We start from the raw sequence: 1153433 nt of genomic DNA on the forward strand, positions 1-1153433 counted from the left end.
GCACTTGCCTCCAAGCTGCAGAAAATTATCCCGTCAATAATTCACTACGATCAAACAGGATTCATAAATGGCCGACACTCCACCAACAATATCAGAAGACTTCTTAATCTAATCTCTTTGACGCAGCGCCACAACAAAGAAGCTATCGTTATGTCACTGGACGCAGAAAAAGCCTTTGACAAAGTCAACTGGGCCTTTCTCTTCGTGGTGCTCCACAAGTTTGGCTTCAGAGAGTCGTTTATCCAGTGGATATCAGCTCTGTACAGCTCACGCAAGGCTACAGTCACCACTAATGGGATCACTTCACAAAGTTTCAGTCTACAAAGGGGAACAAGACAGGGATGCCCACTCTCTCCTTTATTGTTTGCGATCTTTATCGAACCACTAGCAACAGCTGTACGTCAGAACACTGATATCAAAGGTATCTGTGCTTTGGAGTCTGAACACAAATTAACCTATACACAGATGACATTTTACTTTATCTACAAGAACCGAAAACTTTGCTCCAGGGTTCTCTGACAAAATAAAAATGTTTTCGCTCACCTGCCTGGACTTGCATATGAACGTAAGTGACATTTCATTCCTAATCCATAGAGTTCAATATGATGTCGGTCCACCCTTTGCAGCTAGAACAGCTTCAACTCTTCGGGGGGGTGTTGATGTAAATTTTTGACCATTCTTCTAGAAGCGTATTTGTGAGGTCACACACTGATGTTGGACGAGAAGGCCTGGCTCTCAGTCTGCGCTCTAATTCATCCCAAAGGTGTTCTATTGGGCTGAGGTCAGATCTCTGTGCAGGCCAGTCAAGTTCATCCACACCAGACTCTGTTGTCCATGTCTTTATGGACCTTGCTTTGTGCACAGTCATGGTGGAAGAGGAAGGGGCCAGCTCCAAACTGTTCCCACAAAGTTGGGAGCATGGAATTGTCCAAAAAGATAAGAAGGCCCTCAACATCATCCATCGGCTGAACCTCCTCACAGAACACATTTCACTTGAGAGAATATCTGCTGCCCAGAAAAAAAAACAATTGGACTCCTTTAAAGAAAAATGGTCTCCATTTATTTAATCAATAAATATTAATTATAGCTTCTGCTTGTAAATGGGTGTATGTCACTCTCCTCATAAAATTGTGATACTTGTTCTGTCTGTGCATATGGTCTGACTTTCCTTTTGTTACAAAGTTCTGAGAAGCGCAGGAAATGAACAGACAATCTTGAATGCAACACAGTTTTATTTACAAGTGTTTCAGGAACTACAATACAGAAACTAGGACTACAACAGGAAACGGAAACAGAAGGCTAAAGGTACCTAAACCTATGGCGACTACTAGTGGCCAGGAATTTCTACAATAAACAAACAATAATTAGTCTAACTCACGTAAGGTAACACCTAGGCAAGAAAGACAACAATATCGCAAGCTAGACTATAACTACAAGACTCAATGGAAAACACTGTGAATCAGGAATACTCTGAACTCAGCTCTTAACGAGAGCGAAGCGACAATCAATACAACTAACTCACAAACGCAACTAGGAATGCTCTGGACTGGTTCACAGCGGTAGCAGCCGGGTGTTGAGGCAGCGTGCTTTGGGGCCAGATGGAGGGTGGCATGAAGCAGCGACAGGTGAGTGGGGAAGGACACCAGATGGAGGGACACGGCACAGGTGAGTATTTTCTTTTCTTTCGAGCAATAACCAGAGTCCAAGGACAACAACGGCGTGGCAGGCACAAGGTAGGATCCAGTAGAGCTGTGTCATGAGCCGGCACTGAGAAGTGAGTGGCGTCTGGTTATATTGCAGAGGGAATGTGGCTCGATTGGCAGCATTTCACCTGCTCCTGATTCGGCTGATTATGGTGAACGGAGAACACCTGCCGCTGCTTCTACACTGTTGGATTGCCCTGAAAGGGAAAGGTGGAGAGAGAGGGGGGGAGGGCACTATCTAGGCCTGGCAGCAGCCGGCCTGACACCTCTGCTTTATTTCAGTATATTAACCCTCCACCTCTCAAAGAACGATGGCACCATGGACTTTAAGGCCGTGTGCATGAACTGGTGGTGTCCTTACCCTATTGTTCCTGGGGTTCCTCTCTGGCTCTGCTCTCTCTCATGGGATCTTGGACCAGTCTTCTTTGTCATGATCTCCAGACTTCTTTAACATCACTCGGGTCTTCAGTTCTCTACAGATTCTTGATGGGATTCAGGTCTAGTCTCCAGCATGTTGAAATTGTTTTCTTTTTACCATTTCTTCACCACATTGGCTGGATGTTTCAAATCATTATCTTGTTGGGAAGTCCAGTGCTTCCAAAGGCCACATTTTCCCTCCAGAGTCTTAATGTTGTCCTTTTTATTTCATTATGAGGTTAGTTTGATGAAGTTGCCTGGACCGTTGGCTACAAAACACCCACAAAAGTTTCCATTTCCACCACCATGCTTGACCCAAGGGCATGGTGTTCTTCAGGTTGAATGCTTCTCCTTTCTTTTGTTCCTGTGTCTAGACAGCTCCATTTTTATCTCATCCAATCAGACCAGCCTCCCTCAGTGTCTGCTGTAGTTTCAGTCTCCAGAAGTTGGTACCAGTGCTGCTCAGATTCATCAGGATGGTTTTGTTGGTGGATTCTTCTTGGCCTCTACCATGCTTGTCAGTGCCGGAGTCACTCTCGATTGTTCGTATATTGTAATAGAATGCTCTAAAACATGGAAGAAATCATCAGGACCTTAAAATGATATTGAAACAGAATTTGTGACAACATCAGATGTATTAGGAATTTTGTATTTATTTATTTTTTTTTTTGTAAAAATGATAAACAAGAACTCTCGTTTAAATGTTCTTTCCAGCCTGAGGAAACCTGTCAATCAAAAAAATATTCCCTACTGACAGACATGAACATCACAAGACAGAAATTGTTTCATTTTTTCCCTTTTAGAGAGACAGTTCAGGTTCTTTGAAGTGGGTTTATATGAGGTACTTATTCATATTCATTGTATTATCCACGGTTGATCAAGGTCAGAATGCCCCCAGACTGGAGGACCTGCATAGGAGCAAAGCAACGAACAGACAAAACAGAAAAAGCCCATATAAAAGGAATCAACATCAGTCAACATGTGCGCTGTACTTAGGATGTTCTCGAAGGTAGATTTAATATTCATCTTTCACTATTTTCCGTGTTTTAAGTCACAGTGCTTTGAGCTCTCTGGGCCACCGTACAACTACCTTATAGTTAAAGCTCATCATGGGACCCTGAAGTGATACAGCACAAAATTGTTTTAGAAATTGAACAAAATTATTTGAAATTAAATTATTTTATCAAAAGTAAATAAGCAACAGTGTTTAAATTCATATTATTTCAATAGTATAGTGATTAATTTCCAGAATATTATTGATTAAAACAAAACTTGCACGTTTAAAATCTTGAACTCTGGAGTTTGTTGCTCTGTTTAATTCATCAGGACACAGCAGACACTGCAGGAACAATCAAACGACGAGTACAAAAGTGTATGAAAATGAAGGAAAGGCTGAATAATGGTGTTTGCCCTCCAACCATGTCATGTCAGGAGATAAACTGGACTCTGTGTGTGCAGGAGAGTGTCCAGGCTGTCTTTATGTTGATGCTCCAGCTACACGTTGACCTGCGAAGGGTCCTGAGTGCTCTCTGCTGGTCATTAGAGAAACTGCAGCACAGGTCAGAGTGGCGGCCATTTTAGTCTCAGAGGCCTGTTCTGCATGACTCTCTGCAGATGGATCACCACAGCTCAGGTTCAGATTGTATCAGTGAGGGCTGCAGGTTCAGGTTTTCTTCCTCACATGTGCAGAACGAAGCTTCAGTCAGATCCAGAGAGGAGACGTGGGCATCTCTCTCCTCTGACTCTGGAGGCTGCAAGTTTTACCTCAGAGAAAGTTCACTGTTCTCATGGTTACCAACACGGATGTTTCTAAATGTCTCTGTTAGCAACAACCAAGATTCAGGTCACACAGGAGATTCCTGTGATGATTCTGCACTCACTGAACTGTGAGTCTGCAGGACACAGAGCTTCCTCCACAGTTTCTGTGCCAGTTTCTTACAGGCACAAAACACTTTACTGGACAATTCTTGCAATCTAGATCTTGGATTTTACCGTTTACCCAGTGTCACTGCATCACTGAGTGATAAGAACAAATATTTTACTTAATTTTAGCAGCAATTTTCAAGAAAGTACATTTGCACAGATAGGAAGAACGACTACACGGTGAACTGCTGCAGTGATATTAAAGTGATTCTTCAAGCTGGGCAGCCTCTGAGCAAGTTTACTGCAACCAGCAGTAATTGAGTTGTGTGTAATGACAAACCACACAGAATGACATCACACAGTCAGAGGCTTCATTAGAATTTTATGCAAAAATGTCCTCTTACAGTTTCCTCCTTAAAGACGTGCAAGAAACGGACATAGAAGCCCTTCAATGTGGCTTCGATTTAAAACTCCCTGCTCAAAAATACATATCAGTATTTATAGATATATCAAAGGAAAGTTCTACTTAGTGACACTCAATCAAATGTACATGAAGGTACAAAAAAGGTCAACATTCAAGTATCAGTTACAGTATTTTCCTCAGGAGCCAGCAGCAGCAGTGTGTGGAATGACTTTGGCAGGTAGATGTGGGTTTCCTTGCCTTTCAGTGTGAGTGCATTTAGGAAATGAAATGCACTTAGGCCAAGTGGCTCCTGTTTGAGTCATTGCTGAGTTTAAATCCCACACAAGTGTTGTTTCAGGACAGTGTCAAAATGATCCACAGTGCAAAAGTCTCGCATTTTTCCAGCAAGTTCCAGACTTTGGCAGAGATGAAAGGAGAGCCATATGAGGCAGTACAATAAGCACAGTTCAGCTCAGTGAAACAAGTCCAGACTTCACCGCTTGTGTGTTTCGTGGTTTACTGGCTCCAATTTGCATTTTACCAAAGGACATGGCAGATTAAATATTAAAGGGGCATTTAACAGAATTTGTCCTGCCTCACAGCAGTAAATGACTGTAATAAATCTGAACAGCTCACACCCAGACTTCAAACTATAGTTCATTTATGTCATATTTTGTATGAGTGTCGCACTGATCCGTTAGCTTTTTAAGGTCACGTACTGACAGGCCAAACTTAAAGTTCCCTCTCACTCAAAAATATGATTTGGTCATTGTGTTTGAACTTTCCCTCTAGTTTAGTTTAAAGATCCCCTTTGGTGAAGTTCAAGGATTTCTTCTTATCAAAACACCATTGTGTAGCATAGAGTAGTTTAAATTAGAGTCGCAGGTGAGCTGGTGTGCTGAGCTGCAGATATTTTTATGGAAAATATATGTAATTTTGATATGAAGTTTTTTAAGAGATATAAATGTGAAAGGAACTTTCAAATGTGTGCCCAATCAGCCCGATCTCATGAGGATTCGTGAAACTGTCACGTAAATTTTTGTTTCGGTTTCGTGCGCACCAACACGATTTCGTCATGTTTTTCGTGCCGCTCACCACGAAATGCACACCAATGTATTTTAAACGGCGGACTTTTCGTGCCACTCAGAACGTATTTCAAAAGAATGTGTATATTATATTTTTAAAGTAAAACCGCGGCGAATCCAACGCTATATTTTGCATGACATCGTCCCTAAACATAACCCTAACCATAATCCTAACCATAACCTAACCATAACCTAACCATAAGCCGGTGGTACACTTACCAATTTGCATAGGAATTTCAAGAATGTCCGGCGGCCGGCGGCCGCAAACGCGATCACACAAGCAGTATACGCCGATGGACAGCTTAGATCGTCATGAATCCGCCGGTATAAACCACTTTCAGATGTGATTACCACAGCGAAAAACATTTCGTGGTGAGCGGCACGAAAAACATGACGAAATCGTGTTGGTGCGCACGAAACCGAAACTAAAACTTACGTGACAGTTTCACGAATCCCCGTGAGACCGGGTTGGCCCAATAGCATTGCTCCAACACATGATTTGGCTTTTAAGCAGTGTAGCAAACAGTTTGTATCCAGTAGTTAAACTTAAATCTTACAAAAACCATCTACATATTCAGAGGTTCTGGCTCACTTTAAAAACCTCTTACCAAGTAGTTGATTTTTTTCTTTATGACAAACCCATATAAGACACAAATTTACATTCAAACAAGGCATTTTATACGCATCTCGTAGGGGCCCTTTAATAATGGTGCTGCAGTTCACATTGTTTACTACTAGAGGGCAATAAAGGTCATATCCCATGACTGTTCTTATAATTATAGCCTTCCCCAAACCAAATTTTAATGCTAATAGTAGAATATTTGATACTTTATTCCTTCCTGACATCGTATAATGAGATATTCACTGGATATTTACCCCTTGAAAATGTTTTTTAACTGTTATTTCAATGCAAAATTCATATCTGGATGGAACCACTCAAGAAGAGCTAAAGGTGGCCTTCATACCATCTCCAGCACTTGCAGAGCACCACATATATGCAGTCCCTGACAGAAGACTATCTCCTGTGATTATTTGGGAAGTCAACAAGCCACAGTCAAGCACTAAGCTGTGTATTTTTGGCTCTGCCTTTCAAATTCTCCACAAAGCCTTTACAAAGCCTGTGTGAGCTGGCTGCTCAGCTCAGCTGTCAAATACTGCTCATAAGCTCTTCCCCTCCATGAAACTACCTGTTGTACTATGTATTTGTGCAAAATGGCTTCTTGCCTTCCTCCTGCGTGCTCAGCGGTCCTTTTCCTGCTGCAATCTGCTGCAGCAGCCAGCCACCAATCTTCATTTGGCCGTGTCGGAGCTCTTCACTCCATCCTCTTCAAATCCCTCTGACTGGCTCTTACCTTCCTGCCTCTTCAAGCCCACTTGCTGTCTTTAAGTTCCTCTCCAGTAAATCTGACAGTCAGATTCCACCATGCTGCACCTTTTACCCAACATGCTCTTTGCTTCTTCTTCTCCCCACCCCAGCAGGGACTCTCTGCTTTTTGTCTTCTCCTCCCTTCAGTAGTCTTTACCTTCTCTATTTCTGTCTTTTCACCTGATTTTCTTCTTCTCTCACCTATTTCTCAGTATGCTCGAATTGAGCTGCAGCAAAACTGTTTGTACCTGCACTGCTTCCTTGCATCACTGTCAGAAATATGAATCATGTTGCCCATGTGTCTCTTTGTATGAAGGTGTACAAGCAAGACCGGGAACCACTAGAAAGTCAGCTCTGCAGCACTACCAGTGGCCAGAAACTAACCAGTTTGTCATAAAAAATCTGTAGCGGTGCACTAGAACAAGCATCTAAAAGTTATGGTCATCTAGCAAACATATTTTATGCCTCTATGCTGCAATAAATCACAGTCTGCAAATACAGATTTTGCCCCTGTGTGGTAAAAGCTAAAGCATGTCTTAGTAAAACTTTAGCGTAGCATCTGCATGCCTTTGGACCCAAAATTTATACAAGCATCACAAAATATGCCAGAATTTTTGCAGGTATATTAGTTCACCTAGCTGTATCAATTTGAGCGTCTACTGCCATCAGCTCACTCCTACTTGCCCCTACAGATTGGCCCACAGCTTCAACAGATGCAAGACAGTGAGGTTTTTAGTTCATGACGGAGAATGGTTAGAAACTGTTTGTCTATGCTCAGTCTTTGTGCTGCTGTCAGTGTTTGACTTCAGCTTCACCAACCATGACTGACCATGTCATGATATCTGGACAGTAAGCAAACATAGTAAACTTCAGTGGAGGCGCCAAAGTGCAGCTACATAATACAATTCTGATTGACACGATTCTGCATGATGGACAGACTAACCACACAAAGCACTCAGCAGAAGCTCCCACTCACCACTCACAATTAAATGGCACACATTGATTCTTCAAATTTCAGCTCATGGTGCAAAATATTTACCCCCATAAAACCAGGTCTGCCACAGGGCACCTTTACAGGTTGAGGACATCAGTCTGAGAATCCTGACAGCCAAACACTTTACCTGTACTCCTGCCACATGCCAGAGAACGTATCACAGTACATAATAAATGCTGCCAGCATTGAAACACTTATTTTGTCAGCAAGTAAGTGGATATTTCTCTTCCTGTGCTCCCCAAAGTACACTTCACAGAAGAAGTGTGTGCATTCAAGTAGAAACAAGGCAACAAAATCAAACAAATCAAGGTGAAAATTAGCAGTTCCATTCAGAAAAAGAGTTTTTCTAGCACAGCAACACTGTGCATAGTGGGAGCTATGTGAGGGATTTTCAGCTAGACATACCGCAGCCTTTTGAAGCTGCAACGTGTCGTGTTGCTTTGTCTTCTTCCCTCACCTCCTCCTCGTCAGAGGCAGCAGTCTCTGCCTGTCCTCCTCCTGCCTCTTCTCTATTCTCTTCATCTTGTAATCCCACTTGGGGATCTGGAGGTTGTTACGGTTGCTGCGCCTTCTGAGTTTCTCTGGTATAAAGTTTGGAGTAGGCGCCTTGCAGAGCCTCACTTTGGGCACCACGAGTCCCGGACGAACGCTGCTTCTCCTCAGCATGTTGAGTGGAAGGAGGCTGGCTCGTCTTATAGCCACCGAGGACGCCGCCGCCACCTCGCTGAGCAGCTGAGGCTGGAGGCTGGCTCTCCGATCCCTCACCTTGGGGATGAGAAGGACCCGTGAGTTCTGGAATAATCTCTTGTAGTTGTTCAGTCTGTCTGGGCCCAGGCGCTTCAGGTCGGCCACCCGCTGCCTCCTCAGGATCTCCTGAACAGCATGACGCCGCTTCCCGATGCATGGCGGGCTGCCAGGACAGACCGTACGACAACTTGTGGCGATGAAGGGACTGGAGATACTAGTGGTAATCCGGACCATGTGGTCAAAAACGCCGTCGTCCACAGGGTTCACCTTGTTGTTGATGTAAAACCTATAAGGGCAGCAGGAGATGAAGTTGAGCAAACGCCTCCAGCAGGACTTTGGCTCTTGGGCCTGGGCCACCAGCTCCTGTAGGAGATCAAACATTGTAGTTTTACAGGAATCAATTTGTAAAAGAACATGATTTAAAACTTTGACAAAGTATTCAATAGCAGGGCTGAAGTCCAGAGAAACGTATTAACCTCTAACATGGGCCACTCCAGGGAGAAGGAGTCACAGAACTGCTCAGCACAAGGTCTGGCCATCACTCGATACATCAGGGCGGCTGTTTCGTATCGACCAGTGAAGAGAGCCCACTCTCTGGGTGTCATTCTGCGGCTGTAGTCTCGTGCCTGGATATCACCTCCTGGAACATGAAGACACATGGAGGAGGTCTGGCATGAAGGGAAGATCTGTGTCTAAAGGTCTGAAGGTCACAGCTGAAATCTGCTCTGATGCACAGAGTACTGTGGAAAAAAGCTGCCATGGCATCATTTTTGAAAACAGCTTCACTCCTGTTATTTTAAGGGTAGAATATGAACAGTTCTGTGGCTGTAATGATAAAGATGTTGTCTGCCTTACTAGAACTCAAGACAGAAGTCGAAGTGTTTCCTCTCAGCTGTCAGACTGATCAGAGGCTTCCTTGATGTAAGTGGTCCTGACTGTAATGAGTTAACTTGTACACACCTGCCAGCATTAGCGCTCTGACACACTCAGCTCGGCCCTGCATGGCAGCCTTCATCAGCGCCGTGAAACCGTGACAGTTCCTCCTCTCGATGTCCAGACCAGGGAAGTAGTTCAGCAGATAGTTGGAGATGAACAGATGACCTGCACGCCAAAAACAGAGACATGTTTCAAAGCTCATGGCTTCTGCAGTTTAACACTGTTAAAGCTTCTTCTTCTAGACAAACAGTACATCAGTACTTTAGTACATTCAAGCAGACACTAATAATATTCATCAAGATAAATATATAAACACTTAATCTCCACTTCAGTTCTATTACACTATAATGTTCTTATTAAAACATATTGCCGGTACAGTAACTGGACACACATTGAATACTTTTGTGCTGCAGTTAAACAGACTGCTTACATAAAATGGGAGCAGTCGCTGGGACATCAGTCATTGGTTGATATTGTTTGTGTAATGGGTAACTTAGATGGAAGTGATTTCTCAGACAGATACAATTTGTTATTTTCCATTAAAAAAAATGATTCATTGCCAAAAAGAAATATCTGTCATGATTATCTCAACTCAATAAAAACAACACAATCAAAACAATTTTTGAATGAACTCATTTTATTCTAGTTAAGCTAATTAGAAAGTTGTTGTTGTTAAATTTGGACGGTTATTTACTTCACATTTTAGTGATATCCAGTCATTTTTTATTAATAAATGATTGTTTCCATAATAAATAACTATGAAATTTGTAAAGACATGATCATAATGAATATGAAAACATTATTTTTTTAAATAAATATGTTTGTAAGATATATCCATGTACTTCAAAAATCCCCCAATTATACATTGACTTGTTTATAGATATGAACTCGGGTTTCATTCTTGTTTGTTAAACATTTGTTTTACATTGTGGTCTGTTCATGCCCAAATGACTAATTCAAGAGCACAAGTTAAATAAATATGTTCTCTACATGTCAGCACATGTCTACAGTTTTGTGCAGGATTTGCAACCTGATTTCAAGAACAATTAACTGTTGCTGATGGAACTCAAACTGCGGCAAAGCTTCTTTAATATTCACAGTCCACTTCCTCATTGAGTAAATACTGTCTAAATTAAGGCTAATTAAACAGTCTGACCTGCTGATATTCTTTTAAGTGAGCACAATGGAGGAATTCATTAAAAAAGACGCAGCTTGGAACAGAGGCACGCTTGAATGGAAGTTTGAAGAGGCCAGCTGAAGCTGCAGGTTGACCTCTGCATACCCAAACCATGTCTAGACACCTTCCACCTTCAGCTACAGGTTTTTAAGAAAAGCCTTTCAGTGTGCTGCGGCTCTGTGGACTCACAGTCTTTGTCACCTGTTTCCCCCGAGGTGCTGCAGAGTATTTTCTCGTGAAAGGGGATCGATACTTGTTTTAATGAGGCAGAAAATGAAGAGCAGTCTGCAGCTATGTATCACGGTCCACGGTGAGTCATTCATCATCGTTAGCAGACGAGAGGCCGGGACGCTATGTCTGATACATGTGGCTGCATCACGGTGAAATTACTTATCACGGTACTTTCTTATGCCAGCAAATAACAGTGATTCTTGCAATTGGAAGCACCAGACCTCATAATGTGCCATGAGCTTTAATTTGGGCCCATTATGAACGTCTCAGACTCAGGTCTATGCAGGGAAATCTCTTCAACTGTAAAATATATATCAAAAGCAATGTAGAAAAAAACTGATTGGAAGGAAAGAGTTGAAGCTATTAGTGGTGATATGAATGCATATACTGGGATACAGATGAAACATTCTTATGAAATTCGACAGCCTGGAATTAAATGAGGATACAGGTTCTTCTCTGCAGCCTTGTTTCTGACACATAGGGTGAAAAGATTACATTCAGAAGCAGAAAATAAGCACCAACTCTCCTAAATGTGACACCACAGTTGGTGAGCCACACAGTCAGCAGACTGATCCAGTATTCTCAGTTATCTAACGTTACTGAGCATTAGCTGCTAGTCTGCTCTGTTCCTCCACAGCTATAGCGGTAAAACTCCTCAGTTTATGGCCAAGAGTGGCTGATTTCTTCTTACAGAGTCTGACTTTTAAAGCTTGATTCTGTACTGGAGAGAAATTTACCTGAATACTATCAAGCAAAGAGGTTTTTGGTAATATTTCTAATGTCACTGTAAGTATTGTAAGATTTTAAGAAAGTATAATAAAAGTATATTGTAAAGTATTACTGGATGCCGCAAGATTGTGTGTGAACTTAGATGAAAGATGGAGGGACGTGTCCAAGAAATCACTTTTAACTAAGTTACTCATTACAAAAATACCTCTCATGGAAGTGTACTAATTCCAGATCACATGACCTGCTCCACGTGATGTCATTTCCTCCTGAAGAAAAGACTGGAAAGACTCCAAGGCTTTCTGACTTATTTAATATAAAGTAGTGTGTGAGTCAAGTGTGGATTTATCACATGTCAACAGGTTTACTACAATATCTTTATAAATAACTTCTGATTTCAATTTTACTCAGTTGTATTTACAATATTTAGAATAATCTTTCTGTAAAAATGTCATGTGGTGTTTGGTTATGGGCGGCCATGTTGATTTTAGGCCCGAAAACAGCAAAAATGTCAGCTATGATACAATAAGTCCTGTAATTATTGACCCAAAATAGTGTCAAGAGAATGACAAAGAAACACCAGCACCTACACTGTCCCTCATATTAAAGTCCCTCTCTGGTTGCTGATTAGACCCCTGAAAAGTCACGTAAATTGCATTACAGATGGTCATCTGCTCATTACAGTTTCAAGATGGGAATACTAAGCCATGCTGTTGACAGCTTATTTCGCTCATGATAAAGTCCAGCATATAAAAAACATGGAAAATCAACTATAACTTGATTTTGATTAGTGAGGGCCTTTAAGTGCTCCACATCCTTATTTCATATGAATGTGATAATTATCCCAACATGTGTTAAAAAAAATCTGCCATTCATAGAAAATGTTCAGAGGTCTGAGATGCGTTTACCTGCTTGTGCTGCAGTAATTAGAGCCGTGTTTCCCTCGTTGTCCTGCCAGTTAACATCCAGGTATGGACACTGAGACAGCGCGATGACCACGTCTATGTAGCCATGGTAACACGCCATAATGAGGCCCGACTGAAACACAAAGGCAAGTTCAGTTCTTCTTCTTCTGGCTTTTTAAAAAAACACCAAAATGGTTTCCACAAACTCCAGTGAAGCTTTTTGTTTGATCATCATTTTTTATGGATCCAGAAAATTGCTTCTACACACGACAAAATCAGTGCAGTGACACTTATAAAAGGAACTGATATGAATCGGCAACGCTGCCTACAAGCACAGTAAAAGGCTGATATCTTACAGTGCAGCAGACACATGGACAATGCAGTTTAAACTGTGGGTAAATATGGGTATCCAGCTGCACAGGGGTCGCTTGCCAAGTATTAAACTGCCCAGTTGTTACCGGCCAATTTGCTCATATTTCAGTGGGTAATTGTTGTTTTAGTGGAAAAAGCCAATCTACATATGCTCAGTTTTCATATTTCTATCATTTGTTTAATCATTTCTAATTTTCCTAATTTGCATGCATTCATTTATTAATAGTAGTGACAATAATTTATGATACTGTTAGTCCAATGTGTGTCCTCACAGACAGGTTTGGAACTCTCATTTACCGGGCTGTTTCAGAGTTCGCTCTAAATTATTACTCCACCAAGAAACGGGGTGGAGTTATGTGACGATCGGTGTACGTTTGTCTGTCTGTTAATCTGTCTTTCTGTGTGCGACATTACTAAAAAAAATGTACAAACGGATTTGGATAAAATTTTCAGGAAAGGTGAGAAATGATACAAGGACCAACTGTTTAGATTTTGGCAGCGATGCGGCTTATAGTCTGGATCCACGGATTTGTTCAAGATTTCTGTATCATTGTGAGACAGCGGCACAGTGTCACTGTAACCATGGCAACAAGTGAACGCTACGTCACTTGTCAGCTGACGATCACATGATTGTGATCCTACTACAAATCCATCGCTGCAGACTTATCAGGACTTATCCATTGGAAATGATCCAAGGAACAATTGATTATAATGTGGGAGTATTTCTGAGTCCCATCAAGTCCCGCCGCCAGCTACATGTTTAGGTCACACGATCTGGTATCTGACATAAAGTATACATGCATAACACACTATCAAGATTTCAGCCGTTTTCTATCAGATTTCCTCATGAAAATTTAACAAAGAGATCCTTGGGGGACATCACTTCAGCAAAAGTTTGCACACTGTAAGAGAAATGCTATTTAGAAAGCAGTGGAAATCTAAGTACAGACAATATTAAGCAATGAGTTAATGCAATGTTAAGGAGCACACTTTCTAGTCCATTTGATTTTAAAGTTCAAGCTGAGTTGTCAAGACTAAATTTAAGTGCTTTAGTTATGACAACGGTCCTAATCACTAATGTAACCGTTGAGATCAAGTCATACTCCAGCATTGTTGAAAGAAGAGTGCAGTGATTACAAAGAGCAAATTACAAGAGATGTCAGACAGTGGATATGTTATTAATCTGAGGAGTTCATGCATGCAGAACATCTTTTGATCAAAATGTGTCTGAAGCAGTCAGGCTATATTTGCAAATGGTCTCTGCTGGATCTCATCCAGGTGTAAATGCAATCCAATCAGAGCACATTCTTAAGACAAAACATTCACTCCTGCAGGATTAAAGGTTATCTAAGTCCGCCTGTTGCTGCTAGCTGACTGAAGCCGTAGCAGCCACCTCTCATGAAAAGCGACATCCATTCATGACGCATCTTCCCATGATCATCAGCCTCCTCTAATAAATCACACATTGAGATGAAATCACAACGCAAAAGCAACACCCCAGGAATTAAAAGTAATTAACCAGGTAAAGATTACATTTTAGCACCGAAATGGGGCGACAGTTAACAGGAAACACCTCTGATTATTTGAACCCCTCATGTATCGTCATTTAGTGGTTTTTGGTTCACTTCTAGAACTATCTACAAGCCGTCCCAGGATGAGAAAGGCCTACTATGAAGTTTTTGTCAGCACACACTATATCTTTCCCACTCTGCTGTTGGACTCCAGGGTTAATGGAGACACAAAGGTTATATTCTTTTAAACTTCCCAACATCGGGTGGAGATGCATATTTAGGCAGCTCAAACTAATATGAAGTTGATAAAATGCAATCAGTCATAATTTTTATATTACTTCTGGTGCAGTCTAGCTGTATTGTTACACCTCCACCTCCAGGAAAGTTAAACACATCTTACTGTTGACTCCCTTATGAGTTATGACAACAATAAATGATGTGTTCTGTATTTTTAAAAAAAACAACACTATTTTGCCTTTAACATTTTGCTGTTCTGCTTTTTCTGAGTTGTAGTGCTGTACTGGAACTTGTTTTAAAGGCAGGTCATGAAAAGAAAATTAAAATCCCCAAACAATCGGAGAGACATCGGTTCAGAGAACGTATTTATAGTCTGTCATCTGGCCATTATTTTTATGATTAATTCATCAATTATTTGTTGTTTTTTCATAAACTGTCAAAAAAATTTGCTATGACAATTTCTTACATCACAAGTATTTTGTGTGATCGACAGGCTAAAGTTCAAAGCATAAAATCTTCGCATTTAAGAATCTGAAACCAGCAAATTAATTACTGATTAGCAAATGCAGATTAATTTTCAGTCAAAAAAATGATTAAACAACTAATTGCTGTAGATCTAAATTACTTCCATCTATTATCCTGTCATTACTAAAAACTACACAGAATTGTGATCAAAATAAATGGATATGAAAGGAAATACGGTAGTTAGAGTCTCAGCACAACAATGCTGCTCTCTCTGTAAATATAAAAACAAAGAGGACATCAAATCAATGCACAGTGACAGTGTTCTTTATCCCTAATGGGAGAGCAGACACATTCATTATCTTTCATAAATGCCAAAGTTTCATAAATAAAGCATGAATCAGCCACACTATGTGAGGTTACTGCTGCAGTCAGGAGGTCAGTCTAGTTCTGATATAACACATCTTAAAGATGGCATGCAGATTGTGGTCATATCCAACTGAATGTTTTTTTTTTGTGCAAACAAAAAGTTGGTTAATTAAATCGATGTAAAGTTTCCTCACAGAGGCAGCACATTTTAATTGGTGCATTTTCTTTCTTTTGAAACAGAGGGCAGCTAAAATAACAAACCAGTGTTAGTAAACCTAATTAAATATAATAAGACCTGGAAATAAGTTTTGTTAACACAACAAGTACATCGAGTTTGTCCAAACATACTTGTTGAGTCAACACAATTTCTTTGAGTTGATTAAACTGATTGGGTCTGACTTAATTTAATCAGATTGGGCAAACAAATTTTACAGAAATCTAAAAAATTCCGTGAAATTTCAGCATCACTTTTCTCACTTCCACGGCAGCATATCGGACATCAGCACAATCCTACACTGTAAAAAAGAAACCTGTTTTTAACAGTTTACTGTTACTTCACAGATTTTGTCTGTTTTTTTAAATGATAGAAAATAATTAGTAAAATCACAGAAAAAGTATTAATTTGCAAGGTAACTGTAAAAAAAACAGACCAAAATTGCAATTAATGTTCACATCAAAAGTCTGTATTTTTTAGTAATTGTAAATAATTTTACACTGTTTTACAATAAAATTACATTCTTTTGAACTGTTTTTAAATCAGCAAAAATAAATAATATAAATACAAATGAACAGATATTTGAATGCATTTGTAATAAACATTTTGTATACTAGGGGTTGAAAAACTGTTAATATATAGATTTCCCCCAATTTCTTACATTAAAGATAATATCTAGTAAAATCTCAGAAAAAGAGCATACATTTATACACTGACTGATCAAAAAGGGGCAAAACTTTAATTAACGTTGACACCAAAATTCTGTTTTTCTAAAAATGTTAGTTCTTTCACAATGCGAGACGGTAAAATTACAATTTTACGGTATTTAAATCTGCAAAATAGTAAAAAAAAAAAAAAAAAAAAAAAGCTATAAATAATTATGATTTCACAGATATTTGTCAGTATCTTCTCAGATTTTTGAGGCTTTGAAATGTTAAAGTGTTCCACCATTTTGTCTTATTTTTCTGGCAATGTTGCTGCCAGATTTCCATTGTTTTGTTAGTTTGTTTTTTACAGTGTAGGTGTAGCTGACGACGTTACCCTGCCAGTCCTCCAGGACAATCCTCTGCCTGTTCCAGCTCTGTAAGCATACAGTATCTCTTACCCACCGCTGAGGTCAGTGTCTTAGTGAGCCCTTTAAAAGCTGAGCCCTGGTGGCAAGCTGCTCCTTGACACTGTCACTGTGCCGTTTATTCTGTCCATCTGTCACAGGAAGCTTAACCAACTGCTCTGAACCTTCCTCCAGCATCTGACCTTCAGTTCCTTTCTGGTTCACAAGTCCGCAAAACCTGCTACAGTGAGGGTTTGATAGCATTTTATTAGGTCAAATCTAGGATCAAAACCACTAATTAAGTATGTTGACCACTTGTAATTGCTTTCACAACTTGCAAATAAAATTCTGAAAAGTTTTTATGTGTAGTTAATAAATTAATTAACATTAGCATTAATAAGGCTGGCCTTATTGGCTCTAAACTAAAATTAAGATGATCTGAAAAGTCAAATAGTTGGTGCTTATCCCTCCAGTATTTCCAGATACATGGGGAGAACAAATGCCATGACATGTTGAAACGCTTCTGGCAGTACAAGGTGGACCAATACTGCTGTTGCATTTTTTCATAATTTGTCGCCCATCTTTGAACTACCAACCTCAGACTCTACAGAATGAATTGGTAAATGGACAAGGAAAAACATACATGGTTCATATGGCACACAACTAAACATTGGTGCTGCCCTTTCAGATTGATGCTGATGGAACATTGTGTATCATCAGCACATTGGTTATTCCTGTGGAAAAAAACATGGAGCTCCTTGGGTTCCACCAAGATAGTTGACCTTTACACAATATGTAGACTTGCCTGACTTTAACTTAGCAGTGAAAACAACCCTTGAGGTGCCTGAAAACCAAACATATCATTAAAATGTACTGAACCTCGACACCCACTCTTCTGTTCCTGTCCGTCTCCTTCACTTCCTCTTCAGTCACTCCCTGTCTGATCATTATTTTGACAATGATGGCGTTGTTGTTGCTGCAGGCCTTGAAAAAGGAGATGGGCTCGGGGCTGTCAGGGGTCGGCGAGCGGTACATGATAAAAGAGGTGACCGAGCTGTCTGGAGGGTAGAAGGAATCGTCCGAGGCGATGCTCCGGGTGTCCGAGCTATCCGGGAGGGACTCGAAATCCAACTCCTCAAACTCCTGGTAGATATCGTCCTCATCCTCCCAGTAGTTCCTCGTGTAGTCAACTTCACTCTCTTCATCGTTCTCCTCTTCTGACACCTCACACTCTTCCCCATCTTCATCAACTGCGGTGATGACAGGTGCATCCATAGCCACTGTATTGTTTCTAAACTCAATCTCACTGACTCCAACTCCTCTCGCCACTCCATTCTCTTGAACCTTTGAACCTTCTCTTTGGCCCTCCGTTATTACCACCATTTAAATACTCCCCTGCCTCAACATACACAAAATTTCTGTGGGGTTCCAGGACAACTCCAGGAGCACCTAGAGTTTATGTCCATCAACCCTCCGCAACATGGCGCCTCATTCTGCCCAGATAATTGAAACCTGCTAGGTTCTTGATTTAGATCAGTTTACGTCTCCGTTGGATTTCCAAGGGGGCAGCAGAAGCTACAGAGGTCAAAGGGTGGCATGAGATCCTCACACTTGCTGCCACTCCTTCGTCATTGCAGAATAAAGCTCAGCGGGATGCCGTAGGGATTAGGATTCCCCTGAACTCCACCAGACACAAAAGCTTCGATCACATGCATGATCTGACGCAATCACGCCACAAGTTTTCCCATTTACTGAATGTGTCAAAACTGCTTTTTCAATGAAATGGAGTTAGACAAGTCCCAAAGTATCCTTGAGTTTTGAAATACCACAGAGTCGCTGCTTTCTTATGTGACTCCCAACAGCCGTTCGTCACATTGTAAGATCATCGCACTAGAAACCCAACAGGCAGATTGATTTCCAAAAATGCTTGATGTCCCGATGAAAAGTTGAAGCTGAAGTTGTCCCCTTGAAAGCAGAAGAATAGGCAGCTTTCTTGGTTTGAAACTGACAGCAACTAATCCCGTGTTTCCCTGTGGAGGAACACTGGTCTTCCTTTGATGATGGCCAGCAATGGGATGAGAAACATTCTCTTGAACCGCCTCATGATAATCCGTTTAGACTCTCTCTCTCTTTAGCTCCAGCCCTTCTATTGCTTTCCCCTCCCCAGTGGCTGAAGAGTTTGAATGTTTTCTCTTGAAATACAACGAACTGTAAAATTGACTGATACAAGCACGGAGGGAATGTTGTAACTTTAGAGAATCATCTCTTTTTATGTCTATGGATGTTTTATACAGGGAAAGTAGAAAAAAATAAGCAAGTGAAGCATTTTCTTTCCAGGAGATATCAAAAGCTCAGACAATATAAACCAAAATGCAACAAATACAGAGACAGGCCCTAAAAACTACACTAATATTTATACCAACATTCATTTACCACCTTTATTTTTACAGTGATATCCTCATTAGTGAATTCATGTCATTAGTTCAGCTGGTCAAGCTGACTCCACCCCACTCAGGTTTCATCTCCTGCTGCACTTAATGCTGCCTGCTTAGACTGGATTTCTCAGCCATGTGACCTTATTTGTACAGAGGGTAAGGCCTGAAACCAAAAAGGTCACATATGACACCTACATCAGCATCTAAGCCATTTTTTTTATACTGGATGTAATGCAGTCCCCTCAAAATACCTGTATGTGCTGGGATGACCTGCAGTGGCAGCTGATGAAAAATATTCTAGGTGGGGCTGTGCCCTATCAAGTCAGTTTCAGTAACCATCCTGATACAACTGAACAGAAACGGCAGGGTATCACTGCTCTGTGAAATAATCATTATTTAATGCCAGTATTAATAACTTGAGGCATTTTTGCACAAAACATGCACAACATATTGCGTAACCACAATTTTGGCAATAAATTATATATACAGCTGAACAGATGAAACAGTGCATTAGTGCTGAACTGACGACTCAAGTATTATGTTAAGTGTTAAGTATATTAAGAAATTGTTGGTTTGTCAGGTTGGCAGCACACATGAACATCACGTATTAAAAACATTCATGAGAGGCAAAAGTCTAATAGAGCTCAGTCTGGTAAAGATGGACAGATCTGCGTAAACCTGCATCAGGACATACATTCCTGCTTGGGCCCACTGCTGCAATATTAACGTCCTTACAAATCTGAATAACTATTGGATGGATTGCAATAGAATTTTGAACACGCACCTACTGGTAGCTTTGGTATCCCTGCTAACTGTGCTACCATGCTAACATGCAAAAGTGAGAAGGTAAACATTACACCTGCTCAACAATGTCAACACTGTGACTGTGAGCTGCTGCCTAGGACTGAAAAGAATTAAGTGCAATATCCAAATCATAGAAGCTGCAGATTTGATAACGGCAAAATGTGTAACAAAGTTAAATCATTGGTGTAGACTGCTGCAAAAGTCACCTTTGTTTTTCTTTTTTTGTGGAAAAGAAAAGCGCAAATTACTACTTCCACTAAAAGCGTGGCTCATATCGCCATTGTACGTCTGCCAAAATAATTGCAGTCATTCGGCTGTAATGCTGAGCTGAAAGCACAGCTGCAGACTTTCCTTCTTGTTCAAAATATTGGAGAGTTCTGTTGACATTTTCTGTCTCAATTCATAAACTTTAAAAGCTTTTTTTAAGCTGCGCTAATAACCAGCTAGGAATGTAGATGCACATCCAGCCCAAAAAAAAAAAAGGCGGGTACCAAGGCAAAAACATGCAAACAATGACAAAGTAGAAAAAAAAGTCTTGGATACTGTGGGACTCTAAAATACAGTTACTAATTGTACCCCCAAAAATTGAGATATTTTGAGCACCACTGCAATTGTGAATACTGGAACCCCGCAGTGTGTGAGCTGACACCCAAACCAGTGTTTTCCAAGAAAAAAAGTACATTTTGTAGTATTATTCATTTGCATATAGCCTTTCAGAATGTTTCACCTGACTTCGCTGCCATAGAGTTTGCACTGATACAATATGTGCAGTTTGAACTCGTCTGGTCTCCGTCCGAGCAGATATCAGTCAGTCTGGGATTAACTCTGCGGTATTGTGCCGAGTACCTCTGGCAGGTGAGATGTGCCAGCATGAGGACACAGTTCGCAGTGAGCCAGCATGTTTTCAGGCACAGAAACATTAATCTGCAGCTGCTAAATCCTGCTTTCCTGAGACGCACCGCACACTTCTCTGTGAAACACTCTTATTTTCTCCAAGTGCGAAACTACCCTCATGCAAAGTAGTAATCTGTGCCAGAGACAATACTGATTTTTACACTCGTTTAATGCCTGAAGTCTGGTTCCACAACAGAGCAGGAGGAGAAACTCTTTCTGACACCGCACTAATCTCTGCAGAGCTCCTTAAGGAGGAACAAACCACAGGCGCTTACTCCGTGATTTGATCGCCATGAAAAAGTTGATCCCATTGTGCTCGAGAAAAATGAAACGCAGGTTGGAAAAATCTGATTTAGCTTGACAGTAGAAATCTCGTCTCAGCTGCATATGCTCCTAATCTGTACCAACCGCTAAGACTGTGCATTAGCAGACAGGTAATTGGATTCAGCAGAAATAACCTCACATCCTGTTTCCAAGAGCTGCACTTTCCAGCAGCACCAGACATGATCCCAAATTAGAGCTGAGCTGATTGACACCAATTTATGTGTCTGTTTTTGGCGACATATCGCTACTGAACATTTTGGATGACTAGTAAGTTTTCTGTGACACATACGGGCTTCTGTATTTGGCTGTGTTTAGTCATTGTGTTTCTTCTGAGTCATGGACGTGTGTTACCTCACACAACTTCTGTTGGACTGAACAAATGAACTGAATTACTGGATGAAATGTGTTTGAGTTGCTCAGACAAACAGTTTGACAATCATCTGTTTTGTCAAGATAGTGTGGGAATGTGATTCTGCAGTACCAGGAGAAGCCATGAGTTTCAGCATAAAAAAGATTTAGAATGTTCCAAAGCTTAAGGTGGAATATTAGAATGAAGTAGAAAGTCCCTAGTGCATGGATGTGTTATGCAACAGTACATACCTTATAAGGGCAGCTGTAGCATGTACTGAAAGAGAAAGTATGCGATTTGAAATGCAGGGACTGTTTTACGGGGTTTGGCTGGTATGTTTTTTATGCCACTGCTCTTCATTTCAACATATTTTAAAGTATTGTAGGTAACAGCAGATAATAAAAAGACACCTACAGGGTCATTTAATGTCTGTAGGAAATAGAGATACTATCACTTAAGCTAGCAGTTTACACAGGTTTTGGCTGATGGAGTGCATAATCGCTGCGAGGGTCGCAGAGTTTACAAGTCAACCAGCATAGTGGAAACATCTGTGTGTGGAAGTTGTGAATACTCTCCGGTCACAGCGTCACTGAAGCACAGTGAAGACAAACCAGGAAGTTGCTGCTGATCCTAATGAACACATCTGGTGTTTTTCACTCTGATGAGAGGATGATCCCACTTTTACTCATTTGCTTGTCATTTGACGTTGCAGTTGACTGTTCACTGTACTATACTGTGTTGTGTCTATGGGGAGTGATCCTTACCACTATGCGTGTGTGCATCAACGTACAGAACCTATACATCCATGCAGAACTTGGAGCAGGTACAGACTCATTTACCACATCAGCACCACAGACTAGTAGCCTTTAGTGCTTATTTTACTGTGCTCGTGGCTATTTGTTGGGGCAAGTGATCGTATTTGGTAAGTTCCGCACACATTAAATATGGCGTTGTTCCCGCCTCTCAGTGATGCTGGTCAAACAGCCAACCAGCGAAGATCACTCTATGCTACAGTACACTACATCGAGGCATTTGACCAATCAGCAGAGGCCTGGAACACATCAAACTTTCTCTTTTCTCCAAAAACACAAACTTGCGTCCTTCATATTCGAAGTCGAAACATCCAAACTAACCATGGCTTGTTGACAAAACTCATGCATTTTATGGCTGAATAATTGTGCTAAGTGATGATATATACATTTCTTGGAATTTTTTATTTTTATTTTTATTTTTTTTACCATTAATGGGCAAAGAACCATATATGGTAACATCACTGACCTTGAATTTCAACATGAAAATGCAACATTTTGAAAAATGTTACTTAAGTAAAAAAGTCTTATATCCCCAAGATACACTCTAGGGTTGAGATTTTGAATTTCAAAGTATTTCAATGAGTGCCCTTTAAAGGGATAAATGCAAACCATGGGTCACTAGCAACTTTGGTTTGAACTGAACCCTGTCCATGTTCAGTTTTCACTCAAACGTTGAGCTGAGGTGACCCATGTGAATGTCTCTGGGTCATGGACTGTCCTGTGATGGCACTTCGCTGCCACTCAAGATAACTCTTCCTTTAATTATGCATAACTTTAGGCATTGATATAATGTAAATGGGTTAGTTATATTAAAAGTCACCACCTGTAAAAGCTGTCATGAATGAGAGAATAAACTATAGAGACTAAATCTGTTTTTGTGCCAGGGTGTAAAGATGTTTATTTCTGCTGTGAAGTTGGACATTTTAACATGGGAGTCTATAAAGATTGGCTTGCCTTTGGAGTCTGCCTCAAGTGGACATTCGAGGAACTGCATGTCTTCGCTATGGGAGACAACACTGCTAACAACCACACTACCAGCTCACTACATTGAAAATTTCAAGTTTTAGAGAGGATTTAGAACCTGCAGTAAGGGCACCCTGCTAGTTTTTTATGGTGGATTATCTGTTCTAATCACGGTGGTCATCTCTGTGCTTGCAAATTCTACATCAGAACAATTCAACTTGCCACCATTTTGAAGGAACATTGATGCCACATCCTTCTCTTGTCCCCGTTTAGGACAACTATGATTGGTTTGAAGATATACAGTACAAGCCTGTCAGAGGGTATTTTATCCCCAGAATTCATTGCAGAATATCACAACAGAATGACAGTGCAGGTGGACTATTATGTTTAACAGAATGGGCTGGCAAAGTGAGATAACCAAGACAGTAGATTCAAAATTGCTTCTCAGAATAGGGTAATGTCCCAGGGAATTCATCTGCATCGAAAGAGAGTGAATGCTATAAATGTTGCATAAACAAGCCTACTTTCAAAAAGGCTACAAGAAATATGATTTTACATGTAGCTTAATCTGTCGTGTAAAAGTCCTGGTCGATACAGAACCATGTTTGAAAAGCGATCCGTACATTTGAGGATTAACCTTTACGTTTGGGGGAGCTACTTTGTCACCCCGATTAGAATATTTCAGAAACTATGGTCCTCATCACAGGATACATCTGCAAGAGTATTTTGAATGATTTTTAGAGACCAGATAAGAAAATCTGAAATGGAAAAAAAACACAGTGAACCGGGACTTTCCATCTTGCCAGTCCTGACATTTATCCCGCATCCCCTGGGTGCCATGACGACAGCAGGAGCCACAACTGTGAGCCGAAAAGGAGATGAGTAGCATTCATTAGAATTGCATATTGTCTGCAGCGTGAAGAAACGGCACTCCTGAGGCATCTTTACAACTATTTATTATTGTTTCATATGACTGAACCAACAATCAACAGACCCTTAGGTTCATGTTACAGTACATGCCGCTGCCTTTTTTTTGCACATATAAAAATAGAAATGATTTGCTCCTAGAAATTGAAATTCAACACAAAACTTCAACGTGTCCAGCGAGGTTCAAAGATACTAAAAAGGTCACTTTATAGCATCATAAAATGTGAGCATTCCACACAGCAGCAGCACTGCAGCTGTCGACGCTAGAGTTCATGTACTTCACAATCCACATCAACAGAAAAGCCGTTACTATTTACTAAACTCTTAATTATGCATTGTGAAAAATGCATGCAAACCTTCAATACGTCCTTTGAACAAAAGCCATTGTACAGAGTCACCACAGCCAAATACTGACAGTCTTAGTGGAAGCTAAATTTAAAAAAAAACACACACACAAATCAGGCTATGATGACTGTGTTACAGCGGATTCTGACATGATCGAAAACAGTGGTATAAAGTGCAACACATGAAAACAATAGCTTGAAAAGAAAAACTAAACTACCTGATCATTAATGGTTAAAAAGAACAAACAAAAAACAACCTAATAAAATTTCAAATGTCTCTATTAGGGCTGTAGAGCCCTTTAGAGCTTTGATTCTGTTCTCATTGGCAGCAAGATTTAAAGAATGGCTGGAGCGTGTTTCTCTCATAAAAAATTCTGGAACAATTTTTAACCTTTTCATTTAATTGTCCTGATTTGTTCTGTTCTGGACCTATAAATTTGACTTCCAACAACTTTGAAACATGAAAGAAGGAACTTTCTGGCATCTTGTTGAGAGTAGATAGAGACAATGTGGACACAGAGTACAACACCTGGACAGAAACCTTACATTCGCATGCAAAGAGGGATTTAAGGGAGAACATGTGGTTGGAGAAAGTGAAATTTGACATTTTGGTAAATACATTTTCTTGCCACTAGCTAGACAAGCACACATTCTACAGTCTTGAGATGATGAAGAAAACAGCACACCTTTTGCTACAGATGCCCTTCACTCCATTTCCCAGCTATCCACAATTCTTTTATCTTTTCTTACTAGCTGTCAGACCTCCCTCTTACCTTTTGTTGTCTGCCAGAGCCCTTGATTAAACTACCTTTAGGTCTTTGTTGTATTACCCTGTCACTGATTAGCAACCATTAGCCACTATTCACCCTCGTATTTACATTCGGCCCCCTCCCTAAACTCACTACAACACCACCCCACTACAGCAAACCTCAAAGGACCAAGAGTGACATTTCTTCAGAGTTCAGCCAAGACAAACTTCCAGTACTTGACCTCTTGAAACTGCAAATTTTTACAGTTAGTTAATTAGCGAACTGCCCTTTCTTCTATTGACATGGCAGTGGCTCCAATGTTTTCATCTAAGTATCAGCAAGAAAGCAAACTAAAGCATTCACAGAAAGTTGAACTATTCCCCTCAATTCTAGTGGAAAGACAGAATAACCATGCAAGTGTCACTGATTATGCCCATACAGCTTCTCAGGTCTAAAATTTGCAGTGTTTATGCCGTTTCATGCATGTCTATAATGAGTACGCCAGGGCACAAGATCAACCAGTGTAGAGTTTAAAAGCCTCAGCTGTGTTCTTCATGCAGCACACAGTCAGACTATTATACAAGCAGCAGAGGAGCAGCCACCTCTGAGTTGTCTGATCCTGGAAGCGTGTTGCTCAAAAGCACATATTTAGTGAACAATTGTGCTGTTACTTGTGGATACTGGACGTGGATAGTGTTCACTGAGTCAGTTCAGTTATCTCACAATATCAACTCAAACACTCGACCACTAGTGTCGTCGTGACACTTCAGATAAATCAGATAAGCAGCTGAAAGAAAAAGCATAATTCATTTTAAAGAATCTCTATGATTCAGCTGTCTACTGTATAAAGAACCTGAACTACTTCTGCTCCTCACCCCATACTGCCAGTTTGTCATTTTGATGTCATATTCCAACACACAGACCTACAAAAAAAAAGTTCAGAAATAGAGACCATGACTCCAGAGTCAAATGTTCTCAGCTGTTGCTCCTTTAGATAGAATGAAAAGTCGTCCTGGCAAAATGCTTAATGTCGTCAAAGGCTGCATTTTAGGCCATACCATAAACTTTTCCTAAACTGAACCAAAAAGCGAGTGAAAGCCAGACACGAAATAGCTCCAGTCACAAAATAAAATGAGTCTACATGAATGAAGTAATGGTCTGAGACTGCACACCAACCCCAGTGTTCTGGTACAAGCTCCTTTCCTTATGAGGTTCTCTTAAACTCTATAAAAGGTTTTTCATCTGTCTGTGTTGAATATTGATGCGGGTGGCATCAACACCAAAGTGCAGCTTGAGTGTGTCTGAGATGCTAGCAGCTTCAACAAAATGGCAGTATCTGACTCCTTGGGAATGAGTACAGTCTGAAATACAGGGGGTCCTCGTTTAACGAACTGATTATGGGATCCTCGGTTTAACGTACGGCATTTCATCATTACATCGGATCTGGTTTAGTGAAACTAGTTGGCGAGCCGAGTGGACGAACACTGTATGTACATTAGTCACACGGTGCTATAAGACGGCTTTGTTTACATTTGCTGCCGCATTGGATTATGTTACATACGCTAACTTCATTATGGCTCCCAAGCACAAGTCGGACTTAAAGTTTGCATTTTCGCTGGTATTTTCCTCCTGAGTTGTGTTTCAGTCTGAGCTAGTAACGGTTTTCATTCCCATACTTGTACAAATACGTAAGTTGTTCGATATCGTGATGCACATAACGGCTTTGTTTACATTTTAACCTCAGTTCCGACTTACAGTGAAAATCGACTTATGAACTGTGACGTAAGTCGAGGACCAGCGTACTCCTCTTTTACTCAAGTCAAGTGAACGTTGCTTTGTTAATTCTTTTAGCTACACGGCAGTTACACTTTGGAATTTAGTGGAACTATTCAGTAACAAAGACTCGAAAGAAGTGCTTTGTAAAGCAACTTCTTTTAATTTCATGACCGTCTACTCTCTCTTTGTACAACTGACTCCAGAAGCACCACAAAGTTGCTCCTTAGCCTGACAGCATTCCTACATGACACATGCTAATGGTCCAACCCAAAAGATGTAGGGCCTTGAGCACAATGATTATCGTAAGAAACAGCATCTCATGATTTCCAGAGGAAAAAAAAGCGATCAGGAAATGTTTGACTTCTCTTGCCTTATGCGACAACTGCCTGCTTTTGTGACGTGGAGCGATAGAAGCACAAAGCATAACTGAAGATGGCGAAGCGACAAGTTAGTAGATAAGCAACTCACACTGTCAATGCTTTTTTAGGCTTTTTCAAACCCAAAGCGGCTAGTATCATACACTGTTTCACACTGTTGTTAGTTTACACTCTGGAAATCAATAATGTCACACAGGTGGGCAAGAATTGGTTGCAAGATCAGATACATCATGACCTGACTGACTGAATTTAACCATTAAGTAAGACAACAGAGCAATGGAGAGAGAAAAGTCTACTTCTGCCAGCAAGTTTATCTAGTACTGTGTGTTCACTCACATTACAGGCATCAGGCTCCAGTTTGCCAGCTGTTTGTTAAACCTCTGTTAGTGTAGTTCATAAGGCTCACCTTTTCCAATGACAGCCAGTGTTTTCTATTTTATCTACTTGTTTTTAGCTGTAACCTCCGATCCACTGAGAACGCAGACAGTCTGAACAACTCATTAGCAGCACTATCAGCCCGACAACCAGCTGGCTCACAGTTATTTTGTAGCTTATGAATAAATATTTCTGTAAAATCGTCAGCGTTCCTCTCAGGGTGTCACACGAGAATATTCTGAGGCTGTCCAGTTTAAATGTTCACACTAAGAAGGGTAAATTCACAATGCTTTTTTTTTTTTTAATATCCCAACTGAAACGTTTTCTTCATCTCCAAAAATTTAACTTTTTGAAACGGGTACATTACAAGTCAGAAGTTTGGACACACCTTCTCATTCAAGGCTTTTTATTTATTTGCATTATTTTCCACATTGTAGATTAATATTGCAGATGAACATTTTTGTGTTTGCAACACAATTCCATATGTACTCTTTTAGAGTTTTGATGTCTTCAGTGTTAATCTACAATGTAGAAAATAATTAAATATAAACCACTGCATGAGAAGGTGTGTCCAAACTTTTGACTGGTAGTGTAGCTGGAGGCCACTTGTTTTGTGCTGTATTCTGCTGTGCGACTTTCTGTTGTCAACTTTTTTTGCCTCTTCTCTCCTGAAGGTCAATTCACCTTGTTTAAAAAAAAAAGTGTGCAACTGAAGTTTAGAAAGGTACAGCACAGCCCAGACTGTTGTTAAAACTCTCAGGAGGAAAAAAAAAGAAAACATGTTCTGGGCAGTGTCCACAGAAAAATGTCATTTTCTTCTTTTCTTTTTCTACATCTTCAGTTCAAAGGAATCCTCAGAGGACTAGCTACCAGCTCACTTCAGAAATATAACACTACAAAAATCAATGAAAACACACCTAATAAAAACATCCAAAAACAATACAATCACATTGCTACAGCATCTATGTCCCTCCTTATCACTGACAGCCTCAGTTTGATAAAGGGTGTCATTTGAGAAAAATCAGCAATGGAAATAGGACCATGGAGGCGTTTCCGTTACAGTCCAAATATCTCCTCCATTGCTCCAAAAACGTCTAAAGGACACTCAGTGCGACCGAGACAACATTTCACAACAAACATTGAAAGGGAAGCACAATTTGAGGTAAAAGCTATACTCGAGTGACCCGACTTCAACCCAAACCTTTGTAAAAACAAAGTAAATACAAATGAAATCGTCAGCTGCATCGGAGGCGAAAACCGGACACGTGTAAAAAGACGGACAGTTTGTGGTTCTGCTGAGATTCAGTCATGCCGACAGTTTTTTTGAAGGTTTATTAACAACCTTGTTCAGAAATTCTACTGATTCCGTGAAGACTTCTTCGTTCGTCTTCAACGTCTCCCCACCTGTGATTGCTGCAGATGTTGATGTGGGTGAATAAGAGGATCAGGCTGCAGTCAAAAGTTTACAGGTTGTGTTTTAAGTTGACAGCAAAGCAGGGAGTTTTCACCACTGGAGCAGAGCGAGTGGGCTCCACTGATCCTACAGCAGTGTCAGGTCTATGAGGAGGTGCTGTAGGAGGAGGTGGACGTGCTCCTGCCCGTCGTACGTTCATAGTTCACCAGCCGCTGTCCAACCAGGTATCTGGAGGAGGAACAGGAAACATAGTTTACTTGTATTATACAAACATAATTCAATACTATTATAATCTGTTATACTTCAATTTACCAAGACAGAAACATTTCTTCAGTGAGAAAAAAGGCACTTTTGGCATACACTCAATAGAACATACACTGCCTGGCCAAAAAAAAAAAATCGCTGCCACCTGGATTTAACTACGCAAACAGGTAAGAGCCTTCTATTGGATAATTACTGCAGTGATGAACATGTTTCAGCTGCAACGATATATTTAACCCCAGCTGATGCAATGAGGAGCTTCTCATTTCTTAAACCATGTTGGAATACATATCCTGTGGTCATGGAAAGGATGTTAATCTGTCTCAGAAGGATCAAATTATTGGCCTGCATGAAGCAAAGAAAACAACTCAGGAGATGAAACTACTAAAATCAGGTTAAGAACTAACCAACGCATCATTAAAACCTGAAGGATAGTGGTGAACCATCGTCTTCGAGGAATAAACATGGTCAGTCATGTGGTCTGATGAGTCCTGTTCCAAAGTGATGGGGGCATCAGGATAAGAAGAGAGGGGGATGAAGTGATGCCCTCATCATGTCTAGTGCCTACCATAATGTGGGGGTTAGGGTTATGATCTGGGGTTGGTCAGGTTCAGCAACATTACGTTCCCAGAGATGAGGTCAGCTGATACCTGAATATACTGAATGACCAGGTCTGTCCATCAATGGAGTTTTTCTGCCCTGATGGTATGGGCATGTTCCAAGATGACGACGTCAGGATTCATGAGGTTCGCATTGAGAATGAGCGGTACAGGGAGCATGAGACATCATTATTACACATGGATTGACCTCCACCTCACTGAGAATCTTTGGGAAGTGTTGGAGAAGATTTTGCACAGTGGTCTGACTCTACCATCATCAATATAAGATCTTAGTGAAAAATGAATGCATCTCTGGACAGAAATAAATGCTGAGACATCGCAGAAACTCATTGAAACGATGCCAAAGAGTGCCATACTCAAAGCTAAAGGCAGTCCAACAAAATATTAGTGTGCATTTTTTTTAATTGGCTGGGTAATGTATACACCAGACTAAAAGCTAATAAAATGACAAATTTAACCAGTTATGACGCATTTCACACTTTCTCCTACACAGTGCAAGTAATCTGAGACTGAACTGTAACGTTGCGCTTTACATCTGTTACTGTGGTTATATTTCTAAAAAAAACAACAAAAAACTCCACATTAATACAAAAATGGAGACTACAGCATTTTCCAAAACTCCCAGTTTTTGCAGTCCTGCTTCCCCTCCTTTGACAGGAAGGTAACTATCTCCTTTTTCCATTGCTGGACTGTAGCCAATATTAGGGGTGTAATGGTGCACAAAATTCAAAGAACATTACAAACTCTGGTTTCGGAGTCACAGTTCGGTGCTCTTTCGGATAAAACTGAGAATTTTTTGGGGTTTTTTTAGATGAAACATTAAAATGTATCTAGTTATTCTCACAAGAACAGTTAAGAAATGCAAACAGTGCATACTGTCGATTAAACCATAAAGTGTGAGCAGAGAAGTCAGAGATTCTGGCTGCAGGAAGGCCGATAAAAACGTGTAGCGTAACTTCACTCATCACATCTGTTTAATTTGTGGCACAGTATCTCCCCAGCTCGCAATGCTGATACTGCTAGAATGCTATAGCTCACAGAAATAAACAACCAGTGCCCTGCCAAAACATCTGGGGAGCAACTCTACTTCATGCAACTACGTAGACATAAACTTGTAAAGTGTTTTCATTATTTTAAATTTGTGTTTTTCAAACCCAGGAAGACACATCCAGAACAAACACAGAGTACCAGACAGTAGGATGAAGAAACGTACCATTACAACCAAAGTAAATTTGCGTGAGACTTTTAGGTTTTCAAAGTGCTTCTAATGAAATCTTAAATCAAGGAGAATCTTAATGATCAATATAAATACCAACTTACTGATATTTAGCCAAATTATAGATAAAAATAATTAGATTTTTCTCTCATATTTCACAGTCTGAAGCTTCTGTGGATCAGTAAACAGAGCGACTAAAACTTATCTTGCTTGCATGCATGTTAGGTCACATTTAAGATTATAACGGTCTACTGACTTGTCATTTTTGATGTGTTCGTAGAGGCGTTTGAACTGACGTATCTGAAAGGACAGGATGGCCAACAGCATGACCACCATCAGGAGGAAAGGGTAGATTCTCCTCTCCACCAGCGTCTGCATCTCTGGCTGCACTCCTGCAAAGAGTGAGGAAGACAGAGAGAATAACAGAAGCTCCTCTTAATGACTGTGCATGTCTATAAAGTCTGGAGGAACTGATGGACTGGAGTAGAGAGGCTAACAGCAGGTGGGTGGCAAAAAGCAAATAATTCAGTTTAATAAAACCACCTGGCGTGACTGAACCAGTTGCACTTTACTTTGAACAACAGCTACAATCTCTATTCCCACAAGGGACGGAGAATCTTAATTGACTAGTTGTTTAAATGCAACTGTTGTCCAAGTCAACATCAAAAACACTTGTCTGAACAACAATTGGTGCCTTGGGTGGGCTTTGCATGAAAAGCAGCTCTCAGATGAGCCCCGTGTTCAAATTAGTGAGGATCTGCTGGCACCGCGGTCAGAGCGGGGCTGCTGTCTTTGTGCCTGGATTTCATCTGCTCCTAATGTAATCACAAACCCAAACAAAATGAGACACAAATCAAACCTGAAGACACGTTTCAGTTGTTCAGAAATAAACATCGAGTGCAGCTCAATTTTGATGAATTATTTATGGCAGAGCGACATGCCTAAAATATGATCAAGGTAAAAACATTTCATTCAACCAGTCATCGTTACATTTCACTCTCATTTTATTACCCAGGCTTAGAATTACAATTAGATTACTTCACTTGTCCATTAACCCTGTAATACCCAAATATAGAAAAAAAGAACAAAAAACCCCCAAAAAACTTAAATAATAATAATAACATATAAGCCCAAATATAGAAGAAAATGTGCAAAAAAACAAAAAGAAGAAAAATATATACACACAAAAAAAGGAGAAAACAATATTTAAAAAAAAGAAAACTGATGATGTATTTCTGCAACACTGGGTTTTACAGGATTAATTCTTTCCCTTTGCCTTCTTTAATACTTATACTGTAGCATTAAAAAAAGCAAAAGCATTTCTATAAATCCTTGACCAGTTCACACTCTACACACCTTTTCCATTGGAGCATAAAGAATTCATGACAGCTTTTGATAAAAAGGCAATATGCATTCTGATGAAACAGCTTAAAGGTTATGTTTAAAAAGACGACTAAAATACTACAGCCAGGAAGCACCTATCAAGCATTCTCGTGTTTAAATTACCAATAAATATTTAAAAAAAAAAAAACCTAGAGCAGGGAGAACAAAAACAGAGGCATTACTCTTCATTACAACATCTTTGATCACACTCACAGAGAAAAAACTGGAGCAGAGCGAGAGAGACACAACAGAGGAAAAAGGTGGAGAGATGAGAGGAGCCAAAATTGGTCCTCTTTTCCTCGTTTACCATGAAAACCAATGTTAGGGTACACTAAGGTACCAGAAAATCCACGCTCAACCCAGGCACACAAACACTTAGACTTACCCAGCAGTGGTGTGACGCCTTTAGAGATGGTGTAGGGCACACAGAGAGACAGCAGCAGGACACAGATGACGGGGGCAGCAAGCCTTCGCACGATAAAGTGGAGGTCGATGTTTCGGATACCGTTAGCATAGACCTGCATAATACATACGGTGATTTATCTGACCTTATTCCAGTGCCTGTTCAGTTCTTTTGTTCCTTAATAGTGAAAGAATGGAAAGAATGTGCATCCTTGATATGTTTAAAAGGAAATCTTCAATTACAAACTAGAGTGTTGCCCGACATTCGGATAGCAAAGAGAAGTTTCCATCTTGCTCTTGTGAACTGAATGCCGTTTGAAGAATGTGAGACTGACCTGTTCAATGACGGTTTTGAGCCACCACTGAGGCCCCATCAATGTTATGGCAGCAATGATTTTAGCATGAAGCACACCCAAGGCCCAGTCCTGCCACGCAAACAAAGAGCAGAAGTACAATTACAACCAACACACAATAAAGTTGGCACAAAAGTTCAATATCTGCCTGGTTTAAATGCAACATGGCTGCCCCTCTCAAAAGAAAACTGAATGGTAATTAATTGGCTGTTAGATCAATGTTTCAGGACAGGTACCACAACATTTTTTAATTCAAAGAAATACACCAGTTTCAACACAATGAGTACCAAGGTTTGATATGTAGCCCTACAGACAACATGAAGGCACCAACAATTTCAGACAAAGGAACTAAAATATTCTATGTTTTCTCAAAAGGACCCAATAAAGACACAGCTAACTCATATTTACACACAGTCCCACCTGCCAGGGGTAGAATAGAGGTGTCTGGTCCAGTGGAACTCTGAGAGGAGCAACGATGACCAGCTCGAACAGCAGACCCAGCAGCAGAGGAATCACCCCAGCTAACAGCACGGCGACCACAACGGTCTTCAGGATCTACACAATGCAAAACACAGCAGGTTGCCTTCTAAATAACAGCGACAGCTACAGTTTTGTCTTTCACTGACAACAGAGACTCATCCGAATTACCATAAGTGTCCACTCGTGGACTTTGAGCATGATGACTGTCCGTCCCTGTGGCATCCAGGACAGCAGCACCGTGGCGGCTCGAATGGACAGCCAGCACACATACAGACCACTGGCTGCCGTGTACAGCTCATGAACCATGGCGCTGCCCATCCAGAAGGACATCAGCCATCGACCAACACACACTGCGCCAGAGGAAGTGGACAAAGTAAAATGAAGGAAAATGAGAGGGGAACATTTTTGTCTAACTGAGAACAAGGAAGAGCAAAGGTAATGTGCAGACAATTCCTGCTTGTGACTTACCTGGCAAAGTAAGGCAGATTAGGCTAGCTAGCAACAGTGTCACACACATGAAGACAATGAGCAGAACGATCTAAACAAAGAAAGCACACATAATAACAATTAATATGAGCACAGGGTCCAAAATCGCCATGACTCTGATATGGTAAACTGTCCAGCTGTGGGTCACCTTGAGTGGGAAGTTGACGGGCCGGTGGTACGGCTGGAAACCCACTGGACCGCCCTGCTGCAGGATGGCCTGATGGGCAGCGTGAAGCCCCTCCCCCAGACCGGGAATCCGGTTATTGTTACGGCGACCGGGGGGTTATTTGGTTGGTTGTCCTCGTCTTCATGGTCGCCCAGCAGGTATGAGTGAAGGTCACTGTGGGGGGTGCCATTAGAGCAAATATATTATTACAATGCATGAAAAATCACAGGACAACAAACGACAAGCAGGGAAGACTAACAAACACTGCTGTCATTTTCTACATGTTACATTTTATTCACCAATTATGACAGATGAAGACCTTCAAAGCTGCTTAGTTTGTACATTGAAATTTGCAGTGTGTGTTCTTGTGTATACATACAACACGTATCCAGCTGTGAATGTCCAGGCGTGGACGAGGCGTTTGAGCCACTGGCGAGTGTGACCCTGCTCCAACAATGCCGGCAGAACAACCTGAAGCAACAGCAGCTCCAATGACAGCTCGCTAACCGGGGCATCGCTGTAGAAGCATCGCAGACACCAAACTCACGTTACATTCACTGTATAATACAGACATCACTACAGATGGCAGCTCATCTTTTCTAGCGGCTCCCCATTTTAGTTTTACCTGAATAGAGAATGTCATCTTAAGCTTCCAGATAGCGAAGGTTAAAATATTATGTAGCGTACCTGTACAGCATGACGTTGTAGGGAAGGAAGGTTGGGAAAAACAGTTTAATGATTCTGATGGGAAGCCAAAGCATCAGCAGAACTATGGAGCCAAACACCACCTGGAAATTGACACAAAAACACAAAACAAAAACAATCACAGACCAACATTTTTTAGGGATCACGCTAAATATCCCTGTACTATCACATGGCAATAACGAAATATTCAATATGCATTTGGTTCCTTTAAAACGTGTGACAACAAGTTTGTGCACAAATGCTGCATTTATGATCTACCCATAAAATTTAAATCTTTTTTCTATTTTTCGAGTAAAAATATGACACAAAAACAATATAAGATCAGTTCACCCAAATTAAAAACAAACATTTTCTCATCAAGAGTGCCAAGATTACTAGACACAGAGAACTGGCACACAAAACAGTCAGACTCTCAGGTAAATACTGAAAGAAAAAACATCTCTTTGTACTTGTACATTAGCCTTTCCTGCTCGCTCATGCCTTATCACATATCTGCTTCAAGCCATCCACAGCGTTCCCTTACTTAATGAAATACTGTGACTACTGTGGACAACGCTGTCTGACATGTTTACACAGCATTAGCAGTCTTCAAAACTCGCTCCAGTATCATAAAAGACGACTGCAGCATCGCATACCTTGCTGCTAATTTAGTAGGTTGCCATGTGTGCTGACAAAAGAGTCAAAACAACGCAAGTAAAGCTGGCATTCGGAGCTAATACTCCTTCTGACTGGCCCATTACTGAAGTCATGTTCGTTTTATTTACAGGCACATATATGTATAGAATGCTCCCAGAAATACACCAATAAAGGTACTGTAATAAATAATACTCAGTCAGCATAATTTTACTCAGATACAGCTGTATCTAAAAGGAACCACTGCCCTTAGAGCATCTTGCAATGCAGACAGACTTAAACATCCCCTGTCAAAAGGGGATGTATAAGTGAAAGGGGAGACACTTTCTCATTCAAATAAATTAGAACCTGTCTCAAAACTTTTGACAGGGGGTGTATGTGTACAGGTCATGAGATATGTGCAGTCACATAAATACAGTGGTAATGAATCAAATTAAATTTCATTTAAGGGGTTCAAAACAGAAACAATGTTGCTGCAAGATAAGATTGTCTCACTATTGCCATAGGAAGAACATTAAAATGTTAGAATGCATTAAATAAAAATTATGGAAGTCTTAGTCTTATCCTGAAAAACCAGGATATTGCTAAAAAAAAAGAGGAACATTAGTGTTGAATTATTTAAATGTCAGATTTAATGCTGTGAGCAAAAAGTGGAAACAGAAATCTCAGGTACAGGCATTATAAAACCTGGGAAATTAAAGTCAAAACTCTGTGCATAAGTAGATACCACTATACTGCAGGTAAATTAAAGAAAATCTACTAAGGCTATGTTTCTTTGATTTATATACTTGAATGCGTTTGTGAAAACCTACATAATGCCCTTTGCTTGTCGTGATAAAACCAGCATTTCTGTATTTTGTCTTTAGCATCACAGCAGACAGAGATCTGCAGGCTGTCATGTCACTGGAGGATCCGTCTGGACGGAAAAAAGCAGGAGGAAATTAGACTGACCACAGAGAGTATAAACCTCCGTAGGTGTCTGTAGATGGGCAGGTGGATCATCTCTTGGACGGGGTTGAAGTCTGGATCGTTCAGATTCCTCAGGAACCACAGCACACCTGGTCGAAGCACCTGCACACACACACAAAAGCAAAAGCTTAAGGGTCAATATATGATTGCAGGACTTTTTGGAACGTAGTAGACAGGTATCATAGTTGACATTTTTGCTGTTTTCAGGCCTAAAATCAACATGGCCGCCTAGAACCAAACACCACCTGGCATTTTTACACAAAGATTCTTCTAAATAGTATATATATATAATTGAATAAAATTAAAATTGAAAGTTATTTATAAAGACATTGTTGTAAACCTATTGACATGTGACACAGATTACTTTATATTAAACAACTCGGAAAGCCTTGGAGTCTTGTCGGACTTTTCTTCAGGAGGAAATGACATCATGTGGAGCAGGTCATGTGATCTGGAATTAACACACTTCCTTGAGAGGTGTTTTTGTAATGGGTAACTTTGTTGAAAGTGATTTCTCTAACACAGATACAATTTGTTATTTTTCATGTAAAATTAGATAGATTGCCAAAAAAGAAATATCTGTCATGATTATCTCAACTTAATGAAAGAACGCAATCAAAACATTTTTGAATAAACTCATTTTATTATTGTTTAGCTAATTAGAAGGTGGTTATTATTAAACTACGATGGTTATTTAGTTGACATTTTAGTGATATCCAGTCATTTTTTATTAATAAGTGACTGTTTCCATAACAAAAAATGATGGAATTTGTAAAGATATGTTCAAAATTAACATAAAAAACATTAGTTTTTTGCTTTTAATACAAATGTATGCAAGATTTATCCCATGGACTTCAAAAGTCCCTCAATTATATACCATGATTTTTGAGTTTTGATGTGTCACAGTGCGTAACTTTGACTTGATGACATCCTCCACTTACCTCTCTGAGCAGGAGAATGAAGGAGGCAAAGTAGAAGACATAGACCATACCAACGAGCCAGTGGAGGAACATGGTGGTGCCAGGAGCCGAGTCAAAACTCTGCTCCCTGTCCTTGAGAGTGGCATCAAACATCTCCTGCAATAAACAAATGGACAGCCTCTTTAAAGCCAAGGACCACAACTAAATCAGTTTTTCAAATTGGTTCAATCAGTGTAACATTTAGAGATTTTTTGCTTCTGATCAAATGTGGACGCCGTGCATCAGCATGATTGTGTTCTGTTTGGGTATCATTAGGAGCCAGTGCGTGGTTGTACCGGCAGGATCAGCTGAGTTCACTCTGCATGTTTGTCTTACCAGCGAACAAATGTCGAGCCACCAACCACAAATCAGCGGGAACAAGCCTATCTCCATGACAACCAGCAGGGACACCTGCAACATATTTAAAAAAAAAAAAAGACTTGCAATTTAGTTGCTGTTTTCATGTAATCATCATTTTCCTAATTGCTGTTTTAACTGAGAGCTTTGCTAGTTTGATAAACACAAAATCAAAGTGATTACTGAGAATGCCTCAGAGCTGCGTCTCTCTAGTTTACCTTGACAACAATGTAGCAGACACCCAGGAGGCGTTTGGACCGCTGGAACTTCACTAATGAAGCCAATGCCTAAAGGAGGGACAGTTAAGGACTAACACACAGTTCGACACCAACAACCTGCAGCTCTTAGTATTAATAAAGTGAAAAGCATCTTGTAGAGACACATCTGTGGTCTCAGTGCCAATGTGAGTGACTAAAATGTTTCTGTTGGGTATATTGAGTCTATGAGTGGAGACTTGAATCACACTAATGAGGTAAATGTTACACAAATGTTACTGAGGTTTTAAAAATCTAATCACTAACTATTTTGAACCCACTACACCAAACCAAGCGTGTCATTGGTGATAGTTCACACTTCATGACAGACACTCTACGTCATATAGAGCACATAAGGTAATATGTAACATGTAGAGGATACATGGCAGACAATGAGAGCTCCAGCCAGAAGGATGTACCCCAGGATGGTGGTGATGAGGCCATCAAAGTGTGAGGCTTTGATCTGCAGTCAAACAAAACATCATCATCATCAAATACACACCAAAGTGTTGGACAGACTCAAATAATGCTACGGAATTCAAACTGTGCAAGCACTTACATAGTCTTCAAAGCCCAGTCCTACCACTGAGAAATGGCCGATGTGATACGGGCAAAAAGCTAATGTGAGAAACAGAAGTCATGTTAGCATAGTGTAGAAAGATTCACAAGACTGTTTCATACCATTGGACTGTCTCCTGTTTAAATGGGGTTATCTCTGCATATCATAATGAACAGAAACATTCTTAATGTAGTTTCTAAAAGGAAAGCAGTGACTGCATGTAGATGCACAACTTACTTACCAAATACCAAGATAAAGAGCGTGTTGAGAGACACCACCCAGAAAACATGCTCCTTGAAAAGACACAAACAAAAGGGGCCTGTTAATATTATTCGAATTCTGACTACACAGTTTGAGCGTAAATTATAGTGGTATCTTTTTTCTAAAAGAAAGAATTTTAACTGCAGCCTTTAAACAAAGTCTACAAACAGCTTTATCTTTGGTGTTAATTTCATCATTTTTTATTTCAAACAGGTCAGATTTAAGTTCCTCTAAGGTCCAAATGTAAGTTCATATTTCAAAAAGTACAAATGATCGGTATATCAACATATAGGTCCTCTAATTTTGGTGAGGAACATTTGAAATGGTGTCACACTAAGAGCATATACGTACCAAGAAAACTAGGGAACCATCCAACCCAAGCATCTAGAAAACAACAGACTGCAATGTCATAATCACCATTTTAATGCATCTGAATGAACATGGTGATGCAATCAATATCAGTACATCCACAACTGACACAAAGGAGAAGCTCCTTATTGATGCTATCACAGGTCAGCTTCAAACAACATCCATAAACAGAAGGAATTCAGAGTGCTGTGTATGCACACTACACAAAGAAGAACACTGAGCCCAAATTTATCTGCCATCTAGCTGCTACCCTCCTTACATTTTGCATTTTTAGCATCGCGCCCTAGCTACATCACTCCACTTTATGGAGCAGGAGACAGAGGAATAAAAAAACTAGATTCCCACCCTCTCCCAGGTCAGCTCCTCTGCTGCACGGTCCCACTCCAGGGCGTTCCAGTTCAAATCTTCTGCAAAGACGAAACAGACAACAGAGAGAGTGAGGAACAACCAAAATGTACGATAAAACAAACTTTCATTGTTGCATAAAGTGTAGGTTGCTTAAGGCATGAAAACCGTTATTTCCATTTAATTACGACGACCTCATTAAACGATCATATTAACTCAATAATGTTATTTAACAACAGCACCAACAGTGCAGCTTTTAAAACAGCTACTTTATGATGCATCAACCTTTACTAACCTTGCCCTGCATTATTGGCATCAGCAGCATCCTCCTCTCTGCCTTCCTCATCCTCCTCCTCCTCCTCGTCCTCCCCATCGTCGTCATCCTCATCATCATCGTCCAGTTCATCTTCATCTCTGTGGTTGCCGGCTTCTTGTGGGTTGGCAGGTGCCGGCTGGCCTGGAGCAAGGTCAGCAGGGTTCTGGGCACGGGCCCAGAAAACACCAGCCTGGCCGTGGAGTGCAGCGTTACCACCCTGCAGAGCCACCAAATCATAACAAGACACATCACAGTTCATTAACAGCAGCAAAAACCTGCATTCAGTTTAATGAGGTAACATTAGTGTTCGTATTTGCTCATTAACTACAATAATAGTTTTTGATTTGGCAGCTACCAAGTACAGCTCGGTGCTCCTTAAACGTACAAGATGGGAAAGAAAATATCAGCAAACGTGTTGTCATTTGTGAAGATATTTCAGTCCTAAACTGTGTTTCTCAGTCCAATAATGACAGCAGAGGACTGACATTATCTGGAATGTGCTGCTTTACTCGTGTGGTTAAATGCAGACAAATGTCATTGCTAGCTTGGCAAGCACATTCTCTATCAGGAAAGATAAATGTCCTCCAGTTTCCCCAGAGAGAAGAAATGTTGGCCAGACCACACAGGCAAAAACAAATGTGACCCAACACAGAAAAGCAGCAGAGATAAACATGCATTAATTATTCCTCACTGTTTCAAGTGCTTTAATCAACCTTCATGTGGCAGAAAGTCTGATTTTAAATACACTTTGTTTTAAAAGTCAACAAAATGAATGCCTTATGTAACCATAAAATCCTGGAGCTTATCTTTTACAGATATGAACCTGTCGCTGTGCCAACTATGCCAGAGAGCATTAGTGGTAAACTATGGAGGAAGCTACGGCTTTAGTAGGTCATTACGTCTGTGTACATTTGTCGCAATCGATTTCCAATTCTGAAACAATAATCAGAAAATAAGCAACACTTTTTGATAATTATATGTTTTTACCAATATTTTTAAAAATAGACATAAAGCTGCATTCCATTAAATTCTATCCTGAAAACTGAATTTTGTACTGTTTCTTTATCACAGATTTTCATATAATGAATCCCATCTGAAAAATCCAGTTTCCAGTAACACAAAGTGCAAAAGTGTGACAGTTTTTTAATTATCTTTGCTGTCAAAAGGTGAACCAGCGCAGAGCAGTTTTGTGCATATCGGTATGCACTCTGGAAGCATGCTTAATTTCACTGTGGACTAGCTTATTGGTTGTAAACTGCCTATTTACAATCTTCAATAGCAATGAAAAAAACTTCCACTGAAAAGCCAATGCACTCATTCTGCGGTCAGAGACTGATATCTTCAACAGTCTAATCTTTACATTTTGACAGATATGTTTAAAGAGATCCATTTAACTGCGTCTATGTCTAATCATAGGGCGAACACGCTATTCTAGGCAACTGCTGACCATCGATAGGATCTGTGGCCATGAGTGCTGCAGATTTGAGTGTGATGATACAGATTTCTCTACACAGCCTGGTCTTTGTTTACTCCTGACAGAGGCACTCACTCCCTCTTGTGGCTTAACAGGGCTTTAACTCCTGTCTTCATTTGGACTATATCATATTGCAGAAAACTGGAGCACAGTGACTATTTTTCCAACTACAGCATGAACCAGACATTAAAATTTAGAAACAATAATCAAAGATAGATTTATGTATCGTGGGATTTTTCTGTGTGGAGTTTGCATGTTCTCCCTGTGCATGCGTGGGTTTTCTCCAGGTCCTCCGACTTCCTCCCACAGTCCAAAAACATGCTGAGGTTAATTGGTGATTTTAAATTGTCTGCAGGTGTGACTGTGATTGTTTGTCCCTATGTGCTGCCCTGTGATAGGCTGTTACCTGTCCAGGGTGTCTCCTGCCTTCACCCTGAGTCAGTTAGGATAGACTCAGAATTGTGAAGGAATTCTGAATCACATTAAATGAAACTTTGGGTAACTTGGAAAACTTTCGGCAACTTCGCAATCTGCAGATTCTTCCTGCTTTTACAGTTTCTGGCTCTGATAAATTGTGTCATTTTGTCGATTTAAAAAAAAATACAACATGTCTTTCAAATCTACTGGCAGGTTTAGGGTTCAGAGGGTTAACAGAATTCATGCATGCTGGAAAATGCTTTGATATCACTATTTTCCCATTTTTGCTTTGGAATAAAAAAATAATTGTAACGAATGTGGCTTAAAGTTGTAGCAATTGCTAAAGCAAAAAAAAAAAAAAAAAAAAAGCTAGTCACTGGCAAAAAAACCCCAACAGGTTGCATGCACAAGGCTGGAGCAAGCCGATACAGGCACCAAGGGTGGGCAAATTTCTTGGCACTCATAATCAGTCTTGTGTGGCACTGCAGTCAGACATTTAAGCAGGGAGTGAAGCCCACAACTGTTCATACCAATGGCAAATGGTGATTTATAGGGTAAGTCATTATCTGTCACCCTCTAAGTGTTGGTGGAAAAAAGACAACCTAGCTGGTCTTCAGCAGAACCTGAGCTTACCTCATTAGCTGGTGCCCGGCCATTGGGCTGGTTAGGAACCAGAGGAGGCTGATTCTGCTCTAACCACTGAGGTGCGCCACCGTGGACAATCTGCTCTCTGAGCCACACCAGGCTGATGAAGGCACACAGTGTGCATGTGACCACAAAACAGCCCTGGAGGCAGTCGGCAAGCAGGTTTTGCCTGCAAGAAAGACACGGCTGTGTTTTATCTTGCACTTTAGGTCCACTCCACAAATTGCAGAGAGCTGAACCAAAGGGAAGAAAAGGTTACGTGACAGATGAAAGGACATGTTTTGAAAAAACACTCTTTGATCACTAATCGAAACTTAACCACCTTTCTGTGATTAATCAATCCATGATTAATCACAACCAGAGGTACTGTCCCCACAAGGGGCTTCAGCAGATTTCAGAGGGTACAGAGTAGAACGGTAAAGTTGTTGACAAAGATATATGCATGACTCTTGAACACTTTGTGTTGCAAAGTTAGTGTATGAGAACTAGTTAGCAGTCAGAGCAAAGAACAGCACGAAGTTAATGCATAAATGGCTGACAAATGACATAAACTGTGTGATTGTCATGGTCTGTTAAAAAGAAAAACACAAAACCAGTTATTCTGCAGTAACGTGCACTAATCTGTTTTCTGACACATGGTGTCCTGAGGCTAACATAGTAGCTGAAAGCTATGAACAGAGGCAGTCTATGAGAATCAAGAGTTCATGTGTAGATAGCTAGGTAGACACATAACACGTACTAGCTAACATCAGTGGTGTAACAGTATGTGTATTCATTCTGAACCATCAAATACATGATGTTGGGTTTAGCGTGAGCCAAAAAGTTACAAGTCTATGGTTGAGAGAGTTAAATTTCACGAATAGAAGTTTAAAATTGATTCAAATTAACACATTTTAAACATGATGGGTGGTGCCAATGTAGGTGTACAATGGTTCCTCATCTGTCAAGGGGGTTAGCCCTATAAGCTGCAGTCAATTCCAGCCATTTTCAGTACAAAAATCGCTAATATTTTATTTGTAAATAAAAATATGATGAGAAATACAAGGAATATTGGACGCGCATCGCGAGGTGCATTTCCTCGAAAACGACCTATTCGTGGATTTTATACCGACTTCAAGACATGTTTTGGACAAAATATTTTACTGGCTTGTTTCGTCTGGATGTCCAAGGTTGGATTATGGCCGTTTTTTGTGGAATATTTTCATCTGTGTGTAATAATGAACCCCCAAATGTGAGTCGCGCTGTGTGCGTTGAAGCCGGCGGATTCATGAGAATCTAAGCTTTCCATCGGTGTATAATGTTTCTATCATCGAGTTGGCAGTGTCGTTCTATTTCGAAAAATGCTTATGCAGATATCAAAACGGGCCGCTGAACCACTACGGGTTAAGTTTCTGACGCCCGCGCGATAGATGGAAAATCTGCAAAGTAGCGACCATTTATATTCGATTGTTTATATATATTTATTAAGGCTTTATAAACCCTTCCCACACACCGCAGAGCAACAATAGCAGCAATCAGTGAATTTATATGTGATATGTGAAATGGACAAGGTGAGATGTTGAACACATGCTACACATGGGAGACAGGAGAATGATGCTACGGTCACTGAGCTAATTAGCGAACAATGCTGTACGCTATGCATTTCATTTCAATTAAATATTCTTTAATATGTTTAATTGTTATTCTTTGTATTGTTTTCCATTTTTTTTCGACTAGAATTTGCTTATTGGACCTTAAAAATAATCAAAATGATGCAGTGATGGCAGAGCCAGTCGTGATGACTGAACTGTTGTGCTGCAATGCACCATGGGAGTTCGGGTTGTTGGGGGTTAAATGTCTCTCTGTGTGTGTGTTTAAATAAAAACATCTGCCAGTTGCACCTTTCTCCAGCGTCGTTTTTCAACGCAGCTTGCCACAATAATATATACAAAAAAAACAGCTACATACTGCAAAATCCCATGATGCAGCAAAAAATCTGTGATACCAAATGCAATTTAAAAATCCACGATACAGTGAGACTGCGAAAAGTGAACCATGATGTGGTGAGGGACCACTGTACTTCAACTCAATCTAACAGGGCTGTGGGATACATTCAGACAACAAAGTTGGGACCCTCTGTTTTAGAAAACTTAAGTGTACGAAGCATGAAGAAAACAGAACTACAATATAGTAGAGCATAACAATGGGTGAGAAGTGATAAAACCAAGACCAGACTTACGTTGAAAGCAAATCTAAAGGCAGGGTAAGGAGAGAGCTCACGGAGCCAGTAAATAAACACTTGTAGATACGACCTGTGAGGAAAGCAGACAAAAAAAGCAGCAAAGTCAAGAACAACAACATCATGAGGATCATTTCTGTACGTGCCAGATGGGGTGAAACTAAATTCTTGGAATTTTGTTGCACTTCATGCTGAGCTAAATAATTTATTTGGAGCATAAGCAATTTAATTCATATTGCACTCAAAATGAACCAAGTTAACATGCTGTACTTAAAAATCAAGTCTTAAGACTGAACCAAATTACTTGTGGCCCACCGAGTATTTTTGCAAATCTGCTCATAGCAAGTGAGCCCAAAAGTTCAGAGAATGTTTTGAAGCTGTACTACAGATGTCCTTGGATGTTTCCCAATGCCACAGGCTTGAATTGTTACAAAGGTTTCCAAGCAGCAGTGTTTGTCAGTGAACACAGTGAAATTCATTTATCTCTCAAAGCTGTCACTTGTGGCTTAAAAGCAGGGCTGTTTTCATTGTGAGTGTTTTAACACAGACATGATAAGCATGACTATTATTTTGTCATTAATTGCTTGGTATATAAACAAAAAACTGGGAAAATATTGCAAAATCACAAATTTGTATAATTGAAGGGATTCTCAATTAGGGATGTGCGCGACTAGTCGTTTAATCGTTTAACTGCCTACTCATTTATTAAACGTTTAGTATTTTACTAGTCGGTTAAACGCTGCATTAAGCATCATGCACCTTGTCCCGACCGGGCGCCGCCATGCAGCTCTACGCTCGGCCGTGCGCCGCACGGCTCGTCCCATCTGGGCTACCTGGTTGATCCTGCAGTAGCATATGCTTGTCTCTGTTTTCAACCCCCGCTATCCCCTCATCATTAGCGGTGTTTTGACCACTCCAGCTACACCCACCACGTCCCTTCCTGCCACCCTGAAGCAAAGCATCGGCTCCAGTATGTACTGCTCGTGGACTGTCATGGCGCACCAACCCGCTGCTGTTACGCACAGACGCAGCGGCACTTTCTGTGTCAGTGGACGACTGAACATCTTCATCAGAGGGTGAATATTCCTCTTCGGAATATGAGTAAGCCATTACTTGACAAAGTACTTTGTCAGCGTTGAGCAGACCTCTCGGTACGGTAGTTTTCTCACTCTAAAATGTGCCGTCTTGCGCTCTGACACGCTCCGACGGCGAGTCTCGTCTCCTCGGTTTTCAAACTCTGTAAACTCCAAAACTTTGAATGAAAACACGCCCACAACTGATGCTCAGATTGAAGTTCCAGATGTCCGCCATCTCCTGGTGTACAGTACATGAGGCACACGAGGCACTATATTTGAAGCTGTGGCTTGTTATGTTCAGCAATGTTGCTTGTTGCAATATTGCGACTTTGGCGCTTAAAGGGTTAAATTGCAAGTTTTCCGAACCGACGAGTCGCCAATAAAATTAGCGACTAGTCAGTTCGGAAATTAGTCGAAATTCCCATCCCTATTCTCAATATTAGATTTTGTTTGACCAAACGTCAAAAACTATTCTGTTTCAGCCTGAAACATCAACCTTCCCCCAGTCTGTGTTTCTAACAAGGCATCATCTAGTATGCAACAAACTGAACTTAAGAACACAGAGACAGAAAACCTTTATGTCAACACAGTACTAATATTAAAATATGAAATAAGTCCACTAAATTCTTAATATCTTTAAATTAAAGATAATTTGTATAAAAAGATTTAAAAAATAAATTTTTAATCATTTCATTCCTGTAAAACATTCAGCAACATCTATTCATATTTTGCAACTATTCTCAGGATTTCATAGAAGAACTTTCAAACTAATCCAGTGAAAATATACAACTGGTGACACACATGTAAAGAAACAGATAAATAATGAAATTTAGCACTGAAGGATACACATTAGAATATCAATACTAAAACAACTTTTGGGGTAGTGCTTTATAATTTTTGCAAGTCCAAAGAACTCATTCGAAGTTTACATACAGTTGAAAGACAAAAGTATGTGAACTCTTTTGGATACTTGGATTTCTGCATAAATTGCTCATAAAATGTGTTTGGTCTTCATCTAAGTCAAAACTATAGACAAGCACAGTCTGCTTCATCTAATGCCACACAAAATATTAGATGTTTTTATTGAATATATTTATTTTCAGACCGATTTATGCAGAAATCAAAGTAATCCCAAAAGGGTCCACATACTTTTTCTTGCAACTGTGCATTTCTTTTTCTTTTTTTTTTTTTTTTGAGGGGAAGAATCCCTGGGAAATATTCAGAATTTGTATCGCACTGACATGGAAAGATGGTAGATTCACTGAGAAACTAACTGGCAAATTCAAAAATAAAAGGAATCAGCAGTTGCAATCTAACTTGTGACTCACATGCTGTGAGAGGCACCACACCGAGCCATGCAAAGGCCACCAGTGTGTAGTGGAACCAGTATCTGATGGCTGTTCCATACTGGTGACCAGCCCCGCAAAGATATCCTGGACAGGCAAGCGAGACGGCATGTCTGGAAGTAGACTGGAGACAGGAGAAATGTCAAGAGTTAAATGTTAGAGAAGCTCAAAACAAATGAAAAATATTGAAAAATAATCAACTTACTTGGTGTAAATGCAAACTGGTGTTTGCATAATTCACAGTATTCTTTTCGACTATGTTTTAACCACTGCAGTAAGCTGTGAAAAGCAAAGAACACAGAGTAGGTTTACATTCTATAGAAAACTGTACTTCTTTCACACGACTGTTTCTTGCCACTTTAAGCACTCCCTAACCCAAAATATCTTCCTTTTCAGTCTGTATCTGACTGTTAATATTGTTTGTCAGGTGCATAATTATCTGTTCAGGTCTTCTCAGACAACACCCTATATTGAAGTTCAAAGGCAAAAGAAAATAACTGAACCAAACGTGTCTTTAGATTAACAGCTTGGTCACTGACATACCATTCCTGATGGATAAACTTGATGCTGCCTGTGCAAACACAAGGGTGGTAGAGCGGTTTGTCCTGGGTCCCTCTGACCGACAGACCCGACAGATGTCCGCTGTACAGCAAACACCAATAACATCAATTAGTACAGGACTGAGGACATGTCATTGAATTAACCTGGCAATTGTTTCTTCACATTTTAAATCTTTATCTCCTAGTAACAACACACCTTAAGAATAATGCCATGAAAACAATTTAAAACGGAGCTGTAACTAATGAATTTTTCTCATTGTTGATTGTTTGTCTGATATTTTCTTTTAATAATCCAGTTCTTTGGTGTATAAAATGTCAGAAAGGGGCAAAAACAACAACAAGACCCCAAGATGGCATACTCAAATGTAAATAATATTCCGTTTACTGTCCTGCAGGAGGGAAAAACTGAAAATATGCACATTTGAGGATCTACAATCAGATAATATTTATGTACTTTCTTCAAAATGCCACTCAGACTGATTTATCCATTTACAAAATAGTTGAAGATTACGTTGACAACTACTTGATTAATAGCTGTGGCAGATTTATGTTTTCAGATGTGTCAGAATTTAAAACTGTTTCGTTTTTTGTGGAGTGAACACAGCAGGATAAGTCGGACGAGGTCATCTATATAATCCGCGGATTACCTGTGTCACTGTATGACTAGAATATAACTACTATTAATAGCTCAGGGATGAAGAAAGTGGTTAGGATACCCCCTCTGATTACTTGGTGACTGACTTTACTGTTTACATATGAGAAGAACATGAAACACAAAACGTTTTTGCAGAATGTGTTATTTAATAACGCATCAATCCAGGAGTAATGACAACATCCAGATTAGACAGTATATATCGAAGACTCTTGAGGTTGTTAATGAAATTTTAATTTCAGAATTAATCAGTGTAAGGCAGTAAACAGGGCTTGTGAGCCGACAGAACCGTGTGCATGTTCACTCGCTGTATGTAACGTGTTAACGGTTGCACTCGTTAAACTTATTAAACGTTAGCTCGTAAGTAAATAATTGTCTACCTTTCCGTGGCCTCTTAAATGAAATTGTCTTCTTCTGGTATTTGTAACGTTGTCAGTACAAACTCTCTTGTGGTTATGTAGTGTTGTGTGGAGGCTAAACAGCAGAAAACCTAACGTTGCCGATTTTGTTTACAGCCGTTAGCTAACCGGGTGGAAGCTAACCCCAGTTAGGTGGCTGGCTAAACGCTATTGGCTAGCGGTTTCTTTAATTCTGGTGAAAATTTGGTCAAAGTTCAACAAAACGTAGAATCAATTTATCACCACCGACCGTATTTACAAGAGACCGAGATTTAGACGCATGCAATGCTAGTGTGAGTGATTTCTCCGTTAAAGACAACAATTAGGGTAATCAAGTTTCAACATTAGCTACCTTCCTCAGCGGTGTCCCATCTTGACTGGCTGCTCCACAGCAGTCCGTTTATTTAGCCAGTATGGAAGCGCTGACCGTTTTGCTATCTGTATGTAAACATTTCAACAGGCGTTCAGTTCAGTCTGCGGTTATCCTTTACGCACCCATGCGTTTCAGATTTACATGAAGTTTCCCCCCCCCTTCTTTTACTTCATAGTTATTCAGCTAGCGGTCAGGACATACTCAGAGAAACACGTGATTATGCGGCGTTTTTACCACTAGATGGAGACTAAGAGCAGTGATCCAGCCCGGTAAATACAGATTTTTTTTTTTATTTATATGCACGTACACAAGCCAAAATATGTGGTATAGTGCTGGATTTTCTTTTTGTGTAACATCATACAAAAGTAGTATACGAGTACAGTACATTTATCAGCCTCTTATCAGTCCACCAAACAACACGATTTCAATGATTTTATAAGAATATAACTTGAACTGCAATCTGCAACCACCATTTGTGGTTTTGTCTGGCAGTACCATTTGTTCCTATCAGACTTTAACTTTCCCACATCGTCACAGCTTACATTCTTTTTGATCCTTGATCTGTTGTTGACACGTGTGTGATATGAAATGTCTTCTGGGTCATTCATCTGACATTAACGTAAGTGTCGGCACTCACTGAGGCCTTCTTGGGCTGGGCATTCAAAAATGCCCTTTTTAGCACCTGCAGGAGTTTAAAAAACCTTCATCCCCAGATTGCATCATGTAATTACAATAACAAGACATGTCATCTGTGCGAATCCAGTGTCTCCTGCTGATCTGGCATCGTTCTTCTTGTCATCCCGTGCAGCAGGTGTGATTTAAATGTTTTTGCATCGTACACCCATACGGTGTCTATTCCCTCCCCATCGGTGCGTTCAGGTACCCAGGTAGGGAAGGGGAAGCGGCAGGCCACCACCTTGGCTGTGCTCGGCAGCTCACTCGCCAACTTCAGCTCCAGCTGGTCCATCTGCAGACACAGACAGCAACAATTAGACGAAAGTTTTGGGGATCTGAAAGCACATTTTGTAAAATTAAAAAAGCAACTAGAACTTTGGGTGCTTTATATCAGAACTGCTGTTAAAAGAGCTCTTCTCGATACATCTGTGTCTGGCAGACCACAAAAGGACTATCACTTGCCGGCTGATTAAGCCACTGTACATCCTGGACACTTTACATTCTAAAAGTCATTCATTATATCTGTAGACTTATCTGCACCTATTTATGTCATCTGCACATATACGCACACTCTCATTTGCACATTTCTGTATCACTCATATATTTTGTTGATTTTTCTTTCAATTCTTATACTTATATCTTATTTTATTTTTTTTAAATTTCATTTTACCTTCACTTTATACCCTTCAGAAAGATAAATTCAGTTTCAACAATATTATGCCTCACTTTATCATTTACATATTACAACCAACAGATCACAGAGTTTCTACAAAGACATAAAATATTTAGTCACAGGTTTCTGGAACTTAACATTATAGTATTTTACTTTATAATCAATACAACAAAAGTCAGACAAAAAAGACAAAAATACAAAAACAAGACAAAATATTAGAAAAACGAGACACAAAATGACAAAAAATGGACAAATGACAAGCAAGACAAAAAACCCCACAAACTTACAAAAATGAGACAAAAACAGTGCATAAAATGAAACACAAAATGACAAAAATGAGTCAAAAAAACACAAGTGAAGACAAAAAAGAACACAAAATGACAAAAATAGAATTTTGTGTTGTCTTATTGTTGTTGAAGGATTCAGCTGTAAAGTCAGTTCAAGTCTAAGAAGTAATGCTACTTTAATGCTTAAGTTATTATTGTATGCTAAGAAAATGCCATAAATTATAAAAACAGCAGAACTCACCCATTTGAGGGACCCCGAAAATGACAACATTGGAATACTGAGCAAAACTGACCTAGTGAAAGAATGAGAAACATTCTGATTAACAATAGTAAAAAGTCACCTCGTGTGTTTTCATTTTGTTTCTCCATGATATCCGATGCAACCACATTATACCGCACTACTCCAGTGCCACTAACCTTCCACAAGTCAGAGATGTGGAATGAGGTGGAGCGGTGGACTCCCTCTCTCCAGGCCTTGTAGCGAGAATACCACACCAGCCAGGGGTTTAGCTCAAAGCCAGACGCTTGAAATCCATGTTTAGCTGCTGCAATCACCTGACAGAAAACAAAGTCAGTACAGTAGCAGCAGTAAGCAGCCTGATGGAAAGAAAGTCTGGTAATACTTGTGAGATTTCTGCAGTAAAAGTCCACAGGCAACATGCAGTTGCACTCAAACCAGGTAGATTAGTGAGGACTGAAGGCTCTTTTGAGAATTCATAAAATAAAAAACAAAAACAAAAAAAACAAAGTCATCTTGGACTAAAGTCTGGTCATCTCACACAACCAAATATGAAGCCCGTTAGAGGGCTATGCATGTATCGAAAGAAACTCCAATAACTAAAATTTAAATGGCATAAGTCATTTTGAGGAACCACTCCCGCTAAGACAAACGTCTTTTTTGCAGCACAACCATTGCATTCAACTACACACAACCAAGCACGCCTGACCAACCAGAAAATATTCACACTGATTTTGTAGAATTTCAGGGGATTTCATTTGGCATTGAAATGCCTATAAACAATGTAAATGCATCAGTTTTCTAAATAATGTGTTTGTAAAAAGTTTGTATCGACAAGAGCCTGTATGATATAGGGTTAGCTGGGGGTTTAGTTGCAGCTCTTGTAAAACCTACTGTGGAAACGAACTGCAGAAAAATAATGCCTGAGCCAAAAAACAAGAACAAAAGGCTGGATGGACAAAATGTGAATTCAAACTGCATTCTCTTACTGTATGAGTTTTATAAGCAATTTAAAAAAGCATAATTTTAAGCAAATGTTTTAATTTAATTTTTACTAAATTAAGGGTTGCACAAAAAGATCATTATACTGTTGAAGAGTTCTCATGTCTTTCAACGTGGCAGTTATTTAAATGATAAGAGGGACCCCCCAAAAATGACTATTTGGCCAATAGTGATTTGATAATTGTGGTTATTAGTCTCAGCTTGCGTCACCACTATAAAACTGTCTGAGCCTGTCTTCACTTACAATCCTTCCATCTCCGCTCCCGATGTCCACGCAGGGTCCCTGATCTTGCCTGTAGCACCCTGAGGACATTCTCCACCTGAGCTGTGGTCGCAGGTACGAACGGGAGGCAGATCTTCCTCAAGCAGGAGCCACGAACGGAGCAGCCACGGCGTACAGGGCGACCAGAGACCCTCCCACCACCCCAGTGACCACCAGACCGAGCCGGCTTCTGCCTTTCCTCTCCTTCACATCCCCGGTAGACTGTCCGAGTCCAGGAAAAGCTCGTCTTGCGACATGATGCTAGCTGAACGAGAACGTTTTACTTTATAGGAAGCTAATAAATAGTTAGCTGAATTCCCAGAATGACAGCTGCTAAAGCTAGCAAGCTAGTAGCTCGTCAAGGTTAAACTATCGTAAATAAGATTAAATATTATTCAAAACAAACTGTAAATGTTTACTATGCTCACTTGCAAGTGTAAACAATATTATAAACCAAAGATTTAGCAACTGACAGTAGTCGTCCAGTTATTCATAACTCGTGCATTCTGTAAGATGACCTGTGCAGCGCTGTTATCAGTCCGGCTGGATGACGAAGACCGGCTGCTTAAGATTCCTTCACGCTGATAATCTAAAAATATTAGACTATCGTAACAGGTTAATTTCTTTTAATAATTTAATGATGAAGCTTGATGTTTAATATGTTCTTTACTAATTACAGGTAGTCTTTTCTGTAAATTTTGATGTTTCTGACTTATAGCTCATGAAATCAATATTTCTGTAGCTTAAATTATTAGAATATTTCCTGAGATCAATCAAAAAAACTATTTATACTACAAACATTTCCAGCTTCTGAGAAGTATGCTCATTTATATATGCAATACTTAGCTGGGGTTCCTTTTACCACCAGTTACTGGAACAATGTGGTAATCCTTAGCCGTCCCTGTTCCTTGTGCGCCTTTTCCTGCCACACTTGCCTTTGCCTAATATTATTTGATAACTTGATAATACTTTTTAGCAATGACCTTCTGTGGCCTATCCTGTGGACTATCGTCTTCTGGACAACTGTCAAGTCAGCAGTCTTCTGAACTAGATCAAGAGGTACACGGTATTTATAGATATGATGTTTTAAGCTGTTGACCATAATTATAAAAATCAAAATAGAAAATGCTTGAAATATTTGAATAAAATATATTACATTTTGACTCTTCTAAATAAATGATTGAAAATACTAACATTTTTCATATAATTTTATGCAATGCATTAGTAAATACACACACTAAATGATTCAAGTAAAGGACACTATTTATTTAAATGAAAAACAAACAGAAATAACTCATTCACAGGTCAGGTATAATGCCAAAAAGTGACTGTTTGCCAAAAACCACCCAGTTTATGGCTCTCAAACATTTACACTGACTTTTAGCTTCTTTTTTCTTTATTTTTCTTTATCAGAAGGTCTAAACAAGCAAATATTCATTCCTTTGTATTATTTTTAGTGTATGAAATGCATGTCCTTGTAAATTTTAACTTTTAAAGAAACACTTGTAGATAATACCACAGTGTCATTTCCAGTGTTGCATTTGGCATGTGTTTTTCAACTAAACTGTAATTCACTTTGTTTACCAATGGCTTATAAATAAAATACAGAAATGATCTTTTTCTTGCAAAGATCTTATGGGCCGTAATCTTCAAAACTAACCTAAATTAATGGAATCAATTCATTTTGATGCAGTAATAGCCTTTCTTTCACAGTATAGTGGCTGCAAACACTATTTGGCTGGTGAACAGCATTATATGAGCTGAATTAGTCCTGCATATGAATTACATAAAATAATATGACATCTAACATTTTACCAAACACATTTGTCTTGCTGTCCGTGGTGCATTAATGCCCATATACATAGGAAAAGATGCTTACAATCATTCATTCACAAAGTGATTTCATTTATGGTGTAATTATACATCTCAGATTTGAAATTAAACAAGGAACAAAAAAAAGGAAAGTGTGATCCAGTGGAATGGGAGGCATTAATCAAGTCAAGTGTTTCTCAAGTCGCAGGTTCATATGACATTAAACCTGGATTTCACTTGGGATATATGACACAAATAAACACTCAAACAAGAGCTGTAATGATCAGGCAGTAACACTCTACAACTTAAGTTTCAGTTGATTAAAGGGTAGATTACGAGATTCTGCTATCGTTTCCTCAAATTTACCATTATCCAACCTGCTACCGTTATTCCCCCCATTCATTTTGAAAGGCAGTTCCATCTGGGTGAACCGTTTTCTTTTGTCTTGAATTAGAAGTCATTAGACAGTGTACGATGGACAGCGTGGTCCAGCCCTGACATGCCGTGGTGCATGGGATGGCGGTGCATGTGGTGCTGACTGGTGTGGGACCATTCATCCATCATCAGATCATCCTCCTCCTCCGCCCTGTACCCCTCAGCCCCATCCTGAGAGTAGCTGTGCTTCATCACCAGGATGCTCCGTCGACCTGTTGGCGTGTTGTGGTGAGACAAACATGGCGACTGCTGGCTCGCCATCATAGTGGCACCTGGGGTACAGAGCCACCCCGTCGGGTGCAATGGTGGCGTCCCTCATGCTCAGGTTGCTGCGGCTGCCGTGCAAGCTGCCCTGCTGGGAGCCACAGTGGTGGTCACGGATGCATTTGCTCTCCGAGCGTCGGAGCTTGTGGAACTTCTCGAAGTCCTCGGCCAGGGCAGGATCGGTCAAATCACCCGATGGGGCGCGACGCAGAGTGCAGAGCTCGTTAGTGAGGAGGCTCACACCCAGGGTGGAGGAGGGCAGGGTCGAAGTCGTCTCTGTGGAAACAAAGAACCATACCTACAGGTGCAGTAAATGTTCAGGAAAAAGAAAAAAGCTGTTATTATTTCTCAAACTGATTTTAAACTCTGTTTAGCTTTGGTTTCAGGTGTCTAGATACCAACAAATATGTGCATATTTTCATATATATGAATAAACTTCAGTAGACCGGAAGCAAAATTAATTTGTAGTTGGTCCAATATTAAATCTTTGTTCACTGCTGGTTGGTTTCCACAGAATGCTACATTTCTACTGTCTATTGAGAGGTAGGGTACAGTGGATTTATCAGCACTTGTAAGGAAAACCAAAGCACTGAGTGAAAAGAGGCTAAAGAACTCTGATTAAACATTAATGTAATGCTCACACTACAAGCAACAAATGTACAAAATGTTTCACCAGCAGTCTGAAAACACCATTAACTGCACCCCAAGCAACCTCTTTTATATCGAATTTGTAATGAGATATTATTTATATATGAATTTTAAAGCTCTCACCTGCGGATGATGTATTTCTTGCGAGGCTGTTTAATCTGGATGATGACGGAGATGGTGAGCAGGATGACAACCAGACCGCAGGTTATTCCAATGATAGTGAGGTTCGTGTTATCCAGCGTGTCCAGGATACTAGCTTCCTTTTCTCTAGTTAGGGACGCAACACAGAGAAAAAAAAAAAGAATCACAGGCATATGTTGTAAATACAGCTGGTTGGTTGGAGTTTCTCAGCCTGTGAGTCAGCTTACCTTTGCAGTGATTCTCGTCCCAGGGGTAAACACAGTTCTGGATTCCGTTGCAGACCAGCGTGTGGTTGATGCACATGTTGCTGTGGCAAAAGAACGTGTCTCCCTCACATGGAGCTGAAAAGCAAAAGAGGCATGCAGCTACAGACTAAACCAAGCAAGTCACTTCATTTCAGACAGATGCTATTTAAAGTTTCTTGCTGCTTTTCTGTCTGTAATTTAGTATTCTGTAATTTTACTATTCATGTACAGCCCTGTACATTGCTTTTTTGTCACTTGCATGGTTAAAAAAATACCGCCTGACAGCACGAATGAGACATTTTCTCACCATAGTACCTTTCAAAATGCAGTACTGTGTATTATCTACCATAATTGCCACATTTAAGCAAATCCTTTCACATGACAGTTTGATCAGCTGTTATAAAAATATAAATTAATGCGGCTTTAAAGTATAATCCAATCACTTGATAAATGTATATATTATTACTATAATGTCAACATTTGTAATTTAAATAAAAACAAAATCCCTACTGTCACTAAAGCCAGCTAATCTGATCTGATAAACTTCTTTTTCTGTCAAAACAAAAACAGTCATTCAGCTTCTTTCCTCCATGTAAACACTGATCTTCTGATGTCTGACAGAGAGATTCACCTCACGTTCGTGGGAAGGTGGTGAAGAGGATCTTGAACCGGCTCTTCCTGCTCCCCTCGTCTGCCCACAGCCTCACCACCCCTACAGAGGTCGCCAGCATGACGTCGTTAGCCACCGTGGAGCAGAACTTATTCTTCAGGCTGCTCGACCGAACTGCTGCCGTCATAGATGGCGACAAAGTTGCGCTTGCCACTCGTTTGAGTTGTGCATCTCGTACTCCAGGAAACGCATGTAGATCTGGGGAGGAAAAGAGGGTGCAAAGAATGGACCAAGGCTTATTAGCATCCACCTCCAAGCATTTTTTTCTGTAATCTGAGATGAATTTTCCTTTCTACATCTTTTTGGACACTTTATTGTCCATCGCATAGTAACAGAATTTGTCTTCGCTCAAAGACAAAGGTAGACAAACATGGCATTAACAATTAAAACTGTAAACATATCACAATAGAAATACCTTCTGAATACAAGTAATTACTGAGAAGAAACTAGTTTTCTGTTGTCTTAGTTATTTAATATAATGTGTGAGTCAAGTGTGCATTTTTTCGCATGTCAGCAGGTTTACTACAATATCTTTATAAAGAACTTTCAATTTCAATTTTACTCAATTTTGTATATATAATATTTGAGAGGAATCCTTCTAAATGCCTTGTGGTGTTTGGTTATAGGCGGCCATCTTGATTTTAGGCCTGAAAACAGCAAAAAATGTCAACTATGATACCTGTCAGCTATCTTAGAAAAAGTCCCGCCAATTATATATTGACCCAAATAAAAGTAGAACTTTTTTCCAAAAAGTGATTTAGCACCATATATTTTGCTATATATCTATTGTGTGCTGTGTACCTACAGTATGTCATACCCAAAATATGACACTCTATGCAATCTTATAGTTCGGACAGGTCAGCTGTCACAGTGTTAGCTATTTGAAGGGCTGACCACCTACTTCACTGCAAAAATGGTCATTTTCTCCATCCAGAAGAAAGTTTAGGCAGTGGTAGGTAGATAGTTTCTGAAGTTTTTAAATGAATGTGATTTCATGTGTCGTGTCACAGTTATGTTCTATACAACAGAGGGCTGACATACAGCATACAGACCTTTGCTCTTGGTGGAGCCTTGATGTACCACCTGCAGTCCACAGCTTCAGTCTGCTGCGCTTCGCCCTCCCTGGCTATCTGCGCCGATCTACAAAGCCTTCAGGACCGCTCAGCTCAAACTCACAAACTGTGGAGAGTGAATAGTTTTAGTCCTTTATACTTAAGCGGCCATTACAATGTCCAGTATTTTGTGTCACAGCTGCTGCTTGATTTGACTTTTACACATGGTAGACAGACACATCACTGCTAAAGAAGGCTGCTTTGTTTGCCTGTTACTGTTTGCTGTTCTTACACTTAAAATTTAGCATGTTGGCTCGTGCCATTTCTTAAAGATCTCCTCCAGGTATGTTTGATGTTGTGTAAAAATACTAAATGATGAGGTTCACATCTTCAGGTTTTATAAGAACCGGCAAATAAAATACAACGGCCTTCTGGAGTCCAACTGAACAGACTACACTGTACTACGGACTATACTACATGAGAGGTAACACTGGACAAAACACGCATTTGTGTGGAGTGGGACTTACAATTATGTGTGTAGTTTACTACAACATCTCTTATATTTTGTAGTTTTACTAATTGGTTTCGACAGCACTGCAGTCAACAATATCATTTTCTGAATATTTCTCACTAGTTTTACCTGCAAACACATGGTAGCCAAACTGGCTAAACTCTTAGCTTGTTTACTTATATATAAGCTTGTCTGACAATATTTGCTACCTCATTACTGTTTTCTTTCTACTTTTTTCTCCAGAAAGTCACCATGTTCCACAATGCAACAAAAATAAGCACTGAGGTTGTAATTATCTGTATTCCTACACTGGAACAATGCACTTCCTGCAGTATAAAAATGTGATTCAACAACTTATTCTCAATGCTAAAATCTCTTCTTAATTAAATTCTGCATTATTTCATGACATCTGCTTAGTGTAGAATTATCAGATAGAAAACACTCACAGGGTAGAGCTGGCAGGTCTCCAAAGCTCTTTAAACTCGGGATCTAAAAGCAGAACATAACAATAGTTGAAGTCGGTTTAAAGACGGCCTTTCATGTACAAAAACTGGTGAAAATGTATACGTACATCCATGGAGAAATTATTACCAATAACTTGAATGGATGAATGGATGCATATAATATATACAATATTCTATATAGTCTGTCACAACATTCAAACCATAAACAGGTTAATAATCTCTTTATAATGTAATGCTCTACTGGAAACTGTGGCTGGTTTAATGTTGTGGCTGATTGGTAACTAGCCTTAGCATAATCACACTATCACTCAAAATATTGGGGTCACCCAGGCAATTTCATGTTTCCATGAAAACTCACACTTTTATTCATGTGCTAACATAATTGCACAATGGTTTTCTGATTATGAATTAGTTTTTCGACACCATTAGCTAACACAATGTAGCATTAGAACACAGAAGTGATGGTTGCTGGAAATGTTCCTCTGTACCCCTATGGAGATATTCCATTAAAATGCAGCATTTTGCAGCTAGAATAGTCATTTACCACATTAACAATGTCTAGACTGTATTTCCGATTAATTTAATGTTGTCTTCATTGAAAATAACTGCTTTTCTTTAAAAATAAGGATATTTCTAAGTGACCCCTAGAAAAAGTGGATGGATATCGGCATGTAATATGTGCATTTAGCCATAGTATGCATAGATTTGTTTCGATGTTACAGTACAGAAGGAAGAAGATAATGAGATTTCAGAATAAAAGTATGTCATCTCCTGTTCTGTGGAAAGGGAAATGCCTCTATACGTGCAAATTCGCAACAACAAATTTTGTAGAGAGAAAAAAAAACGAAGATAAAAACATAAGTCTCTGACCTCTAGATTTTAGGTGAAGCACTAAGGAAACTAAATGCCGTGCAATAAAAATAAACAACATTAAAGACATATGGCAAAACTGAATAAAAACACAGCTGGTGGAAGCTTATGTAATCTCTGTACCAGCACATTGCATCTGCCCTCATTTCAACCTCCCTAAACCCTGATTCCCTTCATCAAAAAGGGGGAAAAAACTCACTCAGCATCAGGAAAGGGAACAGATATTGTGTTCTAAACCTTTGTGCTGATGAATCTATTTGCTCGGTGGATTATAAATCCTGATACAGCAGCTTAGGTCAGGAGAGATTAGACTCTGGCGGCGGGGATGACCTGGTGATAGAAACGTTGCTTCTGATTTTGAATTCTCTTGGAGGAACACAGTTTATGCAGGTAAAACACCAAAGAGTATGACATATAAAAATTCACAGTTTTTAAATGTTGTAAACAGAAGTATTGTGGAGTAGACAGCAAGGATTTTTTTAATCTAAAGTTTTTTTATAGTTTGGTTTTAGTTAATGCAGCACAGTGGACAGTCATTGGACTTGTCTGAGGCTCCAGTCAACAAGATTAATCCTCTCCTGTTTCTTAACCGTTTCTGCTTCAGGCTTGGCCAGATTATTCACATTCACTCCTGTGCATGTGCACGTGTGTGTGCATGTGATGCAACAATACATTCCCACAGGCTTGTACCCAATACAAGAACAAAACATAAAGGTCAGATAAAGGCGAGATAAGAATATAGGATGGTTTATCTAAATCATCTTCTGCCGTTATTCAGCTTGAAAATGAGTCGTAAAACAGCGACAGTGATGTGTAACGCAACATATAAAGATTAACTTTAACATGAGAGTTGAAGTTTTCATTTAAACTTCAACCAGTCTACAAAGGCAAATGTTGACTTTAAAGTAATGCACACAAGCTGAAAATTATAGCACAAACCTGTACATAACACCGTACTACATGTAGTAAAAATGAATTTTTAAGTATATTTGACAAGAAATCTATCAAGAATATGCCCAAAAGAATCTGTTGCACCACTTAACATGCTTTATGGATGCCATAAATGAGAGTTACAGACTACTTTTCAACAGATTTTACTTCAGTTACTTTCAGTTTGGCGTTACAAGATGCTGCAGCAAGTAAAATTTTAGGGGAAACGTTGAAAAAAATATATCTTTGTGCCATTAAATTGATATTAATCATTTAAATCTTTTTTAAAAATGTAATCCTCGTGTTTTGATTACAATCAGAGCAGCGTTGCGTGTTTCCGGTTTTCTTTAATGATGTCTTTTGTCTGATTGCAACAGTACAAAGTCATTAAGTCACATCAGAAGCTACAAAAGTAATTCCTACGGGTTTAATTAATCGCTCCACCCGGCGCTTTCACATCCACACTGTTAAGTGGACAGAGGCAGCGTGTAAATGTTATTTTGTCTCTTCAAACCAATCTTGGACTGGTGATTTTACACATTTACATTTACACTGCACATTATGTGATAAAGGCAATCTGAAAATTGTATTGTATTGTACAGTAGTTGCATTATAAATGTTAAATGCCTTTAACTGTAACCCCTTATGGCCATAACTTGCATACTTAGAAAACATTGCAGTGTTTACAATGTTTGCCAAAGCATATGTGCATGTTTGTGAATGTATTCCCTCCTGCTGCCACCTGATGGACGGAATTAGACAGGAGATTAACATTTGGCATTAAGGACTCCATTACATGTGGTGTAAATACACAGAAAACAGCTTTTACTGATCTGATCTGCCAATAAAGTATCTTCTTAAAGCTGATTAATTGCTCAAATGTGAAATCTGAAAGTAGACAAATGTGAGTTTTCTTTATGAGTTGTTAAAACTGAAGTACAAGAGGCGACTTTGCTGAAAACTGTGTCGGAAAATACAGAAGTTATATCGTTATTTCAGCAAAACAGCATTGAGCTGTGACAGGTTTGGCAAACAACCTCAGCCAACCTAAAAGACGAATGTGTTTCAGATAGATTTTTACCTCAGGGGATAAAGAAAAGTTTCACCATCATCACTTGAGGAATAAAAACAATAATGTGCAGAGTCTCAATCATGCTAAGAAACATGGAGGATGGATGGATGGATGGATGGATGGATGGATGGATGGACGGATGGACGGATGGACAGAGGGATGCAGATTAATCTTTGGCCCTTGTCAGTGAGGTTGCCTATAAATCTGTTAATAAAGCCTCTGCCTCGGACTCCTTTAAGCTGCTACTGCGGCTCAGCGCTGACAAGCTGTATTCCCCTGAAGACAAGCTTCATTAACTCTCGTGTGTGTGAGACGGAGTGAACAAGTGCCTCTGTGAGTGTGTATGTGCATGTGAGTGGAAGTGTTTGTTGCACGCCTCTTCTGTCAGCTGCAGCTGCACTACGGATGGAAATGAAGCACATTCCCAGCAGCATGCAACCAGATTACTACCAAAGTAGCAATATGCCACTTTTTAGCATGTCATGCGCAGCTAAAGATCTTTTTAAAAGGGCCCAGGACAAGAGCACTCTAGCTAACCTGGAAAATCACAGCACTCTGAGTTGAAGGGTCTAGTTCATGCCCAGCAAAACCTATCTCTTCTACATGGATGGGTGAATTAGATATGACTAGTTTGAGCTTTCCTCCAGTTCTTAATCTTAATCCTGGTGAAACAGTTAAGTTTCTGAATACAAGGTCAGAGGATAAAACCCTGATGCAGCCACTGTTGGGCCTTAACCCTTCCTGCTCCAGGACCTCTGTACCATTTCACAGTACCGTAAAAATGTATTTGTGATAATTAAAATCTTGTAAAGTACTTAGAACTTTTGCCAAAAAAAAAGGTGACATAAAGACGATCAATTTTCCTCCACTGACGTCACATGATTTCCTGTTAAGCCACATTGTTCAGTTATTCAAATACAAAAAAAAACAAAGCTGAATTGTTAATTATTCAACCATTATTCTTAATGTATTTGAAATGAAACTAACACATGACAATGAAATGGCAGTTCAGCATGATATTGATGTCTAATCACTGGAATCTGATGAAAATGAGACTCTGGATTACAAGTTAGGTACACGTAAACTGAATATGACCTTCTTCAATAAATTGGCGGGTATAGAATAAACTGGATATTATTTTTGTTTTCATTGCTGTGAGTAAAACACTTTGATGGAGAGCTAAAGCAGCATGAACTGACTTTTCTCTGGCATCATGTCAGTGTACAGTTTCATATTTGCAGCATATTCATGTTTGCTCTTCCTTCAGCGTTATTTTGTGAAAAATTTTCATGTTTATGATTTTCTAACCAAATATAGTTTTGTACAACAGGTCCTACACCTGATGAAACTTCAGACTGTAATTTTCATTTACCCCAGTAACATTTACACTGCATGATGCAAAAGCAACTTTCAAAAAATATGTGGTGAATACACAGTACAAATAAATAACCTGTTTCCTCCCTAAATGCTCTATTGCATTCTGTGGATAGTTGCTATTTTTGTGTATTTTTTGCAATTTGGTGCTGACAAGTAACTTGCAATGAGGTTAGTCAAACTTTTAAATAATAAAAAGGATGAAAATGAACCAAACAGTTGAGTGTCGGGCCATAAAACAAAATAAGATGCTGAAATTACCCTAAAACTGAGGAGAACTGGCAAAATCGGGTGATTATTCTAAAGGGGTTGTGACAATGAGAAATTTCACTTTACACATAGTATTCATTTTTAATAAAATAGCAGTTTTAAGGAAAAGCTATAAGCCACACCTCCCTGTAGTCTCTTTATCATCTGACAGAACTTGGTCTTCCACCACTCACCTTTAGTGAAGTTGTAGCGTGCAGAGAAACCAATGGCTCCAGTTCGCCATCCGCCACAAACTTGATGTACAGACGGCCCACTGGAGCGACGTACGCAGGGCTTTCCTGCCCGCAAGTAGCGACCAATGATGGCGAGAAACCAAGGGGCCGTCGCGAACTTCGATGTGGTCAAAACTTGCACTCCCAGGACGGCTCGATGGAGTACTTCTCATCGAAAGAACAGGTCGATTGCACTGTCGGGGAGAGGCTGCAGCAGGAGGAGAGGTCAGATTAAAAAACAGGAAAAGCTGGAAAGTAGCTGTGAGGTTTAAAAAAAAAGTCTCACCTTCTATTATGTAAATGCATTCCCTCTCAGGCGGGGTATTTCTCGGGGTAGTTGGGTGAAGTGAAAGTGCCTCATCAGGCTCCTTTATCCAGTCCACACTGTCCGGCTGGTGTCACACGGAGTTGTTCTTCACTGGAACAGGCAAACAGTAGAAATAGGGTGACAGGCACAAGAAATGACACAGCCTGCACATTCTATTCTACCATTCGTCCTCTAAAAATCTTACTAATTGGTTGTGGCATGAATTTTACTTCGCATCTGGGGTAGTAGATGTAATTTTTCTCGGATGGTTAGGGTAGTTTTAATTATGAGAGACTCCAAACATAATGAGTATTTTGTTTCTTCTCAGAATGAAAAACTCCCCCACCACACAAACAGAACGATCATTATTTATATTCTATAATGAGACTCTCCAGTGAGTGCTCATTAGAAGCTTGTCATCGCTCTGATTACCCAAAGAATACACCCACGTTTCCCCAAAGACTGTTCCAAAGATCATTTAAAAATTTCACTATATTGTACTGTGAGTTAGGCATTATGTGCTCAGAGTCACAGATTAATTTATTTATGAGCTACCACAGTAACTAATTACTGTTTTTGTTGTTTTTAATTAAAATATTCATTATTAATTTGTCACTTAGTCAACTGAATGTCAAAAAATAGAAAAAAATGTGCATCACAACTAAAGAGCTCAGTGGGATTTCTGTGGTTTTGTCTGATATTAGTACATTTGAGTATCAAGCTGCTCAGTCATTTTCTTTTGGGTCAAATGAATCCCTCGTAACATATGCATTAATTCATTAATGTGTAATATTAATTTGTAAATAAGTTGAGCTGTCTTTCCGTGAAAAAAACAAAACAAATTCTCTGATTGGTTCATGGTGACCTCAGGATGTGAACGGATACCTTGAGTTTTGGTTTTGGTTGATGTGGCACCAGACAGCACGGACGAGATGAGGCTTGCTGCTAAAGCTGAGAGAATACAAGGAAAACGAGATTATGTTACCCATCAGCAAGCAGCTTAAACTTCTCAAAAATACAGAAAAACAGGAGGAAAAATGACTGCAGAAGTTGTACCAGAGGGGAGGAAACACAACAAATGGAGCGTAGGATTCTAAACCTTTGCTTTGTCAGGATTCATTTGACAGAAAGATGATATTTAAAGGTTTAACGTTTGTTTTATTTTTTGAATCAGATGCATCTATGAAACCTGTTCATAGCGGTAAACTCACCGATGGGCAGCAGAAGTTTGTGCACCATTTCTGTTCCCTGAGGATGAGCAGCTCGGTCTCAGATATTGCCATTAAATTGTCTTGACTAAAATCAGTTCCTGAGCCTCCGTTTTTTGGGGTAAAAAAGATAAATAAAAGTGTTGTTCAATCCATCAGTTCTTCTTAAAATGCGTCAAACCTGAGAGTAAACACTTCGGCATGTTCATCCATCTCTCTCTCTCTCTGTCTCCCCGACAGCTCAAAGGATTACTCTCTCGTCCGCCACAAACCTTCACAATTTTTTGCTCCACCTTTGGGCTGCATTAATCCTCTCACAAGATATTCATTCACAAAGCTGTGTGTGTGTGTGTGTGTGTGTGATGGCTTAACTTGTCCTCCACCATCATGATCAGCATTACCAAAGCAACGCCACAATAAAATAAAAATATTTCCAGTTATACATATTTCATTTACTCATCATCATCACTATTGCTGTTATTATTATTGTTGTTGTTATTAATAGTAGTAGGAGTGTTATTGTTTATTAATTACCATGGCGACCACATATATTTTTTTACATGTTAGCTGGGACAGCATCCATGTCACATTCTCAAGAAATACACTTTCTGGCAGAATTACGGGATTCTTTCAATGATTTAGTTTTTAGTTGTCAACATAATTTTACTATAATTTTGCAACATAGCATCTTTACATTTCCATATTATTTTTTTATTAAGGACATTTTTCTTCTTTTTTAAAATTATTTTATTCATTTGTCTTTATATTTCTACTTTTATTAGCCTTTTTATGGATTCATTATTTGATTAATATTTCTTTATATGGCAACATTATTTATTTTTTATTTTATTTATTTGTCTTTATATTTCCACTTGTATTTGCTTATTCTTTTCTAGATTTATTTTTGTAATTTGGCACTCTCAGTACTCCATATGGAACAGTGCTACAACAAGAAGAAGCCTTAAAGGGAGAAGCGTCATCCATGCATGCAGATGCAGGAGACCTGGCTTTAACATTGTAAAGTAATGGACAATCCTCTGCTCAGGCACTGCTGACGCATCGGTGGCTTGCTGAGGGGTTTTTCTTTTTCTTTTGGAGGGTCTGAAAAGCTCTGCTGTAGCCAAGAGGGGGCAGCAGATGCTAGCAGAAGATCATAAATGTTGCAAGGCTTGGGCAGTGCCACTGGATTTATTATACTGTAAAGTCCCTTAAACTTTGAAAACGCAGCCAGTTATCAGTAATTCCTTTATTCCACCTTAATATTTTTTATTTTACTATTTTTTTTTCAGTTTTTTACGTTTCATAGTCCCAATGTTTGATCGCTAAATAGATAAAATAATTTGCAGAATCCCAGATTGACCGAAAACACAGATCTGTCAGGGTGCAGTGCTTGGATCTGGTACAGCGTATATTTCTCATTGTATCCTACTTTTATTGATTTTATTATTATTATTGTTGCATCCCTGCTGATGCTTTCAGATCATAGTGTGAGTGTATCTTGGTACATTCTCATGTTTCTCTTTATTTCAGCATGGCAAGAAATGATTGTGAGGGTAGTTTAACTATACTATAAGTAGCAATGAAGTTGTTAGAAAGTAAGACTTGATCATTTTGATCACGTTAAAGTTGAAATCTGGGTTGAGTCCTAGCTGAAATTGTCTACCCATGTTGGACACATAAAACCTAAATGTGATTCTGTGCCATATGCAGGGTCCTTTGTTTGCATTATTTGATGCATATTTCCTTCATTTTGCTTTTGTATCTTAATAGCAGCTTAAAAGAAGATGCCTTCTTCTTCTTCTGTGCTGATGGACTGTCAGTACAGAGCATGTTGGAGAAGAGGAAGCATAAAGAAGGGGAGAAAGTATATAAAGACACACACACACATGCGCGCACACACACACACACACACACACACACACACACTGCCCACAAACTTTCACAAATGTTCTAGTGTGTGTTAAGGCAGATGAATCAGTGCTTTGTGGTCGTGTTGTAGGGGGAATACTGGCCACCCTGCTGGCTGCTGCTGCTGCTGCCATTCTCACAAACAGTAATGATGTGGAGATCTTAAGAAAAGCAACCGGCCAAGCACAGATAGATGAGATGCACTTGTGAGAATTTTCCACTGTTTTTGCACCGACACTGCACAGATATAGAGAAAATAATACTACAAGAGGCCATATCACAAGGGTCAATATATAACTGAGGGACTTTTGAAGTCCATGGGATATATCTTGCATGCATTTTCATTAAAAGTAAAGAAACTAACGCTTTTAGGTTCATTATGATCATGTCTTTACAAATTCCATATTTATTTATTATGGAAACAATCACTTATTAATAAAAATGACTGGATATCATTAAAATGTCAACTAAATAATGTCTGAATTTAAAAGCAATCACCTTCTAATTAGCTAAACAATAATGAAATGAGCTTATTCACGAAGTGTTTTCATTGTTTTATTTTTATTAAGTTGAGATAATCATGACAGATATTTTTTTGGCAATATATCAAATTTTATGTGGAAAATAAATCGTATCTGTGTCTGAGAAATCACTTTCAGCTAAGTTCCCCATTACTAAAACACCTCACAAGGAAGTGTGTTAATTCCAGATCACATGACCTGCTCCACATGATGTCATTTCCTCCTGAAGAAAAGACTGGCAAGACTCCAGGGCTTTCTGACTTATTTAATCTAAAGTAATAGATGTATCCCATGTCAGCAGTGTGACTACAATATCTTTATAAATAACTTTAAATTTCAGTTTTACCCAATTGTATGATATTTAGAAGAATCTTTCCGTAAAATGTCATGTGGTGGTTATAGGCAGCCATGTTGATTTTAGGCCTGAAAACAGTAAAAATGTCAACTATGTTACAAAAAGTCCCGCAATTATTTATTGACCCACAGGACAGACTGAGATATCTGCACATCTATCACTTCATTCTAATTGGGATTTTTGACTTGGGTGCATCTTAACTTTTTCAGCCTATTTTAGTCTACCAATAAATGATGTTGATTTTGTCTTCCTGTCAAATAAAAAAAAAAATGGAAAGAGCAAAATGTGCAATATTTGTAACTAGCGTGGGCTGCTCTTAAAACATCCGCTAGTTTACCTTCACGTCACTTCTACTGCGATCAGGTGCCTTCTGAAATAGATCAACGCTGGAGCTGCCGACATGTGTGTGTCCGTGTGTGTGTGTGTGTCCGTGTGTATGGACACACTAAGCACGCAGCGGACCACTGCAGAGGCGTGGTCCGCTGCGTTGCTAAGCGCAAATTTGGCATATAAGCGCAAAATGAGCAGCAGTCCCGCGCAGCCCGCTTCGCACTGAGCAACCTGAGGAATTCAACAGGTACCTATAGACATTTGCGAGCTCTCAGCAGCAGTGAATGTACAATCTGACAGAGATCCGACTGCCTGCGCTCTTTTTTCCTCCCTCTGTGTAATGGATGGATTTAAAGGTGCACTAAATTGGAAATCTGTCACTCTGCAATAATCTCCAGGAAGATCACCATCTGGAATATTAAACCTCGGGGATATTTTTGATCACCTTTGAAGGAATTTAGAGGTAAATTTGCACCATTTCTTTCATTATGTTACAGTTTGTGGCACTCACAATCTTATTCTCATCATTTTAATGGTAAAATGCTCTACAGTGTTTATATTTTTAGCTGGCATGCAACTATAATTGAATCTCTGTTTGCATCTTAGAAATACCATATCGAAGTCTCCCTGGAGGGCATCTTGGCACACAAAGTATACTGCAATTTAAGCATGCGCACTAAATCTTGTGCCCTGTAACATAACGTGTGAAAAGTGAGTTTACACTGGTCCTACTGTGTGTAGTGATGCAGTGACCTGCAGATGCACTCCGGCTGCTGAAAGCTGTGTTAGACTCACTGTTTGAAGTGAAGTCCCCTATAATTAAAACATTATTAAACTGGGACAGAAGATAGATTCAAGGTTGCAGGCTGGAAGGAGATATATTAATTTGCACCCTGATAGCTTGGAAGTCTGAGCACCCAAAAAGATGCATGGAAGCTCTGTACTCACATGCATTTAGGCTGATAAAGCAGATATTCAACCTCGAGCTGCTCTACCTCAACACATGCTCTTTCTCTCTGTTCTGCAGACAAAAACAAAAGTAACCCTCATAGCATCAGTACTTCCCCCATCATGAGAAAGTGTCTTCCTTACCCCGGCTGGATCAGAGCGGCGAGTTTGTTCCTGTGCCTGAGCCAGAGCGTCCTGGCGGCAGTCCTCACCAACTCCACGAGTCTCGAGTCCATCCTGGAGAAATACAGGAACAAGGACGATGAGTGGTGGAGGGCTAGGTCGAGAGGGAAGAGGGCCATCAGTGAGGGAGACATGCACCTTATCCTGGACCTGCACAACAAGCTGAGGGGTCAGGTTCATCCTCCTGCCTCCAACATGGAGTACATGGTGAGTGCTGAGGATGCACCGCTCTGTCATTTTGTGTCTGTAAATCTTGTCACACTGTAGCTGTTATCCATGCATCCACCTATGAGCTATATACCACTTAATCCTCATTAGGGAGGTGCTGAAGCCTAGCCCAGCTGACTTAGGGCAAAGGCAGCTGGGATAGGCTCCATTGGGACAAAATGTCTCAGAATTTGACTAAACATGTCAAAAACCTGTCCAAAATGACTTGAAAACTTTTTAGAATGACTGAAGCTTTCCAAAATGACTCAAAATGTGCAAAACGTGACAAAAAACTGGTCCAAAACAATGTGAAAATTGTATAAAATGACTTAAAATCTGGTGTAAATGTCTCAAAATTTGACCAAGCATGTCAAAAACCCTGTCCAAAATGACTTGAAAATAGTTCAAAATTAGGACAAGTGCATAAAATCATTCATAACCTGTCCAAAATGACTCAAAAAGTGTCTGACATGACAAAAAAATGTCCAAAATGACTCAAAATCGAGTCTAATTGTCTCAAAATTTGACCATACATGTCAAAAACCTGTCCGAAATGACTTGAAACAAGAGCGATCCAAGATTTCTGACCTCCGCCAAGGGAAGATGACACGAAGTTGGAAAATCTAAATCCGCATCCAGAATCCAGATCCTTAACCGGATCAACACAAAATTTGAATGGAGTCTTCCCTGGGCCAAGATCCACCTCTGGTGAAAATTTCATGAAGATCCAACAAGTAGTTTCCGAGAAATCCTGTCCACAGACACGCACACAGACAGACAAATAAATAAACGGACCCGATCGCATAACCACCTTGGCGGAGGTAACCAGTCTAAAATGACTAAAATTGTCAACATGCCGAAACTTCACACTAAAACTGAATAAAATAGTAAACTCGGTGACCTTTTTTATAGTTTGGTCCAATAGAAGACTGCATAGAAACAAACAATCATACTCACAGTTTAGAGTTACCAGTTAACCTCAGCATGTTTTTGGACTGTGGGAGGAAGTCAGAATACCTGGAGAAACCCCACACATGTACAGGGAGAACATGCAAACTCCACACAGAAAGATCCGGGAAGGCCAGGCCTTAATGCAAACCGGGGATCTCCTAGCTGCAAGGCAACAGCGCTAACCACCGACACACTATGCCACCCATAGCTGTTACATCAGTTAAAAAATCTGTTACTAAAATAGCAAACAAAACCAGTATTAGTTAGACTTGGAAGTTAACTGGAAGTAACTGGAGAATAATGTGTCAGGATTAAACTCCTGATTCCAAAATCAATTCACTTGGGTTGACCATTCACTAAACCCCATCCAGTCTTACTTTAGCAGCTGTAGCTAGGCACAGCAGACCTGTCAAGCTCTGGTATTTCAAACATGCAGTTCCCCGAGGATTCTAGTACGAAAGATAGTTTTTGGAAGCTGTAACCTTGTCAAACTCACTACTGTCTGCAGTAGAAATCTAGCGCTACTTACAGACCAAAGAGCTCATCATCAACTGATTCAGCTTTATTAGTTTGTGGGGTTGTTTGTAAGAAAAAGGTCAGTTTGTGGCCACAGAGGTACTAGTAGAAAGCTGGTGCTGGATGCAAGCAAGATTCACGCTAACATTATGCGCTCAGGAGAAGTGATGAAACGAGTGATGTGAGCGCTGGCAGCATAAATTCTGAGGATTCTGTTTAACCTTGGGTACATTTTGAGTTGGAGGATATTTAGATTACGACCTAATATGGAGACAAGTTGTCTACTCTGTAACGTCAGACTAAATAATATCTAATCTTAACCAAGTCATGTTTTTAATACAGCAGTTGTCTCTCTTTCATATATCTTCTTTTGCAGCATCTGACTTTCTCAGGGTCATATTAGGGCCTCAGTGTGCTCCCAGCCTCAGTTTGGGAGAAGCCAATAGGAACAGGGGTCAAAATTGATAACCTGTAGGATAATTTGAGGTGATCTATAGGTTCTACAACTTGATTTATGGTGACTGTAGTTGACAGATGTAACCTGGGATGTCTTCAGCTAACAGCTGTGAGGAAATACCTCAACAAGGGGAAAGAAAGTCATTTTTCCTTCACATTATCTACTGAATAATTTCGAGTGACCTTGGCCAAATCAGTGGAGTTTGATACTAAAGTCTTTCTCAGTGGAAAATACTTTCTGCCAGTGATGCTCTGCCAGCTAAGGACAGCAGATTAGGGGAGGAAAGAGAGAAAACGAAATCTGGAAGCCTAAGCCACTTTCTGGCCAGCTCCTACTTGCTGCCCTCGCTGACCCTGGCCCGGATCCAGCTTTCACCCCCGCAGTGTTGTCCTGCCCTCTACCTCAACCAACCTCCCTCCCCTGTCCTCCTGCCTGTCTTTACTCTATCAGTCCATTTCTCCTCTCGCAGACTCTTTTCTTCGCTCGGTCTTGAGCCTCACAAACCTTCCCCCAGGCTTTTCTTCACCCTCCTCCACTTTTCCTTTCTCCATCCATCTCTGCTCGCTCAAACTCGTGCTAATGTTATCTTTTGTTTGATCCTCCATGCATCTCATTTCGGGTGCCACGGTGGTGAATCTATTTCAAACATGGCAAGCCCCGTCGTTTGGAGTGTGGGTGTATGGTAGTGCAAATGTACGTTATGTACACTAATCCAGTGTTTCTTCTGCGAGGGATACTATTGCTGATGATAATGATGTGGTAAGACAGGGGGCTGATGGGGCCAAGTATTTGGTTTTTAGATTGCAGGATTTGGAGGCCAAAGGGGGCTACACCTCCACTGGAGCTCTGACTCCTTAATTTCATGCATAAGATATCCAGTAAGGGCCTTAAAGCACTTTTCGCAACTAAACACGCCATTTCTTGCCCAGCAGATCATTCTTTGAAAGCTCTGTAAATGTCCCATAATCACAACCGCTTTCCATACTGTAGGAATTTTGCATACTTAAACAAACTTCTTGTTTTCTTCTTGAAGATTTTTCTTTGCAAAGCGCTGCCTTGAGTACTCTCTCGCTGTAAGGACGCACGTTTAGCTCTGTAGCAGAGGTGGTCCTGGCAGATGGCTGGAAGCAGGTCTATGTTTTAGAAACTTAATGCTCTTTGGAATGCAAAAGGAGACTGGTCGTTATTACTGTGACCTTTCTCCAAAAGGCTGGTGGGCAGTCCATCTTCCTCTCCGCTGGATAATTGAGGGGGAAGAACAACAAGAACACGGAGAGAATAATGAGCTGGCAGAGATCATTAGTATCCGCTGTAGATTGTTTGCAGTGAAAGCTTTGTGCTGAACTCAGATTTCATAATAACCTGAAGAAGTTTTGGGCTGTGCAGGTGGCCAGTATTGCCTTGTAAGTAGGACTAAGGGTTCAGTATGTTTTAAACCAACTAGATCCTATGAGGTTTTGTCAGAATGGTTTTAAATGTTTTTACTTGTTGCGGATGCCACACCCAAAGACAGGATGAAAACTCTGCCATCATATAGAGCAGAAATGGGGATACTTCCTCCAAAGCATCAGTGGTGTTGAATGAAAGGCCGCTCAAAGCAGTTGTGAAGAATGACAAAGACTGTTTAAATCATACACAGTTACTCTCCTCCACAAACTCTGCCATTTTCTGGGTGAAATGCTAGTACTTGTCAAACTGGCAGTTCTGGAAAGTTGCTCTGAAAGGTTCAGACACATCATCATCAGCCCATTAAATGACATTTACAAGTTTGTATATATAAATATTAAATACTAGTATACCAGATGGTGCATTATCCATTCCCAAACCCCAACTCTCAGGATTATGTAAGGGCCCTTTTCTGCTTCTGAAAAAAAAGTGCATGTAAAATATCACCCTGAAAACCTACAAAATGGAATTTTGTGTGAATATAACAATGGGGTGTATTTTAACCAAAAACAATCATCTATTCTTGAACCTAACCAAGAGCTCAGGTGCTTAAACTTAACCAAAAAACGATTGGAAACTAAAATAAAAAATAAACCTGACTTCTCATTTTCTAATGTAGATTTCCATTTCTCTTTCTAAGTGTAAATATGCAAACTTTCCCTAGTGTTAGATCAATAAACTTGATCTTATTTTGTCTTGTCTTGTCTTATCTTATTTTAACAGTTGCTCATTTTCCTGTCATAAAGATGTGATATGAAGGAATTTGAATATGAATCGGATAATTACTCCTTTTACCATGTTAGAATTAAGATTGTTTTGATAGAATGAAATCACTTTTCTCCTGAAAATTACTGTATGACTTGTGTGAACATACCCAGCTGCCTTTCCAAAAACAAATAACGTGAGTGTTTTATCAGCTACTACCCCTATTGTTAAAGTACAAGTGAAATTAAATAGCATTACTTGTTTAGATTTGCCTTCATGTGATAGAATGGCATCACCTTCATAGATGGATTATCATTTTTTCAGTCATCAGCAAACAGTAGCTGCTAAGCAAGAGTCACAGACCTTGAGCAACAAACCCAGGTTAGCTTTCTGCTAATTTTCCTTCCAAGAACACACGACTTGACCTACACCTTAGATGCACTTTATGATTTGCTTGCTGCCCAAAAGTGACTATGATTAACCCTATGAAATTATTCAGCTTCATTACTGTGTTCAGTGAGACCACCGTGTTGCAGCAAGCAACTGACGCACAAGATTTGGGCAAAAGACAGATAAAGCGAGACCTGGATATTTTAGTCACAATGCACCTTTGGTCAAATATGTACAAAAACACATTCTTAGTAATGCTGTTTTACCACAATTCTTCTACTGTTAAATGCAAGGTTTAAACATGGCCAAAAATCTTGGCATCTGTTCTTCCTGAAACAGTTGCGATTAAGGGTTCTTTTGTCTTACAGATCTGTTTGCCTTTAGTTTGCCATAGAATAATACAAAGACGTTATTAAAACAGCTGAATTCCTGCTTATGGTATAAAGATCTTCCTAAATGACCTGGACAAAATTATTGGAAACAGTGATAAATTATTCCAGCAGGCAGTTTCCTTTAACTATTATCACACAAGGCATCAACATTATACTCAAGCATTGTGCCTATTTTCACATTTGACTGAAAAGTGTTGCTTTTCGTATTTTAGGTGGAAAGTGACCGATAATTTTGGACTTGTTGAGATGTAGGATGGACTGATTGGTTTGCATTTTTTTTCTATCTGGTAACTGGGAGTTGTCAGGCGAAACGCTGATTATCAGATCCGATATTCAGTATTTATATGATTATCAATATAGTTGTTTTTTTTTAAAACTGATTCCTGCTAAAATATATTCGTTTAAAGATGAGCTACTAAAGCTCTAATGCAAATGCAACAAGCGATGTCCCACCCACATCACTGTAATAGCCTATCAACACTAAATTATGAATTCAGTTCCAATTATACTGCAGGTCTCCTTGACTACTCAGTATTGGTATCAGTTTCATCCCTGAAAAAACATTAACAGTGGACTCCTACTGGTAAACACTTCAATTCATACATATTTATCCAAAACTGCTACTAGATCTGTTGCAGCATTCTCATATTGCAACTTCTTACATTTGTGTTTTTGGTCTGATCACTCTCTAAAGGTGACGTGACACTCATCTTTGTTGTCATAAAACTGAAATTTATGCAATCTTTTCACAAAAATTAAGCAAAAATACAATCAAAATGGTCGCAGTGAGAATTCTACCTAACAGCTACAATATAGCATTAAAAATCCTGGTAAAATACAACATCATATGGCAAACACAAAGCACTTTTGTGCAGAAAATCTCCTCTGCGCCGCTATATTGGCCACAGCTGGTTTGTGGCCAAAGAACTAAACAGTCAAAATATCACTTTACCAATCAGGCTTGAACAGTAAGCAGCACCACAGTGAATGGGCAACAGTGGCCAACATATGGAACGCATTATGGCGGTCAAGCCAAGCAGCAACAGCTCCACACTTAAGCATTATCCTATTAGTTTTGACGCGTGATAGCTGTAATGCAACTAAACAGTGGGCCAACAGCACAGCACACTGCACTTATTCTTCTCCCTCCCCAACAGAGTCAACAGTAAATTAATTTTGCTGCAGTGTTTAAATTGCTCAACCACGACCAACAGTCTGCTTTGTTCAAAACAAGAGGTGTGTGAATAGTTTTCAGGTATTTGGACCCTTAGTTCATCAGATTGTGCTAAGCTTACAGTAAAGAAGGCATCAAGCTCTCAAACAGAGACCCTCTGTGCTGCTAGTTTTTTAAGCTCTTTCTTTTCTTTTTTTAATTGATGGCTGTTTTCCCCTCTCAGATTGTTTTATGCGACCAAACCTTACTGGAAACAAACTATGAAACAACCGCGCTGAGAAGTGGCACAAAGCTGCAAGTTGATGTGGTGGTCTCTCATGTATGTGTCTGTGTGCAGGAGAGTGGATATGTGTGCTTAATAGGAGAGGCCTACTTTTGACTGTACTGTGTCAAATTTGCGAGAAGCCTGCGTACAGTCTTTCAAGTAAAAGAGCAGGTTCATCTTTCAGGTTCACTTTGCCTCAAGTGTGCGTACAGTTACTACCAGATTGATTTCAATGGAATTTGTGGTAGTGTAGAGCCTTATGAGATATTTGAACAAGTTGTAAAAAGAAGCAACTAAAGCCACAACTATGGTAAGTGGCCACTTAAATCAGGAGTGTGGAGTTTCAGGTTTGCAGACAATGTGTGAGTTTTACCTGTTGCCCACAGAAAACTAATATTACCAATAATGCATCAGCTACTTAGGATTTCACTTTAAAAGTTGACCTTTTAAGTTCGTCTTTCCACAACATAATAAGTTATTTTGTGTGTTCATGTACGTCTGTGTTGTCAGGTGTGGGACTACGAGTTGGAGAGGAGCGCAGAGCACTGGGCTCATACGTGTCGATGGGAACATGGGCCGAGCCACATGTTGACGCAAATAGGCCAAAACCTCGGAGCACACTGGGGCAGGTGTGTACATACAATGAAGTGGAAGAAAGAGTGGCATTTACATAATGTTTAATGGGATAAGAATAATGGTATTGCTTCACAACATGGGAACCAAATATTTATATCCACAAACAGATTTCCCCCGTGTTAAGCTTTTCTCCAAATTAATGCTGTTCTTTGTTTGAATGTAATAAATTTATAGTTTGTTGTGTGTTTTGAAAGTTAGAATCAATTTACATAAAAACTTATCAAATGAAAAAGGCATTCATACTTACTAACACAGTGTAATTCACCTCAGTTTTACAGTCTGTTAGCTAATCTGCCCAGTAGGCTACCTAATGGTGAACAGTTAGCGACTAGCTGGTAAGCTACAGATAGTAGCATGTTAGCTTTGGTTCATTTTACTCAAAGAATTAAGCAGATGAAAGCAACTATCTAGTCTCATTTATTAATTTATTCCAGAAACAATTTGCTGTCAGTCATTCGGTTGCTTAACAGTTTGCTCTTTTATATTTATAAGATGTTTCATAACCTTTCTTGTCTCTGCTTCTCAGCTAGCAACTGCTCAGAACCAAGAAAAATTTCACATAAACTCGCTTCAACACCAAAAATTGTGTTTTTTTCACCTTGGTTTCTGTACAGATTAAATAACTTTAATACTTAAATTGTTAATTTGTGAGTTTCAAAGTTGCTGGTGGTCGATTTCCAGTTTCTGTGCTTGACCTAAACTATGCTAAGCTAACTGTCTCCCAGTTGTAGCTTTATATTGACAGTACATATATGACAGTGGGATCAATTTTCTCACCTGTTTATTATTTTTTTTTTTATATTTTTACACCAGTAAGTAAAGAAAGGTATTTTGTTCTAGTAGACATTTTACTTCGGTGATGATGAAGATTAAAACAGAGTGAAAATAAAGCTCAAAATGAATATTCACGCCTATTGTATATGCGCATGTTAGTTAGTACTTCTGGTAGCTATAAGGTAATAATATGCCATTTGGCAAGTATGTTGTGTGTTCTAAAGGAAGTATTCATTTAACACAGAATACCTGGAAATTGCCCAGTGCTGACCTTGCAACAAGCAGTATAGCTTAGCTGCTTTGATGTATGTTTTCATTGTTTCCGGTGACATAATGAGAGAATGCAATGAAACACCTTTTCTGTCACTGTAGGGACCGACCCCCAACATACCATGTCCAGGCCTGGTATGATGAAGTGAGGTACTATAGCTATCCGTACTCCCAGGAGTGTAACCCACACTGTCCATTCAGGTGTTCAGGACCTGTTTGTACTCACTACACTCAAGTAAGAACTGATCCTTTACTTACCCTACAATTTTTATAAGATGTTTTACTTTTAAAAAAAAACAACAAACTGATATTCATTTGAGATTTCCATGGTTTTTTTTTGATGTGTCATTCTGACTGTTTGAAGCTCAAAGAAGAAATGTACTTGGCTGAATTTAGTCTAAAAAATCAACGTAACATGAGTTTTACTTTTTTTCCACTGCCTTTTAATAATTCAGCTACATGTTCCAACTCATGTGTTCACATGTTTTGTTTTTTCAGTTGGTTTGGGCGACTAGTAATCGTATTGGCTGTGCCATCAATGTGTGTTACAACATGAATGTATGGGGAATGATCTGGGCCAAAGCTGTCTATTTGGTCTGCAACTACTCTCCACCGTAAGTTTTATTCAGTGACAACAACATGTTTTAAAACTGTGCATTAGAATAAGAAGTAAAGACACTTAAATCATTAATCAAGAAATGCCTCCATTAACTTAATACACACATGTTGTGCTTGATTACACGGGATGTCTCTTGCCAATGAATGTAGTGTCACATACATGAATGATTACGCAAGAAAATGAAGAAAATTGTATCCCACATGGGAAAATCGTCTCATTCATTATTTTTTTTTCATATTTCACGATTTAAATATGTGAATATTTCTGCTCTAACTAATCACCAACAAAAGGTTGTGTAAATATTTGACAATAGCAATGCAGATTTATGTCAAATAAAAGTGTTTGCTGTTTTCCTTTTTGACAAAGTCAGTGTTATAACAGTTCTTGTTTTCAGGGGCAACTGGTGGGGTCATGCTCCATACAAATATGGAGCTCCCTGTTCTGCCTGTCCAGCCAGCTATGCAGGAGGCTGCAGGGACAACCTCTGTTATAAAGGTGGGTTAGATACAGACTTGTGGTTTCTCGAAGGTCCTCATCTCCTTACTTATCTTACCCAAATTATCTGTTTTGATAATTCACTTTATTTCACTGTGAAATCTTCCTTTTATGCCCCCAGTGTTTCCATTTCCACTCATTTCCACATAAAAAATTATTGCCACATTCCAAATAGTTGAATCATATGTACGTCAGTCAAGGAAAAGTGCACATGAAATCTAGTAAGACAGCACAGTGGTATAATTTAGTGTCTGTGTTTTCAGATGGGGGTGTTGACAGGCGTCCAGCTCCTGAGACTGAAGAAACCAACTACATTGAACCCGAGCCAGAGCCAGTAAGAGACAGAGAGCCCCAACCCAGGGCTCAGTCACCAAACCCTTCGCCCAACGACAACCTCGAGAGAAACCAAGTTGTCAGCACGGAGCAGATGTGTAAGGATGTCCCCTTAGTACTACTAACATCCTATTAATGTATGTATTTTTATTAGTATTACAATGAGTTTGTGTTGTTGCTTAAGCCCAACAGGTCGAATGTGAGACCAAACTGAGGGATCAGTGCAAGGGAACAACCTGCAACAGGTAGATGCTGATTCAAAAGATGAGCAACATCTGACCAACGTCAGATAATATACACAGAATTCACTTTACATGGGTAGAGCTGTATGAGCATTATTAGCTCACATTGAAACATAGCATCAGCTCCATTGTGTTGTTCACTTCACTGTGTTTTTACCTGTAGATATGAGTGTCCACCTGGTTGCCTTGAAAGTCCTGGAAAAGTAGTTGGGACTGCATATTTTGATATGGTAAATGACTGGCAATAACACACAACAATGTATGCATTTATTCAATAGTAACATATATAAAAAGACTGTCTGTGTTTGTCTAATCCTCCAGCAATCCAGTGTGTGTGGAGCTGCCCTGCACTCTGGTGTTATTGACAATGATGGAGGATGGTTGGATGTGACACGACTGGGCAGAAGACAACAGTTCACCAAGTCATACAAGAATGGTATTCAGTCCATTGGGTAGGAATCCCTTTTTAAACCTTTAATTTTACTCTCTATTTATATATATTAACTCATTGTGTTCGGGCTGTTTGACTGTGATTCATAGGTGTTTCACATTGGGCTTCGCTTCATACAATTTTCTTTAAATTCACAGGAAAAACCGAAGCGCAAATTCCTTCAAAGTAGACTCAGTGCCTGGTAAGGTTTCATGATCACATTTTACTTTATCCCATTGTCTTTATACATAAATACTGTATGGTCATGTTTTGCTGTGTTTTGTCCACTTTTTTGTCCCAGTCAAGGCAGTGAGATGTGATACCACAGTAGCACTTTTCTGCCCTTTCAAGAAACCTGTGCGACACTGTCCCAGGTAACATGGAGTTTTAGTGAAGACAGTCTCAGTCCTTCTAATGGTGTGTGTCCACATGGCTGTTCCCCCGCTGCTTCCCAACATTGGGCGCTTGATAGGTGTACAGCTGCAAAGTGTCAGACTAGATAAACATCAAACCAGTAAATTCTATACCTGCCAACAACCACACCGACACTGGCTGCTCCTGATTGGAGAAATGTTTCACTTGTAGGCTGTTCGCACCTGGATGTCAACATGGCGGCTTGTTTGGAAACCTCTTACATGATGAAAATAGTTCATGGAAGTGTGTTTTTGAAGAGGAGAGAAATAAACCATACAGCTGCCCAATCTGTTCAGTTAGTTCAAAAGTTTTCCAGGCATTTCCAGAGGTTTGTCAGGCATTGGATGACCCTGATCTGCACACAGTAACCTAAACTTCAAACAATAAGCAGCCAACATGACGCCCCGTCTCTCAAAATGCAACGCTACCTGAATGCATTGCACATGTGCTGACATAGACCAATGAATGGGAAGCAAGGCAATGACGGATCCTGTAGACACGCATTATAAGAATGACAGGTTGACTATTTAACCCATATAGCCTTTCAAATTAAAGTTTAGCTAAACATTCTGCATCATCATTAAAGGATTCATTATATTTGTTGTGCATTTTCTAATTTCTACCTTGACAAATTACATATTTATATTTAAAATTTACACTGGTTCTAAGTTCTTCTAATTTTAAAGTTTGGTATGTAATGAATTTGCACTGAAAATATTTCTTAATTATCTCTGGCTTTTTTTCAGGTTGTATTGTCCCAGGAACTGTTTGCGGGACAGCCAAGCCCGAGTCATTGGCACAAAATACTACTCAGATGTAAGTTCTCACATCATTGGCATCGGTTACTGACATTTACTGTGTGTTTCTTGGATAGAAGCATCATTTATTCTTTACAGGACACAGAGAGATGTCTAGTATTTTCAAATTTTATATCAATAATGCGATTTCTCATAGTACTACCATGGATCCACTCAGCCTCACTGCTGAATTGTTCCCAATAGTCGTCATCCACAGTATTCCAATAAAAAGATACACACAAAATCTGTAAAACTGTTGACAAAACACCTCCAAGTACAATGACAGTTTTCAGTCTTTGTGGGACGAATTTTCTGGAGCATTTATGCACACAAACCTGTAAGCTAGAAACTTTTGGTTTATGTTGCAGTTGAGCATTTTTTATTCAAGTGAGCAAACAGGATCTTTGAGTCCAATATCCAGTTCTCCTGATATATCTGTGGTTACCACTCATTCTTCCAGAAATCCAGTATTTGCAGAGCAGCCATTCATGCTGGAGTGATCCAGAATGAATCAGGAGGTTACCTTGATGTAATGCCAGTGGACAGAAGGAGGCAGTACAGTGGCAGCTATCAGAATGCCATCACCTCAGAAAGGTAACATTTGATGGATCCCAGATCGTTTACGTAAAATATATGAAATTTTAACATCGATATTGGTATTGCAGCACATACATTACGTGTGAGAAATCTTTACATTCTGACTCTCCATTGCTTCTGTCTCTTTCCAGCCTAGTGAACCCCACGGGAGGAAAAGCCTTCAGAGTGTTTGCAGTCATCTGAAAACCCACTCTCAAAGGACAAAGTACCATGAAACATGGCCACTTCATATCCAGCAAACCCACTCATTATGAGCTTACAACCTACAATTACATTCATTCCTGCAGTCAATAAATCAACGTTTCTGCTCCTGACGCTCAAAGTGTAACATGCCTCTATTCAAGGCTTCTCTATCTTTGGTCATGAGTGACTCACTCACTGTCCAATAATAGAGCAGCAAATGATGTTTGGTTAATGATGCATTTGGATGTCTCTTGCCTTACATCTTTTCCTAAATTTGAAAGCTTACTGTAACACACACATGGGGCTGCCATGCATCTTTGGCAGACATGGTATGGTGACATCATGTCTTTTTAACACTCAAAGTTGCATATACTCCACTAAATTTAGCACCAGTTTCAACCACCTCTTGTAATTTCAGAACTTAAAGGTAGAAGTCTAAAATCAGAGCTTTTCGCAGAGCAATTCAAGACGTGGCATACATCATTTCCACGTATGCCAGGTAAAACAGCAGAGCAGTTTAGCCCCTCCATTGGGCCTAATTCACAAAGTGACTCAATGTCTTCTTATACAATGTGCCTTTATTTAATCAGACTATTGGTAGTCAGAAGTTCCCCATCCCACTTTGCCAAACAGGTGTCTGCTGTGTTCTTTGGAGGCCCAAACTGGATGTACAGGATAGGGGGGGGAAAAATCACAATAATGAAATAAACTGGATGACTGAAGGGCAGACAAAAAGAAATAACTGCACATTTTATTAGTTAACTTTAACAGCATTGTTTTAATATCTTCAGTATGGTAATCTGTTTACTTTTCCTCAAGTATACGAATTACAGAGGCTTTAAAATGTCCTACATTTTTCCTGTTTTCATGCCTCAAGATTAGAATTTGGCCGAGACTGTCTGGCTCTTTTGATACCAGACGAAACAAGTGTGTGGTAGATGTGGCAGAAGAACATGCCCTAAAACTGCTTTGTTGATTATTTTTACTTTAAGTGGGACCATAATTGACAAATTCATCATCATGCTAAATTGAAATAGTCTTGAAATTAGCAAGGGAGACCATAAATCCATTGGGAAAATGTTCACCGAGGAAACAAATCAATCATTTTCTTGCAGACCTCTACACAAATGGAGCAGTTGTTCTGTTTCTAAAAAGTCTGGTCAGCGCCTCCATATGTTGTATGTCCGATTACAGTATACAGTATAGCAATAATGCAGGCACTTTTTAATGCAGATTGTATATTTTTGTACATATTACTGTAAATAATATTGAAAAAATGCTTGAAATGCTTGCTACTGTTGCCCTTTTCATTCACATTCCTAACACATTTCGCAATAAACAGTAGATGGTGATACAGCTTCTGCATGCAAAACATATATTTGCCACTCGAGTGTTTATTTTTATAAAGGACAAATTCCACCATAATGCCATAAAACCAACGTTTGTAAATATTGTGTGTGTAACATATATCTGTATTTTTTATGTTATACTGCATTCCCCAGCTTTTATTTGTATAATTGGAACCTGGCTGGCCAGGTATGTGCATGGTGGAAATCACAATTAAAATACTTCAAATTTTTATATTTATGTATTGTGTCATTTTTCACTCCATTGAAGATTCTGTGCTATAAGTAACATCAAGATCCATTTATTTTTTCTGCGCAGGATTTAAGTCATAAGTTGAATGATTTAGCTACAGCAGCGGTTCAACTCCTCTAACCCCAAATTTAAGGCTTGAATCCGCTCCTTGGTTTACATTGTATTGCATTACACTTGTTTTCAGTTTTTGCGGACATATGGTTGTAGACATATGGCTGAGTGGCCACACTATTTTAATATCAGCACCCGCAGCTTCCAGATAGCCTGCGGAATCTGGGCATTAACATTTCAACATCTCAAATTCAGCTGCGGATCAAACTTCCAGGAGAAATGTCTTTCTAGAAAGCCGTGGGTGTTTCCAGGAACCGGGGGGAACATAGAGGAAGGGAAAGCTGCTTGTTTCAGGTCCAGGGAAAAGATCTTATCTACCACTTGGCCTTGCATGTTTCGAGTGAAGTGCAAGAACTACATGAACTGTTTACAGTCTCACATGAGATTCAGTTTTCCAAGTAGAAAGTGGTGGACTTAAAGTAATTTGTTTAAGAGTGCAGATTTTGGGTTGGAGATTCACAAAATTTTGCGTTCTAGGAATAAAAAAGAAGTCTTAAAAATGTCACAGTTCCAAAGTTAATTTAGGAAAATAAGCAGTTTTAAGAACAGTGGTCTGACCTGCACTCTGTGTTAAAGGCTTCATTTTCCACTTATGTTCCAGTGGTGTTCTGTTTCATCCTCGTTTTCTGGAGTTTGAACTGAGTCCTGCAACTGAACTGATGTCAAAGTGCTCAGGATCCCTCACTGTGCCAGCGGGCACACAAACAAAGACCAACTTTGTGTTTTATTTAACTTTATCGCTCTACTTCGCAGGATACACTTCCGCTCCTTCCTCTGGAACGGCAAATATGTGTCGAGGCTCCAGGCGAAAGTCACCTCTAAGCACACAGGAGTGCACACGTGTAAATGAAGATGCACAAAATATATAAGAAAAACACTTAAAAACAGGCCAAACATTTAAATGATGTCTTTAGACTGGATGCAGCAGGTTATGATCATACTAAAATAAACAAATACAGCCTGAAGTGACCAGTTTAACCATCACATGAGTCTGCCTGAGGTGGACACAACCTCTTGCTGAATGTATATAACATAAAGAAACTGCGACTGAGATGAAAATGTGTCAGCTGGGTTTGGGCCAGGTATCCTAGAGAAAAGAGTCAAGCATCGCAGCGTTGTTAAAATTCACAGGACCCTGTTGCAGAGGTGGCCACTGGCACCAGACCCCTCTGAACTGCTCCGGTCAGTTAGCCGTCCTGTCAGTCAAGAAGCTGCCATCCACTCACTCAGACTTCATGCCAGTCAATTAGAGGCTTACTCCAGCATTCAAGTTTGTGAGAAATTACTCTATCATTCCGACAGGAAGCTAGTTTGGTCAGACAAATAGCCACCCACTCAGCCAAGCAGTCCATTACTGCAGAAAAGCAGCTTTTTCAGGCAATCAAACAGACTGTCAGTCAAGAAAAGATTTTACAGCAAATTCTTAGACTCTGGCTCCTCGTATAAAGCAACAGTTCACCATGTTTGGAAATAAACTTTGCTTTTTTAACAGGCTGTCTGTGTCTACACAGAAATCATTCAGGCATGGTCAGTGTAGTTCAGTTTGAAAAAAAAGAAAAAAATATGCTTTTTTTGTAATATGAGTGAACTGGACCTGTTAAATGTCTCTGAAAACACACACACACACACACACACACACACACACACACACACACACACACACACACACATGCACAAATATTTATATACACATATATATATAAAACATTGCTTTAGCTTCAGGTGTACAAGTTCAGTCTTGGTGCAGTTGGTATAAGAAGTGGATTTCCTAAATTAATACCATGACAAACACTGCTCAGTCAACTGCGACCAACAAGAGCCTCAGTTACATAGCTGGACTGTAAGAGCTAGCAGCAACATGTAAGCGGTGACTTGCACATTAAAATATTTGTCAAGTTTTTGTCGTTTTTTTTTCATAACTTGTTTATGAGATGTTTTAATTTGCTTTGAGGCACATAATCAGTGAAACAAGAAGTCAGTGTCACAGCTGAGCATTTCAACGTGGACATTACAGTGTACTGATGACAGTCTCAGGGTTTCATATGTGACAAACCAAAGGAATCAATCCTGTAAAGTTGCAGCAAGGCAGAAAGCAATTATTTTCACAGAAACAAATTCTGTGTCAATGTGCAAACAGACGTTTTTCAGAGTTAGATCAACAATCAGCTGGGAACTTTAACTACAAAAGGGAAACATCATTGTGACGACAGAATTTTTCTGTGATTTGTAAGTGATGATCATTATAAAATGTGACAAGAGTGGCGCATGTAATCACAGTTTCAACCAAATAAACCCCAGAAAAGGAAAACATGGACATTGGGCACCAGTCCAAAACAACTGACTACCAGGGGTCATAGATTGCCAGCTATTAGTCAGTGAATGACCAGAGAATGATGAAGGGTATTTATAAGACTCTTAGAACAATGACGAGGATTATAATCCCCACACCTCTTTCATTCTTCAGTCATGTGATGACAACACTTGCTACTGGTCTGCAGTGGCTGATTGTACAATCACTGTTACTTCAATAATAGCTAATACAACACATGTATTGCAGTGAAAATGGGCATAATACATCCAAGATGTTTCTCTGCGCTCTGTGAAACATGTCAGAGTTTGCAGTATTTAAATGGGGCCAGCTGCACTGCTAGGAATTCTGGGCCCCTTGACCTTGATGTGTAGAACTTAACACAGTATAACGTGGCCCCTCTGAGACCCCCCCTCAACAAAGCTTGAGGATGTACTCTCCCCTTCATACGCCACACTTCTCAGCAATGCTTCAGTAAATCTGCATCAGAGTCTTTAAAGTAGCCCCTCTAAACCCAAACTAAACGGAGTCACCCTACTTTGCTGCTATACTTTGCACTTTTAGTCATAACTGTCATCTCATGAGTCTTTAAATAATGCTAGTTATAGGCCTGGAACACTGAATCCCCACCATTTAACTGTACGGGAAAGTAAGAGTCTTTTCATAGCAAATGAATAAATAGTCGCGGCTGGTATTTGTGTAGGTCTAACAACATACTCCTGTGTTGCCAGTTTTAGAGATAAAACCTTTTTGATTGTGTGTGTTGGTCAGTAAAATACAGAAACATCAAATGGATGTAGCAATTATGAGGGTTTTTTTGAGATATGTTTAAATCTGGACACAGCTGGTCATGCCTGAAACACACCGGGATGCGTGTGTGAATGTGTGTGTGTTTATGCATGCACTCACCTCCGTGGACAAATGTGTAGTTGTGTACGTGCAGAAGTGAGGCACTTTCTAAATATGACCTGTGCAATCACTCTCATGCTTTACGGGCCGCTCCGCCGGCGGTTAAACTCCTGGGCGGACACACACCATGCATGTGGGCTAACAATCACCGTGGGACTGGATGAGAAGTAATGTGTGTGTGTGTGTGTGTGTGTGTGTGTGTGTGTGTGTGTGTGTGTGTGTGTGTGTGTGTGTGTGTGCTGCTGTGTGAGCTGTGTGGTTGGACTTCCTCCTCTCAGCCCTCCACCTCTCATAGATTTAGACGTTATTATTTTAACATAGTTAGCAGCTGTGTTTTGGTGGCGAAACATGGTAATCATCTCCCTACCGCGGGGTTTTCTGTCGTTTGAGGCGTATTTATAACCATGGACCGCTTCGCTCTACTTTCTCATGACACAACGCAGATCTGGAATCTCCTCCAAGTCATATTTGGTTAGTCTTTGTGTCAGTCTCCTGAATTGGAATAATTTGGCGTAGCTCATTCTGTGTGATCCTGTTAAAGACAGTATAGACAATTAGAAAAGATGCACTCATTACTCCTGTAATCCACCAGTCAGGTTAAATGTTGTTGTGCGATGGTTGTTTCAAAAAGGCTAAAACTTCAACGCTAGCAGCTCTGTGAGCCAACACCAAGTTGCTTTGCACTACAGCAGGTTATATGCTAAACTCTGAGTGCTAACATTATTAGCTTACTTATTTAGCATTGTTAGTTTGCACCATAGACTGCATTGAGACGTCATAAGGTGTATTAGCACTGAACAGCTGAGGTTAATGGGAACCTTCAGGAGTTGAAAGTAACTGTATATTTACTCAAACACTACCCTACAGTTTTATCTCCGTTACTTGTACTTGAGCTGTGTATTGCTGTTCATTAGTATTCGGTATAGTGTCGATAAACTAGTAGTCTGAAAGTTTTCCCCTGTTATTGCTTTTCAGCTTTGAACCAGCATCAATTCAATTTATTGTTTTGCTTTCTTTTTAACAAGAATTTCCAAAAAAAAAGACTCTTACATGTAGGGATGTCCGATAATATTGGCCCACCAATATTATCGACCCGATATTGGCATAAAAATGTAATATCAGTCAACATCGTAATTGGGTTTTTTGCCTATCATGAAAATCTATAAAAGAATGCCTGAATTTTGCAAGCATCTACCAGTGCACAAATGATGGCATCATCAAACTGCATCATCAAGTGAGTAAACAAGTCTGGCTGCAGCAACAAGCTTGCTGTGCCTGACTACAACATGTCTGTGGTTTGGAATTATTTCTAATTGTCTCCTTCAGATTTTAAACTAACTATTTGCAATGACTGCAAAGCGTTGGTTATGCAAGGCAGAATCAAGACTTCTTCTATCAATATTTCCAATTTAATCTCCCACCTCAGGATGAATCGTTCATAGAAAGTTTCATGTCAATGAGGGAACAGATTCTTCCAAAGCAATGACAATTGATAAAAAATGTGTAAAATACAGGACTGCATTCGCATCCCCCCTTTAAAGTGGCTACTTCAATTTCATTTATACAGTGCCAAGAAAAAAAGTATTCACTGCTCTTGGAAGTATTGAATCACTGCCAATGTCATTTGGCTTTTTTGACAAGAATTTTAAAAAAAAATTGTTCATGTTTAAGTAATGTCCATTTATAAAAAAAATATAAAATGTAAAAGTATTTACCCCTTTTAAAGTGTCGTGCTGAATTAAACAGAAGTCATGTTTTTGTGGTTGATTTTCATGGATTTGTTTATTTGTGTCATGTAGTGTTCATGTGTGTGTGTGCTCATTTCTTTCCTCTGAGTGTTTTTTCTTTGCAGTCAGTTTACTGCCCCCTGTAGTCATTTGGTGTCTATTTTGGAGCTTTTGTGTCTCTGCAGTCATTTTGTTTTGTTTTGTGATTATTCTGAATCTCTTTCCTATCTTATTTTAGATGGTTTATATAACTTTTTAGCTGATTTGAGCATCAGCTCCTCTTAATATTTTAATATACCACATTAACTCTGAATGTACTTTACATTAAAAGACTAAATATAATGCATGAAGTTGAGAAAGTATTATAGAAGCATGAGTAACGTGCAGAATCTGAATTACTATAGCACATACCTCAGTGTACATCAAACATACCTCACAAATAGCAACTGAAGCTCAAACACATAACCACACATTAACAAATAGTTGTTAACAAATGGTCCCATCCAAGGTTTTGGGCCAAGGACCCACTAACCTGTTTGTGTTCGGTAGCCGTTCTGAAAGATCTAACATTTTGCCCAAAGTATGTTACCACCAATTTATTAGTGGTGGAGCATATTTCACTTGTGTGGAATAAACTCCTGCACTCCATCAGTGAGACACCTTCAAGATACCAACATATATTTTTAAATCCCGATTTACGTATGATTGTTTTTGTATATTTTACATTTGCTATATATACTGCTGAGACACCTATTTACTTTCGCTAAATCAGTATCCAAGAACACCACGGGCGCTTTCATTTTTGCGCCTACAGGTTGCAGGAGAGAGGATTTCTGCCAATGCTCTGCCCACTCTGCCGGAAAGTGAGTGGGTGTTGACAGGTGACAGAAATATGGATGAGGACGATTTATCACTCAGCCAGACTCTTTCCTAATACTGGACTGTAACAGGTCACACTTCCAAGCAGGTAATTGGTCTTAAAACTTCCCTTATGTTTGTTTCGGTCTCAATGTCCTGCCTAAAACGACAACTGGTCTCCTGCACAAAAGTCCCTTCAGTCGCCCACGAGATTGTAATGCTGTAGCCCTGTTTTTTTTTTTTTCAGTCTTAATGAACACCTACTTTTTTCTTCACACCCTTTAGGCTATACTGTCTTTGTGTCTATGTTTCCCATTTTCTGCCCATTTCTCTGCCTTGGCACAAGTGATCTGTCTTGGAAAACGGAGAAGAACACTGACTTGATTCCACCTTGAAGACTGTGTTACTGGGCTTATTTTTTGCAGGTGGAAAGCATTTTAAGGATGATGAATCCTGGCTTCTCCACACCTCCCACCCGCCAAACACCCTCACGCGTACACACACACACGCTTTGATCCCAAAGTCAAAATAAAGCTGCAAGCAGTGATGGACGGGTCCTCGCATTCTTGCTGGTCGGCGAATCCACGCACGTTCACCAGGTGGCGTTGTGACCAAGAGTGTATTTTGGCCTATGGATGTGATCAGGATTGGTCTCTGATCACATATGCAAAGTTTCAAGCAGATCGGAGCGTTACAGGCTAGCTTTAGAGCATTTCCTTCCATCCAGCAGGTGGCGCTATGACTGTAGCTTTAAATCAGCATGTGATCAGGGCAGGACATTGATCATACATGTAAAGTCTGAGATAGATTGGAGCATGTTCAGGGCAGTTACACAGCATTTCCTGATTCTTGAAATTTCCAGGGGTCACCATTTCTATGCCCTCAGACTTTTGCGAAGCATTTTGATAGCTTTTGAGCAGCCATGCCTGCTGTACATCCTGGCCAAATTTCAGCTCTGTTGGAGTTACCTTGTTAGAATATATAGCTTTTAAAAATGTACAAAAATGACCAAAAATCGTCAAAAATATGCCGCATAATTCAAAATGGCTGACTTCCTGTTGATTTTTGGGCATGGGTGTCAATTACATTTTTGCTGCATATGTCCCCCAAATATTGTGGCTGCAGATGAAACATCATGGCAGTTGGCCTAATGACCACTTTTTCAATTTTACAGGGGGCGCTATGGAGACATTTTGCCACACGTGTACAACTCCCATAAAATATCAAATTTTTCGCCAGTCCTGATGTGCATGCAAAGTTTCACGCATTTTGGGGTATGTTTAGGCTGCTAAAGTGGAGTTTGAAAAGACGGGAAAAGAGTGAAGAAGAAGAAAAAGAAACCCTAGGGTTTCAATAGGGTACTTCAGCACCGTCGGTGCTCAAACCCTAATTATGGGCTTGGCATTCCTCCCTCTCCTCGTGTTTTGTTGGGAGCCCACATGTGGACCTCCAGCGCCAGCAGAGTGTGGCAGAGGGTCACTGTTTCCCACAGTCCCTCAAGATTCACAGACTTTCTTCTTACCCCACTGATCCTTTGCTGTTGGTCCCCCCCTCCCTTTCAAATACAAAATTTTCCGCTCGCACCAAAAATAGTTGTCAGACTGCGCTGGGCATGCTTGCATGGTGCCCTCCTGTCGCTTACGGTGAGCTGAGCACACACAGAGATTCTTAATAGTGAGGAAATTCAGTAATTTTTTGTTTGTTTGTGTTGTTTTTTCTCTCACTGTGACGAAAGAATATCCAGTTTTTGTGCGAGTGAGTGAAGTGGGGTGAAATAAATGAAAATACTGCTGGGTGTTCTGGCACTGTTGCATGTAGAGAGAGTGGGCATGTTCCGAAAAAAAAAAAATTAAAGTTGAGGGATGGGGACAAGGTAGGCACTATATGATCCTCAATGCTACTATACAGCATGGTGCTTGGTCAGAAATACCCAATTTATTATTTAATCAAAAGCTAACATTTAAAAATAATATGGTTTAGACTGGATTCTAAGGTCACATTGCTGCCTTTACAGTACAAGTACTACACTTAAAATCAGGAATCTCTCTGTTTACGTCTGCACATCTGTTGCCTCAAAAGATATAAATACAAAGCTTTTTTTTCTAAATTTTTCTCATGCTATTCGTTACTTTAGCATAAGAATTTAATAATGCAGTATGGAGCTCTTGTATTCCTCTACTGGCATATTACACAAACAGTGTGCTTATGATGTATACCTCGCCATCCTCCTCATCAGTCCCTTTGTTTTCCACTGTAACTCTGTCTCTCAACACTAAATTAAAGGTAAAGGTTAAAGGTCATACCAGAAAAGTCATGAAAGATGACAGAAGCGGAGACACTAGAAAAAATATGGAAACACAAGAAGACTTATCGGAAGGCTTACGCACTCAGGTAAACATCTTAACAGACAAATGATGGAACACAAGACCTAAATATTCACAGTAGTAATTAGAAAACAAGACAGGTGAAACTAATGAGGGTGGAGACAATCCAAAAAGGAGGGAAACCACTCAAAGGGAGAAGATAGTAACACAGGAAACACAAGGAAAGAACAAAGAAAAAACCAAGAGCTCAACAGATACCCTGAAAATGATGATCTATTAATGACATATGCTTGAAGAAGTGGCTATAGCTGCTTGCCAGAAGTTATTGAAACGAAATTCCTTACTTTTGCTGGTCTGTCAGCAGCTGGTAAGGCGATTTGCAACACTTAATGTACTATTATTTTTACTGTGATTATTTAATTACATGAAAACTTTTGAAACTTATGAAAATCTAAAATGCTTATAAAGAACAAATTTCATTGTGAACAACTATGAAAACCCCCAGAGCACAGGGTTTAAGTTCTGACACACACCATCCAAACAACAATCTTGCTTCATTTAGAAGAAAAAGAAGACTGCTATTCATTTGGTGTCAATCCGAATCAGTAGAAGTTGTATTCTTACATTAAATTAGTCCAGAAATCATCCAATCCACTGCCTAAATAAAAAGTACCTCATCAACACGAGCCCCAGCAGCCTTGATATTGCGTTTTACGGTCTGACAGCACAGCCAATTGAAATTTACCCTCCCGTGTGATGACACAAGGGGTCGTCCAAACCCTCCAGTTATGTTTGCATAGCTACATGGTTTTGGAGTGGGGGAGTCAGTAAACAGGTAAAATGCTACAAATAGAATCTATAGCCACTTAAGAATATAGTCTTTAGGGAGGTCAGCCTGTTCCCGGGTCTGCGTCAGCACTGACCTTTTTACTGTTTGCTAAAGGGATTTGATTTCACCTCTACCTCTCTCGCTTTTACTTTTTTTTTTCTCTCAACATTCACACTTGAGGCATCTGAGGAGGATAAAATGGAAGTTTTGTCCAGGAAGGAGAAGCTTTGGTGGTTCAGTTACAGGCCAAGTGATATCACACCGCTGATAGAAGGAAATGTTTGGCATTTTTAAGCAAAGAGGGACGAGGGTTTGTGCATCTTGACATGAAACTCTTCAAGAAAGCATGCATACTTGTACAGAACACATGCATTCAGATGTACATTTCACAGGGAGGTCAGAGGTCAGGGACAGCACAAGACATGAAGTAACTGTCTTGCAGAAGGAATATTCCATCGTGCAGAGTCTTGCTTTCTTTTCACTACCTCCTGCTGAGAACCATTGCTGAAATTTATTTGCACTCATCCTCCCACTGGTTGCTTAAAAACTAAAAATACCCTTCCCTGTGAGTTGGACATTGACCTACCATCTCTTCAGTTTCTTCTATGTGTTGTCAAAGTCAATGCGTGTAGCCCTCATGAACCTACAGCACCCTCTGCTGGCATTATATGGACAGATCCCACCACTTTCATTTGTTGCATTTGATGAAAAAGATCTGGAACAATTTGAATTTAAGTCACATGCAAAAAATGAATAGTTAAAGAGGAGGTCAAAGGGTTTTAAAAAATAGCAGAAATGTCAGCACTTTCTTTCCTTGAAGATACAGCTGTGAGAAAGAGAGCAGAAGAAACTGTATGTCTTCCTATAATGTCCATTTCCTAAGCAAAGCTGAACAAGCAGCGGTTTTCCTTTGTGACTAGAGAATTATATGAGATCTGTAGAAAGGATCTGCAGATTAAACATCAGCCATGTGGGCTTTCATCACAGTTCCAATCCGGTTCTTTTCTATTCAAGTCTATATTTCATTGCACAATAGGCTTAAAATCTAACCGGAGACGAATACTCAACCTTAAAAAAACAAATGTCTGGATAAACATCTGTTATTTATTTTTTGTCATTGGAGTGAATTTAGTTTGGTGCTGTCACAAAATCTCCTGAACTTGATTAACAGGTTAGATTATACAGCAAAAATAAGTCTTTATTGTCGAGTCACACAAAGACAAAACAACTAACAAAGAAAACTAGGGTGAAGTATAAGATTAATTCAAACCTAACACACGAAGAGAAAATTGCTCCGATGTGAAACCTATAGAAAGCATCAATCCCAGTAAATATGCAGTAATGTGACAGGATGACATGAGTTTAGAATGACATTTCTTGGAGTTCTCGCTGACATGATGTGTGGAAAATGGCAACAAATCGCCTGAAGTCATTTCTCCTTCCCAATGAAAATTCATTATCTTGTAGCTGCTTGGTAATTACCCATGAAATTAAAGTTTATTCAGGGTATTGTGACCATTTTATTGTCAAATTATAACTATGAGACACGAAAAATGCATTTTAAAGATGAAGTCAATGTGTAGAATTAAAGGGAAGGTTTAGCTGAGCTCTTCTAAATTAAGCTAAGCTACAATAATAAACAAATATAAGCTATGCAAAGCTAACATAGAAAAACATGACTCTTGTGAAAGTTACCACCAAGTAGTTTATTTATGCTCACAGCTAAGATAAGCTAAAGTGATCTAAGTTAGATAAGTAACGGAAAGTTAGGTAAACAAAGCTAAACTAGGCTAGGATAAGCTCATAGTCTGTCAGGGAAATAAAATGCTAAACTTTAAAAAAAAAAAAAAAACGTGGCCACTTTTGGTGTTTTCTCTAGCACACAAGCAGTGACAAACAAAATTCTTATTAATAATTAATAATAAAACTAGCAGTGACTTTAGGACTGAGCCTACAAGGGTAACGCTCAGATTTTCGTTTAACGATAGCTTCAGATCAAAATTTTTTGTTTTTTGTTTGTTTTATAAAATCATAAAAAAATCCCAAACAAAACGCATTTCATCGGATGCTTCAAACTCAGTTGAACTTTTCTTGTTCAGACTAATTTGGTTGAAAATCCAAGACAAAAACCAGTTTTTCAGGTTGTTCTTTAATCTGTAATTATCAGAGGTTTGATACACAAGTCCTCCAGGTGCTGAATAAATGGCATTGAAACCTGCCTACCCCAGCTTTAAAGGATTTAAGAAGGGCCTAACAGGCAGTAGAAACAGATAAGGAAAGATGACATGTTGCCGTCTTCAGGTTTCGCACGATAGAGGAGGAGGGTGCATGGTAAGCCATCTGGGCTCTAGGACTAATTGTTTTATTCTAAGTTGCTTTAGGTAGAAATTCTATGTTTTTTGTCAGCAACATATGCGACAGATTTGGGGTGTTGTGTTATTGCACTTTACCAGTGAATTCCTGCATCTCTTCTCCTGGATTATTTAAAGAGTCATTCACATGGGTTACTTCAAAACAAAATGCATAAAAACAAGTTTTCTAACCAAAGGCACAGTGTTACGTAAGATTATAGCTCTGTAAATCTTTGTAAACAAGAAAACCACTGGTCTACTCGGTTTCCCCTGGCTGTGACTTTAATGCGGAGCCTCGCATGGGCTAAACATAAAAAGAAATTGAGCACAAAGTGTCCTACCATTTAAACAATTTTTGCTATGTAATAACTTGAAAATGGCACAATTCATAGATTAAGGTCTAAATTCCTCTGAATAAAACAGATGATGAACATGAGGCTAATGATGTCTACCTACAGGGAAACATAGTGACAAAGCAATTTGTTGATTTGTTCTTGCGACCTCAGGTTTGACTGTTTAATTGCCTCGGGGCTTCTGTTAGAATTACTGTTAGAAGCGGAGAGTTTCTTTGTGTAAAAACACATCAAAAACCTCGCACAGTCTTATGACTACAGAGCAAAGTGATTCTATGAAAGAGTAACACATGATTTGCTGTGTGATTAGCAGTTAAGAGCAAAATAAAAAGGATAATTTAAGAGTCGACCAGAGCTAAAAATAACATCTGGTCTGGGAATGCTATAGAAAAACTAATGCTGACTGATGACGAGGCACAAAAACTGACATTCATTCAGTTTGTATCATTTACACTGGTGTATATAATTTATGAAGGATGTTTCCAGCTAGGCTACAGTACATCAAATGTCCTGACTGTTTGGATTGCGTAAAAGTGCAATAAAATCATCATTCCCACAAACTGAAAACAATTCATGTTTACTCATGTCCATTGTTACTCAAAGCTCACTCCTCTTCCCCTGCGACAGTTCATTGTAATCCACTCTGCTACTCAGAAAGACAGAGGAATGTTCCAGGTTTACAAGGTGTTTCCTCTGCTGGCACAATGTGTGTATTCGTGTGTGTGTGCGCACGAGAGAGTTTAGTGTCGTGTCTCTACTGAAACATCAGCAAATCCCTGTTACCCATAATGCACTGTGGGAAAGGTAACACCCACTGTGTTTACCTGCAGGAGGAAGCCAAAGACGGAAACTACCAGAAAGAAGGGAGAGGAAGAAACAAAAACAAACAGCCACAAGAACAGAAGAGAAGAGTTGCTGTTGTTGTTAAGTGTGATCCAGCTGTTGCTTTGTTTAAAGAGGACTTTATAGAAAAGTTGGAGACTTTAAGAGAAACTTTGGAGCTTGTTTAACTAACTTTTTGGCATTACAAAGGTGTGAGTAACAGGAGTGGGACGTCAGAGTGGGGGGAGGAGCTGCAGGACTCTCCATGTATGGACTCTCACTCTGTTCATATGGTAAATAGAAGGTCACATGGGGCAGTAGTCTTGGAGCAGTGGAGGAAAAAGGGAGGGAAAGGAAAAAGGAGAGAGAGATACACTGAAGGACTTTGGCCTGCCCCATGTGCAGGAGGCGGCACCTCACCCTGAGCTCAGAGGACACTGGATTACACCACAAATAGGAAACAAAATATCTCAAGTGTCATGTTGTGGTTGGACTGAAGCTCTATCTGCTTCACCAGAGGCCTGATTGGGCTCTTGTCTTTTTTATTTTGCTTCCTTTGGATATTCTTTTCCTTCTTCACTGTTGGGGTGAAAGTCCAGTGTCATCCCAGTTGTTCATCACCGGAGACGTCTTTGTGTTTTCTACGGATAACACAAGGAGCCAAGATGCCCACAAACTTCACCGTTGTGCCCGTGGAGGATGTGGAGGACAGCAGCAGCAGCAGCAATGGGGCAACAGCTGGAGCCAACAAACCTGCCAGTCTGGGCAGAATCTTTGCAAACGCAGAGGATGCAAACCGCTCACAAGAGTCTCCTTCAGGTAGGAATGAACTGTAAAACCAAATATCCCTTTGACTTGCCGACATACACTAATGGAAGTCCAATTTAGGGGGTTACAGTGTAAATATCCCAGCATGCATTTGGTGAAGGACAGTTTGATAAACTCTGTATGTCACTGTGTAATTGAACACGTACAAACGGAAGCATGCTGACACAAACAGGTACATGTTATGGCAGGCACATGCTTTATAAACACACACACTCATGTGCACACAGATTAAAAAAATGCATACTCATGAAGCTAGCTAGGACTTGCAGGGCAGCTTGTTTGGTAGGGCAGGAAGAAGGGCCTGTGTGCTGTTACTTACGTCTTCGCAGCCCTGATTGATGGTTGCTTTGCTTCATCACTGCTGCACTGCAGGGCTGTATGTTTAAAGCAGAACACAGTCAGTAGAGAAACAAGTCGGCAAACTGTGCAAAAGAGAGACTTCTAAACCACTTTAAGGTTGAAATTATTCAAATTATTGCCATAAACGTCTAAGAAATGCAAATACTGCACATTGATTTTGCATGCTTTTCACAGAAAGCACTAAGAAAATGCAGCAGCTACCAACAAAACTTGACCTTTCTTGTCTGTTTAAGCTTGTTTGCCTAAGAAATATGATAAGATAAGCCAAGTAGCCAGGTAGAAATTCAGATATTGCACAGATTCCTTTAAATGTGAAAGTAACAATATCGACTTAGTAACAAGACTAAATGAGAATCAATTACAGAACATTTTATAGGAATTAGATGTATTCTATCTTTGTTAGGTGACAATAAATGTATTTAAAATGTCACTGTTGAAATGCCAAATATGTAATTTCTGCTGCTAAGGGGTCTCTCAATCAAAGCAATGACCAAAACTGCAGTATGATGTGATAAAGTAACGTGGGATCGTAGGCAATGATGTCTTTACCACTATTTCCAATTAAATCCTGTCTCATGTAACTCAGAAATCATGTTGTTAGGTGACTATCTTCATGTTAAGTAATTTTATGATGAAACAGCAACAATAAAACGTTACCTAATGTAGTGTTAATTGCTAACTTACCATTAGATGAGTTGACAGCTACTGTGCTGACTTTATGTAGTGGGTAAATCACGTCCAAGATTAGGTTTTTTGGGGTTAAATCGGTGACTGGAGAGTGACTTTAATATGGAAATATTAAAGATTACAACTTCTAATATCTATTTAAATCGGTAACAATTTAACATCTTTTAAATACATTTGTGCACAAAATCTATCTTAAACATGAACATGGTGTTTGGGAGTGAGTTCAGAAGATCAGAAATAAAATAGTTTAAAAGATAGATAAGTATTATTATACACCTGTGGAATGGATTTTTCGTGGGTATATGCGCAACAGTCTCTGTGACATGGTTGTATTTAACTTGTTTCCCTTCATAGCAAACTTTTTTCCTCTTGCAGTACTAGCATGTTGTTGAATTCTGTTCCGTTTTCTGAAATCAAAAACCTACATGGCCTATTCTTTCTGTCCGTGCTCCGCCGCATTTGCTTCTCTTTTTCCAGCAGTGGATTGATTTTCACTGTTCTTGCTGTTGCTCATAGTTGAACTACTAGAGCTCAAACTGCTAGCTGTCGACTAAGAGTAAGCATGCCACATCTATGTGTCGGTGCGAACATGAAGATCACAAGCACACGCTAACTGACAGCGGTGGTTTGTTTGTTAGTAAGAAGTTCTGATGCGCTTGTGAAGTTAGAGGCAAGTTAGGGCAGCTTTAGAGCATTAATCACAGACTGACTGCTCATCTGAAAGAACTTTATTATTACTGAACAGATTCTCATGATTTAAATGGGGTCACGTAGAAAGTCGCAATGTCAGTTAATCAATTTATTTCATAAATTCCATTTCTCAAATATGTGATTTAGCTTAACCTCAAAAAAAGATTTCATTTCTAATGCAGTAAATTTAATGAGTTATTTAGCCACTGTCTTATTTAATTATGTGAGTAGCTAACTGAATGAAAAAGTCTGTTTTTCATTTATAGATGATAATGAAGGAAAATGCAACCGCAAAATCTGTTTTTGCTTTCATGTTGTCCCTGTTCAGGGTTGTTTGGTATCTATGTGTAGTTTTGGATGTCTTTTCAGTTTTAGCATTTCATTGTGTTTTTGGTCAAGTGATTTGATGAGGATTTCATGATGATAAACATTTACTATATGGTCAAGCCAACTACCAATCACCCTTTGACTCAGACCAATCAGACTTCCAAGTGAGCTTTGCCACCTTTTTGTTTCCGCACCTCGCTAAGGCTAGCTATACTTTTGTGCTTATAAAAAAAACATTTTTTTTTTTTTTTTACTTTTAAGAAAGATTTATGCAAGATATATCTCATGGACTTCAAAAGTCCTCAATTATATATTGACCCAGTATTGCAGGTGTTGTACCACACCAGAGGGCAAAAGGTTGAATCAATTATTTATTCTTCAATTATAAATTTGCGAACTTGGGTTAGTGTCCAAATGAATAAACAGGGTACTAGAATAAACGTCCACATGAGGAGCTTGAACTTCCAGTAAGATATCAGTTAAACTAGTCGTTCTTCATGCTGAAAGTAGCCGGCTGAGGTGGTTTGGACATCTGAGAAGGATGCCTCTAAGGCATCTTCATTTAGGCATTTCTGGACACTTTCAACTGGTGAGATGTTTGGGCCCATAACACTCTGAAGACATTATGGATATCTCATGTGTCACTGGAACACCTTAGAATCATTTAGGGCAGACATCTGGACTACCTTGCTTCACGTACTATTAAAGTCTCTACTGATTGAAGGACAAATGCAGTATTGGGTGATAAAGGTAAACATGATCATTTGAGTCCAGCTTTTAGGTTGTAAATCATGTCTACAGTCCAATTACTGGACTCTGACATGAGGAAATAAAATGTAAAAATAGAAAAGGGAAGGGAAGAGGTGCGTCAAAAATGATCTTGAATTAACAACCAGTAAATCAATATGTTCTGTGTCCAGACAATCTGAGTTTATAACCTACAGGAATGTTAGACTCTTAATCTATGAGGTGTTCCCAATAATCAGTTGAGATACTGATACACAAGAAAGAGGAGTTTGAGTTTATTCATTCCACAAGGATGGTGTGGACATCTGTTGAACTCCAGGGTACAATAACCCCAGGCTTTTAGAAATATTATTAGACCATTCATTCAGTTCAAATGTCCACAAAATACTTGTGTGACCTTTTGTTTATACACAGCCGAAATCAGAGCATGAAGGACGACTGCAAAGGAGTTTGATAATTTTTATAACATTTCGTAGAAAGTTACCATATTTGAGTTATGATTTTGTGTGATAATTCCAAAATACCAAGCTGTAATTTGAATGTTTTGACAGAGAAGCACTAAAAAAAAAAAAATTCACATAGCAACTAACCAACAGATTTTAAACACAAAATCACATAAATCCCATAGATGCTACTAAGCTAATTTTCCCAGTCAGCAAAGCACCTTGAAGATTCTGCTTGCAGAGACAGGAAACTGGAGCTCTGATGATTTTGTGTGACTTCAAAGGTTGAGCGACTCACATATTAAAAAGAATTATCAAATTTATTGGCATTTATGTTTATACTGTTAGGTCAGTTTGTGTAAAATCAGGCAGAATTTAGGAAATAAGTTGCTGCACAGTCTCAGATCTTTACTGTTTACTGATTTGTTTTTTGTGACCCAAGACTAAATTCTGTTAAATATTGTGGCTGCATTTTAACAATTTTCTTCCATTTCAGACGCTAGAATTTCAGTATTTTCACCCCTAATAACCCAAATGGAAACAATGGAGCATCACAATCTGACATGACACTGACTGACCTGTATGTCCTTCCTGATGGACACAGAAGTGACAAAATGTGCAGGACACACACAATGCTGATTAGACAAGATGCAATCTGTATGTACAATAACATCTCAGTGCCATCATTTTCCAACCCAGTATCCAGTTTCATGTTGTTCCACTTTCTGCTTGGAGTACACATAACCACAAACCTGTATGTTGCTGTCTTAGTAGCTCTAGCAAAATGGGATTTCTTCCAGCTTCTCACATGCATTCAAATAAGCTAAGTTAGTAATAACTGAATGTTATGTGAACTTAAGTAGTTAGCTTAAAACTGGGAAAGCTCCATGAAAAGAAGCACACATAGGGGAAGAATTGTCTAATAGTTGCAGAAAGCAGGAAGAATATGAAACATGCAGAAGAGGTTATGATGGGATTAAGAAGGAAGATGCCGGAGTTATATCTGAATGGTAAATATGCTGTAAGGGTATAGCATCGTTGTTCCCAGATATGAATGTGGTATTGATCGTCTCATCTGATTCTACCAGAAATTGTTGAAATGTCAAACTATTCCTTTATCTCCGTGTTTAACATCCTTGGAGATACATTGACAGTGACTGGAAAGTAAACTGGCGTGATTAATATCCAGTCTGATCGCTCTTTGTTGTGTCTGTATCCAAAGCTCAGGACGGTAGAAAGCAAATCTCGTTCCGAAATCACGCGATAGCTCGCGCCAAAACACCGGTTTTGGCGTGAGCTATCGCACGATTTCACGAGCTATCGCGCGATGTCGGAACGAGATTTGCTTTCTAGCATCCTGAGCTTTGGATACAGACACAACAAAGAGCGATCGCCAGGTAATGTGGAGGTTTTCGTTCACTTCTCATCTCTAGTATGTTGTGGGACACTCGTTGAGACTATCTGAGCCGGTCAGTGTGGGGAAAAAAAGCACGTTAGTGTGGACTTTGACACGGGGGGGCCACTTGCCCCATACTTTTTGCTAGCTGAGCTGCTAGCTGAGCTGCTAAGCTGACTGCCTGGCTACATACTGGAGCTATGTCGAAAATTCATTTCTCCATCACTCACATGTATGAAATTACATATGAAAACAGACCCCAGGTTGAAAAAAAACGAAGTTCCCCTTTAAGTTTTTATGGAATTTGGGGATTTCTTTAAACTGTGCACATTAATTTGGTTCATAAGTACAATGGGGGGGGGGGGGGGGGGGGGGGGGTATGTTTGTGCATGCTTTTCATAAATCTTTTTGCTTTATTCACTTTAGACTTTGTTGATATAGGAATTAAGATTAAATATTTAGTTTTGAAAGCAAAGGTTAGCTGTAAGGAATGAATGAACTCAATGCAGGTCTGCACTTATACCTCCAGAGTCCAAAAGACGACTTGGCAAAACTAAAACTGAGCTGTATTTGCACTTATACATACTGTTTAACGTGAGAACACAAAGTGTATGGGAGGAAAGCAGATAAAAGAAGGGAGGGAAACAGTAAAGTCATACCAGTGGACATGCCAACCTATACCTTCCTACTGCACATACCAGAATTCATGCACACAGAAATGTACAAAAAGAAACCACTTCTGAAAGCTCAATGGACTAGTGAAACTAAAATCAACCTCTTTAAAATTTAAGGAAAGAAAAAATATAGAGAAATAAAGGAACAACTGATGCCCGAAAGCTTATCACCTCGTCTATTAAAAGCAGTGGTGTTTCTGTTAGTGCTTATTGTTACATATAACTGGTACAGAAGGCAGAAACACCAGGATGAATGGAAAGGTACAACAATAGCCCATTTTCAGCCAAAATGCTTCAAAACATGTTGAACAACATTTCACTATTCAGACATTGTAAACCGAGGATCCCCCGTCATTCTTTCTATATTGATCTAAATCTACTCAACTTAAAGCTTAGAATTGACACTTTTATGTAGTATCTGTTATATGAGTGCAAGGATGCACGTGCATGTCCATTACTATGAAAGTCTGTATACGTGTGAGCAACCTCTAGCCTCAGCCTATGATGCATTGCAGTGTTTAACCACCTATTATTAGCAAGTTTGCCTGGGTATGAATACTATGTTTTCAAACCACATGCTGCCTCCTGGTGGTTTTGCATCACTGAGGTGAACATGTGGAATTAGTCAGTCAGTTCTGTGGATCCTCAAGACTTATCAGTAACCAGATGAATGACAAACATCCATGCATTCCTTATTATTTATTCCAGTTTTATCACTTGTATGTTACTTAGCGTATGACACAGGGAATATTAGTGTTCTTTTGTTAATGTCACTGAATACTAATGCATCCCCAATGCAAAGGAGGGGTTCTCTATTTCCTTTGTTTAGTCCAATGTATTGTTTCATGGCATCATCATTCCTACAACATTTTAACCAACAGCCTGCTTAGGATTGATCCAAAATTGTCACAGAATGCAGCAAAACTCTCTGATTGCAGATCTACTTTTGACTTTTGAAATACTCTTGAGTTTGTTTTAAAGTTAGAGGACCTGGTGGTGAGTCTTGACAGGGGTTTCCCCAAAGCTCTCCCTTTTATGATTACATGGTACATTTTCTTCACATCTTTGACATGTCACATGCACCCACAGTACACTGTTGTTCTCATTAGTTAATCTTCGTCATCTCTGAAGCAAAGTTAGGCCCTGAATTCTTTCAAGCAATAAAGATGAGCTGACAACAGTGTGATCCAGTGTGATAAGACACCAAATCTAACAGGCTGAAAACCACGACAAAACAACCAGGGGCAAGAGAAACCAAACTCAGAAGCAGTCTGAAGGCATGTCATGGTGTTAGTCCACTGTGCTTTGTCTTTTCAAAAACGTACAAGAGCTGTTTGGTTAAAAAGAAGCGTCTAAATTTGCTGGTCAAAGCTGACACATGATGTTCTAGGAACAGTGTTAGACCATATTATCATAATTTTCAGAAGAAACAGCTCAATGAAATGCAGCTTGGATAATGAATTTGGAGTCTGCGATGGACTGTATTCTCTCTGTCATGATATAAATAGTTTTATGAGTTGTGTTTAATTGGTTTGTGCTTAGACCTCAGGCATGAACAGGCACGAACAAAAACAAACCAATCAAATAAAGGGTAAACACAAGCAAGTTAAATATCTTTTGAATGTTCTAATTAAAAATGCTTACGTCCACCTTTTCTTATGGCAACCTTTATCATCTGTGAAATCAATAGAAATCTGTAGGAATTATAAATGTTTTGAATATGCACCCTGCACAGTCTGTGTGACATCACGTTGGAAGCGTCCAGTAAATATGATACAAAGGAACATTTTAAATAGAAACTGAATCAGAGGAAGAATCAACCACACATGATGATGTTTGCACATCCAGAGTCCAATGCAGTGACAAACGGCTTTTCAAAAAGGCCCTTCTGACTGTTCTAAAGTTTTGGCTTAGATCTAAGGATGACTGTTTGACATCAGGGCTCCTCGACTTTTGGAACAACCTGCCTGAGGAGATGAGGCTGTAAAATCAGTGTATTCTTTGAATTACTAAAATAAAACCCATTTCTATAAATTTGCTTCTATGCGATGTGATAAGTTTTGTCCTTTTTAGGGTCCGAGCACCGAACGCTGCCAGAGGACCCTGTTCAAACCCTAGGGTTTCTTCTTCTTCTTCTTCGTCTTCACTCTTTTCCTGTCTTTTGAATTGCATTGTTGGCGGCTTTATCATACCCCAAAACACGTGAAACTTTGCATGCACATCAGTACTGGTGAAAAATTTGATATTTTATGGGAGTTGCACATGTGGCAAAATGGCTCCATAGCACCCCCTGTAAAATTGAAAAAGTGGTCACTCGGCCAACGGCCACGACATTTCATCTACAGCCACAATATTTGGGGAGCATATGCAGGATATTACGACACAGGAAAAAGTCATTCACAGCCACGTTCTAAACCCAACAGGAAGTCGGCCATCTTGAATTAGCTGTAATTTTTTTCTGATTAATAACTGACGCAATTATGTGATTGCTGACGATCACATGATTGCGGTCCTCCTACAAATTGACCATGATTTATCAGTTGGAAATCATACAAGGAGCAAACGATTAAACTGTAGGGTGTTTCTCATCAATTCCGGCCGACCGCTACATATTTAGTTCGCATATGTAGCAAACCCCAGCCACACAGCCACATTTCAGCCATCAGCCTTATTTGAACACAAATTCACCTTTCTGTCCTTCCCTCATTTCTTCACCGTAACACCTTGTCTCCGTTGGTGCTTATAAGTTTAAACACATCCTTTGCTAGACAGCAACACCATGGAACCGTTTTCTGTCATCTTTATGTGAATTTGCGGACTTTTTGGCAGCGTCTTCGTCATGTCAAGTACCAGCTTCTTTGACAACACTTCCTGTGCCACTGGAATGGTTACAAAATAAAAGCCTGAAACATTAAAAATCCGCCTTCAAAATAAAAACATGGAAGGAACTGTTATTTTAAAACTAGAAAAACAAAGGCTCGCCAAAAGTGATGAACTGATCAACACAGCTTCACAAATGTAATTTACACGCAGTTTGGTATTCATATATAACATGCACATGCATAACACATGCCTGTGCTCAGCACAAGACAATTCTCACAGGTTTTTGTTCAGTTCATTAAAAGCATTGCTGGACTGAACAGATAGATTCTAACATAATAACTTGCTGATGCTCTTTTTTCTGACAGTTTCAAATAGTAATTGCACAACTGTGTTATCAACCGCTAATTAGCATTGCCTGTCTGAAAACCATGTGGCGCCTTCGACTAAAAACAGATTATTCCACTGAGAACCCATGGCTCTGCTGGTCTCTTTTGACCCTTACCCATAAGATACAGCATTTTAGTGTTTGTTTGCAGTCTCTGTTTCTAAAAACTATCTTTGACAGCATTTAGCTCAAATTTTACAAGTCACGCAACCGCTTGAGCTTCATCTGTCTCGCATCTTTCAACAGACCAAGAGCAGTCATTAAAAGAAGATTTGTCTTTAGAGTAGCACAGTTGTCACCAATAGTACATAACAAAAGTCAGTGATGATCCTGCTGTATCAGTGGTTTGCATCTTATGGTTGTTTTTATTGTGCATCCCGACAGGAGACGAAAATCACGGAGAATCGAGTCCATTCATTAACTCCGACAGTGACAGAGAGCCTTATTATGAAGGCAAGAACATGGCCCTGTTCGAGGTAAGACAGGACATATATGTTTATATTTTTACAAGCAATATTTATTTCTAAGGTCCACAAAGAATACATGTATTAAAAGCAAATTCATGTTTTCCACCAAAAGTGTATTATTTGTATGATCTACTGTAAAGGAGTCTGGGATTATTCAAGTTTTATTTGGGTCCGAACACTGAAGGTGGGTAGGACCCTCTTGAAGCCCATGGGTTTTTTATTTTTATTTTTTTCTCCCATTTTTGAATCATAATTTTGTAGGCATTAAAATACTTGAAAATGTGTAAAAATTTGCACACACATCAGGACCAGCGAAAAATGTTCTATTATGGAACCTGCATAGGTGTGAGCCAAAATGGTTCAACTACGCCTCCTAGAAAAATACAAACAGACTCTATGATCAGGATGCATTACCTACAACTATGAAATTTGGTAGACGTATGTAACTCGTCAAGACACACAAAAATGGAATTAACATCCATGCCCAAAACACAACAGGAAGACATCCATCCATTCACCGCTTTATCCTCACTAGGGTCGCGGGGGGTGTTGGAGTCTATCCCAGCTGACTGGGGCGAAGGCAGGGGACACCCTGGACAGGTCGCCAGTCTGTCACAGGGCTACATATACAGACAGACAATCACACTCACATTCACACCTATGGGCAATTTAGAGTCATCAATTAAGCTCAGCATATTTTTGGGCTGTGGGAGGAAGCCGGAGTGCCCAGAGAAAACCCACGCATGCACAGGGAGAACATGCAAACTCCATGCAGAAAGATCCCAGGCACACCCTAGGATTCGAACCGGGGATCTTCTTGCTGCAAGGCGAACATACTAACCACTATACCACTGTGCAGCCCAACAGGAAGACAGCCATTTTGAATTATATGGCATATTTTGGACAATTTTGGTACAATTTTTGCACATTTTAAAAAGCTATGACCTCAAACAGAGTAACCCTGAGAGAGCTCAAATTCGGCCAGGATGTACACCAGGCATGGGTGATCAAAAATTGTCAAAAAGCTCATCAAAAGTCTGAGCGGGTGGCAGAATTTGGATATTCACCATGGCACAGGAGATGCTGTGTAACAGGCCTGTACATGCTCCAATCTGCCTCAGACTTTACATGTGTGATCACAGTCCGGTCCTGATATCATACCTAAGCCGATGTCCATTCACAGAGATAGTGCCACATGGTGGGCAATTTTAATAGATCATCATCAAAAACGCCGTAAGCCAAAATACACTCTTAGTCACAGCGCCACCTGGTGGACACACTTGGATTCACTGACCAGCAAAGATGCGAGGACTGGTTCAATGCCGCTTGCATCTTTAATTTGAATTGTTTTTCTCTGTCTCTCCACAGGAGGAAATAGACAGCACCCCGATGGTTGCATCTCTTCTTAACAAGCTGGCCAATTACACCAACCTGACCCAGGGTGTCCGAGAGCACGAAGAGGCCGAGGATGGAGTCAGGAGGGTCGCTGTCACGGTACGAGGCTGTTTATCAGTCAGTGGAAGTGTGCATGCTCTGAGCCTCTGTGATTCTTAAGAAGCACACTTGCAATAAAAATCAATTCTGGCAAGATTATTGTCATCCAAAACAATATTTCAGCACAGACGATTACATCCTGCTATGATCTTCTGATCTTCAAGTTGCTGTAACTGACAACAATTTGAGCTTTTATGCCGCTGTGTTCACTGTAGACTTTGATGGAATTCCACTAGAATATAAAGCAGCTCGTAAATATAGCCAAAAAATGGACTGTATTGTGAAAGAGAGATATGACATTGCGTGAAAGACTGTTATCTCAAGTGATTTGCTGAGAATCCATTTGCAGATTTTGGAATTTTACTGAAAGTAGAATAGCAATGTAGTTAACTGCTGGCTATTAGGAGTAAAGTCAGGAAAGTCTTACTGGGTCTTTACTGTGTGGCAAATACACTCTACATGGCATGACATGAGGACCACTGCTAGGTAAATCACAAAACTACATCTTTAAAAATGAAAAAGATCTCAGTGACATATTTGATTTGATTTTATAAGTGTTCACCTGACTTACTGCACTTCTGCTTCTTTTTGCCACATAGCACATTGAGGTTTATGACGTAAAATGCAAGCAGGAAATGTTTCACTACTGGCAAAGACCTGCAATTTTAGAAGTCTGTGCAGAGGAGTAAAGAACAGCCGGCTGTCTCCATTGCTCCACAGGTAGAACTCCACTGAGCAACGGTAGCAATGGTCTTTTGGACTCCATTTCCTCTTCTCACTCCTCCAAGATAGTCAAAACAGTAGAATAAAAAAACAGTTAAATCATCAACAATTATAAAAAAAACATTTACAATCATTTACATTTTAAAGAAACAGCAGCATTGCACACACGTGTAAGATGCATTGCGCACAACAAAACAGTGAATTCTTTCTTAAACTTGCTTCTGCAAAGCAACTAACCCTTACATCAGTGCAGCACTGCGTCCCAGTTCAGCGGCTAGATCGTCGCAATAAAGCGTAGAAATAATATAAATTCACATCAAAGTTATTGTTTATTGGTTTGAGGTTTCGTTGAGGTTTGACCTCATCTTATTTATATATTAGTCTCATTTGTGGATCCTGCTCGTCCAATGGCTTCCTACAGCTTCTGTCATGGTGCGGCTCCTCCCTAAACTTGACTTGAGAGTTTCAGTTTCTTTGATGATGCCACTTGGCTGCAGCTGGAAGCCATGTGAAAGGCTGTGATGTAGAATATGAATTGAGCCAAGAGCAAATGGAATTGGGTCAAACAGCAAGACAGAGAAGGAGGGCAGAAATGTCTCAAGATGAAAGAAAGAGTCGACATGCCGACTTATCCGTGTGTGGTACCCAGGACTATTTGATGGTGAAAAGAGGATACCCCCCAACAACTTTTCATTTTATTAATGTTTTGACACGTGGCACTTACTCACCTGTATTAGTGAGTTGCTGGTGCTATACAAATTTACACCAGAAGATGGCAGTAGTGGCGCATGAGAAAGGCTGACTTCCCCTAAACGGCTCAGTTTAAGAAGAAGCTGTGTAGGAGTCAGTAGAGAGAAGTCATTGCCTGAAAAACTGTTGTTTCTGTGTTTACAGGTGGGTTAAGTGCGCAAGCAGTGTACAGAACACATTATAAGAGCTTTTTTGTAAGTTCATGTTAATATTTTATTCATCTAGTTTGTACTTTGTGCTTGTTCTACACATCATTAGACGTTGCCGCTAACTGTCGCTAGCATAAATGCTAATAGCGTTAGCTTCTCCCGTTGAAGGCAGTGTGAAAACGTTAGGCTATTTTACTGTTTAGAGTTGTGTTGTTACATGGCCCAATATGTTTAGATTTGTTCAGCCACTTGTCCAGGAGTTCAAGAAGAAACTGTAGAAGGAGTCAGTAGAGAAGCCATTGCCTGAAAAGCTGTTGTTTTTTGTGTTTACAGCATTAAGCCGTCCTGTTACACATACATCCATGCATTTGTCCTCATTTGTGTAACACGTGTTTAATCAGTTGAGGTTCATGTGACACAGCCGAGGATGTTGCAGAATTCAACTTGGGGAGCCTGTATTATGCATGACATGTTACTCCTGCACTCCTTCACCAGTAACCTTCTTCCTGCTAACAGCTGGATGAAGAGTCCAGCCTGGACGGTGAACTTCCCCTCAGCCCCAGAGAGGAGATCCAAGCCCAGAACTCCATGATGTGGGAGGCTGTGTTTGAGCGCCAGCCAGAGGCAGGAAGTGGAGGTGGTTCTTGGCTCACCTGTTCTCAAGCAGCTTTACTGTGACAGATAGTGTTCTACACAAAGAGAAAGTTTTTTTCACTGTTCATTTTTCCACAATTGTGTCCAGAAATTATGTTAGAACTCTGCAGAGTGAGTTGAGTATAATTTAAATATCACCTGGCCTGTGAAATCTGACATGTGGGAATATTTGCACCATGTTTGTGCGTTATCAATTCCAAACATGTTGGGAAACAGATGTGTTTGTGGGGAATTGTTGGGACTCAGTCTGCCTGCTAAGGACCAGTGATGATCAGGCAGCTTTGCCAAACATAGCCAAAAATAAGTTTTGGATCAAAAGTTGGAGTCCTCAAAAAGTTCTCCAGAAAGAGTCTTCAAGCAGTCTTCAGAGTCTGATGCAAATAATGTTTATTCAATACAAAGGCTGCAAGAACAAAAATGAGCAAAATCTTGAGATTTTAACTGACTACACAAAGCGTTACGAAAGCAAACTACTTCTAAAAACTCCTCTTCTGTTCTGGACAGCCACAACCCATTGTCTGACGACCTAAACAGGATGTATATGATGTAATCGCATCAAAAGTTAGGTCATCACCTCTTTTTTTTTAATCTCTGCTAGGTTGGCATTGTCTCTGCTTAGCTCAGTGTGATTTAAGTTTCGACTCAGAAGTGCAGATAAAAAGAGGTCATGCACTTCTGGTCTCATCGCCTTGTATTTGTGCTCTGTGGGCTTCCGTTGGGTTGCCTCTTTCCACAGGATTATTTAGCATATTCATAACTTCATTTGACACGTTAGGTCTTCCAGTCTAATCATTGTTTGCTCTTAAATTTGATTCACACGTCCTATTCGTATAGTTTTATCATTTGTTGAATCTTAAAATGCCACAACAGAATTAGATGAGAAGATTGTTATCCCTCAAGTTTGTTGAATAATTATGAAACTACAGCAAGACGCCAATCAGCTTAGCTTAACATATAGATTGGTAACCTAGGAAATAACTCCAAAGCTAACCTATTAGCAAGCAATATCTTGTAAGTTTAATCTGCTCAAAAAGAATAGTGTCAACAGGACTAGATTTTATGGGCACTGGATGGCTTTGTGACCGTTCTTTTGTGGTTTAAAGTTTTACTGTAGTATTTCTTACAGAATTAGTATTGTCAAGCCAAAATGTTGCAGCAATATCTTGGACGTTGAGATATGCATGGTTTATCTACATCAAGTCAGGAACACATACTATTAGATGGTTTTAAACAGACGTTGCAATTTTGTACTGGTGGGTCACAGTGATTGTTTTCTCCTTTCCAAAAAGATCCTTTTCCACTGTAGCAGCAATAAGCACCAGACTAGCTGTATTACAATTGGATATGAGATTCCTATAAACAGACAAAGCTGCACAGCCAAGAAAAAAGGGCTACTGATGGTAAAAATGCACTGAAATCCACCTGCAAAATATGTAGCATTCATACATTTGAAGGACAGAACGTCATTGCACAAATGTTCTTATATTCATGGTGGCAAAAATTGGATACATGCTGCAGATTAGTCGCCCCTTCTATTGTAGTGCTGACTCTGAACATGGGGTAGCCTTTGGGTGAAATAGAGTGGGACCTTGAACTGTTGCTTTGTGTAGAAGCACTGATGATATTTTCCTGAACCCGCCCCCTGAATGATCACTGTGATGAAGTGATCAAGGCAGATAAAGTGGAACAGTGAGGGGGAGAAAGCAGAGGCAAGAGTGTCACATAAGAGAGAGAATGTGGGAAGTGTGGAGATCCACAGCAAGCCCTTTGCAGCCCTTAGACAGACAACTGAGTGTGATGGAGAAAGCACAGGAGAAACCATTCGTAAGTCGAAAAATGGTACGTACCCTTTGGTTTTCTGGGGAAAGGGAACTGGTATAGGTGTTACAGCAGGTTTGTGCAGTGTGATGCTTTAGTGGAAAAGCCAGATAGTGCCAACGAGAGCGCAGAAACTCCAGCGGATTGATGGTGGTGTGCTCCCGAAGCTGTTATATGCATTAAGAACAGTATTTTACCTGTTTTCCTGCTTTTGAATAGAAGACACAATGCTCACAGCGACACTAAAGTTACACCAGGGGTGAAATTAAAGGGATTTTCTGAACAGTTTTTGATTTTTTTTTTACTTTCTCTCCTTATTTTTCTTCGATATTGTGGAAGCTCCTTTGAGGATGAGGATATTTCTAAAAAACTAATGCACACATACACAATTACCACAAAGGCAAAGAAGGCAAACCAGCTTTATTTTCTGCAGTGCAATCACTTAATTCATTCATTCTCTAGGTCTCTGCACAAAAACAGATTTTTTTAAAAAATCTAAATAATCTTGGAAACAGCTCCAGAGTTTCCCACTTCATTATTCATTTCAATACAAGAAGCTATTAATTAGAAAGAAATTCCTACACAACAGGTTAGAAAAATGCATAATCTTTCCTCTGTTTCCGTTCTGTTAGTGTTTTTTTGTTTCCAATTTAAAATTTAATACCCGCCAGCGAAAGTTATCTGCAGGAAAACAAGCCCAATATGTAGAGCATGTAAAATATTGTGACAGTATTCTGCTTTACTAAAAGTAATAGAATAGGACACGTACAGTCATGTTGAAGGCAGAACATGGATTGTAATTTAGCTCTCTAAATGAAGAGTCCAGATATATCAAGATCCTTGGTAGTGAATTTGTGCGTACTGTAAATTGGACATGTTTGGTTTGAATCTAAACATGTAGGGACATTTACTTCATGTCATCTTTCATATTTTTAACGGTTTCTACTCCTGTCCACTCTCACCTTAAGGAAAAAGGATTCTCGTGCAGGTTTAACGCACTTCTTAAGTTAACTCTCAGTAATGTGCAATAACTGCGTGTCCCTGTGCAATAACATGCCAGTTATTACACTGTATACCTATTTCTTAGAATAATGCACATTTTACATTTATATACTTATACTCTTTCTACTTATGTTTATATCTCGAGGACATATTATTCAACATATTTTTTTATATCTTTAGGACATATTTTTCTACTTATGTTTATCTCTTTAGAACATATTTTTCTACTTCTGTTCGTGGTTTTAGGATATATTTTTCTACATATTTTAAAAATATTTTTATACTTATGCTTACATTTTTAGGACATTTTTTCTACATATTTTTTTATATCTTTAGGACATTTTTCGACTTGTATTTATTTTTCAGGATATATTTTTCTATATATGTTTATATTTTTAGGACATATATTTCAACATATTTTAAAAAAGATTTTAAGACATAATTTTCTGCTTTTATTTATATTTTCCGGACATATTTTCTACTTTTATTTGTATTTTTAGGGCATATTTTCTGTATATTTTCAATATCTTTATGACATATTTTTCTACCTATGTTTACATTTTCATTACATTTTTTCCACTTATTTTTTTAAGTCTTTACGACATATTTTTCAACTTATTTCTATATCTTTTTGACATGTGTTTCGACTTCTGTTTATCTATGTGTTCCTTGTTTCCTGAGACTTTGAACGGGAGTGTCTCTAATGTAAGCAATTTCCCCTCGGGGTTAAGTAAAGCATTTCTGATTCTGATTCTAATATGCATCAATGCTTTTACTTACAGACTCTAAATGCTAACATCTTGTGATTCCTCTTTGAAAACCTTTCTCCCTCACCAGTGTACATGTGTTGCTTCTCCATCCCCAGGTCCCCCAGATGGGAACGTTTATCGGGGTTTACCTGCCCTGCATGCAGAACATTCTGGGTGTGATTCTCTTTCTGCGTCTCACCTGGATTGTCGGTACGGCAGGAATCCTGGGATCTTTCGCCATCGTCTCCATGTGCTGCATTTGTGTGAGCAATCGACAGGAACACTTAGCTTTACTGCATTTTGCCAAAATGTGACCATCAATCATAGTAGAAATGATAGACAGGCAAGGTAGTAGACTCCTTTGGCCATGCTGTAACAATCCCTAGGCAGAATGACATGTTCCTGACAGAATTTCACAGCATGGTGAACGAATAAGAGGTTTTTTAAAGCACCCTCCTGGATTTATGGTGCGGCGAGCGAAAATCTCTGTGCCCGAGCTCGGAAAAAGAGACCTCAAAACAAGCAGAAAATTAACATCTCATTTACAGCCACAGTTCATACGTCAGTAGCTCCAGATAGCCAAACAGAGAAGTGACTGTTTGAGCAGTTTGGACTTAAATGCTCAGCACCTCATGTGATGTGAATCTGCAAACAACAGCCTCCTACAATACGTATTCACCCGGCCACCCTCTGATCCTTTATGCTGAAGAGATGATGGGGAATAAAGATATGATGCCTGCATTTATGTGCATTTTACCACCTAAGCTCGACCTCATTTGTAATATCAAACTAGTTTACTGCTATGGACAAAGTATCAGCGGTATATTGCAAACTTCAAAGTTTAAATCCTTCACTTTTACTCTCACTTGCAAATGTAAATTAAAGGCCATTTGTTAGATTTCTTATCTCTCGGTCCTTCAGAAATCTCTAATGGCTGCACACAAACAGAAGACACATTGCTTCTGCCAAATATTTTGAAATGACCAAACAATTTATCACTGATCATTCTGAATAAGGCTTTAACTGATTCAGAATAGGGTAGTGTTGATGTTTAAAAGGATGTGACACAACTTTCAAACCGCACAAACAAAGCGGGAATTGATTCCATTTATCTTCATTGTAATGTTTTTCCTGTTAACGTGGTAGTAAGATATACAGACGAAGCATAGGTGCTTGTCCTGATTGTTTATTCATGGCACTTCATACTATAATCCCCATTATTTTCACTTAATTAAAAAAAACAAAAAACGAGGGATGACATGCAGTAAAGGTCACATTAGCAGGGGAATTTAGCCTAACTGGAAATTCCCTGCCTGGTGGCATTTGCACCCATGTGGTACCAGTCAGCTATTGGGTTGTACAAAGAAAACTTGTGAAGAGCAGACAAATACGATGCTTTATCAAATATTTGGCTGCAGTTTGCTAACCAATCTGCATTTTAATTTTTAAAAATGCTGAATATTTTTTGGCTTCAGTTTCTCAAATGTGAGAATTTGAAGCTTTTGTTTCTAAAATTGTAATTATTTTTATTTAGTTAAGTAATTATTGAGTGATTGTCTTGAATTTGTTGTTTTTTTTTCTTTCTTTTTGAAATCAAGCAACTGTTTTATGGAGAAAATAGTAAGTAAAAAAAACATAATAATGTTGTTGATGCTTTAATTTCCAAAAATTGTTATCATTTTTATTTGTTTTTGTGAAATATTTATTGAAAGTTTCAACTGCTTTAAATGTGTTCTATTAATTTTTTTTTTAACAAATCAAACATCTATTGAATCTATTTGTATTGGACTTGTATTCATGTCCTTTTGTTTATTAAAAGCACAAATATATATTCACATTTGAGTCAAATTTTGAAAAAGAGTGTTGTTTTTTATGTCTGTACTAAATCATTTATATCAGCATTTAAATATCAGTATAGGTCATATCAGTCTTTTTCACTAAGGAATGATTTTTGGCTAAAGTAATTTATAACCACCAGTCTGTATGAAATCATTGTGCTGAAGATGTTCCCTGTTTCTCTCCATGCAGACTCTACTCACAGCCATATCAATGAGCGCCATAGCAACCAACGGAGTCGTCCCAGGTACATTGTGAATCGGTCGATTAGCTTTTATTTTGTACAAGCTTACAACTCCAGCTGCAGTTTTAGGAGTAATGCTGAGTTGCTTGTAATTTGAAAAGCCATGATCTGAACAGCCTGAATTAATTTAAAAAGAAAGTATCATTGAACTGCAGCCAGATGTAATTCACTGTGTGTTTTTAAGCTGCATCCAGCCAAAACAAACCTTTGTTCAACAGTAATTCACAAAAAAAACAAACAAATTAGTCAGCAAATAGAGGCTATGCCCATAAGTAATGCACTTGTCTGAGTGTTTGGTTGGTTAATACATGCCAAGAATTATTAAAATGTGACAATTCTGAGTGGAAGCATTCTCAGTGAAGATAATGTGGTGTATGGAACCTGAAGCAAGTTATGAAACCAGACAAAGCTTCATTTTGTGATGTCACGAGTCGAAAAACACAAAGTTTATCAGCAGCTGTTGATATCGAGATTCAGGAATTACACGTTTCCTTAAAAAACTTCACTTAAAGACTGACAGAGATCCATTTAAAGCCACATGAATATCAATTTGTTGTTGGACAGTATGCTTTTTCTCACAGGAAAACACAATTTCCTGTCAGAAAAACACCAAGGAATCCATTCTGTTGTAATCTAAGTGGGATTTCATTTGTCTGCAGCTGGTGGTTCGTACTACATGATCTCCAGATCTTTGGGTCCAGAGTTTGGAGGAGCTGTGGGTCTGTGTCTCTACCTGGGAACCACATTTGCGGGATCCTTGTACATCCTGGGTACCATTGAGATTCTGCTGGTGGGTTAACCTTCAAACAAAAGGTCAATAGTCACTTCTGCTGCACGTTAATAACCCCTTGCCTCTGTTTTTGTTTTTTTCTGTCCGCCCGCTACCAGACGTACATTGTTCCAACCGGAATAGTGTTCAAAGAAAACAACAGCGAAGCAATGCACAACAACATGCGCGTCTACGGCACGTGCTGCCTGGTCCTGATGGCGCTGGTTGTGTTTGTTGGTGTGAAGTAAGTGTCCACAGTAAAAGACACACAAGCACAAACCGGCACATGGAATCACATGTGCTGCTCTTCTCTCTGCAGGTATGTGAACAAACTAGCCCTGGTGTTTCTGTCCTGTGTGGTTCTGTCCATCATGGCCACTTATGCAGGAGTCATCAACACACTCATCAAACCGCCAGAATTTAAGTAAGTGACCAACAGATAAATAGTAAGTGCTTTTTGATACACTTTAAGCTGTTAGCTGCACCACTGCAAAGTGACTAGCTAGTCAGTAAAATGAAGTTAGCTGGTATCCATGTCCTGTTGGGTGTTTGTTTGGCTGTTACATGAGCAAAATAACTTGTAAAGACAGCATATGCATCTTTTATTTTACATAAAAATGAAACTTTAGCTATTTTTGTATTGGGCAAAGTTTCAAACTGGACAAATATATTTTTCTCTATATTATGCATATTACAAGTTTTACAGTAGCCCTAGAAAGGATGGTTTATGCCACTTGAAAGGGGGCTTATGCAAGATTTTAAATGTAAATATAGCATTAACATAGAAGCAAAGAACTATCTGCTGTGCAAAAATATAGTGGAGTAATGGCATTCTTAACAGAGACGGAAGTCACACTACCTCTGTGTGTGTTGTAACCTGAGCTTTTTTGGCAGCCAGTCCTGCCATACATGCATATCAGTGCATGTGGGTCCTTCCCGTTGAAACTGTTCGCCCTCCGTGTGCTTATAAATAGAGTACAGGGTTTATGTGCTGCCTTTTGAATCCAAAAAAATAAATATTGAAGCATTTTATTTATGTTATTTGTAGGGCTGGGTCTTTAACACGTTAATTTTGATTGATTAATTAATTACAGAAAAAGTAACGCATTAAAAAAATAACGCATGTAATTGCACCTTTCTCAGTTTCCTAATTTTTGACATACCGGTAACACTGATGAGCACTCCATCCCAATAAGTGGCAGTAATGCACCTAAAGTCTGTTTGCCTGTCGTGAAGAAGATATACAGGATACATTGTAGTTAGCCAGTAGCTGGTCACATGACAGCGCTTTAACTTCAGTAGAAACGTCAGACGTCAACATGGCGGCACGGCTGCAAAGTTTCTCTTTTATTACACAAACACTTCAGCCAAAAGTATTTCTGAAAGGATTTGAGGCAAGAAATTAGCTGTACAGTTGGTGAAACTGTCATCGTTTTAGTTCAACGACAGCTAGTTAAGATGTTTAATGAATACTTCGCGATGCGGGTTGAGTCTACTTTATGCAAAAATGAGTTCTAATGCACCAAAATGTGCTGTAACGCAACCAGCATGCAATGCGGTGCGTTTCACATAGACAATGAATGGGATGCGAAAAATTGACAATCGTGCAGACACATTAGCTACAACAGTCCTGGCACTGACAAACGGTGTAGCCAGCCCAAAATAGAACACTTTTCAAGACACTGAAAGTGCTTGAGTTTAGAAAAAAAATTAAAATGTTGAATACAATGGCTATAATTGCTCTTTGAGTTTGCCGTAATCTGTGAATGTAGTAGACAGATAAAAATTGCAGATAAATATGAATGAAACAAACATTTTTGTTGTTTAAGTTCACATATTTGTCCATTCATTGATTCAGTCATCAACCACAATGTATCAAATATTGCTATTTGGCAAAAATGTGGTTAATTGTTATTAATTATGTACAAAGCCTCGAATTAATTAGATAAAAAAATTATTGCGTCAAAGCACGGATTATTTGCTTAATTTATGTGCAGTTGTTTCATTTTAGCTCAATGTGAGAGTCTCTACTGCTGCTTTGAGGCTCTCCTCTGCTACACTTTATTCTGCCAGCTCTGCTCTTTGTATGTCTTTTTCCACATGAGTTGGCTCCAGTGTAACGAATCGTGGAAACAGATGCACGCAGAGTGGAAAAGACTTGTTACGGCCTTTAAATGAATTAGCAAGTTTGGAATAACTGGTTGTAGTTGGATGCATTTTTGTCCACTCTCGTGTACACAACTTATGTAGCTGTGAGTGAAAGTGAAGAGGGGGAATAAGTTTTGCTGACGCCATTGCTTGTTTTGATGTAAAATGTTGGTGGAATGTTGAACACTAAAACTAAACTCAGCTCAAAACTAAACCTGTCAGTCAGAACAGATACTTTAACATCCATCTAACCTCTCTCTTCTCCACAGTGTTTGTCTGTTGGGGAACCGCACGCTGAGGAATGAAAATTTTGAAATTTGTGCAAAGACTGACACCATAAAGAACAACACAATCCCCACAGAGCTCTGGAGCCTCTTCTGTAGTGGTCAATATTCCCATAATGAAACCTGTGATGAATACTTCACCCTAAATAACTTGACAGAGATAAAGGCCATACCTGGGCTGCAGAGTGGAGTTATCAAAGGTGAGAATCCACCTAGATCTCTGTTTAGAATTGTTTACTTTTTCCCAAAATTTGGATCAAGTCCCCCAGCTGGTCATGCTTTGTTTCTGTCTGTCTTTCTCTTAGACAACTTGTGGGGGGATTATGGCCCTGCTGGTACGGTGATAGAGAAGAAAAAACAGTCTTCAGTCGCAGCTCAGGTCCCGTCTGAAGAAAAAAATATGAACTACGTCTTCAACGACATCACGACCTACTTTACTCTGCTGGTGGGGATTTACTTCCCTTCTGTCACAGGTACAGGTTTGACTCTGGTAAATGAGCCAAACATTGAAATATTGCCTCAATAATAATAACTTTGTCAAACTGAAGTGTTCTGCAGTGCAAAACACAATAGTTTGATCAGCAGACTTTAATATGTCACTTCAATGTCAATGAATAGGTGAAAAAACTTACCTAACAATGCCTGTATATTGAAACACTGTTGTTAATAATTAGCAGTCATGCTTCTATTATGTTTAAATAAGTACAATTTGTGCCTGTGTGTGTGTTTTTCAGGTATAATGGCTGGTTCTAACAGGTCTGGTGATCTGAGAGATGCCCAGAGGTCCATCCCAGTAGGAACAATACTGGCTATTCTCACCACCTCTTTCATTTGTATCCTCCAAACTCTACACAACAGATTGAGTTTATCATTTTGATTTTCACCGACATGCGCTCTAATGACACAGATCGTGCTGTATTTGGTCTTTCCGTCTTAATGTCATGGTCAGATATCTCCTTTGTGGTCCTGTTTGGTGCCTGTATTGAGGGAGTTGTGCTGAGAGACAAGTAAGAGAATTTATTCATTCGTTCATTGCAACTTGCAGAGAAACAAATATTGATATTCAGCAGCAGGTTCTTTTAAATAGAAGACTGGTGTTCTATTGTGCAAGAATGCATTTTGTTTGGTTATTAGGATACTGTATAATCTGAGAACACTCAGTGATCCATATGCATGCTTGGGGGTGTTTCAGGTTTGGTTACTCCGTAAAGAAGAACCCAGTCATCGGTATTCTGGCCTGGCCGTCGCCATGGGTGATCGTGATTGGCTCGTTTTTCTCCTGCTGTGGGGCGGGCCTGCAGAGCCTCACTGGCGCCCCCAGGCTTTTGCAGGCCATCGCTCGGGATGGCATCATCCCATTCCTACAGGTTAGCCTTAAAAGATTTGTGCTCCTCTGTATGTTGAAGTTTTACATTCACTTCAACTCTTATCCAAACACAAAATGCATGTTGGCTTCTGTTCCTTTATGCTCTTTTTGATGTATGACTGTACTGTAAAAATACTTTGATGATTGTTAAGATTAGCAGTTATTATCCCACAATGAATGAATTAACAGGCTGATTAATCTATCGAGTCTGACTGATGGACTTTGTGGCCTGTTTTACACTCCTTCTTCTTGGTTGAATTGCTATATTAAGTATTTGTTGCAATGAGGTGTGGCACATACCAAATAAAACTGTTCAACTTCACCTTTCCAACTATGCTAGCTGCATGTTGGTGTGTTAATGAGAAAAATCATCATTTACATCAGATTTACAACCTGCATTCAGCTGTGCATCCATTACATTAGTTTGAATTATTGAATTCTTTGTTTCACAGATATGTTAATATTTAGATACATTAATATCAATCCATTGCAGTCATTGCATAGATATTTACATGTATTCATTTGTTGTCTGTATCTCATTGTTTGTCAGGTCTTTGGTCATGGGAAGGCTAACGGTGAGCCCACATGGGCTCTTTTGCTGACAGTTGGGATCTGTGAGATAGGAATCCTCATCGCTTCTCTGGATGATGTGGCCCCTATCCTCTCCATGTACGCAGACTAAAGAACAAAAATCATCATGACTTTATATTTCACATGCTCCTACCGTCTTACTAGTTTTGCTACATTCTGATCTGATCATTCGTCTGCTCAGGTTTTTCCTCATGTGCTATCTGTTCGTCAATCTGGCCTGCGCCGTTCAGACTTTGCTCCGAACCCCCAACTGGAGACCTCGTTTTAAGTTTTATCACTGGTAACAGACTCCAAATAACTACAATAAAATAATGTATTTGATATGTTTATGCATCTTAATATGGCAGCAATAACTGAAGTTTGCTTCCTGCAGGACTTTGTCCTTCTTAGGGATGAGTCTTTGTCTCTCCCTAATGTTCGTCTCCTCCTGGTACTATGCCCTGGTTGCCGTGGTGATAGCTGGCTGTATCTACAAATACATCGAATACAGGGGGTAAGGGCACTGCTTAAACGCTCTATTAATGGTAATATCTGAGTAAAAATGACATTTTTTGGCACAAACATTTTTTGCTGCACCATTGCAACCGGTGCTGGAAACTGGTGGATTGCTCCCTCTGGGTTGAGGGGGGAGTTGTTTCCCCAAGCGAAGGAATTCAAGTATCTCGGGATCTTGTTCGTGAGTGATGGGACAATGGAGCCTGAGACAGGACAGAGTGGTGTGGCGGCAGCAGTAATGCAGGCGTTGTATCGAGCCGTCGTGGTATAAAGGGAACTTAGCCGCAAAGCGAAGCTCTCGATTTACCAGTCCGTCTACGTTCCAACCCATGGTTTGGACATTTAATTTGGATGCCTCCAGAGGGACTTCCTTTGGAGGTTTTCCAAACATGTCCACCTGGGAGGAGACCCTGGGGTAGACCCAGAACTCGCTGGAGGGATTATATATCTTGTCTGGCCTGGGAACGCCTCAGGATCCTCCAGTAAGAGCTAGAAAGCATTCGCCGGCTGCTTCCACGACCTGGCCCCGGATAAGCGGAGGAAAATGGATGAATGGATGGATGGATGGATGGATGGATGGATGGATGGATGGATGGATGGATGGATGGATGATTGAAATAACTGCTTTGAAAATCAGAACTTTTGTCTTTGAGATTAGATTAGATTTGGATCTCACAGTTTGTCCATGGATAGGTTGGCCTCAGATCCCCTTCCACCAATGAAAAAACATGAATTTTGTGCTCAAAGAGGTGCATGTAATATTCAGTATTTCTGTCACAACAGTAGAGGAAGCTAAACCTCTTAAATGCCTGGAGACTGGATAAAACATCTGAACATTCACTTTCCTCTTCAGCATTCTGTTAGAGAAGTGAAAGTTTGGACCATTTTGTTGCAGGGCAGTGAAGGAATGGGGAGATGGGATCCGAGGTCTGTCCTTAAATGCAGCACGCTACGCTCTCATCCGCCTGGAGGAAGCTCCACTACATACCAAAAACTGGAGGTTAGTGTCCTCTGGAAAAGAACTTTAAAATAAAATACAAAATGGTAAGTATTTGCTGGTTTCTTAAACTTAAGGATTACATTACTTCAGTTTCACATAACTGTAAAATGAACATGTTGGGCTGTTGGTTGAACAGAACAAGCAGTATGAAAACATCGTCTCGGGCTCTGCTTCAGCTGTGTTTCAGATTTGTGATATTCTGTACTCTAAGTAGCTGATAAAGCTGAATGATTGAAAATAATTGTTTTTACAGCCTTATTTTCATTGTCAGTCAATCTGTGTGCTGATAACTGTAAAAATTCAATCAACAAAATGCTAAAATAATGACCAACACCAGAATCCAACCAAGATGGTGTAAAACCTAAAAGACGCCCGAAAAGACTCTGTTTAACCTCAATTATTAATTCTCATTTTGCATACATTTGTTTGTTTTTATGCTACCAACATATTTTCTCTCTTCAGGCCTCAGGTGCTGGTGTTGTGTAAACTGGAGTCAGACCTGCAAGTGAAACATCCTCGCCTGTTGTCCTTCACCACGCAGCTCAAAGCAGGGAAAGGACTGACCATTGTCTGTTCAGTCCTGGAGGGAACCTACATGACCCGGGGCAACGATGCCAAGGCTGCAGAGCAGGTTGGTCAAGTGGTTTGGTCATGTCGTCTAAAAACTATACTTGACACATGTATCTAACTATTCTCCACATGTGTTACTGTTATGATATGATCTTTTTTTTTTGAAGTGACCCTGAAAATGAAGCATTCCTTCTTTGTTATTGTTGCTTATGTTCACCTTAGATCCACCATCAATTCATGTAAAGTCACTAATACAAACTGCAGAAGGAAAACAGGCTGCCAACATGTTAATTAGTGACTAAATTAATCAAAAATATTGTGCACGTCATGTTTTCTTTTCTGCACTTTCTACCTGCAGAGTCTGAAATCTGCCATGGCTGCAGAGCGGACCAAGGGCTTCTCTCATGTGGTGGTGTCGTCCAACCTACGAGACGGTTTCTCCATCTTAATCCAGTCAGCAGGACTGGGGGGAATGAAACACAACGCCGTCCTGATGGCCTGGCCAGCAGGATGGAAACAAGCCCAGGACTCCTCAGCCCGGAGGAACTTCATAGGTAAACGACACAGACAACACTCTGTCTGCAAGACTGCAGCATTACCATCAGCTTGTAGTTTTTTGCCTCGGCCAAATACTGAATCTCTAACAATTTGTGAAGACTCTGAGTGAATTAAATAAATGGGCATCAAAGATTAGTATTACTCAATTAGTATCTGTGAAAATCTGAAATATATCACCATCTCCTCTTCTGTTCTTGAGTTATGGCGTTAAATAAAGGCCATAAAAGTGTTTCGGCAAAACATTATGATGTTACAGTTTAACTGACCTTCGGATCAACTCCCATCCCTTCATCATTTTATCCATTTAGATAAAAATATAGTCCTTATATGCAGTTGTATGCACCCCAGACTGTCGTTTTTACTTTTAAATCTCACTGATCTCTCAAAATCTTGTTTACCTTTGATATATTTATCCAAACAACTACTAAAAATGACAAAAAAATAACCAAATCAAAGAGTCAAAGTAAAACAATGAAATAAACTAATCGTGAGAAAGAGAACGAGATGAGTTACTTCAGAACTACAGACACTAATGAACTATTGATGATGATGTTTATTAATTATTTCAACATCAACCCTGACTAAGCTGACTAAGTAAAGCTGGAGTTGTTGCTCTTTTCGATGTGCTGGTTGACTGAGGGCTGTGTGGTGGAACATGCAGCCGGTATTCCCCTGCTTTGGCTTTGGGTGGTTTATCCTGGAGAAACTGGAAAAAGCTCCACCAGGACAAAGAGTCTTAACAGCGTTGCACTTTTTACGCCAGTAGGCAGAGCTGAAGCTTACACTGGTCATCAGTGAGCCGGTTGACGTCAGAATAAAACTCCCTTTTTGTGCCCTCAAGTGGACTCACAAGGAATATTTCAGAAAGTAACATTGTGCATCATGCAAATATCATCATGCAGGATCTTCTGAGGGATAAAAATACCAGAAACACTCGTTCACTCACTTGAACAACAATAATGCACTGTAGGAGAGTTACACTGGAGCCTGTGACAAAGCAGATGAAGCAAAAAGACAGACCTTTAACAGAGACAGGGAATTGTCCCTTTTTTAAATATTTTTTGGAATTTCTCCGTGTGTATACAAAGATAAATGGCAGTTTTATTTCACTGTATTTAGAATAAGCCTCTCTCTTGTCTCTGTTCAGTACCAGAGAAGAAAAAAAATATTTAGGGAATTCATTTAACATGAGTTTTAATTTGTGCTCAAATTCACCTGCTGTTGATCACCATGATCCATAAACAACCACGAAACATCAACATTGAAACTGAATGTAACCTCAATGATTGACTTTACCAGATATAATATAATAATGAAGCAATATGCATGTATTCCCATAACTGCTCAGCATTTAAACTTGAGCTAAGAACACCTACAAGACAAACTACTGGGCCTTTCTAACATTCAGGGATTTAGCAGAAAATATACACGAGAATTGGCCAATAACATTTTACATTAAACCTTATATGATCACAGTGTAATAAACTAGAATCTTTCAGTAAAGTCAAAGGGCTTTAATTCAACAAATAAACCACAGCAAGTACTGGGAACTGCTGCACCATCTAAACAACCATTTGTAATTTTTGAATTGCGTTCAGCTTTTAAGTTCATCATTGAGTCTAAGTGGCCGTTTGTGCCAAATTTGAGGAAATTCACTTCATGCATTCAGGAGATATGGCGTGTGTGGCAAGACAGACGATCCAAAAAACAGAAAAGCCTCCAGCCACCGCTGTCACCGACACAAACGCACAATAAGGCAGTTTCACATTCTGATAAGGCACCATTGTTACAAGACGTGTGATCTATAATTAATCAACTAAATCTTTTGCTAAGATCAGTTTTTTTTTTTTCCACTTTATAACTAAGATCAGTTTTACAGGGTCAACAGGGACAACTTTTGGGTTGCCAGATCATGAAAAATCCCCCTACAACAAAAACCTTTGTATTTTCAGCTTTTTAATTCATTAGAGCGGCATCTCTGGTTGACTTTGTGATCACTGTGCTGTGTGGGAAAGTGCTGCAGGGCAAAACCCAATTTCAAATAAACTGCTTATTAACAAATTAATTTCCAAATAACATTTGGTTTACCAACATTTTTTCTGCATTACCCCTTTATGGAAACAAGTTATTACAAAAGCATATGTTTTAAACAGGACAAGAGAGGGCAGACATCTTCATTTCTAAACTAACAGTGGAAGAAAAATCATTTACTAAAGTCCTCCTTCTACATTCCAAGTATTCAAAATATAGTACATGTCAATATCAAGTAAAACTCAACGGAAAAGTTAATAGATGGTTACATAAGCTGTTTTTTTGTTGTTTTTTTACAGATAAGCGCTCAGACAGGCTATTGGAGGAATTTGAGTTATCTAATCTGAAAGAAAAGACAAGCACATGTTGTTCTTTTTGGTGATTATCAACTGAACTATTAGTATCACTAAGTGTTGTATTAACTATTATTAAGGAGGCTATAAACTGTAATGAAGCCTAGTAAGAAAGCCCAAACTGAACTGATATGCAGAACCTTTCGTACTTTAATCACATAAGTTTATTCATGTTTACTTAATTTGGAAAGCTAATTCCAAACAGGGGCTCATCTGTAACAAACTGCAAGACATGACTTTTTCTGTGCAAGAGGATAAAGTAAAATGAGAGTGAATGACATCTGACAGACCTGGTATAAAAAGTTCATCACTGAGTCAATATATAATTGAGGGACTTTTGAAGTCCATGGGATATATCCATAGACTGTATATATAGTGGACGTAGCATTTGGCTCCAGAATTGAAGCCAACCCGGAAGTGTCAAAAACTTGCAATATCACGCCGTCCGCTAGGGTTGGCTCCAAGAAGCTTTTTCTCCATAGACCCCAATTCATTTTTGGAGAAAATAAAATTTGATAGACTGATGTTCTACAGCTCAGGATTTTTTTCCCGTTAGTTTTCATGGTCAAAATGAGAGATCAGGTGGCCGATCTTAAAATAAATCAATACTGAATTTTAAATAAATCGTTAAAGTTGGCGGAGCCAGGGGGCGTGGCTATACTTGATGGACAGCAACAGAAGCCTCTGCGGTAAAACGTGGGCGGGATAAGAGAGTTCTCAGCCAATCCTGCCCCTAGTTGCTCTCCGGTCCAGTCTGTTTGATGACGCTTTTTACGTCACTGGCTCCAAAAAATCCAAAACGGCGACCAGGAAGTAGCAAAATCCGGGCTTCATTTTCTCGGCGTTGAAACCAACGGGTGACGTCACGGTTAGTTTACGCCTGGATATATCTTGCATACATTTTAATTAAAAGTAAAAAAAAAAAAAAAAAAAAATCTGTTCATTATGATCATGTCTTTACAAATTCTGCAATTATTTATTATGGAAACAATCACTTATTAATTAAAAAATGAATGGATATCACTGAAATGTCAACTTAATAACGGTCCGAATTTAATAACAAGCAACTTCTATAATAAAATGAGCTTATTCAAAAATGTTTTGATTGTGTTCTTTTTATTAAGTGGAGATAATCATGACAAATATTTCTATTATTTGGCAATAAATCAAATTTTATATGGAAAATAACAAATTGTATCTGTGTCCAAGAAATCACTTTCAGCTAAGTTACCCATTACAAAAACACCTCTCAGTGAAGTGTATTAATTCCAGATCACATGACCTGCTCCACATGATGTCATTTCCTCCTGAAGAAAAGACTGGAAAGACTCCAAGGCTTTCTGACTTATTTAAAATAAAGTAGTGTGTGAGTCAAGTGTAGATTTATCAACAGGTTTACTACAATATCTATATAAATAACTTTCAATGTCAATTTTACTCAGTTGTATATATAATATTTAGAAGACCCTTTCCCTAAAAATGCCATGTGGTGTTTGGTTATAGGCGGCCATGTTGATTTTAGGCCATAGTAGACCTGTCTACTATGTTACAAAAAGTCCAGTAATTACATATTGACCTCACTATCACTCTGTTTCTCTTCGTCTTTTCCTTCAGAAACTGTCAGAGAGACAACAGCAGCACATCAGGCTCTGCTGGTCGCCAAGAACATCGACCGTTTCCCCTCAAACCAGGAGCGTCTGAAGGAGGGAACCATTGACGTCTGGTGGATCGTACACGACGGTGGACTGCTCATGCTGCTGCCCTTCTTACTCAGTCAGCACAAGGTGCGTTTGTTCCCTAAACTGCCTTTTTCACTTTAGTCTTAGATTAGTTATTGGAATGTTATCATATCATATAAATCTCTACCTCCGTCTTATTTATGACACTGTGACCTTTTTCTAATTTTCTATTATTGATAAAGAGTTGTTCTTTTTATAACGTCTTACTGTAATTCTTCAGCCTTGAGAACAGTCGCTTTACATTTCACTGCACAAACAGTATGACGATGTGCCATAAAAACCGTGAATCTATTCATTATTATTGAGTTAAGTCAAAGGAGACACATTTAGACTGAAAAAAATCAAGAAAAGAATCAATAATATTGTAAAATGACACATAATCTAGTAGATTTTTTGAACTTATGATTAAAAGAAACTTCCTATTGATTTGAATTGTTTTATCAAGCTTTACACTCTTATTTAGAATCTCCATAAAGGAGTATGGTTAGTCTTACTTTCAAAATACATATAGTTTTTGTATTTTCAGTTGGAAAAAAAAGTATTTTTCCTTTCCTGCACAGCTTTATTTGGTCTGACATTTATCTCAGTTTTAAGAAAAACATGTTTGTGGAGAACAGTTTTAAAGCTTTGGCACTATTTGCACATAAAGACATGCCTTGTTCTGTAAAGCAACTTCTATTCGTGTCACAAAATAACAGAAGGGGGGATACTCTGCTGACTGTAGCCTGGGAATTTCAGTGGAGAAGCTGCCAGTGTTCACTCAATGAAAGCATAAAACATATTCCTGAGGAAGATCTCAGAAAATTTCTCGTTTTCCTGCACTTGCGTCTAATAACTATACGTCTCTCTCTGTAGGTGTGGAGGAAGTGCCAGATGCGAATCTTCACCGTGGCCCAGATGGATGACAACTCCATCCAGATGAAGAAAGACCTCCAGATGTTTCTCTACCATCTACGCCTGGATGCAAAGGTGGAGGTGGTGGAGATGGTGAGACTGTTTAGTTCCTGATCCATCTTTAAATCTGTGTCTTCTTGTTCACTTTAACAACACATCATATGATGATGTTTCTGCTCGTATTGGTGCTGAATCTGCAGATGTTCTGTCCGTCCTTCTAGCACGACAGCGATATTTCAGCCTTCACCTACGAGAAGACGCTGATGATGGAACAGAGATCTCAGATGCTCAAACAGATGCAGCTGTCGCGCACTGAGAGGGAAAGAGAGGTATAGCTACTCACACTGTACACCATGACCAACTTCTCAAAGCATTATACAGACCTGAACTGTTCCCTATTATACATATTTTTGTCATTTTCTGATGCATTAGCGTGGAATTCCACGATGCACAACTCAACACTGACTTGTCCAAACACTTTAAAACATAGATGTTGATGTAAACGTACAAAAACATCAGCAAAACTGCCACAAACATGTTTCTTTTGTAGAATAAGCAGATGTAACTGATGAAAAACTTATATAATGCACTCGTGCAGCTCAGAGATAAAGGTGTAGCATTAATCGCCGCCGTCTGTTCTGTCGTTGTTCACCTTTGAAACTCTTCCCACAACAATTTTGTGTCGACAAACTCAGATTCAGAGCATCAGCGATGTATCGCGCGGCTCCATAAAGAGGAAGAAGTGTTCGTGTGCCCCGCCGCTCTACGCTCAGTGCATTCCTGAGGAGGAGGTAGCCACGGCAACCGACCACGGTGCCATCGCGCCATCCATTTATCATGCCATCCTTCCTCGCCATCATCTAATCCTTTCTTGACAACTTAAATATGCTTTAAACAGTGCTCTGAACGGAAGCTAAGCTCTACGGTGTCTTCTTCATCTTAACTCCACTTGTTGATTTCATCTTCATCCATTCACATTCCTTCACACTGTCGGATGCAGGCAGATAACAAAAGTCGCCACTAGAGGAAGACAAATTCTTCAAAAACAAAAACAGAGCAGGATGTTCATCTGTCCGTGTACTCCCATCATCATAAAACTCACCCTTGCTTTTATAACACACACACATATTCTCCACTTGCATCTCTTTGTATTTTTGTGATCAGTATCAGATAAAGATTTTTTTTTATCATCTGAACACTCCTTTATTTAGGCCCAGTTGATTCACGACAGGAACACAGCGTCTCATTCTTCAGCGAATGACAAAGCTGTCAGTGCTGCACCAGATGGGGTCCACATGACCTGGACCAAAGAGAAACTGATCAATGAGAGGAACAAACAACGAGAAGGCATGGGAGTCAAAGACATGTTCAATATGAAACCGTAAGTAGCTCTGCTCTGCTGCAGGACGTCATAAAGATGCACACACCATGGCTTCTGCTACAGTCCCAACATGACGTTAATATGCAACTCAGTACTAAACAATAAGATGCGTTAAGTTGGATTTTGCTTTATCTTTTTCTTGTTTTCAGCGGTTGTCCCATACATACACTGCAATTTGTTAAACAGTCTTGCCCTCATTTGTGAAGACTTTGAGACAATACACTCCTATTTTAGCACTAATGTTGGATATGTTGGGTTTTTTTTTTTTTTTTGCTCCCTTCCTATAGCGAGTGGGAGAATCTGTAAGTTCATTTACGACTTTTTGCTTGCATATGCATGAACTCTCTGTGCATGTGTATAAATCATCTCCGTTGGCATGCTTGTGTGAAAGTAGTTCAGTTTGCATGAACATCAGAGTGCATGATGACAAACACGCTTGCGTTTCTCCTTCTTTGTACGGAAGCCGCATGCATCTGTATTTGCCTGCAAGATCATCAGAAATAATCCCTTCTGGTGTGCTTCCTGTAGATGGCTGATTTGTAGCATCGTAGTTAAAATTGTGGCCAGCTTTGTTGCACAGGATGCTATGTTGTTTGTTCGATCAATGCTCGTTAATGTCTCTGATTAAACATAGCAACCAGTCCAACGTACGGAGGATGCACACAGCTGTGAAGCTCAATGAGGTGGTGGTCAAGAATTCCCACAGTTCACAGCTGGTCCTGCTCAACATGCCGGGCCCACCAAAGAACAAGCAAGGGGACGAGAACTGTATCCTTTTACACTGGAACATGATTGCTACGCTGCAAAATGTCATTAATTTTGTCAGTAAGTCACTTAGTTGTTTAGTTGGCGACTGGAAAGAAATTTAACACATTGGAGAAATACTTTGACAAAAGTATACTACTCTTATGTCTGTATTTTACATGTGAAAGTACAGCAAACAGGGCAGTTAGCTTTGCTTAGCATAAAGAATGGAAACGGGGGGAAGACACCTAGCCTGTCTCTTTCTAAAGGCTAGAAAGTCAGGCTACTAATCAGCACCTCTACAGTCATTTTCTTTAATCTGAACCAAAATTAAGTGCAAAAAAAGTTGTGATTTGGAGACTGAATTCGTGTATTTGTTAAACTAAACTTAAAGTGTCGAATATTAAGCATTAGAGGAGCTGACTAGTTGGTTGTGCCAGTTCAAATCTTTATGCTAGTTAATGGCTAGCTGCAGGTTCTATTAAGGACAGTTTAAAAGCCAAAAACTCTTTCAGTCCCCTTATGTTAATTGCCAATAAATAACACATTTGTTTAACTGCTAACGAGTTGTGTGGTTCAAGGTTTGCAATGTGAAGACACAGCGCAAAGGTTTACACCATATGGGCTAAATTGGAAAGGGCATCTTTACTCACCACCAAAATAAAGGTTGTACAGAACTAACCCTCCAGATGTGTACACCTGAACATACTGCCGTGCAGTATTTTATTGTCTAGTATGCCCTTAACCAGAGTGTGTCTCTCAGACATGGAGTTCCTGGAGGTTTTAATGGAAGGTCTCGACCGCGTCCTGCTGGTTCGAGGAGGAGGTCGGGAGGTCATCACTATCTACTCCTAGCGGCAAGAGATTTCTGGTCATTTGGAAGGTCACTGGGAGGAAACCTGGTCGGACACTGGAAGAACAGAAGGGAAGGGTGGTGTGGATGACAGGATGTTCAGATGGGACCAACATGTGGGACTAATTCCTTCTACCCTGCTTCAGGAGAAAAGCCATACAACGTTATGGAGAATCATGGCTGCTGTTCAAGACAGGGGACACTGCCTGCAGCCCAGCCTGAGCTCAGTGCACTTTCTGGGGTACACATGGAAATCTACTCCCCCATCCTCCTGGAGCTTCTTGACTTTAAAATGACTTTAAAATGCAAGACACCACGGATGCGCCTGCCTTTTGAGAATACTGTATTATTCCCTTCTTGTTTTCTGAGATTGCATGGTGACGTTCTTTCACCAAACAAGAACACTCTTTATATGATGTTTTTCTGGTCAACAGTCCAATCACTGGTTTCACTGAGGAACGCTGACAGAGTGGATAGTTTCTTTATTTATTTTAGTGGCAATGGTGAAACTTTTCATCAACATTTAACAAAGATTTGACTTTGGAACATGTTTTAAAGCCAATATATTTCGGAGAATATCATCTAATCAAACCTAAATGCAGCGATTACTCTGGATAAATGTGGCGCTGTTGCTTGTAATTTAGATGGTCTCGGCTTTTACTTATACGTTTCTTTGGTTGTCATAGATAATATTAATGTGCCAAGATTGATCAAACAAGACAGTTATATGGATGAACTGCAGCTCCTGTGGTTGTAGCATTTTGCTAAATCTTTATCTGTGCTGTATTTGACTAATTTCATAGAAAGCCAGTGGTAATCTGGTTTATGAGGTAAACTGAGCAACATGGAGCTCATATAGTAGTTTTTTCACTTAATTTAGGTTTTTGGTCAATGTACATTTTGGTAATTGGATTTTCTGCTCTGAAATGGGTACTGATAAACAAAAAACGAGTGGTTATTTGATTTTTGTTTGAAAAAAATCTAAATTGAAATACAAGGCAAATAATCCCTGTATGGTTCGCTCATTAGTTTTTCCATTTCAAAATAAAATGACAAAAAACAAATAATTGGTTTGTTTTTGTTGTTTTTTCGTTTAAAAATTAAATTTGAAAAACGAAAATCAGAGAAAGGAAAAAACGCTTTGTTTTTTTTAAGGTTTAAACAAACAAAAAAGCCTTTTCCCATTTGGAAGCTCCTGGCAGAACCGGAAGTCAAAGTGAGAACTCCTGGCGACTTGATTTCATTTCTCTGTCTCAAACTCCGCACCACGCACAGTGAAAACAAGACTTGTTTGTCTTATTTAGAGCGAGTAGGCTCATCATCCTGAGAACTCATGATCTCAGTGTGAACAAAACCCCTTTAATGGTCCAAGTAAGTATTTTTAAGTATTACAATGTGAAGACCTCCGGCGACCGCTGTTCTAGTTTAACTGACGATCAGGTTAACTGGTGATAGTTTCCGTCTCCAGATGTTTCGTTGCAGGTTTGTCCCGACCAGACCTGGTTGTGTGTCAAATAAAGACATTAGACAAAGAAAACTTCCCTGAAAACCGTCGGCATCATTACTTAATAAAGCCTATATCCATGTAAACATCACCTATAGACGGTTAAAAGAAATGCCTCTAATTTTATTTCTGGATTCCATCGTTTCCTCTCACCGTTCATAAAAACACTTGTTTTTTTATTTCGCCAGCAGATTTCCTTTTACTGTCTGTAGGAGATATTTACATGGGTATAGACTTTATTCAGCAGTGATGCAGACGTTTTTCGGTGAGCTCTTCTTTATCGAGTATCTTAATTTCACACACAGATCCAGGTCTGGTTTGGTCAAATCTGCTACGAAACATCTGGAGACTGAAACTATCACCAGTTAAACTGGAACACCGGCACCAACAGATAACATCCTGTCATAACTTTTCGTCCGTAAATCGGACCTATCAGTAAAACACACAGAAGTGAAACATAACATTCTACAGTTAATAAAGTACGGCACTGAAAATATCATATCTGGTTAATAGAACAAATTACAGCTCTCTCCAAATCAGCATTAGACACGATTGCGTCTTCTTAAATTGTTCTCCATGCAGAACCTCCTGACTCTCATTATGCACTCTATAATATAATATAATATAATATAACATAGAGCAATGTGGAGCTCCATGATTTCTGCGTGAGTTTTGTCACTCTCAAAGAGAATGAAATTGGAAAAGCGCTCCAGTACAGCCATTCGAGATGTGTTCACGAGCCAGACCAGCTTTAAGCTGTTCTTAATCAGCGACTTCCGGTGTTGCAACAAATTAAAACAACAGCCGAATTTTGTATTTCGGGTTAAAAAGCTAGAGCAAAAAATTCCACACTGTGGTTTTTCCATTAGTTAAATAATGCATTTGTACATTTAGGTTTTGATAACTGAAAAACAAAAAAAACTACGTGGTTTATTGTTTTTTTTAGATTTTATTTTGAAACGGAAAAACGAATGAACGAACCATACACAGATTCAAAATATACATAGACCGTTTTTTAAGTGTTCTGCTGACACAGTTATGTGGAATGCATTATATGTTGTTATCAAAAAAGAAATAGTGAAAAAAAAGGTTTGTCAGTCTGTATAGTGGAGATTGTATGTGAGGCTTGTATGCTGAAGTGTAATGTGTTACTTATCTAATTATTCTGTCACTGTAGATGAACTAATCATAAAGGCATATGTCTTAGAAATATCACATGGACTGTTGGTTTCTGTGTATATAAATGAAAAAAAAGGACAAATTAGTGACTTTTGCTGCCCTTTGACACCATTTTAGAAAACTTTTTAAAAAGTAAAACTACTGTTTGAGGTTGGGGAAATGTCACATGTTGAACATCAGGCAGAAACTGGCTTCAAGATTCATAAAAAGTAGCATTAAAGGATTATTTCCATTTGTCCCAGATCTTCACAGTTAAAATGAAACAGGGTAATAATGTTCATCAGATCCCACTCACCAAGACGTTTGCTGCAGAATAAGAGCATGACACCACTTCCTGATTTGTTGCTGAGCATAAACAATCAGTTTGCCACTTGATCAAACGACTTCTGTTTCTTGTCATTTGCACGAAAAGCAGTTTGCTTGTGAGAAAAGATAAATGTAGTTTTTTGTTTCACATTGAGGCCATTAGAGCATAATTAGTTTTTTTTGTTGTTGTTTTCATGGGTGGTGACCCTGATATATTGTCACTGCATTCATCACAGAGTTAATAACAAGCTTCAGTAGATTAAAAACTCAAAAGAAAGGTTTGGAACCCACTTTGGCTTGGGATTATCTCCTCAGTGGACAATACAAAGTTGTTAAAAGTGGCTAATTTCATTCAGACATTTAAAACAGTCTGAGGAAGTTTTGTTGATTATCTTGCTGGGTTGTATGGGTCTAGGATGTGTTTCTATGACTCCCATAATGAGTTTATATACAGTCAGAAGTGTTTGTGAAGACGTGGAAGGAACCTCCCATATCATGACACGGAACATGCATCTGTAGACACACAAAGACAAAAGGCAGGAAATGTCCAAGCAGGAAGTCTGTATGCGAAGGAAATGAGGCTGAATGAGTTGTTGGTCAGATGTAGACTATTATGATTTCTGTAATTACATTCTATTTATCTCAATTTCATTTTTTTCCCGTTTTTTTGACCCAGTTTAAGATGAGAGCTGAAGTTGAGTTTGTTTTTTTTAAACATTTTAACCTAATAGGGTCAAATTTACTTCATAAAAACTGTTATTATCTATGTCATTTCATCACTTATTTAAAACCACTGATTACTTTATTGTAACATTAGCATCATGTAAGCAAACTGGCATTTGAACAGTTAATATCCACAGAAAATGAAATAATATTTAGTTGTTATAATCGAGAATGATGTTGGTTAAAATACATTAACCATTGAAAGAGGAAAATAACGTTAATATTTTACCTTTTTAAGGCATTTTGTGTTGTTTTATGTTTTACAAGCTCATTTTTGTCTTGAAGTTTTAAATCTGACGGTGCATGAAAAATAATCAGAATCAGCAGTGGAGTTAATCCCAGATTGTGATAATTAAAAGTCAACAGTGTCAATATGTAAAAAACTGGCATTTAAGGGGTTAATAATTTGCAGGTTAAACACAATTTCATTCGACATCGTCGTAACTAAAAAAGGCTCAAGTAAACTGTGGCCTTAGTTTTTTTGGTGAGCCTTGACCCTTGTTTTCAGAGTGGTATATTCTTGCGTGATTAATTTTCATCAGATAGAGTCCGTTCTTGTCCGGCCCAGAGGAAAGTGGAGCTGGGTTGCTGTCACCTCTTACATAATTGGTCTGGGCTCAGTTTCCAAAAATCAATTTAATCCGAAAATCATCATTGTCTCTTTGCTCACAAAAGAACAAAAGACAATATTGGAGCTGCAGTAAGAAAGCTGTGGGGAAACTTGGCCCAGGATAAATGGCTTCCTGTTTGTCCCAGAGAGCGGTTAGCTGGGTCAGCAGGCACAGAACAACAACAACAAAAACCTACCAGGCCGATGCTCTGATCACTGTCTGAATTACTACTCTGCTCCACGGTCTGCTGTCTGTAACTAGTGCTCCACCAGCGCTCACTTTAAAGTGCATGCTGCCCTTTAACAATCAGAACAGTTATCCAAATCTGGCACTTTATTGTTTTCCCAAAAAGAATCTCGTCTGCTGGCTGGGATCCGCATAAAAAAACACTCTGGCCATAAGTGTCACTGTGTGAAACACTTCACACAGCTCGTGAAAAACCAACGATTTTTACCATCTAGAATGTGTCTGTTTTGTAGCTTACATTGCAAAGAGGTTCCGTCTACAGCAACGATCCCGCATGACGGACTTACAAAACAAACTATGCGTTCACTTTATAGTGTAAATGTGCTATAAATGTTTGCTATAGAACAAAACAAGTTGAAGTTTTAAACTGCAGGAGGCTCTTCCTGTGACATCATCAACACCAGACGAGCCTCCTGACCAGTTCTGGACCAGAAGCTCTTTGAGGGCTTGATTAACTTTTTACTGGAGCTGAGCACAAACACTGTGAAAATGTGTGGGTCACCACTGAGGGACGTTTATAAAAGGTTCTTCACATTCTAGTATTATGGAGCTAGGGAGTGTGATTATCATGTCAATGTGATTTATAGTAATTTACAACAGAAATGAAAGTCTTTATGTATAAAATGCAGGTCCATCAGCCAACTATTCCTGCAGTTAATTGTTCTTTTTTTTTTTTGATAATTAGTCCTTTTTCTGTCTTCAGCTTGCTTGAGAAGTAGAAACCAGCTAATGTTTAGCATTTTAGCCAAAAAAAATGTGTTAAAGCTGCATATGGTTCAGTTGATGACTTGCATATTAAAATCTTTTACTATCACAGCTAAAAGGAGAGCAAATATTGGTGGACACCAAGAATCCCCAGCAAAATATTTTTTACAGTCAAATGACAGCGCCCTCTAACTGGTAATACAAAATTTTGACTCTGGTCAGTTTAAGGCTTTTTTTTGAATCGACTGTTCGGCAACATTTTTTTAAGGGTTTCAAATGAGGAAAGATCATATAGAGTACCATATGGTCGCCTGGAGAAAGAGGACTGTACCCAACATTTTATAAAGCACTACACTTTTGTTGCGTGGTAACTCCCAGAGTTTATAGTTGAAAAACATTGACTTATCATTTATTTTGAGGAAACCGATCAAATCAATCATAAACAGATTGTTAGAATAGCAATATGAAGACATTCTATGATGTTACTATAGAGTGGGACAAAAAGGAGGAGGTTGGGGTGGACTGATGAGTCAATAAAGCGCAGAAATGACACAAGAGATCGCTGTTCCATCAATTCTGGCTTCTTTTAGCCATAACAGCACTTGTTTCGTTTATAGCCAGCAAGTAATGGTTGTAATCATGGCAACAAATGTCACCTAACCTTAGCAAATTTTAATACAAACCATGATCTTTTCTAACCAAACCTTTAACTAACCTTTTAAGTGCCAGTTAAAGAAAATGTTCTGCTGTTTTCTATGGAAGACTTGTTGGTAGTTGCTGACCAGTTTGCCATATCAGTTAAAAAAAATCCTAATATGCAGCTATAAATATTTTGCATGTGAGATGAGCCTTACTGAATAGTTCCAGGTAAAAAGATACTAAGAAAACATCATCTAGTTGAAGTAGTAAAGTGATACATCTCAACTGTGCACATAAAGATCTTGTATTTGTACTCTATGTAGCAGTATTTTACTAATGTGGTTTGGAATTGCTTTCGTTTGTTACTTTTAATAATGAAAGTTTCTCTTAATCAATCTACATGTTTATCACTGAGGCTGTCGACATCAGGTTCCCACAGCTTCCACTGACCCCCCAGCGACATCTCAAGCTTTGGCTAAACGACAGTTTTTGGGGGAAGCCGCCTATCTGAGAGCTAAATCTAGCAGAAGAGCTAAAGAGGGAAAACACAAGAGGTTTAGGAAGGGAATGTACTCTGCAGAAAGGATGCAGCAGGAGGAGTGGGGGTACCTCTGTCTCCCACCCGAGTCATTATCATTCCAACATCTGCTAATAGTAGGGTGTTAACATCACAACATGGACTATTTCACAGATTCCCACCAACCTTGTTGACCCCTTGAAGGTTTGCTTCTGTTGGCATAGGAGAAAAAATCTGGAATAATATTGAATTTTAATTCTGAAAGTTATGCACTTAGTGAAATATTGCAGTGTGCTTCCTTTTATAAAAGGCCTTTATGCAGCGTTTTACGGCATGTCTTCTTTATTCAAGATCAAAGCAGAAATGATGTTAAACCCATTTAGCCTGAAGCCACACAGACTAATCTGATAATTGCTATTCATTAGATGCCTGATTTCATTTCATCATCTGCTCATGGCTGAACTCAGGGACCAGGCTGCACAACCCTTTAATCTGTAAAAAAAAAAAACAATTGTTGAACTGCACTGACATCCATCCATCCATCCATCCATCCATCCATTCTCTATACACCGCTTTAGCCTCACTAGTGTCGCGGGGGGTGCTGGAGCCTATCCCAGCTGACTCGGGTGAAGGCAGGGGACACCCTGGACAGGTCGCCAGTCTGTCACAGGGCTACATATACAGACAAACAATCACATTCACACCTACGGACAACTTAGAGTAACCAATTAACCTCAGCATATTTTTGGACTGTGGGAGGAAGCTGGAGTACCCGGAGAAAACCCACGCATGCACAGGGAGAACACTGCACTGACAGTTACACAAATTTCAAACGTCATTATTTCAAGAATGGTAAATGGTTGTATTTATATAGCGCTTTTATCCGAAATGCTTTACATGATATGTCTCATTCACCCATTCACACATTCATGGCAGAAGCTACCATGCAAGGCACTAACCACAACCCGCCAGGAGCAATTAGGGGTTCGGTGTCTTGCTCAGGAACACCTCGACATGAGCACGACGGGCTGAGGATCAAACCGGCAACCTTCCGGTTATAAGACGGCCACTCTACCCGCTGAGCCATGCCAACTGAAACTACTGAAAAGACCACAAGCTACATCCACAATAACAGGTTTCTGTTCAGGATGCGTAAGTTTTGCTAGATTAACGCCTCGTATCCCCACTACTCTGTTGCTTCAGATCTCTAAAATGGAGACTTTTGTAAACTTTGTTGACCCAGTTTTAGTTTGAAAACAACACATTTGCATTTAAGTCTGAATGGGCAGAAATAGAGACTTTTGGAAAAAATGATGCAGACACATTTGCTATTGATTTGGTCTTATCAGTCATTACATGTCCTTTCCTGATTTGTCACACCTCTATCTTGTGATCTTCTCTGAATGAAAAGACAGCTGCCCTGTCTACCAGTGGTCAGTCTGACACAGATAATGAACAACCAAGCAACCAAGTGTTAAGCATTTTCATGCATGTTTGCATGCACAGAGGTTATTTCTGAAACGGTGTTAAAACAACATTTTGAAATGAACACATACTAGTGTAAACCTCAAAATAATTGTGATTTTTGCATTATGGTGTTGAGGAATAAGAAAAGACTAATTTTTGCTTGATGTTAAATGGGATGTGCATCAGCACATTAACTGGTAGCTTCATCCTGCACCTTTTTCAGACCTTTCTGACAGAAATCTTAATGTTTGGTATACAGACACTTTTATAGTATCTTGCTTTATTGTCTCAGATAAAAATATATTTTACATTTTGAAATGTATTTTTATCTCTTTTTTTGCCATATAAAGAATTAGAACTTGAAAAATGTTCTTTAAATCTTGCTCTGTCTTTGATCAACGGACCTTTCTAGCAGAATGCTTGCTGCTGTCTGAGAAAATAACAATTTGATTTTAGTTCAAATAACTTTACATTCAACTTTCTAAACTGTAATATTAACTAAGATGCCTCCTGAAATATCCAACCACCTGATGTGTTCCTATTGTTAGAGGAGCTTTGATCCTAGCTGTAAGATGAAATTATGCAAGCTTTAATGGACGAATGAACACTATCATCTTCTTATGTCAGGTTTGGCGTGTGGGTAATGTTAGCAAACCTTTAGTTTCACACGGCCAGACCATTCTTTAGCTGACTCAGTGCTGCGTAGAATGGTCTGACTGCACCTCACCATCACTGCTACAGGAGAGAAAAACACTCTGGCTTGTTTGTATTTCTTTAAACCAATTACATTGACTTGTGTTGAGCTAAGTAACAGAGTCTTCTCAAAATAGCGATGGGGAAACTGTTTTGACGGAACATTTGCACGTAGGAGGTGACATTGACATTAAAATGGATGTTTTAACCTTCAAACTGGCAGGGCTGCGTTATCGAATAACCCAAGCCTTGCAGTGGAGTCGCTTCCTACTCAGAGATGGTTGTTATTTGCCATTGTGAACAGGATTTTTAAAATTTGCAGACAACAGAAAGGAGGAGAAAGTCGCAGGAACTGTACGGCCAATTGCAGGCCACAGTTCCTAATGGAAGCTTGATGATCACAGGGCGGTTACAGGGGGATGTTTACTGTAAAGGCGGTGGGAGATGGGAGGGTCTGTAGGGAACAACAGCAAATCTTTGCCCCAGGGGCTTCCTGACAGGTAGATACAGCCGTGCTATTTGAATTCATTAGGTCATTCATTCATTAAGAGGCATTTTGGAAAGGCTTAACTTCAGGCTGATATTAGATGCAGATACCATTAACTGAAAAAAGCCTAAATGTATTTGGAAAAAAATATAAAGGGGAGTGGAAGAATTGTAACCAAAAAATGGCACAAAAGAAACAAGTTAAGACACTCAAGGTGGGTTTGAAAAGGAAAAGGCCTTTGTTTTAGCTGATCAGATACATTAGTCAGACCTGGATGTTTTATGTCATTTTTTAGTTGTAATTCTTCCATCCTCCTTTATCATTAGCATTACTCCCTCCATGTGCACTCTTGTCATTTTTCTCTTTTGTAAAACTGGAAGGGAGTTCAGATAGTAAAGACTGATTAATCGATAGAAGGGCTTAACTTTAAATGATAGCCCAGAATGCACGTCAGGTTATCATTAATGGAAGGAAATTGTCTCTAGTAGCAGTTGAGGAGAGAGGGTCTACTGAGTGAGTAAGGGGGAGTTTTTTTTCCTTCAAGGGAGTCAAATTTCCCAACTCTGTAGGTCCTGAGAGTTACTCAGCTCCGAACTGAGAGAGTCTTTGTGCTGGGAGAGAGAGAGGGAGAGAGAGAGCAGCAGTGTGGCTTCAGGTCTGCACACTGAGGCAGAAGGACCACGGAGTTTGCCGGAGTTTCATCACACACACATGTACTTGGAGTTTCCTTCCAAAGCCGGATTTTTACTTACTGACTCACTAAAATGTTTCAAGGGTAAGACACACTTTTTTCTAGATATATTCCGTCAACTTTTGCAGTGTGAAAAGAATACAGAGTGGAATTTGACTGACTTTAATAAACATCTTCATAAATCAATTCAGCTTCACCTCAGAGCAGACCTGTGGTTTCACAGCTTCAGCAGCAGTTTAAACTATTTTAACTCCATGTTACGCTCTTTTATCGCTCTTTTTCTTGTTTCAAAGTCTACCTACAGCTTTACCAACTTCCATTCTGTGACTGATGTGTCTCCTCAGGTGGTCTCTCGCCCTGCATCTCGCCCTGCTGTGCTGGCTGTCTGCTGCCCTGCAGGTTATAGAAGGTAAGATGCATTCTGCTGCAGTTCTCGGTCTGTATCCTCTCTGTAAGGAAAAATATTCCTGCTATGGATCACTGAGTGGAAAAAAATGGAAGGCAGTGACCCAACAGACGCTTTATTATAAGAGTGAAATTTAGCCTTTACTCATGGTGATGGATGACTGTGGAGGGTAAATGTTTTTTTTCCTTCAGTAGATCACAGAATAAGTTAAATATAAAGGCTGAATTGCTGACCCATAGTTGCAGATGTGATAGCTGCTGCAGAACACACAGTGCAAAGTTCACAGTTTCAGACATTCTACATGCCGTAGTTTGATTTTTAATCACAGGACAAGTCTGAAAATGGTTGAAATATACTCTCAGATGATACATGTATGTGATGCAGACTTCATGGTTATGTCTGCAGTTTAGCAGGAAAAGCTTGCCGAATGTATTTTAACACCTAAATCTGTCACCAGCTATCACGTGTCATGTGTTTCCAAAGTTGCTCTATTTAAAGAAAAACTTTTACAATCTGGCATCTCAGCTGCTTTTTACATGTGTGTAATTGCTGGATTGCATGTGAGCAAGAAAGGGAACTGGTTTGCAGCAGAGAACATGCAATGTATCGCTGAGGGCATGTGTATGGAGCTGTGATAGGTATTGTTTTTCTGGCATTGAAAGAGCTTTAATAGTGGTTTCTTTTATCATCCTTTCTGTAACTAATAATACAAGTGTCAAAGCATAAGGAATGGATTAGTCTGTTATGCTTGCCACAAAACTAGGTTATCACCTATAATGTGTAAGCCACTGGTTCTTCCAAAGTCAGGGTCATTTCATTCATCTTTTTGAGGTTCTTCACAGTTTGAAACATCACAAGCTGAATTTACATGCAAATTGGAGCAAGATCCAACCCATTTTGAAAAAAAAAAAAAGTGTGCAACATCTCCATTCACTACTGTTATCTGAATATGTTTAGTGCTGATTCCGCAGCCAGATGATATTTAAACAGCTCTTCAGATTTGCTTCTCTTGCACTTTTAAAACAAAATCTTGTATTCCTCCGAAGATTTTGACATAATTTACTGTTGCACATCAAAACACCGTGTGCACAAAAATAAATTAAAATGCACCTTTTATAGCCTGCATGTCTTCTGTGTAGTAGTTGTTATCAAGTCTGTTTTAAGTCTTCTTTAATATATCTCAAATACTGACATTTCAACAGGTGGACATGGACACATTCATACAGATGAAATCCAACCACCTTTCCATTCCCACGATACCAAATTGTAATGCTCTGAACTTAAATCAGTGAACTTTGAAGCGTTAAAATGAATGCACTGATTACTGTATTACCAATTTCCTCAAAATTGGCCATTAGCAGTCTTTAATTACAACAGAAGAACCTCGACTCAAATCCATTCCAGTTTCCCAGGGCCATTACAAGACCCACAACACTGCTCCTCCTCCCTCCCATTTCCATTTTCACACCTCTGTCTGCTGTTGTGGTTTTCATTCAGTGCCTCCCCGCTGTGGGGCTCTTCTTATACAGCCCTGCAGGACACTGATAGTTTGTTTGTTTGGCAGTATACAGGGCTTCCTCTGCCCTCTTTATCTGCAGTGTGTGCGTACGATGAGGCGGCTGGAAGTGGCAGACAAGTCAAACGCTGCACCGGGGTGAGAAGTGAAGTGTGCAGTTTGTATGGTAATGGGTTTCCTCTGCACCGCACTGGCTGTTAGTGTGTTTAAGATACTTGGGCTGGGAGGAGGGTTAACAACTGAGCTTTGAAGTGGGATGTTGGGAACACAGTTGATCATGTGCTAGTTTAATCCAGGATGAGGAGATGATTTCTGACAATGGGTGGAGAAATGATGTTTGTGTGATCATTTTGGAAACATTTGTGTTGTCTCATCTGAGTTATTTATTATTCACACACTTAACAGAGCTCATGACATTGTGGACTGCCAAAGGCTTGATTGTAAGATCTTGTGATGATCTGAAGTGAAGCTACATCACCAAAAATTAGAAAGTATTGGGACCATGTAATGGAGAAAACTGTGGTTTTTTATTGGAGTGACATGCCTAAACCAGTCAAAAATCTTAAAAAACACAACCAAAGTGAACAATTCTGCAATCCATGATTTCAGTCACATGCCTATTTCATGTATTTGCAAAGTTTCCTTCCAGTAAAGTATGTGGCAGTAAACCAGGTGGCGTTTGCTGTGCAAGCTGCAAAGAGTCGCACAGATTACATAAGGAGCTTGCGTCGCTCTTAACGTCAAAGCAGGTGTCGGTGTTTACAACTTGGATGACACCATGAACTGGAACTGGTCACACAAAGAGAAAGCAATCAGGTAAATTTGTGTTACCTCCTGTCTAAATTTGCCATTGAAAAATAAGAGAAAGTTTCAGTTAATGTGCTGGCTGAGCTGAGCTGTCCAATTTGGGGTCTGTCTGTGTCTATTTTCATGACTGTGTTCTGAGACTTTGTGCCTGATAAAAAGCCAAACTGACATACACTGAGCAACACTATTAGAAAGTCACTCACTTTAAATTCCAGTACACCAAGGATTGGGTTAACTAGTTCTTGAGTCAGTCCTGACTTCCCCTCAGGCCCTGAGCAAAATTCTGCTAAGGGGCCCTTTTCAATGACCCATGAACCATGCAAACCATTTGCCATTGCCACAGAGTCATACCTGACACATCAGTGCTCTAACTTCAATCCTTTCCTCTTTAAAACACTTCTGCTCCATCAGTTGACTGAAATCAGCCAAGACATTTCTACTGAAGTGAATAATATTGATCATCTCAATGCAAAGGCAATATTCTGCTGAGACACTTTGGATCTCACCATTGTGAATATTAAGGATTGTGGATTTGTATTCATCACTAAGCCAACAGTCGCCTTGCCCCTCATGTTGAAAATGGAAAACCACATTCCCCATGAACGTTTCTCAAACACTGGCTAAAATTTTGAGCTTTTAACATGATATATCATTTAGTTATAAATGAGGCTGTAGCTGTGCCAAGCCCCGTGGGCGGTTACAGCATGAGATATCTGGAAAATTTGGAACTTCCCATTGCTTTTGGGTGGCATGGATAAAAACAAATGCAAAAATCAAAGTGCCTCCAATGTCCAGCAGTCCAACTCTTTTAATGGTGAATAATAAAAGTGTGGATGGTGATGGAGAATCTCCTCATACAGTCCCGCTTCAAAGTAAGCAAATGATCTTTGTGTTGTTAGTGATTGTGTATATCTGGTGTAAAATCTCATCTTGGAAAAACTGATGTTTGAGCCTTGGGGACTCTCAGACTATAATCACACTAAACCTGACACGAATCTCTTTCTCCTTAAGTGTCATCCTTCCCAATAACTCTGACAGCTTTTTGGAAACAGTCTTCACACTAAGTAAAATATGATTTTGGCAGGAATGCTATTTAGGTGTGGGCTGAGATCTTCGACAGATTACAAAATAGAAATTAGAGCAGATTAATCTGAGTTTCATGTGTGCATCATTATAAGTTGTCTAGGTTTTCTAGACATCTTGGTGTTTTCCACATTTCCAGTTTCTCAACCCCTGACCCTCCCTCCTCTAAAGAACCACTCTGAACTCAAGAAACCTTCAGTTTCCATTTACCGTTGGTTGAGTAGCTCTGAAAGGATTCCATGTTTAGCCAATATAAATGATTGTGAGGTGAGCCCAGTAGGAGTCTGTTTTTGACGAGTTTCCTCTGTACAGTAAAGCCAAGTCGCATTATTGTACTGTTGACAATTTCAGCCGTGGTGCCACTGAAATCCTCAGTTACAGCCATATGTTAGCTGCAGTCAAAAACATGTTTTTCTCCATTTATTCACATGCAGTTGCCTGTCTATATTTAACAGTTTTACCTTTTCAAACGCTTTCACTCCTGACCTTATTTGGTCTCTGATGTTATGGGAAGAAAAACTCCCACCCAGCGCCCTTTAGTGTTTTATGGCTCTGAAACCTGGCATGACATCGAGCTCTATGAAAGAGCGCGCACCTAAATGTCTTCAGTATATTAACGGACTGAACGCCCTCGCTGCAGCGGCGTCCTGTCTGGAATGTGCTCATTCAGCCAGAGTGACTTTGATTCGAACACGGTTGGGCACAATGGGCCAACTGTAAAAGGTGTCATTGCTGTATGTGTATAACGGTCAGCTCTATGGGATTTTAATGGGAAAAAAACCCTCAATGGAAACAAGAATGGGTGTTTCTTTTGGGGTCTTTTGACTTTCCGTTGGACATGGTCTTTCTTTCATATTTTCCATGATGTGATGCTCAAACAGACGATGTAGTTCCAGGGCATTAGAGGAAAACAGTGTGTGCTTCGTTTCGGAGAAAAAGAAGTTGCACTGTTACAGAAACTGACCTGAAGGAAATCAGTAGCCTCAGATAGATTGACCTGAAAACCCAGATCTGTAAAGGTTTTCAGAAAGCAAACACTGAAATGTCGCTGGTTGTCTGTTGTTGTTTGGGTACACTGTCTCCATGGTTTCTGGTTAAACTATGAGTCATTATCACTGTGAATGTGTTCTATCTTATGAAGCAATGCTTTGGGACATGAAGCATACAAAGAAAGTCTTATCAACTGAGAAAAATCTGACACTCTGTGTAAATGTGGGGAGATTTAATGTTCTGTGCACTTCATGGCTGTTAGCCCAGTCATAAATACATACCTTTATTGCTTGACCTACAAATGAGTATATGGAATATTCCTTTCAGGCAAAAATGGAATGGAATTAAAAGCAAATAGGAGGTCTCTATTTGCCATTTATACCAATGTCTTGATCTGCTTTCTCGTAAATAAGAAAACAACATATGACAAATCAAATCAGATACTGTTTAGTAGTCCAGTTTTACTGCTATGATTACTGCTATCCCCGCTTTTATCACTTAATCTGCCAGTTATTTTCTTGAACAATCACATAATTGTACAATACATTGCTAATAATCTTAAGATTGTATGTTTGTCCAACCAATATCCTAAGATGAAGCATTTCTGTCCTGATGGGAGTGGTGATGTAGTGATGATGCCCAGAAATATAGGACACAAGAGGTCATTTAATGGTTTGATGAGTAGCTTAACCTAACTGAAAACCAATGGGTGGTTTTGGAGTGAAAATAACCAAAAGTCCAACTAATCAGTGACATTTGTGACGTTTTTACAACAGAAATGAATTATTGACTCACAAAAAGTACCTAATTGATAAATAAAATAGGTGAACCTGGAAGCCTCAGTCACTAATCTTTCTGACTTCTGACAAAATCCATCATAACCCATTCATAACAGAGGCAGTCATCCATTGAGCTCTTTACAGCTGCTTTTCCCACCCAATAGGATGAGACACAACCTAACTTTGAGGCTCATATCAACTAGATTGCAATGAAAGCACACAAGAAGTGGTGAAAATCAAGAATTTGACTTAAGCTATATGCTTATGCTAATGATATATGTTAATAACGCTAAAAATTATTATATGCTAATAATGCTAATAATGCAAATAATGCTAATAATTATTATATGCTAACAATGCCAATCATTATTATATGCTAATAATGCTAATAATAATAATAATGAAAATGATGCTAATAATATATATAATAGATATGCTAATAATGCTAATAATAATATGCTAATATGCTGACTGATATTTCCAAGACTGAAGCCTTACACTGGGACTGATAAGGTTAAAAGAAAAATCATGGGAGCAGAGAACAGTGTGCAGTGTGTGATTCCACTTCTTGCCACATTCTGTCAACAAAAACTAGGACACCGCCTTTTCAAACCGTTCCCTGTAAAATGTGGATCATAGATTCATGTTTGGATCTTTTCTGGGTTTTACTGAACCAAGCTGTCCATAAAACTGCTCCATAAACAGCATCCTGGACATCACAGAAATGCCTTCAAGTGTCTGAATCCTCGGCAGCTTTCTTTCATATTCGTCAACTTTATGTGACAAACTGCTGATCTGACAAACAGCTTCACAATCACTCTTTCATTTCTACTAAAGCACCAATTTTAAAGGGAAATGCTGAAAGCACACAGTTCCTCTGCTGTGTGTGTGTTTATACTCAGGTGTGCTTTAGCATATTTGACTCAGAGTCTGTGGCTGCAGAAATTATGCCCATTTTTGCTGTTTGCAGACGAAGAGGGCTACATAAACACACACACTCTCCCTTTAAGGACAAATCTGCATGTCAACACTCTGAATTACAAGCAAAACAAAACTTTTTCATGATGCTGTGAGCCGTACCTCCAAGTGGAATTCTGGGGAAGAATATGGCATTTTCTCAGTTCATGTGTAATCCGGTCGGAGAATCAGACGGAAAAACTGAAAAGTTCCACCAAAAACTGCATTAGCATAAAGTTTGTTTAGTTTCTGAGCTGTTAAGACATACTGAACAGGCAGTTAAATGAGCTCAAATAAGACCACAGTTTCTTCTTTAACACAGTATGTGACATTCTGGGTTGATTGTATAATACAGTTTCCCTTCAAAAAAACAAAAAGCCCTTTCCGTCTGCATGTCAGCTCCTTCACAGATGCTGTGTTGTGACGTCCCACTCCACTGGTGACTGTTTATTGTTTACCTTTGGATTAGACTTGTCAGCTCAGATAATTCTCCTTCACTTAGCCTCTGTCATTCCCTGAGGCAGTTGGACATTCTGCTCAGTATCACCTCTTCAGTCTCTGTTTTGGCTGTCAGCACTCCAGATGACTGAGTGAATTTTCTCATGACATTTGTGAAAAATGGGTAATGAATAGATGTTTAGAGATGAATAGCTGTGTAAACTCAAGACTATAGCAATCTGATTACTTCATGAAACCCAAAGAATGATGAGATCATTGGTTTACTTCTTTTGTTGTGCACATGCACACAGGAGGAAAGTAATCTCCATTGATCTCCTCCAGATTTTATCCTCTTTTGTTGTTGTACCAGTCTGTACAAAGCTGTATTGTCATGAAAGATGTAACTTCCTGTATACTGGTCCAACATTATAAATGAAGTTGTTTGCGCATACCTGAAAATAAATTCCACTTGTGTTTCATTCCTCACTAAAATCTAAATTAATACAATTCATACTCTTTTCTTTTATCTGAAGCATCCAGAGCTTTTCTTGGATACTTTCTTGGTTCTTCTGCCATTGTCTGTATTCTCCTATTTACTGTAGTCCAGTCTTCCTTATGTGGCTACGATTGATTAACTATTCGGCTCTGGCAAACCAGCTCCTGCATCACCCCACCGACACAGGAATGGTGCCACAGAAAGCAGAATAAAAACTCTGTTTTGCTGCAAAATACAGGGAGATTTGCATGCATATGGTACTGATCAGCTTCGTTAGCAACTTGTTTGGTCGGTGTTTTAATATAATGGACATTTATTTATATGCAAAAGTCCCAAACTCTAGCTTTAGGAAAGATAAAATGAATGGAAAACAGAAGCAAGCAGTAAGGAACTCATTTACAGAAGCTCTGGGATACTTAAAGTTAATTTATTTAATTCCTCATCTAGATTTAAAATTAATTTAAGAGATTGTCTGGAATGGCTTTATAAATAAAGATCTACCAATGACTTAAGTGGAGAGAGATGGGAAGCAGACTCTGGCACAAACTGTTGGTGACACAGATGCAAATCCATGTAGCTGCATTTTCTTGCAGCTAAGGACAAACATCAGCTGCAAAGGCCTCCAAGAGTCTCCTCTTACAGGTTTTGGACAGCTCTGCAGCTCTTTTAAAAGCCCTGATGCAGACTGGATGACTTTTCTTGATAAAATAAAGTTGTAAAAATGCTTCTGACTACCATGAATAGAGAAGTTGTTTGATAAATGCCCTGGATCCTTTTTAAAGGGGAAGTCTGTATTTTGTTCCAGTTATATAAACAAAGCTTTCAGAGAAATCAGCCTGTGACATGCATGGCTTTTTTTTTTTCTTCTCTGCATGTAAACATGTTTCAGGAAGGTGATCCTCAGTGTGTTGTTAACTGCACCTGCACACATCTCTGCCAACAGATACACAAACAGAAGAAGAACAGAGAGCGGAAAACATCGCACTGCACTGCGTTAAACACTCCCACAGCTCTGAACAATAGCGATTTTTGTGGTGGACAGTCAGTGGGTGCATGTCAATAGATGGTACTCTGCCAGGCGGACTGCGGAGCAAACATGAGATAATATTTTCCTGTCGCATTTCTCTGAAGGTTGTCTTTCATTCCACACAGTTCACGGCAAAAATGGCACTTTCTGCGGGATCGTATGTGCAAAAGAATTCCCTTTTACTGTCCCTCACTTGCGTTTCATCAACGTTCGTATTGGAGGAGGAGATGAGGCCATGCGAGAAGCTCTGAGATGCAGCTGAGCAAACACCCGACACACACACATGCTGAGAATCTCACATTCAGCGCCCTTTGACTTATCTATGCATAAGCAGGACATGTAAATAGGTCAGTAAAAATCAGTTGTAAATAACGTTTGTAGCTCGGTCAAAGATATTATATAAAATGACGGCATTCAAAAGAGCTTTCAATCATTTCTAGAAACATCAGTATCTGAAACTGATACTAATAATGTTTGCAGATGCATGATGAGCCATTTGAAATTACTGTATAAATAATGATTTAACAGTTGGTGTCAATTTTTATCTACATCTTTGTCCAGCTGTCCCATTTATCTCAGTATTATCTGTGAGCTTCACCCTAATGAACTCTCCGTCTCTCTTTATTCCCTGTGTGTTTGTTTGTATGATTGTGCTTTGTGGAGGTGAGTTAAGGGTGAGAGGATGGCAGGGGGTGTTTAGTCGGCAGGATGATGGGGCAGCGGCCACGGACACTTGCTGTAATGGAAACTGTCCCTTTGCAGATGTCCACATCTGACCTCCTAATAACTCCAAACAATGCATTCCTCTATCTGAGTAATGCTGTAGGCCTTAACACTGTGCCATTGAGTGCACTGTGTGTGTGGAATGGCTCTGCATGTGTGTGTGCTCAAAGTCAGAAGTTCATCTGTCGCAATAGCCGAGTCAGCCCGTCGTCTTGATAACCTGTGACTCAACAGACAGTGTAAAGCATTTAACCAATCAGCATCCTTGTTGCAGTGTCCATGCTGCAAATTCACTGCATGACTACAGTAAGACTGCTGTAACTTCATTTTATGGCTAAAATGACAAATGGTTCCACTGTTTTGCATTGACCAAAAGTCAAAAAAAAAAATTGCCCTATTTATTGCCTTTTAATATTAAATAATTTCAATTTAATTTTGATGATCTGACCAAAATTTACACACACAAAAAAAGATTATGTCATGCCAAGGTGAAAACAGACTGTTAAAAAAAAGTGATTGCATCAGTATTCATCCACTTTAAGATGACTATTCACACAGTTGGTGAAATGGAGATCATCTGACAGCAGTGAATGTGTCCCAAGTGACTGTAGAATAAAGACATTTTTATCTGGAAGGTCCAGTCACTGGTGAATCAGTACTGCTGGCTGTAACTACACTACAAAGACAAAAGAACACTCCAAGCAACTCTGTGAACAGGTTACTGAAAAGCATGAGTCAGGGGATTGAAACAAGGTATCAACCCCCTGTATTTATAGTAATTATCATTTTTGCACTACTGTAAATTTCTGTATATATTGAGTTAAATGTAATTTTATTATGACAATCTTTTTCTCCCTGTTCCTCTTTCTATAGTTTATTTTTTATTATTCTCTTCCATATTTATAGGGTGACACCGACAGCCGAAACCAAATTCCTTGTAATGTTGTGTCCGTACTTGGCCATTAAAAGCTGATTCTGATTCTGAAATTTCCTATTCCCTAATTATCCCTTGGATGACAGTCTAATCCAACATTAAGAAATGGAAAGAAACGTGGAGCATAAATCTGCCTAGAACAGGCCGTTAATGTGTTTCTGGGCTTCTCCACTGAACCAACTACCAGCCTAACACTGAATGAAAGACAGTTAGCAACTAGCTAGTGGAGCATTTAGTGGCTAAAGACACAGATATTTTTATCAGGAGCTGGAGAAGAAGACTGAGCTAGTAGAACTTTGATGACTCCATACTTTCCATGTCGGTGAGAATGTAAGAGTTCGCTGGGGTCTGCTTGATATAAATTTTGTATCTTCTCTCTGCACGCAGTCCTAAATTTGTGTCCATGTATTGGCGATACTGCAAGGGCAATAATGTGCATGTATGGAATATGTTGATAAATTCATGCATGAAAAGCAATCTTCCAAACGTAATCCAGCACACTATAAAAGTAGTATAATGACAACTTCACATCCACAAGGGAGTAGAAAAATGTCTTGATGCATGGGGACACATTGCTGTTGTTATTGTAGTACTTTCTATTCTGCTTGGAGTCTACAAGAAGGACTCCGTTCCATATATGCACGAGAAGATTGACGACTTCCATGCATGCGAACTAGTACCCTTGTAGCACAGTTGCCATGCAGGATCTAACTTTGGACTATAAATGCACATAAATGTCCTGAGAGAAGTCTGCTGTCTCCTGTGCACTTGGAGAGTGGATGGAACTGATCTCATGGGGACCTCTGCGTAACGTAGTGTCTACAGATACGGACCCGTACCCGTAGCCTGTGGCCTACGGATACGGCACTTTCCCTTATCATAAATATTAATGAGACGTACATGAATATTAATGAACCGGCTGATGAACGCGCTTTGTGATTGGCTGGTAATCCGACATACATAAATATTAATGAGCCGTCTTGGTAATTACTTGGTAATCCGAGTGATGACGCTTCAGTGATTCGAGGTGAATCTGCGTGCCGAGCCTGTCATGTCAGTCATCTGCTGTTCTCTTTTCTATCATGCATAATGTCTTATAAATATCATTATCTGACTTTTTCACGGACAGAGATTTGGGGGTTGAAATCAGCACTACTATTAAAAATAGCAAAACTTTTTATTCACGTGACCCTGTTCTAATAAAGCACAAACAGCAAACAAAACAAATGGCGGAACTAACAGCCAGCAAACTACAAGTATTTTTTTACCTTCAAAAGTAGCGACAGACTATTACATATTAACAACCTAAACAAAACCCTGACGTATTTTCTACGTCTGTCAACACAGACACTGTCACAGTCACTTTAATGTTAGCGGACTCTGTTGAATGGCTAAGTTACATAACCACAAACAAATCTCACAATATCACAGTAAATCGAGTTTGTGTTTTTTTTTTAATTCATGCCGAATTAAAGAGCTGCTCCTCACCATTCACGAGTGTTTGTTTCATATTCGACATCCTTAACTTTATCTTGTAAATTAGCATCCGAAATTAAATGGGAACATTTGCAATGGAGTTCGTCAGCCGCTTCCACCACTGAACGCGGTAAACTAATTAATAGGAACTGGACTTCAAACAATTTATATACGGCGTCGAAAAGCGTAAAAACTGTAATGTCTAAAGTGTGAGAGGAGACGGTGTATTTTTGGTTAAATTATACAATGTTCGCCGTCAAAGTCATTCATATAACCTGCCTGTAATGTGCAGCAAATAGTAGTTAACCGGCGCCAGCTCTTCAGTGACCTTAACGGGTCCGTACCTCTAGTACAGATGCTACGGGTACGGGTCCGTACCCGTAGCATCAACCTTTGCGTAACATTGGTCTTGAGAGCCTCTTCATCTTGTAGCGGTAAATCTGAGCTGATGGTAGCAAACTTTGTCCATATTTTCATCTTTTGACGTTAAAAGTTTGGCCAATTTGCAAATTTCCAACATTCACCTACTTTGAAATGCCCCACTTTTAAGTTTTACAAGTTTGCTGTTTATGAGATCTTATTTGCTGAACACAAATGCCTGCTCTCTCTAGAATACAAAGAGTGCAGTTATTCATAAATAAGCTTATTCATAGATTTGATTAGCTGATATGCTCGTTGTAGCAGCATGTCTGTATAAATATGTCAGTAAAAGAAATAACTGGCATTCATTTTGAGTTCAGAGGTCACTCACAGAAACAAACCTTGACTTTAAAGGGCTTCTTGCTAAAGGGCACTCAGGCAGAGTGGTTAGTTTCCAACACAAGGCCTTTCAAGCTTTGAGTCGTCTGGTAGACACAGTGTGTCTACTCTGTAAGATCCAGATCGCCTAAACATGGTGGAACCCTTTTAAGATTATGAAAGTTAAATAAACTACATCCAACCAGGACCTCGTTCCAGATCTGTCTAGTCAGCTGTGTCTGGAACTGAGACCGTGTTCTTTTGGCCTCATGACTTCTGTAATGTAATTGGCTGGATGTGTGCCTCAGTCATTATCCAAAATGATCTTAACTTCAGCGATGGAGGCTTTCATCACGAGCACACAGATTTGAAATTATATTAAAGTTGGACAAACATTTCCTTCACATAGATTCCTGATATGTTTCTGAATGGCACAGCCAACTATAACTCTTCACTGCCAATATTACATGAACAACAAGCAGATAAAATACTATAACACGCTGTTTATACAGGGTTTCTGTTGTAGTTATCTGTTGTCATTAAGCCCAGACCTTGTTTTTAATTTGTTTTTCTGATAGGATCAAGTCACCAGAGTACAACATGATTTGTCAATCAGCACAATGCAATCAAGACTACTAAAATGTGGCTCTGTACAAATACAAGAAAAGTTGCTGCTTAAATCAAACCTTTCCTCTGTAGCTTCTATGCCTCTGGTCGATTTTAAGCCTGAGCTTGCAGGTCAGTTCTTGAGGTTAATTCCACCCTCAGGTCAGACTTTCCTCTAGATAACCTCTCCGACTCCCAATTTTCTCCAGTTTTCTCTTCTCCTGCTTTTATCTTTAGTGCTCTTTTCTTATCCTCTGTTCTAAAGAAGCCCTCAGTCCGTGTCTTTTCTCTGCCTCCTCCTTTCCCACACTTAAGATTAAATAGTCCTAAAGAATATAATAGCCGTATTTAAACTCTTTCCATCTTGGAGGTCCATGTGCTTGAGGCAGGAGAAATCTGTTTTCATGCAAACTGCTGTCAATCTTAGAAGGTTGCTGAGCTTGACATGAAGAGGCCACCCGGTATTACTGTGACAAAAATGAATGCAGCATTGCTGTGCTTCTTTCCTGTTGCATCAAATTTCGTAGAGTTGCAGCTGAGAAGTTTTGAAACAAGTTCTGGCCCGACGATGGGGGCAAAGAGACAAAATTCTCCCAAGTGTCATGGAGGTTCAAAGTGTGTGAGAATGTGTGCGCATTTTACCATTTGTGTCTGCACGCGTGCACATCCACCATCATCTCTCACATTCCAGACATTTTTAGTCTCCCACCTGCTGGGGATTCGATCAGTGAGACAGACGCTCGTACAATCCAGGCTGAACCTTAGCTGTGAGCAGGAGTGCGGCTAAAAAGTGCTGCTGCCCCTCAGTGATGTAGTTGTAAATTACAGGTTGGATCAAGTAAGACCTCCATATTGCAGATTCCTTATTCTAAAATTAATACACATATTGGTGCAAATTAACATCACATAACCTATCCATGATTACTATTTTTTTTTCCATTTTATCATTTTGGAAGGTCACAAATATTAGGCTGCTGCTCTGGAGAGGCATTTTAGATTTAAAAAATATGCTATAAATTGCAAACCCAAAATGCTCTGTCACTGAAAAGCTTTGGAAATAATCATTTAGCCTTGTTTTTCGTCTTTGCTCTTGATTTAGCACCAGGAACAGAACTCATCCAGTACCTTCCTGAAGCAACCCGAGGTTCATTTTTGGACTTTATTAGTCGTATTATTGATGCTTATCTGCGGCTCTATTGCCCACCAATGAACTGACAAGAGCTTAATGTGGGTAAGAAGCCACCACTCATGATGACAATGGGAGTTTTTAGTGTCTGAGCAGCCTTTTTTTATGGAAATGTATTGAAAACAACCTAGAAATATGAAAAGAAAACTCATCGTAGGAGGAGCGGAAGAGGAGGGAGGGAAGGACGGGAGGTGTATGAAAAAAAAAACAGCTTGGCAACACAGGCTTCATTGACTGCTTGACTGGCGGCTACACTGTGCATGTGTTTGAGCGTCTGAAAATGCGTAAGTGTGTCGTGCCGTTACCTGAGAACAGGTCCTCTCTGTTGACCTCTACAGCCCGCCCACCTGGATATCTGCCTCAGGGTTGGTCGAAAGACTGTGTCAGTCAAAACTGCAGGGATATAGTCAAATATACAGACACACATGCATAAAAACAATAAAAAATAATAACACATTGACTGGAAAAGAGAATTTTGTGCTTGTCTGACAGTCAGGCAAAGTTAAAAATGTTTGAAGATAAGTGTTATTGGGTCAATTTAATAATAAGAACACAATCCAAACAATGTTTAAATAAGTTCATTTTATTATTGTTCAGCAAATTAGAAGGTGGTTGTTGTTGAATTTGGACGGTTATTTAGTTGACATTTTGCTGATATCCAGTCATTTTTTATTAATAAGTGATTGTTTCTATAATAAATGATTATGAAATTTGTAAAGACATGATCATAATGAACATAAAAACATTAATTTTTCTACTTTTAATAAAAATGTATGCAAGATATATCCCATGAACTTCAAAAGTCCCTCAAATATATATTGCCCCAGTTGTAGTTTGTCAGAAAAATGAAGTTATTTCATTAAAAACAAACACATTGTCAGAATCCGTAGTCCACAGCAAATGAGTTCATGTGTTATTCTGGCACAAAAACACTGGTCGGTGAGCCAAAACCTCTTTCGCTCTAATTGGCAAAGTCCTTGTATATTCAAACACATGAAACCGCACAAACACACGGAGGATTTATAAACACACAAAGCAGCAGAGCGATCCTTGTGTTTTCAACTTCTACTTTTGCATTGATATATGAAGTGGAAAAAGATGAATTTTTACCATTTTAACCAACTTTTAACTCGTACAGGGCTTTTAACTGTAACTTCTCTGCTTTGTTTCTATATAACACTTCAGTCCCCAGTATGTTGTATTAAAGCACTACAGCTAATTTGGGGTGTTTGGAGGCAAGTCAAATGCAATCATCCTGTTGTATCTGGTAGTTGTGGGTTACTGTGATCATTTTAATTTTACTTTCCTTCATACCAGAGTGTAATCCCATATATTTTTCACCAATGAAATACCAAATCCTAACTTAATTTTAAAGGTCACATGTTTCATCATCTCATCCAGAAATATAGTCTATCTACCAAAGATTGCATGGTTTCATCTGTTCTTCTTTCTGGTTTTTGTGTTTTCCTGCTTTTGCCCACGAGGTGGCAGTAGAGTGCTGGGAACAAAATTGAACTATAGTTGATTTTTATGGCCACGTGTCTTTATTATGTTTCCTCTGTTGTGATTTTGACATTACAAATTGGCTGATATGCTCATAGCTATATAATATTTGTACTTAAATGGCATATTTATGACCAAAAGCACACAAATGTATGATTTTTAATGATCTGACCAAACAAGGGCACGTCTTAGTTTTAAAGCGGCTTCATTTGTTAGCAAAAACATCAAAAGAATATTGAAAAGTGCATTAGAGCTAATCTGCCTTGACTCGTAGGGACACATGCCTCCTGATCTTGTGATTCCTGTTGTGTCTCCTGCAGCCACTTAAAACAGTTATTTGGGGGAATAAATTCACAGCATCCCCCATGGGATTGGCTGTGACAGTAAACCAATTAGAGTTTATTGTCAGGGCGGTTGCTAGGTAGAGCGGGAAGTGAGACAGAGGTGAAGGGTGAAGGGGTGACTCTTCCTGGAATCCAGAGGCCCTAAACGGGGTCACCATGTATAGAAAAAAAGGTCTGAAAATACTCATAAGAATGTGGGAGCGTTTTGCCAGCCTGTGCACATGAAAGAGGCCACTTTTTTTTGTTACATGTTAACACCATAACGCCTGTACTGAAGTCAGATTGATAATCTTTCACATCCTTCACCCCACATCATTCATCCATTAGAAGGTAGCAGCCTAAAGTCATCTACATTCTAGAAAGCAGTTCAAGGGACTTTTCCCATCACTGAATCATCGCATTGATGCAAGATTTAAAAAAAAAAAGACTGTAATTTACAGTTTTTTGTAAACCTTTTATATTGCAGACATGTTTTGATGAGTTGTGTTGACATACTGATGTTAGTAATTGCATCAACTTGATATTGGGTTTAGTTTAAACTGACATTTCTGTTCATTGTTTTGAAACTGCAGATAGGATTTCTGTCTCTTTGAAGGGAGCTGGTTCTTGAAGAACCGTTCCTTTCAAAGAGTCGTTCAAGAAAACTGGCTCGTTGTTATATTAATTTATTTTAGAAATCAACCAGGGATCTCTTTTGTTAAGAAATAAGTCAGTGGTAGCAGTTATATGGATCAGAATAATTCCAATTTACACATTCCACCAGTATATCCTCCATTGACTTTTGATTCCTATTCTTAATTTACATGCATACATATATGATATATATGGCGATATATGGTGGCTTGGTAGTCGTTTGTTGACCTGGACTCGAAAGAGATGTTTTTCTGATAAATATTGCACTGTGCTCCACCTTGTGTGTTGTCCCCAGTGAAGTGCATTCAAATGCTGCTACGTTTCCATTGACTCAAACTCATTTTGTGTGTTTTTTTCCATCACTGATACCTCCTCCTCCACTCCAGTCTTCAGTTGGTATTAGGTGGCACTCACACTCTTCCTCCTCTAATCCAGCTGCATATATAGCTGTTTACATGAATGGAGCGTGCTGTGGACAGCTCAAACTCGGAGGTGTCATTAGTCATCCATGTGAAGAAAGCACGGGATATTTGCATATATGAATGGCTCGCAACTGTGAACCGGTTCTTATCGAGAGCCATTCAAATGACTGACTCGTTTGCCAATGTCACATCTCTATTTGAAACTAAATGCAAATTTAGGCGACTGAATGAAATTGGTGTGATAATGCAATTTAACTTCCCTTGAGTGCAAGTCTCCTCTCCAGTCTTTCACTGAAGAGGAACAACTAAATGCACTGCAGTACTGCTATTGCAACCCTCCCCAGAACATCAGATTAAATTTGCTTCAACACTGGTACTCCAACTTTATGACGTGTGCATGTTACTGCAAAACTTGACAGGGAACCAGTAAAGCAGGCAATCATTTTTTTTTCTTGCTGTCAAATTATAGATAATTAGTAAAATCACAAAAAATAGTAAATTACATGTTAACTCAAAAAAAGAACAGTCGAAAACCATAAATAACATTCATACCAAGAATCTGCAAGAATTTGACTGTAACGTCGCACAATTTTTAGTGCATTAAAATCAGCAAATATATCATTATTTTACAGATATTATTGATTTTTTGAAAAACAAAACTGCATATTCAGGACTGAGAAATGGTAACTCATTATATACTCAAGGCTGTTATTTCACAGATGTTCCCTCTTTTGATCAATTACAGACAATATCTAGTAAAATCAGAACAAAAGATTAAGTTTCATGTTGACTGAAAAAAATTCGGGCCAAAACTGTACATGATGTCCACATCAGAAAGATGTATTTGTACCAATAGTAATTCAGTCTCTACAATGGGAAACCACACAATTACACAGATATCTGCAGTTACTGTCACTGTGTGTGAACATCAAAATATCCCACTGTTATTTAACTTTTTTCACGGTGTATCATTAAAGTGACAACAAAACCAATTAATGCTGCTTTAAAGACACAACCTGTTGTTGGTTGTGTGTAATTGCTAACCAGCATTGAGAAGCTTAACAGGGTCAGAGAGGGACGGGTGGTTGTTTGGGGGTCAGGGGGCGATGATTATACAGTAGTTACCTCTGATGTGGTGTATTTGTGCTCCTGTTGGCAGAACACTGCAGGTTTCATTGTGGTGAAGCATCAGTGTTGCCCCCGTGCTTCTCTTCCTCAGCCCTGTTAACTCATCCTCACCCCATCCCACTCTGCATCCCCTCATCCCTGACTAATCAAGCCTCGTCCTTTACCCTCTCTTTAAATCCTGAACCCATTATCTGCTCCATTAGAGACCACCCCACCCATTTTATCCCACAACAGTTCATGCATCAGTATGTTCTCAGCAGATGTTCTCTAGGGGTCAATTTTATCAGCACAGTACCTGCAACTAACAAAAACAGGTAAGGAAGTTATCAGAAGGAATCACTGGAAATAAAAGTTAAACTAAAAACAAGAAAAGCACTCAGATGACAGATGACATGCTGACTCGAATAGTGTTTAAATAATACAATGAAAGATGGGTGAATTCTGTTAAACTGCTTTGTTCCTAGGGTCCAGGTATCATGCATGCTGGTGTGGCTCACTGTGATTTTTGAAACATTATTACTGCACTACCACTTTTCTGCATAAAAAGTCACAATGTCTGCCCTGGCTGTAAAAGATGAGATTTGTGTAACCCCCAAAAATGCCTCTTTAGAAGTGGCTGAGATTGAGTGATTATGGGCTTAACTAAAATTCAGGATTTTCATTCAAATGCAGCCAAATATTAAGTGACATTCCAGACAAATGTCAAAAGAAAAATGTAAATCCATGCATTTCCATGCCCTGCTGTTGTGCAGAACACCAGAGGTTAGAGCTTCAAGACAAACAGATGGTGGTACTTGTGTTCCAGTTGGATGTAATGGGTTATAATTAAGCTGAACTGCATTATATGAATTATCTAAGAGTGGTATTTAAGTGAAATTGTCCAAAAAAATTGGAAAAATGTGATGGGAATGTAGTTCGAGGATCTCGTGTTTTTGTTCTTGCATTTCAATGTAAAAAATAAACAAACAGGTAGATCAAGTGCAAATCCAAATGATAAAAAAAAAAAAAATCATGAGTAATTCTTCGCCTACCTTTCTTTCTCTGATGTTGAACATTACCTGAGCAGGTAGTGCTGGTGCTACCATCATCATCATCTATCTCCTTACACCTATAAACCCATGTATTTTTGGGGTTCTTGCATTTGGTCCAGGTTACGTTCCAACCCCAAATATATTATTGTTAAAGTGGAACAGGATGGAAGACTTATATTTTAGCTACCTTTCCACCAGAGAATTCCTCATGTAGTGTAGTTTTTAAATGAAACTTGCTATAACAGCCTAAACAAACACCCGATGCCCCATCTTCAGCAGGACTCCAGCCCTCATCCTGAACCTCATCAAACATTTAGAGACGCACAATACAACAGAACAGGCTTCTCTTTGTCATCAGCAGCACGGGGCCCCTGTCTGTGCTCCATGATCACTGAACTGCAGCAGAGAAGAAGGCCCACACTTGATAAATGCCTCCATTCAACTTTTAGCAAATGAAAAAATATCTTAATTTGAGTCAGGTTTTGAATTGATGCACTATTTGCAATAAAGAAGACCATTTAAGCATTTCAACCTTAAAGACACCAAGCCTTGTGAACATTGATCTGCACGCAAGCCTTCACTAAAAAGCTTCAGAACGTTGTAGTGAAGGCTTATTAGAACCTGTGTAGACTTTCTTAAAGGTGTTTAAAACATGTCGTTACTAACCATAGCCTGTATTTAAAGGTGGAGGGGAGGTGGAGCATTAGTGAAGCTGAGGCGGGCCATCTCTGGGTCATGAACTCTCCTAGAGCACTCATCTGTCTCTAAAACTAGTAATATCCTTAATGAAGCTCAAGTTTAGGCCTTTATAAAATTTAAATAGGTCAAGTACAAAACAAATCCCCCATGTATGCGTTTCATGAGCACTGAAAATAGCCACAGGAACCAAAACTGTTTTTTGTACCACACTGATCATATTTGTATTTCTGCTGTGAAGTTACGCATTTCAACATGGAGGTCTATGGAGGCTGACTCTATTCTGTGCCCTAGCTCAAGTGGCCATTTGAGGAACCGCAGTTTTTGCTACTGACTTTTTCAGCACTGAAATTGCTGCTTGTTAGTGAGACATAAGTTTACACTTGTTAATAACAATTACAGTATGTTCACTGAGATTGAGTATGCAATCCAGAATTAAGTGCTTTACTACATATACGAATTTATAATCAAAGATATTAGTTCCTCGGTGTGTTTCTTATAGTTCCTCTCCTGTCATTGATTAGCAATCAAAAATCTTATCTATGAGTAATAAAATCACATTTTACAGGTCTTTTCTGTGGAAATAACCCATAGCCTGCCTTAAAATGGGTTAGATATATAACTCTTCACAGTTGCCTCCTTTACAATGTGTGGATCCCTGCTTCTAATTCCACCCTATTTGCTGTAGCTCAAACACACCAGCTCGCCTACAACTCTACACAAACACTGTTAAAACTACTCTCGGCTACACAATTGAAAGCTGCGATATTGGAGTAGTTTAGTCCTGCATGTTAGAACTGGAAACTGAATCTGAAGAAGGAAAAAAGATAGATAAAGCCCCAACACGGATTAGTTGCTTAGATTTGTTTCATCTGAAACCCTGGAAGCCCAAATCTGTGTTTTTGAAACTGTCATTGTCATACTGCAGTTTCAACGCAGAAATGATCAGACATGATGCTGGTTGTTTATTTCACTCATGATGTGACTTCCATCGTATAAAAAAAAAAAACACCATAAAGATATATTAACATTTTTTTTTTCACCAAAGGGGGTCTTTCAGCTACTTTCTTCTTGACCTTTCTGCTATAGAGCGAGAGAGGAAAGAGGATGGAGGAGTGGTCAGCTCACAAACTCTCTAATCTTCCTGTCTGAGAAAAAACTGGGAGAGAAAATCAAGTCAGCTGTGTTGTAGAGTGCCCCCTCCAGAGCAGGGGGAGTCAATAATTACACAGGGAGCGAGGGTGGGTGGGGGGTGGAGACGTCAGGGAGTTACAAACAGAGCAGGAGACAGGCACTGCTGGAGAAAGGGAGAGGTCATAACAAAGAAGACAAGAAGAGGAAAAAGGGAAGAAATTAAAAGATGCACTGAGAGGCCAACAATATTTTTTTGTGCCACTGGATCTTCTGGACTACTTTTCCACCCTGCTGGACTCTGTATGTGCAAGTAAACCTCTCATAGCTGGACACCAAGCACCTGCCTCGCCTATATGTTTGTACCTGTGCAAACCTCTGCAGTTCAACCGAACGGAGTGCATGAGTGTGCACAGACAGATGATGGGAGCCCTTCACCTGTCTCTTGTGCTCTTCTTTATCCTCTCACCTCCCGTACGATGCCAGTGGTGGAGTTTGCTCTGGGCGAACCCTAGAACCACCTCTTCTCCTCCCTCCACCGCTACTTCTGTCACCTCCATCACATCCTCAGGCCCTACTGACTTCCTGCCGACAGGGACAGAGTGGACGGGAGAGAAGGACAGGGTGACGGAGAAAGCTGTGGAGGGCACAGAAGGGTCTGTGCTGGCTCCTACTTCACCCGGCTCAGGAGTGTCAGTCCCTGTCTATAGCACTGTAGAACCTGGGACCATACCTCCAGAGGGCAATTCAGGTGGAGGCAGCAAAAGCAGGTCCCAAAACAAACCACTGAAATACTGGAAGAGTGGTGAGTGTGTTGAAATTAAGTTGCATTCTTTCCCAAAATCTCTCTTTGGCAGATTTGTGCTCAGTGTTGGCTACAGTTGCTTCATATATTTAGTATTTGACATTAGGGTATTTATATTTCTGTAATATTTGGACCAGAATGTCCAAATATTATAGGAATATATGACCCTTTGGAGAGAAGCTGTCTTATTTAAAACCAAATAAGTAAAAAAAAAAGTGATGCTATTTGTTGCACACTATGCAATATTTTGCAATAAAGAAAACAAGAACGGTAAGAGAAATATGTATGATGCGCATATGCAAAATTTGTGTATCAGAAATCATTATCAACTCCAAAGTTGAGATGTTGTGCTATAAGCAATAAGACTGCACAATCTCTGTAATGTGCTTAAAGTTGCATTGATTTATTTGTTTTATCCACTTGATATAGCTAATGTGAAAGTTGTTAGCTGTAATTTAGAAGTGGGAAGGTGGTGTAGGCTGTAGTGCATTTTTTAAACTGTTTTGTTGATGGAAAAGTTGCGAAAGGACCTGAGTTAATCATGGTGGTGGAATCAAAACAAAAGGCGAAAGGGCTAAAATCATCCTCTGCGGATTTGTCTATAAGGGACCGCTTTCACATTATTCATTTTATTGAATATTGATGTTAAAAATATGACTAGTGCAGCTTTAATTAGGATACTTAACCTCAGTGTGCTGTCAAATGACTGCAGTAAAGGGATTGCACCTGCTAATACTTAGTTTTATACATGTACAACATTTACTAACTTAAGATTTGTTTAATATGCCATGGTGATGGTGCACAAGGTTCAGCAGATCTTTAAATCACTTGCTGTATTTAGAATTGTCTGTTCCCTTGTCCCAAGGCATCGAGTCATGAGGCAGCACAGAATCCCTTAATATTATTGCTGCGTGTTGGTACATGACACAGTCCTGCCTACCCTGGTGTGCCCTGTAGAGTCTAAGAAAGTTAGAGAGAGTGTGAGCCAAGCAACAGGAAGCTTTTGTGTAGCATGCGAGGTCAAGGTGGGTTTAAAAGGTTATACGTGGCAACACTGAGGGAGGCGGTAATATTGGTTTTATAAGTCTACACAAGCTGATCAAGCATTCATGTGGCCACTGTGGTGGGGATTAGGTTCAGGAGGGGAAAAAATATGGGGCTGAAATAATCGGTGCTGCAAAATAGAGAGAAAATTTTTTTACTTCAGATACTGATAAAGTGTTGTTTGGTTGACCTGAATCCTGACTGGGAAATGTGTAAGTCTCTGCCATTGGCTTAGAGAGTGAATTAATGATGACTCAGTGATTGGAATAAGGAATAATCAATCATTGGAATAATTAATAAATTGAGGTCGGGAATCCATGCAACTTCTTTTTTAAAAAATCTCATTTTGCTCTGTGTACTGTTTAATCTAAATCACGTGATGCCGTTAGAATAGGATTTGTCCACAGTCGCAGTTAAACGAATTATGACACATTTGTGTATATGCAAGTGTATGTGTGGTCAAAAGGATCCGAGAAACTGAGTGAAAGTATATCTTACATTACAGAATAATATTTTATAGATATTTAACTGAAGATTTTATGGACAAATTATGCTTAGTACATTACCTTTAAACTTGAATTTGACAAAAAAAAAAACCATGTATTTTTAGCTAAGTATATTTTAATGTTGTACTTTCACTTTTGCATTTAGCATTTTTAACATTTGATCATTACTTTCTTTAGCTAAAGTTGCATTCATTGATTGGACACTCGCATGTATTGGTACAGGACGAAAATGCAACAATATTATTGGCAAATTATATGACTTTTAGTAAATAACTAACTATTTACATCCATCAAACATTAACATTCAATTGGAGTTGTAGTTTTGGAAGCCTATAAGTCCAGTATTCATTTATTTCTATTCTTTTTTGATGTCCATTGACTGTCAAGAAGATGTTTAGCATCTAAATGCTAACCTGTCAAAAATGTTCTGTTTTCACTAGCTGGCATTTTTCTTTTCTGTTGGTGCTGTTTTTATCATTGTGTTAAATGTTGCTGCTGATGAAGTTTTTTATTCCAACAAAAGAAAATTGAATTTTTTACTAAAATGTAAAAAAGAACTATGAACAGAGCTAAACCAAGAAAGCTAACTACAGCCACTTAAACTAGCTGGTGAACTAGCTTAGCTAGCAACAGTTTGCCTTAGCTAAACCAGCTATCTGTTTCCTGTATTTAAAATGTATCAATTTTATTTTTTGGCAAATAATTTAGTCTGGGATGCAAGTAAGTAATTAGCTAGATGTAGTCATGGAAAAACAACAAAACAAATTACTAAATTAACTTTACCCTGAAGAAAGATAACTAGCCTAGCTTAAACAATAGCTAGCTGTAATTTTAGCTTCAGGTTGTCATGAAATTCACAATTTGGTAGACTGATATACTTTGAAATCACAAATTTATATTAAAATCCAATTAAATTTTTTCTCATTTTTTTAAGGTAACTTATCAAACAGCTGCTTGAAGAATGAGCACATTTCGTCTATGGTCCTATTAAGGCTTGTGCCTCTAAAAAAAAGACATTTAATTCAGGCATTATAACCATTTATTTATTACACTGTTTATCCATTCATCCTGAAAGCTTTCTCAGTTTCTACTGCCTTGTAGGGAAGCAGAGCTTGGAAAAGCATTGATGAGAGTTTCTGGGATGAAAATGTTAAGAAAATAAGCCAAAATTAGCTTCAAGTTGCTTTGTAGATCTGATACCTTCAGTTTTCCAATATTTATCCATGAGTGCATCATCATGAGTTAACCTGTTGACATTGCACATAACCATACTTTTTTGATCAAACACACTTCTAAAAAAAATAGTTTAATAATGACGTCAAACATGATTTGCATGCTGTAAATGAGTCTATTTTTGTCAGTGAACTGACTCCCCAAAACTGTGAGAGACTGCTTGCTGCCCTTTTCTCACAAACCTGCACAATTGACTACCCTCTTTTTTTTCTATCCCCTTGCTTTTTGGCTAGCCTGGACCTTGAGAACCCTTCACAGCTATGTGAGCATTGGTCTTTCTGTATCTTGAAATGGCTGCCATCCAAGTTATGACTGGTAATCACCAGCAGATCTCTGCTGCCAAGTCAGTCTCTGACCAGATTCTAACAGTAACATTAACCTTTATTTTAAAAATCTTTGTCTCACAGTGCAGGAATGAAGTTAAAGTTATGTAGTGGCCACAGGTCAACATGCTGGTTCTTACTTTAATTCTCTCAGGGGAGAGTTTGTCTGTTTCTTGCAGTCATTACAGAGTGCTAATGAGTGCACATCTGGACTGGAGGTGTGGGGGCTTTGGTGTGTTTGTGTGTGTGTCTGTATTTTGTTTGCCCACCTGACCACCTGTGTTTGCAACAATAACTGTGCAGAGGTCCACTTGTAGTGATGTGAGTGGTGCACTAACACAGACACACACACACACACATACACACACTAAACCCTCTAATCAGGTATGCTTCCAGTTGGTCGGCCTGATGAATTAGAGACCCCCAAATGTTGGCCTGTCTGGTCCGGTCTGGGGTTTGTGTGTTCACGTGGGTGACATGTCTGTTTGATGTGTGCCTGGATGTATGCATATCTTCTTTGTGTCTGTGCATGGCAGAGATATAGGTAGCAGAGGTGAGTGTGGCTGGAATGCTGAAGTGAGCGTTTGTCGCTGCAGGAGACGGGCTCCGTGGTGGTGGGGAATCAAGGGAATGTGAAGCCATGTCTTCACATGACACTAAATACTCTAATTGCCAGCCATTGTGTGTGCTTTTCTGTTTCGGAGGATTATGTCTGTACGAGGTTGAGCAGTGAGGCGTGTGGGCAGAGTCTACATCAAATCAAGTTAAATTAAAGCCGTGTCAGGGTGATTTGTAAGCACATCTCCTCCTTACTCTAATGTGGTGAATGAACCAGCAACACACAGGTAGCAGACAGATGGGGGAGGATGGGGGTTCAGACATCTGTTAGAATGGGTGTTACTAACACACAGTATTTGTAATCTCGAGCTAATTCAGCTGCGCAATTACAGTAGCTAAATATTTACGTTATCCCATCATTGAGGAAAACAATTCAGATATTAGATAAACAGCTAAATTATAAGATTGTAGTGTCTTCTACCCATGGAATTTCTGGAGTTGCGCAGATCATTTGCCATAAATATCAGATGCTGCAATGAAGTCCAAATGCATCTCTGAATGGAAATGCAAAAATGCATCATTGCTACAGAAGGGATTATATATTTCTGTTTTTACATCATCCCCATCTCTCTGTTTCAGAGCGAGGCTCAGGAAGTCATCTCGACCTGACGGAGTTAATTGGCGTCCCCCTGCCTCCTTCAGTCTCCTTCACTCCTGGCTACGAGGGTTTTCCAGCCTACAACTTTGGGCCCGAAGCCAACATTGGCCGACTCACCAAAACCTTTGTGCCAGGGTCATTCTACCGCGACTTTGCCATCATTGCCACGGTAATACTACAGCGTTGAACCCTACAACCTTTTAAACCTCTTTCATGCTGCCATTAAGGTTATTTAAAGGTGTAGTGGTGATTATGTCAAAATCAGAAATGTATTACGAGTTATATGAACTTCAATGTAAAGCATAATGATAAGTTGATGCCTCACCGTGTTGCCCACCTCAAAGAAGTCTGATGATCAATTAAGACAACAAAAGTCAGTTCATGTTTTTCTGGTTATTTTATATATGACTTAATGTACAAACTTTAATCATTGCTGGTTAAAGCAAACATAGAAAGAATATGTCGTCTTCGTTTATGCTGAGACTTCTGTGGGATTTGCTTTTGTATATATGCTTCTTATGCTGGGACTAATAATCACATCATAGGAGGAAGATGCAGAAGCCACAAGCTTTAGCTACATCTGATGTCCCTTATCATTCCATTATTCCAGGTGCGTCCAGCTAACCAGAAAGGTGGTGTGCTCTTCGCCATCACAGATGCCCGTCAGAAAGTGGTGGAGCTGGGTTTGGCCCTCACTCCAGTTCGTGGAGGACTCCAGAGCATCTTATTGTACTACACTGACAAAGAGCAGGCCTCCCACAGCCACAAAGCTGCTGCCTTTAGTGTTCCAGATATGACTGACCAGTGGGCACGATTTACAGTAAGCCCCACATATACTACCGAACAAATTCAAGGACGAGTATCTGTTGACGCTAGCCTTTCTGCTGATTTATTTATGCTAAATACTCAACAACATGCCGCATTGCTTACTGATAAACTGAAATTGGTGAAGTTATGCTCAAAGATTATCAACAGCGGTCTTTTGTCAATCACTCTACACAAAGACACCAGATTAAATCATTGTTCTTTAAAGGCAACTTCAGAACAATACAGGCAATAAGGCGTGTTTGTAACGTGTGTGTCTGCTCTGCCTGTCAGGTGGTGGTGGAGCATGACGAGGTGCGTCTCTACATGGACTGTGGAGAGGCTGAACGGACGACTTTCCATCGGAGGCCAGAAAAGCTCAGCTTCTCACACAACTCGGGCATCTTTGTAGCCAATGCAGGAAGCACGGGGCTTGACAAGTTTGTGGTAAGTGGGGGGAAAGAAATCGCTTAGTATGTCTGTGGTAGTCTTTTTTTCAGTGAAATTGGACTACAAAAAACAAAAAGGAGGAAGAACGAGAGGCTGCCTGTGTCAATACTAGTGTGCAGTTGGTCTTTTCACTTTGTTTGTGTGCATTTTGGCCTCTCATTAGCATGTGAAAGAGTTGAAATATCATCTCCTCTCACTCTGTCTCCTCTGGAAACCTCCCAGCATTCAGACTAAGGAAGCAATTTGTTTTGAGCAAATGCTATTGACCATTGCACTGCACAGAGCACCAGCAAAAAAACAAAACAAAAAAGCATTGGTGTCCATGTTTTCAAGAACGAGTACTTAGAAATTGTGAATGAATGCAGGTAGAAAAGCAGCATGTGAACGTTTTTAATATGTTCCATTCTTAATTTATGGGGTTATAGGTACTGGTATGTCAGACAGTGACAGTTTAAGCACAGATTAAGACATCTTCGTCATCTTCTTTGCGTACTGGTTGAAGTTTAAAGCTTAAAACTTTAAACAGTACAAAAGACCATTGCTGAACACTGGAACTATGAGTGGACCAGCTACAAATTTTATTGCAAATTTCCTGTGCTTTTAGTTTGCTAAATAACTTAGGAAAGAAAAGCTAATCTTCTGAACAGCTTCTCCTCTAATTAATTTTATGGAGACCTGCACATTCTTACACAGCCTTTCCAGTATATTTCACTTTGCATGACCAAAAAGAAATATGATGACCAGCTTCACAGGGCAAATCAACCCTCATCTGGATCTGGGGTATAAATGTCAATGACCAGTTCCGGTACTACAACCTTTGCTGACTCTGTAGATATTTGTGAAGATCAGAGACAGAGTAAAAAGGGAGGAACGCATAGAAAGGATGAAGGGAGGGTGAAGGGTGAGGTGTTGAAGGGAGGAAAGGATGGGGGAGTAAACATGATGAGGAAGTTGGACATGTCAACATCGCTTGTTTGTGGTTAGATCAAGGCCTCAGAGTGTGCTGCCATGCCAAGGGTGATGGAGTGGTAAGGTTAAAAACAGTTAAAACAGTTTTCCAAAAAAAAAAACACAACATGTTTGCATGATTACCATTAAAAGAAACGTGTGTAAAATGTCAACCCAGAGTCTCCCAGGCTGAAGAAATGAAAGCCGTTACAGTAGAGGCAGCTGAGGGAGCTCTTGACGCTGCCATTACTACAGGAATCACTGTCAGTCCTTTTCCACCTCAACAATGCCCACAAAAGAAAAATGCGAGTTGGTAGTCAACTGTGGTTACCATGGTGAGACAACGCAGTCATCCTCACTTCATTCTGCTTTGTTCAGCGTTGCCTGACTTTCTGAACGGGTTATCTGAAGCATGACGACCGAATATATGCACGCTCAGCGGCAGTCACGTCCAGTTGTGTCTATCTGGGTCACTGTGTGTGTGTGTGTGTGTGTGTTTGTGTGTGTCTGTTGTGTGCGTGTGCTCTTGATTTGTTGTCTTGGGCTTCACAAGAGTGCAGTCATGCCATGGGGCCCTTTTCAGTCAGCATGTGTTGTGTGTTTGAATGCTGGAGATGTTATGATTATTGACCAAAATAGTGGACATTTCCCTCTTGTTTCCCATAAAAACAGTGCCATTACTATTATACGGGGAATGTGAGTGTCGTGCATGTTTCTGTGCATACATATGTGTGTGTCTCTTTGAAAATCTGGTCTCTATGGCGATATCAGCAAGTGGACTGTACTTCATTGTGTGTGTCGGGTTCCTGTGTATCCTGTGATTGTAGAGAGAGGAAGAAAGAGGCAATAACAGAGTTAGTCACGCTTTAGATATATGTTCTTGAAGACACAGACCAAATAGAAATAAAGGTTATAGCTGCTCAATGTAACGGTGTCCCAACCTCATTCAATTTATAACAACAACAGTAATAGTAATATGAGGAAGAACCATAGTTGATACAGCACCTGTAACTCAAGGTGCTTTACCTTAACCCTTATATCCACAAGTGGGTTGAAAATGGCCCGGAGAGGTTGTTTTCTTGTAATATGTTTGTAGTGACATGTTTTTATCATTTCATATTCCAGCTATTCATCAAAACATGTTTTTGACATCATTCCATTTAAATTTTGAAGTTACATTTTATACTTTTAAAAGACTGTAATGGGGGACGGAGAGCAGCAACAGCTGGAGGAAAACAGTGGAAAAATGTCAACAAAATGGATGTTGACATTCTTCTATTGCTGCTTGGTGTAGCATTCTTATTTTTCAGTTAGCAAAATGTTCAGAATCTGTTGTAAAGTGAAAAATAAACATATTTCAAACATGAAATCCTTCTACAAATGATTATTCTTATTCAAAATGACAAAAAAAGGTACTAAAACACATTGATTCTTATACTGATCGTTTTTGACCAACTTATGGAAGAGTGTAGGGTCCAATCATTTCTGCATCTAAGAGTTAATGAAAGAGAATAAAATAAAATAAAAAATAGTGATAGAAAAATAAGGCAGTAAAATACAAAAAGTCCATGATGGTGCAAATGATAAATGCATCTGATGCCAGTAAATTACATGAAACTGCCAAAAAGCTACATTAGCACGAGCCTTAAAGATACATTTTAAAGTTTAATTTCAAGCTGTCCACTGAACCAGATACTCTGACCTCCTCTGAAAGGTTATTTCAGAGATGAGGACCAATGACACAGAATACAGCAACTTCATATCTCTTAGTTGTGCTTTGAGGGACTTTCGGGGAGATTGCGTTTAGGTGACAGGTAGATCTGTCAAATCTTAATTCTGTCTTTCTCCCATTCTAGGGTTCTATTCAGCAGCTGGTCATAAAAAATGACCCCAGAGCAGCCGAGGAGCAGTGTGAAGACGACGATCCTTATGTGAGACACAAACATTAACACTACAGTTTGTTTCCCAGCACATTTACTGAGCAGAGGAGGATTGTTTGATACTAAACAGAAGTGTCTCGTTCGAAATACTGATAATACATGGATCAACAGCACCCCCTTGTGGTCAAAGGACAAATCAACACACCTCGACTTGCACTTGGGTGTTCAAAAGACTTTGCAGTTGATATCAGTACTGAGCCAAAATGGGACATTGCATCAGTATTGCTTGACATAATGCCTTTTATTTTTGTTTTCTCTATCTAATGCGTTGTTGTGATGAAGGCCTCTGGTTATGCCAGTGGAGATGATGCTCTGGATGACAGAGAGACTGAGGAAGACACCATGAAGATCACACAGGGGAGAAAACAGGTCAGTGGAAAGGTGACTGGATAAAACCTTTTTTTTTTTTCAGATTTACATTAATATATTCTACATGTCATGAGTTTGACAAACATGTTCCTGAAACGATGTCTAGCAAGTATGGTCATTTTTAAGCTTGTGGATTTACACTTTAAATGACTGTTAACCATGGTTTTCTGGATATCCAGAGCTCAGAAGTAGCTGTACCGCATGTGTACTGCGTATTTGAGTATAGACTTGTATTTTGGGGAAGTGATAGTTTTGTCCTTTGGGATTTCACAGATTTTCATGGAGGCTAACCTCTTCAAATTTATTTGAAATGTATTTTATCCAAATGAGCAAAAAGATCATTAAAAATATGATAAAAATCTAAATCTTTGTATCTGACCATTTAAATAGTGAGATTTAATTTGAGACAACTGGCAACTGGCAGAGCAATTGTTGCTCTGGGCATTCCCCATCTGTTGGACATAATGTGTCGCTCTCACTTTGCACTGAAGAACAACAAAACTGTTTCTACTGTTTGCGAAATCTGTGACCTTGATCTCACTGACCAAGTCATCCCCCTGCTCATTTAACACCTGTGAACAAGTATATGTGTGTTTCTTCTCTTTCATCCTCCCACAAACTGGAAGTCACTTTGACCTCAAACATCCCAGAATCAAAACTGACACTGAGGCTTCAAAGGAAATTGTTCTTCAGAAGCTGAACAACTGATATTACATGTTAAAGTCTCAGCATTTCTTGTAGGGTCTGGGGAACTTCATTATCAACAGAGAAGAGAAACAGTACTGATAACATCATATTTGTTATTTACTCTGCAATACAGCATTTACTTTGTACTTGGAGCTCATTTGAACTTTAAATGTACTCTTCAGCAGATGCTATCTCACTTCTAGTTAAGCCAAATCCATCACATATTCCAGGTCTCTAGAGAATGAATCTTTGTGAGTTAAGTTTTCAAGAGCCACAGAAAGTCAATTTGTTTCCAGCTTTGACTTAAGCTTTTCAATGTGTTCATGAAGAGAGCGTACAGATAAATACAGGAAGCTTGCCTCATACCAAATCTGAAAAGCTAAATAACCCAGACAAGAATTCACACTCGCTCAGTCGGTCCGTCTCCTATTATACTGTACAGATCTTTGATGAGCGAACTGCAGAAGAAGCCATCTAATTTTACCGACCTTCGTGTTTATCTTTTTTTTAGGGGGAGGACAGTGTTCCCGTTAGAGCTCCACCCACTCAGGCTCCAGAGGTGGAGCTTGAGGAGTATTCTGGTCGCATGACTCCAACGGTGGCCAATGAGCTGCTAGTCAGAGGTCAGAATGAACTTTAATGTTATGTTTTATTTAATGTATATCAGACATGACCTAGTAATTAACTGGACTTTTAGGATTTTTATCTTTGTGTTATCTCTTTAGTAGTAGCTTCAAGTTATGTTTATTTATACAGAAGAAAAACAAAAGTTTAAGGACATAAATTTAAAACACAGAGTGCAAATAAATATATTGGTATAATGCATCAAAAGAGAATATTATCAAAACCTTATCAATCAATAAATAGTGTGACAGTCTGGATTATATTACAGCAGTTAGACACCAAAATCATCTCTGATAACTTCTTATTGTATGCTTTGTCTGTGTGAATCTGAACCACCAGGATGCTCGCCAAGTGGCAGATTATAGTTCAGTCAGAGTTACTTCATGGGAATCTGACTAATTTGATTATGTCTTATGTTGTCTATAGTGCCACAGAGGACTGAGGAGCCAGGAGAGCGATCCAGAGATGTGAGTTCAGAAATGGACCTCTTGTTTTCTCTCTTATCCGCAAGTTTCAGAAGTTTGTTTTCTCTATAGATCTAAATAATTCAAACTTTTATTTTTTTAAATTTACAGGCTCATGCCAAGCCTGGGCTTAAAGGAGAACGTGGCGATCCTGGACCACCTGGCCCACCTGGTCCCCCAGGCCCTACACTTGCACCTGGGGGGACTCAGCTCGGACCATTTGGGCCACAGGGACCACCAGGAGCCCCTGGATCTCCTGGACAACGAGGGAGAGATGGACAGAAGGTTTGTGTGGAAAAGAGAGAGAGCTACCTTTCTTTTACAAGCAGGACAACCCGAGCACTGATCCTAAATCCTTTGTTTTTACCGTTTCTTTTCACAGGGAAGCAAGGGTGAAAAGGGTGATCCAGTAAGTTAATTGTCACTTTATTAGGGGTTTCTTGCAGGGATTTTTCTGTGTTATTTCTGTACTTTATATTTGTATTTTCATCTTCAGGGTCTGAGAGGATCTCAAGGATTCCCAGGTTTGAATGGAGAAGTTGGAGTTAAAGGAGAAAAGGTACAGCTTAAGCACCCATGTTGCATTTCATGAACCATGGAAAGTGCTAGACTATTATGCCAAACATGAGCTGTGATATAAAAAAAAAAATCCAATTGCATGTCTAAATACAAAAAAAAGATATATGAATCAAATATGGCACTTCATTTCAAAGTGCTGTCTTTGTGAGGTGACTCACTGCTCCCAGTGCTCCTGTCATGTTTGGAACACTGGAAATTTCATTATGTGAGCATGTCAAGCACCATCTGTGATGCCTACTGCATCTACACCGCTGTGTCAAAATGCTGACACTTTAAAACAGATTTCACATTAGGGAAGTCACAGGAAGCTAAATATTACAAATGGAGTGATGATTGTGTTGCTGTGGCCAAAAACCTTGTACATTTACAGCACGCTATGACAAGATGCATTGTTACGATGGAGAATGTCATTTTTAAAAAAGAATCGCGCCAGAGTTCAGGTCATTTGTGCCAAATCACATGGCCTAAATATGTAGCGGGCGGCAGTAATTGATGGGACTCAGAAACACTCCCACAAATTAATCAATTATTCCTTGACTCATTTCCAATAGGTCCGGATTTGTAGTAGGATCGCAATCACCGATTGTCAGCTGACATAGTGTTCACTTGTTGTTATAATTGCAGTGACGCCGTGCCGCTATCTCGCAATGGTACGGAAATCCTTAACCCATGCATGGATCGACATTATAAGGTGCATCACTGCCAAAATCTCAAAATTTCAGTCAAATCCGTCATTCCGTCTTTGAGTAATGTTGCTAACAGACAGACAAACATGCACCAATCACCACATAACTCCACCACGTTCCTTGGAGTAAAAATGTAAATGAAATGAAAACACTACTGTCTTCCTGATTCTCTCATCAGTCTGTCGAATGGATGAGAAAAAAAAATCGCAATAACAAATGATAGTTATACAGTTTAATGTACAAAAACCGACTTTCTCACTTTTTTATAAAAACTTGCCCTGTTGCAGTTTGACAGTAAAAGTAAGTCTTTTCACCTTGAAGAATCCTGACTCCCAACAGACATCGCTGGCACCTGTTGCAGGTCTTGGCGAGCTCTGTTTGTGCACAAGAAGAACAGACTTGGAACTTTACTGCGCCTCTCACAGTTTTACAGTAAATGTACATTAAAAGGAGAAACTTAAAGTCTTCTCCTCTTTCTCTTACCTTCCCCTCTAAAGGGAGACCCAGGAGTTGGTTCACCAGGCCCCCCCGGCCTTCCTGGACCTCCTGGACCCCCAAGATCACGCAGTGTGCCTGTGAGCAACACCAGATTATGCTTTAACCACAATATTTGGATGTGCTGCTTTTAAAAAAATAATAAAACAGCATGTGGTAAATGAAAGACAAACATCTCAACATTTGTGTTTCAGTATGGACCAGATGCCCTGTTGGAGGACCTGGACAGTGATACTGTACTCATTAGGGTAAGAGAAAGACAGATAATAGATTATATTTTGATATAATTTAGCTTACAAAGTAGAAAAAATTACCTCTCGCTTTCCTTCAGGGTCCTCCTGGTCCACCAGGGCCTCCAGGACCTCCTGGTCTCCCTGGACCCCACATGTCATCATCTGACACCACAGAAGGCCTCTCTCCAGGGTATGAAGGACCGTCTGGTGTGCCGGGTAGAAACGGACCCCCAGGAATACTTGGGCTACCAGTAAGTTAGATTTCAGTTAATCCAAGTTAAATTATGGTGGAAATATGCAAGACGAAGCAATGATCTGCAGTCTATTTGTAACAGTGGTGGTATTTGATCATGTTTTCACGTTGTTAGTTTTTTCTAGATAAGGTGACTTTTCAGTTTAACTGAATGTCTTCTTATAAGTTTATTTCTCGCATTTTAGTGTCACTGTGTTTCTGTCATTTCATGATCACTGAGTGTTGTCACTTCTTCTCTTTATCAATTTTATGTGGCTTCATTCTCACTCGAGTTAAACCTTTTTAGTTTAAAAAAAATTATATCCTACTGTAGAGTAACCTATTTGTATTTGTGCATGTCTAAGTCAATGACCTTTTTGTCCTCTATCCTCCCTTTTCTTTTCTGTCATCCTCCATCGTGTCTTCCTTCATATCCAATACTATTCTTTATTCTACTACCTGCCTTATTTTCTACTTTTTCTCTGTCATTCCTGCTATCTCTTCCGCCTCTCTATTCTGTTCCAGATGTTTGAGGATTTGTTTAGTGGTTCTGGGCCTGATGGTTCAGGTTTGAGCTCAGAGTTGTCCTCTGTCCTCAGCTCAGACCTCGGATCTGGTTTCAGTTCTGACTCCAGCTCTGGTTCTGGGCTTGACTTCGGGTCCGGTTGGGGTTCAGGCGAGGTATACATACCTGGTTTGCTTGAAAACCAGCAAACAAATTCAGAATTACAGTCAAAAGCCAGAGTATTGAGGTGGCAACGCTCATCCACCGGAGATTTATGATAATAAATAGAATGCTGAGAAAGTCATAGGTCTAAATTTACGATAAATCAGTTTTTGCTTTCTCTATATTAAACCAGTGAGACTAGTAATGAAGACGAGTCTGAGCTTACTGCCTCAATGCTCAGGCAGTAATGACTGTACATTACCTCCAACCATGTTGTCCTAACTGCTGGCTGACAACTGCCTAAACTGAAACTGTTTTTACTTCACTGGCTGAAGAGTTTGTGTGAGTGAGTGAGTATACATGTGTGACAGGTATCACTGCTTTCTTTGCTTCTTGATAAACCCTGTGGTTCATTTGCTTTCTGTTCAGTTACAGCTTGAAGTTGCACTTTACTAGCCTAGCCGCGCTAGACCCATGCTTCTGAAGGCACAAGGGTCTAGGACCGCTCGACAGGGAGGGAGGCGGGCTAAAAGATTGTCTTTCAAATCACTCTGCAGCAGTTGGGTAGGTATACAACCAATCAGTGTAACGAATAGGCTGACGTAGTTCCGAGAGCGCCGGCGGATTGTGGCTAAGTCCCATTAGCTTTCCAACCAGCGGAGCCAACTGGTATATTAAGGATTTGCCATATCCCGTCGGCATAAGTTCAAATACGTCTTTCTTCTCAATGAAAACCTTTAGTGCCGTCCTTTGTTTATCTTTCAAGTTGAATTTTAGCTTCAAATCTTTAAGGGCTGTGGCCAAAGCCGAGTCGAAAGATAACTGTTTATTGTGCGCCGGTTGTTTCTGTCAGAATCGTCGCGCCTCTGTCGTCACTTAGTTACGCCCGCCTTCTGACTCTACACTTCATGGTGATTCGTCCGGCCAGTTTTAGGAGCATCCAGCCTCGAGCCTTATGGAGGGTAACTAGACCCACCCTGGCAGAGAATTAAATTCGTTGCCGTGGGTTGTCTAGCGCAGCTAGGCTAGCACTTTACTGAACTGAAAGGAACTGACCACAAACCAAATATACACACAAATAACCACAGAGCCTTACGCTTCTTTCATCCAGCATGGTAAAGGAAGAACTCTACTTTTGTTTTCTTTTATTTTGTTGTATATTGGGTTGTTCTCAATGCACCAGGGCATACTGATTTTGCTCAGAATGGGAGAACATAAATCAGTGTGCTTTGGAATTTGATGTTTTTCTGAAAACGTCTGAGGTCTGCAGTACCTTATTCTGTCAGTTTGTGCTCAACAAACGGTACAGAAATGGCACAATGCTGTGCTTTGGTTAAAGGAATACATTGAATTTTTCAAAACTTCAGCTTTCCTGTGATGTGGTAAGGCAAAACGATAAAATCATCCTCACCTCTGTGGTTGTTGACACCACCACTTCATGCTATGTTCAGCTGAATGGCAGTCAAAGTCTTAATCTTTGGCTCTAACTGGGAGATATGTTAGTTCATTTATATTCAGCCAGACTTGTCAAGGATGAAATAAGTTATAATACAATACAATGACATTAATCCCACTTTAAAACGGCACCCGTACACAATTGCTTAAGACTGTCTACACATTTTTTTTTATTATGTTTGAATGTAATGCTCATGGTAAGAACTCAGAATGACACCGGTGTGGATGATATTATCATGTAAGGAACGCTGACTAAAGAGCCAGAAATTTGATTGTTCCTTTAAACTTGGTGTTGCTACCTGGCTACAAGGTCAACACAGAGCTAAGTTCTCACACTAGCATACCTTCTGCGACCTCCCACGGCTTTATTTGTGTACATTCTGCTTGTGTCTGTCCAGGGTCCAGCAGGAAAAGATGGGACTCCTGGTCCACCTGGAGCTGTGGGAGAGAAGGTATGAACATCAAGACGAATTGGGAAGCTCATTAGATTATATACACAAAGCGAAGCTATACCTAATTGTCAACCTACTGAATGGTTTACCAAATGTGGACGTCATTGGCCGAAATGGTCTTTTTTGTAACGAAGAGGATAAATTAGTGACTTTAATGTACGATAGTGATTACAAGTGGTTTACTGATACTGTTCTATACACGATACATTGTTTTGGATTTCCTCTATCAGCACTGATCAAATGTCTTGATTTTACTGGGTCAAGAATTAACTTTCTTTCTTTGTTCCAAATTTACATCTCCAGGGTGACATAGGGCTACCTGGGCCACCTGGACCAAAGGTAATTTACAGTACTCAAACTAGAGTAGGGGAAATAAACTCTGCTTCTTGTGCTTTCCCGAGAATAAGCAGCATCTCTGCTCTTAAATGAAAAACTACTAAATGTTATTGAGACACCTGTTGCTAATAATAGTATCATGTGTGTTTATTCAGGGTGAATCTGGGTCCATGGGTGGAGAAGGAACTCCAGGACCTCAGGGTCCTGTTGGTCCACCAGGAAAGAGAGGCCCAGCAGGTCGTCCAGGACCCCCTGGCCCACCTGGACCGCCAGGAACGAAATTCTTTGCAGAGGTGACCTCACCTACATTACATATCACGGCTACTCTCCAGCCTTACTTTAACTGATGAGTTGAGGGGAGATCATGAGTTACTGTGCAATAGTAAAGAGCAAAAGGCAACACTGTCCTCACCCAGCCCGATCTCACGAGGATTCGTGAAACTGTTACGTAAATTTTTGTTTCGGTTTCGTGCGCACCAACACGATTTCATCATGTTTTTCGTGCCGCTCACCACGAAATGCACACCAATGTATTTTAAACGGCGGACTTTTCGTGCCACCCAGAACGTATTTCAAACGAATGTGTGTATTATATTTTTAATGTAAAACCATGGCGAATCCAACGTTATATTTTGCATGACATCGTCCCTAACCATAACCCTAACCATAACCTAACCATAACCCGGTGGTACACTTACCAATTTGCATAGGAATTTAAAGAATGTCCGGCGGCCGCAAACGCGATCACACAAGCAGTATACGCCGATGGACAGCTTAGATCGTCATGAATCCGCCGGTATAATCCACTTTCAGATGTGATTACCACAGCAGGTTTCATTGTGAGCAACACGAAAAACATTTCGTGGTGAGCGGCACGAAAAACATGACGAAATCGTGTTGGTGCGCACGAAAAAGAAACAAAAAATTTACGTAACAGTTTCACGAATCCCCGTGAGACCGTGTTGCCTCACCACATGAGTTGATAACATTTCACTCCAGTGTGTATCATCAAAACTTTTTGTTTTCAGGATATGGAGGGATCTGGAAAGAGCGACATGCTGATCGGAGCTGGTGTCAGAGGCCCACAGGTCAGTATGAGAGTGTGTTTGTGTTTATGTGCACCGTGTATATTGTTTTATATTTATCAAGTGTTTTCTGTTCTGTGCTTTCCAGGGTCCACCTGGGCCTCAGGGACTACAGGTAATGTATTTGTGAATTTGTGGTAATTTTACACATTCTGTTTGCAGAACATAGCATGTTTTTAACAGCTGATAACACTATACGCATGGTTCCTCTGTGCATAGTGTGCATTTGCATGAGCTGTTTATTGTCCCTCAATACTTGGTTGATGAAGATGCTCTTGTGTGTCTTCTTTAGGGTGAGGATGGAGCTCCAGGAGCACCAGGCCTCACGGTCAAGGTAAATCTATTTTGAAATAGCACTTCTCATGTTTCTTTGTGGCCAACAGATGGCCTTTTTATGCTCACTGTACCATCTCACTGGCCTCACACGATGAGGAAAATCCTTGAAAAGTATTTCCTACCATTTGTTAAAGAATCTTGTTTATATATGTTTAAGCATTTCCAGTTGATGGAATTCATGTAACTACTGTCCAAGTTAATGGTACAGTTTAATCACCTCTGCCCTTTGCAAAATTTGTGGTGTCTCTCTGTGATTGCAGGGGGAACCAGGTGACCCAGGACCAGAGGGTCTTCAGGGTCCTGCTGGACTACCAGGTGCTCGGGTAAGTAACAGGTGTTAGATGGAGATAATGTGGCTCCAAACAGGGTTGTCTTGAAATCAAGTGATGTTGTGAACAGATATTCAATTTCCATGGACCATTTACCATCATGAATAATGTAAAATTCTGCTCTTAAATTAATGTAAAAACCCATTGTACAGAACTTTCCCAGCATCATACACCAGATAGTGCTCCGTTTGCAGCTAACTGGTGACCATAGCGGAGCATTTCCCTCCAGATTTGGTGTGAAATACAACTTCAATTAAAACTCATGTCTCTCTGTAGCAGCTGAGTGTAAACATAGGCAACTGTTTCCAAACAAGTATGCCAGATCAACCTAAAAAGTGATTTGTCAATATTGTTTGCCATTTGTTAAAATGTTTATTTCTCTCTGTATGAGGTTGATATCCCTTTTTTGTGAATGTGTTGGTGAGCATTTTTAAACTGAATGCCTTTGTTTCATGCGGAGGATGATAACATATCAAAGTCAGCATTTATGTCTTCCTAAAGTATCGTGCAGTTTTTTGAAAGTGGCTATCAGCACACATTATAATGGTTTTGTTTCTCTTTACAAACAGGGGGCCAAAGGAGAAAAAGGCAGTCCAGGACCTCAGGTAGGATCACTAAAGCAAACTTTTTTGTGCCTCATGCAGTGTACAGTTTGTTTCACCTTCTCAACACTACTTGATGCTAGATACTGAAATCTTAGATGTATGACACACTTCTTACTGTGTCTTTCAAATAACTCTTTACCATCCTTTTTTGATAAATGACTAACTATTCAGCATCATGTGTACTGCAGGGTGATCGAGGTGCTGATGGACTCAGTATCCCAGGACCACCTGGTCCACCTGGGCCTCCTGGACCCAGTGCTAATCTACAGGATGTATGTGAACGCACAAAAACACGCATAAATTACAATCAGCTGAAAGAAAAATCTAAATACACACTATTATAAATAACTGTAAAAATGCAGCCAAACTCTAGCAGTAGTGTTTTCTTTTACTAAGATATGATTAAAAACAGTAAAATCGGATGCTTTTTCGGAACAAGAAACAAGAATGACAGTTAACAGCAGGCTGTGGTTAAAAACTGATTGTGTGAATTGAACAAAGTGTGGCAAAAAACAACACAAACGAGACGCAGAACAGCAATAACCAGACACAAAATGTCAACAAAAAAAAGAAATAAAAGGAAAGAAAGTGGCACAATTGAGACACAAAATAAAAATGTGACACATGACAAAACAAATGAGACATGAAACATAAAACACGAAAGAAAAACAAGACTCAAAATGACAGATTTAGCTAAAAACTACAAAAACAGAAGCAAAACGACAACAAACTGGCGCAACATAAAAACTAGATGCAACATGACAAAAACAAGAAATAAAACTACAGTTAATGTTAATTATAGTGACAACACAATGTAAATACAGTATATTATAGAAAAGCCTTCTTACAGTATTAAACAGTAAACCTTATATTTTACTGTAGACTACTGCCATCAAGTTCACAGTAATTAACTGCTGAAATAAATTACAATTGTAACACTCTAAAAATGGGAATAATTTTACAGGAAATTTGTTACAGTGCAGCGTTGTGCTTGATGTCAAACAAACAAAGGTGTTTGAAATGATTTTTTTCTACCACGTACCAAAATAGTATGTAGTAGTTTCGGAGGCCAACAAGAAAAATGTGAAATGTGACAGTTTTACAGTATAGAAAAATGATCAACACTCGGATTGCAACAATTAAAAAAATGAAAAACAGCTCAGCTGACTGAATGAGCTATAGTCCACGACACAGCGGTCATGGGTTCAAATCTGACTGCGTGTCATTCTCACTCTCTACTGTCCTATATAATAAAGGCAGAAAGGCCAGAAAATAACTTTCAAAAATAATTAAAAGTTTGTAGCTCATTGGGTGAACTGCAAAAAATGTTAAAGGATCAGTTGGCTAAAGATGCTGCTTTTTACCAATGTCTGTATGTGCTAAAAGTTCCAAAATTGACTCCTCATATGTTCCATCTGCAGCTGCTCAACATCACAGAAGGCATCTTCAACTTCACAGAGATCAGAGGACCACCAGGGCAGATGGTGCGTAGCTGTTAGCTAATAATGCAAAGTGACTGTTTCTGATGCTTCTCTGTCTTTGAGAATACAGACATAACGCCTGTGACATCCCTTTTAGTGAAACATACTGTACACTACAGCTACATAAAGACAGACCAGCATGATAGGATGTGTAATTCTCTCTCCTTGCCTTGACATCATCTCTGGCTATCATTGCATTTTTGAACTGTTGTGGCTACAATTGTTTTTGGTGATGCTGTGCATGAGCATGGCGTGTATCAATAGTTTATGAGATAAATAATGCGTTTGCTTTTATGTGTGCTTATGCATGCATTTGCATACATGCATGTGGGCATTTGTGTGTCTGTCTGCAGGGCCCTGAAGGTTTGCCTGGCAGAGCTGGATTTCCAGTAAGATCACTTTGCTACACCACTCTGTGCTGAGCTTGTGTTCCACCAGTTTACTGAATCCACAGAATTTTGAATGTAGTAAATGCATAAATGAACAGAGATGCATTTATCTGAAAGCAATGTCATGCTTTTTTCCCTTTTTGCTTTTGCTGTCTTTGGGCTAAACATGGTAGGTTCCTGAAGCACTGCAAAAGCTAGTGCCACCTTTAAGATCACCTAAATTAAATTTCTGGACACTGGAAACATGTGAATTTAAAGTTTCATGGCCATCTTTGCTAAACCTCTCAGCTTTGCCTGACCATAGTTTCATCCCTCCTTAGGGCCCCAGGGGACCTAAAGGAGATCTAGGACCTCCAGGCGTCCAGGGGCCATCAGGGATTAAGGTGACGCAAAATATGCACTGGAATAAAAACCATTCAATAAACATTTGCTTATCTAGACAAAAACGCTTAAACCCTCTGCCATGTACAATAATATCACATATTTTATTTATGTTATTTGCTTTTTCAGGGAGAAAAAGGAGAACCAGGAGTGACTATTGCTGCTGACGGCTCTATCCTTTCTGCACCAAGAGGCCCTCAGGGATCTAAAGGAATGAAGGTACCAGACAGATGATCTTTCAGCCTTAACTCATTCTATAGTCATTTACCCACTGAACAACTGAGTCACTAAGTCAACACTTAAAGCCACTGAAATGCTACACAAAATTATTTGCAAGTAAACGTTGTCATTCATCTGGATACTTGAGTTCAAACATATTTCATAACACACCACAAACAAGTACTCACAGAACATGCAGCTCTTACAGCAACCTGTTCCTACAGCTGTCAAAAAACTGTTTATTGTTCCAGGCCGAACATCTGACAAGACAAATACTGCTTCCTTCCTTTACACTCCTCCTAAACTTACTGCAGTGATCAAAGACAAAGGTGATGAATCCATAACTGGACAGGGTTCTCACCAGGATTTTTTTTCAGCGCAACGGCGGATCCTCCCGCACGCGCAATACACGGGAACGGGTCAATCGACAGGAAAGTACGGCTGAGGTGGGGAGACATAAATTAACCTAGATAGGCACCCAGTCGATAAAAACAAACGCAAATGGAGTTATCTGTCAAAATAACAGCGTAGCGCAACAAGTCACAGTGTTAACCCTTCCTGTTCGGCTCCCGACCGTGGTCAGGAAGCCCGGGGTTAACCCCCTTCACTTCCTCAGCAGCCGTAGAGGCAAAGACACAGGAGCCCAGCCGCATCGAAGAACACAGCAGCCTTTATTGTCTATCAACAGTGGCTGAACCGTACAGTACCGCCAACCCAGCAACTACACACCTTCTCTCCTCCTCTACCGAACTGACTGCCGTCTCTCTCGCTCACGCTGCATTCAGGGTCGCTGGGACATCTCGCTCTCCCCCTCTCTCTCACACACACACACACACACACACGCTGCTGTCTCTCCCTCTCTCATGACGGAGCCACACACTCTCATAACAACAGCGTAATCTTTGAAATGTGCTGGCAAGAACCCTGATCTGTCAAAACAACAGCATAGCGGCCCTAATCACAGCGTAATTTTTTAAACTGACAGCGTAACGGGCCGTTATGACAGCGTAACGGGCCGTTATGACAGCGTAACACGCTGGCGAGAACCCTGCTGGAACCATGTACTGTTTACACTGTACATGTCCTGGTTACTCCAAAAGATTCCCATTTCACAACACAAGTTATCTCAGCAAGACTTTACAGTAGCATACTATAGATAGAAACCTAACAAATCCAAAGAATCCCTTTGGCAATAGTGGAAAGAAAACACTCTTCTTTAGCAGGAGGAAACCTCCAACAGAGCCAGGCTCAGGGAGGGCAGACATCTACCTTAACCAGCTGGGGTGAGGGTAAAGGGGAGAGAGAATAAGATAGCTGAGACGACTCAAGAGAACAATAAACAGGTTGATGTGGTCAGTAAATACAGATCAGAAATGTGTAGCTGTGCAGTGAAAAATACCTGCAGAGGGGACAAAACACAAACCGTATAAATGATGACAAATCAAATACTTAAAAAGATTTTTTTCTGTAAAAACATGCTCAATACTGCCACAGTTTGCTCTACTTGCTTTGACTTTTACAGGGAGATCGTGGCTTCCCAGGACCTGCTGGACTCATGGTGAGTTTATATCTACACACTTTACATCACCTGGTAAATCTCTTACTAGCACTGTAAGGAAACATTTTGAACAAATCTATTTATTCTTTTTTTGATACCATTTTTGACAAATTATTTACAATTTTTAATGTGTGTTTATGTTTATTTCAGGGCCCAATTGGACCTACCGGACAAAAAGGAGAATATGGTTTCCCTGGACGCCCAGTGAGTGCTTTAATTGATCGTACTGTTTATTGTGAGGAAATTACCACCAGTAGAGTCTACTGAACTGGTACACAAAAGACGATAAGAAAAATATGAATGAATATATGAAGCCACTACAGGAGACACATCCAATAAAAGGATATTTGTCAGTGCAAAGAGAAAAATCCTTTTATTCTTTCTCTTTCTGCAGGGTCGGCCTGGTATGCCTGGGAGGAAAGGTGACAGAGGAGATTCTGTTGGCTTACCGGTAAGAAGAAAGGAGTGAAAGCAAAGAGCACAATCATCCAGTTCAAGTTATAAATTAGAGGGATATTCATACATAAATCAGATTTTACCACCAGACAGACCATTCTGTGATAGTCTTAGTGAAATACTTGTACATAAAGTGGCTTACTTGACATTTATTTGTAACTAGCACTGACCCTTCAGTTTTCAGCTCAAACGACCATTTTACTGATCTGTCATCTCACTTATCAGTTTTCCAGCACACACACCCTCTCCTCAGCCTTGTTTCTTGCTGAATCAGACAGCTAAGAAAGACAGATAGACAGGCGAGAAAGCTAGAAAGCTAGGCGGTGAACACACTGGAAAATTTAACAGCTAGACAGCCAGAATTACCTCATGGGTAGAAGCCAGGAAACTAAACAAAAAAGTGTGAAAATTTAACATAATTTACTCATTGCACATAAACACAACTTTAAATTTAAAATCAACTTTATAAGTCAGTAATAAATCAGTTTTGTGCTGCCTGTTTCTGCTGTTTTTAGGGGGCCAGAAATATGTCTTTGTAGGTTTAAAAAGAACAGCTCAATAAAACATGAATGCATGCCCTTTTCTTTGATTGGATGTTCCACATGTGTTTTCTTCGCTCACGAACATAATTACGCAGTCTACACCATGCACGGATTTCACCTTTAATGTGCATAATAAATATTCTTACTTGTTCTTCCTCTCAGGGACCTCCTGGACCTCCTGGTCCACCTGGACCCCCAGGGAGAATTCTGGGTCTGAATGGAGTAAGTATGACAGTATATCAGAGGCTGCTTTATTATTGGATAATAATAAGCGTATCTGAAACATTGCATAGCATGTTCTTAAAAAAATCTAAATAATACAGTATTAAAAATACTAAGTAAGTCCTAAGTAGTAGCTGCTGTCAAATTATTAAACAGTTGAACAAACAGAAAGCAGTCAGGCCATCAGTGCAGATCTGGGTATGGAGACTAGAGACATGTTCCTATAACGTGAAAGTGTTGTTGAATTAATCTTATCAAAATTTTACTGATCTTAAATGATCTTCTTTTAATATAGAAACAGTTTCCAGATTTAAATTATTTATGTGGGACCAAACGAAAATTCACAGGTAAATTACAAGCTTTCAAATCCCAACACAATGTTTAAAAAAATCAATCTTATTTCCTTGAAGGTGCATGAAAAAGCTTTTCAAGGACAGATTGTTTGGTTGGTGTTATTACACACTGAAAGGTGTATGTCGTTGAAATAACATCGTTTGTTGAATCAAGAATAGCAAATTTGAAGAAAATCAGCGATCAAAAGCACATCAGATGAAGCTGTCTTGGCTGACAAACAGTATTTAGGAGCAACATTGTTTCTACGCGCCACTTAAAATCTACAGTTTGACTTTTTTCAAATGATGGGTGATTATCTTGAAGCATTTAGTCTGATCACGCTGCTCTTTTTGAATCTTAAAGACAGTGTTCCCGGTGCGCCCCAGACCGCACTGCAAAAAGGGACGAGTAAGTCTGAGTTGGACCATCTGATTGGTCTGTTTCAGTTGGAAATCGGGCCATCTGGTGGTTCTGTTGGTGTGTGGGTTTCACAGCATGGCAGCTCTCTGGCCTGGGCTACAAACAGTATCCCATTCCCTCCCCCTGTTTCACCTCCCCTTCATTTCCTCCCTCTTTGTTCCTCTAATGGTCTTTGAAAAGGCTTCATGTCTGTGGATCTGGCCTCATTTCATCAGGCTATAACATTTGTCTTTGGTTACATCTAGATTACCAGCAACTGGATAAAACACTTTTCTTATTTCCAATCATCAAGCAATTTAAACAATCATTTGTGTCACAGTTCATGAACATTTACCTGCACTTCCTAAGTATCTGTTATCTCCAATCTTACAAATGTTAATGCCACATGTCAAAGGGGGTCTGAGTCTGAATCCTGCTTACCTTGTCTGACCTTTCCGTCCTCCTCGTCTCAGGAAAGAGGAAGTGGGAGAATCTCTGACAGGGAGAACAACAGACACTGTTGATACTCCTCTCTATACCGTGTGTAGATCAGAGTTGGTTTCATGTCACTTCTTAGCTAAAATAATTTAAAAAGCAAACAGTAAGGATTCCCTTCTTTACTATCTTTGAAAATGTGGCTTAGGGTAAGCTTTCACTTCTAATTTTAACCAGATTTCTTTTAACTATAAGTGAGATAAATCCTTCCCTGATCGACACACTGCTGTGTAGATAAATGAGGTTCCTGAATTCTAAAGTCTCTTCTTTCATGGTGCTGGGCGTTTGGGTTCTGTATTACTATTCAGCGTCTTATTAGACATTTCTTCTGTGGACACCATGATGACTGTTTTCTAAAGTCTAACAAACGGGTGAAATGCACTAAAAGGGGATTATTGGTAGCTAACGATGTGCAGCAACAGGACATAGCGTTAGTTCTTTACATGGATTTAGTTGTGGGTACTGGCAATGAGATTAAATTACTCAAATCTTGTTTGTAAAGTGTTCCTGCTTTAACCTAAATCCCTGTTCCCTTAACAGTCGTGTGAAGGCTGTTCTTGCTGCTGCATATAGCATGCATCCTTGTATTTAACAGGCGTTTTGCAGTGTTTACAGCAATGTTTTTATCCTTGACAGCTTTGTGTTTAGTCCAACTTTTACTGTGTTTAACATGGTCTTCTATATGTTGTTTTTCGCTTTAACTCTGTAGATGTGTATTCCTGTTGCCACATATTTGAAAATTAAGTGTTTACATGTGTGTGTAGGAGTCAATGACGAGAGGGGATTCATTCGGGCCCAAAGGAGAGAAAGGAGATGAGGGATTACCTGGTGAGCCAGGTACACCAGGTAAGAAATGAACAACAAACATGTGACTTACTGCTACTGATTTGCTTCACTCATATTTATAATGGTAGCAATAATATAATAGCATTTATGCCGTTTTATTTTTCTTCTCAGCGCCCAGGTTTCCAGATGGAATTGTGGTGAGTACTGATTTACATACCTAAAGCAGAAACTTTTGACTGAAAAACCATCAACATGTTAAAGTAAAGATGTCTTGATGAGACAAGTGGCTGGAAGTTGTTAAGAGTCAAGTGTAGCCTTGTAAAAAAAAGTACATTAGAGCTATACAGTGTGGATTTTTATCAAGTTACAGCTGCACAAATTAAAATTCTAATATGAACACATGAATTAAATGACTTTGTATTATAAAAGGGATTGTTTTTTACTGACAAATCCACAGAACTATTACCAAACTCTGTAATTCATTTCAGCTCTACAGTGTGTCACCACTGTCATCAGCCTTGTATGTAGTAACAGGTAGCTATTTTCTGTTAAAAAAGCTCTGAAAAACCCACTGTGATCTCCCTGCTGAGCCCCAAAAGACAAAATAAATTAACTAAACTCTAAACACAGTCGCCGCTAAAGAGACAGATATTTCCTTCAGGGGCTGTTCGAGACCAAAACAGAACTAAAATGACAGTGAAAGCTAGAAACGTGACAGCAAATACAGACTTAAGTTGCTCTGTGTCTGCTGGATGTATAACTTGGTAAGTAGTTTAGTAACTCTCATGACAGTGATAACAACGTGACGTGGTCGTAACATGTCAGATGTAGTGAACGAGATGTAAACTGGATGGCATTTTGATTTTCTTGCTGGGACATGCTTTATATTTTGGGAGAAACAGAAGATTAATTCTTGAAAATGACTTACCTTGATGGCACTAAACTCCTTAAATCACAGTGTGGTTGAGTTTTGCTGTTTTCTCTCTGGACCTCTCAGGGTGCTCGGGGTGATCAGGGATACAAAGGTCAGAAGGGAGAACAGGGAGACTCAGGCCTGCCTGGTCCTCCAGGACTTCCAGGGAGGTCAGGACTTGTGGTGAGTTAAGCTACATCATGTACATAATTCTGATCCTAGTGGAGAACTGGAGTTTTTTGGAAGTATCTATTTCATTCTATAAGTTATTGGAGGTTCATTTTGTTTTTGGGTATATTTGCAAAAGAAATATTGAGACACACTGAGTTTGTCTGTTTACATGTTCCACTAGGGTCCTAAAGGCGAGTCCGTCGTCGGACCTCCAGGTCCTGTTGGTTCTCCTGGTGAGCCTGGAGCCGCTGGTTTTGGACGACCTGGACCTCGAGGCCCCCCCGGCCCTGCTGGTCCACCGGGACCTCCACCTCCATATGGATCAAGTATGTCTGTAAAAGAGTAAAAAAGTGACATTCCTCAGCTTCATTTAAGTAAAAGTATAGATCTAACTCTATAATTACGTGCAGGTGAGATCAGCTGGTTTGTTAAATGTAATCCTTGTCTGCTGTCATCAGCCATCAGTATCCCTGGTCCCCCTGGTCCTCCTGGTCCACCAGGTTCACCAGGATATTCCAACCCGGTAAGAAACTCCACCGAATGCCTGCTCATGATATGAGATAAATACCTGAATGAATGAATATATTACTGTCCAAAGTGGCAAAGGTTCAGCACTGATGCTCTGATGGTGATGATGTGTTCAGGTGACCACCTACAAGACGATCAGCGCTCTCAACAGAGAGACTCACAGAGCTGCTGAGGGAACATTAGCGTATGTTTCTGAGAAAGGAGGAGAGCTGTACGTCAGAGCACGCAACGGCTGGCGGAAGATCCAGGTGTGTGTTGTGTGTGATTTATAGTACATAGTGTATGACCAATTCCCAAATCTCACCATTTGTTGCATATTTGTGTCTTTCAGCTCGGTGAGTTGATCCATCAGGGACCTTCTTCTTCAGAGGCATCTCAGGCTCTCAGCAGACCTGGAGATTGGGGTCGACCACACAGGATCCACAGCCAGGTTTCACATACACACACTATAAACACACAGAGAGATGATGGTGCGAGTGCATCTCTGGAGATGCCTTTAAACAACATCTCATGAATTTATGGAAAAAATCATACTAATTAGTGTTTTTGTTGATCAGGAGCTGCAGGAAGGCAGCAGAGGGTATCAGCCCAGCTACAATGTGCTGCCACAGACATTCAACGCTGTACCTGGGGTGAGTGTAACATGTATACTAATACACACACACACACACACACACACACATGTCCTACACTCTGTAGCAGACCCCAGGTGAAATTTAAAATAACTTAACTCAGCCTCAGCCTAACTGACTTCATGAAGGGCCTGTGATGGATAACATGTCATTTCTAGATATCACATCTGGTCTTCCTTTTCCAGCTCCACCTGGTAGCACTGAACGCTCCACTGAAAGGCGACATGCGTGGCATCCGCGGGGCAGACTTCCAGTGCTACCAGCAGGCCCGATCCATGGGACTCACGGCCACCTACAGGGCCTTCCTGTCCTCACACCTCCAGGATCTGGCAACCATTGTGAGGAAGGCGGACCGCAATGACATGCCTGTGGTTAATCTGAGGGTAAAGAGAGATTTACACTGATCTTCAAACAGAACACAGATTGCTTTTGTTATGCTTTAGAGTTAGAGAATATCACTCACTGGCACTTGTTGGAATCTTCTTTTAAGCGCATTCTGTCCCTCTCTCCTGTACTCAGGGTGAAGTGTTGTTCAGCAGCTGGATGTCCATCTTCTCTGGGAACGGAGGCGTCTTTGACCCGTCTACACCCATCTACTCCTTCGACGGACGCAACGTGATGACTGACTCAGCGTGGTGAGTGGGAGTGAGCGAGCAGGGGACACAACTATGAAAGTCAGTCCTCCAAAAGTATTATTCTATGAGCTCTAATCTGACTACAAATACTGATTTAGTCACACCAGTAGAAAGCTTTTACTACATACAGTCCCTAAATATTATAATCATATTGACAGGAACTCTCATCGAAAGAGATAGGAGTGTGACTAGCAGTAGCTCTAGTATGTGTTAGTGTGTCGATTTGTTAAATATAAACCTGCAGAATGGAAAGAGCTTCAGATACACTGGAGTTCGACCAGTTGACCAATAAAGCCGTAATGATGCTTCGGCTGTCAGTACAAAGAATCCCATACACACAAAGTGACAAACAACAGCAAAGCCCTGAACATTTTCTAGGTTTGTATTTGGTGGACAGGATACACCCTCAGTAAGTATATATCAGAGGCCTTCAAAGACAAACAAGAATTCTGCTGCCCAACAACAAGACATGTCACTGAAGTTCACTTTGTAGAGAAGAAAAAGAAATATCCGCCAACAGTTATAGCGCTGTAAGATGGAGAGGAAACTCCAGGAGATGATGCACTTGACCAGTGTTAGATTATGACATATCAGCAGAAGAGACAGGAAGAGAAGGGTGATGGAGGAAGTATTCCAGTTCAGAAAAAAGCAACACTGTGATAGACAAATACTCCAGTATAAGTAGAGGTGCCAGAAAAATGTTCTTAAATAACAGTTTTACTCAAACATTTACCCCTGTGCCTACCAGCTGTATTATAGGTTATTAGTAGCTATGATTTGATGTGGAAGGACCGTTAAGTGGAGCCGCTTCCAATTACTGAGCAATACACTTCACTTATAAAAGTGTTTGATATTTAACCAGAATAACATAAATTATTTTTTTTAAAAACAACAGCAGCAAATTGTGAAGCACAGGTGTTGGTCAGGTCAGAGAACACAGACATAGAAGAATATACCAACTCCACACAGAAACACTCTTCTTTCTATGAAGCAACAGTCTGAAGAAGTAGCAAGAGATCTAAAGAAGAAGAAGGAACTTCATCCCTTGCTCTGGACTTTAACGCGTCTCTTTTAATCTGTCTGTTACGTTTCGATGAGGAGACTCAGACGCAGACAATGAAAACATGGCAATGGAGAATTTGAACAGAAAAGATTTACAGAGAGAATATATTTACAGAAAGTGCGGATGCAGAGCAGAGCACTAAAGAACTCAAGAGGGACCCCTTAAGGACTGGAGGGGAATAAACCAGAATACCAAACTTCACTAAAGAACATGAGAAAGCGAAACTAACAAAGCTGAGCATGTAACACAAGGTTAGGGAAGTCTAAACAATGAATCCCAAGAACTAAACTCCCAAAATGGCGTGCGCTGACAGGTACAAAACATACTCAGAACTAGGAATATTAAATGGCCAAACCTGGCCGAGAACACGCAATATGCGAAGACGCGAAACCGCCATTTGGAATTAAGCGTGAGATTTTGGGTAATTTTCATAATTTTCAAGAGGTATAAATTCATACAGGGTAACTCCAAGACACCTAAAGTTTGGCCAGTATATACAGCAGGTATTAGTGATCAAAAGTTTGCAAAATGTTTAACAAAAGTCTGTGGGCACGGCCATGGCGACCTCCAGAATTTTGATGCTTCACCATGAAACTTCAACTGCTGTGTAACTATCCTCTGCATTCACCAATCTGTCTCAAACTTTAAATGTTTGATCAGTCCTGCCCTCATTGCATCCATATTCCAAAATACATTCACAGCACGTGTCATAGTGCACCCTGCAACATTTTAATAGCCATAACAGCTGTACACAAAACAATACAACATGTCATAGATGGACAATATAACCTTCTGAATTTAAATACAATCTTCCTTCAGCCGATAATGCAACACATTCTTACAGTCTAACACATTACTAGCACTCAGTAACTCACATCTAGCCGCATAAAACGTACTCTAGCATTTGAACACATGCAACATCTAACTAGCCAGTGCCGAGTTGCGATCCTTCGTTTTCCACGGTAACTACTCAAGTAGCAACAACATACAGCTCAGTGAACACATAAAACAGTTAACAAATACTAATGGAAAACCATTCAACTCCTATCAAAGTTATCCCGAATTTATCCCGTTAAGTTATCCCGTTTTTTAGACAGACGACGGGGCTCATGTTTCCCGTTTGTAGCTTCACTTTGCTAGCATTAGCATGCTACGGCAAACCTCGAAGAGCACCCGTTACTCACCGGAATATCAATTTCTATGTGGTTCAAAGACGTCTGGTGATTCTTATCTACTTCTGTAACTTCTGCGGTTAACTTCAGTGTCAAAATACCACTTTTATGGTTAGTTTTCTAAGTAAATCCAGCTCTAGGTCGTAGCATCCACACAGGACCAGGTGCGGGACAGACAGAAAAGATGGCGTGTTCGGGTAAGATGGCCACCCCTAACACTTTTCCGCGCACTAACAAACCTAGCAAATTCCATCTTAAGGACAATAACGGCCTTCTACTACCACCTTGTGGCCAATTTGAGGTACTAATTCTCCTGAGAGAAAACGCAATTAAGGGACCAACTCAAAATACTTGCTAAAACACACTATTAATAGCCTGAGGTTATCTACCGGGATTTCATCAGCACAGAGCATCACAGGAGCAGATGTCTTTGCAGGGCCAGAAGCATCACCTCTGACAGCGCACACCCACCACACAGCTAATCCATTCAACAGAACCTCTTTCACCAACAGGATAACTGAAACACACGATTTCAATGTGATTACAAACTTTATTAACCCTCCTGTTGTCATCATTTACAGGCACCAAAAAATACTGTTTCCTTGTCTGAAAAACATCCAAAACGTCAGCATAAAAATTCGCCAAATTTCTGAAAATTTGCAAATCCTTCAAGAAGAAAATTCCAATAATTCCTTAAAAGTTTCCCTTAAAGGTTTTATTTAAAAAAAATTCCCAAATTTGGCAAGAATATTCTTGTGAATATTTTCAAAAAAATGAGTAAAAATCTTCCAAAAAAAAATCCTAAAATATCTAAAGTGATTCCACATATATCAGTAAAACTTCGAATATCTTCTTTAAGAATATTCACCAAAAAATCAACCAAAATCCAGCAAATTTTGCTGGATTTTGGTTGATTTTTTGGTGAATATTCTTAAGAAACATATTTAACATTTCTTTTTTTCCACCAAAAAAAGTTCAAAGATTTCCCAAAAATGTTGAAAATGTGGACATCAGAAGTTTCACTGTGAAAATATTTTTTTTTCCACATTTTCAAACTTTAAACCGGGTCAATTTTGACCCGCAGGACGACACAAGGGTTAAACACTGATTACAATAAAAAAAAAAATCTGGTTAAGATATCTTATCAGCTGCCTTTCTAATAAATTCTTAAAATTGCAAAAAGACTTTATGGACACTGTACATTGTGTGCGTATAATGACAATTAAAGCTATTCTATTCTATTCTATTCTGCCCTCACTAACGCTGCCTCCTCGTTCCCACAGGCCAGAGAAGCTGGTGTGGCATGGCTCCAGTGCCGTGGGCATCCGTCTGACCACTAACTACTGTGAGGCGTGGAGGACGGCCGACATGGCGGTGACGGGCCAGGCCGCCCTCCTGCAGACGGGGCGGCTGCTGGGTCAACACGTGCGCTCCTGCTCCAACCACTACATCGTGCTGTGCATAGAGAACACATACGTGGGGAACTCGCATCAAAGGAGGAACTGAGGAGGCGGAGAGGACACACACGAACACACATGCAGGCATGATGAACGTAGAAAATGTGACACACGAATGGGGAAACACACGCAGGCACATACACACACACACTGACCACGTGTGAGGGCGCTTCTGGTCATACATGCAGATAAAATACTCACACATTAACACGCAGAAGCAGGAAAGATGACCGCACACTCATTTAAGCTCCTTTAGTTGTGGTTTAATCTGCTGCCACATGTCCGTCCATGTCTAGCCTTCACTTATTTCTAGTCATTAAACATAACGAGCGTGTAGTTACAGAGAAATATGGGATTCGTTGACGGTAGAAGTGAGTAACTTAGAGCACCATACCAGTGGTTTTGCATTGTGCGCTTTATGCATTTGTCACAGTTGATGTTTTTACAGTCTAGAATTAAAATAGCAGAAAATAACAGCCTGGTTGCAGCGAAAGATACAACATATTTTTGTAAATGGGCCAAAACGTGCAAAATCAGTGGCATGGTCCAATAAGTCACTGTCCTTTTTCTTTCTGTCATCAGTACTAGTGTGGATTTTAAAATCTTTTTTTAAACATGTATCACAACAGCGTTATACAGTGGAGAGTTGTGCATCAAGACTAGCTAGAAATCAGAGTCAGATGTAAATGCCATTTAAGATGATGATTTTACTTCCAAGAATAATGCTGGCAAGGCATGTTTTTTTCAGGAAATTATTGACAATAACAAAAAAGAGAATTTGGAAACACTATACACATGTAGTGACGTATTTCTTAGACTCTTTATGAATGTCAGAGAAGCTTGTCTCACTCTCTGCTCATCATGTACTGCCTGATATTAACCATTAGCTGACCTAATAACCTCAGTTTCATGGTGTCATCAGCAGGTGGCGTTATAGAATACATTACACTTGGCTGTGATGAACAGAGTAGAGGGAGCTGGAAACAAAACCGTTTGTTAGTCAACCACTAAAATAACCTAATGGTGCTTTTCCACTAGCACCTACTCGGCTCGACTCAGTTTAGGTGGTTTTCCATTACAATTGAGTATCACCTCATCGTGGGTGGAGCCGTCATAGTACAGCGGCCCTGGCCGCGGAGTTAACACTGATGGCTAACTAGCTAGCTTATTGTCTGCATATGGGAGACAATGACGCTTTCAACATATACTTGTTTGTTTCAAGTGAGCTTGCCACCAATGGGATAAGTAATGTTAAAGTTTCAAAACACTCACTGGTTTTCGTGAAGGAGTCAGTGGCCTGCACTCCGCAGACGTCACATTATCGGCTCGACTCAGCTCGCTTGGAACCCCGGCCAAGTACTAAAATAGTGCCTGGCACCAGGTACTACGTCCTAATGGAAAACCTCACAAACCAAATAAAGTAGAGCCAAGTAGGTGCAAGTGGAAAAGCGCCATAAGAGACTCAGAAGAAACAAACAAAATGCTGTGACAGACAGACGTATTCTTTCAGATTAGCTGATGATGAGGTTTTATGCTGTGCAGAGACAAAGACAACAAAAGGCAAATGTTCACAATGTCAAAACTTATTCGGGAAATCTGTTTCTGTCTCACATGAAATGAATTAACCCTTTCAAAAAAAGTTAAAAACCACTTTCACTTTTTTTTTGTAAAATTGGACCTTTTTTTTTTTAAATTATTTTTTAATGTAATACTTTGAAATCCACATAAAAAATGTGTCAGATAAACACATTTTCAAAAGTACAACAGCAATATGTAATATCCTGCTAATGAGAACAGGTCGAGTCAGACACAATGACGCAGGTTTTATATTTCTTATCACCATATCTTAGCTGTAAATACACAGAATGTGACTCACATCCAATCACAGCTTCACCTCCATTTCTTTATGATCGCTAAAAAGACGATAAACTGACAGTATTATGCCCCCAAAACACTATTTACCACTAAAATCTACTCTCTAACTACATATCAAACCAATATGGAAAAGATAAATTGACAAAAAAATAATGCTTCATGCAGCTCTGCTTGCTTGACCTAAAACTGAAGACTAAACGGCTGTATGGCGCCCCCTGCTGACAGCTTTGTTTACAACATTTATCAATTAACAGGGTCCTTATAAACTCAAATAATTATCAGGAGAAAATGTCAAACTTATCCTGTTATCTGCTGAACGTTAGTCCTGCTGCTTGCAATAAAGCGATCTGAACTAGTTTCACCGTTAACACGTCTGCATTATAGCGTAGACTTAGAGTTGAAATCAATCGTTAATTTATACTGTAGCATCCATAGTGTGAAGACATAGCGAGTTCACGTTCAGATTTTGATGAAGTCGGAAGATGTATATAAATATATATAAATATGTGTGTGTTGTTGTTGTCCAGATGTTGTTTTTTTACTCCATAGATGTAGGTTTTGTACGAAGCACACTAAATGACTGAGGGTTTCCTCTCACCACGCTTTTGATTGAGTCGTAGCCACCGAGCTCTGCCTGTAAAGACGAGTGTTAGTGTCTCTGCTGTCGGATTTTGATGTTTTCTGTTTAAACAAAACTTGAGCTTCTGAAGAAACAGAAGGTTTGTACTGACTGACTGGTGCTCACTGAATAAAATGTCTTATTTTGCGTGTGTTTTTTTTAAAAAGGCATCTCTCTTTCAGTGTCATGAAAACCTTCTAGAGCTATTAGCAGTTTGAAATTATACACGGAATTTAACAAAAAGATGGGAACATTATTCATTACAATCATGTCGGAGATATGAAAAATAAAACATCACTAGTTCTAGTAACCTGGCCCTTTAACCCTCGTGTTGTCCTGCGGGTCAAAATTGACCCATTTTGAAAGCTTGAAAATGTGGAAAAAAAAGATTCAGAGTGAAACTTCTGATGTCCACATTTTCGACCCAACTCCCATATGAACTACACCACTAATGTACGTTTCTTTCCAGAAGTCATAAGCTCAAACTGTCCTCATTTTTTTAGCAAAACATCCCAGAAATAATACAATAAAGATCAGACAAAAGTACCAGGAGTAAAAGAATCAGCCACGTCTTAACAAAAGATTCCCTTTATTATTAAATGGATCTGTACAGCACATTCCTGAATCAAACCTGCAAATTTATTTTTATCTTTTCATAGACACTTTTTTGTTTCATCCCCCCCCCCCCCCAAAAAAAAACAACACATTTACAACAGGTGTGCTTCAATTTCCAAAAAACCCCAAAAGTTTTAAAACCTCCCCTTATTGCACCAGAGCCTCGTAGACTTCAGTCCCAGGGTGTCAGCCTTAAAAACCAAACAAAAACAAAAAAAAATAAACAAGCAAAACATGCTGTCGGCCTGCGTCTCTCAAAACGAGGACAAAGGAAATACTACGGCTGCTTTAGTCGCCACACAACATTATTGAAAGGATTAGTAAGTCAGGTTGCTTACAAAAGACCCCAAGAGCATCTATAAAAAGGGCATCAATAAAATCCATAATTTGAAAAAAGAAATCTTTAAAATGGAAAGATATTGTGTGTGTGTGTGTGTGTGTGTGTGTGTGTTGTGTCGAGGTGGATAATAAAGGCCAGAATTTAAAACGTCTTCAGAAAAGCACCAATTCAAAATTTGGAAAATGCTCCCAAAAGCATCTCAGAGGCATGTTTTGGATTAACGGTACACAGACTTCTTTTTTTTTTTTTTGGCTACATTTACAGATTCAAAAATAAGCATCTCCACATATCAGAGTCTACACCTGATCAGAATAACTGATCAATATGTTATGGAAGCTCATCAGTTTGTGCCCTGCACCACTGATAGACAACTAAGGTACGACTACAACACAAGTATCAGTGGAATCAAAACTTTTGGCAAATACAAACTATACTTGAATTTTATCCATAAAAATCAATAAAATTCTCATCGTTGGTTCGCATTTATTCTCTTCTACTGACAATGTCAAGAACAAACAGTCATATTAATTCTTTGAGCTTCCACATTCACAAAAAAAACATTGTCATCCACTGGTTCCACATTCAAAAACCTAATAAATTACAAATTACTGATCAATAAAATGTCTTTTTGGGTGGAAAAACATTCGGCGTGATCACCTTGGACAAGCTACTATTAAAAAATGAATCAATTAATCAATAAAGATAACTTTTGTTGTTTGCAGCCCGAGTAAAAACAGAAAGTAAATGTTCATTGGGCCGTTTCACACGACCACAGAACACCGCGGGAATCTTTCAAAGTTTGACTGATTCTGTACGAAGATGCTTTTGGAAACTCTGGCAGTGAAAATCTTTCTGTCGGTCCAACAGAGATACAGAGGAAATGTGACAGATCAGGTGGTTTTAATGATAGAAGATGTGCTGGTGGAACAACTGTGCAGTGGAAATGTGCTGTGTGTGTGTGTGTGTGTGTGTGTGTGTGTGTGTGTGTGTGTGTGTGTGTGTGTGTGTGCTGTATGTGTGTGTGTGTGTGTGTGTGTGTGTGAGTGTGCTGTATGTGTGCGTGTGTGTGTGTGCTGTATGTGTGCTGTGTGTGTGTGTGTGTGTGTGTGTGTGTGTGCGCTGTATGTGTGCGTGTGTGTGTGTGTGTGTGTGTGAGTGTGCTGTATGTGTGTGTGTGTGTGTGTGTGTGTGTGAGTGTGCTGTATGTGTGCGTGTGCGTGTGCTGTATGTGTGCTGTGTGTGTGTGTGTGTGCTGTGTGTCTGTGTGTGTGTGTGTGTGCTGTATGTGTGTGTGTGTGTGTGTGCTGTATGTGTGCTGTGTGTGTGTGTGTGTGTGTGTGTGTGTGTGTGTGCTGTATGTGTGTGTGTGTGTGTGTGCTGTGTGTGTGTGTGTGCTGTGTGTGTGCTGTGTGTGTGTGTGTTGTGTGTGTGTGTGTGTGTGTGTGTGTGTGTGTGTGTGTGTGTGCTGTGTGTGTGCTGTGTGTGTGCGTGTGTGCTGTATGTGTGTGGTCAAACTTGAAAAATTTCCACATAATTCTGCCGTGTGTGAAGGCAGTGTGCATTCAGCTTTTGTACTTTGGAGCCATAAAAAGTTTAAAACTCTGAGAGAAAAAGAAAAAGAAAAAGAAAGGCTGTGGAGAAGACTGATCAAAAAGCTAAAGAATCATTAAAAGAGCTCCTCGGTGTTGGTCGGAATAATCCAAACCTGACAGAACTCGTAGGTTTTAATCCAAACAGTCACATTAGAAGGCCTGTATCTCTGCGTAAATAATACCACAACAACCCTCCTTTCTTTGAATTTACTCCATCTGGTTTAAACATGCTGGGGATTTTCTCTAAAACAGATATTTTATGAAGACAAAGCACCTTTAAGGCAGTGTTTCGCTTCTTCACTACAAGGCGTTTTTAAGTCTTTGTAAAGCAAATTTAGTCAGAAGACTGTTTCAAAGTCTCTCTCTACTCAAGCAGCTAAAGCAAATAGTTTATTACGACTTTTACTTTGGTAGCTTTAGGCTTTTTTCAGCTAAGATAACACTGTAAACGTCAGGGCTAATAATCTGTCCCAAAAACACGAGCATCAAGACAATCAGGTTTAGAACAAACTCAGTTTTAGCAACAACTATGGCTGCGGTACTTAATGAAAAATAATCTGCAGCTAAATAAATTCTTTAGTCTTTTTTTTGAGGAAAATTAATATATGAACTTGTTCTTCTTTTTTATGCTTTTCCTTTTCATAACTAAATGTCTGCATTCTGGACTGTTGTGTCAACAAAACAAGACATTTTAAGGCATTAGTTTAGACTGTGGGTGAATTTTACAGGCGTCTTTGCCATTTGGATGACCAGTTCATAGAGAAACTAAAGATTAATAGGTAATCCAATGCTTTGGTTTCTCTTTTGTTCACCACCAGTACAACCGTCCTGACTGGCTGAGTACAATGTTAGCAAAGCTGATCACTTAATGTCTACAACAACCAACAGAAAATGCTGCAATAAACACTTTTTCCTTTAGCTGTTCTGAGCAGAGCACTAGTAATGTGATCGAGAGGAAGAAAAAAAAAAAAAACAGACCTTTGGCTGCATCCCAGAATGCACTCTGCCCTTCCACATCAGTGAGCAAACTGTACGGCAGCCTGTGGGCTCACACTGGCCGTACATCAGCTTTAAAAAGCCATTTTGGGGGAATATCGCTCTACGACAGGCTCTGATCGTCACTGAGGAGGCGGATAGACGACGGACGTCTCTTATGCTTGATGTTTTTGAGTTGTGTTTTGGCCAGACGACAGAGGAAAAGTGGGAGAATCCAAAGTTTGCTCTGAGTTCCTGACTGAAGCTGCTCTTTGCCGAGTCGGGCTACAAAACAGCAGCTTAAAAACACAAGACACACCTCCCTCTCCTCACACAAACACACACAGACGCACAAGAGCTCATCACTCCGACACTTTAGCTGCCTCGAAGTTCACCGCCAACTTCCTGTGCCTCCTCTTGGAGGCGGAGCCGGGGGTGTGGCCTGTTGCCGGCGCGTTCTGTCGAGGGGGCGTGTGTGGGGCTGCTGTCGTCATGGAAACGGCGTCAAGCAGTCCAGGATGGGAGGAGGAGGGGTCGCTGTTGGCGGCGTGTTGGTGAGGCTGGCCCATTTTACCGCTCTGGGGTTCGCTCTGAGCTAGCGAGTGGCCAGACGGCTGGTTCTGGGCTTTCTGCGATTGGTTCTTGGCAACGATTTGGGCGGCGCTGTAGAACTCACGAGTTTCTTGGTTCTTTTTGTTGGCTGATACTCGTTTCTTAGTCACCTGTCAGAGCCAAGACGTGGAAGAAACGCTCAAATGCTGCACTTAGAGAAAAGAAGCAACATCACAGTGTAGAAAGTGACATTTAACCTTGAGATCGAGTGCACAAGAATTATCAGCAAAATGATTATTGATTACAGATGCTGGTACACACTGGAGACAGAGGAGACTGATGCTACTGTCACTTGAGCCAATCAGAGCCCAGCACTGTACGCTTGTTTAATTGAAGTCTTTAATGTATCTTATCTAGGCACCGCATTCACCCTCATGCGATGTAGTTTAATAGCTATCACCAGAATTTCCGTCAGCATTAATCAAGTTTTGTCTTGTCTTATATTATCAAAAAGTACCAAAAGTAAAAGTATTCATTACGTAGAATGGCATATGTTATATTAAGTTATTGGATTATAACTATAGATGGTAAAGTTGGTTTAACCACGTTATACAACTAATCTACTGAGCAGCCTGTGAATCCCCCCCACAGGGATTAATAAAGTTTAAGTTTAATCTAAAACATTACATCATAATATATACGCTGACTGCATTTTGTATTCTTAAACTAAACCTATAAAGTACGTAAAGCTATGAAATAAATGTAGTGCAGGAAAATGTACAATATTAGTGCCTGTACCTCAATATTGTCCTTGTGTTCAGGTCAAGTAAATATAAATTCTCACTCTGTTCATGCGTTTGTGTAATCTCACTTGTAACGGGATGAACTGGTTGTGGGAGCCGATGGGCAGTGTTGTTGCAGGCTGAGGGCGTTGGGCGCCGGGGAAGGTCCCTGCTGCTCCGTAGAACGGCTGGTTCTGGTGGTGGTGAGGAGGCAGCGCCATTCCCCACAGAGGGGCGGGACCATAACCCTGAGGGGGCAACAGCAAACCACCTGGGACAAAGAAAGAAAGAGCATTTCTATGAGATGACTGCATAAAAAAGGTTCTTTATCCCAAGAATGCCTCAAATGATCTATGACAGAGAAAAGACAGCAAAAGTGACACATAGAGTTGGTCTGAAACATCACTAAAATAGCAGAAGGTTAGAAATGCTTTCAAATAAAGAGAAAAGACTTCTGAGGAGTCATGCTGACCAATGTTGAAGAGCAGCTTCTTCTCAGAAAAAAAGACTTTTAATTATGAAGTTGCATACAGTCACATTGTGAAAGAAGACACTGACCTTGTTGGTTGAAGACGGGGGTCATGGCTCCTATGGGTGGAGGTCGTATCTGACCAACTCCTGGATATAGAGGAGGAGGGAGCGGGAAGCCCGAACCCACTGAGTTCTACAGATCAACATGAGGGCGGAGACAGAGGATGAGTCAAAAACACTTTTTTATGTTTCTATGGACAATTTGTCAGCTGCTTTATGTAAACCTGACATACCTGCTATACCAATAGTTAAATTACAAAGATATCAACACAGAATTATTTATTATTCTTTGATTTTAGCTTCTTCAATGTGAAAGTTTTCTGGGTTCTTTTCTCTCTGACAGTAAACTAGATATCTTTGTTTAATGGACAAAGCAAGGCATTTTAAGACGTCATCTAAGGCTTTGGAAAACTTTTTTTTTTTTTTTAACATTTTCTGACATTTTAAAGACTGTTTGCTATTACTAGGAAGTGGCAACAGACCACAAAATACCTACAACAGATGACTGGTTTGACATCATTTATGATATCAGAAGACTGAAAAAATTACTTTGATGATCAAACTGCAACTTGATTGTGTCCATTAAAACAATCCAACCATCATTTGCTTAACATGAGCGTGAAGCAGGAAGAGACATCCCAATCTTTAGTCTATAAGCAGAGTTTCCTATTGTGTAGTCCTTTTTTGTTCTTCCTTTAATTTCCTCTTTTCATTTTATTAATGTTTTTTTTATTCTAATAGTCCTTCTAATCTTCTGTGCATCATTTAAAGTATTAAATTCAGCCTTTGTGTAAACTGTATTGTGCACAAGATGAACTGTGCTCATGCCTTATACAGAAATCTACAAAAAAGTGTATGTAAAAATGCTCACATATGTGTGTGTATATACCAGTCTTTGGAGGGCAAAGAAGGCCGCTTTCTCCTTGGCATCATTTTCTGATTGGCACTGTGGACCATGAACCATCAGCCCGTTGGAAAGCTTCACCTGACACACGACTAGACCCTGTGGGAACAAATAGTAAAGCAAATGAGCATTTATTATGCCAGTTGAGAAAGATGGGAAACATTAGGCGTTTGCTGTAGAGAACCAGCTTAATACACACTGTTACCTGTCTGTTTCGTATGAAGCTGAACTCCGGCGGTGCCATACCCAACCCCACACAGATACAGGCCAGCTCCGACACCTTACTACTCAGCACGGCTTTAGCAGGCCCAGCTGGCGTTGGAGTTGGCAGCATCGGTGCGTCGTTGTGGGGGGTGTTCATCATTGCAGCTGGAGAGAGAACATACGTGATGAAACACTGAAAGTCAACAGTGCTGGTTTGTGGATCTGATCACACTGGATGCTCCTGTGGTGTCAGTTTGGTACCTAGTTTTTTGGACGATCGTCTCCTGTTCTGCTGCTGACCGGCTGATTGCGTAGCGTTTCCTGTCTCTTGGGGGGACGGGCTTCCTGATCCAGTGCTGTCAATCTTCAGCATCTCCTTCAGCACCAGGGTTCCCTTCTACAGCAACAACCAGCACACAACAGCATCCTTCAGCTACAGGTCATTTTTTATGTTAAGTAGTTCTACTACAACTTCCACAACCTGCTAAAATTTCTCAGCTCAACCAATCAGTGCCTCGGATACTCACCATGGCGAAAGACTGCGGAGACAACGGGCCATCTGATTGGTTCGTGGGTGCTTGTGGAGGTACAGGAGGCGGTGGGGTTTGCTGACTACCTTTGGAGATCTTTAAACTGGCAATGAGGTCCTCAAATTCAGTCGTAGTCTTAGTAGGGGAAATATGTAAGGGGATAGAAGAACTGTCAATCAGACCAAATCAAATTTATTTAAATAGCACATTAAAAAAAACCCTGAGGTGACCACAGTGCTACATGTTATCAGGCAGGCTGCAAAAAACATTTGTGGAAATATAAAAGTATAAAAGTAATTAAAATAGAATAAAACACTAAAACTACCATAAGAGGACAGCAACTTGTAAGATCCGTCCATTCATTATCTATACACCTCTTAATCCTCATTAGGGTCACGAACTGTAAAGATCATTACGAGTAGCCAAAAGTTATTGTAAATATCAATGCAGGCAGTACATTTTATTAGAAAGGGAAGTCTGTTCCAAAGCTTTGGAGCTGCTACCTACTGTCAATGCTAACGCTCTTAAAGCAAAGAAAACTTACAGAGAGGTTAAACAAACAGGAAAAGAGGAGGTCAGAAGTCAGTGGCTGCTTGTGTACCTTGTTGGCCGTGTTCTGTGAGGGGAACAGGGAGTTGGCATCTTCGTTTTTCTTTAACAGTCTGATGCTACCAGGAGGAGCCTGCAAGTTACACACACAGGTCAACAAGAGTCATGCACATGATGATTCAGCACACATCTACATGCACCCAAAATCATACCAACACAACTGACTGTATCCATAGTGAAGCAAGATGGAGAAAGATAGAAAAATCTATTTGTATTGTGTTGCATTTTGACTGAAGTGGCACTACTGAAAATGTCAGTAAGGAGCATCGGTGCTACTGCTAGCGAACGTTCGAGGCTCTGAATGTTGTAAACTGGCACAAAAGTAAGCACTATATCAGGCTGCAGCTAACATCAATGAAATGCTACAACATGACACCATGAAGTTCTTTAGCTCAAGCTAACAAGCTGTTAATCTCCTGGTTCTTGTGTGAAAGCCTCATCCTGATCTCAACCAGTTGAGCTGAATCAGGTGTAGTTTTATGCTCTGTGTGTGTGTGTCTGTGTACTCACAGATTTGACGGCATGTTGGTTCTTCCCTTGTTGGGCATTTCCTTCCTGCAATTGGAAAATCACAATGTACACAGTCCTCGATCAGCAGGTGGCAGTAAGGTATGTTCATGTCACACTTGTACTCATTTTCTTTCACTAAAGATACCAAAACACACACTGAGACTTACACTATTCTGCCAGTGAGCTGGAGGTTTGTTAGGCGGGCCAGAGTTCTGCAGAGACTGCCACACATTGCTGTACTCATCTTTACTCTGGATAGAGACAGAGACAGAATATAAGTACTAAACACATAACAATGGAGTGAAGAGGGGCTGAATACTGATGATGCTGCATCTACCTTCCCCTGTTGTTTCTGGATGGGACCTTTAGAAGGAGAACTTCTGTTGCCCTGAGATGCAGCCTTTGTCACACCATGTTTGTTGTTATGCTGCAGATGAGCAGAGAGAAGTTGGTAAGGTGAGGCAGGTTACCTTGCATAGTAACCTTTGGTCACTTAAAACTGGTAAACCCTGTGCGGCTGTATTGTGTGCGTTCTCCTCCCTCTTACCTGCGTGGGAACAAAGGGTGAACGAGGAGAGTGGTTGAGTCCCGCCAGCTGACGGTGTGAGTTGTAGTTGGCGCCGGCGACAGGCTGAGGTTTGACGATAGCGGTGAGTTTGTGGGAGGTGTGGTCCACTCGGCATCCATGGGAAAGGTTGATCAGAGCACAGGGAGGGAGGCGGTAACCACGAGGAGACGTACACCTGAGAGAGCAGAAATACAGCAGTCAGATGTCTGCTCAGAAACCAGTGTGACGTAGAGCAGGTGGGTTTTACTCAAGCAGTGACACGCCATTCCGGAAAGCTATTTAGAGTTTCATCAGTAGCAGGAAACAGTTGATTTAAATCACTTTATATAGGTTTTGTGCTGAACACACATATTTTATGCAAAGGTTTTATTTTTATACATTTTATGCAATATGTTTTTTTTCTGGAAGAAAACTGTATTCAGTAAAGCAAATAACAACTGGAGACTTTATGTTTTAATGACAATTATGAGAAAATATAATTTCTCTGATAAAGGTGTAGAAACCTCGTCACAGTAAAGGGTCGGAGCATGTGGTATTTCAGCTTTAAAATTTAAACACATTGCCAAAAAATTTTAATATTCTGTTTTTGATTGAGTGTAGCTTGACTTGGGCGAAAAGTAAAGACAAGGATTTTAGCACAAGACTGTGAAATAAAATGTGATAAACTGAATACTATGTCATTATTACAAGATAGAATTTCAAAATTCTTCTTATTTTTATGAAGGTACAGCACTTAAATAGATTTTAGCTTTCTATTGTAAATATTCCTGAAGAAGCACAAGAGGAGTTTATAACTGGGATTCAACAAGATAATTACTGCTATCGGTTAAAAAAAAAGGTCCACATAAGAAGCAGTTTTTATCTTCTAAAACTTGCAGAAATGATAAAAATGGGTTTTGCACAAATTGCTCTGAGCTGAAAATGGAAATTGTCATCACTAATTACTACAGCTATAATAATCACACAGCAGATTCACTCAGAGCACAGTTAATTACCTGATGGTGAGACCTCCGGCAAACTCTTCATCAAACAGCACTTCATAGAGAACCTCGGCCTCACGCTCCGCTGAAGACATACAAAGACTCAACGTTAAGCACACACCTTACGCTACTTTTACAATGAGAATAATGTTAATAGAATACACGAGGAAATCGATGGATGAAAGAAACTGGTGTCCTCACCTCCTTTGATGCCAATGATGGTCCCTCTGAGTCCCAGTGGGACGGTGAAGCTCTCCCTGATGTTGACGACTCTGTCGAACAGTCGATATTCTGCATCTGGATCTGGAACCACACCCTGCTGCTGCTCCAGTGGCTACACACAAACATGGAAGTGTGCGAGAAGTCAGTAAAAGAAGCAAAACGAGCCCATTTCACTGCATACTACTATAAAGTTATGACACATGAAGGCAAAATGTTCTCACCCTGAAGAGGAGATGAGGTTTGACTGTCACACGGACTTTCTTAGTGCTCTTCTTAACCTAGGAGATGGACAGTGAGAGTGAGATGGAAGTAGAGAGGATAACGACAGATGTGGGAATGAGTCGCCCCACAGAGACTATTTCTGATGTTTGGAACTGGTGGACGTATGCGGTGGATTGAAACTGTTTGCCAAAGTCACCTTGGCCTTGTCCACTGCATCCTCGATCCTCTCCACGATGGCAGAGTCCAGAACTTGGAGGTCACATGACGTCCTGCTGATGGAGCTGACTGGGTGACTTTTCAACCATGACGTGATTTCAGACACCTTCTCTGCCCTGTGGGGTGACCAAATCATATCAAGCTCATTCATTAATTCACCATTAAAAAAACTCTCAAACATTATTCTGTGAATGAAAAAAGCAGTCATTCGAGAAAAGTCAAGCTAGAGAAAACACTTTACTTATTCATGGTAGGCTAAAGCTCTTAGTGCAAGAACAAGATGGTAGTAATCCAGGTTCAAAACTCTCAGTGTCTTAAGCTTGTTTGAACCAGCTATGTACTCTATAATGATCCAAAAATAAGTTAATTACAGCAGAATCCCTGAATTGTAACAAAAACATAAACATTGAAACAATTCACTCGGTAAAACAATCTGAAATCCCTTTTAAAACTCTTTATAGTATTGGCGTTGGATGAGAATGTATCTGTGTGTTTTACCCGTTCTGGTCCTCTCCAGGCCAGATGTCATCTTCATAGAAAACATCATCGTGACTATTTCTGGACACTGTTTCAAAAACTTCACAAAACCTGTGAAAACACAAAGACATCGTCAGTTGTGGAGGTTTTTGTCTTGATTTACTCATGTTCTCTTTTACACATATACATACTGTACAACAATTCATGGTATAATTGCGCATGCTACTTTAAACATAACTGGGTTAAACAAACCAAATAACTCATCAACAAGGATCTCAATCAGCAGCAGCCTGATGGTACATGAGCTTTTTTTTTTTTTTTTACCTGTCCAGGTATTCAGCTAGCAGCTCTTCAACAGCAGCAGAGTAGAGCCATTCCTTTTCAGTTCTCTTCGTGTATCCAGGAACCTCCTCGTTCTTCTTGTTGAACTTCAGGTTTAGGCCAACGTTGGCTTTTTGTTCCCCACAGGGACTGGAAGAAGAAGGAAAGATCAGACCAGAGACGAAGCAGTGCCAAACAACTACCAGTCAAGCAAAATATAAAAACACTTACTTCTTCTTAGAGCCTCTGCCAATGAAGATGCTTCCAGAGAAGCGGGAGACGAGATAACTGGTGATGCCGAGACGAGAGGCCAGAACGTATCCAGGATTATACTTCACACAGTATTTCTACACCATATACACAAAGGGGGGAGGATTGAAAATATTCTCAGAACTTAACGGACATCTAAACTGAGGTACTTCACAAGTGTGTGTGTCTTACATGCTGATTCTGGATTAAGTGCTCCAGCTGGGGCTCATACGGCACGTTGAAGACGACTCGTACCCGCCCGTCTTTGATGACATCTTGAGAATCTTGCACCTGTAAAGGAAATTTGAAAGTAGGGATGGTATTATTTTAAAAGAATACTGGATAAATAAATGCACATTCATATTTCAATGTGTGGCAGCTTTAATTTCAAAATCTTTTTTTTTTATTCTCCAGATTTGGTTGCAGGAGCATGTAATCTTGATATCCGTGTCGCCCCTTTAACAGATATTCTAGAATTTTAACCAGCCGAGGGTCCACATTTTCAGATATTCACAGACCCAACAGTTTGTGCAAGTTCACATTTTGCGTTTCTTCAGCACCGAAAGCCATTTTTATCAGTTTGCCTTTAATCAGTTCTGAAATTTGCAGTTTAAACTAAATTAAGACAGCCTGGGAGCAAGACATAGGACGGTTCCTTCTGACAGCATTCGGCATAGCAGAAGCAGAGAACTGACAACATACCTCTCCCATGGCACCGTAGTACGGGTTTCCCACCATGAAGACAGTGGTCGCTGGAGGGAAGAGCTCATCTAAGCTCTTAAAGCAGGTCAGAGAGGAGTAAAAGGCCTTGATGTCCTGAGAGGATGAGGGAAGAATCAGAATAAAGTGATGAAAGTCTCAGTGCAATTGACTAAATAGGGGCTATATCACTGTCCATCTATATCAGTGGGGTCTCAATACTACAATCTTAACTTTTGATACCAATATTAAGCATAAACGATACTTAGTTTCACAATCACTAAATCACATGTGGTACACCTGTTTTGTTTTACATAACACTAATCATGTGATAAACAGAAACATACTGATGGCATTTGTAAGGTGTAACTGAATGTTTAAACCTATCTAGCATGGCTGCATTGTCTGCAGCTTGGTGGCACTGCAAGAAAACACAACAGCTCAGTACAAAATCTAGGTTTCAATGTATACAAGTGAGATACTTATATGCTCTTTACAATTAAGTACAATAATTCCTGACTCAAAGTTATCAGGTTTGAACCATGAACTGATTTTGTGAGGTTTGTGTGTACAGGTACCTTAACCACGGTCTGGTAGGCGAAAGGGAGGACCTGTTTGGACCACTGCTTCTCCAGTTCCACCACCCCATTGGCTTTGGGAACATACTTCCTTCCTGTCAGCAGCTGGCCATATAAAACTACTGCAGTCTCATTCACCACGATGCCTTTCCTCTTCAAGAAACTGGAAGAATGAAAAAAACAAACTAGTAAACAAACATACACATTAAAACGTAGCCACACAAAATGACAACTTTAGAAAAAAAACAAGACAGTAAAACCTTCAACAATCCAATCATGAAAATACATACAAATGCGTACAGTGTTTACTCTATTAACTAATACGCGTCTTTTGTTTTATTGTTTTGAGTGCCTTACTGTTCAGTGATTCCCTGGACATCTTTCACCCATTCTTTCTGCTCCTTGTCGGACAGGCAGGTGACTTTGGTGGGAGGAGGACTGGACGGTCTGTCGTATACTCGTTGGACACCAGGAGGTTCCTCCAAATAAAACCTGAAAAACAGCGGACAAGATTTCATTTGTTACAAAAAGACACATTCTTTGGGTAAGATTCTATCTTCTGAGTGGCATCTATTTATTTCCAAAATATAATCCTTTAATTTATTCTCTTATTAGCTAAAAAAAAAGTGCTATCTTCATACATTGACAATTAACACACAGGCGAAAACTAATCAGTTCCTGTCTGATGACAAAACAAAAGCCCACTAGCAATTCTTACTTGGTTTCTCCATCTGAAACTGCAATGATGCGAGCTTCCTCTAGATGGGGCCAGTTGACAAACACAGAATTCCCCAGTACTTGTGCGGCAACATCATCACATATCTAAAGATGCAGAGGAAAGAGGAGACAAATGAGACAACTGTTGACACTACAAGTTTTTTTTTCTTTTAAAATATCAGCCATTTCATGCAAGTTGATTTTAGAAGTTGTCACAGATCGATTTGAAAGTATAAAACCTTATTTAGAAGTCTTAATGATTTCTGCCAAGAATAAGTTACAGCCGTACATCACAGGCATAAACAAGCCGACATTAGAACTGGTAAAAGCAATCCATTTTAGAGATCCAGTCATGCTATTACCAGTAATTACTTTTTCAGTTATTTCTTTGATGGGTTTTTGTATGATTAAGACTACAATTGGAGGCATGAGTAGTTCACTGAAACATACCTCAAACATTTTGAGGCACTACAATAATTTATAATCCAATCCATCCCTACACAGTCTCCAAAACCCTCCTCTTGGTTAACAACAATATTAACCGTAAAAAGACATATATATCCCCAGTCTCTCAAGATCCTTTTGTAAATAGATTTAAGTGTAAAAATGCACCAAAGCATGTAAAGTAAGCCATGCACGCCATAGACTGCACACCTACACACACAAAGATAATGCATACCTATACATATACTTGTATGCACAAGAAGATCTTTTTTATGTTTCTATGAATGAAACTGATGATAACTGAAGGCTTCTAATTGACAGTCCCACACCTTTTAGGTATGATAGAGCACGATTTCTTTATAAACAGTCTAAGCAATAAATTGTTTAGGCTTTTATTAAACCAGGTCTACAAACACAAACAAAAGCTCACCGTTTCCCCGTCCTGGGAATGGAGGATATCCAGCATCATGTTCTCCCCTCTGCTGCTCTGCTGGAAAACGACCACCCCGCTCTTCTTTTTATAAAACTAAATGACAGTAAATGAGTCCGAGGAAGAGAGACACAAAGAGGAAGCATTGTAAAAATCTGCTGCATACATTTACATTTCTATGCTTATTGCTTCTTTATTACTGCATTTCAGAGAAATAAACCAAACAAGCTGCTACTGTGAAATTCAGCAGATTTACAAGTTGGTTTCGACAGGCGTTCAACTTAAACTATTAAATGGTTTGCTTTCAACACAGCTGCACTGTGCTTTCATGCACACCCACCCACCTTGTGTCTGATGTGTTGCAAGGTGGGGAAGCCGCAGAAGTACAGAGCCGAGCGGTCGACGCGCCTGCTGACGTGGTCTAGCTGCACTTGCCAAGCGTCCATAGGGATGTTTGCTTTCCTGTAACATCCAAACACCACAATACAATAAACCCGCAGTGAACACGGAGCTTACTGCGCACCGAGCAGGTATAACAGCTGCTTTTTATTGCCTGTGTTTGGGTGACTCATAGACAAGCGCACAAAAAAGCTAGCAGAAAAAATAAGACATCTCAATGTGTCATCAATCTAAACACAGAATTAACAAGGATCATTTAAGACAGACAGAGCAGCATTAGTGTGTGTTTGCACAGTACCTGACATGACAGTGGATGATGTTAGGAAACAGCTGAGGCAGGGTGGAGGTGTATGTGAAGTCTAGTTCGTGGTCATACGAGTAGACTGCACACTCTGTGTGACGATTCCTGGCCTTCTCTCCTTTCGACAGCTTGTCATTGCAGGGCTCCATGGCGGCCAGTAAGCACCTCTGTTTAATGCACACAAAACATATACGTAGTTACAAGGTTACCCAGTTCAACTTTTGTGACGTAACTGTGCCACTATTTGGCACCGGGTGTGTGTGTACGTACCTCATCTATGAAAGGAATGAGCACAACAGCTTCCCATTCTTGCTGCTTGCCATTGAGGTCAGTTTTGAAGTCAAGAGGGTAGTACTCAATGATGGGTGACCTTTCACTGGTCATCAGGTGCTGAAACATCAATACAGAATATATTAACATCCATTTGTGTTTAAACGCTGCACAACTTTCATAATTTGGTAATTTAGCCGTCTTTACATATGTTTCTAGCTTTGGTTTCTAGCTGAGGTCTAGTTTAATTTAAACACGTCTGCAATAAATTGTATCTGCACGTCGTAGATCTTCTGTATGTGCGTCAGAGTGTACACTTGGACAGGAGTTTGTTACCCTGTAGCACTCAGGCAGCAGCTCCATGCTGGCAGCAGGCAGGACTGCCAACAGCTGCTGGAAGGGCATGAAGGGTTTTCCAAGGTCAAAGGTCAACTTCAACTCTGATATATTCCTGATATCAGACAGGAACGGAGCGTAGTGGAAGGGGTAGTACCTAGTATACAGAAAAATTCAAGATGGATTAAAAAAAATGCAACATTTGATGACATTTGATAACATTCCACTCTTCAGATTTGGTTTCTATGTTTCTGAAACACTGCACCATTCACTAAAGCTACCCATCTCAAACATTACACCACATGCCGCGGATTCTCAAAAGATTGCATTATATTATCTGGCTTCTCCTTGAATGAAAAGTAACAAAGAACAGTGCATAAATAATGTGAAAGAAAGCAGTACTCACCAGCTCCAGGACTGGACTCCATGGTAATAGTAGTGGAGAATCCACTGGATACCTTCCACATAACACTTGGCTTGCTTGGCCAGAAACTCGCTGTAAATGGAGGATGAAAACATAGTTTAAGGTGCCTTATGAAGTGCAAATTGATGCGATGATGTGGGCAATAATTCTGTGGTGTGGCAGCACTTGGATTTTCCTGACTTTGAAATTCACTTTGCCCACCTGTGTGCTGTTCTGCTGCCAGGTACAGGGCACATGGTGTACAGGTAGGAGGAGAGGAAGCGAGTTGTTGCTATTTTTAGCTCTTATTACCGGGTCTAAGAACATACTAAATATAGATGTCTCTGAACCATGTCTGTTTCTGGCATAATGTCCCCACCGATCTGTCAATGTGATGATTTGGAGAACAAGATTAAAGTAAATGAATATCCATAAGGCAATAATGGTTAAAATGTGAATAAAATTGTTTAATTAAACAGTAGGGGGCAGTGTGCTACAGCTGCGACAGAATAACTGTGTGTTTGGCCTTTAGTTGTGCAAGAAATTACACTATAAGAGTTTAACAGTTCATATTTAATTCTTGAAATGCATTAAGATGTAGATGCTGCTGTTCTAATGTACTTGCTTACAATGTGAGCAAAATAAAAAAGCATCACAAAATTATTTTTCTATCAACAAACAGATCACATGCCTCTGGGTGCAGATTTGTGTTCCCGTGTCACATTTGTGACATCAATACAATTTCCTGAAGAAGTGTCTTTATCGGTGACACTGCTGTCATCATGCATCACTGTGACTGGCTCCGTTGGTTCAGAGCTGTAAGATCAGTGACGTAAATGTGCTGACAGTGTGTTTATTAACACAGTCAGTTAATTATTCTCTACATTCCACTTCATCCAGCTCTTTGTCATTTTGTACCGCTGCGTCTCCAAGAAATACAATAGCAGGTGCGCTTGGAAACACCCACTCAATACTTGTGCCAACACCCACTGCTTTGCATGATTAAAACAGGGCCAGTAATCTTTCTCTGACCTGCTGAGAGTGAATACACTGAAAATCACAACCAGCCAAAGATATGTCTATGAACATTAAAAGTAAAATCTTTACTAAAACTGCCACTCTACCAATTCCAAATGATTCTTGATGTATAAAATGTTGTGGATTAAAGCACTGAGGGGTTCCATTACAAAAACTAAAATGGGGATTTTAGTTTAAATTTTGTTCGGTCGCACAATGAACCATTTTTGGTTTTGTTCAGGCATTCAACATGATTTTAGTGAGCAACAAATTGATTGGTTCACCTCAAGAGCTGACAGATGAGACAACCAAATTCAAAGTTGTCTCAAAAATTAAAGTTAATGACTACAGTGGTCACTTTTTTACACTGAAGGCTTTGCAGGTTACCCTCAAGTAAAGTGAGGATACATAGAAGCAGCTGGCTTCAATATTTGTGATCTGTGCTTTATCCTTTAACTAATTTGTGTGTGTGTGGGTGTTTGTGTGTTTATACTCACTCAGACACTACATCCACGCCCATCTTGGTCATATAGTATGTGCGTTTGTACTGTCTGAACTCAGTTTCAAACATGTCATCTTCTTCCTCCTCCTCATCTGCTCCTTTTCCTTCTCCAATCACTTGTTCTGATGAGGTCAGAGCTGCCAGAGAGAGGGCTGAATCCTACACACATGGCAAAACATAGGAGTCATCAGTTAAAGGAAATACATATTTGATACAAGACAGCTTTGAAAGAATGGAGTTTCTTTTAGTCGTTGCATCCTCACTTCGTTCTTGTTGGTGTCTTTGCTGGCAGCTTCCTTCTCAGCTGCCAGTCCAGCTGCCTCGTTCAGATATTTGTTACCAACTTTACTCTCAAACCACTTCAGGTCCACAAACACTTCGCTAAAATGTTCCCGATCGAACTGGAGGGAAGAAGGAAATGGGGATTTTATTACTGGTGTATTCTGGAATAGATGTTGTCATAACACCTTTTATTAAAAGTTTATAAAAATAATGGTACACACATAACAAACAATAAATAACTATTGGACTTAGAAAACAGAACATCAACAGCAATAATAATAACAGTTATTGTAATAAGAAGAACGATTATAATAGCAGATAATGCAAAATGTATATATAAAATTATTGTACTTTCATACTATACGTATAAATGTCTTACCTCCGCAAGCTTCTCCATGTATCTCTCAAAGTTTCTGAGGTTTAGGTTGCCGTTCTCATTCAGATAACCTAAGTTAGAAAAAAATGATTCTGTTTAGATTTTAAATGTATTTCACAGTACAGATGACAGACATGTTTCTATATTATAATGTTTAACACGTAAAAAACATTTAACCAGCTGGATGAGTACAAATGTAATACTTGAATCCAACAACACATTTGAAACACTAAATAGAAACCAAACCAAAATACTGTTGATCGTTGTGTGTCTGAGTGTGTGTGTGTGCGTGTGTGTGTGCAGCTCACCCCCCAGGCTGGGTAGCACACTGATATACGTCTTGTACAGCAATGGCAAAGCATCATGATTGATGTGAAGATGAGGGAGGTGAGGGATGAAATCGTTTCCGACGAGGAAGCCCATTAGAATCCAGTCGTCTATTATTCGCTCCAAGTCATAACTAGAACCCATCTGATTCTGAAAAACACCCACAGACATGATAGGAATTGTGAATACATGTCATATATTCAAGTAAAAACTTTCCAAAAACTACTAAAACCTCCATTCGCACTGAAATCTTTCATTTTTTGTTCTAATTACTTTTCTGAGTGTGTGTCTCACCTTGAGCGCAGAGAACTCATAATCTATGTACTCTCTCATCAGTGACAGGTGAAGCAAGTGAAAAGTTGTCTCCTCTGGAGCCGTTATCCTGAAAAACGAGAAGAGTTGGTTTCACAAAAGAAAATGGCAGGACAGAGTATGACAGAACTGATAGAATGCAAATAACAAGAAAGAGAAGAAAAAAGACAAGTATTGAAATGATCAGAAGGAGAAGAACCTTTTCTGGGATTTCTTCCCTCCAAAGCGGACTTCCTCTCTGAGCAAGGAGAAATTCGGCTCATGGCTGGTTAAGCCCAGCATGATCTACAACACAGAGCGAAAGACAGAGTGAGCATCCACAGAGGGTTTGACTAACAATGTACCTCCATATCCAAGTCCCAAACATACCAGATCCGCATCCAGGCCATACAGACAATGTCGGGTGTTGGGATCATGACCTGGCTGGCTGTTCTCAGACCGAATAAACTCCATGATTTTATGTTCTCCCTCCCCTGGTGTCTATAAGGAAGATAAATACAAACTTAATACAAGCATTATTGACTTAAGCTGTTACGGAATCTCACGGTTACTGATTGCTGGCAAAACTTCATGCGACCAATTATTAAATGTTCAGTTACTTTACATTAGTAGCTGTACAGACACACACACACCTCGTGACCAGACAGGTAGACTCTGACATTCTGCCACAGCTTATCATTGGAGAGCTTGTTGTGGACAAAGTACTTGAGCTGTTCCTGAAGTCTCGCCATGAAATCAGTGCCTGGAAAAGGGATATGTTATTAAAGGAGTTGTGGTCAACTTTCACAGAAAAGGAATGTTTGCATGTGATATGTCTGCATGATATAAAACATATCAGTGGTCAAAACTATGTAATTTTACTGACAACGGTTAATGATTACAATAAACAAGAAAACCTAAACTAATCTAAACATCTGAGTCTGTTTGGTTCAGTTTATTTTGGTTAGTGTGAAAGTTGTCAATCAAACCAAAAACAGGGGGTGTGTTCCAATACCCCTAAAGCCCTACTGTACAGCATGCCAGATAAACATATACAATCTTCCAGTACATAGTATGTCAACTCTAGTGTGCCGAAAATATCAGGATGTCCTTCTATATCCAGTCTCCTTTTTCAGTATGCAAGCCAGCGCCATATGCTAAATGGCTAGAAACAATCAGTTAACACATCTGTAGTAATGTGGTAATGACAGACTGTGTAAAACAGTCAATACAGGAAAGAAAAATAAAGGAAAAAGAGTTCCTTTTATCTGTTTTAATGTGTGATGTTCATTTTGGCGACGCTTTAAAGCGTTCCTACCAGGAGTGATACAGTTGGAGTCGAAGCGAGCCTCTGTGGGAAGCACCTCTCCTTTATCCAGAGCTTTTTTTATCTTTTCCTCTGCTTCTTTGGCGGACCTAGACACACAGACAACCACCCACACACACAGGTAGAAAGAAAAGACAGCAGGTCAAACTCAGTCTCAGTCTGCCTGTAGGCCGATTCCTTCACTCTTTTAAACCAAAGCAGAAAATGTAGGATTTTGGCTGGAGTCCATTTGAGCCTTATTCTACCATTTTAGGAAATCATACATTACTTGGGCTTCCAATTATACCACCAGACATTGCAGAAATATATTTGCAAACAGAGCTGACGCGCTAATCAGATAACAAAAAGAGAACGTGGAATTATTTACAGTTCGGAATCAACATAATAGTGCAGGCATGCTAATAAAATTCCATTTCTTTATTTGGTCAAGTTGATAAAAGCTGCTGCCAACATCCTATATTTACTAATTATGTAGAAGTATTGACAGAAATGTTTTTTAACATCTCTCATGGGGTTAAAATGCTTCTACAACAATTAATTATCCATCCATCCAATATTTATGCATCGCTTAATCATCATTAAGAGTCTATCCCAGCTGACTTAGGGCGAAGACAGGGGACACACTGGACAGGTCTCCAATCTATCCTGCATAGAGACAAACAAGAACACTCATATTCACACTTATGGACAATTTTAAATTATCAATTGACCTTTGGATTGTGGGAGGAAGCCAGAGTTCCCGAGGAAAACCCACACATGCACAAGGAGAACGTGCAAATTTCACGCAGAAAGATCCCAGGCCCTTCCAGCTGCAAGATGATAGTGCTAACCACCGAGCCACTTTGCTGCCCAATAATTTATTATTAATAATAAAAATAAGTAAAACGATCTGACAACAAAGACAGACAGACAGACAGACAGACAGACTTTTCAGAATAAATGTATCCTTCTCAACCTGAATCTGCGTCCTCTCTGCTGGTTCATTTTTGCTCTCGGTGCCACACCATCCACAGCCATGAAGAAGACCTTGCGAGGCTTGATGATCCTGAAGAGCACCTCCAGGTAATGGAAGATGTCGGCGAAAATCTTTTCCTCAGAGATGCGAAAGTGGACATCCTCGTCGTTCGGGTGAGAGCACTGGTGGATGATGCCATTCATGTCCAGGTAGAGATTGTCAAATTCAGGAATCTGAAGTGAGAAACAGACAAATAACAAATGCATTATCTGTGTATACCAAAATCACTCTGTGCCTTATCATGTGAAATGCAATGATATTCAAACTTTACTTCTGTGAAACGTGTAGATTTAAATTTTTGTTGACATAAGCAAAGGTAATGAGTACTTAATATTTAGTACTGAATTCACAGAATTGTTATTTATGTTAATAGAATAAACACAATATTAGGGTTAGCTAACATAAGAAAATTAGGCTAACATAAAACAGAATTGTCACCTTTTTGACAACTTAAACAAAAACAGAAAGGTAATAGTCGCAGAAAAACGGAGTTCACGGCAGAGATGTTGAACTGGTTTGCATTAGATTCCACATGTGTATTTAAATAAGAGGGCTGAGGGTGTGGATTGCAAAGTACGTTTTGTAATATTTCTGTAAAGTGACTGGTTTGTAATTGGTTATTTCTTAGTTCTTTGAAATTCATCTGTTAACAATAAAAAAAAACTTTCTGTGTAGAGTTTTCTGGATTTTTGTGGTCTGCGATGAGTATAAACATGAACTTGTACGTGTTAGTCATCAAAAGCAATCTTGTGTTCCTCCAGCCTTTTCATAACGCCAGACATGTAGAAAAAAGGGAACCTACATCGTTTCTGTGTTTCTGAAAGTGTTCCTGCGGGGTGATTTCAAATGTTTCAAGTCTAGCATGCAACATACTTTCCCATATCCATTGTTATCTAATTCAGATCTAGTAGAATAAAAGGTCTTGTTATTGCTTTCATAAATATACCAAAGCTGTCTTACGCAATGAGAGCGACACTGAACAACGTCCAGCTGATGAAACTACCGCTCAAACACTGAAATACGAGCCTCCTTACTACAAAAGGAACTAGGTCACTCGGGTCCCCTTCAGTGCCGGTAAATTACAAGAAAATACACTGATAAGTTATCTCAACTACACGTTCATCACATAACTATAGCATTCTAAACTACTTTTCAAACGTTGCAAAGTACAGAGAATTATCAGCAGCGTTTAGACATCTCTTATTAGCATAAAGTTACTTAGCTAGCTGGCTGTGAGGGGTTTATTATTGTTCAGTAAGTTCTTGCCTTACGAGAACGTGAACTACTTGGTGGTAACATATTTTCTATATTCACTTTGACCTGTTCAATGAGAAGATATGCTTGCAGATGACCAAAATAGTTCGCTACATAGTGCAGGAATTTTGTTAATAACGTTATGTCTATTTAGTGTTTGATAAAGTGATGAAGTAAAAGGTGTCTAACAACAAGAGAACTGTCCACTCGTCGGGGAAACATTGGGAAGCTACGTGGAATAAAACTTCACCGGCCCGCTAGATTTAGCTCGCTGTTAGCAAACAGCTAGCTGCGCTAACGCCGCGGCTCTCGGGAACAGTGGACGGTGAAGCTAACGGCAGTCAGCGCTGTTTCCTACCTGGTGCTCCTTCACAACTTCACTCAGACACGGATAGCGCTCCGATATCCAGCGGTAAAATTTCGGTACTCCCATTTTCACCGCGAAACTTTCAGCCTCCGGAAGAAAATAGCGGACAGTCTAAAACTGAAAGGAGATGTTTAGCTACGCGGTGAACCAGATACAACCAAGGCTTCTCTGTGTAACATGAGAATTTTCTTTGAAGCCAGGTTTTGTTTCCAGCGGCCGCTAAGTAGCTAGTTGTCCGTTGTCCGTCAGCTAAAAGAGTCCGCCACCGCTATGACAACAGTCGTTCCGTTTTATTTGAGAAGCGTCCAGACGCTGCGCTGTGTTTGTGTACTATTGAGGAGCAATGACTTGATAAGTCAGAGTTAGCATTACTTATGTTCCTGTCAAAATTCCATTTGAAAGTAATTCCTCCAAATCAGTCTGGCCCTAGTCCACTTATTTTTCTAGCTTCACCACAGGCTTAACTAGTGTTACAACTTATCAAACTGAAACATTTCTCTATTTACTGTTGTACTGTGAACTGACTACATGGAAAGCTATTTTTACATGGAATAAACTTATTGCATATTTCAAATCTGAGCTATGCCTGTTCTATGAGGAAAACAGTTGTAAAAATGCAAAAAGCTTAACTGTTCAATTTTTTTAAACAAAAAAAAAACAGGACACAAAGCCACTTTTTTGCATTACTCAGAACTCAATTACAGCATTGTGTTCATTTACTATTGCATTGTTTAAATAAGTACAGCATGTTGGAATTGTGATTTTGAGTAGAGGCACACTTATTTTCATCAAAATTTTATTCATATGAATCCCTCCAGTTCAGTTTGGCATTTTTTTTTTTTTTTTTTTTTTTTAAACTTAATGTTTACTGAACCAGGAGGTACTCTGAGATAATGTCTGTCAGAGGAGGTCTGAGTATAAAGTTACAAAATAACATAAAAATAATTACAAGTTGACACAGGACAAAAGTAACAGTTAAGCAACCAGGGCATTGACACATGAAACAAAATCCAAAATTACTGAATGCTACACCCTACACTGCTCCCATGAATATGATCTTTGAAATAATTGATTTGCTGCATGGAAAGACCCCTTTATTTTAGTCTGCGTTTACATCCATCTCCCAAAATGTGAAATTAGTCAGTGCAATGAGAAAATTTCCGTCCATTTCAGGAACTTTCTAAAAGTCCCCCAAATTTACTGAACTGTATTCCAAACCTTCCCCTTGTTATTTCAAGGTGGCAGCATTTAAAAGATTAGCTCATTTTTATTAAAGATATGTTAAAACATCCTTACTGCTAAGAGCACATGGTCTTTAGGACCAGGTTAGAACCAGAATTGTTCTTGTGAAATTGCAGTTGTGATATAAGGGAAAGAAGAAAAAAAAAAAAAAAAAAAAAGTAGTTTATATACCATTCACTATGATGAAATGGGCCCTTCTGCTATACTTTTAGTGCGATTGCTTTAACATTTAGTAAATAAATGTCTTTTTCCTTAAGCCAATGAATGCTGGACTTTTACTGACAATTAAGAACTTCAGAGCCATTGTGTTTTTACCTTTTTTTATTGTCATCTCAAATTTTTGACAAACTGGTGGTATTTAAGCAGCTCATATTTCAGTACATCATGTAATTATTACTACACAATCTTACCGTCGATAAAATGTTCATTAAAATATATGCAGTTTTACGAACATGGAGGATACAAGAGAATACATTAAAAAAAATGAGGTCTGTGTACATTTCATAATGCTATATCCAATGTCTAAAAATGAAATCCACACAAGTTAAAAACATTAGTATGAAATAAAAATCCATGCATGCATATACATGATGGGATTAAAATAAGCTTGCATCTGGATCTGCAGTCAGTGCAAGTTATTGCTTATTGTCCCATGGACGGGTGTTGGGTGCTCTAGGACTAAGCGTTTTGGAGGCCTTTGACTTTTGTCTGCAGAGGAAAAAACAAAATTCATAGTTGAAGAGCAAACAAAACATACAAATTAATGCTAAGAGCTAGAGAAGACGCACAAAAGACAACTTACTCCTTGGTAAAGGTCATGTCGGCACCCCACACGAACGGAACAGCATCATTGTCGACCTCTGCAAGACAAAATCCTTTGTAACCTTTACAGACACTGCATTTAAAACATGTGGTAAAGGTCTGACTTAGGGTATGTTTGGGAAGAAAAGAAATGCATGACAATATTTCTCATGGATTCAACAACTCAATCAAGACATGACTGATACTTTGAGGGAAGAGTTATGCAACATGAGAGAATTCACTTCCCTCTAAGATAAAAGGCTAGAAACAGATGGAACATATCTGCACTTTAACATTTTTCCTTGTTTGTTTAATCTGTACAAAAACAAAAAGCTGTAAATATCAATCACACCTTCTTCCCAATCCTCAGTCATGTTCGGGTTTACCCTGGTGCTCACTGGGACATGCCACTGAGGTTCATTCGAGCTTCCAGCTGTAAAAAGAGAAAAATTCTACTTAATCACGGTTGGACACACTGAAAGAAAAATGACTCTTTCCCTTTTCTAAGGCATTTCCTTGCAGCTGTTCGCTGACATCATCCCAAATGATCCTACAGATGAGGACAGGTTACCACCTTTGGTCCCTGTTCCCCTTTAACCTCTGCAGGCCTGAGCCCATCTTCAGGTTCAGACTTTCTTGCCCCAATATGGTCTTCAGACAAGCAGACGCTGTAGGAGGAAGATATGCCTGAACTCTGTTCTAGTTTAGGTTGGATAGCGTCTATTCTGATGTGACTCAGCAGATGAGTTGCATCCATATAGTCTAAATCTGACCCCTCTCCCAACTAGAATATGTACCCGGAGATCAGCGAATCCTCAGAAGTGTTGCCGTCTGTGTCACTTCTCCTTATAACAGTAAACCTTCACTCACAACCTAAGCTATCCGAGTCTCCAGTGAGTGTGTCTGCCTCCTCATCCTCTCTTGACCTTGCCGAGCTTCCACAACACGCACAACTCTGAATCTTCAGATGCAGAAAGACAATCTCACCGGCCTGACTGTCCTCAGATGGTCTGTTCTCACAGGTCTCGGTGTGGTGTGCCAGCTCATGCTTTGGGACCAGGTGACGAGCATTAAAAGGACAGGTCTTCAGCTCACTGGCGAGTTTTGGATGATTCTGCATCAATGACAAATGAGATCAACAAGTAAACTTTTACTCAGTCTTGGCAGGATTTCTAGAAACCAACACTAATTGATCACTTTCAGTACTGGGCAGTGGGTAAAGACCCTGCAGTTTAAGTTTGTCAAAATATAAATCAAATAGTGATAACCTTCAGTAGTTCCCAGCAATCTAATCTTAGAGTGCTGCAGTGTGTAGTTTGTATACAGTCTTTATCTTGAGAGTTTCTAAAAGTTTGCGTGTGTTAAATTTCAAGTCATCTCCTAAAATATTTGGTACCAAAACAATATTTGCATGTTTAGGATGTGGAGCAGTCTAAAAAAAATTCTAGCAATTGGAGGAAATTAAACCACCATAACACCTTAATTCTCTCAACCATAACTCATGCCAGGAGGTTTGAAAGACATACAATTGGCAAAAAGATACCAGCTAGAAACTAAAAATTGGTTTAAAAAAAAAAAAAATGCATTTTCAACTTTCCAAAGGGGGGAGAAAAAAAAAAAAAAAAAAATGTGTGATGCAGTTCCATCAGGAAAAAATAAATCTAGCTGAGAATTGCAATATTTTACTAAAATCACTTGTTCTGCATGTCTTGTTTATTCACCAAAAATACAGTTTGCACCAGATCCTGTAAAAAAGCAAAACAAAAAACTACGAAGTCGGTGGTCTGCACTGCAACTGGGAAACCACAAATGACTCAGCTGTGACAACAAAAAACCTGAACTTTCAACTGAACTGTAGGCTGTGTTTGCACAGAGAGACAAGTAAATCAGACAGAGTGAGAGCAAAATAAAACAGTTAAGCAACAAACAGGTTTACTACAATATCTTTATAAATAATTTTCAATTTTATATATAATATTTAGAAGAATATTTCTCTAGAAATGCCATGGGATGTTTGGTTATAGGCGGCCATGTTGATTTTAGTCCTGAAACCAGCAAAAATGTCACCTATAATACCTGTCAACTATGTTATAAAAAGTCCCGTGTTTGTACATTGACCCACCCACTAAACTGACAACACAGCATTCCAATAACCACAAATGCCATCACACACATGTTACAGCTACAATATTTCTCCCATTCTTGCTAGCATCAGTGTGTTGACTCACCTTCCTGCACTTGATAATGTGGAAAGGAAAGCGACTGGCCCGGATTTTGTGGTGTTCGTCAAAAGGACATTGCAGAAGTCTATTTGGATCGCCGTCATCAGTTACATCTTTAAGAATAAGAAAAGAAAAAATGCATACTTGTCACCAATCAATACTTCCAAAACAAAAAAAAAAAGCACCTTCAGCTGTTAAACAGTATCTTTAGTTTTACCGCTTTCCTCTGCAGGATGTGCTCTCCCTGCTGAAGCCATCCTGCTTGGACTGCTGGGAGTTCCAAATCTGTAAGTCGCCATGTGTAGCTGAGGTTTACTGTGGACCGGTCCTGCTGGTCAGCTGGGATGAAATGCAACTCAAGTTAGCACTGGATGAAAAAGACTCCGAAAAAAAAATACTGGCAGTTTGTCATGTGCATCATTCCGTTTCATTCTCAAGTTTGAAAGCTGCACTGTGTGACCATTCATACTACTAATGCTGCATTTTGCGTACCAGTACATGCAATTTTACCTTTCTATATTGCCATCTACAACTCCTATATTCACATATGCTCACTGGCTACTTATTAGGTACACCTCGCTAGTAAAAGGTTGGACTCCCTTCCGCCTTCAGAACTGCTTTAATTCTTGGTGGCTAACTTTCAACAAGGTGTTGGAAATGTTCCTCAGAGATTTTGGTCCATATTGATATGATAGCATCATGCAGTTGCTGCAGATTTTTGAGCTACACATCCATGATGCCAATTTCCCATTCCACCACATCCCAAAGGTTCTATTGGATTGAAATCTGGTGACTGTGGAGGCCATTGGAATAAAGTGAATTCATCATGTTCAAGACACCAGTTTGAGATGGTTTGAGCTTTGTGACATGGAGCATTATTCTGCTGGTAGTAGTCACCAGAAGATGGTCCACTGTGGTCACAAAGGGATGGCATGGTCAGCAACAATGCTCAGGTAGGCTGTGGAGTTTAAACCATGCTCAGTTGCTACTATGGGGCCCAAAGTGTGTCAAGAAAATATTCTCCACACCATTTATTCCACTAGCCTGAACTGTCAATACGAGGCAGGATGGATCCATGCTTTCATGTTGTTTACGCTAAATTGTGACCATCTGAATGTCATCACTGAAATGGAGACTCAGACCAGGCAAAGTTTCTCCAATTTTCTATTGTCCAGTTTTGGTGAGCCTGTGCCAACTGAAACCTGCATTCCTTGGTTGTATCCAGTGGTTATTTGAGTTACTGTTGCCTTTCTATCATCTCCAACCAGTCCGTCCATTCTCCTCTGACCTCTCTCTCCTCAAGAAGGCATTTTGGTCCATACAACTGCCGTTCACTGGACATTTTCTCTTTTTCCTGACCATTCCCTGTAAACCCTAGAGATGGTTGTGTGTAAAAGTCCCAGTAGATCAACGGTTTCTGAAATACTCAGACCAGCCACGTTCAAAGTCACTCAAATCCCTTTCATCCCCATTCTGATGCTCGGTTTGAACTTCAGCAAGTGGTCTTGATTAAGTCTACATGTTGAAATGCTTTAAATTGCAGCCATGCAATTGGCTGATGAACCATTTGTGTTAACAAGCAATTAAACAGGTGTACCTAATTAAGTCCTCCTGAGTGTATTCAGTGTGTTCATACCAAACGGTTCATCCTGCAGCAGACTGAATATACTCAGTGCATTTTACTAATTCATTTGCACTTAGACAATTAACTGCATTTAATTTCACTTCAGTTTACTGTTATTTAAACACGTTAAAAACACAAAGAAATAATTTTGTTGCCCAGCAACATATAGAATAAGCCACATTTTGCAGTAAATATCTAAGATAAAACTCTGATAAGTAAATTAAACATAACCAAACAAATCTATAAGAAATAGAACACATAGTAGCGTGTTTACACTAACGGTTTATCAAAAACCAAATGCAGTCGGAGCAGTTCAGACAATCGATACAAAACAATTTTGTTTTCTTAGGACTTGACAATAAAGCTGAATTTAAACAGCAGGATTCTGTCCAATTAACAGGGAACACAACAGGTGTGCCACATTTTCTATCACTAGTATGTTTGGTTTTCCTGTTGCACAAAAATGAAAATTCGGCTTGCATATTTTTTCAAAAAAAATCTGCAACATTTAATTTTCTGAGTAGCAGATAAGGTTTAATTTAATTATTAATATTTGTGTTTTTTATTCTAACTTACCAAAAAAATCCAAACCATTGCTTTTTTGTGCACCCCAGCTTGAAAGTGAAGGGAGAGTTATTTAAAGTTAATTTTTGGTCGCATTACATTTTGCTTTTACGGTTGTCCTATGGTTGCATGGCAACTACACCGAGTCTAACGCGCATGCTCAAAGCGAAGCGTGACGGCAGCGTTCTTCTCAGAGAAAACTCCAGCTCTTCGGAGGCCGTATTCAAAACTTTCCACTTTATGTCGTTTCTGTGCAAACTGGATTCACCCTAACACCGTTGTCGTGTAAACTGGCGAACGACTAAGTGTGTTATTCTTTGTTTCATGAGAGGCAATGGGGGCAGGAAAACCAGGTTTAAAGTTGCCTAGTTAGTTAAAGAACTTTTATCTAAGTTTCCTGGACGTATAAAGCAGTAAGACGTATATTAAAGACTTCATTTAACTTAAATATAGTCTCTAAAACGTGTAAAATAACAAAGAAACAACACTTTACACACCTCTGGTCCTGCTGCAACGTCCACTCGAGACCTGCTGAACTTTAAATCGCTGCTCCGCCCTCACGTTTTTAAACTTGACGTTAAGTCACGTGACTCAATTTATTTGAAAACGTCTAATGCGGATTATCCCATCTCAAATCATCAGTGGTCTGTTCCACCACTTCTGATTTGTTTTTTAATGTCAAAATGTAAGGCCATGTTTGAACAACAATATCTCAGGAGTTTTTTTCCCCTCTTATTGCTGCCATTCTGACAAAATCTGCACTATTAGACAAGTAGATCAAATAATCTCTTATTATTGGTGGGTTGAAGCATGAAAAAACAGGGAGGTCTTCATGAAAAGTCCCATCTTTGAGCTCACATGATAAAAAAAAAGATACTGCAGAAGCGTTATTCCATTTGAAATAATCAGGGATCTTCTCTTAGTAAAAATTGGTCAACTTGACCAAAACCACACAAAAATCATCCCAAATGTCCCAATGTTTGTCAAAAATGTCTCAAAAAAATGTAAAGAATTACACTAAGACATCCCCAAATTATCAAAACCTGAAAAAAAACGGGAAAAAAAATGACAAAAACCCTTAAAAATAACTCAGCACTTCTCCAAATCACTCAAAAATTGTCGAAAAGGACCTGAAATCCTGTCCAATATGACTCAAAAACCATCCAAAAATAGTATCTTTGAAAATTTTGTTCGATATATCAAGTACTTTCTGAAATCCACTTTTGTTTAAAGTAGTTGCCCTTTCATTCACTTTGGGCCTGTTGTTTTATTTTTTCGCTCATTGCAATTTCATGTTGTTTGAACAACAATATGTCAGGAACTATCACAGATAAAAGTCTCAAAGGTGTGAGGGTGCTTTGCTGGTGACACTGCTGGGGATTTATTCAAAACTGAAGGGACACTGAACCAGCATGACTACCACAGCATCCTGCAGCAACATGCCATCCCATCCGGTGTACGTTTAGTTGAACCATCCTTTATTTTGAGTCATTTTTGAGGACTTTATTGGAAAATCATTGTTTTTGATCACAATAACCTATGGAAAATCATCACCCACAAAATGGAGAACCACAAGCCCCAAAACAAAGCAAATTTGTTTGAATTTGTTCAACAGGAATGGGCTGCTGTGACAGCAGAACAATGTCAGAAGCTAGTGGAGAGCATGCAAGATGCATGGCTGCAGTCATCAAAACAATGGTTATACAATCAAGCAGTAACTCCTGTGTGGATCATGGGACTAAAACAGACAAAAGAAAACATGGAATGCCTAAAAGCACTGTTTTTGACACTAAAATGCCATAGCTATTGATGTAAGAACTTAAATGATTTTTTTTCCCCAAGAAAACCATGGAAAATGTCTAGACATCAGCTCTTGAATTAAATTCTTATGAGCTATTTTTACCATTTTTCCAAACAAATGTACCTTTAGTTCTACCAGGCATTAAAGAAAACAAGGATGGTCTAATAATTTTTTCCATGACTGTACATTATATTTATAGTTCTTGACATGAAATAAACACCTGAGAAAACCAGAACCAAACATGACAAGAGTTGTTTCGAAATAATTTATTCAGTTATACAAATACAAAACACCTCTCTCACTCAGTTATCATAAAATAGGCAGGTCTTGGTGGCGTTTCCCAAACCCTCTCGATGAGTCATCACGGATCACCACTCCACAGAAACTGACAGCAGTTTGCCTGAAGTTTACAATGTAGCTCAGTTCAGAAGGTACAGCTTAAACCTACAGTATGTGAAGAGGAATTCCACTGCTACTTTAAAAGAACTAAAACTGATTCTGCGAGGTTTCGATTTTTCAACAAGCAACAAACAGCCCACATATGTTCAAAAAATAATAATAATCCAGTTCCATGCGGCACTGCAGATCAATGCCTGAAGTTACACGAGAAGAGCTGTGATTACAGACAAATGTGTCAAGTCTCAATTTGTTCTAACAGAAAAATTAGCACAGAGGAGTTTCTCATCTCCACAACTCATTGGTCTTCCTTAACGTCCACACACTACTTCACATTCTGCACTCTTAAGCCAGAAGAGGAACTGTTGATGCATTTGACAGAATGAAATTCAAGTCATATTTATTAAAACTGGCTTCTCCCAATCTGAAAAACATAAAAACTGCACATAAAGGGGGTTAAAAAAAAAAATCAAAACAGGAGGTTGACAAACAACGAGGGGGTATTAAAAGCTTCATGAAAAGACATAATTTTTGCATGTCATTTTGTCTTGTGCTTTGGCCTTTCAAAGAGAAAATGCATCACACTAGTAGCGTTTGGCTGGATGTACCCTTAAGAGCAACAGCTTAATTAAAAAAAACAAAAAGGTACAAGTTTTGATTTGACCTAAAATCATAAAGAGGTGTTCTACTGTACTGTAGCCGGTAAAACTTTACTGAAAAGGAAACAAAACTGCTTTATAAAGTCTCTTGTTCTGTTTTGTGCCCAAGCTAGGTCCTCATTTTGTTGCTGGAAAATGGCAGCACATCTTCTCCTGCTATGCGGATGTACTGGTCCGAAGTCTTTGCCGCAGTTCAACAACTTGTAGCTCGTTACAAATAAGACAGATTGAGTTTATTTCAGCTTTCCTGGTGCTCAGCAGGCAGCCTGAAATTTCCCCTCATCAGACTGATCGAACCACCGAACAAAGAGGCCGATCGTAGTCTAACGGCCACTGAAGATATGGCGAGTCCTCAGACGAGCTCGAGTACCTGTGGAGAGACAAAAGGTGCACCGGTGATGTTTTCTGTGGCTCGCCGTTACTGGAAACGCACAGTTGTAAACAATCAGAAGAGCACAGTCAATGGTTTGATGCCGAGGACGTACACAAACCCCTTATAGTTCGCAAATCATATTATTTTCAATGTGACAAACAAGAATGTGACTGCTAAAACAAAACAACAAACTGGGAAAAGCATGTCACTAACACAATACAAAGAGAGACAGGTAAAAGAATGTTGGCATGACGACCGCATTGCTTTATTTTCTTATATGCAAACTGTGGGGTACTAATAACCGTTTTGGTTTCAATCTATTTAAGGAGGTAATTGTTTTGCAAGATGGTGAATTGATGAGGGAACAGACAAAAGATTAACAGTTTGATTATGATCATTTTATTATCATTTAAATGTACATTTTTCCAGCAAAAAAGTTAAATATTCTCAAATAAAAATTATTAGATTTCTGTCAACTAATTCAGCTCAAACCAGGCAGAATACTAGTCTATGATGAGAAGCATGCACCTCTAGTAGGACTGCAGTGACGAGCATGTTAAGTTGAAAATCACAAACCTTGATTGTTCCTTGACTGTTTGCAGCAATCAGCACATTTGACTCCTAAAAACAAAACAAAGCATCAAACAAAACACAAGTTACTATAAACTATTATAAGTTGGCAAGAAAATTCAAAGAAAATAATAGTCAGTGTGAAACTCAAGACATACTTAAAAGAACAGAAGTACATTTTTCATGGCTCAAAGACCTCAATTCTCCAAAAGCATCACACATGTCATCGGCCGAAGCAGCCGATGCAGTAAATCATAATGATGAACTCACTCCATCAGGCAGGGCCCTCCAGCAGACAGCACTAACAAACTCGTTGGTGTCGTCTTCCTTCTTGTCCTTGTCCAGGACACTTTTCACTGTGTCAAACTTGAACGTTAACAGAGTCTTGGAAAGTCCTTTGTAGTACAGATACAAGGAGTTGTTCTCACTGCCTGTAAACACGCACAGACAAAAGGGCATATTTCATTGGAATCACTTTCTTACTGGCATGTACAGAGTTAAAGTTAGTTACTACTTCTTTCTGTGGAGAAATGCCGTAAAAGCGATTATTTTTGGACAGCATTTAAAGTAACTGCTGACCACAGGCGACGTAGTCTCCATTGGATGCCAGGCCGACAAAGTTCTTCTCATTGATGTGACCCTTGAAGGAGCGAAGGCAGTGAGGCTTGTTGACGTTCCACAGCTTCAGCTGACTGTCTGTCGAACTGCAAAATGCAGAGTAAATACATTGTTAGTCAAGAGCTTTTAGGCATTTGTGACGTGAAATCAAATGGCAACACTCTAGCGACTTAGAAATAGGTTTAAAAATATCTGTATAGTGGTTCTTTTGCCATATCGCGGTTCACTTTTTACAGTGTCACTGTATCGCAGGATTTTTCGCTTTATAGGCATTTTCTTTATATGTTTTATTGTGGCGAGCTGTGTTGAAGAACAATGGTGATGAAAGGATATCTGCCTTTTATGCACTCTGCAACTGGCAGATGCTTTTATTTTGACACACACACAGAGCAGCCTGATGGGAAATGTGGCAGGAAGTCATCAAACACACTCACGGTCCTGACAGCATAACGCCTAACCAAACTAAATCACAAAACACAGACACTAGTAACATTGTAACACAAACAAAAACCACAATAGTGACATTTAAATCCACAACACCGAGAACTCCCATGGTGCATTGCAGCACAACAGTTCAGTTATGGCAACTGGCTCTGCGATCGCTACATTATTTTAATTATTTCTGTAGTAAAATAAGCATTTTCTAGCCTAAAAATAATCAAACAAATACAAAAGATAATAATTAAAACATATTAAAAGAATATTTCATCAAAATAAAACATGTAGCGTAGAGCACTGATTGGCTCAGCGACCGTAGCATCAGTCTCCTGTGTGTAGCAGCATTCAGCATCTCACTTTGTCACCTTGTGTACTCTAATACTTTTATTTTCAGTGCAACCTGAGGTACATGCTATTAAACGTACATGCTAATGAGTGAAAGAAAATACACACGCAAGAAACTTTGGAGGTGTGCTTAGTTTTATCAAACTTGCAGCTGAACACCTCGAGTAACAACAAAAGAGATTTTTAGAATATTGTCAGCTTTTACCAAAGTACATTTTTCACAAATTCAAGTCATTTTGACTTGAGGAAGGAAAAAACAAAAACAGAGCCACACACGTACAGTATAGAACATCTTAGTCATGTCTAAATGAGCAGTTTGTTAAAGGAAATTATTATGATCATAAACAGACAGTACCATGCATAGTACATAGTGTCTGTGTGGCATGACTTTTAAGTGAAAATAAAGGTCCCTGGAACATTTAAGTCTTCAAAAATGCAGAGGAAGTATCTCTGATGTTTTGCATTATTGTCTGAGAAACAAACTTTTAGGCATTACAGCTAAATATAATTCTAACTGGACTTACGCGGAAACAATCTCCTCTCCGTTGACAAACTTGGCGTATGACACGGCTTTCCTGTGGCCTTTGAACACCATGATTGGCTGCTTAGTGTTGCGTAGATCATAGTAGTGAACACAGTGGTCTGTGGGCAGAAGGGAGAAAAAAAATGCATGCATTTGGATGAGAAGGACTCAAGAAAAGGGGCTGTTGTATGCCCTTCATAGATAAAAACAACTCAGTGTCAGGTCTATCCAGTAACCACCAAGTTGTGGTAAAAAGATGGTGCAATGTTTTGTTGACTTTTGGTGAAATGTGCGACTCGAACAAGAAATGTTTTCTCCATCAGCTCTGTGTTTTAGTAAATGGTACACTGTGCCTGCTTACTTCAATGTGCTCGCTTTGCTCCAGACAATAAACCAACAACTCCAAGGTCAAGGAGGGGTTTCTTTTTCCAGGCTTAGTGGACTTGGTCTTTAGAGACACAGGGGAATGGGGTAAATTCTCGTAAGCCAGGGCAATTCACCGCTGGATAACAGCGTTTCTGCTCTGCTAGTTTTGACCTCTGTTAATCCAACGTTACTTACGGGAAAGGACCGTTTCTGTGCACTATTGAATATTTATAATTCCTATTTCTCCATTGGGAGAGCAATAAACGAAGTTTTCAGAAGTTTGTCTGGACCACCAGAGTCTGGGTGACCGCAGGGGAAATTTAGTAGTCTACAAGGAGAATCTGCAGTGGTGTGAGTTGAGTACATTAATAATAATACATCACAATAAGAGAAAAACAAGTTTCTTTGCCTGTGATTCTGCAGGGGGACAGTGGGGTGGGCTGACAAATTCCTCAACTCTTTTTGAATTCAGTAGGAACTTTTAAAGTTGCAAAATAAATGAAATAAACGGATTTATTTATTAAATGTCAGACCATGTACATTTAAACCAGCTCACACTTGGTTATATATTTAAAAGCATCTTTTGAAGCCAGTGAAATATATTTATACACAAACGATCAGGCATAATATTATGATCATCTGTCTAATACTGTGTTGGTCCCTCTTATGTCATCAAAAATGCTCTGAACCGCTGGGCCAGAGGACCTCTCAGGGTGTACTGCGGGGTCTGGACCAGGATGTTGGCAGTGGATCCTTTGGGTACTCCGGGTTGTGCAGTGGGGGCTCTCTGAATCAAACTTGTTTCACTGCATCCTGCTGATGTTTGATCAGAATGGAGTCTTGGAAGTTTGGAGGTCAAATCAACATTTTGGGTGACTGTGAGGTTCCCCAAGATTTTCCTGATTGTTTTTTTTTTTTTTTATGTTTTTGCATTTTCCCGCAAGGGTAGGCCAGTATTAAGGATTGCCATCTGCATGAAGGAGTGTGCTTGTCCTGGGACAATGTCAATCTTGGGTATGTCTCATCAACATGGATGCCAAAATCCAAGGTTTTATCAAAAGTTTGGACACACTTTCTCATTCAATTGTTTTTCTTTTATTTATTTTGTACACTGTAGATTAATACTGAAGACATTAAAACTATAAAAGAACACACATGGAATTTTGTTGTAAACAAAAAGTGTTAATCTTCAGTATTAATCTACAATGTAGAAAATAGTACAAATAAAGCAAAAAGCATCGAATGAGAAGGTGTGTCCAAACTTTTGACTTGTAGTGTATATACATACAACTACTTCTAAAATGAGTACAAAGACGAGATAAATAAGATAACAAAACAAAACTTTAGAGCCATCGTCATCGTACCTGCACAGCCAAAGGCCAGATGATATCTGGAGGTTGGGCTGAATTTAACGCAGCAGACATTGGCTTTAGCTTCGATGCTGGCCACTGAGTTGTCAAGGTTGGTTGACCACAGCTTCACTAAAGAGGAAAAAAAATAGCACAAAACCATTTGAACACAGACAAAAATAAGATGTGATAGAAGCTAGAAAGCTAATTGTGTCTGCAGTCTTTGCAGACATGGTGTTCCTCAGTTACCTTTAGCGTCATCAGAACCAGAGGCTAACAGCTTGGGGTCCATCAGGTTGAAGTCAACACTCCAACACCGTTTTTCGTGTTCCTGAAAAGAAGACAGAGGACACCTTCGAAGTTGATACTTGAACTTAGGCAATGCATGTACACACATGTGGAATATAATTAATTCAAATACTGGGCCTAAATGAACCGTCTCACCACACCTGGTAGACTTTGGACCTCTGGCCAGTGAATCCATCCCACAGAATGACGGTACCCTCGTAGTCGCTGCTGGCCAGAAGGTTCTTGTGATAACTGCTCCAGCTGATACAGCTACAACAAACAAGGCCGGAATCACTTACACATGAAGATTTAAGCTCATCATTGCTTGAAAAAAACTGCACAATCCACTATTATTTTTGTTCTGCCCACTACAGCTGGAGGATATGCATTAAAAACAATCCTACTCTGACCATTTTGACAGAAACATCATTGCAACATAAGTCTGAGGTAGAAACATGTTTCCTTATGTTTAGAAAATATGATTTATAGGACAGGGCATCTCTGCAGCACCACAGTGATTCATTTACAGTGGTATGTGGAGACACATTTTACACATTTGAAGCTGATAATATTTCAATTAACGGTTCAGCCCTAGTGGCCATCTCATCAATTGTAGCTGTAGCTGTAAAATTAGTGGCTATCGTGTGATTTTTGCCATACCAAGTAGATGTTGCCTTAATTTTAAGATTAAGATTTGGTAATATCGGTCGAGGGGCCTGAAAGATGCATTTATGTCCCGTTCCTGTGGGTACAGGTGATTTTCCTCACCTGATTTTCGAATTGCAGGTCATTTCGTTGACAGGGTAGTGGATGTCCACTGCATCCTGGATCACAGTGCCGTATTCAAACACCTTGATTTTCTTGGTAACACCAGCGATGGCAAAGTAGTCACAGTCACGGTCAAACTCAATACTGAAACACAGGTGAGAATGCAGTCAGAGATCGTGAGTGGGCTGATCAGGATTAGGAAGGAAAATGTCAATAATGTGATATCAACAAAACTTGCACGGCACTGACAAAACAGATGTTTGTGTTATGCTTAAAATGCATCGTCATTTCTTACAGAAATATAACAAAATATAAATAGATTCAGTTAACTTCAAAGCGCTTTATTAGCACAGAAGCTTCAAGAAGCGATATTTCCAAAGCATCAGAATTAAAGTGTCTCTGTTTCAGTCTCATCTGTTGTCCTACAGCACTTAATATTCACATTGTGCTTTAACATAAAATGCTCATCACACCCTGATGGATTACAGATCTGTGAGTTCGAGGTTTTCCTTCGTCTTACCTAGAGACAATACTGGAGCCGCTATAGAGGTCGCTGGCGTAGGAGAGGGTGGCCAGCGGCCGCACAGAGTTGTAGCGGGTGAACTTAGACAAACACTCCATAAAATCATCCAGCTGGTTCAAGTTCCTGCCCTCATCTGACAACAACAGACACGCGGCTTCAATACACTCATACGTGTGAACAGTATGTAAGGGAATATACAACCTAACTGAATGTTAAAGAAGCCTCATGTCACATTTCAACAGTGGTTTGCTTTGCAGCACAAAACAAAAAGGATGGTGTCACTCTTCCAGTGCTGTGAATTAAGATAAGAAAATCCTTTATTGATCCCCAGACAGGAAATTCAGGTATTGCAGCAGCACAGGGCAAGTACAAGGATACAAGGGTAGTAGCATGCATTGGGTTCAAGAATTACAGAGTTTTAGGACAAACCAAGGGTGACGTATAATAAACAAAACAAAAAGGGGAAACAATAAACTGACCAGTAGCAGCAAACAGTATGAGGTATTCACAATGTCGAAAAAGTGTCATCCAGGACAACTGAGCTATGCAGTGCAGTGAACGACTTAAGGCCTTAAATCGGAAATATGCACCCTGTGACAGCAAGCAGTTGTTGCCCAAACAATAAGAAAATGGAGAAACAATATCCAGTTAAGAGAAATGTAGTCTTTCCTTACTCTAGTCCAGCTTTTCTGACAATGTATAATATGGAGGCAGCTATATATCAAACTAAAGACATTTAAGCAGTCACCAACAACCTGTGAAGAATACCTGTGATGCGTGACATTTTATTGGAGAAGTAGCACTGCTCCAGATCCTCGAAATGAGCCGTCAGCCTCTTTCTTCTTGATGCCAGAGTGCTGTTGTACCAGGTCTGTCGTTTTCCCTGGACAAACAATCCCCAGAGTACGGTTAAATGGACATCTATACTGTCAAATCTAGAATGTGCCTGATTATTTCTGTGTTAACAATAAAATCTACATCTAAACTTGACAGGCCCTTTGTTTAACATCTATAACGTGGGAGAATTTGTGTATTGTGCAAAGAGATTTAAGAAAAGGCAGAGGATCCTATAGTCCCATGGAGAAGAAAACGACTATCTGCATCTGTGCTTTTTAACATAATTCTAACAAGACTATGATACAGAATGGCAAACAGAATTTGAAGCTAGAAAAAAAAAAAAAAACAGAACTGCTGCTCTGACATACCTGTGTTGTTCCACCAAATCCTGGAGGTTGGCTGTAGTCTGTTGGCTCAATAATACTACTACAACTATTCAACAAAGAAACAGACACACACACACAAGCACACAGATAGTAAGGTGTACTATCCAGTAATGCAGGCTTGACTATAAGTCAGGGTTTTTCTGTTTGCTCACAGTTGCTTCATAAAAGTAATGTGGTTTTTATAAAGCAAGAGACTTTCATCAGTCAGCACACTTCCTTGCTAGGAATGAGTTTCTATTTTGGTAAACAAACAAACTGAAAATGTTATTCGGTGCTGATGAATTCATTTCCTGTACAGATCTAATTTATTTGAACTCTGAGCTCAGCGGTACCTGGGTGCTGGAGATGGAGCCTCAACATTAGGCACCGTACACTCAGCCTCCATCATTGGAGAGTACAGCCCGCTCATTTCCTAGAAAATGACACCAAAATAACTTGTTTGTCGATCTCAAGCTGTGATGATCAGTGGATTCAGTAGCTTACAATATGATATGGTTTCATAAACATGCACACTGATCCTCTACCTTTCCCATGAGAGCATGATGTGCATGGGGGTTGGTAATGCATCTTTACATTATGGAAGGTGCTGATAACTTCTGTTTATTTACCTCAACGCGCTTAATGTCTTCTTCAAGAAAGTTGAGCTCCTTCTGTAGTTGCTCTAGTTGCTGTTGACAAAACAAAAAACATAGATAAAAATACTTCTATACGGGCGATTTTTACATAATTTTCCAATACATTTTTTTCTCATTTCTAGTCTTTTTTTACAAATACCATTTATTGTACAGCAGTACAATAAATTTTATGTCAATAAAAACATCAGTACCTCTCTCTTGTTTCTCCTGGCCTCTTTAAGGAACTCCATGAGGATCTGTCGCTGAGCTGCTTGGGATTCCTGGTAGAGATACAGACATCAAACACGGTCAAATATGAGCACAACTCATAGAATGCCACAGAATGCTTTTGCTGATCCGCTGAGAAGATATTAGGATAGATTTTTTTCCCCCTCAGTGGCAAAACATTTTAAACATTGACATCTTTTCTCCAAAGATAAGAAAAAAAGTCATTCTAAAGATCATTATTTCGGATTTTTAAGTACAACCTTACATTCTCCAAATGTATTTCCATTAAAGCTGAAGAACTGCAAAACCAAAGCAATGCTTCACAGAACAGGGCGGTTGCTTTTAAATAAAGTTTCATTCCAAAAAGAAACAAAACAACACAACCGCGACACCTGAAAATGCTCAACATTCCCAAACACAAGGGTTTCTGGGTGTCAGACGACAACCGTTGACAGCTGTGGTCAGAAGTATCTCGTGCTTTGAATGCCGATCATAACAAAATGAACCAAAAAAGGAAATCAAAGTTTGGACTGAAGCTCACATTTGGTCATTTTTGCAAGCAGAAATTTACTTAAAGCCACAAACGTCGATGAAAACCAAAGAGCGGCCTCACCCCCAGATACTGAAAACTGTTATCTTTCCCACATTTACTGACAAATAATTTAACAGAGAGACGAACCTTACCCTAAGCTGTTAATATATTTTGGACGAAGCTAAAGGTTTAGTTTCATGAGTAGTGACTGTACATACAGGCCAATATTTCAAAAACAAAAAATATTTAAAATATATATCTGTGACTGCGGGCTGCACAGCGACTCAGTGGTTAGAACCGTCGCCTCATGGCTAGAAGATCCTCAGTTAGCGTCCTGGCCTGGGACGAGGATCTTTCTGCATGGAGTTTGCATGTTCTCCATGTGCATACGTGGGTTTTTTTACTGTCATTTACAAACTGCAAGATATGTTCGTAACAGCCTAATCTCAGCTGGTTTAATGGCTTAAGGATTTACTTGTGTGCCTGTTTATGAGAGCCAAACACAGAGCAAGACACTGCATGTTTTTGTATGCGTGTGACGTACAGAGCGAGAAAGACAGCATGTGATTAACAGGGAGAAAGCTGAAAGTGAAAACACACATTACTGAGACAATTAATTGGTAATATATACTGCATTTGGATAAAAGCAGCTGCTAAATTCAGCCACTGTCAAGCAGAACAACTGTAGCAGAGAAATGAACAAGAATGACGTGAAACTGAAGGAGAGGAGGGTCGTATCGCCAAGATGTGGTGCTAGCAACATTTGAGCAGACGGCATTGTCAATTAGAAATCTGACCTGACTTTGCTGCTTTAACAGAAAAATAAAAGTTCTGCAGAATACAAAATGATGCTGGTATTGGAGACAGGAGACAAAAGATCTATCGGCAGTCTCGAAAACTCTGATTGTCAGATTCTAGACCCCAAATTTATAAGAAAAAAAAACACTTTCTCTCACAGGATTTCTACAACAGCCAGACTATCTGACTGAAATGACGTCTCAAGTGCCTCACGTCAGAAGCATCAGTGGTGGAACCACACACAGAGAGACAGCAAGATTATTACGTACACAGACACACTTTTAGCCACTGTTGTGTCAAGTCAGGACACATGTCTAAGTCTGTCCTCACGCTACTTTTTACAAAAACATTTAATTCGCCTGCAGCACACTTTAATACTATGGGTGTTGTTGGATATTACTTGGCTATACCTGGCAGTGGCAGACTGACGGAGATGCTGCCAAGAAGCTTAAGTAACACAAGAGTCTCTATTGACCATAACCGTGCCACATGATGTCCTCATAAACTCACCAGTTAGGGCTGTCGCCTAAAAGATGATGAGGCAAATTATCTCTGAGAAACTGAGATTCTTTAAGTATGGCAGTCTTTTCTATGTCAGTGTTTATGACAGTAACAGGGTAAAACAAGTTTATAGAAATGCACAAGAATACCATTACTAAGGAAATTCTAAATGAAGGTAATAAAATCCAAGAAAAATCCACAAGACAACATGTAGCACTGGTTAACTGATGACAGAAGCTAAAATCTGAGCTGTGGTGGATTGCAGCTACGTCTCATACAAAGTCTAAAGCATGGAAGCATTTCAAACTATTCAAGGACAGCCCAAACAGAGCTTAATGTAGACTCTGTGCAAAAATTTGCTTCTCATTCGACACAATTTAACACGGCAAACAACGTCATGGTTAAGTTAGTGTCTTTTTATTGTTATTATGGGCAAAAGCTTCCACTCCATTAATTTCTAAGTTGTTTAAAAGAAAAAGGCAATAGTAGTTTTCTTTAAAATAGAAAAAACGTGTGCTGCCTGTTTCAATAATTTGACAAATCCATGTCGTAGCTCTCAGCACTATGTCGGTAATTCATACAGGGAAAAAGTTCTCTGTTAGTCATGTTCAAATGCTCAAACATATGTTTCCATGACTCCCATGTTGTGTTTGACTTCATGTGGTCATAATCATTACTGAAACTCCTACCAGTGCATTTTCTCATTGCTGGATACTAAATCTTATCTTTATGGTTTTATTTTCTATTTCCTTCAATTCCACTTGGTATTTTCTCCTTAACTGGATATGGCATTGTCGGTGCTTTTATTATTTTATTTGGCATTGCTGTGTTGATCTATTTAGTAAATCTTTTACCATGTTTAGCTCCATTTCTCCACTTTTGCCTTTCTGGTCTTTTTCCTTGTCTTCTCTTGTTTAACTTTCTGAGTAGCCTTCGTTTGGTGCCCTGACTGTACAGCATTTTACACTAAATCTGAGTAAACTGACAAAATCCTGAGTTCGTACACCCCCTGAAAGCAACCACACTTGCTGCCTCATCTAAAAAGAATACAGTGACAGCATGACTATGTGGAAATCGCTCCATGGTTGACAGAACTATGACTACATGGTACTTAAATCCCAACTGGCGTTTTGCAGCAAAGGCTAAACACACATTACAGTATGGCCAACGTTGGCTGGTCATAGTTGTGAAACTGTCTGCTAAAAGTGTCTCCCTTTCACCCACATGCTCCACCGACTACAACTGAGATACAACCACTGAGGCTTAGAATATGACGGTTTCCAATTTACTTAATGTAATTAGAAATAACAGATTTTACCCTCCAAGGAGACGCCAACCAGTCTTGCTACAATTTCACAGTTTCATTTAGTAGACAGTTTTATGCAAAGCAATGTATATCTGAGAGTAGATAAAACACAAGCAATGATGTAGTTATGAGAAAACAACCAGGATAAGTGCAGATCGGCCCTGTTGTGGTGGTTGTATCAGGCGCCTTTTGTTGGCTGAGTGTAGTGAGCGGGAGTGTAGACCTGAATGAGAGAGTTCAGGTAGGAGGGAGCTGTTTTGGTGCATTAGTAAACACCCTACTGTGAAGCCTGTATGCTTTGCAAAGGTATAGTTAAGGTGCACTAACCTAAAAACTCCTGATGATTGTGGTTCTGTGAGCAATATCACAGATGAAGATGCAGATCTTCAAATAATTTCAGACCACACAAGGTTCATATTAATGTGAGCACAACAATCTGAACTCTACTGAGCTGCGTTATGATCATTCTGTGCAGCTCTGCCGCTATTATTAAGCCATTACTGTCCGAACTGACCTCATAAACAAATTGGCGCAACAGAGAGGATTTTTGAAGAGACACATGAATAAAACAACGGGCCAATGTAACTTCAAGAATGTAACTCTAGCAAAAGAAGTGAGTCAGTGAAATGTGCTAATATTACATCAGCTTTTTTTAAACCTAAAGACATCCATGAAGCAAGTATTTTTAATAAGGTTCCAGTAAATATTTCCTGTCACTGTTGATATGGCACTCCTCATCAGGAAAGGCTTGAGGTGTTGACCCAGCCTCTAAACTCTCAAGATCTCAATTTGAATGTCAACCAGAACCAGTCCAATCCACTGAGGCCCAACTCCACAACCCAGAGGAACCACTGACATTTACAAATTGGCGGATACGTTCGTAACAGCCTAATCTCAGCTGATTTACTGGCTTAAGGATTTGCTTGTGAGCCTGTTTATATGACAGCGAAACACAGAGCAAGACACGGCATGTTTTTGTATGTGTGTGAAGTAAAGAACTAGAAATACAGCATGTGTTTGACATGGAGAAAGCTCAAAGTGTTGTGGTGTGCCTCCAGAAAATGTGAACAAAACTGACACACTGTTCCTTACTAAACTTAAAGTGACCAAATTTGCAATGAAAACCAAAGGCTCACGTGATTCAAGTCCCAAACTGACAGTGATTTTATAACTCGTGCTCACTGTAACTCTAAAACAGTGCTGATGTGTCAGAGCACAACAGGGTAGCTTGTGGTTCTTACTTCTCTTTTCAGACCACACAGTCTGACAAAAACAACAAAAAAAGGGGATGTGTCATACTGATCGAGGACATTACTGTGCACCAACTTTCAGACTGTCAAAGGCACAAAGAATAAATATTCAAGTCCTCAATGAGTGCTCAGTGAGTTCAATTTCCAGACACAATGGACTCACCGAGTTTCCCCATTTTTCAGTGTAACACATTACCACTCATTTGCCATAATCTGCAGTTCACATAATTCTTTAGGGCATTTTTTATGATAAACATTAATGAGGGAATTTTGGTGCCTCCCACAAAGAGCTTTGACCAGTTTGCTCACTAAAAACGGACAGTTTTGTTTATCAGCTGGTCAGAAAAAAATGCATAGATTTCTTTCAAAAAAAAGTAGGACAGACACACTTACTGACTCCGTCTATCTTGAATATGGTAGGCGACTGTATGTTCTCTTTGAACATGGAATAAATTCTGAGTCATCCGTGACTCAGCTGATCAGAACTACACCAATTTATCAAAGAATATTCCCCAATCGCAAGTGAAGCTAAACATCCAAAAAGCAGAAATGCAAGCAAAACATGCAGAAAAACTGCATTACGATCCCTCTAATACAATTACTTACTGCCTCCAGCTGCTTCTTCTTCTGAACCAGGAGCTCCAGCATGAGGTTGACATTTGCCAGGTCCAAGTTCTCCTGATCAGGACTCAAAACGTCCTGGAAGACCTGCCACCGAGACCCATTCTGGGGGATAAGAGACACTGTTCAGGTGCAAGTCACAATATGAGAATCAAAAAAAGTGAGTCAGTTTCTCATGAAGAGAATAAAGTAATAGATTAAAGCAGGGTTGTGTACTCACAGGATGATCTAACTTAAGTCTCTTCTCCTCCGACCTTTGTTTCTGTTTAAGGATCAGTTCGTTTACTGGACATGGGGAGGTGGGATGGAATAGGTGGTGGGGAAGAGGTAAATGACAGAGGTGGAAAAGCTATGTAAGTATATGACAGAAACATGACCAGAGTGTGACTTCAGTAGTTAAGCAATGAACCATTGGTTGAGGCATTTTAGTAGTAAATACATGAGAGACAGCAATGGGATCTATGCATCATGTCCTAATTTTTTACAGTATGTTCCTTTAATAACGCAGTACAACCTTACAATAACACGACTTTAATTTAGCATGACAGTTAAAGGGACCGGTAGTGTGAACACAACTGCTAATATTTTTGGGAAAACAGAAATGAACGAACTGCAAGCTTCTGATTTCAATTACTTACCAAGAAAATTTGGGTAGAGCTGATCCACATTATCGACGATATAGTTACACTTGGGACATCTGTTGCTGTCCTCCAAGCTCTGGCGGATGCACTTGAAACTGCAGGAGGGAGAAAATACATGGAAACATAGTGGAAATAACTGTAGCAGTATGAAGAAACGAGGACAAAAACAACAGTGTGACAGCCTGAGCTACCAATAATTACGTTAAGCCGTAGCATAAGTGTGTTGACGGTGCCATGTCAAGCACAGACAAGTCAGACTGTTCAATTTTCATACTGCTTTTGTATGTCTAAAGCCTTTGAAGCCGATTCATCTTTTACTGCACTTTTGTTGTATCAGCTCGTGGACAAGAGGGCACCATCTAATGATCATTTTCAAATCTTTTCCCATTCAATAGATTATTTGTTTGGTCTATAAAAATGTGAGAAAATGCTGAAAATGCCAGAGTTTTCCAAGGCCCAAAAAGACTTGTTTTGCTCAGCCCCTAAAGACATTTAGTATACAGAAACCAGAAAAAAAGTCACATTTAGGAAGTTGGAATCAGTGAAGATCGACTTTTTCCCCCCTTTAAAAAAAACACTCAAACCGATTAACTGATTTGTAAAATAGTTACAGATTAATTTAGTGGTTGACAACAGCCTGGTGCACAAATAACTTTTTGCATTCAACATGCCACCTGTATGCAAAGTCTGATCATTTAAGACAAACGGTCAGTCACCACTGCACAAATACTGCAGAATAATTGCTTTTAACAATGGAAGGCACAAATGGCACTGGCTTTCTAAGAGAGAAACTACGAGATCTCGCTTTGGCTAATAAGGATATGTTCAGTACTTTTTGCATTATGAACAACACTCTGCTTTTTGCACTGTATCATCATGCAACAATTATTTGGCACTACTGTGTTTATAAATTCGTTTGTAGATTGCAAATATATGTATATATTGTTATATTTATTTGTATTTCAACTACTTTATCCCTGTTCTTCTTTCTATAGTTTATTTTTATTATTCTCTTTCCATATTACTAGGGCGACACAAACAGCCGAAGCCAAATTTTTTGTATGTTGTGTGGTCAATAAAGCTGATTCTGATATAATTTGCATGTTTATTTTCGCACATTAAACAAGTTGCTTTATGCCCCATATTGCTCTGTTAGGGGTGTAACGGCTCCTCAACAGGTGTGTCATTGTTTTCCAACAAACTAAACAATCTCATGTGCGACAACTACGAAACTTTACCACACTTACCAAAAACTGTGCCCACACTTGGTCATGTGTGCCTCCTCTATCATTTCGAAGCAAATGGGACTGAAAAACAAAACGGAAAGTTGCGTCAAAATTCAGCTCTCAAAACTTTTGCAAGCTTCCAATGCTCTGCGATGTGCATGACAGGAGAAGCTAACCAGACGAAGTCGTTGCTTTTATCCTCGTATGAATTCAAGAGGCCGTTGTACAGGGGTGCTTGATGGAGGGATTTCTTTCTGCTGCCCGAGGACGCAGACGGTCTGCCCAGGGAGGCAAAGACGCCCCGGGACGACGGCACGGCGGCCAAAGTTGGCACCGACAAGCCGCTATCGCCGGCAAGGGTCCGGGAGGGCACAACATTTCCAGAATTGTTACCATTACTCGTGACGGCGTTGCTGCCTCCGCCACCGTTTGTGTTCCCGGTGCCTCCAGTGCTGTTGCTGCTGCTGCTGCTACTTGTGCTCGGCACCGAACTCGCCCCACCAGCGTTTTGCTGCGGCCGGTTGCTTGACATCATGCGAGGCCGACGAGAAACTCCCCAAAATCCGCTGCGTTGCTGTTCAGAGCATCCGGACAGCGCTGCTATTCGGCTATTTTAGCAGCTTTGCTAACTAGCTGGCTCGCTCCAGCGCTAGCATCCTGACAGAAAGCAACAGCGGCCAAACCTCCAGTGGGTTCAAACTTGTCCGTCGGTGTCCGCCTCGCCTTTGGTCACTGACGGCGTGTGAAAAAATCACCGTATTGAAACGAGCAAAAAAGACACGAACACTGAAGCGGACAATAACATAACCACGACTGCGTTGTCCAAGAGATTAGCCGGCTAGCTACTGTTAGCTACGGAGAAAAAAAAAATCTCTTGAGTTTCCTCGATTACCCGGGTAGCCGCCGTCCCTCCAGCTTTCAATTAGCTCCCCCTGGCGAGGAGGAGTTTAACAACAGCAGCTAAAAATCCATCCATCCATTCTCTATACACCGCTTTATCCTCACAAGGGTTGCGGGGGTGCTGGAGTCTATCCCAGCTGACTCGGGCGAAGGCAGGGGACACGCTGGACCGGTTGCCAGTCTGTCGCAGGGGCAGCTAAAAATACCACAAGTTTGTCTTTCAGTGTGTGTTTTTAAGTGTCCAGATCAGGTAGATTATTTATTTTTCTACCTAATATTCCTTTATTCATTTTTCTTTATTTTTCTATCTCTATTTCTTTTTTATGTAGAATAGTAAAAGCGCAGTCCTGCAAAAAGTGATCATAAAAATACAGAAATCATTACGGTATTTATTGTTATGATTTTTGTGACTTTTGTTGTTGTATGTAAGCTGCTGAATACTTTGAATATCCCTCAGGATTAATAAAGTATCTATCTATCTATCTATCTATCTATCTATCTATCTATCTATCTATCTATCTATCTATCTATCTATCTATCTATCTATCTATCTATCTATTTGCAGTGCAATCAGATACAACAGTCCTGTAATAAACCCTATCTTTGGTAAATAACTGCACAGCACTTTGCGCTGCTTTGTTACTTTTTCCCTGCTTCTTTGAACAGAAAAGTATTTCCTTTTGCATTTATTAATAAGTAAACTGGACAGTGAACAATCTTCTTCTTCTTCTTCCTCTTGATTTTTTTTCTTTCCAAGGAAATCCATCCATCAGGGTGTGTCGCAAACTAATCTCAACCTGAAGGAGCAATAACTAAATGTATTTAAAACTACAGTGGCCAGTGATGCCGTGAAAAGCTTAAAAACAGCTGGTAATTTTTAAAAATTATTCAGGCCCCATCAAAGTGAATAAAAGCATGAACAAAAAAGACATATCAATTAGTTACGCAAATATAAAAGCACTTTACATTGCTGGTAATTCCGTGTAAAGACTAGCATTGTAGAACTGAAATGAAACCACATCTGTATCCATTCGGCTTTTAATTTGGCTATAAGGTGTTGAACATTGACATCTTCCATTTTGCAACATATTTTTGATAGGGACAGTGCACATTAATGCACATCTATTTAGACAGAAATGGATGTCAAATAAAATGAGTTTTAATGCACTTTTAGAGAACTAATTAAGATTAATTCTGTCTTTATATCCAAATTTACCTCACTGAGCACCACAGACACACTGTTCCGTTTTAAATATTCTCAGAATATTCTAAGGATTTCGACCTACTTTACAAAACATAGACTGTCTCCTCATTTTTTTCCAGATGATATTGCCTTTACATCAGAAAAACAAGCAGGTAGGTCACATCCACAAAGTGCAGTCAGCGGCCGAGGCCAAGAAAAACAGTGTCATGTCATTCAGGCATCCACCTGCAGCTTCGCAAATAAAACTTAAGGAGCAATAACATATTCGCGCTCACAGTTTATCCAACCAGCTACTTGCTTTTCCATTTTTACCCCCACGTGGGCAAATTAAGGGGGTCCTCCCTGTCGGCACGCACAACGTGGATTTTCCCATGTTTTTGTTTGCGGAAGGAGTTTATATGTATCATTATGAAGCTCAGTAAGGGCGTGAAATAAGGTTTTCAGCAAGAGGAAAGTTACTGGATACATCGGTGAGTCAATTAATTTCACTGGAAGGGACCACTGTGTAAAGAGGTCTTCCTCTGTGCTGGATGGGTCAATCACAGTGGGCCCAAAAGTTAGAAGGTATGGGAAGTCAGTGTGTTTACTGCAATATGAACATAAATTGATATATATATATATATATATATATATATATATATATATATATATACTTTGTCTAGATTTTGACGGTTGTTTTTAAATCTTCAAATATGAGTTTTCCAGTGCAGAGATCAAGGAGGGATGAGAATTTATTAAAAAGATAATCAATAAATGTTGGAAATTACACTGAATGCTGGCCACAAACATCAGTTTGAACTCATCATTGTTGCAGAGCATCTTAAATACTCCTGTGAATACACCTGCAGTACTGTATATGCACCATGTTGCATTTGTCCCCCTCCCCTCCACCATCTCCCTCCTTTCTATTTTATACCAGTGCTGAAAAGCTTGCCTTCTTTCTTTCTCCCCTTTTCTTCTTTTCTCATTTGTCTTGCACATCAGCCTGGATTTTCTTCTATTGGGTCCCCCTCTTTTGCATGAGGATCCAGGTTGTGTGTGTGTGTGTGTGTGTGTGTGTGTGTGTGTGTGTGTGTGTGTGTGTGTGTGTGTGTGTGTGTGCGCGCGTGCATGCATGTGTGTGTGTTTGGGGAATGTGTGTGGTGTCAGTGGGGTGGAGCTGGAGGGTCAGCAGATGATGGTGTGTTGGATGCTGGTGAGAGGTAGAGAGAAAGAAAGAAAGAAGGCCAGTTGGTAGGTATAAAAGAAAGAAAGGAAGGAAGGAAAGTAAATACTAAAGTAAGGAAAGAAAGCAAGAAAGAAAGAAAGCAAGCAAGAAAGAGAAAAGTCAGTACACAAGTAAGTAAGCTAGTAAGTAAGAAAGAAAAAGGCAGGTAGGTAGGTATGAAAGTAAGTAAATAAGTAATTAAGTAAGAAAGAAAGAAGGTATGTAGGTAGGTAGGTAAGAAGGAAGGTAGAAAGGAAGGAAGGAAAGCAAGCAAGCAAGAAAGAAAGAAAGAAAGAGTAAGTGACAGAGAAAACAATGAGAGCGTGTGTGGAAAAATAACAGCCAAAAATATGAGCCAGTGAGGTAAAGAGCAAGGGAGAGAGAGGGGAAGACATGGAGCGGGCCTCAGGGTCGGTGGGGTCAAGACGGACAAGCTCAGATGAAGGATAATCTGTGGAGGTCCCTTCCAGTGGGGGGTGAGGCCCCGGTGGTGCACGCCCATTCAGACACTCTCACACTCTGTAGCAGACACCGCACACCCTTCTATTGCCCTCTTCCTCTCTTTCTCTTCTGTTTCTTCTCCGTCATCCTCTCTTTCTATCCCGTTTTTGTTGCATTCTCTGAAAGTATCCCCCTTCCCTTCCCCTCCTCCTATTTCTCTTGTTTCTTTCTTCTTCTTTTTTCCCCCCCAAACACAGTTGCAGCTGGATTTCAAAAGGCACTTCGCCAGCAGAAAAAACTGAATGTTTAGCAGGCAGATCCCTCAGTCAGGCAGGCTGGGATTGTGGAATTCCTGCCTCCCACTCTTTAGGAACCGTTTTTTGCCCCTTCGGGGGCCCCTGCCATAACTGCCAGTGGCCTCCTCCTCCATCTCCATCTTCAGCCTCGAGCAAGGGCCCTGTTTGCAAATTGAGTCTGACAAAAAATAGTGGGGTCTGGCGGGTGGAAGGAGAAGAAGGGGCAACATTTCAGAAGGTGTGGGACAACAGCCGCCTGCAGTAGCCAGTTTTTAAAAATTTAATTACCACTTAGGGAGTGAATAATGAGTGAACGCATGAACTCGGCCACGTCTCTAAATCATAAAAACTACCGTGCAAATCACAAGCGTGGAAGCTTCGAAATGATCAAGTGGTAAAAGTCTACAAGCAGCTGACAGTATAATGTAGTTACAAAGGCGTTGTCAGAATCGGCATAGATTTTGCTTGCAGGCTCTGGAAACAGCGCAGTAAGTACACCTGTCTTTTCAGTTAGAAGGGCTGCACAAGTTGCCAAAAGCAATATTTTTTTTCCATTTTCAAGGTATTTCTCATTAGTCAAAATAGCCATGCATATATGATCAGCTGCTGTTGGAATGCAGAGATAAAAAGAAGATCAGATATTAATATACTAGAGTGTTTAACTTAATGCATGTCTTTTACCTCATGAAAAAAAGGATCAGATTGGAATCTGTGCAAAATTGAGTGTGAGGTATTACTTGCACTGAGCTCGGCAGTCATCTCTTCTGCTGCTTAAGCAGGAATAATATTAAAAAATGTCAATATTTATTTGCTGTTTAATGGTAAAAAGCACTATCTGAAAAAATTAGTAACCTCACTGCTTGATGTAAATGTACATTTCCCTGCATGTACAAAAACACACATGCACTTTTGCACATAGAAAACATTTCATTTAACTGAAATAAAAGATCCTCTTGTGCATTTTTTGAGAGACGTTAGCCACATTGCTCAGTTTTCCTTAGAGGATGGATTTTCCTCTCGTATGCAAGTAAGTTGACCTTGGGCAATTGTTTTTGCAGCACAACAAAAAGACAACGCTATAATTATCCGACCTATTCGCAGGTATAAATTGTGCTTATATATGCATGCATGTATGCAGATGCATATACAAAACACTTTTTCTATGATTTCCCCATTATAGCAATTTATATTTCTTTACATGGCCAAATCAGTTAAATAGAACTAAATTCTGTTGTATTTTCATTTCTCCCAAACTCTCTCTTGCTTTTATTCCTCCCTCTCACTCGATGTTTCCTCTCCCTGTTCAACCCTTTTTTTTGTCAGCGTTGGCTTGGCCCACGCAAGCACAAGAGAGTTCGGCACAAAGCAGGTAGCATATTTGGATGATAAAAAAACTTGCAAAAAAAAAACCCTTTTCATGTGCAAGACAGATGTTGTGCCTGTCTGTGTTGTACAACTGAAGAGAGCCAGAGCATGAGTGAGTGAGATGGATAGATCAAGAGAATAGGGCAGGGAGGGAAGGAGGGAGAGGAGGGAGGGTAAAAGGAAGAGAAAGGGTAGAGAGGGTTACTCAAACCTCACCTCATTCACTTGGGGTAAAGTGTGTGTGAGTGTGGGTGTGTGTGGGGGAGGAAGAAAGAGAGTGAGGGGTAGCAAGGGAGAGATCAAACACACTTCTGTTACTGTAGCAGGAGCAAACACCCCTCCACCCCTATTGCAGCCACATCCACCATCATTCATCCACTGCCAGGTTGACAGAAGAGCCTCCCATTAAGAAGATGTGGACAGTAGGGGAAAGTAAATATATTTACTCATGCACTCTACTTACGTTGAGTTACAGTCAGTGTATTCCAACTTATACTTCACTTTATTTGAGAAGTTGTGTTTTTTTTCTCCATTTGAAGACAGTTTACCTTGTAAATCAAGACTTTTCACATGAAATCAGTGATGAACATGCAAAAAAAAATGATGCATAACTATGGATCCACCAGCAGTCAAATGCTGCTCACACAGACTGCAGGTACTAAGGGGCATTTTCTGCATAATAATGTTCACTCATGGTGCTTGTATTTATATTATACTTGGTGTAAGAAGTGTTCAGATGCATTACTCAAGAAAAAATACTACTACAATATATGTAAACACTCTTTAGGAAGCAAAAGGTAGCACAGTAACTCATTTTGCAGGTGATATTTCACTGTTAGTTGGATAATGTGGTTCTAGTTTGGCTATTCTGTTGTTAGTTTATTCCATAATAGATTGGATATTTTGCAATCTGCATCACATGCAAGTCGAAATCTGCAAAGCAACAGTTAAGAAAAGATGTGAAATGTGAAATGCAGTGTGTTACAATGAATTGAAAAGACACTTCTTGCACACAAATGTTGTTCTGTAGCTTCCTGGGATGCACTCGGTCACATTCCATCACTGCATTTTTTTTTTAATTTTTTTGTGCTGTCAATACAGTTTTGAACGCACAGCAGAGCATTTTTACACTCTTGTATTGCCATGTTTACTTAAGTGAAGAATCTGGGTACTTCTTCCACTGCCAGTGATGGATGGATGAGGTCAGGAAAGGAATAATAAATACATAAATATACTTTACAACCCTTTTCCTGTCTCCACGCTGGATCAGAGGGATGCACAACGCGGGACTGGGCGGGGGAGAGAAAGAGAGAGGGGAGAGGAGAGAGGAGAGCGAAGAGGATTTCCCTTGTAAAACTCAAGTGTGAGGCAAGGGGTAGGACGCCTCGTCCTCCTCTTCCTCCTCCTCCTCCTCCTTCTCCTCCTCCTCCTCCACCACCACACTGCCCCTACCGGTGATGTCAGGGCGGGCAGGGGCTCCCTGATAAAAACCTTTGGACTTGGGAGAATGAGAGAGAGAGAGAGCGAGAGAGAGAGAAGTGAATGGAGGAGGATAGCATATTACTACTACTGCATGGACCGATGCACAGGAGCAGCAACAGCAGCAGCTGCAAGTCTGAGGCACACAGAGACGCACAACCAAAACCAAAAAGAGGAGCGGACGCGCAACTCTGCATTTAGTGGACTAATATTCTTTCGTCCTCTCTCAGAAGTCATAGGACAGCTTCTGCTCAACAAGTAGAGTAGCTTTTTTATTTTAGCTCTGACACTTAGCACTGCGCTTCATTTCCATTTTTATTTTTTAAATTTCTTTGCCTTTGGAGTTGGTACTCTGATTCACCTTGCAGTCATATTTGTTTGGATCAGGACGCACTAAATGTTGCCGCAATTGTGAGGTAAAAACATACAGGAGATCTTGTGCAAAGTCAGAATGGAGTGAAATCAGACTTTAAATGATTTATTAATTGAAATTTAAAAAAAATCTGTCATTGCATCCAGGAATAAAATACTTGTGTTTATGCTCATAGTAACAGTCTAAATCCGTGCGTAAACGCTCGAAAAGTGTTTCTTTACCTCGTGGGTTCACTGAAAGGCTGGTAGAAGTAGTTTTTTTTCTACCTGTGGAGAGAAATAAAGTGTCAGAGATATTTTTGCAGACTGTAAACATGAATGGAAAGGAGGCAAAGAGTCGCCTCTGAATTTCCGCGCAAAGTGCAGGAGTATAGAGCCACTGCACATCCAAGAAAGGAGTTAGGTGAATTTAGCTGGAGATTTATGTTTGCTGTGACTCTTCAAAATTTTACTTCTTTTTCCAAGAACCTCAATTTGCAATAAGTGAGAACTTTGGATGCGTTTTTTGTTTTTTAATTTGACCTCTTTGGAATGCACTGATGGTTTATTGCCTGTTTGATTAGACTGTTTTCCGAAGCTGTTTACTGAAATAAATTAATTTTAAATATCAAAAAGACAAACTAAGCAGCAGTTTCTTTTTTTGCTGGGGAACTATGCGCATATAAACCTAAAATAAACAGTCTGGTGTGGGAGATCTTGCTGCTGACCTGGAAAAAAGACTAAAATCGTTTTTTTTCCTCCTTTATTCTCAACAAATCCCCGCCAAATACCTTCCCTGACGTGAGAAAATGTTGTTGATCAGACTACTGGCTATCTTCCTCGTTCTCATCACTAACACGTGGCTGCTGAACCCGGTTCGCTCCGATGCACTCAGCCGGTACAAACGTGCCTTGGCTCGGCGGGCAGACAGTGAGCTCTCCAGGCTAGCAGGTGAACCCTGCACCGTCTCCGGCGCCTGGAGGTCCCGGCGGCAGCCCCGCTCCCTCTCCCCGTTCCAACACCGCCCTCCAGCGGCCCGTCCGAGGACACACACGAACCGGAGAGAGCTGTACACTGTCAAGAGCGCTGCTGCGGTTTGTGCAGGAGGCTGCAGATTCGACACCGGGGCGCAGCGGGTCACTCCGCCGCGGGAGGAGAAGTTCGGCTGGGAAAACACCGAGGATGTGACACCGGGAGCCGGGGATGGATACGTTACGTCGCCCGGACGGTTCAACGCGAAACGCTCCAGAAACGACGACAGAGACCCAGATTATATGCGTAAAGACGCCTCGCAGCAGACCGGGAAGTCGTTCTCTAAAGACGCCGGACAGAGTGCCTCCTCCGTGGCGCGCACGGAGACAAACTCCCGCTCCAGGTTCTCCCGCAGCCTCGATACGACGTCTCCTTACGACGACGACGACTCGGGCAACTCCACCCGGGAGAAAGTTTCATCATCTGACAGCTCCACAGATTCTAGGGGCCTCCAGGTCCTCCAGAGGCTGAAGCAGGGATATGGAGACCCCCAGTCCTCCACGGTTGCCCCGCAGGAGGTGACGGAGAACTACTCCGGGGAGCTGGAGGATCCTCCGGTGAGCTCACCCGGAGGCAGCTGGGGGAGCCCCGTGCCGAGGGTGCCCCCTTCCTGGATGACCGCCCTGTACTTCAACGGGGGTCGGGAGCAGCTGAAGGTGAAGCTGGGAGCAGGAGTGGAGCTGCCGAGGGCCACGTTCAGCCTGGAGCTGTGGGTGAAGCCGGAGGGCGGGCAGAGCAACCCCGCGGTGATTGCAGGTGGGTGTAAACGGGTGACTCCTGCACCAGAAGCACTGATAAGTGTCAGATTCATTTCTTGCATGTCACATAAGCTTTCATCTTGAGATCTGGACCTGCAGTCTAATGGCTCATTCTTAGACAGATTGTTTCCACTCATACCAGTCCAGTCTGGAGATCTGAAGTGGTTTTTAGGGCATCAAACTTCAGACTTGTGTTTGTAATTTGTACATTTACACCAAAATTCTATATCTTCCTGTAATTTCCTCAGATTTCAGCCTCATTCCCTCTAAACCTGCCTGTTCACAGCTAAACTGCTCTGAAATTCTGACAAATAATGGCTTGTGGTCTCCTGAAGATTGTGTCCAGTAATCCCCACAACATTTGGGGTTTACCCTTTTCAACAACAGTCTCATGTGCTGTGTGAAATTCTCTTGTTAAATGGTTTCTAAGAAAAGGAAACTGGTCCCAGGAGACTGGTTTTCAGACAAAGGCCAGCTGGGGTTTAGTCTGTTTAGTGCAGACGTGGTGACAGTGATGACTGAAATCCCAGTGATTAATAGGAATATTTGCACGATGAAACATTAGATGATTAATCCACTGACAGAAATCTGATATTGAATTACCTGTTTGAGTCCAGCAGCACTAGAAACCACTCTCTGAAGTCTTTCAGTTTATATTTGTAGTCAATAGTATTTGATTTGCATAAGATTGGTGGCTGCAACTGATGGCACAGAGGTCACGTTGGAATATCAAATGCAAGATGGGTGCACTTCCAAGTACTGCTAGAGCCAGAAAGGGGCTCGGCTGATGATATAGGCATATATTATATAAGCTCATTGCAGATGTATTCTGATTTTTATAAGGTGAAAAATAAGAAATTGCATTACAGAAATAGGCTAGAGATCATTTGGAAAAGCTGTCATCATGTTAAAGTTTGTCCATAAGTCTTTTTTATGTGTGAAATGTGAACAAAAAAATCTAAGGTATGAGTATCAAGACTTATTGAGTACTAAGATTTATTAGGTGTTTTGGTTAAAAACAAACAAACAAACATCAATATCAACAAACTCCAGTACCACTGTTTTACCACTGAGTAAATGTACTGCTAAAGTGACAGCATCTGCATCTAAATATGCACTTTTGAGCTCAACAAAGAAACATTTCAGTGTGGCTACGTAAGTTAATTCGAGGGATGTATGTCCGATATTGGTATAAATATGTAATGTCGGTCAATATCGTTGTGGTTTTTTTGCCTATCAAGATTTCACCCGCATTTACCAGATTCATAGAGGGAGGGAGGGCTAGTCTGAACTGTTGTCTGAGATACTTAAAAAAACATTTTAAAAATGGCATAAATATGGCGTTTTTTCCATACCTTAAGTTGAAATAGATTTCTTATTTTGCGCAGACTATGTTTACATTTGGAAAGCCTTGTTGCATTTGAGAATGCATCCAATGGGGCATCACAATAAAATTAGGCATGATGTGTTCATTCCATGACAGGAGATATGTGATGTTACCTAAAATTAGTTAAATACACATTTATTGGTATTGGTTCATATCGGAAAATTGAGAGTTGGGCAATATTGCCATATCGGTAATTGGCAAAAAAAGAGTCAATATTGGACATCCCTAGTTAATACCTCTGCTGCATGCACAGTAATGATTGTTTATTCGCTATAAAAGGAGAAGAATGACGTTCTTCTGGCACTGTGAGGCTTTTTTGTCAAGGCGTGTCAGCATGGTAATGTGGTATTTTTGTGTCGTCCCCCTCCGAGTTTGTATAATTCATCCTATTTTTCCACTCATGAATTGCAATGAATGGTGTTTTCCTGTAATTTAGTCCTAATCCTACACTAATATGCACATCTATCAATGCCAAAAAAATGGAAGTGCATTCAAAATACCAAATTAAAGACACTAAATAACCCAATGTCATCATAAAATAGGGCACCTTGGCCTAAATGCACACCCCCATTGTAAACCGGTGTCACCTCTTGGCCTTGGCATTTTTTAGGGTCTAGTTACACCCCTGCTGACAACAATGATAATGACTATAATTGGATAATGAAAGCGACAATGATGACATAATTATGATAAGTGTGGTCGGATAATTTTACTGACAGTCATAATGTGATTATAATGACAATGATCATTTCTGGTGCTGAGGGCAGGTATTGATAATGATGAGAATAATGGTTGATCACAATGGCAGGATTCCTTAACGCTTAATGCTTCATTTTACTGATCAGAAAAGACCTACTCCCTTTAAAAACCAGAGCTGTGTTCATCATATGACCGTTAAACCCAGAGGCAGGTGGTAAATAAGATGAGTTCAGTCGTAAAAGTATCGTCACTAAACTTTCCCAATAATTTATCATGAGTTATCTCATGTCAAAAAACATTGTTTTTGTGGCATTTTTCATCAAAACAAACCAATGGTATTTTCATTCAAAACACAGCCTCTGCATCTATGAGCACGTGGTTACATAACCGTGAAAATTCCCAGGGCGTGTTTCACTGAGCCTCGCGCCTCTCAGTTCGCTCGTCCGTGGCTTCCCATTGATTCGGAGCGGTGGCTGCAGACACATTGATCCAATGAAACCTTCAGTTTTGCCGGCTCCTCACTTGAAGACAAACATCACTGTTTTTCCAACATCAAGAATGTTGCATTTGAAACGCTGCACACTTGACAGAACAACACATACATCAAACAAATTGAAGAGGATAAAAGCGCTATGGTGCAGCACCACAGCTGTCCAGATACTGAGGGAGACCGCAAACTGTTACGTCCGCTCACATTTACTCTGATCAAAGATCCGACTCCATTACTCAACTTTTTTCCCCTCATTGCTTCCTTATGTGCAGGGCAACATTTTGTGGCATAGGCCTTTCTCTTTGTAGTGTCCTGAAGGAATTTGACAAATACAGTGAAAAACAAACTCCTATTGTTTCTGCTAGACATGACATTTACATTGGTTTGACTTCTAATGGTTGCTGATGATCTTATAAATCTATTTGTTTGTACATTTCACCCTTTATTGCTGCGTTGCTGTATGTGTCACAGTCACAGAATGCAGTAAACAGTCCAGTCCAGACTGGACCGCTGGACAAAACAATGTAATCATGATACTGTTCATACATTTTCATAACTGCTACATTGTTATGCAGTTTTTTATTGTTATTTGCTGGATTTTGGATTATAACATCATAATGTTTTCTGATCATAACGACCAGTACTGCCCCATAGAATGGCACGGCACTGTCAAATTCAAGAAAAGTGCATTGACAAGGAACCACTTCATGGTTCTCTTCATTAAAAATTCTAATGCATTTCATGTGTTTTGTAAAAATAAGAGATTTGTTCAGATTTGAGAAAAATCTCAATGTCTTTATTTGATTGTTGTATTGTACTGTGATGCAATGCAGTCTATAAGAATAAGAATAACACTCACAAAATTGATTATATTTAGATTCTATTACTTATTTACCCAGAAATTTTGATAGTTACATCATTCAAAGAAGGGTTAAGCAGTTTCTTAGCATCATCAAAATATTGTAATTTACTTCTGCACCTCCTTTTAGATCCATTGTCAGGCTACAGAAAAAGTAAGATAAATGTAGCCTCAGGATCTGAAACTGAAGCCAGTCTTAAACTATCCTAAACCTGCTATCCTAAACTTGCTGTCTAGCTGTGAAACATGCAAATAGCCAATTATTTGCTAATATTTTGTTATTTACAACACTAAGGAGCCCTTTCTCCCCAAAAATATACATTCCTGTATGACTGAGCTGCTCTGAACTGCAAAAATGTTTTGAGAGAGATGCATTTTGTCCTGGATTGTGTTTCCAATCAACATATCTTTATTACCTCCGCCAGGAGGTTATGTAATCACCGGAGTTTGTTTGTCTGTCTATGTGTGTGTGTGTGTCTGTTTGTCTGTTAACAGCATAACTCAAAAAGTCATGGACGGATTTTCACCAGATTTTTACAGGATGTCCGGAAGAGCACAAGTAAGAATCGATTAGATTTTGGAGGTGATCTGGATCACCGTCTGGATCCAGGATTTTTTTGAAGGTCGAAGGACTATTGAGAGATGGCCTGGCGGCCATCTCTCAATAGTCCTTCGACCTTCAAAAAATTCGGTGAAAATCCGTCCATGACTTTTTGAGTTATGCTGTTAACAGACAAACAGACAGACAGACAGACAGACAGACAGACAGACACACACACACACACACACACACACACACACACACACACACACACACACACACACACACACACACACACACACACATGTTTGTTTTTCTATACCGGTGGGGACTTACCATTGACTCCCATTCATATCTAACTCCTAACCCTTACCCTAACCCTAACCTTAACCATCACCAAATCAATGCCTAACCCTAAACAAACGTTTTTGCACTTTTACATTTTTTATTAACAACAACATGGCCAAGAAAACGGTGTTGCCACCCGTGGGGACCTCATTTTAGGTCCCCACCGTAAGACAAGTCCCCACCTTTATAGCAAATAGTCATGTCAAAGTCCCCACCGGTATAGCAGAAACAAGTACACACACACACACACACACACACACACACACACACACACACACACACACACACACACACACACACACACACACACACACACACACACACACACACACACACAGACAAACGGCATGGCGGAGGTATGCGCTCTCCGAGTGCTTTTCTAGTTGTATTGCTGTCCAGTCTGCTCTTCTTCAGCCAGCTAATCACATATTAGGAAATGGGGAAGAATGGGGTTGTATTTCAATCCCGAACTGTGATATTTTTCAAAGAGTTTTGGTGCTCTAACGTAACCAAATAGTGACTGAAAACAAAACTTAAGAATAAAAATAATGCTCCCACAAGGGACATGAAACCCAGGAGAAGGTTCTGCTTCAGACTTAAGACACCCACAACCTTCCAACCATCTAATTTCATGGATATTTCAAAGTGAAAATGTTTCCCACCATGCCATTCTGTTACCTTATCGGGAGAAAATAAGTTCCTTTCAAAATTTAGAATGCAATTTAGCTGTAAAAGAACATCATTTTTTTTGTGACAGGGCTGCATTCAAGGTCATGTTATGTTAATGTTGAGATTTCGGCTGGTTCTGCCGCCACCGAGTGGCCAAACAAATACAGCTTTACAACATCAGCATCTCATTTAATTCAACAATAATCATGTTAAACAGACAAGACCACAGTGAAGATGAATGGTAGCCTTGAACTAATATGTGGTGGTGCAAAATGCATCACAAAATAAAGACCACATTTGTCATGAACCTCATTGTTTTTCAAGCAAAATGTTGTCATCTGCCATTGCATGAAACGCTGAAAAACAACACCCTCTTCCTGTTGTAACCATTAAATAATGTACCCACAGCGTAATGTAAACAGCAGATTTTCCAAGAAGTGACTTTGGTACATGTTTGGTAGTGCAGCGTGAAGACAGATTGTCTCAAAAGTGCTTGGCAGTTTAAATTGTAACACAAGCATTGACTGATACTGATGTGTTTGTCTAGTTGCATTTGCTGGTACAGCAGGGCTACATACAGCTTAACTGAAATCGCTTGGCAAATCTATCACTTTCTTTAACTGAATTAAATGCTTAACCATGAAACTGGCTCACCTCCATGGGGATATTTTGCTACAGCTGCCCACTTTACACACACATACACATGTAAGCGTATACACATTCACACACACGTACAGCACTGAGGAGGGTGAAGGGGTTCCCTGACCCTTCGCTGTCCCAGTGTTTGACATCTGGGGAGCAGATGTGTGTCTGTGTGTGTCTGTTGCAACAGCAGATGGAAACATCAGGGCCTTGCCTTGGCTTAGTGAAATACCTCCTTCCCCTTCGTCTCTGTTCATTCCCGGTGTCTCTGGTTCTGTGTATTCTCTCCATCTCCGTCTTACGCTCCGTCTGGGTCTCAGCCTCTATCTCCCTCCTGTAACCATAAGTGGATAATCACTTGCTTGTTTGTCTTTATTTCTTTATTTTCTTGACCTTTTGTAAACATGCTTTCCTCGAGAGAGAATATTCCTTTGTTTCTTCTCGCTTTTACCACTAGTCTTGCTTCCAAATATTAAATGTTTGCTTTCTGTTCTTTGCTCTGTGCCCCAGGTGTATTCGACAACTGTTCCCATTCACTAAGTGAGAAGGGCTGGTCCGTGGGCATCCGCACTGTGGAAGCTGCAGGCACCAAAGACGCACGTTTCTACTTCACGCTTCGCACAGACCGAGCTGTGAAATCCACCACCATCTACAGCCATCAGCGGTACAGAGCCAATGTCTGGACTCACCTGATGGCCACTTACAATGGCCACAACATGACCCTGTATGTTGATGGAGCCAAGGTGTGTGGTTTTGGTGCATGGATAAATTATGATTCAGTTTGGTTATTTACTTCTCTCTTGCAGTCGACTTCAGAATCCCCCAAAGACAATGATCATAAGATGACAAAACAAACCCAACTTAAGGTCTACTCACTAACATTTTCAGTTTATTCTCACCCAAATCAGTTTAATATCAATTTATTTCGCAGGTTAAGAATGGGCTTTCATGCATGAGCTTAAGGTTAACATGAATGAATGATATAACAGCGACTGATGTCTTTATGACAACTGAGCAAAATCAACTTAAATGCTGAGAATGACATCATGAATGAATGCTTATGAAAATGTCCTTTTGCCAAGGATACACTGGTTCTCGCTTTTCCAAAAGAAAGGAGATAATGCCGTCCTTGCTGCTCCTTGCAGCAACTACATTTAAAGCAATGCACAATCCATGGCAGTCAATAAAATCCTCTGTTGCATGATTTTTTTAGTCTAGTGCAAGTCAGAATCTCACTGCAGTTGTATTTCCTACATCCTCAAGAATTCCCCTTCAGATTTTTCTTGGGCTTAATGGGGTTTTCCAGTACAAAACACACAGAATGCAACTTTTTTTACGAACTGACTGCAATCAAAATCTGAAAAAAACTGCAATGCAGCTAAAGGCTCATGAAAAACAAGTCTGTTGACCTTGTTTTTGGATTCATCTGACATTTTCCAAGGTCAGTGCTGCTCCTTCTTCTCTTCACAATCAAGTTTTGTTCATCTCATCTGCAGAATAGTTTGTAGGACAGGGTGAGAAGCTTGCCCCTGGAATCTCCTTAGATTATCCATCCATCCATTATCTTTTCACCGCTTAATCCTCATTAGGGTTGCAGGGGACTGGAGCCTATCCCAGCTGATTTAGGGCAAAGGCAGGGGACACCCTGGACAGAAGTACATATGCAGACAAACAATCTCACTCGCATTCACACCTGGAGACAAAGCTTCTCAAAAATCAAATTATCACAACACTACGATGCCATAAAACCTGGGAGGCTTCATGTTTATAAGTTCTTTTTAACAATCATCATTAGACCATTAATCTTTTTTTCTGCTCACAATATAATGAAATGAAGAGAATTGAGTTCATGCCCCTCTTGTTGGTTCTTGTGTCCCTTCTTTATTCCTCTCAGGTGGGAGAAAGCAGTCTCCAGTCGGGGAATCTCTACAGTCCCTTCATGAAGACCTGCAGAACCCTTTTCCTCGGCAGTAATCAATCTGATCAAGGACACAGCTTCAGGGGCCACATGGGAGGAGTGGTCTTGTGGGGAAATGCCCGCTCCCAGGAGGACTTGTTGAAACGGCCACTTCAAATTGACAAGAGCGTGCCGGTCCTGGCGATGTGGGCAGACTTCACGAATGTAACTGACTAGATTTAACTTCTCCATTGTCAGTTGTTGAGTCATTTTAGAGATAAGTTGTTTCACCTGTCATCAAATTCAGCAAAAAAATGTATATTTGGTAGATTTTATTCAGGTTTTCTTCTGCACGTTTGCTTTGTTATACACAATTAAAATTGGATTGGAAGTAGTAATAAAGATATTTCAAACAATACCTCTGCTTGCTTTAAGGTGGAACAGCTATGGATGCCATATAAAGCTGGCCTTCATCCGACCATCATCACTACTCCTGTTCCTGAACAAGAACTTGTCTCTGCTTTCTTGCCACCACCCTGCGGCCTGACGTCCTGCGACAACACAGACATCATCTTCGGCTACAACAATCACTGGCAGCTCCGTACCACCAAGCGAGTTCGCTACCGGATTGTCAACCTCTCCAGTGATGACGGCGGAAACCCTACTGTGACGAATGCACAGATCCAGCTCCAGCACCGGGCTCTGACTGAAGCCTTCCGCCCTTACAACATTTCCCTGGATCTGAGTGTCTACACCGTCAGAAACTCCAGCCTCCGACAGAGGTTTATCCTCAGTAACTGTCGTATTGGTAAGATTGGGAACCGCCACTGTGACCCTGAGTGTGACCATCCAAGGACGGGCCACGATGGAGGGGACTGCCTCAGGCTGGGGCCCTGCTACAACTGGAAGAGGCAGGATGGGGTTTGTAACATGGAGTGCAACAGCATACACTATGACTATGATGATGGAGACTGCTGCGATCCGGAAATCACAGATGTCCTCAAGACCTGCTTCGACCCTGAGTCTCCTGACAGGTGAGGTTAATGAATAAATGTCTTATCATTTTCTCCATTACTGCTCTGAATTTCTCTTTCCTTTTCGACGACGATGCAAAATTTTGCACTAATTGATATCAACTGCTTCCAATGTTGGATCGCTGCTAAGCTACCGTGAATGAAACCTCACACTTTATGTGCATTTCTCACTTTTAAAAGTTACCACTAAAGAGGTTAAATTGAACTACTGGAGGATTTTTAATGTGAAACATTTAGGAGGTGTTGAGTTCAGTTTTACGGTGACCCAAGAAACTGTGAAGTAGAAGCAAATGGAAATGTTTAGTGAATAAAAACAGTTTCAGAAGAGTTGCTCTGAGCAACAGAGCAGTGAGTGTGACATTACTGTGGTGTTGTGTTGATAGAAGCAATAATGTGGAATGTATTTTAATATGAATTGATCAATATAACAGCTGAGTCTGTATTCATCAGTTGGGGAAAAAAGTGTATAGGAAGGTAGTAGCAGGGGCATCTCAAAGTCCATAAAGGGTGCATTGTTGCAGAGAGACAGTAGAGAGAGGCCCACCAGGATTAGGCTTTAAGTCGGTAAGGACAAAATATTTTTCCAGAGAAGAATTCTTTTGGGTATAAATGGGCTCTACAAAGAATCTACATCAGCATACTGCAGTGCTTCAGCAGACTGTGCAATGAACAGCTCAACATGCTACATGTACAAATTGGTACTCTCACTTTCCCCAGTGGTTTTAGAGAGAGCTCTGTGAAGTGGGGATGATGGGTTAAGAGGCCAAAGCACACACTTATTTTTACTAAACAACTTGAGCGGCAGCCCGCTGCCTTCCATTTGGTCTGACAGACAGGCTCATGCAGAGTTCCAAATAGCTTGCATGAAGTCTCGCCATGAGGTCGTCGGCCCAGGTTCTTAAAGACCTGATGCTTTGTCCAAATTGTGACCACAAGCATTACACTGCACCACTGGGAAACAGAACATGGGAGCTGAAGTTGTTTTTTGAACTGACAGAGTTTGCATTTGATGGCTGGAGTTGACAGAGTGTGACAGCTTAACAGAGGAATGAATTAATGTTGTTTTACTGCGGTAAAAAATAGATTTTTTTTTAGCTATTTTCACTTTGGTGGACTTCTCTTTAGCAACGTTTCCACCTTCATATCATTTAGAGATTTAATTGTTATATTAGTAATGCTGTTCTTCAGAAAAAAACTACATATTTATGGAAAACATATGGAAAAATTACAGAGGCAATGCTGCACCCAGAAAAAATCAAATACCACATATCTGCAGAATATTTAAATTTTTCTTATTTGTCAAATTTTACTGATTCAAAAACTGATGAATCAATTTTCTCTCTGTTTTCCCCAACACAACAATCTAAACGTTGTTTCAAAGCATTCAAACTCACACTGCTAGAAATATATTTCACTGTAAAAATGATTACTGATACAAGTAAAAGTTCAGTCATTCCATAAAATAACCACTGTATGTTAGGTCTTTTAAGTTGTAGAATTCAACCCAAATTTCCACAAAAAACCTCATTGTCCTCAGTGGTAACAGATTCCCTGTTAGTACTTCTTTAAGGTCAACCTTTGTGCTAAGTATTTGCTGTTCAGATCATCACATTTGACTTTCTCCTGAGATTTTGTGTCCCATCACACTGTCAAAGACACTTCCAATGGTCTTTAGACTCTGCTGAGGTTTCCTGGTGTCTCCGATCCTGTTTGTGATATTCATGGACAGGATTTCAAGACACAGCGGGAGTGAGGAGGTTGTCTGGTTTTGGAACCTTCGAGTTGCGGCTGTGCTTTTTGCAGATGACGTAGTTCTGTTAGGTTCATCAGACCATGAACTTCAGTGCATGCTGGGAAGGTTTGCAGCCACATGTGAAGTAACCGGGACAAGAGTCTGCACTTTTAAGTCTGAGGCCATGATGGAAAATAGTGGATTGCTCTCACTGGGCCGGGGTGAGTTACTGCCCCAAGCAAAGAAGTGTAAGAATCTTGGGTGTAAGATGGACAGATGACTTGGTTCTGCATCAGCAGTAATGCAGGTCTTGTACTGGACCATTGTGGTAAAGAAGAGGGCACTGAGGCAGAAGGTAACGCACTCAATTTACCACTATATCTTCGTTCCAATCCTCACCTATGGTCATGAACTTTTGGTAGTGACCAACAGAGCAAGATCAGAGATATGAGTTGCTGAAATGAGTTAAGGTAAAGATAGATATGGATATAGGTGTAAAGATAAGATTAGGAACTTGGACAACCAGAGGGAACTAGAGTAGAGTAGCTGCTCCTGCTGAGGGGGTTCAGGCATCTGATTAGGATGCTTCCATTGCACCTTCCTTTGGAGATTTTCCAGGCATGCCCTACTGGCAGGACACCCCTGGGTAGACCCAGAATTTGTTGGAGGGATTTTACATCTTCTCTTGGAGGACAGGCAAAACCGGTGGATGACGAGATGCATAGAGAAAAGTTTATTTTACAGGAGGAAAATGCCTCATGTTGACTGAATAAAATATCAAATACTTTGTGATTCCAAATACCTTGTACCCACAAGCTTTATAAATTATGTATTTTTTCTCATTCTTTAAGTTTTGGAGATCTTTCATCTCCGTAAGTAATGAAGCGAGTGTGTTTTCCTGTCTCTTTGCATGTAGTTTGACTTGTTCGCTGTTCACTAAAATGGAATCTTATAGGTGTTTTCGTTCTGACCAATCAGATCTGGCCCCAAACTAGGATTAGTTCTTGATTATCATCCCTAAGTCTGAATTTTTGACTGTAATGTGAATTTGAACAAGCAGAAAAGTTATTTTGCTATGTTGTTGCAGTACAGTGGGCCATACTGATTTAACAACATTTTCTGGTAATGTCTGGGTAGCTTAGCTGTAGTCAAAATTGTATAAAATTTCCACTAGCAAGTTCTTTTACACCAAGTAGCACGCTCACAGCTCTCAATCCTACATTGCTGCATGAAGCTGTAACAGGCACTTGAATCATCTTTAATTCCCAGCATTTGTAATCTCTAAAAGGTGTTTTTTCTTTGTGGTATCAGTAGCTTTGCTTTTGAAAGAACGCCAGCTGGAAGGCTTTAGCAACCTGGAGAATCTTGACTTTCTCTACCTGAAGCACGAGGTGCTCTTGAGCAAGCAGCAGTGTTTCAGTGGCCAGCAGAGGAAGACAAGTTTAACTGGACAGCGCCCAGTGGCCAACAGATGGAGACTGTGGCTGTACTGTGCAGCTCCCAGGTGTGAATTTGTGCAGCTGTACGAATGTGAAACAGGCTGTTGCTGGAAAAGAACACAGTACTTTGTTTACTTTCCCTGGAAGATGCAGGTTAATGCTAGAAGTGAAAAAAAGTATGTGTGTGGTCTCATTGCTTGACCATATGCAGGAAGTCCTTCAGGTGTGTCATAAGTAAATGTTAATTTATGTTGTCCTGTCATAAGCTTGGTGGGATAGACACAGGGAGGCAGACAGGAAAAAATGTGGCTGGTAGTTGTTATGGTCAGATGTTCCCTATCTCAGCCTGAGCTCTCCACCCTGCAGAGAGAGTTCTCTACCCTGCAGAGAGGAGATGGACACTAATGAAAAAAGTTGGACGGCAGACAGCACTCTGCTCTGTTGTTTTGCACAAATACACTGTTATTCAGGGGTCTGTTCCTTGGACTCAGTTACGTAAATCGCTCTTTGATTTATTCGAGATTTAATCTGATGGTTATTGCAAAGAATATTCCACAGACAAAATGAAAAAGTGTCCGCTCCACTTAACTTTGGGTAACAACTGGAATCTGTTATCGTTTGATATATGTCTAAGTATTGGAGAGATCAGCGTAACTTGTTGACTTTGATTTGAACACGCTTTTATAAAGCATGGCTCTGGATTTGATCTGCTTTTGTGACAATTTTTTATTTATTTCTTTTGCATGAGACTTACATAAATAAAGACTTCTGCTGTCCAGATATTGAAAACAAAAGTCACAGCATGTGTCTACTTCAATGCAGTGATGTGTGCATCTGCATACCTGGATCCCAACTTGCAGCGTGCTCAGGAAGAGAGAGAATTAATGTGAGGATGACATTTCGCTGGCATTTGTGGAGCACTGAAGCATTTTTATGTTTGGGATCTGGGTTTTTGATATTCCCCCTTCCCCCGTCTCTCCCAGCTCTTGGCCAGGTATTCAGATTGTGGGACCCTATATGTGTGCAGCTGCTGCTGCTGCTGGCCAGTATGGGGCCAGAGGTTTCTGAAGCCAGCTGCTGTCACGACACAAATTTGTTGTTGAGAGCCAGTTCTCGAGTAATGGCCAGGTACACTGCAGATTCTGGCATCACAATAAAGAAAAAGGAGCGGGAAGGGGGAAGATGGAGAGGGAGAGAGAAAGGCGAGGGTGGAGAGGGAGTGATGGGGTGCAGGGGGACATCATGTCCATTTATCCTCAGACACATGTCCAGGATTTGCTAACATTTTTTGGTTAGTAAATCCTGGACAGTACACTTGTGTGCAAAGAGCTCCAGGCAACTCCCTGAAAGAAATATTCCGTTCCAGCCTTGTTTGATGCTAAATGCACCATGTGCACGCAAATCTCATGCATGATGTTATTTTAGATCAAGTCTTATTGTGTTCATGTTTTACTCACCAATAAAAGCTCAGCAGCAATGTTTCCCAGAACAGTCAACGCAGATCTACATCTGAATGAAGCTGATTTAAATCCGCCTCACAATGATCTCCTGACGTTGCCAACCTTATTCCTGTCTCATGCATTCTGTACATTTGCACAGGTGCCACAGCATACTTGCCCATTTGCTAAGCCCTTAGTTTCTATCATTTCACCAGTCATGCCTTCCATTCCTGCACAGCACATGGCCTATGCAGTTTACGAGGATCCTCGTTGCAAATTTATCCAAATTCTCAGTGATTTTTGAATCAGTGGAGGCTTGATTTTCAGCAGTGATAGACAAAAGCAATTTCTTTATGACTGGTGCTTTTGCCATCTAAAAAGCCAGCGGTCACAAGCAGATTTCTAACTAACTTTAACATTTAAAAGTTTAAAAAAGTCTCTAAATTACTGAGTGTTGCTCTAACTAATAACTGCACGTAAAGGTTGATGAATCTGCCTGTCACTTAAAGCTTCAGTTATACCTAATTGTAAGCCTTAATACAATTTAACTGGGTAAATTCTATAAAAATCCACTGCCTGCACAGTTATCATGAAAGGGGAAATTAGCTATAGGGACCAAAACTGATTATATACCAGGATGTAAACATTTTTATTTCTGCACATTTTAACATGCAATCATGTTGATTGACTTGCTTTTGCAGACAGCCTGAAGTGGCCATTTGAGGAACTGTTCAAATAGGCAGCTCAGCCTAGGTACTGAACCAGCAGATGCATGCCTCTCCAAATTTGAAACATTCTTGTTGCATGCAAATACATCTACTTGTGGTTTGTTGTGGGTGACTGGTTCTCAGTTGGTCCTAGTACGCTCCAGCACCAAAGTGCTCCCAAGCAATTAAAATTACTTCTGTGAGTGCTGGTATCTGCTCTTAGCACTGCAGCCATCGAAACCCTAACAACTGTTTAGGTTGTAAATGATTTGTATTTACTTTGTTTCAACATATAACATTGTTCAAAAAACATTAGTGGGTTCGAAGTCACTGACTTGTCAACAATAATATTGAAAATGGATGCGTGTCCACGGTTTTACATCGTGACACTGCTAGTGCTGATGCTGCTGTTGATTCACACAGTGTTCTTCTTGCCCGCAAACTTGGTTAATTCATAACCAGTGTTTTCACTTCAATCATGTAGAGCCATTTATTTTTTGCCAGGTTGGCTGTAGTCTTATATTGAGGCATCCTCTGAGTCTCAGAAGTCGAAGAGCCAACTCTTTAGTGGTCAACTTTCTGTCACTTGTAATTGCACAGCGTCGGGTGATGGATACTGCACACAGCCTCGGCTGAACTCAGCTTCAGTAATGTAGTGGGAGCAGGGTTTCCCTGAAGCATTTTAAATCTTAAACCTTATTTAGTCAGGCAATGTGCCTGAGAAAACATCTTCTTATTTACAGTACAACACGTGCACTGGGGGAGGGATTGCATTAAGGGGAGGATTACCCACATGCGGGCTCTTGGCTGCTGAGCAACACCTCTGGACCAATTTAGAGGTGAAGTGCCTCATTTAATGATACATTGAGAGTGGTGTATGGGACGATGGGGATTAGTGCATTCTTATTTCATCCATCTAGATTTTTCCCAGCTAAGACCCGATGTCTTACGGTCACTAGCTCACCTGTCTATCCTCCAGGCTTTTGGAACAGTGTAGGCAGCACTGAGCCAAAGACGAATTGCATTTTTAATGAGCAATTGCATTAACAATATTTCTGTGCTTTCAAACCTTTTAACATTTAAGCATGACTAAGTAATATTCATAAACATAGCTCAACAGCTGAGCTTGATCAAACGCATAAACCTTAACTTCTTGACTGAGGTAAATATTATGTCTTCGTAATTTTAACAAAGTTAATGCCACAGCTGAAATTGATCAATCACATAAAACCTTAACTCCCTGTTCAAGAAATACAACATGAAACAATAATCCATTACGTTATGATAATCAAAAAATGCTTAAATCCAAAGCGTTGCCTGTATGAGATGAAAGAAAACAAGACTTCACCAACAATGATTCATACATTTACCAGAATGCATTTTTAGAAATATGAAGTAATCTGACCTAATGCTGTACTTACACACGGGTGGGAGAAAGCATACACAGAGACGCACAGTCCCACACAGCCAGATTTTTGTTTTATTTTTTTTCTCAAGCACTTGTGACGCCACAGAAAACCGTAGGAGACTCAGCTAAAAGCCTAAACTGTCTGGCTCGCAGGCGTTGAACAGTTGGTGAGACCCCACTGTACAGCTCTCAGACCCAGTAGGGCCTAATGGTGATAGGTGCAAAAGGTTTCCAGCTATGAAAGCAAAGGAGAAAAATGACATGTGACATCACCGCAGCTGAGGAAAAACAAACTCGGCTTCACACATCAAAGTGCCCCTGGGGTAATTTATCACAGGCAGAGAGAGAACGATGTGGGAATGGTGAGCTGTGGGGGCGCAGTGGTTTGAAGTACCCTGACCAATTCAAACAATTATGATTTGAAGTTATGTTTAGGGCAAAAATGGATATTGATGGATTGAAGCAAACTGTTGTGTGCTGAAGAGATGCCCTGCACTGAGCAACAAAAGTTCCTAAACCTACTCTAACAAGGCTAATTTTCTAAGTATATACCTCAAGCAGAAAGGATTAGGGGTCGACAGGCTAACATTACTTACACCAAAGATCTGGGCCAAACTTTAAATAAATACTATATCCCTGATACTAAAAGTTATAACAAGGAACGAGGAACACCCACTCCAAAGAACACTAATTAAGCAATATAAGTGAAAACACCTGTGTAGGTGTAGCTATGTGAGGTATTTAGTTTGATATTGTAGTTACTTATTTTTGTCTGAGGATAAGCTAACTGCTTGGACTTGAGTCTACTGACTGACTAATAGGAGGTTTGTGAAAACACACAGCATGTCCTGTCTTGTTTGGAGATATCAAGCTAGCATTCCCAGCTACTAGGTACTAGTGCTAAGCTAGGCTAACTATATCCTGAAGCAAACTCACAATATACAGCGATAACTCTTCCAAGGCATATTTATCATTTTAATAATGTTTCAGTGTTTCTTTAATGCACTATGTTTTGTTATTTATCTGTTTCAGTCAGAATGTGGTGTTAAAGCCCTTTTGCAGAATGTTGCTCTATGTATGTTAGCTTGCAAAGTTATAGGCTAGCTTAGCAAAAAATGTTCAGGAATGCAGGGCTGCCAACTCTCACGCTTTGGCCGTGAGACACACGCAACTCAGTCCTTTCACACACTCCAAATATCACACGGGCAAAAAAAAAAAAAAAAAATCCACTTTGCTGTTATGGGAATATGTAACCTTTGGAGAAATCCAGTTAGAGCTTTTACTCCAGAGAAAGCCAGGTTTGTGAAAATTTGGTCCGCATTTTCCGTCATTATGAAGCTGTCAGGCTGGCTGTCTCTGAGTGACGCACCAAAGGCTGTGTGTAGCGCTCATAGATATCCGTCCCTCCAAGGTTTTCGCGGGCATTTTTCGTGATTGTTGCGGCCGCAAATGCCTGAATTCGCGGCAGCTTTTCTAAAAACTTGCGATAAAAGTTGCAATGTTTAAAGCTTATTTGTTGTGATGAAATTGCGGGAGACAGTGACAATTGCTAAAAAGCTGCATTTTTTTCCAGCTTGTAGAACATCTTTCAACACTGTAATTGACAATATTTATTCCGAAATTAATTATTTAACGTTCCAACCCATTTCCACAAAAGCTGGCACACCATAGTGGGACATTAGCAGCAGCCGGATACTAGTTTATATATGACGTGACCTAAATATGTAGCGGGCAACAGGAATTGATGGGACTCAGAAACACCCCCACAATTTATTCAGTTGTTCCTGGTGTCATTTTCGATACATCCAGTGGTAGATTTGTTGTATAACAATAATGTGATCATCAGCAGGCTGCTGCGGTAGCGGTCACTTGTTGCCATGGTTACCGTGCTGCTATCAGACGCCGTCCCACTGTGAATCCTTAACAAATCCATGGATCCAAACTTTAAGCCGCATCACTGCCGAAGTCTAATCATTTGGTCCTTGTGTTATTTCTGACCGACCCTGAAAATTTCATTCAAATCCCTGAGTCCGTTTTGAGTGATGTTGGTAAGTGGTAACAGAGGAATGATTCACACACGCTGATCGTCACATAAATCCGCCGTGTTCTTTGGCGAATAATTATTCTAATTCACCTTCATTCTTTCAGTGTTCTAACGGATCTGGATGCAACAGTTTCCATCATGGTGATTTGTCTGGTCTGTTCGCTCATTTCAGCCGTTCCAATGTTTCATGTTTAAAAAAAAGTGTGTCAATCGATGATTTTTTTTCTTTTTTTGTATTCCGCCACAATATTGCACGGTATACCTAAGTTATAACTTAGGTATATGTTCTTTTGCTTGTAACATGACATTGTACAATTAAATTTAACATGTTTAATTCCACTGCACTTATACTGTAAAATTCAACATTATTGTTGTTATTTTTAAGTTAATCAACCATGAACTACTACAGAGCTCCCTGAATTCAAGTTAGTACATGTAATTTGTATGTGTATGTTATATATTACATGTATGCATTGCAAATGGGTGTCAACATGTCATTACATTTTTTGAAGGTAGTCAACTTTACCAACTAACATTTCAAAAAGAACAAAACATACATAATACTACAATTGGAATGACTCCTAATACTTGTATTCCAATTTAAAGTACTGAAAAGCAAAAAAGTGTAATGCCCTTTTTGTGTCACAAGGTCTAGTTTAGAGCCGTACCTGTAGATATCATGACATGTTGACACCCATTTGCAATGCATACAAAACCGACTAAACCAATCACCTGTCTGGAGACTGAGATTGGTTGATTAAATGAGTCAGGTCTGGTGTGATGCTGCTTAGTTGGAACAAAAACCTGCAGCCACACCGGCCCTTTGTGGAATGAGTTTGACATCCCTGCTCTAAAGACTCACTACAGCCAAGATAAAGACACAACTCAGCTGCACCAAATCTACTAATCACTGCACACATTAGCACCATGTGCTAACTGTGGCTAAAGAACCACATTTACCAAAACAACTATCCAGTACAAAGCCCTAAAAAACACCAAGAAACACATTAAAGATTATTTTACTGCTGGAAGCTGCAAGCCAACGCCTACAGAACAAACGAAAGCAACGAAGCCAAACCCGGTTCAGTGAAGAGAAGCAGAGGAAATGTTTGACTGCAGACATAAAGCAGGACGACACTGAGCTGCTCAGGTGTTCCTGATAACACCAAGCAGCCACCTGGACAGCCAATAGGAACACAGCTTACTGGAAGTCCAGAGGGCTGCCTTAGTGAAGTAAGTTTAGTTTAAAGTTGAAGCAGAAAGTTAACAAAGAAAGTTGAAAACCACCATCTGATACCTGAAATCTCTGAGTTTTCACACAAAGAACACCTGAACATGTCAAACTGGTTCCATAGTAGAACCATCATTGTAAAAATGTCATAGTATGGTGTGTTGCTCAAAAAACATTATGATTACTAGGATTGCCGAGGAGCGACACAAAAACCGGTCAAACACTGGTTTTCAGAGGGTTAGGAGGCTATTTATTTGTAAGAGTAAATTTACAACAACAGAACATGTGAGCAGAAAAATCACAAAGTCTGCCTTTAGTTCAGCTGAAAATATTAGTTTTTATCTTTTTTTATTGACCAAACTTTTCAGGAAGTAGATGAATAATTAAAGCTCTCATGCAGAAGTCCAACTTATTTTGGATCCTTGTGGAGAGTTTAATCTTAGAGTTTATAAAGCTGTTGAGTTTTTAGAGTCACATGGATTGTTTTGACATTTAATAGAGAGTTTAGTGTCTGATTGTAATTCTGTTCAGTGAATGGATAATTTAAGTTATGAAGATATGTTTTGTTTTTGCTTAAGCACTTCTTATTGTTTAGCTGGCTGATGTTGTCAACTTAAAGCTGTTGAGTGAGTGCATTAAAATCCTCCAAGACAAAGGTTACAGAGTGGTTGTTGGAGTTATTTCAATTATGTAGATATTTATGTGAAATACTGAAATGTGTTGTGCTCATCTAGCCACAGAACTTTCATCCATATTTTACATGAAGAACCATTTTCAATACTGCCTGCCCTTGCTCTGTTTTTTTCTTCTTTTTTTAAGCTCAATGTTTTTTTTTTTTAATTATCCCTTAATGTTATCTCTATAATAAGATTTTAAAAGGGCAAAATGCTCTTAATTTTCACCAGAATGCAGGAAATAGGAACAATAATTTTCAAAATTTTTTGGGGGAGGCCCCCAGACCCCCCATCAGCATCCCGCACAAACTAAATCTCACTCTAAAGTCTGGTCACAAGTTGGCAGACCTGGGAATGTGTTTTCAAGAAGGCTTGAAAGAGCAAAATTTAGATTAGTTTTGCAAAGAATTCTATGTATTTGAATGTATTTTGAGAAACTTTTAAACATAAAATGATCACATGGTCAATTTTAATAGATTTATATTTTGTTGTAGCTTATGTTTTTTCTTTTCTCATCCTGTTCAGGCTTTAAAATAGTAGGTTAAACTTGCACACCAAAAGTCTAAAGCAACTGAAAGGTTTTACCAGAGCAACCTTATGGTATAACTTAGCTGTTAACAAGCAGTCAACAGGTAGTTTACTCAACTGTTTACCTGAAGAATCAGAACCATGGTTTAAGCAAAATTAAGCTCAGATACAACTCAGTTAATCTTGAAGGAAATTCTTGTGCCGATATTGTAATTTAAGAATAAATGCATTGCTGAAAAGAATAGCAAAATGATATAACTATGATGCATTACTAAAAATAAAAACAAACAAGCTAGAGTATGGCTAGAAGAAATAATCCTGACAGATACGCGAACAAAAATAGCATTGCCAACAATACTGAAACTAATATTGCACATACTATTTAGACAGTGATATTGACCATGATATTGATGTTATTTTTTTTCGTGTTGAATGTCGAGTGTTTCAGCAATATTTCCTGCAGAAGGGAGGGGAGTGTTACTGGTAGTAATTACTTCCTTCACTTTTTAATATTTCTTCTTTCAGATCCACTTACTTTCATGGATGCTCATGGCATACACGCTTTGCAATTTGCATTACCATTCAGCTGTTAAGTCGATGAAATCTGGGTTAATAAACTACATCATTTTCCATGTTTCTCTTTTTTCTATTTCTGCAGGGCTTATATGAGTGTGAAAGAGCTAAAAGAGGAACTTCAGCTGAGTGGCACAGACACACTCAATGTTTTCTTTGCCAGCAACTCGGTGCGTGAAGAACTGGCAGGAGCTGCAACCTGGCCATGGGCAAAGGAGGCTCTCACACACCAAGGTGAGCTGATTCACACCCAAGATATATTCCATATATTATTTGTTTATGCGTCTCTTTCCGATCTTTTACTGTCCGGATACAATTTCTCCAGTTCTCTTTCTTTCTCTTATTCTCCTCAATTTTCAGTTTTGCAGTTTTTACTTTCACTTAGCTCGGTATCTGTTTTTCTTTTTAGCTATCATCTCATCTTTTTCTTTACTCCTGTCCTTTGTTGTCTGCTTTAACCATATCCAAATGATGAAGAGAGCAACTGAAGCAAAGATTTTCCCAGCACATTGCCTCTTTGCTCCTTCAATCATTAGGCCCCTTTCCACTGGAAAATGATAATTAACCCAACAACAACCAAACAAACAAAGCATTGTGGGCATTGTACCAATGTTGCCACCCACTCATGCCCACTTGCAAGCAGTTCCGTACTTATTCGTGTTCTTTTTTACTTTATGTACAAATTAGTAAGTGGACATAAAAGAAGGAGACATATGGAGTAGATATATCTCTAGAGGAAGCACCTATCTTTTAAAGAAAAGGTCTTCCTGGAATAGTTTGCATGTTTAGAATGTGTGAAATGCTGTTACTTAAGAGGCACTGTGTTTTCAGAATGAGATGGATAGCTTAATTAAATCGTGGAAAAACTAATTCACAACGGTTCTTTGCTATGCATAACTGCTTGTACCTAATGAGGCCGTGTGTTAGTGTGTAATCATGCCAACATTTGGTCCTAAAGATACCCACTGTAGTAGGAACTACCACAAAGGCTGTTTGGAATACTTTGACACGTCTGGATGTCTTCGGACAGATTTTCTCAACACAATAGCATCAGACTGTGCAAAATATAGTCAGAGGCCTTTACAGGTGTGTAGCTGAGATCAAGTTTAAGGTTGAATTAAAAGGCGGATGTGGTCTAATCAATGACTCATGGGGTCAGAATGTCGGTTGCAATTCTTAAAATGAAGGTGATATCGACTGATTGGTTAAATTTTGTTGCAACAGCATCAAGTCGGCTTTAGTCCAAGCAAGACATCTGGAAGACCATAGCAGTGATTGCTCTTTACTCTCTACATCTCAACTCATTAGAACATCTTTAAAGATCTGGTTGGACAGAAAGTCTATAGCATTAATTCTGATCTTGATTTGGCAATTATCAGCATTATTCTGTGCCAGCATCAGAGACTGTACAAAATAGGTGGATGTAGTAACCGGGACATTGCCCAGTTTGTTGAAGCCTTGAGTTTGCAGTTTGGCCGTTGACATGCTGGTCTCTTTAAACTGGACATAACAAAGGAGGAGTGGATCATGTTAAGAATTTTAAGAAGTGATCTGTCAATGACAAGGCAACTTCACCCTAAAACATAACCTGCTTTTTTTGTGCCTATTTTCCTCTAAATGGGACCATACATTTAGAAAATGAAGATCATGGCTTATTCCGAAAGTCTTGAACCAAGGCATTGCCACCATAAAATTCATTAGGAAACTGTTTACTGAGGTAACAGATCAAAGAAGTAAGGTTATTTTCTCATAGGCTTCCATCCAATCTGATTTCTTATTGCAACCAGATGAGTCACCCCCTGCTGGCTGAAGAAAGCAGGTATAAAATTACTTCTGGCCTCACTTTTCACTCCATCTTTTATATACATTGTACTGCCAGCATAAATATGAAGCCTTTGAACATTCTTTTTACATTGCAGTATAGATATCTATACCTCAAAACATCTCCTTTCTTACTTCCTACCCGGTCAGTATATCTAAAGTGAATACTGAGCATTTCAAAGAAAGAGTGCATCCAGTAATGGAAGTCTGATTACACAACACAAGCTAGTGATGAAAAAATGAATGAAGTGACTGTTAATAAATTTGGACTAATAACTAATAATATATTACATTTTTTTTGCTGTTGATCAGAATAAGTACACAATTACATGTTTTCATTTTAATGTCACTTTCAGCTCTGGTAACTTCTGCGGGACATTTGTTATTTAGAAATGGAGAACTCTGAAACAGAACTTGTTGATTCAATAAAAATAACTGTTGCCCTTTAGGCAAAACACTGCTCAAGTTTTATGTCCACCACACACAATCAAATTGGCTGACGCAAATAATTTCATGTGCCTCCCAAAGAACTGCTAACACAGCACAATAATAGCAAAACAACAACTGTGCTGTTGAGCAAAAAGTTGATATTCTCACCAGCATTTAGCAGATGAATAATTGTTGTCAGAACGGATTGTGAAGAGTGGACACAGAGGAGACTGTTTGTACTGACCTTTCCGTGTTTGTGTTTTGAATTTCTATGCAGATGTGATCATTTAAAGGATTTTTTAAGGGGTGGAACAGCTCTTTGCTAAACCATATTTATTTAAAGTTATGTATTTAAATGTACTTGAACCCTTAACAGCTCCTTATGGGGACAGGATGCATAAAATCTATACATTAAAATCGGTTTTATTTGTTTGAACTGGTTGTATTGTATCTAGCAGAGGGACATGTTCTAGCTTCAGTTCTATAACATCTGTCATTGTTGTTTCAGAAACAAAAATAGCTGATTGTATCATTTTCTGTGTTATTTTTGTGTAGATTTGTAGGATTGAGGTAGCTATTAAGTGTCAGAGTTGATGTTATAGTTTTGTATTAAACAGTTGAACTCAGTTCTCTACTGAATGTCCTGCACATGACATTTCTTTCAGTTGCACAGCATCTGTCCCTGTTTAAAAACACGTTAGCGGATGACAACTTGTCTCCGGAGGCCCTGTTGTTTAGTGTCTACGGATTTAATGTCTTCATTGCTCAGTTTGCTTCACCACTGAACATACTGTTTCTAATTAGAAAACCAATAACTCTTGTCTGTCACGATTATCTGCATGCTGCAAAAAAAAAACCTGCGTCCCCACTTAGAGGCCATACCAAAGCTGATTTGAAAAGGACTAGTGGATTGGATTAGTGGATTTAGATTTTTATTTTGCCCCATTTTCCAACCAACTGTTATTGTTTTAATAGTATAAACTGTTTTGTTTTATCTCTTTAAATACACATCTGAATCTGCATTAAAATTCACATAGTGGCATACAGTGCTTCTTTTGCCATTCTAGGAGGTACATTATCAAAAATTCCCAAAAATGTATTATCTTGACCTGTTGTGAAAACATCCCATCCCTGTTTCCACTTAAACAGCTTTTCTTCCCCTGATGAATGACCTCCTGTTTTTCCAAAAGCAGAAAGATATTAGAAACAGTCTACCACAGTGAAAAAGAGAGCACAGCGACATATAAAATCATTTATCTGTCCATAGCCACCTTTCTGAATCCTCTCTTGAGTTTTACATAATTCCCTAATAATTTCTTTTTCTCTGTGATGGACCGTTACTCATCTCTTTTTGGTTCTCAAAATGCCAGCCGAGATGGAGCGCGAAGACATAGCTGGTAGATAGAATCTGGACTTTGACCACAAAACCACATTTTTTTATTTTATTTTTTATGATAAGTTGATTTGTTTGGTGCTCCTGGAATCGAATCTAAAACAGTCTTCCACTGATGATGGATCATGAGCTCATGTTTTTAGATACAGAACTCCAACTCAGAATCAAGCCTTGATTCTAGGGGCCAGTTAATAATATTTATTGTCTTGCCAAAGGGCACTGGTTCCCATGTCAAAATCATAAATCATTAAATCTCATCTCATTTGTAAAATGAGGTGTGGCAGCCTTAAAAGGGAGCGCAATCTTCATCTTCATCATCATCATCATCACAAATACTTTTCACTTTGTCTCTAGAGGTACATTCGTACTGAATTCCTAATCAAAATACACAAATATCTAGATTGTAAGAATACTATAACCAATACTGTGACTTTTACCTGCTGTTCTCAGGTGGGATGGTCCTGAACCCGGCCTACTTTGGGACGATTGGCCACCACAACACAATGATCCATGAGATGGGACACATATTTGGACTGTACCATGTCTTTAAAGGGGTGAGCGAGCGGGACTCCTGTGATGATCCATGTCAGGTAAAGCTGTTGTTTGAGATGATTTTTAATGTAGAGTTATTCCAGAATGGGAAATCCTCCATAAAACTCTATTTACTGCCAGTTGATATTTCCAGTTCCTTCAATACTGCACATGTTCAATAGTAAATAAGTCATAGTTTTCTGGGCAACGTTTGTACCTATATGGGTATTTTTGCTCCACTGTGTTCATGTGGTGTTTAATACACTTATACGTCTTTGTCATGTGCATTCACAGGAAACTACCCCCTCCATGGAGACTGGAGATCTATGTGCTGACACTGCACCAACACCCAAATCCAAAGCCTGTCACGACCCCGGAGCTGTCAATGATACCTGTGGAGTCACCACCTACCAGGACACCCCATATAGCAATTACATGAGCTACACAGGTACATGGATGACATTCTCCTCTTGTCTTGGAGTTGGAAAGAATTAATGCCCCACAAAACAAACAAAACACACTGCACAGCAAAACAGAAATGGTACATGTGATAGATACACTCTATAATGAGCTACTCCGTAATTAGAAGCATCGCATTTGGTATAAGACAATTCTTAAACACAGCTACACATGCAGGACCTTGGATAACAACCACAATACTTACATGTCTTTTTAAAGTCACTGAGAAGTTCAGTATTTGCTATTTTTTGTCATAGCATTTCAGTGTTATAATGTGCTTGCCATAAAAAACAATATTGTTCATAGTAAGTGTAATATTTTGGTCGTTAATCAAAAGCTTTTGGTCCGCCATTAGCCATAAAAGATTGTTTAAGACAGTCTAAACGTTGTTTTAATCATTCCCATCCAAAGTAACTCTCGCTATTAGATCTGAATCTTGCCTGATGCACTCAGACTTTGGTTCTCTTAAAGTTCATTAAGGACATTGAGTTTACGCATGTTTATTTTAACACCTCCTCAGCAGATGCCTGCGTTACACTTAATTATTTCCAACTGTGGGTATTAGCACTGCAGTTACATGAAGCCAAGCGTTTGAACACAATCCACAAGGATTAACTGGACTTTTCTCTAATTGCACCACTTCAGATGACAACTGCACCAACCATTTCACTCCAAACCAAGTGGCCAGAATGCACTGTTACCTGGACTTGGTCTACCAAAAGTGGATGATGGACCTTCAACCGGCTCCGATCCCTCTGGCCCCCATAGTGACTGACCAGAGCACAGATTCTGTCTCAATTTACTGGCTCCCACCTGTAAGGGGGGCACTTTATCAGAGGTACACTGGCATGAGTTCTTAATGTTATCTATTTATCTCTGTAAGGGTGATACCAGGCTGAGTTTTGTTTGTCGGCTGCATTTGTCTTTTGGAGTTGTGTTGCTCTCAATTGACAAAGAATTTACACTATGGGTTAGATGAGGATAAATGGCATAGAAACTATTAGAATCCTGCAGTGCACTACTGACACATGATTGTAGTTGTCAAGAGTGATAATGTGTTGCTTTTGTTGCCTTCAGAACGGCATTATGGAACATAATTCAGTTCCAAGATTTTTGTAAGTTAGCTTTTCAGAGACCTGAACCTGGCAAACATGGACATGCCACCAGAACATTGCTTCCAGCTGGACTAAAAAGTAGTGCAGCAGTTATAAACTTCCTATTTATAAATTCAATTCAGAAAAGACATAATGGACAACTGACAAATAGTGTAATGACCAATTTACATGTCCTGACTGACGATTGAAACATATCCAGGCTGCTACCAAGAACAGTCAGCTGAGTTAAAATCTTGTTTTGTCTTCCAGAAACCATTTATTTTTTTATATTTACCAATGAATCATGGCCATCTGATCACAAACTCTGGTTAAAAATATGCAATCATGTCATACTTCCTGACAAAGATTACTTGTGTAAATAAATGATATAAACAACCAGCCAATGGATTATGAAATTCTCAACATATAAAACTGATTTTATTTCCCAATTTGGACAAAACACTGCGTTTCGTGTCCTTATTTAGAGTGTTTAAAAATGACATAGGCCTTGTTGGCTTACTGTAGTGCATTTAGTTATTGTTGTGACTATAGCCTGAAATAACCTCCTTACACAAGCCAGCAAACCGAGGGTCAGTTTTTCACCATCAACTGCAACTCAGTTTTTTTTCTTTGTCCATCAAGAGTGAAAGAAAAAAAAAGTGGGTTCGTCCAACATTGTTTAGCTCTGCTCTGGAAAATACATATTGCCTTAATGAGCAGCTCTGTTTCCTTTTGTCGTAGCACCTCATTCCACCGGTCTGGTATCAATTGTGGAGACTGTGAGAAAGATGGCGTCTTCCACCAGTACGCCTATGAGGCCACCTCTCCTCGGATCTGCGATACGTCGGGCTACTGGACACCTGAGGAGGCAATTGGTAAATCAAAAAAAAAATTAAGCATATGCATGTTTAACAGAGAAAAAATATTGGTAAAGTATTTTCATAACCATACCCTTTTACTTCTTGGAAGAATTACATATTCAATGAGATGCTCTGCTGGTAATACGTCTGCTTTAGATCACTGTAAATATGAACGGCACTAGATGTGAAAGTTTGTTGAAGTTTTGCACAAAGCAACAACTAAATGATCAAGATTTTAAGTTTTTTATAACGATAGAGAGTTCTTAGTGATTGTTTTTAGTGATCAGTAGATTATTTTCCCACTAATGGAATTTATTCATATGAATAACGTCAACTTTGAGCTGAAATTTGGTCATGGTAATGCCACTTTTATGCATCTTGTATGCATCTATGATTGACTAGCTTTAGTGTTTCCCTTGATATCTTTTCCTTTGTCCGTAAGTATTCACAGTGAGGAATATGGTGGTTTCAGGTTTAAGTTGTAGTTCTGTCTTGTTTCCACTGAGCAGATCAACCCTCCAAACACACACACAGAAAAACACGCATGTCTCTTCCCTGTAAATTTTAGGTGCGTGCAAGGCTAATGGCTCCTGGAAGAGGAAAAAGCAGAAAATCATTAAATGATAATTGCCCTCAGCTACAGACCTCTCTCTGTGTCTGTCTTGTTTTAGCCAAAGCAAGAACAAGGATTATTAGGGTAAGCGTCTACTTTGGGTAATGTTTGGGTGCTGTTCAAACATTGAACCTCCATCATAAACCAAAAAACAGTGTGTCCTGTAGCACTGTACTTTGAAACATTGCGCGTCATGTAAGCACATGGTCCTGGTTATTCCAATCATAATTTTCTGGAGGAGCACAGTTTTCTTTGACATGACATATAGAGTGAGGAGAAAGAAACAAGAAAGAAAAAAAGGAACACAAGGAAGCAAACAAGTTGGGAAAGAGAGAAGAAAATATATAAGACTGAATGTATGAATACAATAACACTTTCCCTCTCTGCCGTGGAAACTCTACCCAAATATGTGGAAATCCTCTGCTGGAATTTATGCTTTGAAAACAAGCGGCGAGGAGGAACAGGGGGATTACGGCTCCCTCTTTCGCTGTGGGATCATAATGATGATAAAGAGTCAATTACAGTCTTACTCTAAACAGTGGTATGCACATAGCTGAGGAGACAGCCAGTCTGCTGGCTTCCCTGGCTCCCTTTTCACTCTGTCCCACTTCTAAAGACGATGATGCGTGGGTCACTTCGTCAGCCAGCAGAGACGGGCAATATCGCCTTCAGCAGGGAAAGGGAGAGGGGGAAATTGGACAAATTGAATGTGGATATCATAGCTGGCAACCTAAAAACATAAGTTTGAAGGCAAAACACTGTTGGCTGGAATAGTTGGAAAAATTGTCCATCTCCTCAAATTGTTCCCTGTGCCAGTATTGACTGGTTTTCAGGCTGAGGAAAAACACCGAGCTGTTTTGTAGCCTGCGCTCCTGTTGTGAGGGATTACATATTTTTTATGTGCTGCATCAGGTTTTAAAGAGGGTTCTGTTTCAGAATGAGGAACGTTTGCACTAAGCTTTAGCATAATGTTGTTGAAAGGATGAAAGGCTCGCAGTCCATACCTGTAGGTAAAGTTGTATTGAAACCAAATAATAAGAAGCATCTATAGTGAATACAGCTGAAAAGCATGTCAGGACATAAGGAAATGTTGATCATGATAAAACAATAATGCAAAGTGAGTGCATTTTCTTCAAGTGGCTATGTGGGCAAGGATGTTAAGATTTCCTATTTTTTGTATTTCACTTTGTACAAACTGTTATTTTAGGTCATCAAACTGCACACAGACAACTTGCATACAGATGTGAAAAAGTTTAGCATTGTTGATATGCACTGTATATATCTGGTGGTGTATGCAAGGTACAGAATTAATGTTCTCTAGTACGAAAAAGTAACCTCAAAATGTGAAAACAGAAACAATCAACGCTTTACTTCATCGTCCACTAAAATCTTGAAAGCTACATCAGTAATTTCCATAATCATAACAAATCACTCCTTAACAAACATAGCATATCCACAAACAGTTGCATACTTACATAAGCAGCTGACACAGAGCGCCATCATCTCCCACCAAAGTTGTGCTTCTGCAACTGTGGAACTGAGTTGGGCTGTGGGAAGGAAAATAAAAATAGCCGGCCAAAGTAGTCCATAGTGCCATGTGGAGCTGCAAGAGTTGAGTTTTTATTCTCTGTGGGTTTACCAATAAGAGTGACACCTTTCACATTTTACACTTATTTGATTCCATCCATCCATCCATCCATCCATTCTCTATACACCGCTTTATCCTTACTAGGGTCATGGGGGGTGCTGGAGCCTATCCCAGCTGACTCGGGCGAAGGCAGGGGACACCCTGGACAGGTCACCAGTCTGTCTCAGGGCTACATATACAGACAAACAATCACACACACATTCACACCTACGGGCAATTTACAGTTATCAATTAACCTCAGCATGTTTTTGGACTGTGGGAGGAAGCCGGAGTACCCGGAGAAAACCCACACATACACAGGGAGAACATGCAAACTCCATGCAGAAAGATCCCAGGCCCACCCCGGGATTCAAACTGGGGATCTTCTTGCTGCAAGGCGAAAGTGCTAACCACTATACCACTGAGCAGCCCTATTTGATTCCATATTTCTTTTAAAATATCAATTATTGCAGGTTTATATATAATGCATTTGCCTGGGGGTGTGATTTTCATTTGGTACGTTAACTGCATTATAAAACGATCTTTTTGTGAATTTACAAGGATGAAATTAACAAGCTATGAGCTTATTACCAGATTCAACAGCCCATATTGCGAGGAAATGTAAGACAAGACAGGTTTGTTACACAGTTCATGAACATTGGTAATTCAGAGTGCTTTACAAAGGAGTAGATTTAATTTGATCAGTTTTTATAAAACATCACCTTGTAAGAGCAAGACCTCACAGAATTATGGAGAGGAATAATGATCATTTACCTGTTAGAAAACTCTTTGGGACAGTGAGGAGGGAAAAAAACCAAAAACCTTTTAGCAGGAAGAAATCCCAATGAAACTTAAAAAAATGAAACTACAAACAACAAACACTGGGAAAGCGGGTGAGGACAGTAACCACAGAGCAGGAAAAACATGCAGCTTTGGAGAGAGTGATACCTGCTGAAAGATGTGTAAAAAGACAGGACAGAGAAGGACAAAGAAGACACAAAGTTAGCGACATACAATAGTGACTGTAAATGCAGGGAGAGTGAAAAGAGAAGACAGAAAAGTAGGAGATTCAAAAAAGGTAAAGTGCATTGAAACATGAACACAAAAAAAATCAAAGATTACAAAGGAAAAAATGCAATCAAAGATCAAAGAATGCTGGAAAAGAAAGTAGATCAGTTAACAAAAGCACCTGAGAACTGTTGGATTTTCGGTCTAGATTAGAAGCTGGCTTCATTTGCAGCACCTTTGATGTCATCAGGTTGGTTCCAGAGCTGCTTCACTATGTTTAGTTCTGGCATCAGGTATCACCAGCAGATTTCTCTGCTGTGATCTGAGAGGTTTAGCGGGTGTGCACGACTGAAACATATTTCAGAGGTATTTTGTTCCTGCCCTGTTTACCGATTTCTTTTTATTCAGTGATTTATTGCGGTGCACCCTCAACAGTTGTGGCAGAATGAGCTTATCCTGTGCCAGAAAGGTGTTTTCAGATCTTGACTGCTTGCTGTGTTTGCGGTGCCAAATCCTGCCATAAGCTGGCAGACCCACTCCACAGTAAATCCACCTGTTGCACTTTAGTTCTCTTGCAGCATTGGTACTTTGAATATAGTAGTCATCCAGCTAGTAATTGAAGTCAAAATGAAGATTTAGCCTTAAATCAAAACTTTAAGATTTTGCTGCAACACAACTGTTGGACCAACTTCAATAGTTACTTCAACTGGTAACACACAGTTGAATTATGTCCATCCATATTAAGTTAACAAGTAATTTTAATGCCACTGGTTTAAATTAGATCTACTTAAGTCATTTGAGTCCTGTCAAATAAATAATTTTCAGGAAGGTCATCTTTCCAACTTTGCTTCACTCAAGCATAAAATGTACAACATTATTTTGTCATTACACTTCAATCTGTCTGTCCTTTTCTGAACTCTGTAATCACCCTCAAAGAAAATGATGGTTTAGTTGCAGCAAAAAAAAAAAAAAAAAGCTAAATGAGTAAACTTAATTTTCACACTTTCATTAAAATTAGAATACTGATTTAAAGGGACAGAGCGTAATTTCAAATCGATACAATCCAGAAACCTATTGCCATCAGCGAGAAACATCACCAGAAAGCCAAATGAGAATCTTTACTTCAACTACAACTCAAATACACCTTTTACAGTGTATCTACTACTTAAGTAAAATGTGAAAATGTGGTGACCTTTAAATGGCAATTTACAGCGTATAGTTCATTTATACGCTTATTTAGAGGCCAATCTTCACATCGTTTGTCAGCCGTTCTTCGTCTGTCTGACAGTTTGGCGATACGTTGTGCTTCCACACATTAGTGATCACAGTGGGTGTGAATATGTAACACCTCGTTAACATGCTGATTTTATTTGGCTTTCACCTGGGACACAGCTGATAATAACTCTACCGCAATGTTATTCCATTGCGCTAATCACCTACACTGTAACAATTAGCAACTCATTTTGCCCGCTGTAATGATGTTGCTACTGAGTTTTTGAACCAGAGCCATGTTTAGGTAAGGAGAGGAATGACTCATAACTTTCAAGACTGGAAAATTCGGCTCTTTGTTACAAATGAGTTTGCTGGTAGTTGGTAAAAGTGATACTGGGAAATATATTTACAGTCAACACTAAATAGGAGCGGACAAGACGTGGTAGGGAAAGACTGGAATCCAAGAAAACAAAATTCAGAAATATATTCACACAGTAGCTATTATACATCTGGAATAAATGAACCTGGTCCATCGCGACATATTGACTTGATTGACAGTTGCATCACCCTGGCAACAAAGGGAAACATCCCCACAACTGTCATCTTATTTAAGTAATGCTGGATTTTGAAGATGTCCAGAAATATTCCCATCTGTATGACACTACTCCCCAAGTCATTCTGAATTGTAAAATTTCCTAATCTCAACCAAAAATGACCAAAACTGTTCCAAGTTCGGCTGAAGATTGAGTATTCATGTAGAAATCCACTGTTCATCGTACGATGCTCATTGAAAAATGCATTTTCAGGTTCTTTAATAGATAGATAATAGATAAGCATACTAGCACCATATAATGCTGACAGATGTTTTTGACAGACATTTATCCAAAACATTTTAATCAACATGACAGATTCATCATAATTCTGAATTATCCATGAGTTATTCTCCACATCTGATCCACAAATTAAAGACAGACAGTTCAACACCTACACACAGAACTTTTCTTTGTTGCAGCTGATTTGTTCAGTTTCAGTTGCTTCAATTTCCCCTGAGTGTCAATTCTTGCAATTCTTGTGGGAAAACATGCACACAAAGTACAAATGACAGACAGTGCCTCAGACCAAGCAAGAAGCCTATATATATGTAAAACTATGTCTGTGAGACAACTACTCATGTCTTAACCTGCACAGGCCAACCCTAGCCCTTCGCTGCCGGGCAAAAAGTGTTCCACTCACCATTCTCACACCACTTAATAATAATGACTAAATGAATGGAGAAATATCAGGCTAATGTGAGGTTCAATCAGTAATGGACTTTTCTATTTTTCAGAGTCTGCCGTAGGGTCTTTAAGCCGTTTTTAATCATTGCAACTGGGGTATATGTGGTCTCCTACAGCTTCTGTGTTAGGGAATGGATGTCAGAACATATGTGTCTGTCTGCTGTTGTTGTTTACCCCAGGACCACCGGATGTGGAGCAGCCCTGCGATCCCAGTCTCCAGGCTTGGAGTCCTGAGCTCAGCCTTTATGATACTAACGTGACGTCACCATGTCCCGACACCGAGGGCTGCACCCTCACGCTGAAATTCCTGCATCCCATCGTTCCACACGCACTCACCCTCTGGGTCACATATGTGTCTTCAAGTAAGCCTCACTTCAAAACAAATGCGTTTGTATGGTAAAATGTCTTCATAGTACAGGCACGAGAAAGAGCAATAGTGGTGTGCACAGTGTAGGCAGAAATGAACCTGAGCAGGTGAAGCATTAGGGTTGAGACATCCAGCAAAATACAAGGTGAAACACTTGGTCCATCATCTTAGAAATTACTTAAAGGAAACCTCATTACATTTAGAGGCTTATCTGACCAACTCTAACTCTGTACGAATAGAAATATGTGCAAAGAGAAAAGGGAAATGTATGTGGAAATTGTATGCAATTGGCATAGCAAAAAAAAAATTGTTTGCGTGAATTACTGAGAGATCTGAACTGTTAAACAATGTGTGGAGAGGGCTACTAAGAGATGCATTGATCAATGATATTCAGCCAAGACACACAGAGACAAGCAGACATGAATAGTCAGCCACTTTTTGTTGTCTCTTAATAATTGTATGCTTTTAAATTTTCTTGCCAGCAAGTATACATTAGCTCTGCATTTTCAAATAAAACAAGGCTGAAGTCGATCTTGTTCTGTTACACAAAAGTGATTTCAAATTCAAATAATTTTTAAAGAGCTACAGAATTAATCAATAACACATTTATCCAATCTTTCCTTACCCTGTCTCAGACAACCCAGCCATAGCCAACATCGAACTGATTACAGACACGGGGAAAAGCATTAACCTCGGGCCGCAGCATGTCTTCTGTGACACGCCCCTCACTATGCGCCTTGACACCCAAAACGTTGCCATCGCCGCCATAAAGCTCTGCACCTTTGATGAGAAAATGGAGATCGATGCAGCCATGCTGTCATCAGGACCCGGCAGCCCTCTGTGCTCCGGCTGCCAACCTCTGCTGTACCGGATTCAGCGTAAGCCGCCTTTCACCAGTAAACCTCCGGCACCTCAGACCCTTCAGACGTTCACAGACAGGTAAAGCAAAACTTTGTCAAGTATTTGTAAAGGCACTGATACATAAATTTGCGTTTACTTAAGTTGAATTTACAAAAGCTACAATTTTACAGTGTTGTCAGTGTTATTTTTCTATATAAGTGAATTGCATAGACCCTTAAAGGTGAAAGTATAAGTAGGTCAATAATGGCTTTAACAGGAAAATTGACTCAGCCATTCATCACTAATACATCATGCAAGGATTTGCTACAAAGGTGATACAGTTATGACAATGTTTAATGAGAATTTCAACGTGTATTGTTTTTCTGCTCAAAAAACAACCAAAAATACCCACTTGAGGTGAGTTCCTGAGTTTGTTTTTCTCTCACTTATAGACTAGTATCTATATTATTAGATGCAAAGCCACCTTCTAATACACACACTGCACTGTCAGATACCAGCAACTCAGAAGAAAATCAGACAGAGGTAACAAAAAAGTTATTTCAGGACAGCATGGAATACAGATTCCACAGAATACCTCTGTGTGTGTGTGTCCTCAGATCTACTAATCCGCAGATATCTGTCTCTTGAAAGTGTTTGTGTCTGGTTCTGTTTGAAAAGCTCAGAACACAAATGTTTCCAACATGGGGATGCTGAATACGGCTACTGATCCAAATCTGTTTCAACAACCATATACTTAATCAAAAGCTTGCTGAGGATTCAGGGCTAAGTTGAATCAGTTTGCGTCCTGTCTCATATTGTGGGGTGTCCAAATGATTACTGGAATCCAAATGTATAGCCGCAAGCCAGTTTTTTTTGTTTGTTTTATCTTACAAACTAACAGCAGCCCCTCCCCCTGAAATATCCCAAATGTCTCGACTCTGATGCTTTTCTTAAACACAAAAACGCTGATAAGAACCTCCCAGGATGTGACAGTTGAGTCACATGATTGCAGATAATTTTGGGCTAGTTTCAAATGAAGGGGCACTCTGACTTTCTGAAAAGCTGTTGCTATTTTACAGAGCGAGGTGGATGTTAGGTGGACACAGCTTCAAAAACAGTTTATTTTTCAAGGAACACGTCTCCTATGTTACACAAGCTGTGACTAAGTGCAAAAAGATGTAAGAACCAGTGGGAATTGAGTTATGTGGGACTGAGGAGGGCAGAGAGGGGTTGATGTGAGAAGACGAAAGTGTTTGAGAGCAATGAGTTTGGAAAAGAAGGGAGAGGGATTGAGGGAGGGTGGGATAATGGAGAGGAGAGGAGATGAAAAGAAGAGGAGAGAGCAGAAGAGACAACGGCTATTGGAAAAGACAGAGGAATACAGAGACACAAAAGAGAGGTGTAGATAGAATCAATTTCAGCAAACTGAAAGCTAAAGTGGAGGACACTGTTGGAAAGGGGACAGCGGGAGACAGCAGCACAGCAGAGGTGAAGCAAAGTATTTTCCATTTTTTGAATGTATACCAAATGTGAGCAACAGAGGCCATAAACACCAGTGACTGCTTGGATCAGGTCCTTAACCATTTCCTCCCGCTGAACTTGCATCATGGTCAACACAAGCTGCCTGAGAAAAAACACAGAGTGAACGAGTCCAGAGGACAAGAGCTCAGTTAATCAAAAAAAACCCCAACAACTTCAAACCACAATGTTAATATCCAATGTGATGCTTGAGACTACAGATTGATGGACTTGTTCATTAAAGAAAACAGCACAAACCTGAGAAAAAGGATAATTTTGGCTTCAGTGAGGATGTTTTAGTGTCAGTTTAAGTTCTATCAGATCTGCTGTCATACACAAGGTGTGTTGTTTCACCAAACTGGAAATCAAAAGTCTTTTTATCTGTTCCAAACAACCTGTGTTTAGGTATGTCCCCTCATTTATACGTGTCTCTCTTTCCCTGAACGTGAACCGAAGCATAACTGTTACTCCAGCTAGTTGTCTTTTGTAGTACTTAAAGGTTCTGTGTATTCAGAACGATTGGATGTTGTTAGATCACCAACATAACAACAACAGATAAATAAATAAAATCAAGCCACAACTGATGATTTTGGGCATCCTTGAGCAGATCTGTTGTGTGGAAACAGACACAAAAAGCCAAGAGCGAAATGAAGGAGAGAGGAAAGTGTCTTAACAGCAGTAGACGCTCATGGTGAGCCAAAGAAAGTTAATGCACTTAAATTAGGGAAATAAGATACAGAAATGCTGTGTTTTTAAAATATTTAGATTTTTAGGGCGCTTGCTGAACACTGGACTGCACTTTTACTTGTCCTACATGGTGTGGGAGGTCACTTTTGGTCTGTTTAGGTAAGTTGTTAAGTGTGGTAATTGCCAATAGTTTCAAAGGGAGGGATTTATATGCACTGACATGCATGCTTGGTCATATTGACCACAAACAGAAAAGAGGAGCTGGAATTACAACACACACAAAGCAAGACTCTGCTAGGGATGCCATTACATCACGATATCTTCACATAGCAGATTTGCTGCCATATTAATGCTACATTTATGTTCAAAACCTTTCATATTGCATCTTGCATACCTTTAACCTGACTCGAGCCTTACCCTAATCCCCACCAATAATTTCAACAACAATATAAAAAAAAAAAAAAAACTAGAGAGAGAGGTTCAAACTCCGTCTCCTTTTCACCTCTGCCCCAGCTGTTCAATCAAAATGGGTGTGAATAAAAGGGAAGCTATTCAAAATCCAACAAGTGCTTGTCAAATGGTCAAACAGCATCTGTGTCCACAATGTTCTAACATTTGAAAGAGTGAACTGCGTATGACCATTTTTTTTCAGGAATTGACAATCCTGCCAATTTCATGCGATATTCACCAGGTTTATAGAGAGAAAGTGTGCAGAACGGAATGTCTCTTCAAGCTTTCCTGACAGCGGAGAGGAAGAGAGAGAATGATTTGTGACAGAATGGAGGAGGATATCGCCAAATATAGATACACAAACAAGGAATCAGGGAGTTTGTCATATTCTTCATTTCCTCTCTGATCCATAATTAATAAAGGAAATTTCTAGGGTCTTGAGAAATCGGACACACCTTCGATACCATGGTGGTGTGCTTCCCCTGGTTAACTTTCACATGAGGTGGATACAGGAGCAGTAGGACTAACGCCAGGAAAACAGGGAGGAGGCTCTTTTTATAGACACAGCCCACCAAAACAGATCAATAGTCCTGACACTGGAGCCACGGTATTGTTGCACAAACTTCCTGCTATGGGGCTTTAAGGTCACTGGACACTGAAAGGTTACAGATAGAAGCCACTGTGAGTAATTTCCACTTTTGTTTCTGAAATACCATGATGCCCCTGTTTGGAGACTCCCTCCGTTTAAATGCAGAATGAATAGTTAGGAGTCACACTGAATACAGCGCTTATTTCCTATATAGTCTCACATAGCCAGATTTATTCCACAGCAGTGTGTCAGTGGTGAAGATGGACCTGGCTGCCCCTCAGTCGCAAATGTCTTAGGCGGAAAAAACAACAACAACAATAGTACAAAGGCAAAATAGTATCTGAGAATTTTCTTTGAGGAAACTGTGGCAAAAATTTTACCAAGCATTTGCGACAACTACCTACCAACTCCCCTTGACTACTGGGTTTTCACTTGGACCTCCATTGTTGCCACCAAAACCATGGCATTTTCATACTCTGTCTTTGTCTACTGTTACTAGCATCCCACAGACAATTGGCCCTCCTTGACTTTGTCGTAACTGACAGGCAAGAATATCCCTGTTAGAAAGTAAATGTCATAAACATATCCTTTGTAGATCTTCTGATATTTTCTTCAGGATCAATAAAATCTTGTCTTGTCTTGTCCTGTCTTTACAAAGTACCACACAATTGCACAAGACTATTGCACACAATCCAAGTCTTCCTCAAAACTTTCCATTTTCAGCTAATATACTTCTACTCAATTGTTCTTTCCGAGTGTGAAAGACATTTTGAAATGGTACTATATACAGGTAATATATACAAGGGGACTAGACAGCCGCATGGAAATGACAGGCTTTCACCAGCAGTCCATATTTGGTGAGTCAGACTACCTCCTATACAGTGCAAATCAAGCAATAAAAGATTCAAGAAAATTAGGTCAGTGTGCACCAAACTGGAACAAATGCTCACAATATTTTTGTTTTTTCAAGCACTGAATGAGTCACTGGTATTAGTCAAGAAGCCTATAAAGATTATATAATCAGTTCGTACCACAGAGCATAAAAGATCTTGTTTACTGCTCCTCTGAAGAGCATAACAAACGCACACAGTTTTATTATGCCGAAATAATTGAATTTTACTCACAATACTATATCTCCCCTCTGTTCTGATCCCCTTCAGCTCTGTTACGCATGGAATCAAGTACCAGTATACAGTCCAGGTGGAAGCAGAAGGTGTCCTCAGCGATCCGTCCCCACCTCTCCTCTATACACATGGGCAGACCTACTGTGGGGATGGTCTCATACAGGGGTCTGTGCAGTTTACTGTATATACACATGGTGTGACTACTTACAGACTGATAACGGAACATCTATGGGAAATATAGGTGCTGACGATGGTCCTCTCTCTGCAGGACAGAGGAGTGTGATGATAGTAATCTGCTGGATGGCGATGGCTGCTCGAAGAAATGCCACAAGGAGGTGGGCTTCAATTGTAATGGTGAGTCTCATTCATTCCACTGCAGAAAGAAACAAGTCTCTGGTCCATGTTGAGTTTACACTCAGTTTTAATGCTGAAAGCATGTCAAACAGTGGGGGTTCTTTCAAAACAATGGCAACACTTTTTTATTGCCACACATCAAACCCGCCAACTCTGGCCTCTGTCTTACTTGAAAAACATGAATACCATATAAACTTTTGGTGTAAAAGAGCAGTCACTAAATGGCTAGAAATCTCTCATTTGTGCACGCAGCACCATTAAGGAAAAGAACTCAAGCCAATCAAATTTAATTTATAAGACATAAAAGCTTCTGGCTTGAATGGATTCCACAAACCATTAATGTAACATCACAGCAACATAAGAGAAAACAGATGAGCTGAAGGGTAACAAGTAAGGTTTTGGTTTGCTAAGTCACAAGTCTTTCTAAAGAAAAGTGTTTTGACATTAGGCTGGCAATGAAACACCAGAAAAACACTTCCGCGGTAAAGTACACTGTTCAGTCTCGAAACATATGTCAGACATGCTACTTTATTAATTTGGTTCTGGCCTTTGTAAGATTTTAGGCTTGGGGATTTTGATAAATTTTGTTTACTGATTGTTATCAAAGATCATGCTGTGGTTTTGGATTGGAGACCTGCAAAATCAGCTCACAATAGCAGCTGTGTTTTGGACTTTGTTGCCATTTTTCATTTGATTTGATATCTTTTGTCAAAAGTAAGTAATAAATTTATTATCAAGTCACATCTGCTACAGTTGGCAAGCACTCTAAAATCCAATAACCGCTTTAAAAGTTGTTGCTGCTTGTTGTACAGTGACCCCATAGTTAAGTGATTTAAGGCCACCTTGTAGTTCTGACCACCACAAGGAAATCCCGTAAAGGGCTGAGGAGTGGGGGCTTATGATTTCTCATCCTTTCTTGGCAATGTTTTTTTTTTTTTTTTTTTAACAGGAAGCTTAGTTTGAAGAACAAGCCACTGTGGTTGGGGTTTAGGGCAGGTTAACCTTTGGTGAGGTTTAGAGAAAAATGTGAAATTTGTTCTTAGAATAAACAACCAAAGATTTATGGTAAGATGAAACCTTCAGAAACAGTTAAACTGTGGCTCGGTGAGTCATGTGGCTGCCAGAAAACAACTTGGTGAATGTTCAAGAGCTACTTACTCATACAGATTCACCTGTTTAGCCTTTCAAACTTTCACATTGTGAAATTCAGCTTCCATTTCATTTATTTATTTTTCTCAAGTTTGCAATTACTGTCCAATTTTCCATTTTTTACACAGACTAACAGTCTGAATCGAAAGACCAGCCTTGTCTTAATTTTTTTTAAAGGTCAAAAAGAAAAAATACTTATTTTCAAATGTATCCCATCTACACTGAACTGCCACAACATTAAAATCACTGACAACCTTGAGTATCTTGTTAGAGTGGCACCTGGCACTATTAGACAGCAAACCAACACTTGGTTTTTGAAGTTGATGTTTTTGAAGCATGGAAAGCTGGAAAATTTGCCAAAAAGACGTACCAAATGCACATCCAACCAAACTTTTTTGTAGGTGCGGGATGAAAAACAACAGGTCAAAAAAAGTTCCTTACACCGTTGGGTTCCAAATAAATTATTAAATTCAGTTTTAAAGCTTCAAGGCTTTAAAAGAGAATTAAATTTGTTATTTGGAGCCTAAAATTTCCAGAACTTTGTGTGACCTGCAGCTGTCATTTCAAGATGTCTGGGTCGGAGCAACTCCAAATTGTTGCAGAGTGTTCCCAGTATGCAGTGGTTAGTACCTACCAAAAGTGATCCAAGGACGCACAGTTTGGTATATCAATAACAGGAGCGGATCCCACGGAAAAGCTACTGTTTGACAAACTGCTGAAAACTCCAATGGAGTCTATGATAGAAAGGTTTCAGAACACATAGAGCATCCCAGCTTTCTGTAAGGCTGCAATCCACAGGTAGTGCCCATGCTGACTCCTGTCCACTGCTGAAAGTGACAACAACGGGCATGTGAACATCAGAACTGGAAAACACAGCCTGGTCTGATGAATCATGGTTTCTTTTATAGAATAGAGAATAGAAGAGAATCGAAAGGTGGGCGTTATTTTGACATGTACCACCTACAAACTGTTCCAAACCACGTATACCCCTTCATGGCAATGGTATTCCCTGATGGCAGTCATCTTGTTTAGCAGGATAGCTCTTCCTGCCACACTCCAAAAATTGTTAAAAATTGATTCCAGGAATGTGATAAAGAGATCAAGGCGTTGACTTGACCACCAAATTCCCCCGGTTTCAACCTGTGGGATGTGCTGGAAAAACAAAATCTGGGACCTTCCAAAACTTAAAAGATCTGCTGCTCTTGGCCTTGGTTCCTGATACCAAAGGACACCTTCAGAGTTCTTGGAAAGTCCACAACATGGCTCAAAGCTATTTTGGTGACCCGAAGGGGACAGACACAGTATTCAAGAGGTGGTTTTAATGTTGTAGCTGTTCGGTGTAAAGTTTTCACATGCTGGGGCCAATGGTTGCTCGTTTAACCCAAGGCCAGGTGGTTAAAAAGCAGTAAAAAGTACCATAAACATGCAGCATAACATAACAAAAGACAAACAAAGAAGCCGCAGAGAGTGCCCCTATCGTTTGTGATTCCACCGCAGGACAACAACACTTTGTGTCTGCAGCCTGCCCAGTCTGAAGCACGCAGACAGGCCACAACAGAAGCCTCTCAACACAACATGGAAGGGAGTTTACCCAAGACACTCCATTGTAAGCAGAAGGCTGAAGACTCGTCTCTGTCAACATATGGTTTTTGGTCTTGATTTTAGGTAAACACATTCAAAAAATGAGGAAGTAAAACCAGTCACGACAACATAAACCCCATGCATGATTTCATTATTTCAAATAGTCGTCACACATTCGCTGGCACACAACGATTATGTTATATTGTGATGCCTTCCCCAAGAGGCCCTCTTACACATTACAGGCCTGTCACGTTTAACACGTTCATGTGTCTCTGTTTCTCATTAAACGACTCGGTTTGTATGAGAGCAGGCATTAGCCTCAGTGACTCAAGAAATCAGCTCTACTGTTGTGGTATGTGGTGTTCCTCCACAGCTTTAAAATTCATCTTCCATATTATGGAATGTTCGCCCAAAACGCTATTCAGTCGCCTGAAGCACAATCGAAAAAGTATGGCTTCTATAATCTCCAACTTTGTGTTGGTTTCATTAAAAAAAAAAAAAAAAATCCCACAATAGTGCCACGAAGGTGTGAAAGATCAGCTGAGATGACACAGTGTGATAGTTGCTTTCTTTTCGTTCTGTGTGTTGTTTCCACTGGCTGCTGGATGGTAGTTATTCATGTGTGGTGTAAGAGTTTGTGTTCCGAGAGCTTGTTACAAGGCTAAAATTTCCATCATCCAGTCAATTTATTTGTCAAGGGGAAACAAGCGGAGACCGACCCTCCCTCCTCCCCCATCTTCCCTCCTCGTCTCCCACCAGGGCTCGACATGCCGTGACTGAAGCTATTACATCTCTTGTTTTACAATAAAAGACATCATGACTAGGAAGGAAAACAATTTGGCAAAAACAGGTTTTCACAAATTGCAACACTTAAAACCAATTATTCAGTTGTACTTCTTAGTCATAGACAGAATATTTGTTGGGGTTTTCTTGCCACATTTGCCCAACCCTCTTAGCTCCCACTATGCTCTGCTCTGTTTTCTTTATGCAACTTACCGTAACCTTTTATAGTCATCTCATCACAGATCAGCTATGAATGAGATGTGTTTGTTATGTTTGTTAGCACGTACTGCTCCCAGGCTTTTAATAGTTCTTTTTTTTTTTTTTTTTAGAATTTTAATGTAATTATTCAGCTGCCTCATTAGATAAACGTTAAATTGCACAATATGGTTACGGCATGCAGACCTTAAATCAAAAACTGATGGTCTCAATAGCTAATTCAAAGCCTGTCAATCAGTCCTTTATGGTGATGCTAGATAAATACAAGACTTGGAATGAAAATGAGTTAATCATTTTCCCAGGTGTTGTCGAAGCAGGGACGGGTGTTTGTTGAGTTCACGATGTGCAGCGTTGCCAAATGAACTCGGGAAGACAATATGGCGTTGAATTGTCTAGGCTTAACTTGCTTTTTATCAGAAACATGTTTCCGCTGGCTAATTCAAGCCAATTGTGCAGCGCTGACTGACTGTCTGTCTAACCTCTGCAGCTGTCCAGATGTTAATGAGGCCAAACGTCTGAAACGTCTGATGTTTACCGCCCTTTTTTTATGAATAACTGTTGCGTTAGAACCTGTTGTTCAGCTCATGCTTCCCACTCTTTTTGTGGTACATTGCCATAGTGCATTATGTCACTACCTTTACTTTGCTGCACATGTTCATTACTCATCATCAACTGAGCTGCAGGAAGTAAAATAGCCGATTAACAACTATGTCTGCAGTAAAATTTAAGACTCTTATACACTTTTCCTCGGAAACACTGAAGGACCTGATCGCCAGAGAGCATATTTATTTAACCTTTGGGGAAATTAAGAGTAATCACAATATGATTTCAGTTTAATTGTTAAATAGCATATATTATCTTTACTTTTTCATCAAAATGCTAACGCATCTTTGAGCTTGTTCCATGGCTCATCACTAAAGACTGAGATTGAGAATCTTGCTGCTTGATAACTTCAACTAAAAGGGACCTTGACTTAACTTGTTTTTGTGAAACTACTTTAAAGGTGTTTTAAAGTGAACTGAATATGTCTTAATAGATCACAAACAGCCTTAAAGTGAATGAATAGTGTCGACACGGCCTGTTAGAAATCACGTAATTCACTTGAACGTTTGAAAAACGTTTTCTCTGATATTCTTTAACACGGAAATATCTGCCAGAACATATTTGTCCATCAAGAGCTTAAGAATCAGTCAGTTACCTAATTGAGTAAGAAGCAGCCTGAGTTTCCAGTCACTCTATTATTAACTGCTCAGGAATGATGGTATGAAAATAATGACGAAAAGTTGCTATTTTCAGCCTTCAGTTATGCTTTAATTTCTCTGTACTTGTTGTCATGAGGTTGCTGAGAACTGACTGAAGTTGAGTTCATAAAAAAAACAAAATTCGAAATTTATTAGGAGATGCGACAAAAGAAAAAGCTTCATCTACCTGTCTGTATTTTTTATTTTCCTGGAAAAAGGTTTTAACATTGCTTTGACAGTTCTTTATAACTCATAATGCTGGCCCGCTTAAGCGATTTTGGGATCAAACTGACTAGCCAAGTCACATATCAGGTTTCTCCTTATTAATATCAAAACATTTTTATAATCTTGAATAATTAACTAGAGTCAAAGTTCACCCCTTAGCATAATTTACAGTCTGTTGAAAGCACAGAGTCTGATATGGTCGAGCTGACGTGGCTGACATTAAAAGTGGCCAACAAAAATACAGAATGCATTTGCTCAAATTTGGTTCACTGACAAACAGATTTGGATGGGAGTCTTAACAGTGGGGGATAAGTTTGTACCCTGCCAGATTAAGAAACCAGGCTTTATATTCTTTCATAAATCGTTCTCTCATTCTCTTCCCTATCTCCCAAGGTGAGCCCAGCCAGTGTTATGTGTTTGACGGCGATGGTGTGTGCGAGGAGTTTGAGAGGGGCTCCAGCGTTCAGGACTGCGGTTACTTTACACCTTTGGGCTACACAGATCAGTGGGCATCCTCTGCCACGGCTTCTCACCAGGACACCAACCGCTGCCCCGCCCATGCTGCCACCAGGGAGCCGACCCTTACCAAGGTATGAAGTATGAACCACAGAGCACATATAAGACTTCCAGATGACAATAAACACAGCATGAAGGCTGTTGTGGAAATCCGAAAATAAGCTGGCAGTGTTTCTAAACAAATTAGATTTCTCGGCACTTTTATTTTCTGTGCTATTTTTGTCGAAGAGGACAGTTAAATTGGCTCTTATTTATATCCCACTTAATTTTCTACAAAATGTCGTAAAGCAAACTCATCAAACATCATCTGTTCTTGTGGTGCGTCGGTATCGAAGACTTCACATTGGTTTTATGTATGTATAAAGCATCAAAATTATCACGTAATTGCCTGATTCTACTGACCACAATCATTTTGAATAATTTACCTGAAAAGACATCTGGATAAAACCAACAGAAATGTCATATTTCAGTAACTATTTTGACATCATCTCTGTCTTCTGTTGTGGTTTAAAGGCACAAACTGTGTATCTTAAGGTGCTTAACTTCTAATATTCAACCTTAATGCCATGATTTAGCTGCAATGTCAAACACCACAGCAGCACTGCACTTTGGGTTTAAGCTAAATGAAAAAGGAAAATCCAATAATTTGGAGGACACCGTTTGTTGGATTTGCAGCAAAATGTTTCTTTCAAAGGTGCTAATGGCAAATCTAAAACTAGTAGAGGCAGAAATTAACTGACAAAAAGACAATGCCATCATTAATCACAGTGTATTGAATGAACACCAGCTAAAATGTCGTGACAGCCCCAGTGCAGATATAGTAAAACCCATTCAAATCAAGAGAACCCATGTAAAATCAAAATAAAACTGAATTTCCTTATTATTTACTTACTGAAGGCAAAATATTTTCATCAACTATACAGTGCATACAGTACAGTAGTCACTATTTCTGGCAGCCTAAGGTTATACAAGCACTTTATTGTAAAAAATAATGTAATAAGTATCAAAAAACCTCTTCATGTCACGCTTCAAAACACCAAAGAGGTGAATTGAAGGCCTGTAACGAACCACCGTGTCATTGGTTAGTGTGGATGACTAAAAATCACAGCTGAGCAGCAACTGCTGAGGTAAAACCTGACGAAGAAGAGCTTTGCGCAAAACTTTGGAGGACATTTTGGCAGAACTTTCAGTGGCAACACAACAACTTTGAATGCAGCATAGCTCCCTTTATTCTTTTTACAACTTCAGTGCAAAATGCATCAATCATTTCCAACTCTGACATCTCCCATAAAACGTCTCCAATCTCATGAGGCCTCTTAGGTCCATCATTGCTGATGAGCCAAATTATGTTACAGTTTTACAAGTGTTCTCACATCCACATAGTTCCTCTAGACAAAAGGTCACACAAAATAAAGAGCGAGCAGGAAAAAAGATGCCAAGTTCAGTAAGTTCTGTCGAACAGGGCAAGAAACATGATTTAAGCCACTTATTTTTAAGGGAGGACTGCCTGCGTCAGACACGCCGGTTCCTGCATCTCAGAACTGGCAAACCTTCTGGGACATTTCTATCCTACAGTGTCTGAATGAGGCAAGGTGCAATAAACAAAACAAATCAAAGTGTCCTGAATAAAGTCAGCCTGACCTGTTTAATGCTTCACTTAACAGAGGATTTTCTGCTCCTTTCAATTCACTAAAGGGACAGTCTTTGTAAGCGAGCCTCAGTGAACCCTTTCTTCCAACATACTGCAAATCAGAATGTGTGACATGTCAGGAGATTTGATTGTGTACCGGGTTTCTGACAGTAGACCCTGTAAGATCAGGTTAATGAGGATAAAGGGGAGGATTTGGTCATGGATCGATAAAAACGTAAATCCACACTCGTGAAGATGAAACACAAGAAGAAAGGTTGAAAAAAATGTCTCCAATCCATTCCCACTGCCTGTTTTTGTTATTTATTTCTAATTTCTCTGACTTTACAAGCACGAAACACATACTTTCCAGGGAAGGCAACTGAGTAATTTTATTTCATATCAATTGCTGCACCACTTCTATTCTTCCGTGTGAAGCTCTGCAGGTACCAGCACCTGGAGGTGAATGAGAAATCGCCCATTGATGCCTGGTTCCCATGCACAGCCCAGTCTGACACAAACAATGACCTGGAACATTCATTCTGGCTAAAGGTATGTGTGTGTGTGTGTGTGTGTGTGTGTGTGTGTGTGTGTGTGTGTGTGTCTGTTTTCTCCTCCACTGAATGACTGTGGGTGGCTACTCTGTCTCTAACAGCTTCCAGCACTTTCCAGTACTCTTTTAAATGGGGTTGAAGGGCTTCTAAAGCAGACTGCTGGCTTGAACCTCTTCACACGCACATATTTCTAACTTTCAAACAATTACATGATTCATACGTTGCACTGGTACCTATAATTACCTATTTTCCAGGTCAACTGTGAATTATGAGTTCTAATGATGTGCAGATGATTAGCAAATCATGACTAGCCTCCCACTTATTGTTTATTTGTATTTGATGATTTCATTTTTTACCCATTCAATAGCGTCCATTACCAGTGTATTATTAGTGGAAGACCAAGTGTTATATAATTAACTCATCATTCATAATTAGATACTTAAAAGGTTCATAAGTTATTAAAATACTGGCATCTGAAGGAATAATAATAATTTTCCAGTTTCAAAAATAGATGTTAGTCATCATGGATGCATAATTTCTAATTATAGCTTATTATGCTTCCATAACACGCAGAGCAAGAAGAAAAAACAATAAGTACCTTCTATAAATGATTCACAATCATTATGTATCATTAACTAATTGTTTGTTTGTAGTTAGCATGACAAATACAGACATCGCTGTGTTCAAAGAAACTGTCGGAGAAATTGATTCATGTGAGGCTAAAATGATTCGTCCTGCTTATCTTTGTAGCTGCATCGCTCTCGAGCCAACAGCGCTTCACGTAAATGTCCTGGTTTGTGTACAGAACTCTGTTTGGACCTGGCTGTTCCACTCCCGACCTGTGTCTGGTTCTCATATTTTGCCTTTTTTTTCTGTTATTTAATCTTTCCACAGCCACGGTTCCCTCAATCAACTCTGCGGGTCCAGACTAAGCGTAGGCTCGCTGTTGATTTGACTGATAGCTTCACAACCTTGTCTCTCATTCTCTGGATTATAGGGTCCTTCGCAGTCACGAGTTCGCCTCTTTCCTTCCCTGCTCACATGTAGTCGTTTTCTTTCTCTCCGTCTCATCATTACCACTTCTTTGTTGAATGACTCATCTTTCCATCCCCTGTTTCTTTTATGGATGCCCTCTTTATCAGCCACATCTCTGCAGCCTCTCTGGAAGGCTGCTTTCTCCCGAGACTCTTTCACTGTCTGAAAGCCTTCATGATAACACCCGTATATGTCAGCTCTCCCTGAAACATCTCTTTTTCCTTCAAGTGTTCTTTCTGTCTCTGAAAGGCCCCCCTCTTCTTAATGATCTCGTCTCGCTCGATGTGAAGAGCGTTCCTCAGCCATCCTCATCATCACATCCACCTCTACAAGCTCTGTGAAAAGCCTCTCTCATTAACATCTTCATTTGGAAGCCTTTTCTCATTTCTACAAGACTTTTAACACTTTCTTTAAAGCGATACTTTATCTAAAATCTATCTTTTAAATATGAGACACCCTCAGTCTGTAAGCTTGACAGGTGGCTGTAAAACTTTGCAGTTCTAAAGAAGAGAACCAAAGACCAACGTCAGCTTAGATTCACAGCAACTGTGTTTTATTTCACTGGTAAAATGGAACATTTCATATTATTTCTGCAGCACAATTCTCTACTCTTCTGTGTTTAAGGTCAGAGCAATCTAAACAGCTCTTTCACTGAAATATTAGCAGATCCACGCCTTATCAGTCCTCATGTGTAAACCTGTAAAGCCCAAATATAAAACATTTTTTCTCCTCTCAGACGTTGTTGGAGGCCTCTGATGCAGAAATGACTGGGTTTCTCATCTTTCCATATTTTCCGGAACAAATACAAACAACAATGAAGGGTTCATTTGCAGGGTTGATTGCTTATGTTGTCCCATAGCAGTACATATCATCAATAGTCATTGCAAAGCAGCAATATTTTTTATGAAGAGTAATTTAAAATTGTACTTAAACTAATACTCAGTTCTGTCTTAGTCCCAGTGTTCGGCCATGCTGATTTGCAATTACAGTCCCAAAGAGAGATGTAGGTTAGAAAACTTGGACAGAAAGACTTTTAAATGCGAGAGCCAGAAAAAAAAAAAATGTTTTCATCAATTCTTGTCTGAACTGAAAGCTGAGAAAACATTAGATTTTTATTACTGTTTATTTCATATATGAGTATGTCAGACATTTAATGTCCCAAGTTATGCTATTTTAACTACTGAGCTAACCCAGACATGTGAAACTGCAACACAGATAGAACAAGATCAAAATCTAATAATTTGAATGCATTACACAATACCTTAACATTTACATATTGTAGAAATTTAAATACTTACAACATATATTTAAGAAACTTGAATAAAGTTGCAGATTTCTTTCATTAGTTTTTTAGGGTAGCTAAAAGTTTGCAGCTGTGGGCTTCACAGGGGACATTTACTCACTAAGATGACTGTAATTAATAATATTTGCTGTCATCGGCTGTGTCACCACGTAATTTAGGGTATATTTAATACTTGTATTTCTACACCAAATCACAGTGTACTCATAACTTCAGAGTTGTGTTTTTCCTTTTTCTACAATTGATACCACTATTCCTTTTGAAACAGGTGGGATTTGCTCATTCTGGAGTGGCTGCCTCTGTGATGGTGTACTTGGCCTCTGATGGGTCGTGGTCTGGGGAGCAGTGTCGGAGGACGGTCACCATCTTTCTATCTGATACCACTGGCAAGAACCACTCACTCGGTACTTTTCGTTTGTCCTGCTTTGTATTTGTAAAGTCAGAAAATAACAGATTGTTGAGGTTTGCAGATATCTGAAACCTTTCCATCTTCCCAGGCACACATGACCTCTCCTGTCATCGGAACCCGTTGGTGGTGAACGTGACCCATGACCTCTCTCAGCCCTTCTTCCTCACATCCTCAATCATCCTCCTCTTCTCCTCCCCCTCCGTGGCAGTGGCAGGTGTGGCTCTGAGGACCTCCTGCCACTTCAGCACCTTCGCCCTGACCGGGTGCGCATCAGAGGGTGGGCTCTCCCACAACTACCTACTTAACACACACTCAACAGTTTCATGTGATGCTCGGAAAAGGGAACACAAATAGGTCAATATATAACTGAGGGACTTTTGAAGTCAATGGGATAAATCTTGCATACATTTTTATTAAAAGTAAAAAAACAACAACAAATGTTTTTTTATGGTCATTATGATCATGCCTTTACAAATTCCAACTAAATAACCGTTCAAATTTAATAATAACCACATTCTAATCAGCTAAACAATAATAAAATGAGCTTATTCAAAAATGGTTTTGATTGTGTTCTTTTTTTAAGTTGAGATAATCATGACAGATATTTCTTTTTTGGCAATATATCAAATTTTACATGGAAAAAAATCAAATTGTATGTGTCCAAGAATCACTGTCAATTAAGTTCCCCGTTACAAAAACATTTAAGGAAGTGTATTAATTCCAGATCACATGACCTACTCCACATGATGTCATTTCCTCCTGAAGAAAAGACTGGAAAGACTCCAAGGCTTTCTGAGTGATTTAATATAAAGTAGTGTGTGAGTCAAGTGTGGATTTATGACGTCAGCAGGTTTACTACAATTCCTTTATAAATAATTTTCTATTTCAGTTTTACTCAATTGTATATCATACTTAGAAGAATCTCTCTGTAAAAATGCCATGTGGTGTTTGGTTATAGGCGGCCATGTTGATTTTAGGCCTGAAAACAGCAAAAATGTCAACTATGAAGCCTTTCTACTACGTTACAAAAAGTCCCGCAGTTATATATTGACCCCAATAATTACTGCTCTCATTTAATTGAAGAAAACACATGAATGTAAGATAAAAGATCCTGAAATTTATAAAAAGGAATATGTCAAGTGGGAGTTTGGTTCGAAAAATGTTACAGTCAACTGTGCACCTTTGAGAATTTTGACTTGGGTGCTATTTCTTTCAAGAAGCACTCCACCAGTTTAGTATTATGCAGCTATAGCGATTTGGGAACAGTTAAAAATGATCAAAATCAGTGCTATTCATGCCATTTTCTTATATGTCAAAATATGGCATACCTTACCTACAGTAAAACGAGACTACCAAAAGTCATAATAACTGCACAGTGGCACATTCTTTATTTCATCTCAAATTTCCAAAATGGCTGCCTCCAGTTCAATTAATTGGATTATTATAATAGTATCTTTTAGGCCTCCCAGTTATTTCCTGGTCCCTCCCTGGCTCTCATCCTTCTGTTTGTCTCTCTTTTCCTTTCCCTCCACCTCTGCAATAGCTGTTTGCGGCAGCCGTGTCAGATGGACAGCTGCAGTCCTCTTCAGTTAGAGCACGCGTTGGTCAGGTGAGCCCTTTGCAATGAAACACTGGCCGATTAGAGAGCTGAAACAACAAACGAAAGAACAATCTATATATCAGTGTGTCTCTGTAGGTGTACAGGAGGAGGGGAGGCTTCTCGCTGCTCTGTTCAGTGTCACCGTGGTTTCAGCATCACTGTGCTCACCGGCAAAGAGATCCCGGCCCACCAGGTACACTGCACCAAACGTCCTTTAAATGTGAACTTTTTCATTTATCTGTGTACCACTGATACAGTAGTGGTTGACAATATCTGCTCAACAATCTCTGATTTAACTGAAACTCTTACAGCTTAAAATAAGGTTATTTTGTAAAGATATTTGTGAGATTTCAGCCTAATATGTTGAATACTTTCTGAAATACATTTTAAAAGGTTTGCCCATCGACTGACTTTCAACAAATATTTTTGGACATTGAAATGTTTCAATGACGGTATCTTAACAATTATTAAAGTTAAAGTCTGACATTTTGACAGCCAATTCTCATCATGTGATCGATTCAGAATCTGCAATAATAGATAAGTAGATCAAATTGATTCTGATTGTAGGTGAGTAAAAATCTGAAAAAAAGTAAACTGTCATAAAAATCCCATCTTTCTGACGTTAACAAAAAAAAGGAACAATGCAGTATTTAACTAGTGATGTTTTCTGGACTACATGTAGATGCATGTCACAGCAATAATAAACAGAACATCAATAATTTTTAATATTTAGTCACTAAAATAAATAAAGTTATTGCCAAACAACTTTCTGATTTCAAAATAACTCATTGTGCCGATATGACATGTACCACAAAAATATTGCTAGATAGCTTAATCCAAGTAGAACAGAGTCCTGGAGTTTTAAAATGATTCTGATTTTTCTGACATAATGAAAAAAAACATTGAAAATTTCAGGCTTATCTTTAATAGTTCCTGAGAAACTGTAATCCAAACATAGCCTCCAATTTCAATGTGGAAAAAACTGTGTTGAAAGTGGGTTGGTTTGTAATGTGAAATTTAATTAATTTAAATTAATCATGTATTACACAATGTTTACAAAACAAAGTTAATTTTAAATAAAATCCGTTGTTAAATAAATTTAAAAAAAAGAAAATGACTTGATATATCAATCTAATATTTCACATAGTTTATGATAAAGAAGTTTCAGGGAAGTCAGAACTGGTCTAGCAAAGCGATCTGATGATTCGAGTCTTATTTTGTAGACATTCATTTACAGTTGTTGAGGGTTAACAGAGATGTAAGAAGGGCATAAATTTGGTTTCATGAGAAAGACACTGAGCGCTGTGAGGCTTGCAGTACAATAGTTTGTTCCATAGGCTGACCTGATTGTCGAGCAGTTTGGCTACATACCACCCTGAACAGGAAGACCCTGGCCTCTCTGTGACAATTTCTTCTTTTTTTGTCTCCTAACATTTGTGGTCACATCCTGTTTTGCCTCCAAGAAACCCGGACAACCAAATTACATCGACTGCGAATGATTAGAGAAGCCATACAGATTTCGTATCTACTGCGCTCATTTTCAAATATGACTTTGCATGTCACAGTCAAAGAAAGTGTCTTCAAAAATCAAACACAGAATTTTAGTAATGATATTTGTGATGGCATAAACCCAGATGTGTAATAGAAGACTGAGCTGACAGAGGCAGAGAAGCAGCATGGACTCCCCAAGGCTTTGTTGGGACATAACAAATATTGCAATATATCAATTCAGTTTGAATTTGTTGTAATTTATGGTTACTTTTATAGTAGTTAAGGATGGAGAAACTGTTACTATTTGTGATTATTAGTAACACTGAAGGGCCGGCAGAGTGTCTGTTTATCAGACCATAACGACATTTTACTGAAAAGGGTTTTTGCATTCCTGTTTTTCAGTAAGATTTTTTTCCATGAAGAGATTCAGAAAAACAAGTTTCCAACTTCGTATTTTATCACGGTTTCTTGATTTTTTGACAAAAACATTCTTTTTTTCCCAAATCTGAGGATTGTATAAAGTTACCCAGCATCTGCTGCATTTTATATTTCATCCTTTTCTTTTCATCCAGCAAAAACAAAGCAAAAACACAGCTTTTACTCTTGTCTTGTTCCTTCTCCTTCCAGAGAAAGACCGAGCTGGAGTGTTTTCACGGTTCATGGGATCGTGCAGTTAGTTGTCAGCCTGTAGACTGTGGCCTTCCAGATCAGTCTCATGTCTACCACGCCATATTCAGTTGCCCCTGGGGAACCACCTTTGGCAAACAATGTTCCTTTACCTGTGGATCGCCGGCAATATTACAAGGTAACTCATGGATGTGTTGATTCTGGTGAATTCCAGTCTTGACTATAGTCTTTGTTAAACCACAGTGGATGATGATGTTCTCATTCCACCACTAGGCTAACCATGCCAGGAAAGCAATCCATAATTTAACCCCTACAACCAAATTTCTATGTATCAAACTTGCATATGTGGCTGCAACACGGTCTCACGGGGATTCGTGAAACTGTCACGTCAGTTTTTGTTTCGGTTTCGTGCGCACCAACACGATGTCGTCATGTTTTTCGTGCCGCTCACCACGAGCGAAACCCGCTGTGGTAATCACATCTGAAAGTGGTTTATACCGGCGGATTCATGACGATCTAAGCTGTCCATCGGCGTTTGCGGCCGCCGCTGCGGCCGCCGGACATTCTTTAAATTCCTGTGCAAATTCGGCGGATTCATGACGATTTAAGCTGTCCATCGGCGTTTGCGGCCGCTGCCGCCCGAACATCCGGCCGCTATTGCGGCCGGATGTTCGGGATGCGGCCGGATCACATCTGAAAGTGGTTTATTTAAGCTGTCCATAGGCGTTTGCGGCTGCCGCCGCGGCCGCTACTGCAGCCGGATGTCTGGTGGCCGCCTTGGCGGCCGCGGCGGCGGCCGCAAACGCCGATGGACAGCTTAAATCGTCATGAATCCGCCGAATTTGCATAGGAATTTAAAGAATGTCCGGCGGCCGCAGTGGCGGCCGCAAACGCCGATGGACGACTTAGATCGTCATGAATCCGCCGGTATAAACCACTTTCAGATGTGATTACCACAGCGGGTTTCGCTCGTGGTGAGCGGCACGAAAAACATGACGACATCGTGTTGGTGCGCACGAAACCGAAACAAAAACTGACGTGACAGTTTCACGAATCCCCGTGAGACCGGTAGAAGTTGGGTTTTCTCTGTGTGAAAATAGTCCCTTCATGACATAAAATGTCTTCAATGTGAATCTACACTGTAGCCAGAGCTTACCAGTGCAACTATGGTTTTGTGCAAACATGATAACACTACTGCACGCTACACAATGTGGTAATATTTTATTAATTCAGAACATGTTTGAGCTGCAAACCAGTTCAGAGGATAAATAATGAGCCTCATGTTTTGGAGCTCGTCGTTGCTACGCTGCAGTTTCAAGGTAGAAATGCTCAGTCATGGCATCGACTGTGTTTTTCATTCATGTCTTCTAGCATATAAAAAAACACCTTATGGACAAGTTAACAAGGTTGAAAAATGTGATTTTCACCAAATGGGGTCTTTAAAATTTCTCCCCAAACTTGCCTCCCTGCTTCCAAATTATGGCACTAACGATTTGGCTGTGAAACACAAAGAACCTAAATGCAAACCAGCAGGATTTGCAGCTTAATTCCTTCACATTTAGAATTGACTTTAAACTGTTGTGGGAAATCAAATAAGGGGAAACATTCTCAGATATGCTATTGATTACGGTTTCCAACGAGAAGTAAAATATTAGTTACAATTAAACTGACTGCGCCAATATTAATTTGAAGATTATTTTTTAATAAAAAAAAACTCAGAGTTGCTCACTGTTGCTGACTGAGTTTGGTATTGAAGAAGTCTTACTAAAAAATATCAAAATTTTAAATTAATTTTGGCGTTCCTTTTGGGCTCATCCATTTCTTTCAGATGCCAAATGAAACAATAAACGTCTGTGGAGGCTTCAAATTTGGTGTGCAAAGTTAATCCGTTCCCGATTGCAATGGGAAGATGAAATATTATTGATTTCTTAGAAAAACACACTTTTGAACTGATGCCCAGTATTATTTGCAGCTGCTTTATGGCCCACCTTCTCAAGTTAAAACCGAGTCTACAAACTAAAGCAAGATGCTTCAAGAAGCTACAGCCAATTAAATGAAAATGAACATCACACCATGAGTTTAAACAACCAGAGGGTGCATCCTGTTATAGTTAGTGACAGTTTTTATTTCTAAGGGTAACTATTCCACAATGTTAAATTTAAATCACATTGGAAAATTCATTCCCAAAATAATAACTATGTCTTAACCTCACAACTATTACCTCTCATATTGCTTCTCTAAGCAGTTTTATTGCCTTTAAAATTTCACTGTTATTAAAAGTTAGGATGAACTCTAATCGAATCATCTACATGACATTTTCTTGTCCCTTTTACATACTCAGACAGCTACTCAGATGTCCAAAGTGTTTTTAAACAGGCCTCTTGTATCGTAACCATGAAGAACAAATACAGCCTGTGGCACCCATAATTAAGAGTACCACCACCACCACACATCCACGACAATACATAGTTACACAGAAACTAAAAAAAACACGAGCCCACTTTAGTAATTCAAGTTCCGCAGTACAATAGAAGCTTCTCGCATGATTGAACGGACCGAGTGTGATATCCACACACTCGTGTTCTCGGTTGGAAAGCCACAGCGAAATGTCATAGTTGAGTCAGCATGTATTCCTGATCCAAATACAGATTGTGCAGAAATAATTCTATTTGTGGCTTTTGGTTCAGTGAAATATATTTGAAGGCCATCATGCGTCACTCAGCAGTAAAAAGCACAGTCTGCAGTTCACAGAAAATATGTCCTTCACACATCAGTACAGCTGTAATGGATTTTGATAATTCCAACAGCAGCACAATGTTTAAATAGCTTATAAAAAATATGTGATGCCATGTTAAGGAATCGTTACATTTTACAGACCCAATAAAAAATGTGAAAGTTTTAGGTTGTTATGATTCTCCACATCGAAAAAACAGTCATGCTTCGTGTGGGGCCATACAAGCATGAAAATATTAGCTTTGGGCAACGTTGAAGCCAGATCCTCCCCATAACTGTACAGGACAGAGCAATGAAACCAACCAGAGTGTTCAGGGGGATAGAAATATATCCACAAGTTTGACCTACTTGTGCTTCTTCCATGAACTTTTTCTGTGTTGAATGTATAGTACAGAATGTTTTATATACCTGTACAGTTTTGTGCTTTGAGACTAATGTTTTGAGGTTTTTTTAAGTTAACTTAGATACTTCTTTCTAACTTTACTGAGACACCTTGCTGAGGTTCTGACTCTTCTCCATTTTGTACTGTTGGTACACTGTTTATAGCTTTTCATAGATAAACATTTTAGAAATGTAAATGCCTGAAGTTGCTTTTTTTCTGACTTCTAGTGATTTACACTAGACACTTGCGGGGCGGCATGGCTCAGTGGGTAAAGTGGCCGTCTTGCAACCGAAGGGTTGCCGGTTCGATCCTCGGCCCGTTGTGCTCATGTCGAGGTGTCCCTGAGCAAGATACCGAACCCCTAATTGCTCCTGATGGGTCGTGGTTAGCGCCTTGCATGGCAGCTTCCGCCATCAGTGTGTGAATGTGACGTATAATATCAAGCGCTTTGGGTACCTTGCAGGTATAGTAAAGCGCTATATAAATACAGGCCATTTACACCCTCATTTTACGGAGGCTGTGGAACCACAGCACTATAAGCATTAAAAACACAACATAGTGAGCTGCATGTAGATTCAGAGTGAGAGACAGGAAGAAAAACTCTGACACTGAAAGCAGGGTTTTTCCTGCATACAGGAAACAGGAAATGTTGACATCCCCAAAATAGGTTTGGTAAAGCAAAATCACTACAACTGAGAATGTGAAAGCAATATAGATTTTTTATATATAGATGCAATGATTTCTGTCAAATAAGACAATAAAGACTCATTGCCTTTACTGTAAGCAGCCGACCGTGCTTGCCGTTGTGCATACTTGTGTCTCAAGCCCTTTTCTGAGCCCAGTCAAACCCTGGAAAGTACATTTATCTGCACTGCTCATCTAGCTGTTTTGTTCTCCCTTGGGTTAACTGTACTTCAAAATTCTCTTGAAACCCTGTTGAAATTAAGCTGTCCTTCCCTTCTCTCTCTACTCTGTCCTCCTCAGGTGACAGTGACAGGTTGGTGTGTTTGGAGGACGGGCTGTGGTCTCTCCCAGAGGCCTACTGCAAGATCGAGTGTCCAGAGGTTCCAAACATATCCGATGCCAAGCTGCTAACAGCGGACTGTCTCGCTTCAGGGCACGACGTCGGCTCTGTGTGTCGGTACAAATGCAACCCAGGCTTCTATGTATTGGGGAGCCTTAAAAAGAAGACACCGAGGTATGTGTGGTGGGACTGTTGGAGTATGCAGACAAACACTACTGCTGCTGGTTAAGGAACACCTTGAATCCTTCATAATGGAGCAAATACTGCATTTCTGCTGTTGTTTCTTTTCATTATGTTATGTGTTCTGACTGACGCCTTAAGTTATCAATGAGAAAATTAGTTTTTTAGGCCTTTAATACTTTTTATCCACAAGTGGGTTGCGCAATGCCTTGAAATCCTAGTCTGAATAGACAGACCAAAGTAAATGCAGTGTTTAATTGCGCATGCCTCTCTCTGCGTAATGGAGGAAATTCCTTCTTTTCCTTTATTTTACAAGATTCCCATTACGCACTGCTCAATAAAATTAGGATCTTTGATTTAGGTATTTTATGCAGCAGTATAACAACGGATCACATGAATCCCCAAAGGGCAGCATTTTAAATATCGATGGGTACAGTTTTAAGAGGTATTTTTCGGCCCATCATCTGCATAACTATATTCAGTTTCGGAACAAACTCACAGTAGGGTCCAATAAAATGTGTACCGCTGCTAACTGGGCCTCGTCATTACTTGCCAGTTGTATTCACTGAGTAAATGCTCATTACTGAACACAGTTCCCATGTTTGTAATGAGATGGAGGTTCCTAATAGGAGACACAGCCTCTAGGGTGAGTTTATATAGTCAGCTCTCTCGCTTCACACATTTCAGTCTGTATTGTTGAGTTCATGTACAATAGACTGCGTATTGTAATGCTTTATTTTCCTGTCTTGAACTGAATTATGGTACAGTTGAACAAATACCTAACAAGCCGACATTTACCATCACATAAAGCCAGTAAAAATCTACATTGTATGGATGTACATTACATTAAACAAATAGTATTTTACCTTATTGGATGGAAATTTAAAGATCCATTTGCAGCTGGGTGTCATTATGAGTTACGTTTTCTCAAACATATGTGTAAACATTTTAATAACCCATGATGCTTTATTAGTCCAACATGTGAAAGTGAACAGCAAAGGCTATTAAAGAGTTTTAAACTGGCTTTTTACTCTTACCTTTGACACATGTACCCACATAAATATATATTATAACACATACTGTTGCATTTACACACTACGTGCACCACACAGGAGATCTTTTTTACTGTTGAATGGGCAGTCCTCTCTGCTCTGTGTGCTTTTTGTTACCGAAACTGTAAAAGTAAAGTGAAGCTAACAATAGTGAAGGTGAGCAGGGCTATGGAGTGTGTGTCTAAAGTTTGTTATTATACATCCCAAAATTTTTTGATGAATAAATGCCAATTATAGTATTCTATATTGAACAAAAGACGCAACACAATACTTGTGTAGCCATCAAATACTGCATATTTACTTCATATCTGTAAAACTTTCTAGCTGAGTCCTCAAAGTAATTTAAACCCTTGTATGAATTGGAAAATTAAGCACTTACTCTTGTTGTCTCTAGGAAGTATTTCAGGTTAGAGTGCCTGGAGGGAGGACAGTGGGAGGAAATGGGCTGTGAGCCAATATCCTGCCCAGCACTACCGAACGTATTCCAGGGGATGTACACCTGCACCAACGGCTTGTACTATGATTCCCTCTGCACCATGCGGTGTCCGGACACAACAGAACATGTAAGATTTCACCAGACACTCCATTACTCTCCCAGGTCAAAATTGTTCAAGTCATAGTGTAGCGCAATGAACACAGTTTGTGGCTATCAAGTCAAGTTTAGATCAGTTGGTTAGGGAGATTCACTCAAGTTCAATATTGGATTGGATTCTAATATTCATGGTCATGGTTGGTGTTGTTAAAAAAGAAACTAATCAAATATTGCTTGACATCAGGCATTAAAGTTTGCAAAATAGCAGCGGTCAAAAACAATAGCATTTCAAGGGGCCACTTTTGGTGTAATCCAGCAGCATTCATGTAAGGTAAATGAAGCGAGAAGAAGCTTCAAAAATGCCTGTCACTGTAGATGTATAAAAATGAGGACAGCATCGTGGACAAACTAGTTCTACAATATAATCATTTTTACAAAGACCCCAGAGAATGATGCTTTGAATGTCTGGACGCCATTGTTTTTATTGAAGCCACATTTAGTTTGCAATGTTAAAAACATATGGGACGGACGCATTTCAAGTGTTTTTGATGTGTCATTTGTATCCATTAAGTTAGTAATTCCCTCATTTCACAAGTGACTTGAGTTGGTGTAGAGCTTCAAGTTTATCCACGCACATGCAATTTTCCAACCATGTCGAACATTAATTTTTCTTCCTTTTAAGTTGTGGGAAGATAGATGTCGCATACTGAATTTTAGAATCTGTGTTTGTGTCCAGAGTGAAATTCGCTGCACTAAGGACGGTCAATGGACAGCAGGGTTCACCATGTGCTCCAAGCTGCAGGGTTCCTGCTCAACTCCTCCAAATCTCAACTCTGTGGAGTACAGCTGTGACCAGGGGATGGATATAGGTGAGTACATCCTCCCTCTGGGGATACAAGTGTAAACCATCAAATAAATAGTCCTTGCTAAAATCTCCTTCAAATAAGCAAAATAAAAGCCATAAAGAGTTGCCTCCTGGTGTTTGGCTTATTGTTATTACACACTGACTGACTGAACAGACAAAACAATCATGGCAGTAGAGCAGTTTTTGTCAAGACAATAGTGATCTTTGATTATCTCCACTAAGGGGGCAGGGCTTCTGTATGCAAGATTATGCTTAGTGGAGACATGGAGCATAGGCAATGGAAGAACTTGTGAAATTTAGGTGCAGTTGCAGACCACTTTCTATAATATTGCAAAAAAGTAGACATTGATCTCGGTGGAGGATGTGCGCTCAAAGTCCCCTAAGATCCAGATTCAGATACAGACAGTGGATAAAACATGAAAGAAATTTCGTAAAAGAGGATCATTATAAATGACAAAGAGAAGCAAATATTACATGATCATTTGTATGACCATCTAAACCACATATGACACCATATATGTCTGATCTTTCAAATTAGACTTTATTTATTGCTCTGGTAGTAGCTCTAATAGTCTTATTTACTTAGCCAACAACAGCACTAACAAGTTGAAGAGTATACATTAAATAGAGTAAATATGTGGTATGGAGGCATACAATGATGCTGATAAACAAATAGATGTATCCAATTACACCAGTGTTATTCCACTATGTATGTCCACTGACTTTCTATTGTGTGTATTTTGATGCAGATTCAAATCCAAATAGAAATACAAGACTCTTTTGTTCAAATGTCAAGTTCGAAAAACGATGCCGTTTTTGCTGAGATTAGAAGCTGTAGTAGGCTGGCAAGTCAAACATGACATGCTAGTTAGCAGACAAAAGCCATTTAACTGTTCACTTATTAACTGATAGACAGTTTGTCGAGTTACTGTTGAAATACGTCAACACATTATTGTCCAAATGTTTGTTATTAAAAACCAGACGGATATTTGCAGGAACTTGAGCCTACCGAAAGACAGCAAATGCACTTACAAACACACACACACATACACACCAACAGTAGACCCCCTCACATTGTGATGGTTGCCAAGTATCTGAACCACAGATGACAGATGACGGCGAGGCCTGAAGTTATGTGGTCTGCTTTTCTCTCATTCGGTGTTTGCACATGAATAAATTCAACAGATGCAAATTAGGCTCAGAGGTAAGTGTTATTTGATTTGTGTTTTTTTTCACAGGTGCCCAGTGCTACCCAACATGCATTGTGACTCTGGACATGGATCTGCATGACCCAGTGGTTCTGCCCAACGGCACCACAGCCGGCTCTTTGAAGCACTGGATGCTGCCCACCAAAGTCGAGGTGAGACGCCTCAAGAGGCGAGTCAGGTTACTTAAGTTTGATATTTTCTCCCGGGATTCTTTCTGTATTCACTCAAGGACGTTTCAGTTCATTTTCTCAAATAACTCAAAACCAATAGTGTGTGTTTTCTCTGTAAGATGCATAATTAAGATAGTCTATGTATATATACTTAGATTTAACCAAAATGTGTTCTATACACTCTTCAGTTGACTTTAATGCAATAAACAGAACTAAACACAAACAGCACAGTGAAAAATGGCAACACTAAGGGGAATGTTTTCGATTACAGTTACACAAGTAGTGTTGCCGCACAGACACAAACATGGTCAGACATGTACTTTAGCAACAAATCCTCTGGTCTCCTCTTTTGCACTCTGAAATTTCTCTGCTGACTGGTGGTTGGCGGATACAACAAAAAAAGTTTTGTCCTTTTATAGCAGCTGCTTAAAACTGTCAGTTCTTAAAAAAAAAAATGTATGAAAACTGCTTCACTCTGTAGACGAGTTTATAGTGATGTACTTTACGTCACTATTTTCCAAACTACACCAAGCTGGTTTTATATCCTCCTGCCATATTAGACAACCACTGTTTTCTCTTAGCTTAGCACTGTCGCCTTACAGCTCAAAGATCCTCGGTTCACATCCCGGCTTGGGCCTGGGATCTTTTTGTATGGAGTTAATATGTTCTCCCTGTGCATGCGTGGGTTTTCTCGGGGTTCTCTGGCTTCCTCCCACAGTCCAAAAGCATGCAAAGGTTAACTGGTGATTCTAAATTGTCCGGAGATGTGAATGTGAGTGTACTTGTTTATCTCTATGTGTAGCCCTACGATTGCCTGGCAACCTGTCCAGGGTGTCCCATGCCTTTACGCTTTATCAGCTGGGATAGACTCCATCCCCCCGCGACCCTAATGAGGATTAAGCAATGGATAGATCATGGATGGATGTTTTCTGTTAGTACTAATGGGTTATTGTGGCTGTTTCATTGAATTGTGAGCCTTGAATTTTTTATAAGGTGATTGAAAAATAAATGGTCAATTTTGAAGTTGCAGGAGCACGCTGTCAGCCAAATGGTTAAATTGGATGCCAAATGACTGACAGTCGATTACAAGAGCTAATTTGCATGCATTGATTGCACATAAAGATGGATGTATCCTTTGTGACATGACCCACTTGTTTGTTGATGAGTGGTTTTGAAGCTCAGTTTGGTGGCTCCAGCCAGTGCCATTTTGGCAATGCCTGACTCCTCCTAACTCCCAGCTAATTCTAAAATGAGCAAAGAGGTGGAGTGTAAGCAGAGCTAAGAAGATCCACGCAAATTTGGGCCACGAATGGAAATGGGAAATTATGAACAGGAAAAATTTTTTGTACTGGCTGTAAACATGTTTGTTTCTGCTGGAAAATTGGACATTTTAACATGTGGGTCTCTGTGGTGTGACTCACTTTTGGAGCCAGCCTCAAGTGGCCATTTTAGGTACTACAGATTTGTGCACTTCTTTGTTGGCTTCACTTTTCTACCCCGGAGGTTTTTTCTTAGTTGCATGTCATACCCCTCACTTTCACTCCATATTTCCTGTCTGCCTCTTCACTTCAACTATCCAATAAAGGCAAAATGTACAAAAAATAATCTTTGAAAACAAGCTGAAGCTGCAGATGCCAAGGTTTTATGACATGAAATACCTCAAAACTGCAAAGCACTGGGGCCTTCCCATCATGCAACCTCAAAAATGTCTTTCACCTCCTTGTTTCCTGGCAAATGCAGACATCTTTCCATTTCCATAATGCATGTTTTGGTTTTCTGTTTGTTGTGACCATGCCTGGTGTGAGATTAGCTGTGATCCCTCTTGAATAATTTTGTCAGACCCAAGAGACTTGTTACCGCAACTGTTTTTGTTTTTTTCACAGGTTTAGCAGACGTATATGGAAGTAATAAGTTGACTTTCACCAATAAAGCCAGTGTAGTAGCCCCTTCAATTCTAACTTGCATTAGCGCCATTGTCGTTGTCTTAAATGACATGTAATATCTGAAGAAACATCAGATTCTTCTAAGGGCCTGATTCAGTTGCATTTCGCTGGAAGATGCACCCCATGTTTCAGCTATAACTTTGGCTTTCTGGCAGAACCATTGTGTTACACCTTTTTTTCTATGCAGTTTCATGTTGCACGATGTGGTAAAAATTAGTTTGATTGGTTCAAATAACCACAACTGAGTGATGGCTGGGGTTATTTTCCTACCATTTGGAAACACTTGGCAGGTATTACAAAACAGTTGTTGTTTTGCTCACTTACTGCGACGAGTCCAGGGCGCTGCGAAAGCCAATCCATTGACAAACAGCGCTGAGATTTTTTACACAAAAACACCCTTCAGAATGAATAATGCATCCAAACATCTGGTGCCTGGAACAACAGCATGGGGTAGACGGAGCTACTGGTCCAGACAGACACACCTTTACTGATAAACAGAAATCTATGTCCATTCACATTTTGAGACCTAACATGTGGGACAGTCGAGACACAAAACAACATAGGCTTTTTGCTGCCATACATGCAGCAAAGGTCACATCTCCTCACTTTGTGACTTACTAGTTATTGTTTATATCCGATCTCTTTTTTAACCTGAGTGTCAACATCTAGCATTCTGCATTCAAATGTAACTTTTTACAGCACACTGAAGTGAACTGCTACATTGTATCAACAGTTTATAGAAGTCACTATGGGCATTTGAAAAAATAAAAAAATGTAGATTTAGATAATAGTTTTATATTTCAACATAAGCTAAATTAATAGATTTTTCTGTGAGATTATTAAGTGAAGAAAACACACAAGCAACATCTTAGTTTTCAGCAGAAATTATTTCAAGCACTCCCAAGTCTCTCTGAGTAACTGAGAATCCCTAAAAATTAATCCCTTGGTCAAACTGCAACTGAGATTTTTTTTGTGAATTTATCATATTATGCGCAAATGTGTTTCGTATCAAATGTTTGATTGAATCATTGGCAAGACAGTATCTTGTAGAATTTTTCCAGAAAAACATTTTTATTCCCAGCTGCACCAGCCACTCACACAACAAAATCCACATCATGTGTATGCGAGTGCGTGTTCGTTATCATTCAAGTGTTTTTGTGTTACTGGAAACCACAGTCAGATAGCGAGAGTAAAGGTTCCAGTTGACGTCAAGCCTTTTAGGAATTACACACATCTCTACACACACAGTGTATACAAGTCACCGTGAAAAAAAAACCTGTAGGAATGTCAGATCTTGGGTCTGAGTAACAGTGCTGTTGTTTTGCTTTAAAGGTGGGTCATGTTACTCAATATCATATCTGAGGAATCGCTTCTACGTTAATGCTGTTGCAAACACTGCTCCACTTTCGCCTGACTTTTGGGTGGTCATTCAGTCAGCCAGCCAGTTAATCCGCCTTTTACAAGGTCAAATAGTTGGACCGAGGTCTGGTTACTTACGCCATATCTCTGACACTGCCTTGTGATTTGAAGGTATTGTGTTATCTCAAATACTTTAGAGTCAAGCCTCTGTCTCTGGGTCAGGCTGCACAGGAAATCACAGGGGAGGATCCACTTTCTCTGTCCATATTTGTTAGTCAATCAGCTGTCTGCTAGCCACCTTGTAAATTCCCGGGGTCAAATAAATGACAGGAGACCACAGCCTCACCCAGATTTCACTACAAAATCATGAGTTTTGCATCTGCTTAAGTTATAAAACTTTTCTTTCATCGCAAAGTTTTCTTGCATAACCAAAAACACATCAAAAAGGCAAAGAATTGTAATGTGCTGCACATGTCCACAAAAACAAGAGGAAGTCTACAGCTTTAAAAAGAATGAATGATGTAGTTTTATTCATTTCTAACAGTTCATGATAAGGGAGAGAGGCCAAATGCAGTGGATCCAACAATGCTTTTGTAATTCGTATCGCTCAATTTTTATAATTTAAATACTAATTTGTAAACATACACTGTAAAAATATTAACAAGGTTGTTTGACTCTATAATTTTTAACCTGGCTGCATCAAAATCTTAAGTAGTGAAGCTAACAAACTAACCACACCAACTTTATGCTTCAGATTTAATCAAAAGTTTTTTGTAATGATAAGAACAAGGCCTTTCATGTTGTATGCATTGAAATAGTAGACAACACAAAAATGACTCGTAAAACCAACAAACTGCTATTGACATCTTGGTTTGTAAAACCCCCCCCAAAATTATTGTTGTTTGAACTAAACATCTTGTTGTATTAATTAGAAATAGCTAGGTTTTCAAATATAATAAAAAGGGGGCTTAAAGAAATTGAAGGAACTCAAATGAACTCTCCTGTCTTGAAATATTAAGGCCATTCAAAATATTGAACTGTTTAACTTGGCAACATAACTTGCAGGTGAGGTTGGCCTCACTCTCCACATTTAAGCATTGGCTGGACACCATTAACCGCAATGCAATTCTCTGTCATGGTGGCCTGTTGCTAGCTAACCCCCCAATGCTCTTGACAACACAGACACTAAAAACCAACAAACAAAACTAAAAACACAGCACAACCAAAAGAGTAACCACAACAAAAAGTCCTATGGTTGTTTGTGTTACCAACATGCAGTGTGACTCCTATGGTCCCTAAACACAGCAGAAGAGATGCAGTCTTCCATCTCAATTAACTGTAAGAGGCTCCACCTGCTGGCACAACCAGGTAGTACCGCTAATGGACAGTATTTTCCTGACAATCATGAGCAGCCTTAAAACAAACTCCAACAGTCTTACAAGAAAACAACTCAAGTTCATATGCATTTTTACAAGGAAAACCCACAGTTTTAGGGGTTTCCCAATGCTGAGGTGGATTTGGTAAAAAACAAAACAAAAAGTTGTTTTTCTGTTCATATATTAACTGCCGCACGGATGTGTGAATTGCGCCTCATACCGCACAAAGAAAAACATCCTGTGGATGTTTCTGAAAGGCTGTGACTTTACACCTCATACAGGATATAGCTGCTGGTTACAGATTGAGCTGCAGCACCATATGAATGTGATTATTTCTGAGGTATGCTAAGCACAGTGGGCGGACATAGCCCAGGAGCTCTGGAGAACAAAAACTTCCTACTGTGTTTGGGCACCATCAATGGAAAGCACATACAAATCAAACACCTCTAAACTGCAGCACAACTACTACAGTTACAACTCTTTTAAACAGTAAAGGTGTGGATAATGAGGAATATCCTCTTACAGCCTCATCTCATAACAATCATTTGTTAAAAACACCATTTGCTTTCCTGCCATGCACCTTGCGTAACTTTGCCAACGTGCTAACCTGGAAAGCGTGAATTTGATGTTTAGCAGCTGTTGAAAGCCTTGATTATACTTCCATGCGGACACACATGGACAGCTGTGGACATGTAGTTGTTGCTATTCAGCTACCTTTGTAGTCTGCAGACGTTCACTTGAAAGTCTCCTTTCCATACATGATCTGTAGGTCTTATCTGCTTGTTCTGTGCATGCACACCACTGTCAACATGTGTACTACTGTCACATAGTTGGATAAACATAAATTTAGAGTTGAAGATGACTAAATTTATCTCAAATGGACGCTGAGTATCCTTTACATATTCAAGGCAGCAAGACAGTATAAAATTGGCCTTAAAAGTTGAGATCAAAAGTTATTTTTCACATAGGAATCCAGAATTTGTAAAACAAACAAACAAACAAAAAACAAAACGATTTTACCATATTGTCCATTTCAGATTACTATGGGATCTTTTAAAAAAAATTGGGGACTCAAATTTTGTAACTTAAATACATATTTTAAAAAAAAAAAGTAATTTAAATGTGCACATTATTAATTATGCCTCCAAATTATGCATGACTTAAAATTCTTACAATTCCATTTTCAAGAGGTACAGTAAAGCCATCTAAAAAACATGAATAATCTGTTGATTCATATTTCACAATAAGAGAACAAATATATGTTCTCCCTTCTGCTAGTCAACACTCATAGTAGAGCAGTACTTTTTGAACAGACAGAAAAATTATTTGATTGATGGTTTGATATTCCTATGTTAATTCAGATTCTCCATCTGCATCTATGGCTACATCTATGGATGTTTAAATCAATGGTTCTATCTCTGCTGCTCCGATTTTGGAGTCTCAAACTTCCAGAAGTCTCCTATGAAAATGTTTTTACGACTGAGTGTAATATTGTTTTCTATGGCAGACACAGCGCTTATCCATTTCCTGTGGCTGCATTGCCTAACTGCTATCCTTATGTGCTTTGTTTCCCAGAGCATAATTTGCACAGGGATGATGAAGTGGTACCCTGACCCGCAACACATCCATTGCATCCAGTCATGTGAGGTAAGAGTCAAAACAGGAATTTCAAGGTACTATTTTATTTTTCCTTAAGCCTCATCTGTCCATGAAGGCCAGGACAGGAGGAAAATACTGATCCGTCCAGATATCAGTCTCACACAGGTCTATGAAACTGTCGACTGACTATCTATTTTAGGTATGACGGATGCATTATTTGGCGAAGGGTTCCAAAGTTATTTTTAGCAGATGGTGTTTTTAGTGCAGTAAGAGGACAAAAGTTCAAAGAAGTAAAAGACTGTTGTGAACATAACTGCATTTCCCTTTCGTAGCACGCGCGACTTTTATGACGCACAGTGTCCGTTTAAGAGTAATTCAGTTCTTACATAACATGTCTGATATGTGCTTTAGGGTGTTGTGAAAGGGTCAGAAGGGTCTCAGTTTGACTTTTATATTGTATCAACATTGAGATAGGGAATACTTACCCCTTAAAACAATTACACCATCTCTCCTCATAACCACATTAAATTTTTTGTTTCAGCCAGACATTTCCAGTAATATTAAACATGAAGCAAAACATGTTATATCCCTGTTGTCATCACTGCTCAAGATATCAGCGCCAGTGTGCAATGTGCTTCACATTTCATGATGACAAATCTCAGGCAGAAACTGATATTCTAACACTTCACAAGAATCCCTTTTAAATCTGTCCAAAGAATTTTTTTCCCCCCCAGGAATCCTGGCATTGCCAAATGGTGTTATTCCTGCCAAGTCTAATGGATTATCTGATAAAGGAAAATAAATTAATCACTGGATTACCGTAGATGTAGATTAATTATTTAGGCTGACACAATGCTTTTAAATCTTTCTTTCAAGTTCAACAACAGTCTACCTAGTGTGTGCTTTTAATGCTTTACAAAGGGAGCAGGATAGTTTCCTTTATAGTTACAAGGCAATAATGTCAATTTTATGTGTATTTGCACTTTAGTTTCTTTTTATAGGCAACAATAGCTGCATACCTTAAGTAGGTGATAATATACAAAACAAGGAAGTACAGGAGAAAACCCAAAGTCTGCATAGAGACAGGGTATGATCGACCGTGTTGCTATGGATAACACCGTGTTAAATGAATGAACTCACTATGATTGGTTGACAGGTGATCAATGTGTTTCAATAAATTGTCATTAATACACAGAAATTGCAATTGCAATGCACCAAAACTGACTGTCAGTTATGGCTTTTAGCATACTGAATAAGGCCCCAGATTGCTATAAATTGGCGTTCATTCTGTGCTAGATAGATGAATTTTGTATTCAGGCTACAGTTAAGACACAGATTGTCAATATCAATGCCAAATTAAGATTTGCAGTTAATTATTATTTGACCAATGGGTTCTTCTGACTGGCAATGACATAAACAAGCGACAATATATGATCAGAAGAAAAATATGAAGACATTGTGTTAGAGACGTTATGGATCAATTTATACCATTTCTACGTTTTTTTTGTATTTTTATGCTAAAAATGCCACATCCAACATTATTCATACCCTTCCCATTGGCTACTGAATCATGTCAGAAACTTTATTTGCTACCATATCAATCAAACAGTTCCTACATTTACGAACAAGCTTTCTACATGTCTCCACTGGGATTTTTGACTGCTCCTCTTTGTGACGATCTCCAGGTCTTTGAGGTTGGAAGGCTTCCTTGCCATCACTCTGGTCTTCAGTTCCTTCTCGATGTGATTCAGATCTGGACTCTGGCTGACCCACTTTGAAATGTTGATATTGTTTTCTGTTAACCATTTCTTCACCACTTTGGCTACATGTTCGAGATCATTGTCTTGTTGGAAGGTCCAATGCTGTGCAAGGCCAAGTCTTTCTGCAGAACTGCCTGACGTTTTTTGCCAGAATCTTAATGCAATCGTCTTTTCTCATGATGCAATTCACTTTGATGAGGTTGCCTGGCCCACTGGTTGAAAAACTCCCCTAAAGCATTACGTTCCCATCACCATGCCTGACTGTGGGGATGGTGTTCTTGGCATTGAATGCTTTTTCATCGTTCACCAAACAACTCCATTTCTGACTCATCTGATGACAGAACTGATGATCAGAAGCTTTCTTCTTTGTCCAGGTGAGCTTTTGCAAAGTCTAGGCGAGCCTTTGTTTGCCTGTCTTGGAAAAGAGTCCTTTGTGATTCGCGTCCATGGAGACAAGTCTTGTGCAGAGTCTGTGTTGAGATTTTGGTACTAGAATTGCCCAGATTCAAAAGGGTGGTCTATGTGGTGATCCTTCAACTTCTTTGATCACTCTTGTCAGTGCAGGGATCACTTCTGGCTCCTATTATGAACTTTAAGATTTTTCACAATGTGGAACCCCACTGACACTTGAAAACACTTGGATGCAGTTTGTAGCCTTTTGCCACCTTGTGAGTAGCTAGAATGTGCAACTCTTTGTCACTGACTGACCCTATTAACAATTTAGTTTTAGTCATGACTTGTAATGGACAAGTTAGTGACTAAATAATTACTGCATGAATTGTTCTGAATTTATAGCGTGTTCGAATGACTTCAGAAATGGTCAAAATTTGGAACACTGGAATGAAAAAGAAGTTGCATTTTCTCAGAAACCTGCAACAATTTCAAAAGGGTATAAATAGTTTTGGACTTGGCATTTGTAGCAAAAAAATGCAATTCAACATCTCAAAATAGAAAAAATGATTTTAGTCTGGCACAGATTACCACTAAAGAGAAGACTACGTTGCTTTTTCTCAAAGATCTTCTTGTTGACTTCACACTAAACACATACTACCCGCATTGAAAACTTGTAGGAGGAAACTACAATCAGCCTAAGTTGACCTCTCACAGTTTTTGTAGTCCTCACATGGTTTCTCCTTAAGAAAGAAGGACATTAAACCACGTTTCCTTGAAATTCTGTTCTTTAACAACTACAATTTAAATCATGCTCTCATGATATTCCTTGTACTGTCACCTTTAAAGCCAACTCTCAGTTACTCTGATCAGCACTTTTAAACAGAATCTGGTTCTTGTTGTGGGATTATAAACTTTATACTGTAACATTATACCACAACATGCTCCAGGGCCTCTAGGGGCCACTGGAGCACGACTCAACACTTGTGGGCTCGTATAATATATTGTGTGCCCTGCAGTGTGAATCATAAATGGAAATGAGTTTAATCTGCAATTTAACATCCATCTCAGCTCAGTAATATTTTAGCAGTGACAGTAAATCATCTAAAAAATCATAAACCCAGATAGTTCTTATTTGGCGTTTGTCCGCTGGGTTCAGAAAAGGCTGGAACTACCGATGGAACACATAAACTGTTGATGTCTCACGGTATTAAAATATTCTTCCTACCTGCCAGCAGTACATTTTCCCCTTCCACCTTCCCGTGAATGTTGCTAGGCAAAACAGTTGCTTATAACCTACTCCTCCATGACAACACTAAATTATACCAGACCACATGTGCTGCATATGCTCTATGCCAGATCTCGTCCAGATGCCATTGCACTTTGCCTTTCTCTCTGCTTTTATTCGTTCTTAAAACCACTTCGTAAGACAGTTTAAAAGTCAGCATGGACATCTTATCATCGTCTACACGACTCCACTGTTATCTAATTTTTACAAAATAGTTGCATCACAAACACAATACCTGCTGTGTCTTTTTAGAAGTTTCTTCACTGCATGAATAAAGTATTTGGTGGGTTAGTAAAACCAAATAATGCAATAGGCGTGTAACAGCAACAACAAGGAGAAACAAAGAATAGAACTTTAAATAGACTGCTGTTTTGTCTGTCAACACCTGCTGTGAATGCAGTTAGAATACTTCAAGGTTATAGCTCGAGAACGATTTTTATTCTTTTTTTTTTTTTTTTTGCTAAAGAAACACTTCTGTTTGTAATTTATTCTGAAACAAACTGTAGATTATTGGAAGGAAAACACTGCAAAAGCAAATTAAACAAAAGCATCTCTTGGAAAACATCAACCAGTAGAAACAAAGTTATGAGTTTAGAGGATGGAGAATTGGACAGCAGGATATTTAAAGATTTTTCTGGGGTAAATTTACAGTAAGCAGAATTGAAGTAGTTCAAATTTATTTGTCTATTCTTAATAACTGATCTAGGTGTAATTTTCAGTGGCAATAGAGTAAAAAGAGTATTCCAATGTGCTTTGCCCCAGCTGTATCCTCTAGTTCTTCTGGGAAATTAGCTGTTTTTCAGGTTATTCAGTGAATACTATCCCTCCAGCATGTTCTGGTGTTTCCTGCGGTTTCTCCTCATCCTTCATCTTCCATTTGTAACTGCCTGGAACACCTCTACTCAGTACTTCTACCAGCTCTACTCTTAACTTCTCCTGTTTGCTTCATTTATGATCTTTTCAGAAATTTGCTTCATGTCTGTGGGCACTGCAGATGAATTCATGCCACAACAACAGCAACCAAAAAAAAAAAAAAGTTTCCTGCCTACTTCCAAGATGTAAGGGGCTCTCTGGTTGCTGTTTATGGAAAAAAAAAAAGTACAGAGAGAGCATGCCTGAGATCCCTTCGGACATGCTCTCCTTCTCACAGCAGCTTTTTGGGGTCTTTGCAGCAGTAAATGTTAATGAGGACTCTGAATGTTTTGCAGCTCATGTAAGCTGCATGCATTGCACTTTACCAGGGGTCAAAGTCCAGACCTCTGGATCTAAGTGGCATTCATGGCAGACATGGAGCCCAATATGAAACACAGATTCCCCATCATTAACACCTGTACAATTAGCACTTAGTGTCTTCTACTTTCCTGCAGGCAAATGCAACTTATTGCAGAGAAGTTCCATTTACATTCATTCAGTTACAGTTAGTCAAGGCAATTACACATTTTTTTGTCCAAGTAGTTTCCATCTTTGTCAGTAACAACTGGGAAATATGTCCAAATGTTGGGCTTGACTTTCTTTGTTTTTCTATATTAGAAAACAGCTTTGGTCCTCTTCTGAACTTCATTTTGTTGACTATCTTTCTGTTTAGCAGTAGATCCTGAATTGTCTTTTTGACTGCCTGCTCCTATGAGATTTGTGTTTGGCTGATTTCTTGCTTAACCAGTGGGATCCTAATCCCAATGCAGTCCTCTAATCTGGACTGAACATACACAGCCTGAAAACAATACATTATGAAGAACGTTTTCCATTCTGAATACATTTTCTACCATCTCCATCAATAAATTGTTAGTAATGTTAAACAAACAGCCTCACTGAAGATTAATCACAGCGATCCTGCCCTCAGATGAATGTGGTTTTAATGTGGCTCATTTTCCTGTCGCTGACAGTGTTGTCATGGTGACGTTAACTGCTGAGAGACAGTAGTTTGTTTTTCCTGCCGAGTTCATGCGTCTACGTTGCGCCACAGAATCTGCTATCAGCTCTTTAATCAAATGTGTCACATTTCATGTCACTATAAGATGAATTTGTCTCAGTCTGAGATCAGTAAGGACCAACTATTTCAGTCGTGTCTGTCTTCAGTTTTGAACTAAGATGTTTGGTGCTGTAATTTGGTATAAGGGGTCACACAGTGTCATTTTCCCCACTAGACTCAAATGTATTATAACTATCTTAACTGTCTTGAACTTGTATGTGTGTTGATAAAATCATATTTTTTGTTATTGCCAAATGTTAAGACTTTGAATGAAAATCAGATGCCTGGGTTTGAGAAATAAGTTTGAGAACCCTGTCCTGACACTATACAAGAATATACAGTTCTTATGACAAAGTCTTTTTCCATGAAAAGATTGGGTTTACAGGTGGTCAGGTGACACATCATGTTTAAACATGGACAGCACTTCAACCATGTGTTTATGTACATCTGAGTCATCTGTTTATTCACAGATTTTATCATAATTTTTAAAACATGTAAACAGAAACCTGGGTTCACTTTGAAGGTTAAGGGATTAAGAGTAACACATGTAACTGAGCTAGATTGGTGAAACCTGAATGCTTGGCCATGTGCATAGTTAACCAGGCGTCTGTGGATGATATAGACCCAGTACAGGTTTATCCCTTTACATTCCTCTACTTCACATTAACTTATATTAAACTTTAAATATGCCAGTATTAGTTCTCGGTACAGACTGACTGCATGTATGAGCTTTTAGAGTCATCTGTACTTCTATACTTTTTGCAACCAGTGTAGACACAGTACAGTTTTGCTTTTAATTAATTCCAAAATATATTTTTTTAAATGTGGATGTCAGTGATTTGGCAGCTACTATGACTCACTTCCCATAATGCCTGGCACACAATGTTTTACAATCCCCACACCAAAGCTACACACACCATCAATACAGACACACATATGCTTCCCCAGAACGCTGCGAACTGTCTTACCAAAAAAAAAAAAAGGGGCAAACCTCACATTCTCCGAAAAACTGTTTTCAAAGTGAGAGACAGACAAGAGGGGTTATCAAGGTCAAGACAGGAAGAGGGGGGGTGACTTGATAAAATGTCTGCTATTAAAAGAATGATACAGATACTTGGTAGGAAGTAGAAACTGAATATATTGCTGCATAACAGGAGTGTGCTCACTAGAATTTATATCTGTGTTTCATAATGTTCTGATGAAGAGCTTGGCATGTGCCGATAACAGCGCATGCTCCTCTTGAAATGGCCAGTGCTGAGAGGTGAAATATTTATGTTCGCAAGGTGTGGGGTTGGCTGCTGCCACTTTGAGCGTCTGTCTCTTTTACACTGATCTGAAAGGAGTTGCTGCATAAAGATAATACGCAAACCAGCTGACCTTTTAATTACCCATGGGGGACCAAGGTGTGCAGCCAACTCTTGCTGCTTTAGTACTCTTCGTGGCTCTGTGCATTTTCTTCTGTGGGTAAGCTATATGCTGCCTGGAGCGGAACGTAAATACTAATTAACCTCAACATGAGCCCTGGCCCTAAAATTAACCTCATGCGGGCAAAGTGTGGGGTCTGCTAAATTTAACAGTATTCAGCGAGGAAAGGCAAGTGTGTAAGATGAAGATAAAACCCAGCAAAAAACGTAAATCTTTACATTTCAAATGAAACTTGCCTGCAGTCTTAGCAAGTCTGTGTTATGCATGACTGCCTTACAAAGGTAATTCAAAGATTTACATACAAGTAGCGATTTGGGTGAAGCATCTGGTGCAATTGCTGTTAGAGTATTTACTCAGAAACAGAACGATTAAATAGATTTATTTATGCCACAGCCATTTAGCTGGGAAAGGCAAGGGGATTCGTCAAGTAGGGAGTCCTTTGAAGTGAAGAGAGAACTGCAGAAATCTTCTCTGCAGCTGCTCTCTCTCCCCCTACACAGGATAGGTAAAAGCCTGGGTCTTTGAAATGTCTCCATCAGCTCATTGGAGAAAGCCAAAAGTATCTTTGGCACTCTGCACTTATTTTCATATTGTTGGCACTTCAGGGAAGCCCTCAAGGTTTAGTGGAAAACATTAAAAAGGCTTTCATCATGATGCATTTCAGAATCTATGTAACTTAAATTCCACGCATTTGCGTGCCACTCCAGAGTTTCTCCAGGAGGACTCCCATGCTGGCCAAGGCATTGCGAAATCTTTGAGGAATTGTCATTAACAAGTATTGTAAGCGACATGAGGAATACCTGAACAGTTATCGCATGACATCTGCCTGTCTACTCTTGTTTAAGTAGAAAGTCAGACAAATGAGAATGTAAATACAAAGCTCTATTACTGAATTTCATTTATTTAACACTTTATGAATGAATGTGCGTATTTGTCACGCTGACCTCCTGGAATACCGAAAGACTCCAAAAGTGGAATCCATTCTTACTTGCGTAGCAAGTCTCAGGCTATTATTCAGTTTGCTGGATATAATGTTTCAATCACTTGTGCCATAACGTTATTCAGATTTAAAACAAATTACATTACACCTTCCAAAGTGATTGCCATTGCAAACATCAGGCCTCACAGCCATTACTGGCCCTACCAGACTCTAATATGGGTTATGTGATGTTAGGCCACTCTTCAGAAAAGATTCAGACTATTATAAAGACCAGCACACCCAACTGTTAAAGCTAACACTCCATTAGCTGATCAGTTCTTGACAATTTCTGCATCTTCACTCAATAGGAGACCAACATGTCCATTGATGTTTACACAACCTGTATCTACTGATAATGACTCGATATCACGACCCATTAAGGCAGAGATAGGGTGTTGACAAGATTAACCCCTTAGCCTTGTCCTTTTTACACTCTTCAGAGCAAATCTGGGTCAGTCAATAATGGATAATCTACAGAATAATGGATTTTAATTGAAGACAAGACAAGACTATTTGTGGGTGACATTTTGCTCTTTCTACGAAACCCAATAAACTTGATGTAATTTCACACCAACTGCTGATTCACAGAGTTTACTTTAAATGGTTTGGTAATGAATGTGTAGAAGTTTAGATTGCATAAATTCTCTCCAAAATATATGAAAGTAACAGTGGTTGTGATACTAAGACGGATAAAGCAGACCCTTACCGATCGACCGTATTACCACTAGATGCCAAACCAAACTGAAACTGTAAAAAATGAATTTACCCCCCAGTTCCTGTATAGATTTCAGTCACTTTGTGTGGCAGGTCAACATAAAAAAAAAAAACCCTCAGTGAATGAAATATGAAGACCTCAAGAGTTATGTGGAACAGCATGAGTCCCCAGATAAAAGTACAAGACTTTATGACTATCTAAAGATAAGCAAAGTATTTAATCCCACAAAACTAGAACTACTGATGTGCTGGTACAGTTAATACTCCTGAGCCAGAACTGAATTCAGTTCAAAATACCTCTACAGTCTATTAATTATTCATCCACACCAAGATCCTGATCTGGGTAAGTCAAGATAATGCATCAAGGTAGCCCCTATGGTATACAAAAGGTCTCACCTGAGAAATATGCAAAGCACTGAAATAGGTAGCATGATTCCAAGTTTAAACCAAGTGATCGAGATATTGAGCTAAAAGGAGCAACAGTAAAGGTTTGGAGTCTTTTGTTTACTATCAGTGTCAGGCAGAAATGGATCTGAGGATGATTGTGATGATATTTGGAAAGGCTAAGACTACCAAATCGAGATCCTTGTAAGAGGAAGAACTGGAAGAACATAATATGAAGCCATTTTCATATACAACATTTGGTCTCTCCCTTTAATTCTCCTATTCTAGAAAGAGATTGTTAAAGAAATAAGAAGCATCTTTAAAATCAAAGCTGTTTTTTCTTTTGTCTCATTATACCTGAACTACAAATGGGCAACATACTACATGAAGTCCTGGTATCCTATGTGCCTATGGGATGCAACCTATTGTATTAAACAGCAAAGCTCTGTTCTGTACCATTATGTGGTAACCACAGGTTAAAAGAGAAGCTATGTTCATCTTCTGATTGTTTTTCTTTACGTTCTCCATCAATGATCGGTGTTGCAGCCACCAGCTTGTTCAGTGGGCAGAAGTTGATCCCTCTCATTGGCCACTCTGTTTCGTAAGCTTTGTTAGAGACCCAACAACAAATTTTCTGGTACCACTGAATATACAATTTGACTTGAATTATTCCGCATGAGTGTTTGTTTTGATTTGTTTTACTGACATGTTGTTCCAAACAACCTAATTGCGTGACAATGCGGGTCCCTTACTGAAAATCTGTTTTCTGGGAAGATGCTGAGTCACTTTTTTGTGCCCTTCCCGGCCTTTCATGCTGTGTGAGGTAACATTATCATTTGGGGGAAGAATTACTTTCCTGAACCATAAACCTGTGTCTTGTTTTGTAAACTAGCCTTTTGGAGCGGACGGCTGGTGCGACACCATCAACAACAGGGCCTACTGCCAGTATGATGGAGGAGACTGCTGCCCGTCCACACTCTCCACCAGAAAGGTACACAAACAGACATTTCCAGCGCTACACCTCCCATCTGCCCTATTTACACTCAAAAAGAAACACCGATTTCTAGTGCTTCAATACCATCCGGTTTGTTTTGTTCTTGTTTTTTTTTTCTTTTTACAATAAAACTAAATTCTCAGTTCAAATTAAACCAACTTACAATTTCAGTCCACTTCATTGAAAAAGTGGCAAAGTGTTATTTGGCTCACATCTCGCAATCAAGCTTTGAGCTCAGACGCTGAACCTGGATTCAAAGCCAGATTCTTCCTGTTTACAGTAGTAGAAATCTGTCTCTCTTGGCATGAGCGCTGTGCCGCTAAGCAGGAGACTTCTGCTAAGCAAACAAACACTGATCCCTGCTACTTTCCCCTCTCTCCTGTTAACGGCTGCACCTATTTAGTCTCCCTCATCTGTACTTAAAACAACAGAGGAGACTTGTGCCCTCTAACTTTTCCATTCAGATTGTAAACAAGCAGGTTTTCATCACCCGATGCTGCTGTACACTTTCTCACCTTCACATTGGGCCGTTGCTCCACTGCAGTGTTTGGGACATCAGAGCACGACATAGTACAGCAGATGCGCATTAAAATCCCACTGTGTTACTTTGGTGGTGTCCCTGTATAGGATCTTAATTGAAAGCATTGAAAAACATTTTTGTTTTTCACTCAGGCTGAATCAACTGGAGGAATACGTTGGATGTCTTTGTGTTCATCCATCTTAACATGCTCTCCCCAGTGACAGCTTGTTCGTGCTCACTACAAGATGCAAACGTATCGCATTACGCTAATTGCTCTAAATGATTGCTGTATATATTGGGTGGCTAAGAGGAATGGTATGAATAATAATGAGCAAACCCAGGTCAGCCAGTGGTGGAAACCCGGCCACTCATTCCTTCAACTGCTTCTATGTAAACACATCTTTTTTTCCTATTTTTCTGTGCTTTCATGCGAACTTCTCTCCCATGTAGACATTTGGGAAGTCGCCTCCTACCCCCAACTTCATCCCTCCCTTCTTTGCAATATACCCTATTTGGCTACTGTACAGCCACATATTCATGACACTCATTCAGGGGGCCCTGCCTATTAATTCCAATGGCCTACAGTTGGCTGAGCCTCCGCTGTCTCCTTCATGTCCGCAGCACGCCATGACTCACTGGCAGCTCCTTCTTAAATAGAGAAGGAGTTCAGCGAGTCTGTAGCTGCCGTCATAATAAATGAGCTGCCAGACTGCCACTAACTGCTCTTTTACTGGGGAAGGGGGAGGTGAAGGGTATAAGTGTGGGAGCAGCGAGGTGTCTGACGGTCTGCGGTTTGCTCGGCCACTGTAAAACAGCAGCCACGGCGAGCGGGGGCCGTTCGGAGGAAGTGAACTAAACCACCCTGAGAGTCAGCATCCTGACTGCCACCGCGGCTCCAGCAGGGCCATGGAGGGGGTATAATGAATGATTAGTGGGTTTGTTTACAGAACTCTCTGTTTCTGCACGGCTCGACTTATGCAGGTGTAGGAAATTACAGGTTTTTAACACACCGTGACCCACATCACATATTTTCTGTGCTGCCACACAAGAAAAAAAAGGCCGTAATTTCTCATGCCAATTTGCCTCAGTTCCAGTGTTTATTAATCATAAACACACACAGATGATGATGAGGTGAGCCGAAGTTTTACCTTCTTCTGCGCCTAACATGGCCGTGACTTTACAGATCCAGCAGGATAACTCACCCGCATCTGAACTACATCAAATATTTGAATCCATATTCATATCTATTAGTGTCTGGATCGGTCCGATGGGGCCAGCTGCCTCCTTTTTATGGAGCTCAGGCAGTATTGGTTTTATTTACAGGGGTAGTTGCAGCGATGACAAGGTGGGAGGGATACACGAAAGATGATTCAGGTGGGATTCAGTCATTGGCCAACAGGGAAAAGCTCCAGAAGAAAAGTTCTGTGCTGATGCACCATCTATGGAAACACACAATTTCCTTTTGATTTGTTAACTGGAGTCTGTGTTGTAGTCCGACAATGGGGCCAAAGTGTAAGAGCAGCAAAGACACAACAGAAGGAAAGACAAAGAGGCCAGACTTGTTGTGATTGAATTCATCACTTTGAAACTTGTTCGTCACTTGAATTCTGAACTGTTGCAGTAAACATTGGGAGCCAACTCTCGAACAGTCAGAAACAGCCAGAGGACTTGGCTTTTGTTCCTGTGGATGAAGCAAAAAAACAAGCCTGTTCTCTCCTTCCAACGGTTGTTAGAAGACATCAGACGTGGAGTATTCCTCAGGCTGCTCTGCCTGCATCAATGAATCAAGATGAAGCTGTTAGGGAAGCATTTAATGGCCGCGCCAATTCATCTTAAATGGGACTGCTGGCATTTTCAGAGGGAGCTGGGCCTTCAGCAGCTCGTTGGGAGCATTCAGTGAAACCATTACCCTGCCATCAGCACCGTCTCCCTCCAAAAGAGGGTGCAATCAGCAGTGAAGGCCGACGAGCTGCTACCTCCCACTCTCCTTCTCGCCTTGCTTGCCGTCATCCTTATTTTCTTTCTCTGCCTCCCACTCTGCTTTCTCCCTCTCCCCTTTTTCTTTCTCTCAATCTTCCTCTCACTCCTTCTCTCCAGGAGCGAATGTTTACATTTCTTGCAACAGACTGCTTCGCGGGGCACCAGAGTTTATTTTGCAACCTGTGGTGATGGCTCGCTTCCTAGACAAGAGCTGGCAGCCTCTTGTTGTTGATTCTTAACATGTGTTCATCCGTTCACCTCCACGGCGGTGCGTTCCTCCCTCCCGTTTCCCCCCCTGAAGACCCTGAAGGTTTTTCTCGCCATTCAAAGGCCACGTTGAACCATTTGACATGCGCTTTATCGGCCTCCTGGGGGGGCCGTTTGAGAAACTGTGAGGAAATGCGGGGAGTACTTAGCTTTCAGCACAAACACAATGCCGCTAGGTCAGTTAAAGCAAATTTATTTTTTATTGTCTGTTTTTGCCATTCAAAGTCGTGCTCTCTGCTACAGTTGAAATGTAACAGCCCTGTTGGGAAGCCTTCTTACCGACTCGGCTTTTCGCTGAAAGTCTCCATGTAATGTCTCCTTTTTATCCCACTGCTTTTCATAATTCTGTTCGATGCTTTGGTTCCACTGACTTGCAATGGAAAAGGCTTAAGATTTAATCTAATTTCATGAACAACCGGTCTTAAACAAGAAAACCATACTAATGGAATGTGTGTTCTCTTGGTTTAGTCATCCATCAAAAATGACATCCGCACCACACAGGCCTGAAAAGTCACATCTTGTGCTTTTCTTTGAATCCAGCCACAGATTGAAAGATCTATAGTGGGTCTGGGGAGCCAAGCACTGAATGTTGTGTTTATTTACTGACAGGTCATTCAGTTTGGGGCAGACTGCAATCAGGATGAGTGCACTTGCCGTGATCCGGACGCCGAGGAGAACAAGAGCAAAGCCAAACACTCAGGAGGAGGAGGAGCTGGAGGAGGAATGCAGTAAGATGGAGGGATGAAAGAAACTGAACTTGTGTTAAACAGAGTCAAACCACAGAACATACACCACAACAAACAAACAAAAAAAAAATCTGATTTTCAACATTTTGCAATGCAAAGAATGCGATTGAAGTCGGACTTCATACAATAAAAGGCGGGTTTTATTTCATCATAAGAGATTTTACTGTTAAATCGCATCAAATATGAGTCATGTCAGTTTAAAACTTTAATTCCCCTGTCAAATCCAGCCAAATAGGATCCGCACATGGATATAATGTTTTGTTTCCCTGTTAAGAAGTTAAAGGTTATCTTCATTGTTGGACCAAAAATTATATTTAGGAAATTGGAGTCCAACTGTAAAACAACTGAGGTATAGTTCAAGTGGGGTTAAACCGTTTATCCTCTTGTCTACAAATCAAGGCATCATAATTGGATCAAATCACGATTGTAAATGGACTCTTGTACTTTTCTGGACTTGATTAGTCTCGGGACAGAGAAACCAAAAGAACTGGCTCTGCCTGAAAACTGTCCAGTGCATGAAAAATCCTCACGCGAAGGGCTACTGAGGAAAAATATTAGCACTACCATATTTAGATAATAGTGAGGCACACAATGGCTAATGTTTCTCTCTGTCATAACGGATGTTAAATAAGATTTTTAAAGTCACTTGACGACTACTCAAACCCAGATAAGGACTAGTCAACCTCAGTCAAGGTCAGGTGACCAAAGGTAAAGACACACGACCTCAAAAGAAACAAAACTAACTAATCTCCTCTATGACAGACCAAACAAATGCTCCCAAAGACTGACATAAATTAAAATCTTCATCCTTCGACAAGCAGTTGTGTCTGACATGTAGCTGTTAGGAATGTAAGAGGATACATATCTGTAAAGACTAACACGTATAGATAATATATTTGGATCACCTAACATATCTACTAGATCACTTATTAGTCACACAGGTCAATACTCTATTTATATCACAAACCAAATAGTACCAACATGTATCTGTACCATACAGCATATGCACAGGGCTTCCCAAAAAAGCAGCACAAAAAACACAAAAATATTATAAATAATTACACCTAAATCTAAATGGAAGGTCAAATATTGAATGTACAGTGAGAGTATTGGGTCAGAATGGGTGTCATAAATTATAGCTAAAACAATTCCACTGAAACAAATCTGCACATAAAGCTTGGAGGGGAAGAATGATCACACATTTGGGAAACCTGGACATATATTCACTCTGCACAGACTTCTGCTTGCATGTGTGTACGTGAGGAAGGTTCTGGAGTTCATTAACCAGAAATCATGAAGTACCCCATCACAATATTGTATCTATAAAAGTATAATCATGTCCTTTGTGATATTTTACAGTACTTTATAATCTATGAAATAAATAGCAACTTTATATCGACCCTAACATTGTGCCTGTTGATTTGATTTATGTTCATTCACAGCAGACGTGCCTTTTGTGGGTTTCTTTGCATGGAAATTGTATCTTAAATAAATCAGTACAGGCACACTGACACAAACGCACACGTGCAAATGCAGATGATGTTTTCATCAGCTCAGAGCACATTACATAGACTCATATTTATTTTCTGGACACTTCTACGAATGTTTGCCTAAACCTACTGTTGTTTACTGTTGCAGAAACACACACTACAGACTTACATTGCGCATACTGGAAGTGCAGCAGGTGTTTACTACCTTGAAAACAGACAAAGCTGTAGCTCTAAAGGACTTAATGTGCCGTCTTGGACAAACAGTCGTAACAAACGAATGGTGGAGCTGAATTTGTATTTAAACGTACTCTGCTTTATCACCTGTTTTCCTCTCAGTGGGACTATAAATTATAACATTAAAATCATGCTCTGTTGGGGTAGATGTAAAACAAGTAATTGGAACCATACATTCGTTTAAAGAATGTTGACTGAGGGAGCAGTAGGGTCTTATATGAAATATTTAACATGTTAAAATGACAACTTTGTACAGACCGCATTTTGCGTAACAGTGCAACATGACTAGCACTAACCAATTCTAGCACCTACAATTGAACAAAGTCTCACAATGATCAAAGAAATTTGTGTTCTGTGACACAAATTTGATTGAAAAGAGGACGACTATTGCCCAGTTTTCAACTAGAAATCGACACTGAAATCCTATTAGGCGTTCACCGGGTCGCCAAATGAGTTGATAACTACTGTCATGCCACCACTTAGTGTGATTGTTGCTGTTGGGCTAGGTGAAGTCAGGCAATGAAAAGATATCCAGTGTATGTTGAACTTGCTTTGCACTTATTGATGCTCTGGTATCTGATGTTTAGACTCGTTCAGGCTCTTTCCATTTCATTATAGCTCTGAGAGCTACAGACACCAGAATCTGCTGCAGTATTTTGCTTGACATGGTTTGACTTCATGTGTGAAATGCCAGGCCAGGATTTATCCCAGACAACATTTTCCTTCTCTGCTCAATTGTCTATATCCTTGTCACAGACATAGACATTAGCTCGGTCCGTACTGTTGGCTGACGTCTACGCGAACCCTCGTTTTCAAAATTCCAAAACAATCCACATTTTCAACAAGCATTAGACTTAAAAGCCTCTTTAGTACACCCCGAGAAATGTCTGTACGGCCACACTTTATAATATATTCTTTATTGTTCCTGGAAGTAGCAAAGATCAAAGTGAAAAAAGTTGAGTTTATGATGGCACATACAGCAGAGACAGTATATCATGCAGATAGTATTTCATATTTCTCAAAGGTCAAATGGGTCTCTATCTGGTTGCCTTGTTCTTTTTTTGTCTTCGAGTTAATTTAACGACAAAAGTTCAGTCAAATTCCAGCTAGTAGTGTGTAGCATCTTTAGATCAAAATCAGATCAAAGCCTGGAATCAGTGCATTCATCTGCAAAGACTAAGATACACAGCAGATATTACAGTACAATATTGTATCTACTAAAGCACACGTAAATGTTGTAAAATATCACCTGTTGTACATTTATATACAGAAGTGAAACACTATACTGTGCTCTAATGTGATGCATTTATGAAATACTTTGCTGCCTATACAAAAATCTACAAGCGTCCATTTTAGTATTCACATATGAGATTTGTTAAAAATTAACAGCTAATGTACATTTGCATTTCTGTGACATCAATCTCCAACATGGCCACTGCACACGGCTAAAAGAACATATAATATTAACACAAATTAAGTTGAGTAAAAGTAAAAATACGCTCACAGTAAACACACTGGATTAGTGGACATTTTCAAAAAGGTCTTTTTAAACACATGTAATTCTATGAACATACAGAGATGCAGCTGAAAACATTGAATTAAATTACAATTTCAATACAGAATTATCACTTGTAAAGCATTCATTAGTTAGATTTGATGTTTTGAATTAGTTGAGAACTTTAAAATGATTTAAAAAATACTGCTTTTGGCAGGTTATTTAGTATAACTCCTTTAGAACAGCTTCATATCTATATGCAATCAACACTACATTCAGCAGGTTACTCACTAAAACCTTATGATAATGCTATGTACAAGTTTCCATTTGAACATCTAAACTACTAAAATAATTCTCATCAGACCACCCTGTCATCTACATAGTTCTACCTTTCTTTATTTTACTTTCCTAGTAAAGCTCCATCTGCTTACAGTACATGCTACCTCTTCTTTTGTATAGAAACACATAGAACTTTGTTAAATACTGGCTTTTTTCCCCTCCTCCAATGTCGCTACACGGCAATTCCTTCAGTATGTTGCTCTGCATAAGCTTCTCAACATGTTCAAATGACAAAAGAATAACCAGGTCTCTTTGATCAAGAGTCACCCTTCATTGAAAATATGTACAAGGAGAAGTCAGTTAAAAGCCAAGCGTCTCGATGAATAAGCAACGACGCAACCAACGCCAGGACTGTTCACAGATACTTGATGTCGAGCCCGAGTGCTCACCTGCTGGGTGTGCTGAAGTTATTCATAATAAATGCAGCAAGCATCGAAGCAATGAACCAGTAAAATATTTATATATAGCAGTGGCTGGAATGTGCCAGTGAAACCGAAGCTACAATGAGTTTTAACTGGAAAATCTTTATAGGATGCAGAATCTCCTGAGTCCATATCTCATGTACACTTTACAAGAAACTGACTTTAGGTTGTAAATCAGGCTTAAAAAACAACTAACTGCATCCAGGCTGCCTACAGCCACCACCACTGGCTACTCTTTAGCCTGTTGTTCCACATCAGGAGGTGCCTTACGTCACATCTCACCAAAACATCTGAAGATATGACCAAGTTTGGATTTAAACAGACACAAAGGAGCTGATGTTTGACATCTGTGTCCTAGATCTGACCTTTTAGTATCTGACTGAATATGTCAAACCCATACGAAATCAACTTTTCCTGTCTGGATGACAATGCAGATTCAAAATTTTGTGAGCAAACGAAAAATGAATGTAAAATGGAGATTGTCAAGTCCAACAAAAAAGTTAAGTAAAATTAATTACATGTTTAGTTCCATGTTCATGTCATTAGCAATGACAGAACAAAACTGTGTTAAACCATTTATTAATGTTTTTCTCCCAATCATGTTATTTTTCATTGTTAAATTGATGAATAAAGTTATAAAATTAGCATAAAATTGGAGACATATTCTGTTGAGGGTCAGAGGTGTGTTCCAAATGGTGCTTAGAGTTTTCAAAAACATATTCATATACCATCGAAAAATGCTGATTTTGTATCTATGTTGGGATTCCAAACTTTAGAGGCCCATCCATTCCTGCTTTGCAATGTTTCACACAAAACACAGATTCATAATATTAACATTTAGACACATCAGTCTTTAATTGAATGAAAACTTAGTCTTGAATCCAAAGTAAACCGATTTGTTTTCATGCCTGCAGCTGCTTCACGTACTACTGCTTTGGTCCGGACTTTACATCAAAGAAAATATTTATCATTATATAGCAGCCTTATACAAGAATGACCAGTGAGACCTGATCAGTCATGAGGGAAAGACATTTTTAATGTGAAGCTTGTATCAAGATTGGATTCATTTTAACTCATCATTGCCAGAGAGGAATGGACTTCAACTGCTCAGACAGCTCCAGTCTAATGGAGGTCAAGGCTTCAGAAACCACCAGCAACCACAGAACATAAAATAGATTTACTTCTGGTGCCAGAAAAGCTAAACAAAGTAAATGTCATTTCGAATAATGTGTGGCATTTGTGTATGAGACCATAAATGCATGTAAGTTGGAGAAAAACATGTAAAACCTGCATTTTGTTTTGTTATTTGTTTGATCTGACAAATCTCTCACACTCCTGTGCACATCCCAACTAAAATCTAAACCCTTAGAGCTCCTTGGGCTCGCCGTAGTCGTTATACATGACAGCGAGCGTCTGCTCGTCACAGGCCTTGTGTACGTCTTGACCCATGTCTGACCAGTTCAGCCCAAAGGCCTTGGTGTCGGTGTAACGGCAGGACAGGAACTTGAGGGACATCCTGCGAAGGCCGATCTTTGGCTCCTGAAGGAGACCCTTACACCATGGAGACAGTTCCTCGAGCTGGGAGAGGATGAGGCCGGCCTTCCTGTTGGGACAAATGAGATAGAGGATTGAAGCGTGTTTTTGCATGACCTTGACACCTTGATGACATCTACAACTTATTGGAGAGAGCAAAAACCAAACACAAAACCAAATCACATATCTGAGTATAAGAGGTAGACATTTATTCAGTTGTAATTTGCCAGTTAGCAGCTGGACAATGCAGTGAACTGTGGGAAACACTTCCTTCTGAACAGCTACAGTTATTGATAGTCTCAGTGTTAAAAGTCTGACTTATCGGATGTAGAATTCAGGTATAAGTCTGCCACTGGCCATACATTTCACATGAGTTTCTCTTCTGCATTTTCAAAATAAATACTAGAAATGACAATAACCTCCTCTGACAGCAGCGTACCTCACTGAACATTTCAAGTTTTACTTTAGTGTAATACTGCAGTCCAGTGAATTATTGATTTCACTGGAAGTGGTTGGTTTTCTGCATGTAAATGTTCCACTAAAACTATTCTCCTGTTGAGTGAACACCACCAGTGCCCAAGGTGATTATGATTGACTTAATGAAATACAAAAACATCAGAGCTTTTCACTCGCTTATACCTGAATGATGACGAGGTGCAGCCAAACCATTCTACACCACTATGCCAGCGTTAGAGAATGGTCTGACTATGTGAGACTAAAGTGTTGACGCACAACAGCCACAAGACACATTTGACTGTCTGCAGTCCATTAATCACACTGTGCCTCTGCTGTTGCTTTAGAGTGACACTGCAGAATGACAGAACCTAAAACCATCATATCCATTGCTTCCTCTTGTCTGAAGCAACTCGCAGGGTAAGGTGCACAGTTACTGACACATTCCAACTTCGACCCAAAGCACACAAGTGGCTGCTGAAGGTCTGGGTAAGGAATGATGACAGCGAAACAGTGGAAAAATGAATGAATTAAGAAATGACTGGCCATGGCAAGTGAAGACATGGTCCTGTGGCAGAAAAAATGGGCTAATGGACAGTTCTGATGGCTTGGAGAGACAGAGGAGAGACTGTGAAATGCTCAAAGGTTTCGTTTGGCCAAACCAGGCCATCTGAAAAATCATCTCCACTAGTAACACGATGCACATAAACACATCTCATAGGGACACTGAGTGCAATAAATTACCATTAAGCCTGATGCAGCGTGTTTGGCCGTTGTAGTGAAACCTTGTCAAGTGTTTGCCTAAAGTCAGAAAATGGCAGTGGGAGAAGATTTCATTCATTCCAGACACAGTTTCTCCTCATTCTTCAGCCAAACCAGCACTTCTACAGCACGGTGTCCCCATTCTGCCAAGCCACAAGTCTGCTGGACGGATCACAGTCACCAGAGCCACAACACCGAGCTGATGAACTGATGACACATCTGAGCACCCAGACTACACAGTCACTATGTATCAGTTCAATGAAATTAATGATCATACTGACGGAATGAGCAAAGAGCATTAGTTCACTTCTGAATGTTTTTACATGTCCGTACCTCCAACTGTCTTTTCAAACTGTGCAGACGAACACAAAAACACATTTCCTGCTAATCATCACTCACCTCGTTGTTGTGGAGAAGATGTGTTGCTGCTGTGATGATGATGATGATGACGATGATGATGATGTCATGCATGCAGGGATGGATGGGGATGGAAAAATAAAAATGATGACAAAGGCGACACTGAAATAAAAGGGAGACGATGGTGGAGGAAATAATGAAGCTGATGGTCGTCAGTGGTGACAAGAACAATGAAGATAAAGGAAAAGCTGGTGATGCTACATGTATGGTACTATAATGACATTCAAAACCAGTTATGTCTTAAAGAATGAGTTTGACAAAACATGCAAAAAGGCTGGTATTTAAATTAATTCTTGGACTCAAAGAAGCAAATAAGATCAAAAGCTCCAGAACAGCCACTATTTGAACCTTATTGAAGACCGTTTTCCTCAGAGGTTGCATTCAAGATCAAGAATGAGCTTAGAACTCAAGCTCTCGGTTCTAAGAGCGCATCTCTTTCTGCAATGACAACCGAGCCAGCTTCATATGCTGATAAAGCTGATGCATACCAACTAGAAGATGAATTATTCATTCCATAAAGATGCTAAAATGCACTAAAATAGACCAAATTGCAGACAGTGGCACACATGCAAACACTTCACTCTGCACTGGCTGAGTACAAGCAGCTATGTTCACATGTGAAGGTGGCATTTATACTTTATTCTGGACTGCAACCTCAGAAATATGACCTGATAACGCAGTTAGACACAATGCACACACAAACAACCTCTGACGGGTGAAGTGGAAATCAGAATTGGGTGACATTATAAATATGTCCTATTGGCCAGCTCTGTGTGGGAAAGCAGGAGCCTTTAAGCCATTAAGGGGCACCATGACAATGCATTCTGTGATGCTTAGTGACCTCAATCTTGAATCATAAGAATAATGTTCTCAGTGATGTACATAACAGAAGTCTTTGTTGCCTGTATTATGTGTCTGTAGCTTCAAACAGTAGTACCAGCACAGGACAAATGTGCAGTGTGCTCAATTTAAGTAATAAATCAAGAAATGATTAATTGCTACTGCTGCATTAAACAAAAAATGTATTCAAACTATTGGGTGACAGCAGATGCAAACAAAGAATCTGGTTAAGATTTGCAACGATACCAATCAGTTCAAAATTGGACATCCCTACTCACCACAGGAGCTGGCAGACCAGCGGTGTGTTAGGAGCAGGTGGTTTTAATGTTGTGGCTGATCAGTGTATATTTGAACTTCACCTCTTTTAGATGCCGTTTATGCAGATCTGAGCTTTCTGTCTGCGTCAATCTTAACACGATGGAGGCAAATTGAATTTAGTTTTATGTGCTCAAAAAATGAAAAAAAAATCCATTTTATTGCCACTGTTAGTTTAGATAACCCACAGACCTCACTGTCAACAGTTTTTATATGAACTGCTATTTAGCAAACAAACAGCGGTACATGCCAGGGGTTCTTCTGCTCAACCACAGCCTCTGTAGCAATATGTGATCATTACAGAGTAATAGTAAAATGTTGTGCAACCGTAACAGAAGCAGACAAGAGTTATAGAGCAAACATACTTTTTAATGTCAGTTGTACCGCTGGGCAGATCGAATTTCCGCCATCAGGAGCTACTGATCATACTGATCATTCTTTGGTTTCACTCTGGAGGTAAAAATATGATTTTTAGATTCTGTCAAACGTCCAAAACAAAGTCTGCACCAAGATAAACAAAACTCAACGGTTGTCCATAGCAGAGCAAAAATTAGAATCCTTCAACAGCCAGTCGTGTAAGAGAACTCAATTAACTAAGTCTTACAGTTTAGCTCCAGTTGGACGGTAGAAGAATGTATCACTTTCTGTCACTGTTTATGTTCCCTTCACCAACTTAACTGTTCTTCGCTGCATTTGTGAACAATATTTTTCTAAAGCATGAGCGATAACATCTGCATGTCGCTGAGTGAACTTCTTGTGGCTGAACCAGAGTAAACAGACAAAGAGAATACTGATGCTAGACCTGCAGACACACACACACACACACACACACACACACACACACACACACACACACGTACGTGCATGAACAAACAAGTATGCACACGCACTGAGTTACACAGGCAAGAAAACTTATCAATATTTAGTATATACTATATATCTGGTGACAATTATTGTTTTCTCGTTCTCTCAATCTCGCCACAGTTCTTCATAAACCTATACAGGCATCCGGCTGTGTTACATCCCCTTGCTGAGCTTAAACAGTGTGTATGTTAAAAGGAGATAGTGAAGGCCATGGAGAAGTAATCACTGAAAAAGCAGCAGCTCATAATTCAATAAGTGGCACACGGTCCAGTTTGGATCGATGTATAGTTTGATCTGGATCCGAACTTTGGCCTGGGATAAAACCAGCCATTAGACGTAAGCAAGAAAAGATGTTTTATATTTGTACCTTGTGTGTTCCAGTCTCTGTGGCAAACTAATATCCGCTTGTCAGACTCCTGTTCAAATGATAAGCCACAAGTGTTTTTTTCCTCACTTTTGATTTTGCTGATAAGCTGCAATTTTTGAACTAACACGCTCTAATAACAGAGACACTGTGGCCTGTGGATTCTACTACATTTCATCTCCTGTCTGACACCACATTAAGTGCCGCTCTGTAAACATATAGCACATCACCATATTTCCTAGTATGCGCTCGTGTTATTTCTGGAAAATGAGCACACTCTTCAAATGGGCAAAACAACTTCAGTCAAACATATTTCTGTGTTATTGTTGGCATTCCTGCCTAATTTGCAAATCAGAGATACATGAGAAGCGACATCCTCTATGCAGTTGTCTGGCTAATATAAGTACTTTGCATATATTATTGAATTGTTTTTGGAATCACGCTGTATTTTTAATGTCACATGAACATAGGGACACCCAGCAGGACAACATCCCTTTTGCAAATACATGTTGACAGAGCCATAACAACAACTTTAACAGCGTTGGTTATGTTTTCATCCCTGGAAACTGCACAGAGTCAATTTAATGATGTCAGGCTCATTGGACAGCCTGTCGGCAGACAAGAACCCTTGTGTTGTCCTGGTAGTCTGCTGCCATACTGTCATTCATATCATTTTTCTGAAACCTCTTTATGTTCCCAATATTTTGCCACAGATATCAGCGGTCAGAGGAAATCGTGATATTTATTTACTTAAAATAAAGAAAAAAATGTGGTTTGTTATGCTTTCATTTTTCAGGAAAGCTGAGGAACGCTTCGCAGGTTCCAAATAGCAACGGTTGTCACCATGAATCCCTGTGTATGTATAGGGGTGGAAAATGGTCTCCAATATACAACGTGAGTTCGTCAGAAAAGGACACAAACCTCAAATGTTTGTGTGGTTTTGACTCCGCACACAGAAGCAGACATGTAGACACATGTGCATAGTCATATGCGTGCACATAGACTACCAGTCAAAAGTTTGGCCACACTTTCACATTCAAATGAATGAGAAAGTGTGTCCAGTCTTTTGACTGGTAGTCTACATAAATATATACAGACATACATAGACACAGGGTTGTAGTACTGTCACATTACCAAATAGAAAATTTAAGAATGAAAAAAAAACGTTATTTAATGGTGAATTACATCATTTTCCTTCAACAGACTGAGTTAATTTATTCATATTAAATGACCCAGAAACACACAGGCTGTGTAGCCACAAGGTGCTAGAACAACAAATTAAACAGGAGCAGTAAAAAATCTATCAAACAAACAAATAAAAACATCTTTAACCAATGAACAAACACTGGAGATCTTCACGGGCCACCTGAGGACAGACTGAACCAAAGCAGACCTGATTATAATTAAACTTGTTCCAAACACACCCAGCTAGAACAAGAACACCAACGATGACATGATGCACTACCATTTAATGAGCAGCTGGCCGGTCCAAACACACAAAGCTCTCCATGTAGGATCAAAACACAAGGCGATGATTATATGATGATTATGATGCACCATGTCTTTGCACTCACATCCGCTCAGAGATTAGACAAATTAACGCACAAACACAAGACGAGCAACGGGTCTCAGTTACCGGCAACTGAGTCAATTTGTGAGGTCATTCACGACAAAATATCTAATGTAAGAACAGAACAGCAGACATAAAAGTCATTTTCTGTTCAACGTGTTTCCATACAGAGAGGTTCAACAGGGTTTTTTCATTTATTTTATGGTATGACAACTTGTAAAATCCACTTTAAAGGACAATGTTCTTGCTCTCATCTTACTGACAGTCACATGACATATTTCCATTTTAGTGCTAGGTTTTTATGGTCTAATTAGACATTTTTCAGGACTTTATGTTACATTGCATTCGACCTCTGACCTCAACCCCATAACAGCTCTAACTATGCTAAATTTTCCAACAGCAAAACAGATTTATCAGTTTGAAACAGGACAAGAAGCAAAACAGATTCATCAGTTTGAAACAGGACAAGATTGTGCATCTTAAAGAGCTCATGTTACAATTTTTGTGCTTTTTCATTTTATTCAGTGAGTTATAAAGCTGCTTTTTGCGAATGTAAAACGTCTGCAAACTTAAAAAGCACAAAGTCCACATCTAAGCCACTCCTTTCTTCTGTTACTGAGTGATGTCACTATGTAACACGTTAGCATAACAACTGCCATGGAGTCAGTATGGCACAACTTCCAAAAAAAAAGAAAAAAAAAAAGAGGAGCATTATTTCTAGGGCTACATTTTCTCTATCATTGATCTGGAGTTGTGATACATAACTAATGTTAACTTGTTTTCTTGCTACCAGTGGACCAATCAGACTAAACTAGGCTTTTCAGGGGGTGGGCCTTAAAGAGACAGGAGCTAAAGTTGAGAGTTTAGACAGAGAGGCAATTCACAGTATGTGAAAAATAATGTGTTTTTGATCAGTGAAGCCTGTAAACATATTCTAGTAAAAGCCCCATAATACAGTTATTGTAAATGTGAATAACATGGGTTCTTTAAGTGGTTTGGTGTTCTTGAATTAGAGCATTCATATGAAGAAAGCTCATGGAAAGAAGTAAGACAGATCAAGATTTCTTGGAATTTTCCATTGATCTATCAGGAATGTTGTGGCTTCTCTTTATTTATGCTCAAGAAAATCAGTATTGTTTCTCCTTCTTTCACATTTTGTTGAAGAGCATTAATTATTTGGAATTTTAATGATCTGTAACTGAAATTCCTACTTTTTTAAACAATGTCGATACTTCTAATTTTCAGTGCAAGTACATTTTATAAGCAGCTTCTGAGGGAAAAATAAAACACAAACTGCATAGCTGCAAACCGCTTAAAAATAGCCCATCCATTCTGAAACAACTGTTTATTACATCTAAAGGGAAGCAGTCAAAATGGCACCCTGCATCTCTCCTGGTGGCGCAGATGAGGTAGTTTTAATTGCTAAGTAAACTCATAACAATGTGTATTGATATTGGAAATAGGATATTTGTGTTAGAAGTTTATATTAGAGTATGTCAATATTTATATGTTTCTGTTCACTCTTTGGTATCACAGAACCCAATAAATCACAGCTGGACCAACAGCAAAAAGGCACTCCTGCCTGAACTGTGTGTATTTTTGTCCTTCCCTCAACTATAAAAAGCCAGAGAGCAAAGTAAACAGTTTGCTGTGATTATGATTTCCTGAGATCCCAACCATAACAATGCTTATTATCGCAAGCACTCCTCTGATTAGAGAGACTGTCAAGTGAAAACAGAAAGAAAATCAAAAAAAGGTATCAAATATTTTTCAGTTCATCAAAGGGTACAGAGTCCAACCAAGGACACGGTTTGGCCCGAGACGGCCAGGATCGAGGATTTTCTTTCAGCCCAGTCAAAACATCTAGCGTTTCTAAGTCAACAGGCGAGCAGCGTGCCTTAAATGATGGGTACTCCCCTGGTGATGACAAGGTCTGGCCCTCGGGAGGAGAAGTGTCAGGCCTTGGATAGACGGCCTTTCGGTGAGTTTATGGTTTGAGTTAAAACGTCACGCGATGTTGCATGAAAAAGGCAATAAAAATGTCCTCCGAAGGATTCCAAACGGTCTCGTCAGTGAGATCCGATACATTTCTAAAAGCAGCAGATCCGAGTATCTGCTGCCACAAGAAAGATAAAGCCACAGTTGTTCATTCATTTGTTTCCAGATATTGCTTACTTGGCTGAGAGGAGTTTGTATTGAGTCAGAGCCGGAGCAGGACTCTTGTTATCTCTGTTTTGACTGGCTAATGAAAACCGAGTTTATTCTGCTCTCATTGTTTGTGACAGCGAGACTCTCTTCATAACAAGTTTGGCTGATCTGATGAAAGTGTGCGTGTGTGCATTCGTGGTCTGCACATGCACATTATGAAAGTGAGTTTGTGTGTGTTCTGTTTACTGTCGGCAGGACCACAGATCTGTGTTGTTTGGATGGAAGAGGTACATTTGCGTGCAAATGGCCAAAAAATGTGATTTAAGAACAAACAAAACAAAAGACACTTAAAGAAGGTTGTGCTATGAAGAGCAAAAACTAAATTACTGTAGTATGTCCCAGAAAGGCTGACCAACTTTACAGTATTTTTAATATTTAATCATTTCCCGTATAATATAATTGCCAGGGAAATGAAGAAAGTGTCAGTTGTTCTGGTTACAAAACTAAATTATATTTACGGCACGGATAAATCATCACATTTACAAGAAATTATGTGGTATGTTTTCAGAAAATTAGCTATACAAAGCAGAAAATAAATAATAAAGCATCTGACCTAATGGTGCCACTAACAGCAAGGTCACCAGTGCCAACGGGGTTCTTGCTCTGGCAAGCAGGAGTGTTGAAAAAAAGAAAAAAAAGGGGAAATTTAATTTAGTTTAGACTTTTTTTTTTTTAAACTGCAGGGGTTATATTCAGGTAAACTTCGTTTTATATTAAAGAACTAGTGTGTAGGAATTAGAGGGTTCTATAGGCAGAAATGCAATGTAAAATTTAGAATTATGTCTTTATTAGTATATAATCTGCCATAGTAGCATAATTTCTTACTGGTTCTTTCTCTCTCTTTTGCCACTTGTTTCTCTGTGTTTTTCCTCTCTGTGTGTCCTCTTCATGGCATCACCTGAGAATCATTCACCTCTCACCTGATGCAGTATCTAAATCTTGGTTCTTCATGCCACCCCTCACCAGATTGTTCTGCCTGCGGTTGCATCGTTGGCCAAGCTCTCCCTGTAGTATTTGGTTCCCAGGGTTTTGTCCTCTGTAACCTCCATGTGCCTCGAGTTCCAGTCTCCTCTGCTTGTATTTTTGCCTTTGCCTCTTTGTTTCCACTACCAAACTCCAGCCTTCAAGTCACTGAGTTCATGTCTTCATCTCAGAACAGCCAGTCAGTCACCTACTGAGCCACATGCCACACTGAAAGACAATCTCAGGATTCTAATCCCCTGGTTTCCCTCTCCATCACAAAGATTTCTTCACAATAAAGTGTTTTAAACTGTGACAACCGACTATGTTTTGTATTTGGATCCAGAAAATCTATCAGTCAAACCTTTTACCTGAAAATATACAGGAAAAGATACATCAATAGTGGGTACTCTAAGACTGAGTCATTTTGGAAAGACAATGTTTGACCAGTAGCTCAGATTGGACAAATCCAATCGTTCCTTTAGAGAGGACCTTACTAGTTTTTAGGGGTTCTTGGCGGGCGATCTTGGGGGGATCTTGGATGGAAATGGTTAGGTGAGTTGTTGCAATCACTTCACTGCTAGACAAAAAAGTTCACTTTGACTCAATGCTACTAAATCCTTAACACTGGCCTTTTAAATCTGAATCAACACTACTGGCACCTGTCAAGAGGCCTAAATTTAAAACATGCTTCATTAATAGATCATTTAAAGTCTTGAAAAGTCCAATGGTACACATTGACAGCTGTGGGCATCCACAGATGCTTGACTGTTGTGACTATGCTAATTTTATAGACTCCAGCAGTCCACTTTCAATTCAGCTCAATTCAATTTTATTTACATAGCACCAATTACAGGTTAAATGATCTAAAGACTCTTTACAGAACCCATATGCCTGAACTTCCTGTTACACATATGTACAGCAGGTTGTGATAACATATTTTTTGTCTGCTCATTACTACTGAGCTTTCCCACTATTGTCCTTGGAGCATTGTTGCTCTGTGGATTGTTTGACACAAATTCTGGTCTGCAACCAGCCATGGCAGAGGGGTGCATATGGACTAGGAGAGATGACAAAATTTATGTCAAACTGGCCCCAGTGGTTAGGCAATTATGGGAAGAATAGCAATAATACACACAAAATACCATACTTGAGTAGTATTGACTACAATAAGTGCACAAGGAGTGAAGATTCCAATCCATGTTGACTATTCCGAATTTTATGTTTTCTGCGATTGAAATACTTCTTGGAAAGAAAAGAAGAACTGGAAAAAGAAGAAGAAGAACAACAAACTGTGTGTAGGGTCAAACAAATAGTAGAAACTCCACTCATCCCTGGTGTTTACCAGCGTGACTACACTGTGATACTTTATCCCAACAAACCATTGGCTTAGGAAATGTGTATAAGGCGCCTGATTGATATTTCTGATTGGATTAAAACAGAAATTTAATCTTTATCCTAATATGTCCATAATGAGCGAGTCTGGATTCGATTTGCACTTCCCCCATGCTCAGAGTCAGCCCTCACTCAACTGAATGACAATGATCAAGATGATCTGAGATGCTTTTTGCAGGACCAGGCCAACATCAATACTGGATGCTTGAGAAGCCAGAAACCATGCATGACTATTATTTTGGTTTGCTAAAAATGATATCAGTCGTATTTTTGTCCTGGCATAGGTGCAAGCATTTATCTGCTGCATTTGTTTTTCCCAACGGGTCAAATAACGTCAGAGAAACAAACTGCCTGACGCCGCAGGGAAGTTGTCAGCGCACTCAGACAGTCGGCGGCGGAGCTGGAAGCCCATTAACCTCTCTGCCTGCATGCTCGCTCGGCAACCATAGACAGCATACAACTCAGCCTCAGCACAGAGTCTTCACTCACACCAAGCTACTGGAGATACATAGGAAAGTCTAATGTTCATTTGATGGCTTGGCTAAACCAAACATGTTTATACTTCCTTCCCTCTGTTGCCAGGCCTCACCTTGAATGCACTTCTCTGCTGCTTTTCCAGCTCTGAGGTGCCTGTATTAACATTAATCACCCCTCCCTTTAACTAAATTGGGGGGCTGTTAATCTAAGTGTATTTTAATGGAACACTTCAGAAGCAACTCCCTCAATTACATCAACTCTTTCCAGCATGGTCCCCATTAAAAACAACCTTTCATTTAGGGCGGGGAGCCCACAGACTCAGAGAGAAACACGCAGAATTAAGGGAGCCTTGGCTAATCAGTTTCACCTGCCAAAGTGAAAGCATGTACCACAGACTGCTGTTTATAAGAACATTTTATATCAGACACATGGCTCTGTTTATTAAACATTAAGCTACAATTTTACATTATGGGTACTTATCCCTAGTTCTGGATGAGGGAATGTGGGGCCCTACATGGTTGCGAGTTGCTAAATGACCCCAGTGATGTCACAGGGGTTAAGCTCATTTAGTTCCCAAGTCAGTTTGAATGGATTCGGCCCGTAACTCCAATTCACACAAACAACTGCCCTACAATCAAAGACAGCACTTTGGAAGCTTGGAGCGGAACATCTGCCCACCTTTGAGAATCAAAACAAAAGCTGGACACTGCTAAGCTCTGAATGAGCTGATATCATGGAGATCTGGCCACTGCAGGATGTGTTTGTAATAATGCTGGAACAAATTACAGCTCTCTTTGAAAAATTGTGCAAAGGAAATGCATTGCCTTAGATAGGATTTCCTTTGTTTTGGTTTTGTTCAGGACTTTTTTAAACTTCAAAAAGCATGGTTTTCTTTGAGTTGCACACAAGACGAGACACAACAGACGTGCGTATTCACACTGAGTGGCACTGTGCTAAAATAAAAGCAAGAGGTTACACTGGTTTAGTTATTCAGGCCAGCAAACCTAAGTGTGATGAAAAAGGCAACAACACACAAAAGTAGAAAAGTTTTGTGTGGATGACCTTTTGTTTTTGCTGGAGCCTGTGGTGTCAGAAGATGCCAAATCATTACGGATAAGGCTACTGACATTCAGAATTGTTGTCACCTGTTTTGGATGTTATATCATTCAGTAAGTGTTATCGTTGTGCATCACTCACACACATATGGGCCAGTAGTAACCTCCTCTACCTTGTAGTAGGCTCAGTAGGCTGTTATCCCCACTTCATGGCAGCAGAGGTGAAATCTTTTGCTTAGAATTAGGAACTGAAGTCCAGATTTGGAGGTTGGAGTGTTGGAAATGGAGGGACTTTGAGCCAGGAAGCTTGAATTTGATCATTACAGTATTATTCCTCAACTTGCTTCACTTGACTTGATGTTTTCACTCTGAGTTTACTTGTGTTTTCAGCCTGTATTTGGTTAAGTCTAGGTTTAACCTAAACCGCTTTAGGTTAAAATGGATACTTGGAAGGTGACGAATCTACTGGCAATCTTACATGCACTCATTCACTTTACCACAAGAGATTTCCTTTCTTTTCGGGGTAAATTTCCGTTTATCAATGATCAGAATGAATGATGACACAACTTCTGGCTTACTAGATGGTGGAAAATGTCCCTACAGCCTGATGTGTAATGAGAACGATGTGCCCTAACTATGGGCCGTTTATTGGGCTGAGAATGTCTAAATTGGGTGATTTTTGCCATGTAGTCCTTTTACTGAAGCGTTAGATTTTTTAAAAATACTTTGCAAATTCATAATTTAAAAAATAGTTACACTGTTATTAATATAGTTGGACACTATGGGTTTTTTTTTTTGGTGTGGGGGGGCATTATTTTCAGCAGCAGATTTGTTGTTTTCAGGAGGGTTCCTGGCGACAGGTTGGTGTTTAGTTTTGAAATTCGGAGCCACATATGTTTAAGATTTATCAGTGTTTGGATACACACACAGAACCTGTTAGCAGAAGCAATTTACTGCTAGTGTTTGTGTTTTCATGGAATTTGTTTAAAATTATAATAATAAAAACTCTGAGTCTGTGACAGGAGATATGATTTGATCAGTACACTTAATAGTCTCCCGCAAGTAGTTGGATTGTGCGTGAGGTCAATGAATCACTGTTGTGATGGGAAGAGTTTCCCATTCGCAGTAGGGGATAAAGTAATCACTAATGGTGCATATCTGTAACTTTGATCCAGTCCAGATCTGTCATCTGTTTAATTTTTAGGAAGTGCAAACAGCTAAATCAGTTTGTAGGTTTCACAGTATTGCAGAGATTGTTGGTGACGCTTTCATTTCAGAAAGGACCATCTGCTAAAATTGCTCTTTAAAGTGGCGCTCACACCATACTGTGATCCAAGCCAGATTTTTGTCAAGTTGCCACTTTTCTTCAATCTTGTAGACAGGCTGTACTGTTATTTTTTTTTAAGATGTCAGTGTCAATTGCACAAGTTCAGTATGACAGATTGCACTTTGTTGGTGGGAGGGCAACTCATGAATGGAGTATGCACATGCACACACACACATATCTGCAATTTCAGAGACTGATTACAGTGAGCACAGTCTACACATTATTAAGATGGCTCAGTGTTTTGGTATTCTGTACAAGTCTGACTCAGGACAGACCTACAGGGCTTTGTATATTGTTGGGTTCTCCTGATAAATTGGCGATCAAGCTAAAGTTGATGATCAATTTGCTGGAAGGAATGCATATTTCTGATCTGAGGTTACACATCAGAGATGTGGGCATTGCTGAAACACAAACTGAGTTTAGTTTTTTTTAACAGTCTCTGTTTTTGTCATTTTCCTTTTTTATCTACAGCCGTATTAAAACAAATGTGTAAGCCATAAGCGTTTTTTCTAAAATTAAGGTATCTTTTCTATGTTCCTCTAGGAGACTGGCATTTTATTTTGAAGTCAAGAAAAGTAATTAAAAAACAGGGTAATTGATAATTGTACCTGGGTCCTAGCTCATCCTCGCACCTCCAGGTGAATTCTCCAAAGCTCTCGTAGCGCTGGTTGTAGTGGTAAAGCACTCGGTGCAGCGTGGGAGCGCCCAGGTCCATCAGAGTGTTGTATGCCGTCTGCTGCTCTTTCCCACTGGTGTACCCATTAAACAGGTTGTAGATCTTATCCGCAATTTCTGAAAGGACACACACAATCAGAGGTCAGTAGATACTCCCACAGCTTTGTGGTCGCAAAGTGTATAAAGTATGTTCAGCTTCATTTTGCAATAGTGTGAGCTTAAGTGATCAACACAATGCTAACTCGTGTTTACCAAACACACTGACTGATGCTATTTGATATCAAATGGTCTTCGATGCAGGATAACAGAAGAAGATCTAATGCTAGTGACTCAGCTTTCTTTGGACAGACAACTAATTGCTGGTGTTTTGGATACATCATTACCAATAAGCACCCTTAATTAGAATTTTTGTGGACAAACAGAATAAATACACCCCACAGTGAGAGAAAAGGAGCCTCTCCCAGCGGACCGAAGGTGAAGGCAGGTTTCACTCTGGACAGGTCATCAGTCTTATTGCAGGGCTACACATAGAGGGACAAACAACCAAGCACACTCATGTTCACACCTATGGACAATTTAGAATCAACAATTGACCTCAGTATGCCTTAGGACTGTTGGAGGAGGCCAGAGAACTCAATGAGAACCCATGTAGTCACACAGAGAACATGCAAACTCAATACAGAAAGGCTGAGATTCGAACACGGGACCTTCTAGCTGTGAGATGAAAGCATTAACCACTGTTCCAGCATGCTGCCCAGATTAATAAATCAGTCTATTTTTATTTTTTTAATTATCATTGCTATGGGTAAACAATCGAAAAGCTTGCAATGCTTGCAGTAAGAAAAACAGAACATCTCAAATGACAAAGACTGGCAGAGGAAAAGAATAAAACCATGAAACTTGGATTAAAAGAACAATTTCATTCTTGCTGGAGGACCAGCCTTTACCTTAGCAGAGTTGCTGTGGGGTCATGTAGGACTTTTACCATTCAGTCGACATGTGTTTTGTGGATTTGGATGTCCTGTGGGGAACCTTGTGGAGGGTACCGTGGAAGCATTGGGGTACCAGGGTCGTTGTTACGAGGCATCTGGTTCTTGTACAACCAGTGTGAAAGCTGGCACAAAGTCAAACATGTTTCCGATGGATGTTGGACTCTGCCAGGACTGCCCATTGCCTCCGACCCTGTTTGTGATGTTCATGGAAAATAACTGAAGGTGTGTTCAGGTTGAGGGGGGTGTTCTGTTTGACAGCACTGGTGTCACATCTCTGGTTTTGCAGATGATGTGGTGCTATCGGCTTCTTCAAACCCTGATCTATAGTGTGCACTGGGGTGTTTTGCAGCCGTGTGTGATGCAGCCGGGATGAGAGTCAGCACTTCTAAGTCTGAGGCCATGATTCCCTGTCATGAAATGATGGATTGCTCTGTTAGATGAGGGTGCTGCCCCAAGCAAAGGAGTTTAAATATCTTGTAGAGATGGATTTTATATGTCATCTGGCCTGGAAACATCTTGAGATCCTCTAGAAAGAGCTAGAAGATGTTGCTGGGGAGAGGGATGCCCTGGTTAGACTGCTGCCACCATGACCCGACCCCAGGTAAGCAGAGAAAATGGTACTAGATATAAACAGGCCTACACTTCACCCACCCGAATGTGAGGGTTATTGCAGCACACTCAATAACCCTATTTCACAGAGTTTCAGAGGTGATGTGTCTGAGTGGAATCCCCTCAGGACTGGTGACATTTTAAATGTGTAGAATTTTAAATGAAAACCTTCCTCAATAGTCACAATGGCTTTTCACATATTGCAGTCCTTTCGTCCCCAGGCATCAGGTCAGGGAACATCATACAGGCTTTCATTAGCAGAGATGTGATGCTCTTTCCTTTTTCTGCTGCCGTCTCACTTTTAGATTATTAAGACAGATGTAATTTTACATGCATTTCTTGGTCTCAGTACCATTTTAAAATGAATAAATCATCGCCAACAAAGTGGCTGGGGATTTTACTTCAACCGGGAAATGTTAATCAGCTTTTTATGGGATCGTCAGGCTAGGAACTTATCCCCCCTCTCCTTGATGCTAACGCCAACAAAGTCAGTTTAAAACAGAGCCAGTGCACTGGAAGTATTGCATTTCACACCATTTATGCATTTCCAGGTATTAAAATCAACAGTATAAGCCCAGTAGTATCACACTTCACTGGATAGTGCATGTTTTTTTTTTTTTTTACAAAAGCTGATTCAAATCAGCAGCAGAATTCGCAATAAAGTTTTTCCTGTGAAGCTCTTACTAGTGCAGAGGGCGACAAATGATTTCAAGTCTTTAATTTTTGACATGGAATAACACATCTTTATAGCCAATATCCTCGCAGGATCGTAGCATACAGTGTCCATAAACAGTCCTACTCCAGAGAGGAACACTATCTCCCTCTGACTTTATGACTCGCTCTATGAACTCATCTAACATCTGTTTTGTGAAGTCTTGAAACATAGCTGCTAACAGAAAGAGCAAACGTCTCTCCTGGAAATTAGCTCTCCTGACAACATTAAGAAAATTAAATCCAACAAATTTCATGGGTTTCCTCTTTAAAAAAAAAAAGATCTCTGAGCGGCGAGATTATCATTTTCTAACAAAATATATTCCTTCTATGAAATACATCTGAACACATGAGTTTTTCCAGATTGCAGTTTACCTCAGCAATGAAAAACGACACTGTGTGAGCCACCTGTGATTAGAACTGACTTTCGTCTGTGTCTTTTTTCTCACCTTGTGCTTTGACGTCATCCACAGTTGGACACGGAGTTTTGATGGTGACCTCACTTGGGCTGGAGCGGCGCCCTGTGTTGTCTACTGCCCACAGCCGGAACCTGTACCCATAGACACACATAAATAATAATAGCAATAATTTACAAAAAAAAGGAAAATTGCTGTTGTCTATAAACTGTTTTCTTTAATTCCCTGCAATGTAATCTGATGAATCTGCTTCACCAGCATCATATCAGCAGCAGCAAACATATGACAACACTTTTTGCAGATGTTAATACGACTAAAAGTCTCCCTGTGTTGGGCCTGCATTATCAATACAGACTTTTCTCTTGTGCCAAACTGACAATTTGCACTTCTCTGGAGAGCTAATCAGCTGTGGTTTCACTGGATGAATATCTCCACCTAGTGGCCAAAATGCAACTTGCAGCCACCTGCAGGGACAAAATATGAGGTAGCCACACAAACATTAACAGAGAGCAGCAGGCTGGGGGAAAAAACAACAACACTTTAATCACCAGCTCAGATCTTGTTTTACTCGGCTGAGCAGTTGCAGATTAAAGAACCTACAGGTCTGCATACCTCAGTGAGACTTGAAACATTTGAATCCAAAGTATCCCCAATGACTGAACTTTTGCTATTGATGCAGCTGCAGGGTGTGCTTTCTCTATCATACTTTCATAACAGCATGTACATACTTTTCGCCACACAATATATTTTCCCCCTACAAGGCGTCAATTTCAGGCTTTAGTACAGGTTCTGTCTGTATAGAAAATATAAGGAGCATGCAGCGCCCTGAAGGGAGGGACAAGGTCTGGGCTTGGAGGAGATGAATGAGCTGTCAGACAGGATAGCGAGAGCAGGAGTCTCGCTGATGCTGGAATTAAAAGGACATGTGTAGCTGCTTGCTCAGCCCACATATATCAAAACTGTTTGAAGGGGCTCCGTCCGTGGGCCTCTTGCCCCCTTTTTTAAAATTCCCTTTCGTTTTGCTCATTCCCTGCTTTCCTCCTCGCTCTTGATCTTTTTCTCTTTTTTTGTTCTTTTCTTCCTCAATCCCAAACATTCCCTCTGTTTTTTGGCCCTGTTTCCTGTCCCTTCTTTCCTACTCTGTCTATCCACCTCTCTGCAGTGTGTGTGTGTGTGTGCGTGTGTGTGTGTGTGACTTCCCTTCTGGCAAGCTGTCTGTGAGATAAGCGTGAGCATGCACATGAGAGCATCCGAGCATCCGGTGTGTGTGAGAACACAGAGAAGGATCTACATCTTGGTCACGGCATCACATTGCTAAGCCTCTTTACTCCGCAGGCAAATACAGAAAGACTATTTAACTATTCCAATCTCTCAAGGAACGAAGCATAATTATTCTATCGTCCTTTTGTGGCGACAAAAGCGTTATTAAAGACGATTTTTCAGGTCCAAACCTAACATAACTGAACCTGAATTGTACAGTCACTCATGAAGAATATTTAATGACGTAGCAAAAGTACGGGAACACAGCTGATTGGATAAACCCAGCCTCAAGTTTAAGTGGACACAACTGAACTTAGGCAAGTACATAAAAGGTGCTACTGTATGATTAGAGCTATTTTCAGCTTTGGTGCTCACTATGTAGGAAATAATGGATGCTGCTCATGCGATCAGACCTTGAAACTTACTATAAATACCTAAATATTTTGTGCATATCTATCTATCTATCTGTCTATCTAAAGTTGAACTGTATTTTGTTTTAGAAAATCTTCTTTTAGTCTATCTTACCCAGAGTTACAAAGATGATTAGCATCGATTTTGCCTATAGCTATGTGATGTGTATAAACCTTCTTTGTATAGACTTTCAGTTGTATTACAACAAAAACTGCAAACAGTAAAAAAAAAAAAAAAACATTGCCAACTACAAAACAATCATATCTTCTTTTTTTTTTGCATGTGAAGTTATGGGGCTGTGCTCATCAGGCACAGATTTGCTCTTTTGAATAGAGGTAAAGGTAAAAGGGAGCTTATTTACTTGTGTTAAGAAAAAAGAGAGTATATACTCACATGTATGTGGTGTCGGGTTCCAGGCAGCGGATTATCATGCTGATGGAGGAGGACAGCAGGTTGGGGATGTCACCGAGCATCACACATGGAGACCTGGCCCCGGACAAGATGTCATCCACAAAGCTCAAGAGGGTTTCTACAACAAAAAGACAATGGAGCACTCCTGTTAAGAGAGTGTAATTCCTCCCCAAGTGTTTCATATTGTTTCAGAAAGTTCTTCTTGTCCAGTCCCAACTCCCAAATGGGTTGTTGGACTATACCTTCTGAACATGACTGATATAAATGTTTCTTCAAACATTTATATCCTCAACCAGTCAATGGAAATAGAACACAAAAACAACTTGGCTGGATTTAGAGAAACATCAGGGTTTGGCTTAAAGTGGAAGACGCTCACTATCATGGTGAAACTAAATACTAACCTTCAGCTTGAAACAAACACCATTCTTCTGGATTAAGATCCAATGTTATGGCAACCCATTACTCAGCCCCAATCTCCTCCCTATGCACAATTTGTGTCTCTAAAAGAATGTCACCTCGTGTCCTCCTTTGCTTCCACCTCAAGGGAACGCTGTAACCAAGAAGCATAACTATGAGTTGCACTGGAACGAGCTGCTTCCACATCATGAGCTTCTCAAGTATTTCTTTTTTGTGACAGGATAGTCTTGCTTTGCAATCGGGCCATAAATTGTGCACAAATTAGTGAATTCAAATGTGATCCTTTACACTGCTTTGCGGTAAGAAGAGGGACCTTGTGGTGAATACACGTGTTATTCTGTGTTTAAAAGATCAGATAAAGCTACTTGACATTAGCTCGGTATTCTTCACAAAGCGCAAAACAGATGAACATTGCCTTGCTGTACCACAACACACACTTTAAGTACAATACATATCTCTAGTGCCTATTTGTGAAAGGTTGAGTATTGTTTAAGAGAATCATAGTACAGAAAAAGAAAATTGAACTGACTTTTATTTCTGTTTTAAGGGCTAAAAGAAGTCAGTTCAAGAGCAGTAAAAAATACCTCCTCCTTCAAGAGATAGCAAACACGTGTGACAATGAGATTTTATTGACTGAATGATAAGATGCAGACATGGTCAGACACATCTGACAGCAGTGGTCAGGTTTTGGATCACACCTGCTGAGAGAAAAGAACAACGTGTTCCGTATCACACTGATACACTTCTGCACATGCAGCCCATTCACAGCTTTCAACTACGCTGTTGCAGATGGATGTCTGAGGGCACCTTGACAATGAATGCTGAGCGAGAAGAGCGGTATTCATTCACTGTACACTCACTTCTCCTCTGTAGATTTGAAGCACCGAGTTTTTCAAATGAAAAGTTTCTCCCACATCCAGGTTTAGGTCTCTGACTTTCTGTATTATCCTTGAATATCCTGTTTTGATGCCTTACAAGAAAAGTCTTGACTTGTTCGCTCGTGTAGTCACACACACACACACACAGACACGATCATTCACATGAAATAAGAGACAAAACATTACAAAACAATTAAAAAAGTGAATTTCCATATGCTATTTTTGCGTATAATATGTGTAACATGACTGAAGTAGGAATTTGTTTTACTGTCTTCCAGATTAACAAAATAAATGTAATTGAATAAGAATGCTTTATTTGGACATTAACCAAAAAAAGAGGGGAAAAAAATGCCGGGGTAGTTTGAACAGATGCTGTCAGGGTGGAGGAGTATTAATGCTTACAGACATGAAGAAGTCAGTACTCGGCTTTGATACTCATATTTTGACTGAAATTGGTGGACAATTGTACAAAACACCTACAAGAAGGTATTTCTGTCAAAGGCTATAACACCAGTATCTCAAGCCAAAGCTCTACTTACCACTACTCTACTTAAAATGATTGAAAATGTGCATTTGCCTTGTAGTGATGTTCAAGTATCCTCTTTATCTGTAGGCACTGTATCAAACAGGATCAAAGGTTTACCTGTTCAAATAAGTCAAAAAAGGAACAAATACTGTGGAATGATCTCTTACTACATGACTATAACTGGGTATACTTAGGTGACATTAGCCACAGATGTGCATCACTGTCCATCTTGTACAACAAGAATGACTCATGTTTTAATCCTTCGTGTGGCATTAAGACTTTTACCTTTAAGTCAGTCCTCCCTTCTGAACATACCAAAGTATAATCTTAACCTTAATTTGGAGGGATACGTAATGTTTTTTTCTCTTGATTTACCAGTCAATCTACATCCCTACCCTCACCTATAGGCACGAGCACTGGGTTTTGACTGAAGGAATGAGATCATGAATTGAAAAGACTGAAATGTGTTTCCTCTCTGGCTGGAGCTTGGGCATCTGGAGGGAGCTCAGACTTGAGTTCTTCTCCAGTCATTGATCAAACCCTTAACAACTCATCCCCAGTAACAAAATTGTATATTTCCATTGTTTTTCCATTTGAAATAATCCCTTTGTACTTTAAAATGGCTTAGATGTACGTCTATACTGTTGCTTCCTCCAGAATGTGCAAAGTCCCTGCCTCTTTCTCTATCTACCCCTCCTTTACTGACTGGAGCATGAGTACACTGGCTCACCCACCCATGACCCTGCAGCAACAACGTACAATGATGCTACTCAACGGCAAGATGTACTGTACGACTGTTTAAGTCAAACATGTTTGAATCTGAAATCGACTATGATGAAAAATAATGATACAGAATGCTCCACCCTGTGATTGTACAGGATTGGTTCCTTATAATTGTGAAACACTGGCTATTTGCACACATCTTTTTGTGACTGTCATACTCTGCCATGGCATTGGCTGATCATTTCATTTATACATATCCTCCTCCAATTATATATTGACCCAATTATAATCCAAATAAATTATGCATGATAATATCATGTGTGATAAGACTTTTACTTTAGTTTGTCTGGATCAGATAAAACACCTGTATTCACCTGAGCCTTTCAGATGAAAGAGAAGCAACCCTGTGACCCCCCATCTCCTCCTCTTCCATCACCTCCTCTTCAAGGCTCCTTTCCTGCTGCCCAGGCCGGTGATGACAAATGCAGCTAGCTATGTTTTCCCAGCTGGCAGGGCGTACGCCGAAAGGGCAGTTGGCCATCAGAGTATGTGTGTGTGTTTCACTAAGAGGAAAAAAAAACCCTCTGCTTGGAAAAGCCAAAGTATGTCTGTGTGTGTTTGAAGGTGTGTGAAGTGATGGCTGCTCTGAGGTGGTCATCTGTGACCCTCCTCTGCACAAGCACTGCCTGTCTGTGTGTATTTATACAATGTGTGTGCATGTGCGAAGTGATGGCCACCCTGAGGTGGTCACCTGTGGCTTCCCTACACAGGAGCTCTCCTTCTGTGTGTCTGTAAATACGAGTATGTGTGAGTGATGGCTGCTCTGAGGTGGTCACCTCTGTCTTCCCTGTCAACCTCCCTACATGTCACCGGCTGGTAACAGCTGAGAGAGCACGGAGAGGGTAAAAAAGAAAAAAAGGAAGGTGTGTAGCAGCTGTCAGAGAGAGGTGTTTACCCGGCGCAGAGACTGACACACGAGTGAAAGACATAAACATCGCTGGAGATGTAAATGAAAAGTGACATTGTGAGGCTTTGCACCACTTAGCATATTAATTGCAAAACCGGTTGGAATATTTGTCTCGTGTGTAAGGAGGCATATAAAAAGGAAACTGTTTAAACCCTCACTGGAGAAGGCAGGTTGGAAATATGTTGAGCAATTCGCTCAACATGCCTCAAGTTTATTCCGAGTATTTCCCTTTCCCCCTTTGCCTCCTCTGCTGCCCTGTTTTTCCCTCTTTGGGTCTGTTTTAAAGGGAGTGCTGCTCCTCTCAGTCTGCTGGCGCTCTGGTTGCTGATCAGCCTCACACACCTGCTATCCATGTACTTATCCACTCGGCAGTATGTCAGCCGCGGCTCTTCACCCACTCATCGCCTCATTGTTGTTGTTTCAGTGTGGTGGTTCTCAGGTCACTTAGAACAGTGCATTCTCGGCTTTGACTCCATGCATACCTGCCTGTTTTCCCGTTTGTTTCCCTCTTCAGAGCCACAACCCTGCCTTCATTCCTGCTCTGTGTGCTCACCAGCCAACAGCTTCCCTCAGCCCTCTTGCCTTCACCTGCTATATAATCCTGACCTCGATCCACCTTCGCTCCCTGAGAGCAGACAATAAAGTTTTTCTTTCCAACTCTGAGTTTGCGTCCGTATATGGGTTCTCCCCTTAAGCATAGCACAACAGAGCTCCAAATGGTAAATGGTGCCCAACATCAATCAACGCATCGTTACAGTCTGTCCAAACATTACAACATTTGTGACTTCAGTTGAGATTCTGTGTTTTGCACTGGCTGTGTTTACCTCAGCTGCTTCTTGCTGTAGACCTTTACAAGGCTAACTGAAATATGTTTTAAACTCTAATAAAACCGTCAAGATGTGACTCTCATCTTTCACCATTCATGGCACAAATTCAGTCTTTTTTATTGATGAAAAACAGGAGAAAACAGCAGGGAATCTACTATTTACTTTCTCTTTTAGTGAGCAAAAAGGATTGTTGAGGCTAAACAATTTCCTGTTCTTGGTTTATCTGTCAAATCTACATGTAAGTCAGTTCCAGGTCACTGCAGCAGTACAATTTCTTTTTTGAATGGAGCTTTCTGAACTAGATACACACTACATGGACTGTATGTGTTGAATCCCTTGAGAATTACATTCTAGCAATCCAAAGTTACTCATATGAATTAGTCCTCCCAAGAAGAACAACAACAGCTTTCGAAAACTTCACCCAAGGACACTACTGAATTTCCCTTCGGGGATGAATAAAGTGATTCTGATTCTATCAGGGGACATTTTTTTACATGCATTAAAGTTTACATACAGAGGAGGCTTGGGTTGATGGATGGCTCAACAAAACTGACTTTGAACGGGCTGTTCCTTTTCCAACCTAGAACTAAGGTTTATTTTCCAACAATAACCAAAATTCTAGATACTAAACACAGAGTTTACATCGAAAGCCCTGATAGGGCGATCATCTTCACCTGTTGTTACTGTTTTTTTGTGAATCAATTTTTCAACTAAAGTTGTTAAAGTCATGTTGAATGGAGACACTGTTGACCAGAGGACATTTGCACATAGTTATTTCAGATTGTAATTTTTAGTCTGGAGACACTAAAATGTTGTTTTGGAGGCTCACGGTTAATGACAGCCTGTTGACTTTGAAAGATACAGAATAAAAAATATATACCTGTTGACTAGCTCCATTCCGAAACAGTACACCTCAACGTATTTATTACATGTGAAGTTTACCTTAAGATACAAAAAGTAAAAAAAAAAAGACAGATAAAATCATCTGAACTCACTCTCTAATGTCAGATAACTATCGCTAAGGAGAGGTTGTGATGAGATGCTTGTAAACCTGCTGTAGTTGTGTGTACACAAGTTTTCCTCTACAATGTGGGACTATTACCAATGTTTGAGACACATTTGTTGCATGTTTCCTCTCCAAATATTAAATTTACATGTATTATATAAAGAGGCGACTTGTTTTCGTCCTGTCTGATCATCTCACTGCTCAGATTTTATGCTCTTCTGAGCTTTGTTGAGTGCAAAGTTAATAAAAGGTATGACTAAATCTACAAACATAAGACCCCAGGTTGTGATAAGAAGGAATTATGCTCGTCTGTGTAGAAAATCCATTTTATTGCTCTCCTGAACCTTTTTGCATATTTGGCCTCACCTCAATCCCACATCTCAAGGTATGTATTTTGCTTCTGGCAGTGTCAAATGAACTGTGATTGGAAAATTGTTAGCCAAGTACAGATGGATGATCCATTCTCAAATACTCACATCCCTGTCTGCTCTCAATTCCAAACTGCCTCTCTCACATGTTGTAAAGCTGTGCAGAAGGAGGAGGCAGATGTTCATGAATACTTTAACAAGCCTTTGCTCAAACAAAAGACATGAGCTCGTTAAAAAACAGTGTTGGTTTTGATACGAATGTCTGAAAATATGAAAAACAAAAACGTTGAAACACATTTGGCTGTGGTGAGCTAGTACATACAACATTATTATACCGTGGGTTCAAGTACTGCCATCTACACTTTATCTGTCCAATCTCTCCTGTCAATGCTATCTTCCTTGCCAGTCTCCTCTGTAAACCACCTGAAGCAGCAAAAGTGTATTAGACAGCCCATTAAAAACAGTTTGAGGAACCCCACTGTATGCTGTCATGACGAGAGGAATGCTTGAATTGTGGGTGGCCTGCTGGCCAAAAGAACAGAAAGTGCACCTAATTTGACTGTAACAAATAGCTCAGTCAAAGGAGACACTGGACACTGTGTGCTGCCATGGCATTTATGGACATGACTCAACACAAGGAGAATAAAAATGTACAAAGAAACAAAATGTTTCTCTAGTGTGTTGATTGCTGACAGACAGATTAAAAAAAAGAGATTGATCCTGGAAGTAAATCAGAGCAATACTTTACTCCTGACAGCTGCTGACTTGGCCAGCTTGAGATGCTTACCACGAACTTGAAAAATCTGAACAGCACAGCAAGAGTTTGGACCCTTTTGCAATTCTACATATAAATATCACCTGAAAATTGCATGTATGAGCTCTTGAGGCATTTTATAATCATCACTTTCTGTGTAACGCTTTCCAATGCACAATCAAAAATCGATACCCTGCATTGTCTGGTGAGATGAAAATGAAATGAAAGAGAAATATGACTTCAATATAGTGAACAAAAAAAAAAAAGCTTTTTCTGCTGAGTGACACTTCAATTCAGAAAAGGAAAATGAAGGTCGAATGATTTATGCCATGACAGAAGCAGAAAAATGAACTGCTGGCAAGAAAAAGGGGCACATTTTGATGAAATCACATTTTTCACAACATATTGAAATGTATTTTCTCTCAGTTGCTGTGCACTTCCCACCATCCCAGGAACATGATCCTGCATTTCATTTGTGAAGCGCAGGCCAGCCGGCTTATCCTAAGATGACATTGGTAGACTGTTAAAGGTTCAGTTGGGAAGTGTTGTAAATCTGTCCATTTAGCAAAATCAGTAAATCTGCCTGAGGCAGGAAATTCTAGCCTGATAGTTCCTGAGCGGACAGCAAAGATTTCAAGCAGCTACTATGGGAGATGCTGTGAATGCTGAAGCACATATTATAAATGAATACTGTAACGGAATGTTTCAATATGCTGTATTTAAAATTTACAGCCATAGGCACAGCTGGGCTTGTTTTCCACAGACTTTGTACCCACAAACACACTGAACCTTTTAAAGAAAAAGATCTAGGAATAGTTTTGAACTTAAAATCAGATTCCAGTTTAAGGATATTTGTGGTTTTATGGGTCGGCAGCTATGGATTTGATTTAGCTCTAATTGGCTGTGGATGATAATGAGTGATCAGTTGCTATTATTAATATAGTTTAAGTTCAGCAAATCGAAAAACAGCTGATAATCACAGCTTAGCAACTGGACGTAGACATCGTATATTTGTCAAGCTTTGGATTTCTCCATTTGCCAAGAAAATGTATCTTGGAAACTACTTATACTTCTGATATAAAGACCTCTGAGGCTGGAGGCTCCAGAGCTGTTCAAATCAGTTTAAAAAGATAAACACAATATTTTAGCCATGTCCAAAACCCCTCCTTATAGTATTACCACATTACATACACTGTATTTACTGCCTGCTGTTTCATTTGAATGGCTGGTATTCATGTGTTATTGAACATATAATGTCCTCAAAACCCCCACAACGGAATAAAAATTAGTAGTGTCTCTGTACATTTCTTGCAAACACAGTGGATTTTATGGATGCAAAAATAACTGTGATTCTCAGTGATGCTGTAAAATGATGACAAATAAGAGCTGTAGTTTCAATTTACCACTCACCGGCTAAGCCATTATTTGATCATTCTGTTACTTTGTATGTTTGGATCTTTAAATAAAAACTGTTTCTCAGATTTTGAGGCTTTTATGAATTTACAGTATTGGAATTTCTACTCAGGTGCAAACTGAAACTGCACAGAAAGACATTTATATGGAAATGCACTCATTCATTCTGAAAACAGAATGCCAAACATGATTGCAGACAACTCCAAATTGATCCACTCGACAACAAATGATTTGTATGAGGTTAAATCAAGCCAGATCTTATCTCCAACGGAGAGTCATGTTTAATGCAGAGCACATAGCGCACACATATTGTAGAGGTCGGGTTTTCGAGGGGATGGAGCGCCACAGCTCTGAGGAACTTGTCATTCAGCTGGAGTTGTTTACCCTCAGCATTCTTAAAGTATGATTGGTTGGAAAAATCAAGGATTGCCAGGAGACTGATGTGAGTTATGGGATGTCTCACCTTTTGAAGTACTGCCTGCTGTCATCAGTTCAGTTGTGCAGGCCTGAACCCTCAGTGTGTGTGTGTGTGTGTGTGTGTGTGTGTGTGTGTGTGTGTGTGTGTGTGTGTGTGTGTGAGTGTGTGTGTGTGTGTGTGTGAGTGTGTGACTGTGTGTGTGTGTAGACCCTTCCAGCTAATTCACTGCTGTTTTTCTCTGCTTCTTAATGGAAAGGACAGGTGCTTTGAAGATGATAATGTTTTTACTGCGGAATCTCAGTGCCTATCAGACTATCAGGTTTTTGTGTATGGAAATAAATAAAAGGTCACAAATAGCGGTGTCACTTTTCATCGGTGTTCTGATTCATGAGGGTTGGTTGTACCATGCCAGGCGTTTTTATAACCTGCAAAAGAGGCCACATCACCTCCAAAATAAAAACACTGCTTATGACTTTGGTGTACCACCAATACCTAATTCAAAACACAAATGCATGCTGGCAGTGGTAACATAGTGTTCCCCAAAACATTAGGCCATGTTCCACTGAATTTGTGGACTTTTTTTTTTAGGGTGGCACGAATGTCTAAACATATTCCAGTGATGGGAACCTTTTTCTGGACCATTCACGAGGGAGGGAAAAGTAGAGGTACTGAAAAAAAAAGCTGACTGGTTAAACTGTGAGAGGACAACAACAACATGCAGCATTGTACCATGCCCCTCAATGTCCTCCCTGATTTTGGCCTATGAGTTAACATTACTACCATTTGTTGCTGTTCCTGTGCGCTCTGAGTTAACGCCGTGGTTAAAGCTTTTGGATCTGACACAAAAAGGCATCAAAGGAACAATTATGGGAAGATTACTGCAAAGGTTTGTGCCACCTGCCCCAAGTTCCTAGCCTAGCCACGCTAGACCCATGTTTCTGAAGGCACAAGGGTCTAGGCACGCTCGACAGGGAGGGAGGCGGGCTAAAAGGTTGTCTATCAAATCACTCTGCAGCAATTGGGTAGGTATACAACCAATCAGCGCAACGAATAGGCTCCTAGAGCGCCGGAAATCAGAGGATGCGGTCGTTCAGTGAAGCCTTATTTATACAGTCAATGGGTGAAGCTCAAGTATATTACAGACATGTTAACAGAAAGATTATTCAGAGTCGGTGCTAATGGAGCTCAACGACTGTTGTCGTTTTTGTTGTCGACCCTGGCAGAGAATTAAATTCGTTGCCGTGGGTTGTCTAGCGCGGCTAGGCTAGTTGTTTCCAGTTGTTTCTGTCAGAATCGTCGCGCCTCTGTCGTCACTTAGTTACGCCCGCCTTCTGACTCTACACTTCATGGTGATTCGTCGGCCAGTTTTAGGAGAATCCAGCCTCGAGCCTTATGGAGGGTAACTAGACCCACCCTGGCAGAGAATTAAATTCGTTGCTGTGGGTTGTCTAGCGCTGCTAGGCTACCAAGTTCCTTCAATGGAAAGCCACCTATTTAGAAGATTTCTGAAAATATTCACACTAATTTCATTCCTTACTCATAAGATGAGAGCGCTGACTTCAGTTTAATGTAGCGTGATTAGCTTAACTTTGCAATAAGACTGTGGACATGTAGAAGCAGTTAATCTGGTTCCATACAAAGTGAAAACAGCAATCTAAAGTCAACTAATTAATGTGCTGTATCTGTCCATAAAGAAATGTGTTTTCTGTTTTGAACAGCCACACTGGTGCCAAACCCACCAACCTGAGGAGTTAGTAGACATTTTTGAACAAACCGAGGCTCGTTGTTTTAACACTCTCTCGTCTTTAGGAAAAGCTGAGCAAACCACATCCTGATATTAGTTCCAGGGATTGTATTAATTCCTTTAAGGCACATCCATGAGAGTCAATCTGCTCAATTCACTATTAGAAAATAGCAAAAAAGTGCATTTCCCATAAAGCTGGTTCTTTAGACAAACTACATAATTTCCCCCTTTCAGCCTGTGAGGCAGGAGGCTTCGTTCACAAGTCAAAACAGGTTGTGTGATTTGTACGGCATGTTAGTATGGAAGCGTGGAAGCAATTTCCATCAACGTCAACTACATTCAAAATGCTCGAAGAAATACGAGCAGTGAGCAGTTTATTGGTGCACCAAGCTAATAACTAATGGAGCCTAATACAGTCATGGCACTGATAGATGTCGGTGCCACACTGACATACTGAGTATTTCTCGAACATGAAGGCAAAATGCAGCTTAATGATTTTACTTTTTTCCATTTTTTTTTCTCCTTCCCTGACAGTGAAAGCAGTCATGCACTGAAACAGAAGTCAGGCTTCAGAGAGGCACATATCCTGAACCTGATGAACTGAGAGGAGAGGGGCGGGAGGAAAATGAGAGGAGGGCAAAGAGAGGGAGAGTGCAAATGGGAAGTTTACAGTCCTGCTACACACACACACCTACTCCCACACACGCACACGTACAAACTCCCAGATCATACCTATATAAAGGTAAACACTTCAGCTTAAATGATCTCCTTACTCTGTCCTATAACAGGTTTCACGACGGGCTGCCTGGGAATTCATCCACTTCTGTTAAAGCAGACAGCTTCCTTGTAACAGGCTGTAATTGGCAGCTACACACACACACAGACACAGACACATACACTTGCACAAAATTGGCAACAGAAGCCCTAACAAATAACATCTGGACGTGATCGTCTACCTTTCCAATGGATAAAAGGAAAAGAGACCAGCACCACAACAACATCAGATCACCGACAAACCCTTCACTGTTGTTTCTTGGCACTTTTTTCTCAGCCACTACCAGGACTGCTCGTAACTTCTGGACAAAAAATGTCCCACTGAATGTGAAGGGGTAATTGCTGAATAGTAGGAGGAAGATGATGATGAAGAGACTTTGATACCCTGAAGGCTTCCTTCAGAGAAACAGCCCTTCAATCTCTGAGCGCTTTCTCTCAATTCGAGTTTGATATGTACGCTGCGTAGTTGCATTTGCGTCACGGCGGTGCAATTCGTATCTTCAAAGGGGCGATAAATTGTTTTATAATTTGATAGAAATGCGTCTGACCACATTGAGAGCAGTTATCGTGAGAGAGCTTTGCACGTCAAGTGTAAATTTAGCCAAATACGTCAATAAAAGAATGAAACACCTTGGGCATAGGCGGATGCAACGAGCAATAATACATCAGCAGTGCCTGAGTCACGGCTGCATGCCTGTCATACCTTGTAAACAACTACATGGTTACAAAACAAAAACTTTCATGTCCACATATCAGTGCTTTAAATGTGGTTTATGTGAGGATTTTTGGCTTGTCTCAGTCTCTCTGCTTACTTTCATCTGTCTTATTTTCTTTCCCCATATCGTTTTTTTTTAAATGCGTCTTTCCTTTTCCCATTTGTCTCAAATGAACTCCCAGCTCTAATGGACAATTCACACTGACTACATTTTAAGTGCTTCTGGAGTGTTTAGGCTGTCCATCAGGTGTTTGTCTCACGCAACAAATATAATTGTACGTCTACAAATGTGTCAGTTCACAACGACTTGCCTCAAATGTTTTACTTCCTTGCGTGCTCAGTGATCCCGATAGCGTGCCGTTCAAATCACGCAAACTTCTCACTTTTCTATGAACTTGGGGAATAAATTTGCAATGATCCATCAAGGCCCAGAGTTTCCCAGTGAACCTCTTCATATTAGTATGACCTCAAAAGAACAATGAATTTCTGCCTGTAAAAACATTTTTTGTATTTTGATTTGACTGATACTTCAGGCATTACATCTCTGATTAGTGAAGTTCATGGTGAAGACCAGCTGCTGTTCTTTCAGCACCCAAGAAGCTGTGCCGATAGAAGGTGAGGTCCATGGAGACAGTCAGTATGATGATCAGTTTGCTTCTTTTGTAAATATGAATTCTTGTTTCTTTTCACAACCAGTAACATTGTTTCCTCACTGTTAGGTAGTTAAGGAGAAATTCATTTCTACATCTCTGCATTACTTTCTTATGTGAAACATCACAGACACATTGCATCATTTTTCTATTTAATCTTCATTAATGATCAATTTCTGTTAAAAAAGAATAGATTATGGTTGACAAAATGATGCTTCTTTGCTTGAAATGGCATCTATTCTGTAGTGCATGTGCAAAAAAAAAAGTTTTTCAAGCTTTCATTTACATACTACTGCATTTTTCTGACCCACAGAACATGTACATTAATGTCCTTCTCACTAGAGACCAAATGTTTTTGGGTCAAATTAATCTTTTAAAGTTTGGCCACTACACAAAAATCATTCACATAGTTGACATAGCAAAGATCTATCCATCCAACCATTAGCTATGGCCGCTTTATCCTGTAGAAGATAAAGAGGAGGCATGAACGAGAGGAGAAGGACATTCTGGACAGGAACTTTGAGCCAGTCAATCACAGAAAGCAAACAAAGAAAAACACAATTATGTCTGGTCTCACTCACACTTATGGTCAATTTAGAACCAATATTCTGCATGTCTTTTCGACTGTGGGATGAAGTCAGAGCAGACACAGGAACTGCTCAGCTGACCAGCAGGTTAGAACCCTGAATCTTCTTGATGTGAGGTGACAGTCCTTTTTGCCACTTCCCCACTTTGCCACCCTCCATCCAAAATACACCAGATGTAAATATTTGCCAAGGTCATCACTGTCACTTAGCATGTTAGTGTGCACTATTTGCTAAGACTTGCCAAACACGATGATACACAGAGTGCAGAAAATACTGATAGGAACATCCATTGATCTGCACTTGATAAACATAGAAGCACTGTGCAAATAGAAGTGCTGACCTGACGCTAGGCATCGATAAAAAGTCAAAGGATCACTAAATTGCAATCCATCATCGGAAACAAAAATCTTCTTTAAGATTTTGCACTTGCTTGACTGACCTTTGCCATCCCACGAGCCACGGCACAACCATTGTTAAAAACACAAAAGTTTTCAAGTCACTGGTAATCATTTTAACATAGTATGCCTTTATCACTCATATGCGATACGAAAAATCCAAATTGGCCTCAAAACATTTGCAACTTACTTTCTTCTGGTGCTGTGAACTTGGACTTTTTCTTTTTTTATGTAAAATCGACAAATCCAGCAAACTTTCAAATTTTGCTTAAATTCTCAGTAAAAAAAACAAACAAAAACAAAACAAAAACCACTAAGTTAAATCCAGCAACAAAAAGGGTGCAAAGCAGCAGTTCACCATTCTCATGCACTGTGAGAACAACTGCGGCACTGCCCACAGTGAAAAGTGCCTCCGTTTAATCACTCAAGCAACTTCAGTCTGCTTTAATACAGAGAGAATAAACTGTAAGGCCATACTGCTGTGGAGATCAGGACTGGATGATGCTTGATGCTTAAATATGCAACAGTTCAGGCTCAGAATCCATTCAGACTGTGGCAAATAACATTCAAGACAAATGCAGTGGAAGGACTCACTTCTCCTAGACTACAAGCACAGTGCTCTCTGCTGTTCATCTGCATGTACTGTAAGCGATGTTTGCATAAAATGACATAAGGTTGTGCATGGCACTTACAAGAAGAATAACAAATCCACATGGAGAATGATATAAGCACAAATGGAGATGAACCAGACAGTACCTGGATACTATTACCAAAGTGTTTTTCATTTATTCCATGACCACATGCCAGAGAGACTGATTTACCAGCACAGTGTTTAGCCTCTGACATCTAAAATTATTATCTCTTTTATGATGATGCCTAAAAAGGCCCGTCTCCTTTCGAAAGGAAGTTTTAGCGAAAGTATGCCTTTGTAACCAGGATATGTAATGAACTCTTTTAGGATTGCCTTCTCTTGATTACAGTGGATGATGTTAAAAACAGGAGGGCAGTGTGAACCTGAACAGCCTGGCATAGTTAATGATCAGAGGAAGAAAGACATTAGCACAAAAAAGGAGGGTGTGCACATGTCTTAGATTGTTTCTCCTTCCAGATACCAAGCAGACAAATGAGACACCGGTGGGAAAACATTTCTCAGAGATGAGATATTGTCTCTTTCGCCACAGGGAGACACTGAGCACAGGGACAGAAATAATCACAAGGATATAGTTTACAGGGTTTGCTTCTTGAATCTTAAATTTGCAGCCATGATAAGGTTGCATGATTTCATACACCATCAAGTTTAGAAGTTTAGCTTGGACTGTTGCTAATTATCAAATTAGCTTTTGGGGTCTACAGATGGCATCAGGGAAGCAAGACAGAAATATAAAACTGCACAAATTAGGTTGTTTAATTAAGATCTCAGCTGGATGGTGAAGAATGGAGAATACAGAATGCAGCCATATTGGTTTTCTAAGCTCCGAGCAAGTGAATCGGCTGAGCTATTGTTATTATTATTGATAAAGACACTTGAAGGTGGGCATTGATGAAAGTTTGGTGCATCTGCAGTTCAGACTTCCTATTCTTCCTGATAGGAATTGGAATCTTTCCATTCATCATTTCATCCAGGGTGAGAAGATTTAGAATTAATAGATTTTTAATAGGTTTCCTCTAGTGATGCCTCCAACACCCATCTGTTTATGTGCTAAACATCAGTTCACTGGAACCAGCCTTTTTGAAACCCTTGGGTAGGGTTCAAGTTGGAACCTTATAAGAGTTGGTAAAAAGATATTGATGTTTATGTTGGCAAAGATGAAAAAAAACCTGGAGTGACCTTGATCTGAAAACCAACTAAAAATCATCTGAAAATCAAAGACTGATGATGAACTTTGCAGTTTATATCAAACCTGAAGCTTTTATCTTGGAGCCTGGAGTACAGAGAAATGATGACCACCTGAAGTGAGCTGGATCAAATGATTTGGGAAATTGCTGGATCTGATAAAACTCACTGCGTAGTGAGGGCAAACTGGGCCTCTTTTCGGAAGATCACCGAGTTTTTCCTTGATGGAAACTTTTCCTGCATATGTTGTGTGAAGTTGTACCTGAGAGCACTGTGTTCTTTCATTATGGTCACAAGCAGAGTGTGGACATCACTTGGCTGAGCTAGTCTTAAAAGTCACTGAAAGCTTCGTTGGTTAAGGTTTCTGAATCCGAGTTCTATTTACTTTCAGGTGGAATTATTCTGGATGCAACAAGAGGAAACCTGAAGGCAAACCCACTAGATCATGCATGAGGGGTTTTATATCTTCTCTGACCAGAAAATGTCCCTGGATTTGGCAGGTGGACGTAGAATTTGTGTAGTAAAAGGTAAAAATGGGTTGCTGCTATCTTTGCAACCAGGTGGCTGGTGTGGAGAATATTTTACCCATGAATGGAGTATTACACTTCACGTATCCGCACTAACACCATGTACTTTCCAAATTGCTCAGGATGACACAGGGGTTGCACTCAATGGAGTAAAGAGAAAGCAGGTGGGAAAGGTGAAGCGGTGGCAGCTCAGAGGAAGCGACTGGTGCTAAGAGGAAACTCAGCCTGGTTTAGATTTGGGGCAAAGCACACGCGTTCCGGTCTCCCCCGTTGTTGGTGTGTATGCATGTGTATGTGTGTGATGTAAATAGGTGAGTAATGTGTTTATTGATTGGATTCCGAGTTCCACTGACCCTTGAGCAAACCTTGCCCTAGCCGGGTGATCAAAGCTGTTACATCATTGGATCGCTCCCAGCTCAGGGGATGTTTGTTTTCACAGAGAGAACCGGTGCAGCCTAGTGGTGCCCTGACTTAAAGCAGACTTCCTATTTCGTGAAGCGTGCACACATCTGCTGGGGACCGTGCATATGCGTGAGCGTATGTGTGCGCTTACACTATGATCTCACCTTGTGTGCCTGAAGCTTGTTAAGGGAAAGATTACTGCACAAACAAGCTGTTGTCAGCTCCAGATCTCGCCGAGCCCTGGGTACGTTGATCATCAGCTGTATGTACCGTATGTAGACTTATCTAACATTACATAACCACGGGTGAGGAAGAAAAACACACAAATGCAACCGTGCAGCTGTCAATGAGTGTACGCTCGGTGTATAAACAACAGACTTTTAAGGATGTTTTGTAGTAAGCATCTGTTTCTGATGAGCCTCAAGAGAAAGTAAAGGGCAGATATTTGGTCTTTTATTTATTTCATTTATTTATTTTTTTCTGTTTCTTACACAGATGATCAGTCGTGTCTGTTCAGATATTTTTCCCGTAAATGGATGCTCTGTTTTTATCGTCCTTCTGGAATTTATCATGGAAACCATTTGGGGATTAACTTCAGGGAAGAAACAATATTTCAGATACTGAAGTAGCATCAAACGGTCTCCAAGAGCAGTGGTGCCAGTGCAAAACAAATGATTAACATCGATGATAACATGTAAATCCCCGTGTCAACTACTGATTAATGCTTTATAAAAGATTCAGCCTCTGTTTTGTACTATACAGAAATTTACTTTTACTTTTCCTACTCCTCTATAAAAGATGATGTGGGTGGTGGAGGGGTTGGGGAAAGACAGACAGAGGTAAGAGGAAAAAAAAACATTAGAAAAACAGAAACTATCCTTGGATGTAATATAATTACTATCTCCCCATCGATCGCATTTTCATAATCCCACATTTGGCCCTGAGTTTACAACATCATGCTCTTTTGACTGTCTCACTTCTAAGAGAGAAAGTTAGACATCAAAACTTGAAAACAGGGGGAGTAAGTAAAAGAAGACACTAATAAAAACGGCAGAATTAACGAACCACCGAAACATAGCAGATTTATCTGTCTGAGGAAGGCTGATAAAGGCAGACGGCATTAAAATCTCCCTGTCGATGACATTCAGCAAAACCATCCAAACCAGCGAGACACTTACTTATTAAAACATCTTCCGCTGATATACGTCCACAACTGCAGAAAACAAGTCCGTATATTCTCGTTGATGGATTTCTCTTGCGACTTATCTAGAACGGGTATTTCATTTGATCTATATTAGCACATTATACACTTACATCTCTGCCTGTTAAAGCATCATTAAAGATGGTGAAAAGCCACTGCAATGCATCCATCATAACTCCTAATTTATTGTTCTGTAAAACCTAATGCAGTAAATTTCGCCTGCACCCAGGGAGCTGGGGTTTCTACCATTCCTTTGTCATACAACGCTGTGATAAAAACCACTTTAATGACCTTAGTGCTCTTACCACACACTACATAGTATGACTTAAACAAGATATGGTTTGCCTAAAATGTTTTGATGCTACGCTGACTGTATATTCTGTAGATTTTTCATGCAACAAATTCAGTTTGACCTGTGTTTTACCCTGATGCCTTTTTGAAAATAAAGTAATGATAAAGAGAAAACAAAAACAAGAAAAATGAGGGAAGGACGGAACATGTGGTTTAAAAAAAAGACAAGACGGAGGAGGCCAAAGAAGGGGGCTGTCTATGAAAAGAGCCTAGCAAAAGAGGGAAGGAGAAGAAAAAAAAGAAGGTGGTTAAAGAAAAGATTAAAAGAGAAGCGATAAGAATTTCAGAGCGAGAAATGCAATGGAAGAGGAGGAACAGGAGATGAGAGGAAAGATGAGGGAGTGGTGAAGGAAAAGTGAAAAAGATGAGAGGAGAGGCAGCCAAGGAGAGATCTGTGGAGAACTGAACATCAGCTCATGTGAGACTGATTCTCTGAGATGACAGAAGACTGACAGCTGAAATCAAAACCACACTGTACAAGTGGGCTCTCCAGATCTTTCCATCTTTTTTCAGCCCCTTTCCTGTCTTTCAGTTTCCTCCTCTCTTCCCCTGCACCTCTCCTCTGCTCTCCTTGGTGGTCTTTTTCTTCCTCTCCTCTCTCCTGTGACTCAACACAACATCTATACCCAGCCACCTTCACCAATGTGTTCCCATCAGGGTCTGTTCTCCCAAGTAATCAATCATCCGCTAAAGACGAGATGCGTAAGCGCCGAAGCTTTGATAAAACTCTGCTGCATTGTGTTTTTCTATTCTTTCTTAACACAACTGAGCCACACCAACCGGAGCTGGATCGCTTTCACTCGGCGTAATTAGAGCTGTGCTGGGCAATTTCACACGTCGGGGAGTCCAAATGGCAGCGAGGGGGAGCTGTTAAAAGTTTTGACAACTTCAACACCCAAGAGTTATGGAATGTGATCTCGGTAAACTGTGTAATCCTCAGACCTATACGTTATCTTCTTGGAGCGTGACAGGTGTGAAGAAGGTGATGGGGTTCGTGTATATTAGAGAGTCGAGCTTTTTTCTGGACAGATTCTTCTGTTTCTTGCTTTGAGTTTGGCTCTTGAGATTCAGTAATGGATGGAAATGTTTGGATCGCTCACAGCAAACTCTCATTTGCATTAAAGAGAGTGCATATAAATCTTTTCTGTTTGCGACCCAGGCACTCTGATCCATAACTAAACTGCTAGTAACAGCTGATACTGATGTGATTTACGTATTGGTTAACTGGTTCTAAAGTTTCATATGTTAAAACCTCCTGGGGTTTCTACCAGCTGATCTTTCACTGATATACATCCACAATTGTTGAAAACTAGTCTGTTTTTATTTTTTGATGGATTTCTCCTGTCACTTATTAATTTAAAGGGGCTGCTTTAAACTCTGTACAAGATTAGTTCAGTCCTGTGACAAGTATAGTCTTCTTTAGGCAGCATAGGTGGTGACTGACACGTTCTCCCTTCACTCTGTTTGTCATACGTACAACTGTGTTTGTTCTATGCAAACCTGGAGGCCGTGCCTGATGGGCAAGTTTGTGACACCAGCTGTCATACAAACTACATTCTGACATCTATAATTCCAACTGGTAGACAAACTGCTACCTCTATACCAAAGAAACTGCTGGGGGGGGGCTGCTGATAATATGTACTGAAATTATTTGCTTCCCAGAGTGCCCAAAACATGAGTCCACAAACTGTACAAAGACCATGATATCCCATCTATATTTGGGAAGGATAACAAACTATACAGTTCCCATTAAATGAAGAAGCAGCTTTAATTTTGGTAAACCAAGATTCTCCCTACACTGCAACCAGTAGCACAACAACAAACATCTCTGTATGGTCACAAGGTCAAAACAGCAGTCTGGCACTTTAAGCAATGCAGAGTAGATGTGATTCAGGTGCAGTTGTTTTGTCTCGATGCTAATCTCTTACATACTTGTTCGAACTTCATTATAGAAATGTACTCCAAGAATGGTCCAGCATTGTATGATAGTGGAGGATGATTACATCCAACTTTCCTTTATAACATACAAGTCTCAACTAAATCAGTTTTTTGCTGGGTGAAAAACTGCACTGAAGTATTTACTCCAACAGAGATTAACTTTTGAGTCACACAAAACTAAACCTTATAGATTTCTTACATATACCCATGAATAAAAAGACATGATGCATGCGTTTCATACAGATAAAGTTCCATCATTTATTATCACAATGAAGGTCCAGCATACCTAAAATGACACATTTTCATGTTCATGTAACTGCTGACCATAGAATAACAATCACAGCCAGCATTCTAAGGCACACATTAAAGTTCACATTACACATAAAGGGTATCCTCAAAGACTGCTCAAGTAGTGTAAGAAAAGTAGTTGTGAACTCAGCTATTTTATTTGAGCACTGTCTTGCATTTCTTGAAGCAGGGAGAAAACAAAATTGGACTCCAGGCAACAAGCAAGTAAAGTCTGATAAATTCATTTTCTGCTTTAAATTTAAAGTGATAGATTATACCTCTTGGGCAACTGGAGTTTGTTTTGAAGCACTTAATGAAGATACTGGATTCTGTTTTTGCAATGAGAACATTATATCTTTGCAACCATTTAATAGTCTAGCAAGGCAAGTTATTAGCAATGGAACTGGCAGGAAAAAAAACTTTAAGAAATTATCCCTGTGTGGAGCTGAACGCACAGCAAATTTTCTTGTGTAAGAAAGCAATCTCTATTAGTGTAATGAAGATGTCTGACATTACAGCATGGAAATGCGTTGTCTTGTTTAGACAGTGCACCAGAAACAGTAAACTGGCAAATCTCAGCATGACCGTAGCAATCCAATCATGAGTGGAATATTCCTGTGCCACAGTTTCTATGTTTCTTTCCCAGCACCAGTGCTACTTTCCATAAAAAACATTGCCACAAGTTCCATGGTAGATCCAGTATGAGGTTAGATATAAGACCATGTGGTGTAAGACTGCTTATCTGATTGGAATATCGACGTCTCTGCTATATATCAACCACTGACTGATAACAATTAAGAGGTTTCAGCAGGAATGACTGAATCTATACTTAAAATTGCAGCACTTCTTGTCGTGTCACACAGAAAAGATGTTGCTTTCAATAGGACTGATCACGATTAACTCTTTCCAACTCTAAACTCTGATGTGGTACCAAAATCCTATTCTGATGCTTGACTGGTCGACTTTGTGGCTCCAATATGAAGTCAGTGTGAACCTTAAGTCTAAGTAAACATTATGTCAAGCCACTACAGCTCGAGAATGTTCCCTCAACCACAGAAAGTCATGCCGGATACTCAAGCATCCACTGCTTTCATCTTGTATGTTTATCGCTCTGACAGCACAGATTAAGGGATGGGACAAACAGTTGCTTTGTAAGGCTATGGAACACAGCGGTAATGGTGAGCTGACACACACGATTTAGTCAAACGGCACAGGAAGAAATTATGCTCCAAAATTCCAAAGCAGAAAGGTCACATTTGCCATAAAGTAATATTTCATTGTGGCTTGTCAAAATGCTCTCCTGCATTCTGGCTTCAATGGTGGTCCTGCAGTCAGAATTAATTAGTAAAAATGCTCTAGTGTCACTGCATTATTTACTTGTCAACAAAATAAAAGAACAGACGCAAGACATACAGATGGGAAATTAAAGGAAAAACCAACATATCGAGTTTTCATAAGGTGTTGTTCCACCACAACAGCTTCGAAGCACCTTGGCGTGGATTCTGTAAGTGGTTGAGACTTTACTGGAAGGATGGAACCATTTTCGTCCAAAATATATTCCGTTTGAGAACGAGTTGGGTTGAGATCTGGTGACTGTGAAGGCCATATCATATGATTCACATCGTTTTTAGACAGGATTATTCAAAAAGAACGAACCGATTTCAGAATGCAACATTTCAATAAGGAAAAGCGATAGAAAACTCCAGCCAAGTCACAAGTATTCTACTCACAATCAACTCTTATTTGATGTTTAAGGTCATCAAATGACATCAAATAACAACAGCGATCAACTCAGTGGATCGTGACATGTTGATACACATCTGAGAGGAATTCTCTTTTCACATTGATGTTGCCCGTGTTACAGGTGGTGGCCACATTGAACATTTGCAAGACAGGAAATAAAAGTTAATTACAAATACTAAAAACTATAACTGAGGGAAAGCAGACCAAACCCTGAGGAGAGTCCTGCTGTCAATAACAACAAAGGTAAACGTTCCATAATACAGGCTTTGGGACATTTTCTAAGTTAACTTTTTTCATTATTACCTGTCCATTGGATTATGTGTGCTAGTATGAAGATGAATTTTGGCTGAAAGTATGTTGAATCAGAAACAAAGATCATACCTTATCTCACTGATCTCATCCTGTTGCCATGGATACTAATATGCTGCCACAACACCACAACAACATCCAGTCTTCTGGGAAGGCTTTTCACAACATGTTTTTGTAACTTGGCTACAATGCAGGAACCTTTTTTTTTTTCACAGCAGTTTAACAAAGAGGTTCCAATAACCGGGAATAAGCAAGTCATCCATTTTGATTCAGAAAGGTGTTACCAATACTGGAAATAATAAAAATGTCTCTACATACTGGAGTTATTTCACAGCTTAGATTTGTACAACCTCTGCACACCCCGGACTTTTTTTTTACACTACTCTGCACATCAGCTCTACAAAGATAGCTCACAGGTCTGAATGTGCCTTTCAGTAACTTGCTTTTCTGTACAACATTTTTAAAATCTCACTGCATTTGTTTTATTGATCAAGTCTGCTTTATTTTCCTCTCAATCTCCCAACATTTTTCTTTCTGCAGTTGTCTCCTCTCTGCTCAGTGTAAACACAATCTGAAATTGAGCTGAAAAGTCCCCGTATTTTTGGCACTTTTTTGGCACGCAGCTGAAACACTCATGGCTTCTCAGCAAAGAATATTTTGTCACTTACAGACTCTGGATAGAACAAATGTTTGTTGAGGGGGGATTTTTAAAAATTGGACTTGATTGTGTGTCCTCAAAATCAAAACCAAACAAAATAAAGCAGCGTTCAGTTATTATTCACCTCATCCATGGAACAAACTTCCTGAATACGTGAGGTCTGTTGAAGCGGTGAACTCACTTAAACCGGTCCTGAAAAAAATATTATTTACTACAGCTTTCTCTGATTAATATTCCTAGTTCCTAATTATTCATTTTTGTATATTAAAATGCAATGGCTTTATTTCAATGATTTTTAACATCTGTGTTAATGTAATGCTTCAACTTTAATGTCTTAATAGCTTGCATTTAGTCTGTGATTTTAATGTAATTTCAGTGTTCCTTTCTAAATGCATCTCTATGCCTCTGTAAAGCCCTGAATAGTGCTACACAAATAAACTTGCCTTGCCTTGTTGAATAAAGTGATTTTGATGAAATGTGATTTTAAGTTTCGATTCTAATAGTATCAGTGTGCCATTTTGGTCATTTTTAAAAGATAACATGCTTTCAACCTGTAAACTGTTATACAGCGGAAAACGTTCCCAGTAAGATGCATTCTTCAGCTTGAAATAAGTTTCTTGAGTTGATGTGCAGAGTAGTGTGAAAAAGCTAGCTTGAAGAGGTTGTAAAAATTGAAGTAGTAAAGTATCTAGAATATGTAGAGCCACCATTTCTTTTCCATTGACATTCATGTTCTGTGAAACACTACAACAGCTGGCTACCCCAGGGATACAGAAGTGCTGCCATTGTCCTAATCTAATCTCATTTTTAGTGTTGTGTGGGTCATAGCTTAACATACAATAGAGAAATATCTATACCATGTAATTAATGCAGCAAATTCTGGTAGCTATAATCATAAACATTGCTTCCTGATCCAGGCAGGATCTTAAAGCTTAATGGACAAAACGCATCTGCACCATGAAGAAGCACAGAAAAAACTCCTGATCAAGCTTCGTAATGATTAAAGAATCATGGAAAATATCCTGCAACGTGTACTTGTAATACAAAGAGCAGGAGAGTGAGAGATAAGCATTTCTTCCTCCTGTAATTGGAATGTATAGAGAGTGCACAAATTTGGCTGATGTTGTTGTATATTTAGTCCTTCCTAATGAAGATAAATGGGTGGAAAATGTTTTTCAGCCTGCAGCGGAACACCTGAAACATCGACTAACATAAATAAATGGAATAAGTTATGGTACAACTTTTTTGGAAGTAAATATATTCCCTTAGATGAACCATTAGTGCTGAACCTATAGCTCCTGCGCACCGTAATACGACTAATAAAGAAAATGCTCTGCTGCTCTGCTCTCCTTCCTGAACCCACTGTATTGATTAATGATCCTCACCGTTCTGACAAATACAGTTTATTCTCTCATTAAGCTACAACAAACTTTGCTACTCACAGGGAACTGTAGCAGTCGCTGTTATGGATTGGGTCATTACTGCTAAAATAAACTGCCCCTCTTTCGCCAGCTTGTGCTCATAGAGGAGCAGCCAAATAAGCTGGGCTCTCTGTCACTGACAACAGAGATACACTCTCTCCTGCTGCTCCTGTGGCTGCTGATATGACTTCCTCCTTTTAGTGAAAACATGAGGGAAAACGGGTAAATCACTGAATCTGTATAGATGGAATTGAGGGAAAATCAGAAACCTGTTGAAGAACTGAAAGAGCTGCTGCACTAAAAGGCAAGTAACTCAAACTGTAAGGTTTTAAACACGCTTGCTCTGAATCGTATCTAGTATTTGTATGTCATGCTGTCTGGCTAATTTGTTGTAATGAATCTCCAGACCTTTTTGTGCCACAATGAAAGCCATTACAGTAGTTTTTAACAGATCACTATGTATGAACTGGAGAATGTCAGGGAATCAGATGAATCAACAAACAACTTCAGAAATGCTGAAGATGTCCATTATTATTACTGTTGTATGACATCTAGTGGTGGCCTTGAAAATTACAACAACAAAAAAAAAAAGAAAGAAAATTACAACGTGATGTGGTCTATATGAAGCGAGTCGTTTAAACCTCGGTGCAGACAGAGGGCTTGGTAGGACAATGTATCTGTTGATTATTAATGTTTACAGAACTCAGAACGTTTGATTCGGGTATTTTTTAGTAATTTAGTATTTATTATTCAGCTTTCTGTTGTAGCTGTAGACGACATTCTTATTTTAAACGATGAAAATTCACAAAATTTGCATACTTTTGAGCTCTTTCAAGGACAACAGTGACATTCTGAGTGGACACTACATTGCATTTTGGTGTAAAGTGTATACTTAAGCCCCTTTCTGATGCACGCTCCTTTTGTTAATCGAACGACATCTTAACATGCCAGTTTCATGTCTAAATGAGCATCCTGGTTACTTTTCCGTAAAAGTCATGACAGCCCTAAGTGGGATGTAGAAACATTTCTTACACCACATACAACTGAAATGCACACCGTGGCTTTAACAGATAAGCCAGTGAAGTGATACGGAAGGCTTTTTCCACATTTTTGCACCAATATTAAAAACATCACAGAAAGAAAAAGACGCAGCTGCTTGGTAAAATCACAAAACACCTTAGGCGTTCACTTTTTGCAGGACGATTTGACAGTGAAATGTACATGAAGAAGAAATTGTGTTGAAATGAAAACAGGCTGTAAAAGGTCAGAATAATGGCAATCGACAAAAACAAATGTATAAATGCTGAAAAAACATTAACAAGGTAACAAATTTGGTTTGTTGCTGCCAGCTGTTTGCACGAGTCTTTTCTTTATTAAGCACCTGCTGCATCAAACAGCAGCACGACCTGTATGACTGCATGCATTTATGCGCATGGAAAAACAGTGATGACTTAATTAGTTATATTTAGAAATGATCCCAGACATGGTGACAGAAACTTGCTATGAGCTTATACATAGTTTTCTGTTTTTTATGAATTATACACCACTTTATATACTGAGCAATTCATATGAATGAAAAATGTCATCCCCTTTGTGGGTTTGTTGTAGATGAACGTTAATGTAAAAACGATTAATGTTCTTAACAGACTCATGATGCCAGCAGTGTTTTTAAATCCCTGTCTGAAAAAGCCTTTACAGTTTGATGAAATCCCTTGTCTTACACCTCTGGACTGAGATTTCCTCTAACACCGTAAAACCAATTAGATTGTTTTAGCCACATGGTGCTGATAAATTGGTTCACTTATGCTTTGAGCCAACAAAAATAACGAACACTGGCCAGCAGCTGCCCATGCAAACCAAAGCCAACTGACCCACTCATTACCCATCGCAAAGTGGTTCATGGCCAACATATTACCAGACCCTCTTGGTGCTTCAGTAACTATTGAACAAACAAGGTTTAAGTTGTATTTGGAAGGAGCGAAGTACACTAATCCACCTGTGAGTGCCAGCAGGTGGATGGTAAAGCTTTGTAACCATAAGAGCATATCGGGGGAGGCAAGAATAAGCATCTTCATGATACCTGAAGGTTTTTCCTATCACTGGTTGCCTGGCAACATTAATATTGCATTCCACTATTTCCCAACTGTTTGGCTGTGTTAGTTGTCTGAGACCAAACTCTTGATGCAAACAGCTCTGGACTGACGTACCTGTCTCAACTTTAGAGTGGTCGGTCCTCTCTGTCACCTTCTCCTGGCTGATGAGATAATCAACAATCCTGACACCGATTGGCGGCTCGGTGTGGTTCCACTCCATGATGACCAATGAGCTGCTGGGCTCGTAGGTGTAAGACAGTTTCAGCCTGACAACAGAGTGAAAGAGATGTAAAACCACAGCGCTGTGTGAAAGACGCTGTCAGCAACCTGGGCTCATTACTGTAATTGACAGCTGACATTATCACTCCGTGTTCCGCAAAACTGCAATCCAATGAAAACATATTCTGCAAAGCCACAAACACTTCTGTTGACAGGAAGCATGGTCATTTATCCCGCAATGTCTGACCAAATCTACAGCTATGTAGCACAGAGGAGCCTGTGTACAGAGGGTTTTATGCCTACCGATCAATATACAGCAGCTCATTTAATTGATTAGCGCACCCAAACTGGACAGCAGAAATAAACCATTGACTGCTGTGGTGTTGCAATAAAATGCAGCGTGCACGTGGATCCTGATAGTGTATTACTGGGCCGCTGTAGCAGGAGATAGATTTGTGCCAGTAAAATGATGGATGGTATTTGCAGTAATCCATCTGAGGGGGCTGAACTGAGAGAAGGTAATATTATTTTACTAACACAGGCTGAGGGAGTGGAGCACAGGTGGGCAGTCCGTCTGTGCCAAAAGCGCTGGAATCACAGCGACACCAGTCATCGATAACGTCGCCTTTGCCTGAGCACCACAGCATGCTCATCATCGCCTCCTGAAGAGCCTACGAGAAGAGATGAGAGGACGGGAAAAAAGCAAATATTAAAGCCTGCAATTTTTAATTGAAGACCTCATGTGGACAATTCTCAGTACAGTTTTCAATTAGGGTGAGCCTACCAGTTTTATGCTTATTAGACTGATGAAAGTGCAGAAATGACACGCAATCCGAGGAGAGAGATGGTGAATGAACGACGACAAATCTAACTCATCAGATGGGAATATGTGACTTTAGTTTTTGCACCTTATCCCATCAGAGCAGCATTTTACAGTTTTTTTATTTGCCATTACATTTGAAAGTTTTCAGTTTACAAAAAACAAAACTATACAGATCAGCGAGGGGCAAGACTAGAAGGCTCAAATCAGGTTGTGACATTGAGATCCAAAGATCCAAAATGTGATCATGTGTAGTCAAACTCTGTAAACAGATGCAAGTGCAACATGATGGCTACTGACTGTAACTACGGTAAAAAACGACCATCATATCAAATGTGAACTTATTTCCTCACAAAGCAATATCAGTTATGGGTAAACATGATTCAAAAAATATTACAATTCAGAGTTAAGTTGAATATTGTGTAAACTGAAAAACAGATATTTCCAAGTGCAATCTAATTTTGTACTAATTCATTATTTGTTGATTCTGGTATTATTTTGTTTTCAGGAATTTCAAGTAAACATTCTTTTCCTATAACTGTCAATTTCTATAGGTCGTTCAGGAATGTGAAATCGAGCCAAACTTCATCTGTTTTCCCTTGCTGATGCTGATATCATTTAGAAATACACTATACAGTATATACTGTAACTTGTAACTGCCAAAGACACCTTGGAGTTCTGATAAACAGGTAAAACCTCCTCAGATCTTTCTGTTTTCTCACCCTCTTGCTCTGTAAACTCAAAAACTGTTACATTCATGCTTTTTCTCCCACACACTGCACGTCCTGATCATGCTCTGACTGCATGTCAGTGTTATGTATGACACACTACTTTAGCATTATCTTGTGTAATATAACAGAATCTGTGTTTGTGTAATCATCATAACCATGGCTGTGATAGTGTGTGATACTTTAAATTAGGACCAATGGCAAACATGAACTCAATAAATAGTGCCATCTATTAAAAATGCATAGAAAATACATGGTGCTTATGACTCTGGTTCCCTCTCACCCCTGTAAACCCAACAACATGTGACAAAAAGAATATATCTGGGGTATCTGGGTATCCCAGTCAGTGGAATTAAGGTTCAGTTAAGGGCAGTGGTGGTGCAACAGTTAAGTCTCTGGAGTACTATTCAGAAGGACAGTAGTTTTAGCCCCGATGCAGCCACTGTTAGGCCCTTGATTACCATATATTTACAGTAGATACATATCAAATTATCACTTCATTGTACAGTAGATAGTAGAAGTGATACTGGTGAATGCAAGGCCTACATGAGTGACTGCACAGGTAACCTCCAAGCAACCTCTGTCAATAACAGCAGCTGCATCTGACTGAGCTCGAGGATGAAAGACTGACACCCCAGGAGGGTGGACACAGCACTGTATCGACCCCTTTCTTCCTGCTGGAAGAGTAGAAGTGGAATTGACATCCTGTATTGATGGAGTCAGATAAGTCGCAGCTCAGTACGGCAGTTTGTGTGCTTCCAGCAGAGGAAGGCGTGATAGCCTACAAGAGAAAGATTTCCCTTATAAAGTTCTCTGCTTCCGCGACCCTGTTTCATAATGAGGCCACGAGGCTGTCAGGCCTGATGGATCATCCACGCACTGTCACAAACACACTGAAGGCTTCATTGTAGGATGCCAGCTAACATACTGACCGTGTTTTCATGATCACACAGCCTTGCCTGGATTCAGCTGAATACTATTTGCTGCTGTCCTCGTGTAGCGTGGATGAAAAAGGTGGAAGAGTTTTTCCACATCAAAGTGAAATTACTTTTATTTTACTGAACAAAGGATGACAAGGGCATCGGACAGTAAACGCGCTCTTTAATCATATGCAGGAAGACTAAGTGTGATGATCCATTTCAGGAAGATGAGAGAGGATGCGGCAACCAATTTAGAGGGTATAATGGAAAAATGATGTAATGGGTGCTGCAAGAAATTGGTGTTTTCAGACATAAGGACAAACACAAACAGCCCACTGTACACACCTGGTAGGTCTCGTTGTTGGATACCAATTCGTAGATGGGTGCAGCCTTGGTGATCTGAAGCAGAACGGGCTCGGACTGCTGCCGGCCTTGTGCCGCCCTCGGACTCATGTGGCAGAGGTGGCAGGAGCGAGGACACTGTCCCTGGCTCGTGCAGTCCATGCGAACGCCGGCCGCCATGCGTTTAGCGCCAGTGTCCAGAAGGCTGGCGATGTATGCAGGGAAAGTCAGCGTCCTGGGCTCCTTGTCGCGCTCCTCGGACTCCTCTGAAGGTGAATTACCTGGATATACAGAAAGGAAATGGGAAAATGCTTAACCACTACTTGGCTGGTGAAACTCTAAATGCGCTATGCAGTCAGAAAGGATCTTATTTCATTCATATTTTTATTGAACATAGTCATATATGTATTTCTATTACTAGATGGATGTTGAGGTCACATGTTTCCCGCAGTGAGATAAGAGACTGAAAAAAGCTGAAATGAGAGAATATTTTTTCTCCTTTAGCAGCAAAACTACAAAGCATTAAGTGTTCCCACATTCCCATATCTCCCTTCTGGAGACTTTATAGCTTTTCTGCATCACAGACAGAATACATGAAGGAGAGTAAATATTTGGGCCATAGCTACAACAAGAGCTCTATGTTTCCTCCAGCAAGACTGATTATACCTGTGCTGAACATTGAAATGTTTACATCATATTAATGTGACTGTTGCTGTTATAGGTTTTATTGACTTTTTTTTGTTGTTGCTCAGCTCAGGTTATTGAGTTTGACAAAACTCCTCAAACAACATCAACAGAGAAAGATACAGTGCAAACAAGTAGGGCAAGATAAACCTGGGTCTGCTTTTACTTTTTCTCACAATATCAATACAGTAGAACACACATCTAGAATGGAACACTGTTCCTCTACAACACTTACACTTGTAGAAAAACAATGAATCATATCAAAGGGAATGTCAAACTCCAACACACAGTCTGTACAGAGGCTGCTTGAGATGCAATAGCTTTGTGAAGGATCAGGTATTTGATGCCTGACCACAACTTAACACGTTTGCTTCTAAATATAGTGTAAAGGTTAGCAAATTTCCAGAAAATTGGCAAAAAAGGGAAATAATGATAATTAATTTTCAAAAGAGAAGACGAGGGTGCAACGACATGACACAAAAGAGCTCCAGTCAAACCACAAATGATAGAATGATATGGAATGGATGAAATATAATATTTATGCTTGTTTCATGTATTTATCAGAACAAGGTTACAGTCTTCTCATCACTCTCCACTAATCTACTGTTTTGTTCTAATGCGGTTTATTTTCTTAATATATACACAAAATGTTGTCTTAAAGTTTTCCAACAGTTTCCCCAGTTAGCACACTGACAAAAAAAACAGACCGTCAACTACAGCGTCAAACTCAACATGCATCTGCATATTTTGGTCTCCTAAAGCAAATTACACAATCTTATAATCTAGTAAAATTCAGAGATAAGCTCTTTTTTATGATATTTTTTGAAAGCCTTTCAACAGCATCTACTGAAAATGTGTGATTCTGTAACTGTAGAGACTAACATGTCAGATGTAAGAGCAATTTTTTTGTTTTTGTTATTAAACAGGTCAAAAATGTACCATTAGCAACTTCAGCCCGCTAAGACATTCCTTAATGCTGCTATCTATCTTTTAGGGAAACAAATTTGTGTTTTTTACATCAGAAAAAAACCCCAAAAACATTAGGACCTAGGATAGAACCTTGTGGGACACCGCAAAAGGGATCTGACAGTAAAAAATAGACTAGTACCCTCATTGTTCACTAACAGAACATTAGGACCCATAGAATATTGTCGAAAGCTTGCAGTACTATGATAAAATTATGTAATAGCAAAAAAACAAGAAGTTGGTGCCATCTAGATACTTGTTAAATCAGCCTCCAGCTGCATATCATGAGATATTAAACAGCTTATCAATCAGAGAAATAGTTGTGGGGGCATGGACATGACTGTGGTGTACAAGTGAGACCAACTAAGTTATTGCCTCAAGGTGAAATGTTGCCGATTTTAGATTTAAGGGAGGATGCTTCCATTGCTTTTACACTTTATGATGAGTAGTACATACTCATTACTTACTAATGATCAGCACAAACACCACACTGTCCAAGGAATGACTGCGGTAATATATTAAAACAGTTTTTTTTTTATTTTGAAAAAAAAAATGTTTTCACACATTACTGCAGAGTTTGCTCAATTTAAATTTCATGCTATGCAAATATGTGAATCAATTACTCCCCATTAAATTCTATTTTGTCTCAGACGGTGTGGGATTTCACTTTCAATGGAAGCAAGAGAGCAGTGAGCGAGGAGACTATTTGGATGTGAGCGAACACAGGCAATTTAAAAGCTCAAGCACCAATTAGGGAATAGGCTTGTTGTGCAAGTCTGCTCTGATGGAACACAACTCATTTTACGAGCCATGGCACGATGGGAAAAAGTCTGCATGTAAGCTCAGGGACCAACACACATGCACAAGGTTGAAGGCAAAGAAACTTTGTGAGTGTATAATATGAATAATTCTTCTGCATCAGTGTTTACTTCGTATTTCACCATTCCTTTAAAATAATATACCAACAACATGCCTCTGACTTAGATGATAACAATACAACTGGAGAAGTCGCTGTTACAAAATCACAATGTCTATGTTTAAATGTGTGTGCATATACACACTTATGTGTGTGTGGACCTAAACATGGGTCATTTGTCATGTTAAACAAATTGAGAATGTGCACGCTATAATAACAGTGTTCAGTGTATTGCTGTTGTGTGGGTGTGTTGGCAAATATCACATAGTTAATTACGCTTTTTCTCCTACGCTTCTCATAAATATGTCTGCACTTAGTTTTTTTTTTTTACATCATGTGAATCATTAAATTTCACAAATTCCCAAGTGATGCAATGATGGGCACGTCTCATTAACGCTAATTTAGCTGAATAAAGGTTAATAAAGTATCTGCAGACTCAAGACGGAGAAACCCATGAAAATACAAACTAACTTTTTGAGATTCTAAAGCATTTGTTTCTTGGTAAATGTTAACCCTCTGAACACCAAAACCAGCCGGTGGTTTTGAAATGCATTTAAGCTTTTAAAAAAATCACTAAAAATACAATTTATCATAACCAGAAATGGTAAAAATGGAAAAAAAATCTATGGATTCTCAGCCTTCTGGCAGTTCTTGAAACACGACTGTGCGTGTAAAGTAAAAAATTGCACTATTTCATCAGAATCACTTTTTTCTACATGTCTCATTTAAACATTCATTTAAAATAATCCTTTTGTACTAAACAATTTCTGTAAAAAGTAAAAAATTCTGCACTTCATGGGGAAAATGGAAAGCCATGACTGACTTATGTGCCACCAACAATCACATGACAAAAATTCTGGGACTTTTCAGTTGAACCTGGCAGAACGACAGGCTGTGCTTAAACAGAGCAGAGGGAACATGAGTACAGAAACAAAGTCAAACAAGTAGTAAAATATGTGTAGCATGAAGAAGCACCATTTTTCTTTCAGTATTAGTGAGACCTGAGGACATGTATAAAACTAACTAATTAAAGTTTTCTACAACTTTGATATACAGTAGAAAGGATGTTTTTATCTTCTCCCTTAGCTGTGGTTTTGTTGAAAAAAGGCAATGAAAATCCTCAAGGTTAATTTAATACAATTTTAAAAAATCATAAAAAAGTTTTTATATTTGATGCTACCCCTGGAGGTTACATATGTCTGTTTTCCACATTCCACTCAAAAAAGCTTTAAAGTGGCTATAACCAATATTTGAACAATGTGTCAAAGGAAATTACAAAAACAGTGTGACAATGTGGGTACTGGCCTGCAAAATTACTGCTTTGGCTTCTGCTGTAATAGCATTGCCTTCAGCCACAACAGGCTCAGTGGAAAAGCACAGAAACCTCACCTGCTTGCAGATAGACGAAATTAGCTTCTAGCGCTCGAACCTAGTGGAGCATTTGGAAGCAACAAAGAGTCAGATAAGTCCCTCAGCAGTTACTAGAGGGCAAAAGCATGGTTAAAACTGAGTAAATATTGGACTTATATTGCCAGGGGAGCAGATACACAAGTCTAAATGAATATTATTACTCTATACATGCTGAATGTATAAATAACAGACTGGACAGATGCAGCCTCTGGTTCTGAAACATGTAAAAGTACCTTAAACCTGTATTCTTTTTCACGACAGCAGACGGTGACTACAGTTGCAAAAAGAAGTCAGATTGTACACAGATCTATGAGAAAATGATCCTACTCCTCAGCTGTAAACATTTTCCTAATGAGTTAATGCTCTTAAATAATAGTTTCAACAGCATGATTGTCCACTTTGTAAGTTACGGCTCCATTTAGAGGAAAATAGACAACAAAACAGGGTATGCTTTAGTGTATGGCTGCCTTGTGATTGACAGGTTACCACCATATCATGCATAGTGCCAAATTCAACCATTGGTTGCTGCGTCTGCTTTTAAAAGACCAAGAAGGCAACTACTAAATTCCAGACCTGCTGCTTCAGAACACTAGTTTACAAAGCCATGGGTAATGTCACAGTGGTTATATGCATCTTTAATATAAAATATAGATGGAAAATAAGCAAGTATTAGCTCACAAGTTTGCCAAATTAAAACATGAAAAGTTACTGTCAAGTTTAATGTTGAAAAAATAAGCTCACCACAACCAACTAAAATAACAGAACAGCCCAAGTAAAGCAGACATTGGCACAACTAAACAGTCTGTATAAAGCCACCAAAAAACATAGAAAATGAAACTGAAAATGAAACTGAAGCCCAGACGACCACTGGGTCACATTAGACCATGGTGCACCCAGGCACCTTAAAAAAACGAATGCCAAACCACATACGAGTGGAGAAAAGGACAAGCAAAATAAAGCCAGTGACATTGCTGCAGTAGGAGCACATTAACAACCAACAAATGTCTAATACGCCAGCTGAAGACAAATGACTTCCAACTTTGGAACAGACATTTATACTGAATTAAAATCTTCTTTCACTGCATCCAGATTCTAATGATATCTGTGGCTCTCTTCCAAGCATAAATCTGTCTGGGTCTGTTTGCATGTGTGTGTGTGTGTGTGTGTGTGTGTGTGTGTGTGTGTGTATCTTGGAAGTTGTTGTCCTTTACGAATTTAGCATTCAGCTTTGAGGCCTTGCGACAAGGTCACTGAGGCAGGTTGACAGATCAGCCCTCACCAGTCAGAAGAATGTGTGAGTAAATGAGGTCTGATCGAGGACCAAGTGGCATCAGGGGAGAGCAAAATCGAACTTGGGACATTCACACCTGACCTGACAGGCATGTGTGCTTGGTATGTGTGTGAAAGCAAAAAGTGGAGGCCCTCTGCAAGCCTCGAGTTCATCTGACTAATCAAAGGCAGCATAGAAGAAGATCAGGCATTTGTTTGTAGTGTTTGGAAGTGGGTAGGTGGTAGAAAATCAATTATATATATATATATGTATATGTATATAAATAAACAGCTAGCAGTTTGAGAAAAGTGAAATCAGAACACTGTTGTGTGAGCCTGTTCACTAAATATTTGCATTCAGAGACTTGCGTATCCGAATGTTGCCAAGGATGTCGGTGTCCTTGCACTCTTGATCAGCCAAACTTTAATCTATCCCTGTCAAACTGGCTCACTTCCCACTAATCGTCTCTCATCATTCTATCTTCACTTGCCACCTCTTGGCAGATGGAAATTAAATGTGGCAGTTATATTAGGCCAGCCGGGTGCCTTTTAAGGCAAAGAAGATTGGCAATGATTAGGTCAATTTCGTTTTGGTTTAGTTCACGGCATTCACTGTCAGCTGAGACCACAGAGGGATATTAAAATGGACAAGCAGTCTGGCCTTAAGACACCTGATGGCAAAACATACGTGGTAGATTATCATAATACGTCCTCTGCACCTTATCTCACATGTACGAATTATGGAAATAGGTCTATAGCATGGATCTAGTATGTGTAAAATGTACAGTATGTATGTAAAGAAAAACTAACTTGTTTACAGAAAGAATTGTCTCTGTTACAAACAAAAAGTTGTACAGGCGGTCTTTGACTTATGTTGGAATTCTGTTCCTATGGCATGACGCAACTCGACTTTTGCCGTAAGTCGGAACTCATGTACTGTGACGTATGTGGCAAACAACCTGTGAATGTAAATAAAATCACCTTCATCGTATAGTGCCGCGTGATACGTCTGCTCTGCTCACCATATAGGGCTAGCTTGTTTTAACGTCGCAAACGGCGTATGTCAGAATAATGGAACAAGACTTTCTTTATAAATTCATGGGAGATGGTGACGTAACCATGAAACGCAGTAGGTCGAGGACGTTGTAAACTGAGGACCTGCTGTACTCATCTTAAGTCTTGTGCTGCTATAGTCTTTACTTTGTCGGCTCTGACCAGTACTCCTCATTTATTGCTGCAAAAGAGACATCAGTTTCCAAAATTTTCTTCACTCTTATATGTTATTTTAACACGATGTTTTAGGATTTACTATTACCCTGTAATTAATGCTTTGTGCTCAGAGTAGACACTGTTGAAAAACAACGTAGCACAGACATGTTTTAAAGTTATGATTTGTTGCTCTGACATCCCAACATAGACTGATTTTCTTTGAGCCTTGCTTGCAGTTTAACTCTATGGACAGGTTGGCTAGTTGGATGGTTCCACCTCTCTGGTCTGAACTGAAACATCTCAAGAACTTTTACATCAATCTTTGTGGCAGTTCATATATATATTCATGATACCCAGATGTTAAAGGTCACAGATTTCAGTGGCCCCAGACTTTTTTGTTGGCACCATTGTCAAGTTGAGGTACTTCATTTTTGCTCAGATATTTCAAGAACACTCAGTATATTGCCATGAATGTTGGTATAGATATTTTTTCTTCCCAGGGATGAGCCTGATTGACTTGGGCAATCCCAAGATCTAGTACCATAAATCTGGCATCTGTGATTCTCACTGTACTTGTTAACAAACATCACATGGATTGGCATGGATTTTGGATAGACATGTTTGCCACAGCCTGAATATTTTTAAGTGATCTGGGGATGTTTTCAACCAAAACAAAGATTGTATCTACTCTTCAACCAATTGACTAGTTAGAAAAACAAAAGTGCTTTTTCTCCAGATGAACTCAATTGGTACAGTACACTGAGTGAACTCTACCTGTTAGCCTGATGGTTTACAGATTAACAGAAAAAGCTAGTGCCTAGTAGGATATGAAATCATTTTAACCTGGATTATTTATACTGAAATGATATCAACAGACTTGGAGCCGACCTGCATGGATCTGAGCATATTCATATTATGTTTAGAAAAATGGAACCAAATCAACTGCTGAAAGAGGAAAATAACAGCGACAGGTCAGCCTGATGTTGGTAAATAATTCCATGTGGGTTATTGAGCCATGACGTATAAACTCCTATTTGCAAAGAATATGCTTGACTTTTTTGCCTTCCGTTTGAACAAAATGCATCCACAGTGACAGCTTGTTTGATATAGTGTCCATTAGTTTGTAGCAGACCTTGCAGCCTCCATTATGTTGGACTTTTTCAAAGCGGTGAAAATGTAGGTGTGTTTTGAAAACATTCTGTTTTTGAAATGCCAAAATTATTGAATTAACCCTGGAAGGCTTTTGATGTAACACCCTCCTACTTATGAAAGTTGCATCACTGATTGTCTGATGAGAATTTGGTCAGATGAGATGATCTCTACCAACCAACTGACCAGCTGACCTGGAGAACAACAACCCTGAAGAGATCTCTTAACTTTTTGTCAGAACACCATCAGGTTGGTGCCTTGAATGTGGCTGAAAATGTCTGTCATTTGCATTTTTTTTCCAGAAAAATAATGTGACTTTATGAACTAACATTTCAGAAAAGCGAAGTAGGATATCACTGTTCCATTGTGACTCATTAGCAGTATCCACTATCGCCACAGAAGTTACTACTTATGTTGCTATATCTCCCGTAATTGGACACAACTGCTGTTGTCTAGCACATAAAACCTGTTTTCCCATTCAACACAGACACACAACGGCACCCGAGGACATATTGTGGAAAGCCTCGCTCGGCTATATACTGACACACATCAACCCACTCACCCACCCGGCTCCTCTGGTAGAGCGCTGGTGGAGAATCAGCATTGAGTTATTCCCTGACAGGCTGCTTTACTGTCTAATGACTTTTAATTTGTGTGATGAAGCTTGTCTGTTGTGATGCATGGCACAGATGTATTACCTGATAAATGGCCTCTGTGCACTAAATTAACTTGCTCTCAAGAATCAGCTAGTATCACAAATGCTACTATATGAAGCTAATTAATAGAAGAAATGGAATGCCTGACCTTTAAATGCGCATGTTTAGGGGAGGAATTTGCATAAATCTTATTGCATATGAAAGTGCAAGGCTTGGCTTGATATGATGAGACGCCCTGGTGCATGATGGTGAGGGGAAATATTGTTTTCTTTGTATGGATGCCTCCATTTGAGTTACTCGTCTTCTCAAGGTGAGCTAAGGGTTGTAGCTGGGAGGAATGAATGATATTCCATTTGATATTCATGATGTATTTTTCTGTCACACAAAAGCAAACAAGACGGTGCCGTGCTCGTCTTTGAACTTTGCTTAATGTCTTTTTCCTTTTGTCATTCTGAACATTTCTTTGTCTCGTTTTGCCTCATCTTCATAGTTTCCTCTTTCACTTATTCTCTTATTCAACAAAATGTCACAATCACATCTCTTTTTCTTTCCACAATGCAAATACAAGTGTGAGAGGGGAAGCTGTAAGTGTTGTATTCCTGTAATATATATATTTTTTGCTCCAAATCTTCCAACTCAAACCAGAAAACTAATTATATTTCCCTGATACGTTGCTGCTCTCTCTCTGCTTTTGCACTCCTACAGTACTACCGCTCTCTTGCAACTCTTTTGCTCACATTTTCATTTCCGCCTCTTTTTTTTCCAGCTCTCATAAAGTCTAAAAGGTGCATTCACACACTTATCTGTGCATCTAAACTGCTGTCAACTTCCACCCACACACATAAGCACACATATGCTGTTGGCTTTAGATGAGTGGTATACTGCTTTGAAGGGTAAAAATCTTGAGGAAAACGCACGCACACACACAAAAATGCAAAAGTATAGACAGACACACACACACACACACACACACACACACAAAGCTCATTAAAAGTAATCTGTGCTTGACAGAGTCAAATGTCTCACAAAGGAAAGTGATGACTAGAAAAAGCACGGTCATATCCTCCTTCTAGGCTTCGTCCTTCCAGAAATACAATTCTGGATCCAAGCTTTGCAGGACACTACCTAATTTGATCTATTTCTGACCACAGGGGTTGAGCTTTGTGAGTCTGTGTGTGTATGCGTGACTGTGCGATACATTTATGCTTGTGTAAACACATTTCAGTTTCAGAAGTGCTGAATTGATTTAAGCCTGTCCTTACTTCTTCAATGGCTTTAATTTCCGTTGGGATGTTTGGTTTAGCGTTGCAGTCAGCTTAATGACTAACACTCCATTAATCATTATTTGCATGTTAGTAATTGCTTATATGATGTAAAGTGATGAATCAGTTTTGCGGCTCCTCAGATTTTGGAGCTTTTTATTGTACTGCGGCTCATTCTGCTTTTAGAAATGGATTTTGTAAACACTTAAAAGCTCTTTTACAATAATCTTAATGCCCAGCTTCAAACAGCAGGCAGAAGAAGAAGCTAGCAAATAGCCGCTAATGACAGGCCAGCACTGAGTAGGAAAAAGCCTGATACTTCCCTCAGAAGCTGGTTGAAACAAAAGCAAAGCTACAAGCAGAGTTAATGTTGGCCTTCCCTTTGTCAGGCTACCAAAGACACAGTCCCACGTGGTTGCTGAAGTTGTTCTGTGTCTGCTGGATGTGTACATTAAGTAAGCGACTGATCTTAGTCTTAGCAACTTTTTAAGGCAATATATCAGAGGCATGTGTTTTGAACATCATCCTCTGAGTGTTTTTTCAACACTAATGCTCATAAACTAATCCTAATTGTGTTCAATGGAGATTCAGGACTTGGTTTAAAGTTAAAATTAGAGGTAAGAAATGATGACTAGTTTTGTAACTATATAAAAAAGGATCTTTACAAATTCCACTCGTAAAAACACATTACAGTATTTTGCCTATCATAAATCAGATGCTGTTTTTCCACTATATGAACTTGTAGGCCATTTTAAGGTGGTGCAAACCTTTATGTGTGTTCCAACTAAGAGAATATGCCCTGCACCTCTTTCAAAACCACTTCCAGATACTGCTAAGCAACCCTCAACAAGCAGCTGTATGCTTCTCAGTGCTGATTGGTTAAGCTTAGGAAGACAAATGCCATTTCAGGGAACATTTTTCTTGCCTTTACGACGTCTAGCTCCAGTCGTGGCATTCGTCTTTCTAACATCACAATCAACAACATACAATTCAATATAATAAACCTCCATTGTTCTAGTTCTGACAAGTTCATGGAATTGGAGTTAAGTTCAGTAATTACTATCTGTAGCTGTTGTGACATATTCAGAGTTAACGGCACAGCCAAAGCTGTTTCCACAATGGAAACTAAAAGGCTGTAAGGTCCAATTATGGGATCATTCATGGAAACATTCATGCTACTTGGCGCCTTCCCCCGAGTTCTTGCAGTGAAGAGAGTTCAGAGCTGTATCGGTGGTGCACTTTTAGCACTACAGTGACTGTAAAACTGTACTTGTCACTCTGACATTTTGAGCCATTTGTCCCAGCAGAATGTTTAGACATGGCTTGAAAACCAATCTTTGATACCAGCTGAGACTTACTGAGCTTCACTAAACTGTAGAGACGGATGCATGATGGCGAACTCGCAGCACAAGCACGTATTAGTATATGTGTTCAGTCGTCGATTTGTGTGTGTATTGATATGAAGCTGGGGATTTGGGGCTGCTCTGACCCATGCTGTACCAGGCAGAATGACTCATCATCTCTGTAGCACACAACAGATGGAGCTCAAAGCTATTCAGATTCATATAATACCTCTCCATCCACCCCATCCTCCCACGCTCGCTGGTGAGATATAAGTCCTGTTCATCCACCAGTGACAGACTCAAATCAGTCCTCCTGTTTACAGAAGTATACTTCCAAGTCTATACATGTTTACAGTTATGAGACAGATGAGAAGAAAGAGACACACAAAGCGCAGCAGAGATAGAGAGATATTTGAGAATGTAATCTTCAGACGTTGTTTGTGCTAATATACTGTAGCATTTTGGAGTGAAAGCCTTCATTTCCTGCCTCAGGGCCGCAGATCCTCTCCCATTATATCGCCTTTCATCAGACCTCTTTGTGAAACGATGACTCATTAAATCATCATTCATCTTCGTGATCAAAGAGCCGCGATTTTAGCCCCTGACACCATCAGCCGCATTTTTAACAGAGGCTTTTAAACTAAATGCCTGACTTGACACCTCTGTGGCTCCGGCGTTTCCCAGCCTGAACCCATCTCTGTGCGGAATAATACCGTCCACTGTTCCTCCGCTGACTTGAATGGGAAAGTACCTGCTGCAAGCCACTAGATGATGCTGGTGGATCGCTCACAAGGCGGCAAGCTCATGGAAACCGGAGACACCACTGTGCATGCTCCATTGTTCAGCAGACAAAAAGAGGGCAAATCATACCTAACCTTTTAAATGTGCTTGGCCGAGATGAACATTACATGGTTATGGAACGTAATCATGAGCTCCCGCTGATCTGAGAATGTCGGAAATTAAAGCAGGCAGTAGCTTAGTAAATGGGAAAGCAGTGAGATGGAAAACTGCATTAAAAAAAGGGGGAGTTTGGGAGGGATCACGGCTATTGTATGTAGAGAAGAGAAATGATAAACAGAATTAGAGGCAGCAAAGAGGAAACTGAATGAGACACAGATAAACAATGCTGTGGCTATGCTGTGTGTCGGCCTGTGTGATACATTCTAAACTCCAACCCTGCGAAATGGAATACATCAGAGCGCTTAAACAAATCTGTGTGACAGGCAAATCTTCTCAGATGTGCTGTGCAGTGTTTCTCTGCATACGTGCATATGAGCGTGCACAACACACACACCTGCATGGGCACCCACACCCAGCTTATACCTGATAACTCACGGCAGCAGGGCGACGCCGTGCCGGGATCCAGCGAAAGCAAATTGTAAACAAAAAGTGTGCAACTTTCTTTCGGCTGCAGGGCCACGCTGAGATGCTGCGGGATTGTTTCTGCATTGAGGATACGAGTGAAAAATAATGGGGGGAGGCAAAGGGAGGACATTTGTTTGTCAATGTGTTTGCACTGAAGGGAGGGAGGGGTGGCGGCAGTGTGAATGTGGATGTTTTTGTGCAAGTGATAAGTCGAAATGACTGACACAGAGAGGAATCTGTGTACATGTGTGTGCGCAGTGTGGGTGGATATGCATTATTGTGCGTGCGCTCTGCGGCGGAACAACACTTGAGCCCCCATGTGTCAGCAGCACAATCAGCCACTTCACCATGACAATCAACATCCAGGAAGCTAAAGACATTATGCACATATCTATGAACAAATGTATGCAACCACCAAGATTTCCCCCTTCATATTCACCTCTTGGAGCGATGATATCTGTAGAGGGAAAGCGGCTTGCATGGTTTGACGATTAGGCAGGTCATCATTAACCTGAGGGCCTGAGTCTGATCCCTGTGTGGCCACGAATGTCCCTGAGCAAGACACAGAAACCCGCTGCTAACTGGCCGACCAGCACCTCGACCAGAGGGCAAAACACATTCCCTTGTCTTATCAATTTTCAAATCGCTAATTCACCATGGTAACAGCTCATTAACCTGGAATTTATCACTAACCTCACATTAAGGACTCAGTAATGGGGAAAGAATGAAGCTGAGGAAACGGATTATAGTAATTTGCTTGATCATTTACTGGTAATTACTAATCTGTTTACTGCTGAAGAATGGATACTGTGCATAGCAGTTTCATAATTCAGCAGTCTGCACATCTTAGATTGTTTATTATTCCAAAACCAGGCTGTCAGGAGTCATATAGGGCTGATTATTAAAACCGATGGCTTGTAAATGAAATAGTTCCCAGATTCATTCCTTTTAATGAATAAAATACATCAGAAAAAAATAAATTAAACCCGGGGATGTTTTAATGTTCCGACAAGTAGAAAGATTATTCAGCTCCAGGCGTGCTGCAGTGTTACACTCCTTGTTTAGCTGTTGAGTGTTTTCAATGGTTTCCATCAGGGCTGCTTGCAAAGATGCGCTGAACTTGGCAGAGGCTTTATGTGTGAACGGTGCTGACTGATGCGTTGAACACCATCGGGAGGTCCAGCGTGTTTGCTGCAGGTCAGATATGCTGAATGATCTTCTGAGCTCAGTGCTGTGCCACCTGAACCGGTAGTGCACATACACCAAGTGAGGAATGAAGGCGTTTGGCAGCTCGGGTTTATGCCGCACACACAAATAAAATCGGCCATAAAATCTGACTGAAACATTTAAAGTCCCTGAAAACATCATCCTCATCATCATCAAAACCCTAAATTTTCCAAATTTTCTGCCAAAATTATAACAGTTTTACACATAAAAGATGCTTTCACTGGGATCTTTGACATAGCGTAGCTCAGTTGGGAAACTTGAACTGTATACAGTGAGATAACAGTGGTGGGGTTGTTTGTCTTAGTTTACAAGATACTGTCAATCAAATCTGATCAAACTACAAAGTGTCCTTGTAACCAATGGTGTGAAGCAAACCATTAGAGTAGATAATAGCCATAACTTTATTCCAGTATTTGTAACACTCACTGACGCAGTGTTATATATGTTGATTCCATTTTTACTCCGCCAGTGAACAAGGCAGAGTTATGTGACAATCGGCGTATCTTTATCCTTCCAACAGTAAATCTGTCTTTCTGTGTACAACATTACTCAAAAACATTTGGATGAAATTTCCAGGGAAGATCAAAAGATTTTGGTAGTGATGCAGCTTATAGTCTGGATCCATGGATTTGTGTATCATTGCGAGATATAGTGGCATGGCGTCACCGTAACGAAGACAACAAGTGAATGTTACATCCGCTGCCTGCTTACGATCACGGCTGCAATCCTACAAATCCACTAGGACTTATCCATCAGAAATGAACAATTGATTAAACTGTGTGGGTGTTTCCGAGCTCCATCAGTTCTCTCCGCCCGCTACATATTTCGGTCACACAATTCAGTGTTCTCACATAACATACACATGCATAACACACGCCTGTGCTCAGCGCAAGGTCATTTTTAATTAAACATTTCATCAGACGAGAATGATACAAAGACTGAGCAGCCTTGGTTCTCTGGTTGCTTTTCTTGTTTTGTTTTTTTTTGTATTTTTTGCAATTTTCAGAAATGTGAAACAAAGACATTTTTTGTGTGTTTTATGTCATTCCAATTTTATAATACTGCACAAAAGACATTTTTGAGTTCTATCTCCTACCATGGTTGTCCTGTTTCCATACAGGTGCAGGACTTTATGTTAGATAAATGGAGTCACAATGAATAAAATTGTCGCAGGAGCAAAAACATCCAGAAACTGCTTGGGGTTTAGAGGCTACGTTAAATTTTAAATTAATAGACAGCAAACACTTGTAGCTGTACTTTTAATATTACATTCCCTGCAACATTTTTAGGGGAACCACTTTTCATGCAATACTGTTGAGGGACCAGATGATTCAGGTAAGGTTGGCAGGCAACTGCAAAAACGGGCCCTTCATTCACCTACACATCAAATATTTCACCTTGGTCACTCTGATTGTAGTTTTGAACACAGAGATTCTCTATCGGTTACGCCATCAAAGGACAGAACAAACCATAAATGTTCTAGTTAACGGGGTTCTCAGAGAGACAATCGAAGTCCCTCTCAGATCTTAGCTTTTCATTCACACACCGTAAGACAAGGTAGGAAGAATGTTCAGTGATTCTGTCATCACAAGGCAAGTGTTGTCCTGTTTTCTAAGTGATGCATGCTGTTGGCAGAAATAACTTCCACATGGTGGAAGAGTAGAATAAATTAGATTGTGCTGCTCTCTGGCCATGAGACATTTCCACCCACCTGTTATTGTGCCTATTTCAATAGTATGTTAAAAAATACACAAAAATGATGAATGCTGTAGAGAATATATCACAAATATACTTTTTCGCTTGACGTAGGTGGAGAGGTTGGCATATCTATAAAAGAAGATGCGATAAAAACCGATGGAACGGATTTTTCAAATAAATGTTAAGCGTGAGATTGTGAGAGCCACTTTGCCATGCATGAGTGAAAAAAAAAAGTCTATTCCCTGTGCTCAGACATGGATCAGTGGATAAAGAAGATGGAAAATATCTGGTCTTACATCATAGCCAGGAATCCACGTAAAGTAAAGTCCCCTAAAAGTTCAATATCGCTTTAATGTGTCAATGCATATGCAGTGTTTCGTTGCTCCCTGTACCCTTTTTACCTTTACATTCCTTCACAGTCGAGCCTAGCTGGTCGAAGCCCTTCAGTCTGCTCTGTCTTGCTCATTCAGCCTACCTATTGTACATAACTAGACATGCCAACACGCACGCAGAAGTTATTTACAGCAGTATCTGACAAGGCTCACTAAGCCTTGATGGAAGCTTTATGTTTAAAGCGGGATATGGTGGCGCATAGAGTGCTGTTAGCAGATGCTGTTTGTCTAAGTGCTGATTAGGCCTGCTGACCGCGGTCTGACAGGCCCATTAGTGACATCCGCCTCACGGTCGCTGAAGGGCCCAGTAATGCTGTCTGTCTGTCAGAGCGTTTCTCTACATGTTCCCTGTACATGTTCATCAGCTTCACTTTCGTAACCTCTCACTTACTCTGCCTGCTCTCTCCTTCTTCACACATTATTGTCTCCAGAGTATTTTTCCCGTCAAGGTCTGCTGTGCATGAATATAACCTTAAATATCTCAGTCTCCTGCGTTCTGTTTATGCCCAGAGACGGTTCTTCAGTTCAGAAATCTGGCTTCACCAAGAGTTGCGACACAAGAATATGGCAGGGTTCTCGCCAGTGCATTACGCTGTCAGTTTAAAAGATTACGCTGTGATTAGGGCCGCTACGCTGCCTTTCAGGTTGTAGTATTGTGTTTTGAGCACATTTGCTTGCGTAATATTTCCATATTTATGTGAGAAAACTTCTTTATTGGGGCAGTTGGCGCTGTGAAAGAGAGTTATTTTGACGGATAACGCCATGTGCGTTTGTTTTTATCGACTGGGTGCCTATCTAGGTTAATTTATGTCTCCTCACCTCAGCCGTACTTTCCTGTCGATTGACCCGTTCCCGTCTAAAAGTAAGAGTCGCTTCCAATCTCGGGGTTACAATTAGCATGTCGCGGTTGTTTCTGTGATGCCATGTACGGTGAATAGTGACCTAAATCACGAGCATTTGGAGCATCTGAGTGATGCTCATTGGCTGACATCTGGGCCAGCCGCTCGCGAGATTTAATGAAGGCTTTTGTGCATGCGCATAGTGTCGGGCCGTCCCTGCCGTTACGCTAAAAAAAAAATCCTGGTGAGAACCCTGTATGGTGTTTCAGTTCCAACTTAACATGTTAACTTTGATATTCATATGCATCTCTGATGAATCATCAGAGATACATGTCTGTTCGATTCGTCCAATTTCTGATGCCAACATTGTCGGTGTGCGGTGCATGCTGGGTAAATCATGAATATCAATCTTTGGCTTAAAAGTCGATGGACTACACATCCAGGGCTCTGCTGCTTCACTTCTCTGAGATTCTTCGTTGCAAATGGATATCTGAAACTGAAGTTACAGACAGTATAAATGCATAGATGAATATAAGCTACCAGACTGGGTACAGTATGTAAATGTCACCACTTTGGCTGGTTTTTAATTTCTAGCTCCTGTTTCCTCATTCCTCTTGTTTCTTTGTCTTTGTCTCCAGTACCTCTCCTTATCCACCCCATCTGCTGTTCAGCCTACAGCACTGTGGGTTTGTTGAGAGATGTCGAAAGCCAAGAGCGATTTGTTCCTTCCTCCTCCTGCATGCTACACTGTCAAACAACGCACTGCCGGCTCTTTTTTCTCATAGACCTGTGAATTGTTGGGGGTTATAATTCTGAGCGGTGTGAGCTCGCCTGCAACTAAAGACTAGAGTAATGTAGTGTAGCAAAATGTTTCTTAGCTCATGGTGGTCTCTTGTCTGGTTCTGTTGCATCTCTGTGTGGGAGAAGCTCTGGGAGGCTTTAATGAACCCCAGATCTGGGCGAGAGACAACTGAATAAGGTGTAATGATGTTAAAAACTGCTGGTGGTGGAGAAATAACACAAAGCATGACTAGAAAAGGCCAGGTTTGCATTAGTGAAGCAGCGCTGCCGGAGACCCTGCACGCCTGAATATCTGTCGCTGGCTTTAAAAGAAACTCTTCTTTGACTGATGACCTTTTCTTTGCACTTTCTTTTACATACAGGAATAGAAACTTCAGATTCTGCATATGTGGTTGCTTAATTCAAGAATCTGAATTTTACATTTTGTCTTACAGCACTTTATGTAATCCACACATATTTCTCCAAAGAGAGACTTTTATCTTTAATTTGAGATGAATTCGGCGAATAAACCAGCATTTCCGCCCAAAAAAGTCAAAATTGTGAAATGTGAATTAAATGTGCTACTGACACATGCACTGGTCTTCATACAGTCACATCAGAAAGTAGTCCGATCCTGGCACTATTCTGCACATATTATTGTGTTGTAGAGTTTTTTTTTAATGAATAAATTCAGTCTGCACCCAATATCCCATAATGACTACATGAAAATGTGTTTCTACAAAATTTAGTAAATATCAAAAGCAAAAGTCTCTCCATGAGAAAAGCATTCAGACCCTGCTGTGGCACTCAAGGCTGTGATTGGGATCCTGATTGCTTTAATTACCCTTAAGATGTAGCCAGAACTTCAGTGGAGTCCAACTGTGGCAAACTGAATTGATCACGCAGTTCAGAAATTCACACACCTGCACCCCACTATGCATGTCAGGACAAAAAAACAAGCCGTTAAGCTGAAGGAGCTCTCTATGGACCCCGACTATAAAACTGTGATCAGGATAAGACTGTTCCCAGGAGCACAGTGGCCTCAACAGCTGTGGAATAGAAGATGCTGGGAATCACCAGGACTCCTGTTGGAGTAACAATGCTTCTCTGCAGCGATGGAGAACCTATCAGAAGAACCACATCACCAGCATTCTGTCAAGCTTTTGGAGATAGATAGAAGACATTACAGCAACCTAGGGTCAAACAGCCTTTAAATGACTCTGAGAGCAAAAGGAAAACAATTTTCTGATGAGGCGACAACTAAACTATTTAGGTAGAACTCCACATACTAGTTCTATCAAACACCAGGCACCGCTCATCACCTGGCTAATACCTGTAGTGAAACATGGAGACCAGTCAGAACTAAAAAGAGACTCAATGCAGCCAAACGCAGAGAGGCCCTTGAAGAAAACCAATACGAGAGCAATGGAAACATACTCTGACTGTCCTTAAGTGCTGCAGACAAAGCACAAATTTAAACACCACCGAAGATCCGTGGAAGGATTTAAAAATGGCAGTTAAGACGGCTGAGATAAAGTGCTCAAATCCAGATGTGTAAAGCTTGTAGAGACTTATCAAAAAAGCTTCTACAAAGTACTGACTTAAGGTTGTGAATGCTTTTGTAAATGAGAGATTTCAGTTTTTATTGTAAATTAAAAACAACAACAACAAACAAAACATTTTTTTTTTAATTAGAATTCATTCCGCAACACAAAAGTGTGCCAAACATGTTTGGACTTAAAGCAACAAACTAGTATTAAAGTAGTTAAATATAAATTTCTAGTCACAATGAATGCACTTGACTCAATTTCAGTCCTACTTACAAACAGGTATTGATTCATTTCATGGCCATTATAAGCTGAGCAAACAGTTACCTATATGTGCTTTACACAAATGTGGGATAGTAGACACATGCGAATGGAAGACTTCAAGGGAATGAAATCAAAGGCACTAAACAACAAATTTTCTCTTTAAATGCACTAAACTGGGATTGTGTTAATGTGTTATTATCGCGTTCCACAGCCCTGATTAAAACCCCTTTTGATGAGCGTAGATTTTCATTTGCTCCCACTTATCATTAACAATCTGCCAACACATGAAAGGTCACGGAGCTATTGTTGTGAAAAGTGACTGCTAAAATAGCAGCTGAGGTGATGTAAAAATGCCAGAATACATCAGAAATTTCACACAGTCAGGTCTGATTTAATGCAGTGGTTCAAGTAGAAAGGGCTTTCATACGAGACAAGAATCAGATTTGTTTTTGTTTGGCACACGGCGGATAATAAAAGCTCTGACATTTACAGCTTTAGATGAAATTAAACCTTTTCTCTGAGCTAGTTTGGAAATCAGCATCTATTTCTTTGATATTTTATCATCATGCTGTTTGACAACACAACATGTTAAAAAGAGAGAAAAAGAAAGCCCAACAAAAAAAATGCCAAGACATCTGCATTGATGGAAAGCCATTTTCAAACCCTGCTGTCAGTGGCTCTGCATTTACATTTAAATTACCTCAGGAAGTCTCCAGTCTACCTTCATTAGTACCATGAACACCTTTCTATCAAACAGAACTTCAGTGTTGCATTCTTCACAACAAGCACACGGCTCTAACAAGGCACTGTTTGCCAGACTGTTACACGGCGCGTTTGGCAGCAAGAATGTGAAGAAAGACAGAACAAACTGGAGAAAATGCCACTTGTACCAAATGCTTGGAGTGGTGAAGCAGAACCTATAGAGCAAAGCGGAGCAAAGTCAGACGTTTAGAAAGTAATGACTATATTTATAATGGTCGTTTAGTACAGGTGGCTGATTTTCGCAGACACTCTTAAAGGGCTAATTTTCCTTTAACATTTGTATGGTAGTGCAGACTTAAGAGTCATCAAGAGAAAGGGGGGAGAGAGAGGCAATAAACCTGAGAGCCAGAGTGCTTGTTATGGAAGAGAAGTAATGACTACTGAGGGTTTAACCTTAAAGTAGAAGACAAGTCAAATACAAAAAATATGGACATTTTACTTTATAAAGGTGCCAATAGAGAAATATTTTGTCATTGTGTCTAGTAAATGAAAGAGCTGATAGACTGCTGGGTTTTAAAGCTGCATTAGAAAAGAGGTTTCACAATTCATGCAACAAGGCATAGCTGTATTTTCTATGTTTACAGTGGATTAAATTGATGAAGTGGAAACAAAGTCTCAAATCAAGAGCCTGGGTCTAAGACTTGACTGTGTTCAAATGGTAAAGATCTTGAAAAAAATGGAGAGATTAGCCTGCAAGGGCAGCAGGCTGTATTGTCAACTAAACACCTCCAAGAAAACACTGAAGATACTGAGCCATGAATCATCTTTTATGCTGTGAGAGTTGGTCATTTTTCAACAGTTCTGAGACCATTGTACTTTTCTAAATCTATAGGTCGGATCATGACGTCAGGTTATCATGTTTCACCCCTAGATCTCATAGAGGACATTAGTTTATCATTAGGTCATGTTTTACAGAGAACATGCCCAGACATGTTCAAACTTTTGCTTCAGTCTCCTGTGCACTTATTATATTATCATTTTGTGGCACATTTCATGCATATTACACCATTATGCATTGGTTTCTGATACACCTCTTTTAAGGGTTATATTGCTTTAGGTTTACACCATTATGCTTCGAGTTATCCATATATTATTTTCTGAAAATGTATCTTCACACCAAAGTTACAGGTATTACTTTGTGATCTTCCAGCTGCATGTGTGTGTGTGTGTGTGTGTGTGTGTGTGTGTGTGTGTGTGTGTGTGTGTGTGTGTGTCCTCCACAGACACACACCATAACAAACATCAGTCATTACTAGAATATTCATCATTATGTATTTTATACGTGTTTTAATGCCAATCTTCAGTCTGGCATTTGCAATAATTATATCGTCTTTTACTTTTAGCCAATCACAACAAATCATTACACTACAAAATAATGATGCATAATGCAAAATGGCTGTACTTTAATGTAATGATTGTATGATAAGGTGAGTCAGCAGTAAGTTTTTCAAACTTTAAATAAGAATAAAAAAACAACGGCAAAAACACAATTCCTGCAAAAACACAGCAAACAAAGCCACAGTATTTTATGCTCAGTGATGTTTACGGCTTCAGCACCTTCCTGCGTTTCATGAAAATGACAAAGTTGGGATCGCTTGTTGAGGTGATCTGTCAGCGCTGAATAACTGTGTCAGCTGGAGAAAGAAATGTCTCTCCCACTCATCACCGTTACCCCAAAATAATTTCACTGTCAACAGAAGCACAATTTCTTCTCTTTAAGCCACAAAAAAGCCCGTGGCAGTGACACCTTATTTATGTTAATGGCAGTTTGTAGGAGACACATTAGCTCAGCAGTAGCCCAACTTATTGGCTGGATTTTCGATTAAACTAAAAAAAAAAGTCGCATTCCTCTTCCTATCCAAGTACAACTTTCAGGTTATCACCTTGGACATGCTTAAGACTGAGTAGCCCTCTCCATCTGGCTTGTTGGTGCGTCTTCTACACTTTCCACTTGCATGGGACACACACACAAAACACCCATGGGAGAAAAAAAAACCAATCACCAATGAAAGGTGAATGCCATAAAGGTCGACAATGCCGTGGGGAATTTCTTCTTCTTTTTTCACACCGATAAAGATCAATTTGAACGTCTGAGGCTGTTGGTAATAAGATATAAGATGGTTGTTGGGGGACTTGTCTGCCAAAAATCTATAGCAGAGGCCATCCATTTTACCGTGCCAACTGGGAGTTACACTGAAGACTCGACAGCTAGCACACGTGCACACACACACAGATGCACACGCAATATAATAAAAGAGTTTACAGCAGCCTCGACTTTTTCTGCCAGTGTGGAGCTGTGTGTGCTGCTATTTTAAACTTTTCCTCATTTTTTTTATCATCTACATATTTATTCTCTCGCTGTTCTTCTGCTGTGGGTGGTCAGGCAGGTGCATTTGGGCGGGCTGGGCCCTTATCTCTTCAAATGAGACTGGCAGCTGGCATTTTCTTCACACGGAGATTACAGAGGGGGCCGGGGAGGGAAAGTTTTCTTCCCGGTGCTTTTATCGGACACGGCGCTGACCTTCACAACAAGGTCTCACACTGCTCCAACCACTAAACTCTCACCCCGTCCAAACAAGCCGAGGCACAAATTGAAAACGGAGAATAAAAGTTGTGTGAAAGGCATCTGAAACTTCTGCAACCTCGATGCCATCGTGGGTATATCAAGACCCCGTTATTCTGAGACGGAGCTCGCTCAAATGTCAAACTTCTGGTGCACTGCAAAAAACAGATTTCTAAATAAGCGAGATAAGCCTACATTTTGATTTAAAACGCAGCCTGGCTTGCTTTGATTATGGATCAGACAGCGTGTGCTTGTGCGGGTGGGTGTTTGACATAATTGAAGTAAAAAATCATTTGCCTTTTCTTAATTAGCTTTATCTCATTTGGGGTTGTGTTTGCCGAGATACAAGGGCCAGTGTGCTTTAACAGTTCTTTAAAGCTCTGAAGCTTAGAGGCAAAAAAACATCTCATTTCAAGGTCAAGTCTTTTGACCTGCATGATGGAAAATTCTCAACTTGTTATTCAGATCTAATTTCAGCTGTAGTCTATTGTTTGCACATAAGTTCATCCTGTCAACCTGTCACTGTACACTGACATCTGTGATGCTGCAGATGGTTGACACCTCTCTCTTTATACAACTCATAGGTGAGAGCACAGACATCTTGAAAAAGCAGTCATTTGAAAAGATCTCTATCATTATTGATCAGAATTGTCACCATGGTGGATATTCTCACACTGCCCACTGTTGATCAACCAGACCAGGAGTCTACAGGAGCACTAGCATCTCTGTGAACCTGTACTTAGGCACAGTGATACATTGAGATAAATTAAGATTGATGACGCTGTTGGTGAAATGTCAGGAGAACAATAAAGCTACTGAGTCCTCTGAGGACTATAAATTTAGTGTCTAACTCTTGCAGATATTCAGATTTTTCACGGAACAAGGGAAAACTCTCAGTAATGGTACTGGAGGAAAAGTCCAACTTGTCCTCAATCCCAGGGCGTCAATTACTGCCGTTTTGTCAAAGCCACTGTGTTCTCAAAATATGCACAAGCTGTCCTTCACTATCTGTGCCATCTATGTGCTGCCGACAGACGTTTAGGAGTTTTTACAGTTTAAAAGTGCCTCGTAAGGAGGGTGGAGGTGATGGAGGTGGTGAAAGGCACAGGATTTTCATGAGGAGACTCAAGTTTGTGTCCCGTATCTGATCGTTTTGAATTTTTCACACAATTTTGTTGTAATTTGTGACCGAATTCTCATTTTTGCTTGTCGTTTGGTTAAGTTTAGGCACCAAAACTACATCCTGTTATAATATTAACCACATGCTACAAAGAAAGTTCTAGTTCAAAGTTCAAGCAGCAACAGTAACAACACTACTTGAGACTTGTGGGTCTATTTCTGATGCTCATGGATTATTATAGGTCATTATCCTGGACATTTTAAAATGATGCTAAAGGCTACACAGTATGCTTAAATGTGACACTAAGAGTCCAGACAAAGTATGTGACTTGTTGGGGCTGAAACAGGGCTCAAAAGTCATTGGAAAGTCCTCTCGTGATCATAAATATCTGTGCAAAATTTCATTAAAATTCATCCAATAACTGATGCGATATTTGAGTCCAGATGCTCATGAATTTAGTCCTCTGCAACTGGTGTTAACTGGTTTGTAATTATATCAATATGTTAAACACGAATTGTGTGAAATTGGCCATTTTGATCTATTTTTTATTATCTGTCCTCTTGACTTAATAAAATCTGCTCATGTAAAGATCACAGCACTGTGTCCAATTCGACTTTTTGCAAGAATAAATAATTCTAATATCTAAAATGCAATCACTTAAATTTGATCGGTCACTTTTGCAGTGCAGCTTGAACAGGGGCTATGGCTATACATATTGAGCTATCGAGTGTTTCATCTCCTGGCTTACACAGCGAAAACTTGTGCAAAGTTCACAGCAGTGAGAGAGGAGAATCGCTTTTTATCCAGGGTGTGTTTCAATCACTTTTCATTACGGAGGCTCAGAAGCAGAGGCTGTTGACAAGCTATAGGCTTTAACATAAAATCTCTTGCTGTGCAGGTAGAATCAAAGCAACGAGAAAACACACCTCCCCGGAGAGCCCGCTTCTCCTGCAATTATCCTCCAACAGCTCCTGTCACCTCACATATTGTACAAATTTAGAATAATGGATTCACTGTCTGTCACTGTTAATTTGCGCAAAAGCTGTTGTGCAGTGAGTCAAATCAATTAGTAAAGTTTGATGTCGGATGTAATTTATGGGTTTGACTATAGGACTAATAATGTATGCAACAGACTGTCTTTTTCTACAGTTTTAGTGCATGTAGTAATGATCAGGTAAGAATTTTCAGAAGTCTAGTTTAGTTTTTTTTTTCTGCTTATCTTGTGTGAGACCTCTCATGAGGAAGTTGTGGTCAAGTGTGTGAGTGCACTTGAAAACCAGTTCATTGCAGTTTAATTTAAGCTATTGATCCCACACACTGGCAATTTGGCTGAAAAATAAATAGATTAGTGCAAGTGCAAATCCATGTAAAGGAAATTCTGAGATTTGCTACAAAAAACATCATAAATGTCAGAAAAAAATTGCATAAAACAGCCTACTAATTGTTGGACAGGTAAACAGTTTTTCATCAGGTTGTCTGGAGCTTTTTTAAATCGCTTTTGGACTGGCCAAAAACCTTAACTTGATGACACAGTGGAATCATACTTCTGCTATAAACTTATAAAAACTACTTTGCATTATTATCAGTGGTTCTCCTGCTTGACTAATAGCTTTAACATGCATGACAGCCTACAGTTTGCCAGCAATGCATGCAAATGCATCGTCCCTGGATGTCAGATTTTGCACAACAGATCAATCTGCTCATCTAGATTTCCTTCAAATATCTCGATTTATGGATAACACCAGGGGCAAGATGTGAAACAGACATCAGATTAGAGTAGCAATGGCAAGAACAGCATTTACAAAAATTCAAAATAAATTGACAAATAAGAAGATAGCAATTAGCATCTGTATGAGGGCTCTCAGCTGTTACCAGTTCTGATGTACAGATGTAAATCTTGGAACATAAATAATAAAATGTCAAATAAAATCACTGCAGCAGAGATGTGGTTTTACAGATGCACAATGTGTATATCTTACACGGACAAAATAACCAATGAAGATGTTTTAAAAACACTAAATACAAACTATACACTACTGAACAAAATTAGGAAACGGCAGGCATCTTAAGGAAGGAGACCCTGGAATATACCGTCACAACTGGAAACATTAACAGGAAGAGAGGACGAGGCAGACAGAGAATGAAAATGATGGACGGACGGACGGACATCATGGCTGCATATGGAACAGGCAACAGTCACAATTCAGAAGGCAAAAGGAAGGAGAAACAGGAGAGAAATGGGTGACCTATGCTGAATGGTGTGGCACTTCATTGACTGATTGAGGTTTCTTACAAAATAGATGACATGAAGAAGAAGTGAGCTGATTTCTTGAACATTGCTGGAGAGCTGAGGATCATCACCAACACCCGCCACTGGAGTGACCATTTACAACAGAGTGGTGTTGGAAACTTTCATCTAAGACAACATGGATTCACAGATAATCCTGGTGAATGGAGCCGGATCAACTATCTCCCTCCCCAGCCTTCATCCCTCCATCCTGCTGTCATCTGGTGCCATAAGCAGCAGCAATACAAGTTCAACTAGAAAAGCACTCGGAGAGCGCATACCTCCGCCATGCCATTTGTCTGTCCGTCTGTGTGTGTGTGTGTCTCTGTTTGTCTGTTAACAGCATAACTCAAAAAGTCATGGACGGATTTTCACCAAATTTTTACAGGATATCCTCTTCCGGACATCCTGTAAAAAAAGGGATGTCCAATTGAGAGATGGCCGCCAGGCCATCTCTCAATTGTCCTTCGACCTTCAAAAAATTCCTGGATCCAGACGGTGATTCGGATCACCTCCAAAATCTAATCGATTCTTACTCTTGCTCTTCCGGACATCCTGTAAAAATTTGGTGAAAATCCGTCCATGACTTTTTGAGTTATGCTGTTAACAGACAAACAGACACACACACACACACACAGACGGACAGACAAACAAACTCCGGTGTTTACATAACCTCCTGGCGGAGGTAACAATGAGCAGAAGGAGCCTTGTAGTTTATTACAGGAGGTAGCCTAGTCCACAGCTGTAAAGTGGCAAAAGGTTTTCTGTATTTATGCCATCAGGTGAGTTATCATGACCGTAAATGTAGCCTATAGTGCATAGACACAAGCCTAAAACTTATTTAGAAACCCTACAGTTGAGGGAACAAATGGTGTGAGGTATCTGTTTGATTTGGCCCTCTTATGGAAGGTATACCTCTTTCCAGAAGAGCAAAACTCAGAACTCAGCAGACAGAGGGTGTGTGGGTCGGCTAAGATGACCTTTGCCGTTTGAATGGCTCTTGCTTGATGAACATTATCAAGCTGCTGCAGGCTAGTGCCAGTGCAGCCCGATCTCACGAGGATTCGTGAAACTGTCACGTAAGTTTTAGTTTCGGTTTCGTGCGCACCAACACGATTTCGTCATGTTTTTCGTGCCGCTCACCACGAAATGCGCACCAATGTATTTTAAACGGCGGACTTTTCGTGCCACCCAGAACGTATTTCAAACGAATGTGTGTATTATATTTTTAATGTAAAACCATGGCGAATCCAACGCTATATTTTGCATGACATCGTCCCTAACCATAACCCTAACCATAACCATAACCCGGTGGTACACTTACCTTTTTTTTTTTTTTTTTTTTTTTTTTTTTCCCAATTTGCATAGGAATTTCAAGAATGTCCGGCGGCCGGCGGCCGCAAACGCGATCACACAAGCAGTATACGCCGATGGACAGCTTAGATCGTCATGAATCCGCTGGTATAAACCACTTTCAGCTGTGATTACCACAGCGGGTTTCGTTGTGAGCAACACGAAAAACATTTCGTGGTGAGCGGCACGAAAAACATGACGAAATCGTGTTGGTGCGCACGAAAAAGAAACAAAAAATTTACGTAACAGTTTCACGAATCCCCGTGAGACCGTGTTGGCCAGTGATATTTTGGCAAAGTTTGACAATGCTCCCCAGATGATTTTTACTAGAGATGCTAAGGTTTCTGTATCAGCAAATCACTGCAAAAGTAAGGACTGACTCAATAAAGGATGAATAAAACATTTTTAAAAGCAAACTGTCAACATTAAAGTCCCTCAGCTTCCTTAAAAAGAGCAATCTCTGGGTGGCTTTTTTGCAGATATAGTCCGTGTTGGCCTCAAAAACTCAGTTTGTCATCCAAGATGGTGCCCAAATATTTTATTATTTGTAGGTATTTTGAATAGAGGGGGATTAAAAATATCTTGAACTACAACTATGGCATGTCAGAAATACACTGTAAATGTCTAAACCTGAAAGTGATGCCAGTCATAATACAGGTGAACAGCAGATAACTGTAATGAGGAAAGCACATAGTTATGAATAATTAAAGCAATGCCATTTATTACGGGGAGAATGACATTGTGGGGAACTGAACTCTTCTTTTTGACTAGGAAGCACTGAATATCTGGAATTTGTGTCTGATCTGGGTGTTAAATGTTTAAATTGCTTGCAATACTACAACTGTAGCTTTCATGTTGACTGAAAAAGTTGTCAGTGGGACAACTAAACATATAATTCAGCGCACAAAGTAAAACTGACAAAACTGAAACTGGTGAACATGTACACAGTAATAGAATGAACTATAAATCTGATTATTAGAGAAGGAAGGAAGGAGACAAAAAGGAAGAGATGGAAAAATAAAACAGTAAATAAGTACTGGGAAGACACTGACTTGATGTAAAGGAAGCTAAAGTTCATTTTCACACTTTTACTCACACACTGAAAGCTCCAGCACTGCTCTCAAACACTGACACTGTTCTGTACAGTAGCTCTGTTCTCTATTTCTGGTTCTCTCCTCCCTCTGTTCAAAAAATTCTCTTTCTCTCTCTCTCTCCCACTCCACCTCAGCCTCTCTCTACCTCATCCCAGTGATTATAAATAACCTATGGAAGACATTTCAGAGTGCAGCTTTTTGCCGCAGGAGCTATCCCAGCAAATGGAATATAATAACCCCCTCCCCATCACCGCCACAGCCCCCCTTCCTTCTCCTCCACCTTCCCCGCGAGCTGCAGGTCCAATCGCTGCGGCAAGAAATATCAGTAATTAGGCGGCGAGCACAGTCTCCCCGCAATTACTGCCTGATATCTGAGACATTCGTTAAGCTTGTTAGTGGGGATTGCTGGCTTCATTAGGAGAGGGGTGAGAGCTGGCAACAGCAAAAGAGTCGATTTATATCCACAACGCTGGTGACCTCCGTCGCGCATCATCCTCATCCTCTAATTCTGCTGCTTCTCTGTCATCCAATGAAAATAGAACTTTACATAACTGAATAAAAACAACCCTCAGAGACAACAGATCTGTTTTTGATGGCGAATACAGTGGGTGGTGGGACGTAACAAGCTTTCTTCACAGTGATGATGGATGCGGAGGAATCTGTGCCCTGGTCAGTGCATAGTGAGACGTCAGTGTCCAGTGGTTAGCACATTCCTCAACATGGAAACTATTTCATGAGATTGAAAGAAGAAGAAGAAAAAAAAAGCAGCCCTACTGTGACTTTGTGGTAATGTTTTTTTCAATAATATAATGGGCTTTCGGAGATTGTGTTTTTAGTTGCTCTAAGATTGGTAGATGAACTGTGAAAACCTAAAATAGCTGAGCATGGAGCGAATTGGTATTTGTTTGACAGCAAATATATGGGAAAGCATTCTAGTCAACTGGGGAATCTACAAGTTATTTTAAAAAAAACAAACCACAAAATAAAAGCTTTTCAAGGATGGCAAAAACCAGCCATGTCTGTACCTTCATTACTGTGAGCTACTACGTATAGAGTGGATTTAAGAGCCAGACCCAGCATTTAGAAATATTTGGTTTGAAAGGAATGTTCTTCAAAGCAAATCATCAAAATCTGATGATAATGATAAAAAAAATCGAAAAGGGTCACTGGATTCTCAGCGGTCCAACGGGTCTTAAAGCAGTCGTGTCTAACATACGGTTCCACCAGGGAAATGAACTTATGTAAAACTTGTGATTGCTTTTTTCACAAAAATCCCCTTCTCTACGTATCTCTCTTAAAAAACTGACAAAAACAAAACATTTGCTCCAATCCAGTACAAAAAATTCTGACAACACGGGATATTGAGAAGCAAATAAAACACACTGACATGAATGCAGCATGGCTCAAAAACAGCGTAGAGAAGAGCAAGTTGCCAGAAAGCTGTTGGAAGATACATTCATCGTGGCGAAACATCTGTCAAGAGTTGATATGCGGAGTAGTGTGAAAAGATGCATGCGTATTTTGGAGGGCTGTTACAAACACTTTATCTTGTTTAGCTTGAAGGACCTGTCGGTTGTGTTCATGGCTGGATTAGCCTGTTAAGAGGTCACAGGGACAAACAATGCAAAAAATGGATTCTGCTTTTTACCCTTTTACTTCCAAGTTCTCAATATACACAGTGTGCAGCTGTTGACTACAGATGACAGCTTTATTATCAACCCAGAAGCCCAGGTAAAGCAGTACCTCAGTCAGTTTGACTAATTAAGACTTTCATTTCAGAATAAAAGCAGGGCTGTAATGTACAGCTCTTTACTGCTGACTTTGATGTGAGAGCTGAGCCAAAGTAAAAATAATAGCATGTTGAAATTACTTGACTGACTGAATTTGAGGATCTCTGTGTGGGAAAATGTTCTCAGGAAATCCACTGTTCAAAACTATTTTTACTCCAGTGTTGACAAACCATATAGATTCTGACAAACCCTGCACAGCTTGAGTTTAACTGCCACTAAATGACAGCCACTGTCAGTTCCACTGTGGAGCTCAGACACTCGATTGAAAAAGGAGGATAATATTTATTCCAGGTCTGAAAAAACACTATTAAAACAAAGCCAGTTGGGAATAATTAAGGTGCAGAACTTGTTCAGTGGCCACTGATTAGGTCTTGTAAAGTTTTTCAAGAAAGCACAAATAGGGAGTGCAAAAAAAGATAAACAGGTGTTGAAATTAAAGTCCAGCAAAACTTGGCAGAAACTGAGGTTGGTGACATTTTAGTTTTTGTTTGGTGTTCTTTCAAGAAGCAGCTTTGATTATGCCCCTTTTATTTTGAAAGTTTTCTTCCTTTTATAAAAGAGTCTTAGTTTTCAAAAACCAATGGATCAAAGATGGAAAAAAACAGTCCATGTACAGAAGACAAGAAAGGACATTTATGTTTCCTCTGTTGTGCTAATTGTCTGCAAACCAAGTCTTTTAACGAGGATGAGGGGTTTCTTCTTTGACAGAGAGCAAGCTAAAAATATGTTAAAATACTCCACATGTACAAATCGTCATGCAGAGGACAAACTGATTTGATACGTAATTTTCAAGGAATATAGCTTCAGTTTCGATTTTTTTTGACATGGTTCTTTTTTAAGCAAATAAAATGAACAGAAAATAAATTTAAACAACTTTTTCGAAAAAGTAAAAGTGCCATCTCATGTTGCACAGCGCATATTAGAAGTTTGAGAACCACATCTTCCTGTTTTTAAGAGTCTTCTGCCTTCTTTCTTGGAGACACTGCAGTGGAAAGCAAACAATGTTGCCAACAGTGCTGAGACATCCACAGCATTAATGTTGGAGGGTGATCATTTCTAAAAGTGTGAAATACAGTCTTCCAAGAAATCCAAAGGCCTGCAATGGCCGACACAACCACCTGAAGATGTATTCAGTGCTTTACTTAAGCCGACTGCCTTATCCACAGTGACTTACAATAAGGGCAACAGAATGAATCAAGTTTGTATGATCATTTGTACTTAGAGTTCCTAGCTTAACATTGATTCCTGTTTAGAATTAAAGGGTTTCTTGGAGTGAAACGTGGGACAGATCGGTCGATTTCTCATTTGTGTTTGCAGAACCAGACGACGTCATGATGTTTATTTATAGGAGAGAAGATCTTGCTGTGGTTTTGACTCTTGGTCACTGTGAACAGCTGCTGATTCTTCCGTGTTGCAGCATTTTGTCAAGCGGTACGTACAGCGACTGCAACAAGAAGCAAACACAGCTTCCAAAGCTCAGATGACACATCTCAAATATTTTGCAAGTAAACATTGCTGCAGTGCCCTGCATACAAAGGTACTGACAAAATACATGCACACCCATACTCACTTTCCACACTGAGCCTGTCTCTTTGCTTGTTTACACAACTCATTTGTCTGTGATAATGCACATATTGATAATTTGCAGAGGGTCCCTGCCCAGCAACCAGTGGATTGTATTGATCTACTGGTTCCTGTCAAACACATGAACATCTGTGTGCCACTGGGTAACCCTTAGTGACACTGTCTGACTGTAATTGTACAGTTGTGCTATAGTGCAAAAATCTGAGCCAACTATTTGAATGGCTGAAGATATTTAAGAAGGCTTTGGAGTGACATTTAAATCCATCCTTACAAGACAAGATTCAGAGCGGTTAGATGGTGTCCTTCAAGGGGGACATGAAGACATTTCCAAGTTTATATTTTCATTCAAGGTCTATGTTTGCATTATTTACAGTTAAAAATGCTCCACTAATTTAACTTACTGGCCCTTTATGCGGTTCACCTCTCTCAAGGTCCCCCTAAAATGAAACCACTCTGTTCTGATTGACCACACAAAAACACTAATTTGAGTTCTTTGCTCAGAATGTCAATGTTAAATATATCTGTACACATTTAAGCCCAAAGCCAATCTGTAAAATGTGAGTGGACAATGCCAGCAGCTCTCTGAACATCCTCACCAAACAAAGGCTACAGAACAGACGGACGTTAGTGGGCATGTGCCAACCATCTGATGTCACTCTGAAGGGGAGGTAGAGGTAACATTTCAAAGGAGGCTTTCAAAGCAGGCTGGTGCTTCAGCTTTAAAAGTTTGGGAATTTTTTCTATGCAAAACATCGACTGATAGCCACAGTATGCAAATGATGGAAAATCACATTAAGTGCAGTAAAAACACAAGAAAACTCTTGGTTTCAGTTATTTCACAGGATCTGTATTTGTGTTTTAATTCAAACCAGTAGGGAATATTAGTAGTTCCTTAGAATAAAGTAGCTACTTCTGTGCTTTGCCAGTGTTGCATTGCTGAGCCACAGTGGAAGGGTATCAACCAAAAGAGGATCTTTCATACCAAAAACACAAAATTTTGGATAATGTCCATGTGATTTGGCTAACTCAAGATGCTGGCAAGGCCCTTGAGAAATGCTGGACTCCACAACAAATTCCACAAATCTCAGAAAGTTATGACCAAGAAACAAAAGGAAGAATGTGTTTCAATTATTTGAATTTTTCTCAAAAAATATTTCCTTTGCCTCTTCACCAGAAATGTATTTATTCATTTGTTTGTTGAACTTAAATTGCTCAAATCCAGCAGTAGAATGCAAATTTACTCTATACTGCTAAATTCATAGTCCTACAGTCTGTAGGTTCAATGGTATTTTTTTTCTTCTAACACATTACCTCTATAAATTCAGTTGGAATGGATTAAGAGTTGCTTTCACTTCAAAGTTCAAAAACATCCTATTAATGGAAAATTTATAGAGTCTTAAGTGAGTCCATAAAATGATGCCTTTAGATTAAATCAAAATTAAAATTCAAGTTAAAAGTGGCAGGCCACATCTGGAAAATATCAGAGATGCAGTTCAAAATGTTAGTCAGATTTCATTTTTTAAAAGCAGAACTTGTTGGCAAACATATTCATCATGATGTCAGTGGTGTCATTATTAAAGTAAATGCTTGGGATGCATCACTTTGCGAAAGAGAATGAAAATAGATGCTGGAATGTATTATGAAAATATCACAAAAACTTCTAATTGTGGATTTAATTTTCATCTTTCTGCAGCTTTCTTTTCCCCAGTGTTTATTTTATATGTGAATGTATTCAGCCTGCATCTTTTCAGGCACATCATTAGCAGCTATCACACAGAGAAGGTGTGTTAACTATTAATGCGTCAATGCACTGCTTTTAGTTTTTTTTTTTAGAGATCCCTAATCACACCTTTTTAACCAAGACTTCAGTTTTGATTGAAAGCGATGAGTGTTTTTTGTCATGTAATGCATGAGGAGATTCACGTCCACCCTTTGGTTTCTCCCTTTAATGTGCAGAAGTCATTAGGGCAGCAACAAGGATGTGATCCCTCACCAGCTTCCCACTCACAGACACTGTAAGTTGTTTGAACAGCTTCCAGACCGATACACCGGGAATTGATGATCACTTCAAAAACAAATTACGATATAAAGTGTTGTAAGGAATCTTGCCATTGCTTCAAACGGGGAATCTAATGATATGTTTTTTTTTAAAATTATTATTAGTTTTGGTTATTGGTAATGAAGTAAGACTTCTAGCTGATATTTGGAACCAATACACAATAAATGTAATGTTTAAACAGCATGTGACAGCAGAAAACCAGTCATTCATAACTTCATAAGTTAGTATAGCCTCAACCACTGTGAGAGAAGCTTGTTTCCTGGTTTGTGGCAACGGTTTCTGCTTGAGAAACATTTCTGAGGCCACAGAATGACGGCAGACAGAGAGAGATGGGAGCATCAGACATGACGTAGCACATTTAATTCGGTCAATAAAAATACTGATACGGTAATTGGAAAATGCCACATATGGTCCATGCTGATCAGCCAGGCCAATAGTTAATCTACCCCTATTTTAAACTAAGGCCTCGTTTGCACCTGAGCTCTGTTGTACCAGAGTGCCACAGCACATTCAAGTAAAAGGACCATGACTGATCCCTAATATCCACAATTTCATGTTCAGCTTATACTTCTACTCTATTACATGGTCTATTTGACCTGCTTAATGATGACATTACACTCATGCAGAGGACAAGACAATAATCAGTCTAAATGGTCATTTGGTCAACATCTCTATTCTCACATTACCAGAACAGCGCTTCAGTGTGTGCAATGCCAAGCAATTAACTGAGCTCAGTGACTCAATTACTGCTTCTTCTCAGTTAAAACGGACTCACCAAAGTCTAATCATCTGAAAATTTTAAAGCTCAGTTTTCAACTGTTTTTTTATATGTAGTTTGCAGAATAAAGTTTTTAAAGAGCCTCGCAAGCCAAATGAGTCTCGAAATCTTCCCCGCCAGTAAGATGCAAGCGACAACAGAGTCAGTCTGACAGAGAGAGTCAGCCACAAATTGGACAGCCCAGTCACAGCTTTACAAGCGCATCCACATGGGTGACACAAACAGAGGCAGGAGTAGCAAAAACAGAAGTAATGATGGAAAAGGAAAATGCACAAAACATGTTGAATAAATAAAAAATAGTCTCAAAATAACTACCCAGAGAGCAAAGATCATGAGAAATGAGCGAACATGCAGATATCTACGAGAGACTCTTACCGGAGCTCCGTACATACAAACGGTGAATGTAATGACTTACAACAAGCTAAAAGGCAGTGAACTGTGAAAACGTTGATTGTCACCCAAGTGAAGTAAATAAGGAATACATTATCTGCGTGAGAAAACATGGAGTGTGAAGTGTGATATAAGCCTCCTCCGAATGCCCATGCTGCTGTGAAATCTTGCACATAACTCACATCGAAATTGTACTACCCGTGGGTATGGGTTGTCCTGTGTTGTCTGAAAGATGGACAAATTAATAAAATGCTGCATCAAAAAAGAGCCCAGCAGAGGCCACAAGATATCAATAAACCAAAACAAGCTCAAGAAAGAAAGTTGTTTTTGATTAATTTGTAAAAAAGACGAACCCATCCCCCTGTACACATGGCAAAATAGAAATTAGGCTTAGGTAATATTTTTGGAAAGTTTTCAAAGGTAAAGCCCATAATAGCGTTCCTTATCCACCACATACAGACAGAAGTGATGGCTTAGTTCCTCCAGGCTTATGTGAGACTTATAGATTTAAGTTGTCCTCCTGCCAACCAAATACTGCGGACCCGTCTGGTATGCAGTGGGAGAAGGAGCCATAAATAAGGAACTGTTAATCTCCTCGTGGTAAATTACTCATTGATTCTAATGGCATCATTTGCGTACCAATGCACTATTTCATGACAAGAGATTTGGACGGTGATATGAGAGGCCAGAACTGGACTTAAACCGTGCAGTATTGTTTGAATGCTTGAGCCACTGTATTATGTACAAGTTCACCCATACTCAGTTAAATGCAACCTCATGTAAGAAAGCTTCAATGGGTTTTGTTTGCATTTCAAGTTTTTGGTTTTTTCTACATGTGGATTTTTCTGAATATGGAAAATCTGGCTTCCGTGTAAAGCTTTATTTAAAGTTTCATATCCGAAGTTTTGACCTGTCACAGTAATCCTGGCATAAGTCATCTGCTGCACTGTCATCATATTTAATACGTGGTGCTAAATGCTTCACAAAAATAATTATGAGCAAACAGATCTGAAGACAAAGCAAGCACCAGATTAACATACTGAGGGTCTCCTGGGCAAAACACTCCTGCTGAACTCCTATTAAAGTCTGTTTCTGCAGTATTTCTTCCTCACTTTGTGTTCCCACACAAAATTTGTGCCCCACAAGCTCTGGACTTCTAAAGTTCTCTGTCCAGAAGAGAGATTTATGTGATGCTAGACTGTAATCTGGCCTAGAGCCCAGGAAACGGCCATAAGAAGTAATAATAAAGGTCTGCATAGCCATGAAATTTACACATCAACAACAACAAAGCATGCCAGACAGTGTCCTCATAAAAGATGTTTGGGGGTTATTTGTGAAGGAATGAAACTCTGCCCTTCACCATGGTCTTTAACCCAGACTGTTCCCCAGTGGAGCTGCTCGGAGGCCATCATAGCGATGTTGAGGGTTGTAATGACAGCTGCTGATGAGAGGATGTTGGGACCTGGCAGAAGTTTATTGAGCATGCACGCTCTGCAACGCTTGGTTTGATAATCACCCGTGTACTTCAGCGGTACCTGCATCCATCATGCCACTTTGTAAACACAGCTGGATGGTGGAAGCGCACGCTGGGTTCTACTGGCACAAACTCGAGCCTCTTGAAGAAAACCAGAGGAAACGTTGCAGTGACTCAGTTCAATTGACTCTTGAAAGTTTCCAGTGCCCTTTTCCACCTGACTGGGGGATGCCCATGAATGCCTCTATGATCATGACAGTCAAATCAGCTATTTCCGCTGCCTCTTCATTCACATGACATGAATCCAACTAAGCATTTGAGAGATGAGAGAGAGAAAAGAGGAACGTCGAGTGCAGATGCACTAAAAGCCAAGCTGGTTGGAAAAGTGGAAAGTACCTGAATAAACATGAACCGACATCCCTGTGGAAGGCTGCTGAATTCTGCCCTGCCAGCAAAACAAGATGGAACTCAGCATTGAGCAAGTGTGTGTGTGTGTGTGTGTGTGTGTGTGTGGAGTCTCCAGGCTTTCATTTTTCATCACATACTGTAATCTGTATTTATTTTCTATATTTCCCTTGACTAGTTGTCAAACTTTTATCAAATTCCATATGTTTTCCCCTCTGCAGTATATCTATTTTTCAAGGTGTCCATTTTTGTGATGCGTGAAATTTCCTAGCTGTCGCTATCAGCTGTAAACCACTGTTGGCTGGGACAGGAGCAAGAGCCTCTGGGGTTATCTTGAGCACACACACGCACATTTACACACACATGGTTGACAGCCAAACCAGGAGTGAGTGACTATAGCTGTTATCTCAGACATATCTCCAGACAGCGGTTATCCAAATCTGTGCACTCGGCTTGGCACAGCACACCACCCCAAGCCTTTTAGATACACTAGTCTGGACAGATGGATAGCAGAGAGAGGGAGGCAAGAGAGAGAGAGAGAGAGCAAGAGGGGGGAGAGTCAGTTTCGATGCATTACCAAAGAGAGACGGATGGACTGAAGGCGGAGGGCGAGAAATTGTAAAGGAGAGGGGTGAGAGGCAGACTCCAGCCATTTAGATGTGCCGTGATGGAGGGAAAAGGAGAGAGCCAGGACAAATGAAAGGAAATAGACTGATGTGGGTGATAGAGGAGCAGATAGAGAGTAAGCAGACAGAACTGGAGAGATGATGACCTGACTGTATTAAGCTGCTCTATGTCAGGAAATTGGCCGCTGACCCGATGCTCGCTGACAAGCCATGAAACTGTCTGTCACAACATCCAGATTAACAAGTCATTTAGGCTAGCGCTCAGTCTCAATCTGCTTTTTTATAGAACAAAAAGAAGGCACAGATTCCATTTGAATTTGCCAACACCATTTGTGTACACTTTCTTTGACGGTTTTGTGCTTGTATGTTCAAGGAAAGCAGGTGAGTCCATTTTTAAAAGGAGTATGAGCAGCACATAGGCCTTATACCATTTAAAACAAACCCGTTAAAGTATATTTTAAAAGTAATATTTGCTTTCATGTCAACAATCATATATTTACCTACTTACCCGATGTTAATATGAGGATGATATGAAACCCCCTATATTACAAATAAGTAATTTCTATAAGAGGATGACACTAATTTTACTTTGTTTTAAATAGAAATTTTGATATACAGACAAAACTGACCTAAAGAAGAGAGGTCTTTGCTGAGTAAATTACAACATAAATCTACTAAATGCAGCTAAATTTCGACTTATAAGATAAAAACCACACAAATCACATAAAAATTACAATTTATTCACAATTTTCAATCACGGCATCATCCAGAAGTTACTTAAATCTAACTTTTCATGACAAATCCATAGTATGTCAAATACAGCATGCCCCCCCCCCCCCCCCCCCCCAAAAAAAAAAAAACAAAAACAAACAAACAAAAAAAAACGGCATGCTTTATCTGGCTGTCCTGACCCACAATCCTTTGAACAGTGGAAAATCCATCACGGTATCTTGCGTCAGTATAACCAAGTTTGAGATGCCAACGGATGACAACTCACTTCTCGCAAAAGAATGCAACAGATATATGAGCAAGACGGACAAAGCCTAAGGAGCAATATTATGACAAAGTAGTATATGACAATTGTATGCAAAGTGTATGCAACAGCATGCGTTTTGTCAGGGCATCTGCAGTTTACATTGAAAATAAATGATGAAATACCGTGACGAGTTTTGTGTAACGCAACTGTAATAAAAGGAAGTGGAAGGAAAGCTTATAGTCAGTCTGACGTGTATGGCAGAAGGAGGTGAAATATGAATGTATTAAGAAAAGCTTGCTGCAGTGCATATTTTACATGTTAGTCATACGTACAAAATTGCTTAATCTAATAGCCGACACAACAAATATTAAGAAGGGGGCACATCTGTCCAAGTGCATGCACAGAATGTGGTCAAAGCTTCGTATACCTTTAATGTCTATTTTCTAAATGCGCTGCAGCTGGCACAGCGGACGAGGACACATGGGATTCATTATAAATGAATGAACTTCCATCTTAGGCCAACAGACATAACTGATGTGGACAAGGTGTGAGACGGGAGAGGACGGACACAGGAAGGGTACCGACTCGGATCCGCAGCAACCCCACAGAAAGTTTTACGATTCTTGGACCACAGTCAGCTCCTACCTCACATGTCCTCTACTGTTACTGTAACTTTGCAGTGTCCACTCGCGTGATTGACTGCCCGAAGTGTCGCTCCACACTGTGACATTTCAGGCTTTGTATCGAGGTTTGAGGCTCCAATCAATGTCAAACTGGCCGGTTGAAAATTTCAGTTTATATAGTTGAGTTCGGCAACTGTACTGTCCTGTTTATCAGTTTTCACAGCAGCCTTGGCTTGACTGCTGTGCTAGCTTGACAAATACTTTCTGATTTCACACTCACTGGTCAGTAGTAGTTCTGTATACCTGTGCAGTCCATTGCACAAACACAACAGCTCAGCCATATACCCTACCTTAATAATGTTCACTATTTGTTAAAACTGTTGGAAATGTACCGATGATATATTTATTATGGAAGCCATAGTGAAAGGTGGTGTTGTATTTTAGAATATTAGAAGCACTATTGCAGCCCAAAACTACATAACCACAGACTATGACCTTGATGCTTAACCACAGAATTTAATTAGCAATTCAATGTCAAAAAAAAGTGTAAAAGTAAAACAGAAGATTTAATGGCAGGACATGTGTATCAGACTGAAATAAGTGTAAAAATTGGCAAATCGGCAAACTGGAATTTATTCATTAGAATTAATACACTTTTTTTTGCTATCTATTGCATATTTTGTGGCAGCTGTTCTGTGTCATATTCAAGGGCCTAAGAATTAAAAGTGTAAGATTTTGTTCATATTGTAAAACCCTCCATGATAACGCTGTGATTTTAGGCTAAATACATGAAATCGACTTGATTATATAGCAATGAGCCTACAAAGTGTTTTAAATTATGCAACAAACCCCTTCAGCACTCCTCAGACTAAACTGTCATCCGTGGTGAAGGTTGAAACTGCAAACGCTCATCTCTGCACAGAGTCATCTGAAGCCTCTAGTGCTGATGAAATTGTATGTCCATTTTTTGGGAACCACTTCCATGAGAGCCAAAAAACCCCTATCTGTCCTTTGAAAAGTCCATCAAGTGATCTATTAGTCTACCCTCTCGGCAACGCACTGCTTTTAGTCTCAACCGTTTCTATCCAGTCACAGGCATACAACTTAAGACATCCTGTGTCTTTTCTCACACTGTGCCAAACCACAGTCTTTTGCTGGTTTTAACTCGACTCTCTTTCATTCTGTTCACTTCGCTTCCTCGCCTCTGTCGCCCCCTTTTTTCTTGATTGTTTTATAATCTTCCTTTTCCATCTCTCCCCACTGTCCATCTCCTCTTCCACTTCTCCTCCTCCTCCGCAATCAACAAACAGCCTCTCTCTCTCTCTCAGTCTCTCACGCACACATATGTGCCGCCCTGAAAGCCTCGAAGACGGAGATCTATAATATATCTGGAGGAGTTGGTCAGAAACTTTCCACTTTGTCAAGGCGAAGCAGATGGACACTGGCATGGTAATGACTACACACATTGAAACGCACACGCTGAGAATTGGGCACACAAAAGAACATCTTCAAGCCCAGACAGACACACATACACCTCCCATAGTAGTAATGATGCAGCTGTCATTCTGGTTATCTGTGGAAGGAGAAGAGCTCTGCCGGTTTGACAGACACTCTTCAGAGTCCTCAGAGTGGCTGAGCTCTCCGACAGCTGCAGCTGCTATGTGTGCGAGTGAGGAGGGAGAAAAGCGAAAAAGAGTTGCAGAAACGGACTCCATCCACACATGTGAATTCGACATATATCTTTCTGTATCGTCTCACACATGTATCAGACAGTATATGCATATGTGTGCATGCCGCCTGACACACTCGCCAATGCTTTCTTGAACAACACTGTTCCATCATGCCAGCAGCTCTGCTTTGCACTCGCATACCTGGAACATGTGCACGCAAAGAGAGAAGTTAGAGACCAGAAGGTTGTGTACATGCGTGGACTTCAGAAATCCATTTCCAGTTCTCATCTTCTTCTCCTTCCCATAATCTATCTATCCTGTCTATGCTGTCACCATCACTCACCGAAAATCCACTCACTGATTCACTCTCCACAGTCCCAGAGGTACTGAGCATATGTGTGTGCGTCTATGAGTATATCTGAAGATGAGAAATGGATTTCTGAGAGTGTGTGGTGTGTGTGTGTGTGTGTGGGCGAAGGAGAAAGAAAAGAAAGAAAAGAAAGGAAGAAAGTAAAATCCCAGACATGCAAAACAAGTCAGCATGGCGCCAACATGTTCGGTATGCGTGTTTTTGCTCACATAGGATGATGCTTTTCTTTTTGCTTTTTTGATTACATGTCTTTGCATCAGCATGTGTCAAGGACGAAGGATGAAAGGTGAACATCCCGTGCATCTGACAAGGTGTTGACACGTCATCATTTCTCTCGCTGTCAGACAGGTGGAGTGATGAAATAAACTGCGGCTGCTTTAACGGTTGATTTCTTTCTTTTCACTGGTGTGCCAGAGACCGAAGAACAGGAAGAAGACATGGCCACAGATCTGCACCCAGGCATTCACAAACGCACTTGCATTTTTGATTATGTGTTTGAAGAGGAAGCTTTCACACTTCCTCAATTCCTAACCTGAAGGTCTGCTTTTGTTTCAAACGGCAACTTAATCAAAACTTACTTTTTCAAATGGTAAGTTCAAAATAGCTCCAATTAAGGAAGAGTTGGAACACTTGGAACAAATATCTTTGGAAGAAACGTAAATTGTATAAAGTCAAAAGTGTAGGGTCAAATCTGCAGGTGAACATAAAGAGAAAACTCAAACACAGGAGCAGCTTTGATTCTTCGGCCTTGTTCCAAGAAACATGATTGTTCTTATCAAATCAAAACCTACAAACACACGCCTCTCAGCAGCCATTTAGTCATTGGTTGCATTGGTGTATTTGATTGCCTCAATTTTTGGCAAATAGCTGCCACATTTCACTGTCAAAAAGAAAATATTAAGAAAACTGAAAATATTGAGGCAATTTGATGAGTTTTGTCTACTGTTGTTGACCTTGCTGTGGTTTACTGTTGCTAAAATAACAACATATAAATACTAGATTGAGAAAGGCAAATTTAACTGAACTCAAAGAATGCTCAATAAACAAATGAGTAAATAAAGCAAAACATCAGCATTAAGTCTATTTAAGTCCACAGGCGTGCGATGAATAGCTACTGATCTTCTTTACTTTACACTAATCACAATGAACTGGACTAGTAAAAATCTGTAAACATATCCCACATACATCAAAATTGCATCTTCCTCCTCTTCCTTTAAGCCCTGCTAGTCCAACTAAAGTGTTTGGTCTGAGTTGCCAAGTTCTAAACATGTGTCTGGAAGTCAAAGTTCTCTACAAAATAGGCCAAGCTAATTCTGACCTTATCCTAGGACACACAGCATTGCTTTCAACCATGGACTGGAGAGAAAATATCAGTTTAAATGACAACCACACACTCTGTCATATCAATTCTAGGGTGAGTCCAATCTTTTCCATTTTGAAACACTGTAATGGAAACATGTAGAATAGGCAGAGAAGTTCGCTCAATTAAAAAAAAAAAAGAAAAATAAAACTACCAGCACTGTTTTGATGCTTGCTGGGGTGTCATATTTAAAAATGGCAATGGTTATTAAATGAACCTGCAGCAAGGTGTTGATTCATGTTTGCTACAAACTTGCGCCTCAGAGTGATTAGGCGACGTATATGTTTTATAGTTTGCGCCCACGGTAATGACATCTCGGTGGCAGTCGGTAGCAGACTGCACCTCTGGGACTCAGAGATAAGCTTCTGGGTGTATGAGAGATCATCAGCCTCAAAGGTTAACCAGGAGGGTGATAAAAGCCTTGGTATTTGGGTCATGCAGGGAGGGCGCTGTGAAAGCAAACTCAGTTTTAAAGTTAAAGGGTTTAGGCAGTTTTTCCCATGACGGCACCAACCACCAAAGTGCCGCCATCCGGAGAGCTCAAGGATGGCTCAAGTTTTTGCAGGGTGTGTCACGAGAGAGTGTCAGTGGGGGGCAACTTTTTACACAAATCCATCATAGTGAGTGATGATTTTATTGCTCAGCATGTCTTTGTGATTACAGTTTTACATGTTTTTTCCATCAAAAGTGGCATCACTGCGCTGCATATTTACACCAAGGTGGAAAAAGTTGTGACTCTCACCCATGATGTTTTCACACTGCACCATATTTTGTGCTTCCATCAAAAAAGCCCACGTGGCTCACAGCATGTTGACAGTTTGTGGGATTGTACACAGGAATTAAATATGTCAAGAGCAGGCCTATATTTGATATAATTAGACAGATTCTACATAAAACTGTTGTACTCTGAATAGGGCAGTGCATCAGTATCAAGTGGCCTTCCACTAAAGGAGAAGAGAATATAAATACAAAAGAATTAATATGCAGTATTTTGAATAATTACATTAAAATGAATTTGACATTCTACAGTATTAAACCAAAAGTTTCGAACTTCCTTCTGCCACCCTTTCATTTAAATATTTCTTGTTGCATCTGTATTTATGTTGTATTTGTTTTTGGTAAATGAAATAAACGATTAATTGTCAAATTGTCAATTTTTAATATGCAGACATTTCCATCAATATATAATCGCAGGACATTTTGTAACATAGATGACAGGTATCGTAGTTCATATTTTTGCTGTTTGGCCACCTATAACCAAACACCACATGGCATATTTCAAGAAAGATTTTTCTAAATATTATATACACAATTGAGTAAAATTTAAAGTTATTTGTAAAGATATCGTAGTAAACTTGTTAACACGTGATAAACCCACACTTCACGAACACACTACTTTACATGAAATAACATAGAAAGCCTTGGAGTCTTGCCAGTCTATTCTATTCTTGCCAAAGTGTGTTTGAGTTGTTCTGGTATTGTACTCTATCTACACTTGAACTCGAGCTTGCCTTTTATCTTAATGAAATGGTTAAATAGGTCATCTCAAGAAGACCTACATCTTGTTAAGTAGCACTTAATTAAAATGGACACATATGCTGTTTAAGCAGAATGTCAGACCAATTTGTATTCAGTCATGAAACAAAAGAGGTGACGTTTGTGATCTATTTCACACCCTACCTTGTCATGCATCTATCCATTCCACCTGCAGCATCTGACTGACACAAGGGGAAAACTCACTGATAGAACAAAAGGAAACCCTGTGAAACAGTCAACTTAACATTACGGTGGTGTGAACGAAGACACATTTTAGTCACAGTCTGAATTATTACCAAGCATTGTAATGTTATATACACTGCTGAAGATGGATTTACTTAGGTTGAGATTTCTTCAATGACAGTGAAGAGCAATTGTGACATGGATTAACCCAGGGATGTCAAACTCATTCCACAAAGGGCCGGTGTGGCTGCAGGTTTTTGTTCCAACTAAGCAGCATCACACCAGACGTGACTCATTGAATCAACCAATCTCAGTCTCCAGACAGGTGATTGGTCAGACTGTGTGCTCTAGATATGTTGGAAATAAATGCTGTAGCCTAGAGCACACAGTCTGACCAATCACCTGTCTGGAGACTGAGATTGGAATGAGTTTGACATCCCTGGATTAACCCCTTCCCAATTTAACCCCTGGTTGTACTATTTATTTTGGCACTGGACAGACGTGAATAAGCTGAAGATTTCATGCTTATCTTTGGTCAGGTTAATCATGAGAAACAAAGACAACAAGTCAGCCCTTTAACGTTAAAGTAAAAATTTCATGTGCTCTGTACTTTTGAAGAAAAATCTACTTTCAGTATGTTTCCACTTCATGCCAACCTTGGTCTTATTTAAATATTTGTCAGAATATCCAATCAACTAACAGTCTGACTCACCGGATGTAGACTGCGGGTATAAACCTGCCACTGGCTTCTCATTTTAGTTGGCATTCTCCTCTCCTTCCACTATGTGCATGCTTTTAAAATCCACCTCGCTACAGCAAACAACCTCCAAGCAGCAACCTACCACACTGACAATTTCCAATTTTTTCAGAATTTGGATCACGCAGTAAGGCAATCCTGCTAGTTTATTTCAGTAAATTATCCATTTCAAAAACAGTTCTGACCTCCCTCCATGCAAACAAAACAATTCTACACATCATTGTTTTAAGGGGAACACAGACACCACATCCTTCACTTAGCTCCAACAAAGATGACTGTGATTGGTTTAAAGAAACACAAATAAGCCAGGGCACTTTTCCATTATAGCCGACAGTGAGCGAGATGCTAATTGAAAATTGGTAAATCTGTTCCTGTGTATGGAAACTGGGATGAAACAGCAAATACTCATATAGAGCACATAAAGCAAATATTTAATGGATTGGTAATCCAAAATGGTGGTAGTTTAATCATTAATGAAAATACTAATAATGAGAGTTGGGGAAATTCTATTTATTATGCTAGAAACTGAGTTATTGTGTGGATGTAATGTGTGTTACTGCGCATGTTAAAGCTGCTGTCCGGAGTTTCCATTTGTTTTCAATTTATGTATCGTTTTTTAACAAAGCTTAAATGTGTTAGTCTAGTTCGATACTATAATATAAAGTTAGTATAACGCGATATGAAAATTTATTCCTGAGCTCCGCCTTCCTCTCATAGACCCCCATGTTATTCCAAAAAGCGCCGGTCGCTGCCGACCAATCGAGTTCGAGCTTCAGCTTTGTCATGCTGTCAATCAACGGTTACGCGCACAGCAAGCAAGCCCATGCAGAGGTGGGCGAGCTACGCACTACGCAACCGCGCGCACATTTGTTTTGCTTGTGGAGGAGAGAGCATCAGGGATCAGCAACTTCCAGAAAAGTTATCAATCCCACGGCTTGTCAGGCCAAGAGACTGCAGGACGTTTTTTTGGCTCGGAGTGCTCGCGTCGCTCCCCGACCACGGCCTCCATAGCCCGCCTGACGGCTTCGTTTAGATGCCCGACCTCTGGAGGAAGATGTTGGGGCGTCTGGGACATACTCTTCGTCAGAGGAGTCATGCAATTCTGAACTCTAGATAGAAATAAATAAACAATGTAACACATATACACGCGTAAATGCACTAAGTTTGATAAACAACGTCATCGAGAGGGATACACGAGTGTAATCACATATTGAAACTTTACTGGTTCGTCCTAGCAGATTTATGTTATTTTGGTATTAGGACAAGTTAGACTCAATACAGCATTCTAATGTAATTCCTTTATTATTTACTAAATGTACTAAATGCAGAAGAGGGGAAAACAGCAAAACAGGCCATATGCTGCAGCACTCCGGGCACTTCTCTCATGTACTGCGCGCGTGCACAAATAAAGGGGCGAAATCAGAGGGAGGGAGGGTGGGACCACCAGTGTTTTGGGAGACGCTGCGATTCAAACTCCGGACAGCAGCTTTAAGTATATACAATTTGAGTTAATGTATGAAGATGGTTTCGCTTAGGGTGTCTTTGTGAGTAAATAAGTCACTGTAAACATGAGTATTTTCCACTCAGCCCTTTGTGAAAAGGTTTATTAAATAAAATGTCAGTAATAAGCACTAAACACATGTGAATACTCTCTCTTCTCCCACAGCATTCATACATACAATCCCTCTGCCTCTGTAACCACTAAAGGTCACTGCCTTCTAACTAAACAGTTACGCTGACCAAAGGTCACCTATTTGCCGTGTACATGACTGCATAATTAAAAGGTCCCTGATTTGAATCTATTAGAATTTACTTTGGGATAGAAGAAGCCATGGAAGGTTATCGCCACAGCAACCACGTCATTTAGCATATATGCATTCTTTGTAAATGCCAGGGCTAATGCTTCTGACAACTTATTCTGGGGCATTTCCATCCAGTGTGAGTGAGCTGGTCTCCTTTAACCCCGCTGTTCGCGCTCTTTGTTCCAGACCTTTTGAAGTGTGAAAATTGACAAACGCCCAGCGGTGTCAAAAAGAATAGACCCACGCCACCCACTCATGTACTAAACTCTGCACAGATTTGTAACGGACAGGACACTCTGGGAAAACTCTTGCGATTTAACCTTTCATCTGCCCGGGGAAGTTGGACTAAACGCCCTTGCTGTTCTCCAGCAGCCCCTCTATTCACACTTATTCACAGGTGGGAGCTCACAATTACAGCCACCCATCCTCTGTCATTGGACAAAGGCACTGGAAGGTAATAGCCTCACTCAAAGGAGCACCAGCAGTGTTTCCAAAGAGAAGGTCATTTTAGCAGTTCTACAATTTCCAATTCAATCCCCCATTCTCTAACATCTGTAACCATTTTAAAGCTTCTCAAGCTCTCAAGGATGCAATTTTCCCCACTGACATCAGTCCACGTCAACCAACGAAATGACATCCAGAACATACAGCATCTGCACAGTAGATTACGGAACCTGAGAGTTGTCGTAATCACATGACTTTAGCATGAGAATAAGTCGAGAATATACATTATATGGTAACAGGTTGTTTTTTTTTTTAACAGCTTTCATTCACAGTCCAAGTTTCTCGTTTACCTCGGTACATTTAAATCCTTTTGAAAAATGAACCAATGTAGATTCTCCAATGGATAGAGGAGAGGTCCCACCTACTGATCTGTCCAAACGGTATTAGCAAACAGATAAAGTCCTGTATGTCTTCCAGGGTTTAGCTCGCTCAGTTAGTTCAGTCGCCACACAGCAGGAGAGTTCCCAAACTGAATGATTTGTCTTTCATTTCCACTTGATCGCACATTTACAATATGTATATTACACAAACCTTGTATCCACCACTTAAAAGTTCCCTAAACTGAGTACAAAAAAGAGGAAATTATCATTGTCTTCAAAAATGCACAAGTTTCCATGGCAACTGGGGTATTTCATTTGTAAAGGTTCGGAAAGGCACGCGAGCCGAACCTTAATTTTTGATATTTTTATCACAGATTATTGGTAAGTTAATAGAAAATAACTCTGTCAGTGGAAAATGTGATTCAAATGGTGATCTGATCTGCTGAAGTCAAACAGAAGTATTCAGACCCCAGGCAGGTAGTTTGAGATACATTCTTGTCAAATATTTCATCTAAGAAATGTGTGGGTGCCTGGCTGTGACTCTTATTCATATAATGCTCCGAGTCAAGATTACTGATGATGCTTGTGCAGTAAGATTCCAGTATGAAAATATCTGCAATCAAAATTAGAGTGCAATGGTCAGGAAAAAAAACTCCATTATAATAATTTCATGATGGTCACAGACTTTTGTAAAATAGAGCAATAAACAGCATAAAAGCTCAACGAAGAGGCAATGGATTTCTGCATTTGTCTTTAAATCTTTTTTTTTTCAAATGTGTTGTTGCTGAAATACCACTTCAAGAAAGAACTATTTAGTTCCACATCCCAGAGCTGTTGGGTAAAGAGTAAGAAACACAGCGACTGATGAGGTTTGGTGCAAAAACATGTTTGTAACAGGAGATAGACAAATTATTGTTATACAATTTAGAGCTTAGTGCAAGTGATTTACATGCCGGAGTGCTGCGCTTTAGGCTAAAAGGCTGCAAAGCCTTTTAGTAGACACTTCGAAGTAAGGTCAGATAAAGCAAATGCTCTTCATGTTTCAAACTTCCGTTTTCCCTCAGTCTGGGCAACAAGGTGCATAATTCACTGCAGGGCAAAGACAGAAATGAAGGCTGCCACCCCACGGCATTTCATTCCCTTTCTGATGGCTGTCTTGCGTGCCTAAAGATACTTTATCAAGTGCTATGAATCACAGATGCGAGGATCTGGCAGCACTTTAATGTACATTTTGCTGTCAAGGTGGGATGAGAAGTACGAAGGGGAAGACGGCTAGAATAACAAAGTAGGGGGGAAGGTGAAAGAGAGCATGAAGAGAGAGAGTGGGACAGGGTAGGAGGTGAAAAATCATCACTGTGTAAAATAAAAAATGAGAGAGGATTTGAGGGGAGGTTAGGAGGAAACAGAGGTACAGCATGCACATGAGGAAAGGTGAAAATGGAAGGGGTAAAATGGGAATCACAGGCAGGTTTCCAAAATGAAACAGAGATGAGGAGGAAGCCAGAAGTTAATAGGCAGAGGGAGGAGGAAGAACAGGAGGAAAGCACTAGGAGGGAGAAGAAAGGGAGGGGAAGCGAGCGTCTCCCAAAAGCAGGCCAGTGTGTAAGTGTGGCAGACTTAGTTACCCCCGGGCTTCCTTTACTCTCATGCATCCCCAGAGAAGCAATTAACAAAGAAATTATGGCGGAACAATTCACCCAAAGGCCCCGGGTGTCTCTCATGCCATTTAAGTGTGCTAATCACTTTTTCCATTACAGTACAGACAGAGAGAGAGAGAGAGAGGGAGGAGAGGGAACATGAGGGAGTGTGCAACAGAAATTGACAGAAACAAAGACAAAGATCATGATTGTGAACGATAGATAACATGTACAGATTGTGTACAGCCCCGTGGAGCGTTTTGCAGTGATGAAACACAGACCAAGGCATTAGCACATTATTGAATGTGATCTCAGCTGTCAGGCTGCATAGACGATCAGCCGCTCTTCTAGGCAGGATACAGAAGCGTGAAGATACGTAGCTTACGCAACTGTTCATAACTGAACTACTGGCCTACATTCCTGAGGAATACAACATCGTACCATAGAAGATGCCGACTGATAGGCTTTGTTTGTGATTATTAGCAATCGAGTAGACTGATAAATTACATTTGAACTGACACATATTTGCAGTAAAATTTTATTTCTTGTCGCTAAAATTTACTTCCCCTGTCACTTCATGTTTTACGTATTACTGATTAAAACAGAGCTTCTTACTTTAATCCTTCAGTGTTGACAGGCTTTTACTGAAGACGTGTAACCAATCAGACACTGCTGTGTGTGAGACAATGCTCAAGACCACAGAGTGGTGAATACAGATAAACAGAGGCAGCTGCATCAAAGCCAAGACAGCACATTTAAAAAAAAGAATTTATTTGTTCACAATAATTTAGAACACAGCTAACTGATTGGAACAATACTGAATATCTGATTCTATAATCGTCCCATCCCTAGCACCCACATACTTTCCTAAAATGCTCCTTATAGATAATTTCATGCTGTCAATCTGTGACTACAAACTTTAGACTTTTTTGTATTATTTACGCAACATTTAGTAAAATTTGGGTAATCTGGAAGCAAGTGTATTTTAATAATTACATAGTATTTAAGCTATAAGTATGATATGGATTTAGATCTGAGGGATCCTGCAGATGGTATGTGCAACACAGGTGGTAACAGGCACGGAAATGTGAAGCTAGTAAAAAATAATAAGCTTCGTAGGATGTTCCTTTTTCAGAATGTACAGAATGCACAGATACTGATATCAGAAATCCATAAGTTCACTGAGGTTCCTCAGCCTCATCATAAACATTTTTTTTTCTGTGATTCAATTAAAAGAAAAACAAAGTTTTTTTCAGTCAAGACAAATTTCTGCTCATTGGGGACTAACTACTTCCTACGGATGTAAAATAAAAAGGCGTATAAAGCATTCCTGGCTGAAAGTTTGCATGTATTTTAATTTAACAGGTAAATGTGTAAGTAATAATAATCTGTGAGTTAAAATAAACAGAAAACAAAAATGTCTATGGTTCCTTTAAAGATTAAAGTCTCAGATTGAGGTTAAAATAATGCCCAAACTAATTTACATATCAACATGGAGAAGTACAATTGCTGTCTAAATGGTAATTCAGGTAGCTTTTGGACTTGTTTTTTAAAGCAAACTGTACTTCTTTATATCAGCTACCTACAGCTCAGCTGAATGCAGAGTTGACTTGGATAAACTGACCTGGTTGGCTCAGGCTTGTTTAATAAGGATGCCTCCACTCAGCTGAGAGTGCAAACGCTTTCTTCTCTGTTCGGATTTATCTCTGGCCTCTAGCAATGTCTGCTGTCAGAGCGGATGATTTTTTCGACAGCCTGGAAATGAACTTTTACCTTGATAAAGTCTCGCACAGAAAAGTAAAAGACCCACTTCTTGTTCCTAAAACTAAAAGCACCTTGCAACCACAATGCTGCGGAGTGGAAGCATAGCAAAGCACAAAACGGTGACACAAATACCTCACGGCTGCCGCCTCACATTATAATTTCACTGTACAACCTGAGGAAGCAGCTCCCATCCCTTCATCCACTCCAGACGTACTCCTCTAGAACAAACGTCTGCATTTTAATTAAACCCAATCAAACTGAGCACATCTAACATTTACACTAAACGAGGCTCTATAAATAAAATGGATCTCTTCTAAATTAGGCACTCAGGCATGAAAGGCTTTGAGGCGCCGCCTGAACTCTTTTCCACCTTGCTTGAAGAAACAAACAAATTAGCCAACTTATATTAAAGCCTACCTGCTGTGCACGACAGGTAGCTATTTTCAGGTTGAATTTGTGTCTCAGATCTGAAGCTGGAGATGGCAACTCTCAAAGAATCCATGCAGTTTTTGTTTGACTTTTGGAGGCTGTTTGGTTTTTGCTATCACCAACGTAACACTTTCAGGAAGTTTTGAGATTTTAAGTTATGAAATTTCTTGGATTCCTTAGACGATCCTAACTTGAAAATGATGATAACATAGCCAGAATGTGTAAGACGGTATCAACACGCAGTGGTTTATCTCAACCCAGACTATTAGTTACAATAAAGTGGCCAACGAGGAACAGACAAAACAATAGCACTAACATTTATTTATGTGTGCTGACGGCTGGGTTGGGTTTTTTCTTTTTTTAAGAAATGAAAAAAACCTGACAAAGGCCCAACATGATAATTATAGTGTGTTTGACACCCTGCTTGGACTGCAAAATCCCAGTTTGTTGAGACATTTAGGATAGGAACTCAGGTTCTCCTTTGTGTGTATGCAGTGTGTGTGTGTGTGTGTGTGTGTGTGGGAAGTGTGTTACCTCCTTCACCACCCAACCAGCCAACAGGAGACTTGTGAAGTGTGAAATGGCTGAATGCAGCTCGGCACCCACTGCTACCGACACTCGTGAACATGGAGAAGTTTTCAGGTGCATCGACAAAATCAGATTTAACAACTTGAAGAGTTAGAAAGTTTCTTTTTTTTGAACCAAAAAAAACCCCAACTGTGAAATACACAATGAAGGCTAAGTATCAGAGAGCACCTGTTCACAAATACAGTCCCCAGCATGCAGGGCATGTTCCCACAACATTGGCTTGTATTACCTACAAGTTCTAACAATGTTTGAAAGAAAAGACTTGAAACTAATGTTCAAAGAATGATTCAAGGATATTTGTCATTTCAAATATTTTCCCATGAGTTTATAAGTTAACTAAAACAGAACATTTTATCATGTAAAGGGTGTTTGGAGAACGTTGTGGGACTATGAAACATGACAACAAAAGAACGTTCTCAAAACAACATTCAAAAAATGTTTGGGGCCTTAGAGACAGACTATGTTCTTATAAAACATTTGTGTCGCTTGATTTATTAGCAAAGGTGGAATATTTTGCCTGTAATATTCTGAGAATGTTGCTGCTGAAAACGTTATTTTATAAAACATTCACCAAATGTCGAATGAGAACAAAGGAAGTGCAACATTTGGATAATGTTTTCAGAACATTTTCACTGTGTTTTAAGAGGACATTATTGTGGCTTTAAGATTAACATTCGGGAAACTAATATAAAACTTCCAATGGAAAACATTATAACAGCTTTGTAGAACCTTTTTAGAATGTTTATACAACATAAAAAAAAAAATCTTGCTGGGTCAGTTGCCACCTTATTGGTACAGTTGCCACCTTATTGGTACAAGTAGCACATTACCAATCTGAAATAAATCCTGTTTACATGAAATGTGCTGCATTATAGTAAAAGCCATGTTCATTTTAAGTTTTCTTGTTTGGCTTTGTCTTTTAGTCTTCTTGTGAGTAATCTAGCTGTTTTTTGCTTTTTGGCATTCTACTCCAGAGACCATCAGACGGTGGTGAGCATGGGCGGACTGACAGATTCTGACAGATCTGTCAGTCCAGTCGCCTGATTAAAGACACATCATCAACACGTCGGACGCTTGTGAGGAAGACGCAGTCGAAACATGTAAAGCTAAAAACATCCTTAACCCTCAAGCGACCAAGCTATTTTGGCGACTGAAATGACCGACTTGGGTCATTTATGACCCCACTATATTTTACACAGAAATATGTCTACTTTAGTGCCCCAGGGCAGCTGTGGATAAAAATGTAGGTCTGCCAGCCATAGTGCACTGCAAATCACTGAAATATAGCGATTCGAGGTAGAAATAAATAAATAAAACTGAGGCCTACAATAGTGAAAAACTTATACATCTTTCTGGGGTCATAAGTGACCCCAGACAAGTTTCCATTATCCTTGTCACAGCAGTTGGCCGATCTCTACAAAAAACTATGAGCAACTGTAGGACAAGTAGATTGACAAATTCATGGTAGGAAACATTTTTCGGATAAAAGATACAAAAATGGCAAATATAATTATATGGCTGGGGTCATAAATGACCCCATTCGGTCGTTTGAGGGTTAATAATCCTTACAAAGTTGTCAGACAAAAAACCCTAGCTTAAAAACTGAATCTAATATTCCTCATAAAGATAAGATCTACTGGGGGACTATTGTGTTGTAAATGTCAGTATTAATTTGTGTGTCTGCGGAAGCTTTTCATGCTTTCGGCAAAGCTGCTTCCTTGTAAATAAGCATGAATTTTACAGCCTACAATACTATTTTACACAATAATGTGTACAAAGGAACATAAAGAAAAGATGTTTCCAGACAGGTATGGAGGAACCTGAATGCCCCATCCAGAGTCCTAACCTAAAAACCCTCTTCAACACATTTGGTATGAGCTGGAACTCCACCTGTGAGCCAGGCGTGTTAGCACAGCATCAGCATGGACTTCACTACCGCTTTTGTGACTGAACGGGTCCACATTCCTGCAGCCAGGTTAGAAAATTCGGTGTTTAATTGAAACCAGAACAGTGAGATTTATTTCATGCAGCTGGATTTTTGTGCCATGTTCAGATGTCCACATATTTTAGGCCATATCATGCTTGTCACATGCTCTCTCCTGATGATTCAACACCACTACGGATGAGAGATTACCGTCCACATTTGGTGCTAATTCCATTCTGGCTGCCACTGCCACTTCATAAATACTGGGTAATCCAATAAACCTCAATTCAGGGACTACAGATTGAAGCATGCTTTTAAAACGATTAAAGAGAAACTGCTTTCTATTGTGCTCTTTCTTAAACTCATGCACAGCAGCCACTTGGGAAAGCGGACTGTTTGACATTCAGTTCTTTCTTTGTCTGTGTCTTTATCTTCATGCACATTTAGAAATTAGGCTCCACAGCGTCTCACACTTCATCTTACTTTGTCTCTGAAATGAGGCACCGCATTAGATTTGTTTTGTATTTTATAACTCCAGAATTGGAAAACTACTTGGCTCCCTCAAGGGCACAACACTCTGAAAACCTTTGAGCGCAGTTCCATTGTAAATGTACACCACTTTTCAAACCTTAATTCAAGCCTCGGCTAGGGATTGAACAGTTAAATCACAAGTCTCTAAACCATGGCGTCTTTTGATTGAAGTGGGTTGTTTCCAAATGAGAGCGGAGACCAGTTTTCCCTCCGTCCGTCTTGTCCATCCATCCTCGTTACAAAAATCCCTCTTGCCTCCCCGGCGTCCCACGCCTCCATACTACTCCACTCCTGCAACCAGGCTGTATTAAGACTGACTCTTCAATCCCAGACGATCGATGCCGTCACTTACCAACCCAGTCACACCGCTGATTACAGCGTCCCTCAATTTACAGTGCAGTTGGTGGAAGTGGAGGAGGAGGAGAGTCGGAGGGCGAACTGCAAGATGAGGTGGACTCCCTGCTGGTCTGGAGTGGGCATAATAACACTCAGCTGCCTCCAGGTGCAGATGGTTGCGAGGAAATAACTTTATTGCCTACAGTAGATGCTATAAATGTTGTTTTGCAATCATTTTATCCTTAGATGACTTGGAAAATAACACCTCCCGGAGGACTTCACAGTCATCTACCTTTCTTTCCTTTCTTTTTTTTTCAAACCAGCTGACACTGTATGGGCAGTGGTTGTGTTGCAGAGTCAGAAACCTAAAAAGTGATTTTAGATTTACTTTATGACATTAGTCCACAGAGAATATTTGAAAATTCGACTTCCTGCAGAGTCTCCAGGTCACACACACTTGGAACAATACTTTCCGCAGTTGAAAGGAAATCAAACAAACTGTTGCTCAGGGTGTTACTGAACGAATTCCTTCCGATTGCACATGAAAAGGAGGAAAACTGGGGAAGTTTAGCGACAAAAAGGCAGCCATTTCCTGACAGTTCTCATGTTGGATTACAGAGCAGAGAGCACAATTTCAAGAGAGTTGAACACAATGCGATTCATTCTGTGCACCACCCGACACGCCTCTGTGAAAACATGAAAAACCACGAGTGGGAAGAAAAGACATTAAAATGAGTCTTTCACATCTCTTGGCCTGTGTGATGTTTTACACAAATAACACACCAGGATGGAGGAGGAAAAGCTGAATAAGCAAGAGCTGTTTGCTTTCTATCTATCCATCCATCCATCTATCTATCTATCTTCGTGCTCTGTTATTGTCTGGGTCCATCTTCATCAGCCTTCTTAATGAGCTCCATTGGAGCTCATTTGGGGCAGTGATTAGATTCCTGCTAATAAATTATGTGTGCTCTCAGCAGGTGGCTATCCTGGTGTCGGCCACTACACAGTGTGTGTGTGTGTGTCTTTTAGTGTTTGCTGCAACAAGATGGAACAGAGCAGAATCGAAGCTTAAATGCCACTTTCGCTGCCTATCTTATCTCTTCATGTAAATTGAAGAACGGCGTGTATGATGTGAACATGCCTGATAGCAAGCTCATGGCAGATAAAGGACATGTAGTGTCTAAATGGTAAATGAGATGACAATAATTATCGTTAAAATCTGAAAAGATATAGCTACGCCAATTGTGTGTTTTCTCCTCCTGGCAGATAATACTGGGTTTAACGTCAGTGTGCCATTTTATCAACTCGAGAACATGTAGAGCTAAGGCTAATACGACCCAGCTTCCCAGGTAATTTTGTCGATATTAGATGATTCTTCACGTCATGCAGCTGCACTTCACGTTCATGTGGAAAGTAAAAGTATGGAAGTTAGAGTGGTGGATGGCCATTCTGAGAATTTTATGAGAAAATTGTTGAGGATTTTAGGCATAAAAGAAGTTTCCTAACTACAACCAAACCTGAATCCAACTTTATTTGCCATAGCCATGGTGTTAACTTTCACCAAAGTCCTGTTGCCATGTTTAGAAAGAGTAAAAAGTGAGGATTTAAAAAATGGTGGCCTTGGACATAAATAAAACAAACTTATAGGATTTTGCAACATCCTTTTCTTCAATTGCTTCTTAGAGAAGAGCAGGTATGTACTAGTAGACCTGCACACCATACTCCCTGTGATCTAACCATACTGCCTCCTAATATAATTGAAATAATTTCAGGTGAAATATATGAATGGTGCAAACACAACACAACAAATGACAAATCCAGAAATACTAGTAATTCTGACTAAAAAGAGACACAATCAGTGAAGGGTGGGACATTTTTCACTGCCCAGACTCTTGCACTACTGGACTATGACCTCAGTGGTTCACGTTTGGTTAAAAACAGGTAAGGTTGGAAATGATTTTGATTTCCTATACAATTAAAGTGTATTTTCTGATGGATGACATTTGTTTGTGAGGTATCGCATTATTTTGTTGCTGTGTTGTCACTATCATTTTCAGCCAAAGAATAATATATTAGATATAGTGGGACTCAGCAACATGCTAACCAAGAAAATCAACAAAAAGCTTCAAACGTACTGTGCAGGGGTTGGATTTTGACACAAACCATGCTATTTTCCCCAATTCCAACCATGCAATCTTGATGCCTAAACTTAACCAAACTTCTGACATCTAGTTATTCTTGGGAAAATGTTCACAAGCGTGTGATTTTTTCTAAACTTAACCACGTAGATTTGATGCCTAAATCTAAAAAACCAACAGCAAGGGAAAACAGAAAGTAAAGTATAAGTGAAAACAAAACCCAAGTCTAAGAAATAATGGTCCCACATGGGAGCGGTATTCAGCATGAGTCAGCAACACGGGTTGTGCTGCTGACTCATGCTTCCATCACTCCCTCTCACCTCCTTACTCTGACATTATGGGTCTTTCTCACTTTTCAGGTAGAAGGTACATTTGTTTCAAATTGAAATGTTATTTTTTTTTCAAAAAGTTGATGCAGTTTAGTTGCATAGGAAGTTCATTTTTGAGACACAGAGTTTTAGCGTCACCTTCATCTGAATATACTCCTAAAATGAGGTTGAATATGCATGACCACAAAAATGTAGCCTTCCCAAAAAAAAAAAAAAAAGATAAACCAAGATAGTCTGGAGAGGACAGTAACGTGACATAAAAAGCTTCACTGGATTTGCATCAGCTGCTGCTTCTTCCCTTTAGGGGAGCAATACCATAAAGGGAAAAATTGTTTTAATTCAGCCTATATCTGTATTAGACATAAAGACAGGAGATAATGTCTATTTTGAAGCTGTAGGAAGAAAATGGATGGGAGTGGAAGCCAGTCATAGACAAAATCTCAATTAAATTAATCACAATTAAACTGCAGGCATCTGCCAAATGGCCCATATGTTGCTTGTCTTCCTGCTTTCAAACAAACATAAAAGCATGTGCAAGCAAGCAAACCTACTTATTTCAAAAAGGTTTCAAGAATAAATGTCATCATACTGAGGAAGTGCACAGGAATGCAGCAGTGGGACTGGGGTGCTCAAGGCTGGGCCCTGTTTTTATTCAAACATCAAAGAAACATTAAAGAAAGAGAGAATGACAAGCACACACACACACACACACACACACACACACACGCGCACACGCACACGCACACGCACACGCACTCTCAGTATCCTACTGAGTTGCTGAATTCCATCATACCTGACTCAACTTGAGAATACTTACTTAGCATACAATACCCCCAAAATCAAAAGACATGACAGGGCTGCATGCTCCACACTTCTGCCTGTTTGAAGTACTTACAAAGAAGAGATTTAAAATGTCCACTACAAAACGGTCGCTGATCAAAGGGAGTGAAAGGACAGGTGTGGAGCAAATACAGAGCTTCAGTGTAAGCCTGGACACAGAGATGTACAATGGCACCACCAAAAAAAGCATGTTTCTAGTGGAGTCAGTGAAAAGCAGCCTTGTATGAAGACCTATTAGACACCGAGATATTGCACAGTTTGTCCTTTGAGTCAAAATGCTTGTAAGGTAGAACTACTACAATGCTGCAAGATATTTAACCTGGCGTCAGTGCCTGAACATACAATATTTGGGATGAACACCGAGCTGACAGCACACGTTGCTGCACAAAAACACTGTTTTCATGAAATGCATCAGGATATGAATCTGGGCGAATAAACAGTATGAGTTCTTGGATGAACAGGATGCTTTTACCAAGCATCTGTAATAAATAAGTCTGCTGTATGTCATCTGTCAGTAAGGCAGCACACCTACGACAAATATCAACCAAGGCAAGAAAACTAACTCAAGGACAGACCACAGTCTTTCTTTTCACTTCATAGCACTCTGTTTTAAAGCAGAAAGCAAAATGTGTTAGCAGAACTAAAGGCAGCTGTGACTGTGGTCACAGATCCGGTTGGTGGTTCAGTCCCTGGTTGCTGACTTGTCCTTCTGCAAGACAATGAACCCGACGTTGCTCTCAGTGGCAAGCAAGCACTTTGAATGGAAACTGTGCTGAATGTGAACTGGTGAATGAGAATCAGCAATTCTAAAGCACGTTTTAAACCTCAAAGGCCAAAGAGACAATACAAATCCAGTTTATTTACTATTTAGTGGCCCTGGATGCTGTTGCACTGGTCCTGCACTTCATTTCTCAATAGTTCTGATCAGCTCAAGGTTACAGACATTATTTTTCCTTCCTGTCAAAATATTTTTTATTTGCTTCTCAGCTGCTGATAATTTGAGGTTTTATTATTGAATTAAAGCTCACTACACTCCATTATTAAGTGTTTCTGTTACTTATTCTACCCTCATTGATTTATGACGCGTGTTGATGGGGTGGAAAAAAAATAGTCCCCTTCAAGCTGCAGCCACTGAAACGACCAAAGAGTTGAACCAACATGTCTTGAAAATTATATCCTGAATATTATAGCCTTCACAAAGTTACAATTCGTTGAACTTTGACTAGTTGGGTGTACATGATGATGATCTGGAGGTGAGTATTAACTGACTGTAAGCAAATTTTAAACTTTTAATGTTTAAAAATCAATACAAAAAGAACATATTGGGATACATTTCCTAATATCAAGTTCCTGTCCATTTTGCACAGTCCACCTCTTCTTTGTGTCATGGATGCCCATATTCACTTCTTAATTCACCTTTTCTTACTGATCATCTACATGTCTCCTTCAAGACCTAAGTAGGAAGGTGGAGGAATAACCTTTCACCTTGAGATTCAACTGTTGAGTCATTTTCAATGATTCAGGCAGCAGCAGTTGATCCTATTATGTAGTACTGACAGAATAAAGTGACCACTATGATTTATTATTGAATGAAAGTCTTAGACTGGAGCTGCTGGGTTATTGTTATGTTGGGCTTAGTACGAGGGCTTGTTTTCAGAGTAAATGAATTAATAATAAAAAACAACTCATACTGTTTATTCGGCCAGATTCATATCTCCCGCCTCTAAAAATCTCCAAGCACCCCGGTGGTGATAAGCATACTGTATTCATGTGCACAACACCATTATCAATATTTAATACTTGCAGAGACCACTGCACAGCTGGCGAGAAAGACCGTAATGTGGCTCCGCAGGGTTTGAGACAGCGTGAGTATCTCTTCGGTGGAGTTTTTTATTTATTTATTTATTTCAATAAGACTAGAATTTTTATTTTGTTTTGATCAGCTTGCATTAGTTTGTTCCCAGCAAGTGACACAAAAATGAAAGATAGTGCTGCATGCAATATGAACCGTAAGCCGTGTTCATATCAGTGGTGTTACCACAGCACAATGAGGCCTATTCTCTGGAGCCACAAAGAAGCTTCAGATATAATTTCGAGCTACAATACCAATTCTGATACGTTCTCCAGTACAGTGGTAGACGCTATATTATTCCACAGTATAACATCGTCTGCAATATGATTATCTGTGCCACATTGTGTTTGTCTGTCTGCTCCATTGTAATGAGCAAATGTTTCTTTTGTGTTTATCTGCTAATCTGCTTCAACACAATATAGAGACTTTACAATAGAATCCAAAAAAAAATAAAAAATCCAGTTTCCTTTAAGTCCAAGCCAGGGTCCAAGGTCATATCTAAACTGGACAATGCAACTTCCAAAACTGATGTGATCTGCCAGAGAGACGAAGTATCACTTTGTCGGAACTGTCAGAGCAGCAGAAACCAGGTCCATTTGTGGTGCACAGTTGTTCCAGAGTGGGTGTTCTTCCTTCACTAAAGGCTTAGTAGAGACAACAGATGGCAGAGATGCAAAACTGACAACAGCAAGATTTAACTTTGGCCTGTTGTCAATTTATTCATGGAATTAACATTAAATAGTGACAGCACATCACCTGGTTTCCCATTTTGATGTTGCTTTATTCTAATGAGAAAGAGCCTGTTTAGCCAATCTGGGTCAGAACTCAAGGGTGTGCCACAGTGGTGTGCACAAGTAAATGTCACACTAAGACACTATTTTATCCACATACTCGTACTTTAACTCCCAAATGCCCAAATGGGACCAAATGCAGGTACTTAGAACTGGCTCAGGACAGCAACAACTGTAAATGTATTACAAGAAAAATGCACTATACCCCACTGATGGTTCTTATTGCAGAACTCCTGTCTTTGGAGGGGGTATGTCTTCTTTGATCATTCCAGTTGTGGATGAAATACTTAGATTAGATGTAAGTAAAAGTAACATGATAAACAACACTGTGAACATGCAAAAGATTATTGTTCTAAAGCACAAAACATATAGGTGCTCACAATGCAGACTCGCAGCAACTGTGCTTGAGCAGCTTCAACTACAAATCTACTCAAACAGTGCAAAATTACTTCATTCTGCCCAATGGCAAGGCATAATGGAGTAATTTCCGAAAGCTGATTCTAAAGAAAAACAATGATACAGCAAGTCCAACCTTGCAAATTGGCAGGATAGATTCTTTAGGTTTGTTTCATATAAAGCTCTTGCTGTCCGTAAGAGTTACTTAATGTCCATGTTTGTTAGGCTGTTGCTGTGCACTCCAGTTTTAAACTGGAAATGCTCAGCCATGGACAGTAACTTCTTATTTCTCTTATAAATTTGCTGAGTCGTATTGTCTCATTTTGGGGTTTCTTGCTGGCTTGCAGTGTTTTGGAGACCTGTTTCGTCTTCCTTTGCAGCTTGGTCTGGGCTTATAATGCCACCTATAAACTAATACACTATACTTAACCTGTCTAACCTAACTGTCGCCAGCTTGGAATAAATATATTACTTAACAGTTCCTGACCATAGTGGAACACAGTCGCTCTACATGTAGTATTTAACCCTCGTAATGTCCTTCTAGTTGCCATGCACCTTTTGTTCTCTGGGATCAAAATGACTCCACCTGGATTGACTGTTTGTTAAAGCATATAGCATAAATTGTTAATAAATCTGTGTTACACTTTAAGTCTGGCTTCAGTCCAGCCCACTACCACAAATTTCTTGGTTCATTTTGGAATTTAAGGCCAAAAAGACCTTGTTTACATAAAAGTATATGACAGCAAAAGATTTTACTTGGGGTCAGAAAGTTCTAAGGATAATATGAGGGTTAATTACTATATGGTTATAGTACTCTGTCAGAAACTGGTGGATCAGTCCCTCTGGGTTGGGGCTAAGTTGCTGCCCTTTGTGAAGGACCATCTTGGTCATAAGTGATGGGATAATGGGACATGAGATGGACAGATAAATTGGTGGACCATCAACAGCAAAGCAGGCAACTGGACCACCATGGTGAAGAAGGAGCTGAGTCAGAAGGCAAAGTCCTCAATATAACAGTCAATCTCCATCCTAACCCACACCTATGGTCATGAGCTCTGTGCAATGAACGAAAGAACGAGGATGTACATACAAGCAGCCAAAATGAGCTTCCTCCATAAAGTGGTTGAGCTTACCTTTAGGCACAGGGTGAGGAGCTTGGACATTTGGAGGGAGTTCAGAATCAGGTCAGTGTCCCGTCATGTCAAAAGGAGCCAGATTAGGCAATTCAGACATTTAAAATGCAAGTTTATTGATGAAGTCCAACTGGGAGGAGACCCTCAGGTAGGACTCGAACTCACTAGAGGGTTTACATATCACACCTGGCCATTGATAGGCAGAGGTATATCTAGAATGACCTGCTTGGCCTGTTCCTACCACAACTCCAGGTAAGCAAAAGAATGAACAGAAGTTATTCCTGTATAAGAACTATGAATCTTTTCACTGCCTATTTCTCTCTCTTTGCTGTTACTGTTATAGATGGTCATGCTATTAGGAGGTGTGAAACAGAGACTCTCTTTTATCATGATCTGACAACCGAGAAGAGAAGTTTTTCATGTCACTCTGAACTTCTCTGAGAATTTAAACCAGTCTCCCAACTTTTTCAGTTCCACAAAACCATTGTGAGCAGCTCTTTCTGAAAGTGATCACCTCTTGTGCTCCCTGCAGCAATTGTCTCTTAACTTTACGGTAAAAAATGTCCAAAGAAAAAGTTTGCACAAGGTAGAAATTTAGCTACTGGGTCATTCCTACTATTCGGTGCCATTTGAGTCCCCATGACAGAGTATTGCATATTTTTGGTAAAAATGTCCTAATACTAATTTTCAAAAGCCTGGCTTATATGGTTAACAGTTCTCTACCATAATATACAATGATATGTATGCAGGAATATTTCAATTTTAAACAACTACCCTTATTTTTGGATAAGTAGGCCAAATTCCCATGTCCCAAATCATGTTTGCTCAATTAAAAATACATATAAAAGTAATAGTAATGAAATAAACCCAACACTTTTCACTATTGTTGCACAGCTTCGTTTATAATCTACCTCCCCAAATGTTATTTTTTTGTTATTTATACATTTTTGCTGCTTAAAATATTCAAAATATGTTGTGTCCCTGAGTCAACTGTCCACCCTGTTACTTTGATACAAAGATCTCTGCATACGCCCCCCAATACATCATCTAGTCACTTGATACAGGAAGTAGCTTACACTTTTGGAGGGAAAATCAAACTAATGGAAGCAAAGTAAGTACCTCTCTTTAAACAACCTTTTTTAAGTGTTTTAGAATGCTTGACTGATGTGGTAAAGCATAAGATGTCCACCCTGTTACCCTGTTTTATAGCAGAAAATTATATTTTTTGGTAATTTCAAAAATATGGTTAATAAATATGTTAAAAATCTTCCTTGGTTGTCACTAAGTGCTAGTTTGTTTTTCATCACATTAGCAGTAAGGGACAGCTTTAGCATTAAATGTCCCCCCTGTTACCGTTTTGTAGAGTAACAGGGTGGACACACAGTAACAGGGGGGACACACAGTAACACGGTGGACACACAGTAACAGGGGGGACACACAGTAACAGGGGGGACACACAGTAACAGGGTGGACACACAGTAACACGGTGGACACACAGTAACAGGGTGGACATAACAGAGGTGGATAAACATCTTTCTTCAGCATATGTTGTCTTCTATTATTATTTTTGGTTATAAATTGATTATTTTATTTTTATTTTTAGTTATTGAATTAATTTCCTATTTTAAATTATTGAATGAATTTCTAATTGTTAATGAATTATATTGTTCAGTGAATTCGTATGTAAAGCTGATGCTAATGAAGTTTGTGATGTTTTTCATATGACTAGTTAATGATAGTTTCTTGCCGTCTGTCACATGCAAAGACTTTGGTAAAAATGTTAGATTATTGATATCCTGAGCTGGACCAATATAGTTTTCTTATAGTTTGATAAGTAATCCTTCAGATAAAAGATGAAAAAATTGGAAATTTTAACATTTTTTAAATAGATTTAACAAGGTCGAAATGGCACCGAATAGTAGGAATGACCCTACTAGCTGTTTGCAGTTGGTGATATGACTAGTTTACTGGTATCGCATTTGTATTATTTTGCAGTTCATGCCAATTACACTCCTAAATAGCTAAATCAATATGGCTAGTATGTGTGCTGTAATTAACTGTAATACATTTCTCGATGCACCCCACTGCATTTAGAATGACATGTATGCATACTATACACGTCTGCACCTGCACATACATAAATCAAACCTCCCAGTCTTCTTCCAGTCCCTTAGCAGATTTTAAATCAAGGTGATCACTCATGAAAATGTAAACTTGAGTGTAGTGTTACAGATGTGAGCAGCAACAAACAGCTGATCAAGGAATGCGCAAGCCTGTGTGTCGACACACGCAGACTGACGGTTTTCACACAACTTTCAAAACGAGCTGTCACAATCATTAATCATGGTGTGCTAATCAGGTTTGTTTGTGTTTGTTTGTGTCTCCCTCTGAGAATCACGCTGTTTCTAACAAATTAAACCCCCCAATGGAGTGTGCACAAGTGTATGTGTGTAAATAAAACAAATGGTCTTCGTTCTGCAAGGTGTTGCTCTGCGTGGTTTCTCTGGTCTCTTTTGAAATTTGAAAATATGCCAGTATTTTGCTAATGATTACTAATAGAAAGCCAGCAAAACAAACAGAGCACTCTCCGCTACTGTCTATTGTTTGTTTCAGATTTCATCTCACATGGTATTCTCCGGGTCTCTGTGGTGCCGCGAAAAGAAGAGCAGAGGAACCGCCACTCATTGAAGTTTCTCTCTTTCTTGAGCGGCATCTGTTATTCTTCTAGCAACAGAAACTAATCCTAGATCACTGTGATCTGTTTTGTTGTTTGATTAGGCATTTCATGTATTTGAGATGTCAGATACATGTCACTATAGTCAGCTAACCATAGGTGCCAACATACTGCATCAGGAAACACGATATTAAACCAATCGCAGCTGCCAGGGTTTGAAGCCAGAGACGCCCGCTAGATGCTTTTCAACTTCCCCCAAGAAATATTGAGTAAATAATTATTTCCAATACCTCATTATGGTCTCGATCACTAAATCCGAGCTCTCTACTAAGTGTACTGGTGGTCATTTTGGAAATCATAGCTGTATGAAGAAGATTTGGAGGCTTACTGAAGGCTTTCATGTCTGTCTCACTGCCATTGATCGACAGCTGGGACTGTCAGCTGGTTCACCTGCTGCTGTCTCGGCTCTTAAACTCACTTTCTTGGACTCTGTTGAAATAATAAACACATGCAGACATACAGTTCTGCTGTGTTTGTGATCAAGGAGCTACACTAACAAGACTCAAACAGAATTTCAGTAAGCTTAATGTTTGCACTTAGCCACAATACCCTCCCTGCTAGCTTGGTGTAGCTAAAGTATCACTGGTGGTACTTTCCTTCCTGCATGTGTTTTTCTTATTAGTGTGTGTATTCATATACTGAACATGAATCCCCACGATGGATAGCATGCTTTCACTTTCATATGATGTGCTTTGTCCGTGAGGGCCATAGCATAGCAGGATCTTGAAACTGGAGCTCCTGAATAGAATTCATCTATCAAAAATTGCATTATTTATACCGGTCCAATTCCCACTGTGACCAGCCTATGAAGGTCTATTTGCATTCACCACATTGAAACTCATGAAAGAACGATGACTAACACTGGACACACACACTCTGTTTTCTACAATAGGCCACACCAACTGTGTGGGAGCTACGGATGACTTAGCAGGTGCTGAAATAGCATGAACATGAGTAACACCTAGTCAGAATCACTGACAGCATCAGTAAGCAAGGATAAATACTTCACACTTTGTCAGTGAAATACTAATTCACATATGCTAAAGTTTGTGAAAGAACTTAAATTGAAAATGTAAATGTAAATTGCTGAGAGCCTGCATTTGCATTTATATATTTTATACAGTACATTTTCCACCACATCAGTGAGTCTTCTGACAAGCTTTCCTATAATAATCCTTTGGACAAAAATCCTCATTTGAATGATTCTAGCTGTGTTTTTGCTTCCTTGGTTCTAAACAGGTCCTCCCTCCCTTTCTGAGCCTCCATCTCTGCCTTCAAAACAACCAAGATGTGATGCTCTGATATCATGAAATTGATTTATCCTGTAATGACTGATAGGAAGATAAATTATCTAATAGAGTTGCTAATAAATATCAGGGCGCTCAGAACCAACTAATCTAATTTATTTTTTAGAACTCTGGGGTGCAGACGTCTTTGCTGGCAACTAAAGTTAATAGACTGAAATTTGTATGATCAACCCAGCTCTGCGTTCCTGCAGATATAAGCTTGATAACTATAAAGACTTTAACACATTGCAAACAGTGAGGCTGACTTCCCACAGATAAATACGGTGTTCTTCTTGCCCAAAAGTCTTGGTCAAATATCTCCTAAGGTTGGAACTATATGTTCTCACCAATGATGTTAAGAGGCACTCGATCAGGAACAAGATGCTCAGAAAACACTTTCATGAAAAGGCTATTAAGACAAAAATTATCCAAGTTTGGTGGCCAAGAGACATATCTCAGTATTAGTAATAACATAAGCTCCCATCAAAGTACCTTGTGGATTAGTAGTATCAAACAGAACAGAATATTTTCATGATGAGATTAAAACTGGTGACAATAACAGTAATTTGTAAACAGTATGTTATATATGGTAGCAAAAAAAAATGGTTTTCTACTTACTGTAATGAACAACATTATTATACATTATACAGTCTTTCAAAAAACAAACAAACAAAAAGAAAACCTGTACAATTCTGGAACATTACTTACACAAAATCAGCCTTGAATTTCTCATGAGATCAGGCTGAAACCTTGGTCAGTAGATATTTCATGAACCAGCACTGAACAAAATAGCAGAGGTCACACTTTTTTGATGTTATGCTTGAGAATGGCAAGTACGTTATGTATATGCAAATCTAGCCGAACAACTGTAGGGTGTTCACAGTACTTTTGTGTCTGTGCAGCCTACGGTACAGGCTGAACAGCTGCTTCTCTACTTGCTACCAATCTCTACTTTTTTCAATTTCAAACTGCTTGTAAAGAAATTAACTGTTGAATTCTGATCAGTAATTGACTTTTGCCTTCTAACTAAATAAAAGCATCGAAGCTAGTGAAATTCTATATTTTGCATATCGTCAACACATCTAAAAAAACAAAAACAAAACCAATTTACTATTTATTTTTGTGTGTCACTGCTCTGAGCGCTAATGTTGTCTACATATCATTCAGCAAGAACGATGTACTGCTAGTACATTAATTACTCACATTTGATTAACTGTATACACTGCAACACTATTTCACTGAGACATTATAAACAATGAAACTATATATTAGTATGCATGCAATTATATACATATACAAAATGTATTCTAAACTTTTAACTTATCAAAGTAGCCACCTTTGGCAGATATAACAGCTGAACACACTCATGGCATTCTTTCCACAATGGAAATTAAATATTCTTTAGAAAGTTCTTCCCAACTCTGCTGCTATCAGTGTGTGGTACTTGTAGGTTAGTTTGCTTTTACTCTTCTGTCCAGTTCATCCCAAACCAGCTCAAGACTGTGCTGGTCACTCCATGACTTACCTTCTTGTTCTTCTTACCTAAGGTACACTACTTTCTGCAGTACAATGCTGTTCAAATAATGCTCTTGAGAGTACAGCGCCATGGTGTGTTCTAACAATACTTTGATACAGACAGAGGGGGTTGGAAGTAGTCAAGAAAAGCTGGGACACCTGTAGGATTTGGACGCACCAACTTTCAAGGCTTGATCAACCTCCATTTCTGCAGAACAGCTTTCTTGTTCCTTTTTTGTATAATTCTGAAATGAACATTATTTTTCAGTTTTCGGCAACCTTACCTTTTATTTAAAATCTGGAAGTTTACCACTTACCTTTGTACCATTTCAAGCTATTTATTGGACTGGAACTACTTGAATTTCAAGAAAAAACAGGAAAAATCGCTGCGTTCTGAAATTTCTCACTGGTAGTGTATAAGAATATCAGCATTCAGGGTCAGAACAAAATCTAATTTTTGACATCTGCTCTGATTATGTAGGAGTAGTTCCAGGGGTCATGGAAATAAGCTGGATTCAACTCAGAGCCCACCCTTCTGAGACAGAATGTTGAGAATTGAGTTATAATTAGGTGAGACTGACAGTGTCTTTGAGGTAATTAAGCAGAAAAGGCTGATGAAATTGCCCCAGGTGGGTAGTGGCAGAGAAGTGGCAGGAAGGAAGCGCTTTCGATCCTGGAATTAAAAATGATTATTGGGAACTGATGTGTGAGAGAGAGGTGACAGGCAGAGATGGGGCTCGACGTAAGGCCTGTAGGTTCCTTCCTGTCTTATTTGTCATGCCTATTTGCCCCCATGTTAGTGCTGCTTATGCAACCTCAGAGCAGTGCCACCCTCTTCAGCTCAGATACTTTATGATGCTATAACAGTTAGCCATGACAATATGCATCCAATTAACAGGCTTTATGCGATTAGTCAGCCTATCCATTCATCTAATGTGATTCGCATCATTACCGGATGACTTCATAACGAAGATGATCTGACTGCAGACACACACACACACTCACTCACACACACTGACGAAGACGAGAGGAGGAGAAGATGAAAGCTCATTTAATCAGAGAGCCAATTCCATATGATGAGGGACCCAATGTTTCCTCCTCTCAATGATAATGATTTGAAAGGACAAAACCATCTAGACTGCTATTGCTGAATGTAAAAAGCCCATTTTACGGCATGGAATATACGATATTGTCAGTTCGTGTGAGGACGGACTGTAAAGACTGCCACAGAAGAGAATCTCCAGACAGTAAAAGCCTTGACATGATCATTTATTTCAGCTTATGAGTAGCTTTTAGGATTGACAAGCTAAGTAAGCCAGCAGCAGCCTGAGGATTAGAGCACTGGGTTTTTTGATTAGAGGAAAGAACCCCGAAACCTGTCGAGGAAAAAGAAAAGCCACAAGGTCTGTGATACCTTGTCTGCAATTCCTTTATGCTCTGTCAGCATTTGCTGGATAAATGAAACAAAGGGCTATTATGTCAAAAAATACTAATATAAAAACAGCTTTGAAGTGGCTTTAAAAAGCCTGTTTGGTGAATTGCTACTATGTAGAACCAACCTTGAGACACAGAATGCCAGATGATTGTCTAAAACCTCAACACATTTAAGTTTTTTCTCTCCACAGGTGGCTATTAACAGTGCTAGATTAAGGTGAGCTCACCATTTTTTTATTAGTGTCCATCACAGGACTTCTTCATCTTGGGTCACACGTGGAAACATTCTTTTTACATGCAAGTTTTGTTTTAACTTGCTTTCTTTTCTTTGTTGTGGAATTTAAGATTGAACAAATGATAAAGTTAGACAAATGGGACATGTGAATCAACTTTAAAACTAACAAAGACAGGATTTGGAGACCTAACATGTCAGCTGGCGTTATGAGTACATGAAATAATCCTGTGAAAAGTGGCAACCCAACGGAAGCCTATGGAGCCCGTAAAAGGCACAAGACAGGAAGTTCATGCCCTCTCTTTGTCTGCACTTGTGAATTGAAATCTAGGTTACGCTGAGCCAAGCAGAAATAATGCCAGCCTATCAGAAATAAAAAAGAGGCGGTGGTCTACTTTTTGAAACGATCTAATTTACTTTACATTTCTAAGTTTCAAACAACCACAAAACCCAATAAAAATGTGTTTTCACTGTATGGGATTTTAAATGAAATCACACATCATAGCAGCAGAGACGATAACTGAACGCTGAGCACACACATGCTTGCACACGTGCATCCTGATTGGATCTTAAGACGACGGGTTGTGGCTTTCCAGAACGGAAGAGGAGAGCTTAGAAGGAATTTGCATCGGTAAAAAAGATGATGTAACGCTTTGTGTAGTCAGTTAAAATCTCGAGATTTTGCTCATGTTTGGTCTGTATTGGCTCTGTATTGAAAAAAAGTTATTCGCATCACACTCTGACGACTGCTTGTAGACTCTTTCTTGTAAACTTTTTGAAGACTTTTTGAATACATGTTTGACAAAGCTGCCAGACGATCACTGGCACTGAGCAGACAGACTGAGTCACAACAGCAAAGGTTTCGGCACAAAGACTAATTATTTGGGGTTTAAATCATCTAATATGTGATTGATTAACTGCAAAGGACAGTAGTACAATAATCAGTGGTAAATATATGTTGACTGGAAACTTCTTTCGGAAAAGTCACGAACAAATGAAATCTGAGAAAAAAGACATTTCCCTTGAGGTGTCACTGAGAGTGCAGTTTAGTTGGACAGGGAGGTGATTTTTGGGAGATGAGGCTCTTTTTGTATTAACTTTTGCTGATGAAATCAACACTTCCATGAAGTCTCTGAAGTGATAATTATGACAAACAGTACCATATGTTGTGTAGATGTGAACATCTTGATGTCAGCATTCACAGATACTAATGGCTGCAGGCTCTAACACCGAATCCCAACTATTTAAAACTTTACTTTCCACAAGTTTCTACGATATCCGCAACACAGTTTCCCAGATTTACTTGGAAGTTTATTGGACAGTGTTGAACACGCATGTTCCACCAATGCAGTAGAGTATATGGACTTTTGGAAAATGAAAGCACACAAGACAGTGACACAGTGAAACGCTGGACTTTTGGCACATTCCATCATCCACATGCATACACATCCGCTGCCAAACGCAAACTAAATATTCTGAAATGAGCCACCAGCAGATGGTAACTTTGGCTCCTAAAACCACAGTATCACTCTGGACAATACAATATACTGAAGTCAGAGGGGTTAGTGAAAGGACAAGTGCAGATGCAAAGAATGTATGAATTAAACTTGTATAATGAACACTGTTACAAGCATTTTTTTTTTTTTTTTTTTAATTTTGTGATGCGCTCCAGCAGACTCTTAGTGTCAGGTCTTTACTAAGTCTCACAGGCCCCAGTATAGCATTCACTTTACAGTACATAACTCAGCATTAGTGATATATCAGTGGTACCCATCATGAATCACTTGCTTTATTCAGGCTTCTTTAACACCTGCCACATCTCCTTTTCTCTCATGGTGGGATTAATTGGCAAATTGTTCCATAAAAGGCGACCTCTTCAACCAACAAGTTGCTTCTTCTGATATATGAAAGGAAGTGCAATTTAAAAAACTATTACCCTCTGTGAGAAAAGACTGCATAGCTGCAAATCATTGTGGTCAAACTGGTGAATGTTGGATTTATAAAATAGCTCTTAGCTTTCCTAGTCCACATGAAAATGTGAATTTAATTTAAGTTCTAAAAGAAACATTAATGGAAAAGAAAAGGCATGTCTGATAAAAGAGCATCAAAGAAAGAAAAAATGTCTGAAGAGAGGTTCTTAAAGTAGACAAGAGTAAACTGAGCTTTAAAGGTCCCAGATTGTGCCCCTTTCAGCAAATTAATCAAAGTCTCAAATGTCCCTGCGGTGCGTCGTTCAGTTTTTCAACTTAAAGTACTGCAAAGATGGTTCATTTCACAGTGAATGTAGAACCTGTAGTTTAGGGCTGTTGTAAATGGACTGTTTTTGCCCTGAAAACCAATGGAATGCTGTTGTTCTCGCCCCCTTCAGGAAGAGTACACAACCTGCTAGTGTGATTAACAGCACAAGTAAATGTCTATAACATATCAAATATCTCACAAAACACATCAATTTGTCACTCTGAGACTTCATCAGTTATGTCCTCCATGTGTTTGGTGTGACCACCTTTTGGTTTTTTTTTAACAGCACCAATTCTCCTCGGCATATTGTTGTTGTTGTTTTTTTGGGCAAGAAGGTTGTTCAAAGCAACTTGGAGAACTCGACACAGCAGTGTTGCACATGTCTTGTGCTTCTTGTCAATTTTTATGACTCTGGCTGCAGTTGTGCTGTAGAATGAACATGGGACCAGCCAGACACCTCCCTGATGGTGCTGCATAATGGATGAGAATCTAAATATCTAAAGTCCCTAAAATTTTTATAAGCCTTATGGAATGAATCAGTGGACAACTACAAATGTGTCGTGTACCAGGGTTGCCCAAGATCTTGTCTTCTGCTAAATCGCTGTAGTGCATCATGTAATTCTAGTTTTCCCAACACATTTTCCTTGCCATGAATCGCAACTACTTCCTCAAGTATTGACAAAAATATCTGTATTTCAAATGGCCTCCTGCTGAGTCAGTTTAGCTCCTAAACAGTGAATTGTTTCTATCCTTAGATTTGCAGTGATATTACGTCGCTCAAATCAACCAAATCTACATGACAAGGAAAACAAATTAAATTGGAATTGGAATAGTTTTAATTTGGTTGAAGTATTCTTTTTGCCATTTTAAAAGGAAACTCTAATTGCTCTTTGTTTGCATGACACACACTGGTGCATAACATAAATGCTGCTGTAAAAAAATGGATGGACCGATTTTCGATTTGTGTCAGTAAAAGTAGCATGATATGATCACATATATGTCATTGGAACAGAAATACTAATTTCAGACTAGAGGTTTTTAAATGGGCTGTTCATATCACATGTATCCTCAGTGGACAAATTTATTTGTTAGATAAACTTAATAAACATGTGACGTTTTATTTTTTTCGAAAATGTTAGATTTGAGTTCTGCTTCTCTGTGATAAATGAAAAGAAATTTCTTCCACAGAGTTTGCAGGTTACAAATGAGAACTTTTTCTCAAGCGACAGAGCCGTTCTGGGTGCTGGGAACTGTGCGGGTGTTGGGGAGTGGGATTGCATAACAAGACTTTAGGGGATCAAAAGCCAAGATAAACCAATTTTACTGCAAAAATAATAACCAACAAGAAAAAGATGCTGCATTTTCTGGTGACCGAAAAAAAAGGAAATACCCCTGGCTACCGAGTGTCGGATTTAACACAAATATCGGCCTAAGTTGAGATAAATTTGCTCATTTTGAACTGGAGCTTGATAATTTGTTTTGTGTAATCTAACCAAGACACCCATATCATGTCAGTACAAGAGAAAAGGTTATTATTTTTCAAATGTACAGTATTGTATATATCTATATCTCTATATATCCATATCTCTGTATCTATATATGTATATATATCTATATACATATCTACACACACACACACACACACACACACATATAAGTTAGAACAGAGAACTGGTTTGTGTGCTCTGGTTGTTGCCATCTAGCCATGTGCAGCTGAATCCGACTAATTAATGCAAGGACACACCAGAGGGATGCCGCTGAGGAAAATACAACAAAACATCCCTGGGCAAGGTGAAAGTAATAAACACAGACACACACACACACATCAGCTATGGGTGGTAACAGTGCTATGAGACATTGTGTGCGGTGAAGCCGGTTACAGCAGATATCTGTTCAACTAGTGGTGTGAGAGTTGCAGGGTCCAGCCTGTGGATGTGTTACCAGAACCCAACCCTCGGCTCTACCCTTCACTCTGGGTCTGTCACTCCGTTTTGCCCCCTTCTCCTCTGTCTGTCCCCAACACTTGCCTTTTTCCTCTCTGTCTCTTTGTGTTTCTGGAGCTCTGTCCTGCTGTTTCAGTCTCTGTCTATCACTCTCTTCCCACAGCCTTTGGGCGTGTCTGTGCGCCAGCCATCGGAAGGCATTTTCTGATAAATATTCATCCACCCCCTCCACCCCCCACAGCCCGCGATGTCTGTTTGAATGCTAATCAATTTCTCTGAAATTTCCACTGGCCTACTTATAGTTTCAGAGCCACTGCTTCCTTACTCTGAACCCCTCAGTTTGTCTCCTCTGGGCCTTTCCTTTCCTCATATTTCTGTCCTCTCCAGTCCTGCACTTTCCATTCCTTTCTTCATTGTCCTTTTTTCATCTTTCCTTTCCTCGCTTTTCATCACCTCCTCAAATTGCTTATCTTTTCTTATCCTTCATCGTCTCTGCTTCCATTTTGCTTATCTCCTATCTTCCCTTTCCTATTTTCCATCCACATGTTTCCTCCCTCATCCTTATCCTCTGCTTTTTCTGGTCTACAGCTCCTTGTTTTCTCCTTTACTTCCTTTTTTATTCTCACCACTCTCACCCTGTCCTTTCATTTCTTGTTTACCACCTTCTGTGCTCCTCCTCTCACTGTAATATTCTCTTCTTTCTTCACAGCTCTACGTTCGTTCCCCCTCTTACTGCACAATCCATTCTTTCCTCTTGTGAACTTGCATCGTACACCCCCCCAAAAACAAAAAAACAAAAAACAAAAAAACAATGCTCTACCTTTCTCACACACTCTCTCCCTCTCATGCCTGTGGCATACAGATGTAATCACTCAGTGGACAGGAGCAGGTGGGAGTATAGGGCGAATGTGTGGAGGTTAGAGCAACTCTGAAAGCTTCAATGGGAGTTTCGGTGGAATGAAGAAAGGAAGGAAGGTGAGAGGATATGGGAGTAATGCCCGCGGTGTAAATCAGTGATGTGGGATAGTTTTTTTTTCGTAGGAACCGCGAGTAGCATCTCATCAACTCTTCCGGGCTCGAAAGGCCCCGAGACATGGTCACTTGGGAAATAGCAGCATTTGGATGATGAATAAGAAAGGAGAGAAAGTGAGGAACAGAGGCAGTGAAGGAATTCAGAAAGGAAGCAACAAAGACAGAGAGGACAAGACAAAGGTTAAAAAACCTCCAGGGGATGGAAGGAAGGAATGTCAGTTGCGGGTCGCCCTCCTGAAACATTAACAGTTGACAGGAGTCAAGAAGACAGCAACAGTGGACATATAGCATTAGGGAGGAAGTGCGGCTATCAATGAGCCAACAACACCTGGGATATGCAAATGCAGACACAAGAGGGAAGGAGGTTGGATGGGGCTGATCGAGAGGAGGAAGGATGTGCGTTGGAGAAAAGAGGAGGGAATAAGGGATTAAAGCCTTGGAGAGAATCAAATATACTGAGTTATATGCTGCAAGAAAAACTCTGTGGGAGATCCACAGCTGAAACAGCTTCTTTATGGCTCTTCATAGGGTCAGCAGGAGGAGGATATGCAAATGGGGATGGTAAAGGAAGGTTGGAGGGAAAGTGGATGGACAGAAGGAGGAAAAATGCAAAGGAGGGAAACATGGGATTAACGAAACGATTTAATAGTCTAGCATGTGGAGCGTTCTAATAACTTGCAGAGAAGCAGCACCAACCGGTTTGTGATGTGACAGCAATGATAGCTACCAGCACTTTTTTCAAAATGATAGTGCAGGACTACCTCTCCCAGAATGTGATGAGGCAGAAAGTTAAAAGCAAATCCAGAATGTCAACTTATGTATTTGAGGTTTGGAGTGTACTGAGATAGCATCTGTTTGGCAGGGTGGCTCCTTGGAGCAATGCACATAATTCTCAAGTTTGTACCATTTACACTGTGCTGTGAGGAAATGAGAATAAAATGGCCCTTAAAAATACTAAAACTATGTGAACCTAAGTGATACGGAATAATTAAATAAATAGGACTTGGCTTAAAATTCAATCATGGACGGCAAAAACTAATTTAAACCGTGGCAGCTTTGCATTAAACGTTTTTAGCATTCATGAATCATTAGCCATAACAGTCTAACCAATAGCCAATAATTGTTTTCAGAAAAAGTGGTCTAAATGTTGACCACTTTTTTGTAGGTTTATGCTAAGTAGGAATGATGACATAATTTTGAACTTTCTCTGGACTAATGCTAATGTTATGTGGCAAATACAGTACATACCAGAATATATGACTTTTAACACTTTCTATATGCTTTAATTCCAGAATATTTTTTTTTAAATTATCTAGCTCATAGGGGTAATAGAGGTCTCGTCTATCCCAGTTCACTTTGGGAAGAAGTAGTATCACTGGCAGTTTATCACAGGGCTAATACTAAATTACAATCACTTAACCATTGGTTCCTTTGAGCAATATTGAGTCACTACTTAACTTAAAGTGATCCTACATTGGCTTTGCTGGCGCCATTAAAAGGTGGACAGTAGAAAATATAAAGATATATTTAGCAAGCTCAATGTAGTCTGACTTACTCGATGTAGACTATGGGTATACACCTGCTATAACACATTTATGCAACTTTTCCCGTACTTTCTGCTATCAATGTGCTACATTTTCAAAATCGCTTTTTACGAATGGAAACAACAACCTCAGAGCAGCAACATCCATGCCGAAAATGTCAAGTCTTGCAAAAGATTTGGGTCATGCAATAACGCACGCCCTCTTGACTCTTTTGTTGAACAAGACATTTTAATGACACTGCTCACCTCTTTTTTCAAACGGCTCCACTCAAACAGTTCACTAGTTTGCAGGGGTACCATCACTGTATCCTGCGGCTGAGCACAAGCCAAGACAACTGTAACCGGTTTCAAGTAATATGTGAGACTAGTTTTGTGTCTCCTAGAGGAAATGGTCAGCGAGTCTCTCATCATGTTTACCACAGAAACAGTCAAGAACAAAATGATCTGCAATGTGGCAACAAATGAGACATTAAACAGTGTGAAAAATCAAACATTCCAAGCCACATTGCCAAAAAAAAAAAGTGTGAGTATGTGACTGATAAACACATTAAATGATTGCTAATTGCCAGACTGTCAATCAAATCGCAGGAATCAACACCGACACAGCCCCGATGAAGCCCATAAGCGAATAAATAAATAATGCAAATTATGGATTTTTTCTCCCCTAAAGTTAAACTTTGATTGTTTTCTATCGAGTCATTAATATTTAATATCGGAGAGATATGCTTTGGATTTTAAGTTTTCAGATTCTTTAGGGTGAAATCACTAAACAGCTGAACTGGTTCATGAATGCTGATTCAGTCTGAGATGGTATTCAGGAAAAAAAAAAAAAAAAGGTATTTTTATTAACTAACCATAACCGTATAATAGTCTAACACTGACAATTTCATAAGTGGCTTGTCCTACGCATGAGCTTAAAAATCTACTGTCGTGCACAGACATAAATGATAGATAGGAATCTGTGGCACCTTTGAAATCAAATATTCAAGGAGACAAGTGGATCAAAAGGCCATTTGCCGACTTCGTAAAGACCCATAGTTCTATTCATTAGTCTCTGTTCATACATCATATGGAGATGCATTAAATATTTATCTCCTCTCATACATACCTACTAATTTAAATTAATTATTCAACATCCAGTGTCCTCTGACTTCCTGCATCCCTCACTGCAGACTATGTTGGGTGCAGCTAGCTCTACGACTGTTTATTCATGCAAATCGTATCACAATGCACATAGTTTAATATCACACTGCGCCGGGCAAGAAGAAAGGCAGAAATGAAGGTTAATATAGCAGCTTCTGCTAGAACTTGAAGATATGATGCCAGTCTTGTGAGTTTTAATAAAAAACTCAAACAGAAACCAAGATAAATATTGAGGCAGAGCAGGATAGAATGCCATAGATACAATGTGTGTGTATATACAGGGAAAGTGAGAGGAAAGTAGGATTCTTTCTAATTTAGGTGGAAAATATAACTCTGTTCACGTACTGAATAAAGCATGATCTTTTCTCTATGCACCAAGCTACCAGGCAATCCCCCCACTCAAGCACATATTGACAAAACCACAGCAGAATATGTATATCGCTACTCTGTTGATGTTGTCTTGATTTTTACTACCCTGCGTCTCATTTTCATTCCCCTCATCAGTCGGTAGGTAGCAAGGCTGGCGGGCGCTGCGCTCATTAACATTCCCATCTATCCAGCGTTTGTCCAATCTGTGGCCCTGTAGCTGTGATCTGCTTTGGAAGCTGGCACGTTAGTGTGAGAAGGCAATTAATCACACTAGTTAATAGGCGAGATGTGGTAGACGAGCACAAGGTGTAGGTCTCCATGTTGTACCGACAGACGATTAGATAATTCAAGGGTTTGATTTAGTGCCTGGTGCAGGGGATCAGACATCTATGAAGTCATGTTGCTGATTTTATTCTCCAAAGAACATGCACTTCCACTGGAGACATGTTTCATTCACTTACACCGACATTTCTTGATGATGTTGAGCTTGTTCTCCTTGTTTCAGTCAAAAAAAAACAGGGTAACATATTCAAAAATGTTTTATTAAAACGAAGATGGAAAAATCAGCAAAGCCGCATTTGCCTGGGAGCAGGTGTTCTCTGAAAAGTTTACTTTTGGAGTAATAAACAGTGACAACTTATCCAGAGCAACAAGCACGCTGCTAAGTTTTTCAGACAGTTTCCCTATAAAAAGGAGCGTGGTGCCTCTCAGAGGTCGATTCGGGGTGAAGGGGTTGACAGCAACCACAGCTTCAAAGTCCACTGTACGCCCACTCGAGGTTCATGAGAGTTTTGTCAAACACAACCTGCTTTAATGAAAATGAGTCCTATATGCTGTTGCCAAAGGGACGTCTGAATGTTTTTTGTTTTTTTTTTACATCAAAGCATGCTAATTCAGGTATTTTTCGTCTAGTTTTATGGACTTTTCTTCAAGCCTTAAGTCAGAATACATGAACAAAATGGCCTTTCAACCTCTTCCTTCTAGTTGGTTTAGATTTCTTCCTTCTATGCTATTATGACAATGATTAAACAATGACTGCATATCCTTTTGTTTCTATATATCCACTCTATGCACAAGAAATCAGAAAGGATGACTTGATGCACAAAGGCTCAATAGATGTTTAAAAGGCTAATATCAGTGAAAAAACATCTTACATTAGGCCTAACATATTGTAATACAAAAAGGTCTACTGTCATTACAATTATATCATATTCTCCTCAAACAGTTATGCAGTCAGTAGCCCACCCATCAGTATAGACCACAAGCAGCACCTTTTACACAACTTTCACTCTGAGATATTGGTAAAAGTGCAGAGAGCACAAAGTGTGAAGATGCACAGTGAAACTTGACAGTGTAAATAAATAAATAAATAAATAAATAAACAAATAACTATGAATAAAAATAAAGTGCAGGGGCGTTTTGTGTCGAACCACCTGACATGGTACAGCATGCAGCATACGCAACCGAAAAGAGCCCCTACTGAGCTGCCATTGATCATGGACACTACAAAGAGTCACAAGGGCAAAGCTGACAAAGAACTACACAACCAGATTAACAGAAAAGTGCGAAAAGAGCTCAGAACATTCATTCAAAGAGATCGAGAGATTGGTCACACACTCCAGCAGAGGCAAAGATAAAAAGGATGCACCGTACAATGGAGTTATGGAGGTACTGAAGTCCAAGATTTTGAAAACTTCATCGAAGTAACCTGTTCCCCTACACTACATTGCCTTTTTGTTTTCACTATTCAGTCTGACATTTTGTCCATGTTGGCTAACTAAAGCATTTGTCCTTTTGCCCTAACCAGTTTAGCAATGACTGACATTTGTAGGCAATTTGTTGAAAGCTTATCAAATATCAAATGTCAACTCATTTAAAGGAATAGCTCAACAGAAGCAATTTTCTATTGGTTGTTCATATTTGTCATTTTTGTGGCAGGTTTTCTGTTCTTAAATCCACCTGATTGGCATGTTTGTGTGTTTTGACTTAGGAAATAATTAAAAATGTGCAAATAATCAGATCATTTCTAGTGTTACCAAAAAAAAAAACAGATGTGGACAGTGATTTAGAAATCTGAATAATAGACCTTCACAAACTTTCACTGAGCGTTTGGATGCCAATGTCATTTGTGAGAGCTTGGCATGTTTAAATACTTCTGCATTCATACATAGTACTTGCCACATGCTTGGCAATTCAGATCAAGGCAATGGGAACTGCTAGTGCAGTTGTCATGTTTTCTGTTGCGTGACCGACTGGCGACAACAACAAAGTCTTGAGTAGACTCAGTTGTGCTGAGTGGCATCCACCGCTTTGCAAGACTGCGACTGTCACAGCTCTCTTTCTTCCTCTGTTTCTAATGATTTATACTCTTACATATACACCATCTGGATGCTCTGGTGAAATAGAATTTTCTTTTTACAAAAAAAACCTTTTCATTGATGTACGCCAAATGATCATAAAATGCACATACCTGGACACATAAGACAGCAATGAACTTGTGGCCAAAAACCCTAACAAGTACTACCACTTTTAAAATCTGTAGCAGACACCTATGATGCACATGCAGGCAATTAAAAGAACTCCATTATATTTTGATTTCTGCAAGTCGTATAAAAAAAAATATCACACTCCTCAAAATTTTAACTAAATCCAATCTGAACACAATTGTTTAGCTGATCGTGCCCTATTAATGAACACGTTTAAATTATTAGGCTCCAGTTTGTGTGGGCCCTCCAAGCAAATCTTGGGCTTTTTGTTTATGTAGGCACAGCAGTGCAACGTGCCAAAGCACTGGCTGAAGTTGAATATGAATTGCAAGGTGCAGTGATTGAGACATTCACTCTAGCCAGTCATGATCCCACTTAGCTGAAACAGCTGCACAATGATAGCCTAGCCACGCTACACCCATGTTTTCTGACGGACAAGGTCTAGGGAAGTTCGACAGGGAGGGAGAGAATCTATCAAATCCCTCTGCAGCAATTGGTTGGTATACAACCAATCACGCAACGAATAGGCTGACGTAGTTCCTAGAGCACCGGCGGATTGTGGCTACGTCCCGTTAGCTTCCCAACCAGCGGAGCCGCGGAGCCAACTGGTATATTAAGGATTTACCATATCCCGTCGGCATAAGTCCCATACGTCTTTCTTCTCAAATGAAACACTTCAGTGCCGTCCTTTGTTTATCTTTCATGCTGAATTTTAGCTCAAATCTTTAGGGCTGTGGCCAAAGCCGAGTCTAAAGATAACTGTTTATTGTGCGCTGGTTGTTTCTGTCAGAATCGTCGCGCCTCTGTCGTCTCTTAGTTACGCCCGCCTTCTGACTACACTTCATGGTGATTGGTCCGGCCAGTTTTAGGAGCATCCAGCCTCGAGCCTTATGGAGGTAACTAGACCCACCCTGGCAGAGAATTAAATTCGTTGCTGTGGGTTGTCTAGCGCAGCTAGGCTAGCACAATGATGTATGGAGAAACAAATAAAAAGAGGCTTCTTGAGGTGAGAATTTGATAAATATAAAACATGAGCTATTTCGGCTAAAAGGGAGTTGGAGAGGAAGCAGTAAGACATTGGACTGATCTGCCGTGAGCCGTACTACAGCCATGACAGGTCACCAGTCCATCACAGGGGAAACACAAAAAACTAGAAGACCGTCTATGATCACACTCATGCCAATTTAGAATCACCAATTTACCTACTATTGATGTCTTTGGACTGTAGGAGGAAACACTCAGATAAACCTATGCAGACACACGGAGGACATGCAACTCAACACAGAACTAGCACCAACTGGAAGGTTCAAACCCAGAACGTTGCTTCTGTAAGCAACACTGCAGCACTCTGCTGCCCACTTGAACTCAACAATAAAAATAAATACCTGTAATAGTCCTTAAACATCTCATGGCATAACACATGGCTGGAAAATGACTAATTAAAATGGTTTATATCAGTGCAGCCTCAGTCCGAACGTGTTATAGGTCTGTTCGTCCACAGTGCAAAATTTGTTAGTTTCACAACAAAGGCTGTAAAATTGTGTGATGCCAACATTTTTGTGGCCTGTTCTTTTGCAGTGGCCTGAATCCATGTCGAATGACTTGCAAGCTTCTTTCACTTTCCACATAAAAAGAGCAACAAAGCCTGCATGAGGAGGTTAAAGTGGTGCCAGTGGCATTAATAAAACACACAGAAGAATGGACTTCAAGTCCTCATGTGAAGCATCATTTTTCTGATCACTTTTACACTTTGTCAGATTTGTCAGTCACTGCTTTCGTTTGTTTTAGGGTGCCGATTTCTTTACATAAGGCTACAAAACTACTTGGTTAGGCTGAAGCACAAAAATGCTGGTGACGTTTAGTAAAGAATTACAGTTTGGGTTAAATACATCTCTGCAAGATCGGCTACACACTTTTACCTTATCTTTATTGTAAAACATGCATATACATCCACTGCACTACAACCACTGGGGAAATCAGATCATAATCCAGTTCATCTCATTCCACCTACACCTCAGTTGTTAAATGGAAGTGTTGGTCGCAGCAGGCAAGCAATCTCTGTAGTGCTGCCTGGAACAACAGACTGGGAGTCCTTTCTGTGAATCATATGGGAGGATACTGAATGAGAGACTATATCAATTTCTGTGTTGATAAAACAGACACAGCAGAGAAAAATATAACAGAACTCGTGTGCCAACCACAGCAATCAGCAGCAGTGCAATACAAAATCTCCTTAAAAATAAAATTAATTTAAAAAGTCTGTTACCAGCCAGCCTGAACGCCCTGTTAAAACAAGAATAACAGGCTTTTAGGAATTGGTGGACAGGGAAACAGCAGAGAACCTGAGTGAAGATTATGGGGGGGGGGGGGGGGGGGGGGGGGGGGGGGGGGGGGGGGGGGGGGGGGGGGGGGGGGGGGGGGGGGGGGGGGGGGGGGGGGGGGGGGGGGGGGGGGGGGGGGGGGGGGGGGGGGGGGGGGGGGGGGGGGGGGGGGGGGGGGGGGGGGGGGGGGGGGGGGGGGGGGGGGGGGGGGGGGGGGGGGGGGGGGGGGGGGGGGGGGGGGGGGGGGGGGGGGGGGGGGGGGGGGGGGGGGGGGGGGGGGGGGGGGGGGGGGGGGGGGGGGGGGGGGGGGGGGGGGGGGAATCACTGGACCGCCATGAAGATCACAGGCGTACCTACAGCAGAAAGGCGGAACGCGGCTGCCGTAAATGGAGATCCAAGACCTGGCTGATGAACTGAATCTGTTTTTTTTTTTTTTTTTTTTTTTGCATATTTCAAAGCGCTCCACCACTCTGCCTGTTGCTCATCTCTCAACCATTTCATGAAAGTATCAACAATGGCCTTCCATCCATCCAGCTCAAGAAGGAACTGGATCGGGAAAGCAGACTAATCTATCTACCTACTTACACTTCCTGATTATTATCTCCAGTATACAAATTTCCATAAATCGTAGGAAAAAAGACACCACATATATAGAGGGAACACAAAATTCAGTCATCACTTCTAACCATACATGATACCATTGCAAATGGAAATTGAGGACAGATGATCATTATCCACAACTTCACAATATCTAAGAATTTGATGGTTGCCCATAGCATAACTCTCTGCATCCATGGCAACATCATATTTACTGTTAATGAGTATCAATGCTCTGAATCAACAGACAGAATTGGTGAGGCCAGGTCATGTTGCTTTGCAAGATGCCACCATTCCAGTGAGGTCCGCATGTCTAAGAGTTTCTCCACTGCACAGACATGGAGAGATTTGATCTTTAAAGTGTAGCTGAACCCTGTGGACCTCCAGCCCTCATCACCATTCCAATGGTGTGGAGGAAAGCATGAAATATGTATGCCTCAGTTGTTGATGTTTCACAGAAATCCTCAGAAATCAGTCGGAGCCCTACTGTCAACAAATCAGCGTAGTGATATGGAACTCTATATTTTTGGAGGTAGGTACGCCACTGCTGCATGTGTGCACTGTAAGGGTTCACCTGAACCTGCTCACATCCCCCTGCACAGACCATTACATATTTTAAACTGCGCTGCTTTTACTGCTAGAAAACCTAAATGGGTCACTCGTTGCTACGTACATGAAGCATATGTATTTTAACCGTTTTCTGAATTGTCTTATGCTATTTCTCTGATTCGTTTAACCTTAAAAGCCTAAATTTGCCGGCTTGAATAACCTGAACTAGACTACTTCTAGTTATGTTGGAAAACGCAATGAAATCTAAGCTTAAACTTGTCCGATAATCTAAATTACAGAACACTTAGAAACTGCTTACAGTTCAGAAGATTAATGCAAACTACAAATTTTAATTAAATACAACAGGCCTGGATTGCACTTTGTCATGCAGTAAGTTGCTGGTATGAGTGTTGATGTAGGCTCTTCTGTATTTAGTTTGTTTTTCTTTTAAAAATTTGATCAATCATTTAAAAAATAAAATAAATAAAGGGAAAACTGAAAAGTTGCCAGAGCTTAGTGAAAAGTAAAAAGTACTGAGGGAATAATTGATATGCTGACTGCTGAAGTTTTGAAAATGCAGTTAACATTACATGAGAACCTTGTATATCTATCCGGATTTCTCACCAAAAAGCATCCAAGTTCTTATTAGACGTTCTTCCAGATCATTGCCCAAAACAAGAAACAAACAACAAACAAAAGGTCACGAAAACAAGGTTTGGACCCCTCAGGAGGGACTTGAGTCCTGCACGAAAGCATATCTTTTCCATTCAGATCTAGAGTTTGTAAGGTCATCTAAAGGCCGCTTCAGACATGCACTCCTTGAAACCTAGTAATATTTCTGTTTCACATTCATCACGCAAATGAAAGGCAATTTGTGGAAGAAGTTCACATCTGAGTATCAATACTGGTCCCAAAACATCTGGTCCCAGTACATTCTCTCCATATATGTATTAGTATTGTAGTTGCTTTTGTTCTGTATTGTCTTTTCTTTGTTTGTGGACCCTCTCGAAAATGAGATGCTACATCCATAGACTGTATATATAGTGGACGTAGCATTTGGCTCCAGAATTGAAGCCAACCCGGAAGTGTCAAAAACTTGCAATATCACGCCGTCCGCTAGGGTTGGCTCCAAGAAGCTTTTTCTCCATAGACCCCAATTCATTTTTGGAAAAATAAAACTTTGATAGACTGATATTCTACAGCTCAGGATTTTTTCCTGTTAGTTTTCATGGTCAAAATGAGAGATCAGGTGGCCGATCTTAAATTAAATCAATACTGAATTTTAAATAAATCGTTAAAGTTGGCGGAGTCAGGGGGCGTGGCCTATACTTGATAGACAGCAACAGAAGCCTCTGCGGTAAAATGTGGGCGGGATAAGAGAGTCCTCAGCCAATCCTGCCCCTAGTTGCTCTCCGGTCCAGCCTGTTTGATGACGCTTTATATGTCACTGGCTCCAAAAAAATCCAAAATGGCGACCAGGAGTAGCAAAATCCGGGCCTTCATTTCTCGGCGTTGAAACCAACGGGTGACGTCACGGTTAATTGACGCCTGGCTACATCTCAAGGGGTTTTCCACTAATAATAAACTATAATAACATCCCAGAGAGCATCAAAGACTCAGTTTAAATGCCAAATCACAAAACACTTTTCTCATTCACTTTGCCCTCCGATATCACACCTACTACAAACAGAAACTGTCATAAAAAAAAAGAGTTATTGTGATGAAGACAGAACAGGCAGATTATTAAGACACATCAACAATAAAGGTGGTCAAGGTTTTGACAAAGGATCAGATGTAAAGTCACATTGTGTACTTTCTTCACATCAGGCAGGTGAGCTGGTACACACAGCATCACGGTTTATAAGCTATGATTATTCAACAGGCAGAGGTATGTTGACGATCGGCGTTGGTTTGTCTGTTCGCAGCATTATTCAGAAATGGGATTAACGGATTGGATGCACTTTTCAGAGAATGTCAGAATGAGACAAGGACCAATTGATTTGATGCAGTGATGTAGCTTATAGTCTGGATCCATGATTTTTTTGAAAAGACTTCAGCTGTTGGAAATGATATGACTGAGCAGCCTTGGCGGAGTACTGTGCTCTCTAGTCTATGCACTGTTCTAGTTTATTATGCCACATGATGTACTGTCCATTCTCACATCTACCAAAATATCTTTCTTGCACCTTAACTCAGAACAGATTGATAAATCAGCAATGATATGCATCTTATGTCTGGGAAAGAGCCTAACAGAAGCAGCTACATATTGGCTTTCATTAAACAATATAATAAAACATTTGCAGCTTAAAGAAGTTTCAGAAAAATACAAAAATCAATGTGTAAAAATGCCTTTGATGAATGTGCATTTTCTTACAAGAGCACACACAATAAAGCTGACCAGGAGGAATCAGATTTTGTGGGTGTTTCTTTAATCACAGTAAAACCACAGACCTATTTGTCATCGTTGTTCCTCATACTGAAGGTTGGTGGTAAGAAAAAAGTGATACTCCACAGCTTGATTTAGAGAAAAATCTACTTTCCTATCACTGTCTTTGGCTTGTTACACCAAAATTATCTCCTCCATCTCCTGTGGGAAAACAGCATTTTTTTGTATCAGTTTGGTTCTGGCAAAATCCAGCTCTCTGTTCAGACAGCTGCGAGCAGAGGCTTTGCCTCTCTCTTTCTTTTGATTATTCCGATCGCTGCCACAGGATGGAAGTGGAAGTACCAACCCACAAGTTTGAGTCAATGACAAACTTCAATCTTAATCAAAAACACAACTCACACTTCCTCTCCTCTCAACCCCCAAACATACATATAACCGCAGACGCATAACACACATCTCTGCCGCCATCGTGGCACTAAGAGTTAGATATTCTGTCCAAGGCCAGACGGCTTGTTGGGATTCAGTACAGGAACTCTTATCTAAAAGAGATTGAAAGCATGCTGATAGACACCTTGGCGAGGGCAGAAGACATTTTAGATTGTCATAAGTCACATGGTCTGACATACACAAGGTGCCGCATAAACTAGGTCATGTTATTTATTACTAGGAAAACCATACAAAAACACAATTATATTTTATTTCTAGACCTCAACTGCAGTGCATTTCTACACATAATCTATCAGGATTTACAAGTTTGTGCAATTTTTGAGCATTTTGGATTATGAAGCCCAACAACCTCAAGATGTTGCTGCACTTCTGTCAGATTGACAATGTCAATATCCAATGCAGCAAAGATTTCAGTTACCAACAGCTTCCCTATATCTTTATTTACTAAGAGCACATTCTAAATAAATTACCATCTTGTATAAAATACCCTTCAGTTGTTGGAGAGAATTCTGAATGTGAAAATAAACACTATCTGTCATGGGTGAACTTTAAGCTGAACATTCAGTTTCTGTGATGTTCAAAGCGAATTTTCAGTGAAATAACAACTATGTTTGAATGTGTGTTTCGTACCTATGTGTTTGTATTCCTCACTGAGGCAAACCTTGCATCAGGTCCTGTTTTCAAGAAGCCGCTTTTACGACACAGCATGTGGTGAAGATCTATTCTCAGCGTGTCAGCTGCACATTCATAAAGTGGTGAATTGCGACAATTTCCTGAGATCATTGCCGCATTATGCTCAATATAATGGGGACATTGCTTTCTTCAGACAGACATCAAGCATACCAGACAGGGCAAAGTGCAGTGTCAGTGATTTGTGTCTCACAGATGGTTGTCTTTCCTCTTGAAATGGATTCACACTGGCTTTTAAAACATAAGCTCGCTGTCAGAGGATGGCCATGGAACCACAACGCCACTGTTCCTCACAAAAGTTGTTATTCTGCTTGCAAATGTTCTCTACAGTACTCGGCACATCGGATAATGTGGCGCATTTGAAGAAATCCATGGATAGATTTCACCGTCTGGGAGAATAAATAAGGAGAAAGGAAGAAATCCCTTTCATTTCTATATGAACTCCTCATGACATCATGTAGACTTGCAATAAAATGCATTCTTCCTCTTTGCTCTCCCAACAATGTCCTCTGGATTTGATTTCATGAGAATTCTGTATTTCATCTCAAGAAAGCAAGATATTCAAACCCTGCAATATGCATGAAGTAAGAGTATAAGTGTGGCTTAAGGTAGAACACAGTCACAAACTAAAAATAGTGGATGTCGGTAAGAAGCAAAGCATCTTATACTGGCTGTTTGAGGCACCAGGCCAGCAGGAAGCCCTACTGCTTCAGCTGACTAGACAAATATTTAAAAAAACTGTTAATATGCAACTTTTTTTTTTTTTTTTTTTGCATGAGCACTTTGTGGTTAGTGGCAAAATTTAGAGTCAATGCAGGGAGCAGGAGTTATGCTCATAAAGTGGGTGGAAAGGGGTGGCACAGTGTTAATGGACACATGATGGGAAGGCATTGATTCTTATTGGATTATGTTTATTGACTGTATTGTGCCTGTCTGTTTATACTGACGAGATAACGACACATTTCAGTACAATGTGCAAAAAACAGGAATAAAAACTACAAGAATGGGTGGTCGGACATCCTGTGACAATCGTTGAAAGATCAGTGGCAGCAGGTATAGTGCAAGAGAAGAGGAGAAGGATGGGAAATGTAATCAGAAGCATTGCATTGTGTATTCAATATGTTATTGTGCAGATCTCATTCATTTTCATGTAAAAGGTGGTTGGGGTACTACTGTCTCATGCACTTACTGAAACTGTTGGGTACTCTTGAATACCATTAAATGTTTGCAGGCCTAAGGGAATGGTATACTGGTGAACTGCATACATCAGTTCCTTGGGTCTTCCCTCACTTGTGTCTATTTGGTGACTCAATATGCTCTGCGGTGACGGGAAGAGTCACCACCAATCAGCAGCACTAAAATTTGTGTCAGCTTAACACCCTCTGAAAACTCATTGTAAGTCACATTGGTGGGGAGGGCAGTGCTTTAAAAAGGGAGTTTGATTGGTCACAAGAATGTACTGCTCTCTATATCACCCAATGATAATGTATGATAATGAATTCCTACTAATTCCACTGGGAAGCAGCACCTCCAGCCACAAAAATTTCCCTCAGTGCACATGACTGTACTTTGTACTCTGTGCTTTGATTAGCAATCGGAGATAACAGCCTTTTATATACATACAGTGAAGCCCTAAGTTGCTCATACGCATGCCACATTTTCATTCATAGTGAATTTGTACTTCACCAAAAGGTTTATTCTGGCTGGAAATTACACAAACAAATGACGGAGGATGGTTGGACGTTGTTTTAGAGATGGTACAATTGAATTTTAACTATTACTGTTTTCCTATATTTTTACTTTAACTGTCAAGTCTAAAATTATTCATACCATTTCCCATTAGTTAATTTCAAAGTCTTTATGTGCCACTATAGAAATAACATGTCTTGTAGTTGCTAATAAGCTCTTTGCATGTCTCCACTGGGACTTTTGTGATGAGCTCAAGGCTTCTTTGACATCACTGGTCTTCAGTTCCCTCCACAGACTCTAAATGAAACTTAAGTCTGTTGATATTGTTTTCTTTTGACCATTTATTGACCACTGCATCTGTATATTTCAGATTATTGTCTTTTTGGAAAGTCAAATGCTGCCCAAGAGCAGATTTCTCTGCAACCTGCCTGATATTTTCCTCCTGAATCTTAATGCAATCCTCTTTTCTCATGATGCTGTTTATTTTGGCAGAGTTGCCTGTACCATTGGATGGAAAACATCCCCGAAGCTTTACATTCCCACCACCACCATGCTTGGCTTTAGGGATGGTGTTCCTCAGGTTGAATGTTTCTCCTTTCCAAACAACTCCTTTTTCATCTTATCTGATCTCAGAGCTGATGACCAGAAGCTTTCCTCGCTGTCTGGGTATGATTGTACAAAAGCCAGGTGAGGTTTTGTGAACCTGTCTTAGAGAAGTAAAGTCTTTTTTTGGTTGGCATCTATGGAGACCAGCTTTGTTCAGTGTCTACTGCAGTTTCTGTCTTGAGATACTGGTACTGCTTAAATTGATTGAGCCTAACTACTACAAGCTCACTAAACTCTTTTGTTTTAGTCATGACTTGCACTTGATAAGTAACTGCTTATAGTGTGTTGTAACACTCTAGAACACAGTAGAAATTACAACGACCACTTCGAATCATCTACAACAGGGGTCGGCAACCCGCATGCGGCTCTTTCAGCCCTCTGTTGTGGCTCCCTGTAACTTTGGAAAATAAATTGTTCTGCCTTTCAGGCGCGTTTCAATGCATTTTAATATAGAGAGTTTTATTATGAAATTACCGCTCTTATTTTGACGTGTCACTCCACCGGATGTGCTGCTGGGGTTTTTTCCCCCAGGACATGAGAGCGCTAAATTGATGCAGAGATGATGGAGAAGCAACACCTGTAGTTTCACATTGTTTTGTAGTCAAGAATGGCAAGCCTGTTTATTAAAGCTCCACTCCAAGAAAGACACGTCTTGTCTTTGAGTTAAAAGTACTCGTGATAGGGTAATACACGTTACTCGCAAGAACACGGCTCGATGTCCAGGCAGCAGGTCAGAGAGTCAGAGGAGTGTCGTCTTGGAAAACAGGGCAGCGACTTACCGGAGAAAAGTTATTAGCTTAAGATAAATAGATAAATAGATTTTACAAGTTAAATAGACATTCGCAAAATATTGAGTTCCAGCTAACATTACGTAACATATGAGGTCCAGGAGCAAAAAATGACATTAAGATAAATATTAGTGGAAGGACACAATTTAAAAAATGAATCTATCTAATTAGAGGCTTTATAATTAATTAATCACGACTGATTAACAAGGGCATAGAGGTAAAAAAGTGATATATGCAGTGTTGTCTTCATTTTAAATGCCGGTGTTTTCTTTTCTGGGGGAAACTGGTCGAAATGGCTCTTTGAGTGTTAAAGGTTGCTGACCCCTGATCTAGAAGCTGCATTTTCCCGAAAATTTGCAACAGTTTTTATATTGTATTAATAATTTTGAACACAGCATTATTGTCATAATGTAACAAAACATATAAATCATTAAATTAAGCAACAACATCTCTAATGCACCATCTCACTGTGCTTTGTCAAGTGTTTATTTCATTTCCAGTCAGAAGAAATTTATTGATCAAATAAAAATTCTCCATATATCAAAATATGGCATGGCTATGATTAACTTTGGATTAAACTGTATGTGAAGTTGAAAGTCATTGTTCACAGTGTATTCCAAAATCCAACACATCAAATTTTCAAAAGAGTTGACTTTTCCCCACTAAAGTACCTAATTATCAGGATATCCTGGTGGATTTGGGGTTTAATGGAACCTTTAATCTGTCATCCCTTGTCTCTCTCCCATTGCTTCTTTCACTTCTCTGATGTCTATGTCAAAAAAAGGCCAAACTTCTGCAATAAAATAAAAAAAAAAAAAGTATTTTTCCCTCCAGCCTCATCTAACTACCATATGCTGTAGTGTGAATTACTGTCAGAAACATTTATGCCAGTCCAAAATGATGAAATCGCTCTATTTCACAAGTAAAAAGGTGTGTAAATTTACTTTGAGTGCTTTTCCACTTCCACTACACTCCTGTGAAGGCAGACTAGAACCAGTTAGTTCTGGATTTTCTCATGTCCTTAAAGCCCACCGGCATCATTTCCGATACTTCAGGTTCCTGCAGGATGCTGACATTATTTATTACACAACAATGGATTCAGAAAAGAAAAACAAAGAACAAAAGAATCACCCTATTTTTTTTGCAGACTGTGTGTTGCATATAAACTGGAAAGCCTTGGGAAGTGAAAAGGCCTCTTCATTAGACGAGTGCCCCCCCTCCTCGTCTTAACGTAATTAAACAAAAGAATAGAACGGAGAGTCTTCCACTCTTATTGCATTCTTCAGAGATAATTAGACATGAGAATAAACTAGCAGGAATGATACAGCTCAGTTAACAAATAAAAGGGAGGGAGGGAGAGTACAGGGAGGTTTCAGGCTGCTACAGTATTTAATATTCATAATTCCATTGAAACAGCTTTGTTACAGTACATTCACTCCGACTGCAGGGAGCCACACTCCTCTTTCCCACAAGATGTTATGGTCCTTTTGGCCTGTAGGGGGCAATTTAGTAGCGTGACACCGCTTACACTAAAGGGATTGTTGTGTGTGTGTGTGTGTGTGTGTGTGTGTGTGTGTGTGTGTGTGTGTGTGTGTGTGTGTGTGTGTGTGTGTGTGTGTGTGTGTGTGTGTGTGTGTGTGTGTGTGGTGTTTGTAGCGTCTGTGTTCAATTCAAAATCAATCTAGTTTAAGCTGATTTCCTGCAAAATCCAGATGCTGAACTGCAATTTAGCGAGAGGAGGCTGATACATCCTACCTAACAAGAAATAATTAAAGATGAATGGTTTTTCATCAACAAATTAATTGCTGCCTCAATTTACGTTTGGAAGTGAAAGTTAATTTACCATTGTGTGTTTGTGTGTGTGTTGTGTGTGCGTGTGCATGACTAAGTCTTTCTCTTTTCAATGTTGCAACGTGGTGAGGATTAGTGGTGGTGGTTTTATTTAGTGTTTTAATTGAATGGCCCGTGAAAAACTAAGTGGCCTACATCCTAATCACACACACGTAACCCCGTGAAATGGAATTCAGGACTCAGTTAGGGATGCGTTTGCTTTGATGAAAAAGAAATATGGGTGAGAGTTACTGTAAGGGAGTGCAGCATCTCAATGGCAACGCTGGCACAGCTGCAGGAACAAAGAAGCAATGATAAAATGTAACGAGTCAAACAGATTTTATCATCACGCTCATGCGGAGCTTTGGGAGCTTTTTTTTTCCTTGCATGCCTATGTGTGCTAAAGATGAACTAACAGAATTATGTATACACTTTACCTAGAAAACGAAGCCTCGGCGCAGGACCTTGAATTTGCAAAGATATGATAATCAAGATGCTTTTGCTTCCACATGCTGGCTGAATTAGCTACCCTCCGCAGTGTGCTGATAAGTGAGAGTGGAGAGAAATGATTTTTTTGTGCCCGTTTCAGCACAGTTATCTCGTTTCCTTGCCATTATCTTTCGCTCGCATCGCTTTATACCTTGCAGATAATTTCCCTCTCCAGCTTGTCCCCAAAACCTCACAGTTTTTCGCCACTCGACAACTTATGAAGAGTGGCAAGCTGTGCCACTCATATGGCGCTGAATGATTTGTCATGACTTAACAGCAAACACAGATGGAACTGTCACAGCGGCCACATTTTTGAATTTCCAGGCAATTCAAGCATGTTTCTGCAGCAATAAATACCATGATCGTTCATCAGCATATTCCAACACTGACAGGATTTAGTAACTGTGATGCGAGAGGTATAAAAAAAAATCTACTCTAGCGACAGTGGCTGCTTGCTCAAACAGAAGAAGAACTCTGTGTTTTCATTCTCTGCTACTTCGAAAATTCAACTTAACTGTGCCACACGTCACAGAATAATCATAAACTGATTGTAATTACTTGCTAATTTGCTTTGAACTACACAATGCCAGACCCGGGACGGTTGACGCAGCATTTAATCATTTCAGTAAAAGTAAAACTACATCAGAGTATATGTACATTATTAACCTTGCGAGCTCTTTGCTATATGTAGGGTAACTTCACTCCCTTTACTTATCAGCACCAATCTTAGTCATTAAAAGGCGAGACATGCATGCTTTATCTTGTTATTTTCAGAACCGTGAAAGCTGTCCAGATCTTAGATCATTTGATAAACGCTTTGTTTCTGCCAAGGAAAAAAAAATCATGCTATAAAATGGTATAGTTTTGCTGAAATCTCACTGACAGGAGAGATAGAATTTCATGAGCATGGAGGGCATGCTGTTTGCAATATAGTAATATCAGAACTATGAGGGTGGGACACTGTATTAAAGATATGTGAAATAACTGTCATTGTTGGATCCATTTAAACATTCATACAGAGCAGCCTACTTGTACAACTGGCAAAACAGGCTATTGTTTGATTGAATTGCATATATATTGCTGTATTTAGATTTTAGCGTATCAATGCACTGATGAGTTCATGAGTAATTCAAACCAGAGTAATGCATGTGTAGATGGGATGCAGGTCATATCGTGCGACACCTCACTGCAATAAATACAAGAAACTCAACTGAGAAAAAGGATGTGAATTTGGAAAGTGTGTCTGCAGGGCTCTGAGGGTTAAACATCATCAGTATTTTATGATCTCTGACCTTTGGTGCACAGTGAATTTGCCGTTAGCTCTTTTGAGGAGCAAAAATAAGCTCTTAAATCTGTTTTTCTGCTTTGTGAAAGTCTGGATCGTCCCCTGGAAACTAACAGTTTAAACTGAGATTGCCAAATGCAAAGAAGCACCCAGGAGACTTTGAATCTCATTGTAGTCATTAGATAACAAGAACAGTTTTTTTTACCCTTTTGTGTGACTATTACCAATCAGTATCCATAGTGGGTAAAACACATTGAATACACTGCACATACAGTGCCTTGTGAAAGTATTCGGCCCCCTTGAACTTTTCAACCTTTCGCCACATTTCAGGCTTCAAACATAAAGATATAAAATTTTAATTTTTGTCAAGAATCAACAACAATTTGTTACACAATCGTGAAGTGGAATGAAATTTATTGGATATTTTAAACTTTATTAACAAATAAAAAACTGAAAAGTGGGGTGTGCAATATTATTCGGCCCCTTTACTTTCAGTGCAGCAAACTCACTCCAGAAGTTCAGTGAGAATCTCTGAATGATCCAGTGTTGTGCTAAATGACTGATGATGATAAATAGAATCCACCTGTGTGTAATCAAGTCTCCGTATAAATGCACCTGCTCTGTGATAGTCTCAGGGTTCTGTTTAAAGTGCAGAGAGCATCATGAAGACCAAGGAACACACCAGGCAGGTCCCAGATACTGTTATGGAGAAGTTTAAAGCCGGATTTGGATACAAAAAGATTTCCCAAGCTTTAAACATCTCAAAGAGCACTGTGCAAGCAATCATATTGAAATGGAAGGAGTATCAGACCACTGCAAATCTACCAAGACCCGGCCGTCCCTCTAAACTTTCACCTCGAACAAGGAGAAGACTGATCAGAGATGCAGCCAAGAGGCCCATGATCACTCTGGATGAACTGCAGAGATCTACAGCTGAGGTGGGAGAGTCTGTCCATAGGACAACAATCAGTCGTACACTGCACAAATCTGGCCTTTATGGAAGAGTGGCAAGAAGAAAGCCATTTCTCAAAGATATCCATAAAAAGTCTCGTTTGAAGTTTGCCACAAGCCACCTGGGAGACACACCAAACATGTGGAAGAAGGTGCTCTGGTCAGATGAAACCAAAATCCAACTTTTTGGCCACAATGCAAAACAATATGTTTGGCATAAAAGCAACACCCTGAACACACCATCCCCACTGTCAAACATGGTGGTGGCAGCCTCATGGTTTGGGCCTGCTTTTCTTCAGCAGGGACAGGGAAGATGGTTCAAATTGATGGGAAGATGAATGGAGCCAAATACAGGACCATTCTGGAAGAAAACCTGTTGGAGTCTGCAAAAGACCTGAGACTGGGACGGAGATTTATCTTCCAACAGGACAATGATCCAAAACATAAAGCCAAATCTACAATGGAATGGTTCACAAATAAACGTATCCAGGTGTTAGAATGGCCAAGTCAAAGTCCAGACCTGAATCCAATCGAGAATCTGTGGGCAGAGCTGAAGACTGCTGTTCACAATCGCTCTCCATCCAACCTCACTGAGCTCGAGCTGTTTTGCAAGGAAGAATGGGCAAGAATTTCAGTCTCTGGATGTGCAAAACTGATAGAGACATACCCCAAGCGACTTGCAGCTGTAATTGCAGCAAAAGGTGGCGCTACAAAGTATTAATGCAAGGGGGCCGAATAATATTGCACGCCCCACTTTTCAGGTTTTTATTTGTTAAAAAAGTTTAAAATATCCAATAAATTTCATTCCCCTTCACGATTGTGTCCCACTTGTTGTTGATTGACAAAAAATTAAAATTTTATATCTTTATGTTTGAAGCCTGAAATGTGGTGAAAGGTTGAAAAGTTCAAGGGGGCCGAATACTTTCACAAGGCACTGTAATGTTACCTTTTCATTGGGATAAAGGAGGACATGACTCATCTGTTTTGCATTTCACTTCAGTGAGAAATGGAAGTTAGTGGAAGCAATAATGTTAATCTTAGGTGGCTTTTGTAAGTAGTAAAAGATAACCACTGGGTCCGAGAGGAATGGATTTAGAAGCGGTAGATTAGGTGTCAACACTCCATTTTTCAGTGACGTAAAACTTTACAACAAGGGATACAGTTTATTTCAAGGAACAAATGAGGAATGAATAAGGGACTGACTGCTAATTAACCAGTACCAGTTGACAATTCGTTAATGAGGAAATAAGTGAAGAAAAAACTGATCATGGATGAATTGTTAATGAATCGTTCTCCTACTGGAAGATTATATAGTAATGAAACACTAGAGAGCAGAGAGGGAGATGTAACATATCAATAAATCATAAGATCACTGATATCTGTGAACTGATCACACTGACCCTCCTTTTTCACCTTTAAGTAAATGGGAGCTTAATATTGAATTGGGGGCATCATATAACTCTTGAGGGGACACAAAAAGGGTAATTCATGGTAAGGTTATAAGGAAACAATGAGGGATTCATTAGTATTTTTATCACTCCTAGCGGTGTGCAAAAACAGTAACTAATGTAACTAAAGTAATAATGGATGAGTTTCGGCTAGTTTGTGCTGTTCACTGGCTGGTTGGGAGTTAATCAGCAAGCATTTGTGATGAAAAGGGTCAGTATAATGGATTCACAGATATCCATGAACTAATCATCACCTGATGACTTAATATCTCCCAGTCTGTTCTCTAGTGACTCACCTTAATCTACTATTTAGTCCCCCACTAGATAAGATTTTTTGATTGAAATAGTTAATAAAATATGAAGTCATTCCAGATTCCTTATTAGCTAATTATCATTTGCTGCTCTTTTAAATTTAATTGGAAGTTACGTATTAACTAATGGTTAAATTTCCAGTGAGTTCCTCATTCGTTCGCCATTTGGTTCTTGGTAACTAGTGAACATTTATGTCCCTTATTGTGAAATGTGAAAATATCTGCCACACATTCAACTTGCGTCAAAAACTCAGAGAACTTTGAAAATTAAATAAAAAAGTAAAAGGAATTGTCAGTCATAAAAGGAGCATGAGAAGAAAATGTGTCCACCAGTGAACCTGACATCTGCTTCTGAAAAATCACAAAAAAATGTAAATTTCCTCCAATCATCCGTCTTCTTTGTGAATAACTCTCAGATTGAGACTTTATGAGGAGCAAGAATGTGCTGATTGTAAAGCCTGAAAAACTGTTTTCCTTGTAAAACCCCTTGGTTGTCACACACTTGGCCATATTACCCTCTTCCCGTTTTCACTCAGTAGTTTCTGGGCAGCCACAGTGGCATTAAAACCCACAGATTTGACCTGATTTAACTGTCACAGGATGACGATGTTCAGCTCGATTGCTTATGGTGTATGATCACACTCTTTCTTTGATGGATGATAGTGAAAATGCCAACACGTATTACCTGTTGATTATACGAAGCGAGGACGAGTTCTGCGTGTTTAGATTCCTCACTGTTGGACAGATGTTATTTCCCCACATACAAAATCACAGCGAGATTTGGGTTTACATTATGAATACATTTACATACATTAGCCATTAGTGCATGTGTTTAATATGAGAGGTTACCTTCTCAGCTCCATCTGGTATATAAGCACACACCTGACACCCTCATCTGAAGCTTACCCTTCAAGTGGGAGGGGGATAAAACCGGCGCTATGTGCGAGAGCATATGTGTGCTGGGAAACATGTGAAATCTCCCAACTGTCACAGACACATGAGCTGCCTGAGATTTTACTTCCTGCCAGACACACAAACACAATCACACAGTCCCCAGGGCAGAAAACTAATTCTTCCACTTTATTTAATAATGCAGGAGGCAGAGAGGGATTTTGTCCCTCATTTTGTGGAAACAGGAAACTATCGACTTGCAGCAGTGGCAAAAAGGAACCGAACAATTAGACTCAGGGCAAGTTTAAATAAAGACTTTTTTTTGACTGCAGCTTTGAACAATGTAAGAAGAGAGACCTGCGAGTGAAGAGCAAGACTCGTAAAAGTGTTCGGAGTTCTTGAAGCAGCCACACATACCCACACCCGAACCTCCTGAGCAGCTTTGTCATCACTCTTCATTTACTCTGAGGACCGCCAGAACTGGCTTAATGTGCCACTGATACATACATACAGAGAGAGGAGCACACACACACACAGCCGCAAACACACACACATCATCATAATCTACTATCTCATCATATTTCCGTGTGACTCATCCATTATACTGTGTTCTATAACTTCAGCAATTTTTCATCCGTGACCATCTCAATCTTGAGCAACAAAAAGGCTGCTGGGGTGTGAAGCCTTTGCCATATGAGCGGTAATTAAAATACTTAAAGAGCCACTCTGCAGTTCCACGCTTACTTAAAACCTGGGACAGGGGAAAAAAAAAAAAAACGCTTTCTTTCTGAGTTTAATTAGCGGGGCTCCAGGATGAAGTTTTGACAGTTCAACATAACTTTTCAATCTATTCAGGTGCTGTCAGGAGTCTGCTAATGTCAGTAAAATTTAAAGAACTGAGCAGCAGCAGAGTCGTGGAGGACAGGAGGAAAGCAGGTACGCCATGCCAAAAGACTAATGCAAGGAAATGCCTGCACATTTTTAGTTATTAATAAAAAACATGAATGTGTGGGAGGAATCTGAGTTCACTATTGCACAAAGAGTTGGCAATAGAAGCAGGATATGACAGATAAATGGTGAGAACTGTAAGGCAGTGGGTGTCCAAACAGTAGTGCACATACCACATAGGTGTAAATGTCATGAGCACAGTTTGATTTTCCACCAGAGAGACCCTTTTCATTCTGTCATTTCGCTGCTCCGTTTCCCCATATTTGCTGTATGTCTCCACTGTCTGTCCAAAAAGTCTATCTGAGCTGCAGCTGAAGTTGATGTTAAAGTATTTCTCTCAATTAAACTTATTTGGCTTTCTAATTCCTTGCTTTTCAGGACTATCAACTTGAACTGACAATTTGATTCTCAAAACTTCTAAATAATTAATCTAATAATAAAAAAAATACTCCTTCAGTATTAGTGCCACATTTTCTTCGTTTTCTGCTGCGGCTCAACTGACATTTGTAGAATTACAGCATAAATAAGATGAAAGAATGGTAGAAGTGCAATGACAAAATCATGTTTGAGATTTTACATATTTAGGCAAAGCAAATAGCTTAGTTAAAACATTGGAATTTTCAAGTTTGCTTTAATTAAAATAAAGCGACAACAAAGCTGTTTATTGGAGAAGAACTAAATGATTTAGGCGCTTCTGATTTAAAGCTGTTAAGTTCATTTGGATAAACTTAATTCAACTGCTTGTTACAAAGTGAAGTAAATCATATTATAGGTCCAAGAATTGTCTTTACTGAGTGCATTAATGGCACAAAACTCGATATAAAAAGACATTTAAACTTAAAAAAATAAAACTATAGTGTCAATATTTTAAAGCCAAAAGTTGTTTTTAATTTCGTTCATCAAAACGGATGTCATTTATGCTCTCAAGATCAGTGTTAATGCTTTGCAGTTGACATCATTATCACCATTTTAACTTGCCCCAGTACTAAAATTTGTACAAAAATAGTGCAACATTGTGTTTAAATGAGAAACTGTGCTGTGGATAAAAGTGATCTAGATATTCAGTCTGGTAACTTTTAGTTAACATCTAATTTTAGCGTTGAATAAACTGAAAATTTGAGCTGGTCATGACTGTAATGATATTAAAACTATAAACATTCAGGAGACAATACAAATTCAGATCCATAGCTGCAGCACGACTAATAAAATACTCATTAAGTCAAATATTAGTCTGAAATACTTTAAAAGGAAAACAGTCATTAAACTGTGTTTCAGCTTACACGTCAAAATGAAATGTAAAAAAGGTGACAAAAATAGAAATACACAGAATGCTCATTAGGAATTCCGTAAACATCAAGTTTATGTTCCGGTTTAATGACCACAAATCCAGATAGATCCACCTTTTTGCTGTAAACTCATGCAGCACAGCACCTCTGCCAATTATGTTTCTACCAAAAACATGAGAAGTATACATTTTCTCCTGGCCACCACAGCTTTACTTTTCTATACTCGTGTATCTGTTTTTCAAGTGTGAGAAACACAAGAGCAACCTTCAAAAACTCATCATCCTTGAAGTTAACCGCTCTCTTCGTGTCATCTTCTTTTTACTCTCACTATTTGTGGAATCCTTTCCTAAATGGAGGACACATAAAAATAAAGAATGTGGGCACAGAAATTGGCTGAGATACCGGGCTGTGCATCAGAAAACGTAAGAATCAATATCTTTGATCAATATCCTTACATCATTTTTAGATTCAGTGAAACTGGCCAACACTTGGTCAAAGCTTTCACCTGACCTGAATGAGGTCCAATACTGGCAATACCTCTGATGCCGACTACAAAAACAGTATCCGAAATGATAAACTGCAAGGTGTTAGTCTGACACTTAAAGGGTGCCACTAAGTAACTTTATTTTTGAGCTGTGTTGAAATAGGATGACAGATTGGAGTTTAAGCACACTGCCAGACTAGATGTACTGGATGGCAAGACTGCGCGCACAGAGGCCTGACTTGGCAATGTATTCAACGATGAAACACAGCAAGTATGCCGATTATGAAAAGGACTGAAAAATCTAATTATATTATGCAAAATAGATTGAAAAGGCTGTGAAGTGATGTAATACATTTAGAGTGTGACAGCTGATGAATCAGCCTCAGCAATGTACGTTTATGCAACAGTTCAAAAGGAAACGTTTCTCCAACTGTACAAGGTATAGTTTCTTCTAGTTGCTTCCCAGAAGTCGTCTCTCCAGCAGCTCCATTGGTTAATCACCATGTTCAAACACATTTTGACAGCCCTGTTTACACACACACACACAGTCCACAGATTTCAAACCAGATAGAGGAGAGCTTCTCCAGGCAACTTATCCGCCAAGCGATTCCTCCAATCCACGTGCAGGATGTGCAACACAGTCTAATTACTTCCCCCTGCCAATTCTGTCTGCGTTTCGCCACGTATGTGAAGTGTTCTGCCTGATCACTGCGGGATTTTAAGCATAAAGTGAGGAATATGTCGAACAGCAGGTCAAGTTCCTCATACATGCTGCGTGCCGGCAGGAGGGAAGAGAACCCTGAATACTAATACTGGTTAACTGCAGCCTCGTTCCACACGCAAATTCCTTAGCATGTCTCAATGAACCACTGGAAGCTGCAGCAAAAGCCTCTGTCTGCAGTTCAATAGGCTCATTCTAAGCACAAATACAGCTGTCAACAACACTGTTTAGGAATGTGCATTGGCATTATGTGGCGATTTTAAATCAATAAATGTCTGTGTGGCTTGTTGTGTCACTAAGACATTTCAATCTGCAATGTAAAGTCCATTGCCAAATATTGCTCAATAATAAATAACGAGCTACATGTTTATCCGTCTCTTCTGTTTATCTTTTCAATGAATCTTAATATCAAAGTGTTTGAGAAGTACTCTTATTCTCTGGAGTGCTTCCATCTGTGGATGTTTGAGTATAATATAATGTAAAGAGATTCCATATGCCCTGTGTGCTGTATTAATATCCGTAACAGCGGGTTGTTTGTTAAGCTTGTTACATTGCTCAAGGTAAGGTTATATTTTTCCGTATATTCTACAGAAAAGCTTCACCTACCAGATGTCAACAGGGACTTCAAGCTTACCTCTTGAAATCGTGTCATCCCACTTTTGTTTGTCTGTATTACGCTCATGAAATTTTTATCGTACCTTTGACAGTGGTGAAACGGGATGTTCCGAGTTTTTGAGAATGTACTGCATAAGTAAACATCACCGCTTCACCACTGTTTGCCGTGCATACATTTAGTCCACTTCCTTTTGAATTGCACACATCGCACTTTATCTCCTGTTTGAAGTGAAAGTGAAACTAAACTGCCATCTCAGTCTTCAGCAGCTATCTGCCCGCTTGCTTTGTGGAATCACTTGCGAGTTATTTGTCACAACAACGGTATCATACAGTTTTGAACTGTAAGAGTCGATTTGTAGACACAAATATTTGTCTGTTTTAGCTGAATCACTGGACAATGCGGGAAAACAGTCTGACAGCTGACTTTAAAATTCATTAAAGTCACTCTTTGGTCATTGAGTTAACCCCTAAAAACTCATCTCTTTGTCTGAAAATACCATAATTGGAAGTTTTCCAATGAAACTAATCTCTTCCTACCTTGAAATGACTTAGATATAATCTATACTGTTGATCCTCTGGCACACCTAAATCTATTCAGTCTCTAACTCTCTTCACAACTGCATCTTGAGCACTTTAGCTCGCCTATGACTGCTCAAACACGAAAAACATTCGGCAAGTTGGACCTTTCAGTCAAACACTTACAAACCAGAAACTGATTCTGAGAAAAGTAGAGGAAGAAAAGTGATGACGCAGAAAGTCCCACTCTGCAAGTTGAGAGGATTGTTTTCTTAGACCTGAAGAAGCCTTTTGAAAGAGAGATCAAACATCTTCAGCAACGTTAAAGAGAAGTCCAATTGCTTTTTACTAAAACCCCTTGGACTTTCACGAGCTGGAGGACTAAGGATCTACACAGGCATATTGTTTTCTCAGGTTTGGTATGTATGAAACCTCATGTTTTTGAGACTGTCAGCGGTACAGTAAAATCTCAAGGTGGAAATGCCCAGCCATGGCGTGAACTACCTTTTCACTCATCAAGTCTCTTCCAGCATATAAAAAGAACATATGGACATGCCAACAAGGAAAAAAAAATGAAAAAGTCCATAAAGTGAATCCCAGGTAGCTAATTTCAGCCCGATCTCACGAGGATTCGTGAAACTGTCACGTAAGTTTTAGTTTCGGTTTCGTGCGCACCAACACGATTTCGTCATGTTTTTCGTGCCACTCACCACGAAATGCGCACCAATGTATTTTAAACGGCGGACTTTTCGTGCCACTCAGAACGTATTTCAAAAGAATGTGTATGTTATATTTTTAATGTAAAACCGTGGCGAATCCAACGCTATATTTTGCATGACATCGTCCCTAAACATAACCCTAACCATAACCCTAACCATAACCTAACCATAACCTAACCATAAGCCGGTGGTACACTTACCAATTTGCATAGGAATTTCAAGAATGTCCGGCGGCCGGCGGCCGCAAACGCAATCACACAAGCAGTATACGCCGATGGACAGCTTAGATCGTCATGAATCCGCCGGTATAAACCACTTTCAGATGTGATTACCACAGCGAAAAACATTTCGTGGTGAGCGGCACGAAAAACATGACGAAATCGTGTTGGTGCGCACGAAACCGAAACTAAAACTTATGTGACAGTTTCACGAATCCCCGTGAGACCGGGTTGCTAATTTGCAGGACAATAGATCTATATATATTCTTGGATAAAGACACAGATTTATTAGGTAGAAAGCTAAAGTCTTGCTAGTTAATGCATTAGCAAATCAGCTCAAAAGCTAACGTTGTTGCTGTTTAATGTTCAGGTACCGCACAAGTAAAACAACTAAAGTGCTAGAATGCTTTAAATCTATTCGGGTTGCTGTTACGATGAAGTGTTTTTTGGTGTTGAAAACGTCTCACTCAATGCGTAATTTTGTAAAGTCATGCAAACAAACTGATTAATAAAGGAGGACATTATTTTTCCACAGTGACAGGGAATCAAATGAATGTAGAGTACTTTATTTACAAAGGCCATCATCATCAAAAGAAAGAAAAAAAAATGGGTTGAGTCTTTTTCAAAGGAAAGCACCACATGTACTATACAGTTGACATCTGAAGGTTGCAGAGAACAGCTACGCAGGTTTTGCTGAGCAGAGTTCAATTGACAATTACAGGACAATTGCAAATCCTCAAACTCAATGTATTTTAGCAGTAGTAATTAGAGAAAAGTCATGAAGTCAGCAAACAGTAACACAAAAGTGCTTTGTGAGCCTGGAGACCATACTTACTGCTTATGGATTGACCTTTCCATTTGCAACATGAAGAAGGTCTTGATACTCTTTTATGACTTACAGTTACTGGACCAGCCCTTATGTCTCCAGAAGAGAAGAGCATGTGCCCGTGTATATTTGTGGTGTGAGTTGACATTTGATAGGGGGATTATCATTACAATGACAAATAAAAGAGGCGACGATACCACCGAGGTGACACTACTTATGCACAAACCCCATGCAGAAAGATGGATTTTACAGCATCAAAACACACACACGGCTCAGTAATGTGTCTTGAATGGAAATTAAAATGGACTCGAGTTAGGCAGCAGATTACAAAGCTGGCAAAGCTGCTGCTTTTAGACATTTGTGAAGACTCTTGGGGATGGTCGTGGATTTACCACTAAGGCGTCCCAGCTGACTTTACAGATATTTCTCCAACTATCCTTGATATCTTTCTCTCTTCCCCTTTTACTCTTTCCTTCCTGCTTTCTGTCTCTCTGTGGAAAAGATATTTCTGTCACACGTCCTCATTAAATCATAGACCAGCTAGACTTTGTAAGTTGAGAAAATGCCTTCAAAGCACACATACGCACACACCATTGTCAATGAACAAGCGGACCACCCAGCACAGTACACAGACAGGGTTTGCCTAATCCGTAGTTAATGAAAAGAAGAAGACTGGGTCCAACAAACTCTCGCAGTTTGCCAGTCTGTACAAATCCACTGTGAAATGAACGCTATTTATAGAAAATACCAATTCCACAATAAAACTGGTACTTCTCATCAATATCCTTTGAACACACACTTTTCAATAATACGAGAAAAAAACACAGTAAAGCCAGATTTATAATAATGAAGGACTTTTGATTTTGCATGAAAGACTCAATAAAACTGCTACTGAGGTTGGAATGACCTGTTTCTGGCTGTGATCGCACCAATAAACCAGGGAAAACACCATGGATTTGTTTTCCTCTGCTCATTATAGAAACACAGGATTTTCTGCTGTAAATATACTCAACTACGCACTGAAAGGCAGAGAGGGGGAGGTTTATAAATGGGGAAAGGAGTCATAAATACTGCGGTTTGGAGCTCAGAGCAGCAGAGGGGCCATGTAGTACAGGACAAATGGCCCACTCGCTCTTCAGTGTCGACAAGCTGGATTGTCCTGGAGGAAGCTTCTGATAGAGGAAATTGGGTTAAGTTATAGGATAGGGTTTGGAAGAACAACAGACAAAGAGTTTAATTCAGCATTGAAGTTCACACACCAGGGACTAAATGCTTAATATTTAGTTACAACACTTATGAATAAGATTTGTGATCATCTTTAGTCATGTGGGTATGTGTGCAGACTAGACTGCATACAAGCTGCTCTGCTATTAGATTTATTTTATTATCCCAATGAGTGAAACGCTGCATTTTGAAAATCTCTTCTTTATTTAGTCACAGAAGCAGCACAGAAATAAAGATTTCAGTGACTTTAAAACCCCCACTATTATTTATGATAATTAGGATGCTGTACTTGAATTGACAAACCCAATGGTAATTATAACCGTCTACTGAGCCTCTTTTACTTAACTGTTGTGGCATTTGCTATTTGACTGTTTTTCATTGCTCTGACCAACCTCATTTCCAGTCACAGATGACAGTTATGTTCAGGAAACAAGTTCTGATAAAGGCACTGTACATGGTAAAAATGTTACTTTGGCATGTAGCTGGTGAAAACATTCAACATTTTGCAGATTAAACTGGATGATATTTTTTTTGGAGATGATGGACACCAAACCGGAGCTGAAAGTATGGCTGAATGGTGAATCTTCTATTTAAAAGCAGCCAGAATCATAACACCAGATGACAGCTACAGTCATGTTTCTCAAAGTGCAAAAATCTAAACTTTACCGACACAGTGTCAGCATTGTGGAGGACAATCCTAGTTACTGCTTACGCTGGGATGTCATCTAATATTAGAGTATTTATAGAGTTGTAAAAATAGCAACCAGAATGCTGTGTATGACTATAGTTTCTCCAAATTATGACTCTGGTAACACATTTGGTTCTTTAACTTAAAACCACATGGAACCTGTGGTATAAAGCTCTGCCAGTGGTGTTTTTTTTATGGCACATTATGCTACTGTATAGCATGGATTGCACTCGTGCCTTCTTCTGTATGGTGGTCCTCACTTGATCCTAAACAGTTATTCATCCATAAAGTGGTTAATTGTAGCACTCAAACTTCTTCAAAACTGAATAAAACGATGCAGAACTTCTAAACATTTTGGCTACATGTTTCTGTCAGCGAATCACACACCAACAAAGGCTGCATCTTTAACCTCAAGGCAAAGATGTCTACTGAACAGATTTCCCAATGCATCATTCCAAAAAAAAGCCCTGTGAAACCAAAATGTTGTTTGATTCATACATTTGTGACTACTCATACTTCTTGGCAGCTTTATGTTTCTCTAATATAAAGACACTCTTTTCTGAGATCCAAGTATTTAGTTGCTTTAATGTTCACTTTTTTGTATCTCAAGTGAATCTGCAGGTTACTGACTGGCTGCTGAGATGTGTTGCTCAGTCAAAGCAGTTGAGCACATAGTGGCAGGAGAAATGCTGCTCATTTAATCCCATAACAACAAAATGCTTTTAGCTGTAAAACACAAACTGCATTCGTCATGCTGATGTTATGCTGGTTTGGCTCGTGCTGTAGTACTTGAAATTAGTCTGGGTCTCAAGAATAACCCTTGAAGGTCTCATGATTGGTCTTGTCTTGGTCTTACACAAAGTAAGACTGTTTGATTTTTTTTTTTCTTTTTTATACACAGATATTGTAAATTGTATGTAAAACATCGTCCTTCAAATGCCACCTATAATTTGAGTCATGTCAAATTTAAGTTTTGTACTGTTAATAGCTGTTAATCACCCATCCCCACCCATATTCATGGTACTTGGAGTTCAGTGACCTAATACAATTTTCCCTTTAGCCCAACTCAAGCTCTACAAACCAGAATAACTCTAGACAGTAGTTGTGTAGGGCATTTCACTTGTAGTGCTGTTTTCTCATCATCATCTCATCAGAAAAGCTGATGGAGTCTTATTTAAATCTGCATTTGATGTAGGCCAACCCTGTCATCATGTTCTGATAAACAACAACATCACAAACGCTCACACAGTACAAATATTAAAATGTGGTTTCTAAACAATCCCATTTAAAATGTTTCACAGGAAGTTCAGAACACCACCCTAAAAAATGTACAAACACAATTCAGGTCTGAATGCAGGGAGCTTTTGCTGCGTATCCGACGTCTAATCTGTCATGGCCAATGAAAAGACAGAAAATAAAGGCTGGGACAGGCACAAAAACATGAGAGAAAAATGCAGGAGTGTGAAGAATGCACAACGGACAGCATTTAACAGAGAATTCCCTAAAGAGGGAGGGAGGAAAAATGAGAAAAATAAGACAAAGAAGCAAAACAAAAAGGAAATAAACTGCTCCCTTCTAAGAGAAGAAAACAAAGTAATGCTCCTTTTTTTTCTGGCAAGAGCAAAACCAGGAATAATAAGAGAGAGGGAGAGAAAGTGAAGAAAAGAAGAAGAGAGAGTGATGACCATGCCCCTCCACCTCTTCCATGTGTTCTCACCGAGGAGAATAAAAATGTTTAAATTTCATCTTTGGATGACCTTGACCGGCCGAGAGCGGAATTACATTTCTGTGGAGAAGAGTGGATGTTGGAGTGGCTAGACTGAAACAGACCATGTCAGACATGATTAGAAAATACTGAATAACACTGGGAGGGCTACAATACATAATGGATCACAACTGGCTTGCAGGGTGTACTTCAGTGAGCGGTGTATTTCAGATGAGAGGTGAAGGTGAAGGCATGTCAGGGTCTCAATGGGTAATTTGCTTGTGTTTAAGAAAAATGTGTGAGTCTGTGCGAGCTTTCATAATAGAAAAATGATGAAAGCCACCGCTTTGGTGAGGACATCATGACTGCTGGACCGATTCTGATTCTGATTTCGACTCCTACGACCACATCCGTTGCACTCTGGGTCAGCTGGTTTTGACAGATAAAATCACATAGTTTAAGACTCTTATGAAGTCTTCAGATCGATTTGCTGTTCTTAAATACTTTAACGCTTTTGATGTTTTCCACTCGCATCAGTAGAGAGTCCAAGAGAGACATCCTAATAAAAACATACAGCTCTGCCTAAAGTTAGCTTCAAGCCAACTTGTCTCAGTTTTGATTCCCTCAGTCAAACCTTGCACTTTCTCCTTCTGTTTTGGCCTTTTCAGCACAAATGTCACTGCATTTAAACAGTGCAAACGTCCATCTATGTTTGATCTGCAACAAGAACATGCAAAAAGTTGAATTCTCATGGGACTTTTTGGATTCTCTACTGCCACAACTTTACTTAGTCATTACTGACCAATGATTCTGTATGTTGTCTGGTGTATGGGCTCAGTTATTGGGTTTATATTCAATTTTAACTGTCAAAGACCAAAAAATCTGTGCAAGTTGGTTGAAATATGTGTGTATTTGTCCAAAATGTCCTCAACAAAATGTAGTTGCAAATGACTCCTAAAATGACAGATATCCAGTCGTGACAAATGTATAAAGTGACAAAGTGGTGGTGGTTACAGAACTCACGCCCTGGAGAATGGGGTCATCTAAAACCACTGTTTTTAGAGGTAGTTTGATTATGATTTCGCTCTAATATTACTTTTGCTTCCAGTGGTGTGGTTAGGTTTAGGCACCAACATTACTTGGTTAGATTTGGGAATCAATTATTTATTTTAAAATAGAATCCATCCACATTTGCAACGACCTTCTGCCCCATCTTTTTGGGAACCAGGTTGATCGGTCCAGCCCCATCTAAAAGAAGTGACAGTGGCAGCACCCCCGCCATGTAAAAAGCTTCGGGAATCTGAATGCATGTATTCAGATCACTGCAAGGAGGTTTTTGATGGAAATACTGGTTATTCTAACCCCCTTGAACAATCAACTAGTACTGTTGTCTTTCAAATGAGGCTGGGGTGGATTTGTCCATTCTATAAATTTTAGGTATTCTTGGCTTAAATAGTTTATTGTGCCATAAAAACACAAGTAGTATGTAGTAATTTGCTACACAGTGGGGTACTTTTACCACTATATTCTCATATTGATTTTAGTTGACAGGAGTGAGGGATTGTAAATGAAGTTATTCAATAATAAAGTAAACATGTTGTGCTTCATGCTCACTTTCGAGTTTGTCGATATTCAACTGAGACCGCATGTTTTCTACACTGAAGTGCTGTCGGTGCCAAAACACAACCCTTAGAGTGTTTGATCATGCTTCAGTCGCTACGAGTGATTGCCAGAATAAAAATCACACATAAACATTTTATTGACAGGTGTCATTAGCAGCATCGTTTCGGTGTTTCTTCATCATGTTCATGCATTGCCTTGCTTATAAAACTGGAATCCGACTGAATAATTTAAAATGGAAAGAACAGAAAACAACTCATGTCTTCAAGCCCTCTGCTCTACAAATATACATTTGAGTACCTAAATTTTCAAGACCCATGAATGAAAAGCAATATAATATATGAATTTCTGGCCTGTTGCGCTGAACATAGCTGGAAACCTGTGCATAGTACAACCCATTTATGGTGTTGATCCACAAATATGCATCTGTATGGAATCTACTATGGTATGTAGTAAATGCAGAGTATATTAACAGATTTGAATGTAAAAATATACCAATATTTACAAAGACTTTAAGTTTATAGAGAGCTGTGAAAAGTACATTTCTGACCTTAAAATGCCGCATTTATAGCTGCAAGCAGCTCCCTACCCACCGTACCCGCTCTCACAAAACTTGAAAGACCCCAAGTTATCAAACACTAAGCTGACTCAGACAGACTATTCATTCCCTATGATATCTTTTAGACTCTCACTTTTGATGCAATAAACCTGTCTAAAACGGCTATTTTGCTGAGCAAGGAAAATGTCTCACTGCTGTCATGTGGATAGCAGATTTAAGGCTGCCTGCTCTGCTTTCTCCCTCCTTCCCTGTTATATATATTTGATATGTATATATGTGTGAATATCATATCTGCCCTATGCTGATTTCACAAACTGAATGTAACATTTCCTTTTAATTTTAAGAGTTTGACTCAAGACACTAATCTGAAGCTTGTTGTACTCTTTAAAAAATAATGTCCTACCTCCAGGCTATGGTTAAAATTTCAAATATAAAAATAATACATAGTATATTCATGTATATATGAATCAACATAACTAAAGACAAAATTCCGCTTGAAGGATTCTGTTTTTCCTCTATGAAGGCACATTTCTGGCACTGTAGAGCACTCACAGTTTAAAGGCCGTCACACACTGGGAGTTGTTCAGCAACATAACATATTTAACATGCATTCACACTTGAGGCAGGAGAGTCAATTACCAGAGAAAACACAATTAATTATTTTCTTCCTCTCATTTGTTTTGCACTGTATTCACCCTGCAGTGATACGATGTATATTTATGCTCCTAATACTCTGCTTTTCCCTGCTTTAGAGTTTGAGGCATATTCATGTATATTTCAGGAAACCTCTACTTATAAGAGTTTGTCTCAGCAGAAATCGAGAGGAATATGTGTAAATTAAACGACTGACAAAGACTGTGCATGTATTACATGTTGACACATAATCATTTGAATACAATACTCGGGTAAGACACACACACTGAGAAAGCTCATTAATGACTGAACTGCTTTCAGGAAGTTATGCAAATGCGAGGGACACTGTTTTATGCATTTCATTTTCAGGGCATTTTTTTAATTCATGGATTTCACACTCAGAATTTGAATACCAAATACATTAGAAATGAAAATAGTGTGCAGTAAATACAGTACAGTATTGAGTATTTTTTGCATTTCAGATAATGGAACCAATACAAAAATCAACAAAAGCAGTTCTTTTGTTTATGCTACAGAGACACCAGGTGAAGGTAAGCCACCAAAATGACATTAAATTTCGGTAAAGCTCTTGGTTTGGGTTACAATCCACCCATGCTAATGCTAACCACCAATATTCTGCCCCTTAGCAGCCCTTTAAGTACCTTTTCACATAACTTCTTTATACTGTGGAAACGATACATTTTGCACTATGGACCGATGCAGTTTTTTCACATCTGGGCTGCTCTGTTCTACTATTTACCTAAAATAGCCACCACACTTCAAAAATAGCCAACATTATATGTAAATGTGGATTACAACCAAAAGTTAACACGCGAAGACCTGTTCGAAGGATCCAAGACCCAACCTGGTACCCTCTCAGTCTAATGGGTCAGTTAGAGACCAGCAAGACCAGGGTTTGCCATCAGATACCATCAGTCTCAGAATTAGGTTTTATTTTCAGTCATTGTTTAGTTTGGGTAAAACACTGTTGTTGAAAATACAATTCAGCTGTATAGGAATTACATTTTGTGGATCCTGGGTTAGTTAAATGTGTTCAGGCTTGGGTAAGGTTTTCCATGGGTTCACAACAGCAGACCCATGGAGACGTTTACTTTGCACAGCCATGCTCCACCCCACTGTGTTTGATGGATATGTATAAGAGTGACACATGCACAAGCAAAACAAGTGTGAACTTGTCAATATAATCAGCTCATTATTTAATGTAGGAAGCATGTCATATTGATCAGATATTTTTTTCCAATGCAAGACCGAGAAAGAAGACATACTTCTTAACAGCTGCATGCTCCATTACTTGATATCATCTCTAAAAGTATCTGCAATTGGATCATTACTTTCTCACTACCAGCAGCATGTTTCTGAGTCTGTCTTAACTTTCAGATAATTCTGTGCTAATGTGATTTGTGGAATCGTGTTGTATGCAAACTAATATACCCTTGGCACTGCCCTTCTCTGGTGAGGCGAGTTGTCTGCAATTGTGCTGACAACGCTCAATATCAACCAGTTTTGTGGCAGAGCAGCCGGACAATCTGTTTCTCATCTTCGACTTCAACTTCAGCTGCTGGAGTGGTTCCACTTCGTTAGACTTGACAAGTTGGAATAAACTCTATTTCTATCCTTCTGCTGCTGAGTTGCTCTTCTCTCTCTCTCCTTTTCAAACAAACACACACATTTGGACACGCATTTACAAGTGCTCGCATAAGCAAAAACACATGCCTGTGCTTTCAATAGATGCATGCATAAACAAATACTCAAGGAAACAGATTTAAACACATCGAAGCAGAGGCATTTAAAAATGCATGCGAACGCGACACTTGCAGAAAAGACGTTTTTGAGTTAGCAGACATCTGCTACGAGTCTGTCAGTAATTGTCTGATAACTGAACAAGCAGGAGACATTTATCACCCTGCCTCCTCCTCGGAGACGGAGACGATATCTCCTCCAACACCTCCACCCACACCTCCACCAATCTCCTCTGCTGCCTCTGGATCACAGCTGCTCACCTCCTCTCCCCATCATCCTCTACATTTGTCCTCCTCCATGTCATACCCATTCTTTGCTCTTCATCATCTTTTACTCTTTGTCCTGTAGCCTTTTCTTTATTTTCTTCTCACCATCCTCCTACTTCTCCCTTTTTGGGAAGCCTGTATTTTCTTCATCTGGCTCTGTCCGGTGACTCCAACATTTTGCTCACCTCTTCTCTGTCCTTCCTACTCTCTTCTTTTTTTATTCCTCTGGAGGCTGCACTGGCCTCATGCTTTTGTGTCATGCCTTGACCTCACATGTTTCTCATAACTTTGGTAGGTTTGCCAGGAGAGAGAGAGAGAAAAAAAAAGGTGAAACAAATATTATTTTGCCCTGTGATGCATTTTATTAGATCTGTTGCGAACTGTGTATAAATCAGAACACATAAGAGAGAATACTGATGAAAATGTGTGCTACTGCTATCTGTCCTCTGAATGTGTAGTAATTTGAACAAATATTGGCTGTTTTGTACAGTTTAATGGATGGGTTACTGCTTACGTAAACACATCTGATGACATCTGTTTCATCTCTAATGAAGCCAGACCTCGTTCTTGAAAGAAAGCCTCATCATTTGTATAAATATATATGCTGCAACTTCAATCCCAGCTGCACGCTAACTCACTTAATCTCTGTCCTTTTCTGACAAGCCATTTATCCCACCAGTGACTGATTATCTTCCAGCCCAGTTACCTAAAATAACTGGCACTAAATTCCTTTATCATCATCAAATTGAACGTATTTTTCAAACAATAGTTTGCTAAACCAAATAATTGCTACTTCACGACTGGGAATTGTCCACATTATACAGTAAATGAGCCCAGCAGCCTGGCTTCCTCAAGCTTCCTTCATTTATCAGTTCAGGAACGAAGGAAGAGCTCTACAACCCTGACGCTGATTGACTGAATGCAAAAGCTCCTTATTAAAAAATGTGCAACTGAGCATGACCAAACAAGACCATAAAACTGGCATTGAGACAGCATGATAGCACAATATACTGCCACAATATAACACTGTGCAGCTAATGTGGCTAGTCACTATCAATCCTTGTGTGAAGTTGTAACACAGTACATATGGTATGAAACTATATTATGAGAGAGAAACTAACCTAATTACTGGGTGAACAATCCAACTCTTGGAGGAAAAGACAATGAGGGATCATTTACTGTATTTAAATGGATGTGAATTTCACAATAAAAGTACATCTTGTTGGCGCAGTGGCTAGCGCTTCTGGGTTTGAACTTGTTGGTTAGTTTGGACTTCTCTGTTTGGAACCTGTACCTGCGCCTTTCTCCAGGTACTCCGGTTTTTCCTCCAGCAGTCTGAAGACATGCATGGCAGGGTAACTGGTGATTCTAAATTTACTGTTGGTGTCTTATCTAGAGTGTATCCCACCTCTCACCCAGCTGGGCGAGGCTCCAACCCCCTCCGACTCACTACAGTTGTGGTTGTCAACCATCCAGCTGCACTGTGCCATCAAAACCCAGAGGCACATGAGGGGATGTAAGCAATTGCTACATACCCACAGAACTTTCATGGAAAGGTCTTACATTCATTACATATCTTCAGGCAAATTATGTTTTATATAAATTTAAACTCATAAAAAACTGAGTTTAGTTAAATTAAAGTTTAAATGTGACAATGAACATATTTTACTCTGAAGGTCAATTATGGGCAAAAAGTGGAAAAAAGACTCAGACAGTAAAGATAATGAAGACATGAAGATGAATAAAGCAAAATTCAACTGAGAAATATGATAAAAGTTACATAAAATTGGATTTCATCGCTGCTGCTACTGCTAATTCTCTGTGTCCCTGTGAGAAGCTAGCAAACAAAGTCATAAAGTCATCAAAAGTACACTTGAAGGACTTGATAGAAACACACTGTGCTTATTACTCACACACATAACGTTCTGCTACGACCACTTTGTTGGAAAGCAGGCTCAGGGCTCACACTGATTGCAAGTTTTGATTCACATAGTCTTTGAACATGGAGTACTGTGCTATAGGTTGCATTCTGTCTGATAGCTACTGTCTGGCTGTGCACTTAAAAAGGTCGGGATCTTGTGCTCCACAGAGAAAAACAGATATGGATCAATGGATGTAAAGCGCAACATAAATATTTTCTTGAATCTACTACTGAACTTTTATCTTTCATCTTTCCCTAAGTAGCATCTGATATGTGTCACTTGGTTCAAATTTTGTCAGCTATAAGATACATGTGAGGAATGACCCAGGTGTTGCCCAAAGACTTCGTAAAGTTTCTACAGTTGAGTCTCGTAGAACTCAAGCCTACTGTATCGAACAGATTTCACTAGTTTCAGGAGGGTGTTTTATGTATTGTAATTTAGCAGGTCTGCAGTCATGTTACCTAGGAAATACTCCAGAAAATATAGCATCTCCTGATGACTCATCTTATGTCTGTACTGTGGTTGCTGCACTCAATATGGAAATGTCAGTGTGTGTTATGAGACAAGTTTTTGATCTATTTTGCTCTATCTTATAGGGATTGGTACAGAGAACTCATTATGAGTTTGTATTAGTATTGGGCTGGTCAGAAATATATAATAGAAACCAGTGCATCTATCAGTATTTGAACATGCACTGATTTGTTTAACCTTGTTGCAATATTATTACTTAAAAGATTTTTTCTTTACATTTAACCATCCACTAATCAGCTCATTAGTGTTGTCTCTGGACTGTAACTACACTGGACAAATAAAATACTAAGTGAGCTATCTCGAACAAAGCTGAAAGAAACCCCCACAGCTAATACCGTGGAAAATCTGGCAAATTGATGGGACAACACAGCGTATTTCCAGACAAAATGACTCGCTTCTGAACAAACTGCAGACAGTCGACTCCCACCTGACTGAAACTGGCGAGCGATCCCGCTGCCCACATTAATGCGACCAGCCGACTCATGTCAAAGAAACACTCATTATCAGATGAAACAACTCCACAGTTATTAACTTTAGAAAGTTACAACAGCAGCTAAAGTTTAAACACAAACATTAAATTAGTGCAGATTTCTGTGGTGGTTTCATCCTCTTTGTGCTGCCAAAATTTTCAGCAGCTGCCTGCTCTGAAATCTGTGAAACGTACTGTATAAGTAATTTTCTTGGATCCAACATGAGCTGTAATCACAATTACTTTGGAGCTACAATTCTTTGCTCTATATTAAATATGAGTTACCCTTTAAGAACATGGAGTGCTTGGAATGTATTAGAGAAATATCCTTTATTTCAGCTTCGAAGCCAACACAAATGACTCATTTCTTGTTGAAGCTGCATGTACCGGGTATGTCTGTTAAATATCTATTAATAAATCCATGCTGGAGGAGCTGCTACGTGTCTTATCACTGCAAGCCAGATCACAGTAGACCAGTAATATCAGCTGTTTTTTTGTTGTAGTTTATTTGATGTACAACTGTAGAGAAAATGGCTTTTTTTTCCTGTTTCGTACTAATGTCTTCAGAGAGCCATGTTGCAAATGCACAAATATTCTATCAAAAAACCGATGAACAATGATTTTTGAGACTTTGCACAAAAATACCCGGACTGAAATATTAGAGCTGTACAGGCTTAGCTGAAAAGTGCAGGACCTTCGGAGACCTAAACCTAGAGCACATAGAATATTTATAGGAGACTTTATAGCCCGAGGCTAAAGGCCCGCTAGATGACATTTCACTAGCAACACATTTCGCATTTTCTGACTGTTATTTCTGACTCGACATGGCAACAGAGTGAGCACTTGAAGAGCAGTCTGCAAACAGAGGAACACACTCGACTGCTGATGAATGAACTGTATCTGATGAAATGGCTGTTTGATAGTCAAAGGACTGCTCCGCATGAGGTTACACACTGCTGGGACACTACTGTTGTTATCACAGTCGGGCGGCAAAGACGCCCTGCTAATGTGTGTCCTCTTGAAATTATTCAGGAACTTAACTGCCATTGTTGCCTTAAATAATCCCTCGTGCTGTCTGTATTCAACAGTACTTATCTGTAAAAAGCTGCACAGATAGGAATTATGTCCAATTTATGAAATAACAGTACACTGAATCTCTTACAAACTTAACTTTTATTTCATAGCAGATTTTAGTAAACGCCATTATTAATAATCCAGTCTGTCCAGATGCTTCAGTACGGTTCTAAATGCCTGAATTGCTGCCGACATCTTAATTAAACACTCACTAAAGGCTGTTCCTCCAGTTGGATAAACAACCCAATCAGAGCTGTGTAGGCTGGATAAAGGATGCAGATGTCAACTTCCTGTGTCAACACCAGAAAAGCAGAAAAAGAAAAAAGAAGGGCAAAAATAGTGGAATTACAGACTTTTTGTAAAACTTTTATATCGACTTGTTCAGTCAACACTGAATTTATTGCTCCAAGCAATTATTTCTGTTGCTGTCATGAAAAATATCCATCCTGAGCTGACTAATGAAGTAACTGTTCTAATTCTATTTTTATTCCCTTCCCACAAACATCGACTTGAACATTTTTTTTCCATGTATTATTTCTACTGTAGGCCAGAGGCACCTCCAACAGGGGGCACATGACCTCAACAGAAATCTCATTGGCATCTAGCTAATTAGAAGGTGGTTGTTATTAAATTCAGATGGTTATTTAGTTGAAATGTTAATGATATCCAGTCATTTTTCATTAATAACTGATTGTTTCCATAATAAATAATTATGAAATTTGTAAAGACATGATCATAATGAACATAAAAACATTAGTTTTTTTATTTAAATAACAAAATTATGCAAGATATACATCTCATGGACTTCAAAAGTCCCTCAATTATATATTGACCCACCATTCGATGAGTCATGTAGGACAGCAGTATGTGCGTTGTTTCCAGATGTTTGTAGAAGTCTTTCCTCTGACTTTATAAAATATTTGCAGTTTCAGACAGCAGTGGAACCCATATGAGATTGCATAAAGTGCCCCCAGGGGACACATAACGTGCTTTGAATTGAACTGAAATTGAATATGAGCATGTCCTAAGTGGTAGAGGTGTGTGAATTTAGGCAGAATATAGTTTGACTGTGGGTATAAGCCTGTAACTGACTGCTCATTTCAGTTGGCTTTGTGCTGCTCAAATGATATCTGCATGGGACCGTTTTCAAAATTGACTTTGCTACGTGAAACAATGACTAACACTAAAGAATTAAAGTTTGCTGAGGATTTAGATCTTGCTTTAGGGCCGACGTAGGAGGGTTTTTTTTTATTTATTGTGTGTGTGTTAGTGGATTACCCGTTTTAATCTCAGTGCTCATCTTGCAACCAAACTGTATCCTTCACGTCTCCCAAAGATGATTGTAACTGGTGTAAAGAAATACAAACAAACCAGAGCTTTTTCCCCCTACAGCAGAATGATCATCAGGTGCAGCTGGTCCAGTATGAACTACAAAAGGGGCCGGCAAAGTCAGACTGGGCACAATGACTTCATTAATAAAACTAACAATTACAAAATATCCCTGACATGGAGACAGGATCGATTCAGATCGAACACTAAATGACACACAGTACTTTTCTTTACCTTCTTGAGCTGCCACACATAATACGACCAAGCAAAAACATTACAGTTAAATGATTTGTTCCACAGCTGAATCCTGAGCTCCTTTACAGCTGGGTTTTATTCCTCTAACAAAGTCTGATTTGTTTACTGCAGTTAAAATAATTATCCCCCGCATTGTGTTTTTCCGTCAGCGAGAATTTTCTGTTTCACATCAGGATATTTACAGCGATGACAACATTGTGCATTAAGACCACGGCCTCTCCAATCAGTGAGTTAATTACCACAACATGGCAACAGTAGCGATGCAAACACATTTATAATTTGCTGTGGTTTGATAAATTAACATCACACATGGACAGAAATTAAATGAACTATGAACTATATACTTATGGGTGAACTTCTTAACCTCAAATGCAGCAGTCTCTCTTCTCCTCTTCTCTACTTTGAACAGTGATCACCCTGTTAACCAAGATGTTTAAAGTACCTGTATCAGCCTCTGCATATCACATATTTATTCAATTTCACTAAAAAAAAATCTAAACAAACGTATACCAGTTTGTGATCTAATTTTGCCACAGTTTTTAAACATCTTAACAGCTTGACGGAAGATTTAAGAGTTTGTTTTGGTTTTTTGGTTGTTTTTTTTTCCCACAATCATACAATATGTGTACTGAACTGCAAAGCAACCGTTTCTTACAGCTGTGCAATGACACTAAGACTCTCTGAAAACAAAAGAAACAGAAAAAAAAAAGTGTCATCAGTAATGAAATAGATTGTGATGCTAATTTAGGTATGACTATCAGTTTTTGTGTGCCGCTCCAAGATTTCCCAAAAATGTATAAAAGTGCCAGAACTATAGATTGCAACATCTTAACACTGGCATAGTACAGTTCTGTTTATATGCATACAATGCATATTTATTTTTTGGTCTGTACTTTTAGGTCGTACACCTTTCTTTACAGCGTAATCACTGCTTTTTACTATTATATAGATTGTTGATAGTTTTAAAATAATCACTGCTAAAAAGAAGACAAAGAAAACGAAATCTAAAGGATATATTTAGAGAAATTGGTGTCAGGAATCAACGGTGAGCGTTGTGTAATTCAGAGCTGGTAACCATAGACTGCAGGTGCTGCTAATCTGAGGTGTGTGTGTTGTCTTGGGGTCATTGAGGTCGAGGCCAGCCCAGAATAATTTTTTCCATGTCTTTTCTGCTCTTCCTCACCGCTCTCCTCCCCTCTGCTCCGGTGCTCCTGTATCTCACCCCGGAGGGAGACTTTCTCAGCTGCTTCTTTGTTAAAATGACAGGCCCTAATAGAATAAATAAGGGCCCTATTTTTACCTGGCTCCTGGCAGGGTGATCACATTTACACACATACCAGCACGCAACGCTGCACTGGAGGTTGGTAAGGAGGTGACACCTGACTTGGTGTGTGTGTGTGTGTGTGTGTGTGTGTGTGTGTGTGTGTGTGTGTGTGTGTGGGTGGGGTGGGGGTGGGGGGGGGTGGGGGCTTAGGTTGAGGAAGGAGGTCATGGTGATTTAATTGAGAGAGAAAGTAAGGAGGAGATGTTGAGCACACAAAGCTAGAAAGAAAAGGGAGAAGTAAGATAAGATGGCGAAAAGGCAGATATTATATATATACATATGTATGTATATGTATGTATATGTATGTGTGTGCATGTATGAGGAGCTTTAGTTCTGGGAGCCAGTGTTTACTACAGACACACCTTTGCATGTCTGAAATTTCCATTAGTAGTTGCTATTTTTATTTCGTCTGACATTTAACAATTTAACAAGCTCTATAATGTCACCTTTAGGTGTTTTTGAAGCATATTCAATTTTTAATTGCTGCTGGAGTGTTTTGACAGGACTCCAAAGCATCTAATTATTTTGAAGGTGTTTTCAAGCAAACTGGTCTCCACAAATTCTCCTTGTGACAGGTCACTCAGCGAACAAGAGACGAGGCAAACTAAATCAGGCTGATCATATTCACATCCACTCTGTGTTTTGTGAAGGCGCTCCGATGCAGCCTTGGTGCTGTCCTCATTTTCAGGAGTGTTTTAAAGAAGTTTGGAGACACTTCTTGAAATATTTTGGAGCAGCCCACGCAATCGTTGATGACATGAATGAGATTTTTTTTTTTTTTTTCAGTATGGAAGCATAAAGCCTTGAGAGGATAGTATGGAGCTATCTCCATTAGTTATAAAGTAAAGCTTTCAAATAAGTTCAGAGCCGGTCCCTGACAGTGTGAACACATTTTGCAAAATAAATAACTGTGATTAAAAAGCTGTTCTCAGATGCACGAAAGAACTAGTTTTATACATCTGCATGTGTTATATTTAGCCTTGAATTTGGAACCTTATCTATACGCTGATAATGTTCAAACAGGACTGCAAGCAATTGAAATCATCCTGAATAGATATCTTAATCAGACACCTAGGGCAGATCTCTTAAACGGACAAAAACAACGGTAAAGACAAAATGACTAACATGTTAGCAAACATGTTACAATCTATGCAATTATGAGAGATATGTCTCTGTCCACCTAATTCTGCATCTTTTTTAAGCTATGTTTTGGTCTCCACCACCTACTCTGCTTCTTGTTAGCTTTGGTCAGCTACGATGTGATGCTGAGCAGGTTTATCAAGGCTTTTCTGGTGATATTGCTGCCTGTCACTGTAAACAACACTGATAAGAGCAGCGAGAGTGAACCAAAACAGCTTGACAACCAAAAGAAATCACCTAAAAGAGGCCAAAATGCTCCATAAAGGTAAGAGAAATTCCCAAATTACACAGGGTCATTTACCTATGTGAACTTCAAGCTATTGCTCTTTTTTGTTTTTCCTTCTGTTAGTGACTGTGGGCTCATTTTTCCAAGGACACAACACAACCGTAGCAAGAAGACTGGAGAACTAAAACGTGGTGTTTAGTACAACAAAGTTATAATGTTAGAAATCACAAAAAAGGAAAAGTTAAATTTCCTTGAGTATTTACACAAAAACTGGAAAAACCTGGATTCAACACATGTCCACAGATAAAAGCAATACTGGAAAAAAAACAATGAATAAATCTCTGCTCTGTGTAAACACAGCCGAATAGTCTACAGATTTTTGTCAAGAGATTGTTGGGTGTATCTGAGTCACTTTGTGGTCAAAATCTCAGAATTGCAACTTTTTTAAGGAATCCACTTAATTTTTGGTGGATTTGAAAATGAGACATTAATAAAAATAAAGTAATTTAGATCAAATGTTACAATTTACAGCTTGAATTTGGCCAATTTTCCCATCAGAACTGCACACCACACACCTTTAAAGTTCTCCTGTAAGCTGATAATCCAATGATTGTTTCAGTTTTTTTTTTTTTTTTTTACAGTTTTTGGCACTAATATATGTAATTTAGGCATTTTGTTTTAAAGACAACCCACCAGGAGGTTTTGGGATTTAAAGGGTTAATTCAGTGCTAAAATAGAAATGTTTATTCCTCCAACTATAAATGCTTCACAAAGCTGCATCTTCATTTAAGCAGTCAGCAGGTATGAAGGTTAAACTCTATCAAAAGAATTGCTTTCTTAATCAACCACATCCACATTTACTGAATTTGCACAAATAACTGCTTCTTGCTGGCTCTAAAGTTCCTTAACTTTCCAATCAAATGCATTTTCTCCACGGAATAAACAGTTGCAACGTGAAACCGAGTGGCGGAGGCATTCGTGCTGTTCATGTGTGATCTCTGCTGTGGTAATTGAGGTCATGTGTCTGACAAAAAGAAACTCACATCGCAACCGAGTGCAAGGAAGAAAGTGCTATTAATCATGATGACAAGGCATCATGGCCACACACACACACACACACACACACACACACACACACACACACACACACACACACACACACACACACACACACACACACACACACACACACACACACACACACACACACACACACACACACACACACACACCACGGTTAATGAGCTATGGCAGTGTCTCCACAAACATGACTGACACAGCAATGGTACTTTAGCAGTGTGTGCCTCTATATGTGTGTGTGTGTGTTGTTTTCAGGTTCCTGGGTCATTAGGAAACAACTGGTGGAAGTCTTCAATTAACTTTACAGACCGTGGTGCGGCGTGCGGTTCTTTCACCCGCTGAGCTCCGGTCTGTTGAGTTATAATTCACAGTTGATGCACAATTGCCACAAAATATCAGAGTTCTGGGGACGCTTTATTGATTTTGTATTAGAGTGAAAATTCACACCGGAGGAATGGCTGTTTGGGTAACAGCGCGACTTCTGAAAAAAAGCTTTTCCCATTATTTTTCAAACAGCCAACGCAGTATTTGATTATGTGAGAAAAATGAGATTTTTTTTCCCCCATAAATAAGAAATTATACAAAGCAGGTAACTGCAGTTCATACAGATGAAGTGCTCAAAGCTACGCTGCTACAGATGAAGGGGATGCAAAACACTTCGCTGCAACAGGGAACACTGTTTCTTCAGTAATGCAAGTATTTGACAAAAAAATAAAACATTTCATTACTGTGTTTGGATGTCATGCAGTATTTAGCTACATGCATAGCTAACACATTAACAGATGAAACTCAGACGGCTGAAATGCAGAAAATGATGAGCCCGGCTTCTTGCTGAATATGGAGGGAGGCTGCAGTCGGGCACATCTTGTATTTGGAGCAAAGGGTGAGGACATGGATCATCAAACTCTCCTGTGAGCTCATTACTCCCTCCAAAAGGCCAGGACGTTTCCAAGAAGCCAGGAAGAGATTAAGAAAGATGACTCTGATTTCAAGTTTTTGCCAATGGAATCAATTTCTTTTGCTCAAAACGGATGGTCTTGGGCCAGGCTGAAACAGTTACCCACTTAAATTGAATCATTTCAGATCCTCACAGCCCGACGTAATCACTGTGCTCCCGTTTGACAGGAAAAATAGATTCTGGATGGATTTTGCACAAGTAGAGACAATCAGATTTCCTTTGCCACACGGACTGAATCAGTTGTTTTTGTTGTTGCTTTAACATGGGAACTACAGGAAAGTAGTGGTAGTAGTTGGAAGAAAGCAATTTATAATTAGAAATTTTGACATTTTTTTTAAACAATTATTTTGTAGCTATTATTGTGTGGCTAATAGTGGGAATATCTGTAAGACGTGGAAAGATTCATTGCATTACATGTTATTTAATTTCCGTGACAATTTCTTGCAAAGTTCTATGCAATAACATTTATTAAAGTTTATTTCGATGGTTTCTTGAACACTTGTTCTTCGGGATTCTTCTTTAAAAAAAAAATAATTTGCTTAACTCCCACTAAATGTCACCTAATTATTTATTCATAAATAAATTCATTTTGTATTATTGAAATATTGTTTTTCAGTAAATGTAATTTACATGCTTGCCTACACACTAATTGCATAACACACATCAGCAATTCATTAAAGTTAATTATTTGTAAGTGTACTAATTACTCTCTTTTCTTGAATATTCCCAAATTCCATGTACATATCAGAATATGATTGGAAACTACAAGTGCAGGTGAAATGAAATGTTTATATTCATGACTATACTCATATATAAACTTGCTACACAATGCAGTCAAAGCCATAAAGAAACTGATCAAATCTAAAGTCATGGAATTGTGATATCAGTCGTACAGATGCGTTGTTCAGTAACTACACACACTAAATAAGCTTATATGTGACCTTGAGGTCCACAAAAAATAAGTGATGCAAAGCATAGCTTCACTAACATCAATCCAGGGAAAATCTCCGTTATCTCGTGTGATTTAGGGGGAAATCTTTAATGTCACAGTTTACAAAGAAGAGGCTAAAAAAAGAAGCAGTATAGTATTTTTGAGATCGTGTTTAATCGTTTAGCAGCGTCTGCAACCGGCCTGTCTGAGGCGGCTGGAAATGAAGAGTAATGCACTTTTAGTAAGGATAGAAAACTCAGTCATCTGATGCCATCTATCTGCACAGAGGCATCTGGGAGTGAACGGCGGCGCACAGCAGGGGTGTCCTTGGACAAAGTAAAGGAAAGGATGAAAAGCGGCCAGGACAAACAAAGGAAACGACGGCAGACAGTTTGACGCCACTGAGGTGAAACCGAGGGGTGACGACTTAAACTCTCTTATGTGACTTACAGAGAAAACAAGCACAGGTAACAAAGAGATGGATGACTGACATATGCTGGCATTTTGAGTCATAAAGCGAAAAGCAAAGACATCGGTTTTATGATTGTCTGATGGTGAAGCAGCAGCGCTTCAAGCACTTCTCAAGAGACACAGCTCATTGTAACTGTCTGAGACAGAACAATGCTGATCATGATGCAATGCGGGAATGTGATCGACAAGACACTTTTCTACCATGCAGGACTCAAACAAATACAAGCGCATCGTGACATTACATTCTTGGTAATGTTGGACACACATATAGTGGAGACAACAAAGAGCATAAAGGAGCTGCAGAAAACATGTACAATAGCTGTCATCTGCTCGGCTAGTAAGACTGTGATCAGCAGCCTGGAGAGTATTTGAAATCTTTGAGATGCACAACAAATAGGAGCTACTATGTGCTGCAGTATTTACAAGTACTAAAGTTTTGACAGTCTTTACAAAAAAAATGGATACACTACAGTGTAAGTTAAAGTTCTGCATTTGAAATCTTAGTTGAACAACATACAGAAGCTTCAACTACAAACTGTACCACAAGTATCAAAGACAGAGTGCAGAGAAAAGTTGCAGAAAAAAATCTATATTGCTAGATTTTTAACAGCCTACTATTATCTGAATGTGTAAACATCTTTTTAATTATGCAGCCGGGGGTGGTGCAATTACTTTTAACTGCTTTCATTACTGTCATGCAAATTGTATCTATAGTTTAAACTGTTCTAACATACTTTCTGCATGTAAAAACTTAGCGTGCAAAATAAATTCCAGTCCTTTTCCAATACAAAGTGTGAGACAAAGTCAAATGTCTTGTGTACAAATGAATTAGTTTTAACATCACAAACTTCTAGTGCTTATACAATAACTTAGTTCTTCAACATATTTTTTACTCTGATAAATTTAACAATGAGCTGCAAATACAGTTTAATTAAACCAGCAGTTTCCATGGAGATTTGAAAATGGTCAACAAAGTTATTTGTTAATTTAAAAACATTTGAATTGAACTAAATTAAATTGAAATCATACTTTTAAAATCCTAATTGTAAGTGTATGTTTTATCTGAAAAACTTTATAGTAACATACGAGGTGTGATCAAAAGTTCCAAAACCAAATTTGATTTTAATTTAGCTGCCATCCTTGTCAAAGTAATCTTCTTGGGCAGCAAGGCAGCGCCTCTGCAATACTTGTAAGACTCCCTGGAAGCCTTGAACTATGTCAAAAAAGTGATCCTTCAAGTTGACGAAGTAAGGGAGCTAAATGCAGTGAGCAGAGTGAGTGGGAAGTGACAGCAGTGCTGTTGTGGCCAAAAAAACCTGTGCATAATCTTCATGCTGTGAGTGGTGCAGAGCCAATTTTGAGCACCAACATGTTATCGAGCCACAGTTTAGGTTGTTTGAATTCCTGTTGTATAACCACATGGTTGACGAAAACAACAAGCATGCTCTTGCTGTGGTGTGGATCTGATGCACCTTTTCCAGTCTTGGAAACTGTGAGCTCTTCCACTATAAAAACTATTGCTTCTTCTCTTAATGCTGACTGTGGACCCACCTCGAGTCACAAGTGATGACCATTGAAGGTTGGCTTACTCTGGGCTGTTGACTGACACAGTTTGAGGTCCACGAAGAAATCACAAATGGACACCCAACTGTTGTCACAAAAGTGTGTGGACCACAGGTCACACTGCTGACGGTGCAGTACACAATAGTCTCCTGGATTTTACTGCTTTCACATTTGCATGCACCACATCAGAATGGGCTCTGTGCACGTAGACAATGACAGTCCCAGAAGCTTTTGGTTGCACTGCATACCTTGTTTGAAATAAATCTCTAAGTACCGCTGAGCTTTCTTAAAGAACGATGACTACATAGTTTGCTAATATGTTTCGTTACACATGTTGAATGTGTTTTCATTCAAATAACTTTATGTGTATAGGCCATGTCATATTTGTGGAGTATGAAAAGGAAAATCACTATGAGCGTGTCTGAAAAAGAACCACTGAAATGTGTTGATAAAGCTACAATTGTTGAAAATGAAAATCCACAGTTGCTAAAAATCTGATCAATAAAATAAAATACCAACTGAAAAAAAACTTCATTAATTTAAAGGAGAGCTTCAGATATGTGGTGCTAGAGACACATTTCAGTGTGCATGAGGTTCAATACCAAGCTTGAATAAAGGTGTTTGTTTATGTGTGTTTGTACGGCTTATGGACCCGTACAACAAACCAAAATCCATAAGGTACACTAAAAAGGTCAACAGGTAGTGTTCCTTATTCTGGAAGTCTTAGAGTTCTTTATAACTGGTACAGCCAAAAACAGGGTGCAGTGTTTTGTTAAAAAAGGTCCCATGTGAGGTTTAAGTGCTACTCCTGGCAAGAACTTAATGTACAGCTGAGGCATGATCAAGAGTCCTGTCACTTCTACATTTGTAACATAATAAACCAGTCCACTCTAATGCACACATACAGCATTACAAGCTTCAGTGCATTTTGTGAGGGGTGACAATTTATGAAGTTGTACGATCGATGGATAACTGCAGGAATAAAACTGTGCTCCTCAAACATCCCACGCAGCCACAAACACACATGTTCTTTTGACGCTCACAACAATAATTACCGTTTATTATCCATGTTGATGCAGCATTTCATGGAACAACAAGTGCATCACAGCGGGTGAGTCTTTGCCCCCTACCTTTGCTGATGTCCTGGTACTCCATCCACAGCTGTCTCTGGACCTGTTTGTTGGGGTACCAGATGGTGCAGGACTCCTGGAAGCCGTAGACCGCCTCCTGCACGTAATGGTTCCCAAACTCCTTGAGGATGGAGACAAAGTCGCTCCGCTGCGTCGCCCCGTCCAGAGAATGGATGGCCGAGCTGAAGGCTGAGAAGATAGAAACAAGAACACACACACACACAAAAAAAAAAAAACTATGTGAAGCGAATGGTGTCTGTTAAAAGAAAAACCTAAGTGGGGTCTGGGATTATAGAGGGAATAGAGGAATGTTATTCAATATCTTCTCTACACCCAGAATCTTCGTCTTGATAGGTCTTACTACAAATTGTGCATATTCTTCACAAATACATGCTGTATATTTAACTGTGGTTCAACTTATATTAAGGCAGGTCTCAGTATTTAATAGCCACACCTCACTTGATGTATAGATTGAATGTCACAGCTGTTCTCATGGCTTTTGGCTTTTACATACCCACTCCATATTCACAGGAATTCATAAAAAAAATCATATATTCCTACCTTATTGTAATTTAACTGACCTTCTTCATTATCAGGCTAGCAGAAGGTGATAGTTGAGGGGGAATAGTAGTGGGATTTTTTAATGCTTATGTGATGGTAGCAGTTGAGCAACCCATGGATTTACATTGTTATTTTTAGCAGTCTTCCAGTGTAAAAATGAGACTTTCTCTAGGAGTCTAATACCATGGTAACAGCTCTAATCACACATCCACATACAGCCCAAAATCTGTATGTACAGTCCATAAAGCAACAGCACTACCAGGGCAACGGGCATTCAAGGGATATGGAGTCGCTGATCCACTGTGCATGTATGGAACTCAGTCCTCCAAGTGAATTAGGAAGGTATATTAGGCCAATTCAAGCTTTCCACATCCATGTGACTGCAAGGGTCTGCATGATGTGAATTTTATCATCTATCCAAGAAGGTCAGCATGGAGCCCAGCACAGACTGTCTGTACTACAAGCATGCCAACTGCACATGTGCCAGAAAACACATGGTGCTCACAACAAATGCTTGTTATAGGGACATGCTGTGTGAGGAGATTCTATGTTATCCACAGCTTCATAATTCATCAACAGTGTCCTGAATCCTCCAGAAGTCTAGAGCTATTACACACATTGTGCTTGAGACACTTCAGTCATAATCACATTGACACGGTCCTACAGCCCAATCTATAATCAAGTATAAGATCTTGCAAAAAGTGCAAAATCACAACCAGAAACCATCCATCTGTGTTGCAGACTGACATGTGCTTATTTTTGTAGGATGAACAGAGCCACATTCTAGTCCACTGCCCACTTTAAAATCTGCATCTGTCTGCACAAACAGATTTGGAAACCATACATTGGCCCCAATCACAGATACGGATCCATGCTGTTCACAGCAGTTGTCCATGTGCGAGTCCACAAGTGAGTATGATCCCATCTCAAGGTTGTGCTTAGGCACAGCAGTGCTAACTGTTCCCAGTGGTACTACTAACACTGCTAACAGGCTAATGTTTCACAAGTGTAAGGACAATATTCACCATCTCAGTTTGGTGTGTTGGAACACTAACTTTTGATAATAAGCTTTAGAAACAAGTATAACTGATGCTGATGTTATGAGTGCTTATCTGATGTTCAGCAAGAATTATCGAATAACCCGGTAAAACGTAATAAAGTTTACTGTGTCCACTATTTTAGTTAGCTACTAGCAAGTTAGTAATAGTCAGCCAGCTAGCACTGTTACTTTGCAAAAACAATATTTGGTCATGAAAGGAAGTATAAAACCAATTCACATTTTGAGCTCATGGTGTTGGATGAAAAATTCAAAGATCAGCAGTATTCCAACGGCTGCTAAGGACAACATGAATGAGCCTACCAAAGTTGATGGTGGTGCGAAAGGAAAAGTTAAAGGGGTCACCTGGGTACCACGCATGTCAGTATTAAATTAAATGGCAGAAAATCCAATAATTCTTCAGGTATCTCTGTCTGGACAAAAGAAGTGGACTGACCACCAGACTACCACTTCTCACTTCACATCCCTGCAGCAGACTGTGCTATTAGGAGAGACAAGAATGGCTAAAATGTGGTGTAAAATTGTCTTTGTAAATAATCTGGAGCTGGAACAGAATAAGATGTCAGTATAAAATGATTTAATCTTGTTTACTTTTTGCCTCGATAGAGTGTTTTACTTCTGTGACCAAGTAGTTCACAGACATTCCAAAAGTGTGCCCTCAGTGACATGTCGGCAAAGTGACTTCTAGCAGCAGCAAACTCTATTAGGTCTCTAATTCTGAATTAAAGGCCCCTGTTGCCCTTTCTAATCCAGGTTTGTCTCACTTTATTAACTACACAAAGGCATTTCAAATTACAGTGGGTGAAGTGGGAGTTTCTGTCAGGTGTCTGGCACCAAGTGTCTTAAACGGGTTTAGTGGACATCTGAGCCAGCTGCTTACTATTCATGAACCCTTTCAACCAAAGAGCACAGATTATCAGCAGTGTCCACACATGGACATGAACAGGCATGGGCTATCATGAAGAACAATGTTGTTGATGTTAAAGCTTTTAGGGGAGCATTGCACGTGCAGTAGCTGGTGCATATCATTCCAAGGCTCTTTCATGAAATCTGATGAAGAATCAGAATCAGAGGAGCTAATTTAGTGAGAAACAATGAATAATGCAGCATGGAAGACGTGCAATACAGTACACTTTTCTTTAAGCTTTGAACATCTACACTTTCAAACAGAATACAGGGACTTTCATGTTTACAGTTTGCCTCTTTGTACAGGAATTCTGTCTTCTTTTACTTGTCAGCATTTTTTTTTTTCTGGCAGTGAGCCCTGAATGTGGTAACTGAAATGTTAAATGTTAAAATACAACCATAAAGTCAGTCATCTGACTAAAGAAAACCTGTCTGAAGGGTATTACCCACTGAGCAATGAAATAAGCAACGGATTGGTTTATTTGTTATACTTTTAACTAAATAATGTTAATTTAAATATTTAATTTAAATATGCATCATGGAGAAATTCAGAAATCTAAAGACCTTAATGCATGTTTAATGTGTGTGTCCATTTAAACTGATAACCCAATGTCAAAGTCAGCGAAAGTTCTTTTTCTGGAGATTTTGATCAAATCACACAGTCCTTGTGAGTAGGCTGAAGGACCGAAGGCCATAGCTAAAAGCAGAGGGACAAGCACTTAAGTGGAACTTGATTTTAACAGCAGCAGTTTCCAAGGACAAGAATGAACAGTCAAGCTCAACTTTTAGATTTAAAAGAAACATCCTAAAATTTAAATGTCAACACTTTCTGCTTCAGAGTGGTTAAAACTGTCAGAAGAAGCAAATAAGTAGACTGAGTTGAAAATGATGTCTGTTGTCTTCAAGGTCAAGAATGAATTGTTAGACTCAAAACTGGAAAAAAAATAAATAAATACTGCTATCCAGCTTACTCATAAATATCTTGGCCTGCTTACTCTGAAGAAATCTGACTGGATTGCAGCTATAGGAATTAATCACAAAGTAAAAGACCAGATATCATCGAGTATGAATTAGTTTCTTTATATTTGCTACTTGATTTTCTTAATATTTACAATGATAAATTAAAGTAGACATTAGGCGACCTATTAGGCCTTTCATATAGTAAAGTTTAGCTGTTAAGAGATACAAAAAAATCCCCATTAATTTAACGTTGATTGTAGTTTTTAATGAATGTTAACTATGTTAACACAATCCACACAATTTAAAGCACATGTTCAAAATGTTCAGAATGTATTTCTGAAAAATGGATATTTGTTTGTTTGTATATATTTGTTGTGGCCCAGATGAGGTTATTAAAAGAAATTTAAAGTTGAAGAGGATGCCTGTGTTTTTTTATTGAAATATTTTCTGCTTCTTTAAATACATTTCTGTTGTTCTTCACATAGCTAGCAGCCCACAGTGTGATCTGTCGTCTCATTCAGATCAGTGGTAATCTCAGTTTAGTAACACTGAGAAGTTTGCATGTTGAGCACCATGACAGGACTCAGTGTTGCTATGATAAACTGACATTATTTTAGTGCCAGTTTTCCATGATTACCTGATTGTGGATAACAAAATGTGAGATTTCCAAATCCAGATTATGCAAATTTGGAAAAACTGAAAAAAAAATCAATTTTATTTGAACTGTTTTCAACGACTAATGATTAAATGTAGCGTTTTTCAGTGTTTATGTATTATGAGAAGAAATTAGAAGGTGTTCAAATTTCCACTTTCACATTTTTAGATAACAAACATTGGTGATACAGACTCCCAGTGTCGCATGTAGCCCAGTTTCTGAATAGATATATGAATACATCTCGCTGTGTTTCAGGAAAACATTCAGCCAACACAAAGGTAGTGTTTCTCTTTTTATTTAGAGTGGCGATGAGTGGCGGTAAAAGCCTCCGGGTTAAGAGTTCTTTTTATCACTAATTTAGACAGCGAATCTCCCTGAAGGACGATGTGTCCTCGGAGGTACCTAAACCGAAATGACAGGTTTCACCCACAGTAATGGTGCTAAAGGATTTTCTCCTAAATAGCTGTGTCAAGATGACTGTGGATTTTCCAGTGGGGGTAGGGCGATGGCACATTTTATGCTAAAATACAAAGAAAAAAAGACTCTCATGTCCTCTAATGTTATTTTAATTTCAGTGAATTCAACGAGTGGGGCAGAACAAGGAACTAAAGTGCACGAGAAAACATGTTTGATATGATACATTGAGCACGCTATAACGAAATGACCGCGTGCTCGCCGGGATTCTCTCTCAGCAAATATTGGAAAGCAAAAGCGCAATAGCCGTTTATCATTATGATTTCCAGGAGAAGCAGTATTAATATCTCAGCACTCATGCTCTGCTCGCTCTTACTTCTCCTCTAAAATTAAATTAGGAGGCTGCTGAAGTGAGAGACAGAGAGCGCAGTGAGGATGAGCGATGGGGGCTTTGCTATCAGATGTAAAAATCAGTAGCCTCGCCCCTCCAGTGGCTGTTGAAATATGATGAGCTAAAGTGGGAAATGGGAGTAAAAAAGACGGAGGCTGTTGAGTCGCTTCTGAGTGAAGAGAAAATAGAAACTGTATCCTCAGCAGAAGTGGCAGCCACTTTCAAACCACAGCAGCAGCAGCAGCAGCAGCGCCATTGGAAATGCATTAGAGGTGTCATGGCTGTATTTACAGTGGGGTGGCTGCACTTCTCAGAATGGAAACTATTTATGATGGATTTATGAATAATGCATGCACTTAAAACATGACAAAAATCCAAATTATTAAATGACACTTCCCATAGCCAAGCAAAAATGACTGAATGAATGCATGCAGTATTTCAGCAGATTTGACTTTAGCCTTAATACTGCCAACAACCCAAGTGATGTCAAATAAAAAGTAAAAAAGCATAGAAATACTTCATAGAATTGTACATTTACTGGTGAGAAATCCATCAGAAGATATTCAGGGTAATCCCTGATGTGTCAAAAGCCAAGAGCAGCCTTCAGTAGCAGCATTGCTTGACTAAATACTTCTTCACAGCTATCTTATTCTGAGAAGTTTCCATGGTAGGTGCTGTCAGGATGCCTGGGTCTTAGTATTGATGCAAAGCTATGTGATACGACAGGTTTTCAGAGAAAAATAGATGGAAAATAAAATGAAATGAGTGTTTCTGTATACTGAAAGCCTTTCTAGCTTTCCATCAATCTATTTGTCAACATCATATTAGCATGTGATATCTAAGTTTTACTTAGTCTCATAACATCAAACTAAAATTCTCCTCTAAATTCAGGAACATATGGATATTACCATGACAGCCATGTGAGAAAATGACGCCTCATCTAGGATGCTCTCTAATTATTCGCTGTATACCTGTTACTTAAGTCATGAGTGTCACAGTCAGCTAATTCCACCATTTATAAGTAATGACTTGTAGTCCTTGAATCCCACCGACTATGTATTTGTGTTTGTAGCTGAAAGTATACAAAGGCAGGTTAGCTGGATATAGAACCTAGACAACTTGTTTGTGATAAATATAGAGCTGTGTGTTGGGGAACTGGGTTTAATCTAATATAACGTGATGACAACATGCATCTCCTTTTAGACTTTAATCATCACTCTGACATTTCTGCATCTCTTCTGTATTATTCAAGTTTAACTGTAAACTGTCTAAATAATTTATTCCTTCAGACATTACCTGCTTGTGCCTTCATTTGCTCTGTTTCTGAGCCAACAGCCTTATTTCAAACTTTGAAAACACGTGCATGCTGTTCTGTTGCCATTTTGTTTGAACATGTGCCTCTGGATACTATTGGATATGTTATTATGGTTTAACTAAAGAGTTGAGGTCGTGATCACAGTATTCAGTTGTTGTTTTGTTTCCCTCTTGCTTTCTCGTTTGTGCTCTTTCAAAGTGACACTTACCTAATTTGTAATTTAAAGGACCCTGACCCTCACCAATTCACTGGCTTTCAGAGTTTTCTCTGAGCGCTGCAGCTGAACGGCACAACCACAATCAGTCCATAATTAACTGTTTCAACAAAGGTTTAATTTCATATAATAGACCCAACTGGAACTCTTTACACCACATTACAAAATTGCCTGCAAGGTGCCCCGTGGTGATGGTAAATGCAATACTGTACATATGTTCAAGATGTTTATTACCATAAAACTGAACAAGAAATCTGCATTTTTCTGCAGGCAATTTACGCATTGTACAGTACTCTATACATTGTATGTGAACGGCATATCAACACTTTTTAAAACAGGATTGGCATTGAAAGATTCATACTAAGATATCATAGAGTCTCTTTAATCTGGGGTCTTTAGTGGCCAAGGGGTTATATTATGCCCTGTATGCTTCATTTCAACCACTTCAGCACACAGCTTGGTGGCTTTGGTGTCAAAATGTCAAAATGATAAACTCTACATAGTCTACTAATTACCTGATATATATTTACACTGTAAGGCAACTAGATTCTTGAAGTTATTTGCTTGTGGCACAGCTGCACTTTGTTGAACCAATCACTGTGTAACTACTGGCAGCTTTGGTCATGTTTTAGGTGTGAACACAGTCTATAGTGAGTCTATGATTCATTGAGCTGATCCTGTAGCAGATGATAATAGTCAAATTGCTAATCCAATTACCAGCAAATCTTTTTAAAGAGTAATTTAAAATCCTTTGAAAGGATTTGCCCTTTTCTAAACAGGTTCCAATTTCAACTTTTAAGATGGGTTTCTGCATTGAACCATCTGTAGTGTCTGATTAAAGGCATGTAGGCGTCTTTTAGTTACATTATGCTAGGTGCAAGTGATAGCAGGTAATGTCTTGTTGCAGTTTTACATCATGGCAGAAATACTGTCTCCCTGTCAGGCTTGTTTCTATTAGCCTGCTGTCACAGTTGTGCTGCAGCACCTGAGGGCCAAGGTCAGTGCAGAGCAGTGTTGTAACTGATTCCATTAATGGTGAGATTGTTTATGTAGCGTATTTTAAATCACATCATGAAAAAAATGAGAGCTGATGGATACACTCCAAGGCTTTAGCTTCTCCTGAAATAAACCGCAGAGGCATGACAGGTGGTGTGCGAGCAACTGAGAGGGGAAAGGTCCATCTACACGGAGCTAATTGGTTGAACTATTGTCGGCCTGTTTTTCGCGGCGCATAATATTCAAACTGCGCTAGCTGCTTCTCAATACCAAGTACGCGAGTCTGTACTTGTGAGCAAGTCCATACTTGTGTAATTGGCAAGTACAGACAAACGTACGAACTCAGAATTACGGACTCCCAAAATGAGAGAACACGTTGTTAATGTGCAATTGGAACACCAGCGTCGTTGATGACATCACCACCTCGGCTCATCTACTCTGATTTTTTTTTAACCAGGGGTGTCAAACATACGGCCCGTGGGCCAAAACTGGCCGGCCAGATGGTTCATTTTGGATGACTTTGCAAAGTGTAAAAATTACAGATAATGCATTAACAGTAAATTGTAAATTTGTAAAACTGTAATTTAAAAAAAAAATAAAAATTAGACTTTGACCAGTTGTTTTGATCTTAAAGTAAAATAATATATTGTTCAGTTCCAGATACCTGACTGAATGTTTTGTGCCTTTATAGATAAACTGTGATCTGTCAGTTGCAATGTGCATGTGAATGATACACTGAGGCATAATATTGTTGAAATTAAACTTATTTTTCTTCCAAAAATCACAGGATGTTCATAACATTTTGTAAAAAGATAGTTCAATGAATGCGAACATTTTCAGAATATATATATATATATATATATATATATATATATATATTAACTAAAATAAAGAAAAAAAGTTGGAGTTGCGGTTACTTACAGGTTACTATGCTCTGATTTTACTGGTGTGGCAAACTTAAGATCAAATTGAATGTGACCCTTGAACTGAAATGACTGACATTCGGGATTTTTTCGTGAAAAATGATGAAATGGAATCAGATAAAATAATTTAGCCCTGCATATTCACATATTAAGAAAAAAACTGTTTATACATATAAAAACATATATATATCTATACAAAGTTGCTGAGGGTGGGAATGATTAAGCAATCTGCAGCTTGCATAGTTGCTAGGTTGCTAAAGATAAAGGTATGCAGGCTGTAATGTTTAAAACACACACACATCTCAAGTTTAGGCATCAAAGATCATCCTATTTGCCAAGTCTGATCAAAAGATGGCAGTCTGCCAGTTAATCACATAGCTGATCAAAAATTTAAATTAAAGTAACCAAGCTGTTATGATGAGCGGCTAACCTTGATGTGTCATATTAATTACAATGTGATAAATAATTGATAGCTGATGGTGCTGTTTTTCCTCTGCGGAGACCCGAGCAAGGCTTCTTTCAGCATAAATAAACAATCAGTAATAGCAAATTATATGTATATAATTAATGAACACAATGTGATTTACCTTGAGAGAGGACCCACTGATTGAGTTTGACGTGGTAGAGAACCGAGCGCAGACTCCAGTGCTGAACGAGGGGGTAGCCAGACACCTCGCTGTAGTTCACCATACCTGCAGTATCACAGGAAAAAACACATTTAGTCATATAGCAGCAGCCCCTGGTTTTATGTTAAAGCCTATTTCAAGGAAGTTCACTACGACACCTGCACAAATATATGGAGAAACTATAGTATTAATGTTTATTTCCTCCTTCATAGTGAAGGAGATTGCAGTCTTTGGATCAAAGGGTGGCCCTACGTTTCATTCTTGTTTACCTGAAGAATCAAGGAGAAAATTTAATAAATATTAATACTATATTAAATGACAGGAGAGAGAAGCAAGCAAAGTCTCCAGTGTTAGATCAAAGAGGAGCCCGATCTGCAGCTCAAACTCTGCAAAAAAAACCAGGAAATCGCAGCATTAACGTAAAATCTATTCAGACATGGTGAAACAGGAGAAGGCAGCAGGTGTTCAGTGTTAGATGAAAGTGAAAGCCAACATCTCACTTGAATATACAGCACATTTATATTAAACATGAGCATTTTCATATCAATCGCACGCTAAAGATGCATCCGACTTTTCCATCTTGGTGACCTTAAAACGAATTTCTCTCATTTTCTGAAGCTCAGTATTTGTAGCAAACTCAGATGATGGATAAAACTGACAAAACACTGTAGGAAGTGTGTTTTTTTGACACCTCTTTGAGGCTTATCAAAAAACAATCCCAACAAAAGAAACGTATTTGTAATGCTGAATAACCTAATTTTGTTATTTTCCTACTTTTATATCAACTCTGAATTATTTAGCAATCAACAAGGGAAACGGATAGAACTTCATAATGACTCTTAATTAACCTTGCACAACATTTTAATTCAGGGTGCTTAATTTTTATGACCTGTAAAATTTCCCACTTTGACAGTATGACATGATTCATGCATAATTAGGAACGATTAAACTGTGTCTGACACTTAAATACAACAAAAATCTCTCTTCTTCTTGGCTAAAAAGTTAATAGGGTTGCATGTAGTTGTTATTTCAGTTGAGCGGTGTCTACGATACCAACAGCCCATGTCTCACAGTCAAAAGAGAGTAACGCAAAGCCGAAATTTCAACTGACTTTCCATTAGATTATATTCCAGTTTTAAATCTTAATATTATCTAATATCCAAGATTTTATGAACAAGACCAACAGAGCAATAAGAGTAAACACTTGAGGTACATAACGGTGTTCAAGAGGCCAAGAGTTGAAGTTTTCCAGTTTACGTTCCTGCATATCGTATCACAATTTAAGCATATTAACCAAAAAAAGGACCTTCGTGTTTTTGGGCAGGCAGCATGAGAAAAATATGTTGTGAAGAAATGAGTCATTATGACTCGGATATACAGGCAATATGGCGCAAATGCTTTTGTTGTGTTAAGATGATCTTGCTTGGAACACTGTTTTGAAATAGAGGGGTTCTCTGAAATAGTTCTTTGTGTTTATTGCACTTTATATGACATTAACTGATGAACAGAAACTAATCATGATATGACAAATATGTCTTCATCTCTTGTGATTGAAACTTTAGTCAAGAATTGCTTTGAAACCAGCTTTAATTCATATTTTTCCAATAACTGCAGTGAATGGCAACATAACTAATGTTTTTTATGTTCATTATGATCACGTCTTTACAAATTCCATAATTATTTTTTATGGAAACAGTCATTTATTAATAAAAAATGACTGGATATCACTAAAAATGTGAATTAAATAACCGTCTGAGTTTAATAACAATCACCTTCTAATCAGCTAAACAATGAAAAAATGAGTTTCTTCAAAAAAAGTTTTGATTGTGTTCATTTTATTAAGTTGAGATAATCATGACATATTTCTTTTGTGGCAATCTATCAAATTTTATATGGAAAATAACTAATTACATCTGTGTCTGCGAAATCACTGTCAACTAAGTTCCCCATTACAAAAACACCTCTCAAGGAAGTGTGTTAATTCCAGATCACATGACCTGCTCCACATGATGTCATTTCCTCCTGAAGAAAAGACTGGCCAGACTCCAAGGCTTTCTGAGTTACTCAATATGAAGCAGTGTGTGAGTCAAGTGTGGATTTATCACGTCAACAGAATCACTACAATACATTTACAAATAACTTTCAATTCCAATTTCACTCAGTATATTTAATATTTTATAAGAATCCTTCTGTAAAAATGCCATGTGGTGTTTAGTTACAGGTGGCCATGTTGATTTTTGGCCTGAAAACAGCAAAAATGTCAACTATAATGCCTGCCACAATGTTACAAACAGTCCTGCAATTATATATTGGCCCAATTAATAAAGAAAAAACTGCTTTATTACCATCCATCCATGTATACCATCCATCACTCAGCACAGAGGGAGCGACCTCACTGGTCTTAGACAAGTAAATGCTAAAGAACCAATAAGTTCTCTTTTTTTTTTTTTTTTTTACAGATTAATTGTAGATACAGCATGAAGTGATGCAGCACAGATTGTCAGTGAACATGACGTGAAGTGAATAAATAATCAAACTGGTATAAATATGGAATGATTTTATTACGGCCAACATTTTTTTTTCACCCCTGTGGATACAGTGCCGGTCCAATCAGTGGCAGGACCTCTTCATTTTTACATACGAGTGCAGGATTGGGCCTTTAACATCACTTATATCAGACCATAAACAGGAGCTGCGGAATATAAATCATGTAGTCTCCCATGGCAACTGACAGGCGTGTCACGCTGCAGCGGTGGGATTACAGCCATACATCACTGTGACTGCTCCCACCATGTTCACAAGCACAAGGTATCTGGATAATGCCGGCGACTGAGACACGTATCCTGCAACCACAGACATGGAAGAGAGGAAGGAGGCGAAATGAGATGGAGGGAAGAAGGAAAAGGAAGAACTGTGTGTGTGTGTGTGTGTGTGTGTGTGTGTGTGTGTGTGTGTGTGTGTGTGTGTGTGTGTGTGTGTGTGTGTGTGTGTGTGTGTACACATGGGAGATCTGACTGGGTGTGTATGAGAGAGACAAATTGAGACATGAGAAACAATGAAAAGAAGAGAGCAGCAAAGGTGCATGTACTGTATGAAAAGGTGGAGAGGGAAGCGACGGATGATGGATATAGAAAAAGATGTCTGTCATCTCCGGTGAAGGGTGGCAATTTGCACGCATGCCACGAAAATGAAGATGCATCAGGAACCGATGTGAATAATTTGTGATGCATATATGGGATGCAGATTGGTTGGGACGCTGTCAGTCTATCATCTGAGAGTAAGGTTTCGATGATGGCTTGCTCTTAAGCCAGGATGGCAGCTGCAACTGAGATATATGACCTGGAAAGTGAAGCACAGCATATAGAATTTGGCAGAGCTTCTGTCTTTTGCTGAATTTTCACATTTGAAACAGGTGGACTTACAGCACTGAGTGACGACGACTCTCCTGACCCACAACCAGGACAAAATACACACTAACATCTACCTGGTATATAAACACACCATCCTCTACCATTATCTATACAGAAACGGGTGGTGTCTACAAGCAGGGTAAAGGGTAAAATACAGATTTTGTAGTCCCCCATGGCAAAGTTGCCTTTACACAATTCTCCCAAAGAACGTATAATACCTGCTCCCCACTTGGATGACTGAATCCTACTTAAAATAAGCAACAAATCACACAGAACAACTCATTCCCAACCCTTCCTCTTTCCTCAGTCTATTTGGTTTGCTCCAATGAGTCTGACTGAAGCCACCAGGCCTTTGTTAACACTCTCATGGACGTTCCTTCATGACAATGCTGGTTGCAGGAAATTACCTCATAAAGAAAGTGATCCAAAATGGAACGAAACATAGCCAACAAAACAACTAATGAAAATAAATGTAGCTAACATGCCAATTAAATAGGACCTATCTTTAGCAGAACAGCTGCTGAACCTAAACTGAGTTAATGCAGGTATGTATTTGGAAGTGTGTGAGTGTGTGTGTGTGTGTGTGTGTGTGTGTGTGTGAGCTGTGCGTGTGTGTGTGTGTGTATACGTGTGTGTGTATGCGTGTGTGAGCTGTGCAACTGTTTAATGAGGGGATGCCTGCAGCTGCCTCTCGCTGAGGATAAACCTGCTATTTAATGTCATGAAAGGCTGTCAGAAATCAGGAGGTAATCTCCTCATTTGAACTCTGACTGCAAAGAGACGAATGAATAGAAATTGGTGAGGTATTGAAAATGTAGTTCAGTGAACTGTACAGAACTTGCAAACTAAAAACTAAGGGAAAAAGAAAGCGCTCCAGAATAAACGTTGTTCCTCTGAGCTGTCTTGTACAATGAATATGCAACGCGCTGGCCTGCCGTCGGGGGGGAAGTTAAGATTCAGTGTCTTGCCTAAGGACTCTTAAACACACGGAGTGGTCGGGAGTCACATCTCCAGCCTCGTGATGAGGGGACAGTACACTAGAGGCACAGTAGCATCTTTTGGCCACTAGTTTGTTGAAATGCCAGACTCAGACTACACAATATTTGTGTCTGATAAAATGGTCACTGTGTCAGATTAGGGGATGATCTTTGCAGTGGCTTGGCTAAGACACATGAAAGACAGCAACCTAGGCCCCAGATCAAGTGTCAATACATGATAGCGGCGGTTTCCCTATAACAAAGCCGAGTAAAGACAAATGTTATTATTCTGGATTCTGTTCCATTCTGACACTCTGGTCACCATGACATCAGTTATCTACTGAGATTCTCTCAGTGGGATAAAATGATGAAACTGTTATGCCTGATGTCCGTTTTCAGTAAGGTTGGGCTATTTTCATGCTGATGTCATACAGCCAGAGCCCTGCATAAAATTACTACTTTGGAGTTAGGGAACATTTTGTCATGATTACAGTAATTAAAGAAGCTGGAGACTAACAATTCTACAGCGTTTTTTTTCGGCATGACATTGCTCGCCATTGTTACAATTGTGACTTTCTGGCATTTAAAGGTGTTTATTATTACTGCGATTGTTTTGCTCCATCATGACTGGACTATTGTGTACAGACATTCAGTACTTGTGGTTATTACACACTAGGAGTGGGTTTCACAGAAGCGATTTACAAATGCTACAAGCATACAGACCACAAATAGTGCCAACGTCCTGTTACACAAACAAATGTCAATAGTGAATAGCAGATAAATTCTCCAGTTCTGCCCCAAGGTCATACATGGGTGTCAAGTATGATTCTTTAAATGAGTTAAAACTGACAAAACTACAGTAAGAGAAGACAATCTGCACTTTGCATGCGGTAAACGTTATGAAACAGTAGGAGGAGTTTAAAAAGTTATTTTTTGTGTTACAACAGCACTGCTATAGGATAACAGTATTATTTCTAAATTTAAAAATTTTGGTGTGTCACTGTTTGCTGACTCAGTTAACTAAAAGGATTCTGAATTTCACATGTCAAATCAAGCCGTATATCCTAATAACTTCCGTACACAGGGAAGCCCTGGCAATGCTGGTGGTTCATTTGAAAATCTCTTCAAATGATCATTTCTTAAACACATTCTTCATTATGCAGAATTTCAAGCTTTCATACAACTTACATGAGATATTTTATATAAAAATTGGCCACTGTGCAGTTATCATGAAATGGGAATTTAGCTGTAGAGTCCAGTATTCTTTTTGTACCAAGCTGTAAACAAATGTAATTTAGCTTTAAGCTTTGGCATTTTAATATAACCGTCTATAAGGATTGACTCATTTTTGGAACCAGCCTCAAGTGGCCATTGCGGGTAACTTCAGTTTTTGGCATTTTTGCTCTATTTATTCGAACCAGAGTCATTTTTAAACATTCAGTTGTCTTTGCTTTTCTTACCTTTGTTTGATAGAACAGTATAAAAAAGACATGAGCATGGAGCAAATGGTTTCGGTGGCAATCAAATCAGAAAACTTGATATGAATAACTTGAATATTTAGCATTTCTAACATTTTCAGTTTTGCTTTTTTTGGGGAAAAAAATGAATGAAATTCCCCAAATTAAAGAATTTGCCCTGTTTTGTGTTTAAATCAGATGAATTCTTTTAATTAATCTAATAATTCATATCTTTTTATGCATATGAAATGATAAATACATGACGCTACTCTTAAAATTCAGGACAGGCTTTTCTGCTTAAAATCAGTCTTGAGTCTTTTCTGTATAAGTAACTGGGGTGCTTATTCAAGCATGTGGCAGTCATCTTAAATTTGTATAACATTTATGTAACAATGTGCATGTCTGAGAGGGCTGAAGACAAGACGTACAACATTGTGACTAAGACCTTAAAACAGCATTCAGCAAACAAGTGAGTCAGCTGGGTGAGCTCATAAGTAGAAGGAGGTTATTTACGACCCTCCAGTCTCAAATCTGGACTTTGGAAAGAGTTAAAAACTAAAATCAGGTTGGGTATTTGAGATAAGGCTTAAATGGAGTTGGAAGAGGTCGGAACAAAAATAACACTGACGCTGAGGAGCAAATGCGACCGCGGTTTTCTGTTTGGAGCATAAACATGGAAACACAAATTAGATATGAAATATGATGAGTGCTGGGGATGCGTGCAAGGCCAGTAACAGTTCCTTTACAAGGGTGCTGTGAAAATGCAACATTTGGCAGGGGCCTGACACCACCTATGAACTTGATGAATAAGCCTCTAAATGTGATGTTCCTGCATTGTCCTCACCTTCAGCTGCATCCATTTATCCCCTCTTATGGGAAATGGCTCCCCGGAACGATAGATATATTCCCCGGCACGGAGAGAGCGAAGCGCACACCGCTGCATAACCTCCCCATCCCCATCCCCCCGCCTTCTCTTAGTGAAAATGAATAACAAGCCCAAAACATATACAGTAGCGCAGCGTATTCTTCTTCTTGCTGAAAGGCCTTGTCTCCCTTTTAGCCCTGGGGTGCTCTGCTCTCATTGTCTGACAGAATGATTAATTTGACTGAACTTCACTTTGCAAACATCCCAAGTTCACAGACTCTCTTCAGGCAGCCGGTGCCAGAGCCTTTTCACAGAAGCTGCTCGGTCAGGGCTTCGCTGTGTACGACAACTGATTCCCTTTGTAGAAATACAAGGCATAAAAATGTCTCTCGTCAATACCATGCTGCCAAAAAAAAAAAAAAAAAAAAAGATGGCTCCACAGAAATAAGCATTACTCGCTTTAAAGCAGTTGAGCAGATGCTGAAGCAAACATGGCTGTCATAACGTTATTCCGGCTCCAAATGTGTTTCTGCACAGCTCTGGTTAAGGAGAGCTATACCTTCAGCTGAGGGCAGCGTGGGGATCAGAGGAGGAAGCTAACTGAATGCATCTACTACTGGAACTAATGTGCTCTGCGGCACTCGAACTGAGTATTTTCGATACTGTGAGACATATCGTGTTTTCACGGCGCCACATTCCAGATGGAAAGACTGCTGCAGCTGCAACTTATGCAGATTACATTTCAACACTGGCGACATGCACTAAATCATAATGAATTGCCAGACTTTACAGAGTGCCTTTACAAACAGTTTCAGCTGAAACACGTCCCCTTAGATTCAAAACTGCATTCAGACACGAATCAGCACTGTAAACTACATTTATTAGCTTACAGTCAAATGTACTGGGGAATATCAGATTCTTCTGTGGCTTCTGAAAAACAACTACAGAAAGGATGAATAGAAAATGCTACAAAGCTGTGCAAATGTACTCATTCGTATTCAGTGTTTAGTTACCCTCCAGGACAGCCAACACTGTGTTAAATACTTTGAAAAACTACATAATTAATATGCACTGACTGACCACAAGCATAGAAACACATGTATGACAAAGCCCTACAGTACACACAACCCTGTTTAGTTGAATCATTTAGTTGTTTGCATATTGAGTCATTTCATGCTGTATTTGTCCGCATAATATTTAATTACATTTCTAATGTGCTGAATGTTTTGTTCACTATATTTACGTAGCAGGATGTGTGAAGCATTTTATAATATAACACAATACATGGCAAAAAAAAAACAGATTTGATTTAAAGCTTCTCTGACAAACTGCCGTCTCGCAAAAATTACATCCCTACGCAACAAAGGCAATCTCAATGACATTTTGAAAGAAATAGATTTTGTGGCAGATTATGTTTGTTTGTCATGTATCATAAATATGTCGCAAATCAACACAACTTGGGCATTTATTTTACTGCTTGAGCGCTGCTTCTTTTACCTCATTAAACAGACTTCTTTCAGCTGGAAGCCTTTCCTACCACGCCACTGTCTTACCTGTCAGTAAGAATGAATGCTTGTTTCAAAGTAAAATTAAGTTTCTTTTACAATACAATCAAGAATGCAGTGTAAACGTATAGAAAAACACTTTTTGGGAAAAATGGGACATGAGACATTTTGTGTATGTAAGACGATAACTGAAAATGTAGGTCCGTCTCACTGCTGCAGCTGCAAGCATTCCTGATTTCTTTAAAACATCATTAGAGAACAGTAGATGCAGATTTATTCTGTCTATAGCTCCTCTGTCGACACACAAAGAAGCTGTCAATTTGTAAGTGTGAAAGCAGCAGCTTTAATGCGATCCTCTGTTTTGACTGTTAGTGTTAGAGCAACCTTTTGTGCCTTCAACCATCTGTCAGAGTGAGTCATTTCTGAAGTTGAAAACATTTTTACTGAGGCTTAGGAATGCTTAATCAAACCTCTTTGCATTGCAGTCTAGCCACTTTTGCTCAATAAATAATTTGAACACATTTTCCACTATTGATCAACCCCCTCATTACTGACTGACCTGACCGAGTCTTTCAGGCTTGTCCTTGTTTTCCAATGCTTTCATCCTCAGCTTGTGTGATTCGTCAAACCTCAAAGTCATGTCAGGTTTATTTCTCTTTAACCTGACAGCAGCAACCAGCTTTTTATGGCGCGTACATTTCCGTAACATGAGTGTACCGCTGCTCGTCTACAATGGGAATAAGTGGTTCCCTTTCACATTTTTTTTTAAAGTTATTTTTTTGGGACTTTTTATGACTTTATTTGACAGGCAGAGAGGAAAGTAGGGATCAGAATGTGGGAAGACCTGCAGCAAAGCGCCATAAGCTGGAATCAAGCCCAGTCCGCTGTGTTGCTTTGCTGTGATTCCATTCACAAACCTAATAGTGAAAATCCTAAAATGGATTATCAATCTCTTACAATGTCTGCACATTTTGAAATGAGGGAATGCTGCTTTCCTTTGGGGCAGTCTAAGCAATCTCATTAGGCATTTGATTTATTTAGATTTTTGTATTCATTTTGGCCCATGTCTATCACCTCCTTTCTGCCACTGCACAAACTTTGTTCTGTTATGCAAGGCTTATAAATGTGAAGAATAGCCAGAGGTGTTGCAGATTTATGATCTAGCGTTATCAATAACCTTTTATTTTTCACTTTATTTGACTGTAGACTTTAGCCGGGCACATGTGCATTTCTGAATGTATATTAATACTTCTCTTATGGATCTGGGCTGATGTTTCTGCCATCAGGGTTTATATGGTGGTCATATAGTAAAAGAAGAGTTGAACAGGTCAAAGATGAGCACAGTTTAGGTACATAGAGCCTATCATGAATACCCTTTAATTGCCTCTTAGTGAGAAAATGTGTTGAAATGGGAAATTGAGTGATAAACTGTTCTGAAAATGAACAGTTCTATGGGTCCCCAACTCAAACAGTTGAGCTATTGGGTACCACCTCTTATGCATTTTTTTTTAAATGTATTTTTTATTTGTTCAAATCAGCTACAAAGTAAATGGCACTGTTCAGTTCCTGTGAAAGAAAAAATATATAGTTTTGCTCCTTTCAGGTTTAGAATTTGATAAAGAATGGGCTATAATGGTCACATTTATACTAATGCTGATTAAATGCATGGTGGTAAAAGTGCCATTAGGGCTAACTGTATGACAAATGGTGACATTAAACCTAAAACTCATGAAGGACACAGAACTGTATGTTAAACATGAGGAGGAAATGGAATTTAAATGCATTTTTACTCACTCCATTGAATGTACTAATACAGAATTAAGAATCAACGATGGAGAAGTCGTTGGGACATAAAGTAACACGGAAACAGGTGACCTGAGCAATAAAAGGAAAATAAAGGAGAAAAAGAAAAGCCTAGCAACTTTCAGGAGAGTTGTGAGGCAGAGCTGTAGTTTCACACCAACGATGGCAGAACAGAAATAGAATCAATTAGAAAAGCAAAAAATATCTGGCGCAGAAACCAGAAACAAACAAAAAAATAGTTGTAAAGTCTTGATAAGGACTTTAAGGTGGGTCAGAGGACACTAAAATTAGAAATTATGGCTCAAATTATTGCTGAGCTGCACTTCTTAATACAAAAAAAAGAAGCTCTTCCATTGGCTGAGCAGCTCTTATTAGTTAACAGGAGGTAGGCAGGTGTGCGTGGGAAGCACTTGCCATGTCTCTTGTTGCTACTGTGCAGGTGGGAAGAACCTTTAAAAGCTGGAAAAAGTAACATGAAGTGCAAGGTTGAATAAAAAATACAGCTTATATTACAGTTTTAATGGAGTCACAGGTTATATTCTATATATACGATAGAACCAATAACATCTTTTATCATATGATGACCCAGCTGTCAGGGAAATCACACCACAGCAGTGAAGTTGGCGAGAATTATTGGAACATGAATGAAAATGTGGATCACACATGGCTCTGTTTTTTAGGTTAGCAGACACCAGGCGGAGTGAATCAATAATTATTAGTGTCCTGAGGTGACAAAAAAATAAATGATTGCAACAAGAAATCCGGAAGCTTCAATAATAAAGGTTTCTGCCGTGGAGCTTTATATTTTAAACTCATAAAGGGGGGCAGCGTTGGGCTCTGGGAGGATCGCGGTTACATAAATCAAAATCAAATCAAATCAATATTGCAGCTCTAAGAGGGACTGTGTGTCGTAGTCTACTGGGAGATGAATCCTCCAATGAGGAACTGGGATTCAATTCCTAACTATGGGAGTTTTTGCTGCGTTATCCATCTTTGTTTTTTCTGTCAGCTTTTCCATCGTTAAACAGAAAGATCAGATACTGAAGATTCCTTCATTCTCTAGCTGATATTTCAAATCCCCCACCATCTTTTCACCCCAAATGACTTTGTTGCGCAACTACAGACGAGGTCCTTCCACAAAATTGCATATAATCCTAACAAATTTGATTTTACTGCTCATTCAGAATAAATGTACAGTCAATTCCGACAGCTTTGGTTCAATTTGAAGGACTCTGCAATACAGAAGTGCAAGAACTCTTACTGCAGAATAGTCCATCACTATTACAGAGGCAAATTGGCATTTGATAGATGGGTGGGGTGAATCACTCAGAAATGCACTTGAAGGCTGTTACTCTATTAAATCTGAACAACAACAACAACATTGGTCTCTGGCTTCAGTGTATGAGTAATGTTCACGTCCTCCAATCCTCCTAAAATTGGATAACTAATGAATTATTGTATGGCCACATGCATTGTATAATATAAAATACAAACGTGCGACTGGATCTCATCCAACCACCAGTGCAAAAGACAGAAATGAAAAATTAGAATATTCTTTTTTTTTTAAATCAATAAATAAATAAATAAGAAATAAATCAATAAATCAATCAATAAAAATCAATTCTGAAACAACAACCCAAACATGACCCAATTAAGCTGAGAGACAATTGTTCATTGGTGAAGTAAACAAAACTAATGGACACTGAAAGTTTCAAACACATTTTTCATTTGAGTCATTTTAATGGTGTGAAATGAACAAAAGACTACATGAACCCAAGCTGCTGTTGTTTTTGTGAAACTGGGATTTGATCTTTAATACTGTGGAGGCAGATGGGGTCTGGGTTTTCTTTTTAACACTCTACTTGTTTGATAGTCCAAAATATAGTGTTGTCGACATAGAAGTTCTTTTGCCTGATTTTGTATTTACTCTGTAAAAGACAAACAGCATTCTGGTGGCACAGACCGTAGTTTTTCTCTGGCATCTGCTAAATCCTTTATAAAAATGTTGAAAACTTGTGTGTCTGCGTGTGAATTATTAGAAATTGTCACCACACAACCAAACTCAACCTTCCACGGTGAGCCAAGTCCAGTTATAATGTGGGAAAATTTACTTTTTTTGCAATTAGCATAATCACCAGTTGCTACCACTGGACTTTAAACTTGACAACATTAATTTCTTGATTGCAGAGATATTATTTTTAAGGAACATTTTTAAACTAAGGTCTCACTTTTTCTCAGAACTGTCAGTGAAATCTCATGATGTTCATCAGAAGAAGTTCCTTCATCCTTCCTTCAAAAAAAGTCTTAGATTTTATGTTAACAGAAATGTAAACAAATTAATATAGACCTACTACATCTTTAGACATTTTACAAAATGAAGAATCCTTCCACTTACAAAGACATTAACAATACTTGCCATATTAAATATGGGAAATTTCCCTGAATTTTAAGAAAAAAAAAAACAATCTTTTTGGTATTAAAAGTATCTTTTAACATATTTGTGAACAGGACTCCATTTGATGGAGTCATTTGATCTTGTTAACACAAGTTTCAAAGTAAAAAGTTAATGAATAACTGAAAAGTTCTTGATGAGTCACTAAACCCAAGGGTTAAACTAAACCGGACAAACCCATTACCTAGCACTGAACTTGTCATGGATGATGAGTAGTCATTGGTCTCTTTGGGCCCAAGTGGCTTTATCCGGCAATAACATGGTCATAAAGAAAGAGCTGCAGCACCAACTTGGAAAAAGCAGACAAGTCACTTTTCAGGGAGCTGCTAAATAGGTCACTTTATCTGACAAAACTCAACTGTCCATGGTGAGTGAAGTTCAGCTTCACTGTGACAAAATGTTGTACGTTTAGCATCATCAGCTACAACCAAACATAGCATTTTAACTTTAACAAAACCCAAACCAAACATTTTATTCTTAATCGTGGACTTCCAGTAGGGAAAACTTTTTAACTTAAACTTCCTCAAAGATTTCAGTGAATTCTTCACAATAGTATAGACATTGCTTTGTTGCCATGGCAAACAAGTATTTTAAGAAAAAAAAAAAAGATCTCAATGAAGGTTTTTCTTTTGTTAACAGAATCTTAGAGCAGACAGCTTTAATACACAGTTACTACATCTGTTTTAAAATGTAAGAATTTTCCCACTTTTAACACATGAGCAAAATAAGTCTGTCCATATACGGAGATGTGAATTGAATTTTAAGAAACAATAACTATTCTGGTTGAAAGATTTGATTCATTCATCCATTTTTTGTAGGACTGATTAGATTTTTTTAACACTAGGTTTCAAAGAAATAGCTCAAAAATAAGGTACTAAACACGAATAGTGGAAAATATCCTAAACAGTCACTACACACACTGGTTAAAATGAAACGGGAAAAACCTATTACCTAACACTGCATCCATGTGAACATGCTACTCATTATGACAGTAAACCTGCCATGGATGATGAGTTGTCATTGGTCTGTTTGGCCCCAGTGGTGAAAAATAAAAGGGTCATAAAGGAATAGTCACAGCACAATTGCATTATGACTTCAAAAAAGCAGACAAGTCAATTTTCAGGGAGCAGCTAAATAAGTCAAATCATATGAGAAGCACACGTAATGAGACTCACAAATCCCAAACTGCACTCTGCACAGCTTCAATAGTGGAGTTGTGGGTTATAAGCCAATTGAGGGGGGAGAAAACATGTCAGAATAAAAAAGGAAAGTCAATAACACTTGTGATTTCCACCGAGGAAAAGGAAAAGGAGGAAAAAAATGCCCGACGTCTTTGTTCCCGCTCCAATTAGAGTGCTTGGGGAATGTAAATTGAGTTCTCTTGTTAACATTTGTGATTCTGTCCCATCGGAAAGCGGGGCAGAGAATATCAGACAAGCGCGGGACTTGCTGATGCTTGACACTTCGAGCACAGAGCTGATGGAAATCACAGCCTGTCTAAACAGTCCCTTCTCTAACTTTGGCTCACGGTGGGAAGTGGTTTGTTATTTTAGTCGCTTCTCTAAGGAAGATTCATAGGAATGAGCTCAGGTAGGAAAGTAATCTTATGGCTCATAGAACCCCATTAACTAGCCTGGCCTGTGCTCCATTTCACTCTCGGATAAGTCTGGGAATGAATGATTTAGTGGGGAAGGGAAGGATAGAAAGAGGGGGAAGAAGGTAAAAAAAAAGAAAGAAGTGAGGGTTGAACAGCAGGACTTATCCAGCAGGCCATAGGAAACTAAATGTAATACACCACAACCCTGATTTCTTCCCCTGACAATCCTGATAAGAAATAAAAGATGGGGGGTGGGGGGGTATGGGCCCTCAGAAAGGATGAGCAGACACCACGGGGGATGGTTAGGTTAGAGCCTAGGCCAAACGCTTTCCATAATTCAAGGGGGAAAAAAAAGATTACTGTGAAGAATTATCATAATTCAGGCCAACACCACTTGTGCTTCTTTCAGGCATGCAGTCTCTAAAAAATGATTACAGTAATCCTAACATAAATGCTCATGTGGACCATGCTCAACCAGAAAATGTCCTTGGTGGCCTCTGAAGTAACATTCAGACCATGTCCAAAGGTAACATGAGTGTTGCTCTGACCTGCTGTGCTCTTAAAAAAAGAACGTTCCGGCCATGTTGTGTGGATCCACTTATGCCTCCAGGCGGTGTGCTCCCTGTGACTCTTCCTCGATTCTGTTCTGCAACCATTTTTTTCTGCAGTTCTGCCATAAAGCATTTATGTAATAATGGAACTAAACACAGCACTGCCAAAATGTATCTCCAGTACTTTAACATGTATAATACGGTCTTCTGGTCATGCTAGAAATGAGGCTGGAGAGATGGTGAGGCTTTCTTAATGCCTCACAGACTTTGGTTGAGACTGAGATTTAAAATAAAGACACAAGTTACAAGCTTCAACATCTCCTTGACATAATGGTAAAAAGATATAAAAAATTGGCTATCTATCTAAATGTAGTACCTCCAGCAAGTTGGCACTTCTGGTTCAAAATAAAAGGCCCTGACAGCTACTACACTGTGTGCACAATTACTAGATAAATTGCATTCCTCTGGATTCATTGTATTGTTGAAGAAATGCCAAGTTCCCGGTCAATTCAAAGACCTATTAGACCTCAAACCAGAATGTTTAGCAAAGGAAAAAGTGATTTTTGCAGCAAAACTAGGAGGAAGGAATACATGTGAAGAACTATTCTCTGCCACGCTCTGCCATAAAACGAGCCTGCAACATTTCTATACCTAAACTACAGTATGCATAGTGGTCCCTTTTAGCTAGAGTTGAACCCTCATTAATTCATAATTCAAAACTTTAAATATCTGCTTGCTGCACATGTTCTGTCCTACATTAAATGTTTCATCCGGAGATTCATTGTGACATCAAAACTCTGGCAAGACGTTAAAATCTGATGCTCAAATTTATAAGCCAATTCAAAAAGTGCAGTTTTTTTTTGTTTGTTTTTTTTCCTGACAAAATTCAGCTAACCTCTAACAAAGCACAGTGCCAAACAAATGATCAATAAGCCTAAAAGATGTGGTAATTAGGCTGGCAGATGTGGCTTGTGACATCTCAAGGTGACACGCTTTTCATTTCCGCTGCGCTGAAGGAAAGGCTGATGGGACCGCCGTTGCCAGTGATTCAAAATAAGATGCCAGAAAAGTTCAGCAGATACCTCTGTGCTCGCATGGTCACAAGGCCATATGCTGCGACTTTAATTATGAGGGACTTGGGGAGAGAGGGACTCTGGGTGAACTATGAATCACTGCCACTCTGCCTGCCTCAAAAGCCCTGTTCTACTGGATTTAAACACTGCCCACACAGGTCTCCCCCCTTTCTATAAATAAACCGTGGCCTGATGCACACGTTAAAAAGACAGCTGACAACACAGTTTGCTTTCATTTACATTTTTTTTCTTTTTTTTCTGGGTCTAATTAAAATCTAAATATATAAAATGTTTACTGTCATGACTAAATGAAAGAAAGTGCATGCTGATTGCACACACAAAGCCAAACCAAAGTGAGCCAACCCCATGGGACCGTTTCTGTGAGCCCAAATACATTTAAAAAATAATGAGGGTTTAAAAATAATGCCTGCACTTGAGCAGAAACATAACTGTCAAAATATGACAACTTAGTGACTGGGTCAGTTCTGAATCACCTGATAATGACAGAAAATTTCCATTTTATTTTAAATTCAGTTTTCCATCAGTGATTGCGTTGGTATAAGTACACATAAGTTGATTCTGAGACGTAGAATCAGATATAGACTTGTTCCCGAAGAGTGGTAACGTAGGAACATTGCAGCTTTAAACATATGATCCAAAGGCAACTGAGTTTGTAGTTGAAGGAAATTCATTCAAGAAATATAAAACACAAAGGCTGTGCTCATAACATACAATGAATGCCAGTTTACATGCTTACAGAAAAAAATAAATATAAAGTAAAATTGGCCTGATGGCCTGAAAAAATGAAGACGTATACACTGTAGATATATCATTCCAGAGGAATCAGACCTCTCTCCATCAGCTTCATGCTGAGAATCAAGGTTCTAGTGTTGTACAGTATGTGTGTGGATGTGGGTGTAGTTTGGCATGATGGGAAATAAAGGCCAAACTAGAATAAGTGATGGGCTCCAGATGCCCTTCACCTACCTATAAAGACAAACAACTCAAACTCCAAAGCCCTTGATAGAGAGGCTCGCCCCACAATAGATCAGAGGGGTCATTATTTATCCACCCGGCACTGTCCCACTGTCGTGTGGTTGGTCGCTGCCGTCTAATTCTATTCCACATATTAAAACCTGGGCCTGAAGAGGAACATTTGAACTCAGCTCTCAAAGTCTCATTAGGTCTAAAACAAGCCTCCTGCTCGCAGCGACTGCAGGTGGCTACAAGGCAGGCAGGTCTGTGTCACTGGGACCCCCAGCCTGAGCTCCCCTCTCCGGCAACATGCTGCGACCCCCCCAGCTGTATTAATTATCCCATCACAATGTTGTCAGCTAATTAACTGACGTTTAACACAGGGAATGGTTGGAGCAATTCCATGCAGTTAATCAGTATCGTGGAATAAATTAAAACCCTGTCCTAACCCTGATTACCACTGAGGGTCTGCGTCCAAAATGAAATGTTAATGGCGCTTCAAATGTTATATCTGACTTATAAGTTGAAAACAGAAGTGACTGTACGGACAGCTCATGTACTGACACTGCAAGCAATGTCTAATTGAATGAAAAGGCCTCCTGATGCAGATAAGAGACTAAATTCAGACCTGCTGAAGTAATAAATAGAAAATGCAATTAAGTTATAAAGGGCAAATATAAAGGGCATCATGCGTATGAACAAAGAGCATGACGAAGAGTGAAATCAACGTTTGGAATTCATAACTGTTGAAGCATTAATGGAACAATGAGGCTGACGGGCATTTTAATGCAACACAACTTAATTAACACTTTATGAATTTACTTTGCTTGAGGTCAGAGGACAATTCCTGGAACATGCAGGAATCGTTTTTGAAAACAGGGTCAAAATAGTTCCTGATTTCCTGTTTCTTGCCACAGAAATATTCCATGTTTGGTTTCAGGGCCTGGAGGCATCAGCAGTGTGCGGTGCTAAAGGCTGTATATTTGGTGGGAACATCAAACAGACTGATCCAGCTTCACCTGTGCACGTCTGCTCTGCATTTTTACATTTCCTTACATTTTATTTTTGTAATCACTCTTTCAAGACAAACACTAAAAAGCAATTGGTAGTTTGGTTAAAGCCTGGAGTGTGTGGCCTTTGCATATAAATTAATGTCTGCTAAATTCACACAGTATTGATTAGGCCTATTGGTGCCAGGCAAACCTCGCTGAGCTCCACATTGAGCCACAGTTTTAAATCTGATTTCTGTGTTTCCAGGTGTTTGTGACGACTGAAACGACTGTAGCGATGGAGATGGAGTAGACGACAGCATCTAAGAGTACGGAAGAAAATCCTGAGAGGCAAGAAAAATTCCTGATGCTTCACATAAAAAAGAAACTTAGGAGAATTACAGTTTAAAAAGCAAGCAATATATGCGTACTGGTATACATAGTCAGTTCCTACTTTGTGGCTTTACATATTTAAAAAGTTCTGATAGTGCAGCTTTACTTTTTTAAGTGTTTGTGAAGTTATTTTTTTCTGGACTGAGGAAATAAAACATTTATTTGCCTAAATGTGAGTTTTATTCCCTAGCTTAGTTACTTGATGGCTCCGTAGCTCTGAGAAAGATGTGGTTAGAAAAGAGGCTGAAATTCCCTTGGAATGTACGTGAATGTTTAATTGAACGTGTGTTAAACAAATACTTTTTTGAAAATCAAAATCTTGAATAAAATGACAAACATTGATTTAGTAGTTTTACAAGTCAGTTAAAATGATTTAGCTACATCTGTTTCTATACAGAACACTCAATAAATCAAGAAAAACAACGCAACTTTAGCACACAGGGACATATTAACTATCAAAGACCAGACAAGTGCCTTTTCCCTGAAACAATCTCTGAAATCCTTCTTCTTCATACACTGAATTAAAGTTTCATGTGCTCTGTGCATTCATGAGCATCTTGCTATGATGAACTTGGTTGAATGTCAACACGCTGAGAAACTTTAACAGAGGCTGACTGAGAAAGAGGGGGAGGAAGACAGAGAAGCACTTAGGGAAAGAGATCCACGGAGACTGACAAAGCAGAAAACTGGACCAGTGCAGGGAGTGAAGTGACAGGAAGTGTCACACGGTTGCAAACCCCCTTGGCGGGGAAAGTGCGGCTAAAGTGCAGGAACATCGCCGGGTCAACGCACAGCAAAGTCAAGGTGCGATCGCTACAGTTTGTCGTGATTTTTACACGGGCGCATGTGTGTGAAAACAAAGGTGGTGCATTTGTGTCGCACCATAGGGTACGCCGGAGAAGCTGATGGAAGAAGACGACGGCTGAGAGTATGGAAGCTCCCATGTCAGGATTAACCGGCAGAGGGAGTGGAGTGGAGCGGAGGGGGAGGGAGGTGATGACAATGCTGGCGAAATGATGGGCCGCAGATGCCCTTCACCAACCTCTGAAGATGAACAACTCCAACCAGGAGCGGCTGATAAAGAGACTTGTTCTGCGCAGGATCATAAAAGTATTTCATCGTTTATCCTCCATCTGCCCTGAATTAGTAGAGTTGGTGCCACTGAAGCACTCGGATCACTGATATTAACTGCCAGGAGGAAAGTTTGCTGTTACAACAGTATGCAACAGGAACATAAAACTTTGGCTACTTTAATATGCGTGTCAACCGGAAAGAAATTCCTTGAAGAAATGCCCAAATGTTACTTTATACCTCTCAAATATTGTACTTTTTACTGCACTATATTCACCTGGCAGCTCATACCAAATATAATCAATATTAAGATGCATTAGTATGAATTAAGCTACCTAACAATACACAGATGTTAAAATTAACCTCACCTACCCTCACCTGCAATAATGTATTTTAATGTCTCTATAATTACAATTAATGTGTATGAATCTGAAATGGATGCTTCAGGAGTTTCTTCTCTTTGCCTAGATGGTATTTAAATGCACAGTAAATAGTCTCAAAAGGAAGCAAAAGGTCTCAGAAATGCTTCTGTTTGCCTCTGCAGTTGGAGGGTTGTGGTGCTGTTGGTTTGACTGACAGTAGCTGGCAGGCTGAGCTCCAGCAGGAGAACAAGAGACACAGTAAACAAACTTGCTGTAGCCTACATGTCACGGGCTGACAGCGTTAACAACACGGTGCTGAAGAGTGAGGACCACACCGGCATCTAAACAGAAAAAGAAAGACTTTTTTAAACCTTTTAAAAGGTACGGTTACGGGCTGTTCAATGCGAGCAGAGAGGCTAATTAACTTTTTAACCTGCCAGCTGACATTAGTAGAGTTTGATGGCTTGTTCAAGAATCTGAGGTGCAGGATGTGAGGATAAGAAATGTGTTCTTTTTTCTAAGTAAAATATGAAGGAGAGACTTTAGTGAAGGAAGTAATGTGGGTTGATATTCAGAGTGAGTGGGTCTTTTGTTGTCTGGGTCGGTGTCAGTCGGCTCTGCTGTGATCCAACACGGTGCTAATATTTTTTTTTTATAGGCGAGACTGCATCAAAATAAGGTCTCCATTTAGACAGAAACAATGACAATCTATTGAAGTACTGCAAAGCTATGGCATCCAACCATCAACCAAATCCTACTATGCCAACAAGTGCAATATTCATGTTTAAGTGTGATTCATAGTATGTGCAATAATCATGTACAGAGCACGTCTCAACCACAAACTGTTTCCACACTCTATATTTTTGCTCTTATAATCCGGTTGTATATCTTTGTAGTGTGTGTTAATATTGCCTTATATAGTTTATTTCTAATGCAGCTATACGGAGAGTGCTAAACTGATTTTGATTTTCATTGTTTTTCTTTGTAAGTAATGACAATAATGACCTATTCTATTGTGTATATATATATATATATATATATATATATACACACGTGGACAAAATTGTTGGTACCCCTCAGTTAAAGAAGGAAAAACCCACAATTCTCACTGAAATCACTTGAAACTCACAAAAGTAACAATAAATAAAAATTTATTGAAAATTAAATAATCAAAATCAGCCATCACTTTTGAATTGTTGATTAACATAATTATTTTAAAAACAAACTAATGAAATAGGGCTGGACAAAAATGATGGTACCCATAACTTAATATTTTGTTGCACAACCTTTTGAGGCAATCACTGCAATTAAACGATTTCTGTATTTGTCAATGAGCGTTCTGCAGCTGTCAACAGGTATTTTGGCCCACTCCTCATGAGCAAACAGCTCCAGTTGTCTCAGGTTTGATGGGTGTCTTCTCCAAATGGCATGTTTCAGCTCCTTCCACATATGTTCAATGGGATTCAGATCTGGGCTCATAGAAGGCCACTTTAGAATAGTCCAACGCTTTTCTCTCAGCCATTCTTGGGTGTTTTTGGCTGTGTGTTTTGGATCGTTGTCCTGTTGGAAGACCCATGACCTGCGACTGAGACCAAGCTTTCTGACACTAGGCAGCACATTTCTCTCCAGAATGCCTTGATAGTCTTCAGATTTCATCGTACCTTGCACACTTTCAAGACACCCTGTGCCAGATGCAGCAAAGCAGCCCCAAAACATTACTGAGCCTCCTCCATGTTTCACCGTAGGGACAGTGTTCTTTTCTTGGTATGCTTGGTTTTTGAGTCTATGAACATAGAGTTGATGTGCCTTACCAAAAAGCTCCAGTTTGGTCTCATCTGTCCAAAGGACATTCTCCCAGAAGCTTTGTGGCTTGTCAACATGCATTTTGCAAATTCCAGTCTGGCTTTTTTATGAGTTTTTTCAGCAGTGGTGTCCTCCTTGGTCGTCTCCCATGAAGTCCACTTTGGCTCAAACAACGACGAATGGTGCGATCTGACACTGATGTACCTTGGCCTTGGAGTTCACCTTTAATTTCTTTGGAGGTTGCTCTGGGCTCTTTGGATACAATTCCAACGATCCGTCTCTTCAATTTGTCATCAATTTTCCTCTTGCGGCCACGTCCAGGGAGGTTGGCTACTGTCCCGTGGGTCTTGAACTTCTGAATAATATGAGCCACTGTTGTCACAGGAACTTCAAGCTGTTTAGAGATGGTCTTATAGCCTTTACCTTTAAGATGTTTGTCTATAATTTTTTTTCGGATGTCCTGGGACAATTCTCTCCTTCGCTTTCTGTTGTCCATGTTCAGTGTGGTACACACCTTTTCACCAAACAGCAGGGTGACTACTTGTCTCCCTTTAAATAGGCAGACTGACTGATTATGAGTTTGGAAACACCTGTGATGTCAATTAAATGACACACCTGAGTTAATCATGTCACTCTGGTCAAATAGTTTTCAATCTTTTATAGAGGTACCATCATTTTTGTCCAGGCCTGTTTCATTAGTTTGTTTTTTTAAATAATTATGTTAATCAACAATTCAAAAGTAATGGCTGTTTTTGATTATTTAATTTTAAATAAATTTTTATTTATTGTTACTTTTGTGAGTTTCAAGTGATTTCAGTGAGAATTGTGGGTTTTTCCTTCTTTAACTGAGGGGTACCAACAATTTTGTCCACGTGTGTGTATATATATATATATATATATATAAATGTATGTATGTATAGAATAGCTGGAAAACTCTTTCATGCCTCCGATGACTGGATTTTCCACCAAGAAAATGCCCCTTGCCACACAGCAAGGTCAGTTAAAGCCTGGATGGAGAACCAGAACATTGGAACTGTACCTTGGTCTGCTCAGTCACCAGATCTAAAACTTAAGAGTGGTCTAATAATTTTTGCCATGACTGTACATAAAAATACACGTCATCCTTTTAATTTTTAAACCTTTAATAAAAAAGAAAAAGAAAAGAAGCAATTCCATACCAGATAAATTAAAAAGATAACCAAGCCTATAACAACATTGTCCTACTGCAACATTTTAATTCACACATGTTAAGAGGTGATGCAAAATATAAATGAACAATTACCCAACAGTGTATAATCAGACTGGCCCCTGGACACTAGATGGGATTGTGTCATTAAACATATCATCTCATACACTTTTGAAAATAGCTAAGCCTCTATGTGTCTACAACCAACCTCAACAATCAATCTGAATAAATTGTCAGTGTTCTTTTTTTCCCTCAAACAAGTACAACATTGCAAATCTTTCACATTATTTGCTTCTTAGTCTTGTACTCTCTGTGCTAGCTGTGCCAACAGTTGCACAGCTGCAGTACCCATAAAAAATAAAAATAAATAAGAAGTTGACTTATTCTTCACTGAAAATTGAACTGCCTGCATGTTCTGGATCTGTTCATTTTATCTGTTCATTTTCCGATCTTCGTTTTATTTTTGCAACATCAGGATACATCATTGTTACACTTTAATTAATATGCAACAATAAGCTGCTAATTGAGTACCAGCTTAATTTTTAAATACTGCTGCATATAAATGGTTGATTATAGTCTATTGATTTGATGCGATAATACGAAGAAATTTCAAATTTGCAATGATAATGGGATGAAAGAAGAATTAACTGCAAACTGGCATCAAGACTGAAGAAAAGAAGGACAGAAAGCAAAAGCGGTCACTCAATATAGCTTCCCTGTTGTAAACTAAAATGATCCACTTCTTTTGTTTTAAATTAAACAATTTTATTATATCCCAAGGCTTCAGCAACATAGTTTCATAAGATCCATGTCAATAAATTTCATTAAAGCTGCTTTACAATAAAGGGAGGCGAGGGACAGATGCTAAACCTGGAGTTTCCAATTTAACAAGAAAGCTGTGAAAGCTGAACTGTTGCAGTCAGTACGTCCTCTATACATCATCCAAAACACAAACAACAAACAAGATCTACGTCTGCTGCTTAGCAATTATTGCCAGGCAGATAAAATAGTAAGCTCAGGGGTTTGCAAAGTGTCATCATTCGAAGGTCTTCTGTGTATAAAATAGTCATATTTCATTATTTTAGTAAGTAAAACTTTTAAGAACTTTTATTTTACAAAAAAAGTTATTTTCTAAGTCCTGACACAAACCATCAGTCGCATTTGCCACGACTGTCGTAGCACTTAAGAATTCACTCTAGAATCTGTCTGTGTTGAATAAATTATAACCCACGCATGTTTTTCAAAGTAAATACATGCTGAATAATTGCTGCACTCCAGCGCACTCCGCATCCCTGCTCCCCTTAAAACAGTGTCACCGTACTCACTGCCTCATTGTGTCCATTCCACATTCTAGACTAGAGGGCTGTTGTTTGAGAATTTCGTCTCGTAAACCATTGGGGGAAAGACGACAGCCCCCGAAGGCACGACCTTCCCTCACTGCCACCAATTATATCAAGGCCTTATAAAATATAGATTATGTGCCATCTCAATGCTGACATATCTAAACCCTGGTAGCATGGGGAGTGTGCGCAGAGGCCTCGGGCAGAACCCGGGGGGAGGCCAGGTTGAACATGACAAGATGAAGGGAATACAGTAACACAAAAGGATGACCTTGGTAAAGCAAAAGCAAAGCCTGCTCCTGCTAAGAAGAGCAAAAAATAAAGAAATAAAAAGCCTCACTTCTGAGGACTGTGTGATCAATTCAAATCTAATCAAGGCTCTAAATATTAAAATGCACTGATTACAATGATATTCATTAGCCTAAACTGCAATCCGGACCAATAACCATGTATTATTAATGGATAGGAGCGGAGTTTGGAACAATTGGCATTTAACTTTGTGTCCTAACCTTTCAGCATAAATGTCAAGTCAAATTCTAATAGAAAAAGTTTGAAGTTCACCCAACAGTGATTTCATCCATTTTAGCTCAAGTGTCTTTTTTTAAGCACATATATATTCAGACCCTGAAATGCAGCGTGAAAGACGATCACAGATGAGATTTACAAACACTGTTGGCGAGATTTCACATTTCATGGGGGTGTATGAGAGAAAGGCATGAAAGCTTTGCCTACACTTGCTCATATGCACACACACACACACACACACACACACACACACAAACATACACAAATGCATTTCAAACACTGTGAACCGCATGGGAAAAAAAAATGTGCGAGTGACAGGTTGCTCAAGTGATGTAATCAACATGAGGGCGAGAAGATAAATCTTGTCAATAAAAAGAACCTTCCTTACAAGGAACAGGATGTTGTCTGGTGGTTTTAATCATGTATGAGGTGCTATCAAAATTTAATCTTGTATGGGGTTCCACGCGGAATCGGGGTAATGTTTGGGGTACAAAAGGCCCCTTATCATTTCACATCCTATATGTGTCAACAATACACTGCAAAACAGAAAGCTGTCAAGATTGCGATACGACTGAAAACAAGTCGATGGTGCTGAACAGATACAGAATACATAGCAAACATCTCCAAGTGTAATTACTTTACCAGTGAAAAGTTACCCCACTGACTGTCTGCCTGTTCTTTCATTTATAGAAACCATACAAGAATGAGTAGTTTGGACGATTCTGAAAAAAACCAAAAAAACAACACAGAATATGTTTAACTGAATTAAGAAAAACTCTTACTTTGTGCAAAGGAACTACAGTGTTGCGAGAAAGGAATTAATATGAAAGTAATTTCTAGAATACTGGGCTGTTTATACTGGTAGATGCATAGCTAAATGAATCCACGAAGGATGCCGCGGCATAAATTAAAAGAAGAATATGCAGCATTAAATTACTGTTATGCAGTTAAAGCACATACATAGACACTACACTGTGTGGGAAGCTGCTGTCATCTCAAAGCGAGAAGTTTCTAGGTTGAGCCTGCCTTGTTGATTTAACTTTGGTCCTGAATGTGAGGGTGGATGGTCGTCTGTCTTTGTGTCAGCCCTCTGACTGACTGATACCTGTTGAGGTTGTACCCTGCCTTTACCAAACGTCAGCTGGGATAGAGTCACAGACTGTCTAGCAAAGGTGGACATAGCATCTGGGTCTGAAAAGTGAAGTCAATGTGAAGTGACTTAAACCTGCATTCTTCTAACAGCCACCAGAGCACGATTCTTGTAGTTGTGAAAAGAAGTCCAATTCTATCGAAGTCTATGAAGAAATAACTATTTTTTCTTTGATTTGAAACATTTTCTTAACAAGTTTATGGACTCACTTGTTTCATGACCTTTTTAATATGGCATGGTGTTAATTCTGTCAGATCCAATGCTTGCTTGTTATGTCAAGTTTTCAAAGACCAACATGACAATGGTTGAACACAGAGCATGAGACTTCATAGCCCACAACCACTATGGTTCATCTGTTATATACAGTGTTATGGCTCTGTGCCGCTGCACTCCTTCTCCTCTTCAGTGGTAATGGTCTGTTGTTTCCAGCTTCCGAGACCAGGTCCTGCACCACAGGTGGCCACTATGTTGTTCTACTCCGTCCTACCTACCCCTCCAGAGCTATCAGCTGATTGGGGCCAGTCTGGACTCCTGGCGTCCAATCAAACTCCACACCTGACTTAAGATGAGCCATGTCACTGCTGTGTGGCAGCTTTTGCGTGGTGTTAAACTCGGCCATGTGTCTCTTGAGTTGGTATCCTGTTAAGGATCTAGTTGCGACACTTGTTTTGTTTGAGGTTCAAGGACTTAGTTTTGGAGAATTTGAGTGTTGAAACCTTTTGCTTAGTGAATCATTGTTAGCTTGTAGATAGGGGTGCTGCTTCCACTGTATTGTCAGTTTGATTAGTGTTGTTATGTTTTAGTATTGGGGTATTTTGTTGTTAGGTAGATACCTAAGCTTTAAGAAGTCCTCTTCTGGTTGTACTTATTTACTTTATTTAACCTTTCTAATCTAGCCTAAATTCAATCACCAACTCTGTTCTCTTCAAGGTGTCTAAGACTTGGGGTTGGACAATTCCCCTCCTTTGCTGGAATTAATTTAACTTTAACCTTCACCTTACTCTATAATTTCTTTCATAAAAAAATGTCCTCCCTAAATGCATGAACTTCCAAAATCATCCTCAGCTGCACTCTCCAATCTTGTCTCTCTCTTTTGAAACTTCCCCTCTAAGCATCTAACCTCTTTTGTCAGCCATTCTGCAAACCTATCAGCATAATCCGCAACTTTGATGACAAGTGACAGGGATCGGCTGCAGAGCTGTGGCGACTGGCAGCGGTGAAGATTTCACCTTTGGCGATCTCTGTTGCATTATATCTTCCTGAGCATAGACAGACACCCATGCAAAGACAGATGTGATGTGTGTGTTGCAGATAGCGGGCCAGTGCCATTATATGTGGCTGATAGCAGAGTAGGAGAACGGATCAAGCCCCCTTTGCTGCCCTTCTAACCCTCACCAATGGATCCCTTTTGTCCTGGCTCTGCTCTCCCCCTGCCTGGTGACTGCAAAGAAAAATGGCTGTCATTCATTCATTTGTTGGGTCCTCTTTCAGGTTATTGTTCTTTGCCTTCTGTCTTTCATCTTCTAAATTTTCACAGCCTCACCTCCCATCTTTCTTACTTCTGTCTCTTTTTCTCTCCAGTTTTCTTAGACTATCGTCTTCTTCTCATCTGTTATCTCACAAGCTCCATCTTGGGGGAAATCTGCTTAGCAGCCTTGAGCATACTTGCTTTCCAATTAAATCAAGATGTATTTGCCTTTCAAAAGCCTCTCTTTCTTCACTCTTCTCCCATTGGAATAATTGATGGAGGTCTCTGGCTTCATGATGAATGTCTTCCAAGCCGGGAGATGAATAGGAAGATGAATGATTTCACCCCTGTGAGGGCCGGAGAGGGCTGGAACAAGGAGTGCTGACATTGTGACAAATACACTGACCATAGCAACCAAACCTGGCCGAATCAGCAAGGGACAGAGGGGTGGCATGCGCTCATCGCAGCTCAACAGACGTTCCTCTCGCCGATGCCGCCTCTGCACGTCTGTCTACCCCATGGACAATTACCTGAGCCTCGCAATTAACTGCAGGCACAGCGATAATGCTGACAGTCTGCCAGGAGATGAGTGGAAGTGGCGGCCAGCCAGCTAGCTGGGGCTGGACAGCACTGAGTTGGACGCTTGTGTTTGTGTACTCGGTGGAAATGTGGAGGCCAAAAGAAACAGGTGCAGTAAGGTGAGAAGATGCCCCAGGTGACTTCATGTGGATGGTGTCACCACTTTCCAGGCCAAGATTTCTAAGCTGAAACAAGTTCTTCCTCTGCCTTTCACCCAACTTGCTGTCATACAGCTGAGAGGTAGCAAATGTTTATAAGGAACAATTCAATGAGCGTATGACGGGCCATCTGTTTTAAAGGGCCAGTAAGTAAGATTGTAACTGCCCCATACAACATAATGACCGTAATATGTCCATGTGGGGGGTGACAAGATTGTGGATCAGATGATTCAGTGATTATGTTGCCAGCTGGTGAATCATCGGCTTTGAGAAACTTCGAGTCCTGAACTGCGTTGGAATGGAAACTTGCTTCTTTCTAATTCAGGTATCAAAAGTGCTACTGCTGTGATAATCCTCTACATGCAGATGGGCAAGAGCACAGATGGGAATTCTGGCACACAACATTTCCTGTGGTTCAAACTTAGTCAGTTCAGCTGCCTTGAATTTTTGTTGCTCATCTTACTGTATGCTTAGCTGGAGTGATGATCATTGCTTTATCCACTGTGGATGACATCTACTTCATTCACTTCCAGGCCAAAGAAAAAAAAAAGTCACACACTCTAATATTTTGTTGGACTTCCTTTAGCTTTAAGTATGGCACTCATTTGCTTCGGCATTGTTTCGAGAAGCTTCTGCAATGTCACAGCATTTATTTCTTATCCTGATGCCCCCATCACTTTGGAACAGGGTAAATCTGGACTCATCAGACCACATGACTGACCATGTTTATTCCTCGAAGACGATGGCTCATCACTATTCTTCAGGTTTAAATGATGCATTGGACGGCTTGGTTGACTCAGAAATCTCCTTAATTGTTTTCTTTACTTGATGCAGGCCAATAATTTGACCCTTCTGAGACAGATTAACATCCTTTCCATGACCACAGGATATGTCTTCTAATATGGTGTTTAAGAAACTCCTCACTGCATCAGCTAGAGTTAAATAGATTGTTGCAGCTGAAACTAATTCATCACTGCAGTAATTATCCAATGGAAGACTCTTACCTATTTGCTAAGTTTAATCCAGGTGGTGACTTTCTTTTGGCCCATCAGTGTCTATTGCCTAGTTGGAAATGTGTGGTTACTAACATTTGGCATTTTATATCTCCCCTTGCCCTGCTCATATCTGGTTAACTAACAGTGACAAGTTGAAGGGTTAAACACACCTGATCCTGCTCCTAAAGCTGTGAATGTCATCCAATTTATCCGAAACATATCCTACGTCGCTATATGTAAACTTCCCATTCCCCACAAACCAGCAGCTTCAACCCCAGAACGTTCTTACCGTCAGCCAACAGTTGCTGACATACACATGTGGACAAAATTGTTGGTACCCCTCAGTTAAAGAAGGAAAAAGCCACAATTCTCACTGAAATCACTTGAAACTCACAAAAGTAACAATAAATAAAAATTTATTGAAAATTAAATAATCAAAAACAGCCATTACTTTTGAATTGTTGATTAACATAATTATTCAAAAAAACAAACTAATGAAACAGGCCTGGACAAAAATGATGGTACCTCTATAAAAGATTGAAAACTATTTGACCAGAGTGACATGATTAACTCAGGTGTGTCATTTAATTGACATCACAGGTGTTTCCAAACTCATAATCAGTCAGTCTGCCTATTTAAAGGGAGACAAGTAGTCACCCTGCTGTTTGGTGAAAAGGTGTGTACCACACTGAACATGGACAACAGAAAGCGAAGGAGAGAATTGTCCCAGGACATCCGAAAAAAAATGATAGACAAACATCTTAAAGGTAAAGGCTATAAGACCATCTCTAAACAGCTTGAAGTTCCTGTGACAACAGTGGCTCATATTATTCAGAAGTTCAAGACCCACGGGACAGTAGCCAACCTCCCTGGACGTGGCCGCAAGAGGAAATTGATGACAAATTGAAGAGACGGATCGTTGGAATTGTATCCAAAGAGCCCAGAGCAACCTCCAAAGAAATTAAAGGTGAACTCCAAGGCCAAGGTACATCAGTGTCAGATCGCACCATTCGTCGTTGTTTGAGCCAAAGTGGACTTCATGGGAGACGACCAAGAAGGACACCACTGCTGAAAAAACTCATAAAAAAGCGAGACTGGAATTTGCAAAAATGCATGTTGACAAGCCACAAAGCTTCTGGGAGAATGTCCTTTGGACAGATGAGACCAAACTGAAGCTTTTTGGTAAGGCACATCAACTCTATGTTCATAGACTCAAAAGCAAGCATACGAAGAAAAGAACACTGTCCCTACGGTGAAACATGGAGGAGGCTCAGTAATGTTTTGGGGCTGCTTTGCTGCATCTGGCACAGGGTGTCTTGAAAGTGTGCAAGGTACGATGAAATCTGAAGACTATCAAGGCATTCTGGAGAGAAATGTGCTGCCTAGTGTCAGAAAGCTCGGTCTCAGTCGCAGGTCATGGGTCTTCCAACAGGACAACGATCCAAAACACACAGCCAAAAACACCCAAGAATGGCTGAGAGAAAAGCGTTGGACTATTCTAAAGTGGCCTTCTATGAGCCCAGATCTGAATCCCATTGAACATATGTGGAAGGAGCTGAAACATGCCATTTGGAGAAGACACCCATCAAACCTGAGACAACTGGAGCTGTTTGCTCATGAGGAGTGGGCCAAAATACCTGTTGACAGCTGCAGAACGCTCATTGACAAATACAGAAATCGTTTAATTGCAGTGATTGCCTCAAAAGGTTGTGCAACAAAATATTAAGTTATGGGTACCATCATTTTTGTCCAGCCCTATTTCATTAGTTTGTTTTTTAAAATAATTATGTTAATCAACAATTCAAAAGTGATGGCTGATTTTGATTATTTAATTTTCAATAAATTTTTATTTATTGTTACTTTTGTGAGTTTCAAGTGATTTCAGTGAGAATTGTGGGTTTTTCCTTCTTTAACTGAGGGGTACCAACAATTTTGTCCACGTGTGTACACATCAAGCAGACCCAGAATAAGACTAGCAGCCATTATATATTAAATAATCAATTCTTTTTCAGCACTGCAATAACATCTACTAGTGCTTGAGAGAAAAAAAATCTGATGTTTTAGCTGTTAAATGCTGTTTACCAGTTGGCCACACTGTCTGTCTGCTGGTCTGTTGTTTGGTGCAGCAGTAGTAAAGTGGCTTTTTGGCCCGATTTGCCACCCATCGACTCAAATCAATGAGTTAAGAGGCAATAAAATGCTCCCTCATGCTGATGGAATTTGTACAGTTGGGTGATAATTCTGTGGCCCATGAATGAGCACAGTCACTCGCACATAACCAGCCGATCCACTGTGAATATTACTGAGTTACTTAGACTTTGTCGACCTCAGGGGAGCTTTTTTGTACAGCACCATAGGTCCTTATATACACACTGTCACACAACAACAGCAACAATATGCCATGTGTGACAAAAGCACACAACAATGACAGAAAGAGCAACATAAAACAAGATGTATGGTTCCCTCAATGGTCTTGTTTAAAGCAGCTATGTCAGTGGGTTTTGCCAAAGGGAGTCCTTCTACATCTCAGGGTCCTGTATGTCAGCCCGATCGGGTTGTGTATGTGCACCCAGAGGGCAGTTATAGTGAAATGGAAATTGAGTGTGTACGGTCATTTACTGTAGTATTTGGACTGCAAAGGGCAGTACAGGTGCAGAATGATAGGTACTTGTACATGTAGAAATGGCACATTAAAAGATGGAGACTAAATTAATTTAAAAAAAAAATACTGACTTATTTGGAAGCATGTTATATGCATATTAAACAAAATCATCAGTATGTAATTTATCTTTTGCTGAGGCTTTTTGGTGATTCAGCTGCAGGTTGTGTTGTGTTGAACAACAATTTGTGATCATTTTTCACTCTGCTGTTGTGGTCCTGTATGGGGGTCTGGTGGTGTGTGGGGGGTTGGAATTTATAAGCGCTGCTTCATCCATCCCCTTTTCAAATCACTTATGTAAATTGGCTGATTTTGGTGGTGTCAGAAGCTGGTTTGAAATAAATGATCAATCAATCAATCAATCAATCAATCAATCAATGTTTTGGTGATTTTACGATGTAATGTTACTCACTTGTTTGCTTTTGTATATGCACTGTAAGTTGACTTTATTAGTAACATGCCATCCATTTGTAAATAACATTAGGCACGTACATGTGAGTCATACCAAAATGAATTTTTCACCATGAGCCAGCAATAATCATGATCATTAAATTTGTTTTATAGCCCTTAAAATTACAACAACTGTGTTACACAGACACAATACCAAAAAATAAATATTGCAAACGAGACACATGAGCACAGAAAAATAACTGATATAAAAATTTGAAGAATAAATGAATTAAAGGATAGTAAAAGATGATGAACTGTAATCAAAAATTGTTTTAAAAACAGCTTTAAAAGATGACACAGGAAGTTTGATTTATTCTCAGTGGAGTAGTTGGTCCACAATAGTTGAGGCATGGCTGCTCTTTGATTTAAAAAAAAAAAACAACTGTAAAACTTGAAAATCAATTTTGAACGCCACTGGTAACCAGTGAAATGAGGCGAGAAGACGATAAACATGCTCATACTTCAGAGTTATTGTAACAACACTAGCTGTGGTATTCTCGGTACATGGAGGTGGTTAATGGATTTCAAAGGTCAGCCTGACATATAATGAGGAACAATGACATAGATGACTTTGGACCAACGTTCACATGAGAGTTTGTGCATTAGGGAAGAAAATAAACTGACAATGAGTGTGGAGTCTACTGTGATCACAGCCAAGAAGTGGGATGATGTGGAAGCTGAGCTGGAGCCCACTCCTAAGTCACGGAAAAGCATGAATGAGGATGGAGAGGTGCTAAAACGAGAATCTAAAAAGTGTACGATAAAATTACACCTGCAGACTAGATCAATTTAATACAGAGTGCATGTGAAGAAGTCAATATTAGTCAAGTTTTAGGAACACACAGGGCAGATTTATGAAATATGACAAAGGAAAAAAAAGAAAATAAAGACGCAGCACTAAAAGAAAAAAAAAAGAGTACACTGGATGCAAAGATTATAGTTATGACATCACTCAACAGTGTCTGAAACATGACAGGTATAGTAAGAGGTATTCCAGAGCTATTGCATATTATTATGAGCCATTTCTGTTTTTTTTATTTACCCCATTTCTAAAAAAAAAAAAAAGTTCACAACCAAAATATGAACTCTGCTCTGAAACACATTTGTTCTGCCTCAAGCTCCACAGAGTGCATTTATGGACCATGAGTGATTGCTTGTCAGCTTTCATGAGGCATTTATATGATACTTGCATCAATTCTGACAAGGCGATGGAACAGTGTGTCACTTTATTGAGAAACATCTTAAATATAAAAGAGCTCGAGGGTTGTTCCCTGTTTCCTCGTGCCATCCAAGACAGCAGCAAGAACACGGTGTGATGTCGCTGCTGTCAGACACGGAATCCTTTATTTACATTGGAAGACACATTAGATCTATTCATTATGGAGTAGTGTTACCAAAGCAGTTTTTAAGGTAGAACTGTTTAAGGAAAGCAGCCTTAATCATCAGCACGAAATGTAATTGTTAACAGTTAAATGCAGGATCCAGATCTTTTACTGTGTCACAGCTTCCCTCAGTGAATAGTGCTAATGTTGTAAAACTGTTCTCTCTGGAAAGTCAGCAAAACATGTATTTTCTGGAAGATGTTGAGAAATGATTAAAAGGTTATTTTTCTTCTCAAGTGACAATCAATCTTGTTTTAATTTTATGTCACTATAAAAATTGTACAGCTTCAATAAACTGAAGATAAGATAAAGAAAATTATTAAATAGTCCTCTAACAAGTGGTAGAGTTATATTATTATTATGTGGGGGTTTAAAATGTTCACTTCCAAATAATAAATCAAAACAAAAGGGACATGTAAAAAGAACCAAGATAAAAAAAGAAAAACAAAAGCAGAAATCATCAGTATTTTGTGCTACCGACTCTATTGGACAAGAGGAAAATGACTGCTTTGTACAACAGTCTGACATTTATGAGGGATTTTGAAAACTCTGAACAGAGTCAAGTTGGCTCTCTGGCTTTTAGCCTTGTGTAGCTTTTTATTGAGACGACAAACAAGTGAAGGCTATCACTAACCCTCAGGAAAAACACAAGAACGATCTGAAATGTTTCTGAGCTTCTCTGGATAGCTGATAAATAAGACCTTTAAATGAAAGTCATAAAGCTGTTGCAAATACTATATAGAGCCATGAAAAAATGTTTTCATACAGCTGTATAGACCATGTAAATCATGGCCGTTTTGGGTTTCCAATGACTCATAGGACTCCTATAACTTTGAATTTTCAATGATAGAAGCATTGAGTCTTTTCATAGATTTACTATAGGTGTCTTAGAAACAAATCTATCTATCTATGAAAAGAACTCGTGGAACAAGTTGAACGCAAGTTAATCCACGTGTGATGTCAGAGCTTCAATTCTCTGAACGATGAATTTTCACTTCTTTCCATGTCTCGTTCTTTGGACCACCACATTGTACTTTCCATGCACCCTCCAGCATCAAGCATTAATTCGCTTCCTCTCGTTGGTGAGGACAAGAGTGGAAGCCACTGTGTCCCAGAGTACAGTGTGTGCCGCTGTGGCGCTCTGCAGGATGCTTTGAAATGATCTCTCAATTCATGATATTACTCTGCAATAAATCCCATGGCTGCTGCAGCCGGGGCCCAACACAGAGGCACGAGAGAAGAAGTGCTGCTGTGCTGGGCTCTGTTCTGTGCCGTGTGCACTGCCAACCCAGGGGCAATGTAGGGATAAAAAGGTTTGAGCTGTGCCGGCAGAGGAGGGGTCGTAGGGGAGGGGAGCTGGGGCTTTTGCGACATGACGGCAGAAGATCCATTTAGATTAGACGGTTTTAATATCCTCTGAAGTTTCCAATAAACAGCAGTTGGAACCACGGCTGCATCGTCGTCATTTGATTGTCCATCACCGCGCACATAGCCTTTGGATGATGCGATTTTGAATTGCTGCCCTGACCGGCCTTGTATCTCCGCTGTTATATCAACAACAAACGATAAACCCATCCTGCAATCTGCTGCTTTCCACACTGGGAGGCAATTCAGAGGCAGTTACACAGGTGCCTGGAATGAGCTTAGCCAGCAGGCTGCCTGAATGAAGCATTCACAGGGAATATGCTGAGATATAATTATTAATTTTATGCTCTCTATTGTAGTAAAACATCAAAAAGAAATTATTAGTTATGCAAGCAGCGCAGGAGGGGGGATATTCCCGCCATTACAGATGTCTGCTTTTGTTGTAAAATTCCTGTGCGTTCTGCAACTTAAATGCCAACACTGGGAAATGAGAACAAATGTTACTCTCAGCTTCTGGTAAAACAGTTGCATATTCAGACAACTCTTCTGTCAAAGTGGCATTATTTTCTGTCAGTTAGCCAATCAAACACTCCTGTCGATGACTGCTCAGCATCATTTCAAACATTCAGAGCATAAAACTGTAAAACTAAAGAAGAAAAAAAAAGAGTGAGGTCAAACTTTGTAGATAATGAGGTGTCCAGATGGATGTCACACATTTTTGGGCTTCTGGAATTGCTTGATTTACAGCAAGCCAGGGTTGTTTTCTTTTTTTTTTCCCTCTCTTCTTTTTCTCTCCATGTTAACGGGAGCAGTTTCACATTGGACGGCTACTCAAACATCACTGCCATGTGTTGAGCTTGTAATGAAGAGAACAGCGAGATGGCTTCTGATACCACTGACTAATGAATCCTGACAGCGGTGGCACAACCCACCCACCGCCTCCTCCCGCCAACACACACTCACTTCCCTGAAGAAAAATTATTTTGCTAATGCGCTACCTATTTTCCCCTCGGGAAGATTCTGTACACGAATGACAATTCTGTGTGTCTTTTTTTTTTTTTTTTTTTTTTACTGTATGTTGGCCATCACTGCAACATGAGAGAAACAAATATTCATAGTACAGCAGAGGAGATAGGCCTGGAAATGATTCCTGATGTCCATATTGATGCTTAAAGGGCAATGAGCTGTCTTGATATTTTTGATTGTATTTTTCTTGATAAATGATACACAGCATAAAGATAGCAACATGCAATAAAGCGCTCACTATGTTTGGCATCTATTAAATCTCCAATATGGGTCGAAAGTCCAACTCTGAATGTTTAATATCTGAAGTCAGTCCAAATCTCAAGCATGGATTTTACTCTGCTTTCCTCAGTTTTATTACTTTTGACCTCAGATGAAGCTGACAAGACAATATGGCAAACAACCAATACTTAAAGGCCAAGAAGACCAAAACAAAAAGTCAAATTGTACATTTGCATTAGTCTAATTTTATAAAACATCCTGCCAAGTTTCAGAGTATCCCAACATAACTTGATTGTACAAACTGGAATTTCTATAAAATCAATAAGGATTTCATCACCCTACATTTGGATTGAATTTTTTTGTTGTTAGTTTCAATTTTTTTGATGAAACAGGATCCTCAAGTTCAAGTTCTTCCCTGAAGCTGTGACTGTGCTGAACTTTACACCGCAGTGCTAAGCATTATTTCACTCATAACTGCCCTGTCTCAAAAGTTTTTTGAGCCTGCGCTCATTGTTGCACAGCCTGAACTTCCCGTATTGTTTAGATTGCTGTTGCATTATTTATACTATACCTACAACACCAACTGTACTGATTTTTTTTTTTTTATCCTGAAGAACCCTCATACTGTCTATGCACATCTCTCTCCAGCTCTGTCTCTGTCCATGGAAAACATATTTGTACATTCTATCTATCTCTCTATCGATCAGTCTATCCACATACCTGATTATGTACCTGTATACCTGTAAGCTATAGCATAATGTATGCAGTCATAGTTGCACCTGTAAATAACACTACTTTTTGTAATACTGATTATACTGTATGACTGCATTTCAGTGGCTTTGTACCAACACTGGACACAATCACAGTAGAAAGAAAGTTGAATTGAATCGTTTCTAAAAAAAAAAAAAAATCTACAAAATGTATGATGATCCAAGAGAGGTATCCGCTGGGAACCTCTAGAAATTAAATCAGTGGAACATATGACTTACAACATTCTTAAAAAGAGACCCAGTCCAAAGGGAACTGGAACTAAACAAGGAACCTTGCCTCTGGTTTCTGTTGTGATGAGTGTAACGCCACATGATCACAGCTTCTCTTGAGTCCGTTTGGATCCACTTGGGTATTGGACACTTTAACACACAGCTGCCAGACCTACAGCGACAGAACTCCATGCAGAGGCTTTTATCCTGAGTATAATTCAGTCTAGTGTCCCACAGGAATAATTCACTGGGCGAATCCACACAACACAACTGACAACCAAGGCTGACGCTCAATGCATGAAATAGTGTTTCCTCTAAGGACATGTAGATCAAAATGGGAGATGGGCTCAGGGGATCAAACTGTAAATATTATATCCTAACCTTTAACATCATCTATAGATGGCTGTAAAGTTGGTATACATCATTAGAAACGGAAAAAAAAAAAATAGTTTTACTGATTCAGTATCTACGACCTTATCTGGCAACAACATTGTCTGATGCATTCCTGACCCAAAACAGATCTGGGGTTACATCTCAGTGACTGGAAACTGAGTGGTCTGCGATAGACTGCTACACAGGGACCTATACATTTCTTACATTGGGTATCTTTGTACTCTTATCCCTCACTATGCAGCAACATTGTATTGTTAATGACACTGAACATGTCAGGATGCATATGCAAACACCGTATGAATCTCAAATAGCATCCCATGTTGATCATCAAGCCCTGAGAAGTCAATTTTTTCTAGTAATGAGGATTTCTGACAAGCCAGTAATGAAGTACTAGCGCACAGCTGTGAGCTAGCAGACTGAACTATGAAATATGATTTCATACCTGTGAGGTATTCTGGGTCGGGCACAGGGTCTGACAGCTCCTCATGGCACTGAACCTCTGTTGGCACCGATGCCACCACCATGCCATCTGGGAGCTGCTGTTCGATGCCTCGGGCAAAGTTCTTCTGCCTGGTGTTAACAGAGAAATGAAAGAAGGGGCTCTGTTTAGAGATATGAGTGCTCTCAGTGGTCCAACATGGGGGTAAAAGGGGAGTATGACAGAAAAATAATGTTAGAAAAAAGGAGAGATTGAAGAAAACAAGGACATACGGTGGTGCACAGGGAGTAAATGGTGGGAGGAACTTGAGGTGGGGAAAAGAAATTTTTAAAGTTTGGAAAATTCTAGAACATGTGCTGACATATGCAAGACAAAGTGCCGTGCCAAACCACAGAAGCTGTACAGAAACAACTTAAGTAACACGACCAATGGCCTAAAGTGTTGACTCAACCTCAGAACTTCCCAGATCCCATTCCAACCCACAAACACAGCAGAACATATCCCATTCAGTGAGGCCCACCTAGACAACACAGGATGCTAAAAATTAGGGAGGTGGTTTTAATGTTGTGGCTGACTGGTAAACGCACTGAAAAACTGTTCCATAACCACTTCAAGGCAAATCCATTACTTGTGACATGATGATTACTTCTGTCTGTTGCAACATCAAGGCAGATGGCCCAAAAATAGAGGTATATCATTTGAATAAATGGGCATCGAGAAAGTGTGCACCCCAGGCAAACTTCAAAAACAGGTTGACAGATAGAATCTAAATTAGTCACTAAACACCTGAATGAATAAATTACTTGTTTAGGTCATCAGCCACTTTCACAGCCTACTGCTGACGACTGTGTAGCTTACATGGATCTGAGATCTAAACAGTAATCTATAAGTGAAAAAAAAATCACTCTTTTCTAGTGAATTTCCTATTGTAGTCAGACATCTAATTTTATTTGATCATGCTTAAATTTTTAGTGTGAAACATGTTTCAATAGAGCGCACTGAGAACGCTCGAACTGAATCACTAATTACCTTTCTGAAGTTTGATGATGATGATTAAGATATCATTGCCAGAGGGTTTGCAGTTGCCTGTGATGAATAATTGACACGAGAGATCCTATAAATAGCCACAGTCGTGCTCAATGGTTGTGTGTAAGGAAGGCGGCTGTGACTCTTCTGGAGAGCCTTGGATATGTGTGATGACGGTACTTGGTGTATTTTTTCATTGACCGTTTGAAAATGCTGAAGAAGGCTGAGAAATACAAATAGTTGAGAAGGGATGTGAGTTTATCCACGGCCAAATGGCTAGAACAAACTCACCAAGCTCCATGAAAATTGACATTTACTGTCTTACCCAAACAGTGACCAGGCTCTTTGTTTACCTCGGCTGTAAAGGCCTTATTTCTCATTCGCTCAGTTTGAGAGGTATAATTTATCTTTTTTTTTTACTGTGAATTTTTGTTTTGATCCACTCCCATTGGCCCCATTAAAGGTACTATTAGATTAAAGCCTTGCAGCATTACCAGCAACAAAGATAAGGGAGTCAAAAGAGGATGAAGCCACGAGACAAGGAGACAGACAGGAAGAATAGATCACAGATAAATAAAAGGAAATGGCAGATTGAAATACCAGAATTACCTTCTGGCAGATCACTGAGGGCAAAATCAATACATACTAACAATTATGCAGGAATGTGCCGTGTATTGAGGGGACAAAGTGTCACATTAAGCACGTCATATTTCATTATGTTGATTCTGCTGCAAAGTCACTCATATTCCGTCTGAGAGCTGATGTCCTCATTTGTTTTATGCGGCGAGTGACTCTTGGTTGAACTTGCTCATTTTGTCCACTCCATCATCCCTTGTCTCAATGCCAGTTAGGATCACAACAAGGTTCCACAACAGAATGGCTTCAATAAATCAGTAACTTCAGTCATTCAGGTGTCTCGAGACCAAAGCTGATGAGAAAATATCTTTCTTTTTTTTCCCACTCCTGTACAAATCCATATTCATGATGATTTTGACTGCAGACCCATAATTCAAAAATGTGCTCAGCAACCTTGTACGTTAGCAATTGCCTTAGGCGGCCAGAAGTAATTATTTTACTGAATACAGTCACTTAAAACCACATTAATTAGCTTCTTCTTTTGACACTTTTGGAAAGTAGCTTAAAATCCCAAGTGTTTGATATTTTAAGGCCTTATAAGTGATATGGTAAAAATGTAAGCAAAAAAAAAAGGCTTTTTATGAATCCAGCAAACACGGACCCCTGACTTTTAGCAGGTAAATGGACCACCTTTGGCTGCATCTCTGCTCTTGCAGAAGCTCTTTTTTGGGCCATTTTCAAGGGAGAATAAAGCACCTACTACAGGTAAAGCACCTGAAAGGCCCTTAGAAATTAAAACATGGGTCTTGACACTGATTTATTAAACTTGGAGAAGACAATTTTTTTTTTTTTGAACTCCGGGAAGACAACAGGAGAACATGTTCTGCCCTGACAATGCCCTCATCAAGTAGAAGTCTTTTCCTCTCACTTTGCAAATCTTGAAGAGTTTGATGATGTATATTTTTGTGGTTTTGGCATTTGTGATCTCTTTCACATATCAACTTGAGCCACATCATGCAACCAAACCAAAACTTTACCCAGACTCTGCAAAACATTTTAAAGGTAGGGACAGGAGTGATTTCTGAACAGCGTTTGTGTCTTTTTTTTTTCCTAATAACCTTGGAAAAGCAGGGTTGTTCTATCTTCCTTGGTTTATTTATTTATTTGTGTGATTGGTGATCATTTTTTCACTGTGTTGACTTAACATAGACAAGTCAACACAGTTTGTGTGTGAACATTAATCCTTTATGGGCTTAGACTATGACCTTACAGCATTGTTGTATAATTTTTTTTTAAACCACTACAAACTTTTAATATCAGTGATAACCCCACCTCTAAATAAACTAAGTGTTGGTGTGTGACAGCTTAAGTAATAATTTTAGCTTCAATTTCTATTCCAGTACAGTTTGAATAACCTGAAGGTTTGTTTTAACAGTAACAGACTTGCAACGTGATGACCCAGGAGGTGACGAATTGGACATACTCTCCGGATTAATGACTGATTTGCAGCTGTTAATCTTGCTCTCAGATTTCAATTTACCACATCCTGTAAGCTGAGAATATTTCCCGCAAATTAACCATATTTGACACCAGTTGCTAAATGAAGCAAATGATGATCTAATAATTAAGAATGAGCATTCTGCCTTTAAAACATGCATAGCAGCGGCCATTAAAAATGCATGAAAGGTTCCCATGGTTCACAGCGGTGACAGCTTTTCTGTTAATATACGCTTTGCATAATGTACGCTTTGATTCATGCAGTATTCTGGGCCTGGGCTGTGAAAATATAAAGAAGGAAGTGCAAATATTTACAAATCACAGACTGTTGCCTTTGGGAAAGTCACAGCTTAAGAGCAACAGAAGCCACTGGCTGAAGCAGAAACAGCATCAGAGTGGTTGCGTCAAATAGCAGCATTTAAATGACATTTTAGTTGTGCGGTCATGGTGTGGCCAGGGGTGCAACAGTAATTAGAAGGAAATCATGCTCATAAATACAATGTAAAATTAGCTGCTGGTGATGGGAAGCAGAGTGGTAAGACACAAAACTAGGAAACTACAACTTCTGGATTGGAATTATGATGTATTGCAAAGCACAAAAAAGAAAAGGAGCATGTACCTGCACTAATTGCATACACAGTATCATTAAGGAAGTGTCTGATTAGTCCAAATGTAGAAATCATGAAGCACTATTAATCCAGGTGATTTATGCTGAGCATTTTGTTTTTATCTAAATAGCTTGGTGCTAAAGATATTTAGGAATGGAACCATCACAGGAATGCTGCATTTTAGTATCTGCCTTAGTCAAATTATATATTTTTAACCTGAACCAATGAAAAAATGATGTCTGCCCATACGTTTTGATGGTCAATGAGCCCCACATTTAAAAAAAAAATGTAGCCAAAATGGCATTTTATTATTTGAAAATAATAAAATGTTGCGGTGGTGTTGCGGCGGCGGCGGCGCAGTAACTTCCAATCGCTGGGCCGTTTACAATCGTCGTTAACAAGCTATCGTTAACGTCGTTACCATCGCGTGGGAGTATCAGCGACAATAAAGTGTTCAAACTTGTGAAATCAGCGTTCAAATAAATGAAATCCGCGGATCCGCGGTAAATTCCCATCCCTGATAAAAGCGGAATTCCGCGAATTCGCGGAAAAATCACATCCCTGATTATAAGGAATTTACAGTATCTGAAAACCTTGGACAGATTTCTGGTCTATTAAATGACCATGCAGTGATTGTTTACTTCAAAAATACCCATGCCATTCTTGAACCCATTCTTCACAGTTCCCGCTGAATTGACAGAAGGCTGTTTTTGCATTTGGATTTGCAGCCTTTCATGTCATCACAACTTCAGTTCAAGGATGGGCCAGGCTGCCTGGGGAAGAATTGACCACAATAGTCTTTAAACACTTGTTTTTATGTTTTTTTCCTGTCTCAAGCCAATCCTTTTACTTCAGGAAATATGAGGCCACATTTATTAATTAGTTCGCATTGGTTCCATTTCTGAAAATGTTAAATGCCCTAAACTGCACTAAGTTCTATGCTTTTATAAAAAAGTGAACAGTTTGACAAATCATGCATGGCTCTCAATAGAACCTCGAATGCAACATCTTACAGAGAAGCAACTAAAAAAGCCTGAAATTCAGAGAAGAATTAAATCCAACAAGATATTTATAAAGTTTATCATTTTACTTCACTTTAGCTGAGAAAGATGAATGATTCAGAGTACTGTATGGATCATCAGTTTGTACTGAAGCAATGCTTTTTATATGTCGCCATATTTGTGACTCAAAACAATAACAAACAAGGTTGGTTGGGATTTTACTGACACTGGAGTCAAACATCTGTCATTTCCTGCTGAACGTAATTATGCATGATTTCAGCTGTCAGTTTAACAAAGCACACAAATTGGGAATGTAATGACTGCATCTCAGTTGTTTTGCTGAGGAATGATTATTTTTTTTCCTCTGTCAGTTGCATGCTAAGTGGGATATGTGCCTGGTTCCTATCACTGCATTTATGTCTGACAATTTCCACTGTTAATTTTGTTAGAGAAAGACATGTAACATTTAACAGCCATCTGGCACTGTAAGGATGTCATAATTCATTTTCTCTCTTGAAGTTCAAGGAACTTTTGTTAAACTGCCAAAACTTAGGAAAGGCTTCCCCCTCCCCCCTTCTCTCTAGCAGGAGATGCAGCGAGCCACCTGTTTGATGAATTATTGAAATGTGCAATGTGACAAAATACTAGGACATCTTTGATTTACAACAACAATCCTTTCATTTCTTTTTTCCCCCCGCTTCCCTCGCAATGATCCCCCTGACGATGTGGCTCAATAAACTCACAGCTTTCAAGAAGAGACAATCAGGGGCCACCAGCAAACCATTCCCACCTCACTGTCTCCATTAGTCTGCAGCAAACACATTATATATTTTAATTAACTGAGTCAATGAAGGTATTCCTCTGGAGGGTGTCATGTTGAGGGGTGTGGTACAGCAAGCTGAAATCAGCCAAAAAAGTAAAAGAGACGAGGGGGGGAAAAAACAATTAAAAAAAAAGATGCCTGTGCAAAGTAGTTGGGTTAGGGAAGCGTGGGGTTGTCAGGTGGGAGTGTGGTCTTAATCATTGATCCCTAGCAGGCAGCAGAATGAGAACAAAGGGCACTAAAATATTCATTAAAACCTGCTCTGAGCTTGTCGTGTGAGAGAGGAATAGAGCGAGGAAGAGGAGGGTGGCGGGGTGGTGGGCAGCGTTAGGAGTAATGAGAGGAGGTTAGCTTTTTAACATCTCATTACTGGAGTCCACCAGCTCCCACAGAGATGGCAAGATAGAGACCCTGTCACTGAGCTCTGTAATTTGAACCCAGATCATATCAGGGCCCGGTGCTCCCAAAAAGCCACCGCGATACGACCTCCTTCCTGGACTCAGGCGCGTATCTCGTGTTGCTTCACCCTGTTTCTACCCGGTGCGCTGCCAATGACGGTGATTCAAAGGGATTTTGCCTAGCAGGAAATCAAATAAACCAACCTTGTGTTTTTGAAATGATAATAACAGCCTTCCTGCGTGGGGAGGGTGGGGGGTGGATTTCTGTTTCCAAAAAAACAAAAACATGAGAAGCATTTCAGGGCTGGTGAGCTTGAAAGATGGTCCACGAGGGAGTCATGCTGGGTGGGGAGAATCAAACCAGCTCGGTCTGTCTCTGTGTGTGTGTGTGTGTGTGTGTGTGTTGATGCTCTCAGGAGACGACGCTGAAAGGACTGCTGGGGCTGTGTGTGTGTGTGTGTGTGTGTGTGTGTGTGTGTGTGTGTGTGTGTGTGTGTGTGTGTGTGTTCTTGTACTTGCTACATGGTGAGTACCATTTTCTGCATTTAACTATCAAAGTGAGGACATTTTTACAAAGTGAGGACATTTTGGCCGGTCCTCACTTTGAAACAGCCATGTTTGAGGGTGAAGACTTGTTTTTAGAGAACAGGTATGAATTGAGGTTTGGTTAGGGTAAGGATTAAGTTTAGGCAATCAGTTGTGATGGTTAAGGTTAGGGTAAGGCTCTAGGAAATGCATTACGCCTATGGATGTCCTCACTAAGATAGAAGTACAAACATGTGTGTGTGTGTGTGTGTGTGTTCTTGTACTTGCTACATTGTGAGAACCATTTTCTGCATTTAACTATCAAAGTGAGGACATTTTTACAAAGTGAGGACATTTTGGCCGGTCCTCACTTTGAAACAGCCATGTTTGAGGGTGAAGACTTGTTTTTAGAGAACAGGTAAGAATTGAGGTTTGGTTAGGGTTAGGGTAAGGATTAGGGTTAGGCAATCAGTTGTGATGGTTAAGGTTAGGGTAAGGCTCTAGGAAATGCATTACGCCTATGGATGTCCTCACTAAGATAGAAGTACAAACATGTGTGTGTGTGTGTGTGTGTGTGTGTGTGTGTGTGTGTGTGTGTGTGTGTGTGTAAATGTGTAAATGTGTGCGAGCATGCATTTACATACATACCTGAGCACCTCGGCTATTCCGTGTATCGGTGAGTGCATATGTGTGTTATTTTAGTGGCCACCTGCTCACACCGCTCGCTTCGTCCCTTTCATTCCCGCTACTTTCTACTGCTGCTCCAGACAGTCTAAACAGAAAAACCTTGCAGGGCTCCATTTTCCCCCCAAATAAATAAAACATTTGCAGCCAAAATGTTGACTTGGAGGGAATGTTTACAATTTTTTCGTCTTTCTGCGGATGAAAGGGGGGGATTTTGTGTGAGGTAGTAGGTAGTGGGAATAAAAAAAGAAAGCAGAGTACATCTGACTGGGGGAGAGGAAGGAAAAATAGATAATGATGCTACTGTATAGTAAAACATAAAAGGTGAGGATAACGATGTTTGGAGTTAGAGAAAAACTGAAATAAAGAAATCCCTGCTAATTGTGAAGCAACATTAAACTTTGACTACTCCTTTTGACTGAATGATGGAGACAGATGCTTTGTGCCACTCCAGAGCAGTGGGGTAGAGGCTTTTGAAGAAGTGCCAGTGAACATCACATAAAGATCTCCTCGCTCTCCCTCCCTCGGTCTCTTCTGCTTGCTTTTTCTCAAGGGCAAACAGTGCAACTAATAAGGATATGTGAGGACACGGGTCACAGTGCTGGTTTGCTTGCATTAAATGATGATTAGAGGTGTTGATAGGGTCTGGAAACATTGGGGGGGGGGGGGGGGGGGGCTTTACGCAGCTGGAGAAATCTTTAAGTTTATACCTGATAATTACACAAATACAGTCATGGAAAAAAAATATTAGAGCCCCCCTGTTTTCTTCAATTTCTTGTTCATTTCAATACCTGGTACCACTAAAAGTATATTACCTGAAGAATACAATGAACATGACAAAAATGCAGCTGATGACGTAAAACCTTATGTCCTATATGACATGCTGAAGCTTCATTGTATTCCAAAAGTATATGAGGCCATTTCATGTCATCAGCAGCACTGCACATGCAAAGGCCTAGAGTGGTTTCCTGCTTACATTCAAGTCGTAGCATAACTCAGAAGTTGTCAGCTCTCACACAATGCCTAAAATAAAAATAATTATGTGAAGTCACAAAGGCAGCTGTCTTGGCACTGTTGGAAATTGGCATGAGTGAGAGACAGGTAGCCAAAAAACTACAGATCTCCAAGACAGCTTTTCATTACACCAAGAAAAAACAAGCCCAACATGATACTACCAAATCGCTAGCTGGTTACAGGAGGAAACATCTTTCAAGCCCACGAGAAGATCGTTCACTCATCCGTTCCTGTGTTAGGAATCACTGTCAGGGCGAATGAACCGGATCATGTTCAGGGCTACTCTTGAAAACAGCTGGAAAACTTGGTCCAGCCTCCGATGACTGGATTTTCCAACAAGACAATGCCCCTTGCCACACTGCAAGGTCAGTTAAAGTCTGGATGGAGAAGCAGAACATTGGAATCATGCCTTGGCCTGTTCAATCACCAGATCTAAATCCAATTGAAAACTTCAGGAAAAGCATCAAATGGAAAATGGAGAATCACAAGCCCAAAAACAAAGAAACGTAGCTTGAATTTGTGCAACAGGAATGGGCTGCTGTGACAGCAGAATGCCAGAAGGTGGTGGAGAACATGCCAAGACGCATGACTGCAGTCATCAGAAACAATAGTTATGAAATCAAATACTAACTCCTGTGTGTATCATGACAACAACTGACAGAAAAGAAATCATGGAATATCTAAAAACATTGTTATTAATTGATTAATTATGGCTTGAGGACCTAACTGGATTCTACAAAGCAAAGTGAGGTCATGTCACTTTCTTTCTACACTTGTTCCATATTAAAATTATTGCATGCTAGTTAGACCACTTGTTCTCAATAAGTCATATTTATGATGATTCATATACCGTCGCTCTAATCATGTTTTAAGGCGTAGTTCTAGAGTGACATTAGCTCACTCTCTCTACAAGGTAGTCCTGACTACAGCAACAGGAGACTCTTTGTCCACCTCCTCAAGCCTCGCCTACGCCTCGTTGCCTTCATGATTTTTTTTTGTTTTTGAAACTGCTCCTCATATCCATACCTTTCAAGTCTTGTTATTGTTCACTGGCTACAAAACAGATGCTAATAATGAGAAGTCCTGTGGCCGGTGCACACTTTCTCCCTCTCGCTGTCTGCTGCTTGAATGACACAAAGCATACTGGAGCTGTACCGGCGATTTTGATTAAAGGTACTACTTTTGAAGGCTTTCCTGAATAATTGAAATGACAGACAAATAATTTGATTCGTTTTTCTTATTTTTAAATATTGTGGCTCATCAGTATAAGTAAGCAGTTTAAAAGGGTTTCTTGGACAGAGTCCAGTTTTTACAGCATCAGAGATTCTGCAAAAAAAACATAACATTTGAGCCAAGAAGTCAACTGTATCGGCTTGTACTAAAAAGGGAAAAGACACTCGTTCCCCCTTCAAATTTGTAATATGGTTCATGAGTCTTACAAACAACAGAGCAAAAAAAAAAAAAGAAAGAAAAAAACACAAAGTAGATTCTTCCTGTTTTGAGTCCCTCATATCTAAAAAGGCTTCTCCATTTCTCATAATTAGGTAAAGTTCTGATGGCTGGTTCCATTTGGGATCTGATTTATATTTTATAAGACACAACATTTGCTTTGGTGTCAATAAATCTCTTATCAAACCTTTCAAATCTTGTTCCCATGTTTACAGTAAACAGCAACGTACAAAACATTTATACTAGTGGCTTGCTGATACTTTTACCATTTAAAATGGCAAAAATACCTGGCTGAAGATTGTATCGACTCTAATTAACATGAATCCCATTTTGTTGTCTGGTTAATTTGCTCTCTGCATGTCGGCACCTGTATTGGCCAAAAATTTACTTTTTTTTGTAAGAGGAAAGATGAGAGGAAAAAGAAAACCTTAATGACTGTGAAAGTTGTTGCAGTCCATAATGAGTCCCAACTGAAGCTGTAGCTGGCAGCATCTTATCATTTACCTCAGTCACAATTTCAAAGCTACTTTTATGCTTATCCATCAGTATGCTTTCGGTAGACACTTGTTAATGTGTCAGATAAATTTAATTAATATTTCATATGTTACACTGCTCATTTCACTTTCAGGTTGTGATTGATAAGGTTATCACTGGAACAGGCAATGTCCCTGACTTCACAGCCAATGAGAGGTGATTAAAGATGTGGTAAAGAATTTTAAATGTTAATTTATCCAAACTTCTAGTAGCTTACAAACAGTGATACAACCAGCTATCATAATCCGAGAATTATTCCAAACTCTTTTAGTATTAAAGCATCAGAAAACTGTTAGGATGTCTCCATCTAGACCTAGATCTTCATGTTATACTGTATATTTTTTCTCTCTCTCTGAATAGCAAAACCCCTGAATGTTTACACCTGTGAACTTTGAGCAGGAGAATGAATGGATTTGGAGTTATTGATTCATTTTTTGTCAATAAATTATAAATAATCGACAAATCTTGCAAATTAAGTTTAGAACCCTCATTCCATGTCCATTCCTTTCAGAGAATATGAGCTATTCCTGCCTCTGTATTCTCTTCATCATTTTCGTTTTCCCACTTTGTCCAAATTTAAATGTTACTATTCTTGTACAATGATCCATCTGCCCACATGCTCTGAGCCAATCAGCCCCTCTGGATCCTAGTCTTTAAATCTATTGTAAATGTGTTGCTCTTCCTTCCAGACTGCTGATTGTGCATCCCTCCCTCATTGCGGGTGTACAGGGTATCTCAGAAAAGCACAACTTTGATCTGACATCCAACACCATGTTTCTGCGATCAACGTTTGTTCTCTGCTTCTATATGATCTCCCCTTTTTGAACTGTTCAATCAAAGCTTTCAGGACATAGATTTTTGATGGAATATGAAAGAATTTCAATTTTAAAAAAATGGATTCACATCTATTGAAGTGCTGCCACATCCCACCCAAAATGTATTTCAGCAGAATCTTTTGACCCCCATTACCTGGTAAATGTCCATGTCTGTCAAGACTACTTTTTGTAATGTTTCAAACAGTCATGTTTAGTTTTCGTGCTCACTTAAGACTACTTAACTGATGTCACTTAATTGACTGAAATCCCGCCCAGAGCCTTGGGAGGTGTCTAACTGTTCTCCCGGGGAAGGCAGTCCTGCTTTTGACACGTAAGTTGAGCATTACAATTGGTGGAGTGCTTCTTTAACAGCAACTCCATTTAACATGAAGGATTTTCTGCATCATTGCACTTCATTGGAGAGTCTAATGTGATACATCTTTAAACTACAGCGGCGCAATTTTAACAACATTTCTCACACAGCCCTATTTGATACTGACCAGCAGCAAGTCGTTCTTGCAGTACCACATTAAATTTGACATTTAGTTTCCTTGGGGACAGATTTGCTGGCTCATGATGGGCATGTATTGCCATAGGCTGACTTTCACAAGCAGACTGTTCTCATAGTTTTTCATTTTGAATTTGTCACTGATATCAAACCAAACCCAAACAGATCTTCAGTGTATAGTTGTGATGTTTTTTTTCCCGTAACTTTTGCTCATTTTACATTCAAGTGTTCATCTGGCGCAATTCAATTCAATTTCGGCACACTGCCTTCTGGTCAGTTTTAATTAATTTGCTGCTATCTCTTATAATTAGGCTTTGCATTAACCATGCCTCCCAATAGAGTCATCCTTCCTCTTCCACCACCTCATCTGCACAGGAAGCCTTTGGTGCTCTTCAAAGTCTGCCTTAGACCCCGCTCTCCATTCACAAGCACTTCCAAATGAGATCAGAGCATTTGAGATTTAGATTCTTGATTATATTAACTTCGCTGCCTCGCCCATCCCTCCCTTTCTGCGACTCCAGCGGTGGATTCCTAAGTGGGTGAGTTGCCTCCGGGCAGCGGAATTCATGCACGGCCCAAATTAAATTCCTGGGCTGCAGATGACTTTGCTGACCTTCTGGCTTCCTGAGTTCAGTGGAAATGATTACAGCATGCGGACAGTGATAATTAACCACCTTCAAAGTACTTGACAATCCATACCAAACCCTGGACAAATTATGAAGGGGACAAAGCATCTCTTTGGACCTGTGCAGCTTAATATATAAGCCCTCAGAAGAGGTGATGGGAAGCTTTTTTTAGGACTTCTTTTCCTCTGAGCATTTCCCTGAGTATAGGAGAAATGTCTTGTGTTTTATAGAGGACAATCCCTGACAGTGGCAAGCTGTAATATCCCTATTCTCTATTTTATAGGATGAACATTGTTATAAAATCCCCCAGAAAATCTTTGCCCTACCATAGAATAATCTTTAGAGGTACTGATACAATCGTATATGCTTTTAAAACCTACACAGACACATTTACCTCCTGATTATGCATGCAACGCTTCCATTTTGCCAATATGTGACTTCCCCTCAGAGCGATTCTGAAATGTTGATCCACAGCACTTAGGAAGCTAACACCACTATCAGTACAGTAGAGTTCTATAAATGGTTTGAGTACAATGCACGCTACTATTATCTGTCTGAATGAAGGTGAAATTAAACATGACAAAGCAGCTGTCCTTGTGGAAGACATCTGACTAAACGCCTAAATGCCCATGAACTGCCTTTTCAGTAAATGTAAGATGCCTTATGTCTCCCACTTTGTCATATTTGTACTGACTCATTTGGTTATTATAGAATGTAGGATGTGCTATTACAATAATTTGTATTGTTCGGAAGAGACTTCTGAAAGTGTTCATAAGTGCTATATATAAAAAAGGTTATTAGACAGTTCTATGCAGCTCAATATATAGAGGAGTGTGGGGTTGAATGATATTTTGTGGCTTTTCACTGATTGCTTGAGGGAATATTATATTTTCTTGACAAAGGGAAAGCTAAAAATTGCTTTTTGGGTTTATTTATTGGATATTTATTCACATTTGGTAGATTATGTGGGGATTTTTAATGGAATATTTCCCCTTTTTAAGAAAAAAGAACAAAAAACTGTTCACTTTGCTGTCTGTTTCCCTAATTTCATTATGTAGGTGTGACTTTATTAGACCTCATAAGGAGCTTCACTGTTCTGATCAGAGGTAATTCCTGTAGGACGCCTCAGCAAGGCCGAATCTGTTATTTTTGTGGTTTGACTCAGAGATATTAGATCTCTTGTAGTAATGTTACAACAACTCACCTGTTTGATGCACTGTCTCAACGGGTATCTGAGTCTGACTGAGTGACTTTCATTTACAGATAGAAAACTCTGCAGGCATGTTTCCCACGAATATGGAATCTATCTCAGTCAGAGCTCCCCTACATACTGTACTGGGATAAATTCTTGGCATTCAATCCTAAAATAAAATAAAGCCTTTTGGCTGTGAGGGAGTGTTGCAACAGGCACATCCCGAAAATACACTTAAAAAGGATAAAATCAGTAATTTTCTTTAATTTGACTGAAATCAACAAATCCCCCAAAGAGCAATACAACAATGAATTCATCCCTCTAACAAATATTTTATGTGTATCCAAAATGTGATTTAGCCTGGCCATCTGTTGTTCAAAAACTATGTCAAACACACAAGTGAGCCACATTGTTGCAGTGGGTGACACGTTTCGTCACCATTAATAATCTGTGTACAGTAGATGAGAAACAGCTGGACAGACTAGTTACAGCAACCACAAACCCAGGTTGGCCATGGCATCAGTGGGCTGGGTCAAAACATTCTGAAAGCCTTTTCCAAACCTGTTTGTTTCTTTACTGGCCCTGTCCTTGAACCTGCTAACATGAGGACCTCCTACATTCAGGTTCATTTGTAATCAACTTTAATGGACTTGACTGCGTAAATTCCGTGCAGGGCTCAATTTCTTGACCAGTTTACCCCGGATCTGAAGAGTTTATCCTGTTGGACAGAGCTCACTACACATGTTCAGAGACATTGAGTCTTGCTGGTGAATGTAATGCATGGAAGTTCCTCCTCCCTCTCTGAACCTCCTACAGTAGAGGATCTCCCATTCACTGAAGCATCAACACTCTGCCCTGGTTGGCATCCTCTTTTGTTTGGGGTGTTCAGTGCCTCATTATCGTTCGATGGGGTAATGTGAGTGTCTACTCCTGCTCCCAGTCTTTTTCTCTCTCAGCGTTTTTTCTGTTGTTCCTGTGAAGGAAAAATGACTCTTTTTCCGCTTATCGAGGTATTCCCTCGCAGCTGTTAGCTGAAGACATCCCAGAATATCATGCAGGTTACATCTGTCAACTACAGTCACCTTAAATCAAGTTGTAGAATCTATAGTTCACCTCAGATTATCCTACAGGTTACACCTTTGACCCCTGCTCCTATTTGCTTCTCCCTAACTGAGACTGCAAACACATTCAGGTCCTCTCTGTCCCTAATATGAGCCTGAAAAAGATAGATGTTGCAAAAGAAGATACAAGAGAGAGAGACAACTGCTGTAGGAAATTGGCCTTGCAGATTGACATAGTGTTTATTGTTCTCTCATGTTTTGTTAAGAGTTTTTTTCTTCCCACTGTTGCCAAGTTTGAATGAAATCCAAAGGAAACTTTGGATTTGTTGAGTTTCACTGTATATAATACTGTAAGTGTCTTGAAATGTTATGGTAAGAACTGACACTGTATGAATAAACAAATTGAACGTAACTACAATAGATTTAATTAAAATTTACTTATTTTTGCACTTACAGTAATAGAAAAAGAGAGAAAAGAATAACATTGGAGAAATTACAAAGAAGACATGTTAGCTAGACTTTCAAAGTGCAAATCAACTATTAAAATAGTGAGACTAGAGCTGTCAAAATTAACGCATTAATGTGGATTAATCCATCATTATGATTAATATGAATAAAAATTTTAACACAAACCATCTGCAGCGCAGAATTACTCAATATCCCTGAAACGTCTCTGGCAACGCATTTAGGGCAGTTTGTCCAAGTAGACTTACCATCATGCATGCTGCCATACGTGCCACAAATGGGCTGTTGATCCAGCAGTGGGGGAAACAACCAACTTGAAATAATGTAAGACAGTAAACAGCACATTGGCCATCACATTGGGAAATATGAATTATACATATGTACATATTCCCAACATTCTTGAGTCTGTTTGCTCATGAAAGGTGATTTATATACATTAGAAAAGACCGTTTAATCACGATGAATCAAAATTAATCCACAGCAGCCCTGTGATGAATCTGATGAAACATTTTAGTTGTTTGACAACACTAAGTTAAAGCAATATTTTTTCAATTAACCAACTGATTAAACAGAGCAGTATACTGTGGTATTTATACGTGACATTAATTAGCTTCCACCACATAGTTTTGTCAACACTCAGGTCAGACCTCTGTTCTGTTGGATTACAGAGCCGAGCCACCGGGCATTTATTCAACCCTTAAAACTTATTACTTTTCATCAAAATCACATAGATAGAAATGTTTTTTTCATAAAATTATTTCTTAAAATGGCACCAAAAAAAAAAAAAATCCCCTCTTTTTTCCCCTTAACTATATCAGACATTCACACATAGGTTTATCATCTCAAACTCCAAATCCTTTTTCCACTTTATGACTCATGTAGTACACAGCACCTTAAACACCAGCGACTTCAGGATATCTTATTCAAAGCACTTTGAATACTGTGTTGACTGAAATAGCTCTATCATGATCGGCGCTGTGGGAGCCGAGAGCCCAAACCCTCCCCAGCTGTTTCCCTGCTGAGATACAAATGGCAGAACAATGTCGGTCACGCACCACTTCACCAACACCTTGTGTGCTCACCTGAACGTGGCCTTGAGGATCTGTCCGGGGGTGCTCTCTTTGGTGTGGTTGTTGTATCCGTAGAAAAGGTCTCCAAAAACAGTCTGGTTGGCGGGGATATCTGCTGCTTCCCCGCAGTCGATGCCCTCAGTGCAGGCCTCAGACAGCGGCAGGCACGATCTCCCATCTGGACCTCGCTTGTAGTCCTCAATGCAGCTGGAATGACGAGAGGTTTTGGTAATTTACTCAACTGATCGATTTATTATTTTGTCCATGTCTTCCAGGATTCTTTTCCTGTCTGAATTCTCATTTTAATTTAGGAATGAAAAATTGGTATACATAGAACCCGAGTATGTTGAGGTTAAAGTCAATTTAGTTTATATGTCTGCCTCTATTTAAAACCTCCTGGCATTGATTAAACCCCTAAAACTCCTAAAATCGCCATACATCAATATCACAATAACACAGAAGAGTTAAAATACTCCCTAAAATGGTAAAAAATATATGCTTTTCATTACTTCTCTCTTACTTAAGAACTTTAAAGTAATTATGGAGGATCACATAGCAGATACACAATCCATAAAATACCATTTCTGATCTGAATGGACAGATTTTATTTGGGCCTGGCCTCTGATCTGACTACTGGACTACACTGATGTGAATTGTAACACAGCAGCTTACTTTTTTAGAGTTTGTTTTGCTCTTTGCATGTGGAGAATAGATGCATCTTTGGTCAAGCTATGTGTCAAGAAATATATTATATATCTTTGACGAAAGTTCTTTTCAAGAGATGAAGTCATTGTTGTGTTTGGATGTTGTGCTATTGACTCATGTTGTCAAGATCATAATCATAGAACTTTAAATGCTAGATCAATAAAGAGCATGAACATGATCAGAAGCAAACTGCCAGAAATATGTAACTGGATGGTTATTAAGAGATATCACCCAGTGCATTCTTGCTAGGTTCAAAACATCTACAAGTCAAGCCTCACAACTCACAGTAGAATCAGTTAAATCAATTCTACTCAACTGACACAAAATCCTCCATTTAAAAAAAAAAAAGAGTTTGAATCCAAACAGTGAGAGTCCTCTTAAGGCTCTTTCATATTGATGATGTTTTGACATCTCTGCGTATAATATACTGTGTGAGATGAATCAAAGGCTGACAAAGTAAAAGGAGAAAAATGGGGGATGGGATGAAGCATAGAGAGAGAAAGATCATCTGTCAGGGATTTACACTCGGAGAAGCTTCTCTCCTGGATGCCAAATGTCGCAAAGCGAATGCCAGTCTCCGCTGGGAACAGTGGAGGATTAGCCACATCTGCACTATGTGAAGAGACAACAAAATGCTGTTGCTGAGAATTAAATGAAGCAGCAGTTTGTATCACCCGCTTATGTAAATTTGACATGAAAAACTGCGCCTGCAACATGATGTTTGCTGTAAAGATGACAACAGCCTGTTGTGTTCAATTAGAAGGCTGTTGTTTATGGGAAATGGTGATGCTTCACAGTGGAGATCTTCAACAATCTTGTTCTTTTTAAATTGTACGTGCTATGAAACACTTTCCACATTCACACAGTCCACAGGCGCGCTGGTGACTGTTGTACAGCTAATGAGCTGCAAAACACAAGAATACCTTCTTCCCTACAGATTGCCTTTAGATTAAAGCTTTTGCATACTCACACTGGTGTTCAGTCTTTATGATTGAATTTAGCTGCGGAGGAATTTACATTAAAACTAATTAATGTAGCATTTGTTCCCTAAAAGTCACACTGCCCCAGAACAGCTAAGAAAACAAAAGCAACAACAACAAAAAAAAAAACAGTAAAAATTTAATAGAAAACCTTCAGCTTTCACCCTATGAGCCTGAGGTTATTTTCAGGAAATTTTCACAACCTTTACTTTTAAGGGCTAGCCATAAATCTTGTATTTTGTTTGTTTCAAAATGGTCAAGATCAAGATTTTACACTTTAAAAAAAAAAAAAAAATATATATATATATATATATATATATATATATATATATATATATATATTAACATTTTGTCTTGCATAACGTTTTTGCTTATGAAATTAGTTATCTTTATATATTATCTTTATATAACTGTAAGGGGACTTGGTAACATCACAATCATTATGGAACAGTATGACTTAGATACTGGGAAAAATATGTTCCTGAGTGTTCACATACAGCAACTCGCTCGCACAGGTGGCCAATCAGGCAAATGTTTACCCCCCTGTGCTCAAACATGAAGCACCCAATAGCAACTTAGTCTTGGGCTGCCCAAAGTCTATAATGGCTCAAGTTCCCTGCACTTGTCTTTTTACCAAAGCTTTCTAATTAATGCAGTGAAAGTAAATCTATTATTTTGTGCTCATTTGCTGAAATTTCAAAACCGGATTATTCTTTGCTGTACAGAAAAACACCTCGTATCACTGCAGCTAAGTTCTGCAGTTTTTCTTGATATCCGGTGGACCTACATTATGAAATGATGGAGACTTTGTCAGTGAGTGTGAGAATATCAACATATCATTGCAGATATGCTATGGTTGTGTTGCACAGAAAACAACACACCTATGCAATAACAAGATCAGATTAATTCAAACCACAGCAATGGCACACAGCTGCATGCACATTGTAACTACAACTAAATTTGATGTACATCTAAAATATTTGTCGGACAGAAAAGTGACAAGCAATGTTGAAAACATCAAGTCTTGCAGTCGAGAGAAAAATTCACCCCAAAGAAGGGATATGACTTTGGACACAAATGTGTCAAGTCAAGCTCCAAGGGTTAAGAACTGACAGTATTCACAGACACTACACATGTCAGAGAGGGAGTTTGCTCATTTTGCTCAGTCTGACTGAGAGACTGCTGCCATGTTGGCAGAAAACAGACAACAAAACAAAATAATAACTTTCAGAAATTGTGCGCTGCAGTGGTGTCAACACTGGAAAAGTGTAATACACTTAACCAACATGAATAACCTTCAGGCATGCAGGGGCAAACAAATGTTTACCGATATTTCTGTGGTTGGAAGATGTGGAAAATCCCAGCAAGTAAAGGTGTTTAAGCTTCTGCAGAAAACATTTCAAACATTCAGTGGTCACTATTATCAATTTCAAGGCTGCAGAAGCAAAGACTATGGAGACGTGCCAAGGTCAAGTTTGAAAAATACAAACCTTAATTCAGGTTCAGCAAAAGCTTTATTCAATTGAAAAGAAACTTCAGCAGCAGCTCGCCAACATGTCCAAACCTGTTTACAACTAAACCCGCTCTGACAGCATCCTCCATCACCATCATATTCTCTTCCACATCCTAGTAATCTGAGGGACAAAGCATAGTTTGTTGCCCACACTGCAGAGTGACTGTCAGCTATCCCCCACGATGGAACTTTGTCAGTCAAAGGAATACAGCTGGCCCTTCACACCCACTCATCTTTCCCAAAAACTTTCCTCCAAGCCCTGTCAGTATACAACCGAGAACATTAACAGCTAACGAATTTCTCCAAAAACACTACCAATGCTTGCTTTCTCCAAAGCAGCATGATGTAGATGTATTCTGTTTTTGGTGGTTTAGTTTCAGGTCAGCTTCAGTTTGCTCGGCTCCAATCAAGCAAAATTTTACTGATTTATAAAGAATTTAGTGAGTAAAGAAAAAATCTAGCTCCACAGTATATATATAGTCACACATCAACGACACCGAAGTATCAGATGGTGGTAAAACCGAATAATGTGATTCATTATGGGTAGAAGTACCAACTGAAATGATTGCTTTTAATGCACAGTGTTGAGAATCATCAGGGGCTCAAGATTATATCTTAATCTGCAGAAAATTCGAAAGAAAACAGTGAAAAATCTGAGCAATTTGTAAGATATTATCAAAAAAACTTTAGATGGAAGCAGAAAAATAATAACAATGGAAGTAAACAATACTTGAACATTTTAAATTTAACCTAAATGAAGGATGAAAACTTAACAACAACAGAACCAATATTAGTTAAAAACAAATGTTATAAGTTCCACATAAAAGTACAAAAGGTAAAGGTGTGGTAAGATGTGGATAAGCAAATGAGTTCCATGAAATTTTAATGAAATGTTTTGCTTATGAAAACAAAACAAAAGAAGGACTTTAAACATGAAATTCTTCTATTCTGACTGTAACAGCAAAGAAAGGCAAAAACCATACAGAGTGCATCTCATATCGACTGACTTCTTCATCAGATCCAGATCATAAAGTACACTCACAGCTAATAAATGATCAAAAGTCCTCTGTTATTTATCAGATTTAGATCAAACTAGTCTGAGACATGCCATGTAATTGTCAAGTAATTTTTAATGTACTTTGGGTTTGTTGGATTTTTCAGTAAAATCTAAAGAGCAAATGTTCATGTTAAATTTTGACACTGAAAACGTTTATTATGGTAATTTACATTTGATTAATGTAAGGATTTTGACTTCCACAACATGTTTATAAAAGAGGTGCAACCACCAGAATAAAAACTAACAGGATATAATCTGAAGGATTCATTCTAATGGGAGGTACAAGACTAGGTGATTCTCTCCCACCACTAACATTGTATTATGCAATACAAGTTTGACAGTAATCGAAAAAAATATAACTTGAAAAATAAATGGAGAGAAAGAACATAAAATGACATTTTATGCAGATGATGTAATGGTATCCCTCTTACTTTTGTAAGACGATCATTGTTAATGAAGGAAACGCAACGGATTTTCAGGTTATAAATGAAATACTCAAAAAACAGAGGCAATGACAACAGAAGGACATGATGAATAAGAACGTTCAAGAAGGGTAAAATTAAAATACTTGGGGAACATGATTCCTTGAAGCCGCAAAGAACCATCTGAAATCCCCATATTATATTAAATGAATAGATAAGGTTACAGAAGAGTTGAATGGATGGGGAATGTTTAACGCATCTGCCTCTGAGAACATGAAATGAGTCAATATGGCCCCATTTCCCAGATTTTAATTTAACAACACCTTATTAACTCATTCGCTGCCAATGACGTCTATAGACGTCAATCATGTTTTTTGACTGGGGGGGGCTGCAGGATAGTCTGCCGGATAGTCTGCCAGAGCTTGTCGGTGAAAATCCTGGAGTTTTGGAACGTGAGAGTGTTTCGGTGGGCCAAAAGAATGACAAAGACAGTGACCATGGTGGGGCGACAGCAAAAAGTGCCGTTGCCAACAGCTGCTGGCGAGCAAAGCCGCGCTAGTTTTCAGTTTCGCCACCACCGCTCTCTTGAGCTCATTTGACGAAGCCGAGTCAGATGAGTTTAGAGCGAGCACACACACACACACCTAAAAATATTTTGTTTATATTTTGTAAGATATATTGTTCTGAACCAAAATGTTGACTTGTGTTGTTTGTTCGTAAATAAATGATTTAGCTAACAAAAGGTTAAAAAGTTGACCTCAAAATGCTTTTTCCGAGTTGTTTTTTTTTGTTTCATTTGAGTAAACAACTGTTCAGTTGTGTGGGATGTCACTAAACCAAAAAATATTGGCATCAAAGTGATTGATGTGCCTCTCTGTACAAAAAGCTCGTTATCTGTTTTTTGGTCAAAAACAGGTGTTTTTGCTGAAACTACCCTATGTTCTGCTGCCGATAACTTTAGAACCGAAAATGCTAGAAACTAACTTTTTTCCCTGATGAAAGAAGACAATCTACATTTTCTTTCGATAGTTTCAATGTTTATGTAGTCTTAAAACTTGATATTCTGTAGATCTTGAAAAATCTGTCAAAATTCTTAAAAACTCTGGCAGTAGGGGGCTCTTTGCTCTGAAAACAGCTGGCAGCCAATGAGTTAAGTATTTAATTTTGGTATTTTACAATCAACATCCACCCCTGATTGTCAAAATTGAATGAAATCAAAATGTTTCATTGTAATATGTTTTTCATCTCCCAGCACTAATTACTACCCTTGCCAATAATTGTTCCAGCTAAATTCAGATTTGTTTTGGAAATCAGGCATTAGCAGATTAGCAGTCCAACTCTCATGTTAATGGTTGTAGTGGGAATATTTTGCCACAAGGACAAAACACCAAATGGTTGTAAAAGTGTTCTGTGGTCACTTCACTGGCTTAATCCACTGGTTCGTCCATAATGACTGAGATAATAACAACATACGGTAGAGGTTGATGAAGCTTAATTTTACCTTCTCTGACCATACTGCATGTAAATGGTGAAAATTCTCTATATGGTAGGGTTATGTAACAAAATAATTATAATAATTAAAGAAAAAAAAAACACTGATTGTGCTCGTCCTTACCCACAAAACATCTGGATGTTGTAGAGCGTCGGGTCATCCTCTAGAGGAGCCAGCTGCTGGAGACACAGCTGCTCGCAGCCTCCATTGAAGCCATCGGAGCAGTCGATGCCAATGTGGTGGTCGTAGCACCCGGTCCCATCCTTCATAGGACTCAGCCCTGGAGGGCACTGTGGGAGAAAACCGGTGTTCTTAAATGATGGATGCTGGGTAATTACACATTTTCACTTCATTTAGGGACACTTTCTTAGAACTGGCTAAGCCGCGAGGAGCTGCCACATTAACAGTAATCCCAGATGGGACAGGTAAACAGACCCCGTAACATCTGTGCCACAGAATGCAAACAGTCAGATTTCTGTTCCCATTAGTGCAGCCTGTGTGAGCACTGAGCTTCATGTGTAAAGCTGCACAAATGAAAACGATCATATTAACAGCCTACATACACACGTGGACAAAATTGTTGGTACCCTTCAGTTAAAGAAGGAAAAACCCACAATTCTCACTGAAATCACTTGAAACTCACAAAAGTAACAATAAATAAAAATTTATTGAAAATTAAATAATCAAAATCAGCCATCACTTTTGAATTGTTGATTAACATAATTATTTAGAAAAAACAAACTAATGAAATAGGGCTGGACAAAAATGATGGTACCCATAACTTAATATTTTGTTGCACAACCTTTTGAGGCAATCACTGCAATTAAACGATTTCTGTATTTGTCAATGAGCGTTCTGCAGCTGTCAACAGGTATTTTGGCCCACTCCTCATGAGCAAACAGCTCCAGTTGTCTCAGGTTTGATGGGTGTCTTCTCCAAATGGCATGTTTCAGCTCCTTCCACATATGTTCAATGGGATTCAGATCTGGGCTCATAGAAGGCCACTTTAGAATAGTCCAACGCTTTTCTCTCAGCCATTCTTGGGTGTTTTTGGCTGTGTGTTTTGGATCGTTGTCCTGTTGGAAGACCCATGACCTGCGACTGAGACCAAGCTTTCTGACACTAGGCAGCACATTTCTCTCCAGAATGCCTTGATAGTCTTCAGATTTCATCGTACCTTGCACACTTTCAAGACACCCTGTGCCAGATGCAGCAAAGCAGCCCCAAAACATTACTGAGCCTCCTCCATGTTTCACCGTAGGGACAGCGTTCTTTTCTTCGTATGCTTGGTTTTTGAGTCTATGAACATAGAGTTGATGTGCCTTACCAAAAAGCTCCAGTTTGGTCTCATCTGTCCAAAGGACATTCTCCCAGAAGCTTTGTGGCTTGTCAACATGCATTTTTGCAAATTCCAGTCTGGCTTTTTTATGAGTTTTTTTCAGCAGTGGTGTCCTCCTTGGTCGTCTCCCATGAAGTCCACTTTGGCTCAAACAACGACGAATGGTGCGATCTGACACTGATGTACCTTGGCCTTGGAGTTCACCTTTAATTTCTTTGGAGGTTGCTCTGGGCTCTTTGGATACAATTCCAACGATCCGTCTCTTCAATTTGTCATCAATTTTCCTCTTGCGGCCACGTCCAGGGAGGTTGGCTACTGTCCCGTGGGTCTTGAACTTCTGAATAATATGAGCCACTGTTGTCACAGGAACTTCAAGCTGTTTAGAGATGGTCTTATAGCCTTTATCTTTAAGATGTTTGTCTATAATTTTTTTTCGGATGTCCTGGGACAATTCTCTCCTTCGCTTTCTGTTGTCCATGTTCAGTGTGGTACACACCTTTTCACCAAACAGCAGGGTGACTACTTGTCTCCCTTTAAATAGGCAGACTGACTGATTATGAGTTTGGAAACACCTGTGATGTCAATTAAATGACACACCTGAGTTAATCATGTCACTCTGGTCAAATAGTTTTCAATCTTTTATAGAGGTACCATCATTTTTGTCCAGGCCTGTTTCATTAGTTTGTTTTTTTAAATAATTATGTTAATCAACAATTCAAAAGTAATGGCTGTTTTTGATTATTTAATTTTCAATAAATTTTTATTTATTGTTACTTTTGTGAGTTTCAAGTGATTTCAGTGAGAATTGTGGGTTTTTCCTTCTTTAACTGAGGGGTACCAACAATTTTGTCCACGTGTGTAACAGTATGAGACTGCAAACAGAAGGAGCAACGCATTCTGGTGAAATAAAGTGCACAGGAAGTGAAAACTGAACTAGTGAAATAGTAAATCATAAACAGTATGAAAAACTGAACATTAAATTCTCAATTAGTGTGATCTATTTACTACTTTTTATATGTGAAAAAAAAAGACAAAAAGACTGGTTTTCTGTGTAAATAATTGGGTTGTGAAGCTGTAATTGTGATGATATGCATTTTTCTGAGTGTCTGTGTGTGTATTTTGTAATTCTGTAGAATCAACAATCAATTCATTTTTCCAATAAAACAAAGGAGATTTAATCAATAATGAAAATACAATTTGTGTCCCACTCTTCGGCAGTGTGCTTATCATAGAAAGATGGACTTGTATTAGAAGTACATTAGCAGTGTGTTACAGAGTGCTGTCATCTTCTGAGTCTGTTATATTAAGACATGTGTAGGAACAGATTGGAGGCTAACACCCAAGTGGGAGATGTGACTCGTTATTAGCTGCTGATGAAGTACGGGGAGGTAATTAAGCACAGTCGCACTAACAGAGTCCCTCAAGGCTTACTATGTTTATTAGTTTTGGAACTGTGAAAAACACTAGAAAACACTAGAGCAGTGCCAAACACCTCCTCACCTATAAAACCCAATAAACCTGAAGTATATAGACACATATATAAGAAACGGGGCTGCCACCAGAGAAGATGCCTGGAAGGAAGAACGATCACCGGCTTAATCGTGGACGATGCATTGCGTAGGTGACACTGTGGTTAAGAGTGAATCAAACCTGTTTTCTCAGACCAATCAAGATGGAAAAACAAGCTCGTAAAGAGCAAACAGGATCATCCAGGAGTCACACTTACAAATTCAGGGACAAGGTGTAAGGTTGCATCACATAAGTTGGAAGAGAGGCCGTAATTTCAAACACCACCCATCAAACTTCCCAGCAGATTTTATAGGTACTTAGTAGGGATGTAAAAGAATATGAATACATCACTGTAATGTGCACCCATAATGTGATCTGAATAGAACATCTGAGCTTTTTCCCCCCATTATATTAACCGAGAGAACTAGTCAGAATTTTGTTTACCTTTCTCAGTTTTAGATGGACTTTCTCTGTCAAGTGTGTGCACAATTTATTGTGAAACAGAATAAATTAGTTTTAAAAAAGATAAAGCTTCATGCCACAACATATTCGTCTGGTGTTCCATGCACTTTACACCAAACCAATTTACTTGAGAGATAATCATGAGCAGTTTTGATTTTCATTTGTATGCTAACTTTGCATTCTGTTTTAACTGTTGATTCCCACCCAGACAAGTGCTGGCAGCTTAACTTACATACAGCAAGCTAGTTGGTTAGTTACTTAATAGTAAGAGAGAGAGAAAAAAGGTGTCCTATTGATCCTCCAGCGAACGTAAATGTTGTATCAAGGTTTGGACTAAAGTGGTACATCAACTTTGTCATCATTCAAGCTATGCTGCTGCCGTGGACAAAAATAAGTTCAAATACAAATACAAGTAGTCTACTACTCACAAAGGGAGAAATTAGTATCAGAAAATCTTTAAAAATATCAGTTTTAGTCAAAGTAATGTGGAAGTTTTTGTGTCTAAATGAAAGAATAGCACATTGGTCCCTGGTGGAAGTTGTTTGATATTCAAAGACCCAGTTTTTCAAAAAGGGAGTGTAAAAGTTGTATCTTGTATACATTGCAAGGACAAGTCTTTGTATAGTATTCCCATTTAATCATTTACTGTTGCAGAGGGAATAGCAAGAACAGTGATGAAATTTCAGACAACCAGCATCAACTCAAATGAAACCCTTTTCAAAGTTTCTTGTTTTGGTGAGATTAATGAGGCAATACTGCAGGTTTAAATTTGCAAACATTCGAGATAGGACTGTCTTCATATTTGAGGAGTGAAATGAAATCCTTTAGTGTAGCAGATAAACTTCAAGACAACTCCTTAATTGAAATGCACTCTGCACCGGAGTGAATTTACCGAAGAGCTGCGAGACCTTACTTCACCCTGTTCCCATCTCTTCCACAGGCTCGTTCAGCATTTCCAAAGTATTATTTTTTTTTCCCAGAGATCTGTCAAGTTGAACTCACATTATGTTTTCTGTCAGCTATTACTTCAAAGGAAACTTTGATGGAGTGCATTTTAACAAGGCACCTCTGCAATTTGGTATCCTCTAAGCACGGAGGAATGAGGACCGACTTATTTTATTATGTAGACCTACTATATTCATTACAGAGTCCAGGTGGCTCATTTGGCTAATGAAGCACACATACCCAGGGGTTAAATCAGGCCGGGGCTTTCCAGGACTCAGCCTTGGCGCATTCACTCTTCAATGTCATCGGGGGACACTCAACCCTACATCCACTGCATATTCCTCAGTCTTAATCATTCAAACAATGACTAAAATATGTTTTCACCCTTATCGTTAAGCTTGGTAAGTCTAGATTTACTAGTACTTGTGCTAATATTGGATGTTACACCGGGTTCCCTTTCACACTGCGAGTTTCCCTAAAAGTCATCTTACTGATCAATGTAGTCTTTTGCCTGTCAGACACCACAGATGAATAGATGGATGGCAAGGTAGGGGGGGAAACTGGTCAGAATCTCATAGAGACCTCATTTGTTTCATAACTGAATGTAAATTGGTCTGACGTTCTGCTGGAAGAAGTAATACATGTCTTTTTTTTAAAAAATTAAACAGCAATTTACTGCTGGTCTCCTTCCCTGAACCTTGTTCTGTTAGAGGTTCATTCTTTTCTCCCTGTTAGAGTTTGTGTGTGTGTGTGTGTGTGTGTGTGTGTGTGTGTGTGTGTGTGTGTGTGTGTGTGTGTGTGTGTGTGTGTGTGTGTGTGTGTGTGTGTGTGTGTGTGTGTGTGTGTGTATTGTTTTGGTTCCTCCCCACTGTCGCCGACTGCTTGCTCATTGGGGAATCCAAAGGAAACTTTGGATAATTGGGTTCTTTTTTCGTTTTCTGTTTAAAATCCATATGTTTAAGTTCAAGGTTAATTTCTAGGACAGTTAAGATGGTCTGAGACGCATATCAGAGCAACTTAAATGACACCTTTGCTAGTGCAAGTTAGCTTGGGCCTTGCCCATCTATAAAATTATTGTCTGTACATTTTAATATCGTAGAAATGAATAAAGAATAATATTAAAAATATATAATTTAATGTATATATTTATATATATTAATCATATATGCTGCAAATGACATTCAGAACCACTGGATGCCATGTTAGAGCAGCCCCAAAACAAAATAGTGCATCAATCACACGTCCCTCTCCCCTTTGTATTTCATTTATATGCTGTGTGAAACAAATCATAATTATGTCACAACCATTAGCTCACTCTAGCTTTGTAAAATACTTTCAATAATTATAAAATAATGCTATCTTCACTTGTCCTGCCTCTTCTGTGCAGTCACTCTGATCTGCGATGAGGGTTAAACAGCAGTAGAGACTCTCACATTGAACTGAAATAAAAGAAGTGCACACAAATCAGGTGTGTTGCACAAATGAAACACTTAAAGATTCTCCTTTTTTTGTTGATTTTTTGGGGACATGAGCTTAATGCTCAGGACTGAACTCTTAACTCTTAAAAAACAAGGCAGGCCACTCAGTCTGTTTATGGTGCAGGATGGGCCAATAGTTTCAATAGGAGGGATTCATATTGTTAGCCTAATAGCATAATTGCCTAAGTCATGTTTTGGCCTTCATGACTTAGGCAATTATGCTATTAGGCTAACGATATGCACTAACGTGTTAAAATGAACTAAGGTGGACATGTAGCTGAACTGGCTAGGAAGACATAGAAGAGAGAAGCTCAGATTACAGCACACACAGATGGAGTGTTTTCTTTTTCTGATTAGCACACCACTGCTTCACTCTATCTTTACAGAACAGATAGTTGATGGCCGTTGCTGCTCTTGTACACTAATCAGTGTGTGATCACACTGATCAATGTTCATTCATTGGCCATATCAGGTTCAAGGTGCAGGGAGATTTTATGGAACATGAATGTAATCTGACTGCACCTTTACTTTGCTGACAGTCCTGCTGAAGTCATTGTGTCTCGTGTAGCACTGGTATTAGGAAGTCATGGCCTCTATTCTGGAGTTTCACCACATTGGAAAAAGGTTTATAATATTGTTACTGTGAGTGCATGATTAAGTAATAACACAATTTTAATTGTTTGTTTAAAATGTACAGTAAATGGATGTTTGTGAGCACTGGCAGAAGTTATTATTAGAACTAAATACTCCCCTTAACCTCTAGAGAAGCTGAATGCTTCCAAGAAAGCAACCAAATCCCAAACTGCATAGGCAGAAGTAACTGGAACACAAGGAAGCCACACTAATGACTTTGTTAGGTTCTGGAGCTTGAAAGTCGGTACAAATACATATCTTTTGGGATGAAATGGCAAAATGAGGAGCAGGTGGATGTTGTGGCATCTGCTGGAGAAGTGGAGTACGGAACCGAATGACAACACGTTCTGTGGATTTTTAAACCTTTAAGTCATTAAATAATTGATTGTTTTATTTATTTTTTTTTTTTACATCTTAACAACATGACTGACATACACCTGTTGTTATGAATTTGTAGTACTACCTGTAGAGAAGGGGGCCCCATGCTGAAAAAGTGGTCCCTGGTCTTGCTCCCTCAATAAACTAATATTGATTTTGTCACCTTGCAAGGGACCATTGTGACAAATGATTTATTACTCGTAATGCAAAAAGCACATGAAACACTGAATGTCCGAACGCATCTGTGGCACAGAGTCCCTAAATCACTGGAACTCACTGCAGTCAATGGATTTGTGGATATGTGGTGCAGGCTGAGAGGAATTTGTATTGATAAGTTGCTGCACTGCAGCTTGCCAACCACAGATAGCCCTGGTTATTGACTGCCATAATAGGCTTCCGACATGCCGGGATAGCGATAACTCTGGGCTATTGTCCAGCTATCCGTAGGATAATAATCATTAAGAATATGTGCCTGCCGGAGTCTTTGTCTGTGGATTGTTATCACTTGAGATTTCCACAAATCTGCTCTATAATCCTGGGTAAATCATTGATAATCCTCTATATAAAACCACTCCCCGTGTGAACAGTCCCCAAATCCTTCGAAATTTTATCAGATTAATAACGTCTCTTGGTTGTTTTGATTGGATCGGGCCCATAGCCTTGAAAGGTGGAATACTTTTAATGACTCAGCATGAGTGACATTTAACTAAATAATCCAGATTAATAGTTCTTAAAAGTCTTAGGTGCAGGAAATGTGGTGTGTTTTTTTTTTAAGATTTTACTTGTAGTTAATTTATGCACACAGAAGAAGCAGTTTTTGTGTTGTAATAATCCTACATCATGCCATCTAAAATTATATGACATTTCTGAGCAAAGGGTAATTACATTTCACTTGGAATTTGATGTCCAACAACATTTTACAGCATTTGAAAAGGTTGAAGACCCTGCTATGGACTTCACTGTGATTAAATCTTTACAGGTTAATAAAAAGATGAGCTTTTGAATTCTGTCTTCCCATTTCTCATCTTTTTTTAACTTTTTATTTTTTTTTATTTTTTTTTTTAGAGTTCAAACCCTGAGTGAGCTCGAAAAAGCAGAATCATCTTGAGATAAAGCCTATGAATAAAGGTGCATAATGTGCCGGTCACTGAGGGTTCAATCGTGGCTCCATCAGCATCTTTTCAAACTGGCAAGCGTCTGTATTGTTGCTCGCTGTAGGTCAAGTGTTATGTAGCACTATTCAAAAGGCTTTCAAGTATTGCAGAGAAGTGCTTTCAGACGGCTGAACAGTTTCCAAAACCAGCAAGGACCTTCATCGAGCTCAAGTGTGGAATTCCAGCTTCAGAATCTCAGATCAGATATTCACTCTATAAGGCCTTCGAGTGACTAAGAAAGTTCTCAAATGTAAGATGGCAAAAGAGGGGCTTCTTTTTTAGGGTGTTCCACTCTGTCTTGTTGAACAAATGTTTGGTAGGTCGAGGTTAGCGATGTGGACTCTGGATAGAAGCAGGATAGTGACCTAACAAATATCCGTTACAAGGTAAACAAAGGGTGTCTCATGGAAGGTCCAGGGTATCAATCCCAACTGTACGAGCACAAAAAACGTAAGCCAGAGTTATTGCTGATTCTAATTTTGGCTGTGTTGTCTGTTGCTCCTAATAGATAAGCCCAAGATGAAGTAGGTAAGGCTAAACAACAGATAGACATAATAAATGACAAAAGTTTCAATGAAAATAAGTGGACAAAATAACATACTCGGTTATTGTGTGTGGCATTTATATTACATATCTGCAACCAACTTGAAAGGCATATTTCTTCTCCAAATGATGCACAGGTCACTGGATAATGACCATCTACTGACACTAACAAAAGGGTCTTGGAAGGCAAAGTAATCACCATTTATCTGAGATCATTTAATAACCAGACAGTGAGTGAGCGTGCCGTCTGCCCTGCTGTAGAAGAAGCAAGCAGTACAAAGCCTGCTCTGGAAAACCCCTTGAACCACCATGCCTTTTAATCCTGTTTCTTAATGGAGATAAATTCCTGCAGTGCTTTTGAGGCTTAAGGGAATCTGCACTGTGCTATTGGCAAACAGCAACGCATCCCTGCAAGAGGAGTTGGATAAGCTAAGCACTTTTCAAATTTGTCTGATAGGCAAATCAGTGCAGAAGCACAATGACTGAGGACTTTAACAGCAAGCTAATGTATTCACTGGACAAGCATTTATAATTCTATAGGGGTCCTTAATCAAAAAGTTATAAAAGGTCTTGATTTGTTTAACTGCCTTTGTGGAAAATTTAATAAATATGGTTTAGTTCACTTTTGTATATGTTGATGCATCCCAATGTGAATAATCTGCATCATGCAAAGACTTCGATGACTAAACCGCTGTGGTCTTGCAGTGAGAAGTAAATCAGTAGCTGATATTTTCCAACAATTTCTCCCTTTTTTGGAAAATGCATATATATGTGGTGCTGTTAGTAATTCTAGACATTGTTTATGGCGACATATCTCCTGTATGAAACAGTCTCTTCCTGTCTTTAAATTGGATATTCAAGGGAATAAAGAACAGCATGGGTTGTTTGTTTGAATGCCCAAAGAGACCAATGTTTACACAGATCTCTGGCGAAAATACAATTAATGACTGTATGGGAAGCAACTTGGCATTCTTAATGCATGTTTCAAGTGATCATAGTTACAGTTAGCAACATCTAAAGGCAACAGAAAAAGTATGTTCAGACTGACCGCACTTGAAGGCTTTTATGAAAATCTGCCATCTTAACATCTTTTTGCTTTACCGCTTGTCCTTCACATTCTTATAGTTTCAACATGCCGAACAGTACAATGTCGAATAGTCTGAAAATGTGCTACGGTGCACAATTTAAAACAGTCTCTCTATTAAGGCAATAACGGTGTTGCAATCGGTTTAAACAGATAGAAGAAGGTGTGAAGGAAAAAAAGGCAGAATAGTCCTGCCTACTTTTAGACGTTAACACTCCAGGACAAATTTGAAGCACTTGACTTGAAGCATACCGAGGATTTTAACCCTAGGAACTCAGTGGACATGCTTTAAATTCACATTTCTTTTTCTTGGATGAAATGCCATTTGTTGGAGCGATGTGTAGTACATATCAGATGAAACTGCGCAGTTTGAACTTTTTATTCCAGTGCTGATGGAATTTAATTGTAGTTACAACATGCAAACAGCTACCATATATTCATATATAAGCAATGCAATCACAGCAACATGTACCTATTGTTCGTTTTATGTACATGTAGAGTAGCTGTTGGAGAATAAATTTCATGTTTGCAGAATAACTCTCACGTAGCGCAGATGGAAGAGTTATCTAAGGGTCAAAAAGTTTAAAGTTTGAAACCAACCAGAGAAGATTTTTAAAGATGTCTATCCTCCTAACATGTTTTCGTCTTTGGAAAGATGAAATCAACATCTATGACAAGGCACAGAAAACTGTACCATAAGGTTTAAATGTATAACCTATTCATGACAAGTCAATAGCAAAAGAGTTTGTGTTCATTTGTACTTCTTCTTTGTGGAAACGAAGAGTGAGGTTCTGTTTTGCACCAAGCACATATTTTATCCAATTTCTAGCTCATAGTATCCCACCATATGGTTCTGATATTGTCAAATTACAGACAATCTGCCCAAATGCTAATAGAAACCATCTGTAAGTATTATCATATCAAATGCTGAAAGATCTGAATAGTGTAGTTTGTTCTGAAAAGAAAACCACGTCCAGCATGTAGGTTGTCCCGCTAGAGAAGGTACAGATGTTTCCAAATGGGCACGCTGAGGGCAAAAGTGATAGTCCACACTTCAATCACTGAAATGACACACGTTTAGATATTTTTTTTTGATGGTGACTTTGGCATTCACACAGAAAATGACATGAAGTTGAGAAAAGCTGAAGCTGCACTTCCTGTCTCCTCTGTCAAAGTGAATATGTATCATGATCATGATCGTCCTTGCCAGATGCTTTGTTTTTGTTAGTTGAAAAAGTTCTAGGAAGTGTCAGATGCAGGCTGGTGGCTGCTTTCAACCGCAACTGCAATATTTCCACGTAATTTAACTAAATGAAAGTCCTCCTTTTTCCATACATTCAGAATTTTTTTGTGACTCATTTGTAATGATTTTGAATGCTCATTGAAGTGAATGCAGAAGACATTGACAAATCGCATTGTGCTTTGTTTTGGAGGACTTGTTTATGCAGCAAGAAGTACATGAAGCCTGATGAACACAGTGCATAAATCTACTCACTTTAAGTTCAAAATGTTGTGAGAGATAAATGTTGCTTATCATACATGATGGTCTTCTGGTATCAAAACTAGACTACCAAAGACAGCTTCATGTCCAGAGGCTTTACTTTTTCCCCTTCTGACAGGACGATTGATGCATTTTCAAAAAGCTGTATTTACTTTTGGCTGAGTACAGTATTTCTTCAGAGACCCACTTGTGTAACCACTTATCCTGAGGTCATGCATAACTTCAATGCCACAATGAAACAGCCTGTTATATGTATAGAATTAAAAATTCATATTGACTGATATATCAAATAGAAAACTAAGATGATGTATTTGGGAGAAACTTAAAAGGCTTTTCCAGCACTGCAGAGAAAGTAGCCCACAGGAATGTTCACACAGAAACTTATCTATTCTGAAGAGGTCTGTTAAAGACATCACATTTTGTAGCCTGAAATATTATTCCAACATTTCGGCTTTCCTTTCATGTTTCTTAATGGAGAAAGTTGTCTTGAGAGAGTTATTCATAGTGCCTGATTAGATAAGCAGAGGGTGTCAAAGGTTAGCTTTTCCCAGAGCGCTCGCCTCTTCATTCCAACCTCTTGTGGATGTTACAGAGCGGACGCTGAGTAAAGAAAAACTTGGACGCTTAGTAACCTCTCTCACCTCCTTCACAGCAAAGTGCAAAAAGCACAATATGGAGGGAGTCTCAGGTCAACTTGACACACTGCAGCTGAAGACCTTTCTTAAAGAGAAAGATCAGCTTTTCTCACCCTTCCTGTTTTCATTCGCTGGTTGCTAGAGCAGAGCATCACTAAAAATTGACATTTTTCCTCATTTCATTTTTTAATTGTAAAGATTAAAGAGTTGTGTTGAGCTGTAATCAACTGCTGCTGGGGAAAAAACATTACAAGAAATCTAAGTTAAACTATAGGGACTTAAGGAAAGTGTTAGTTTTTCATGAAAAAAAAGTTTCCCACTTGGTAAATTAGTGGTAGAAACTTTCTTTGCAAATTTAAAAAGGACATTGTTACTGCGAGCACAATTTCTAACAAAAGGAAGCCACATACGAATTACTCCTAAATAGACAAGCATTATTTATACTGTGCAGAAAGTGTTGGCTGAAGTCTGACTCTAAGTTTGGAGTTTCTTGAACTAATGAGACGCTGGTGCTTTTTTCTGCTGTTTTCAGACACTCTTTGGTCTTTGAGGAGGCAGATTTTTCAACAGAATTATTTGATATTACGTTAAGTCAAATACAGGTCACAAACTGTTACAATAGACGGATAATGGCACTTGTGTGCTCAGAACAAGCAAAGAAACCTCAGAGCAGTGAATATGCAGTTTTTTGGATTTGTTTATTGATTGAACTGCCACACCGCTTTGTGCTCTGTCAATTTCACAATTTTACAGTTCACCAAATGATTGATCAGAGAATATTTTCAGTTCAGTTTAGAAGACCTTGTTAAATTTAGTATTAAGGACAGCGTGTTTAACTGAGCAGAATTCCTCAACTGCAGAATTTTTCCTGCCATCTATATCACTTTTTTCCTCCTTTACTACTGCACATTTACAGCATTTTAGTACGCAGGAGTGCAAAAGTTGAGGTAAAACAAAGATGCGGGGTTCTTAAAAGCGGGGATGCTATTCCAACATCCATACACATTTATACACACTAGACAGAGACTTTATACTGCATGACAAACTATATTCCATTTTATTTTCTTTACGACTGGAGTTTCCCTGCTTAGTGGGGCTGTGAATATTAAATCAAACTGCAGGAGAGGCACAAAAAATAAAAAAGATTTTGAAAAGTTAACAGGATGGGTTTCAAAAATATTTCACAGAAAAAAACACTCTTGGAGGCACATATAAATAACTCTCATGTTCGGTGTCTTTCACAGAGCATGCTAGGGCTGCATCGCGCATTATTTTCGCGTTGGTATAGTTAGGGGGTCCTCGGTTTGTGACGTCCTCGCCTTACACTTTTTCGCTCTTACGCCGGAATCGATTACGGGCCGGCCCTTGATTTAACGTACGCCGTTTTGTCATTACATCAGAACTGGTTCAGTGGAACTAGTTGGCAAGCAGACGAATATGTCGTCACATGGCGAGTGGAGCGGATGAACACTGCAGGTACAGTAGTCACGTGGCACTATGAGACAGCTTTGTTTACATTTGCCGCAACATTGGGTTAAGCTACATTTGTTAACTTCACTATGGTTCCCAAGCACAAGTCTGACTCTTGTGATGCTTCGAAGAAAAGGAAAGAACTTATACATGCATGAAAATCATTGAAAGTCAGTTGATAAAAGTTTTATGCTATAATTTTCCTACCGAGTTCTGTTTTGGTGTGAGTTGATGACTGTTTTCGTTACTGTAGTTGTACAGTACAAATATGTACACTGATTAATATCATGATGCAGTAACAGCTTGGTTTATATTTTTACCAGTATTTTCCTACTGAGTTGTGTTTCAGTGTGAGTCAATAACCATTTGTCATTACTGTTGTTGTACAAGTAAACCGATTGATTGTGATGCATGTGATGGTTTTGCTTATTTTGTTCATTTTCTTGTTTTTTTGCTGAGAAGCACTTTGGTTACTCTTTGGGCTGTTGTAAAGGGCCACAAATAAACTATGATTGATTGCTTTTTTTCACACCATGTCTGTTATGTGCAGCAGTAACTGAGTGGAGACTAGAGGCATCTCTGTGCACAGATATCTACTCATTCAGGGTGCACCTGTAAATTGCAGTGTCTGTTGCTAAGCAGATGTTCAGCAAATGAGGCATTTCATACAAAATGTATTTAGTAATTCAGATCAAGCGTTTTTTTTGTTTAGTTCTTCTTTGGTATAAATCTGAGTGATTTCCAAAGCACTAACAATAAATAATAAATAGATCCTGTAGCTAACTTTATTCACTGGAGAAACAGTTTAGCTGTTCGCTTCACAATTCACAAATTTACTTCACGAATTTAAAAGAGAGCATTCCTTCTTCCTCATTCACTCAAACAGATAATAAACTGTTATGTAAGGTGGAAAACTCCTCTAGAAAAAGTCAAATGTAAGAAAACACACCATCTTCACTGATCTCCCAATAACTCTGGACCTCTACAGTAGCAGCTCTTTAGCAGATAGCTTTACCAACCTTCCAAGAATAAACACAGGACCTCACATACATCCAATGACCCGAGGAGAAAAAACATCAGTAGTGACAATCTAATGTGCTCCTATTCCTCTTTAGGGCTGAGGTCTGAGCTATATCTCTGCCAGGTATTGACTCCACTCAACACTGCTTAGTGTCCCAGAGCGTGATCCCAGTCAAGATTGGTTTTTGCTGCCTAAGGGGAACTACGCCAATACAAAGTGCAGAGAAGAAGTGCTTTAGCCAGCAGCATGGTGCTGTTAAGAATTATTATTAAAAAGCACCTGGCAGGTCAGAAAGATCTTCGGTGGAACTGTAGGTGGTATATTCTGTTGTTTTTATGCAGTGTTGAGCTTTATATAGTGTGCACTTAAAGGGGAACTTCGGTTTTTTTCAACCTGGGGTCTGTTTCCATATGGAATTTCATACATGTGAGTGATGGAGAAATGAATTTTCGACATAGCTCCAGTATTTAGCCAGGCAGGCAGCTAGCAGCTCAGCTAGCTAAAAGTATGGGGCAGCTGGCCCCCCCGCGTCAAAGTCCGCCCTAACGTGCTTTTTGCCCCACACTGACCGGCTCAGATAGTCTCAATGAATGTCCCACAACATACTAGAGATGAGAAGTGAATGAAAACCTCCACATTACCTGGCGATCGCTCTTTGTTGTGGTCTGTATCCAAATCTCAGGACGCTAGAAAGCAAATCTCGTTCCGAAATCGCGCAATAGCTCGCGCCAAAACTGAACTGCGAAGCTGCCTGTCTGGCTAAATACTGGAACTATGTCGAAAATTCATTTCTCCATCACTAACATGTATGAAATTACATATGGAAACAGACCCCAGGTTGAAAAAAAACGAAGTTCCCCTTTAATTTGGTTCATGAGCAAGGATCATTGTTTTTAGCTTAGTGAAAAGCACCAACAAGGGCATCTTCTCTGTTCTTGGCATGAAGACCACGATGTGTCGTTATGGTGTTTGTCTATAGAATGTGTGCCTCTTTAGGATGCAATCTCAGTGGATAACTGTCCCAGCAGTTACTGAGTTAGAGGGACTCTGTGGACAGATTACATTATATCACAGTTTTATGCTTTGGATGCCACATGTTCAGGGTCTTTCTCGCTTCAGTTGTTTCACCTTTTGACTTCCAAACTTGTCATATCACATTTAAACTGAATAGTACGAACAGTGGCGAGTGATGTTTCAGTACAACATCCCATCATTGAGCACATACAGTATGTTATTGTTTATTTCACTGAAGTGACATCAGATTTAATAAATAAAGCAGGTGACATACAGTAGTGGAAAGATGTTCTGTTTTGTCATGGACATTATATAAATGTAATGTAATTAGGGATGCACAATGTATCGGTGTCGATATATGCATGGCCAACAAACAAGAAGATCCAAGTATTTTTATTGTTTCAACTATGAAATTTCAGCAATAATCTTATTTAATGTTACAGTACATGGCTGTGGATTAGAGCTGACCCCCTTCAGTAAAAATCCTTGTTAATGGCTGAGCAACTCCACCTTGAAACTACAAACATGTACCAAAGGTGGCTCTTTTTTACTTATTTTTTAATCACATTTTACAAGTTGGTGTCCTGTTCTGTTTTCTTTTTAAGTATTTTATGCTGATTTCATATAGTTTTAAATTGTGCTTTTATATAATTTTTTTCTGTTTTCTACTTTTTGTCTCCTTTTTTGCATATATTTTCATTGTTGCTTGTTTTGTAATGTGTATTACACTTTGGTAAACTCAGGTTGTATATGCTATACAAATAATTTTGATTTGTTCCTGAATTTAATATGCATTGGTCCTTTTTCCAGGGATTTCTTGAGCCTGATTGGACAAAGCATTGACTAAAAGAAATCACCTCCCCTCTGACCTCTTGCTTCAAGAGGTTGTTGTGTTTATCACTTAGAAAAAATTGCAATAATTTAATTTGCCAGCTGTTTATACCCTTTTTGTTACTCGTGTGCCACTCAGCCTGTTTCCATTCTCTTCCAATAATTAGACATAATGACACTCTTTTTCATCTTGTTCTATTCTTTATTTGAATATTTTCTGTATTTATTTTCTGCTTCTTCTGAAGTGCACTTTAAAACCTCTTATACAAAGTGTTTTTCTTTTCAATTGTATTTTGTTTTAAGTTTGTGGCTTATTTTCAAACCTTTTGTGAACTTTTATTTGATTTCCTTTTGTTTTCCACAACTTTTTGTTGAATGAATGAATAATATGCTTTGTTCATATCCTCAACATAAGATTTGTTCTACTGTCACTACCACTTTTACATTTCCTCTCCAAAGCATACTGTTAGAACATGAACAACACATACTTGTAAAACATACTAAAACAGCATCAATGAGCAATATTCATACAATTGCATTTATCAAGCTATTCACAAACACAACTGGGTGTTTGGACGGCATGCAGCTATTCACATCATTCCATCTTTGTGGCAATCTGTTCCGTCAACAACGTCCTTGTTTTCCACCATTTTGCAGGGTAGACAAGTGACAAGACGAAGCTAATTAATCCCACAATCATCCTGTGATTATTACACTCTCACTTCCACAGGCGCCGCTCGCTGCCTTTCCCCAGGAGTGCAATATATCAGCAAAGATGGAGCGGGTCGGTCAGCGCAGACCGCCGGCATCAGGACTCTCTCACACTAGGAAAGATATTAAACGCAGACAGGACAGCTAGTGGCAGTGCGGATTCAGACAAGGTGTTAATTGATTAGGGTGGAATCAGAGCGCTGGGACCGAGCCAGTTTACCACCCTGATTAGACGGATGAGAGGCTCATTTATAAGCTCGACAGTCATGAGATAATTACTAAAACACACAGTAATATATGCAATGGGAGCTGAGTGCGGCGCTGCATGGTGATGGACAGGAGTGGGACGTGTGTGTGTGTGTGTGTGTGTGTGTGTGTGTGTGTGTGTGTGTGTGAAGATCAATGGCTTTACCAACTTGCAATGATGGTAATAAGTGCTTGTTAGAAAAAAAAAAGACATAATAATGACATGTCTTTTTCAAAGACAATACAAATCAATTCAGGATGACTGTGATAAACTCGTCTTGTAGCACGGAAAATGAAAATCAGCCAAATCAACAAATCTATAACATCTGTCGAAAAAGATTTTCAATTAAGCTACATCCACATCACAAAAAACAAAAAAACTAAAAACCTTCACCTGCATCTTCTTATCTTCCTCGTGATTGATAATTGTGTGCATTTAGGGGCAGATTTGCATAAACAAAAGAGCAGGGCAGATTTGTGATGCTGCTTTCATTCAATTTATGCTCACAATCTGTGTGTAATTAGCATCTGATTTAGTAAGGCGGCAGCGGCAGCAGCAGCAGCGGCGGCAGCAGCAGCGGCAGAAGCAGCAGCGCTTGGGACTGACTTTCAGGCAGATTCAGCAAAAGAAAAAAACTAAAAGCAAAGAGTTGCTATGTAGAAATGCTAAATGAGGTAATGCTAAAATTCCAGCGTATTTTCGAGTCAGCCACAGTTCAACTCCAACTGTGAAATACTCTTTTACTCACTAAATTACGATAAATCTTGTAGAACCATTCATTTCGTCACAAACGGAACATAACAATAATTAAACTAGATGAGCCCTCAGTAGAGGGCAGAACCACGCCCTCTACTGGTGAAAACCCTGTCCTCCCTATACAAATGATGCAATATGTATCAATTTTGATCATCTTACGTATCTCCCTTCCTACTTGATCTGCTGACCTGTAACTCCACAACTGAGCAGGGGACCTCAGACTGATCTTCAGTACCAAGTTTGATTATCCTGACTTCAGCACTTGCAGAGATATCGGAACGGACATAGCCACATAGATACATACATACATACTTACCCAGCCAGCCAGATACCGCACTGAATGCAGTAACCCTGCTGACGTTCGTCAGGCGTGGTTAATAAACAAAACAATTAAAAAGAGGAAGAAAAGCAGATATATTGGATAAAAACAAATCAGGACAGAGCAGCAGACCCACTAGCTTACCATGGATGAGATGGTTAGCTTGATACCTCATTGGAACAAAAAGGTAAACATAACTATTGCTAATGGATTCCTTTCAAAATAAAAGCAACCTGTCTGTTTGCAGTTTGTAAAACAAAGAATAATGAGCCACTGAGAACAAAACTTCAACTCCCTTCCTCCCTGCAGTGGTAGAAAATACAGTCACATATTGTGTCAGTCAGTTGGTTTTACTTATTTTATTCCTTTAATTCTGGCTAATTAATTTATCAGAGGTCCCTTGTTACAGTATTCTGAGATGCTGAAATTTAGCAGGATGTACAAACTAGACTCATGTCTTCTCCCAGCCTTTGCAAACTTCTCTCATAGAAACTTTTTTTTTCTTGTAAACACAGACTTCGTGCACAGTCTTCCAACTCTCTTTAGGTCTGAACTCACAACAGACTATTTTAAAAATGTTTTCAACCCAGATCTCAATCTTTCCCTTCACCAAACACAACCATAAAAAGCTAAAGCCTGCTGCATTCACAAGCAGATCATGAATTGCAACATTTATGACTACTAGATATGTTAATTAACAACCTTTCCTCATCATGTGAATAGGAAAACATAACCAAACTGGCATTACATTTTAAAGTGCACTCCAAACAACAGGGGCCTGGCAGACTGGTGTGCCTGTGTGATAATAACAATGCACAAATCCAAGTGAAGACAATGTCACAAACATGACACAAAGTGACCGCCAAACACTTTAGAGCTGTCTTTTTTTCATTAAACAAAAACATGTGAACAGATGAGAAATGATTTGTTCCACATTCTGTTGACAGGTGTTGTACTTAATGCTAGACCAATGCTGCACTGCGAGATGGAGATGTCTCCATTTGTTGGATTGCTTTCTTTTTGCTGTAAATACATAGAATATTCATTTTACTTTTCAGTTCCCATATTTTAGGACACAGCAGTGAAAGGTTCTAAGCAATTTCGCTGCAAAGTGCTACTCAATAGTGTTAACTGATACACACATTTACATATTCACTCTACCTGGTTAAGGTGGGACTTTCAAGTTAGCTGAAACTGTATGACATGGAAGAACACTTGAATTAAATGTGCATTTTACCCCTTGACAGAGTCCGTATTGTAATTGTTTATTTGTAGTTTGTTTAATTGTTTTCTAATCAATAGGAAGTCTGGTGGCAAAGAAATGTCTCCAAGCATGAAAATGTCTCAGTGGACTTGTTGCATTTGTAATTAACACCTTTGATTGTTTGGAGTTTGGTCCATATTGGGCTCTGCTACCTTGACATTTTGTTTGAGTGGAGTGTTGGTGTAGTTCTGATATGGCAACAAGAGCAGGAAAAGGAGTCAGTCACAACATTGAAATCGCATGTAATACTGTATAGGGTCCCTCTTGTACCAGCAAAACAGGTCTGACATGTCGGGGCAGAGACGGTGATCTCTTGTAGTGTCAGACATTAGGATGTCAGCGGCAGATCATTTGGGTTGTAGGGTGAGACCTTTGTGTTTTGGAGCATTATCTAGGGAATTTAGAGGGCAAGGCAATTCCTCACACCCTCGATCATGTTCTTCAAGCAATTCCTGAGCAGTTTTTGTGTTGTGGTGGGGTGCACTGCACTCATAAAGGAGTGCCGAGGCCATGAAGGAGTGTACTTGGTTCGGAGCAATGTTAGGGTGGTTGTTTTGTATCAAAATAGTATCTACAAGAATGCCAAGACTCAAGGTTTCCCAGGAGAACATTGCAGTGTAATGAGATGATCAATGTCATTCAGTTCACCTGTTAGTGGCTGATCAGTGTACAGATCAGAGTGACAGTGCACATTACAAATGCCCAGTTCTAAAGTCCAAGTCATGGCCTGTTGTGCTTCTTCATACTGAGCAGAATTCAAATTGGACAGATTGCTGGAGACACCACTGGACACTGAATTTCTCATAAACTGGATGTTTGCCAGCAAGAAACGATGAAAAAAACAACATAACAGAGAATTTACAGCCTTGTGCACAATTTTAACCTTTTAAGCTTCAGTCAATTCCAGCCGTTTTCAGTACAAAAAATCGCTAATATTCTATTTTTAAATTTAAAAAATGACGAAAAATACAGGGAATATTGGACGCACATCGCGAGGTGCATTTCCTTGAAAACGACCAATTCGTGGATTTTATACCGACTTCAGGACATGTTTTGGACAAAATAGTTTACTGGCTTGTGTCATCTGGATGTAAAAGGTTGGATTATGGCCGTTTTTTGTGGAATATTTTTTTCTGTGTGTAATAATGAACCCGGAAATGTGAGTCGCGCTGTGTGCGTTGAAGCCGTGTATAGAGAACGGATGGATGAATATTTGTTTTTGTCGGACAAATGTGTTTTTCTCACCCGCTGTGGTAATCGCATCTGAAAGTGGTTTATACCGGCGGATTCATGAGAATCTAAGCTTTCCATCGGCGTATAGTGTTTGTATAATCGGGTTTGCAGCCGTCGGACATTCTTGAAATTCCTATGCAAATTAGTAGGTGTACCGCCGGCGGTACACCTACGACGCACTGAAGCGTAAAGGGTTAAGCTTTCTTGTTCCAAATAAAATGTGTTTAATAGCAGCGACAGAATCTCTCTTCTGGTAAGTGTTTTCAGATCCTTCACGGACCTCCCCTATAATCACTTTTTCCTTCTTATCTTACATGCTGCCCAGTTCCTTCTCAACACTCAACTCAACTCAACTTTATTTATAATGCGCTTTTAAAACAGCAGCCGCTGAAACAAAGTGCTGTACAATAAGCAATAAATAATAAATTAAAACATAAAAAAAAACAATAAATAAACACGATTCTGCCGGAGTGTGAAATCATAGATTAATTCCTTGGATGAACTTCTGTTCCATTTGCGGTTGTGCTGGTGCTTAGTGAACATTAAGAAACGGGAAAACAGAAGCATTAAGCACAGCAGTAAGTAGGCATTGACTTTTGTTGTTTTTTTCACAGCGGTTTGAAAAAAAATATTACAGTACAACACGCTCACAGGGAAGAAAAATAAAATAGGACAATAAATAATTAATTGAATACAAAAGAAGAGTCTCATGACAGCTCACAGCGTTGGAAAGACATCTTTTCACTGTTTCTTTTTGGATCCATGTGAGACTAATTTCAGGGAGAAGGAATTGGATTTTTTTTTTCTTCCCTGATGCTTTTGGCAAGGATTTGCAACACACTGCAACATAAAGAAGCAGTCTTCTGGATACTGGTGAATACAAGCTGTTGTTAAAAATCATCTAGTAATTATGTATAAAAGGAAGGATATCCCAACAAAATATCTAGCGCTTTTCCACACCAGGGAAGAGCATGAAAACAATGAATGTCTCAACTAAGCGAAAATAAAACCAAATGCCCACAAGACTTCAAAGCACTGGCTCAAAATATCCTCTTTGTCATCTCTGGGTACGAGATGGAAATTGGATGGACGGCTCTGTGACATTCCACTGCAATTTTGTTGCAACTTACACAACTCCTTTCACAATTTCAAAGCAATTTCAGATAGTGAATGTTCCACACAGGGTCCAACTCCTATCTTCTAACAACTTATGCTAACAAGTTAGATATGTGTGATAGACTCAAGTGAATCACACAGGCCCTAACCACACCTTGATGTGATGAGAATGCACAGTGCTGGGGCAGTAATACATTCACGATGGTATCTAAAAGTTCAGGCAGGAGATTTACTCGGAGTAGTTGGATTTGTGACATTTACAAGCCGACGGGAAATAAAGAAGGTGGCTTTTAGAGCTCTGCCCAAATAATCAAATACTCGGATATTGGGTCATTGCATAGATATTTTTTTGGAAATTTATTATAAATTTGATATTTTAGGGGGATGGCACATGTGTGTGCCAAAATGGCTCAATAGCAGCCCCTGTAAAATTTCAAACATTTACTTTGACCAGTACGTTTGACCTAGACTAATGAAATTTAGTACACATATGTAACTCATCAAGACGCACAAAGCTGTAATTGACATCCATGCCCAAAACACAACAGGAAATTGGATATTTTGAGTTTTGTGTCATATTTTGGAGGATTTTGGACCAATTTTTGTAAATTTTCAAAAGCTATAAACTCAAACAGAGTAACCCTGAGAGAGTTCAAATTTGGCCAGGATGTACACCAGACATTGGTGATAAAAAGATAACAAAATCCTCTGCAAAAGTCTGGAGGCATGGAAGTTACGACCCGCAGAATGCAGCCATTTTGAAATATGATTCATATTTTGGATTATTTTCTGTCAATTTTGGACATTTTCAAAAGCTATAAACTCAAACAGGGTAAACCTGAGAGAGCTTAAATTTGGACAGGATGTACACCAGACACAGGTGATCAAAATTTATCAAAATGCTCCAGAAAAATCTGAGGGCTTGGAAATGTCGACCAGCGGAATCCGGCCATTTTGGATGCAGCGCCATCAAACAGGAAGTGTTGTCTAAACTCTACATGCTCCAATCTGCCTCTAACATTACATGTGTGATCAGAGTCCGACCATAATCACATCCATAGGCTGATGCATACTCTCAGTTGCAATGCCAGCTGGTGGAAACGCATGGGATAGCCAAGCTGCAGGGATGTGAGGACTCCACCAACGCTGCTTGCAGCTTTAATTGTTTTTTCTCCAAAATTTCAGTTATCAATTAAGGAAAATACATTTTGTGATGACATACTTGTACTATATGAGTAGTTTTTATTTGCACTGTTATTATGTGGAGTTATATACTGTGCATCTCTGCTAGAGTTTCCAATATCTCACACAGCAGTAGACGTCATGCTTCACTTCATCTTGGCAGGTAAAAGGAAGACAAAATGCTAAAGACCTAACCTCTGTGGGAACAGTATACACTGAGCAGTGAAAAGAGGAAGGCAGTGCATCAGACATCCAGGTTGAAACTGACCTACCAACAAGCATACAAACTCACATGAACGCTGTAAGGAGCAGACTATTGTTTGATGCCATAAAAAGTGAAGGTCTGCAAATGTCACCTAGGGAATGTCTGTTGTCAACTCATTCTGATAAATCTGCTGCTTTCTGCTATTATAACTGAGTTAGATTAAACTATAGGGAGTCCTGTGGGAATCTGGGCTAACAAGAGCAGCCCAGTCTAATAAGAACTTGGTCAAATACCTCAAGGCATCGTAACCACCAACATTTTCAACCACATTTACACCTAACAATTTCAAAAACTGATAACAGAGAAAAAAAGAAGACAGATATGGCAGATGGTGTAGTTAACTGCTGTGGGTATACGATTTTTTTTAACTTTCTGAAGCTTTGAGTATTTGCTACTGATTGCAACTGAAGGGCTGCAGCTCAGAAAATGTCATTCAAAGAATCTCAGGTATTATATAGAAACATGTATTTTTTTTGAAAGAATGACACAACCAAGCCTTGACGAAGCTTTACTGCATTAGTACAAAAGATATTAAGTACTGAAGGTGGACGTTAGCGATTCTACTTTGTACCACAGCTGTTCAAGGTTCACTGAAGTAGCAACTGAATGGCTCAATACTGTAAAATATGTACCTGCATATTTAACCACTCTTGAGGTATGTAAAGGCCATGATGACTGAGCTCACGGTTGCCACTTGAAAGAAATACAGTATCTTTGAAACTGCTGGGACAATAGATTACCCTGAAGTGTGGTGATGAACCTTCCAGTAGATCAGTGGCTCTCAAACTTTTTCTGTCAGGCTTCCATTTAGAGGACAAAAAATGTTCACGTCCACACCCGAAACTTTCTATTTCAGTATTCCTACATTTTTTCAACGTTATATTTTCAAATTAAAGTTTGCATGACTCTACATCAGCCTTAAGGAAGCATAATGGGTGTAGACATATTAAAGAAGGGCACCATCCTTGGAGATGAATGCCCTCAATTTATATTTTATGTTATTGCAGCAAATTATAGTATACTTAACTGAAAAAATATGAGACACAAATCCATTTTCTGTCTTTCCTTTGGATTCTTCAAACTTACTCATTTCAGGCTTCAAGTTTTAGACTCAGTGATTACATTTAAACGATGACCAAACAAGACAGTCATCAATAAATGAACTGGAGCATGATTTTTTCTCCGTGCTGCCCAAGGTAATATTTACTCCTCTGTGCAAATGCTTATGATACCGCCCACACACTGTATATAATTGCTTGAAAATGCTTGTCGAGACTTTAAAGCTTCTTTCCATTAGAACAAATTTAAAATCTCTGAAACTGTTCCCTTCTCCTTGAGATGCATTACAAGAAAGAAGTATACTGGATCGCATAAATAGCATCTTCTCAACCCACCTGAAAGGCTCTGCTCAAGTGCATCAAAGTACTTGAAAAGAAATTAAACTGTTGGGAGGGTGGGGGGGATGATGCCTGACAGCTTATCAAAAGAAAAGGGGATTTAGGAGAAGCAAAACACTAGCAGACGGCGCTAAGATACTGCAAATAACAAGAAGGATATTGCTGGAGTCCCCAACAGATGGAGAAGAAAACAAACCTGGCTGCTACATTTCCTGGTTGCTAAGCACCACCTGGAGGTAATGAATGTGTTGTCGGCCTAAGCGGCATGTGAGACAAGAGTCAAAGTTAAACTGTCTACTCAGAAAAATTAGAGAGATCAGGGCTGCTGCGTGTCCTTGATGCGGGTCATTGTGGCCTGCAGATACATCCATGAATATTTATACAACAAAACAAACTTAAACACAGATTACCACAACGGGATATTCATAAAACATTTGAATATTAACCAGTAGCAAAGTGGCCGTGGACTGTATGTGGGCATAAGATCAAAAATCCCCCAGAGTTGGATCTGCTGGAGGTAAAAGCACTCATACTGCATCAGTCATAAAAGGATGGGTGCAGGCAGTAATACTCTGAATTTGATTTATACAGAAATCTAAGGGAAAGGTCATTTTTCTGCCATTGTAGCAGACGTACGGCAGCTTCCAGGTGGAGTTTTATAAAAGAAAGGTGACTCACCACACAGCCGGTGGAATCGAGCTTTCGGTCAGATATGCAGCGGAAATTGCGGCTGCAGCCTCCGTTGTCTTTGGTGCAGTCTCTGACGGGTCCAAAAGAATCCAGGAGAACCTCCAAAGAGTCGAAGGATGAACTGATCATCAATTCCTCCCTGCAAATGCAGAAATCAGCGACAAACAGAGAACATTCATATTTAGCCATGTGCATCTGTGTCTGTGTTTTATCCCGGCAAAGGACAGATTTCAGTTTGGTAAAATACAGCACATCATTTATTGATTCTGGCTGGGTAAATGAGAAACTGTCTTCCCACTAAGACTTCAAACGGTGACTTAACATCAGGCTAAAAGCGATGCTTCACTGTCATCTCAAGGGAAAGATTTTGAAACATAGCTTAGCAGACTGTGGTGGATGGGTGGTGTTAGAAGTGTGCTCTGTTACACTGAAAACTACACTGATAAAATTGCAATTTACATTCAAACAAGTGCTGATTTTAATTTCAGAGCAGAAAGTGAAAAATAAATCCCAGCAAGTTTTTTTCCATGAAGATTAAGGATTCATCTTGACTATCTGAATCAAATCAAATACTGTAGAAAACTTCTACTGAAAACTAAAGCTGACAAACTGAAACTCGATGCAGCAAAAGTAATTCCTTGTGCTCACTGACAAACAGGCTAGGAAACCACAAAAAAAGCACACCTGTGACTTCTAATTAACCTAATTGCCTGAACATGGTTAAAAATAATCTTTGAATGTCGAAACTTTCTCAGTCTGGTGTGTTTGCCTATTTACATGTCTGCATGAGATGCCAAACCTGATTGTAACACTTCACAAGAACATTTATGGAACAGAGAGTGTTAAACAGACTTATCAGTTAGGTGTATAATAAAATGCAGAGTAAGTGTCCTTTAATGGACAAAGTTAATCTTTTTGATAGAAGGCACTGAGAGTAACAGTTGATTTTTTAAAAAGAAAGACCAGTAATAAATAGAATTGACATGGCTTTGATGGATAACCAGGCCATATTACTGCTTGTTGATCAAACACCTCGACTATGTTTGACCCTTCATCAGGCAAGTGATCATATTTGTTAACCCCTCAGTGAGGTCGAGAAGCACGTGGTTTTCATCAAGCCAGTCAGCGAAGATCACTCTACGTTACATCACACTACATCGTGGCATTTGACCAATCAGCAGAGGAACGTATCAAAGTTTATCTTCTCTCCGAAGTTGGAAAAAGATGGACTTGTGGCTCGATTCTCTTCCATATTCGCTGTCGAAACATCAAAAATAACCATGATTAGTTGGCAAAACTCACACATTTTATGGTTGAGTAGTTGTGCTAAGTGATGATATATACATTTCCTGGATTTTTTTTAACCAATAATGAGCAAGGAGCCATATATGATAACTTCACTGACCTTAAATTGTCACAAAAATAAAAAAGTCTCCTATCCTCCAATAACACTCTAGGGATGAAATTTTGAATTTCTAAGTATTTTAATTAGTGCCCTTTAAAGGATTGGTTCCCTCCAATGAAAATCCAGGTTTTAACTCATTAGCATATAGTATAAACACTATATTGTCCATATCATGTTAATTTTATTATTATTATTTGCTAGATGACAGATCATCACCTTCAAACTTCACTGTACCAATAAAAGTCGCATGTGTGGCTGAATTATACCAAAATTGCAACTTGACTGTAGTTTTGCAGTGTGAATGCATAATGGATGGTGAGCTGGTGTGCCCGAGGTGCAGTGAGGAGGGGAAATGTGAGTGGAGGGAAATGCACACCAGATCTAAACATTGTACAGGAAGCAGTGGTGCAGATTTCAATCTATTTTATCTCATTTTCAAAGAAAAAAAAGTCTAAATATGTAGCTTTGATACACACTAACAAGCGAAGAGGGACTTTAAATAAAATTCTGATCGCACAAAAGATAGAAACGTCTGGCACTACTAAGTCACTGTTTGATTCCTGTCACTTTAAACTACACATAATTTCCATTTGTGTGCAGTTAACAATCCCTTCAACTGTTCACTTATTTTCCCTCCATGTCGGTAAAGTTTTTAATCATTTTTGTTTCAAAGATTGATTTCAGCAATATCACCTTCAGACAAGCTAAGGATTGTAAATTAAATTCAGCATTGCACTGGTAATGCCTTGCTTTCAGGAGTAAGCAGTTTGCTCTCATTAAATCTGATTAGGACATCACATTTCTTTGGATCATGTTTCAATGTGTCTAAGAAGAGAAAAAACTAGATGTCAAATTGGCACTTTGACATTCTGCTTTTCAAGACATCCTGTTAGAACCTGGTTTATATTTAACTTGATGAAGCGTTATCTATTTGCATGAATTACAAATACCTGCATGTTTAATTCATTCTGTGTAATCATCATGAGGAAAGCTATGACTTTTCACAGCACAATTGCTATGCAAAGTAGTAGACTTATGAGATGAAATACACCTTGGGTTCATTGTTCTGACCTTGCTCTGAGCAGTCGTTTTGCGTTATTGTGATTTGTTTTTTTTCAGTTCCTCATAAACTCCGTGCAAGGTCAATAGGCAGATCATCTCACAGAAGGACAATGGTGTAAATACTTGAGATTGGCGAGGAACAAAGCAGAGCCGACCTCAGTGTTCCCTCACAGAATCTAAATCACACAGCTATTTTTGCAGCGGAATATTGCTGCTGCTGATAAACAAGAACTTGTGTGATAGCGTTGCTATGAACTTTACCTCGGTAAAGCAAATGAACACCTCTGTAGCAAACGCAAAAAGATATTTTATTCCCAACTCTGTGCAATCCAACCTGCCCCATTCCTCTTTCACTTTTCCCGTGAAAAAAAGGCAGTGAGTTTCCCTCCCTTTCACAGTCAACTTGATGTTATCATACAAACCAATTTTTCTGTTATAATTGCCCATTGCTTTGTTGTCATTTATTCAGAGGGGACCTATTGAACAGAGACCGAGCAGATGATGAAACTCACAGCAAGTGTGAATACTAAATTATTTCAGAACTCTAATTATAGACAGAACACATCCACAGACTGTGTGCTACACAACTCACCATCAAATATCACACGAGGGGAAAAAAAAAAAAGATTCAAAGCCCTGTTTGGTGGTGTTGAGGCTGCTACGACATCCATCACATCCAAAAATATCAAAGTGCAGGAAAGACTGATCATCACAGAGGCCATTTTGCTGTTCTTAGAGCTTCACCAAAATATTTGATGTTTGTCCTGAGGGTGGTACTAAGGAAAACACCAAGGACTGAGGAACACCTGAAATGCTTTACTCCCTTGGACCAGGCATATTTCATGGCAGTTTTCCAAAACTGACATGTGAGCTGAGGTTGGCACAACAGAAAAGCATGCAAGTGTCTGAAATATGACGGGTGATTTCTCTCAGGATCAGGTATTTCTTGCGTACAAATGGAAATTCTATCGAAATAGTCAAAGAGTTACAGACTAATGATTTTTTACTGATTTTTCCCTTTGTTGAGCATGGGGTTGTTTTGCCGGGTTTTCTAAGATTTTCTAGATAACCGTTTGATGAAGAAGTTGCTGAAGAAAATAGCACATTGTGTTGCTACATAATGAACAGGAAATGTCTACAAACAACCCCCTTTTTTGTTGATCATTTTCATATCCTTGGCTGTCTAACACACCTCTAGATTCCATCACCCTTTGTCACCGATTATCAACTACATACAAACCAACCACTGTTTACTTCAGTATTTACATGCCGTCCCCTCCACGGTCATTGTCCATCTGTATAAATTGGTGTACTCTGCAAACCTTGCAAACTCGTGCTCTGTGTTGGTAGGTCCACCATATGCTGGGATATCAATAAAGCACCCCGCTGCAGCAACTGAGAGTGAATTTCTTGAACACCTTCAACTTCAGGTTGTGCCTTAGCAGTGTAGCCAGACTGTAAAGACTGCTTTGACTTTGGCTGAAACTTAGTGTTAAAGGGAGCCAGAGCAGATTCAGATGGGATGTGGCAATTCTAATAGAATTCTAGCTGCTCTGCCTCAGAGAAGCAGCGTTTAAATTCTATAATTTTTTAGCAAAACTGTAATGCCACCTGGATTGTTAGATTATTTTAAACAACTTGGTAACCAGTACTGCTAAATGATAAACCTATCAAGTCACTAAATAAACATTTCAGTAAATTAAAAACTGACATATTTACTTTCTTACCAACCTCTATTATCTGGTGTTGAAATATTTGCTTGAAAACACTTAAAAGTGCAATGTCAAACAAAAGTCTTTTAGAATCTGTGCAGCAGCACACGTGTTTGACGTTACTATTGATTTAAAACTCTTAAAATCAACAGTGTGTTGAAGCAGCAACCTCTCAAAGCCTTAATTAAAGCTTCTTAAAGCCTAAATCTAACCTCAGAGGGGACACAGGATGCAAATCCCATTCATATCTCAGCTTCACAGACCCACCACGCACCTTGACAAAAGGAACACTACTTTTGCACATTGCTTGAAATCAATTGTAATCCAGGCAGCAATAATGTTTCCTAATACAAAGCATTTGGGTTGTATTAGGAGCACACTACAAGCTCAGAGGGTGACCAGCACTTAATGGTGAATGGGCTGCACTAAATTGCACTTTTCTAGCAGTGACCAAAGCTCTTTAGAATGTCTCTCAATCACCAGTGGTGCTGGAGCTGCTGCGCAACGTGCTAACCTGCCAGCCTGCTTCAGTTTAAGTGTCTCGTCCACTCTGACATAACAACAGGACCATTCTCTGAAGAACATGTGGATCAGTACACTACACCCTGCAACAAAGTGTTGTTAGAAAGGCAAAAGTTTCAAAGTTTATGCCGTTCTGTATTGGTTTCCGCTTTGACAAATCAGGAAGTTCTCATTAAAAACCTTTAATTGGCAATGACAATGCACATATTTAATGAACATGCCAGATGGTAAAAAATAAAATCTTTATCTGACTTAACTGATATTACAATCAGTATCAAGAGTACACAGCAACTTTATTAATAGAATAAAATGAGTCACTTCATTTAACCTTTTTAGAAAGTAAAATTCTAATCAGACAATCAAAGCAAACATGTATCTAAAATAGTGAAAGGCAGTTAATTATCCTGCCTTTGTGAAGTCTGTGATATCCATCTGCAAAAAAGCAGCTCTGCAAAACTTTGGATCTGAAACGGAAAGAAGTGGCACTAACCTTCTGATCTGTATGCATAGGGCAATCATAAAATGAATGGCCAGTGAGCACGATCTGTATTTAACATTTTGACCAGAAACTGCAGCTGAAAAGGGAAATTATTATTATAAGCCTCAATTATAAGCACCACTAACAGGGCTAAACAATGGAAGGGTTAGAGTTAAATGTACAGCAAAACAAGCAATACAGAGAACCTTTCATTCAGTACCACCAAAGCTTTAAATGTCAACTTACACCCTGCGGTTGTCTTGCTTTTGTTAGTAATTCAGTCTGGACAGACAGAGAGAGGGCAAAGTAACCATTAACTACAAATACTGCATATATTTTAAAAAAAATAACTGCTGGAAGTGTTTGATATTCAAATCATAGCTCAAAAAGGTTTGTTTTGTAATAACATTCACACACAACAAAAAAACAATTTCAGCAACTAAAATTATCTTTTGAATATCATCTCAAGGGTTAGATACAATACAGCTCTGATAATATATTGACCTTCCTCTCCTGACATTGATCAAAACCTTAAAAGCTCATCTCTGCTCATGAAGCTTACACATTTACAGCTTTCCCCCCCAATGAAGGTAATGTCTTTATGCCATGAAATGGCTTAGATGGAACTGCATACTTTTGCAAATCTGTCATTTACCTGCAACTTGAGCTCCTCACTCACCTTTGACTCTTCTCAAACACTGTAAAATCACATCTCATTTACACAATGGCAAGTTGTAAAATTGCAGAAAGAACAATAATAACAGGAAGAAGACAAATAAGGAGAGAAGAAGAAGGAGAGAGTAGAAGGAGGAAGATATGATGATGAAGAAGGTTAAGAAGAAGAAAGACAAGAAGGACAAGACGAAAAAGAAGAAATAAGAAGAAGAAAGAGGAGGATGAGGAAGAGGTAGAGAAAATGATGGCGAAAAAGAACAAGAAGACCAGGTCAGAAAGAAGAAAAAGAAGCAGGACCAGAAGAAGACAGAAGAAGAGAAAAACAAAGAAGAATCAGGATTAGAAGCAGAAAAAGAAGAATGGGAAAAATGGGAAGAAAGGAGGATAACTAAGAAGAAAAAAGAGAATGATGAAGGAAGAGGAGGATGAGACGAGAGGAAGAAGGAGGAAGAGGAGAAAATAAGAAAAATCAAGGAAGAAGAACAAATAATTGTATGTGGTTGCTCTCTACAACTTTGGTCCCATAACCACAATAATAATGCAGTTAACAACGATACAACCTTTTAGCTTGATCATGTTTACAGTTAATAGTTTGTTGAAAACGGGACGCACATCTCCTTCTCCAGAATCTGTGTTAAATTGTCTCCCAGCATATTAAAAAAAAAAAAAAAAACATCATTAGGACATGCTAACATTGGTTAAAAACTTGGTTTCCTTCAGAATAAGTCTTCAGGAAAATAAAAACCTCAGCTGATTTGTCATCCACTCATTTAAACTGCCATGAAGCTAGCTAATCAAAGAAAGAAGACCGGGACGCAACGCGGTTTATCTGTCTGCCACAGAGACAGAGTGACAAATGATTATCAAACACGAGGGAACGCAGCTCAAAAGACGAGTAAATCAACAGCCTCGTGAAGGTGTTAACAGTGGTTCCTTGTGGCCCCTGGGGAAAGCTGAAGAGAGCGTTCATCAGATCATAGATCAGAGGGAAGTGAGTTATTTACACAGCGTTTTGTAGAAAGCTGCCAAATGAAAATGAAATGTTGAAAAAGGGAGGTGGAATTAAAGTGTGCAAACACAGAGTAAGAGGGTAGAAAAATGCAAAAACCATGTTTAAAAACAAAATACATTCACGAAAAATGGGAAGCATGAACGTAGAACAGTGTGTAACAAAGAAAGACAGAAGTGATTCAGCAATATCTGATAAAAATGTAAAGTTTGTCTGTCCCCTCTCTAGTTTCTCCATAACTGTGGAACTGGAGTCAAGCTGCACTTTAAATACTTTCTTTCTTTTCCTATTTTCTAACTTTAATTTATGTGCAATTAAAACTGCACCAACAGCAGAGACATTGCCTGTACACCAGTGTTTTTGACATCCTGACTCTCCAACTGTTTCTTAGGCAAATCTGAGGAGCCACAGGATGATTAAAGAAATTAGAAAGTTAGCCAAAATTAAGTTGACTTTTTTTCTGACTTTTCTCCAGTTTTGCTATTTTCTTGTAAAATACTAATTACTCACCTCTCCAGGCTTCTTTATTCAGGCGATTGAAAGTGGAAAAATATTTTTGATTTTAGTTAACCAAAATTCACTACTAGTGGTTGGAAAATGAATGCATTTTTTAAATGTTTGCTCTTTTAGGTGTCATTCACAGCACACATTTTGGCTTATCGCAGAAAAGGATTAGGTACGAGGGTCTTCGACTTCCGTCGGAGTTCTGCTCCTATGGTGTGATGTAGGTCAATTTTTGTCCTAAGTTGTTATGTGCATCATAATACTGATCAGTTTACATATTTGTACAATTACAGCAATGAAAACAGTAATTAGCTCACACTGAACACAACAAAATAGTGGCAAAAATGTAAACTGTAAATCTGATTTGTGCTTGGGAGTCATAATGAAGCTAGAGAATGCAACATAATCCAAAAGAAAACAAAGCCATGTTCATGAGCAGCTCAAAGAACATCGTGCCATATACACTCATCCCCATGTACAACAATTCATCTGCAAACTGAGCATCAATTATTTGCAAAAAAAACAACCTCGTCATGCCTCTTTAGTTTATTAAAATGCACATTGTTAAAATGTATTTAATTATACACAATATACTGCACCAGTATGTATTTTGCTTCTAAGAAATTGTAAGTCAGTAAACTGTCAGCTGCACTGATCATCTTAATGCTTCTACTCAGCAGGATTAGAATAATCAGCATCAGGAGGATGTAATTAATAATAAGATAATTGTCACAAAGATCTGTAGGTTGTATTGATCAGTTTAATCAATGATTGCGTGTGCACTCACAGATGAAAAACTCAAAGATAATTGGGGGTTTGGACGGAGGGTGGAAAACAAATTACAGCAGACTACTGCAGACTGATTATACGCTATATGACATATGGCAAAAATTATTGGTGTGGATGACACCAAATCTGTTCATCCTGATGGTGTGAAAGACTGATCTATATTACTGACATGATATCACCCGCTCTGCCATCACCAACAACTCAACTTCAGTGAGAAATGGTAGTCCCTGCAGCGCTGCTTTAAATTACACTTCTTGGTTAAAGGAATGACAGCAAAGTGGCAAATTTTTTATTAGATTTCATGATGAATCACGACAGGCTAAACTTGCTGTTGAAGAAATTATTTGATCTTAGGTCAACAACAGTTGGTCCCCAGTTGCTATTTGTTAGATATGAAGTTCTAAATCTACCGAAACATACATGCATCTACTATAAAAACAACAAACCTTGACGCTAGTACTTAGTAATGTAACATACTTTACTGTTTCCTTTTAGTCCTGTTACATTTGTGGAACAGTACCTGTTTATCAACTAAGCAGTCTGTTGCTTCACCACTTTGTTCTGGACTAAAATATCTCAAATTCTGTTGGATTGAAATGGAATTTTTAATGGTCCCCAGATCATGAAACCTCCTGACATCTTCTGGTCACCCACTTTGAATGTCACTGGCCCGTCATCCACCTTATTGATGGCCAGAAGGTCTATTCTTTTCTTTTAATTAAGAGCGAGGGCTTGTAAAAACTGAAGTCATCACCCTAGAAATGTACAAAATGCAACTTTATAATGTGGTAAATGTAGTAACAGTTTGTCTTTTAACCCAAACCAACAAAGTAGTTTTGGTGTCTAAATTTAGCCAAACACCAAGTGAAAAACCATGAGTGAAAGCAAAAGCCAAAATGAGACTTAGGTCAAGAAATACTACAATAGTGGTCTGAGCGAGGATTCAAACTCCAGCCTCCACGGTAAAAGTCTGATCACCTATAGTACCAACTCCTCCAACCATGTGGGAAGCGATCCTCTTTGTTAGTCCAAAATTGCGGCTCAATAACTATTAAATGAAGTGGTAACGGAGGACTGCTAAGTAGGATAATAGCATCCGAAATGGGATTTTTCTCGAGTGCCACTATGACATTGATATCATTATGACTTTTCGTGAAATTTCTTCATGACTATTGGAGATGGCAGATGCTTCATACAGTATGGGTCATCAGGTGGGCAACTGCCTTCATGGATGCTTCACTGATTTAAGTCTATTATTTCAGACAACGACATCGCCGGAGGGCTGACCTGTGAATCTTGTCATTCCAGGTGCACCTTCCCTTTCATTATATTTATAGGCACACATGAACTCACTGCTCCTCATCCATAAACGGTAGCTGTGTGATGGAGACAAAAGCAACTTCCCCCCAAAGCTATGATATATAGAAATGTAATGAGACACGTTTAGATTAGTTCTGAGGTATAAACAAGACATAAAGTTAGCCATCACTTCTTTCCTATGTCACACCTTTGCAAAAAAATCCCTGTAAGAAATGTTATGTTTCAGTGTCATCTACTGGTTTTTAAGACCAAATATTAACTTACTGTTGCCTTTTAATGGAATTCAGGCCTCTTTTAGTGGATACAAACCTTCACTGGTCCTGCATAATTTGAACACAGAATTTAAACTCAGTTGAAGAAAAGACCAAGAAATAGAGAATGACAGTGGTGGAAACGCTTCCCATTCATTGTGACATTAAAAAGGCATGAGACACTGTAATGGAAAGTGTGTCATGCTCGATTCAGGACTTGAGAAAACTCGGCTGTAGTGTTTAGTGATCAGACAAAATTATCTCACACATGGTATATTTCTGCAAAACATGACGACTACATTAGACATATGAGCTTAAAACCCTCATCAAAACAAGAAGCTAACAGAGATGCAGGGTAGGAAAGAGAGATACAGAGATACAATGTAGGAAACCTGACACCCCTTTGGATAATTAGTCTGAAACCATAAAGTACAAAGTTTAGTGTGGGTACTGAGATGCTGACAAGCACATTAAATCCTTTCTTTTAATCAGTTTAATTTTACAGTACGCTTTGTGTAGGACGACTGGATATTTCAGCCATCTAAGGTCTGAAAGGAACCACTGGCTGGTAAAAAAAAAAAAATAGAAGAGAACCGTCCTTGACTCCCTAGTTGCTAATGAGGAGAAATGATGAGAATATTCATTTGAGCACGACTAATTGTACCCGACATAATTTTCACAGGGCAAAAAAAAAAAAGAAAACACTGGTAAATGAGAGCAGTAACCAGCCCTGTTGTGCACGCTAAATTGTTGACAGACTATGCTCCAGCATCCACTGAAAGGCAGTTCTTCAAACTAATTACACGGACCTACCTCTTCGCTGCAGACTGATCCTATTGTCACAGACTGTATTCAGCAACCATGGCGCTGCCAGACCTGCTGGGGTCATGTTAACTCCCCCGGTGATTCACAACGCTGCCGACCAAATGAGCAAAGTTCAGGTTCCAGCAACAAAGAAATTGTCTGTCCTTCAGTGGTTGTGAGTTGATACTAGCTGCCATGTTTATGCCTCAGGTCTACGGAGATGACATTTACAGAGAGTCTGATATGATAATGCCGGGCTCTTCACTGCAGGGTTTGGCCTTTGATAAACGCAGTACTGGTAAATATTTACTTTGATTTTGTAACTTTTTTGAAAAGAATGTAACATTTACCTGTTATTTAACTATTTCCTAAATGGTCTGACTGATTATATTATTTTACCAAAACTAAAATACCTATAAAAGTGTGAAATATCTCTTAAATGTCAAATTATTCTAAATTGCATCACATTACAGTAATTGCATTACCTTCCACTGCGACGTTTAGTGTTACTATGAGTTGTTTTAAACCTTCTAATTGCTGCTGCGACTGTGTTTTGACTGATATTTATTTTGTAATTGCCTTTTTTTCTTTATTGTTGTAAAGTCTCACAACCTCAGTTCCTCTGGCAATTCTTTTCCATATGGAGCTATGATGCAGATAAACGCAGGCCATATGTCTAACACAGAACTCTTTGGTGTTTGCAGGTAATTTTAAATCAGGTCTAAGCAATAGGGCTCAATGGAAATCACATGTGTATTCACTGACAGACGTTAGAAAACCTGTGTAATCGCAAGTGAATTCATTTTTTTTAATATTAAGTTTCAACGTTTTGGTAGAGGATCTGTATAAAAACGTTTCTTATCCACTCCATATTGAGACTGCAAAAAGCAGTAGGACCCAAAGTGTTTTATTCTCACTCTACCCACCAATGCAGGCTTATGTAATCAGACACTGTGAACAAAAAATGGACTCAGTAGTTTTTTTTCTGTTTTTGTTTCTATTACACTCTCATATAGAATAACCACATATTTCCCCACTGCAGAATCAATAAAGGTTTTATCTACTGACTTACCTGCCTACCCATCCATCCATCCATCCATCCATCCCGCCCTCCTTCCATCTATCTCTAGAATAAGATTAAAGTCAGTCTGAATGGAATTTCACTGAAGTGAGATCATCATGATGCAAGTTGAGCGTTTTTCATGCAGTGAACCCAGCACCAAGACAGACTCTTTTCTAGAGCAGATAGACATGCTCGTTTGATGAGTTTGACTTGTTTTGATTTTACGCATCCATCGCACTTTCCATCACCTAAGACGACAAAAGACGACATTTTTTCTCGTAGTCATACATCCCCTCTGTGTGTTCCACAGCTTAGAAACTGTTCCATAAAACTAAGACTAATTCTGTGAACCACTAGTGTTGCCACACTACATATTGATTTTAAACCTTGTGTTCTGCATAAGAATTGAATAATGCGGCTATAAATAAACACATTTATCCATGTCTAAACATGAAATGATGCAACACTTGCGCTGTAAACCAAACTGCATGTTCACAATGCTGCTGCAAAATGTACTTTTTCAAAACCATAAAACAGTAGAATGCATTTGTAGGAACAGTTTTGCGTCTTAATGTTTCTTTTGTTTGTTTTTCATTTTTGTTCCTGGAATGCTTTCATGACCGTCCATTAATTTTAATTTCTTCCAGCTGTGCGAAACTGTCAATGCCTTTATGGGCTGCAATGTGGAAGAATAGCATCCATTAAGCACACTTTAAAAAAAAGAGATTTCTTTTAGACTCTTTTTTTGTCATGCCTTACTTACTTTGAGTACAAGCTGTGAGGATTTTGTTCTGTATTGTCCTTGAATTGGTTGTTGCCCTGACTTGTTTTTATTAGAATTGAGACAAACGTCTGTCACGTTGTTGTGATTTGCAGTTTGAGGAGGGGTGGTGAGAAGGGTCAAGAGGAAGAAGCCATCTTTTTTAATTACAGTTAATTAAGTGGGACATAACTGACACGGGGTTAAGCACACAGCTTAATCTCTTTAAGATTAAGCTGTGTGCTAAGTCCATAAACATGTGCTGGTTGCCTCTGATTTCATATTGTTTATATTGTTATATTTTGAGCACTAGATTATGGAGCCGACCTGTCAAGTTATCTTTGAAGTAGTGCGGCTGGTGTCGGCCTCCAGCTATATGACTGGCTGGTGGAGTGGGAATTTGAGGTGATATTCCTAAAGATTTGCTGTGGTTGTGGTGTTCTAATGCTGGAGGAATGGGTCTGTTTTGTATGTAGTTTTGGTCATCCATTAGCAGCATACTCTCAGTGGATCAGCCACCCTGTTCTCACTTGTTGTTGCAGCACAATGCTTTAATGTTGTAGCCTAATAAAACGACGTTAGTGATTTTAAAAGGCCGTAGACTGACTGTTGAATTCAAATTGAAGTGAACCTGTAAGTCAAGAGCTTAGTCAGATGGACATTCTGAAATGGAAGGAGTGGGGCCCCAGCACTCATCCATCCATCATCAATACACCGCTTAATCCCCATTAGGGTCGCGAGGGATCCTGACTTCAGGCAAAGTCAAGGGACACCCAGGACAGGTCACCAGTCTATCACAGAGAGAGTCTAAAATGATCTGTGGACCATTCTTACTGTTTATAGCATCTTTAAGGTTCTCTAAAGCATTTAATAATGTGTTACTCATTCAGCTTTTCATAAAAACGCACCAATGGAGGCATGAAAGGATCTGCTCTGCTATTGGGAGCAACATGGAGTCACGGCCACTCACCAAGGTAGAGCAAGAAACACTGTGAGCAAAAATGGACTCTGTAGATCCCACTGTCCAAATTATTTTGTCTTATTTTTTTAATATATATTCAAGCTAATATTTTAGCAATTAATAACATGACTTTCTTGTTTTGTACCTCATGTCCTGGTCCAAACAAAATCACCACCCTTAAACCCCGTCCCCACTGCTAGCAAAGCAAAATGGTCAAATGACTGTGTTGCACCACTGCTGTCTGGCGGGTCCAGTTTAATACTGCATTAGAGTTTTGGCTCAGTTACGTTTTTCTCCAGCCCAAACACAATCACAGTGGTTGCACACAGAGCTGCCTGTCTCTGTGAACCATTAAACAATCAAAATACTTCTCATGGCTGTGGATTTTCAAGTAACTCCTTATTTTTACTCTGGTTTCTCTGCTCCTTTATAATTGATTTTCTGTTAGCTCTCAGAATTTTATCATCCTCTAAATGATGACCGCCACGCTTCCTCATCAACTTCACACGACTGATTAAAACTCACTGCAACATTGGTAAATAAAAAAAAACAATTACTGATTAAGTGAGACTAATAACCAGCAAAACTAAGTCAGCAGGGCACGGCAAATGAAGAAGATCGTCATGGGAGAGCCTTTTTTTGTCTCAGGCTTTAACAAAAACGTCCAAGTAATATTGGAGTGCAGCACTGAAAAGAAACGCGCTCAGTTTGGTGCATCGGTCAGCAAAATCCTACTCTGCTTCACCGCCTCACAAAACCTTTTATTTCTTGAGTTGGAGCTTCTATTGTCATGCCTCAGAAAGGAACATTGAGGGGAAAATGGCACCAATAAACGTCTCTCACCTTACATCCACCGCGTCCTCCATGACTGTCATGTCTGTCTTGCACTTGGCTGAGGGATTGATGGCGAGCTCAGCAGGAGGGATGACGAAGCTTTTACTCAACGGCAGCCACATTCCCTCTCCTAAGGTGTATGTAAATCTGCAGAAGGACAAGAAAGGTACATGAGACATGAAAAGTTATCGGTGCATGTTTGAAATATAGAAGAATGACAGAAAAACAAGGAGAAATCAGTAGAATGCAGGTGGACACATGAGCTGTCCACCTGCACCTTCAATGTCTGCAGCAAGTACCTACAGACATTTAAGAAAAAAACTGTTAATGAGACAAATGGATGGATGGACAGAAAACAAGCCAACACAACTCCTTGAATCTCAGTTGTCTATAGCATAGAGGCATTAACACAAATATTAACACAAATAGGAATATTTCAGTGAAATATTTGGTGTTACATAATGAGCAGTGAGAACATTTATAGGGAATGTATGGTTTGACTTGTTTTTAATAAATTGAATGGTGTTTTTTGTGATTAATTTGCTTGCATGTAGCTTTATATTTATGACTGGGTTTTTGCAGCAGTCCTACTGATTTGAGACAATTTTCACTTTTTGAAGACAAAAAAAGAATTGACTTCAGCATGTATGCTTGATGGCATTTTTGCATGATTTTTTTTTTTTAAATATTTGGTAAATTACACATCAAAAGGATGGAAATAGGCAGTACATTTTTTAGTTAAGGAGTCAGTACTGTGGTTCATTTGATTTTCTATCAAGCTAATAATGAATTGCTCCATTACATGTATTTGTTAGCCTAGCCGCGCTAGACCCAGCTCTGAAGACACAAGGGTCTAGGAATGCTCGACAGGGAGGGAGGCGGGCTAAAAGGTTGTCTTTCAAATCACTCTGCAGCAATTGGGTAGGTATACAACCAATCAGTGTAACGAATAGGCTGACATAGTTCCCAGAGCGCCCGAAATCAGAGGATGCGGGAGTTCGATGAAGCCTTATTTATACAGTCAACGGGTGAAGCTCAAGTATATTACAGACATCTTAACAGAAAGATTATTCAGAGTCGGTGCTAATGGAGCTCAACGACTGTTGTCGTTTTTGTTGTTGACCCTGGCAGAGAATTAAATTCGTTGCCGTGGGTTGTCTAGCGCGGCTAGGCTAGTTGTTTCCGGTTGTTTCTGTCAGAATCGTCGCGCCTCTGTCGTCACTTAGTTACGCCCGCCTTCTGACTCTACACTTCATGGTGATTCGTCCGGCCAGTTTTAGGAGCATCCAACCTCGAGCCTTATGGAGGGTAACTAGACCCACCCTGGCAGAGAATTAAATTCATTGCCGTGGGTTGTCTAGCGCGGCTAGGCTATGTATTTGTGGTTGACACATTTTACTGTTCCAGCTGTTGGAGGTCACATGGAATACTTAAAAATTTCACACTGCTTGCTTTCTCATTGTTCAATTTGTTGAGTGGTTTTGTGTTTTCATATTCAGATGACTGACACGTTCCATTTGATGGTTTTTGTGGGGCTGAACTTAGTGAAGCTTTAGAGTTTTCTGTTCTACAGTGAAACTTTAAAAGTGTAGAGTGTTAAACCAGAAGAGAAGAAGCTGGAAAGAAGAGTATTATTTCCATTATATATTGTAAAAACTGCAGACCTGTGGGGAGCTTTTGTTGCTGAAAGTTTGACAAAATAGTTAAATATTAAGTTGACTCAACAGAGCTTTAATTTTAACACTAAAAAATGTCAGAATTGCTGAAAAAATGAACATTGTTCAAGAACTTGGATTGAAGGGGTATTTTGGTGATTCAGTACTGGTCTGCTGCCAAGCTGAAGGACTTATAGGTGACACAAGGGAGAAATAATGGTCAAAATTGAAGTAGCTGAGTCTCAGACAGCCAGACATTTAGAACCTTAGTGTATGATTCAAGCTCATAATGCAACTCGAAAGCATCTGTCAGTCGACCCTGCCTGTCTCATAAATGCCCAAGTATTTCAAACTCCACATCCAAAGTTTACTGCACACTCTTTCTCAAAGTCTCTGAGCCAGATCAAGATGAGCTTCAGGGCATCATCAGGGATATTTCAACCCGGTCTCACGGGGATTCGTGAAACTGTCACGTAAGTTTTAGTTTCGGTTTCGTGCGCACCAACACGATTTCGTCATGTTTTTCGTGCCGCTCACCACGAAATGTTTTTCGCTGTGGTAATCACATCTGAAAGTGGTTTATACCGGCGGATTCATGACGATCTAAGCTGTCCATCGGCGTATACTGCTTGTGTGATCGCGTTTGCGGCCGCCGGCCGCCGGACATTCTTGAAATCCCTATGCAAATTGGTAAGTGTACCACCGGCTTATGGTTAGGTTATGGTTAGGTTATGGTTAGGATTATGGTTAGGGTTATGTTTAGGGACGATGTCATGCAAAATATAGCGTTGGATTCGCCGCGGTTTTACATTAAAAATATAATATACACATTCTTTTGAAATACGTTCTGAGTGGCACGAAAAGTCCGCCGTTTAAAATACATTGGAGCGCATTTCGTGGTGAGCGGCACGAAAAACATGACGAAATCGTGTTGGTGCGCACGAAGCCGAAACAAAAAATTTACGTGACAGTTTCACGAATCCTCGTGAGATCGGGCTGGATATTTATACCTTCAGATAAAGCCACAAGTGTTTACCCAGCGGAAGACTTTGCTGCTCACAATCGTGTTTTCCTCTTCATATCAGAAGTAAATCCTTTTCTTATTTGGGGACCATCTTGTCTCTCAAAGTTACATAGAAATCTCACCAAACAAGTGCAATGTAGCCTGTCACTGATGGCGGATGTTTCAATAAATGACCACAGTAGTTTGGCTGTACAGTTGTCAAAAACTCAGACACACACATTCCTTTATTTTTTTTAGTGAGATTTAACACAAACCAATGAGAAACTGAATTTAATATGTAGATTTTAGAAGAGAGACGATGCTGAGAGCAGATAAAACATGCAGAGTAGAGACCTGAACTTAATCACAGACGAATTTCAGATACTCTGCCGGCTCATTCATAAGGCAATCACACTTTCTTTTGGATCTTCCTGTTAGTTTAGGAGTTGATTATTTCAGACAATTAAAGATCAGTGCAGTGAGAGGGAAGAAAAAGAGCATTTTAAGATTTTAAATTGGATCATGCTGAGACAAAAAGAGGGCCATTTCTCAGGAGCTGAATTCACCCAGAGTGAGAAAATGATCAAAATCTCAGATTGATTTCAAAATGAGTTCAGTTTTGTCTAGGAGAAATATGGGCGGAACAAAGACGAGAGTCTATTTAGAATTTTACTTCCCTCTGGGTCGACTTCTTAGCATCTACAAACAGCTACCATCTTGCATCAAAATGGCTACTCTTTAAAGACAAATGCTTTTTGCTGCATCAGTGATTTAGAGTAATGGCATCAAGTTGGTTAGAGGTTATTTATTTTACCTTTCAGCAAAGTTATCCTTTTTCCATAACTCTTTCTTGAGCAGAAGGACACTGTGTGTTAATGGACGCAATGCATACCAAATGAGAAACCGTGGCAAAAAAGGGCCAATAAGAGATTCCCCTGAGACAAAACATGGCTATAAATCTGTAAACAACAGATGTCAGGAACAAGGGCTTAAAAACAATTCTTTATTTGTGAGTCAACGAACATCATCAATCTCGAAACACTCTGCAGATGAAATGTAATACTTCCAACTTTAAGTTAAACAGAGCATGCTGTGTAACATCAAATGCATTATTAGCGCTGATGAATAATGCATGCATACTAGTAATGCAAAAGAGGGGAACTTGTTAAATAAATAGTTAACAACCATTTTTACGCAGACTAAACATATTTCCTCATTTACAATTGTTCAATTTGCATTCAATAAAATGCTAACTTAGCATAAGGAAAGGGCAGCAAATGGTGGGGACTGCATGCATTACCAGCCCCTTTAAGAAGAGAATGATTAAAAAGCCCCACAGAAATGGAACGCTTAATTATATCCACCCAATTACTCCCTTTGTTTCAAAGTCACACCTTTGAGTGGATCAAAGTGCAGCTCCTCTTCCATTCACTGTAAAACACTTGGTTCTGGGGAAGTTATTACAAGGTGGGAGTCCATTAAAATGGTAACATTATCATTGTATTTTTCAAAGAAGCTGCTGCCAGCTCTCACTTCACCTGCTCTTGTGGGACTGTGTACAGCAGGAGTGCTGAAAATCCCTGCGATGCAGTATGACGTATATGGGTGACCACAGGACAAATTAGCAGCTACTTAATGAGCACTGTTTTTATAATGGACAACTAGGGACTTGTGTGCTGCTGTGTGACTTATTTGGTTCACCCGAAGAGAAACTGGGTTTGGAAAACACTAAGACCCCCCCATGAGGAAACAGCGGTTGAGTGGAAAACGTGTTTGCAGTCCTGTGAGGAACTCCTGTGCTTAATACTACGTGGCTGTATGCTTGAATGCGGACTCTTAGCATTTATCTCCTCTTATAAAGAAGAATTTTGAACATATCTTTGTTTTGTCTCATTTTATTCACAATAATCCTACGTTGGTGTTTCATGGGAATATTTGCTTAAGGAAATAAGATGATGTCTGCATGGCTTTTGTCTGTGCTTGCTGAAATTTCTCATCTTATTTAAGTATCCTGAGCAGATAGGGTCTCGGACAGAGACTAAAACCCTTATATTAGCATGGCCAAACCATATAGTGACAAAGATTCTTCTAAATATTATATATACAACTGAGTAAAATTGAAATTGAAAGTTATTTATAAAAGTATTGTAGTAAACCTGTTGACATGCCATAAATCCACACTTGACTCACAAACTTCTTGATTTGAAATAACTAAGAAAGCCTTGGAGTGTTAGGAGGAAATGACATCATGAGGAGCAGGTCATGTGATCTGGAGAGGTGTTTTTGTAATGGGGGACTTAGTTGAAAGTGATTTCTTGTTATTTTCCATATAAAATTTAATATATTGGAAAAAAAAAAAAAATCTGTCATGATTATCTCAACTTAATGGAAAGAATATAAAACTTTTTTGAAGAAGCTCATTTTATTATTGTTTAGCTAATTTTAAAATTGTTATTAAATTCAGACGGTTATTTTAGTTGACATTTTAGTGATATCCAGTCATTTTTGATTAATAAGTGATTGCTTCCATAACAAATAATTCTGGCATTTGTAAAGATATGATCCTAATGAACATAAAAAACATCCTTTTTTTAATTTTTAATAAAAATGTATGCAAGATATATGGACTTCAAAAGGCCTTCAATTACATGTTGGCCCAGCTATAAGAGCTTGGGTTTTTTTGACACCTAAAATGTATGAAAGAGGTGCAACATGGAGCTGAAATATACAAACTATGTGAGAAGCAAGGCTAAAAAAAGTGTGCATATATCACTCAGCCTTAGTATATGCCACTTTAATTTGCATTGTACTACATACTATAAGCTGGCAAGGCAACTGCAGGACTGTGAAGAAATCGGTGGTGGGCTGTGGACAGATGACGCAGCTGTGCCACGTCTTATTTAATGAACGGTTTCGAAGCAATGATGTTTCATTTTGTTAAATGTCTGCTGTATCGACTCATCTCTTGTTTCACCTCCTCCCTTCACATCTCTGGTGGAAGATGTGAGGAGAAAAGGAAACGAAGGCCGGAAGTACAAACTGAGAAATGAGAAGAGGGGAATGGATTAAAGTATTCCTGGAGATGTTAGTGTGATGTCAGCCTCCTCGGTCTGTTCCTGACATTTAGACGATGTTAACAGCCACAAGAGGGGTCCGCACGAACTGTACGGGTTGCGTTTGTATTTCAAGCAGCAGCACAAACAATCCTTTGTTGTTTCTGCTGCTGTACTGTCATGCACGGAGTTAGAGTCTGGTAATGAAGGCAGTAGCACATCCTCTGTTAGATCTGCACTCTCTCTTGTCAGGGAACTTGAGGAGAAAAGCAGCTATGAAAAGTGTTGTGTACCTCTGTCACAGACAACTGGCCGCTATATGAGTTGTTGTGAAAGTGAACACGGCACAGTGAGATTCTCCAAAGATATATGTTCTATATAAGGCATACTTAGAGGAATCAAAGTCAGATTTACTGTGATAAAACACGGGTAAAGGCTACTGAGGATGTAAAACATTAAAACATATCTTGAAGTTGCATTTTATTTATATCCTTAAAAAAGGATAAAACCCAGGCTGATTTCACTTTCTTCATTTTCAGGCTATCCAGTCATTTGAAAAGGAAAATAAATATTTAGTAATACATGTACCTCAGCATAAAAGGTTGGAAGAAATGTCTTTTTTATAATTGCGTAGTGGGGTTATATCAGAAGCATAATGTTGGGATGATGTATGACTTAGAAACGAAGCAAAATATGCGCTGAACAGAAACGTGTTTTATTATTTTATTTGTAAATAAAAATATGACGAGAAATACAGGGAATATTGGACGCGCATCGCGAGGTGCATTTCCTCTAAAACGACCGATTCGGGGATTTTATACCGACTTCAGGACATGTTTTGGACAAAATATTTTACTGGCTTGTTTCGTCTGGATGTCCAAGGTTGGATTATGGCCGTTTTTTGTGGAATATTTTCATCTGTGTGTCATAATGAACCCGCAAATGTGAGTCGCGCTGTGTACGTTGAAGCCGTGTATAGAGAACGGATGGATGGATATTCGTTGTTTGTCGGACAAATGTGTTTATATTACCCGCTGTGGTAATCGCATCTGAAAGTGGTTTATACCGGCGGATTCATGAGAATCAAAGCTTTCCATCGGTGTATAGTGTTTCCATCATCAAGTTGGCAGCGTCGGTCAATTAAGCGAAATACTTTAGCACATCCCGTATTCGGGCCGCTGAACCTTAATGGGTTAAAACTCTGCTCTGCTCAAACAGTGTAAAACTAAGGGCAGGTTGTGATATTAGAGTGAATCAGACGTGTATGCTTGAACTGGCAACCGATTCTGAAAAAGAATAGCAGTACAAGTTGCAAGTTGGCAGAACTTGTTCTTTTGGTTTGTCACCTTCGGAACACCAGACATCTGAATCCACCTTTTAGAGATTGTCATCAGTGGGCTTCAGTTCCAAGGTATAAATGCTTTTTCATGATGTTAAATGCTTTTTGTTGCTTATGCTGTGTCTTCTAGCACATAATAACAATTCATATGGACATGTAAATCAGGTAAATAGTTGATTTTCACCAAATGGAGACAAAAATGTCTGCTTGATTTGTTCCGAGTGTGATTAACACAGATTCCATCAGGGAAGCTTTACTAAGTGACCATAAATCAATGTGGTGATTATATCTTGTTTTAATGCCCCATGGTGGCAAAAAGATTAAATCTAGCTTTAAATATTTACTAAATGCTTTTTGAGTAGGCGGAACCAAGGTAGGGTTTAACACGATACTGTGTGGCAAACTTGTTGGCAACACACGCAGCCGTAACAGAGCAGCTGTTATTATGAAAATATCAGTTGTAGCTACCAGGAAAAATCCCCATTTTAATAGGAATCAATGTGCTTTGACTGATGGAAAAGTAAGCCAAAGATGAACGTATTGCATGCTTTGGACTTCTTTTAATAGAATTTTTAACATGTATTTTTTTAAATCTTCATGATACTGCAAAGGACAATGACATCACTGATGTGATCGCATTTTCACAAAAGTAATTATTGCTCATTATTAATTGCTGCCGACCGTAGCCAACTGAATTATTTCTCCCAATCAATTTCACAGACATGTCGAGTGAAAATTGCTTTCAGAATTGATTCCCACTGTCAGAACAGACTGATTATATGACCTGATGGAAAATGAAGCAGCTCTGCTTCTTCCAATTGAAAATCGCACCTCTCACTCCATTACAGAGCACCTTTAAAAACTGACAGCTACACAAGGCGTTTTGCAGCCAGAGCTCACAATCCTCCCGTTATCACGAGGGAGAAAGACAATCAAAGCTGGCAGATCACAATTCTAACAAGTTATTTGACTGCGGCACCACGGAAAATGTAGTCGGATAAAACAAAGTTTTGTGAAGTTCTCCTTACCTGAAAATGCGATCAGAGGGTTGTTCTCCCATCACAAGATCAAAACCGCGCTGGAAGATGGTGTAAGGCCAGGGACTGGCATGAAAAAAAGAATAGATCAGAGGAACAGGCGAAAAAAGACAGGAGAGAATAAAACTGTGTGTTAAAATCAAAGAGAGAGAAGTGTCAAATTTTTCAGTGTTCCCATCCTCTTAATCTAAACCCCCTAAAATCACAAGCTATGTTTCTGTGTCGAACTTCCAGCAGTTTTCTGCCTTCCAGAGCCCCACAAATCACAGGCAGCATTACAATGTGTGCTGTGTGTAAACATGTTGATTGAAAAATGTGTTCCCTGGCAGGTGACATGCAATGTGACTTTGGCTCATGTATTTACCAGCAGAAGGAGGGATAAGGAGGGGATGACAGGATGGGAAAAAGACACAGAGAGAAGCAGGGAAGGTGATGCAGAGAGCCGACGATGAAAAAAAAAAAGAGGGACAAAGAGCGAGAGGAACACTGAGGAGGACGAAACAGATGCCAAGAGGCAGAAGTGAGAGAGGGAGAATGACGGAGATAAATGGGGAGTGGCAGCTCGGGGACTAAACAGTCTGCAAAGCGAGTGTAAAGAGGGGAAGTGACAGCGGCCCGATGCCATTCTGAGCAAACTCCTGCACTACTGTAAAAAGAACACCGCAGATGAGGAGAGCGGCTTCCATGCCACGAGCCGTGGTCATTAAACATTTAAGTCACCCCAGGATGCCCACTCTGTTACACACTGACAGGAGAAGAGTGTCAGGGAACGAGAGCCAGAGGTGCACAGCCGGGTGGGTTGGGGAGAGAAATTCAAATGTCTCACAATGTTAAAAAAAAATAATAATAATAATTAAAAATTCTTCACCGAGGTTAGCAGAGGACAGTCAAAATGAAGAGAAAATGGCACACACTGTCTGCTGCTAGCTGGGGACGATTCAGGTTAAGAATTTAGCACAACTTCTCGCCTTTTATCACATTCAGTCTCACTGTGTGGTAAAAAGGTTTTAAGTGCTAGTAGAACTCAGTGCCAGTCCGCAACACATGACCAAAAAAAAACAAAAAAAAACAAAAAAAAAACGTCAGAGCGAGCTATTTATTCATTCTTAACATTTCATAAAAAGGCACCCTGCAGAGTTTGCAGCTTTACAAGACGGTCTTCTCTTTATGTTGCATCCCTGTGGTTATTGCAAATGGTGTTTTAAAAGAATAGAAATGCCTTTAACACTTTTTTTTTCAGATCTGGTGGATAAACACAGTAAAGAAAAATCAACAGTGAAACTGGAATTGTTTTGAAGAAGACTCCACAGGATTTCACTAACTCCAGCACCCGAGTACAAGCAATAGTCGTGTGCTCCAAAAAATAATGTTCTTACACAAATAAACTGCATTTTGAAATACATTTAGAATTATTTTCTCTGCATCTTTACTCATTACATTGCTTTCTAATTGGTGCTCCTTTTCTGCCAACCAAATATATATTAGATGTGGTGGGACTTGCCACACTGGAAACCCAGAAAATGGGTTAGAAGTTTCAAACATGTCCGCTCCTAAACCTAACCAAACAATGAGAGAAACTGAATCTATGGTGTTTACTGTACTGCCATTCAACTCTTGCTCCTTTTCAAACAGCCACATTAGAAGGAGGGGAAATAGGAAGAGCTTCAAACATGTCATGGAAAGAAAGGTCTATGTTAACCCAAAACATGATATTTTCCTGAACCCACCCAAGTAGCTTTGGTGCCTAAACCTCACCGAACAGTGAGTGAAAACAAACAAAAAAAAAAAACAGCAAATAAAAACAGAACTTAAGTTGAAAAACAATGGTTTTAAATGGGATTGCGATGTCTCCTGGGTGACAGGCCTGTTTTGAACTTCCTAATGCTAATCTTTTTGACTTGTTTAAAGTAGAAACACTTCTTACAACATACTGGGGAAAAAAAAAAACATTTCTTCCTTAACAAAATTGACAGTATAATTTTGTTGTTTAGAAAAGTTATTTTTCAAAGATCGGATTGCAACCAAACAGTCCATTAAGCTGTATGAGTTTTGCTGATAATGTATTACCACATAAAGCAGTTGTGTTTCCACAGACGTCCTTACTCAATCCATTTCAGCTACTTTATGTTTTTTTAAAAAGCACAATTAATTATTTAAATTACGTTAAAAAAAAAACCTGTAAAGGTACGTGTGCAGCTGGACAATACATCTAAATATGAATCATCAATTCAACTTGAGAAAGCTTAAAATAATGAATTAAATCTGGATTTGAATGAAACAGTCAATCATTTTCAGTTTCTGTCAATTACACACAACCCACATTTCATTAGTTCATTGCCTTGATGTTTTCCCATTTTGTGATTTCTTTAATGTAAAGCAATTTAATTTATAGAGCAGCGTGACTTCTAAAAACTGAGTGAAGTCAGGACAGGAGCTCTGATTAGTCAGCTGTGGCTGCTGTAATTGTGTGTTTGTTCAGACCAACCAGAGCCTATATTTCTTGTATAGTATTCCTGTGTGCACACTGTAGGATCCTACAAATTGCTTGCTTTTGAAAATAGAAAACAATGGCTTTTTAAAAAGCAGTACAACATAATAAAACCAATTGGAAAAACATTTTCTGAACTAATTACTTCAGAATGGTAATTCTGGAAAAGCCAGTGGATGATATATTGAATCCAATGAATGATACACTTAACCAATCAATACTTCATTACATTAATCACAAATCACATAAAAAGTCAATGCTGCTGTAAAGGAGGCCTGCTCATTGATTTGCAACACTGATCATGATGGTCCAATACATTTAAAACACCATGGTATTAGCAGTATTGCATTAACATCTCACACTGGTGCACATTGGAGTACTACATTGATACCACTGTTACAGAGGGATCTGTCCTGTAGGTCAACACTGTCTTCTCTGATGTATTTTCTGGGACAGAGGCACCCTGATACCTGCAGTCTGAGTGGTCACCCAGGGGTTGGCACCGTGGCAGCGGTGTCAGCCAAATGTCAAGGACTTTTAAAGCAAGCAGGTGTGACCCCAATTAAGTGTTTATATGACTTCCTGGGAAAAGGGCCTGTAACAGCGTTTTTTAAAGCCAAAAGATATCAAGACATCACTTTGAATCATTATTGAAAAGTGCCCTTGTGTCCAAAGACGTGAAGAGACAAAAAAAGTCTGATAAAACACGCAGAAAGATTTCAATTCACCATGGACCCAAAGGGAATTCAGTCAGTAGTTGCTAAACATGTGTTTTTACACCTGGAAGCGTTTTTAGTTCACGGGCATCCAATGAACTGAAACATAAATGTCGAAATACTCTTCATGGAAATTACTTATCATTAGAGAAAAAGAGTGATCAAGTACCATTCTGATGTGATCTGACTGCACAACACCTATACTCTTATGTGCCTGTTTTTAAATATGTCCACAATATTCTACTTAAGTACCAGTATGTAGGATTTAGAAACATCTGCAGCTGAGTTTGCAGATTACGATCAACTTACAGGGGTTTCCACTTTGGGGTAAAAATGTGAAAGACCCCCATTTCTAGAGTGTTGCTTTGTCCATTCTAGGCTACCGTAGAAACACGACAGCACAATTCAATGGGCTGCATGGAGGTTTACTCTAAGCTAAAGGAAACCCATTCATTTGTAGTTACAGGTAATTACACACTAATGGAAGCATAATTATGAACAGTGTATTTTTTTCTGCTAATAACTATGCACCGGCCATTTAAAAGCAATCACTGTTTAATTGAAATACTAAAAAGCACTGTGTAGACATTCTGGACACTTTCCTGATGCAGAGTAACTCCCAAAGGTTGGGATTTAGGATATAAGTTCCAAAACATATCTGACTAAGGGTTTAAACTCTTGTGTTAGTGCTTTTTACAAACCCATGTCCTCCTCCTTGTGTGGCAATCACGTGTTTGACAGTATCTCATCTGTTAATGCTCAATTATTTGTTTTAAATCTCGTATAACTCACATTTTATGTGTAAACACAATTAGCAGTGAAGACTATGTACTTTATGTGCTCATACAATTTTATCTGATTAAAACATTATTTGATGCTGGCACAAACACAATTCTTTCCAATTCATCCATGCATCTTCAAAACTTTTGGGTTCTTGTGGAGGGCGACTCTTCGCTGTTCCTCCATTTCGTTTCATCATGATAATGAGCAATCACTAACTAGCATGAGGTGATTATCATAACTTACCCCTGATTGGGCCCCCACTCACTGCGGATGCAGAGGTGCTTGTGCACCGGGTCCTTCATGTAACCGTCGAGGCACAGGCATTCTCCTACAAGGGATAAAAGGCAGTGATTTAAACATGTGTTCATTATAGCCAACTCTTTTTTTTTGTTTATTAGAAAAATCTCCCCTTGGTGGCTCTCCTTCTGTTTTACGCCATAAGAGTTTGTTTTTTTTCTTTTGCTATTGGAGCCATATTGTCGTTCAAATTCCTCCAAAAAAGCTCACCATTTTTTCCAGCAGGAGCATGTTTAATCAGTTCTTTCAGCACAATGCAGCTGCTCTAAAAACGGCCAATGGCAACTAATGAAAGCAATGGCGCTGCTCAGTGCATATCATGCCAATGGAAGACTCTCGGAGATGTTGATTAGGACACAATGTGTGAAAGACTGGCTCAGTGCGACATTGTTATCACACTGAAACCTTGCTGGAAGACTATTTATTTTTGTATTTTTTCTTGACATGTGTGATTATGCTGAAAATAACTTTTTTGCTTGGCAGCGTCTGGAGCTTTTGCTTTGCAACGAGACAAATGGATGAGTTCCTTTAGTAAATGCTTATGCAAAACTCAAGTCAGTACAAGCTCATTACATAAGAAGTTCTTTGAATGACAAGACAAGACAGTTTGAAACACAGTGTTCACATGTGTCAATGCAGTCTTAACAGACACAAAATTAACTAAACAAAAAGTGGACACACTGTTTTATTGGATCGTTTTCAACCACAGGGACCTTTTGTGTATGTTCTGACTCCAAGAACTGCCACAACAGAACCTCTTTCACAGGGCTGTACCTGTGTACCTCTTCCAGGCTAAGTCATTTTGAGTGGTCCTGAAAAAATGCTGGTGGGGCTTAATGCTGATTGATGAAACTGCGAGAGGACAACAAGCACTAATGTCTGCTCCCTCCATACCCAGAGTGCTACTGTTCTCTCAAACATTGAAATAAATACTGTAATCTTAACATACAATTAGCTAAAATAACCAACCCTCTATTGTTCTATTCTCTGCGTACTCATACAACAACAGACTTACATTTAATGAGAACTATTTGTTCTTGGGAATTCTGAGTTAACACCGCGGTCGAAGCTGTCAGATCCTTCACCATAACAGAAAATAGAACAAGGCTTAAAGGGTCAGTTATGGAGCTGTTCCTGTAAATGTTCATGCTGCCTCACACCTGCTGCTGGTTGCTGCAGTGGAAGGCTATTGTCATTTATCTGACAGCTTCAAAAATAATAATAATAAAAAAAATCCACAATTAATTGCCTCATACTCCCCCGCCCCTCCCCCTCAAAATGAGCTAATTTGTTTAGAACAATAACTTTAGTAGACTGAATGAGGTAATGCAAAATTGCATTGTCATTTCATGATTGTTTTTTTTTTTTTTGGAGTTACAGGCCCTCAAAGTACATACGAAGCCCTGTTTATTTCACATGAACTTTCCAAGAATATTTGAGCCCTCATAACTTCTTAAGCACAGAAGATAGCAACATGAAATTCCAGGCCAACAAACAGATTTGACCTCTATTAATAACTGCAACCAAAATTAATTTTACATCCAGTCCAAGTATCACAAAATCTTGGTTTTATTCAGCATAAAGTAAAGTAAATTTTAAAGGGTGACATTGCCATGTGGGACAGGGGGTTGTTCAAAAGAACTTCTTGCTTTTGAAAGGTCCCATTTTTACCTACATTTTTTTTTATACCAGGCAGCATCCAAGAACATCTGGTTGGTTGACCCTAGGGTCAAAGCTGAGGTGTGAGGATGCAAGAGTTCTGCTAAATACGGTGGATAAAACCCATTTAATGTCTTAAAAACTAACTATAGAATCTTAAAATCAATCTTGAGATGAACAGGAAGAAAGTAGTGGGAGGCCAGTACTGGTGTTATGTGAGCTTTTTTCCCCCTTGCTCCTAAAGATTAGCAACCACATTTTGGTCCAGCTGCAAATTCTCAACAGACGACTGCTCTACACCCACATACAAAACAAACAAACAAAAAAACAAAAAACTGCCACAGTCAAACTGAATGGTAATAAAAGTATGAATAACTTTTTTTCAAAGTATTTGAGAAAGAGACAGGCCTTCACCTTGGCAAAAAGTTTTAACTGAAAAAAATCTGGTTTGACCAGAGCTGTCTATCGAAATTAAAGAAGGTGTCAAATATCACTGCAAGATTTTTCACAAAAGATCGATTGCTTGAAGCCAAAGGGCAAAAAACGTGGTCAGGGTCATCCAAAAGGTCGGCTCTACCAAACATAATGATGTCAGTCTTCTTTTCATTACAATGAGAAAGAAGAAACTGAGAAGTAAGCAGTCGAGGAAGGGCAGCACCAAGTTTGTATTCATTAATTTTAGACACACACACACACACATATATATGTGTGTGTGTGTGTGTGTGTGTGTGTGTGTGTGTGTGTGTGTGTGTGTGTGTGTGTGTGTGTGTGTGTGTGTGTGTGTGTGTGTGTGTTTTCTGCAAAGCAATGGAAATGCAGCAATACAACTGTTGAGTGAAAATTTGTAGGCATTTTGTGTAGTCTGACTCCATGAATACACAGAAAAAACATGCAAAGCAGAAATGTGAGTTTTGAACACATTTACAGCCTGTTCTCTGATTGCTTGCAGTCAAATGCTGCTATGGTGAAAATCACTTTTTGTATCTAAAAACAGCTTCTTCTTTTTTCTTTTCGCAAAGTAAAAACCCTAATTGGTATTTGTAGTTGAGAGTGAGACTGAAGTATCGTTTTTTGTCTTGCAAATTCGTCCAATCTGACTATCAAATTCCTTTGCTAATTACCAGTTTAGCAAGTCAGTTACCTTGTTCTGGCTGATTAGCACTGGTATGTTCACGGCTGGCTACAGTGATACTGGTTAGTTTGCCAGGGGAGAAAAACAACCATTAAATCAAGAAAAAGATATTGATGAAGACAGACGCTCTGCTTTTAAAAAGGGTGGCAGTTCTTCATCTCTAACGGGTAAACGAACTGGTTGAAGCTGAGATTAATGAGTCAGCTCTGTCATGTCATCAGTACTTTTTGAACTGCATGATGTTATCCCACATGCAGCAGTGAATCATAAAAATGTAGTTCTGTAGTTATTTTTTCTAATTGTTACATTTCCCAAAAGTGGATATTTTTTTGTTCTTGGAGCTGAGGTGCACAGCAGAATAGACAGTCAGACTGCCTCAAAGTACGACATTAAAGTTAACTTTGAATCATTACTCTAAATGTCGAACCTAATAGACTGGGTTTATTTTGGTGTTTTTCACACTTATCTGACTGGTCCCAATGACTGAGTCACATCCACTGCCTAAATGAGAAGTGATTAGATCAGCAATTAGTCTAATGAACAGACACTTGGCACTATCATTATTTACTGAAGCAAAGCTTGTCAGGGGTCGTGATTTTCCAAAAATCCACTTCGTCTTCAGGCCTGAGGCAACATTTCAGGGCAACTAGCATTGCAAGCACCACTGCTCATCTGTACTACAGACTGAGGCACTGTGATCATCTAAAACTGTCTCTAAACCTCAGGATCGGGACCCCGGTGGGACTGTTTGATATGCAGACAGGGTCATTCAGCATTCTGAGGAGAGATCAAGAGACATTTGCTTTAAACAAATAAAATAGAGAATCTCTAAAATGCTCAATGTCTCACCAGTGGGACTAGAACAATGTGCATGCTCTGTGTTGCCATCGTCCTGATAAGTGAAGCCTGTTAACAAAGAACAGTGAAGCATCAGCTTTTTGTTCTGCTGTCAGCTCCCGGGAGAGATGTCGGCCTTGACTTTGCTCAGTATGATTGATGGGGCCTCACCTTTGGTTTAGAGGGTTACTCAGGGGGTAGCATGTACAGCATGATTCCCTCATGCTCAATAGGAGGCAAGCGAGGAGCGCAGGCCCTGGGCTGTTATACGCCTCTGTTAATGGAAAAGGTCAACTGTCAGTACCTGGCAGGCTAAAGGAAATCGTATTCACCGATTTTCCTGCTCATGGTAGCTGCATAAAAAAGAAATGACTCAGGCACTTTGTCCTTTTAAGTATGCTTATATTTGATATCATAATTGTATTCAGGAGAGTCTCTTGAGTTGAGTCAATTCTAAGACCAGGTCCAGTAAGGATCTTAATGTCCTTTATTGAATTCTACACAAGACAAAAATAGAGATAGCAAAAACTTTTTGCCTTTGCCAGTTAATAATGCTTCTCACAGCTCCACTTCTAACCTGATACAAGAGCATACAGTGTCAGTGTTGTAAAAATTTCGAATTCCGTTCCTACTGATCTACAGAAGTCGATTTTTGCCGTAAGTCAGAACTTCGATGAAAATGTAAACGAAGCTTCATGATATCGATCATTTCTTCGGAAAAATCATGAATACCAATGATTTTCATGCATGTATGAGTAATTTTACAAGAAGATACAAGAATATTGTATTAGACTGATACTGTTGTTGATGTTGAGGTTTCACTGTCTATTGTTATACCTAATGTCAGTGAACAAGCCATGTTTGGTTAGCTCACCTCAGATTGGCTGAGAGTCAGCAGTAGTGTGTGTGTCGCTCTGTGCCGAACAGAACGGCGGCTAATCTGGAGCTAAGTTAAAGGTTTATTGTAGTTATTTTGGCGTTGGCTACGGCTTACAGTAGCCTGTGTGAAGGTTCAGTAAACGACTAGAGAACAAGATAAAGTCTCACTTATTTATTACAGAGGGTCACTACAATATGCTGCACTGTTTGCACAACTTGACCGCTGTTTGTTGGTGTTGCGTTATATCTAATTTCACTTCCATGGAGATGGTCTTTTCTTCGAAGCACTGCCATCAGAAGAGTCCGACTTACGCTTGGGAGCCATAATGAAGGGCCTGTAGCACAATCAAAGGTGGCATATAACCGGTAAATGCAAACAAAGTTCTACACTACAGTAGTTCCATGTGACCACTTCCGACAAAACGATGAAACGCTATAGGTCGATGACGTTGTAAACCGAGGACCCCCTGTAAATGTTCTTATTCATTGTAATACTATATAGCCGTGTGGTGTTTAGCTCATATGAAGCTGTACTCAGTAATTTTTCATGAAGCGCTGCAAAGAGGAACCAAGGCCTAACCAGCAGCGACTAGAGATAACACATACCAAGATGTGTAACTCACACTTTTGTTGCTGTACAAAGCTATGCCGTTTCCCACCTCACACATCATTCAGCCTGTGTTCTGTTCATGTTGACTCCTTGCCGCAAATAAAACTTTGTTTTTTCCCCTGACAGTTAGCTATGGGGATACTATACTTTTTAGTTGAATTAAAGGAACTTTACCCTACATTATCAGTCTTTTCTGGTCATCATTTACCAGCCAAAAAGACTGAGAACCCCAGACCTATACCGATTTATTTGAAGGTGAAACTGATAAAAAACACCCCAACATTTTGTTAGATATTATGGCAGGCTAGTGCTGAATCAGGGGGTTGGTCTGTAAACAGTTTCCTGGCTGCATAATACAGAGCTTGATCACAATTATTTAATAATCAAAGTTTAGGGATCTTCTCAGTAATGAGGTCAGGGTGAAAGAGCTCATTAATTTATACAGTTGCTTAGCTGCATTATGCGAGTACATGCTCTGCTCTCCCAACCTTCTGTAATTATTCTTGTAAAATGCATAACGTTTCACCGAACCGTCACCTGAATGAGAAAAAGCCTTTTCATATACTCTTTTCTATCACATGGCTGCTTTTCCAATACTTCACTTTGGCAGCTCTCCCAACATGTAAATACTTGGAACATAATTGCTACTTTGCTGCTTTGTTAAATGAGTAATGAAAGGGCTGAAATATCCGACAGTAGAAAGCTCATTTAACATGTTGAATGACGGTTTAAACAATGTCCAAAAAGTAAATAAATAATGCCGGAGCAGGCGCTGAGATTTGTTGTGCAGCTGCAGAATAACGCTCGATGCCTCGTCTCGCTTTTAATTGCCGTTTCATTGCACGGGTCATGGTACTTGGCTCAAACTTGTTTTACCCTTCCAAGGTGTTTTATTCCCTAATCGCACACCGAGACAGATTCTAAGTTTCACACTTTATTTTTGCTGCGTTTTATTCTGTTGTTTCTCACCTTTAAAAATACATTCTGTAGAACTGAACTGTATTTAGGTCGACTGGGGTGGAGGAAAAAAAACAATAAATAAAATAAAAAGTATATATCACCCTTAAATAGCCTGGCATTCTTGATCTGTTGTGTGGGCAGCAACAACTGTACCGCAAGTACGTTTTTCTTTTGTTGTGTCAAAAAATGATTTGCCTCGTCAGGCAGATATCCACACACCGATCTATTATGCAGTCACATGAATCAAGCCAGTGTGTTATGATGTGGGAATGTGCGTCTCCAGAGGCGCTAAATGTCCCTTTGTGTTTCATAAAAGTCCCACACGCCCTCCAGAGATGAGGGAAAGAAGGTGCTGAAAACAGCCCGTAAACATCAGCACCCTCGACACTCAGGTTTAGAGCTCTGCAGGAAGGGAAGCGCCTCTTGTTAAAGCGTCCGCTGCTTCTTTTAATGTCTTTTTGCAGCAGCAGCAGCACAGATATTGTCGCACCCCATCTCAGTTTTCATCAGTATCTCCTCCAGTAGAAAAGAGGATTGGATTTAGGTTATCTATAGCACCTCGGCAATCTCCTCGCAGCCCACACACGCTTTCACCCACACCCATGTGCACGGTGTATTGCTCAGAGACCCACACATACTCACACATATGCACAACGGTTTCATTACGAATGAATCAGGAGAAAAATGCAATACAATAGCTGAAGCCGCCTCGCTGCTGGTCCATATATCATTCTAAGGATTGGGCAGAGCAGAGGTTCGAGTGTGTGGGAGAGTCTCAGAAATTATTCCAAAAAGTGCAGGCATGAGACACACTAGCCCAGCTTTTTGATTCATTTAAAGGTCTCAGAACTTACTCTGCATTGCCCAGGGGAGAGATAGACTGCTGAATAATGGATGCAAAACAAGGAAGACACTTCCTCCGCTTTGAATGTGAGACTTCTTGCTGCAACCATAATATGAGCAAGACACAATGCGGAGGCTTTCCAAGACAGCAGGTGCAAATAAAATGTTTCATTCTGTCCTCATTGGGAATGTAAACAAATATAAATACTTTTTTTAAAAAGATATGAACAGATGTACTTGGAGTAAACAGGATCTGATTTTTGGCAGTGCTGTTGCCCCCCACCCACATGTCACCACTTCTACAGTCAACTTCAATTAAAATGCACAGACATCGCACACAATCATCTGCAATCAGCATCACCCACACTACAGCAGCGGCAAGATTTGGGATGTTGCTTCAAGTCAAGTCTCCCTTATTTAAATAGCACATTTAAAACAACTGCATTTGACCCAACGTGCTTTCAATTTGAAGTTAAAAGACTCGCATTACAAACTATTTTAAATTGTAAGGTCAAGATCTTGCAATATCATCGTGAGAAACAGAAAAATTACCTTTGAGCAACACATGGTGACTACAAACACTGGGGGGAAGAAAATCCTTTAGAAGTCAAAGAAATAAAATGTGATTTAATAGAAGAACCTCAGATGGTATACTAGCATCTACCATAGTATCACACAGCTGATTGTTGTCAATAAGCAGCATGACCGCCCATGAACTGTTCATAAAAAGAAGAGACTTCAAGCTAGTTCCACATTCTGACATTCAGTGAAGCTCATCCTCAGTTACTTTTCTTTAGCCAGTCCCTCCACAAAATTGTGATATTGCGATTGCAACAATTAACGCAAATTCAACCAATCTCCCTGAATTGCGACCTTGCAATTTTGTCCAATCACTGCAACTTTGCTGCAATTCTGGCATTTTGTCTTGAAAAAAGCCTGCAAAATTCTGGAGGGACTGTTTAGCTTTTCTACAGCTTGAAATTTGCTCAGGTGTTGATGTCTGGCATGTTACACAACTTGACAGAGGAAACTGAAGAGCTTTTGAAATTATACAGTAATAGTTTATATTTAGACACAGTTTAGACATTTTGGAGGAGAGGTGTAAACACAAATTTGAGTTATAGTATTTCATTTATTTAGATAAGTAGTTAAAATGTCATAACAATACAAGTGCAGCAGAAAAAAAAAATAAAGATTTTTAGTGTCTTGCAGACCTATATCCACAGTCCTTTGTGAGCTCTGGAAAATGGTCTGGCTGTATCTCATAATTAATTCTGCTATAGGAGGGGGAAAAAAGCACTTTGGTTTGCTTCTGTTTCTTCAACGAAACCATCACGATCATCTTAGTCCATGCAAAGCCCTGAGAAATAGCAGCGATCTGTTCGCAAAACAGTGTCACAGGATTTGTTTTGGCGGTACTTTTGCACAGAGGAACATCCATATTTTTGGCGAAACCTGTCATTTTCAGCATGTAGTTGCTGCTAAGAGGTGGTGGTTGTCGTCGTTTCCTGCTGTGGACGGGATTTTGAAAATAATAATATATAGTAAAAGGGGAAGAGAAAGCTGCAAGAACTGCGCGGTGCGAACAACACCCTTATAGCTGAAGTCTATAGCCGGTGAGTCAGACTATTCTTGCTGTAATAAACACACAGAGATATAACCTTTGCACAACATTATCAGTATAGGTTGTGACAAAAAACACAAAGTGGCATCTATGTACTGTTTATAAAACTGAAACTGATTTTCTACTTTAAGCAAACAGCCTATTCTCACTTCAATCTTATCTAGAAGTTGAAACATTTTTTCCATAAAGAAACTAATTTAAGATTTCCTTCTTTTTTAGTGTTTTCTATGTACTATATGGCTTTATTTTTTTACCCCAAGCCAGGGCTATTTTTGTATGTGATATGATTGGAAATGTTTGTTGCCAAGCCAGAAGTCCACCATCAGCACCTCTACAGGGACAGAGAACACGTCTTATTCATTATCTTGCTTTGAACTTGTTTTCCGATAAAACAGCAAAAAATAAATACATTTTTTACTCAAACTCATGTATGATACACGATCATTTCAATGAGCTTATTCATATTTTCCAAATACCTTAGAAAAGTGGACTACTAAAAGAAAACTTAAGCAGAATCACAGCAGGATGGTTCCCATTAATAATATGCTTACAAGTATCCAGGTCATCTATGGAGTGGATAAACTGATTTAAATTGTTTCTAACTTGCTATAATAACAACATGGATTCTGTTTTACATGCTCCTGCTTTCTTCTGAGTGAGTTTGGAGGCTGGAAAGATCAAAAATGTATTCAGAGGCAGCGATAGCGATAAAGAGCTTGTTAAACAACAAAATGTTCTCCTATTCCGTTTTATCAGCACAATGTTCTCATCATTTGGAATCTGAATGTGATCTGTGGCTTGAATAAAACATTATGTACAGTAGCTGCACAAGGCCCTCATTTCAAGTCGGAGGGAGGAAATGACAGACTGCAGTCATAAGCTGTGCTTTAATTAAAAATGATGGCCCTCTCCATGCAGCTTTATCACTGGCTAAAACTGGAAACTAGTTTGTTACACATGTATGCAGCTCAATACGAGCACAGCACAGTAAAGCTTACCTGAAAGAGGACAGTGATATTGTGCTCGGCTGGTGTTTACTTTTCCAATTTTGCTGTTGTTTTGTCACAAAGATTCATATATTGTCCTATCAATCATAACTTATTGACTTTCTGCTTTTCCTCTGCATGACTCAAGTGTAATTTATCATGTTTCACTTTCATCTTCTTCTATCACTCAAACCCATTATTCAGTTATCCAGCTATAGTGTATAGGTTAGGGGCTGTGTGTACTGCAACTGCAGAGAGAAAAGTAAATTAGGGAAAATCATTTGAACATTTGACCTCACAGTTGTCACATTTAGACGGAAAATATACCGCACATGCAGAGTCAAAACGCACAATTTTATTTAAAAAAAAAAAAACAACAAACAAATACAGGCATGGTGCAAGTAGCATAGATTACAATGGAAATGTTTCCAGAGGGCACTAAGGATTTGTAAATCCTGCTCCAAGGCTTGTTGCAATAAATTATGACCCATTAAGCTACTTATGTTGACTGTTTCAGTCCTTTATTCCTGTCCTTTATTTATATTTACTTCATGAGTCATGAACTAATTAAATTAAATCCATGACATGAAAGCTAAAAAAAGGACAAAAATAACTTACATGTTTGTTTTTTTTCCCAGCACTGCTTACAAAAAACTACTTGAGTCACAGTGTTTTTGCAGCTGAGTTCATCACCTTTTAGTGCCCACTGGAAACATTTCCATTCCAGCCCGTGCATTTCGCAGTTCATTTCAATATAATAATTTATCTTTTTTATTTATTTAGCTTCTCATAAATGCTGCTCATTTGTTTATTCTCAGTGCATTTCTGTTACTTGATCGCATTTTGTGAATAAGCTGTGTGCATGATTTTTTTTTTTATGTGTGTGTGTTGTAAACTCTGTGAAGATGTTTTCTTAATTAGCTTGTGCTTTGTGTATTTGATTCTTCTGTCTCAAGCTGCAGTGCACTGAGCTTTCAAGACCATTATAATTGGTATCTGGCATATAAAGCCCCATGCACTTCTATCTTGATATTATTCTGACACCAGCTACAAATGTCAGGTTCATATTAGAATAAGCAGCCTGATCAAGTTTCTATAAAATCAAACCTATTAAGTCAGACATAATAACATTCTCATATCACTTTCAAAATGGCAAACGTATTGGTCAAGCTGAGATGTCTCTAAAAATAAAACTTTACGAGATGGGAAGAGAGACTAATAGCTCAAACTAATGACATTCACTAATAATGAATGTAATCCATGTTTCGACTAAAGTTTACTTCCAGCTGTTTGGAGGAGTCTTTGTTCTAAGTTTACTAAATACCTGCAATGTCAGACAGCAGTAAAATACACACAAGTGCTTTCAAAGAGAAAGTTGCACATATTTACACGCATGGAACAACGGCAGTAATCTCATTATTTAATTGCAATTTTTCCTATCCCCAACTTGGAGACAGGATCTGTAATGGAAATTTTATTATTTGAAGCCTTATTATTCAAAGCTGCTTTGATATTTTAAAATACACGTTTTCTTACTGCTTGACATCTATAAATGAGGAAATAAGGCCTTTTGCTACGTGACAAGTACAGTTAAACCTTTGATACTGTTGAACTCTCTGTGACCTAGCCAAGATGCTCTGTCTGTGTTTGTTCCTCAAGACACCCCAAATGGTAAATGTCACCGTCCACTGAACCCAGCTCTTGGTATCACTTAACGCTCATCCTTCCCCATTGTATGCTTACACTTCTGGTTTTGTGACGGGGGGCGAGTGGGGTGACTGTCTGTACATTCTGAGATTTGCAATGTTTTAGGAAAAAACAACGTCTGCAACCAGGCAGATAATGAACTCTCTATGGGTGTGTATGTGCGACTGAACCTATAAGAATAGAGTGTTTCCCCTTTTTTAGGCGCACTTGCAGTTCCGCTTGGCTGCAAGCTGACCGTCTCTTTTTGATGCATCAATAAACGGACAAATGCACTTCGGGACTCCTCAGAATTTTTATTCATACATCGATTGATCATGGCCGAACTATATAATTTTTTCCACAACAGATCGATCAAGCTCAAACTAAAAATCTCGCTGTTTCCTTTGGACAGTCACACAAAGTCACAGTTCATCAGCTGCAGTTAAATCTGTTGGTGAAGTAGTAGTTAGATGATAATCACTGCTGAACAGCACAGCATTTACAGCACTTAGCAAATCAGAAATAAACTAGGCTATTAGTTAACTGGACAAGCTGCTATTACTTTAAGTCTTTTTGTTTCATTTATCACTGTATTAATATCCACCACATGATGTGGCTCCCAGCGACTGTGGTGAGGATGTCTAAATGAAACTATGACAAATATTAATGTAAAAGTAATCCATGCCTGAATGACAGAATTTCATCACAGTTAGAGGAAGCAGCAGTGTAACATATCCTCTATCTGCAAAGGAAGTAATATACACTGCCAGGCCAAAAAATAGTCACACACTCTAATATTTTGTTGGACGGCCTTTAGCTTTGAGTACGGCACTCATTCTCTTTGGCATTGTTTCGATAAGCTTCTGCAATGTCTCAGCATTTATTTCTGTCTGCATTCATTTTTCACCAAATTCTTATGTTGATAATGGGAGAGTCGGACCGCCGTGCAAAATCTTCTTCAGCACATCCCAAAGATTCTCAATGAGGCCGAGGTCTGGACTCTGTGGAGGACAATCCATGCTTGACAATGACGTCTCATGCTCCCTGATCCACTCATTCTCAGTGTGAGCCCCATGAATCCTGGCATCTTGGAACATGCCAATGCCATCAGGGCAGAAAAACTCCAGTAATGGAAAGACCTGATCATTCAGTATATTCAGGTATCAGCTGACCTCATTCTTTGGGAACATAACGTTGCTGAACCTGACTAACCTCAGATCATAACTCTAACCCCCACAGGCTGGTAGACACTAGCCATGATGAGTTCATCACTTCATCCGCCTCTCTTCTTATCCTGATGCCCCCATCACTTTGGAACAGTGTAAATTTGGATTCATCAGCCCACATGATCGACCACATTTGTTCCTCGAAGACGATGGTTCACCACTATCCTTCCAGCTTTAATTAATGCGATGGATGGTTCTTCACCTGATTTTAGTTGTTTCAGAAATCTCCTTAGTTGTTTTCTTTGTTTCATGCAGACCAATAATTGAACACTTCTGAGACAGATTAACATCCTTTCCATGACCACAGGATATCTCTTCTAATATGGTTGTTTAAGAAATGAGAAGCTCCTCACTACATCAGCTAAAGTTAAATAGATTGTTGCAGCTGAAACATATTCATCACTGCAGTAATTATCCAATGGAAGACTCTTACCTATTTGCTTAGTTAAATCCAGGTGGTGACTTCTTTTTGGCCAGGCAGTGTACTTGTGCTAAACAAAACAAATTAACTATTAACTAGTAAAAAATATCCTTATTCTTACTAAAAGCATTAGTTTATCCAACCTGGAAAGCAGATGAAAGACTGAATTTAAGCACATCTTTAACACAACTTCTCCCACTACAAAGTAGATTTATATCAAATCCACTACAGTACCACAGTGTCACAATGAATTAATTAGATAAAAGATCAACAAGAAGTGGCTGGAACTGATTTAACATCACATTCATCATGTCTAGTTGGCTGTCGTCCGTTCCAAAACGTGCTTTGTCAGCTGATTAACAGCTTGGGTGTGCAGAGGTGGAGGAATGTAGAAAATGCACTCGATGATGCAGAGCTGAGGCTGCTTAAAGACTCATCAAACTTTAGTTCTCAAAGTAAAACACGTCTGGAAATGGTCTACTGAATTGTTCCAAATTAAATATAAATTGAATTAAACAGTAACAAGGCACCAGGGAATAAAAATGGAATAATTAACAGCATAATATTGAAACTTTCAATGTAATTCTGCTGCCTTAAGTGATGTGAATACCTTAACTGTGGTTGTGCTCTTTAGACATTACAGTAATACATATTCATCTTTTTGCATACCTTTGTATTTGCACAAGCAGCATCGGTGATATTTGCGGTTTCAACTGCTGACAGGTAATACAAGCTCCCGATTATCTGTGCTTGCTTAGCAGTTACAGAGACATAATTGAATTTTTAGTTGTTTATTGTTGCTATACATTTAGTTTTAATACTTTTCTTGTTTTTGCTGTCGAGCTTGAACTTCATAGTCGTTTTGTCTTTCTCCTGAGGAATATAATGCATAAACAGAGTAAACAATGTGACGGCTATGCTTCAAATCTGAATCTGTTCAAGCAGAACAATCACACCAGGTGGCTAAATGACAAGGCTCTGACAAGCAGCATCACATTCTGGCACATCACTCCTTAACTTTAGCAAAGTCTGAAATGTTTTCCTCCAAACAAACAAATGCACCACAAATATGGCTTTTAATTTCAAACACAGTTTATGTATATGCATTTTGCTCACAAAGCCCACTTTAAACTCGATGGGACACCCAACATGTGGAGACATTCTTGATGCTGACAGTGGAGTCATGCAAACTAACTGATCATCTCTGCAGCTTCCCTAAAGGAAATCAGGTTGAACGCTCTGGGCTAATCTATTTTCCATTTCAGGCCCTGCAGCTGCGTGGAATACAGTCATTGTCACACAGCTAAACAATTTTAAGAGGTTGCTGGTGGGAAACTGTGACTGGTGGCCAGCCAAACAAAAGTCCCCGGTGAGGAGCCTACAGTGGGTTAAACACTGCAAGTTCCCAGATGCACTTTACATTGCTGGAGTTCTACAGTGCTTCATACTGCACCTGGCATGTCCCTCTTCCTCCAACAACATATTGTTACCATCACCACAGTTTTGCACAAAGAGATGCTTTCTAAAACTGCCCACTCGCTGTTTTCTAAAATGCAGTGTGCAGCGCTTCCAGTTTGTCACAGAATTTCAAAACAATTTGGCTTCATTGGATAAAAGATGCTGAAATGGAGTTAAGCAGTGTGATTAGTGTTAGAATTTTTTTGAAATTTAAATCGCAAACCGAGTTAAACGCAGTACAATTTGTTTTTCATCCAATTTCTATGCAGTAATTTGACTACAACACACGATACATAGCGATGCTCATATCCAGCTTTTACTCGTCAGTAGTACATTTTCAAACATGTATTGAACTTAACAACATTAAGACAGTTCAAGAGGCCTCTCTGTGTTTCATGGCTACGACAAGAACTTTCAGTGTTGTTTTGCACAGATAAATCTGACAGGGGTATAATTCCTGAATGACTGATGTTGGATTAACACACGGGGCAACGAAAAGGTCCCTCAAACCGTCTTGCCCTTTATTCTGATGGTTTGAATTCGTAGTGATTCTGAGTTTTACTCTAACAAGGGAAGAATTATTTATTCAAACCCGGATGATCTGTTTCAAAAATCAATTCAAATTTAATTCCAACTTTTGATACAAACCACTTGAAACAGCTGCTCTGCGCTCCAGCTGCTTGACCTACTAAATGCCTTGCTGACTGACTAGTAAACTAATGTGCTAAAGCATCTGAGACGGTGTGTGGAAGTATTTCAAATTCGACTAAAAACATACTTTTGCTTTCCATCAAGGTTTCAGGATCCAATGCTTGAATTGCAGGACATGAAGTGTCTGCTATGGTGTCGTTTGCTAGCTAAGTTTCCACAATGCTCTCTGCTTGCCAACAAGAAACTGTCCGTACGTAAGCTAGGGCAGTCGTCTAACATGGCACCAATTTCAAGGACTACTTGTCTGGAAGGCTAAGAACGTTTGACTTCAATGCTGAACAGAGGGAGCTGGATGAAGAACTTTATTCTGTCGGATGCAATTGACTGACTGACAAGCATGCATATTCGATTTTAGTAACATTATTGTATTTTAAATATGTGTTATCTCGGAAAACGGTAAAAAAACTGGCAGACACTAAATATTAAACAGATCAGATCAGACTGAAAAAAGAAAAAAAGAAACTTGATTGGGACATCCCTGGTCCTCTAGGATAGAAAGAATACATGAATATGTTTAAAAGGCCAAGCACTTTCAAAGTTTTACCAGAGGGGATCTTTAAATAAGAAGTTTTTTTTTCCAAGTCTTTAGGACCTTTTTAATAATGTAACTTCACTGTGTTCTCCATTGAAATCCTGATGGAGACTAGTCAAATCAGTGAACTGAGACCTTTTTCATTTCACCTAATAATTCATTGCTCACAACCGTTCTCAGCTCACCTGTTTCAGGGTCACACTGGTGCTCGCAGGGATCCAGGAGACGTCGTCCACACAGCTCGCTGACCCAGGGCCCGCTGGCATTCTGCTGGTAGTACAACAAGATCTGAGCCGGGTTGAGCCAGTCTGAGGCATCTAACTGGCTCCCCTGCAGCAAAATGAACCTTGATCCTGAGGAGGACAGAGGGAGGGAAAAGCACAGAATTCAAGGGAAGGAGTGAGAGTTGGACGTAGGGTTGAAAAGAAGGACAAGGGACATGGAGGGGCAACGAAAAGATGGCAGATGGAGGGAGGGTGAAAAAGCAGAAGAGAAGGAATAGGAAAAAAAGTCAGACAAAATAAAGCAAAAAAAAAAAAAAAAATCTGCTCCAAAAACAAAGCTAAAAAAAATAGGAAACCCAAAGAGTGCAGCATACATACACATTTGATTTCAAAGTTGTTGTTTTTTTCACATCTATTAAAGAGTCATTTGTCATTAAAATGAAGAAGGATGAGGGCAAAGAGCATACTGACCTTGCAATTAAAATACCTTCAGTCAAATCAATAAAGCATGGAGTGAATTGAATTGCTCTAAACTGAAATGAACAATGAGCCACTTTGGAGGAAAGAAAACCTTGTTAGGGGACCTTCAAAATAAAATAGTCAAGAAAAGAAAAAACTTTGATTAAACAAACCTGACCATGACAAAAAGGAAAAAAAAAACAAAACATGGAAAACCTGAAGCTGACTTTTTTTTCGAGATCCTACTGTGATATTTAAGCTGCACTTGGCAGAAATATTTTTAAAAATGCACATAGAGTGTCACTGCATACCATATAATCACAAAATAATGATGCCCAGACTTTAACCCTACCCTTCACCATTTTGTGTTATTCTAGCACCGTAAAATAACGTGAGAAGCTCATCACGTGTCGACATTGGTTTGCTACTGATAGTCAATCCAGTCATTCAATATGAAAATGGAGTCAAGAAGAGGTTAGTCCTCAGATTCCTGGAATAGCAATATGGTGAAGCTCTAAGGACATATTTTGGACCAATGACACCTAAAAAATACTGCTTCCCTCAGTTTTATTAGAAGAACGGGAGCCTATCTTGCAGTGGGATCACACCAGCCACTGTGAGTGCTCAGTAGTCAGCGCTACAATATTACCACTGCGTCTTTCCATCACCTGCATTATTACAAGATTACCCAGAACTCATTGGTTGGAATCCACCCATCTTCAAATCTGACCTTCATTCTGATCCCAACTGCACAGCTGTAAAGATTCATGACTGTATTACATAGACAACATCTGTCCACATGCAGACATAAAACACACAAAGTACTCCAATCCACCTCTGAAATATCTCCACATTTTGCCATGATGACACGAGCACACACATTGACAGATGGACTGATAAGGTGAAAACACCAGCCGTACTATTTGCGGCAGGTAATTATTATTATTTTGCAGCGTTAAAGCAAGAGCTGGAGTGCAGTCAAGATGACAGCAGCTACAAAACTGAAAGATAAAAAAACGAGTAAACCGTGAGAAATGAATTTAAATGAACTGATACCGATAATAGCGAGACAAACATTCGTGTAGGCTGTTATTTTTAGCGGTAACCAGAGGCATTTAGTCGAGGCAACTGCTTTGTTGCCCTGAAGCCAAACCGATGTAGCAGGAGTGAGGAAAACAGAGGTTTGAATTTAGAGCACATCATCCGTGGTGTCTGGATAAATATGTGATGATGGATAAAAATGGCGATCTGCACAGAATTTGGTAGATTAACACCACATGATAGTGTAGTTTGGACTGATGAATTTCGGTGTATATTTCTTTTGGCGACAGGTTCACTGAGGAAACCTTCATTTCCTTCTGACTGGAGCTGTGGGAAACAGTATTTTCATGCGTTTCATGCTGAGCTAATGAATTTACAATCAGCACGTATGTAATTTAGCTACGAATCAGATGGAATCTTTCCTCCTGAAACTGAGCTCAATACAATCACACTGCACTGTGTTACATTTGGAGGTTTCTGCCATTTGTTTGTATCACTAAGGTGTTTCAAATCAACACATGATCACCACTAGCCATCCAACCACATATTAGATGATGCAAAAGCTAGGGTTTGAGGATAAACTTTAAACATGTTGCAAAAAAGTTGGATATTTACCCAAACTGAGGTATTTTCCTAAACCTAACCATGTAGTCTTGGTGCCTAAACGGAACCAAACAGGAGGTGAAATTGAAATGTATGCATGAGAATAATGTTCTGATGTGAATCCTGGTTTCCTGGTCAAAATTCCTGTTGCTGACTTAAGTTACAGTCTATATTTCTTTCTAAATAATAAAACGTTTCTTTCAAAATATGGCTGAGAATGCATTTTAGTTGTACAGAATGTAATTTTTGGAGACACGATCACCAGAATGATAGTTTTACATGGTCTTCCAACATTAACTGGAAAGTAACTTAGTTAAAGTCCTGCAAGGAAATTTATTCTTCTAGTTATGACACTGTTTAGACGACTACAACGTCACAACACACTCTAGCACATTTACTAACTGTGGAAACACCCTCCAACAATGAGTATTTTCATATGTAAAGCTGTTTTCTCCTAAACTCACCAACAATCTGCACCCCAACTGCAATTCTTTGCCTTGATCTTCCCATGTGTCTTATTAGCGGTGCTTGTTACATAAATATAGCAGCATGAGAGAATCTGTATTAAATTTCAGCATCAGATAAACACTTTGTCTGTGCTAATAAATGTATGGCAATTTACTGCAGCTACACATTTGTTGGCATTATCATTAGTCTGCTTTTGGTACAGGAAAAGGGTAAAAATGAAAGAATACAACCATAAATGAGTACTAATTTGAGAGCACTAATGCACTGTGGAGCTGTTTGTTTTCTATGTAAATTTCAAAGTTTGAGCATCTGATCAGTCGAGGAAAAGTGTTGAGCACCAGAAACATTCCGTTTCTGTAATGGAGGATAATGAGGAAGGTAATGTGTTAGCGTTTCTGTTTCATTTCAAACCCATCTACTTATGCTTTAATTGCCCTGTTGTTGAAAGGTGCAGCACAGAACTTTCCTTTAAAAGGTGTAATCAATTAGCTACACTGAATACACTCACAGGCTGAGGACTCACAGGGTTTACAGCTCAAACGCTGTTAACTAAGGGGAGTCAGTTGAAACCGGGGTGATTTGTGAAATGTTTCCTTCTCAGTTTTACTGCCTGGAAAAAAAAAAAAACAGAAAAAAAAAGAAGTACAATTCTAAAATCCTACCGATTGCAGAGATCACTGCAGCTATCTGCTGTGATCTCTGCAAATTAGCAGCTACACACATTGACCACAGCCCGCATCCATTAACAAACATGGGATGCACTAGGCATTTGCTAACTCAAGCATATTTAATGACTTTTTGGCAGCCTCTGTGTGCCCCAGTGAGTGCCATCCCTTTTGATGATTTCTTTAGAACTAGAACGCACACTGCAAATGGCTGGACATGTTTGCTTAATTAGGGAGAGTCATAAAACTGCCTGTAAAAACTTCCACACATGACCCCAACGGCATTTCAGATTTAACTGATGCACTGTCCATGTTGTATCTGATGTCTGGCAACCACAAGTATATAATATGGTTGTTTTTGCATTATGAAATTGATTCTAATATTCAACATAAATGCTTCAAATATAGTATACAATTAGAAATGCATCAACAGATGTCTGAGGAAAATATCTATTTATCAAAATAGGAAACTGGTGGATGTTCAGCATCACCTCAAGTGTGAGTCTCACAGGATGCCATATATGCCTGAATGGAGAATCAGTGGAGTAGACACCAGCCTTAATAGCTGATGTAAGCACCACTGTGCAGCACTTCAGTCAGGGGTGCTGTGCAGAAATCTAGTAACATATAAGTTTAATTATGGAAAATAATGAACCAAAACAAGAGGGAGAAAACAACAAGTCTGTGACTAAAATGACACTGTCATACTAACAGTCATTACCATGAATGGACATCTTCCAACACTTAGTGGCTCAAAAATTTAAAAAAAAAAAAAGACTTTTGAATATCAAACTCATCAAATTGTAGTTTTCCAGTGCTATTTTTCTGCACCAAAAACTGTGAAAGAAATAACTGTTGATGATTTATTTTTTAAAACAATAACTAAGCTAAAAGTCAAGGAAAAGTAATATTCAAGACAGGAACTGTGATGTGACCTTTTAACAATACCTCATTAACAAAGTTCAATAATATTTCAATTCAAGCCGGACAAATGCAAAAATAGATCACATTGCAGCTCCAAAGTTTCCTCTACTGTCCAACATTTATTTTGTTCAGTTGATTTATCAGTTCTATTTTGTAATGGTACATGGTGGTTCTAAAAGAAAAACAGACGTCGGAACCAAACTCATCTACAAATTACAATTAGAAGAGGCAACAAAGCAGCTGAGAGAAATTACGAGCATACAGGCAGCAGTTCAACTTTACAAAAAGGAAATGTAACATGAACTGCTTTTAATCTTTTATGTTGGTATCAGAATGAGTCAGTTTCATAATTGTGAGGTTAGAAGCAGAGTGGTCTAACCACAAAAATACAAACTGAGTTTGATGTAATTTTGTAATATTTTATGGTCTAGACTTTAGTGGTCTCACCTACAACCCAAATACAGCGTTACAGTGGCGCTTCGAATGTTAGACCAACCTTGAAAACACAACACTTAGAACCTATTTTTCTCAAAGGTGCAGAGAGTGGGTTAGACCACTCTGTTTCCAAACCCTTCAATTAATGACATCTGAAGTTTCCTCCAGATGTTCAAAAAAAGAAATAGTCCACATGTTGGAGAACTTTGTTGTTCATCAGCTTGAACCCAGACAACAGTGTTGACAACTTGAATGTCTGAGCAGCATTTGTCTTTTGTCATTGTTGAGTGGAAGGACAAGGACACTGACACTTTTCTACTAGCTTTGACAAAAATGAAAAAAAAAACACCTTTAACCATGGAAACCGTACATAGAGACTGTGATAGCTGTGGCCTCAAAGTGTCTACAGGTTATAAACTTTAAAAATGAAAAACAAAAAACAGACTAAATGTTACTGAAGAAAACTAGCTTGAAGTTTTTGTTGACTAAAACAAAACTGCAACTAGTAAAAATGAATGACTAAATTTAATACACATGTTCATCGTGGTAAAAACTAAATCATGATCACAAGCGAAATAAACATGCCGGTCTTCTTCGCAACTCACCTAGTTTAGTAGGTAAATGCTAAGTAATAAAGCAGAAAATAGCTGAAGTCCAAATTAGGGATATTTTCTTCAACATCTCATTCATTTACAGTGCTAATTAATAAATGCTAGCAGGATAATGGGGTAAACTAAACTAAAAAAACATCAGCACTGTTAGCACTTTAAGTATTTTTTGCATGCTTGTGTTAGCATTTCAGCATAGCGGCGGCATAGCTCAGTGGGTAGAGTGGCTGTCTTGTTGCCGGTTCGATCCTCGGCCCGTTGAGCTCATGTCGAGGTGTCCCTGAGCAAGACACTGAACCCCCAGTTGCTCCTGGTGGGTCGTGGTTAGCGCCTTGCATGGCAGCTTCCGCCATCAGTGTGTGAATGGGTGAATGTGATGTATCATGTAAAGCGCTTTGGATAAAAGCGCTATATAAATACAATCATTTAGCATTTATCTCTAAACTCTTGGCTTGTCAAGCTTCATGGATTTCTCCTTCCTAATCACTAATTAAGAAAAAACGACCTCCTTTGCACTGAGCGTGTATTTTAATTCTACGTGTCTGTCTGAATTGTTCAGGTTCTGGCAGATTAAGGATGACATGCAACGGAGGCCCATAGATCTCTAGACGCTAACAGTATTAGCATGGTATAGGCTCCTGGAAGTATTATCAGAGGTTATATTTACATCTCTCAAACAAGATACAGATTTATCAAACCTACTCCCACTGAACACAATCGAAGACAGTAAACCTCGGTCACATTTCTATTTCAGACTCTGCAAGTTAATCACAAAGAAATGTTTGTCCTGTCCTTTGTTGTGTATCTTGAACAGCAGTAGTTGTTGTCGCCTTGCATAAGCACACAAACATCTCCAGATGATTACTTTCCCTGATGTGAAAGGCAAGGAGAAAGGTGTGACTCTACATTTCTGTGCTTTTCTTCACAGTATTTGAAAGCAGACACATGCCCAGCTGTTGGCATTAATAGCTTCTTTCCCTGGTGGTAGAATCCAGATTTTCATCTGATTCACCATGACATCAAATCAAGTCTGATGAGATTGTGGAGACATTTATGGAAACATTCTAAATCGATCCCAGTTTTGTAATTCAACAGGCGAATTCGCCATCTTTCATCTCTCCTTTCAAAGTTCCCTCCCTGGATGCCTCCCTGGAATTTTAATATCTCCCTGGCAGGCCAGCGTCTACCACCGGAAAGCAGCAGCGCTCCGAATCAAATCAGACCTCCAGATGATAGATGAGTGAGCCTAGTCACAGTCTATAATATATCTGGACTGCCAGCTCACTCCAGTGACAGCTGAAAAATGCCAATGAGCCAACAGGAGCCAGCGCTTGGCCCCCATGGTGCTTCTTTTTTTTTTTCTGCAGGTGCTACATTGAAATTCATTAGCGATGTAGTTCAACATATCAGAAAGTACAAGGGGAAGAGTGATGGAGGGTTTGCTGCGGGTGGTCACTGCGACCTAGCCTCAATGTGCTCTGATGCTTTGAGGGCACATCTGTTGTACGGCACGACACGGGAAGCGCAGGGAGGGGGTGGTCGACCTGGCATTTACGGTACCTTTGTCTTTGAGAGAGCAAAGCAGGGCACTTGGTTTGAGAGATATAGTGAGCTCAACTCTCTGGAGAGCAGAAGAAAAATGCCAGATCAGACCCCTGGGGCTTCGAGGCATCCACTGGGGTGTGTTTGGAAAAGCTGCATCAACAATTTGAGGGCGGTGTGAAGCCTTACCGTCGGCGATGAGGTGCTCTGGCACATGGAGGATCACCCGGACCGAGAGGCTGCAGGCGAGGTGAGAGGAGTAAACCAGGCCGATCACACAGCTGATGACACTGATCAGAGTCAGGGTGGTCTTACTGATGGGGCTCCGCGGGGAACCTGCTGCTGGAAACAAATGCACAGGGAGGGAGTGGGGGAAGGAAGGAACAACAAACGGTAGAGATATGTGAAGCCGGGGTCGCCCTTTATTCCCCCTGTAACCCCCCTGCACCATAAACATGCGTGCACACAGCCACACAAACACACACTGCCTACACAGGGAGTCATTTTACAAACAAGCCAGAAATTGGGCTTAGCGCCCATGAAAAGGACCTTTGGATCAAAAACCTCAAGCCTTGGGGAGGTTTAGACTAGGCATGGCTCGGTGGCACAGAAATAAGGTTTTACCTTTGAAGGGTATTAACATCCACGCTGGGATGTGTGGGGAAAAGAGAGACATGGCGCTAAATAAAAATGGTTCAGAGGTTGTTTTTCAACCTTCCTTCTTTCCTTGGCTCTCCTTCTCTGCTCCAACGCTTCCCCTTATCTCTTTTACGCCAGAGTGCAACACAGAAAGTGTTAAATGTGACCTCGTACCCACAGGGCCATGCATACATGCACACACACACACGAATCACTGTGACCTTGAATATAACCACTCACGCTTTGTTTAAAGTGGCTATTTTTTCACGAGCAGAAGAATTCCAGATTACATTGTCGCTTTTAAATTACTCTGGCAGAACTTTCTCATTCAAAAGCGGCCCAAGGCGATCCTTTAAACAAAAGTCAAAGTAGAAAGCTGACCTATCGTATTATGTGTAAAGCTAGCTTATTTAATCATGTAACTTACCCAGAGACTGGATGTGGGGCATAATTTCACCTTTTTGACTTCTTTTCAAAAGTACATATTTCAGAATTTTCAGAATATTACAAAACTTATCTCCAGCAGACATTTGGTTATCACGTTAAAAAAAAGAAAATCAATATTGTCTTCCTTCTCTCGCCATTCCTCAGACATGAAGAAATACTTTTATCATGCCTCATGAATCATCCTTTCGTCTGGATCTAAACAGTCTAGTTAGGGCAGTGTTGCAAGCACTATTCTATTCTTAACCCTCGCTCTAATTAAAGGTGTTGGCTGCGTTTCTGGAGGCCTTGCCGTGTTTGTGACACCTGTGCACATGACGGGGGAATAATTGGCTTGAAGGCGTCATGAAGGCTTGTAACGCCTTCTGACAGCGACTATTATTTTGAGGGCATTGTCTCTTTTTATTTGTATGTTTTGGTTTTTTTTCTCCTCCACCGTCTCTTTGCAACACCCCATTGCTGTACATCAAAGCTGCAAGGACATGGCATGCTGACAGTTAAAGCGTGCTGCACCACTTCACTTTGACAATATTTGCACAGGATCCTCTTCAGAAATAATATTTGCGTGTAATATTATTTCAAAATATGGTGTCATGTCGTAAGATGCAACTAATATCTAAATATTCTACGCTGAAAACCTCTGATCTCGTCATCTTGTTGGATTTCACTCAACAAGATTTTTTTATGCAGATGCACTGAGATCAGTTTCACATGCTCACAACCACTGTACACACACCTATCCAGCATATGCATCAGTTCTTCTTTATTCAGAGTCTAAATCACGAGCATACACAACACCAGAACCATCCATCTGCTATATGCATCGTAAAGGTTACTTGTCATGCGTCGTGGCGATGGTAATACCATCAGACGGCGATAAAACTGTCTGTAGGTGTATGAGTCCTCCTTACCCCCTGAGCCCCACGCGCTGTTGGCGTTACCATTTCTCATACCTCGACTCCGGCGGCGACTGCGGTTTGGGTCGGTGTAAAAGGCCAGCTGAGGCTCGCTGTCTGCCTCCGTCCCAGAGTCCCCGTCTGGGTTCAAGAAAGTTGAACCCGCTGTTGGATTCACACAAAAATACACCTCCAGTGAAAAAAGAAAAGGAAAGTTCTGGATCAACGGTGAGGAATTTTGTCCTCGAGTTAGCCTCGCAGAGATGGCAGGGAAAGGGCACCCGGAACTTGAAATGAACCCGCTGCTAGACTCAGCATGGAACCAGATCAGAGCACAAAACTTGCCTTCGTCAATAATTGAAATGTAGGCTAATGGGGACTGAAGCCAAGCTGAAACTGAACGCACCATGTATTAAAGGCTGCAAAAATCAATGTGTTTTCATTTTTTTCCTTCTACTTCTTGAGCATTTTGGTTTTTATTGCTGACAAGTTTAGATTTAGTCATTTCATTAAGCGATCAAACGGCGCATCACTTTTAAGAGACGAAACTTGCAGATTTGGGTGCAGAAGTGCGTGCAAAAAGCTGACAAGTTTTTAAAATGCACGGCCTTCTGCTGAAATAGTCCTCATCTTATACCACTGTGCCTTGAAAAATGCACATATTGTATACTGATTTTTAATGCATTTAGTATATCTATAGATTCTAAAATTATTACAGTATTGAACAGCAAGTTTTTCAGAGTCTCTCTGTCTCTGTCTCTGTGTGTGTCTTTATCTGTCTCTCGCTCTGGTTGTGGGGAAAAATAAACATGCAAAGTTTACCTTATAGACTAAACCCTTTACTTTAGATATTTTAAAAAGTTTTTGTTAACATATTGGCTTGCCACAGCAGGAAACTAAATATGACTATTTTCAATTCAGTTGTGCTAGTTCAAGTTTTTTTTTTTGCATGCTTTGACTGCTTGATGAAAATGAGCTATACAGTAGTTAATGTTACCTGTATTATGAACCGATGCTTTTACTGACAAAAGTTAAAATGTTTACTGTGAAAATTCCTACTGAAAAGAGCTGAGATGACAATGTGGAGAATCAAGTTGGACCTATGAGTTTGTGCAAATTTTAAACTTTTTTTATTTCCATTTCAACAGAGGCACAATAAAAGAATGAGAATTCATTCCATGTACTGTACGCTACATGTTTGACTGCAGAATGCTTTTGCTGCTGAATGAATGGATGGTGGAATTTTAAATAACAGCACAACACTCAAGGATTTATCTTACTTCCTCTTTATAAATTTAGGATGGTGCTACACTGCAGTTTCAGCAGCTTTAGAGATATTTAACAGCAAACTACGGCTGTAGGCACGGTCACAGCGGCAATAATGACACATTTCAAGAATTAGAATTGCTACATTTAAAAGAATTTTACTGTCAAGGTAAAGTAAATTTGCGCTGCGTTTCATATAAAGTTTAACTTTAATTCACTTGATAAATCCAAATTCAGGCTGCCGACAGCCTTGGAATATAAACAACTACTAGCAGACCAATATTTTATCCATGAGTTATGTTTTTAGTATTATGTTTTTCCATGCTTGAACCCATTATTTATTTTTTTTAAATAATTATTACAAATTATGTTCCATTTTAATGTAACATTTTACTGTTTTAATATGATCCATTTAATATAGGTAATATTTTATAATTTTACTTTATCGTGTTTTTTTTGGGGGGGGGGTTGTTTTTGAAAATCCTACTGTCTTATTTTTTTATTTTTCATTTTAACTACCCATCAAATACTTTGTATTATTCCACTGTTTTGGTGTGCGGTATTCTGTCACCATCCTATGTTTTTGCAGGCACTTGGAAAGCACTGCAATCTGCATTTAATTGGTATAAATTTAAATGCAATTCTTTAATTTAGAACTGAGTTATTGCCACCTGTTTCAAACACTACAGAAATACAAGAAAGCACAGTGTTTTCCTTACTGAAAAGGAATCTCACCCAAGTATGAGCAAACTTTTAGTGTGAACGCAGTGTTCAGGAGTTAATTACTCTCATTCTTAATTTAATTATTATTAAACCGCTCTCAGAAAATATTTAATCTATTTAAATTTTCTGAAGAGGTGAGATTTTATAAAGCTCAAATCGGAGTGCTGTAAATGATAAGCATTGATACAGCGTCTTTCTACCATAGTGGTACTCAAAGCTTTTTACAGTGTTTCCTGTTCACCTTTTCAAACATTCATACCAGCTGTGAATGAACATCCATGAAAAATGCTCACCCAAATACCAAATACCCAAGGACACTTTGGCATGGGATTGAACCACCAATGTTGCGGTTGGTGGACAACATTCTTTTGCTGCGATTCATCCTCTAATTCTTTCTGGATAGAATATATGAACAATGTCACATTTAAAAGGGTGGAACCAACTAACTGTTAGTGTTGTTGTTTTTTTTTTTGTTTGTTTTTTTTTTCATAAATCCCATTCCTGATGGATTTGTGTCGGATGATAATGAGAATACTTCGAGCCATCTGTGAAATCTTTATAAAGTTCTGTGTTTAAAATAGGTGGCACTAATTGTGATTTGATATTTAGTTGCTTGGTTACATTTGAATTGAAAACAGATGGAATGTGAGACGACACATGAGATGGAAAACATGCAAACTAAATGAATGGACAAATAGATAATTGGATGTGGACTTTTGCTGGACAATACCAACATGACTCCTGTTTTTGTGGGCAATTTTTGCTTTTCTTTTATTCCTATGATTGCCAATACACAAGTCTTGCCATCCCACAGAAAAAGAAGGGTATAAGATAAATGTTAAGAAAAAGAAAAAAGAGGAGAATGCAAATCTTTATTTGGAGGATAATCCTGCTACTATTCAGTAATAAACATTAGCAATGAATGAAGCCTGACTGGTTAGTCATTCAAAGCTACTGTATGATCTAAAAGATGCGTACAGTAGGTACAAACACTTTGATAAACAAACTGCTCTTACAATACAATGTGCCCATAATGCATTTCATCCGAGTGTGTTTTAGCTGAGGCATTAGCTGTATTTAGAGGGCATGTATTGAAGCTTGTCTTACAAGTGTTAGCGGATTGCGACTCACAAAGTGAGGGGGAAAATCCATCAAAGCAGCCAAGATTTGCTGCCTCAGCGGGATATATGTGAATTGAAATAAAATTCATGCTAACGTTTCTCCGTGACAAGAGCTTTAAAAATCCCCAACCAAGAGGCAGCGTTTGATTAAACTGGAGACGATCCCTCAGAAACAATGGGGGAATGAAAACACATTTGGCAGCAATGTCAATGTGACAAACTGAGAAGGACTTTTTTATGACAGCAGCTTCATCAGCTTTTCGTATTGTTGGTTTTAGAACAATATGCGCCGAAGATATGAATGCGCGGCGTAAATATTATTGGCAGCCATGACTATCTGACAGCACAGATGTTGGCGCTGCTTTACTTCACAAGTGGGAAGCCCGTTTTGATGACACCATTGTTTCAGCAGCATTTTTGCACGACTGATTTAATAACGAAGCAATTTCCACTGCACACTTCCCCCCCAGATATGTTTGCTGGCAGGGAACAAAGTCCTCTGGAACATTATTGCTAAAACTATGCAGTGAAGACGAAGTAAAAGGTACCTTCACAAACACAAAATATGCCCTGATGACTACAAAATATTAACGAATGAGTAGACGGTATTCAAAAATCTATCTTGCATGCACTCACTCTGATTATATGTGACACAAAACATTAAACTAAATGAAATAGGGATGTTTTGTTACTCTAGTCTCAATTTGTCAAATTCCGAATGACTTGTATTTCCTTTGAAACGACGTCTATTTTTTAATTGTTTGACTTTTTATTGCTACATTGTTGCCAAAATTTATCAGGCCAGTATGTGGTGCGCTCTGAATGTTATTTGACCACGACCACTAATAGAAATAATGATTGCAATATACCCAAATGGGCTTGACCTCACGAGCTTAACCAACCAACGATCACATTCTGACACTAGAAAATTACTACACAACACAATGACGAATTGTAATATTTGAGCAATTCACCCACGCAGGTTAGAACCAGAAAATAATCCCTTAGAACAATGATAAGAATAGTCTCTCCTTGCAAGCTGACTGCATGAGTTCCTTCGGGGTTTTTTTTTAAGGATAAAACTCCAGAAGTCTTCTGTTGGGTTGCCGCTTTCCACAGGATTATTAACGTACTCATGACTTTCGTTGACATGTTAGGTCTTCCGATCTTCTCTTTGTTAGCTCTTAAATTTGATTCACACATCTTATTCGTCTAATTTTAATCCATTGTTCAATCTTAAAATGTCACAACAATTTCAATGCATCCGATAATTAAACTGAAAGTTCACTGGGAACTAAAACTATCGACTTCACAGCAGTGACAGTGGACAAGTCAGGTGATCACTGATGACTGTAGCCTTCACTCTCCGGGGACCATGAAAACCTGTACAAAAAACTTTGTCAAACAGTTGTTTAAAAAAAAAAAAAAATTCAGTCTGGACCTAAGTCATGTCCATACAGGCTGGGTCAATAGAAATGTTCAAAAATGAACATTGTACATTCACTGTCAAAACATGTCCCAGTTGTAGCAGACAATAAGATCTGGAGAAAGCTGCTGAAATAAATTACTGATATCTGGTGAGAAACTCAATAATGAAGTGGACATATCTACTGAACAATGGGGTTTGAATCATTTTAGTGCAAACTGCAAACCCAAGCCACTTCAGCTTCAAATCCAAATGAAGCAGAATTTCGATATCTGAACTACGTGACATTATGTAGAGCATATTTCAGGAGCGCAACTGACACGATACAGACAATTAATTTCTCAAGAATCCATTCTGATACTACTCACACAAAAATAAGGCCTTTCAGAGAGTCTGCACTTTGCTTTATGCACTTATACAATACATGGTCCGCACATTAGTCTTTCTGAGCCAGAGAGGGAACTGTGTGCCGAGTATTGTTGCTATGCCATATGACAACGTTATGTGCAAGAGTAATTTAATACAAAGAGTCTAAAAAGCCTGGAAAGATGTGGCCAAGGACATCTAGCTTGTGTATTAAACGAACTGCTCTTCTGCGAATGTGACACTCTGACTGTCAAAAGAGCAAATAACGCTGTGACTTCATCAGCTAGGAAGGTTGAAAAGTTCGTAGCGCACCATGAGCAAAAAAAGACCTAATGTGACCAGCAAAGTGGTAAAAATCAGACCAAAGCTCCAGCAAGCATAGCGATACAGGAGTTCACAAAACCCGAAAACCAATGGCGAACTGGATTTGTTGACTGGAATACACATTCACCTTTGAATTAGACTTCAAGACAGGGCAAACTTCAGGAAGGCAGGTCTGAACTGGGACACAGATGATATAAGAGCGTGTCCTTTACACTGACTGTGATCAATGAAAGTACAAACAACAGACTAAGTTCAAGGAATTAACCGAGCTAAAGAACAATAAGACAAAAATGTCAGCGGAACAAACATGGATATTAAAAATCACCAAGTATTGAGAAACCGTCACATCCGGGCAGGATCTATGACAAGAGCTCAGAAACAGCATTTAGTAAAACGGGACAGTTTTGTATACACCATGTGAGAGCGTTTATAATTACCTTTCATCAAAGACATTCGGTTGCTGTCTGTTATTATCCCCACACTTCTGTTTTTATCCCTTTCATGAATAGCAGTAGTTGTACTTGTACAATAATTCTACTTTTGCTTTAACATAGTCCACCAATTTAGACAACATTACCTTAATTACACGGTATGGTCCGCAAGTAATTAGAAATAATTTATGCACCTACTCAGCAATAATAATCATGAAATACTGATGGGGGGTCTGCAGGATTGGGTCAAGCTCCCTTTGCCCACTCTGACATTACTTTCTCCCATTTGGCAATTTTGGTACTTTTAGTTGCTTTGGAAGTAGCCCTGGAGTCCATTAAATGTGCCGACATACGCGGTGAAGAGAGGCACTGGGGCATCTTCAGCAAAAAAGGGGAAGAGTCATTACCTTACCCGAGTCCGCCTCACATATGCACAGAAGTTGTCTGCAAGGGCAACAATAGCTCTGTCTGTGCATATTTATGACAAAGATGAAAATAGTTGACTGGAAACACCAACAACAGCAACTCAAAACTGCATGAAGCAGATCTAATTGCCTGCTTAGACAGCCTCATTCCTATGCAGCTGGCTTTGGAGAATACTAATCTGTACCTGGAAGCACTGAGATTTCAAAAGTGGTGTGTGCATGTGTGAGTGTGTGTGTGTGTGTGTGTGTGTGTGTGTGTGTGTGTGTGTGTGTGTGTGTGTGTGTGTGTGTGTGTGTGTGTGTTCAGAGAATTAGGAGGCAAATCCTTCTATTTTCATACACCAAGCTGATACAACAGCTATAATGAATGCACAGGGATCCCCCCCCCCCCCGTCGTTACTTTCTGCCTGCATATTATGTGTTCTCACAGTCGCAGTAAATAAAAATGTAACGAAATTAATTAGGAGAGTTTCCCTTTGTTCGTCTGAGCTGCGATGTCACTAGGTTGGCTGGTTCAGAGCGAACAAAGCAGGCCGAGAGCTTGTCCGAAGTCTCACTGAAGCTGTTACAAAAAAGTGAAAGGGATAAAGAGGCCGAGACAAGAGAAGGGCTATTTGAAGAAAACAACAAAGACCCAGAGCCCCTAGATCGCCCTGCAGGCACAGAGATGTTTTAAAGTTGCAGCTAGATGTCAAAAGAGTGGCTCTTTAGTGTCATTTGGAGAAAGTGCAGAGTATGAGTAGCACAAACATCAAGAGGGAGCACTACATCTTAGTTCTCCATGATATAGCATTTGAATTCTATGGAATTCTAATAGTTTAGCCTGTTATTTTAACATTTTCTTCTGTTAATTATGTTTGTATTCAGGTAAAAGATTTGTTTTAACAAATTAATGGGTGTCCATTTATGAACAACAGTGAGTTTGGTGCATACAAGGCACTCTATTCTAACACTACAGACCACGATTTACATCCAAAATCCCATTTGTGGTGCCAGTTTCACCTGGTTCATAATTGGTCTTTGGCACCTTCTTCCAGATGACATGATGCAGATTGTGAAGGATGACCAGCTATGACTGGTCATGTGTTACAGGTAGTCACAGCAAGAATATACGACTCTGTAAACAAATAAACAAGAATAAAATGACATCTGAACCTTGCATTAGGCAACAAAGCAGTGTGGTGAGGGTTGGGAAATTTGAGGTTTGGTAAATCTAGTTAAAATGATTGGATTATCAGTCACTGTTGACTAACCTAACCTAATAAAGTGCTAAAAGCACAACAATGAAAAAGTCGAATAATAAGTAAATATTGTCCTGCTAGACTGTTTGTCATGGCACGGAAAAATATGCGATATGTTAGTGGACACTAATGAATATCATCATAATCCATATTATTGATGTTACATTCATTTCTTTGCAACTTGTCATTTACATCTATGAACATTTTCTCATTAAATCTGAACTGTTGCAGTTCAGTTGCATGAAAGTCTTTGTGGAGCAAAGTGATACATTCACTTCCACCATATAGCTTTTGTATCTGTCTTTGTTCAAGAACAAATAAACCTACTTAACTAACTTAGGTTCAGTTGTCCCAATCTGACTTCGAACAAAATCTACATTTTTGGATGCAAAAGTGTCACATGTACTAAAAAGTCTTTGTTACTAAGGATTTGATAGGAAACTAAATGTACGGTTTGGTGAGTACCTTAGTGTTGGTGTGATGATTTAATACATTTTTGGCATCAGTAGAATATTCATACTAGTAAAATAATCTTTATTAGAATTGCCACCTGAACTAAGCTGACCAACACCTTCATGCTCAGCTCCATTTAGTATGCTCCAGCAAACTGATTCATACATACATAGCTCTAATGCTAAACCAAATGTTTCAAACTGAGTTATCGTACCATTAAAACATAAATATTAAGCAGGGCAGAGATACCTTCCTAACTTAGTTTCTCAACGTGTCAAAGTCAACATGCAACCAAATCCACTGTTTACTAAACCACCAGTAGCTGCTTTGTTATATGCAAGGACCCTTCTGGTTTGCTTAAATCACATTTCAGTGGTTGTTTAGCAAATTTAGCTACTTTGTATTAATATTCACAAGTTTCAAGGCTTAGCAGTTGTCAAAAATTGTTGTCTTAAAATATTGATATAATATTAAAGCTGAAAGCAGTGTTGAATGGGTCCTCACATCCTTGCTGCTCAGTGAATCCAAGCATGTCTACCAGATGGTACTCTGACAGAGTGTATTGATGAAGGCTGGACTCTGATCACGCATGTAAAGTGTCAGGCAGAATGGAGCAGGCTATGGAGACAGCACTTCCTGTCCATCCATCAGGTGGCGCTACGACTGTGACTGTATTTCATTCTGTGAATGTCATCGGAGCCGGGGTCTGATCACACATGTAAAGTTTTAGGCAGACTGAAGTGTGTACAGGTCAGTTACACAATATTTCCTGTTTCATGGTGAAATACTGAATTTCTGCTGGCTGCCATTTTACACACCTTTAGACTTTTGTGTAGCATTTTGAGAAATTTTGACCACATATGCCTTGTGTACATCCTGGCCAATTTACCATCACAAGTTACCCTCTTTGAGTTTGTAGCTTTTGAAAATGTCCACAAATTACTCAAATCGTCCAAAATGTGACACACAATTCCAACTATCCAAATTCAAAGAACGTCCTGTTGGGTTTTGGGCATGGTTGCCATAGACTTATTTGTGTGTTTTAGCGTGTTACAAATGTGTACCAAATTTCATAGCCGTAGCTCCTGTTTGAAATTTTCCAGGTGGCGCTATTGAGCCATTTTGGCACACACACACAATTCCCCTAAAATATTCAATTTTTCGCTAAGTCCTGGTGTGAGTGCAAATTTTCACACGTTTTAGTACTTTTAGGCCTTCAAATTTGCGATTGAAAAGTTGGTAAAAAAAAAAAAAAAGAAGAAGAAAAAATTTGTGCTTTTCAGCAGGGTCCAACTTGGTGCTCAGACCCTAATAATATTAAAAGTGAATTCGAAAGTATTTTTGACCAGCACGTATGCCAGTCTGAGCATGGCTTTGGACCTTTTGACTCTTTCATCATTTTGTTATGCAGCCTCATTGACAAGCTGGGAAACTAAACATCACTCTGTTGTTTACAGTGCACTGCAACCATGTTGAGGGTTTCCAGGGGCCGAGTTTTTAATATTCCAACACCACCATTTGGATCTGCTAGTGGTGCCTAGTGTGCTGCTTTCTGTTGGGTGTTTGGGGGTTTTCACTCTTTGTTCTCACCCTCTATTATTGATAAGAAAATTTGCGTGAATGTTGTTTTCCTCAACCGTGTTTCTCTGATTCCTGCTCTAGTTGCTGTTCAGAAAAAGCTATAGTGCTTGCAGGAAAGAGCTGAAACAGTCAAGGCCAAACAAAGACAAAGACAATGAAAGAATTTTGCTATGTCTTAAAAAAAACAAAAAAAACAAGAATTATCCCAAGAGTCATGTTGGGTTTCCAAACATCAGGAATGAATGAAAATGACTGGTGGAACAAATACATGGGAGCTGGCTGTAATAACATGCACATACCTGTGTTTCTGTTCTCATAGTGCAGCTCTACAATTACATTTTTCCTAGTAGTTTGGACAAGACCTCTGAATCACTGTGCACCATGTATTCTTTCTGTTGCTGTAAATTAAGTTTTTTTCTAGAGTGTCTGAAGCGACTAACGCGGCAGAATTGTTTTTAATTGGGCTGAGAATGAAGCATCCGCACCGCCAAGTGTGGAGGAAAGTGAATTATGGTCTGAGGTCAACTGAAAATTTCCAAAATGACATTTTGAAAATGTCGCTGCCTTCTTTTTCTCTTGTTTATCATAATGGGATAATGTCTCTCCATTTCATCAACTGTAACCTCTCTCTCTTTCTCTCCCCCTCCATTTCCTGTATTCGTCAATTTCCTGCCATACAGCACAACTCCTATACTATCACAGCTCGTACAGGCAGAGGTGAGCATGAAAAGAGATGAGGTGTTTGTGATGATGACAGCATGAGTGCAAATGAATGAAGCGCAAAACACGTGTAGAGTGACATGAATGGGGATATGAGGAGAAAAACGTCTAAACTTATGCTCGTTAAAAGAGCACGATGAACAAAAAGATGTCGGGGTTTCACATTCATATCACATTCACACGAAGCATTGTTATTTCTTGTTCAAAGGGCATTCATCTCTCAAGATAATATGGATATATATCACCGAGTTTATCCTCAGCCTCCCGCAAAGGCCTCATGTATCTTGATTTAACTTTTTATAACACTGCCTTATATTCTTTACTGTGTTATTGATAACTTTTGTACAACAGGTTGAAAATGTCCCGGGGTCCTTGGGAGTTTTTCAAAGGGCATTCATGATGTTGTCAGCGATTAAACCTGCGGTGGCATTCAGCGACCCACTGTGACTTGTTGTCAGGTGTAGACAGATAAACATTTAGAGATAAAGGACATGTGCAGCTGGCCATTGATCACAATGCTGCAGCCAGTTGAACACATAACATCGCCGCATCAGGCCACATTTCTACAGAAATATATCAATTTTCACTCTTTCAACAATTCACATTCAGGTGCATCGTGAACTCTGTGTGGATAAAAGCTGCAGCTGGCAATTAGAGATGAGCAGCAGCCATTAGCACCGAAAAGTCAACCTGCAATGCTTGTTTAAAAAAACTAAATCATGTTTTATGTAAAATGTTACTTGTTAGGTTGGGTTACTAACCCTAACCCTTCTCATTCAATGCTTATTTATTTATTTTTATTTTTTACATTGTAGATTAACCTCCAAAGACCTGAGCTATGGTTTGGTTTGCATTTTAGTATTTGTCTACTTACTTGGGATACGGAGTAACCAACAAACATAATAACTGGATAATATCTAATATCTGATTATTATGTTTATTACATTTACATTACATATATTCTTTTTACTAGATTTACATTATTACTATTATTATTTGTAGTAGTAGTAGTAGAAGTAGATAATACTAAGAATATTGGTATTATTAGTAGTATTAAAAGTATGCCTTTTTGAAAAAAAATAATGAAAAAACAAAAACATGTCCACATATGTGGATGTCAGGTCTTAATTGGTTAATACTGAAGATTCACACTTCATTGTCGACAACATAATTCCACATGTATTCTTTTGTAGTTTAGATGTCTCCAGTATTAATCTACAATGTACAAAATAATTAAATAAAAACCACTGAATGAGAAGGTGTGTATAGAATAGTGAGAGTGCCAGGGAACACAAACCCTGATGTTTCAGATACAAATCTCTCTCTGCAGAAGTTCAGCAAAAGTCATATATACAAAACGTATATATAAAACGTATAAAAAGACAATCAATTATGAATCCACTCAACTTGTAACTACCATCCTCAAAACATATTCTCCATCATATTCATCTTGTTCTGTAACTTCAGCAAGTCTGCCAGTTCTCTCGTCAAATTTGCTGCCGCTATGTTTCTCCTCGATCGGGATTCCTTCTGCAGCTGCGCACAATGACATTCCTACTGCACACATTTTTTTTATTTAATTGTCTGTATTTCTCCTTTCATTAACCTTTTCTTTGATGGATTCATTTTTTGATTAATATTTCTTTATATAGCAATATTATTTTAAATTTTATTGATTCATATTTACATTTCCACTCCTTTTTGCTTATTATTTTATAGATTTATTTTTGTAGTTTTTCACTCTCACTACTCCATAGGTGTGTCCAAACCCTTGACTGGCAGTGTACTCTGAAAATAAAGACTCTTGGTCTTGGTCTTAATCGTACTGCAGCTTGAATCCCACAACAACTCATTTTTTGACCACTTGCATCGGGTGAAACGGCATTGTCATGTCAGGACCTTTTAAGTTAAAAACAGCTATGTTCTAGCTTGTTGATGGATGGCTGTGAGGACAAAACACAACCTACATCAGAGATGATAGTCAATGTAATGTGAAATCACAGGAAAAAGGAAAAGAAACATCTTGTAATAGCATCTGCAGGCTGTACAGTCTGACGCTACGAGCACCATGGAAGTTGATAACACACTTCCTAGCAACACCGGCTTTCAGTCAACAGATGCCATTTGGAATGCCCACTCAGAAACTCAAAACATTTTTTTTCCAACAAATGTCAAGATATTTAATTTTTTTTCCACAGAAATTTGAAAATGCACAGTAGCTCCCTTCCATAAATAGAGAGAACTATTTCAGTGTAGGCTCCATTATGTCACCAGTGTCAGAAGAAAACAGTTTAAAATGATTTGAATGAGCCCTTTAAAATCACAGATGATCAGGATGTATACATGTAAAGATACAACCATGTATCTACTGTACGAAATGATCTGCTTGTTGCTGGAAGGACTATGGGAGCTGTGGTTTTAAATCTGATCTACTTTCTTCTTTTTCATGTCAAATCTATGGGAGAGCGGGACTCACCACGGGTGTTGCTGGAGAGACGTTTGCGTTGGCTGGTGGAGGTGTTGTGTGGAAGCAGTGTGTTCTGCTGGTGGTTGCTGTCAATGGGACTCGTAGCGATGATGTTGTCCTTGTACTTGTTCATCAGGGCCAACTTGGTGTTGTCACTCACTGTGGACAAGAAGGAGAGGATTATAATTGAAGAAAACCGAGAACGAGAAAAGTTTGGTGTAAGCACCCACTTGGGAAAAATGTGCTGCTTTTGGCTGGATGTAGGGGCGCTTTAAAACCACAACGCAGCAAGCGCAAAGTATAGTAATGCTAAGAAAACACATCCAGCATGTTGTTTACTGGGAGAGAAGTCAAACAGCCAAAATTAAAGAGTCAGAAAAGCTGGCATGAAATTAAAACTTGGAAAAGGGAATAAACGGAGCACACTTAAGTCTTGGAGGATGAAATGATCTATTTCTGTAAATATTAGAAGATCTTCCTGGGAAACAATTAAACCAATACTCTCACAGCGCACAATTTCTGGGATAACATCCCTGCAGGAGTACTTCACCTCAAAAAAATATGTCTTTTTTTATCAGTTACACCTCAAGCATTTTGCTCCGTGGTAGCAGGATTATTTCAGTGATGGCAAAGTCAGCCTGTCCTCCACTTTGGTCCACGCTGATAATTCTGTATAACTATTTAATAGATTTTGATAAAATTCCATTCATGATCCTTAGAGAGCAAATCCTACTGTCTATGGTGCAGAGTACTGGTAAATCTGAGAAAACGAAGATGATGAACATGGTGAACTTAGCTCTCTTAGCAACAACATTTTTGCCCTGCAGTGTGAACATATTAGCATGCTAATGTTAGCATTTAGCTAAAGCATCAAGTATCCTGAAATACATTTTCACAGAGCCCCTAGTAGCCATGTTTCCATATATTTTCAAGTGAATTTAAAGCATTTTTTTTCTGAAATGCTACAAAAAAAGATTTCCATGAATTGCAATGGAGTCCATAAACTCGGATGTGCAGGCTCATCAGCAGGTGATGGGATACGCTATAGTACACGTGGCTCCAATAAAAAGAGTAGAAGAAGCCAGAAACAAAAGCAGATTTGTATCAACCACTAAAAAACACAAAGAAACAAACAAAACTTTAAGAAAAAGAAAACAGCCAATCAGTGGTGTGAGTTAAATGTTCACTCCACCTATTCGTATCGTTTCCATCTTCCATGAAGAGCATTCACTAATTTTAAAAAAAAAGTCTCAACGAAGTGTAAAAACTTTATTGATAAATTGAGAAAGATTTCGATCATTATTTTTTGATGCAATTCTTCAAAATGCACATAAAAGTACATGACGGAAACTATTATAAGTGTTGTCACTTTGCCTTTTTATCTTTAATTACTGAGTAAGTGTGATTGCACAGTCATAGGAGAGAATGGGGCAAATAATAACTAGGAATTATGACAATTTTGATAAATTAACATAAAGATGTCATAGTGGCAGTCATATATTCCCAAATTCAGGTCAGTATATTTATCAGTCAGTGACTCAAATACTACTTGAGGAGCACATTTGTGCAAGTTAGTGCAATCCAAACTACTAAAAATGCAGAAAATGTAATAATAAAACCAATAAAATACGATAAATACATATTGAATACATATTCTGAATTTAAGACTATGTAAACTTTTTGTCAGCTTTACACATTGCGAGTAAGTTCATGAGCAATTTTGGATGTCATTGGGCAGAAGTTAAATCTATACTGTGACAGATCCCTCTTTTGCTGCCAAAACAGCTCTGGTACACTGAGATATGGATTCCACAGACCTCTGAAGGTGTCCTGTGGAATCAGGCACTAAGATGTTAGCAGCAGATTCTTTAAGTCTTGGAAGTTGCGAAGCTGGGCCTCCATAGATCAAACTTCTTTTTCCATCATGCTCTACAGATAGGCAATCAGATTGACATTTTGAGGAATTTGGACACCAAGCCAAAACCTTGAAGTTTAAGCCATGTTTCTCAAACCATTCCTGAACAGCAAAACAGAGCGTATTCTTTTGCTGAAATAGGCCACTGCCAACAGGAAATATCATTGCCATGAGGGGGTGTAGGTGGTCTGAAAGGATGCTTATGTGGGTGGTACATGTCAAAGTAGCTTCCACATAAATGCCAGGACTAAAGGTTTCCTAGAGGAACATTGCACAATGCACCACACCAATGATTCAAACGAGGCCACCGTAGTTCATTGCTCTATCGTAAGTGTTTTCAGTGGTAGACAGGGGTCAATGTGGCCACTATTACTGGTCTGTAGCTACACAGCTCAATATCCAGCAAGCTGTAATGCACTATATGTTCTGACATCTTACTATCATAGCTACTGGTAAGGTCTTTCAGCAGTTGGTGGGATCGAACCACACGAGCCACTCATTCTCCATCAATGAGCCTTTGGCACCCTTGACCTTGTCATCAGCTTACCAGTTGTGCTTCCTTGGCCCCTTTTTTAGGTTCTAACCCCACAAGACTTCCTTTTTTCCCTACTTGGATTCTTACCGTTGTCTATTATTCCAGTTTCTAGCATACTAATTCCAAAAACTCGCTGTTCTCACCCCTTGATAGGTGCCAACATGATTAATGTTATTCATTCTATCTGTCAGTGGTGTGAGCATTATGGTTGGTCAATGTTTATATTGTTAAATTTAAATGAAATTTGTTCCAGCAGCAAAGTACTCATAGTAGTAAGTATACTCCATAATATTACAGTGAAACTAATTTATCATTGACAACCACGAGATAATACTGGCAATATTTTGTCACTTGTTTATATATGCATATTAGTAAAATATTCTAAAAAGAAAAGTCATAGCAGCTAAAAAATATCTGTGTTATTTTAGTCCAAAATCAAATGCCATTTTCTGAGTGACCTCTCCAGTGTTTATATTGTTCAGTATTCTGTGCATGGCCTGCTCTCTGCATCTTCTATTTCTCTAGTTCATCACATTACCCATCTCAAATGCATAATGCACAGGATTACTCCACTTCCATCAGCTCAGGGGTTGGGCTGTTTAGATTTTATAGGAACACTGTGTGAGAGCGCTGTCACCATAAACGATCTCTTGATGAATCCAAGCGGTGAATCTTCCGTTAATTGAAATTCAGAAGGTATACCTGCATCAAAAAGCGCGCCGCTTCATGCAAAAAATTCCCAAAGGAGTGTTGCTCAACTGCAACGTCCACTGATTATGAAAAATAATTCTTGGCAGGTACACAAGCCTTGGGATAATTTCAAGTATGAGGAATAAACTCTTTGAAAGGATGCAGCTCTGATATTTAAATCCAATATATTGTCAGTTAGAGAATTGAAGTTTTTACAGTAACTATAAAAACAAGTACACAGGGTGCCCATTTGGACGCCTTATATGTAGCTATATTATATCCTGCTTTTAAACTGGCAAGGCATTTGCAGACTATGTTTGTGAAAATCCCATTTGTCGTCTACATTCATTTTTGATTAGTGCTACTCACCTGTAAGAGATAATTAAATGTGTTATTTCATGAAAAATCTAATTTACTTCACTTTGTTTCACACTGGAATTACACCAGCTGTTTTACTGTAATTCTACTGTCCTGCACCCTGAGCAACTGTGACCGTTTTATGACTTGTTTTAAATTAAAAATGTAGGGCTGATGAGGAGGAGCAATTATTTTATTGTTAAATAAGTAAAAGCTTTTGCCCTAGTTATTGTTTTAAATGATCAGAAAAGGTTCAGACTCACAAGGAGAGCTTTGCTCCCCCGCTATCCCAACACAGCAAACACAGAACACTACAAGCGCATTAACTAATGTTATGTTGATGCATTATTCAACCATTCTGTCAGCATATCTCAGATTTAATTATTCATACTTGGGTAAAACAATTGTTTGTGGAAGATGCTATGTAGTTTAAAGAGTTAAGCCAGAGATAACTGATTTTCAGCAGCAGAATAATGTCAGTCAGGTGAAGTTGTTGCAAACATGTTAGCTAACAGTTTCCTAGCTACACAACCCAAAGGGACGCACGTTAGCAGTGATTGAGTGTCATGTTTTTGGTCATCCAGTGCTATAGCATATTAAGGAATTACTAGATTTTCTTCACTTACAACAGCATCCTGTTTTGGCTAAAAGTGAAGTCAAGGGAAGTCCCCATACAACCAATAATAAAGCCTGTCAGTGGGCCACACATATTCTCACAGAATGTAAGCTCAGTGCAGTAACTACTGTTTTTCTGGGAGAACACTTTTGCAAAACAATTACCACATAAGATCAAGTACTTCTGACCAACCAGAAAAAAACTGATTGTATAGCAGTTCAAAGATGTTGTATTATTGCCATTGGGAAGTATGAGAATGCATCTGTTTAATATGTTGAAGAAAAAAAAGAGACGTGTTCTTTTTCTTTTAAATCAGACAATGTGTGTATGTCTTGGGTTCAGCTGTGGATTTACTTGAATCTCTTGTTCAGACTCCTAAAGACTGTAGGGATGAAATCTATTTCGGAGAACTCTGGAAACAAGTGGTACAAAATGCTGAACGAAGCAAGACTGACCCAAAACCTGCACCCAAAGGAGCGGAACTAAAGGATGGACATAATGTGATGTCTCAGCTATGTGGGTGTTCTGAGCAGAACAAGAACACTTTACAACACAACTGCACCACACATGCCTATGTTTTGGAATTATCTTATCATCTTTACCGACTCCTAAGAAAAACATAACTTACCAATTCCAGGTTTTACTCAAATGATAGTTATACAGGGTTGTTCAGAAAGAGTGAACCAATTTCATTACGCAATATTTTAATAAGGAAAAGCAACAGAAAACTCCAGCCAAGTATTCTACTCAGAGTCAACTTCTATTTGACGCTTAAGGTCATCAAATGATATCGAATAACAACAGCGATTAACTTAGTGGATCATATGGCTGATGTTTTTTATTACTTTTCCTTATTAAAATATTGCATAATGAAATCGGTTCATTCTTTTTGAATAGGCCTATAAAGCTTTGGTCCCAGACTGGCCATCCCACGAAACTACTTTGGCTCCACTACTGGCTTTGGCTAGAAATAAGATCGACAACAGCAGTGGGACTCCACCAAAACAGTGAAGCTGCAGGGACTAAATAATGAAGTAACAAAAGCACTGCTCAGAGCTGAATGGAACTGCAGGTGATGATTTTCGGTGTCTGTCCTTTCTAGCATTGCACAAACTAATCTAAACTGTTGGAAACGTCATGCCATCTGCTCTATAAGTAAGAAATCCATGTGTTAAAACTACAAATGTGTTAACACACAAAGGAAAAAAAACACTCATTGTTAGCTTTAGAGTTAAAGCTGCATTAGTTGTTTACTTTTGGTCACTTGGGGGCAAGAAAACTGCACAATAGGCTGACAGGCATCCAAACATACTGCCTTAGAGAGCAGCATGCTAATACCTAAGAACGCATCATGAAAAAGAAGAGCAGCTTTAGCATCCGTCTGCCCGTATGTAGCATGAAGTGAATTTCTCAAAGCGTTCTGTGCTGAAAATAGCTGCTGGAGCGCAAATGTTCTCCCTGAGGACATACTGAAAGTAAAGGGGAAAAATGATTTAAAAATCCTACATAAAGCGAAAACAGTTTACAAAAAATATTCTATGAGTTTATGACCACAAGTGACTTTTTCCATATTATGTCAAGTCCATGTGGTTCAATGCTGCTATGAGAGACAGAGTTTAGTGCAGCTTTAAGTTTGTAGACATTTATTATCCACTCTGTCTTTACTGACCTGGCTGTTTGTGCATCAGTCAACTTACCAGGTGCGAGGTCCATATTATTCTTGTCATTACAGCCCTGGAGGGAGTCCAGGGTACGGGTGACTTGGCTGGCAAATTCCTCCCCACCATTCATACACTCCCGCTGCAGATGGTGACGCAGGTCGGTAATGTCGTACTCATACCTGGGGATGAGGATGAAATCAATTAGCATCGCATTACCTTGACTTCTCTGAATTAAAATAAATGTCACAAGCAGCTAACGTGTTCGACGGAGGAGTCCAGATTCCTAAGTGTGACAGAAGGTACTGATAAGGTAGAAAGTTTCAGAAACTTAAGCTTAAAAACTTATTAAACGCTGGATGCTTCAACTACATCAGCCACTTTTTAAATTGCACAAAATTTTAAAAAACAATCACCACACTTATTTTCCTACTCAATAACACACAAACTGGTTGCTGGCATGCGACTGTTTTCAGGGCTAAAGCGTTTCAGAATACAATACGCCACAACCACCACCCCCATCCACCCAAAACCTGCTTGTACCCATCCAGTATCGGTGTCTCCCGGATGCTGAGGGTACCGCTGGAGTTCGGCCCCTGACCCCGGGAGTTCCTTAAGCTCTCCCGGGCCTGGCCTCCCATCAGCACCGACGGGATGTAGTGGATCTCATTAGCCGCCTCGGCGCTGGCGCTCTTCTGGGGCTGAGGGATGCGGCGGCGTTTACACCAGCGCCTGCGAGTGTAGAGGATCAGGACCAAGCACAGGATGGACAGCAGAAGGGCGATCATCCCGCCCTGAGGGGAGGAGGGTGGCATTTAGAGGAGAGAAAAGACAACAAAAAAAAAAAAGAGAGAGAAGAGGGGAGAGAGAAAGAGAGCAGAGAGTCAAAGGCGAGAACAGAGTCACAGGATCTTGCCAAGTAGAATATGGATCAAAGTCAAAGTCGTGATGCTGACAGCACATTTTGAAAGGCTGTAGCTACGATTTAGCCAATAGCGCCTACAGTGTTTTTAAATAAGTGCAGCTCTCATGCTACTGTGCAACCATTTTCACCTTCAAACTAATATACAGCAAAGTTCAGAAGATGGCTCCTGACTGATTTCTACTAATGTAAGGCCAGGTGGAAAGTGTCAGCAGTTATAAATAGTATCCTCACTTAAAGCACTCAGGCAAGAGCCCAGAGCAATAAGCGGCAGTTTACCTAACTGGTTTCGAGGAGGGGCTTGACAACTTGGGAAATACACTTATATACTTTGCTGCTGACAGCTGGATGAGATGATTAATACTGTGCTTGTGTCTCCACATTTGAATGTCTCAAATATGCTGCAAGAGAGGAAATATGGGGAGACGGCTACACTGGCTCTGTGGAAGAATTTATCTCACGTTTAAAAACGTTACATCTCATTTGTTAAATGTATACGAAAGTCTAAAAATCACAAGCTGTGGTTTTCTGGGAGACATGTGCCAAACTATTCTTGGCCAGGTGCAGCATCTTCCTAGAAACCTCACACTGGTGGCTTCGGATCAGAGTACATCTTTCACTACTGGTTGCTTTTTGTTTTCCATCTGGCTTCTGTTTGTTTTGGTTCTGTTTTTTTTTTTTTAGCAAAACTGCCTCTTTTCGGTATATTAACTTAGTCAGAAGAATGTTGTTGTGTATACTAATGATTACTCATAACTGTCTGGATTTTTTTTGCCAGTGTTCTTGCTGTGTGATTTTTGTATGGACGTGCATTGCAGAAACAAAAAACAAACAGCAAATGGACAAATTTGGTACCTCATAATTACCCAGAAAGCAAAATTTTACAGTTCTACAGCATGGGGAGGTCAGTTGAGATGAAGTCGAGGGGAGCTGGATGTGCATTTCAAGTATTCACATGCTTAGTGTGTACGTGTCACTCCGTTCATATACTCTAACACGTTGCAGCATGGGTCAGGATTTGGGTTGAAAATACAGGAATGTTAACTGGATGTGAATCGCTAACTGAAAATGTAGAGGGCAGTGCATCTAAGCATCTTTTACAAAGAAAAAGCAGAGAAAAGGTAGCAAAACACTGGAAAAGTCCTTCTGGTGCAGATTTAAGTGGTTAAACAACATAATGAACACAAAAAAATATATATATATATATATTTTTTTTACTTTAATAAAAATGTATGCAAGATAAAAAAAGTCCCTCGGTCACACATTGACTCATTTATGGGTAATTTAGAGTGTTGTCCTCTTCTGAGTTTGAAGTTTTAAGCAGTAGTGTGATTAATATGAGGCCATTTTGTATGACAATCCTACAATGTAGCAAAAGTCAGAAGAGCATAAGCTCTGCTCAGAGAAAAATAGAAGCCGACCATGACTTTGAGTTAAAGCCCATAGATGTTCTCCATGAAGTGCTGATACCGTATGACTGGGTCAGGTCATGTGACTGCTTTCATTCTGCTCTTTCTCTTTGATTTTAGACAGTCAACAGGGGAAAAAGGGATGCTGTGGCATGTACACCCGCAGAGGTCCACGAGAAGGCGCAAGATGGACAGATGAAGGGCGATGAGGCTGCCCTGAGGACAGGTTAGCAGGGTGGACAGAGACAGAATTGGGAGCGAGTGGAGGGGGGAGTCAAAGAGTGAGAGCAGAAAAGGCGAGAGGCGAGTTGGAGAATCCTGCCAAGAAGCAGGATATGGATCAAAGTCAAAGGCAAGTCAAAAGCACACAGCCGGTGGAAACACAGGAGAGTGAGAGATTGATTGTCAGTTTGAATCTCAGTCCATATATCCTCCATGAAGAAAGGCAATGAGAGCTTCTTGGCAGTTTTGTTCTTAATCTAATGCCATTACTTTCATTTTTAAAGGTTGGTGAAATGATTATGTAGAAATAAAAGATAAGAAAGATGACATGACAGTAATGTGTGACTCAAAGGCAAAATGTCACATGTGCAGTATGAAGCACTTCCTTTTGTCTAATCTGATGCTAGTCAGCACAGCTCAATCAAATACATCAAAATCAGATACATGTGCAATTTGAAACATGTCAAACAGACTTAGGAAAATGTCAAGGTGACAGCACAGAGAGAGGCAGACAGCAGCAATCTGAACACGGAGATGGATTTTAAAAAATGAGCAAATTCTTCCAGGTCAGGAAATTTTACAGCTGGGTCAGTATATAACTGCGGGACTTTTTGTAACATAGTGAACAGGTATCACAGTTGACACTTATGCTGTGTTCAGGCCTAGAATCAACATGGTCGCCTATAACCAATCACAACACGGCATTTTTACAGAAAGATTCTTCTAAAACATTATAAATAGAATTGAGTCAAATTGAAATTGAAAGTTATTTATAAAGATATTGTGGTAAACCTGTTGATATGCGATAAATTCGTCCTTGACTCACACACTACTTTATATTAAATAACTCAGAAAGCCTTGCCAGTCTTTTCTTCAGGAGGAAATGACATCATGTGGAGCAGGTCATGTGATCTGGAATTAACACACTTCCTTGAAAAGTGTTTTTGTAATGAGTAACAATCTGATACAATTTGTTATTTTCCGTATAAAATTTGACATGTTGCCAAAAAAGAAGTATCTGTCATGATTATCTCAACTTAATAAAAAGAACACAATCAAAACTATATTTCAGTCAGCACATTTTATTATTGTTTAGCTAATTAGAAGGTGGTTGTTATTAAATTTGGACAGTTATTTAGTTGATATTTGAGTGATATCCAGTCATTTTTTATTAATAAGTGATTGTTTCCATAATAAATAATTACGGAATCTGTAAAGTGATGATCATAATGAACACTGTTTTTTTTTTTACTTAAAAAAATGAATGCAGGGTATATGCCATGGATGTCAAAAGTCCTTCAATTATATACTGACCCAGGCACAACAGCAAACTGGATAAGTTCTCCTCCCAGCAGGATGTGCACTGATCTTTTTGTTTCTACCATCCAACTTATTATATGCAGTCACATTTGAAGTTATAACAAGCAATACTTTGAATAAAACACTATAATAACAAGGGCTGAGTGAGTGAAACCGATTTTAAAAAAAGAACAAAAGCGAAAAGAAAAAAAATCAATTAGAACTAAACTGTGCGTCAGTTCAGTCAAACAAGTAGAGTTATGGAGAGATAAGCAAAAATGATGAAATGAAAAATGGATTTTAATCAGTGATTTACATAAAACATCCCTTTTCAAACATATTAGGGATTCTGAGGCTGAATATAAATGGGGTTTCAGCTGCTCATGTTAATTTAAATTGGCAACAGTAGAGGCCTATTTGCATAAATTGTTTGCTTAATCTGCACAGTCAAGGACATTAACAAATGACACCATGATATGGGCCACTTGTGCAGTACATCTGCATGCACAGTGGTCAGAGAGAGGGCCTCACTCATTTGGTTTGTCGTGATTACTTTCTAAGTCACTGATGAAGCTTTGATGAGACAGTGGTTGCACTTGAAATGCAATAGTTCCTTTTCATCCGGAAAGGAAACAGAGAAACTGTCTTTTCTCTCCAATGAGTGGAGTGTGCCTTGATATGCAATTAGGTAATATGAAACTTTGTATTTTCGATTTAATCAAAAGTGGGGCACTTAAAGCTGCACAAATCAATACTTCTACATTGAAAAATTGTCAGATTACTTAGTGTATTGTAAAAGGGGTCATTTATAGACAAAGTTGCAGAAAAGAATCATCCAACTCTCCAGTTTTCCTCCCTCTATAGGCCATTTTAGACTATTTCTCCGTTGTGTGTTCCTTATCTATGCCTTCACTTTAGTATCACTTTTCTAATCAATAAAATCTCCAGACATAAGCTGTTTTCAGCAAAAAAAAAAAAAAACTAAAATAAAAGCTCTGATAGGCTTTGCTGTATAGTACCTGCTTGGCACGACAGACAGTGTTAGCAACAACCTTCTGATCATATCGGAGCCTTTAACAGTCAAACAGCCACCAAACATGGTTGTCAGATTAAGAAGGAAATGAAGTGGACATGAGTGGAAAACACTAGTTACATGCTAGAATATTTCTTCCTCTTCATGCTTGCCATTTAAGGGTGATTCCCCAAAGCGTTTTCAATTTAAGTGATGATTTTCTGTGGAGCTGATATGAGGTTTCAGTAGACTGACTTGGACGTATCAATTGGAAGCCTTTCACCGTGTTTTTAGTATAATATTTCCTCTCTGTGTGTCCTTGGACAGCGATTCCTTGTTGAACCGCATTGGAAGAACAGTAACAAAAAACAAAAAAAAGGAGTCAATTTTGAACTAATGTGTCTGTGACTTTGGAAAGCACCCAGTGGATTTGTCCAGCTCAGACTGCTGAAGCCTTGTTAATTTCCCAATTTTGTCTCCCTCTGCTTGCATCAGGAAGGGATCTTTGAATGTCAAGTATGAGGAAGAGGAAAGAACAGCAAGAAAAACCTGGTTGAATGTTCATGTTTTAAGGCAGACTGGAAAAATCCCATACCTTAACAGTAAATAACTCAAAACTTCCCTGTGCACCAGGTTGATTCAGCTTTAAATCTAACGGTGGCTTCAGTTCTTTTGCCTTTTGTGTAATTAGGTCCCATAAGTTTAAAATCCCTTTGACTGCATTTTGGAGTGGTTTTACATCAGCTATACATCAATAAATAGGTTGTTTCTAGCAATATTTAGACATAATCTCAAAAGAAATGTGCAAATGTGACATATCTCAGGTCTGAACACTGAATCTGAATGATATGAGGCAAAAAAGATGTTTTAAAGTTGATTATACATAAAAAAAAAGAATTCTAATATGTCTATGCAGTTTAAAAAGCACTGTGCAAATGTGAATAATCTCAGCCCTGAAAATACTAAAAAATGAAGTCCTGGAAGGAAAATAAAAACAAAAAACAAGCTTTTAATCCTGTAAACACCACTGTTACAAAAATACCACACCGGCTTTATTTTTTTTATTTTTATTTTTTTTGGGGGGGGTGTATTTGGTTGTAGAGGGTTAGACGTAGGTGTGTAAACAAAAGGTTGGTAAGACCTTTACTTCTGGCATAGACAGGAGCAGCTTTGTGTTTTTCAGAGCTTCACATACTGAAACAGCTCATTTTGAAGAGGGTTAAAACCATGGGTTTTACACTACATAGTGAAATTAATCAGTTTTGGGGTTTTTTTTAGGTGGAAAAACTTCACCCACCCCATGTGCTGCCAGAGTCATAAAGAATGGTCTTCAGTGACAGGAACACTGAGGGGTCCTGCAACAGACGGTACACCCCCCATCGAGCCCTGATCTCAACATCATGGAGTCAGTCTGGGATTACATGAAGAGACGGAGCAATAGAAAGTTCTCCAAGAGGCTTAGGCTTTATTCTGCTTAACACACAGTGTATGAAGTCATTAAATAAATAAATTTAAAAAAAACTCTCATTAAATTATTTTGAATACAGCTTTTTACTTTTCGTGCCAAAAACACCTGCATAGTGTTGTAGAACTTAACTAGCCAACAGGCCTCCAATTGAGACATGCAGCATATGTCTGATCTACACATAGATTTGTCCTTCCAAATCCTGTCAAGTAGCTCTTTAATGTATCTCTAAAACATGTATGACTTCCCGTTAACATTCACATTTTCTTTAGATGATGCCATATTTCCAATTAGTCGTTTAATCATATAAAACCATTTTAATAGCGGGATAAGAGTTCAGTTTTCTTTTTGCTGCTATGAACATGGAGAGCAGAGTTGAGCAATGTTTTAATTCAAGTGAGTGTATAAATATCTAAGTATTAAAGCAAGAATTCCATGTTAAGCACCTTGTTGTGTCATTCATCCCTGAGTAAACTAGAACAAGATGTCAACTGCTTCAAATGGCTCTCAATCAAATGCACCTCGCTGACAAATGTAATTCAAACCCATCAACCTGCATTAGCGCCCATGCGTAGACGGGGCTAATACAGGCTATATGGACAAACACTGTTTAACGCCGGGCCTTACTTGGAATCAAAGTGGGGACTAAGTGGACTGTGTTCTCTTATAGAGCCAATAAAACCAAACCACACATCAAAGCATGCAAGCCCTCCAGCCCCATAATCCACTTACTAACGGATGAGGATGATGTTCTACTGGCACCAGCACTCCTTATGACTTACACTCCTGTCATGTAAGTCCTGAATGGGGGGAGAAGACATGGCCTTTCTCAGGCTGACAGAGCAGACATGGTATTCGAGCTGAGCTATCAATCTGTCACTTAGTCTCGGGATGTGAGGCATTAAGATGCAGGAAGGAGGAAAGATCCGGGCTGTCCGACAGCTACAAGATAGCAAAAAGAAGTTTCTTGCTTTCAATATAATAAACTTTATCTTTGCCAAAGGGCCAATGATTGAATTTGGTATCCTGTTACAATACTAACAGCAGAGACTTTTTAAACACTGAATTCTTTCATGTATTCGTTATATGCCAACTCCTGAATCCAGGGGTAACTTTGTCAAAGTATAATATTTAATGCTGACAATGAAAGGAAATGGAAAGAAATTAAAATCGAATCGTGAGGATTTCTTGGCAATAGGCTTTATGATCCGGTGCTGATTCTGACATTGAGAAATGTGAAAGTCACAACCCCATTTCACACGCCACGCCAGGGCTTCTCCGCTGGAAATGAGAATTAATGACAGAACTGGATTTTATCATTTGATTCAATTTGGTGTATTTCATAAAAGCTAATATAGCATGAAGCCATGATAGTTTGACTCCGTGTGTTGATGGGGTATTAATGTGAATTCTATTATGGTTGTAAACGCAGTTGTAATTGTAAAAGTTGGAAATGAAAGAAATATGTTTGATTGAGTGAAGACTTTAAAAAATAACTCATGTTGCACTGTCTCGAAATCCACAGTGTGGACAGTTTTGTATTAGATTATAAGGTAGAATTTTTCATGTTATTTTTATTGAAATCTGGGGAAAATGGGTTCAGCCAATTCATCTGAAAGCTGGAAAGAACTTCCAGCATGCATAGCTATCATTCACAGACAATAAGACGTCTGTTTGCGTGACACAGAGGTATGTGAATGTCAGTAAGTTTACCACTTTGAAAGATCTCAATACGTTGAAAATTGGCTAGTTATTGTCTATGGTTTTCTATTTTTTCTACTAACTTTTGAGTGTGTATTCTCCTGTTTGACATTTGGGGGTTTAAATAAAAGTTAGCAGCACGGATTGGATGATATTTGATGGTGACATTTATGATTTCCTTTTGGAGGAATTCTAATAAATTTATTGACTTTTCAATCAGCTGAACCAAAATTGCAGTACGCAAAATCAACAAAGACACAATAAGCCCTCTGTACTTCATGGGAAGCGCTAATTGACTATGTTACAAGAACTAGAAACAGTTCCTGAGCAGTATGATCATGTTAGCATGCTAATGACAATATTTAGCATTTAGTCCTACAGGATGTAAGTCCAAGATTCATAGCCTTCACTGCATGATGCATGAATATGCAGTAATATGCCACAATATTAATATTTATGTTGCTGGAAGAAAATGATAAAGCAGCTGTACTGATCAACACAGCTACAGCAGAGCAGATATAGTACAAAATCCAATGGCAGTATGATACACTAAAACCCAGTTACAGCTGTGAAAGCATTTCCTAGACACAGTGGAGGTGGTGTAAAACTGGCAATAAAGCTGTTTTACCATAACACAACAATGTAACAGCAAAGCAACTGTAAACTGCATTGTTGTCACTATATTATTATAAAAAATAACTACAATGTCACGTAATGACTATACTTACAACGTGAGATCTGTCTAATTCAGTACAGCAGTTGATTGTTTGACAATGACTGATGTAAAACTTACTTTGCAGTAACAAATCAGAACAGCACATCACAATGTTGGGTGAGAAAAAAAGAAAAATGATGTGTCAAAGTGTTGTTTCTACGACTGTTTCCTTGTTGTGGGAGGAAAGTGAGGAACCAGTGTGCGTTTTTCTCCACCATCATGTTTTGTTTGTTTTTTTATTTTGCAAGCTGGAAATTCTGCACATACTAGGGTCAATATATAATTGAGGGACTTTTGAAGTCCATGGGATATATCTTGTGTGGATTTATGACGTGTCAACAGGTTTACTAAAAATATATCAATAACTTTCAATTTTACTCAATTGTATATATAATATTAAGGAAAATCTTTCTCTATAAATGCCATGTGGTGTTTGGTTATAAGCAGCGATGTTGATTTTAGGCCTGAAAACAGCAAAAATGTCAACCATGATACCTGTAAACTATGTTCCATAAAATCCCACACTTATTTATTGACCCAATAGGCTATAGTGCAGCTGCCACTCAGGATCATGCTAGTTCAAAAGCAAGTAAAAGAAAGCAACATTGACATGATTTACAAGCACATAATGACCCAACTAGGCCATTAAGGTTTTACTGGGGTTAAATTCCAGATGTAAGCCTCTGACACAATGAGCTATAGTATCCCAGCTGTAATGAATAAACCAGCTACACAATACTCCTGTTAACCCATGTTATTGTATCCACAGACAGACCTGCTCTCTGGCTTAAACCAGGCTAGAAAAGGCTGTCTCTATAGGAAAAGAAACCCTGTTGTAATAGTGGGCCTTGTGCTTAGGTGAAAGTTGGATGTTAATATATGTCTAGCAGACCTATGAGTTTACTTTGTTCTGATGTTTACATGTGTAAAACATAAAAAAGAAACTTGCATTCAGAAGTAACGACAGTTTTTATTTTTCTTCAGGGCATTGGAACCAAAGTAAACTGTGATGCTAACATAATTTTGCATAGATGTGCCCAACAAATGTATTGCGTTCACTATTAATAGCCTTATGCTTGCATTGACCATTAAAACAAACAAACAAAAAATCATATTTGTTCTGCATTAGAAGCAATAAAACTCGACTTAAATCACTGGACCTCAGCTCTAGGAGATAAGAGTATGCTGCAGCACACACACCCTCATTCAGATGACTAGGGCATATATGTGTTGTTGAAAAGCCTTTTTGTCTGTTGCATTACTCCTCCTTTTGTGTCACAGTCACCTGTGGAGCAGCATAAAGTTTCCAGATGGCTTCCCATAATATTTCGTATAGTGTTCTGTTTGTATTGATTTGTTGTGGCAGGAGGTTTTGGATGAGATGAAGACCGCCTCTCCTGCATGAGTAAAATACTAATGTTAACATGCCCTTACAAAATGTGGATTTTTTTTATCGCTATGGTTTTCTTGGTGAGTAATATCTAATTCAGACCAACACAATAACACAGATTAAAGTCACGTTCGGAGTCAACACGTAAATCTACCAACAACATCCAACCCTCTTTGACAATGCTCCTCTTGACCAGTATTGAAACCGAAAGCGGGTTGAACATGCATCCCTGGACTCACATCATATATGCATCTGCTGTCTGAAAAACTACTCTGCTATTCATACTGTTAGTGTTTTGCTCAGATAACATCACACTGTGCAATCAATATGTGATTCAATATGTTGTAAGGACCCCATACTGCTTCTTTTTGCTGACATGAGGGAGACGTACAACATCACTTCACTGTCAAATGATTCACAATGATATCATCCCTCAATGACTGCATTACTTCTAAGTTTGATCATTTTGATTAGTTCTTCCAGAAAAAAAATCTCTTTAGAAAGAGCATTTTGCAAATACAGATCCAAGGGTATTAAGAAAAGCTAAAACATTTGTAATCACTGACAATGATACTAATATGATTTCAATGTATCCTGACTGCATAAATATGGTTATAAATGACCCGTGAACACCAACACTTTAACTTTTGACCCATGTCAATTTGCATGTCTGCATTGTGAAAAAAATCCAACTTTCTGACACTGAGAAGAATGGTGCATAACCTCAGCCTCTGTGGACAGCATCAAATAAACAATATTTATTGTCTTTGGTGAAATACTGCTAGATGAATTTTTTCTTTAAAAAGAATACAAGAATATTAGTAACACATTCAAGATAACATTGTTGTGCTCAGCTGGGGTCCCGCATGTTTGGTGTGAATGTGAAAAAATGTGCACAGTCTTGAAGCACAGAGATGGAAGTGTGACGATATGGGGTCATGCTCGTGAAAAAAGGTACTCTGGAGATGACATTTACAGACGGCACCATGAATATTTGTGGATATACCAAAATGCTGGACTCCCAGTATTTATACTCCTAACCTGCAGAGGCTAGACAGAAGAAAAACATTCCACCATGACGACAATTTGAATCATACCGTCATTATCAGCCTAAAGTTTCTTAAGACTGAAAAAGTTCCCACTATGATCTGACCAAGTATGTTGTTGCACTTGAATCCAATAGAGTGCCTTAAAATCATTTTAAAGGGAAAGGCAGAGCACCAAAGAGCACCTAGAAAAGCAATGCGCAATAGCATCATTACCTCCCAATCCATATTATATACCATCAGAATTCACATTACTTACAAAATATTTTCCTCTTTTTTTTCAGCTTCTCGTACAACATTGGCTTTATATTTTCGCTGACATTAAACTTTCCTTTAATCTGGCTGAATGCACAGTAACTTGACACGCTAAACTCCACATTTAGCAGGTTTCTGATGTATATGTATTCATATTCTGAATATCTCTTGGCAAAAAATGTTCAAGGGGCTATCATCCCCAAAGTTCCATCTGCAAAAATCCCAAAACTCATTTTTGCACTTGCTCATGTGTGACTAATTCATTTGGTGGCAGTGAATGAGTGCTAGCAGTTTGCTGTTTTTACAAATATTCTACAAATACTCCGAAAATTAGAAGTGTACGGTAGAATGCAAGGAAAATAATAGCTTATGTGTTCTGCATAAAACCTTATGATATTCAATTACTATTAGTGTGGGGAAGTGAGATGATTACCGAGCTGAGATAAGAAAGAATGTCTTGTCCCCGGGAACAGAACGTCATCCAAATGCAGCAGATAGTCACAGTTTAAACACACAGTACTTTCTCTCAGTTGGAGGAAACTTTTTCCCCCACATACATTTAGACACTTTTATCAGCCCCAGATTTATTATTTTTTTAATATGTAAATCTCAACACTGAAGAAACTGCGGGTCATATTTTGTTTTTAGATCAACTATACAGGACTTTGACGTGCCAATTATACTATCTAGAATGCAACTGCAAAATAAAATGAGCAAGGTCAATGCTTTTAATCTGTTAATTAAATTTGTATAATGTTTACAACTATACCGCTAATAAATATGCATTGAAGTCTGATACAAACATGCATTTGCATTATTTTAAAAGGCCACAGCGTGTCTCTTTCATAACCTTGTTCAAGGATTAAATCAAATGTGGCAATAAAGATATTCCTCTTGTTCCTCTGTGGTGTGACTTGCCATGAAGCAAAATATTTGGAGAGAAGAATGGCAGCAGCTTGAAGAAGAAAAAAACGATAGACGACATTGGTTCTGACACAGCTACTTCAATATTTAGTGTTTTTTTCCATGTTCTCTCTCTCAGTCAGGCTTGTTGGTATAGGAAATTAAATTGGGGCTAAAAGTCCATGGCTCATCTTCTTTTAGTAGAAAGCCGATGTGGTGTCCTACATTTGCAAGGGGACAATAAACCAGCCAAGCAGCATGTAACGTTTCAGCTAACATGCAAGTCCGATTTATTAAAAGCATGCTGTCTGCTTTATAAGACACTGGCCCTGGCTGAAATCCCAACAGAGAGAGGAAATGATTTGATGCTGACGCCATGTGAAGTCTGACGGACCTTTCCCGTTCGCTCACTGAGATGTAGCTTAAGGATACAGGAGCAGAAAGATTATACTGTACCATCACAGGCTTAATGGCTTGATAGTTGGGTTCTGTGTAATTTGTGCTCTATTACTGCAAATAGAATGGAAATGAAAGATGGGAGCGCTGTAAGGACGGCTCAGCTTACATGAAAGCTTCGATGCTTGATCAGAGGAAGAAAAGTAAAGAGGAGCATCCAAGCTCAGAATGCTCACATTTACAGTTAAATCATCAAGTTTAAAGTTATATTAATTGGCCAGGAGAGGTATTAGCATACATTTGGATTTGTGTTTGACTGTGATTTTCATTTTGGCTCTGTTTGGGTGTCCGTTCACTGTTGGGAATAATATTTCTTCAGTGGCTAGATGTTCCACTATGGTCACCAGCTGCTTGGAAGCTTTGTCTGTCTGCTGAATAACGCTAAGTAGGTAGCATACAGTGTGTCTTTGTCAGAGTTATTTTGTGATGGAAACAACTTCTTAGATGGATAGTTTGGAGTGTTTGAAGTGGGACTGTATGAAGTATTAATAATTCACGCATTACCAACAGAAGATGGTAGCCCCAGTTGGGATAATTATGGTACCTCCAAAGAAGTAACGCAAAGAACAGCTGTGGATGGGCAAACGACATATGAGTCACTGAAATGAACTTATCTAAGTTTTAGCTTACAATGTATTTAGAATGTTTCCGTCTCTTTACCTTGCTGTTTACAAAGCCCTTTCCAGTGGGGAACTAAAACAGTTATATTACTTTCTTCAAAGCTACCAGCTTCCACTGACAAAAACAGTCATTTTGCTGTGGATAAAACAGTCTACTTCTGCCACAGTCAGATTGTTTGTGTTATTGCATGGCTTTGGTGTTTTGGATATTAGTGCCGATCCAAACTAAACTGTAAAAATACCAAAGACGAACAGTGGTACACCAGCAAATCCCATATTCCAAAAGATAAGTTACTGGAGTCTGTTGGCTTTAAAGATAACACAAAGCAATATAAAAGCCTCAGTTTCCCATTAGAAAGGTAAAGTAGTGAAAATATTCTGAACATATGATGTGTTTCCACTGATAGTGATCTTTTAAACAGGGTCTTTTTAGATGTTAAATATAGATGTTACTGCTGAATAAGTTCACAATAGTACATCACTTGGCTTGAGTGCAAGTTCTACTTTCTGCTCCTACAAACCCCTCTATTATAGGTGATGCGCTGATGATTGATAAGTACCTCATACAGCCCCACTTAAAAGACAATGAACTATCCCTTTACAAGCAAGGGGGATAAAAGGGTAAAACTGATATTGTAGACAGAAACTGTAGGTTTTCATGAAAAGTGTGTGGATTCGTAATTATAACTTTCAGACCTGCACAGATCACACTTGTGCAGTGATTTAGATTGGTCTTGTGTTGCACCCCATCACAAACTATAATGAGAACAGTGAAAAAAGCACGCTTTTGCAGGTAAAGTTATCCTCTCTTTGTCTATTTAATTGGCATAGCCACTGACATTAAAAGAAGTGACAGAAAAATGGCCACAAAAGTCTGACCCAATTCTAAGTCCACTTGCAAAAAATAACAACTCTTGAAGCTGGTGACATCTTTCATCAACCTCTAATGAATCCTCGGTCAGAGTGAAACTTCTAGTACAAGCAGCTTTCCCATAGCACACAAGCTTTTGATCCATTGTTAATACAGATTTATCAACTAGTGTGGCTTTAACGTAAGAAAGCCTGAGTTTTTTTAACTGAAATGGTGAATTTCACTTGGTGGCTTTTTTTTGTTGTAAAACCAACCCGTGGTGCTCTGTTGTCTGCATCAGAGATTCAGCAGCGCTACAAACAGGCCAGGCTTTTGGGCTGTGTGCCTTCCTCACTGCCCATAGGGAAGCTATGGATTGGTTTGTCTCGCTCAGAAAGGCTTTTCAAAACCACGCCATGCTGTGATGCTCAGAGAGCAGCTCTGGAGGATGGGATTCAAGCGAGGCTACTGCTTTACAAGTGGTCAGAGCCACATTGATTTAAGGTTTATACGATCAATGTTATCAACGCAGGTTTTAGGAGGGTCACCACATGAATGTCAATATCCCAAAAGCTGAACTGTGCCACAAAGATCATTCCTTCCCATAAACTGCTAGGTAATGTTGGTTTGTGTGTGTGAGATTTTTGTGTTCTCCTGTAATGTCAACTACTAAAAGTTGTTTTTTTAAGACTGATATATTACAAGACTATGAAATGAATTATGGTGCAACATAAAGTGCCACAACAGTGATGGTTGGACACTAATGAGAGAAATGAAGGATCTCAGACTTAAACTGAAACTCCATAAAACTTTCACAATATTTCAGGAAAAACAATAGTGCTTTGCAGTGACACATGAAATTAAGTAGATATAAAAAAGGGGAAGATTGTTTTCTCACATCACTGATGTGTATAGATCCTGTTGAAATCCTCTCAGTTCATTCTGCAATCAACAATTACACACAGGGTAGGCTTAGACAGGCTGGTTCTGATAGTTTTGGACACAATATCATTAAATGTGGCTCTTTTAGAGGGAAAGACATGATTTGACAAAGGGAAAGTTTGACAAAATGGAACGATATTTGTTTCACCATCAGAATTTTTTTCCCTTGTGGAGAGGACTTCCAAATGACACACTATAAGGGGTTGGATAATATGTCAAGGTAAGTATAATCTACATAGTCTATGGTTTCCATTTAAGGAAGGGGTGAGTAGTGCATTACTCCACCTTTTAGGGCTTTCAATTTAAAGTCAGGATTCACATTTAGAGATGATTAGATGTTGTTGTTGTCTGTCTGAAACAGGTCATGATGTGCATCACACCTACCATCCATCTGGCCTTTCCATCGTAAGATAGACTACCAAAATATCTCTACTATCTTATCTCATTTCCATGTATCAATCCATCCTTTTCCTTCTGCTTATCGAGAGTTGGATGGTGGTGGCAGCAGGCTCAGCAGGGCATTCTATAAATCCCTATTCCCAGAAACATATTCCAGCTTCTTCTGGGGGATCCAACGCATTCCCAGGCCAGATGAGATATGTAAACCCTCCAGCAATTTGTAGGTCTACCCCAGAGATATACTCTCTCTCTCTCATATATATATATATATATATATATATATATATACACACCGGGCTTTGCAAAAGTTCTGTTACACGGTTTCATGATCTTTAGAGACGTTTACATGTCGGAGTGAAAAATTCCATTAAACAGACTGAAAGTTCTACCTTATAGGCAGGTGTCATTAACACAAATTTGTTCTCCGGTGAAGTTGTATCAAGATGGAAGTCAAAAGAGTTGAGATATCTGCTCTCCTTCAAGCTGGCCACAAGTCTGACAGAGCCAAGCAGCTGAACATCAGCCGGATGACCGTCCACAGAGTCGCGGAGAGGCTCAAGAATGGTGAAGGTCTTTCAAGAATGGTGAAAACCTGAAAGATCTTCACCATTCTTTAGCCTCTCCGCGACTCTGTGGACGGTCATCTGGCTGATGTTCAGCACGAAGGAGAGCAGATATCTCAACTCTTTTGACTTCCATCTTGATACAACGTCAACCGGAGAAAAAAAATTTGTATTAAGGACACCTGCCTATAAGGTAGAACTTTCAGTTTGTTTAATGGAATTTTTCACTCCGACATGTAAACGTCTCTAAAGATCATGAAACCGAGTGTAACAGAACTTTTGCAAAGCCCGGTAGACACAGACACACAGACACACAGACACACACACACACACGCACACACAGAGAGAGAGAGAGAGAGAGAGAGAGAGAGACAGAGAGACAGACACACACGTTATTCAGATCAATACACACATTTGCAACACCCAGAGGAACCGTGATAACACAAAACCCTCTTGGTTCCTGTCATGTTCAAGGTCAAAGTATTTCTCCTGCCCTATAGCCTATCTGCCTTCTGATTTTCATTTATCCCCCATCTGCCATTAAAGCTTTAGTTGGATTTGTGCATGGAGTAACAACGAGTCCCTTCTTCATTGTGCTGTTAGGCAAATGAGAGGGGTTTTAATTTAATGCAATAGTTCCACAATAGACAATTTACAGTGCACTGGTAATCTTTCAAAACACTGTGTCTTTCTGGGAAGATAAAACTAATCTCATGAATTTCATATTTAAGGTATTTTATCTGAGCCTAAATTCTGGACATGATGCAACTTTCCCAAGGCTGCTTAGCATTAGATGAGATTATTTTCAAGTTTATTTTCATTGCCTAAGTGTGGTGTGTTGGGGGTTGTCAGGGCTAACTCACAGCTGCCAAGAACAACCCTGAAAACATGACCTCTGTATCCTCACTACTATGCATCATTATGTTGTCATTACATTTGTTATTTGTAAAAATTTAAAAAACGAATTTTGTTTTTGGAGACATAACTAACCACAAAAGTGCTTGTGCTAAAGCATGAACCTTTAAATTTGTGGTATGTCTGCAGCACTTTCTATTTGAGCCAGCCCATAGCAGACAAGAACAAAAGGTGCAGCCTGGCACTATGTGCTGACGTTAACTTCAGACACCATACGGCTCTGACAGACTCGACTGCTCTTCACCTTTTGGGTTGAGTAGGCACAGTGAGAGGTTTTTTGTTTTGTTTTTTCCCCCCACAGTACTGAGCCACAGCAAACTTGTGCCTCAAGGGCTTCGGCACAGTGGGATAAACCAAATCTGGCCATATCATCCTAACTGCGTACACCTTGAAGCCAAATGTTCAGTTTCAGTGAGCTTCATCTTTCTGTATTTTAATAGAGCTGTGACATCATGTTTAACCAACCCAACAAATGAGCAGGAGCACATAAACATGCTTTATATGTGAACACAATCCAGATTTAGTGGCATTGCTAGATGCAGTAACCAGTAATGACTTTCTGTCACTGAATCTGGCTTTCCAACATTTGAGGTAACACTCCGTCTCGAAAAAGACCTGTCATTATCCAAAGTGATTAGCTCGATATTCTAAAGCCTGCTAAGAGAGCTAAGAGGAGGCACAAGAAGTCTAGTCTCCACTCAGACCGTCTGAATTACAATATGCTGAAACATTGTTATTGACCAACTCTTCCCACCAAAAAAATTGCAGCTTTCACTTTTTCTCATTGGATTTGTAATTTTTTTTGTTTGGGTTTTTACTATGATGCTTGCCCAAATTACAAAGTGGTTTTATGGCCTCTGAGGAAAGATCATACAGTTCGAAGAGATTCACACGGAGGGAAAAACATCAAATCTAACCGGTAAGCTTGAATATATTAGGCTTTCATTTAATGTAATTGGCTCGGTTTGTTTTGGATGCCTCCGTACTGTATGCAATGATTGGATTGATCCACAGAGGCCCTGTGGCAAAACAGCAGCCGATTAAAATTTGGAAATTAAAAAGGCAGAAATGTGTATGGCAATGACACACTAGAGCTTAAGAGTCTCAATAGATAAACCAGTCATGCTACATTGAAAATATGATGCCATTTTAAATATATAGTGCTTTCATTTGTCTGCATTCGGCAAGAGTGTTGGGATTTACTTTGTAACTGCCTGTGCCTGTGGGGTTCAAGCTGAAGTTGAGGACGTGTCTTTGAACTGCCAGTGTCTCACCTGGTGTTGGTACAGACATACACAAGGTTAGTCATCTATTATGAATGACCAGCCACAGCCAGTGGAGGACACCATGGTCACCTTGCTGCATGTGAATGCACGGGGAGAAGCTTTGAACCCTGCATGAGGAAATCTCCAACTTTAGAACACAGCACTTCAGAAATAACCCGACTAAACCAATGAAAATTAGGCTTCTTCAAATCTGTTCATTTAATTCTGTATTTTCAAAACTAACACAAAAGCTCAGGTAAGATTGCAGCCTGGCTGGAGTGCTTTTCTGGCGACAGATCTCAAGTTTGGTGCAGTCCATTGAACCTGATTCCCCTTTAGGATCAGGCCCATATCAAGTCTGGCTTGTCTTCAAGTCGAAACATGCTGGAGTCCCAACTCATCCATTAGGTGTAAACAGTCTCATGGTGGGCACGGCGGCCAGGCAGTGAACTGTGGCAGATTAGATGTTCCTGACTAAGCTGACCTGGCTTGGTTGTGGAGACTTGGGACCAGTTAAAGCCCATATTGTGCGCTTGTTAAAAAAATATGACTGCAGCAGTGTAAAACACAGCCCTTGAGACAGACATTAAGCAAAGAAATGATTTCCTTTAAACGCTAGGCTGGTGACATTCAGCATACTTGTATTAGTCCATCGACATGCATGTCTGGAGCTGACACAACAGGTCACTTCATTGATTAGTTATTGGACAGCAAAATAACAGTTACTTCAATAACTAATTGTTTAAGTAATTCTTCAAGCAAAAATGTCAGTCTTTTTCTAGCTTCCAGCTTTGATGTTTGTATCAGTTCTTCATCATTGCCAACTTTATACATTTGGGTACTCGACATATGGTCAGACAAAACCAGACGTACACATATGTTGCCACTGGCTCTGGCAATCTCTAATGGGAATTCCTGTACTATTTGTCGATTTTCATGGAACAAACAATTGAGAATATTTAGTTGTTGTTCCATGAATACGTGTAGTACATCTTGAAGATAGATTTGTGTGAAATAATTATGTTTAACCATCATTTCTATGGAGGACTACACTCAAGTTAATTGTTGATATCTGGCAGTGACAGTTCTGCTATCCAATCTGAACATAAAAACTCCTAACAAAGTATTCCTTGTTATTACTGGTAGTCACTTCGTTGCACAAAACTTTGGAGTGTAGATAATAAGTCCCTCTAGCATTTCAATGTCAAACTAACAGTCAGGAATGGAGTAAATTAGGCAAAAATATAGCTTTGAGCTTTGTGTCTGGTCTGGGTGTCAAATTTGAGTTTATAGGGCTTTGAAGACCACATTTCTGTCTTGATTCAATACAGAAGGAGCTAGATCATAGAGGTTAGATGCAGCACAAAAACAACAGACTAACTCCTTTCTTCCATTTGGACGTACCATAATTGCCATAGGTGCACATTTACATTCTGTTTCTGTGCAATGATGGGTTATTCTTGACATTCTGAAATTAAATGTTTAGATTAACTGGCCAGACTGTGGTTTGTTTACAATTGCGTTTCATTGCCTAAAGGGAGATCCAATTATGGCCTGCCTGAGAAAAAAAGAAGTCAGCAGTAAATAAGAGAAATGTGGTGTCCAAACTCATGCTGAGAGATACGTCCAAGGAACAATGAACAAACCACTTCAACATCAGTGTGACTGCAACCACTACTCTTGTCTAGAAATCAACAAATCATAGCATGACATGAAATGACTCAGAGTACATAGGCAAGCATATACAGTACAATTTTGCATAAATGTGAGAAATAGAAATAGTAAGGACTCTAGGCATTTTATAGTTTCTCATTCAATCGATGGCTTAGCTTCCATTCAAAGCGCTTCCACATCTTTTGCATCAACTGTGGGTTCAGTGTCTTGTACAAGGACACCCGAGGGCCTGAACCACCAACCATTCAATAAGGGTCAACCTGCTTTATCACCTGAGCCACAGCCATGCACACACACAAATAATTCTATAAGTGCAGCACAGATGGATGGCGATTTCTGGTGAAGTGCCTCGGCTCTTAGATGGATTTTTCTATTTACTTCATTGAGTGACAACCTATGTACATTAGTCCCACACTCTGACAAGATACAAGGACAACTTGCATCAATGTTGCCCAATTTCAGCAATTACTGTGGTAAGTAAAAAGCTAATATTGCTGATAGAAACAATGAGCAAGCCACACAAATAACATTTAAGTTGAACTAATCCAAAAATGATCTATGTGTGATTATGTTTTGTTGCTGCTGCTTAATGTCTAACCATATACCAAAAGGTATCTTAAGATTTTGCTGACAACTAATGTAACTGAGACATTCGAACTCGGATCTCGCTGCTGGGTCTTCCTGTGCTGACTGCCGCTGTTCTGCAGCCCCCTGTGACATACAATCGAGAGGTCCAGTTACAGGTGTGTGCTCGAGCTAAAAAGCCCACAAAGCAGCCTTCACAGGACCTTTTCTGTATCCGCAAGGAGCTGAACAAGTGACACGGCTTTGGATTTATAGGTCGGGGCCTCCAGCCGGGTGGCAAGCTGCAGCGGGGCCTGGGCAGCGTAGTGGCAACGCCGCCTCCATCTGTTGTCACGGTCTGCTCATATCTGCATGCTAATCCTTCTCTACCCACACCTTCGTGAAAACACCCCGGTGGCAGCGCTTTCGGGATGAGGAATTAGTAGAGCAGGGAGCACAAAGACACGGACCTGAGGTTGATGAGATGTGAAATGCAGATCGAGCAGGGAGTAAAAATGGGAGATTAGTGGAAAATGCAAGCGGGAAGAAGCAGAACTTGCACCCTTGGCTGTCTCATTTCCACATAAAAATGTTGTCACCGCTCAAGCCTGTGCGCTCGCTCGATCGGTTTGATGTTTGCTAACACATGCAAAACATGCCGAGGACAGTCAAGGTCAGTTATTTGTCATTACATCAAGGGCTGAAGGTTGTGGACATTCATCGTGGGTTGAAGTGCGGCTCGCTGCCTACGTTCGACAGATGTAGCTGCTGGCAAAAGTCTTCCCAAGCTGACTAATCATTTGTGTATGCAGCCATAATGTGCTTTCAATGTCTGAAAATACATATCATCCATCAAAGCACGATTGTAATGTCTTTGGGCTGGAAAAGGGCACTGGGAGTAGGTGTGGCATATCTAAGATCTAATAAATATACATTTCCTCGGGCAAGAGGAGGAAGCTGCAAGATCTAAGGATTCATTTCCTACTCTGCCGACATAGCAGATAAGGTTTGATACAGTGCAGGCATGCAAAAATCTACAGTCTGCAACTGAAACAACAACTTTATAAATGCATGTCTTGTTGCCATAGTTTGTAGAATGCATCTATTCATGTAAAAGAGTGGAAGTGTCTATTTTTACTTTTTTATCACTCGAAAACCCACTGTTTGAGTCCACCCCGACTCCCTCCACGTCCTTACAGTTGCAACGCAGCCGTAGTCTGTCTCTAATGTCTGTGCCCTGTGGCAGCAGAACAGCAGCTGAGAGTGGATGCCATGCACTCAATATGTGTTCAATATAATTATATCTGGCAGCCGAGCGACAGCGGCAGAGATATTTTTATAAGTTCAGTCTGAGATAGCTTGTATATTGGGACAGTGAGGAGTCGTTCTAACACAGAGATGCTTTGTAAATGAAACACTTTTTGCCTCTAACTCAGCCATTGTGGCATGGCATACGTCTGCAGGATGTATCTGCTCCCTAAACCCTTTAGAAAAAGAAAATAATAGAAAGCTCTTTGCAGTCAGCTGCTTTGTTTGGAATCCAAACATATTATTTCAGGTCAAAGATGATATCTCTAAGAATGTTTTAGCTTCAGAGTAAATAACTTAACCCCACTAAAAGAATTTTACATATCTGATGAATCCTAATGAAATAAGAAAAATAAAGCCATTTCCTCCGTTTACCATTTTCATTCTGCAGAAGAAAGATTTTGGCCAATTAAAAAGTTGTGTTGACTGTGTGTCAAAGAAAGGAAACTGCACTATTAAACATCATAACAGTTTCCATTTTTAGCTCCTTTGTGAACACACAGGCCCAGAACAGAAAGTTTTACCATCACAGAGATGTGCAGGATGCGGAGCTCCTCTTTCGTGGAATCGTTGGCCGGGTCTTCGGTCGGCTCGGGCAGGTTCAGGCTGCCGTCCTGGTGGTGGATGTGGAAGAGCAGAGTGCCATTCTCCAGCCACTGCTGCCGCCAGCGTACCAGAGGGATGTCCTCCGAGTTCCCAGAGATCTCTGCCAAACACAAAAGACAAAGACGACTGAATGACAAGCTTTCTGCAGTTGCAGGACAGAATTCTCAGCAAACACTGCCAATTTCTTAGAAGAGATCCATTAAAATCTTAGCAGTTCACCAGAAAAGGCAGACATCTTATGTTTTGAGTGGAGATTCAGTAAATAGATGGTCAAACATTATACATTCTTAAGAGCTCAGCAGCAAAAGGACGCACAAACACAGGTTAAAGTACAAAAAAATGCTTTTCATTCATACCAAACTAGCTAAAACTAACTGAATGAATGACAACTGATTATGCAAAATAAATTTGGTCCTTCAAGGAGAACAACAAATATCTTCTCAAAAATAAAGCACTATGTTCACCAAACCAATGAAATGAGACACCAAGGACAAATATATTGGTTGATCAGACCATTGCAAAACACAAAAACTAAATATAGCAGACCAGAATTCACTTTGATGTTGCAGTCAGCATTTATTCCAAAACACCACACTATCACTTAGTATAGCCTGACAAAGACGCTTCCATAGCTGTGGACTATTGCTTCCAGTTTGTAGGCTCAACAGATTTCACTGCTATTATCTACCAAGACAGGTAGAACCTAATGATCATATTTTCTTCCAGGGCATTCAGAACCTGGGAGACCCATACACAGTTTTGACACCATTACTGTAAATAATTCATTCAAACTGTGTTTTTTTTTTTTATCTACAGTGGTCAACCAAAACATTAAAACCACCTGCCAAAAATCTTGTTTGTCCTCTTCTTGATGGTAAAACAGTTCCCTTAGGCTCTGTGGGCTGTTAGGTGGGGTCTCTTTGAGTTAGGGTCTCACAAATTCTCAGTCAAGTCAACACTCTGGGCTCTTGGTTGCGATTCTCGAGCTAACCAGGAGCAGATTTTGCAGTGTGGCTTGGGGTATTGTTTCCTGGTGGGGGAGGCTGCTGCTGCCACTATCTGGGAGTGCTGCTGCCACATGTCGTACATGTCAAAGTCATGAATGCTGGAGGTCAAGGTTTCCTGGCAGAACATTGCAATGAAATGAGATGATCAATGTTAAATCCTTCACTACACTTCACTTGTCAGTAGTTTTATTGTTGTGGCTCATCACTGAATGTAAAAAGATGAAAAAAAAACAAAACAAAAAAACACAAGCACTCGTTTTATTACTTTTAGGGTGTTTGGCATCCCTACCTATGCCTGAAACCACTCCCTCAAGTTCTAACATTTCTAGCCACCAAAAAAAACACACACAAAAAAAACTAATATAGATAAAACTCAAGCACTAAAGATGAGCAAACAGTGATTTTATGGAAGCAGCAGAGCGTGAGAAACACTGTGCTTCGTGTCATACTCGAGTTCCCCAGATAATACATTCCACTCCTAGCTGTTTGAAATATTAGTGTTGTGCGCCAAAACATACAGAGAGTGCAGAAATGGAAAACATCACGAATGCATGACAGAGCTTTGTAGGTGATTTTCTGTTACGCAAGTGTGAAGAGTAGCAAAGATGCACCGGGCTTGTACGATATGAGAAGTACTGGAAGACGTAAATCGACTCAGAGATCATGGAGAGTGCAACTGGGACTCCAAACTTAATCCCATATCGAACTCTGCTACTATGCCACTGGTGAAGATTACTGCCGGAGTTGAACAAAGTGTACTGTATGTTCTCGGCGAGATGTTCTGAAGTACAATAACACCAGGTAAAGCAATGATTTGATGAAGGTCTGCATATGTACCATATACAGTGGTCCCTCGTCTATCGCGGGGTTACGTTCCAGACCCCGCTGCGATATAGAAAAATCAGCGAAGTAGCGACCATATTGAGTTTATTATTTATATATATTTTTTCAGGCTTTATAAACCCTCTTCACACACATCGCACAACGCCACAGAGCAACACTATCGATCAGACGTCTATGTGAAGTGGACAAGGCGAGATGCTGATTGCTGCTATGCACAGGAGACAGAGGAGACTGATGCTATGGTTGCTGAGCCAATCAGTGCCCAGCTATTCGTTTAATATGTTTTCATGATTATTTTTTATATTGTTTTAAATGTTTTTTTAGGCTAGAAAACGCTTATTTTACCACAAAAATAATTAAAATAATGAAGCAATCGAAGAACCGGTCACAATGACTGAACTGCTGTGCTGCAATGCACCATGGGAATTGCAGGTTTAAATGTCATTATTGTGGTTTGCCAGTGCTACAGTGTTATTCATGTTTCATTGTGTTTTTGTGGTTTAGTCTGTCTAGTTAGTTTGGATAAGTGTTACGTCGTCGGGAGCGTAAGTGCGAAGCGTGTTTGATGACTTCCTGCCACATTTTGTCTCGTACCACTTTTTGTCTGTGTCCAAATAAAAGCATCTTCCAGTAGCAGAGTGCATAAAAGACAAATATCCTCCTCCAGCGTCATTCTTCTACACAGCACGCCACAGAAATAAATATATAAAAAAACACCTATATCCCGTGAAATCCCGCCATATCGCAAAAAATCTGCCACACAGTGAGACTGCGAAAAGTGAACCGTAATATGGCGAGGAAACCACTATAATGGTTCTTAAACATTCCCATTGTCTAACAGTACACTGCAAATAAGCAAATTTAGAGCAACTATATGTAATATTTCAACCTAAATGTGTCCAAGATTTTTGAAATCATGGCTTATCGGGTTGTGAACTTACTTATGTGTAGATGGTGAACTCTTTGCTCTGAGGCCATGCTGTCTGTGGATTAGCAGTATTAACTTGCACCATATTTCCTTAGTCCCTAAATCTAATTGACAAAACAGTTTTTCAATGTGGGCAACATCAAGTATTTCTCCTATTTTCTTTCATTCATTCAGCGACTAAGTTAAGCCTATTTCACACAGAACAAGGATCATTTGCTTTATACTGATTGACTGCGACAGCTTATTTAAACAGCTACATGTTCTGACTCTCAGAAATGATCCTGTTTAGCGTCCAGCTAACGTCATGTTTTTAAGTCTTCATTTTCAAGGAAAAGCAAAGACGTCGATCTTAAACACTATTTTTTTTTCTAAAACATAAAACTTATACGTTCATATGATTTATCGTATACAGTTAGTGATGTGAAAAGATAAATCATACATGTACCACACACACACCGCATTCAGACATTCACCCATCAGGACGCTGGGGATATGTGCTCGGGCATTTCACCTCTTCTTCCCCTACTGCAAAATGTACTGGATCATAGAGCACCGCATTTATCAGAATAATTATTTCTTCCTCGCACATTGTGAAGAGCGAGCGGACAGCTTTGTATTTTTCTCTCTGATTTAATGCACTAAAATTAGACCGTCTAGCCCGCTGCTTCAGACTCATTCCGAAGCATCACGTTCAAAGAGATAGTCAGAGAACATAAAATTTAGGGTCTTTTTTCTTATCTAACCAACTTAGGAAAAAAAGGAAAATGCCACTTTACAGTTCTGCCACATTGCAGGCAAAAGAACTAAGAAGATATCATGAACAGTTTGGTTTCAGATTATTTTCAGCATATCTTGTAATTCCAATGCCACTAAACTGTTTGAAACCCATTGGCTTACTTGCAAAATGCATCGTCTGAGAGCTAAAAACATGGCAGTTGTAAATCATGAACAGCTCATGGCATTTATTTTAGTATTTAATGTTTCTTTCCAGTGTATTTGTATTCTATAAACACTGGTTTATAGCTTTCATTATGGCTGGTTGGGGCTTCTCTCCTGTTTAAAATTTCAATGAGGAATGCTCTCTTTAAGGCATCTTTAATGTCACCCTTTAAAATATGACACACAGTGTGCATCCTTATACTGCTTATGGATTACTTTGGAAACCGCAGCCAAAGAAAGAGACTATTACGCTAATTGCTAGCATAACCCAGCGTGGTACATAAATATATTATCCAAATATATTATGCTAGCTCTACTGGCATACAAGCTATGAAATAATTTAAAGCTCGTTTTACATAGATGCTACAATGAACTTAACAGAGCAGCACAATGCAGAGCAGGGAGGAGTGGTGGGAAGGAGGGTGCACTGAAGGGACACAGTCCATTAGAGAATAGTCTATAATTGATCAAAGTCCATACGATGTGCTGGTTTCTTCGCGTGGCAGAGCAGCAATGGTTGGGGGAAAAAAAAATCACGGTGCGTAAATAATAATGAGGATTAGGCCTGATCAAAAGAAAAAGCCCAGAACTGAGTGACTGAAGTTAAGTTAAGGCACTTGCATTAATAAGGAAGATGAGAAGTAGGACGGGAACAACGAGGAGTGGGAGAAACTACAGAGCAGGTAAAGGCTGAAAACAGTCAAGAAACCCATCTCTCACACAAAAAGCCCTCTGTGAGTGTGTATGTGTGCGTGATCTCCATATAAACACGGCCTAACTCGGTGCCACACAACACCATTACACTGATTACTGCCTAAGACGTAGCTGCAAGCATTTCCCTGCTGAACACAGGAGTTTACACAGTGTGCATAACTTCAAGAATCCCACAACCTCTGCACCCGCACGTTGTGGGTCGTGTTTGATTCAAAGCTTTCTTAAGCTATCTTATCTCTATTGTTACTCTTTTGTATGCAGTTTGAGGTGTGGCTTTATATTAGACCTCTATGAGTACTCCTTGGTGAGGGTCTCAGCGCTCTTACCAGAGGAAGGAGGTAAGGTTATGTAGTGTGAGGACTCGAAATAAGACAGAGGCATTGTGTCTTTTCACCTCTTCACTTGGATTGGATCAATACAGTGTTTTGTAGAAGAATAAAAGTGGAATGCAAAATTAGGCAGAATCTGTCTAAGCCATGGTTCTTCACTTCATCAATCTGTGAAGCCAAGAATGGTCACACTAAAAAAAAATTCTCTCTTCTGAGTTCAGATAGTCTGTATATATAGAGGAAAACATGCCCTTCACCCACACAGGAGTGTGCACAAGAGGGAGTCTCTATACGTCAGCAGGTTAACCACAATATAAAACAGGAAACGCAATACAGCAGTGAATTTAAATGTCTCCCTGTGAGTTAGGGCTACAAATGCAAAGTATAATGCGTCAACAACAGTAAACTTGCGTCAAAATGACGATAATTAAAGCAATCAATACATCCGTAAGTGGTTATATTGACGTTAGCATTATTGTGACGGCAGTATGAGCCAAATAAGGCTTGCCAGCCACTTCTATCCGCACAACAACACGTAACATAAAGGTGCAAATCACTGAGGACTAAAGGTCGTTTGTTTGTGGATGCATACTTCGTTCAACGAGAGGAATCAGTTTTGCACGTTAATATCAATTAGACATTGGGGGTGCTAAATGCATAGAAAAAAAAAAATCTATAACTAGAATGTTTTCCATGGCTCTGGAGCAGTTTTTTTGAACCTGGGGGGGAAAAAAAATATCTTGATGAGGTCATTGAGGTTATCTCTGCTTAGCCTTTGAGACAGCATAATTAACAGGAACATTACAAACTGGGAGCATGGCAGCAGTGTTAACTAGGCAGGGGAAGTCTAACACAAGGAAAACTTCATTGCATTGTAAGAAATAAAGAACCAATGTTCTTGCAGCTTGTCAGGACATCGATTTTGAGAACATTTTCTTACTCTGCATCCACAAAGCGCCTCTACTGTAATGAACAGTGTGCCTTGAGGATTTAAATATTTAGTTCCACAGGCACCATCTACAAGGACAGAACAAAAAAACTTGTCTGATATACATTCAAGGCCAAAAAAACAAATAAAATCTATCATAGAATTAATCTTAAATGCACTGTATGATAAACAATAAGCAGTACTAGTTGCTGACTGTAAGGCAAACAGAAGAGAAGCCGAGTGTTTTGCCTAATAATCCCAAACTTTAGTCTGGCTTTAGGGATGCCTGTGACGAGACTAAACTCCAAATCCTTACAGCTATTGGATGGACTGAAGTAAAAATGTGTTAATGGCATGATGATGCTCTTAACTTCCGGTGCTCTTGTGATTTTGAGCTCCAATAGGTTCTTTGAAAGGACGAGCTGTTGCAATCTCTGTAATTTTGATTTGGTTAATTTTGTTTGTTTTGCATTTCAGGGTCTAATAAATGTTGCAACTTTGCCAAATTTTCAAGATAGCTTACTTTTCCAAGCTGCTGCTGTCGTTTGTTGACTGACATGCTGATTTCTAAGCAAATACCCGGAAAACTAATGACATTTCAATAAGCCTTGAATTGTACTATAGCGTTTGGCAGAAACAACTGTTCAACCTAATGCACCAAACACTGTATGTTAACATTGATAATATAGGTACTCCAGCACGCTACTATTAGCATTCAGTTCAAAGCAACTGTGAGTAAATGTCGCTTCCAAGAGCTGCACATGGAGCCTTAAACTTGTTATCGTTTAATCTCTCATGCCGTCTTTACGTAGCGCACTAAAAGCTTCCATATGTAAATGGAAACTCCTACCCTGTGCACCATCTATGGAAGCACTTACCTGGCTTAAACTATTCATGGCAAGCCCAGACACCATTAATATTTTGTGCACAACCTGTAAACGCATAAGATTACAATACAGCGCTTCACCTTCTTTTGTCAGACGGCCCATTACGCTTATTACTGGCCGAGGAAGCGCTTGCATGCTGGATAATAGCCATAGCCCTAATATAGATTATAATGTGTTTACAAACCAAAACACTTAGTGTTTTTACTGTGACACAGCAGTGTGTGTGTGTGTGTGGTTGTAACTGTGAGAGCATAACAAGGTTTGGCCTGACAATAACTGATGCCCTCATGCCGCAGTGAAGAGGGACTTCCCTCTGCCCATAAATAAGATTTAAGAGTCCCGACTGGTTTTAACCTAAATGCAAATCACGTGCCAGAGTGTGACAGGGCACTTTTTAAAAAGTGTGCGCTTTGTCCCCGGGGACTAGTTTGCCATGAGAGCTGGATTAATGAGACCGCCGCCGTTCTGCACCGTACCGTACACAGTGCTACCCAGCAGGGAAGCAACGGGAGAACAAAAGAAAAAAGAAAAAGAAAGGAAAAGGATAAGAAAGGGGAGGAAGGTTGAGAGAAAACTGCAGAGGAGATGAGGGGAGTGGAGGAAAAGGAGAGAAAGAAAAGGGAAAGTGGCCACCTACCAGCATTAAAGTGAATCAAAATAATCTGATTACGCCGCGTTATTAGTTTACCTCTTCTGAATGCAGATTCGCTGAACCATTTAGCTTAAAGGAGTTTCTTTAGAATTCAGTAGAAGTAGCGCCTATGCTCAGCACTTTTAAAGTCCAACCTTTAATCCAAGAATAAATAAATGGATAGCACCACTGCAGTGTATTGCAACGCAGCTTTTGGACATTCCCTGAGTGATTGACAGAGTGTGTGTCATGGCTCTTGCTGCTTTTCTTACGTTTATCTTATTAGCGGGTCGACTATGCTGCATTAAATTCGGCAAAATCGCCATCTTCCAAGTCACGAATCTTAGAGTCCACAGCTTCTTCAAGCATAACTGATATAATTAGAAAATTCTCATGGTATTCAAGAATTACAATTTAATGCTTTACCGTGGCGAGGTTTATGCAACATGACGGAAGTGTAGAAATTACAGTAAAGCGGTCCGTCTGATGCAGTTTAAGGGACGTGTGCGGAAACAATTTTTGGGAGAACTCGGCAATATAACGCTGTCAGTTTTTTAGCACCCAGCAGGGAGGTTTTGTTCTGTTCCAGGCAATAACATCCCAGTGAAGTGTCAGTGGTGGAATAAAATCATTCATCTTATTGGAGAATGCTCCTGGATAAGGCGAGGGACTGAGTGTTAAACTGCAGCTGCAACAGATTCATACAGGCCCTCTGGGAGCTTTCAGGCTGGAGCTGCTGCTAACAATATCTCCAGCCTGTCTTTGTGACTGCTGCTGTGACAATAACGCATTAACTGGTCAGTTCATCCACACTGCAAAAGCGTTTGATTTACTTCTCCTAGTATCTAACTATGCACATAGTTTATTTGTCGAGATTATGGAGTTTCTGTCTCTGAGCTTTCTGCCCAATACAATAAAGGTAAAGTTCCAATTTTGTCTCCAGGCTCTGTTCCACAAGCTCCAGCACCTCTGTGCAATCTCTCGTTGGATGTTTTCAAAATCAAAAAAATCCTCTAAAGCCCAGATCTCCCCAGATCTCTTTGCAGAATGCAGCTTGTGTCTGTGTTGGCTCTCCCAGAGGTTATAATGCCACAAGTGTATTCTCTCTCTCTCTAAACGGTGTTCCACGGAGACGATGATAACAATCGTCACATTGCGCAGTCACCGGAGGGCACGGCGATAAGCAGAAATTACTTTGGAGCTGTTGATTCTGAATTCCCCAAACTTCGCCGTAATAAACGACTATTAAAGAGAACACGACATCCTCGAGCCGAGAGCCCGGCGGCTGAGAGGGGAAGAGCATGACGGGAAGAAGGGTGCTAATTTCCAGATTACTATTCCAATGTGACCACATGCAGGTCGTCCTTCAGGCCTGTCCTCTATCTGCACAAAAGTGGGGCTGATTTCTGAGGGGGCTGTGAAGTACCCACTTCTCAGAGTTTTTAGCCACTGAGGGTTAGGAAGCAACTTTGACATAAAACTTTAAATTTGACATATTTCATGCATGTGATGCTATCTGAATATGTTTGCTGGTGACCTTTGAACAATGTGTTTTTCAGTCTTACATAATCTGCAAGTCATACTAAAACTCCCTGAGGCTGTTGAAGTAAACCCTGCAGGCGGGGGGGTTCACAGAAGCTCAAACATGACCCAGGTCTTACTTTTGTGATGCGCTGTCTATTTGAAGCCTCTGTCCTTTTCTCGCATGCGTCTCTTTGCTTGTCTGGTACTGACAGAATGATGATGGATACCATAGAAATGACTCAGAAATAAAGGCCGTAATATGAGCATCAGCACATATCGGCTTTAATATTTGAGATTCTGCTGAACAGGATATGAGATTATTCAGATTATGATAATGTAGCGACTCATAAAAGGAAAAGTGATTTTTTTTCAGTATTACAGGAGGGTTGATGGGCAGGTAAACTGAGGCCGTGTGCCACAAATCACAAAGAGTATACAGTGTGTGCTATACTGATTTTTACGTATTTATTAGTTAGAACTAAATTTGTAAACATATTTTGTGTTTTTGTATAATAAGAAGTAACATATGTACAGTAAGTACATGGCTATTTTGGAAATCGGCTGCCAATGGAAATAAATAAATGAATATTTACAGTAAATACAACATTTTTTGGAGATCTTCCTGGAGTATTATAACATAATATGAACTGCTTGTTTCTTTATCTGATGCATTTTCACTAACTGTCAAATGTAGATACTTCTAGAAAAAGTTGGGCATACATGTCTGCATCACATATAAGTTAATGTCAACTATGATACTTGTCAATTATGTTACAACAGTTATATACTGACCCATAAGTAACTGGCTGCCATTATTACTATTCATTAATATTGACCCTTTGCAAGCCATACTGCTCAATTTCTACCTGTAAGTACTATTATGAGTAGATATTATCAGTCCATTTAAAAGTAACATCAGTCTCCTCTGTGCATCCTGTATTTTAGATGCATATGCATTGTATTAGGATCTGTTTTGAAGGGAACCCTCCCACAACTTCTGTTGTATATTTTCATTACATGAAAGTACCAACACAGCAGTCACCGTGGCCAAGATTCATTTTCCTCCTGCTGCAATGATATGCTATGACACCATTGGTTGAATATTTGCACAAATGCAGATAGCAAAGCAACATTTTCCCAACTCCAGTGAAGACAGGAAGTTAAAAGACGATATATTGCATGCAGCACGCCACGAGTTACATAAGATCAATATCACTCTCATCTCATAAGTGTGACATTGATATAGTTAAGTGCAAAGCTGGAGTCAAGGCGTGGCTATTACTAGCTTAGCATCAGAACAGGAAGCAGGGAGAAACGGCCAAAAGTTCAAGAGGATGAATGTGAAAAAAGCCACTGCTTATCAGTTATGGTCTGTTCATTCTTTATCAAGATGTGTTATGTATTTACAGGTTATGACGAGATCACACTGAGTTACTGTAAAATAATTTAACATGAAAATCACACATGTTCTACTGTTGCTTGTGTTAACTTGCTCGTAAAGAAGCAAAAAAAGAAACTGACTTCAAAATTTTTCTCTGGTCATCGGTTATCAAAATTACATATTTAGATTTCTATAGTTTTTATTAATCCTTTTATGCCTTAAATTAGCTAAGACGTAAAACTGTTGCTTCTGTCTAAAATGTGCAAATCTATGAAGTCAATGTAGATGAAGAGATAGCTCTCTATGAAGAGAAAGTTGCCTCTTTCTTTATGCACTCCTCCCCACTTTAAGCAGCTCCAGCACACCAGCTCACCTTCAACTCTGCTCTTGCAATAATTCGTAATTCAGCCATAGATCTTAATGGAACCAGTTTCTTATGTTTGTTATGAAAGAAACAACAAGTTTGAATGCATGTTTTCTACCTCCTATATATATATATATCAATGCCTTGCATGCTACATGCTGAGAAGCCAGACTGTATTTCTTCTTTTTGCACATAATGTTGTGGCCATGAGTGTCATGTTTTTGCTATCTCTGCCATTAGCACAAAAAACAAACAAAAAAACTATGTTCTAAATGTTTAATCTCTAAATGGCTTATTGCGTCTGTAAAATACTGAATACAACTCAGCCTGTAATGAGGTCTGGGACCATATTTTGCACATCACATGTCTTAGGGCACATAAAAATGCACTACAGATATCTGAGCAATGTCAAAAATATGACTCTCACCAGAGGGGTGTTCAATTTGCAACAATATTGCAGTGAATATTTCTAAAACCTACATAAAACTACAGTGCAGCATGAGATCAGAGCACAATGCATGAAAAACATTCAGTAATTTGAGAGGTTTTTATGATCAATTCATTAATACCTTACAATACATTTCAGCGTGTGCTGATTCCCGGCCCACAGAGGGCAGATGCATGCAGTGATTTATATGGCTCGAGGTGTTTTATCTTATGCTGAGTCATTACTCAGCCCAGCACAAAAAACTGTTTTCCCCAGTGTGACAACATGCTGGTCGGGGCCATAACGTACTGTGATGTGAATTTTAATTTGGCTTGATAATCTGCATGCAGTCTGCTCTGCTGCTCTCAAAAAGACAAAGAAATTAAACAAATAAACAACTTTATTAAAAAAAAGGTTTCCAAGAGAGAACATGTCGACTAACTAGTAAAGCTGAGATATTGACTTTTACAAACAGCTTCAAAATAAAGAAATACACATAGAAATGAACTCCAGAGTAGCTGAGGAGGAGAGAATGAAGAACAAGGCCAAATGTTGTCCCCTGCTCCTTCTTCTTGCACTTCTTGTATTTCCTGTATTGCAGAAAATGTCCATATGTGTACGTACTGCACAGTACTGGGAACATTTGGAACAAAGCTTTCTACTGCAGAACAACAAACTCTAATCACGATTTTAGTCCGTATTTACGCTGGGACACCTGTTTTATTTTTCCATTTGTTCAAAGCACAGCTGCCTCCTGTTCGGCTTTGTAAACAGTCATTTCAGAAAGCAAACAGAATGGTTGTAATTTTTAGAGGACATATGACACAACACAAGCTCTTTATTTTAAATCTGAAAATAACTGCACAACTGTATGTAAACGTCAGTTCTAATTTGCTTTTTTTCCTCATTAGCCAGAACATTTTACTGTTTGTAGAGCATCTAATCAAAACATGGTTGATCTGTGTGGTATTTTCTGTATATTCTCTTTGCATAGGCTTCTTGTAGAAGGTCTAAGCATGTCATGATTTGAATCTAAATCTTATTAGCACAGCCAGCTGCGGGAAGCGGCTCTATCAATCATAGCTGGGACCTAAATATAGACATTTTGTGGATTCTGGCAACTATGAAATTCAGAATAGCAGCTGAAACCTTTGGTTATAAACTTCAGTGTCACATTAACAGAAGGAATAGCAAGCTGAAACTACATAATCCTATACTTGTGCTACTGTCACACCATGTTTGTGCATTTATCCATATGCTTTCATTTCATTCAGCAAATTTAACTTAACCTCACTTTAAAGCAGCTTGAAAAGTAATTGCAGACTTAAAAGACACTATTCCTTCTTTTATTGTCAGCTACTATTATGAAAAGACAAAAAAAGCAGCAAATGTGTCCATCTGTCAGTGTCTGCGGCACTCAGCCCCAAGCAAAATAAGTATGCAAATATGCAAAAATGGGTCACACATATATAATTTATTATTCAGAAGTGGCTGGCTTAAACAGCTGGGCTTTGTTGTTTTTAATCATTCTCATAAGAACTCTGAATTTACACTCATTCTGCAACTAATTAGAGGTGAAGAATAGTGTGTATGCAAGTTTAAAGTGAGAGAAAGGAGAACGTCAGTCATGTATTTTTACATATTTTGGGCACCAGTAAACATCTATGCGCTTGCTGATAGAATGCACTGATTTTTGTTTTCAGGTTTGGTCTCAGAAAGAAAAATATGTGATAAAAACTTGAAAAAAGTTCAGAAATTCTGAATAAGAGGCTGATTATGTCAAGTCCATTTCATATATATATTCTGGGATGCTCAGTCACTGCTGTTCTGTTTCAATTTCTCATTGTCTATTTGTGGATAAGTGCCAGTATCCTACCAGAATGCAATTCAAGCATCTGAGCTAAAGGGGATGCCTCGTATTTCGACATAAAATCTTGTTTTCTGTGCTCGGCATGCAGGCCCGTGTCTTATTAAGGCAATATACCACACGTGGCGACAGCAAACACAAGAGGTAAAGACTATAAGGTCTGTTTTAAATTTTAGCATGTCCAAGCAGTTGAGAGTTTAATGTGAAGGTATCGACAGAGGCATTCAGAACTAACGAGACAGGCAAAAAGATCTGATTAAGGGAGATCAGGAGGTAAACAACGGTCTGAGTGGAATGCTGTTTTCTGAGGCCTGTTTACCCAGTGGGAGAGGGAAGAGGGAGGGACGAGGACATATGGCGGCGAAACCTGTGTGTTTGTACTGGGATTTAACGGCACCAGAGTGCGGTGTGTGTGCGGTGGCGAGAGGTGGTGATAGCTGAAGCTATTCCGCTCACATCCTCATGCGGTGTCAGGGGGAAAGCTGCCCTCTCTTACTTCTTCTCTCACAGTCATCGCAGGGAGGGAAGGGAAGATAGTAAAAAGGGGCGGGGGAGCATTAAAATCGAAGCCGGTGTAATGGGAAGAGTAGAGCGAGAGTGGTGGAGTAGAGGTGGAATGGAATGAAGAGGCAAAGAGATAGAAAACATGAGGAAGATAAAGAGTCGGGCTTTTGATAGAAGGTCTAATCTAAATTCAGACTTCAGGGTATGAACCCAGTACTGCTGCTCCAACCCCTCCAGCCTCTCCGCGCACAAGTTCCCAAACTGTGAACTACACAGGCATGTATAAGCAACAGCCCAAATAGGTTTCGAATCCTTATCAAAGACATCCCCACCACCACCATCAGCACCACCACCCACAACACAGTCAGCAAAGCGGGGGCTGCCGATATGCAACGCTCCGAGCGCATGTGGAAAAAACTTCTGTAGCAGTTTCATCAGCACGATGGCTCCGGAGAGTAAACAGCATGATTGGAGCGAAAACCTTGATGTTGGTGGAGAAATGATCCTGAGGTTTATAAATAAAACACTGCACTGAATGAAACACAAAAGAAAAAAAAAAGCCCGAAGAAAGGTCTTAAAAGAGTAAACAGGTGCTTCTTCTCATATTTGTCTTGTCTTGGCATTGGTCGGATCATTCATCTTTTGTTTCAACATCTCAGAACCCCCGGGCACTGAGTGAAAAGAAAGTTGAAAACAAAAGGTATGAAGAGAACAAAAGCTTCAGAAGTCATTCACAGACATAAACTCTCCTCTGTCCCTGGGGAACACTTCTGGCCTCATTTTAAGGTGTGCGTTGTTCGGCCTTGCCAATTTTCTACATGAATGAGAACAGGAAACACAGCAATCAATCAAAGTCGGTCCATTTCCTAACAAGCTACCCAACACAGGACTCCACATATTAACCAAGACAGCCGGCAAATGGTAATTTGTGGCAGCTTGAGAAGTTCTTCCTTTAAAATTTCATGTCGGATGATTATGTATGGGACACGAAGCGTAGAGGACAGGGAGAATGGTCCACTTCAAGGTGAGCTGAGATCACAGGAGGTTCTGCCAGCAGCTGCTGTAAAATACATGGAGCGCTCGGTTTGATGAGATTCAACAAGACTGACCCCGCTTGGCTGTGATTACAAATTCCACTCGTGGAAAGTCACACACCCTGCAGAGTTTCTGCGAATGTGATCACACAGATGAATCCCATTAAAAGCGAGGCGGAGCAGATGGATCGCATTGTTGCCAAGATCGGAAGCTTCAAAAACGGTTTCGACAGGTTGCTAAGCTGTTTAAATGAAAGACGTCGAGGCGTAATGCATCACTGTATGCCGAGGCAAACTAAATAAAGCTGGGACCGCTAACGCTGCAGCTACAAAAAGATCCTTTGTTTGGTTCTTTTAAGCTGAACCTACAGAGTGGAATGAGTAACTACTTACCACTGCGAAGATCCAGAATGCACTGATGTGTACAGGTGGAGTTACAGATGCTTGCTTTGAGGAGACTAGCAGATATAACCCATCTGTTCTCAGTCACTTCTAACAACTGATGCTTTTAGAAAGAACATTTTCTCTGAATATAAGACACCAGTGAGTACGGCATGTGTCGATTTTGTTTTGTTGCAAGATCTAACGGACCTTCTTCACAGCAAATATAACGACCTGTCAAGGTAGAAAACGCAAGTGTTACTAATACCATTAACACTAAAGCTGCAATATGTAGATTTATGGAGAAGGCAAAAGAATGCCAGAATTTTAAATTACGTTCCTCCATCTGAAACTCTCTACTCCTAACCCTACCCAGACAAATACTGTTATATGCATGAGCTTAAATGTGCAAAAAACAGTCGAGCCAGAAGCCATGGTTCATTTTTAGCTTCACATGGGATGGAGAAAGCCCACTCTCTGCCACTGCGTCTTAAAGTTGACATGGATTTTGTTGCTCTCTATACTACTTCACCTGTTCTGGTGTGAAAAGACTTGTGATTGAGTACATTTCTAAAGCCTGAAATCAGAATCTAGAGGTAGGGGAAGAAGTCTGGTTTCCTCTCAAACCGCTTGAATTACAATACGCTGGAAAGTTTTTATGGTACTTTTGCCCAATGGTGCCGAAAATTACTGGCTACCTCTGCTTTAACAGTGCCTCTGTTCTATAAATGTCCCAATAAGCAATGACGGTCTAAGGCCGGTATAATACTTTCCACATCCAAGAGTCTACTAGAGGCTGTGCAACATGCATTTTGTAACCTCTCTGCACAACTGGAGCAAACATGACAAGTACACAAGGGCAGTTGTGCACATGCTTGGCAGTAGTATACATGCATGTAAGACATATATATCCCCTACTGCTTATGTATGGAAGTCTTTCAAATAGACTCCGGCCGATTAGATAAGTAGGATAATAACAAACCCAGATGTCCATGTGGCAACTTCCATCAACACACGTTTTTGTGTCTTTAAAAGGCTTGCTAAAGGCTAAATACGTTCATAATTATAAGAATTTACCTCGTTCTTCTTGTAAATAAAGACATTTTTGATTATACTCGAACTGAAAAACTTGGAATAGTCAACCCCCCCAACCATAGAACATTACATTTGACCATTAGCTGATGGTTTGAGCAGAAAGAGAAAGTGTGCATGTGGATTCGAAGAATATTTGTAAATTTGGTCCAATTAATTTATTTCACACTGTGAAGTCTTGTTCTGTCTAACAGTACATTTGATTTCTCTACCACCTTGTATAGAGTCACTGTGTATGTAGATAAGAGTGTTGGCTAAACCTGGTCATTACGTTTCATACAGAAATCTGTCACATTACTGAAGAGAAAAAGATGCATTAACTTCTGTTTCGTTGTGATGTCACCCCAATCATAAAACACGTACTTTTTAACATTTTAACTTAACATACGCAAATGTAAAACTATGTCAGCTGTTTGTGGAATATCTGGAGTGACAGGAGTTTCAAAAATGTAATTATTTACAATCCTGTGAACACCACAAACACAATTCCACTTGCCTCCATTGTGTTAAATTGAAGGCACGGATCTCTGAGACATAAATAAAATGGGTGAACCAACCTGTTCAGTCACCAGGACAAAAGGGAAACACATTCTCTCATGCACACACATTCCCTCCATAGGACAACTCTGCTGCATTATGTACCCAAGAATGAAGATTTTCTACACCATGAATGGAAAATATGCCTTCCTATTTTACAAAGAAGCCTCTGCGTCAACCTGTAGCACAAAATTCAATCGTAGCCTCCATGTAGAATGAGATTAACGGAGCAGACATTCACACAGGACCGCCGCTCTCCTGTAATGCAGCCGTCTCATCTCGATGTTGACTTAATTCAACATGCACGTCAGCCCTCGCTGAGAAGGCACGCACTGTGCAATGAACCAAACAAACACCAAAGCCATTTGCCATTCTGAGACGAATAGCAATTACAATTTCCGTTATGTCTCATTGGTTAACCCATTTGTTCTTCTGCAGAGCCACAGATATGGAAAACAGCTTAATCTCCATGTGTGAGAGATGAAGAAACATATGTTGATGGTGGAAAAGATCTTAATTCCCCGTTTCACTCACATCCTGGGAAGATCAGCTTTCGTACTTTTGTGCATTGTGTCATCATGTTTAGCAGGTGTGCCAATCTTTTTAAATTTGTTAATCAGATGTAAGATACATGTTGAAAAATTTCACTCTTAGTCTTTCGAAGTTTGCTGTAGTGGGGTGTTTATTGGTATTGGGGCATACTGTGGGTTTACCAACACAGAGCATGAGTCTGTGAAGGTAAGCCGACCAAGAACATTTGAAGAGTCCACATTTTATAGGGATGGTAAGAGAGCAGGGAGGGCGGGTGTACGTGAATACAAGGGTGAGCAGTGGTTAATTTGCTTATGGTTGCTAATCAGGAACAGAAGGTAGGACAACAAAGAACAAAAGGTGGCTGAATCAAAAGGTCTGGCAGACAACAAAATGTAAGAGGGAGGTCTGACAGACAGAAGCAAATAAAAGATAAAAGAACTGTCAATAACCGTGGTAAATGGAATGAAGGAGCGACACAAGAAGGTATCTGTAGCAAAAGGTGTGCTATTTTCTTAACATATTATAGTGTAAAATCAAGTCCATCCTTTCTATTCTAAATGAGTAACTGCAGGATTTTTAGGCTGCCACAATTCTGAACCACTCCACTTTTTAAAGGACGCATGATATTTTCCAGGGGCTTATTCTGCCAATTTACCTGCCCAGTTCCCATCAGGTCAAACTACAAGTGCCCTATAGTCCCACTTGAGAAGAAAAAAGTTTAATGGCCGAGAGAAAACAGTTAAAGTGACCCTGCTACTCAAGTCACCTTGAATACTTAAACATAGTGTTCCGTGGGGATTGCTTTGCTCTCCCAAAAGGCAATTTAGCATGCCTGCCAAGTAGCCCAGGTACCTCGGCATTGCCTGAATAACTAGTTGTTCCTCTTCGTGTTGCTAAAGAAAGAAGCTCACGATTCAATGACGTGGGCAGTTTTTGCCAGTAAACAACTGAATAAAAGCTGGGTATAATACACACAGTCCAGGCATTGTTTTCCAACTTTTTTATGCACTGTGGATATGTGGTTTGTCAGCTTTCCAATCCTGTCTCCACAGTGAAGTTATCAAAACAAAGAGCAGAGATTTGACCTGAAAGTATTTGACTTCTTCCAAGTGAGCTGAATTGTACTTTTGGACTGAAAACAGCTCTGAGGTAAAACAGAGCAGGGTACTGCATTGGTGGAAGAATAATGCTGTTTAAGGTGTAACTTGCAGGTTGAATTTCTACTTTATGTTTCTTGTAAATCATTTTGTGGAAACTTAATGCATGGTTTTATATCAAATCAAATCAACTTTATTTATATGGCACTTTTCATACAGTCGAGTAACACAAAGTGCCTCACAGAGGATAAAAACAAAAACAACACAATACAAAACACTGTGAAAAACCCGAAACCTTACACCCCCCAACAAATATACACACAGATACGTAATCACATATACATTCACACACATACGTAGACATACGAACAGACATACAGACCCACACACACAAACATACGAACATACACACACCAACATACACCATCTATCAGTAAGGAGATATAGCGGAGACATGGCTGGGCACCGAAATCCGAAGTGAGGTCATATGGTTTATGACACATAAACAGTTAGAAATTTAGATGAAAAAGAAAGCATTTTTGAGCAGGACTCTTGAAAATGCTTATTTTCCTTCCACATCGCGTCACATAAGGGAGTCATCTCTGCCTCCAGTTTAGTAGTGGGAGGTAGTGAGACTGAGCAGCTGTGATTTAGGAAGTAGAATTTTTTATTTTTTTTGCTAATCACTTCACATTTCACAGGTTTTTCATCATGTTGAATTATTGTGTTTGTGTATGCTGCACAGACTGCAGCTTATTAGGACATGGAGTCCACACTTGGCCTAACAGAGCTGGTTTTGTGCCAGGATTCATTTTGTGCAGGTGAGGAGAGGTGGATTCACTCATGCATCTGGAAAAAAAAAAGGGGGTTGCGTGATGTGCTTATTTTAGAAAGTAGGATTATATCATTGGGGACAGGATTGAATTCTGGACGGGTGTTGGAGGCTGGACATGTGCGACGAATGGCAGATTTGGTTCCTTCAGTACACACAGCAGCTTCAACTCCACCATCACCAAACCAGCTTCAGGTTGCCCATCTTCAGATCTCTAAAAGCACAACTTGTGTGTTGTAAGTCTTTTAGTAAGTTTGCAAACTTCTAAACTAGTCTGCATCAGTTTCTGTTATGGTCAGTACCAAAAATCTCTATTAAATAGCAAACACTAGTTGTCTTATATTCTAATAGGTGATGGCAAACATCACAGTATCATGGTGTGACATTAGCTCATGTTATTAAATGTCAGTCACTCATCAAGACACCTCCGATATTCTCCACTTGTTTTCCTCACACCACTAATTAGTTTCTCATTGATAATTGTGATTTAAACTAATAATCGTCTGTTCCTGGTCTTTGTGACACCTAGCAGACATGCAATTATAAATCTGCATTCTGTCACATTTACAAATGTAGAATTTACACCTCTTCAATGTTAAAACTATCCATGTTTGTTATTAACTTGGCGGCTTTCCCTTTTGTGACATCACAACCAAGTTGTTGTGAAAAAAAACATATTCTAAATGTTATTATAGTGCGTATATTGCTATATTTTCAAAAACTAATTTCCAATTACATTTTTCTTCACATTAATTCACAGTGCTGACCAGCCTACACGGTGTTCTTTAAAGGACTTTAGAAATAAGAAGGAACTCAAGATGCTCAAACACTGAGGAACTGTTTGCAATCCATAGAGACAGAATTGTACATTTATGGAAAGTTACCACAGCTACAAGTATTTTATCTTTTGCCACAATTTCAAGGCAAACAGTAGAGATATGACATTCGCTTTAGAAAATATTCTGACAGGAATGTGGCCTTGAAGGCATTCGATTGGAAAACACAATGTGTTGCGCCAGGTTCACCTTTATCCCGGGATGACCCTGCACTGCTTTGCAGAGTCTCCTGCCTCGGCAGAGCTACCGCGTCGGTGAACAGACTCCAGTCAAATTAAGCGACTGTGTTTTTTCAAGCTACCCTAAAGTCGGTCTGAAGAACAGAATGAAATGGCCTCGGTAGGGGGAATGTAATCTAAACCAACCACGACGGCAAAATGAAAGGGTGTCTGGGTGACATCTGCAGCCAGAAGAATCTCAGACTGAAAGAGAAAAGAACAGCCATGGGATGTTGTTCCTATCTTTTCTTCATCTGAGACACAAACAGTTTCAGTTTCTTTTAATTTTTCTTTTAATTAGGGAGCCTCACTGAGATCCAGAGACTTGAGTACAAAAACAAACATACAAGATTTCTTTTCTGACTTAACGCTAATGTCCGTTTGTTAGAATCTGACAATCCAACACCAACTTATCCTCTGCAGTTTGGGCCACAAACTGTCTTTTATGCCATATATTGATTAGTACAGTAAACATAGTGGTTGATTGCTCAGGGAGAATGGAGCTAGTGTGTAGCTGACACACCGTGACCCCGAGCAAACATGCGAGGTGCAGAGGTGTGCAGGTATGAAATAAGTGCAACCCGCTCCTTTCTCTTTTCATCTCCTGCATGATGCTTTGATCGGGATGTTTTTCTCCTGGCATGAAAAATAAGCATTTTGTTCGAGTGTTCTGATGAAGGTGTGTGACAGAAAAAGCAAAACAGCGTGGGGAAAACAGAGAAAAAGCAAAGGAATGAAAGAGATGAAAGACGGCTCTGGTTTAAAGGTATTCTAGCTACTTCCAGTGTGGGTGTTAATTCACACTTAGTGGTGATGCAGGTAGGTGGTTAATGGAGGTGATAGCAAGGAGCAAATAAGGTGGCAGAACTATGGCTCTGTACTGACTTAAAATTAATTGCAGGTATTAATAATTTACATAATTCCTTGATCTGACTCAATACTATAAACATCCAGTCCACTTCAGCTCTTGCCAGCGCTGCTTTATGTAGTTATACCAAATTTTACCAAACAATAAAGTTGGCTTTGCTTTTCCTGACATTACATAATGCTGTTTTGCTGACACATCTCAGCTGGTGATTAGTTAAGTTTAATTTTTAAGCGAGTGCTCCAGCAAGTTGGTACGGCATTTCTGTACATTTACAAGAGATGGATTTAGAAAATGATGAAAACTGAAGCAGTGTTTATGGGCCAAATTTGAAAAACTTCTGATAATATTACCAATAGCAGTGATTTGTTAGAGCGGTAGTATTCTGCTGAAAACGTAGATCTAACAAGGGTTGCAGAGCTCAATGCACATCATACGACAGTTTTGACAGGGTAGGTAGTACGTCCATTGATGGAGAAATTATTCTCATTTCCTTCCATTTAAATCTATAACCTCCATGGAGCCGAGCAGGTCTTTAGGTTTCCAGTTAGCCTAGTAAATTAAATATATATACACTAGCGGTCAAAAGTTTGGACACACCTTATCATTTAATCCTTTTTATCTATTCGTATTATTTTCTACATTGTAGATTAATACTGAAGATAAACACAACATAATTCCATATGTATTCTTTATAGTTTTGATGTCTTCAGTATTAATCTACAATTTTTAAAATAACTAAAGGTGTGTCCAAACATTTGACTGGTAGTGTATACACCGGTAAATAAATAACGAATAAACATTTAGTGATACTATTTTGTCTCTGACATCTCCTAAACTGACTAAATGCCCTTATTTTTTATGTGAATGTTTCATAAATCCAATATAAGAGCTGCTATATGATCCACTGCAGAAAGAGCAGAATAAAACATTTGCTCTTAACTAAACCCATTCTTCATTCAGAATATAATCCAGTCAGAACACGACACCAAATGTCAAACACTGCACTCCTTTGTAATATTTAGTTTAGCCTTTGACCCGCTGAACATATTGCAGCTATTATTAGCCACGGATTCACATTGATTCATGTACATGTTGTTGTAATATTCCACAATCTGTACAATAAAACCTGCTCAAAATGACAGACATGATAAAATGAGGACCCAAGTTTGACAGATGAGGCTGAGCAACCCAGTCTCACATCAAATTGTGACATAGTCACGTTTGTCCACAATGCAAAACGTTACAATCTCACAATTTGGCCCTGAAAATTGTGAGATGCTCACGTTTTTTCCCGCAATTCTTTTCTATGGGTCTGACGAAGGGTCACGTGACTGCTTGCTGCAGGCTTCTCAAAATGAAAACATGGCGGCTGTTCCTTTTATTTTCCGTGGAAAATGCATTATTTTAAGATAGTTTGGACAGATAAAAACATTTTGATGACATTTTTAGCGAGAAATATATATAACACTTTCACATTAACCATTCAGTTATTGGAAATTATCTTTGGTTTGGTTTGTTTTTACGCTGAATTTCACTTCACGGCATTAAATTGTGACAGTGTCACATTTTGTACGTTATGTTGGTTGATTAGGACGCTGCCAAAAACGAAAACAAGCGGTGTGTTTATTTTGTATTGTTGCATTGTGTAATTTTTGAGTTGTTAAATCATTTATGTAACTCTTGGTGATTACTGCTAGTTACTGAGATGTCTTCCCCGGCCTTTCATTAGTTGACGCGCTTCGCTCCCTTGTTAACAAGTTGCATTTCAATGATCCACAAGTCGCTCGTTGTCAATGCAAACAACCGTATTTATTTCCATGAACGTGCTTTTACCGCAATCATTTGTTGAGCTCATCCATACACCAGTCAGCGCACAGCGATCTAAAAACTTCATTCCTGCCCACAACAAGATCCCCCTGTCTTTCTTTAGCCCGTGGAAGCGTCCATAGCAACCACCATAGCAACGGTGGGAAACGTAACAATTCCACTCCGAGACGTGAAAGATTCATCGTAATAACAAACCAAAGATCACACACAAGAACTGAACGAATACTGTGAAATTAAAATGTATATTTTTTTGGTGTCGCTGTAATGCCTGAGGCTTTGCTGCTGTCCGCTTTCTGACCGTGGTCGGCAAAACACAGGGGAGAACTACGTGCAGAACCTGCTGCACCTTTCTTCTTCGGTGGTGTCTGTGTAAAACAATGTCCAACATGCAAACAGCACACCTAGCGCCATGAAGCACAAAATGCAGGTGTAAATCAATGACATCTTACAATTACAATGTCCTGTCTTTTAACTAATAAAGACACATATATAAAGAACTTTACATCAGTTTGTTTGTTTGTTTGTTTGTTTGTTTGTTTTATTAAAATCCCCTATCAGCTTTTGCAAAGCAGCAGCTATTCTTCCTGGAGTCTTCATAATTTCATTTGTGACAACACCAAAAAGCAACATGTACACAAAATGCATACAAATCAAATTACAAAATACATAAACAATGCATACAAAAATACACGTATACAATACAAATAACATACATATACAAAACCTGTCCTAACCAAAAGCATACAACACATAATACTCCCACCTTGAATTATAAAAATAAACTTTTCTTCTTCAAAGATACCATGACCTAACAGTAATAATTAAAGAATAATCTACCTCAGAAACCAACCATAACATAAATCACATAAACAGTGACATTACAGTCACTACATTTAAGTTTAAGATTTAATTTAATGAATTATTGTATTTTACAAATTTCTATTCCCAAGCAACCCAGTAAATTAATAACTAAAATTTTGTGCTACATAATGCTCTTTTAGTTTTATTTTAAAGTTTTCAATATTCCCCGTTTTTGAGAAAATCCGGATGTTATCACTCGCTCCCGACAAAAGCATCATGTTTTTAATATTTTGGATTTCGATTAATTAGACAATGAACAAATTGACGTAATTTCCTGGTGGGTGTGTTTATGCAGCCTATTAAATACTTTTTTCCCCATGAAATAAAGTACAATCCATACATCATGGTCCAGTGTACATTGTTTGTTTTGTTCACTGACATAGTGCAATAAAGTTTTGTTTTTTAAACCATCCAGTACCGTAATGAATATTGAATGAATATGGCATCTCGTTTACATCTCTAATTAAGGAGCAAGAAATTTACTGACGTTGATTTATGATTCAAGACAAGCAGAGGACACACTGTGTGCCCCTTTAATGTCCAAAAGGCCAATTAAGGTCAAAATCTCACAGATTCTTTGACCAATTTGGACCAATCTGCACATGTTTCATATTGGGTCCTAAAGCAATGCTGGTGTACGTTTTCAGACCACCAGGACCTACAACGGCAAAATAGGAGCAAAAAAGACACTGGAACAGGGGCCTTTGTTAAAATGAATGAGAAACAGTGTGAGAACATCAATCAAAGTGCACCAAAGAGCATAAAGTCATAGAACAGGGTGTGCTGAATGCTCTGGGAGCAAGTCTGCAGTGAAAACACCTTTGAAGGGGTCAAGGGTCACTAAATCTGAAGACTTCAAATGAAGGAGACATTTTGTGCAACATATCAAGTATCATAAAAGTCATTCCCAGTGGAATTCAAGTCTGATATTGTGTGGGACTATTCAGAGCAGTCACATGAAGCACTGTATCTGTTTTCAAGGGTCTAGGCCCACGGGAACCTGCTTTTTTCAGCAGTGAGGCCTACTAGTAGTGATGAAGCCTGAGGCCTTCAAACATGTAAAAATCATTCCTGCTCGGTCATTTTGGGTCTAGTGACACCAAATCGGACACACTCCTACTAGACCACCCCCTGACCTTGCATATTTTTTTTCAGAGAGTTAGCTCAAAAGGGGCCCGAGCACGGCCCTGTTTCTGACTCTACGGTTAACCCTTTCATGTCCAAATGCTTCAAAACGAGCTAAAAAGGTCAAAATCTCACACATTCCTTAATCAATTTGGACCAAACTGCACAGGTTCTAGATATAGAGGCTAATGTGAACGCTCATGCACGTTTCAGACCTCCAGGGGCCCTGAAGAAGGAATGAGGGCCAAAAAAAAAAAAACAAAGTGCATTTTTTCAGTTCTCTATACTTTTATCCATGGTTGTGCTGTTTTCATGGAGGCACACAACTTTATATTGCAGTAAAAACAATGAGCCCAGGGGGATTTAAAATACGACTGGAGCAACTGGAAACTACTTCAGGGAGTTAATGACACACCAGCATAGCAACACAACTACAGCAACAACAAATAACACAACATCTACAGAGAAAAATATCATTACTGCTCTCCTCATTATTACGAAATATACATACTCTTTATATATGAGGAACCATAAACACGCTAAAGACACAATAAAGTAGCCAAAAAAAGGTAATGAATAAAGTTTCACACAAACAGACATAAGTTTTGTGTGTGTGGGCAAAGTGTTCTTTTCAGAGTCAGTCAGTGCAGCACAGTGAGGTGCACCAAAGAAAATTAATGATAAAATGATGACTAAATGCTGAGATCTTATGATGAATAAAACAAAGATTTTTCAGTGATGGAATATTCTTTTCCACTTGTACAATGACTGCAAGGAAATTGTGCTGCAACCAAACAGCAAACTCTTTGAATGAACAATAAAGGCAACATGGAAATGCAGAAAATTACAGTTTGTCAAACGTCTGCTTGAAGCTGCTTCAAAAACGAGTTAATCTCTATGGATCCCTGTGTTAAAATGTCCAAGTTTACAGCAGTCTTTTTTGCTCCTATTTTGCCGTTGTAGGTCCTGGTGGTCTGAAACCATACACCAGTATTTGTTTAGGACCCAATATCAAGTATGTGCAGGTTGGTCCAAATCGGTCAAAGAATCTGTGAGATTTTGACCTTAATTGGCCTTTTGGACATTAAAGGGACACACTTCCAAACTTCAACATGGTACCATCTGGCCCCCTGTTGACCTAGGAAGCTGATATTGTGTATACAGACTCACAGGAGGCCCTAGTACTTGTGGTTAAAATTTCGTCCCGTTCGGGTAAAAAATGAGGGTGAGGGTCTAATTCCACTGGCAGAAGGCTCTCAGGGTCAATGAGTCTAACAAGACCTGATTTTCCAACATGAACACTTGGTCAGATTTTTCTACTGGGACCCTGGGGCTGATCTTTTACTATGTTATACTAGGCTATATTTGGAGCTGAACTGTGGTGGTTTGGTGTCTCTGTGACCTTCCTGTGACCCCTGGCGCAGGGTCAAAATGTCACATTTTTGGACATTGAAGCCCCATAAATTAGTAATTTTTGCATCAAATGAGCTGAAACTTTTGGGGGTGATTTAGGTGACCTTGGTGAACAATTGATTTGAAGCACAAGTCTCTAGGTTGTTCCTGGAGCTACTTCCGGTTTGGGAGGGGCTAGCAAAACAGTTCCAGTGGATTTAGTTTTTAGATGTTTCAGAGGTACCAGATCCCAGGTTTCAGGTCTCTGAGTGTAACAGAAGAGAAATGAGAGCAAAAGAGGGACAACTATTGAAAAACATGTTTTTTGCCCCTCATTCCTTCTTCAGGGCCCCTGGAGGTCTGAAACGTGCATGAGCATTCACATTAGCCTCTATATCTAGAACCTGTGCAGTTTGGTCCAAATTGGTTAAGGAATGTGTGAGATTTTGACCTTTTTAGCTCGTTTTGAAGCATTTGGACATGAAAGGGTTAACCGTAGAGTCAGAAACAGGGCCGTGCTCGGGCCCCTTTTGAGCTAACTCTCTGAAAAAAATATGCAAGGTCAGGGGGTGGTCTAGTAGAAGCGTGTCCGATTTGGTGTCACTAGACCCAAAAATGACCGAGCAGGAATGATTTTTACATGTTTGAAGGCCTCAGGCTTCACACTACTAGCAGGCCTCACTGCTGAAAAAAGCAGGTTCCCGTGGGCCTAGACCCTTGAAAACAGATACAGTGCTTCATGTGACTGCTCTGAATAGTCCCACACAATATCAGACTTGAATTCCACTGGGAATGACTTTTATGATACTTGATATGTTGCACAAAATGTCTCCTTTATTTGAAGTCTTCAGATTTAGTGACCCTTGACCCCTTCAAAGGTGTTTTCACTGCAGACTTGCTCCCAGAGCATTCAGCACACCCTGTCCTATGACTTTATGCACTTTGGTGCACTTTGATTGATGTTCTCACACTGTTTCTCATTCATTTTAACAAAGGCCCCTGTTCCAGTGTCTTCTTTGCTCCTATTTTGCCGTTGTAGGTCCTGGTGGTCTGAAAACGTACACCAGCATTGCTTTAGGACCCAATATGAAACATGTGCAGATTGGTCCAAATTGGTCAAAGAATCTGTGAGATTTTGACCTTAATTGGCCTTTTGGACATTAAAGGGGCACACAGTGTGTCCTCTGCTTGTCTTGAATCATAAATCAACGTCAGTAAATTTCTTGCTCCTTAATAAGAGATGTAAACGAGATGCCATATTCATTCAATATTCATTACGGTACTGGATGGTTTAAAAAACAAAACTTTATTGCACTATGTCAGTGAACAAAACAAACAATGTACACTGGACCATGATGTATGGATTGTACTTTATTTCATGGGGAAAAAAGTGTTTAATAGGCTGCATAAACACACCCACCAGGAAATTACGTCAATTTGTTCATTGTCTAATTAATCGAAATCCAAAATATTAAAAAAAAATGATGCTTTAGTCGGGAGCGAGTGATAACATCCGGATTTTCTCAAAAATGGGGAATATTGAAAACTTTAGGTTTTGTATATGTATGTTATTTGTATTGTATACGTGTATTTTTGTATGTATTGTTTATGTATTTTGTAATTTGATTTGTATGTATTTTGTGTACATGTTGCTTTTTGGTGTTGTCACAAATGAAATTATGAAGACCCCAGGAAGAATAGCTGCTGCTTTGCAAAAGCTGATAGGGGATCTTAATAAAACAAACAAACAAACTGATGTAAAGTTCTTTATATATGTGTCTTTATTAGTTAAAAGACAGGACATTGTAATTGTAAGATGTCATTGATTTACACCTGCATTTTGTGCTTCATGGCGCTAGGTGTGCTGTTTGCATGTTGGACATTGTTTTACACAGACACCACCGAAGAAGAAAGGTGCGGCAGGTTCTGCACGTAGTTCTCCCGTGTTTTGCCGACCACGGTCGGAAAGCGGACAGCAGCAAAGCCTCAGGCATTACAGCGACACCAAAAAAATATACATTTAATTTCACAGTATTCGTTCAGTTCTTGTGTGTGATCTCTGGTTTGTTATGACGATGAATCTTTCACGTCTCGGAGTGGAATTGTTACGTTTCCCACCGTTGCTATGGTGGTTGCTATGGACGCTTCCACGGGCTAAAGAAAGACACCGGGATCTTGTTGTGGGCAGGAATAAAGTTTTTAGATCGCTGTGCGCTGACTGGTGTATGGATGAGCTCAACAAATGATTGCGTTAAAAGCACGTTCATGGAAATAAATACGGTTGTTTGCATTGACAACGAGCGACTTGTGGATCATTGAAATGCAACTTGTTAACAAGGGAGCGAAGCGCGTCAACTAATGAAAGGCCGGGGAAGACATCTCAGTAACTAGCAGTAATCACCAAGAGTTACATAAATGATTTAACAACTCAAAAAATTACACAATGCAACAATACAAAAATAAACACACCGCTTGTTTTCGTTTTTGGCAGCGTCCTAATCAACCAACATAACGTACAAAATGTGACACTGTCACAATTTAATGCCGTGAAGTGAAATTCAGCGTAAAAACAAACCAAACCAAAGATAATTTCCAATAACTGAATGGTTAATGTGAAAGTGTTATATATATTTCTCGCTAAAAATGTCATCAAAATGTTTTTATCTGTCCAAACTATCTTAAAATAATGCATTTTCCACGGAAAATAAAAGGAACAGCCGCCATGTTTTCATTTTGAGAAGCCTGCAGCAAGCAGTCACGTGACCCTTCGTCAGACCCATAGAAAAGAATTGCGGGAAAAAACGTGAGCATCTCACAATTTTCAGGGCCAAATTGTGAGATTGTAACGTTTTGCATTGTGGACAAACGTGACTATGTCACAATTTGATGTGAGACTGGGTTGGGCTGAGAGATCCACACAAACAACCAGCAGCTCGAGCTAATGGCGACCCTTGGAGCAATAGAGCAAAAGGGGACTGTTTGTCTGACTTCCAACAGAGCAGAAAGACACTCTCCAGTAATATCTGCTGCACCCTCAGAGGACAGAAGATACAGTACAGTGCTTGAAGAGTTGGATAAACCTGGAAAGAAATGTTGCTTTTACTCTCGGGCTGTGCAATATGGTTGGAATCAGAATCACACAATGACTAAGACTACATCTAAAACACATTGAAGCTGTAAGACTGATATTCAGTGTAATGAAGTGCCTTAAAATACTTAGCCTGACCTTCTTTGGAGGTTCTATGGGACTTAAAAGACTGGTTTAGATGGATCTATCAGCAGACAAGGAGCACAATATTCACAGTTACACTAGTGTATAACCAACTGTAACTATAACACGATGCATTTCTGGTGACTTAGTTTTACCTGGGGATCTCTGGTAATATGTGAATCACCCCCTACGGCTGTGTTTCTTGCAGTGCATTCACATGGGATAAGTGAAACGTATTTTACTCTAATTTACTGACACTACAGCCCGGATATGATGTCAAAACTGTGCGCGTCACAACATATGGTGGTGGTGTTGTTATGTAGTTGTCATGGCAAGAGTAAATATGTCAAAGCAGAAAGGTGACTTGAGAACAGTGGACAGCATTGTCAGGATAACGGGCTGTAAGAGCGTTTGTACTAAGCCTGTTGAAAGACGCGCCTAGAAAAATGTTTCGTACCGCATGCTGCTATCCATGTCATCCATCTCAATATACTCCAAAATCTCCATTTCTGTGAGTGGCCCATAGGCCTGTTGTGTATAGGCCTACTCCTGCATTTGCACCTGAAATGCTGTCCATAATTTCCACCGCAGCCTCCATAATTCAACTGGGAAAGCGATAGAAAAAGGCGCACAATAAAAATAAATAAATTAAAAAAACTAAAATACCCCACAATCACTGAGATGCAGATTCACATGGACTAGTATTATCACAGGATGTCTGTGTTTGGCAAGGAATGGTAGGTAATTTGCGGTGGAATTTTTACTTTAAAAATTACAGACATGGCGCATTCACACGGGATTAAGATCACAGACATCCTCCGCAATTACTACAAATCACCACTGGTCCTGAGGTAATACTAATCCTGCGTGAAAAGGGCTTTAGAGTGAGCCCTTCATGTTCATGTTAATGTGAGTTATGGAAGGGGAACTCAACTGGTTGCAGTCTGCAGCCTTATTGCTTGCTGCCATCATACACACTGGATCTTAATTGATTTGTTGGATGCTTCCTCAGAAGTACTGAGCTTTCACATAAGACAGACAATATATATGATGCACTCCACGCGTGCTACCTATTCATGTGCAGAAGGAGCTGGCCGTCTGGCAAAGGAAAAGATAATCCCATGCTCTAGCTATGGACAGAACCCAATCTCTAACCCTTGTACTATCCATCCACGCTACGGTTTCTCCACTTTGTGTTATCCCACTGCAGTGAAAAGCAAAGATATACGGAAAGCATTGCGATTTGTATAATCCATGACTCTGGAGTCAGTTGAGCCCCCTCACTGCAGTTAGGCATGGCCATCCACTGGAAGGCTGGCTTTAGACAAAACATCAATGCTGCATGGATTGAATAACAATGTAAGCTGTTGCTGAGTGTGGCAGGCTACACTCAAAAACAAAAAGCCCAATATTCCTAACTCCAATATAAAGAAAAAAAAAGAAATGCAGGCTTTAGGACATATTGATTGGATTATATAAAACAAAGTGGAAGTGTATTGCTTTTAGAGTCAAAGCTTGGTCCTTTCTCACAGAAATTCTAACCTTTTTTCCCCATTCAGGTAAAAATGACTTTGCCCTGTGCTCATTCCCAGTGATAAACTGTTCCACATATACGGCATATCTCTTCTTAGAAAAGCTGGTTGGAGAGCTTTCCCGGTGATAAAGTGTAGCACTTGAGAAAATTTGGAGAGATGCTTTTTAAAAGAACAGTCAGAATCGATGCAGGCTGAAGCTGAGGTATCTTACAGACCCCGAGCACACGTCATTATATGCAAAGCTTATGCAAACGCATGTTCAAGGTGCAATTGCATGTGGAATGTGCTGTGATCCCAGTCTCATTAGATCTGACAGTGAGCTGCTGGAGGAGGTCTTGGCTTGCATTGTGAGATCTTGAGTTGGGAAAAGCATTAAAAGGAGGTCATGCGCTAATCACAAGGTTGGTGATTGATCTCGTTCATCTTGCTAAAGTTCTTCTTCACACGTGCACATTATCAACACCTCTGCATCAGTAGAATAGAGTGGAATCATTGACAGCTGCATCAATAAATAGATTAATTGTTTAGCCGATCGGGCTGCAACTAACAATTACCGTCACTGTCGATTAATGTGTTGATTATTTTCTCAATTAATCCATTAGTTGTTTTCGCAATTAAATGTCAGAAAATAGTGACAAAATGTCAACTGATGTTTCCCAAAGTCCATAATGGCATTTTCAAATATCTTTTTTTGTCTACAGAGTAAAGAAACCGGAACATTTTTCACATTTAAGAAGCTGGGAAAAAAGTTTGTTTATTTTCATTTCTTACTCAAAGTGATTCATCGATGATCAAAATTGTCAGTCATTAATTTAATAGTTGAAAACTAATCAATCATTATAGCTTTAGCAGTGGATCAACAAACATAAATCAGTAGCTCTTTTTTCATATAAAAATACCAAACAAATTGTTTTAGCAAATTAAATGTTAGGATTTTTTTAAATTTCTTTGTCTGCAGTGACAGCTGATCAAGTAACTTCATACAAGCAAACAGTCTGAACACACCAGCTTGAGCTTTAAGGCAAAGTGTCCAACACATTACATTTTTTAGATATTTTAGTATACCCAAAGAAAAGTCACTTAGACAGATTAAATAATACAATTGTTAGTTGTAGTCGATTTATATGAAAATATTGTTCAATAGTGCTACTACTGGTCAAACATCTTAAATTACACTTTTCATACTAGATGTAAACACAACCTCAGTCTCTCTGTGATATGATTATGCCCCAAAGTGGATCCTACATTTCCCAGAATGCAACTGCATAATCCTCGACATTATGTTAGATAACAGATGTTGTTATTTTCACTTTAGAAGGCTTCTCCACAGCCACACAGGATATTGTGCAGCAGTTGTCACAGGCTGAGCAATACTAACCATGACAATTGCAATCTGTGGAGTGGCCTTTTAAGTGCCTTGCTTAAGAGGGGGCAGGATTTCTCTTCCCTACACTGATTTTCCCCATCGGCTCCAGAGTTCTAACTGCCAGTTTACTGGTTGCATAGAGTTGCTTTTTAGGGTGAGTAAACACAACTTGTGTGACTTGTATATTGGTGAATAAATACAGTGTGCTCTCAGCGCCTTTTGAGAATCCAAGCGCCGTGTGTTAAATGCGGCAAACTTGTTTGCATGTGCAATCAGGCTGGTAAATTAGCCCTAAACACCCTGAGAGGTGGGAATGACAATCTGTCAGAACGCTGCAGTCTGACCAGCCGTAACCGGCTTACACTGGGGCTGCTGCTGCCGCTGTTGTGGCTGCTGCGGCGAACTCCCGACGTGCGGGGGCTTATCTGGGGCACGCAGGAGGCACAACAATGAACTTATCACCATCCAGCCACTTGGCGGGATGTAGCTGCAACCCCACCGCGCGTCTCTGACCGCAAGCCGGCTCCGGTTCACTGATCATACACACCAGCAGAACCCAATCTAGGGACAGTGAGCCTTTCAAACTGCAGGCTTCAGCTTTGGACAGAGAAAAGATGCGGGGAAAAAAGACAGAGGAGTTTTTCCAGGTAATATAAAAAAGCTGCCGGTGAAAAAAAAAGACCCGGAGAAAGAAGTTCAATAACTTTGCAGGGACCTCCACACCCTGCATGTCAACTAGCTTCCAGGATTTTGATTGAAGCTCTGCACAAGCCTGCAGCAGGGCTTTTCTATTCCTTCTCTTTTCTTTGTTGCCGAATCAGTTACAGTGCCACAAGAATACATAAAAGTTTTAGTAGGAGGGCTGTAGTGTGGGTCAAGGGAAAAAAAAAAAATCTCTTTTTGGGGCAAAACTCTAATACAAACAAAGATGATTCTCAGTCTATTTGCCGGCTGTGAAGCTTTGAAAGCAGCAACAAAGATGAGGTGTCAGAGCGAAAATGAAGAAGCACCATCCCCATACAGGCAATTTCTAAAGCATGCAATGTGATTTTGCGCACAGAATAACAAAGCGGGAGGGTTACCTTAATACCCAGACAGACACATTATGCTCTGACACAGTTACTGTCACTGATATTAGATATTTCACGGCCATGGCAGAGAGTACAGAGGAATCGTTCAGGCTGTATATGAGACACATCAGAGCCTTTTAAGCTTGATGGGATGTGAGCTTTTGGCACAAAATAGTCTCTACCCTCTCAGTCTGCGCTTCTACAATCAATTAAGCTAAGGGAGCAACTCCAGTTGGATGCATGGCATGCGTGCTTGCATACATATATCCCCAGTCCTGTTCCATTTTGAAAGATTATTATGAGAATCTTTTGTACTTTTCCGCTGACTGATTGTGATTCCATCAGGCCCGCCTCCCTCTGTCCTGTCTAGAGGAAAGATCGGAGTGATCGTCACATCAAACGGAACACAGTGACTTGCCCCTCGCAATCTCGATATCTGGAGCAAATTGAAGGTGATTTTCAATAACTGCGCTGACGAGCAGAAATAGGCAGATCAGAGTCTTTCTCTCCAGCTGACAGGCTGTAATAAAAGAGACGATCTGATGTTCATTGTGTTTCAAGTGGATCACAGCTTGGTTTACGCTGCGTGCTTGAAGAGCATTTTTACCTGCCAGGACATGACGGATACGGTGATGCATGTGTGAAATGTTTTCTGATACAAGTTTTATAACACCAGTCCTCTTGGCTTTCAAAAGCAGATTAAATGTGAACCTTGTGAAATAGAGTGAAGGAAACAGATTTCTACCTCTCACCAACTCCTACAGCGTGTCTGACATATACATTTTGAAAAATGAGCAACTGCTGCTACAGAATTTGTAGCAATGTCATGAAGTTGCAGCTACATGACTCTGCAGACACCTTTTAATTAGAAAGAGCGGATAAAGGAAGTAGAGGTGGGAAGCAACACCTCACAAGACAAAAAGAGAACAGAGAGAGATAGGTGGTTTTATCCAGCTACATTAACATCAGCAAACTGTGGAAACCATAAAACATACAGCCATGGCCATAAGTTTGGACACAAGTACCATGACGCTTGTGAATCTTAGAAAATACCACAAAATTGTCACTTACCAGTCATAGCCATCAACCAAAATGAAATACAGATATTTCCAGTGCATAAATTTGATGTTTGACAGCAAATATTGACATTGGAATATTAACTGCAAATTGTTGCACAAATTTTGTCATTGACGAAAGTTTTTCATATACTATTTGCTGTCAAACATCAAATTTATGCACTGGAAATATCTGTATTTCATTTTGGTTGATGGCTATGACTGGTATTTTTATTGTAAGTGACAATTTTGTGGTATTTTCTAAGATTCACAAGCGTCATGGTACTTGTATCCAAACTTATGGCCATGGCTGTACAACATTACTTCAATGTTTGGAAAATACAGTTGACACAAGTTGACGAACTTGGGTGCAAATTCCATTAAGGCCAAAAATGTCTGCAAGGACAGGCATGATGTAAATTTCATCCTCCAATATCATCCACCCAAAACCATGATTGTCAACACAGACTGTCCACACTACAAATGCACCGACTGCACTATACAAATAATACCTGAGAACATTTTAAGATGAGTCTGTTGAAACATTTCTCCAAGAAGAGAAAGCTGCCAAATGCTGACGTGTAAGATCTAAGAGCTAAAAACTGCCGTGCAGAACTTTTGTTTCCACCTTCTGGCAGTGACAATTAAAAAAAAAAAAAAAAAAAGCACTGCCAATACTTCCAGGGCTCTGCTCCATGTGCTGTTGTAACTACCCATTCTGTAGCCAAACCGCTAGCCTACTTCATGATTACTTGTTTCTTCCTTGTTCAGTTCTGGTGAAGAAATCACCACTGATTGACATAAAGGCTTGGTCCTAGTGTACCTGTGCACAAATGTCACCACAGCAAGCAAATTTAAAACTCTGATATTCATCATTGCAGACTATCGTATGTAGTGGCTTGAGTGGCAGATATGTTCATTTATATGTAAAATACCTTTACAGGTTTTGAAGGGACAGAGTACCTTCTGGTTTCAAATATGCAAGGTTAATGGTGTTTACTATATGCTAATGTTGACACTAGCGGGGTGATAGAGTAGAATTGAAAAGATGTTTATATTTTTAACATGTAACACTGCATACGGATACGTTCATAATTATTACATTTCCAGAAGTAGGAAGAAGTCTTCACTCATAGCCTCAGAGCATTTCTATAATCAAATAGAATCACAATAATTAACTTATTGTTTATCTCATTTACGCATACATCATCATTGTGCATCTTTGCAATGCAAGACAATCATCTGGCATTACTCATTCTTAAATGTAACCTTATTAGACAAGGATACAGGCAGGAGTAGTGGAGGTGAGTGGAGCAGGCAAGATGGCAGAGAGAGAGAATGGAGACTAAGTACATGCTATCAGGCTGACAGCCTACATGCATAAACAAGACACTCATGGTTCTGCCATGCTTATCATGGTGGCTATTCAGCGTTACTTCTTATCAGGCAAATCAGTCCAAGTGTAATATTGTATGACAAATGCCCCTTTTTGTCCTTTTATTTATTTATGTTTTTAATGACCAATTGATATTTGCTCTGACTGGCAGTTCACTATGCATGCACCGCTCATGTACAACACACGGGTAGTTCATCTAAAGTTGTGCTTGTGATTGGGCTACTCAGTGATGCAGACGACAAGAATAAATTGATATTGATTGCAATCTTTTTCCATACATCAGTTTTGGCAACACACATGGTAGTAAATTCCAGTTCCCTCCCTTTGCCAGGTTGATTTTGAGCAGTTTCTTATAATTTATTTCCAAATAAAATAGCAGGAGTTCTAATTTCAGTAAGAGAAGCTCCCATCAAGGAATTTATTGCAAATGATATACAGTTGGATTTGGCATAAGAGGCTCTGCTCTTTATGGGAAAACAAGTAATAAGGATTCTGTTGGAAGAACTCATCGTCCTGAACAACCACATAATAAACAGTCAATCTTCACTTCAGTTATAAGAACAAAAAACACAAAAAGCAAAGGCTGGGGTGTGGGGAGTTACAGGGACACACAGCGATGAGCTCATAAATATGACTGAAAGTTATTAGTCCGCTCGCAGTCACACTCCGAAAAACTTGAGGGATTTGTTTTGAAGCAGTGGATGCTAATGTAAGCATGATCCAAAGACAATTGTTTGTAGATTTCACACAAACAAAATGCTCCTATAAAAATGCTATTTTACCTATTTTGTAGAATAACACCTACAAGGAACATGTGAGGATAATGGTGCACACGTAGAATAAAAAAATAAAAATGGCTAAAGACGACAAATCCCATGAAAAGAGCAAAATCCAAAGATCAACAATCCATGCCTGAACACTTTTTGACTTCCCATGGTCCCAGCAGGGTTCACCGACTCCTCAGAACAGCTGGACACTGTAGCTTTTAGCAATTGTTACTCAACCAGGATGAAAAAAAGAACATTTTCAGCTGTAGTCTAAAACACATTTGGTGCTCTAATAAGCACAGAAGGTGGAAGGTTAAAATAAACTACAGTCTGATCATTGTTATTACATAACATGCCATTCAGTGCAAAGGTGTGGCTCATTATGTGTTTTTTTAGATAGTTTTTGGACAGTAATGCAGCTCTGTGACAGAGGGATAAGCTATATAGGGCTTTGAACACATACAGTACTTGTAAATAAAAGGATAACATGTAAAATATAAACATTTTTGAGACAAATCTTGAAATGTTTTGTAATATCTGCGCTTTGACAAGCATCATTACCTCCTAAGAGCATCTATCTAAAGATGACTGGAAATTGCTTCTTGGCAAACTTATGACTTTGGTCTGTGTTGGTCAAATGTCTTCAGCAAGGCATCTCAGTTTTGCTGAGCATACCAGTCCATAACTCAACATTCAAAGATGAGATATGTGTGATGTTTTGTCAATGAATTAGAAAGTCAATGCAAAGATAAATACTCACATGAGCAGCTAGAGTGAATGAAGCCTTTGGGATACTACAAACTGTATTTTTTCTCCAGAAGATAGTGTTCCATGTTCCCCTGCAGATCGACTGACATGGTGCAAACTGCTGTACGCCAAGCAGTACAGAGACTTTCCCATAAATCTCCCGAAATGACACCACAGCTAAACAATCTTGGCTCCGAGACAATCCTGGCTTGATCAGAAATTGAGGGCGGACAAACATTTTGGCTCCAACATCATCATCCAACTCTCCGACTCCGTCTCCTACCTCTAAAGCTGTGCCGGTGCCTAATCTAAATCAAACATATGAGTAATTCAATCAGAACTAATCAGCGGTCTCATAATAATCTGTACTATGGCTCACATTCAGTATGGACCCACCATGTCTAAACATATTAAGCAAACAAACTAAATCACATGCAAAGCTCTGTCCCGCGACAAATTGCCAACAAGCTTGTATTTGTTGTTTTCCTTCTGTGTTGCTCAAACGATGTTGGCCAGAAGCAGAGCGGTAACAAAGGCGCCGTAGTGGGATATTGCGACTGTAATACTTTGTGCACCGATACCACCCACTGTGTCAAAGTCACACACTCAACATGCTTAGCCATGATTAGGATGCAAAGGAAAAGCTCGTTGTTTGCTCCGGAGACCTGCAAAACATCGCATTTACTCAACAAAATGAATTGGATTATACAAATATATTAATTTTATTTGGTTTTGTTGCAGTTTATGGAAATCTCCATGTGTAAACAAGTCCCTCTAATAATTTAACAAGCCACCAGTGAACTTTCAGTCACAAGGTAGCTCCTCCTTAAAGTCTATTCTGTTTGTTTCACTCTAAATGGAACCAGAATATACAAAGTAAACATCAGGCTGAACTAAAAGAAAGTCTTTAAGCTAGAAACTGAGACCATAAACTCATGGGGAATAGGGTCATTGTCTTATTTCTTTTGCAGCGAGAGGAGTCACCCCTGTTGGTCATTTGAAAGACGACAGGTTGAAGTCATTTCAACTATGGCTTCACTTTTCAGACTTGCAGGATTCGTCTAGGTTTTATACACTGTCTGTGGCTACAAAACAAGAGGCATGGAGTTTGAAAGATGAGATAATTTACTTGGATGCAAAGACAAACTGAAAGCTGCTCAAAAGTCACATTACAGACAGTGTAGGAATCAATGTGTTAGAGCTAGACCCACAGTGAGGACAAAACTTCGTATTTACATGTGATCTGCACATGGAAACATCATCCTGATAATGGAATTTGATCACAGAGGGTTGCATTCACCACTGGCAATGATGACAGGCAGTCCTGGTATATGTGCTGCATGAATTGTGAGCCTTTGGAAAAGGAAAAAAAATTAAGATCAGAGTTAATCATAATTTCTGGTACAATCATAAGTTACTTTACAATGTTTGATAAAGTGTTGTGCAATCACAATTTTTTTGCACAATATCCTGCTAGCTGTGCGTCATCCTGGAGGTTGTATTGGTCAGTCTCTATGTAACAGAAAAAGCAGAAGACGTTTGCAGGCTGTGTTTTGGGAATTTCATTAAGTCCCTCTATGGTCACTGAAAAAAAAAACTCAAAAAAACTTATCTCTGTCAAAGTTACACATTTAGACTATTTTTAAATGAAAACGATCCCTTCCTTCCTAGCTTAGACCCATCTGTTGCTTCTTTAAAATGTGCAGATCTATGTAGTCCCTGCGTCTCTTTTCCCATTCACTGCAGCCGTAACACACCAGCTCATCTTCGACTCAAATATTGCGAAACTACTCTCTGGTATAGAATGGCAAGTTGTTATAGTGGAAAAATTCAGTCATAAATGTTTAAACCTTAAACTCATTCTGAATAAGAACGCTATAGAAAATGCCACTGTGCACGTTGACTGGGTCAGTTCCTTAGGTTTGTTACATCCTACACTCTTGAACTTACTGTGAATATTATTGTGCTTATAATTATATTGTTGTTTATTGTTGCTCATACTGTATGCTGCTGTAACATGGGAAATTTCCTCGGACACGGGGAGTAATAAAGGATTATCTTATCTTATATCAAATCCTAGTTCTGCTTTGCAGATTATGCAGTTTCAAAGCGAAAATGCTTAGTCGTGGTGTCGACTGCTTATTCTGTACATGACTTGTCTTTCAGCATATGAAAAGAAAACACTATATATACACATGATGACAAAGTAAGCAACTTGATTTCCTCCAGACGCGGTCTTTAATTACAGTGTCAGGATGCATGTCATAGGTCAACTCCATGGGTCATGTTTCCACTCCCTGCTGCTCTGATTTATCTCTGAAGAGTCTCCTATTTTATGAGAGTCCATTAACCCTGTAAGCTGCAGTCAATTCCTGCTATTTTCAGTACAAAAAAAAAAATCGCTAATATTCTATTTGTAAATAAAAAATATGACGAGAAATACAGGGAATATTGGACGCGCATCGCGAGGTGCATTTCCTTGAAAACGACCGATTCGTGGATTTTATACCGACTTCAGGACATGTTTTGGACAAAATATTCTACTGGCTTGTTTCGTCTGGATGTCCAAGGTTGGATTATGGCCGTTTTTTGTGGAATATTTTCATCTGTGCGTAATAATGAACCCGGAAATGTGAGTCGCGCTGTGTACGTTGAAGCCGTGTATAGAGAACGGATGGATGGATATTCGTTGTTTGTCGGACAAATGTGTTTTTCTCACCCGCTGTGGTAATCACATCTGAAAGTGGTTTATACCGGCAGATTCATGAGAATCTAAGCTTTCCATCGGTGTATAGTGTTTGTATAATCGCGTTTGCACCCGTCGGACATTCTTGAAATTCCTATGCAAATTAGTAGGTGTACTGCCGGCGGTACACTGAAGCTTAAAGGGTTAATTACAGTGTCAGGATGCATGTCATAGGTCAACTCCTTGGGTCATGTTTCCACTCCCTGCTGCTCTGATTTATCTCTGAAGAGTCTCCTATTTTATGAGAGTCCATTAACCCTGTAAGCTGCAGTCAATTCCAGCTATTTTCAGTACAAAAAAATCGCTAATATTCTATTTGTAAATAAAAAATATGACGAGAAATACAGGGAATACTGGACGCGCATCGCGAGGTGCATTTCCTCGAAAACGACCGATTCGTGGATTTTGTGGAATATTTTCATCTGTGTGTAATAATGAACCCGGAAATGTGAGTCACGCTGTGTGCATTGAAGCCGTGTATAGAGAACGGATGGATGAATATTCGTTTTTGTCGGACAAATGTGTTTTTCTCACCCGCTGTGGTAATCACATCTGAAAGTGGTTTATACCGGCGGATTCATGAGAATCTAAGCTTTCCATCAGCATATAGTGTTTGTATAATCGCGTTTGCAGCCTTCGGACATTCTTTAAATTCCTATGCAAATTAGTAAGTGTACCGCCAGCGGTACACTGAAGTTTAACGGGTTAATAAATTGCAACAGTATTATGTCTTTTTTACCTCCCATTATGTGTATGTGGTTGGATGTACATGCATAGTTGATATGCAGGAGAAAGACTCCCGCTTTCTGTATTCAGATTTCATTCTTGGATTTGGTTTGACGAAATTGGTTTTCTTATGCAAATTATCTCACTGTTTACTGTTTACAGGTAGACAGATTTACTTGTAACCAATGATTACCTTAATCCATCCACAAAACAAGCCACTGATGAATTATGCAAATACTACATCTGTTTCCACACAAATGAAACTCTGAGGAAAATGGCACTGTCACCACAACATAAGATCCATCTTCAGATGACAACGATGGTCACGTGCAGATGAGAAAAAAACAACAGTGATGCATTCAATGGGCTCTTGTAGGAGGCAAGATCTTGTATAGTCACCAGTGACTCGGGCCCTGCAATGTGCCGCTTCTGTATAAACAGGAAATGTGATTCAAGATGATATGACAAATGTATTTAGACTCAATTAAATGATGCAGGGAACATTTACAGAAGCAGTGAGTGGAGATATGGAATTTAAAAGGGTATTGTGGATATAAAAAGCAATTTACTGTCAGCATGATTAATAGTGGCAAAAAACAGACATTGAGCCACGAGATCTACATCCTGAGATCAGAAGTTCAAAATTTCTACCCCATTAAGAAAATGTTTGAGTAGCCAATAGAGAGCTTTGGTTTTTTTGCTAGATTATGCTTGTCCACTAGATTTATATCGCAAATAATACTGGAAACACAGGACTACTTTATTTATTTGAAATATGATTGACTTTGTATTGCTCTTTCCATCTTCAAAGTCGCAAAACGTTTACACAGAAAATGTCTGCTGGAGTCATGAGCGGCAACGTATTTCCCCTGCTCCCTGATAGGATCTGTTTGTGGCAACAAACACATAATTTGTCTTTTCTGGTTATGTCTAAGCCAAGTAATTAAAGCTAGGAGAAGGTTGTGGTATGATTAAGTGCTTTAAAAGTCAGAGCTGACTTGATGCTCACTTTTTCTCGCACAAATTCTTTCCAAACTAATGTTTATTCAGTCAAAACGCTTTTACTGCCTAAACTTTTCCTACAGTATGCTTCAGGCTTGCAATGTCAATGTCGTGCTTCTTGAATACTCACCATCTGCCATAATCACCTCCCCATGAGTTGTGTGGCATTAAAAGTTCACTATGAATATAATGTATTATTCTAAACTCCTCTGAAAATCTTTAACACCCTAAATTCACAGAAACAATTCCAGGAAATGGCCCTAATTTCTGCTACAGTCTCCTGGGTTCAGATTTCTCCTCTCAGAAACATGGCTGTTTCTGTTTTTAGAAATTCTAACATTCATATTTGGCCATGGCATTTATTAGTTTTTATCACTTTAAAATAAATGTCAAACCGAGAAGTGCATTTCTAGGCATGGCATAGCTGCCATACTTAAAGTTGTTTCTTTGGCACCCTACATCACTCTTCCCCACCAAAAAATATGAAGCACTGGAGTAAAGCTATTTATTTCTAAGCCGTCTCTGCTTCCCAAAATATCTGTGCATGATCACAGAGGAGAAGACCTTTCAAAACGCAGCCAACAGAAGGAGGTTTCATCTAGGATCCCTCAGGAGAATCTAATTTGTCACCTTTTCATCCTGAGTCAGTTTTCCGATCAGCGACATGCACGCTGACATCTATTTGTTGTACTGACCCTGTGCTTTATTCCGCCCCAACATTAATATCCCTTTGAACTAAATGTCAGGTTCATCTGCACGGGGCCAAAACCCTCACCATGGGGCCAAGGTGAATGTTAATTATTATAGGAGCAAATTGACTTTCAAGTTCAGAGTTTGTATTAATTAAGGACAAGCCAGCTTACTTTGCATAAGCATAAACTGCTTTAGGAATCACCACGTGACTCCTGGCACTTATTCACACTGAAGAGCACAACCTTTGATGATGAAAGTTAAATGATTGGTGCATTTTTTCTCTGAGAGAAATTAGATTTTTCTTTTTAATCCACCTCTTTATATATTTTTTTATTTTTCTTATCTAGGGTGACTAAACATCTACACCTTAGAGATATTCAATACGCTTTATTAAGAGAGCTCCTGCTTTCTGAAAATAGATCATTAATGGCACTAGAAAGAACCTCAGCAACTCATTAGATTTTTATCCTTGGAGCAGCATGGGTGTTGATCATTTGGCCCAGCTCTTTGGTTCAGAGTGAAGCATCTCAAAACCTATTAGATGGTCAAGATTTTTACATGGCCAGAACTTTGGTTTAAGATCAAATGCCCTCAAAACTATTGGCATTCCCCTCAGCCTCAGCTGTACTTTTGTTTAATAGAGGAGCAACGGATTATCAATGCTGCCAGCAAAAACCAATGAGCAAATCGGTTGCCAACACTTTTTTTAAAATTGTCGATTAGTTGGCGACTTCATCACATTTCATTTTCGGGCTGAACCTGAATTCTCTGACATACAGCTTACTAGAGTAAAATGTGCGTCTACTTGATGCGAGTTTTTGTCTGATGTGATTTTTTTTAATAAAAGGATAGACTGCAGACATACTAAGCAAGTTCACTGCTGATCTAAGCAGAGGAGAAACAATGGATGAGCCAAAAATATAACCGTAGAGTCTGCCAATGTATTGCAACTACCATCACAGAAGCATAGACGAAGTATTTCAAAATAAAGCTACATTGGGGCAGTATGTGTGGAAAGAGATGGATGAAGAAGAAAAAAAAAATCACACCTTTTGCTATAGATAACTTCTAGTGTCACGCATCACTCCCTCATTTCATTCCCCACAGTTATCTGCAATTCTTTTATCTTTTATGATTTGCTACCGTTTGTCAGACCTCCTCCTACGTCTTGGTGTCTGCCAGACTTCTTGATTCAATTAAATTCTGTTCTATGTTGTATTACCCTCTGTTACTGATTAGCAACCATATGGAATTTAACCACTTTTCATCCTTGTATTTACATACGGCCCTCTCTCTACCCTCTGACCATCCCTATGAATTGTGTCCTCTGCAAATGTTCTGGGTCGGATTACCTTCACAGGCTCATGCTCTGTGTTGGTAAATAAGAGTGAAATTTCTTCATCAAGATATAATGTTTAGAAAACTTATTAGAAACATCCAATATTCACAGCTTCACCGAGTCAACAGCGTTAGCCTAGCCTTGGATTGATAGCGCACAACTCGGGAGCACAATGCTCCTGGTGAGTAATCACAGAAACTATTGAAGCCTACTTTAATGCTGCCATCACTCTGCTGTTGGCCTTCGCTGACCCTCAGTCTAAAAAGGACACTGGGCCGCAGTGTTGTAGCCTGCTGCATTGGTGGACCATCAAAAAATCCATTACATGTTGACCAGCTCCAGCCATCTTTTCACCTCTATGTGCCTGTTATTTGGGGTGACTAAAGAGGGTGGTGTGTGCAGACCCAGCCAATGGGTTTAACTATTTTTCACCGTTATATAAACAAGCTGGATATGGGAAATTATTGTTGCAGCAATTTATATAAGCACACGAATGAGTGCCATTTAGGAACTGTGCAAAATCCAAATAGCTATTAGTTTTATTAATGAATGGACATTATTCAAAATTGGTGGTACCTGCAGCCCTCGTCTTTGGTACCAAGTCCAAAATGCTAGCACGCTAATACTAAGAACATGGTGAATGTAATATCTGCCGAACACAAGCATTATACTACCATCGTTCTGAGAATACTGCTGTTCTGGCATGAACATTTACTTTAAGTTCCTGTGACTGTGTCAAAGTGAAGCCTTCAATTTCAGATTACTTGAGTTTGGATTTTAAGAGTTCCAATGTCACAGATTAGGCCCTTCTAAAAAGCAATATATTCCAACTCTTGGGAAATGCACTTATTCCATTCGTGGCATGAAGTTAAACAAGAAGACTGAAACTACTTTTCACTAAACATGAAGCAACTGCCAGCAGCAAGTAAGCGTACCTTAACATGAAGAATGGAAACGGGGAAATCAAGTCCGATTGTTTAAGTATAACCAACCACACACTAACCTTCTCATCCAATTCTTGGCTATAACTGTTCCATGCATATTAGACTGTTTCTTAAACAGACCCCTGATAAGAACTTTTTGTTTGTTTGTTTTGGTGTGATGGCATATTTCTCCATGTGTCTTGTATACATTCTATATTGTAGCTCTGTGTTTTAATTGATAGTTGGACACAAGCAGAACTTCTGCCTTGTCTCACTTGAACTTTTCTTAAAATGCACTTTGTTGAAGTTTTTGCCTGTGTGCAAAGAAAAAAAAAGCAGACACAGCTAAAGTAAAATAAGTCACAACATCCCTGCTTCTAGCTTTTTTTTTTTTTTTTTTCCTCTTGCACCCACATTTGGAAGCTGATGTGGTAAGCCTGGTTTGAAGATGTTACAAGCAGCTGAGGGAGAGGATCTGTGCAATCTGCATCATGACAGTAAATCCTCATCTGTTCCCCGAGAGGATGCTGACACTCTGCTGGAGGAGAGTCATCAAAGAGGAGCGAGTAATAAAAGTGAAACACTGAAGCACCTTGCTGCAACAGCACTGCTATTGTTAGAGGCTGACTTCTCACAGGGGCCACCCAAACTAAAATGTATGCACTCAGGAAACTATAACTGTCCAACTTAGTTTGAGAAAAATCACAACAGATTACAAGTATCCAAGTCAGTGCATACTGGCTATAGGTGAAAATTCACTCCCCTCCTAACTTGATTTAAAATTACAATTATGAGTGAAAACATTACGGCCAGCCCTGCTGAATATACTGTGGTGATTGGCTGCCACAGAAACAACTCTGATCTGCCAATACATGGACTCCAAAAGACCTCTGAGGTGCCCTGTTGTATCTGGCTGCAGATCTTTGAAAACCTGTAGGTTGCATATTGGAGTTGCCACAAATCACACTCGCCAAAACCCATGTTGCTGGTTCACAGTGTGCAGAGCTGCCAGGCAAAGCACTCGGCTGCCATTGGGAGCGACTTGGGAATTAACGTCTTGCCCGGGCACGCCTTGGCACGTGGAGGGGCTGGAGATCAAACAACTTGCTCTACCACCTGAACCATGGCCGTAACTTTAAAGCTCAACACCGTCTCACTGCATCTGAGGAAACCCAATGATCATTAGAAATTAAAAAAAAAAAAAAGAAATTCAAAGACGTGAACTTGAAACCACTACAGCTGAGATGATTTATTTCATCTCTCTTCCTTGCAATTCAAACTACAATTACAACTATGAAAGTGAAGAACTGCATAATCACTTTATGAGTCACCTGTAATTTGACAAATGCACACAAGTGTAGGTGTAAGTGTGTTTGTGTGTCCTTAATAAAGACCACAGTGTGAGTAAAGACATGAGCGAAGAGGAGGCAGGAGATACCAGATGCCAAATGATGCTTGAATTCTGATCTCCAAACAAACTATGCATTGTGTTCTGAGTGTTTGAAACTAAAAGGTATTGCAAAGGTAATTTCATGCATGCACACGTTCGATTATGGTACATCTGCAGATGCTAATTGAAGACTGGTTAACACTGCTAATCAGAAAAGCCATTATGGTAAACAAAACAGAAGATGACTGTGATTCTAATAAGGGCGAGCATTCTGACTGAAATAATGCATTCAAATCTAGTTTATTTAATCAGGCATGGGTATTTCTCATCCCCACAGCAGCAGAAAGAGTTTTCGGATTCGTCAGTTTGAATTGAAATTGTTCAGTAGAGCAACATAATTCAGTTTTTGAGATTGTGTTGCCTTGATACTAAGAAAGTATGTCAAAACAGTGCTGAATATGAATTTTTTACATTGAATCTGGGAGCTATTATTATTATTGCAAGGTAAAATGGGGTCGAAGAAGCAGTGTTTTCATGCTGCAAGTTTTACCATTGAGGGATGAGGCTTCCCACAAGCGAAAAGCGCTCTTCATAAAAGTCCTGGTTGTTGTGCAGTGCACTTCCCAATAATGTCTTTGACAAAAATTACCTGAAACAGTAGCTTCCACCCTTTTTTTGTCAAGATTCATCTCAAACAATGTGTGTCTACTTGTAGGTTGCATTTCTGGCAGTGGTGACATCAAGCCATTCTTCCTTTTTAGACTGTTCTTTTGAATATTTTTGAAGGCCTTGTGAGGAAACGTAATCCAGTTTCTACAATTCTACAATTCTACAATTTCATTTAGCAGACGCTTTTGTCCAAAGCGACGTACAACACAAGCAAGAATTCAGACATAAGGAAAAACCTTTAGTAAGTGCAAAAAGTGCTTCAAGTGCAATTGGTCAAAGGTGTTGCCATCAAGTTGCAGAAGAATTGCCAACCACCACCACCCCACCCCCACCACCCCCCCACCCCTGATGGTGGATGAGGTATCGCACAAGTTCCAATCCTCCACAAGTAGATTTCATTTTGGTCACTAAAATGAACAAACAGCAATGACGTGACTGAAAAGATCCATTTTAAAACGTTAAAAACAAACTGTTTTAGCCAATCAGTATGAAACATTGTCAGCATGGAATGTGCTCAAGTCTTTAACCCTTTCACACGTAAAGGTCTCTGTATTGGGATCAGGCTTTATCCTTTACCAAAACACATTTTAAAAGGTTGCAGAAAGTAACACATTGAGCAAATAAAAAGACAAGTGATGCTATGCTATGTGGTAGAGTTGCAGTCCACAGTTGTTAGGAGGCAGTTATTTACTCTGTAATTTACAGCTCTGAGTGAGCAAAAGATAAAATACCAGTTTTTTCCTGTACTTTTTCAAATTTTACTTCGATCCTGGTGACCGAGACATTGCAGTCATTTCTGCATTTAAATCTCCCAATTTCTCATTCAAAGTTACTCATTTTGGCCGTAGAGTTGTGGAGCTGTTGCTAACTGAATTTAAGGACATCTTATTAGATGTAAATTTGAAAAATAAAAAAATATAAACTCAGGCTGAAGGGATTAAGACTTCAACCCTGCATCTAAAATGCAAAGGTTAAAGGTTGTGCAAGAAAACTTAAAAAAATAAAATAAGGTCAACAGGCATTTATCTATTCCTGACATGGCAGAACTCAGAGTTATTCCGGATCAGAACGCTGTTTGTCATCTTAAATTGCTTAAATTCTCTTATTGAGAAAGAGCCACACATGTACATTACTGATTCCCCCGATGTCAAAGCCCTGAACCCTAATTTAGTTTTCTGTTTTCAACTGCAGGCAGAAGACAAAATAATAACCCTCAGGGTGATGAAATGTCAGGACCAATTATGCTTATGACAAAGGCGCCATGAGTCATCATCGACTTTAATGAAATTTAATATCTTTCACTTCTTCAAACAGTGTGCGTGGGACTACTTCTTTATTCAAAATGTTTTTCCTCACTGATAAAATGCAATTATCTGATTCCTTCTAATAGCCCTCATTTGTAAAAACACTATAAAATATCCCATGAGTGAGTGGAATTCCTTTGAACCCAGGGAGATGTATTGGCTTTATGTATAACCATGTGTTCGTCGCAGTGCCAACAGTCCTCTGTCCTTCCCCTCTTTTAACACAATATTAGTTTGCTGGATGACACCTTTAAGTAAGATGCAGATGGTGAAAGGTAGACACTTGATTGGGGAAAAAAAGTGTGGTGTCAGAGGATGATAATTAAGAGCCTGTCAGACATGAACTTCATAAATTAACTGGCAATTTAACAAGTCATTCTGAAAGTGGCACGTTATTATTTTCCCTGTACGAGTCATCCTGCCTGCTACATCTCACTTTTCAAAATAAAGAAGTGTTGTGGTCTATGAACCATTGTCAGTCATCAGCAAAGCTATTTTCTGTAAATAAATAAAGTCCATACGAAGACAAGGCGGTAGTCAGGACTTAAGAACAGACAAGGCCAAATTCTCCCAGGACAAAGCCAATCATATCCCAAGAAATGTTCTGCTGCAAAACACATAATTGTCTCAAATTATTCTTCTGCTGAAATGTCATGTCAAAGTCTCTGCAAGGCCAAGAGCACAATTCAGGTAGAAAAATACATCATCTATTTTATTCATTTGATAGTAGCGGCTCAAAGACAATGAAATTTAAGACTACTGCCACTCAAAAATCCAAGAAATAGCCTTAGAAAGTCATGATAATGTGCCATTGTATCAGGAAATTAAAAATTCTACATCCTGGAGGCGTTACTGGGGTTATGCTTTGTGTCTTCACGAGTAGCTAAAGCTTTGTATGAAAGCTAAATGAAAGGCTGCAAGTCAGTAATATAGGCTGTGTAAAAGAAACACTATGAGAAGTAGAATCATCTGTAGTCTACCTGACAGCGTATCATTTAGCAAAATGTATTTTTCCACAGCTCCAGTTTCTCTTGTTAGCTGAACTATTTCTGACATTTTCTTATCTATGTAAAACTAATGTCTGTAAAAACTAGCTTCCTGTTCTGTTACATCTCAACACAGGGAGCATTGGAAGAAATTTAAATGCAAAATAATTGCAAAAATTGAAGATTGCAACAAATAAATAAGAAACACGCTTCGCTTAAACATCCCCCGCCTTATATATAGTACCTCTAAGTGCAAGAAATAATAATATATACTGGACGATACACCTACAAAATGATACATCTTCACTACAATAAAAATAAACAGTCAGGTCAAGGTCATACACCCCAAAAGGCACATCTACATTACCAACAGGCTTAGTGTGCGCAATATGAATGAAATCCCTCAAGTAGTTTCTAAGATATGCTCCGGAAACAAAAAAGTATTTGGAGTGCCTCACTATGACCTTGAAAATCAGGTGAAGGTCATACACCCCAAAAGGCACATCTATACTATATAGAGATGGCCTGGGTGCAATATGAATGAAATCCTTCAAGTAGTTTCAAAGATATGCTCCAGAAAGCAAAAAATATTTGGAGTGTCTCACTACGACCTTGAAAATCAGGTCAAGGTCATACACTCCAAAAGGCACATCTATACTATATAGAGATGGCCTGGGTGCAATATGAATGAAATCCCTCAAGTAGTTTCAGAGATATGCTCCGGAAACGAAATGCGGGCGGACGGACGGACGGACGGACGGACGTGCCCACGCCAATACCCCCCTCCGTGTCTACGGCCGGCGGGGGATAATAAAAATGGCAGAATTGTATGCAAGCACATAATCATCATTAGGCTGTTTTGATGCTCCTCTGGCCAGCATGGGCAGCCTCTGCACAAGCCATTTGGGTAAAAGTTGGACTGTTTCAGTCTCTGTCTGCCTACTAAATGTCCATTTAGCCAATACCACGTTCCAAAAATAAAGCAGTCTATGGGTAATCAAAACAAACTGAGGAGAAAGAGGAGGGGGTTGATGAAGAAGGACACACCTGATGGTTAAAGTACAGGTCAGGGCAGTGAGCTCCTAACTTTGCCACTGAAGAAGAAAAAGTACAACAGCATGTATCAATAAGCGGACGCACGAAAGCAGAGCTTGTCTTGAAGCTACAGAGACACAAGTACAAAACAAACACAGGTCAAAGGTGACAATGCAGAGGAAACCTGACAAATCAATTCATTCTTTTATATCAAAGGAAGACCATCTTGTAAGAAACAGAACAGAAGCACAGTTTGCAAGTATCAGTCCAGTTGAATAACTTAGAAAAAGCATGATGAATTCAGTTCTTCATTAATGTCAAAGGTGTCCACTGTGATTTAAAAAAGCATGAAGCCGATACACGTCTCTGCAGAGAATTGATTTTCAGATGTCACCACCTTATCATACTTTTCAAAATCTGCAGACTTGGGTTGTCCTCAGACAACTAAAAATCAGGGTTCTATTTTTACCCAAACAACACCCTGCAATGCACTGCCTCGTACATCCACATGGAGTTTTCATGTCGCCACCTTCCTCCTACCACACGGAAACCAAGAATAACTTAGAAAAACAGCAAAATACTTAAACGTCAAAACATGCCAACATGTTCAGCGGACTTCTGCAAAGCACCTCACGGTTCCATACCTCTCCATTCACTAACAATTAGCCAGTCATTAGAAGTGATAGCGATGTACAAGAGTGGAATTTGGCATGTCATATATAATGAAGTCATATTACTAAACAGCATTGAGAGCTTCATGATTCAACATTGTGTGTCCTTGAAATTTTTTATTTTTTTCCCCAGCTGCCTCCCCAGTTCACGTCCCTTTGCCGCCGTTGAGTGACAGGAAGCCAAGCTTGATTCCTCTCAGCAACATAGCCCAGTCTCCCCTCGTCTTGTTGAATTAAAGGAAAGCTAATCTTAATTGATGCTAATGGGAGTCAATGACGACCATGAGGAACAAGTGCTAATGTGCTTGAGCAATTAACCTAATATTTACTGGCTGTGACTCTCGGGAGGTGCTAGCTTATGCCTGTCTACTCGCTCTCTCTGCATCGACATGATGTGCAACTGCTTTCTGTCACAGACAACGGGGGAAAAAAGTAGACTATTAGAGAACAATTAGAATCAGGGTGCTAAAAGTGAGTCAAGGAGAAAGGTAATGTTAGAAAGAGTAATTACACTTATTAGGTCTATTCAACCAAAATGAGGCTTGCTAAAATATTCAGGAGAACATCTGACATGTTTAAAAACCCAATAAAAATCAGAGTCATTAAACTATTGTACTGGAATCCTTAAAAATTTCACACCTCCATCAGCTCTTTATTAGGAACAGAATACTAAGACTGGCTATGGTGCCACTTTTCTCCCAGTAGAGAGTCAGTTATTGATGGCAGGGATATCACAAGCTGTTGCTCTGAGATTCAGAATTATGTTGTATCTTTTCCTGCAAATCTGTGAGCTGCACATTCCTGCTGCCACTGTAGTGTTCCATCACATCCCAAGGGAGCTATACTGGATTCAGATCTGGTGACTGAGGAGGTCAATGAAGTCCAAAGAAGTCACTGTCAGTTTGAAAATACTTGTGTTTTGTAACATGGTGCATTATCCTGCTGGAAGAGATGCACATGGTCAGCCACAGAAGACTGACAGACTTTAGCATTCAGAGTATGACTGAAAGTACTTATGGGCCAAAGTGTCCAAAATAATTCCCCATATCATTACATAACCACAATCCTCCAGCGTTGGCACAAGACAGGTTACCTCTATTTGCTGTTGATGCCAAACTAAGGTACCATCTACAGCCTCAGCAGAAATGAAGATTCACCAAACCGCACCATGTTTTTCCATCTTCAACTGTCCTGTTTTAGTGAATCTTTGCCCGATACAATCTCACATTTACGTTCTTGGCTGACAGGACTGGAACCTGCTGCTGTAATCTATCCAGCTCAAGGTTAGAAGTGTTGTTCATTCTACGCAAGCGTGGTTATCTGCTTTACCGGAGCATTTTTGTCAACATCGACCAGCCTGACCGTTCTCCTCAGACTTCTGTCATTGCAGGTGTTTACATCTGCAGAACGGTTGCTTTTTAATTAAAAGTAAACTCTAGAGTAGTACGCAAACTTTGGCGATTTACTTGCGAAGTCAGTAAACCACAGTGGATGTTTTCCACAAAATCAGCTGGATTTCAAAGGAATCTTGAGAATGGATAACGTAAACACAAGGTTGCTGAATTATAAATTAAATATCAGATGACAGTGACTTCATATTAAATTGCTGTTCCACAGTTGGCGCAACAAAATCCAAAATATTAAGCACAGCAAACCAGCTGCAGTCTTCCACAGTAAATGACCTGTAACATTATTTATGTCTTCACAGGTGTTTGATATAATAATAAAAATAATACCTGATCTACACGATGGAGTGGTTTGTTCTCAGTAGTTAGCTTTAGTCAAGCTGCTGCAAACAGCTGCACACCTGGAACAGATGTTCATAAAGACTATGACGTTATTTTTTCAGTTCTCAAAATCTGTCAGTATTTACTGCCACCTCTGAAATGCATCTATGCTCACTGCCAACACACTTCATCACTTCAGTCTGAAATTCTGCTTCTCCTGAATGTTAGCATCATTAGCAGATGCAGCTGCTCTCTGTTGAGACACTCAGCTCCTGGTCTGTGTTAAAGTTTGAAAGCCATAGTTTAGTGCATCAGATAGCTAGCTAAACCAGACACAGTAGAGAGCTGTGCTCATTTTAAGTGACAGTCAGCAAACACACTGATTACTCCATCTCATTAAACACTAGTCTCTATCTGTCAGCACAACCAAGTACTACAGTAATTCTTCAATACATTTCTTGTCCCTTGGCTTCTATCTTATTGGTTATTATATTATTTAAATGTATGCATTTAATAACTTAAATGAATGAATTCAAAATGAATCACTGATATTCCAAGTCCAGAGATCCGCAGTTTCAAAAATACTTACTAACAATAATGTCATGGTCAAAGTCATTTACAACAATTTTTATCTATTTTTTCCACTCTGATGTTTTATGTGACCACTAACTGAAGCTCCTGACCTGTATTTGTGTGATTTTATTGTCTGTGCTGCCTCCACATGACTGACTGATTGGACATGTGTTTCTAATAAAGTGCTTAATGAGTTTTTGCTGTTTTCAGTCTTAACAGCGCTGTCTTTATATCCCCAAAAGTTTGACTGCTCCTGACTTGAGGGGGATATTGTTAAGATTACTATCTGATTTGTGAGGCTACCTTGTTCCTAATCAGTTATCGTCCCATTTTTATAGCAGAAATGTGCAACCTTTGTTTCCATGTCTCTACGACTCATACGTAGTGAAAAACAATGACAGACTTGAAGAACAAAGTCAACAGCAGCAGTGCTGTAGTTAAAAATTAATATTGCAGCAAGAGCAAAAAGTTGTAACCTCCTTTAATCTCAGTTATGAACAGCTGTGATACGGCAGATGTGGGAGCAAACAATAATGACATGGGTTCAATAAACCTCAGCTCACTCCCAACTCTGTAATGAAAAATAACAATATGAAACAACACAGTAAGAGATAAAAACCCAGATAAGAAGCACAAAAAAATGATACAAAGCCAAGCAAAAAAAATGCATTAAGAATGAATTTTTACATCTTTACTTTGCGGTGTATTTATGTAAAATGGTAAATTGGTATGCATCTTTGAACACAAGAATACATAAATTAAGTGCAACAGGAACAATTCTTTAATTTATCTGTTGCAAAAAGCCGCAGTAGAATGATATATTTCTATAAGTATATGTTCTCAAATCAAGAAAAAAAATTTAAAAACACTGCAAAAATGGGGGCTTTTATCTACAACACCATCACAGGCAGACCTTTTTTATTTATGAATTCCTCATTTTTATCAGACATTTTGCCATATTTTAGCAAGATATCTTCACTGTAACACCAATATTTTCCCTGTTTCCCTTTTGTCTTGTCATACTTGTCACTGCAGTACAGACATACTGAAATGTCATTAATTACACTTTGTTTTTTTTATCTGTATCAAGCTACTGCTAATTAAACTTGTACAGATGGAGAAATATAGTTGGATAGTGGTTTAAAGAGCCCATATGATGTCCAATCACAGTTGTGACACTGTTCGTTAAGGGTGCGTCACGGTTCAGTGCATGCAAATTGTGCGAACAGTAACCATCACCAGTCATAGAACTGCATGTAATCACCTTATCGACGGTGCACATGTTTGTTGACCCTGGTAGGTGCATATTTTGCGATTTCTCTATGGACCTGAAGCTGGAGCAGAGCGTAAACAACATAATTTAGGCAGTTTCACAGCCGAGACGAGACAACCTTATGTTGAAGATCATCAGTGCCGTTTGGAGATTAATCTGTGGCTACTACCAAGAGAAGAACAGCTTTTGCAGCTTTTGCAGTAGAAGAGCTGCAAGTTCCAAAAATGAATAAGGCACGTAAAATTAGGGGTTCGCAAGGACCATGCTTGTTGTTTTCTTCAACATTCACATGGTTGTGCACCGGAAATTAGACCCCCAGGGTTGAACTGTCAAAGCAGAATTCTGCTGTAACATCCTGAGATGTCTGCAAGAAACATTCAGCACAAACAACCTGATCTGTGGCAGGGTAACGTGGATTTTCCAATACACGCAGGTTTTTCGATCACAACATCACAATCATTGCTCTCCACCAGACCTACTTGCACAGTTTAGGAGAGTGAACGCCCAACAGAGGAGGCTAACAGCTAACATACCAGGTTTTCCAGGGAGTGTCATAGAAGTGCATGGCTGGAGGTGCTGTATCGCTGCATGGTGCTGAACTGAAATCAGATTGTTGTTTTTTTTATTTTTATAGACAGTCTGAACTTTTTGATCACAACTTAATATAAACTAGAACATCCTGAGCTTTTTTAATGTTCTAAAGTCATTATTTTCTCGTGTACATTGCTGTAGCACCTCTTCTCTGGTTCTGTCTGAAACGCTCCATTACAGCTCATGCCTCCCAAAAAGCCACGTCTGCTCTGATTGGTCAGCTCATGTCACAAAGGCAAGACAACATTGGCTACATAATGTAAACTTAGACCTATATGCATTGGTACAAAGCTCTCAGCAGGAAGCCACTCCATATTGTCTGAGGACGTATCAAAACAGCTGCTAGGTGGGCATTATGCATTTGTGTTACATGTTGTAAATAAATAACAGAAGAAAGGCCTGGAATGCCTCCAAATGAGGCATTGCAGGCAAGTTAGGAGCAATTTTTAAAATGATTACAACAATCTATTACATGCTAAAGAAAGGGATGCGCATATGGGCTCATTATTTTTAAAAGAATTAAACAATTTCTTTACAACTAGAACAGCTTTGACAGCTGCTGTTCTGTTTTGTTTGAGATTTTATGGTTGATCTTAATATATAGAATGTCACAAGTTAAACTATTTTCCTTTTTTATGCATGCTTTGAGCTACTGATTATGCAAACAGCTTTGCCACTGATAGAGACAGAGACTTTAAAGTCAGCTTTAAATTATGTTTTGCTGCCAAAAGCTGAACAATGGTTACAAAACAGTAAAGCAGAATCAGCTGCAATTAATTAAGAAAATCTGACTAAACAGAAGGACTGCACAATATTTTCAGAACCTTCTGCACAGCTTTAGAAAAACGTGAAGACAAAGCTTTCCTCTCACTTGAGTTACCATCTATGGCCCTTGTTAATTACATTAGGCCTGAATTATACATGACAAAGTTTCTCAACAGAGAACTTTACTGATGTAGATAATGGGACTAAATCCAAACAACACCAGCAGTAATTAATTGTCATCTGCGACTAAACCTATCAAGTGACTTCTATTACAGGCATGAGTGAATCGTTCACAATCATCTAATAGGTTGCTTGTGACAGGTGGAATACCAAAACCACCACTTTTCCTCATTAAAGTATCCATACTTACAGTTTAGAAACAGTAAAATAGGGCGATCTCACAGTAGACAGCAGCTACAAGTCAAAAATAGTCTCAAGTCCTACTGCACACCTTTCCTTTCTTCTATATTGATAAGGTTCAGAATCTAATTTCTATTCAACTTGAGCACCAAAGAGTGAGATTAGGATTCAAGCCCATGACCGCACTGCCACGTTTTTCCACCTCCTCCTTTAGAGCCAAGCAGGTTTGTGTTCCTCATCAAGCCTGTGGGCTTTAGCTGCTTTCTAACAGCGAGGCTTTTTAACAGAGACATGTTTATCGGCATTAGACAGAACCAACACAGTAAGCAGTTACTGTGTTGATTCTGTACGTCAAACGTTCATTTGTAAGACTTTTTCAGTAGAGCTTTGGCCCAGCGCTGGGGCGCAGGCATTTCTTTACTGAGAGTTTTTATTTCAAGACTGCCATGGGAATAGCTTCAGCATCAGCAACATTGAGTTCCTCAGCATTAGTCAAACATAATCTGTGCATTTCAGTCTGCCTAATTAGTAAACACACTAATGACTTGAGCTAATTTACACACATACTCTCATGGACCTCCCCATTCAGTTTGATTCACGGAGCGTTTTTGTTTATTATTTATTGTTAATTGAATTCTAGCACCTCATTATCATATCAGTATTATCGCCCACTTTAAAAGAGTCAATTATGACAACAATATGCATTGTGAAAAGCTTATTTAGATATTTAATGCTTCCTTGTTTACTATGGTGGAACATATGCACCCTAGTGCAGCAGTAATGAAAATAAAGTTTATCAATTTGGGGTTAACAGTAGCAGCCACATCCTGAAGAACAAGTCAGTGCTGTTAGTGTTCCATATTAGCCTTCTTTTGTCTGACAGAAATCTACCACATTCTGGACAAAGTGTGAGTTTTCAGCTCATGTTAATGACCTGGCCATTTTTGGAATTTTAATTACATTCCTGTAACTGTCCTGTACTGCAAAGAGGTGTCAGAGCAGCTATCGCACGGCCTTGTTACTGGAGGACATAGAGCAAAAATAGATAAAAATAGATATGTAAAAACGTGTCTATTCTGTAAAGCAGTGAAAATGGAACTGTAACAAATAGCTTACATTTTTTAGATGTTGATGCTACTAACACAAACTGTATATAAAAAAATGGATGTAGCCTTCGAGTCTGAAAAGTGAAGCAATTGTATAGAAGTCAATGAGAAGAAGCACAGGGTAAAGAGTTTGCTTTAGAGCAGGGTTAGCTTGTTAAATCAGTAATTGAACTTTTTAACAGAACTTTCGCACCTTTCCTTCTTGCATTTTACTCTTGAAAGTGCTATCACAATGTGAGTTTGCTTTTTCATCTTCAGAAAAACACCTGAACACTTTTTCAAGCACTGTAAACAATCATTTATCAGTTTTATTTTTTTTTGTCAAACTCATACTCTGGTTGGATTTCTTTATCCCTCAAAAATTCCCAGTCACTCTTCTAAATACTGTACGGCCTGAACGTTTGAGTATCCGCATCAAGCAAGCGGCTCTAGCCATACTGAGATCCTTAAAATGTCATTATTTTAGGAAATTACAATTGTTCCAAACAGGATTAGTATGACTAATAGGCTGGTAAATAATCTGAATTCAGACAGCCTGCTGGCATCTTTGCTCATTCGGGGGAAACAACACAAGCAGTCAAAATCAGCTGCTTCATTCTAAAGAAAATATTTGACTTGGAGCAACATTTTTCTCATTTATTAATTTTTGGTGTCAGCAAAAAGGAGAGCCGAACTAAAGCTGGTTACCTGCTTCCATATATGTAGCTATGAGGCGATACATATATATAGTAGGTATACATGTGTCTGTTATGTAAAGCAGTGAAAATGGAAATATACATGCCACCTCAGACCTGAGCCTCATTTACTGTGACCATTATAGCCAGCTAACATACAGAAAATTATACACTTTTCCCATCCTGCAGGATAATTAGATGTACTTGTTGAATGATATAGCAATAACTATTTTTTTCCCAAAAAATATGGAAAGATTATTTTAAGCATGCAGATGGCATTCATTATTACAACAAGTTGGAAACCATGATGATCACATTAATGGCAAAAGCGACATGCAGTAATGTGTAACCCTGTTAAATGGCACGCAGTCCTTTAATCGAGACGTTTTATTGCTGACATCTCTGTTAAGCACTGCAGAAAATGTGACAAGTCAGAATAAGTTACTTTGTCTGTGTAACAATGATTAAGGGTGCTTTCACACCTGTTAGTCCGTTAGAGTGGTTCGTTTTGACCCAAGAGTTGTTACAATGTTGCTAGTTTCAACTGGTTCAGTTCGCATTCACACCAGTGTTTTCGCAGTTGAACCAACTACGATGAATGTTATATCTCCCCCCAGTCGTTTGGCGGCGCTGTTCACAAAAATAAGGTGTTTTAGATGACGTAGGTGAACGATGATTGGCGCAGCATGTGAAGAGGGAAAAATCCCGGAAGAAAACAACAGGCTGTGTTTATTCCACGGATCGAGGTTTATTCGTAAACAATGAACTATGCTCTCCTGTTCGTTCTTGTTGCCATAAATTCGTATCATTGCTTTATGCAGCAAGCACAAATACTGCTGTTGTTCCAGCATGAAGCTCACATTCGGTACGAGAACATTACACAGTCGTTTTTGGCAAGGAGAAGATGCATTGCAAGACGTTATCGTTATCCCAAAATTCCCTGTGCAGGTTGCTATGGAAGCTCCCGTAGACCAAAAAGTCTGCTGCGCCATCAAGCCGGTCCGAATGGAGACAGGTTTGTGTTCTCACCAGGAGCGAACCGAACTGGAGTTCACATAGAACCGGACCGAGACCACGTCCCGAAGGTGGTCTCGGTCCGGTTCTTTAGTCTGAACCAAAAAAATCTGGTCTGCTTTCACACCAGCCCAAACGAACTGTACTTGCAGGTGTTGCGGACTCCAGTCCGCTTTAAGCGGACCAAAAGGCATAGGTGTGAAAGCACCCTAAGCCTCAACAGTCATTAAATCACACATTCACATGTAATGACTCAGTGCGGTTCTGGCAGAGCTAAGAGACAACAGTAGCACAGTGCCTTCAGCAATCAGTCTCATTTTCATTTAGGTTTCTAGCAAGCTACATGCACTTCATGATGAGAAAAGTATGCATTTATCCTGTATTTTGGATCATGGTGAACCAGGTTAGGGCCCCTCAAGGCTCAAGTTTTATAGAAATGCTATCTTGAGGACTAAAGCAGCAGACTTGTATCCAAGATTCTGATTACCGTGCTTCACATCTGCTTTCTCCTATGTGAGAAAACAGGTTTTATGGTGACAGCTCATTCCTCATCCATCTCAATTACGTCTGCTGGTTGTCATATTGTACATATACATTCTCATTTGTCTAAGGCCTGGCAAGTGTTCAGTCCTAATCGCCACATACATGCCGGCAGCAGCATGCAGCACTGCCATAGCCATTTCTAACAAAACATCGTATCATAGCAGATGATGCTTTGTTCCTTGGATGTGATCTGCTACATTTACAGCAAAGCAGATAAAAACTATGAAAAGATACCATTTACTGTGATCACATTACTGTCATGCTTTGTTAAAGAAAAAAAGCTCAAGATATAGCTTTAAGATCTAAATATGAAGATGATTTTATGTTCCTCTTGTTTGAAATTCTCCTTGAAATATCGATGTCATTGATGAAACAGAAATCTGTAAGTGTTGAGTTCAGTGCTTCTTGGAGAGCTTTAATCACATGTCAGTTTCAGAGTGCTTGGTCTTCTTGTTCCCTCACTTCTCCACAGCTGATTTCTAAATTTACTTCAGTCCTGCAGGATTACCTTCATCTACTTAATGGCTTCCTGATTGCGTGTCGAGTTCTTCTGTTAGCTTTATTAAAATTTCATTTCTGCAGTAATTAAGCAAAGCGGCACTTCTTTTCTTGAGGGGTGCTTGGGCTGTTGAATTGTAGGCACATTAATTAAACGTGATGGTCTTGTAAATAAAGCAAGCTGTGGTTTAATTGCAATCTTGGCATAGTGTCCAGAAAGAATGCTGGGAGATTGTGGCATATTAATGCAGCTCCGTAGGGACTCCGAGAAGTGCTTTCTTATGTTTGTTGATAATTTGATCCATAAAAATAATTCTGTCAAAGCTGCCTGGAGCGATATTCGAGTTGACAATGTGTAGCGAGCTCCGCTTTCTGTAGACTTCAGAAATGAAGGCGTATCTCTTCAGTAAAGACCTTCAGCCAACAGTCAGCTTACCTCAAAAAACTTGAAATGTTTTTCCCTCCCTAAAAACAAGCCTCCTGACAGTCGGAGGAGAGTAAGCCATTGTTACGGTGCAGGCAGCTGGAGTGAAAAGTGTGGCGCAGAATGCAAATGTGAGAGCCGCTCCACTACCAAAATGGGAAAAAATAAATAAATTTAAAAAACTATCTCTCAGCTTCAGTTGTGAAGACAGGTCGTCTGTCTTCCTCCTCTGGGCCAAGACGATAACATCTGTTAGCACATATGGCACATCAGAAAAGAGTAGGTTTGTAAATCTAACAGAAACAATGACAATGAGGATGACGAATGGAGGACAAAAATCATATGTTGATTAGACGCAGGTCTATATATCATCTGTGCTGTCACTGTGGATATATGTATGCATGTATGTATGATGGATAGATAGATGCACCTCTGTAAATGCACTCACATCTGTCTGACTACTGCTTGGCTCTCCTGTGAACACACATGTCCTCTCTAAAAGCTGCCCGTTAGACATCAGGTAATAAGTCCTATTGAATTAAAGATGCCATTCCTTCCTGTTTGACGAGACATTCGCGTGAGGAAGTAATGTACCTGAATCTATAAATTAAGGCTAGATTAGAATCAGAAGGTAGATACACAGGGACCCTAAAACCAATCTATATGGAAACAGCAAAGACTTGTCTGTCTGAGACTTGATTCAATCAGGACCGCTCCTTCCAGCCCTTTTTTTTTTTTTTAATAAATTCTGCGGACAGGATATGTTACGAGGTCCCGTTTGATAAATAGTAATGGCCTCCACCTGCCACCCTGCTCTGGCATTCACACAGCCTAATGGCCATATGTTTTGAGACCAGCAGATGCTCACTTAACCTTCTACCGATGAGCCACAGATTCACAGGAAAGTCCATCACAGCCAAACACCTCATGTTCAGGGATGCACCTTAAAACCACCACAGCGTTTAGGCATATCTTACAAAAGGGCAAAGGCACAGCAAAGGAAATATTTAGAAAATTCATTATAACTCTTCAATATCAGCTCTCCCACTGCACTACCTCTGCTATATGAACCACATCCATAAAAGCAGAACAGCTGTCTTTGAAAAAAAACACAAGGACTGCATGAGAGTGCATTTTTCTCTCTAAAGGCAGTTTTAGTTTGTTCGTACTGTACCGTACTTATCCAACATTTTGAAGCTCTTACTCTTTTTTTTATTGCAAATTTGCTTCACTTTGTTGCAAACAGATAGTTGTCAGAGGCGTACTGCTACACCGATGGCTGCAATCCATCACCTTACCTGTTCCACATGATAAGAAAATGTAAAGTGGATTGATTAGCAGTTAATATGAATGGCAAAATCTTACATCACGAAGCATCCTGCACCCACAGAATATTGCGTCTCCAGAGATCAATCTGCATCCACTTTCTACTTTTTGAGAAGCATTACTGTCATTTTGTAAAGTGATTTTCCACTAATAATTTATTGCAATAAATGCAAGTTTTTAAAAATGTAGAGAATTCCAACCACTGGGAATTCACAATGATCATTGTGCAGTCCTAGAAACCATTAATAAAACCTGCCACAGACTAGCCAAGGCCCCAGATTGTTGTGCATCTCTAGAAGACACAACATTTCCCCAGCTTCTAGATACTCTGCATCCTCAAAACCCCAGTCATCATGTGTTCCCAGAGACCACTGTGCTTCCCTATACCCCACACTACTGTTCAGCCAAAGAGACAACTAGGAATCCCCAAATCCCTGATCCTTGTGCATCCTTAGACAGTACTATGTATTCCCAATACCATCTCTAACTGCACTCCTGTGTTTTTTCCAGTGCTATATTAGGAAAATAGCACTCGAAAGGTCATTGAAAACAATCCAATGAACTCGGAAGCCACTATTGTCTATTGTATTGCAGATTTACTGGGCATTTAGCCTTCCATTGTTTCAAATGGGTTGTTGTCAATCATTAAAAAAATGTTAAATGGTTTAGAATACTGTGTGCACCCCTTGAACCAACCATGCATCTCCAAACCGTGGATTAGTGTTCATCCCCAGAGGCTATGGTCAATTTCCAGACACCACTGTGCACTCCAAGATCTCACATCACTGTTTCTGTAGCAGCTACTGTGCATCCATAATTCTACTCCTAACAGCATCCTTGTGGTTTTTCTAATGCAATTTTGGGAACCAGCACAATAAAGGTCACGTAAAATGATGAAGCAGTTAACGGCACTGGGTTAATTTCAGTACTCGGAAAACAAAAAGAGCAGTCCAGCAGTGGGGATTGTTGCAAAGGCTGGTCAGTTTCAAGTTCCATGAGCAGTAAAGTAGACAGAAATAAGAACAGCAGTATTATCTGTTAGGCTGAGTTTGGATTACAGGAAGTTCAGCCTGATTTACCCTTAATTCACCCCAGAACTGGGAATCAAGGGAGACAATGTGTAAAGAGGTAGTGAGAGAAGGAAATCTTGAGTGAAAAGAGAGAGGAAGCTAAAAGAAAAGTGGAGCTCCTTTGGTAATATAATCTTGTTATTTTTAAACCTGTAGTGTGAATATGAGTTTTATTTCCGAGCAGACAATTTATGGGATGTCTGCTTGTGCATGATGCAGTAGAGGATTTTCAAACTGGGCCTGAGCCTATGTTGTTATAATAAAAATAATGTTAAATAACAATCTTGGGTTGTGTTTTTTGTTTGTTTTTTTTGTTTTTTTTTTTAAAGACATAAATAATCTTTTCCCACATGAGAATACTGAAAATATTGGCTTATAGTACCTGTTTCTGAAAGACACAGGCTTTCTTTTATTGGGCATCTAAACTAGTTCTTGTGCAACTAAATCTAATAACAATGCTTGTTTTTGATTTCTATTTAAGACTGTTATTGGTAAAGCACAACAGATATTCAGGCTTCGACCTACTGTCGAGCCTTAGACCCAAAAGGAACAGCTCAAATTCCATACTAGTCATGAGACAACGGTCTAGTTCTTTACCCTGGACAGGTCATTGGAGTACTTCCAATTTTGGCTACAAGTGTTTTGTCGATCTGCAGGAGGCTTATGGCTGTGTCCCTTTAGGAATCTCGTGTTGGGGAATTTTAGGCATTGGTGCCATTTGGGCATCCAGACCTTATATAATTGGAGTGAGAATTGTGTTTGAATTATTGGCATGGAATCAAGTAGATTCACATTTGGTGTTGGCCTGCATCAGGTTGCCCCTGACAGTTCTGTTTGTGATTTCCAAGGACAGGATTGAGACCATGGCCGTGACCTTCAGAAGGCAGAGCGGTGGTTTGCCACTGACTGTGAAGCATGTTGGATTAGAATCACCACCATTAAGTCTGAGGCTGTAATATTCTCACAGGAAACGGCAGACTGCTCCCTTCAGGTTGGTACTGAGTTGTTGCCCCAGCTAAAGGACTTGGGGCCTTGTTCACGAGTGAGAGTAAAATAGTGTGAGAGACTGACAGGAACTGGTCTAGTGTCTGTGATAACGTGGGAATTGTACAAACCACTGTGGTGACGTGGAATTTATCCATGTTCCAAGCCTCATCTATCATCATTAGCTTTAGGTAATAACCATTAGAAAATTGGTTTTAAATACAAGCAGAGAATAAAGTTTCTTCAGTAGAATGCCTGGGCTAATCCTTAGAGACAGGGTAATGATCTCAGACATCCAGAAGAAGCTCAGGGTACAGCTGACTCCTTTGCACTTCAATCAAGGTGGTTTGGACGTCTGATTAGAATGCCTCCTGTGCGTCTTTCCCTTACACTGAAGGTTTTCTGGGCATGTCGATCTGGTAGGAGACCCTGTGGTAGACCCAAAATAAGCTGGAGAGTTTGTATACCTTTCCTGGCCTGACAAGAACTTGGAATCCCCTCGGAGGAGCTGGAAAATGTTGCTCTGGAGAGGGACATTTGAACGTAAAGTCCACCTTAACTCATTGCCAACATGACTCAACGCTGGAAATACATCAGAAAATGAATGGATATTCAAAAAATCTTTTGTTTGTGGTTATATATTGTGTGTATATTGTGCTGTGCATTATGTTACCAACAGTGGACAACTTTTTTAATGTAAATTTACTACTGAGTTCAGAGAAGAGATTGAAATAGGAAAATCTACAATGTGTAGACTTGAAGGTTGTCACACAGCAAACGGAGCATGCACAGCCTTTTTGCAAGCATAATTCAAAGTCACTCATCTTGACCCTTAACTTAACTATGATTTAAAGCATTTTCAACAGCTCTAAATCAACCCAGGATAATGTGCATATCTGAAATGTTACAGAATTTGACTATAAGGATATGCCGGTGCACAGATACAGTACATCACCAAACCTCTGTATGCATGGGAAATCTAATTACCGAATAATCCTCCTACATCTGTAATCCTCCTACATCTTGTTAAAACTGAATTATATCCAACAAAGTGTTTATACTTCACAAAATTACAATCTTATTTCCTCTAAATTGTCCTTTAAGTCGGTTTAAGGTCGGCAATATCTAATTTCACACTGCCTTAGCTCTTCAATGAAGTTATGTGATACATAGAACATTATATCCCAACTCAACATACTATGAATTTATGACATTACCGTTCAGACAAATTCAGTTATTACTCTCGGTTTCTGGAAATTAAGCCTGAAGCATGTGGTATCATTTATTCATGCTGGAAACTGTATAACACAAAAGCAGGACTAAAAGCACCCTTTGAAGATGATTTAAATATACTTTTGTACAAAAATGGGGGTAAATTGGGATGATTTTCCAGGTTTTTCCCCCAAACATGTCTGTCCATTATTTCATATATTCCATTAAGTTCCTTTTGCTGGATTTGAATGAATGACTCTAGTACTCCAATCAACATCAAGTGTGGTCTCTCTGTGCAAATATGTGAAAAATAATATTTAATAAATATGGATGCATAGTGAAACACGACACTGTCTGCTCAACTGGACAGCATAATCTGCTATTTCACATGGTGAGGCTGCAGGTAAGACACATTACAGAGCTCAATCAGTTGTAAGGCAAATGTGTGAAGGTGACATGCACACTGCATTAGGATCGCTGCAGACTGAGCTCACCGCTGCCGAAGTGTAGATGGTGGATTCAAAACACCATTTACACATCTGAGCAGCCCGATAGCTCGAGAAAACCCACAACCAATTATTTGTATTTGGTTAAGAGATTGTTTCAGTCAAATTACACCAACAGACATTAACTAGTGGGACAGATTTTGAGATATTTGTCTCCAAGCTCTCTGTCTTGCGCACCAAAGTCTTATAGAATTAAACAGTCGCATCTCTTTTTAAGACACAACGCTGATGTTGAACAAGTTTGTTCACTCATCCCAACTTTCTCTGGATAACACCACAAGGGAAGTGATGTTATTCAGCTAGTGTGGGTGAAAAAAATAAAAAGAATTCTAGCCACGAGTGTATCAACACATTGCTGGTGGCCAGTACACGCTTGCCATCTCAAAGGGAAAGCTGCGTACTCTTGGCCAGCCAGCGAATGCCCAGTGAGAACAAATAAAAAAGACAAAGAAACCCAGGAGGTGTGCACAGAAACCATTAGAGCACGAGCTGCTTCCCTAAGAAGAAAATAGAAGTGTATCCAGTTCCACCACAAAGCTCTGAAGTCTCCCAAGCCTCTGACAGCTAGAGAAATACATCATGCCTTTGACTTTCTACAAACCAAGCTCCTGGTACATGTGGTGAATAACGTATTTTCAGCTTTCTGAGCACTATAATGCAAAAATGTCTAATATAGGATGTTTAAATGTAGAACTTCTATGGTGTATTTTTAGGTCAGCATAGTCTTGAGGAACAAAATAGTGCATGTGTGGTGCAATCAATTGAACTAGTAAGTGCAAGAGTGCAGAGGCTTCAATGCACACATTTCACCACAGCTGTTTAATGCTTTGGTTTGGTGTTTGTGCTCATGCACACGGCGGCTGTAAATAAGAAATGCTTCAGTATTTGGATATTGAGAATGACTGCATCTTAAAGCTAATTACATTACCACAGTCCAAACAAAGCCAAGCTTCATCAGCAGCGGCTCCTGGGCCCAGACTCCCTGACAATTACTGCCACTTATCTAACAGATCGACTGGCTCATCTCTCGCTCTCTGTTTGTCTTTCGATCTCCTCCTCCCGATGCAAATCTTTCCTCCTTCTCTAACTTGCCATCCTTGCTCGTGCTGACCTCACGTCACGTTTTTTCTTCCTTTTCCTTGTCCTCTTTCTCCTTTCTCTGGCGTCTTTTCTCCTTCTCCTCACGTCAGCTGTCTTTCACTACTTCGCAACGTTGTCTCCTGCTTCCTTCACCTGTCACCCTCAAGGGGTTTAATCATCAGCTTAATGTCACACCCTATTTAAAGAATGTCTGAAAACACACACACACACACGCAGCCACATCACATCCCCTCTGGTTAGCGATCTCACATTTGCCAGCCTCTTCGTCTATCGTACTTTTTTTGCAAGTAGTAAGCAACTTGACAAGACGGAGTCCTCCCACATTCAGTCTGCTGAGAGGTGTTTTCATATGCTATCTCACAATGGTTATACGCTTGATATGGTATGTGATAAATATATCCGAGTACACAGCCACTGGAGCTGCCACGATGACTTGGGTGAGGATGAGTGACAGACAAATGCGAAGCTGATGCTTTGAGACAGCAGAGGTAGGCAGCTATGGGACTAGTTAGCAGAGAGACTGACAGATAGAAGGAATGGTGATAACAGTGGAGCTCAGAGGAGGATGCAGGCGTGGTGGGGACACTGGGGTGTAGGAAGTAGTGGTCTTTGCAAATTTATCGGAATATAATAATTTATCGCAAGTCATGCTACGTGTCCAGTAGATCTGTTTTTCCCGAATGTAAACACTCCGCATCTGAAAATCACTTGCTTAGTGGGCAGTCACTAGTGGGTTAATGTGTGGTCACATGACATTTTGTGTTTTGTTTTTTTTTTTAAGTTATTGCCTTGGGCGTTTTTTTGCCGTTTCGTAGTGCACAGTGGAGAGAAACACAAGAAACGTGGGAAAAGATTTGAAGTAAATGGCCATATATCATGACTGCTGCCTCAGGAGTATAGTCCCTGTTTATGGACCACACACTCAACCTGTTGACCCATAGGGGTGCCCATTTTCATGTATTTTTGATCATGATGCACTTCGACAATATGCCACTTTGGCAAATGAAAAAAAAAAAATCACAAAAATTTAATTTGAGCTGAGGACAGGAGTTGCCAATCCCCTGAGTCAAACTACTCTGTGAACTACTCTAGTTTGTGTTTTTCATTTTAGGAAACTGAACTTCAAAATTGTCAACAAAGAATTTGAACTATATTTTAATCTGTGTGAACTAAACTTTGAAGTGTCATCAGTGCCACATCTCAGCACCATCACACCACAGGACAATCTCAGAGGTCCTATGAATATGCCCTGACGGATCAGTGCTGTTTTGATAACACAATTTTAATGTTGTGACAAATTGGTGTACATGGTTACTGCAAAAACCGCATAAAACATTGTGATATACTTTCGCCCACAACTAGTCTTGGCAATATTAGCGGTTTATATTTATATTTTTCTGACTTGTTGAAAGACTATGGCACAATCTGACAGTATTTATAAAGTTAAACTGATTCAGCAATGTCAGCTGCACAGAAAAATACCTGTCTAAACTTTTTAGTAACTGTTTAGCACTGTTGTTGCCAAATACTATTGGGACCGTCTATGGAGTGCTGTTTTGAAAAGCCTTTCCCCCTTCTTTTTTTTTTTCCACACTACTTCACTGACTGGCAGATGTAGGCAATGACAGGCAAAGAAGTGAAATGGTGTACCCACAAAAGGCAAGTAAAGGATTACTAGCAAGAAAATATGGCTGTATTAGTAGATATTAAAAAACACCTTTGTACAGATTTCATGAGAAAACACAGTCATTCAGCACATTCAAGCTATAAAAAAGGTGCACACAAAGCGCTCAATATGAATCTTACTTTAATCTCCACAAGGCACCTTTAATTATACATCATTTCTGCTTTCTGTTCTCAGCAAAGATAGGATATCTGTTCAGAAGAAACATTTTAAGTATTTGATCTAAAGTGAGAGATAATGGAAAAATCTATGTTCTAAACAGCAACGCTGTCCTACTCAGCAGTTTTATTTTGGAAGATAATCCATTCCCCTTGATTTAGTATTGAATCTCACAAAAGTTTCACACTTGGCCATAGTGAGATGTGATCAGTTCCTGCTCACCTATACAGTAACGCAATAATAAATATTCATATAAACTACTACAGAAATTCACTAGAATAGTAGCTAAAATTTTAGCCTGTACCTTGCTCTTTAACAAGGTCTTGTTAAACTTTTGGCCCTTTTAATCCTTCACACCCTGTGCCATTGTCAGTTTTATAATAAATAGTCATTTTAGACTATTTTTACCACCTGCATGGTTTATAGGTGATAAGCTCCCCAAGGGAGCAATCCCTGATAAATTGAAAATTCATGACCATGTAAATATTTCATCAACTTAGGGCAGCTAGCATGCACACCACATTCACAGCCGTCTGGCACAGCCCGACTACCAGCCTCTGGCCAGTCTTGACATTGTGTAAAAAAGTAAATTTCCCATTAATCCACTTGGTTTAAACTTCCAGATGCTATATCCGCCTTTGACACGGTCGGCCAGGTGACTTTATGAGACATCTCACTGGAAATGTAGCAGTGCTGTGCTCAGTGAAATAAAAAAAGAAAATAAAAAAGTTAGAAAGAACATTTCTTTTGTTTGCTCCTTGCAGTAACTAAAATGGATAGAAACTACAAACTTTCCTGTGGAAAGTAATACAGCTCTGTCTGGGAGGAAGGATGGGAGCAGAAATGAAGTCACCTCTTTGGTTTTGCACATTAAGGCTGAGTCCTCCAGGAACATCTCACAACTTTTTTTCCCTTTCTGTGCTGCCAACTTTTCCATCAAATTTTAAGAGGTGATACATTTACTCCTCAACTTTAGGGGCCTAATTAGGACATTAATTTCTTTACTGCAAGGCAGTTTAAAATGACAGATTCAAATGACAACACTGTTGCAGTACAGTCTCTTAAAATTAGGTTTTTATGAACAACTTGTCAGGAAGCTAAACAAGTTTTACTATTCAGCCAATCAGCTGTGGTCTCTGATCAGCAGCAAGTGTTCAATCTTGCTATCTGGGTACAGAAGGGAGACAGCTCTTTATCAGGACGTTTCTCATGCATGGTTGATAATGTGGTAATTTATTAACAATGAACGCGTGTGATGCCCGTCATAATCTGTGTCATTTAGTTGACAATTAGGCTGCAGTCCCAATCAATGCCGCATTACAGGAGTGATAATGTTCAACGTATCAGTCCTCAAGCCATTTAGTAAAATGAGCTGTTGGCAGTGGCAGACTGTGACACAACATTGCCACACAACTTAATCAGACACTGAAATAGGTCAAATATAAAATATTTTTGAAATATATATACGTATACATAAACCGTAAATATTAAATTAGTCTACTAAAGAGGTCAATGAACAGACAAACCACCGCAGTGTCCACTTTAGTTGGAAAGAACATGCTTCACTTGACATATCAAGGCCACGGTGGAGTGGAACACATGAAGATTTTTGTCTTTCACCTCTGACCCGGGCTCCAATGAACATATTTTTACTTTTAGGTAACTGTGCTAAAAGCGGAGAGGGGAAATAAAGTCTGTGTCCTATTTTGGGTTCTGACTGATTGATCTTAAGCAACCATATTTCCCTCAGTTCAGACTGAGAGACTGACATAACAAGGTCAGGAAATGCCAAAGGGAGACTGAGATATGCCAGTAGGTAGCTGCAAATATCAAGCAAGTAAACTACACACGCGAAAAATGAACTCAAAAACGTCAGACTACTTGTGAAGCCCGTAATATAAGATAACTGAGTTGAGCTTTACATTGTGGAGTCTGACTTTGTCATAGAGGGTGACTGTGAGGGTAAAGTGTATGTATAATACAAATAATGTTCTTCCACTCTAGCTCTTGAGAACAGTTTGTGCTTGTCTTCAATCTCCTCTCAATAAAAATCCTTCTTCCTTCTTGGCACCCTTGCCCACACTGACCTTGTTTGTACCTGAAGATGAAGACAACTTCTGGCACAGTGCTTTAAGTAGCAATAGTTATCTAACCTTTATAGTGTTAGCTTGACAGGTAAATTGTTTGAGGTACTGTTACAGCAGTATGCATGATATGGAAGTTTAATATTACATGGTTTTATGAGTAAGTTTGCTTCAACAGTGCAGCAAGCTGAAAATACGAGTGCTCAGTGTCTTCAGCAGCCAGTGTTCTCAACTGAGCGAGTGATTGCCTATGCTATATTCACACAGGCTGGACCAGTCACTGCTCTGGACTAGCATGGACAGGAAAGGAAATTGGGGGAAAAGCAATTATTTACAAATGTGCAAATCTTGGTCTCAGAAATCATGGTACTACAGTTTCCATTTTTGAAGCAATGCAAGGTTGTCCAAAATGTTTAGATTTTTTTTCATACATAGTTGTTGGGAAAGAACTGTCTGTAAAATGGTCAATACGTTGTTTTGACTATTTATTTAGGAAGAGTTTTTACATGTCTAATGTACAAGAAAAGTCTGCCTGACAGAATATCATTTACAGGTTCTTGAATACAGTTTTATTTATATTTTGTTTCTAAAACATGTTCTGAATTCAGGTGAAGAAGAGTCTTTTTTAAATCTCATTTGGATGCAGAATTGTAGATTAGCAAGAATGTAGCACAACAAGAAAGCAAAAACAGTGCTCTGTAAATTTAAATGTAAAAATGACAAAAAAAAACATTGTCTACAAAAACAGTGAATAATTATGATAAATATTTAGGATCTATATACTGATCAAAACAATTATTCTCTTTTTGGCAATAAATGAGTAGCCTTGGTGAGTTACATGGAACTACTATGACTAAAGAAAGGATGTTGAGTTGAAGCAGGTACTCTGTCAGGAGCCAGTATAAAACTCAACCAATTTATCTGTTCATTTAAATATAATGTAATTAACGCTACTTTAAGTGCAAATAATTATATTTCGTGGTATTATACTGACATCTAAGCTAATAACAATATTCAGTTTTAGGTAGATATCAGATGCAAATATATTATATACACTCTATGGCCAAAAAAAACAAAGATTTAACTTTAACTAGCGGGATTTAACTAAGCAAATAGGTAAGAGCCTTCCATTGGATAATTACTGCAGTGATGAATACGTTTCACCTGCAACAACTTATTTAACCCCAGCGGATGCAGTGAGGAGTTTCTCATTTCTTAAACAACCATGTTGGAATACATATCCTGTGTTCATGGAAAGGATGTTAATCTGTCTCAGAAGGATCAAATTATTGGTATGCATGAAGCAAAGAAAAAAAACTAAGGAGATTTCTGAAACAACTAAAATCAGGTCAAGGACCGTCCAGCGCATTATTAAAACTTGAAGGACAGTGGTGAACCATCATCTTTGAGGAACAAATGTGGTCGGTCATGTGGTCTGAGTCCAGATTTACCCTGGACTGATGATGGGTGCATCAGAGTAAGAAGAGAGGCAGATGAAGCGATGAACTCATCATGTCTCGTGCCTACCAGTCTGTGGGGGTTAGGGTTATGATCTGGGGTTGGTCAGGTTCAGGAACATTATGTTCCCAAAGAATGAGGTCAGCTGATACCTGAATATACTGAATGACCAGGTCTGTCCATCAATGGAGTTTTTCTGCCCTGATGGTATGGGCATGTTCCAAGATGACAATGCCAGGATTCATGGGTTCACACTGAGAATGAGTGGATCAGGGAGCATGACAACATTTTCACACATTGGCCTTCACAGAGTCCAGACTTCTGAATCTTTGGGATGTTCTGGAGACTTTGGCAGCGGTCCGACTCTTCCATCATCAATAGAAGATCTTGGTGAAAAATTCATGCATCTCTGGACAGAAATAACTGCTGCAGTGAATGAGTGCCATACACTACTTTTTTTTGGCCGGCAGTGCATATATATCCGAAGAGAAGTAAGAGATTGCATGTTGCCTTTTCGAATGATTTTGCTGACTGAACTGATGATCAAAGTCAGCTAAGAAGTGGTTATTGATGCATTTCTAACATCAAAGTTCAGTCCAAGAAGACAACTAGTATTGTTACCACAAAAACATTCCTTCACATCAAGAGATTTGAAAGCAAGTCTGCAGAACTCAATCAAACCTGAAAGTAACCATCCTTCTTTAAAAAAATGGGGGGGAGACTGCTAGAATGTCGTATTGCCTTTGAACCGGTGGCCTTTTTGGATGCAACACCTCTCCCCGAGGTTGAGAAACTGACAGATCGAGGCCAGCCTGTGATGACAGTAGCAAATTAAGATGTATTGCTTTTACTGGGGTGATGAAATCAGGACATCAGAGGGGGAAACCAAGAAACTAGTCTGCTGCCCTTAACGTGAGAACATCTCCGAATGCTTCCTTTAACAGAAGCTAATCTGAAAACCTCAGAGGAGCCGTTTCTTTTTATATATATATATATATATATATATATATATATATATATATCTGCCTGCCTTTCTGTGCACATAATGACAAGATTCTTCAATCTTTCCATTTATTTGCTTTAAGAACTCTTGAAGCCGCCGTGTTCATGGGGTGCCATAAATTACTACCCTCTAATCTTAAAACAAGGGTGAAAAATATTTCAAGCCAGCATCTGACTGTTTGCCCAGCACCTAACCCTCTCCCACTGGCCTCTGTGAGCCTCCATACAGATTAGTTTCTTTCTTCCCTGATCCCTGCTGGTCTGACAGTGTAATAAAAACACATATGGGCAGCAGTTGCATTTTTGAAAACTACATCAACCAGCTGCGAGGGATCTGGCGAATGCGACTACGTATTTGAGTGCACCTTTCTGTTGTTGCCGTTTGCTGATTTATTTGTTTACCTCTTCCTTTTCCCAAAAACGGACTTACTTGGGAATGAGTTGAATAGAATTTTTCTGTATGCCATCTCTGTTGCAGTGCTAAGATCTGCAAGAACAACTGAATTGTCTTCGTTCATGTACCCAAATCTGCTAACAAATCGCTAATATGACCTTTAATCACTCCTTCCTATTCATTAATTGTAGCTTTGGAAGGTTTTTGTGAGGCCAGCTTCTCTTTTAAATGGTATTGACTTTCCCTTTTGCCGGTTAAAAGGTCACAAGCTTGCAGATATTAACACCATAATGGCTATAATCGGGCTTTTGATTGCTGCTTATTGACATGCTCTTTTGAAAACAGCATCTGGACTCTAGAGTGAAAGCTCACTTGTGAGGTTTTTCAATAAAAAACAGCAGGGTGGTGATGTTTTCTTTTCTTTTCAGGTGAATCTGTCAATTCCACTTTCATGCATATTATATCAATAATTTGGGTGTAATAACTTAATAGATCTACACGCGTACACTCATTGTTTGGAACGAGATGCTTGCAAACAATAAGGTGTAAAATTAACCAAGCAACACTGTTATTCCACTGTGTCTGACACATTTAAATCACCTGTAGAGGTTTTGTCCTCCTGCGGTGCTATGGAGATGTTTTTCTAGGACTGTGTTCTTGCTTTGTTGATGTTGTGCATGGAAAAGAAGATGCACACTTGACACAATACACAATTGTAGCAATGCTGTCACATCGTTCCGCTTATCTGCATTTGGCATGCTGAGATATGTGGGGAAGAAGAAGCAGGGAAGAAGACTGGTAGTACACAGATACATGGATGTGTCTAATGCTGGATTTAAAACACTCAAACAGCGTGCATATGCCATGTTTGTTTACATTTTGATGAGCAACACTGAATGTAAACATAACTCTTGTTTGTTTAAAAGAAAACTCCACAGGCAATATATATATATATATATATATATATATATATCTCCATTGCTTCAAACTACCAGTGTCTTCACCAGACACTTGAATTGCAATTTTTCTTGGTTTCTCCTTCATGAAAGTCAACGTCATATCTGAATAGGCATTTGAGGACATCATCATGGTGTTTTGGAAACACTGATGAACGTTTTTTGCCAAACATTTGAACAACGAATGAAGAAAAGAATCAAAACATCAACTGACAAGGAAAATAATCGATAACTGCAGCCCTGCTTAAAGCCCTTGCAAGCAATCACAGTGAAACCTACGCGAAAAAATAATATTCTAAACCAACGAAAGTTGATTTTCATCTCAAACACTTCAGTTCATCACAGCAAATATTTTCTTCAGTATCACCGTATAACTGCTGCTTTTTGACATTAGACTTAGACTTTCTTTTATTGTCATTGCACAAAAAAAACAGCAGTGAAATTTTGGCAACGAAATGTCGTTGCTTGACTTCCGTATTACAACATGTGGGGGTGTTAAAAAATTGAAAATACAAATAAATAGTTAAACAGGATGTAAACAACAGAATAAATAGTGCAAAGTAGAATAATCAGAATATAAACAGTGTAAACGTTGTAGTGCATGTCTATCAGAAAGACATTCAGATATTGTCCATGAGGTGTGTGGTTGGGGGTTATTTGGCATTTAGCAGTTTGATGGCCAGGGGGAAGTAACTGTTTCTGAGACTGGCTGTTCTGCAGCGGATGCTGCGGAACCTTCTACCAGATGCCAGGCGGGAGAACAGTCCATGCTGAGGGTGGGTGGGGTCAGAGAGGATCCGGTGGGCTCTGGATAGACAGCAGCTTTCTGCTGTGTCCTGGATGGTGGGGAGTGAGGTCCCGATGATCTTCTCCGCTGTCCTCACCACTCTCTGCAGAGACTTCCAGTATGAGGCCCTGCAGCTCCCAGACCAGACGGAGATGCAGCTTGTCAGCAGGCTCTCAATGGTCCCTCTGTAGAAGGTGGTTAGGATGGGGGGGGGGGCTCTTTTCATCCGCCGCAGGAAGTGCAGGCGCTGCTGTGCCTTCTTTGCCATGGAGGTGGTATGGAGTGACCAGCCGAGGTTGTTAGTGATATGCACCCCGAGGTACTTGGTCGTGCTCACGACTTCCACAGCTGTGTCATTGATGCGGAGGGGTGTGTGGCTGGGTATAGATTTCCTGAAGTCCACGATGATCTCCTAAGTTTTGTCGACATTCAGGACCAGGTTGTTCACCTTACACCAGTCAACAAGATGTTGCACTTCTTCCCTGTAGGCCTGTTCGTTGTTGTCCTGAATGAGGCCCACAACTGTTGTGTCGTCCGCATACTTCAGGATGTGATTGCTGCTGTACCTGGGGCGACAGTCGTGGGTCATCAGGGTGAACAGCAGAGGGGTCAGGACACATCCCTGGGGGGAGCCGGTGTTCAGGGAGATGACACTGGATGTATTGTTACCCGCTCTGACAGACTGGGTTCTGTCGGTGAGGAAGTCCAGCAGACAGTTGCACAGGGAGGTTTTGAGACCCAGGGGCTCCAATTTGCATACCAGGTCCTGGGGGACGATCGTATTGAATGCTGAGCTGAAGTCCAGGAACAGCATCCATACATGGGTGTTCTTCTCCTCTAGGTGCACCAGGCTCAGGTGGAGAGCAGTGGAGATGGCATCCTCAATGGAGCGTCATGTGTTAGTCTAGACCAAAGGCTTTGAAAGTGTTGGCGTACGTCACAACGATCACACACAAAAATGTGCAGCATTTCTGTGACATACCAGAGTGTTATGAAGAAACACTTAGGAGAAAACACAGTAGCACTATTTGGAGTAAAAGGGCTTTGCATTTGTTTGCTTCTCTCCTGCTCTCTGTGCGCTCAAATGCTTTATTTTATTTCTCTGCCAAGGAGGCAGAGCAATAGGCTAATCAAACACATGATTTACAGACGACGGCTTGATGTGAATTTGTCTATGTTTTCATATGTTCATGTTGCCCTTTGCTTAAAATACACTGCAAAAAAACAGCAAGAAAATAAAATCCGTGAAACACTGACAGCAAGGGTGATAGAAAGAACACGCTGAAAACTGGTGGACTTTTATTTTTTAATATAACAGTTACTGTTACTGGATTTAAGATAAACTTGGATTTCTTTTTTCAGCTGCACTCCTAACTTAAATAATAAGCCTTCTTTTGTTTAATGTATTTTTATTTTCATGCTGGAGTTTCCAGTTACAGCCTCATCTTTGTCCATCAATATGTAAACCTTATACATTATGCACTGTGCTGCATTATACAGTATAAAAATTTAATTCATTTAAATGAAATGTTCACTTTGCTTTTTTTGGATAATTGGTACTAATTACTACTATTAATTAGCTACGATTTGATAAAATAGTCTTTAGATTAATTAACAGAAAAATAGTAATTGGTGGCAAATCTCTTTACAGTGCCAGTGTTTCATTGCCAAATCCTTTAACAGTATTTAAATGTTAAGTATCCGTCCTGATTCTATATAACTGTGCCAAAACAATCAGTACAAGTAAGCAAGACTCCAAACTAACTCTATAATTCATTGCCAATATTTTGTTCTCAATAGCACTTTTGAGACAAATGTTCTCAAGCCCTAACCATGTAAAAACAAGAAATAAAAGAGAGGAAAAAAAACCTTTGTTTGAGAATAAAAGAAGACTTTTTTTTTTTATATCAGGCTTCCAACTATCATTCATGTTTAATAAATGTATAATAGTACACCAGAGCATTCCAACGGTAATTCTTGCCTGAACGGAAATATAACCGACAATCAAAAGGCTTTAAAGCAGAGGTACCATTCTCTTCTGTCTCTTCACTTCTGATGTAAAGTCGACTTGTTTCTTTAGGTGAGAGAACTGAACGGAACAAAGAAAGAGGAAGAAAGGTGAAAAGCTGTAACTGCGAGTAAGTTGTCCCTGAGCTGAACGGTATGTGATGATGTGATGTTTGATACCTTGATGTTTTTTTCATGATCTCCATTATTCAGATAGTTGCATTGCAGAGCTAAAGGTGCCACCTCAAATGTCTTTATTTCCTTCCTTCCTTCCTTCCTTGTCCTGCTGTGGTGATTTAAAAAAACGCCACCTTTCTTCGGAACTACTGTCTAAGCACCCGATCACGTTGCCACGGCAACCATTCACCAGCAGCTATATGCCTTACAATCTCTCCCTTTTTCTGCCCCTTTCTCGTTCTTTATCTCCTCGCTCTCCTCCCGTCTTAATTCCTCCTCTTGTGCTCTCCTCCACAGTTCCCGATCCTTGCATTGCGAAAAACGCCAAATCAATCCTTGATCTCCGCTTGGTGTTAATCCCAGATTTATCCGCAACAAAAGCACCAAGGGGGCTTTAAAGAGAGCGAGGATTCGGCTGTGGGGATTCACAGCACATACGCAGATTCGCCACAAGCATGTTGGGCACGACCGGTACATTTTTGGTAAGTTCTGAACCACAAGGGAGGCGCAGTTCTGAAAGGACAGAAAGATGGAAGAGATAACTGGAGCTGGTATCAGTTGTGACTAGGGCTGGACCCGAATATCCGAATATTCGTTCGCTACAGCGGTATCCGGATATTCATTTTGGTATCCGAATATTCGCCCCCCTCTTCGGCCCACATCGGCTCATCTCGTCCTGTCATCACATAAACATATACACATATATGTCTATAACATATACACATTTGTCTATGTGATCACCCCCTCCTCTCCCCCAGACGAAAATATTCGGAGCTCATCTCTTCCCTTCGCCTTTGGCCCATTTCGGCTCATCCCATCGTGTTCGGCTCATCTCGGCTCCTCTATTCGTGTTTCTTACCACCACCCAAATGGCCGGGTGGCTGCCGACTCTGACGTCACGCTTCACTTCGTTGTATAAACACAAGACAAGATGCTGAAGACCTCCGCTGTTTGGGAATTCTTCAGTTTAACTGAAGACGAAACGAAGGCAAAATCTGGACCCGGGAGACTAGACGAACGGATCCGAATATTCGGGTCGCCGCCACCGCCGCTGCCCCCCCTCCCGTCGGACGTTAGGGAGCGGAGCAAATATTCGGATATTCGTCTTTAATAGGGCCCGAATATTCGGAGGCCAGAAACCACTATTCGGGAAAGCCCTAGTTGTGACCAATCAAATTAGGGGGTTTCATCCCGTATTCAGAAATGTAATCTTGAAAGAGTTGTACATACCACTTCTATGCAGCCACAAACATATTACTGTAGCTGTACCATAAACGGACGACTCTCACAGCAAGCTGTGGTGTAAGTTTATAAACTGACCTTCCCTGTATCATGTGCAGACATATTTAAACATACTTCAGATTTATCTGAATACATGCAGTCCTTGGGTTTAGACAGGACTATATGTTCATTTACTGGTCATAGCATAAACCTGTAAACTGTGTGGAATAGCTCACTTAGGCCAAGGTGTTCCAGTCTATTTCTGCTGACTATACTGTCCCACATATTGGACTGCATGTAGAACTATAGAAAGGTTATCTTGGACTGCAATATTGATTAGATGTTGCAGTTCTACAATGTGCCCAAAGGCAACAGAAATGTAATATCTATCCATAGCTAGAAAACACAACAAATGTGTACAGAAGTTTGTAGGGTACAGCTGACAAACTCAAAACTAAAGCAACAAATTCTTGGAAAATCACTTCTGGTCTTAATATTGGCAACTCCCAATCAATTCAGAAAAAAAGCATTTTTCTGAGGAGAAATAATGGTGAAACCTTAAGTCCCATGTTTCCTGCTGCGTACTGAGCTCCAGGCCTTATAATAAAAGTTTAGCTTGGATTATATTTTTGCAATAATTCTGAAAAGTTGATGCTTTTTAAGATGTTCTCTAAAAACTAATTAAAATCACTGACTTAATCCTTTGTCTTCCACGGTGAACGTAGTCTGGATGAGGGCTGCAGTCAGCAGAATAATAAAAAAAAAATTAAAACGTCAGGAAGTAACACAAACCTTTACAATTAACATTTTGTCACAATAAGCACAAGACTTCACAGGAAGCCTAAAAGGTCAAGCATCCTGATCGAAACATAGATGCAACAGTAATTGTTACTTAAAATACTTCCAACTAATCATTTCTGTTATGGAAGAATTATCCTATTATAACTTGCGTATTCATCCATTTTCATGCTATTTTTCACACCTCTTGACCTCAACAAGCAACTTCTATGGTAAAAGTTAATTACACCTGCTAAGAATGAGTGCCAAAAGAAACACAATGGCTCAAAATGTAAAACTTTCCTCCAAGCAGCGCCTGGCCTCAGCTCTATAGTCGGGCATAGGTAGATTATGTAACTCACCTACGCATTGAAAAAAAGCACTGTGCTCAGCATGAAAATCCAGTTAATAAATGAGTTGTGTGCTCACTAAGCTCAGCAAAGTCTCTCTGACACTCTACATGTACAGTAATTAGATGTTTCTGTAACATATTCATTATGACGGGACTATATGAAAGCAGTTTTAATTGCTCTGGGGGACGCAGTTCCAATGCATTGTTTCACACCAGGGCCTCATACTGTGCTGAAATTTCTTCTCAATAATAGAAGCTACTGTTATATAGCAGAGTTGCGGAGCTCCTCACAGCAGTTATTGATGATTAAGATGACTTCCCAACCAGTTTCTTCTGTAAAGGCAGTACAGCAGCATAAAGTCTGTCTTCAATACTTAAATCCACACAGCTGCTGTGTTCATACAATAGTACAGGAGGAACAGAAGGTAAGTTTACCCGATCCACGCTGAATGTCTGTGCCAGGACCAGACTGTATATGTTATGATTTGTAGAGCATGGCTTTAAAAAGAAGAAGCTGTCTGGTAATGATAAAATTAAAACAGATAACAGTATTGTTGTACTGAAATCCATCAAACTTAGAGCAAGTTCATTAAGATCAGTGTTTGCTATCTTCTATTTACCCTTGATTTGATTAGGTGGAAGTCACTAGATCTCAATCTGGAACGTTAAAGTGAACACAAAATCCTATTGTAGCCCAATATACACAAGTTTTTGGTCTTACAGCTGTGTGTAGATGTTACTGGCTGAATTTGGGGAGGCTTTCAAAAAACTGGCCTAGGGCTTAAGAGTGTTAAGGTAAGTGTGACAAATAACCCTGGTTTGGATTACAGCTAGTGAGCTCATGTTATTTGTAAGAAAAGGCCTTGAATTCATCTTTTGGTAATTCAAGGCGATACACACAACTGGACAAGGATTAAAAAGCAGAATGAAAGTGGCTTTCATTTCAGCCAGAGGCCAGAAGGCATCTGCGACTCATTTCAACTTCTCTGAGGTTGAGCTGCTGTTCATAGTTTGCAATTAATAAAAGACTCTTATGTTCAGAGAAGAAATCTTCTTGTAACAAATTTTTCACATTATAATGTGAAACTGGTTTAGTAAATTATAAAATCATCAATAAAGATAAATATAAGTTGTGGTTGTGTTTATCCTGTTGCAACTAAATGACAATAGCAATGCTGTCCAGTTTTATTACTTGAGGAAAAGCATATATTTGTATTGACATTACAGTAAAGGGGAATTGGCTTTCACTGCACACTGGCAATAACAAGGTGAAACAACTTGCAGGTCTCGATGCCCGGTCAGCTTTGCTGTGGCTTTAAATTGTGAAAGAAAATGTGTGTTTTAAAGAAGAGCGCACTGCACTCAAGAACTCAAAGGTGACATGACAAAAACAAGTGCTGCTGGAGTTTAATGCCCACCACTATAAAACTATGGCCTGGATCTGCATCGTACCAGCCAAATTATTGTTCCAGTAAGCTTATATGAATGGGACGCAGTTAGGAGCCGACTTCGCTCGAAGCCTTCCGGCGCAGACGTGCAAATCACTGCCAGAGCAAATACAGCTCAAGTCTCTCCCATGGGGCAACTTTATTACCTCACCTCCCAAACAATTTATGACACAACACCAAAAGGGTAAATTTCTAATAACATAGTCTGGCTTCTCTGACACTAACGAGTGGCTGCAGTCCTGCAGCTAGAATTTACTGTCAGTCACAGAATCCCCTGTTTTCAAATTGCTTCTTAGATGCTTCACAGAGAAGCAATTTGGTGAGAAAAATGTGAGCCACTGTAAAAGGTGGGAAAAAGTGTTGGATTCAAATTGCACCCACCGCCGTCACCATCTCACACACACTCACACAAGTATGTATTTAAAACAAGAAATGTTTTTTAATTGATGTTACTTCAAAGAGGCTGTTTGGCTAATGAAAATAAAATCATCTCAGCATGCTTCAGAGCAGCGTTCTTTGTTTTTCTTCCCAAAGTGAGGCTTACCACTTTACGTTTTCACCTTTAACTAGAACATTGAGACCATCCTTTAAAAAAAAACGCTCTAATCTATGTGTCTCTGGGGTCTTCAAAAGCTCAAATAATTACTGGGGATTAGCTGAGTGTAAGGTGTCCTGATGAGACATGGAAGAGGATGGAGGCTGCAGTTGCCAGCAGGACTCTCTGTGTGATAAGCTGCAGAACTGTATATTAAACTGATTGAAGTGGTCAGGGTCTTAAGTCAAACCTGCAAGTGTCTTGCATTTAAAGTGATGCTCAGCCCCTTTTACCATCAAACACTTGCCACAAGAAAAGGCAGAATTTATGTCAGTTAAAGTGTGATGCTATTGTGGCATATTTCCACAGCAGAGGAAAGTTCTGACATCACACCGAAAATATGATCTACTTCACCACTTTCGATACATACACTCCAGACTATATGCTTCAAACTGACATTTTTTTCCCAGTGTGTGGCCATACACTACTCAAAAGTAAAGCAAGAAACAGTGTGATTATTACGTATATTTAGAAAAATGTGGAGTAAGCCTATGGCTGGACAAAGAAGTGAATTGACACCTTGTTTTCCTTTTAACTTCTAAAACTGAAATGTAATCAAGAAAGATGGCAGCATTTTAAGCCCTTTGCAGACATGGGATATGCAACATTGCTTGCTTCTTTAATTTGTTAAAGTGTCAGGATTCTGTCTTTCAGACCACGTCACTTTTACATTCATGTTCTTCACGGTTTTATTCAGACAAGTGCACGACTGTGACAGAGAGAGCTACAATACATGTGTGATACTGTCAGACACAAGACTGCCATGCATCAAGTCATGTATAACAAATAATAATGCACTAAAAAAAGACTTCATCTAAAAGAACAGCTATCCAACTGCTTCATTAACATATAGCCTAGTTATTTATGAATTTGTAAACAGTGAAAAATCTGTCCATGCAATCCAATAATAATCTCATGATAACAACTATACCAACTGAAAATAATAATAATAATAATAATAAAATCCAGACAGCTGTGATGGAGCTCAGGACTTAACCTGAGGACGGTGGCTGCATACAAATGATTAATGATTGATTGTAGCTTATAAACTGTGATTCTGAGTGTGACAGCTCATCTGTCAAAGGTGAAGCAAAATATTAAGTGTGACCTGCCGTTACATCCTGTCTCCATGTTAGGGAAAATTAATCACCATATGTAGTTACTGAATTGAGCACTGTTGTGCTATGTGCATAGATGGATACAATTCTTTCACTTTAGGGGAGCTCATGGGTCAATAAATACTTGAGGGACTTTTGAAGTCCATGGGATATATCTTGCATATATTTTTAATGAAACTTTAAAAAAAAATGTGTTTTGTGTTCATTGTGATCATGTCTTTAAAAATTCCATAATTATTTATTATGGAAACAGTCATTTATTAGTAAAAATGACTGGACATCACTAAAAATTCAACTAAATAACCATCCAAATTTAATAACAACCACCTTCTAATTAGCTAAACAGTAATAAAATGAGCTTTTTCAAAAACTGTTTTGATTGTGTTCCTTAAGCTGAGATAATCATGACAGATATTTCTTTTTTGGCAATGAATCAAATTTGATATGGAGAATAACAAATGATGTCTGTGTCCTTGAAATCCCTTTCAACTAAGTTCCCCATTACAAAAACACCTCTCATGGAAGTGTGTTAATTCCAGATCACATGACCTGCTACACATGATGTCATTTCCTCCTGAAGAAAAGACTGGCCAGACTCCAAGGCTTTCTGAGTTACTTAATATAAAGTATCACATCTCAACAGGTTTACTACAATATCTTTATAAATAACTTTCAATTTCAATTTTACTCAGTTGTATATATAATATTTAGAAGAATCCTTCTCTAAAAATGTCACGGAGTGTTTGGTTATAGGTGGCCATGTTGATTTTAGGCCTGAAAACAGCAAAAATGTCAACTATGTTACAAAAAGTCCTGCAATTATATATTGACCCTCACATGGATCATGGAAACAACAAACTGAATTTGCAGATCCTGCTCACATTTTATCAAAACTTGCATTTATTAATCTGACTTGTTGATCTGTCTTTGTCATGGCAAAGTTTTGCTTTAACTGACATTTCACTGCTCCTAGCAACCACTAAATAGTATAGTGTGTATTTACAGTACCAATCTGGTATAGAGCTATCAGATGCTACCGTCGTCGGTACTATCTGATAGCTACCACATCTACGATCTACGAAACTATTGTCTCGCATACAACTCTGCACTTTAACTTTATACTTTTGCACTCTGTTTTTGTCATTTAAATGCACTTCAAATATATTGTAATTGGTTTGAATAGTCTTCCTCGTTATACTTTCGCATTTTGATAATTGTACTGTAAACCAACAACGTTGCACACATATTTTTTAATATTTTAATATTGATTTTGTTTTGCTTTGTTAATGTAATGTGTTTTATATGCATTGTTTTAAATAAGGAATGTTTGTTTTTTTATGGACCAAGGACTACAGATGGAAATTAGCATGATGCTAAATCTGGTGCAGCCATCTTTTTAATGTAACTGCACGCTGTCCTTTTTCATATAAACTTGAAAGATAGAAAAATAAAACTATTTGATAAATTCACTAGTGATTGGATAGAGATTTTAATTGTATTTGTCTTTACAGATCCTGGTAAGTATTTCAGTACAGTTCAACGAGCAGTTCACTTCGACACACTGCAAAGGAATTTCAGAATATCACATATTTGCATTAAGAATTACACTCTACAAAGGTCTCACTACTGTACAGTAACATGCAAACTCCATGCAGAAAGATCCCAGGCCCACCCCGGGATTTGAACCGGGATCTTCTCACTGCAAGGCGAACGTGCTAACCACTCTACCACTGTGCAGCCCAACAAAGACTCCTTCTAAAACCTAAATAATGGCTTGCTGGTAAGATGCTCCAAAATCCCATCCAATCCTCAAAGTAACCCAAGCTTCTTTATAGACTTTTGCAAATATTTTCTCATTTTTGCTGTCCAAGTTGGCCTACTGTACATATTTACCCTCAGACAGCCTCACAGACGCCAGCACCTGGCATAGCATCCCACACACCATGTATGCTAGTGAAGGGACATAAAAATATGCTGAGAGGAGCCATGTAGCACATTAATCATGACGAGGTTGTGGCGGATTCAACAATAAAAGAAAACAAGGCTAATGTGCGACAACTGGATCCCAAACTGCAGCTGCAGAGAGTTTAGTGCTTCCAGTCCAACAGCATTCAGCGGGTGTCTTATCACACTGCTTTAAATGTAATTACTGCGTTTTATTGATATACTCACACAATGTTCGCCTAAATTGCTTTTGTTTCCTGAGAAGACATATATACCACGAGTGAACATTCTAGTTTGCAATTCAAATTGGGCAGCCATTATTTCACAAAGGAGTTTCTGTTAAACAGCAAAGGAAATCAAGCAACAAACAGACAAAAAAGAAAAATGAATAAACAAATAAATAAATAAATAAGGGACTGCAGCTGCTCTAGTGTTTATATTTGGGTAGCAGGGATGCTACTTGCACCACGAATGTGGAATTGTGTTGGGCTCCCTGGTGTGAATTTTCATTAAAAGTTTTGTGTCCTGAAGCACAACACTACATACGGAAATGTCAGACACACATTCAGCCTCATTAATATGCAGCGCCAGTCCAGAGGAATCTGTTGTGCTGTGCATTTGTCTCAACTTATTTCCCTCCACCCTATAATGAATTAACTGTGGTCTAAATTAGGCCTTGAAATGAACTATTCAAACTATTCATCGCAGCCTCACGGTGTAAACATTCAGTAATACTGCAAACATCATTAGGGATCTTCAGAAGACTTTTCCTAACATCCGTATGTCTGTTAATTAAAACAGACTCAGGAACCACATTCTAGATGCTACAGTGCTTTCTGAAATACTGATAAAAAACAGCTGAGTCCAAAGCACGACACCACAATTGCTGTGTGCAACTGAGAAAAAAAGAATTTCACATATATATCATACCCAAAAAAGTAGGAACACCTATGTCTAATTCTAACCAAAGTATGTCCTCAAATAGCCACTCTTTGCCCTAACAGCTGTGCACATTGTTCCACTGAAACAACTAACTTAAATTAATTGCTTTAATTTACTAACACACAACTGAATTAAGTTTATCCAGATTAAGCCAACAAGTAAAATGAATGCACTGGTTTAAATATACTTAAATTATTTGAGCAAAGTGTCTTCGCCATCGTGAAACGCTAAGATTAATTTAGTTTTTCTTCAACTACAGCTCAAATACACTTTAACAGGTAAGCGTCAAAAATCTTTCCTTGCCTTCCAAAAATGTGTTTGAGAAGTTGTGTAGTACGCAGCAAACAGGCCCTTTTCAACTAATCCAAAATAAATTGCAAAATCTGCTTAAAGTAAAGAGGAACAGCAGTTCATCACTGTTTTAAGAGGCTGGGGTCAGTCAGTCCAAGAAAGTTTCTTCAAGTTCAGTCGCAGAAACAAATCAAACGTTGCGATGAAACCCGCTCTCATGAGGCGGCCATCAAAGTTTCCCAGAGTTCAAGTAGCAGACACACTGTGTGAATCAGGCCTTTATGGTGGAAATGATGCAAAAAACTATTCTGAGGTAGACCAAGAAGAAGCAACGGAGAACTGTTTGGACCTAAAATGACCAGGAATAAACATTATACCAGTTCAAATGTGAGATTTTGTTTGCAAACAACATATCTTTGGGAGACGCAGAGATGGTGAACGAATGGTGGTTCTATGAAGCACCTTCATTGTTGACTCTGAGCTATTCAGAATTCAAGATCAAACGTAACCAGCGTGGCAATCACGATGTTCTACAGCTAGACACTATCCCCTTTGGTTCACCCTTAGTGAGACCATCCTTTGTTTCTCCAACATGACAAAGAGTCAAAACGCACTTTCAAGCTCTGTAAGGTGTGTTCATACAATGATGCATGAGATGATCTGGCCTTCACAATCATATGACCTAAAACTAACTGATACGAGTTGAGATGAGTTGGACTGAAGAGTGAAAGAAAATTAGCCAACAAGTGCTCAGCAAATGTCCTTCACAACTGCTGGAAAACCTGCAGTAGATAACTTCTGAAACCTGGTTGTGAAAATAAAGAGTAGGCAAAGGTGTTCTCAAATGAAATCCAAAACTTCTGACAGGTACTGTTCTAAGAGACAATTATGAGTTAGCAGTTGTTCACTCAGTGATTTTCTGATGGAGGAGGACTAATCTAACGAGCAATTGTCTGCTCAAGTGAAGAGATGTAAAATATTCTCAGGTTCTAGGCTCTGATTCATGAGGATTTGCTACTTTTTTCTGTTTAATATGATAGTAAACTGAATAGGTTATGCATGATGCACATTTTTCACAAATTTCTAACATGTCATAGACTAAATGAATAATAAATATATCAACAAAGTGACATTTTAATAGTTAGATTAATAGAAATAGTAAATATTACTTTTAGTCCATCTATCACACCACGAGCCAAACATCTTGGTTTGTAACAAAAGAAGCATGTTGAAGACCACATCCTGCGATCTGAGAAATTTCACCATTCCACGTTTCAGTATTTTCTGACATGTTAGAGACTAAGAGATCAGTGGGTTTGTGGAAAAATAAAGAGAATAACTGATGACAAAAACAAACATTGGTTAGTTAGTGTCTGTTCAGAGAATGCTTGGGTCCTCTTAGGTGTATTCATGTATTCTTTAATCAGATACTTTTAAAGCTAAATTGAGAAAGAAAATATGTTCTACTTCCCAAAATTTTGCTTTTAGTATGAACTCAGATATCGTGCTGTCATTGTAGTTAAACCCTTTCAGATGGTTCCCAGTTTTACAGAGGTCCCATGGGGGTAGCAAAACTCTTTTGCCACCCTGATTGCTTTTTGCGACCCCCCATAGAATAAGTCAGTATGGATTTGGGTTTACATGGCTTGCCCTGGATTAGCTGAGAAATGCTACTTCAGAATAATTTTCAGATGTCTACAAATGTTGCCTTTCAAGATCTGCTGACCCATCAACCACAAACGGCTCCACTGACTGCTCATAACTAATTCTCCTTGAAGAGCATTTCTTTGGAAACCCAGTATGACACCATTGAGCGTATACATTGAAGTAATACTGCAGTTTGATCATTGCATCATGTGTCGTTAGAACTCAGAGGATAAAACCCTGAAAGCTGCTGTTTCAAGGCAGAGCAAATTAGATATGAGCTCTTCAAAATGCTTACGGTAATACTGCATGTTGCAAAAAACTTGAATTTCCATGGTGGAGATTCCTGGCGGTCTGTGGATTTAAAATGCTGGACATGTAAAAAGTTGCAGTCCGTTATAAGCAAGTTATCTTTTCATCTTTCCACGTCAGTTTGCACATTTACATATGAACTCTCATACAGCTTATTTAGAAGAAAGTCGCAGAGCATCTGTGCCATCTTCACAACTCTTTCTAATCAACAGAATACCCTAAAATGACAGACAATTACATTTATCTTTCTTTTTTAAAGCCCTGTATGAACAATAATGTAGCATTATTGCATTTCTGTTGAATTTTGCACATGAAAAATGCGTGACATTCAAACAACTATCAAATTCAGCTACTGCTGAATGAACCCAAAAACAAAATATCATACTGGATTTATTTTTGACTGATATTGTCATACGAGCCACAATTTTAACATAATTAGCCACTGTTTCCCATTTAGCTTCCACTGAGAAAAAATTCTCTATATGTCTATGTGACTTTTTTTGCTGCAGTCTGTACCAAACTAGCATGTTCAATTGTGTCTGGAGAATCCGATGTGTAGGCTGGGCCATCACAATATTTGCAATTTGGATATTGCACACAGCCATTTTGCAATTTTGCTAATACTATAAGTAATTTCACATGCATACTGCGTATGGAAAAATAACACCGTATAAAAAGAAGCTACTATGGGCAATTCAAGTCGGAAACAGTTCCAAAAACTAACAACAAACACACACAAAACAGCCAAAACACTCACTTCCATATCAGGCCTGCTTTTTCCTCTGCAACTGAGGAACAACACCATTAAAAACACATTAAAAAAACCTTAATGGCTGCACAAATGTGGCACCGGAATCCCCATACAGCCCCCCTGAGTGACTCTCAGTGCTCTGGGTAGCAGAATGGAGTCTCCTGGCTCCTCAGAGCAGCTGGAGGTTGACAAAGTGGATTCAGCACCATGGACAGTGGCCAGCAAAACTTCCACACTGCAAACTTCCCCGCTCTCTGCCAGACTCACTGTCATTTACACGCAGCTTTAAAGTCCACTTCATGTGCACTTGTTTTGCCCTTTACTCGAATAAATCTTATTCGGCCATGCCGTAAAACTTTCAAGAAGGTGCGAGGTTGTTGTTTTTTTAATCAGCTGTGCGACATATAGCAGGTTGGACTACATTATGTGAAGCCACAAAAATGGAAACGCATGAACGTAAAAGTTGTGCTAAAGCGAGAGGAGTTTGGCTGCGTGTTTTGCTAGTGTGTAAACTAGCAAGTCGCCCAGTTTCCTCCACATGAACCGAACCACGTGTGTAAAGCCTGGGAGAAAATACTCATTAAATGCAAGAAAAACACGCTGTTCTTAGAAATGTATCTGATGCGGGCAATAATTTAATAAATATAAACAATTTTGGTGTAGCATTAAGATGCTACACGGCCTCTTACAGCGATAACAAGTGCTAATTGTTGATTTAGCACACCTGGTCGTAATCAATAGCAGCCGCTAAGCTAATTATCAACCCATGCTTGACTCGTGGTGAAATATGAAAACAGCTACATGTGTTAGCTTTTTGTTTTTGCTGCTAAATAGCTCATACTATGTTCAAAAACAGTGAAAGCATGCCCATATAGCCCGGCCTAAGCTAACATACAGATGCTCCGGTGTGATAATAAACAAATAAAACGCGGCTTTAATGCGCTCATTTAGCGGCTAACGAAGCGCCGTCGTCCCCCCGCAAAAACTCACCCAAGACGAAGAAGGGCAGCTCGGTGTTTTCCAGGTCGTCCACCACCACGACGTCTCCGGGAAAATCGTTCCTGACGGAGAACAGCAGCTTGGGCTCGGAGGCCGACGGACTGTGCATGATGCTCAGGTCGTTTTCCCTCAGAAAAGGCAGCGCCGACACGGTGACGCTCTTCATCTTGCAGTCGGTGTCCTGGCCCTGGTCCTCGTCGCCGTTCAGACCGCGGACGTCGGCCGCGTAGAAGCCCAGAAGGAGCCAGGCGAGCCCCGGCAGCAGCAGCGCTCTCGGCCCCATGTTGATGCTCGCCATCTCCGGTTTCCTCTCCCTCCTCCTTCGGTCTCTCTCAGCCCGACGGATGAGAGAAGAGGAGTAAGCAGCAGTGAGTGAGGCTGGCTGCTGGTGGTGATGGCGGAGGGGGGCGGGATGCACCGACGGGCTCTCACCGTGTCGGAAACAAGCGCCTCTTGTTTCACACATATGATCAATGGCAGGATTTTTTTTCGTGCATTGTGACTGTGTGGTTGTGTTTTAAGGCTGTTGGCCCCCTTTACTGTAATTGATCGACAAAGTGGTTCAGTAATGGCTAAATATGGATTTTTTTTACCAACACATTGCCCTGAGGGTCCCCCATCACCAAAAGCACCATCATTTCCTAATTTAATTGTATATTTACCCTCTCATGCAAATTTCCATATCTTCTCCAAGCAACAGCCCTGGGAGGCTTCAGTAGGCTGCCTGACCCCTTTGATTGGATGGACACTTGACTGGGTGCATGCATAATTGCCTAATTGATGGTGCAGATGCACAAGCTGACTGTTAAAACTCACTGTCAGTGTGTGTGTGATGCCCCAGATATGGAGGGCAGGAGATATTGTGTTATTGGCAGTGGAAAACTTTAAAGGACATATTGATGGGGGGGGGTGTAGGCAAGGAATTAGATTCAGACCATCCACTAGCAAGCGTGCAATTACTTGAAGCAATCATATTTCAAACACTTGGGTTTCATCCTTAATTCCACAATTTCACTCCAAAAACACTAACTCACACCACAGTCCAGCAACCTTAATGAACACAAATGAACCCCATAACACAAGTAATGTTGCAAGTTTTGGAAGTAAATTAACCATATGACATATATAGTAAACTGAACAAACAAGTGCAAAAACAACAAGAGAAGAAAAACAGAAACGGTGTCAATCTGGTAACATTACTATCACTTGTATGCACTGATTATTAATATATTTAAAAGTCCATGTTATGGGCAGAAATGACAAAGTGCAACTATTTCAGTTAAAATTTATTTTTTCACATGTTAATTGCTTTTCTTTAATTCTCTCAAGTACAAGCACTACAACCACATTTCTACTCCTTGTGGCCTCATTTTTAATTGCAGTACAAAGTCTTTCACCTTGATTGAAACAGCACAACTATGGCAAAAGGTACGATATAAAATTAAAGCTGCAAGCAGAGTTGCTCAGGTCCTGGCATCCTTGCTGGTCAGTGACTCCAAGCACATCCACCAGGTGGCGCTGTGACCGAGAGTGTATTTAGGCCCATGGATGTGATGAGGGCCGGACTGTGGTCACATATGTAAAGTTTCAGGCAGAGTGGAGCATGCACAGGCTCGCTATGCAGCACTTCCTGTCCATCCACCAGGTGGCGCTATCTCTGTTACTGTATTTTAATGTATGAAATTGGTCAAGGTTGGACTCTGATCACACTTGTCAAGTTTGAGGCAGACTGAAACATGTGGAGGCTAGTTAGACCACTTCTTGTTTCGTGGTATAACGTTCCAAAATGGCCGCATTCCGATGGTCGCCATTTCTACGCCATCAGACTTTTGCAGAGCATTTTGATCATTTTTGATCACCCATACTTGGTGTTTATGTTTGAAATTTTCCAGGTGGCGGTATTGAGCCATTCATACCTACGCAAATCCCCCAAATATCACATTTTTGGTCGGTCCTGATGTCTGTGCAAATTTTCATGCATTTTTGAGTATTTTTAGGCCTTGAAACTTGAGATCGTTTTGCCAGGCAAAACATAAACCCATGGGTTTAAATAGGGTCGTCGCACCATTTCGTGCTCGAACCCTAAATATATTATAACTGAGCAGTCAAGCACATTTAAAATGTCATATCATAAAAAAGAACAAACATAAAAGTTTAATTAATTTAATAATACATTTTACAAAAGATCAATAAGACCTGGAGTCAATACATACATTTTTTCCATGAACACATTTGTTACCAATATTGCGGAGAAAGCATAAATTGCTTATTTTTGCCAAATTTTAAATAAGATAGACAGAAAGAAGGGATTTGAATAAACAGAACAATTTTAAGCTTAGATTTAGGTCATTTTTTTAGATGGAACCTTATACATAAGATGAAAATCAGATGATGGCCATTGGTTTTACAGTTTTACAGTTAAATGGCATAATTTTTTATCATTTTTTTTAAAAGACAACAGTCATTTTATACCTCCTGGCAGGTTTTCTGACTGTTTTGATCCAGTATTTTCTTATTTGACAGTGGTTAAATTCTATTAATCTGCCTTTTCTGTCTTTTTTTTTAACTCTCTCCACTGTAAAATGTTGGTTCTAGTGAAAACCACTTTAATGCATGAGAAGATCATCTCAGTAGCAGCAGGGATGTAAGTGCATCATTGCAATAGCTGTTATTGTCATGATGATTTGTTAATATTTTCTGAATTCATTTATGTAAATGATAAGTGACAGGATACAGAGATAGAGTTCATTGCTCTGAATTGCACCGTACACTGCCACAGTGGATGAAGTACCCAGTATGCACCGGTTTAAGCACTCGTGCATCACAGCTGTGCAGATTGGTGTTAAAAATGGATATCTATCAAAGCTAGTAGGTTTCTTCATCCGCAATCATCCACACTGTAATAAAGAAGAGCTGCATGGAGCAGCATTGGATGACGGTCGTCACATCGCTGGATATATGAGGTTGAGTTCTGCAGTATTGTTTACTAGCCACCCTATGGCTCCCTGCATCCTCAGCATTACTCATGTTGCGATGACTTTGAGCATTTAAATGCCTGTCAGTAACACCCACAGCTGAGCATATGTACGATGTCATATATATGGAAGGATGATAACTTCCGACTTAGCATTCCTGTCAGCTTTTAAATTGTAATAGCTAATCATGACCTTGGAGCTTTTGCATTATACAACCATTTCTCAAATGTGATGTCACCATCGGGAGAGTAGTTTGCATACATGGCAAAAAATCTCACAGTCCAATGTCTTGTTTATGGCTTTGAAGAATGGCTGGTGGAGTAAAATGTGATTTTGTTCTTTAACTGTGGCAGGAAGTGAGAAATTTGTGATTAGCATAGAACAGATTTTACATATTTGGATTAAAATAAACAGAAATCTCATTCAGTGGCAACCAAATTGTTCAGTTTTCTCTTGTGACACTGGAAAATAACTTAAAGATCCCCGTGGTGTTTTCTAATTATTCCTTTTTCGCCATTTGTTTTTATGTCATTAGAGCAAATTTCTGTTTATATTTACTGCATACTGTTTGTATTCTTAAGGCCTAAAACAATGTGCCAGATATTTTTCTTGTGAAGAATTGGCAGGACCAAATTTGGCTGCCATTGATGGGCCAGAAATCCAAATGAATCAGCTTAAAAATGCAAAACAAATCCTCCTTAGAATAATGTGTAACTGCAAAATTTGTGAGTTTTCCATTCCACATAAATCAATACAGCTTTAAGGCCGTTAATTAAATGTTTGTTTTTCCAGGTAGAAATATCACCAAATTCATTGATTTCACAATTTAATAAATCTTACGACCTCAAGTAACGATGAGCAAACACAGAGAAGCGCTGCACTGAAATTGCACTGGGACTAGAACTCACACAGGGCTTTCCGACTCCAAATCCCCCGAGTGTTTTGTTGACCACACAATTGCCATTTGGATTTAGATGCAAAGCCGTAAGAAAAGAAGATTGTGTTTTTTTGTGTCACCGCTGTCCTTCCATTTATTGTTTAAGCAGCTCTGTGGTCCTCCCATTAACCGCCATTTCTTTCTGTCTCTTTCTGTTCTCATCAAAAAGCTGTTTTAAAGTCCAAAATGGGGCAACGCTTGGGATCAAAGCTAAAAATGGAAGAAAAAAAAGAAAAGAAAGAAAGCAGCAGCTTGGCCTCAACCACCCGCAGAGAAATTAAAAAAAAAAAAAATACAGTGGACTGAATCATGCAGTGGTAGATTGATTAATGATGGTGAGTGGGTTTTTTTTTTTACACCGTTGAAAGAAAATGTAGCAGTGTTCAAACAAAATCAAGGATTTATTGTATCTGTATTTGCCTTTAAAAATTGTTGTAGGCCTCTCTGCTGTTAGACAGAACAGGAGAATTGTGTGACATCAAAAAAAGAGGTACATTTTGGCACATTTCCTTGAGGCCAAGTATAACTTTACAATATTTGAAGACTTTACTGTATCAGCATCAAATAAATTGCTAGTTTTCTGTGAAGGAAAACTCAGGCAATTTTCTGCATTTTTAATGTGAAAAAGGATCAAAACCACCATCTTAGGCCAAACAGATTTTAAAAAAACACACATCAGTGAGCCAATTTGTTTCTCTGGGTGATGTGTTCCTGTAATATAAATACACACACACTGTTGTTAATTTTGAGCCAGTCTAACATTCACTCTGTCACTGCTGCAAAAGTTACAATAGCAAATCTCTCCAAACTGCAAATGAGAAAAGTCCTCTACAAATACAGTTCACCCCGACTGTAGAAACATTTGCTTAAAAGTACAGTGACCAGCTTTGAGACATTAGGTACATTTTTAGTCATTCAGGACAATTTCTTGCGTCATTTAGGATGACTTTTGAACCATTTTGAACAAGTTTCTGTTAAACTGAACAATCAAAATGTGTGTAAAATGATCCTTTCATCGTCTATAATTGTTCTGACCAACCACAAATGCCGATATGAACCTTGAAAGTTTGCCCAGAATGCACTTGTCTCCCCCGAATTTGTCCAGAATAACTCAAAAATTGTGCAAAAGGAGTTCAAATATGTCCAAAATAACCCCAAAAGCCACCCGCAATTATAAATGTCTCCTAAATTACTCAATTTTTGCCCAAATTGACAAAGACTTCTCTAAAATTACCCAAAATTATCAAAAATGTTAATTTTGAAAGAATAAAAATATTTTGGACATCTTTCAATTTGCTTTTGACCATTTTTGAGTAATTCTAGACTATTTCTGTGTCACTTTGGACAAATGTTGGTTAATTTTGGAAAAGTTCCTGTTAAACTGAACACTCAAAATGTGTGTAAAAGGCTTCTTTCATCTTCAGATGTTATGTACTGACAAACATAACTGTTTTGCAGACTTTTTTTTTTAAATTTACACATAAGGACGAAAAGAGGACCTCGATGTCATACAAAAGTGCAAGTGCATCCAATAAAAATCAACAAATGACACTGTGGTCAGTGGTGCTTTTCCTGGGAGATGATTTCTAGGGAATGAAGAGTAAGCAAATGTAAGTTTTAAAGGATGGGTTGAATCCTTTACGTGCTAAGATTCCTGCACTGGGATCAGACTGTATCTGTTATTAAAATGCAATCTGACTGCCACCATTTAATGTTACTAAGCACTATGCATGCTGTTGTGTTAAATTTACGATTGTTGCATTTTAGAATTTGTAGAACAGGTTCAGTGTTACAGCTCGTTTCCACATACAGTGCACAAAACGAACAAATCAGGAGAAAGAAAAACTTATTTTGAATACAAAATTGTTAAATTTTACAGTCATACATGGTAAAATAACAAACGGCAGTGACACAGAAACAGTGATCATCTGCACAATTACAGTTAAAAAGGTTATTTACCTTTTGACAATCCTTAATTGATACATTTTCTTCCAAATAACAGCAAATACCTGTAAAAGAAGAAAAAAATAATGCAGATTTTAGCTAAAATATAGAGAAAATTGTTTAATTTGACAGTCCAAAGTTGAACTGTCAACAAAAATAGTGATTATTTATAAAAATATATATATATAGATTTTTGATGTGGACATTATATACATGGAAATTAAGATTTTTTTTGCAGCAGTGATTTTACTATAAAACAAGGGAAATCTGTAACATAACAGCAAATTTATTTAAATTTTTTTTAAAAAGATTGTTTTTAAACATTTACAGTGTAGCTCCATGCGGGTCCATTGATTATATTATATTATATTATATTATATTATATTATATTATATTATATTATATTATATTATATTATATTATATTATATTATATTATATTACATATATTTTCTGTGCTCTGGAGCCAAATTCTGGTACAGACAAAAAAATAAATCCATAAATTGAAGGTGGTGTTTTGCAAACACGTGAGGTATCATGGTGGTTCCCATAGGAAAGAATAAATAATGAATGATGGCATGGAAACAAGGTTGTACAGCAGTTACTGACTACATTTGGGAAGGTATTTTCATGTGGAAAAGTTTCTGCCGCCCTCATCCAGAGGCAGAATAGAGATGGAGTGTGAAACTTGATCATGACTTGGAGGTATGTACCAGCAGGTGCAGATCTCATGTGGAGACTGAACACCAGAGGATGGTAATATAAAGCCTAAGAGGTAACTGTGTGAGTAGCTAATCCACACCTATGTCTGAAATAACAGCTTAAAGCTACACCGACTGACCAAATAATACTCTGGGAAAATGGCGTCACTATTCCTCTAAGAGCTTCGGTGCACACAGACTGCACAGAGTGTCTCTTAGGAAGTTTTTAGAGACTGTTCTTTTCCCCTGACGAGCCTATAAGACAAATATAGACTCATGGTGGAGCCTTTTTCCTGTTTACTGCAAGCAATTTCAAAGCAATTCTATTGTTCTATGTGCCTTTGTATGGTGATATACTAAAACAGACCCTGATTAAAGCACTAAAGCCTTGTACTTGTTGACCTTGTATGATTTGCAGTCAGCTTATGTACCGGTTTGAATCATGCTTCCATGTTTGTTCTTCTGAGCCCCTTTGACATCATTAGGCTTGCAGCTGAAAGAATAAGGCTAAAATTGTCTTATAAACTATAAGAATAGACTCAGCAATGCATGTATGGTCTTTGTAGTTCTGGCCCCAGGTGGGCATCAGCAGAAGCTAATTGTGGAACTGATCTCTGATAAGAAGCAGACGCAGCAGTCAAAACTAAAGATGTTAGGAGCATGTGAAATGACAAGCATGTGCAAAAGCCTGTGACAAAATGGGTGAGAACTCTCATTTTTCCTCACCACTTGTCCCTTGACACAATTTGCTGCATCTCATCATTATGATATAAGAAAACACTCTGACTTGTTTCTTCACAGTTGACTTGGGCAGAGCTAAGCAACGGATGGAGCTTTGGTGTTCTCTGAAAATAAAATAGCCTGGTTGCCTTACTGTGCTATCCAAGCCCTCTGTAAAAGTCCTCTGAAATTTTCAGTGTGGTGCTCTGAGGTTGTTGTTTTCCTGTCGCAAACTCGACCAGATGGCAGAAGGAAAGGACAAACTGCCTAAAAGGAGCAGCCAATTTCAGGTTTATATCTGCAGTATACAGCCAATAAATTCAACTATTTCCTATTTTATTTTGGTATTTCCTGTCATGTGTTTGTACTCAACTGCTGTCTTACGTGTCTTTACTCTTCCTGGTCTTACCTGCCTTCCATATATACATACACTCATCCATTTCCTCATGTTCTTTTCCAGTTGGTCTTCCGGTATCATTATTTTCTTCAAAATCGGTTTCCGGTTTGAATATATATGGCTGACTTCCTCCACTATTACAACCTGCCATTGTATAGCTCGGAGCAGGTTTACACTGTTTGAGTAGAGTCGTAGGTGAGCTGGTGTGCTCGAGCTGCAAGTCTGGTGCTGTGACTTCAATGTGGATGGGTGACGAATGTGGCTGCATCTTATACATGGAAAGAAATCTTCTAAATATGTAAGTTTCACATGCAGAAAGGAGTTTTTAAAGGTTAAATCAACAACCAGAGATGAACTTTAACATTTGCTTAGCATGGTGTTTCCTTATTCTTTCCCAAGTGTTTCTCAGCTCTGGCATAATTTTTGATATAAACTACGATCTTACACAATTCAAACCATGGTATAGCTGCCATGCACAGACAGAAAGAGAGAATTTTAAATGACCTTGTCATTTGGCACTTAAAGAATCATCCTTTTCTGTCTTCAGTTGGGGGGGGGGGGGGGGGGGAGGACAAGGAAAGCATTGAGAAGGGGAGTACTGCAGTTTTTGGGGTTTGGTCTTTCAATGGGATTTGTTGACGAGAATTATGTAAATCTTGTCCTTTTATCTTTTATTCATAACTAGTAATAGGACTTATTTTTTGGACAAATTGGCCTTTAACCTGAGGATTATGGTTCACGCTGCAGTGCCACAGACCATCTACCCTCTGCAGTGTCCTTGATGGTTAACCTGTACTGTTCTACACCTCTGATCTCTCTGTTTGCTGCAGACAGTTTAGCCGTAGTAATCCATAAAATAGCATTCTCTTTCTCTCCAATTACTTCAGAGGCATTTAGCACTCATTTGGTCTGCAGGCTGCTTTCAGCAACTCACCTGAAACTTCCTTAATTCGCTGAGAAAGATTGCAACGCCGACTTCTGCTGCGGAATTGGAAAAGCGTCTCTCTCGTTTGTCATACAGTGATAAACAGAGAAAATGAGTGAGCAGCTTGAGACTAGTCTGGATTATGCACAGTTCCGGTGTCTGCGATTAAAGTGTAACGGGAAAGAATAACAATATGTGCTTCTGTGAGCGTGTGTGTGCGTGTCTGCAGAAAGTTCGAGAAGGACACCGGCAGAATGAATGTATGGGCGACGAGATTGTGAGAGTGCGCACACGTGAAAGTGATTGCAAGGGAGGCAGAGATGAAATTCCGATAGATTTGCTCGACTTCTAGGTCGCTGCCGAGAATCAAAAGCAGTAAAAAGGGTTGTGGGGGGAGAAGCAGAAAGAAGGGGGAGTCAGACTAGGAAGGGAAGAAGAGAACACATACATCAGGGGCTGTGACTAGCAGGTGCAGGGTTGGCGGGGAGGGCAGGCCCAGGGTCTGATCAAGAGAAAGATCTCATTGTTTCATCTTGAGACTCTTCCCAAACTGGCAAGGCTTTGGCCCGCTGCATGGCTTGCCTCTGTGATCGGGAGCAAACAGATTCATCTTTTCAGCTCACTCGCCTCTCTGCCTCTGCGTGGGATGCAAAGTTGATTACAGTCTAGAAGAGGCCTTTGTCATCGTGCCGTTGAAGCTTCAACAACTGGTTCGAATCATCCTGCAGCAGTTACAGTTACAGCGTCTTCAAATGCTCGCCGTTTGATATAAATGTGGCACAACAAACCAAGGCTGGATTATGCAGAGCCTTTTGCCCCACCCGCTTGAGGATTTTAAAGACCCTGAAAGTCGTTGGTTGCATGATTTTGTGCATGCATGTGTATGCGCGCATCCATGTGTGTGTGTGTTGTTCAGCCTCCTTACAATCCTCTGCAATCATCTGTGCTTACAGTATGTACCTCTGCAATCAGATGCAATATCTCAAAGTTGTCTTTATCATCAAACGCTCTGGATTCTATTTTCTCTGTACTCTCAGTGATCTGACTGACTTACTTAAATGTGCTGAATATTTTTATCTGAATTCTATCACATAAAGTACCCTTTAACTTTGTTCTTGAAAAGTCCTTTTCAAATAAAACTCAGCATTCTTACGATATACACACGTGGACAAAATTGTTGGTACCCCTCAGTTAAAGAAGGAAAAACCCACAATTCTCACTGAAATCACTTGAAACTCACAAAAGTAACAATAAATAAAAATTTATTGAAAATTAAATAATCAAAATCAGCCATCACTTTTGAATTGTTGATTAACATAATTATTTAAAAAAACAAACTAATGAAATAGGGCTGGACAAAAATGATGGTACCCATAACTTAATATTTTGTTGCACAACCTTTTGAGGCAATCACTGCAATTAAACGATTTCTGTATTTGTCAATGAGCGTTCTGCAGCTGTCAACAGGTATTTTGGCCCACTCCTCATGAGCAAACAGCTCCAGTTGTCTCAGGTTTGATGGGTGTCTTCTCCAAATGGCATGTTTCAGCTCCTTCCACATATGTTCAATGGGATTCAGATCTGGGCTCATAGAAGGCCACTTTAGAATAGTCCAACGCTTTTCTCTCAGCCATTCTTGGGTGTTTTTGGCTGTGTGTTTTGGATCGTTGTCCTGTTGGAAGACCCATGACCTGCGACTGAGACCAAGCTTTCTGACACTAGGCAGCACATTTCTCTCCAGAATGCCTTGATAGTCTTCAGATTTCATCGTACCTTGCACACTTTCAAGACACCCTGTGCCAGATGCAGCAAAGCAGCCCCAAAACATTACTGAGCCTCCTCCATGTTTCACCGTAGGGACAGTGTTCTTTTCTTCGTATGCTTGGTTTTTGAGTCTATGAACATAGAGTTGATGTGCCTTACCAAAAAGCTCCAGTTTGGTCTCATCTGTCCAAAGGACATTCTCCCAGAAGCTTTGTGGCTTGTCAACATGCATTTTTGCAAATTCCAGTCTGGCTTTTTTATGAGTTTTTTTCAGCAGTGGTGTCCTCCTTGGTCGTCTCCCATGAAGTCCACTTTGGCTCAAACAACGACGAATGGTGCGATCTGACACTGATGTACCTTGGCCTTGGAGTTCACCTTTAATTTCTTTGGAGGTTGCTCTGGGCTCTTTGGATACAATTCCAACGATCCGTCTCTTCAATTTGTCATCAATTTTCCTCTTGCGGCCACGTCCAGGGAGGTTGGCTACTGTCCCGTGGGTCTTGAACTTCTGAATAATATGAGCCACTGTTGTCACAGGAACTTCAAGCTGTTTAGAGATGGTCTTATAGCCTTTACCTTTAAGATGTTTGTCTATAATTTTTTTTTCGGATGTCCTGGGACAATTCTCTCCTTCGCTTTCTGTTGTCCATGTTCAGTGTGGTACACACCTTTTCACCAAACAGCAGGGTGACTACTTGTCTCCCTTTAAATAGGCAGACTGACTGATTATGAGTTTGGAAACACCTGTGATGTCAATTAAATGACACACCTGAGTTAATCATGTCACTCTGGTCAAATAGTTTTCAATCTTTTATAGAGGTACCATCATTTTTGTCCAGGCCTGTTTCATTAGTTTGTTTTTTTAAATAATTATGTTAATCAACAATTCAAAAGTAATGGCTGTTTTTGATGATTTAATTTTCAATAAATTTTTATTTACTGTTACTTTTGTGAGTTTCAAGTGATTTCAGTGAGAATTGTGGGTTTTTCCTTCTTTAACTGAGGGGTACCAACAATTTTGTCCACGTGTGTATTACAAAATGCAGTCGAACACATCCACATGACCGGATCTATCTGAGCTATTTTAGTTGGATTCTGCTGCATCTCCTGTCATAAATGATCACAACATGCCATAAAATGTAACAAAACAGCATAGATGAAACAAATAATGTGACTTTTTTTGGTATTTTTTACTTAAAGATGCCATTTGAAAATTTTCAAGACGCAAACGACAGGAGACATCTGTTGTCAGTGCAAAGTCAAAAACACATTTTGTGGTAAAATAGCAACAACTTGCTTGGAGCTGCCTCATTTGTAGGAACCTCCCACCTGTTCGTGCCTCTCCTCCCACGTGTGCACTGCATGAGCTGCACTTGGCCCAAGCCAGATTTCAAGGTCAGGAAGTTACAGAAGGTAAAGCCCAATATCTTATGTAGAAGATGCTCCACTATGCAGGAAGAGTTCCCAGAAAGTTGGCTGTGTGAACTTTGACACATTTAACTTTTAGTTGAGACAGACATCTACAGTCTTGCGGAGCAGAAAGTACATTTCTTTGTCCAGTATTTTCATTTTTTGCAGCATGGATGCAGTGTAATTTTGCACTACAGTTCCGGGAAACCGGAATGTGCCACCTCTTTTTCCCCACTGGATTAAATGGATAATGATGTATGGTTGTATGGAACAGGATGTTAAGTTCTTCTCTTTTTTTGTGAGCACTCAATACAGTATGGCAGTAAAACACTGTTGATTACTGGCAGCTCAGCCCACAACAGACTGATGTGGAAAACTTTAAAACTCCTATCTTGAACCTTACTAAATGCCTGAAATCTTCAACTAAACCTGAGACTTAAATTCATCCCTGAATTATGAGTTAGAATACATTTCTAAATTGTTTTAGAAGTACATACCTACGTATGTGTTAAAATTTTTATTTGCTGTTAAGGTTCTACGTCAGGAGTGTCAAACATGTGGCCCGTGGGCCAAAACCGACCCCTCCGAGGGTAAAATAGAGCCCCTGTGTCGACTTTGTAAAAATTACAGAGAATACATTAACTACAAATTGTAAATTTGTAAAACTACAAACGTAAAATAATCTCTAGACCATGACAAGAGGATTTGATCATAACGTAAAATACTAGATTACTCATTGTTCTTTTTCCATTTTGTGTCCCATTTTTGTAATATTTTGTCTTGTTTTTGTCTTTTTTGTGTGATTTTTGCCATTTGTCTCATGTTTTTGTCGTTTTGTTTCTCATTTTTGTCGTTTTGTGTTTCCTTTCTGTCTCGCTTATGTTGTTTGTCGATTTTTTTTGTCATTTTGTTTCTTGCTTTTGTCATTGTCTACCCTCCCCATGCTGATTGTATCTTCCTACAACTTGCTGACAATGTGCTTGTCTTTTTACCCTTTTTGACGCATGCTGCATTTATCTTACTGATCAATTATGCTTTATGTACCTCTAAATCTATCTTAGTATCTTCTCTTAGTTCACCTGAAAAGTCTCTGAATTTTTGTCACTTGACATTTGTTGCAGATGAATCAGTCATGGCTTCTTAGTTGCGCAGAGGAGTACAGAATTTCTTTTTCTTCATAGATTCTGTTGCAAGCAGTTTCATTTTGGCAGATTCTTAAATGACACATGTAGAATAAAAGCTTTACATGAAAAAGTATGAAGCTGAAGGTCCAATAATTATTTTTGTTTTTACAGTTTCCAAAGCTGAAATGGTGCAATATTAGTAATTTAATTTTTTGAATGATTTTTTTCTTTGACAAACCATGCTTTTCAAAACAACTGGCAAGTTTTGTATTTCAGAGAGTTAGTAACGTCTCAGTTACATTTGCTGTAGGTGAGCCAGTTCGAGTGGCATGGCAAACTGGAGCACTTAACAGAATTGAGCCACTTTCTGGCCAGTTGCTACACTAATGGATCTACAGAGAGGTTGTGTCTTTTAGCAAGAGAGAACATGTCAAAATAAGAACATACATTGTGGCAAGATGTCAAAAGACAGACATATAACATGCAACGTCTTTTCACAACACCATGAGCTTCCTCCTCCTCTTCAGATTAGAGCTTTCACCGCTGAGCCACACCCCCATCATTATCCACTGCTACATTACTGCTCTCATTCCTTTCAGTTAAAAGCAGAGTTAGCTTTTCTGCAAAAAAAAAAAAAAAAAAATCCTGCACACTAAGAAAATGAGCCCAAAATAAAACTGCCAGCTTTTTTTTTCTTGACAAGGAACCAGAGCTTTTGAAATTAGGCTTTAGTCAGCAGATCTTTCAAAATTGGGTTTAAACGTGATGCTGCAGATGAGTAAGTTATTGCTGTGCAGTGCAGTTTTGTAAAAACACTGAATCAGTGGTGCTGGTTTGACACAAGACACAGGCTTGTGCTGTTTTTGTGCTTGGCTAAACAGATGTCACTCATTAACAGCGCTAACAAGGTCAGGTGAGAATTTCTGTACACCATGAAAACCAGTCACACATTAAAGGCATTATGGAGGATGTTTTTTTGTTTGTTTAATTTGTCTGATTCACAGTCAATCAAAAATCTTCCAGCTCAGGCCTAGTTACGTAGATTACGTACGCCTTGGACTTACGTGTTTTCTGTATGTGTTGCTTTGGTATATCTTCGTAGTTAGCTGGCGACTTGTTTTGCTCATCTTTTTTTACATAATGGCAGATAAAGATCCAGGGGGACCCAGCCGTAAAAGACAACTTCACGAGTGCTACGCAAGTTTCTGGAGGGGGGGCGTTTCTTCGTAAATGTTAAGATGGGGGAGGTTAGAGGGGGGTGAGGGAGAGGTTGTATGTGCGTATGCGCATGCTACGTTCAAAGTCGTAGGAAATTAAATCTCCTCTAATACCTTTAACTTCAAGAGCCAACTGATGACTGAAAAATCAAAGCTTTCGATTAATAACTTTAATTCTTGAAAACTAACACAACATTTTTTGCATTTTTGCTTCATCACATCATCTTATTTTACTCCTTTTTTTTGTCCACATGGGCTGTAAATCAGACACAGCTGATCAGTCTTAGTTCAACTTCTGTAACCAACCAAATGCGTGCAGAGTGAGCGATTGCCATGGTAACCGGGGACTGGTTGACTAGAAAAATTACCATAAGAAACAGATACTGTGTAAACCCCTGGCTAGGGAAATATTTGGAGAGCTTTTCTCTCACAATGAGACACTTGAAGTATTCATGCAGAAAAGCACTTGCAACCTCAGCACCGCCGCTGCTGTCGAAGCCTCCTCCATCATGATTTCTTTATTATAACAGCATCACTGCATTGAGCGAGTCTGGAGGAAAGTGAGCCTGAAAGGTGAACCGCTGATATGCAGCAGCAGATGCTTTATCATGCACAAGTACATTTTGATTAGCCACGCATGCTCGGACCTCTGCATTATAGGATTAAACAAAGATTACAGTAAACTGACTGCGCTCTCACTCGCAGTGTGACAGCCTGACTTACTGCAAAAACAACAATTTATTCATCTTTGCGTGTAAATCTCTCTAATCTTTGTGGAAAGATGTTGTTTTTCTCTGAGCTTGCATTATCTCAATGTAGCTGGTCTTATTATTTAGATCTATTTTCAAGCTCGAACTGATAAGAAACAAGTATTTGCAATAGAGGTGGACCGGATGGTTGTTGCAGTTGGATGCCAAATTAAAAAAAATAATAACATTTTGGTTACTTTTCTTTCTTTCTTTTTAATTATCATTTTTTAAAGAATGAGAACAACCTTCTGACATATCAGATATCATATCACAGCACAGTGTAGCACAGTTGTACTCTGCACAATGAAGGTGTATCAAATAGAAACGTTTTACAGGCAGAGCACTCCTCTTTGTGTTGTTTTATTCATTCAATCTTTGTTTTGCAGCAGCTTCATGTTTTTCAAGGGAGCACAGTTAATTGATATGATAAGAGGTATTCTTGCATGATGTTTGTCTTTTGTTTGTCTTTGTAAACCGCTGTGAAGTAAAAGGTCGTGGATATTAGTCATTACACATGAATGTGATGCAGTGGTGAAGACCTTTACTTTCTTGCATGTCAGTCTTTCCCTCTAACCTTTAAAGTTTGCTGTCACTTAAATAAAGTTTAAAAAAAAAGCCACTGAAAAGCTATTTTAACAAGTAGCCACACTTGCATGTAATAATTGGACTAAATACAGATCAGCAAATTTCGATCGAGGCCAGAGCCTATCCCAGGACAAACTCTGGACAGGTCACCAATCCACTCAAACTCACACTTATGCCCAATTTAGATTTACCAATTAACCCACCCTGTACAGTATGTCTTGTGGGAGGGAGCTGGAGCATGCAAATTCCACACAGAAAGGTCCCATCAGGTTCAATCTACCAAAACTTAGTTGCTGTGAGGAAGCAGTCAGATGACCAAATTTGACATTGAAAACTTTGAAGCAATCAAAGCGACCCTTTGAAACTGTCTCAAGTCAGACTAAATCTACCTGATTCAGATGTTAACCCATCAAATTGTAACTACATCACACTTCATGTCCATACATATGGGCACGTGGCGACCTTCTCCAATATCTTATAAAACACATTATCACCCACTGGAAAATGACCCAGATAACGTCAGTGACCTGTGGAACTTTGTAACGTGGTAAATGTAGTGACTCTTTTTTAAACCAAATCATGATTTTTTCGTAAAAGGAACTAAGTAGTGTTGGTGCCTAAACTTAACCAAATGCCAACAAAAAACACAAACTAAAATGGAAGTCAAGCATGGGGTTCAATGAAAAAATAAAACTGTATATACGATCTGAAGAAGGATTTAAACTCAAGTGCCCTGAGTGGAAACCCAAACCATTCCATCCACCTAAACTTCAAAAGTGGCCTTCTGTTCCTCTTTGTCAGTGTAAAGTCGTAACTCCATTATCATGAAATGAGGTGATCACAAAGCACCATTAATGCTGTTGGCATCTACTGAACCTACTAAAAGGTGGAGGAGATTTCTACCAGCTCGTATGTGTGAAAATACTCCACGATATCATTCATTTAATAAGGTTATAACATCCAAAAGAGGTGCTGAATCTAAAGCAAGAAGTTTTATCCTCCATTTCCTGCCTTTTAAAGCCACCTTATTATACTGATTTTGCTAGGGTTTAAGGTTATGCACTGTATTGTAGTGGCTTGAAATTCACATTTAGTTTGGTTTCATTTTTATTTGCACACACATAACAGCATGAAAGCAGAGCAGATGTGGCAAGAGAGAGAAAGAGGTCAGAGCCTTGTACAACAGATCTTCTATTGGCAAAAAAGAATGGAAAACATTTAAACTCATAAAAAATAAGCTAGTTCAAACAAATCTTATTATTGTATTCCATTGTTGTTGCTTTTTTTTTTTTAATGCATGCGTTGATGTTTTCTCATTTTCTGCGTATTGTTTGAAGGGATTTCTTTTTATTTTGGCCAGCAGTTCTGCTGCTCCCTTAATCAAAGCACTGATCATCATTTTGTACACAAAGGCCACCCTCGGTACAGCGACCAGATGTCAGCATGATGGTGTATGTGCTACGGTTCAGTATCACTGATAATGATCTGACTAACAACACAAAGGGAAAATGTATCCCCTCGAGTTTTGGAACCCGAAAATGCCATTTGCTCTTTGCAGGAAACATCTGGTTGAAATGCGAAAAGGTCATTCAGAAAAAAAAAACAAAAAATGGAATCCCATACTTGAAAGATACTTGAAGATGCCTTACATGCAAAGAATTTGTCATGAAGCTGTGAGAAATGCCTAAAGCATGGCAAAACGGGGCTGTTAGAGAGGTTATTGGAGATGACATGAGTGCGTGGCCAGAACGGAAGAAGAACCAGAGCGCTGTGGAAAGGAAGGACGGAGAGCAGCAGAGAACAAAGAAGTTGTTTCATGCTGGATCCAGAACTGGGGAAACAATGCGAAGGACGGCAAGGCTACAAACCGTCCAAGGCATCTGCCAGGGCCTGTAAACTTCTCAAGTGTTCAGGTTCCTTCCTCTGTCACGCAGCATGGATCAGCTCCAGGGGCCCGCTGTCATCCTAAGTTATGCATCCATGTGGGGGCAGCTACAGTGATGCCACCAGCTCCTCTGCTTGTGTTTATCCTCGTGGAACCAGACTTTGATGAAGACATGACGAGGGAGGAGGTCCAACAGCAGTTTTAATAGCACTTTGTACCTGCAGTAAAAATATATTGTCATTCTGTTTTTTTGTGATCGCCAATGCAAAATTCCCTCTTAGGATGTAATGTTACCAGGGGAACCAAATAGCAGATAAAAGTATGTAATTTTTTCTGCAGCCAAATTTAACAAATTTAAGAGTGGAGAGATTTATCGACAATATGTTCGTTTCTGACAGCGACTGATTCTGAAGTCAGGAACAAGTTGAAGACTTAATACAAAGCTGACTGACTAATAATTTCTATACGACAGATCATTTATTAAGATGTTTACGTGATGTAACTTCCATTCCCATTTCATCATTCCAGACTGTATCTACACGTGCGCTGACTGTTATTTGCAGGAAAATGCTCTCACACTTCTTCTTGTTCAGTCAAATGCAAAACTTCCTCTAGCTGTCAGAAGGTTGTTTGTTCTCTACTTTGCACGTGTTGAATGTATGTATTGAAGCATGTGAAGATGCAGAGTTGTGTGTGTGAGAGTTGTGAACTACTGTATCCAGCTAAAATGCTTGTAAGCATGCTAGTGGTGGTTGGTCACAACAGCTTCCAATCTGTCCATTCAGTCTCTCTAGTTTTACTCTGTAATTTTGTTGTCAGAATTGTGCGTCACTGCATTAAATAAAGACTTCCCATTTATTTAAAACAAAACAGATACTGCATCAAGGCCTGTCACACAACTGTCTGTGAACTCTTCTTCTTTAATAGTGGACAATGACAGCTTTCTCTATTTTGAACTTTTGATTCAATCGAAGTCTACACTATTAAGACAGCCTGCTATTGGTCTATATTTCTGTGTTAGAATTCAATGAAGGTACACTTAATGTTACAGAAATAAAAGAAAAAAGTGACAGTTCCATTAAAATGAAAAGATTTTTGCTCTAAAATGTAGTTCAATGTAGCATTACCTTTATACAAGGTAGTTGTGTAAATAGGGAGCTGGGCATTGTTGGTTTCCACATAGATATGCTGTACATATCCACTACAGACTGCATGTAAAGATGGATAAGCCATGCATGCACCATGACCCACCTATAGGTTTCCTAAATAGCTGCTTTGAAGATCAGTGTAGTATCGCTGCTCATCACTCTCCTTGCAGAATCAGAATTGGATTCATTGCCAAGTACAATTTTAGACACGAGGAATTTCACTTGGTGTTTTAGAGTAAAAATGAGCAACGAGATGAAACGTGAGTGGAGCTGAGGTCAGCAATGGAAATGTTTCTGAGCTATGCATTGCCTTGTGATGGTAACAACGTGTCACTCAAAACAGCCACACTCTTAAGACTTACATAAAAAAATCACTCCCCATACAGGTACGTATCATGAGCAGAAATGTCAGCTATAGAAACCAAAAGTATGGTTCTGTACCAAGCTGTAAACATGTTTCCTTCTGCTGCAAAGCCGGCCATTTTAACATTGTGTTCTATGGGGATTGGCTCGCTTTTGGAGTCAGCCTCAAGTGGTCATTAGTGGAACTGCAGTTTACGGCACTTGCGCATTAAGGGGTCAGAGTCAGAGTTCATTTCTCATATATGGAGGTTGCTGTTTGATTCCAGCCCTGAGGTTTGGTTGGGAGCTTGTGGTAAAGAGAAAAATAAATAGGTTCAAGATGTAGACACAAGCAACCAAAGCTTTGTTTCTAGTGTCAAATGACTCCCTCTTACTTTGAGTTTAGACCATAAACAGCATTTTGATTAAAGATGTGTTGGTTCAGGTACCACTGATTTGATGAAATATGCTCACCAGATGATGTTTGTTTTTTACCCTTTTCCCTTGTGTCAGGTTGGTGCTCATACTAACATAAAGTAGGGCTTCTTCACACAGTGCTCATGTCACTCTGCTCATGGCCTCTTACATTAACAGAAACCGCTGAGAGTGGGTCAGACATCTGATTAGGATGCCCCCAAGACACCTCACTGTTCAAGTATCCCAGTTACATTTATTTAAGAAAAGGTCCTGAATCAGACACGGAACTACAGGGTACTATGGAAACACCTTTGAGAGGATCAGCAGGACGTGTTTAGGGAGAATGACATTTTGGGGTAATTCTCTTGTCCTGTTTCCACCAAGATTCAAACCCAGCATAAACCGTCGAAAACAAAAGAACACATTGTCAGAGCTGAAATTACAAGGGGCATTGTCAAGTTAAACTGGGGTATTGTCTTATGTATTAAATGAACACAGTGTTTCCTGGCGGATTTTTGATGAGTAATAATGTCTTTCTATATTTGTCTAAATAGGGTATGTCTCTGAATAAGCCTTTCAGGCTTGCTTCCTCTCTTACACTGTAATTGTTGTTTCTGTTTCTCAAATGAAACTTTCTTTTTTTCAGTAATGTGAAAACATAAAACTGAAACTTCCATTTCTGTCCAAATATTAGGGATGTTACACCGTCTTGATCTGAAAGTTCTCTTCTGTTTGGGTAGACATAAAAACAAAAAAGTTAAATGCTGTTTATACAGATTGTTTGACCTTCTAAATACTCCTATGTTGTCTGAATGATGTTTGAGTTGAAAATCTGTGCTGACTTTTGCTGCCATGCTAAGAGGAAGTGGTGCCATTTACACATAGTCACAATAGCATGCTTACTTTCACAAAAACGCATGTTATTTCTCCTTTGGCAACCCTGTTTTTCAGATAATTTTATTTTTGATATATTGATGTTTCAGTACCGAACCATGCTATGCACCCTGAATCCATCTAGAATCAGACTGCCGCCTTTTCATGAAGCTTCTTTGCAGTGTCGACAAGGCCTACGATTTTTGCAAACTTTGTGTGTTTCTGTAAAACGTATGACTCCCGCAGTTTCACTTGTTAAAGAGGATTTAAATATTAAAGGAAAAAAGACTTTAATCAGGATAAATGACGAAACACATGAAAAGGAATTCTCTTTGGACACAGTGCGCTCCCTATACAGTGCTAATTTGATTTACACTCCGAAAACCAGCGACTGTTGCGTAAACATACAGCCGGTAATCCTTCTCTCTGGTAAGTGGTATTAGTTAGAAAGCTTTGATCTGACAGACCAATTAAATGTGCTTTGTTTCCGTTACAGATAACTGCGGTGCACATTACAGTAGGTGCAGCTATTTCCCCACTGTCCAGCTATCGACAAGCATATCTGTTCAAAGAGTCACCTACTGAAATCAGAGCTTTGTTGCTCTTTAATGAGCAGATATGATCCACCACGTTGTGTTATATGGCAGCTGATGAATTTTTAAACAAATTCTGGTGATGGATGATTTGTTAAGCGCGTTAATAATTTATGGACACGTGTATAATGAGACCTCCTCGTCCAGAATAATAATATATCTTCGGTGTGTGTGAAAGTTTTGTGTGAAAGGGAAGGTAGATGGGTAATGTGAGCACTTGAGGGCTATACCCTCATCCCCCCGACAGTGAACACACTACAAGGCTTGTGATGCACTTGAACTCCTGTCAAGTCTTTTTCAACTTGATGGTGCAAAATGAAGTGCGAGGACAGGAAATGAGGCACCTGGAGACTCCCGTGAGATGGATGGTGATTGCTGGAGAGATGTGGCTCTAATTAGCCTCTTGACAAATCTGCATCTGTGGATTAAATTTAGTTTCAGAGTTCAAATAAATCTTGAGAACACCAGATCTACATTGTTCTTTTGTTTGTTTTTTTTTTTTGATATAACACATTATCAAATGCTATAGTAATAGCATACCAACTATTTGTATTTATTATGTCGCCAAAGAACGCGGCAGAGTTATATGATGATCAGTGTTTGTTTCTCCGTCTGTTTGTCTGTCTGTTGGCAACATTACTCAAAAAGAGACGAACAGATTTGGTTGAAATTTTCAGGGAAGGTCAGAAATGACAAAAGGACCAAGTGATTAGATTTGGGCAGTCTGGATCCACGGATTTGTTAAAGATTTCTGTATCATTGCAAGATAGCAGCACGGAAGTCACTGTAACTACGACCACACATGAGTAGCTGCCTGCTGACGATCACATGATTGTGATCCTTCTACAAATCGACCGTTGCAGACTTATCAGGACTTATCCGTCGAAAATGATAGAAGGAACAATTGATCAAATTGTGGGAGTGTTTCCGAGTCCCATCAATTCCCACCACCCGCTACATATTTAGGTCACACGATTCAGTATCCGTACATACCCCTCCCCCCCGAAAGTAACTATAGAGACATGTTTATTTCTCCTGTAAATACGTCTGTGTAGGTTCTCATTCATTCTCCTGTAAAGTTGTCATTTTAACACGGGGGTGTATGAGAATGAACTCGCATTTGGAATCAGACTCAAGTGGCCATTTAAGAAACTGAAGTTTGTGACTCTTCCATGTTGGCTTCATTTTTCAGCTCTGATGACTGCTGCTTGATGCCACTCTTTAAGTGTTGCCCTAGACACAAGGTGCATTACCAGAGTTTTCTACTACTACTACTATCTAAACAGGCTATAGTGTGTTTTTGACCAACTAGCTAACATCGCGAAAGCAGAAAATTCACTTGTGCTTGCATAGAAATCTACATTTATTTAAAATCTCTGATAGGAAGACCTTGATGAGAACAATAAAAGGCAAAGCCGCTACCTCGCCCGGGATAGGGAAACCGGGGCCTTCCCCTGGAGCCAGACCTGGGGGGGGAGCTCGTACAGGAGCGTTTGGTGGCCGAGCCTTGGGGTCCCGTGGGGCTCGGTCGGGCAAAGCCCGAAAAAGTAACGCGGGGCCACCGCCCAGTGGACCCACCACCTACAGGGCAGGAAGTCGGGGTCGGGTGCTATGCCCACCGGGCAGTAGGCAGGAGCGGGCGCCTGGGCGTGCCGCCCCCTGGTGGCGTAGACTAGCTCTGGGGACGTGGAACGTCACCTCACTGGCGGGGAAGGAACCTGAGCTGGTGCGGGAGGTGGAGCGATACCGGCTAGATATAGTTGGGCTCGCCTCCACGCACAGCAAGGGTTCTGGAACCAGAATCCTGGAGAGGGGTTGGACTCTCTCCTACTCCGGAGTTGCCCAGGGAGAGAGGCGCCGGGCGGGTGTGGGGATACTCACAAGCCCCCGGCTGAGCGCCGCTTTGTTGGAGTTCTCCCCGGAGAACGAGAGGGTCGCCTCTCTGCGACTTCGTGTTGCAGGGGGGAAAATTCTGACTGTCGTCTGTGCTTATGCGCCGAACAGCAGTTCAGAGTATTCGGCCTTCTTGGAGTCTCTGGGTGGGGTCCTGGAAGGGGTACCGCCCGGGGATTCCATAGTTCTCCTGGGAGACTTCAACGCTCACGTGGGCAACGATGGAGAAACCTGGAGGGGGGTGATTGGGAGGAACGGCCTGCCCGATCTGAACCCGAGTGGTGTTTTTTTACTGGACTTCTGTGCTAGTCATGGTTTGGCCGTAACAAACACCATGTTCGAGCATAAGGTTGCTCATAAGTGTACTTGGTACCAGAGCACCTTAGGCCAAAGGTCGATGATCGACTTTATAGTCGTATCGTCAGACCTGCGGCCGTATGTCTTGGACACTCGGGTGAAGAGAGGTGCAGAGCTGTCAACTGATCACCACCTGGTGGTGAGTTGGATCCGATGGCGGGGAAGACTGCCGGACAGACCTGGTAAACCCAAACGTGTAGTGCGGGTGAACTGGGAACGTCTGGCGGAGGACCCTGTCCGTAGGGTTTTCAACTCCCACCTCCGGAAGAGTTTCTCCTGCATCCCGGGGGAGGTTGGGGACATGGATTCTGAGTGGTCCATGTTCAAAGCCTCCATTGCAGAAGCAGCTGTTAGGAGCTGTGGTCTGAAGGTCACTGGTGCCTGTCGTGGCGGCAATCCAAGGACCCGCTGGTGGACACCAGCGGTGAGGGAGGCCGTCAGGCTGAAAAAGGAGACTTATCAAGCCTGGTTGGCTCGGGGGTCTCCTGAAGCAGCTGACAGGTACCGGCTGGCCAAAAGGGCGGCAGCTGCGGCAGTGGTGGAAGCTAAAACTCGGGTGTGGGAGGAGTTCGGGGAGGCCATGGAGAAGGACTTTCGATCGACCTCGGGGAAGTTCTGGCAAACCATTCGACGCCTCAGGAAGGGGAAGCAAGGCTTCGCCCAGGCTGTGTATGGTCGGGGTGGAGAACTGTTGACCCGTACTGGGGATATCGTCGGGCGATGGAAAGAGCACTTCGAGGAACTCCTTAACCCGGTAAACACGTCCTCTATGGAGGAGGCAGAGCCTGAAGACTCGGGAGTATCTGCGTCCATATCCGTGGCAGAGGTCGCCGAGGTAGTTAAAAAGCTCCTCGGTGGCAACGCGCCAGGTGTGGACGAGATTCGCCCTGAGATGCTGAAGGCTCTGGACATTGTTGGACTGTCTTGGTTGACACGTCTATGCAATGTCGCGTGGGCATCGGGTACAGTGCCTAGGGAGTGGCAGACCGGGGTGGTGGTCCCTATTTTTAAAAAGGGGGATCGGAGAGTGTGTGCCAACTACCGCGGTATCACACTTCTCAGCCTCCCCGGGAAAGTTTACTCTAGGGTGCTGGAAGGGAGGATCCGACCGATAGTCGAACCTCGGATTCAGGAGGAGCAATGCGGATTCCGTCCCGGTCGTGGAACAGCAGACCAGCTCTTTACCCTTGCGGAGCTGCTGAGGGGGTCATGGGAGTATGACCTGCCAGTCTACATGTGCTTTGTAGATCTGGAGAAGGCCTACGACCGTGTCCCCCGAGGGGCTTTGTGGGGGGCACTGCGGGAGTATGGGGTCCGAGGCTCGTTGTTACGGGCCGTTCGGTCCCTGTACAACCAAAGTGAGAGCTGTGTCCGCATACTCGGCATTAAGTCAGACACGTTTCCGGTGGGTGTTGGACTCCGCCAGGGCTGCCCCTTGTCTCCAATCCTGTTTGTGGTTTTCATGGACAGGATTTCAAGGCGCAGTCGTGGTGGGGAGGGTTTTCGGTTTGGGAGCCTCAGGATCGCTTCGCTGCTTTTTGCAGATGATGTGGTTTTGTTGGCATCCTCAGACCGTGACCTCCGGCACGCACTGGAGCGGTTTGCAGCCGAGTGTGAAGCGGCAGGGATGCGGATCAGCACCTCCAAGTCCGAGGCCATGGTTCTCTGCCGGAAACCGGTGGAGTGTTTCCTCCGGGTTGGGGGGGAGTTGCTTCCCCAAGCGAAGGAGTTTAAGTATCTCGGGATCTTGTTCACGAGTGATGGGAAAATGGAGCGGGAGATGGACAGGCGGATTGGTGCGGCGTCAGCAGTAATGCGGGCGTTGTACCGAACCGTCGTGGTGAAGAGGGAGCTGAGCCGTAAGGCGAAACTCTCGATTTACCAGTCCATCTACGTTCCAACCCTCACCTATGGTCATGAGCTTTGGGTAGTGACCGAAAGAACAAGATCGCGGATACAAGCGGCCGAAATGAGCTTCCTCCGTAGGGTGGCTGGGCTCAGCCTTAGAGATAGGGTGAGGAGCTCAGACATCCGGAGGGAGCTCAGAGTAGAGCCGCTGCTCCTTCGCATCGAAAGGAGCCAGTTGAGGTGGTTTGGCCACCTGATTCGGATGCCTCCGGGGAGACTTCCTCTGGAGGTTTTCCGAGCACGTCCGTCTGGGAGGAGACCCCGATGCAGACCCAGAACTCGCTGGAGAGATTATATATCTCGTCTGGCCTGGGAACGCCTCGGGATCCCCCAGGAAGAGCTGGAAAGTGTCGCTGGGGGGAGGGACGTTTGGAACGACCTGCTTCGCCTGCTGCCCCCGCGACCCGGCCCCGGATAAGCGGAGGAAAATGGATGGATGGATGGATGGATAGGAAATCGAAATTTAACAAAAAATAAATTGTCTGTTGTATTTTGACATACATGCAGCAGATACAGTGTTTTATAGTTTGTTTATTTCACCTCTCTGCCAGCTGAAGCATGTGAAAAAATGCTATGGCTTTCCCTATTCCTATGGGCTAAAGTTTAAGGAAATAGAAAATAAATAAGACATGATGTTGCGTAGCACAGGAACAAAGTACTTCTTCCTACACACATTATAAACGAGCTGCAAGGATATTTTCAATATGCCGACAAACCCACAGCTGAATAAAATAGCTGCAGAGGAAGGACAGGTGACTCAAAGATGCTCTGCTTCTGGAAGGTTTCCTGAAGACCTCAATTGAACAACTAGAAGCGATGCAGAGTATGTAGAAATCAGACACTGACTGAATAGAAAACATTTAATGATAAACGAGGAAAATGTGCCTTTTGAGCTAGACAGTTATTACTTTTATCTCATCCATTGTTAGAGTGACATATTTAACCTATTTTGGACAGACAAACTGCACTCCCAAGCAATTAATTTGTCATATGTCAAGCTGGTGTAACAAATTAGATAGATTATACTCTCAGAGCAGTTATTCCCTGATATATCTTTTATCAGCTGAGTGACATATTGTGCACTTTTACTTTAGTGCCAACTCTCAGAAATCTTTCCTTTTGCCCTCTGCAAAAACTTGCTTACTCCCCAAAGAAACATTTTCCCATCTAATAGAGGTAGGAAGAACAAATAGCCAGGTTGAACTAATTACTGTAGGAAACCAGCCAAAACACCTCGCTCTCTGTCTGTGCTCCTGCTCTCTCACTCTCTTTTGTATCTCTCACACACACATTTATCCCACACACACACTTTCCTTGCATTGACTCATTCTCTCTCTGGAGATGCAACTGCGGGGAGTGTTTCTATATGTCAGCTTTGCAAGACGGATGGTCGACATCTGCCACCGAGCCTCGCCGGACATATTACCTGAGACACCAAACGATAACCTCCACACACTCACACACACATTCGCACACACACACGCATGGAAAGCACACGGAAGCAGAGCCTTGCCTGGCCTTAAACGGCCTGCCAAGACCTGACCTTCTAGTTACGACCATGATCACCCCCATGGGCACGGGTGGCATCTGGCGAGGTGATGTGCGTGCGTGTGTGTGCTTGTGTGTGTTCGGCATCCTGTGCCTGCTTCCCTGCATGCTAGCGCTTGGCTAGCCTGTTTGCATGTGTTTATCTCTGCGTCCCTGTTCCCTGTGTGTGTATGTGTGCACATTGTTGGCATGAAGAGCAATGCCGCAAGGAGCCCGGGCAGCATCAGAAGGGCCGGTGTGCCCCCAGAGTTTGACCATCTGTGCGTTATTGGTTGTCATTAAGGTTTCTAATTCGGAGGTGTCTTGGGGATTAGCCAAACGAGGGCAGAAAATGTCATTACGGCGTTCCTCCCGCTGAGCTGCCGTGACCATATTTACATATTTATACACCTTAATTGTCTTTGCCTTGCTGCTGTGACATTGAGGCAGCCGGAGTTTAGTGTGAGAGGCGGATAGGAAGAAAAAAAAGAGAGAAAGTAAAGGAGGACAGAGTGGAAGACAGCGTTACACACAGTCAGATTGAATTTAGCTCTGAAGTGGATTTAAAATTAACAAAATTTTCATCAACCAGACTTGACAGGAAATCAGCAAATTGCACAAAAATAAAACTGAAAGGTTTGAACAGCTCAGAAATCAGAGAGGAGCATGAAGATATTTTCACAAATTTTCCAGAGTGCACATGTTTCGCTTTGAAACCTGCATTATAAGCGGCACTGTTTTCAATCTGTGGCATTAAATTTCACAGTTTCTGCGCTACAGTATACATATCTCAGTAAATTACACATCCTGTGCGTTTGTTAGCGTCCAGGGAGCATTTTCAAATTCATGCCAGGAGCGGTTTGATAGTGTGCAGCAGAAATAGCAACATCCAACCTGATCGAAAGAAAGCACTTGGACTAATAAATGGCACCAAAAACTAAAGAGTGAATTTTGCAGGATGGAACAGTTTGCTTGCTAATGAGAAATAGCTCCGGTGTGGTAAGCTACTTTACTAATTAGCTCAGTGTTGCTGACTGTTGTCAACGGGCTGCAGATAAAGCCAGGCTAAATGGTGTTAGATGTTGCTAGATTATGTTTTGCATATCTGTGAGATGAGTAGAGAAACACAAGTAATGCAGCTGGTTCCACACAGGTGCACTGCACGCTACAATAAAGCAATTATTATTCAATCTTGAACCGTGGCAGGGATTAAATGCTGAGCAGGGACATCTGATTTGGATTTTGCATAAAAATGGAAAGAAGAAAAGATCAAAGTGACTGTAAAGAGGGATTGTTGATGGAGGATGGATGGCAGGAGTTTCAGTCACAAAGAGTGCTCAGCTGGATTTAATAGAAACAGTGACTAAGATGACATTTAGTTCAATGGGAAAACATAGTGAATATTACATTCCTATATAACTAAACAGCATTCTCAGCTACACTTTGAGGGAAACTTATTTTCTCAGAGATTACATTTGTTCGTGACATATCACAAAAACTTCCATCCATCCATCCATCCATCCATCCATCCATTTTCTTCCACTTATCCATACATAATCCCTCCAGCAGGTTCTGGGTTTGGCTTGGGGTCTCTTCCCAGGTAGATGTGTTCAGAAAATCTCCAAAGAAAGTCTTCCTTGAGGCATCCAAATTAGACATCCAAACCACCTCATCTGGCTCCTTTTGACGGAGTAAGTTGCGTAGGAGCAGCAGCTCTACTCCAAGCTTCCTCCAGATATTCGTAGGGCATCTCCGTAGCACACATTTAAAGACTATGAATCTCATGCATTGGTGCAATTTGAAAGAAAACATCAAAAAGCAGCTCCTCTTCAGGTGAATGTCAGTGCAGAAAGGGATCATACTGTCAACAAAGACAGCCCATTGTGAATTACACAGAGAGGGACATTACAGTGGGATTGCAGTGCGTAAACCCCTCATTAGAAAGATGAATGCAGATGCTAAAAGCTCAGCGGTGCAGAAACCATAGACACTGGTCCACAGAGATGTGGAAACAACTGATATGGGCAAATGAATCCACAAGTGCATGTGTGGAAAACACCAAGAGAGTGCTACAGATCTCAATGGTCGACGGGAACCAGTAGCTCTGTTGTGCTGTATGGGGAAGAGCATTTTCCAGGAGGCTATTGTTTTGGAAGAATGAGGTGTAGAGACTCCAAGGATTTATCTGAAAGATATTTCTTCATTTAGGGTTTTGATGACGGGGTTGGCATCCAAAACCTCCCATAGGTGTTCAGTTAGGTTGGGATCTGGTGACTGTAGAGACCGTGGCTTATGAGTCACATCATTTTCATCAAGTCTTTCATTTTCCCCCATGTACTCTATGAAGCTGCATTGTAATCCTGGAAGAGACTTCTGTCAACAGGGTGGAAATGCTTTATCATAAGACAAAAGTGCTCATTTAGAAGAACTCCATATTAATTGCTAGTGACCCTTCCCTCTAATGTGACCCACACCAGGGCAGCAAAATGCCCTCTGCAACAAAACCACTGGATCCCCTCACAGTAGGGGTCAAGAATTCATGCTTTTTTGTCATTCATCCGCACCTCTAAAGATGTTTACAGCTTCCTTTCAGCAATTAGAACACTAAGACTTCTACAAAGTAAAAGATATGAGTGTTCATCCTGGTTTTATTGTTGCTGTTGGTTACGTATATTTGGAAGCACTTACTCAAATGCCTCCATGATAAAATTGCACAATTTAAAAGCATCTATGCATCTAAAGTACCTGAAACTTTAGACAGACCATTACATTTTGAAAAATCTGATTTTATTTTATTTATTTTTTTCTGTGGGGTGCAAATATTTTCCATCATTTTTTCTCCTGGCCTTTTAGTTCTTTACTAACTGCCACTTTCACAATGGGGAAGGAACACAAAGACAAACAAAAAAACAAAAAACAAAAACAGGTACTCCATCATGTTCTATTTCTGGTGTAATTACAGAGGAAATGACTTCAGTCCCTTTACAGAGTATTCACTGTGGTGGAATCACACTTGTAATGTGTTGACACTCAGAAAGGAGCCCACAGAGGACGGAGTTAAAACAAGGCACTACAGCCACTCAGCAGTTTAGCACGTTCATTATAGAAGCCAGGAGAATTTGTGTGCACTCCTGTTTCACGAGGCGGAAGCATCTTGTCTCTCATAACAATTTCTATTTTTTCGATAGTCAGCGATATCACAAAGGAAATGGACATCATCTCTGCTGCTTATCCGGCCTGGAGCCAGTTTCTCTTTGCTATTTCGGTCTTTTTTTTTCTTTTCTCCCTGTCAGATGAGTATATGATGCAAGCGGCTGTAGTCAGCTCTGCTACATTAATGGAACACTACCTCTCAGTTGCGCCTACAAATCCGAATTAATACAATATTAGCCCATACACAGTCCAAACAAGGGCAGGAAATTAACTGATGGAGCTGAAGTCAGTAGCACAGATTAGATTAATGGAATAGTTGCCTCACTCATTTTGAGATAACAAAACTGCACTTGAGGAGATCCCGAGGAAGCTACTGGGAACAGATTGCTTCTGTAAGTCAATAAATATGAGAGTTTCCTTCTGTAAAACTGTCAATTTTAAGTCCAGTGTCATGCATGGCATAATTACAACAACTATGTGGTGTCCACAGTGGCCACAATAAACACTTTCTTCTTCCTCTTTAGCAGAATAATCATTTATTGTGTAATTTGTAACTCGCTATAATTGACTTGTAATCAGATAGAAGTGTTAATGTATTACTAATGCATGTGAACTCCTCTTGTGGGCACTCATACATGTGTAGGTGCACAAGTGCATCTTAAAAGGACGTTAATGGATGTGGTGATGCCTTTAACGGCACCTGATGGAGCCAGACTGAACAAAAAAAGTAAGAAATTGGTAATATATGTTGTTATTTTTTCTGATGAGAAAAAGGGAAAAGACTTATTTAAGATTAAAAGGATTTGTTGTAAATCAGTAAATGTGTAAAGAAAAAATTCAACACATCCAGTATGCTTTGAATTTATTTCTACACTTCCGTATAATGACTTTCATGTTGGTTCCTTCAGTATTTCTACATCTATTAATTTCCTTATTTATATATTTCTAATATTTTACCATATGTATTCTATTTATTACTTTCAAAAACACTGTGGCATATTTAGCAAATGTTGTCCTTTCCAGAAGTAAATTTTACAACCTTTTGGTGATTCCATTTTCAACAGGTTCTACAGGACATTCAGTCAGATTTGATGGATAAAGCTGAGGTAAAGTGCATCGTAGTCTTATAAAGATACCACTGCAGTAATGGCAGCTTGTTAACTTTTGCCCTCAACCTGACAGTGTCTTTATTCACCTTAATTGTCGGTTTCTTTCATACACATGATGATCACCCATGCTGCCTTGTCATTCTTTCCACCAGTAAAGCTATAAATTCTTATCTACACCATTTGGTTAGGACTACCCATTCTCAAATTGTTTATCTAAGTTCATAAACTGTAAAAGTCCAAATATAACTTGACATACTGTATATATGCTGATTTACTGGAAATTTTGAAAAAGCTGGAAGCAGAGAGATTCAATTATTACCATGTAACATTAGCTGGTAAAACAGAGCAACAAAAGGGTAAGTTTAGTATAAAACTGTCATGAATAATTACCTCTGGGTGATTGACAATGGCTTTTACGCTAAAGCAGGAATTTACATTTGCTGCTTTGTGTGAAAAACTGAGTATCTGATTTACGACCTTTGATGCGATTGCTATAAAGTTTGACTGAACTTGATCTTTGACTTGATGCTCAGAGCATCCTCATTGTTTTATGCATGCTGTGGAACACACGGATTCTGTAAACTTACTCAGTTACAAGGACAATTGGAGCAAGACTACAAGTTTGATTCAGTGAATAACAGAATATTTAGAATAGGAATGTATAGAAAGTTATATTATTATATATTATGTCATCTGAGTCTGCGTTTCAGAGGCAAAGTTTTCACAGTTGAAAGCGACTGAAAATACTTACCAGCCCGCAGACTGCAAAGGTGACTTCAGGGGTCTTTGTGATGAGAGCCTCCTGGTGGAACTATGATTTGCCCGAGGCTGAAAGATACAAACTCACTGAACTCTGGAGTTTTTGGGAAAAGCCAGCTGTGAGGGTAAATGCTATTATATATATATATATTTCGACCTTTTTGTTTTGTTCATTTCCTTTGATGTTTCTTGCATTAAGTAGCACTGTGAGTGTTCTCTGTGTGCAGGACAGATTAAAACCAAACTACACCGATACCAACATTACCGACAAGATGCCTAAAGAGAACATTTGTGTTTTTATTTTATGTTCTCGGGCGAAAATTGCCATCTTCATTTCCATCATCTCTTTATCTGTGGATTATTTTCTTGATGAATCCATCACACAATAAATCTTCCTGAAACCATAAAGATACTAAATTTCTAATGAAACAAATCAGAGAAATACAACAAATCGTGACACTGCAGACGACTGAACCAGAGCATGTTTGACACATGAGTTAAGTTATAATTGTAGCTTTATCTATTTACATATCTGAGACAAATATCACATGGATTTACACGTGTGGTACATCTGAATGTATAGGTACTGAATTTATTCTGTTTAAACACGGTCTCTCAAACAAACTATCTACAGATCACTGTACTTTGAAGGTGATCTGTCGTGGGTGGTCTTGGCTCACTTGGTGGAGCTATTTGATCCCCAACCCTTCCTCTTGCTGAAGTGCCTTTGGTCAAAGTGCTGAGCCCCAAGGTGGCAGGTGAGCACCTCGTTCTACTGCCATTGGTGTGGAAATGAGTGAATGAGAAAAACAGCCTTGTAAAACCTGGGCAATGTTAAAAGGTGTTATTTACTAGAAGTGTGCACCCTTTACAAAGCAAACACCAAATGGATTACAGTCATAACTATCACCACTCACCTAAAATCAAAACCTACAAAATATTTCTGACAAGACAGTCGCTGCATCTAAGCAGGCAATTATACAATCGGAACTTCTTGCCATAAAATACTATCCACAGTTTGATCTTTTTCACATCCTATGTGATTTCATCAGCAAGAGACCAACGAACGGAAACAAGAATGTACAGAAACAATAGCATGACTGATAGCGTCTCTCTAGTGTTCTGAAAAGCCTGACAAAGACACAAAAGGTGACCCATTCTTGGGTCATACAAAGAGGACATTATGGGCTCCCATTGGTCAATGTCATGGCTCCATTCTGTAAAACATCTTTTGCTCAGGGAGCTTTTTTCTGTGGATCTTGCTGTCTGAACATTTCAAGAGAGAAACCCTAGAAATCCCAGTTAATGCAGCAACGGACCTGGAGTGAAGTGTAGTTTCTAAATTTAAAGTGTTTAAATGGGTTCGTATCCTGCTACATTCATGTCTTGTCGTGCTCAGTTTAGTTTCCTTTCATCCCATTATTTCAAACTCTTATGCTCATAAAAGCCCTTCCAGGAATGAGTGTTACAAATTTGCATTCACGATAAATGTTTTTACATTTACACTGGACAGTTGTTTTTTTTTTTTTTCAGGTTATCTGTGTATACCCTTACTGTCATTATCAAGTTCACTAATTCTATGTCTTTTTATTGGGACGTTGCAAGATGCCCTAGATGCCATGTCAGTTATCATCAAGTATGATACACCAACAAAGGACAAAACAATCCATTTTTGGTACCACCACACTACGTTTTTCTGGTTGGGCTATTTTCATTCTCCTATCATGCAGTCCGAACCCCTACCACCAAAAAAAAAAAAAAAAAAAAAAAGGGATTTTCCCATTATTAACTTGCACCTTTCTAACCATGTATCCCTCTTTTATCTGCATTTTAATTTGAGTTTTCACTTTGGCACAAGAAGGGCATTTGTGATAATAGCAGTCAAAAATATGTATCCCTGCGTACATCAATGTATGAAGAAAAAGTGCATTAACATCCGTCTGCTGTGATTATTATTTAATGCAAGAAAAATGTCCCTGCTGTCCAGTATTTTAACATTACAGCACACAGCAGAAAAGAAAATGGCAAATAATAAAAAAAGAGAGAGATCAAGCTGAGCTACTGAGTGGGTGTTGTACTTTCTTAGCCCCGAGACAGAAGAAATACATATCCTGTGGATTTCAGCGGCCTGCTGTCATCTTCTTACTCCTCTCCCATCGCAGTCTTCTGTTCCAGACGACTCTGTTTTAATCCCTCATTTGTTTCGAGAGGAGGGGAAGGAACGGAGGTATGACAAGAGAAGGAATGAGCAATCCCACACTGAATATCCTGATGAGGAGGAATAGAAAAAAAAGCACACTTGGCTTTCACTGTGACACCAAATGCTATGCTTTCTGCACTAACGATACTCATTCTGCCAATAAAATGTTCTCTTATAGCTGTCAGTGATGAGGGCTCAGTTCCCATGTGCACAAACCAAGGTGAAAGATGCATTTGAATCATTCTGCTTGTTTGGCAGAACACTACAATATATGCCTGACAGCACTGAATTACTGATTTTTATATTTATTTACCTTCACAAGGAAGGCAGACAAGTAAGTAGTCACTCGGAACTTTATCTGTGACTTTATCTGTGCTGCTGGTGTTTAAAAGCAACTTCACAGCTGGTAACTGTGCTCCCATGATATCCACAGCTACTGTAATTAACACTATGCAAGTATTGCTTTGTGTGCTGCCAGAGTTTTAAAGTGGAAGTTTGGAAGTATCGAGACTTCCAGAGAGCAAATAAAGGGATGAGGAGAGAGGAGGCGGAAGGAAGGGAGAAATTTAAGGCGTCACAGTGGAGATAGACAGTCGGAAGACAGTAAAGAAAAGAAAGAATTTGCTGAGAAGGATTCCATATTCTGTCCTGAGCCAATTAGTGAAATTCTCACAGTGTTCCAAGAGTGTACCTTTCAGTTTTTCACCTGAAAATACTGCAAAGATGGTTCATTTTTCCTTTGGCTGCAATATTGTCTGGTCTTAGCCCTGTTTCAGTGTCTGTCGCTTTAAATCCCACTGAGCTGCCACTGTCCCCGCCCCCTTCAGAAAGAAGACTCTCTGCATGTATGATTGACAGCTCAGAACACTTGACTGCACCACAACGGACACAGACATGATGATTTTGCATAGAATATTGCATAATTCTCAGCACAATTTTTATTTTCAACAGATACGTACGGAAAGTTTGTTAAACGGCGCCCAGGTTATGAATTCAGAATTTTAGAGGTGCTGAGCCACAGTTTCAGAGCGGCTATTGGTCAACACATAGTCCTAATGGGTTGCGTTTCAGTTGCTTTTTCATACTTATTCTGTTTTCTTACAACAGAAACAGAAGCATATGGAAATGAGAACAGCTTTATTGGGAAGTCAGTGGTATTAAAGTGCAGTATATGTGAGCACAGAAAGGAATAAAGTACAGGACTGTAAACACTGGCTGAGTTTAGGTTTCACTGAAGCACAAAAGGTGACATGAAAACACAGCAACACACCTCGACCTCGTTTATCGGCGTCAGCTTGGTCTTAAAGGTTTTTGCTTTTCCTGTAGCCTAAATAAAAGCATTCCCTGGAACTTCAGGTGCTCAGATGTTGGGAGTGCATGAAGACTCTCGTGCTCACTCCTGCAGCCAACAACAGAACGTTTGGTGCGCTCTCTTTGTGGCTGAGTTAGCAGAAGCGCTTAAGGAAAGTAAATTAACTTGCAGGACTGCCAGGTGGCGACTGTTTCTGAATGGTTTACCAGAAGAAGGGTTCAGCGAGGTGACAGGATTAAACTAACTTTATACTAATAACTACTTGTTACCCAGTTTCTGCATAGAGACTGTAAAAAATACTTACTGACTTGTAAAACCTTCTGGTGGCAGTAGTAAGCATCTTCACAGTTTTACAGTGCTTAATGTACACCCACAAATTTTTAAGACAAACAAAACAGAACAAACAATTTCCACCATGTCGGATCTTAAAAGAAAAAGACAGGAAAGAGAAAGAAATACATTCAGAAGCAGCTGTTAAAGACACACGTGGCTCTGAAAAAGGAGAAAAAACTGTTAGGGCCTAAAATTGAAAGACACAGATGAGACTGGTACCTGACACAAAGTCACAGACAGTAATTCTAATACAGGAACAAACATCTGTTGAAGAAATTTCACTCTTAGTCCTTCGAAGTTTGCTGTAGTGGGGAGTTTATTGGTATTCTGGCACAAGGTGGGCTGATCAACACAGAACATGAGTCTGTGAAAGTAAGCCAGCCCACAACATTAGCAGAGGACACAATTTATAGGGATGGTCAGAGGGTAGGGAGGGGATCGCATGTAAATACAAGGATGAATAGTGGTTAGCTTCCGTATGATTGCTAATCAGTAACAGAGGGTAATACAAGAACAAACAAAAGGTGGTTGAATCAAGAAGTCTGGCAGACAGATGCAAAAAGCAAAAGATAAAAGAATTGTGGACAACCGTGGGAAATGGAATGAAGGGGTGACACTAGTAGCAAAAGATGCGTTATTTTGTTCATCAAAGCCCATTGCATTTATGTCTCTTATGTTGATTTAGGTTTGTGGAATCAGCAGTAAAATGATCAGAAAGACATAATGCAGATTTTCAATAAGTCTCATCTATAAATCATTCAATCATTATGACTGTATTTACATTATTGTATATCTAAAGTTCATTCAAATTCAAATTGCAAATGTCTCGCATGGAAACGAGTTCAACATGCCACACCCTCCATCCTAAAGACTCTTGAATCTTGATGAGCAACCTGAAGTCGTGTCGCTGGTGCTTTGATTTGAGCGAGTCTTGGAGATTTGTTGATGTGAAGCCTTAAAAATAGCAGCAAATAGGTAGTCGCTACCTCTGCGAAGATGTTCCCTAGGTGCCTTTCTAGATAAAATGCTGCCTAGCTTGCGGTGAGCACCTCACTCCTGCATGGCAGCTCGTGATGAATGCTTCATGTGGCTCCGAGTTAACCAAGTTCATATTGAAACACTCCCTGGAGCGTTGCCATCAATCAAAGCCTCTCCCAGGAGCTGTCAAGCGATTTTTGTCGGCTTTCTGCTGCTACCACGGTGCGACTGCGCCACAACAATATCCGGCCCACCTCATTTGCTCCCATTACGGAGGTGGCTCAGGTTGTTACTTCTTTCCCTTCCCGACGCCCCTGGGCAGTATATTCAACATGCACTTCATTCCGCAGCCTCCCTTCAAACCACTTACTTATTCATCACAGACTCACCGAGGAAGCTGCTTAGCTGACAGACACCACATTTTACAAAGAGAAGTAGGCCGAGAGACCCATTGCAGTCTGGGACTGTGTCTGGGCGACATTGTCAGAATGAATTCAGTTTTGCCAGAAGTCAGAGCAGATTTGCGGCAGACAGATTTGGCAGAAGCACTGCAAGTGAATTAAAAAAAAACAAAAGGAAAGATGCATTTTCACTTTCATTAGCCAGGCTGTCCCTTTGGGCTCAAATACCCAGAGTTCAGTGCATGAACATCCCTGCTTATACTCTCATCTATCCATCCACACACACACACACACACACACACACACACACACACACACACACACACACACACACACACACACACACACACACACACACACACCATCATCATCATCATCATCCTTCTTTCCTGCCACATTCTCTCTATTCCTTCCTTTCTCTTCTCCATCTTCTCTCTTCATCTAAGCTGATCTTCCCTTGTTCACTAGTCTCTCTCTCCTCAGTGCGCATCATCCCAGCCCTCACCTCCTTCTCTCTCTTCCGCCTTCTCCTGCTTTCCGACCAATCCGCAGTTGAGGGAGGCGTGGCTTCCCAACAGGAGGATGGACTGAGCTTGTTGAGGAGAGAGAGAGGGAGAGAAGAGGAGAGGAGAGCGGTGAAATGAGACGCTTTTTCTGAGCTTCTTGGAGAAGCAACGCCAGCCTTTGACACTGAGTGATGTCCATGGCGCGGAGAGACTCTGCAGACCGGGAATAAAAAAAAAGGGGAATAAAACACGCACAGAGTGAAAAGAGGAAGGAGGAGGAGGGTGCTCGGTGTTTGGAGATACCTGCGCGTCTCCGCTCCGACCGCAGGTGCGCTACAGCCCTTTATTAAGGGAGTTTTTGAGGAGGTGCTGAGAGAGAGAGAAGTCAGAGAAGAAGAAGAGATCTTCCTGGGATTATTTCCTTGCCCTGTTTTATCTGTTTTTCAGCCACTCTGAATCAAACTTTCTCCGCTTTTGCACCAATTTCAACTCCGGATTCGACTCTGAATTCGGAGCTTTAAAAAAAAAAAAAAAAAATTCTGCTCACTCAGACTGTTTCTGGAAGAGAATTACACTGGACAGCGTGTGTAGCCAGAATTCCTCTGAACTCTCAACTTATGTTCAGTGGCGAGAAGCGGCGTCTTTCTTCCGTATCTTTGCTTTAAATGTGTCGATGAAGAGGACAATGTCTGGATTATTACAGCCGATGTTCAACCTGCCCCGGGAAAGAGGGGAAGAGTGAAGGGAAGCAGAAAAAAGAGAGAGAAAGGGAGGTACAGAGGAGGAAGACGGAGGGAAGTCTGTGGCGTTTGGCTGCCGTCCACTTGTTCGTTTTGCTGCTCGTGGCTCTCCAAGCTCTTTTTACTGGATACACGGACACGCATCAAGACACGCACGGGGAGGACCTGCGTTCGCACCCTGGGTGAGTTTGACTGTGTCTCCACACAGGGGGAAGAAAAAAATGAGGGGGGATATGAGAGTATCGCAGCTGTGCGTTTTCGTGCCAGGCGCGTTTTTACGCGCAGCGCACTCCCGGGTTTGTTACGCGCAAGACAATGCGGGTTCAGGATGGTCAGTGACGCATGATAGATCGGAGAGGGTGAGGAAAGCGGGACAGCGAGAACGTGGGTTTCAGATGAATCAGATGCGAGGCTCGTTTGGTTAATAAAGGACGAGGAGAGGGAATTTGTTGCTGCGCGTCAGAATTTGAAATAAGCATGCAAAAGAGTGCACGTGTAAATAAATATCAGTCACGCGTGAGTTTTCCCAACATTACCCTCTCATGTTTCCATAAACTCCTATACTGTGAGTTATCTTCATCCAAATGTGCGTAGATGTGCACTTTTCCCCAGGAAATTCTGATCATGCTCTGCAGAAATGCATGTTTTTTGGCTGTGAATGATCGCCAAATTGTGTCTAACTTCACTATCCTATGTGTGAGAGGTTACATGGACACAACAATCTCCCTCCTGCCACATCCTTTTGCCCATAAACTGGAGCTGACTTGTCCTTCAACCTCTGCCTCCACCAGCATGTGTGTGTTCTCTGCTGCCTCCCCTCACCAATGAACACTTTCCTGCCTGCCTCTCTCCTCCCTGTGAGTCTCTCTGTGCTCGTGTGTGCATGATATTGCTGCTCCATCAGTCACCCTGAATGCCTGCTATGCATCCGCACAATTTCTCACAAATTCTCTGAACCATGTAAGCACAACATTTACCTGTCAGCTACTTTGTCGAGAATACTCTATGTGGCCGTAAGAAATCCTCGGAGATAGGGAGCTGCTGCCTTCAGATTTAGACTGAACATCCAAAGCCACAGACCGCGTCTCTCCCTCCAGAAAAAAAAATAGGTGTTGTCAAACAAATCATAGGGGAGGAAGGACTGAAAACCCATCTCAGCAAGTTGGAAACTGGAAGCAGAAAGATCAAGCTTTGATCTGTAAATACTGTTCCAAACACTGAACATGCAGCAGCAGAGTACAGCATCGTTTCTCACATTTTAGTGACAATGTGGGCATTTCTGTGATATACTGTATCTCTGAGAGCATGTAACTGAAAGGTCAGGTCTATGACGGAGCTCTAATAACACGCAGTCTAATGGCAGCATAAGTGCACATTCGTACCGACATCATGACTGGATTGAAAGGGAAAAGGATTATTGAATGCTCCAGCCAGTGATGAATGCAGAAGAAGTGTCCATTAGAGAATGTACTCAGGTGGGAGTGGAGGAGTTTAACAAAACAAGCTAAAAATAATAATCAAAAACACCCACAAATCTGCATTGTGTCTTGCTTTTAGGCTAAAATGGGACCTTGTAGAGGTTTCCATATCAAGTGTCTCCAGTGCGGTACAGTAAAGGGGATATGCATGCGAGCAGTGCTAGGTGGCTGAAATCGATACCATGATTTTGAAATGATTACTGCAAAGCTGTGGGGATTTGCAAGGGAGAGATTTTCAAAAAAAATGGCTGAGAGTGATGCAGCAGACACTGAGGACCCCTGACATTTTTCCCCTTTATGAGTGTCCAGCTTCAAAAATGCTGGATCCTACATTTCCCATAATGCATTCAATGGCCTCTCTTTGTTTGACCCCGGTGGACGCCCGTGTCTTTCACGCTTTGAGCACACAGTAGACTGTCACCCATAAACCTACAACCAAGCGATGATGTTGCATAATTTGTTTTCTCGAACGTCACAAAGGCTCTTAATTTGAAAAATTTCCTTGAGCTCTTCACCCTATCAACAACACACTTAATCTCATCATACCACCATGTCAAACTGAAAGTTGAAAATTATTTAAAATATCTTAAGGAGTATCCTGCTTGACTACACACATCCTTCACTGGAGCACCAAATCTATATTAATCCACCAATGAAAGTTGTCCCCACCAAATGCATTATTTCTCACAGTGCCCTGCTCCTTTAGAAAATGACAAAGCCTCTTTTAATTACAGAGCTGTGTATTGCACCATGAGTGCCATTGTGTGTTCTGCTTGAAAAGTATTCAGAGATCCATTAACAAATTGCAGGTGCATGATGTTCAGCTTCACACGTAAAGGAAAACAACATTTTTTGGCAACTGAATGAATGAAGAACGTTGGATAAAGGGCCAGCTTATTTAAAAATGATTTGATTTTGTGTGGGCAAAAGTTACTGAGGAAATAAATGTTGAAAGTTTCACACTTAAAAATCATAATTCTCCCCTTTGGCCTCTCAGTGCAAATGCATCTCAGGCCACTTAGATTTAACCCTGCGTGTTTATAGGATCACAGCCTAAAGCCATTCAGTAAACCAGACTTAACTCTGCATTGAAAGTGTAGAACTGAACTTGGAGTTTTTTTTTGAATGCGGTTGTGTTTGAGAATCTGGTGAAATAAAACCCGCTTCCTTTTTGCATTCCCTCGGCAAAGTAAAACTCCAGCAGTACGATCAAATATAGCAAAATTAAACTGCTTCTCATTTTGCTCTGTGGAACTCATTTAAAGCCCCACGATAGTCTCCAGTCTGTACTTTCCAAAATGATGTAAAAGTACATCCGTCTGTACGGAAATGATACGCTTGTGACAATGCACGGCTGAACTGATGGGCCTCGGCAGACACATTTTACAGGTAACTGCTCCACAGAAGACATTTTGAAGATGTCTGTTTGTTATTGCATAATTCTGTGGATACATCTTTCTGTTGGTGCTGTACTACAAAATTTCCACATGAGCATATTCAGAGCAAAGACAGACTGCAGCGTTGTCCTCCTCTATAAGAAAAATCCGTTTGACCTCTCCAATTAGCTTCTTTTTCTTCTCAAATTTCGCTCTTGCACTATCATCCAACGTGGCACAATTAACCGGCTACTCCATCTCTGACCTTTGCTCTGCTTTATAAGCGATCTAAAAAACCCAGAGCCGAGGATCCTGTTGCTCTCATTGTGAGTCACTCTGAAGACCAGTGCGTCAGCTAAATGCGTGCACGTATGTATGTAAATGTGTGGCATCAGCACTGAGGCTCTTCAGAGATTGACTAGCACGGGCGATACAATCATGCCCTTCAAACTGCAAGGTCAGGGGAAGATATTGAAAATGCAGCTTATTCAATGATTGATGGATAATAGCACGCTTTCAGATTGGCTTCCAGCTTCATCCCGAAGCATTGTGAGCTGAATTTTATAACTCAAGTTTTATATGGAAATATAGATCCAAGTCAGACACATCTGAATGAATGAAGTTTTTCACAAATACACACAGATTCTTCTTTCTATGGGCTGTGAAGATGCCTGTACCATGACAATATGTTATTCAATCTGGGTTGAAAGAATATTCAGTTTTTCCACAACTACTGAACCACTATACAGATAATAGTGGGCCATTTGGATAGTGTTGACATTATCCTGTGTAGGCAGTTGACTGAAAGCTAATTGACAGCTCTGATCATTAGTTAAAACAATCAAAAGATCGAAGCTGGAACCAGCTAATGTTGGTCGATAAATACTACTAGAACCTAGTTTTGTTGTAAAGTCGTGGTGCAGATTCGGAAAGACACCCAACAGGAGTGGGGGTCTTGAAGTTCTTTCCCAGGAAAAATCGAATTTTGAAACAAATCTCTTGCATTTTTACATCGGCTTTCCTCTTGGATAAAGTCAAGAATCAGTCATCTGGGATTTTTGAGCAACAAAATCCAAAAGTAACTCGCTCTTACTCATGCTTGAATGACGCAAGAGGAAGAAAAGGGATGTTGTTTCACTTCATATGAAAATGAACATGAATGTCTGTGTGAGAACATGTGAGAAAGGCTCGATGAATGTTTTGTTTCCTTTGTTACACCTCATAGCTTAAGCATACCTAACGACAAATTCAGATTTTTCAGCATATTGGTAAGAGATAGTTTAAAGTTTGGCTCAGTGGGCCAAGCATGTTCATTCAACCCACCCTAGACTTTATTTTCCCATGTTCTTCATGTTTTTTTAAGTCGGTGGTGGCAGTTAAACTAAGTAGCATGTTGCTCACCTTTAGAAACAGAAGGACTGTTGTGTGGATTGAAAGGCTGTGATTGACGGCCAAATCGCACTGTGGCAATCATCCAGTGGCGGGTTCAACTGGACTAACTCCAAAGGTGGTCCAGAGATTTATGATATCTTCTTGCCAATTACTGAAAATGGTCAAAGAAAGACTGTTTTAACACTGTGGAAATGTAATCACAAGTTTACAGGGACTGCATGATAAATGTTTTTTTAACGAAGTGTAAAAGTAAAGTATTAAAGTCATGACTTTGCTCACTATATTTAATAATGGGGATTTAGTACACTTCCTTCATTGTTGAGATGACTATGGTTCCACACATGAACCTCTGTTACACTGAAGTTCTTTTGTCAAGGTGAGACGGAGCATCTAAAAAGACATCGGCTGGTGGGTTGTGTTACTTTTGGACAGAGCTAGGCCAGTTGTTTCCAGTCGCCTCTGTGCAATTAAGCTACAAATATGAGCAGTTTGGTAAAATTTGGAGTGCTTTACTGGAATAAATATGATGTTGACAATACCTGTCCTGACAGAATCTGTTTCTTTTTGCTGTCGTCTGATTCTAGGAAGTTTGGGATTAACAAGCCAAACTTGTTGAAGTACTCCTGACATACACTGCCAGTCAAAAATTTGGACACACCTTCTCATTTAATGCTTTTTCTTTATTTTCAAAACTATAAATGAACACATATGGAAATATGTAGTAAACAAAAAAGTATGGAATAAATCTAAACATGCTTTATATTTTAGATTCTTCAAAATAGCCACCCATTGTTTTAATTACTGGATGTGGACGTTTAGTTGGATCATCATTTATTTTTCAACAGGGCATTGACCCCAAACACGCCTCCAGGCTGTGTAAGGACTATCTGACCAAGGAGAGTGATGGAGTGCTGCTTTGGTCAGATGACCTGGCCTCCACAGTCACCTGACCTAAACCCAATCCAGGTGGTTTGGGATGAGATGGACTGCAGAGTGAAGGCAAAAGGGCCAACAAGTGTTCAGAATCTTTGAGAACTCCTTCAATACTGTTGGAAAACCATTTTAGGTGACGAGCTTATGAACCTCATCGAGACAATGCCAAGAGTGTTCAAAGCAGTAATCAAAGCAAAGGGTGACTATTTTGAAGAATCTAAAATATAAAACATGTTTTGACTTATTTCACACATTTTTGTTTACTACATAATTCCATATGTGTTCATTCATAGTTTTGATTCCTTCAGTGAGAATCTACAATGTAGATAGTTATGAAAAACCTTTAAATGAGAAGGTGTGTTCAAACTTTTGTCTGGTGGTGTATATCGTAGTGGTTGGCACATTTTAAGATATCACCTGTCATGCAGTGACCACAGACGTTCCTCTGTTGGTACCCACTGCTTCTTGCGTTCGGTTTTTGTTGCAGCTCTTTTACGAAGGTGTATGCTGTACATCTGCTCCATTGTATGCACTACATTTACTTCAAAGCAAAACCTTTTGTAAAACATACGAGAAGCCAATCTGCAGATACTGGTTTGCCTACACATTGCTTTTATACATAGATTGGAGGTGAAAAAATCTGAAAGCAAAGTTCTGAAGCTGTATGTAAAAATGTTCTTTGATGGAAAATTAAAAATCGGTCCAATCATATAGTATGCAGCTATACGAAAAGCTTTACATGTTTTTTTGTTTTTTTTTTAAACAGTAGTGACCTATTAATTAGTGCTGCCAGCAACCAGAATACTGAGCTCTCTGAACTTCTTATCCAAGCCTGAGACTTTTCTCTATCTTCCCTGTTTTTGTGCCAGTCATTAGAAACGGCACCTCTGGGGTGGGGGGGGGGGGGAATGGGGAATGTAGATGAAACATTAGCCCTCAACACCAACAGCATCTCGGCTGCTCCAATCTGCAGTGCTGACACGGCTCTCGTGGCGAACCTCGGAGAGTTCCCCCGACCTCAGTGGCTCGTTGAAGGCAAAGCAGAGGCGCGCCGAAGTGCACGGAGGCAGGGACATAAAAGGCAGTTAAACTCTCTTTCTCTTCTCCCCTCTCTGCCCCTTCTCATCTTCTCTTTGTACATCAAAGTGCTTGTGTCTTCGTAAGGAGAAGCCACATGCGTCCCGCTGCAGCTGTAGTAGGAGGGGATGTGGAAAATGGACCTGGGCGAGTGGTGTGACTGCTTCATTGTTTCCCCCCCACACCCCCGTATGTACATTTAATCCTGAAGCCGGGCTCCGATGTGAACTGCAGCAGTCCAAAGCCTTGCTGACATTTCAATCTACACGGGGGGTGGATGAGAGTCAGGGGGGCATTTGTGTGTGGATGTGGGTGGGGTGTGTTTAATACCCATTTTACCACTGCGTTGGGGGGGGGGATGCAGCTTTCTTTTTTTATTTAATCCACTGAGGATTTTTTTTTTTATAAGCCGCTTCCAAATATTCTTATAGACTAAGCTGTTGAGTTGTGTAGAAAAATGTCTGTCTCATTAATGAGTTTTTCTTTGGAAAATCAGTCGAGGGATTGGTCCGCCATTCCCGTAAGACTCGGGGAAATTGTTTTGTGCATGCTTCGGGAAGGTTAAGCACAAAATGTGTGCAAAATAGCTACTTACTTATTATAGTTCTGTCATTGAGTGGAATGACTAAACTTTGAGAAGCTAAACAGACGTTGGAAATGCCTAGAGGACGCTAAGATTTGTAGATTGTCTTGAAGAATGTCACCCTTATCCATGGCGTGATCAGGATTTTAAATGATCTCTACTAGAATACAAGATTTTATCCTTATGTTTCACATCTAATTAGTTGTATATATGTCTCTTAAGGCTTGTGAAATCATCTAAGAATGTTTGAATCCACTTTTTTTGACAGCAACACCTTTTCAGTCAGAGAATACCCTTATATAGAGGCATACAAATACATCCATCTTTCCCTTAAATTGTGGTCAAAGGTTGTTTGAAACACACTGAAACCTTTTGACAGAAACTACCATGAATTCGATTGCATCTGCCTCGCTTCCCCTGAACTAGACGCAGAGCTTTGCAAGACCTTTGGTCCAGAGGGTGGCATTATTGCACCTGAAGCTGTTGCTTAACTGCTACAAAGTGTAGAGGAACAACTCGAGGTGAAAACTGCTCTCTGAGCAGGCTTTGCTCTTGGGAGGTGAGCTAAACGCTAGCACAGTGTGTTACACCTTCTGCAGCTTTTGTGTCCTGCAGTCCATCTCAGTTGTTCTTGTTTTTTTTCTTCTTTTTGTTCGGGATGTGCTTGAAAACTGAGTGGTTCTTTGTCTGAGCTTGTTGACCAACTGTGTGAGGCCAAAAATGTTTAGCTGTTCTTGAGGACAGGGGCACAAAGCCACATTTTCACACATTTGCAGTCTGTGTTTGTTCATATACAATGTGATGCACGTTGCTGCGAGAATAAAGAAGTCTTTGGGGATTCATAATTTTTCTGGAGTTACAAAATTATTGAATGTAGCACTCTGAATTCCGACGTCAGAGGACTGTATTTCAGACGTCTGCTCACTTTACGACAATCATTTGATTTCCTGCATACTGGAACCTCTAAGCATTGCTTTAGAGTGTTCTACTACCTGATATACTGCTGGGTGTTTGTGTGCTGACAAAGCAACTCTGATCCAAAAAATCATGGACTTTACACGACTCCTGAAAGGTGCCCGGGTATATGGCATCATATCCTTGAAGTCCTGTGATGGTTTATTCTTCCTTAGTTGGTAAACCCATACCACTGCTGATCAGGAGCACCTCACAAACTGAAATTGTGTTGAAATGCTCCAACTGAGTTGTCAAGTCATTTTGATTAGACCTTGTCAAGTTGACTCAGGTCCTTAGAGGTGCCCATTTCCTCTGCATGTAATCAGTAAACTGACTGCTCACTTAACATCTAATGTATTCTAGACCTTTACATATGCCATTGTGTTGAGGTAATCAATGTTGGCTTTGTCTGGAAGTAATTATATTGTTTCAGCTTCAGGTCACTGAACCCAATCTTCCTTTTTATCCCCTCAAAAGAGCAAAAAAAAAAAAAAAAAAATCCCCACAAAACCAGAAAGCATCATTTTCTTTGTGTCTGGGGTTTTTCTGCACACCAGCCATTCAGCCATGTTTACCAAAGCAAAACCCCCCAAAAATGATCCCGTTAGTATTTTCCTGTCATTGATAGATACTGTCAAAATGCATGCATGTTTGTATAAAAATGTGGGGGGTGCATTGTTGCTTTAGATTCATGTTTAAGTGATGCTGAGTGTAAAACTTGTCGCCCAGGTCCCTGCCAGCCGCTGGAAGAAGGAACATTACGGAACTCCAAACTCTCTCAGTGCTAAACCGGTACATTATTTATGAGTACTCCTGCACTACAATGTCTGATGGCTGCATGAGAGTCTATTTCTCTCACCTTCTCCTCATCCTTTGGCCTCTCTTCTTTTTCCCGACAATGATTAGGAAAGACATTTAGTGGCGAGAAATACAATGATTATAAGTTGCAGCATTGATCCGCGTATTGAGCTATATCATCCAGATTCATTGGCTCTGACATCCGAACTCCCCCCATTGATTTTTACTGTTGCTGTTAAAGGAGATTTAACCCCCCCACCACCGACACCCACTCTCTCGAACACACAATCTGCCGTGAGCCAAACAGGTTAGGCTGCAGAAATGTACCAATTGTACTTTCCTGACCCACTTTATCAGCATTCATGTGCTCAGTGCTTGCGCAAGCATTCACTCAGGCCTCTTTGCTACAGGATGGAGTTTTGATAGTGCAAAGGAAAAAGCTGGAGGAAGCCGGAGAATATGGTCGCATCCACACATTGCTTCATATTCATGCTGTTTTACATCATGTGGAGGGCAGAGGGAAAAATAAGTCAAACAGCACAGCTTCACCTTGTCTCTCACATCACTGAGATACTCCTCTTGCCCCAGGAATGCGTTTTACAGCCACATATCGGGACTATTTCCTTCAGATTGAGCGGGTTACTTCAAAGTGGAATGAAGTAGAACGGGTCGGGTGTGCTTATTAAAAACCTATCACCCGGTTGCATCGGTCCAACAGACTCTGCCAAGAACATCTGGGAAGATGTGATAATAGCTTCCCTGCCCGTTTAGACTTGTCCTCGCAGCTCCCTCTGGAAGAATGTGTCACCGTGATTACATATGTGAGGAGGTGGAGAGCAGAGATGTGGAACCTGTGGAGGAAAAAAATATAGTGACATGACTTCATCAGAAAAGAGATCTTGAGCTTTCTTTGGCTTTAGGATGTGGGCAGTTGCCTACATAAGGCAGTAGGCAGCCTGAATAAACAGTTCTGAATAGCAGGGACCTGAAAAATCGAATAGAATGACAATCAACCAAATGGAGAATGTAGTCTGGACTTTGAAATTACGACTTTTCAGAGAATCATAACCAAAAACTGAAAGCTCACGTGAGTTTTTAGCCTCTTTTGTCTTATGGGTTTAGTTTAATGGCACATTTAGCGTTATTTTCCACCAACGGCATGCATCTGATAGACCCACTGTACACTACCTACCAAGCACAGACGACATACACTGGTATGCACCGACTATTTTATGAACATGCTTGAATATTCAGTTGCTAAAAAGTCAGCTATTTCCCTGTCAGTTATTCTGGAGATTCTAGTGGAAGACAAAAATGTAGGTAAAACAAGAAGGAATAGCGAACATACTTTTTCCCATTTGACAAAAGATGTGACTCCAAACATGTGCTGTCATGTGCTTTTTGGAAAGAGAAGCATGTTGCTGAAGTTCGCTGTCCATATTCTGAGCTGTCTTCTGTTAAAAATCTGTTAATGCAGCTTTCAGTAAGACATGCCGTGATTTTGTTAGCTTTTCCGTGTGATGCCGGAGGCAAATGATAGGTTTGACGTAGCTTTTCATCTGTGCTATGTACACTGAAGCAACAAATAGATGACTACATGTACTGCCGATAGACACTTCATCAGTAGCAACAAGAAAAGTGTTCAAGAGAATGTTCAATTGTTTCACTCACAGATACATAAAGTTGGGTTGCATGAATAAATCCCAAGTGGGCCTACAGTTTATCATACTGTATTAAGGAAGCCTCTTTGTGCTTTCGCCCTCCGCTGATCTTCCTGTGGCTTTTGTACAGGTCTCCTGAGGCATGCTAGTCTGCAGGTGCCTGAGCAAAAATTCATCTTAAAAGAGCACTCCCTATTTCAGTGACAGAAATATTGCACAAATATTGACCAAACTGTCAAAATGAATACTATTTAAGGAGGTTAACCCTCCCATTGTGATTTTATTGTCACTTCAGATTCTTCTTCATCCGACCCACAGAGAATCTATGCAGTAATTCGTCAGATTCACTGATCGGAACATGATAAAAATTACGCACACTATCTGTGTGCGTAATTTTTATTGTGTTTTTGTTTTTTGGGTTACCATTAAAATTCTTACAGATGTACCTTGATAAACAGGCTAAATGGTTACATTTAAAATAAACCCCATTCTTCTAGCCTTTGTTAAAAATAGGGCATTAAACATTATCAATATTTACGAGTTTCAGCTGAAATTACACATTTATCTTCATTTTTTTAAAAAACATTTTTCTTTCTTAATATCTCCCAGTCTTAGTGCAATGTTTGTGTTGGCCTATAGTGGAGTTCCTCTGCTCCTAGTGGCCAAAAATATCTGTTTATATCAGGTACTCTGTCATTTTAAGTGTTTTGTTGGATGTGGAGGGCATGAAGAGAAGTTGCAATTATCTTTTATTAGTGAGGGCAGCTTTGATCAATTAAAGGCAGAATTATTTCTCTGGCAAACACCTTCCATCAGCTGTATCTTATGCATCCACATATCATGATGCAGTCAGTTTTTAACAGTTAAGCTTTAAAATATCACTGCATTAGAGTGCTTAATTCCATTTTAAAAGCATCCATTTGACCCCGTACAAATCAGACTCATATAAATATGAACAGCCAAGCCATTTAGAATACAAACTGAGTTTGTGCATAACCCAGCCCAGGTATTTTGTGTTTATTATAATCCCCGTTGAAAATTGAAACTCAGCGATAGTTCATCAGCCTTTTTCTTTTGTTGTTCTAGGGAAATGCGATACTTAACTAGCTGAAAGTCTTCCAAGTGAAGGGAAAAGGGAATGAGTTCCAAATAGCGGTGCCTCTAATAATGCTAATTTATTCGTTGAAGAGGCATTTTTCTTCTTTTATTGGCTGAGTTTCAGAGAAGTTAAAACTCCAAATTTGTCTGGCTCCGTTTGCATGCCTGATTACATATTTAATTCATGAGAAGACTTTGCAGAATGCCAGTTAATAAAGCCCACCTCCCCACCCCAAGCGTCTCCATGTGCGTTTTGGCTGCCTAACTCAATACGGGCTTTGAACTTACTCATGTGTGAAGTTTTGGGAAAAGCGCTCACGTGAATCTTGACGTCGCCCAAAAACAAACGGATTTTTCATTTCACATGGACATGCATATTATGAAATCAAGTGTTTTTTTTGTTTGTTTTTTTTTAAGATTGTGTGTGCGTGTATCGCACGTATCTTTAAAGAGTGCAATAAGTAAGAGGGCTTTTGATCTCAATCAGTATTTATAAATAATAAAGTAGTCGAGGGGTAGAAAATGTAGGCTGATACTGGAGATGAGTGGAGCTGGAAAGCAGCTCGGTGCCGCTTCCGAACAAGAGGGCAGAGCAGGATGGTGAATATTAAGAAAACATGCCTCTTATCTCGAGTGTAATGTTCTATAACACAGAACACAGCATGAGCCCATCTGCATTCGACGAAGAGATTCCCATGCAGTGTACATTAGCTTTATATTTTCCTTAAAAAGTCACGCTTAATCAGGAGAGCAGTTTCCATGGAGATGAGGGGATCGCTTCGATTTGCTGTGTCCTCTGACTGTACTGCTGCCAAATATCCACATGACAGAAAATGCAAGTTGATAAAAATGCTGCATGCCACAGCAGAGAGCGACACTTTTGTCTTTACCCCGTTTAATTCCTCTCAGGCCACAGTGAGGTTGTTGTGGCGGGATAATCTCTTGTGTTTCCACTTAGCATATATTTTAGGTTGTTTTTCTCAACACCGATCTCTTCACCTGTAGTTATTACAGTGTGCCCAAAGCAATTAGTTGAATGAGCAGCGGCAATGGTTGAACAAAACACCTGCAGACAAAACTCAGGGCTAACACAAGGAACTGCAGAACTTACCTTGTAGGACATGTATTTGTTGCAGGTGATATTCTCGAGATGCTACAGGGTGTCAATCATATAATACCATAACTACGATTGTGTCACGCTTCCATGATAATCAATGAAAATGGCTTCACCAGCAATATAAGCACAAATCTGGGCAAGAAATTACAAATTCAAACAAGGCTTCTTTTTTGCTAGCAACTGACAGTTGCTTGATAACTTTATCCCTGACAAAGTCTACTTCCGATTTTACAAAACTACAAAAAATAGTTTCAAAAAATGGCTGCTGGGTCCAGAAACTGAAGACAAAATGACCCCAAACTGAAAGCTTGAAAGCCTTGTTTTGCCACCACCTTATCCTGTATATGTTCTGCATGTATGTATGTAAAAACGACACCGACATCCGCACTCTGTGTGTAGGAATGGAATTGGGCTGTAGAGGGTTTTGTAATAGGGGTTCAAATAAAGCGTTGATATAAAATGTATTTAATTAGGGTTAGTCAATACACTGCACACAGGTTTAGAGGTTTGCATTGATATTTACAGAGAAACAGGAAAAAAAACTACTCATTTCATCACACCTCTGTCTAGCAGAATTTTATCTATGTAATAAAAAGAAACTGCAGCTGAACATCAATCTATGCCATGAGTGCAAATAAAAGGAAAAAACAGTCTTTCAATTCCTTTATTTAATTTTATGGTTTTTGCTTAGAGTTGTAAATGCAGCATTATCCCTGTGTCAACTCCACATCAAAGAATATGAGGCAAGTTCTTCTGGTTGCTGCATCTATTATAAAGAAATTTAACCTATGCTCTTTAATCATAAAACATGAAGGTCGAGCATTTTCAGCTTTCCCCATCGTGACAACATGCAGCTGTTCTCTTATTTTGAAATAATGTGACATTTGTACATAACACCGAGCAGACAGGCTAAACCATTAATTGGCGTTAAAAATATAATCAGTAATAAACATGCTCTATATCTTTCACTCTCCGCTCTTCACAGGCAATGCCGTGTTTTCTATCACAGCAAATTCTTTTATCTGTGCCTGGCAGGTGTTTGGTGGTTGAAACCTTGGCGAACAAAGTACGTGGTGAAATGTCCTTGAGAAAGTCACAGAACCCCCAGACTGCTCCCGATATTTGTGCACAGAAGAAAAAAAAAAACTGCTGTGGATTAAAGCATTTGCCAAATAAATACATAGAGTGAAAACTGCTGCTAAAACTTTCTCCATTTTTACTCGGAGTTTACACTGAATCGATTAAATCTAATTTAATTATGGCATAACAAGGTCAGAAACGCCTCCAGGCAAATGCAGATTAATCACATTATGTTCAATATGCTACTACTGTACTTAAGACATCATGATGGACACGCTACACTCGGAAGCCTTTGTTCTCCCGCTTTCCTTCCTCCCGGTATCAGAAGTCGTTCCAAGTTTGAAGCATCGCTTTCAACTTGGCGTCTCAGCTGATCCTGCAGTCAGCCGTGGTGTGCCAGCTCCTCTGAATAGCTTTAACAGGATTGGACCTTCGCCTCGACGGTGACGCACTAAGCCAGTCAAGGTCACTAACGGCATCACATAAAAGAAGACATCAGTTCTTAATGAAGTCATACATCACATTTAGCATATGGTTCAATTAGAGGCTTCATAGAGATTATTGAGATTATATTATCCCAGTGCATTCATTAGCTAAGCTCCAATAGTCCCCCATCTGATTATAAGCTGTGAGGGGATTTGCTGTTATTGACCGGGAGCGATCCAAGCATGGAGGGAGATGGAGTCACTGGTAATGTCGGGGATGGAGCGTATATGTTTGGGTGGGCGTGTGCTTAGTTGTGTAGATGTGTGTTTTCATGTAAGTACGCCTGTAGACATGCATGTGACTGCATCTGTAAGCAATGGGTGGTGGCAAATTTGTGTATGTGAGTGCATATGTCTTCCTCATTTGTAACCAAATAATATACTTTAACGAGTGTATGAGTGCGTGATACTGGTTTTTGAGTGTGTGTGTGTGTGTGTGTGTATGAGTAAATTCATTGTGATGGATAGAAAAGTTGTTGCTCCCATGTTCGATGAAGTGATGAAAGCAGAGCGTTGTGTTGTATTTAGTGGTGATGCAGGTTTGCAGTGATGTGAAGTGATGGAGATTGTGGCTGGGTTTTCTTTACAGAGACACAATGTGCTTTTCTCTCACAGTGTCTTCATACTGGAGCGTATTATTCATCGTTGGACTAAAGGGGGATCTATTTCCAGTTAATGCACCATAATTCCCTCTGTTTAAACAGTATTATTTTTCATTTGGATGGTAAGTTCTTACATCTAATATGTGAATAAATATAGCCATGATATTTTCTCTCCATTTATGATGTGTTGGCATTGCAATCACTGGCTTGATTGTGTTAAGAGGCACTGGTTTAACAAATCAAGTCCCACATTTAAGAACTGGATTGGATCTGGGAGGAGGTGGTCAGGGCAGATGGTGGGTGTACGAAACAAATGACTGTGATTGGGTTAAGGTAACAAAAGCTAAGTAAAGATGTTTGCAAGTCTCGCTTCAGCTCCTCTTAGGAGGACTCATGCACTACTGTGATGGCGATGGCTGAAGCGATCGCACTAAGTTCCAGAATCTCTATTCAGGAAACTTATGTGAGACGTCACAAATGGTCTGTTCATCTCTTTGTACAGTCAATAATCGAGTCACAGTAAACTTTTTGTGTATTGAGCCAAAAAAGGATCCTTCCCTAACCTTAACCCAGTGCTGCTAGTGCTTAAATGTACAAAAAATGGTCCAGAATGTTGCAGGATGCATTAGTATGTGGAATCAAGTGGTACTAATACTGCAAAACAAGATTTAAAGAGGCTTTATGTCATACTACTCGACTACAATTTAATCCCTCTTTAGAGACTGTGTCCACTTGAGTCAATCCCATCTACAGTTCTGCCAGCTGGAAAGTTCCACAGCTAATGAAGAAAGATGTTTGTCCAAAGGACGAATTTGGAAACGGCACCTAATACCTCCTAAGAAATGCACCCTAGAAACTCTGAAAAGTTCCACCTTGTCGCTAAGCAGAGCTGGTGCCTTCACTGTTGGCTATAGGTTTAACTTTTGTTGATATTCTTTTTTCTGTTTGTCATTCAAAACTGAGAACAGATGAATGTAGTCACAGAATGTTTCCATCTTCTGCAGGAATACACTGAAGGATGAAGCTGTCATAAAAGCCTTTATATATCTGAGAAGAAATGGCAGCCTTTAATGGATATCAATCTGTGTGAAGTACATTTATAGTAAGAGCAGCTGGTTCGAGATACCTGCCACATATGTAAATTTCTACATATACGTGTAATCTCTTGAAGGAAGGTCCTTTACAGTGCTTGTGTCTCCGTGGCATTCTTTTTTTGAAGTTGCATAGCAGTATCAAATAATATAATTTATTGATCCTAATTATAGTACTGCCCCTGAATCTTGTATTATCTGCTTCTCCCATCAAGCATGCAGTGACATGCCTTCACTCTCTATGCTGTCATTAGCTTAAAGTGATCCTCCACTGCCCTGTCTGGAGCCAATATCCTGTTTCCACAGCAGAAAAAGCGCCGGATATTCTCAAGATGCTGCACTACATGAATTTTTAAAGGGAGCAGGTCACTCACATGATTGGAAAAGCCATATTTTCTCACTTAGCTTTGTCCGTGTTTCACGATTTCCTTTTCCACTCCAGTGCCATGTAGGTGAATGAGATTTCAGTCGTCCTGCTGTAAACATTTTCATGAAAAATGCCTTGCCTCTTTTTTTTTTCTTTTTAAATCTTGTTTTACCCTTAACTTTTATTCACATGTAAGTCATTTCTATAAATAAACATGATGCTTATTTGTGTAAATGAGCTGAAAACTGATGAAAAGTTGGTTTAAATGGCATTCAAAAGAATCAAAAGTAACATTTTTTCCTTGGGTACTCCACATAATTCATAGAATTCCTTGTCAGCTGCATTCATTGGGACTTTTTCTTGTCGAGAAAACAGAAAATAACACAGGTGGAAACTCAAACTCTCTGTGGCCAAATGTTCTCAAAGAAATTAATGAATTTGTTTATATTTTGGATAAATATTTAAACACTAGGGTAATTTTTTCAAGCACAAAATAACTTTTTAAAGTTGAGCTTCTTTTCTTTTTTTGATGCTCCTCTAAGTATTTTTGTCTTTTACGAGTTTGAAGACAATTTTTTACCACTTTATGACACTCACTTTTCTTCTGCAAAACTGTGTAATTGCAGCTGTGAAGGGGACTTATGTTACAAAAGATGACCCAATAAAGGGGGAAAAACATACAGAATTCTTTTTTGCAATAATCTTTTTCTTTCTGGAAAGATAGCGTGCGTTTGGTAAATAGTTCGATTGAGTTTTACTCTCGAAAAAGCAGGGTTGTTTCTCTCGTCCTCTCGGAGGAAAGCGAAAAGGCCGAGGCCTCTGGGAGGACATGACAGGATGAGGAGGTTGTGCCCGGGCCAGCTGCTCCCTCTGTTGGATCACAAGACACTGTACTTTCCTGAATGCTCTCAGTGTCGCTGCACGGCTATTGGGGGTTGTGAGAAATAGAAATCTAAAAAATCCCTGAAAACGCTGTAAGATGACAGCTAATCTTGGTGGCACAGGTGTGTCTGGATGTGTAAATCTGTTTTCCTCTGTGTGATTGCCGTGCTGTGGGTCCCTCGCTCTCTCCACTCATTCGTGCGCACACATATACAATAAATCACATCCGACTCGGCTCACCGAGTGGCCCGGCCTATCCTGGGGTCATCTCAAAATCACCATTTAATGTTTAACGGCGAAGCTTGCTTTGATATCAGCGGCAGATAAAGTGGAATTTCTTGATTGCCTCGGTCAAAGAGGCTCTGCTAGCTGGGAAAATGATTTATTGGACACGGGGAAGTCGGCGCAGATCAAAGGAGACGGACGATGCTCTGACTCACACCGCGGGCTGGGAGCAGGCTGGGGCTCATCCAATCACTCGCACCAGCGGGGCCCCTGTCACCACTGTCGCTGCGTTTTAATTGGCCGTCGAGAGAGAGGGAACGCAGTGTGAGGAGGCGGAGAGGGAAGGCAGGACTCTACGGCCCTGCAGGTCACTGGAGAGCTCAGGCAGGAGCCCATTACTCAGGGAGGAGATGGGAAGGGTCAGCTCGAGTGGAGGGTCAGTGGAGCGCTGATTGCACTGCCGAGAGAGTTTCCATCGGAGTGCATGGAGAAGAGAAGGCGACGGGACAGAGGAGAGGAGCTGCAGAGGAAGAACAGGCAAGAGAATTACAAAAGAAGAAGAAGAAAGAAGCAAAGTATTGATTTTTAACGAGAGAGAAGATTTGCTCCCAAGATTGAGAGCAATATCATATTAAACCCAGTTGCTGGCCAAGAATGGAAAAAATAAAGCCTGTGAATCACCCCTCCCCTCCGTTTTTTTTAATAACTTCCAGCTTGAACTGCAGTGCCAAAGAATTACAGCTTGTGAGATAATTGGAAAAACATCAGAATGCTCGGTGAGCGGAGGAATGCGCATTATTCATGAGGTGTTGTCCAGGTATTATTACAAAGAGGAATGAGGCTGTAAAAATAAAAGCTGACCTCTCAGTAAATGATCATAATAATATGAAATGCTAAATCGATGAAGGTTTGGAAGACATTTATCTGAAATAACTCAAAGAAATCTTCAGATATGCATTAACAATTTGAAAGCACTCTTAAAGAAGAATTTAAAGATTTTTTTCAGGCTAAGAAGTGTTGCTCAGATATGGCAAAGGGAGCTATAAGATGGGGTCATCGTCCTTCCCATTCCTGGGAAATGTGGTGATATTTAAAGACTGTGTTTCAGCGTTGGGGCATTTAGAAGTACTCAAATTCTTCAAATTTGATGAATGTATTAAACTTGGGAGTCCATTTTATTTTCCCAAGAATAGTGATACAGGATGGATGACTATCCTGGATTATGGATTCATAACAGGAAAAAATATTTCAGAACTATTATCATAAAAAGAACAATAATTATCATTACTGTATTCAACACAAAAATACAACAATCAATACTAATAATACATTTTATTTGTCTCGTGCCTTTGTAAACTGGAATTACAGGGTGCTTTGCATAAATAAACCTCTAAAAGCCATCATTATTCAAGTAGTTTGGTAATGCATGCCACATGCTCATAATTGCGATACTAGCATGCTGATGTTTTGCAAGGTGTGTTTACCATGTTGACCATTTTAGTAGTGTTACCATGCAGACATTCAATAATTTCCATGAAACACAAAACACAGCTGTGAGCTCTGGTGGTGTCGTCAGTTCTGCTGGTGTTTAGTCATGAATCGAAGTATTAGATAAATTGGAATTTTGACCTTGTCATGATCACCATCTGTAAAATTTCATAGAAGTTAACAAGACAGTGATTTGACAGGGGAAGTTATTAGTCTTAAGGATTGATCTGTGTGTAGAGAATTTCACAATAAATCGTCAGATTTTAGCGGAAATGCTAAATTGACTGTGCCATTCTTGGAAAACCCAAAACCAACTGTTCATTTACCGAAGGTTATAGGTGAGAAACACATCTGGCAACAAAATAAACTTATAAGCCCCTTCTGAGAGTGAATGTGCTGACTTTATATTTAAATGAATACCTTCGTCACTTTTCCATAAAAGTCACAATGGCCATCGTACTAGGTTGGTTCCCACAAAATGTATGTATTACTTTCAACATGACACAGCTTAATGTACTTGGAGCTGTTCAGTCTTGCCTCTGACGAGGGATGATAATTGATAAGAAATTATCAATGTCAATGCCATTATTGATGCCACTTATCGATTCAATTCCCTATCGATTCTCTTATCAATGCAGCGTCACAGTGATTACATTCAGCCTTTTCCTCGTTTCTCTTGAAAAAGTGAAGCCATGCCCGCGATCGCTTCTTCCGCTCCATGGATTGTTCCCGCTGTGGGCTCTAATCTTGCGACAACTGCACCCACGCAACTGAATACGGCAGGTCTCGCGAGGCTTCTTCTTCATTGGTTTTATGACGGTTGGCATCCATCACTTTGGTGCATTACCGCCCCATTATCGCAACGAGGCTAGTGACAGAGTTCAGTTTGGAGAGACAGAACATTTTTTATTTATTATTTTTTAAAAGAATGACATACGGGCAGCAGTGACTGTCCATAGTCTGTATTTGCCCACCAGCTCTCTGGGCCCAACATTTGAATGTATTAGTAACGTGTATTAATGGTCATGCGTGGAAGCTAGCCATATCATGCTAGCTCTGAGATGGAAATGAGGGTGGCGTTCAGCTGACTGTGGTCTCCAGCAGAGAAAAATGGGAATCGCAGATGTAGCACAGGTATGTATGTGAAGTGTGGCAGAGTGTAAGTCGTTTTTAGAGTTGTGGTTTGGAGGTTGTTAGTTGGGAAATGCGACGGCAGGATGAAGTGAAAGCAGTAAGGGCAGTGAAAGTGACGTCAAGGCATCGATAACGGGAACCGGTTCTCAAAACGGCATTCGATTCCGGGAAATCGATACATTTCTTATCAATGGCATCGAGGAACCGGTTCTCGATTATCATCCCTACCTCTGACTTTATTAAATTTCCTTCTGCATCAAACAGCAGCAGGATTGACATCAGTGTCTTTAACATGCTGATGAACCCAGCAATGTTGTGTTGTCTTAAAAGGGTTGTATATAGTTATTTCCTAAACTGAACTTGTCTCTCAAAATGTTAAATGAGATAACTGATGCATATATGTATCAGCCCGTAATTGTGCAAAAGGAAAAGTCACCAAAGTCTTTCGGATTCCTCCCATTGAGAGCATGAAGGTTTGCATGAAGCCACATAGTAATCTGTCCAATGAGATGTTTTGTCTGATACTGCCATTCTAGAAAAAACAAGTTGTTAAAAATATGAAACGCATAAAAGTTATTCATATATGTTTAATGTGTGAACTGAATTTGTCTAGTATTGCGTTAACTGAGATAGCTGATGCATTTATGTTGGGTTTTCATATTTTGATTTTGATTTTTGTTTGTGTTTCAGCCAGGCTGTGTGGATGTATTTATTTAAATCTCGCTGCCGTTGGAAATCTTTTCAGGGTATTATACAGTGTGTAGGCTGTCAGCACGTCCTTAAAGTTGCATGAAGCCAGTATATTGCGCTGTAAGCTGTCTCTAACTATTCATATAAGAATTTAGATATAGTATGTCTCAATAATTTCTTGACTTCTGCAACTTCAAGGGTCATTCAAATGCCCGGACACACAAATAAGATCATTCCCAAATGAATTCATTCTCTCCATCAGTGATGCAGCTTTGCGGCGTTATTAATCTGTCTTGTTACGGAGTGAAAAATAACCAAAACCCCTGTTGGGCAGACATTTGCAGCTCAGAATGGTGTAGAGTATTTACTGCAGAGAAACCGGCACTACTCGCATTATTAACAGTACATCACGTGTGTGGACTGAAACTAATGCAGTGAAAGAATCTGTTTGCATAGCTTCTGCATGCTGATTTTTATGCGACGCACTGACTGAGCTCACCGAGTATAAAGAGGGACAGCAGAGAAATGGGGAAAAAATGGAGATTTATAGCTTAAGCTTAATTAAAATCTCCAGAAACTAATGGTGGGAAAATTGAAATGTTCCTTATAGATTAAAATTCCCCCTGCTGCCTGGTTTTTCACAGAACAGTGAAGCAGACTGTGACCATCTCGTGATCTCTCCCATGTATAATAGAGTTTCTTACATGTAATTGGAAAGTGAGAGCTGTCCAGAAGTTGACAGCTGTCATTGATGCTGAGAGACTGTGAGTCACCCAGTTCTTTCCTCAAATAAGTAAATTTATTTATACATTTATACAATTCAAATAGATGAATTACATTAAAAAAAATAATGCTTCTGTTGTGTTTAGGTACTTGGTTAGGTCAAAATCAAGGTCTGGGCTACAGGAGGTGACTTCCATTGTCATGGTTACAACAATATACACTTGTTTGACGTTTGGTGTAGAACAGGAAATTATTACCAGGCCTTTGTTGTCACATTTACAATAATAAACATGCAGTAAAGGTTAGGGTTTAAAGGAAATGCTGGCTACCAGTTTGAAACAGGAAAGTCGTCACCCATGCTCAAGTGTAGTTTTTTGTTGTCCCGTCCATCTGCCTTGACCTCCTGCCCCGAGTTAACTGTGGTTCCTTCTAAGCCCCTTCTCAGGGTGAATGTGCTGACTTCTTATTTAAATTAATACCTTTGTCACTTTTCCACCATGTCACTTTGTTTTTGCTTCCATTATAATGCAGTATAGGTCAGGGTTTAAAGAAATGCTGGCTACCATTTTGAAACAGGAAATGACCTGCTCATGTCGAGTGTCTTGTTCCATTCATCCACCCTGACCTCCTCCCTACATGCTGGATGTCACATAATAAATGAAATAAGCAATCAACAGCGTGATGGAGCATATACTGTATGGCTTGAAACTGTAGGGGTTCATATGTAGCAATCGCAGTAGCTCATAACCAATCCCGTGTGGGTGAGACTTTCTGTATTCTTCTTCTTCTTCAGAGCTGGTTTCCCATTTGAACATTCATGGCTGCATTATCCCAGTATTACAACTTGCTGTTGTGTAGTTTTAAAGTGTGTGAGCCAAGCTGAAGGTGAGCAGAGGCTGCAGGCAGTGTAGGAGTTAGTGTAAAATAAGACGAGGACTAATCTACATATTCATGGATCTGTGCATAGTAAAGTCGGCACAAATGTAGAGTTATGTTGGAGCTATTTTAAGACATGGAGGGATTATTTTCATGGATACAATCTATAATTTTGATGAGCAGAGGTGGGTTTTAAAGGTTTAATCAATGCCATCAGCAAAAACTACAAAAAAAGAGAAGGACTTTCAAACTTCACCCATAGACACCAGAGGATAATTGGACCTCTTCTTTAGTACCATTGACCCAAACTGACCCAAGCAGAGAAATCACACCAGCACTGGCAGCAGCACGATGGGTCATTAACAAAAAGCAATGGTCGTTTTTTTCCTGCACTTCACTGCTGACACTCTTCTTCTCACTTCAGCAAACACATTTTTCTCCTGTGATTACCATATGGCAAGATGTAGTCAGAGGCTGAAAGGGATTTGAAGACCCTCGCCAAGAAAATGCAACCCCATACACGCTAAAAAGACTCGGCATCATCTCTGCCTGACCTGGGTCTCTGCTTCGGTCATGGTTATGAGGCAATCATAGAAGGTAGAGCAAAGTTTTTCAGTATAACTTTCTTTATAAATGTCAGCACTGTGGGACAGAAGCAGGCATTCATCTCAATCATACTTCACTTATTTGTCATTCAGCTTTTCCTGATAATGACACTGAGGTACTATTACAGTCCATCTGACAATGATGTACTGACCCATTAAAATACAATACATGACACCATTATGCTCGCAATCCTACACTGAGAATTTCTAGGAAACTCTGCGAGCGGGAAGAAAATAGTCTGAAAGCCGAGCGCAGCTGGTCAGGTGGACTGAAGAGGTTATAAGAATCGGAGCAGCAGCTTTTAGCACACACACACACACACACACACACACACACACACACACACACACACACACACACACACACACACACACATCACAACATATCATAGACCCTGGTGGTTCCACGTCCCCTCAATCGCCCCCTTGCACGTCAAGATGGATGTTTGTCATTATCTGTATCTGGCTGGGGTCCAGTGACCATCTGGGTCCGTCGCCGTCAGGAATTACCTATTGATCAAATGTAGGGAGCTTGTTGAAAATGTTTAGCAGTGTTCACTTGCAAGTGTGCGCCTAAGAGAGACGTGAACGCTACTGCCGGCAGAGCGAGGGCGTGCAAGCGATCAGGCGCTCGGTGAAGGTGCGTGCATCTCCTTGACCGAAGTAACGAGCACATCGGACGTGGATGTGTGGATGCGCGTCTCCTTGACCAGGTTGATGGGTGTATCAACTCGCAGGAGGCATTAAAGTTGATGAGGTGGTTGGAAGTGAGCAATATGACCAATGGACTGAACAATGGGCCTCCGAGGACGCAAAAACACACACCCACACACTCTCTTTTCTCGCTGCCCGCTCACAAACAGGTTTTAATGAGGACACCCAACTTTGATTGATGGGAAATGCATGTCTCAACTCTGACTCACGTACTGCGTCAGGCCGTTACTCTTTTCCCTATATTGAGTTGTAATTTTATCTCCTCTGGGGTCAATCTTAGGTTGCTCTCCAGCAGGAGGACTCAATATGCCGAATGATGAATGATGAGCGTGTTGTGCTGTTTGTCAAGGAGTTAAGCAGCAGTGGCGAATGTGTGGAGGTGACGGGTCTTCGACAGTCGCCCACATCGATACACAAATCTTTCCTCTGCAACCCATTGATGAAATATGGACACATGTATTTGACGTATTGATTCACAATACAGCGTCGACAATGTCACACACCGGTCTTGTCAGGCCTCAATGTGCGTTCGGCAGTCGACAGCACCTTCCTGCACCTAAGCGTCTCTCTGTTGCTTATTGATGAAACACAATAGCGATTCAACCTCAGGGTTGTGAAAGATTTTAAACACTCCGCCGCGCAGGAGGTGTTGCGTTTAATGTCTGAGGCAGCAGGCAGCAGCAGAGTGTTTGGACGTGCACAGATTGGTTGCACAGAAAAAGAAAGATGCCTCTGAAAGGCAGTCGAGGTTTATTAACAGAAAATCTCAAATGAAAAGGAATCGCGGTGGATTTAAAGATTTATTTGACAAGTGATCTGCGAGAGTGTACATGCTCTGCGACAGTAGCTACAGTGTCTGCTGCACAAAAATACCACCAGTAAAGAAACTAGAAGCTAAATAATACATGAGAGACAACGCACACACTGTGCTGTATATGTATGAGTCTTATTCACTGCGATTCCTTCTACTTGTATTCAATTTGAGCTCAGCTTTGATTCAATTTTTATAATGTCTTGAGTCTTTGATTTATAGTTCAGTGTCAAATAACACCAGGATGCTATAAGTAGATACCTCACAATAGCTGTGTGTACATAAAGCTCTGTCACACACCTCATAGACTTCTTTTACGAGGCACTTTGCTCCACTGTATACAAGTACAAAGACTGATTATGTATGTTCTTTTATAAGTGGAGTTATTGCCCAGGTAGTGTGTCAACTTTTCGCATTTACTGAATAGGAAATTACAGCCTTGCAGTCAAGATCTTTGCATTGTTTCAATCACAGTAAGCAGTGGGTTTGCAGTGGAGGTACATATTTGGTGCTGTTAAGTGCAAACAGTGCTGTCACTGAGCCTTTCTCCACCAGAATTGTATATTTGGTAACATAGACAAACATACATAAGTAATGGAGTTTTCCAAGAGAGTGTGCAGACATATTCCGTAACACCAGTGTGTATTTTTCAGACTGTAACTGTACAGAATTCACACAGTATATGACAGAGTGCAGTTTGACATTTCCAGCTTTGAGAGGTATTATTTCAGGAAGCTTCAAGTGGGCGTACAGATGGAGACAGATGCTAGCAAGCAGGGCTGGGCTGATTAATTCATGTGCATATACAATGAAGGGATTTATGACTCATATTTAGTGTCAAATTTCTCAAAAACTGTTTAGAATGTCTGTTTGTGCTTGAATGTTGCCGTGTCTGACTGTAGTATTGGTTTAATGTTATGTATTACTCAACATTTCTTGAACCACTTTGCAAAAAATTATAAATTGACCTATTTGCACAGTTTTGCATGAACTTCTAAAGTATATAGAAAATACCGAATCAGTACAGATGTTGAAGCAATTTGTGAGTATTTCAACAGTATATCTGCACCACAAGGTGTGCAGGTGTGTAAAATAGAGATCTTAAGAGGCACTTTTTGGTGATTGTAAGCCTCAGAATGAGCACATTTTCCAAAGCCGAACAGGAAACTGTGGAGCATTAATAATGCAAAATTAGAATTGCTCAGCTGCTGGGTTCTGTCTCGCTCTCTTCATCCATGTGGTCGCAGTCTAATTGATTTTTGCATTTCTCCAATCTGGCAGCATCTGAGGGGCAATTTTCATGTTGTTCCCGCTGAAGACTCACCCAGCTAAAATGACTTCAAATGTGGTCAATTTAAGAGAGCAATTTGCTTGGAAATTGTAATATTTAAGAGCAGCTGAGCAGCTTGTGGAAACTTTATCGTGAGGAGAAGGAAAGCCCCGAACTGCCTCTCACACTGAACACAAAGTCGGACCGCGTTGCATCAGCGCAGCCTGTAGTCACGTAATCTCCTGTTCACTGTTCTCATCTCTGGCTCAGGGAGAACAAAATTCACTTGCTGAAACATTTAATCATTAATACTTTTCGACAACGTGTGTGTCTTTTGCGAGGTTTTCCGGGATTGTCCTGTATTTGTTACCGCTGACAGCAATGAGCTGTTGCTTCACTTGCCAGGCTTCAAAGAGCCACCGCTTTCACCCCACAGACGCTTTTCCCTTCTGAAAGCTTTGATCTGATGAATAAAAAATACACAAGAACGGTTCATCATCCTTGTTTTTAGCCACTTACTCTTGTGGAAACCACTGGCTTACCCCGTGCAATAAAACTGGTCAAGTACCACATATTTAAATTTCAAAATGAAAGAACAGAAAAGTGTACAAGATGCAAAACAAAATGATCAAGTTGGCACACTCCTAAACAGTGCAGAAATGTAATCATTTTGCAAAAAAAGCTCTTTAATTTAGCTGCAAAGTCCCAAATGTCGGTCTTATGATGTGAAATGGGTACCGTGCGTCTTTTAAATTTTCATTAACTTACCTTTTTATAGAAAGGTAACAAAAAAGGGTTTTAAAGGTTGGATTGCATCATGTCTGTGTGCTTCCTCCCCGAGGCGGAGTGAAATGTAGCATACTGCAGAATGAGGCTGTGAAACACCTGCTGCATGATGGAAACGTTACATTAGGAGCCTTTGCAGCAGCGCCGTTCAAGTAAAATATGACATGATGCTGCAATGTGGCAACATCAGCGCTCTCTGCAGCCGTACATTTCAGAATAAATACAGCCACAAGCCTGTCAAGTGTAAGATACGGCGAGCATTGTCGGCGAGCAAACACTGCATATGTTTTATCGGGCAAATGTGTCATCGCGAGACGAGAATTATATACATTATAGTTCCCCCCGCATGATGTCTGCAGGATGAATAACCCACTGAGTGCATCCTCCAGTGTAAAGGCCTCGGCAACTGGACGGGATTCGTGTTACTGATAGAGCAGCTAAATATTCATCCACTATTAATAATTATCTTATGAGGCAAAACAAACATGAGTCTGGTGGTTTGATGAAAAGAAAGAATGTGAAATCATTGAGTTTGTGTGTTTAATTCTGTTCAAATAGATCTTTGCAAGAAGGAAAATTAACCCTTTCCAACTTGGAGGTCCCTGCAGTGGGAGCAGGCTCTCTGTTATTAAAATGCAACCAGCTGTCAGTGTGTAAGGGGTTGCAGAGTGTAGTGCATCCAGTGCAGAGTTGGATTAGTGCTATTATGACTAACACTAGTGTAGAATTGTTGTGATTTATTTCTTTGGCGTCATATTTGATAGAATGGCTGTTGAAAATGTGTAGAACAGGCTCAGTCATGTTTTGCCCACTGATACCTTGTAATAGGTATGCTTTGCTGCAAATTTTTTGTTGCACAGTGTTGTATCTTGTCGCTTTGTGTTAGCTTGGGTGTGGATCCGATGGAAGACTCCAAGGCTTTCTGTGTTATTTAATGTAAAGTAGTGAGTGAGTCAAGTGTGGGCAGTGTTAGGACAATATCTTTATTAATAAAAACCTTTCAATTTTACTCAATTGTAAATATAATATTTCGAAGAAGCTTTGTCTAAAAATGCCATGTGGTGTTTGGTTATAGGCGGCCATGTTGATTTTAGGCCTGAAAACAACAAAAATATCAACTATGATACCTGTCTACTATGTTACAAAAAGTCCTGCCATTTTATATTGACCCGAATGTGTGTTTCACGGTAAAATACGAATTCTGTTTGTACAGAAACTGATCTTGTCTGCTGTCACTACACATTATTATTGATTGATAATATTACTAAACTGAGTTGTTATTTTTGCAATTTTGATTGATGTTTAGTGTTGCAACTTTGATTCCTGGCAATTAAAATAAGTAAGCACGCTGCCAAGACAAATTGTCGCTTGCAAGTTGTGACAACTTTGCAAATGCCACAATTTTTCAGCATGCATTCCTACCTTTTTTAATGTCTCAAAACTAAAACTTTAGTTTTTTTTATTACTTTGACAAAGGAAACATTTAGAGTTAAATTACTTTTAGCTATTGTGTTTATTGCTGTCCGAGTTTACTGACAATGTCTATTTAAGAGCACCAAATTGATCCTTTTTTCACTTCTATTTAATTTCTGTGAGGTTGAGTTTAGCATTTCAACCTTATGGAGACTTTGTTGCATCTCAAGCGACACTTCTTTACAGTCTGTGAGCTTCATTAGAACAATAAAGATCAGTGAGCCATAAAATCATATCATATGGTTTAGCAGATGTGCAGTGTTTTGTGGTGACACATTCAAATATCACAGAAGTGAAATAAAGTCTGTCACTCAGGCAAACAACAATAGGTGGTCGTATTCAAAAGATAATTGCACATCACACTAAATGTTGTCAAAATAAGACCTTCGCTGTCTTTTGTCTCCAATTTCATTTCATTGAATCCATTAAATGAATAACTTCACCAATTATATCCAGTAATTACCACCTCGTTGTATACCAACCAGTCAAATTGTAGTTCAGACCGGCGTGTCTCTACGCTTGACCTTTTGAAAATGAAATGTTCACCATGTCCAATGTTTTTGTCATCATGGCTCTTTCTATTCCAGAGTAAGGGCCAGAAATAGGTTTTGTGAGGGCATGCTGACCTTTGTCAACCAAATTCTATAATATACATGGGCAAATGGACAGACGGAAGGACAACTAATGTCTCGAGCCTCAGCTGTTGTCAGCCCTGAGGCACAGAAATTAAAAATTTGTGCTGCAGGCCGCTGCCAAACTGTGTTTTTGATGCTGACCTTTGAGGATGTAGAGATCTGAGAAACACAAAGCTCACAGCGCTATTTTAACTTACTGGTGCTCTAACCAAAAACTACTTCTGTAACAGTATTCATTTGAAATACAAACTACACCCACGCAAAAGAGGCATTGTTGAATAAACATTTTCTGTAACTTAGTAGATAACCCAGAGACCTTCATATCTAACAAGGTTCCGGTCAGTTGAAGTAGTAGAAAATATCAGGCATTTGGAAGTTTTTTGTATGTGCTAAAGGGGGGAAAAAAAACAAACGTGATGGACAAAGGACCACTACATAATTTACTTAACAAAAGCAAAAAAAAGAAAAGCTGAATGCTATTGTGGAATTCATCCTGTTTTGTCGCAGATGAGTCCTAATTTAAGTACGTTTTTAAAAACATATTGTAAAAAAAAAAAGAGAGAGAGAAAAACTCACAATAACTCTAGTTTTTAATGTTAAAATGACAAGTGGTGTAATTTATGCACGAGTAAAACATATGCAAGACGCCACTGTAAATTGTCATTGCCCCTGCATCACCCATGCCTCTCTGTAGGAATAAAGTTCAGGCACCGCAACCTGATTCTCTGTCGCATCACAGCAAATGCCCAGATAGAAATAGATTCCATGATTCCTCCCCTGTCTCCCTGTCTTTCCCTCTTTCAGTCACCTTCAAACTTCTCACTGCGCTTTCTCAGCCCTTTCTCACCTCTCTCCCTCCGTCTCCCCCCCTTCTCTCCTCATGGGATGCGCCTCACAGTCAGTGGGTCTGCTTTGACGGCTTTGCATTCTGCCTGTGGGACGTCGACTTCAACGTTCCCCCCTGTCCATCACTGCCTGCCGCGGCACCTATGCATTAAATATCAAGCTTTGCGGGGAAGGAAGGAGTCGCGGAATACGTTTGCTTGGCAGGTCTGAAGGGAAACGTCTTCCCGTCTGATGAGTTTTCAGTTTTCAGTCTGTGTTAGCCAGAAGAGTCGGTGAAGCAGGGTGAAGCGGTTATGGAGAAGCTTTTGATATTTCTCTGCTGTATAAGCACCACGGGAGTGTTTGAACATTGTATTTAAGCATGCTGACTCTAACACACATGGATGCAGGCGTCCTTGTGTGTTTGCATGCGTGCACAGCACATACAGATGCTCTCAAATGCATGAACACCCACAAGCCAGAGCAGATTTCCACATACACACAAACACCCACACGGTAATGAGATTAGCTTTCTGATGCTCTTGGAAATTTGGAGGATTGAGAGAGCGGAGGAAAATATAAGGGGGGAAGAAAGGTTCTCCCGTTGGAATTGAGCTGATGCAGCGATGATGACACACTTTTCCGGCAGGAGGATGAAGCTCTGAACATGTTCGTACACAAACTTTTAATTAGCTAAAGAAAGGAGGTGAAGAGATGGGGTCTTCGTTTTCTCGGAATGTAGCCCCTCGTGCATTCCCCCCCATGCTTCGATGGCACTCGGAGAGCAAGCTGCAAGGCTTGGTAATTGAGCTATCAGGTTGTAGCTTTGATGTGTGTGTGTGGTGTGTGTGTGTGTGTAGGCTTATGCAACAAGCTGCTAAATTGTTGACACCTCAACAAATCTGTACCTCTGTTGTGCTTTCACCCATAAATATTGCATGAATATCTCACCGGCTTCTTGTATCACCAAAATAAATAAATAAATAAAAAATCAACCATTCAACGAAAAAAACTGACATTTTTCAGTACATTTTTAGTCGTTTGGCTCGGTCCAAGGGTCATGAAATAATCCCCAGGGGACAATGTCAACTGTCAAGTAGAGTGAAGGAGAAAACGTTTGATAAGGTGTGAGCAGCTGTAGAGAAACTGCATTTTTGCATCATATGATGTTTTTTTCTGTTCTTCCCACTTTAGTTTAGCTAAATTCTTGCTAAAGCTTCAAAAACAACGAAAGTGCTCCCCCCCCCCCCCCCCCTCACTTTTGATACAGTTTCTGTGACATGCCTTTACTCTGACAGCTTAACAGGAAGTGTAAAAACTGCTGCTCTAATCTGGATGGATGCTGAACTGATGCGTGATGGGTGACATCTCTACTGCTAAAAGCGCTCATTAATATTCCCATTCCAGCCCATTCTCCATCACTGTGACATGAGCCATTCAGTCCTAATTAAAAATGAGTTGTGATGTATGTGGTTGTGCCATATTGTTAAGGTATCATAAATAACGGGTGCAAATTGATGGATTCATTATATTATGGTAATTAATGCTTCTAAAAGTATGGAGACAGAGTGCTCTTATTATTTATTTCTTAATGCAGTTCTCCCTTTGTTTTTCTATTATTCACTTTCATGCAGATAAATTCAGATTCTGGCACCTGCTTCTGTGATGTGATGATGGATTTGAGCTCCATTTAGATGTTTAGTCCTTGCCAGAGACACCATGTTTCAGGCACCAACCATGACAAAAAGTGGTTATTAGCTCATTATAATTAGTTTGACATCAGCTGTGGATACCGTCACACCAAAAACCCCAGGTTCAGTTGGACAAAAGTCTATATAGGTAGATTTCACCTCTTAGTTGCCATCTTGATGAGGAAGACTAGTCCAGATCCTTAAGTAAAAGAATGAGAAAAGAGCCATAATTGCAGTTGCTATAGTAACTGAGACTCGGTAAACATAAAAACTCCATTTATTTATACTTTATCCATCAAATCTGCACAATTTTACAACCCACTAACGTAGTTTAATGTTTGTCACTAGGATTGGCCGTCTATAACGTTACAGAATTCTGCCGTAGATTTCTATTTACGGTTCTTTAAGTGTTGAGCCGCTTCCGTATAATATCATAATTACTGAAACCGATCACCAATCAATGGCATAATTTGATCCATTGCATATTTATTTAGCTATTTATGCCACTAAAATACAGTCAAGGTCATCCTTCATTACCCAATCTTCTCGTGGTCTTTTAGGGAGGCCTGGTGTCACTATGAGTGTGGTATAAGTAGCTATCACTGGGTGCAGTTAGGGATTATTTTCATCCTCAGTCTGTCGTTGGTTGTCTGTAGTAATCAGTTACTAGAAAACGGAAAGTTCTGGTTTTGTCAGAGCCAATGCCAGTGTTACTTTTGACACTTGATGTTGGGTTTAATCAGAAACTGCGAGATTATAGTTTAGCTGTTGCCAGTGATATTTTAGTTAATTTTTTTGCATTCCTTTTTGTTATTCCAGGCATGTTAAGGCTGCAGCTGTTTGTCATTGTTATGTATAGGTGATGTTTGATACTACTGCTGGCCTCTCCTCTGTAAATCCAGTAATCATTTACGTACTCAGCATCAGCTTCCTGTTCTCTCCATTGAAAAGCAGCGAGTCACATGTTCACTAAAATACACTTTTCTGTATCTTTGCACTAAAAGCGATTTAGAAGTTAATTACAATTTAATTTAGCAAGTGCTTTTGTTCAAAGCGACGTATGTCTGAGAGTAGATACAACACCAGGTAAGTAGTAATTATCAAGTGACATAATGCAGGAAGTTGAAGAAAATGATATAGAAGTGGCCCGTATTATTTTCACAGCACCAATACAAAAGGAAAGCAATTGATATTTCTTTTGCTTTAAAGATCCGAGGATACACAATGGAGAGACTAGTCTTTTCAAACAGCGGATCTGGAGGTGGATGGGTGACTGGTTTGTGGTAAACAACAGGAAAACTCTTGGTGGATCCATTCAGGGACCTGATTGAGAGCATCAGTTTCTTTGGAATAGATTCATCTTGGTGTCGCAATCTGTCCATCTACCTAAGGAAATAAAAAAGAAACTGTATAACAACAGGCAAATCAGAAACACTGATTGTAGGCCATAGTTTCAGAAAAATCAAAGAGATGTGTGCTTTGGTCTTATAAACCAGCCCTGCCGCCATTCTAAACCACAGACAACTGAATAGGTGACATTCCTTTAATTGCTGTAAAATCCAAATATATCATGGCTGTTTTAATACCCCAGCAGTTAGGAAAAAAACACCATCACAGCTTGATTTCTATTATCTCTCTTCGAGCATGTCGTGTTCACTTTTGAGTCTGTCTGGTGAGAAAGATCAAGAGCACATCTGGCGGTTCAAGGAGTTCAAATATTTGACACTTTAGTCAAACATTTTATTCAAGTCTGTCGCAGAGACACTTCTCTGGAGAGATTTGTCGTTCCTTGTCCTTGTCAGACTGTGAGGCTCACAATATGCTGGGTGGGGAACAATGGAATGCTCTGGCTACAGTATACTCAACTACTGAGCTGTTTTCTGTGTCATTTAGCGGCTCCCCTTTGGAAAACAACCTTGTTATAATTCCTGGTTATCTATGATGTTCTTGTAATTGGAAACTATAATGTTCCCACCTAGTATGAAATTGTATTAAGACCTAAGTGGATTCTATTATCATGACATGCTCAGTAGTGATGTAAAATGAATTAGAAAAATCGGCTTACTGCTATGGCCTTACGTTATGCAATCAATGTGATGTTATTTTCTTTTCAATTTTTCTGCATTTTCATCCTAAGGATAGTGTAAATCATGCTGTGTGGGTTTGTTTTCTTTGCGTCTTTCGATATTACAACTGAAGTGAGATCACTCTGGTTTGGCTGTGAAGATAATACATAAGAAATTCCATACTTTTACTCATTTACTTATGTGTATAAAGACAATATAATTAGATTAATAGTAATAATAATGGGGACAATGAGGCATTAAAGGGATGATGATGTTGACAGTATAAAACTTTAAAGCAGCACTAGTCTCTGTTTTTATTTATTTAGATATTTATTGGTTTATTAATCTATTTTTACCAGTGTCACTTATGAGTACATAAAAAGTAAAATTTTGACGCGTACAGTGACAAACCTGCCGATAAGTATTTATTTTGCTTTTTTGAAATCAGCAGTTTTAAGCTTATTGTTTAAAACCTTATTATTTACTGTGTATGAAGCAGAGTAAGGCAGCAAAAAGCTCTGAAACCCACTGCACACTTCCTGCCTCACAACTAATGGTGCAAAGACAGTCTTTGTAAATAGCTAGCGAATGTAGTATTTGTTTTGTCAAGAGACATACTTATTGGGGGGGTAGATGGAGAAGAATACTGGATTTACATGTGTCAGCTATACAGAAACATATCAACACATGGGACAATATATAATTGAAGGACTTTTGAAGTTCATGGGATATAACTTGCATACATTTTTATTAAAAGTAATATTTTCCCCTAAAAATACCATGTGGTGTTTGGTTATAGGCGGCCATGTTGATTTTTGGCTTGAAAACAGCAAAAAAGTCAACTATGATGCCTGACACAACTATGTTACAAAAAGTCCTGCAATTATATATTGACCCACATGCTAATTCTCCTAATGTAGAAGTACAAACACTCCACCAAGAATTAAACAATACAAAAAACACTGAGATTGACTTTAAAGGCACCACTGGCCACATCATGTCCCATTTGACTGCAAAAAGGTGGACCATGTAAGCGTCTATAGACCCTTTAATGACCCACGTCACGAATGACGTCACAGCTTTAGCTGGAGGCAAAAGAGGAAGCCCGCGGCCGTGACCCAAAGGCGAAAGACTGAGGGACTAGGCTCTATCAGCTTTTCTAAAATGTCGTCCTGCTGTGTTTTTGGATGCCAGCATAGGAGGAATGACATTGGCGAACGCAAATTAAAGTTTTATAGGATTCCACCGAACACTCGTGCTCAGAGGGAATGAAGACAGTTGTGGTTAAATGCACTGAGGCGAAAAGACTGGACAGAGACGATCAGCTTCAGTCAATTCCAGCCATTTTCAGTACAAAAAATCGCTAATATTCTATTTGTAAATAAAAAATATTCAATTCAATTCAGCTTTATTCCAGACACTGGGTCCAAATACACACACCATAAGAACAAGGACACAACAAGACACAGACAAAAATACAATCAAAAACAATAACCCGTTAAATATGACGAGAAATACAGGGAATATTGGATGCGCATCGCGAGGTGCATTTCCTTGAAAATGACCGATTCGTGGATTATATACCGACTTCAAGACATGTTTTGGACAAAATAGTTTACTGGCTTGTGTCGTCTGGATGTCCAAGGTTGGATTATGGCCGTTTTTTGTGGAATATTTTTTATCTGTGTGTAATAATGAACCCGGAAATGTGAGTCAACTGTGTACGTTGAAGCCGTGTACAGAGAAAGGATGGATGGATATTCGTTGTTTGTCGGACAAATGTGTTTATATTACCCGCTGTGGTAGTCACATCTTAAAGTGGTTTATACCGGCGGATTCATGAGAATCTAAGCTTTCCATCGGCGTATAGTGTTTATATAATTACGTTTGCAGCCTTCGGACATTCTTTAAATTCCTATGCAAATTAGTAAGTGTACCACCGGCGGTGCACTTAAGTTTAACGGGTTAAAAATGCTCGAGTTTGCAGTGCAAACTCCCAGCGCAAACTAAATACTCCCAGTCCTGCTTGACTTCTCGCTCCGCTTTTGCCTCCAGCATAAGCCCCGCCCACAAAAAACGTCACAATGTTTGTAAACAAATAAAGGGTCTATAGGCTATAGACTGTCCTCTGATGACCCAAACTTGTCACCCAAAGCTGGCATGGCCTTAATTATAACTTTAATTCTTAATGCATTTTAAGTCTGTAAGTTATATAAGAATTCACTCCCAGTACAGTTGTCACAAACAAGAAAAATAGTTGTAGAGACAAAATGGTATACCTGTTCTGGTTTGGACATTTCAACATGGGGATCTTTGGGGAGTGGCTCACCTGTGGAGCCAGCCTCATGTGGCCATTTGAGGAACTGCAGTTTTTGCACATTCCATACATTCCCTCTATTATTTAACATGCTAGGACAGTAGCACAATGAATGCTAATGTTGCTTCAGGTCATCCTAAAGAGTGAATACATTTGTTTTCTGGCGATACACTTCTGTTTTGGCCTCTTGCCAGTTTGCCTAACTTGAGGGCAATTTCGAATTGCCTACTTAATCATTTAGTTTGTCGGCCTTGCTGCATCATACAAGACACTAAGAGACAGCGATGTCTGTGGTATGCAGTCTTACCTGGCTGTGCTGTATATTTTATGGCTGTAATAAAGCAGCTCAAACCCCTCCAGCGAACATGCCTACAGTGTTACATCTCTGTCCGACATATTCATTATTTCCTCCTGTCTCTTTCCTCCCTCTTTCACCTTTCTTGCTCTTTCTCTTTATATCTCCTTCTCTTCCTTGTTCTCTCATTCTGTCTCCTCATCTATCATCTTTCTGCTTTCTCTCTACCAACCTCTTCTCTTCTTATCTCCCCACCTGTCCCTCCTTTATTTTTTTTTCATACCATCCTCCCTCTCTCTATTTTAGTCCAGATTTGCCGTGGCCCCCGGGCCCTCCATTACCTTGTCGTTGTGCAGTGGCCAGTCCTTTTGACCCGACGCCACTCTGGGATTAACATTATCTCCATCTCTGTCACTTGCTTATCTATTTTCTAGACTCTTGAAATAAAGCTCGGCCAGACGTGTGATGTACTTCAGATTACCGGAGGCGGGAGGCAGGTATGGAAATCTTCCACCGATTAGATGCCCTTCCTCAGTCTGAGAGGGAGATGTGCACAGACTGCTGCCAAGCATCTTGGAGATGCACTGATACACTCTAAATCCTAAGTCTTGAGAAGGTGAGGGGAAGTTTTTTGCTTGGTTTTTGATGCAGTTGTTTCTGAACAGGGCTATTACTTGTAGCCGTATCAGAATTTATCAGAAATAGTGTGGTTGCTTTGGTCTGGTTTCGGTTGCTCTGACTCTGCTCAGCGTTTTCTTAGTCAATTGTTGATGCCGGAAAGGCAATTCTTGGTTTACCACTTGTTCAAGCAGCAAATGTGCAGTCTCTAGAGTCAGACAAGAGCACATTGTCTATAAGGCACTCTCAGTTCAGAACATTTAGAACCTAACACCTTACCATACTTGTATTTTTTCCTACGAAGACAAAAAGCTTGGATACATTTTGTTCTTTGGACTGAAAAGGTTTGCATCATATTGGTACGCAAGTGTTCCCATAGATGACAAAAAACTAAGAAACTACTGCTTTGCATTCCACAAACTCTTAATGCAAAGTAGAAAACTATTGTTACTGCAAGTGTTTGTACCTTCAAATAATCTACACCAAAACTATTCAACTAAAATTCAAAGAGGTCCAGTCAGAAGAAATTCATTAAAGCAAAGGTCTGGAACATCTTAATGTCTACCTTAAATTAGTGTGATATATGTTGATGTTATCTAGTAGTTTCATTAGCGTCTGCATGTAGTCAATAACTGACCATCAAATCAAATAAATTCAGTTCAAAAACATTTTGACAACATTTATTAACTCTTGATAGAAGTGTACATCTTAAAATAAAGTGCAGAACTTGAAACAATAATGAATGAACAACCTGAACCAACTTATATACATCTTTAATAACACCTAAATCTCCAAAAATTTAAACAGTTGAACACGTTTACATTTCCCCCCCTGTCTTGTATCACTCCCTTTATATCCATGCTGCTTTATGGGAGAACTGAGCTGCAGCTTGCCCTGACAGTATTTTGATTTTTGGCAGAAACAATGAGGTAGCTTTTAAGATGCTAATTGGCATTTAAGCAGTTATTAAAGTTAAACGTATTATCTGTTAAAAACAATCAGTCTATGACTATGCTTCCTTTGCAACTATCATTTAAGTTTCTTTTTTCCTCTTTAAGAGCTCAAAGACATTTGGTGTTACTCACTTAAATGGAACAGATGTCTAAATTTCAGTGACATTTGTTCAAACTTGGGTGACACTGGCACCGAATGGATTTGAACTTCGCTTGGGGATTGCTTCGGTCCGACTGATGCACAGGAGCAGTTTTGATCATAGTCTGACAAAGCTCTGGAGAGAAATGGTTATCATTTGGTCTGTTTTAACCCCAGCCAGAAATGTGTTAATCCCATGTTACAGTCCTACAGTCTGACACTAAGCTCAGGCTTAAAAATCAATGTTAGTGCTTGAAAATGTGCTTTATTTTGTTTAAGGTGAGTTTTCTCCGAGTGTCTTTAAGTTGGCCACGCTTATTGTGTTTGTAAGAATTCCTAAGTCGAAATTTTCTTCTTCAGTAGTGGCAAGAATAAAATAAAATCATGATTTTGCATTCCCATAGCGTCAACTGCTTGAACACCAAATTAATACTTTGACAAACTTTCTGCGTTAAAAGCACATTAAAAGCAAATGCACGCTTGTTTTGACGTATCTGAGTCCAGAAGTCACAGGTCAAGATGTGAGTTAAATTTAGGAATAGAGAAACAGCTTCTCCACTTGGTTACGTTGCTTTGATCGGAATTTCAAACCAGTTTTCAGTGCAGCAAGACCAATCGGCTGCTGTGGTCTTTCACCCAGACAGCGTGAAGGTCATCACCCTTTGACATCAGGCTGGAATTTAAATAGAAAAAGCTACTTCAGCTTACAGAATCTGTCCGGATATCATGAGGAAATGCCATTTCTATACATGCTATTAATTTTCTATACCACTAGAAACGCTCATAAAGAGAGAGTTTGATATAAAATAGGACCTGCATTTATCCTTGAAGGTGGATTTTGTGATGAAACAAAGACAGACACTTTGACGGAAGAATTTGCACACTAGCAGCTGTCAAAGCTAATCGCACACTGTAACTCTGATTCAGAAAATAGTCACACTAACAATAGCTTGTCAAGTAAACACCTTATTTAAAAGGCAGATTGCTCTCGTTCTCTCGCATACAGTGCAGTTTGATGCAGGGCACCAAAATATGAGAGAAATCCCGCGGTCAGATAAAGCACAAAACATCAAAACAAACTAAATTGGAGGGGAGAAATCTGGACCAACATGTTGAAAGAATTTATTTTCTCTCTTTGATTCCCTCCGAATCGCTGTGTTTTCTTCTCTCTGTGAAAGGAGCACACAATTATTTTTTTTAAGTTTCTGGCAGGTCACACAGTTCCCTACATTCAGCACCTTGTTGCATAAATGCTCCTGATAGATAAATTGGAGTTGGTTTTTCATGTAAATGTCACAAATGACTTGCATTCAGCCTACGAAGTGTCTTTTTTTAGACCCAAATGAGGGATATTTCTGTCAGCCATCCGACTGCACTGGAATATGTTGTAGTTGCATACATATACTCATTAAAGGAAAAACTGTATCTTCAGATAACCTTAAAGACCCCTTCAGAGAGAGGCGAGGACTTTATAGAGCTGCACATTATAAAGGAAACAATGGTGCGGAGTTACATCAAAGACATTTTAAAGCAAGGAGGCTTTATTTTAGTGGAAAAAAAATATTCTTCTAGGTAACTTGGATGCACAGTGATGTGTTTTGAGGGCTTTAGTATGATGACCAGGTAGTTACTTAAAAGCTGCGTGTTTTTCTTTAGTTGTTTTTGAACACTTGAGATCAGATGCATGTCAATCTGCTTGCAGCTAACTTCATTTTAGGTAAAAAAAACAACAACAATCTGTAGTTGGACAACAGGTTGATGAGTCAAAATGGCATCATCGTGGGCAGTTAAACCAAAATAATGAGCTAAAACACACACACACACACACACACACACACACAAAAAAAACTCTGGAGAGCTGCGAGGAACTGGAAAATTTAGGCTATTTTGGGTTTTTTTCACGACAACTGATACCCCTCACGTCACAGTCATTTGTTCCATTGTCAGTGTAAAAGCATCCTAATCTGGCTAATTACTCAGTTAACTTATTACAGTCATTTTTCCTGCTCATTTTATTTGACTGCTGTCCCTTGTCTCCATATGTCTTGCTTGATTATCTCTGTGTTTGCATATTGTGACCGTCAGAGCACCTTGTGAACGCTGTTCTTAAGGGTGCTATAAAAATAAAATTATTACTATTACTACATGTTAGAGCACAGGTGTCAAACATACGGCCAAAACCAGCCCACAGAGGGTCCAATCCAACCCACGGGATGACTTTACAAAGTGTAAAAATGCAAGCTTTTTGCAAAACTGCAAATGTTGAATAATTTCTAGCCCATGACAAGTTCTTTCCTTGTGATCTGTAAGTTGTGATGCACATGTGTAAATGATAAACTGAATAATATTGTTGAAATTTAACTTATATTTCTTGAGAAAATTTAGGTTGTTCATAATGTTTTGTAAAAAGATAATTCCTCAAATGTGAACATTTTCAGAATGTACTTAATTGCAATAAAACAAAGGGGAAAATGTGTTATTTATATGCTGTTATGGTCTGATTTTACTGATCTGGCCCACTTCGGATCAGATTGGCCTGTATGTGGCTTCTGAACTAAAATGACTTTATTTAACAAAAGAAGGAATGTGATTAAATTCCTGTTTTTTATATGAAATTCATATGTGTACTGACAGTATGACAGTTGCGTATCTTGATGTGTTGTGCATCAGCCCGTAATGAAGAATATCCCCAGTTTGAGGGATTACACATGGAACAAAAGCAGTGGGTTTTTTTGATGTGTGCCACTCTGCCTACGCTCTTCAGTCTGCTTCACAGTATTTAACAGTAGACTGACTGAGCACAACGGAGCTGCACTTCTACTCCCATCACTTTTAGTCCGTGTAGCAAACAGTCAGTGAGCATGTTTACTGTAGTGCTGTTGTCAGGATTTATCATGTTCAAAGAAGAAAGGACGATTTATATCTAGAACACAGCTGCTGTTCTACGCACTTTCGTACGCGTTTACTCTGTGACGAGTAGCACGTGTCAGGGAGGCTGTATTTTTGTCATCACTCTGAAAAGTATCAATTTGTGTCATTGTATTGTTTTAGTGGAAAAGTAAAGTCAACACTGTCTTCTCTAGTCTTCATGTAATTTGTGGATTAATCACCGTGTTGCTCAACACAAATGAATCAACAACAAATCCAATAACTGGAACAATGTTTTAAGCCGTTCAAGACACAAAAATGCCAGATATTTCATTTGAGAAACTAGTCAAAATATGATACTTTTCCCTGTTGTAGAACATTTGTCATTGGCATCTTTAGGTGTTGGGCTCGTGGTCAGTCAAAACAAGCAATTTAAAGATGTCACCTTGGCCTCTGGGAAACTGTAATGGGCATTTTAATTCTTAACCGATCAAGGCCAAAGCAATCATCAGAGCTGGAGCTGGAGGGGGTTTGGGACCTCACTAATGCCTCAGTATTTGATGAAATCAGGAATTCTAAAGACTCCTGGTACCCTCTGATTGGTATTTTTTTCCTGGGCTATATCAGCATATGCTTCCACTTGTGTCTTCATGAACTGAACCCTACATAGATGTCATTACATAGATGTCATGCCCAAAGTGGCATTAATGACCCAAGTACAAATGACAGGTGATGCATCTTTTGCATTCTTTCAAATCAAAGTTTGTGTTCCTATGCAAGTGCTTTAATATTCTTGTATTTTGCCCTGCTGTGGTATTTTTTGTACTCAAATCAGCATCAGAGGGAGCTTTTAGGTCTTCAACATGGCAGTATGGGAATGAATCAACAAAGCCTTTGTGCAAGTAAAACTTGAAAAATTAAAATAAAACTACTGAAGAATGCTTAAAAAAAAATCTGTCAGACACATTTAAATATATATCAAACCAAGGGTGATTATAGCAGGATCAGCTATGCATTTAGTAAACGCATAATTCTTACAGCGCAGTTTAGCATGTATCTGCTTTAAATGAATTGAGGTATATCCCTGCAGCTGCATTAGGGCTCAAGGACATGTATTGGTGACACATCTGCAGCACCCAACTTGCTAAGTGTTGTTGTTATAGTTATTTGAACAGATCTGAGGCCAGAATTACGAAGGGACCCTCTCGACTAAAGAGACCCCGTTTCATTGGTACTCTTTATTGTTGCACTCTCTCGTCACGATTCTCAAGTGAGGACCTCAACAAGCACATCAGCACCTAAAACATCTCATCTGTGTGCATTCAGGAACACAAACACATACATGAAGGAAGTGATGTAATTGCTCTTCATTGAAAAAAGATCAATTTGATCAAGTACAAGACCATTGCACTTGTTTTTCACCCGTTTACCTCTTGTTAAATATCTGTTTTTTTTGCCATCACTGTGTTGTATCTACCTTTTATACTGCCTCTTGGCCAGGTCGTCATTGACCTACCTGGTTAAATAAAGGTTTTGAAGCATTTCCCACTTCCGCTGTTTTAAAAATGTCAAGCACATGTCAGGAACTTTCTCCACAGGTGTCTGGGCCTTCCTGCCCTCCTCTCCACCGCTGTAGATCATGCAAATTTATGGTTACATGCGTTGCCCCTCCTAAAAGTCCTCAGAGCGATTTATGCGCCGGTGTTTTATGTTACCAATGATAGCGAGTGAAGGCAGCGGAGACAAATAACCCCGTGACAAAAATGAGACAATGAGAAAGACGTAGAGGATGTGAAAGAGAGGTGACAGAGGGATTTAGCGTCTAAATTTAGGGGAGACCATATCCAACAGTCACCCTCACAAAGGTTACATATGGTGGAATATTTCATGCTGACAACCAGCACTAAGAGCATTTACCGTGGATTCTGACTCATTCGTTTGTCACCTGAGCTCTATTTTTTTTCCAAGCACAGGAAAGGGGATATGTGACTCTGTGTTGTTTTTCCCAGTTTTCTCTTCTGGCTGGCTACATGACTCATCATCTTCCCTGTCCTGCTTCACCTACAGGCACACATCTGCCCGGCTAGGATTAGGCAGAACGAGAAGCACGATTAAATGGCTTTGGCAACTGTCTTCTCATACATCTTAATAGAATTCACAAGTCTCTCTGTTTAGGGGCGAAATCCAGCTTCGGTCTTGGATGTTTTTTTTTTTTCTTTCCTTTCTCCCTTTCATTTATCTGAAGTGAGGGCCCTCTTTGAGCCGACAACTGGCTTACTGCGCTCATGGGCAGGGCAGAGCAGATTAGTCAATTAAATGAAGACATGGAGGAAAAGGGGCTCAGTTTATGCTCGTCCTTAAGCCTCTATTCTGTTGCTCTAAAGAAGCCGCTGAGGGAAATCAAATGACCAGATTGTCGAGAAAAGTGAAGACGACAAACGCGGCACACAGACATGCTTGAACAAACTCTGTGTAATGCCACAAATTGGAAGGAAATAACTTTTTCCAATTTGGCTGACAACAGTTCACAAACAGCTCCTATACTGGAGGACGAAAAACAACAGCAGCGGAAAGTAATTTAGTGTGTTTACTGTATTTATCTGACAGCTACATACAGATTAGGGATTTTACTTATAAATAGAAACTGATAAAATGTATCATTCAGGATTGAACCAGGTGACCCCTGACAACAAAACAGTTTCTCAGTGTGTGAGTTGTTAGCAGCGCAGCTCAACGTTTTTCCCTTTGTCGTGTTGTTCCTCAGTGAAAAAGTGTACATTTTCTCACAGTATGCAGAAAAAAAATCATATTTAGATTTGGATTTGAGTGGAACAGGACTTTTTGCATTCGATTTCCAAGAGAAAAAAGTAATGATAATGGGATTTTTGTGTATGTTTGGCCCTTGGAGAGGAGTCCAACGTCTGGGGCTTAATCTTAGGAACCAGTAAAACTAAACCACTAGTAAATGCACATATTAAAGGAGAATCACTACAACTGTCATGTCTGATTTAAAGCTACAGCCAGCAGCTGCTTACCTTCCTGTTTCATTTTATTTGCTTCATTTATTTATATGACTCGAGGTAATTTTTGACATAGTATAGAGCACAACCAGGACATGTAATATCAGCAAAACTGGTGGTCTAAAGACGAGAAAAGAGTGTTTTTCATTTTAAAGAGATTGTAATCCAGTGCATGAACAGTGGAAAACATTTTCTCATGTTCACACAGTTCATGCCCTCTAGAGTGAGGACTGATAAAATATTTACATCTGCTTTATGATGTGATAATGTCATGCTTAGATTAAATTACACATAAAATAACAGTCAGGTTAAGATCATGGTTCAGTGTTTGAAAGGAAGGAGTTGACTGACAAGTAGCAGTAATTCAGGAGAACAACCAGTATTTAGAATGAGAACATTTGCAGTAAAAATGCAGTCAGAAATTTTGAAAAACACAAACTTCAACATAAAACTTAACAGAAATGCTTTTGTTGATGTTTTAACATTTCAACCCTAGACTGTTTTGAGGACATAAGACTTGTTTGTTTTTTGTTTGTATTTACTTTTGTGACATTTTTTTCAAAATTTTATATTTTCATATTGAAATTCAAGGTGAATTAAGGTATATTAAGGTATGTATGGTTCCTTCCCCGTTGGTAGTAAAAAATTTCAAAAATTCCAAAAAATGTATATATCATCGTATCATCTCTTAGCACAACTACTCAACTGTAAAATATGTGAGTTTCATCAACTATAACCATGGTTAATTTGACATTTCGACCACAAATATGGAAGAGGACTGAAGTGCAAGTCTGTCTTTTTTCCAACTTTGGAGAAAAGAGATAGTTTGATGCATTTCAGGCCTCTGCTGATTGGTCAAATGCTACGAAATAGAGTGCTGTAACACAGAGTAATCTTTGCTGACTGGTCGGATGAAAACCGCATTTCTCAACCTCACTGACCGGCAGCAGCAGCACCATATTTAATCTATGCGGAAGTTACCAAATACACCCGACATGTATCGATCAAAGTTAATTGGCTGTTGCTTGTGATGTAAAACCAATCAGAGACAGCCAAAAGACAGATGAAGAAAGGTGAACGCATCAGAGCCACATGTTGGACGTCAGATCCAGTATTCCGCTAGGCAGATAATTGTTCCACCTCTTAGAGAAAAAAAAAAAAGAAATACTCAGTTCATGGAGCTTTGTCACGATGGCCATGCTTAAATACTCGTGGTTACGATTATGGGATGAATGTTCACTGTTTTTGTCTGTTTTTTTTTTTTAAATTAACTGTTGGAAAGAAAAGACTGTTTGTTCTCCTGTCTTAAACTTCACTATTCTGTGTTTTTGTTGCCTTTGTTCTCACACAGAATGACTTTTCTCTTAATTTCCAGTCTTTATGCAAAGCTAACTGACCATTTTACAGTCGTGATCGTGGTATCATTTATCTCATGTAGCAGTCAGCTAAATGGCATTTCCTAAAATGTTTCCCTACCTTTGACATGTAGCACATTTTGCTTGTATTTTAATATTTTCTGATTGATTTTATTGATACTTTAACTTGTGGAGGAATGGATTTTAGTGATGTTTTTTTTCAACCACTATTATACAAACACTTGAACAAGTGCTGAAAAATATCCATATCCCATTGCTTTTGAGGATACTGAGAAAACAACAGTGCGACTGAAATTAAGTTTAAAGCCGAATTATTCATCAGTCAAGTGCTCAGTACAGATTATTTACACACATGCTTGAATTCTGAATCACAATGAATGAGAAATGAATAAATGTAATGCCAACTTTCCACAAGCGGAGAATTTATAAATAATAAAAAAACCAAGAGCCTCAGTAATAATAGAGGAGATAATTAGAGCCCTCTTTGTCGTCGGTGGGAAGGATAAAGCAGCATTGTTGCAGCAAAGATCCTTAACTAGCTGCATGTCTGCGTCTCGCTCACTTAAAGGTCAGGCCATTGTGTGAAATTAGCAAAGACAGAAAGGTCATTGAGATTGCACCCGGCTAATAGATAAGACCTTAGGCCTTAATGGGTTCATGTTTTCCCTTTTTATCAAAGGCGGGTAATGCATAAGAGCTAGTCCTTTTGTTTCCTATGGACTTCCATACACACATAGAGAGAAATGCTTCTTCACAGATCTACACAGGAAAAAGTCACACACAAAGCTTGCAAAACCGAGGTGATGGGGTTCTGTGTCTGAGGTTGAGTAAGTTAATGAATAGGAGATGAAATATGAATTATTATACAATGCTTTTCGCCTCAGCTTTTACCGCTGTGGGTGTGTCTGAATCTGCGTATCTCCGAATGTAATTTCAGGGCTTTAAGCAGGGAAAGATAAAGGAGGTGTGTTCAGGACGTCGTGCCGACTCCTAAAGCAGCCAGGGTGCATGTCAGAACAATAAATCATGCCTTTTGTACCCTCACAAAGAAATGCAAAGCAACGGCAGATTAATTTTCAAATCAACACTGAAACTAAAAGAGGAACGGCTGGATCTAGAAATGCTTTTTTATTGAGTTCCCAGAGAAAACAGATTAAGAGGGATGGTTATTTTTTTCCCCCAACTTCTTTTCTTCAGGTATTAAAAGCACTTTCTTTAAAAGTACAAAACTTCCTTTGTCTTCTGCTCACAGAACATTCTGTTCTCCTGCTGGCAGCACTTGCAGTTGTTTTGTCAATTGCATGAAAGCTCTTTTTTTTTTCTTTTTTACAAATTATTGAAAAAGTAAAAGACATATGATTATTTTTGTCCTTGAATTTCTCTTTTTTTGCTTGATGCCCAGCAGTAGCTAAAAGATGTTTTATTTAATTTTTTGAGGTGGAGTTAATAATAAATTACATCTGAGGTACAGAACTAGAAATATGAAAATAAAATAAAACAAAGCCGATCAAATGGACTCCGTAGAATGTGCATTATATGGAAGAATGTACTTTATTTGTCAGGAAATGATCAAAATCTGATTTAAAAGGTGTATCAGGTGTTTTGCAGTGGAGACCCAAATACTGGGGAGATCTTTTATGATGAGTTTCATAAGTAAATTATTACTGGTTTGAGAGATGGTTCTTATTTGTATGTCAGAAAAATGCGCTTTAGACCACTTCTGCATCAAAATATGACTTCTAAACTGATTATCCCCAAGATAAGTGAATAGCACTGCTTATCTTGTTACAATGGCACCTGTAAAAAGTTGGAATGTAAATGGGGAAGTGAATGAACAGTCGATTCTCGCAGTTGATGTGTTGGAAGAAGGGAAAATGGGCAGCATGAGGATCTAACTGACACAGACAAGGACCAAATTATGAAGTCTGGGTCAGTCTACCTCCCAAAATGGGTTTAAGGAAGGACAACCAGTGACAGACTTATTGAGAATCAAGTTGAGCCCATATGGTCCAATCCCATATGAGCTAATTCAGCACAAACTGCTGAAAACATCAATGCTGTTATGATAGAAAGCTGTTTCCTGCAGAGCACTCCCTCATTTGTCATTTATTCTGAAATACAGGAGTCCTTTGTTAGTATAGCAGCCATAAAAAGTGGCTTTTCCACTACCTTTGCACCCCAGTAGTTGCCACTGCTGTACACATTTGTTTAGCTACAATTCGTTTCTTTGCACATACACACCAAAGGGAGCCAACTGAGGCTTCGTGATGCCCACATTTCCCGGCTACACCTCTGACATGTATACACACAATTCCTGAGTGATTCCTAGATGTGTTTTATTTTATTAAATAATAAACAAAAAAAAAACACGACCGGTAATGGGCTCCCACTTTATCACTTGCTTAGCTTCTGTAATAGAGAGGAAAAGAGCGCGCTGCTGTTTCAGAAAATGGAGCCATGACAGATGCCACAGCAGTATACAAATCTCTGCCTTCCACCAGCTCTCGGAAAGAAGAATATTAACACAGAGGAAATAACTTTTACCTGCTGTCATGGCATCAGTAAAGTGGCCTCTTTTACTATGGTGCAGCAAACCAAAGCCACATGTAGGGCCATTTGGAGAAGTTCCATTAGCGCTCTGCAGTGTATCTTTAAAGGTCAGATAACCTGGTCAACAGCAATGAAGCTGCAGAAATGCTGCTACTCACGTCAAAAGATGACGACTTAAAGGCCCATTTGGTAATTTTTGGACTAATTAAATTCAAACTTACTTACAGTCCCTAATGAGTCTATTCTCCTGCTGAAATTACTCATGTAAACACAAACCCATCTAGTTTGAGTGCAACGCATCAGGAAACTACAGTACAGGCGGTCCTCGACTTACATCGGAGTTCTGTTCCTGCAGTGTGACGTAAGTCGATTTTCGCCACAAGTCAAGAACTCGGGTAAAAATGTAAACCAAGCCGTTATGTGCGTCACAATATCGATCAATTTACATATTTGTACAACTGCAGTAACAAAAACAGTCATGTGCTCACACTGAAACACAACTCTGTAGGAAAATACGAGCAAAAATGCAAACTGTAAGTCTGACTTATGCTTATGAGCCATAATGAAGTTAGCAAATGTAGCATAATCCAATGTGACGGCAAATGTAAACAAAGCTGTTTAATTGCGCCGCGTGACTACTGTACATACAGTATTCATCCGCACCACTCGCCACGTGACTACATATTTGTCCACTCTGCTCGATTACTGGTTCCGCTGAACCAGTTCCGACGTAATGACAGTTCTGATGTAACGATGAAACGACGTAAGTGGAGGACGTCGTAAACTGAGGATCTCCTGTATACAATGTAGTATTTTCCAGCTGAGATGTAATTGAAGAATTTGCACCAGTTTGTGTTTAATCCGCTCATCAGAGACGCAGCCTGTAGTGGCAACGGTGGCTAGAAGCAAATCCTGGAGCTGCTCCACACACAGTGAATAACACTACAAGTCCTGGGAGACAATGACAGGCTGCCACGGTGATTTGACGGGGATATGGAGCACAGCTGGGAGCCCTGCTTCCACATACAGCTCCTTTGCATGCACCATCTCATACGGCAAGGTTTATTTTTAAGCACCGCCTAATTTTTTTTCCTCTCTTCCAAATATAATCCAGACGTAGAGAGACGCTGTTCTCTTCCTGAGACTAATAAAGAATAATCACAAATTTAATAGTGAACAGAAAGAAATATTTTATGTAAAAATAATGTAAAAAGAAAAAATATAATGAGCCAGTGTGTGATCATTAATAATACTGAAATCTACAATTCATGTGCTTGATTTGGGTCTTGGCTCTTTGCCGCCAGGGTTCAGCCTCATCGTGTTTAACAGGAAGCAGTTAGCAGCTGAGGAGCTCCTCGGGGTGCCTTCGCCCTCTGCTTTTCATAGAAGATTCACAGCAGGAGGCCTCCAGAAACTTCTTGGAAAATAAAACAGTGGGTCCATAGGGAATTATGTAATGCCTGGGTTAAACTGGAAACACACACATAAGGAAACACATGTACGTGTCAGCTGTGATTTGATTTCGAGCTCCACAGGTAGATGAATAGTGGACACCAGCGAGCAAAGACGGAGACGCAAACAAACAATGATGGATTAGTTGACTTTGGCTATTGAATGATGTGTCAGGAGCAAACAAGGTTGTGTTCATTTTGTTTGTCAGTGTTTTGCGGTAGATTTGTACCTTTTAGACTTAGTACTTTTAGGCTTTAAAGCTGCACGTAGGTGTGTCTGGCCTCTAGGGGGCAGAAAAATGCCAAAACAACCACAGTCCCGACAGACAGATACTTTAGTTCAGGTATCCATCAGGTATCCTGCGGAAATAAGAAATGGATTGCTCAAAGATTACCATGTGAATATGTTTTTACCGCAGATCCCCCAAAAGTAGTTAGATTCACCTTCAAAGTACAACTCATCAGTCCCTTTGACCAACTGATGGTGGCCAAAGCTATTGAAAAAAACAGAATCGCCTTGAAGCCTGATTTCTTTGTCAGACATTCTGTAGAGAATTCTTTGCTGTCCTGTTAGCTCCCAGGTGACAATCTGCAGCACTATATCGCTGTGATAAAGGCCTGCAGTAGTAGAGGTGCGGTGTTCCTTGAATAAATAATGGTAAACATGTGTAAACACACATCTATCTCCCCTACATCAGGCTCCGCCAGCCTGCACTTTCTGCATCCACACATCAGTGGACTGGAAGCGGCTCCTCAGCTCTTTTAGTTCCCTTAATTAAACCGGCCATCGCTCCTCCAATTCTGCCCCATTAAGGAGCTGTAAATCTAGCAAGCGGCTCCAGCTAACAGCAATTTACCCACACAATGATGCAACTGTCTTATATTGGCCTTGCAGCCTAATCAGCCGCCCATGAATAAATCAGCCGGTGTGGAGGGAGATGCAGGGAGGGGCGGTAGTGATGTGTAAGCATGTTTGCAGCTGTGCGTGACACTTTCTCGTGCGGTTTGTTTTCGGGGGCTTTCCATGCGTTCGAAGTACCGTAGAATGTCGTCCCGGTCAGACCAGACGGAGAGGGAGGGAGTGCGAACGGAGAGCGTCAAACATAGAAGAACTTATTGTTTCCAGCAGTCTTTTTTTTTGTCTGCTATCTGTCAGTTTTGGCCGGCAGCAAACTCTGCCATGTGTATTTTACAAGATCTGTTTAGCAAAGACAGGCCAGAATGGATGAGAATCTGTTTCAAAAAGGGAAACAAGCACCCACGAGTGAACCTAATGTTCTCATGATGCACCGTGCCATTGTGGTCTTATGTTGTGCTGAAAACCCAGATCTGAAACTGCCTTTGTTGCTTTGAATTTGTGCTTCTAAATGTCTGGAAGTGGTTCAGACCCAGCTGATGTAAAATATAATACATTATAAAGTGTTTTCGATTTTTCAATGAATTTTTTTATTCATTAAGAAATTGTTGAATTCACTTGCCTGGAAAATCCAGACTGACTTTATTTATGTATTAATATAAATACAAATAAAGGCAGTCTGGCATTGTGATGATAGGAGACGATTTCAAAAAGGAGGGGCTAATGAATGCAGAACGAGAAAAGAACCAATCAGCGTAACACGGATGTGACGCACAAACAAATCGACCTTGAAGTCCATGTAGTCCAAACAACAATGGCATGCAGCCGAGAAAGCGTCGCGGTGAATGATTACTGCCGTTTTTGTCACAAAAATCTGCGAATACATGGGGTACTCTCAAGTACAACACTTATTTTTGAAAAGGCTACGCAACAAAAGACTCCTTCCGAACGATTAGCGGTGTTAGGAATAACTTTGTTCATGTCTGTGTTTGGTTACGGGAGGTGCACAGGTGTTTTATGGGTAATCCAGGCGCTGAAGATGACGCAGCATTAACTCCCGCCTCCCGTGCTGATTGGTCGTACCAAACTTTCCCGGGAGGGAAACGCGATTCAATTCGCCCAATGCCAAACTGATTCTCCTGTATCTCCTAACATGGAGATAGGAGATTACATGGAGATTCAGTTTGGATTTTCCAACCTATGAATTCACAGTATAATTGAGGATTATTTAAAGTAACTCTGTTCTCAGAAGAATGTTGCTTTCATGTGGCTTCCGTCCCCATCATTCACATTGTTGTCATGGTGACATTAACTACTGGAAAGTGTTGTGAATTAACATTACAGCTGAGAATTTTCTATCATATTTTAAATCCTGGACGCAGCATGTGTCTCCTTTTAATCAAACACACGATATCTACAACCTGTGCAAATGTGAGAATGTGTCTGAGTCTGAAATAGATCTGGACTAACTGAGTTGTGTCGGTTTCATGCTGCCGTGATCACAGGAGATGTGACATTTGTGGTGTAATCATGCTGCAGAGTTCAGAAGTCACACCGAAGCAACTGATTGCAGGCAAACGGAGCCGTCTCTCCCACTGAGGGAGGGCTGTCTTGACTTTGCTGAACTTGAATGTTGTAATGCTTGTCAATGAGTCGATTAATTTTATCACTAATTGCTCTGGACCTCTGACCTTGAATCTTTTTTTTTTTATTTTTTACTTTTAATAAAAATGCATGCCAGATATATCCCATGGACTTCAAAAGTCCCTCAATTATATATTGACCCTTATATACTTTGTTTTTGTGCAAATGAATCTGCCTCATGATCCTGAAAATACGACGGGTACCTGAAAAGTTACTGCATACGATGACAAATGCAGGGCGTCAAACAAAGAAACTCAACATTCTCTCTCTTTTCTTGAAAAGTCACCTTTTTGCCGAAACCAGAAGACAGCTGCTAATAATAACAAAACGAGAACTCGTATTCTGTCCCGTCAGCTGTAGTGGCAGCACGGAGAGAACGCAGCGTGGTGTTTTGTAAATCTGCCTCACATCAATTGTTGTTCCACACACCAAGGCATGACTGTAAACTATTTTTTGCTTTGTGACGCTGCCACTGTGGGGCCTCATCAAGCTTCATAAAGTAAAATCATTCATCCCGGTGCTTTTTGTGCTGCTCTCGGGCAAAAAGCAGAAAGGCGTGACCGGTGTCATTGTGCTCATCTATCACTCGTCCCATCATGCACTGTGACCGCTGCCATCTATCATATTTCCCATGGTGCACTCTGAGAGTCCTGACGCTCAGAGATGTCGTGCTTTATGCATGTTCTGCCTGTCAGTTGTACGAAGCGTATATGTGTGCTGTTTTAACTTGAGATGTATTCATAAAGACATCTGGGTTTGTGGATGTGTGTCGGAATAAATCTGGGTGCATATTTGCCTTTAAGAAGAGACAAAGATGTGAGATAACACCTGGAGGCTAAATGTAAAAAGCACCTTTCAGAAGTGCATTTAAGATAAGGAAAGGGATGAGACAGCTTTATAATGCACCTACACGCTCCCATCCTTCTTTTAAAATCTTGCAGCTGTGTGGATTCTGCATATCTCTGCAATACTCATGGCAAAGGATCACTGCCTGAAACCTTGTGAGCTGAGATGAGAGAGGAGATAGTTTGATATCTTTCCCACAAAAAAAACTTCTTTAGCTGCTTTGTGCTACAGCGAAGCCCATAAGGCGCTTCTTCTATACTATCTTTTATTAAAACAATACAGAAGCTGGCAGTGTTCAAGCTAATTTATTGCTGTTGGCAAAAAGGAAAGCGGAAAAGCACTGAGAGAGTGCATAAAAAAAAATAGAGAGAGACTGGACTAGTGGCACACTGGTCTCCTCATACTTATGACAAAACTGGTGATAAATTTTGTTCTTAAAATAAACCAGCAAATATTAACTTCAATAAAAAAATAAAGGAAAGTCACAACAAATTCTCACATGTGATCCTTAACTTAAGGTAATGAACCTCACAAGACATTCAGATACATGTTGTTTCTCCAACATAATGCCTGTGAAATACCACATTGAATATGTAATAACATGAATTTCACACACAACTCTTTCTTATGTACTATTCATACAGGATTATTATTACCTAGGGATCTCTGGTAATTTGTGATTTGCTCCAAAACAAAGTCTGTATTTTACTCCAATTTCCTGAGATTGCAGCCTGGATATGATGTCAAATGATGTCATGATGTCACACTATCCTCTTAAATTTCTCTCTTCTTGTTGATCTGATTTTGGCATTTCTACGAGTGGTCCATGGGCCTGTTGTGTGTAGGTCTACTCCTGCATTTGCTCCTAAAATGCTGGCAATAATTTCCACCACAGACTTCATAATTCAACTGGGAAAGAGGTAGAAAATATAAAACACACAATATAAAAAACACCAACACAACTAAAATGCCCTTCAATCACTGAGATGCAGATTCGCACAGGACTACTATTATCATAGGATGTTGATGTTTGGCAAAATGTGGTAGGTAATTTGCAGTGTAATTTTTACTTTACAAATTACAGACATGGGACATTCGCAAGGGATTAAGATCACAGACGTCCTCCGCAATTTATACAAATCACCATTGGTGCCAAAGTAATACTAATCCCGTGCAAATAAGGCTATAAGCAACATTTTTTTCAGTGTTGACTGAACACACCCACATATATAAACTATGTATAGAATGACCATAGAGAATGCTTCTTCATCCTTTCTGTCTGTAGACTAAACCACCTACTGTGTAGTACACTGGCATCTATGGTTACAGAAATCCAAAGGTGCAAAGCATTTTTTCTCCCTCATTGCAATCCATATATCTTATGTTACAAATGCAGCCTCTGCGGTTCCCCTAAAGAGTCCTGCACCATTGTCCTTGTCGATGCCTGATTCTAAAACAGCCCAAAGATAATCAATACATTAAATTGCCATCCAGAGGATATGTTCTGCTCATGTTTCTTCTTCCCTCTCGGCATATTTTTTTATTGTGTTTTGCTTGTTTGCAGGCGAGAAGAAGCAATATAAGGAAACTCTACCTTTCCTTACAGTTTGAAGTGATTTATTATATTCAATTTGAACCCATGAAAAGGTTATACAACACAGGCGAAAAGGGTAACCGAATTGATGCGGATTGACTTTTTTGTAACTTACGAGGCTTCGGGGTTGGATAGGTGGTCTGCTTTAAGAATGCACATGCAATTTAGCAAACAGCTTTTTTCCGCTCTTGGCTTCAAAATGTGTTTCCCGAGAAAAAAAATAAAACACTCCCTCTGCAATGAGGTTGTCCAGCCTGACACCTCATAACCGCAAACAAGTGAGCTCAGTGTCAGAGTCGCGTTGCCTGAAGCAAAAGAAATCCGAATGGATGAGAGTTAGCTGTCGCAGAGGACGTTTGAGAGGGATAGGCGACGGTGGGAGCAGCTGCTGTAATGTAGGACGGATGAATAACAGGGGACCTATCAACCCACACAGTTTTGAGCACCACCCTGAGCACATGTGACGGCTTGAACAAACACTCTCCGCGTCTCTGTCGTGTGTTTATTTCACCCTGACATCCAGCTCTTTTATACCTTCCTGCTGGAGTTTGTGCACTGCAAAGCAAGCACATAAAGCACCGACAGTAGATGCTATTAGGAAAATAAAATCCGTCCCTGTTGGTTTCTATTTTGTCTGATAATTTTTCCAACAACAAACAAACTCAGTGGCGTCCATATCATAAAGAAGGCAAATGGCTATTTTTTACAAAGTGAATTAATGTTGTCGAGAATTGGATTACAGCTAATAGAAATCTACCAAACATCTTACCTCCTATCTCCTTATACTATACCACACTGTTAACAAGACATGACAGCGGTGACACGGTCTGCTTAACACTAAACACCATGACAAATTATCAGAGATCCCGACACAAACTGCTACAGCAGATTTAATGCCACGCTCTGAGCCAAGACACTGCTGGCGTGAACTGTATGCCGTCTTTACTGTATCAATCCGTCCTGGCTCCAGTCTTTAATGTTCAAAGCAACAGATGTTTCTCCTTAATACAAAGAAAATCAAGCAAGTATGGACTTTCAGATCAACCCCTGATTGATCTGCAGAAGTCCCTGACACTGCTTGGTGTAGCACATCCTAATCCCCTCCATAAGAATACAGAATCAGGAGTGGAAATGATGAAGATGCAATTTAAGGGAATGCAGAAAAATTGTACAGCTAAACTTAGACGTAGTAGAAAAAGTCTTGATGTGTTTATCAGTGTTGCAGCATTTGGGATAAATTTGCATCTTCACATGAAAATGCCCTCTCCTGTCGATATCTATTCTCTCTGCAGCATCTGCTAAAATTGAATTGTCCATCACTTCTGCTAAAAGTCAGTTGCTACAAATCGATTTTTATGGTCAAGAATATAAAAAGCATGTGTGATAAGTTGTTTTTTTGTTGGGGGGCAGCAGAGTCTCTGGGCAGAAATAGAAGTGTGCGTTTAGGTTAATGGTGCATTTTTTTTAAATACATGAAGGGAAGAAGAATATTGATCTGTAAAGATGTTGATTTTGCCTTTGTCAAAGCTATGCCGCTCTATGGAACTGTTCTAGAGTAGCCCTTCATTGACTGGTCCGTTTGGGAGCCACTTTGAGAACTGGAAGCATCCAAATCAGTTTGAGCGCATTTGTGCAGGCCAATTTCCCATGACGTCTCATCAGGCCGTACGGAAATCGGAAGGATAGTCACATTGTGTTATTCCAAAACGATCTCCGCTCAGTCTAAATTGCAAGTCATGAGCTATTTCTGGCGAACGCTTTGTCAGCAGTCCTGCACTGAGCACGCTCCCTGATGAGCCCGGTTATACTGCTGATGCCCATCTCCGCTGGAAATGACTATTTGATGTAATAATTCTCCAGCTTTGCAAAAAAAGGGGGCCACCTGAAATATTCAGCATCCTCTTTTTTTTTTTTGAAACACAATTTCCTCTCTGCTTGTTTAGAATGGAAATATAATGGGATGGCTCGGTAACTACAGGTACAGTGCAGAAATGGATAGCTGGTCCGTGACAGGCCTCAGGTTGTAAAACTGGCTGTGTTCTGACTTGTACACGTGCATTAGTGTAATTTGGGGATGTGTGTAATGCACTGGAATCATTACACGGAGAGCTGATGGTCTAATTACTGATGTGAATGAAAGCATCGATATTTGAGGAAAAATTACTGTAAAAAAATAAAGTGAGGATGCCTTCAAAAGCGATTCCCTTTCATCTCAATGCACTAAAAAAATACCCACATTAAATTGATATTTGATCTCGCTTTGTCTTTAAAACCACACCGCACATGTGCAGGGAGATTTTTAACAACTTGCTATGTTTTGTTTTGTTTTTTTTGTGGATTTTGGCTGTTTTATTGTCTTCTGACCTTAGTTGGAGCCTTTAACCATCTGTTGCAACACGTCTTGTTCTTTGGGCTGCAGATAGTTGTTTATGACTGGATGTTTGGGACTACGAGTAGGACAAACAAATCAATACATCGATATATCGTCGTCCTTCCTTATCAATACTTAAAATTAATTTAAGAAGGTGCTCTGAACCCTGCCAGTTGCCATTTCCCCAGCGTCGCTAATGACTCCACACGATGGCGTTAATCACATGAATGAGGGAGATTTGAACAAAAATGAATTAATTGAAGAAGAGTATGTACGGGTATAACTGCAGACAGCAACGCTACTGTAAGAGATGCCTTATCCACATTTAAGTTCAAAGTGCCGACCCATTTCGGCTTTTGTAACATTGAGGGAACAGGCAAGCTGATGATGCGATATGCAAGAACTGCCTCGTAAAAGTAAAGTACACAGGCAACACCACGAACATGCAAACCCGCCTGCAACGCCACCATCCTGAACTCCTCACCGAGAAAGCAGCTAGTGCGGCTAACGTTTCAAATCAGCCTGCAGCCTCTAGCATTACAGCGTCCATCACTGGGTCATTGGCAAGGGCCTCCGCCTGTGCAGTGTGTTCAAAAATGAAGGGTTTCGAAAAATGCTACTCCAAGGTATGAAATGCCAAGCAGAAAATATTCACTGCTGTTCTTAGGTTTACATAAAAGAAATTGGTAAATTGTGAAATGTTCCAGGTTCATAATACAGGCTGACAGGCCATAAAATCTGTCTAGATATACACAAAAACAAGCATAAAATTCAAATAGGTTTACATACACTAGTTGTTTTTGCACTAAAGCACCTTTTTTTTTTTTAAAAAAGTTTTTTTTTATAAAGAAATGTGACGGCACATGTGGACATTAGTCATAAGTTGCAGTCTTTAAGTGGTTCATTCAAATTTGTGTCAAATCCAGTGAAAATGAAACCAAATTCCAATAAATGGATAAACCTTTTTATAGGCATTTGTATTTTTCAGTTGCAGAAATCGTGATGTATCGTTATGTGATTGTCTGGCAATGTATCGATTATTGCAGTATCGCAGTGACATGATAGTATCGCTATCGTGTATCGTATCGTGAGGCACCGTGTGATTCCCACCCCAATTGTGATCGATCGCCTGCCTCCTTGATCGTATTAGCAACTAATATTCATAAATCTGTGAATCTAAGCTTTCTGCAGTAGCTGAAACTTTTGCAGATTGCTGTTTATATACAACACGTTATGCAGCAGAAGATTGAGGACTGTGAGAGTTCTGTTCCTACCTTCTGGTGTTGAGGACAAATCAGAAGAGTCACAGCAAGTGATCCCAAAAATCAGATGGTCCTCATGTGCCGCTCTGTGCCGTTCCCCCATCTATTTTGTTCGTGAGCGCACCTGTTCCAAAATAAGAAGGAAGCATATACTGGGGCTGTAAATTGGTTTTCTTGGTTTGATTTTCTCCCCAGAGCTGGTCAATCAAAGCTGAACCCCTGCAGCCTGATGGCCCAGATTTCACTGCCTGTTTACCTGTTGTTTTCTTTACCTCTCATGCCTGTTTTATTGACGTATATCACTCTAGTAACTATATTATTCTGTTTTAAAGCAGAGAAAGTATTTCAGTGTAATCAGTCTATTCTCTCTTTTTTTGTCTTCACTCCTGTTGAAGTAGGGCTCTTAAAATGATTCGGATTCCTTTAATGTCGCTCCGTTTTACAATCATTATTTACCATAAAAATGCACATGATTGTAGGGAGAACATGAACTGCATGTTAAAAAAACAAACAAAACTAATGTCACCTCCTTGGGTAATGATATATCCACTGTGTTAACTTTGATGTCCTTAACATAAAAACATTTTTTTATAACTGCCAGCTGGTAGATTTGTGTTGCTGGGGTCTGTTCCTCGTTCCTCCATCTGTAAAAGACAGTTTATAGTCGCCTTTGTCACAATACATAAATGTGTACGGGATTTGTGTGGATCCTTTCAAAATGACTGCCTCACATAGTTACAATGGAGTTTTTTGATCCAGAGGACCAGGATAGGAAATACAAAAAAAAAAAACCATCCTGAATTGATTCTGTTGTACTTAGTTTATCACCAGCTTTAACTATTAAGCCAAATGTCACAACTATGAAAATTCCAATGGGTATTAATAAACTGCCAAATGCCACAGTTTTGTTCCTTTATTTTGTGTGGAAATCCATTAACATTTGCTTGTAAGAGAAGATGTGGTCAAGAAATAACGGATTATCACAATTTCTTGACCTTGAGAATTCAGACAATCTTAATTTGGCCTCATATTTGAACCACAACAGTAAAACAAAGAACAATGTGTTTAGTTTTTTTTTCCATAAACACATTAAAATGTCTTGCTGGTCCCGGTCACAGCTCAAAGAGACCAAACTTGACTGTTGACAACCTGAGGTCTCATGCCTTTAGGGACAAATCTAAGGTTTCAAAGATGCATAAACAACCTTTAAGCCTTTCAGAATTACTGCTGCACCGCTGACTGTGATTTATGCTCAGCATAGTTCATCTTTGCTCAAAAACATTACTGTCAGAAGTTGTCTTGTATGATGGAGGAGACTGCCTTTGCCTTTTAGCCATATGAAAATGGATAACCCTTTTAACCCTTTGCAGGTTCACACGGAGCCTTCAGGCTGTACTTCAACATATAACACCCAAGTTGTCTCAGTGCAGTTGATCCGAAGCTGCCCGTTTAAACTCTACTTGCTACTGGCAAAGCTAAACACACATATTCCTACCACAGCGGTGGGAAGGTTAAGAACAATTTTTAGCGAAGTAGTCATTACATTAAGCTGCATAAAGACCGTACACTCATGTTCAACCCATTTAAACATGTAGGCGGCATAGGAAATGTCCTCAACGGAGCTTTTCCACATATTCTTACTATTTTTTTCTTTCTGTGGCGATAGAGAGGCAGGCAGATGAAGCCAGGAGGCTGAATAGGAGCCTGAAAATGATGTTGCTCCTCCATTGCCGTGAAGCTGAAAGAAGATTCCGAAAATGCCCGTGGATATAGATTCAGAGGAAAGCGAGAAAGAAGGGAATGAGAGAGATGGCTGGAGCAAGACAGAATAGAGAGATGAAGAGGGGGGTAAAAAAGGAATACAAGGGGAGTAAGCGAGAGCGAGGCGGCTGACAGATACAGCAAAGACGCGACACAGCCGCTGCCTCCATTATCTTCTGATGCATTTTTTATAAACTTTTGGAATTTGGAAAATTAATTTCAAACTTTTACGCCATTGGGGCCACATTAAATGGCGCCTTAGCCACAGAAGAAAGACTGAAGCTATCCCTCTTTCCTAACATCCATGTCTAACTGTGGAGAAAAGCAATCACAGCCTCTGTACTGAGGAGCAGAGCTGGAGACAAACCGCTTTCATTAAAGGACAGTTCAATAATAACTGTGGCCTTTAAGGCTCAGTTAGACAATCTGCCAGTCTTTCTATACTGCCCTTCATTCTATTATACCTTTATACATTCTTAGGATTTAGCAGCAAACTGATAAAAAAAAAATACTGGTGTCTAGGAGTGCTGCATGCTGTTTTTGGGATTCTTTTGAAAATCGTAGTGATTCAAGAATACATATTTTATGGCTTTTTTGCCACAGTTTGGTCCAGAGTTTCTTGACTGTGCTCGTGGATTTGAGAAATAGGCTCCAAGATTGATGAAAGTTTTTCTTATCGAATGTCAAAGAACTTTTCTGTTATGTTTCCTCCACACATTCTGATCAGTCCCATCAAAAAAAAAGTAACAGCTACGTTGGTCCACAGAGCCAAATGCATTACTTTCACAAAAACCCTGTAAAACTGCTAACCTGCTGTCCCCCATTCGCTCATCCCCACTCGTACCCCGACCAGTCAAGGCAGATGGCTGTCTTCTCTGAGCCTGGTTCTATCGAAGGTTTTTCTGCTTCCTTATCAAAGGTGGGATTTTATGTTTGTTCCTTCTCACTGTCCCTGACTGCTTGCTCCTAGGAAATCCAAAGGAAAATTTGGATTATTGGGTTCTCTGTTCTTTGCTTAAAATACACAAGGTCTATGTCACGTGCTATAAGATGACATATGTTATGAATAGGTGTATATAAGTAACGCTGAATTGAATTTAATAGATATTAAGGCAGAAAAGAAAACATGGAATGCTTAAAAGCTGTTTTTGGCAGTACAAAATCCGAGCTGTTGATGTGAGAACTTAAATGATTTTGGTTATTATCAAGAAAACCATGAAAAATGGCTAAATATCAGCTCCAGATCAAACGCTTTTCCTTTGTCATTTGAGTATGCACTACAGCTGCCCTTTCAAAGCAAAATTTGCCTTTCAAACTCCGTACTGCTGCATGCAGTTTACATACAATTACTACATGCTACTCTGTCATATTGCACCTTAAAGCAAAACAGTATTGTGAATATTTCTGAACAACAGACCTTTAGGTTCGCTGCAAACTCGGAGTACATGGTTTTCCACAATTTATAGAGCAGATAAATTAAACACTTTAAATCCCAAGTTAAATAACACAAAATAAAGATTTCATTAAAAATTATGAGGCTTTCACTCCCATGTGTCATTAGTCAAGGACCGGCCCGACAAAATCCTGAGTGTTAAACATGGAAAACTGCAGCTTCCGGACTTCACTGGAGAATATAAATTAGATGAGACGAGATTTGTTGGACACGTCTAATAATTAAAAGTCTGACCCATTTTTCCTTAAACAATGGGCTGTAATTGTCTACCAGATATGTTGCTCTAAAGCTGCTAAAATCACTGATTTTACCAGCTTGTCTCTAACTTTGTCTGTCTGGTGTTGAACAGATATGTCAGTGTCTAAAGCCAGCTGTATGCTACTGCTGCAAACAAGGCTGAAGAGAGGACAGTCTAGAAAGCCAGAATATTGTCATAAAAGATGATAAAAAATGTCCCTAAAGCTCAAGAAAACTCACAGATTATTTAGCCTTTAATTTCAATTGAGTATAAGTCACTAAGTCAAGGATTTTCTTTGATCTGACGGCAATTCCCATATTTTTCTGGACTACTTTTCTTTCACATTTAAACACGTTCTGTGGTAAAGCAGCTTCTTTACAGTCTATTTCACACGGGCAGCTATGTTTTTGCTCAAATAAAATACAAAGCAGCTAACTATAGCTCGAGCATGCCGGCTCTGTCTTTTGCCTACTGCTTTTGAGAGGCATCAGCCAGCAAATTAAGTTCCCCATTTCTATTTGCTTTCTCTTTTTCCCGCTGCCTTCATCTCCGCCATCTCTCTCTCCCTGTGACCCTCGCTCTCTCCGTGGGCATCGCTCATTGAGCATCGAGAACAGAGAGGTGTTTGTTTCTGGTTAGCTGTTGGCTGCATCCTCCCGGGGGACTCGGGCTGTTTTGTAGTGATGCAGGACACATGATTGGAGTTGGCATGGCAGTGTTGCCAAGGGCGCTGTGCCTCCAGCATCACAGCCCCGTTCCTACACTCAGAGAAGTGACGGTAGCCAAAAGAGCTCAGTGTTTTCACCTCAGATTCCCCCGAGCAGTAATTTAAATAATCACATCGTCTCCGAGTCTGTCTGACAGGCTATTTTGCCTCTTTATATTTTGTGTAAACACACATCGAGGCGTGTTGGTTTTTCCCAAGTTCATAAAGGTGATTCGATATTTTTGAAGCGACTGACCTTTCTTCTTAGCCTGCGTCCTCTCTTTATTGCCTCTTCTCTCCTCTCTTGCCCCGAGGGCCAGGAGTTGGCATGACAGTGCTGCTCTGCACCCGCTGAGCTCCATGGTTCAGCACCCGACCCACCTGCTCATAATTATTTAACACCACAGTTTGACAAATGCTTGAAATAGTGCATGCCGAAGCCCTGGAAACATCTAAAATGCATTTGTGCTTGTATGAATCCAGAAGAAGTTATGGGTGTACCGTGCTTTATGTAACACTGATAAACAGTGGGAACTACTTTCTTCTTTCTTTTCTTTATCCTGCCAGGTAAAAGTCTCATGGAGAATGAATTATTTCTCAAGAGAGGCCTTGTCAAGAAAGTCGCATGAAAACACAACACTGTCACGACAATAACTGCAGCACAGATACAATGATGGCTACTGAGTGCTACTGTGTAAAGAATATTGGTGTGGAAGAAAATGAAACCCAATAATAAAGACAATTTTCAATATCATTCTAGACACTGGGCATGTGCATTTACATGACTGTAATCCAGTGATGACACAAAACGCTCTTTACTCCCCAAAGACGAAATTCAGGGAAAACACAATGTTTTTGGGCATCATAGAGCAGAACAATAACAAAAGCTGTATTTAAAGGTTTTGTTTTGCCAAGCATGAAAACTTACGAGTACGTTGAGCTACATGGTAAGTCTCTAGCACTATAAAACTGTGGAAATTTAAATGTGAATAGCCTGCATTTGGCATCAGCTTGTGTTGGTATACGTGAAATCCAGATCTACCAAACACTGTATTCCTATGAAACTGAACTGCATTCTGAACGATGTTTTGAGGAAAACATATTTTCAGCCAGATTATATTTATTTGTGGTGTATATCAACTTATCTTCACTGTTCATATTGACGCTTTAATGTCCATGCTTTTCATCTAAACAATCATATATGTGGCAAAAATTAGTTGTGAAAGGGTTGTATTTTTGCCCCGACCACAAGATTTTCCTGAACCTAACCACATAGTTTTGGTGTCCAAACCTATCCAAACAGCAAATGAAAATAATACTTGTCTTGCTGCTGAGTTATGCAGCAATCCCATCCTTCAACCCTACCTCTTTATGCAGACTTTGTAGCTCCTTCAAATCAAACCAGTCTTATCTTTTCGGGGTAGAAAATACGTTCCTCCAAAACATAAATGAGAATACAGTTTGAAAGTGTAGCAACGTGAATTTTGCTGGAAAAAGCAGATTCCAAAGGTTTGTACAATTGATGAGTTAGAGTAATAGATAAGGGTATCATCTGTATAATGCTTTAGTCTATTAATGAAACAAAGAATCCATTCTTAAATTTAAACGAAAGGGCAATTTACAATACACTTTAAACGATGATGTTTTTTTCCATTCGGCCTGTCAATGCTATACTTTGTGATTAAAAAAAAATGTGACATTCACTTTAATCATGCATAATGAATGTTGACTGCTACCACTTCAGTGATCTCTGAGGCCACTTCCTGCACAATCTCTTACTCTGATGTCAATAGGAGATACTTGTAGGGATGTGTCTGTGATTGATGGTGGTTGTAAAACCCTTATCCTCAATGGGCTGACGTATAAGCTGACATAACATAGACTATGACAAAACTCAAATGCTCGGACCCATCTTAAAGTCTTCATGATGTCTGAGGACATGAGTGCAGGAAGACTGGCTGAAACTTTGCCTGACTTTGAGTTGAGATTATTCATGTTACTGTTCTGAAGGAGAGGAATTAATTGCCATATTCAAACACAAGCTGCACCAACCACTTTTAGTGGTTAATTTATATTTTACAAGCCAAAAAATATGTCAACAGACCAGTTTATGAGATGCTTCAGGTGTAATTTGCTGCTCCCAGGGGTTTTAATTTTCAGTTACCATTTCCTTTATTACAGAAAACTTCCCTTTTGTAGCAGAAATTATTCCAAAATGTATTCTTTAAAGTGTAAAAACAAGGCAGGGAGGCACAGAAGGAACATTACAGAGCAATAATGGGTACAATTAAGAGAATAGCAAAGGGAATTCGCCGACTCACAACAATACTGCATATATAAATAGGAATCGCAGTGTTTTGCAGATTAAACGTCTCTGCAGCTTAACTGAAAAATGCTTTCAATTTTGCAGTTTGCTTGGACTCTGTATGCAGAAAACAAGACCGGGAGAAGTGGTCAGCTGAAGCTGAGTCCCATTCAAATCAAGTGTAGCTTTTCATGTCATTAAGTGCTTCCTTAGTGCAATGACATTGATGAATAACCTTGCAAGAAAACATCTGAGCTCCAAAATACAGAAAGAGAAATGAATGTTGCTCTTGAGGCCCCTGCTTCTGCACTGTTCTTTGTTCCACTCCCTGTTTTCACTATTTACTTTGAACTCAACTCTTATGAGGTCAAGTAGTGTGTGTGTGCTGAAAGAGTTTCATTTCCCTGGAGCACATGATGAAACCAATCTAAAAACTAATTTTAAAAATGCATGTCTATGTAGTTCTAAAAGTGATGTTTTTTTGTGTTTCTGTTTTTTTTTTAATCCAGCGGCAACTTTTTCCATCCCTCTCTGTGCACTTTGTTGTAAAACTCTTTATCCAGAAGCACTGCTTGTCTAAAATCCTGTAAAAACCATCCAACCTTCCCTACTTTTTTAAACACACCCATGCCTTCTCTCCCTTTAGGGGCCAGCAAAGCTCTTTCTTTCTATTGATGTATCCATAAGACGTTTTAAAGGTCTTCCGAACCTCTTCCCCTGGAGTTGGGACTGAAGTGAAAGGGAAAGCAGAAGGTGGTGTACTGTCTGGATCCCAAGTGTGTTGTTAGCAGAGATATCAAAAAGAAAGGGATAAAAAGAAGAAGAAATACGAATTGCATCTTTCAGTAGGAGGGAAATGAAAGTAGGAATGGACCAGGGTAGACACAGGGTGCAACTTCCACTTTGGTAAACAAGGAACATCTGAAGTATTCATTACAAACAATTAAACATAAAAGTTTTCAGAGCAAGTCAGGCCATTTTGAGAAAAGACTTTTTCTCCAGTCCTTTTTGCTTCTGAGAACGTCATTGTACTTGCTCCTTGAAGTAGAACACAATTTACCGGGGGAAAGTGATACACAAATACGTCTTCTACATTCACAAACGGCTCTGACAGGAGAAAAAAGGTTGTGAAAGTCAAACAAAGATGGACGAGTCACTGTGGCTTCTTTTCTTTCTTCCCCGCTTCTTGGAGTCTGTTTGTTCCATAAATTGAAAGAGTGTAGTTTGTTTTTATGGCGGTATCGTGGGAGAAACTTCCCTTTCAGAGGAACAGGAGATAAAAAGCAGTTTTGAAGTCTATTTTGAGGCAGCGCTCAACTTGAACACATTGAGACTTGTGCAGGTCCCATTCGTACACAGTCATTCTCAGATGGTGTTATGTTATTGAAAGGAACTTGGTTTATCAACCATTTTTTTTATAATTTAATTTTCACTTATGCTTCGTTATTAATGAAAGACCACGACTGTGCAAATAGTCTACCATTCTCCATCGAAAACACAGTTGATTTCCAAAGCAAACAACTTGGAAATTCATTGTGTTCTGCATTAGAAACTAAAGCCTGATGAAAAAGTACTGCTTTTTTCAGTGTTACTACTTTCTTCTGTTTCTGATCTCTTGTCCTTTACCTGACCTAATGTGCAGATACCATGTCTTTGCTTGAGGTGCTGCATATGGCATTGATTTATGGATATATGAAAATGAACCTTAAACATTGTAAAGTAATGGCACTGGAAAACCTTTTTTCCAACTTTGCTTCAATTGGCTGCTTTCTATCTTTTTGCATGGGCAGTCAAAAGCATTACTTCAGGCTTTGTATTGTGAATTCTTCTTCTTATTCTTGTGAATAAAACTTTTCAGAAAATGGTGCCGACCAGATATCCTATATAACAATTTGGTGTCTTTAATTGTGCGACTGATTGTAATAATTAGATGTAGGCGGTTGGGTAAATATATTGACTGACTACTGGCTAATTTCATTGGCAGTTTTTGGTGACATTTTTCATTTTCTCTGCTAATTTAATGGCTTGGCTTCTTACAAATTCAGCTAGTGAATAGATTTTCTGTAAAGTGCAATTCAAAGCATGCATTAATCGGAGCTGGCAGTTGGAGTTGCATGTGTGTGAGGAGTAAGTTAGGAGCTCGTACAGTAGCTGCAGCCACTGAAGTGCATGCTGACAGAGGTGATTAAGTTACTGTCATCAACCATTAAGTGTGTAACCGTTACAAAAAAAAAAAAAAGTTACGCTTGCTGCCCCAGTAAAGAAATAAAAGCCCAGTCACGGTTAGAAGCTGCAGTTCTGGTGAAGTATCATGACACCTGACATTATTTTGGCATTATAAGTTAATGAAAAGCTGTGTAACAGTATTTTGAATAAATCTTTGCAGAGCTGTTCATGTTACCAACCATTCATGGATTCCAGATTGATTCTCTTCTGTGGGGGAAAAGCCAACGACAATCATTTCCTGACACATATTTAGATTCGGAGAGTGCGATGAGAGGACGGGCTGTTCAGACATGGTTCTGTTGTCGATGTGTTGAGAGATGAGTGACAAAGTGGTACGCAGCTCAATTAAATGTATTTTAACCAATTTTCAACAGGAGAAAATTTGAAAATCACGACAGGGCAGTCAATGTTGATATTGTGGCGGCTGTCACAAATAAATCAATGGGAAACGCTGATCTGACGCCACTTTAAATAGTGTCAGACACCTCTGTGAATGTGTTGGCAGTCGCTGTTTGCTGAACAGAGGGACAAAAAAAAGGTGTATAGAAACTGGACGGATGGATGTTTGTTGGAGTGGCAGTGGTCTGTTGGAACATTTAATCATACTGCCAGTGAATCCAAATTAATCCAAGTATTGCAACTCTTTTGTATGAGCCACCCTTCAAAAGAGGTCCTTGATAAGTTTTTCAGTGAGACTCATTGCTTTTCTCGGTTTTGTAAAGCTCCAAAAAATGTGCTTTTGGCAAATCAAAATAGGAGCATTTCATTTTGTGTCCATTAAAGTCAGACCGACCACATTTTACTGGTCGTGCCCCCTTCAACACGACATCTATTCCATCAGTGAGGCCATCACCAGGCTCATTGTGACCCAATCTATTTTCTCATCTCTGCTCGGCTCAGTTCAGTTCAGCTCGGTGTTATTAGAGTGGAATGAAAGCTCATGCACACAGCCACTTTGTAACAATATCACTTGGAGAAAATGATTCGTCAAATGGCCTCAGCAATTCTAAAAAAGCCCCGGGAGAAGTTCCAGTGTTAGCATAGTCACGAATAAGTAGTTATAACCATCCCCCCTCCATCCTCCACAAAGCTGCCTAAATCTGAGGATAGTTTACATGATCAATTTATCAAATCCTTTTGTCTGCAATGCAGGAAAATCAGCTTCTTGCTGATTTCTCATAAGACCCCATGAGCAGCGAGGCAATGGTTTTTCCTCCTCGCTTGTGCTGATAAGAGAAGGTATTTTTCAAAACTTTCAGCTGCACTAAGACAGCAGAGAGCAAAGACTGTGCACTCTCCAGACATACAAGCACCACAAAGGCTCCGGAAAATCTGACAGGAGGTATTGAGCCACTTTTACAGACCACAGAAATAAATGACTCCCCTAAAGAAACATTTCCAGCCTCTAATATCCACTGCAGGAGTCAGGTGAGTCACGCATACTAGTGAGTGAGTAATTAATTCAGAGCGCCGTGCAGAATTATTGCTGCATCGATCCACAAAGTGCAACTCCAGTCGAAAAGCCAATGCATGTGTTATTGATCCAAAAAAAGTAGTTGTGGGACTGTGTAAGCCTGGTACATACCGCTAAAGCTAAAGAGACAGGCAGAGTGGTAGATTACTCCATTGCTGACTCTCTGTGCTCCATAATGCCATGCTACTAATTTTAGATACAGCATAGAGCGGCAGTGATGTGTCCAAACTCGTTTACCAGAGAGCTCAGATACCCACATTTGGTCACCTGTGTGGTGATAATGATGGTGAAATAATAGGAGACATGTATACTAAAAAAACAGGATATATTCCAAACTGATCATTTCTAAGCAGATCTTTTGATAAAAATCTGTGTTTATTTAATATTTCTGTAGTTTCATTGGTTTGATTCAATGCAATCACTTCATAATCTTTTTTTTTTGGATATCTTTTCTTCCATATAATGACATTTTCGTCTTTTGCTGGTCATTCCCCACATTAACCATGTTAGAATTGTAGAATTAATTCAAGAATTTACTGTCAGAAACGCTCTTTGAGAAGTAAAGACTGAAAGACAATGACCTTATTAATAGTGACTTAATTTCACCTAACTGATGACGACCTCGAACTAACTGTTGCATTTAAATTAGATTCTTAAAATTGCAGTAGTAAAAAAAAACAAAGTTCCTTTCAGAACAAAATGACATTTCTTTCCAAATGTAAATGAGAATGCAGTTCAGTTGAATGCCATTTTTGGAAGACAGGCTTGTAAAGACATAATATGTTAGTGCTAACTGAATGATGAGTTGCCTTGTCACAGCAAACACGGTGTTGTGCCACCTGGGCATTTGAGTTTGTCCAAACAATCAGACTGTAGGCCAAGTTAGCCCTTTTCTGTTACTGTGACACCAGCAAATATTTTATCCGTGCAGGCAGAAGGGCACAAATCATGACTCTACCTCTAGGACATTTAGATCCTCAGAGCAGATGCTTTTGAATGAGTCAGATCAAGGCTGCTGGGTGAAAGACATCGTTCCTCCATTGACATTTTAAAGAAAATTCTTGTGACACTTATCTTAAGATTTTCTTCAGAAACTGATCACATTTCTATCCCATTTTTTTCTTGTTCTTGTTTTTTTTTTAATCATTTTATTTTCTCTTACAAGATGCTTATTGCACATGCTGTATTTCCGTTGCTGCCTGACTGGTAACATGCACAGCCCTTTGGTCAATGCTGGCTGTTTTAAACATGCAGTATAAAAAACTAAATCTAACAATAGAGCATGTTCAATTCACTGTACCACCTCTTGGGTCCAGAGTGAAATATCATTGCAAATATTGGCTTTATTGCCATGAAATTTCTGCTACACTGACCTCTGGCATCCCTATACATACACCCCAGTGTGTTCTTTAAACCACCTAACAATTTAATTTCACCTACAGCACATATGCTGCACATCGACATTAAAATTGAACGAGGACAAAGTAATCCATATAAACACTGCACATACACTCCTACACAGTGATAGATTTAGTGTCGCCTCTAATATAAAAACCTCCGTTTCCTTCCTTCCCGCAGACAAACTCCACCATCTTCCTCCAAGATATAAATGGACTGAGGCAAAATTAGAGCAATTTGCTTCTAATGTGAACCATTAAGGAAATTTTAACATTTCCTTGTCGCACTTTTTCTCTTTGCCCAGGCTGAAATAAAGTCTGCGACAGAGCAGTAATGTGGAAGTAATGCGTTTGACAAATGGGCTTCATTATTAAAGGGGAACATATAATAAAGAGACACAAAAGTCCTGGTAGTGGGGCTCCAAATGTGCTCCAAACAGACTTCATGTGACTAGTCATGGTAATTTGCTCACAAAAAAGGTGTTGACTTCTAAAAAAGCACTAATAATTAAGAAGTAATACGAACAAAGATTACAACAGCAGAGAGGATAAAAAACAAACAGGACAAAGTATAAGAAATTTCTTCCCAGAATTTGGAAATAAATGAAATGCGTAATTGAATTTTAATAATATGGTTATATTTATCAGCCGAGATCAGATGCTGGGACAGTAACAGAACAAAGCAGCACTCCCGGACTAAATGAGACAGTGTAGATGGCAAAAAAATCACCTTCTTTACAGCAAAAACTGTTGTTTACAAGGCGTACGACTGGAAGATGGCTGCTAATGTTACATGTTTATGCTAATTATAAAGCTGAGGCCGACAAGTATTAGCTTTGACTCTAGACTGAAATCAAATGCATATGTTTAAACAAAAAAAAAAAAAATTCCTCAACTGCCTCTCACTTTTACTCAGTACCATGTTATATCTTGTTAGTACATGCAGTTAGCTTGTTGAGTCTGTCCACATGTCTTAGTTACAGCCATGAAACTGTTCCAGCAACTGTTCAACCCATAAAACCAAAAACTGTTGTTTCCATGTTTGTGTGAATCAGATTAATGAGATATAACATTATTTTGTCAAATTCAGAGGACTACATTGTAAACAGACCCAGGTTATTCCGCCTGTTGTCTGGTTTCTATGCTAAGCTAATCTAATCAGCTTTAAATTTTAGCATACTTGATGAACATGAGATTAATCTTTCCATGTAATTCCAGGTGCAGCACTAAAAAGTGTGAAACTATTCTTTGACATTCTGTTCCCCCTGTTTATCTAATTTGTAATGCTAGGCTAAGCTAATCAACTTTACATTTTGCATTGGTCTTTCCCTGTTATTCTGGATGCAGTTCCCAAAAGTGTCAAACTATTCTTTGACAGGCTATTTCCCCATTTGTCTATTTTTTATGCTAAGCTTATCAGCTTTAAATTTAGCATACCTTATGAGCATGGCACCAACCTTTCTATTAAACTGTGGGTGCATTTTCCCATAATAGTCAAACAGTGTCTTTAAATGCTTCATCAACACGATGCTTGACCCAAGAGTGAAGGTTTTACCAGCTTAAATAAAATGTTTTTTTTTTATTTATCATTGTTGCAAAGGCCTGTTTTGATCAGCTGTTCATACCTGATTTTTAAAAAAAAATCCTTTAAACTAAGAAGTAGAACATGCAAAGTGCCTGTGAAATTGAAGTCTAACAGCAGTGTGCTTCTTTGAAATGAAATGCTGCTTGACTTCCGCTCGAAAATAAGGGGATGAAGGAGGCAAGGAGTGGCGCATAAAGAGAGAGGCAGAGACAGTTATAACCACAGTTAAGCCGATGATAACTTGGCCCTAACATTTCTGAGACATTTACAGTCCAGATTCAATCTTAACCACAACAATCAATCCGTGAACCGCCCCGAGAATATCAAACATGGTTGATATTTACAGCCATCCACAGGGTCCTGAACTGTCATGTGCTGCGTGAGGCATTACGGAGGCTGCAGATAGCCGAGAAAAGAGTGGCTGGCTCACATCCTCTGTTCTGATTGGAATTGCACATCACAGGGGGGTCCTACAAGATTAGAAACCCTGATGTCGGCAGGATAGATCAAATCAGTTTGTGAATGTTTCAGATCAGTAAATAAAAAACACAGTAAGCAATCAAACTCATGTTGTTAGGCTCACAGTGGTGCCCAATTTCTCAATAATGGAATTTGTCGTTGGCTTTACATCTATAAATGCGTTTTGCTTGCAACCTGAGCTGCCCTTGAGTTAGGCAAGAGACAGATGTATAAAGACTCGGAAACCTCATCATGTGCAGGATGAAGATTGAGTGGATGCACATTTTAACCGGAGGGCCGAGAGGAATATAACAAAAGCTCGTACATGCACCTCGTCTGAACTCTCACTTAAGACATGTTGGTTACCATGCTGAATGGATGAAGGAGAACTTGCCTGCATGTCAGTTTCTTAAGTGCTCATAGGAACGATAGCGCAAATCTGAGGGGCAAGATTAAAGGAAATCTAAACATCCTGTCTTTCTTTCCTTCCTCTCTTTTTCAGCTTTGAGATTGTCGAGGGGGACGGAAAGGGCAAAACTTGCAAACTCGGCCTGTCGTTGACGTGACATGAATGCTGCAGTGCAGACTTGCACTAAGCTCTCATTTCAAGTATCAGTGGTAAAAAGGTTAGATAAGGTGCATTTCACAGATGTCTTCTGTTGACAGTATCTCAGGTTGCTTGGGGCTAATCTCTCGCTGCTCGGAAAGTGCTGAGCATTCAGCTGGAGAAACATTTGCCATGCGTACTGTGGAACAAAACCGCTTTGATGTTTCAGATCAGCTGCTGTAGTAATTAGAAAGAGAGAAAAAAAGAAAAGTACATGTCTATGAGTCATTTAAACATGAGATAAATGTATTGCATTCATTGTTGACCCTGGAAGACATAGCATGATGCAACATCAGAAGGTTCTCACATTTTCATACATTTTCCTCATCAGATTTGTCTTTTTTTTATCTCTGTGATGGTTTCACATGGACCTTGCAATCTTCTTTATGTGGCTTTTTTTTTGCTGTTTTTAATTATCTAAACCTCTGCGGCCAAGCGAGTTTGTAACACTTACAGTGAATACCTTCATTCAGCCAAATTGGATTCGTTTTAATGGGAGTCAGTTAGTATTGAGATCTTTACCCCAGTGAAAATTGTGTCTTCGTTCTGTTTAACTAATTAAATGTAATTGAACTGATTTAAATATATATATGTGAAAAAACTTTTGTGAAGACTTTGTCAATAAAAAAAATAGGAGATAATTTAAAGTTGGAGAACTACAATGTTTTATATCAAAACCGACAAGAAAGCAGGAGGCCATGTTAGTTTTTCTTCTTTCTACCCCCACAGAAAACACATGCATTGACTCATGGGCAACAGGTAAAGGACAGGAAAATAAGCATTTCTACTGTGTACAGCAGGAAATATGTGTCAGGGAGTTAAAAAGTGAACTAGAATGCTACTGTAGATCGTGCAGATTCAGATAATGCCAGAATAAATACAATTATTACCAGTAAATGCAAGGTTTTTGCATGGATTTAGTAGCTGTGCAATAGTGCAATAGAGAAGGAAGTTCTGTTGCTGGAATGGAAATTCTAACATGTATTTAATATACAGTCATTGAGGGTCACAGAATCAGGATTTCTACAGGATTTTTCACAAACAGGGCTCCTTTCATTAGCAGTTTCGTTGGCTATATGGTTCATAAATAGTTCTTTTCCCAATTGCCCTAAGCTCCTAGGAATAACATTACCTCGATGGGCTAAACCAAAGTGCACTTTGTTTCAGTGTTTCGCAGTCTAAAGTGTGCAGCCGAGTTCCCATAGACGTATGAGTGGCTGCGCTGACACTTTACGTCTGCTGTATGTCAATGTATTGACTTTGCTAACCCAGATAGTGGAGTAATGCTCCATTAAACTAATTGTTTGAGAAGTGGTCGGGAACTCTCAAAGGACACCCCGCACCAATTAAAAATATACACACACACACACACACACACACACACACACACACACACACACACACACACACACACACACGCATGGTACATAGAAAGTCAATGAACACTGGCTTTTGACTGTGTTGAGTGATTTTTAAAAATACTGGTTAGAGCAGTTTGGAGATATGTCAGTATGTGCTTTGCTATTGATCCCTTCCGTTAACCTTTACCTCTCACCCACCCGTCCTCCCACTTCGTTCTGAATCTCATACATGAGTTTTAAAAGCATTCTTAGAGAGTGCACTTACACATTTTTGGAAAAAATTAACAAGTGTGTGACATTGTTCAGCCTGGTTGCAAAGTCCATTATAAAACGTATAGCTGCGACCTCTCTATCCTACTCTGAAAATATAGACTGTTTCCATGTGTGAGTTAAAAGAAGATTTGTGTACTTCCTGTTTTTTTTTTTTTTTTGTTTTTTTTTGATGATGCTATTTGGTGCAATTTTCTTGCGACTCACCTTGCCGCCGTCACACCTGTAATCACAGGAAAGAACACCCTGGATATCATTATGTCTCTTGGGTGCCATCGCATTAAAAGTTCCACGAGACAATCTCAGGTAATGACCGCATGGCGCACATGAATGGTGAAATTATAGGGAAGAAACCACACAGACTGGCAAGGTTGTTTAGAGATATCTGGTCGGGAATATATGATTTAACCTTCATGCAGGGCTTGTTTTAAGACTGGACAGAATTTTATGCTTGCTTGATTGTTAAGCCTCATGGTTCAGTAGATCTTAATGTGTCATAAGTGAAGGGCACAAAGTAAATTGCTTAACTGGAAATGGTATTTAGAACCAGTTTTTTATAGTTTCTGTATATTAGGGTGATTTCACACTTAAATGGTCCATTGAACCTGGTGTGAAAGCTGTCATTTTAACTCTGACGTTCTATTAACCAGACCGAGAGAAGATGAGTCTTGGTACACTTTTGATTGGATGGACTCTTGAAATAGCCCACATGTGATTTTTAGCTGAATTCGAAAGATTATCATGTTATCAAAACATCAACTCTGGTGTATTCTGGTGAACTGTGAAGGGACAAATCTCCTAAAAACAATGGTGCACATTAAAAATAGCTAGCTTGCTACTTTAAATAGTGGTTAGTGTGGCTAAACCCTACACATTGCAGGGCGAAACAGTAATATCACCTCTTAAGTTAGCATTTCTTTTGAATTAGTGTGAAAACAATATCTCTGCGTTAAGTTAATTTAGCTTATATTGACTGAAAAGGGCCCCGTAAACCCCCAAAATAACAATAAAAACAAAAAAACTTATTTGACATGAACATATCAAGTTCAATAAAGTCAAACCAAATAGCAATTGAGTCTATGTGACTTTCTGTTTGCACATCTTGGTTCATTTGTAATATATGAGTGGTGAAATGAAATGCAACAGAACCGTATCTTCAAGTGAAACAGACCTATCACAGAGTAAAGTCTCATCACTCTATGCGACCAATAGTTAAACTTGTTGGAGGACTGCACACTCACTCATGGAGCTGTTAATATATACTAACCCTGTAAATCAAATATCAACTGTTAAAACAGTGTAACTTCAGAATATCATGAAAGAACAATCTTTGAAGAGCTTGTGAGTCCTCATGGTAAAATCAGGCTTCAGAAGCAGATGACAAAAGTAAGATAAAACAATCAACCATTTGGCATACAGCAATTTGCCGCACAGAAAAGAGAAGAATGAACAAGAAATAACATCAGTTATTTGCCATGCCATCGTAAGTTATGGTCTTAGCCTAGACATCGATATTAAAACTGCCCATTCATGCTTCATCGATGTTCTGATCTGATACGGGAATGAACTGTACTCAACTTTCTCTTCTGCTCGACACAGTTGAGAGATTGGCAGGGTCAGTAGTTAAACAGCTGCTTAAAAGGAAGTCTTTATCATAAGTAGAGCACATAAAGTGCATTATAATCCAATCAGGGTGCAGTCATTGGTTTTATACAACGTGTAGTCTGTCTCACTGCCTATTAGCATGTTCTTACATCCTGATAATACACCAGAGTCACAACTTTGCTTTACTTTGTCCTTTTCTATTGTGTCCTTAGAGAAAGCAGCGGCCTGTCGGGTCGTCGTTTGCTGCTCTGACATATGCTCACTCTTTTATAGCAGACATTTTACTTAGTGGCCTGCATGCACACCATAAGAGACGTATGAATGCCATTATAGCCTTGAGGATGTTCTGTGTGCATCATTATGAGCATTTTTGTGCGGCATCTGTCTTACAGAACTAATCACAGTAAACATTAAATAACAGGCTATCCTCCTGGGTATTACACCCTTTTAGTAATGCACACATTGTACAACAAAACACCCCATATGTAAAGAACCTCATTAGAAATTCCAATAAGTTTCGTATATCTCGTAGCACATCGATATACATGATTATTTTATGAGCTAGGAATAGTGGGTAGCTGCTTAAAATACATGCCTAGCATTATGTGCTTACAGTCTGAAGGGAGGCTGTGTCCTAGTGGACACCATCACTGTAATGGGCCAGGCCTTCAAACAGCATTCATTGGTTTGCTACCGAAAAGAAGCATTTATTTGCAGCACTGACTGTTCACTTGAGACACACTTGAGACTCAGAAGTATCTGCCGCAATGTTTTATGAAAAAAGCTGAATCAATTTAACTGGAAAAAATTCAATTTTTAGTGGGCATCACCGCAAGTACCGTCTAATCATTCACCGATAGCTAGCAAAGGAACCTCAGGATTAATATCTTCTTCTCAGCAGTGGCTTTAGGAGGTATTTAGTGATTATCACACATCTTGACTGAACAGGCTGCTGTCTGAGGGATAACAGGACTCCTGTGGGCTGTAGATGTCAGACTAAATAAGCCAAAACTTTGTCATGGCATGGTTAATGGAGGCTAATTCTCCAGCAGTTTGCTTTAAGTTTTCCTCATTAGCTGATAATTGGGGTTTCATTGAGGTTCTACTTGTGCTGAGACTCCATAACAAGAACCAAAATTTTCCAGTGTGAACCTACAGTAACAGTGCCTCTAAAAGATTTACAGCAGATCTCCCTCGTGGTAAAGTTCACAGAAAGATAATGTTCCACATTCAGAAGCCCATTGATTGTCTGCAGTTTGTGGTAATAAACTGCAAATCCGAAAGAATTACTTGGTCAAATACTAACATTGAGCTATGGAATTATATATATGTCTGTCATTGTTCAAAACGACCTTAAGCTGTTAGTTATCATCTGCTGTGGCTGCTAATGACTGGGGAAACACTTAACTGACATTTTTTCTGATTCGATGGACACAAATTTGATTCATGAGATTTGAGACGGGAAAGGTTGAAATGGCCACAGGGGTTCCAGTGGAGGTTAAACACAGCACAGATTCCATGATGGGCCGTTTTTCTTTGCTATTACTGCTGCAGTTTCCGCTTAGCAAGATGAAGCGGTAGCGCTGTGGCCTGGCGAAGCAATTATAAGAGCTCTTCAGGCTTTATTGAGGAGCGACGCTGCTAACTAAATGGTTTTCTATAGGAATCCCAGGGGAAAAGATCATTAAGAAATGGCACTCAATCTATCTGTGATGCACTGGGAGATATCCTCCCTATTTGAGTGTGTGTTTGGTGTGCATACCCATTGAGACCCAGGAGACTGTAGTACATCTGTTACAGTTGAGCGGACTTCTTAAACACATTTCAATGAACTGATATAAGCCGCTAATATGCTCCTGTAATGGAGGCAGGTTGCTGCTGATGATGTTGGAAGGGGAAATAAGCCTTCCATCACGCCTTTTCCTTCGCTGTAGGCCAAGAATGTCTCTGTCTTTTGGAAAACAACGATGCGACAGGGAGAGGGTTACTTCTGTCCCAGAAGGCAGCTCTGATGAATCTTACACAGATTAATTCACCCCGTAAAAGTTGCTTCTTTTATTGATTCACCAAAATGCTAATCTCAAAAATCCAAATTCATTTGCTTGTAGCTGACTAGATTCAATTTGCATGGTTATAATACGGTTCAAATAGAAACATATGCTCCCCTGAGAAATTCCTCTACACATTTTCTTTCCTCCTGAAAATGGTCCAAGGTTGTATTTTTTAAAATCTCTACCCAACATGCAAATACCGGCTGATTGCATTACGACTGAGGTGCTTGGGATAAAGCATGAGTGACACATGTGCCAACATGTGCTGCCTGCTGGAGACATGAGAGGATTGCTGTGCAATTGGCCTTGATTAAACAACACCACCAGAGGCAATACGGTTCCAATGATGAACATATTACTGTGATGGCAGGGTCATAACACTGCTGCCCTTTCCTTTTTGTCCCCCATGGTAATGGAGCAATAGCACGATGCTTGCCAGTGATGACAGGCGTTGGCCACACAGAACTACAACAAGTAGAACATGCTGCCCACACATATACTAGATTGTGCCCTATTCTTTTTTTTATTTTAAACTATGCACTGGGACCTACAGTATTTCCTGATCCGAACTCTGGTAGGGTTCCCACATGACACTAGAGGCAGTGAATAATGAGGCTGCATGGGACCCAGGGGATGGGATTAGATTTTTCATTTTGGTCGGGAACAGAAAAAGTTTTAGGGCCTCTGAATTATGCCGGGGATGCTTCGCTGTTTATCAAAACCCCTCAGATATAGAGCTTATTTGAGAGGATGGAGTGTTAGGAACAAAGAGATGTATTGAGATTCCACATCAAACCTTTTAATGATAAAAGAACTAGGTGGAGTAGAACAAATGCTGTCTGGCCCATAAGAGCGCAATGGAAAGAGCAGCTATTTGTCTGGCCACATGAAACTAGAACAAAGCAAATAAGAAATGTCTTCACAAAATACCAATGTAATGAAAGCAGAATGTTGTGTTTACCGATGGTGGCTGGTCTGGGCCTACAAGCTTAGTAAGAGTATATCAGACACTGTCTGGGCCAAAAAATTATTTGATATAGAAAAACTGATTAAAGTGAAAGCTAGGATTTATCCCTGTGTTATGACTTCAAGGCATGGATGGATAAAGATGGTAAGCAATATGCAATCTGTGGTTTCATGCCTTCCCAGCGATATGACTGGTGAAATGGGAATTTGTCAAAACAACTGAGCATTTGCAAACCTCTCACCTAAACAGAGGTTGCCAAATCACAGCTTAGTAACTGTGTCTACACACAGTAGGCCTGGCATGCTGAAAATTTCTCCAGATGTTGAAGTGGTGTGCGGGGACTGAAGCGAGAGAGTTACTCAGCATCTGAACAGTATGCAGTGTGGTGACTGCAATAGTTTAAGAAAGAGATCAAACAGGATTTTAGCTGCTTCAACGTTGGCTGAAAATGGCAGCATTCCAGCTCCACCTGGGAGATGTGTACCAGTGATAAACACATATCAACTGCAGTAAGAAAGTTGCTGAAACAGAATCTTCGATAATGTCCCTTGAATGCACCTGATGCAAACCTCCATGAAAGGCTTGAAAGTCGGTTGCACGAACAAACCCCCAGCATGCTGTCTCCCAGCCTCATCGTCAGCCATTCATATCCCTGATAATGTAGCTCTGTTGCCCTCTATTAAACTCCCTGCTACTTCTGTGCAGGTCTCCCAAGGTGTGCTAGTCTGTGGCCCTCTTATTACGCCCATATGCACCCTTGTGAGATGAGGGTTTCAGTCTCAAAACACTCCTGTGTCCACCACCACCTCCACCTAAGTGACTCCTTTCGATAAGCTGACAGATTTGACGTCGGGGTGCCCCATCCAGTGTCACTCACTCCTGGACAGACACTTTGCACTTCAACTTGCCTTAATTAAAGTACATCACCATCCTTATCGAGGCGGCATGGCTCAGTGGGTAGAGTGGCCGTCTTGTAACTGGAAGGTTGCCAGTTCGATCCTCGGCCCGTCGAGCTCATGTCGAGGTGTCCCTGAGCAAGACACCTAACCCCTAATTGCTCCTGATGGATTGTGGTTAGCACCTTGCATGGCAGCTCCCACCATCAGTGTGTGAATGTGTGTGTGAATGGGTAAATGTGATATATCATCATGTAAAGCGCTTTGGATAAAAGCGCTATATAAATACTACCATTTATCTATTTTAATTTTTGGGAGCGACTTTATATTATGTGTTGTATCAACATTAAAATATTACCTGGGTGCCTTGATAAATTGGTTAAAGTGATAACTTCAGTGAAAGGTAGTTGCATTGAAATGAAACCTATTTCCAACTTACTTATTCACTTGCTTACTAGAGGAACCAAATATAGTAAGAATACCAAGAGTCTAAGGAGTTACATAACTTGTTTTAGATAAAGATTTTTTTTAAATGCTCCAGTTAGTCACTCTCAAAACAAGACCTGATACTGAGTTTTTGCTAACAATAACAATACTAAAAATAATAATCAGCCCTTGGCAGTGTCAGACAACTTTGACAATCAGCACTTCCAAATGAGATGCTGTTTTTATCTGCCTCTGTCTGAAATCTAGGTTACATTGTTTCAAAAATTACCAAGACCTTGAAATGATGAATCTACCATTGTTGGGAATTGCAAATTATTAATTGACAGTTGCTGGAATAGCACAGTGCAAGGTTTTTAGCTGAAGGTGGAGTTTTGCATCATTTACTACCTCCCAAAACACCGTGGGTAAATTTCCTGTTCCTCTCCCTGCACTTAGTGGTATGTAGGAGGCTGGTACAGTGTGTTGCTGCAGCTGAACGAAATGGTACATAAAAGTGAAAATAAACTAAAATTGAGGTTTTCACAAAGTGCATAGTAGTTAGTTCAGTGATTGAGTCACAGTGTCATTAATTTGGGCTTTCCAGCGCTTTGATGTTAACATCAGCCTTGGGACACTTCTTTTTGTCTATTCAGACCATAATCCACTTGTGTTTCTGCACTTCACTGAAAATTGTAAGCAGCTTTTAATGAGGTGGGTATTGTTCATGCAGCCTTATCAGTTAGTGAGCAGAAAGATACTGTCAATGCTGACATTCTACCTTGCGTCTTAGTCTAAATACAACCACTGCCCATCTCATGTGCTACTTATACCTTGTATTTTTTTTTCTTTTTTCTCTCAGTTTCAGCTGTCTGTCGCCTCGTCTCACAAAATATTCCAAAATTTTTCTTTGCTGCCTTACAAGGAGAGTGAGATGAGAGAATCAGGATGGGTTGACTGTGCGTTCATTTAGCAAATGCCAGAATCTTCCTTTGAAAGCTCTGCAAGCACTGGAGGCACAAGATGGGTGGGCCAATTAGGGTTTGTGGTGTTTGAAGCCATGCGACTGGAGTGAATTGTGGAATGACGTCTATGTTGGATGAATCTGCACATTTTAAAGCAGTGCTTCCTTTAGAGCGCGTAAAGTAAATGTGGGGTTAGACCCGCTTGTTCGACTGAAGCTACAATATTTCCCTGTCAAATATGTCAGTTACCTAAAGAAATTACAATTTTTTTGCATGGTTATATGAAAATTGAAACTAACTCTCATATCTTTTTGGTAATTATGATCATTTCTTTCACATTGGAAGCTGAAAAGTGGGGAAACTGCACCTCTAAAGCTCACTAACTAGGGCATTAAATCTAATTTTTAATCTGTGTGATGACCAAAGTACAGAAATGACTGCCTGCCAACTGCATATATTTTGCAAAGTTGTACAAGCTTTGACATTGGATGTTAAAAATCATGGTTATTGAACAGAAACCAGGGTTTTGCAGAAGAGATGCTGATGTAACAAGGCTGTAAGGAGGCTAAGGGGCAGGCTTTATCAAGACAAAGTGTTCACTCACTGCTCTTAATGAGATACTTTCAATTTCCAACATCCTTTCCTGCCAGTGGTCACTAACACCGATATTTAATTTGGGCAGCCAGGATGAATCTTTGGCCCCACAACTCTTTTCTCTTTTAGGCTCATGTTGTTGTTTTTGGCTGAACTGATATGTAATTTTACAAAATAAATGCAACCTTAAATTCACAAGCAATGAAATAACTGAAGAGAAAGCCTTCAATTACCTGACGAGGTTATAAAAATAAAATTCTGATCTGATTCGCCCACTCCTCCACGCTGGCTCCGCAGTGCTCTTTAACTCTTTGCCGTAACAGACAGCTTATATAATTTAATGACACAGCATAGCTTTACATAGTTATTACATGTTATTAACCTCCTTCTGATTGGGCGTCATTTCAAAGGTCAAGCAAAGAAACTTCTGTATGATTAAACTCTGGCTGAGCAGCTGTGTGGGAGAGCGCTGAATGAGCATAAACATGACAGTTTTAGAACGAGCACTCTTGGCTCTATGGCTGCCAGACGGCCCATGGTTCTCCACCTGCCTGCTCACCACTTATTGAAGATGAATGAGCTCTGGGCGGCCATTACTTACCTTGTGAAATGGGCTTAAAAGGGATGGCATAGCCCTTGTCAGTGCAAATGTGACCAAACACCATAAAGTCAGGATCATTTAAAAAGAGATCCATTATGTGTGTGAAAATGTGAACCCATAATGCACTTTTGATCCAGCAGTAAATTTGTAAAAACAAGTTCTCACCATGTAGTATCACACTGAGAAGGTTAGAAAGTAAATGAAGTATCAAGAAAAGCAACGTGAAGACTAAACTTGATTAAAGAAAAAAAAATAGCCGTTTTCATTTTGGTCACACTATATTTCAGTAGATAACATTTTAGTAAATGATACCACCAAAGTATAAGTCCTAGTAAGTAAATACAAATGGTAATACCACAATCTAAAAATACTTTAAGTCCAGCATTCAAAACTTTGTTGTACTCAAAGTACAACTGTATCATCACAGATTTACAAAACTATCAAAAAATAGAAAATAAGTCAGCATTATGATGTAATATGTTAATAGCTGCTTGCAAAAATGCGAATTCTAGATGTTTTATGTAGTGTTAGATAGCTTAATGTACTGTCAGGTTTTCATTGAACTAAAGTAAAATGCACTAAATTCAAAGCAGAATTACTGGTTTTGCTTATTTTGTCTTATTTTATTATAATTACTTATTTTTTATCATGCAAGCTGTATTTCAGTTTCAGTGTTGAAATATGCGAAAAATGCAACTGTAACTACTTTATTTACCATTTCATGTGTAATCTGATGTCATAAACTGACTATGCATTTATGTGGGTAAATCTTAGCCTTCAAGGGTACTGGTAACTATATCTGTCAGAAGATTATTTTCTTCTGTAAATTGTAATGTGGAAGCAGCAAAGTAAGAAGAAAAAGCATCTTCCTGCCAGTTCATTAGTTGAAGTCATCCCAGAGTATTAATGTTCCATAGTTAGAAGCTTTGTTTTTGTATGATAATCATCCCTTACGGCCTTAAATTGCTTAAATGTAACTCTGCATCATTTATTCCTCCTCACTCGCTGCAGCCAGAGCACACCAGCTCACTTAAACAGTGTAGAACTCTGCTGCACTATACAATGTCCAGTTGTAATAGTGGAATTACTGAATTACATGTTTTCAACCTAGAAATCAGCTCTGAAACAGAATAAAGAAACAGATATGTCCTCTCTGCAAGCTGACAGGATTGATCCTTTAGATTGTCACATATGAAATCTGAATCTGTTCTTTTGAGACTCATTGAAAAGATTGAAAGGCTGAGTCTTGGTGTTAACTGCATATGAAACACTCCATGTGGACGTATTACCAAGCTAAAACAACCTACTTTTTATTGGAAAGAATCTTTTAAGAACATTACATTTACTGTGCTGTAAATCCTTTAGTGTGAATCTCATCCTTTTTCACTAAAACATTTCAGCCTAACAGGGAATGCTGCATTCCTTACACCAGCCGATCTCTCACGTTTAATGAGCTTCTCGTTTCTATTTATATCAGGCATTTGGTGCATGTGTCTAGCATCTGGTCATAGCAGCCCAAAATGACTGATTCTTATAAAAAATTATCCAAGGTTACGGAGCGCTGGCACAGAATGAGTTTGGAATTCTAATTCTCAGACCTGTGTTTCTGTGTTCCGTCTTTGTCTATGTGGATCAGAGCAATTTGGCACGTGGGAACGTTCAGCACCTCAGTCACCGGACTCATTCTAACTCCATGGTTTAACCATTAGTCCACATATGGCCGGCCTGGCATCGCTTTGACTGGCCATAAGTGCTCAAGCCAGCTCAATTACCAGCCAACTGTTCCTTTACAACGTTCCTTTAACATGAACCAAGATAGCAGGTCAGCATTGTTAGCCATTCTAATCATCCCATCAGATGTAACATTTGTCCTGACTGCTAGTCGCTTAATAAATTTGATGCTGAACAGTGCTTTGGCAGACATTTGTTGTGGCTGGCCTGGAAAAATATTCCAACAAAAAGCACAGCGATTGGCTATTAGTATCATCTGTTATTGAGTAAACGACTGCCAGAGGAGCTTTATTCCATTTTCATGGAGCGGAATAAGTGCATGTGTGTAGCAGAGCGTGAAAAGGCGAGTTTGTTAAAGTCTCCAGCACATTCTTTTTTTGTCGGGGTTTTGGTCTTTTTCCGTTTATGTCTGTCAGATTATCAGGGAACCTTGTGATGGCTGTAAGTCACCTCTCCAGCAGTAAATGACCAGCTGTTTGTTTATCCATGGATTTCCTTTTAAATGCACTGGCCCTCGGCTATGGCTAATTCTACTCATTAATTGTTGTTATTGTCAACTTAGCAGTATTGGCAGATGACAGGACTGACTACCCAGCTGATTAATGGGCGCTGCTGGTCAATACTGGGGCTGCTGCCGCTCGTCACAAATGACAGTATCAGAGACAGTATAAATGTTATAACAGAGCCACCATTACTGAGGGCTTTTCAACAATGCAAGGCGAATTGAATGCACCCACAAAATCAATCGACCTCTTATCAACCTTCAAACTGACATAAAAATGAGAATCTGTACACACAGCAATAACAAACTGCATAAAATCAATCGGTAAATTCATCTATCAATGAAAAACTAACCTCTTGGCTCCAGTTTGATTCCCATTTCATACCGCGGTTCATTATTTTATGTCTTTGGAGCTCCTATGCACAACTACAGTCTGTACATTCACTCACTCAGCTGCACAAAAGTTACCACAACCTCATTAATGAATGCGTTTGGTTGACAATGTGGCTTCTATTTGTGGCATTGACTGTGTTTCGGAGGCAGCCCGTCTACCATAATGTGCATCAGTCCTGCGCTGACATGGTGGCTAGTTAGTGTTTTTGGTCGAAGCCTTTTTGTCAGTGTATTAGTGGGAATAATCATTACACCCACATTTAGACCAGTGCTAATTGCATGGCCGCCCTACGTGGCCAGACTGGTAAACATCTGCTCGCCCACAAGGGGCCCAGTGCTCGCTCAATTATCTGCCAACTGTTTGTATATGTAAAGATTTTATTCAGCTGTGGACAATTCTGCTAAGAGCTTGTTAACATTGTTTGTGCTGAATGTCTCAGGCAGTGAGGATTATATTTAGCATCAGCTGGGGGTGATTCGGTAATTAGCAGCTATGATACTGCTATGTATGTCATGACATTTGAATTCTGCTGTAATTTTTCTCCTTCATAATAAAAAGAAATTCAGCATTCAGCTACCCAAGCAATTGGCTTTTTGAGGGGTGTCTTAGTGAGCCAAAATCAATGCAGATGCACTATTGAAGCTTACATCTGTTACTGTACAGAGCTTCAATGGGGATTATGTTCCTGCTTTATATGAAACGTATACAGACACTTTTTAATGTAGCATTGATTGTTGCATTGAACTATTTTTCTTATTCCCCTCTGACATATATCATAGAATATATATAAAGGTGAAGTAGTCCTCATCGATTCCTCTCACTGTACAAAACTAGAGCCAAAATGTCTGTGACCAGGTGGTAGAGATGTGATATCCATGTGCCTCTCACTGTCACTGCTGTGCAGACACTGGCTGCAAATGATTTAACAAACACCCATTTCTAAGACATTTTAGCTTCACATTTGGAGCTGCTAGCTGTCATGATGGCCGTCTTTATATATATATATATATATATATATATATATATATATATTCTGTGATGTCAATGCAAGCATTTAGCAATGCAGTGTTTGTGTGGAGAACAAGCTGATTGTTTCCCCCAGAGCTCAGTTTTGGCCCCCACCAATTCTTAAGGAATGTGCTTTTGCCGCCAAGTGTTTCCTGATGTTCATTTGCAAGCAAATAACTTTGTTTGACAACTATTTGGTGCCAACCAGGTAGTGCACAGAAGTCTGGTGTGGTTATTCTTCAATTCTGCAATTTCATTTAGCCAACGCTTTTATCCAAAGCGACGTACATCTGAGAGTAGATTCAACACAAGCAAGGACCTGGTGAAGAGAAAACAACCTGGATAAGAGCCATAAAACAAGTCCAAGTGTGATAATCGGACCGTGGTGCCTACAGGGAATGTGGATATATTCGGAAATTATTGTGGTTTTGTGCCAAAACATTCAGTGAAGAATTGGTTTTTAGTCTTTTTTTTTTTTAAGACTGCGTAGGATTTTGCATATCGAACAGAGTTTGGTAACCACCAGGGAACCACAGAGGACAGCAGTCTAGCTATTGACCATGGGCCCTGTTGTGTAATCTTGTGTTAAGTTATCACAATAAAATTTTTTACGTTCATACTATATTGGTACTGTTTAATTAGATTTTTTATATTGTCATTGAAATAGCCTCCACCAGGGCTGATCTACAGAGCAATCAAAGGCAAAGAGACTCCATTATCAGAGGATATAAAATAGGCTCTTTATTAGCCAGGAATGGAGCTTGGTTGAAGGTTGTTGATACAACCAAACTTTGTGTTTTTGCTCTTTAATGGCAGTTTCCATCAAGTAATGCGTTTAGGTGAAACTTTCTTTCCAACATTTTGCTCATTGGCATTGATAATGCTCATTGCCAGTTGCCTGAGGACCAGACAGCCTTTATATTGTGTATTACAAATACACATAAAGTCAGTCTGGAACTGCTCCATTAAACCAAATCTAGCCCAGAGGCGGGACTACTGATCACAGCTTGAATTGGAGAGAGCCAATCAGCGTAACGCATGTGTGACGCAATCACTAAGCGACCTAACAATTGCCTTTCCGCCATGATGTTTTGTAGTTTTAACAGCTTCCTTCGCCGTACAGGGGTCCTGAGGAAAATCTAAGCTCTCCCTTTCAACAGTGGAGGGCAGCATTACGCATTCTATCGTACAGCCTGCCGGAATTAAAAGAAGAAGAAGAAGTAGTCCAAACAGTTATGGCGACCAGTTTTAAGGACAAATTCAGCCCGTGCAAAACAGAGGAAAGCGCACAAGAGAAACCTCGCTCTGTTGCGGTCGCCATTTCGTTTGTATGCGGGAGGTGCACAGGTGTTAGATGGGTAATCTCGGCCCTGAAGATGACGCATCGTTAACTCCCGCCTCTGGTGCTCTGATTGGTTCGGTCTGATCTGCTCGGAGCTTGACAACCTGTCAAAATGTGTCAATGGAGGAGGGCTAGACCGTATTCCCGTATATCCCTTATAATGGGAATACGAAGTCTAGCTAAGCTCGGCTACATTGCCATTACATATTATTGGAACAAGAATTAAATGTTGTAGATTCATGCTAAAACATGCTATAAGATTCTCTATAGTAAGAGTGTCTGCAAAGTTGGCTCTTAATTCTTATCATAATAAAATACAGGTTTGTGTAGCTTTCAAACAGAAATAGGTCAAATTAAGTTTTGATGTATTCTTTGGTTATGTTCCAGTAAATTGCCGTTTTACCGTCTCATTTAGTGCTTGTTACTTTTGCTCTCCAGGTAATTTCCCCTCGGACTCTGCTTTAACAGGTCTCTGAGATGTGTCATGAGTGACCACTCCACATCATTACCAAGACTTTAGCAAGTAGATTATTCATGCACAGGGATATACTGGTATAAGTGACTCTCATGTATATTTCAAACATAACCTCAGGAACGCCAATATTGCTGTACGGTGGGGTGTAATTTGAGTTCCCCGTCCCCCATGGTCCTTTCAATTACCAGAATTTGCTTTCTGCTCCCGCTGGCAGAATATCAACGGAGGCCCGGCTGACTCTGTGCGGGCCTATTTGGAAAGGATTAAGCTAGCTAGCAACTAATAAAGAAGATGTTGCAGTATGCATATAGGGATTTTATGGGGCAGCTTGACTCAGGAGTGAGCAGCTTGTGTAATTATCAGACCCGTAGATGAAGAAAAATCAAGGAGGGAGGAGGGGGGAAGTGGTGTGTATTGGGAAAATAAAAGGAGAGCTAATGAGAGGGGGAGAAAAGTGAGACAGTTGAAGGAGGAGGGATGGAAAGACAGTGTGGTAGCTTAATATACATATACATATGGGGCTTTCTGGAGGAGAATTATACAGTTAACAGCGCTAACTGCTTCTTATGAAGAACTGCTAATTTTGTTTACATGCAGAACATTTTAAAGCTGAGAAAACTTAAATTGGCTCCTTAAAAAAGACACATCTGCAGAACTGTGACTATGTAAACATCTGTAGCTGCCATCTGCTCGTGCAATATAGAACGGAAATCCTGGCAACTTAGATGCACAGTGGTGTAATTCAAATGAAACCAGTGAAAGCTTTCTTTTTCGTGCTCTATGGGATGCATTTAATCATGCATTCAGAAGTAGATAGTCAGGAAAATTAGCCTTGTAATTAGTGATACTGATGCTGTAAAGCACTGTCACAATTTAAATGTGTATAAAAATGCTGTTCAAGCAGAGCTGATCATGAAGCTAATTTTCAGTGCATTATTCATATTACCCAACCCCTTCTCATGCCATCATTAATATGTTTTAGAGCCACTTATTGTGGACGTAACTGATGGAAGTCCGATTGTTTTTCTCGATTCATAAAACCAGGTTTAGGCAGGTAATCAGCAATTTGGAACTGATTGCATTTTTAGGCTCCCAGATGACTAGTTTTTCATTCTTCAGTGAACCTTTACTTCAGCATTTGTCAACAAAGTTGCACAGGATTAATGAAGGAGGCTTTAACACACCAGCTACTGAGCTGCTGATGGTTGATAAGTCTGTTTCTATAGCTTCTGTAGTTCCGACTCACCGCAGAAGGAAAACTTTGTGAATTAAATAGCTAAAAGCATTCATTGCCTGCATCAGATGCTCCTCATTTGTGTTTGTTTTTACATTTTTACATATATAATGCACAGTCTGTGATTTTCCTTTTATTACTGAATCACTTTATAATATTGTTTTTTCCTCTGAAGGAGCGCTGATGCCCTCTTGGTGAAGTGTGTTAATCTGTGTTTCTGAGTTGCGGTGGTGCAGTGCATCACAGAAAATAAACATGATGTCCTTGCAAGCATCAGTAATAGGCTACTTCCAAACGCATTTTCATTACCACAAAGAGATTTGCCGAACACTAAGCATTATGTTTTATTGTTCTCTGTTAATTACTTAAATACAGGCCTGCACAATGTTAATTCTCTGAACTAATGAGGAGATTGCTGTTCGATTGCACACAGCACAGGAGAAGCAAATGGAAAGGATGCACTAAGAAGCGGGCCGTAGAATGTTTTTTAGTATTAATCCTTTTTACAGTACCTAAAAAAAGACTTTGAAGGATGGTAAATAATATGATGTTTGATCCATTTTCCTTATTATTTATTACATAAAAATACTGAAAAATCAAACCCTGAATTTAACATTTTAAATTGCTCACAGGATTCTCCAACACTGGAAAATGATGGCTCTACATGCTACAGCATTCAGTTCAGCTGAATTTTGCTTTTTGCTTAGTGAATGTTGGTTGCAGCTGAGTCACTCATGACTTTTTATTGGTACCGAGGAGCGAAGGATTGCTATAATTTTACAGGATCTGTTTTAAATGCTTTCATTTTTGGCGAATTTTAAAATGAGACATGTACAACACAGTGAAATCGAATAATTTTGAACCCAAATTTGGTTGATTTTACTGTCAAAACTGCAAATCACACATTATTTTACAGCGTCTGGCAAAAATAGATGGTGTATTTTTGTCGATTTTCTTTTCTTTTTAACAGAAAATATGCTGTTTGATCCCACTGGTACGTTTTGGATGTCAGAAGGGGAAAGCACTGCATCCAAATCTTTCTTCCTTTTTGATACTTTAAGTTCATCATACTCATCCAGTTTTTCTGAAGGAAGATTTTGAATACAGGCCTTGAATTTCACATCTGATCCATACATCCAACATCTGATATTTTTTACTCACTACAATTTTACTGGCTTAAATGATCTGAATACATTTTGTACCCCTGGTTGTTTGTTGTGGCCTATTTGACACATTTTTCTAACTTTTTTTCTTGTATTCAGTAAATTTCAAGTGTCCTTCTACACATAAAATACTATTTGCTTAAAATTTTCCTGTCATTTTATTACTATCACTTGCATGAGAAGCATCCTCTGTTTGATATCTAATAGATAGAACTTAATTGTACAAAATGCAAATGATCATGGGTCATCTTTTGGAGAAACCCTGCATGAAACTTTTTATTTTGTAAATTCTGAACTGCATATTATATCATTTTACTGCTCCTTCACATTTAGACTGTGTTTTATGAATTTTTTTATTTTCTGTGTTTTCTCGGTAATTGGCACACAGTAAACCTCAGGCAAGGTTGTATTACAGTAGCACTGTTTGGGTATTTTCAGCAACCAGCACCTTTTATTTTTAATTACTTTCATTGCCAATACATCTGATAGTTATTTCCTGTAACAACAAATTGATTGTAAATATTTTTCGGACATTTTTTCCTTTTAAAATGTGTTGAATTGATAATCAAATTCACCTATAACCAGGGAAAATAATGAACCTGCCATGAGGTTGAGGCTCAGTATGGGTCTTACAATAAGGTCAGAGTCCCTTTAGCCGAGCATGGCTGTGTTCAAATGAGCGTTTCAAGCAAGGTGTTAGTGGAGGAAGGTTTTCCGACTTTGCAAACACCGCTGAGTGTGTCGGGCACGTGAGGACCTGCAAAATGACTTTCAGCAGAGCGTGCTGCTGACAGGCTACTGTTTTCTTAATTATCAGCTGGTAAAGATGTTAACAGAGGTATTAATGGGCCTTAATTGACCATATGGCTGTTTGTTTATTTAGCTGGAAATTGGCCAGAGAACGCATTGATAAGACTTTCATACACACACACACACACACACACATACAAAGATGTAATATGCACTCCACAGAAACATGAACAGACTCTCAGGAAGCCAACACAGCACATAATTTGTAGGGGTTCCGGTTTCCAACCACAGGCCATCAGAGTGTGTCTCCTGACATTATCGGCGTTGTGCTGCACGCTGACATTACTGCTGGCTCGGCTGCTTCGTAATACAGTTGTGCTCGTGCGTGCATGTGTGTGCTTTGTGCATGGGGGTGTTCCTACCACCTGCTTGTTCCAAAACACACTCAGCCTGTAGGCGCCGTGAGAAAAACCCAATTACATTTTCCTCTTTTTAATCAGATGCCTTTTATTGCCTCTGTTTATTCTTATTTGATTAATCCGGTCACACTTTTTTAACTCCAGGTCACATTTGCCTTTTCCAAAAAAAAATCCTTTATCATTCCTTTTTCCACCAAATTACGAACACGTATTTAGTAAAAGGGGCTCAGAGGGTGGAGCCGGGGCTTCCTAATCGTCTCTGCTGGTTCTTGAGAAGGCCTCATAAATTATTGACGGCTGCATGTAGGAGTTGGCTCGAGCATGATGATCAACCTTTTTCTGCTTTAATCAGGGAGTTTTTTTCTTGTTTTTGGGTGGGGTTCGTCAACAAGCTGCTTTGAAAACTCCATGCCAGCCCCCGACAAAAAGGAAAAAAAAGAAAATGCATGCTGGAATTGAAGATGGAGATCAATTGAAGTGGTTTAATTTGATGCAGACAGATTGCCGAGTTCTGTAAAATAGATGCTGAGTGGCGTTCTATGGAGTCTGTTTGCCTTCAGTGAGTGGGAAGATTTGGATAGATTTTGTGTTCCATCCAAACTTGTCAAGTTGATTTCAGAATATTTATAGACAAATTATCTCCTCTTGCCGACACACAGTGTTACTGGTTTCAGCATTTTTAATCAAGGGGTTTGTTTGAACAAATATAGCCGAGGATGGGTCTCGTGCTATTGTTCCATTCCTCCGGTGGATGACTTCTTGAAAGTCATATTGGCATTTTAAAATTGGAATTTCTGAAACAATCTTCTTTAAAAAATCATTTTCTACCAGACTGTGAAAGTGACACAATACACTGCAAGTACTGAAATTGCAACAGTTTGTCAGACAAAGAGGTCCATGTTGAGATCTATCTGAGGATTGATTAGTGAGGATTTCTGCTGTCAAAGGCCCCCTCAAACGATATTTTTTCTTATTCTGATGCCGTCAGTGTTGAAGCACCTTGTTCAAGCAGTATGCAACTATTTTAAAATGCCTAAAAATCATCTGTGCAAATGAAGGAAGCAAGAAAACGCATTTCAAGTTATCAAGTTATTGATTTTTTTCCTTCATTCAAGGAATGTGGCGAAGTTATGTGATGATCGGCATACGTTTGTCCGTCTGTCTGTTGGCAGGATTACTCAAAAAGGATGACCAGATTTGAATGAAATTGGTCAGAAGTGACACAAGGACCAACTGATTAGATTTTGGCAGTGATGTGGATTTTAGTCTGGATCCACAAATTTGTTAAAGATTTCTGTAGCGTTGCGAGATAGCGGCACGGCGTCACTGTAACGATGATAACAAGTAAACACTATGTTCTGCCTGCTGACGATCACATGATTGCAATCCCACTACAAATCCACTCCTGAGGACTTATCAGGACTTATCCATTGGAAATGATACAACTAAAAATTAATTAAATTGTGGGGGTGTTTCTGAGTCCCAACAATTCCCGCCGCCCGCTACATATTTAGGTCGTGGGAGTCGGTATCTGTACATAATGTACACATGCAGAACACACGCCTCTGCTCAGCGCAACATCATTTTATTTCTGGGTACATCGATATTAAATGGACACATTCTATGATGCTGTGATTTCTGATCATCAATAACTAATACGCAATGCAACATTTCCCAAAAAGATTAAAAATTGCTGCATTTCTGATGATGTCATATGGGGGAATGAAAAGCCTTGGCAGAGTACTGCTCTCTGAGTGCTTTTCTAGTACTCTTTGCAATGTGCAGTATAAATTAAAAAGAAAAGAGCGCCTGATTAAGTTCTATAAGGTTCAATATATAATTAAGGGAGTTTTGAAGTCCATGGAATGTATTATATTATTTTAAAAGTTTTAAAAAAAAGTTTTTTTTGTGTTTATTATGATCACGTCTTTTCAAATTCCATAATTATTTATTATAGAAACAATCGCTTTTCAATAAAAGAATGACTGGATATCACTAAAATGTCAACTAAATAACTATCTGTATTTATTAACAACCATCCTCTAATTGGCTAAACAATAGTAAAATTAGCTTATTCAAAAATTGTTTTGTGTTCTTTTTATTAAATTGATAATCATGATAGATATTTTTTTTTGACAATACATCAAATTTTAGATGAAAAATAACAAATTGTATCTGTGTCAGAGAAATCCCTTTCCACTAACTTCCCCATTACAAAAACATCTCTCAAGGAAGTGTGTTAATTCCAGATCACATGACCTGCTCCACATGATGTCATTTCCTCCTGAAGAAAAGACTGGCCAGACTCCAAGACTTTCTGAGTTAGCAATTATATATTGACCCATAAACACAGAAACTGGAGAAAAGAAGTTGCGCTGAGAGAAAAAACAACCAGAATGTGTTCAATGAGCTCCTTCTCAGGCCACTCCCTGGTTCACTCTGTATCCTGTGGAGGCATAACGCCGAAAGTAAAGCACACTCCGTATTTGAAGTGAGTCCTGGATTCTGCAAAAAAAAAAAAATCTCCTCCACATAACCTGGAGGAGTTTCATAATAATCGACAGCCTGGTGAAGGTCCAAGCAAAGAAATCTGGCATCCACTTCCTGCCCTCCAGCCAGCTTTTGCTATTCACACCCAAATCAAAATGTAGATCTGAGCTCCTCTCTCTCTCTGCCATCCTCTTCCTCATCCATCCGTCTCTCCTTGTGTCTGTTTCTCTTAACCTCCTTGTTTGTCTCTCCGTGACTGTCATCTCGTTTTGTTAGCATCAATCCTCCTCTGCTCCCGCCTCCATCCTCGCCCTCCTCCCGGCCTCGGTGTGCGGTGCGTTTACAGGGGGGTGGGAGCAGGTGTGCAGCTGGTCGGCCGTTGCTGCTGAACTCGCATAAACGCTGAGAGGTGAGTAGTGAGCTGCTGGGGTTGAGGAATACAGCTGGCCTCTAATGCTGATGGACCTCCACCTGCTCTAATGCTTGCCAAGGGCCTAGCCAGGTGCTTTTGGCAGCATATGCACACGGACACGCGCGCACGGAAGAAACAAAAGCTGCGCACCTCCACATATCCCGGGCTGCACGAAACACATATGTGTGTCAGATCCAATAAGGCTTCCCAGCTGCGGTAATTGCAGCACACAGATAGCGAGCTGATGAATTCTGCTGCAGTTTCATGTTCTCCGCCGCAGAGAAAAATGAAGGTTGTAATTTTGTCTGACTCGGAAAAAAAAAAGAAAAAAAAAAGCTGGGACACAAGCTTCCCAATGTAATTTCCTGACCTCCCAACTGCAGCACGAATTACTTACCGTAAGTGAATAAACTGTTCTCACCTCAGCCTTTGACTTGGTCACTCTGCAGCTGTGTGGGAGGTTTAAAGAGGAACTTTTGCTTTTCGAGAGACCGAGTACACATCCCCTCGTCTGTCATCGTGCCGATCCCTGTTTTCTCGCCCCCTCTTGTCCTTCACGGCTTGCCCCGTGTTTCTCATTTCCCTCCCTTTCCCTCTTGCCTTCTCCTGTTTTGTGCAAACACACTACAACAACTCACTCTTCGCCTGCTAAGCCTGGCGAATGCGAAGGGAGGGAAAAAAAAATCCAATAAACATAAGCCCCGTCTCCCCCTTGACTCCGCCGTCGTCTCTGAGATGTTATTTAAGCGCGACACGTGGTCGATTTTTCCATTCCACCTGGGTGCCCTCGCTCCCCTCCTCGTCCTCCCCCCTTCACTCCCTCCCTCCCCTCTAATATGGATTCGAGATGTCCGTGCCTTCCTCCCCCGTAACGCCTGCTCCCCCCAGGTTGGGTTAGAGGGAAGGGTAAATACGCAAAGGCTGTGTGAATAATGCAAGGCGAACATTAAATGTCAGGGCTAAAAATTCACAATTTCCCTCTATTGTCTCGCTGGCATTCGCAGCATGTTTTATGCATTTTATAATTAGCGGAGGAGTCTCAGAGGAGAAGGAGGCCTGGCAGTTATGGCGAATGCTTATTTCTGCGAGAGGTAGCGTTTTAAGAAGTTACAGAACTTCATTTGAAAGGCAAATCTCACAGCTCCGTGGAGTGGAAAACCAATGCAGTTTTTTTCTTCTTCTGTGAATCAACATCAATTCCAACATGTATGTATGAGCTGCCAGGCATGTACACATGTGTATATATTTGTTTATGTATTCACGAGAAGCAGAAAATGAGAATCCAGCAATCAAGCAGCATGATGTTTGCGTTCATGATTTAGTTGATTACAGTTGGTTTAATTTGTTTGGACTGGAGAGAGAAAGTCGCCTTATCCTCGTGAATCCTGCCTCGGTTGTAACATAGTTTTTGTTGTGGAAGTCAGTTTTTGGTGTATTTTCTCTAGTTCCATAAATGCTGAATGCTACTGCCTGAAAAACCTCATTCATTACTGCAAAAGCAAAATGTTCTGACAACAACATATCAACCCTACAGTAAAAACAAAACAAAACAAAAAAACAATGCATGTATATAATTTTCAAAATGTATTTATATTATTAGCCAGGATCCATTTAATTTTAATTTTGCCACCTTTGGTCTTCCGTACAGGTCCATTTTCCAATAATAACCTCAAATAAATCTAAACAAACAACAGATATTCTGGGTAGAAAAGCAGCTACATTGTTCCTTTTAGGAAATAGATTAAAACTGTTTAGACTTTTTTTCAGACATTTCAAGTCTTTTTTTTTTTTTTTTTAATCCAAATGCTTAGAAGAGAATTTGAGGTTTCTAAAGATACTACTAACTATGGCTCAGTGGGTAATTAGGGATTCCTGTATGAATGTCATTGGTATGGCATGTGCTGGTGCAGCGAGCTCTTCTAGTTATTTGTCTTTACAATACACCTGGCTTTATTCTTATTCTTGTTATTTAAAGACACTTTGTTCCGTGCTGAGTTTTGGACATAAACCTCTCTTGTTAAATCTTTTAAAGTGATACAAAATGTCTAAAACTGATGTTTATATCCCTACAAAATTGCAAAACACAATTAAAGTTTGTTCTTAACATAATTAAGCACTGATTTTACATCAGTAAAATGAGGAAAATGTTAAATATAACACATCTGCCAAATCACAAACTACTGACTTTTGCAATGGGATATCTTGTTATCGTGAATTAAGCACAATTTAATTCTAGCGGACATCTTTCAACAATCACAGCTCCTAATTAAGGTGAGGGAATGATGTGTTTTTAAATAAGGCTGAGTGACTTGGGCAAACGATGTAATTCTAATTTTTGTGGAAAGATATTATAATTGTGATTTGATTTGGACTATAGTTGTTTAAATAATTATCCAGTTCAATTTTCAGTGTGTCATAGATCTCAGACATCGTAATGAACTATTACCACATGAGACATCATCAACAGTGCGACTGTCACACAGGGAGGATGCCATGAATTTGTAAAACCACTGACACTCAGATTAAACCCTGAGTTAGACGTGCTGCAAAATGCATGAGGCGTGGCTCGTAAATAATGCGGCTGGGTTTATGTTAGTCAAACCGCAACATGCACGCCTTCCCACGTAGCTTCCATTGCTCAGCAAAACAGCATCAACAACCCCTGAAAGTTTCAATGTGCTTCAATTAAGTCCAGCAGAATTACTGCGTTAGTGTCATTACTTACTAGCGGCACATTAATTTGCAGCCTTTGCGATTTGCTATAATTGCATTGTTTCAAATTTAAATTAATTGTTCAGTCCTGGTGTTAAGTGGTGAGAAGTCCATATTGCCTTGTTGCTGAATAGATTTAAGTCAGGACACAAACCAACAGTCCACCTTTATTGTGACTTGTGTTGGTTTTCCATTCCATGGAACGAAGAGAAATCTAGTTTTGAGATAAATACTGGTATCCTGTTCCTTGATCACTTTATGGACATGATGTTCTGTACGAGTTTCTGTTCGAGTAAATAGATGTCACTAATACTGTAGACATTGGGTAAACATCAGGAGTTCTGTTACTGATTATTACACACTTGAATAGATCAACATTTGCATGCAAGTATATTTAACTCATTACTGAACATTTCACACTGATATATCAGCCATTTAGTCGCATACTGACACCTGGATCAGCTGTTCTTCTAGCATGTAGGGTTTTCTCAAATGCCAGTGTCATAAATCTGGATATTTATTTGCACAAAGACGGCAAAACCCCGATCATGCCAGGGACACTCGCTATTCTACAGCAGTCACAGCAAGTCGGAAAAGGCAGGGAGGGGTGTATACGATGCAGTTTTTGTGACAAAATCTTTATGCAAAGACAACTTTGTTTACAAGGAGTGCATTCTGTTGTGACATGATGGTATTGGCAGCTTTCTACAACAGTAGAATTAGATTTGCTACCAGAGCAGGAAGGTGGCTTCCATCTGCTTTTGAAATGCACCTGTCAAAAACTTTAATATTGGAAACACTGTACAAACACTGAAATAAGTTGTGTTTGTAAAGCAACTCCAAGATACAGAAGATAGCAATTTTAAACCAGGGCTGGACTGTATACATTGCGTTCTTCACAGTATGTGATTTAGGCGCCTCTCAGGACGGAGCAGAAAAGAATTCAATAACCAAATGTTGGCACATTTTTAATTTACATCAGCTCTACCTCTGGGCCATCCAACGGTAGCAGCATACGGTCTTATTTCATCAAGTTTCATCCTGCTTTTAGTTGCATAAATACATTCGTTTGACAGATGACTTTACTAATTGCCTTTTCAAAAAGCGGTAATCTCCTGGTGCAGCAGGCGAAAATTAAAAATGCAGAACCTCGAGTATTGTTTTTTTCATGTCTGAGCCTGCATTTATCCACCTGAAATTAATTCTCTAATTTGTTTGTAAGATAAACAGGGAATTCTCGGGATCCCAATCCACTTAAAGCATCTCCTCCACTACTTTGCATATCCACTCTGAAAATGCTCATTTGTCCCCGAAGACTCCACCCAGCAATCCTGCTAGTCATTAACAATGAAATGAAGAGCAAGCCTTGACTTTTCTGAAGGGCACCGTAAAGTCTTTTGGACCTTAGTGATAGTGTTGATGCGGTGTGTGTTTGACAACGGGTTTAGAGTCTTCACACTTGATCTGTAGCGCGTCTTGTGCTACCGCTACACAACACCTGCTGATCTATATGGAGGCAGGTGATGACATGCTTGTCCAAACTCAAAAATATCAAGAAACTGAAAGCAGACAGACATGTCGCTGTGGTACAACCTTGTGCATTCTTCAAACGGTGTGTTTTAAGTGCTCTGAAAAATATTCTCAGTCCTTCAGAACCTTTTCATAAAGTCCCTCCACATTTGTTCCCTGCAAGGTTGCACCCCTGCGATTACCTTCACTCTGACGGCTATGAAATTTTCTTTGTTTGCCGTTCTTACTTTTTGAAGCCAATCCAGACATTCTTACAAATGTCAAGTTATTTGTGGACACCAAGAATGCTTTTTCAAACTATTCAGAGCTTTTAGTTTGGTGTTAAAGGTCTGTTTTAGCTCCATTTTGCAGAGCTCTTAAAAGAACGCGTGGTATGTTGAAAAGTAAACTCTGAAATTGTGTCGACACCATTATAAATGCACGGGGTCATGCTTCTTATTGGGCTCTGCGTGAACCATACATTATAAAAATGAATGGTTTCATGGGAGAGGCTTCATCTTTCATCAACTTCTAGTAGGAAATGCAATTTCTCTGCTACATCTGCCGAACAGAACAGCTTCATGGTAGCATTTACTGCAATCACCAGAATGATCTGTTGACGTTGGTTTTGGTACTTCAGTGTCCACTTGCTGGCTTCTCCGAGAGCTTTTAAAAACATCTTAAAGTTTGCTTTAAAGTATAAATTCATGTTTGGTTATAAAGCTGCAAATTTCAAAGTACATGCAATGTTGTATCATGTGTCATCATAGCATGATAGCAGGTAGCAGGTTTTGGTGGAACATTTGCATGCAGGAAAGCTGTCAATAACATGGCTAGTTCACCAAAGGAAGCGAGCAGACCTGGATTGTTGTATGATCCAAAACCTTGGTATAGCTTGCCATTTTCAGTATGTATGGTTGTAGCTTGGAGGTTGTTGTTTCCTGAAAGGAAGGGGTTTTTAAAAACTGTTCTATCCAGTGACTTGGACAGTGCTAAAGCTGAATGATCTGTGTGTGTGTGGTGACAAACCTTTGCTCTGTTTGAGTGAGGAGACGAGAAGATCGTAGAATTCATGCTGAATGTACTTGCATTATGAATCTACACTACTGGTTTTATAAATAAACTGCTAAAGGACACACTTAATTCTTCAACCTGGGCTTTTTGGCTGTAGCTGAACAGCTTCAGATATTTTATCACCACCCTCCGGACTGAAGTAGTGCTGATACTGATTTGCTCTGGGCGTCAGAAGATGCAATCAAATTTAGGTCTGGCTGATGCTGATACATGTGCAGCTCAGTATAGATGGAAGCAAATGAAATTCAACCTGAATTTTCTTCATATATAAGACACTTGAAATGAGAGCTTAAAATGAGGCCAGATAGCATTTTAACAAAAGCAGTGCCCTCACCAGTAAATGTAATTTTATGGAAAAAGAAATTCTTTGGAGGAACAAAAGCAGTACCCCTCTGATTTCTCCATTTAATTAATGTTCATGGCTTAATAATAATAATTATGAGTGTCTCAGACATGCAGAGAATACCTTTCATGTGAACGTACAGAGCAGACATGAAGACAGTCACACTGCTTTGATTGATGCTAACTTGGTAAATAGCACTTTGGGGGACATTATGCTGCCTTCATAATCACAATATGTGGACAGTGATGTCTGTCAGTGGCAGCAAGTTATGAATTATACAAAAAAAACATGTTGACATGAAATTAAAGCAAAGTGTTTCTGTTTCCCATTCAGGCCAGCGAGAGGTGACTGTCAGAAGAAATGCCGGTCCCAGGTGCCCTAGTACATCACCACCGGGACCATGGCGACTCCTTGGCCAATGAGAAGAGAGAGGTGCTCCTATGGCTCCGCCTGCCTTGCTAGATGGTCGGCATCCTCCTTGATGCTCCTATGGTTGCCGTGGGTGTTGCTATGGCTGCCGTGGCCCACCCGAGCTGAACAAGTGGGTGGCGGGGGACACGGCGGGAAAGTGCTCCACGGTTCCCTGTCGTCCCCCTCGTCCTCGTCAGCTTCCTCTTCCTCGTCCTCTTCTTCATCGTCCCCGTCCAGCACCTCGGTGTTTGGTTTCAACACGAGGCAGAGCGGAGGGCAGCTGGACTGGCTGCTGTCGGAGAAGGGGCCTTTCCACAGATGTCCGGAGTACACCGAGTTCAGGGAGAGGTTCCAGCAGGGATTTTCTACCAGATACAAGATTTACAGGTAAGAGGGGTCTGTAACTCTGTGTGTGTGAGTGTGTTTTAGAAGGAGAATGCCAGACGAAGAGACTAAACATAAGATTTATAAAATCAGCAAGTAGAGGGGGAGAAGACGTGTTCTCACTTAAATCTAGAGCGTTGGAGTATCCCTTTGTTTGCAAAATCCTGTCTTCTCTCTTGTCTAGCCATATGTTTGACCAAAAACACATTTGTTCTCTTGAATGCTGCTACAAGTGTCACAGTATAGCATTGTAAGGAACTGCCATGTTAGGTGAAGACTCCAGCTTTCATCTTGGAATTACAACCCCGTGTAGAAGTCCTGGTGTGAGTATTGATCAGGGAATTTTGAGCATTAGATGACATCTGTTTTTCAGTGTTGTTGTCTGTATCCTTGCAATATTATAAAATTAAGACTTGTACAATTTAAAAAAAAAACAGCAAAAGGCTTGTAAGACTTGTAATAACCCTCTGTTTTTATATTATTTTGGAATAACATAGAGGTTAATACCAAGCAGCCAGCATTAAAGCACATATCAACGAATAACTGATATTCTCTAAAGTTTCCATAATGAATCTGAAAATCGGTCTTTTATGCTGTTAAATGTTACAGTCAGGAATTCAGTCAAGAAGCAGTGCAAGAAAACCTGTAATAAAAAGATGACCTGTCAATGTCAAACTCAGCTGTTTATATAAAAATCTGCTGGATGCTTAGAAATCCAGCTCCATCACTGGCAGTATGATTTGTCTGTGGTTGTCAAACAGCAACATCTCCTTCATCTTTCAACAAGAATTGTGTTTGTCAGCTCAAGGAGATAAATAAGGAAAAACTCAAACTTTCCTCAGCATATAGTTACTTCTACAAGGATTTAGTCGTTGCTTGTAGTTTGAATATTCATTTACAGATTTAATATGAAATTAGTTATTATTTACATACAGTATGAAGTTATTTCAGAGTAAGCTGTGCTGCTGTGATTCCTCCAGGCTTTCCAACTTGAACTTACTAAAATGTCTTCTGAGCTAGACTCTAAAAAGTGACTAAATATGGATCTGACGGAATACTAAATGTATTTTTTCTGGCAGATTAAAGTCAAAGCCTTAAATACTCTTAATGTAATGTGTGAGTAGATATAAGCGTAAGTGTTAATTTTGAGCGACGGGCACAGAATAGAGTGATGCAGCTTGTGTGGGTTGTGTCACATTTTTCTTTAATCCCTCAGACTTTTTGCTCATTCTCTCTGTTCTGATTCATGAACTCTGCCGGATCATGGAATATGCAGTGCAGTCCTGAACTGGTAGACTTGAAAGAGAATTCTCTGAGCGGTGGTTACAGCTTGCAACATAAAAAAGTTATGGCAGTTATTTATTACAGTCCTAGAAACATGAATGTCTGTGCATTCTCTCGCTCTCGCTCATCCCAGGCGATGCAATGCAAAGACAGTTTAGGATTATGTCCTTCCTGACAGCTCGTAATTCCAAACTCATAAAACATGAACAGATGAAAATCTTTTGAATTTTTAAATTTCACTTTCAAAGAAGTCAGCTTTTGAAGAACTGCTGCAGGAGTTTATACTTAAATACTTAAATAACAGTCAAACCAGGCAGGGTCATTTTTGACCCCAAAGGACAAAACTCACCAGCACCACCATTAAATTAAGTGACAGCATGGCGGTGGCAATAACCTATTTACCCTACGAGAAGGTGGAGAAGACTTCATACAGACGACATTTATGGGCATGAAAACAGCTGATAATGGGCTGACCTGCACTGATACAGAACACTGATAAAGTTAACTGTATCATAACCTTTAACCAATGATATAATGATGTTCCCTTTTCCAATAAACAGTGTCAGTGCCCCTCATAAGCCACAGTGTTACTGCTCCCTTTTGCAGTGACACTGGTTGTGAACAGTGACTTTAGTGGACCATTTGTTGTATTTATTATTAATTGGGCAATTTTTAGTTCCACTAGTGTAATTTGGGCTGCAAAAAAAAAAAAAGGATTCCACCATTAACATATTAAGCTTAAAATAAGCTAAAAAAATATTACAGGGGAGGATGTTGCAACCCCCTGGGGAGAGGAGAGACCTGATAGCTGAGTGGTTAGGGCTCATAACGGAGGGGTGCTAATGCTCTCAGCAGCGAGCGTCCAGTTTGAATTGTCTGTTTTTCTGTTTGTTCTGTCCCTATCAATAAGAACCCAAAACAGACATTTCAACCAACAACACAATTATAATAATAATGTGGAAAATTTGATCTCATGACTTACTTTTATGCATTAAATCTAAAATTCTAAATACATGTCAGCTAATTTTTAAAAGGACCAAATTTGGATCGAGCGTTGGGATGTGAAAATGACACGTACCCATTATTCCATAAAGATCTCTGTACACATTGTATGAATAGAGGAAACCAGCTAAACGTATTTTCTTTGTACTAATTGGCCAACAAACAACCCAGCTTGGCATCATATTCAACACCTGGCCAGCAATAAGAGACATGTTCTCGTGTCTGTGTTTAGTCTCAGCTGGGTGAATATCCATCCACTTGTACTCACTGTGAGCTCTTCTAATATATTATAATAGAGTCCAACAGATTGCTTAGTTGCTCTTTTGAACATGTTTTTTTCTCATTGTTCTCACAGATAATTGTGTTAAGCTTTAAATAGCGATTTAAACATGGCTGATTGCAAAGTGTGTTAAAAAAAATTAAAAATAATTAAATCCAGCGAAGGATTCCCTCCAGACATGTTCCAAGACATCTGTTTGAAATAATAATTTGTTTCTGATGTGTTTTATTTACTCCTCCTCGCCTATTGTGGGATTTGGAATCTATTAAAATGCAAATATTTAGTTTTTTTCATTTCAAATGTTAAACTAATTAACATGAGCTGTCTGCTACAGTTCTGCACGTTCACATCAGCCGCATGGATGCTTGTTGCATATTAGATGGAAATTTGTAATAGTTAAAGACTGTTAAGTACAGATTTGGCTGGAGGACTTGGTGGTGGTGTGGAGGTCAATTTGAACAATTTTAGCATCTGTTTTAAAGGTCCAATATTGTGCCCTTTTTCAGCAAGTTAATCTCACAAATTCCCACAGTGTCTCTCTGTTTCTCAGCTCAGAATATTGCAAAAATGTTTTTTTTTTCCCCAGATGATGCTAATTGTTTTGCTGTGAAAGCCAATAAGCTGCTCCTCTTCCCGCCTCCTTTAAAAAGAACATGCTAACAATTCCAGTTTAAGCTGGATCGTTATTGGTTAGTTAGGCTAGTTGGTTGTCAGAGGGTTTGAGGAATGAAAGAAGTAACATATTTTCATCTTCAAATCTGATAGCTTTTATGACAACCACAAAACATAATTAAAGTGGACTTCCAGGGCAAACATAGCTCACCTGGGTTGAACGTATGTCCCATGTATGAGGGCATTGTTGAAGAAATTTCACTCTTCGTCCTTCGAAATTGCTGTAGTGGGATGTTTATTGGTGTTTTGACGTACGGTGGCCTTACCAACACAGAGCAGGAGTCTGTGAAGGTAAGCCGACCTAGAGCAGTTACAGAATCCACATTTTATAAGGATGTCAGAGGGTCGATCAAAGGGTAGGGAGATGGCTGTTTGTAGCCTATAAACTTCAAATGCTCTTACTGCAAAATACCAGGGGACAGCAACTCAGACGATGCTATCAGAATTTGTACAAATCCATCATTCTGCAGTATGAAGGGCAAACATCCAAGTTGAGGAGCACTGTTAAACACAACCAGCTCTGTGTGGACATAATCTGAGAGATTCTTAGTTTAAAAAGTCATTTTTTATCAATATCTTTACAGAATGAGAGCTGCGTCAGTCTGGATAGACTTCCTATCAAGCCTCTCCAGGTGCAGCATGGACACATACTGTATAAGACAGGAAACAAAAGTAACTAATACATACGGACCAGATTTTGTGTTCTGTAGAATCTTCTTTTTGGGTCAAGCTGTTATCCTCCTGGACAGGACATTGTGTGCCAAGCGAAGAGTCTTGTCTGTGTGTCCAGAGGCTGCTGGCTGTGTGGTCTCTAAATGATAAAGTGGAGTCCTGCGCCAGGTCCGGAGTTCATGTCGACTCCTGTCACCATTATCATTATTCCAAATTTAATAGCAAATGTGATAGATACACACCTTATCCGCTGAAGCTGCAATTTGGATTTCTGTTTCCTTGACTTAGAGTCCATATATATATTAATATTCTTTTTTTTTTTTTTTTAAATTTGGCTTCCTTCTCCTCCCTCCCAGCTCTTTAAAAATAGATTCTCCTCGCTCGTAGCCATGAATGTTGTCACGGCCGTTTGTTCTGTCAGAAATGCAGACTTGCCTGAAAATGATAAGTCCTAATTATCTGCGGCAGTGTTTTTTTTTTTCTTTTTTCTTCTTTGACTGCTAAAGAAGTTGACTGTGACTAAAGACAAATGTATATGGAACATTTTGAAGTGAATCACATGGGCTTAGTCTCTCTCTCTCTCTCTCTCTGTGGATGGTTGTCTTTTCTTAACTCATATTTAGAAAATATGAGCTGAGTGTGTGAAGATATGTGACCAGTTGACGTACAGTTCAGTCAGTTAAGCTCTCAGCTGGTCTCTGTTTCAGCTCTTTACAGCTCCTCTGGTCAATTGGACACCAGCGGGTTTGGAAAGTCTCCTTTAATGGCCCTTTTAGGTGACCAGTTCCATCAATGTGAACTTCTTACTCTCTTAAAAATGAGATTTGTCTCTTCCAAAATCCAAAATGACAGCCGTTTCCTGCCCCCATCCATCTCCCTTCTTTTCCTCTCCACCGTCTTCCCCTTCGTTCCGTCTCCCATCGCCTCAACTTGAATCAAACGGAAATGACAGCATCACTTAGAGATGAAGGGGGAGTGTAGTGTGGAAATGACAGGTGAAGGTTTGCTGACATAAGTGGGACAGATTGTCATATGGCTCCGCTTTTAGCTGTGGGACACTTTTCTGTTTCAAAAAACTTTGTCAGAGTTTTGCTATTTTTCGGCTGCTCCTTCGTTTCCTTCGCTATTTTCGTTTGCGTGGATGGTGTGCAAGCAAGTCAACACTACCATTTGCATTTGTGTCACAGAGCTGTTGCTGAACTTCCACTGCTTTGGTGTTCTAATCCATTCTCTGTCTAGAGGCTACCCGTGAGTCATCGGGTTCAGATGGCTGCCTTATGTTGCCTTTGCTGGTCTTCTGTTTGATGTTGCTTGTAGTTATTTTTTGTTGTTCTCATGCTCACTAAATGCATGCGAGCTACCAGCAACCTCTATATGATCAATACGAATGTTTGCAGCAGACAGCAGAATTACAAAAGTTCAGCACAGCAGCAGAAGGGGATTTATGAGTGTAATTTATTGATATACACACATTTTTTTCTTTCTTTACAGTGAAAAGAAATCCTAGCCGTTGTAGCATGTTGTATTGCACAGCAGTGGAACAATCCCCACAGTATATAAAGTACATTATCTGCCTCATAAAATATGAAAAGGGGTCTGCACAGTGCACCCCATACATACTTTAAGTAGCATAAGAAACACAATCTTCTCACTGTATGTGTGACTGTGTTGAGACGCTCAGATCTTAAGGAGAGAATAAAACCTTTTCCAGATATGGAATACATGACACTGCTGCTTCATCAGTCTGCTAAAGTGACAGCATTCTATCATTTAGACATAGATCACTTTTAATATGTGGACTGGAGAACTTATAGCACACTGAAACTCTACAAATAACTACAAACTACATTTATTTATGATTTACTGAAAGTACATGTAGTATTGCTGAATCACATAAATCTGATCTGGTAAAGTATCTTCAGCATGGTGAAATTGTATTTATATATATTAAAAGGTGTATAAACTGCATAAATATGAGACGTCAGATCTGAAACGACAGACTGACTAAATTTCATTATATAAAATACAAAAAGCAGGTAGCAGCTGAGTTAAAAACTGTGTGATGCTGCAGAGCTTTGGTAATATATTTTAAGTAGGAAATGAGGAACGTTAAGATGACTGAGGAGATGATACATCCCAGAGTTTATTACTGGGAGTCGACAATGTTGGAATATTTAAATAAAGGCACTGAGTGACACAAACAAGCAGAATGAAGCAATAAAACAGCAGGATAATGAAACAAGAGTATAGAAATGTGCAATAAATATAGTTAAAGTGCTGTTCAAGGGTCGAATCATTGTAGAATTATCTTTAAACATTAACACCGGCTCTTTTTCCTGTAGTTTTTCAATGTCAGTTGGATTTCACAAGTCAGACGAGCCAAATGATTGCAGGAATTTCAAAATAAAAGACAGGTTTTAGGTGGTTTAGTGAAATGGGACACATGCATTCAAAAATAAAAACACACAGTTTATATAGATTATATATATATAGATTATATGAGCTATATAAACTGTGTGTTTTTAGATAGATTAGATGAGATAGATTATATATACGATGTAGAATGTGATATAAAGATGCCATTTATCAACCTAGTAAGATTACCATCACAACTTTAACAGAAAAGTTACCAAGATGCTCAGTCAGATGAGGACAATATGTTCAGATGCCGCCAGAATAGCAGAAAGGAGTGCATGTCTCAGCGGGATTTAGGTTAATTTTGAACTAAAGTTAGCTTGCAAGGAGCTGAAGAGATCACTTTTTAAACTTACGTAAAGGCTTTCAAGTCTTCAAAACTGTATTACAATTACTGAGGTATAGAGGGGGATTTTTTATCCTCCCTTTAACTTAAAAAAAAACACCTTCATTATTGTACCCTTCAATTCCAAAAACAGGAGTAGTATTGAATCAAAAAAAAAGTGTTTCAGTATCATGAAGTAGAATAATAAAAAAACAACAAATGATCCAACCTGTTGACAAAATATCACAGTCACTCACTGTTATTAAACCAAACTCAATGAACAGATAATACCACTGACTGAATGAAGCTGCTGATGAGTTTTGGGCCTGCAATTTTCTTCTTCGCACTCCAGGGATAACAAAGACAATAATAAAATCAAATCTGAATTTGGAAAGGGAAAAACACTGCTTTCTCAAAACCAAGTACGCCACCCTCTGCAAAATAATAATAACAAAAAAAAACTATTCTGGCCTTCCCCGAGTACCTAAATATGAAACCCAAAGTTAAAGCATGAAAAGGAAAGCAAGAGGTAGAAACTTTCATCAGCCCGTATGATACCTGCACACCTGAGACTCACCAGAGCAACTACAGCTATGTTTGTTCAAAAACCTAAATGGATTTTTCTTGACAAGCACAACTCTTGTGACCATGCCTTTAGCTGCGCTTGTGGACGCTGATGTTATGGACTCCAACTTACCAACCACTTGGGATTTTTTTTTGTGGAAATCCGTCATAATAATATACCTCTAGGGCATCTGCTCCATGTCAGGTCTTGTGGTGTTCAACAGAAGCAAATACAGGAACATAAACATAAGTTTATTCATCAGTTGTGATTCATGACATGTGGAATCCACACATATTTCATAAAATTGTGGTTGGAGCCCTGCTGTGGCCTGTGGTGTTTTAGCTGGGGAACTTTGTGGAGCTGCTCTTTAGATCTTGTGTCATGAGCAACATTTGTTTGATTTATTCTGAAAGAATTGCGGACTGCATATATTTTCCTATTGTAGTTTAGTTGCACAAAACTAAATGCGAGCCACCCTGGCAAGTTATGTGCGCTTTGTCCTCCTCTTTTAATAAAATGTTCATGTGCATTTCCTGTAGTGGCTGTTTTCTTTTCTATATGAGGTAGATCACTAAGCAAACAGAAAAATCAAACTGTTCTCTCAGCTCATCATAGCAAGAAAAGCCTTCACTGTACATCTGCCCCCGTGACAAATAGTCCTACAGTATGTAACAGTATGTAACAGTTCCCTGTTATGTCAGAGATGACAGCCACCTCTCGTCTGTCCTCAGAGATTTATTTCCACCCCCTCTGTGTATGTTCTTTGTAAAAACATTCCTAAATTTCTGGGACTGTTTTGCTTTTTTGCCATGATTGCTGCCTCCCCCACTGCCCACGACAACAAAGCACTTGTGAATTTCAGCCAACGCATCCTGCTCAGAAGTATTCGTCAAGAACTCTGGCACACTTCCCCCCAGTGTGTATGAAAACAATGACAGTGGCAGTGAAACAAGGTCGGCGGAGGTCTCTAACAACAGCACAGCTTCAGGGAAATGGTGCCAAGAAAGAATGGAATGAGTAACTAAAAACGTTCCTGTTTCAAGCTTTGGATCCAGATGTTCACAGCTGACATAAAGTCACATTTTTCCTGTCAGTCCGGTTCTTTGTACGACATCATTTAATTCATTTAATCATAGTCTCATTATGTCATAATGATATTTTACAAAAACAACCTTGCTTTTGACTTATAATATGAAACACGAAGCATTTTTAGTGCAGTCATGGAAATGCTAATTAGAGTACTTCCGAGGGGAATGAGGAACATCATTTCATGAACATTTCCTCGGCCTGATCATTGATGGTGGAGATAGTGAACATAATGGAACAATGGGAAGTTGAATGAAGCGACCGACAGTCCAGATCAAACACATAATGGTGCAATTAGACTTTAATTACCGTCTAACTATATGTGCTGTTACTTATTCTGCACGTCATTGGGAGAGGAAGCCATGCAGTAAAGTGACACAGTAAATACTGCGACTCCATCACATGCAAAATGCACTTGTCTCTTGTTTCTAATTGTACTCCGGTGACCTTACTAATGCTAATATCTGATTATCATTAAGGAAAATAAGCGCCGGCAGGCTTTTCTCTGCATTAACTTTCCACAGAGCAAGAGCAAAATTGGCTGCTCTCATTAGCTTTTAATCAGGGGTAATGGAGATGGGAATACATGTTAGCCACATTTTCCTGGGCTAACCCTAATCCGTTAAATCCTTTAATCTCATCATCGCCCAAGTTACATCAGCTGCTACAGCCTTAAACAAGCTAGAAAACTATCAATGGATGAGGTCACGATGTTTGCACTTTCCTGTGAGTTTGCTGCCTTTATAGTAGCTGCGATCTCTGGAGAAGTTCCACTCCAACTCCACATAAGAGGATTGTTTGGAGGTCTGTACCTTTGTGCAAGTGACACATAAGTCTCGTTCTGACAAGGGGCCAAAGGACCAGATCACTGGGTCAGAGCATGGCTGAATGAGGGTTGGGTGCCGCCAGTCAGCAGTGGTGGGTATCTACCAAGAGTAGGGCAGAGGAGGGACAATCCATGACCCGGCGATGGGGTCTTATCTGCAGGGCTTAAAGGATCTGCTACAGCTTGGCATCAGATACCGCAGTGTAGTCAAAAAGTGAAAAAGCAGCTAACACTTAGAGAAACATGGCGTCCAATAAGATGACCTGTGTCCAGATTCCACCTTGTTTTCCCCTTGTGTGTTACTCTCCTTGTCTAGCGCATCAAAAGGTACCGGTTGGTGTCCTGGAGTTGGTTGACTAACTGGGTGTTCTAACAGGTTGGGTGGGTGTTGGTTTTAAAATACTCTGACTGTGCATCACCACAACAATGCCCCATCAAATGTCTTAGAGCAGGGATGTCAAACTCATTCCACAAAGGGCCGGTGTGGCTGCAGGTTTTTGTTCCAACTAAGCAGCATCACACCAGACGTGACTCATTTAATCAACCAATCTCAGTCTCCAGACAGGTGATTGGTCAGACTGTGTTCTCTAGGCTACAGCATTTAGTTCCAACATATCTACAGCACACAGTCTGACCAATCACCTTAATACATATGTTCATATTATGTGAATTATTTCATTCATAACTATATATTTATGACATTAAAAATATATATCACAGTGAAAATATGACAAGTCATGCATGTGGTAACAAGTAAATACAAATTTCACCTTTCAACCTAAATAGAAAGTAAATTCAGAGGTTAATAATAGAATTCATTCCAAATCATAGTATCCTGGGGAATAAATGATTAACATCATATTTTAATATCTAGACTTCTGTAATAGATATAACTGTCAAATTTGGATATGCGACAAACAAAGGACTTTCAGTAACTTTGGTGAACCTGAAAGAACAAAATACATATCTGAAATATTAATTTGGCAAGTGTTCTTTTGTTTCAGTTCAGTTGAAGAGAATGAGGCTGTTCCTCTGTACCAGTCTCCTCTGTGCTCCTCCAAGTTGTAAAGTTTTATGGCTGTTATCTGATCCTGTGGAATGTAGAGAGGTCTCCAGAGAGAATCTCCTAAAGCTGAAAAGGGATTTTAGCATGAAAGTTCATTAACAAGACATCCATAGCATATAACTGAGAATCCTTGTCCATCAGAAAGGTTCTTCCAGGTGTAGAAATGATTACAGGAGCTCCATCCTCAAGTGAAAGATCTGAATGTCCTTTTCCTGTGAATAAAACACATAGAAATACACTGTCCCAATCCTCCTGTAGAGAAAAGAGTTCTGGCTCATCTGAGTTTCATCTCTGGAATTCCAGAAGCCTTTGGAAAATTCTTACAATCATGAGTTTCTAACATTTTGTGTATAAAATCTTCAACTATTAAGCTATTAATTAAATGACTAAAATAGTTAAATACATGTATAAATGATTAATTTGCTGCAGCACTAATCTACCTGAAAACAATTTAAAGCTCTGCTCTGTATATGTGTGGGTGTCACCGACAAAAAAAGGTTTTAGGTAAAGTTTTCTTTAACTGATTCAGAACCCCAAACTGCAGCAAATCTCAGAATATATTTTGTGTTGTTTGGCACTTTATGCCAAACCAGAAAATGAGTGAACAAATCACTTTAACCTTAACCAGAGAACAGTGAAGAGTCTCATCTGGCTGAATGGGTTTGTGGAAGAACACTGCGCTGTGGGGAATAATCACACTTTTTTCGGTCAATTTTCATCTGTTCAAAATGACAAAAACGATCTGTGAAGCATTTCGTATTCAGGCAGACGTCTGTCCTGCCTAATTTACACTTCCGCTTCTCTGGACTTAAGATAGATTGGCTACTGATGAGGTACTGTGTTGGGTGGAGTGTGTGTGTGCGCATGTGGGGGTGGCTGGTTGCGGGTTTCAGGGGCTTAGACTGTGGGCTTGTGGTCCACAGCGTCCAGAGCCTCAGAGAGCTTAGCGTGGACAGAGCAGCAGGGCAGAAACGGGCCTGTGGCTCTGTGATGGAAACAGTCAGGAGGCAACAGCCGGCGCAGCAGGAAACACTTGTTGGGCACAGTGTGTATGTGTAAGTGTGTGTGTATTTGTGTGTACTGACTGACCAAGGCGACTCTCACAAATCAACACAACACAAATGTGGGTCACACACTGCCCTGCCATACACGAAGACAGAGGGATTTTTCAGTCTGTTTGGTATGCTAACCTCTCTGTTTTATAAAGGGATGAAACAAAAGAAGCACCAACTGCTGCGTACATTACCACCGGTCTTAAACACCAACTGGGTTCACAGAGGACAGACGGAGAGAGGAGGGAGTAGAGAGGGAAAAGAAACAGTAGAGGACACACACACACACACACACACACACACACACACACACACACACACACACACACACACACACACACACATATATATGTACTTGTACGGCAAAAACAGAATGTATTTGCAAGTATGTTCATGAACCGATCAACCACAACATTAAAACTACTTACAGGTGAAGGGAATAACACATGAAGCATTTTTTGGGAAACTTGGCTTTCATATGATGTTAACATATGACCACCCACTTAGACATTGCTGACTTGGCAACAGTATTCCGTAACAAAAGCAGCCTTCTCCACCAGGATAATGTGTCCCACCTCAACACTAAAACTGCTCTGAAATGGCTTAAAGAAGACAAAAAAAGACACCAAGACCTCCAAATTCCCCAGATCCCAATCAGAGTAATCACCTGCAGGATGCACCTGAAGAAACCCTGCAACCCACCGGACCCACTGAAAACATTCCACTGCAATATGCCATAGGACAGCCCTAAGGGTCCCATTTCCATGCCCCAATAGTCAGAATTGTTTTGGTAGCACAAGGGGGACCTACACAGTACACAGGCTGGTGTTATTGTTGTGGCTCAGCAGTGTGTATTTAAGTACAAGTCTAAGGTGAAATTTAAACCCTATCTCTGAGAAATCAACTTCATATAGTTCTACATTGTTTCCCAGAGGTGACAGTATAATTACTGCTTAAATAACTATGATAGAAGAATATGTAGTATATTCTGCATATATGAGGACTGCAGCTGACAACTGTTTTCTTAATCAATTCCTTTTTGGTCCAAAGAATATCAGAAAATGGTGAAAAATGTTCATTCAAGTGATGTCCTCAAATATCTTATTTTAATATTCAATTTACTGTCACTGAGTAGTAAAGGAATCAGAAATCATGTCTGAATTTTGAAAGCTGGAATCTGAGAATTTATATTTTTGTGTCTCAGAGTAATTACTTAAAGTTTGTGATTACTCAATAGCTAATTGGTTAATCGATTTAGCACAGCATCTCTCATATATATATATATATATATATATATATATATATATATATATATATATATAGTTTATTTTAGAAAACTGAATTCTTAAACTTATGATATATTCTCCAAAAATGCTTCAGTTATTTAGCTGAGTAAAAATGTAAATGCAGGACTTCAACATAATGGAGTGTTTGTTGCCATATTCTGATTTTAGCTCTTTATGATGGGCATACATCTTTTACCTCTGTTCATGCTGCAGTTGAAGAAAGTGTGAAGTGCACATTTATCACAGCCACTCAGAGAAAATGTGCGAAGCACTCCAAGGTGTGTTGATATGTTCTGATAATCTGCTGTCTTTCACCTGTTTATTCCCCAAACAGCAGGGAGCCTCATCATGCATTATGGCTTATAAAGTACAAACAAATAGGTTCTGCTTTAGCACTGCAGCTTGTGAGCGTACAATTATTTAAGTTCTTACACTCTTGGTTGCCTTTGATTGCAACACACACTTCTTTTGTAGAGAGACAAAAAGAGAGGTTTGATAGTTTCTTTTCATTTCAAATTCTGAGAACTAAATTAAGATTGTGAGTAGTAGCCTGATTAGTTCCCCATTGGATTCCTTTGTGGGTGACAGCAGGAATCCAATGCAGCACGACTGAAATTGTACCTCAGAGTATGTAAGTAAGTACACACAGATGAGCCACAACATTAAAACCACCTTCCTTATATTGTGTTGATCCCATTTGTGCCACCAAAACAGACCTCTGACGGCGTCCTGTGGTTTCTGACACCAAGACATTGGCCACAGATCCTTTGGTTCCTGTTGCTTGTGGAATAGGGCCTATGTGGACTGGACTTGTTGAGACACATCCCATTAATGCTTGCTAAGATTGTGATCTGGACAGTTTTGTGGCCTTTTGTCATGTTCCATGAGCTGTTCCTTAGCAGTTTTCACGGTGCAAGGTCCATTGTCTCGCAGAGGGAAATCATTGATGTTGGGTGAACACTGTTGCCATGAGCGTCTGTGCTTGGTCTGCAGCAATGTTTAGCTGGGAGTTATATGCACAAGTAACATCCAGATGACTGTCAACACCCAAGGTTTTCCAGCAGAGCATGCCATTGTCATGAAGTGATCAGTATATTTTACCTGTCAACGGTTTTTATGTTTTGGCTGATTGGTGTATGTTGGCAAAAAGAAACACCAAGGTACTACGACTACTATCATTATTTCCTGTGTGTCTGTGTAAAAAAAGTCTTTTTCTTTTTTATTATCTGCTTTATATGTCAAATAATGTCTTTTTTCCAATTTTTGTCTGGGTTTTAGCCACTGAATGACTCAAAAAAAACATCCACTCAGACATTCCCTTTGTGCTGCTTTCATTTCGTACAGCAAAAGATGACAAAAACATCTGCAATCAACATCCCTCAATGTCTGCAGGAGGCATTTGAATGCACTGCAGTACTGAACCCAAAATTAGGACGGCATCAGGGACTATGTAATGAATTAACCTATTGTCCTCAGGGTCGAAAGTCATGATGAGTGATGTATTACCTTTTTTAAAAACGACGCTGACAGCGACTGTGAAATAAAGTGTCTGTAAAGCAGCAGGTGAATAAGAAAGAAGCCTTGTCCTTAAAAAAAAATTGAATAAATCCAAATAGATGCGAAGCTCTCGGCAAACGAGATTTCACATTAACCTTTAATATGAGCTATTTGCCATCAAAAAGAGCTTTGGCTGTTAAAAATGCAATGCAAAACTAAATCTGTCAAAACAAAATGTTTTTGAAAGACAGACTGAGAGCGGGAGAGGAGAAGGAGAGATGAGTGTGTGGGTGTTTGCATGTTTGAATCTTTGAGCCTTTTCCATTTGGCCTCCATCCAGTTTAAAATCATGAAATAACTGGCAGGAGAAGAAGTCTTCACTGAAACGCCTTGAGTTCATCACTTCTGAAAGTTCACAAAGAACTGCAAATTTAAAGGGATCTTCCACTGAAAATCTGTTAAATATGAAAAAAAAAAACACCCTCTGTAGGCTGGAGAGGTGGCTCCGAAAAGTTTGCAGTTTGCATAATCTTTGCACAAGTCTGGATTTGAAACAGAGGTGGCAATAACAGAGACCTAAAGTCATGGCTGAAACCTGCATCAAAACTGCTCATATCACTTAGTAGCAATGTCCACTTCTTTCCCTTTGGCTTTTTCTTTAAATCTCTTCTAAACATCTTCAGCATTTTATCATAAGCTTTACTTATTACTAGTGCTTTTTACTTCCAGCTCCATGAATGGGGTCAGCAATGAACCACTAATCTATTGATGGTGATTTAGGTTTGTGGTTGGTTTCTGTTTTGGCTTTTCTTATTTCTTTTATATAATTTCAGAATAAAATGTATTCATAAAATAGTTTGTTCTTGGACATGTGAGGCAAATGCCATTTTTATTCCTGTTCACCGCAGTGTAGTGTTATTTCATTACAGGGGGTTCTCAGCTTACATTGTAGTTCCGTTCCTACAGCGTGACATAAGTCGATTTTCGCCGTAAGTAGAAACTCTGGTGAAAATGTAAACCAAGCTAATGCGTGCATCACAATGTCAATCAGTTTAAATATTTGTGTTTGTACAACTACATTAACGACAAACGGTCATTAGCTCACACTAAAACACAACTAGGTGGGAAAATATCAGCAAAAATGTAAACTGTAAGTCTGACTTATGCTTGGGAGCCAGAATGAAGTTAGCATAGCGTAGTTAGCATACCCCAATGTGGCCTCAAATGTTAACAAAGCTGTCTTATAGCACCGCATGACTACTGTACATACATTGTTCATCCACTCCGCTAGTTGCGTGACTACATATAGATACGCTCCGCTCTCCAACTAGCTCCACTGAACCAGTTCCAGCATAACGACGAAACGCTGTACGTTAAACCGAGGACCGGCCTGTAATCAGTTCCGACGTAACGGTGAAATGACTTAAGTCGAGGCCGTTGTAAACTGAGGACCTCCTGTAGTTTTGTTATACTCAAAAAGTAGCAATTACATTGTATTAGAAGTCACAGTTAGGCTTACTGTACATATGCTTGATATTTACGTGTATATCTACAATGCATTTAAACATTTAATGTTTCTACACTGATGGTAAGTTGTGGTATTGGTTTTTGAGATTTTTTTTGGCCTTTTTAGACAGGTTAGTGAAGAGAGGCAAACAGGAAAGTAGGGAGAAGAATGGGGGAAGACCTGCAGCAAAGGGCCGTAAGCTGGAATCGAACCCAGGCCACTGCGTCGAGGACTATTGCCCCTGTTTATGGGTCTGTCACTCATCCAGTTGAGCTACCTGGGGTCCTCGAGGTATGGTACTGTTAAATATCCTGCACACCATGGATGTTGCATGTACCAATTAGAATGCTACAGACATATTTTATCCCTGCACTAACAAAAGCAATAAAGCAAATAGAACAGTGAGGTCTGAACATGCCCACACAGTCCTAAGGGTTTTTAACAACCACTACTTAATAAAAATCACTTGGGTTTAACCATGTTTCTGCAGGGCATTATAGCTAAGCATAACTTTTGTTTCAAATGTAAGTTTTTCGATAATTTACGTACTTTCCTAACAGGTAAACCAAATGTTTATATTGACGATAATAAGTTGTCGGGTCTCTCCGCAGATGTTCTGTGGACTTTAAATCTGGGTTTTCACTGAGTTACAGTCAGAGATTTGTCCTGAAGTCATTCCAGAACTGTCTTGGCTTTATTGTTTTGGTCATTTTGGTGTTGAAAGGTGAACCGCTGCTCCACTCTCCAGCGGCTGCAGTCTGCAGTAAGTTTCCTTCAACGACCTCTCTGTATTTGGCTGCTTTCATGCTTCCCTCAGTTCTGACCGGCCTCGCTGTGATAAAGTGATGAGCAGAGCCTGGTGTTTGCCAGACATAGCACTTGGAGTTCTGCCCAAACAGTTTAGGTTTTTTTTTTTCTTGGCGGATCAGAGAATCTTTTTTCTTGTGCTCTCAGAGTCCCTTAAATCCCATCTGGCAAAAAGTGTTGTCTGTGTCTTGTACTCGAGTGACAGCCTACTAGTCACTGTCACAAAGGTTTGATTGATTGAGCGCTGCTGAGATGGTCGTCCTTCCTGCAGGTTCTCCATCTCTGCAGAGAACTTCTTCTCCTTGACACAGTTTGGCTGGATGGCTTTGTGATTCCAAACTTTTTTGAAAGTTGGTTGGTCTCTAACTTTGTCTGTTGGCTGCTTGATGCTGGCTTGGAAGCATATAATGTGTTCATTACTGTAAACAGATGTCTGCTGGTAAAAATGGTTTCAATTTTCAGGGTGTAAAACGTAAGTAATTAGCAACAAGGCTAAAATTTGATAGCGTGTCAAGTTTGTAAATGAAAAGGAGAATAACTTCGCTGTGTCGTTTTTCCTGCTTGATTTTAACAATAGCGTGCGATTTGCATTTATATTATGAATGTATGATTCCCCAAACAGCAAACAGCAGCTGAATTTAAATACACAGTAATTGTCCTTAAATGCATTCTTTGTTTCACCTCAACTGATTTTTTTTCTTTTTTCCCCCCCACAGTTCTGTGGTTTGTGAGCCAAAACAGGAAAAAAAGGAAACAGACTGACATTCCTATTATGCAAACACAGAATGTGCACACATTAAAATGGATACTAACTAAACAGAAGGTTCACAAATTATATGAGTGACTCAGAGCGAGAGAGTTGTGGAAAGTACATTCGCTAGTTCTGATGTATAGATTCACAGTTGGACCCAGAGCCAGGCTTGCTTTACTGAGTCCCTTTGAGAGCAATCAGACACTCTCTCTCTCACACACACAGCAGCAGTGTGTGTGTGAGTGTGTGTGTGACAGAGATGGCAAGATGTGTGGAGAAACAGAACTTGGAGCTACACCGAGACAATAAAACATCAAAAAGAAGTTTCTGTCAAAGAAGATTACGTTAGATACAACACTGATGGAATGGAAATCTGGGCAATATTTTCCTCGTTTTTCATCATCAAAAGATTAGGTTTTCTGCAAGGAACAGCCCTGTGCACTCAAACACATGCGAAGATAAGCACAGCCGCACATGATCCAGTTCTCTCCATGTGCCTCCTGCTACAGAGTCTGCAAGCTTATTAAATAATATATGCACACATAAAACATTAACGTAAAGAATGTCCGAGCTTGTATCTCCTCTCCTGCATCTTAATATTTGTGTTATCGTTATGAGGACGACACTTTGCAATACTTTGACCTCTAAGTTTATCCCACCTCTTTACACTAAGATTTGTTACTGTGTGGGACAGACATACTGTATCTATTATCACAATATTAGCCATTTCCGGCATCACTGGTCCTGTTTGGTGGATGTTGTTGTTGCAAATTTGCATTGCTGTAACACAGAGGTTAAAGATTAAACAGAAAAGCTACATTTAACAACCAAGATTCCATTTGATTTAAGTTCACTTTAATTTTTAGTTTCCTTGAGGAATTCCTCTGCTTCCTGAAAAGCCAGATATTTGGATGACGTAGCTAAGATGAGATGCTGAATTTTATTTTATTTGCTTCTCTGACTCAGTTGCTGAATAAATGTAGAAGGAGCATGGAAACCCAGGTAAATGCTCACCATGCACCTTTACTTTGTGCGTGACTCCACTCAAGGGAGACAAATTATGGTGTAATTAAAAAATTGCTTGAGTTCTTATGAAAATATTTGACAGTTGACACATTACCAAAACCAGAAATACTACGTATAGCAGGTTAGAAATGCTGCTGACAATAAAAAAAAAATCTATCTTATATTCAGTATCAAACTGCCCTTTGAAACAAATGTAATGGATCCTGATTAAATGTGTTTAAGTATTGTGTTTCTGGTGAAAACTGCATATTGGCTGATATGTTACCATTGCATTTTTTAAACTATTTGTATTGGAATGGATATTTTTTCTTTCCTCAATCAGAAACATAAGAGAAACCTTTTATTTCATGCATGAGAATCCTTGCAAAAACCGTGGATCAGTGCCTCTCAACAACTGAATCCATCAGGAGGCATTTTTGTAAAGAGATTTACATACTAAAACAATGGAAAGCAGTCTTGCCTTAGTGGATGTAGCATTTAAGAATGCAGCATCAGCAGCTTCAAACAGAGAGAGCTGCTCTTTTAAGACACTATTTTCTGCTGTGATGGATTGAGATTAAAAGGCTCTGATCAGTCAAGTGATCAGCGTGAGGAACACTTGGCTTTCACATCTGGTTTGGACTTGAGCTTGATCGAGAACACCAAAGTTCATCACCGACTTTCACACTTATTAGGGTCCTTTTAAATTTGGTATAATTGATCTGCACCATGTCCAAGACCAACTGCTACACTTTTCCAAACTTACCCATTGGCCAGTAATCATATCAATTTTCCATATGCAAGTGTGCTTACGTTATTTTCTCCACAACACTAGTATGCACAGTAGAAATGTACACCAAATCCAACTGGTACTGCTCCTACAGCTGTATTTACAGTGGAGTATTTCTTGACGTTAATGCTGCTTTTGCTATTTTTCTGTATAGATAAAGAGAGAAATGGCACACTTGTGAATTTTAACAAAGTTTGTCAAATTGACAGGATTTGGATGCCCCCTAAATATCCATTTACGCTCTTACAAAGGCCATGTTTGGAAAAAAAAAGACTGTTGGGTAATGTTGATGTGAGATCCTCATCGGTGGCACTCAGCCTTATTTTGGTACAAACTCCACACCTGATCTGAGTCCACCTCTTTTAACATTGACAAACTGTGCACAGAAAGGATACAAAAGTACTGAATCTTGGGCTCCAACTTACCTGAGCAACCCTTGATCAAATATACCAAACTCTTTAGTCACTCAGCTTCAGCACGGGATAAAAGACCGTGAAACTGCTCCAGCTTAGAGAAGCAGGTGACGGTAAAAATGTAGGCAGCAGTGAAGCAGCAGGCAGCACAGTATAGCTACAGCTAACTGGCTTCATAAAGAGCCCGCTGATTAGTGAATGGCACCATGCAGTGGGCGTAATGGTTTGGGAAGGTAGGTTGAACCAGAGGGGAGTTCCCTTATGAATTTTAAATTGAGAGAAGTGAAAAAATATATAGATGGATGGAAGCCAGGAGGCAGTGCTGAGGTGGAGTAATGAGTCTTCCTCTTGCTGTGATCCGTCTATCTGATTTATAAATTTCAAACTCTGGCCGGTAGACATAAAATAATTCAAAATTTGAACCTGAAAAATCACTGGCATACAGTGTAGCTTCAGTAGATGTCACTACTAGCATTGTCTTGTAATAGAAATGTCTGTTCTGAAGGGTAAAAGATGAATACGATTCAAGATTTCTGAGCATTAAAAGTGTTGGAATGCTTCACATAAGATCCTTTTTAATCAAGTGACACCTTCTTATACAGCTTTGGAATTGGGGAGGTCTTACATAATACAATAACCGTCTGACATTCGCAATCACTGTAGACGGAGACTGTTCAGATGCTGATGCAAACAGGCAGTCCAAAATTCTGTGCTGTGATTTCCACCATTCGTTATGCTGAAACTACAAAGACATGCAAAAGACACAGCTCTTGGAAAGAGATCAGGGAGGCAGTGTGATGCAGCCAGGTGCAACACACTAGGTTTGTTTTTTTGTGCCTCAGGTTGGCCATTTTTAACATGTACAGACATTTTACACATGGTTGGATAATGTCATATGATAGAAATAGATACCAATGTAAAATGGGAGCTGGTTTCTGATCGGTCAGAACCCTCATATGAGTAAAATCCTGCAACAGTCGATAGTATCACTCATTTATTATTTACTTCTTTTTGCAGTAGCAGTTCTGCTCCTATTTCTGCCTGATTGCTGCCTGACGTTTGAACCAGTGAATCTATTTATCTCTGCCAAAATATAGGACATAAATACTCTTGGGTGCCAAACATATTCAGTTGTTCGGTATTTTCGGTCTGCTGAATATTTTTGAATGTTCCTTACTGTCACCTGATTACATTGTGGGTGTTTTTACTTTCTGTCAACCGCTGTTACAGTCATTGAAATGCTCAGTGCCATAAGCAGAAGAAAAAAAATACAGCTACATAGATTGTGTGTAACTGGCAGCACTATTAGCTAATGGGACCAAATGTCAAATATCCGATTGTTTCTTTTTGAAGTTACATTCAGATATGACGAATTTGAAACATAATATACATTTCGAAAGAAGCTTAATGCCAGATGGAATCAAATTTTATCAAATTGGAGATGAAATAATAATTACATTTCTGGTATTTTGTAAAAATGTTCAAACTAAATGTGTCAACAATACATTTCATATGCTTTCCACCTTTCTTCAATACAGTGTCAGCTTCTAGTGACAACCACATTATCAAACTTTATTGATTATTTTTTTTGTTTATGTTTAGTCATTTACAGCACTTGGCTCAGCTTAGCAAAAGACCATAGCCGGGTTCGATAGAGAAAACCTAACTAACCCATACTTGAATCCTGTGCTATTGGTGTAACTAACCACAGATAAGACTCAAGATGCACACTCCCAATTCTAGAGACCTGTGCCACCACTGTGCTACTCAGATGTCATGATATATTCACTCCATATATATATTCACTGTAATTACTTTGGCCACAACATAACTAGGAAAACAATTTAGTGCAACACACTTCCTGGAAGAAAAGGCAGATGCTTTGATTAGCCACAAAGTAAAACCACTTACCCAATATTGTGTAGGTCTTTGTCATGTTACCAAAACAGCTCAAACCCATTGGGGTATCTGGCAATCAGATGTTGGAAATGGATCCTTTAGGTCCTGTAGGTTGCTTGTTGGGCCTTCACTGGACTGGGCTTCTTGTACATATATATCATATATATAGATTAGAGTACCATCTACATTTAAACCGGGACCCAAGGTTTCACAGAACAATACATTGTAAAAGTGCTATTCACTTCAAAGTTGTGATCAAATGAAATGCCCTAGACGTGTTATTGGTAAAATCTTAATGATGCCCACTCTCAGACGACCTAGTTTGTCTGAAGACTGCTGAACTACATTATCTGTCATTTTATGGTCGAAGACAAGCTATAACTACCTCTTTATCACTGCAGTAAGTTTTCAGAGGTGTGACAAAGCCCACAGTGAACCAGTTCCAAGAATATTTCGGAACAACACTCTGTTCTGTGTGCTGTTTTCCAATTGGAGGTGGAGGATCAGTACATGTCGAGCCTGAACACATCATGACCACTAAAGTTGTCTTTTTAAATGGTCAGTTAGCGGTTTTAGTTTGGCTGCCTTTCAGCCGGCTCCTATTTTTTTTTCTCTCTCTCTAATCCAGCAACATTTTCTTCACACATTTTGGAAAATCAACCAACCAACAAGTCTGCCGTGACTGCAATGCTACACTGTTTAACGGAGCAGAGTTGGGCAATTCTTTCTGCTTTTTCACCAGCAAATGTGTCCACTGAGTTCAGTAACATGGCCTTGTGATCAATGTAACCACTGGCAACCAGCTTCAGACAAACCACAGTTGGGTATTTTCACATTGTTGCCATGTTCACTGGCATCTGATGTTATTTCAGTGCCGTTACACAACAGGCTGACAACTTCTTGCTGCGTGCTGTATCTTGAAGCTTGATGACTTATGGCTTGTCAAACAGTAAAATGATCAAGACATGATTTCTGTGGCATCAGTTTTTTACAGCTTACCTTAAATTTGTTGGCTAGTGTGCCAAGGAAAGCCATTTATGTTAATCATTTCTGTACTTTTAGGCAGAAACGCATCATTGTAACACTATGCTATAATTGTGCTTCTTCTGAAGCAACCCTGAACACTACAACAGGACTTGCTTTTACTATTCAAAAGCCCTGAATTTTCTTTCGTTCTCCCTTTAATTTTCGACCTTAAGTTATCGCTGAATTATGTTTGCTTTGTTCAGATTTGCCCTTCACTCCAGTGGCCCACGGACAAATCTCTGGATAGGATAAACTCTCAGAAGAGAAAGCAGTCCAATGGCTTACTTAGCAGCCATTGTGAAACAGGCAGACTAAAGCGTTTCCAAACAGCAAACGTCAATGCAGCTGAAGGGTCGATTGTGTGTTCAAACGTTATCTGGGCAAACTGGAGAGAGAGATGGGCAGAGATGGAAGATAAAGAGGAACAGGGAGGAGGGGGATTAAGAAGAAAAATCATGACCGGTGAGAAGAAGAAAAAGAAATGGCACAAGGTAGGAGGGCAATGTCGTTATTGGGAAGGGGTAAGAAAAGTGTGTGTCTATGTGTGTGCTCATTTGTTTCCAGTTCGGTGTGAGGGCGGAAGACAAATTGACCATATGGATAAGAGCAGACGGTGGCCAGGTTGTGCTAAGAACCAGTTAGTTCTACCACATTGTGTTGTTTGGCAGTAAGCCTAATATTTAGCACACTGGGAACTGGCAAAGTGGAAACATGCGAACTGCCACAGCGCAGAATTTTTAAGGCTTCTAGGACACTGCAAGGTGCATTTTCTGGCACAGTGTGGCCCACTCGAACAGCAGTGCAATGGCTGCATACTAATGGAATATGATAATGTGTGTTCATGAAAATGCCACATAGAGATGCCAAAACTGCTTTTGGAGTTTTGAAGTCTTGCTACTGCTGGTTTGTGGTAAACCACTGGGTTCCATTTTGTATTTTTTTTTATATTCAAAGGAAGTCATCAACATCTTTATTACTGTAAGGCTCCAAAAAAGTAGCATTTCATTAACTGAACACATGAAAATGATTGTGATAGTGAGTTCACATGTTCTCTAGGTGCAAAAAAAAAAAAAAAAGGTTTAGACAGAATGGAAGAATGCCATCAATCAATTGCAAATGATACAGTTGGAAATTAAATATTATTCCCCATGACTTCTCCTTCAGCAAGCTTATATCCTACACCCTACTGCATCTACATGATACAATTCAGTAAAGTCATATTGTTTTATACACTTTTTTAAGATTTTTGAGACAGCATTCACCTTAGCTAAAGATACAAATAAAAGTTGGACGTAGGGGAGGTACCTTTTCCACACCCAGCAGTGTTTCTTTCATGCTGCATATAGTCGGCCATCAGCTTTCACCAAAACACTAGTGTGGACTATGTGTAGCCTACGAGGCAACACCCAGAGCAAAAAAAAAGTCCTCAAAGCGCTCACTGCATGTTCAGCTCAACGCCTTGAGCAACAGTAATAATTCAAGGCGACTCAGATCAGTGTGCAGTACCAATACTTTGTTCAACTTATGTCTCTCTGGACTGTGATGGGTGGACAGAGCTAAAAAATGAGGAGGATATAACCCCCTCCGCCCTGTACGTCCAGCCCCATCCCCAGTGGAAATTACTCCTGCGGCCATGAACAAATTAGGTTTCGCTGCTAATTGCTGATGACAAAGACCAATGCCAACATTGTGAAGTTACCATAAGGCACATCCTTTAGTAATGCTAACCTTGTATAATGCAGGTCTGTTAAATTTAAAGGCAGATGTTGAAACCAGCACCAGGCTGCACTATAAATTAAAATATCATAAACATTGCAATATGTCTCATATCCAAATCACAAGAACTGCAAGTTTTTGATGAAATGTGGCAAAAAAAGAATAGTGTCATTGACAGAGACACTTCCACCTGCAAGTCATATTCTCCAAAAGACAAAAGATGAAAATACGTGCCAGATCTGGCATTCCTACTAAAATCAGTACTTTTATCACAATTGGACTATCTGCCAGAATAATTGAACTATGATTATTTTGGATTGTGTTCAGCCTTAACCTACACTAACTAATATTCTATGTTAAGAAAGGACCAAATGACAACATTTTGCCCAGCTCTGTAGTTCCTCTGAGGTTCTCTCTCAGGTCATTGTTTCACTTAATCCATTGTCATCGACTTTGTTTCCCGCAACAGGGAGCTACTGTTCCTGTCCAGCACCAAAAAGAAACGCTCACAAAATCATTTAGCTGCTGTTTGGTCGAGATCAAAACAGATCAGAGGACTGAATATAAGACCTACATCCTGAGGAAAACATTTAGTTTCTTAGCATCTAACTGTAAAGCTTTCCTCCTCAGTATTCTTCCCCAGGATTGGATGATTAAAACTTTAATTCTGTCCACTTAGACTGTACACTCATATAATGTCATATTTTGCCTCAAAGTTTACTCAAGATCCACTCTTCACCCTCCAGAATTGGTTGGTTTAAACACGATATTGCCGCAAAAAGTGTGTCCGATTGGGAGTAATTTAAGAGCCTCCTATTAGAGGTAGGTTGTCTTTGTCAGTGCTGCCAACACAAAGTTCTAATAACTGTCATATTGCTGAGTCTTTGGCAGCTCTGGTGGCAGCAGAAAATTTTCACCCCAAACCACTGGATTAAATTGGATTGTAATTGGTCCTCGTGCCCAGACGTGTGCACACATCCACATGCAGCAGGTGAATGTGCCAGCAAAGTGACATCACACCAGGACACGGTCGACAGCAAACAGCGATAAAAAGAGCCACCAGATCTGTGCACAAACACGTACTGATTCAATTATTTCATCTCAGCTGGAAATTAGAAGAAAGCAAACAAAAAAAAAACAAGCCCCAAGCAAATTCCTTTTTTATATTCTGCTGATTTTCTGTTGGAAAATGCCTCCAGGGCAAGACAGTAAAAAGCGGAATTACCTGCATTTGTATGCTTGCCACTTGTGCGCTCTCTCTTTCAATTTAGCAAGAGTCAATTTGAATTAGAATTCTGAGGTTGGGTCTCTATTCAGCAAGTGCAGGGTGGGAGTTGGTGGAGGCCGGAATTGGGGGGCGAGCAGAAAGATCCACTGGTGTTTCTAACAATGCCAGATCTCATTTGGTTGAAATTGTCCCTGTTACAAAATAAGAAAAACTGACATCTCTCTGTTTTGCTTTATCCCGCAGGCTGAATTAGTTCATTTTCCGATAAAGCAATTTGGGTTTTCTGACAGGCTACATTTAAGTGGTGCAAGAGAGAAGAAGAAATGGGTACATATAAAGTCGACTACTGAGGATGGTCTGGAGAATGAGTGACACAGCAATAGACAAGATGTAGAGGTGTAAATAAATATGCTCATATTCAAATATGAACAGATAATGCACTTTAAGAGAGACAAACGATATATTCTTCAATCTACCACCCTTTGCTACTACTTTACTTCATATCAGCCAAATGGAAACAGTCATACAACAAAAAAAACCCTCAAAAAACCCAGCAGAAAACAGGTAACAGCTGTAAACATCCATGTTTATGTTCACACTGTTCTTGCCTCATGATCATCAGATTTCTTCTTTAGCTTCAAATATGACCGTTTTCTCAGCAGCATGGCTGGTAATGATGCAGATGTGTTAAAATGCCAACAAACAGGCTACAAACAGAGTGGAAGATTGTTTAGTGTCGGATGAACCTTGGCTGATGTTCTATAGGTGTTTACTTGAAGTCATGGTGCAACAGTGGGAGTACAGGAAAGTGACAAGATAAAGTTAGGGACGGTCCCAAGCATCCCAGTGAGTGTATTTCATTTTAATTTATGTTTTTAATAAAAATGCTATTGCAGTACAAGGGACACACATGGAAAAAGGAAACATTATTGCCTATGTCCTTTCTGGAAATCTTCTCATTGACGATGTGCATGTGCGAGTTCATGTGCCGGCAGTCTGTGGAACCGTATTAATGCTGTCATCAGACCCTTAAAAACTTTGCAAACTTTCTCACCGCGTGATTCTGGGGGTTACCTATGCACATCAATAAGTAATCTCCCCCGTGCAGTGAGAGCTATGAATAATGCAAGTGCCCATATAGCTGTGCCTTTTCAGAAATATATTACTGGAAAGTGGCAGGAGTACCACACAGAGACAGGCAGAGCGTATCTCAACAAATTAACACTGGCAGGTCGCTTTTTTTTATGTCAAAGACACCCAAGATATTTAATCTCCGTGTCTTTCAGAACAATTATTCAGCCCTAGAAACAATCAAATTGAAGCCTTCTCATTTGAAATGAATTCCATTTAAAGCCGATAAAGGCTATCTTATGCTGAAGTGATAGACCTCATCTGTGTTTTGGGGGGACCAGAGGACTGGATGCAAATATTAATAAACCCAAAACCTAGTTTTTAGTTTTCAAGGGAAATAGGACACATCACACACATACACACACAGACTGGCAGCAGCAGCCCTTAAACAGAGAGCTTTAACATGGAAAGTGAGGTCTTCATCTCCTTGATTTCTCTGATTTGGTGCTAACATAAGGAGGGCAGGTGAGTTCAGATTCAGAGCACATCACAAATTCTCTAAGTTTATAGTTTCCATTTTGTTAAAGTCTTTTCCTTCAAAATGTGCCCAGAAAGTCTCCTTTGAACTAACATCACAATCAGCTTGATGCTATTAAATCAATGCCATTGTGAGCCTACATTGTTTCAGTAGGAACCTAAAAATAAAGCCAGAGTAGTAAATGTAAAGAGCTTGTCATGCTTCTTTGCTCTATTTTGAGCCAATATAAGAAAGGCGTCTGTGTCTTCAGCTGCTTGGGGGAAATTTATTGTTGTTTTTAGAGAAAACCTTTATTCCTGTGCACATATGGATTTTTACCAGGGGTGGAATGTGCCTGTTTTGTGTACATTTCGTCTACAGCACTGAATATATGAATACATATTTTATGCTTCTGGAAGATGACCCCGTCTTGCGCATACAAATCTTCTTCCGTGTATGTGAAGACTTTCTGTATTTTACCTGAAGTACCATCTGTTCATATTGTTCATGATGTTGCCTCCACAATTATCTCCAATCATGTAAAGTGTTGAGAAGAGCAACTTAACATCCTGTTTTAGCTTGAACCTCTTCACAAATTGAAAAAAAAAAAGCCTTTGACCATTGACTTTCAAGCGACACCATAGGGTCAACTGGCCAAAATTACTGAACTTTTCCAATAAAAAATGGAAACTTGTAGCAATTATTTTGTAACAGGACCAACGAAAAGTGTTGTTAAGTGACTGTATGCCATTAACTAATTCAAAAAGAGTAATTCTAGTGGTAAGTTACAAAACAGGGATAGCAGGAAACACTTTAGTTTATATTACAGATGATGATCTTTTTACAACTTCTTAAAATTTTACAGTAATTTATTGCAAAATATCAACACAGAGACAAGAGATGGCTGCTTTAATTACATCAGCAAAAGTAAGTTGAACACAACATTGGCATATCATTCTCTTTTTGACAGTTATGCAGATATCTAGCAGTGTCTGGTCACCTCGCTCTTTTTTTATTTCTGTTTTTGTGCTGGTTTACATTCCACAGTAAATGGGTCCTCAGCTGCTGGATTCTCCACTATGCTCACTACTCAGCCTGAGCAGGTTTTCTACAGTGGGGTTCTTTTTGTTTGAGGTCTCTTGCTTAAAATAGCGGCCTGCTGCAGTGCATGGTGAGACTGAACCCAAACAGTAAAGCTACTGACAGAACACAGAGCAGAAAATTCACTATAAATTAGGTGGAGCTGCAAATCCAATCAATTTTTGTCTAATTAATAGTTTGTTGACATAAAATTATTGATTAGAGTTCATTCCTGCATAATTCTCCCAAGAAAAAATGCTCCATTTGAATTCAAATGATATGCGTACTTCATGGTTTTATTATTGGAAACTTCCGTCTTTGTTTGTGATGAGTTGAATGCTTTTCTGGAGATGAATTGCGCCATTACTACTTTAACTGAGCACTGAAGAGTGCAGAATATGCAAGTTTGGATATTAATTCAACTTAATTAATTCAAAGTTTACCATCTGAGTACTGTCTGTTCTTTTAGTTGGTAATTAGTGGAAAATAATTAGGAATTAATGGACCTGCTAAAAATCATTAACCACAAAGAATGTCTGTAAGATAAGCAGAATGACTTTATGATTGTATGGTATATCATAATCCATTCTTTGTGATTACATTGATTGCATGTTTTATTTTTTGTTGTTTTTTAAACCTATTAATGGTATAAATAATCGGGTCTATAGATAACTGATGGACTTTTTGTAACATAGTTGACAGGTAGCATTGTTGTTGACATTTTTGCTGTTTTCAGGCCTAAAATCAACATGGCCGCCTATAACCAAACACCACATGGTATTTTTACAGAAAGATTCTCCTAAATATTATATATACGATTGAGTAAAACTTAAATTGAAAGTTATTTATAAAGATATTATAGTAAGCCTGTTGACATGTGATAAATCCACACTTGACTCACACACTATTTTATATCAAATAACTCAGAAAGCTTTGGAGTCTGGCCAGTCTTTTCTTCAGGAGGAAATGACATCATGTGGAGCAGGTCATGTGATCTGGAATCAACACACTTCCTTGAGAGGTGTTTTTGTAATGGGGAACTTAGTTGACAGTGATTTCTTGGACACAGATACAATTTGTTATTTTCCATATAAAATTTGATATATTGCCAAATAATAGAAATATTTGTCATGATTATCTCAACTTGATAAGAACACATTAAAAACAAATTTGAATCAGCTCATTTTATTATTGTTAGCTAATTAGAAAGTGGTGGTTGATAAATTCAGACTGTTATTTAGTTGACATTTCTGTGATTTCTGTCACTTTTTATTAATTGATTATTAATTAATTGATTTATTAAGTGATTGTTTCTATAATAAAAAATTCTGGAATTTGTAAAGACATGACCGTAATGAACAACATGAACTTTTAATAAAAATGTATGCAAGATATATCCCATGGACTTCAAAAGTCCCTCAATTATATATTGATCCGATCACTAGTTTTGTTTTGTTTTTGTTTTGTCTATAAAGTGTAGTGACTAACAAAGTAAAAATACTGGCACTTAACTAAATTTTACTGGTTACTTTCACTCCTAACATTTTATCTCAGCCTTAGATTTAAAGTCATAACTTGAAGTCTCACATACTTAGAACATTAATCGCAGTCTGGCTCCGATCTAAAAATGGCTCCTCCAATTTGCTGCAATCATGTCAAATCTCAGCAATGTCATTGACATATGTTGTGTATATTCCAGTGTCTTAAGCCAAAAGGATTCAGCTGAAGCATGACAAATCTTAAAAATAGCTGACAGAGACACTCAACCCAGATCCGCCAGCTGTGCAAGTAGGCAGGTGATGCCTTTTACAGATTTAGGACACACTGTGCAAATTTTACATTACCACATGTTAAATTGGTTTGACTTACCCCCTCCATCATGTAAAAATCAAACCTGTGCCGCTAAACTTACTCCACAAACTTTCCTCGGCTTAAAAACACTGTGAAAGACATCATGAGTTTGTTGGAGTGAAATAAAATTTTGTCCACAAATAATCTTTATCTGTCCCTTCATGTCACAGCTCCCATTAGCTGTCATAATGGGATCGCCGTTTGGGGTCCTTTGCAGCGAGCTTCCAGTTTAATTCCTTTCAAGAGATGTGTAATGACTCTGGTGGGAACAACTCAGACATCATTAAAAAATCATGCCCCGGCTTCCACCCTCCAGGCTGGGTCGAGGGTCTATTTCTAGTGGGTTCCCACAAGACTGGAGGGAGTTTTAATGAACTCAGATCCCAGGACAAGAGAATAGACTTCGTGATTCAGCTCCCAGGCTGGAAAAGTAAAACAGCCCTTATTCCAGAGCAGTAGAAGAGCTTCATTTATTTTTACCATTGGGGAGTAAGACCCTTTGGTCCAGTGTTTGACAAGACAGTTTGACAAATGTTATGGCAACGTAAAGGTTCAGGGGCCATATGAGCAAGTTAGCTCCTAACTGATGGATGTATGAGAAAGTAATGGCTATGTCAGTCAGAATTTTAAGATTCCACACATTTTCTTTAGCTCTTATAGCTTCTTCTACATTGGTAAAACTCTGGGATATAGGAGTCTTTTAGGGTACATGACAAACAGGCCTAATTGTGGCGCTTTTTTGTAGCTTCTTTAGTTGTTGTGACAAGCATCTAAGTAAATAATGAGCCACTAAATAAGTGTTAATAATGTGTTTATTGCCAGGAGAAATTCTGGATTCTGATAAAAAGCTGACCACGAAGTGTCCAAGCTTCAGCTTTCAGAATGTCAAAATCCATAAACTCACTATATTTATTCAATAATCAAAGCATTTAAAAGCAGAACCAGAGCATGGCAATTACACCATCAGTTCTAATTATCACAATGGTCAAAATGTGTTTTATTAACATTCCAAGCAAAGTGAGCAAATGAGGGAATCTCATCCAGTTTCCACGACTGGATTAATTTCTCAGGACAAATTTCCAACTGCAGAGGATCTTCCAAAAATGCACCTCTTGGAAAATGTTCGTGTGGCTGCAGGAAAGGAAAGAACCACAACCTCCAAAATCCGATGGAGGCTCTAAAAGTCTTTACTGTATCTAAAATCAGAGCCTTCTCAGTTGAAAGTCTCCCACTAAGGCCAATACCTGCAGTCTACTTCCGGTGAGTCAGACTAATGCAGATTTGCCTTAAACCTGCATTCTGTCCAACAGCCAGCAGGGGGGAAATCCTCCATTGGAAAAAACAAGTCCAATTGTATAGAAGTCTACGAGAAAATTACCCTATTTCTCTCTTGATATATGAACTCATTGAACATTCTTAATTTTAAGGAGTTTGTGGTCTCCATGGCTACTTTATTGCCTCATTCAATGCAGTATGACAATTCCATTTAAAGTAAAATAAACAAGAAGGCAGGGCTACCCTGTGATTGACAGCTCAGGTTTAGTTAACAGTGCTGTTAGACTTGATGTTTTATTCTATATGCTGCAAACCAATTTGAAGTTTGAAGCCCCAAATACACCACACTGCCTGCAAGTAATCACTAAAGCCCCATATTGCATGTATTTACAGGTTCCCATTTGTTTCCATTTATTTTACACAATGGTAAAATTGACTTGCAGACTTTTATAACTTGCTAATGTTGTAATCAAGACCAAAAAATAGCACAGCTGAGAAAATATCTTGCTGATGAACTCAGTTGCTAGTCAGACAGGAAGTCAAATCATCCCTATTTTACAGGTTATGCATACAGTTCATGGGGTCTGACCCTCTTAGCCTTGATTGCATCTTTAGCAACTGTCAACAGTGTGAATCTGTATGAAAAAGTTGAATTTTTAGCAAATAAGCGGGTCCAATAACTATCTGCCAATTCTGTAGAAATTCAGCAAAATGTCCTTCCAAACTTCTAACACAACTTGCAGTAATACGACTTGCAAAATGAAAAACTGTGATGTAAAGTTTGATTTCAAGAGAATTCACTGAAATTTTAACAAAGCTGTGTTGTCAATAGGAGGAAACTCTTAGCTACAAGTACCGCAAGTTGCTGTGGACTTTAAGTAGCGACATAAAATGCTGAAAATAGAGTGAAATATGGGGTAAATGTGCTGTGTGAAGGGCAAATTTCTACCGAAAGCATACCCATATTTTAAGCATTTTCAGCTGTAATTACTTGCTCAAGTGTCCTTGTCACTCCCCGCTCATTGTATTTTTATGTCCTCTCCTCTGCTGAAGTAACCAAGTTCCCCAGAGCATAATAAAAACACTTCCAATGAGACAGTTAGAAAATATCACTCCACTTCTTATGGATCAAGGATCATTTCCATGGAGGATTGGTTGTGAGCAGTGGAGCACAATTTTCATGGAGAAACTTGAAGGTTGTGCACTCTGCCAACCACCAACTCCAGAAATAGCCAGAAATCATATGTGGGTCACTTCTTATTAATAGGTGAGACTGTACCTGATTCAGGTGAAACTGCTCATTATAAAGTTTCAGCCCTGCTAACTTGCAGCCCCACAAACCTCTCATCGTGACTCAAAGCTTGGAACAAATAGGCTTGTGGTGAGCACTGGGGGAGAGTGCAGAAGTGCCTACAGTGAACTGAACTTTTTTGTGTTTCTCTCAGCTTTTTTTGGAACTTCTTTTTTGGAACTTTGACATTATTTTATCACCACATTCCGAAAAATCTCTGTGGATGTACACTGGAGATTAAAGTTAGAGAGCAACCTACAACTTCCAAAATGTCAAGGCACTGAGTAATTCTATTCAGTGTTCCAGTATTTTAAGCATATTTCCCCCAAGAAGGCTGGTCGTCCATGAAAGACAAAAGCAAGACAGGCCAGGACAATGTGGAGGATCTCAATGGGCAATCGGTTCAACACTGCAGCTGGAATTGCTGCCAGTTCAGCACTGAGCTGTGTAAGGATCTGCCTTGTCTTACAATGTCTCAACGTTTAAGAGCATTTGGACTGAAAGCCCACTCTGCAGTGACCACATCTCTCATTAGCAAATAGAATCAAAAGGCCAGACTAACCTTTGCTGAGGATCATGTTGCATGCACACAGGAGAACTGGTCCAAAGTTGACTTTAGTGATGAAAGCAGGTTTAATTTCTTTGGATCTGATGAGAAACATTATGGACATGGAAAACGAAGTTGTAGTCTTTCTCCATCGTAGTCATTATTGTTCTTCTCTAATTTTGATCATTGTCTTTCCTCAAAATAATTCTATTTTATACATTTTTTGTTGTTGAAGTGTCCTGATTATTTTGTAAAACACTGTTCTAGTAGCGTGGTATAGCCACAGTCAAAAATTCTTCAACTTCTCTGAAAAAAATCAAGTGTTCATAAATTGTTCTCTAATTTTGATCTCCAGTGTTTGGAAGGATAATTAAGGAATTTCCGCCCACAGCCTGTTGGCATTATTGCAACACATATGTCTGTTCTGCTGAATCCACACCTACATAGTCTGAATCAGAAAAAAACAACAACTTTATTTATTCCCATGGGGAACCTGCTTTGCGACAGCTGCTCAAGTTGTTCAATTCTCAAACTTCAGCAGAAAGAGGAGGAATTATATAACCGGACGTTCGGTTTCTCCTGTGACGTTCGGTGGAGCATTTACTCATCCTCAGTGTCTGGCTGGATGAGCTGCTTTGGTTAACTTGTGCTGAGGGCGGAAGACGTTGTCTGTGATGGAGAAGAGTTTTGACAACATCCATCTACACAATGCAACAGCTGTTAGAACATCCGTAATGGGACAGATCTGTGAGTGAAATATGTAGGCGGGCGATGACTGGATTGGATTCCTCAAAAGTAGACCTGGCGTAGTAAAAACAACACGAGAAGGAGCTACTCAGCAATGATTCCAGCACCTTTTTAAACCTCAACAACCCTTCATAGTTCTGTTTTTTCTACCATGACAACCCTCCATGAGTCTCCACATGCCATATGAACCATTTGACGGATACAAATCAGTTTTAAATCAAAACAAATAACACGGACAGCAATCAGAGAAGACATTGCCTGTTTTAAAGCTCATTTGCATCTTATTAACTGTTCTCAGTCCTAAAGATCATGGCTGTATGTGATATAGATTTTGGTGCAGGACATCAATATTCCCCAATCCAATGAAAAGCTTTTGGTGTGATTTCTGTGGTAACATCATTAGTCTTAGCTGCCACATACTGTGACTGTAGATTTTAGGGTGTTAATGAGGTGACTTCAGCATTTGTTGCTTATTTATTCAGTTTGAAGCCTTCATTTCATCATTATATGAACACACAGTTGGTGCAGATATCACTCAGTTTGGGAACTGCTGCTGTTCGAGGTTGCTGTTGGCTTCCACCCACACCTTTCTTATTGTTTAATCAAGATTGTAAAAAGTTAGAGAACATCAACAAAGGCTTTTCCACCTGGCAAACTCACGCCATTTATATATAACACTGTTTTGCTAGCAGCTCTCAGATAATTTTATAGAACAGCTTAACTAGTTACCCAACATCGTATCTGATTGGATACATTTATATGTATTCACTGTGTTAAATGGCACACTAGGGATGGACCTATGGAACCCATTTCAGCTGAATCTAATGCTCTCATTAGATTTATAGCGAGTGTCGGGTCATTTTTAAGCTGTTCAACCCACATCTGTACTCTTTTTGTTGACTTTCACTGCTCTTGTAACATCATTGTCAGAGAAAAAGCTCTGCTAACTCAGTCTATGCTCCTACTCTGCCCATCAACAAATTATGTTAATGATTGTTGAGGTGTTTGTCAAATTTCCACTGTCAACAGTTCTGAAGGCAATATAATCAACTTTATACATTTTTCAAAGAAAAATGGTATGTCAGTTTCAATTAATCCAAAAAAATTCAACATTGAAAACCTGTAAAATATTGCATGGTAGCTACAGACTTTACTGTCAGCACGTTTGCTAAAAAACATTTGTGATGTCATTTCAGTTAGTGTCATGTAAACAACCCTGTCTCTCAAAAGTAATGTTCCAGTACAACTAAATTCCTTTATCAGTTATGGTTTGAAAGAAGCAAATTTTCCAAGCTATGCTTCTGAGAGACAATTTTCTAAATTGTCACAATTCTACAAAAGCGGAGAGTATGCTTCCCTCAAAACATTATTGAGAATCAAGTTTACCTTTATAGAAAACACAGCTGTAAGTTACCAAGATGTTTTCATGAAGCGATTACAACTTGTTCTATGAAAAGTGACATTATAACAGGACTGAAACAAATAACAAAAAACAAAAAAAAACAGCAAACTAAAACAAAAGAACAACTTGTCTACCAGGCACATGGACACATAAAAAAATCAAGGATATTTTGCATCATAATTTGTGTTTAATTGGTCCTCTTCACTGGATCACTGGTAGGGGGTGGCACCCTGAGGACCCCACATCAATCACTGCTGCAGTGTTTTCTGAACTTAAAGCAACATTATGCAGCAATAATAGCTTGAAATAACAGCCTTGAAATCATTCCGATGATATGCGGCCTTGTGAAAGTGAGAATGGCACCTTTTTCACATCATTTGAGATTCAAATAACATGTTATCACAACACACATTATGCAAAATGTACAGCGCAGCATTTCCACCCACCCCTGTGTGATCAGTCCTTTTCACAGGATCCTCACAGCTGTCCTGATGTGAAGACGTTTCAGTAAATACAGCGTTCATTCACCCCGACAGTCGTTCTGCTGCTTGTTCTCCATTCAGTATCTTATAACATCCAGGTGTGACTTTCCAACGTAGATGTCAGGAGGAACGTCCAAGACAAAATTTCTGCATAAGCACAGAATTCAATCTCCATTTTTTTCCCCCCCTAATAAAAACAACAAAAATTCCCTCCGCTTCAGCGAAACCGAGTGCCAGAGCTGCAGGTGCAATCAGCACTGTGCTAAAACCTTTTAATTAACACCATCTATCATCATTAGCCAAACGGTCAGCCAAGCAGTCTCGCCGTTAACTCTTAGCGAGCGAAGTGAGGAGAAAAGTAAATGATGCACTGTGTTTCTTTGCTTCCTCGGCCCCGTTGCCATCAGCTCCCTGCCGCTGTGCTCAGTCACTGTAGAGCGGCTCAGAAAACACATCAGTCTACATCAGGCCCAGTTAATCAGTGTGCTACTACTGGCTGCTATCCTGCGACTCGCCGGACTAAATACTAAGCTAAAACTAATGCCTGCTGATGCGTGTGATAGCTGTAGACTAATTGTAGCTCGCCGCATTCAAATGAGTTTGACCTTTGCTTTGGGATATTTGTCATGTAACTGCTGCTGGAAGTAGAATGGCTATATTTGTTCGAAGCGAAATGACTTTGGCCGTTTGGTTTCGCTTCAACTTGAAAAACCGAACGAATGTCACTTCAGAATGCATCCACTGGACGCTGTTTTTGGCCTGAGTTTTCGCCTGTTTTTTTACACGACATTCAGGCTTGGCCATAGAATTTTAGAACTTTCTGGGATGTAAGTGGGGCAGTTTGTGTAGGACGAAATGGTTAGAATTCTGAATACTGGGTGTTTGGATCACTCGAGCCTCTGAACAATAGATGGAGTAGGTGGTTGGAGGAATGAAATGGACACAACAGTTGGTTATTTTAAAGGACTGAGTGTTGCTGTGCGTTTTTTTTTTTTTTTCCAAACAGAATTTGCTTTTTTTCTGCTTTGTTGAAGTACTCAGAGAGGATCAGGTCACTTCCACTCTGCCAGTGCCGTACTGTACAAACTAAAAGTTTGGACGCATCTACTCATTCAAGGGGTACTTTATTCTTTACTTTTTTTTTGCATTCCAGAACAAAACTGAATACATCAAAGCCATACAAAAACTGTCCATGAGCTCTGAGAAAGACTTCACACAGTATTCCTTCTCTCACTCGCTCGTCGGCTGCTTTCACCTTACTCATCCAACTTTTTCCAAAGCCCTTCAGTTGTGTCTAGGTGGGTGATTGTGGAGGCAGCGCTCTGTACAGCCCTTATTGAGCATGGAGGTGTGTTGTGGCTTTTTGTCCTGTTGAAAAACTTATCATAGTCCCTGTTATGATCCAACCTCTAGGGCAGGGGTGTCAAACTCCTTTTAGTTCAGGCTCCACATTCAGCCCAATTTGATCTCAAGTGGGCTGGAACAGGAAAGTCATAGCATCATAGAGAAACAAACTGACAAAACAACACAAAACAAAAAGCAAAAAAAAAAAAAATTGAGACACAAAAGAACAATGAGCAATCTAGTATTTTACTTTATGATCAAAACAACTTGTCAAGGTCTAGAAATTATTTTGAATTTATGGTTTTACAAATTTACAATCTGCAGTAAATATCTTCTCTGTAATCTTTACACTTTACAAAGGGCCGGATTGGACCCTCTGGTGGGCCGCTTTTGGCTCACGGGCGTCATGTTTGACATCCCTGCTCTAAGGTCAGCTGGATGTAGAAAAAACCACCAGATGTTACTGGAGGTAAAGCAATTTATGTCTCAGTAGCAAATTTAACAGAACACTGATCAAACAAAGAAAACAAGACTGATGGGTGTTGCCAAATCAAAGAACAAAATAAAACCAAACGAAGCCTATCAGAGTATGTTATCTAGCTAAACTCACACAAAACAACTATACTCCCTAGCCAAACTTAAACAGAGTAGCAACACCCACCACAAGTAACAGAAACGAGTGAATGGTGCATAGAACTCACGATACAAAACTGGTGCCTCAGAACACACACATTTCACACACAAAATACAAAGAATGAAGCTACGAATAGCTTCTTCTTGAAGCTGGCGGACTGCTAACAGGAGCCATAGTCTCCACTAAGACCGGAGGCTCCACACCGAATTCGCAGCCGACAGCAGAAGCTCTAATGAACCAACGGACCATACCTGAATACACACAAATCCCAACGAGGCACGAGGGCAAACTGGTTACATAAACTCATCAGACTGAGAGCTTGGTTGCAGATATATACTCTTCAGGTGTGGCGAGGGCTGCCCCCGCTTGGCTGAAGGTGGAAGGGAACTCGGTGGTGGCCCAATCATAGACTGTATATATAGTGGACGTAGCATCTGGCTCCAGAATTGAAGCCAACCCGGAAGTGTCAAAAACTTGTAATATCACGCCGTCCGCGAGGGTTGGCTCCAAAAAGCTTTTTCTCCATAGACCCCAATTCATTTTTTGAAAAAAAAAATTTGATAGACTGATTTTTTACAGCTCAGGATTTTTTTCCCGTTAGTTTTCATGGTCAAAATGAGAGATCAGGTGGCCGATCTTAAAATAAATCAATACTGAATTTTAAATTGGCGGAGCCAGGGGGCGTGGCTATACTTGATAGACAGCAACAGAAGCCTCTGCAGTAAAATGTGGGCGGGATAAGAGAGTCCTCAGCCAATCCTGCCCCTAGTTGCTCTCCGGTCCAGTCTGTTTGATGACGCTTTTTACGTCACTGGCTCCAAAAAATCCAAAACAGCGACCAGAAAGTAGCAAAATCCGGGCTTCATTTTCTCGGCGTTGAAACCAACGGGTGACGTCACGGTTAGTTTACGCCTGGTCCCAATCAGACAGGTCGGGAGATGCGGAGAACAGGGCGTGAGTGCAGGTCTTCTACTCCAGAGTCAGTTCCAGAAAGGCTCTGAAACCAGCCACAGCTGGACCCACACATGCCATCTCCCCACACAAAGGCCCAAAAGGAATCCACTCCAGATGCAAGACAGCACGCAATTACCTTTGACCGTAACAGTCCCACTAAGCTAAACTCGGCTGGGACGGTGTGGTGCCTTAAATGCCTCCAAGTACAAAGACACAGAGGCTGAAACCCACAATCTCACATTTGAACTCACAGATCAGCCACATCTTCACTGATCTAATGTCTGTTCCTTCAGCTTCTTGGTCCGCTTTCTTCATCTGGGTCTCTCTTTGTAGTAGTTTCTTTGCAGCACTTCCTTCTAATAGTTAATGTTGTGCCTGCTACTTGAACTCTGTGAAGCAGCGATCTGGGGTCTAACCAGAGGTGCTGTTAATTGGCAATTTCTGAGGGCTGCTAACTCTAATAAACTTCTCTGAGGGAGAAAGAACTCTTGGCCTTGGTTTCCTGAGGTCGTCCTCATGACAGCAAGCTCTAACACAGTGTTTGAGTTGGTTTTTGTGACTATACTTGAAGAAAGTTTTTTGAAATTTCCCCCATTGACTCACCTTTACATTTTGAATAATGATGAATATCTCCTTAATAAGATAAAATACCTCACCCTCTGCAACAATGATTTTGTCCTTTTCTTAATTTGTCACATTTAAAATAATAAACTGCTAGGCTGAGCCTTTAACTGCTTAAGGTTTTGGGTTTATTTGTGTTTCCATTTGAAAAAAACCCATTGTAATTTAGCCATAATGCCAACTCAACAGCTGTGGGGTCGGTGGAAAAGCTTCTTTATCACATCACCAGGACAGAGGGAGATTGAAGGAAACAAACAAAAAGTCTGCCCAATAAAAACATTGTGAGTTTGACTCTAAATAAAGGCCTTCTAACTATGAGTCAGTGACTGTGATGTTCCTGAAGCTGTCCTACAAATTCCCAGCTGCGACTCTGCCAAATTTTATGGAACAACGATGAAGCAGCATCCATTTATTCATAGAAGTACTGAGCAGATGAAAGAATATGAATCTTATTAAAACTGAATATGCCCTTTAAAAATGGCAGTAGGTTGTGCTTTGACAGCTTGGTGCCAGCATGGTGACTTTCAGAGGAGAAAGGGTTAATTCATGGCAATTTATTGCTGGAGATAGGTTGCTGTTATGTCCTTTCAATATAAAGTAGCACAAACTCGCAGTCTCAGAAAAGCAACAGCAAAGGCTCAACAAGGATGGTATGTACTGCAAAGCATCTGCATCGAATTGAAATATACTGATGAAGATGCAGAATAATTCTTCTGGTATTGTGTCCAAACTATGTAGCATGGACTGCGGCAGTTTGTAAAACTGTGTGGTTGCAGCTCTCCTCGCAAAGCCGGTTCGATGTGAAGGATAAAGCAGATATTGTTTCTGCAGAGCTGCACTGTGTTCATCCAGGAAAAGTTATCTGCCTGGATCAAGTCAGGCGTCTTGGTCTGACTGGAAGAAGAGAGCTTACACCGCACTGAACATGCAGGTAGAAGAAAAGATCATCAAAGTGCAGCAAGTTTAGGTGCCCCTGTAAGAGAAAATCTTGGTAATTACTCATATGGCAGGAGTGGGTGTGGAGAAGGTTTTCAGGAGAGAGTAATGTCAGTCCTAGACATGGGTGAGTCACATTAAAGCCCTGAGAAATCAGCTGAAGCGAGAAAGAAAGAAGGCGAATGTAACAGAAAGACATATACTGTAGCATCAGTGTTCCAATATGCAAATACCTATTCATTTTAATGTCATTTTCTCAGTAATCAGTGTTAAATAAAAGGATTTTGACTCATATTTATTGCTTTAGCTCACCGCTAGTTATTGTTGGAGTATGAGTAGACAGAATGCATTTTCAAACACAGTAGAGAAAAGCCTGGATGCGTCATAATATTCATTACAGCAAAGAATACAATGCATTTATATTTTAGTTGGTAGTTAAATATCGCCGAAAGCTCTACTCTTGGTCTATTCAGCGAGACTCCCTTTATTTCCCGTTTTATTTTCTCCAGTGTGTTGAAATACTTGCGGGTAAAATGAGCAGTAAAAGACACTGTGTTGCTTCAGGTGTCAGTAAGAAAATGAAATATGACCCAGGGATATCAGTTAGTTACAGATCTGTGCGTTTGAAAGTTTATCAGACACTTTTAAAAACTGCACAGGGGCTTATAGTCTCATTCTACAGGGTTTTATAACACCTGGAAAGTTATCACAGAGTCAATCATTTTATCGTCTGTGACAAAGACTTCCAGGTAAACAGTGGAATTAAGCTGTTCATGTTACAACCTTATCAACCGGGACTGTGGCTCTTACACTCTGGATTTTTTTTTTTTTGATATTTTAAACGGCTTTATGTTTTTAAACAAAATGGAACATGAGCCAGCAGGGTTTACATTTGTCTGCTAAAGTAAATACAATGGGGTTATAAGTATGACACCACTAGTAAAGATCCATCTAATTTCTATTTGTTTGGAATTTAGTGCATGCTTCCTTGCACATTAGAATCATACCTTAAAAATAAGAGGGGGAATCTGAATCTCTGAAATAAACATATGAATGTTGTGGTATCTTAGTATTTGTCTGGATATAAGACAAGAAAATCTGGTGTTTATTTAACCCTGTAGAAAACAAAAATTGCAGAAACAGTTTCACCTATCAAACCTCTGATTCAGAAATTCCAAGTTATTATTTGCTTTACATTTCAGCGAGTTTTTAAGGAAAGGTACATTTGCAACATTGGCACTTATTGGGAGAAAAAAAAATCTGTATTTGTACTTTGTCTTAAGAACAAATAAAGATTCGTTTGCATGCTTGATTGCTTATATAGCCCATAACGGTATATATTATGAATTGTAATTACAAGGCACTCTTTTCTTTTTAGCGCTAGCCATGTGTTAATGAAACAAATCTGGATAAAATTGTGTTTAATTAAAATGCTGAATAGTCCCAGTGTTTAATTCAGTTCATGTTCATTTGCAATGATAGTCCAAAAGGCAGTTCTTTTCCTCTAAAAAGTCTCACAGTCATCTAATTGTGATTTTTCTGACAGATATCGCGCTTTGATTTGCAATATTATATTAAGTCCTGCTCCATTTCAGTATTCACACAGATTTAAAACGTGATGAAGCCTTTGGCACATGAAACACTGTCAGAAGTTTGACTCTCACACAAAGAGAACAGCATAAATTTGCAAAAGCACTGAGCCGACAGTTTAAACCCTGAGTCAGACACACTGCATGATGTATATTCTAAATTGCGACATTCATGATCTGGTAATTGCATTGTTTCAAATGCAAATATAAAATAGATCGTGGCTAATGCCATTATTCTGTTCTCAGTTTGGCTACTGGTCCAGAAATACGGCAGAATGTGAAATATTTCTTTTTCATTTTCAATGTCTTTAAATGTTTCTCATATTTTGTCATTATTTGGTACATTATAGGAAAATATGACAATTTCAATTAGTTCCCAGACTTCAGTGATGCTTCCTGCTCAGAAATATCCAAGGACCTGAGGTACATCTGCTAGACTTTTGCTGGTGGTGGAAAGAAACTGATTACATTTACTCAAGTAATTATGAAGTCACTCTTTTTCTGAAATATTTCTATTTTACCTTAATGATTACCTAGGTACATATGAAACTATTATGGTATTTTTACTGTACTGCGTTTTTTAAACCACCCCAGGTACTTTTTTTTTTTTAACTCCTGTATATCAACAAATAAAAATGATCCAGCAGTACATAAACTAGTTAATGCATCAATAATATTGAACCATATAAAACAACAAACTACTTTTATTTTTCACACTTTAAAGATGTTTTTTTCTGTTATCATTTTAACAATTAATGGTTGAACATCTAGTGCAGAGTAGAGCCGCTGCTCCTTCGCATCGAAAGGAGCCAGTTGAGGTGGTTTGGCCACCTGATTCGGATGCCTCCGGGGAGACTTCCTCTGGAGGTTTTCCGAGCACGTCCGTCTGGGAGGAGACCCCGGGGCAGACCCAGAACTCGCTGGAGAGATTATATATCTCGTCTGGCCTGGGAACGCCTCGGGATCCCCCAGGAAGAGCTGGAAAGTGTCGCTGGGGGGAGGGACGTTTGGAACAACCTGCTTCGCCTGCTGCCCCCGCGACCCGGCCCCGGATAAGCGGAGGAAAATGGATGGATGGATGGACATCTAGTGCAGCCCTGGATGTGTCTGAGCACTTCTATTACAAATGTTTAGATCCATATTACATATAGGTAGTCACTGTGTGTGATCTATTAATAAACTAATAGCTGCAAACTTGTGGAGGACTGCTGTGCAGACGTTTCTCCTGCTCTCCTTGATCATCCATTTTGTCCACATTTCTCTCGTGGCTCTAGAACTGTGCCCTCAGACTCGGTTTCTCTGAGGTGCGCTGCTTTCATGACGGAACAATGTGGCTCGAGTTAATGATAGCTTGAACAAATTGCGCTGCGACTGTGTCCAGGCTACAGACATTAATTGGTGCATTATGTGCGAATGAACCTCCTAATGAAGCACTACTTCGACCATATGCCCCCAAAGGCCATTCCTTGCGAGAAAAGCTTTGTTATGCTCCGTGCTAAATGGTTACAAATCTGAGCTCTCCTTTGAAGACTAATATGCAACGCAGCACCAAAAAACTAATTACAGCCCTCTGCTGTGTTGCACTATCATGATGACCCTGTGCAAATTTACTGTGTATTATTATGGGAATTGGCCTATTATATGCATCCTAGTGTACTCACAATGCTGTCAACAGCATAATTATAGTATTGTGTTGTCGGTAATAGTAAACTTTTGACCGGAAAAAGGCACCATAAGAGGCAGCTGAGACGATGATACAGTATATGTAGCTCCCTCTGTGTATGTTCCACTGTGTGAATGTGTGTGTGTGTGTTGAAAGAGAGAAAATGCACTCGGGGGGGAAAACAGTGTGCCACTGCTGGTGTTTTGTTAAGTGCGAATGCATACATAATGTGCTAATATTCAACTCCTGTTGTTTTGCCTGCAAATTTATGCAGATGAGGTGGATCTGTACCTTGCTGCCGGTCTTTGCATAATCTCGCTGTACCTTAGGGTTCCTCCGCGGCAGCAGTGAAGTGATGAAATCATTATCAGCCACTCGAAATGGATGAATGTTCCAGACTCGTTTCTCTGTCTGTCGCTGTGTCCCGTTGACCAGCTGTAAGGTCATTGCTTTGAGAGCTAAAGAACCGGATTCTATAAAAGTCTAGTGGTTGTTGCTCGGCCCTGCAAATCTTATAATGCTGTGAGCAGTAATGCACAGGTAATAGTAATTCCCTGAAGCATAGGCCTGATATTCTATGATAATTAGGTTAATTTAATCATACTGAGTACAGAGTGCCTTTATGAAGTGATTTTTCTTTTTGCTTTTGCATTTAATTATGGGTCACTATGTAACTGAGGGACTTTTGAATTCCATGAGATATATCTGGGATACATTTTTATTAAAAGTAAAAAGAAAAAAAAAACAATTATGTTCATTGTGACCATGTCTTCACAAATTATATAGTTTTTTTTTTATTGTGGAAACAATTACTTATTATAAAAAAAATACTGGATATCCCTAAAATGTCAACTAAATAACTGTCCAAATTTAATAACAACTACATTTTAATAAGCTGAATAATAATAAAACGAGTTTATTCAAGAATTGTTTTGATCGTGTTCTTTTAATTAAGTTGAGATAATCATGACAGATATTTCTTTTTTGGCAACATGTCACATTTTATATGGAAAATAACAAATTGTGTCTGTGCCTGAGAAATTATTAACTAAGTCCCCCATTACAAAAACATCTCTCAAGGAAGTGTGTTAATTCCAGATCACATGACCTGCTCCACATGATGTCATTTCCTCCTGAAGGAAAGACTGGAAGACTCCAAGGCTTTCTGACTCATTTAATATAAAGTAGTGTGTGAGTCAAGTGTGGATTTATCACATGTCAACAGGTTTACTGCAATATCTTTGAGTAAATTTCAATTTCAAATTTCCTTGAATGTATATTTAGAAGAATCTCCATCTAAAAATGTCATGTGGTGTTTGGTTATAGGCGGCCATGTTGATTTTAGACCTGAAAACAGTTAAGATGATACCTGTCAACTATGTTACAAAAAGTCCTACAATTATATATTGACCCTTATATTGATTAGTTGATTACCATTCCACTGGCTAAGCAGACTCCACATTGTGCTGCCTTTACTTGTTTTCATAAAATCAAACAAAGCTGGCATGATGTTTGACTTTACAATCACTATTACCTTTAGCTGACCAGTGTTGCTTTGGTTAATTTGGCCCTCTGCTCTGTGGTTAAGGAGCTCTTGGACTTTTCTGAATCCCCAATTAGTAGTTTAGCATCTTGTTTACCAGTATGTTAACTGATTACTTTTTCTTCACAGTTTTTTTTTTTTATAGAATCTGCCCGGTGGTGGGTCACACACACAGCACATCATCAAAACTTCTCAACTTCTCCTTTCAGGGGCTACATTTGGATTTGTGAGGAGGGGAAGCCATCGCCCAGTGAGGTCAAGGCTCATAGAACAGGCTGAAGGCAGTAGAAATAGACATTATTGCTTGTCATTCCAGTGAAACTACACATTGTGTTGTGTAGATGTGGATTGTTAACAGTAATAAAGAAATTATGTCTAGAATGAGATGCTGCTGGATTAAATCAATCTAGTAAATATGTTTGAAAACATCCAAAAAGCAACTAAGTTAAAAGCTAAGTTCTGTTCTGCTTCATTGCATTGGACCAATGTCTCAAATTAAATCTGTCTAAATAGCCAGATGCTGCTAAGATTCTCATTTTTGTTTTATTCCATTTGTGTTATTACAGCAATTTTTTAAAGATGAAAATGCACTTCATTGTTTTCATTAATATTTGCATGAATTGATAGTTAAGGAAACACTTGAATTACCACGATACATGAAAACAGACCCATTTTTGCAGCGATCCAACTGAAGTGTCTGCAGTAGCTCATAGATGGAGTATAATAAAATGTATTTCCATTATTTATCTGACTGCCTCATTATTTATTTACTTCAGTGATTAGATCAGTCCATGGCGCGCCGGCTTGTGCCTGGTTGTCTGTCTCCCTGTGTTGCCCTTCGCCCTGAGTCAGCTGGGATAGACTCCAACACCCTCTCCTCATAGGATAAAACGATGTATAGAGGATGGATGGATTTGATCAGTTCCATACTTGCAGTAAAGTCACGACTGTAAACAATGTTGCATTAAAGTAGCAAAACTGAAAACTCTCTGTAATAACCTTTTTTGTACACAAGAAAATGATATTGCCATTCTGTAGAGGAAACAATGTGTGGGTTTTGGTTAAAAATGAAATGTAGCAACAGTCTTGATTGTGTTAGTAGAAAGTAGCATTAGAACACAGGAGTGATGGTTGCTGGAAATGTTCCTCTGTTTCCCTGTGTCAATATTCCATTAAAAATCAGCCCTTTCCAGCTAGAATAGACACTAACAATGTGTAGACTGGATTTCTGATTAATTGAATGTTATCTTCATTGAAAAAAAAACTGCTTTTCCTTCAAAAATAAGGGCATCTCTAAATGATCCCAAACTTTTGAACAGTAGTGTAGATAATTTGAACAAGTGTAAAGGCCGTTTAGATGGTACTGCTGTGTGATGCTACATCTGTTTAATAAACTCAAAGGTGGAAAAAAAAAAGCAAAATTCAGGTTGTAGATATCAGGGGATGAGTTGGTGATGTGATCAACCTGACAGAATATGATTTTTTTACTCAGTTATCCATGCAACAAGAGCAGAACAATGTTAACATTAATTTGGGGGTGTAATTCTTGCTACTCAACGAATGTCAGTCCAGCACCTAGTAGCTCTGTTTTGGTCTCTACCAACTGCAACAAATCATCAGAACTGTGAGGCTGAATGAAAGCAGTACGCCAGTGAGCCATAAAACTAAAACAATGAACTGAAAGAAAGTAAATTGCTTTGCTGAACTAAATTTGAACGATAACTTCTTGTGGGTTCATTACACTTCTACAGACACATCATGTGGATCACGTATTTGTCTGTTGCAAATTTGAAAAATTCATTAGAGCAGCTTCAAGAAGTCTTATGCAGAAGACTAAATAAAAGCAGTCTGGCATTTATATGGCAAGGCAATGACCAATGTGAACATCCTAAATATTTATACCAATTAGATCACTGGCATTCAACTCTAATCCCAAAATAGTGTGGCTGGCTTCAGAAAGCACAGAGTGGTCAAAGTTAATTGGCTTAATTAAGGACACATCCCTTGTGTAACGTTCCATCATCATTTAACACATACCACATTAATCTCTGAGATTCCATTGAGTTAAATGTGAACAATGAAGATCTCGACTGAGAATCCTGGCAGTCTTTATCGCTCTCTGTATTTCTAGGAATGGCAGATTGTGTGCGGGTGAGAGAGAAATGACAAACAGCAACCGTATGTGCTGGACAGCTGTCGCGTATTAAAAGTGTAAATGCAACCTCAGTAGGTGGTTTGAGCAAACTTCTGTTTTGCAAGTGTGAGCTAGTTTATAGCTGCTGATGTAACTAAAAAAAGCTAAATTTACATCATGTATTCTTCTTTCTGTGTGTTTAGCAGTTACTACATGGGCTACAGGTGCATTACCACACACCTCTGAAGTAAAGTTGGGTTGACTCAGTGTTTCCAGACAAAATGATAATCATATTTGTACCATAATTTAGTAGTAGTATAAGCAGTACTGCTAAAAACTCCTAAATGCATGCTAATTTGAACATGTCATAGCCTGTTTTTTTCTGTAAGAATGAAATGTTGTACGGCCCATTTAGAAACATGCTGATCATTTATCATTTACTGTGTTCTCAGACCTTGTAACTCCCATTAATGATTCAATCACAGCTCTTCTGACATCCCATGAGACAGACTGCCTCTGCTCACAGCTCTTTATGAAACCATCTTTTAGTGTTGATATGCTCAAATTTCGTTAAATTGATTGTACACATAAGAAGCTTTCACATATTTAGTCTAGTCTGACGTATATGTTAAAACTTTCGCCTTCCGTAGTCTGGATTTAAATCTACAACAGCTTCAACAGGAGATTTTCTTTGATTATTGAGTTTGCCACATGGGAACACTGGGCTTATCTTGATTTGCTCCTAAAACCAAGGCAGATGTTGCTACAGAGACGGCTCCAGTGATCAACCTATTGTTTAGGTCCCTTATATGGCGTGGGCATGTGATTTCTGGGGGCATCCTGTGGTGTCTGGCACTGGGACATCGACAGTGGGTCCTTTGGGTCCTGTGGTTTGCTGGGTGGGGCCTCTGTGGATCGGTCTTGTTCTTGTGCATCCTATGGATGTTGATCCGATTGGAATATGGAGAGTTTGGAGGTGCAGTCAGCACTTAATGAGATGCTTGTTGGGTTCCTCGATTCATTCCTGAACGATTTTTGTGCTGTGGTGGGACTCAGTATTCTGCTGTTAGGGAGTGTTGTTGCTAATGAGGGGCATGTTTGGTCTATTTTATATTTAGGCTGGTCATACATGTCAAAATAACACCCACATGAGTATCAGGACTCAAGATGTCCAAGAGCATTGCATTGTTATTAACTTCATCCATCAATGGTTTCAACTTTAGGTCTACTGTGATTTGTATACATGAAAAACTCAGTGTTTTTCCCTCCATGATCTGGATTTGAATCCACAACAGCTTCAATAAGATACTTCCTGTGATTATTTGGTTTGACAATACTGAACTCAACTTGTGGCATTCTGTTTACTCTGTGGCTACAAGTAAACAGAAAAATCTAAAAGTGTGTCCTCACTGGACATGGCGAGTATTTCAATTGATTTGCTCGCATAAATGTATAAATAAAATGTTCTTTTTTTAGGTACCACTTCTATAATGCCAGGGTTATAACACAAGTGTTTAGTGTTAGATATAAACTACTCATTGCTCATTCATTATTCATTTTGACAGTATATGACATTAGTCTGTGGATGTTGGACATTTAACCTCAGTCTTCTAAAGCACCTGTAGTGTTTATTCACCTGTTAATGAATTCTTATTTGCAGGGAATTCAGCCACTGGAAGGTGAACAGCCTGGCCACAGAGAAGAGAGATTTCCTCAAAGCTCCATTGCCCTTAGCGCCAGAGTTCCTACGCAACCTGCGGTTACTGGGGCGACGGCCGACCCTGCAGCAAATCAACGAAAACCTCATCAAGAAGTACGGGACCCACTTCCTAGTTTCTGCTACCTTGGGAGGTAAGGAAGGACTGCAGGTGACACACTCGCCTTTCTTCTCGGGTTAGGAAGTGTCGGGACACACCAAAAATAGAGGAGCTACTCATTTTAGACCTCTGAGGAGCTGCAGAGTGTGTTAGTGTAGCGCCTTTTTTTTTTCTTTTCCAAGGGAGAAAGTCAAGTGAAAAGCAGCAATAGCAACGACGTCCATGTCTCGCACCTGCGGCATTCATCTGGGGCTGTTTTCCAAAGGGGTAATTTTCCATTCATCGTTTCTGCTGATGAACATTACGTGCAGCTGCAAGAGCAGAGAGGGATTAAACTGACCTGTTTCTTAGCATACTGTACGTCTCTCTTTATTGGATTTCTTTTTAGCCTCAATCCCAGAGGAGAGAAGTAATTCACAAAACCGAATCACCAGCAGTATTGATCGTGTGCGGCTCACAAAAACAAGACCAAGACCTGTGTAATGTTCAGAGCGACATCCTCGTGATATTGATATACTGCTGATCCAGGTCATCGCATAGCAAAGCCCAGATATATGGTACATTTTTACAGTTGTTTTTTTTTTTCTTTTACGAGGACTTGTAGAGAATTGATAGCGAGTATAAACATCTCTAAGCATCCGTTTCATCAGAGTCAGGGCAGGATTTACAAGCCCAGGGTTCTCGGATCAGTCAACCCTATAATACACAGTGAATGTAGAAAACAGCAAGGGATGCACACTCGTTTAAAAGTGATATAATGGACTTTAAATTATGACAAAATGTTATCATTTGATACCAAAATTACCCATACATCTTCAGCTGGCAGCGTTGACAGAATATGGCCACCAACTCTCTGTTCACACAGCAGACGGATCTGTTTTTTTTGTCTCCCGTTCCACAGAAACTAAACTTTGCTGCCACTTATCTTTGGATGTATGCACTGAAGCATCAGCGTGGGGGACATAGCAGAGATGAATGCAGCGTCAGAGTGATAGTTAGATTTTATATGTAATTAACGGCCTCGACTAAATGGGCAGAGCCAGTGTGAATACTGATTAGACGGTGGCAGAGCGGATTCCTATATCCCAGATAACTATTTTTTTGCTGTCTTTTGTTCTCCATTCCAGTCTCGCCTGTGTTTTTGTCTGCCTCGCCGGGTATGGTTACACTGATCTGTGAAGTGTATTTTGCTAAACAGTCGAAGTGAATAAATTGATTTAATGATAGTCAAAAATAAGCAGCGGAGCCTCAAAATGGTAATTTTTGCACCTACAAAATGAATAGCATCACATTTTTCATCACAACTGCAGGAAATTATAGCAGGTAAATGTGTAAACTCAAATAAAATGGCAGAGGGTAAACATACTGCACTGTTTAGGGAATTGGTAATGATTTCAGACACAGTGCCAGGGTCACGACTAACTAAATACCCACAAATCTAAAGTCAGTGTTCATCTCTGTGTGATTCCTTGAAAGCCTTTAAATTCTCTGTGTGTTAATAGCATGCATAGACAATGGCGTGCTTTGTTAAAAATGAGGAAAGTGTGCTCTTTGTCTGATTTAAGCAACACGTTCTCAGCACGACACTTAAGAAGCAGCAGCTTGACTCATTTTCAACGTTTAGCCCTTTTTCAACTGAATGACAGAAAGTGGATGACAAAAAAACACTGGTGGTTACTGGTATCTTAACTCATTTTTCAAGATGGGATGCTTAACTTCATTCTAGCCATTTTTAACAACGTGTATTTTTGTAGTCTTAACGTCTTAATAGTTTAAACATTGACTGAATTACATTGCCATTAAGTCTAATAACTAAATATTTGCAGCTGTGGAATATGTCAAATGTATCACACTGACACCCTCTTAAAATTACGGCCTGAGTCATTTTTTCAGGCCTTTCAGAAAACACAAAAAACGTGGGTTTTGGGGGAACCACACCACGCTGGACCTTGACCTAGGCCATTATACTACAAGGGGAGAATCACGTGGTCTATTCAACTGAGAATGTAGGTGATTTTACTAGAGGTAGCCAGCATCATGAGGAGTTTATTTAGGCAAAAGAAACTTTTTTTTTTCTTTTTTTGTCAAAAAATGACTTGGGCCATTATTTTAGGAAGGTAACGACACGTTTCTTGGGGTTTCCCAGTGTTGCCAACTCTTATGCTTTTGGGGTGAGACACCTGTTTGCTGTCTATATTATACTCTCATGCAGCTCTGACAAATCTCAGGCCAAACAAGAGGAAACCTCAAAACCCCTTCTCTATGAAAAAAAACAAGAAGTTAAACAGGCTTTCTCTGCGCAGAGGACAAAGCCTGAACATCAGGCTTGTTGCGCATTTTGAAAGCAATGCTGCTCAATAAACATCACAGAGTGTACAAACTCACTTTGCCTTGTTAAGTTTTCTTTGTAATTCCACATCTATTAAAAAGGGAAATGTCCTTAAAACACAACATTACTGAGATGGAGGTACAGTTTGTTGCTTCCAGCTGTCTTTAGCTGTCATTTTCCCTCTGAGTTTTTCAGCATCAGACAGCAGCAGGTTCCTTAAAACAGTGTCCAAACTGAGAGAGTTGCTACATTTAGGCACATGGAAGAACCTCTTTAATTACTTATAAATTATCCCAGACAGGTAGACAGGATCGATCTGAGATCAAACAACAAATGACACTGTGTACTTTTCTTCACATCAATCAGGTGAGCTGTCACACACAGAGTCACAGTTTATAAGCTGCAGTCTAAGCACTTGTTCCACAGCTGCCGTCCTCGGGTTGAGTCCTGAGCTCCATCACGGCTGTCAGGGTGCTGTTTTACTGTAAACGTCTGATTTGTTTCCCACGATTAGGAAGTTACAGTCCCGCAGCAGAACTTTTGCAGCGGTGACATTGTATGTATGGATGCCTCTTGTCACTACTTATCCTCCTCAGAACCGAGGGGGGAAAAAAAAGAATCTTTCAATTTTTGTGGATTTCCACAATTTAGAATTTTCTTAAAAAATATTTTATTTTAGATTTTGCAGATTTGTCGCAAAGTCTACATTTGAAAATAAATCACAGAACTTTCCCTCTCTAATGTTGTTCTTTGGTTCTATATTAAAGAGTAGTCTGGTTTCGAAATCACAGATCTGCAAGTAGGCTACTGTATGTGAACACTTCAGTAAAGTGAATAATGGTTGTGTTATTGGCAGATTCCGAACAACCTCCTCCACACAATTATGAAAGTATATCTCTAAGGCCAGCATTTTATGGTGAAATACATGCACACACAGGACAATTTCATAATGCATTTTTTCCTTTTCTTTGACGTAAAGGCTAACATAAAAAATCTGCTAGTATGTTGTAATAAATGATAAAAGATCTGGATAGCCTCGGGTGTTCACACACAGCATATATGGCCGGCCCACATAACGACCAAGATAAGAAACAAAATAAAAAGGTATTGAAATGACGCTGAAAAAGGCCTCGGGTGAGCTGACATAACCTCCTAGCTGCTAGGTTTTATGGTTGACACAACAGCTTAATCCGCTAACTCCTTTCAGATTTTACAATGTCTAATTCTCCACTTTCTGCTTTGGAACAAACCCAAGTGAGGAGTGTGCGTGCTGGATAATTCACAAGGTAGGACTTTTGGAGCTTTTCCAGTATATACACAGAGCCGTGCCAGCTCTGACTTTACAAAGTTTGAAAGGTCAGCAGCCACTGAGATACCAGAGGAGTGACGGGCATTAATCAGCAACACTTGTTCACTCAATTTACAAATTTGTTTCGATTTCATAAACAATATGATGACCTTCATATTTGTAGACCATTAGCATTCAAAAATGTAAAAAAAAACCAACCACTCACACAGTGATCAGACTCTTCCAGTTAATAACCTTGATCAATTAAGCATGTTGTGAAAACCCATCGGAGAAAATGGGAAAACACCAGCTATTATCTTGTTTTTGTGCACTTTCAATGCCTTGAATGCCAAATTCAAATGATACATTATCTGCATCACAGCAGACAAACCACAAAACCACAGCCAGACTGAAGGCCTGCCAAAGAAATGTCAAATCCAAAAACGCAATATCACTTCAGTTCCTGCAAATATAGCATCAGTCTGGCAGCATGGAGCAGCCCTGCGTCTTCAAAATTACATTCCTATACAACTTAAATGCATTCTCAATTAGGTTTTGACGAACTGTGTTTTCTCCCAGATTACGGTTCTTCACATATACGTTTCTAATCAGCATGTCTTTGTTTTAAGCTTTAACGTAAAGTGTACACCCGGATGCAGAACTCAGAACACATGGAAAAGCTTTAAAGGATCATTCACTGACACTCTTTGGAGGTGGTGAGGGAGACTTAGGGAGAATCCTCGAAGAAGAGTGTAGCATCTGGCTGCGACAACAGAGGACTTACGGAGGGTGAGAGCTCTTCAGGAATAAATCCAGGTTGATGAAAAGGTTGGATGGCAACGGAAGGCTGGCGGAGAAACTGGTCATGACTTTGGGAAGGAGAGAGTGTCTGAACTGACCATGCAGAAGCTGGGAAAAGCTGAGAACAGAGGTCTGGAGTTGCAGGTGGAGTTGTGAGTCCGTAGAAGCACACAGTTGTGTCAAGGTTGGCTGATACTACGATGTGCATGGGCAGAATGATCTGGCGGAGAACGGAGGATCAAGCTGGAGTTTTCATGCAGCAGCAGGTTGAGTGGAGCTCATGTGTGTCCAGTGATTGCTGCCAGGAAGAGGCAGGTCGACCAGGTGCACGTACACACAAACCAAGACAGGAAGGGAGAAAGAACAGATTAAACACAGCAAGGAAAGGAAAGCAAGATAAACACAAGAAAAAGGGGCACAGGTGGGATCAAGACACTGACCATTTATTTTAGAGCTTCATTGTCTCTTCTTGTTACATTTCTGTACCGACCGAAGTAGTAACATTACTAAGAATGATCAAAATTTTGTAACATAGAACCACCACATTTTAAAATTAACAACAGAACTTATCCTTTACGATGACACATAGTTGTTTTTCGCTGTCGAAAAAAGTGATCAGATTTCAAAATTACAACTCTGCAAGTAGGCTACTGTTTTTACTGTATGTATGATTTCATTCAAGAAAATAATTCCAAGTATTTCTATTAGCATTTTCCCCATTTCTAAGCCATACAGTCACCCACCATGATGCTTGTGCAAAATCCAGACAATCTGCCAGGCACAATTCTGGAAAGGTATCTCTCCTTCCAGCATTTCATACTGACATACATGTAAAAACATGACAATTATGCAGATATAATATAAATATTATAAAATACTATGAAAAAACTAAAAGTATTATCAGGTACACATATACATACAAACTTAGGCAGAAAGGGAGAAAGAGAACAAAAAATAAGGACAAAGGAAAAGGAAATAATGGAAACACAGGGAAAAGAAGCACAGCTGGGATTAGGACAATCTTTGCCATTTATTTCAGAGCTTTATTGTCTCCTCTTTCAGCCAACCAGTCATATGTTAGATAAAGGGGGACTCGTCACCTTGGTAACCCAGCAAATGGAGAAGTTTAAAACCTGTGATGCAAAACATGATATCTTTGTAAACCTAATCAAGTACTTCTGGGGCACATCTCCAGGTTACGTTTTTGTTATCAGTCTTCCTTGAAGCTAAAACTGTAGGCAGCTCAGTGTCACAGACTGCTGGTTATCAACATAAAAAGTCAGTCCAGGGTTTCTGCACCTTGCTCTTAGCATGTTCACAATAAAGACATGGTGTTGACAACAGAATCGCAAATGTGAACGAGTCCAAAGTTGCAAGTTTCTCACAAGAAAATCAAACTCTAATCCTAAACCAATATGAGGAGGTTTATAATATAATACAGGTTACAAGGAACATATCTGATGCAGTTCGAAATTTGGGGTTATATCACTCTCCAAATGTCCATAGAAAAATGTTATGCTTTGAAATCACCTGTGGCTCAATAGAGCTTTCCCTATCACTGTCTGTTCACCAAGCTTCATGGGATCTTCAAGACATAGTGATGACATTTTCCAAAAGAACTGATCAGTCAGTGAACAGAGCTTTAATACATGTGTATCTGTTATATCGAGCAGATTCGGGATGCAGCATTATACCTCACTAAGAAGTGAACTGCAGTTGTTGCCATCACAGCCCAAAGTCAGACCTGAAGTTTCCTCACTAACCCCAAACTGTCTTTCATGCTACATTCGCTTTTCCAGCTATTTCCAACTAAACTGCAAATGAAACTTTGTGGCGCTTTTATGCTGGAAACCTTTTGCTGCCACGCCAGAGTTTTACCTTTTACAGAGAAAATATGTTTCTTTCAAAATGCAAATTAAAATCCAGTTTTGTTGGGATGCATAAAGGAAATAAGGCCTTCAGCATTTTCTTTCTCTATAAAGCCACATTTAATAGAGGATTCAGTCTTTTTAAAAAAAAAAAAAAAAGGACCCACACAGAAATAAGTATGCTTTTTGAATGAAAACCGTTGATTACAGTGCACTGTGAAGTGATCATAGACGACAAATTTATTGATTGATTACTGATCCACAGGAGAGGAGTCCTTGACCATTTTTCTGGACAAGCAGAAGCTGAATAAGAAGTCGGAAGGCAACAGCAACAGCTCGGTGGTCTCTCTGGAGTTGCTGCATCAGTTGGCGGCGTCTTACTTCACGGATCGAGAGAGCACCTTACGAAGACTCCACCACCTTCAGATCGCCACCTCTGCTATAAAGGTACTACCGAGTCACACATACATGCAAATGCACTGTTTGTTTGCTCTGCATGGACATGTGTTTGCAGTTCTTTAGATTCACAGCAGAGCACCCATCAAGGCAGACACACAAACATTAACACTGTCCCTATGGGATGTATTACTCCAAGCAGAATCTATGATGAATGGTTCTAACACGCAATCCTTTTTCAAAGATTATTTTCAAGGTGCGTCATTGCTCAAAAACTTGATAGCAACGAAAGAAAGCATTTGAAGGCAGGCTGGATTAAAAACACTGCAGTCCACAGAGGGGCTCAAGTGAAGCAAATGTCAAGTTCTTCTCAAGAAAAAGTGTACTGATGCATACTGTACAACACTGTATTCCATGTGGACTTCCTTGCAGGCTCGTGTGTGTTCTCCTGTGGGTGTGTTTGTGTGTAGTTTGCATCACGAGGGTTAAAAACATCAAGCAATTATCATCAGTTTTGTAAAAAAAAAAAAAAAAAGCAATTTGATGCAACACAAAGTGGCTTCGGCTGTTGGATTTCAAGTGGTTTAACACCTCTTTAAAACACATAAACCACTTCTTTGGTTCATTTTGTTTACCTACACACTCAACACTTAACTCACCTCATCACGACTAACCATCATTTAGCCAAAAATCCACCGTGAAGCTTTTACTAACTCTTTTCATCATTGGTTGCAAAAAAACACTCAGTTTTGTTGAGAATCCACTCAAAGAAAAATAAATCCTATTATCTCCTCTGCTTGTTTTTACCTTGTTTAAATCCTTCTCCCCACACACCTGATTGGAAGCTAAGCACAACCGAGCGATACATTTTTCACATCAGAACAGATCTGTTGGCTCTCATGCGTTGACAGCAGGTGTGTGGGTGGGTGGATCGTGCTTTCATGCTTCCACCTAAACGGCAAATCTGATTGAAATGAGTCATTGCCAAATTTGAACTTCGTGCATACCTTTAATAATGTAGCTCATTTCACAGTGCAGTGAAAGCACAGCATGCAGCGTGTACGTAGAGGTGCGCTACCTGCTCTCAGACCGCTTTTGTTTCCAAGAGTTCTTTTAATAACCAACCCTGAATTACTTGATCATTTCCCCACAAAGCCTTGAACAGTTGTGCACGAAAGCCAAGAAACACAAAGGTGACCTGGACTGACAGCAAATAGCTGTTAACCTTGAGAGAAAAGTTATTATGAGACATGAAATTGCATTTTAATGACTTTTCAACATTTTCATAGCACATTAGCTGAAGGAAGGCACAGCGAAAACGTTGTCTCGACTCACTTTGCTGCAGTTCAGGCAGTGCTCTTGGTGAAAATAGGAAAAACAGATTATCTCTGCATACTTGATAGCAGCAAGCTACCGCTTTAACAAGTGAGCAAAATAACAAACAATGAATTTTTCTTGCTTACTGAAGTATGCTAAGTAAGAATGCTGCCTCTTGCTACGACAGAAAGGCATTATCTGCTAAGCCTGAATTAATTATGAACTGAAATCTTCCCCGATTTGATATGTTTGTGTCTGTGGGGAGAGGGAGGCTAATGAGCGAGTGACGCGCTGAAACAATCATCTTTTCCAAAGAAGTCAGCAAGTGCAGATAAATAAGTAAGTGGCGACCATTTAGATCTGTTTTCCACATCAGTTGGTCTGCTTTTCAGTCCATCCACTGATCTTCTGTGAGAGGCACTTGCATATAAATTCAGCTGCAAAATGCTGTCGTGAATATTACACAGACATGTCTTTTGTGAAAATATTAAAAAGGAAATTCATGATAATTTGTTGGATCCAGCGTATTGGAATGGAAATGCAGAGTTATGAATAATAATAATGGAACTCCACGAGAATTCAAAAGTTTTAACATTTAATGTGCAAAATTGTATGCAAAGTAATGAAAAATAGGGGTATCGTTACAAACTTGGTTAAGTTAGAGATGGGCCTTCACAAAACTGTCCCAGGTTTATGTCATATCACTTCAGTCAGACCCAGAATTATTGCCTCGCCTTGTGGTCCGGCCTTGTAAAGAAGCACTGTGTCAAATCCAATTCAAGGATGGAGTAAAAGAGTGATGTAGCAGCAGCTGGAAATCCGTGTTTCTGAGGCTGCTGTTGGTAAACTGTATTTTCAAGGAGGAAATACTCAACAATAGGGCCAAATGCTTTTTTCACTCTTGATGTAAAATACATCACATGGGCATGTTAACAAGGTTAAAAAAAAAAAAGAAAGAAAGAAAACCACTTATTTTTCATCTAAGGGCATCTTTAAGGAATTTGCATTGTGAGAATATATCAAGTTATACTAAAAGCCAGGAGATGTGTTCAACTGAATGGTTTGAGCCTGGCTGACACACACAGAAAACCTGCTTGGACCAAAAGACCAAAACTGACCCCAAAGTAAACTCCGTATCTTTCCTTGTTGGTATGGGGTAGAAAGACCATTTCATGTTGAAATTCAAGGTCAGTAAAGTTATCATATATGGTTACTTACCATTAGTGGTAACAAAAACATTCCAAGAAATGTATATATCATCACTTAGTACAACTCCTTAACCGTAAAATGTGTGAGTTTTGTCAAATAGCCATGATTATTTTAATGCTTCGACTGCAAATATGGAAGAGGACCGAGTCTTTCTTTTTCCAACTTTGGAGAAAAGAGAAAGTTTGATACGTTCCAGGCCTCTGCTGATTGGTCAAATGCAACCTTGTCGTGTGCAGTAATAACGTAGAGTGGCCTTCGCTGATTGGCTGAGTGAGAACCACATGTTTCTTGACCTCACTGAGATGTGGAATCAACGCCATATTTAATGTGTGCGGAAGTTACCAAATATAATCACTTATCCTATGAAGGGTTAATGGAATGAAGCACATTTACTAAGGCTATAAGGAGTTTTCTGAATTTTTACTCAATATTGTTAATACCCTAAACATCTCAGTTAATTTTCCCCCTTCATGACACAAACCCATTAATAAATTCTTATTATATAAACCAATCATAATCTAAATAACCTCGACCAATCTGACAAATGGTAGTGTTCCAGGGTGTAAATTCTTTAGGCAAAATAGGTTCTAGGAGCATGAATATGTGTGTGGAGAGGCTTCAGCAACACATTCAAAGACATAGTCTCAGCAAGAAAACCTTTGTGAAAGGTAAAAATGTTATTTAAGAATGAAAAAAAAATAAAATGTTTGAGCGTAACTCACCAAAAATCGCAATTTCTGTGAATTTCTGTCAGTCTTTGGTGGAAATGGGCATAGGAAATCAAGAAATGCTCTAAAATGTGTGAGTAACACCAGCTGTCAGCTGCAAGGACACTCCAATAACTCTTTCAAACTTCCTTTAAAGAGTAAAAAGTCCTCCCATCCACTCAGCCTCAGACGTTTCAACAGTTTTGCGATTGGAGAAAGTTTTTAACAAAGGTAACATTAAAATGGCGAGAGATAGATGCAACAGCATAACATTAGGCAGAGTACCAGTGCTGCCCCAGAGGTATGCTGGCAAAGAAAGAAACCAAGTTCAAGAGACTTCGACTGAAAGGAAGAATCAAAGAAAATTACAACAAAAATGCTGCTGATGTCTGGTAGAAACACCGTGTTCAAGCACTGGAATAAATAAAAACTCTACATTTGAACAAATCAGACAGGAAACCTAAATTTCTTCTGGTCATAGACAGCTTGTGTGACCTGATCGTCCTTCTCTGAGGGTCCAAGGGTCCAACATTCAAGCATTCAATAAAATGTTCATTGAACCTGAATATCAAAATATCCTCTTTTAGCTCTGCAGACAAGCATGAATCAGAAAATGTTTCCATATTTCTGTGAGTCGTTTTGAGGACTCAAACTCTGTCTGCAAAGGAAGGTTTTCTTTGCCAGTAGCAGAACTTATAATATCATCCTGGTGGCGTGGGGCAAAGATTTCCAACCTGGCATCTGTTTCAATTTGAATCAGTCCCCAAATCTCTCATCCCATCCATTTATTCACCCATTTTCTGCTGCTTATTCGGGGTCTGTCCACAGCGGCAGCAGGCTAAGCGAGTCAGCCTCAACCTCCAGCTTCCCAAGGCGTTTCCAATCCACATGAGATATGCAGCGTAATCCCTTCAGCGTGTTCTGGGTCCTCCCCAGAGTCTCCTGCCAGTTGAACATGCCCAGAAAAACTCCAAAGGGGATTGCCCGGTAGACATGCGTGTCAGATGCTCAAACACCGTAGTGGCCTTTCTATCCATCAGTCTTATCTGCTACCATGTAGCTAAAAATCAGCTGTCAGGCTGCCAGCCAAACCCACAAATATTTGGTGAAAATTTTCAGGATACTTTCAACTTTTAACACTTATGTGAATCTGGAAATCTATGTGCTGCACAGAAGCACATTATGAGCTAAGTTGGAGATGGAGATGCTGTAACCAACAACAGAAGAGGCATCAGCTGTCAAAATGCACAGGCAATCTGGTTACAAGAAGCAAAAACAAAAATCAGACAGTAGTTTCATTGATGAAAACTGGACTATAAGGTGACAAATAACAAAAATTTCACTCAACTAAACCAGATGCCAAATTGAACACTCTTGAAACATGGAATACGTGAGCATCCAGTTGTTGTGTTCATCTTCATCAGGATCTAATATCACTTTCAAATGACAAAAATCCAACCACACTGCACCAACTGCTCGACCTGTCCATGACGAGAAGAATAAATCTGCTTTTTTTTCCCACTTGAAGTCTGACAGTCAAGTAAATAGTCCCATTCCTTAGCAAGTTCAAACACCCGATGATTTTGCATACCCGCCTACATGAATCACACACAAGTACAAATGCACACGCAACAAAGGCACAGCAACTCCCACTTGGCGACTACAAGCCTTTTACATGTTTCTGCTAAATGAGAAACTCTGGTATGCAGGCCACCTGCCGCGCCGTGTTCTGCCACATCAACTCATCACCCAAAAGGAAGCGACACTGAGTGGGATGTACTTGACCTGTGTCCATGTACGCCTTTGGGCTCTGTGTTGCTGCAGCACCGAGTAGGAGGTGGGAGTGAAATACATTATCTTTATCTGCAGCGATGAAGTGGAAGGAACCTCCGTCGCACATCCGGCTTCGGCTAAAGTTCAGTGTCAGTGAGACAAAAAAATTTAAAAAAAGAAAGATATTCTGTAACGTCTGTGGGAAATAAGAGAGGAGCTGGCTCTGTGTGACGTAAAGAAAGGCAGCGTTGCAGTGGAGGGAAATGGCATCAAGATGCTTTGCTCCTCTAAAAAGGCTCATCATGTGGCAATAAAAACTATTTTGTACAAATGAACACTTTTTTTACTGACCAATATACTATGTACGGTGATAAAAAAAAAAGTTAAAGCATTATATTCCCGAAAAATGTGTTAAACTCTACATCTTCACACCTGTGCATAACTTTAACCTCCAATAAGTGTTTACAGTGTCAGAATTAGATTTTATGATCTCATATAACAGGAGAAATGACTTCTGGGTAGTGAATCCAGCAGTTTATATGGCCCATATGTGGTCAGTGTTTGGGATGTGATGGAACACAGTCACAAACTGCACATCACTAAAGACATTTCTAAAGAATAATTAATCCCAACTAACCCCACGATCCCTCAATATTTCAGTCTTTCAAAAAATTTGTCACAACTTTCCTACACTGTCAGCGGAACTCAATCCCCAATCCATTTGTTCTGAATAAAGATGTGAATTTTTAAAAATGTGTTTAGTATCAGTAGTTTCTTTAAAAAGAAATGAGCGTGCTCCTTAGCTGGATATTAACAAATGTTACTCAATCAGAAGTAGGTCATTTGTTGGGGACTAATTTCAGATGCAGATTAATACACATTTAGTTTACTTTTGAGTGTTTTCAGCGGCGGCGGCGGCATCAAAATGAAATGCAGTAAGTAGTTTGGGGACAACAATGAAGCTCTGACTGAGACACATCACAGTCAGATACATGCAGAATGCTTCCTTGTGGGACACATTTGCTATTTATTCAGATTAAAAATAATCAGTTAATTTGCATTGAACCTGGTGGGTTTGTCGATCAATAAAGAGGTGATTGTAATATGAATGCCTTGAATACAAACAGTGAGGCATTACTTGGTTGCTGTCAAGAAATACTGAATGTTTGCTGTGTCTGATCTTTGGAATATCAAAATCAAAGCTTTTAGGACAGCAGGAAATCACACACTTCTATGTTTGAGAAATGCACACTGTTGAGTGAGCATTGAAAAACAAAATGGTCCGGGTTGAACCATCCACTCATTGAAGGGCTCTTGGGAGTTTTAAACAAAAGCAGAGGCGGGGGTGGCAGCTCTCAGGTGGATGATTATTGAAGTTCCTCACAGGAGTTACAAAAAAGCCCGGTGTGTATTCAGTGTAACACATCTACCAGCTCTGACGCATTTATGGTTCTTAGATAAAGAGAGTAAAACAAGTGTAGGTGTTGTGGATTTAAATCGTGATAATGCAAACCATAATTAGCATTGGATTTAAAAAATATCTACACAAAATTGGTACATTCAAGTGTGAAACCTGCAGTATCCACAAGTTTACTTCTTTAGTGAGACTATTGCATGGCTGTGGCAAAACCCAGCACTGTGAGAAGACGCCCAGCAGGAAACAATAACCCAGCTGCACGGTGTCTGTACTGCTTCAAAGCTGGTGAGCCGGTGCCTAATTTTGGACATGCCTACTGTGAGCCAAATTGAATTGGCCACAGACTTCCTTGTGCATTCTTCTGCAACATTAAGTTCAAAGATTAAATAAAATTTACAGCAGGAAATGCACTTAAAAGCTTTGGGGAGATTAAAATGTAATGTCTACTTTCTAGATGCCCCAACCTGGAGCTGTTGTATGAGGCCACCAGTATGAAATGCAGAACTGATTCAAGGTGTAGTTCCTCTAGTAACCACCAGGAGAAACTAAAAAGGAATGTGAAGAGACATGTTGCCTCTGAGCAAACGCAAATAGAGAACGAATAATAATCTGTAAGGTTTGGATTGTATTGACAACAATTTGGCCACTTGACTGTTTTGGAGAATGAAATCCCAAATGATCTCAGTAATGTGAATTGTTTAAATTCAAAATAAGGAGTCAGCGTACATTGGTGCCATGTTTGACTGAAAGTAAACACAGAGACACAGATTTGCTTCTTGGAATATCCATTTTGGTGCAATGGGGACATCCACCTGAGGGCTAATTTGCAGCTGACCCATTACCTGGTTTATTCATCATCTGTGCTGTTTCAAGCAGCAGATTCCTGTGTTTACATTTCTTCACAGTTTCAGCCCCAGTATACACTTTTTTGTGCAACACCAACTATCTTTAAATCTCGATAACAGAGGTGGAATGCAAAGTTAGCGTGCAAGTTACACAATCACCACATTAACAGAAGTGTGCATAGATAGTTAAAGTCCTTTTCCAGTTCTAGATTAATCCCTTAAAACTCAATCTGTGTGTCAAGATTACATATTTGAAAGTTCCATGAAAGTAATCCCTTCACACCCAAAAATGACTCTGATGTAACTCGACAGTGTTGCTGCTTGTAGAATGTGTGCATCTACATCATTTCTGCCTCATTTGACACATCTCTCCCCACTTGTTGCAGCTCAAGCACACAAGCTCACCTATATTTTGCTTGAACACTATAAAACTAAACAATGGCAAATTTTAATACAGGAACAGTTCAGCCTTAGAAGTTCAAACTATTAACCAATTCTGAAAAAGAATAACGTTAGACCAGTTTATCCAATGAAGTCACTGCGTTAAAACAGACCCAATTACATTATTACAACACCAGTCCAGTAATGAGTTAATTTGACCCTGTATCCACTGGTAGAAAGCTTCTAAATATAATGGGAACTCTGGTTTATACAACTATCAATACATTTTGAGATAAAACTTTAGCTTTTGCATCCACTGTAGGTAGAAAGTAGCATATTTTACTAGTGCTGAATAAACTCAAATCACTATTGGGTTCGTATGGCTTTGACCCATCGTGGATCAATTTGAACCCTTTTTAGTGTGAAATTACAACTCCAAAGCCAAATGTTTAAAAGACTGTTTTATCACCTTGACTGTTTCTGTAGCTTTTCTCAGCTAGCACACACATTGCAGCCAGTCTGCAAGATATTGAATTTAATATGTTTCTCCAAACAGCTCTGCTTTCCTGGAATCATAGGAAATGCTACATACTAAACATGATTTTATGTCCAGTCTGAATCCACTCCGAGATGCTGAATTCAGTGAGAACATAGAACTGATTTTGCTACAGAACCATGAATGAAATGCAACAGTTGAATTTTGTTCATTTTAAAAGCAGAGATTATGGCTTGAACAGCAACCCAGAATCACCTCCCCCCCCCCCCCCCCCCCATTAATCTCCCTTTGCTGCTCGTCTTTATCTCCCACTAATCTTTAACTCCATCTCAGCAATGTCTGTGTTTTTTTTCTCTTTCAGATATTTGGGAGATGTTTGAGATGTGTATCTTTTATAGTGCCTTGAAGCAAAAACTTCCATTTATTTTGATAATATTCTAGATGCAATCTTAATGCAATGCAGAGTGTGAAGATAGTAGCAACCAGGATGTTTTAAGGCCAGCAAATTTGCACAGGCTCCATCATTTGCCAAATAGCTCAATTTAGCTGGAGAATGGCTTTGCCAGAGGCCATATCCATCTTCTTAAGCCTCACAATTTTAACCTCACTCTGAAACTTAACATTTTTTGGTGTCTTTGCTTATTTTTTTGGATTTTCTTTCCCTTTCATTCTTTATCCTCTTGTTCCCTCTGTCTTGTGTTTGCCTCTCTTTTGTCTCTATTTTGTGCTTGACTTTTCTGCCTCTTCCTTCACATTTCTCTTATTATTCTCTCTGCTGTTCTTCTCCCAGTCCTCAAATAGCAGCACATTTTACACGTGACGAGTATGTTATCGTTTATGTATCATATTTTCCATGACGTCTGCTTCAGAAGCTCTGATATCCAGGTCAGATGTCTGCGCAACGCTGAATATTTTATTGACCCTGATTGGAGAAATTTCAGGGACATATGACTGCTTTTATCCCTTCTTTGAATAGAAAATACTTAATTTAGTTTCCGGGAAGGCACAAATAAACTATAAATGAATGTTCTCTTCTTTGTTGCCTTCATAGAGGGAGTGTATGAGGATGTTATAAAAATAAAAGTGTTGACAACAGAATAAAGTATGCAAAATTTTCCTTTCTATTCAGCATCCTGAACTGAGCAGAAGTGTCATAGACCTGTTCTGACAAAGGAAAGCGTGTAGTGATGCTTTATGGGGCATCGAAGAATTTAACTTGTGATCATTCCGAATTTCTCAAAGTGGTAGTTTAGCTAAATATTGTGTAAGTGAGAACATCATGGAGGAACAATGATGGCAAATGATATAAATAGCTTACACAAACCCACAAATATTTTACAAGACAAGGGGAAAAAATACAGCCTGCCAGTTTTATGAGTTGAAGTTGAAGAAATGCAACAAACAAGTAACTGAACAAGCACTTTGTCCACTTTGTTATTTAAAAATTTAAATATAAAGATGAATATTAGACCCATTATTGAATTCTTAAGAGTGATTAAAAAATATTCCAGTGTCAGTGTTGCACAGATATTTGAGCCAATGTAATATGAAGAAAGCCTTATATTGAATAAAGTGGTCTGATACAAAGAATAATGCATGAGGTGATTTAATGCCTCCCTCAGGATGATTTATAATAACTTAGTGATTATTTAACCTTCCATGTAGCAACATCATCAGGGCAAAATTTCAAGATTAAGTCTTTGAATTATGATGAAGTGCTTATAAACTAATAGCGTCAGTATCTGTTTTGCATTTGGTGCTATTTAATATTAAGTAGCTAATATTAGCAAACATATATTATAATGTCAATTTGAGACTGTTAGCATGTCAACATTTTAGCCACTTTGTATTTGCATGTTGTCATTAGCTGTGTTCATCTAATATATTTGTATGGACATTTTGAACTATTGCATTAGAAAAAGTTATTGGAAACAGTAAAAACATAAAAACAACCAATGTTCAAGGGGAAGTAGCTGATGTGTAGCTAGCTTGCTACAGTTGCTACTTATATTTATCTAAACAAAATTACAGTGAACAACACAACACAAGACGCAACATGAAGCTCAAAGGATGTGAACTCACATCTGAACCAGATGGGAGGTGGAGCATCGAACCACATCTCCACCACCTGCTCACTGCTTTTGTTTTATGAGAAGGACTGGTGACCCATCTTCCATCGTTGTACACAGTCTGTGGTTTGTAATGAAAATAAACAATCAATGCAACCAGTGGTCTGACACCTGCTACTGTGCTGTAAATCCCGTATACCTGCAAATGTGGCTGAGTTCAGGGCACAAACGTATACTGCTATCACCATGCCTCTATTGAAGCACATAACTATGAGAAAGCATTTAACTCAATGTAACTTTCCCTCCTAATCTTTGAAATTTTTTGGGTCTTTAAAACTTCGCAAACACCTGCACTCCCTCTCTCCCTCCGCTGCGCTGCTCTGCATGAGGCAGCCTCCACATTGCAGCCAGCTGTGGTTGCAGATGTAGGAGTGAAACAAAAAGATGGCGATAGTTTTCTCTGCTGTCACAGGTTCCTGCCACATCCAGTCCATTGCCTGCCTTCACACACTCCACCTGCCACGAGCTGACTGCCAGGAACATGAGCAAACATCTGCCTCATTCGCTGCTAATGTGACATTACAACATATATACGTGTACATGCAGCATGAGTAAATAGATCTGTCCTCCTCCTGTTTCCCAGGTAACCGAAACGAGGACGGGCCCTCTTGGCTGCAGTAACTACGACAGCTTGGACTCAGTCAGCTCGGTGTTGGTGCACAGCCCGGAAAATAAGATCCACCTAAAGGGTAAGGCCGGGTAACACACACACACAGACAGACATATATTCTCTCACATATTCACCTTCAGTTCATGCACACACACACACACACACACACACAGCCTCAACCCTGAGAAAAAGATCCACTGACGGGATAGGATTTTCCATACACTTGAGCACACACACTGCCGCCGCCTCCATCCACCACCCTGCCAAGCCTCTCACCTCCTGCGTGTAGTAGTTGGCTGGGATGACCCTTTACTTTACGCTGCAGTAGTTTATATGTCTGGTTCTGCCTGAATGGCTCTCCGTCTCATGGGGAATCTGTTATCTTACCAGGCTGTAGATGGACCGTGTCTGGTCGCGCTGACCTCGGCCTCACCTCTCCATCCACACCTGGGGCACAAATACAGGAGAAGGGCTAATGCATGGACTGGTCTTCCTGCTTGATTATACTTTTCATCAAATCATCGACCATAGATTTTGGATGCGGGAAAATCTCTCTTTCACATTCAGTTGGATTGGGTAATTTTGTTTCTTTTATAAGCTTTTTGCCTCGAAACTTGTTGTGTGATTCAGTTTAATGTGCAATTTAGTGCTTTGCAGGGATACAAAGTTTACTATCTTCTGTAATTATTTGGTAGCAAGCAAGCAAGCTACCAATACCGAATATGTGATCACCAAGGATGAAAGTTAAAAGAAATTATATATTAGGAGGGCATTCAGAAAGGACTGGAGAATGAGTGGGAACACTGTGAAATTGAGGCAGAGGAAGCTTTACAAAGATAAAAAGCATTGAAGCTTTCATTGAAATTCCAGAGGTGGTTAGTAATGATTTGCATTTACTCTGATTGCTGTATATTTTTCAGTAAATTGTACTTCGAGTTACTACTACTATATTACTACTATACTCAGTTTTGATTTTGCTCTTCTACACACTTCTTTTACTTAGTATTTGTTGTATGCAGTTACACAGACCACTTCTTATGAATATACCAGAGGTGTAATGATCCGTACGTCTTTTAAGTTTGTTTTTTTACCTGATTTGATCACTGCTGGTTACTTTTGTACTGGGCCATCAACATGCTGGTTGTGAGACCTCTGTGCTGTTTTTTTCAATGCCGTCAATGTTGTGTGGCGACCAGAACGACAATGAACGTCCCTGCAGAAATCAGAGGGACGATGTGCAGAGGATGCAGAGACAGAACAAAGTCATGATGGAGAAGAGGTGAATGCGGTCAACAGAAGCTTGATGGAGAAGAGGAATTATGAGCTGTATTTTCTTGGGGGCTGAGAAATGACGCAAGAGCAGAAATGTCAAAAACTGCAGTTACCTGAATGGCCTCTTGAAGCGGACTCCAAAAGTGAGTCAGTCGCCATAGAACCGCACGTTAAAATGGCAAACTTTACAGCAGAAATAAGCATGTTTATACCATGGCACAAAAGGCAGTTTTGGACCCTCTAGCTAATTTCCCCAATCATGATAACTGTTTGAAGGATGAATTTTTTTTTTGTACCTCATCTGTTTGAATTGTGTCAGTTGAAAGTTATTTATAATCATAGGTGTGGCTGCTTTGAGTGACACTCACACTCCATGACTCAGAGACATTTGCATGCCCCCCCTCAGCTCCATGTAATCCCCCACCACACAACCCAAAGGATTTGCTGCTAATTTTGCAATGCCATATACCATAGGACATCCCCAGAGTCCATGGCCTGAAATAATGCTGCTATTCTTGTGACACAAGGGTGACATACACAATTTTGGACAGGTGGTTTTTATGTTGGGGTTGACTGATGTACATCCAGTTTATGGTTGTGTCGGTTTAACACTGAATATTGATGGCAGCAAATTTGCCTTTGATGAGCATTTGGAGGGCTCAGACTACATGTCTGGTCAATTACTGAGAGGAAATAGACTTATTTAACATATCGGGGGGGTTGTAAACCCCATTGTTGTGACAATAAGGCCTCTGCTCCTTATATATCAACGTAGAATTTAAAAAGAGCAAAAGGGTTTTTTTTTGCTATGGTGGTATATGGGCAGGAAAGACCAATAACGTCACAGTGTTTTGCTTAATACAATTTTCCACTGGCTTCTGCTTTCATTGTTAATGCAGTCCTGTTTAATAATATAGCACATCCCCTGCTGCTTTCATGACAGGGAAAGATAATAATCAACAAAAAAGTGCCTGTTTAGGCTAATTGCTATTTGCATGCACACGGAAATGAAATTGCTTGAATCAGCCACCTAGGGAGAGTAAATCTAATGGTGAAGAGACACATTTCCTTATCTTTAGGATGACAAAACAAGTGTATCCCCTTAGATGACCTGAGATAAATGTGGTGTGACTTGTCTATTTCAAAGAATTTTTTAATGGAGTCTGCTTTTTTTAGTGTCCACAGTGGATATCACGTCTCATACTAATTACCTCATTCCAAATTTTTCATTTAAAAAAATGCAGCTTATTCTGAGGCAATGTTCTGTTATTAATAATGCAGTAACAGACATTTAGCATCATTATGAAATGTTTGGTTTTCAGTCTTCAAGTGCCTCATAAATGCTCAGTGTTGTTGAGGTCAGGTAACTGTGTAGTAAAGTCCGTGACATCCTGCACTCTTCGGTCCTCTTTGGTCTTCTGTTCTAAAGTTTAAGGAGTGCTTGGACTTCCATCCTTCTCCACAAAGATGCATTCTCTTAAGAATGAAAAGCTTCTTCTTGCTCAGAAAGGAATCCATGCACTGAGATGTCCAACTCCAGAGTAGAATACCCCCTCAAGGCTTGAATTTTCACAGCAGCATGTTTCACAGCGGGTTAGACACACTGTGGTGTCTCTCTCCTGTGGATCCACTAACATACACCCCTCTGTCACTGCCACTAATCTAAATAGGTTTCATCAGTAAATAGGGCTTTTGCCCATCGACCACTGTGAAATTCCGCTACGTCTTAGCCCACCCAAAGTGTTTGACCTTGTCTCCCATCCTGAGACCTGGTTTAGAGATGCTACCGTCCTCTAAATTTACAACTGGGCTGCCTTATTTTTACAGGACTTTTGCTAATTTGGAAACTTGCACTCTTTATTTGGTCAATTGTGTGATCATGATCATGTTGCTTTTCTATCTCTGAGTAAACAAAGCTTAATTTATTGATGTGTTCTCACTTGTTGCTGCCTGACCCTGCTTTGGAACAACTGTCCCAGTTTCCAGTGTTTCCGAGTCCTATGCACTACCCCTTTTAGAACCTCTCAGTCTGGCCTTGATTTGACACTGAGAAAGTCCCTCTTTGCTTGAAACAATTACCTGATTTCTGCCACTTAGTTCTGATGCCATGTTTCCTATCAATCATACCATCACAGTACTAATAAGTAGGCAATGTTCTGCTGGTAACTCAAGGGACTACCATATTTATAACATTGGCTGCAAGTTCAACATTGAAACAAAATCTACTAATGAGACAATCAAATCTGAGTATCATGTGAATGCTGCTTCAACTTAGAATACACTTTTACATATTAGAACTTTTTGTGTTTCTATATGTTTGTATAACTTCAAACTTTCTGAGTATTTACAGGCTTGTGTTCAAATATGACAGCCTTCCAATGTTGTCTAACACTTTAGGACCGCTCAGCACATGACAAAATAGGCTTTTAGGCAGAGTGTATAATGGACAAAATTATTTAAAAAGCATGAAGAAAAGAAAAATATATCAAAACATCATTGGCCTCCCCATCCACCTGACCTTGTCCTTTCCTTCAAGAGCCATCATATAGCAATAGCCACCAGTGCTGATCTGTAACCTCTCGCAAAAAGGAGACAAACAGGGACCAAACTTTCTACTCATCTGAGTTCGTCCTTGAGACTGTATCTAATCCCAAGGGTGAGATATCACACGTTTCATTGAACCACTGCTTCACAGACGGTACTTGAGATTTCTCCAAAGCTGAAGAATAATTTGCTTTTCTATTGTAAGGCCAAAGGCAATTGTGTTGTTGGAATGCAGTCAGCGTACGCTCTGCCTCTGAAATGATGAGTATTATCAGCATGGGATCTGGCAACAATGCAGCATCTAACAAAGTAAGGAGAAAATACCTTGGTGTCAGAGAAGCAATTCTGTCTACTAACATTTTATACTGGAATATGCATTGAGAGTCATTTATATAGCATGTATAAAAGCATTATAGATTGTCCTGCATTTATCTACATAGTTATTCATATATACTTAACATATTTAGAGTGTAATCCCTCTTAAAAGATGAATTAAAGCACCTGAAAACATTTTGTACAAGTGTGGCTGAATGAACAACAATCAAAGTTAAAGCTGTGCTACTTAATAGATGTAGTTTAACAAAGGATAGATGGACTCAGGATAATGACTATATGTAATGTTTGAGCTGTCACTTGTACCTACAAAGAAATATGACACAATTGTTTGCATTTCTAGCTCTGTGGTGCTTTTAGAATGGCTTTGGCTTCATGCACCACAAATTTACTGATTAGTTCAGTTTCATAGCTCCAAAGAGCAGCCTCATTTGCTGTGTGTCATTTATGCCAGCAAAGATGCTGGACTAACCTATTGTTTTTAGCCCCAAACAGCAGAAAGACAAATCAACAGTAGCTGGACAACAAGCCAGAAGGTTCTGAGTTTGAACTCAATGGTTGTTTTTGTCCTTTTTGTGTGAAGTCTGCATGTTGTACCAGTGCCTATGTGGGTTTTCTGCCTTCCTCCCACAATCCAAAAACATACATAGGCTAATTGGTGGTTCTAAATGCCTGTAGGTGTGAGTGCAATAATAAATGTTTGTCTGTCTCTTTGTGTTAACTCTATGGTGAATTTGTCACCTATCTAGGCTGGACAATGCCTCTTGCACCCAGTATCTGCTAAAGAATGAAGTGGGTGCATTAGATGGATGAATAGATGGTTAACGTATCTCTGCATGCAGCAGCTAAAGAACTCGAAACTTCCCTCCGAAGCTGGTGGAGACCAAAACAGAGTCTAAAGAAGAATGGCGATTATGGCCAGAAACAGGACTCTAAATGTATGATAATGTTCATCTTGTCTGCTGTGCCTGGAAGTAGGCACCAATTTGCTAACATATTAGCTTTATAAGCCAATATTGGATGGATGTTTGGGCACAGCTTTCTCTCCTTCCCTCACATGGCCAAATAAATCAAATTATACAGCTTCAAAGGTCAAAAAATATCTGTACTTATGACTTAACTCAGCCAATGAGTTTCACTAGGACTGTTTAAGTGTAGTTTCATCAGATTCACTGCACCAAAACACACAAAAAGGCAAGAGTTGTGATCAGATTGCATTCTTATGCTCTGGTGCGTGAAAATACCATTTCTCTCCCCCAGCACCCTCTTTAAAACCAGTGAGTAGAGCACTAAATAAGCAAATACATTAATCTAGTATAGGACTCCATCATTAATATTAAGAAACTGGTTAAGAAAATGGGTTTTAAGGGTCCTCTTTAGTTCTACAGTGACTTATAAATAATCAATATGAGCATTTTAGCACTAAAAAATGAGTTTAGCATTGCATTTGTCCAGTTCAGTCCTAGAGAAGTGTTATTCATTGGTACATTAAGACATTGGTTTGTGGTGAACTGTATCTTAGCAGTAAAACTTCTTAAATGCAACATATTAATCTTTCCTTTGAGATAAAGTGATGTCACTGGTGTAAATTCCCCCTCTATTTACTAATGGTGTAATGTATGATGTCTTTCTTTTCATGTTGATTTTCGAATGGAAGTGGAGTCTCACTGCAATTTCCAAGGGTAAACTTTTAGTCTAATTGCAGCCAATTAGCTTGATGGCTTCCATTTCTGGTATTTCAGAACTTTCATCCCGGGAGCTTTGTCGACGAAAAATTAGGTCGCGTAAGTTGTTTCTGGCTTTTGTAGCACTAAGTAAAGTCTATATTGAGGTATGTAGTCTCTTAAGGAATAATTATGGGAGAAACGCCGGGGTGTTTTGTATTAGTTCTGTGTGTGGGAGGTTATTTTTAAAGATCTCATAACTCTTCTTAATAGTACCACAGAAGGAGTTCTCCAGAATTGTTGTCTCCAGTGTTGGCATCCACATAGGAATGAGTACGAACCCAATAGTTCCTAAATTTGTCCAATTCTTACAAATGCACCATTTCATTTAAAGAGGATGAATTACTCTAACTACACGGTCTCTTTGTGTTTGACGCTTTGTTTTCTAATAAATCTCTAAAGAAAAAAACAGTATCAGACTTATTGGACAGAATAGTTTTGCATTATGTAGTGGTGACTGGGCAGAATCTCTGAAGCTCCGTAGCTGTATCTTCTCGAGGCAAATAGAATACTTGTCTTTGTGTTTTCTATTCCCAGAATGCTTTAGTGTTTCATTGTTCTTACTCTTTCTGATCTCTGACTGATTGCATGCCTGTGTATGTTGTGTGTCTTTAGGCTTTGTATCTGTGTATGTTTCAGTGCAGCAAAGACCACTGCTTTGGTGCCTCTTTCTCTTTCTTTTAAGTGGTTTATGAAAACAGCTTTGAATCAGAGTGACGCATTAAAAATTAGTTGGGAAGTCCTCGTTATTCTTGTTTTATTCAGTGTTTCTGCAAACCTTTTTGTCTTCAATATTAAACCTATTAGGTTATTAGTTATGTTGTTGTGAAGATAGGAAGTGAGTGTGCTTGTGTGTGGGTGGTGTATGACTGTATCCTCAATGCATACAAAAGTAAATCCGGTAACAGTCAAGACTGTGTGGGGAGAGACAAGGACTCAAACTACAGAATCCAGTGGATGAGTTGGCTTAGATAACCTTTAGTTTAAGCAGTCTTCTCTCACAAACTGAAAAATGCAACATTGCTCTCAACACAGTGCCCCATGTGACTACGTACAAGAACTCACTGGAAAACATTCTATAGACTCAAACTCTGTCCTGAGGCAAGTGGAGGACTGATGCTCATTGACAAGCAGCCTTGGAGAGTACGCTTCCATGCGTCACATATGAGTCAGCCATGTAGCACATGAGCAGTTTGGCCACAGATTTACTAAAACCCGCAGTAATGCTGTTCTCTGGTAATGTGTATGAATGATTCGTCACTGTCCTTTCAAATTTACCACAATCTGAATACTGTTGCCATTTCTGAACTTGGGTTTACAAGACATCGTTCATTTTTTTGTTTAGTTTTTTTGTTTTGTCCTATTCCTTTAAGTGATTTATTGACAGTTGCAAGGAAGCTCTGGACTACAAGAAGCAGAAGTAGTATGCACTGTAAATTCATTTATAATAATGACAGGTTAGCTGGTGGGAGTCAATGTTAAAGTCAAGAGGTGAGTTGGATCAAGTAGTTTTGAGACTGAAAAATGAACTGGGATTGACGATGGGCATTTTCTTGGAAATGTAGTGTTGAAAAGAAATCAAAGAATAGGAGTCAGGATTTTGTCAAAGACAGGAGGGTAGGAATTATAAAACAAGGCTGGGGAGTATGGTTGGGGCAATTTAGACAAATAATCTCTACTGCTTATGATGTTTTCACAACTTATGGTGCAAAAATTAATTCGGGTAAAGCATAATCTTTGTTCTTGAACCAAAGTTCTAACAACTTTCTTTATCATACTCAAGAGAAAACTGGTTTTAAATTGATATTATCCTCGAAAATTTTGCATACTTTTCATTGCACCTAAGCTCCACATTACCTTGACACAAAGCATGCGTCTGAGTTGGTTTTTCATAAAAATCCTTGTCACACATCAACTCCCACTCACTGCTGCTATTACTCTTGTTCAAACTCTGACCCACAGAGCACAGCTGCTTGTGTTTGTTTGTCTTGTTGACCATTGCTCTTCATGAGTAAACAGGCCTGCAACGTCCATATACTCCTGTTCTCTGGAGGGCATCAGGACTAGTCTCTGTCATTGGTCCTTTACTGCCCATAGAAAGGCCTTCAACCTTGATAGTCAGAAAACAAATGTTGCACAACATTTGTCACTGTCCTCACAACATACTGTGTAACCTCCCTATGTGGCTGCACCAATCTGTTTGGTCCAGAGATTGTGTCAATAAGCCTTCAGTGTGGTTGAACAGCCTCATTTGCTGTGTGTCATTTATGCCAGCATATTTCCAAGCATCATTAGAAAGCTGATGACTGATTTTCAAAAAACTTAAAAAAAAAAAAATCACAGATTTCTCAAACAGTGAGCCACTCTTGGAACCATTTTTGGGCCAGTAAGTAAATGAAGTCATCTTCTTTCTACAGATTCTCAAAAGTCACGAAAACAGATCTCATTCCATCTGACTGACTGAACTACTGTGGCATCTCAATCAGCACATATTAAGGCCTTGTGTACATCTCTGACTGGATGTCAGTCTGCTTGACTCCCAGCTATTCTAAAAATAAGAAAACAGATAGGGCATAAGTGAGGCTATGGTGGGCCATGTAAATGTCTTTGGTCATGGATAACAAAGGATAACTTTGGAGAACACTTTGGTATTCTGCCATTTAAAGAAATCCAGTTGCTAGTCAAGAATGTCGTTATTGGATGAACTCCTGGACAATGTTCAATGACAAGGTCTTTCTATGGCCTAACATTTTTAATAGGTAGTTGCTAGAGGTACGGACCCGTACCCGTAGCCTGTGGCCTACAGATACGGTACTTTCCATTTGCCAATCAGATACGCGAGATCTGGTCACGTGACTCCTGGTAGACGCTGGAGGTACGGACCCGTAGCATCGATACTACAGGTACGGACCCTAAACCTAACCCTAACACTAACCCTAACCTTAACCTTTGCTTACCTTTCAACAGTTTGCAGTGGTTAGCAGCTTCTTGACTCGCGAGACTCGCGTACGGGTCCGTATCTGTCTGGCAAATGGAAAGTGCCGTATCCGTAGGCACAGGCTACGGGTACGGGTCCGTATCTGTAGACACTACCTTTTTAATAGCTATGCTCAACATGCCAGACTGTGGCTGTAGTTTGGCAACCAAAAGAGAGATTAGAATTTCATTAACTGAGGAAACAGAGGAGTCATGATTAGTGGACAAGGTTGTGTTTAGAGTGACGACAGGTTATTGACTGGACACAAACACTAGTCTTCTGCATGACAGTCAAATTTGCTGCCTGCCCAGACACAGCGCCTAATTCACTATCCACATGGCTTCATATAGTCCCCACATCCTCCTTTACCGGCACAAATTAGATTTAAATCGTGAGGTTCAGAATTGTTTATATGGACCTTATGCCTAGAAATGCTGCACTTTATAAAAGACCACCTTAAAACATTTAGCTAAACCAATAGACTTTGCAGAACTTTTGACTAGAAAGAAGTTCGTCCCCCAGACTTTGCCACGCTTCTGTACTGGCAGGTGCAACATGATCACTTTAGTCCTCCAATGAGGTGACTCTACCAGAGAACTGATGCCAGAGAGTAAATGTAGTCAGCTGATTTGCAGACAGGTTGCTACCTTCAAAGTGCTTTTGAAACAACCACTACCATTTTTTAGCTTGAATGTAACCCTGTCCTCTGTTCTCTTTCCACATTCTCCTGGAGATCCCCAATTTTTTCATGGCACCTGTCTTTGTTTTTTGACCAGCAGCTGTATAGATAACAGCTGTCAAATCTGTCCATGACCTCAAATGCACCGTCTCACATTTCACCTAGTTCAAAGGTATTATGAAGGATTTTCCATGGAGACATTTTGAAGCCTTCACACAGTCCTTCCATATCGTTATGACCAATTATGAGCAAAATCTCCTCAGTGAATAACTCAGACAACAACCCTCGCTTGTTGCTAGAATACTAAACCTCTGCATGTCGAGCAAAGGTTCCATTGAAAACCTTTGCAGTTGCATTGAGAAAGCATGACAAAGAAAGCTCTTTGCCATGAATACAAACCAAACCCCTGAATACAAAAGCCTTTCCCAGAATATTAAACCCTCCCCAACCTAAAATACAAACTATGAGTGGCAGAAGCTGCCATAGTCCTATTCATTCTCAACAACAAGCAAACCTTTCATTTCTATTTTATTCTTCTGTTCATGATCCCAATGATAGAAATACTAGTTGATCACAGATGTCCCTGGAATATAATATCAGTTGTCCTCAGTGTACCACACAGTCAAAGTAGTTTCTCATTTTATTAGCGAGAAAAGCTCATATAATACAAGCACAAAGATGAATCTGCAGGCCCCGTTTTAGCCATAAATGACACTGTTGGTTGCTGACAGCTGCTGGGTGGCCTTCTCAGTGTGACTCCGGGAAAACCTTGAACAGATCCTCCTCCACAGCAACCCAAACGGGTTTTTAGAACTCTGCTGGAATTCCATCAATAGAGGGAGCTGGGCCTGGGGACAGCTGCTGTATGACACTTGTGAGTTCCTCTGCAGGGTGAGAGGTCTGTCAAGTGCCTCCCTCAGCTCAGGCCTAAGTCTGGGCAGTCACTGAAACAAATTCTCAGCGTGCCAGCTGTCACTGTATACCGCAGTGTGTAAATCATTTACCGAATTTCTCATCAGTGCCTGCTCTGACATCACAGCTCTAAATGGCAGCCTCGGATGTAAAGGTTGTTTATAGACAGCCAGAAATATGGAGGAGAGAGCCACGTGAAACTCCCATCTTTTGAAAAAGTACTTGTGACTCTGGAGGCATTTTGCCCTTTTAACAGAAAGACCTTTAGGATTTTACTTGCTCATCACCCAGCAGGTCTCATCTATTCCCGATCTTCCCGCCTTGCGTTTTGCATACGTCTATAATGAAGATGAATATCTGTGAAAGAGCAAAAACTATGTGAAAACTCAAGAGAACAGGAGAAGGATTTTTCTTGGGTTGATGCATCTGTTGCACATTGTTCATGGAACATTTTTTATGAGATCAAAATCTACGAAGATGACTCATCATAGTTTGAATTGATACAGGAATATTTACAATACAATAAATGGTAAGAGGAGAGAATGTGAAAACATAGGTTCCATTTGTTAAATCATTCAAAATGAGCCATAAGAAAAACACTTTTACATTGACTGTTACACTAGAAATGAGCTGCCACTTATGTAGTTCTCTTTGAGAGAGATGTTCCGCCTTTCTTTCTATTGCAGTAGACCAAAGTGTTTCTTGTGTATTTTGAGATGATAAGAGCGGTTTTCCCATGACAACTAACTCGGAGGAGCGTAAAACAACCCAGGAAACCAGCTGAAGAAAATGTGCATTTCATTCTTCGGAACAAGTCTGCAGAAAATTCAAGTGACAGTCAGAAGGAAACGTCACGTACAAGAAAGAAAAGGACAGGCAAAAAGAAAAAAAAAAAATCAGCATAAAGAGAAGCGTTGACAGTCTGTGCCAGCCCATCTACTTTACTGTATATTGAAGCCGATGCCAAAGCCTGAGGCCCTGAAAGCCGGAGCACGGTCCAAGGGTACCAACAGCATCTCCTCTCCAGCCAAGAGGGCATTCCAGTATAGTGGACAAGCACTCGCCAAAGCAAAGGCTTAGAGAGAACACACATACACACACACTCAGACACACACTGATAACAGAGGGGTGCTGATCATGGGGGAGGCTTAAGAGCTTCAAATTGCCCAAAATGAAAAGTGTGTTCTCTGCAGGAGGTTGAGAGGTAGAAAGAAAGGGAACCGTGGGTCTGCTATTTCTGGTTTACTAGGGTGATCTAAATCTGTGGCTGGATGGAGGCAAAGCCTCATGGGTAATGACCCTAAAAGCCCCCCATCAAATGGAGACACCCACAGGTATTTTCCCCCTGAAATTTGTGGAGGTAATGGGAAATGGGTGTGATGAAAGAGATAAAAACTGAAAACAAAAGGCGAGTGATGAAATAATTTTTTCCACTGTTCCCAGCCAAAAACAGAACCTTTATTAAAGGTCAAGTCGAGACAAGACAGATGAAGCTTTTCATCCATAATCTCTAAAAATAAATTTTATCTTCAAAAGGCAAATTGCTCTCAGTTACACGGGCCAAAGTTTGACACTTGGCTCACTATCTGTATGTGATTAAACTTTGTAACACTCACAGTATGGAGGATTGATGGTTGTTTGATTCACTGAGTGATTAAATGATTGTCTTAATCCTCCCTTTAGAGAGCTGAATGTAATTAATAAAGTGACACCAATGTTAGATGAATTAGAATCCAACTTAAAATAGGCTATAAATCAAGCAGGAATACCAAAGAAGGGAGCAACCTGGAGGGGTAATTATGCAAGACGATTTTCTGTTTTCTCTCTCTTCATTCCATGGCTTTATATCCACAGCATTCCGTTCCTTTGTCATTCAGAATGATGTTTTATGAGCCTTGTCTTCACTTTGTTGACCACTGTGATTGTCATGTCTCATTAAATGCTCGGTCCCAGTTGCACATTGGGAATTAGAAGCTCTGGGAGACACTAAGGCAGCAAGTTTTCTAGTTAGCAGTCTCCATCTTCCTCTTCCGTTGACAGTGCATCGCCCCATCTCTTGTCACATTACCACCAGCAACTGTCAATCAGTGAAAGCTGTGAAATAAAGCTGCATTTTGGGCATGAATGTGTGGAGAGTCACATCTGGGTTCGCCTCTGTTTTATCAGCCTCTGCAACTCAACATTTTGTTGTTTTCATCGATTGATATTCCTGAGGTTTGACAAACTGGAATCTAGTTATCACTTGCCTTATGAAAATTGTCCCTTCATTATGCGAAGATAGATAAACAAGAAGTGATGGATTTTTGTATAATTACAGAAATTTTAACCAAAAAGCAAAACGGAAGACAAGAAGGCTCTAGCAAAACTCTAACTCACCTGATTCTCTTCAACACTCAAATAATGTACATATTTTAGTAAACAATAGATAATCTTGTTTACACTTGATGGGAAAACATACAGGTAAGTGTACACTAAAGAAATGTATTCATTTATCTAATTGCTTTTACACATGTAAATATCCTTTATTTAACATCAAAGAGACTGAAAAATACACGCCATCTCTTGTAAATTTAAGGTTGGAAAATATAAATTGGCACTAGTTTGTTTAAAATGGTTATTTTCCGTCATTTCATTTCATTTTAGCACCCCAGATGTGAGAATATTGCCTTTTTTCCTTGTGCTGTTCTTGGAGTTTGACAGAAGACTGTATATAAAAGACATACGTAGCCTTCGCGATGTGTTTAGCTACTGAGCCACCATTAGCAGGTATCTAAACAGCAAATAATCTTGTTTCTCTGCATTATTTTACTCCTTCTGTGTTCTACATGAACTTGTTCAGATGTATTTAACCAGTTTAAATAGCTTTAAAGGGCCAGTTCAGTTCATATAATGACATTTTCTACTTGACTGCATTGCTTACACGTGACTGAAATGTTATCAATGCATCGGAATGACTTGATTTTATTCATGAGTGATATTTGAAAGGCTGTAATGTTTGAGAATTGCAAAGAGATAATTTCTTCCTTTTACATGCAAAACAAATCCACTATTCATGTTAGTTGCAGTATAAACAAGGACATTAGACAAATCAATCACATCAGAAGCATCGCAGTGATACGGTCTATAATCTGAGGCTGCGGGTACCCAATGCTGTTACTGTTGATTAATTTCTGGGTCAATACTGCTATAGTTGTAGTCTTTCTAACAGCCAGCAGGGGGCGACTTGTCTGCTTGAAAAAAAGAAGCCTGAGTGTACAGAGGTCTATGAGAAAATGACTTCAGCTCTCCTTTGATTTATTACCTCAGTAAATATTCTGAAAATACATTTATGATCTCATTCAACAGTTGGAAGATTTTTTAAATACAGCATTATGTTCATTTTATAAATTGTGGCCATATTTAGAGGAATATAGTCAATAGAGTATGCTTTAGTGTGACTGACAGGTCACTATCATATCATTTCCTCCTCATCTTTTTATATGCAACAAAGCATTTTACTATGAATGTTCCTAAGAGAATGCCAAATGTTGTCAAAACTTGTTCCATTTTTGATTTTTCAACATCATTGAAAAAAATAAGATGATGATAAAAGAATCTGAAGGCTGTAGATTTTCCTTTTAAGTATCATTGCCTCTATATCGTCAATAGACCAAGCTGCTCATGCCAGAAAACATTTTAGTGCAAATCGCAACGCAAAACGAAGCCATGGAAGGAGAACATATTAGCTCATCCACTCAACTAACAACTTTGAACAATGTATGATTCAAAAGGCACTGATGAGGCCACATCACGAACAGCCACTGGTAGTGGTAAGAAATGAAAGTTCATTGGGAACCGTGTCATCAAACAGTCACTGTCAACGTTCCAAACACTACCCGAGAAATAATATATGCAGGAAATTTGATACATTTCTCAAAACAAAAAAACAACTGCCCAGTTTGGGGAATGTTATCTTTGAAGTTAACCTTAAACATTAATTTTAAATTAAATGACTGTTTATGGGATGACTCCATTCTGCAACATATTATCTGGGCTGAGGGAACTAACTGTCCCAGATATGTCACCGATGTTCATTAAAATCACGCAGTGGGCACAAGTTTGTTTTCCAAGTTCTTTTAAGGACTTTCACCCAGAGATGTTCTCACTTGATTGACTGACTGCTGAAAAGGCTTTCATTTTAGCTTCCATTCAGATGTTCGAGGATGTGACTCCTTTTCAGCTAATCCCGCTCTCTGAGTTTATGCGTATCTCACAATTCAGAAAGAGTCACGCTGAAGGCCCCTTTTAAGCAAAGTAAGTCTGTCGTATCATTCCCACCTTTCACATTCATGCGGGCTTAATTGCATCGTTGGAGCTTTATATGAAATGCCAGATAGGGGCTAATATTCACCCTAGTCACATTATGTGACATATTCAAGTGTGCGTTTTTATTCATTTAGATTTAGCAGATGTTTTGCTGAATGCTGATGTGCGGCTGCAATAACAACATGTGGGTCCAAGGTGAAAAGCAGTAAGGTGAGAGAAGGAAGAGACACAAGTGCTCGCCTGACAGTCGTGCTGAATAAAGCGTCCTCGATTTCACTTTGCACTTTTATTATGCTCTGCATAAAAAACGACCAAGTTGTGTTGGATACAAAGAGCCGATTTTTGTACACCATTACTGTGCAGCCTACCACGGCTAGAGTGATTCAAACTTTTCAAAAAGGAGGTTGAAAGGTAGTTTGGATGTGGGTAGCTGAACTTTTGTGAAAGCTGTTTATTGTAATACCACACATTACATATACTACATTGTACATACTCCTACACATCTTCCAACTCATGAGCAATGCAGGTCATTAAGCTGTCAACATTGTTTGCATCCCTCACAAATATACAAGTACGCCATATTATATTTAAGACTGGACTATGCAGTGCTGGAATTGAACTTGAAAGATGAGTCTCCATAGTAATGTTGAATATTTTGGATGTCAAACTATGCAGTCAGTGCTGCTACAAAGAAGCAGTCGGTGTTTGTCAGACTGTCATAGATAACAGAGTTTTGTGGACCCAAAGAAATTACAATAAAGACAAGGTTGTAAAAGAAAAGTTAGCCTCACTTCCAAAAGCATGGTGACAAGTTAACAAATAGCTGACATACCAACCACAGGAAGCAGACTGAGGCAGAAACCAGATCCCAAGCAAAAAACAATCAAGTTATAATTGAACAAACACAACTTTGGAAAGCAATTCCGACTGCCACCTCACTGTTAAAGTGGTGAGTTGGGGGTAAATGTCAAAACTGAAGGGCTGATCAGTGGAGTGGAATTAGCTAAGCAGAGGGGTGGGAAGATCAGGGGAAGTCTGCAAAGACATGAAGGTAAATTATGGCAATAAAACCAGACAGAGTGAAAGAAAGAAAATAAAACCCAAAACCACGAGAACATATATGTTTTATTTTGAAACTGGTTGGATAAGTAGGCAGCTGCAGCAAGATCACAAACAGCACTTGTCAGTCTGCCATGGTGTTTGACTCATAAACTATACTTAATTTATGAATCCTCTGTGACGTGACACCAAGGTTTCTTGAACAGCAGTTTTGATTCTCATTCTCCAGCCTTCACTGTCTTTGCAGTTCCTGGCTCTTCATAAGTCCCGTCTAATTAAAAATAAGAAAATAGGTGGAGCATAAGAGGTGATGAGGTGGAGAATGTGATGGTTTTCTTGGCCGTGGACTTCTCTGTAATCATATGCCACAATCGCACTAGTCCAAACTAAAATAGAGATTAAAAGCTTTTATTTTTTCTGTTTTGTTTTGTTTATTTGTTTTTGTGTGAATTCCATTGGAGCAATCCTTCATATTCTGTGGACCACCACTGACAGGATTTAGTAAACTGGGCAGTACTGGACAGTTTAATTTAATTATTGTAGCTGCAATTCTGGTGCAAACACATCCAGTGGAATGCTAATTATGCTAATTTGGCTAATTTCAATTCAATTTTATTTATATAGCGCCAATTGCAATTCAGATTGTCTCAGGATGCTTTACAGAACCCATATGCCTGAACCCCCAGAGCAAGCCTTAAGGTGATAGTGCCAAAAAAGAACTCCCTTTTAACAGGAAGAAACCTTGAGCAGAACCCGGCTCATATGGGGGGACCCATCTGCCAGTGGCCAGCAGGTTGAATTTCCAGGCTAATGCTCAAAGGGAATCGTACTGTCCCTTTCATACTGTCCCTTTCATACTGTCACACTGTGTTTGCTCTCAGTCCATTCAAAAGCACGATTATGTTTTGTTGTTCCTTTTTATGTGGAATCGATAAAGCGACACACTTATGAGTTCTATCAGAGTCAACGTGAGGTGGCTGGGGTGGATGGCAGGTATACAAAGCACACAAGTTTCTCATCAGAGACATCTGGAGTCCTCTTTGTGGTTCAGTTTAGTCAACAAAAATAGAAATCATTATAAAAGCACTTTGATTAAGGGTGGTGAAAGACTGTGGTTTGGGGTAAATGCCCTCTACCAGTCATCTGGTGGTTGGGTCACTTCAAAGTGGCTAAAAAGTTCTGGAATTGGCTAAAATGTCCTGATATGGGTAGCATTTCTAAGGCCTAAAAACAGCCAATTCTCTCGGACTACTATAATAACATTATGTATAGTACTGAATTTTTGTGATGCCAAAATAATACCGCCTACACCAGCCTATAGAAACGATCTTTTCTGAGTTTTAACATTAACATGAAAAGCAGTGAATATTGCACTGACTACCTTTAGTATCAGTGTTTTTGCAACTTGGAAGATATGTCAATTAACATTTCCATTTCGATATTTTGATTGACAATTTGGTGAAAATGTAGACGGACTCGTAATGTCTTATATCGAAAGTACTTCTGCTATTACTGGTGCTACAGCTCTCCCAGCGTGACAGAGTGACTGCAACTGAAAGGCCGAAAGACGGATAACAAGGAGAAAACACTGTAGATCAACAAACAGCGAGGTGGAAGAGACACAGAGAATGGGGGGCTAGTGACTTGTGATGGGAAGAGTGTTATTTAGCAGTCTCCTAAACTGAAGAAACCCCTGCCAAATTTGGAAATAGCACGCACACACACACACACACACACACACACACACACACACACACACACACACACACACACACACACACACACACACACACACACACACACACACACACATACACACAGTGACACACTCTTGCAAAAACCTCAAAGCACCTGCCAAAGCATGGAAGAGCAAAAATGTGACTAATTACATCTCTTTCCAAGCCGTTGAAAGAGTAAATACCAAAGAAGAGACATGCATATTCATAGCAGGGCACAGCGGGATTGACTTGGCTGTTGAAAATCATCCAGAATGAGATTGTGAAGTGAGGAGAGAGGAAGCTTTTGACACAACAAATTGATGATTATTAGACAGACAGACAGGGAGACAGACACGGAGCAACAGACCGATTCAGAGAAGCAGCGTGAGCGCCACACAGCAAGTCTTATGAAAGCTGCCTGCTGGTTTCTCAGAGATGACGATGCACTTTTAAGATCACACGTCAGCTTTTGATTTGGTTTAAGAGGCTGTGCAGGCATGGGACTTTGGCATTGTAATTAACATATCACTGTATTTTTCTATATCATTTAAATGCTGAAGGCAGTGAAGTGTTGTACGTTCTTGTTAAAAGACATGAAGATGGAGAAATATTTCCCACAGACTGAACATTTAGTTGAGTCATCGTGTTGAGTCACTAATCAGATGTAAACTGTGTGAAAACCTGTAAATCGCTGCTTCTTCAATCATACAGTGCTGTTGAAATTGTGTGGGTTTTTACATTTTTGTCTGGGAGGTTTGATTTCATAAATCCATGTTGGTTTATCGGCCCTTAGGTAGCACATTTCAGCAAGGCGGGGCCACTGTCGGTTCTGTAACTTTACCCGCAGGCTTTCCCCAGGCATTTTGACTTGTCTGCGGAGGAAAAGCGGTGTTTTTAATAATGTTAACAATAGCTCTTTTCTACTCAGGTGTCCAACGTAAGGGCAAAAAACAGCCAAGTTTCAGCAAAGATTGTTTAAATGTTGATGAATTTCAAGAAACTCTGCAAAACATGCTGTTATTGTTTTTCATCACAGCACTGTCTTTTCCTACTTCGCCAATCATAAAAGTCACAATATTCCCTTTACCAATCGTGAGCAGGATTTTGAATTTCTCTCGGGATTAAAAAAGTATCCGTCCATCTATCCGTCCGTCTGTCTATGTAAGCTCACCTTGAAAAACTGGGGGATGGAAACACATTTAAAAATAGTATTTGAAGTCATCCAATTGTCTGTTTGTCTATTCCTCCTTATATGATAGACACTAAACTCTTAGCAGAAAAAAGAGGTTTTATACATTCAGTAATTACTTGAATTTTGTCGCGTTTTCAGCAGAAAAGAGTGTACATGCTGTGGGTAGTACTTTTTCCCCCCCACTGTGTAATTGTTTCTGTGTCAAATATTTTGACATGTCAAAGCAAAAAAACTAATAAAAATAAAAGGCACAGATGGAATCCTTCACATCACAGTGGCTGCATCACTTTGAGTATGATGTCCAAAACAGAGCAAAGCAGCCTCACTCTTTATTATTTAAGCCTTAAAGCAGTTTAAACAAATGGGTTGTATAGAATACCATTCCCCATATAGTTGTCATGAATGGAGATATTGGCTTTATAGACTAAAAGCTTTGTACCCAGCTGCAAACATGTTTATTTCCGCTGGACATTTTAACATGCATACCAATGGGTACTGACTCGTTTTTGGAGACAGCCTCCAGTGGCCATTGGAGGAAGTGCATCCTGTGGAAGTGTCAAAAACATGCAAGCAAGTCAAGCAGGCTGCTGTTTGACTGAAACAAATAGTTGTTTGTATTTTGGTGTTGCCGGTCTCAGCCAACCCTCAGCTATAAAATTGTTATTTTCTCTAAAATGCAAAAACGAGGGTTATCATACTTTCACTGAAAAAGTCCTGAAAACAGTACAGTATATCTGATCTTATCCAGACAACAAATGGGGCAAAAAAACCAACCTCACAATGGTACATTTCAAAAAAATATATACAAAGATTTCATGGGAACAACTGGTACATTTTCTATTTTTAATACAATTCTCACCAACTATTTGTCTCACTTTTTTTTTACCACTATTTGTGTGTTTGCAACTAACAGATCCTAGCTCCTGCTGTTAGACAGCTAGAATTGTTCATAAAAAACAGTGTCATGTGTGTCTGTGTTTTTCCTGAGATGACTGTAAAAAGAACACCAGATATTTTTATATTTCTCTTCCAGTTTTTCATCTTTTTCCGATCTAGGTTTCCTTTTTGTAAATTTGTGGTTTTGAGTCATAGTCGGATGATGAGGTCCCATTTTTATCTGAAGCTGAAAAAACTTACTGCATATAGATACATCTTTTTTTGAAGTCACCCGCAACACAGACTGTTTTTGTCCAAAGTATCAGACAAATAGTTTGCAACTGCATAATAGACAACTTTACATGCAACTGTGATGCCTCCAAAGTTTTTTTTAGCATCAGTAGGAGCATATCAAGCAAAAGACTTTACCCAGTGGCGTGTCACTTTGACATCTTAAATTACTTTGGAGATTGGGAAATTAATTAAATAAATTTTCTGATTATGATTTGAAAGTTTCCATTACACAGCAGGGGGAAGAAATAATGAAAGCTGCAGATAGGAAACAGCGTCCACATGACAGGCTGGAACAGCAGGTTGTTTATGGCGTCTGCAGACTAGCTGACAGTTGCTACTGATAGCTCCCAAAGCTGCTGAAACATATCCCTGGGCAGTCTTCCCAACTTTGTTACTCGTACATGCACCTATAGCTCCTGCAGGAACTGCCACTGAAAGTGATATGAGTAGAAAGAGAAACCCATTGTCCTGTCTCTGCGATAGTAAACTCTAGACATTGTATACCTATGTGTGTGTGTGTGTATATATATATATATATATATATATATATTCATAATACGTGATTGATGGATAGACTTTCAGTTTTACGGGTTGAATAACAATGCTGCATTAACCGTTAACCGTTGAGGATTTATCGCCATCTTTTAGAGTTCCTCAATTTTCACAGGTTCAAAAACAATTGAGGTATTGACTAATAAGCAGTTTTATGGCAGATTTCCTCATTATTTTGTGACAGATTAACAGACATAAGATCAGAAGTTGATTCCAAGTGCTGAATTAGCATTTGGTGCTTGTGCCGGTGTTGATTCAAGTGAAAAAGTTCCATCTTAAATACTGACAAAACAGAACAGCCCAATCAGAGACATGCAGGACCTTTAGAAGTGGCCAAATCAACCGTTTGATGCAATTATAAAAAAGAAGGAATACACTGGCAAGTTCAGCAGCATCAGAAAGCCTCAAATGCCATGAAAGACATCTGAAGTTTATATTTGTATAATTGTTTTTTTGGTGAAGAAAAACCTCATCACAGCATCCAGCCCAGTGAAGAACACTCTCAAAAATCATTGTCAGAGTCTTGAATCAAATGATACTTTCATGAATGTAACTGCAGAGGGTTTTCCCCAAGATGAAAACTCATGGTAACAGTCAAGAATATAAAAGCAAATCAGCACTTTTATGCATTATTAAAGCAAAGGCACACTCAGGAACAACAACATGCCTCAAAACACCATGGAAGACAAGTGAAGTGAATATCGCACAGCTCTTTCCTTGGTGATGAAAACCCCTTCACAGCATCTGGCCAAATGAAGAACACTCTAGAGAAGATGGGCATAACAAGAAACGCCTTCATGATGCAGATACAGAACATTTCCCTCAAGATGTAAAACCACTGGTAACATCTGGAATAGAAAAACCACGGCAGACTTTACTGGAAGATGTTCAGAAAATGTCTGCCCAGTTCTGGAACAAGATTCTTTGGATAGATGACACTGAGATTACATCATCTGTCTGTCATGGGGAGGCAGTGTGATGGCATAGGCATGTATGGTTGCCAATGGAACTGGGTCACTGGCGTGCATTGATGGTGTGACTGCTGACAGAAGAAGCAGGATGAATTCTGAAGTGACAGATTCAGTGAGTTGCTGCGATACATGGTACCTCATTGCCAAATCCAGCCAAGACCTTCTAAAAGCAATAAAATGGAATGCTTCTGCACAACTGGGTTAGTCACCTAACCTCAACCCAATTGAGCTGCTTTTCATTCACTGAGGACTAAATTGAGAGCGGAAGGCCTCACCTTCTCTCCTACACACATATTTCTGCTCATTGTGGTCAAACACTTGAATTTGTGCTTCATCCAAGTATAGAACTTTTCCCAAAAAGATCTTTCTTTGTCCATGTGATCAGATTTCAGTCGAGCCTTAAGGTGCTGCTTCTAGAGGATGGGCTTGACGATAGGAAACACAATTGACAGCTTCTAATTCATCGCACAGCCGCTTTTTGATGGATTTCTTTAAAGGAAATGGAGCTTTCAATGCTTATATTTGTCTAAGAAATGATGTCATGAATGCTAATGCTGTACTTAGAATTTTAATTCACAATGTCCTCCAATGTATCAAAAATCCTTTCATGTTATGAACAAAGGCCAAAAACGCAGCATCACATTCCTACCATATCTACATTTAGCCTCACACAAACAACATGTGAAAGCACATGGAACCAGCTTGTGAGAAAAACGCCATATTCTGAAAATGCAGAAATACCCTGTGTGTTTACCATGCCATGTGTTTCTCTTTTTCTTTTTCTTTTTTATTCCAGGCTTGCAAGATGTCCTGCCAGAGTTCCTCCGTGGGCGTTTTGTGGAGGCAGCCCTCAGCTATGTGGCGTGCAACTCGGAGGGCGAGCTGCTCTGCCGCAACAACGACTGCTGGTGCCGGTGTTCTCCCCGCTTCCCAGAATGCAACTGTCCCTTCGCTGATATCAAGGTCATGGAAGAGAACCTGGAGAAGAGTAAAGAGGCCTGGAGCAACTTCAACCAGGAGTTCATGGAATCTGGTATGGGCGAGTGTTTTATCTGTTGAATGATGCTTTGGTTTTGTGTCTATCAAAAAACGTTTCAGTCAACAAGTGGATCCAAAGACTGGACTGGTATGGCTATTGGAAATACTGCTAATAGCTCATGCATAGCCTATTGTATGCAAATGATTTGAGATCTGGTGTTTTAGCTCAACTTTCCATCCGTCAAGTGTAATATTGAGTCACGTCACTCTGACAGATTTGATCTAATCTGGAAATATTTGTCCCCTTCCATTTTGTTTGCTCAATTTGTATATAGGAGATACTAGAAGCTTGTTTTCAAATGTGACTCCATCGCCATGCTAACTTCGCACTCTCAAGGAGCTGCACAAAACAGGGCAACTAGTGCAACCTTCCCAAAACGCTGAATCATTTTTAACTTTATTTTCAAGTCAGACTGAGAACAAACACAGAAAAAAGCCACCTCATTTTGCAAAATGAATTCTATTTCTCCATCCAGGGTCATTTGCAGGCTGATATAGTCAACTTGCATTTTTATCTGTGCATGTTTTTCCTTTGAACAGTATTTGCGTATTCATATATTCCAAAAAATGTTGTTTTGGTTTTTTTCTTTTGAAAGAAAAAGACATCAGACAGTGGCTACAATTACCAGCAGAATATATTTATGTGAACTAAACCTTGTCAAAAGGGGATGATTTAGGTGTCATACACCAATTAGGCTCTATTAACGTCATTATACATACTTCATTTTTCAAGGACGTTTTTTGAAATTTAGTTCATAGAAAAATGTGAAAATCCTGATCAGAGTTAGTGCCATCTGTCCGCCACACTGCCATTAGTCATTCATAGTACAGCAGCAGCTGGACAGCACCAAATATATTTTGAAATCCAGAACTAAATGGCTTTTGCAAAGAGGCTCTAAGTGCTTAATTTAAATTGATGTAACGCTAATTTATTCTTTGCTCGTATTTGAGCAAAATCAACGTTACTTAGGAACAGAAAGAGTCTACTTGTGTGGCTGCAAACATAAAATACTAACATAACCAGCAAGATCATACAGTTCAGTCACAAAAGTAGCAATTTAAACAAGGAAAGACGCTTGAAGAAATGTTGTTAAACACATGAGTCGATACTGAGTTGTTCTGATACAATTTAAACTTCTGAGAAAACAGCAGGGATACTAGATATATTGTAGCTTTGAAATCCCTGCTGTTCACATTCTTTACGTTTTGTATGATTTTGATTTAGTTGCTTTGTTGTTGAACCGTCAGACATTTTCTGCAAAGATATAACCTTCAAAACAGTCGTCTTCCAACTTTAATAACTAATTTCACACACACAAAAAAAAACATGGTGCCGTGGCTGCCTGACAAAAATGTCCTTATTCCTTTGAATCATCTCTGAAAGAAGTTGCAGTTTGTGAATTTAACCTCATATCAAATGCAGCTCTGTCGATAAAACACTCCTGTTGGCTCAGTGCTCAGGATGTACCGACTGTGTTACAGTGTGTAAAAAAAGCAGAGCTGAGCCGTGGACAGCTGGACAGGGACCACGTTACATAAGTTTGTTCGGTTCCAGTTCCAGATGTAACAAGTGGGATGGTGATGATTTATTGCTCCAGGCTGGATGCAGCTTTCTCTCAGTGACACTCTGTTTAAACAGTGTGTACCTGTGAAGTGTTCCTGCAACTGTGTTCAGAATTTCACATAAAATTTACTTACAAACAGAGACGACAAGTGATAACCTACCTGGATTACAGCTCCACTGCAGTAGATCTTATTCATAAAAACACGCATTATATGAAACCTGATAACTTCAGTATATTCAATTTTAGATGCTTTGTATTGTGTCTGAAGGGGGCATTTGATGATGTATTGTTTAATAGAGAAAGTTATCATTTAAGACTTTCTGAGGAAAAAGCGTGAAAACCTTTCTTCCCTCTTATGGACAGCCCTCGACTGTGTGACTCATTTATGTTGAACTAAGCCGCCTTTGAAAGTGGGTAATTAAAAAGAAAAGTTAAATAGGAATTCAATATTGTCTTAACTTATTCAGTCTCTAAACACACAAGACGTACATTATTACTCACTGGAATTCAGCCTGCTGTCTATTTTCAGCTTATTTGCTGAAGCTCCTGTGGAATCAAACATACGAGTGTGTTCAGTTCAGATTGCTTTGAAATGAAGTCACTTACTGGATAGAAATGGTATTTTTGGTAATAAGTAGTGGAATCGATTGGGATTTTTAAAAGTGCAGTCTAATCTGAATGGTTTTGGATTATTTCTTTTTGATTATTGTTTGCAATAATATACTATCTATACATGTTTAGATATGATAAGAAAGCCTTGGAGTCTGGCCCGTCTTTTCTTCAGGAGGAAATGACATCATGTGGAGCAGGTCATGTGATCTGGAATTAACACACTTCCTTGAGAGATGTTTTTGTAATGAGTAACTTAGTGGAAAGTGATTTTTCAGACACAGATACAAATAATTATTTTCAATATAAAATTAGATTTTTCGCCCAAAAAAGAAATATCTGTCATGAATATCTCAACTTAATAAAAACAAATTTTAAATAAGCTCATTTTATTATTACTTAGCTAATTAGAAGGTGGATGTTATTAAATTCAGGCGGTTATTTAGTTGATATTTTAGTGATAGCCATTCATTTATTATGAATAAATTATTGTTTCCATAATAAATAATTATGGAATTTGTAAAGACATGATCCTAATGAACATAAAAAACATAATTGTTGTTACTTTTAATAAAAATATATGCAAGCTATATCCCATGGACTTCAAAAGGCCCTCAGTTATATATTGACCCAGTAATACTTGACAAAGTTGCAAAGTCAGTAAAGTGAAGGTTGTGTTTTAACATGCTGAGCCACAGTGACAGAAGCTCCATCAGGTGTACAATCTTACTCTTGTTAAATCGATTTTCAGCAAGCCGGGCTGCTTTATCAAAACTATTCATCACACACAGCGAGACACAGGTGTGTGATGTAATGGCGGCAATGATGCAGAACAAGGCGGGCGTCACTTCCAAAATTGGCCAAAGTTTTTTCTCTCTCTCTCTCCTTTTTGCCCCCCTACATCTCAACACATCACCAGCTCACTCCTTAATGACTTGGAAGGTGTAGGCAGGATTTAATTGGAGGCAGGTTTCTGGCAGCTTCTCGTACACTTTTGCGAGTGTGTTGTGTTGAGTTTGGGCGGTTGTGTGTGTTGCATTGCCGTTTGAGCAGAAATTGCTCGGTAAGTGACAATACGGGGGTAAACAGTGTTTCTGTGCATTCACTTAGCCTCATGTTGACAGCGCCTGACTTTGCAGAGTTGATCTTTTTTGCTGCATATTAAATCTTTATAAACATGCTCTGGCAAAGATAGGAGGAAGACGTGTAATTGCGAGGCTTTTCTTGTTCCGCTGACGTTATGTTTTTTGTCAGGAGCTTAACTTTGCACTGTTTGTCATAAAAAATGAGGCCTTTGGTGCTTATGGAGGCTCGTGTGTTTGAGTAACGAGCTAAAAATATCAGGGAAGGAACCACGGTGAGTCGCACAGAGACGCGTGTACTGTACCGCCACGGGCGTTCTTTCATTGAGTGCATCATCAAAGTTTTATCTAATTTTAGGGGAACGCACAAAATCCACTTACCCGCACTTGCAACCACCTTGCGTGAGGCAAGTTGGGATGAAAAATGAGCGCAGAACGATGAGAAGAGGGTAATCTATAAGGCAAATATTGTTTGACTTTCAGAGCTGTGTGTTAGTATTCATTGTCTCTCCGTCCCCGTCTCTCTCTCTGCATTTCTATCTCTGCCCTTCTCCTGCATCAACACACACTCTCACACGGAGACACACATAGTGGGTTTTTAGCTTCTGGGGACGCCTAGGAAGCTGGGCTGAATCTCGTCTGCTGGGATGGGCTGATAAATTTATTGTGGCGAGAGGAAAACAACTGGGAGGATGGTGTGTGTAATAGATTGTTCATGTGTGTGTCGGAGCGACAGAAGGAGGACAAGGAGGAGACTAAATCATTGTGGGTGTGAAAGAGAAAAGAGGAGAGTAATGCCCTCAAACCTCAGCCATTTCAAAACCGAAGGCCCAAAGCTGCCTTGATAGTTTGCTACACACACACACATACACGCATTTATACTAATCACAAGAGCTCTCTGCTGTATGGTTCTTTTCTTTTCTTTGCTGGATAGATCTCAGGTACGATTTTTGGGAGGAAAGATGTCCTGGGAAGGTGTGACTAAGATGCGTGGGGAACATCACGCCTTCGGTTTTTGTGAAATTAGAAAACACAGCCAGCTCCGAGGCTTGGCACCAAACCGCCTAATACCTGCTTTTGTACAGTTTGTTTATAACATCGCAGTGCCTCGTTCATTATAATAATTTCTTTTTCTCTATCGCAGACTTAAAAGTACTTTTGGATCGTCTTTCCTTGACAGATGACGGCTCAGTTCTGTTCTCTCTCAGTTATTAATAAAAGTCTCTATAGACTGTGTGCAGTTTAACGGGGAACATATAAATCATGTTTCGACTTCTTCAAGAAGTCTCTCAAGTCTCACCCGCATGAAGTAGCTTTCTAAGACTTGCTGTTTTCAATACATACAACTAAAGTTTCTCCCAAATCTCAAGAAAAGACCAAAACCAACCTGCAGTAATGTGCCTCTTAGTGTTTTTTTGTGTTCATTTACTTTCCTGAGGGAGATTTTTTGGGGGAAATGAATCACAAATGGATAATTAAAGAATACAAATAATAAGAATTTGAAAAATCAAGCAAATGCTGCTCACTCAAGAGGAAATACAAAATTTGTTGGGCTACAGATTAGTAGACATGTGGCTCCATTGTGAGTCTGCATGCTAATCACAATGAGCAACCATAACCACAAGATACGCAACTTTACTTTCTAGTATGTAAAATGATTGCTAAAATGAATATGTATGCAGTATGTGTACAATCAATTAGCAGTTCAGCATGGCCCATTACCAGTTGGTTAAACAGCTGCTTGGGACTTTGGATAATGTTTATCCATCACAGAAAGTTTCATATGCATCCCAGAAGCAGCCCTTCCTCTGTTCTGCTCTATGAATACACATCTATTCTATCTTTATGTCAAGCAGAAGGAGCAGATCAAGCCGAGCAGGGAGTCAGAAAAAAGATCAGCACAGAGCATCCAGTGGATTTTCCAAGCAAACACCCTAATCGTGTATCGTCAACAGGTGTGCTAAAGTAGTTACTCCTCCAAGGAACGCGTCAGAGTTATGTGACGATCAGCGTACGTTTGTCCTTCTGTGAATCTGTGAATCCATCTGTTAGCAACATTACTCAAAAACGATGAGTGGGTGCTTGTATAGCTCAACGGGTTAAGCGGGCGACCCATGTACAGGGGCTGGTCTCCGACGCAGTAGCCCGAGTTCGATTCCTGCTCACGGCCCTTTGCTGCATCTCTTCTCCCCCTTTTCCTGTCTACCTTCACTTCCACTATCCAATAAAGCCGAAAAGGCAAAAATCAAATATTAAAAAACAAAAAACAATGAGTAACAGATTTGGATGAAACAATGATGTATTATCACTTTTAGCACCAGTGAGCCTAGGCACTGTTTATGTAAAACATAGATACAAAACAATTATGAATCGCGTTCACAGCTACAGCACGGCCACAAGTATTTGATCCAAGTCATTCATATCCATATGTAACTGCAATAACTTCGTCTGTAGGCTACAGTAGGACAAAGTAGGAAATGACACCAAGAAAAACAATTGACCAGTGAAAACAAGGAACCATACTCTATTTATCAATGACAGAAGCACAAAAGCCAAAGAAGCTACCAAATCGGCCAGATAAGCACTCTGCTTCTGCTTGTGGCGAGGTTTGAACCAGTGCGTGGAATAAGCGGGTCGCTCTGCTTGGCATCACTTTGAGTCAAACCTGTCCTGTGCTAAGTCCTCATCCCTGAGTCTTGGAACGCTGACTTCAGAAGATAATTAACTAACCTGAGCCAACACAGGTGACACAACACTACACTGACTCACAGGTTGAAGTGCCAACTTTAAGAGCCAATCTTCTAATGAATTCAGATTAGTGTTAGAATTTGCATATCAACTGCATGTTGTACCCAACAAGCTGCCATTAGGCTGGATCTTTTAGTACCGCTGCTGATGTGAGGAGCTCGAGTTCTCGGGCCACCATACAAGTAAAAGAGAGTGAAGAAAGGGTCTGACTAACAAATGAGGTCACTCATACATGAAACATAAGACAGAGCTTCTTGGTAATTAAGATTCAATTCCCTACTCCCAGGGTGGGTAGGAGGCAGTGTTAACTCCCCACTGAGAGAAAGGCAGCATGAGGGAAAAAGGAGGAAGATGGGAGCAAAAATGAGCCTTTCATCTCCTCCTGTATTCAGTTTGGACAGAAGAGGGACATGAGAAGTAATGTAATAATGTTCAGGTGCATCAGGTCATACTTTAAATAGTTTCCTGTCATTCCCATTGAGGAGCAACCAATTTAGTTTGCAGTTCTTCAGATTAGGTGCATGGATCCTGCTGCACGTGTGCTCGAAAAGTGACTATTTCCTGCATTTCATGCTTTTCCTCTACTCCTTGTCCTGTTGTCAAATTTTTGCTAGCATGGTTTCATTTATTTATTTTACTTTTTCATGTTCAGCCAGATAGAAAAAACAGAACTTGTCTGCAGGCTGGCCACATCTGCTATGAAATATGATCAAGGCTTATCACAGGAAGATATGATAGCAGACATTACTTGGTGAAGATCTGGACACCAGCCGCTATCATAACAGTTCTTACATTTACTTCCCAGTAACTGACTCCTAAACAAATTACTTTCAAGCTCAGCTTTAATGCATCTTGCAATCTGGTCTTCTATCACGGCTGTAGACTCTCATCCTGTCTTTGTTTTTCTTAATAGGCAGAGCTTTAGACCAGCTGCACGATGAAACACTCCATATCAGTAATGGGAAGACAATTGCAGGCGACTATTTAAATAATATACGTACCTGCTGCATCACAGCACCAGACACAGTGTGAACGCAATGTGCTGAAGCAATATTAAATGTTAAAGGAGACCTGTTGTGCTCGTTTCCACTTTCATATGTCATTGGGATTGTATGAGCGTAGGTTTGCATGATTCACATTTCAGAAGACAATCTTATTTATCCTGAAGTGGTCTTTAAAGGCCACTACACACCGTGCCATTTTTGGCTGTCCCAGACGAAAGATAACAATTGTGAGAGAATCGTGGCGATATCTTTGGTCTTGGCTCTAAACCGGTGGTCCTACGTCGCACTGTGAGATGGGTTCAAGGATGGCCGTTGCCATGGTCTTGCGACCAAAAACAAGCTGTGATAAAATTCTGACAGTGTCAGGAATTTGGGATGATCATCTCACAGTGTGACTGCTGCTGCTACCTACATCAACTAACTAACCAATCGAAATGCAGGATGAAATAACGTACTGATCAGCGCTAAACCCAAATAGATGATTTGTGGTGACATTGGCAAAACGTATCAAATCAAGTATGCGTTTTGTTGAAAAATGACAGACCATAACTTACTTCAAGCTCCCTTTGCAAAATTGGCATCCCAAATTGGCTTCTCTTTCCGAGCCACAACAGCGGGCATATTCTTCTTCTTCTCCTTTTTTTGGGGATTTTTCTCCAAACAAATAAATATCGCGGCATGGCTCAGTGGGTAGAGTGGCCGTCTTGTAACTGGAAGGTTGCCGGTTTGATCCTCGGCCTGTCAAGCGCATGTTGAGGTGTCCCTGAGCAAGACACTGAACCCCTAATTGCTCCTGGTGGGTCGTGGTTGCGCCTTGCATGGCAGCTTCCGCCATCAGTGTGTGAATGGGTGAATGTGATGTATCATGTAAAGTGCTTTGGATAAAAGCGCTATATAAATACAACCATTTACCATCACAAGGGCGAGGGCTCCGTTCATGTTTGGCTATTTTCCCTGTGATTGCGGGTGCTGCATTTTTGCTTTGGTTGGGTTTTTTTTCATGGATGGACGGTACGCGCTTAGGACATTTTATTATCACGCATTCATGTCGACTCACGTACATCGTAGGCTGTGGTTCAGCTGTGTTTTCATCATACAATCTGCACAGAGCAAACTTCACGTCGTGCCCAAAGAATATTAGATTCATGTCGTACAGTGTAGCAAGCCGTAAGATTGTTAATATCACATTGTGTAGAGGCTTTAAAGCAGCTGCTCAGCTCAGTCATTTCAGCTCTTGTTTCTTTAAGGACATCCTGCCTCTTGTTTGCTAAATATTACCGTCATTAGCCGCTCATTGTGTGACATAATGGCGGATGTAGTCTTCCATCACAAGCCAGGCATAAACATTTTTCTATACACTAATCAACCACGGCATTAGAACCAGATGCCTGAAATTGTTTACAAGCATAATAGGTCCCTTTTAATGCAATATAAACTACAAAATTATATACATTCAAGGAACAACAATGACAAAGTCAAGCTTTTTGTGACTCACATGCATACACAAATCAAACCCAATCTGGTTGTTATTGTAGAAAAATGCAAGCACAGTGCAGAGCACGACTTCAACCTCTTGTGCAACACATTCTGCAAGTCACAGCTCATCGTCAGCAAACACCTTTGACGTCTGGCACAAGCACAGCAGCATCTACTTGAAGTCATTTACTCTAATAATTGCTCTGTATGGTGACACACAGTGGCAGCGAAGTATGAAGAGGCATTTCAAAAAGGACAAATGCATCCCACGGTGCAATCTCTATGCCTCCTCATGGCTCGATTATACTTCAAATTCAAACTTGGCTTGTTGTCAGATGTTGTCAAACAACAGCACACTCAAAAATGCCAGTTTATTGCAGGTTATTCAGTTGCTGTCAGAAGGTTAAGTTGAGTGGAGTAGACAAAACAAGCTGGAGGAGGTCAGGGTGGATGGTGGGGTCAACAAAGCATGTGATTGTGACACTTGTTGCTGCTGTTCAGTTAATGTCGGTTTTCTTTTTAACGATGATCGAAATCTCCCCATAACCTTAGGCGAATAAAGCAATCTTTGTGCCTAAACTCAGTCAAATGTTTATCCTGGTAGTGGCCAGAGGAACATTTTGTGTAACAGTTCTTTATTTTTGAAGGCATAGATGAAACAATATCACATCCGAAAATGCTCAGAAAGGCTGTTTTTGAGGCGGTTTTGTTGTTTAGTTTGAAGAATCTGCTGCTTTGTGGTGCAAAACACAAAAACAATTTCATTATGATGATGACAAAAAACATTCTTTATCAGAAAAAAAAGCTGAAAAGCATCAGTTCACCAAAACGCAACAAAGCAAATTTGCTGTTTTCGTGTGTGGTATCTGGCAATGCAGGTAGTTTTGCTTTTATTTGGTCAAGTTTTTTTGATGTATCTGCTGTTAGATTTCTGTTGTGTGCATAGAATTTCATTAGCGACAAGCATGGTATTGAGAAAAATAATTATTCAGAATAACAACAACATCCACAAAATACATGAGAATAGGGCAACTTTCTAATGAGGTAATTGCCACATTTAACCCGATGTTTTTTACCATAAAAATAATCATAATTAAACTAACAGGCTGGGGCGTGTTGCTCATTGGATTCTTACAGTGAGAACAATTTGCATGGCATGATGTGACTCAACAAGTACGCGTCTCTCAATGACAGAAAGGTAAGAAAAAAATAAACAATGCTCTCTTATCACAAAGTAATGAACGACTGCCGTTTCTGCTGCCTCTGGAATTGTATTTTTAAGCTATCAGGATCGTGAGGCTTTGTGCTTTCAGATGCATGAGCGAGTGAATGCCATTAAAAGTACAGCAGCAGAACTTTTTGTCAGCTCCATATCAGGCCTTTGAGTTTTGAATTATATTTGGGCAAAGTGAAATCTCAGCAAAGGATATCTCACAGGCAAAACTATCGGCATTGCTAAAGCTTCATTTTTATCCAGTGCTAAGACACTGTGAGAAGATTGTGTTTTTTAAGTACATGGTAACAGTGTGGAAAGTGACCTGTGCTCTATTGTGCCTGCTCTGGACCAGATTGCGTTTGAGATAACACGTCAATGCATGTAAAGCACCTCCTATTATTTAATTAGTTCTCTTCCTCCTGTGGATCCTGTGGAGCTTTGTTCGTGGAATAGAGTGAAGTGGGAAAGTAAGAGCTTTTTGGAGACCACGTAAATCCTTTGGTTTCCCCTCAGGAGCATACAGTGGGTTCAACACTTCAAGCTGTCTTTGACCTTTAAGGATTTTCAACCAAATATTAAAAGTGACAATTTGATTTCTGATTATGTTAGTTTGTCCAGTTACCTTTGGTCCTTTAAAAAGGTGGAAGGCACATACAAAAGGTGTTGTTATTCCTACACCGTTCACCTGATTTGGATGTAAATACCCTCAAATTAAAGCTCGAAGTCTGCACTTAAAGCACATCTTGATTGTTTCATTTTCAGATCCATTGTGGTTTCGCACAGAGCTGAAATTCTGGAAATTCTGTCAAATCTTTATGGACCTGACTGCAGATATGAGATAGAGGATTGTAGATTCCCCGTGGAAAGAACTCCAACCTTCCTTTTTCTGTTTTTCCATTTAAAAAAAAAGATCTTCTGTAGGTCTTGTAATGATATGATAATAAAACAGAGATGGACTGAATCACTAAAGCCTTGTACTTTTTGACCTTATAAAATTTCACTAAGTCTGCTTATTGGTTTGAAGCCCCCCCCGCAACAACACCACCATGGTTGCAGGAGTATATAATACAAATTTTTTACACATCCTAAGAAGGGGTCACATCTAAACAGCACATAAATATAATGTAATGCAGAATGGTCATTATAGCCAGATCTACTTGCCCTTTAATGGTGGGAAAACAGTGTTGATTCACCCATTAGATAATACGATCAGCTTTTTTTTTTCCTGGTAAGTTTAGCTTGAATTATTATCCCCCGCCTCCACGAAGTGGAAAAGGGGGATATAGGTTTGGCCTCCGTCCGTCCGTCCGTCCGTCCGTCCGTCCGTCCGTCCGTGCTTCCGTCCGTCCGTCCGTCCGTCCATCCGACATGAAGGGGACAGCTTTTCTCGGAAACTATTACAGCTAGGATTACGAAATTTAGTGTGTAGCTTCACACCATGGACACCTTGATCAAGTTCGAAAATGAGACCTGTGTGATAATATTTAACAGAGTTATGGTCCTTGATCACTATTTTGGATATAGACTCATAGACATCACATGTGGCGGGGGATATTGATGACCATGTCATCTTGTTTGGTTTATTTCCCCATATTGTTGTAGGATTAAAATTAGTTTTTCTTGCAAGAAAAGTGTGGCTCTAGACCTGTCTCGCTCATAACTAGATTCAAAAAAACTTTCAGATCTAAAAAGTCAGCTTTGTGTGACTGTTTAAACCTGACTACAGTTGTTGGGTTTAGTACAACCAGATGATGAAAAGATATCATGTTAAGCTTGCTTCACAGTGCAGGCCTTTATAATGTTCATTTTAAAATATATGTAAACACTTTGATCATCGGTTTGTGTTCAGCCTCCTCTGCTTGTGCTCCCCTTGTTTGGTGGCTCATTAATATCAGTGACAGGCAGCACTATTTAACCATCATCTCCTTGTTACAGCTGGCAGCCATATATCACAGAGGAATCTATAAATCTCAGTAGTAAATGTTTATCTCTCGCCCTCTGAATATGCATCTTGCGAAGGTTTCTCCATCTTCTCCCGTCTGTACGGCACAGATCGTCTAATTGTCTCTCGTCTTCCATTATGTTAATGAAAAAGCATCCCTGCAAGCTAACAGGAATCTGTTTGATACTCGGTACCACCTACAAATAGTTCTGGCATGGATTCCACTCATCGCTAACAGGACCCCACTGCTTTGAATCGGTGCCCATTTCCGCCTTTATTGCTGTCATAAAGCACGCTGTCTCGGGGTGTAGATGTAGCACATGCACTTCCAGGATTTGTCAAAACAAGGAGGGATTTTTTAAAATTTATATATTTATTTTAGACCCGAAGATAGATTTCAACTTGGCTGAAGATTTGGCAACACTTCCTTCCTCTACGTTCTCATTTCATTCCCCTCATTTATTCCACAGAAGGAATACATTTGGCACAGGCAGTCTTCGCCGCCTTCCTTTTTTTTTTCTTCCTTTGTCTCTTTCTTTTTCTTCCTGGCTTCCTTCTTTGCAAGAATCCCAAACCAAATCTGTCTTCTAGCGTGCTTTTGTTCCAGCTGTTGTCAACATTGTGTATTATAGTACACGTTTAGTCAAAGCCAACACAAGCCTGTGCTTACACTGTGGATTAAGAGTTTCATTAAGAGTCCAGTGTTTTCATGCTGCCACACTCTGAAGCATGAAAGCCTCTACATCATAGCATTATTGTTTAGAGACTCACTGATGTAGAAATATATTTGATTTCATAGTTCACATCAGTCCCACAGAGATTTATTCATCTGGAAAAACCATTTAGGTATTGCACTGTGCATCACTTCCTTTAAATAATTCCAGAAAGAGTCACTGTCTTTAACTTTCTTTAGCTTTTTTTTATGGTAATAATGTATTTCGCATAAAAAATAAACAAGATATATTTAGAACAATCTTAACAAGCAGGGACAATTTAGGGAAAATAGCTAATAACTAATAGTAAATCTAACTTTAAACATAAAGGGAATACTGTACGAACCAATTAGCAGGACAGGATTGCACCACTTCAAAGGAGTTAACGCCATTTAGTCCCCATAGATTTAGATTGTGAAAAGAAAATGTCTAATTTTAGGGCATTTTATGGTGTACAAATTGAAGTGACAACACAATCTGTTGACATAAAAAACACAGATCAGGTACAGAGTAAGACAAATGATACACTGTTGTTTTGTTTTGCTGTTCAGCAATCAGTGACACTCTGGTCTTTCAAAGTGGAAAACTATAAAAAAGCAACACTGACATCATGATTTCTGTGACTCAGGTGGTGGGGCAGGTTGTCCACTAATCCCAGGGCTGGGGTTTCCATCCCGTGCAGCAGTTCTTATAGGAGACAGCACGGTTCAAGCAAAGCATGTTCTTGGACGAACAGTACAATTTAGCCACGATTTCTTTTACAGTTGTACAGCTAGCTTGCAAGTTAGTACAGCACACTAACAATGGGTTACTAAAGGCTATGGCTTCATACAACACTAGCTGACCAGGAGATGAACCAACAGTCAAGCAGGTTGGAAGGGTAACAATTGCTCATAAAACTGGAGTGACATCACGTCACGACTCTATTTGTGCCTTCAATTAGACATTGTTTCATTGTGTTAAAGGCTAAGAAATCTGAAGGAAAAACCATCATGTAGATTTCAAAATTCCAAAGAAGATTAGGATGATTTACTGGGTGATTTAAATCACAACTTTGAATGCTGCCGTTCTGATATTTTAACTAGAAAGGAAACTACTTGTGTTCTGCAGTCCAATTAGTCTCTTGGTTCTGCCTGATGTGTGTTGCTGGCTTTACACCAGATGTGAGGCTATTTTAAGTATGAGAGAGTCTAAAAATTAAAACTGCTGTCTGTGAAAATGCACATGAATGCAGTTTAATTTGCATGATGTTTTCATATGAAGCTATACGAGCATTTGGAAGTGCATGAAGGGTGAAAATTCTTTGTAGTTAAATGATCAGAATCACCAACAGTGTCTCAGAAAGTATTGTCTGCATGAAGATGTGTTTGACAGTAATGCACAACAGACAACATGGACCAAAATGGATCCCGGCTGCAGCCTCTTAATGACCGGCATGAATTCAGATCAGGCTGTTCCTGATGATAAATAGCTCTGGAAACAGTTATGGATGACCTCCAAAGCCTACAGATGATGTGTGTTTGTTTTTTTCCAAAAGCACAGAATGACTAACTGTAGCAATGGCTTTTGTTGAATCCGTGATTATAAAGACGCGATATTTCTCCTTAGCATATATTTTAAGGATTTAAACACCAAAGTAACGGCTGACATGGTTCTAAGATTGACCTCAATAAGCCCACTGACACAGATTTAGAAGGGAGCGCCTCATGAGGAATGCCTTCAGCTGAAAATTCTGACAGACAGCACTGCTTAGAAATTTTGCTGATAGTTATTAAGGTCACAGCTGTGTCCTTTTTTATACAGAGAGACCAACTGAGTGAATTCTCAAATGGTGACTAAATGACTGTAAAGAAAGTAGTGGATTGATTAAATATATATGACATGCATTGCAGTGGAGAGACACAACAGGAGAAGATCCCAGTTACCCTCAGGCCTTCTAAACTTGACATCTTTCGCCCGTGGGGCCTCAGGTTTGACATCAGCAGTAAAAGGCTGAAGAGGGAAGGGACACCTGGGGTTAGCTGTATGCGCATAATTGCTATTTTTTAGGAAATGTCAATGTGCAATCATTCTCAAACAAATGGTTAGTGGCAGCAGAATGTCTGCTGAAAGCTGAAGAGCTTTCACTCTGACCTAAGGCCAAACAGCCATCAAATTTAAGACATGGAGGTAAAGATGTGGTGACTTTTTCTTATTGGAGTTGACTGCCTGCTGGAATTGTGCCTGGTTTGAGAAGAAACTTTCAAAGTGAAGTAATATTTTTTTTTGACTTGGCAGATATTGATTTGGGCCTTAAAGGTCCCATTTTGTAGAAAGTGAGATTTCCATGTCTATTTTGAATATCAAGCCGGGTTGTATGTCATGTAAACACCGTGAAATTACCAAATATTTGGAGAAATCCAAACGATTTCTATTTAGAAACCCTACCACAGTTGTCTGAGTGACAGAAAATTCCATGTAATACTTTTATCATTGATGGCAGTGTATCCACAGCAATAGGAGAATCTTTAATGTTAGCACGTTGCGTAGCTAGTGTGGCTAATGTTACTATTGACATTAATCATATGCCCACAAGCCAGAGTTATGCCCAAACTGTAATTGTAAGGGACAATTATAGAAACTGTAGCAACTTCAAGAGCAATTTCAAACCAGTGAACAAGGACTGTGTGCTTTACTGTGTTTCCATGTCGCACTTGGGGCATCCTTAACTTCCTTAATAGTTGCAATAACAGCAACAGAATCCTCATAACACTAGCGTACACCATTTCAGAACTAAAAGAGCGCAGCATTATAAAAGCTGCAGGTTTTAGTATTGACCCAAGAGGGGTTTGTCTTGTATAACTTATGTACAATCACCTTTCCAACAAATGGACCGCCATTTTTACCGTAGGTTCTCACTTAAAGGTGCCATGGAAGTTCACAGATAAAAAAAAAAATACAATGTAAATAGATGGACGAGAAATGGCAAACAGATCATTGACTAGGATTTTGGATGAGACCTTTGGTTTCTCTGACTGCGGTCAAGGTCCAGAGGCTTGATAGTTTAATGAGTTTGACTGTAGCTATCTGTGCTTTGTAGTTTTTCTGTATCTGGTGTCGCAAGATGTTCCCATTTCTAATTTAGCCTCCAGAGCTCTGAATGTGCAGAACAACAGATCTATGGGAATTACCAGAGAAATCTAAAAAGGCGGCAACAGTTACACATGTCCACAACCAGACTAGAGGCTGAAAGTGACAAGGTAATGGAGTGAATTCCACACTTCATAATTAATGTTGAATTTCGCTTGGCGTTAATACGGGAAGTATAGCACAGTGTCAAGAAACTTCAAGATATTGAAGTTTGTGTTCCATCAGTGACCTTCAGTTAGTATTAGATTTTTTTAGTAAGCATAGCTACAATCTTTTCCGAGCTTTAGTCAAATAAGTCTCAAGCAAGTTAGTAACTGTTCAGGCTCTAAAGATGCAGTCTTTCTCATCTCACAGGCAAGTCGGGTTGTGTGGGATTGGTGGCTAGAACTTGACTTCCAAGAGGATGACAGCTTTTTTTTTTTCTGGTTCACCATCATCACAAAATGTGGTGCAAGATATAAAATGAAGTTTGGCTGTCTGTCTAAGTACAGTGTTTAACCAGAGCTCACTTCTAAAAACTTCAGTTTTGACAAAATACTTCCAGTGGCAAACCTCACTCCAAAAAGTACATCAGCACTAATACACAGTCACACACACACACACACACACACACATATTTCAGACATTAATTCACCTCTAATGGATTTCATGAAGCCGTCGCTGAATTGGTCGCCCTCTCCCCATCACGATGTTATTCAGCCACTGAGTGGTAAAAGATGAGGTGGCTTTATTTGCCTGGCTTGAGCAGCAGCAGAATGGCATCAGACATCACAAAGGCTGTTACTGACTGAGAAAATCCAGATGAGTTAAAAGCTTTTTTATATGCAAGTCAGAGGGTGTATTGAATGGTAGCATAATTTAATTTCCGTGGTTTTTGCCATTATTGTAAAAGGTCTCATTATTAAAATGCAGTCATTTGTTTTCTTTAGGGAAAATGTAACTGCATAGACAAACATTATGCGAGACACTTTTCTGTTAGCTTTCTTTTTGTGCATGGTATGTTTGGGGAATGCTAAAGCTGTCTCCTTTTTCAGCCCTCGTTGTCATCAGCTGGTGTCTTGTGGGATTAGCCATATGGTACCCAAGGCTTATATATTCCATCAGTTTTACAGTATGTTCTCTAATATTTATTAATGTCAGACAATATCTAGTGTTATTAATACATATTATAAAGAGTCAGACGAAAACAGCAGTTTACCTTCATGCTTTAGCACTGCACAAAAAGCCAAAAGACATTTTCTTTTGTTTTCAAAGTGGTTGTCAATGGTAACAGGCAGATATGTTTTTCATTGGACAAAATGCTGACTTTTCACCTAACCTGCTGCTCTCTGTATCAAACACTCAGCCTACACACTCTGCCATGCAAAGACATAACACCAAAAAACATTAGGATGGTGACGTACAGGAAGGCAGCAGCTTATCCTTCGACCATCACATTACCAAAGTGGGAGCTTTAGCTGACCTTGGCAAATGTGTCTTTGTCATGTTTATGTGGACAGGCTTTCGGCATTTGCTGGTCTTTTGTCATAACTGAGCATAATCTGGGGGTAGGTCACCCTCACCACACTTTAGGGCCGTATCCCTGACTTCTGAGAATTGCATCCAGCTGGATTTTCGTGTGACAGTTACATTAAAAAATAGTTTCTGCAGTCAGTGAGCAGCCTGCCCATAGGCAGTTGATGCAATGTCAGGACCCAGACCTGTGAAACGGAGAGGCACAGCTGAGCTCTGAACTCGTATCTCACTAAATTGCAAGTGCAGAGTCTGTCTGCAGTCCCACAGCGTCCACAGTTAGGCTGTCCTCATGTGAACTTGAAGATTCTTTCTGATGAAAATCAAGATTTTTACCATCGACATGTCAATGTGATCGTAAAACCTGAAATAACTGGAATTTCTGACTGCTTGGAGGAACCAGAAACAAGCACAAGCACATCATTCTAAGTTAACAGGGCAACCTTGTAAGCAACCAGTTGCACATTTATGAATAGAGGCAGTTGTAAAGATGAATTATAATTCACTGAAGTTGTATTTTTGACCACTTTATGAAGTATTTACACTATTTTAGGTCATATTTTGGTCTATGCCATCTACTAAATGGAATATCTGCTCTTTAGCTGCTAAATGCTCCACTGTGGTCATCTCGAGTTGTGTGTATGGTGTTGAATAGATTGTGTATAGTGGGGTTTTTTTTAAGGTTGGCAGATGCTTACTGTGGCTAAAGCAATTCAGTGAACATGGTGAAAGTGAGCTGTAAAGTTGCTAAACAATGAGCTGAAACTTACCATAGGGAATCCCAATGCAGTGATGTGAGTCCAATGAGATTCTACAATTCTACAATTTCATTTAGCAGACGCTTTTGTCCAAAGCGACGTACAACACAAGCAAGAATTCAGACATAAGGAAAAACCTTTAGTAAGTGCAAAAGTGCTTCAAGTGCGATTGGTCAAAGGTGTTGCCATCAAGTTGCAGAAGAATTGCTACCCCCCCCACCCCATCCCCCTTTTTTTGTTTGTTTTTCAACTTTGTCAGCGCTACGTAAGTGCTGGGTTTTGGACCACCTGACTTATTCTACCCCAAAGGTGGAGTCGGATTAAGTGCCTAGGTGTTCTCTGAACAATTGAGTCTTCAATTGTCTCTTTAAAGTAGAAAGGGACTCAACAGAACGCACAGAGTTTGGTAGTTTGTTCCACCATTTGGGAACAATAGAGGAGAAGAGTCTGGCTAGAGATATCGAGCCGCGCTGGGCTGGAAGCACCAGGTGTCTCTCACATGCAGAGCGAAGTGGGTGTGAAGGGGAGTAGACCTGATAAGGGAATCCAGGTAGGCTGGGGCCGTTCTTGTAAATGTTTTGTAAGCCAGGAGGAGAGTTTTGAATTTGATTCTGGCTGCAACTGGAAGCCAGTGAAGGGAGATGAACAGAGGAGTGACATGAGCTCTTTTGGGCTGGTTGAAGACCAGACATGCTGCTGCATTCTGGATCATCTGTAGAGGTTTGACTGAACATGCGGGGAGACCTGCCAGAAGAGAGTTGCAGTAGTCAATGCGTGACATCACTAGAGCCTGAACCAGAAGTTGTGTGGCCTGATCTTCCTGATTTTGTAGAGGGCATAACGACAAGGTGATGAATATGAGATGGATGTTCACTGTCTGTTCATTGGTGTGGAACAAGGTACAGCATCTCAACATCTCATCATTTCAGTGATCTCTTCCAATATTTTGTCAGGGCAAAGTTTCTATTTAACCAACACTCTTGTCATTTAAAGGGTTCCGTGACATTTGCTGTGGATCTCCAGTCTGAGGAGGACTCCTGATGTTTTCGGTTACTCCCTGACCTTTCTTCTAGCACCAGCACCAGGCCAACATTTACAGTGTGATGCCAGAAATAACAAAATCCCAGGACCTTGGAGAATTGGCGTGGCATTTTCTGTGCACGTGTATTGTCCTTCAGGCTTTCCATCTTCTTGTTTAAATGACAGTCATGTAGTCTACATGTGCAGATGCTTCACCGTGTCTTGAAGCGTCTAGAAGCCAGATGCTCTGCTGTTAATGCGCCACAGCTATTTAGGCCTGCACATATAAAACTGGCATATTTGAGAGGAAAATAATTACAGTATGTTTGTTCTTTTATTTTGTTCTGTGTTTTTGTGAAACACTTGGAATCTGCTAACTTAAATGACCATGTGTTCATGTTTATTGCTCTACTGCCATTGACATCCACTTTGGTTATTGTGGAGCTGAAGGTTATCCAGATGAGTGTGATCTCAGTCCAAAACTCCATCAGCTACTTGAAAGAGTAGCTTCTTGTTTCTTCTGCTTTTCTGGCTCGCTTGCTTCGAGCCTTCTGGTTTGGTTCAATACAAACAGAGGGCAGCTTCTGGTCACTGTTGGACTGTTACGACGGGCACCAGCAGGGGAGTTAAAGCACTTAAATGGCCTGGTCAGTGAAGGAGAAGAAGTGTTTGGATTGTGTGTGTTTCTTTTTGAGGACATGAACGCACCGAGGCTGCCAGAACAGCATGAAAATATTCATGAAGTTTGCTCGAAAGGCTGTTCAATTAATGTGAAGGACGTTTGGTTTTTAAATGACAAATAATCTGTTAAGGAAACAAATTATGTGAATATTTATCCCTTGGAAAACTTAGCCTGAGGTGGACTTTGGGTATGTTTAGACAAAGGACCTGCAGCGTGTTTAGAAAATAGTTCATACTAAAAATATCACTCAAGCCTACAACTGATTAATTACCGATTAGACTAGTTTTGTACTCCTAGTATGCAACCTGTATAAAACATAGGGCTACTAAACCCCTATATGTCATTTAAAGGTTTTATGTTGTTTCCTCATTGGAGCGTAATACACTACATCAAACAGTGTAGAGGGTCCAACTTCCAACCTCTTTCTGGAAATATCCTACAATTGTGCTACAAACTCAGTGACCCATTCATGGTAAAGACACCAAAGTCTAATTGGTTGTCATTTGTACAGGTAACTCATTCAAACAGGTGCAATTAATACATGAAATGAATGGAGAATAGGAGGACAGGAGGGTGAGAACCAGAATACCTGCTAGTTGGTAGGGGATCTAATACTTATTTCATGCAATAAAATGCAAATTAATTATTTAAAAATCATACAATGTGATTTTACGATTCTATGATAAAGATTACAGACCTCTCCATTCTTTGTAAGTGGGAAAACTTGCAAAATCAATTGTGTATCAAATACGTATATTCCTCACTGTATGTCTGGAGGCTTTAAATGCTACAAACTGACAATGAAACGAAGCGAACAGCCTCAATTTATCTTTGTAGCATTTTTGGGTGTGTTGGACCACAAAAAGTTGGCAAACATCAAAAAGTCCCACTCGCACTCACATTTTGGAACGCAATGTGCCAAAAAAAGCTGTAAACTGTGACAACATGTAAGTTTTACAGGTTGATGAATAGATATAGGAGCAAAGTTTTCACACAAAACAAAGGGGATAATTGCAGATTAGCTTTGGGTGTTTCAGCCAGCTGGATCATTCAGATTCTACTCAGCATTGTTATAACTTTTTAAAAACCCCACACAGGGCATTAAAATACAAATAAAACTATGTATTTTTATGTCAAAATGACTATGCCAATGCTGTTATTCTCCAGTTGGAGCAAGCATTTAGCCTGGGAAACAAACGGCAAGGTTAGTACATTAAATTGAACTCATGGTCAAAATGCAGTAGTTCTTCAGAAAGTGGCCAGAGGAAGGAAGTGGCCTTCTTCTAATACATATTTCATCAGGACATCATTAGAATTCAAATCTCTTCCTCTTAGGTTAAAAAAAAAAAAAACATCTCAGACCGACTGAACAACATTTTGAATTTTTTTTTTGCTTCATTAAAAATGGATCTGCTCAGAATGTATTTATGCGACTCTCTCATAGTTTAAACTACTATTCCCCTCCTTCACTCTCCATCATGTTTCCATAATCTCTTTCAATCTTTCGCTTTTATCTTTTTGACTTTGGTGGTCAGTCGGCCCTGCCTCATCTGTTTTCTCAACTCCCCCCTGATTAAAACTCCTCTTTATAGCAACACAAATGCAGGTAGAGGAGAAGGATGAAGAGAGTGGGCAGTCGTCGCTTTTTTTGCTTGTGTGTCACAGCAGAAAAGGATGATCTCCCTAAAGACTTGACTGCTGGCATCGTCCAACCAGCACAGATGTCTGAGGAGGTTTTGACGGGAGGAGGGGGATGGAGATGGGTAGCGAATCAGAGGATTATGCTGAAAGACGAGGAGATGCTCTGGAGTGTCAAATCAACAGGCATGGAGAGATGCAGTTTGATTTCTGATGGAAACCAAAGAGCCTGGGGCAGAGACAACAGGGACAGAAGGAAGAAAGAGCCCAGAAAGAAAGCAGCTCGTCAATGGTGCTCAGTTTGCTATTTATAGGCGCTTTTCCACCAGAAGCTGCTCGGCTCGACTCTACTCGGTTCAACTCGGTTTAGGTCATTTTCCATTACAATTGAGTACCACCAATCCCAAAGCACTCACCATCCCCGAATATGGTCTCAAATAATGCAGCTGCGGAGTCAATTCTACTCTCCCTCCCGTTGCTCGCCGGTTGGTGCCTGTAAATGGCGTCCGTTTGGCTAAACCACTTCCAACACCTCCGGTTTGACCGAGCCTAGCTTAGCTAGACTGTATTCCCGTTATAAGGGATATACGGGAATACGGTCTAGCCCTCCTCCATTGACACATTTTGACAGGTTTTCAAGCTCCGAGCAGATCGGACCGAACCAATCAGAGCACCAGAGGTGGGAGTTAACGATGCGTCATCTTCAGGGCCGAGTTGGCGACCGCAACAGAGCGAAGTTTCTCTTGTGCGCTTTCCTCTGTTTTGCACGGGCTGAATTTGTCCTTAAAACCTCAACAAGAAGCAGCTCTTAAAGCTTTTCTTTTTAAAAAGGATGTATTTTTAATTCCGGTAGGCTGTACGATAGAATGCGTAATGCTGCCCTCCACTGCTGAAAGGGAGAGCTGAGATTTTCCTCAGGACCCCTGTACGGCAAAGGAAGCTGTTAAAACTACAAAACATCATGGCGGAAAGGCAGTTGTTAGGTCGCTTAGTGATTGCGTCACACGTGTTACGCTGATTGGCTCTCTCCAATTCAAGCTGTGATCGGTAGTCCCGCCTCTGGGCTTGATTTGGTTCAATGGAGCAGTTCCAGACTGACTTTATGTGTATTTGTAATATACAATATAAAGGCTGTCTGGTCCCCAGGCAAGGTTTGACCCACTCCCTCCGTTGTGGTCTTTGATTGGCTGATAGTCCCTTTTGAGCTTTTTCAGCTACTCGGAGACCTCCTGATATGCTTTCTCGTTGCAAGTTGCACCATTGAGCTCCTTCTGTATTCTTTGGTCCACCACCAAAGACAGAGAAGTCTTGACCTCTTCATTCGCCCACAGTACACGTCTCATGTGTCGTCACTCCCTGTCCAATCAGTGGCCTGCACTCTGTAGACGTCACATTATCGGCTCGACTCCGCTCGCTTGGAACCCTGGCTGAGTAGGTACTAAAACAGTACCAGGTACAATGTCCTAATGGAAAACCTCACAAACCGAGTAGAGTTGAGCCGAGTAGGTGCCAGTGGAAAAGAGCCATTTGTTCCTTACTTATGCCACATCCAGATCTATAAATAGCCCCAAGGCCATGCTGACAAATAGGCAGGTGGCAGCAGTTCATCTCAGGACGTTGCTCCAGGTCAGAAGAGGTGACGTTGGGGCTCTGCGAGGCATAACCTGGGAGCCGTTAATCCGTCAACACGTGTAGGGAATATAAATGATGAGACGGAGAGAGTAAATCAAGGAGAAGGAAAGTGAGGGGAAGACGAGAAAGGAGGACATGAAAGCAGGGGAGATTAGAAGGAAGGAGGGGAGAACAGAAAGGGAGGAGAGGGGAGGATATGAGGTGGAGAGGAGGAATGAACAGACACGAGGATTTCCATTTTTTTTTGAAAAATATTAATCACATAAAGGAATGTGAGAAGATTGAAATGTAGGGGAGGAAATGAAGTAAGGAGTCTCTTTATCTTAGATTTTCCTTGTTTCAGGTTTGTGACGGAGCCATACTTTCAGATTTTTTTGCACATTCGGAGGATAAGAAGAGCCTCCCAAACCAAGAAATGCGCATAAACCTTTTTCCCTCTCCATTCCTAATCTCTACTCCTCCTTAAGTCTGGGGGGAAAACTCCCCCTTAAGATAGAGATAAGAGGGAGGAGGAGGTGCCATCCTTCCCTGTGGCGGTGGTGGAGGGGGAGTCGGTGTAATGAACACCCTCTTATCGCTTCTCCCACCGCGCTTCCTGGAGACGACCTCCGTGAAGCGTAACTAAGACGCCGCTACAGAGGTGCTATGGGGATACATCATTTACCAGGTAACCACCGCAGCTGGGGGACTTTAGATGACGCCAGTTTGCTAAAATCTTTCACTGTCACGGCACAGCTCGAATGAAGATGTTAAACCCGGGAGAGTTTATCTTGGTGGTGTTAATTGGTAAACATGCACTTTGAACCTGACGAGGGAGTTTGTTTCGTGTAGCCCAGGGACAGCGCTACAGTTAATTGAGGATTTAGCAAAGCACACGTACAAGAGAATGAGCACAAACAGCAAACACAGATAACATGAGACATTGTGCTCTAGAAATTCTTTGGCTGTAATAGCGCATAAATACGAACACAAATGACTGTTACACTGTTTAATTTAATACATTTTTGGTTTAAACATGCTCTCCTGCTTTTGACACAAATGTTCCAAACAATTAAAGCCCAGCAGACACGTTTTCCATCCAAATTTAATCTCTTCCTTTCAGTCGAATTGCTCTTGAAGTATTAATTGCTGCGCGGTATTGTGCATATTAAATGAAACTGTGCAGCTTGACCTTACTTGTTGCTCGTCTGTGTGACAGTGTGTTGGCAAGAAAGCAATAATTATGAATTTACATCAAATTTCATCATAGTTACAACCTGCATCTGCACACCAATTACTCTGGTTTGAAATTGGTCTAGGCGTGTTAATATGTACACCAGATTCCATGGTTTCGTGGTGATTTCAATCAAATGATCAAAAATTAATTAGAAATCCAAATAAAAAAGGATACTGAAGAAAAAGTTTAAGTTATAAACATTAAAAAGGCCAGCTAAATGTTGAAAAAAGATATACGGGTTATGCAAGCTGGTAAATACAAGCCAAGATGTGAGATATTCTTGGCCAACTTTGGACCTTAAATCGATGAAATAAACAATTGGTTACTCTTCATATTGTTTTGTGTAGATGGTGGTCAACACAGACAGGTCAAATTAAGCCTTTACCTTCTGCATATAGTGCGATACATCACTTCACATCGCTGTTGTGTGTTTTAAAGCTGCTGGCCTGACCGGCTGAACCGACGCTCTCTTGGTGCTGAGTGCCAATGTGACTCTCCGGAGACTCAATTAGACACACAGCCTATCAAATGTCATCACAGCATGCGTGTGTGTGTGTGTGTGTTTGTGCTGTGTGTCTGTATGTGTTTTTTTCTCATCTGTGTGTTAGTATCAGTCACAGCTGCACACAAGCATGCACAAGGCCTCTCAGTTAATGAGGTGCTCATTAACTAGCCTCTCCAGCCAAAGACAGCCTTTTTTTTTTTTCCAGGGCTTGTAAAGTTCATCATTTCTTGGGTGAACTTTTACAAGGTGAACAGAGTCAGACAAGGGGACGCACCGATAGTTATGTTTTAAAGAAATGTCATGTACTCAGAGACACAGGCTACACTGCTCGCATTGTCCTTAAAGTACAGCAGCAGACCTGCGGCCGGAACTACTAAGAGAGGAAATTAAATATGTTATACTGAGTGGTTGTGTCCTTAAGCAACTGCTACTAAAGTGCACTTTGAGTAGCATGTCTGTAACTGAGTTTAATTCTCCGTGTTTAAAAATGTACATTTGTGGTTGATAATTATTATTTAAAATCAAAGAAATGCACAAACAAGGAGCTTTCACAGCTTTTCTAGCCTACAGTTACATTTTTATAAGCATTACAGCTAATGCTCCAAAATAACATGTTAACTTTGAAGTGACAGCACACTCTAGTGCTCGTCAGAATTATGTAAATAAGATCAAAACTCTGTCTTTAGAGAATCTGTATAGGGAGGAGCTTGGGTTGGATGGATGGGTCAGCAGAACACTGAATTTTAAACAAGGGAGATCACACTTCCTCACCTGGGTCAAGATATGATTGCGGGACAATCATAGACAGGTATCGTAGTTGACATTTTTCAGGCCTAAAATCAACATGGCCGCCTATAACCAAGCACCACATGGCATTTTTACACAAAGATTCTTCTAAATATTATATATACAATTGAGTAAAATTGAAAGTTATTTATAAAGATATTGTTGTCAACCTGTTGATATGCCAAAAATACACACTTGACTCACACACGACTTTGTATTAAATAACTCAGAAAGCCTTGGAGTCTTTCCAGTCTTTTCTCCAGGAGGAAATGACATCATGTGTAGCAGGTCATGTGATCTAGAATTAACACATTTCCATGAGAGGTGTTTTTGTAATGGGTACCACAGATACAATTTTTCTTTTCAACATAAAATTCAATAGATTGCCAGAAATAAAATATCTGTCATGATTATCTCAACTTAATAAAAAAAACACAATCAAAAATGAAAAATCCCTCAACTATATATTGGCCCAACTGTTTCATACTGATGGTCATGTCTCCCAAATTTTTCTTGTGAGCATGACTATTTATTTCCTGTAAATGGGTAATTAGAATTGCGACCATGTCAGAATATGCCACTTAACTCTTAATATTTACCCAAACCGTGATCTTTTGCTGTTTTGCCCCTACCCTAATCAAACTTTTGCCACTGCATTAGGAGATTTCCTGCCCATTTGGAATAATTATTGGCCACAATGTTGTTTAAAATGCAGTTTAAATAACAGTCCACTGTGGGAATGGGTTAAAAACTTTTTAGGATTTGCATGTAACCTAATGAGTTTTGGATTCGTTGTCCCTGTGTCTGACACACTGTGTGCACCCTGACTTTAAAAACAGACTCTCCAACACGACACCTGCTTTCACCTTGTATTCAATCATGAGCCAAAGCCATTATGCAGACAGCTTGAACAGGAAGTGTCTCCGTCTATCTGTAGACTGATTTCATAGATGAAGCAGCTAATTCATTAAATAGTTTATATCTGTTTACATCAGCCAGTAACTCAGTCAGGTTAGTCAGGAGACACAATTCATTATGACGGCATGATCACCTTTCATTTCACACCAAACGGCGTGGGATATTTATAGCCCCTCATTATTCACCTCAGCAGTGACATCTTATTGGTAGGAGATAATTGGGACCAAATTTGCTGTTCATAAATTCACAATGGGCTCTTCATTAGGATTTTTAATTATTTCTGTCTGTGTAAAAGGTTAAGTGTGGGAGGAGGGAGGGGAAGTCGACTTCAGTTCTTCAGCACAAGTTGACCGGTGCTCACACTCGCCAAATCCCTTACAGCGATCTCTATCTGGCTCTCTCTCAGCCACTCTCTTTTAATCTTTCTCTCCTTTCCCGACCCGCCATCCCCTGCGGGGAACAAAGTAATTCCCGTTGCTTCAGTGCAGGGAGCTCAGTGCAGACTAAGACTCTTGCAAACAGCACCTACCTTTACTTTGCCCTGGGCTCCTAACTTCTCTGACATCTTGCAGGAGAAGTCGAAACACTTCTTTTCTCCTTCGTACTGAGAGAACAAAGATGAATCGCTCGCAACAAGCTTTTCAATGTGGAGAGGCATTCTCACCTGTAATTGCTGACACGCTCGCCATAGGACACCGTCTGCTAGGCAGCGTCAAGACTGAGGAAAATAAACGCGCTTTGATCGATAAATGGAGGATAATTTTGGCATCTCAGCAGAGCGTGACACGGATGACATCCAAGCTAACGACAATCAAAGTTTTACGTAGCATTTGTGAATTGTCAAACATTGTGTGTTCTCGAGAGAAATACATTTTGTAAAAGCCCTCAGTATCAAACCACACATAGCAATTAACAAAAAAAACCATCAAATATAAACTCTAAAGTTGGAGCAATAGACAAATTTTCTCTTCTTGTGTTCAAACAACTAGTAATTTAAAAGCACAGCTTGTCAGAATCACAAGGTGAACACTCCCAAGAATTGAACACAAAATGGCTCCCTTTAGGCTGAATGAGGAGAAAATAATATCCTCCAGGTTATATTTCAATGAGTCAGTTCAGGAAGACGATGCCTCAGAGAACACTTGAAACACAAAGAAGAGGAAGAAGGACACATAAAACTAAGTGCCGATAGACCTTGATGTCAACAAGAAGATGGCGCCAATTGAAATCCAACATAATAGTGAAAGTTCTTTGTCATTTTACTTCACATTAACGTCCTTAATTACTTCCAAATGCTTGAATGAGTTCATAAAATACTAAGTATCTCATAGAATAAAAACATAAAAATGACTGATATCTTAAAACATCACCACAAAGTCAACATTTCTGATAAAGAAATGCACGGATTTATGATTGGAACTAAATGCTTTACTGTGTCTGCACTGCAACAAGCCACAAAAAGGAAAAGAAGGACACTCTTAGAGCAAAGTAACTATGGTAAAAATAATATTAGGTGAAATAGGAATGTCAATAGTAGATTGATACCAAAGCTTATCATATAAAAACTGGCTGATCAATAGTAAAGGCTGAATTATATAGTACACTTTACATTTCTGAAGCACTAATTCCGTCATCTCATGCTCGTTGTCAGTTTCAGAAATAATGTTTTCAGAATTTGTTTAACTCTACGTTTCTTTTCCGACCTCTTGAACGATGTCACCAGAACGCTTTCTGATTTTTTTTCTTTTCATGTTAGAACCCTCTGCATACACTGAGAAGGCTGGAGAGTTTAAGTGTGAAACCTCCGGTAGATCTCATTTATTAAAGTTTAAGATTGTTATTGGAAAAAGGCAAAGTGAAAAGCCAGACATGACTCTTGTTGTATTGATGGAATTAGTGCTGTGGAGGAAAAAGACATTATGCTGCAATTTTCAAGAGCAAAGCTAAAGGGGGGGGGGGGGGGGGGGGCACCGAGCTTACATTTCTAATAGAATAGAGGAAATGAATAAGGCCAATTAAAAGGCCTCCAAATTAAGTTAGTTTCATCTGCACAGCTATAGGGCCACAGTGAACAACCTGAAGCTCTTGGGGAAAGTTTGAATGCAAGAATTCTTCTTGTCCAAATTACCAGGCCAGAGTAAGATTGGATCTAATCAAAACTGCAATTTAGAGTGTAAATAACCCTATAATAATGAGTCAATGAACACTGATTGAATGGGTGTAAAGAATTAAAAACTACAACTCCAGCAAATTTGATGCACCAGAAATCAAAGCACAACAGATGCAACATCCATTTTAATCACACATGTCGCTTCAGTGACTGGGCCACAGTCTGCAACCTCAGAAAAATAGAGATGGATTGCATTTCAATTAGAGACGCGGTTTGAGACCTCCAGAGCAAATAGGATTCTCTCTGCCAGTCTGGTAAATAAAGGTCAGTATTTGAGAATTCATAACAGATTACGATGTCATCTATCTGCAAGGTCTAACGGTTATTTGTTCACAAACCAAAGCACTGTGGAAACGGTAATAGTGACGCTCTCAATGAAACATTTGGAGGTTGCCATCACCATTGCAGTTCATCTGATGGGGAGCATGAATGTCGGTATCAAATTTTCATCTTGATGGTTGGAACATTTCATTCTGAATTAAATACACCAACCTCAAGGAGCTGCTGGATGATACACAATGAGAAGTCAATATGACAAGCTTAGTTTCCTCCATTCAACTCATATTTTATTTGGTCTTACAGTTGCTGAAGCTCTTGTTCATTAGAGTCATTACATTTCTTTGAAATTATACTACAAGCATATGTACAAAAACAGATGGCAAGACAACAGCTCCTCACACTAAATCCATGATGTGGATCTGATGGTCCCTCAGAGGAAAAAAAAAAAAAAAAAAACAAAGGGTCCCCAAGGGCAACTAGATTTATCCTCTTGAGACAATGGATGTTTGTGCCCAGTTTCATAACAATATACCCAGTACTTTTTCAGATGCAGCATTTATGTCTGGTCCAAAATGGTAGGCCAACCAAATGGCTGATGCTGCAGTCCCTAAAACTATAGCAAGCAGTTTTCTACTCCAGAAAGTTTCGATTCAGTACCTCTTTTAGGCCCTGAAAAAATTCTGTGTTGGTGTCTCTGCTAAGTTAGACCTGGATGAGACAAGTGCTGATTGGCAGGACTGGGAAAAGACAACAGGCACCATTTTTCTGCCCTATCAAACTTATTTTGTCTTAAATATCGCCTTAAACAATTTAAAGTTCCCCATATGGGCTAACAACACAAGCCTCCATTGTTCTGTTTTCTGCACACTCTCAGAACTGGAGTTGCATTGAGTAACAACTGCTTGATGTTGTTGTTGGACTGTCAGAAGTAATGTCATGGTTAAAGCTGTTGGATGCTGCACTGCAATGGAACAAGAAGACATGAAAGGGTTGATTATGGGGCAGTTTTCGTAAAGGTTTGCACCACCTCACGGCGGAAAATCACAATGCAAGTGTCCTTGTTTGTTAGAAGATTGACTTGACTATGTTAACTTACCCTTTGTAGACATATACTCTGGACATATGTGACATATTTTGGACAAAAGCAGGGATTTGGGGATTCAAAAAAACACAGTAAGCAGCTCCATTGTAAATAATCTCAAATTGCCGGCCTCCTTGCTGAACAGAAAGCCCACTTAAACGTTTGGCTTCGTAACCTTCACACATAAAGGAACTCTGTGATAATGCCAAAGGTGTAAAAACATAAACACAGTGCTGCCATAACTTGGGATCATTTGCAGCTTGAGCGGGTGCACCGTTAAAATCCATCTGTCTACAGACAAATGCAGCACTGGCCCATCTGGATTCCTTTTGCAATCTGAGACCTTGGGAATATTCAAGGTTAATGCCCCCTTATTAGGCAAAGCCATCAGACCTCGGAATGGCTTCCCCTTAATGTATGAGGTCTGCATGTTAAGGAATGCCTTACACTGGTTAAGTAGGGGTTCGCCATCATCCATCTGTCCTCCATTTATCCTTTATTAATAAAGGGAAGCTGCTGCAGGCGTTCTAGTGTGCTGAAAAGTGGAACCAAATAGACTTAATAGACTAAAATGTCATGGTTTCTTTACTTTTTCTGAACCTGCATACAGCTGAAACGTCAAGCAAACAGCAATTTCTCAAATTCCTTCAGGGGAATACAACAACAACCTAATTGCTATTCACTGATGCAAAAATGCATGCTGTAAAAAATGTTAATTGTTAACTGTGGTTGTATAACTGATTGAATATCTGATATTGTTAGCAGGTCGCCGAGCAAACAAAATCAAGCATTTACGACCGAGATAGTTTGCTTGAGGTAGAAGAATCAGTGTATCAGTGTCATTGAGAACATGACTAGGAGATAGTCTTGTTTTCCATTTCTACACACATTACATGAAGATGTAATATGTTGGTGTGGAGAAACATATGATAGAGCTAGGCTGAGGAACAGAAAGTACACAATAAGGATGTGTTTCAAATAAGGTAAAGGCAAAGAGTTTTGCATGTATTCCTGTTTGCCACCCTTAGCTGTATGGCCTCCTGCCATTCTTCTGGGTACACCCTACTATCTCCAATCTTTCACAGCTTTGTCTTTCCCTTCCACTACTTGCATGTTACCGTTTTCAAAATCCCCTTTGCATCAGGAAGCAACAACCTCCAAACAGCCAACCTACTGTACATGCCAGAAATGTCTTGCCTTGATGAAGAGGATTTGGATCGCATAATAAGGCAGGCCTGTTTTTTGTTGTTTTTTTAGCATATTAACCATTTTAGTGAACACCACGTATTTGCAGGGGTACCATTCCTGTATCCTTTGCTTAGTATCGCCAATCATATTTTCTACATAACAGAATGACAATGAGGTTTAACCAGATCATTCTTTAACACTGACACAGCACTTTGAAGATAGGTCAGAGTGTCCAAGATTGCCGAAAATGAAAACAGACCTATTAAGGTACGTTCCACACGCTTGCCAGTCACTGCATGAAGTAAGTGCGATCCTCAGATTGCCAGATACAGCCTACTACATGGTGATCTGAGTAGAACCTTCTGAGCATTCTCAGTTGAGTGAGTTGAGGAATTGGAAAAATAGTGTAAATATGAGGATAAAATAATATATGAGTGTGTTGCTTTGCAGAGGCAGTTTTGTTTTCTCTGTGAAAATTATTCTGGTAGTTTATTTGTAAAGGGAACAATAGGATTTAGAATCCTCTTTGTTTTTCCGGTGGACATAGATTGACTCGGTTTTGTCAACCTTGTGTGTATAAAAGACATCTCTTTTACAAATGCCACAGGGTCTTCTGCAGTATAGCAGTGACATTTATAGAGATGAATCGATGCATAGAAATACATATGGAACACTATTTTTTTTACTCCCTTCCCCACCTCCTCTAATGCACACACAGACAAGTACTGCCTGACAATGATTCCCTGCATCCTTCATCCAAATACCCTTCAATTTATTCCCCACAGTGACACCCTACAGTTCGCAGGAAATAACACTCTGCAATGTCACATCTTCAAACAATATCCCAATCATGGTTGGATGGCAGGGGAAGTGAACTAATAACGTTTTCAGGTTCTTTAGCGGCTGCTGGTGACGTGTCCTTGAGCAACCTCCAGCTGCTCCAGTGGAGCAGCTCAGTTGCCGACAGCAGAAAACCGTAGCGTTACTGGGAAGCTCCCAGCAGCCAGCCGTGCAAGGCTGCGGTTTCCCAGACAGCTCGCAAATATGTGTAACTGTGCGAGTGTGAAGCAGAACATTGTTGAAAAGAGCATATGTGTTCTGTCAGCCATCCATAGATAAATAGGAAAAAAATGTGAAAAAAATGATCAAGAAGTTTCCCTTCAGGTTGAAGCAGTTTGAAAATAGCTAGCTGGATGTAAAAAGAACTTCTCCTCATGTTCACCTAAATCCATTATCCATTTCTGATCTCTCAGCTGGAGCCGGGGAGGTAGTTCATCTTCAAACAGCTATGCTAAAGGCAGAGTGGCCTCCTAATGTGTTTGTTTCAGCTAGAGGCAGCTGAATTTGACCTGAAGGAAAATATGCTACCTCAGTGAAGAAGACGGCTAGTAATTCTACTCATCTCACATACGGCATAGGCTCCTGGAGTTCTAGGGCTTAAAGCTGGGGAAGGCAGCATTTTTGGCATCATTGGGCAGAAATTCCATATTACCTTTGAGAATGTTGCAGTTCAAGTGGTCTAAGGGGAAACTAGACTTCTGCATCTCACCTTGGCTCCCTTTTTAGGTTGTAGAAAGTCTAGCCTTTGGCAGGACATGTTGGCCAATCACAGGGCTTCAGCCAGATCAGGTGAGAGAGGATAAATAGTAATAAGGTCCACATTGAAAGGAGGATGTGGGAGTGCAATGGAATAGAACTATTATGCAGGAGAGCAGGGTTTGAATCTCTCGTCATGATGTTAGCTTAACTTCTTACCTGGTGGAAGGAGCTTAGAACAGAGGAGAAGGGCTGTAAATTTTCAAACTCTGGCTTCATTTGTTCATGACCTGTGTGGTCCTCAGATTCTTTGTAATCCAGGTTTTGAAAAGACTTCAGCAGTTTTTTGTTGGGCCAATCATGTTTCACAGATAAGGATGGAACCAAGGATGGTGTCGTTAGCCTCTTCCAGGCACTGATAGCAGGCCTGTAAAATCTCCGTGGCCTTTTGATCCCGCTTCTTAACCTGCTTTTTAACAGCTCTTCCCTGAGACGAGATGAATGTCACTATGGTCAGCCGTACTTACTTAGACTTACCTGTAGTGTTCACAGGTTATTTGATAAACTTGTTAATGCAATTAGCCTCTATTTAAATTGCATATATTATCAATTGTGGTGATTTTTATTTAGCTTTACTTAGACGGCCCATTTTGTAGTACGTAATCGATCCAAATCCTTGGACATTTCTGTGTGGCCGGTTGCTAGCTGTAGGTTGTTGTTGTCAGTAGACTACCACAGGGCAGTGAACAAATAGTTACATAACAATGTACACTCACACCCACAACTGGTTTGGAATCACTAATTAACCTGCCATGCATGTCTTTTCACTGTGGGAGGAAGCTGGCGTATTTGGAGAAAATGCACAGACACACTATAAAAACATCCAAACTCCACACAGAAAGTCCACAAATGACCTGCAAGTTGAAACCCAAAGGCTGTTTGCTGTGAGATGATAGTGCTAACTACTGTAACACTGTGCCACCCTCAGCTTAAACATATCAACCCTACAATTTCAAATCATTTAGTATTTTACAGAAGTTTGCTCAGTGGTGCTGCATATTGTATATAGGCACTATTCTCCTTCCAGCACAGGTAGGAGATGCATACTTTTTACTTTTTAATCACTCAGTACGTAGAATCTGCACATGTATTCTTGGTATGTACACATTTAGAACTGATGTAGGCTCTGAACAACATGAGCATACAGCTGCTCATGTTGTTTGTGCCTTAATAACCCCACGCAGATACACACACATACTAAGTATAATGTACTTGACAGATTGTGATTGTAAAATACTCCTTCTAGTTCGTGTAGATTGATGTTGTGTATATACAGCATCTTTTCATGTCAATTCAACAGTGTCAGGCTTCTATCTGGCTTCATCTTCAGTGTGTAACAGTGTGAACTCGTTTGTGATATTTCAGAAGGGCTGAAATAATGCCACTGAGTGAGACTGGGTTGGAGTGTGAATTAAATTTTTATACTGTGTACTGTATAGGAGGAACTCCTGTGTGTATGTGAAAGTAACTTGCATAAGGTAGTATTTGTAACGAAGAATTAACACGTTATTTCTTAACAAATACAGGCCAAATCAGCCCCTTAGTGTAACTTAAACCCACAAATACCTTGATCAGGTTGACATCATTCTCTCTCTGCTTTTCACACCTTCCACCTATTTTTGTATTGTATTTCTCAGTCTCTGTGTCTAAAGACACTGAGGAGATGTGGACTTTTATGTTTCCTGGCCAACCTTGAACAAGAAGGAAATGGTGCTCCTTGCTGAGATTGATCTTGTTTATGACTTGGTGGAGGCTGAAGGTACAACACTGGAGCTTTTTTTCACATTACGATCACCCACAAGAGTCCAATAAGCGCACACCCTGATGGCATGGTTTCCCCGATGTGTTGTGCTTGTGCACATATTGGTTTCCCAAACAGAAATGATCGCCATTTCTCACTTAGATGAAGAAACGCCATGGGATTTGTTTGAGATGTTAAGTGGAAATGTGTCACATATGTTTGGATTTGTGTGTGTGAAAGTGTGGTGAGATTTACCAGGACACGTTTCAGTTTCATTCAGCTGATGCCATGCGAGTGCATTTTAGGCTGTCTTTAAGGTTGGCTTTTCCGTGGCATAAGGCTACAATTTCTCAAGTGGGAAAGCCAGACTTCCCCTGCAGCAATGTTTGCCATGGAGAGAATTGGTCTGTCGTTTGGTCCATTTGTATTCCACAGAAAGCTGGAGCCTAGTGATTCGGGTGAAGAATTTGAATGAGATCTGTTGCACAGAGGGACTGGCAAACCGGGACAACAACCAGGACTGCATTTTTTTTTAACTCATGTAGTAAATAAATCATGCATGTCTGAGGTACAAGTGCATTTCCGGTCTTGAAGCTACTCTTAGTAGAATTTCATTGCTCTTTTTGCACGCTGCACATTATTTTGACAGGTCAGGTTATGGTTGTTTAAAATATCAAACATATGAGGTGAAAAGTGATGCAAACTTTGAACTGTTTTGGGCCTATCCATTCTTAGTTTTAGTGTATAATACATAGCAGAAGAGACTACAGATGATATTAGGTTTCGTCATGGTTATGAATGTTTTCACTTCTGTCAGCAGAAGCATTCAGGACTTGATTTGAAGGTAAATTCGGTGCTACATATTTAATAGACTAAGTTATATTCAATGAATGTCTCATAGGTAACTAGCTGCCCATTTTGTATGTTCTGAAGAAAAAAAAGCTGTTTGTACACAGCCTTAGTTCTGTAATTTGGAAACAGTGGCTGACACCAATTCACAAAGAATAAACATAACGAGCGAGCAGTGGACCTGACTTAAAACTCACTGTATGGTAGCACCCATCAATCACAAGACAGCCCCACTTTAATTTATTGTCTTTTTTCTCTAAATGGGACCATAATTTATATTATGAACAATAAGCTGTATTGAAAAGACTTGAAGCTATAAACTAAGACCATAAACTCATCACAAAAATGTTTACTGAGGCAACAGATCAAGGAACAAAATGGCAAATTTTCTCATAGATTTCTATACAGTTTGACTTTTTTAGGCACTCCCTGCTGGCTGAATGCAGGTTTAAGGGCCTTCTGCATTGATTTCACTTTTCAGATCCATGTTCATTTGTTATATACAGACAAAGACACATTCTAACTGTGTCAATATTCTAACTAGTTATCTCCAGAATCAGACTCCACCTTTAGGATGCATGAAAGACAACCATGAGGTTTTTTTTTAACAAACTATAGGAAATAAGGTTTTTGAAACGATACACATTAAAAAAACGTGTTTTTTGATAGAAATTTAATACACCAGTTGAACACATCAGCAGTTAATAAATTGTGAAACAGGCCTGTCTGATGGTGTTTTTGAGAGATTTCTAATTGACTGTGGACTCGAGCCATACGGGCTTGAAGTCAGAAACCTGATGACTTGAAACTTTCCCTCTCAAAATGAAAATGATTAACAAAATAATGAAAAAAATGTCTCTTATATGTGAGTAAATGGCATTTAACTGAACTGGTTATAAGAAAATAACACACAAAAAGAGTGATTTTCCTTTTGGGGCACCTAAAACAAATGTTGCCAGAAATTTCCCTACACAGAAAAAAACCTTCTGTGGCTTAGAGCGACTTCAAGCTCAAGAAAAACGATGTTGCATTCAGCTTAGAATTCACAATTGATAATAAATGTGTGTAAAATATTAAGGCATACCTGTCAAAATTTTTATAAAGTAAATACTGTTTCAAAGCATTCATTATTTCTGCAAATTTGTTCCACTCTATCACTTCAAACTGTATCCCTTTGATGAAACAATGATTCACTGAATAAAATAAACTCATTAATACTGTAGAAGCAGCTGTACATCTTTACTGCACTCTAAACTGTGAGAAGCATGAAGTTTTCCTCCCACTGCTTCCCTCCAACAACTCTGTCTCCATGTTAACGTGCTGACCATATTTTCCATTTGGAGCATGCTGTTCTAAAAATATGACACTCAAATTCAGGTCAGCACTTGATCTATGACTGGAAAAAAAAAGGTTAAGCAGGTCAGTTTCTGAGGCAACACTGATGGTGAGGCTGCAAAGTTCTCACTTTAGTTACGACTGAACGTGCAAGTTAAAGGAAAGGAGAGCTTTTTTTTTCTTTTTTTTCAAACGACAAAATTAGAATCTGTTAGTTGGAAACTTTTATGACAAGCTACCTTCCAGATATTATCACATCCTGCGTACGAGTTGTGAAAAATTATAACATACAACTTTTCTTTAACTGTATTAGTCCCACAACCGAAAACATTCTTTTCCCTTTCGTAAAGTACTTTATAAAACACAGCTGTAACAAGACTCCCAAATCTTGCCTTTTTATCTGCCGCAATAAATGCAACTTTAATTACTCCGTTAATAATAAATAGTTCAGTGTATAGTTGCTTATGAATTTATGAGTTCAGCTTAAGCAAAGTACAGACAGCGTTCTTGTCCTCTTGAAGGATTTTCACCTAATTACGGAAGATGTGTCTGGAAAAATTGCAAGTCTTTAGGGGATTATGGGCTAATCTGAAAACAAAAGGCTTACTTTATTAAGAAGCAAATGTAATTAGAGTGTATCATGATGAATCACTCACTAGGACCGATTTCCTACTGTTTTCCTCTCTTCCTGATCCCTTTTGACGACATTTACAGATAGAGATGTGCCACAGTGAATGCTGTGAGCTTTTTATTGATGTTTACTTGAAATCTATCAAATCGTAGGCAGTTAAATGCACCTTGCAGCTTTGTTTAACACATTTCAGCACAGAAAATCCTCAGAAATCCTAAAAATCAGCTTTGACCAGCCTGGGGACTTTTCCTTTGCTCTTCATTTACCAGTGATGATTTCTTAAGTGCTGCTAGGGGCGTTTAATGCCACAGTTTCATTATCGTATACTGTATATGAAATTTAAATTCTCACATTTCCTTTGAGGGTTGGGCTAGTGTTCCAAGAGGTCAGTTAATCTTCCGTGCAGTGACCGCGCTTGCTTCAAAAACAAGTCTAGTTTTTAATGTAGAGGATCTATAGAGACTGCCAAACGTAAAATCTTCCCTGCTAACTATTATGCGAGCAGCGATGTATGATGAATGGAGCCTTTAATGTTTTTACAGACACTTTGAAGTGATGGAGATAGCAGCTTTCTCGACAGCTCTGGACCCTCTGCTTTCCGCTCCATCTCTCCCAGCCGCGGTCGCTGCAGAATTTAAAAAAAAAAAAAAAAACGGAGATGGAACGGCTGCTGCATTCGCCTAAAGACATCCCAACTCCAACCTTATTGTCTGTCATGTTTGCAACTGAATTAAAAGCACAGAGGAGGGGATGATTATTGAAGTTGTTGTTGCGGGAAATCATGTGGGATTTAATGAGTGGCTCTTCAAGACGTGACTGACAGACGGGGGCACTGCACAGAGGAAGAAGGCACGTTAAGAGAAACGAGATGTTCCAGACACCATTGTTCCCTGTTCCATATGACAAGCAGTTGTAAACCCATCAATTCTAATTCCAGCTATGACAGAGACACTGTGATGGTGAGAATATGGAAGGACTGGAGCTGATTTATGTGTGCCTCTTTGACAGAATCATTTAATTATACACAGCATCACAGAATCGGCCATTAGTTGTGTTTCCATGACATTGTTAAGTTACAATAAGCACCAACATTTGCTATCCCTAACTTTAAGATGTTCTATAGAACTCATAGAAGTATTTGCTGATGTATGATTTCATATTTTGAAGTGCAAGCACTAGGCATAGGGTTGTTACATTATCCCTACAGTTCCAGATGAGCATTAGTGCAGCCCGACAAACACAAAAATCACATCAGATGCAGCACAGCAAATGGAGGAGCGTTATATCTTCTGAAGTCTCCATCCTTTCGGTCCGCACCTTCATCTTCAGAAATTCCAAATTGTCTCAACAGACAGACGGATTGTGAGTAATTGTCAGAACATCAATGGACTCAATAGTTTTAAAATTACAAATATACAGAGAAACTCAAGCAGGATGCTGAAAAAGTACAGAGAGGAGGAGATTTGTGTAATTTGTTGACAAGATGAATGAAAATAATACACCATTTGTCCAAAAATCATCCATTTAAAAAACAACCAGAAACTTGACTGTTGGTTAGAAATGGAAAATGAACAGCTCTCTACTGTGTTAAAGGCCAGTGTTTGGTTGACCTATTCACCCACCCTAACTTCCTCCCTAGAATAAATGTAACCTAACTTCCTTCTTTGTCTTGTCTTGTGCCCACTTGAGGGCACTTTCATTTGTTCTGAGGCGTTCACTGAAACGACTGATGCTGTTCTGCTTTGGAGGACGGTCTTGTCTTGAAGTATGCGCAACATTTTTTAAAAAAATGAGGTGACTTGAAGCGTGTCTTGATGCATTGTGTTTGTAAAAATGAAAACTTATTGGTTTGGTGTGATGGAAAGCGATTGAAATGAATGAAAGAGTGCCAGTGTGGGTTGAAGTTGAGAGTCTGTCATGTTAGCTGCTCAGTTACACTGAGCTGGCATCAGTGTGCTAAGAGGCTCAAAACATCCGATGAAGATGTTTTTTTTCTTTTTCTTTTGCATTACCAGTTTGATCATGTGACACTGACAGAAAAATTTTTAGAAAACCCTCAACCCTCAGTCCTAACAGTTAGGGAATTTTGCTGCCATGGTTTAGGTCACTGCACATCAATACAGTAAGTTATTCTGAGTGATCACCTTCAACCTGTTATCAAACACTTCTATCATTTTGGTAGAATTTCTTTCAGCATGACAAAGCCATCATCTACAGCCATTTCCATAAGTTTGGACACAACATGACTTATGTCTGTTTTGATGTCTATTACAGAACATAACTAATATTTTTTGACGGCACCAGTTTAATTAGTCAATAAATCAACAAGGGATATAATATTATCAATAAATTCCAACAATTGGAACAACTTTGTTCCCAAAACATAATATAGAAGAAAATAACAAAAAAATGCAGTACTTTCACAACCGAATTTGGTAAGAATAACAAAATGACACCAAACTCTTTTGATGTTTTTTTAAATATGGAACTTAATATAGTTCTCAGGAGTTGTGTATTATCACCCAAACACTTCAGTATTTTGTGGTATTTTCTAAGATTCACAAGCGTCATGGTACTTGTGTCCAAACTTATGGCCATGGCTGTATAGGTCATGAGGGCTCGCTGAGTAGCTCAGTAAGTCTGAAAATGAGGCCGATCAGATGCAGTGGCCTTCAGAAACCAGGTCTAAACCTGTGGGAAATTTTGACCTATGTTGCTCAACACTACTCACCATATAATCAAAAGATCAAATCATTAACATTTGGAGATTGGTGCTTCATCCCCCAGGAGAGCTGCAAAAACTTCAATCAGTAAATGCCAAGGAGCACTTCAGCTGTTCTAGTGGCACATGTTTCTCCAACACCTCTCTATGACACTTTCTGTTTGGTTTTGTTGTTTTTTTTTATGTATATGTAACATTTAAAAATTAGCCAAATGAGTTACAGTTTTGTGGAGCCGATGGTATTATCAGTATTTTTTTTTTAACCAGATGTGTGATTTTTAAACCAAAATACTGGACAAATCTAAGTTTTGATTCAGTGCTGGCACAAGATGGAAAGTGAGGGAATCATGAAGGTCATCCTTTGTGGTCCACAAATGCCTCTTAAAGTCAACGGCAATACATCCATTAGCTGGATTTCATTTTGGACCACAGATTCAGTCTGACAGATTAAAAAAAAACAAACAACTTGCTTTTGCTTAAACCACAAAGCACTTTAAGTTTGGTTGACTTCACTCTTCACTGCACTCTATACGGCTGTTTAGGCTCTTCAAATCCCAGCTCTGACTTTTCAATACCCTGCGTCCTTGTAGGGAGTTAGATGAACAGGTCCCAGCCAGGCACTCACTTAGCTGTCGTCTCTGCTCGATGATGGCATGAATCACTAACTCAGCCCAGAGATTGAGATTTCGGGGCTGCACGGTCACCCATTATGGAAAATAACCCCCCCGGCCTCTTTATCTGATAGATTTTGAGTGAGCCAAATTGTCCATAAATTTGGGACATGGAGTCATAAATGTCAAGAAAAGGGAGGAAAACAGACAGACAAATTCCTCCAGCATGATGGCAGCGCTAATGATTACTCCTGAAAGTGCGTGGAGAGAGAAAGAGGCTGGGGTAGAGTAATGCAAAGGGGGTGTCAAAGGCAGAATGAAAGCAAGATTGGAGGATTAGAAAATGGAAAAAAAAAGGTAAAGAAATAAGGGGGAGGTGGATGAAGAATGAAGGTGAATGTGTGTGTGAGTTAATCAATGGTGAGAGAGGAAGGAAGGTGCAGGACAGATGGAAGGAGAGTGTGTTGAGGTGCAAGGAGGCATTAATCTCACTGCATGTCTCTGCGCAAAGGAGAATGAAAAAAAGTCTATATTTGAAACAGACTTATCTGCATAAGGCCTAATTTACACTTGTCATCTCAAGTGTCCAGATAAAATCCAATTGGGATTTCAGACACTTCATTTTCACACAGGCACATACAGGCTAGCAAATAACTGCCTGATCAGGGTCAGATAAATGTGTGCCGTGTATTTGATTGTCAGTACAGAATGCCGTGTTCGTGTAAGTTTAGCTGCAAATGGAAAAGAGACTGCATCGTTTAGGAAAATCAGACAGTGAGTAGTTGCTTCCACAGACTACTTACCGACATAGTTACATCACAACAAAATGCACAGTCATGTTTTAGAGAGACAAATGTATACACCATTTTCAAGATTTGGCTGAAACCGCTTCAACTTGTGCTTGAGCAACCAGCTTTCAATCCATTTTGAAAACTTCCTGGATGCATTTATGCCTTGATTTTTTTGATGTGTCATAGCTGTTTCCAAAGATGCATGAAGCGTATCCATTATCTATCCAACGGTTAGTCCTCATGAGGGTCGCGGGGGGCTGGAGTCTATCCCAGCTGACTTGGAGTGTAGGCAGGGCATACAACAAACAAGCACACTCACATTCATACCTGCAGACTATTTTGAATCACCAGTTAACCTCAGCATGTTTTTGGATTGCGGAAGGAAAGCCACACATGCACTGGGAAAACCTACAAACTCCACGCCGAAAGATCCCACATCCAGGCTTGGATGCTAACTGGGGATCTTCTCGTTGCAAGGCAATCGTGATCACAACTGATCCACTGTGCAGCCCTGTAGGTCCCGTGTTAGCGATCCATCATAGGTATTCTTCCACTTTACTGGGTCAGGTCGTGCTTGCATCATCCCTCACGCTTTCCATTTCATGGGGGCTTCAAGGCGTTCCCAGGCTAGATGAGATATTTGTCCCTCCAAACTCTGGACTAAAAATCTACCATATTGAAAATTTAAGTTTTGCTCAGGATTGGGACCATGCAAGAGCTTTTGTTTGTTTGTTACTGAATTAGCCATTTCACTGATTACGTTGCAAAACAATCCCCCTTCACTAAATTCACTTTTATCAACCATTGCTGTATCCTTGACTTTGCTTGACCCAGTACGACTGTGATTGCTTTGTGAATCAGAGCATTTTGATTCATAATATGTACAGAATACATAGACGTCAGTTACTGTGTCTGCACCAGTTCACTTGTACTGAGTGGATGCATTGGCTGATTGGACTCCAAGCAGACTAGAAAGTTATAGAATAAGAACAACTATACTTCTTGTGGTGTTTGCAGCTGAACATGTGCATATACACTACTGTTCGGGGTCACTGAGAAATGTCCTTACTTTTGAAAGAAAGCCATTTTTTAGGGGAAAATCACATTAAATTAATCAGAAATACAGTCTAGACATTGTTAGACATTTGTAAATGACTGTTTTTGATGGAAATTGCTGTAGTCATAGTGACCACAATTAGAAGATGAGCTAAAACCAGAGACATAGTCACGCTGGCAGGAATACATGGAGGTCCACCGATGGCTATAGTTACTGAGCTGTTTAGCTGGGTTCTGTCATCATCGTCAGTGAAAGGCATTGTTGTATTTAATGTCTGGTGTTGCCAAATCAAGCTAAATCTTGTGACATAACTAACTAACCTGAAAATCAAAATCGATTATTGACTTGTATTTAAAATTTCAATCATGTGTTGCTCCATTCAGTGTAATACCTTGGAAATCAAATGCAAATCAAGCAGGTTACACCAAGACTGCTAAACTAATCAGTATAAAATATGGTAACAGTAAGCACTTTGTCGTCTACATGTTTGCTTCATTGTCTTGAAGTTAACCTTGATGATGTTAACTTCATAATCACATTCATAAGTCATTTCAAATGTAATGCTTTTGACTAATTTGGTGCATCATACCGTTATTTCTCCACAGATGAGAAACATAAAAACCTTATTCATCATCCAGCAATACAACAGAATTACTTTTTTGTCGCTCCTCATTTACATTTCCTTGTGTGCTTCATCATTTCAGCTGCAATTTGTTGTGGTTCACAGTTACTTTACCTCTGCATGATTTTTAATTGAAAGCATATTTTGTCTCTAAGAGCCGCTGAAAAGAGACACCTTTTGTGTATGTATCGACTTTGCCACGGAACGCTTTTGAAAGTTTGACCTGCAAAATGGCTCGCATCCTGCATGCTGCACACAAAGAACTCTTCACATTTACCTGAGCGTCGCTTTTAATGCTTTGTGAAGATCAGGAGAGGTGAAATGAAGCGAGCACTAAAATCAAACCGGTTGAGGAATACAGCAGGCAGAGTAATAAAAAAGTTAATGCTGGCCTTCTGATTCAGCCTCTCGTCGAACTGAGATGACAGAGTAACAAGAGATGCAGAAACAGACAGACAGGAACACGCAGAGGCAGAAAACTCGAGAGAAAGAACGAGACAACCTCGACTCGCTGGTCCAGAAGAGAAAGATCACACAGAGGGAAAGAGGCACACAAAGAGAAAGAGGACAGAGAGAGAGAGAGAGAGAGAGAGCATCATGTCATCTGGGATCACTGAGCACTGTAATAGGTTTGAGTCTCGTCAGTTGGGCTCGGCTCAGGTCGGCTTGGCCGCAGATTTTTTCTCTGTCTCCCTGCCAACAACAGCACATGGGAATATGATTCTCCGGCAGACCCAGAACAATCCTAGAAGGTCTCACTTAGCTGGCTTTGGGAGAAAAAGAAATAATAGGTTCAAGTTTCCCAGAGGCTTCATACTGGCATAATATTTGCCCATTGCTTCATAATGGACCGAAAATGATCTGAACACCGGAACATTCTTGGCAACACTCAGCACATTGTACAAGCTAGGTCTTCTGCGCCGATGTTATTCTCACTGTAATTTACTCCGGCTTCGCCCAAACTTTTTTTTATGTCTGAGATTCTACTCACACGGATACAGTAAATACATTCTTCTCTTCATTTTGGCTGATGCAGGAGATGTAGTAGAACAAATTAGGTGCTGTTCTGACTAAGGTTCCCATCTGTTTCTTAGATTTTGATCAGAATAGCATGAGGCCAGTAAATCCAGGAACACTTTACTGAAAAACAGCTCATGGATCTTACTTAAAACACATGTAAGTTTCACTTGGAATACAGTTAAAGCTTACGTGCAATGCTCCTATGCATTATGCAAAACTATGAAATTAGATTTTAGTCAGTTCCAGGTCTGAAAAAAAGAAAGAGAGGATGTAAAAAATAAAAATAAAAAATTGTTTCCCCAGATTTTTCTGTTTTTTTAAATATAAATTTCGGTGTTTTTCGTTGGAGCAGGCAGTGTGCACAGCCAAAATGTTTACCACTCTGGTAAAGAGTAAAGTCCAGAGCAGGTTTAATGTTGTCAAAGCAAGCCAAGAAGTCCTATGTGTGACTGCATGTCACATCCTGCAAAACAGTTCTGCTTCAAGTGTCTCATGACTGCACCGAATCCTGACATCAGCCACCAAATTACTGTGATCGAAAAAGCAGCGCTGTCTTTGAGTTGCATGTATACATGCCATCACAAATAAGCAAACATGAAGCCTTTCTGAACATTTCTGAGTTGTGCTGTGATGTTGTGTAGTTGTCAGTGTTTGTCGATACTTTATGACTGCGTTCATTTGCTGTTTCCATGGACACAGTGGCTGTGAATGAAAATTACATTTGACTTTTTCCAACTCATTTTTGGTTCTTATTTTTAGAAGAGACTAAAAAATGTGGGGGAAACAGCTCACTGTTTTAGCACGGCAGCTGGAATAAAATGCTGTGTGCTACACTCGTCTGGGTTTGGTATTAATTCATTTGTATGAGCTACAGCACCTCATTTGGCAATTATTCAGCAACATAATGGCGTACATAGTCAAACTGTAACTTAGATGTTAACAGCTGGATTTTAACTCTGCTGCACTACTGTTATCATTAGTGGTGACTGACTACTTAGTTGGGTGACTTGGTGACTCCTTTTCTAAAAGTTACTTGTTTCAAAATCAATTTCTCTGTAGGAAACAACAACAGCAGCCCCCAACTGGCAACCTACCAAAAAAATAACAACTTTTATTCAGAGTATTCAGTAAGGCTAATTTCTTTATTTTTTTTCTGTGAATTATCCTTTTCAGTGACAGTTCTCAGCTCCTTGCCTGCAAATGTTCCACCAAAATATTTCACTCTGAGGAAGCATTGAAGCTGAGTCATTTGCGTCACTCTGACCAATACGATTGTGATTGACTTAAAGAATACTCGCAATAAAATGCATTTGTCCCCGTGTGGCAGAATGCTAATGAAGTGCAGTCAGACTATTCTGTTCTGCAGAATGGTCTGACTAGCTAGACTACTAGAATATAAACAAAGTGATGTCAACATTGCATCAGTGCTGTGAGTCTTCTTCTACTTTATATCAAAAGGGTGACTGTGGGGGACAGTCCTGTTTGCCTAGGATACGTTTTATTGCTGCTTTAACAGCCACAGAACCTGCCATCTTTTTTTGGACTTTCGCATTTTCAATGGAAGCACCAAAAAGATCGAACAGAACCTTTTTCCACTTTACCACATGCCTTTTATTGGTCCTTGTGATTACGGATGCTCTCCTAACTTGTTTAGGCTTTTGAGGAAAGAATTACGGTATAAATGAAAAAGCCCATCGGTAAGTGATGCCATACGGCCAATTGTCAGATAACGAGTGTTTGAAAATGACGGTGTTGCCAGTGATGCCACTGTGAACATGATGAGTTTCTAATGGTGAAGTGAATGAGTATAACTGCAGATTGAAGCACAGGTGTTTACTTTGTGATGGCAATTCATTAGAACATAACAGCCTTTTTTTGAATTCTAATGACACATGAAACTCCCCCAGCTCCTCAGTCATTATCTATGCATGCCACCAGGGATAAAACAGAATGTGTTGAATAGGTTTAGCAGTGCTCAAAATGAGTATTGTGATAAATTACCAGAGGCTGTCTAATTTTGTTCTTCTCTCTCTTTCTCTGCCTCCCTCCTCCCTGTTTCTGCCTACAGATGAATTCAAAGCGTTCCTGAAGCGTTTACCCACTGACCGCTTCTTGAATGTGTCAATGATTGCCAAGTTCTGGACAGCTGACTTGTCCCTGCAGAAGCGTTACGCCCAGCTGGAATCCAGCACTGCTCTGGTCCTGGGGAAGGCCCAGAAGATCGTCAGGAAGCTGTTCACCCTTAGCAAGCGCTGCCCCAAACAACCTCGGATCAGTCTGCCCCGAGAAAGGTAACTCACTGGGATACACTGACACAAACTAATGAAGATGGCATAATTTGTTATTATTGGAAGTTTAGGCGGATGCACTGTGCTGAGTTATTACAGCTGTAGGCTCTGTAGTGGCCTGCTGTGAGTGGAGCATACTGGGAAAACCCAAAGCTGTCTGTCTGGAAAGAGTACAGCTTTGGATTTAACAAACCCCCAAAAGTTATACGCACAGAAACGTAAGAAACATAACTGTGCCCCCCCAAAAAGTGAATACGTCCCTTGCAATGATGACATAGAAGAACCATTTACGGTCCTAATTCTTTAAAGAACCCCAAAAGTGCCTCAAACAACCATCAATAAATGCTTACATTAGGCACCATCAATGCTGCTCCAAAGAACTTTAGCATAAATTCTTTAAGGCACCATTTTCACAACCATTGTTTGTGAAGCCACATAGTTCAAAAGACCCATTATAAAACATTGTTTGGTGTTTTCTTTCAAAAATAAATGGTTCTTTAAGCAGTTTAACTCAAAATGCTTTGTCTAGGTTGAAAAACAATAAAATTATTATAGTTCAAGTACAATAGTTTTATTGGTCAAACGCAGAAATAGCCATTATCAAGGGAAACATAGACCCCTAAATTGTTAAATTAACTTTCAGGTCCAGACTGAAAATCAAAATACATTTTATGGATGAACTTTAAATGTACAGATTTGCAGCATTTCTGAATCTCCCAGTATTATACACTGAGTGTTTTGGGTTCTTAGCTGATCAGACAGGGCAAAATATAAGTTACCAGCTTGTGATTTAGGAAACTGAGATGAGCATTTCTTGCTGTTTTCCCAGTGTCTCAAATCACCTGCCACCACATACCTCCAATACCAATGAAGCACCTTTACTACTTTAAAGAGCCACATAAAGTACCTGAGGAACCATCCAATACATGAAGATGTTCTTCAGCTGGTGATGGCACTTTGAAGAACCACAGAGTCTCCTAAATAACCGTATACGAACCATAATTTGTCTGAGAATGGGGTCCAGAATCGCAGCCTTGAAGCTGATTCCTATTTAAACATTTGTTAATTTCTGGCAATGTGGTTTTGTGTGTTTGCATTGCTGTGTGATATTATTAAGGTTTGTCACTGAGCGGTAGCAACATCATGGGCATCAGAGTGCCCTGAATGCATCATCACTTTCAGTGACCTACAGCAGCAATGTGACCTAACAGCTGTTCAGTGCAAAAGGAATAATTGTCGGCATGTTATAGAAGTCAAACCTTTTTACTGTAATGACTCAATCGGGTACCAAGAACATTATTATTCATCTGGTTCCACACATCTGGTTCCCAATGAGTTGGGATGCATTCACTGTCTCTGCAGCCGAACAGACATAGAAACGCACTGTTGTCGAAACCACCCACTTTCTAGTAATATGACAGGATAGCTGACTTGCCTTTGCCTGAGTGAATTCTACACCTGTGGTTGATTTCTGAGCAAAAGACCCTCACAAGCTTTACTCAGTTGTCATTACACAGCTGTCTTTTCCACTGCGCTTAGAGGAGAAAAGAAGACAGAACTGTACAAAATGAGGAATGGAGGAAGAAAGATGTGAGGGGAAAAAAGCAGTAGAATTACAGAAAGGATGAGAACTTAAGAGACGGAAGACGGGATAGAGAGAGCAAGAAAAGGGAAAGAGAGATGAAGGGTCTAGTTACAGGTTGTGGGTTCCTCATTGGGGTGAGGTGTGTGTGTTATTGTGGCACGCTGTAATCAAGTCCTCTCCCAGTCTGACAGCTTGGCACTTGTTTACAGAGGACTTTAATTTCCCTGACAGTCCTTCCCCTCCACCCATCACTCCATCTCCCCTTCCTGCACTCCGTCTCAGCTCTCGCCTTTACTTCTCTCCCTCAGTCACCTTTCTGCCGCCTCGCTCTCTCCTTCCCCATCTTACCCCTGTCACTCAGAGTCTTAACCCGCTTTGTACCAGCAACAAGTTAGGGGCTGCAGCAGCTGGGAAAAGAAAGCTTCCTGTTTTTTTTTCTCTGCACAAATCCATTTGTTTTATCATCATTCATTTTTGTCTATTTACACAGGCCTGGGGATGGAGGGGTGGGGGGTGGGGGAATTGCTGGAGCATTTGGGCAATGTTGTGTGTGATTTCCTGAACTTCGCCTTAGGGAAAGAGTCTCTGCAGAGCCAATTTTCAGTCTGAACTTGTTGCTGCTGTTACTGCACCAAAGTGGATGGTAATTTATGTATGTCTGTTTTTTCATCTCCTCTGCAGTTACACCAAGCACTCACCCTTCCACAAAAAGGTGTCAAATTGCTGTAGATAAATAATAAATGACAACAAATGTTAGTTTTTCACCTTTGGAAAATAGGTGCGTAATCTAGGGGGTCAGTAGAGAATTGAGGGACTTTTGAAGTCAATAGGATATATCTTGCTTACATTTTTATTAAAAATTAAAAATAATGTTTTTTATGTTCATTTCTTTATAAATTCCATACTTATTTATTATGGGAACAACACTTATTTAAAAAATGATGTGATATTTCAACTGAATAACCGTCCAAATTTAGTAACAACCACCTTCTATTTAGCTAAACAATAATAAAATGGGCTTATTCTAAAATTGTTTCGATTTAGTTATTTTTTATCAAGTTGAAATAATCATGACAGATAATTTATTTTTTGCCAATATATAAAACTTGATATGAAAGATAACAAATTGTATCTGTGTCTGAGAAATCACTTTCCAATAATTTACTCATTAGAAAAACACCCCTCAAGGAAGTGTGTTAATTCCAGATCACATGACCTGCTCCACATGATGTCATTTCCTCCTGAAGATAAGACTGGCCAGACTGCAAGGCTTTCTGAGTTATTTAATATAAAGTAGTGTGTGAGTCAAGTGTGGATTTATCACATGTCAACAGGTTTACAACAATATCTTTACAAATAACTTTCAATTTTACTCAGTTGTATATATAATATTTTAGAAGAATCTCTCTGTAAAAATGCCAAGTGGTGTTTGGTTATAGGCGGCCATGTTGATTGGCCTGAAAACAGCAGAAATGTCAACTATGATACCTGTCAACTATTTTACAAAAAGTCATGCAGTCATATATTGGCCCATATGTAATTGATGAGAAGGTGTTTTGTGATTCTATTACGCAAACTGTTATCTAGGCTCTCCACAATGGTGCTCAGATACAAATAAAAGCCTTCACCACTTCACTTCATACAGCTTGAACTATATTATAAACTTGTGCGTGTTTATCCATTAATGCGACGGCATGCAGTTCAGATTTGTGCCGTGTTGGAAATCATACTTGGGCGGGCCATTTAGAGACAACAGAGTGACCTTTCAGACAGGCTGTCAGATTAACAGCAAAGGAGTGCATGTCTGAGAGGGGCTTTGGTGTTTGCTGATACACTTCCATTAAAATCCCTGTCACTGATCCAACACAGACATATATGACCTGAATACAAATGTAGGAACAGCTTTATTTCTTATCCCTTGACAGTTTGTCTTCTTCATGAATATGTCCTTGATCAATGATAATTGAAATAATATGATTAATTTCATTTCACAGTTATTTTTTCTGTTTTCTGTGGAATTTGTTAGTGAACAAAAGAACACCCCACAAAAAATGTGCTCATTTTTGACCGTTATGGGTGGCTCTTATGAGTCTTTTGGAAAGTAGTGATGGTTCAGAGAATTAGTCCTGAAGGTGGTTGTGCTGGTGGTGGGAGTTGAGGAGGCATTAGATAACACAAATTTGCCTTACAACTTTGCCTGTTGGAGAGGAGAAGTAGGTGTTGTACCTCTGTCTAACTTCCAGAACTCGCCTAGAGGCACGGTTGCTGCCTACTATGTAGCTGCCTACACAACGGACGAGCTGCACTGCAAGCTGCAGCTTCGATGTCAGAGAGGCTCGCAGCCTTTCCTCCTCATCATCCTCCTTCCAGCAAACTATGGACGATAGAGGCGACCTTCACCACTGCATCTGCCACTTCTGGTGTAGTCTGACTCACGTGATGTAGAATTTGGTTAGAAGCCTGCCGTTTCCTGAACACATTTCACCAGGCTTTCTCCTCACCTTCCTCAGTCTGTGTGTTATTGTTTTTATAATGCTCCTGGGAAATAGCGTCATATCAACAAAACAATTTCCTCATCAGTATTTTGCAGGGGCACCACGGCTACATCCTGGGCTTAGCAGGCTTACACATGAAATAAATACAGAAAAAGTCGCAGTGGATTAAAAATCCATCTGTTACATATTCTATAAAAAGTGCACTTTTCCTTTCAATTATTAATTTCTTTAGATTAATAAAAATCTTTTGTATTAGTCAATCACAAATTGCTAGATTAAATATGGACATTAATTATGTAAGTTCAGTTGAACTCTTGTGCCACACAGGCAGTGATGAGAATAACTCCGTTTGATGAGTGATGAGAACAAAACCATTATAAGTGATTATTACTAACAGAGCACGCTCCATGTGTTTATCATCAAAATAGTCTGTATTATACTTGGCTGTGGAAAAACAGTAAACAGGACAGGCTGTCTGTCGCTGCAGTTCCAACAAAATGCTCCAGGATGATTTCACTTCTGTACTGTGTAATCCTTTCCAGTTTGCAGTGCTTACAGAGCACCACAGGGTAAGGTCTCTGTCTGGAATACTCCCACGCTTTAGAGAGTTTTTTTAAGCTTGTTATCCTTCCTTTTATAAAGTCTAACTTCTAGTTTGAAGTAAACCAATGTCAGAATCTCTCTTTGTGAAATCAGTTCCAGGTATATTCCAGAGCACCATGAAAGCAGTGTTGAATGAGGCTATAGGAACAAACACTTCTGACCAAACCAATCGTTGATGGTTAGCGTGGTCAGAGGTGAAACGGCAATGAAACATTTCTTTCTAAGCTGTACTTTATATATGTCTGCATCAGTGTGTTTTCTCTTATTCCTCTGCAGGCCTGTTGGGTTTTGGCTGAGCCGGGCTCAGTCTCTGCTCTACTGTAACGAACATGGAGTGCTGGGCTCCTTCTCTGAGGAGGTCAGGAGCTGTAGCTGCCCTTTGGACCAGCCCACCTGCCAAGGTGTCATCCCTTGCATTGTGGGCACCATCTCCACCTCCTGCTCTTTGTGCGCCACTGACAACGCCACCCGCTGTGGAGCCTGCCACTATGGCAACCTCCTCCATCTTGGTTCCTGCCGACCGAGCATCGCCGCATCCCTGGACCATTATCTAAACTTAGACTTGGACATGCCTGATGCTGAGGTTCTCAAAACTCTCATAATAGTTTTCTGTTGGTTCTCAAACTTCTGTTGACAACATTAGAAACATACAGCCTCTGATAACATTAAAAATTATGACCAAAATCAAAGGGCACACGTGTCATGGACCTTGTTTTATTGCTTCCTCCACAGTCATAGGCTCACAATGTACTAAGCATGCAAAGGTGTGAATAGTAGACGGTAAATAGCACAACGGGCATGTAATGCTAGTGAGAAAAGCTGGATCAGCCAAGCAAAACCTTGCAGTGCTAGGGACCGGAGAAGGAAATTTTGAATACAGAATTCATTTTGCTGTCTGGAGTGTGAGAAGAGAAGCCTCATACAAAGGCAGGTTGTCACAAAGAGATGTGGACATTCAAAGGGTTTAAAAAGTTCCTTTGTAGTAGTTCTGCCAAGGTTTGCATGGCTGTTACCAGAATTGAACTTCATCTCTTGACACTATATATTTGCCTTTGATACTCTTATCTGATGTAGCCTCATAAGAGATACCACTTAGGCTTCGCCCACAGGCAGCCAAAGACCTGAAGGCAGGTATTTTTTGCAGAGTAGCCAGGGAAAACATTTTCATGAGTAAATTTCTGCCTGGTTCACCAGTGAATGAGGTTGTAAGAAGTGAGACTTGCAAGGCTAAGAATGTCAAGATTGATTAAGATTAGACTTAGAATGTCAGGGTAAGTCAATTTGAGACAGAGTAGGTCCTCCAATTCTGCCCTTGCAAGCATGCAAAACAAAAATTTGCAGTGTACAGATAGATTCCTTCTAGTATTTTGCCTTTGATTTGTTACATTATACATTTGTCTTCCATACTCTTAACAGAATGTGATATTCTGATGTGACATCTTACATTTTCCTTTGATGATGATGTCTACTCGCAGATCTCCTGCTGCTGGCTCAGAAATGACCCCAAAAAGGCACCAAAAACACCCTAAAAATGACCACTGGTCATCTAATCTTCTTTAAATTTGAGACTGTACTTTCTATGGTCCAAGATTTGAAGTAGATCGAATGTACAGTTGTCAAGATATGCAAAGAACAGAGAGACAAATTCATTTATTAGTAAAATTATTTGTTGTCCTTCTTAATATGATTGATTTGTTAAGCATTTTTATCATCAATCCCTTTTGGATACAATGTCACAGAAAAAAAAAGTTTGTTTGAAAGCCATCGGACTCTATATGAGGAGCACCACTCACTGTGTCAGCAAAAATGACTAAATATTCTCTGTAACCCTTGAGAGTTTGGAGACTAAAATTTAAAAGAGGAGAGTTTGAGAACCAGTGTACAATTATTGTGCCTGCTGTTGCTTGTCTGCCTGTGCAATGAATGCCGTCTCACTGTTTGTTAATCCTTCTTCAGGTGAAGTACCTGCTTCAGCGACTGGACAGCAGAATAGAGGTCCACGCCATCTACATCAGCAATGATGTCCGCCTGGGAAGTTGGTTCAACCCTGCCTGGAGGAAGAGGATGCTGCTGACACTGAAGAGTAATAAAAATAAGTCCAATCTCATCCACATGCTGATGGGCATTTCTTTCCAGATCTGCTCCACTAAGAATTCAACACTGGAGCCCGTACCGGCAATTTATGTGAATCCTTTTGGCGGAAGTCACTCAGAGAGCTGGTTCATGCCTGTGAATCAGCCCGAATTCCCTGACTGGGAGAGAACTCGATTGGACGCCGTCGCCACAGCACAGTGTTACAACTGGACTCTGTCTCTGGGCAACAAGTGGAAGTCCTTCTTTGAAACAGTGCACATCTACCTGCGAAGTCGCATAGTCACAGATGATCCAACGGTGAATGAAACTCTCTTCTACGAGCCATTGGACCTGGATGACCAGACCTCCAACCTGGGCTACATGAAGATCAACACATTGAAGGTGTTTGGATACAGCATGCACTTCGACCCTGAAGGCATCAAGGATCTCATTCTCCAGCTGGACTATCCCTACACACAGGGTACACAAGACGCCGCCTTTCTGATGTTGCTGGAGATGAGAGACCGGATTAACCGGCTGTCTCCACCAGCACCGCAGCCACTAGACCTGTTTTCTTGTCTGCTGCGCCACCGCCTCAAGCTGTCGGCCGGAGAGGTGGCACGCATCAAGGACTCTTTACAGATCTTCAACTCCAAACTACCCAATGCTTCTCCTGAACCTGAGCTGGCCCAGCTGTGCAGCTAGCTAGCTGAGCACACTAGCCAGGTTCAGGAGTGATGCTACGCCTAGAAAGTGGAGTTACTGCTTTAGGGAAAGCCCTACTGAGTTTGTCTGGTTGAAGAGAACATCCAGCTGTGAGGACTGAATGCTGGCGGGCCTGTCTTGTGGTCACTCTTGTCTGGTTTTCTGGTACCACATTTTTACCTTTGACAAACAGCTTCACGTCCTGGACTTTCAGGAGAACAGCTGATTCCTGGACTCAGTTTCAGAGGCTGTGCTGTGCTAGCCCGGAGGCTTACTTTTGCTATTACTGCCCTGCTTTTAGCAAACTGTGTGACTGGACAAGGCTAAGAGGCTCTCTCACACCGACAGGTTTTTGCGATTTGGAACTTCAGAGAGACGATGAAATTAAGCAAAGCTAAGACCTCTGCCTTGCAAAGATAAAGGTGATTTTGATATGTAAAGAGGAACTCCTAAGGGGTCTTTAAAAATGAGTTAATGGAAGAGGATTTCCCCTTTTCTAACCCTATTTTCTTTGGCTACAGAACAATCTTCGGGGAAGGGAAAATGGGATAATATTATATGTGGTGAATGAGTTGTTATGTTATGCTTAACAGTTTAAAATTTGATAATCCTAAACCCAGTTACTGTCTTTGAATATTTCTTTTTATTCCCTCCCTTCCATTTTATCTGGCATTTGAAAACTTGTAAGTATCTATGCTTAACATCCGAGTGAGAAGCCTGTTAGTGATGTTCTGTCCTTGGTGAAGTGTCTGTACCAAAAGAAGGTGAACACATTGGCAAACTGAATGGCAAAATATTGTAAATGTTAAGTTGTTAATTTCTCTCTCTTTTTTTCTTTTTGAGCTAAAACTCATAAAGAAACCTTCTGATGTGGTAACAAAAAGGTCTGAGGATAAAGCGCTGTAAATAACGCTCCATCTAACTCCAGGTTGTGGACAAGTGCACATTGCTTTTTAGATAACCAAGTGCAAAGACCAAAAAAATGTTTATAACAGAACAAACTCATGCCTTATATGGAGAGTCAATGTTAAGATAAGAAGCACATTTAGTTCCTGTGTTTGGTTTCCCGGCGAAGGTTGTATTGCTTTTTATATTTCAATATTTCTACCAAGACAGAACAACAGACACATTCTCCAGAATACGTGGTAATGTAGCTTTTCCATGTAAATGCCAGTCACACTTTCTGCGGTTACTTGTTTTGATTTGGTGTTGTGAAACTTCTGAGTCACTATTCACAGTGCACACCAGTACTCGCATACTGTAATTGTTCTGCAAAATCCTTATATCTCCAATTAGACAAACTCTAAGCAAGTGATAGAAATTCTTTGATTTTTTTTATGGGTTTTAGAAGGTTTTTGATGGTTTGGTATAGTCTCAGGTCAATGAAAGTTTATTTTTTTCTTCTGTTTTGGTTTGTTAGTTTTTATTAATTTGTGGGCCCAATGTCAGCTGCAGTTACCATGGCAACTGGAGTTACAAGGTTTGTGCAGGACAGCGATGGTACTCTCTGGAGCTGCAAACTTACCAGGATGGTACTTGATATGATTTTGCATTTGATTCACTAATTTCTCACTGAAAGTCAGTAAACCTTGTATGTCATTTTCAGCAGTTCTTCTGTGCTCAGCTTGCTTAAGTAAAAACAAAGTGGTTTATCTATTTTGGAGCCTTTTCCTTTTTTTCTAGACATGTACTATGAATTGATTTATAAATAATACAAAACAAACTGTTTGGTGTGTAGCCAGTTCAGAAGAAAATGGTGAAATGCAAATGTGTACAGGTAGAAGGGGGTGATGGTGCTCACACGGCAAATATTTCACATTATAATCTCATCAAAAGGATGTAGAATGGAGCCTCATAATAAAACTCCATCCTTCTTGTTTGCTCCTATAGACTAATTTCATGTTAATTAAAAGCACTTGTAACGCTATTTATTTATATTTATAGCCCTAGAGTTTTAATTGATCATTTCTGCCTCCTGTCTCTCCAGTGGATGCCAAAGCTCCACTAAAGCGGAAATTTTTTTTACTTATGTGTACTTTCTAAAAGCATATTTCTTATACTTTGCAGTGGTGTTAAATTGAAAGCACTTGAGTGAATGCACTGAAAACCCCACTAAAGGCATGCATTAAAGGCCCCATAGTGTGCCCCCTTTCCAGCAAATTGCTCCAAGTCTCACATGTCCCCACAGTGTGTCTTTCAATTTTTCAGCTCAAAGTACAGAGGCGGTTCAATTTACCATGACTTTATAATCCCTAGTTTTCAGGCTGTCCTGCTCTGAAAACCAATGAACTGCTGCTGTCCACTCACCCTCCAGGAAGGAAACTCTCTATGCGTCAGTGCTTGACACCGTGGAGAAAAACAGCTGACCGCACAGCTGCTGTCACCAGGAAGAGTGTGATAGACCGGGACTTTCTATCTTCTAACGTTCTCACTGAATGATCATTTGACATGGAAATATCTCTGAATGTCACACAGCTGTGACAGCGTTGCGGTTATAAAATCAGTAATTTAGTGGTGCAGAGCAGCAGCTTGGGAAGCGGCTGTGAAGTGACAGCTGGTTAACCTGTAGTCCTAAATGGCTGCATTTCAGTCACTATTTCATACTTGTTCTGTTGTCTGACACGAGAAACAGAAAAATATGGAAGTGACAACAGCTGAATTGGGATGTTGGCTGTTTTCAAATGCAATACATATGAGCACAGAGAGAAGGAGGGAAGAAAACAGATGTAAATACTGGCTAAGTTTAGGTTGCACTGAAGCACAGCGTATGACAAGAAAACACATTAATCCACACGCAGTCTTAAAGTTGCCACCACCTCCTTCAGTGTTATAGTTTCCACAGATTTCTGACCTCTTGACACAAAGCTAACAATAACATTAGCCACATGAGCCACACAATATGCCAACACTAAGGATTTTCCTGTTGTGGTGGTGACATTGCCATCAAAGATAAAAGTAATCCACTGGGTCTTCGTTCTCACAGATGTTTGTGATGACTCTTGCACCCAACAGCTGAGCTTTTCATGTGATTTGCTTATAGCTGAGTCATTTGAGAGTTAGCAGAAGCAACTGTAGACAGTAAACAAATGTGGTAAAGTGTGAGGCAGCTGCATATTCTGAACGGCTCACTCGAAAGCAATTGGGCAGGGAGGTGGCAGTATGATCCAAAGTTTGAGCTAGACAGCTATTGGTTAGCTACATGTGATCAAATTCTGGATCAAATTCTGACTGGTTTGTAAAGTTGGGGCTCTATCTAGCCATGGGAGAACTTGAGAAATGGCAGAAGTGAACGTCTTCTTATCTTAACAGCTTCAACTTTACACCTCCACGTTTATAACAACCACAAAACACATTAGCAGTTGTGTGTGATATTGTATTATAAACACGCTGTAAAAATGAAATAAATCTGCCTTAAGTATTCTGTCTGCATTTTCACATAATTTTACTGTCTTAAACATACAGATGACTTACACTGAAAATCAGGAAAAAGTACATTTGAGTATATTTTCAGATTTTATTTTCTTATTCTTATTTTGTGTTTAATAGCAATCACATAAGTTCAACTTAATATGTTAAAAGCTGAAATATATGAGTAAATTCTGGCCCATACTGGTACAGTTGTGTATTAAAATATGATGCACCTCTATAAGCAGACTGAAAGCATTACAAATGAATGCACTGTGTGTAATTGAAATACATCAGTAGCTTTAATATGCTCTCAATATAAAGCAAGCTCAATGAATCTGAAATAGATTATATTATTTGTATTTGGGGGTTGAATGAGAATGAAGCAGAAGGCTGAGTGGAGGGGAAGGCCAGAGAAGGAGGCTGGATGATGTGTAAGTAGAAAGCAGGGTAGCAGATGAGGGGAAACAATGTCGCAAGCTGGATGAGTTGTGGTGAGAGAATGGTAGGACAAGAAATGTGGAGTGAAGCAGAGCAAGGCAGGCTGGCAAACAGAGTGAGTAGTGGACCTGAAGCGTGCAGAAAGCAGGAGTAATCCAAAAGGCAAAAACACGAGGAACCAGAAACTGAGCAAAGCTAAGAGGCCGTAGCCTAAGTACCACACATGGCTGACTGGACACTCTGGTGGAGAAAGGATGAGACTGAAGTAGCCTCCTGCAGACTTGCTGAGAAGATGACAGACGGATATATAGGCTTATGAACACATGCACAAACTGATGTAAGTGTTGTGACTCAGTTTTCCAGCTAAGGCCAGTGATGGTCAAGCAGCTTTGTCAAACATGTCGTCAAAAAATCACTTCTAGATCAAGTGTTGGAGTATTCAGAAAACTTTTCAAGAAAGAGTCTTTAAACAGTCTTCAGAGTCTGATACAAATAACTTATTCAATACTGAGGCTATAAGAACAAACGAGCAAAATCTTGAGATTTAAACTGGCTACACAAAGCATTACATCGTCTACATACTTATGCAAACTTCTTCTAAACACTCCTCTTCGGTTCTGGAAAACCACAACCCATCTTTTTAAACTTAGGATATTTTTATTATCACTATGCTTGAATTTATTCGTGTCAGGGGGGTGTATGATGTTTGACCACCTCCTTTTCTCAATAAATCTCCCCCTCCTCTCCTTCATCAACTATCCTTAATTTTTCCACGTTTCATTTCTGCTTAGCTCAACGTGCCCTTAGTTTCAACTCACACTCTCGTACAGAGAGAGAAGGCTTGTACTTCCGGCTTTGTCTTCTTAAATGGGTTTCCGTTGAGCTGCAGTTTACACAGGATTGTTCACATGAACCCAGTTTAAACGCCATGCTTTCCAATTTTATCATTGTTGTACTTAAGCCTGATTCACACATCCGATTTTCCCAGTTTTAACTTTTGTTCAATCTCAAAATGCCACAATATAAGATCTGCAGGAACTTGCAAGATATTTGAGGGCAGCATGAACCTGTAGATCCTCGTTTCCAGGCCATTTTCAAGGAGAATAAATAAAACACCTGCTCCAAGGTAGGTACTTCTGATCAGCCCTGAAATACTACTGTGCTGGTGTCGACACAGAGGAGACAAATTCTTCTGTTTCCTGCGTGCTCATGAAACTGGAATTCCATCCAGTGACTTCTCTTTGTTGTTTTGTCACACTCTTGAGTAAATGTTGGGGACAACGCTGTTGGATCTGACGCTATAGTGAAACCTGAACGGTTAAAAATATAGAATGACCCTACTGCTTTTTCATCACAGGAAGTTTTCCGACACCAACGCACCAAGAAACTTTTGAGGACCTTTATACTATTTAAACCATAGTCACAAGGAACTTGAGAATAAGTTGAGTTCTTTGGGGATAGGTTCAGATTTTTAGTAAAAAAATAAAACAATGTTAGGCTTTGTAGTTGGTGAAGAGAGACAGACCGTCATAAGTCATCGGGTATGAAAACAGTGATACTTTCAAATGTACTTTTAGTGATCTTAGAAGTAACACAAGACTGTAAAGTCACCAAACCAATCAAAATTATAGCCACAATGGAAATTACAGGTTTTATCTGTCAGGGCTCACAACAATAAAATAGGAAAACTCTCTGCTGTGTAACATCTTAAAGACAAATTGCCTCACATTGAGAGCTTCTGTCATGTTTTGTGTGATTGCAGAGTTATCCTTTTTGAATCTTATCAGGAGCTGGTTAGCTTTGATTAGTCTGAAGGTTAATGGATCACTGTTGTGAGCTCAAATTGAACTGTGTCCATAATATGAGCCGGTAAGATGGCTGGTAGGAAATAAGGATGTGTAGAGCTCAGCTGTGCAAGAGTTTTCTTTTGGCATTTTTCCTTTTTTCTATAGTTCACACAACATCAGTCGCAGGATGACATTAAAGACAGAGGCCTATGACCCTCAACAAAGGAACCCACTGGGGATGCTGCAGCCCTTTTTCATTCACCGGTGGCTTTTTCACACCATCTCTGCAGCTCGTTTCATCAGCACATGTTGTCAAACTGTGCTGCTGCAAAACCTCAGACATCTTTCGACAAGGTGATTGTGGAAGAAAAGCATGTTTTTAGGAGTAACAGTAAAATAATTGCATTCTTATGGAAATAGTTGGTACAAAATGTCTCTGTCTTAATGTAATACAAATTTTAACAACTTAAGATTTAAAAATAAAGAAATACTGCATAGCTGTCTGCAGGATTTTGGTGGTTTGTTTTAAATGTTCTCAGAATATTTAACATATGCGACAATCATGTTTTGTTCTGACGGTCTAATGTGCGGTTTTAGTAGTAAAAAAGACTCCACATGCCGACCCAATAGTGCGTTTCCCCTTCCAAAAGATAGGTATCACGGTCACTTCAGGTTTTACTTTCCTTTCAGCAGTGTTATACAGACACACAAAACAATCCATTAGTAGAACAGTCTCCTGTTTGGGGACCTCATGTTTCCTTCATTTGTCAGTTCAGCCTTGTTCATCATGATAGAGTGGAGAATTACATTTAGATCAAAATGCTAATTAAAATCCCAAATCAAAATGCATATTTGTCTGTCTTTCCTTACATGATCGACTGATGTACTGTGAACGATCCAATAAAAAAATGAATAAATAAATAAAAAAACACTTTACAGACAATAATGCTTTAGCTCTGCCTTCCAAAAAAAGTAAGAGATATTAGTTTCATGGACATTTCAGTTGCGTAACACCTGCTAGTCTAATAGATCCCAAAAATCATTATGCCTGTGAATGTGCATTCTATTATATGGGATCTTCAACTTACAACAGTGGCAGAATGTTTGATAAGAACATTTTAATGTAAAATCTTTAGTGTAAATGTTCACAGCCCATGTTGGGTCTTTGAGCAGCGGCAGTTTGATAAAGTCAAGAGAAGTCCACACAAGCAGCTGACAGCTGGTTAGGTGAAGGCCACCTTGGATCTGATGCCAGTCGTCATAAGTTTGTTTAATCAAAAGCAGAACCAGTCATTTCATCAAACTCCAGAAAAAAGTCCCAACTCTGCCTCCTCATGGTTCATGGTGTCATACTTCTAGCTGACCTTTAGACACTTTACTTCAATAATGCCATCTTCAGAGATGGTTCCATCTGGAGATCTACTGATCAGGCCATTGGGAAACAGAAACAGTCTCCTCACTGGGATAAGAACTCCAGTATGCTCTGTATATTGCTGCTTTGCTGTTGGTTCATAGAGGATTCCACACTCGTGCCTTGGAGAAAACAAAAATATTTCCAAGTCTGCCTTTTATCATCCTAGAAATATATCTAAAGTTTAATGCTTCCTGTCTTAGTAAGACTCTGAAAAGCTGGGTAATACATTTTTTTTTCTAGTAGACTAGATTAATGTAATGCACTCTCAAAGCAGGCCTTAAATAAGCTACACTTTATTGAGCCGAAGTATTAAGTAAAAACCAAAAGTTTCTGAGTGCATCGCTGTGCTCTTGGCTGGCTCCCAGTCAAACAAGGAATTGGTTTTATTACTTTTTACTGCTCTTAACCTCTGACTCGCTTAGATTCTTCCTACATTGTTGGCCTGCTCACTGAACACACACTTAGATCATCAAGTAAAAGTTTCCTCACGACACCGACAATCAATTCTAATTCAACTTCTAGTATATGTTGTCCATATTCCTTTTTTAAAGGAACACAGTATACAGCAAAAGTGATAAATCACCTAAATGTCAAATGAATTAGAATTTTATCACCATATCATTGTTTTACTTCTGCCAGGAACCAACATTTTAGGCGTACTAGTTTAAGATAACAGACCCCAGATGAGGAACTCTCTGCAGCAACAATCAGCACGCCTTTCATTACTGTGAAATTGAATTTGTTCTTTTAATATTTTGCAAGTCCATCTTCACTTTTTGATGGCCACCTCAATCCTCCTCAGTATTGATGATACCATTACTGTGAGGGTTCTTTATTAGATAAACCAGGAATATAAAACTGTGGTTAAACTTCAGTGTGATTTCTTTTATGAGATCCCACCTTGAATGATGTTTTAAGATACGTAGCTCTGTTAGTCTATGTTTATATGTTATGACTGCAGTTGTGAGCAGCTGTGTCATGAGATGGTCAGCTGACAGTAATGGCAGATGGGGATCATTTTAAGAAGAGACAGAAGTAACAGCTTATTTTGAAAGACATTGAATCTATGTCTGTTATATTAAATGTGCTATATAAATAGGATTGACTTAACTGGAGAATTAGCTCCACTGCAATCTCAATCTATCGAGTATAAAAAAAGTTTTGAAACTTTGTTTAAAATTGGCTTTAAATGTGGGTGGAAAACTTATCCAGGGAGTTTTCTGCAGACAAATTCCTGTCTTTCCTTATTACTGCCTTTCATGTTGCACAATAATTATGAGGATTTCCTGAGCAAACCTGACTCCAGCAGACTCCAGCAGAATGAATAATGAAACTCTGTTAACATACTCCTTCTCCAGAGATATTTGCATCATACTTCTTTAAACGGGTCTGCAATAACTAGAGAGATGCACATAAATTACTAAAATGGCATTCAGGCTGCGATTTCAGCCAGTTCTGACTGTTTTGTACATGCAACACAAGCATGTATGACACAAAAGTCTTACAATTCGATATAATGGATGCGCAAACTTCCAATTACCCTCGGCCCCTCATAATAAGATGAATGTCCTCTAATATATGGAGTGCAGTGTTTTTTGTAAGATGAAAAGCCAATTTCCTGGGTTGTCAGGGCACAAACAAGAACCAAACGCACACTGTCACATTACATCAGGCTGCTGGTTTATCTGCTGGAGAAAGTGAGAGAGGAGCAGAAAGGGAGAGACAGGAAGAGTGACAGAGATGGGGAGAGAGAGTGCTACATTGGCAAGCCTGAGCTGCCGGCATTATTTTTTTTCCCTCTCCCCTATAATGAGGTGGGGAAGGAGTCACTCTGCATTGGGTTAATAAACAGTTATTCATCTTCAGCATGGCACCTAGGAAACAGGAGTGGGTTTGCCCTTGGGCTAATCTTCAGGCCTGTGGAAGACAGCCAATCCATCAGCGCAGTATTTAGACTGCATACTGCAAACTTTCTGGACCTCCCAAAGAAGGAAGAGAGGGAAAATGAGAGAGTGACTGAAGAGGGAGTGTATGACACCGAGGGAGAGATGGAGGGAAGATAAGATGAGAGAAAGTAGGAGGGAAGGAAAAGGTGAGAGGGGTTGGGCTGCTAGTCCTGCAGTGATTTATGATGTTTAGAAAGTCAGACTGTTTGAATTAATGAGGTAGAATTGGTGAAATCGACTGGCGCATGTGTGTATGAGTGTGCGCAGACGTTGTGCTTGTGTACCTGTAGGTCATTTGACACAGTCATCAATAATGGTGTAGATTTGAGGGTTTGAAATTACTTTCAAATTACGTTATTACCAGTGTATCCAGAGAAATGATTCATGTTTGGAGACTGTGTCAGATGGACATTTAAATGCAAAGCTGGAGGCTGTTCGACCTTGGCTGAGAGAAGCGGAGGCGAAAACAGATGTTTCGTATCCTAAGGTGGCTGATTGTAACCGCACCAACAGCAGAGTCATGGCTGACAAATCAGAAATTCAGCTCTCATGGAGATAATCGGTTTTGCAACAGTTCGCAAAAGCATCCAAAAGTAATTGATTCCTCATGTTGCTTCCCAACTCTCCCTTGACAAACACATTCATTACCTCTGACCAGGAATAGACAAGGTCATATTACAAATTCACTGGTGCTGCAAAAAGCTTTTTTCATTGTCAGCATTTTGAAGACAAACTAGAATGAAAAATTGCTTGTTAGCCCTGACAAAACTACAAGGGTACTTCAGAAAGTTCTCCTTTGGACAGAATGGGCATAACTTCCATTTTGGGGAGTAACATTATCCAAGAAATCCTTTAATCACTGTCCACAAAAACTCAAATGTCTGCTGTTATGTCTTTGCAGATGATGCCCTTTGAAAAGCAGTAGAGTTGAGAGGAAAACCACAAAAAAGTACGGAACTTGTGTTATTCATAACCAGGTGGTAAAGGCTTGATTGTCCATGGTTGCTGATTTTGGACGTTTGGACCTTGAGTCATCTTTGGTGCTCTCCCTGCAACGCTTAATTACACCAGCCTAGTTCATTAGGATTGTACAGCAAAGGGAGTTCTTGCCAAGTTTTTCAGGGACTTGCTTGGCAACAATTTGCTTTTCATGCAGATTCTTGATCACACCTCTGGTTTTACCTTGTTGTCCATTTTCTGGAAACAAGACCCACAACTTCCATTGCGTTAGGGCTCAGCTGTATACTCTAAAGCCTTATATCAATGTCCAAAACACTTGTGTGTGTCTGTTGCCTTTCACCTCACATGTTTGAATTGCGCCCCTTGTTTGTGGGTGAGGCAGAAAACGTTTTTACGCGCCCTCATACATGTCCTGACATCCTGTCTTCTATTATACCTATGCCAGAGTAGGCATTGTAGGCCTTGAAAGACATTTTACAGGGGTGCTTTGTGTCGTCAGAACATGCACAGAAGGTTTGGACCACTGTAAAATTTCCTGGATGTTCCTCCAGTGCAAAACTGGCTGAAGATTGATTCTAGATCAAAATTAGGCACCAAAATTACCACCACTAAGTCTTTTCCCAGAGCATATTTCTCCTTGCCTGACTAAGAAGGGATATTCTATTCTTTTCTTACCTGCGATGTCTGCAGCAAGCAGATTTTCTTCCCACTTGTACGTAAGAAACAGCTTTCTCAATGATTCAACTTGCAATGTGCTCAGTTACAGAAGTAATGCATTCCCATAATTCAGTCTCATGTTGTGTATCATTTTTGGAGTAGTTTAGAAGTGGATGAAACACTTTAAGCTTAGTTGTGCATTCGGCAAATTGTGACTTGCGAGGATGAGCATGCAACTTTATGTGTTTTAACTTTTTCTAGGTTGTTTTTAATCGCGGCACCCTGAAGCTTTGTATGTGAGAGGTGACAATGCACTGACGTACTCATGGATTCAAAAGCTGCAGGGTCTCTCTCACTGCTCATAAGGTACGTTTCAAGCTGTTTCTATGCATCATTTTTCTTGTTCATTTCCCTTTCACTTGGTGCAGTTTTATCATAATGATCCGGAAAGCTTTTAACCACTAGGATATGATTGTTCTCTCTTCTGTTTGAAGCTCCTTTACAAAGTGGGTTGGACACTAATGACTGATGCTCCTGTACATCAGTATTTGCATAAAGTTTTTCAACTCTGCCACGTCAAGTCATTCGCATTCTGTCGCTTCTCCCATCTTTGAGTGTGGATGTAAGAACAGGGTGGAAGATCATAAGTCAGTGTGAGGTGAACTAACATTGCATTGATTTAAATTCTTCTGAATTTTATATGGAGCACACGCATGCGTGACATTTAAATTATCAGAGCAGGGTATGAAAATGCAGTTTGCATTTCAATTTTACCAATCAAAGCCATGGCCAGCCTATTATAATATACAAATGGAATTATGTCTTCAACACACATGGACAGGGATAAGCAGAAAGCTTTAGATTTTTTTCTGCACACTTTTTAAATGAGTGTGTCCTAATTTTAAAAGATCAAAAGTTAATGGTCAAAATGTGAATTGCCTTTAATGGATGTCCCTGGTTTCACAGTGATGGGGATCTTTGGCCTCTGTCTGGTCCAGTTGAAACACTCAAACATTCATTTGGATGGGGTGACTGACTTCGACGGTCAAACAAAATCCACTTTGGTGCCATAGCAAAGCCTTTTGTTGCCCATATTATGCTTTTTGATCTTGCCCTTTCTTTTAGTGGATTTTTTGCCAACATAAAAAGTCTGCAAACTTACAATGCCATAAAGTCAATGCCAAAAGGAATTATTTTCTCCGATAGAAAACATTGCTACTTACCTACCTGAAAGACCTTGTTTGAAATCCAGACTTTTTTTCATTTACTTATTTACATCACTATGCAAGATATTTACACAAAATTCCACCTGGTTGCCGCTCATGTCCTGTGTACTCATAGATCTAGGGTTTATCTGGTGTGTAACCAACTGTACTTGATGGAATGTCCAGTGAAGCCTGTACAAATTCATCCTAATTCAGTGTTTTCCAACATAAAATACTTTGTGCCAGTAGCACTTAGAATAATTCTGACTGCACTGGGTGGAAATTCAGTTTGTCAGCTTTCAAATGAGACCAGAACCATGCATGTACTCCAAACAGTTCAAGAACAGCATTCAATTTACTTTGGGTACATCTTCAGTAGAAATTTCAGGCGGAAATTGTACTTTATAGGGTTAAAGCACACGGATGCATATTTTAATGGTATACACATATGTGCTGTTCAGAAATGTTAAATGTTGTAGCAGTTGCTAGATACTGACCAATTGTTTCCCCTTTCTTAACTACACAGTTCAAATGTCATAAATTTAGATTCAGGACAGTTTACACTGGGTGCACCTGGAGACAATCAAAAGTGGGAAATAAAAATCTGTATATTTCTGAGAAAAACACTTCGTTTTCTTATTTTAACTGACTCCAAGTAGCATTTTTCTGGTTAATTTCTTCATTTTCACAGTCATGTATTGAGTGCCTCTCTTATTTAGCTTCAGAAGCACAAAAGCAGCACTTTCAGGCATCCTTGTGTTTTCTTCAGCTGAGATAAATGTGTCCCTGTGAAATTAAGAAGAGTATTGTGATGTGTATGCCACTGCAAGAAGTGAAAACTGTTTAAAATCAGTGTAAGTGCGATTTAAACATTTTTGCTTGCAAGCACCACAGAGCGGAGGCCCAGGGGGATTCTGTTCACAGTGACCCTTGTGGCTAATGGCCCTCAGCACAGGCAAACTTTGGTCTTTCTTCTCTGTGCTCTGTAGTTTCAGAGCCATTTCTCCACTCCTTACTTAAATTGCACCTTGTCCTTTACAGTTTCCTTCCACTGCTTTCTGTATGCAGGCTGTAGGGACACTGAGTTCTGTGGATTCTTTGTGGCTGCAGAGGGAGCTGTGTGGATTCTGGGAAATTACTGTGAGTGGTCACTTCAGTCAGCAATAGTGGGGATGGGAAGGAAAAAAGTGAGCTTCCCAGATTCTGCTTAAAGGTAGAGATTCAGGAGCTATGTAGTCAACTCTTTTTTTACTGGTAATGAAGGCATTAAGGTAGGAGAATATGTATAAAAAAAAATAATAGTTCTGTTTTAATTCTGGGCCCAACAATAGTTTAGGGATGTGATGCAAAATCCACTGGAGTGCATTCTGACCATTTTTTTTTTTTTTGCAAGAGGTTGTCTAGTAGGTGAGAAAATAGACCTCATTTTATCAATTAGGCATTGTAAACAATAAAATCTTGCTCCATTCATTCCTTTTATTGTTGTATTTATAGGAGGCAAAATTCTAGGAATTAAAGAGGAAAGCCTAGCTGCTGTTTTGAATTAAAAAAAACTTATATGATGAAAAAATTGGGTCCCTCTGAGAGTTGTTGACTTGAACTGTCAGTTAGAAGAACCCCAAAGTTCAAAGAGCCCTATTTAATCCAACTGGCACCACAGCTTTAGTCATGTTTGGAGGCTAACTTATAAAAATATGGCTGGATAGGTGCTCGACCCATTCATTAAAGAACAGGACTCAGATTATAGTATGCTTTTGAAAAGATTACTAGATCTGGATCTAGATCACTAAATTTGACTGAAAAGGGCAATTAAGTAGGCTACACTAGCACATACTTTGCTTAAGCGACCAATTAACGACGGAACAGTTTGCAGGCACCCTCCTTGGAGCCTTCCTTTGACAACAGGATTAACATCACTGAGAGCAGAGATGTCCATGCCTTTTTTTTGTGGATTACAGTGGGGGTAAAGGCATTTTTGTCTTTATCTCTGAATAAGTGGGCAAAAATTCCATACTGACTTTTCAGCAAATTGCAATTTAAGTGGTCTGAGAGAAAACTACATTTCAGCATCTTCTCCAGGCTCCTTTTCAGGCTTTAGAAAGTCTAGCCTGGAGACCGGAGAATTCAGCCAAGCAGAGGGTTTTTCACCAATTACCTGAAACAGTATAAATAGCAACAAAGTTCCAGGTTTAAAGTAGAGCATGCATATAGGAAAGCGATAATATACTTTAGTCAAAGAAGAGATGAAGGGTTATACATGGTGTTTTGTCTGTTGTACTGTGTCTCCAGTGAATGAGGACTCCGGAGTGGGATATTGGGATATTGAGGTAGCTGTACTGCAAATCAAGCAAAATCAAAGTATTACAACGCATGCCTCGAAGTGTACAACAGATTCACTGCCCTGTCTGTTAGGATTAGCTGCAGATTTATTTCAATTAAATCAATGCACGGGGAGTTAGGAACTCAGCTGCAAGGCAGCAGGGCCAAGTTAGGACAGCATATAAGAGGATCGATACAGCAAGGATGGACTGAATCTACATCGTTATTTTTGTTGAGACTACTAAGCACTTTTTTGCATTCTGCTGGTTTTAAAGACTTTGCTTCAAGCACTTGTGTCCATCTCCAACAGCAAAATCCAAGCAGTATTGTTTTTTTTTTGTAATAAACTGCACAGCAGTTTTGATTTTTGTAACAAAAAAGTGATTTAAAGTTTTCTCTGTGCACTGCAGGGTGAGAGTAAAAAGGGGAAGGATTGTGACTCTTTACACTAATGTGGGAAAAGCTCCAACATGGATGCTTTGCCAGTAATAATCCTCACAGATACCTCCAGAATCAAAGAACCCCTTCAGAATGTAAAGAAGGAGATTAAAGACACTGAGTGCAGTTTGTGTGCCCAGATCAGGTCACGAAAGGACGCTAAAGAAAGGTGTTGGCTGGTGTTACAGTAGAAGTTAAAAGGCAGACCTCAGGAAACATGGATGCTTTCTTCTGTCTCCATCCAAGAGAGGCCACAGACCTTGCACAAATGATGTTTTTATTTGATTTTAATGACTTGTAGGGAGGACACAGACAAAAAGTGTGCTGCTTGAGGACTGGCCTCAGGTGGTCTCTGAGCAGCTGGTTTGCAGGAGGTCGCTCAGCTGCTAGCTTCTGGCATACTCGAGCTGACCTTTATAAGCTGAGGGGGATCTTGAGTGTCATGTTCCCATAATTGCCTGTACACATGTGGCTCTTTGTTTCTGAAAATCCATTGAAGAGAAACTGCATTGATCAGTTTAGCAGCCATGAGGAATACAAGTTAGTTTGTGAAGCAGTTGGTGAATGCTCTCTGTGGCTCTGGGGGATCTTTGTCAAATCTGAGAGCATGAGCCATATGATGCCACCAGGATCGTCTTGCTTGAGGATGGTAACTACGCATTTGAATACTCATAGCATACTTAAATTGCACACTCTAGCTTATGGAGGTAGAAAGATGTGACTTATAGATCCGGGTGGAATTAACAAAAAGATTCTCAAGAAGCAATTATATGATCCCGGACTGTTGACTGAATCACATTGGACAAATATGTGGATATGTGCTTGGTGAGAATGCTTTTGAAATTGAGTTTTATGGAAATCTCACAACTTCCTGTCATTTCTGAATGAATGAATGAACTAAGTCCCCATGAGTGACACTGGACTATTGTGTGAACTCATTATCTGTAACTTTCAGAGGCATCACATGACACACTCTGACCACTGAACTTGATTTTGGTCCAATAATATCAGACGAGCTGAATCATTCTTTTAAACTCTTTTTATTCTTGTGCACTGTGAGCTAACAGGAAGTCAGGAAGCCCAGTAAGGAGAGGACTCACATGTACATAGATCAGTCACAGCTTTAAAGCCACCTGCTTAATAGTGTGCAGGTTCCCCTTGTAGCATCAAAGCAGCTCTGACCCATCAGCCCGTGGACTTGTGACTTCTGATGTTGTTCTGTGGTATTGGGACATCTGGCATCTTTTGGGTCCAGTGGGTTGTAGGTTGGGGCCTCCATGAATCAGGCTTGTTCGAGCACATCCTCCAGATGCTCGATCAGATTGAGATTAGCTAGTTTGGGGAGTCTGTGTCAGTGCCTTGAGCTCTTGTTTGTGTTCCTCGAGCAGTTCTTGAGTTGTTTTTGGGATATGGCTGGGCGCATTTGTTATGTTATGCTAATGTTCTGGAGGTTGCTGATGTTGGATAGCACCATTGGTAGTGATGTGCTTGGTCTGCAACACTGTTTACATGGGTGGTAAATGTCAACGTAACATCTACATGAATGCCACAACCCAAGATTTCCCAGCAGAACAGGATTGTAACAAGATTTTCAGTGCTATTAAGCTTCCATATTTTTCACAGCTTTTAGTGCTGCAGCTTATCGGTGTAATTGCTTTCGATCTGCTCTGCCACAGAAGAACTTTTTTTCTCCATGGGCCCAAAGAACGTGGAGCTGTGAGGAAGCCTTTAGAAGCTTTTTCAACATGCCCACTCATTGACAGGCTTCCAAGAGGAATCAATATATTCACGAAATGAACTCAAGTAATACCTGCTTAGTCAGTTGCACCTGTTTGTGAAAATATCAGACCATGGCCAACACTTCTCCAGAGTCTGTGGTGATTGACAGCAGGAAGAAATTTGACTATGATGGTTTGTATCTGGTAAATGAAGCACTGTATAAATAAATACATTAGATCTGTGTGGAGCTATGAGAAAACTTCAACTCTCCTCACTTTAAGTTGTGTATTTCCTCAAAATGGGAATAAAAGTTGTACTACTTTTTTATGAAATGCTAGTTATTGACGTCCTAGAAATATGTGCAGACATGCATGTATTATGGTCAGACTGCTAATCACAGTAAATCCTTAAAAAGCATAATTTCAAAATAGTGTGGGTTGAGTTGGCCTATTAGCACATTTTATAAAGGACTGTCTTCTCTCTAAACAGCTTGTACTGTTTTTTTTGTATGCAGGGAATGTAGACAAGGGTCATCACACAAAGCTTCTGAGTGGTGTCCGACATTACACTTTCTGCTTCCACCCACCTTGTATTCCAGGCTGGGAGGATATTACTTTTTCATCTTGAGATTAAGTTGAAAGACTGATGTGGCTTGGACATGAAGGCTGCTTTGAACTCACTCCACTGAAGACTGAAAAGACATGTTTGTTGTCCCTGCCACGTAGGAATTGCTGCAGACTTTTAAGATATCTGTGGTTTATTTTAACTTGGGTATCTGTTGGGATATGAACATTACAGAGGTTACGGAGAATGGCAAATTGCTCCCATGGTCAGATGAATATAGAAGCTGTTAAAAAAAATAAAACTAGCGACAATTTTTTAATTAATATTATTTGTTGGCAGTAATAAAAGTCACCCCACCTACAAACTGTAATTATGAAGAAAAAACAGGATTACCCAGGACAATATCATCTTTAACATCTGATTACTCTCTGGGTTTGTTTTTAACCAGTACAATCACCTGGTCATTATCACACTTGTTGGCCCATTTAATTTGATTTTACTCAGTGTGAAACAGTATTTGTGGATTTGTGCTGAATAATTAGGTATGAGGTATTCAGGTTGGGATTAGACCGCCTTGGTTTGGTACTTCCTGTGTTTCAGGCAAACTGTCAGAAGCCTGTTATGTCGATGTACTCACCTCCTGGAATGAAAATTCTAAATCTCTTGTTCCATCCAAGATCCCCGTTTGCATCCATGCCTTCTGTATGGAGTTTGCATGTTCTCCCTCTGCATGCGTGGGTTTTCTCTGGTTACTCCGTCCTCCCACATACAGTCCAAAAACATGCCCAGGTTAATTGGTGACTCTAAAATGTCCGTAGATGTGAATAGGAATGTGATTGTCTGTATATGTAGCCCTGCGACAGACTAGCGACCTGTTCAGGGTGTCCCTTGCCTTTGCACTAATGGTACGTGTCCACAGGATCCATCCATCTCCATCCCATTCATTGTCTATGAGAAACGCATGGCAACGCGATCATTTGAGCTGCAATCTGGTGCATCTCCCCAGAGTGGGCTGCAGCTCATTTGCATAAAGTAGCCTCGACTTTTACTTTATGCAAATTTGATGCAGCGAGCGGAGGTCCGGCGCCTCGAGAAACTTTCATCAAATGTCTAAAACTAGCCATTGTTGAACTAAAATGAGGACAGATTCAGCAACTGCACAGCTCATTTCTTATTTCTCACCTCAAATGTTTTCAGAAATACTTTTTGCTAGACTGTGTTCATAATAAAAAAGAAAGTTTGTGACCGATCTGCCACGTTGCTCCAACGCATCTGCTGTGCTGAAGCGCTGTCATGTGACCACCTAGTGGCCCAGTAGGCCCACCAAGCGGGCGATTTTCAGATGCAGTGCGTTTACATGCAAGAAAAATGGATCCTGTGGCTCCAGCCCCCCCTCCCCAACAATGTGTTACTTTTACGTGCTAAAAGATTTTTACTGGTATTTGAGGTCCCTGAATAATACATGCCTCCTTACCACCAGTAAACAAAGAAAATGATGATAAATGATCTGTGAGCAACATCAGCTCATTCAGTCGGGACCAATAAAGAATGTCTATGATATCATTTAGAAAAACTTGCTTTGTTGTCTTGATTTTAATTCACACCCTGCTGTGTTTAGCTTTGGAGTGCATGGTTAGCAGCAGCCTGCGGTGTATAGTACAGGTCATCAGTGGGATCTCAGCTTGCTGTGAGAAAGCGCCATTACTGAGAAGCTGCAGGTGTTTGAACAAGCATGTTGGAGGTGCTCCTACAGTGAAGCTGGGAGGTTGTGATTGGCCCCATGCTGAAAATTGGGCATCATTTTGTTCACGGAACACCAATATTAACAGCGACAGGATTAAGTTTGTCCATCCCTCACCCTTTATGTGTTTTTTTTTTGCATAGCTCAGCCAGTGTTTCATCCACCACACAGTGAGACAATGAGTGACAGAGTGTGCTGCGTGGAATAAAAGAAGGGACGAGAAAACAAGAAAATAAGACAATGAAAGGATGACAAATTGAGACAGAGGAAGAGGCAGACAGGCTGCCTGACATGCAAATATTCCCCAACGGAAGTAGCTGTCCCTTGTGATAGTGATCCTGTCATTTGAGCAAGAGCCTGAACAGAAGAGGATGGCAGACAACAGAGGAGGACAGTTTATCCTGTTGGGCAGAGCGAAGGGACTGCTGCCACCATTTAGAGGCAAGCAGAACCAGATACAAGGATGGAGAGTATACATTAGCATGTGTTAATTCAAAGCTGTTATCACACCAATTAATTAATTGCATACCATTCGGAAAAATGTCCGAGTATGATTATGGTCAAATTAACTGTTAAATTGGCTTCCAGCTTCTCAAATGCAAAGACCTAGTGAATAGCAGGGCTTTTTTGTGCATTTTCAGCATTTATTTCAGATTGTGCAGAAGGAAAAGGAGAAACACTCCCATTGCCCTTCTTATTTTATTGATATCCTCAATGCTAATGCAGATAGAAACAGGCCTATCATAGTTCATGTATAAACCCTACAGGTGAGCAGCAGTTTTAATAATTTGCCCATAATCACTTAAATTGTGCCTTTCCTTTCAGTTTGGGACCATGATGGTAATACTAAAAAACCCATGAAACTTAGCTGCCCTCAAGGAGAAGAAGGTGTTCTTCAATCACCCATCGTTAACAACAGAGAATTTTTGCCTTCATGAATGGATCTTAACAACTAAAGAGGCCTCTTAGATAAAAGAACAACTTCAAAAACCTTAAAGAGGTCCATTTGCTCTTTAATCAAGCTCCTAAATGCACCTTGGAAGTTGTAGTTCATTTCGTGACTTGAGTTTTTGTCCATTGCGTCTTGTAACTTCTAACCTGATATTTTCCAGTGCAGTTTTTGACCTTTTGTTCTGATGGATAATTGCGTCTACAAAAGAAAAACAAAATTAGACATTATGTAATAAATATGACTTGCTATCTAATAAAAATGAGGGAAAAGTGTTTAACAGACTAATGAGGCAGGAATGGGAATTATCCAAGAATCGTGAGGTGATTGAGTTATTTTTAACTATGTTGAATGAATCTTCCAGTTTCCTAACAATATCCTCCGGATGTCATTTTTGAGTCATGTTGCATTTGTTTTATTTATTTTATTTTATTATCAATTGGTCTTGTCTCCTATCTGCTGTCACAGCTGAGTCACTGATGGCTTCTCAGTAATTTTTTGTTTGTATGTGTACAGGATCTGGTGCAAATGGAGTCTGGTGACCTGTCCAGGGTGTCCCCAGCCTTCACCTTTAATCAGGGATAGACTCCAGTCCCCTGTAACCCTAATGAGGATTAGGCAGTGTATAGATAATGGATGGATGATGCAAATGGTTTATGCTTGGCATATCATTGATGGAATATGGACAATAAGGTGATTTTGATATATCACAATTTTTCTGACAGAAATGTATGTTTCACACAGTTTGTTCAAGGATTTACAACAATCCTTGATTGATAGTCTAACAAATACTTCTTGTTTTACCACTTTCTGCCTTTGATAATTGGTGTCATATTGGAGATTTTTGAAACAGAACATGCCTTGAAAAACTCCCTAAGGGATTTTGAGGTTCAGAGGGATATTGAAGAACTGTAGCATGCCTTGTTAACATAAAGAAAGCTTCCACAAATCTAAAACCCAGTACCTGGAGCAATTGTCTAATAAGAAAGGGAAGCGACTCTAAATACATCTGATAATAAGCTGCCATTTAGTTAATTTAGCCATATTAATTCCACAAAAAGCCATAATAGAATCATTTAATCATTGATTTATTGGAGATACTCATGAGCAGTAATAGCTGTCTTTAAGGGAACTATGCTGCGTGGCATACAGTGAAAATCTGTGAGTTTAACCTGCTGCAACAAATACAATTGTGCCTCAAGCAGTGACTCAATGATCAGTAGCAATGAATTGATTAAACCTATTCAGCAGAACAAAGTCGGTCATTTTAATGGTTTCATTGTCTTAAAGTCTAAAATAATGCAATTGAGGTGGTTTGGTATGAACAAAAATGCAGTTTCTCCACGATAATCATTTAATGTTTAATAATTAGAATAATGATTTTATAAAGAACACGTAAAGAATAGTTGTTCCTGCATTTAGATTTTCCTCTTCAGTCAAATATGTGCACTGTGGCTTCATGTAACACCTGACATCTGTGGCATTTTGCTGCATCTCTTGACAAAGAAAAAAAAAACGAAAAAGGTTTATTCCAGCCAAAGTTGAAATTTGTGTCAAAATCCAACAGACTGTTGCTCTCTTCTGTCCTTATATCATCTCTGCCTTATAACTTTACCTCGGAGCAGCAAAAGTGAAAATGTAAAATGCGGCTCTTATCTGGAAAATCCCTGATGTCTTACCTCCAAACTCTGCCAAAACTAAGACAAGGTCTCATAGTTTCTCTTCAGCTCTTGCGGAGCATCTAATCTTAAAAGTAAAAAATAATTAAAGAACACGAGTTGTTTATTTTTCGTCTCTTTCTGCTGAGCTTTTGTGCTCATCAATCAGAAGCAGCTCCCTAACCCTAACCGTCAGAAACATCGACTCAACAGAGCGTGGATTTCATATTTTAAGGTCAGACAGTTCAGCTTCTGTTGGATCCCTGTAAGACTGGACCACATGTGGCCATGAGAGTCTGTATAAGGGCAAGATGGGTAATTTTGTGTTTGGTTTAAATTCTTAATAACCTCTGACCTACAAAGTGTAAATGGGGAGAGCTATATCGAAATCTGTCAAGGGTGGTGATAACTATGTAAACAAAACAAAAAGTGGAATCTGTTCAGGTAGGCAAGAAAAATAAGGCTCTTCTTATACTACTCTTTAGACCTATATGCTTATGGGTGTATTTTCAACTAGCAGCTGTTGTACACACAGTTCTGATATGGACCAGTCAGCTGTAGGGAATGAAGATGCAAGGCGACCATATTTCATTTCAGGTCTAGAAAAGAAGGCGTAATCAGAATACCAAAGCCATTAGTAAAACTGGGGATTATTGTCAAAATTACACATTAAAAAAAATGAAAACAAAAAACATTTTGGAGTAAAGAACAGTGTACTACCATGCCAGTGTTGCCAGCTATCATGCTTTTGGTGTGAGACGGCCGCTTTCTCTTGTTCTCATGCTGCGTTATCAAACCTCACGTCAAATAAAAGGAAGCCTCAAAGCCTTTCTTTCATGGAAAAAAAAATGTAGGTTAAACAGGCTTTATCTGCACAAAAGGCAAAGTCTGAACATCACGCCTGTTCCACATTTTAGATTAAGCACTGGTCCATCAACTTCACAGAGCATGAAAGATGTTCAGAACACTAGTGTTGCTAGATATGCACAGAAAAAATTCCTTTGTTGAGATATTTTCTTCTTTTACTGCCGTATGCTGCAGATACTTAGGAAATTAAATCTTTATTGCAATAAAGACAGGATCTCTAACAGGCCAAATTAATAAGACTAATCAACACTTAATGCAACCCAGGTTTGTATTTTTGTTCCCCTCAGACAGGTGAATGGCAGGTGAAGCTAAATCATTGATACATAGCAGCTGTTCATCAGGTCGAGTCCTGAGCCGCATTGCAACTATCAAGATACTCGACTTTACTCTTAATAAAAGTATGATCTGTAATAATTTTAAAAATAGGGGATGTCATGTCATTGTGGGTCTGGCTGCTTCCTATAACTACAAACAGATTGTGACTCTCCAATCATTGAAGTGACCACCAAAATATGACAACAAGTTGCCTACTAACATTGAAAACACATTTTTTGGTCCCATAAGTTACTGTATTGAAATCTCCAACATTAAGGGAATGCTGAGTAAAGTACTAAAGACACAACTTCTCTCCTGCTGCCCCATTTAAAAGATCTATCCCCTCAAATTGCTTTTAATTCAATCCAGATATTCTTGGTGCCCAGAGGATGACTCTTAACGACTTTGGTGATCTTCTGACTGTCCCTCTGGTGCTACCAAGGGGGCACAATTAGCATGTATTCATTGGAATATTGTATTATTATATCTATTGGACTGATTTGCACAACATTTTGTAAGGGTATTCATGGTTCCCAGAGGATGAACACCCACACAGATTGTTCAGGCTCTCACAGATTGAATTGCAGTAACTTTGATGATGACCATATCGCTGGCTTGATTGTAGATAACACAGGGTTGTACTGCCTTTGAATCATTTTCTGCAACTTAATTATTTCTTGTCGGAAAATGAGAAGTGATTGACAAAGGGCTGTTTAACATCTAGTTTGTAAAATGTACATTGGTTTGACTTTTTTTTTTAATATAAGGACATCACATCCTGATAGGTCACTTCCTGTTAAGTGACTTCCTGTTTTTACTTCCTACCTAGCTCTGCAGAGAAACATGTGCTTCATCTTGTAAGGTGTAATCCACTTCCATCCACTGTGAAGCATCGTAAAGGCAATGATGTAAGTTCATTCCTTGAATTCACACGCTAAAATGTGCATATTAGGGGTGATTTTGTTTTTCAAAAAAATATGTTTGCTAAATTAGTTAGAAGCCGGTTTGTTTACAGTACATAAACAAGCATGTTTGTAGTCTTTCTAAGTGTCACCTACAGCAAAAGATGGCAATTTATATTCATGTTTACAACTATGTATGACTTAAGAATACAGAACTGAATTTTTTGATTATCTTCCCCTTTTTTTTTAATTTTAAACATGTTGTGCTATGTTATCCCTTGTTTTTCTGGCTGTATTTCTATGAAACTTTGCTAGCCAACAGTCCTGGCATCAAAAGAAAGTAATACAAGAGTATGTGCACATTAGCAAAGTCACATCCTCCTCCACAGAAAATGAAAAACATGAATACAAAGTCAGAGCCAATAATGAGTGCAAACAAAACAGCCTCTCAGTCTGAATATCAGGCCCAAAGCCATGAGGAGATCACTTCTAAATATCCGCAACGCCACACCCCTTCCCCTGCTTTATCAGTCTTTCTAAGCACTACTGGCACACCACTTTTTACCGCCGTCTAAAAGAGCAATATTTCTTGTAACAGCGAAATAAAGTTTAGAATGGATTATTTACCTGACTGCCAAAACTACTTAGAGCTAAAGAACAAGTAAGAGAGTGAATGGAGTGGGGAGAGGGAGAGTGCAGGGGAAAAGTTGGAAAACAGAGAGGAATTGGCATGCAAGCATTTGTCCATGGTGGGACAAAGATCAGTGAATCGATAGGCTGATGGAAGGCTGACAGAATGACAGCTCCATGCTGATCGCTGAAGGACATCTAGGAGAAGAGAGAGAGAGACGGAGAGAGGGAATGAAAGAGAGAGAGAGAGAGAGAGAGAGCTGCTGACAGCCAGCTGTAATGAATGATAATTGTTCATCAAGTGGACACACTCAGTATGTGCAGGCCAACGTTCACCTCGGCCTTCTACACATCGGAGTCACGCTTGTCAGCACACACACACACACACACACACACACACACACACACGCACGCAAATACACACTTGTATGGCTATTTTTGTGAGGACATTCGCTGACATAAGCATCCCCTAAAGCCCCAACCCTGAAATTTACCCTTAAGGTTAGTAATAAAATTGAATCTTTACCCTGAAACAACTATTTGAAGGTGAGGAAATCATAACACTTTCCCCAAATCCCCTCACTCTGATGGTCTAAAACTCACACTGGCTCTCACAAAGATAGCTATACAAGTGCACAAACACACTGAATGTGCACTGCTGCAGGTCTGCAAACATACACAAACATAGTGGCATCTCATGACAAATGTGCATTCAAAGAGCTGCAACATCCTTGGCTTGCCCAAAAAACAAATAAAAAATGTCATGTATGTACAATTCATGAGTTTTTAACGTGAATGTTCGATTTATTTAAACATTTTTGAAGTGCATTGACTGTGCTGCCTTGTTGAGAAGTAAAGATATTTAAAAATTAGAGTGTTTGCCTGGACTCTTGGCACTTTACCTTACAGTTCGATCATTTTACTAAGCAATCATGTAGGCTGTTTTCATTTGGAACACTGAAACCTCATGTTCTGTGATTATTTGTTGATTTGCAATGAAAGACTGGTTTTGGTATGCGTGGGCAGCAGTTGTTGTTGTTGTTGGAATTATATGTGTTGGAATTAGTTTTGTTTTGTTTCTGGTAAATTAGCCGTTGTAATTACAGTGCTCGTCTTCCTGATGCTGATGTTCCACAAGAACTCATTTTTTGTCATTTTGTGTCCCATTTTTGTAATATTTTGTCTTGTTTTTGTTGTTTTCTGTCTTTTTTTTGTCTGACTGTTGTCGTTTTGATCGTGCAGTAAAATACTATAGTCATTCATTCAGTCACTCATTCAGTTCCAGATAGCTGTGATTAAATGTTTTGTTCCTTTGTAGACACTCTGTGATCTGTAGGTTCTAATGTGTAAATGACAAACTGAGGCATAATGTTGTTGAAATTGTTGAAATAATGTTTTTCTTCAGAAATTTCAAGTTATTCATGATGTTTTGGAAAAAGATAATTCCTTAAACATCAACATTTTGAGAATGGACTTTTTTGCACGAAAACAAAGGAAAAATTTGGAGTTGTGATTATTTATAAGTTGTTATGCTCTGATTTTACTGGTCCGGCCCACTTGATATCAGATTGGGTTGAATGTGGCCTCTGAACTAAATGAATTTGACGCTCCTGCTCTAGATGCTGTCATAAGAAATATTGCAATGTTTAATATTTTGCTTCTTCTGCAGTAGAGAACAGGTAGCAGGGCTAATGCTATGTGAGCAGGGATGTAGAAGGTCCAATTCCCACTGTGATTGCCTATTTTAAGTAATAATACAGCCCATCATTAACCTATATTTCTGTATTTTATTTTGTCAATGAAGTGGTCATAAAATGGTAATTTGGGCTGCAGGCTACAGTTTGGTAATGAGCGCTGATTAAGGTAGTATTTGTGAGCCACGATCAAATTTCACACCACTTTCAGAAAAATATGTAAATGAGAACAGCTATATCATTATTTTGGCTGCAGAAAAAAACAGTTTGTGTGATTGCAGAAGACAGAAATCCGGACTGAACACACCAACAGACCATTTCCTCCTTCCCTATGTTGGCGTGTGTCTCTAATTACAAGCACAGGAATCTAACTTTGCTATAAATGCATTAAGTTGGCAACAGAAACTAAGAATCAGGATTAAAAATCAATCTTTAGTCAACTGTGAAATAGACCAGTCATTTATGTACATCCAACAGCAAATGACACGCCTGCTAGAACAAGCCAGTCTGACAAAAATAGCCCTGATGCATAAAGATGGCAGAGTAAAGAGAAGAGTCAGGGTCATAGGTGGCCTAGGAACCTGCTGGATGCATAAATACAGCCTGCTGGAATGACAGTAGATTGTTTCCGGTAGTGGAAACATCCCAGACTGTAGCACAGCATGATACGATGGGCGTCAGTTCACAAGGAAAAGCTGCTGTTTGCTTGTATCCTGTCATTTGTTCTGGTTAACAATGATCACCCTTTAAGGCTATTTCTATTATAATTTCACCTGAAATAAACATCTACTCTAAGACCAAATTGGACAACCCTGGGCTCTGCTGAAAATGAACGCTTTAGAGCATTTTAAAATACAATAAGTCTTTGTGTCTCCAGCACTAGGCCAGAGTGAGATTTGAAAAACTCCAGTGGAAATGGATATTTCTACTTCAGTCTAATCAAAACTGTAAATTACACAGTGAATATTAGCCTCACAACAATGAGTCAGGGACTGTGATGTTATTAAACCTGTCCCTGAAGAGCACTTTGCTGCTCACAATAGTCTTTTCTTATTCCAATCAGAAATAAATCATCTTCCTATTTAGAGATTACTGAAATCTCAACATTTGGTAATTATTTGCCTCTTAGGCAAAATAAATCAATCCAAGACATATGATCCTGTACAGATTGAGGATAACAGGAGGAACAGAGTTCATTTACTGTGCTCAGAGTGTTCTCCTTAACAACCTTATGGAGCATTAAATGCTCAAATAAGAGACAAATCTCAGTTAACAGTGGGATGGAACAAATCTCATCTATCAAAGGGCTTACACAGAGAGACACACAACCATTAAAGCTGATGAACAAAGTCTTCATTGTTGATTTGTCAGAAATGTGAATATAACTTCCATCCAGACAGATGTGCACTGAAAAGGAAAATAAAAGTTTACACTAACAGCAGTATTTCCACTACGTTTACTAAGTAGAGCTTAGATCACCACCACAGCGACACAGAAGCCACCACTTTACATAGAACATAACCAAAACTCATGCGGTCCCTGCTGTCCTGGTTGAGATCAGCAAAAGAAGATGTTACAGTCACTGCTCCTTCAAATGACGGCAAACTAGGGATCCACTGATATGAGTTTTTTAGGGCCATTGAGGTTTATTGATAATTGCAACCGATGCAAATTACATGTAATGCTTTAACAACATGTGATATCAGGAAACTTGCCATACATAACTAGGCTTCCTCATGAACATGGTGATTGTAGCTAAATATGTAAAATACAAATTGGAGTGATTAAATTAGGACACTATCAACTGACATTGATCAGTTTGTCTTCTGCGGTTACGTCTGCTGTTCTTCCATGTTTTCTTGATCTTTTCTCTTCCATTACTTTCATTGCCAATTGTGAGAGTGGCTAATTTCCTGGTTTGTGGCAACAGCTTGTGTTTGTTCTTCAGTTTTTGCAGTTTCTGCTTGAGATGCATTTCTGAGATCACAGAGTGATGACAGACACTGGTAGATGGGAGCATCAGATGTGACGTAGCACATTTAATTAAACAATAATCAGTCAATAATTTACCTATAATCGGAAAAAATGTCAGATATTGACCACAGTAATCGGTTAACTTAGCACTGTACTTCATCAGGTCCCCATAAACACACCCCCACAGTTGTTGAAAAGAGATGTACACAATCCTTGATTTATTTGTGAGATTTGTGACAAATCATTGAGAAACTTAAACTTATGCATAGATCTTCGAAGAGAGACGGCTCTGAGAAAAGACAAAAAATCCATTGAAGTAAGATCTAAACATGATTACGGTGACAACTTCTTGATCTTGGTGCAGACTCATTTGTAAGTTAATCAAATCAAGTAGTGATTTTAGGATTTATTGTGTTTACTCCTGTCTAAATGTCAGTGGTTTGTGGACAGTGGTAGGTGTGGTGGGATGGGATGGTCCAGTTGGACTGCACGAAAATGTCCAATATTTTTGAATCCAGTCATTGACAGGTATAAATATTGCTGTTATGCCTGCTGGGGTTGGCCTGAATAGTGGTTTCTGGCTTCCAAATATTCGGGCCCTATTAAAGACGAATATCCGAATATTAGTTCCGCCTCGTAACGTCCGACAAAGGGGGGGGGCACATTTGGTCCAAATTTGTAACTACACAATCAATTAAGAAACCACGCTGAACGCAAAACATATCTCAGCTAATTGCACTCTTCTCTCACATTCGTAGAGTTAAGTCTAGTCGAGATGAAAATGAGAATTTGGCAGGTAGGAGAGAAGCTTAGCAAAAAGAGACAAGAGAGAAAAGTGAGAGGAAAGAGGAAGGATGTAAGTTAAAGAAATGAGACAAGAAATGGTTTCCAATGAAAAGAAGGTGACAGAAGTGAAAGATGGAAAGGGGACACAAAATTGCAAGAGAGACGAAATAGAAGATTCCCAGGAGGAACTGATTCAGATTTAAAAGGAGATTGGAGATACCAAGACTGCAAACAGCTACGCTGACAGCTGCTACTGTCTGAAACAAAGGAGAAAGCAGAAAATGGGAGTGCACACAGAGGTGAATCACCATCTTCACATGCTGAGGACAGGGACTAGAAAGAAGACACTACAGTCTAAAAAATGATTAAATAAAAACCAGAAGGGGCATGAGCTGACCTGACTCCATCTTTGTAATTTACTTCTGTTAATGGATACAGCTTATTTTGAAGCACAAAAGAAAAGAGCTGTAAAATCTTTGACATGTCTTGCAGAAGCTTTCGAGATTTAGGAGATGTACAGACTCTAACAGGATGTTTGTCCAGCGTTTGATGGTGGGGGATGGATGGTCTTAATCAACCACCAGCCACCTGTGAGGACATATGTAGAAAAAATGGTAACCTTAAAATTTAAAACTAAAGTTGATGAGGAAAACTTTTGACACAATCTTCTTCAAACCTCTAGGCTTTTGAAAACATCCATCCATCCATCATCTATACACCACTTAATCCTCAAGAGAGTCGAGGGACTCGAATCTATTCCAGCTGACTCAGGGCGATGGCAGGGGACACCCAGTCGGTCTCAGGACTACACAGAGACAATCACATGCATTAACACCTATGGACAATTTCAAATTATCAATAAATTATTCATTTTGGATGCTAGGTGGAAGCATAGACTGTATATATAGTGAACGTAGCATCGGGCTCCAGAATTGAAGCCAACCCGGAAGTGTCAAAAACTTGCAATATCACGCCGTCCGCTAGGGTTGGCTCCAAAAAGCTTTTGCTCCATAGACCCCAATTCATTTTTGGAAAAAATAAAATTTGATAGACTGATGTTCTACAGCTCAGGATTTTTTTCCTGTTAGTTTTCATGGTCAAAATGAGAGATCAGGTGGCCGATCTTAAAATAAATCAATACTGAATTTTAAATAAATCGTTAAAGTTGGCGGAGCCAGCCAGGGGGTGTGGCTATACTTGATAGACAGCAACAGAAGCCTTTGCAGTAAAATGTGGGCGGGATAAGAGAGTCCTCAGCCAATCCTGCCCCTAGTTGCTCTCCGGTCCAGTCTGTTTGATGACGCTTTTTACGTCACTGACTCCAAAAAATCCAAAACGGCGACCAGGAAGTAGCAAAATCCGGGCTTCATTTTCTCGGCGTTGAAACCAACGGGTGACGTCACGGTTAGTTTACGCCTGGGTGGAAGACTGTGTACCCTTGGAAAACCCATGCATACACATGAGGAACATGCAAACTCCATGCAGAAAGATCCCAGGAAGGCTGGGACACAAACTGGGGATCTTCTAGCTGCAAGGCAAAAGTGCTAACCACCAAGCCACTGTGCAGCCCCTTTGAAAAACACCATTTCTTAATTACATTTTGTAGTCACAGTCATATGAACTGGTTGCATATGCAAAATCTGAATCAGTACTTGTATTAAGAAGTTACAGCACAGTAGTGGAACTTAATGAATAGTGCCAGAACAGCTCAATAAAATATCTGTTCCAATCTCATATTCAGAAAACATTAAACATTCACTGTCGTACATTCATGAAAAATTAGATGTTTAAAGGCTTCATCAGCAACAAAAGTTACATTGGAGACCTTATAAAAAGACAACCCAGAGAAAAGCTCATCAGCTGCAAGGTTAACAGCGGGGAATTGGTCGACATATGGCTAGTCAGTCCATCACAGACAGTACTGGTCAGCAATCAGCAGCATGGCCAAAGACCTGCTGCTGATGGAAACACTCCTCAAGCAAACGCAGCAAGTTCAAGATTTATCAACCTTTGTGTGCCGTAAGTCTTCTTTGTGATGTTGATTGTCAATGGATATTTTGAGAACACATACACCAAGTTGTTATAAGTTTCAAAAATTGAAAGAAAGCATTTGAAGATTAAAAATATGTGCTACTTCCGTGTAGTTTAATTTTTGAAATTTCAATTAAATACACCATAGCATATGATCATTTGGCCCAAGAACCACCTCAAATAAAAGTCAGAGACATGGAAAGTTGCATCAGTTGAAGATCAAGATGTTAAACAGGCACCACTTCAGCTAGCTCCAAGCATGTGATCTTGGTCTGTGTTTTTCGATTACATTACATGAAACGCATGGCAAGAACAAAGAAGATATTTTAGAGAAGATGGTAGATGGGTAGAAGGGGATTAGTTGCATTTTTTGAAGGGCACTGATAGCTTTGTGTTTGGGAGCAGGGCTAACAACACATGTTGTTTGGCTCTGCTCTCAGTCACATTGTTTGTCTGTTCCCTCTAGAATGACACATAGCATTAGCTGATCTGATGCCTCTTTCAGCAAATGACACCATTTGGATGTGTCCTCCAAAACATTACAAATCAGCTTTACGGCCACACTATAATTGAAGTTTTGCCAAGGTTTAGGTTCAAAAAACAACGTGGTTCGGATTAGGAAAAGGGCGTGTTAGAGATAAAGGACGACTTTGTTATGTTTGGGAAATGTTGATTGTCATGGAGACAAAACCCTTGTTTAGGGCTTGAGAACAATCATGGTCATGCTTATTTAAAAAAAGTGTGTGTTCAACACCGTCTACCACGCTAACAATATGCACTGATATGATATAGCAAAACATAGTATGCTGTGGAAGGAGTAGTATGTAGTAGTTGGTTTCAAATAATAAATTGACTGTTAATTAAAAAAACAGCAGTCTTTTGTTAAAGGTCAGTGTATTTTGGACCCATCCATACACCCCAATCTCCTCCCGATGAACACGTTGTTTCTCTATAGAACACAAACATCAACACCTGCCTTCTCCATAGTTTCCATGATAATTATGGTGGCCACTAGAGGGTTCCATTGCTTTCTGTACCTTAAACATGCTATACTGGGCCCATGAGGATATACAGACAGATAATATATCTTCAAAAGCAGCTGAAGCACAACATCTTCATCATCACAGCTGCAAATGTGCTTCATGGAACCTATTTTAAAGTGAGCTGACCACCTATCTCATGATGAACTACCAGCAGAATTCAAAACAAGTGCTTTAAAGCGTGTTCTGGTCTGCTAAGTTGAAACTACCAAAAAGAACTGCAAAATCTGCTTGAAATAAGAGCTCACTCCACCAATTCCATCAGTTGGAACAAAAAGGCTGTTGAAATGAACTGCTGGTGTCATAAATATACTTAAGCCTGAGTCAAGTGGGAACAAAAGCAAAATCAAAACTTGATGAAATGGAGCCACATTTTTAAAAGCACATTTTTGAGCACAGTTTTGCAACTAGCTCCCAATGATCATTACATTCAGTTAGAGACCTGTCTTTTTATTTAAGGTGCATCTGCTCTGATCCATTCTACCTTTCTTCAAAATCAAAAATCTGTGTTCCCAGCAGTCAGGAGATACACAGCGAGAGAGATTGGTGAGACACGTGTGGAGAATAAGAGAGCAATGCAGGGGGAAAAAAGAAAAAAGTAACAGAAAGAAGTGTGACAGAGCTTTGACTGGAGAGAAATCAGTGATGTGTGAAAGCATATTCCACAATCAGGGCTGTGCTTTGTGATTCAAAGAGTGAGGAGGCAGCACAGGCGAGAAGAAAAGAGCAGAGTGTGTGAGTGATTTTCTGAAAGCTAGGAAAGCATTTGAGACTTTCTCCAAGGTCAGATATGTAACCCCTGAGCTGGTGCAGGAGTCACCGCCTGATGTTTCATGGAGCTCTTTGTTCTGCCACTTGCCTTCTGACAAGCATGTGTGTGTGTGTGTCTTGGTGTGTCTTGTGTGTGAATGAGGTGGTCACTGAGGGCAAAACACAAAGGAGAAAACACAAACTTTACAGGAACGTGCTTTCTAAATCCATCTACAACAAATCTCAAATATTGAGAAAATGACAAAATGTGAAAGCACAGTTATTTCAGAAAATAAGCTGCAAAACAAATGAGAGCAAATGTTAAAATGCATTCAATTATGGAAAACTTAGAGAGGAATGCTATGGGACTGATTATAAGTGAGCAGAGATATTGCAGATTTTGGAGTGTTAGGAAAGCAGTTTGGAATGTACCATTGTAAGAAAACCCAAATGTCATTCCCAACAATAAGTAAAGTGTACCATAGTCACAAATACTCTTTATTTATTCAAAGAATTTAGCACAGTCTGAGCATACTTTATAGAACTTAGTGGAGATGAAACTTGTGCTCTGGTGCCTATCAGTGGCAACAAGCAGCCACCAAGCAGGAAACTGCGTTGTGATTGACAGCAGCCCACGAGGCTGAATGTGATGAGGTCACCAGGCGCCGCCAACACCTTCAGCAATTGACTGCTTGTGGGTAGCGCTGATCGCTCTGTCCAATCCCACCACCACCATCTGGGAAATGTTGGCTGAGGACATTAGTAACGATAAACAGCAAAACTTTACATGCAACTTTTGCTCATTAGATATATTTCTTATTTTTTTCTTCAGATGTTGAGAGTCCAAAGTCCCACCCCTGTTCTTACCTAACGACAGACTGCAATATAGTCACTTTTCTCTAAAGGCCTCTACACGCTGCACAATTTTAACAGTCTTATAAGTTGACAGCTTGCTACACTGGACGACATGAATCTAATAATCTTTGGGCATGACGTGAAGTTTGCTTTGTACAGATTACACGATGAAAATGCCGCTGAATCTCAGCCTACGATGTACGTGAGTCGATGTGAACGCGCAAGACTATAACATCATAAGTGTGCGACTTCCATCCATGAAAAATAAACAACTGAAGCATAAACGGAGCGCCTCCAATCACAGCCCTTGCGACATTTATGTGTTTGGAGAGAAATCCCAAAAAAATGGAGAAGGAGAATACGAATGCGGTCGTGGCTCGGAAAGAGGCCAGTTTGGGGCGTTGATTTTGCAAAGACACTGCACGAGTAATTCCTTCTCCAACTGTAGAACACAACATAGAGGGTCACATTATTTAATGACGTAGACTAAATGCTGTGGTCTCTATTTACAGTGGTGTGTGCGTGTGTTTGCTAGCCGCTAATGTTAGGTTACTAAACTGGGAGCTGCAATTCCAACGCTACATCCCTCCATGCCTCGTCCTTTTTAGTTCGGTTGTGGTACGAACTGGAGGACATGTCAAAAAGGAAGGGCTTCTGCTGCCACAACTCTACTTGCTGTTTTCTTTGTTTAAATCCCACATACTTCGATTTGGGTTTAGCACCAGTGTCGCGCTGATTAGTCATTTCATACTGCACTTCATTTGGTTAGTTGACGTCGGTCGCAGCAGCAGTCACAATGTGAGATGATCACCCCAAATTTCTGACGCATTCAGAATTTTAACACGGCTCGCACTTATTTCCAAGACCGTGACAACAGCCATCCTTGAACCTGTCTCACAGTGCTAGGTTGAACCGCCGATGTAGAGCCAAAACCAAAGATATTGCCACAATTCCCTCACGATTGTTGTCTTTCCTCTGGAACGGTCAAAAATCGCACAGTATGTAGTGGCCCCAAAAGGCTTTCCTTCATCTGTTTTTTTGCCAAGGTGAAACATGTTCTTTGAGTTTTCTGCCTAAATCACAAGCTTTCTGGACATCTAGAAGTTCACTGGAAGGTAAAATTTGTTTGTGTAATCTGTGAGACAAAAAAAAAAGCAAACGGTAAAAACTTGAAGTTGTGATTTTACAGGGAGTTGGGCAAGTACTGTCACAGGAAGGCTGCCAAGAACAGTGCAGGAGCGAGGAAGCTATAAGACTAGGGATTGATTTTATTAAGAGTTTCATTCTACTACTATTCCTACCGATATGTCTTGTTGATCAGGTACTTCACCGGTGCGTTTAGAGGTTTCATGGTTGTTTTGTAAGAGATAAAGTGAATCAAACTAAAGCAGCACACTGCTTCAGTCAGAAATTAAACACAGGACCTTTTTCTGTCACAGTATTTTTACTATGTGGTGTTAATAGGTTTACTTAAGTAAATGGAGCAATTTGTTTACCGCTGCCAACAGAAACATTCATTTGGAGAAAAAATAAGGCCCCAAAATCACTGATTCGGTCTGCTTAAAGAGTGTGACTATTTTAGATGGAGCTTATGCATGCAACTGTTCTGAACAATCAGCTGGTTATTGGTCACTTTTAATCATTGATTTGTGCTCATACAATGTGTGTGTGTGAGGACTTCAGGCTGCAAACATACATAACATACCCGCAGCCAGCAACAAGAGAAAAACAACCAGTTAGACAGTGGAAAGCTGCTTTTCTCCATCTGTATGTAATGAACTTCTGCTGGATGTATCCACAGATTGATCGTGTTTCTGCTCTTACAGACGAAGGACTTGTTGCACTTGTGGCGACGGACACTGGCAGCATCGACTCTAGTTGAGAACATTTAGTTCTTTCCACCAAGAGCAGAGTCGATGTGTGGTGTTTGTGTGTACCTCATACACTGGCTCTTACAAAGAGATATCACCTTTGGATTGAGTGTAGCGAAAAAGAATCATAGAGTTTGTGAGATAGAATGTGCAAGATAGTGTTTATGTGGCAATTATAAATAAGAAATCCAATGTCTTAATAACAGTACCCATAGCAGCACCGATAACATCTGAGCTTATTGATCCTCAGGACTTAGAGATGCTATTAGGCAACGTGTGGCTCGTGGGGGGATGTGAGGGCATATCATCCTCCTTTTAAACCTGCCATCCCCTCTCTCCATCCCCCTACTGCAGAGAGAGTGCAGGGGCAGAGGACTTGTTTAGTTGCATATGTTATGTCAGACTGGCTCATTGATCCTTTATCCAACTGAGGTTTGTGCAAGTTTGACTCCCCGGCTAAGAGCTCTGAAATACCAGCAGCCTGACTGGGCTGTGTGCTGAGAAATCCATGGCGCTGTCCGTGGTGCTGAAGTAGCAGAGGGAATTATAATCGCTCCTTTTCCACTCAGTCCTGCCCTTCTGTCAGTTTCATCCCGGATCTATAATATTCTCTAAGCTGCACTATCAATGCTTGATTCTCTACAATATTGCAGCCTACTGTTTATCCTCTACAGAGCAGTTTCACCCAACTGATGAAAGTGACAAGTTGCAACATGTAGTTAAGGTAGAGCAGGACGATCATAAAGACATACTACTATCTGTTTCCATCCGTCCATCCATCGTGACCATAGGAGGGGAGATTTGAAGCACAGTGTAAGAATCTCTGGATTTTGTTTCTGCTGTGTGTTATTCCTGGGCTTTCACTTTAATACTTCTGTGATCATTTTGTAGCACATGTGCTGGTGAAAATCAACCCCAGAACAAACCAAATCTATAACAAAGTATTTTAAAGCAGCTAGGACTTCAGAAACAGATTTTAGATATTTGGTGTAACCTGGAAGAAGAGCAGGCGATGCAGCTCTGAAAATTAACCTTCACTGCCAGCACTGCACTCAGCTGCTGCAGGTACAAAATTCACAGTAATGTTTATACCATCAATACTACGGTGTGTTTTGAAAAATAAACATTTATAGAATTTCTAATGTCCAAATTAAGTAATAGGGCAGGCCTACTCAAAACATATATTCATGTACATAACATACATGTTTTGTTTTTTTTGTTAAATTTAAATTAAAGTTGCAACTGTAGTATCAGAAATCAGGCAAAGCATATGGGTGCAGGGGATGCTGCCACTGGGCAGCTGCTCCTGTAAAAATACTAAATATTTAGCTGTAGCAATAATGTTCCTTAAACAAGAGAAACAAACACCAGTAGCTTACATTTTGGACTAATTGTCTCTAAACAAGCTTTTGCTGCTGGTTCTGTATTGAATTCGTATTTTGTTAAATTTGGGGTCAAGAAAATTCATTAGCTGGCTCATTACAATTAAGGGTTGCAACCTGAAATGTTATGTAGTGGCTTTAATTTATTAGTTTTGTGTGAGTTGTTAAATCTCTGTATAATTAGCACGACACTGAAATTCAAATAAGTGTTTCAATAAAATCATTTCAACTTGAACAGTAGCCAACACTGATGAAATATGCCTCTGAGACACTGCAGTGTTTCTGTTCCTACAAGACCAACTCATCAGGAAGAAATGACAAAATATCATCTGGGACTTTTTGTCATTCATGAAAATCACTGAAACTTCACTTGCATGACTCAGCAGTTGGAGGCTTACTGGTTGGTTCAATCAGTGCGATTTTTTTTCTTCAAATTGTGCCCAGATGTTAATGATGAAACAAAGGTTTGACTTTGGAGGAGTCCACAGAGTCGGCAGCAAACACAAAGTAATGAAACTGTGCGATGGGTTCATGTGGAACGTGAGTTTCTAGAGGTTATTTGACTCAATAATTTGATTTAAAACATTGGAAATATGTCATCACTGCTACAATATAAATGTAAGTAAGAGATCAGCAAAACAGTACAAAACCCACAGAAAAGAATCTGGTCTGATAGTGGTCTTCATGTGTCCACTTGGGTGTGAGAAACCTGGTTCCAAACTGCTACCCGACTCAAACTGGGTGCAAATTTGAATGAATGGATCTAACTGGGTCCAAGCGTGACAGTGCGGTTTGAATCTAGAGGAAGGTTGTAAGCTTTGAACTGAAGGCGTATATGGTGCTCATTGTCCATGTGAGGAACAAGATGTAGGAAAAGCAGCACCAGGTGAAACTTGCTGGTACATCAGTTGTTTGGTTCTCTTTTAGCTAGATCATTCACACAAATTAAAAATCTGTACAACTTGTGTAGTGGTCCTTTGAGGTTTGACTATTTCAAAATGCCTGAATTCATTTTGGTCAATCATCTAATTATCCTGGTGTCTGTTCAGGTCTTGCCTGACTGTCCTCGGATCCCTCTATGTCAGTTTTGGTTGATTTTCCCCTCATGTTTATGGTTAAAAGTCAGGGTCAGAGAGCGAAAAGTTCAGGAGACTGGAAGAAGGATGAAAGAGAAATATGAGTTAAATGTCTGTTTGATATGTTGACATCTCTGAGATCTGAGGAGGGCGAAGCGGTCTTTGCTATGACCCTTTAGTGCCTGTTTCATCCTCTGCCCCCCTCAGTGTGCCTGACACACTTCACTGCATAGTCTCAGTCTTCAAGATCTCCCGTCATTCTGTTGCTTGTCACACTGCTTTTCGTCAAACTGCTTAGTATGGTGCCAGATCTCCTGCTACTTGACCTCTCTTAACCTGTTTTTGTTGTTATAATCCACTTTTTATGGTACCCTCACTTATGCCACAAAGCCCTTTTAAATTTCCTTTGCAAATAAAGTCAGTTGTCCAGTGAAGGAACTTTTTATTATTATTATTATTTCATATTTTCAGGGTCATGGACGTTGCCTTTTATGTTCTACGCTTTTGGAGAATACAAATAAGTGTTTTAAAATTCATATGAAGGAATAAATTAATTCACTGTTACACAGTGGCCTTTACTTATACTTGCAAAGGCTGCAGTAACAGCTCTTGACTACTTTTTTGTGTCACCAAGACATAAAAAGCAGCCCGTTAGCCTACTGACATGCTTTATGAAAAAGCTTACCGAGGCATATGTGATTACAGCAATCAAACATGTCCAGAGCTGTGCAGCCAAAGAGAACTGGCCTTGAAAGAGTACTCCATCACACCAACTTAGCGTTGCACCATAATGCCCATGATGGACAGCTAGATCAATGCAGCAGAACCCCATATGTCATCTTTTTTATTGCAAGTATTCTTCTTTGTGGCACCTACATTGCCCACAATGCAAAATGTGAGGTGTTAAATAAGTGTAGTTCCCATTTAGGAATAACCCTAAATGGGAAATGGGAATTTATTCCCACAGTGGAATAAATATGACAAAGTTGTGACAGCAGCAGGTGCATTGCTTTATGTTAACAATACAACCTGGCAGTGCACCACATTTTCCTTTCTTGATAAAAATGCAGGAAAACTCCTGGTGTGCAACTCTGCAGCTGTCAGCTTACTGCTCACTGTTGTGAACCATGGTATGGCCTCTGTGAGTTAGTTCAAAATTTTGTTCAGGTTCCACTAGCCATTAATAGTGCTGCTTGCTGTGTACATTCTTTAAAGAAATGTATTTAACATTTGTGTCTCTTTAGTTCATTTTGTTAGTTTTTTTTATCCTGACAGGTGGAATCTCCCATAATGTGTAAGAAGCAGACTGCACATAAAATATGGACTTCACCTCTAAGTCCAACAAACCTAAAACTTGTATTCTTTTTAACAGCCAATGGGGCAACTCCTTTGGTTGCAAAAGGAAGTCCAATTGTATAGTCTCTCCAAGTGTCTAAGTCTTTGAGAAAATTAGCTACTAGGATATGTTTTAGGGCATGCCGGTACCTAGAAGACTGTCATTTGGGTAGCCATAGGATCCTCAGATTCTCAGTCAGATCCACCTTAAATTGTCATGTCCAGTTTTAAATGACCAAATACGATGACGGCCAAACTCCAGGATTGGTAGCCCACAAAACAATGGATAATGTCATGCTGGCTACGTCTATTTGTTATGTACAGTTTATGTATGTGCAAGTGGTAAATCTGGGCCTCATTCCATCAATAATTTCTGCCAGATAATGTGAAATACGTCAAAAGCAATAGCAATGGAAAAATTGGCGATGACTTGACTTTTCATGTAGCCCCACTATCAGTTCAAAATTTCAAACAAATAGCAAAATATCCACATTTCTGGTGCCATATTTGAACGTAATCCATGCAAAAGCAGTTGAGATATTTCAATGGGCTAAAGTGACTGACTGACCGACACAACCGATTCAGCTTAGATCTGTCGTTGCACCCTATATGCAACCTTACGCAAGTTCTCCTCCAACAAAACTACCGAGATTTTGCTGGATTGTAGATTACAGTCAGCATATCCTAATATCAAAATAAGACAGGATAGTGCTACAAGGATCACCACTCTTTTTTTCCTCAGATGTCAATGATTAAAACTGAGTTCAAATTTGACTTGTTTCCTGACTGTGTAAATGTACAGTAAAACTCCAGATCTAGCTTTGGACCTAATTTGGATCTCTCTGCCCTATTTTAAAAATCACTGTCCCGGACTATGAAAGCTGGCTGGCTTTGTTCCTTGCCTGCCAGCTACTCCAGACTTGGCAGCCGTCCTGTAAAACCACTAGAAGACTCCTGACAATGCTGAAATTGAGCATTTCCTCGTATAAATACACACATTTTTAATTACAGTTTTAACTGTCAAAAACAACTTCCAAGAGTGCTATTAAATGAGTCATTCTTTCGCTTTCTGCAGCTTATGGAAATAAATGAAATGACTTTCATGTATTTGTGACATACTTTGGATCTGTGCAGATTTACACTGGCACTGAAAACAAATGCTGGCAGAGACTGCTGTCAGTATTCTGCAGAAGCTAAAAACACCGGCATGAAAAAAATTCTTTGGATGTCCTCAGAAAAAAAGAAAAAGCCTTAGTCACAAACTGACGGCTGTCTTAAAAAAAAATTCCCTAACTTCACCCTTTGAAGGCTGCTTCAAAATGTGCTGCCTCTCTGAAGACATTCAAAGCTTGTTTACCCAAATACCTACAGCACATGTTCATATATCAGCATTTCCCAAATAAAAAGTGGTGACAGGAAGAGGAAAATACCTCTGTCAAGGAAATAAAAGGTCAAAGGAAGAGAGGGAAGCGATAGAGGCATAAAACTATACAGTACAGAGTGAGTCTGTTTACTGCGGTGTGTGATACAGTGGGTTTTCTCTTAACTCACAATCCCACACAGGATCACTGCTGACTGGTGCTGCTATTACAAGAAGAGGGAGCAGAAAAGGTGGAATGCCATTTCTGGTGACTGGCTGACTAGGAATGTGTACAATACAGTCATTCTCAGACATCCTCCTTCCATTTAAGGTGAAATGCCACAAAATGATTTCTTTCAAATGTGTATTTTTTACTGCATCTCCTGCTGATTGCAATGATCAAACCTATTGTCTCTGGTCTCTATATTAAGTATGCTGGATGTGTGATCTACCAAGAAACTGTAGAAGTGCAATTAACTTATCAGTGGCAGATGTGAACCAAGAGAGAGAGCTGCCTTGGTCTCAAAAAATATGCTGCATATTTTTGATACCTTGAAGTACCCACAGTTCACCTTGCCAGATTAGCACGCTATTACTAAAATAGATGGGTTTCCAATGCAGGAACTTGGAGTTGGGTGCAAGGTGGTTGTTTAAAGGAAGAACCCTATAACTACTCCTTTAGTCCTTTTGTGTCCATTGCAGTGTAGGATCCAAGTCCCAACTGTGATGTTAACTCCAAGTGCAACAAAACAACAGCAAATTAGACACAAGTCCAGTTCTTTGAGTATGTAAGAAATGAAACAATGGGTAGTTTATGTTAGATTATTGTTAGACTGTGTGAGTGAATGAATAATGGATCCATTGTGAAGCGCTTTGAGTGCCTTGAAAAAACGCTATATAAATCTAGTCCATTATTATTATTATTATTATTATTATTATTAGATTATGTGGTGAATTTTATATTGATGGTGACTGACAGCAGTGCTATGTAGTGAGGACAGTGAGAGGGCAGAAAAATGATGCTTATTTTCTTCAGTGTAACCAGTCGCCGTTTACACTTGCACAGCAGTCTTTCAAAGGCTGCTCAAAAGTACCTATGCAGAAGTAGAGGGGTATAGCCCAAGACAAACACCTCTGAAACCCATTCTACAGGGGTGGTTCTTACAGTCAGATCATGTGCTCTGGTTTAGGTAATTTGGGGAATTATTTGCTTTCTTATGCATGTGAGACCATTAGTTGTGTTGTGCAAAAGTAGCGTTGGCATAAAGCAAATATAGCACAATTCCATGACTGTTGTTATCCCTATTATGGCAAGAACCACTCGGATAAGCACACAGACACCACAGTCCATTGTTACTTTACGGCATGAAGGTCAGTCAATCCAGAAAAATTTAAAAAAAAATTGAAAATTTATTCACGTTCAGTCACAAAGACAGATTCAACTGCGATGAACAGACTCCCCGGAGGACCACTATCTGAGCTTCAAGTAGCAAATGCATCTCAACATCAACTGATGGAAAAACACGGGTCTTCATGGTGGAATTGCTGCAAAAAGCATGCTATTGAGAGACATCAAGAAGAATAAGAAGACAACTATTGGGTCTAGAAATACAGGGAATGGACATAAGACTAGTGGGAATCAATGTTGGTTTTGTCTCAAGTGTGAAAGTAAAGACATTGTTGCTAGCAGTCTTTGTGAGACGAAGTAGAATGGATGTTATCCACATGTGTGATTCCAACCGCAAAGCATGGAGGAACTGTGATGGTGAAGGGGATCATTTGGAGATTGTTGGAGATTTTTTTAGAATTCAAGGCGACACTTTGCCGGCATGGCTACCACAACTTCCTGCAGCGACACACCATCCCATCTGGTTTGAGCAAAGTGAGAACATCACTTGTGTCTCAGCAGGGCAATGAGCCAAAACACACCTTCTCCATTGTCAGAACCTGGCAGCTGGCTGCAGTGAAACAGCATCCCGTATGGTTTGAGCTCAGGCAGACCATCATTTGTTTCTTAACAGCACAGTGAACCACAGCACACCTCCAGGCTCTGTAAGGGCTGTGGGACCAGGAAACAGGAGGATAGAGCACTGCATCAGACGGCCTGACTCCAACAACCACCCACCTGAACTCAGCTGAGGTGGTTTGAGATGAGTTGGACAGCAGAGTGAAGTTAAAGCAACCAAAAAGTGTTTACAGTGTGTGGAAACTCATTCAAGGCTGTTGGAAAAGCTCCAAGTATAACAACCTCATGAAGCTAGTTGGAGAATGAAAGGCATGCTCAGGAGTTATCAAAGTAAAAGTTGGCAATCTTGAAGAATCCATCATTTAAACTGTGTTTTCTTCTTGTTGTTTTTTGCTTCCTTGCAAAACTGTCCAGCACTGGCAATGCATTTTTATTGGTATGTTTATCCTTGTACCTGAAAATGTACATTGAAGTTGTAAGCTTACATATATGTAGGCTTCATGCTAGCAAATGATCATTTTTGCAGGTCAGTTACAACTTTTACTTGATGCATTACAAAAGTAATTTTTCCAACAACTGTTAACAGTCAACTTTTTCTTTTTTTAATTCATTACATCATGATTTTAGTGGCTCAGAAGCTTGCGTACACCAAGCTAACTTCACCTCTAAACAGCTTGGATGATTCCAACTGTGAGACCTTCACAAGACTGGTTTATACTTGGCAGCAATTTTTTTTTAAATGTCTAAGGACACCACGTCCATCTGTGCAAAGATTAGTACATGGGTATTGGGCACCATGAGACCATGCAATGTTCCATCTCCGAGAAACTAAATTTCTTTGGTGTGAAAAGTGCAAATCAATCCTAAAACAACTGAAAAGGACGTTCTGAGGCCGCACGGCAGTACAAGTCCTACATGCACATAATGTGACATAATATGAAATGCCACCTAAAAAGGAAAACGCAAGTGCTCAAAAACTCCTGGGACAAAGCGAAGAACATCATCTCAACTGCGAGGCAGAGTGGTGGCAGCATCGTGTTGTGGGGGTGTTTCACTGCAAGAGTGACTGATACAAATAGATAGCATCATGAAGAAGGAAAATTATATGGACATACCTAAGCAACATCTCAACACATCCCCCACAAAGTTCCCACTCGGCCACAAATGAGCCTTCCAACTTGAAAGCGATCCTGTCCTATAGCGCCAAAACTGGCTTAAGGACGACAAAATCAGGGCGTTAAAGTGCCATTGCAATGACCAAACAAACAGAAATTTCTGGCCAAGACTATTAAACGTATAAAAAACTGATTGAGTTGCATCAGGTCTGTTAGGAGGAAAAGGTCAAAAGTCCTGTAACGTCCTGTAAAAAGGTTGTGGAAAACAACCTAAAACGATTGACAGACAAAGCTACTCGTCCCATTGCATGTAAACTTCTGACTCACTTGGAATATGATGGAAGAAATTAAAGCTGAAAAAAATCAATTTCTCCACCATTATTCTGGCTTTTTACATTCCTAAACTGAAGCAGTGATCCTAACTATCCTAAAACAAGAAAAGTTTAATAGGATTAATTTTTCGTAACGTGAAAAACTGAGTTAAATGTATTTGGCTGAGGTATATGTAAACTTCAGCTGTAAGACAGAAGACTACTATTTGGTTTTGCTAAAGTTTTCTGAGAAACGGAATGCGTTCACCTCATTCATTAGACCTCAAGGATTCAGAGTAAGCTGAGTGCATTTAACACTGAGAGTAAACCTAACATTGTTTAGAGAAGAATCTTTTTAAATCATGAAACAGTTGAATGTATTAATGTTTGTAGAAGGCAATGTTATAGCTTCAGAGTTATTGCAATGTCACTCTGTGTGAAGCCTCCCATGTTCTACCAGCATATAAATTCAAACATAAACTCTGATTGTCATTGTTGTGTTCATGGTTTCACAGTAAAATGGTAGCAGATTTGTCTCCTGCAGATTTTCAATTTGAAAATGTGAGTGCCACATTCTGAGTGACAAAACACTCATGACATCGTCTTCATTTCTGATTTTTAGAAGCAAATGAAAACTTCATTTTGTGCTTGTTTACAAAACAAGCTCCTAAGCTCCTCAAAAAACTAAAGAAAAAGGCAATGAAACAATATTAAAAGACAAGAAAGCAACAGGTTCACATACCGAGAACCAGAAGGTAGGAGTGATGTAGGAAGCAAACGAAAGATAAAAATAATATAGACAGGCAGCTGGGGATTGATTTTAAAAGGGAAAAAAAAACAGGACATTATCACTCCAAATCTTTTTTAATGTTATGCCAAGAGGAAGAGAACATCCACATATTTGTGCATCATCCTGGTGAAGATCCTACTCTTGTTATTAAAGCTTCACAAATTAATGAAAGCAGGTGCTAATCAGTGTATAAATATGTGTTCACATGGATGTAGTTTTGACATCACAAGGAGTCGAAGTAAAGTGACATAGCCAGTTATAAAGCTGATATTATAGTGGTGTAAAAATAGTTCCTCTTAAATGTCTGTAATCTCTCTTTATATGTATTTTAACACACTGTTGTTTTGAGCCTTGTGCATTATTATCACCTTTTTGACATATTCAATTCAAATGTAATGTCACTTAAAGGTTAATGGTAACTTTCAATAATAAATAAATGCAGTTTGAAGCAAATAAAACCAAAACACATACGACCTGTAGCCTGTATGTAGCTTGAGATATACTTTGTTGGCTAGACAATGAGAAAACACCGCTCAGCGGGACTTCAGGGAAAGTGAGGGGGACATAAATATGATCTTGATAAGTGAAGGGTAAAAGTCCTACCTATATCTGTGTAACTTATGCCCTTTCGTGTTGTTGAAAAGGAAAGCAATATCCCTGCCTTTACCCTCTTTGATTTACACTGTATGGTATAAGTAAAGGCAATGCCTTGCTCTCCAGCTTTATTAAGATAAAATATGATTTCAAATGATATCTGGGATGTTGACTGTCTTTGCTCTTGGGAATCCAGCGGGCAGAAATAATAACAGTCTCCTCATACTCCTTGACATAGCATCATTTCATTTTGTCTGTAGTTTATGGCTTCGTTTCCAATTTACCTTGTCGCTGCCTGTAGGTTCAGTGATGGCATGGCTCTGTGTGTGAGGGCACATAGTGCTGCATGTAGTGTCTTTGATCAACCATTACCAGACTGCAGGTAGAAGGGAAGCACTTCAGTAACAGCCCTTTTGTGCTGTGACTTTCTAATGTCCAATAGTTACAATGGACAGTGAACAAAATCACAGCAGGTATGGACTTTTAATTTATTCTCCCGGGGAATCGCTTCAATTTGATATTCTAAACTTATTCTCTGCAATCAATTTCAAGGTGAGAGCTCAGCATGAGACAAAGGTGTGTTTCTTTTACGGAGTTTAACTTTGACAGAGCCAAGAGGAGGGGAGGAGGGGCTGCACTCGCTGTGTTATTACAAATTATTCGATTTCTACAGTCATTAGCTGGACATTTTAGAGCACTTAAAGAAGCAAACATAAATGTGCCTGCACACTTAAACACAAAACCACAGCTGTGTATATGTTGTGTCAAACACATGCTCCATTATACATGCAGCATAGTCAGGCCTGTTTAATCTTCACAGTTTGATCGATTTCTATGCTTGTGAACGATATTCTCATACAGATAAGAACTAAAAAAAAAGAACAAAAAAAGGAAGAGGCATGGCTCTATTTTATCCACAAAGTCTGTCCCCCATTAATTGCCAGGGAAACAGCTTCAGGGTCTGTTCACTGGATCTGTTACCAAGAGATTTTTGGCTGTCTAATTTCTGTCTTATGGAGAGACTTGTTTGCACTCACATATATTGATTAAACCGTCTAAGATCAGGAGAACCATATGGGCCCAGTGTCTGGAGAGAAAATCCAGAATTTATAATGCCACAAATGTAAGGCAGGTGAGAAAGGGGAAAGATGAATGAAATTTACACACAAGGCCTCTGTACACTGCAGCCCTGCTGTCTGATCCAGTGGAACACATCTATGAGCGCATGAAGAGAATAAACTCAACTCCTGCAAGGAGGTGAGGCTGAAAGGAGTTAGAGAACAGAAATGTAAGATTTCCACGTGGAGTGCTTCTGCAACGATGAGTCAAAATATGATAGATGGAATGAATAATACCAGTTATCTTCTAATAACGGTGCATGTCAAGGTGTTAAATGTCTTAGATGGTAAGTGGGCAGTCAGTTCTCATAGTCACTGTGTTGGATGCAGGAGAAATGTGCAGGCATAATTTAAGTGACCTTTTCTTGGTCTAGGCTGTAGCACTGTCAAAACCACAAACCTTCTGGCATGCTTTCAGTCAGCAGTAGTAAGTACGTACCAGAACAGTGGTCTAAGGAGTCAATACTTTGGATACATGAGAAAAAATTAAGTCTCGCAGTTGGACGACTTGATTAGACTATTACCGAAATGACAAAGTTTATTGGGGGCTTCTACTTAGAATTGGTGAGGATCTGCCAATAGCAATCTGAGGAGGGACAAATCATGAACTGACTGTTGGAACAGGTCCACAGCGACACCCGGGACTTGACGGATCTGTTGCTAATTTTGTAGAGTTAATGCCTCGATGATGTGACACACAAAGGAACAACAGCATAGTGGTAGTGATGAAAGAGGCTCAGTTCAAATGACCAACAATACATGTATTTCTCTCCCTCCACTTCCACCAAGTTGACAGTTTTTGTCATAACCATCCAAAATGCAAATGCTGACAATGCAGCTGTTTTCCATTCAGCAGGTACAAAGTCTAAAGTGTGCACGTTTATACCCAAATATGAGTGATTATCATCAGGCAGGCCATGCTAATGCTTACAGTCAGGGTTTAAAGCTTAAAGATGTGAACACCACATGCAGTTCTTCCTGCTGGGTTTTTTTCTGTCAATAACAAACACCAACTTACTTTTGACTTTGATTCTTAGAAACACCAAGCACGTTCATCATCATCTTCTTTTAGTGTGTTAGCATGATTTTACTTGGTAATTAACACAAAATATAATGGAAGTTAAAGGGAATATTAGTTTTGCAGCTATCTGGACATAAACCGAACTGCTACACAAATCTAATTTCAAAAGAGGCTCGACAAAATCACAATTCATCTTGATGACAGCATGTTTCGGCCAAATTTATTGACAGCCACTCCATTAGTTGTTGAGACAATTTTTGTTAAAAGTACACAGTGGTATTGGAAAAACAGGACCTATGTCAAGAGGATTTATCCACTGGAAACCATGAATTAATCCATCCTACTCATTCTAATATTTCTGTCCAGGACAAAGTAGTATCACACAACAAACTATTCCTGGAGGCATGCGTGGCTAAAAACATGAACTATGAAGCAAGATATCCTTAAGAAAGATGGTTATCTTACAGTGGATGTTACCAAGGCTAATTTAAAAAATCAGAGGATATGTGTGCAAGAGCAGACCAACAGTTTATTGCACAAGAATATTTAATTTGAAATAGAAGCCAGAGAGATACAAGTATGGCATTTAGTACACTAATACACTTTGACTGATTTATTGCGGTTGATTAATGTGACTAAAAATGGACTGAATTTTAAACGATGTGTCTGTATGTCCTGCCAGCATGGCATGCATGTCATGCTGTTGTCGTCTGTCATCTGTGAAGTAACATGCTGTCTATATATTCAAACTTATGCCACTTGTTTCTAAACGGGAATTTCTTTTATTATCTGCAAATACAATCCAGACAGCTTTAACACATGATGAATACCATGAAAAGAAAAGAACGGTGTGAAGTTGTTTCCAACTGTTCTGCTGGCAGCCGTCATATTCAGCGTGCGTGCACGTGCTTGGACACACCAAAATATCTGTGGATGTTTTTCAAAGAGTCCAAACTTTTAACAAGGCATGATTTAAAATAGTACAAGTGATTCATGTTGAGGTTCAGCATGTACTCAGACTGCAGTCTGCTGTGGTACATGCTGATATTAGTAAATGTGCCTCTTTCTGACTCGTTGCCATTTTCCACCCACTCATGACTTCTATACGCCGACAATATAAATACACATCATATATCAGTGATCATAGGAGAAGAGTACAGGTGTGTTCTTTCTGGGATTAACAGAATAAAATAAATGTAATCATAAAGCAGAGATTGTAACAGAAAATTACTGCAACCTAATCCGCACCTAACAGCCACAACATTAAAACCAAAGACAGGTAAGGGGAATAGCGTTGATTATCTTGTTACAATGGAACCTGTCAAGTGGTGGGATATATTAAGCATTGCTTGAAGTTCATGTGTTGGAAGCAGGAAAAATGGGCAGTGTAAGAATCTTTGAGACTTTGACGAGGGTCAAGTTGGCTGCATTAGAGCATCTCCAGAGTTTCAGGTGTTGTGGCGTTTTTGGTAGAACTGGACTGTGTAGTTCATGTAGACGGCTGGGAGAATGTATAGTTTACCTTGGAAAGAGATGGCAACAGGATGCATTATGGAGAAATGCAAAAAAGCTGTGGCAGTGTGATCCTCTGGATAATTTTGGACTGGGAAATGTTGTGTCCTGACGTTGATATGGATGTTAGTTTTCGACTCTAGAAACTTGGAGCAGTCACAAGCTGGGGCAAACATTGATGTGATTGGTAATCAGAGTTTTTAATGGTTTTAACCCTCACAGTAGTGTTTAAGGCTTGATCAGAAGTCCCTACCCTCAAAAGGCGGTATTTCTCACCCAAAAACAGCTCACGTGCTCCTGCAATGGACAACTGTATTTACCGTCTTGGTAATGGTGTTCTCTGATCACACAGTGTCCTCTTTCAGCAGCATAACATGCCAGACTGCAAGCAATGTTCAGGAATGGTTTGAGGAACATGACAGAGTTCAAGGTGTTGGTTTGACCCTCAAATCTCCCAGATCTCAATCAGATCAAGCATCTGTGGACATGCTGGAAAAACAAGTCACATCCATTGAGGCCCCACCAGGGTCTGTTGCTAATAACTTGATGTGTGATACCACAGGATGCCACCTTCAGAGGTCTTCTGAAGTTGATGTCTCAGTGGATAAGATTGGCAGCACGAGGGCTACATACAGTATAGACCATTAAAGAGGTGGATTTATTGTAATGGATGATTGGTGTACATGGCTTTGATTATTTTGATGGATGTCAAAGTCACCACCTTCAATTCAACAGTTCATCAAAACTTTGCTACTGAGTGCACATTAACCCAGATAACTGAACTACTGTGACTGACATAAGTAACTCTGACTGAGTTGAGCTAGCCGGTCTCAGTGTGCAGCCTCCTGAGGAGAGAGAGCTGTCAGCCAGTGCAAGTTGCCCTCAGTGAGATTTTGTGTGATGATCCGTCTTTTCAGGGCATTAGAGGTGCTGCCTGCTGACTGCATATTGCTTCAGGGAACATTGAGGGCTGTTTGGAAGCATGTGTGGAATCCATCTCCAAGCCTGTGCTGCTGTTGCTTCTGGGCAGCAAATTATAAGACAAAATGGTGTCGACTGCTGATGTATTGTAACAAAATGTATTAACTTTTCATTCTGCTGCCAGACGCCCCTAGCATGCATGGTGTTTGGAAACATCTGTATAATCTGAAAATCTGTTTAGAATAAAATAGACCTAGCAGTGATAATCAGGCAAAATAAAGTGGAATACAATGTGAGATCACATTACGTATGATTTTATGACAACCAAACTGTTATAAGAAAACACCAAGCTATGAAACACCAAGGATTAAACACAAACAGAGAATCAGACTTTAAAAATATCAGTTTTGTCTCAGGAAAAAAAGTTTCTTTTCAAAAAGAAGATAACTATATTTCTCCCTGGGTTTGTACTAGCGTTTTTCTTTACCACCTACTGTACAGATAAAATGAGACAAACCAGTATGACAGCTCCTGCCTACAGTAGTCAAAGTCCTTTGTGTGCTATGAACCCTTTCCAAAAGCAGAAAACAGGAGACTTTCTTCCATTTTTTGTCTGTTTTAAACCAGACCTTGATATTTCCCTCACCTCAACCAAGTGCTCCTGGTGCCTAAACACAAACCAAGTAAACTCTTTTTGTTTCAAATAGATGCTGTATTTCAAAACTGGGTATTTTCATGAAAGATTAAGAAATTACTGTTTTGTTTAGTACTGACACTCGTTAACTTGCCAGATACTACTTTTCTTACTATCTTGATTGAAAAAAACTAATCCACTTGGCATTTTCTTTCCTATAAAGCATATTTGCTGTTGCAAATGAGTTGCATGTAAATGTAATTTCTAGGAGGCGATGCTGTCGGATTGCACCCTTTTAAAGCACCACTGCCATAATGGACAGAAAATAGGAAGAAGAACGTATTGTGGTTTAATTATATACCTCACAGTTGTTGCATTTACATTCTTGACTTCACTTTGAAATATAGAGTGAAAGGGAAGTATTTGTCTTTAGCTACTGAGCAGTAACACACTGCTGTGCAATTATAATATGTTATTTATTTCACTTTGACAGAGAGCAGCGATTGTGTCGAGCAGAGCTTGCAGTGGAAATGGTTTTAAAGCAAGGATGTGACTGAAAGAGAGAAGATTGTTGCTTTTTCTTCAACGAGGTTGATGTGACTTTGCTCAACAAAGCATTCAAAATAAAGTACATAATCATATCGGTCACTATAGTCCTGATGTTTAGCTGTAATTTTGATGAACTGCAGGTCAGATACAGGAATTTCCATAGAGAGGAGGTTGGGTCTGATGGATGGGTCAACAACATTTAGCACAGCACTTATTTATTACTGCCATGACTGTAAATGTTAAGGAACGTTTTTTTGTTGAACCCAAGCAGAGAACACACAGTGAGGCTGAGGCTGAGGCAGGATTCAGCGGATTTAATGGAGAACTTGGGGGGAGATGAGGGAGGGGGAATTGGGTCTTGGGGAATCAGATGGCTTCTTGGCTGGAGGCGAGGGCAGCGGAGCCAGGGGACGACGGCAGGTGGTCGCCGCGAGAGCACGAGAGTGTGGCGGCAGGGAACTGATGGAGGTTCGGCAGAGGCGAGCGGAGCGGAAGCTTGGAGACTCGGCGGAGGCGAGCAGGGTGGGAGCTTGGTTGCCGGGGAAGAGAAGCCAACAGACGGCTGAGCAGGAAGGCAGGGAGTCTGGTCGGGCAGACGGAGGACAGAACCAGGAATCCAAGGTGACACACAGAATAATCCAGCGGGGACAGGAGACGATCCGAGCAGCTGGGTCCAACTGTGTAGAAGGGAGGACAGGCAGGAATTAGTTAAACGAAATACTGATCTCAGAATACGTACTTGGCGAGAGGGAAACTAACTGCACAAGCAGAGTTTACGATCTGGCAGGGTGTGGATGCAGGAACCAGTCTTTTATTGCAGGTGTGTAGATTAACTGATGACGCTCAGCTGCTCGAGATCTGGATGGACGCTGATGACTGAGTGGAGCCAGCCGTGTGGCTGTTATATTAACCCGTTGCGCTTCAGTTGCGCTTCAGTGTCCCGCCCGCGGTTCACTTTGAGATCTGCATAAGCAATTTGCTAAACGCTGAAACTGCAAACGCGATTATACAAACACTATACACCGATGGAAAGCTTAGATTCTCATGAATCCGCCGGTATAAACCATATAACGTGCTTAACAGTGTTTATATAGCCTATAATATGAAGTGTGCTGAGGGCATTGTACTCACAGTAAATTCAGTACCGTGGATACTACAATGCAGCTGCAGCTGGTGGTGGAATAAGTAGTGGCCTGCGCCTGCAACCACAGATGCAGTGTCAGGTCAGCCGCACAAACATACGACTATAGAAAAGACTGACTTCCCCGCACACAAGTAGCTAGCTTCTAGCTTCTTCTGGAGAGAGATTCGTCATTGGTGTGGACACCTGTCACTCAAACATGCCCGACCAACGGAGAAGCATCCGCCCACTGTGGGATGTTTGTGTCAAAATGATTCAATCGCAAAAAACAGGCTTCAAAACTTTTTTCACTTCGATCGGGAAAAAAGGTGTTTGGATGCCAAAACAAAGTCGAAACACTCCGAACACTTTTTTTTTTTTTGCTTTGATTGAAAATAATTTTTTTTTTGATTGAAGTTATATCTTTTGTGATTGAGTAATAAAGAAACAAACGTCCTACTCATTTTATGGCTCAAATCCAAAAATATGACTTCAATCAAAAAATGTATTTTCAACAAAAAAAAAAAAATTCTATCAAAGAAAAAACGTGTTTATATGCAATTTTTTGGGTTTCAAATATTTTTTTTGCGTTTGAACAAGTTTTTTCTTTGATTGAAAACGTTTTTTTTTATTGAAGTGAAGTTTTTTCTGATTGAAAACATGTTTTGCGATTGGAGCAACTTTTTTTTCGATTGAAGAATAAAGAAACAAATTTACCTCCATATTTTGGCTGAGTTGCAGTCAGTGTTGAAGGACTGAAGGAATTACAGCTGGGAACTACATCAGTCTTCTGCTGCAGTCTGAGTCAGAGCTTCATGTCCATGGGTGGAATGATACAACCTTCCACAACACATGAAACAAAAGTAAGAAAGAAAGGCTTCCTCTGAGTCATTGTCCCTCTCTGAGATGAAACATACAGAACAGCGATTGATGTCTACATAAAGAAGGAGGTGCAAAGGAACTCTAAGAAAAACGTATGCTTTATTCATTCCCATAGGGAGAAAGCAGCTTTTTTTGTATTCTCCACTGATTGTCACTGAGCCAAGAGCTAAATGAAATCTGACAATTTTAGCTATTCAAAGTTGTGTCACCTGCAAATCTGCATGAGAATATACAGCGTAGGGGAAATTGTGCAAATTCAACAAACTTACAAATCAAGCCATAGTCTTTTTATGCTAGGTGGCAGGATCAGTCTCATTTATTCAGCTTACCTGCAACTTGTGAAAAAGCTATTCATCCCTTTTACTACTGTGGTGCTTTACAATGTTGTGGCACTTGTGCTTTTAGATAGCTTAACACACATAATTGCCACATTTACCTCCAGTGACGGAGATCCTGTTTTGAATACTGACTCTCTATCTGAAGAAGGTTCTATTGACTAAGAGTCAAAAACCTCGGAGAAGACACTAAAGTGTAATACTGCATGATAACCTTGCAATATAATGCCTCTTTGTACCAGCATGCTGTCAAATAGTTTGATTAAATGACTGTATTAATGCAGAAAATTGTGCTCACATAAGCTGTGATATAGATAAACTAAGGTTCCATCCACTGTAAATGTCAGATTTGAATGTTTTATAAGCTTGAAACACAAAGAAAGATCAACAAATAGACTGAAAACATAGTGCGTGAGCTTACAGGTTAGAAGGTTTGACAGTTAGAAGTCTAACATGGAGCAAACACACACACAGACATGCATTCACACATAATCACAGTTCCATTCACACTTATCTGCCATGCAGGTCTTCAGATCATCAAGGGACAAAGCAGCAGCTGGAAGAAAACATTATTTCTCTGAATTTTCCCTTTATTGCTCCTCACCTATTTATGCACAGTGGAAACATACACCATGACACATCCCACCCATCTCCTTAGAGCAGTCTCACCTCTGTGACAGAGTGGAAATGACACTTTTTCATAATAATTGCCATGTTTAGAAAATTTCTCTGGGTACCCTGGCTTCCTCCCACAGTTCAAAACCATGCTGAGGTCAGTTGGTAACTCTAAATTGAATGTGATTGTCTGTATGTGTAGCCCTGTGATAGACTGGTGACCTGTCCAGAGGGACCCCGATATTTCCCCTCAGTTTACTTTAATTTTCAGTGCCAGTCCCTTGGAAAGTCATAATCTTGATAACAGGCAAAGAAAATATTTCTCTACAGAAATTGCTCTGGAAAAAAAAAACAAAACACGATTTATAAGGACATCACCTCAAAGTCAAAACTCTTCTCTTGTATTGCTGTGCTCTAAACAATAAATTGCTTTTACCGAGCAGATTGGACGCAAACACAAGTTCAGACCACAGCACTGTAACTGACGGCCCAGATTCTTGGGAAACATTCTTTGTGACTCCAGAGTAATTGCACGATAAACGATGCAAAACTGATGCTGCACAACAGCAGAGGACCTGTGAGAGTTTGTCTACAGACAATCGTCCTTCACTGTGTTGTTGTTGTTGTTGTCAGTAGCCTCATTAGACTTTTTCCCACTTAAATCAAGACATTTCACAACATTCAAATGTGAAATTGCCAGACAGATACAGCTGAGCAATCGTCAGCATGTCGAGAAGGAAACCACGGCTTGTGAAATGAATACTAGGTGATGTTGTAAGCAAAAAGCTGACATATTTAATGTAATAATTCTACCATTCTTATTCTTCCAGGTCTGTAAGGCTTTCTGTCTAGCAGGTACTATAGTTCCAATGAAGGGAAATATGCAGGGGGCAGCATTGGTTTTAGTCAGTCTAAGGTGTTCAGATTTATCCAAGTCGAAATCATCTCATGATATTAATTACAGCCTGTTGTAAATTTTGGTGATAAATAATATGTAACAACTTGTTTCAAGCCGACTAATGTTCTGTTTCTGAAAGGTTCGTTGCACACAAATTGCACATACATTTAAAAGCGCTATAGTCCTTTTGCCTGTGCGGTATTTTTAATCCATTAATTAGTAAAATGTGTAAAAATTAACACCAAGTGAATCTCACATTAGTGAGATTTAATGAAACAAGCCCAAGACAGAGCTCATTAAGATAAGATGTGTTATTTTCTACGACGAGGAAGGCTACGTCTCTATCGGGCACATCCTTCACACATAAATGTAGAACTCAAGTTCTTTACACCTTGGCAGTATATTACACCTTTTATTCCTCTTTCATTTCATTTAGTTAAGAACTTAAGTAACTAATATTCATCTGACTATTTATCCTTAACAATGTTGTGTGTCAAAAATAATTTTTAAAAAAAGCTTTATGTTTCTAATATTTAAAATTTAAAAATTGTATTGGAATTTACCAGTTTGCCTATGAATAAATGCAGTCACAGTCATGAAGAAAATAGTTTTTATTGGCTTACTGCAGCAGGGTTCAGCAGCACCTGGGTTACAGGTTGCCAGTTTTTTTTGTTCACATGAAGCTCTGCCTGTTCTGTCATTTTCATGATTCAGATCCTTTAAAAGCTGAAATGGAAAGGTCAGTGACAGCTGCTGGTGCCACATGAGAAGTTAGGATGAATGAAGCAATCTTATATAATGACCACAACTAACTTCAACCCTCATTCTCTTCATGTTTTCGATTCCAAAATTCCAGCTGGGGAAGTCAAAGATGTGCACTTTCCTGGAAACAGCATTCAGCCGCTGTGACCAAAATTGTAGAAGCAAATGCAGTTGCTACTACCAACAAAAGCTGATACCTGCTCTAAAAACACATTTTTTTGCAACAAATTAACCATGAATATGAGGGAAAAAAATGTCTTTGAGCATTTGTTACTGTCCATAATACGTGTATACACTACCAGTCACAAGTTTGGACACACCTTCTCATTCAGTGCTTTTTCTTTGTTTGTAATATTTTCTGCATTGTAGATGAATGCTGAACACTTTTTTTGTTTACAACATAATTCCATAAGTACTATTTTATAGTTTTAATGTCTTCAGTATTAATCTACAATGTAGAAAATAATTAAAATAAAAACTACTGAATGAGAAGGTGTGTCCAAATTTTTGACTGGTACTACATATATTAAACTATATGTAGTTTAATATATATATTGTATGTATAGTTTAGTATATGGCTTATGAGATCCTGGGAGACTTAGCAGGAAAAACTAAATTTATGACATTTTGAAAAAGCATTTTGCCATAATTTGATGCCAGGATATTTGTTTAGGGTTTTTTTTTTTTTTTATCACAAGTGAAGAACAGTGAAAGAACTGCATCTTATTTTGTTACCATACTAAGAGGTTTTGTTAAGAGTCCCTTTATTTGCAAAATGCAGTGTGAAGTATTCAGGCAAATTGAAAATATAACCCCAATACAATAGGGAACTTCTTTTTTTCAACTGATTGGAAAGGGGGGAAAGGCAGGACAGGAAAAGTTAGTTGTCTTTTTATATAATATGAACAATAATAACATTATTTACTAATTACTTCATTATATTTCTGTCTCATCTGTTGCTGTGTCTGGATAATGGTTTCAAAAAAAGATGCTATGAAATTTTGCAAACACCTTTAAGACCTATTTGTGTCCATTTTTCTCTCCATAATAAAAGAATATCAGCTTTAATTTTAAGCCCACAAAAATACTGTCTAATAATCTCTTGCTAGCAGTTTGATTACATAATATTACAGGACATGCTATAAAGTTGAAGGAAAGTAACTGCAGCAGCTTTCTGTACTTTTTTTTTGTTTTTTGGTGTCAGACCTTCACGGCTGCCTCGATTAGTCAACCTTGAAAATGTGTTTGTGTGTGTGTTTCAGCTCTGCAATATGAAGAGCCTGAAACACAACATTTTCAAGGTTGTCTTCTTTTTTTCTGCAGATATAGCGGATGCACTGGGAAATCGGCATTTTATTAGCTGGTTTCTTTCACAGCCACACATATTTCTGTCCCTCTTAAATGCTTTTGCTGCAGTCTGTATCTCAGCGTCACAATTCAATCTCCAATAAAAGAAAATAGACATGTCCAAAGGGCACATCTTAATTTGACCGACACACCTCAAAAAAATGCAATAAATTTCACAGCACAACAAAATACGTTGACAATAATTTTTCATGTGAATGCACAAATCTGAACAATGCAAGGTTCACTTTTGTAGGCTTTTTTGCAGAGTTATATATTGCAATGCATTGGATTTAGCTATTTGTAGTTGTGGAAGGAAGACTTGTAAAAGTATTTTGTTACATATCATTCATTGTCAATTCCTACTGCTTTCCTTTTCAAACATATATAATGTACTCTGTAAAGCAGAAAATGTGCTCTGCATGAAAACTGTCTTGTATTTATTATACAGCTATTGGACAAGGTTTAAGGTTTATCTATATACTAGCATATATTCTTTTATACTCTTATGTAATGGCCAAGCAGGTCACAATTAAGGGGTCGAGCTTCTTCCAAAGGCTCTCAAGATGAATTAAAGAGGTCATGAGGAGATTTTCTGCTATGAAATCTGTATTTATTTGTACATGTGTGTGTCTATTACCGTGTATCTCTATTGTGCAGTGTGTTTGTTGTCCTCTCATACTAATAATAACATGAGTGCCCTTTTAGACATCATGGAGCGATATTCACATCCACACAGAAGATCGCATCAATATTCAGAATCCTTACTGGAGAAACAAGAGCTCAGTCTCTAATCTGACACTCCTGTAGTAATGAATTAATAGAATGCTTCTACTCATTTCATTTCAAAGAAAGGGGAAAAGTAACGCAACAAAATGTGAAGACCCCTAATAAAAAAAAGAAAGGTTAATATAGCTTTAAAAAATATTTAAAACTATGTTTATTTATGTGATTAAAATCTGAATTTGGGAAATCAGTGGTGTTGTCTGTGAAGCTACGGTTCTTGATACGTATCTGATTTCAGGCTTGCAACAAAGTAACCAAGTCAAGTGAGTCATACATTCGAAGTTGAATCTGATTTAATGAATTCATCTGATTACTTTCAGAATATCTGTGTAATGGTGAAGTGTTGGAATGTTTATACCCTTAGAGTTACCTTTTTGAAAGACAAGAAGAAAGACTTTGAAAGACTAATTCACTTCATATTTACATACAGTTCCATTGTGGGCTTTGAAGGAGCCTTGTTTGAGGGAAAAAAATAGAAAAAAAGATATATTTGCAATTATATTTTGAAGAACGCATTAAAAAGGGAAAGTGAATGAAATAATTTTTGTCTTTTCACATTGATCAGAAACACTGGTCTACTGCTGCTTTGTGTGTGTTTGTGTGCTTATGTATATCGAACAGTGAGCACACTGTCATTACATATTCACAGACAGGGACCTGTTAAATTATGTATTAAACCCTCTAGTGAAACTATTAGAATTTTTGCCGTGGGGGCCAATAAGTGTGTGAGTTTTAAAACATATACTTGGCAGTGCCCCTGTAGGTAAAATGTATGTGTACTTGTATTACTCATTTTGTGGGGACATAATTCTGTGAACTCACGGTCACGCTGTGGAGACATGCTTAGCTTACGAGAACTGGAAGGCCCCATCAAGTAAATCTAATTAAATTTTAATATGAGTACTTGGTTTGAGGTTAGATTGTGCTTCAGTTTAGACTGAGTCGGGGTTAGGCAAATGGTTTTTAGGATTTACCGGAGGTCCTCGGTTTACAACGTCCTTGACTTATGTCATTTGGCCATTCCATTGGAACCGGTTATGGGCCAGTCTTTGGTTTAACATATGGTTCAGTGGAACTAGTTGGTGAGCGGAGCAGACGAATACATCGTCATGTGGCGAGTGAAGTAGATGAATACTGTATGTACAGTAGTCACATGGCGCTATAAGATGGCTTTGTTTACATTTGCCACCACATTGGATTATGCTGCATTCGCTAACTTCATTATGGCTCCCAAGTGTAAGTCAGACTTACAGTTCACATTTTCGCCAGTATTTCCTACAAAGTTGTGTTTCAATGTGAGCTCATGACTGTTTTCGTTACTGTAGTTGTACAAAAATGTAAACTGATTGATATCGTGATGCATGCAACAGCTTTGTTTATATTTTCACTGAAATTCCAACTTACAGTTTGAATCGACTTAGGTCACACCTTAGGAACAGAAGTTGGTGTAATGTCCTCTGAAGATCACACAGTACATGACTCTGTGTGTGGTGTGTGTGTGAGATAATTTCTCTTTATGCCTTGAGTATTTTCTTAAATGATGAATATCAGTCCCTTCCACCTTCAAGGTTGGCAAAAATTCATGGAGGCTGCAATAAGGGCCTGCAACATGGCTCAAAAGTGACCCACATCAAATGGAAAATGGCCATCTCCTGACCCACACTGTGCATCAAAGGGTTACAAGCATTTTGAACTACACACAGCAACTGTGTAGCCGCAAGTGTTTCTGTTTATTACTACTTTTTTAATGCCCACATCCAAGAAGTTATCTAAGCACCGGCCCCAGCTGTGATAAAAGCAGCTGCCCTCTCTACAGTTGTCTGTAATTTGCAATCTGTCTCAGAGAACTTATTTTGCCATTTTCAGAAGTACAGAAAAGAGCATATAAGAGCATAACTTGACAGATAACCCCCACCCACATTGCTATCACAATGCAAAGACTGCACTGAAGTGGTAGCTACATTAAGTGGAAATAAGAAAGTCCAATGTAGACTAGATATGGACAGTAGAGATGCAGACATGCAGTTGTAAATGTTGTCGATCTGAATTACATCTACAGACAAACAAAACTTTTTTTTTTGTTAGAAACTTTTCCCATTTAACTGGTGAGTTTATTGGACCACAAAACAACTGAATGCACTCACAGCTTCCACAAATTATTACTTGCAAAACACAGATGTACCATCATCAACGTCTTTGATTGTTTCCGGTATGGGACGGCAAATTCAACAAATACTGCAGGAACCTCCTCCTTTGTGATTAACTCTAGAAAGACAAGAAGATTATAGGAAAAACAAACTATCAAAATTAACTGAGGACTCCTGTGCATTCACAAGACATGCACATTAAATCAGCCTCCAGCATCATGGCATGGAACAGCAGAGAGGGATTCTGTTATAATGGAGTAAACATAAAGCATATCATTACAATGTTCTTCGCTTATGATGCCAGCAACTGTTGGCGGATGAGTTGCATCGTGGGTAATGTAGCTGCCAGGTTTTAACAATGAAGAAGGTGTGTGTTGGCTGACTGCCTTGCCGAAAAACACACGATGTTCTAACTGCACGCAAACCAGGTGGGATGGTGTGTCGCTGCAGGATGTTGTGGTAGTCGTGCTGGTTATGCGTTACCTTGAATTCGGACCAAAAATCTAATAGTGTCAACAGCAAAGCCCCCTCATACCATAACAGGTCCTTCGAGTTTTACCCTAACCACACATGAAGATACCATCTATTCACCTCTTCCACATGAAAAGCTAACATCTGAATTTCTCACACCAGAGTCCAAAGGTCACTATAGCCAATGCCATAATAAGTCTGCTGCGTGAAATCTGTGAAAGATTGATGTGGGCTCTAATCTGAGGCTACATCCACACCAACACATCTTCGTTTTCAGTAATAATGCACTGTTGTTTTTCCTTACACACAGAGAAACTGATTGGTCCTTACCATAAAACACATTCCTACAGTAGTTGTTTGCTACAACCAACACTACCTCAACACAATCTATTGTCATAAATACATTGCAACTACCTTTTGATAAAGCTTACTTCTAAAACCGTTCTAGGTGACAACCTCGTGAAATTGGTTTGCGTATTGCTAAGTGTTCCATAAGTCTTTGCTTTTGTCCTGCAATGTAGAAAAAAAAAAGACTATTTTAAAACACTTTGATAAGCTTGAGTCCAATGTCAGACAATGGTATAGAAGAGAATGTTAAATCATATGGGAACTCTTTTAACCACAGTGACTGATATAAAGCATGTGTGATGTTTTTGAAGGCGCTGACAAATGATGTCTTGACAACAGGGACACCAGATCAGAAAACAGATTTGGAAGGTGATGACAAATTGCCTGTTTCAGGAATGATAAGTCTATTCAATTCAATGCTCAAATGCCACATGCATGTTTGAGTTATGGCTCACTATTGTTTTTAGTGCCCACCCATGTATTGTCATACACCATTTTTTAACTAATTGAAATTTCAGTCGCATCGTTGTTTAGATGTTATATTGTATCTGTGCAGCCCTGATATGTGAGAGGTGATTCACAAGTTTTGAAACTGTTCATATTACAATTTACAACCACACCTGATTTAAATTTGGCTGCCCCATACAAATATTCTCTGTGCACGCCTAGCATTCTGCAAAGCTTCCTCAAAATGGCAGTTATCCAACTTGAATTTCATTTTGGAAGATGAGGAAGAAGTCATAGCAAGCCAAATCTGGTGCGGGGTTGTTGGGAAGTAATGATTTTGTTGGTGTGGCCAAAAAAACCTGTGTATTATCACCACACTATGCACCGTAGTGCGTTGGAGCCCCACATGTCATTGAGCCACATTTCAGGCTGTTTGTGCCGAAGATTCTTTGGCTCAAGTTCTACTTTAATGACTGCCGGATGCCGCAGGATGTTAAAGTTGAACTCTTTTACAGTCCAAGTCAAGGTGACTAATTCATTTTCACAATCATGTGAATGTTTGACTGAACAACAAGCACGATCAAGTTGCGGTTCTGATCTGAAGTGTCTTGTCTGGTTTTGGAAACTGCAAGCTACTCCACTGTAAAAACTGCCATTTGTCCTCTCTACACAGGTTCTGCTGCTGATAGCAAAAATGTCATGTATTCTCAACTCATGACAGTTGCTACTTGTATATATTTGGACATGACTGTGGCACACTTCATGCACTTGCACCATGAACACTATGAGAACTTCTTTATCACCCCGTCTCTATCCACTTTATCTTGTGCAGAGTGGTAGTACAGCATTAAAAAACTAAATTAAAAAGAACTCTTGCATGTCTCATTTAATGATTCAACAACTGAGCAAACTATCGAAGCAGTTTCACCTCTTTATATCGATAGAAGCGTAAAGCATTCGTTCTGTAAAGTCAAGATTTTATAGAGAAAGTAATAAAAAGATGGCAAGCCCACACAATATCATGATGTGTGGATGAAAGATTTTTATTTGAGATGTAGATTTATTTTATTCATAGCCAAAAGGCGCAGGAAAAACTTATGCTAAACGACCACCTCCGGGTTATATTTGATTAACTTAAAGTTGCATGAGTAATGCACAAATCTGTTTCAAATGATAGTCCAAGCCAGCCTTCACACTCATTCTGACAAATATACTTTTATTTCAGCTCCAGTCTCTCAAACATAAGCTATCGTGTATATTATTGTCTTTGTGATGATCCTTTTTGGCTTCCCATTTTCAGATTCATAACGTGTCATTTGTGGCCCTGTGCTCAGCATTGCATGTAATATACTGTACTGTTTATGGCTGCGATGTAAAAAAAGAAAAAAAAAAGAAAATGAAAGAATCGTCTGTTGGATTATTGCTGGCCCAGAACAGAAAACAGATATTGTTCCACACGCTCACTCTGAGAACATGATATTGTCATTTTTATGACCTCTCTTTCTGTCTCTTTCTCTCTACAATAAACAAAAGAAATATGAAGTTCATTCCCAGAGAATCTGAGCTTCAATTTCCCCCCGAAAGAGATTGTAGTGTGAAGGAAAGAGTGTATGAATATTTCCAGCTCTAGTGTCTTGTTAAACTGACTGTGAAATGGGTTTCTGAACAAGGCAGTGGATTCTGTGAGAGAAGCAGGAGTGGGCAGCACATCTAAACTCCACCTACGATCTTAACACCAACCTCAGAGTCAAGGGTCCTCAGCTCTGCTGCATTCTAGTTGTCAATCCAGCAATGGTTCATGCTAAGTGTGTACTCACTCTTGTTCTTCCTCTTTGTTTCTTTCTCTATAAAGTACTGTAATGGCCTTTTATACCTAAACAGATGTGCCATCTCATTATCTCAACCTTTTTTCCTGCACTGAATCATCTACTCAAAAGAAATACTCAGATTCCACTTCATATAGGCAGAATTCTGTAGGCTGAAAAAGCAATGCATCGACCAGCGGCCAGGGGGAGAATTACCCACAGGGGTGTTGCTTTGCACTGCATGGGATCATGCGAACTCAATGTCAGGAAACAGTGGAGGATAGCAGTGAGGAAATTACTGCTGAGCATGACGAGGTTGAGAAATGAGACACAGAGAGGAGGATGGGAGGAGAGAGAAGGAGAGAGGATGAGGAGGAGGATGAGGATCAATAAAGTAATCTTTAGTCATAGGCAGAGCACAGGCCCGGTGCTCAGGATTACTCAGTATGGGGCCATTACATGGAGAGGCCAGCAAAGCAATTATGATTCTTGGGAGGAATTGACAATGAGATCCCCATGAGGAAGGATGATAGCGGCTAAAAAGATAGAGAAAAAAAAAGAGGAGACAGCGTGTGTTAGTGTGTGAACATGATTGAGAAAACCAGTGAAGGAATATCAAATAATCATTACCTTGCCCTCCCATCCCTTCACCAATAACCCTTCTCTCTCCCCAGCCTCCCTCAGCTTCATTCATGCTGTCATCTCACATGATGGAACATGGAAACTACACTGAAAGCTTTCCACCTAGTGTTCACGCTGAGAGTAGAAGTACTCCATCTGCTGCACAGACAGCAGAGTCTTTACATCAATGCCCATAAATCCACTTAAAAGCAGCAATTCGGGCCATGAAACTCAAATGTCATGATTCTTGTTACACAACTTCACATTTGCTTAGTGCACTGCATTCTTACAATGTATAAATCTATAAAATATTGCAACTCTTTTTTCATACATTTTTGTATGAAACATTTTCCATACTCTTTGGAGTTAGAAGATCTCGTGCTGAATTCTGTCTCCTCATCAACTCCTGAAACAGCCAAGATTCTGTGATAGAGGATGCATGGGGGTTTGCCATATATAAGATTACTGATTGACTGGAGGAGTCTATGTTGAAGCCAGTGACTGATTTAGCTTCTAATTGGCTGAGGTGTTACATATGAGAGGCCAGCAATGGAAAGTGAGTGCAGAAGCCAGCATCTTGGTGAATGTGGCTTCGCATTCAAGTTTTACATGCCTGCTGTAGCTCTCCATTGAAAATGTAACTCAGCTCACTGGCATCCATAGACAACTGACTAGCATCCTAAGGCTTGCAACATTCCTACACACTAGTGTAGGAATGTTGCAAGCCTTAGGATGCTAGTCAGTTGCTAGTCACTGTCATCCCTAGGCTGGAGACCCATACTATAGGCCAAATCAATAACATCTATAGGCTAACGGCTAATACACTGAGTTTAAGCTCAAAACCGTTGGTATTCCTAAACTCGTCGGTAGCATTCCGAGTGTAGAGACTAACATTCCCATACTGGTCACTGGCACCTTTGGGGCTAGTGACGAGTACTCCAAGGCTAATTGCCAGCATCTGTAGGCTAGTGGCTAGCACTCCTAATCTAGGCTAGAAGCTGGTGTTCCTAAACTAATCGCTAGCATTTGTGGGTTAACGACTAGCATGTCTATGCTGGTCACTGGCATCCTTAGGCTATAGACTAGTACTTTTAAAGTAATCTGTCAGTTATCCAGCTAGTTGCTAAAGTTGGCTTGATGAATGATCTGAGCTAAGAAAATGAGTGATAAGAATTTTTCAAGTGATAAAGATCTTCCAAGCCTTACGGTGGCTAAAGACATCGGCCCTTTAACCTCTCAGTAGTCTCAGTTTTTGGTTCACTCTCTGTTTGTACTGTTATTACTGTCTGTATTGATTTTCTGTGTTTCTCTGTCCTTTGTCATAATACAGCCACAGTGTACAAAGATGTACACTTGCCAGTGTGTCGTCAAAAAAGCACTTTTAGCAGTAAGAAACAACAACACTATATCATATTTCACTCACACTATGTGCACACAAATGTGACCTTGGTTCAACTCTATTTTCTTCTTCTTCACATGCACAACGACAGCAATTTTTGCATGGTTGACCTACACTCAATCCTACCCCTGAATGCATCCTATTTAGACACAGATGGAGGACTGCAGCCGCTGTTCTGCTAATGTGATGCTCTCGCTACGCCTCCGGTGCAGTCACAGTGTCAGAGGCTTGGAGCCTAAAGGACCATTCCCATGTTCTCTAACGTCAATTGATTCAATTGATGGCCTTCCATGTCAATCTACCTTTCCCCCCTTCATTTTAATTACACATTGATTTGCCACTAAACTATCTGTTTTAGTGGCATCCCTAATCTGCACTGGTCAGTCAATTGTACCATCTCATTTGTGGCTGTCTTGCTTCTTGAGGCATAAGTTTACAGTATAGTATAATGGTATACAAGCTGTTCAGTGTAGTTCTTTCCTCTCTTTCCCAGATGGATACAGGCTATATGAGAGCCATTTTGTTGATCTGGTTCCGGTTCAGTTGCTCCATTACAGGTAAGGGTCAGTGCAAATCATTACAAAATTGTTCTGTGAGATCACCTACAACCTATAATGAAACATTTCTATCCTGATTGGAGTGCTCCCTTCCAGGAACACAATGCCACCATCAACAGGGCACGAAAGGTTACAGAGTGGTTTGATGAGTATGAAAATGATGTGAATCATTTGCTATGGCCTTTGCGGTCACCAGATCTAAACCAAATTGAACACATATAAGAGATTTTGTACGAAGGTAGCAGTCTTCACCACTATGATCAGAACAGCAAATGAGAGAATATCTTTTGGAAGATGTAGAGTTCCAGAGAGACTTGAAGGATCAATGCCAAGGAGCACTGAAGCTGTTCTGGTGGCACTTTACATTGTGTTTTCATTAATTTATTTCCCATCTGTCATTTTAATTTTGTTATGTATACATTTAGAAGATTGGAGTTGGATGATAAGTGTAGTTCTGTTGAACAACATGTATTAATATAGGGAGACTTTCAAAAGAGACCATAAACTTTAAAACTGCAGCTATATATAGTGTTGAGCTCGTGAATTATCAGGAATACATTAACAAAAAGAAAAAAACAAGTTTGTATCACATAAAAAAATATTCAAACAAGAAAATAAAATGGAAATAAGTACATTCCCAAGTATGACTTAACACAAAACACATAATTTTCAGAGTCTAGGGATAAATCTTTGGTGAACATCAATAGATTATGTCGAAGATGAACGCAGCCACCATGACACATTGGTTTGTGGAGTATTGTCTCAAAGATTTGAATTTGGCTAATGCCACACTGACCTTTTAAAACTGAATACTGAAATGCCCATGATACAAAACTAACCGGTCAATCACAAGGTAGCCCTGTTTTTGTGCATACCCTGTTTTATTGTGCATTCTATTTCAAATGGATCCACAATTTACAAAATTAACATCATGCTATAGTCAAAAAGCCACAAAACTAGAAACTGAGACCATGGACTTGTTAAGAAAAGGTTTACTGAGGTAAAAGATCAAGTGAGAAGCACAGTGAAGTTCTCACAGACTTGGATACAGTTTGACTTCTTTTTGCAACCAAAGGAGTCGTCCTCTGCTGGATGTTAGAAAGAATGCAGATTTAAGGTACTTCCTCATTGGTTTCATTTTTTTTTTCCAACACTGTCAAAATATTTAAAGATGCGATTTACTAGGATTTAAATCTCCCTTAAGCTGTTAACCCCTTGAAATTTATTGGAGTTTCAAGGAGCTAACTGTTATTAGTAGTATTTGTAATGGTCTTATTTAAAAAGTCTTGTATTAAAGTTCCAGTGATTAAACTCAGTTGATAATGGCATGTTACAGAGAGACCTTTAATATATCGAGCCAACTCAGACCCATTTCTCATTAGTGTTGACTCTCATCTTTTCTCTGCGCTGCTGTCTGAGTTGAGATCCTGTTTATCAGGTTGCTCTCTCAACCTTCCCGTCTCTTATCGCCTATTTGCTCCTTTGCTTTTGTGTTTCATCCTCAGGTCTTTTATGATTTCATGTTTTGATTATTAAAATATTGCTCCCCCTCCCTCTTCTTTAATATCTTGCTACTTTCTCCAGCTCGTGCTATCAACCTTACTTTCTCTTGCTATCCATATCAGCCGTGCTCTTTCAGCCATTTCGTTCGAACACACCATCCTGTTCTTTTGTGACAGCATTATCAGCCTTTCTTTTTTTGTATTTTCTTTCTCCACACACATTTCCACATTCTCTCTAATCGGAATCTCGTTTTCATGTTTTTTTCCCCTATTCTTTCTATCCCCCTTCTATTGTTACTACTTCTTGATCTCTCTAACAATCCCCCTGTCTCTCATTTTCTTCTCTCTCCTTTATAACAATAGAGGAGTTCCTTTGTTTGATTCCTCCTACTACTTCACTCCGCCGTGTAGCACCTAATCCATGTGAAAAATGTGTATCTGTGTGAATGAATGTGACCATTACGACAGGCAACCATCCACCGGTGCCTCATGATGGGATTGTTCTTTCCATGAGAATAGTATTATTAATGATAATTGAATGTTATTTTAGTTTTATTCAGCTTTATTCCACTTCCTCAGCAACAATTCCCCGCTTCAGGAATCTCTGCAATTCATTTAATTTCTTGTTTCGACTTGAGCATAAAATCAAAAGCACAGAAAAACAAGCTGTTGCTTGTTTTTTTTGTGTGTTTCTGTGTCGAATTAACAAACGCATTATGAAATACGTCATTGTTTTTTCATTTTCTGGTTTGGAATTCCTGGTTAAATATGAAAAGAATGAATGATGGACATATGGTTGGACTGTTTCTCTTTTCTGCATGGCGGATTCACAGTTTACACAAATGATGAAAGATTAACAAAGTGCTCAAATTTTGTATGACAATGGGTAATTGATTTCAGACAGCGATAAACAGGAATCTCATTTAGAGCTGTTGCAGATAGCAGATTTATTTTGCAAGCTGAAAGGACTTTATCAGCTTTGGCTATCTATCTGTTTAAGCTAATATAAGCTCCATGAGTTGGTAGAATACTCTGGCTGATTTTTTTTATCATTTTCAACTTACTTGCCTATCAATAATATTACTTTATGAACTAAGCTGTCTGTCTACAAATAACACTGAAAATTAAACCAGAAGTTTTAGCAAAGCAGCTGAGGAAAATTATGAAAACGCAGCCAGCAGCTGACATTTATAAAAAGCTAAACTAATGGAACATTAATATAACTAACTGTGTTACTTTCAGTCTGATATTTTTCTTGCTGCTATGAGAAAGATTGAAGAAGCTGTGAGATTAATAATGGCACCCCATCTAAATTATACTCTAGATGTTTGCTCAAGGTATATTGCGGCATTAATCTTATCTCATATCAAACCCAGACAGTGTGTGTCTGAGGTTGAAAATCATACAACTAAACTTTGATGTACTGGGTGTATGAAATCAAAATGTCATGCATTAAACCCTGTTCATAGTTTTTGAGAAGTACTCATAGACTGTGTTTTGAAAAAAGATAGATGCACAATGACATCAATCATTGGTGCTGTTTAAAGTTTCCAGTTTGACATTTTTTCTCCTGACCTGTCAATCACAAGGTGGCCCCCTCCTAAAACATTTTATTGTATATTTGACTCTAACTGGGACCGTAATTTACTAAATAAACATCACGTGGTATTCAAAAAGTCTTGAAACCAGTGATTGAGACCACAAAATCATTGATAAGAAGTTTATTGTGCTGGCACATCCAGTGTCAAATAGACTTATTTTCCCATAGACTTTTATACAATCAGACTTCTTTTTGCAAACAGAGGAGTCACCCCCTAGTGGCTGTTGGAAAGAATGCAGCTTTAAGGCATCTCCGTGTTGCCTTCGTTTTTCTGATGTACAGTACTATTGCTTCTACCAGAGGTACCACAACATAGACCAGCCATAACATTAAAACCACTGACAGGTGAAGTGAATGACACCTATCCCCTTGTTACAATTTTCTGATGACATTGATGTGGCTGTTACTTTAATACATACCACTTAACATTGCTGTGGGTCAAGCACACCCCCCTGTGACAACATCCCTCCCCATGACAGTGGCCTAATCCATCAGGGCATCCAAACTCCCAAGATTCCAATCCGATTAAACATCCAAAAGATATACCAAGACTGATCCACAGCTGCCCCACACAGCAACCCACAGAACCCAAAAGATCCACTGCCACATCACAGGACACCCCAAGAGGTCCTGTGTCCGTGCCCCAATGGGTCAAAGCTGTTTTGCAATACAAGAGTGACTCACGCAATACAAAGCAGTTGGTTTTAATATGTGAATGTGAATAATGTTGTATTCTTAACGTTGTGGCCCCGGTAGGAGGTGCATTGAATCTGGTACATTTTTGCAACTGCAAGATTGAAACTGACATTAATTCAGAGGTGTGGAGTTAGAAAGAAAACAGGCAACATTAGCCACTACTGGCATATCACATCTGGAGCTAAGTTGCTGTCTGGGTAACAAAGATGAATGGAAAATTTCTGGTTCTGCTACACTGATTTTGATCTTGATTTTTTCGCTTGAAACTTGCACACAACCAACATTCGTCTTGCTCCATTTTACTCATCCAGACATTGTGTGCTCCACTTCCTCTCTCCCAGGGGTGCCATATTTAGGTCTTTATACAATATGTATGGCTGAATGTGTATGCTTGTACATGTGCTGTATGCATCAACGTCTAGCTAAGAGTCTGTGATGTGATCTTTGGGAATAGCCACAGAAGTACTGCAGGGATGTGTGTCAGTTAGAGGTCATGTTATGAAGTCATCATGGGACTCTGATAAACTTACCATCGGATCTATACTCATACACATGGGAGAGATGCAACACATGTTGGGCCCTCAACAACTAGTGCAGAATAACAATGGGAGACTCGCATATCTCAGGAGGTGTATATGATGCATGCAGCTCACACACAGAACAGCGGCGAGCCCTCTCCGCTGCATGTTTTTGTAATATATTCTGCTGCGGTTAGGCGGTATGACTGTACACATTTGGGTAATTGCATTCTCCTTCTGCTGCCTGTTCCCTGCAGAGAAGACTGATGGTAATAAAAAGTAGCTTTTAGAAATATGGGCAATGGTTCAAGTAGCATAAAATACATGTGCCACATTGCAGAGTTATTCAGGCTAAATTGAAGATGCCTCTTTATTTGATAAATTCAAAGTGTACTTTAAATTGTATACCCTACATATTGCCTATCAGTTTGGATTAAAAACAAGGGCTGTGGTGGTGAATGCTAAGCTTGTCTGAAAGAATTCTGAGTTTTGTCAGTTAGTCATATTACCAAAACTTTTCAAACAATTTGATGGGAATAGTTAATGTGCAAAAAGCTCTTTTTAATCAGATTCAGCCGTTAAACAGATTTGATTAAAATTCTTGTGAAAGAATTATTTGCAGTACTTTACTGAAGCAAGCCATAAACTTACAGTCACTTCAGAAAATGTGCAGACCTCTTCACCATTTCCAACTTTATTGTGTAGATGTAATATTACATGAATAAAACTGGAACTTTCCCCATCAATCTAGATGCAATAACCCATAATTACAAAGTTAAAACATCTATAATTTGCAAGTGTTCAGACTCTTAATGGCACTACGGATTGTGTTCAGGTGCATCCTGTTTGCTTTAATGATACTAGAGATGGAACTAGAGTTAGAGTGGAGTCACCTGTGGCAAACTGTACGGACTGGACTCAGTTTTAAAAAGCTCACACCTGGGTATATAAGATCCCATAATTTTTAATGCATTTAAGGACAGAGTACAAGTATAGATGTCAAAGAACTTCAGCAATAAAACTGTGACGCTGTAAAGATTGGGGTAAGGCTAGAAAGTAATTCTAAAGCTCTGACTTTTCCCTAAAGCACGGTGGTCAAATGGATGAAGTTTGGATCCAAGATGACTATTTCTAGAGTTGGGCCTGCAGCCAAACTTAGTTACCAAGCAGGAAAGCCCTTAGCGACCAAGAACCCAACAGTTATTCTGAGAGAGTGTCAGAAGTTTGGAATTCAACAGGATTTCAAGGACTCTGAAACCATGAGCCCAATTTACAGATCAGAACACAACTCCAATTGTTCCATCAAATACGAGTATAACAGTTAACTGAATGGATCATAGGGCTGAGCCATATTAGCTGAAATTGATTTCAGTCTATCTGAGATTGTATTGGTTAGGTGGAGGTGGTAAAGGGCACAGGATTGTGGGTGCTTTAGGTCTGCAAGCATGGATAGAACCAATGAGGCCAAGGCAGGCGCCTCAGGAGAGCTGCACAGAAGCCAACAAGGAGAGCAACTGAGGGCCAAAGGGCTTCATTATTATGGATATGACAAACTGTTCATGAAGCAGGAAGGGAACACAAATGGGATTTGTTCATGCAAATAAACTTAGTGTTTCCATGTTGGTTTGCACTGAATGCATTTAAGAAAAAAAACAACAAAAAAACAAGATTCTATCAAACAGGGTTTTTATTGGTGTTGATTAAATGGCTATTGGTTTATATTGCCACCACTGTATTGTCAAGATTTAACGGATCATCTCACTTCCTATGGTGAGTCTCTGGTATAAACTGAAGTGCTGTCAGCAGCACCATGACTTGTCCAACATCAGTAGCTTTCCTTTAATTCACCCCAAAGACGGTAGACATTCATAACAGATTGATAATACAACTGTCTTGCTCTTTTATTAATTTTATTTGCGTCACTCATTGTACACATTGTGCACTAGCTCAAATGTGATTATCATGAATCTTTTGTGTAATTTTACAGAGTTTTTATCAAGTTTGACATGTTTGAAATTTAGCACAAGGCAGAATGCACCAAAAGTGGATCACCAATTTTTACCACTTGGTGAGGGGACCTGGTGGACTGCCGCGCCCTTTTCCCCATTTAACATCTGTATGTGATTTTAGTCAAGCAGCAATAAATCAACAGCACATGTCATCTCTAGAAATGTAAGAAAAATGTCAATGTTTTTCCAGGTAAACCAAAATACCACAGTTACTTCATGCAAAATAAATCTTTCAACAGTGAGACAGCTAACATGATAGCATAGGATTTTCCACTTAAGGCACATTTCACTTCAGGTTTATGTCTACGAATTTAAAGCTTGTTTCATGTCATTTTATTGAGATGAGATGGTTTTTGTTTGGGTTAAATCAGAGTGAGGATCAACATTGCATGGCATGAAATGACACCTTGTCAAAACTTGATCCTGTTGTAGAAATTGCAACTCTTTCAATCCACATTTTTGAAATCTGCATCTAACATCAAGCAGGCAGCACATTTAATCAGGCAATAAACCACTGACATTATTAAAAAGGGGCATGTTAATGAAAGGTCTCTCTATACTTTGACTCTTGCTCCACTATGCACGGCTTCTTCCATGTCTTTGGTTGTCTGTATCAGTTCAATTAGGATATTGCTTTGGGCCAACAGGGTGTCTCACTGCACCATCTTTCTATTTACCAGGATGGTAATAGAACATCCATCCACAATAGCCATTACATTTTGTCATGTTCTGCATCAGTTGCCTGGCAACAGAGTCCACACAACATCATAATCCAGTGAGTCTAGTTTTGATGAGAAAATATGATGAAAAACACCTTTTCCAAACAACACCCTCTATGTGCAACTTTCTTGCAGCCTGAACAAAAGTTTTCCAAATAATGACCATCCTTGGTTCCATTTTGCCAATCACAACTCTGCTAACAGCTTATCCTTGTATATTTTCATTGGCAAGAAATTCATTATTTGAAATTTGAATAGACAGGCAGGTTTTGGATATTTACAGTGTGCCACTAATGCTATCAGTGGTTTTTATGCTTATTATGATTATTTAGCCAACCGCTATTGTTTTCGAGCCACTTCACCTGTCCACCTGATGGTGATTGGTGATGCAAGACTCTGTGCTGGGACCTCCATACACTCATCCTCTATATTCCACTTCCCCCCTCTGTCTGAGTATAAAAAAGCAGTGAAATCACCAACTCCAAGCACCTTACAAACAAAAGGCCTTGTGATAAGTCAGCAATGCAGCAGCAGAAAATGGTAATTCAAAGCTTAGCTGACAGCCTGTAGGTGCACCACATTTTTGGATTGAAGGTCAGAGACAAAGTAATCCAAAAAGAGGCTTGTGAGAGTAATCCCTTGTTTCCGAACAAACCCACACTTTTTTCTTTCAGTTTCAACAAGCGATCCGCTGCCAGCAGACAGTTGACACTGGATTGGTAGCATACACTGTGCAGTGTGAGTCTGTTATGACTCTGTTTGAAAGGCTTTGTGTGTTTACAACCTGGATTTGAGCTCTAAACACAATCCAGTGTTTATTTACAAACTTGAATGCTAGATATAACATTATTTAGTTGTTCATATACATTTCTAATGACATATTAGATATACATGGCACTTTGTATAGCAATTTATCAGAATATATTTACTAATCCTGCAGATGAATTTCTACATTTGCAACACATAACATCATTTTTGGCATGGTACTTACCTTAGGAAAAAGTTTTTAGACAGAAACTACAAGTTGGTGAATTTTAACAGGTGCAGGGTCTTAGCTGGCTTGCCAATAAAAGCTGGCAATTGCTGTGAGCCTGGAATAACTGGTAGGATCTAAGCTGGTGGTTGGTTAAAAAAAAAGGAACTTATTTTTAATAAACCTGCAAAAATGTCTGAAAAATGTCTTCACCTCACTATTGTGAAGCGGAAATTGATGTAAAATTGCACGTTTGTCCACTTAAAATTCTAAGAAAAAAATAGATTCATTTCTGTAACAATGTGCAGAAAGTGAAATGGCCTGTTGTAGCCTGTTCACTGCACCAGGGTGAAAGTCAATGTTTTCAATCCTGCCTGTTTGTCAGGGGATTACACAGAAACTATACAGTTTTTTTCATTAGAATTGGTAGAGAGGTGAAGCAAAGGCCAAACCCAATAAATTCTAGTGTGGATCTAGATCGCTTTCTTTACAATAATGATAAAATATTTTTTTTAAAATATAACAGATAGAGAAACCATTGGCCTCTGTGGAGGTCATGCTTTCCAAGTGCCTGTCTGGTTCTTCTTTGTGTCGTCCTACTTCTGTGTCTGAGATCTTGCAAAAAGTCATCAGTTCTTGGTGTAAAAGTACGGACATATGAGCACTTCTGCCCCCTCCCATGCCACACATTTTATTGAGTAGTTCTTCATTTAAGACCATTCCTAAATTGCTCACTTTGACCGGGGGATTCTTTCCAAATGAAACAATTTGCAATACCTCAATTACAGCGACATCCATCCCCCAGTGGGCAGACACAGTGCCTGAGAACACAAATACTGTAATTACCCACTCAGCTTGACTTAGTAGAGGGGTGTATGGGTCACAGCTGAGCCCCAGGCACACTATTATGCATGTGTGCTTCTGTTTTCAAAGAATGGGTCAAGACCCAAGGGTGGGCCACGGGAAGATTAAAGCAGGGTATCAAATTAAGATATTGGTATCAGCTACTGGCTATATTAAGTGGATGGAGTAGCTCCCAAATCTCTGTATTAAGAGAAAATATAACTCTGGGCAACAGATCAGTTAAATCCTCAGTACTGAATGAATGAGCAAAAATATAATGGCCCTTGATGTGTCTCATGTCTCCAAAGTGTCTGGTTTTTTTGACTGATTTAAGTTAAGATGAAGTAAGTTCCACAAGGAAAGACATTTGACTTTGTTTGGAAAAGTTTCATCAGCCAGCTGCCACCAGCACTGGACTTGTGGCAAGTTACATGTGGCTGCTGATATCTCAAATGTGTAGGATTTGCATAGGACTTGCATTTTGCTAATCCGGTTAATTCCTAGGTAAGTTTTCTGTGGTGCAGACAAGGAAGAATCTGGGTTGCCAGTAAAATCACAATGTGAGGGATAACCTCCTTAAACAATCATTTTTGACAGTTTGGTCAACATTTGTGCAATACTTCTGTCACTGAAATAGGAAATGCTCTTTTAAGCTGCAGTTTACATAGATTTTTTTTGCACCCATTTACTTTGTAATGTTGATTACAATTTTTTTTAAATGTCCAATGGTTGTTGCCATTTGTCCACAGTCTCCCACTTACATGATACTTTTTTTTGTTTACGTTGGCAAGAAAAAAAATACATAATTAGAAACTCGCGACATGATGATTTGATTGCTGATTCAAAGGCAAAGACAGACTGACAGTATGTAATGTTGAGGAATACATACTGAACCTTCGATAAATATATCGTAAACTTACAGTTACTTATTGCTTAAATGAGAAATCATTCATAATTACATTACCTTAAAGTAGCTGCAATTACTTCATGTTGAAAAATAGGTTATTTACGTTTCTGTACGATTAAACCAAATACTTGAGGAAGAGTGTGTTGAAAATATGTTCCACATCGAAGGAATTGAGTACCACGGTGATCTCTGAAACCAAACTGGAGATGCTACAAGTGTGGTTTTAGACTAGCTGTATGAACATGGTTATAACATAAACCCTGCACTCGGTTTCTGACATCCAAATATAAATGACTCGGTTTAGTCATCTGTATTTGGATGACAACATTATGGCTCCAATTGGATAAATGTGTCAGACAAAATAGGAAAAACTGAGCATGAGTCTTCAGAAAGATGGATGAGTTTAGAGGAAGATCAGAGAACAAGTCAAAATCAGTGGAAGCACAGTTGCAGCAGTAAAGAGCCAAAATGAGGCACAGACATTAGGCTAAGGGCATCTTCCTGTCTCTGAAAAGCAGACAGGATGATAGACGTAGACTTACAAGATTACTTTTTGCCAAAGAACATTGGGAGCAGATTCTTTGGGTAGATTTGATGAATTTGTTCTGCTCAGATGGAGTCCAGCGTGTTTGACGTGTAATTGACCAGGACTATCACAGTGAATGCACAGTCCTGACAGTGACGCACGGAGGTGGGAATGAGGTAGGGTTAGGCGCTGCATAAGTGTAAAAGATAACGTAGAGATGACATTTATAGATGTCATCATGAATGCCTGTGGATACACCAAGATATCAACTGACAAGGTAACTCCAAGTGTGTAGAAGCTTGACAGAAGAGGAATTTTCCAGCATGATAACAATACAATGAACACTGCCAAAAATACACAAGAATTTCTTAAGCGGAAAAAAGGTAAAAATGTATGGCTTGAACTCGAGCTGTGCATTGTTTGAAATTGAGAAATAGGGTAATTGATTAGCCCCATCCGTTAACTGATCGGAAACAGAAATAAAGAAGCAGAGGTTGTGCTGCTGTGATACTGTTTGCTGTTTTTTGAAGTGCTCATCTTTTCTCTCTATACTCTCCCCCTCATGCCAAGCAACTGAATGCAAAAAAAAAAAACATCCTCCCTAAAAATGGTGCAGTCTGACGTTTCTTCTTTCCATTGTTGCATAACACTATAAATCTTGGCCTTCATATGCAAAATGCTTTGACATGGATAAGTGGTGATTTTGGACTATATATCTGCACTATGTGCGCTCTCAATTTAGTCCCAGTTCAAAAACTCTTTTTGCAATCAAAATTATTACCATGAGATGAAAGGTGTGAGCAGATGGTAGTTACTTGGATTAAACCCACTGAGAAATTCCTTTTAAACCTTTAAATGCTGCACAAATGATTACCTGGCTTCATTTATGAACCACCTGTACAGGCTCAGTTGTTTGCAGATCTCAGAGTAGGAACAGGAAGTCCAACTCTTTGTTATTTTACTTTAGAAACCATTTTTCTCAACTCATTGATTGACTGATGCTATGAGTCAGTGGCGCAAGTGTGAATGTTACCTCAAGGTGAGACATTTCCAATTTTGTTTTTTTCCATTTCTGTTCACTCACATCTTTGCATTGACTTTATACATCACCACATTTCCTTTTTATAATTAGTCTTACATTCAGTATGAGCAAGCCTAAAGAAATAACCAGCAAAAGTCACACCGCAGAATCAAATCACGACTGAAAGAGAGCAGGCAGGATGATAAGTCAAGGCTGCACACACACACGAACTGAATCTGAAACAGCGTCCAAAGAAAGTATAATCTAAAGGTAATATTTTGTGAGAGCAGGGAAGTGGCAGAAAACTGTACAAAGCCTCAAAGCAGGGGGGGGGGGGGAAAGAAATTCACTCTGTTCTGAAGAAAATTCTGTGAACAGAGGATGTTACACTTGCTGTCTGGAAAGCATGTTTTTGGTTCCAGGTAATCTGTAGAGCTATGGATGTGACCATGCTACAGGCTATTAACCTCCTTTAACCTCACCTCACCGTTTGTACGTTTTTACATTGGAGAATGTTTCTGACAAAGAGCTTGACATGTGAGTGGGTTCTGTTTTGAAATTTAAAAATTGCTGGAACAGTGTGAAGGTTGGTGACCTTTTCTCATTCATTTAGGAGCTACATGCAGTTTCGTATATTCCAATAACACCGCCAGTATGTGCCGTTCTAAAGCACAGAGGGTCGGCTTTTGCTGTGAATGATGCCATTTTGCTCCGCTTCTCCTGAGTACATTCGGAGAGTCATTTTTTTTTATTGTTATTCTTTTGCAGAGAGGTTGTTCCAAGCACTTTGGAGAGTTGAGAGTGCATTTAAGATGTCATAATATCTTTGATCTCTTAATGTAGTTTCAAACAGATGGTTTCATGGCTCGACAAGGGCTCTGTGTGGACTATAACAATGGTTACAAGACTTGTTTTTTTTTGGCTTAAAGTCGCCTTTATGGTTGACTAAATGACACCTGATGGCATTGCATGACTGATAAGAAACTATGCATCAAGAACTATGACCTTAAACACAATGTCAACTTAAATGCAAGTCAAGTATTTCATCAGAAAACAACATACTATCTGGCTAGGGCCTCCTTTTGCTCTCAATATAGCTCCAGTTCTTAGTGTCATGGATTCATCAAGATGTTGGGAAATATTTTGTTTGAGTTCTTGCTCCGTGTTCACATGATTGCATCACATCAGCTCCACATTCATGCTGCCAATCTTCTCTTCTACCACATCCCATAGGTGTTCCACTGGACTCAGATCTGCTGACTAGGAAGGTCACTAAAGTCCACCGAATTCACCGTCCTGTTCATGAAACCGGTTTGAGGTGAGTTTGTTTTGGAGTGCTATCCTGCTGGGACACACAAGGTCAGAAACAACTCTCAAACATTCTGTGACATTCAGACTATGATTGACTAGAAACACTATTTGCACCATTAAACAACCGATGACCATCCTGGGCTGTTGGACACAAGGCAGATTGGTTCCATGGGCTCATGTGGTTGATGCCAAATTGTGAGCTGCCGTCTGCAGCCTCGACAGAAATCAAGATTATTCAGACCAGTTTTTCCGTCTCCAACTGTCCAGTTTTGGTGAATCTGTGCCCAGTGCTGCCTCACATTTCAGTTCTTGGCTGACACAGTTGGAACATGATCTTCTGCTATTGTCTGATTCTGACATTTCAAGGTGCTTTTCAGCTCAGTGCAGTTTTAACGATTGGTTACCTGAGTTATTATAGCTTTTCTTCGAGCTCCAATCTGTGTGGCCATACTGCTCTGAACTTTATCATCAGCAAGATGTTTCTGTCCACAGAACTGTTTTGTGTACCATGTCAGGAAACTGTTGTGGTGAAAATCGAGAGATCACATTTTTTCCCCAATTCTAAACTTTGATGTAACTTTAACTTAAGCTGCTGACATGTATCTCTATGACTGTTTACTACACTTTTGCCATGCGGTTGGCTGATTAGATAATTGTACGAACAAGGAGTTGTACAGGTTTTCCTAAATGCTGTGAGTTGATTTGACACCAGTGGTCTTTGTTTGTATGAACCTTTCCTGGTGAAAGTCTGAGGATTGAAATGCCGCTGACCCCTTTCTTCAGCACCACAAGATCTGTGACTTCTGGCACTGACAAGTTTTTTGGTATTGAAAACAGTGATGAATCAAAACCAAAGTTGGCATCATGCAAATCCAACTGTTAAAATCAATGGCAATGCAAAGGCAGCAAAAACTTGAAATTAGACATTTTTAAGTGAGTGAATAAAAGTATCTTCCAACCTCAGTTTCAGTTTTGTGACAACTGATTTTTTCCCAAAACCTCGGTGCTTTCACATATCAACTTTACATTTGTGACACTTATGGAAAAGAAGTTTGGAAACCCAGAAATATGGAATGCAAAATGTTTTTTTTAATTGAAACAAGAAATAAGTGCATATTTTCAGGGTTTGTTCAATATTCTGTATTTGATCATATATACATTATATAATTCATGCTTCTAATTTGATAGTACAGGACTTCCTGTGTTACCAAATTATAGACGTGCCAAATTCCTGCTTACATTTCCCTTGTTAAAAACAAGTTGCGCAATGTGTCCATTTCAGGTGTCACAATCTAAACTTTATATTTAAATCAGTTACATTATTTCAATCATTTCAATTAACTGAATTGAATCCTTATTCTAGACCCAGGGGCCGTTTACACGAGGACGCTTGCAGGTAAAAACGTCAAAATATTTCAACAAAACGCCCTATCGTTTATACGAGGACGGTGTTTTGGGGGCTTGAAAACGTAAAAATTTGAAACCGGCCTCCAGAGTAGAAAAGTAGAAAACGCTCCGCCGTTACGTTTCCGTCTAAATACCAAAACGCAAAACTTTGCCGAGATCTGACCACGTCGCGTACGCGATTACGTCACATACGTGCGCCGGTGCTTTGGTTTGCCGGCCAGTACAAGGACGTAAACAAAGATGTGTGATTATTTCCATCCTTCGTACCTTCAAGCAACTCTGGCAGCTCTATGTACACTACAGGAGTCGTACCAACAAACGTACAGAATCTGTACAGATTCCATTCATGAACATTTACCGCGGTGGAGATCCGAAAAGGGAGATAGTACGCATGCGCGTAGATATGGCGGAGTTTTGTCACAGCGCCACCCAGCTGCCTGGCATGCATATCCAATCGAATTCTACACACTATAGAGTCACCGTATATACGCAGATTTCCTTCAAAACTACTCGTCTAAACGTGGAATGACAAGACGCCACTTTTGCGTTTTCTGTTAAGATGGTCCTCGTGTAAACGGCCCCCCAGTTACAAAATCTCCACTTCATGGTATGGAGCTTTGACTGGCCTGTGGTCAGTGAGCGATCCAAGGCATTAAATCTTTAAAGACTGCCGAGCATAGAATTTAGAAGTTGTGGTGGGAGACGGTGAATCAGCAGCAAGCCCTTCTATTGATCGGTCCTGCTGGTTTCAATTGGTTGTTTTGGGACTGAAGGAGGATTGGTACATTAATCCATCCTGGTTGAGAGGAATCCCTGAGCCAGCTTTGTAGAGTCAACCAGAGAAAGAAATTTTCCAAACTGTTGATATTTTTTCAGGTGATAAAAGTATGTCCTGGATGAGATCACGTCCCACTCCAGAGGGATTCTAGGTTTAAATATATTTCCTGTTCACTCAGAACTGCATATCATTGGCAGATTTACACATTTGCCACATTCCTTCCATGATAATGACGAGGAGCTTCTTCCCACAGGCCGTCCACCCCCTGAACCTGAAACAGTCGACAATTAACTTGCAAATCCTGTCTGCTATACTCTTCACCTTGTATGTTTATATTTATTTATACAGGAGGTCAACGGTTTACGATGTTCCTGACTTATGTCGTTTTGCTGTTAGTTAGAACTGTTTCAGTGGAACTAGTTGGGGAATGGAGCGGGCAAATACGTCGTCACGCAGCAAGCGTGTGGATGAATTCTGTATGTACAGTTGTCACATGGCGCTATAAGACGGCTTTGTTTACATTTGATGCCACGTTGGATTATGCTGCATTTGCTAACTTCATTTTGGCTCCCAAGCGTAAGTCAGACTTACAGTTTAAATTTTCGCTGGTATTTTCCTACCAAGTTGTGTTTCAGTGTGAGCTAATGACTGTTTTTGTTACTGTAGTTGTACAAACATGTAAACTGATTGACATTGTGATGCACATAACGGCTTTGTTGACATTTTCACTAGATTTCCAACTCAAGGCGAAAATCAACTTACGTCACACCGTAGAAACAGAACTCTGACCAAAGTCGAGCACCCCGTTTATATACTTTTGCTCTATTTGACACTAGCATTTTTATATTTATATTCATTTTATATTTTTATTTTTTCATATGTACTTATTTATGTATTTATTATATATTTATTGTCTATATATTTATTAATTATTTCTTTCTCTCTCTCCACACACACACACACACACACACACACACACACACACACACACACACACACACACACACACACACACACACACACACACACATATATTCATTTATTACTCTTATAGTTTTAATCTGCAACAGGTGCTCAGTGCATTTCACTGTGCATTATACTGTGTATAATTCTTGTCTTGAATCAGTGACCTTAACCCTAATAACAGCTCCTCTACCACCAGCAGGTTCCATAGCAGAGCAGCAAACTCTCACATCCAACACATTGTTTTCCCTGCAGCATAAAATCCTGTACGCCTATGGACACAGCACAGAAACAGAAATGTCTTTTGTCTACAGTTATGTGACCATAAATCATATGAAAGAGGAAAAAGTTATGTGTCTGCCTATTTGTTTGCTTTATTTTACAAAGATTTATAAAAAACTCAGTATGGACAACATTTTTCCAAGTGCCCATAGATGTTACTAGCATCCTGTAGGTAATTCACCACATACATCTTTACAACCTCTAATCTGCACATCAGCTCTAAAAAGATACTTCACCAACAGCAATGTGGGGAATATTCATTTTACATATATATTAAACTGTCATGTTTTTATTGCTTTCTGCTTATTACTTATAATCATTTTAATTACTCTTTTGCTTATCAATTACAATCATCATTTTATTACTTTTTTACTAATCACTTATAATCATCATTTTAATTACTTTTTACTTATTGCTTATGATCATCATTTTATCACTTTTACTTACAATCATCATATTAATTACTTTTGCTTATTACTCATGATCATCATGTTATTACTTTTATTCATTACTTACAATCGTCATTTAATTACTCTTTTACTTATTACTTATATTCATCATTAACCTTCGTTGATCATATTATGTGTGCTTGCAACTTGTATTAACCCTATAATCAAATGTATTAAAGTGCTTATGAATGCATGTTTGAGTTCTAGCTCATAACCTGGAAAAGTGTTGATCTAAGCAGGTTGGGCAGGTTTCAACATCTAACTTAAAGGAAAGTGTGTTTAAGGTAAATGCTTGATGTTCCACTTGACTAAAGGCTTGTGGTTACAACTGACCTTTCAAAGAGCTGAGGGGAAAACTCTCCCCATCGCTTCAAACTAACAAACTGAAATAAGAATAGCATCTAGGATGGCAGTTTAGTGTGGACAGGTGACAGTTTTAAAATTAAAAATAAAGAACATCCGTTAAAACTATGCAATACCTGGAAGAAAGAGGGGGGTCTGCGGTTACAGAGATGTGCAACTTGTCACGTACTCACAGAGGACAGAGACAGGGCAAAAGGTTCAAACAACAGCTAGATGTTTAAACAAGAATAAAAGTTAAAGTATTAAACCATAAAACAATATTGGGGAATTAAGATTAAAATATAATGTTCATAAGAAAAATACTTAAAAGAAAATGTAATCAACAATGTCTTAAATTAACAGTAAATTGGGGACAGGCATAGAAATCTTATATTAACCTATGAGGATCCTAGATTAAAATAGGGATAAAATCAGATTAATCTGCCTTATACAAATAATTAATTTATTGATATTGTTGTACTATTATGAAATATAAATTTAATAAGCTGAATTAATAAAACTCAAAGCTCAGCATAAATTGAGCAAGAAGCTCAGACCTGTTGTCTGCAGAAAGCTGAGTTGTAGTCTGTGTAAAGCTCACAGGAAGTCACACCTCAGGCAGGCACATACACACACATGCAAAGTACTCTGATTACAGGGTGAAGACGGCTGTGGTTGGACGAAGACTGAAGACATCCGGCAGTGTGAACCAATCAGAAGACAACAGCTTCTTAGTTAAAAACTCATGTAATAGTTTAGAATTCGCTCTTTGTTGTGAACAGCTGCATGCAGAGGAATATTGTCTTAGTTTAAGTCAGTCTGATGCCAGCTAGATCAACATGGAGTCTGCATGCATGTATTTTCTGTACTATCCAATGCGTTTTTACTAAATATTCTTAAATGAATATTTTGACTCTGAGTCATCCTTGTCTCCGAGTGTTTTTTCCTCATTAACAGTACCAAAGAATCCGCTCTGACAGCAACTTGCTCGTCTGTAAATCATTTTTGAGCAATACTACGTTTATTTTGCTAATCAAGTATGTTTTATTTTGGTCGTGATCTCTCTAATTCACTTCCTCTTTTGTCTGTTTAAACACAGCCATAGATTTTTTTTTCAGATGAAAGCGCGCATCATTGTGATGTGTTCAAGGACTGTTGGAAAATCGAAAATCAATAGATTTTTTTTCTCTTACTCCAGTTTGTGTCATATTATATATATTTTTTAAAAACAGCATGTCTTTTGAACCTGCTGGTGGGCTTTGAGGTTTAGAGGGTTAAACACTTCATTGCTGTGAGTCAGCAGTCAATTGAATACTAATTGCTTTATTGAGTTACAAAATGCATATTTAATAATTGATTAGCAAATCACTTTCCTTTATCCACACAGCCACGCATACATATACACACACAGACAAGCACACAGGAAAGAATAAAAGAAAAGGAAGCTGTGAAACTCCAAAACAATGCATTCAGTCTTCTATTACTCTTCAGTTCTATAATGACGATGATAGCTGTTGTGACTTATTCAGTCGAAAACCTTTGAGGGCTGTCTTCTGCCAGGCAACAAGAAAAACAGTGAGAATAAAAGACCCCTGCTGCTCAGTCTTCCTCTGCTGCATCTCTAAAGCTTTCTGTTTTCCGTCTCTCGTGAATTCTCTGTTTTGAACTTTCCCATTATAGCCCGATAAGCACATTGAACCCAACTGCTCCGCCTCAATACAGTTTTATTGCCTACATCAAATTGCATGCAGGAAACAAAGTTTGCATCAGAGTAAAACAAAAAGGAAAACACAACAAGAGTGGCTGAGAAGAGTAGAATAAACTTCCCAGCCCTCTGCACAGCAGTTTTCATATCATATTACATGAAGCACAAAGTGCAGGCTGACAAAAATCACAGCACCAGACAACAGTCTTCTGATGTACTTGAACTCTTTAGAAACTACTTCCTTTTACTTTTGCTTGTAGGGGGCGAGAATATTTACTCATCCACTGACAGAGGGGACGACCTCTGCTGCTGCTACAGTCTGCAGGAAGAGTCACACTGGGGTGTCTCCTGTGTGAAATCTGGAAACCTAACAGCTTTCTGCGCTAATGAACACCATATTCCACCAGACAACACATGACAGTTCCTGCTAGTAGTCTGCTCCCCACAGTGTGCACATTTCATTGCCAAGTGGGGAGACATTTGGCAAACTTTAGGTGAAATAAATGTAGAAAAGGTCAGAGAAAACGTTGGCCTCTGCAGCTATTTTGTGATAATTTTCCCCTTAATGGTGCCGTGTGTAGCGTGTAAATGGTAAATTATAATTCATTACTACATTAATTTTAAGGCATTAGTGTAATTACCATAAACAAACAAGGCCATCGCCAAGATGGTTGGCAGCCTTTGCTGGCCTCAGCGCTGCAGTTTGAATGTGTCAGCAGGTCGGATATAAAGGCAGATCTGCTGGACTGTTTCTCCCGTTCAGGACTGGAGTAGGCATGCTATAGTTCAAAATACAGTTTATGTTGTGATGATCAAAGCTCTGAGCATATTTATTCTAAATTATATTTACACTGCATTTCATATAAAATTTGTTTCTATTAATTACCTATCCAACTATACACCTACTGGGACAAAGGAGTTCACAAACATTTTACTCCTGCTTGTAAAGGTTGTATGCATAAACCAGAGGTACACTTCAATATGTTGCATGAGATGAATGCACTCATTTTAGTGTGTTGTGAACATGGTTACAATGAAAAAAACTGACAAAAAGGGCAGATCCCATCACACTATAAATCCAAATCTGTCGCTCCCACTCAGGATTCGGTGGGTTGGGTCGTACATTTTGATTAATTACTGAAGATAATGTCATTTCCATACTGTTGCTAACAAAAAGGACTCATAATAATTCAATAAAGCACTTGATTAGGTTAGCTTTTGGTGATTTACACCTAATTAAGAGTTAAAGGTACTTTAAGATTTAAAGGTTTCGGTTTTGCGGGGTCAAAAGCATCCTGATGCACATTTTAATACAAATGAAGTCTGATTAAATGGGATAAATATGGAAATGCGATTGGAGTGTGGTTCCACGGTGCTATTATTCACTTGAAACTGGAGTGGCCGCACTGCAGAAGACAAGTCATTTGCATGAATGTTTCATTTTCTCGTCGCACATACACGCACCTACTCACCTACATGGACACATCCTCCTTTGTGTCTCTCACCGGAGGTCAGAGCCCAGACCCATCACTTCATGCCTCATCTGCAGACAATTCATCACAGCGTGAATCCCAACTGCGAACTGCGGTAAATAGCCACATCTTAATCCATGCAGACCGAAGGGCCATATATTTTCTCTTATCCGCAGCGTCCCTCTTTAAATTAATCTCACCTTGAAGCATGAAAGAAAATG

General features: G+C 39.6%; 12 protein-coding genes, 1 long non-coding RNA gene and 1 pseudogene across 23 annotated transcripts; 5 read left to right on the forward strand and 9 right to left on the reverse strand.

The window, feature by feature from the left end:
• Positions 1-7487: 7487 nt before the first annotated feature.
• On the reverse strand, positions 7488-18152 carry ankrd33bb (ankyrin repeat domain 33Bb). The gene is made up of 5 exons (XM_022191657.2): positions 17661-18152; positions 12557-12686; positions 9539-9679; positions 9055-9218; positions 7488-8941 (listed from the first exon to the last, which is right to left on the reverse strand). Exons 1-5 carry the CDS (start codon positions 18150-18152, stop codon positions 8285-8287), a joined length of 1584 nt encoding a protein of 527 aa, XP_022047349.1. The 3' UTR covers positions 7488-8284.
• A 6136-nt stretch (positions 18153-24288) lies between these two features.
• On the reverse strand, positions 24289-47708 carry LOC110949550 (E3 ubiquitin-protein ligase MARCHF6-like). The gene is given in 25 exon segments (XM_051952876.1): positions 24289-29540; positions 31666-31801; positions 33178-33310; positions 33530-33619; positions 33968-34102; positions 34196-34377; positions 34496-34565; positions 34662-34795; positions 34798-34853; positions 35059-35196; positions 35367-35467; positions 36969-37088; positions 37928-38062; positions 38282-38356; positions 38521-38589; positions 38939-39019; positions 39116-39174; positions 39357-39408; positions 39728-39760; positions 40091-40152; positions 40386-40623; positions 42931-43111; positions 45161-45233; positions 47565-47642; positions 47645-47708. Coding segments are annotated over 25 exon segments (2565 nt in total). The 5' UTR covers positions 47694-47708; the 3' UTR covers positions 24289-29455.
• Positions 47709-49839: 2131 nt separating this feature from the next.
• atpsckmt (fATP synthase c subunit lysine N-methyltransferase) lies at positions 49840-53308 on the reverse strand. The gene is given in 7 exon segments (XM_022191688.2): positions 49840-50532; positions 51443-51493; positions 51618-51755; positions 52685-52714; positions 52716-52807; positions 52810-52932; positions 52935-53308. Coding segments are annotated over 7 exon segments (681 nt in total). The 5' UTR covers positions 52960-53308; the 3' UTR covers positions 49840-50310.
• Positions 53309-54885: 1577 nt separating this feature from the next.
• On the reverse strand, positions 54886-65411 carry LOC110949558 (neuropilin and tolloid-like protein 1; annotated as a pseudogene).
• A 2943-nt stretch (positions 65412-68354) lies between these two features.
• Positions 68355-83304, forward strand: LOC110949549 (cysteine-rich secretory protein LCCL domain-containing 1-like). The gene is made up of 15 exons (XM_022191669.2): positions 68355-68764; positions 69329-69639; positions 76446-76564; positions 77718-77850; positions 78114-78229; positions 78629-78729; positions 78993-79160; positions 79247-79307; positions 79468-79534; positions 79626-79756; positions 79893-79936; positions 80036-80108; positions 80895-80964; positions 81406-81539; positions 81674-83304. Exons 2-15 carry the CDS (start codon positions 69373-69375, stop codon positions 81723-81725), a joined length of 1536 nt encoding a protein of 511 aa, XP_022047361.2. The 5' UTR covers positions 68355-68764; positions 69329-69372; the 3' UTR covers positions 81726-83304.
• A 12587-nt stretch (positions 83305-95891) lies between these two features.
• LOC110949547 (solute carrier family 12 member 7-like) lies at positions 95892-133657 on the forward strand. 2 transcript variants are annotated; one of them, XM_022191667.2, is made up of 27 exons: positions 95893-96735; positions 105661-105752; positions 107112-107237; positions 113199-113345; positions 115111-115165; positions 115822-115952; positions 116051-116175; positions 116251-116355; positions 118349-118563; positions 118669-118836; positions 119098-119196; positions 119313-119370; positions 119556-119730; positions 120280-120398; positions 120502-120600; positions 120694-120813; positions 121711-121815; positions 122278-122446; positions 122744-122939; positions 126942-127111; positions 127922-128053; positions 128182-128289; positions 128656-128751; positions 129172-129341; positions 129629-129643; positions 129976-130109; positions 130849-133657. In XM_022191667.2, the coding sequence occupies exons 1-27, from the start codon at positions 96582-96584 to the stop codon at positions 130938-130940; spliced, it is 3375 nt and encodes a 1124-aa protein (XP_022047359.1). In that variant the 5' UTR covers positions 95893-96581; the 3' UTR covers positions 130941-133657. The 2 variants fall into 2 exon arrangements, with proteins under 2 accessions (XP_022047360.1, XP_022047359.1); XM_022191668.2 differs by lacking the exon at positions 128656-128751 and having other exon boundaries at positions 95892-96735.
• A 6958-nt stretch (positions 133658-140615) lies between these two features.
• col15a1b (collagen, type XV, alpha 1b) lies at positions 140616-197132 on the forward strand. 2 transcript variants are annotated; one of them, XM_022191665.2, is made up of 43 exons: positions 140616-140790; positions 141051-141115; positions 166865-167052; positions 167494-167703; positions 167982-168134; positions 170942-171016; positions 171308-171394; positions 172593-172704; positions 173132-173172; positions 173281-173454; positions 173552-173578; positions 173666-173728; positions 174932-175009; positions 175124-175177; positions 175261-175413; positions 177915-177968; positions 178272-178307; positions 178460-178597; positions 179333-179392; positions 179478-179504; positions 179682-179723; positions 179986-180048; positions 180624-180659; positions 180848-180931; positions 182081-182143; positions 182494-182529; positions 182850-182912; positions 183040-183129; positions 184652-184687; positions 184838-184891; positions 185082-185138; positions 185848-185907; positions 187899-187980; positions 188092-188117; positions 188918-189016; positions 189186-189330; positions 189463-189527; positions 189649-189780; positions 189864-189962; positions 190090-190164; positions 190350-190547; positions 190684-190799; positions 194318-197132. In XM_022191665.2, exons 1-43 carry the CDS (start codon positions 140780-140782, stop codon positions 194538-194540), a joined length of 3750 nt encoding a protein of 1249 aa, XP_022047357.2. In that variant the 5' UTR covers positions 140616-140779; the 3' UTR covers positions 194541-197132. The 2 variants fall into 2 exon arrangements, with proteins under 2 accessions (XP_022047357.2, XP_022047356.2); XM_022191664.2 differs by lacking the exons at positions 140616-140790; positions 141051-141115 and adding an exon at positions 161876-162561.
• On the reverse strand, positions 174652-185900 carry LOC110949546 (uncharacterized). Its single transcript, XR_007944233.1, has 5 exons — positions 185832-185900; positions 177861-177954; positions 175244-175407; positions 174918-175007; positions 174652-174808 (listed from the first exon to the last, which is right to left on the reverse strand). It is a non-coding gene; the product is annotated as an uncharacterized LOC110949546 (long non-coding RNA).
• A 425-nt stretch (positions 197133-197557) lies between the features above and the next one.
• Positions 197558-219984, reverse strand: xrn1 (5'-3' exoribonuclease 1). 2 transcript variants are annotated; one of them, XM_022191663.2, is made up of 41 exons: positions 219711-219984; positions 218039-218271; positions 217075-217172; positions 216410-216519; positions 216147-216257; positions 215977-216062; positions 215760-215847; positions 215447-215615; positions 215142-215209; positions 214744-214881; positions 214476-214639; positions 212965-213054; positions 212559-212715; positions 212223-212342; positions 211950-212119; positions 211597-211714; positions 211253-211348; positions 210380-210483; positions 210019-210153; positions 209662-209824; positions 209087-209200; positions 208577-208675; positions 208367-208482; positions 208139-208285; positions 207836-207925; positions 207318-207453; positions 207121-207177; positions 206879-207011; positions 206693-206762; positions 205677-205872; positions 205467-205556; positions 205297-205380; positions 205130-205174; positions 204612-204692; positions 204008-204145; positions 203742-203877; positions 203482-203645; positions 203262-203375; positions 202400-202505; positions 201931-202112; positions 197558-201229 (listed from the first exon to the last, which is right to left on the reverse strand). In XM_022191663.2, exons 1-41 carry the CDS (start codon positions 219783-219785, stop codon positions 200870-200872), a joined length of 5151 nt encoding a protein of 1716 aa, XP_022047355.2. In that variant the 5' UTR covers positions 219786-219984; the 3' UTR covers positions 197558-200869. The 2 variants fall into 2 exon arrangements, with proteins under 2 accessions (XP_022047355.2, XP_051809201.1); XM_051953241.1 differs by having other exon boundaries at positions 203244-203375.
• Positions 219985-221269: 1285 nt separating this feature from the next.
• Positions 221270-226721, reverse strand: LOC110949538 (gametocyte-specific factor 1-like). 2 transcript variants are annotated; one of them, XM_022191656.2, is made up of 7 exons: positions 226670-226721; positions 224202-224323; positions 223991-224097; positions 222750-222876; positions 222115-222195; positions 221764-221821; positions 221270-221669 (listed from the first exon to the last, which is right to left on the reverse strand). In XM_022191656.2, the coding sequence occupies exons 2-7, from the start codon at positions 224281-224283 to the stop codon at positions 221597-221599; spliced, it is 528 nt and encodes a 175-aa protein (XP_022047348.1). In that variant the 5' UTR covers positions 224284-224323; positions 226670-226721; the 3' UTR covers positions 221270-221596. The 2 variants fall into 2 exon arrangements, with proteins under 2 accessions (XP_022047348.1, XP_051809202.1); XM_051953242.1 differs by lacking the exon at positions 226670-226721 and adding an exon at positions 226185-226304.
• A 1503-nt stretch (positions 226722-228224) lies between these two features.
• Positions 228225-245036, reverse strand: cop1 (COP1 E3 ubiquitin ligase). 2 transcript variants are annotated; one of them, XM_022191662.2, is made up of 20 exons: positions 244306-245036; positions 244151-244210; positions 242901-242998; positions 242483-242547; positions 242248-242367; positions 237239-237307; positions 237021-237080; positions 236745-236824; positions 236395-236458; positions 235958-236072; positions 235187-235322; positions 234667-234810; positions 234060-234168; positions 233860-233941; positions 233626-233742; positions 231897-232014; positions 230551-230675; positions 230242-230402; positions 229978-230022; positions 228225-229398 (listed from the first exon to the last, which is right to left on the reverse strand). In XM_022191662.2, exons 1-20 carry the CDS (start codon positions 244662-244664, stop codon positions 229381-229383), a joined length of 2145 nt encoding a protein of 714 aa, XP_022047354.2. In that variant the 5' UTR covers positions 244665-245036; the 3' UTR covers positions 228225-229380. The 2 variants fall into 2 exon arrangements, with proteins under 2 accessions (XP_022047354.2, XP_051809489.1); XM_051953529.1 differs by lacking the exons at positions 244151-244210; positions 244306-245036 and having other exon boundaries at positions 242483-242611; positions 242901-242993.
• A 6045-nt stretch (positions 245037-251081) lies between these two features.
• On the forward strand, positions 251082-335354 carry pappa2 (pappalysin 2). The gene is made up of 27 exons (XM_022191660.2): positions 251082-253160; positions 259308-259540; positions 260692-260919; positions 261130-261728; positions 273589-273737; positions 277597-277736; positions 277972-278125; positions 278782-278974; positions 279972-280105; positions 286007-286189; positions 286830-287133; positions 291439-291567; positions 291671-291756; positions 297345-297541; positions 299533-299646; positions 302252-302387; positions 302481-302655; positions 303936-304001; positions 304089-304185; positions 306111-306288; positions 310210-310423; positions 311876-312044; positions 312750-312882; positions 314117-314238; positions 320510-320581; positions 330335-330433; positions 333813-335354. The coding sequence occupies exons 1-27, from the start codon at positions 252182-252184 to the stop codon at positions 333933-333935; spliced, it is 5406 nt and encodes a 1801-aa protein (XP_022047352.2). The 5' UTR covers positions 251082-252181; the 3' UTR covers positions 333936-335354.
• Positions 335355-336574: 1220 nt separating this feature from the next.
• On the reverse strand, positions 336575-788934 carry astn1 (astrotactin 1). Of its 5 annotated transcripts, none has more exons than XM_051953293.1 (24): positions 788445-788934; positions 698985-699166; positions 677109-677359; positions 676605-676747; positions 670804-670953; positions 658308-658415; positions 656461-656610; positions 649488-649655; positions 633685-633769; positions 629446-629520; positions 621377-621514; positions 607207-607357; positions 582165-582331; positions 575885-576079; positions 560004-560131; positions 522365-522469; positions 513386-513574; positions 386914-387191; positions 384638-384771; positions 383996-384147; positions 357937-358072; positions 355906-356006; positions 353078-353261; positions 336575-339532 (listed from the first exon to the last, which is right to left on the reverse strand). In XM_051953293.1, the coding sequence occupies exons 1-24, from the start codon at positions 788917-788919 to the stop codon at positions 339295-339297; spliced, it is 4083 nt and encodes a 1360-aa protein (XP_051809253.1). In that variant the 5' UTR covers positions 788920-788934; the 3' UTR covers positions 336575-339294. The 5 variants fall into 5 exon arrangements, with proteins under 5 accessions (XP_051809253.1, XP_051809252.1, XP_051809251.1 ...); XM_051953292.1 differs by having other exon boundaries at positions 656461-656613; XM_051953291.1 differs by having other exon boundaries at positions 658266-658415.
• Positions 788935-825680: 36746 nt separating this feature from the next.
• On the forward strand, positions 825681-1069706 carry brinp2 (bone morphogenetic protein/retinoic acid inducible neural-specific 2). Of its 2 annotated transcripts, XM_051953298.1 has the most exons (10): positions 825681-826516; positions 862367-862429; positions 925316-925780; positions 974289-974479; positions 980997-981178; positions 991985-992090; positions 1014216-1014452; positions 1060370-1060592; positions 1065549-1065855; positions 1067229-1069706. In XM_051953298.1, the coding sequence occupies exons 3-10, from the start codon at positions 925383-925385 to the stop codon at positions 1068048-1068050; spliced, it is 2466 nt and encodes an 821-aa protein (XP_051809258.1). In that variant the 5' UTR covers positions 825681-826516; positions 862367-862429; positions 925316-925382; the 3' UTR covers positions 1068051-1069706. The 2 variants fall into 2 exon arrangements, with proteins under 2 accessions (XP_051809258.1, XP_051809257.1); XM_051953297.1 differs by lacking the exon at positions 862367-862429 and having other exon boundaries at positions 825682-826516.
• The last annotated feature ends 83727 nt before the right edge of the window (positions 1069707-1153433 follow it).

Source organism: Acanthochromis polyacanthus, chromosome 9 (assembly GCF_021347895.1).
Source record: "Acanthochromis polyacanthus isolate Apoly-LR-REF ecotype Palm Island chromosome 9, KAUST_Apoly_ChrSc, whole genome shotgun sequence".
NCBI lineage: Eukaryota > Metazoa > Chordata > Actinopteri > Pomacentridae > Acanthochromis > Acanthochromis polyacanthus.

Bases quoted from the DNA above. Each gene is read 5' to 3' on its own strand.
- ankrd33bb (XM_022191657.2), bottom strand. From the start codon at position 18,152: ATGGTGGTAATAACGGAGGGCCAAAGAGAAGGTTCAAAGGTTCAAGAG. The intron at 12,687-17,660 runs GTGGGTGTCGAG...TTTGTGTTTCAG, and splicing joins AGACGGACAGGAACAGAAGA to TCGGGCCTCATTATGGCGTG. The intron at 9,680-12,556 runs GTAAACGCATCT...TTTGGCGTGCAG, and splicing joins AATTACTGCAGCACAAGCAG to GTCATCTGTTCATCTCCAAC.
- LOC110949538 (XM_022191656.2), bottom strand. From the start codon at position 224,283: ATGGCGACTTACAGATTTGGAACTCCCAGCAGTCCAAGCAGGATGGCT. The intron at 222,877-223,990 runs GTGAGTCAACAC...TCATTGATGCAG, and splicing joins ACATTATCAAGTGCAGGAAG to AATCATCCAAAACTCGCCAG. The intron at 222,196-222,749 runs GTGAGATTGTCT...CTCTTTTTACAG, and splicing joins ATCTGAGGACAGTCAGGCCG to CTGGAAGCTCGAATGAACCT.
- pappa2 (XM_022191660.2), top strand. From the start codon at position 252,182: ATGTTGTTGATCAGACTACTGGCTATCTTCCTCGTTCTCATCACTAAC. The intron at 260,920-261,129 runs GTAACTGACTAG...GCTTGCTTTAAG, and splicing joins TGTGGGCAGACTTCACGAAT to GTGGAACAGCTATGGATGCC. The intron at 312,883-314,116 runs GTGAGTACATCC...TTTTTTTCACAG, and splicing joins TGACCAGGGGATGGATATAG to GTGCCCAGTGCTACCCAACA.
- astn1 (XM_051953290.1), bottom strand. From the start codon at position 788,919: ATGTGTGAAACAAGAGGCGCTTGTTTCCGACACGGTGAGAGCCCGTCG. The intron at 629,521-633,684 runs GTAAGTTATGAT...TTTTCATGCCAG, and splicing joins GAGTGGGGGCCCAATCAGGG to TCCCTGGCCTTACACCATCT. The intron at 358,073-383,995 runs GTACGTCAGTCC...TTTTTGTTGTAG, and splicing joins CCACTCTAAAGTTGAGACAG to AAACCCTCTTGAGCTTTGTG.
- LOC110949547 (XM_022191667.2), top strand. From the start codon at position 96,582: ATGCCCACAAACTTCACCGTTGTGCCCGTGGAGGATGTGGAGGACAGC. The intron at 119,197-119,312 runs GTATCCTCCAAA...TGTCATGGTCAG, and splicing joins TCTCACCACCTCTTTCATTT to ATATCTCCTTTGTGGTCCTG. The intron at 119,731-120,279 runs GTTAGCCTTAAA...ATTGTTTGTCAG, and splicing joins GCATCATCCCATTCCTACAG to GTCTTTGGTCATGGGAAGGC.
- xrn1 (XM_051953241.1), bottom strand. From the start codon at position 219,785: ATGGGAGTACCGAAATTTTACCGCTGGATATCGGAGCGCTATCCGTGT. The intron at 212,343-212,558 runs GTAACAAACTCC...TTGATGTTTCAG, and splicing joins TGCTGCCTGAGTGCTACAGG to CACCTGATGACCAGTGAAAG. The intron at 204,693-205,129 runs GTGAGTACACAG...TGTAACTTGCAG, and splicing joins ACCAACATGCCGTCAAATCT to GCTCCTCCTGGTAGCATCAG.
- LOC110949549 (XM_022191669.2), top strand. From the start codon at position 69,373: ATGAGAAAGTGTCTTCCTTACCCCGGCTGGATCAGAGCGGCGAGTTTG. The intron at 77,851-78,113 runs GTAAGAACTGAT...TTGTTTTTTCAG, and splicing joins TTTGTACTCACTACACTCAA to TTGGTTTGGGCGACTAGTAA. The intron at 80,109-80,894 runs GTAACATGGAGT...GCTTTTTTTCAG, and splicing joins CCTGTGCGACACTGTCCCAG to GTTGTATTGTCCCAGGAACT.
- brinp2 (XM_051953298.1), top strand. From the start codon at position 925,383: ATGGCGACTCCTTGGCCAATGAGAAGAGAGAGGTGCTCCTATGGCTCC. The intron at 981,179-991,984 runs GTACTACCGAGT...CCTGTTTCCCAG, and splicing joins TCGCCACCTCTGCTATAAAG to GTAACCGAAACGAGGACGGG. The intron at 992,091-1,014,215 runs GTAAGGCCGGGT...TTTTTATTCCAG, and splicing joins AAATAAGATCCACCTAAAGG to GCTTGCAAGATGTCCTGCCA.
- col15a1b (XM_022191664.2), top strand. From the start codon at position 162,159: ATGAGTGTGCACAGACAGATGATGGGAGCCCTTCACCTGTCTCTTGTG. The intron at 180,932-182,080 runs GTATGTGAACGC...TTCCATCTGCAG, and splicing joins CCAGTGCTAATCTACAGGAT to CTGCTCAACATCACAGAAGG. The intron at 189,017-189,185 runs GTGAGTTAAGCT...ATGTTCCACTAG, and splicing joins CAGGGAGGTCAGGACTTGTG to GGTCCTAAAGGCGAGTCCGT.
- cop1 (XM_022191662.2), bottom strand. From the start codon at position 244,664: ATGATGTCAAGCAACCGGCCGCAGCAAAACGCTGGTGGGGCGAGTTCG. The intron at 237,308-242,247 runs GTAAGTAATTGT...TATCTCTACCAG, and splicing joins AGAAGAAGCAGCTGGAGGCA to GAATCCCAAGCAGCTCAGCG. The intron at 230,403-230,550 runs GTCAGCAGTTAC...GCGTGTTTACAG, and splicing joins TGGAGACTACGTCGCCTGTG to GCAGTGAGAACAACTCCTTG.